Source organism: Pan troglodytes, chromosome 5 (genome assembly GCF_028858775.2).
Source record: "Pan troglodytes isolate AG18354 chromosome 5, NHGRI_mPanTro3-v2.0_pri, whole genome shotgun sequence".
In the NCBI taxonomy this organism is placed as follows: domain Eukaryota; kingdom Metazoa; phylum Chordata; class Mammalia; order Primates; family Hominidae; genus Pan; species Pan troglodytes.
This window is the reverse complement of record NC_072403.2, coordinates 62159535-63180064: the sequence shown is the minus strand read 5'-3', so window position 1 is coordinate 63180064 and position 1020530 is coordinate 62159535. Positions and strand designations below refer to the sequence as shown.

Genomic DNA, 1020530 nt, shown 5'->3' with positions numbered 1-1020530 from the left:
CTTCATTCTCTCTCCATTTGCTTTAGATTGCTTTATTAGTCAAAATCAAGGAGCAGGAGAACTGACAGAAAGCACATTCTTAATGGTAGCACGGTGAAGAAACACTACCCTTCCATATATCAGCATTATTTGGTATGCTCCAGAAATAGTAATTAAACACTTACTAAGTGCCAGGCAACATTTTCTATGCTGGGGATATGAGAATGATGAGAGAGCCAAAAAATCCTGCTCTCATAAATCTTCTAATGGGGAAGAGAGACAATAAACAAGTTAAAGACATAAATAATTATGTTAGATAACAACTACTAAACAGAAAGAAATTAATCAGAAAAGAAGAATGTAAAGTTTTTCAAGGAGATAATGAAATTTTAGAAAAGATAGCCAGGAAAGGCTGGCTAAGAATGTGGCCATGAAACAGAGACCAGAAGAAAACTTGGGATTTAGTCATGTCTATCTTTAGGAGAATAGCATTTCAGGCAGATGGAAGGCTAATCTTAATTCATTAGTATTTAAGACATTACAATATTGGTACAAGAATAAAGTCATCAATCAATGGAACAGAATAGAAAACCCAAACATGGTCCCACACCTATGAGGAAACTTAGTATATGACAGATCCACCGTACAAATCAATGGAAGAAAAAAATAGACAATTCTAAATGGTGCTGGGACGATTGGCTGTCTATAGGGAGGAAAAATGTATTCCCTACCTCCTACTATATAAAAAATCAATTCCAGATGATTTAAGAACTTGTATATGAAAGGCAAAATTTTAAGAATTTAAAACAAATATATAGACGGTCTTTATGGTCTTGATGGTCCAAAGAATTTATTTAACAAGACATTAAGAAAAAGCATAAGCAGTTCTGGAGATGGATAATGGTGATAGTTGCACAATAATGTGAACGTAGTTAATGCCACTGAACTGTACACTTACAAATGGTTAAAATGGTAAATTGTGTGTTATGTATATTTTAAACTTTTTTTAAAAAAACAAGCTAAAAAGAGAAAGATTGATCATTTTAACTACATTAAATTAAGAACTTAAGGGATTTTGCATGGGGAGGGAGTTTCTGTTCATTTGTTTTTTTAAGACAGGGTTTCCTGTTGCCCAGGCTGGAGTGCAGTGATGCTATCACTGCCCACTGCAGCCTCCACCTCCTGGGCTCAAGCGATCCTCCCAGCTGAGCCTCCCAAATAGCTAGGACTGCAGGCACATGCCACCAAGACTGGCTGATTTTTAATTTTTTTTGTAGAGATGGGGCTGCACTATGTTGCTCAGGCTGGTCTTGAACTTCTGGACTCAAGCAATCCTCCTGCCTTGGCCTCCCAAAGTGCTAAGATTACAGGCATAAGCCACCACACTTGACCTTTTTAAAAGTACATAAAACTTTTTAAAGTACATAAATACACAGTTTTTTAGATATCCACAAATTGCGAGATGATAAAATTAACACAGGGTCATTGTTAGTATCAAGATAATAAGAAAAAAATAAAAAACAGTAGAAAAGCCCTCTCCCCTCTCCCCTCTCCCCTCTCCCGTCTCCCCTCTCCCCTCTCCCGTCTCCCCTCTCCCCTCTCCCCTCTCCCGTCTCCCCTCTCCCCTCTCCCCTTTCTACGGTCTCCCTCTCTTGCGGAGCCTGGACTGTACCGCCATGATCTCAGCTCGCTGCAACCTCCCTGCCTCGGGCTCCGGTGATTCTCCCGCCTCGGCCTGCCAGGCACGCGCCGCCACTCCTGACTGGTTTTTGTATTTTTGGTGGAGACGGGGTTTCGCCGTGTTGACCGGGCTGGTCTCCAGCTCCTGGCCTTGGGTGATCTGCCCGCCTCCGCCTCCCGAGGTGCTGGGATTGCAGACGGAGTCTCGCTCACTCAATGCTCAATGTTGCCCAGGCTGGAGTGCAGTGGCGTGATCTCGGCTCGCTACAACCTCCACCTCCCAGCCGCCTGCCTTGGCCTCCCAAAATGCTAAGATTACAGCCTCTGCCCGCCCGTCACCCCGTCTAGGAAGTGAGCAGCGTCTCTGCCTGGCCACCCATCGTCTGGGATGTAAGGAGCCCCTCTGCCCCGCCGCGCCATCTAGGAAGTGAGGAGCGTCTCTGCCTGGCCGCCCATTGTCTGGGATGTGAGAAGCGCCTCTGCCCGGCCGCCCTGCCTGGGAGGAAGTGAGGAGCGCCTCTGCCCGGCTGCCCCAAATGGGAAGTGAGGAGCGCCTCTGCCTGGCCGCCCCCTCTGGGAAGTGAGGAGCGCCTCTGCCCTGCCGGCCCGTCTGGGAGGAAGTGAGGAGCGCCTCTGCCTGGTTGCCCTGAATGGGAAGTGAGGAGCGCCTCTGCCCAGCCGCCCCGTCTGGGAAGTGAGGAGTGCCTCTGCCCGGATGCCCCATCTGGGAGGTGAGGAGCGCCTCTGCCCGGCCGCCCCATCTGGGAAGTGAGGAGCGCCTCTGCCTGGCTGCCCCGCCTGGGAGGTGAGGGGCGCCTCTGCACGGCCGCCCTGCCTGGGAGGTGAGGGGCGCCTCTGCACGGCCGCCACCCCATCTGGGAAGTGAGGGGCACCTCTGCCCGGCTGCCACCCTGTCTGGGAGGTGACGGGTGTCTCTGCCCGGCCGCCCAGACTGGGAAGTGAGGGGCGTCTCTGCCCGGCCGCCCTTCGTCTGGGAGGTGGGGAGCGCCTCTGCCCGGCCGCCCTTCGTCTGGGAGGTGGGGAGCGCCTCTGCCCGGCCGCCCCATTTGGGAGGCGAGGGGTGTCTCTGCCCGGCCGCCACCCCGTCTGGGAAGTGAGGAGCGCCTCTGCCCAGCCGCTGCCCTGTCTGGGAGGTGAGGGGAGTCTCTGCCCGGCTGCCCTGCCTGGAAAGTGAGGGGCGCCTCTGCCTGGCCGCTCTTTGTCTGGGAGGTAGGGAGCGCCTCTGCCCGGCCGCCCCGTCTGGGAAGTGGGCGCCTCTGCCCGGCCACCCCATCTGGGAGGTGAGGGGTGTCTCTGCCTGGCCGCCCCGTCTGGGAGGTGAGGAGCGCCTCTGCCCGGCCGCCACCCCGTCTGGGATGTGAGGAGCACCTCTGCCCAGCCGCCCCATCTGGGAAGTGTACCCAACAGCTCCAAAGAGACAGCAATCATTGAGAACGGGCCACGATGACGATGGTGGTTTTGTCGAAAAGAAAAGGGAGAAATGCGGGGAAAAGAAAGAGAGATCAGATTGTTACTGTGTCTGTGTAGAAAGAAGCAGACATAGGAGACTCCATTTTGTTCTGTACTAAGAAAAATTCTTCTGCCTTGGGATGCTGTTAATCTATAACCTTACCCCCAACCCCCTGCTCTCTGAAACATGTGCTGTGTCAACTCAGGGTTAAATGGATTAAGGGCGGTGCAAGATGTGCTTTGTTAAACAGATGCTTGAAGGCAGCATGCTTGTTAAGAGTCATCACCACATTGTGGTTTTGATTTGCATTTCTCTGATGACCAGTGATGATGAGCATTTTTTCATGTGTTTTTTGGCTGCATAAATGTCTTCTTTTGAGAAGTGTCTGTTCATGTCCTTCGCCCACTTTTTGATGGGGTTGTTTGTTTTTTTCTTGTAAATTTGTTTGAGTTCATTGTAGATTCTGGATATTAGCCCTTTGTCAGATGAGTAGGTTGCGAAAATTTTCTCCCATTTTGTAGGTTGCCTGTTCACTCTGATGGTAGTTTATTTTGCTGTGCAGAAGCTCTTGAGTTTAATTAGATCCCATTTGTCAATTTTGTCTTTTGTTGCCATTGCTTTTGGTGTTTTGGACATGAAGTCCACAATGAGATACCATCTCACACCAGTTAGAATGGCAATCATTAAAAAGTCAGGAAACAACAGGTGCTGGAGAGGATGTGGAGAAATAGGAACACTTTTACACTGTTGGTGGGACTGTAAACTAGTTCAACCATTGTGGAAGTCAGTGTGGTGATTCCTCAGGGATCTAGAACTAGAAATACCATTTGACCCAGCCATCCCATTACTGGGTATATACCCAAAGGACTATAAATCATGCTGCTGTAAAGACACATGCACACGTAGGTTTATTGCAGCATTATTCACAATAGCAAAGACTTGGAACCAACCCAAATGTCCAACAATGATAGACTGCATTAAGAAAATGTGTGATAGACTGGATTAAGAAAATGTGGCACATATACACCATGGAATACTATGCAGCCATAAAAAATGATGAGTTCATGTCCTTTGTAGGGACATGGATGAAATTGGAAATCATCATTCTCAGTAAACTATCGCAAGAACAAAAAACCAAACACCACATATTCTCACTCATAGGTGGGAATTGAACAATGAGATCACATGGACACAGGAAGGGGAATATCACACTCTGGGAACTGTGGTGGGGTGGGGGGAGGGGGGAGGGATAGCATTGGGAGATATACCTAATGCTAGATGATGAGTTAGTGGGTGCAGTGCACCAGCATGGCACATGTATACATATGTAACTAAGCTGCACAATGTGCACATGTACCCTAAAACTTAAAGTATAATAATTAAAAAAAAAAGAGTCATCACCACTCCCTAATCTCAAGTACTCAGGGACACAAACAGGGCCGAAGGCCGCAGGGACCTCTGCCTAGGAAAACCAGAGACCTTTGTTCTCATGTTTATCTGCTGACCTTCTCTCCACTATTATCCTATGACCCTGCCACATTCCCCTCTCTGAGAAACACCCAAGAATGATCAATAAATACTAAAAAAAAAAAAAAAACAAAAAAACTGCACATTCTGCACATGTATCTCAGAACTTAAAGTAAAATAAAAAAAAGAAAAATAAAATAAAATAAAATAAACAGTAGAAAAGAGAAAGGGAACCTGAACAAGTATTTCACAATGAAGGAAATGTAAATGATAAATAAACATATGGAATATGTTTAATTACATTAGTAATTGAAGAAATGCAAATTAAAACCACAATGAGATAATATTCTACAGGTGCCAGATGGACAAAAGTTTCAAAGTTTGAAAGTATTGCATGTTGACTAGGAACTCATATACTATAAGTAAAACTGTTAATTGATACAACTACTTTGAAAAATGTGGCATTACCTGGTAAATTTGAAAACATATGACTCTTTATCCCACTATGTGATTCTAGTCTAGGTATATTCTCTAGAGAAAGTTTTGAGCGTAGACATCAAAAAACATGAACAAGAACATTCGTGGCAATATCAAAATACTCAAACACTGGAAACCATCCATCATCAGAAATGGATAAACTGGGCCAGGCACAGTGGCTCACACCTGTAATCCCAACACTATGGGAGGCTGAGGAGGGTGGAACACTGGAGCCCAGGAGTTTGAGACCAGCCTGAGCAACACGGTGAAACCCTGCCTCTACAAAAAATACAAAAATTAGCCAGATATGGTGGCACGAGCCTGTAGTCCCAGCTACTCTGGGGGCTGAGGTGGGAGGATCACCTGAGGCTGGGAGGCTGCCATGAGCCATGATCCTGCCACTGTACTCCTGCTGGGAGACACAGCAAGACCTTGTCTCAAAAAAAAAAAAAGAGAAAAAAAGAAAAAGAAATAGATAAATAAATTCTGGTGTATTCATACAATGGAATTTTTTAAGTGAAAAATGAATGAACTACTACAATTACAGTAAGCATATCGACATGGATGAATCACATAAATATAATGTTAACTAAAAAAGCAAGTCATAGGACAATACCGTATATGCTGGATATTTTCCTTTTCCCACCCCATCACCTAAAACCACTCTAGCCCCCTCCCCTGCTCTGTGTTCTTAAATGAATGGACCATATAAACAGATTTCTGTGCTTTCTGCTTCCAGTTAGGTTAGGTCAATTAAAAGCCCCAAAAGGAAATAGGAAGAAGAGAAGAAAGTGAGATCAATGTATTTATCCCCTCCCTGCAAGGCCACCTGTGTCCCTCAACCTGGCATTGCTTCTCTCAAGGTGGCAACAGACTCTAAGGGACCCTCTCACTTTGGGTCTGGTAACAGCTCCTTTTCCTCTACCTTTCAGACCTAGAGACAGTAACATATTGACTTCGAGTAAGCCCTGATTAATTGCCCTATCCATTGTGGTTCCCTACTCCCACACCTTTGTAAATAATCTCTGCAAAAAAAACCATCCTTGGCCAGGCGCAGTGGCTCACGCCTGTAATCCCAGCACTTTGGGGGGCCGAGGCAGGCGGATCATGAGGTCAGATCGAGACCACGGTGAAACCCCATCTCTACTAAAAATACAAAAAATTAGCCAGGCGTGGTGGCGGGTGCCTATAGTCCCAGCTACTCAGGAGGCTGAGGCAGGAGAATGGCGTGAACCCAGGAGGCAGAGCTTGCAGTGAGCCGAGATTGTGCCACTGCACTCCAACCTGGGCAACAGAGCAAGACTCCGTCTCCAAAAAAAAAAAAAAAAAAAAAAAAAAAAAAAAAAAAAAAAAAAAAACCATCCTTGAATTAGCATTTATTTTTTTATTTTTTTTTATTTTTTGAGACAGAATCTTGTTCTGTCACCCAGACTGGAAAGACTGGAATGCAGTAACACAATCTTGATCTTGGCTCACTGCAACCTCTGCCTCCTGAGTTCAAGTGATTCTTCTGCCTCAGCTTCCCGAGTAGCTGGGACTACAGGCACATGCCACCACGCCAAGCTAATTTTTGTATTTTTAGTACAGAGAGGGTTTCACCATGTTGGCTAGGCTGGTCTCGAACTCCTGACCTCGTGATCCACCTGCCTTGGTCTCCCAAAGTGCTGGGATTACAGGCATGAGCCACTACGCCTGGCCAAATTAGCCTATTTTGAGTATGCCATCTGTTCCTTGTTGAACCATGACTGGTACTATTCAGCATTTTTATAAAAGTTTTTTTGAAAGTGGAATAATACATACTGGAGTACATACTGTCAGTGGGAAATGATCAAATTCAAGATAGTTGTTAACTCTGGGGAGAAGAAAGAAGATGCACAGGTGGGGACCTTTGGCCCTCTCTTTTCTCTCCCTATTAGACCCAAGACAGATCTAATATTGTAATAGAGGCTGAGGTTTCAGGACACGGACTGCTGATGGCTCAGTGGGGAAGTTTCCTCCACAGCAAATATACTTGTTAGGTCCCCTGACACTCCTGTGCATAGATCTGGGAAGGGAGCAAACCCTGACAATACAGTTCCTCTTCCTTATCTGTCTCCCTTGTCTCTGAATCTCTCTGGTGCCAGGATGCAAAGGTCCTTTTTACTGAGTCAGCACCCTCACCTAAATTCTTACCATAACTTGACAGTGAATTTCGTCTCTTGCTATAATGACATGGTCGGGAGTCACCTGAACCTCCCAGACAGAATTCATCCTACCTGGAGCTTCACAACATCCTAGATGCATCTGAGAGATGGTAGTGGGAAGCATTTGGATGCACTAGTCTAGCCCTCTCACTTGGGTACCATAGTTTGGAGCTGAGTCTGGCCCTGGGATGGAAGGAAGAGACACACAGGATAGGAACCATATGGGGTTTAATCCAATATCTTTGCTTCAAGTTTATCCATATGGTAAGTGAGGTTAGTGGGGGTACGAAGTGAAATGAATCTCACCCTGAACATAGTATTCAGCAAAACTGTTCACTCTTGGGTGCTATCTATGGATATAGAGGACTAAAAAAGAGTGCAAGAAAAAAATCTGACCTTGGTTTAGCCATGGGGAAATAATTTTCAATACTGGTATTTATGAGCATCATTTATCATTTATGGATAATGACTCTATGACACACAGCTTTAGGCATTTCATTGCTGTGTGTCAGATTAACTTTTTGGCAGAACTTATTTTATTACAGTACTAATTATTCATGCCAGCTTAGAGCATCTGAAGATTATAAGAAATACCTATTTTTAGTAAGAACATAACACAATTCGGTGCCTAACAATTTAGTAGAATATCCCTGATTGTTCTTTCCCTATTTAAATTTAAGCTGGACTGAAATCTACTTGAAGATCCATCTACCCAGAATCATCTTATTTGTGTTTAAAAGAATTGATTTGAACAAAGGAGCCTAATAAAAGAATCTAAGTAACAAAGAAACTACTTTCAATTACAATTTCACCTTATGCTCTATAATTGATGGCACTTTTCAATGTTCTGTTCTAAAATGACGTAGTTATTTCACATGAATCCATCTCGATCCTGGCAACATCAGTTGCTCTCTGTTTGAGCTGAAACGATTCTGAATATTTCAGTTTTTAACATGAGACTGATTATTTGATCATGAGCTCCTTGAGACCAAGCAGACTATCTTGCCCATTTCTGCACCCCTGCCTCTACCATAGTCCCTGACATAGACCAGACACTCCAAAGCTGTCGGCTGAACTGAACTGAACTTCTCTGTACTTATCCCTAATTCCAGATAGGCTCGCATACACTTTATGATGTAATCCTTCACAGAAGATGTGTTTTCACTCTAGATTTTGGCTTTCCCATTGAAATTCCTGATCACAATATTTTCTCTCAGTTGGCTGATTTTTGGAAACTGAAGTAGGTGTAAATATGATCCTGTTATAATGCCAAGATTGAATTCCAACTGGATTAGCTGATAATCACATCCAAAAGTTCACATTCTCAGTAAGAAAACAATATTAACATTTCAGAAAGTGGAAATTAGAGAATAATAATAAATCTTCCTTTCTCTGACTAATCAATACTTGAAGATCAATGTTGAGAGCTATCCTGAGTACAGAGAGGAAAGGGACTTTCCTGATGCATGTGGAATTACTTCATCTGCATTTTCTTCTCTTTGAGCAACAACATATAATCTATCACTTAGGGACCAAGTAGTAAAAACTTTATCTTTCTATAAGGAACATGATTTTTTCCTATGAGGTTAATTATTTTAGGGTCAGTGCCCTAGGAGTAGTCGAGTATGTACTTGGGACTCCACCCTAGACTTCTCATCTACTTCTACTTCTCACCTAGGCATCTCACCTACTGCTTTCTTTCCAGGGGTCTCTGCCCCACAATGCCCCAGGGAACGGCCCCAAATCAAATGCTTCAGTTTCTTTCAGAGGGAAGGGGTCCTTTCTCCTCCCCACTCAACACCTCCTCCTCCTCGCCTAACCCACACACAGAACCAGGCCACACAAGCAACTCTTAGAACCAAGGTCAGTCTTCCCCAGAGTACAGTTATGAAGCAATTATGTTGTTTTGTGCTTTCTCCAGTGGAATGGCAGGAGCAGCTGTTTTTCTAGAAATTCTGATTAATGACCTTCACTGTGGGAATTTTCTGTCTGCGTGTAGATTTAATCCAATCTTTTTTATTGTCTAGTAAGTCCAGATCTTTCCAATTATATTTGTTTCATAATAATACAGTATTGGCACTTGTAAAGCACGCTATAGTTTTCAAAGCAATTTCATTTGTATGATTTAACCCAGGATTTCTGCAACCAATTGATTCTCTGGGGTCCCTTCATTTTATTATAATTTCCTTTTTATTTTTTCCATTTTTTTCCATCCATTTTTATAAGTTTCATAAAAAGCATATCCTGGGTTGTCTGGATGACTGTGTTATTTTCAAATTGTACCATATGCCAGCCTCTCATGTGACCCCAATGGGATTGGTGACACATATGAGCATCTGAAATGACACAGCTTGCCTTAAAATGTACTGGTAAGCATAGATAGCTAGCTGATCAAAGATTGTGGGTTATAAAGTAAAAATATCAACCATCATCCTGCATCATTATTGCTTTCAATTTGGATGTTTTTCCCCCAACAATTATAAAGACAGAAGTAGGCGGGGTGCAAAGGCTCAGGCCTGTAATCCCAGCACTTTGGGAGGCCTAGGCAGGCAGACCACTTGAGGTCAGGAGTTCGAGACCAGCCTGGCCACCATGGTGAAACCCCATCTTTACTAAAAATACAAAAACAGAAACAAACAAACAAACAAAACTAGCTGGGCATGGTGGCGGGTGCCTGTAATCACAGCTACTTGGGAGGCTGAGGCAGGAGAATCATTTGAACCAGGGAGGCAGAGGTTGCAGTGAGCCGAGATGGTGCCACTGCACTCCAGCCTGGGCAACAGAGGGAGACTTCATCTCAAAAAAAGTAATTAATTAATTAATTAATTAATTGAAAAAGACATAAGTGAGGCTGCCCTGATTATCCAGCCAGTGCTTTACTGGTATCACAAGTGGAAGTATTGTTCTGATTCTGTCTCTGTATGTGCTAAATTACAACAGTATGCAAGTAGTATCTATTAAAATAAATATACAATGAAGGATTTTCCAGTCAGATTTTCTCTCTTGCATTTTGGAGTGGACAATTAAATTGGCCCACCAATAAATTGTAGTGGATAAAAACAAAATCATTTTTAAAATATAAATAAATATGATGACAGTGATTCACATGATAATCTATTGCACTCAAAAAAAATCATGTAAAAAAATAAGTGACTAAATCTTCCTATCATTAACCTCAACATATGCTCTTCAATTTCAGCAAAGCATCATCTAGCAAATTAATGTTGTCAATTTTAATTATATTAGTTTTTATCATTTGGCTTGTATTTAATATGTAAATGTATTTGGCTTTTATGTGGCTATCTTAGCTATAAATATATACAAACTTAGCTTTTATGTGGACATATTAGCTATAAACATAGAAAGACATAGCAATAACAATGACATAAAAATCATATACATCAACTCTGGGTATTCTAATAATCTAAATATTTTTTTCCTTTTAAGGGCTTTTTTACATTGCATTACTCAAGTTTGAGAATTACAAGTCTATTCCTAAAATAGGTTAATAGGAAATCTTTTGATTTATAACGCAACTCATAGAATAAATGCACCTGCAGTAACTTAAAATGGTTTTTGACAATTTTAGAAATCTTAGAAAACTGTCTTCTTTAAAAAATCAGTTATTACTTTCTGCTTCAACAGTCATTTTATTTGAATAATGGACTCTTATGACTGAGTTCTTTCCAGAATGCACTGGCTTAGGGAGAGAAGTACTAGGCCTTTCGAGTGTTTATTCTGTGGAAGATAAACAACATTGTTATATAAGGCACTCTTCCAAATATCTTAAGGTTGTTTAGAACATCCATTAACCCTAATGGAGTTACAAAATATTAAGGCAGAAAAATATGCTTTAGTAGTTATGCCTTTGAGAGGCTAGAGGCTAAATACATAAAATGTCTTAGTGATGACATTTTATATATTTATTTCTTAACCATAAGTGGATAACCACATAATTTTCTTATATTTGTTGGACACCTAATTTTTAATGTACAATTTAAGACTCAACAACCCAGCACTCAATTAAACCCATGGAAAAGTGCTGGGGAAAACACTGAAAAGTCAAAAATGCCTTCCAATGATTCAAGTATGTACTTAAATGCAGCACTTAAAGAGTCAACAGTTAAATAACCTGGAATGACTCTATCTATCTCTCTATCCATATTCAAACTTTTATATATTTTTTCAAATGTAACTCTGCTCAAAAACTAAATTAATAACAAAATTACTTAGCAGATATTAATATTTAAAATGTGTTTCTTTTCCTAAAATATTTTATATTTTCAGCATAAAAGGCACAGGTGAGGCAGTATTTCATATTTGGGGGCTCAAATTTGGAAGTGAAACAGTTTAAATTGGAAAGCAAGAATTTTGTGACCCCTAAGAGTGAGACTGAAAGTTCTGTCTTAGCTTTTGGCCTCCCAGCCAGTAAATAGGAATGTCTTCTGAAGTGCCTATCCTGAATAGGTGCCATGGAGAAAGCAAAGAAAAGCAGAACCAGAGTTACATCACATTCAGTCTGAACTCATTCTTGACTTCAACACTCATAGAATTAATAATCTGCAGGTTTATTGTTAGGTATATTTCTCCCATTCTTTTTCTGTTGTTGTTATTGAGACAGAGTCTTGCCCTGTCGCCCAGCCTAGAGTGCAGTAGAACAATCTTGGCTTACTGCAACCTCAACCTCCCAGCTTCAAGTGATTCTCACGCTCAGCCACCAGCCACCAAGTAGCTAGCATTACAGGCATGCACCACCATGCCTTGCTAATTCGTTTTTTGTGTGCGTGTGTATTTTTGGTAGAGATGGGGTTTCACCATGTTGGCCAGGCTGGTCTCAAACTCCTGACCTCAAGTGATCCGCCTGCCTTGGCCTCCCAAAGTGCTGAGATTACAGGCGTGAGCCACTGCACCCAGACTCTCCTATTCTTTTGTTTGTTTGTTTGTTTTTGAGATGGAATTTTGCTCTTGCTGCCCAGGCTGGAGTGCAATGGTGTGATCTTGGCTCACCGCAACCTCCGCCTCCTGGGTTCAAGCAATTCTCCTGCCGCAGCCTACCGAGTAGCTGGGATTACAGGCATGGGCCACCACGCCCAGCTAATTTTGTATTTTTAATAGAGATGGGGTTTCTCCATGTTGGTCACGCTGGTCTCAAACTCCCGACCTCAGGTGATCTACCCGCCGTGACCTCCCAAAGTCCTGGGATAACAGGCATAACCCACCACACCCAGCTGACTCTCCCATTCTTAAGACTACCATACTTGACTATGATTTGAGCTCAGGGCCAACCTGGGTTTCAGCTCTGACTGACAACAGTCTTTCAAGAGGTAGGAAGGATAATAAAAGAAGAAAAAAGGTCCTATCCACACTAGGTATGGAAGCAGTGGTATCCTGTTCTTAGGACCGTCAGATCTTACTTCTGTTTTTACAACAAAGACCTTTAAGCAAAAATAAATAAATAGCCCTAAAGCATCATGTGTTTGAAATCAGTTACCTATTTCTCCAAAATCTCCTTCTCTCACAGCAACATTACTATTAGGATGGAAAATTTAACTGGCAACTTTCCCTATCCCTTTTTGGTAAGAGGGAAACCTTTTGAATCAAGATACTTTAATAAAGAAATAAAGGTACTTCTTGATCCGCCTGCCTCGGCCTCCCAAAGTGCTGGGATTACAGGTGTGAGCCACTGCACCCGGCCGGGGACTGTTGTTTCTAAAGGCCAAACCAGAACTACGCTAGTAGAGAAAATAGCAACCCAAGTTTAAACTATGATTTATTAAAGAAAAATTAATGTCTAACTTTGAAAAATGTGGTCATTTAAGTCAACTAATAAAGAAGCCAACAGCCTCATCATTCTTACCTATGGGAAGATTGAGTTCAAACCAGAAGGCACACAGTAAACCATACTCAAGGGTCTGGAGCCCATCCACTACCCGATTTTCAGATCCCTCAACATGTACACATGTGTGCGCACACACACGCACATACACACACACGAGCTCATACAGGCACACGAGACAGGACAGCAATGAACAGCAAGTATCCTTGCCCACTCAGAGCTGAAGCCCAGGGTGTTTATTCTATTCTAGATCTGCTCTCATGCAGAGGAGCTGAAGGTTCTCAAGAGGGGCTAAAGTTCCTGGACTAAGATACTTGAAGCCCCAGGTGCTTGTGAGGACAGAGGGAGTATAAGGTGCAGATGCAACTATAAGGGCTGAAAAGCCAAGTCCAAAATGGACAATGCATCTGCAGGCCTTGGCTTCTGATGCAGGGAAAGTCCAAGAGGGCTTAAACTTCAACACTTGTCCCTCCCATGTTGTAAGTTATTTTTGAAATTACCCTTAGCCTTCAGTAAATAATTTCATATAGATGTATAGAGTAAACACAGTGATGAAAAGTTGGGGGGGTCCCATGGGAGGGTGTCTGCTCCATTTCTCTCTCCCCAGGTTTTAGCAGACAAAGAACGTCAATCCTTCTGTGGATTTGCCAAGTGGTGCTTGGCAAAAGAAAGAGACTCATATGCTAAACCACCACCTCCACTGCCTGCAGAATAAATTAAACCCCTCTGCCCCTGAGGAGCACCTCCATTTATGTATTTATTATTCCAGCAAGGTTCTGCTACTTTAAAGACACACCCTCAACTTAGGTAAAATCACTGAACAGTAAATCAGAAAATGTAAGAGAAAAGAAGTGGAAAATAGATTCTCAGCTCTCCTCTCTATATCCAAGTTTGAATATCCTGGCTCATCTGTCTCCTATATCTCCTCACTTTAATTAACTCCAAAATAATCAGGCTCAATTCTTCATTGGTTTCAAAATGAGTATCTGTCCATTGATTCATTTAACAAAAAATTGTTGGATGCCGAGCATGGGGTGGACTGGAAAAGAAGGCAAGATTGGATACAAGGAGCTCAGGAAGTTATCACTTCGGACATTTTAGTCCAGGACAATTCCTAAATGCTGACCCTAGAACCACTGATTGCATAGGGTCAGTCTGCTTAAAAGGAGAAAAAGAAAGAACCATGGGTATAGAAATGTAACACAATGCAAGGTTGGGAAAGACCTTTTTTCTGAGAATATGTCCTTTTTTTGTTAAAATGTCCTTTCTTTTATTAATATGAAATGGTATAGTAAGGAGATTTTTTTATTTTATCAAGTTGAAAATTCTATCAGTTAATCAAACTTTTTAGTTTCATAAAATCATAAAATGTGGAAACCACTCATCGAGATAATACACATTAAAGCCCCAAATAAACCTTAGCATTTCATAATAGATTATTGTTTATAAAGGGCATGTGCATTATCTTACTGGACTCCTACCTTCCCCTCAAACACACACACATACACACAGAAAAAGAGAGAGAGAGACAGAGAGAAAGAGAGAGAGAGAAATTCAGGCACAGAGAGAATCGTCCACAGTAGTAGGGCTAGTAAGTACAGAGGAAAGATGAAACCTGAGGCCTTTAGATTTGAATCCTAGTGTAAGAAATAGTGTGAAGTTATAATTGGCAGGGCTTGGTGACAGATGGAATAAGGGAGAATAGGGTGGGGGAGGCAGGAAAAGCAAGGCGGGCAGAGAGGAGAATGCAGAATCAAAATGATTCAGATTTTGTTTGTTTTAGGTTTGGTTTTCTCCTATAACTGCTTCATTCTAAAATGCATTTTCTTTATGTTATTTTAAATTATGTAGCAGCACATTCTTTTGGGTTTAACAGTCATATTACACAAATGAAAATAAATTAGTAAGATAGCAATTTTTATTGTTTAAAGGAAGAAAATCCTCCTCATAATATGGAGGGAGAGGGGAATGAAGGGGAATCTGCCACGTTATATGAGGGTCCAATTTTGTAGCTGTTAAAATTTTGCTCTCCATTGTGACATGCAACCCCCTTCATTTCTGCCCCGAGCCCTGCTTCCCAGGGCCATCCCCCGAAGGCCCCACCTGTGCCCAGCCTTCCCAAGCTTCCACTCCTCATCTCTTTGTTCTCGTCATTCCCTCAGCACAGTGTACCAGTCTGCGAATTGATGTTTTTTTTTAAAAACTAATTTCTAAAGTTTATTTTTTGTTGTTGTTTTGTTTTGTTTTGAGACAGAGTCTCACCCTGTGGTCCAGGATGGAGTGCAATGGCGCAATCTTGGCTCACTGCAACCTCCACCTCCCGGGTTCAAGCAATTCTCCTGCCTGAGCCTCCCGAATAGCTGGGACTACAGGCGCCCGCCACCATGCCTGGTTAATTTTTTGTATCTTTAGTAGAGACGGGGTTTCACCACATTGGCCCTGCTGGTCTCGAACTCCTGACCTCTTGATCTGCCCACCTTGGCTTCCCAAAGTGCTGGGACTACAGGCATGAGCCACGGCACCAGACCAAATGTCTAAAGTTTTTATTACTCTTCACTTCAGAATAATTTCAGGTGTATAAAAAGTGAGAAGTAACATCAAAAATTACCTATCGACCTTCAGCTATCCCCAAAGACATTGTCCCACTGATGTCTTTTTTTCTGATCCATGATCCCGCGTTGCATTTAGTCGTCATGGTTTCTTAGTCTCCTTTGTCTGGGATAGTTCTTGAGCCTTGCTTTGTCTTTCATGTCCCTGCTATTTTTGAAGATTACTAGTCAGTTATTCTGTAGACTGCCTATGTTTCCTCATGATTAAATTCAGACTGTGCATTTTTGGCAGAATTATGTCCTCCCAAGAGAAGATGTTGTGCCTTTCTCAGTACATGTATTAGGAGACATATGGTGCTGGAACATCTCACTACTGGCAATGATAACTTCTGTCATTTGGTTAAGATGCTATCTGCTAGGTTTCTCCACTGAAAAGTTTCTATTTTTCCGTTTATAATCTGTGACTATCTTGAGGGGACATATTCAAGGCTATGTAAATATCCTGTTTCTCATCATGTGTTAGCATGATGTTAGTAGCCATTATTGATTCTTGATTGAAACAATTATTAATGTGATGTTTGCCAAATGATATTTTTCTATTTCCTTTTTTTTTAGACAGAGCCTTGCTCTGTCACCCAGGCTGAAGTGCAGTAACACAATCTTGATCTCGGCTCACTGCAACCTTCACCTCCCAGGTTCAAGCGATTCTCCTGCCTCAGCCTCCCGAGTAGCTGGGATTACAGGCACCCACCACCATGCCCGGCTAATTTTTGTATTTTTAGTGGAGGCAGGGTTTTGCCATGTTAGCCAGGCTGGTCTCAAACTCCTGACCTCAAGTGATCCACCTGCCTCAACCTCCCAAAGTGCTGGGATTACAGGCGTGAGCCACTGCACTCGATATTTTTCTATTTCCGTCACTTCTTCTATATTTGTGAATTAGAATTCTACTGTTAAAAAAAGAGAGCATGTTCCCCTCTTCCACCACTTATTTATTTATTATTTATTCAATTGTTTGTATCAGTGAACTCATGGAAACTTATTTTATTCTATAGAGTATGGTCCATTACTCTCCTTATGTATTATTTTGTTTAAATTATGCCCAATTTTACCACTGGGAGTTCCCTCAGGTGGCTCCTGTATCCTCTCAACATGTCCCCGTCTGTTTTTGAGCACCTTCTTACTTCTCAACACCACACAATTAAAAAGAGCCCTGGTTCTTTTTAATGAGAGAATGATATTTAGAAATAAGACCTGGTTGCTAGGCATGCTCATTGGTACAGTGGTGTTGATTCCAGGCCCTCTCTGCACACAGATTTAGGAAACATATCCTAAGTATGCACGGACACGCACACACCACCACCACTACTGCCCCCCTACCACCACCCTACCACCACCACCACCCACTACCACCACCGCCAAACCCCGCTACCACCACCATCATCACACCACCCTACCACCCTCTCTATATATACATACAATTTACAGTTTAATTTGTAGTTCAAATTAATAGCTTACATATCACAAGATTCATTCTACCCTTCTCCCTTTCCTTTTATTTATTCATTTTTGACTTCTTTCTCCAACAGTGAGATCCCTGGCTCTCAGGAATTATTTACAGACCTTCTTTGTCTTTTAAAATCTAAATTAGTTTGCTCAATCCTATAATATATATATAAAGTAGATGCAGAATTGCCATTTCATACCCCTGTGAAAAATAAACTTACTAGCTAAAGTACAATATTTGTATATAATTCTTTGTATACAGTTCTAGTCATGTGCATTTCTATTTGTGCACAGCTTTTTGTCTTTTAGCCATACAGCATGTAGTGAAAATATTATTTTCCAGAGTTATTGAGATTTGTTCTTTTTCTTCTCCACACCCTTCAGTGCGGTTGTTATTCATTTGTAATATGGTTAGGTTCATTTGTTATAGTTAGTATTCCATTTCAGGTCCCCTCTCCCCACCCATCCTGTTGGTTTTATTTACTGAATGTATGAAACATTTATATGGTTATAAATGTCACAAAATGGTTGTGACTATGGTTATAAAAGTCACAAAAATGCCATTCCCCCCTCATCCCTTCTATCCTATTCCCATTCCTCCATTCTTTTCATCCAGACTTAGAGGTTATTTTAATCTGGGTGTTGGGAAGGATGGTTTTTGCTCTTAGATATATGTTGTAGAACTGAGGAAGAAATGGAAGATTTGTAGGAAGAAGATGACACATTCAATTTTGTAAATGAGTTAAGGTGCCTGTGGAGATAAGCATCAGGCAATTGGTAATTAAGATTTGGCACTCAGGAGGGATTTAAAACAAGGAGTAAAACAGGCCCTCCTTTAGTACCTGGGAAATTTGTATTTTCTATCACCTCCATACATTTTATTTCTATTTCTCTAAAATCAGTCTGTTTTTAAGAACAAAGCTAAAAATTATGGTTCTAATTCATTAAACCACAACATGCTGTCAAGCAAATATACAAGCTGCCTTTTTTCATGCCAAATATTTCCTTTGACAGGAGAGAGATTTAGGACTCTTTCCATAGAATCAATGTAGATTGATTCACTCCAAAATAAACCAGTGGTTTGCTACTGGTTAAACCTCTAAGTACTGGAGCAGATATTCCCAATCGAATTTTTTTTTTATAAAATTGAATTCATGCTGTTAAGAGATAATTTTTTGTCAGTATGTAGAAGTATTTAATATGTAGAAGTCATTATTGGCATCAAAATTGTTGGCAGCATTTTGTCACATCAGCTGGGGTGGAGAAAAACAACTCTTGAATGGATGACTTTTTGGGTGAAGTTTTTTAAAACAAAAAAAGAGGTTTCTTCTTCTGATTCTAGAAGTAACATATCCTTATTATGAAAAATAAAGTTGGTATCAAAAATGTTACAAAGTACAGCTGGGCGTGGTGGCTAACGCCTGTAATTCCAGCATTTTGGGACGCTGAAGTCAGAAGTTGGAGACAAGCCTGGCCAACATGGTGAAACCCCTTCTCTGCTAAAAATACAAAAATTAGTTAGGCATGGCAGCACACCTGTAGTCCCAGCTACTGGGGAGGCTGAGGCAGGAGAACTGCTTGAAATCCGGGAGGTGGAGGTTGCAATGAGCTGAGATCGTGCCACTGCACTCCAGACTGGGTGACAGAGTGAAACTGTGTCTCAAAAAAAAAAAAGTCATAAAATGAGTAAAAAATGGCAATATTATATCACTTAAAAATAACTACTATGAACACTTTTGTATTTTTCTCCATGTACTTTTTTCAATCAATATACATAAATGCTTAAAGTATATTTATATGTGTATGTATACATTTATATATGTGCTTAAATATACATACACATATATGTTATGTATGTATATATTTATACATATACTTATTTAAATACATATATACACATACTTATACATAAATTTATGTATAAATATATACATGCACTTGTAATCATACTATATATACTGCTTTTGTTCTGTTTTGGTTTGGTTTTGGGTTTTCTTATTTTTTTTGCAGACGGAGTCTCGCTCTGTTGCCCAGGCTGGAGTGCAGTAGCACGATCTCGGCTCACTGCAACCTCCACCTCCTGGGTTCAAGCGATTCTCCTGCCTTAACCTCCTGAGTAGCTGGGATTACAGGTGTGTACCATCACACCCGGCTAATTTTTTGTATTTTTAGTAGAGATGGGGTTTCACCATGTTGGCCAGGCTGATCTCAAACTCCTGGCCTCATGTGATCCACCCACCTACGCCTCCCAAAGTGCTGAGAATACAGGCATGAGCCACCACGCCTGGCCTATATAAAGTGTTTGGAATCTACTTTTGTTCATTTCATGACATATTGTGGACCTCCTGCAATATCAATAAATACAGCACTACATCATCATTTTTTATAGTTCCATAGTATTCCATTGCATGACTATACCATAATATATTTAACTAATTTCTAATTATAAGACATTAAACTATGTCTAGATTTTCATTATCACAAACTACATTGCAAGGAATACCTTTTTTCTTTTTTTTAAATTATACTTTTAAGTTGTAGGGTGCATGTGCACAACATGCAGGTTTGTTAAATAGGTATACATGTGCCATGTTGGTTTGCTGCACCCATCAACTTGTCATTTACATATCCCTCCCCCAGACCCCCACCCCCCAACAGGCCCCAGTGTGTGACATTCCCCACCCTGTGTCCATTTGTTCTCATTGTTCAATTCCCACCTATGACTGGGAACATGCAGTGTTAGGTTTTCTGTCCTTTTGATAGTTTGCTGAGAATGATGGTTTCCAGCTTCACCCATGTCGCTGCAAAGGACATGAACTCATCCCTTTTTATGGCTGCATAGTATTCCATGGTGTATATGTGCCACATTTTCTTAATCCAGTCTATCATTGATGGACATGTGGGTTAGTTCCAAGTCTTTGCTATTGTGACTAGTGCCACAATAAATATACATGTGAATGTGTCTTTATATTAGAATGATTTATAATCCTTTGGGTATATACCCAGTAATGGGATCGCTGGGTCAAATCGTATTTCTAGTTCTAGATCCTTGAGGAATTGCCACACTGTCTTCCACAATGGTTGAACTAATTTACACTCCCACCAACAGTGTAAAAGCATTCCTATTTCTCCACATCCTCTACAGCATCTATTGTTTCCTGACTTTTTCATGATTGCCATTCTAACAGGCGTGAGATGGTATCTCACTGTGGTTTTGATTTGCATTTCTCTAATGAGCAGTGATGATGAGTATTTCTTCATATGTCTGTTGCCTGCATAAATATCTTCTTTTGAGAAGTGTCTGTTCATATCCTTTGCCCACGTTTTGATGGGGTTGTTTTTTTCTTGTAAATTTGTTTAAGTTCTTTGTAGATTCTGGATATTAGCCCTTTGTCGGATGGGTAGATTGCAAAAATTTTCTCCCATTCTGTAGGTTGCCTGTTCACTCTGATGATAGTTTCTTTTGCTGTGCAGAAGCTCTTTAGTTTAATTAGATCCCATTTTTCAATTTTGGCTTTTGTTGCCATTGCTTTTGGTGTTTTCATCATGAAGTCTTTACCCATGCCTATGTCCTGAATGGTATTGCCTAGGTTTTCTTCTAGGGTTTTTATGGTTTTAGGTCTAACATTTAAGTCTTTAATCCACTGTGAGTTAATTTTTCTATAAGGTGTAAGGAAGGGATCCAGTTTCAGCTTTCTACATATAACTAGCCAGTTTTCCCAGCACCGTTTATTAAATAGGGAACCCTTTCCCCATTGCTTGTTTTTGTCAGGTTTGTTAAAGATCAGATGGCTGTAGATGTGTGGTGTTATTTCGGAGGCCTCTATTCTGTTCTATATATCTGTTTTTGTACCAGTACCATGCTGTTTTGGTTACTGTAGCCTTCTAGTTTAGTTCGAAGTCAGGTAGCATGATGCCTCCAACTTTGTTCTTTTGGCTTGGGATTTTCTTGGCTATGTGGGCTCTTTTTTGGTTCCATATGAACTTTAAAGTAGTTTTTTCCAATTCTGTGAAGAAAGTCATTGGTAGCTTGATGGGGATCGCATTGAATCTATAAATTACCTTGGGCAGTATGGCCATTTTCATGATATTGATTCTTCCTATCCATGAGCATGGAATGTTCTTCCATTTGTTTGTGTCCTCTTTTATTTCATTGAGCAGTGGTTTGTAGTTGTCCTTGAAGAGGTCCTTCACATCCCTTGTAAGTTGTATTCCAAGGTATTTTATTCTCTTTGTAGTAGTTGTGAATGGGAGTTCACTCATGATTTGGCTGTCCGTTTGTCTGTTATTGGTGAATAGGAATGCTTGTGATTTTTGCACATTGATTTTGTATCCTGAGACTTTGCTAAAGTTGCTTATCAGCTTAAGGAGATTTGGGGCCGAGACGATGGGGTTTTCTAAATATACAATCATGTCATCTGCAAACAGGGACAATGTGACTTCCTCTTCTCCTATTTGAATACCCTTTATTTCTTTCTCTTGCCTATTGCCCTGGCCAGAACTTCCAACCCTATGCAGAATACAAGTGGTAAGAGAGGGCATCCTTGTCTTGTGCTGGTTTTCAAAGGGAATGCTTCCAGTTTTTGCCTATTCAGTATGATATTGGCTATGGTTTTGTCATAAATAGCTCTTATTATTTTGAGATACGTCCCATCAGTACCTAGTTTATTGCGAGTTTTTAGGATGAAGGGCTGCTGAATTTTATCGAAGGCCTTTTCTGCATCTATTGAGATAATCGTGTGGTTTTTGTCGTTGGTTCTGTTTCTGTGATGGATTATGTTTATTGATTTGCATATGTTGAACCAGGCTTGCATCCCAGGGATGAAGCCAACTTGATCGTGGTGAATAAGCTTTTTGATGTGCTGCTGGATTCGGTTTGCCACTATTTTATTGAGGATTTTCGCATCGATGTTCATCAAGGATATTGGCCTGAAATTCTCTTCTTTTGTGTGTCTCTGTGAGGCTTTGGTATCAGGATGATGCTGGCCTCATGAAATGAGTTAGGGAGGATTCCCTCTTTTTCTATTGTTTGGAATAGTTTCAGAAGGAATGGTAGCAGTTCCTCTTTGTACCTCTGGTAGAATTCGGCTGTGAATCCATCTGGTCTTGGACTTTTTTTGGTTGGTAGGCTATTAATTATTGCTTCAATTTCAGAAGCTGTTGGTCTATTCAAAGATTCAGCTTCTTCCTGGTTTAGTCTTGGGAGGGTGTATGGGTCCAGGAATTCATCCATTTCTTCTAGATTTTCTAGTTTATTTACATGGAGGTGTTTATAGTATTGTCTGATGGTAGTTTATATTTCTGTGGGATTGGTGGTGATAACCCCTTTATCATTTTTTATTGTGTCTACTTGATTCTTCTCTCTTATCTCCTTTATTAGTCTTGCTAGTGGTCTATCTATTTGTTGATCTTTTCAAAAACCAGCTCCTGGATTCATTGATTTTTTGAAGGGTTTTTTGTGTCTCTATCTCCTTCAGTTCTGCTCTGATCTTAGTTATTTCTTGCCTTCTGCTACCTTTTAAATTTGTCTGCTCTTGCTTCTCTAGTTCTTTTAATTATGATGTTAGGGTGTCCATTTTAGATCTTTCCTGCTTTCTCTTGTGGGCATTTAGTGTTATAAATTTCCTCTACACACTGCTTTAAATGTGTCCCAGAGATTCTGGTATGTTGTGCTTTGTTCGCATTGGTTTCAAAGAACATCTTTATTTCTGCCTTCATTTTGTTATTTACCCAGCAGTCATTCAGGAGCTGGTTGTTCAGTTTCCATGTAGTTGTGTGGTTTTGGATGAGTTTCTTAATCCTGAGTTGTAATTTGATTGCACTGTGGTCTGAGAGACTGTTGTGATTTCTGTTCTTTTACATTTGCTGAGGAGTGCTTTACTTCCAATTATGTGGTCAATTTTAGAATAAGTGCGATGTGGTGCTGAGAAGAATGTATATTCTGTTGATTTGGGTTGGAGAGTTCTACAGATGTCTATTAGGTCCACTTGGTCCAGAGGTGAGTTCAAGTCCTGGATATCCTTGCTAACCTTCTGTCTCATTGATCTGTCTAATATTGACAGTGGGGTGTTAAAGTCTACCATGATTATTGTGTGCGAGTCTAAGTCTCTTTGTAGGTCTCTAAGGACTTGCTTGATGAATCTGGGTGTCCCTGTATTGGGTGCATATATATTTAGGATAGTTAGCTCTTCTTGTTGAATTGATCCCTTTACCATTACGTAATGGCCTTCTTTGTCTCTTTTGATCTTTGTTGGTTTTATCAGAGACTAAGTCTGTTTTATCAGAGACTGCAGTGGATTTAATAGAAGTCTGTTTTATCAGAGACTAAGATTGCAACCCCTGCTTTTTTTTTTTTTTTTCTTTCTATTTGCTTGGTAGATCTTCCTCCATCCCTTTATTTGGAGCCTATGTGTGTGTTTGCATGTGAGACGGGTCTCCTGAATACAGCACACCGATGGGTCTTGACAATTTAGTTTGCCAGTCTGTGTCTTTTAACTGGGGCATTTAGCCCATTTACATTTAAGGTTAATATTGTTATGTGTGAATTTGGTCCTGTCATTAAGATGTTAGCAGGTTATTTTGCCCGATAATTGATGCAGTTTCTTCATAGCATTGACGGTCTTTACAATTTGACATGTTTTTGTAGTGGGTGGTACCATTTGTTCCTTTCCATGTTCAGTGCTTCCTTCAGGAGCTCTTATAAGGCAGGCCTGGTGGTGACAAAATCTCTCAGCATTTGCTGGTCTGTAAAGGATTTTATTTCTCCTTCACTTATGAAGCTTAGTTTGGCTGGATATGAAATTCTGGGTTGAAAATTATTTTATTTAAGAATGTTGAATATTGGCCCCTACTCTCTTCTGGCTTGTGGGGTTTCTGCCGAGAGATCAGCTGTTTGTCTGATGGGCTTCCCTTTGTGGGTAACCCGACCTTTCTCTCTGGCTGCCCTTAACATTTTTTCCTTCATTTCAACCTTGGTGAATCTGACAATTATGTGTCTTGGGGTTGCTCTTCTCTAGGAGTATCTTTGTGGTGTTCCCTGTATTTCCTGAATTTGAATGTTGGCCTGCCTTGCTAGGTTGGGGAAGTTCTCCTGCATGATATCCTGAAGAATGTTTTCTTACTTGGATCCATTCTCCCCATCACTTTCAGGAACACCAATCAGATGTAGATTTGTTCTTTTCACATAGCCCCATATTTCTTGGAGGCTTTGTTCTTTTCTCTTCACTCTTTTTTCTCTAATCTTCTCTTCTTGCTTTATTTCATTAATTTGATCTTCGATCACTGATATCCTTTCTTCCACTTGGTCAAATCAGCTATTGAAGCTTGTGCATGCGTCACAAAGTTCTCGTGCTGTGGTTTTCAGCTCCATCAAGTCATTTAAGGTCTTCTCTAAACTGTTTATTCTAGTTAGCCACTCATCTAACCTTTTTTCGAGGTTTTTAGCTTCCTTGAGATGGGTTAGAACATGCTCCTTTAGCTCGGAGAAGTTTGTTATTACCGACCTTCTGAAGCCTACTTCTGTCAACTCATCAAACTCGTTCTCCATCCAGTTTTGTTCCCTTGCTGGCGAGGAGCTGCGATCCTTTGGAGGAGAAGAGGTGTGCTGGTTTTTGGAATTTTCAGCTTTTCTGCTCTGGTTTCTCCCCATCTTTGTTGTTTTATCTACCTTTGGTCTTTGACGTTGGTAACCTACAGATGGGGTTTTGGTGTGGATGTGCTTTTTGTTGATGTTGATGCTATTTCTTTCTGTTTGTTAGTTTTCATTCTAACAGTCAGGCCCCTCAGCTGCAGGTCTGTTGGAGTTTTCTGGAGGTCCACTCCAGACCTTATTTGCCTGGGTGTCACTAGCAGAGGCTGCAGAACAGTAAATATTGCTGCCTGATCCTTCCTCTGGAAGCTTTGTCCCAGAGGGGCCCCCTGTCTCTATGAGGTGTCTGTTGGCCCCTATTGGGAGGTGTCTCCCAGTCAGGCTACACGGGGGTCAGGGACCCCCTTGAGGAGGCAGTCTGTCCATTCTCAAAGCTTGAACGCTGTGCCGGGAGAACTACTGCTCTCTTCAGAGCTGTCAGACTGGAATGTTTAGGTCTTCGGAAGCTGTCTGCTGCCTTTGGTTCTGATATGCCCTGCCCACAGAGGTGGAATCTAGAGAGGCAGTAAGCCTTGCTGAGCTGCAGTGGGCTCCACCCAGTTCAAGCTTCCCAGGCTCTTTGTTTACGCTGTGAGCACCAAACCGCCTATTCAAGCCTCAGCAATGGCAGACACCCCCTCCCCACGCCAAGCTGCAGTGTCGCAGGTTGATCACAGACTGCTGCGCTAACAGTGAACAAGGCTCCGTGGGAGTGGGACCTGGCGAGCCAGGCATGGAAGGGAATTTCCTGGTCTGCCAGTTGTGAAGACCATGGGAAAAGCACAGTATTTGAGCAGGAGTGTACCAATTCTCCAGGTATAGACTGTCACAGCTTCCCTTGACTAGGAACGGGAAATCCCTGGCCTCTTGTGCTTCCTGGGTGAGGCGACACCCTGCCCTGCTTCAGCTCACCCTCCGTGGGCTGCACCCACCGTCCAACCAGTCCCAATGAGATGAACCACATACTTCAGTTGGAAATGCAGAAATCACCCGTCTTCTGTGTCAATCTTGCTGGGAGCTGCAGACCAGATCTGTTCCTATTTAGCCATCTTGGAAGAATCTTGGAATATCTTTTTTTTTTTTCATTTTACTTTAAGTTCTGGGATACATGTGCTGAACATGCAGCTTTGTTACATAGGTATACAGGTGCCATGGTGTTTTCCTGCACCTATCAACCCGTCACATAAGTTTTAAGCTCCACATGCATCAGGTATTTGTCTTAATGCTCTCCCTCCCCTTGCCCCCACCCCCTGACAGGCTCCAGTGTGTGATGGTCCCCTCCCTGTGTCCATGTGTTCTCATGGTTCAACTCCCACTTATGATTGAGAACATGCAGTGTTTGGTTTTCTGTTCCTGTGTTAGTTTTTTGAGGGTGATTGTTTCCAGCTTCATCCATGTCCCTGCAAAGGACATGAACTCATTCTTTTCTAGGGCTGCATAGTATTCCACAGTGTATATGTGCCACATTTTCTTTATCCACTCTGTCATTGATGGGCATTTGGATTGGTTACAAGTCTTTGCTATTGTAAATAGTGCTACAATAAACATACGTGTGCATGTGTCTTTATGGTAGAATGATTTACAATCCTTTGGGTATGTACCCAGTAATGGGATTGCTGGGTCAAATGGTATTTCTAGTTCTAGATCCTTCAGGAATCGCCACACTGTCTTCCACAATGGTTGAACTAATTTACACTCCTACCAACACCGTAAAAGCATTCCTATTTCTCCACATCCTCACCAGCATCTGTTGTTTCCAGACATTTTAATGATTACCATTCTAACAGGCAGGAGATGGCATCTCATTGTGGTTTTCATTTGCATTTCTCTAATGGCCAGTGATGATGAGCTTTTTTCCATATGTTTGTTGGCCACATAAATGTCTTCTTTTGAGAAGTGTCTGTTCACATCATCCTTTGCCCACTTTTTGATGGGGTTGTTTTTCTCTTGTAAATTTGTTTAAGTACCTTGTAGACTCTGGATATTAGATCTTTGTCAAATGCATAGATTGCAAAACTTTTCTCCCATTCTGTAGGTTGCCTGTTCACTCTGATGATAGTTTCTTTTGCTGAGCAGAAGCTTATTAGTTTAATTAGATCCCATTTTTCAATTTCGGCTTCTGTTGCCATTGCTTTCAGTGTTTTAGTCATGAAGTCTTTACCCATGCCTATGTCCTGAATGGTATTGCCTAGGTTTTCTTCTAGGGTTTTTATACTTTTAGGTTTTATGTTTCAGTCTTTAACCCACCTTGAGTTAATTTTTGTATAAGGTGTAAGGCATGGATCCAGTTTCTGTTTTCCGTATATGGCTAGCCAATTTTCCCAGCACCATTTATTAAATAGGGAATCTTTTCCCCATTGTTTATTTTTGTCAGGATTGTTGAAGATGAGATGGTTGTAGATGTGTGGTGTCACTTCTGGGGCCTCTGTTCTGTTCCATTTGTCTATATATCTGTTTTGGTACCAGTACCATGCTGTTTTGGTTACTGTAGCCTTGTAGTATAGTTTGAAGTCAGGTAGCATGATGCCTCCAGCTTTGTTCTTTTTGCTTAGCATTGTCTTGGCTATACGGGCTCTTTTTTGGTTTTATATGAAATGTAAAGTAGTTTTTTCTAGTTCTGCAAAGAAAGTCATTGGTAGCTTGATGGGGATAGCATTGAATCTATAAATTACTTTGGGAAGTATGGCCATTTTCACAATATTGATTCTTCCTATCCATGAGCATGGAATGTTTTTCCTTTTGTTCGTGTCCTGTCTTATTTCCTTGAGCAGTGGTTTCTAGTTTTCCTTGAAGACGTCCTTCATGTCCCTGGTAACTTGTATTCCTAGGTATTTTATTTTCTTTATAGCAATTGTGAATGGGAGTTCACTCATGATTTGGCTGTTTGTCTATTATTTGTGTATAGGAATGCTTGTGATTTTTGCACATTGATTTTGTATCCCAAGACTTTGCCAAAGCTCTTTATCAGCTTAAGGAGTTTTTGGGCTGAGACGATGGGGTTTTCTAAATATACAATCATGTCATCTGCAAACAGAGACAATTTGACTTCCTCTTCCTATTTGAATACCTTTATTTCTTTCTCTTGCCTGATTGCTCTGGCCAGAAATTCCAATACTATGTTGAATATGAGTGGTGAGAGAGGGCATCCTGTTCTTGTGACAGTTTTCAAAGCTTTTGCCCTTACAGTCTGATATTGTCTATGGTTTTGTCATATATAGCTCTTATTATTTTGAGATATGCTCCATCAATACCTAGTTTATTGCGAGTTTTTAGGAAAAAGCGTTGTTGAATTTTATCGAAGGCCTTTTCTGCATCTATCGAGATAATGATGTGGTTTTTGTCATTCATTCTGTTTCTGTGATGGATTACGTTTATTGATTTGCATATGTTGAACCAGCCTTGCATCACAGGGATGAAGCCAACTTGATAGTGGTGGATAAGCTTTTTGATGTGCTGCTGGATTTGGTTTGCCAGTATTTTATTGAGGATTTTCGCATCAGTGTTCATCTGGAATACTGGCCTGAAATTCTCTTTTTTTGTTGTGTCTGCCAGGTTTTGGAACCAGGATGATGCTGGCCTCATAAAATGAGTTAGGGAGGAGTCCCTCTTTTTTTGTTGTTTGGAATAGTTTCAGAAGGAATGGTACCAGCTGTCTTTATATCTCTGGTAGAATTCGGCTGTGAATCCATCCAGTCCTGGACTTTTTTCTTCATTGGTAGGCTATTAGTTGCTGCCTCAATTTCAGAATTTGTTATTGGTCTATTCAGGGATTCGACTTCTTCCTGATTTAGTCTTGGGAGGGTGTATGTGTCCAGGAAATTATCGATTTCTTCTAGATTTTCCAGTTTATTTGCATAGAGGTGTTTATAGTATTCTCTGATGGTAGTTTGTATTTCTGTGGGGTCAGTGGTGAGATCCCCTTTATCATTTTTTATTGTATCTATTTGATTCTTCTCTCTTCTTTATTAGTCTGGCTAGTGGTCTATATTTTTTGTTAATCTTTGCAAAATTCAGCTCCTGGGTTGCAATGAATATCTTTACATGTATATCCTTGTATGCTTGTCCAATTATTTCTTTGAATTGAAATTGCTGAGTCTAAAACTGCATGTTTAACACTGATGTATTTTGACAAATTTTCTTCCAGAAAAGTTGGACTATTTATTAAAAGTTAGTAATTTGTTACTTTTATGGAACGTCTTGATATTTACAATTCATTCATACTCAATATTTATTTTGCGTTGTTTCTGGTTAAAATTGGTTTACATATGGAAAAGTGAGATTAGGTAAATGACGGGTGAGTGATGATGGAGAGAGACATTTTTCAGTCTATATATTTTGATATAATTTTAACTAGACAATAAATGTATGTATGTTGAGTATGTATTGAGTAACTATGTATTACTTGAGTAATAAAAACAAATAAAAACTGTTTAAGATCAGAACATAGACTACATCTTCAACTTTTAACAACACATTTTAACAGTTTGATTAATAGCTTTTTGACCTGAATAGCGTACAAGCACATCTGCCAAAAGTTAAATGCAAAGACCAAACTTGGCAATTGTAGTGAAGTGGAGCTGGTTTGTCTTATCTGACATGCAAACATTTAAGTACAATAAATTTTACCCACAGACTTTACAATCTCTGCTAGCTGAAATATTCTCCCAAGTAGAGACTCAACTCTCTCTCTTTCATATTCTTCTTTCCCACAGAAAAAAGTTTGCTCTATGTCCTTTTTATCTTCATGAAACAAACTTCTGTGGTTCTGTTTAAGCCAGGATACTTATGGGGAGAGTGACCATATAATGTGTTGTCCAAATAAGCACACTTTTGAGAGTAAGAAATATACTATAATAATGAAGTCGAGATTACAAGGGTGAGCTAGAACCATGTCATGCAAAGTTAATTAAATAATCACCCTACTTAAAAGTCTTTTCAACTACTGTGATTTTAGGAGTTAGCTTTTAAAAAAAATTAGTATTAAATGATGACTAGGTACTTTAAGAGTCAGAAAGAATATATTACCTATAATTTAGGCCCCAAACAAGTTTGTCAGGCACTTGGGAAGACAGGATTAGTGGTAATAAAAGACAATATAGGAAGCATCAAGAAGGCCAAACTCAACAAATAATACCAAATATTGTTTTGTAGATGCCTTACAAATCTTTCACATACTTAATCTATTTTTCCTCATAATGCTCAAGTGAAATCACATATTTTTATCTTTACTTTAGAGTTGAGGCTTAAAAAAAGTGTTAGCACTTTCCCAAAGCCACTGAGTTAATAAAAAAATCTGACACGAAACCAAAAACTCTAACTTAACGCTATATTAATCTTCAGTATCTGCCACCTATATATGTGGTATAACTATATGGAGAAGTGCCTCTTTGAAATCAGGGAGTATTCAATGTTAATCTAATATTTTAAACTGTAACTGGAGTAGGAACAGAGCAGAGAGGTAGATTTGGAGGTTGAGACTAGGGAAGTCAAGAACATATGCCAAGTTCAGAAGTACAGGGGATATAAGAGGTCAACAAGAAGGCATGTAGTTACATGTCCAGATCCACAAACCACTAAGCCCTGGGGAAGAGAAGAAAGGCCACTCCCAACAAAGGCAATAATATGGGCAAAGATATGGTTGAATTGTTGATCATTTCATATGAGTGGCACTCAGAAAGCATGTGGGAGTATATTATAACAGAGAAATCAGATACTGAGATCTATATAAAACTGTATTTGAGGAAAATGTGTTGAGGCTATGAAATAAGAATCAAAACTGAGGAGGACTAGAGTAATAGCTGTGCCAATAAGGGGAAATTTTTTTTAAAAAAGCAAAACAATTAATGATGAGAAGAGTGAGAGTACTAGAAAAAAAGACTCCCAGATAGTTATGCCTGAGAGAATGCTGGTACATGACAGAAATGTGGAGGTGTATTGGGAAAGTCAGCTTATAATTCAGGTAAAGGAAGTATATTCGTTTAGTAGGACTGCCATAACAAAATACCACAGACTAGGTAGTTTAAACCACAGAAATTTATTTTCTTACGGTTCTGGAGGCCAGAAGTTCAAAGTCAAAGTGTTTGTAGGTTTGGTTTCTTTTGCAGCCTCTCTCGTTAGCTTACAGATGGCTGTCTTCTCTCTTGTGTCTTCACATGGTCTTCCACCTGTGTGTGTCTGAGTCCTAATATCCTCTTTGCATAAAGACAATCAGCCATAAGACCTCATTTTACGTTTACCTTAATTACATCTTTAAAGACCCTATCTTCAAATACGGTCACATTCTGAGGTACTGGGAGTTAGGAATTCAACATATGAATTTGGTGGAGGGAGCAGGGAGACACAATTCAGCTCATAACAGGGAGAGACTAAAGGAGGGACTGTTTCAGTATTAGCTTTTTGGAATTAGCAATGAAAGTAGGTTACTGGGTAGAATCATTTAGGAAGCAGTTGGAGATACCCAACAGAATTTACGTACTAAAAGATCTTAGCTGAAGCTGTGAGACTCCGTGACACCTCCAAAAGAAAAAGCATAGAGAATTAATAAATTCAAAGGAACAAATATTTGTTTAGCATCGGATAGTAAGGTGCTATGATCAGTACTGTGAAATACATAAGAAGGGAGAAGATATTCTCAAGAAATATACAAAATAATAAGAAATATACACAGACACAACTATGCAAATGACAGAGGATGAAAATGGCCCCAAAAGAGGACAGATAAGTGCTAAGAGTACTTAGAGAAAGATGAGGTCACATTGGATGTTGAAAAGGAACACACAGAGGGGCTAGGACTGAGCCTCAGGGATAATTTGTTTCTCTCATTAACGGTGACCTTTGCCAGCACATGGTATTTTCCTTGGACAATCTGGAAGGACCAAGTGATTCAACCCAGGACTTTAGAATTGAGCATAAATCATTTAGTACTGGCTTTAAGCAATGTCAGTAAATGCTGGATCAGACTTAGGGTTAAAACTGGTCAAGATCACAAAAAACTCAGTTGTATGGCTTTTTTTAATAAACATAAGGAGAAATGCCTGCAGATCACTTATCAATATCTTAGTGAGTGAGAATTCATCTGGAATTAGTACACACCAGCTGCTCCCACATGCAGGCTAAGCTGCGGGGTCCTGAAAGTCCCATCTGCCCAGGAGCACCTCTCTGTGTAGCATGCTACTTTTGTCCAGAATTCCCACTCCTCCAGGGTAATGCACTGTGACTCCAGGAGGCTCTTATTCAAGTACAGTTGGGTTTCAGGTTGGGCATGTCTATGAATCCATAGTACTACGGGGTCAGTTTTTCAGTTTAGTTAGTGGTCATTTTAGAGTATCAGTGAAAATATGATAGAGGTAAATATATTTTGATACCGTGATGGGAAAGATAGAAAGTTTGTTGTTAGATGCTGCTGAGGATGTGGAGAAACGGGAACCCTCATACACTGTTGGTGGGAATGTAAACTAGTACCCACTATGGAGAACAGTATGGAGTTTCCTCAAAAAACTAAAACCTAAAAACAGAACGTGATCCAGCAATTCCACTGCTGGGTATATATACAAAAGAAAGGAAATGAATATATCGAAGAGATATCTGCACTCCTATGTTTATTGCATCACTATTCACAAAGCCGGGGAATGGAATCAACCAAAGTACTCATCAATGGATGAATAGATAAAAGAAAACTGGTACATATTGAATGCTATTCAGTCATAGAAAAGAATGAAATCTTGTCATTTGCAGCAACTGCAACATTTGTATTTGGAACTGGAGGCCATGATGTTAAGTGAAATAAGACAAGCACAGAAAGACAAAAGACAAATATTTCATGTTCTCACTCATATGCAGGAGCTAAAAAAGTGGATCTCATCAAGATAGAGAGTAGACTGTGGTTAGCAGAGGCCAGGAGGGATGGGGGAAGAGAGAGATAAAGGGAAAAAAGAATATAAATGTATTTAATAACACTGAAATATACACCTAAAAATGGTAAAGGTGGTAAATTATGTATGGATATTTTACCTCAATGAAATTTTTTTTTTAAAAAAAAGATAGTACATGCTGGGTATGGTGGCTCACGCCTGTAATCCCAGCACTTTGGGAGGCCGAGGCAGGCAGATCATGAGGTCAGGAGTTCAAGACCAGCCGACCAATATGGTGAAACCCCGTTTCTACTAAAACTACAAAAATTAGCCAGGCGTGGTGGCACCCGCCTGTAATCCCAGCTACTCAGGAGGCTGAGGCCGGAGAATCGCTTGAACCTGGGAGGCGGAGGTTGCAGTGAGCCAAGACCATGCCGTTGCACTCCAGCCTGGGTGACAGAGTGAGACTCCATCTCAAAAAAAAAAAAACAAGAAAGAAAGTACTGGGTTAACATCCTGGGAAGCTGGGGGAAGGACCTACAGGAACTGTCTGCATTGTCTTTCTAACTCTTCTGTTAGTCTAAAATTATTTCAAAATTAAAAGTTTATTTTAAAAAAAAAAAGAATACAAAGTATGGAAATGCCCAGGAAAGAACGTTAATGAAAAAGCAAATGTAAAGTTATATAAACAAAGTGACCACAAACATATAAAAAGATATATACCAAATATACCAAAATTGGCAGTGGTTATTTCTGTGTGGAGAAATTAAAGGTGACATATTTTCTCTTTATGCCTTTCTGTCACCTCCAAATTTTCTTCAATGAGAATTTTTTAATTTTATAGGAGAAAAAATAAAAACGAAAACAAAAACCATTTGAAAGTGCTCACTGCCTTCCTCAGGCTCCCTCAGTATCCCTAAGGACTGTTGAGGGTGTCCAGATTTCTTAGCATGGCAGACAAGGGGCCTCATGATATCTGGGTCTGTCTCCCTCTTCAGCCTCATCTCTTGTCCTCTTCCCTTCTTATTATTATGAGCTACCTACAGGCCCCAAACTTACTCCATGGTATAGGGTGTCTTCAGTCTGGAAATTCCTCCCCCAAATCTTCCCTTGTTAAGGACTATCCCTTAGGACTCAGCCACAGCCTCACTCAACAGGACTTCCCTGCCTCCTCTCTACCCCATGCTACCATAGTACCATACTTTGGCTGCTTTTTGCATTTATCACACATTAATCTGTCTCACCCACTTGTCTGTGATCCCCTTGAGCACAGGGTCTCTGTGTTATTATCCAGGCTTTGGAGCCTGGCACAGTGCTAGCACATAGTAGAACCTCCACCACTTTTTAATGAGACTAATTTCATTCACTATATTCATTGTTTCTCCTGTAGCGCCGCCATCACCACCTTCCCCTAACATCCCTAGATGCAAAGAGAAACTTGCCACAATCTAGTCATATAGTTCTCCAAAACAGAGGGTGACTGGAGCCTGCCTGGGGTAGGTGGTTCCAGCAGTCATGAGTTCCTGGAAATTCTCCCAGGGACACTGCATTGACGGATCCACACAAGGTTTCTCTGAAAAAAGCTGACAGAAGCTTCTCTAGTAGTTCCTGAAGCTGGTACCCTACAACGTAAAAGCAAACTACTCCATATGAGAATTGAAAAGGGTGTGAAGCAGAAATTTCCTTTTCCTCCCAGACTTAGGGAATGCAGTTTCCATAAGTTAAAAAAAGAAAAAAGCAGTAAAGTAAGCTGTAAGATTTTCCAACTCTAATGTGTGGTTTCCCTCATATAAAATTTTCATAAGCTCAAGTCCTTCCTTAAGACAGGACTCGGAAACATGATTTTAGAAGCCAAACTTCTAGTACTACTCCCTCAACGAATTGGGGTTAGGGTTTCACAGACCGTAATTTCACCCCTTTGGGTAGGAGAATGAACACTATAAGCAGTCACAATCTACTGCCTTCAATGGGTGCTTCAGAGACTGTACTCCTAGTATCTATCACAGTGTCATAAAATAAGCATAACAGAATATTTGAATGAACAAATAGTCTTTTTTTCTTATTTGCTTCATTGTTTCAGTATAATTCTCACATAGGAAAAAACTGTTCCACAGATTTCCAGAGTAATGTTGACAGGGAAGATCTCCTAGTCTATATCTTTTTTTCTCCCTAGTCTGTAGCTTTGTTCATAAAAACTATACTCTCTTTTACCTCCTCAACTGCTGGACATGCTTTCCCTCCTCTTTCATGGATCCCTTCCTGGCTGAAGCCACTCCCTCATCCATAACTCCTTTTTTCTCTACTGTACTCTTCATGCCTTGGAAAACATGAAGAAGAAAGAAAAAACACATTGTGTCCGGATTGTGTATTATATTGTGTCTCTCAGAATGTCACAGATATTTTGGTGTTTTTGTCAATAAGACATTTCGGGACATAGCTCCTGTCAAAACATTAAAGTTGTAAATTCGATTATAAGAATTGTATTTATAAAGTAATTTTCAACAGAATAGTGTGTTATTTAAAATAATAAAATGGAGGCAATGGTATGAATTTCTAATAGCAACAGACTGGTGGTAGGAGGACACATGGAAGGGAAGAGAGATGGTTTTGGATAACAGACTTCCTAGTGCCCCAGAGCATAAGGCTACCTTTAGGTATATGCTCCAAAGGTAGAATTTTTTTTTTTTTTAAACAGTCTCGCTCTATCACCCAGGCTGTAGTGCAGAGGTGCAATCTCGGCTCACTGCAATCTCCACCTCCCATGTTCAAGTGATTCTCCTGCCTCAGCCTCCCAAGTAGCTGGGATTACAGGCACCCACTACCACACCCGGCTAATTTTTGTATTTTTGGTAGAGACAGGGTTTCACCATGTTGGCCAGGATGGTCTCAAACTCTCGACTTGAAGTGATCTGCCCATCTCAGGCTCCCAAATTGCTGGGATTATAGGCATGAGCTACCGTGCCCAGCTCAAACACAGAATCTTTTTTTGTTTTGTTTTGTTTTGTTGTTGTTTGTTTGTTTGTTTTTCTGAGATGGAATCTCGCTCTGTCACCCAGGCTGGAGGGCAGTGGCACGATCTCAGCTCACTGCAAGCTCCACCTCCCGGGTTCACGCCATCCTCCTGCCTCAGCCTCCTGAGTAGCTGGGACTACAGGTGCCCACCACCACACCTGGCTAATTTTTGTTGTATTTTTTTAGTAGAGATGGGGTTTCACCATGTTAGCCAGGATGGTCTCGATCTCCTGACCTTGTGATCCACCCGCCTCGGCCTCCCAAATTGCTGGGATTACAGGCATGAAGCCACCGCGCCTGGCCAGAATCTTTAATCTATGCTAATGAACTGACACTGATTCTGAATTCACATCGTGGTTCTCTGAAATTAACTCATTTTCCAAGCAGAAGCAGGCTCCAACACTCCCTACCACCCCCCGGCTTCTGCTGTGTTCCCAAGGTACTCTGCTTGCCTCCAACACATTTAACTTTAAATGGGTAACTGCATATAAGGCTTTTCCCACTGCATTGTAAGTTTCTTGAAGACAGGGACTCATTCCATCTCCCCAGCATCCAGCATTATTTGACATATATGAAGTGTTCAATATATATTTGTAGAGTAAATAAATCTCTGTCCTTCCCTGAATGCCTAGCTAGGAAGTTCACACAAACAGGCTAGATACAGAATTTGCCTGCCAGACACCTAAGCTCATGAGGGCAGATTTTGGGCTGATTTGTTCACTGCTGTGTCCTAGAACAGTGCAGAGCACATATAGTTCATAAATATACATTGAAGGAGTGGATGGACCTGCCCCTTTTGAAAGGATACCTTCCCATCCCATGTCATCTGATTTTCCCAGCAAACGCACTCTCTGACCTCAGGAATGCCTCTCAGCATTCCCTCTTCTTGTACTGAGTCTTGCCCAAAACAGCACACCCACTGGAACTCACAGGCCTGCTGGTTCCTATTCTTTATCCTTCCAAGGTGGTCTTCTCCTTCTTCCTCTTCTCCTCCTCTTCTTCCTCCTCTCCTTTTTCTTATTCTCCCCCATGCTTCTTTGACTTATTTGAGACACGCAAAAAAATAATCTTACATTTCATATATCATTATATCTTTTTTTTTTTTTGAGGCAGGGTCTCAGTTGGTCACCCAGGCTGGAGTGCAGTGGCGCAACCCTGGTTCATGGCAGCCTCGACCTCCTGGGCTCAAGCCATTCTCCCACCTGAGGCCCCCAAATACATGCATGCACCACCATGCCCAGCTAATTTTTTTCTATTTTCTTTTTTTAGAGATGGGTTTCACCATGTTGCTCAGGCTGGTCTCAAACTTCTGAGCACAAGCAATCTGCCTGTTTTGGCCTCCCAAATATATCATTACATCTTAATGATCATTTCTTCATCTACCATTCAGCTTACAAATTAAGATGCTACCATTAAAATTGAAGCTCCTATATATGTCTTTCCACCCATGCTTTTCCCTTACTAAAAGTAACCACTACCTTTTCTTTTTTACTATTATATATGTATTTACATACATACATATGTATGCATGTATATATATGTAAATGGTATTGTTTTATAATTTTTAACTTTTGTGTTTGGTTTATTTTATTTTATTTTATTTGAGACAGTCTCACTCTGTTGCCCAGGCTGGAGTACAGTGGCATGATCTCAGCTCACTGCAACCCTCTGCATCCCAGGTTCACACAATTCTCATGCCTCAGCCTCCCAAGTAGCTGGGATTACAGACGTGAGCCACCACACCCAGCTAATTTTTGTGTTTTTAGTAGAGACTGGGTTTCACTATGTTGGCCAGGCTGGTCTTGAACTCCCAACCTCAGCTGATCCACCCACCTTGGCCTCCCAAAGTACTGGGATTACAGGTGTGAGCCACTGCGCCTGGCCCAGTTTTTAACTTTTTATTAGTTATATAATATTCTAGCATGCTACTGCTACTTGCTTATTTTCTTTCTTTGTTCAGTTCTATATTTTGGAGATTTATCCATGTGGAAACATGGAGCTCCAGTTCCTTCCTCGTCACTGCTATACAATATTTCACTGTATAAAATATGACAACTGATTAATGCATTTTGCTACTAATTGATGTATAGATAGTTTTGCATTTTTGCTATTATGAACACCACTGCTATGGACATTTTTGTTACCCGTTTGGTGGGATTGAAGGAGTTCCAGTTGGCCCACTGGGAGAAAGTCCAATTCTACTTTTCCATGAGGACTCCAACAGAGCCAGCACTCTCCAGCCACTGTAGGCCCAAGAACTCAATGGCTCAGGAGACGACAGCTGTGTTAGGCTGGCAATGAAAGTGGAGGAAATGCATTTAAGTTGCTTCCTTCCAGAAATTCTGTTTAAAGTCTTGACTTAAAGATGACACGAAATTGTCCTGTTATGTTTCTCTAGCAGCCTGGCAGTCCAAGTGTAAGGCTGAAGAAAGCAAATATTTGGATTCATTCAGTAGTAACTGTCCAGTAATAACATAATCTACTTTTTTTTGTTTGTTTTTTTGAAACAGAGTCTCACTCTGTTGCCCAGGCTGGAGTGCAATGGCACGATCTTGGCTCACTGCAACCTCTGCCTCCTGGGTTCAAGTGATTCTCATGCCTCAGCCTCCTGAGTAGCTGGGATTACAGGTGTGCTCCACCACGCCTTGCTAATTTGTTTTGTATTTTTAGTAGAGACAGGGTTTCACTCCTGGCCTCATTTGATTCACCCACCTTGGCCTCCCAAGGTGCTGGGATTACAGGCCTGAGCCAATGCACCCAACCACATAGTCTACTTTTAACTCTAGTCTTGCTTGCTTACCTTGAAAATTGGTATTTCGTCTGCTTGCATTTTTTTGCACTGTTTTTGACAGAATTTTTGATCTACATCTTATCCATTCTGAGATGATATTGAAAGACATCACATGTATAAATGTGGGAGGAGGGGCTGGGCACAGTGGCTCACGCCTATAATCCAAGGCAGGCGGATCACGAGATCAGGAGATTGAGACCATCCTGGCTAGCATGGTGAAAGCCCGTCTCTCCTAAAAATACAAAAAAAAAAAAAAAATTAGCCAGGTGTTGAGGCACGTGCCTGTAGTCCCAGCTACTCAGGAGGCTGAGGCAGGGGAATCACTTGAACCTGGGAGGCGGAGGTTGCAGTGACCCGAGATCACACCACTGCACTCCAGCCTGGGCAACAGAGGAAGACTCTGTCTCAAAATAAATAAACAGAGGGAGGAGCCAAGATGGCCGAATAGGAACAGCTCCGGTCTACAGCTCCCAGCATGAGTGATGCAGAAGATAGGTGATTTCTGCATTTCCAACTGAAGTATCAGGTTCATCTCACTGGGGTGTGCCAGACAGTTAGTGGGTGCAGGACAGTGGGTGCAGCGCACCATGCACGAGCCAAAGCAGGGCGAGGCATCGCATCACCCGGGAAGCGCAAAGGGTCAGGGAATTCCCTTTCCTAGTCAAAGAAAGGGGTGACAGACAGCACCTGGAAAATCGGGTCACTCCCACCTGAATACTGTGCTTTCCCAATGGGTTTAAAAAACAGTACACCAGGAGATTATGTCCCACACCTGGCTCAGAGGGTCCTATGCCCACGGAGTCTTGCTCATTGCTAGCACAGCAGTCTGAGATCAAACTGCAAGGCCGCAGGGAGGCTGGGGGAGGGGCACCCGCCATTGCTGAGACTTGATTAGGTAAACAAAGCGGCAGGGAAGCTCGAACTGGGTGGAGCCCACCACAGCTCAAGGAGGCCTGCCTGCCTCTGTAGGCTCCATCTCTGGGGGCAGGGCACAGACAAACAAAAAGACAGCAGTAACCTCTGCAGACATAAATGTCCCTGTCTGACAGCTTTGAAGAGAGTAGTGGTTCTCCCAGCATGCAGCTGGAGATCTGAGAACGGGCAGACTGCCTCCTCAAGTGGGTCCCTGACCCCTGAGTAGCCTAACTGGGAGGCACCCCCCAGTAGGGGCGGACTGACACCTCACACGGCCGGGTACTCCTCGGAGACAAAATTTCCAGAGGAATGATCAGGCAGCAGCATTTGTGGTTCACCAATATCCGCTGTTCTGCAGCCACCGCTGCTGATACCCAGGAAAACAGGGTCTGGAGTGGACCTCTAGCAAACGCCAACAGACCTGCAGCTGAGGTACCTGTCTGTTAGAAGGAAAACTAACAAACGGGAAGGACATCCACACCAAAAACCCATCTGTATGTCACCATGATCAAAGACCAAAGGTAGATAAAACCACAAAGATGGGGAAAAAACAGAGCAGAAAAACTGGAAACTCTAAAAACCAGAGTGCCTCTCCTCCTCCAAAGGAATGCAGCTCCTCACCAGCAACGGAACAAAGCCAGATGGAGAATGACTTTGACGAGCTGAGAGAAGAAGGCTTCAGATGATCAAACTACTCCAAGCTACAGGAGGAAGTTCGAACCAATGGCAAAGAAGATCAAAACTTTGAAAAAAAATTATACGAATGCATAACTAGAATAACCAATGCAGAGAAGTCCTTAAAGGATGTGATGGAGCTGAAAACCAAGGCACAAGAACTATGTGATGAATGCAGAAGCCTCAGTAGCCGATGTGATCAACTGGAAGATAGGGTATCAGTCATGGAAGATGAAATGAATGAAATGAAGTGAGAAGAGAAGTTTAGAGAAAACAGAATAAAAAGAAACGAACAAAGCCTCCAAGAAATATGGGACTATGTGAAAAGACCAAATCTGCGTCCGATCAGTGCACCTGAAAGTGACGGGGAGAATGGAACCAAGTTGGAAAATACTCTGCAGGATATTATCCAGGAGAACTTCCCCAATCTAGCAAGGAAGGCCAACATCCAAACTCAGGAAATACAGAGAACGCCACAAAGATACTCCTCGAGAAGAGCAACTCCAAGACACATAATTGTCAGATTCACCAAAGTTGAAATAAAGGAAAAAATGTTAAGGGCAGCCAGAGAGAAAGGTCGGGTTACCCACAAAGGGAAGCCCATCAGACTAACAGCTGATCTCTCAGCAGAAACTCTACAAGCCAGAAGAGAGTGGGGGCCAATATTTAACATTCTTCAAGAAAAGAATTTTCAACCCAGAATTTCATATCCAGCCAAACTAAGCTTCATAAGTGAAGCAGAAATAAAATACTTCACAGACAAGCAAATGCTGAGAGATTTTGTCACCATCAGGCCTACCCTAAAAGAGCTCCTGAAGGAAGCACTAAACATGGAAAGGAACAACCGGTACCAGCCACTGCAAAAACATGCCAAATTGTAAAGGCCCTCGAGGCTAGGAAGAAACTGCATCAACTAACAAGCAAAATAGCCAGCTAACATCATAATGACAGGATCAAATTCACACATAACAATATTAACTTTGAATGTAAATGGACTAAATGCCTCAATTAAAAGACACAGACTGGCAAATTGGATAAAGAGTCAAGAACCATCAGTGTGCTGTATTCAGGAAACCCATCTCATGTGCAGAGACACACATAGGCTCAAAATAAAGGGATGGAGGAATATCTACCAAGCAAATGGAAAACAAAAAAAGGCAGGGGTTGCAATCCTAGTCTCTGATAAAACAGACTTTAAACCATCAAAGATCAAAAGAGACAAAGAAGGCCATTACATAATGGTAAAGGGATCAATGCAATAAGAAGAGCTAACTATCCTAAATATATATGCACCCAATACAAGAGCACCCAGATTCATAAAGCAAGTCCTTAGTGACCTACAAAGACTTACACTACCACACAATAATAATGGGAGACTTTAACACCCCACTGGCAACATTAGAAACAACAACAAGACAGAAAGTTAACAAGGATACCCAGGAATTGAACTCAACTCTGCACCAAGCTGACCTAATAGACATCTACAGAACTCTCCACCCCAAATCAACAGAATATACATTCCTTTCAGCACCACACCACACCTATTCCAAAATTGACCACATAGTTGGAAGTAAAGCACTCCTCAGCAAACGTAAAAGAACAGAAATTATAACAAACTGTCTCTCAGACCACAGTGCAATCAAACTAGAACTCAGGATTAAGAAACTCACTGAAATCCGCCCAACTACGTGGAAACTGAACAACCTGCTCCTGAATGACTACTGGGTAAATAACAAAATGAAGGCAGAAATAAAGATGTTCTTTGAAACCAACGAGAAAAAAGACACAACATACCAGAATCTCTGGGACACATTCAAAGCAGTGTGTAGAAGGAAATTTATAGCACTAAATGCCCACAAGAGAAAGCAGGAAAGATCTAAAATGGACACCCTAACATCACAATTAAAAGAACTAGAGAAGCAAGAGCAAACACATTCAAAAGCTAGCAGAAGGCAAGAAATAACTAAGATCAGGGCAGAACTGAAGGAAATAGAGACACAAAAAACCCTTCAAAAAATCAATGAATCCAGGAGCTGGTTTTTTGAAAAGATCAACAAAATTGATAGACCACTAGCAAGACTAATAAAGAAGAAAAGAGGAAGAATCAAATATAGACGGAATACAAAATGGTAAAGGGGATATCACCACCAATCCCACAGAAATACAAACTACCATCAGAGAATACTATAAACACCTCTATGCAAATAAACTAGAAAATCTAGAAGAAATGGATACATTCCTTGACACATACACCCTCCCACGACTAAACCAGGAAGAAGTTGAATCTCTGAATAGACCAATAACAGGCTCTGAAATTGAGGCAATAATCAATCGCTTACCAACCAAAAAAAGTCCAGGACCAGATGGATTCACAGCCGAATTCTACCTGAGGTACAAAGAGGAGCTGGTACCATTCCTTCTGAAACTAGTCCAATGAATAGAGAAAGAGGGAATCCTCCCTAACTCATTTTATGAGGCCAGCATCATCCTCATACCAAAGCCTGTCAGAGACAAAACAAAAAAAGAGAATTTTAGACCAATATCCCTGATGAACATCGATGCAAAAATCCTCAATAAAATACTGGCAAACCAAATCCAGCAGCACATCAAAAAGCTTATCCACCATGATCAAGTGGGCTTCATCCCTGGGATGCAAGGCTGGTTCAACATACGCAAATCAGTAAGTGTAATCCAGCATATAAACAGAACCAAAGACAAAAACCACATGATTATCTCAATAGATGCAGAAAAGTCCTTTGATAAAATTCAACAACCCTTCATGCTAAAAACTCTCAATAAATTAGGTATTGATGGGACGTATCTCAAAATAATAAGAGCTATCTATGACAAACCCACAGCCAATATCATACTGAATGGAGAAAAACTGGAAGCATTCTCTTTGAAAACTGGCACAAGACAGGGATGCCCTCTCTCACCACTCCTATTCAACATAGTGTTGGAAGTTCTGGCCAGGGCAATCAGGCAGGAGAAGGAAATAAAGGGCATTCAATTAGGAAAGGAGGAAGTCAAATCGTTCCTGTTTGCAGATGACATGATTGTATATCTAGAAAACCCCATTGTCTCAGCCCAAAATCTCCTTAAGCTGATAAGCAACTTCAGCAAAGTCTCAGGATACAAAATCAATGTACAAAAATCACAAGCATTCTTATACACCAATAACAGACAAACAGCCAAATCATCAGTGAACTCCCATTCACAATTGCTTCAAAGAGAATAAATTACCTAGGAATCCAACTTACAAGGGACATGAAGGACCTCTTCAAGGAGAACTACAAACCACTGCTCAATGAAATAAAAGAGGATACAAACAAATGGAAGAACATTCCATGCTCATGGGTAGGAAGAATCAATATCGTGAAAATGGCCATACTGCCCAAGATAATTTATAGATTCAATGCCATCCCCATCAAGCTACCAATGACTTTCTTCACAGAATTGGAAAAAACTACTTTAAAGTTCATATGGAACCAAAAAAGAGCCTGCATCGCCAAGTCAATCCTAAGCCAAAAGAACAAAGCTGGAGGCATCATGCTACCTGACTTCAAACTATACTACAAGGCTACAGTAACCAAAACATCATGGTACTGGTACCAAAACAGATGTATAGACCAATGGAACAGAACAGAGCCCTCAGAAATAATGCCACATATCTACAACTATCTGATCTTTGACAAACCTGACAAAAACAAGCAATGGGGAAAGGATTCCCTGTTTAATAAATGGTGGTGGGAAAACTGGCTAGCCATATGTAGAAAGTTGAAACTGGATCTCTTCCTTACACCTTATACAAAAATTAATTCAAGATGGATTAAAGACTTACATGTTAGACCTAAAACCATAAAAACCCTAGAAGAAAACCTAGGCAATACCATTCAGGACAGAGGCATGGGCAAGGACTTCATGTCTAAAACACCAAAAGCAATGGCAACAAAAGCCAAAATTGACAAATGGGATCTAATTAAACTAAAGAGCTTCTGCACAGCAAAAGAAACTACCATCAGAGTGAACAGGCAACCTACAGAATGGGAGAAAATTTTTGCAATCTACTCATCTGACCAAGGGCTAATATCCAGAATCTACAATGAACTCAAACAAAGTTACAAGAAAAAAACAATCCCATCAAAAAGTGGGCAAAGGACATGAACAGACACTTCTCAAAAGAAGACATTTATGCAGCCAAAAAACACATGAAAAAATGCTCATCATCACTGGCCATCAGAGAAATGCAAATCAAAACCACAATGAGATACCATCTCACACCAGTTAGAATGGCCATCATTAAAAAGTCAGGAGACAACAGGTGCTGGAGAGGATGTGGAGAAATAGGAACACTTTTACACTGTTGGTGGGACTGTAAACTAGTTCAACCATTGTGGAAGTCAGTGTGGCGATTCCTCAGGGATCTAGAACTAGAAATACCATTTGACCCAGCCATCCCATTACTGGGTATATACCCAAAGGACTGTAAATCATGCTGCTATAAAGACACATGCACACATTTGTTTATTGCAGCACTATTCACAATAGCAAAGACTTGGAACCAACCCAAATGTCCAACAATGATAGACTGGATTAAGTAAATGTGGCACATATACACCATGGAATACTATGCAGCCATAAAAAATGATGAGTTCATGTCCTTTGTAGGGACATGGATGAAATTGGAAATTATCATTCTCAGTAAACTATCGCAAGGACAAAAAACCAAACACCGCATGTTCTCACTCATAGGTGGGAATTGAACAATGAGAACACCTGGACACAGGAAGGGGAACATCACACTCTGGGGACTGTTGTGGGGTTGGGGGAGGGGGGAGGGATAGCATTAGGAGATATACCTAATGCTAAATGACGAGTTAATGGGTGCAGCACACCAACATGACACATGTATACATATGTAACAAACCTGCAACGTTGTGCACATGTACCCTAAAACTTAAAGTATAATAATAATAAAATTAAAAATAAATAAATAAATGTGGGGGGAAATTGCCCTATATATACATATATATCCTTGTAATGCCTCAGAACCTAGTGCATCAGAATTCTTTTTAAAGCTCAATTTAAAAAATATTGATTGTAATCTATTTTTCTACCAAGAATGTTAACCTTGGCTCTGAGATAGCATTTTTTTCACCTTTTATGCATAGACATTTTGATGTCATGTGATATTTTAAAAGCCATATTAGTCTTCTCAATATATGAAGTCTTTACATCTTGAGGCTGAAGTTACAGAATATTTTCTGCCTTTAACTCTAACATTTAATATTCTTATATCCTACAGGAGGTCACAAAATGTTATACAGTAAAGTAATTGGAGCACCACCTGGTGGGCATTCTGGCTACATTCCTGACTTGAAGGGAACAAAATGTGGTTTTTTGAGACCAAGGAGGAATGTGACTAGGAAGACATGTCCCCTCCCTTCCGCTGGAGACTGAAGTAACAACTACGTAACTCATAGAACCTTCCAACCACCTAATACTTTAGGAATGTGCTTGGAGCTCTTCTAAATCCATCTCACTTGAACTGCAAAGCCGGAAACAACAGCCATTATTCCTCTGAAGCCTGCAAAATGCTGAGTAGATTAAAAGGATTATGTTTCTGTTCCCATATGCTCAATGCCCATAGCTCAACAACCTTACTTTTACAAGAACCCAGCAACAATGATTTCATTTTGAATGAATCCACGATCTTCTCTGCAACATAGTTAAATGTAACCAGGCCAGGATGGTGGCTCACCCTTGCAATCCCAGCACTTTGGGAGGCCAAGGCGGGAGGGTCATTTGAGGCCAGGTTTTCGAGACCAGCATGTGCCACCATGCCTAGCTAATTTTAAATTTTTTTTGTAGAGATGGGGTGTCGCAATGTTGCCCAGGCTGGTCTTTAACTCCTGGCCTCAAGTGATCCTCCCGCCTCCGCCTCCCAAAGTACTGGGATTACAGGTGTGAGCCACTGTGCATGTCAACCATTCTTATTTATTCTGCTTTTTATTTTCCTGGCTTCTCTTCAGCACTCTCAACCATTCTTTATAGCAATGCTCCCCAGATTTTTTCGTGTGGTATTGCTCGTAGAAAGTGATAATATTAGTACAGTGCTGGACTAAATGGATGAGGTTGCTCAAAGGTTTTATGCAGTCTCTCAAAGAGATGCCACTGGGATTGAGCTCACTTGCCCATGACAGTAACCCACTTCTCAATGTATCCTTTAATGGTGTTCCTCTTTTGCCAGTCTTACTTGCCCACTCCCTGATCATGCCTCCTGGGATCACCTCCCAAGTAAACTACTTTCACCCAAATTCTTGTCCCATCACAGTAGATAATGAATACCAAAAAAATGGCAAAATGACAATAAAACTAATATCCAAGCAAAGTGGACCTTTGTGCATCAAGCTTTGCTCTAAAACATGTATCAACCTATTAGGTAAAGCAATGCATTGATTAATTAATGAAGGTAATTACTTAAATTCTGTGCTTCACTTTGCATGTGGAGGCACTGCATGCATTTTAAGAACATTTTTAGACTTATATCAAGACATTTGTCTTTCATACCTAAAGAACTAAGCTACAAAAGGTTTAATGACTTCCCACGTCACATCTTTAACAGTAAAAGTCAAAATAGTTAAAATTCATTGAGCATTCACTATATGCTGGATTCTGTGTGAAGTACTTTTCATCATTCCACTAATCATTTATTTTTAACTTTTTAAAACTATTTTTAATCATTTATTATTTTGGATGTTAAGATACCCACTCCACAAATGAGGAAACTGAGCTAAAAGAGATCGGTTCCAAATTGGCACTGATCAACAATTAAAGAGAAAGCTTTGAACTAGCAAGTAGAGAGAAGCTGTGGCGACATAGACTATTTTTACACTACAAAATGTTATTCTAATAAAGTCTACATATACACTCAAAGTGAAGTAGAAGATCAGGACAGGTAATCAGATAATTCAAATGCGGCAAATTACTCTTTTTCACAGCAATTCATGAAGAACATATTTGGCTGAATTATCCACATGGTTAAATGAAATCTGCGCTATATGTTTATATGTTTAACTAACCTCGAACTTGGTCTTAAACAAATCGTCACTTTGGTCAGCCCTATAAGCAACTGTGGTTGCAAAAAAATTGTCGAGCTGATTATTTGATTAGGTAAAACTGAAAACTCTGATATTTTTAGAGTTGACATTAACATTTCAGTAAAATGAATTCTTCATTCTTGACTCTGTAGGCCGTCTGGGTTTGTTTCCTAGAGACAGAGATGATATTTGCACCAAAAATCTAAATACAGAGAAACAATCTTGAGCAAATGGCCAAGTTTTCACATTGAGATGCTTAAACACATGAAGCTGCCCACATGAAACTGCTGTCATCTTCCATAAAGACTTGGTTTCTTTGTTTTATTTATGTTGACTCACATTGCAGCTACTTTATATTTAGAGTAAAATGGAAATTCTTCTGTATTCTACACAAAGCCAAGCAAATTGCAGTTTTCCTTTCGTTTCTGGATGTCTTATTTGTTCAGGCTCTTTATAAATAGCCCTGAGCTTGGAAATTAGTTAAGTTTTGCTGTTTTTTCATTCTCCTTTTCTTATAGTTTAAAAATCAAACTGTCTGATTTTATTCTACTTTCATAAGACTGGGCAAGAAGCCCATTTCCTGTTAATGATGAGGTGACCATATTTTGACAGTACATTAAAGAATAGTTGGATGACATACTGGCAGGGGAAAGTCAATTGAGGAAAAAGTGTACTCAGATTTGGAAAATGAGTCAGTGTCTAGGAACCAACTGCATTTAACACACAAAATTTGCTCCAAATGAGCAAATTGAAAATCATTTAAGCTGCATAATAAATGCGTCTAGAGTTGTCAGGCACGGAATTCTTTATTAAAAAATTCTGTTTAATTGCAGTGACATCAATTTCTGGGCTATCTATAGGATAAATTGATAGATTACTTAAACTAAAACACATAAATCAAATCACTAAATGCATTCACAACTTTTCCCTAGAATTGTCAAAGTCTACATGCCTAAGTGTGTTCTATTCTAGTAAGTGGTTGAGCGTCTACCGTAAACCAAAGTGTATGGAAAAATAACCCAAACCTTTGGAGGAACAAAATTAAAATGGCACATACCAACGTGGCAAGCTAGCAACAGATGCACCAGAGAGACTTTATATTAAAGAGCTGACTTGAAAAAGCTATTCAAGAAATCAAGATTTCTCCACTTCTTCAGCTCAATAATTAAAGTCATACTGTCCCTTCTCCTCCCCAAATAAAAGGTAAGAGTCTAATGAAAGAGGCTAACACAGACAACCTGATGGCCTTGAAAATACTGCATAATGGCCTGATCATTTGCCCACATGGTTCAGTAAAAAGGTCAAGTCATGTCTTCACCAGAGATTAAGCTGCTTCTCCATAGACATCCAGGTCAAAAGCAATCAGGACTATTAACAATCTAGTTGTTATTAATGATAACATATATAAACATTTTATAGCACTGTACAGCTTACAAATTGCTTTCACATACATTAATCACATGACCCTCATAACAATCCTATCAAGTAGGTAGGACATGTACTACTATTACTATTTTACGGAAGACACCACAATCCAATTCTCTAGATATCCCAGTTTTCTCTCCTCCACCCATTACTGAGTCTCAGTCTCCAAACTGTACATCCTTAAAAGTTTTTGACGCCTTTAATCCCAGCCAATAAATGGGGACAAACAAGATCTGCCAGTGGGCAGATCACAAGGTCAAGAGATTGGAACCATCTTGGCCAACATGGTGAAACCGTATATCTACTAAAAAATGCAAAAATTAACTGGGCTTGGTGGGGCGCACCTGTAGTCCCAGCTACTCAGGAGGCTGAGGCAGGAGAATCGCTTGAACTCAGGAGGCGGAGGTTGCCGTGAGCCAAGACTGTGCCACTGCACTCCAGCCTGGCAACAGAGTGAGGCTCCATCGCAAAAAAAAAAAAAAAAAAAAAAAAGCGTTTGACTTTTACAAGTTTAAATCACCCCTCATCACATTGGTATTAGAGGGGTTGCAACTGTTTACCAGTGTATTCAATGATAAAATGATGGGGCTGGCTCTGTCATTATATTCTGTGAAATAATGGGTTGAGTATTTAAAGTGATGACGAGCACTCCAGGAACAATGAAAAGGAGAAGAAAAATCAGTGCGATAAATCAGGAGGCCAAAATAAATGCAGACCACTCCCCCGACGACAACCAGTTATTAAGCAAGAAAGCTACCACAAAAATGAAATTCATGGCTTGGTGTCATTATAAATACACACTAAAGAAGGCTTCAGGTACTGCACCACCCAACACTGCAGAAAACACTAAAATACTTCCATAGCAACTATCACTAAGGACATCATTAGGATGCTGAAAATGTAAAAGAGGAAAAAAGAGCCAATAAATGGGGACAAACAAGATTATTTCCCTGGTAGAATAAAGCCCATTGTTCACTCTCAGAAGACATAAATATTTAACCACCCAAGGCAAGCTATAACCAGCTATTTCAGCTAGCCAAACCCATCTTCCTGATATATAGTGTTTTCAAAAAATAAATCAACCAAGGAGTTGAAATCCAAGGAACTCACAAATGCATGTACCAGGCTGGTGGCAGCACGCTCTAGTCTGAAGGATTGATCATGAGTCAGGAGGGGAGGGTGCAAGCCTCAGCCCGGTCACTTAGTACCTATCAAACCTATTATGGGACATGTAGGTATTGTCAGGGACACAAAAGTGAATCAGAAACAGATTCTGTCCTTGGGCTGTTCAGTGTTGTAGGGGGAGATAAAAGATAGATTACTATAAAATAAGCTAGATGTGATAGATGTCAAAAGAGAAATAAGATTGCTGCTATTCAATTTTAAAATCTTATTGCAGGGTGTTGTGGGTGGAATTGCACCCCCCAAGAAGGTATTTTGAAATCCCAACTCTCAGGACCCCAGAATGTGACTTCATTTGGAAACAGGGTCTTTGCAGATATAATCAAGTTAAATGAGGTTACTAGAGTGGGCCTCAATCCACTGTGACTGATGGCCTTATAAGGGAAGAGAATGCCACGTGGAAACAAAGACACACAGGGAGAAGATGACTGTGCAACAACGGAGGCAGAGATTGGAGTGAAGCGGCTCTAAGCCAGGGAACACCAAGGATTGCCAAGAGCCACCAGAAGCTGGGAAGGGGCAAGGAAGGACTCTCCCTACAGCCTTCAGAGAGAGGATGGCTCTACCAATGTCTTGATTTCAAACTTCCAGCCTCCAGAACTGTGAGAGAATAAATTTTTGTTGTTTTAAGCCAATTCTTGGTATATTATAACCATAGCCCTAAGAAGCAAATACAGAGGCAAAGAGTAACCTCATCCTACTGGGATTAGGGCCAGGTTTCTGGTAAGAAATGACATATAAATTAGAACTTATACTATCTAAATGGTAGAAAATGTGGTTTCCTATTTACGTGATAATAGTATTCATCAACCATTGAGAATCCACCTTGTGTCAGATATTGTACTAGGAGTCATTCATATATAAATGGATTGGACTCTGGCTCATATACAGAAGTCATCTAGACCTCACCTCCCTCCTTGACCCTCCCACTTCTATCCCACAGTGGTTGATAAGTATAAAATGTTTAGTTTAGCAAATAGAAGAGGAAGATGGGTTTGGGGGTTGGGAGAGCTGTGGAGGGGAGAGGGGAAAAGGGCAAAGCATCTGTTCCCTTTCTGACCTCCTTCTAGAGAGACGGTGGAAGCAGGTTGCAGAACCTCTGTGAGTTGGTTTGTTTACATGTGAAATTAGCTGAGGAAATAGTCAAAGAGACTCTCAGAGGCTCTAGGCACAAGCCCAGCTATTTGGGGCTTGTGAGCTATTTGAGCCAGGGAAGAACATTCTCCTCTCTGCACCACAGAGGCCAAATGGAGGCTTCCCAAGGACCAGACTCTTTGGGAACACTAAGAGGCAACGCCCTTGGCATGTGCTGTGTTCTCATGATGGACAGTGACCCTGGAAAAGTTTCAGCCTCGGCAAAGCCTCAGCAAGTGGCCCTGCAAGCAGAAGCTGGACATGTGGGAGCTGGGGCAGAAGCAAAATAACAGGGCAGAAGACGATGGCAACTGTGAAAGAACGACTGGTGAGCAAGGGAACTTCTTCGGAAACTTCTAGAAATAACTGGAAATACTTTGAAGGGGGTTCATTTCTTTCAGTCGAGTAGGAAGGGGATTTACGCCATAAATAATCGGTATGTAAAAAAAAAGACAACTGGCAGATGAGGCCTGGAACACATGGGTCAGGCACGGATTTCTAATATATCCAACTGAAATTCATCATTATCCCCTTTCCACTTTACCAGCAAGAAAACGGAAGCTCGGGAGGTTAAATAACTTTCCCAGCCAGTAACTCTGTAAGTGACTGAATCAGAAATAAAACCATGTCTGTCTGCCAGTAAGTCCAGTATTCTTTCTACTATACCACACTGTTGATCTGGGCAACAGTGGGGAAAATATGACACTTGAAAGGAGCTTGGAAAAGAACACAGTAGGTCAGGGTACTAGCCAGGGTCCTGGCAGAAGACAGAACTCAAGCCAAATTGTTCAAATGAAGGGACTTTAACAAAGATACTACTGACATAGCTGTGGGCAGAATTAAGGGAATTAGCAAGGGATGTTGAGACACCCAGAGACCAGCAATAGAAGGAAACCAGTCCTAGAGAGAGATCTGGTGAGAGCTGGTGAGACCTGGAGCCACGGAAGACAGACCACCAGCAGGATCTATAATGGTGGAGGGAGCCTTCCAGAGAGGTGGCTCCAAAGCAGGGAGGGAATGGGGAAAAATAACCCAACCTTTCCTTTTATCTTCCAGTCCCCTGCTGCTGCCACCCATTGGCTGTGCCCCCACCTGGAAACCAGCTATCAAGGGAGCCTGGGGCAATAAGTGGCAGGAATTAGAGACTCCTGGAAACAGAAGAGGAGGAAGACATTGCCATGGAGAGCAGAGAAGTTGAGGCCATGTGCTAGTCTTGTCCTGTTTTGCTCTTAGATTTATCCCCTGTCCCCACTCTACCCTGTTCTGTATCACAGAGAATTACTTTTTCCTTGTTCCTTTGCCCTCTGGTTTCTGGGTCAGTTCAGCCATTGGATGGCCCTGAAGAGAGAGCAGAAAGGGAGAAGCTGGGTATTTTTCCCCACTTCTCTCAGCTTCAAGTATTGTCTCTGGCAGCGGCCATCTCTTCTATGGACCCAGCTCTTGCTCCAAGAGCTTCTGTGGTTCCAACTTCTCCCTGGTGGCCTGGCTCCTTTTGTCCCTTAAGCTTTAGGCAGTGGTAGCAGCTTCCTGCTCTTGATAATCTCAAGGATGCCTTACTCTCCCACTTTAGGCTTCTTACCTTTGTCATCTCCTGGTATTAAATCTCTTCTTTAAAATATCAAGAATATTTAGAATCCTGACTGATAGAGGAAACTATCACATGGGAGAGCCTCAACCTTCACAGAAAAGCATGAGGGAAATGAAAATACACATGGCTTGCATATCATAAATATGGAAAAACTTCCATTGAATCTGTCACTGCTGTGTGCCTATTCCCTCCTCTCACTGGGGCCTCCAATCCCTCAACCACCAGTGTTCTGGTCCACTTTTTAGCCTGGCTTGCCCTTCATACCCCTGGAGATCATGAACCGTCATATCCGCAATATTCTATTAGAATTCTTGATTTTCCTGCTGACTTGTCCTTCTGCTGTAGCTATTTTATCAATCCCTATCCCTGAGTACAGTAAATTATCTATTTTCTCTCCTCCTGCTTTTTTTACTGGACAAAGGAACGTGATCTGGCCAAAATTTCTTCTCCTGGGATGTTTGTCTGCCCTGCTACTTATATCCATTGTACCCATTTCCAACAACCATGCACCCATGGCTTTACCCAGAGTCCCTGGAATCTTTTCAGGTTCATGTAAACTTAAAATTTATGCAAAGGAAATCCACCAAGGATTGGAGACCAAAAAACAAACGTATGACATCATGCTATAATTTCACACACACAGAATTATTTTTAAAATAGAATGGGTTCATAAAAATGAAATAAATTGCTGATATGTAAAACTCATCATAGAAAAATCAATGTTATTAAAATGGTTATTCATAAAATAATTCACCACATTTTTCACTTTAGAATACCAAACCCCCACCATGCATTTGGAATTTAATTCAATTTACAAAGTTTCCATTTGCCCACAACTCTTCAGGACCACATGCCTTTTCCAAGTCAAATATATTTCAAGGTCCAATATCAATGGTTTAGATACACATTAAGACATGTCAGACAGAGATTCTGTCTGCTCCACTATATGCTTTTGTTTTTGGACCTGGGATGCAGTTTAATCTACTTCTTAAATGCAAAGATGTGGTAGATTGCATTATTGGTTTTGATTCTTCCCTATACTATATCTTTGCCCTTCACCATTGGCTTTGGAGTCCCTCTCATGTTGAAGGTTAGATTTCATGGAGTAATTATTGAGGAATGCTCTTGGAAACAGCCATTTTAAGGGAATAGGGGAAGCAAGATTGACACAGAAAAAAATGGGACTAATTTAATTGCAACCCAGGCCTCACCAATCCTATGGGAAGCTCTGATGCTAGGATAGCTCTTCAGAGATGTCTTGAATTGAGGCAAGGGGTCAGACTTCATACTCACATCTGACTAGTCTTTGAATGTGGGTTGACCATAGGGGCACCCTTGGGCAAAGCAGTGCCCTTCAGCTGAGGACAATTCCTGGTGGGCAGTGGGATGGGGACTCCAGGGCGAGGGTGGAGGTGAAAGGATGGGAGTCAGTGGACTTGGTGAGCCATCATCAGCAAGCAATATTCCTAGCAGCTGAGAAAGTAAGTGCCTTGGTTCTGGAAAGGGACTAGGAAGTGCACCTCAGCATCCACTACACCCCACAAAGGTGAAGTATATCTCAGTTGGGCACAGTGGTGCACATTTGTAGTCCCAGCAATGCAGGATGATCCCTTGAGCCCAGGCATTTGAGTACAACCTAATCAACAGGCATACCCTTATCTCTTAAAAAAAAATGAGGTATGTCTCTTTGCTCTTTGACATTAGTCTCAGCCTTGTAACTTGCCTTGACGAACAGGATGAGGCAGAAATTAGTGTGCCAGTTCCAAGCCTAGGCCTTAAGAGACCTTGCATATTTCCAATTTTCTTCTTACACATGTCCAGGGCAACCTACTGGTCCCAGGAGGAAGATGAGGGGCATATAGAGCAGAGCTACCCCAGCCACCTAGCCTAGCCCAGCTTAAATCAGCCAACCCCCAAGATGACTCAAAGATACTACTGGTTTTGTGTGATGCGGTTTGTTATGCATTGATAGCAAGTCAATACAATAGGCTTGGACTCAAGAGTCAGATCTGTTTCAGTGCCATGTACTTCTGGCTTGTGACGTTCAAGAATTTTTCCAACCTTTCTTCTAAACCTGAGATTTATCCTTGATATAGAAATAATCATGTCTGTTTTATGATGTTGCTATAATATATCCATGTGTTTGCCATGGTACATGGGAACTTAGAAGCACTGAATTACTGTAAGTTATGGTCAATATTTGTATATTTTATTTCTAGGTGCAAAAATCCTATAACTAGAAGATATTGGTGGCAAAGGGAAATAGCAAAGGATAGGTCAGTCTCCATTGCTTTCCCGTCCTTGAGGCTGCTCCTATCCTGCTGTCTGCCCTCCAAGAGTCCAGGTTCTGGGAGCGGAGGAGATGGTAGAGTTGAGTCTAGCAATTCTAGGGTACATTGGAGTATCAGCCTTCTGAGTTCTAGGACTATTGAGCCAAAGATAATATCAGATGGAACAGGGAAAAAAGAACAGGGGATAGATGCCCTTAGTCTTACACTGGCCTTTTTCTGTGGGTTCTAGGCTCTTGGGCTTTCTTAACTTTGCATAAGATGGTGTCCTAACAGGTCAAGAATGGCCTGCAGTGGAGGGGTGGGTGGGTTGGGGTGGGGGCTGGGGGGCCCTCACTGTGCAACCACTTCAAACATTACTGTAGGTGGAGAATTTTCACTCACTGAAATTCTACTGCCAAGTTTTGGCAGGGTGGTTGGCTTTTGTTCTCTTCCTTTTAAAGCTGACAAGGAAAAACAAAGTGCAGAAATAGTGTTAACCAAATAAAGAGACACTATGCCTTTTTTTTTTAAACCTCATTTGCGTCAGAAAATCCATTCCCAGATGAGCCATAACTAGATGAGACTACACATATCCCACATCTTAGAAGAGAAAGTTTTATGGGCAGCCCTCATACTTTACGAGTTCAAGCCATGGTTCTAAAGGGAGTTGCGACTGAAAATCTTCACGTGTCTACCTCCAAAATCTTAACGGTAGCACGCCACTCCCAATTGTTAGGTTATTTCGTTTTAAACATGGGTGAAACTCACAGTCGAATGTCTTGTTTCTTCACTTCCCAAATTCCTAAAACAGCTACTCTTTGTTTTTAATGGTGCTGGAAAAAAAAGAGACAGAGAAGAGAAAAAGGAAAACAGTGCATTCCTGAAACATTACAAAAGACCAGCCGATGAGAACCAAGTGCAGCATACTGGAGAGAATCCTGGGGAAGGACTAAGGCAGGGCTGCTCAAACTTTTGCTCTGAGACAACTTAACAAAAGAGGAGGACAAAATAATAACCCTTGGGATATCTAGAAATATAAATGAAAATGAAAATAGCTAACATTAGGGAGCATTCACTATGAACGACCCACTGTTCCAACATTTAACATATACTGGTCACTTAATTCTCATGATAACTCTATGAGGCAGATGATATTATTCCCATTTTACAAATGAGAAATGGAGACACAAAAAGGCTAAGCAACTTGCCCCAGGGTACAGTTAGAAAAGGGAGGAGCTAGGTTTCAGTCTTGCCCCAAAGCCTATGGTTTCAACCACAGGTTACCATGAGTAGTTTACCACCAGTTCAAAATTCCATTAAAGTTGTGCCTTAAAAATGCCTACAGTCTGGGCGCGATGGCTCACGCCTGTAATCCCAGCACTTTGGGAGGCCGAGGCGGGCAGATCACCTGAGGTCGGGAGTTCAAGACCAGCCTGACCAACATGGAGAAATCCTGTCTCTACTAAAAATACAAAATTAGCCGGGCTTGGTGGTGGGTGCCTGTAATCCCAGCTATTCAGGAGCCTGAGGCAGGAGAATCGCTTGAATCCAGCAGGTGGAGGTTGCGGTGAGCCGAGATTGCGCCATTGCACTCCAGCCTGGGCGACAAGAGCAAGACTCCATCTCACACACAAAAAAAATGCCTACAGATATTTTATTCTGTTTCATAATATTTTCTTTTTTCTTTTAAGATAAAAAATACTTCTTTCAAAGATTTTCATCTACATTTTTCAGTGTCCTGCTTCCACTTTCTCTTCAAGTAAATCTTCAAGGAGAACTCTTGCTTCAAGAAGATACACCAGTTGTTTCTTGTGTGCCCAGATTGAGAAGCACTGGCCCAGGGTGGCTAGCTGCCCCAAGAAAAACAAAAATACCTATGCGATATCTGTCAGAATTAATTTGGCCAATTAACCAAATAGATAAGAAAGATTAGGGTTTTTTTCCCCAATGTCAAGGCAACTGAAACTAAAGGGTTGTGGCTAAAATGGAATTGAACAAAATAGGTTAATTGAGTAATTTAGCAGTAGGTAGGAGACTAGACTAGCACATCAGTTAGATAGATGAAGTTCACCATGGCTACACTCAAAATAAGCATAAGCCTTGAAAATAAGGCAGAGCATCTGATAAGCAGGATATTTTTACTTTGGACTAAGATGTAAGAGTGTGTGTGTGTGTGTGTGTGTGTGTGAAAGTGAGAGAGAGAAAGAGAAAGGAAAAACTGTGTGTGTGTGCCTGCATGGTGTGTGTGTGTGTGCGTGTGTGTAAGAGAAAGAGAAAGAGAGAAAGAAAACTTGGAGAAGGAGCAAAAGTCTACTTTTGTTAGAAAAGATAACGCAATCCAATGGAGGAAAAGCACAGAATTTAGAGCCAATTAAACCATAAGTTAGAATATTATATCTAATGATTTATAATAATGTGACTCACGTTATTTTATCAAGTCTAAGACACCATAAATGATAACATGCATACACATTCCAATGATTTAAAGTATTTTTAAATTTGATCTTATAATGGAAGAAATACAATAACTATTCCCAATTGCAAAATGAAGATAATACATAATATAGCCCTGTAGGGTGATGGTGAGGGGTAAATAAGATGGCACATGCCTGACATATGGTAGGGCCTCAGGAAATGCAAGTATTATTGTTTCTATCACCTTTGGCCAAAAACAAGTTAATTGTCTTTTTCCCCCAAGTAATATTTTATTTTTGCTGTTTTGCTGCACAATTTTACATTACAAAAGGTGTGGGTACTTACCTCAACACAACTGTAATCAGTATGCTGATGGATAAAGCAAGACAGTATTTATCCTTCCAAGACTTTTCTATGCTTGTACATCTAATGTGTGTGTGTGTGTGTGTGTGCGTGTCTAAATTGCTTTTAAAAATTTGTTTACTCAGCATTTAAGCCCCCTTAGGGCATTTCACACTGCACTGTGTAACAGATAAAGAATCACACTACAGGAGACATAATTCATTAATTCTCTTTTGAAAAGCACTTGGTGCTATCAGTGAAATGAATATAAATTATGCCATTCCTATACTTAAGGGCTTAAAAAAGTCTAGTAGTGTCTTATTCATATTTGTATCTGCCATAATAGCCTTGAAGTTTTTTATGATCATTCTAACTAGATGTTCTCTTTCCTGCCTTTACAAGTTCATGAATTTCTCTATTATGCTTATGATTTAAATGGGACATTGCTGTATATTGTGGTTATTTGTGTTTACATTCTTATCAACTTTATCACTCCCTCCCCAACCAGTGTAAAAATGGAGAAGGCAGGTTGTGGCAATGACCTAACATTGATCATTGGAAATAGGATGGAAATATAGGGATGCAAGTAAATTGAGAGTAATTTTTTTTTTTTTTTTGAGATAGAGTCCTGCTCTGTTGCCCAGGCTGGAGTGCAGTGGCGGGATCTCAGCTCACTGCAAGCTCTGCCTCCCGGGTTCACGCCATTCTCCTGCATCAGCCTCCCGAGTAGCTGGGACTACAGGCGCCCGCCACCATGCCTGGCTAATTTTTTGTATTTTTAGTAGAGACAGGGTTTCACTGTGTTAGCCAGGATGGTCTCGATCTCCTGACCTTGTGATCCGCCCGCCTCGGCCTCCCAGAGTGCTGGGATTACAGGCGTGCACCACCACACCCGGCCCAGTGGAGAGTAATTCTAATAATCAACTATGGATCCTCAGCAGTATGGAGAAGGCCTAGAAGCCAAGAAGAGATCAAAAGGTGAATTAAATAAAGGAATTGAGGTGACCAAACTGTTTCCGGACCAAGCTGAGGGTCAGGCTGCCTATTCTCGCAGCCCAATAATGAGATGCAGATGAACTGGGAAAGAAGACAGTTTATTTCTGTAACTGGGTACAGGGAAAAGGCCTGGAAAATATCGCCAGGCCAACTCAAAGTTACAAAGTTTTCCAGAGCTTATATACCTTCTAAGCTATATGTCTGTGTGTTAGTGTGCATTCATCTGAAGACATAAGTGATTAACTTCTTCTAATCTATAACTAAGATCTGAATCCTGAAGACCTTCCTCTGGAGCCTCAGTAAATTTACTTAATCCTAATGGGTCCAGGTGCTGGGTGATTACCCTTATCTTGTCTCCTGCTAAATCATGGAGGTTTGGGGAGTTTCTTCAGACCCCCAATAAACTTGTTTGTGGAGGTCTGGGGAGTTTCTTCAGACCTCCAATAAAACTTGTTTAATCCTAAACAGGCCTCTGTTAAGAATTCATTTGTTATCTTGTCACACTTCAAGGCCCAGGAAAGGCCTGAGCAAAACTCCTGGTGGGCTTTTGTTACATTCCAGCCTTTGTATAAGGGCACTAGCTCGATCAGCTTTTAATATTTAACTTGGCCACTCCGTCAGTGCTGAAACAGTTGTTACAGAGGCCTGTGTTAGTGAGACCCGGCCTGCCACAAAACTGTCCTTGTGCTCAAAGAGTAGGTGAAGTTGTGGTGAGGAAGTGTGAGAATTGGAAATAGTGGAAGTTAGGGTTATAGAGAAGTTGGAGTAGCAAAGGAAACAGTGGACTTGTTGCCATAATATCTTCCAAAAGTGTATATATGTGGCGACTGGGCTGTTAGTTGGAGAGTGCATGGTATAGGTTATTGCCAAGGGTTGCAAAGGAAGTTGAGCATTTTAATCAGTAATGAGGTAGAACAATGATTCTCAAAGTGTAGTTGCCAGGCCAGCAGCATGAATGTCACCTAGGAACTTGTTAGAAATGAAATTCTAGGCTCTACCCCAAACCCACTGAATCAGAAATGAGGATGGAGCTCAGAAATCTGTGTTTTCAGAAGCCCTCCAATTGATGATGTTCACTAAAGTTGGACAATTCTTGGTTTAGAAGTTGTAGTGCAGACAGCTGAGCAACAACTCACCACCTACCCATCATCATCACCACAACATCATGACAACAATGTCTTTGGTAACCTGTGAGACTGGGATTTCAATTAAAGCCAAAAACTAGAAGGAGCATTAAGGCTAAGAAGCAAAAGGCAACTTTTCCACTTTCCAACTTTCTCTGGAGGAATAGAGGAATCTGTTTACAATAGCACAAGGGTTTCAGAGGCAGCCCTGAATGTTGATTCTCCTCCTATCCTAAGCCTTTGTGTGGGCTCAGTCTTCCTTGATAGAAACTAGAGACCAGAGAATATAGGGAGAGTAGTTAGTTGCATTAATAATTATATCAATATTTCATAATAACCATGATTACACTATTGATAGTTATACATATATATAATTAGTAACTATTAATCCAGGTTCAATCATGAAAACCACCAAGAGAACAAGCTCCATGATCTCAGTGCTGAAGGGTGGGAGCAGCCCTCTGCACAACTACAGTACCAGGTGGAACAGATATAGCCACATGGACTAATGATTTTCCAGTTTATCCTTAGACTTAACTAAAATCAGGCCAGTAGCATATTAACAAGCCCACAGTACCCAAGAAGCATTAAAGTTTCTGAATTTAGTATAAACTTTCTGATTTATAGACCATAGTTTATAGTCTTGCGCTCATGATCTCCTCCTTGCTCTGATCCAAACCCTTCCAAAACTGCCTCTGAGATCATTCTCTAAATGGAGCTACCATTTAGAGATACCACAGATCACTTTAGCCCTAATTACACCGGTTTCTTTGCCCCTAACTACTGTTTATTTTTTTTTTTTAACTTGCATGTTGTTTTTCTTAGGAAATTGAGGAGGGGATCCTGAAACTCAAACAACTGGGAATGGTGCCTACAGAGTTAATTTTAGTTGAACACTCTCCTTTCCCTGGCAAAACTTCAGCTTTGTTCTTGGCTCTCTGCACTCTTGAGTCACAGGAATGTAAACATGGGGAACCTCATCCTCTTTCTCTTGTCTGTTTCTTTCAATGTTGCCTTTATTCTAATATTTCTATTTCTAATAACTACTAAACCCAATACCTTTCTTTCCTTCCATAAACAGATCTGCTTTCTGATCAATACAACCCACAGTGGAAAAGGCAACAGGATGAGATGAGGCATCCATAATGAGAGGTTCAAGGATTGGAAAAGAACAGAGCTGCCGTGAGAATGCCAGTTTGGCCAATTTATTAACATGCATGTCAGTACAGAGTTGCAATTAAGAAGGCAAGAGCAAGGCCGGGCACAGTGGCTCATGCCTGTAATCCCAGCACTTTGGGAGGCCGAGGCAGGCAGCCCACCTGAGGTCAGGAGTTCGAGATCAGCCTGGCCAACATGGCAAAATCCCGTCTCCACTAAAAACACAAAAAATAGCCAGACATGGTGGCGTGTGCCTGTAATCCCAACTACTTTGGAGGCTGAGGCAGGAGAATCCCTTGAACCCGGGAGGCAGAGGTTGCAGTGAGCCAAGATTGCGCCACTGCACTCCAGCCTCGGCAACAAAGCGAGACTGCATCTCAAAAAAAAAAGAAAAAGAAGGCAAGAGCTTGGAAACTCAAGAGACTAAAGTTCCAGAATTAGATTAGCTGTGTGATCTTGGAAATAATAATAGTAACTATCTCATAGGCTTGTTGTGGGATTAAATAATGCGTATAAAATTGCGTAACAGAGTTCCCAGTACATAGCGAGCCTCAATACATGGTAACTTGGAGTTTGCATTTCTTGTGAGTAAATGACACATTCTGTAGACCAATTAAGGACAATTCTTATCACAGAATCAAGAGATAAATGAAGATTTCCTTCTGTAAACATAGAAGTATTCCTGAGGAAGGAGAGATTATTAAGTTTTTGAATATGATTAAGGAAGGAATACAGTCAGCATTATATTGTGATTAATTCAAAGGGCAAATAAGACATGGTCTTCATCTTCAATGGGGCAAGATATGGAGTTTGAAAAGCTGAAAATTAATGCTAGGCAACTGTACAAGCAAGGTTAAAGGTTGCTTGATTGATTGAATCAAGCCATGCAGGAATTCAGAACTCGAGAATAATTAATTAAGAGTGTAGTTAATTCACCCAATAGGTGAAATTGGAAGGAAGTTTACAGCTGAATTTTAGGAAAGTTGATAAGCTACTGTAATAACCTGGATGTTGCCCCTAAGAAAGCAGGAAATATGCATTCTCATGAGAAAATAATAAAGCTTGTGGGAAATAAGAAGACTGGATGATTTTCTTCAAATATATAAAGATCTAATATATGAAGTAAAAATGTCTGCCTGAATAACACATCTTTTGATGGGATCTGCCCAGCTCATTTCCCCTTCTGTATAAATGGCCCCAACCCACAAGAATGACTACTACACCCATGTTTGATGTACATAACTTACCCTTCCCCCATGTCAGTTAATAGAACCAAGGGAAATCATCTGATCCAAGCTAGGTAGTCAGATTTTGTCTTCTAGAAATTTGAGACTGATTCAACAGAAGAGTCAAAAACCTAGGGGATGACTGACCCACTAAATGGAAGAGACATGAGCCACCAAATAACTGCACAGGCAGAGAACATCCCTGCCAACCTGCATTAGACGGACACAGCAAGAAATGAACCTTTATTGTGGTAGGCCACTGAGTTTTGGGAGTTGTTTGTAACTGCGGTTCACCTACCTCAACTAATACAGTAAGTTAGAATATATGTCTCCCCTAAATATCTCTTCGAACTTTAGATTTATTGATAAAAGTATGATTTTTTTAAAAATCTTGTCTATAATGATCTGTAAATGGATCAAGGAGAGAAACGAAATGGAGGCAGATAACTCAGTTACAAATCTGACACAGAAATGTAGCTTCAATGTAATAGGAGCCTGAGTTTGGGGGTAGGAAAGAAACAGAAAAGAAGACATGCCTGGGAGGAAGATTATGAGAGAAATAAAAACAACTACAGGTTGAGTATCCTTCATCTGAAATGCTTGGGACAAGAAGTGTTTCAGATTTATTTTTTTCAGATTTTGGAATATTTGCGTTATATCAGTTGAGAATCACAAATCTAAAAACCCAAAATTTGACATGCTGCAGTGAGCATTTCCTTTGGATGTCATATCAGTGCTCAAAAAGTTTTTAATTTTGGAGCATTTAGGATTTGGGGTTTTAAGATTTGGGATGCTCAACCTGTAATTTGATGTGATGAGTGAAAATAGGAAAGAGTCAAATACTACTTCATCTTTTACCACTTTTTGCTCGCCCACCAAGTTCCAGTTGCTTTCAGTATCTTGAACCCACTGAGCCATCTCCCACCTCAGGATATTTACTCATGCCCTTCCTTCTGTCTGCAATTATTTTACTCCTTGTTTTCATACGGCTAACTAACTGTTGCCTATTCTGAGGTCTCTGCACAAATGTCACTTTCAGAAAATTGTCTTCCTTGACTCCTCAATCTAAATTACGTCATCATGTTTTTCATACCCCCCGATTTTTCTTTCACAGTATTTATTATAAATTACTGCTTAATTTGTAATCTTATATATCTATATGTATGTAGGCATTTGTTTATTTGAAGTCGATTTTTTCCCTTGGATTATAAGTATCATGAGGATAGTGGTCATGTCTCTTTTATTTTACTTTTTATACCCAGTGCCCAGCACAGTACCTGACACTAGTAAATACCTAATACATATTTGCTGAGTAAGTGAATGAATAAACTCCCAGATTTCAAATCTGAAGCACTAGAAAAATGACACATATTGTCTGAATCAGTGTTCACATATTGAAGAAATAGCAATATTTGTAAAACCAAATAATTAAAGACTTAGGGAATGAAAAACCAGTCAAGGAATATCAATTGTCTGGTGCAGTGTCCAGGCACACAGGACTAGGTCAATAAACTAACAATTGTTCCATTCCTTCATCTCTCAGGATGTGTGCTCCAAACCACCAGATGAACAATCTAAGCCACAGTGGAACTTGCACTAACACAGGAAGATACACATTTAGATACTGGTCCTCCCAACAGCAGGAAGGCCAAGAACTAGTTCAGGCAGGGTGTAGTAATGCCATGGTGTCAGGCTTATGACAGAGCCAACACCCCACCTTGCAGTCACAATATTCCATTTAAATTCTTCCCTCAGGTCTAGGTCCTTAAACTCAGTGTGCCATCTCCAGTCTCCATCCTATTTGTAGCTCCAAGCCTTTGACCAGCAAGTTAGCATAGGTATTCTTTTTTTGTTTTTTGTTTGTTTGTTTGTGAGATGCAGTTTCACTCTTGTTACCCAGGCTGGAGTGCAATGGCATGGTCTCAGCTCACTGCAACCTCCTCCTCCTGGGTTCAAGCGATTCTCCTGCCTCAGCCTCCTGAGTAGCTGGGATTACAGCACGCACCACCACGCCAGGCTAATTTTTGTATTTTTAGTAGAGAAGGGGTTTCACCATGTTGGTCAGGCTGGCCTTGAACTCCTGACTTCAAGCAATCCACCTGCCTCAGCCTCCCAAAGTGCTGGGATTACAGGCATGAGCCACCACGCCCAACCTAACCTGGGTATTCTTTATGTCACATTAGATAACCTATAACCCCTCTTGGCAAACTTGGCCCTACTCAGACTGGATAGTTCTATGCTATTCTTACCCTCAATCTAAGCTAGTCTAAGCTTTGAAACAAGTAATCCTACTAGAAAAAGACTTCTTTCTTCCACAACTGACCTAATATGCATAATAAAGAAAAATTGCTCAGCAAATGTGAAGGGGAAAATATGCTTTTTGCAGAAGCAGGGAAGGAAAGGAAAAGCTAGTTTAGATTTTCACTCCTTAAGCATGTCACATCCTAGATGCAAATGTTTTTGGAGAATTATTTTAAAAATTTGTGGTGTCAGAGTCTAGCCTTTCAAATTTGCATGTTTTCATAATTGTCCTTTGATCATGGTTCAAAGCTAACTAAATCTGTTTCCCCAGTAAATTAGCGTGGTTTCAAAAGTGGGGCAATGAGGTCGCCAGCAGTTCTGCAGAGAACAATGTGCTAAGCAAATTGACTTGTGTGTTGTTCAATAAATTCTGTTATTTTGAAGTAATACATTAAGGATATTAAACGGAAATCACTAACTCACTGTAAGGTACCTTTCAAACATTGCATTTTATCTCAAACTGCGATTGAGGCAGGAGAATAGGGTCTGGAGGCAGGGAGCCTAAGGCTGATTCATGCTGACTGGATATCAGAGGCTACTCCCTTTTCAGCCCCTCCTTTTTCCGAGGGGAAGTTGAAAAATGAAACTACCTCTGTCTGGTCCCCTCCTGCAATGGATCAGACTGGTTGCAGGCCTACTCTTCATTCTGATTGGTCCCCTCCAACAATCAATCAGACTGGTAGTGGGCCACTACTTCATTTGCATAGAATAAACCAATGGGAAACCTCTAGAGGGTATTTAAACCCCAGAAAATTCTGTTACCTATGCTCTTAAGCCAGTTGCTCAATCCCACTCCCACCCTTTAGAGTGTACTTTGGTTTAAAATGAATCTCTGCTTTTGCTGCCTTGCTTTGTTTGTGCATTTTGTTCAATTATTTGTTCAAAACACCAAGAACCTGGACAACAACCACCCTCAACCAATAACACTATTAAATGAAAGTTAAAGGAGTATGAGACTGAATCTAATATTGCTAGCTAAAGACAATTAGGTAAGTTAATAGGTGTGATTTATTGCTTTCTATGGATAGCAAAATGAACTTGAAGATCTCTTTGTAATTTAAATAAGTTGGCTCAATTTGAAACCGCTCCTACCATCTGTTTCCAGTGTTAACTTGCTGGGTGCCTGGGTACTCTTCTTCCTTGACCAACTCTCTGCCATTATAATTCAAAGTCACATGTAAATACACTTGGATACATTTGGTTACGCCACATGACTATGTAACATGTAATCCAAGATCTTATGTACACTCCTTAATTCCTCACCTGATCTCATTTTGATCATTAGTACCTGATCCAATTATTTTTTGGCTAAATTCAAAATTCTAAAGCAAACATTGAATTATATGCTATATTAACTAATATACTGTACTCAGTGTCTTGATTTTTTTTAGTCTCATTATTCTTTCTGGATTTCAGAATGAAACTCATGCTCACCCACTAGTCAGGGCTACAAATGTATCCAGAATGACAGTTTATTTTTAAAAGCCCAAATAGTAGGATTCCCTTCTAGGGGAAATCCTTTGAGTCATACAGAAATTAGTTGCCAAAGGTTTCTAGGCCATGTCAAAAGGAAACCTCAAGATTCTTTAAATTATTACTTGAAAATTTTTAGTGTCCAAAATGACAACCTAAGATAGGATTTTGATAGTCCCATGAAACACCTCCTCACACAGAGCAACCACATAGAGAACATTTGCATCTCTTCTGCAGCAGCTATAAATGAGAATTTATACTATTACAGCAGTTTTTGCTATTTCTCATGGGTGCCTTTGACATTTACCTAGTGCTCAAAATACACCAAAAATAATTTTGCTCTGAATAAGCCTCAACTATAACTCCGTAATTTATTTCATAATACTTTTTAATCTTCCTTCAAAGCTTACTCATTGATGGATAATTATTAAGCACTTTACAAATTCCCAAAATTATGTGTGGTATAAAAACAGAGCCTTGAAATTTGACAAGCCCTAAAACTCATTACAATCTATCTAGGCCTGAGAAATGATGAATAATCATATACAACTCAGTCAATGTCACCCCTAGATGTTATGGCAATGAAGGAGGGCTAGCCTGAAAGGGATAAACCTAGTTGCCCAGCCACGTAGGAGAGACGATGGATACTCTAGGTGCAGGCAATCAAGAAATCAAGTCCAGGCCGGGCGCGGTGTGGCTCACGCCTGTAATCCTAGCACTTTGGAAGGCCAAGGCGGGCGGATCACCAGGTCAGGAGATCAAGACCATCCTGGCTAACACGGTGAAACCCCGTCTCTACTAAAAATACAAAAAATTAGCCGGGCATGGTGGTGGGTACCTGTAGTCCCAGCTACTCGGGAGGCTGAGGCAGGAGAATAGCGTGAACCCAGGAGGCGGAGCTTGCAGTGAGCTGAGATCGCGCCACCGCACTCTAGCCTGGGCGACAGAGTGAGACTCCGTCTCAAAAAAAAAAAAATAAAGAAATTAAGTCCAGGGAGATCATCTGGTACAGGAAGGAGCACATGAGTACTCTATGGGCAGATGCAGAAAGTGGCAGGTGAGAGAATCAGCAGGCAGCAGAAATGGTTATCTTGATAGACATCTGCCCAGCTCTCCTTGCAATGGTGGGCTGGCTGCCCCTCCCTGTTCGAGCTGGTTGGTTATCACAGTGTTCTCTCTTCTCTCACCATTCCCCATTCACCTGAGTACAGGCATGGATTTATTAAACAAGCTTAGTAAGTTATAGTACCTACACCCTGATTAGTGCATTGGGGGTAACTGTGCGCTCTGGGGTTTTGAATTGTTGCAACACCATCCTGTCTTTCACTCCTGCTCCTCCCCCATCACCGATAGGACGGCGTATCTCCTGGAGATTGGAGAGGAGCTATTGGTAAGAGTTGGGCCAAAACAAAACTGAGCCAAACTGAAGCACTTCTCCAGCTGTATTTCACTAACATCTTAGGAAACTTATATACTAGCGTAGGTAGAATAGTATTCTTTCTAGTTTCATAGCCATTTTCTGTTGGCCTCTGGGAGTTTTTCACTTCAAATGTAAGTAGTTATACAGGAACAAAGAGAGTTGATACCTTTGAAACATAGACCAAGGAAACATAATATCTTCTCCCCAGTAAATGGGCTGCAGAACAAGTAACACAGGTTTCTATAACACATTTTGTTAACAATTAAATAAGTTACAGGAAGGAAGCTTAGAATAAGAGAAAATAAAATAGTAATTTATAAGGAACTGGAGTTTTTTACAGTGTTGAGATATATGATTTGTAGATATGTGGATAAATAGATGGATAGAGATGGATGTGATACAATAAGTGAGCAAGCACAAAATAATAGTCTGTTGGCACAAAATCAGAATTAGATTTGTATGTTTTCTATGACTAGAGTGACACCAATCAACTAATCTTTCTCAATAATTTTAAAGTTGTAACTTTATATTAAAAATTCATTGTGCTGCCATTTATAATCAGGTAATCCAAGTGCACTCTCATGCCCCAAACCCCATCCCCTGCACTACCCCAAGACCACTCCCTCCACCTCCACATTCTGGCATCAGAATCTTTACATCTGCAGGCACTCCTGATCTGATAATTATGTTCTTACTGAGCTATTGTTTGATCCCTTCCTTTCCAGAGAAGAGGAAGTATTTCTGAGTGGAAGCAGTTACACCAGACCAGGAGCTTAGACTATCAAAATGCTATCTTAGGTTGTGCTCTAAGAAATGGAGAAAGAGAATCTAGGCTCAAAATCTACAAAACTGAAACCTGAAAGAGGGAAGACAGCAAGGCCTAAGTGGATGAAAGGTGGACATGAGTTGCAGTTCCCTGAGCTAACTTGGCAATTTGGTTACCAAACCTCACACAAAGGCTACCTTGCGAGTTTACTGGCACCTCCAGTGATGGCAAATATAACTAACCCATAAAGCATGTAAGAGGTAGGCAGGTGATGCATCATGGGTGTATGAGCTTCATGCACAGCCTTGCACTCAGAAAGACCTACACTATCTTGGAATAATTAACAATTTTATCTTTGATCTTGTGTTTTTAGCTTAATATGATAGGATGATGGAGCATGCTCAACAGCAGCATGGAAGTCATCAAGCAACCCGGCATCCTGGTGACCTGGCCTGGTAACATGCCTTGGGACCATCCTGGGCACCATAGGGCTCCAAGGTGGGTAGGCCTGCACCTAAGCCTAGACTGGTGGGGGCAAATGCAGCAGCAGAAACAGTGGAGAGAGGAAGGCCTCAATGTAGGGCAGTGCTGGGACTCGTGGAGGAAGGGCAGTTCTTCCCTGCCGGGAGCCATCCCTGCAGCCTGTACCTGAGGCATCTGCACACATATCAACTAACTCACTGACCTGAGCAGAGTGAGAGGAGCTGCCTGTGCTCAGGAAGTGACTTAGCAAACGTGTTCCATAATTAATACGAAATAAAAGCATAGAGACATGGCAATAAAACGTTTCAGGGAGTTTTTAGAATTCCTCAAGGAGTTCAGAAACTTTGGTTTTGAAAACTGCTGCAGTGTTGCAGGGCAAATACCCACAGGCATGAAAACAGAAATTAAACAATTTTTTTTTTTTTTGAGATGGAGTTTCGCTCTTATCACCCAGGCTGGGCTCACCTCAACCCCTGCCACTCGGGTTCAAGCGATTCTCCTGCCTCAGCCTCCGGAGTAGCTGGGATTACAGGCATGCGCCACCACGCCCAGCTAATTTTGTATTTTTAGTGGACACGGGGTTTATCCATGTTGTTCAGGCTGGTCTCGAACTCCCGACTTCAGGTGATCCACCTGCCCTGGCCTCCCAAAGTGCTAGGATTACAGGTGTAAGCCACCGTGCCCAGCCAACAAAATTGTATTCAATGGAAAAGAACACTATTTTCATATAAAGCCTTAGCTGAACCAATTTTTAATGAGGAAGACAATTTTAAAATTAATTTTTTCTTATGTGAACAAAAGTTCTCTGAAAAGGAATTTGGAAGAAAGAGACTTTATTCCAGTGAACAGTTTGCAAACTGGGAGATACAGCCTTTGGTGCAAAATGAAGGTGCATTTCGTTAAACAAAGAGAGGGTTCAAGTTCCTGCCCAGCTTCCGGCAAATAAAGGATTCAAACTTGCTTAGTTCTGATTGGTTGGTGCAGCTAAGTTCTGATCAGTCAATATGGCTGGTTTCTGATTGGCTGCGGTAGGTGAGCTCTGATTGGTCGTTTTCCAAGCCCAAACTCAGACGTCACAGGCTTGATTGCAGAAAGGGAGATCCTGTGATACTTCTACATCTTTCTGAGAACAGAATATGTGACTGCTTCCTCGTCCAGCTATGGCTGCATAGTTCTGTTTTTGAGCACCTCAGCCATGAGGAGTCCATTCTATCTGTCAGCCAGGGGTATACTTTAACAGGTATAATTAAAGATACAGCATAGAATGCATAATTAGGCCCTTTGAATTATATAGAAGTCAGAAGCTACTTTCAGGTTCTCCCACAACCTCGGCAAGTTACAGGAAATGTTGGAAGAATCTTTGAAACAGATTTGTATGAAAAACTAAATCCTGGCCAGGCGCTGTGGCCCACACCTGTAATCCCAGCACTTCGGGAGGCCGAGGCGGGATGATCACCTGAAGTCAGAATTCGAGACCAGCCTGGCCAACACGGCGAAGCCCCATCTCTACTAAAAATAAAAATAAAAAAAAGAGTCGGGGCGTAGTGGTGTGCACCTGTAGTCTCGGCTACTTGGGAGGCTGAGGCAGGAGAATCATTTGAACCCGGCAGGTGGAGGTTGCAGTGAGCTGAGATCGCACCACTGCACTCCAGCCTGGGCAACACACCGAGGCTCCGTCTCAAATAAATAAATAAGCAAACAAGTAAATAAATAAAACAGGATTTAACCTTCTCATCTGTCCCAATATTCCAATTAACATACCCTCTTAATCTTTATCTTAGGGACCAACATCATTCCTTTCCTCATCTTTCTTCCCCCTTTCTCATATGTACACATCCTCCCATTCTGAACTCAGGCTTTCAATAGCCACCAACCATCAGTAGCACACAAACACTCCTTATCCTTCTTCTTTCCCCATTAAAGCTCCCTTTTCCTGATACCAGGCAGTTATTGAGGGGAAAGGGTTAGGTAGTGAATGACCATCATCATTTGTATGTTTTTGCCATTTGCATTCTAAGAGGCTATGCAATATTAACATTCAGAATGTGTGAAGATGTGAATGAAGAATTATAGATTGCAAATGAGAGCAGATTGAACATTAGGAACCTTCTAAGAACCACTTATCCTTCATAGGTTGCTGACCTTGGTAGATGATATTGATAGTTGATATCGAATTGGAGAACATGAGTTTATGGAATAAGTAATACTACATTGTTTGAGAACATCTGTGAAATTCACAAAAGATATTTAAAACAGAATTTCTAGAAAATTCTTCTTTTCCATGAAAATTTACTCCTGAAGCACAAAACTCAAGGCAAACATCACTGTGAAACTGCCTGTGATTACCTCAGATACAAATCCAGATCAGATTACATCATTGCTTAATTATAATGTAAGGAGCCTGGACTTTTCAAGGCTCCAAATAAAGCCCAGATAGCAACACTGGTTTAAAAAAAGAGAAAAAGAGGCACATGATATGTTACTAATCTTCCTCTGAGAGTTAAGTAAATACACACCCTGAGATGTCATACAGTAAGAACTTTAAAATTGTTTATACCATATTAGGAAAAAAAGCTTACACTATGATTAACATGTTTTTCCTTCTGATTTGGTAACCATCATATTGGTTTGGAAAAACATGACGCAATTTAAGTCAATTGTAAGTTATTTTATTTCCATTTTTTAGCCACAAAACATAATTTTTTAGTATTAAATTATTGTTCTTAAAAATAACCTAATTTAAATTACAATAATTCCCTCACAAAACATTGTTAGTAGATTAAAAAAATCAAAATGGCTCACTGTTTTCTGTTTTATTTATTTAAAAGCAATTTTCAAACACAAAATAAATGTAAATCTACATTTTATTGGCAGGAAATTTTTAATGCTTTATTGCTTTTCATGTGTTTTAACATGAAGGAAGTTTTTAGGTATTTTTATTTAAAGATACTGGAAGAAAGAAAGAATTATTTACTGAGCATTTACTGTATGCCAAGCTGTGTTCCAGATATTGATGTGTGATCTCATTACCTTGTACCAGAACATTGTACGAAACTAACTGAAGAAACAATTTATTATTGTTAATATTATTAATAATAGTGAGCCTTTATCGGTCACTTTACAGTTGACACAGAAAATTTTAATGTAATGTCTTTATCTATTTACATATTCATAGTTTAAAAAATTAAATGGTTCTGGCCGGGCACAGTGGCTGACGCCTGTAATCTCAGCACTTTGGGAGGCCAAGGAGGGCGGATCACGAGGTCAGGAGATTGAGACCATCCTGGCTAACATGGTGAAACCCCATCTCTACTAAAAATACAAAAAATTAGCCAGGCGTGGTGGCGGGCGCCTGTAGTCCCAGCTACTTGGGAGGTTGAGGCAGGAGAATGGCGTGAACCCGGGAGGCAGAGCTTGCAGTGAGCCGAGATCGTGCCACTGCACTCAGCAAGACTCCACCTCAAAAAAAAAAAAAAAAAAACATAGTTCTGCATAGTTTAGTATTAAAACAGTAATCTAGTAATTCCATACCCCTCCTCCTCCCCCCAATTCTTGTTTCCAAAGACTTTCAACACTTTTTTCGGTTTCTTTTGGTATTTACAGCCATTTCTATCCTTGCTAATACTGCTATTTTTTAAAGTTTTTTTTTTCTGCTTGCCATTCCTTCAGCAGTTTCCTGAAAAAGTTTTCAGTTTTACACATCTATCAACTTCCTATCGTGAAGAGGAGAATCTGCTTTTTTTATTTTTATTTTTTTAAAACAGGGTCTCACTCTGTCATCCAGGCTGGAGTGCAGTGATGTGATCATAGCTCACTGTAATCTCAAACTCCTAGGTTCAAGCGATCCTCCAGTCTCAGCCTCCTGAGTAGCTGAGACCACAAGTACGTGCCACCACATTCAGCTGATTTTTCTTTTTTCTTTTTCTTTTTTCTTTCTTTTCTTTCTTTCTTTTTTTTTTTTTGAGACAGAGTCTCGCTCTGTCGCCCAGGATGGAGTGCACTGGCGCAGTCTCGGCTCACTGCAAGCTCCGCCTCCTGGGTTCACGCCATTCTCCTGCCTCAGCCTCCCGAGTAGCTGGGACTACAGGCGCCCGCCACCATGCCAGCTAATTTTTTGTATTTTTAGTAGAGACAGAGTTTCACCCGTGTTAGCCAGGATGGTCTCGACCTCCTGACCAGGTGATCTGCCCACCTCGGCCTCCCAGAGTGCTGGGATTACAGGCTTGAGTCACTAAGCCCCGCCTTATTTTTCTATTTTTAGTAGAGATGAGGTCTTGCTGTGTTGCCCAAGCTGGTCTTGAACTTCTGGGTTGAAGTGATCCTCCTGCCTCAACCTCCCAAAGTGTTGAGATTACAGGTGTGAGCCACTGCGCGCAACTTAGTATTTTTGTTATTTGCTTAGTTTTCTATCTTATATTAATTTACCGTATACTGTATTCTAGAAATGTAAGTCTTTTCTCAACGTGTTTTTCAAACGTGTTATGTATTCTATCAATTATCTCTCCTTGGAGACAGCCATTCAGGAGTCTTCTACCTCTTCTACCAATCAGGACTTGTGGCTTTCTCTGTCACACACAGCTGCTGTCCTGGGACTTCCCTCTACCTCTCACCTGTGCTGGTCTCCTGTTTCCTGGGTCCTGAGTATTCCTCTTTCTTTGTGTACTCTTTCATTGTATCTTCCCCCGTATTTTCCCATTAGGACCAACATAGTCTCCTCCCTGAATGCAAGCTGCTCGTGGTCTACTGGGCAGACAGAAATGTCTGAGCCTAAAGATTCTTGATCCTGGCCAGGCGTGGTGGCTCACACCTGTAGTCCCAGCACTTTGGGAGGCCGAGGCAGGAGGATCACCTGAGGTCAGGAGTTTGAGACCAGCCTAACCAACATAGAGAAGCCCATCTCTACTAAAAATACAAATTTAGCTGGGCGCGGTGGCGCATGCCTGTAATCCCAGCTACTTGAGAGGCTGAGGCAGGAGAATCGCTTGAACCCGGGAGGCAGAGGTTGCAGTGTGAGCCGAGATCGCGCCATTGCACTCCAGTCTGGGCAACAAGAGCAAAACTCCGTCTCAAAAAAAAAAAAAAAAAAAGAAAGAAACAGATTATTGATCCCCTAGATCCTCCTGCTATTACCTATATATAATTTATATCTCTTCTTTGGAGTACTTATAATTATGTTCTTAATATCTGTCCTCCGTACAGTCTCTGAGCTGTATGAGGGCAAGAACTATGTCTTTTTTGATTACTATTTTATGAATTAGAGTTAGCATAGTGCATAACATTGTAGGTGCTCAAAAATATTAGTTATTTGAAGCAGCCCAAAATTCACATTGCAGATTAAGAAGCAGTATGATATAAATATAATCATGGCACTAGAAGAAAACAGGGGAAGGCACTTAAGGGAGGGCTCCTTGTGGATGGTGGCATTTAAACAAATTTTTTTTGAGACAAGGTTTTGCTCTGTCGCTCAGGCTGGAGTGAAGTGGCACAATCTTGGCTCATTGCAGCCTCGACCTCCCCAGGCTCAGGTGATCCTCCCCCAACCTGAGCCTCCCGAATAGCTGAGAATACAGGCATGCGCCACCACACCCTGCTAATTTTTGTATTTTTTGTAGAGATGGGATTTGGGGTCTCGCCATGTTGCCCAGGCTGGTCTCCAATTCCTGAACTCAAGTGATCCATCCCCCTTTGCCTCCCAAAGTGCTGAAATTATAGGCATGCGTTACTACACATGGCCTAAACAAATTCTTACAAAATATAAAAGAAGTGGTAAAACTAGAAGGAGAGGGGAAAAAAATGCCAGGAAAGAAAACAGCATTTTCAAAGGTACAGAGACATTAAATAGCATGATACATATTGGAACTATAAAGAATTCAATGTAGCAGAATAAGAGGAACACGCCAGGCATGGTGGCTCACACCTGTAATCCTAGCACTTTGGGAGGCCAAGTCAGGCTGATCACCTGAGGTCAGGAGTTCGAGACCAGTCTGGCCAACATGGTGAAACCCCATCTCTACTAAAAATACAAAAATTAGATGGGTATGGTGGTGCGCACCTGTAGTCCCAGCTACTCAGAATGTGGAGGCAGGAGAATCGCTTGAACTCGGGAGGCAGAAGTTGCAGTGGGCTGAGATCATGCCACTGTACTCCAGCCTGGACGACAGAGTGAGACCTTGTCTCGAAAGAAAAAAAAAAGAAAAAAAAAAAAGAAAAACAGGGAATACATTGTGGGATATAGAGAGATGTGTGACTAGACAGCACGACAAAGGCAAGGTCATACTAAGGAGCTTGACAATAATATGTCAAAGAAGAGTTATTCAAGGCTGTTAAGCAGAAAATTGAGAAATATCATTCTGCTTTATTAGTCTTGCTAGCAGTCTCTCAATTTTGTTGATCTTTTCAAAAAACCAGCTCCTGGATTCATTGATTTTTTGAAGGGTTTTTTGTGTCTCTATCTCTTTCAGTTCTGCTCTGATCTTAGTTATTTCTTGCCTTCTGCTAGCTTTTGAATGTATTTGCTCTTGCTTCTCCAGTTCTTCTAACTGTGATGTTAGGGTGTCAATTTTAGATCTTTCCTGCTTTCTGTTATGGGCATTTAGTGCTATAAATTTCCTTCTACACACTGCTTTAAATGTGTCCCAGAAATTCTAGTATGTTGTGTCTTTGTTCTCTTTGGTTTCAAAGAATATCTTTATTTCTGCCTTCATTTCATTATGTACCCAGTAGTCATTCAGGAGCAGGTTGTTCAGTTTCCATGTAGTTGAGCGGTTTTGAGTGAGTTTCTTAATCCTGAGTTCTAGTTTGATTGCACTGTGGTCTGAGAGACAGTTTGTTATAATTTCTGTTCTTTTACATTTGCTGAGGAGTGCTTTACTTCCAACTATGTGGTCAATTTTGGAATAAGTGTGATGTGGTGCTGAGAAGAATGTATATTTTGTTGATTTGGGGTGGAGAGTTCTGTAGATGTCTATTAGGTTTGCTTGGTGCAGAGCTGAGTTCCATTCCTGGATATCCTTGTTAACTTTCGTCTCGTTGATCTGTCTAATGTTGACAGTGGGGTGTTAAAGTCTCCCATGATTATTGTGTGGGAGTCTAAGTCTCTTTGTAGGTCTCTAAAGACTTGCTTTATGAATCTGGGTGCTCCTGTATTGGGTGCATGTATATTTAGGATAGTCAGCTCTTCTTGTTGAATTCGTCCCTTTACCATTATGTAATGGCCTTCTTTGTCTCTTTTGATCGTCGTTGGTTTAAAGTCTGTCCAAAGTTCATATGGAAAGAAAAAAGAGCCTGCATCACCAAGTCAATCCTAAGCCAAAAGAACAAAGCTGGAGGCATCACGCTACCTGATTTCAAACTATACCACAAGGCTATAGTAACCAAAACAGCATGGTACTGGTACAAAAACAGAGATATAGACCAATGGAACAGAACAGAGCCCTCAGAAATAATACCACACATCTGCAACTATCTGATCTTTGACAAACCTGACAAAAACAAGAAATGGGGAAAGGATTCCCTATTTAATAAATGGTGCTGGGAAAACTGGCTAGCCATATGTAGAAAGCTGAAACTGGATCCCTTCCTTACACCTTATACAAAAATTAATTCAAGATGGATTAAAGACTTACATGTTAGACCTAAAACCATAAAAACCCTAGAAGAAAACCTAGGCAATACCATTCAGGACAGAGGCATGGGCAAGGACTTCATGTCTAAAACACCAAAAGCAATGGCAACAAAAGCCAAAATTGACAAATGGGATCTAATTAAACTAAAGAGCTTCTGCACAGCAAAAGAAACTACCATCAGAGTGAACAGGCAACCCACAGAATGGGAGAAAATTTTTGCAATCTACCCATCTGACAAAGGGCTAATATCCAGAATCTACAATGAACTCAAACAAATTTGCAAGAAAAAAACAAAGAACCACATCAAAAAGTGGGCAAAGGATATGAACAGACACTTCTCAAAAGAAGACATTTATGCAGCCAACAGACACATGAGAAAATGCTCATCATCACTGGCCATCAGTGAAATGCAAATCAAAACCACAATGAGATACTATCTCACACGAGTTAGAATGGCGATCATTAACAAGTCAGGAAACAACAGGTGCTGGAGAGGATGTGGAGAAATAGGAACACTTTTACACTGTTGGGGGGACTGTAAACTAGTTCAACCATTGTGGAAGATAGTGTGGCAATTCCTCAAGGATCTAGAACTAGAAATACCATTTGACCCAGCCATCCCATTACTGGTATTTACCCAAAGGATTATAAATCATGCTGTTATAAGGACACATACACAAGTATGTTCATTGCGGCACTATTCACAATAGCAAAGACTTGGAACCAACCCAAATGTCCTTCAATGATAGACTGGATTAAGAAAATGTGGCACATATACAACATGGAAAACTATGCAGCCATAAAAAAGGATGAGTTCATGTCCTTTGTAGAGACATGGATGAAGCTGGAAACCATCATTCTCAGCAAACTATCACAAGGACAAAAAACCAAACACCGCATGTTCTCACTCATAGGTGGGAATTGGACAATGAGAACACTTGGACACAGGAAGGGGAACATCACACACCAGGGCCTGTTGTGGGGTGGGGGGAGAGGGGAGGGATAGCATTAGGAGATATACCTAATGTAAATGACGAGTTAATGGGTGCAGCACACCAACATGGCACATGTATACATATGTAACAAACCTGCACGTTGTGCACATGTACCCTAGAACTTAAAGTATAATAATAATAAAAAGAAAAAAAAAGATCATTCTGGGAACAAAGTGTAGAATGAATAAAAGGTGGAGACTAGAGGCAAATAATAATAATAATAATGAATTGGGAAGCTATTACACACTTGTCTAGGTGAGTGAAGAGAACATAGACCAGTGAGCTACAGGGAAGGAAGAATGACAGGTCAGATTTGGACATGAATGGTGACAGTAGTGTCAAGAATGACTCCCAGGTATCTGACTTTAGGCATCAGAATTAGGTGGACTCACCAAGTCAGTGAAGCAAGGAAAAAGGTAGATTTTATAGTAGGAGACATACTAAATTCAGCTTACGATATAGTCTCCTATTGTTGCTATAACTATTACTACAAACGTAGTGCTCTAAGACAACACAAATTAATTACTTTTTCATTCTAGAGGTCAGAAGTCCAAAATCAGTCTCTCTGGGCTAAAATCAAAATGGAAGTAGGGTTGGTTCTTTCTGGAGGCTCTAGAGGAGAATCCTTGTGCTTGGCTCTTCCAACTTCTGGAGGCCACTTGCATTCCTTGACTTGTAGCCCCCTTCTCCATCTTGAAAGCCAGCAGCACAACATCTTCAAATCTCTCTCTCTTCTCCACCCCTCTTTCTGACCTCTGCTTCTGTGTCACATCTACTTTTTCGGCTCTGACCCTCTTGCTTCCCTCTTATAAAGACTCCTTATGCTTGCACTGGGCCCACCTGGATAATCCAGCACAATCTCCCCATCTCACAATTCTTAACCACATCTGCAAAGTCCTTTTTGCCATGCAAGGTACATACATAATCACAGGTTTCAAGGATAAGATGTGGACAACTTTGGGGTGGTAGAAGAGATTGGGGCATTATCTTGCCTATCACAGATGCTAAAGTGACACTATGTTTGCATGAAGCACAAGTGTCTTTGAATTTCATTAATCCAGTCCTACATTTAAACATTTTTTTCATTTTTTTTTTTTTTTTTGAAATGGAGTTTTGCTCTTGTTGCCCAGGCTGGAGTGCAGTGGCGCAATCTCAGCTCACTGCAATCTCCCCCTCCTGGGTTCAAGTGATTCTCCTGCCTCAGCCTCCTGAGTAGCTGGAATTACAGGCATGTGCCAGCAAACCTGGCTAATTTTTTGCATTTTTAGTAGAGATGGGGTTTCACCATGTTGGCCAGGCTGGTCTCGAGCTCCTGATCTCACGTGATCCGCTTGCCTTGGCCTCCCAAAGTGCGGGGATTACAGCCATGAGCCACCGTGCCGGGTATTTCACTTTGTTTTTGTTTTGTTTTGTTTTTGAGAAGGGTCTCATTCTGTCACCCAGGCTGGAGTACAATGGCACTATCATTCTTCACTGCAACCTTGACCTCCAGGGCTTAAGTGACCCTCCCACCTCAGCCTCCCAAGTAGCATGTGTCATCACACTCGGCTATTTTGTTTTTAGAGATGGGGTGGCTGTGTTGCCTAGGCTGGTCTCAAACTCCTTGGCTCCGACGATCCTCTGGCCTCAGCCTTTCAAAGCGCTGAGATTACAGGCATAAACCGCTGTGACTGGCCTTCGAATCAATACCTATTTGTTACAGATAAACTTCAGTCATTTCCAAAAAATTAATAAAACACATCAGGGCTGGGCATGGTGGCTCACACCTGTAATCCCAGCACTTTGGGAGGCCAAGGCGGGTGGATCACAAAGTCAGGAGTTCAAGACCATCCTGGCTAACACAGTGAAACCCCATCTCTACTAAAAATACAAAAAATTAGCTGGGCATGGTGTTATGCACCTGTAGTCCCAGCTACTTGGGAGGCTGAGGCAAGAGAATTGCTTGAACCTGGGAGGCGGAGGTTGCAGTGAGCCAAGATTGCGCCACTGCACACCAGCCTGGGCAACAAAGCGAGACTCCATCTCAAAAAATAAAATAAAATAAAATAAAAATAAAACACAGCAGACACAAGTTACTAAAATTATTATTAAAGCCATAAAATTAATAATCCTCAGTTAGTAGCTGTTACCTTCAACTTTTCTAATCTGGAGTTTAATTAATATCTCACATGCTGGAGAATACCAACAGTGATGCTAGTGCAATGACAATACTAAATGAGCCAGTATTGAAAATTTGAAAATAACACAACTTGGAGTAGATACCCTTTTGTGTTTCACAAGTTAGGTCTATGTAAGAAGAAAAATATAACTACACATCTATTTTTAATTGTTTTTGCTCTTTTACAATTTTTTTTACTGTATCATCACTGAAATTCAGTGAATCCAGACACCCAAGAGACCTTAGACCAGCCCTTACCTCCATTCCTACCTAATGACTTTTCATCTAAAGATCTAAGGCTGTGTTTGAAAGAAATTTAGTCTATCCTTCAAATTGAGAATTACTTATCACATATAGATTTACGTAGCATTTGGCAGAAAATCATATATCTATTTATTCGTACACACTAAAATTCTGGAAGAATAAATAAGAAATTGTTAACAGAGGGCCAGAGATGGCGGCTTACATGTGTAATTGCAATACTTTGGGAGGCCAAGGCGGGAGGATCACTTGAGCCCAGGAGTTTGAGACCAGCCTGGGCAACATTGTGAGATCCTGTCTGTATAAAAAATAATAATTTTAAAAATTAGTTGTGCTGTACTACTGTGCACCTGTGGTCCTAGCTACTAGGGAGGCTGAAGCAGAAGGATCGAATCACTTGAGCCCATGTGTTTAAGGTTACAGTGAGCTACGATGGCACAACTGCACTCTAGCTTGGGCAACGGAGTGAGCCCCTGTCAAGGGAGGGAGGGAGGAAGGAAGGGAGGGAGGGAGGAAAGGGAAGGAGGGAGGGAGGGAGGGAGGGGGAGGAGGGAAGGAGGAAAGACATTGTTAACAAGATGTTACCCCTAGGAGTGGAACAGGCATCAGGTAAGTGCATACGGAGAGGGTAGACATTTAGTGTTCATTTTACGCATTTTGTGTAGAGGTTGAAGTTTTACCAGTGCAAGTTGTAACTTTTAGAATTATAAAAGCTAGTTTAATTTTTAAAATAGTACATAGTCTAGATGAAACCCAAAGATTAAATATATTCAGGAACAATGTTTTATGTATCTTTGTATCACTCATAATGCTTGACAAATTACAGCACTCAATGTATGATGGATGAATAAATGAAAATATAATTCTTACTTTCAGGAATGGGAAAGAAGCAACATAAAATACTTGACATTACCCCATTTATGGAAACTCATCCCAGAAAACTTCCCTGAGACAAAATTTCAGTAAGGCAAGAATATATCTGAAATTCTTGCTGGAGATATCAATTTAAAACATAAATGCAAACTAGGCTATGACCAAACTCCAACATGTCTGTGGGTACATGATTTCATACAGAGGAATATGATGGTTTGCATGGAAACTAGAGAAAGAAGAATTAGAAAATATATCTTTGCTAGTATTTCTCCTGTACTAGCCAGAGAAAGAGTATTCTGATTCTTGATCTGTGGCCAGCTTTTTAGGAAGAAATACCTCTAAAATGTGGAAGGACAATTCCTTAGTACTTCTCAGTTTGCTGGAAATCCATCCCAAAAGCATCCAATTCCATTTGTTTTAACTGTGTGCTCACCCAACAACTTTCTGACTTACAATTTGGTGTCCTAACTGTATGTGCACACCAAAAAGAAAACATTCAGGGAAGAAGAACAGGGAGAGGGCAAGAAGGAGGCGTCTGCTATTTGTAAGAAAGAGAAGGTGTTTTGTGACAAGTTTAAATCTGGTTATCATGCTTGCTATATATCCTATTACAGGTTAATAAATTAGCATTCTGATTTATGTATATAAGGCTCTTGAAAGATGGTTGGTTTCCTGGTACCTAACCATCCCTTGGTAAAATTTTAATTTAATTTTTTTTTTTTGACGGAGTCTTACTCTGTCGCCCAGGCTGGAGTGCAGTGGCGCGATCTCAGCTCACTGCAACCTCCGCCTCAGTTCAAGTGATTCTCCTGCCTCAGCCTCCTGAGCAGCTGGGATTACAGGCATGCGCCACCACACCTGGCTAATTTTTTGTATTTGTAGTAGAGATGGGGTTTCACCATATTGGTCAGGCTGGTCTCAAACTCCTGACCTCATGATCCGCCTGCTTCGGTCTCCCAAAGTGCTGGGATTACAGGCGTGAGCCACCACGCCCAGTCCCTAAAATTTTAATTTTTAAACTTACAAATTTGAGGACCAGAATCTGGACTCATCAACGTGGCTCTGAAACTCGATGTCTATAACCATCATTAATACAACAACGGAACGCTTGTTTTGTTTTGCGGAACTTGTTTTGTCTTGCATTCATTCTATCTTCCTTAAATAATGTCTCTTGAAAAAAAGAAATCTTTGGAAGAAATTCAAGACAGATTATCTTCTTTAATAGAAGAATTTCTGAATCTCTGAAAACACGGTAATGCCAAAGCTTTAGCCTTTATATTTGGAAGTAACCAACTATAACTTAGGATGAAAAGAAGAAAAGCATTGAATGCTTTGCTCAGACCATAAATTCCATATCCATTTTCCCTAGCGTTTGGGATAATTAAGTTCATTGTACTAGTGGGTTTTTTTTTTTTTCCTTTAGGGATTCTAACCTGGAATATACTAATATTTTCAAGCACTCATAGAAAATGGTGTAAATAAAATTGTTACACATGGAAATACACATTTATAATTTTGATATATTTTGCCAAATTGCTCTCTAAAAAGGTTAATTCCATTTACGTTCCAACAAAATATTTCTGTTTTCCCACATCCTTCCCCATATTAAATGTTAACCTGTTCAATTTGTCAATCAGACACAAGGAAAATTATATCCTTATTGTTTAATTTGCATTTTCTGAATTGTGAAGATATTAAATATACTCGTGTCAATAGGCTATTATCTTTCATTTCAGTATCTGGATGTGAGTGGTTTTTGCCTATTTGTTGCTTATTGACTTGTAAGAGATCTTTGTATATTAAAGAAATTTAGCCCTTTATCTGTCATATATTGAGAGTATTTTTTTCTCAGTTTGTAATTTGTTTTTGCATCATTATTTGTAATTCAAGGTGAGTTTTTGAGATAAGTATTTACCAAGTAGAATAAAGTAATCCCTTTCCCCTCCCTACCACAGGAAGAGAAACCTAACATTGTATTTTTAAAAAGGTCTGAGCTCATTACACCTTCCCTAGGGGAAAAGTAAAAACTTTTTAAAGTATGGTCTTTCCAAGAGGATTAAGTTGGACCATCTCACATATGGATGGAAAAGACAATGTTTCTCAAAGAAAAGTCTCCAGTGGACTTTCTGGAAAGCTTCACTGGATATCCCTGGTTTCTAGGCACTAAATAACAATAGTATACCCTAGTCATTAAGATAACCAAAAAATGTACCTACACATTTCAAATGTCCTCACCATTCTGCTCAAGAGGTGGATCCTTAGGATTGAAAAAATGTAATTAGTTTCCTAGAGACTGATGGAGGTAGCAGGTTCCAAAAACTACAGGTATCTGTGCCTGGCTTTACCAGGAGATACAGTACAGCCTCTGAAGGTGCTTCAGCTTCTCAGTGGTGGAGACATGAACACCAACCTCCATAACCCTGGGAGTTGAGGTAAAAGATACTTATAACCAAACTGGGCACAAAGGATGTAGATTTATTCAAATAGACTCAATGTACATGGGCAATTCACATCACAGTGATGATCACAATTGAGTACCAGGGTCTTTGCCTAAGTTTTCCAAACTGTGCAAGCCTCTGACAAGTCTTGTGCAACTATGGAAAAGAGAAGGAAATCTTTAATTTAAAGACTGACATTGGGTATCTTACGACCCCTGGCAAGTGATGTCTCAGATCAGAATTAATTTGCAATAAAAAATAAAGCAAGACTCCCTGTTCCTGTAACGATGCTAACTGAACTGATATCAACCCTCCCACTACATATGCACAGCCTTGATAAGCGTAGATAAACATATACACTAAGATAAACTGTAACAACAAAGAATACAATAGCCTATATCAAAACAAAGAAAGGGGAATCCCCAGTGGTCCTGACAGGCCAAGAAAGTGCCCCACCTGAGGACCAAAACAGAAGGTTGAATGCTCCCAAGTGATTGAAGAGATGTCCTGGTCTAGATGAAAGAGAAGGCTGGAAGTGAGACACAGACATAAAAACAAGGCACTAGAATACGCACCAATTCAGTGAAAAGGGAGCTAGAAAAATTTTGTCAAGGAGAACAGGGAAGCGACAAGGAAGATTACCATCCCCCAGGATCCTGAATGGGGAAATGTTTCTGGGAGGAATCAAGGCCCAAAACCTACACCATGGATGGACATGTTTTCTGAATTTATGCTACCTATGTGATGTGGGCATTCCAAGCTAAGAATTTAAATGCTGTTCCCACATCTTTGAACATTCTGAAGCCCTGGCTTTGACAAAAGCAAATATCAAAAGCAGATATCAAGCCATTGTACAGGGGCTAAGCATGTAGAAGTCCCATAGAAAAGGCAGCCCTCATGAAGATGACTTCACATTCCTAAATTAAAAACCACCAAAGGAGGCATGATGAGGGAGAGTCATCGAGTGCAACAAAAAAGAATTGGAAATAATGGAACAATAGCAAAGGGACTAAAATAATTATGTTCAAAAGAATTAAAGCAATGCAGGCCGGGCGCAGTGGCTCACACCTGTAATCCCAGCACTTTGGGAGGCCAAGGTGCACAGATCACGAGGTCAGGTATTCGAGATCAGCCTGGCCAACATGGTGAAACCCTGTCTCTACTAAAAATACAAAAATTAGCTGGGCATGGGTGGTGGCATGTGCCTGTAATCCCAGCTACTCGGGAGGCTAAGGCAAGAGAATTGCTTGAACCTGGGAGGCAGAGGCTGTAGTGAGCCAAGATCGCACCACTGCACTCCAGCCTGGGCAACAGAGCGAGATTCAGTCTCAAAAAATAAAAATAAAAATAAAAAAAGAATTAAAGTCATGCAAAAAAAGATTAAAAAGCCTAATGAATACAATAATTTGACTACAGGAGAAAAGAAATTTTAACAAAACAGAGAACATGTGGAAAATTTTAAATGTAGTTCATTGAGATTATAAACTCAGGTAAATTTAAACTGTAGAATAGAAATAGATGGAGAAGAAATTGGTAAACTGGAAGATCGGCCATTTCACATAATAAAGCCAGAAAGATAATGATATGAAAATTATAAGAGGGGTTTAGGATCAGCCTCTCTTAATAGGAGTTCCAGAAAAAGAAAATAGAATGGGTTAGAGGCAATATTTGAAGATATAAGGCTGAGAATTTTCCAGAACTGAAGAAAGACATGATTGAAGTAGCACACTAAATACTGTAGATATAATAAAAACAATCCATACTTGGACACTGCAGAGCAGTAAAGCTGAAGAAAAACTCTAGCAAGGAGGAGAAAAAGATATATCATTGGCAATGCCATTGGCATTTCACCACTTAGAGATGAGTCCATTTGGAGACATTTCTGTCCCTTCCATTCCCATATAACTAGTAACTTTCAAATACTACTAATACTTCTACTAACTCTTTTGAGGGCTTACACTCTTCTAAGTGCTTTTACATATGGTAACTCATTAAATTCCTCTAATAACTCCAGGAAGTACTACTATTATCTCCATTTTACAAGTGAGGAAACTGAGGCGCTGAGAGATTTAAGTAACTTGTCCAAGGTAACACGGCTAGTAAGTGGTACAGCTGGAATTCAAATATAGGGATTCTGGCTCCGAAGCCTGAGTTGTAAGAGCCCAATAACGTTGGCTGGATGACTGTAAGCCATATGCCAGCTCCTGTCTACCTGGGGCCCTCCCATACCCCACAAAGTGCCTGTACCTCATTATCGCACATGTCTCATCTTTAAATCAATTCCCTGCTCTTTCCAACTACTCCCTGCCCTCAATCCATTTCTTTGGTCCCTCAGGTTGATGGCAACTCAATGTTTAAAACAGGTGTTCATGAGGTGTTTCTAGTTATGGGTAAATGAAATGAGAATTCAGCTGCAACAAGGAGACATCTAGTCCTAGGAGGGACTAAATCCATCTGAGAAGCTGCATCTCAACCTGCCTTACACATTTCAAAGGAAGGCACTTTGTGATTTGCAAGTGCATCAAACTATTCAGTCATACCTGATGCACATGGAAGCTCTACAACAATGTTATTTTCATGACCTAGGAAGCTTCATGAAAGTAATGAGTTTATACCACTTCATTACTGAAAAAATCAGCATTAAGACAGAACATTTTTATTTATCACCATCTGAGGCTTCTTTCTGGCTTCTAACTCTAGTTTTGTAGATCTTCTATAAGATATCAAGAAATAAAAACCAAAAACCAGGAGATGCATCAATATTTAAAGTGTTTTATATATTTGTTGAGTAGAAGTGGTTAAAAAATTAAGAATTAGTCCTGGTTGCAAAATAACTTTAAGCACAAAACCTCAATTACTGATTAATGTTGAAAAGATTATATTTAAGAGGTAAAAATATTCTGTCATGAGCATCAAGTATTTGATGCACAAGTATTAGCACAAGTAGAACATTTCCTCACCACTTTTTTGTGACTTAATAATTGTAAATCCAGGGAATGGGCAAGTGGATGAGTTTGAATTCATAACTGCCCATTAAGAGAATTGGATTCTTGTATCAAAACTACCTGTAGGGTATGTGACCTTTACCTACTTTATTTATATGTACAAATAAGGTTAATTAAATAGTCCTTCTACTTATTTTATGAGAGCACTGAGAAAAGAATTTATTTATTCTTTTTTTTTTTTCTTTTTTTTGAGATAGTCTCACCCTGTGGCTGAGGCTGGAGTTCAGTGGCATGATCTTGGCTCACTGCAACCTCCATCTCCCGGGTTCAAGCAATTCTCATGTCTCAGCCTCCTGAGTAGCTGAGATTACAGGCGTGCGCCACAACACCCAGCTAATTTTTGTATTTTTAGTAGAGATGGGGTTTCACCATGTTGGCCAGGCTGGTCTTGAACTCCTGACCTCAGGTGATCCTCCTGCCTTGGCCTCCCAAAGTGCTGGGATTACAGGCGTGAGCCACTGTGCCCAGCCTACTGAGAAGAATTTAAATTATGGAATGGATGACAAAAACTTGATTGTGAATAAGCTCTTGAAAATGCATCAGATCACTGAAGCGAGGTGAACAAATGTTCCAACAGAAGTGTGAGGAAGAATATCACACAGACGTTTCCTTATTTACCATGAGCGAAGTTCTCAAAAGTCAGAGAGTTGTCTAGTCCAGCCCTTTCCATTAGAGAGGAGGTCTCTCAGTATACTAAGAGTATTTCAACAAAAGTAAATATATATATGAGAAAGACTTGGGCAGTAAAGAAAAAAAAGATTTTTATTTTCTAATTATTCTTTGTTAGTAAGGGCCCTAAATCTAGAAGTGTATATACTGGAACACACTAGACCATGATACAAGAACAATCAAGGACAAAACAAAAAGGAATTTAGAATGAACAGATTATTCCCCGACTCACACTGTGAGGGGTTATAACTAGTCCCTTAGTGACCAATCTCAGCAAGGCAGTCATTCAAGAAACCTGCGAGTCACTCTTGACATTCCGTCTTTTTCCTACACCATAGCCAAATCCTATAGGTTCTACTTCCAAGATTAAAAACAAATGCACTTTTCTGTATCACCCCTGTAACCATCTCAGTCTAACCCTCCATCATCTCTTGCCTGAACCGGCCTTCCATTGCTCTCCCATTTTCCACTACTCTATGTTTTCCCTAGATAGCAGTCAGAGGAATTTTTTAAAACTGTCCAGTGGATCTCCTAGTCCGTGCACTAAAAAATCCTCCAATGGCTTCCCAATATACTTGAGATATAATCCAAATTACCTAATATGACCTGCAAGGTCTTCACGATCTGGCCCCTGCTTCCCTCACCACTGTTCTTTATTTTTTACATACCGCTTTCCACCTCACTCCTGCACACTGGCTCCCTTTCAATTATTCAAACCCAGTGAATTGTTTGCTGCCTCAGGCCATCGTACTTCCTGCTGTCTCTGCTTAAAGGCTTTTTCTGTCTATTCTTTACCAAACTCATTTACCTTTCAGATAACAGCTTAAAAATCACTGTATCAGAAAGGCCTTCCCTTGGTTCTCCAACATAAATTAGGGCTCCCTCTTACATGCTTCCATCATACCAGTTATTTACTTTCACATAATGTCTAAGGGTATGTAATCACTTATTTGTGTATATGTGTGCATATGTGTGTATTTGTATACTTTCTTTCTTGGTCTCCCTTAACACATTATAAGCTCCCAGAGGACACAAACCATCTGCCTTTTGTCTATTACTGAATACCCAATGTTCAGCACAGTCCTTGGCACAATATGTATTTTTTTTAATGGATAAATGACCTTGTAAGGTGGGTAACTCCTTACTATAGATGAGGATACTAAGATCCAAGGTTATTAAGCAACAGAAAAAACTGAATCAGTACTCTAATGTCTGCCTAGAAAGTACTAGAAAAAATTTTTTTTCCAGCATGATCTGTTTGAATCTGAAGAATAGTAGATTATTACTGTCTAGCCAAATACTGTGATTTCTACTAGTTTTTTCCAGATGGCCACATATGCATTCACATGTATATGCAGACTTATATTCTAAGTGGTAAAATTTTCAAAGCTTTCTTTCTTGGAAGAAAATATTTTCTGATTTTTCTGTTTTTCTTTCTACTCAGCTACAATTCATGATCCTTGGACACTATTCAGTTCATTAGAGTCAGACACAATGAAAGAACGAGCAAGGGAACAAATGGACATTTTTTGCTGGATCAGTGGAGGTACTAGATTCAAACAATCATTTAATGACTTAATAACTAACTTTTCAGAATGTTTTCCTTAAAATAATTTTGTGAAACTCATTTCTAGTCACTGCAGGTAAAATTTCTTTCAAAACCTTTTAGGTTAATTCTGTTGCTATTTCTACTATAGCACAACTACATGATTTAAAAGGCCAGGTTTCCATGCAGGCTTTCATTATTTCACTGCCTTCAGTGAGAGCATGAGAATCTCTGCTGTGTCCTTGAGAGCAGCCTCAAGTCAAATAAAAAGTAGACTTTAATTGCACTGAGCATGTCTGCAGGGAGGATAAACACTTTTTCTCTACTCTTGTAAGTTCAGTAGCAGAAGCCTGCAAATTAAATTGACAAATGACAGATAAACAGGAGAAAATGTTTATTTCATATGCACATGGGGGGCCTCACAGAAAGGAAGTGAAAACCCCAAAAAGCAGTTAGGCCTAAGAGCTTATATACCATTTTTTTAAAAGGTGATAAATTGTGGAGAAGTGATAAGACAAAGGAAAAAGGGGTGGGACTTGTGAAGGTGGTAGATTGTGGCCGAGTAAACTATATGAGGGAAACTATTGGAAGACAAGGGTTATTTTGCAAGGTTTGCCATATGACTCAAGTTGGTGCTCTGGTGATAGGAAATCTCCTCCTCCTAGTGTGGGATGGGGAGGAGGAACAACTTCACAAAGGGAAATTTATGTCCTGCTTTTAGGCAGAAATGGGAAAAGCAGAGTGTTTCTTCTGTTCTGCTGTTTCTTAATTGCCTTCAACTCCAAATAATGCTTGTGTCAAAGTGGCATATTTTGGGGTGGCATATTCTGGATCTCCTTCAATGTCCACCAATCCCAAGGAAATGGAAAAGTGGGGAGGAAAGAAATGATTTTGGGGGAACCCCCTTTCAGGAAGTTTTTCTCAAATTTGGATCCCAGAAGTACTCTCTGAGACCCTCTAAGATTTTCTTTTTTTTTTTCCCATTAAAAAGAAATTTGGCAAGATATACATAAAACATAAAATTTACCATTTTTAGCCATTTTTAAGTATAAAGTTCAAGAGCATCAAGTTTATTCACGTCGTTGTGCAACCATCACCACCATCTATCTCCAGACTTTCTTCATCTTGCAAAGCTAAAACTGTAGACATAAAACACTAACTCCCCATTCACCACCTGCCCTTCCTTTCCCACAACCACTTCCCACCCCCCAACTGTCTCTATGAATTTGACTACTCTATGTACCTTATATAAGTTGAATCATACAGCATTTGTCCTTTTGCGACTAGGCATAATGTCTTCAAGCTTCATCCATGCTATAACATGTGTCAGAATTTCCCTCTCTCTCTTTTATTTTTGAGACAGGATTTGCCCAGGCTGGTCTTGAACTCCTGGATTCAAGTGATCCTCCCATCTCAGCCTCCTAAGTAGCTGGGATTACAGGGATACCTCGCTACACCTGGGTCCCTCCTTTTTTAAGGCTGAATAATATTTTATTGCATGTATATACTACATTTTGTTCATCCATTCATCCATTGATGGACACTTGGGTTGCTTCCACCCTTTGGCTATTGTGAATAATGCTGCTATAAACATGGTTGTACAAATTTTTTTTTGAGTCCCTGTTTTCAATTCTTTTGGATATATACTCAGAAGTGGAATTATTTAATTATACGATAATTCTATTTTTAATGTTCTGATGAACCATACAATTTTCCATAGTGGCCGTACCATTTTACATTCCCACCAGCAGCACACAAAGGTTATAATTTTTCCACATCCTTGCCAACACTCATATTTATTTTCTGTTCTGCTTTGTTTATAATCATCATTTTAATGAGTGTGAAGTTGTATCTCATGGTTTTGAGTTGCATTTCCCTCATGATTAGTGACCTTGAGTCTCTTTTCATGTGCTCATCGGCCATTTGTATACCTTCTTTGGAGAAATGTCTATTCAAGTCATTTGCCAACTTTTTAATTGTTTTTTTTTCTTTTCTCAGAAAGGGCATCAGTACGTTACTCAAGTTTAAGAGATACTGCCAACAAAATCCTAGAGATAAATCTGTTAGCTACTTGATATTAAATTTCTTACAAATACTATTGCTATTATAGGTAAAATAATCTCCACTAATTTTTAAAATTATTAAGTGTGAAGTATAATTCACATACAGAAAAATGTGCATAAGAGTCCAGCTTGAATTTTCACAAATGGACACGCATTTATAACTAGCGCCAAAATCAACGGAGAGAACCTCACCAGAAGGAAGCCCCTCTTCCAGTTGCTAACTGGAAGCCCCTCTTCTAGTCGCTAACTCCTTCCAGTCACTATCCCCTGCCCACCAAGGTAACCATTATGCTAACTTTGAGCCTCTTAGTTCTTCTGTTTTTGTAGTTTATAGAAATGGACTTATGCCATGTGTACTTTTGTTGTCTTTTTATGCTGGGCATTAGGTTTCCGCAGTTGATTCACGTTATTGCCCGTAATTGCAGATGCTTTTTTGCGTTGCTGTATAGTGTTTCATTATATGAACTCTGTGTAATTTCATTAATTTATTCTATTGTTGATGGTCTTTTGGGTTATTCTCATTAAGGAATTATTACAATAAATGCAGCTACGAACATTCTGATACCTGCCTGTCCGTGCACCCTAAGTATTCGTTTCTCTTTGCTCTATATGGAGGCGTGGAACTGCAGGGCCATAGGGTATGCACCTTTTGCAGACAGTCCCAAACTGTTTTTCAAAGGAGTTGTTCCAGTTTACATTCCAGCAGCAGAGTCGAAGAATGCAGTTACTCTACATCCTGGCCAACACTTGGTATTTTCCATCTTTTTTTTCTATTCTATTTTATTTTGAAATATAAAAACAACTGAAGCAAAGTTGAGATTGCTTTTGAGGAACCTTTTCGTTTTTGGTTCGCTTCTCTGAATAATTAACCATCTCAGGCTTCTATTTTGTCCTGCAGGCTGTGTGAGTGCGTTTTCGACTTTGCTCGACATTTTTTTGCTCACTTGGCCACTTAAGATGTCATCTGGTCAAGAAAATAAGGTAGGTGTCCGAAGCGGGGCAAGCCCTTTGAGGACCCTGGAAGTGTGATAACTCTGTAGGCGAAACTCATGCGGACCGTCATTGGCCGATTTCTCTTTTCTAGAGTTCACGATCTAGGAGATCCTGCTCGCCTCTGATCTCCCCACTGCCCTCCCGGGCTCCCTTGGAGGCGCCCGGAAAGCTGAGCCGCCGCCAGCCACCCGCCAGAACAGGGGCGGGGCAGGGCCGGGGGTCCGCACAGAGCATGCGCAGACGAAGCACGGCGCATGCTCCGCAGCGCGGCGGGTCCACAGATGAGGGGAGTCAAGACTCCCGCGCCCCACCACCCCCGGCGGAGCTGCTGCTGAGCCACTCAATCTGAGCCCTGGCTACTAATAAAGTTCGTTTAAAAATCATAATCATTCTTAAGAGAGCGAAAGAGGGTGCGAACTAGCCGCTCGGCCCCGCAGGGAGAGCTGGCGCGTCGGGAGGAGACAGCGGCGGCAGCGGTTGCGCCGCGACCAGGAGGAGCCGGTGGCGCCGGGCGGCGGGTCCGCGGCCGGTGGGGGACGGTGAGTAGCGGCTCGCGCTGCGGTGCAGCGGCGCTGCACTCACTCGCCCTCTCCAGGGGCTGGGGGTTCGTCCGGCTCCACTGGGGAAGACTCAGCTTCTCCCCGGGGTCCCGGGTTGTGCCTTACTCTCCGGAGTGGGCAGTGGTATCGAGGGCAGGGGCCTCCAGGCCCGGCTCCCCCATCCCCCGGTTCGGACCGCCGAGCGCCGGCTCTCCCCTCCCTGAGCACCGATCCCAAGTTCCAGCTAGAGAAGGTGGGCGGCAGCGCCAGCCCGGCGCCCCCTCCCAGCTCCCAGCGGTGGGTACCTGGAATTGCCTGGTGGGCGGGAAAGAGGGGTGGAGCGAGGGCGGCGCTGCGTCCCCAGTCTGGCCGAACGTTCGGCTTTTTGCCTGCCCCAAGTCCCGAATGGGGAAGGGGCGACCCGGGCTGGGCCAGACACCAGTAAGGGCGTGAAGTGCTCAGGTTAGGTTTGATGGCGAAGAGAGTCCTCAGCTCCACCCTGGCATTTAGACTCCTCCCTGCAGTGCGACCACTCTTTACCCGCGACCCCACCCTTCCCTAGTTTCTTGTTCATAGAGTGCTGGAATATGAATGAGCCAAATTGTGCTGTTCCATTGACACTGGTTGCTACAGAATTAACTTTACTCGGAGATCCGAGGAGCCATCGGCAGTTCCCAGGAGTAAGAACCTGAGAGCGTGTGAGAGTAAGAACTTCATTATCAGGAGCTAGTGAAGTGGCAGTAGGGTCTGAAAAAGGCTGTTAACTTCTCTAGGTTTTTATGTATCTCCTAACATCTAGGTAATTTCATTGACCCTAAGAAGTTTTTCAGTATTTTTACAAATATAACCTGTACTTCTACTTAAATAAAGGCTGTTATGAGAAAACAACCTTTTGATTAGTGAGTTAACTCACCCTTTGCTTCTCTAATTTATTAGACCGCATTAGCAAAATGTTAAAAGTTTTGGGGAAAGGGTATTTATATAAAGTATTATTGTCGAGGTTTTTAATTGTACTCAGAAGTATGCTTATTTCTAGGAACGTAATTGTTTTGATCTAGTGCTTTAAGTCTATAGTTTCTGAAAAGCAAGAGTCCGACTGCCTGTTAAAATTTAATTTGGCTTTTTTCTTTAAATTTATTTTAAGGAAATTAATTTATTATTTTAAAAAGTGTATGGTAAAATTGATTTTTTTTCAATGTACAGTTCTGTGAATTTTAGACTCATGTAACCACCACTACAGTAAGGATGTAGAACAAATCTATCGCTCCCCCCGCCACAGAAAAAAACCTAATGTGATCCCATTATATCATACTCCTTACCCCTGGCAATTACTAATCTTTTCTAGAAATGAAATCATAACAGTTAGTAATCTTTCGATGTTAGCTTTTTTTCACTCAGCATAATGCCTTTAAGATTTCTCCAAGTTGTTTCATGTATGGATAATTTCTTTTTTTATTGCTGAGTACTATTTTATTATGTGGATATGCCACAGTCTGTTTCAACATCTGCCCATGGAAGGACATTGAGGTTGTTTTCAGTTTTCTGTGATTATGAATCGATCTGCTATAAATACCATGTACAGGTTTTTGCATGGACATGTTTTCATTTCTCTAGGGTATTGCTAGGAGTGGATTGCAGGGTCATATGGTAAATGTATGTTTAATTTTTAAAAAACTGTTAAACTGTTTTCTGGAGTATCTGTGTCATTTTGCATTCCCACAAGCAACATGTGAGAGTTCTAGTTGCTCCACATACTCCCAGCATTTGGTAGTGTCAGTTTTTTAAAATTTAGCCATTCTAATAGGTGTGTAGTGGTATCTCCTTGTGGTTTTAATGTGCCTTTAACTAATGGCTAAAGATGTACATGTTTTCATGTGTTCATTTGCCACATAGAGTCGTTGGTGAGGTATCTGGCAAAGTCTCTTGCCCATTTTTAAATTGGGCTGTTTTCTTATGTTGAGTTTTGAAGGCTCTTTATATGTTTTGGATACAAATTATATGTTAGATACGTGTTTTTCAGGTATTTTCTTCCAGTCTGTCTTTCTTTTCATTCTAACAGTGTCTTTCAGACAGCAATGTTTTTAATTTCGGTGAAGTCCAGTATCAGTTTTTCCTTTTATGGGTCATCTGGTGTCATGTCTAAAAACTCTGCCTAACAGGTCAAGATTTTCTCCTTCTAAAAATTGTTTTATAAAAGTGTTCCATTTAGATCCGTGATCCATTTGAGTTAATTGTATAAGGTGTGAAGGTTTACTTTTTTGCATATGGATGTCCAGTTGTTCCATCACTATTTGTTGAAAAGACTGTCTTCTCTCCATTGAATTGCTTTTGCACCTTTGTTAAAAATCAATTGTCTTTATTTGTGAGGGTCTATTTTGGGCCTGTTTTGTTCCACTGATTTACTTAGCTTTCCCTTTGCCAGTATTACACTTTGTTAATTTAGCATTATAATGTCTTAAAACCAGGTAGTATAATTTCCTCCAGTTTTATTCTTTTTCAAAATTGTTTTAGCTATTCTGATTCTTTTACCTTTGTGTATAAAGTTTAGAATCAGCTTGTGGATACAGAAAAATTTGGCTGGTGCTTTGATTGAAATTGTATTACACCCATAGATCAATTTAGGGAGAATTGCTGTTTACTTTGTTGAGTCTCCCAATCTATGAACATGATATGTCTTTCCATTTATTTAGGTCTTTGATTTGTTTAGTGTTTTGTAGTTTTCAGCATACAGATTGTGTACATGTTTTGTTACATTTATACCTAAGTATTTAATGTTTTTGGAGCTATTGTAAATCTCATTCTAAAAAATACTGGTTTCAAATTGTACATTGTTTGTACACAGAAATACAATTGAATTTTGTGTGTTGTACATATGTCCTCTGACTGCTAAACTCATTAGTTCAGGGTTTGGTTTTTGAATTTTTGGTGGATTCCATGGGTTTTTCTACAGAGATAATCATGTCATTTGTGAATAGAGAAAGTTTTAATTTTTTCCTAATCTGTGTTTTATTTTTGTTTCCTATTACAATGACTAGAACTTCATGTATGATGAATAGGAGTAGTGAGAATATATATCCTTACCTTGTTCCCAATGTGAGGGGAAAGCAATCTGTCTTCCAGAATTGTTTTATGTTATAGATGCTTTTTTTTTCTTTTTTTTTTTTTTTTTGGAGACAGAATCTCACTCTGTCACCCAGGCTGGAGTGCAGTGGCACACGATCTCAGCTCACTGCAACCTCTGCCTCCCGGGTTCAAGCAATTCTTGTGCCTCTGTCTCCTGAGTAGCTGGGATTACAGGCGAGCAACCCCACACCCAGTTAATTTTTTGTATTTTTGGTAGAGACACAGTTTCATCATGTTGTCCAGGCTGGTCTCGAACTCCTGACCTCAGTGATCAGCCTGACTTGGCCTCCCAAAGTGCTAGGATTACAGATGTGTGCCACTGTGCTCGGCCTATAGATGCCTTTTACCAGGTTGAAGAAGTCCCATTCTATTTCTAGTTTGCTCAGAGTTTTCTCACAAATGTTGAATTTTGTCAATATTTCTTCTGCATCAATTGATATTATGTTGTGTTTTTTTCCTTGAGTTTATTAATGTGGTGGATTACATTGATTGTTTTTTGAGTATTTAACTAGCCTTGCATTCCCAGAATAAAGTCCACTTGGTTGCAGTGTATTGTGTTTTAAATATTGCTGAATTCAATTTATTAATACTTTGTTGAAGATTTTTACATCTTTGTTCAGAAGAGTTTGTCTAATTTTCTTTTTTGTAGTGTCTTTTTGTGGTATCAAGATAATGCTGGCTTCATAAAAAGAGTTGGGAAGTGTTTCCTCGTCTCTATTCTGGAGGAGATTGTGTACATTGGTGTTAATTTTTTAAATGTTTAGTAGGATTCTTCAGTGAAACTGCCTGATCCTGTAGATTTCTTTCTGAGTTTTTACATTACAAATTCAATTTCCTTCATAGTTATAGGGGTATTCAAATGGACCTATATTATATTGGGTGAATTATGGTCGTTTAGACTTTTCAAAAATTTGGTTCATTTTGTCTGGGTTGTCTCATTTATGTGTGTAGGGTTGTTACGTTATCCTTTTGAGTCTGCAGAATCTATGTTGCTATCCCCTATTTTATTCCCGGTATTAGGTATTTGTATCCTCTCTCTTTTTTGTGTTAGTCTCACTAAAGTTTTGTTAAATTTATTGATCTTCTCAAAAAGCCAGCTTTTTGTTTCATCAGTTTTTCTGTTTGCAATTTCATTGATTTCTGTTCTTCTTTTTTAGTATCTTCCTTTTTTTTTGCTTGCTTTGGGTTTATTTTGCTCTTCTTCTAGTTCTTGAGGTGAGTGCTTAGATTATTGAGTTGAAACTTTTTTCCTTTTCTAAGGTAAGCATTTAGCGCTCTAAATTTTCGTATCTTAGGCTGGGCACGGTGGCTCACGCCTGTAGTCCCAGCACTTTGGGAGGCCACGGCGGGCGGATCACTTGAGCCAGGAGTTAGAGAACTGCCTGGCCAACATGGTGAAGTCCTGTCTCTACTAAAAATACAAAAATTAGCCCAGCATGGTGATGCATGCGTGTAGTCCCACCTACTCGGGAGGCTGAGGCAGGATTGTTTGAACCTGGGAGGGGGAGGTTGCGGTGAGCCGAGATCAGGCCACTGCACTCCAGCCTGGACTACTGAGTGAGACTTTGTCTCAAAAATAATAACAATAAAATAAAATATATTTTCCCATTTCAGCACTAATTTAGCTGTGCCCCACAAAGTTTCACATGTATTTTCACTTTCATTTAATTTTTTTTTTTTTTTTTTTTTTACTTTCCTTGTAACTACTACTTTGAATCTTGGATTGTTTGAAAAGTGTGTGCTTTTAGTTTCTGTCTGGAGATTTCCCTGTTTTATCTTTCTGTTATTGATTTCTAGTTTGATTCCATTGTGATCAGTGAACACATTCTGTATGATTTCCATTATTTTAAGTGTGTTTGAGACAGGAGGTCAGTAGATCTGGTTCCACAAGATACAGGTCTTAAAAGATCCCCACTGACAAAACAGGATGCAGTAAAGAAGCTGGCCAAAACCAAGATGGTCATGCAAGTGACCTCTGGTTGTCCTCACTGCTCATTATATGCTAATTATAATACATTAGCATACTAAAGGTTACTGCCATCAGCACCGTGACAATTTATAAATGCCGCGGCAACATCTGGAAGTTACCTTATATCGTCTGAAACAGGGAGGAACCCTCAGTTCTGGGAATTCCCCCATCCCTTTCCCAGAAAAGTCAAGAATAATCCACCCCTTGTATAGCATATAATAAAAAAAAAAACCATAAAAATAACCAACCACCAGCCCTCAGGGCCGCTCTGTCTATGGAGCAGCCACTCTTTTATTCCTTTACTTTCTTAATAAACTTGCTTTCATGTCACTCTGTCGGCTCACCCTTGAATTCCTTCTGCACAAAGCCAAAAACCCACGTGGCCTCCTGGGCTGAACTCCAGTTTTGGGGTTTGCCCTGTGACATGTTGATGTTTGTTTTATGGCCCAGAATATGTTCTATCTGGGTTGAAAGGAGGTATGTTGTGCTGTTGTATAGACAGTTCTATAAATATCAATTAAATTCTGATTTTATTGTGTTTTTAGAATTCCATTTTGATTTATCTGTGTGTTTTTGAGAGTACCTGCTTGTATTATTGTTTTAGTGGTTGTTCTTGGTATTACATTATATATATAGTCATGCATTGCTTAATGATGGGGATGCACATTATGGTTTTGTCATTGTGTGAACATACTAAAATGTACTTACACAGACCTAGATGGTATAGCCTACTACACATCTAGGCTGTATGCTATCAGAGCTTATTGCTCCTAAGCCACAAACCTGTACACTGTTACTGTATTGAATACTGTAGGTACTTGTAACACATTGGTAAATATTTGTGTATCTAAACATATTTAAACATAGAAAAGGCATAGTAAACATATGGCATTGTAATTTTAAAGGACCACTGTTATATATGCAATCCATCATTGACCGAAATGTTGTTATGTGGTGCATGACTGTATATGTGATTTATCCCCGTAATTTATCATTGCAGTCAATATTTTACAAATTCAAGTGAAGTGTGGAACCCGTACCTCCCTTTATAGTCCTTTATCCTTCCCCATTTATAATTGTCTTAAATATTTTCCCTACATATATTGAACACCACATTGGACAGTTTTATAATTTTTTTTTCAACTATCAAACATAGTTTAGAACACTCAAGAGAAGGGAAGTCTGTTGTATTTAACAATATTTTTGCTCTTACCATGTTCTTTCTTTTGTTCTGATACTCCAAGTTCTTCTTTTAAAAAATTATTTCTTTTCCACTGAGAACTTCCATTAGCTGTTCTTTTGCATTGGATTCTGCTGTCAACAAATGCTCTTAGTTTTCTCTCATCAGAGATTACCTTGATTTCCTTTTCATTCCTAGAGGATATTTTTGTTGGATATATAATTTTGAGTTGACAGTTCTTTTCTTTCAACACTCAAAAAATGATGTGCCACTTCCTTCTGGCCTCCATGGTTTCTGAGGAGAAATTCACTGTCATTCAAATTACTTTTCCCCATCCTTTTTCTCTGGCTGCTTTCAAAATGTTTTGTCTTTAGTTTTCAGAAGTTTGACTTTGATTTGTTTAGGTCTAGATTTTGACTGGTTTATCCTGTTTGGGATTTACTCAGCTTCTTGAATCTGTAGCTTTGTCTTTTTCCATATTTGGGAAATTTTCAGTCATTATTTCTTCAAGTCCTTTTTTAGCTCTATCTTCTTTCTCCTCTCCTCCTGGAACTCCAATGACAGAAATATCTGATTTTTTTGTGGTTTAGTTCCACAGGTCTTGAAGGCTCTGTCCTTTATTTCAGCCTGTTTGCGTGGCTCAGATTGTATGTTCAAGTTCACTAATTCTTTCCTCCGTCCTCTCTGTTCTGCCGTTGAACGTACCATTTAGTTTTTAAAATTATGGTTATTATAATTTTCAGTTCTACTTTCCATTTGGTACTTCTTTATGTCTTCTGTTTATTTTTGAGACTCTTTATTTTTTACATTCGTTTAAGTATATCCATAATTGCTCATTGACTGCCAGTTAACTTTTTATTTTTAAAATCCTTATTACATGAATCTAATGTCTGTCATCTCATTGCTAGTATCTATTGATTGTCTTTTGCATTTAAGATTTTCCTGGTTCTTGGTGTGCTGAGTGATTTTCGATGAAATCAGGACACTGGGAGTGTTAATGTTGTGATTCTCTGGTCTCATTACATTCTCTTTTAGCTTGATTCTCTTCCTTTGATGTGCTCCAAAAACAGGAAGGGTGGGGCACTACCTCTTTACTACCAGGTGAGGATAAAACTCCAGGTTTCCTGCTTGTCTTCCATTGAAACAGAGTGGGCTGGGCGCAGTGGCTCGTGCCTGTAATCTCAGCACTTTGGGAGGCCAAGGCAGGTGGATCACTTGAGCCCAGGAGTTTGAGACCAGCCTGGCCAAAATGGCAAAACCCTGTCTCTACAAAAAAATGCAAAAACTAGCCAGGCGTGGTGGTGTACGCCTGTAGTCCCAGCTGAAGTGGGATGATTGCTTGAGCCCAGGAAGTTGAGGCTGCAGTGAGCTGTGTTCACCCCACTGCACTCCAGCCTGGAATGTAGAATGAGACACTGTCTAAAAAAAAAGAAAGAAACTGAGAATGGGAAGAGCTCCTCTTACTACTGGTCATGATGACTCTCTACTGGGGGCCACTGATACCACCCTGGCTGGGAAGAGGCTGACCCACTGACACTGCAGAGAGTCAGTAGATGGCCTTATTACCTGTGAGAGATAATGTAAGTCCTGACTTTCTAGTAGGCTTCATCTGACACCACCCCAGCAAAAAAGTAGAGGTGAAAAGGGGTAGGGATGACTGAATTGGTGGATGGGGTGGGAGTTCAGGCTCCCACATGGTCTCTAGGGATGCCTTGGTGGTGGTTGGGCAGGGGTGGGGGGTGCCTTCATTTCTCCCCAGTGAGGATGCAAGTCCTCCCCAGTCCTCCCCAGTTGGTCTTTTCTGACACCACCCCATAGAGGGAGTTGGGGTGCATCAATATAGCCCTCACAAGGGTATAGGTGTTTTCTGTCTTTCTGCTTGCTAGGCTGCCCCTTTCTGGTCCTTTGACTCAAGACAGTAGGCTTTTATGTTTTTTTGTTGGTGGTGGTGATATTTCCTGGTTACTAGCTTCTCTATAATCCAGTCTGGGATATATGAGGTAAAAAGAACTCAAGGAAAACTCATTACCGTGTTGTGCTTTGTGTCCTGTGGTACCTTTGCACTTTTCAATGTCTAATGTTTGTTTATATATAGTATCCAAAATTTTTAGTTATACTTAGAGGAAGGAATAGGGAAAAATGTGTATCATTTCAGAAGCAAAAGTGTCTGAAGTATATATCTTTAAAAGGATAAAATGTGATAAGATTTTTGTTGTTGCCTTTTTTTGAACATAACAGTCTTCTTGGGTGAAGAATTGTTTAGGTAGAGAAAGGAAGTTGCTTTCTAGGAACTGAACCAGTGTGAGATACAGCTGGATGAACAAGGGTCAGATCCTGGTCAGAATTTTATATTTGACCCTGTGTCCTAAAGACTACATCTTGTGTAGGGTAATAGGATGATGATACTTGATGTCCAGATTGTACCCTAGACCAGGGGTCCCCAACTCCCAGGCCGTGGACTGGTACCGTTCTGTGGCCTGTTAGGAACTGGGCCACACAGCAGGAGGTGAGTGGCTGCGAGCATTACCGCCTGAGCTCTGCCTCCTGTCAAATCAGCAGCAGCATTAGATTCTCATAGGAGCCCAAACTCTATTGAGAACTGCACATGTGAGGGATCTAGGTTGCAGCACTCCTTATATCCTTATGAGAATCTAACTAATGCCTGATGATTTGAGGTAGAACAGTTTTATCCCCAAACCGTCCCTCCACTGCCCCCCACCAACCTCCCATCTGTGGAAGTTGTCTTCCACCAAAGCAAGTCCCTGGTGCCAAAATGGTTGGGAACCACTGCCCTAGACCATCTGATCGTATACTCAGAGGACAAGATGCAGGCATCAGGCATCAGGTTTTTTGTTTGTTTGTTTGTTTGTTTTTTAGACAGGGCCTCGCTGTGTCACCCAAGCTGAAGTGCACTGGTACAGTCATGGCTCACTGCGGCCTTGAACTCCTGGGCTCAAACAATCCTCCTGCCTTAGCTTCCCGAGTAGCTGGGACTACAGGCTCGCGCCACCATGCCTGGCCAATTTTTTTTTTTTTTTTTTTTTTTTTTGGTAGAGACAGGGACTCACATGGTGCCCAGGCTGGTCTTGAACCCCTGGCCTCAAGCAATCCTCCTGCCTCAGCCTCCCAAAGCACTAGGATTACAGGTGTGAGCCACTGCCCCCAGCCAAGTATTTTTTAAAGTTATCTAGATGATCCCAGTGTATAGTCAAAATTGAGAATCACTAGCATAGGATATTGGCTTTGACACTTACCTGATTGTAAAATCACTTGGGATGTATATCCATTTGAGTTCTCCAGGAAGCAAGTATCAAGATGGAACTAAAAGTGCAAGAGATTTATTGGGGAAAACGCCTGAGAAGGCTAAAGAGGCTGCAATGCTAGTTTTTTATACTTGTGAAAGGATAAAGAAAGATGGGGTGGAAAGAGCCCCAGACTGCAGTGCATTTCTGAAAAAATCTCAGCTAGTCTGATGGGGAGCCCCAGACCAAAGAGGATCCATGTTGTGCATAATTGTCCCAACTCAAGTGGCACTGCCTGTTTAGTCTTTACCCGGGGAGAATGCGGCCTCAACAGGAGTGGACAGTGCAGTGGATCCTGAAGGTGAGGTAGCAGAGACTGCCAGGTAGCAGCTCATGAAGGGAGAGCTAAACAGCATCTTTTGTGCTTGTTTTATAAACCAGATTCCAAGGCTTCCTGTGAAATTTCTGATAAATTATGCCTGAGGCAGAGACCCAGAACCGTACTTTAACAAGTACTTTTAGGTGATTCTTATGATCACTCAGGTTTGTAAAGTACCAGAGACAATTGCTGAGACTATTAGGGACAAAGAAAGGAATGTTCACATTTTGGACTCCCTTGGTGTAGTGGTTGTATAGATGGATTTTCAGTTAAAGTAGTTGAAATATAATAGCTAAAGGAGCAGTAGCCTAACTAGTAATTTTAAGAAGAAACATGAAGAAATTGACTTTCTGTTCTTTTCATTCTTAAAATGCAAAGTGCCCATTCTATTGCTTTCACTGTATGTGTAACTATAAAGGTTTAAAACTAAAGCAAGAATGTGTGGTGTAAGATATTTATTTGTACAGGATTCATTGTAAACCAAACACTAAATCATTATAACTAAGAGTCCGATGCTGACACATGGTGGTACACTATTATACAAAACCTTCTTTGGGGTGCTTTTTTAGGGACATTATTACCTGTGAGGTTGAAAAGCAATTTCTACAGATTTTGAATTTGTTGCCTATTTGGTGATACACTATGGAGGATTTACAATTTTTTTAAATTTTATTTTAATTTTTTTTAGAGACAGCGTCTTGTTCTATCACCTAGGCTGGAGTACAGTGGCGTGACCGTAGCTCACTGCAGCTTCAGACCCCTGGGCTCAAGGGATCCTCCCACCTCAGCCTCTTGTGTAGCTGGGACGACAGGCATGCACCACTACACTCGGCTAATTTATTTTATTTTATTTTTTTAGTGGCAACTGGGTCTCTATATGTTGCCCAGGCTAGTCTCAAACTCCTGGCTTCAAGCGATCCTCTTGCCTCAGCCTCCCAAAATGCTGGGATTATAGGCATGAGCCACCACACCTGCCCTATTTGCATGTACATAATGAGATGTCTTGGGGACAGGACCCAAGTCTAAACAGGAAATTCATTTATGTTTCATACATGCCTTATACACATAGCCTCAAAGTAATTTTATACAGTACTTTTAGTATTTTTGTGCATGAAACAAAGTTTTGACTGTTTTGACTGGGACCTATCACATGTCAGGTATGGAATTTTTCCCTTATGGCATCATGTCAGTGCTTAAAACATTTCAGATTTTGCCGCATTTCAGACTTCAGATTTTTGGATCAGGAATGCTTAACTAAATTCTGAATGCATAACTTTCACTATGCTAAGTGCTTTACGTGTATCATTGATCAATAACCGTATGAGATGGATATTATTGCCAGGAAACAGAAGCCTGAAGAAGTTAAGCGACGTATTCACTAAGAGCACAGAACTAGTAAGTGGCACCTTTAAATAATCAGGCATCAAATCTAATGATCCTAGTCATCATCTCTATGAAAGTAGATCTAGGTATTTATTGATATATGAATGTCATGCATTGCGCTATTGATGAGGATTCATTCAAAAATGAATTGTTATTGCTGTACCTTTCAAAGAGTTTACATTATCTAAAGAGAGTGGGAGGGACCTCAGTTACGAAAACACATCCTTGCAATGCAATGTGATAATTTCTTGATAAAACAATTAGTTTATTTTGTACATTTTTGTGTTATGAAAAAATAATTTCATTTTAAACCACAGATTTGAGAGGGAAGATCTGATCTCCTAGAATTAGAGTTGGTACAGAAACCATTTCAGCTCCAAAAATGTTGGAGGAAGATATGGAAGTTGCCATAAAGATGGTGGTTGTAGGGAATGGAGCAGTTGGAAAATCAAGTATGATTCAGCGATATTGCAAAGGCATTTTTACAAAAGACTACAAGAAAACCATTGGAGTTGATTTTTTGGAGCGACAAATTCAGTAAGTACTTGGCCATTTTATTCCTTTGGCTTTGATTTGTGAACTATATCCAAGACTCATTGGAGTAATAGTTAACTGATTGCAGTGGATTTCGAGGTGTGGCAACTAGTGGCAATGCTCATGCGACAGTGATGGTGGTTTTCATGACATATGTAACTTTATCCTTTTTTTTTCTTTCATCTCTTCCCTTCTTTCATTTTTTTTTCTTTTTCTACTCTCCTCACGTTTTTTTCTGTCTCATAGCTGTTTTATATTTATTGGTGACACCTTGGGCACGTCTTAAACACAAACTGATGCTGACTCCAGTGAGATTTCCAACTGCTATTTTCTTTGGAATGAAAGTTATATTATGGGCTCGTTTTTATTAGAATGTCTGTTCTCTTTTTGAAACTAGGCAAGACTGTATGGAAGTTAGAGAATTAATAGTTTGCTTTACTCTAAAGAAATAAGATAAAACAGATTTGGGAGGACAAAATTTGCCTATGAAAAGGAAATCCTGCTTTAGGAAATTCATTTGGATTCTAAAGCACATCAGAGTAATATTTTTTGTCATTAGTCCTGAGAACTTCTAAGGATATTTTAAATTGTAGCAGACAAACTAAAATGTGTTACCCAAATACATTTTAGTTTGTATTTCAAATTGTAATTTAAAATATTACAAACCTGGTTACTGGCCCAACTTTAACATCAAAGATAATTTTATCATTTTAAAGATTAATTTCTAGTCTGTATTCTATTACTTTCTTTTTAAAAGTATTTCCATATTTGCTTCCTGTCTTAGAACATATTTTAAGAGCAAGCATTTTAAGTCTTGATGATGTTTGCTTTTTATACTTATTACCTGAAACCAAATAAATATTTCAGTATGCAGTCAATCCTTATTGTTTATAGGTTCTGCATATGCAAATTCACCCACTTGGTAATATTTATTTGTAACCCCAGAATCAGTATTTGTAGTACATTTGTGGTCATTTGTGGACATATATAGAGCAGCAAAAAATTTAAGTTGCCCATCATGCGCTTCCCAGCTGAGGTCATCAAACAAGAGTACCTCATATAGTAAACACATGTCCTTTTTGTGTTCTGTTTAATGCCACATTTTTTACATTTTGTGCTTTTTCTTGGTGATTTTGCTGTTTAAGAAGGCTCCTAAGTGTAGTGCTGCAGTGCTGTCTACCATTCCTAAGTATAGGAAGGCTATGATGTGCCTTACAGAAAAAATAAATATGTTAGATAAGCTTTGTTCAGGCACGAGTTATAGTGCTGTTGGTCGTGAATTCAGTGTTAATGAATTAACAATATATATCAATCAGTAAGGTGTCTTTAAACAGAAACACATAAAACAAGGTTATGTACTGATCAGTTGATGAAAATGTAACCGGGGGTTCTCAAAAACCTAACCCTATGTTTCCCTTAGGAGCAGTGGTTCAGTATTTGCTAATTCAGTGTTCACATTGACATTATAGAACATAACTACTGTGAATAATGAGAATTGACTATATGACAAAATAGAGTAAATTTTAAGTTTAAGGGCAACCAGTGAGCCAGGGAGGTAAATCGCTTTTTTTTTTTTTTTTTTTTTTTTTTTTGAGACAGAGTCTCACTCTGTCTCCCAGGCTGGACTGCAGTGGTGCTCCACCTCCCAGGCTCAAGCGATTCTCCCATCTCAGCCTCCTGGGTAGCTGGGACTACAGGCATGCACCACCACACACAGCTAATTTTTCTATTTTTGGTAGAGACAGGGTTTCGCCATGTTGGCCAGGCTGGTACTGAACTCCTGGCCTCAAGTGATCCGCCCACTTTGGCCTCACAAATTGCTGGGATTACAGGCGTGAGCCACCGTGACTGGCGGTAAATTGCTTTTTTGCATTCTTATCCTCATTTTATCACAAAAGCACCAGAACCCATTAGAAAGATGTCGGGAAAGGAGAACAGGCACTGACCTAAGGAAATTCCCCTTCCCAAAACGTTAATCTTAGACCACCACTACGCTGTGACTGTGTCAAAGAAAAAAACATGGCAGATAAATCCAAATCATGTGGGAAGCTGTAGCTTTAGGGGAATGTTTTTCACTCTTTCACTGTTGATAATGATATCAACATCCGAAAGTACTCAGTTTTTCAGGGTGAAACTGACAGTGTACATGTGGTCCCTGACTCAGGAAGGTTTGACTTACAGTTTTTCAACTTTAGCATGGGTTTTTTGAGACATAGCCCCATCGTAAGTTGAGGAGCATAAGGATTTATAATAGTTCAGCTTATGAGTTTTTTGAATTTACAGTGGTTTAATGGGGTGTTAAATGCATTTTTGACTCCTAATGTTCAGCTTACAATGGGCTTACCAGGATGTAACCCCCAGTAGGTTTATTGGGACAACCCATCATAAGTCAAGGAGCATTTGTAGTTTTAATATCTTTGGATTTGAAAATGAAAAATATACACAAAGCTATATTACCAAAAACATTTTCCTTTACATATGAAATAAATTCATCTCTTGTTTTAGAGTTAATGATGAAGATGTCAGACTAATGTTATGGGACACTGCAGGTCAGGAGGAATTTGATGCAATTACAAAGGCCTACTATCGAGGTAAAACACAGGATTTATTTATTTATTTTGTTTGGGCACATTATTTTGGCTAAATAAATAATTTTGCTTTCTTTGTTTCCCGTATAAGGGCTTCTCTTGAAGAATAGTTAAAATAATTTCAAAGTATTTTTTAAAACCCCAGTTCATTATTCTTCTAAAGATCTTGTATAGTAGCAAATAATACCTGGTACTGTAGACAGTTTATCTCTGCCTTAGAATTATATGACTCATGTAGGCATTCCCAGACCAAATCATTAAGAAACTCTTAAATGCCTACTTTGACCCCAAGAAAATGACTGTATAATCAGAGAGTGGAAGCTAACATACGAAAAAGTAAAGCCCTGGCAAATAAGATGGCATTTGTTACGACACATGAAGTCACATGGTAAAGCCTTTTCACTGCTGTAGGAGTTCAGAGAAGTATGAGATACCTGTGAAAGGAAGGAACCATGACTAAAGAATTTAAAGCTCTAAAATGTGGGCTAAAATTTCTTAAAAGGCTAAATTAAACTTCCAAATGGAACTTAAAAGTTTCCTTTAACATTTTCTTATAAAATTTTGCCCTTTTCTTTTGGAATTTAAAACACCATTTTCAGTGTTCCTGTAACTCAACTGCCAATAGTGATTAAAGTGAGAGAACACAGTAACAAAAGCTTGGTGGAATACCATGTAGCATTATAGCCTGTTGATGCCAAGTAAATATTAATTGATCATTCATATTGACAGGTATTTAATACTCTGCATTTCGCAGATGCTGTGGGAAATAAAAAGGCACAACTGATATACTGATTATCCCTTCTATGATGTCCCTCTTTTCTGAACTTTTCACCGTGTTGTAATTAAAACTTGGTTTCTAAAGACACAACTTCCTCTGCTGCCTTCTCTAAGGGAGGCTTTTTACCCATATCCCTGCATACTCACATTCTTCAAGACTTAAAGGCTGGTCGGCAGAGGTTGTCTTGTTTCTCACTGCTGCTTCCACACCATTCCTCCTCTTTTCTCCTTCCAAACCTCGGCACCTTGAAAGTCCAGGTCATGAGACTTTTACCCACAACGAATCCCCCTGCTTGCTATGGTCCATCAACTTCCTTTATGCCTCCTTTCTGATAACAGTGGCATCTGACTCAGTTTCTTCTCCACAATTGTTTGGATTACTTTTTGAAAATTCAGCCTGTTGCTCATTTCCTTGTTGTTTTCAAGGCCAACAATTGTTTCATTACCCCAAAATCTAAACCTCTATAGTCTCCTACTCCCTGACCACTACTGGTGGCTTGTGGCTTGCTAACTTTAATACCCAGACGCTGTCTTGAAACCATCGAGAGCTTCTCTGTTCATTGACCCTACCACTTTTTAAATATGACCTTCCACATGGCTTTACTTCTTTCCTTCTTCAGCTTAGTTTTTCTAGTCCTGTAAGCATTTGCTTGCAAGGACCTTTAACTCCCAGACCTGCGCTCTCTGCATAATACTTGCTCAGCAAAATGCCCAACCCAGTTAAACCCGACTATCTACCAATCTGCATCCAAGCACCTGAACCATATAGAGAATATCAGACAACCATTCAGACTGAACTTTGAAGCTACCATCACATAACCTTAATGAGTACATAGTGCTGCCAGGCACTCTCAGTGTTCTTTACTCAAGTCTCTGTCATTTTCCGAAAGAGCTCTTTTGTGTTTTCTCTTGCCTTAACTTTGGGAATCCCTTCCTCCTCTCCACTCTGCTGATTTCTTTGCTTCACTCTTCTTTGAGAAAATAGTCAGTGAAAACCATTTTATCCTTCCCACTACCAAATCACTTTCGTGGTTAAAACTCTTCAGCATCATATACACAGGACTTTACAACTGTTTCCCCTCGTCTGTCCAGCGTCATCTGCTGATTCCTCACTTGTACTTCACCCTTGAGAAATCCCCCATTTTTTTCTTTTCTTTTTACACTATGCCTGGAATGCTTTCTTGTCTGTCTTGACCTTCTGCCTTCAGGTTTAACATCTCAGAAGTCTCTGTGAAACTTTCTGTGGCCCTCATCCCTGAACAGTTAATAATTTTTTTTAGCTAATTCAGTATGTTTATTGCATTTATCACTCTATGTAGCATTTGCATATTTATTTTCCCTAAGAGATTATGAGTTACTTTAGCTTCTGGCTTATGGAGTGGCAGGGTTTTTTGTCTTTGTCTCCCCAGCCCCATTGCGTAGCACCTGTTGGCTCAAGTGAATTCAGTTGACCTTAGGAGACAGTATCATTTTGGTTAATTTTTTTATAAAGTGAAATTCTGCTCATTCATCACACAGTCTCATTTTACTTATCAGATGCTATAACTTTATACTCTGACCTTAAGTAATGGATGAAATTTTATTTTTATATATATATATATACACACACACACATACATACACACACACATATATACACACACTTAATATATGTGTATGTATGTAATATGTATATATGTAATTAATATAGTGTGTATATATGTGTAAAGTGTATATATGTATAGATGTGTATATATACACAGTGTATATATATTTATAAATGCAAATATATGTATATGTATATATACACATATTTATTAACAGATGTATATATACATATACATATATGTATGTATGTAAACATGTCTGTACATATGTACACATATGTATGTGTATGTGTATATACACATATATCTATATTTATAAATATAAATGATTTCACTTAAAGGTATTTGCTCTCTGAACTAGAAGCCCCAGGAAAGTAGGATCTACCTTGTTTATAGTTGCCCCCATGACTGTTTCTCTAGATTTGAAGTTTTATTCAGAAAATGTGTATTAAGTGTCTCTGTTGTTCTAGGGATATAATAGGCATAGTAAACCTTGCCCTGGCTTCTTTGTCTTAACTTGTATTTATATTCATGTAATAACATTGCTTAGAAATATATCTGAAAAGTTTCCCTTAAGCTAATTATCTTTTTTACTTCTTAAATCTCCTTTTGTTTTCTGCTTTTAAATCTACTCTTTGGTATCATAAAAATTAAAATATATTCTATCTTAGTACGTAGAATGCTAGTAGTTGAATACTAAACAGTCCCAAAGAACAGATGATATGGAAGCAGTTATGAATTATTTTTTCAAAGTCTCTTTAAACATCCTGTATTGAAAGATACAAGTTTAATGAAACTGAAATAATAGTTATGTATACAATGGAAATTCTTCTGACTTCTTCATGGAAGTCTTCTTTAATGTGTCACTTTATCCAACTTGAAAGGGAACCTATGTTTGTGTGTCCTGGATTATCAGAGAAGCAGTACTTGAAAATAGAATAGATACATTGAATAGCAGTATACCAGTATATGTCTCTTGAAGAAATCTATATATATATGAAAGTTCCAAGTGACAGTGTTAATGAACTTTTAGGTACAGTATCATATAAACACATAATTTCTTCTTTTAGACAGGATTTACCACTGATTTTATTGAAGTAGCTTGCTTATTTACAAACTTATACCAGTTATATAAAATCGATATACTTGAGAAATTGGGTGAATTCATGTAACTTTTGAATATATAGCTTATTTTTTTCACTTTTGAAAATGTAGGATTTATTGTAATAATGACAACTAAGGTTTCATAATTGTACTAACATACAAATGACCAAAGAAGTTGCCTTTCTAAATTGGTACCAAGGAAACTTGACTTCCACTGCCTGCTCTAAAACATATTTTGGTTTCTTGCCACCACTACTTACCACTCTATTTACTGTGTACTTTAAGGCTTCCCGTCCACAGTAGCTTTGGTTATTCTCTGTGGCTACCAGTTTGGATCCTGAGCACCTGTATCATGGTCTAAGGTTGAGAATTATGTTTTTACTACCCCAAGCCGTTCTTGGAGTAGATGGTATTGTTTTTTCTACCCCTCTGTCATTCAAGTAGATGATATTTGTATCAAATTATGAATTTCATCAGCCTTGACAGTATTGATTAACAGGTCCTAAATGTACAGTTTTATTCTTGAGTAAAAGTTATTTGTATTTTTTAATGGGGTTATTACCACTACCTTCCCCACACACTCAGGAAAAAAATAAACATAAAACCTATGTGGAAACACCAGAAAGAAGTAGGATTACTTGAGATTTTCATTATTTTATTTTTATCTAGTGAACTTGGTCTTCTAAATTCTCTGCATGAAATGTCTGTTCTTTTTTTTGAGGAAACAGATAGGCTGGCCTAATCCTTTCTAAGCTTTTGACAGTTTGATGTGGCAGTTATTACTTTTTAACCAATAGGGTTATTTTTAGAGAATATATTTGACATTATGTTTCTATAATTTAAAAAGGCAGGCCGGGCGCGGTGGCTCACGCCTGTAATCCCAGCACTTTGGGAGGCCGAGGTGGGCGGATCACGAGGTCAGGAGATCGAGACCATCCTGGCTAACACGGTGAAACCCCGTCTCTACTAAAAATACAAAAAATTAGCCGGGCGTGGTAGCGGGCGCCTGTAGTCCCAGCTACTCGGGAGGCTGAGGCAGGAGAATGGCGTGAACCCGGGAGGCAGAGCTTGCAGTGAGCCGAGATCGCGCCACTGCACTCCAGCCTGGGTGACAGAGCGAGACTCCGTCTCAAAAAAAAAAAAAAAAAAAAAAAAAAAAAAAAAAAGGCAAAACTGGCTGGGCGCAGTGGCTCACGCCTGTAATCCCAGCACTTTGGGAGGCTGCGGCCGGCAGGTCACCTGAGGTCAGGAGTTCGAGACCAGCCTGGCCAATATGGTGAAACCACGTCTCTACTAAAAATACAAAAATTAGCCAGGTGTGGTGGCGCACACCTGTAATCTCAGTACTGGGGGGGCTGAGGCATGAGAATAGCTTGAACCCAGGAGGCAGAGGCTGCAGTGAGCCGAGATCATGCCACTGTACTCCAGCCTGGGTGACAGAGCAAGACTCTGTCTCAAAAAAAAAAAACAAAAAAACAGCCTATCTTAGTAATTTAACTTTTTAGCTGACTGTATTAAAATGGCAAAGAGGGTGAGATACTGAGATAGGTCCTCAGTTTCAGCTTCTTCTTTTTCTAAATGGTAAAAGTAAACATTTATCACAATACAATATGAATTAAAGAAAAAACAGCAATTATACATAAAATTGAAAAACAGTATATTGAACATTATTTTATGTTTTCCCTTTGGGAAACCTCTTTGGGGCTCCATTAGAATGCTTTTGGTTGCTGCCAAATAAAAGGAATTTCATACTGTCTTAAAACTACAGAGACTTACTGATTTGATAGAAAAGTCTGGAAATAGCATCCCTTTTAGTTGTTTGTTCAGCCTATAACCTTACTGATTCTCCTGGCTTTGTCTCCTCCCTGTGTGGTACCGGTACCTCCTCATGTTGATTTCCTTTTGGGTTGCAAGATTATCACCAGGAGCAATGACAGCCACATGCTTTGTTTACATCCTTGGGGAGAGAGGGTTACTTCCCACAGCAGTGGTTCAGATGTCCTGAGCTTTTCTCTGATTAGACCACCCTTGACCTGATTGCAATAATGAGAGGAATGTGATTAATTGACTTGGATCACATTGTGCTCCTTGCCACCACAACTCCCACCTCCAGCAGAGAATAGGTTTAGTCTACCTAAACCATATGGCTACTATACAGTGGGGGAAAGGTGTTTTTAGGGAGAGATGCCACCTAGGCAATCAGACAATATCTGCTGCTAGTACAGATTTAGATAGTGATGAAATTAAATAGAAATAAAAGTAAGAAGGGAAGGTAAGGGCTAGAAAGAATGAATTAAGATACAAATGTAGTGGTAGAAGCACTATGCCATGTATAGTTATGACTTGCTGATTTAAATCCTAGAAATGTGTTATTAGTGATGCATAAAAATCAACAAATTAAAATTTTAAAAAGAACAATTTTATTATAATTCATTTAAAAGACCCATTATATCAAAGCCATTGCTCAAAGGTATTATTATGGACTTGGAATGCTGGCTTAATTGTATAGTGAGAGATGTTGAAACAAGACCTTCTTGTAAATAGGTTACAACAGAGCACAGATTAGGAAGCCTCTGGGATCCCAAGTGATTTCTCTAAAGCTTTTTAGAAAGTTGACTCCAGGCAGTAGGAACCAGTGATTTTAGTTAGTACAGAAAGATACAGACGACATGAAATAGATTTTTGTTACAGTTTTTTACTGTGACTTTGGTTTGTAGGAGAGGAAAAATATCTTTTTCCTTCTACTCTTTTTGGTCCTTGATTGGGTCTCTAACAAAAGACAGATTAACAAGAGAAAAACTTATGAATTTATTTAATATAAGTTTTATGTGACAAAGAAACCTTCATAAGGAAATGAAAACCCAAATAAACAGTTAAACCTGAACGTTTTTATACCAGGTTTGAGGAAGAGTGCAAAGTTGTTGAAGAATGTGATAGGACAAATATGAGCTAAGAGCAGTAAACTGGAGGAAACTTAGCAAGATTCATCAGCAGAGGTTCATTCAGATTCCTTTTGGTGTCCCTCTCTCTTCAGAAATGAGGATTCTCCTTTCCTCTGGGTATATGGAGGTCACCTCTCACCTGAGGGGCTTATGACCTCCTTCAGGTGAGGGTCAGAAAATCCTTCCTTTGGGAGGCCAAGATGGGCGGATCACCTGAGGTCAGGAGTTCAAGACCAGCCTGGCCAACATGGCAAAACCCCATCTCTGCTAAAAGTATAGAAAAATTAGATGGGCATGGTGGTGGGCGCCTGTAATCTCAGCTACTGAGGCTGAGGCAGGAGAATTGCTTGAATCCGGGAGGCAGAGGCTGCCGTGAGCCAAGATCATGCCACTGCACTCCAGCCTGGGCGACAGAGCAAGACTCCATCTCAAAAAAAAAAAAAAAAAAAAGAGAAAGAAAATCCTTCCTGAATTTTAGGACCTGCTTCAGAGGAGAAGGGGCTGGGGGAGATCAAAGTGACTCTCCTGCTTCTGCTGTTTTCTCAGATTCCTTCAGCTTAAAATATTCAGTACGTCAAGGTGCCATATTTTAGTTTAGCATGTCCAGAGCCCCATTACTGGTATCTCTTAGATGTGGTTCATCTCTGCCCCTATGAAATTCATGTGCATTCTTTGCCCTGCCATTGGGGGAGGCATAGTTCCTTCCCAATGTAGCTCTCTGCTTTTTGTCTGCTGGTTTTGATTTTTCACTCTCACTCTCACCCATTGCATTTTTCTCAGGCTTGAATCAAGGCATCACTAGTCTCTAATGTCTGCCAGTTGCTGGAAATACGTAACAGCTTCCTAAATTGGTCTTGTCAGCATCCATTCTTTAAGGTTTGAGATGAAGGAGGTGGTGATAGCACCCTCATCCATCCTACTGCACCTTTTTGCAGGAGAAAGGGTTTGGAGTACAGTACTTCCTCTAAAAAAATTCTTTTTTTTTTTTTTTTTTGAGACGGAGTCTCACTCTGTCACCCAAGCTGGAGTGCGATGGCATGGTCTCAGCTCATTGCAACCTCCTCCTCCCGGGTTCAAGCGATTCTCCTGCCTCAGCCTCCCAAGTAGCTGGGACTACAGGTGCCCACCACCACACCCAGCTAATTTTTGTATTTTTAGTAGAGACAAGGTTTCACTATGTTGGCCAGGCTTGTTTTGAACTCCTGACCTCGTGATCCGCCCACCTCAGCCTCCAAAAGTGCTGGGATTACAGGCATGAGCCACCGCACCCGGCCAAGAAATTCTTTACAGATCCTTTTCCTTTCCAACCCCCATCTCATATAAAAAAAAAAAAAAAAAAAAAAAAATTCTTGAAGTGCTTGAGGGAGTTCAGAGTTGTGCAGCAGGATCAGCCATTTGCTTTCTAAATTCTGCAAATAATGATCTGTCTCATAAATCTTGGAATCTTGTATTTGTTACATGCTTTATTGGTACCTCAGTCAAAGTTTTTTTTTTAAAAAAGGGTGGAGGGTGAGGGGTCATCTTTTGAGCTTTTTAAACTAAATATTAGAAAGGGCTTTCCGGTCATTAGGACTTTTCCAAACATAAAAGAACCATGATGAATCACAGTTTGACAAAGTATTTTATCTGTCTAGATGGAAGATGATATTCAGTTAGGGGAAATGGAAACAAGTGGTTGTCCAACATTTGTCAGAATTATTATAACCGTAAAAGTAATCCATAAAAAGTAATCCAGTTGATTTTTTTTCCATTTTAGTAATATTTTTAGGTTAAATCAGACAAGGTGGTGCAGCATTTGATATAAAGGCTTGGTATCAGGTGAACCGTCCTGCTTTGGAGATTTGTGTACCATTCTTTCTATAGATTGTAATTTATCTTCTTAGGACTTATTTTTGCGATCTTATTTCAGATTTTTTATTTCCTGCAGTTCTTGTTTTTTGATTTTGTTCTTTATACTGCAGAAATCCATTTTTCTCCTGTGGTTTAATAGTCATACATTCTCTTATTCTTAAGGTGATTGCCTGTAACTTAAGGCATTTACTGTCTTAGTTTAAGCCTCTGTGTGCCCTCCCACTGCGCCACATGGGTGGGGCTCGTTTATTTGGGACATGATCCCAGGAAGTAGAGTGAAAGACTAGGGAGAATGAGGCAAGGAAGGGAGAAAAACCAGTAAAGGGTTCTAAGTATCACTGTGGGCCACTGGGGCTCAGTCTCCCTGAGGAACCATGAAGAGAGGCCTCAGGAGCCCACCAAAGGGAGGCTAAGGTGTTCATTCCACCCCCCCGCCACCCAGAGGCATCACTTCCCCCTTGGGGGATGCATCAGAACAGCCCCCAGCAGAACAGCAGAGCCCCCTGCAGCATAGGCAGGAGCAACTGGCACAGGAACTGTTCTCCACAGCTGCGCTGAAGCCCGGTTGAGGAGACATGCATGCAGCCACAGGCCTCTGCTGCAGGGTTTGTTTATTTACCTCCCTGATTATGTAAACATCTTCCCTTTCTTCACACAAGCACTTTGGCACATTCCCACATTTCTCTGGTCTGTACCCATTCTGTCCCCTGCTAAATAATCTTGGGGTTGTTATGGACATACTTTCTTTTGGTCTTTGATTTTTTAAATAATGTTGAGCTTTTCTTAATCATTCTTACTGCCCATATCTCTGGCATTATCTGTTTGGGGTTTTTTTTCCATCATATATGCTTCCTCTAAGAGGTTTTTTTGGTTAAGTGTCTGAGACCTTGAACACTTGGAAATACCCTATTGTGCCCTCAAATTTAAATGACAGCTGGACATAAAGCTGTAGGCTTAAAGGTAATTCATTGAGTTTTATGATAAAGAACAAATTTTTTTTTTTTTTTTTAGACAGAGTCTCACCCTTTTGCCCATGCTGGAGTGCGGTGGCACAATCACAGCTCACTGCAGCCTCAACCTTCCAGGCTCAAGCAATCCTCCCACCTCAGTCACCTGAGTAGCTGGGACTACAGGTGTGTGCCACCACGCCTGGCTGATTTTTGTATTTTTTGTAGAGATGGGGTTTTGCCATGTTGCCCAGGCTGGTCTTGCAGTGGCGCGATCTTGGCTCACTGCAAGCTCCACCTCCCGGGTTCATGCCATTCTCCTGCCTCAGCCTCCCAAGTAGCTGGGACTACAGGCACCCGCCACCACACCCAGCTAATTTTTTGTATTTTTAGTAGAGACGGGGTTTCACCGTGTTAGCCAGGATGGTCTCGATCTCCTGACCTCATGATCCACAGTTTCTTAAAATATGATTACATAATTTTTTTTATTTGTAGTTGAGGTAAATATTACAGCTCAAGTAAATATAAGTTTATTTATCAGTATACTAATGTGATCTCTTCAGTTTTATTTTCCCTTAAATTCTGAGAAGGTCTCAGGGTGTCTTTGTCTCTCTCTTTCTGTATTTTGCATTATTCATTTATTATTTGGATTAAAACCTGTTTTTAGGCCAGGCACAGTCACTCACACCTGTAATCCCAGCACTTTGGGAGGCTGAGGCAGGCAGATTGCTGGAGCCCAGGAGTTTGAGACCAGCCTGGGCAACATTGGGAGACCCATCTCTACAAAACAAACAAAAACAAAACAAAACAAAACAAAAAAACAAAGAATTAGCTGTGCATGATGTAATTAGCTCCTCCTGTAAGTCCCAGTTACTAGGTGGGAGGATTGATTGAGTCCAGGAGGTCGAGGCTGCAGCGAGCCATGATCATGCCACTGCACTCCAGTTTGGGCAACAGAGTGAGACCTTGTCTCAAGAAAACCAGAAAACAAAAAACCTGTTTTTAGGGTAGGGAAGATTTTCCAAATGAACCTTCTGTTTTTACAGTAATAGCAAACTGCTGTTTTCTTTCTGTGGTCTTTTGCTTTCTACAGTATTCCCCCAGTGATATATAGATATACAGACTAGTTTTGGCTCTAGAGTGTCTTAGATAGCCCAGACATATCTTGAGTCTTAGTAGAAAACTCTTATACCAGAGGGATGTGTAAGGAAGGAGTAATGGTAAGAAAACATGCCTTGATTTCAGGAAATCCTCTTGACCCCCAGGATGATTTTCTCTTGTTGCTTACATGCCTGCTTTTATCACCATGCTACCTGAATCAATAGCTAATAATTTATAAAACTGCTTCTTCTAAGAGGTTTCTGCTTATTTTAGTCTTTGATATTATCAGCCTAAAATGGCAGTTGATGGTTAAAATATTGTCAATGGATACAATATGGGTGGGTAAAATTATGCAGTTAAACAGGGTAAAACTAAGTTTCCCCCAACCCCTCTATTATATATATATATACTCTTGGCATTGGCTTTCAAATTATGTTCCTTAGGATCACTGGTATTCTACTGAAATAAAATAATACAATTTATTTAAAAAGTGAATAGAATGAACAAATTATGATTTTTTTTCTCATAAATTTTTCTTAAATCTGCGCTGAAAGAAATTAAGCAAATGACATTTTTCTTAAATCTACGCTGAAAGAAATTAAGAAGCAAATTAACAAGAATTTGGCAACAGCCTGTAATTTTAGTTTACCATTCTCTCTAGCTTTTATAATGGAATTAAATCAGTATTTTATGGTATTCCAAAAAGAATGTGTATGGTTTTGAGGTGCTTTGACAGTTGAACACATTTGAGAACCACTGTTTTTGGTAAAAATGAAAATAGAATTTATATGTTGAAAAGTAAAGAAGAGTAGTACAAAGATGAGTTCAACATTTATTTACATAAAAGTTGTTTTGAATGGATAAAAGTTGCCCCCATTCTTCATGAGATTGTTTTCTTAATGTAAATGTAATATGTTAATGTAAATACCTTGATTGATTGATTGATTGATTGATTGTGAACTTACAGGAGCCCAGGCTTGTGTGCTCGTGTTCTCTACCACAGATAGGGAATCTTTTGAAGCAGTTTCCAGTTGGAGAGAGAAAGTAGTAGCCGAAGTGGGAGATATACCAACTGTACTTGTGCAAAACAAGATTGATCTTCTGGATGATTCTTGTATAAAGAAGTAAGATGGCTACTTTTGGGGAAGGAGGGACAGTAATTCTATAAAGTTAAGACATCTTAATTTTTGCATAGTTTTACAGGATCTAGGAAAAATTCTATACTTTCATTTTGAAGGCTTTAATGACTTAAATATTTTAATTTACCTAAAATTTCTGTGAGCTATTCTATGTGATTGGTTTGGGTTAAAAAATTCATTCTGATTCCTAAGTAGATAAAATTAAAGGATTAAAATTTGAAGGCTCTTTTAGAATTCTAATCTCAGGTCTTTGCACAAGAAATCTAATTCTTCATGTTAAGTCAAACCTTAATATGGTAAGAATGTTAAGAAAAGCATCCCTAGATTTTGTAATACCCAGAATAAGTAACTATCCTATGTTGATGAATTTTAATTAAGGGTTCAGATTCATATTGTTTTGTATATTCAGAACTCTTATGCTCAAATTTGTGAACAGATAATTTCTGTTCATAAATATTTACTTATTGCATTATTATTTTTGCTAGTTTTGAAAATATTTGCTTGGTTTTTACCTGCTTTTTAAGTCTTCTTATGTTATCTGTTGCTATATAACAAATTAGCCCAAAACTTAGTGTCTTAAAACAACAAACATCTATTATATCAGTTTCTGTAGGTCAGGAGTTTGAGAATGGCTTAGCTGGTGGTTTTTCATGAAGCTGCAGTTGAGATGTTGGCTAGGCCTGTTCTCACGGAAAGGCTACACTGGTGCTGGACCATCCATTTCTTTGATGGCTTATTCACTTGGCAGGAAGCCTTAGTTCCTTGTCAGATGGTCCTCTCCTATTCTCACAACACGGCAGCTATTTCTCCCAGAGTGGGTGATCCAAGAGAGAGCAAGACAGAAGCCACAGTGTTTCTTATGACCCAGTCTTATACTGTCCCTTGTATTGCATATTAGTGGACACCCAGACCAACCTTGATTACAGTGCGGGAGGAGACTACACAAGGGGCTGAAGACCAGAAGCCAGAGAAATAGCGGGAGCCTATGGAGCATGGTTACAACAGTCTCTAATGACATTAATATCAGGAGTCCACAACCAGGAATCCTGATAAAACTAAAATTAGGAGTACAATTTGGAGATGTAGTCATTAATACACTGACTTTGGCTTTAGGCAGCAAAATTGTTTCATGGCCAGTAAGAATAAAATAAGTAATTCACTGTAAGATTTTCAGAGTGTAATTAACTACAGGTCTTAGGAAGAGATAAAATTAATTAAAATATTATACAAAGAAAAGTGATATTTTCTTATTTTAGGGCTAGAGATTAATGACTTTATAGAAAAGTCTTCTATGTACACATACGGTATAACAGTTGGTGTTTATTTCTCAAGAGTAGTGAAAACTAAAATCAGTACAGGCACTAAATGAAAACATAGCTTTCAACTGATTTTACTTAACTGGGCACTTATATCAAGCTCTTTTAAAAAGAAATATGAAAATTTTCTGAAAGATCTGATCCACCTTCCCTCCCTTCCCTGCCAAACTGTATTCAGTAAATGTAATTAAAAGTGATTTAAAAAACAAGCTATCAGAAGGCACCTTTGTAAAGCATTTTTTTTTAAATTGATGTGCAGTGAGGAAGCTGAGGCACTGGCAAAAAGGTTAAAGTTAAGATTCTACAGAACATCAGTGAAAGAAGATCTAAATGTGAATGAAGGTAAATTACCTTTAAAGGATATAGATTGCAAAAAGAAATTTTATTCTTGCGCTTTTAAAATTGTGTTGTTTAGAAATTATATTTTTAATGAGAACAAGATTTTTTTGTCACCTAACATTAAGTAGAATTTAAAGGCTTTCTACTTCTTTTTGTTAGTGCTTAATTATTTACTAATGCCCTTGAATACTTTTCATCCTGGTAAGGTTTTCCATTTTTATTATTATCTTTGAAAAATGTAAGCTATATATGTTGAGTATATGCATATGTGGTTTTGATGCATACCTGTTAAAAATAACTCAGTTGTTTTAGAACTCCATGATAGTAGATATTCCACTAGGTAGTTAGTTTATTTAATAGTATTTAATTTAATAGTATTTCCTAGTTTAAGAAAGTGAAATTAGAGAAAGATGGTAAGTTATTTTTCTCATTCTAGAATTGCCACTTATTTAGATTGCAACTAGATATTCTCTTGGATGTCTATTTTGGATACTTTTCTTCACATAAAGGAGACATCTTTTCAAGAGTGAGTCTGTTTAGTGTTGCTTAGTATTAATCACTATTCAGATACTTAGAAGAGCCAATCACTACAAGTATTATTTCACTTATTTACTAATAAAATACCATTATACATTTGTTAATATTATCATTGTACTCAGATACTGCCCAAATAATTTTTAAAAGCTGAATTTTTAACTAGATTGTATGCTCCTAATTGTAACTTTAAATTTGTTTAGTAAGTATAAATATTATAAATGATGTGAAATAACAGATTTACATGCATAAATCATTGACCTGGTTCTGGGTGTTTTCTTTTTATTCTAGTTTTTAAGTATTTGGCTGAAAAATACCTTCAGAAACTCAAACAACAAATAGCTGAGGATCCAGAACTAACACATTCAAGTAGTAACAAGATTGGTAAGTACATAGGAAATTTTAGCCCATGTTTACTTGGTAAAGTTAAAAAACACATATAATATGCTCATTTCTTTCAGAAATGTGATTTAAAAGTGATTATTAAACTATTAAGTCAGTGATTTAAGTATCAGGTCTCTTGTTAAAAGGTATATTGTGTTAATGGAGGTTTTTTTGCCATTGAATTTTATAAATCCATTTGATAGATTAAACACAGCAGAGATAAAGACTTTTTGTAAAGATCTGTCCTTTATATAAAGGAACTTTATAACAGTTATTCTTCTGAATCTGTACTTACACTGGCTCTTACCTTTTCCCTTTCTTACTATCTTGCTTATTACCCATTACTGATTTTGCTTTTTCTTATGTTAAATGCCAGCAAAACTTTAGCATTCTCTGAAGAACAAGTGTGTTGTGTTCTCTTTCACAATAACTGCCTGACCAGATGTCTCTCTTCTTGTTTTGGATTCCAGGAAAATGAGAGCCAAAGTTGCTGGTTCTAAATCTTGATACTTGTATAATCTCTTAAGGACTTCATATCTGTATTCCGTCCCCCTTCACTACATATGTAGAAACAAACACATTATTTTCTGGACCTGTTTTAACTTAGATTTTTCCTGGATTCTGGCTTTTTTTATTTTTCTGCCTTTGCCATTTTCATTGCAAAATTTCTTGCCATCAGAGACCTCAAATGCTTTGTGAACACAAGACACTTATAATAAGCCTCTACCTGGTGTGGTCTCCTTGGCTCCCCTCTTGTCTTCTTCATATCTACTGATTAAAGCTTTAATAAGACTCATTGTGGAACAAAGTAAATGCAGATTCTCTTCAATCCAACATTTAAAGGTGGTTTTGCCCTTCCTTCTGTGTAGCCTCCTGCCACACCATTACATCTATGTAACCCATTTACTGGTTCTCTCAGAGGTCTTGATCTTTCCTGAGTATGCCCCATGCTTGCTTTCTTCTTCACTTTTGGTCATTTTTTTTCTTCTATTGAGAATGACCTCTTTCCCATCTTCTGTCGAAGAACAATTCATTCCTCAAGGCCTTTCTAGAAAGTTTTCAGTTGTGTATCTGCCTGCCTGAAGACACATCCTCCATACTCTTTTTCTTTCTTTTTTAAAGAAACAGAGTCTCACTGTGTTGTCCAGGCTGGTCTTGAACTCCTGGGCTCAAGTGATCCTCCTGTCTCGGCTTCCCAAAGGGTTGGGATTATAGGTGTGAGCCACTGCCCAGCCTCCATCTTCTAAAAGAATAGACATCTAAGCCCAGGGCACTGCCAAGTGTCCAGTTCTACCTTCTTCATGTAGTTTTTCCTTTCTTATGTATCAGATGCAATCTGTCCTTCCTTTGAAACTTCTGTAAGATTTTGTGTCTCTTTTATGACACTTAACATATAATGTCATATGGCATTACTTGTTTACTGTCTTGTCTTATTACATTGTAAACTTCTTGTGGGCGAGAACTGGTCTTAGTCACCTTTGTATCTCTGACAGTATCTCTGGCCCAGAATTTTGTGTGTCATGGATGCTATATCATAAATTGGAGATTACATTTTGTGAATAGCACAGTTCAAAATGGAAACTATAAAGTTCTTTATCTTTTAGCTACTCATCACTTTTATCTGTGGGCCACTTTTTTACTGGTTTAGTATAAGTAGGAAAAACGTATCTTACTAGTATTAACACAGAATCTCACAAATAGCTGGGTGTGGTTGCTTGTGCCTGTAATCCCAGCTATTTGGGAGGTTGAAGCAGGAGGATTGCTTGAGGCCGACAGTTTGAGACCAACTTAGACAACATAGCAATATCCTGTCTCTTTAAAAAAAAAGAAAAATTAGCTGATGGCATTCCTGTGCCTGTAGTCCCAGTTACTCAGGAGGCTGAGGCAGGACTGCTGGAGCCCAGGAGTTAAAGGCTGCAATGAGCTATGATTGTACCACTGCACTCCAGCCTGGTGACAGAGCAAGACCCTATCTCTTAAAACACACACACACACACACACACACACAACTCAGAAATACTGTTGTTACTGTTGTTAACTAAAAGGTATTCTTGAGGAAGTGATATGATGTGAAGTTAGTAAGTTATTAAAATTACCGTAGTTGCCAGGTGTGGTGGCTCATGCCTGTAATCCTAGCACACCTCTAATCCCAGGCAGGTGGATTGCCTGAGCTTAGGACTTTGAGACCAGCCTGGGCAACACGGTGAAAGCCCGTCTCTACTAAAATATAAAAAATTAGCTGGGCGTGGCGGCAGGCGGCTGTAGTCCCAGCTACTCGGGAGGCTGAGGCAGGAGAATCAATTGACTCCAAGAGGCGGAAGTTGCGGTGAGCCAAAATCACGCAACTGCACTCCAGCCTGGCGACAGAGCGAGACTCTGTCTTCAAAAAATAAATAAATAAAAATTATCGTATTTGCTGATTCCAAACGTCAAAGATAAATTGTTAAGTCAAAAGATGCAGAACATTGTGTAGAATATGCCACAACTTAGGTAGAAAAGAGAATATATATGCATTTTAGCTTATATATGCATAAACTATATCTGGAAGGATAAGTAGGAAAAGTAATAACATGCGTACCTTAGGGGTGGGAATACTGGCAAGGGGTGAAAATCTGGGTAAAAAAGAGCCCTAATGTGACCTCTTTTATAGCCTTGGAACTTTGTACCATGCGTATTAGCTACTAAAAGTAAAACTAAAACAAGAGCTTTAAAATCATAAATCTGTGTCCATTGATGTATGAAAGGATAAGCAAAATGTGGTATATACATACAATGGAATATTATTCACCCTTAAAAAGGAAGGAAATGCTTCAGTGTTCTACGTTGGATGAACCTTGAAGACATTATGCTAAATGAAATAAGTCAGTCCCAAAAAGACACTATTATTCCATTTATATAAGGTAGAGTAGTTAAAATCATAAGAGACAGAAGATAGAATGGTGGTTGCTAAGGTCTGCAGGGAGGGGGAATGGGGAGTTAGTTACTGTTTAATGGGTATGAGTTTCAGTTTTAAAGATGAAAAGAGTTATGGAGATGGACGGGGGTGATTGTTCCACAACATTACAAATGTATTTAATACCACTGAACCGTATGCCTAAAAATGGTTAAGATGCTAAATTTTGTTGGATTTTACTACAATTTTAGAGAAACTGTAAATACTTGAAAATATTACTGATTTTACTAATAAGCTGGATGCAACAGGTAACTCAGGCGTGTCAGTGGCAATCACTCTTTTCCCTCAATTTATACAGGTGTCTTTAATACATCTGGTGGAAGTCACTCAGGTCAGAATTCAAGTACCCTCAATGGTGGAGATGTCATCAATCTTAGACCCAACAAACAAAGGACCAAGAAAAACAGAAATCCTTTTAGCAGCTGTAGCATACCCTAAGATGTTTTGGGAGGAAAACAATTGAATTACATTGTGCAATTCATTAAGAAACCCATCCAGCTGTCATGGTATGTTACAAGGTTTTCAGCAGACTTTGCTCCTAATGGCTCTCTGAAAGTGACAGACTTAAATATTGCTCTGCAGTGCTTTTCAGAATGTAGAGTGAGACCTCTGGTGGAAAAATTATTGCCCTGTGGACTCCTTTAATTTTTTTTACATTAGACGAAGCTTCTCCTGTTTGTAAAGGAATGCTATAAGAAATTTCAAACACAGGTTTTGCGGAATTTTAAATGCTGAAACATAAATGAAATGCCTAAATATGTTGTTACAGATTTTAATACTGTGGATCAAGGAAAGATAGCAAGCATTCTTTTCCTGAAATTGGTCATGTAGCTTTTCTGCGAAATAGTATTGAATCTGAATACTTTCACAAAATAATACTGAAAGGTAAACCCTAAATCTTGCCAGACTGCATTCGTATTTTGGCATTGAAACTTGTGCAATATCTGTGTAATGTAGAATGTGGGGTGTGCATGCAGATGTCTGGTACTGGAGTAAGCTGAAGGTATGTGCAGTATTTAAGAAAATGTACATTCTAATTCACTTATAAAACCATTTACATATTGTGTATATGTTTTTATTTTCAAATGATAAACTCTAGACATATATTTTGCAAAATGAGCTTGGGTTTAAAAAGTGCTTTGTGCCAAAAATACCATACCTAATTTTTATAGTGCTTTACTATCAGAATTTATATTGTTTATTATATCTTTTAAAAGCAGTAAGCAGTTTTCATCTGACAGCGTAGATAAAAGAGGAGTATAGGAATTTGAATGCTAGAGCATCTCCCAGGTGAGCCTTATTGCAGATCTTTTTGATATAGTCACCCATAAGCATGGTGAGCTCCTGCTCTCATAAGGTCAGCCAAAGCCCCTTAAGAAGGTACACAGCACATCTGCAGTCATTCGGGAGGTCCTGTGAAGTGTGGTGACGCATCTAACACCTTTTGCTGCTCACTGAGAACCCAGCTTTGAACTTACAAGATTACACTAACCATTTTTAAAGTGCACAAAAATATTATTATTAGTCTTAACTAAAATTACATATTTTATAATGCCCTGCAACTCTAAACCATCCTTTTGTTTACACATTTTTGTATGGTATTTTAAGATTATCACTTCAACATTTCTATAACCTTGTTTGTATAGCACTTTCTCAAGAGCTGTCAGTCCCACATACAAAATCATTTCTTTTACAAAATGATTTAATATGTAATCATGTGTCAGAACATAAATTTTGTCACTTGGGACAGTAGCTTTCCAGCTAAGATAATTGCGTGAACTCCGTTAAAACTGATTATCACTCATCAATGGCTTTATTTTTAACCTATAAATAACCCCTTTCAATATACCTGGTTTTCACAGCATTGCAAAATCTGTAAAAATAACTTTTATTGGAAAATGTCATGAAGTCATTTTTCATTATTTGTACTAAACAATGTTTTATGTACTCCTTTTGTGTTTTATCTTTTGTTTTTCCATCTGTACTCCCCTCATCCTCCTAATGTTGAGAAAATCAAATTTCCTGGGTGTGTCCTTGTTAAGTGATCAAAAGTAAATGTTCTCTTTGCCATTTTAGATGGAAAAATAATAAAAAAATTAAAAAGTAAATTTTTGCTTTTCATTATATTGAAATGATCTGGCATTATTTCACAGTAATGTAAAATGTTTATTTTTATGTCACCAGTTGTCACCACTCCCATTGCTGATAGTGACATAGGTTTTGGGGGCAAAATTCAGTTCCTAACAAACAGTGGATACTGCTAATGAGTCATCTTTTCTACTCTCTTCAATTTTCTACTCTCTACTCTCTTTAATTTTTGCACAAAATAATACTTTGCAACAAATAGTCTTTTGTCTTTATTGGCAGAAAAATCACTTGTTATATGTGTTCTAGTTCTTTTTCATATTAGCTGTGTGGCTAAAAGCGTGTTACCTTTCTATATTAAAAAAAGTAATCTCTGAGGATAGTTACAGTTCCTGTAATAATATAATTTTATGTACCTAGTTTTATCTTTTTTTAAATAAGAACTGAAGAGAGAGCTTTGTTACATATTTGAATTTTTAATTTGCACTGCTGTATTTTAAACCTAACCATAATTAGTCATTTAAAATAATTAATTAAGTAGGCCTGAAAGTCAGCCACGTTAATTTCTCAATTTAATCGATTCTTAAAGCCTTCAAAAATTGACATTTTTTTCCCAAGACCCTTCATTCTCTTAAATAACTTTAATTTTATGAAACCATGTATACTAAAGAAAAACTTTTCCAAGATTCCAGGTGATTGTGCATTTGTGCTCTAATCTACTTTTTTAACATTACGGCTAATCTTTTGCATAGACATATCGCTGTGGAATAATTGCCATATTTCAGAGTTCCTCAGGTTTCCTTTTCCTTTTCCAGTCTCTGTCTATGAATTAAATAGTATATAGAATAACCCATATAAGGCAATATAGTTAAATAAAACCAGGTTAAATGATTTCCTTTGTATCTGCCCAAAGTTGATGATAGCACACGTTACTTTTTCAAAATAAAGCTAAAACTACCAAAAAGAGGATGAAAACTTTTTCCTCATTATGGAGTGAAGTTTTAGGTGGTTGCTTTAGAAGTTGGCAGTGCAGTGCTCAGAAAGAACTCTCAATAAATAACATGTACTCCTTGGACCTGTGAGTTTTTAGAATAGGGAGTTGGCCTTAGGACCTAATGTCCCAACTTAGTGTTGGACCCTTTTAATATAAGATATTGTTAATTATTAGCATACTTTTCAAAACCTTTGAAATAGTTACTGCTAACCTGATAAAATGTTCCCATTAATCTATCATTAGTCTGTTTCTCTGAAAACAAAATGAATTGATGAGGTGAAAACTTGTTCCACATGGTACCTACCTAATGAACAGGACTTACTCAGTTTTTAACTGTTAAGAATGTCACATGTACTATCGTCACTCCTTAGGTTTTCAGCTATAAAACATGTAAGTCTATCATCATACAGATGAATTCATTTGCTAACAAAATATTTAAAACCCGCAGTAGACTCTGAAATATCCAGTCATCAAACTCCTGGCTAACTGGATGATTTGGCTATAATAATCTTTATTATTATTATTTTCATCTGTCTCTCGAAATATCTACAGTAGGATGTTAGTAAATGGTCTTTTAAAAGCAAAAAATTGGGGATAAAAGGAAAACTGAATTCCTTCTATATTTTTATTACTAATAAATAATGCTTTTGTAAATTTGAATGGAAAACCACTTGTATGTATTGCTATTTGGTTGCAGTTATACTCTGGAGCTTAATTTAAAACACTACTCTAAAAATTTCATGAAGGATGAATTCCAATAATCAGAAAATAAATGCATTTCAAAGCTAAAATTTTGTGTGATATGTATGATTGTATCAACAGTGTGGCTCTAAATAGTAAAATATATAATGCAACTTCTTTAAAGATCAAAGCAACCTAAAATTATTTCATATTTCAGATACTCTGCCAATATTTAATACCCTCATTTTATTGAAAGCAGTGCTAACAAGGAATGGCAGGAGGGCTACCCTAAAATTATGTATTATATGCTAGGAATGGTAGAGAATTGAGATACGGCAAAACATACTCTATATCCACTTATAGTCTATATAAAAGACAATAGTTTAAATGAGGGTAAAAATGTGACTCAGGAGATTCATCATCATTTGAAAATAAATTATACTCCCATTCTTATAAATAAAAATACATGTTAAGAATCAACCCATTGGCCAAGCGTGGTGGCTCATGCCTGTAATCCCTGTACTTTGGGACGCCGAGGCAGGCGGATCACAAGGTCAGGAGTTTGAGACCAGCCTGGCCAATATGGTGAAACCCCATGTCTACTAAAAATACAAAAATTTAGCTGGGCGTGGTGGCGGGCGCCTGTAGTCCCAACTACTAGGGAGGCTGAGGCAGGAGAATCGCTTGAACCCGGGAGGTGGAGGTTGCAGTGAGCTGAGATCACACCACTGCACTCCAGCCTGGGCAACAGAGCAAGACTCCATCTCAAAAAAAAAAAAAAAATGAAATCTCATGAAGTAAATGAAACTATAGAAACTGCCTCCATAGCATATATTCAACACCAAACGTCTACAAAATGTTTGTTCTCTTCCCTTCACAGTCTCTTTTCCCTAACTCATATACTCCATAGTGTTCCTTGCTACAGTGGATATGTCTTCTACTTGTGAGACAGCCTGGGTGACAGAGCAAGACTCCAAAAAAAAACAAAAAACAAAAAACCACACTGGAGATTCCCTGCCCTTTAGATGTGGCTCTAGGTACAGAATGCTGGAGACACTGTAAACCAGGGACCCCAAGCAGCTTGGAAATGTGGATCATAGCTCTTCAAGTCTGTGATCAGAAATCAATGACCTCCATTAAAAACTCCATTGCAAAAAAATGGGAAAAATAATGCTAAGAATACCAAGGTCAAGGAGGCAGAGCCAGAATAATTTGTGTAGAAAGAGTCCTGGACTGATGTGGAAGCCATGGGAAGCAGGGAGCAGTAGTATTTCCCAGAGTGGAAGGGATTTACGGATGCTGACAATACTTGAGAACCTGAAGAAAACTTGACTATCCATTTCTTAATTTTCAAAAAGCTGGTCAAGAAAAAAATGATGCACACAAAAAATCATCTCACAGTCTGATGACAGCAAATCAGTCTGCTAACAAACCAAGTGGCTCTGCCATAGATAGAATTAATGTTTCCCATGAAATGCAAAGATTTAAATAAGGCAGAGTTGGAGCTGGCAAAGGAAGTAACATGAATGTCTTCAGATTGTAACTGCTTTTTATAAAGAGACTAACTTGGCATTTTTGTAGAGAAAATGAAGTTTGATATTGCTTGCATTGAGAGATATATACATACATAAAGTCAGTTTGGATCTTGATTTGGCTTTTCAGTGTGAAGAATACCTACATTCAAATAAAAATTGATGTGTTCATTTCAAAATAGTATCCAGGGAAGTTGTTGTGGTTTTTGTATATCAATAGGACTAGTTACTTTGATCAAATAAGTGTTCTCTAGTTGCTTCACACTTTATCAGATAAAAGAAGAATCAACACACTGGTCAACCTTTTTAGTAAACAAAATGCAAACTAAGTATTAATGCTCAGTGCTGGAAATATTTCAGTGAAATAGCTATATTTTAATTACTGAAAAAAGTATAAATTGCTATAACCTTTATACAAAAAAATTTTAATATGTGTGAGGCCATGAAAACGTCTATACCCTTTGACCCAATATAATTCACTGCTGGGCCTTTATACAGAGAAAATCAAAAATGAAAGAAGGAAAAAGTCCTGTGTACAAAAATATGTTGCAGTAATAGCAACAAGTTGGAAACAACCTAAATGTCCATAAAAGAGGAATGGATAAAGATATAACTACACAAAATAGAGCTCATTAAGTTGACAATTAAGCAGACTTTATATCAGCATCTAACTTTTTTTAAAAAAGGCAAGTTACAATATAGGAATTTTAGAGAATTGATGCATTTGAGAAAAGATGAAGCAGATATATAATTGTTCACAGTGGTAAATTATAGGTGGTTTTCTCACATTTTATGTCAGTTTCTTGTATATCAAAAAATACATTCATATTATGAGACACAGGAATCTTTACATCCAAAATAATTTGATACAGATGCCTTAACATTGCTGAATGAGACAACTTTGGAAAGATTCTTGTTTTGTGATTCCTTTTTACCCTCTAAGCACAGTGCTTTGTTAACACTGTGTGTGTAGTAAATGTGTGTGCTGCTTAAGGTAAAGAATTTCTAGTCAACTAAATGCCCAAGGTGACTGCGTGATTCCACGCCAAACAGGAAAAAGCAGTCGTGCTTTTTGCCCCTAGCTGAACATTTGTTTTCCCCACAAACTATGTATTCATCCACAGAATAGTGAAATATGCTAGATCCTAGTACAAGACAAGAATTCAATCTAAAAAATCTCTAGATAGATAATTAAAATATTGCTAGTTTTGTTATTCACAAAACTGAAGATACTTGATGGAATATTTTCCTCATCTGAAACAACTATCAGTGTCAACTAAGTGGTTATACCTAACAAAGAACTAGTTATCAATTAAAATAGTATTTTATCATTTTTACACCTTGTGTATTGTGTAAATGCTCTTAGGTTTGAAGACTAATTGAATCTGCTTTCAGCATTTTGTTGCAGAGTTTTGGAACCAGCTCCTTTAGAATGCTCTAATAGCTTGATGGCCTTGTCAGAGTTTTCAATATTTCTAAGCAGAGTCTCTAATCTTCTCTTAATTTTCTTCTGATCTTCAAGAGCACAGCCAATTACTATGGATTGAAACTTCTGATCAACTGGCCCATGTGGCACCTCAGATGAACATGCACTGTAGAGCGACATTAAATGACTCTTGGCATTTCCCAAATCATCCAGAAACTTATTGACCACCTCATCAATAATCCTTGTGGCATGCTTTAGGGATTCTTGCTGCTGGGGGTTTCTAATTGTTTCTACTGACACTTCAACGGTGAGAGTTCTTCCCATCAAACGGTTTGCAGTCAGATTTAATTCTTCTCTTTCTCCTAAAAATCAATATGAGATGTAAACTTATCTGTATCAAAAACATTAAGGCATTTGTTTGTGACTAAATTTATTATTTTCTTTACCTCTGCCATGAAATTTTTTTAAAGATAAAAGCTAAAACTATAGCATGTAAGATTAACTGATGAAATGTATTAGATTACAGAAAGAGGTTGTAGAATACCACTTCCTGACAATCTGCATATATGGGATACCAGATGACTTCTCAAATTGGCATGTCTGCAAAAGTTTGTCTGCATTTGTAACTGGGATGGAGATCAAGTCTTAACACTGTGAGCAGTAAGCACATATAGGGTTTATGCTGGGTAGAGCTCCAGAGATCAGATGTCCCAGATCTCTCCAGAACGACATGTGCATTTATCAGAATACAATGCCCCAAAGTTTGGTTGAGAAAATGTAGCCACGATAGAAGATAAGCTGTCGTCAATACTAGGCACTGACTTCATCCTTCTCCAGATAGAAGCAGGACAGTGGTCTAAAGTCTTGGCCAGCACGAGGAGCTCTAACAACATTTCATTATTTATATGAGAAAGTCAGCAATCTCCTGCTTCTGTAACTTCCTAATTCATTGATCTTTGGGCAGGATAGTGTAGAGACTAGATCATGGCCTACCTATAGATGTGTAACAGTTTTGATCTGGATTTAGGTTGCTTACTTACCTCACCAGCCACTTGGCCCAGTACCATGTGGCCTGTGTGGCACCAAAGGAGCCCAAGTAGGAAGTCCAGTGCCAATAAAAGAAAATCACAAGTGACCTATTCCTATTTCATGTTCTTCACATGAAAATGACAGCACAGGTTAGGCGGATGTCACATGCCTGTAATCCCAGCACTTTGGGAGGCTGAGGCAGGCGGATCACCTGAGGTCAGGAGTTTGAGACCAGCTTGGCCAACATGGTGAAACCCTGTCTTTACTAAAAATATAAAAATTAGCCAGGCGTGGTGGCACGTGCCTGTAATCCCAGCTACTCGGGAGGCTGAGGCAGGAGAATCGCTTCAACCCAGGAGGCAGAGGTTGCAGTGAGCCAAGATCGCGCCATTGCACTCCAGCCTGGGTGACAAGAGTAAAACTCCATCTCAAAAAAAGAAAAAAGAAAATGACAGCACATTTTTACATTCATGCCTTTTATTGATCCTACAAGTTTCCTCAATTTCTCTGCATTTTGTCCCTTCTCTTTATGTTGTACCTCAATTCATCTTTTTTTTTTTTTTTTTTTTTTGGTCTCTACTTCTCTGCTTCCACTCTCTCACCCTCTTCCTCTGCTTTTTTAATCTCTTGCAGTCCAGTAACTTGTGAGGAACTGAAGTTAGGACTGTGAACCTGGGATAAAACACATGGCCTTACTGCTTGGGGCCAGCTCTTCTGAGCTTGCAGGCTTTTTCCTATCTCTCCCAGCCAGGGGCTTGGGGTAGAGAGCATGCTGGAAGAAATCTCTGAGTAAGTGGCTGCTGTAATGAACTGACAGCTGCAGCTGCTCTCTGTGGCTCACATTAAATGCTGTGGCCTGGTGTACGCATACCAAAAGTCAAGCAAAAATTGACCCACACTTATCATAAACTCTTTAAAGGAGTGTAAAAGACGAGCCCCTTCTGTGGAGATGGCTCTCACCGTCACTGATCTGCCTCATGTCCTGGCTATTTTGGATACTGTGGATCATTTCCAGAAGGATTTCTTTCTCTTGCTCAACAGCAGTTGCTGCTTCTCTCAAAGCTTCAACCCTATAGAAATTGGGAAAACAAAACGGTTATTGTATGCAGGATGTTCTTCCTATTAATTTTCTTTATCTCTCATTCAACCCAAATCAAGTTTAAAGATCACCAAACTTTTCAAAAATTCATTTCTGCTTTAAATTCTTTCATTTTTCTATACACTTGCCTTTCTCCCATTTTCCTCCCAGCTCATAAGGCAATCATTCTTTCGTGTTTATCTAATTAATACTATTTGTTTTTATAAGATCTGTATTATTTGTATATTTTGAATTTATATCTCATTCTGTTTTTATTTTTTCACTTAGCATCCAGGTTCCTAGATTTTTGTTTGTTTTTTGTTTTTGAGAGAGTCTTGCTTTGTCACCCAGGTTGGAGCACAGCGGCACAATCTCACCGCAGCCTCCACCTTCCGCTTTCAAGTGATTCTCGTGCCTCAGCCTCCAGGCCCGGCTAATTTTTGTAGTTTTTGTAGAGACGGGGTTTCGCCATGTTGGCCAGGCTGGTCTCAAACTCCTGGGGTTTCACCATGTTGGCCAGGCTGGTCTCAAACTGCCGGCCTCAAGTGATCTGCCCACCGCAGCCTCCCAAAGTGCTGGGATTACAGGTGTGAGCCACCACACCCAGCCCCCTATGTGTACTTCTAATCAGTTGCTGCTAATTGCTGTATAATACTCCATGTGTATACCTACCTGATTTTCCCTCTCCACTCTCCCAGAGATGGACACTTAGGTTGTCTACCAGCTTCTCATTACTACAAATAACACTTCTATGAATACATCTCCCCTTTGGACCTTGGTGAGGATTTCCTTAGGACATATACCAGGACAGAACTGCTAAGACAAAAGGTATGTGTACTCTGCTTTTGACTTAGTATTATGATTATTCTGCAGAACACCTGTACCTATCCACTCTCCACAGCAAAGCACAGGGGTCCCCATATCCCTACCAACACTCCGCATTTTCCAACTTTCTATTTGCTGCCAGTGTGACAGAAATACACTGATATGTCAGTGTTAACTCGTGTTTTCCTAATAATTTCAGACATCTCTTTGTATCCTTGTTAGCCTATTCATAGACTTTTCCTATTTTGCTTTTCTATTTTTAAACAGGAGTTACTGTTCCCTTGTTGATTTGTATACTCAAGAGATTCTTGTTGGTTACAGACATTGCAACCATCTCTCATCCTCTCATATATGAACCACGTCTGGGATGTCTTGCACTAAAGAGAGACTCTTATTTTGATGCAATCAATTTTTTTTTTTTTTTTTTTTTGCCTTATGGCTTATGCTTTTGAAGTTTTGACCTAAGGTCTTCCCCCACCCTTTGGTCATATTTTCCTATATTTTCTCTTATTAACTTTATAGTTCTACCTTCCTTATATTTATGTCTTTAATCCACCTAGAATCAACCCCTGTATGCAGTTAGGTAAGAATGTTTTGTTTTTTTCTTCCAAATAGCCATTTTCCCCAACATTATTTACCAAGCAATCCATCTTTCCCCTAGCGAATGTATATTCGCTATTTATCTCTAAAATCTCTATCCCATGCATTAGTGTATTTAACTGTTCTTATACCAGTGCCAAGTTTTGGGTTTTTTTTTTTAATAGCACTAGCCTTGTACTACACTTTAATATTTGATAGAGCAGGTCCCTCAATCTTCTTTAAAGATAACTTAGCTATTTATGGACTTTTACTTCTCCAACTTTTCCATATAAATTCTAGGGTAAGTTTATTGTGTTTCTCAAAAAACAAGAGAAATTAGACATCTTTATAACATCACTCTGTTTAAAGGCATGATATATGTCTCTTCATTTATTCAGATCTATAGAGTTCCCATGTATTCTTCATAGTAGTCTTCGTGGATATTGTTGCTATTGTGAATTTGTATTTTCTACTTGATTTTTACTGGTTTGAGAAGTGCTGTTTTTGTAGGTTTATCTTGTCACTGGCGACCTTGATTTACATGTATTCATTTTAGTGTTCAGTCTGTTGATTCTGTTGGTTCTTCTAGGTTAATAATCATATCCATATCATCTGCAGTTTTTATTTCTTCCTTCCCAATCCTATTACTTTTTTTTTTTTTTTTTTAAGAAAAGGTCCTTCAGTACTGTATTAAACAGTGGCAATCATGGGGGTATCTTTGTCTTTTCCCAAATTTAAGGGAAAATCTCTGTGGCTTTTTTGTGTAAAGCCCTGATCAAACTATAGAAGCACTACTTTCCCACTTCACTCAATTGCACACACATGCACTCACACTATACACACACATGAATATACCCAGTCACTAAAAAATTAAGCTGTGGAATAAGGGCAAAATAAAGAAATATATATTGTATATTTAACATGTTCTATACTTCCAGGGAACGTTGTTATTATGAATTACAGTAACTAAGTTGCCAACTTTTGCAAAATGAAAGTGACAGACCTATTCCCAGTATTTGGATGGTCTTAGAAATACAAGTTCATGAAAGATCTAATCCTAACTGCTGTCTTAAGTGTGCACAGAAAGAACAACTTCACCAATGTTTTAGCACGTTCAATTCCATAAAAGGATCCTCTCCCTACCCTAAGCACACACATGCCTTTTCCCCTTCGGTTACCCACCTGTTATACCCCAAAATAGTACTGACAGGCTGTAAAATCACAGGATATCTTTATTCTTCAAGATATTAAATATATGTCAAAGTGCGTTTATAAGAGCCAGTAAAAGCAAAGAACTGGGAAGAATCGCATGTGACAAATTTGGCTAGAGAACACAATCAAAATACAAATATTCTACTAACTAATAGTAATGCAAGTATCAGGCCCTATTCCAGGACCATTCAGTATTTACTTAAACATTTTACATTAGCAATCTCTCAGAAAGATAAACTAGGGCCCAGAACATAAGAAAGAGACGGAGTTGGCACTAAATATTTATGCTAAAAGCACAAACCATGACTCCAATATTTAGACAAATGACACAGGTGAATCATGTGATTGATAAATGAGAAGATGCTGAAAGAAGAGATTAATTTTTCAACACCTTTTCGGTTTGTATTCAATTGTAAGATGATAAGAGAGAACAATGCTATTCTGAAAAGGAAGGTTTCATTTATGAGTTACAGCAGTAAGTTCATGTTCTTAACAAAATAGATAAAAAAGACATTCTAGAAAAAATATAATAAGCCTGTCATATGACAAAAATATCTTATCATTAAATGAGACCAAACAATTAGGTGGAACTGCTAAATTCTGTGTTTTAGGGACCCCCCCACCCCCATCCCACAAGGCTTTTTTTAATACATAATAGAAATTACCAGGGCATTATCCCTGTGAAAACCAGATTTCATCATTTATAGAACTTCTTATATACATTTTTATGTATACCTTTTTCATTTCATGCAAGGGTAAAATGTCATTCTTCAAAACGTAAAGATCTCAAGGTTTATTTGGCAACATGGGCTTTTCATGTCCTATTCCCTCTTCAGGTAGCATTCTTTCTCCCTGACCCTTGTCTACTGGGATCACCTTTTTCAAAACCCAATTGCTTCAGCAGGAATTGTTTCCTTAGCTTCCCCCTTCCTCTCCCTTAAGGCAATTCATGCTCCTTTTGGCCCTGGTACATCCATTTACTCTACAGTCTAAAATATGTCTACCTCATATTTTACATTTTTTCTTTTAAAAAGCTGAACCTAGATCTCTACTTAGTTTAAGTAACGTTTGTACTGTCAGCTATTGCTATCCTTAAACTCATATACACGTCTTTTGTCTACAATTTTTCCATTAGTTCTAGAAAATTCTTGGCTGTTGTATCTTTGAATATTCCCTATCTCCCCTTCTATTATTTTCTTCTGGAACTCTGGTTAGAGAAATGTTGGACCATCTCACTTTATCCTTCATGTTTCTTAATATCTCATCTGACAACACTTCTCCTGGCGGAGAAGGGCAGTTCTGTTTTTACTAACAGATCCCGGAAGCAGCTACACGTCCAAATTGGGAAAGAACTTTTCCTCACATCAAGGCTGGCCTGGGCTGTGCTCCTGGAAAACTCCCTGCATGAAATCACAACTAAGTAGGCTTTGACAAAAAGAAATTTTAGTCAGAGTACTCAGTAGGAAGACAAAACCGGAGCGCATGCATCCTCAGCTAGTCCCCAGGTCTTGGGCACCTCACAAACCTCTGCAGTCTCAGTATCAAAACGGCAAACTGCTGGGAGACTTAGGAGGAGTACAACAGCAATTTTGCGCAAACTGTGGCTACTATTAATATGTCAGCTAATAGAGTATGCAGTGAAAACTGCGCCAGCACTGCCACTACTAGCTGTGCAAATTGGTCAGTCGCCTATGAAACAGGGGTAATAAGGGAACAGTGCTTGTGACTAAATGAAGTAAAGCAGGTAGAGTTTAACAGTGACTGATAGCACTGACTAAAAAAATTACACACACACACAAGTTAATATGTATAATGTGTCTAGAATTGGCACTGGCATATATTTATAGTATTAATAGCTATTCTTACCATTATGAATGTGGGCTTATTTATTAATGATGAGAATTTGTGCTTTCATAAAAAGGAGGGAAAATGGCAAATGCTCATACCATGATTTGAAAGAAATAATTTCTAAAACAGGTTTGTTTTTTTTGAGATGGAGTCTCACTCTGTCGTCCAGGCCGGAGTGCAGTGGTGTGATCTCAGCTCACTGCAACCTCCACCTCCAGGGTTCAAGTGATTCTCCTGCCTCAGCCTCCCGAGTGGCTAAGACTACAGACATGCGCCACCATGTCTGGCTAACTTTTGAATTTTTTATTAGAGATGGTTTTCACCATGTTGGACAGGCTGGTCTCAAACTCCTGACCTCAAGTGATCTGCCCACCTCAGCCTCCCAAAGTGCTGGGATTAGAGGAGTGAGCCACCACGCCTGGCCTAAAACAGGTTCTTAAAACTCATAGTTCTGTCTCTTATTCCATACTCCTATATCAAAAGAATGCTATAATGATCACTTTTAGGCAATGTAAAATTCTGAAGTGTTTTCCTAATCACCAAAATGTTAAATTACATTTACTGTCAAGACATTTTGGTGTAAAAGAAGGGACTAGTGTTTTTAGTGTGAAGAGCCACTTTTCAGTAGCATGTCCTCAGGCAAGCCACTTCATCCTAATGGACCTCACTTCCCTCATTTCTAGGAGAGAGAGTATGTGCCCTCCACCTAACTCGAAGGGTTCTTAAAGTTTCAAATAACATATATGAAGTGTTCTTTTAAATTACAGGCTGTCACACAGTATTAACTATGATGCCATCTTGTTTTGTGACTCCTAGAACACTGGCACACCCTAACATGAAACTTTAAGCCAAACGAATGATCCCTATCACCCCCGACCCCATCCCTTCACTACCCGGGTGCAGGTTAAGCCACAGTGAAAGGCTGACAGGAAGGCAGAAGGAGCCACTGTGTTATAAGTTTTGGGAAACACATGAAAACCCAATCTCCCAGTCCTATCATTTTCCCCTCTGCCAGTCTCCAAAACCCATCCCCCAAACATCTTCATTACCATCTTGAGCTTTCTAGGAGCTACCCAATACCTAACACATAGTGGGTGTTCAATATCCACTGAATTAAAGGCCAATTTAGATTGAATTTTTATCTCTTAGAGGAAACTCATCTATTCATCCATATATCATTCCTATATTTTGAAATGTGATATATTTAAGAAAATTCAGGCATAAAGTATTAGAGCCTGGAGAGCCAGTCTTCCTGGGTTCAAATTTGGAGTTTACTACTCTCTAGTTGTGTGACTTTGGACAAGTCATTTAAGCTTCTAAGCCTCAATTTCCCTATCTGTAGAATGGTGATAATAGTAACAACGACATGGGGCCTGGCACATAGTCCGTGTACATTAAATGAATAAACATTAGCCTGTGTTTTAGAAAAAACTCTCACACTGTGTTTTTCCTCTGCTCTCACACTGTAACAACACAGAAGGCTACTGTGACCAAATATGTGGGGGATTTGCAGCTAAGTATCCCCCAACTCAGTTCCAACACTCCCTACACCTGGAGACAGTGTCAGATCCCACAAGTTGAAAGCTCAGTCCCCAAGACCCCACCCTCCACCGTTGCAAGTCTAGGCCTCCAGAACTTCTGACCAACTGGCTTCAAATTGGGGTTCCCATGTCCCCCTCTTTGGGTTTAACTTGCTGCAGCAGCTCACAAAATTCAGGGAAACACTTACTTATATTTATGGATTTATTATAAAGGGTATTACAAAGGACATGGATAAAGAGATGTGTAGGGTGAGGTACAGGGGGAAGGGGCACACCACCTTCCAGGAGCCTCCACATGTCCAGCTATCCAGAAGCTCTCCAAACCCTGTCCTTTTTGGGTTCTTATGGAGGCTTGCTTCTTTTATATAAGCATGAATGACAACCATGTAGAAAAGTGACTGGACAAAAAGAGTATGCTCTCACTCTAACAGACTGAATGGGGAAACCCAGCAAGGCCAGTCTATTCAGATTCTTCTTGGCCTCTGGGTGCTAAATGCCCTCCTCCAGGGCATGGGGCAGGACCCTCTCTGGAACGAGAGTCTTTTGACCCACAATCAGACTAGAGGCAAGGCAGGTGAAAGAAGGTCAGAGAGAGATTCTTTTTCCTGAGGCCTAAAGCACCCCAACATTATAACGTAAGACTGTAATAAGGGTTATGGGAGTTATGAGCCAGGAACTATAACATAAGACTGTAACAAGGGTTATGGGAGTTATGAGCCAGGAAAACGTTGTATATATACAGAGAGAGAGAATCGTAATATCATAGTATTTTTTACAAATTACGATAATTGTTAAAAAGTAACAATAGTAAGCAAGATGGTTTGAGCCACTGAGGAATGCAAAACTCAGAGTCCATTTAGAACTGATCATCAAAACAGGGAGAAAAGGGAATCACCTCTGTAGAAGGAAGAAATACAGAAGACAAAATGCAGTCCAAAAAAAAGGGCTACTGTATTGATAAATTCCATTAGAGATAAATGGAAATCCTTTAACAGTTTGTAAAACTGCTGCCAAACATTTTAAACATCATGTAGATCAGTTCATACTCCAGGTCATAAAGTATGAAATTTCTTCCACAATTGACAGGATCAGTGTGGTTAGGGAACATTAAGTGCACACTTCTAAGTACAAACTGTAAGGTTTTATTCTACACAGTTACACTATGTTATTAGTCAACAAAATCAAACTATTAGAGCAAAATTACATATGAGTTTCATGTTTTCTTTTAAAAATCGATCTTCTACGCATGATTCTAGTTTTTAATAGTGTTCAGTGCCATTGCCCATGTGGTTTCAAAAAAAACTTTAATAGGATCTATATTAGCATTTTTCTCTATTTTTGCTTACCTTCGGAAATCCTTCCTTTTCAGCTAGTATTACTTTTTTAAAAAGAAGAAAAAAGGCCTACAAAAGTCCAGAATTACTAAAAAAAATCCTTGAAATGAACAGCCACATATTAATCACTTTTCTCCTCAGCTCAAATGTTAATTAAGCAAGTTGTCATTTAATCACTGATGTGCAATCAGAATTCATTTTACATTAATCAAACAGTAGAATATAATAATATTCAAAACCTGAGGCTTTCTTTTAAAGAGGAGCACTTCAGAGTGCTTTTGTACCTACCACATGTGAGGCATTAATTCAAGTTGGAGGACAATGACTCAGCTTGAAGGAAGGCGGAGTGGAGTAACAACCTCCCCATTCCTTTAGGAAAACTTTTCTTTCTGGCTAAGGGAGAGGAGAATGAAGTGGTTGAGAACATGCCCTCAACGTTCTGAAGACATGGAGAGATGTGTGTTACTTGTTATGTGGCTCCCTAAAAAGAAACATTACCAGTTAGAGGGACTTCAAATAACTGAGGCCACCAATTTCTACTTTCGCTCTACTTTTTCTGGGAGTGGAACGGTCAGGTTTGCCAGTATTGTGAAAATCCATGAGGAAGCATTACTTCTCTCTTCCACTTGCCTCATTCTGAGTGGAACCCCAGAACCTGGTGTAGGGCTTAATAATCCAAGAAATTATTTTGAGTGGAGAATCTCTCACTCTCTGGCTCTTTTCTCCCAATAGTAACAATAATAATGCTTCACTTGTTAAGAGATACCGTGGTTATTGAAGTATTTTCTCAGCAAACAGATACTTCATGTTTGGGTGTATTAATGTAGGAAGATAAAGACACACATGCAGTGTTTCCTAAACTTTTTGGCTCACATGCTTCTTTGCTCATGCACAACCTAGAGAAAACTATGTAACCAACTCCTGTGTACAGTTTCACGGAATTGCAGGTGCCTAACAAGATTTTCTTTTAACTACACGTGCTCACAAAATTTACACAGTAACTTGAGACAAACGTTCACAGGAAGTAGATAAAACTTTTCAATACACCGTTAAAGTCTTTCCAAAAATCTATTAACATTAAATTGTTTAGAAATTCTATACAAGTCTACTACTGTATTACCAAATAAAATCTTAAGCAAGAAAAGGGGAAAACTATCTTTTCATGCTTTCAGGCCAGTGACTAGCACTTAGTCTTCTATGTAGGGAGGTGCCCAATAAATACCGAGAGACTAAGGGAACCGCTGACTCCCGTCCGCGAGGTGAGGGGAGAAACAGAAGCGGCAACGTCTCTGCTGCACGAAGCACCCGGTAACTTACTGCCTACCCCTCACTCCTGTCTAATCTTTGCTCTCAATGGATTGCTGGGTTGGTTTTGTTTTATTCATTTTTGTTCTGAAGCAAGGAAACTTAACTTCACGTGGAGGGCCACTGTAAACTGCTGCCTCCCTTAAAAAATCCATAACGGGAGAAGAGTAAGTTAAAACGTTTGGGGCCACACAGAAGGTTCTAGAAGTTCTGCAGACCCAAGCTGCCACAGTCCTTAATCGCATGGAATCTCACCGTAACTTTTATCTCCTCCGATTTTTTTCCGCTCCCTAACACCTAGGTAAATTAATCAAAGTGTGGCCACCGATAACGCCCTCACAGGTTTAGCTTAAATCGAATGCGTTTTCTCTCGGACTAGGGGAGATAATCCAAGAAACAAACAAAACTACACCACGTCCATCCACAACAAATCTCAACAAGCAACTTCGGTTGCCGCAGCCTCACTGTGCCCCAGGCCCCGGCCCGCCACACGCGGCCTCCGTCCGCTAACCGCCCGCGAACCGCCCGCGCGGCGAGCAGAACGCCCGAGACCGCCCGCCCGGAGCTCACCTGAGCTCCAGCTGGTCCAGGCTCTCCAGCAGGCGGCTGGAGCGGTCAGCCATGGAGGAGGAGCGGCAGAAGCGCCCCTCGTTGGCTTTAGCGTTGATCTTCGCCTGAGCCATCTAAGCCTCCGACGCGGGGTAGCCAAGAGGTCACCGGCCCCTCCGGCGGCAGCGAGTGGAGCGCTCCTTGGGCTGCAGGCGCCGCCGTCACCACGCGGGCGCCCGCCCTCCCTCTGACGCCCGCGCGGGCAACCCGGGAGGACTCGCCGACACCGCGGCTGCAGCGTAGCCAAAGAAGGGCAGGCGCGGCGCCCGCGGGGCTCGGGGACGCCGGGCCTGGGAGGGGGCTGCAGCGGCTGGAGTTAGAGGTTCGCGAGCCACACGGGCTCGAGGATGGGCCGACAGGGGCTCGGGCCTGGGGAGCGCAAGTCTCTGAGGCACGGGAGGGGCGGACGCAGAGACCGAGCGCCTAATGTGGCCAGCGGACCTACTGCTCCCCGGACCCAGGAACTACCCGAAGCCCGCGCGGACCCACAGACCACCCCCAGCTCCGCCCCGCGAGGCCCCGCCTCTTCATGCAACCTAAAAGTAACCAACTCCCCCCACGCGAAGGTTCCTATCGGTCGACGGGCTGTGGGTGTATTGCTCAGTGACGGCTTCGTTTAGTTTCTCCCAGCACCCATAATTCAAAGCAAGAACAACGACATTATGGGGAGAAAACGTCCTTTTGTGAAACAGAAGGCAGTAAGTACAGCTCCTAGGCAGCCCACACTCACCTGACCTTCCTGTTACCACTTTATACTGAGATGAGAGTAATGAAAGCCCGGACAACACTGAAGCTATGAAGTAAAAAAGAAAAAGCTACTCCATCTTTCCCTGTCTAGCTAGATGTGGGAAGCAAAGTGAATTTACTTCATTTTTACCATTCTAATTTTCTTTTGTTTTTGAGATAGGGTCTAACTGTCGCCCACGTTGGAGTGTAGTGGCGCGATCACGACTTACTGCAGCCTCGACCTCCCGGGTTCAAGCGGTCCTCACGCCTGGCTTAATGAAGGGGTTTTAAATTTTTGCTATTAAAATTATTCCTGTTGAGCGAGCCGAGATCTCGCCACTGCACTCCAGCCTGGGCGATAGAGCGAGACCTTGTCTCAAAAAAATAAATAAATAAATAAATATTCTGAGTGAAATAATTGGCATTAAAAAGTCCTCAACTTTTAAAAATCCTCTGTTAACAAAAAAGATGCAGTAGGCCTCTAGGTCAGGCACCAGCTGTCGGTAAAAGACGGAATAGAGCTGAGGATACAAAGATTAGTCTACTTAAAAAGTTAGGCTTTAGTCCCCTCTCCTGATAGCTCTATGCCTCTCATTGCAAGGATGACAATGTACAGGGCACAGAAAATGATAGATAATAATAGTTTAAAGCTGAGCCACCACCTTTAATCAGAGATCAAAGCCATTTAAATACTTGAACAGAGTTGAAGCCCTTAAGGCTGGATCCCAATTCCCTCTGAACTCATTTTAAATCCTAATTAACTCTTGGGGTAGGGGATTATTTGACCTTATTAAAAATAACTTTATCATGACACAAACGAAAACAAAACACATTTTGTGAGTGGTTTGAAAGTCTATCAAGTGACTTTAGAATCATCCTGAACTCTTTTTCTCTCTTATCCTAGATCCACCCCATTAGTAAACCCCATCAATTTTGCCTTCAGAATATATCCAGATTCTTCCCAATTCTACCGCCACCATTCTGGTTCAAGCTACCTGGTAAGTTTGCACCTGGAATACTACAATACCTTCCTCTCTGGTCTCCCTGCTTCTACTCTTGCCTCTCATGTACATGTTATCTCAGTGCAGCAACTACAGCAATCCTAAATAAGGCAGATCATACCATTTATTCTCAGAAACCTTCACTGGCTCCTCACCTCAAAGTAAAAGCCCAGGTCATTAGAAAAACCTCAGTAAGTTCATTTCCTATTACTCTCCTAGCTCATCCTGTCAGCCATACTAGCCTTCTTGCTTTTCCTTGAATATACTAAGCTCCTGTCTGGACCTTCACCTCCTCCACCTGGAACTCTCTTCCCGATATGTATTTTCATCCTCATTCCCTCACCTTCTTCAGGTCTTTGCTCAAGTTTACCTATCAGTGATATCTTTTCTGACAACCCTATTAAAAATAGCAAGCCTCCCCCCAACTCCCTGTCCCTGCACTATTTATTCCCTTCCCTTCTTTATTTTCCGTCGTTACACGTATCACCATCAGATATGCAGTTTTATTGACTTGCTTACTAACATTGTACAATCCCCTCCTCTCCACCAATATGTGCTCCACAGAGGGGTAAGGGCTTTGTTTTGCTTACTGGTATATTCCAAGTGCTTAGAACAGTTGCTGGCACATGGTGAGTACTCAATATTTTGTGATTGAATGAATTAATGAGTGAATGATGTAATGAAAAGATAAGCATCTTTGTCAATGTTAGAAACATTTACTTCTGACGATAATCCATATAACTTCCTCTGATGTTACACAGCGATTACATCTCCTTGTGTCTAAATTAAAGTCAAAGTATGAATTTTAAGATGATTTTTAATTATTTAACAAGTAGAAATACAATCAGTGACAATTATCAATTAAAACATTAAACAACCCAGTTACCTTTTCTTAACAGTCATGATGAAATATCCCTTTCCTGTCTTATCAGAAGCCTTAATTATTCTCTACCACACACACCACAAAAGCTTCTTAATAGAGCATCAGTGTCCATCACACCTTTGTGTAGAATCTCTGGCAACAAGGTGCTGTCTCCTCTTGCCCTGCCCCCACATCTGCTTAACTACTCTTCTTTCTGGAATGCCTCTTTTGCTCCTATTTTGTGAGCTCCTGCAGATGTGTTTAAGGTCCAGCTCAGTGACTACCTCCTAGAGCCTTGCTTGACCACTTAAACATACAAACTAAAAGCACAATGTGGTCATTTTGGAAAGATGATTGATAAATTCTCAAGCCACAATGTCTAGTTTTTAAAAAATGCAAGCAGGGAGGAACAGAAGTGACATATCAAGAAATTAAAAACACAAATTATAGATTGAAAAGACTATAGTAATAAAAAAATTCAATTTCACACTAAAATATTTAGTGTTACAGAGAAGGAACAAAATTCTAGCCTTTATATTTTGTCTTAAATATAAAGAAAAGCTTTATATTTATAGAAATGTTTTTAAGTTTGGTAAATAATTACTACTAAAAATTTTTAGAGATAAGACATTTCTGGTTAAATAACATGAAGCATATACACAAAGATAATATGACAAGCCCTTCTTAGTCTTCTACTTATGTCGTATTTTTTATTACTCACAATGGGGCCTCAATATTTAAGAATTAAATATGTAATACCAAATGAAGGAAACTGACAATTCAGTGAATAACTAAACTGAAAACACTTCACATGAAATAAAAATTTAAAGAGTTAAGGAAGATTATTCCTGAGTAGGCTTTCAACATTATTTCTTGAAGAATATTATGTTTACACAAATATATAAAAAAGGACTGTTATGAAAAATAATTTTATGCAAATATTCTGACACCATTCCCTTTAACCAGGAGACCATACAAGTCACATAAAAGTCTAAGCAGGTAAAAGGAATGGAAATTGTTTCATTTAAATTATTTCTCAAAAATTAAGGTGTATTTTTTATTTTAGCAATGTGCTGCTCTAATTAAAGCAATAATTTACATATGCATGGCACCCACAAAGAACATTGCTGATAAAATTTTAAATGTTTCCATGCTCAGTTTCCATTACCCTCTTCTAATAAACATAAACAAAGATCTCAAAGGTATTATATAATAGTGCCACATGAGAAGTAGAATTTATGGAAAACTTGACCTATGTCACCTTTTTTATATTCATTTTCACTCCTAAAAAAATAAACTAGCATCATTTGTACAGTACAAATAAAATTAAAGAACTAATGCTATTTGGGAAACAACTGTCAAGAGCTTTCCTTTTTTTTAACCCTTTAAATCTAAATATATAAATTCAAAGTTAACTGGGAAACTGTTACACCTATATTAGAATACATAATTTATATTTGCATGAACATGTATTCTATTTCTTCTGTACATGTTTGCACATTAGCACAAAAATACAAAACAAAGATCAGATTTTGAACATATGAAAGCAAAAACATGTTTTCAAATACATTTGTAATAGTGGATTTCTGGTCTCCTTTAGAAAACAAACTCAAGAATTCATTATCTGAGTCTCTTCAAGGCCACTTGATGTTGTGTGGTAATATCTTTAATTACATTTCCTCAAGACTTCTTCTAATAGCTTCTTCTAATTCCACATCTGCATTAAAAAACATAGAATTTTAACACTTAGGGCAGAAAACTCAACATGTGCTGTATTTATTTAAGTTTCATCGACTGTATTCTTTTCAAGAAGGAAAGTAAAATCAAAATGGAAAAACACAGGATAACTTGGCAGTTTCTCGACTAAAAAATTGAGTATTTTGAAATATGAAAATCTAGACATGATCTTGAATTGAATTTTATATATGAACGTAGAACCTGCAAGTTAATTCCACTTAGGAATGTAGAAAGTCAACAAACTTTTAAAATCACTGACAGGTAATCACTTGTTTCAACATTTAAAAAAAAATCTGTATCACTTATTTGCTAAAAGACTTGAGGTGATACATATAAGACTTTAAACAGAAAGGCAACTCCATGAAATGACAAAATGTCACAGGCCATTAAAAATTTAGTTTAATTTTTAATTATACCTCAATAAAGCTGGGGAAAAATTAGCTTAAAGCATCCTAGCATCTAAGGTAGTGAAACTCATAGCCACATAAATGTCATCTGAGAAGCATATAATATATGCTGTATGCAGATGTATGTAAACTCATTTGACAAATATTTATTGAATGCCCATTATATACCAGGAACAGCAATGTAATAGTGAACAAGACAGACATTATTGGGTTCACAATAGTTGAGTTCCATCTCCTCCTTGGGAATGATGCTAAAATCCAGGAGGGTGAAATTTGGTGTCAATTTCTTGGCCTTCACTAGCTTCTCACACCAGATTTATCTCATCCCATCTGGTCCACAGTCTCTCAGAGGCTACTTGGCTACAGGCACCAGTGATCTCCCTAAGATGCAACCGCATGTTCCTCTGAGTGGGGGCACTAGTGTTATGTTGTCTAATTTAAAGTACAATAAACTAGCATGAACTGTGTATCAAGTTAAAGCTACACTCTGGGATCAGTTAGTTGCCCTTAAGATGAATTAAAAGGGATGAGGAAATGCAAAGAAAAGCCAAGACACTCTTACCAAAGAAAAACAAGGGGACAAGACTTGTCTAAGATATGAACACTTATTATAAAGTTACAATAACTAATAATGTGGTACTAGTGCAAGAATAAATAGACCAAAGGAACAGCATAGACAGCTCAGAAACAGACCCATGCATATATGGACATTGGATTTATAACAAAGGTAGCACTGCAGAATGATAGGGAAAGGTCTTTTTAACAAATGATAGTAGGTTATATGTATATGTATGTGTGTGTGTGTGTGTGTGTGTGTGTGTGTGTGTGTGTATGAAATCACAACGTCTGTTTTACAATTAAAGTTATAAAAATCTTTGAACTAAAATTCAAAATTTGAAGTATGGTTTATACTAAATGCATATTGCTTTAACATCCTTATAAAGTAAAAAAATCATAAATCAAACCATCATTAAGTACAGCAACATCTATACAAAGATATCATACCTCCAGTGAGCTCATAGGGATTAAACTTGCCAGCTGAAAGACTATAAAAAACAAAAAGCAAGTATGGTCATGTGCTGCGTATCAACTTTTGGTAAACAGTGGATCACATATACAACAGTGGTCCCATAAGATTATAATAGACCTGAAAAATTCCTATTGCCTAATTATGTCATAGCCATCTTCATGTTGCAGTGCAACATATTACTCATGTGTTTGTGGTGATGCTGCTGTAAACAAATACACTATGTTGCCAGTTGTATAAAAGTACAGCACATACAATTATGTACAGTACATAACACTTGAAAATTATAATAAACTCTGGTACTGGTTTATGTATTTACTATACTTTTTATTATTATTTTAGAGGGTACTGCTACTTATAAAAGTGATATTGATGATCCTGACTCTGTGCAGGTCTAAGCTAATATATATGTGTTTGTGTCTTAGTTTTTAACAAAAAAGTTTTAAAAGTAATAAAACAATTTAAAAGTAGAGAAAAGCTTATAGAATAAGGATATAAAGAAAATATTTCTCTATAGCTGTACAAAGTGTTTGTGTTTTAAGTGTTATTACAATAGAGACAAAAAGTTAAAAATTTTAAAGTTTATACAAGTTACAGTAAGCTAAGGTGAACTGATTACTGAAGAAAAAAAAATTTTTTTTAATGTAGTATAGGCCAGGCACAGTGGCTCATGTCTTAATCCGAGTACTTTGGAAGGCCAAGGTGGGCGGATCACCTGAGGTCAGTAGTTCGAGACCAGCCTGGCCAACATGGAGAAACCCCATCTCTACCCAAAATACAAAAATTAGGCGGGAGTGGTGGCACATGCCTATAATCCCAGCTACTTGGGAGGCTGAGGTGGGAGAATCACTTAAACCTGGGAGGCGGAGGTTGCAGTGGGCCGAGATCACACAACTGCACTCCAGCCTGGGCAACAGAGGAAGACTCCGTCTCAAAAAAAAAAAAGTAGTATAGCCTAATCGTACAGTGTTTATAAAATCTACAGTAGAGTACAGTAACATCCTAGACCTTCACATTCACTCACCACTCACTCACTGACTCACCCAGAGCAACTTCCCCATCCTGCAAGCTCCATTCAGGGTAAGTACCTTATACAGGTATACCATTTTTTATGTATTTTTATGTCTCTATGTTTAGATACAAAAATATTTACCATTATGTTACAATGTCTACAGTATTCAGCACAATAACATGATATACAGGTTTGTAGACTAGGAGCAACAGGCTACATGATATAGCATGGGTGACAAAGACTTTAAGCCAACTGTCTTATGTATGTTCAAAGAACTAAAGGAAACCAGGAAAAAAATGTATGAACAAAATTAAGAGTACCAATAATGAGGCAGAATTATTAAAAGCCCATCAAATAGAAACTCAGGAACTGAAAAGTACAATAACTAAAATGAAAATCTTTAGAGGGGCTTAATGAATTTGAGTACAAAGAAGAGTCAGCAAATTTAAAGATAGTATAATTTAAATTATCCAGTGTGTGTCTTGGTTTGAGTTCAGTCTAAATCAATCAATCAATCAATCAATCAATCATCCAGTATGAGGAACAGAAAGAAAAATGAAGAAAAGTAAACAGAGTCCAAGGGACCTGTGGGACATCATCAAGTGAACTAACATATGCATTACAGGAGTCTCAAGAGGGGAAGTGAAATAGGATCAGAAAGAATGTTTGAAGAAATAATGGTTGAAAAACTCCGAAATTTGATGAAAGAGGTGAATCTACATATCCAAGAAGCTCAATGAACTCTAAAGAGACCCACACTGAGACATGTTATAGTCCAACTGTCAAAAGCCAAAGACAATGAAAACAACAAGAGAGAAACAACTCATCACATACAAGAGAGCCTTAATAAAATTACTAGCTGATTTCTTATAAAAAACCATGGAGACCAGAAAATAAGAATGTCGATCAAGAATTCTATATCTGACAAAACTATTCCTAAAGAAATTCTCAGATAAACAAAAGCTACAGAATTTACTAGTAGACCTGCCCTACAAGAAATGCTAAAGAGAATCTCTCAGATTGAAATTAAAGGACATCAGACAGTAACTTGAAGCCATATGAAAAAATAAAGAGCAATTGTGAAAAATCTGTCTTTGTTTTTCTATTCTGTGGCTAGCTCTGTGTTCCCCTTACCATTCTTTCTGCCTTAATTTCATTTACTTTGAGAGCAGTAATTATGGCAAACAAACAACAAAAACAACCAGTAGTAGGAGGTAGAAGACATATAGAAATGGTTCCCAATCATTTTAAAACTGTGGATGTAAGGCCAAATTACTTAATGTTTAGAAGCCTCAGTTTTCATATAAAATGAAGAGAATAGTCTGACTCTCACAAGTTGTTAAGATTAAGAGCAGTTTTGACTGCTATTAATTGAAGGAATTCTCAGAATAAGGCATATTGCTAACATTTACAGAAAGATGGTTTTGCAAAGAAAATTATCTATATAATGCTGTCCTCTGTCTCTTCCAGCAATTTGAGTCAGAATACCTCTAGTTAACAGACATACCTCTAGAGTAGACCTTAGGTGAACATATAAGTAAATAATGGCATAATGATCATCATAATCCCAGTAACATTAGCAGCAACCAATATATACTATTTATCATATGTCATGTTATTCTAGTAAGGTAGGTATACTAATATTCCCATATTTAAGAGGAGGAAGCTGAAGCACAGTGAAGTTAAGTGACTTGTCCAATATTACACAACTTGTAAGCAGCAGAGTTTTAACTTAGGCAGTATGAATCCAAAGACTGTACTTTTCACCACCACATTATGCGGCATCTGTTTCCTCTGTCAAGTACAGGAACTAGATTATATGGGATTGTTATGACTGGCCTGTGTGGTCAGAGTTTGATATTGGTCTATGAGGAACAACAAAGAATAACACAAATCACGGAAGGAGGGAATTACCCTAAGGCAAAAAGCCATAAGCAGATTTATCCTGTCTTCTGCCACTATTTCTCAGGCATTTACAGAGTTGTACTGGGAAAGGAAGAAATAAAAAGACACTTAAGAGTTAGCTTAAAATTTTTTTTTGAGTTTTGTTATCAGGTCTAGACTAGAACATTATTTTGCTTCTGTGGTTCAGGGTCAACAAAATAACCCAATATTCTATAACAAAATAGCCTCTATCTTAATTTCCCTTATCCAGTTATAGGGAAATGGGTCCTGGTGGCTCTAACATGTTTTAAGTTTATTAAAAGTTTATTCATTTAACAAGCAACCATTTTGTGCCAAACACTGTGCTAGGTGCTGCTGAAGTAAAGATAAATAAAACATGATCCTACTCCCTAAGGAGCTTACAGTCAGCAGAGATGAAAGTTATAGACAGAAGTATTTTAAATCCACTTGGCCTGGTACAGAGGGAGCCCAGAATAGAGAGTGGTTGGCTGTGTCTAAAGATGGACAATCTAGGAAAGGCACTGACCATACAACAGTGCCTACAAAAATGGCAATTCTATATGGTTCAACCTAAGAGATGAAATTCGAGTTAGCTCTTTTGGGGTGATGAGGAGGGGAAAAGAAGAAGGGTGTTAGAGAAAAGTGCAAAGGAGCCCATATTCCTTAACTTAAGTGAAACACCATGTGCTTCTCACATTTATTTTATATAAAGCATCAGGATACAAAACACAAACACATTCCTTTGGTTTTTCTTGGAATTAAAGGATTTTATCCCCACCTCTATTTTAACTATGACAACTAGTTATAGGTTTAAAGTGTCTTCTCTTGAATCCTATAAAAATAATTATTTTTCCAAACCAAATAATCACAAAAATGTAACATCTCCACCTCCAAACCATAAAATGCATTACATAGATAATATGTGGTACATATCCAGTTACACAAATCTCAGATTTCCTAGGTTAGCTAGGAGCCCACAAAACTGTGATAGCTTATAATTATTTAAAAGTTATAATTTTGCCTGGCATTTTCCATGGGATGAGTCACGAGGTGTCAAATACAAGTTGCAAAATCTGAACTCTTTAGATGTTCAGTACTGTTTATCTTTTAGTGGCCTTGATAAACAACTTAATTGGCAGTTTTTGTTCAAAACACACAAAAGTTCTTTCATTTGTTTAATTCATCATTATGGGGTGCTGGGAAAACAAGTTGGTCAAAACACTTGCTTCCTTCCAATTAGGTATAGATTTATGGCCAGTTTTGTTTAACCAATGAAATTTGGCTATAAGGCAGAAAGATTACAGCTATCTACTTAATCTAATGGATGAATCGATTCCACTGCCAGACTCCATTTCCCAAACTCCTAATAGCATAAAGTTCTAGTATGCTCTTAGTCAAACTAATTGTATTATCTGAGATCAAGGAAATGCAAAGAAAACATACCAGTTGGGCCATTCTGTTTGTGTGTGTTTAGTCACATTTCCATCCCTACTTTCCAGCCTCCACATTCCTACCCTATAATCTCCAACAATAAACATTATACTGGAATGTACATGAAGACTCCTACTGTTTTTCTTTAATGTCAAAGATGCCGATATAACACTTTCAACTTCTCCAGTGAAGCTCAAAGTATTTTCTAAGATTCATTATCTCATTTCCCCCAGGTTATTAAAAAGTGCAGTCTGTTATATAAAAACCAAAGTAAAGAATGGTTACAAGACACAACCAAATAATGGTACAGCCAGCAAATGATTTGATGCCAAGTGACAGAAAAGTTCTCTTTAACCTATGGAAGGAAATAGCTTTTCCTTTAAGAAGAGTAAAAGAGAATTTTAATTTTTAGCTGGGCATGTTAGTGGCACACGCCTGTAATACCAGCTACTGTGGAGGCTGGGGCACAAGAATCACTTGAACCCAGGAGGCAGAGGTTGCAGTGAGCTGAGATTGTACCACTGCATTCCAGTCTGGGTGACAGAGTGAGACTCTGTCTCAAAAAAACAAAAAACAAACAAACAAAAAAAACCTTTTAAAATTTATTTTTAAAAGCCCATTTATATTTAGATATAAGTGCTTGCTTTTAGAGTTCTACTGCCTGTCTTTTAATACTGTTAATACTACTCAAGATAAGTAACAATTAGGAAATCAAAATCATCTCCTAGCCCAGGGGTTAGCAAACTTTTTAAAGGGTTAGAAAATAATTATTTGAGGGGGGCGGGGGTGGAGGGGCTCTACTGTCTGTGCCACACCTATTCAACCTTGCAGTTGTGGTACAAAAGCAATAGCATAGACAATACTTAAATGTATGGCTGTGTTCCTAAAGATAGTGGACTGGATTTGACCCAAGGGCCATAATTGGCTGACCCATTCTAGCTTTCTAAATTAGTATTACCCCTAAGTCATCTTACATGAAAAATGCAAAGCTATCCAAACTGAGAAAATGTTTTAACTTGGGGGTAGAAGGGAATAAGAGGGGTGAATGGGTGAGAGAGAGAAATTTAAAAAAAAATACAGATACAGTCAAGTAGAAAAGAGATTAACTCTATTAGGTTACCTTCTGTGGATATAAATTCTTCTCCTATTGAAGTACTTTTGGCACCCATGTTATCATCACTGTCACATTCTGTAAAGAAGAATCAATACATGCAGTTATTGTGCCATAAATTTATGTATTCTCAGTATTATTTTCAATAACTTCTCATACCCAAGCTTACTCGTTATAATACAGTTCATTAGTGTTACACTACTTTCCCACACTAGGTTTTTTCCAAATAATATTAAAAATGGTGACATTAAATTCTCCTGTTTTGAAAATCATATGCATTCATCTCTATGGAGATAACACCATAGGTTTTCATTAACAATGCCTCTTGCATAGCACAAACTTACTTACCTGATGTCTTATGTGCTTTCATAATAAGAGACCGAAGGCTTTATAATACGGTATGACTGAAAAGGCACTGCAAAACTCACTTAAAATTTGAACCATGGAGCCTAAGGAGATTAATGTCTAAATGTCATGTGGGATCCCAAGAGGTCCTGGGGTAGAAAAAGGATATTGAGGCCGGGCGTGGTTGTTCACACCTGTAATTCCAGCACTTTGGGAGGCCGAAGTGGGTGGACCACCTGAGCTCAGGAGTTTGAGACCAGCCTGGGCAACACAGCAAAACCCTGTCTCTACCAAAAATACAAAAAATTAGCCAGGTATGGTGGTGCGCACCTATAGTCCCAGCTACTTGGGAGGCTGAGGTAGGAAGATCGCTTGAACCTGGGAGGTGGAGGTTGCAGTGAGCCGAGATCACGCCACTGCATTCCAACCTGAGTGACAAGAGTGGGACCCTGTCTCAAATGAAATGAGACGAGACAAGAAAAGAAAAGACAGGGGAGGGGAGGGGAGAAAACAAAAGAAAAAGGACATTGGGGAAAACTAAAGGCTGGAATTAGTAATAATGTCCTAATATTGTTCCGTGAATTATGACAAATGTATCACTCTAACATAAGATGTTACTAATAAGGGAAACTAAGTATGGGTACATGGAAACACTCTGTACTATCTTCACAACTTTTTTGTAAATCTAAAACTATACTGAAAAATAAAGTTCACCTTTAAAAAATTTGAAACATTGTACTATCAATGACCTAATATTGTGCTTATCACTTTAACTACATTTAAATCAATATATATTTATATCAAGATATAATTATACAAATATAAACAGATATGCATCTATATATGATATATATGTCAGTGACTTGAATCAGCATCTAACTAAACACAAATCATATAGACATATTTGTTTCTGTGCAAAGTTAAAAACTTAAAATATACATTAAAAAGCCCTTTAGGGGTCTATAAATAAAAATTAAATCACTATATTTCACTATATTCTTTTGCTGCAGAAATTTGTTTTTACAAGTCATCTTTGCTATTAATTCCAGCAAAATACTTCAAATATTTCAAGCAGTGTTTTAGGTAAATAAAACATTACATTTACAAATTAAAGAACAAAATTAAACCTCTAAACCAGGGGTGTCCAATCTTTGGCTCGCCTGGGCCACATTGGAAGAAGATTGTCTTGGGCCACACATAAAATACACTAACACTAATGATAGCCCATGAGCAAAATAAGAAAACACACACACACAAAAAAACTCTCATAATGTTTTAAGAAAGTTTACAAATTTGTGTTGGGCTACATTCAAAGCTGAACTGGGCCACATGTGGCCCGTGGGCCACAGGTTAGACAAGCTTGCTCTAAACATTAAGAACAAAAGGAAAATACCCACAGGTTTCTGTTATTACAATTTAAAGTCAAGGTCAGTCAAAAGCAGCATGTTATAACTCATCCAAACAATTCATCATTGCATGCAAGGCCTAAGGCTACACTAAGGTTTGAATAATGACAAATCCTTGATTTGTCAAGGATTAACTTGACATGGGGTTGCAAATATTAATATCATAAAAGGTTTCTTTTGCCTCCATCAACCCCATCAGAAGAACAGAGAAAATCGTAAATATTCTTTCTTATTTTCAGTACCTTTGCATGGAATTAATTTTATCAACATATTTTTATAATGGTGCCCAAAGAAACAACCTATAGTTTTCATTAACAGGCTGAGGAAACAACAGGCAGACAGACTTTAAGAAATAAGTTCAACAATTATTTTAGGTAATGCCTAGTCCACAGGCCATGATGCTGCTTCAATCATCTACACTTCCATAGCACCTAGGTGAATGTTTATGCTCTATATGTAAGATGGATTTAAAAATCTGTGTAATTGGTATGACTCATAGATGCCAACCCTACTTACTGCTTCTAACCCACTCATCCACAATGAAGCCACAACTAAATGGATATGACAGTCTCAGGCTTATAAACAAGACCATCTAAGGAGCATACAGATTCAACAAAAATTATCTTGTAGTAACATCTTTTTCATTATATGTAATTCTCAAGGGAGCAGATACTGGCCCAAATAAGAAAACACTGAAAATACTAACTTCTGTGTGCCCTGGAACATTTATATCGATTAAGTGAAAGGTAGAGGAAGCAATGGGAGGCAGGTTTCTAGTGAATTTCTTTGAAACCACATGTTGCAGTACTCCAATAAGCTCACTGCAGTGCTTGTAGTTCTAGTGCCAACATCTCGAGGAGCCTGTAAAGATGGTGTTTATTCATTTAATTATGAGACAAAAGATCCTAAAGAAATTAGAATGCTAATTGCTTTCCTTGGCTATATTCAGCATATAATCACTTTACTTTTTAAAGCACCAGAACTCACAACCAAATCATTTCTTCTGACAAAAAAAAAAAAAAGCGCATTCTTCCTGAATGTTATTTAAAAATAAAAAACTTGTTTGATATCTTTATATAAACTCTGCAATGTCCCTGTACTGTGGCAGAATATTTCCCATTATCTTCATTCTTCAAGGACATGGTTAAAGCCAGTAATTCACACTGGGTGGCTAGCTCTACATCATTGAATCAGGTATTTGTGTCAGTGAAAGTCTCACCCATAGTCGTTGATACTAATGAAAAGCAAAGCACTTGCTCTGTGACTGCAGGTAGATTATTTAACCTTTCTGAACCTGTGCTTCCTTCCACACTTATAAAATGGGGTAATCCAACACCTACTTCGTAGCTTGCAAAGGGGATTAAAAAGCATATGGAATAAGTTCTTTCAACATATTTAAACATCTGTAAACACTACAAACATAAAAAGCAGTTAACATGGTGGCTCGCACATAGTAGTCTTCAATAAACTACAATAAACTTCAATAAACTTTTTTCAATAAAAAAGTTCACCTTTTCTTTCTTTCAACATTTAAGTGACAAGTTATATCTGCATCTCTGAAACATGAGGCTTGAGTTAGAATAACGAAGTATTTGGGAATAAAATATAAATGGTCTAAGAAAGTCTACCTGGCTTCTCTGATTGGGATTCCCAGAAAGGATCCATGTATCTTAAGTGTTAAGAAAGTGAGGATAACTACAATATAAAATAGAAATGATGAAGGATAAGAAGACCAAGGTGGGGCAGAAATTAAAGTTAATAGACTTTTTAAATGTCTCTACAAGAATTTATACATATATCATAGCGTAATTAAAATGTTCATGTTGAAACCCTGATGCTTACAAGTAGAGAAAAGAACTTTTACCCTAACTAACCAAGTCAGAGATCTAAAAATGTACCAGTAATAAAGCTACTTAACCTTTCCCCTCCCCACCATGCTAAAACAATGCCTTAGGAACAAATGACTGGACACCGATATACAGAACCAGGAACTCCAAATATCTGTATTTTTACTGAAATAAGTACCTCTGGAAAGACTTTCAATTAACAGAGAAATTAGCAAAGACTAATTTCTCCTAGTATGATACCATATGATCGATTCTGATAACAATATTCAAAAGATCCTATTTATACAGCAATCTTTAGTCTAATAAAAACCACTTTTTAGTCCTGCTGATGGTAAATTTCTGAAAACTTATAAAGAATAAGAGACTCAAACTTGTATCAACTTCTCTATGCTCTGGTGAAAAATTCAAAAATCTGAAAAATCACTAGCCTGGCTATATAATAACAAATATGAAAGAACTTATCACTGTATGTTACTTATAGCAGGAGTCCCCAACCCCAGGGCCATGGACCAGTACCAGTCTGTGGCCTGTTAGGAACTGGGCTGCACAGCAGGAGGTGAGCAGCAGGTGAGCCAGCATTACCACCTAAGCTCCTCCTCCTGTCAGATCAGCAGCGGCGTTAGATTCTCATAGCACAAACCCTATTGTGAACTGCACGTACAAGGGATCTAGGTTGTACACTCCTTATGAGAATCTAATGCCCCACCTCCTGCCCCCAATCCATGGAAAAATTGTCTTCCATGAAACCAGTCCCTGGTGCCAAAATGGTTGGGGACTGTTGACTTATAGTATAAACTTAGGTTACATCCCAAAGGACAATTTTGTTTGTTGACTGGCATCTAGAAGCGTTGAGACCACAAATCCCTTGAAATTGTATGCAATGTAGTACATACATGTTTATTTTGGGGGATGGAGGGTATAGAAAGTTTTCATCAGATTCTCAAAAAGGTCCAGTGACCCCTTCACCCCAAAAACCACATTGCCTTAAGAAACTGACTGGCTGTCAAATCTGAAAACAAGAAGGAACACCATGTTTAGCTATGTGCAAGGAGTTATCTGGCATTCTTTAGTAACAAAAATTATATTATTAATGGACATTGAGAGATTTATTGAGTCCCATTATACATTAAATACCATTCCTTAATAGAAACTATTACTCAACTATTCACAAAGCTATTTGTTAGGAAAGGAAATGGAATAAAAGTTATCCAAGAAAATGATTTTTCTTTGATTCCTTATAAAGTTCACTACAGGAAATTTGATGGTTTTAAGTCTTCCATGAAGAAAAAATTTGGTCTTAAATCAGATAACTAAGCCTGAACATACTATGATTCAGTGTAACATTAAAAATGTAGTGGCTAGGAATCACATTTTCTTTTTATGGTAGTAATAATAAAAAATAGCTATTATTTGTTAAATAGCTAAAGTGCTTTATATACTGTGCTAGACACTTTACATACATCACTATTACAACCATATAAATACAAAAAAGTGAGGCTCCAAAAAAGTTAAGTAACATGCCTGAAATCGCGCTGCTAGGAAACAGCAAAGTTAGCATTTGAACCAAAGCCCATATCCTTCTTCATGCAGTGCACAATCTCTATATGTCACAAAAACTAAGAATAAAGTACACATGTGCCTCCAGAGAGTAGTTAGTTCAAATGACTACTGAGTATGGGTGATTAAAAAAAAAAAAAAAAAGAATACCTAGAACATAAGAGTCATTTGGAAGGGCATAATCAGCAGATACTAATAACCTGTATCTTACCTCCAACCGTAATATACCCATGCAAGTCTACTCGTATTCACCTCTCATTCCAAACAGAATATGGTTTTGCCTCTGCAAAACCATAACAGGTTTCACATTTGGAGTTATAAAAGAAATGTTCCCAAAAGCAGAAGCATAAGAGAAGGAAAGGGAGGTTGGCCTTGTGTGGCAAAGGTAAAACTTTATCTTATAGGATATTAAGTAGATGTTGAGGACTGGGAAAGCGATAGCAAAAGAGTAGAAGAGGTGTTTTGCTTTTTGTTTGAGACGAAGTTTTTGCTCTTATTGCCCAGGCTGGAGCGCAATGGTGCAATCTCAGCTCACTGCAACCTCTGCCTCCTGGGTTCAAGCGATTCTCCTGCCTCAGCCTCCCGAGTAGCTGGGATTACAGGCAACCGCCACCATGCCCAGCTAATTTTTGTATATTTAGTAGAGATGGGTTTTCACCATGTTGACCAGGCTGGTCTTGAACTTCTGACCTCAGGTGATCCACCCGCCTCAGCCTCCCAAAGTGCTGGGATTACAGGTGTGAGCCACTGCACCCAGCCTGTTTTTTTTTGTTGTTTTTTTTTTAAGAAAAAAGAAAGCCACAGATAGAAAAACAAGTGAAAACAAAAATTACAGAATAGGAAGATAATACTCAGAACTAAGGCATGACATAAAGACACAAGAGTTCATTTTCTTTTATAATCTTCCATCATTACTCCACTTTAAAGAGTATAAAGAGCACAGATTACTGATTCCTAACTTTGCAGAAGTGAATTGATCCACTGTAATCAGTGATTACAGCAAAATTCTCCAGAATGAGTTTTCAATCAAAATGTGCTTCCAAATATAGTGAAAGAAAAAAAAAATCTAGGAGGCAAGCAGACTTGAAAGCTTTAAAGGCACACAATAAAAATGCCAAAAAGCCACTATTTTTCATTAAGGTAATTCATTAATATCTTCAAACCTTATTCATGAATTTAAATTATTAGGATATTTAAACATTAATTATTCTAGCCATATTTCTTTACTTCAGAGATTATGAAAAAGGGGGGTATAACTCAGTGGTAGAGCATTTGACTGCAGAAATTATGAAAAACGAAAAACAAAACTTCTGAATCCTTAGAATTACATCTTTTCTTATATACTAGGAAGTGAAATTGGGTATCAGCACTCCTTTCATTGAACAATCTCACAAAGGTACAGAAGAAAGTGCAAGTCCCAGCAATAAGATAGGATGTACCCACTTCTCTAAGGACCTAAAAGCCTATCAGCGTTTTATTTTGTCACTGTCAACCTCTTAAATGATCACCTTTGTTATTGCTTTCTGGTTTTCACCTCTAAGCGCACTGCTAAAAACTGAAGGTCAATTTGGAATTTCAGAAACAAAGTGAAGATCTGAATTCTGAGCTTTTAAAATTGTAGTAACATACTATAACACATGAATATATGTTTTATATACATCAATATAGATTTTATCTACTAGATCAAAAAAAGCTCCAGAAAATTATTATGAATTCATCCTCCTTCTAAAACACTAAAGAATGAAAGTGAGATTTTTTTTAAAAAGATAAGTAAGATAGAAGTAAGAGAACATGATGGTTTAGCAAGCAGGCAACAGTTCACTAGCGGACAGCAGTTTATTGGTTTCTCTCAGCAGTGAAGTCTCCTCCTCTTGGGTGGTTTGCACTGTGACTGCAGCTGCGTACCTTTGGTGGTATCAGATATGCTATTTAACAAAGCACACATCATATCTCCCTCTAAGTGGTGAGGGTTTAGTATATGAGCTGGCCTCTGAGTCTTCTTAAATTGATTCTCTAGCTCCAGAAAACCTTGATCTCCTGAGAGGATGGTGAAAGGAATTTGCTTGGGTAGTTGTTCATCTAGACGGCCAGCCTAAGTTAGAACAAATGGCACAGGTTGATAAAAAATCAGCATGAGTTTCAAAACAAGTTACATCTATTTCAGAATGAACACATACCTAGGAAGGTATATTAAGCTTGTTCCCTAGTCCCTACCAAAGTATGACATAAAGATCTCCTTCAGCTGGGTGCAGTGGCTCACGCCTGTAATCCCAACACTTTGGGAGGCTGAGGCAGGTGGATCGCTTGAGGTCAGGAGTTCGAGACCAGCCTGGCCAACATGGTGAAACGCAGTCTCTATTAAAAAATGCAAAAATTAGCTGGGTGTGGTGGCATGCGCTTGTAATCCCAACTACTCGGGATTCTCCAGGCTGAGACTGGAGAATCACTTGAACTCGGGAGGCAGAAGTTGCAGCCGAGATCGTGCCACTGCACTCCAGCCTGGGCGACAGAGTGAGACTCCGTCTCAAAAAGGAAAAAAAAAAAAAGAGAGAAAGAAAGAACTCGTTCATAAATGAAATACCCCACATTTAATCAAATATAAGATGCCATTAAATTATATAAGCTATTTAATGTGCCATGAAAAGAAAAAGCCAAAATGGAAGTCCAACAGACCTCACATAAGGTTGGAATGCCAAAGGGCTATACGCTCAATATAAGGGTAAATAAGAAATAAATCTGCCATAGAGAAAAGGTAAGCAAGGCAATTTGCATGATTCAATCTTGGCATTAGATAGAGGGAAAAAGAAATCTTTTGTTGTTTAAACCATAAGCTGCAGTCAACAAGTTTGCAGAGTAAATTCACATTATCAGTGTGACATGTAAGTCCCCAAGCAGAAAATTTAAAGTGGGTCTCAGTTTGGCAGTTTCTCTAGGTACCCAGCAGAGACAGAAGCAAATGCAAATTCTATCTAGGCCAACAGTGATTGTTAAGGTACCTCTTAATTTTAGAGATATTAAAATATGAAAGTGTCTTAATATATATCAAATACAGTATCATCAGCAGGGCGCAGTGGCTCACACCTGTAATCCCAGCACTTTGGGAGGCCTAGGCGGGCAGATCACTTGAGGCCAGGAGTTTGAGACCAGCCTGGCTAACATGGAGAAACCCCGTCTCTACTAAAAATACAAGTATTAGCTGGGCATGGTGGTACGCTCCTGTAGTCCCAGCTACTTGGGAGGCTGAGGCACGAGAACTGTTTCAGCCCAGGGGGCTGAGGTTGCAGTGAGCCAAGACTGCGCCACTGCACTCCAGCCTGGGTGACAGAGCGAGACTGTCTCAAAAACAAACCCAAAAAACAGTATCAGCTCTTGATCATTTATCCCACAAATAGTTGAGGGTCTACTATGGATAGCTGAAGGTTTGCTAGAAGTTGAGGATAAAGCAATAAAAATATGCTATGGGGTCCTGCCTTCATAATAGTCATAGGTAGAACCTGAAGTACTGAAGAATGATCTATAACTCTCATTACAATTCAAGTGGGAAAAAAATGCAAGTGGGTCTGAGATTCACATTAGATTTTGAATAAAACAATGACTCACATGCATACATATGGCAAAATCAGCAGCATCTTTTCTTTTACTACAGCGAGGATGAAGGAAGAAGCATCCAATCCTGTTCAGGTAATTATAAATCTTACAGTTGAGCGGAGGCTTCCAATTGGTGTTTCCTCCTATTAATTTTAGAAAAGGCAAAAATGATAATCAAACAGGAGAGGAAAGGCCAAAAATTTTATCAAGAAAAAACACATACTAGAAAAAAACTTTTCTAGAGGCAAAGTACTAGATCAGAATGTGGAAGAACTCCATCCTAGCATAAGCATCAACATCTTGTTGCTTTACAGTCTTGAGAAAGTGGACCAACTTCCCTGAATCTGTCAACTCATCTTAAAACTCACATGGATATTAAGCAAAATCAAAAGTAATGTGTGTAAAAATTCTTTGAATGGCATTATTCTATAAGTGTAAGCATAAGTGGTTTTTACAGATGTCACCACCATTCAATGCAGAAATGATGGGCAATCACCAAAGCTCAACTTACTAAAGCAATTATACTGGCTAACTTATCCAGGTCAGTATGTTTCTATCTTTAATCCCAATCTTTCTCTTTACATGCTATTTCCTATCAAACATAAACAACAGCAGATGCTCTGTAAACCAAAGAAGCCTCTCCCCCAAGTTTGGTCAACAATTTGTAAAGAGGTTTAGATGAAGCTGAACACTTAAGAACAGCAAGGATGAACCGAAGAGGCAGTTATGGCATGTTGAAAATAACATTAGTCCTATAGCTGAGAGGCCAAATAATTCTGCTATTTATTAGTTTTAAAACTTTGAGGGAAAAAAAAAACAAAAACAAAAACAAAACATCTGCTTCTTTGTATTTTAAAAGGGATAAAACCATAATAATCAGTAACCATGTTAGTACAAAGCCAAAGCACCTGACACATTTTAGGTGTTGAATAAAGGCTTCTTCAATCTGTATCAAAAGATCCATAAACTTTTTTTTTTTTTTTTTTTTTTTAAGACAGAGTCTCGCTCTGTTGTCCAGGCTGGAGTGCAGTGGCACGATCTCAGCTCACTGCAAGCTTCGCCTCCTGGGTTCACACCATTCTCCTGCCTCAGCCTCCCAAGGAGCTGGGACTACAGGGGCCCGCCACCACGCCCAGCTAATTTTTTGTATTTTTTTTTTTTCTTTTTAGTAGAGACGGGGTTTCACCATGTTAGCCAGGATGGTCTCGATCTTCTGACCTCGTGATCCATCTGCCTCAGCCTTCCAAAGTTCTGGGATTACAGACGTGAGCCACCACGCCCGGCCAAAAGATCCATAAACTTTGAGTCACCAGATGGAGCTAACATTTACCACAGAGGCATGTAAAGAAAACGATTCTAGCAGAGTAACTATAATACAAAAGAACAATATTCCAATTATGTCCCTATGTTCTATCCAGGAAGGTTTAAGAGGAGCCTTTTAAACTGAACTATATTCTAAGAGGTGGGAAAAAGTTTTCTTTTGTTTTTCTTATTAACCGTACCTTGAAAGCCCCAAATAAATGTTCCTTGGTTTAGATGCCCTGGTAGATGACCAAAAAAGTTGGACCAGTTATCAAAATCTACAAAGACTATATGAGTCATGGTTCGCAGGTAATCCAAATCTGGAAGCTCAACAATTTCTTCCTCTGAGAAGAGAGAAATATCAACATGAGTTCAGTAAGAATTTGCTAAAATCATTCTGATTTCAAGTCCAAAAAGTATTAGAAGCCTAATATGCAAAAATACTAACCTTGAATGTTACTCATTTCTATCTAAACCTTTTTGTGAAATCCAAATCTGTACATGACACCATTTACACTTAAATCAGATAAAAATAACCTGAACACTTCACAAATTTTGGTTATATATCCTTCTTGCAAACATTTTCTTCCATCAACTCTAAAGCTTGTTAAAAAGTCACTTACACAAGGAATTTTTTAAAAAAATTAATGTACTAGAAGAACTAGAAAACCAAGTTTTAAGGTTAAATAAGCAAAAACTAATACCACCCATATAAAATTCCAAGGTTACTTATTAAGAACATTTTCACCACCAGAATTTGGTTCTTTTCCCAGTCTGGACTGATTTATTAGTAGCCCTCTAGTTCTAGGATTAAACACCCTAGAGAGCAGAAATAAGATAACCTAGAATCCTGCTGCCATAAAGCAGTGCTAGAAATAGGTGCCAGTGGTACAGAGACACCTCCCCCTATAAACACATCTTCTTGGTTCTCTCAGATTCTTCTTTCACCTTCCTCCATGCTCCAACTCTCATTCTCCCTCCCCTTTATCTTGTTTCATACTTTTCCACTTTGACAAGGCCTTAAAGTTTCCTGTGGTAACAATGCAAACTTTAAAATGTTATATTATTTAAAAAATGAACAGTTTCTATTCTAATAGTTCCTTCAAATATACTACTGCCATTCCCTTCCATTTCCAAGCCACCTTACGTCTTTTCTCTAACTTCTCAGTAATTCTAGATTTAGATATTGCATTTTCTATCAAACACAGACTAACACAAATTCCAAAAAAAAAGTAAACAGAAGTGCAAAAGAAAGGCCTAACATAAAATGGTGTAACCAGTGTTTCACTGTTTAGAGTTGACTAGGTAGCTCATGATTTAATTCTTTACCACTGATAACATGCCATGACTAAAGGTGATGTTGAAATCTACATATGGTATAGAGCAAGACTGTAAAAATTCAATAGTTCATAAAAATACATTACTGGCCAAAATTTTCACATATTCTCACTGTACCCAAATATGCTACATTGTATAACTCACCAAGAATTAGTATTTATTTAAAAGAATATAGACTTAAGTCAGGTGTGGTGGCTCACACCTGTAATCCCAACACTTGGGGAGGCTAAAACAGGAGGATTGCTTAAGGCCAGGAGTTCAAAACCAGCCTGGGCAACATAGTAAAATCCCATCTCAAAAAAATTTTACAAATAAAAGAAGATACACTTAAAATTATACTCTAAACAAAAACAAATTATACTTCTAAACAAAACAAATTATACTTCTAAACAAAACAAATTATACTTCTAAACAAAATAAAAACATAACACCTGCCTAGACTTACTTAATCCTATCATATGGAAGAAAGAAAGTCTGGAGTAAGTACAAACAAGGAATTCATATTTCAATTTTCCCCCTGGTTTCCTGCTACCACTTTAACTCTACTTCTAGTTGCTATTTTAATTGTATGTTAAAGCTTTTCTTCCAAGTTAGTCATAACAAAAATATACAAATGCTGAAATGACCTTTAAAATGTCTCACACTAACGAATATGGCCAAATAGAAACAAAAAGAATTCACGTGATTTATCTTTTTAGTTAACCCAAATATTACAAGAAAAATCTAAATGATATTAATACTAGGATAACTTTGAAATCTAACTTTCAGAAAAACTATCAACTTCCTTCATCTTCAAAATCTCCACACCTTTTGTAAAATAAAATGATATCTAAAATATATATTATTTAAAGCCAACATATACTCTGTCCTCGTAAGTTTAGAAAGTGGATAAATGTAGTAGTAGGAATACAAACCCCTAAAATGTATATACCGTAATAATTAACATATCATCAAGAAGTTACCCTGTTTCTTGCTTCAAAATTGAATCAAGGTGGGTACATTGTAAGTTTCAATATCAGTATATGAAATTTGCATAGAGCTACAAAGCCATACCTATATTCTGATAGCTTAGGTCATTCTCAACTCCTTTCTCCATGTCTAAACTTTTTGAATAGTTTATTGCCTGTTTCAGTTTTCTCTCTGTATGTGAGGCACTGGCAGTAAACTTGGACAGGTTTGATTTTTCAGATCCAAAATGAGCCACACTGGGTTTCTGTAAGAAGCAATGTTTTCTATGGAAATGCTGCTGTGCACTCTCAGGATCATGAAATGCTTTGGTGCAGGTGCCACACTTGATTACATACTGCTGCTCCTCCTCATCACTCTTTTCTTTGTGCACTTGATGGATATGAGTGTTCATGTCGGTTAAATTCTGTGCTGTTGCCGAACATAAACTGCAGCGAAACCACAGTTTTCCTTTATCCAGCATGATCTGGAGACATCTGCTATAATCTTCTTTTCTGTTGACTTTACAGATGTAACTCTCACGGCAACCACAAGTTAACTGGTTACTGGTCTCTATTACTGGAAAATCATCTTCGGTTTTAATTGAAGTTTCAGTTTTTTCTGACACAAATACATAATCTATGCTGTGGTGCTCCTCATAATGACTCAAAAATGCTTCTTCCACATTAAAGATAAGATCACAAAGCCCACAGAAGTATTTAATCTTTATCTCATTGTCATGCTCATCTTGGCAATGTCGGTACAATGTTTCTATCTTATGAAAAGGCTTTCTGCAGTGAGCACAGCTGTATCTATGAAACTTGTGGCTTGCCAAAGACATGCAGTGCTGTTTTACATATTCCTGGGAATCAAACATATCTTCACAAATCCGGCATTGCCATTTACCCCTTGGAGAACTATTTGCCGGGGAATGATCAGTAACAGTAATAGCTGATGAAGGCTTGTTAGCAATCAAATTATCCAATGTTGTAGAGGATGATGGCAAAGTTTCACCTTCTACCTCATCCATCTCATAAAAATATCTGTGTCCATTATGAAATTCAGTCACATGTGCCATGATAGTATCTTTCCTTGTTAACTCCTTTTTGCATGTCCGACACCAGAAAAGAAAGTTATTTAAATGTGCCCCTCCGTGAATCCGGCTCATGTGTAAACGAATGACCCCTGAATCATCACATACCTTTCCACAGACCACACATTTATAACCCATTGTGTTTGCTGAGAAAACATGCTTTTCTACTGCATCTTCACTTGGGAATCGCTGATTGCATTCACAGAACCAGGTTTTAACTACTGATTTTTCTTTCTGGACACAAGCAACACCTTCATGGCTTTTATCTTTTAAATTCATCTTCTTTTTTGGAATGGCAATGCACTCCAGTGAGCTAGATTCTTTAATAGACATGGTTCTTTTAAGTGATGAAAATTTTGATTGATCCAACAATAAATGCAAGTCAGAAGAAGGATCCTTGTTCCCTTCGCTGCTGTGGCAATAGAGTAAGACTGATTCTTCCACTGAGTTAATGACTCGGACTTTGTGTCCTGAATTCTGCTTATGATTTTGGGTGCTGGTTTCATCCACAAAGACTTGATTGCAATCTGGACAATAACCTCTTAATATGAATTTCTCTGCAACCTGGGTAATGCTCTTCTCAGCTACAGCTACAGGTCCAGCATTTCGACAACGAACTCTAAATTAGATAAAAAGAAACAGAAACTCTTTCAGAAGTTATTTTCTAAATATACCATTGCTGCATTTTATTGCAGGAATTATAAAATAACCAACGTATAAATAAGCACTAAAAGATACTTTTCAATAAAGATGCAAATGACATAATGATGTTCTATCATCTCAAAATACTTGAGTATTATCTGCACTTTATCTATTTCTAGTTAAAATACAAAAGGCTAAAACTAGATTCAAAATTTTTAAAATTCAGGCAAATTTTAGAAAACTAAAATCTGTATCAAAAGCACTGACAGAGGACCTTATTGAACAGGCAAATTATTAGACTCTCCATGGTAATTAAACTGTATGTAAGAACACTATGGTTAAGATTCTAGACAACCCAGTTCCTATTCTTTAATAACTGATTAATGTTGATACTATAAGGCTATGGTAACCAAAACAACATGTACTGGTATAAAAACAGACACACAGATCAATGGAACAGAATAGAGAACCCAGCAATAAAGCCACATACCTACAAACTACTGATCTTTGATGAAATTGACAAAAATATACACTGGGGAAAGGACACCCTATTTAATAAATGGTGCTGATAAAACTTGACAGCCATATGCAGAAGAATAAAACTGAACCCATATCTTTCATCATATACAAAAAATAACTCAAGACGGATTAAAGGCTAAGACCTGAAACTATAAAAATTCTAGAAGAAAACCTAGGAAAACCCCTTCCGGACAATGGCCTAGGCAAAAAATTTATGACTAAGTCCTCAAAAGCAAATGCAACAAAGCCCTAAAATAGACAAATGGGACTTAAAAGCTTAAGCATAGCAAAAGAAATAATCAAGAGAATAAACAGACAACTTACAGAATGGGAGAAAATATCTGCAAACTATGCATCTGACAAAGGACTAATATTCAGAATCTACTAGGAACTTAACAAGAAAAAAATCCACAAATAATCCCATTAAGAAGTGGGCAAAGGACATGAACAGACATTTTTCAAAAGAAGACATACAACTGGCCCATAAATACTCAACATTACTAATCATCAGAGAACTTCAAATTAAAACAATGCGATACCTACCATCTTACGCCAGTCAAAATGGCTGTTATTAAAAAGTCAAAAAACAACTGATGTTGGCAAGGATACAGAGAAAAGGGAACACTTATACACTGTTGATGGAAATGTAAATTAGTACAACCTCTATGGAAAACAATATGGAGCTTTCTTAAAAAACTAAAAATAGAACCGCCCTTTGATCCAGCAGTCCCACTACTGGTATCTACCTTAAGAAAAAGTAAGCATTATATCAAAAAGACACCTACACTTGTACATTTACCGCAGCACTATTGACAATAGCAATAATGAATGGAATCAACCTAAGTGTCCATCAATGGATTACTGAATAAAGAAAATATGGTATATATACCATGGAATACTACTGAGTCATAAAAAAGAATGAAATCATGCCTTTTGAAGCAACGTGTATGGAACTGGAGGCCATTATCCTAAGTGAAATAACTCAGAATGTCAAATACTGCAAATTTTCATTTCTAAGTAGGAGTTAAACAATGGGTACACGTGGACATATAGAGTGGAATAATAAACAGACATTGAAAACTCCAAAAGGTGGGAGGTTGGGAAATGGGTGAGGGTTGGAAAATAACCTATTGGGTACAATGTTCACTATTTGGATGATAGTGACATTAAAAGCCCAGATATCTGAGCTTCACAATATACCCATGTAACAAAACTGCACTCGTACCCCCTGAATCTATAAGAAATAAAAATAAAGAACTGATTAATTTTATGTCAGACAAATGTCATGCCCCTAGTTGCTTTTGCACTGAAGAACTAGGCTCAATAAAACCACATACTATTCCACAAATTAACTCAAAATATATCAACTTCCCTAGGAAAATTAAAAAATAGAACAACTGTGTCTTCACTACTAAACTCCAGAGAGAACAGACCTGCTACCATTTTATACATTTAATATATTTCAAAAGAAAAAAACTGTACAAAATATGTTCTCTAATTATTGTGGAATTAAATTGGAAACAAAAAATAATACAAATCCCTAAATGTTTATAAATTAAATACCTAAATGTAACATCTATAAACCTTTAGAAGTTAAGCAACACATATCTTTTTTGTGTGTTTGGAGACAGAAAATCTTTCTGTCGCCCAGGCTGGAGTGCAGTGGCACAATCTTGGATCACTGCAACCTCTGCCTCCCAGGTTCAAGCGATTCTCTTGCCTCAGCCACCAAGTAGCTGGGATTACAGGCGCTCACCACCACACCCGGTTAATTTTTTGTATTTTTAGTAGAGATGGGGTTTCGCCATGTTAGCCAGGCTGGTCTCAAACTCCTGAGCTCAGGCAATCCACCTGCCTAAGCCTCCCAAAGTGTTAGGATTACAGGTGTGAGCCACCACGCCCAGCCAAGCAACACATTTCTAATAAACCTATAGGTCAAACAATAAATCAAAAGGGCAAAGATAACATTTTTCCAAAACATTTTTAAACAGCTTTATTGAGATATAATTCACGGCTAGGCGCGGTGGCGCATGCCTGTAATCCCAGCACTTTGGGAGGCTGAGGCGGACAGATCACTTGAGGTCAGGAGTTCAAGACCATCCTGGCCAACATGGTGAAACCCCGTCTCTACAAAAAATACAAAACTCAGCCAGGTATGGTGGCACACACCTATAGTCCCAGGTACTTGGGAGGCTGAGGCACGAGAATCACTTGAACTTGGGAGGTGGAGGTTACAGTGAGCCGAGATTGCACCATTGCACTCCAGCCTAGGTGACAGAGACCCTATCTTTAAAAAAAAAAAAAAAAAAAAAAAAAAGGACATAATTCATAATTCACATACCATATAATTCATCCATTTAGGGTATATAATTTCAACTATTTTTCACATAAAGATATGTGCAACCATCAATAGTTAATTTTAGAACATTGTGTTATGTCAAAAAGAAAACCCATGCCCTTTAGCTATCACCTCCCCACCTCCCTTTTCGCCATGCTCCCCAACTCCAAGCAACCACTGAACCCTAAGCAACTACTTTCTGAGTCTACAGATTTCCCTGTTCTGGAATTTCATGTGAATGGAATCATATAAATGGACTTTTTGTGACTAGCTTATTTCATTTAGCATAATGTTTTCAAAGTTCATTGAGGTTGTAACATGTAATCAGGATTTCAATCCTTTTCATGGCCAAATAATATTCCCTTGTATGGATATGTTCAGTTAAAAAAATCCATTTGTCAGCTGATACACATTTGGGATGTTCCCATTTTTTTACTATTATGAATAATGCTGCTATAAACAAACATACAAGTATTTGTGAACAAGAGCAAGTTCACTTTGCTCTTGGCTGTCAACAAGCAGAAATTGCTGGATCATATGGTAACTCTATGGTTAAATGAGGAAAAAAGAGATACGTATTTTTAACTGAATAAAAATGAAAACACAACTTATCAACATCTGTGGCATGCAGGTAAAGCAGTGCTTAGTGGGAAATTTATATTTTTAAATGTTTATATTGAAAACAAAGATCCAAAGTCAATCTAAACTTCTACCTTTAAGAGCTAGACAAAGATAAGCAAATTAAACTCAAAGTTTAAAGAGCAGAAATCAATGAACTAGAAAATGAGCAAACAATAGAGAATTGCCAGGGAAACCAGACAATGGTTGTTGTAAAAATCAACAAAAATTTGAAATAGATTATAGAAATAAACATAAATATTTAAAAATATCAAAGCTGAATTCAGGGAAATAAAATACATTCTTTAAGCAAGAAGAGGCAAGGGTTTCTCAGGACACAGAAAGCATAACCATAAAAGAAGAAAATAATCAACAAATTATACACCTAATGCAAAGAAAAGCTTCTGTTCATCAAAAGGTATAATTAAAAATATGAATATGCAAAATCACAGCTAGGAAAATATACTCATAAATATTTGTATATTCTAGAAATTCCTGTATTCTAGATACGAATCTGACAAAATATTTGTATCTAGAATATATAAAGAACCCCAACTCACTATTAAGAAGGCAAACAATCCAATTTTGAAGACTGGCAAAAGACTTAGACAGAGATTTCACAAAGATAAACAAATAGCCCATAAACACAAGAAAGTGCCCAACATCATTGTTTATCAAGAAAATGCACATAATAAACTAAAATGAGACACAAGAATAGCTAAAATGAAAAAGAGCGGCAATATCAAATGTTAGCAAGGGTGAAGAGTAACTAGAACTTTCATACCTTACCTGTAGGAATGAAACTAATACGACCAACTTTGGATATTTAGTAGGTTCTCATAAAGTTAAATATAAACCTACTTCTGAACCAACAATTCCACTTTTCAATGTCCATCCAAGAGAAATGAAAACATATGACCATGAAAAGACTTGTGCAAAGTATTCAAAGCAGCTTTATTCATAAAAGCTATAAATTGTAAACAACCCAACTATCTATCAACAAGGGAATGGATCAACAAATTGTGCTACATTCACACAATACTACTTACCAATAAGAAGGAACAATGTACTAAACAATATAGATAAATCTCACAGATACTATGGCAATCACAAATCATACTGGACTCTTTCTTGGTTACTTGATAAATTTGGCCTTTCATTGAGATTTAATCTTTCAAATGTATATGATACTTTCCATTCTGGTTGACTTAAAGCCAAGGTTCTACTTTAACCCTTTCCTCTCCTACTCATACTTACAGAACACACACAGAAAAACATACACAAAACTTAGAACTGTTAGCTTGCTTTACACTTGCAGAATATCAATATATCCACGTTTTCCACAACTCTAACTTCTCTCACTATGTTAAATTTGGCTAATTTCCAGGCAACTGTATATTCTCACTTTAAAAGGAGAGAAACATGGAATAGAAAATGTATTTGTTGAATCTTCTCACTGGCAAACGCTCATCCGTATTCCTTTACAGCTCCAGACCAATACAAACCTGAAATGGGCAGTGAGCTCCATGTGGGAACGCAGTGTCTTGTGGCAGGCCACACACTTAACTTGAAAGGGAACATCTTTGCACAGAGAGATCAAAAGTTTCTTTGCAAAAGATGGGAAAGATATTGGATGTGCAATTCCTTTGTTATCTGAAAGACAAAATAAACTATAATTTGCAAAGTTATTTGAGTTCAGAGTAACCCAACCTTCCTCCCCTCAGCCCTTCTCAACATTAGTTGGAGTAGGTAAAAGAAGACAGTTATTTTGGCAATAAAAATCTAAGGGAAGCCACTTTCTAGCCTTAAATACAAAGAATGCCTTACTTATACTCAATTAAAATTTGAGTCTTAAATGCTGAGAAACAGAAAACTTCCAAGATATCATGATATAACATAACATTATCCTGAATAAATATTTGCTTCCCAGGATTTCTTCACTCTTCAAAGTTAGTAAGCCTTACTCATACGTACAAATAAATATTAAGAATCTTTGTTTTTAAGTAAGAATTGAGATAATCTTTTACTTTCATAGTTCTAAAACTAAGATGAGGATATGTAATCTCAAGAATGATCTGAGAAGTATGATAAATCAGCAAAGATTCAAGTAGTTTAATTTTCAGCAGAAGAGAGTATTAACATACCACCCAGTTTGAAACTCTGATGGAAATGATTCTTTCCAGACATATGCTTTGAACACTCCTCCTTTCTGCTAAAAAGAAGGAAGCAATTTGGACATGCAAAACACTGAATAATCTGAGGAAGAAGGTTGTTGTTATGTCCATCATCTGTGGCTTCCTAAAATATAAGACAAAGCTGTATTATGGAAAACTAAAATAAACACTCAAGTTCTTGAAAAAAAACTTTGAAAATTTCCTATTTGTTGTTTATTTGCAATATCCTGTATCAATTTTTAACATGAAAGATGTTCTTCCCTGAGTGTGAATTATGGAACTTTTATCATAACCGAGGTCCCAAATGTCAAATTTTTAGTTTTTTTTCCTCAAAACCAAATTATGGCCATCTGTTGTAGTAACAAATATAGAAGAACATTTGCTTTCTATATAGTTTTCATTTTTACATACACATTCACATGTAATACATAAATGCATAAATGTGATCACACCACATACACTTTTCCTAATGTTTTGCTTTATTCACTCTACCCTGCATTATTATTCTTCCACAAATTTATCCATGCTTACTCAGTTACAAAGACACATAGAAATAAGGGGGAATGTCATTGTTTTATCAAATATTATTTTATAGGCTCTTCTGCCTATTAGTTTTCTCATTCCATAGTACCTAAAGGAAATCCCTAAAAATCAGCTGGTATATCTCTAATTAATGCTTCTTAATGGTTGCAAACTATGCCATGGTGTCAATCTATTCAACTCAGTCAACATTTATTTTCAGTTTTTTTCTTTTTTTAAGTTTTGGTTTTTTTTTTTTCCCACTAGAAATAATGATCTTGTAAACATCCTTGAATATATATCCTTACTGGTAGGTGCTTTTTTCTTATTCTCAAGAGTGGCCCTACAGGGCTAATGGGTATATATATTTGAATATTAAAAGACACTGTATGACTGGTTTTCAAAAAGGCTCTACCAATTCACATATCCCCTAGTACTGAATGAGCCTGGCAGTAATATATATTACAGATTTTTTTCATTTTTGTCAGGCAAATTTTTGTATTTTTGGTAGAGACAGGGTTTCCCCACGTTGCCCAGGCTGGTCTCAAACTTCTGGGTTCAAGTGATCCACCCGCCTTGGCCTTCCAAAGTGCTAGGATTACAGGCATGAGCCACCATGCCTGGCCTTCATTGCTACTTTAATTTACATTTCCTATCTATAAGTGAGTTTGAGCATTTATTCATACATTTTTTGGCTACCCAGATGTGTTCTTATATGAATTTTTTATTCATATTATTTAGCTTTATTTCTCAATTGTTTTGTTTTTTCTCCTTCTGGTCAATTTGTATCAGTCCTTTGTTACTGAAATTAATTCTCTGCCTCATTTTCCATTTTGCAATATTTTTTCAAATATCTATTTTGTTTATAGTCTTCTTTATTTATTTTTGAGACAAGAGCTCACTCTGTCACCCAGGCTGGCCCACTAGTACCCTTGACATCCTGGGCTCAAGCAATCCTCCTATCCCAGCCTCCCAAGTAGCTGGGACCACAGGCATACACCAATACACCCGGCTAATTTTTTTATTTTTTGTAAAGGCAAGGTCTTTCCATGTTGCCCAAGCTGGTCTCTAACTCCTGGACTCTAGCAATTCTCTTGCCTTGGCCTCCCAAAGTGCTGAGATTACAGGCATAAGCCACTGTGCTCGGCCTATGGTCACTTTTTAAATTTGACACAGTCAAATAAGTATGTCTTTTCTAGCATCTAAGTTTCTAAACCTTGTTAAGAGCCTCCTCTACCTTAAAATAGGAAATTTTAAAAAGTGTGTATTTATAAGTGTATGTATATTTGTGTGTGCTTGTTATAAATATAATTTAACTTCTTGTTAATGGTCTTTAGAGTAATAGCCTCAAACATTGTATTGTGCCTCATATTTACTATCATTAACACTAGAACCATCAGTATAGTTTGTGTAGTGCTTATGAGATGCAACCAAAAGAGAGATAAAAAATTTTTATTTATACTGAGCACATGTCAGGAACCACACTGAGGTTCTAAATATGTTTACCTACTTAATCCTCATAATAATCCCATGAGGTACCATTTTCATTGTTTAGAAATGAGAAAATTGAAGTTCTGATAAGTCAACCAACCTACCCCTCCTCCCAAGTTGTACCCCTCCATAGAAAAGACAAACTTCCATTTAAACCCAGCTTTACAATCTTGGTTATGAATTATATGCTGCTTTCACTACTCCCTCCCCACCACACTCCCCTCCTGTTTTAATTTGATGAGTGCCACACAGAAGAAATAACACCGAGGAGGACATTTTCATTCCAATTTGAAGATTCTAAATGATAACAGCAATAAAGGCATTTAGTAACCACCAATTTATACATATTTCTCCTACTTGAAGAACGCTAAACTCATTAAATCATTTTTAGTTTAATTGTGAGTTATAAATGAACTCACATAAAGTTGTTTAAATGATTTGCTCAACAGAACCAAAATGTGATTCTACATAAAATTTTATTAGAATATACTTATTACAAAAATATGGCATACTTGGCCAGGAGCAGTGGCTCACACCTGTAATCCCAGCACTTAAGGAGGCTGAGGTGGGAGGACTGCTTTGCCCAGGAATTTGAGACCACCTCTCTCTCAAAAAAAAAAAAAAAAATTATATATATATATATATATATACACACACATATATATATATGGCATAGCTGCAAATACATTCTACAAACTGGGAAAAGGAATGGGAAATAAGATATCTGATAAGTTAAAGTGCTCAATTCCTTTTTACCATATTTCTGGTTACATTAAAAGACACCATACAAATTTGTACAATAAAAAAAGTAGGGCTGGGCATGATGGCTCATGCCTGTAATCCCAGCACTTTGGGAGGCTGAAGCAGACAGATCACAAGGTCAGGAGCTCAAGACCAGCCTGGCCAACATGGTGAAACGCCGTCTCTACTAAAAATACAAAAAATTAGCCGGGTGTGGTGGCAGGCGCCTGTAATCCCAGCTACCCAGGAGGCTGAGGCAGAAGAATCGTTTGAACCCGGGAGGCAGAGGTTGCAGTGAGCCGAAACTGCACCACTGCACTCCAGCCTGCACAAGACAGCGAGGCTCCGTCTTAAAAAAAAAAAAAAAAAAAAAAGGCAGAACCAAAATACCACTTCACACCCACTAGAATGGCTAAAAACTGAAACCCACAAACATTGCTGGCGGGAAAGTAAAATGGTGCAGTGCACTAGACAGCAGTTTGGCACTTCTTCAAAAAAATTTAAAAGGTACCATATGACCTAGCAATTTAACTCGTTAGAGGAATTAAAACGTATTTTTACACAAAACTTAGATGTTGGTTTATAGAAGCATTGTTCGTAACAGCCAAAAAGTAGAAACAACCCAAATGTCCATCAACTGATGAACTGTTAAATACAATGCGGCATATGTCCTTACAATGAAATATTATTTGGCAATGAAAAGAAATGAAGTACTGATACATGCTACGATATGAATAAGCCTTGAAACACATTATGGGAAGTGAAACAATCTAGTCACAAAGGCTGTATATTGTGTGATTCCTTTTATATAAAATATCCACAATAGATAAATCCATGGAGACACAAAGTAGCTTAGTGGTTGCCTAGGGATGAGGAAGATGGGTTAGCAAAGGAGAAAAGTCACCTTAGATGATACAGTAGCCCTAGAAACAGAATAACCAGTGGTAGCTTCAACAGACTCACAAATGACACTGAGGTACAAAGGAGCTCACAGTATATCGACCACCACTATCACACAACAGGGAGAAAAGCAGGGTGCTATCGGGTGATGTAATAGCCATTGGATGGGTTTAGGTGTCAAAAGCCACTAGAAACTTGCTACTCAAAGTATGACTCAAGGAATGACAGCAATGGCATCACCTAAAAGCTTGTTAGAAATATGAATCTAAGGCTCTACCTGAGACATCTTGAGTCAGAATCTGCATTTTAACAAAATTTCCAAGTGATATGTGTGTACATTTAAGTTTGAGAAGGCCTAGTCTAGAGGGAAGAAATTGAAGATGAAAGAAAATGGGGGAGGGAAGCAAGGAAAACAATGCAAATTGTGAATAATTTGACTTTTTTCCATTGGGGACTGCCTCTTTACAAAACAGAATTCATACCTATAAAAAAACAGCGAGGCTTATACAATCTTCTAGTGACCTCTTCTTGTTGATTTAAAAGAGGCAATTACAACCCCCCATGCATACTAGTTTTCTTTAGAGTCCTTGTGGTGACACAAATGTCAAGGAATAAGCAATCATTGAAGGTTACAGGTCAGGCCTGAAATAGAGTATTACATTTTCTCTTAACAATCTCGTACATAAGCATAACGATACCATTTTAGGGATGAAGAAACTAAACTCACAGATTCAGTAACCTGTTAAGAATATGAAGCAAATAATAGTAACAGTGGAACCCAGGTCTGTCTGATACCAAAGCCTTTTCCCTTTCTATGTTACCATACTGCTTTTCAGAACGCTGAAGGTCATAAATCTACTTCCTAGAGAGACGGCAAAAAGGAGTGCAAAACAGCATGGAATGTGTGATTCCGAGAAAAAAGAAAAAACAAATTAATGAAATTTGGGGAAAAAAATAAGTGAAATAATTCATTTTAAACTACCTACTCAAATTTACTAAAGAAAACAGACATATATACTCATTATAGTAGAGAAAACACTCAGTATATGAATAGGGAAACATGTCCTGAAAGAACTCTAATTCTGGAAAATGCAGAACATCAGTAACCTACTGCAAACCCTAAAGTACGGAATGCAGTTCTCTTTCACCCTTTTTCCCTTCCTTCCCCAAATCTTCCATTTGTCATGGAAATGGATAACCCTATCATTTCTTTCTTCAATATGTCTTTTGGTTTCACTTTAAGGTCTTCATTCTGAATGCCATTACCTAAGTCAAACAATTCTCTCATCTCAGAGCTAAATTACTGTAAAAGTCATCTAAACTGGTCTCTTTGTCCACATCTTTGAATCCATTCTGAACAATACTGCCATTCTAATGCCACTCAGTCTCTTCAGGGTCTCTAAAAAAAAGGAAGGAATTGGGCTATATAATTAGAAGTCCTTCTAACTTTAAAAGAATAATGTGTTATTTTCATCATGTCACTGTTCTATAATAGTTTCTTCTTGCCAATATCAAGCTTAAAATCCTATGTCTTTATGATCATGTTACTATTTATTTTTGTTAGGAATCCCCAAGACTACCTTACTACAGTGCCTAGTCAATGTTGAACAAGACGCAGGCTCTCCAAAAACTAATGAGTCAGTGTAAAATAAAATCTGCTTCAAGATGCACATCTGTTCTGGGAATGTTCTCTAGTGCCAGGAAAGAGATGGGGAGGACTGCAGAATTCAATTAGATATACTTAGAATGCAAGCTTTAATTCTCTGCTGTGAACCTACACAGAATCCAAGCTATTCTCCATGTTATTTTCCAGGTATAGCTCTAGATAGAAGCAAATTCTGAAAACATTAACTAAATAAATGTTTTACTATTTCAAAATCTAATATTTATTCGGTAAATCCAATTTGATATTTACTCAAATATCCAAATATGGATATTCTCAAAGGTTTTTAGTTAACAGAATATTTAATATGGCATTGTTTTTAATAACAGAAAACAAACAATACATCCAATGGGAAATTTATTAAATTAATACTATATTCATACAGAGGAAAACAATTCAATGATTTAAAATGTAGAAATGTATGCATTGATTCGATGAATATTTAAGCTTTTATGTTTGCAACACACTGCTTTAAATCACAAAACAATTTAGATATCTTATCTTATGTAAAAACATTTATCTATATATGGAGAAATACTAAAAACACATATCAAAATCTTAATCCCAGTCCTTATCTCTGTAAGATTAAGGATGACTTCTTGTCTTTTTGTTAATATTTTTAAAATTTTTCATAATGAACATACATTACTTCTGCAATGTTAATAAGTCATTAAAGTTATCTACTATCAAATATGGTAAAAACCCATTAGAGTTATGTATTACATGGATGTGCATATCCATGAATCAACTCATGTCTCTTAAGATTTAACACTTACTTAGAATTATATGACATAGCTTTTTAAATACTAGTTATATTCCTCAAAAACTAGCATTAATAACTTGTCATTTACTATATGGCGCCAACATTTCAACAAGCAGTGTAAGACAGTGGACTTAAGAACAGGGTTCTGGTTCTCATCAAGTGACTCACTCAGAGCATCTTGAACGAGGTAATTTAATTTCATAGAGCAACTCCATGAAAGGATTTTGATGATAATCTCTAGGACTGCTGACTGTAAGGTATCAAGTTTACCTGCCTATAATAACTAAATGGCCCAAATCATTTTATTTTCAATTGACAATTACAGTTTTGATACTTATATGTATCACTGGTAATTGCAAGCTTAAGAACAGCAGGAAAAAACCTCCACTTAAGTCCATGGCTATCTAGAAAAATAATACTTTTAATTTAGGACATGCTCTTACCTTATCAAAAAGGTGATCTCTATATTGTTGTTGAGTAACAAATTTTTTATAACATACTACACAAGCAAAGGAGCTGAAGAAAGGTCCATGTAGTGTAATTGTTGGATCACATGGAGAGTGATCGAACCTACTCAGCAAAAGAGGTAAGAGGTAATATTAGATAAATCTACATTCTAGGGAAACAACTATGTCGCTTCATTTGTGAAGCTAAACACATACACACACATTCAGAACTTTGCACTTTTCTACTGAAATATTAAGTAATGTTCTTCATATACAGTAAATATCAAGTGGTTCCCATATGCTCAGCAATTCCCTCAGATAGTGACCAACAGTTAGTGCAAGATTTCATACGTACTAAATATCCGGTAAAATAGATTTAGACATTTCTTACCAAACTGGTAAACTTCTCGTTTGAAAATTGTAAGTCCAGCATCTTTTACTTCTTGCCTTGGTTACCATAAGACTCACAACTAACTTTAAATACATCACTGCAATAATAATCTCATGCTAAGATTTCTAGTACACTTGTTTCCCATAATGGCTTTTAATGTTCATTTTTACCATTTAATAAATCTGCATTATTTTAAACTGCCTGGAGCACTTTAGCTGAGATATAGTATGCTATCAAATTTTGTTCCCTCCCTGACCCCAGGTCCAGCTTTGACTTTACCTGGTTTTTTATAGAATGCTACAACTCCCTCTAGAAGCTTCTCTTGATAAGGTAAGGCATAAGTAGGGTGAGACATATGGAAAAGACAATGGCTTAGAGCCCCAAACTCTCAATTTCCCATTCTTCAACTATTAGAAAGGGAGGCTATGGGGAGTCAAATGTTTAATACAACCTTCCCTTGATACCTTTCTCAAGCTCCACTATTCAAAAATTCAGTAAACTGGCCGAGCGCGGTGGCTCACGCCTGTAATCCCAGCACTTTGGTAGGCTGAGGTGGGCAGAATGCTTGAGCTCAGGAGTTCAAGACCAGCTTGGGCAACATGGCAGAGCCACGTCTCTGCAAAAAATACAAAAATTAGCTGGGTGTGGTGGCGCACAACCTGTAGTCCCAGCCACTCAGGAGGCTGAGATGGGAGGATGGGAGGATCCCTTGAGCCCGGGAGGTGGAAGCTGCACTGCACTCCATCCTGGGCGACAGAGTGAGACCCTGTCTCAAAAAAAACAAAACAAACAAACAAAAAACCACCAAACTCAGTAAATTGATAAAATGGGTTTCAATAAATAGAATTTTTATTATTAATTTTGCTTACATCAGTTTGCTTTTAACATTTATTTTGTAATGCCTATTACCTTTCTTCAGGCTAGACCAAATGTCTTTACACGCTCCTTGTCTCTTGAAATTTACATTTATGGGCTGGATTTCTCTAAAACTAACCTATCTGGATTTTGATGGAGAAAGTCTGTTTAGAACTTTATAAGCTGTATCAGGGAAAAATAAATATTTAAAAGCTATACCCATAAAGCTGAAAGCTACACCCACTAGAAAAATCTGACTTCATCAATTATGAAAAAATTATATCATAATGGCACAAAATAATTTGAGTTTGGAATATAAAGCTATATAATCATAATGGCAAAGGAGCATTACGCTTTCATTTTATGAAATCACTTGGTAGCTCACTAGATCCTCAGCATTCACTATTATGAATATCCTACTTACCTTTTCAAATGTCCTAAGAGAAGGTGCCCATTGTCAAACTCCTTGTTACAGTGCATTATAGGACATAAAATTGGTTTCCCAGACACCCACGTGTGGCCTCCTCTTCGGAGTGAACTTTTTGTTCCACAATTAATTGTGCCTGTTTTGAGTCCTGCATCATCAGAATATGAATTCTTAGGTTATTATTTCAGATACTTATCCTTTGGGCTAGTGATCAAAATTAGGACAAAACAATGAAAATTATGATATAGCATCAACTGGATGATGCTATATTATAATTGTTTAAAACCTCTCTTATAAAAGATATAATAACCTAAAAGTAAATAAGTTATGACCAAAAAAAAGCCCTTAATATCACCAAGTAGCATTCTCTTTTTTTTTGAGATGGGCATCTTGCTGTATTTCCCAGGCTCAATCAATTCTCCTGCTGTCGCTCAAACTACAGGAGCACGCCACCATGCCCAGCTCCAAGTAGCTTTTTTCCCTTTAGGGAAAAAAAATCCTTTTCTTTAAGCTCAACAGCTAAAAAATGTTAAAGACCAAATGCATTAGAAGGTTACGCCCCTACTCCCTTCATTTTGAGCAGGTGGGCCTATAGGCACATGCCACCATGCCCAGCTAATATTTTTATTTTTTGTAGAGACAGGGTCTCTCAATGTTGCCCAGGCTGGTCTCAAACTCCTGGCCTGAAGTGATCCTCCCACCTTGGCCTCCCGAAGTGCTGGGATTACAGGCATGAGACACTGTGCCCAGCCAGATCTTTTCCTCTAATTCTTATTTTCTCTTTTAACTATTTCAACTGTGTTATAAATTTAGCTATATTATAGAGGGTCTGAGCTCTATGAAAATTGTATTACACAATGTAACTGGGGTAGAGAGGATGGAGTGAAGAAAGCAGGGAAGCAAGGAGGATAAGTGTGTTATTTTCTGAGGAATCAAGCCACTGATCAATCAGTTCCAGTCTAGACACATCAAGTAATACAAGTGTAAGGGATAACACATTTACAGAACACAAAGCAGAGATTTACTTATTGTTGATACCTCTCCCCTTTCTACTTATCCTATTTTGTCCCTTCTCTTTTTCCCTTTAAAAAGCCAATTAGGAAACAGTTTGTCCACCATTTTTTTCTCTTAATTAATCCTCCTTTATCCTGGTCCATTCTTCATCCCTTTCTTTCTTTATAATTTTGATCTTAAGGTCACACAACTTGTAGATGAATCCCCCAGCCAAATGTCCTCGGGGCAACTCCCAACACATGATATACGAAGAAAAATTTAAACAGTTAAGTTGTATAAAAAACAATTGCAAAACAACCACAAGTATTCTGATTCACAGACAGTTTGATTACTCTCTGTTTTATTACTATCTCTTGTGGACTAATTTCACTCAAATGCTTTGAATATTTCATACAACAAAAAGCTAAATATTTATCTTTATTGAATTTTCTACAAAGCCCCTAAGCATTTAAATAGAATTATTCCCTTAAGACAATATGATTTTTAAATCCCAAAATGGTTATATATGATTAAGGTTTTAATTGCTTTTCCTCTCTTTTAGTCTTTATTGGGGGAATACCTCTATCAAACTGTCAAAATGTTTATAAATATGTTCTGACAACAAATAATGGACAGCATGGAATTAATCATATTTTAGTCTTAACAAGGCATTAAAATGGCAATATACTTTAACATTCTTAATGTAGTAAGAATTATGAAAACTTTTATAATTGTCCACCCACATTCCAGATGTTTCCTATTAGGACCTTTATTTAGCTATAAATAGTGGCTCTGGATAAAAATAAAGTTGGAGAAGCCAATTTCTGGGTGGAGGGGTGGGGAGGCTTCCCCATGGAAAGGCAAAATACAGAGATTTAAACAGCTTTTGTCTTAAATAATACAGACAGCATTTTTAAAAATTATAATACTAAGTATTCAAATTTATGCAAACTGGCCAACTCTAAAAACCCGTAAAGAATGGATTGTCCAACATTAGAATAATTATAAATAAGGTACTTAAAATACTTCTAATGAAAGAATTGAATTATAACAGCTGAGTACTGTATTTTGAAATAGATTGAATGAGTCCTTTAATGCTACTGAGAAGTAGAATCTCACTCTCTATAATTAAAGAGAACTGTGATTCCTCTCTTTTCCCCAGCTATATGCTCTTAAAGGATCTCTGCACTCTCTAAAGCCCATTTATGGAATAGCACCATACCAAATATAGCCCAATACTACACAGCTGTTCAAGCAATAGATTCCAAACTTTATTTTTACATTGCCTCAGAGACCAAGCAAAAAGCTGAGCCCATCACACAAAAAAGATCATAACTACAGACCTTAACTCCAGGCTTAAGCTTATCAGCCATCAAAAAGCCAGTACTGAAAGGCAGAGAAAACACTAATCTTGAAAGTACCATAAAGACACAGCTAAATAACTCATTTGATCCCACTTGACCTGCTCAGGGAAATACATAAACAGATGCTCAAGATTCAATTTACAATGCATTATGATATTCTGACAACCTGGAGGCCAGATATTAAGCTTGAAGGGCATATTACTGGCCCAACTACCATTCTGTATAGGACTTGAAAGTGTCAGACTCATGAGATAATTTTTAGAAGAGATCTAGAGATGATAAAGTCTTCTAGTTCTAGTCCATTTTCCTATCCACCTAGGGATCTTTCCCAAAAGTACAGATGCCCTAGAAGAATCTCTGGAGATAATGAGGTGTAGGCATCTGTTTAAAAGGTCCCAGAATATTCTGACGCAGCAAAGATGACACCACTGAGCTAGTCATTAACTTCTTCCACTGAGAAGAATGTACATGAAGAGGGATTTTTAAAACTAAAAGCTTTCAAAAAACACCCCAAGAGGCAAAACCATTTACCATATTTTCTATGTGTCTTTTGCCAAAGTAGATCTGGAGTGCCATATAATTTTTTTGTTTAATAACAGTCAGATTTGGAGCCCAAGTTCTAGGCTTCCTTTCTGTGTTCATTATGCAAATATTTATAGCCTACCTCTATAAAAATTCAACCAACATTTATTGAGTATCTCTATGTTGAGCATTCTTTTAAGGAACCGACGCTAAAAAGTATTAGTAAGATTTGGTCTTTGTGCCCAAGAAGCACATAGCTGGGTGGAAGAGACAGACATATAAACGGATCAATCCAACATAATAAATACTGTATTAGTGAAATGAATAAAGTATTGAGATCACAGATGGCTGAGCAACCAAACTTATATAGAATAAATCTAGATAAGCTTATCACATAATTGGACATGATATACAATAACCATATTCACTCAGCAATCCCTAGTACTGTATTATTTGTTGGCCATGTATAAACCCCACAGGCAAGTAAGAAGAAAACAAAGAAAAAAGGTTTTTGGGGGCAGGAGGGGAGTTTGCGAGGCACAGGCAGGTTGATAAGGAGAAAATATAGTTTCAGGGGGTGCCAAGTGTCTAAAACATCGATTATGTCAGGTATCAAATGGAATGAACTGCTAAATACCAATACATGTAAATTATTAGAATTCTTTTATAAGTGGCAATTTGATTCCATTCAAAGCAAAGCCCTTGAAAACTAACTTTAGAATCCAAGATACCTAGGTTCAACAAAGTTAAGCATTGCATGCATAGATATTTCCATGAACTTTTGTAATTAAACTTTGTTGGATTAAATCCACAGCTACAGTTTCTGTGGATATCCTAACTCTTTAAAGGCTCAGTAGATATTCTTCAAGACAAGACAGGAAAGTTGTCATGGTGGGACTCTCCTACTGGCTCTTAAAAATTCCACCAAATTATCCGGTGGAGTAAGAAATGTTCCACGGCAACTCTTCAAGGAATCTCAGATCTGCAAAGAGTTAGTAACGAAGAAGCTACCCAATGTTTTGACAAGTCTATGAGGATGCTTCCTTATTAAATATCTACATAGGCTGCACTGATGAATAAATAAGTAAACATGAATCCTCTAGATCTCAGTTTAAATTCCATTTCCTGAGAGAAGCTTTTTCTGACCTCAAATAATCTGTTACACACCTCCCATGGACATATGTGCTACTTCATGCAATAACTATTAAATATATAAATGAATAAATGAGTAATATCTAATGAGCTCAGGTACGACCTATATTGCTTATACTCAAATATACTTGTGCCAAAGAAGAAAGACAATGGGCAAAGCAGGCCACTATAAAGTAGGCCATTATGAGGCGATATTAGTATCACTGAAACAAAATTTAATATCTTATATGCTTATTAGCAATAGCATAAAACAGACGTACTTTCTGCCTTAAGGCTTTGGGGACGCTAGGTAACCTTAGTGTAATTTCTAAAGAATACCTGGCATTTTTAGCCACTGGTCCACACACAGTCTTGCTGCTTCTGTATCAGAATGTCCTCGAATAAATTCCAATTCTTGTAACCCATGAGCATGCTGAAAATCAATTTTTTCCTGAAGACATTAAGAAAAAACTCAATTAAGATTACTACCCTGTTTTCCTTGAGAAAAGGATTTTGACACATTAGTGATCAGAAAATACTGATTACTTTTTATCCCCAGAACTCCACATCTAGAAATGTATGACAAAGAAATACATCAAAATAAAAATGCACGCTCTAAGATATGTATACCAGTGTTATTGCACAAAATTTACTACAACCTACACCCCTAACAACAGGGTATGGTTTAAGTAAATTATGGTATGTACATTTGATGGACGTCATTAAAAACATTAACCAAATTTTTCAAAGGTGTGGGAATATACTTTGGATATCAAGTAGGTCGCCAAACTGTATTAAACAAACGAGGCAAAATATAAACAAAGAATAATTTCAAATCCATGTGCAACTATATCTGCAGAGGAAAAAAAAGTCTGAAAATAGATGTATTAAAAGTTATTAAGGCTACCTCTAGGAATTTCTATGTAAAGGATTATTTTCATTTTTAAAGTTTTATGTATTGTTTCAAATTTTCCATATTTAATCTGAAACATACAGAAGGAGCCTAGTTAGTATTTGTTCACTGAGTAATATTAATAACATAACTCATTAGCACTTAATATGTGCCAGTGTAAAGCATTTGTTGCCATCTGGACCAAGGGTTGACAAACTTTTCCACAAAGGCTGGTTAATATTTCATTATGGCTTTGCAGGCCATAGAGTCTTTACTGCCACTACTCAACTCTGCCATTGTAGCAGGACAGCAGCCACAGACAATATGTAAACAAGTGAGTGTAGCAGTGTTCCAATAAATCTTTGTTTGTAGCAGGCAGCAGGCCAATGACAATGCTGAACTAGATGCTCTGTATTGCTAAAAGCCTAAATCTTTCTAGTTATATTATCCATAAAACTATTTGTGTATTTTCCAATCATGTGTATTAAAATTAATACTTTTTGGCCACTAACCATGTGTGAGGCAGTTTTAAAAAGACTTTAGATTTTAGGTATTATTGTTCCCCTTTTATGATGAAAAACCTGAGGTACAGAGAGGTCAAATAAATTGCCCAAGGATATATAATAATGTCAGAATTCAAACTCTGGCAATCTGATTCTAGAATTCATGCCCTAACGAGTATAATCATACTGCCTCTCAAAAAGATTTACATGTACTTCAAAAGGAATCAGAGTCAGAAACACTGGATTTGTAAGATATAAACCATAATAATGTATGGCCTAGTTATCAATGTAACAGGGTTTTCTATCAGGAGGGATAAATGAGGCGAAAAAGTGGATCAAGATTTTAATCTGAAGAAAATCTACATAACATTGTTCAAATTACAGCCATAGAATACTACTTCTCATGAATGTTAATATGCATTATATACATTTTTTAAAATTCTCTGTAATCAAATTAAGTATAGAAACACTGGTTTTAACACAAAATTTAAAAGGTTACTTTCATGTAGGACTACTAAAGCCCTAAAGTGCTAATGTGCACCCCTATTTTTCATACATAGAGTATGCAGTATCCCAACTTCATAAATCACCAAATACTCTTTCAAAGTGTATCCTACAGGATCACTATACTGAATAACATGCAATAAGAAACAAACAATAGTAAAATCAAAGTTAGCCTATCCAAAGAAAGCAATAGCCCTTGATAGATATATCCTAAGACATCTTATGTATTAAATTAGACCATTTATCAAAGTTCCTTGCAAGAATCAATTACAATAAAAACCCTTCAATTAAAGTAATATAATTGAGATTAAATATTACTACATACCAACTACTAGCATACTTATTTTAACAATTTCCAATAATTAAAATTAAACATTTTTTTTTCAAGTTCTCTGGCATTTCTTACAATAGAATTTGAACTCTATGAACATGCATAGTCAATGCTCAAAAAACACTTATTGAAATCATCCTAAAATTAGCCACCCTTTTTCTCTATCACAAAGCAACTTTCAAAAACTTTTTAGTACAGACGGGGTTTCACCATGTTGGCCAAGCTTGTCTCAAACCACTGACCTCAGGTGATCTGTCCGCCTTGTCCTCCCAAAGTGCTGGGATTACAGGCATGAGCCACCAGGTCTGGCTCCAGTGAAGATTTTAATGAATATTCCTTTTTTTTTCTTTGAAACCTCTCCAGCACAAAAGTAAGATAACTTACTTTAATAATGAAGACACCAACAATTCACAAAGGCCTACAATAGTTGAAAGACATTTTCTATAGTGTCTATTTTTAACCAGAATTATCATTCACTAGAATTCTTCAAAAATTATTTCTATTTCAGTTTCAATATCTTCCTTTCTGGGTGGTTTTTTGTTGTTGTTGTTGTTTTGTCATCTACTTTTAAAAAATAAGTAATCCATAAAGGGAATCAAAGTAAGAAAAACAAAATTATGGCTGGATAGCAAGCAATGAGCTTGCTATGTGAGTCATTTTCTTCCTTAAAGAAGAATGAAATCTAGACAAATTTATTCTTTCCAACTGGTTAAACAAAAAATTAAAAATTTCAAAATTTCAAAAAAAATCTTCAATGTAAAGTATTTAATAAAATGAATGACCATTTACATGGGTGGAGGCTGAAACTACCCTTGAGAAAAAACTTAGTTGTCACAGTAACTATACAAGATTCTGGGCTCATCACAAAAACTTTATTATCTATGTAGCCATTAAGACTGCCTGGGAAAAGAAGCTAGCATCACTTAGGAAACCTGAGGGAAAGTAAGACAGTTTGCAAATGATCCCTCTGTCAAACAGATTTGACACATAAAAAAATCAAACAACATACTTATAGTTCTAGGGGGGTGGGGAACTTCCTTAAAATTGAATAGTGTTTCTGCCAGGATATAAATAATATTGTCTGTGTTTGCATATGTGTATGTGTGTGTATATATATATATGTATATATACAATAAGCATTTAAAACATACAATTAGAATACCATAGTCTAATTTAATTGATATTACATCATAAAGTAAAAGCCCCCAAACTAGCTTATTTCTAAATTTAAAGACCATTTTATAACAGATTAGGATGCTACAGAAATACACAAATTACTTTATAATAACCAATGGAATAAGGAGTCAAAAACATGCACGTTAAAATTACAAAATCATGGAGCTTATTCTGACCTGGGAGAATCTCTAAACTGTCCATTCACAGAATGAAACCCAAAGTCTATAAAACTAGTGATCTACTGAAATCTAAACAGCTGCTGGCCAGAGGCATGATTTAAATTTCCATTTTTGTACTTTAGTATGGAGTTTTTTACCCAATATATCAACATTCTGCTCCTAAAGGACATTTGTCACTATTGAGAGAATTCTTTAAGTAATTTCATTTGGGGCCTTCTAAAGCAAGTCAAGGAAAAAAATTATATCATGCAAGATTCTAAAAATGGGCTTCATTTCCACACAGCAGCTCATCTACAAACCTGCTTCAAATTTCTTCCTTTTAGTAATGGATTTAATTTGGAAGGATAAGCTAAAATTTGAGAAAGCAATCTGGTTCTATCCAGTAGAAAATAATCTTTCAATAGCTTATATCTATAAAAGCCCTGATAAACTCTTTTCACTCGTATGACAAAATAACCAGAAACTTGTTAATTGCTCATCTGCTTTGAGAAATCCATGATTTTTAATTCTCAAAAATGAAGTCCACTCAGTTAATTTTATTTTTTCTTTTCCTATATACAGATAAGAATCCAACAAACTAAAAATAGATGTAAAAAGCTATTATGAATTACTACAAAATTCATGAGCTATCTAGGGTACATACTGAGCTTTGATTAAATCATATCTTTTTTTGATTAAAGGTTTCTCTTTACCAACTTTATTATAAATAATTTTTTAATTATATAAAATACCAATTAAAATAGCACATACTCTGAATGCTCTATTCTTCTCTTCTTTCTGCTGTTTCTCCACTTCCACATGGCGGGCTAGACGAGCCAGAGTTAAAGCAACTTTATCCTTCTGATGATCAATATGGTCTTTACGTTTAATATTCTCCTATAACATAAAAATAATTTTCATTCCTTTTAACAAAATTAGCATTTGGATAATATACATCCATTCATAAAACAGCTACTATACTAAAGAACCATTTACTTGAGTTATAAGAACGTATTTTGTGTATTGTAGGTTTTATGTGGTATTTTATAGGTCTGTCAATTATCCACCAGCATCTTTGGTTTTCAAGAAGTTAGACAAATGAGCTGCTAGGACATTTATCATCTTTATTCACTTAAAAGCTGAAGAGTAAACTCTTCTCAGATCTGTCAGAGAGGTAGGGTCATCAGGCAAAGCGCCGACCCCTAAAATTGGAGAGAGAGAGGTAAATAAAGAACATCAACTTACTAAAGCAGAAACCTTCTAGCAGGAACCTCCATAGGAAACTAAACTCTAACGGATGCTTAGCGTGGACGAGCCTGAGAGTTAAAAACTCCAGGGGGAGCCAGCCATAGAGGGGCCCTCACACATGATCCTATATTAATAGATGCAGAAAAAGCATTTAACAAAATCCAGCACCCACTCATGATAAAAACTCTCAGCAAAGTAAGAATAGAAGGGAACTTTCTTCACTTTATAAAGATCATCTACAAAAAACCTACAGCTAACAACACATTTAATGATGAGAAACAGAAAGTCTTCACACTAAGATAAGGAACAAGGCAAGGATATCCCCTCTTGCCACTCACAACATTGTACTAGAAGTCCTAGCTAATGAAGTAAGATGAGAAAAAGAAATAAAAGATACACAGATCGCGAAGGAAGAAATAAAACTCTTTGTTTGCATCCACGTAGAAAATCCAAAATAATTAACAAAATCATTCCTGGAACTAATAAGCAATTATAGCAAGGTTGCAGGATACAAGGTTAATACACAAGTCAACTGATTTCATATATATCAGCAATGGACAAGTGGAATTTGAAGTTAAAAAATCACCATGTACATTAGTACTCCCTCCAGATGAAATACTTAGGTATAAATATAACAAAATGTGTACATCTTTATGAAGAAAACTACAAAACTATAATGAAATAACACATAAAACTTTTTTTTTCATTTTTATTTCACATTCAAGGGTACATGTGAGGGTTTGTTACAAGGGTATACTGCATGGTGCCGAAGTTTGGCCTTCTACTGATCCCATCACCCAGAGAGTGAACATAGTATCCAATAGGAAGTTTTTCAGCCCTTGTCCCCCTACCCTCTCTCTCTCTCCTTTTGGAGTCCCCATTGTTTATTGTTCGCAACTTATTCTCCATGTGAACCCAAGATTTAGCTCCCACTTATAAATGAGAACATATGGTACTCGTTTTTCTGTTTCTGCATTAGTTTGCTTAGGGTAGCAGCTTCCAGCTGCATCCATGTTGCTGCACCTTTGCATAATGATTTCATTCTTTATTATGGCTGTGTAGTATTCCACAGTGTACATATACCACATTTTCTTTATCCAATCCACTGATGATGGGCACATAGGTAGATTCCATGTCTTTGCTGTTCTGAATAGTGCTGCTATGAACATACATGTGTCTTTTTGGTGAAATGATTTCTTATTTATTTTTGAAACAGGGTCTCATTTCACCACTCAGCCTGGAGTGCTGTGACACAATCATGACTCATCGCAGCCCTGACCTGCCAGGCTCAAGCAATCCTCCTGTCTCAGCCTCCTGAGTAGCTGGGACTACAGGTGCACACCACCACACCCGGGTAACTTATTTGTAGAGATGGAGGCTTGCTGTGTTGCTCAAGCTGGTCTCAAACTCCTAGGATCAAGTGATCCTCCCACCTCAGCCTCCCAAAATGCTGGGATTACAGGTGTGAGCCACTATGTCCAGCATTTTCCTTTGGATAATATACCCAGTAATGGGATTGCTGGGTAGAATCACAGTTCTATTTTTAGTTTTTTGAGAAATCTCTGAACTGCTTTCCACAGGAGATGAACTAATTTGCATTTCCACCAACAGTGTATAAATGTTCCCTTTTCTCTAGAACCTTGCCAATATCTGTTACTTTTTGACTTTTTAGAAATAACCATTTTGACTGCTGTGAGATGGTATCTGATTGTGATTTTGATTTGCATCTCTCTGACGATTAGTGATGTTGAGCATTTTTTCATGTTTATTGGCTGCTTGTATGTTGTCTTTTGAGAAGTGTCTGTTCATGGCCTTTGCCCACTTTTCAATGGAATTGGTTTTTTTCCTTGTTGATTCATTTAAGTCCTTATAAATTCTGGATATTAGTCCTTTGTCAGGTGCATACTTTGCAAATATTTTCTCCCATTCTGTGGGTTGTCTGTTAGCTCTGTTGATAGTTTATTTTGCTGTGCAGAAGCTCTTTCGTTTAATTAAGTCCCATTTTTCTATTTTTGATTTTGTTCTATTTGCTTTTAGGGTCTTCATCATAAATTCTTTGCCTAAGTCAATGTCTAGAAGAGTATTTCCTAGGTTTTCCTCTAGAATTTTTATAGTTTCAGGTCTTACATTTAAGTCTTTAATCCATTGAGTTAATTTTTATATATGGTGAGAGGTCTAATTTTACACTTCTGAATACGGTCAGCCAGTTTTCCCAGCATCATTTATTGAATAGAGTATCCTTTCTCGATTGTTTATTTTTGTCAACTTTGTTGAACATGAGTTGGTGAGTTGGTTGTGCCTGTGCTGCTTTATTCCTGGGTTCCCTAACTTATTCCATTGGTCTGCGTGTCTATTTTTATAACAGTACCATACTGGTTTGGTTACTGTAGCCTTGTAGTATAATTCGACATTAGGTAATGTGATGTCTCTGGCTTTGTTCTTTTTGCTTAAGAATGCCTTGACTATTCAGGCTTTTTGGTTACATATACATTTTAGAATAGTTTTTTCTACTTCTGTGAAAAATGACATTGGTAGTTTGATAAGAACAGTGTTAAATCTATAGAATGCTTTGGGCAGAATGGCCATTTTAATGATATTGAGTCTTCCCATCCATGAGCATGGAATGTTTTTCCATTTGCTTGTCATTTATGATTTCTTTCAGCAGTGTTTTATAGTTTTCCTCGTAGAGATCTTTCACACCTTGGTTAGGTGTATTCCTAGGTATTCAATTTTTTTGTGTGGCTATTGTAAATGGGGTTGTATTCTTCATTTGGTTTTCAGCTTAAATGTTATTGGTATATAGAGATGATACTGACTTTTGTAGTTAATTTTGTATCAAAGAACCTCTCAAGAAGTGGAGAGATATTTCATGTTCACAGATAGAAGACTCACTATTGTCAAGATGTCAGTTCTCCTAACTTGATCTATATATTCAATGCAATCACAATCAAAATCCTAACATTATTTTGTGTATAACAACAACCTCAATTTGAAGTGTATATGGAGAGGCAAAAAAACTATTAGCCAACTCAGTACTGAAGGAGAACAAAGTCATAGGACTGACACTAACTGACTTCAAAACTTACTATAAAACTACAGTAATCAAGACTGTGTGGTACCGTCAAAAGAAGGGACAAACAGATCAATGAAACAACAGAGTCCAGAAATAGACCCACATAAATAAAGTCAACTGATCTATGACAGAGGAGCAAAAACAATACAATGGAGAAAAGACACTCTTTCCAACAAATGGTGTTTGAACAAGTAGACATCCACACGCAAAAAACAATGAATCTAGACCCTAACCTTACACCCTTCACAAAAATTAACATAAAATGAATCACAGAACAAAATACAAGATACAAAACTATAAAACTCCTAAAAGATAACATAGGAGAAAATCTAAATGACCTTGTGCATGACAATGACTTTTTAGATACAAAAGCAAAGCACGGTCCTTGAAAAAAAATAATTGATAAGCTGCACTTCATTAAACTTAAAACTTCTCTGCAAAAGACAATGTCAAACAAATAAGAACACAAGCCACAGACTGGGAGAATATGTGCAAAAGACACATCTGATAAAGGACTGTAATCCAATATGTACAAAGAACTCAACACTAAACAATAAGAAAATGAACAGCCTGCCTTAAAAATGGGGAAATAGCTAAACAGACACCTCACCAAAGAAGATATACAGATTACAAATTAAGCATATGAAAAGATCAGCATATGTCATTAGGGAAGTATATGTTAAAACAACGAGATACCAATATACATCTATTAGAACGGCCACATCTAAAACACTGACAACATCAAATGTTAGCAAGGATGTGCAGCAAGAGCCAACTCTCATTTCATTGCTGGTTGGAATGCAAAATGGTATAGCCACTTTGAAAAACAGTTTGGCAGTTTCTTACAAAACTAAACATATTGGACTCCTTGGTTGTTACTCAAATGAATTGAAAACTTATGTCCACACAAGAACCTGCACACAGCTGTTTACAGCAACTGTATCATAAGTGCCAAAACTTGGAAGCAACCAAGATGTCCTTCAATCGGTGAATGGATAAACTTTGGTATATTCAGACAATAGAACATTATTCAATGCTAAAAAGAATTGAGCTATCAAGCTGTGAAAAGACACGGAGGAACCTTAAAAGCACCTGATTACTAAGTGAAAGAAGCCAATCTGAAAAGGCTGCATACTGTATGGCCACATATCACATTCTGGAAAAGGCAAAACTACGGTAACTGTAGTAAGATCAGTGACTGACAGGATAGTCAAGGAGGAGGGATAAACTGGCAGGGCACACAAGATTTTTAGGGCAGTCAAACTATTTTCAGTAATACTACAATGACAGATACATGTCATTACACATTTGTCAAAGCCTAGAGAATGTATAACACCAAGTGTGAACCCTAATGTAAACTATGAACCCTAATGTAAACCAAGCTCACATTAACATACAAGCAAAGTGGACAACTTATAAATCACTGTTTACCTACCAAAAAAAAAAAAAAAGTAATGACAATTCTCCTGCTACAAGGTTGAAAGAAGGGCTGACATTCCTAAATAGAAAGTATATCTTATGCCTAAATTTTTCTAGAGACTAGAAGCACAAAATGTGTTAATGGAGGTTCACAGATTGAAACAAATGTACCCTGTGGTTTCTAATGAGGATAGTGGAGGTTTTGCATGGAGGGGTGGGAGGGGAGGAGGTAAGTGGACACTGTCTGACTGTACTTTCTGCTCAGTTTTATGGTGTACCTAAAACTGCTCTTTTTAAAAAGTCTATTTTAAGAAAAGAAAAATAATAGATCTTCCCTGGCTTCTTTTTTCTTTTGAGACGGAGTCTTGCTCTGTCACCCAGGCTGGAGTGCAGTGGCGCGATCTCGGCTCACTGCAACCTCTGCCTCCCAGGTTCAAATGATTCTCCTGCCTCAGCCTCCGAGTAGCTGAGATTGCAGGCGCGTGCCACCACCCACCTAATTTTTGTATTTTTAGTAAAGATGGGGTTTCTCCATGTTGGCCAGGCTGGTCTCGAACTCCTGACCTAAGGTGATCTGCCCGCCTTGGCCTCCCAAAGTGCTGGGATTACAGGCGTGCACCACCACGCCCGGCCTTCCCTGGCTTTTTCTACCAGAATGATTGGTTACAAATAAAATATCACTCTTTGGGCAAATCAGTCACATATGTACAACCCAATTTTTATCTAAAGTGGGATAGTGGTGCACTGGCCAAGTCAAACAGCAGGTATGACTTCTTTCTAGAGGTAGAAAGAAGTTATACTGAAGTAAGCATATATAAAAAGGCCAAATTGGTATTTTCAGTATGAGGCTACACCTTTGCAGTAGGGATTGTTTATAGGACCACTTTAGATAGAAGTAACCCCAGCTCACTTTCTGACTACTTGGACAGTATACAGCCTTGCACCCAGGTAGTAGGTGACATTCTACTAACTTCAAAATATCCTTTTACAAGTTACAGGGTCCTCAGAAATGGCAGTCACAGGAAGTTATTTTTCTAAACTTTGATCCCTTAGTACAGGCAAATCTGCCTTAAAAGCAAATTAGTGGTTGAGCGTAGTAGCTCACACTTGTAATCCCAGCACTTTGGGAGCTGAGGCAGGAGGTTCACTTGAGCCCAGGAGTTGGAGACCAGCCTAGCTAACAGTGCAAGGCCTCGTCTCTACAAAAAAATTAAAAATTTAGCTTGGTGTGGTGACATGTGCCTATAGTCTTAGCTACTCAGGAGGCTGAGGCAGGAGGATTGCTTGAGCCCAGGAGATCGAGGCTCCAAAGAGCTATGATCCAGCCTGGGTGACAACAAAGCAAGACTCTCTTCTAAAAAAAGGGGGGAAAAGGTCAAATTAAATTTATTCCTTGCAAAAACTACAAAATGTAGATACTACCTTGAGAAGGAAATTTAGCGTAGATCACAAATATAAACTTTAATTTAAAGATGCTGGTAAAATTTAAACACAGGTATACAGTGTGTTAACTTTCTCAACAGAGATAATACTTTCTAGGTTTTAAACTTTAACAAAAGTCATGCTTGAAAGTCCTGGTAAACCAAGGTCACATTAACATACAGGCAAAGTGGACAAGGTATAAATTACTGTTTACCTTCCAAAAAAAAAGACAGTAATGACAATTCTCCTATAAGGTTGAGAGAAGGACTGACATTCCTAAACAGAAAGTATATCTTATGCCTAAATTTGTCTGGAGACTAGAAGCTGCAGAAAATTTATCAAGATATTTCAAGTTGCTACCCTTACACCAAGCAAAATATTTCCTAATCAAACATTAAGTCACTTATGCAGCCATGTGGGTGTAAGGATAGGAAATCAAGGGATTTTTTTCATCTCTCCGAAATTCCTGTGTCACAACAATGTGAATATTCTAGGGACAGGAAGAAGGCCATGTTTTGGATAAATTTAGGTAATCCTAACTCAGGAAGAACTATCCTTGAATTGATGTTTCCACTATCATTTTACTTTGTTCTAGGCCATAATAAAACCATTTTAAGTTACTTTTGAAGTTATAGTCATTCAGGAAAGCTTTACATAATATTTATTCTTCTTAATGTTTACTTTAAAGCATACTAAATGAATCTGATGCAATACTTTTCACTGACCTTTGCATATACTCTTGATGCAAAGGTCAATGAAAATTAAATTCAGAAACACAGCAATTATATATTCAGTAGGAAAAAATTTCAGTAATTCACTAGTCACATAAGTATATTCTTAAAACTTTACTCCCTTCAAATTATACTCACGTGCTATCAAAACATACTCACGACACTACGAAGATAAGTTGTTTAGCCATTTAAACATTCGTTTAGATCTCTTCAACTTCACTCTAAAATTAATCACTAGCCTACCATCTTGGAGGCCTTAAAACCTGTTGGGATTGTCATTATTTACTACAATTGTTTTTCTGATATTTAGCTATTAGTAGCCTACATATTTTATTTAACTACAAGTTGAGCTTCCCTAATCCAAAAATCTGAAAAAAAAAAAAAAAAAGCTCTAAAATCCAAAACTTTTTGAGTGCCCGTATGAAGCTCAAAGGAAACATTCCTTGGAGCATTTCAGATTTCAGATTTTCACATCAGGGATGCTCAACCAACAGCTGTAACACAAATATTCCAAAATCCAAAAATATCTAAAACCCAAACACTTCTGATTCCAAGCATTTCAGATAAAGGACACTCAACTTGTATATGGTTATGTCTCAATAAATGGCCTCTGTTATTCTCTACTAATTCTGCTGATCTGTTTATTCTCTTTCACAACACTGAAGGGCTGAAAAGACCCACAAGCCCTAATGCTGAAAACAAAAGGCATCTTAGAATTGACTTTGGGCTTACTTCTTCCCTCTGAGGAGAAAGTTTCTTCATTTTTTTGTTTTGTTTTGTTTTCCTTTAGAGATAAGGTCCTCTGGCTGGACTCAAACTCCTGGGCTCAAGCAATCCTCCCACCTCATCCTACAGAGTAGCTGGGCCTATAGGTACATGCAACCATGCCTGGTTCTATTTTCTTCTTAAAAAGGAAGAAAAAAAGGAATTCTGGCTACCAATACTGAAAACAGATTTGGGAGAAATCTGCTAGGAGTAGAGGAAAAGGAATGGTAGTAGAGAAAGCAAGGGCTTCAACTCTGAAATCTTTGCCAATTTTGAACTGAGAAACTTTAAAACTGAGAAAACGGGTATATTAAAGAAAGATGTTTTAAACTGGGAAAAGATTAGGTATATGAGGCAGACTCTATTAGTCATATGATATTTTTCTTTTTTTTTTTTTTTTTTTCCAGACAGAGTCTTGCTCTGTCACCCAGGCTGGAGTACAGTGGTGTGATCTCGGCTCACTGCAACCTTTGCCTCCTGGATTCAAGCGATTCTCCTGCCTCAGTCTCACAAGTAGCTGGGACTACAAGTGTGTGTCACCATCTCCGGCTAATTTTTGTATTTTTAGTAGAGATGGGGTTTCGCCATGTTGGCCAGGCTGGTCTCAAACTCCTGACCACGAGTGATCCGCCAGCCTCAGCCTTCCAAAGTGCTGTGGCGTAAGCCACAGCACCCTGCCCATACAATATTTTTCCATTACAAATCTTGGCTTTGGGGGTCAAGGTAGCTGGTTAAAGGGGCCACTCAATTCTTAGCACTGAGAATTTCTACCATTCCCCTAATGCCACATACTGAAGTGTAATTTAATGTGAAATTGTAAAATTCCAGAACTCCTTTCCTTAGGCTGGATTTGCCATCTCCCACAATGCCCATAACTTGAATTATCACTTAGGTCTTTGGACCTAATTTCTAAGAAAGGTAAGGCTTTCAGATATGACCTGAATTCACTTCTCAAGCTAGAACTGAATTGGCTCTGATCCATGGCAAAAATCATTATTTTTTTTAAGTTTCATTTTGAGTATTAGCAGCTATAGGATCTTCAGGGTTATCCTCCTTGAAGTATTTCCTATGGTCACCCTGGACTAATGTCTTTAAATAAAACACATAATATTAAAGGGTCCATACCGACAGTGAATAAGCTATCAATGCTAGCCAATCAGTGTTGGGGAGAAGCACAGGAAAGCCTTAGGAAAAATATTGGGAAAATTGGAGGTCTTCCGTTTGCCAATACTTCAGATCAATCTCTGCATTAGTTTTCTTCCATACCCAGAATTGCATAGAATTAAGGAGGATGTAAAGCCAGAAGAAGCCTAAAGGCAGATTCTGGTTCAGTCACTATGAAATTCTTACATTCTCAAATATACTTCTTTACATTTTTATCTAAATTAATTTTAGGTAAAACATGCACAGAGCAAATTTCGGTTGTATCCTAGAAATGATAGCCATATTCAGGATACTGGTTACACCTGACGAAACATCTCCATGAAAGTTAAGCATACACAGGTAAAGCAACACTTCTAAACAACGTTTATCTTTTAATGTATCCTGGTAGAGTTACAGCAAAAAGTCCAAGTCTAGAAATGACAACCTGACACAAAATCCCATAATCAACGAAATAGTAATGTTAAACTTACATTTCAACATCTCTTCCCTATTAGTACTAATAGATCAATCGATTAGATAGATACTTTTCTGACAGGATCTCACTTTGTTACCCAGGCTAGATAGAGTGCAATGGTGTGACCACAGCTCACTGAAGCCTCAACCTCCTGAGCTCACTTTTAAGCAATCCTCTCACTTCGGCCTCCTGAGTAGCTGGGCCTACAGGCATGTACCAACACTCCCAGCAAGTTTTTCTTATTTTTTGTGAAGACAGAGTCTTGCAGTATTGCCCAAGCTGGACTTGAACTCCTGGCCTCAAGCAATCCTCCCATCTAGGCCTCCCAAAGTGCTAGGATTACAGGCATGAGCCACTGTGCCAAGCAACACTTGCAGTTTTTAAGTGAAAATGATCCTGTAAATATACATATGAATAAAATCTAGAAAGCTATATAAATCAAAATGTTAAATAGTGGTTATTTCTGTCTGGAGGGTTTTTTCTTTTTTACATTTATTTTCTAATTTTTCTACAATCAGCATATGTAATAAAATTGTTAACAAATTTTAATTATTAATGAAGAAGACTATATAAAGACAAAAATGTTAAGGATCTCAGTCTTTTGTTTGGGAACATAATGGACTTGGTTTAAATCACTAATTTTGCCTTATAAAAATATGTTTAATATATATCCTACAAAAATATAGACAGAAATGCTGCATCTAGAAGGAACATAATCTATTAGTAAATTGTATGTAACTTTTCTCAGATTTTTGTCCCTATATGTATAATGATTGGGTTACATTATTTTCCAAACTCAACAGAAACATATTAATCAAGAATTAAGGAAAGTCACTTTCAGCTCAACAAGCTTAATGGCTATTGGGAAAATATTTTTACACAAATTTCAAGCCAAACACCGTTATCACTTAAAGCAAAAAACATTTAGCTAAAACACAAATTTGTATTTTTTTTTTTTTACATATATGGTTTTCCTAAAAGCATGTCTGATTTTGTATTTTAAAGTGTATTTAAAATACTGATGAAAGTACACTTAGTCAAATTAAAAGCTGAAACTTAAAAATATATGCTTATTCAGCTCACTTAGACCTGACCTTTCTCTATTCTTCTTTAGAATGTAAATATAGAAAGCAGGATTCTTAGTTTTTCCAATCACAAAGATAAGTTCTCTTAGGTAAGTTTAACAAATGTGCTCAAAAGGAAGCTAATTAAACACCAAAATAAATTTTTAGTAGAAGCTAAATTTCTACTTAAGTAACTTCAGATGAATGTATATGACTTCATAGATGAACTTTCTGTTAAAATTCATCTACAAATGCCTATTTCTTGAACAATTCACTCTCAATCCTGAAAATGTAGTATGGTTTAGGAAGCTAAATGCCAGACAGAACTGGCTCTAAACTGTTTTATAAAAAATTTTTCGGCTGGGCGCGGTGGCATGATCACGCCTGTAATCCCAGCACTTTGGGAGGCCGAGGTGGGCGGATCACGAGGTCAGGAGATCGAGACCATCCTGGCTAACACGGTGAAACCCCGTCTCTACTAAAAATACAAAAAATTAGCCGGGTGTGGTGGTGGGTGCCTGTAGTCCCAGCTACTCAGGAGGCTGAGGCAGGAGAATGGCGTGAACCCGGGAGGTGGAGCTTGCAGTGAGCTGAGATTGCGCCACTGCACTCCAGCCTGGGTGACAGAGCAAGACTCCATCTCAAAAAAAAAAAAAAAAAAAAAAAAAAATTTTTTCTTAGAAGACCCATGAGTATATTTTTTACAAATCTTAAATTCAGGCAGATCTTTCACTTTATTCTTCATACATCACTCACCGAAAAGTTGAACCTCTGAGTAACTTATTGTGATAACTAGCTAAATCAGTTACTTTAAATGTTTGCAAATATCAACTCAAAGGGAATGCGGAATTAATGGAGTGATTTTACTTTTGCAAAGCAATTTCTAGAAAACAATATTAAAAAGCAGGACTAGGTAAAGAAAATGTAGTACATATACACGACGGACTACTATATAGCCCAAAAAAAAAAAAAAAAAAAAAAAAAGAATGACATCATGTCCTCTGCAGGAACATGGATGGAGCTGGAGGGCTTAGTGAACTAACACAGGAACAGAAAACCAAATACTGCATGTTCTCACTTATAAGTGGGAGCTAAATAATGAGAACCAATGGGCACAAATAGGGGAACAGCAGACATTGGGCCTGAATGAGGGAGGAGGGAGAGCACCAGAAAAATAACAATCGGTTACCACGCTTAGTACCTGGGTGACAAAATAATCTGTACCCCATACCCCCGTGATACAAGTTTACCTATAAAACAAACCTGTAAAAGTACCCCTGAACCTAAAATAAAGGCTTTAAAAAAAGAAAAAAGAACAAAAAGCTGGGCTTCATAGAAGAAATTATTTTATAATAGCTCATAGCATTGTACTACTTTGTGGCTTTTTAATGATAAAGAAATGACTTATATTTGTAAATCATTATTACTAATTTCAGAAAGCACTTTAGTTCTTGATGAACCAAAAAGCTTCCATTTTATATTTTCTACAAAATTACTTTAATAGAAATATGAATATATTATGAACATGAAGTCACTAGACCTCTCTGTGAAATGGAACAATTTTGCTCCATATACCACACACGGTGATATAACCTAGGAAGAAAGCACTCTGCAAGAACAGTTACTACCCAGAGAAGTGACCACAACAACCCAGTTTCCTATCTCACTCATCATAGGCACTTTCTGCCTACTGAAAAAGCCAGTAATAGAAAAAGATGCAATTTGTAGGAGGGAAGAAGGTAAGGAATAAGGTGAGGGGATATACACAAAACAATCCAAGGCAGGTTTATTTACAGTCATAATATCTCCCTGAACATCAGCTGGCACTGATGATCCAGAGGAGTACCAACTGGAGACTATTTCTTTCATCACCTCTATCTTATATGTAAGGGACTCCAAGTTCAAAGAAAGCTCAAAGGAACAACCAACTGCAAAAGAATTAACTTTGCACATTATCACGGTATCTGACTAGCGCATTTGGTTTGAACAGAATTCCTGCAACAAATGGATTACTTCATAGAAACCCAATTTCAAAGTCCGCTTATTATTGCCCATCCTAAAGCTTCAATTCATAGTTTGGTCTGAAGTTTGCACCACCCCCCAAAGTTCTGTTTACCAGAAGCCCCTTCTACTCAACTTATATAACTCAAACCCGTATCCCAAATAACACTTTGAAAAGCAATGGTTTTTCTCAATAATTTTATATGCAAATACAGATAAAGCAGAAGAGATAAACGCAGCATAACAGTACAATATTTATTTACCATCTTACCATCTCCAGCAGCAAAGCTTTAGAACCAGGAAACCCTCTTTTTACAAAGCAATCTCCTTCCCACCCCCAATTAGTTGTTTACAAATACAAAGTACACAGAACATCTGCTTTGTATGAACAAATCTTAAAACACACATATAGATATACTCCATTCTGTAAAGTACTTTATTCAGTTAATAAGGCTAGTCCCACCAAACCTGTTAAAAAAGATTTTCCTATATTCTCTTTTGAGTAAACTGCCAACATCTATCTCTATAAAAATCATTTTAGGAAAATGACTTACATCCTCCTTCAGTACAGGACCAAAATATAACAGTAACTGGACCTTAAGAGATTTTTAAAATATACGGCCAGGCGTGGTGGCTCACAACCATAATGCCAGCACTTTGGGAGGCCGAAGCAGGTGGATCACCTGAGGTCAGGAGTTCAAGACCAACCTAGCCAACATGGTGAAATCTTGTATCTACTAAAAATACAAAAATTAGTTGAGTGTGGTGGCAGGTGCCTGCGATTCCAGCTACTCAGGAGGCTGAAGCAAGAGAATCGCTTGAACCCGGGAGGCAGAGGTTGCAGTGAGCCAAGATCGCACCACTGCACTCTAGCCTCAGCGACAGAGTGAGACTCCATCTCAAGAAACAAACAAACAAACAAAAAACAAACAAACAAAAAAAACACAGTAACTCTGAATATGAAGTGTGACAAAGCAAAAAGGAGTTTTTTAACCCTGAGTGCCACTGTTCCACCTCTGGCACAGAAGGAAAAAAAAAAAAGGATGAACTGTAGAGAAAATAAAAGTAAAAGTGGGAATGGGGCCTGGTACGGTGGCTCACGCCTGCAATCCCAGCACTTCGGGAGGCCAAAGTGGGCAGATCACTTGAGGTCAGGAGTTCGAGACCAGCCTGGCCAACATGGCAAAACCCCCATCTCTACTAAAAATACAAAAAATTAGCCAGGAATGGTGGCATGCGCCTGTAATCCTAGCTACTTGGGAGGCTGAGGCAGGAGAATCGCTTGAACCTGGGAGGTGGAGGTTGCAGTTAGCCGGTATGACCCCACTGTACTCCAGCTTGGGCGCCAGAGTGAGACTGTCTCAAAAAATAAAGGAAAAAGAAGGAAAAAAAAAAAAAAAAAGAAGGTAAAGGTGGCCAACAGCAAGGAAAAAAACTTAAAAAACGAACACGAAGTTGACAAAATGTGTTGGAGCTGCTGGAGATATTACTGGGACAAGGTCTACAACCCAGTTTCCTATCTGAAACACCTAGAGAGGGTTCTGGTGATAGGAACCCACTTCCTCCTTCAATACAACACCTCCAAATGCCAATGAAGCAATATTTTTATAAGTATCTTTATTTTCCCCAAGTCCACCTAGAAATGATCTGTAAGTCAAAACACAAGGAAATTAACCACTTTTAGCTACCCTGAGGACACCTTTCCATAGGTGACCCTGAAGTATGCAACCATTTAACCATGAAGGGATACCACATTCCACTTCAGGAACATTATCCTGTTCATCCTCAGAGTTGTTTTCTACCAGTGCCTCAGTTCTTTCTGATTGCTTGAGCTGCCCCAGAGCCAGAGGTGCACTGTAGAAAGCCCACCTTGGGCTCAGTTCCGGGAAAGAAAGAATTGTTCTAGATGTACATAATGGACTATGGTACAAACCAACCCCTAGAGAGACAACTCCTAGAACCTTACAAGTAATGGCTATACAAACTTAGCACACTTTGAATATGTAGGAACCAGTACATATTCACAGATAATTTATCATCATCTATTTAGTCTCCTTCATTTCTGTTCCCCCTAAAGACTATTTCTTATAATTCTGAAACCAGACACACCCCATTATGTTACCCACACTGTTCCACACTCCTGTTCCTCCAGCTGAATGTCTGGCTCCTGTTTCTCCACCAGGCCAACTAACTCTTGCCTAATCATCCTCCAAAACTCAGCTCACACACTTGGTAAGAAAAGCTTTTCCTCACCCCTCTATATGGCTTTTCTTATTCCATCACCACAGGCATTCTTCCAAAAAGGACATCTGCTCTTATACTTTAGTGGTATTTATTTCTCTGGAGAATATACCATCTCTTATTAACCCTCAGTATTCTCAGACCTTTCTCAATACCTGCCTGCACATAGCAGGTACTGAAAAAGATGTTTGACAAACTAAAAGACTGTTTTCAACACAGATACGAAATAACAAAATACCATCTATCAAAAATTGTATACACATACATATACACTCTAACTCCTCATTCTACATTCTCTTATTTTATTATTATGAGCATTTCTTAGCTTGTACTTGAGAAAAGAGACTATTTTACTTTAAATATATCTTTTAATGACTTAGTACACTGTTAGGCTTGTAAGACAGCCTTAAAAAATCATAAAGGGGAACATGATCACATGGCATGAAATGAACATTTACATGCTGTTAAATAACATTTTAAAATGTATGTATCTATAGCCAATACCATAGAATACCATATCCAATATGAATAGAAACAGCACAATTACCTGAAAAAGGAAATCTGTATCGGGCTTTAGTGTGTTTTCAAAGTACTTTCGGATATTACCTCATTTGAGAGTAAGAAAACTGAGGCTCACAAAACAAGTGACTTGCTAATGCTGAGGGTCAAGGTCTTTGGAATTCAAATACCATGTGCTTTGCACCATTCCTTTTTCCTTCCATTAAACCAATATCCTCAAAATGCCAGTTAAAAAAAAAATGTGTGTATATGAAACAAAATGAATGTAATAAGCAACATAGAACAAAGAAAAAACTCAAGCAATACGATTAACATAATCAGTGCTGAAAATGAATGGAAACAGAAACCAATGACTACGAATCAAGAATAATCTTAGTCCAGCACAGTGAAATCTCAATGCGAGAACTAAGAGGATAGGGTTCCTGATGTGACAAGTGAAATAATCAGGAATTAGTTAATAGCTAAGACATCAAATACTAGTGGGGTGACAGTAAAGCCATAAAGGAAGTTCAGAAAATGAAAAGATTTGTGTATGTAAAATTAGTTTACCATAGAAGTAAAACTTGAATGGGGCTTTGAAAAACACATGGAGGCAGCCTAGTATAATGCTGAATTGAGACTGGAAAAAGTCCATATTTAAAGCTCAGTTCCACCACCTGAGCAAGTTGCTTAATGACTCAATGAAGTTTCAATTCTTCTTCTGCAAAATAAGAATGAATTTCTCTCAAGAGTGCCTTGCAACCAGCACAGAGCCTGTACTACAGACTATACAAATGTAGATTCTTTCTTCTACTGCCTTCCCAGGCAGGAAGATGACAATTAGACACACGGATATTAACATGCTTCCAAGACCTGTCAGAATATATAGAAGCTGTTCCAAGCCATTAAAGAAAGATCAATACACAGGCCGTTCTGTCCCAAGAATCTAAATGAGACTACTTATATAACTATATTCTACTGAAGGCAAAAAGGAACGGGCTGCATACCTAACAGTAGTTAGATGTAAATTAAATATGTAAAAAAAAAATGAATTGAAAACTGTGTTTAGTGACTTGGGGAAACGTTTTTATTTCATCATCCACATCACTGTTACCTCACCAATCAAAAGAGCTATTAAGGGACCACAACATATAGTTATTTAACACATTACTACATTTATAAATCAAGGTAGTGTGAAACACAGCCATCACAAATAAAAGTAGGAGTTAACAAGAGGTCTAACTGTAGCCGTTAACAGTAAATGCTGTGATAGAGCCACTCTTACGGGTAATGAAAGAAAACAGTACTATGATAGCTCATGGAGCAAAGATGGCATATGAAAGTTAGTCTTACAAAAGGACTACTAACTGAACACAATTCTTGAAGCACTTAAGGTCAAAGTAGAATTTTTAAAAATATCACCAAATACAGGCCAGGCACTGTGGCTCACGCCTGTAATCCCAGCACTTTGGGAGGCCAAGGTGGGTGGATCACAAGGTTCAGGAGATTGAGACCACCTGGACTAACACGGTGAAACCCCATCTCTACTAAAAATACAAAAAATTCGCCGGGTGTGGTGGCGGGCACCTGTAGTCCCAGCTACTCAGGAGGCTGAGGCAGGAGAATGGCATGAACCCGGGAAGCAGAGCTTGCAGTGAGCCGTGATCTCACCACTGTACTCCAGCCTGGGTGACAGAGCAAGACTCCGTCTCAAAAAAAAAAAAAAAAAAAAATCATCAAATATAAACTATTTACTTTCACGTTACCAAAGGAATATACTCAGGAATACTAGAAAACAGTACAACTTGAGAGATCTCCAAAGTCCTAAAAGAAAATACAGACAGCCTGAGAATTCTTATTGAATTCTTGACAAGGTATCACAAAACCCAACAGACCATTTGAAATAGGTTACCTCAACCAGTAAAGCCCTTAACATCTACGGAAAACGGGTTAACTTTAAGATATATCAGAGCTGTATTATAATAAATCCATGGGGATGGGCTTCAAAATTTTTATAAGATACATCTGACCATAAACTATATATAATAAACTTGTGTGAACATGTAGAGATGAGAAAATAATACTACCATTAAACAAGGTAGCACTAAAAGTTGATTTAAGTTCAAAAATCAAAGTAGTTTGAGATACTGGACTGGCTATATTTTTTTTAAAAGGGACATTAGAAGAAACTAGAATATCTCTTCTAATAATGCTTTAAAGACATGGTATTTAAATATACAAACACAAAGCCACATCAAAATCCTGTCTAGTATACACTGATAGAATAAAAAATATCATCTACATCGAAGCGATTATGGGAAGATCAGACATCCTTTCAGAAAGATGTGTTGAATACAGGAGAAGAAAAGATTAATACATAGAATAACTGATATGCTAACAACATCAAAAGGACATGGTTGGACTATGACCACTTCCAGATATATCCCACAGGAAGCAAACAAAATTTCCAGTAATAAGTTATCTCAATGGTACCAAACACTACTAAAGTTTTCATTATAACAAAAAACAAGTAAATGAAAAGACAAAGAAGTAAAAAATATTCCACTAATAAGAGAAGATTTAATAAAACAATATTCTGTTCATCCAGGAAGGGAAATTTCATAAAATAATATTTTAATGGTTTATAAAACTCAATATATCTGGAAAAATAATAAAAAGATATGCATTCAATACAATAATCACCAGTTTACTGATAACTTCCACTTATATATTTTCTTAAGTAAAAAATAAAGACTGGTTTGTGTATCTACTATGATAAACCACACAGAATCGATCTAGTCTATTGAATCACATGCATAAGATGCATACAGACGAGACAATTATTGGACTAGCCACTAACATTAAATACAGAATGATGAATTCCAAAAGACAAAAGAACCTAAACAGTGCGAGACTGTGGCAAAATATGCCTCACATAAAAAAAAAAAAAAAAAAAAAAAATTTCACAGCCAGGCGCGGTGGCTCACGCCTATAATCCCAGCACTTTGGGAGGCCAAGGCGGGCGGATCACTTGAGGTCAGGAGTTTGAGACCAGCCTGACCAACATGGAGAGACCCCGTCTCTACTAAAAATACAAAATTAGCAGGTCATGGTGGCACATGCCTGTAATCCCAGCTACTCGGGAGGCTGAGACAGAATTGCTTGAACCCGGGAGGTGGCGGTTGCAGTCAGCCAAGATCGTGCCATTGCACTCCAGCCTGGGCAACAAGAGCGAAACTCTGTCTCAAAAAAAAAAAAAAAAAAAGATTTCACTTATTGCAATCTTTAAACTACTTCTACAAAGATCTAATCGATAATTTCAAACCTTCATCAGAATCCCAGTCAACTAGTTATATCTTCAAGAATAATGAATGTCATGTCCATCCACATCAGTATCCAATTTTACCAGACAAAGGGATTCCGGAATGTGTCTTTTTCAACCTCCTTGTTTACAGTACCTGAGAGGTTATCCTGGATGTATCAGGTCCTTAAGGACATTATCAATCAGGTCACTTAGGTAGCACTCAGTAAATTATTAGTGTAGTACTAATATAGAATACTAAATACTGTCCAAGTAGCCTGAATGAGTTTATGCTCCCTTCAAAATGTCATTTTGAGGGCTAAGTAAATAAATGGAATTATACTGATTGATAAAGAAGCTGCCACACGGTTTAAAAAAAAAAAGTTTAAATGTACTTATACTGATAAGGAAGCTGTCATTCATTCTTTTAAAAAAAGATAAAAGTGTCAGCAAATTTACTGCTTTTTAAAAATGTCCTTGCTTATTCTAACCAAGTAAACACATCCACTTATCAAATATAAGTTGTGTTATCATGGCTAAGAACAAGGTTAGATACGAGACAATCAGAAAACCTAGAGCATATCTATAGAAAACAAAGCTGCCTTAAGGCCCCCCAAAATTAGCCACTCACTAATAACAAAAAGGAACTACTGTCTAGTTAGTTAAATAAGGGGGAGGGAGGTATACTCTATAACCTTCTGAAATGAATCAACAGTGCTATAAAGAAAACAAATTAACATTCAGAAGGGAGTACATTTAGATAGTGCAATTGTACAAATGATAGAGTAATAAACTACAAGATTAAATCACTGTACAAAATTCACATAAATATCACCAGCAATATATGCAAGACATCAAAGTTTAAGTTTTAAAGAAAAGTGTAGAATTAAAAAGGCACTTCATATAAAAATGGAAACAGTACTTCTCTATACACAGTAACTACAAGAAACCATATTGTCTCTGTATACATTGTATATCTAATCAAGAAATAACATTTTGAAGAATCAAGATCATTAGATACATCCTTTTTGAGAATACCAGATCATTAAACTTGCAACTATTCCAAGGCCTCCTAGAAAACCTAGAGGTATTTAAACGTTAGAGGTTGGCCTAGTAGAGAATTTTGTTGCAGGTTCTGAACATGGCAGGCATAATATGAGGATTTATTATCTGACTAAGAGTTTCTGATTCTATTGGGGTAATCTCCCTAGACCAAATCCTCACTTTAAGTTTTATAACATTATCATTCAAGTATGCCAGAGATTTTAAAATAATAAAAAATTAACACATTAAAGATATTTCTTTTGCAATCAAGAAACTAATCTATTACTAAAACCTCTTCCTGATCTGCATTCTGTCCCCATCCCTATTAAACGGTCAAATCCTTTCAGAACTACTTGGTCACCAATTTGATAATTTCCCAATACCTTTACACTTCCAGGAAAACAGAGTATCAGGAGACACTTGGGCATATCAGTTAGAGTAACTAAGAAAGGATACTTTTACTTATTACTGGGCAACATAAATATCACAGGAGGAAAAGAGAACAGCAACATCATCTTACAAATATTTAAGAATGGAGGAGCTGCGCAACAATGCAAATATAGTCAACACTACCATACGCTTAAAAAATGGTTAAGGTGCTCAGCTTTATGTGCCTTTTTTTTTTCTTTTTTTTAACCACAATTTAAAAGGCAAAGGGAAGGGGAAGCATATTAAAGGGAAGTGCCAAAATCGTTTCAGACAAACACATTCTCAGGCATAACTTACTTCGGTTTAGTTTAAGGTTTGAAATAAGAGTATTTCAAAAACCACCAAGTTTATGACATAGCATCTAATTCAGGGAAGGAAAAGGGGACAAATGGAAAGTGAAAAGTCTGAAGTAGCCTTAGCTAGTCAGAAACACTTATGTGCAGCCACATAAAACATTTCCAAGGTCTCTCACCACTGAGTTCTCCAGTGGCAAGTCCTCTAAGATAAAACTACAGTGCCAATATCAAGAGCACATGGGATTGCTTGATTGGTGCAATACACATAAGGTACAAAAATGTATGATTTCTTAGGCCTTTGTTTCTGTTCAGGTAATCGATATTCTTCTGGAGTTTAGTTTGAAAGACACTTTGTAGAGAACACTGGCATGGACCTATTTCTACAGAAGTGGAAATAAAATTTTGAGTAAAATACAGAAAAATAAGATAAATATTAACTCTTGATATGACTGGGCTAAATTTGCAAAACAATATCCCCTTTATTAAGACTAGTTCAAGTTTAATCTACAAATAGGACAAACAAGATCAATACAGTACCCTGAAATTAACTGATAAAGTAATTTCTTCCAAGTAGGAAAATTTACGCCATCAACCTCTGTAGCACAAATAAGGAAGAAAAGTAGATTTTAAAATGGGTGCTGAATATGGTTATGATGGGGGAGGAGGAATGAGCTTCCAATAGATTATTAAAAAGTGTGGCACCAGAGAAAACGTCAATTACCACTGTGCAACAACTGTGACAAGAACAGAAGCCACATAAACCGTAAAACAGTGCCATATTCCATTAGTAGTACATCCAAAATGCCTTGATCAAGCAGATGAAAAAACGCAGAAGTTACAGAATTAAGTCTGTCAATAAAAACAACTGTTTTTGGCTGCCAAGCAAATAATACTAGGTGATGTATTCAGACCCCTCAAACTTGACATATTCTCCATTCCTGATGTCATGCTGTGAAGAAATGGATCTAAGGGCTGATACCTTGAGTCTAAAGAGAAGATACTGTGGGACATATAATTGAGGTATCTGCTGCCAGTTCCAGTATGGTGAAAAACTATTAATGGGACCAATTGGGAGCAAAAAGATAAGCTGTCTCTTACACTAAGAATCTGACTAAATTAAGTAACCAATTAACCAAGAGCATATCACTTAAATCTTGATTTCAGCCTTTCAAATCATTAATGGATATCATCACTTAGATATCCAGAAACAGAGCTGTGTGGCTTGTTCTCTTCACCACATCCACAGCTATGCTTTAAATCTTAAGGATTCTCAATAAAATCTAGACTGATGGTATCCCTCTTTATTACAATAAGGGGACAAGATTGTCAGGCATGTTTGGAATTCTTGGTCTTAGGAGTTCAGATTTGCATGCCTGGATCGTGTAACATCCTTTATTTCCAGGGCACTGATGTGCGTATTAGTATTTAGAGTGTGATGCACTATCAAGCTCAAAAGAATTAAATGTTTAGAAGGTAGGTTGTTTAAGAAGGCCATCTTGGTGAAAGGCCCAGCTTACAGTGAGAGACTACCATGACTCAGTCTTACAGCTTGATACGAGAGCTTGATAGGTCAAAGACTATTAGGATTGATAACAACAAAGAATTCTCTCACATGTAGCTTTATGAGTAGTGATGGTATGGTGGCCATCAAAGTCTTGATGAAGATAGTTACTGTGCAATTTCTACAGAGATGTTACAGGTAGAAGTCTTTTTCCAGTTGGTGTCCATAATAGACCTGCGACATCTAGCCATTCCAAGGGGAAGCAAACTGTATTTGGCAAAATTTGATTTGAATTCCAGTTGACACAAAGCTTCATGGCTGATTCTGAAGTCTCACAGAGCTTGACAGTAGTATGAACTCTTGGTGAGTTGACCATCTTGACATAAAGACATTTTAACAGATGTGTCATTTTGTGAAGATCTGTCAAACTGAAGCCTGAACAAGGAAGCACTGATAACCTAAAAGTTAAGGATTTACCTCTGGTCTTAGTAAACAGACATCTAGTATTATTTCTAGATTCAAAATCTGCTAGTCCTCAGTTTACAAATAAGATTTTCCTGAGGAACACATCTTTATATTTTTCTTTAATCACAAGAGGATTCAGATTCCTGAGTGGTCCTCCTCCACACTTATTTTTGGACCAGAAATAAAGGATAAACATTTGTCCAACCCTTTCAAGAAAGTCTCCACTGCTCACTTGGCCAATAAGTCATGAGTTTCTTTATTATATACTTCATTTCAAAAGTCTAGAATTCAAATGTCAGCTGTGATCATTCCAGACATGCATTCAGTTTTTGAGATGATCTCCTACCTGTAGATCCTATTTGTACAAGGAGGAACAAGTAAAATAGTTAGGATCTTGAATGACTATTCTGCTGAACATTAAACAGGTTATTAATTCTTGTATCCATGGCGTTCTGGAGAGTCTCCCTTCTTTCTATATCTATAGGGGTGGTTTCGAGGTTTGTACCAATCCCCTTTGGAGTATCCTCTATTGTGATAATGTGCTTTCTGATCATGACTATAAAAGTATCGATGCTGATTATAGTATTTGTGATCTTTATAGTCATTTTCTTTTATGCTGTTGTCTTCTGCAACAACAGCTTTCACATCTTGTCCAAAAAGGGAAGTACCATCAAAGGGCAAGTGGGAGATCTTCTCCTGGGTTTTCTTAGTGAGAGATGTAAGTCGAAGCCAGGCCTGCCTTCTATAGTCTATGGCCATGGCCATAACTCTGACTACAGAGTCCATTATGTCCCTAGTAGTACAAAGTTGCCAAAGGCCTGCATCCATACCATCAGATATTATGCATCTTGCTTTTCCACGATCAAACTCTGGGTCATGAACCAGATCTTCCATGTCTTCCCAGAGTTTACGCTGATATTGAGTCATATAGGCCATGTAGCTAGCAGCTCGGGCTGCAATGGAGGCTGCGTGGTAAAACCTACAACCCATGACCTCCATTTCTTTTGAGGTAGAATCTAGAGGGGATGCTGTGTTTCCTCTTTTGCTGTGTTCTAATGCTTCTACAATGGGGCCTTCAGCTGGTGGGTTTGGTTGGAAAGGAGAGGTGTCCTTGGCCACAGGATATACCCTGTGTCCCATGAAGGAAGAAGGATGGCAATCAGCAGGGTCTTTAAAAACCTCAGTGGTGGCAATTCTCAGAAGAGGATGCAATGGAGGAACCAAACGTTTTTTAGAAGTCACACAATCAGGTTTCCCTTCACATGACTCCACTTCAGATTGCAATGTCACCCTTTTTATAACACCTCTTTGTTCCATTCTCTTCAAAAGACCTGTGAAACTAGATTGGCTGGGGTCAGATGGCTGCCCTTTGTCATCAGCTGATGGTGATTTGTAATCAGTTTCTTCTTCAACTGTGGATAAATTTTCCTCTTTAGAAGTGGAGATGTCCCAAGGAACTGAGGAGTTCTCACTTGGCCTAGAATGATGAAATCTAAAACAGCTCCTGGACTGCAGATCACGTATCACTCGGGACATTTCAGCTACTTGTGTCTGGAGATAGAGGATGGCATCCCGTCCATGCTGTGAAGCTGAAGAAGAATCTATACGTAAATTCTCTTTGACCTCAGAAGAGGCCAAAGATTCTTGGGGGACCAGAAGTGGAGATGAAGGCAGAGTCTGAAAATTCTGTGATGATTTAAGGGTCTCTGTCTCAGAGATCTTAGTATCTGAATTATTTTGATCATTTTTCTGGTTCTCCAATGGGTTCTCAACAGAGGAAGTTTGAGAAACTATCCTTTCTGGACTGCTGGAACAACTCCCAGAGAAGGAGCTGCTATCTCCAATGGGAAGAGGAACATTGCAGCTAGAGCACATTTCTGGGCGATGATTCTCAGAGGATGGCACCTTAGATTCAGGCATTCTCTGGGTTATCCACATGAACAAGAAAACCAAGGAAGAAAAAAAATATGCTTTTAATATGTTAACTTTCAAGTGCAGAGATTCATGTCCAGTAAGTAGAACTCAATTTTTAAATTATTATAATTAACAGTGAAAGATACAATCCACTCAAGGTCAGCAAAAGGAATCAGAGAAGTCAAATCCACAAGCTTCACTACCCCAAAGACCCAAAATCAACTACTGGCCTTAATCTGGAACTCTGTTTATGAAAAAGGAGAGAGTAAACACAAGCTCAGATCACGTGGTGCTATGCTGGCCTGCTGTTTGGTCCTGTGTGAGACCACTCATAAGAATAAAAGAAAAAAATATCCCATTCAAGATATGTTAAGTTCTACTCAAGATATGCAAGAAGCTAATGATGGCAAAGAGAACTTAAGGAAAGTTCCACTGAGAAGAAAAAAAAATCTAAAACTCCCCCATTAGAGTCATTTTAGGCACCTCTGAAAATTCTGTCATTCACTGTCCACAAATAACAAAACTTCCCACTTGTATAGTCCTACTTTATGGTTTGTAGTTATAAGAAGTTATAATTTGTTACCTCATTTCATCCTCACAACAACCCTGTGAGGTAGGTATTATTTGATTAAAAAACGGAGGGTAAAAGGTTACTTAATTTATCCAAAGTCACAGAATTTGTAAAGAGTAAAGCTGGGACTCAAACCCAGGTATTCTGATTCCAAGTCCAAGTCTCAATCCCCTATATCACAGAGCAAGAAGTTTGTGGCCACTCTGAACAATAACTAAGAGTTTTCTAATCCAAGATGAAAACAGCTCATTAACAGAAGTTTGGGCTAAAGCAAGGACAAATGAAAGGCAAGACTGTTACAAAGGGCTCAACTAGTTCAATTCACAGAGCAAGGGAAGTATTGGTCCAAGGGTCAAACCTACAACCAGTACATCACAGGTAAGATAAATAACTCCAAATATGTGGGGCACAGACAAGGTTAAAGGGATGATGACTGAAGTAATATATCCCCTATAAACCCTTCCCCCACTTTCCATTCCTAAAAGGATCTCTACATATCCTTTTTTCTAAGAGAAAACAAATTTTCTGTGGTCATGTGGTTCTGGAACAAAAGAATCCTGTTGTATAGGGCACCTGAGGAGAGTAAAGGAAAAGAGAAGGGAAAGAGGAATCAATAAGCTTGTAGTTTTTATTCCATTTCCATTTTATCAGATATCACCTCTAAGGCTCTGAATTTCCCAGAGTCATATTATCATTTTTTTCATAAGCTCATTCAAAGTAGAGGAAAAAAACTGGAAGTAGGAGATCTGGGCAAAGGACTCCTTGGACTACCTATTTTAGCCCATTCTAATAGAACTGGCTATTTCTAAACACAGCCTTCCCTGATTTGGTAACTCTCTTTAGAGAATACCTCTTAAAAGACACAAGTGAAGAAACACAAATCAAATGTAATGTACTTACATCAGTATAAGAGGTGCTAGGCTCTTCATCATCACTGCTGACCAGATCAATGTATTCAAGAACAGGTCGTAATGGTCCTTCCTATAAACAATCAAGCAAATTTAGAAGTCATTAACAGTTATTCAAACCAAATTAGCATTTAAACCTACAGTGTTTTTTGGTTGGGACTGGCAAGAATTACTCTGAAGAGGGAGCTTTGTGGGTAGCAGAAAATAACCAGAACAAAAGCAGCAGAGGAAAATATTCAAAATATATAAATGTAAAATGATGACAAGACCTAAAAGGAAGCACCTACACCCCTGTAGAATATTAGGGCCATGTCAATTACTTGGGAAAGGAAAATTAATATAAGACCAGTGCTACAAAGACACAAATATTATAATCCAGTGCTTTACACCTAGAATTGGTATCAAAAGTCTGTTAATATATCCAAGTTCAAAAATGAATTATTTGACTTATAGCTCAGCTTCATCATCCACCACTGCAGAGTCAAGCATCAAACCTGAATTCTTTTCCATTCTTTCTTTCCATCCATGCCAATTTCTTCATCAACCAGGCCTTGAATGTCAGGCTTAAAAGCCTAGATTTTATTCAATAGGCAAAAGAAAATAAAAAATAATAATAAGACAATAACATGAGAACTGTGCTTCAAGATCAATCACATAGAGGAGTATGGAGAGCAGGGAAAGCAAGATAATCAGTATAGGCACATGATAATGGTGGTGATGGCAAGAAGAGTATGGTAGTGGATATACAAGAGAATACAAGTAAAATGGAAAACTAAAAGAGATTGATTATTAGGCCGGGTGTGGTGGCTCATGTCTGTAATCTCACCACTTTGGGAGGCCAAGGTGGGGGATCACCTGAGGTTAGAACCATGCCTGGCTAATTTGTGTACTTTTAGTACAGATGGGGTTTTACCATGTTGGCCAGGCTGGAGTTCGAGAGCAGCCTGACCAACATGGTAAAACTCCATCTCTACTAAAAACGTACAAATTAGCCAGGCATGGTGGTGTGTGCCTGTAGTCCCAGCTACTCAGGAGGCTGAGGCCGGAGAATTGCTTGAACCTGGGAGGCAGCAGTTGCAGTGAGCCAAGATCACGCCACTGCACTCCAGCCCGGGCAACAGAGCAAGACTATCCCAATAATAATAATAATAATAATAATAAATATATAAATAAAAACAAATTTAAAAGATTATTTAAAAAACAAAACAAGGAGTCAGTGATCTCTAAGTTTTTAACCTCAGGTGACTATAAGAATAGTAATGCCATTAGTATAACTTTGGAAAGCAGAAACAGAAAGCTGACATTCCTATGGGCTGAAGTAACAGTGGTACACAGGGTGTATCTAGCAGACAGCTGGAAATGCAGGCCTGTAATCTGGGAAGTATGAACATACCTGGAAATAAAGACTTGAGAGTTGCTCCCCTAGAAGACTATTAAACTCTAGAACTAAACTGAACTATCATATTGCCTCAATAAAAAGCTGTCAGTGTTAAATGTGGCCAGAAACACGGCAACAATAAAATGCCACTGAATGTGGCAACCAGACATTTTTTAAATGTCTTTGAGAGAGCAACTTTCAAGAAAGTAGTGAGCACAGAAGCCAGGCTCTAAAACACTAGAGAATGCAGTAGAAAAGGCCATATTCTTTTGAGAAATCCAGTATGTTGGAAACAAAGGAACACAGAAGAAATAATAGCTGAGGAAAGGATTTTGTAGGATGTAGAAAGTTGACTGCTGGAGACAGAAGCTGAGATCTAGATAATGATCTTCCCTAGAATAGGCATCCAGTCTCAAAGATAGCTTCTTTCTCCCCTAGGCTATGACTTCTGCTCAACCAAGAAACTGCCATCTTTTGGGTACTAATTCAGATACCAAGATAAAACGAGAGGGCAAAACTGGGCAGGGATCTGTAGCAAAGGAATTGAGATTTTTGCTCAAACTATAAACACAGAAGTAAAAAATAAAGAAACAGAGGAAGCAATACTCTCCAATATATGGTAAACAGAGCTGAATCACCTACTTTAAAATCTACATCTGGTATGAAGAATGTAGGCCATGCACGGTGGCTCACACCTGTAATTCCAGCACCTTGGGAGGCAGAGGTGGGTAGATGACTTGAGGTCAGGAGTTCAATACCAGCCTGGCCAACATGGTGAAACCCTGTCTCCACTAAAAATAGGAATAGGGTGTAGTGGCGGGCACCTGTAGACCCAGCTACCCAGGAGGCTGAGGCAGATGAATCGCTTGAACCCAGAAGGCACAGGCTGCAGTGAGCTGAGATGGTGCCACTGCACTCCAGCCTGGGCAACAGAGCAAGACTCTGTCACAAAAAAAAAAAAAAAAAAAAAAAGACTGAAAATTGTATGTTCGATCCAAGAAGACAAATTAAAATATGATAGCTTTTCCCATTGATATAATCATCTTACTTTGCTCTCTACAAGAAATATGCATTAGGAACCTTCATTATAGGTCCACAGAAATAGCAAAACACAAAAGCGTCCCCCTACCCCCCCCCCCCCCCGTAACCAGAAATACACAGAGGGAGAGTTCCCATGCACAGAAAGTAAAGAAGAAGATGAAAGATGACAGGATGCAAGGTAAAAAGTAAAATGGGCTGGAAAAAAATAAGATTATCTTACAGGCTGGGCACGGTGGTTCATGCCTGTAATCCCAGCAGTTTGGGAGACCAAGGTGGGCGAATCGCCTGAGGTCAGGAATTTGAGACCAGCCTGGCCAACATGGTAAAACCCTGTCTCCACTAAAAATACAAAAAATTAGCCAGGCATGGTGGTGGGCGCCTCTAATTCCAGCTACTCAGGAGACTGAGGCAGGAGAATCGCTTGAACCCGGGAGGCAGAGGTTGCAGTGAGCCAAGACTGTGCCACTGCACTCCAGCCTGGGTGACAAGAGCGAAACTCCATCTCAAAAAAAAAAAAAAAAAAAAAAACAGAAAGAAAGAAAAGAAGAAAGAAAATGATCAAAAACATAATTTAAAAATAGCTGCAGGCAGGATGGCTCATGCCTGTAATCTCAGTACTTTGGGAGGCCAAGGCAGGTGGACCACATGAGGCCATGAGTTCGAGACCATCTGGGCCAACATGGCAAAACTCTGTCTCTATTAAAAATACAAAAATTAGCTGGGCGTGGTGGTGCACATCTGTAATCCCAGCTACTCAGGAGGCCGAAGAACAAGAATCACTTTAGCCCAGGAGGCAGAAGTTGCAGAGAGCTGAGATCACGCCAGTGCACTCCAGCCTGGGCAACAGAGAGGGACTCTTGTCTCAACAACAACAACAACAAAAAGCTGCAGTAATATTTAAAGGGAAGGAGTAAGGACAAATAAGGTTATCAGAAATTTATTCTTGCAGTGAACCATTAAACCAATATGCAAACATTTTTCAACTACTGAAGAACAATAATTTTATATGATTCACACTAAGAGAAAAGAAAAAAAGGAAAATATGGATAGAAAATCCAGACGAGCGTGGTAGATCACGCCTATAATCCCAGCACTTTGGGAGGCCGATGACGGAGGATCACTTGAGTCCAGGAGTTTGACACCATCCTGGAGAGAACAGTGAGACCTCATCTCTACAAAAATAAAATAAATTAGCTGGGCACAGTAGTGCGTGCCTGTAGTCCCAGCTATTTGGGAGGCTGAGGCAGCAGAATTGCTTGAGCCTAGGAGTTCAATGCTGCAGTGAGCTATGATTATGCCACTGCACTCCAGCCTAAGCAAGACTGAGACCCTATCTCTTTAAAAAAAAAAAAAAAAGAAAAAAAAAGTATCACAGAAAATCCAAAATTGAGAAAAAACAGAAGTCATTTAGAATATTTATACATTCAACAAATAATTACTGAGCTTTAAGTGACAGAGTAGAATGAGAAGGGGAATCATGTTGAAAATCACTAAAATGGCAGAGATTGAGTGGAAAAATAAGGACAGACATGTACCCCAAAGGAAAAGATTATTTATACACCAATAGTGTACACTAGCTAATTTTCAGTGAATATGGAAAAACTTCCATGATAATGAGCTTACAGAAGTAAAACATTTAGTACTCCATTTATTTGACTAAGAATCAATAACATTTATTGAGCCCTGTACCATGCCTTGTGCAAAGCTTTTCATGTACATTATTTCACTTAATCCCCCAAATTACTTTACAAGGTGAGATATTGAATTATCAGTATTATCCCATTTAACAGATGGGAAAACTGAGTGAGGTACACTTGGTTCTCTAAACACAACTGGCTGTACAGGCACTATAATTGTGAGGTAGTTCAAAACATAAATACTATTTTTAAATCAATGTTTATTACCTGAGTTCCTGAAATAACACATATTTTCTTCCTTAAGAGAAAATGGACTACCTCTATTACCCCATCTGTGAATACTTTGTAACACTGACCAAAAATAAATTACCAATTTCTCAAAAGAAGTTATGTTTATAATAAAAATATCAAGAAAAAATAATTTGGTATAATATTTATAATTACTACTTATATCTTTAACAACTATAACTGTGTATGGTCCTGTAATTACAAGGTATTTTTATTTGCATTTGTTCTATCCATCAACTAGTAAACCATCATTCTCATGCCCTATTGCACCACTAACAAAAAATAAAGGATTCTAAGCTGGGCATGGTGGAGTGCACCTGTAGTCCCAGCTACTCGGAAGGCTGGGGAGGGAGGGTTGCTTGAACCCACGAGTTTAAAACTGCAGTAAGCTATGATCATAGCACTGCACTCCAGCCTGGGCAAGAGTGAGACCCTGTCTCTGAAATAGAAATAAAAAATTAAATAAAAATAAAATTAAAAATTAAAGAATTCTATTCCCAATACCACACAATTTAGGGGCAGAAGCACATGTAGAAGCATGGCAAAACAGTTTAGGAAAACAGTTAAACCAATATTCTAAGTTTTAAAATATGTTTCATGAAATAAAAAGCTTTCATTCCTGTTATGAGAAAACTGATTCTCTAAGCCAAAACACCAATTTCCTACTAATTGGAAAGAGATGTCAATACACCAAAATATGGTCTACTAAAAAGGTAGTTTACTACAACCAAAGTTTTCTCTAAAACAAAGAATATGGATTTGAGCATAAATCTAAAACCCTAAATAATTCATTTTTTCCCCCCATATAGAGAAGTCAGGGACACAGGTTACTTGTGCAGTCCTGACAGGCAACATTTCAAATAGTTTCCAATTGTGCCTGTTTTATAGTTCAAATTTAATCCAACATTCAAGATCTATACTACCTGGCCCATGCCGCCTCCTCCCACTTTAAAAAACAACAAAAAATCTTTCAGAACTACACATAATCCTCTCTGCTTTCCCATTCTGATGCCTTTCCTTGTTTCTTCTACTCAAAATGCCCTTTTAAACACATATAAATCCTAACTACTACTTATTACTACTACTAACTACTACTATGATAAACTGCAAGTCTTATGTCCTTTTTTAACACCACTATGTACTTTCTGTAAGAGAACTTTCTACTACCTCTAAGGACTATTTACATACTTCTCACCTCCTATCTCATCATTCACACTAAAATACTGACCCTTAAGGGTAGGATGTATTTCAAATTAATCTTTGTAGCTCTAAGGAACTTAACTCACGGCTTTGCATATTATGAGCTTCAACACTTTTTATTTATTGAACCAATCACAGCCCCAAGACACCCAGCCAAATAATACTATTTTCTGCCTGACTCCCTTCTACTGCAGCTAAAGTATTAATACTTGATCTATGTGGTACTGAAGCTATTTAGGAAATTATATCCTGATTTCACTGACTTCCAATGATTCTACACTATATCAATAATCTTGGCTGAAACCTGATTCTCTTGTGTTGTTTTGTTAGCAAAATTACGATAGGTTCCCTCAGCAGTTTGTATGCCTTCATATCTAGAACAGCACTGTGAACTATCACATCATAAGCTACTAGTTTTTTAGAAGTAAATCACATAAAAAATCTGCAATTTCAAAGAAAGATATAAAAACAGTAGTTGAATAAAGGATCATATTACTAAACAGAAATAAGAACAACAGACCTAAATAAGAAGTTTTTGTTATGGCAGCATTCTGTTTCTTGATTTAGGCGCTGTTTACATAGATGTATGAGGCTTTGCAAAACTTTATCCAACAAGTATACTTATGAATTGTGCACTTTTATGTATATTTCAATAAAATTTAAATGAGAGGGCCCATTTTTGCACCCCCCCTCCAAATCTATATCACTCCTTTCTTTCAGCATGCTGTGTTTAGTTTCAGATTCTGTATTCTACAAATCACAGAATAACTCCTGTGCCACCAAGTGGACTAAAAGTGGGAAAATTAGGTTAGTAAGAGCTATGAAATCCAAACCGTAAAAACGAAGAAGTAACATCACAATACTCATTTTTTATCTGAAAAAATCAAACTTTTTCATCTTTACTGAATAAGCATTACTGACTGGAGGAGCCACATATAGGATTGGATTCCAGAGAAAAGTAAAGATTCTGTCTCTGAATATATTTTGAAATATAATTAAGCTATTATTGTCATGTAAGTGGTGCCACTTAAATGTAAAGGGAAAATTTTTAATAGGTTTCTTCTAGTATTGTAATTACACTTACAACATATAATTCACTTCTCCATGTGGAGCTGTCAAACCTCTGAACCTTTATTTGGGAACAAGAGTAAGAAGTTGTATCATGTTAGATATTCAATGATTGTACATTCTTTACTCTTGATGCAAAGACGGAAGTGATCCTCTACATTCAACATAAAATTTAAAGACTCCTTTAAACCAAAGGTGAACTCAAGCCTACATTAACTAGTTACAAGCTACACTGTAATTCATTACACAAAACATTTTTCAAATATTAAGAGATGCTACTTGTGTTTCTCAAAGGGCCATAGTTCATAAAGAAGTATGTCATTCCTAGTATTATTTCTACTAAACACCATAAGAAAAAAATTCTCTTCACAAATATACCAAGATTCAGGAAGAACCTGAAATATCTGTCCTCAAGAGCCATGGAAACCTGTTATTAAACATACTGCAGCCCATGGTGAGGGAAAGGGCAGGATACAATTCACCCCCATCCTCTACTCCAAATCCGTAGAAGATCAAAATGAAAAGGAGAGAGTACAACATACACTGGCAAAGGGTAAGAAATTCAATAAAACAATCTTGTGAAGGACTCCTAAACAAATCTATTAAAATACCATACAAAAATGAATTACCAAAATGGCCCTAATGCTGGGAAAGAAACTGTTTAATAACCAATTTTACAGGGTTTCCCAGCATCCACCATAAATGCACATCAGACACTCAACGAAAAATTCTACAGCTTGAATACAAAACTGCAACTAACTACGGCATTCCAAAAGACGAGTTTGGGACAGAACTGTTTTCTGCCTAGCTAGCTGAGATACCACTTTACGCAAAGCCTTTCTAAAACTCCAATAATTATGGATGAAAATCACCCCAAAATACATCATAAAACACTCTCTTCTGCTTTGGAAACCCATTCTGTACAAAGTGTGCTCAGAAATCCTTATGTCCCTGCACTTGTCTGAAAATGAAGATTCCTAGGCCCCCGCCTGGAAATTCTGATTCGCTAGGTCTGCAGTGGGGCCCAGGAATCTGCCTGTTTATACTTACTAAGGCTTGAAAACTACTGTCCCAAAGGGAACAAACTCAGAAAAACAGAGCATGTTCCCAGTGATGTAGGATTCTTCATTATGAGCATCAACTGTACTATGCCGTAACATGATGATCTCAGAGGTTAGAGAAATCTTCAAGCTATTTGCCTTCATGTTAGAAGCACCATAACGCTAAGATTCTGGGCTCTCACAACCCTTCCTGTTTTCTACGTCCTTGCTCATCATTAGCAGCTCCTTCCTCCGTGTCGCCTTTAGAAGTTACCCTTGCTTCATTTCAAAACAGCGTTTTAGACACCAGCGTTTTTATCTTAAGTTTAAATGAAAGGCAGGGGGCGAGATTAAGTGTACAGCACGTTCTTTAGGACGTGCTCTTTGTGATGGCTACGGGGGTGGCTCAGATAGCTCTTTTGGTAAATTTCCCAATCCTGCGCCATGCTCCAGTGTCTAGTATGTATTAGACACTCATGAACATTAAATGACCAGGTGAGGTAAAATTACATAATGGCCCACCATAGTCTTTTACTCTGGGAAAACCCCAATCATCATTGCTACTTACACTGACAAACTGAATGTCGTCTTCATTTTCATCCGTTGTTGACTCAGATGCCTCAGGGCCAGCTGGAGGGACAGATTCTATTATCTATAAAAACAAGCCAAAACATGCTTATCTGTTCAGCCACATTCTTGTAGGAAGAGAGCGTTTCCGAAAGGAACAATTAAAGACAGAGAGCTCCTGAGGAAAACGAACTGAGCACAATTTCACGGAAACCCGACTAGGAACGGAACTCGAGCTCTGGCTCTTGCCACAGCGTGTGCGGAGCTGCAGGGACCCAACGCTGAAAACGCGTTAGTTACCAGCCTCTCAGAATTCCCCTTATCTACTCCAGAAGGAGGAATGCAAGCTCAACACCGAAGGGCAATCCTGCCTTAAAACGTCGCTCCCACTGGCCCAGCCGCGGCCACAACGAACGCCAGGGCCCGTGCGGGGGGCCGGGCGGCCATTGTTGCTGCGGGTTCCTCGCTCAGACACGCACCAGGCCCCAGAGGTGGGCTCGGCCCAAGACACTGAAGAGGTATGGCCCCGAGGCTGCGACGGAGCACCAGGCCTCAGACCGCAGAAAACACAAACCCTTCGCGGTTCGCCTCTGAGAACGCCATGACCCTCACTCGACTACTCACCTCCGACCCCGGGTCTCCCATGTCTCCGACCGCCGCGCTGACAGCACCACTGCTCCTGCTGTCCCTGCCGCCGCCGTCGCTGTTGTCCCTGCCGCCGCCGCCGCCACGAATCCCCTTCCCGCCCTGCACCGCCTCGCGCTACCGGGACCCGCCCCTGCGTGAGCGCCGACGCCACCGGCGGAAAGAGACGCAAAACCTCTTCAAAAGAGGAGCGGCCCTTACTGGCCCGCTATGTCCCCGGAGCCGCTTTCTCTCACTCCCGGGCTTCCTTCCCCGCGCCGCGCAGGTTGCTGGGAATTGTAGTTCGGCTCGGCCCCGAGACCGCCCCTCGCCGGAGAGGAAAAGAACCATGCGCCTAAAAGACGCCAGCTGCAGTGGGTGGGGCGAAGCCAGGGGCCAGCTGGGTCCTGTGAGATAGCGAAGCACTGGGAAGATGGGGGAGGATGTGAAGGAGGGTTTGAGTTGGTATTTATTTGGTTTTGGTATGGTTGTGAAGCGCAGCTCATTGATTTTTCTGTTTTAGCCCTGAAGGTGGGTGGTGGGAACGGATTTCTCTTTTTTTCCTTTCATTTTTAAATTTATGTATTTACTCATTTTTGAGGACAGGGGCTATGTGGAGGTTTAGCTGAATTCTAGGATCAGGAAAGAATCTGAAGTGTCCTTACATTACACACCTCTTCCCTAGCGTCAGTCTCCCAGGCCCTGCCAGTATTAATACACCTGAGGAAGAAAATAGGGATGGGAAATCCAGGGCCCAATAGGAAAGGGAACCGAGGTCTACCTAACTATCACTAAACCCTAGCCAGTGATTTTGAAATGCACTTTTTCAATATTCTCAGATATACTGAGAGAATATGAGAGATCTATTTATAGACTGCTGTAAGGTTGACCTTTTAACCTTTTGTGTGTTCACACTCATAAACCGGTCTATAAAATAGATCTTTTATATTCAACTATGCATTTAATCTGTTCTCAGGTAATACCTTACCAAAAATTTAAAAAGGTTTTTTAAAAAAACACACCAATCGTTGTCAATAAAGTTTATGAAAAGAATTAAGTGATAACATTATTTTAGGCCAGGCGGGTCCTCACACTCTGGGAGGCCGAGGCGGGCGGTTCACTTAAACCCAAGAATTCGAGACCAGCCTGAGCAATAAGAGGGAACCTCGTCTCTACAAAAAATACAAAAATTAGCTAGGCGTAGTGGTCCTTGCCTGTAGTCCCAGCTACTCAGGAGGTTTAGGTAGGAGAATCGCTTGAGGCCGAGAGATTGAGATCCAGGCTGCAGGGAGCCAAATTCATGCCACTGCACTGCAGCCTGGGTGACAGAGCAAGACACTGTCTCAAAAAAAAAAAAAAAAATTATTTAACATCTCAGATTCCTGTTTTTGTTTGTATGCAAAACTACCCTCTGATTGCCTAAGCCTGTAGTAATTATTGTTTAATATTTGACATTTCCTGCATTTCCACCAAGTGCTTTATGACTTTAGTTACTTTCTACCTAGTAAGTTTGAGACTTGTGGAGGCCAATTGAGAATGACATACCTGCATGGGGAGTTCTTCAAAAGCTGTGTATAAATTAAATATTTTTAAAATGTTAATGTGTAGGCAAAACTTGTATTTAAAAGCTCTTCCTAGTGGGCTGGTGAAAGTGTCCTCTAATATTTAATCAGTTGAGGCAGGAGTTAACGGGTAAAATTCTTGGAAAACAAGCAGTATGTGGCTAGACCCAAAAACTTCTCACACCATACAACTCAGTAACTGTAGTTGCAGGGATTATCCTGAAGATACATCACAGGTTTGTTTATAACAGCAAAAACTGGAAAATATCTAAATGTCTAATAATTGGGGAATGTAATGTTTAAATTTTGGTATGTATGCTATAAAGATAACATTATAGTGTTTTATCTCCACTGAAAATGTTTACCTAACATTTCTCAAAGCATATTTTTCAAAAATTCAATAAATATATAGGATAATTAGAACCATGTTGTATTCGTTCTTGCACTGCTATAAAGAACTACCTGAAACTGCGTAATTTATAAAAGAAAGAGGTTTAATTGGCTCACAGTTCCACAGGCTGTACAGGAAGCATGGCTGGGGAGGCCTTAGGAAACTTAAAATTGTGGCAGAAGGTGAAGAGGAAGGAGGAACCTCTTTACATGGCCAGAGGAGGAAGAAAGCAAAGCAGGGAGGTGCTACACACTTTTTAACAACTAGATCTCGTGAGAACTCACTCATTATTAGAGAACAGCAAGGGGGAAATCCACCCCCATGATCCAATCACCTCCCACCAGGCCCCTCCCCCAATATTGGGGATTACAATTCCACATGGGATTTGGGTGAGGACACAAATCCAAACCATATCACATGTCAAGCCTTCAAGAAAAGCATCCCTGAAAGAGAAAACCTACTTAAACAGGAATAGTAATTTATTTTTTTTCTGGGCAGCTGGACTATGTGTTTACAAGAAAATCCAGGCTGGGGGTGGTGGTTCACACTTATAATCCTAGCACTTTGGGAGGCAGGAGGAATGCTTGAGCCCAGGGGTTCAAGACCAGCCTAGGTAACATAGTGAGACCCTGTCTCTGCAAAAAAATTTAAAATTAGCCAGGTGTGGTGGTACATGTGTGTGGTCCCAACTGCTCAGGAGGCTGGAGTGGGAGGATCACTTGAGCCCAAGAGGTCAAGGCTTCAGTGAACCTAATCTCACCACCGCACTACAACCTGGGTAACAAATCAAGACCCTGTCTCAAAAAAAGAAAATAAAAAGAAAATCCTGGGCCGGGGGTGGTGGCTCACGCCTGTAATCGCAGCACTTTGGGAGGCCAAGGTGGGCAGATCACCATGTCAGGAGACTGAGACCATCCTGGCTAACACAGTGAAACCCCGTCTCTACTAAAAATACAAAGAATTAGCCGGGCATGGTGGCAGGTGCCTGTAGTCCCGGCTACTCGGGAGGCTGAGGCAAGAGAATGGCATGAACCTGGGAGGCAGTTGCAGTGAGCTGAGACTGCGCCACTGCACTCCAACCTAGGCAACAGAGCGAGACTGTCTCAAAAAAAAGGAAAAAAGAAAATCCTTTGAATCCCACCAAGAGATTTGAAACATGCTTGTAGTCCCCAAAAGCCAGGTTTATTTAGCTTGGTGTAGCAAAAGAGAAAAAAAGCCATAGGCAAAATTTAGGAATCTCCCAATCTTAGAAAGTTAAGAAGGAATTGGGTTGGGTGATTTTCAGCCAATCTTGGGAAGTGAGGAACTGGTTAGAATTGGAAGAAGAAGCATTGTTTACTGACTGGCTCAAGGTTCAAAATGGAGAATTTAAACTATGGGGAAATGTTCTTTGTGTGATTGAGGAACTTTTTTGTTGTTCTTTTACCTGAGCTGTGAATCCACTATTTTGCCTTATAAGTTAAGATCTTGAAGAGGGCCCATCATTGCGTTGACAACCCCCCTAAATTTAATACTTTTAGACTTTTTCCCAAATGACATCATAATAGATTTCTAGATCTGTATCAGTGACATTATGTTGATATTCTTCCTTCAACTCATTATCATTATGTATCAAAGAAGTCTAGTTTTGTTTTCAAAACTAAAATTTTTCATCAGATCTCCATCGACTGTCTTACTGTTTGTATTGAATGGTAATTTATAGAACCATCTATCTGAACATTGGCTGCTAACAGCATTTAAGACTCTAGAGACTGTGTTCTTGGCCAAGGGTATGCCACCAAGAGGCAAATTAAATGCATCAGTTTGGAACCCCTGTTTAGAAACATTATCTGATACTCATAAATTTCAAAAAAGGGAAAGTATCAGTGTTGATATTTTCATCCTGACTACCGTGAGCCTCTAATTTATTTAAGGAACATTCAACATGGGCAGAAGAGTTCATGTATACACAGCACAAAATTTTATTAAGGTTTAGTAAAGCACAGATACTTCCAATGCAATTCTATTATTAAGAACTATATTTGGTTTGGATTAAATGCTCTGGTTTTAAGATGTGGAACTGGGCCGGGTGCAGTGGCTCATGCCTGTAATCCCAGCACTTAGGGAGGCCAACGTGGGCAGATCACAAGGTCAGGAGATTGAGACCATCCTGGCTAACACGGTGAAACCCCATCTCTACTAAAAATACAAAAAGAAGGAATTAGCCGGGCGTGATGGCAGGCGCCTGTACTGAGAGGCTGAGGCCTGTAGTGAGGCTGAGGCCTGTAGAGAGAGGCTGAGGCGGGAGAATGGCATGAACCTGGGAGGCGAAGCTTGCAGTGAGCCGAGATCGTGCCGCTGCACTCCAGCCTGAGCGACAGAGCGAGACTCCATCTCAAAAAAAAAAAAGATGTGGAACTGGAATATTCTCATTAACAATTTCTGATGAAGTAGGAAATAGATTTGTAGGCATTTTAAAATAGAATATTCTTCAGGGAAGAAAATGGCTCTTAGCAACCTGGTGTCATAGTCATTGCCTGGAGTTATGGGAGCAAAATAAAGAGCATTTGATTCTGAAAAAGTATAAAGGACTAGCCCATAAGAAAAAGCAGCCTGTTGCAGCACAGGACAAAAGACGGTGGCTCATTTCTGTCACTGGCTCATAAGCACAAGCTGCTTAACTCATTTAGAGGAAGCTATCATACTTTATTTAGAATATGGACATTCTCCCTTTCAAGCAAAATGCATTTGCCTTATGAGTACACTGATGACAGTAGTTTTTGGTGTTATTACTAAACATTGTGAGTAATTTCCTACACATCCTATTTTCTTTCTAGAAAGATTTGGAGAATCACAGTTCAGTTCAGTGTATTTGGATCATATTAATAGTATTATTCCATGTCAGGCCACTGAACAAAACTGCTGATGGTTCAATCACTTGTGGTGATTAAAAAGGGGTTTGAAAACACCATAGACAACCAAAAATATTAGAACCAGATTGTATTCATTAAAGGAATTGGTCTGTAGTGCAGTAGGTAGGTATAATTGTAACAATCTTATTAGAAGGTTATATCGTCTAACCTCTTTTACAATAATCGACATGTTAAAATCATTGTCAAAATTGATTTATTTAAGAGCAACTGAGGAGGAATTTAAGACAGGTATAACTAACATTTGTTACTTCCTACAAGCTAAAGGAGAGTGAAAAATCCTAAGCAGAAGCAAGACATCTCAGTATGATTTCACACCTATAGAAAAATTGAAAGAATAATATTTGTTTTACCATATTCTCTGAGACATATGTTTACGTATCATTTTTTCTGAATCATTGGCAAGTAGGTTGCATGTATCATCCCTCCTTATCCCTTAATATTTCAGTATATATTTCCTAAGAACCAGAATTTTCTTTGACATTAATAGTACTATTATCAAAATCTGGAAGTTAATGTTGATAAAATACTTTTTTTTTTTTTTAGAGACGGAGTCTCGCACTGTTGCCCAGGCTAGAGAGTGCAATGGCATGATCTTGCCTCACTGCAACCTCTGCCTCCCAGGTTCAAGCGGTTGTCCTGCCTCAGCCCCCCGAGTAGCTGGGATTACCGGCGCCTGCCACCACGCCCGCCTAATTTTTTGTATTTTTAGCAGAGATGGGGTTTCACTATTTTGGCCAGGCTGGTCTCAAACTCCTGACCTCATGATCCGCCCGCCTCGGACTCCCAAAGCGCTGGGATTACAGGCATGAGCCACCGCGCCCGGCCACGATAAAATACTTTTTAAAAAATCTACAGTCCTTATCACATTTTGTCAATTGTCCAAATTCAATATCCAGTCTAGGATCACATAATGCATTCAGATGTTATGTCCCTTTATTCTTTAATTTAGAATTGTTTTTCAGCCATTGTCTTTATGATATTGATGTTTTTGAAGAACCGAGGCCACTTATTTTATAATATGTTCCTTAATTTTGGTTTGTCAGATGTTTCTTCATGATTAGATGCAGGTTAGACCAGACAAAATACTATCAGTGACATTATAAGTGTTTTTGATTATTACATGTAGAGGCACATGATGGCTCTCTGCCCCTCATTGAGGATATTAATTATAGCCAACTGGTCAAGGTGTCATCTAGTATGACCACTATGTAGTTGCTATTTTTCCCCTTACAACTAGTAAGCAATCTGTGAGGATATACTTTCAGGCCATGCAAACATCATGTTCCTCATGAAACTTTTCCCTTCAATATATCATCTGATGATTTTTGCCTGTTATCAGTTTTTACTATGATGGCTGCAAGTGGTAATTGTCCAATACTACTGTTTTCTCAATGATTTCAACTGGCACTTTTCTGTAAGAAAGTCTTACCTTCTCCATTTTTAAAATTTATTAAATATGAATTCATTAATTTCCTTTTTAATTTTTTATTACATCATTTAACAGCATTTGTACACAGTGTGCAGATATACAGGGTAACATCAATAGCCTTCATTGCACATACCTAGTAATCATTTTGCAGATATCAATGGTTCAGAATATCAGAGATAATTAACAACTTTTCTTGTGGGTCCAATTTTTCCACCATGAGACCTATAATACTTGTTTTAGATGTAGTTTTGCCATGCTGTATATTTATGTTCTGATTCTTTTCTTTTTCTTAAAAGAAGTTTCCTTTTGTGATAATTTTAGATTCATATGTAGTTATAAGAAATAATAGTACTTCTGGCTGGGCATGGTGGCTCACGCCTGTAATGCCAGCTACTCGGGAGGCCGAGACAGGAGAAATGCTTGAACCCGGGAGGTGGAGGTTGCAGTGAGCCGAGATCGTGCCACTGCACTCCAGCCTGGGCAACAGAGCATGACTGTGTCTCTAAAAAGAAAGAATAGTACTTCTGGCTTGACAGTATGAGGAGCTCCACTGGCCTGCTCTCATATGAAACTGATAAAAAATATTTTTAAAAATCACTTAAAGCCTATGGAGATAGTCCTAAGGGCCAACAGCAAATGAAGAAACATATATCAAAGGAAATCTGAAAATTCTGTAAGAAAGGAAAGCGTCTGTGGTATGTAAACCAAGACCACTTGCTCCCACCCCCTTCCCAGCTCAGCAAGACAGACTTCACTCCAGACTGCTATAATCAAGAACACAGGCCCCCTCTCCAACTTATCCCCCTTCCTCAACTTCCACTTGGAGGGCCCCCTTCCTGTAAAGAGCAAGACATCACTGTTTCTCATCCTGTCCTCAGCTACCTATTGTTGAAGCTAAGCACTGGGCTAGTGCAGTTGAGAGGCAGGGGCTCTCCTCTTCCACTGGGACAGAGGCTCTACCTTGAACTCATCACATTGAGAATACTGGGCCCCTTAGCACCCTTGCTCAATCTGGAAAGGTGATGGTTCCATGCCTTACCAGGAGAGGCAAGACAAGAGGACCTCAGTCTGCTTCTCTCAATCCTCTATCAAGCACTCAGCTTCTAGAGCTCACTGAAAGAGAAGTTTGCCATTGTTCCCACTTGCAACTCCAGAGCTTTGGCTTAGAGATTTTGCCTGATGTGAGAAGCAAGCTGTAAAACAGGAAACTCTTAATCCTTTTACAAAGGAGCTGACTTCATCTCCAACAGATAGCGGAGACATTCAACCCTAAGGGTGCTCTCAAGAACATTGGAGATTGTGACAGAAGTCAACTGGGAGGACAGTCCAACTGGGATTTGGAATGCAGGACAAACTGAAGGCTGCCTAGTTTTCAGGAAAACCATGGAATAAAACAGCTTAGAGGAGCCCTCTGGGGATTAGAACAAATATCAAACACTGACGTCAGAAACTATTCCTTCAAAAGAGCCAGAATTTGATTGAATTACATTGTAGAACTATTTATAAACCAGAGAACTGTTGAAAACAATAGAGCAATCAGCAAGAATTAGTGAAGTTTAATTCCTGGGAGTGGTCAAGGAAGAAGAGGAAGAGAACCTTACCAAAACCAATGTTACCCCATGGTGACTGTAGGATGCTGCATCTCCCCGAGGAGCAACACAGAGGCTTTACGCTGGAGGGAGGATGCAGGAATACATTTCATTAAAATAACCCAGCCAGTCACTAAACAAATAAATGAGCAGATAACAATAAGTCCTGGAGGGAGGGGAGTACCTATACACAAAGTTGCTACAATATATTACCTATTATGTCCAGATTAAAACAAAAAATTACAAGGCATGCAAAGAAACAGCATGACCCATACACTAGGAAAAAAAGCAGACAACAGAAACTGCCTGTGAGAACAGATTTATAACAAAAAAAAAGAGACTTCAAATTAGCCATTATCCACAGATTCACAGAACTAAAGGAAAACATGATTGAGAAGTAAAGAAAGGTACGACGATGTTGCATCAACTAGAGAATATCAATAAAGAAAAAGAAATTATAGAAAAGAATCAAATGGAAATTTTGGACTTAGAAGTTATAATAAATACAATTTTTTAAAACTCAGAGGCTTAATGATAGATTTGAATTGTCAGAAGAAAGAATAAGCAAACTTGTAGATTCATAGAGACTATGTAAGCCAAAGAACAAAGAGAAAAAAGAAGAAAAATGGAAAGCCCAGAGAAATGTGGGACACCATCATTTACACCGATGCAGACATAATGGGAGTACCAAAGAGGAGAAAAAGGAGCAGAGAAAATATTCAAAGAAATAATGGCTGAAAACTTCTCAAGTTTATTGAAAAGCAAAAATCTACATATATATGAAGCTCAATGAATTCCAAGTAGGTTAAATATGAAAAGAGCCACAACAGATACATCAGAGAAAAAATGCTAAAAGTTGAAGACAAGGACAAAATCATGAAAGCAGCAACATAAAAATGACATTATTTTATAAGGGAACCCCAATAAGATTAATAGTTGGCTTCTCAGAAACCATAGAGGTAAGAAAACAATGGAATAATGTATTCAAAGTGCTCAAAGAAAAAAAAACCAACAACTGTGAGTCAAGACTCCTATAACCAACAATAATCCTATATCCAACAAAGCTTCTTTCACAAATAAAATGATCCAAAGTATAGGCTGTCTAGAGGAAACTCACTTAGATTCAAAGATATAAATAGATTGAAAGTAAAAGGATGGAAAAAGATAATATCATGAGAACAGTAACAACAAGAAAGCTGGAGTGACTATACTAATGTGAGATAAAACAGACTTTAAAACAAAAAAGTTACTAGAAATGAGAATTTTTATTTTATTTTATTTCTTTATTATTATACTTTAAGTTTTAGGGTACATGTGCACAATGTGCAGGTTAGTTACATATGTATACATGTGCCATGCTGGTGTGCTGCACCCATTAACTCGTCATTTAGCATTAGGTATATCTCCTAATGCTATCCCTCCCTATTTTATTTTATTTTGAAACACGGTCTCTCACTCTGCTGCAGTGCAGTGGCACAATGTTGGCTCACTGCAATCGCTGCCTCCTGGGCTCAAGCAATCCTCCCACCTCAGTCTCTGGAGTCACTAGGACTACAGGCAAATGCCACCATGCCCAGCTAATAATTGAATATTTTTTGGTAGTTATGGGGTTTTGCCATGTTGCCCAGGTTAGTTTCAAATTCCTGAGCTCAAGCAATCTGCCCACCTTAGCCTCCCAAAATGTAGGAATTACAAGTGTGAGCCACCACATCTAGTTGAGAGTCATTTTGTAATAATAAAACAATTAACTCATTTGGAAGATACACCAATTTGCACTTAATAACAGAGCACTAAAATACATGACACAAAGACTGACAGAAATTAAGGGAGAAATAGATAATTCAACAATCATAGTTGAAGACTTTAATAACTCACTCTCAACATAGATAGCAGATCAACTAGGAAATAGAAAACAACACAATAAGCTAACTAGAATCAAGAGACATCTATGGAACACTCCACCCAACAACACAATATACATTGTCCTCAAATGCACATGGAACATTCTCTAGGATAGATCATATGCTAGGCCATAAAATAATACATTTTAAAAAATAAAATCCATACAGAATAGATTATTTGACCAAAATGGAATGAACTTAAAAATCAATAACAGGAAAGAGTTTGGGAAACTCACAAATATGTGGAAATTAAGTAACATACTTCTAAATAACAAATGATTCAAAGAAGAAAGCAAAAGAATAAAAAATATTCTGAGATGAATGAAAATAAAGACACAACATACCAAAACTGATGGGATGCAGCTAAAGCAGCACTTAGAGGAAAATTTATAACTATAAATGCCTATATTAAGAATGACAAATGTATGTGAAGTAATACCCATATTAATTAGCTTCATTTAGCCATTCTACAACATACATATATTTCAAATGTAATATTGTACACCATAAATATATGCAATATTTGTCAATTTAAAAAATAAATCATTTTTTTAAAAGACAAAAGATCTCATGGCCAGGCAGTCATCCCAGCACTTTGGGAGGCCGAGGCGGGCGGGTCACCTGAGGTCCAGAGTTTGAGACTAGCCTGACCAACAACCAACATGGAGAAACCCTGTCTCTACTAAAAATACAAAATTAGCCAGGTGTGGTGGCACATGCCTGTAGTCCCAGCTACTCAGGAGGCTGAGGCAGGAGAATTGCTTGAACCCGGGAGGCAGAGGTTGTGGTGAGCCAAGATCACGCCATCGCACTCCGGCCTGGGCAACAAGAGTGAAACTCTGTCTCAAAAAAAAAAAAAAAAAAAAAAAACATCCCGACGCTGGGTGCGGTGGCTTACACCAACCTGTAATCCCAGCACTTTGGGAGGTCAAGGTAGGTGGATGCTTGAGCTCAGGAGTTCGAAACCAGTTTGGGCAACATGGTGAAGCCCTGTCTCTACCAAAAAAATACAAAAATTAGCCAGGCATGATGGTGCATGCCTGTAGTCCCAGCTACTCAGGAGGCTGGGGTGGGAGGATCACATGAGTGCAAGAGGTTGAGGTTGTATTGAGCCAAGACTGCGCCACTGCACTCCAGCCTGGGCGACAGAGTGAGACCCTGTCTCAATAAATAAATAAATATCTAAACAAAAGACAGAAGATCTCCAATTGATAACCTAACATTCCACCCTTAACCCCTGCGGGGAATAGCAAACAAAATCTAAAGCAAACAGAAGGAAGGAAATAGTAGAGAACAGAGCAAAAATTAATAAAATAAAGAATAGGAAAGTAATAGAGAAAATCAATGATACCAAAAGCTGGTTCTTTAAAAAGATCAACAAATAGACAAACCTTCATCTTAGACTGGCCAAGAAGAATAGAAGACTGAAATTACTAGATAAAACATGAAAGAGGGTTCATTTCTACCGACCTTGCAGAAATAAAAAAAGATTACAAAATACACAATGAACAACTGTACACCAACATATTAGATAACTTAGACAAGATGGACAAATTCCTAGAAAGACACAAGCTACCAAAACTGATTCAAGAATAGAAACTTTCATAGAGCTATCACAAGTAGAGATTCTATCAGTAATCAAAAACTTTCCCATGAAGGAAAGCTGAGGCCCAAGTGCAATGAATTCTTCACCAATGAATTCTACCAGACATGTAACAAAAAATTAATACAAATTCTTCACAAGCTCTTCCAAAAAGCAGAAGAACAGGAATATTTCCCAATTTTCTTTTCTTGTGATATCCTTTTCTAGTTTTGGGATTAGTAATATTGACCTCATTTTAATGAAGTCAATATATTTCAAAACATCATACTGTACACCATAAATATATGCAATTTATGAATTTATGTATAAAATAAAGTCAATATTACACTAATGACAAAATTAGAGAAGGATACCACAAAAAAAGAAAATTACAGACCAATATCTCTTCTAAATATAGACATGAAAATCCTCAGCAAAATACTACAAAACCAAATTCAGCAATATATACAAAGCATTATACACCATGACCAAGTGAAACTTCTCCCAGGAATGCAAGGCTGGTTTAGCATACAAAAATCTATTAATGTAATACATTCTTTTCTATCAATAACAAATTAAAATTGCATGATCATCTTAATAGATGCAGATAAAGTATTTGACAAACTCCAACACCATTTTGTGATAAAAACAGTCAATAAACTAAGAAGAGAAGGAAACTTCCTCAACCTGATAAAGGACATCTATGAAAAACCCACAGCTACCATCATATTTAAAGACTAAATGCTTTCCCCCTAGGATCAGGAACAAGGCAAGGATGTCCTCTTTGAGGCTTCTATTCAACAGTGAATTGGAGGTTCTAGCCAGGGCAATTAGGCAATAAAAAGATATGAAAGGCAGCCAGGCGTGGTGGCTCATGCCTGTAATCCCAGCATTTTGGGACGTCGAGGTGGACAGATCATCTGAGGTCAGGAATTTGAGAGCAGCCTGACCAACATGGTACAAAAAAATTAGCTGGACATGGTGGTGGGCGCCTGTAATCCCAGTGGCTAAGGCAGGAGAATCGCTTGAACCTGGGAGACGCGGAGGTTGCAGTGAGCTGAGATCATGCCATTGCGCTCCAGCCTGGCAACAAGAGTGAGACTCCATCTCAAAAACAAACAAACAAACAAAAAGATATAAAAGGCATCCATATTGAAAAGGAAAAAGTAAAACTATTCATACATGACATAATATTGTGTATAGAAAATCCCAGGGAATTAACTAAAAAAAAAAAACAAAAAAAAAAAACTAAGACCCAAAAACAAGCTTCACAAGGCTACAGGATGCAAGACTAATATATGAAAATTGGCCTGGCATAGTGGCTCACGCCTGTAATACCAGCACTTTGGGAGGCCAAGGCAGGCGGATCACTTGAGATCAAGAGTTCAAGACCAGCCTGGCCAACATGGCGAAACCCCATCTCTACTAAAAATACAAAAATTAGCCAGGCCTGGTGGCACGTGCCTGTAACCCCAGCTACTCGGGTGGCTGAGGCAAGAGAATTGCTTGAACCCTGGAGGCAGAGGTTGCAGTGAACCAAGATCATGCCACTGCACTCCAGCCTGGGCGACAGTGTGAGACAATGTGTCAAACAAAAAAACTAATATATGAAAATCAAATGTATTTCTATACAGTCACAATGAATAATCCAGAAATGAAATTAAGAATTCCATTTATAATAGCATCAAAATAAATTTAAGAAAAGAATTGCTAAATTTATACTCTGAAAAACTACAAAATATTGTTGAAAGAAATTAAAGATCTAAATAACTGGAAAAATATCCCATGTTCATGTGTCAGAGGATTTAACATCATTATATGACAAAATTATCCACCTTGATCTACAAATTCAATGTCATCCCTATCCAAATCCCTATCAGAATAACTTCTTTGTAGATATTGACAAACGGGTTCTAAAATTCATATGGAACTGAAGGGGACCCAGAATAGCCAAGACAATCTTGTAAAAGATCAAATAGGAGGACTCACCAGTTTTAAAACTTACTACAAAGCAATGGCAATCAAAACAGTGTCGTACTGGCACAAGGACAGACATACACATCAATGTAATACAACTGAGAGTCCAGATATAAATCCATACATCCATGGTCAACTCATTTTTAGCAAGGGTGCCAAGACTGTCCAATGGGAAAGAATAGTCTTTTCAACAAATGGTGCTGGGAAAACTGGACAGCCACATACAAATGAATGAAGCTGGAACTTAGCTCACACCATATACAAAATTGTCTCATCCCAGAACTTTGGGAGGCCAAGGCAGATGGATCACAAGGTCAGGAGATCGAGACCATCCTGGCCAACATAGTGAAACCCCGTCTCTACTAAAAATACAAAAATTAGCTGGGCATGGTGGTGCATGCCTGTAATCCCAGCTACTTGGGAGGCTGAGGCAGGAGAATCACTTGAACCAAGGAGTCGGAGGTTGCAGTGAGCCGAGATCGCGCCACTGCCCTCCAGCCTGGCAACAGAGCAAGATGCCATCGCAAAAAAAAAAAGAAAAAAAAATTATCTCAAAGTGGCTCAAGGACCTAAATGTAAGAGGTGAAAACTATAAAACTCTTTGGAGAAAACACAGAGGTATATCTTCATGACACTGAATTTGGGAAATAATTTTTAGATAGGACACCGACAGCACAAGCAACAAAATAAGAAATAAATTGCACTGCATCAAGATGTAAAACTTCTGTGCTAACCAGGCACAGTGGCTCATGCCTGTAATCCCACAACTTTGGGAGGCCAACACAGGCAGATTGCTTGAGCCCAGGATTTGAGACCAGCCTGGGCAACATGGTGAAATCCTGTCTCTACAAAAAATACAAAAATTAGCCAGGCATGGTGGTGCACACCTGTAGTCCCACCTACTCAGGAAGCTGAGGTGGGAGGATCACCTGAGCCTGGGGAGGTCAAGGCTGGAGTGAGCTATGATCATGCCACCGCACTCCAGCCTGGGTGACAGAGTGAGACCCTGTCTCAAAAACAAAACAAAACAAAAAATAAAGAAAAAAAAACTTCTTTGCTTCAAAGGATACCATTGATAAAGAGAAGACAATGGAGAAAATATTTACAAATTATATATGTGGTAAAAGACTTGTATCCAGAATATAAAGAACTCTTACAACTCAATAATAAAAAGACAACCCAATTTAAAAATGGGCAAATGATCTGAATAGATATTTCTGCACGAAAGATATATAAACAGCCAATAAGCACATGGAAATATGTTAAATATCATTCATCATCAGGTAAATGCAAATCAAAACCAGGATGAAATACCACTTCACAAGCACAAGGATAGCTAGAATTTAAAAATCAGGTAATAACTGGAGTTCACAAGAATGTGGAGAAATACTAAACCTAAAACACTGATGGTGGTAATATAAAAGGATGCAGCCATTGTGGAATGCCATTTGGCAGTTCCTCAAATGATTAAACATAGAGTTACCATATGACCCAGCAATTCCATTCCTAGATACATACTCAAGAGAAGTGCAAACATGTTCACTCAAAAATTTGTCTGTGAATGTTTATCACAGCATTATTCATAATAGCCAGTAGGTGGAAACAACTCAAATGTTCATTAACTGATGAATAGGTAAATAAAATGTGGTATGTTCATACATAATAGAGTATTATTCAGCCATAAAAAGGAATAAAATGCTTGATGCATAATACAACATGGATGAACCATCAAAACATGGTAAGTGAAATAAACCAGTCACAAATACCACATATTATATGATTCCATTCATATTAAGCATCCAGAAGAGGGAAATCTACATAGACAGAAAAGAGATTAGTGGTTGCTTACGGTTGTGGAGGGTTACATGAGGATAGGAGGATGATAGCTAAAGTGTACAAGGTTTCATTTTGTGGTGATAAAAAATTCCAAAATTGATTGTGGTGATAGTTGTACATATCTGTGAACATATTAAAAATCATGGCAGTGTACACTTTAAATGAGTGAATTACATGGTGTGTGAATTATATTATACAATAAATGTTTCAAAAAAAGAATTAGAGATTCCATGTATCACTTTCCCAGTGGTGACACCTTACAAAACTATAGTACCACATCCTAGCCAGGACATTGATAGTGCTACAGTCAAGATATGCCGGGTTTGACCCACAGACCCTGGCCAAGCGACAGATGAAAAAAATGTACGTAGACACAGGTTTTTTGATTGGGCCTGCGGCTAGGGGACTGGGCTGCTCATAGACACCGAGGAAGGTGCTGTATATAGTCGTAGTCCCAACAAGCCTGCGCTGCGGGCATTTATTTAGTACAGATTTAATAACAAAGGCTTTGAGTCAACACAACTTGTGGGTAATTAACATGGTCACCCCCTCCCCACTGAGAGAGCAGTCCTGCCTGCAGATGATTAAAGGCCAGGTTCCAAGACCTAAGTAAACTAATTATCTAGATCAATTCTCTTATACTTTCTTGTTATCTACCCTGAGAGAATTCAGCTGCCTTCAGCCAAATTTTCTTTAGAAGCTTTTGCAAAACCTCCCAGCCTTCCAAGAAGGTTTGTGGTTCTCCTATAATTTTTATAACTTTTCCCACCACCCTGACCAATCTCCTACGTCTGCCCCTTTTCCTGTTTTTTGCATCAGGTTTTGTTGAATGAAGAGTACAGATGTGTGCAGCAACAGGCTTATTAGGCATAGTGGTCACTGCTTGTCTTCTAGCTTTGCATCCTAGAATTAGTAAACAAGACAAACATGAGTATAATCAGTAACATTCTTTTCCAATGAAGGAGTAACATGAAGTGTTACTTGGCACCTCAGTTCAATGTGTGTCGTTACTAAGGAACCCCACTGGGGGTATGTTAACCCCTTCCAGCCAAGCAGTTACATTACTAGAGGCTGGGAAGTGGGTGTCTGCCCAGGTAACAGGGTGGAAGAAAGGCAGATTTAGAAGATGGACCCAACAGAGTGTAGCAGGTACTGGTTGCAGGCAGAGTGAGAGAATTAAAAAAGGTTAATAAAGCATAGCAAGGAACAAATTATCTGGAGTGAATGGTGTCTGTGTCCGGGGCAGGATTCGCTCAGTCTTCTGACTTGTCTTCTTCAGCATTACGTCTGGGGCCTGTGTCGGCCTCTGTCATCTGAGGAAGCCACATTGTCCAGGGCTGTGGGTCCTGCAGGGCCATTTTCTTTATTTCTGGTACCAGGTTGGGTCCTAGCCACGCTATGGTAAGGTTTGATGCATCTTGCTGGAAACCAAAGAGAACCTGAGGGGGTGTGAACACAAGCATATCCTCTTCCACATGTTAGCAATTCATTTGGACCACACCATACTTTACTATTTACATCTTTCCATAAAACTGCAGGTTTTATGTCTTGAGAGGTTTTAGAAAAGTGCTTTTCTATAGTTGATTGAAATTTATCATTTAAATTTAAGAAATTAAGGGTAAATAAGGCTTGTGCTAGGAGTGTTGCAGGGTCCTTACTCATATTCCCTCTTTTTTGTTTTCTGAGCATATTTTTAAGGGTGGAGTGGACGTATTCTACTATGGCCTGTCCTTGGGGGTTATACGGATGCCTGTGGAAGGTTGGATAGTCCACATGTGATAAAATTGTTGAAATTGTGAGCTGGAATAAACCGTCCATTATCAGTTTTAATTTTGGGGGGCTGCCCCATAAATGCACAAGTTAAGAGAAGATGTTTAATAACATTGGGTGGACTCTCCAGGAAAAGCATGCATGCTAACTGAGAAATGGTATCCACGGATACATGTACCTATCTTAGTTTTCCAAATTCAGGTATGTGAGTAACATCTGTTTGCCATAACTGATTAGGTTCTAGTCCTCTAGGGTTAACACCTGTTGAAGGAGGTGACATGCCTGTGAATTGGCAATCTGGGCATTGCAGGATAATTTGTTTAGCTAGTCTTTGGGTAAGTTTAAATTGTTTAGTTAAGTTTCTCCAATTTTGGTGGAAAAATTGATGCGATTGGGTGTCTTGGTCAAGCAGTGACATCATAACTTGCAGGTCTGCTTGTTCACTGCCATGAGCCAATGGTCCAGGCAGTGAGCTGTGGGCTCGAATACGTATGATAAAAATAGGATGTGTACTTGACCTAGTGATTGTTAAAGTTGAAGAAAAAGTGCACACAGGGTGGGCTCAAGAGTGGACTTAATGAGGGCTGTTTCAAGGTTCTACAGTAAATAAACAGAGTAAGCAGAGTCACTAACAGTACTGATGGGCTGAGTGGAAAAAGTTTCCAGGGCCAATATTAAGGCTCCAACCTTAGCTGAGTGCTAGTAAATCCAGAACAAGTGAGGGAATTATGCAGTTTCCACCAAATTGCCGCTTCTCCATTTTTACCAGAGCTGCCAGTAAAAAGTGTTAAAAGCATTGGGTATGGGGGAGTGAACTACTTTTGTAGGCACAACTACAGTAGTATGAGATAAGAACTGAATTAGTTTGTCAGCAGGAAGGGCATGCTCTATATGGCCTGTGTAATCAGAAAGTGCTATTTGAAGATCTAGAGATAGGGGCAATACTGCTTCGAATTGTTTTTTACTCAAAGGAATTCTGATGACATCACGGTCATAACCTAGCAACTGACTGCATCATCTGCGGCCAGAATAGATGACTTTACTAACTAGCTGGATATAGGGAGATAGAGTTTTAGTTCCGGTATGTGAGCAAAAAACCTATTCTAGGAAGCACAGCCCTGGGGCCATCTGTCCTATTAATACTGTTGGGGAATGTTTAGTAGGAAAAACAAACAACTGAACTGAATATTTTGGGTCTATGTGATCTATGTGCCTCTGAGAAATAGCTTGCTCTATTTCCTTAATTTCCCTTTTTGCTGCAGGAGTTAAATACCTGACAGAGTCTAGGGCTATGTTGTCCTTTAGGATAGAAAACAGGTTTTGTAACTTATCAGTAGTTATGCCCAAGGTGGGGTGAAGCCAATTAATATCACCTAGTAATTTTTGATAATCATTTAAGGTGTGTAAGTTGCTAGTATTTAATTTAACCTTTTGAGGTCTTACTGACTGGGAAGTTAGTATGTAACTAAGATATTTCCAAGGAGAGGACATTTGTACTTTTTCAGGTGCTATGACTAAACCTCTTAGCTGTGTATTCTTTACGACAGAGGCATATAAAGTTAAAAGTACCTGTTCCGTTGGGGCTGCTAGTAAAATATCATCCATAAAAGAATACTCTTGCAACTAGGAAATTCTTTTCTAATGGGGAGCAAAGCCTGATTCACATGATACTGACACATGGTAGAACTGTTCAGCATTCTTTGAGGAAGTACTTTCCAATGAAATTGGCAAGCTGGCCTTTCATTATTGATACCTGGTATTGTAAATGCAAATTTTTCTCTGTCCCGTTCTGCAAGGGTAATAGTATAAAAGCAGTCTTTTAAGTCAATAACGACTATAGGCTAATCTTGAGGAATCGCTGCAGGGGAAGGGAGGCCCTGTTGAAGGGGCTCCATAGGTTGCAAATTAGCATGATAGCCTGTAAGTCATGCAAAAAGTCTCCCTTTACCAGACCTTTTGGGAATGATGAAAATGGGCGATTTCCAAGGGCTGTTTGATGGTTCTATATGGCCGGCTTTTAATTGCTCCTCAACTAATTAATGAGCTCTTTGTAATTTCTCTCCCTTTAAAGGCTACTGTTCTACCCAAATAGGATTTTGAGAGAGCCACGTTAGGGGTAGGGGAGGAATAACAGTGGCCATTATTAGAAAGAGGTCTGCAGAGTGACCTCAATTAACCCTTTCGTAAATGGGCTAGTGGCTCCGTTTTTTCTAATGCTTTTTCTTATCTCTTTATAAGCGTCAAAAGTAATGGGTTCATACATCTGATTGCCTTGTTGATCTTGCATTATCAGGCAGGCTAAGAGCTCCCCTTCTAATGCCGCTTGCCTAAGACAGGGTCCCATAGCTGTAGCGTATCCCTTCTTTTTTTCCAATTTATTGGAGGAGGGGGCTCAGGAAAAAACTGTCTCCTCTTTGGTATTTCTGCCCATTAATGGCGGCGCTGAGGGAGAAGGAGGCGGTAAGGTAGGTGATGGTTCCTCCTTCCTTCCCTGTTTAGGCTCTTCTGTGTAGAGTGGGACCAAAGCAGCCATAACTAAAGCCCATAATGTTAGAGATGTTACTGGGACCCACTGCCCTTGTGCATGATGTTTAAGATTTCTCCCCTCTCATTCCCAGAGCTCTACATCTAGCGTACCTTCTTCCAGGAACCATGGGTTATGGGAAACAACAGTTTGCATTAGGTCCCTTAATTGAGCCTGCAAAACTGAGGCTCCACTAGCTTTAAGCAGCTGTTTCAATACTTTGATATAGTGTTGCTGTTGAACTGATAACTATTGTCCCATGATGAAACCCTGGCCTGAACAATTCCCTCAAACTTCGAAATCCTGAGAGGGCATCAATGACTTTGTGAATTTCTGACCGCGCTGTCTCTTCACCTTCATTTTCGAGGGTTCCATTGCAATCTGTGGCAGTGTTCCTCACAAGGGGCACCACCTGCCGGGTCTGACCCTGGCCGAACTACGGATGAAAAAACGTACGCAGACACAGGTTTTTTGCCTGGGCCCGCAGCTAGCGGACCAGGCTGCTCATAGACACCAAGGAGGGTGCCATAAACAGTCACAGCAGCCCCAACAAGCCTGCGCTGTGGGCATTTAGTACAGATTTAATGACAAAGGATTTGAGTCAACACAACTTGGGGTAATTAACATGGTCATCCCGCCCCTCCCCCCCTCCATGGAGAGAGCAGTCCTGCATGCAGATGATTAAAGGCCAGGTTCCAGGCCTAAGTAAACTAACTTATCTAGATAAACTCTCTTACACTTTCTTGTTGTCTACCCTGAGAGAATTCAGCTGCCTTCAGCCAAATTTTCTTTCGAAGCTTTTGCAAAAACTCCTGACCTTCCAAGAAGTTTTGCATTTTTCCTATAATTTTTGTAACTTTTCCCACCACCCTGACCGATCTCCTACAAAGATACAGAATGTTTCTATCACCAGAAGGATCTCTTCTGTTGTCCTTTTATAGCCATAACTTCTCTCCCAGCCCTGCTTCCTCCTTATTACCTAGCACTAATGAGTTTTCCATTACTATTATTTTTGTCATTTCAATAATGTTATATGTGAGAAAACATCTTAAATGGTCCATTTTCAAGGCATGAAAAATCTACGCACTGGCAGCCAGCCTGTGGATGTAACAAACTGCACGGCTCATGCTCCTAGAAAGTCATGATAAGTGAACAGAATGTAGAGGAAGCGTCAGCCAATCAAAGGGAAGAAAGTTTCGTTACTGTGAAATCGAAACTTAAGCAGGGAAGGGGACAAGGGTATAAACTTATAAGGTGGATAATGAAACTTAGGTGACTGGGCAGATTGTAACCCCATAGTACTTGATCAATGAGGAACTAGGGGAGGGACTTGCAGGCTAGGAGATAAATTACATGCTGAAGCTGCCCCGAGTATGCCTGCCTACCAGACATCCAATCTTGCAAGACCACTATTAAAAGTCTCACTTTCACTGTTCTCTGTGCCTCTGAGTCCATTCTTTGGGTTTGGATGGGTGAGCCTGTTTCTCACATTATATAACTGAAATAATACAGTATGTAACCTTTTGGGGATGGCTTTTTTCACTCAGAATAATTTTCTGGAGATTCTTCCAGGTTATTTCATGTAACAATAGTTTTTTTAATTGCTGAGTATCATTCCATGGTATGGATGTACCACAGTTTAACTATTTACATGTTGAAGGACATCTAGGTTGTTTCCCGATTTTAACTATTACAAAGCTGCTATGAACTTTCATGTACAGGTTTTTCTGTGAGCATAAGATTTCATTTCTCTGGGAGAAATACCCAAGACTGCAATTCCTGGGTCATAGGGTTTAACATGTTTACTTTTTAAAGAAACTGCCAAACTGTTTTCCAAAGTTGCTGCACCATTTTACATTCCTGCCAGCAATGTATGAATGATCAAATCTCTCCACATCCTTGCCGGCATTTGGTGTTACCAGAATGTAGAGGAAGGGTAGAAAACATTATTTAAAACATAGATTAAAGAACCTAAGAAGTAATACAGTCAGGACTGTTTGGTATAGGAGAAAACAGTCCCACCTATTCAGTAACTTTTGAACTTATGATACAGCAATCACTGTTCATGAGTTCAGCTTGATTCGTACTAATAGAATAAAATAATGCCAAGGAGATTTTTTTTAAATCATGGCTTACAGTCTTCACTGTGATCATAAAATGGAATCATGTAGAAAGCAAATGAACCTGGAAGTGGTACCAGGAATGTGTGTCACATAATTCCAAAGATCCAGAATCTCTTTCTTTTCCTTTCCTCTTCTTTTTGCCTCTGGATCCTGCCACTTTCAAATCAAAATGTCCAATTTTTTTTCCTCTGAGGATAGAGCTTGATTATCTACCACAAAGGTCCCAGATATTAGAATCTCAAAGAACTCTTTTCTTTTCATGAGTGTATTATGAGAGTTATGTGTGTGAGAGAGATTGTGTGTGTACTTCCTGGGACATTCTAGCTTAAAGCAGCAAAAGCAAAACACAAGTCAGTGGGACACTTGTTTAAAGAATGTCTATGTGCAGCCAACAAATATCAGTCATAACAATCCTAAAGACATTCCTATTCAAGTGAAGGATAAAATAAACATATTTGTAAACACTACTATTATTTCTGAAGTCATAAGCAATGCTATCAGATAAGAAAAAGAATGCTAGTCATAAATGTTAGAGGAGGTAAAATGATCATTATTTGAAAGAGAAACTTTTTCCTCTACCCAAAAAACCCACTTGAATCAAAAAAAGTAATTTGGACACTTAAAAAGGAATACATAAATATATGTTTTCTATATAGCAATAGTCAACTATAAAAATAAAATAATGTCCCATTTATAATAGCAACATGTAAAATAAGAACATATAAAATACACAGAAATTAAATTAGTAAGTGTGTAGGGCCTACCTGAAAAATGCAAATATTTACTAAGGAGAAAGAAAAAGTATATGTTAAGCTGACCTTGTTATTGGATTGAAAAAATAAGTTTTGTAAAGATATAACTTCTCCCCAGATTTGAAAATTACTTAAGTATAATTCCAATCAAAATCTTGAGTTTGTTTTTGTTTTGTTTTGTTTTTGTGAGACAGAGATTTACTCTTGTTGCCCAGTCTGCAGTGCAATGGCGTGATCACGGCTTATCGCATCCTCCGCCTCCCAGGTTCAAGCAATTCTCCTGTCTCAGCCTCCCAAGTAGCTGGGATTACAGGCATGTACCACCATGCCCAGCTAATTTTGTACTTTTAGTAGAGACGGGGTTTCACTGTGTTGCCCAGGCTGATCTCAAACTCCTGACCTCAGGTGATCCACCCGCTTCGGCCTCCCAAAGTGCTGGGATTACAGGCGTGAGCCACTGCACCCGGCCAATCTTAAAGAGTATTTTAAGGGTGAAGGAAATTAGGGGAGACCAGTCAAAATGACGTAAAACTTTTCTGGACTAAGGTATGAAAACAGTCAAAATATTCTTGAAAAAGAATATTGAATAATGATTAACTATCAGATGTTATAATTTATCACATATTTCTGGTAATTAAGCAGTGTAATGGTAGGATTAAAGCAATAATTTATTTCATTTCTCTCAATTTTTTATTTTGCTAAAATGAATAAAAATAAATTAGTAAGTCCCAAAGGCAGCAGTAGAGATTTTTCTTGGGTCACTATCCAGGTAATTAATATGACCAGGACTGTCTGGGATAGTGAGAAGTTGTATAATACTAATAACTACCATTTATAGAATGATTACTCCATGCCAGGTGCTGTGCCATGCATATTACATATATAAATTCGTTTACGTAACAGCTTTGTAAGATATTATCTAGTATTATATCCATTAGACATCTGAGAAAGCTTTGGGAGACAAAAGTAGGTGGAGAAGTAGTAATTTATTTCAGAGGGCAAAGGCAGCAAACCAGTTTGCCCCAGGGAACCTAGGAAGGACTCAGAACTATGACACCGCATACAATGAATGATGGAGGTAAGGTGCCACTTAACAGAAAGGCTGAAAGACTCCATACGCACATCTCCACATATCTACTCACAAGACATTCTCTGCATTAAGTTCAAAGGATTCACCCATGGCCCAGGACATCACATGCAGTTGCGAGCATCAGTGACAGCTGAAAACAGAATTCATTTTACGTCTATTTTTAACAAGTCAGTTCCAGCCCCCTTTTGTCTGTCCTCTATGCAAACATTATCAGCCAGGAAAACCAAGGAAACTTGTGAAGAACCACTTAGCATAAACCATAAGACTCACTATCAGACTGTTATGTAGCTATCCCAACAAAACAAATGCCCTTCTACCCAATGACTCCCAGTGAAGCTTCCCAGGGAACAGGTTAAATAAAAAGTAGTTTTTAATAAAACTATTATTTTCAGAGGATAAATCAAAGGCATCTAGAGATAAGCATAGTATTAAATGAAAAAGGAAACAATCAGAAAACAAGAAACAGCTCTTGGAAATTAGAATGTTTTCCCTTTTTTTTAGATGGAGTCTCACTGTTGCCCAGACTGGAGTGCAGAGTTGAGATCTCGGCTCACTGCAACCTCCATCTCCTGGGTTCAAGCAATTCTCCCACTTCAGCCTCCTGAGTGGCTGGGATTACAGGTATGCACCACCACGCCTGGCTATTTTTTTTTTTTTCAGTAGAGACAGGTTTTCACCATGTTGGCCAGGCTGGTATTGAACTCCTGACCTCAAGTGATGCGCCCACCTCGGCCTCCCAAAGTGCTGAGATTACAGGCATGAGCCACCACACCCAACCAGAAATTAGAATAGCTGCAATTTTAAAAGGCTGGAAGTTATACATTTAAGGAAATTTCCCAGACACTGAAAAAAGAAATATGCATGGATTTTAATTGCAGTGAAAAGATAGGACATGTATTCAGTCCATAACTGAATTCCCAGAATAACTGAAATTCAAAGATAAAAACTAGAGAGGAGAAAATCATATAGAAACTACATAAAAATAAAATTTCTCTGAATTGAAGAATACAGGTATTCAGTTCGAAAGGGTCCATTGTGTACTTAGCACAATGAATGAAAAAGATGCACAACCAGCCTGGGCAATGTAGTGAGACTCCGTCTCTACCAAAAAATAAAATGTTAGCCAGGTGTGGTGGTGTGAGCCTATAGTCCAAGCTACTTGGGAGGTAGAGGTGGGAGGATTGCTTGAGCCCAGGAGGTCGAGGCTGCAGTGAGCTGTGATCACACCACTGCACTCCAGCATGGGTGACAGAAGAAGACTCTGACTCAAAAAAAAAAAAAAAGCAACACAACAGGCATTTTCATCAAATTCTAGTCTATCAGATTAAAACATTAAAACAGCCTTGAGGAGTATGGCATGACAGCTTCTGAATAAAATGAGAATCAGAGTTGCATTAGGCTTCTGAATAGCAACACCGGATATACCTCTTTGGTATGAGGGTAAGGGTAGACTTACCCTCTTTCTCCTCCTCCTCTGAGACAGCAAACAATGCAACAAGGAAAAATTAGGAACAAAATATAGAAGATTAAAAAAAATTGCCCCATTTTGTTTTCAACAAGTAGGTCACATAAATCCTGCAGAGTCAAAAGGAAAAGCAATTAAAATTAAGAAAATGCAAAGAGAATATCAAAGTCCCTTATGAACAGCAAATCTGAGAGTATCAGCAAAACGATACTTCCTGAAAAGGAGGAACTCACCAGGAAATGCAAAATCTTCAACCCAAAAATCTAACAACTGAGTGAGCACAGAGCTGTGGAAGCTGAGCTTCAGCAGAAGTCATGAGGATGGAATGCAGAGAGAAAAAGCACAGAGAATATCTAGAGGGCTCTTAGCAGCACATCTCAGAAAGGTCCAGCAAAAACATACTGAGGTGAAAGGCTCACATAAAGATGCAGGTGCTGAAGGGCCTGGGGAGTGCAGGGCTGGTGACAGAAGCTCTTCCAGATTCATCTTGGATCAGAGAACCAGAGAGAACAGGGATATACACACAAAAATTTCCCAGAAAAGCCACATCTGCCAGAATCAGTGGTCTCTATGACAATAAATAGAAGCCTTTTGGAACATTTAAAGCCTGGAAGAAAACCCCCGGGCCTCCCACCATCCACGAATCCACCTGCAAACTGCTGGTCCAGGAAACTCCAAGTCACTAAAATATGTGTTCAAGAAATTCTGTGGCACAGCATCAATACAAAGATTTTGTAAGAAAAAATGTGAGAAAGCTGCAAAATTGGATGAATGCATGAAAAACATTCACAAGAAACATGTTGTCATTGAAGAGATGAAAATGCTGACCATACATCTACCACAGAGTAAAATTCTTAATGAAATGTTCACCTCTATATAGGAGAACACACAGGCAGAACTCATGCATTAGTTAAGGTTTGTTGCAGCACTCTGGCTGCACTACCTTTGGACTGAAAATATCCTTCCTATTCAGAAAACACAAAAATATTCATGAGTTTATTTTTATTTTATGACTTCAACTTTTATTCTTTATTCCATCTTTAATTTTTTCTAGAATTTTGTTTGAGGTAGGAATACAACTTAAATTTTTCTCATACACCAACTATATATTTTGGAATGGGGAAATATGTATCTTCAAAGAAACCATTATGCATGCTTATTTGACTGGTAGAAATTCTCGGGTTTGATGCATCACTGTTACACAGGGTGGAATCTGCATCAGCTTCTTCAGCAAGCCTGTTGCTCCCTTAGGGGAGCCCAGCAGTGTTACTAACGTCTTACACAGCATATGTCTCTGTGTGCTCACCACCAGGGAGGCTGCAGATTCTCCAATAAAATCCAATGCTGTATTTAGAACCTAAGGTGCTTTGTTTCAGGTACATATAATATCTTAAAAAGCATTTTTTTTAAAAAAGGGCCAATTCATAGTATTGTTTTATAGTACTTGAAATATTTGTAAGTTGTTTTTGTATCTACTAGGTGTTTTCACTTAAAAATAAAAATTGTTAATAATAACTATTTTTATTTAGAAATAACATAATCTGCCGGGCACAGTGGCTCACGCCTGTAATCCCAGCACTTTGGGAGGCTGAGGCGGGCAGATCGCTTGAGGTCGGAAGTTTGAGACCAGCCTGGCCAACATGGTGAAACCCTGTCTCAACTAAAAATACAAAAATTAGACAACTGTGGTGGCACGCACCTGTAATCCAAGTTACTCAGGAGGCTGAGACAGGAGAGTTGCTTGAGCATGGGAGGAGGAGGTTGCATTGAGCCGAGATTGTGCCACTGCACTCCAGCCTGGGGTACAGAGCAAGATGCCATCTCAAAAAAAAAAAAAAAAAAGAAAGAAATAACATAATCTATTAAGAGGATTCCAGCATAGAAAAAAATTAAATTATTTTACATTTATCTCATGTGATTTTAAAAATACTTTTACTGGGAAAATTTTAAATACAAAGTAAAACAAACCCCTCCCTTCCACACACAAATAACAACCAGCTTAAAAAATTATCCACAATTCTATCATTTTTCTGGTAATATTTGTTGATTACTTATTAAGTGTCTAACAACTTCCCAAGTCTGCTTTACCTCATTCAAGAATCCAAAAAATCAAGAAAGCTAGGTCAGAGGCAGAATAACTATGAAACTTAATTGAAGGGGTACCTTCCAAAAAAGGAACCACAGAAATATCTCTTCACATTTATATATTTTTGTTAAATTTCCAATTTTTTTTTTTTGGAGACAGAGTCTTGCTCTGTCGCCCAGGCTGGAGGGCAGTGGCGCGATCTCGGCTCACTGCAACTTCCACCTCCCAGGTTCAAGTGATTCTCCTGCCTCAGCCTCCTGAGTAGATGGGACTACAGGCACATGCCGCCACGCCCGGCTAATTTTTTGTATTTTAGTAGAGATGGGATTTCACCATGTTGCCCAGGCTGGTCTCAAACTCCTGAGCTCAGGCAATCCGCCCACCTCGGCCTCCCAAAGTGCTAGGATTACAGGTGTGAGCCATCATGCCCGGCCACAAAAATATTTTTACCATAGTCAGTTAAGACTACCATCTGTTTCCATTTCAGCTGCACCTTCTGTGTACTTTCCCTTCCTGTTGTAACCATATAGTGGCAGTAGACATTTCTGAGCTCTTGTTAAGGAGTGACTGGGATATATTTGTGTACTTTGAAATTTCTTCCATGTATAGTTAAACTATTGCTGGCCATCTCAGTTGGGAAGTCTTCTAGGAATACTTTGAATGGTCAATTCAAACAATATTTAAGAGCAGTCACTCCACAGAAAATTGAAATGCTCTGAAATCTTGTAGCTCAGATGTGACTCTTAATAGGAGTTTCCCCACGTGATAATAATCCTAAAAATTATATTGATTAGTCACAGTTGAGAATTGGAAAGAAACCTATGTAAACTGTCAAAAATAAAAAAGCAAATTTCCATCAACTATGCTAGAGGATACTGTCAATTACCCTTCTATACCTCTATAGAAAAGGATATTACAGAATTGTCAAATGGAGACAATCAATGCATATAAAACCAAAAGAAAACTAGGGACCAGGCAGTAATCTGGCTCATGCCTGTTATCCTGGAACTTTTGGAGGCCAAGGTCAGTGGATTGCTTGAGCTCAGGAGTTTGAGACCAGCCTGGGCAACATGGTGAAAACCTGTCTCTATAAAAACACAAAAATTAGCCCAACGTGGTGGCACGTGCCTATGGTTCTAGCTACTCAGGAGACTGAGGTGGAAGGATCTCTTGAGCCCAGGTGGTGGAGGTTGCAGTAAGCCGAGATCGCACCATTGCACTTTAGCCTGGGCAACGGAGTGAGACCCTGTCTAAAAAAAAAAAAAAGAAAACCTAGGAAAAAATAATTAAAAATAATTATAGAGCTATAATTAATAAAAAGATCATGTCTTTTTCACCTCTATGTTTTGTGATATTGTTAACTTTTAAATATTGCGAAGATTGTAATGATTTATTTTCTTAATCTAAATAAATATTTCAAATAATTTCTAATGGTATATTCACAATTTTATGGGATTATTTTTCTTAGTGTGCCAAATTCAATAATCAACAGGCCCCATAAAACCTGAAACTAGGCTGAATGTGGGGGCTCACACCTGTAATCCCAGCATTTTGGGAGGCTGAGGCAGGATGAGCACTTGAGCCTAGCAGTTTGAGAGCAGCCTGGGCAACAGAAGACCCCGTCTCTACAAATAATTTAAAAATTAGCTGAGCATGATGGCATGTGCCTGTAGTCCCAGCTACTTGGGAGACTGAGGCAGGAGGATTGCCCAAGTCTGGAAGTTCAATGCTGCAGTGAGCCATGACTGTGCCACTGCACTCCCACCTGGGCAACAGAGTAAGACCCTGTCTCAAACAGATAAATAAATAAATAAATAAATAACTAGAACCATTCAAGATGCAATTATTATCCTTGTTGAAAGATAGGTAAATTAATACTCAGAGATATCAATCAACTCTCCCAGGCCATCTTGATATTAAAAGGTGGAACATGGCCGGGCGCGGTGGCTCATGCCTGTAATTCCAGCACTTTGGGAGGCCGAGGTGGGCGGATCACGAGGTCAGGAGATTGAGACCAGCCTGGCCAACATGGTGAAACTCCGTCTCTACTAAAAATACAAAAATTAGCTGGGCGTGGTGGCACGTGCCTGTAATCCCAGCTACTCAGGAGGCTGAGGCAGGAGAATCGCTTGAACCACGAAGTTGGAGGTTGCAGTGAGCCAAGATCGCGCCATTGTACTACAGCCTGGTGACAGAGCGAAGACTCTGTTTCAAAAAAAAAAAAAAGGCGGAACATAATTTAAAATCACATATTTCAGGCCAGATGCTGTGGTTCGTGCCTGTAATCCCAGCACTTTGGGAGGCCAAAGCAGGAGGATCACTTGAGGCCAGGGGTTCAAGACCAGCCTGGGCAACGTGGCAAGAGCCAGTTTCTATAACAAAAATAAATAAATAAATAAATAAATAAATAAATCACATTTTCAGTTCCCAAACATTCAATAATAATTTTGGTTATCTGTTCATAATTTTGGTTAACTGTGACCCTGGCAATTGACTAAACCTCTTGAAATGTCAGTTTTATTACCTACAAAACAAAGAGACCCTATTAGATCATCTTTAAATTGCCCTTTCATAACCAGGCCAGTGGCAGCTACCTTGAGCTCAGCAACAGATGGAGGGCACAGACTCATTATAACCTTAAACTATCCTGAACAAAGTGGGGAGCCAGTAAAAGCTTTTCAGTAGAGGAGAAATATGTTAGACTTCATAGACCAGCTAACCAACCACCCATTCCCAATTCTTTCTCCCTTGCCTACTTCTAATACAGAAGCTATGAAAGGTAAAAGCTCACATCCCAACATTCCCTTGCAGTGAGTATGGCCATGCTGACACAGTTCTGGCCAGTGAAATATAAGTCTGCTTGGAAAAGCTTCTGGCAAAGCTTTGGACTTTCTGACAAATACACAGGGCTTGATCCAGGCCTTGCCATGTTGTCTTAAATCGAGCATCCCTAAAACTGTGCCAGGCATCCGGCAATTATGAGGGAAAGACCAAAACCACCCCAGATAACACAACAATGACACTATTGAGCTACTCAAGCAAAGACTGTAGCCATCTCTAGATTTGCTATACAAGATTATAAATCTGTTTAAGTGATTTGACTTTCTTGTTGTCTGAATGTCTTCCTAATAAAAGTTACATAAAAATAAATGTAAACTTCAGAATAGTCAATCCTTAGTATGAAGGATATATTAGTATTAACAAGGGGCAAGAATGAAGGCAGAGAGACTTGTTAGAAAGTTATTATATTACTCTAAGCAAGAAAAATAATGACTTGAACCAAAATAACTACAGTAGGAGAGGTGAAAGAGACAGGGCAAGGTGGATGAAGAAAAGGTTTCAAATATCTTCTACATTTCTAGTTTGAGCATCAAGGGAAATGGTTGGGCCATTTTTCAAAACAGATATGATGAGAGATGAATAAATTCAGCTTTGGACCTATTCAGTTTAAAATGCCTATGGAACAACAATGTGAAACTGATGAAAAAGACAGTTGACTATGGATCCTGAAGTCAACAGTAAGGTCTAGATTGGTGAAACTTGGTTTTGAGAGTAACTATCATATAGGGTAGTGCTGTCTAATACAACTATACTGCAAGCCACATATGTAATTCTATTTTTTTTTTTTTTTTTTTCAGACAGAGTCTCACTCTCGCCCAGGCTGGAGTGCAGTGGCACGATCTCGGCTCACTGTAAGCTCTGCCTCCCGGGTTCACGCCATTCTCCTGCCTCAGCCTCCCGAGTAGCTGGGACTACAGGCGCCCACCACCACACCAGCTAATTTTTCGTATTTTTAGTAGAGACGGGGTTTCACCGTGTTAGCCAGGATGGTCTCAATCTCCTGAACTTGTGATCCGCCCGCCTCAGCCTCCCAAAGTGCTGGGATTACAGGCATGAGCCAGTGCGCCTGGCCCACATATGTAATTCTGAAATATAAATACAGTGATTATTTTATTTAACCCAATATATCCAAAATAATATTTATCAATTTATAACATATTATCAATATCAATTTATAACATATTATCAATATAGTTATTAAGTGTGATAATTTGCATGTTAAGTCTTTAAAATCTAATGTGTATTTCACACCTAAGGCACATCTCAATTCCTGTTTTCATCATACTTGATTTGTATATACATTTCATAAAATTCACAGACGACAAAGTAGACTCACAAACCCAATTGTTCCAAACATAGCTATCATTTTATTTTATTTTTCATATCCACACTGAAAAAAATCCCATTCATCTTTTTCAAAATAATTGATTTGACTTTGGACCAAAAGCATATAAGTTTGAAAACATTTGCCTAAGTTAGGTAAATTCAATAAATCTTATGTAAGCTCAGTACTGTTAACACTGACTTCGGAGTTACTGAGTATACTGAAAAGCAACCCTAAATTTAATCAATAAAGCATTTTAAAATTTTTTCTTATTTTTTACAGTAAATTTACATGACATCAAATACAATGAAAACTTCAAGCATACTGACTCGTGTTAGAAAAATGAGTAAAATTAATCTTACTGATTTTTATTTTTAGAAGTTTTGATTTCAATATAAACTCTAGTACTTGTCTAGGACAGGCACAAGTAAGCTTTTTCCTATCCTTGGAGCTTCAAATTTGGATCATTCATATGCCATAGGATATTGGGTAGAAAAATTAAACTGCCATTTTTGGTCTTTGATTATTAAATATCTGGCTAGCATCCCTGTTATTGGAAGAAAATCTTGGAGTTAACAGTACAGTAAGTTTTGTAGAGCTCTTCCACAATATGACCAACTGACAGGGTATATAAGATCACTAAATTCATCTCTTAATTCTTTCCACAATCCTATAAGCTGGTGTTGATTTGTACCATGTGCACTTATACAATGAGCACTTAATTGAACCCAACAAGTGACAATTTGTTGTAGAGACCATTTAAAAATCTGAGCATAAATATTTTCAAACCATATCATTTACTGGAATGAAGAAATAACAGAAACATCAAGTTTGTTTTAAAATTCTAATGAAATCTGATTTTTTTTAACCTAACTTAGCTGGAGTGCCATTTATTGTGACAGAAAATTTTTTTTTTTTCTCATCTAGCTGAAACTGTTATAACACACGCAGAGATTTTAAAAGCTGCATGAGATGGGCGCGGTGGCTCACACCTGTAATATCGGCATTCTGGGAGGCTAAGGCGGGTGGATCACTTGAACCAGGGAGTTCGAGGCCAGCCTGGGCATCATGGGGAAACCCTGTCTCTACCAAAAATACAAAAACTAGCCGATTGTGGTGGCATGTGCCTGTAATCCCTACTACTTGGGAAGCTGAGGTGGGAGGATTGCTTGAGCCTAGAAGCAGAGGTTGCAGTGAGCCAGGATCATGCCACTGCCTGGGCGACAAAGCAAGACCCTGTCTCAAAAAATAATAATAATTAACATTTAATTATTTAAAAAACAGCTGCATAAATTTGTTGTTTTTTTTTTTTTGACTTGGAGTCTTGCTCCGTCGCTCAGGCAGGAGTGCAGTGGTGCGATTTTAGCTCACGGAAACCTCTGCCTCCCAGGTTCAAGCAATTCTCCTGTCTCAGCCTCCTGAGTAGCTGGGACTACAGGCACCTGCCACCATGCCTGGATAATTTTGTATTTTTAGGAGAGGCAGGGTTTCACCTTGTTGGTCAGGCTGGTCTCGAACTCCTGACCTCAGGTGATCCACCTGCCTCGGCCTCCCAAAGTGCTGGGATTACACGTGTGAACCACTGCACCTGGCCATAAATTTGACTTTTGGGGCCATAAATTGAAATTATTTCTTCATAATTTTTAAGTCCTATGCGACTCAATGTAGTGTGTTAGTTGGGTAGTTTCCCAAATTATGAAACTGTTCTAAAACTACAGAAATGTACTTATGATTTTTCAGATTTAGAATCAATTAATCTTTAATATTGCTAGGTCCTATATTCTAAGAGCAATTGTTTGGTGCTTAACTAAAGGCCTTGTACTTTTTTTTTTTTTTTTGGAGACAAAGTCTCGCTCTGTTGCCCAGGCTGGAGTTTAGTGGTGTGATCTCTGCTCACTGCAACCTCCGCCTCCTGGGTTCAAGCGATTCTCCTGCCCTAGCCTCCCGAGTAGCTAGGACTACAGGTGCGTGCCACCAGGCCCAGCTAATTTTCTGTATTTTTAGTAGAGATGGGGTTTCACTGTATTAGCCAGGATGGTTTCGATCTCCTAACCTCATGATCCACCTGCCTCGGCCTCCCAAAGTGCTGGGATTACAGGCATAAGCCACAGCACCCAGCAAGGCCTTGTAATTTTTAATAAAACATCTTATTTAGGCTTTTATTTGTAATTTTCTAACAATTTCTTCAACTGAAATAATTTCACATTTATCCATTTAAAACTAGTTCTCAGCCAGGCATGGTGGTTCATGCCTATAATCCCAGCACTTTGGGAGGCCAAGGCAGGAAGGCTGCTTGAGCCCAGGAGTCCAATACCAACCTGGGCAACATGGCAAAACCCCATCTCTACAAAAAGATATAAAAACTAGCTGGGTGTGGTGGCATGTACCTGTATTCCCAGCTACTTAGGGGGCTGAGGTGGGAGGACTGCTTGGGCCCAGGAGGAAGAGGCTGCAGTGAGCCACTGCAGTCCAGCCTGGGTGACATAGCAGGACCCTCCCCTCTCCCATCCAAAAAAAAAAAAAAACCCTAATTCTTTCATGCAAGAATCTCAGCTATTTTGCTGAGCATGGTGGCTCACTCCTGTAATCCTAGTACTTTGGGAGGCTGAGGCAGGCGCATCACCTGAGGTCAGGAGTTTGAGACCAGCCTGGCCAACAAGGTAGAACCCCGTCTCTATAAAAAATACAAAAAATTAGCTGGGCATGGTGGCAGACACCTGTAATCCCAGCTACTTGGGAGGCTGAGGCAGGAGAATTGCTTGAACCCAGAAGGTGGAAGTTGCAGTGAGCCGAGATTGCACCACTGTACTCCAGCCTGGGTGACACAACAAGACTCCGTCTCAAAAAAAAATAATTAGCCAGGCGTGGTGGCACACTCCTGTAATCCTAGCTACTCGGGAGGCTGAGGCAGGAGAATCACTTGAACCCGGGAAGCGGAGGTTGCAGTGAGCCAAGACTGCGCCATTGCACTCCAGCCTGGGTGACACAACAAGACTCTGTCTCGAAAAAAAAAAAAAAAAAAAAAAATCTCAGCTATTTCACATCTGGCCAAACTTACAACCTTAGTTCCTTCTAAAATTGTTTTTAAAAACTCTTGTTAATTCTGATTTTAGGTGACTAAATTTCATTGATTCTTTTTGGCATATGAAATATAATTTACCCAATTCATTTTGCATCTGCTGAAGTCTCAATTTTCCTACTTTCTTTCTTAAATAGCAGCTTGTTTTGCTCTGCCACAGCAAACTGCAATTGCCATTCATTGTCAAATCTGCAACATACCTTCTTTGAGTCTGTTTACTGTTCCAGTTGTACTAGGTTCTGCATCTCCACTTGATTCTTTCTCAGTATGCCTTCATTTTAAATTTAAAAATTTGCTCATATTCATGTGTAAACTAGAAAAATAATTTAATCATGATTAAAATATTTCAATTACCAGTTACAATTTACACAGGAATCACTGTAATTCCTGTTGTCTGCATAAAATATTCAGATAAACATGATGTTACATCAATTCGTAGAAAAAATAACTTGCATTGAATCCATCTGCTGACAGCAGTATCATATCTATCAGCAATATGTTTATATTCAATATTGGAAATGACACACAAGTTTGACAGGCACACTACAACAACCATATCTTATGCAAGGTAACAGAGTAAAATGTATTACTGAAAAACAGTAAAGCTAAGCAGAAAAATATTTTACATTGTTTCAGTTTTTATATTTAAGTAAAAGTAAATAAATAAAAATTTTACTTTTAGTCCTAAGCTGATCAGCCACATGTAGCTAGTGGCTACCATACTAGATAGCACAGATATGGAAACGAGAAAGACAAGAGCCAAAAGGCTTACAGTTTTTATTCCATTTCTCTTTTATTTAATATAACCTCCAGGGCTTAGAACTTATCTGAGTCCTGCTATTTTTTGCATCCTTACTTAAAGTAAAACAGTACAAAATTATAAACAGTGTTTGTTCTGTACAGAACTTCATGGAATATGTATTATGACCCACTCTAGCAAACATGGGCCAATCTCTAAAAAACTATAGCTCCTAAAACCAATCTTCAAGATTATCTTCTTAAAGAATGCCTTTTAAATGGCAACATGCTGATAAAAGTTTAACTGGCTTTCCAAAAAAAAAAGACCTTTATGTATATAAAGGATGTGTAGTACATAATTTACAGATGACAAAAAACGTATACAATATTCTATTGTAAGTTCCATATAGCCAGTTGATTCTCATGGAAGACTTTTGTTGACTTTTGCCGAACTCTTGTATCTGTAGCCAACCTGTGGTTGCAATTTGACCAAGATTTTACAAATGGTGTTGCATCCCAATCTGCTAATTCTTTCCCCAATAAATTTATTGTCATTAAATCTGATACATGATCTATTGTTAAACTATTTCTCACCCTTGTACAAATTATGTTCATTAAATTGAAACCCCTTTCAGCTTCAGCACTATTGATTGCAATGGTGCTAACTATCTTTTTAGCTTTGTATATAGTTGTAGGAATTGAAACATTGTTTGATTTTATATTATTATTGACAAATTCCCGAAAATCATTCAAATCAACTTCATATTTTAAAATTTTACACAAATGAAATAATGTTTTTTCACCAGCTATCCATGGTGAAGTTATTTCTTCATAAGGCCATGTGGAAGGTTCCAGCAAATCAAAGTAATTAAAAATATCTTCATGGTATCTGTCAGATAAAAGGCGTAGGTTCATGTGCTGAATTATATTGTCTAGTAATATACTCCTAGGAAGAGCATTAAATTTATTGTTTTTATTAAATGGAATATCTTTAAACTTATCTGACTTGATCAAATCTTCAATTTGAGATTCATACTTTCCAGTACCAATTTTTAAATTTTCCAAAGCTCTTATGGTACGTTTGATCAATTTTTGTGCTTTCTGAATATTAGTTGATCTTGACTGTAATGCAGTTGAAAGTACTGAAAATTCTTCAAGAATGTCAATCATTAAAGCAAGGTCTTGTAAGAAATTAATGTTAGCTAATCTCTTCGCCAAACCAGAGTAAGAATGAGAAAAATGCATATATAATATAGGATATGCATGCCATACAGCAGTAGCAGCTTGTAAACTACATGCCGCCCATCTTGGTCCCATTACCCGACCAATTTTAATAATTTCAGTTTCAAGTTCTTTAGCTACAGTTCCTAGAAGCTTGGTTTGATTTTTATTAGGTTGATGATAAATAGAATAAATTTTATCAAGAAATATTTTTAAATGATTAATTTGTTTTATTTCGGATATAGAATCATCAAGTGACAATTGTAATCGATGATTTAAACAGTTCCAAATGACGATTTCAGGAAAATTTTCTAACAATTTTGTAGCTACTCCAGACTTTCTTCCCAGGATTGTATTAGCACCATCAGAACAAAATGCAATTAAATTTGCTTTCAAATATTCATTTGTAAAACCACAATCATTTAAAGTAGTCAATAATGTATTGACAATACACTCTGCTATAGTTGACACCAATTCTTTTAAAGCCACAAATAACATAACAGGTGCAGGAGCTGACTGAATTGTGCACTGGAGATAAATCACTAGGGTGGTTTTCTTTGAAACTGTAGATGCCTCATCAATTATGATACAGATTTTGGCATTCTCTTCTATAATATTCTTAAATATCTTCATCTTCATTTCTTTTGCAATATGTTCTGCTATTCTTGTTGCACTGTAACGTGTATTTAAACAATTTACCTCTCCATTTTTTTCCTGTAATTCTCTTGCCCCCTCAATATCAGATAAAGGTCTGTTATGTTTTACTAAACTGTAAACAGTATTGAAAACTTTTACAGTAGCGTCAATATTTTTATTATTTTGTTTATGCACTAAATTACAAATTGAATCATTAGTTGATTCCTTTAACAAATCCTGAATTTTACCATGGGCTTTAGAAACATCATGTTCCCTAATTTTTTTTCGTAGAGAAGCTTGCCTAGTAGTTTTATTACTGCCATTAGGGGTTACTAAATATGCAATCCATTCCTTGGACACATGGACATGCTTTTCTGCTTTCAATCCCAAATGCCGAACTGCTGAACAATCCTTACATCCTAATTTACCTTCTTTTATTTCAAGCCATTTGTATTGTTCCGTAAACATAAATGCTTGTTTTTCATTCCAACAATCTGGAAGCAAAAGATTATCTATTTCTTTCTTTGATGAAAGTGATGGCTTTTCTTCAATGATTGGTTGTTCAATATACTCGAAATGTGGTTCCTTTGCCTTAGACAATCTGCAGTGATTTTTGCTCACTTCATTATTTTCTGTGTCTGTTTTCACCTTCTTCATATTTAAAAAATGCAAAAAATCACCCTGTCGTTTTGGCATTTTAGGAAACAGAATCTGAAAAATAATTTTACATATGTAAGTAAAATTCATAACACTTTAAGGGTCAACGTAAAAAGTTCTCTTAGTGATTATCTAATTTTGGAAATACATTTTAAACTTAAATATTTAACCTGATTTTCAGTTTATATCTATAATATCAATATGACTTGCTATTTCTTGAAAAACCCACTATTAGTTTTTAAAATTCTACAACCAACAACAGTTTCACAAAATTTGACTATGAATTATCATCCAATTAGCAAAATGGTTGGTCATATGATTTGCAAATGAGTATGCTATTTGCACCTCCCCATACCAAAATCCTCCCATGCTCAAGTCCCTTGTATAAAATGAAGTATTTGCACTCAACCTTTGCATATCCTCCTCTATACTTGAGGTCATTTCTAGATTATTTTTAATACCTAATATAATATCAATGCCATAAAAGTTTTTATAATGTATTACTTTTTAATGTGTTTATTATTGTATTTTTATTTATTATTTTAAAAAATATTTTCCATCTACAGTTGGGTGAATCCACGGATGTGGAACCCACAGTATATGAAGGGCTGACTGTAGTAGCAACATGAAGGGTGGATAATATTTTCAATTACCTTAATGAATAAGATGAAAGTGAAACAATAAAGACATATATTAGAGTTTCGCTCATTCATCAATGACATCAACATCTTTCCGAACTAATGAAGAGTTTAAAAAAAAATTTTTTTTTTGAGACGGAGTCTCGCTCTGTCACCCAAGCTGGAGTGCAGTGGCGCGATCTCAGCTCACCGTAAACTCCACCTCCCGGGTTCAAGCAATTCTCATGTCTCTGCCTCCCGAGTAGCTGAAATTACAGGCACGTGCCACGACAGCTGGCTAATTAGTTAGGACTATAGGCATGCACCACCACGCCCGGCTAGTTTTTGTATCTTTGGTAGAGATGAGGTTTCACTATACTGGGCAGGCTGGTCTCGAACTCCTGACCTCAAGTGATCTGCCAGCCTTGGCCTCCCAAAGTGCTGGGATTACAGGTGTGAGCCACCATGCCTGGCTGAGTTTTGGAATATTGCAAAGCAACTTCCTCAATTTTTTTGTATTGCATTTAGTCTAGCAGAGACACATCACACTTTGAAATTTAATCTGCATTAACATTCTATCCTTCACTTTCTTAAGTTTAATCAACAAATAATAAATCAAACTCTAGTTTGTATTTTACTGATTACAATGGGGTAATGTTCTATCAATACTGCAGCAGGACACTATTATGTATTAATAGTATTTCTACCAATAGATGCAAATAACCTCAAGTGCACAGATAGTAGGAAATGATGTATTAAGTAGGAAATGATGTATTAAATATGATAATTTATGTACTTGTGCATTTATATACTTTAATTTGTAATAACTGTTATGTTTACAATCAGCTCACAAAATTCCTGAAAGTTTAACGATTAGATTTTTTTTTTTTTTTGAGAAGGAGTCTTGCTCTGTTGCCCAGGGTAGAGCGCAATGGCATGATCTCGGCTCACTGCAACCTTCACCTCCCAGGTTCAAGTGATTCTCCTGCCCCAGCCTCCCAAGTAGCTGGGATTACAGGCATGTGCCACCAAGCCCGGCTAATTTTTTGTATTTTTAGTAGAGATGGGGGTTTCACCTTGTTGGCCAGGCTGGTCTCGAACTCCTGGCCTCAAGTGATCCAACCGCCTCGGCCTCCCAAAGTGCTGGGATTACAAGCGAGAGCCACCGTGCCTGGCCAACAATTAGTTCTTATGATCCAGTTCAAGCCACCACCAACACACTATTGCACTTAATAAGAAAACTGAACAAACACAAATATAATGTGCTTACATCACTATAATAGGCGCTAGGGTTTTCATCATCACCACAGACCAGATCGATGTATTCAAGAACAGGTCTCGATGGTCCTTCCTAAAAAGGAAGTGGGCAAATTTACAAGTCATGAACAATCATTCCAATTAAACTTAAATTTAACAATCAGTGGGAGATTTTTTTAGTTGGAATTGGGAAAGATTCTCGAGAAAATCTTGCAAGTGGCACAGAATAATGAGAAACAAAACGGGCAAAGGGGCTGGGAGCAGTGGCTCACACCTGTAATCCTAGCACACTGGGAGGCCAAGACAGGAGGATCACTTGAGCCCAGAAGTTCAAGATCAGCCTGGGCAACATAGTGAGACACCAACTCTACAAAAAAAAAAAATCAGATGGGTACGGTGGCTCACACCTGTAATCCCAGCTACTTGGGAGGCTGAGGTGAGAGGATCACTGGAGCCCAGGAAGTTGGGGCTACAGTGAGCTATAATTATGCCATTACACTCTAGCCTAGATAAAATTTAGAGCAAGACACTGTCTTAAAAAAAAAAAAAGAGGCATGGGAAAAGAGTCAGAGTACATGAATACGTAATACTGTTCCTGCTAGTAAAAAGGAAAAAAAAAATACATAATAATGACAAAACCCAAAGAGCCTAAATCTATATAGAGGAATAAAGCCATGTAGATTCCTTTCAAAATGGGAAATAGCACAGACATTGATTTAAAAAGATACAGATTTCAGTTAGGCACAGTGCCAGTCTCAGCTGCTCAGGAGGCTGAGGCAGGAGGATCACTTGAGCCCAGGAATTCAAGTCCAGCCTGGGCAACATAGTGAAAAACCCACCCCCTGGCCCTATCTCATTAAAAAAAAAAGATACAGATTTCATAGTACAATTTTTTTAACTGAAATGATTATCAGTAATCTCGAAGTTCTTTGATAACCCTGCTTTATCCTCCACATCACTGTACAGCCAAACATCAAACTCTGAGTCTTCTTGATCCTTTCTTTACATATACACTACCCTCATCATAGACCAGGCCATAAATGCCCTAGTCAAAATCCTAGATTTTATTCTGTAGGCAAAGGAATCAATATATAACATCAAGATGGGAACATTATTAGAGCTGTTTCAAGAAGGTTAATCACATAAGAGAGCATGTGGGAAGAATACAAACAAGATAATCAATCTAGACAAATGGTAATGTGGTACAAAAATAGTGATGGCAAGGAGGAAGTAAACTTCCCTGTATAGGTACTATATTTCAATAAAATTTACATTAAGATAAGGACTCTTTTTGTATCCCCAAATCTTTCATCATTCCTTTCTTTCAGCATATTGTTTATTTTGGAGGCTAGGTACATGACAGAACACAAAGAGGATTCTGTGCCACAACGCAGAATGAAGGCTAGATAATCAACATTTATATGAAAAGACTAAGGAATCCAAACCAGAATATATCAAGAAGTAACAAACTTGTTTTTCTTTTAATCTGAAGAACTCACAAGCGGAGAACTATACCCAGCAGCATTGCATCTTTACTGGATGGTACTATAAAAAACACAGAGAAATAAGCATATCCTGGTAGAGCCCAGTATAGGATGGGGTTACAAAGGAAAGTTGTCTCTGAATGTATTTCAAAGTGGAATTAAGTTATCATTGTCTTTTATGTGGCACCACTGAAATGCAACAGGGATGTTTTACTACATTCTTTCTGGTACTGCAATTACACTGACAGCATGTAATTCACTTCTCCATATAAGAGCTGTCAAACCTTTGATCTTCTATTTTGAACAGGGTTAAATATAAAGGGTTCTATCATGCTGGATATACAAAATATTGTATGAAAAGATGTAGAAGGATCTTTATATTTAAAATAAAATTTAAAGTAAGAGTTTTAAACCTCAGCTAAACACAGCCTATATATTAACTCACAATTTAAAATATAATGATTTATTCCTCAGGATATTACACAAATCTATACCTATTTACTTTTCCAAACTTAATTTTGTACATCCCATCTGTGTTTCTCAACGGCACATGGATCATGAATCAGACGTGTGTCACTTCTACATACTTTCTCAACGGCACATGGATCATCAATCAGACGTGTGTCACTTCTACATACAGATGCACAAAAAACTCATCAAGATCATCTGTCCCAATCATTCCTGTTTTTATACCAGTTAAGAGGAAACCAAAATTATTTTTCCTAAAGACCCATGAACTCCTCTTCCCAAATGTTTCTCGTTACAAAAACAGAAACCATTGCTCTTTGATTTCAAGTTACGTTGCTTACTCCATAACAACAGTGAAGGCAGAGTCAGCATACAATCTCCCTTGGTATCATCAATATTTAGAAAGGTTCCAAATGTCAGGAACAAAATATACACACACTATTAATTGGGAAATATGTCCAGAAAGTGACAGGGTAAAGAACTTATACACAAAACATGAAAAACAACGATGTTAACAAAACAATGTTTAGGGAGGAAATTTTAATTTAAAAAACAAGTGACTTACAAAGTCGCCCTAAACCTACAAAAACTAAAAAACACAGAAACATTAGACAGACACTCCATTAAAGAAAAATTCTACAGCCTGAATACCAAACTGCAACTAACTACGGCATTCCAAAAGACGAGTTTGGGACAGAACTGTTTTCTGCCCGGCTAGCTGAGATACCACTTTACGCAAAGCCTTTCTAAAACTCCAATAATTATGGATGAAAATCACCCCAAAATATATCATAAAATACTCCCTTCTGCTTTAGAAACCCATTCTGTACAAAGTGTGCTCAGAAATCCTTATGTCCCTGCACTTGTCTGAAAATGAAGATTCCTAGGCCCCCGCCTGGAAATTCTGATTCGCTAGGTCTGCAGTGGGGCCCAGGAATCTGCCTGTTTATACTTACTAAGGCTTGAAAACTACTGTCCCAAAGGGAACAAACTCAGAAAAACAGAGCATGTTCCCAGTGATGTAGGATTCTTCATTATGAGCATCAACTGTACTATGCCGTAACATGATGATCTCAGAGGTTAGAGAAATCTTCAAGCTATTTGCCTTCATGTTAGAAGCACCATAACGCTAAGATTCTGGGCTCTCACAACCCTTCCTGTTTTCTACGTCCTTGCTCATCATTAGCAGCTCCTTCCTCCGTGTCGCCTTTAGAAGTTACCCTTGCTTCATTTCAAAACAGCGTTTTAGACACCAGCGTTTTTATCTTAAGTTTAAATGAAAGGCAGGGGGCGAGATTAAGTGTACAGCACGTTCTTTAGGACGTGCTCTTTGTGATGGCTACGGGGGTGGCTCAGATAGCTCTTTTGGTAAATTTCCCAATCCTGCGCCATGCTCCAGTGTCTAGTATGTATTAGACACTCATGAACATTAAATGACCAGGTGAGGTAAAATTACATAATGGCCCACCATAGTCTTTTACTCTGGGAAAACCCCAATCATCATTGCTACTTACACTGACAAACTGAATGTCGTCTTCATTTTCATCCGTTGTTGACTCAGATGCCTCAGGGCCAGCTGGAGGGACAGATTCTATTATCTATAAAAACAAGCCAAAACATGCTTATCTGTTCAGCCACATTCTTGTAGGAAGAGAGCGTTTCCGAAAGGAACAATTAAAGACAGAGAGCTCCTGAGGAAAACGAACTGAGCACAATTTCACGGAAACCCGACTAGGAACGGAACTCGAGCTCTGGCTCTTGCCACAGCGTGTGCGGAGCTGCAGGGACCCAACGCTGAAAACGCGTTAGTTACCAGCCTCTCAGAATTCCCCTTATCTACTCCAGAAGGAGGAATGCAAGCTCAACACCGAAGGGCAATCCTGCCTTAAAACGTCGCTCCCACTGGCCCAGCCGCGGCCACAACGAACGCCAGGGCCCGTGCGGGGGGCCGGGCGGCCATTGTTGCTGCGGGTTCCTCGCTCAGACACGCACCAGGCCCCAGAGGTGGGCTCGGCCCAAGACACTGAAGAGGTATGGCCCCGAGGCTGCGACGGAGCACCAGGCCTCAGACCGCAGAAAACACAAACCCTTCGCGGTTCGCCTCTGAGAACGCCATGACCCTCACTCGACTACTCACCTCCGACCCCGGGTCTCCCATGTCTCCGACCGCCGCGCTGACAGCACCACTGCTCCTGCTGTCCCTACTGCCGCAGCCACCACCACTCCCCTTCCCGCCCTGCACCGCCTCGCGCTACCGGGACCCGCCCCTGCGTGAGCTGGGAGGCCACCGGCGGAAAGAGACGAAAACCGCTTCAAAAGATGGGCAGCCCTCACTGCTCCGCTATCCCCCCGGAGTCTCTTTCTCTCATTCCCGGGCTTCCTTCCCCGCGCCGCAGAGGATGCTGGGATGGTAGTTCCTACCCGCTGCGCGACCGCGCCGCGCGACTGCCCCGCGCGTGGGTGAAGAATGGAAAAAGACTCTGAGCTACAGCGAAGGCGTCTCCCTTCGCTGTTGCTCTACTAAAATAAAATAGCGGAGTTCTTTCTCTCACTTTTTCACAACCAAATATTCGTCTATGTAATAGATCAATGGGAATGAAAAAAATTGTGTGTGATTTGCTCAGAAATTGCCTTACCAAAATCGTGGCTCACCTTTTTATTTTAACATTTATTCACAAATGATTTTAAACATGAAATTTATGAAAGCAAATTTTAACAGAGAACATTCTTTTAAAGCTTTTATTTGTTTACCTCTATCAGCCTAGGACCACCTGTTATTGACAAGTCTGTAGTCCCAGAAAATCACCTTTATCATTTTGACCCTGACCTACAATGCACAAAATTATACAACAGAGGAGCTATGAGGTATCTGATTAGCCAACTGATCTTCAGCAAAGCAAACAAAAACATAAAGTGGGGAAAGGACACCCTTTTCAACAAATGGTGCTGGGATAATTGGTGACCCACATGTAGAAGAATTAAACTGGATCCTCATCTCTCACCTTATACAAAAATCAACTCAAGGTGCATCAAAGACTTAAATCTAAGACCCGAAGTCATAAAAATTGCTCAAGATAACACCGGAAAATACCTTCTAAACATTGGCTTAGGCAAAGACTTCGCGATGAAGAACCCAAAAGCAAATGCAACAGAAACAAAGATAAATAGACTGAACTTAAACTAAAAAGCTTCTGCACAGCAAAAAAAATAATCAGCAGAGTAAACAGACAACCCACAAAGTGGGAGAAAAGGAAAACATAGGAACAAAGGAAAACATAGACTTACTAGGATTTTAAGGAGTTGGTGAAATTTAAGTGAAGCAGTGTTTTGATAGGTTCAAAACCGTCTAGTGCTGTGTGTAAAGGGTTCAACATCACATACGGACTGCATAGCGAGCCCAGGGTCTTGTTAACTTCAAAACTACAAAGTTAACACATACAGAGTATTGTGCTCAGAAACCCCTTCCTCCGTGTAGCCATGCCCTAAGTGTGTGGATTTATTTCTGGGTACTGTATTCTGTTCCATTTGTCTATGTGTCTGTTTTTATACCAGTACCATGCTGTTTTGGTTACTATAGCTCTGTAGTAGAATATGAAGTCATGTAATGTGATTCCTCCAGTTTTGTTCTTTTTGCTCAGGTTAGCTTTTGCTATTATTCTCAGTCTTTTGTGGTTCCACATAAATTTTAGAATTGTTTATTCTGCTTCTGTGAAGAATGTCATTGGTATTTTGATGGGGATTGGATTCAATCTGTAGATTGTTTTGGGTAGTATGGGTAGTATGGACATTTTTTTTTAATAAAAATGTATTTTTTATTTCAATAGGTTTTTAGGAAGCAGGTGGTGTTTGGTTACATGCATAAGTTCTTTAGTGGTGGTTTCTGAGATTTTGGTGCACCCGTAACCCAAGCAGTGTACCCTGTACCCAATGTCTTTAATCCCTCACCCCCTCCCACCCTTTCCCGAGTCCCCGAAGTCCTATGTATCATTCTTATGCCTTTGTGTCCTCATAGCTTAGCTTCCACTTATGAGTGAGAACATACAACATTTGGTTTTCCATTCCTGAGTTACATCACTTAGAATAATAGTCTCCAGTTCCATCCGGGTTGCTGTGAATACCAGTATTTGCTCCTTTTTATGGCTGAGTACTATCCCATTGTGTGTGTGTGTGTGTGTGTGTGTGTGTGTGTGTGTGTATGTATGTGTATATACACCATTTTCTTTATCCTCTTGTTGATTGATGGGCATTTAGGCTGGTTCTATATTTTTGCAATTACGAATTACGCTGCTATAAATATGCATGTGCAAGGATCTTTTTTGTATAATGACTTATTTTTCTGTGGTTATTGCTTTTCCTAGTAGTAAGATTGCTGGATCAAATGGTAGATCTACTTTTAGTTCTTTAAGGAATATCCACACTGTTTTCCATAATGGTTGTACTAGTTTACATTTCCACTAACAGTGTAAAAGTGTTCTCTTTTCACTACATCCATGCCAACATCTATTATTTTTTGATGTTTTGATTATGGCCATTCTTGCAGGAGTAAGGTGGATTTGCATTGTAGTTTTGATTTACATTTTCCTGATAATTAGCTGTGTTGAGCATTTTTTCCATATGTTTGTTGGCCATTTGCATATCTTCTTTTGAGAGTTGTCTATTCATGTCCTAAGCCCACTTTTTGATGGGGTTGTTTTTTTTTTTTCTTGCTGATTTGTTTGAGTTCTTTGTAGATTCTGGATATTAGTCCTTTGTCAGATGTATAGATTGTGAAGATTTTCTCCCAGTCTGTGGGTTGTCTGTTAACTCTGCTGATTATTTCTTTTGCTGTGCAGAAGCTTTTTAGTTTAATTAAGTCCTGTCTATCTTTGTTTCTGTTGCATTTGCTTTTGGGTTCTTGGTCATGAAATCTTTGCCTAAGCCAATGTCTAGGTCTTTTCCGGTGTTATCTTGTACAATTTTTATGGTTTCAGGTCTTAGATTTAAGTCTTTGATGCATCTTGAGTTGATTTTTGTATAAGGTGAGAGATGAGGATCCAGTTTAATTCTTCTACATGTGGGTCACCAATTATCCCAGCATCATTTGTTGAAAAGGGTGTCCTTTCCCCACTTTATGTTTTCGTTTGCTTTGCTGAAGATCAGTTGGCTACAAGTATTTGGCTTTATTTCTGGGTTTCTATTCTGTTCTGTTGGTGTATGTGCCTATTTTTATACCAGCACTACGCTGTTTTGATGACTATGGCTTTGTATGTAGTTTGAAGCCTCTAGATTTCTTGTTTGTGCTTAATCTTGCTTTGGCTATATGGGCTCTTCTTTGGTTCCCTATGAATTTTAGGATTGTTTTTCCTAGTTCTGTGAAAAATGATGGTAGTATTTTGATGGGAATTGCACTGAGTTTGTAGATTGCTTTTGGCAGTATGATCATTTTCACAATATTGATTCTATCCATCCATGAGCATGGGATGTGTTTCCATTTGTTTGTGTCATCTATAATTTCTTTCAGCAGTGTTTCGTAGTTTTCCTTGTAGAGTTCCTTTACCTCCTTGGTTAGGTGTATTCTTAAGTACCTTATTTTATTTATTTCTTTAATTTTTATAGCTATTGTAAAAGAGGTTGATTTCTTGATTTGATTCTCAGCTTGGTCGCTGTTGGTGTATAGCAGAGCTACTGATTTGTGGACATTAATTTTGTATCCTGAAACTTTACTGAATTCATTTACCAGTTCCAGGAGCTTTTTGGATGGGTCTTTAGGGTTTTCTAGGTATATGATCATATCATCAGCAAAAGCAACAGTTTGACTTCCTCTTTACCAGTTTGGATGCCCTTTATTTCTTTCTCTTGTCTGATTGCTCTGACTAGGACTTCCAGTACTATGTTGAACAGAAGTGGTGAAAGTGGGCATCCTTGTTTCATTCCAGTTCTCAGGGGGAATGCTTTCAACTTTTCCCTGTTCAGTATAATGTTGGCTATGAGTTTGTCATAGATAGCTTTTATTACTTTAAGCTATGTCTCTTAAACATAGAGTTGATTTTAAGTGCCTTGAGGTAACCTTCTTTGGGTTAAATCTGCTTGATGTTATATAATCTTCTTGTACTTGGATAATAGTATGTTTCCCTAGTTTTGGAAAGTTCTCTGTTATTATCCCTTTGGATAAACTTTCTCTCTTTTTTTTTTTTTTTTTTTTTTGAGACAAAGTCTCGCTCTGTCACCCAGGCTGGAGTGCAATGGTGCAATCTCGGCTCACTGCAACCTCCACCTCCCAGGTTCAAGTGATTCTCCTGCCTCAGCCTCCTGAGTAACTGGGATTACAGGCACCCGCCACCACGCCTGGCTAATTTTTGTATTTTTAGTTGAGACAGGGTTTTGCCATGTTTGCCAGGCTGGTCTTGAACTCCTGACCTGATCCACCCGCCTCAGCCTCCCAAAGTGCTGGGAATACAGGCGTGAGCCACCATGCCCGGACCCTTTGGATAAACTTTCTACCCCTGTCTCTCTCTCTAGCTTTTCTTTAAGGCCAATACCTCTTAGGTGTGCACTTTTGAGGCTATTTTCTGGGTCTTGTAGGTGTGCTTCATTCTTTTTTATTATCTTTTCTTTTGTCCTCTCTGACTGTATATTTTCATGTAACCTGTCTCCAAGTTCACTTATTCTTTCTTCTGCTTGATCAACTCTACTACTGAGAGACTCTGATGAATTCTTCGGTATGTCAATTGCATTTTTCAACTCCCGAATTTCTGCTGGATTCTATTTAATTATTTCAATTTCTTTGTTAAATTTACCTGATAGGATTCTGAATCCCTTCTCTGTGTTAGCTTGAATTTCTTTGAGTTTTCTCAAAATAGCTATTTTGAATTCTCTGTCTGAAAGGTCACATATCTCTGTCTCTCTGGGATTGGCACCTGCTATTTAGTTTATTTAGTGAGGTTGTATTTTCCAAAGTGATCTTGATTCTTATGTACATTCATCACTGTCTTGGCATCAAAGAGTTGGGTATTTATTGTTGTCTTCACAGTTTAGGCTTGTTTGTACACCTCCACCTTGGAAAGGCTTTCCAGGTATTTGAAGGGACTTGGGTGTTATAATCTAAGTTTTTGGTCACTGCAGCCATATCTACATTAAGGGCACCCCAAGCCCACTAACACTGTAGTTCTTGCAGACTCATAGAGGTACCACCTTGGTGGTCTTGAATAAGACCCGGAAAAATTATCTGGATTACCAGACAAAGACTCTTGCTCTCTTCCCTTATTTTCTCCCAAACAAACACAGTCTCTCCCTCTGTGCTGAGCTTCCTGAAGCTAGATGAGGGGTGACATAAGCACCGCTGTGGCCACCAATACTGGGACTGGGCTGGGTCAAACCTGAAGCGAGCATAGTACTGAGTCTTACCTACGGCCTGCTGTAACCACTACCTGGCTGCTGCCTATATTTGCCGAAGTCTCCAGGGCTCTGCAATCAACAAGTAGTGAAGCCAGCCAGTCTTGTTTCCTTCCCTTCAGGGTGGCAAGTTCCCCTGAGCTCCAGTGGGTCTAGAGATGATGTCCAGGACCCAGGGACTAGATTCAGAAGCCTTAGAAATATACCTGGTGGCTCTATTCTACTGCAGCTACAGTGGCACTGAAACCACAAGATTTAAGTCTTTTCCACTCTTCCCTCCCTTTTCCCCAGGCAGAGAAGCCTCCCCCTGTGTCCACTACCACCACATGCCCACAGGGAGTACTGCCAGAGTACCGCCAATGTTCCCTTAATGCACAAGGGCTCTTTAGTCAGCTTATGGTGAATGCTACCAGTCCTGGGACTCACCCTTTAGGGCACTGGACTCCCCCTAGCCCAGGGCAGGTCCATCCTGGGCTAGATATACCATCCACAAGCCGAGGCCTGGAAATTGGTACCCCACAAGCCTACTTGGTGCTCTTCCTCACTGTAGTCAAGCTGGTACCTAAGCTGCAAGACAAAGTACCCTGTATACTTCCCTCTCCTTTTCTCAGGCAGAAGAAGTTTCTCGCTGTAGCCATCACAGCTGTGAATAGGCTGGGTCACACCTGAAGCCAGCCCCTCTCAGAGTCTCACCCAAGGCCCACAGCATGTACTACTTGGTTACCACTACTGATTATTCAGGCCCCAAGAGCTCTTTAGTCAGCAGATGATGAATCTTGCCAGGACTGACTCCTTCCTTTCAAGGCAGTGGGTTCCCTTCTGGACCAGGGTGTGTCTAGAAATGTTGTCCAGGAGCTAGGGCCTGGAAAGGGGGCCTCATGACTGATACCCAGTACCCAGTCCTGCTGTGGCTGAGCTGGTATGCAATTTGCAAGGCAAGGTCCTCTTTACTTTTCCCTCTTCTTTCCTCAAACAGAAGGAAGGGGTCTCTTTTGGACCTGCAAGCTGTGCTACCTGGGGTTGGGGCAGGGGTGATGCAAGCACTCCCTTAGCTGCACCAACTGCTCTCTGACTTGGTCACGTGTCCCCTAAACCCACTGGCTCCAATCCCAGCATATCTCCACAATTTACCTAGAAGGTGCACTCTTTGTGGCCTAGACAGCCTATCAAGTTTATTTAGGATCACAGAGCACTTTAGCCTGCGATTGCGAGGCTAACCAAGACTCAGTTCCAACTGCTGGGATGGGTGAATACCCTTTTGCTATGGCTCTTTAAAATGTTCCCTCTGTGGGCACAGGCTGAGTTCTGCCACATGTTGGCAGCGCTGAGTTCCAGTGTAAAGTCCTCCAGTTGCTGTGCTTTCCCTCCCCTAAGTGCACGATTCTCTGTGCCATGTGGCCACTGCTGGTGGATGGGGAAGGGGTGGTGTCAGCAATTCGGGACTGTCTTTTCTATCCACTTCAGTGCCTCTTTCAGTGTTGTGAAGGTAAAACCAGTTACTGTGATCATCCACCTCATTTTTGGTTCTTATGAAGTGTTTTTTTGTGTAGATAGTTGTAAAATTTGGTATTCCTGCAGGAAGGAAGATTGGTGGAGGCTTCTACTTGCCATCTTGCTCCACCTGCTCACAGATAGTATTTTTGTTTTTTCAGGAGGAGAAGGCTTCCACAGGCAGTTCTTAAAAATAAAAACAAATCATTATTTCTTCCCCCCTCAACCCCCACCCCCACACTTTTTCTGGAGTCTAAAATTTGCTTCTTTGGGTACCAAAGTTTTTGCTCTTCCTTGATTATTACACACTCTGTGTGTCTCATCTCACTATAACCTCATGTTTTTTTCCCAATTATTTCCTACTTTCACTCAGAGCTTTTGTCAAGAGGATTTGGGTGTAAGAGGGAGAAAAATACTTTCATAGAAAAGCATTTTTATACAACTTAACCAGGATTAAGTCTGATATCTGCCAGGCTCCCTTAAGCCAGGCTGTAGGAAAAAGAATAATGGAAGAAGAACAATGCAAGAAGCCAAGTCAAAGCAAAACTCTGAATGTTCAAAATTTTCAAAATAGATTTGTATAACTTCCCACACCTTTTGTTCCAATCATATTCAGTAGCAGCCTAATAAAGATAATCCCATTATGAGGACACCCCATTATAATCACATTGTGGGGACAACAATCAAACTACTGAGGAGTATATAACAGGAAAAAATAAGATTAATAGAGTCATGTGATCAGCTCATTGTTGAGTAACTTCTGCCATTAAAGGTACAAATGGTCAGACTGCAAATAGTCTAGAAAGCCAAACACAAAAATTCAATAGCAATAATGTATCTTCAAGAGGTGATTGAAAGTCTGATGATTTTCAGTCAGTGAAAAATGGGAACAGATGGGAGAGGTAGGGAAGGACTCCAAGCCATGTGTCCTTCCCCACCTGAAGCTTTCAGCAGGAATCATAAATCTGGCAGGCAGTATCCTCTGAAATCTGTGCAGTGTTTGCTCTTGATTGGATACTTTCCTCACATACATGTGCTGATGAGACTCAGTTGCAAGGCAGACCCTCTGCAGATCTCTGGAGTTCTTTGACTGTCTCCTCTCTGGTGGTCTTCTCTGTGTGCTCTAGCTACCTTGACTTCCCTGGACTCTCACGTCCATCTCCTCAACTTAGGGAGACCAACAGGCTATTCCTGGGTTTCTCTTCCTTGCTTCTTGGCCTAGAAACTTCTTACAAGAAAAAGCTGGGTCAATTTTAAGGTTTTCTGTCTTCTGAGGATCACTGTCCTTCAATGTTTGACATGCAATATGTTGAGGGCTGCTGTTTCATATATTTTATATAGTGTTTTAGTTGGGAGAGTAAATCCAGTCCTCAATACTTCCATTGTGATCCAAATCAAAACTCTCAGTTTAATTGTTTTCTGCTTCGAAATGAATACTTCTTTCCTTCTGGTAGTCCTTTAGTGTGTGGAGTTGAACCAGTCTAATTAGGAGGTGGGTGAGGTGTGGAATTTATTGTTGTCATGCTTCTCTCACTGCACATCAGGCTTCAGATTGCTCTGTGCTTAGGCTGGGGGCTGGCTTACTAGAGGATTTATTTCAGTGTCTACTCCAACCTCAAACTTTAGGTCTTCTCTTTTTGGTGTTCCTTAGAAAAGGCCGCACCCCCAAGCTCTTGCCCCTCTCCCAGCAGACCAGGGGTAGATTGCCCTTACCTGTTATTTGATGCTTTTTTTTTGGCCATTGAGACAGGGTTTTGCTCTGTCACCTAGGATGGAGTGCAGTGGCATCACAGCTAACTGCAGCCTCAACCACCCATGCTCAATTAATTCCCCCACCTCAGCCTTTCGAGTAGCTGGGACCACAGACACATGTCATCATGTCTGGCTAATTTTTGTATTTTTTTTCTATAGAGACAGGGTTTTACCACATTGCCCAGACTGGTCTTGAACTCTTGAGCTCAAGGATCTGCCCACCTCCCAAAGTGCTGGGACTACAGGCATGAGCCACCACACATGGCTGACAGGTGGCATTCTCTATTCTAATTAACGCTATCTCAGGCAATGTGCCCCTGAGTCTCAGGGTGGGGACTTTCCAGTGATCCAGTTTTCTCCCAGCTGTTGGTATGAGCCCAATAAATATTCTATTTCCCTACAGGGTAATTGTTTTTTCTTTTTCTTTCTCTTTCTTGCAATGGGGCTTCACCAGGGCTCTGAAGGGTGACTGAGTTCCATGCCCTTTTTCCAGCAGCTGAAGATGTGTTTCATAGAGATACAGGGAAGAGGGATCCATTGGAGGTCTTCTTTCCTTTTCTACAGCAGCTTCTCTTCTCTCCTTCCCCCAACCTTCTCCACCACTCTCCCGCTCCACCCCATCTGCTCCATAAGAGATGCTTTCTCAGCACTGTCACTGCCTCCAAGAAAAGGAAAAACAGGCTGGGTGTGGTGGCTCAAGCCTGTAATCCCAGCACTTTGGAAGGCAGATCACGAGGTCAAGAGATTGAGATCATCCTGGCCAACATGGTGAAACCCTGTCTCTACTAAAAATACAAAAATTAGCTGGGCGTGGTGGCACACGCCTGTAGTCCCAGCTACTCAGGAGGCTGAGGCAAGAGAATCACTTGAACCCCAGAGATGGAGGTTGCAGTGAGCCAAGATCGCGCCACTGCACTCCAGTCTGGGCAACAATAGCAAAATACTCAGTCTCAGGAAAAAAAAAAGGAAAGGAAAAACAACACAGCCTGGATGACAGTACATTTGTTTACAGAAGCATTTACTAAATATTTTAAGTCCACTATTGAGACATATTGCTCAGATACAAAGATTTCTTACAAAATATTACTGCTCATTGACAATGCAGCTGGTAATCTAAGAGCTCTTATAAAGATATTCAAAGAGATTAATGTTGTTTTCATGCCTGCTAAAACAGCATCCATTCTTTAGCTCATGGATCAAGGAGTAATTTTGACTTTCGAGTCTTATTATTTAAGAAACACATTTCAGGCTGGGCGCAGTGGCTCATGCCTGTAATCCCAGCACTTTGGGAGGCCTAGGCAGGTGGATCACCTGAGGTCAGGAGTTCAAGACCAGCCTGGCAAACATGGTGAAACCCCATCTCTACTAAAAATACAATAATTAGCTGGGCAAGGTCGTGGGGGCCTGTAATCCCAGCTGCTGAGGAGGCTGAGGCAGGATAATCACTTGAACCCGGCAGGTGGAGGTTTCAGTGAGCCGAGATTGTGCCACTGCATTCTAGCCTGGGCAACAAGAGCAAAACTCAGTCTCAGAAAAAAAAAAAAAAAAACATTTCATAAGACTATAGCTGCCATCGAGAGTGATTCCTCTGATGGATCTGGGCAAAGTAAATTGAAAACCTTCTGGAAAGGATTAACTGTTCTAGATACCATTAATATGTGTGATTTATAGGAGGAGGTCAAAATATCAACATCAACAAGAGTTTGGAAAAAGTTGACTCCAACCCTCATGGGTGAGTTTTAGGGTTTGGGACTTCAGCGAAGGAAGTCATTGAAGATATGGAGGAAATAGCAAGAGTTAGATTAATTCTAGAGTTAATTCTAATTCTAATTTGAATCTTAGTTAGAATTAGATATGGAGCCTGAAGATGGGACTGAATTGCTACAATCTCATGATAAAACTTGAACAGATGAGGAGTTGCTTCTTATGGATAAGCAAAGAAAGTAGTTTTTGAGATGGAATCTACTCCTGGTGAAGATGCTGTGCACATTGTTGAAATGACAACAAAGGATTTAGAATATTACATAAACTTAGCTAATAAAGCCATGTCAGAGTTTAAGAGGATTGACTGATTTCAAAATAAGTCCCACTGTGGCTAAAATACTATCAAACAACATCACATGCCATAGGGAAATCTTTCATGAAATAATCAATATGGCAAACTTCATTGCTGTCTTATTTTGAAAAATTGCCACGGATACCTTAACCTTCACTAACCAACATTTTGATCAGTCAGCAGCCATCGACATGGAGACAAGACCGCCCACCAGCAAGAAGATTACGACTCATTGAAAGCTCTGATAATTGTTATCACTTTTAAGCAATAAACTTTTTTGTTTCTTTGCTTTGTTTTTTTGTAGAAACAAGGTCGGGGTCTTGCTTTGTTGTCCAGGTTGGTCTCGAACTCCTGGCTTCAAGTGATCCTACTACCTTGGCCTCCCAAAGTGTTGAGATTATAGATATAAGCCACTGCACCCAGCTGCAGTAAAGTATTTTTAAGTTAAGATATGTACTTTTAAAAGACATAATTTATTGCACTACAGTACAGTGTAAACATAAATTTTATTTGCACTGGGAAGCCAAAACATTTATGTGACTTGCTTGTTGTGATATTTACTGTATTGCAGAGGTGTGGAACCAAACCTGCAATATCTCTGAGGTATGCCTGTGTTCTTCAGATGTATCTTTCTCTAGAGAACTTACGTCGTTTTCTGGCCTTCTCTAGTTCATTTTTTATAATCAAGTGCTTGTTTCTGAGGGACCTACTAATAAATGCACGAATTGGCTTAAATCAGGGAAACTGAGACTTTTAGTACTGAGGACTATTCAAAATTCCTTCTTAAATATATCTCATTCTCCTGAAGGTTTAGAAATTCTTTAAATATGACTCTCAAATCTGCATTTGGCCTGGTTCAAAATCTACTCTCCCTAGATTTAAGTGGACATTATACCTTTATTGTCACCAACACAAGTTCGGGTGGAAAGGGAGAAGACGTAATGGAAGGCATCTACTCACAGGACATTCCCTATATGAATGTCACAGGAGATGCCCAAGGCCCATGACTCCAGGTATGTTTCTGGAAATGGGGGAGCTGCAGACACTTCAGTCTGGTTTTGGAATATTGTCACTTCTAGCCCCCTTTCTTGGTCCTGTATGAAAAATATGAGCAAGCGGAAAACCCGTGGAATCATTTTGGGGAAATATTCAGTCCCAATAAATAATTGTCAGTATAAGCTTATATGTATGAATATCTCAACAAAACAGCTGGGTTCCTATCTAATGACCCATCAGACAAAAGAAAAAAGCAAAAATTATAGATATTATAGTAAGAATGTCGTAAGGAAAAAGACACCAAAATGATAATAATAAGAAGAAATTTTGGGTGAAACAGAGATTTTGTATGGAAAAATATTTCAAAAAGAAGGACAGCAGTAATAAAAATTGTCAGAGAGATACAGGTACTTTTCTTGGTCTGCTTGAGCTACTATAACACAATATCATAGACTGGATGGCGTATAAACAACAGAAATTTATCTTTCATTGTCCTGGAGGCTAAGAAGTCCAAGGTCAAGGTGCCAGCAGATTCAGTGTCTGGTGAGGGCCTGCTTCCTGGTTCATAGACTGCTGTTTTTTTGCTGTGTTCTCCACGGCAGAAAAGGTGAGGGACCTCTCTGGGGCCTCTTTTGTAAGAGCACTAATTCCATTCATGAGGGCAGAGCCTCCCAAAGATCCCACCTCCAAATACCCTCAATTTAGGGATTAGGTTTTAAAATATAAATTTGCAGAGGGATGGGGAGAGGAACACAAACATCCAGTCTATAGCAATACAGCATGCACATATAAGCCTATAATTTTATGAAAAAGGAATAATCTCTGAACAAGAAAAGACTCTTGGAAATTAGAATTTTGATGGAAAAATAAATAATTTAATAGATTGGTTTAAAATATGTAATAAAATCTTCCAGAAAGAAGAAAAAAGAAAGAAGCAAGGAGATTAACAAATTATAAAGATAAGAAGTCAACAGAATCAATATATTATTATCAAATTGACAAATTAATTGGAATACTGGAAATATCTATCTATATCTATGTCTCTGTATGTCCCCAGAATTAAAGGACGTAAGTATCCAGTTTGAAAGGGTCCATCATGTGCCCAGTGCAATTAATAAAAAAGGATATGCAACAAAGCACATTTCCATCAAATTCTACTATATTGGGGAAAGAGAAAATTAAAGGAGCCTCGGAGAGAATGGAGAAACATTTTCTGAATAAAAGAATGAGAATTAGAATGATGGTAGTCTTCATTGTAACATAGGGTTTCCAGATTTAGTAAATAAAAATACAGGACACCCAGTTAAATTTGAATTTCATATGATTGAGTAACGATTTAGTGTAAGGTTATGCCAAATATTACATGAGATATACTTATAGTGAGAAATATTCATTTTTCATCTGATTCAAATTTAACTGAGCAGTCATCTTTACCAGCAATCCTGCAGTAGCAGCACTGGATCTAACTCTCCCGTATGATTATGAAAGTGGACTTTCTTACCTTTTTGCTCCTCTAAGAAATAAGAAAAAAACAACACAGAGAAATAAAAACAGGACAACAGCAGTAAAAACAAAATACCAGGTCTGGTATCTTTAGCGATGTAAGTGACCGAAAATCTCTACAGAATCCAAAGACTTTTAAAAGTTGCTGTTAGAAGTTAAATTGGGCAAAAATGCAAAGAGAATGTCAAGGTACTTCATGAATGGTAGATCTCAGACAGCATCAATAAAAGTATACTTCCTGAAAATGAAACCACCTTTGAAAAAGTTATAACAGTGAGAAAATTTTGACAGTGGAGGGGATCTGACCTAACCAACTCCATTTTGCTTCTAACCTCCAAGCTGCCCTTGCTCATTCCAGACCAAAGTTCAAGAAAAATATTTCAAGACACATGTCTTCCATCTACCCTGGCAGCTACTTAAGTGTTCTTTTGGTTTATACCAAACTCCCAGAAGGGTATTAACCTTGCAGATATTTGCTTGCCCCTTGTAAAATTACCTGCATTGCGGGTAAACCTAGCGGTATGCCCTTGAGTTTTTATTGAAAATCATTGTAAGAAGAGATATATGTGAATTAAGATATGCTTAAACCCACCATTTGACAGATACCTGATAGACATTGCCTCATTCAAATCTAAACTTTGTAAGTGGTATCATCCCTATTTTATAATTAACTAAACTGAGACAAATAAAATGGTATTTTGTCCAAAGGTATGGTGTTTGGACATGTCAGAAACAGAAGTAAAACCCAAGTGTATGCTATTTTTAGTCTAGAACAATAGTCAACATCTTCTACATTTGCTGCGAAACAAATATGATTGTCCATTGTAAAATTTTACATGATATTCCTTATTAAAATTTCCTCCAGAATTTAATGCAATAAAACCTTTATTTCGCTGAGCAACAGGTTGCATCTTTGTTTCTTTAATAAAATATGTAATTTGCCTGGGTGCGGTGGCTCACGCCTGTAATCCCAGCACTTTGGGAGACCAAGGCGGGTGGATTGCTTGAGGTCAGGAGTTTGAGAACAGCCTGTCCAACATGGTGAAACCCTGTCTCTACTAAAAATACCCAAGTTAGCTGGGCGTGGTGGCAGGCATCTGTAATCCCAGCTACTGGGGAGGCTGAGGCAGGAGAATTGCTTGAACCCGAAAGGCAGAGGTTGCAGTGAGCTGAGATCGCACCACTGCACTCCAGCCTGTGTGACAGAGTGAGACTCCGTCTCAAAAAATAAAAATAAAAACAACTATGTAACTTATAACTTTTACCTCAGAAACTCAAATTTAACTCAGTCACAACATCTATGTTAACCAGTATAGTAGTTCCTTTGCAAACTGCTGCCAATATTTCTTCTTTTGGAAATCAATGGTATATAAATAAACAAGTATAAATACACACTCATGCAGACATGAAGACAGTCAGTCAAACTGTATCAGAGGAATTGATATACACATAATACTACTTAATACTAGTGAAAAAGAGGTAAGTGCCAAAAGATAGGTTCAGATACATTGTCGCAATATTAAAGATGGGAAGAGGTGAACTTGGTTTCTCGAGTCGCCCACTTGGCCCTCTTCCAAGTTGTACTTTCCTTCTTTTCTTTCCTTTCCTTCCTGTTCTAAATAAAGCTTTTTAATAAACTTGCACTCCTGCTCTGAAACTTGCCTCAGTCTCTCCTTCTACTTTATGCCCTTCAGTTGAATTCTTTCTCCTGAGGAGGCAAAAATTGAGGTTGCTGCAGACCCCTGTGGATTCGCCGGTAGCAACTCTGAAGACTCCTGTGTATACCTGTTAAATAAATTTGGATGCTTTTTTCTACTATTGATCAATCTGCCTCATGTTAGTGATGTAACTGCCCAAAGAGTTCACCTTGCCTGCTGCCTAGACAGAGCTGATTTATCAAGACAGGGGAACTGCAATGGCCAAAGAGTAGTTCACGGAGATCCTGCTGTGTGGGAGACCAGAGTTTAATTATTGTTCAAATCAGTCTCCCCGAGCATTTGGGATCAGAGTTGTTGTTTTTTTTTTTTTTTTTTTTTTTTTTTTTTTGCCTTTAAGCTTATTTATTTATGGGATCTGGTTTCACTGTGGGTGGCACTTCCACTTTAATGCAATGATCAAAAACATTAAGATCTATGACAGGATGGATATTGGGACAATAAGCATGGCAATGTCATTGTTGCCAAGCCAAATTTTACAAGAGGCAAAGGAAAGCAAAGGGTAACTAGAATGCAGAGGTTCTTCATCATCATCTTCAATCAGCTGTCACAGAATTTCCCACTATTGAACCTCCCTTACAATTCTTACTTCTCCCCACCCCACCAGGTATCTGAAATAGAAAAAGAAGGAAATAATTATCCCTGAGAGACTTCTGCCTCCTTCTTTTTTCTTTTCAATAGCAACTTCAACTGTTGACAGAGGTTCCTTAGGATTCAAAGAAAAATTTTGAAGCTGAAAACAGAATAGTCTGTTTTTAAATAAATCTTAAAATATTTTCATTTCACACCCTTGTTCCATGAGGAAAAAATTTACATAGTGACGAATATGTTTTGTTCAGGCAGTGTGCAATAATAAAATTTAGGCCAAATTAGATTTATAATTAGGAAACAAATGCTGGTTTGGTACTAAATTTAGGGATAAAATGAACCCATATCCACATATGTACTTATAGACACTAAAGCACAAAACAGATAATCTAGCTAGCATCCAGTGTTTCTTGACTTTGGCTGAATCTCTGTTCCCCAGAACAGACTGTAAGCTCCAAAAGGTGGGGATCATATTTTGGTCAGCTTTGGATTTCTTCAACACATTGCAGTGTTCATGCAAAGAGCCACTCACAGAAATTGTTGAATTCACTCAAAAAAGAAAACAATTTTGGCTGGGTACAGTGGCTCGTGCCTGTAATCCCAGCATTTTGGGAGGCCGAGGCGGGAGGACAGCCTGAACCCAGGAGTTAGAGACCAGCTTGGACAACATAGTGAGTCCCCGTCTCTATGAAAAAACTTTCAAAAATTAGCTGGGTGTGGTGGCACACTGCCTGCACTCCCAGCTACTCTGGAGGCCAAGGCAGGAGGATCACTTGAGCCCAGGAGTTTGAGGCTGCAGTGAACTGAAATCATGCCACTGCACTCCAGCTTGGGCAATAGAGCAAGACCCCATCTCAAAAACAACAACAACAATAATGCAATTTTTATAAAACAGTTAATGAGGCTTGCTAAGGTGGCAGTAGACCCAAACGTAGATGTTCAAACAATGCCATTCTTACCTGTTTTGGAGTGAAACAGTGAAAGGGAAAGGACAGAGAATTAAACCAAATTAAACTAAAATCTCCAAGTCTGTAGTAAAAAAGAACTGCAGCAGGTTTAGTCAGTGAAAATTTTTTTTTCCCCTGAGACGGAGTCTCGTCCTGTTGCCCAGGCTGGAGTGCAGTGGCACCATCTCAGCTCACGGCAACCTCCGCCTCCCGGGCTCAAGCGATCCTCCTGCCTCAGCCTCCCGAGCAGCCGGGACCACAGGCATGCGCCACCATGCCCGGCCAATTTTGTATTTTCAGTAGAGACAGGGGTTTCTCCATGTTGGTCAGGCTGGTCTCGAACTTCTGACCTCAGGTGATCCGCCCGCCTTGGCCTCCCAAAGTGCTGGGACCACAGGTGGGCCATCGCACCCAGCCTGAAAATGGTTTTTAAAACATATTTTAATGAAAACACTTTCTCACCATCTTTAAATAAAAACAATTTGCATTTTCCAATCGGAAGCTGCTAGGGCACTAGGACTCATGTGCTTTCTACTCCACAGGTTTCAGATGCCACTGCACTACTAACTCCCCAGTGCTTTTGAGGCATGTGTTAGACATGTTCTCCTCTGTTGGAAGTCCTTGTGGCAACTTCAATTCTTATCAAATGCTTAACCACTTTCAATTTTGCATTCACTGAAGGGATATTCTGGTGAACTTGAGGGATATGTGATTTTTCCAATCCAAGCATCTTTATTATATCTTTTTCCCAATATGGACGTATTTTGTACTTTTTATTCTGGTAACAATATGCAGTTTATGAGGGTTCTGTGGATCCCCACCATATTTTTCATGATCTTCAGGTGAGGCGTGAAACACTTTATCTGGAATTCTTGATCTGGTGAATTTGTGACGAATCCAATCTGTACAAATGAGACTCTACACCTTTTGTCACGGTCTGTAGTCTGCCTGGGGGCCTCTGAACTACTAAGCGCAAAGTCTCAGCCGTAAGTGTAGTGATTGCTCTCTTTAGAGGCAGCACTCGCTAAACGTTCAGACTGAACTTTTCCACCGAAGGGCGGGATCAGAGTTTTTAAGGATAATTTGGCGGGTATGGGCTCAGAAAGTGGGGAGTGCTGATTGGTCAGATTGCAGATGAAATCATAGGGGGTCAAAGTGAGTTCTTGCTGACTTCTGTTCCTGAGTGGGATTGCAGAACTGGTTGAGCCAGATTGTTGGTCTGGGTGGTGTCATCTGCTGCATCGCAATGCAGGGTCTGCAAAATATCTCAAGTACTGATCTTAGGTTTTGCAACAGTGATGTTATTCCCAGGAGGAATTTGGGGAGGTTCAGACTCTTGCAGCCAGAGGCTGCATGGCCCCTAAACCATAATTTCTAATCTTGTAGCTAATTTGTTAGTCCTACAAAAGCAGACTGGTGGCCAGGCAAGAAGAGGTTTTTTGGGAAAGGGCTATTATCAATTTTGTTTCAGAGTTTAAACTATAAATTATTTCCCAAGGTTAGTTCGGCCTATGCCCAGGAATGAACAGACAGTTTAGAGGTTAGAAGGAAGATGGGGTCAGTTAGGTCTGATCTCTTTCACTGTCATAATTTCCTCAGTTATGATTTTTGCAAAGGCAGTTTCAGTGATTTTTAGCAAATCTTTATGGGGTTCAAGAGCCCATGACATCCACAATAACTCACTGCAGCCTTGACCTCCTGGGCTCAAGTGATCCTCCCACCTCAGCTTCCCAAGTAGCTGGGACTACAGGCACAGGCCACAATGCCCAGCTAATTTTTCTTTCTTTCTTTCTTTCTTTCTTTTTTTTTTTTTTTAGTAAAGACGGTTTTGTGATGTTGCATGCCCGGCCAAGGGCTTTGCTCTTTGTTTACAGGTCCTGAAGGGCCTGGGAAGTGCAGGGCTGGTGACAGAAACCCTTTCAAATTCAGCTTAGATCAGAGAACTAGAGGAAGCAAGGATGCACAAAAAAATTTCCCAGAAAAGCCATACCTGTCAGGATCACTGGTCTCTGTGACAGCAAAGAAAGGGCCTTTGCAAGGTTTAAAGCCCAAAAGAAAACCCTGGAGTCTCCTACCATCCATGAAACTGCCTGTAAATTGCTGGTCCAGGGAAAACTATGTCATTAAACAGTAAGTGTTCAAGAAAGACTATAGTGCAGCATCAATACAAAGATTTTATAAGAAACAATTCAATAAAGCTGGAAAAATGGATAAATGCATGAAAACATTCGCAAGAAGGATGATGTCACAGAACTAGCGAGAATGCTGACCATGTCATGTATCCACCACAGGGTAAAGTTTTTAGTGAAATGATCACCTCTGTGTAGGAAAATCACAGAACACACATGTAGGAACTCGTGTTAGTAAGTGTTTTCTTTGGCATTTTGGCTGAACTACCTTTGTATTGAAAATGTATTTCTTATTCAGAGAACATAAAAATATTCTTGTATTTAAAAGTTTTTTCATCTGAGTCCATTTTTTGCTTTTCATTCTTCTGAAAGTTTCTATGTAATATGATTTGAAGTAGGAATATAACAATGTTTTCCATTTATTAGTTGTCTCAGTATCATTGAATAAACCTTCCTTTCCCTACTTATTAAAAATTCTGCTTTAACCATATTCTTAAGTATTATACATATGAATACATAATATATATATATAGGCACATACATGTATATGAATTGCTTGCTGGGCACTCTCTTCAGTTTTATTAGTTTTCTTATTTTGTAACTCATTTAGAACCAATTTACAAAGATGAATAAAAAATACATTTATTCTATTATCTATAAAGATATCAACATATTTCAAAATACATAAGAAAAGACCATACAAGTTCCAGTTGAATAATACGGTTATGTTTTGCAAAAGTAATTTTATTTACCTTTAGTAGGCAAAACTTACATTATCAAGTAGCATTTTTAATAAAGCAAATAGCATACATCTTAGTAAGATTATCCTTTCTCAATAAAAATATTAAATGTATTTACTTTCCTGGACGTTGTCTATATATCCTACATAGCATGGCTCTTTACAAGAAAAATGAGTCAGAGCTACATAGTCAAATCGTAATGGTAATGCCTTAATGGATGAGTGAAAAAGCTATCGGCCTAGAAAAAAAAATTTCCCTAATTTTTATGCATTAATAAAGAAACAAGAAAATAAGTTTTATCTTTTAAATGGGATTTATTTATGTTTACATAAAGGTAGCAAATGTTACATAAGTTGTTTCCTTAAGAACATTTATTTTGTACAATCACATTGTTATCAAGCAAGACTTATGGAAAATTTCCTGGGTCCACAACACTGAACTTTGAAACTACTGTAGCATCCTCTTTTCCAAGTTTAAACATGACTTTGTGCACTGAAGAAGTATGGCTTCGCATTGCACAGTGGTCACATGTGACAACCTGACACCAAGCGAGAAGCCTTTTGATGAAGAATGTTTTATCTTTTGTTGAGTTACAAAATGGTACTTTCATGTGTGTGATTATCAAACCCATATTTTTTTTAAGTTCATTTTTCTTCTGCTACAATAAAAATAAACCAGTTAAAACTAAGCAGTATAGCAATGTAATCGACCAACTATCTATCATGTTATATCTTATATACGATGTGTTAGGTGATATTGATGCTTTATATTACACATCTGTATTTAATATACTTGGGGCAATACAAAGTTAGAACATGTCTGGTAAATAAACAAACAAAAAGATTTCCCTGAAAATTGATGCATTGTTTTAACAATCACAAAAACTTAGGTTTATTCTTCAGAAGTGTGGTGGAATTGTTTAATATTAAAATAAAACATCTTGCTGTTGTCATTTTTTTCATATTCCCATTTTATACATTTTTAGATAACAGAATAATCCTGTAATTTTATTGCTAAAACATTATTACTTGGTTAGACATGATTATCAGATTTTGGGCTGACTTTGTTGTTCCCATATTTGCCAACATTAATTATTTCACTGTTTACTTTTGCAAGCATGTGCTTATGCTAAAGATCCAAAAACTATAATGGGAAGTCACTGGTAATAATCAACGTACAATGATTGGTTAGGACAATGACTAACCTATGGGCTGAAGTTTTGGCTGCTATGATAAGAGCTCTGACTATCCTGTTAGATTAACTGTACAGAGGGGTATTTGGGGATTGGGAAATTCTTATTTCCAAAGAAACCATATTGCATGCTTATTTGACTGGCAGAAATTCTCTGGTTTGATGCATCACTAGTACTGAGGGTGGAATCTACATGCAGCTTCTTCAGCAAGCTTGTTGGTCCCTTAGGAGAGCTCAGCAATGTTACATATGTCTTACAGCCTGTCAATGCACATGTCTGTCTTTCTCACTGCCAGGAAGGCTGCAGATTCTCCAACAAAATCCAGTGCTAGATTTAGAATTGAAGGTGCTTTGTTTCAGATACCTGTAATACCTACAAAAAGCAAATTTCAAAGAAATACAAATTTATGTTAACATTCTCGTAGTATTTTAACAGTTATATGAGTTATTTGTTTTTGTATCTACTACAAATTTGTATTAAAAATACAAATTGTTGAGGGACTCTGGTTCCAAAATAGCAGTGTAGAAGCAAGCTGGCTTCACTCCCTATCACAGAAAACCAAAAACAAACATACAGTGCCAAGATTTTCACCAGCAATATCCCAGAACTCAAATAAGAGGATGAAACAGTTTCCCAGGCCACAGAGAAGTTAAAAAATAAAAATGAAAAGCTCCAAGCAGGTGGTAAGAGATTCAGGCTTCCTTATCCACAATAACCCTCTCCCCTAATATCCCCAGCATCAAGCACAAGGAAAATTTCTTCCTGACTCAGTTTCTACACTGCAAAAAGTGAGATCAAGGTGGACAGTGAGCTTCCTCATCATCTTGAGGCACCAAATCAGAGTGCCTGTTCAGCAGGACTACACTGTAAGAGGTGTGTTCCACAGGTCCCCTGAGCATGGATCCCTAGCCAGCCTTTTCACATAACCAGGATATCCTCTTTGGGACATCCCCCATTCAGGTCAGGCAGCACTCCGATTGCTGGCTAGAACTGAGGCAAACTTGGGCTTAAGGCACCAGTTAGTGCCAAAAAGGAGGCAGTGACCTAGTTGGGAAAAAAGAGAAACTCAACTGGTATATTACAAATAAGCAAACATATCCAATAAAAACCAAAACAAGTCAGACCAAAAAGACAGAAATAAATAACTAGTCTTTCAATGCAAAGTCATAGATGTAGATCCACAAGAAATAATAGCAAACAGGAAACAATGACCTCTTCATACAGACAAAGCAAGAAATCCGTGACTGACCTTAGTGAGACGGTGATATGTGAACTCTCTGACCAAGAATTCAAAATAGCAGTTTTAGGGAAACTATGTGACCTCCCAGAAAACAGAAAAACAATTCATAAATTTATCAGAGATATTTAACAAAGAGATAGGAATAATTTAAAAAATCAAACAGAAATCTTGGAATTGAAAATACATTTGCTGAACTGAAAAATTCATTAGAGGCTCTCAACAGCAGAATGGATTAAGTGGAGAAAATAACCTGTGAAATCAAAGACAGGCTTTTTGAAAATATACAGTCAGAGGAGCAAAAAGAAACAAGAATGAGAGGAATGAAGGTCACCTCCAAGATACAGACAATTAACTCAAAAGACCAAATCAAAGAATTATTATTATTCAAGAGGGAATCACACAAGAGCAAGGAGTGGAAAGTGCTTTTTAAAAAATAGTAACAGAAAACTTTCCAAAACTTGAGGAAGAGCTAAATATCCAGGTACAGGAAGGTCAGAGAACACCAAACACATTCAACTCAAATAAGACTACCCAAAAGCATGTAACAAATTCTCAAACATCAGGGACAAAGCAGGATTCTAAGAGGAGCCAGAGAAAAGAAGCAACCAACATATAAAGGAATTCAAATTCACCTGGCAATAGACTTCTCAACAGAAACCACGCAGGCCAGAAAGGAGTGAAACAACATTTTCAAAGGGCTCAAAGGAAAAAAAAAAAAACTGTCATCCAAAAATACTGTATCCAGCAGAGTTATCTTTCAAATGCGAAGGATATGTAAAATCTTTCCCAGAGAAACAAAAGCTGAGAGAATTCATCACCAACAGTCTCATAAGAAATCTAAAGAGAGCTCTTTAGTCTGAAAGACAAAAATGCTAATGTGCAAGAACAAAACATCTGAAGGTATAAAACCCACTGGTAAAATTAAGTATACAAACAAACCTAAAATTATCTAAAACTGTAATTGTTGTTTACAATCCACTCATAACACCACTACAAAGCTCAAAAGACAAATGTATCAAAACAATAACATCTACAGCAACCTATTAAGAGATAGGCAATATAAAAACATGTCAATGAGACAACATAAAGTCAAAATGTGGGGTGAATGCAATTAAACCATAGACCTAAGAAACCCCTTTATAAAGTTTTTTTAAAACTTCTTTGTAATAAAAATCGTCATCTTTTAAAAACAACTTCTTATGTGTATATTTTTATAAGCTTCATAGTAACCACAATGCAAAAACCTTTAATAGATTCACTAAAAATAAAAAGCAACAAATTACAACATATTACCAGAGAAAATCATTTAACCACAAAGGAAGACAGTACAAAAGGAAGAAAGGAAGAGAGAAGTTAGAAAATATACAAGCTACAAAATAGCAGTAGTAAGTCCTGATCAATAATAACACTGAGCCTAGGCAACATAGTGAGATCCTAGCTTACTAGCTAGGTGTGGTGGCATGTGCCTATAGTCCTAGCTACTCAGAAGGCTGTGGTAGGAAGATCGCTGGAGCCCAAGAAGTTGAGGCTGCAGTGAGCCATGATCACACCACTGCCTGGACAAGAGTGAGACCTTGCCTCAAAGACAAATAGTAACATTGAATGTAAATGGACTCAGTTTTCCAATTAAAAGGTATAGGATGGCTGAATGGCAAAGAAACAAGACCCAACTACATGTTGCCTATGAGAAAGCCACTTCACCTATAAAGACACACATCGATTGAAAGTGAAGGTGTAGAAATAGATACGCGATGCAACTGGGAACCAAAAAAGAGCAGAAGTAGTTATATCAGGTAAAACAGGTACAAGTCAAAGACTGTAAAAAGAGACACAGGAGGTCACTTATAATAATAAGGAAGTCATTTCAGCAAGAGGCTATAATAGTTTAAAATGTCTATGCACACAACACAAGAGCTCCCAAGTATATAAAGCAAACATTAATAGATCTAAAGGGAGAGACAGACTGCAATATAATAATACTGAGGAACTTCAACACCTCACTCTCAATAATGGACAGATCCTCCAGACAGAAAATTGACAAGGAAACACTGGAGTTAAAGTACACAATAGATCACATAGGCCAAACTGATATTCACAGAATATTTCACCCAACTGTTATAAAATACACATTGTTTTCATTAACACATGGCACGTTCTCCAGAATAGGCTATATCTAGGCCACAAAACAAGTCTCAATAAATTCAAAACAGTAGAAATCACATCAAGTATTTTTTTATGACCACCATGGAATGACACTAGAAACTGATAACCTGAGGGTCTCAGAAAATGCACAAACACATGGAAATTAAATAACAAGCTCGTGAATGAACAATGAAGTAATTAAGAAAAAAAGTATAAAATTTCTTGAAACAAATGTAAATGGAGATACAACATTCCCAAATCTATACTATACAGCAAAAGCAGTACTGAGATGGAAGTTTGTAGCAATAAACACCTATATCAAAAAAGTAGAAAGACTTCAAATAAACAACCTAATGGTGTACCTCAAAGAACTAGAAAAGCAGGAACAAACGGAACCTAAACCTAGTAGAAGGAAAGAGATAATAAAGATCAGAGCCAAAAAAACAAAAAACAAACAAACAAACAAACAAAAAAAGGAGATTTAAAAAATCAGATCAATGAAAGAAAAAGCTGGTGTTTTTAGAAGACAAAGAAAATCAGCAAACCATTAGCCAGACTAAGAAATAACAAAGAGAAGGCCAAATAAATAAAATGAGACATGGAAAAGGATACATAATAACTGAGACCACACAAATACAAAGACTCATTAGAGAGTATTATGAAAAACTCTTTGCCAACAAATTGGAAAACCTAGAAGAAATGGTTAAATTCCTGGACACATACAACCTAGCAAGATTGAACCATGAAGAAATAGAAAACTTCAACAAATCAATAGGGAGTAACAAGATCAAAATTATAATAAAAAGTCCTCCATCAAAGAAAAGCCCAGTACCTGATGGCTCACCCCTGAATCTACAAACATTTGAAGAGACAGTAATACCAGTTCTGCTCTAATTCTTAAAAAAAAAAAAAAAGAAAAAGAAAAAAAGAAAAATTGAAGAGGAGGGAATACTTCCAAACTCATTCTACAAAGTAGTATTTCCATGACACCAAAACCAGAGAAGGGCACAACAAAAAAACAAAACTACAGGCCAGCATCACTGATGAGCCAGATACAAAAATCTTCAACAAAATACTAGCAAACCAAATTCAACAACGATGTTTAGCAGCATCCCTGGCCTCTGACCACTGGATGCCAGAAGTACCACCAGTTTTGACAATCAAAAATATCTCCAGACATTCCTAAATACCCTGCGTTGGAGGAAGGTGGCTAAATCACACCTCCCTCTCCGCCGCCCCCCACCATTTTAGCACCACTGTATTAGATCACCTATAAGTTATAATATATGTTATGTAACATTACGCCAGAGATTATATACCCTGAGGCCGCTTTGGAAATTTCAGGAGAAGGCTGTTTGGTCACTTAGTTGGATGTTATAGAGGTGATAGCCTAATATTCTGTAAATCTTATAAATACATTTTTCTTCAATGCCTGCAAGAAAGAAGTAAAAAATGGAGACAGGCTGGAAAAAAATCAAGCTCTTGCATGTGAGAGCTACAGGCAACTTTAGGGCAGCCACAGGAATAAGAAAGAATATATGAAAAAAAGGGAGGAATTTAGGCCTTACCCTCACAGACCTGAGCCATAGCTGGGAAATTGTTACCCTTTTAAATCTAAGCCACCAGTGACAACCTGCGCTCAGGACTGAGTGGAGGGCACGGTCTACCACAGGGACAATGCTAGAAAAGTAAGTTTTTCAAAGAATATTTTTGGTGGCAGGGCAGGGCCATAGGCTCCTGTGAGTTAAATGACTGAGAACAGAAAAATATAACAGTATTCCACTAGATGGTGCTATATCTGATTAATTTATCAAGCATGTCCAAATTAGGTCTTACCTGACCCTGTCTTTTCCAGCATATTTTCCTCAGTCCTTTTTGCAATAATTTGAATTCGACCATACTTAAAATGAAAGATATTTGCAAATTTAAAAAATTCCATTCTAGCTAATCTCCATTACTGATTCAAAATACATGCATTTCCAGTCTAAACAACTTGGCACTATTAAGTCAGGCTCAGGTCCAAAAGGCACAAAGTTCATAGCAAAATGTCTGTTCCTTGTTTCAATTTTAATTAATGCCATAGCTAGCGGATTTAATAACACTTCTATTGTTAAGTACAAGCAAAACTGATATAAAAATCTCTTAACTTTCACTTCTTTAACATTCTGCTGGCTGATATAGTCAGAGATGAGTTTTGTGCCTGTCCTTGGAAGTCAGAAATATTAAAAAAACAACAACAACAAGAGTTTAGGATATCAAAATGCTTTACAGACCTCTGAAATATAACAGTGTGCCCCCAAAATAGCCACTTGACTTGGAGGTCTGGTAACATACCATTTAGAAAAGGAAATTGCCGGTCACGGTGGCCCACGCCTGTAATCCCAGCACTTTGGGAGGCCGAGGTGGGCAGATCACTTGAAGTCAGGAGTTCGAGACCAGCCTGGCCAACATGGTGAAACCCCCGTCTCTACTAAAAATACACAAATTAGCTGTGTGTGGTGGCGTGGGCCTGTAGTCCCAGCTGCTCGGGAGGCTGAGGCGGGAGGATTGCTTGAACCCAGGAGGTGGAGGTTGTAGTGAGCAGAGATCGCGCCACTGCACTACAGCCTGGGCTACAAAGCAAGACTCCGTTTCAAAAATGAAAAATAAAAAAGAAAAGACAAGGAACTTAGTTACTGGGTGGAGTGCTTTCTGACATTTGAGGAGTTCAAGGTGGAAGGATTGCTTGAGCTCATGAGTTCAAAACCAGCCTGGGCAACAAAGTGAGAACACTGTTTCCAAAAAAAAAAAAAATAGAGAACTTGGTCATTATACATCAAGGTAACTGGGTGGGTAACCTCATGTCAAAATGGGAAATACTAAGGGCATATTTAAGCAATTATCTAATAATTGAAAAGTTGTGAGGTCACAATCTACTGAAATTATAATCACTTGGAGAAAAAAGATACAGGTAACCTTATCTTTTATAACTTCTTTTTTTGGAAACAAGGTCTCACTCTGTCCCCCAGGCTGGAGTGCAGTGGCAACATCACAGCTCACTGTAGCCTCCACCTCGCTATCCTCCCACCTCAGGCTCCTGGGTTACTGGGACTACAGGTGTGCACTACCACGCTGGGCTAATTTTTTTTCTTCCGTATTTTATAAAGATGGGGTCTTGCCATGTTGGCCAGGCTGGTCTCGAACTCCTGGGCTCAAGTATCTGTCTGCCTCAGCCTCCCAAACCATTGGGACTACAGGCGTGAGCCACCATGCCCAGCCATGTTCTCTAACTTTTAAAGTCAGTCTAACAGTATGTGTGAGCCAAGGGAAAGAATTTCACTGCAGTTGTTACAAGTAATAGTTTTTTGATTTGTTTATGTTTTTGTTTCAGGAAGACAGACATTGTTGACTCTCGGCAGAGCTGGTCTTAGTTGTGTAGCAAAATAGATAAGGGACTCTTGGGGGAGGATGGGAGTGGTAGTCAGTAACATGTAGGGCGTTTGGGGCAGGGGATTACTGCATTACATTCAGCTCCACATCTCATTTAAAACATGGTCAGAAGAAATGAAGTCAAGTAAAATGGTCTCGAAAGTGGCTGGTATTAGGCAGAAGACAGGCAAAGTACAAGTCAAAGATAGAAATGGAAGGAAAATGGAAAGAAAAAAGGAATATCTGTGGTGGGCCTTACCCTCATGTGTTACCCACATGCCTGTATTAATCAATGAAAATTTTAACACGTCATACACATGGTTTCACGTGTTTTCCATCAAAATAGTTGAGAGAGAGGAGGGGTAAGTAAAAGTGAGCTAGCCAGGATAGTGGGTGGCAAAATTCCACTTCACAGTTTTGCCTGGGTCAAGGCCTGACTAGAAAGTCTATTTAGTTTAGAACTCTCACTAAAAAATTATTCTTTTTCTTAGTATAGGACATGCATCTTGGTAAAAATCCTTATTAAACAATAACAACTAATTTAAAAATTTAAAGACCATGCGAAGCAACATGTAGGATGGTGGAGAAGAACGCTGCACACTTCAGCCAATAGTTTGCACAACTGTCAGACCACTGTTAGAGCTAGCTGTAAGTTCAGTCTCATCGATGTACTTCAGATTTCCCAAGGGTCTAAATCTCCTCTGTCCTAGAGAGAAATACTTCTTAAATTGTCATGTGTCCTTCCTTTGGCTCCTTTCTATCCCCACCAAGTTAACAGGATTCTGTGCAAAAATTTCCTCAGTAAAACACATTTGGAAAACACTACGTACTATATCCCTTTCTTAGAGATTTCTGGTGCACATGAGCATGTTAAAAGGGCATCAAAATATCTGAGAGGTTCTGAGGAAGAAAAACTGAACCCAGCATTTTCCAATTCAAACCCTGCTCCCAGTTCTCCCCTTTTGCCACCAGGAATACCTATTAGCTTTTCATGGGTCACTAGTATTTTCTAGTAGAGTGATTGGAAAATGCTATTCCAATAAAATAAAAGTATTATGACATTTTCTTGCCACATTGAAAGGACTGAAGATTTAAAAGACTTACCAAAAGGATCTATTTAATATCCTGAGAGTTAAGATTTTTGCTTAAATTTGGCTTCTTGGTACAGTTGTTTAGCTTTTGCCCTATCATTCTCCTAATTGAAACATCATCCGTATTGGGAAATAATTGTTTTGTTACTCCTGTAAAAAACCAATAGCGACACATGAGAAACTTCATGAGTCCTTTGCATCTTAGGGTATGAACTGAGGTAAAACATCAAGTATTCTACATTATAATTTTTTTTCCATTTTACAAAAGTAGCCCAAACACCCATGAGCTATTTAAACAGATGAATATATAGGCAGGTTTTTCTAAGTAAAGCAAGAGATATCAGAAGGTCTATATTATCAACTGAGATCCTATGGTAGTGATTAACTTTAATCCTCCTACTTGCTTTAAACTCTAAGTCCTCTTGCTCTAAAATGTTAGGAATGTATTTTTATCCATTTCCAACATTAATTGAAACAACTAAACTCTGACTGATCTTTTTCTGTATCTGTCTGCCTCAGCCTCCCAAACCATTGGGATTACAGGCATGAGCCACCACGCCCAGCCATGTTCTCTAACTTTTAAAGTCAGTCTAACAGCATGTGTGAGCCAAGGGAAAGAATTTCACTGCAGTTGTTACAAGTAGCAGTTTTTTGTTTCAGGAAGACAGACATTGTTGTATGTTAAGAAATGACATATATAGAGCTGGGATTCAGAGAATCCTTACATTTGTCAGATGTTGCCAAAAAATTAATTGGATAATCTAGATTATATTTAAGGAGATTCATTAATTTAAAAACCATAAATAGGATGGTCAAATTAGCCTTTATCTTTCTGGAATGAAAGATAAGACATATAACAAAAGCAAGGAAGAAATTGTTATTGAAATTTTACTTTAAAAGATTGTGAAAATTTACATTTCCAAAGCTATCAATTGTATGAATTGAAACTTTTTGGTGATATAAAACTTAGTTTCATTTTAATAACCATTGTTAATGTAAAGTTTTTCTATAAAATTTCCCATATTTAATGAGAGCTTTAGACTATCCTAAGATTTTTCTTTCCCAGAAAAATAAACTTTAAAAAATAAAAGGACCATGAAAGACTATCTTGACCTTGAGTGGTAACATGATTTAAAATTCATACGACAATATAACGCAATCATATTATCACCTATGATTTCTTGGACTTCATTCTGATTCATAGCTGGTTTTACAGCTTTGTCCCTTGAAGTAGAGGATTTTGCCCCTGTCAGGCTGTGAGTGGCCATGTATTCATTTGTGTAAAGTACTTGCATTAAATCATTAATAAACTTCTGAGGCTTGCTCTTGTTACAACGGGCAATCTGCCATTTTTCAATCTGGAACTAAAAAGATAAGAAAGAGTTGAAGTTGGAAAAAGAAAGTGCTGTATGGAGAAATATGTTACTAATTGAGTTAAGGCATAAAAGAAAACAATGTCAACATTTTTTAAGGTAAGATATTATATATATTTTAATATATATTTTACATTTTAATTTAATATATATTTTACATGTCAGGGATTAGATTTAAATGTTATCTTTGTGATACTCTTCAATATTTATGAGGTATTTGTTATAGGGTGTATACAAATTCTTGTCATGTAAACTGGATTTGGTCCTTTCAGGCTTAGTCCCATACTCAGTGCTTCATCGTAAATGTAGTAGGCAGAATAATGGCCCTCTGAAAGGTCACATCCTAATCCCTGAAACCTATAACACGTTGCCTCACAGGGCAAAAACAATTCTGTAGATGTGATTAAAGTTAAGTACCTTGAGATGGGAGATTATCCTGGATTACCTAGGTGGGCCCAATTTAATCACATGAGTTCTTAAAAGCAGAAGAAGGAAGCAGAAGGGCAGATCAGGAAAAAGAGACAGAAGAGGGAGGGAAGATCTGAAGTGTGAGAGGGACTTCACTTGCTGTTGCTGGCTTTGAAGATGGCCGAAGTGGGCTGTGAACCAAGGAATGTGATTGCTTCTAGAAGTAGGAATGGCCTTCAGTTTACAACCAGCAAGAAAATGGGGAATTCAGTTTTACAACCACAAGAAAATGAATTCTACCACAGCCTGGATGAGCAGGAAACAGATTCTGCCCTAGAGCTTTCAGAAAGAAATGCACCTGCTAACACCTTGACTTCAGTCTAGTGAGACCTGTACCAGACTTCTGATCTATAGAACTCTAAGATAATAAATTTGGGTCATTTGAAATCACTAAATTTGTGATAATGTGTTATATAGCAATAGGTAACTGATACACTAAGATTCAAATATTTTGAATGTCAGATTGTTAGTTAATATTTATCATTTTTGATGGTATACTTACTGAGGCTACCTGATTCTAACAAAACTCCTGTCTTTTTAGCATCTGTGTCTTGATTAAGTACAAAAACAGAAAAAGAATTGTGTTCAGCCAGCATGCTGAGGCTGAAATTTACCTCTCAATGATATGAAATTGTATAACCCTGAATGCATAGGTATCCTTCTGTCACTGGTATAAGAATTTTAAAGTTTAATAACTTTATCTTTGTACCCAATTTGCTTTAATTTTCTAAACTGGGTATTTGTTTTACAAATATTAGTTTTTATTATAAAAGGACAACAGTTTTATGCCTTTGGTTCTCAGATTGATCTTGACTTCCTCAGAGAAGACTTTCTTGTCCCTCCTAAGTCAAGCCCTGCCTTCCCTTTCCTCAGGCTAGGTCAAGCGCCTTATGCCTCTTCTTCTTTTTTTTTTTTTTTTTCAGACGGAGTCTCACTCTGTCGCCCAGGCTGGAGTGCAGTGGCGCTATCTCAATCTCGGCTCACTGCAAGCTCCACCTCCTGGGTTCATGCCATTCTCCTGCCTCAGCCTCCCAAGTAGCTGGGACTACAGGTGCCCGTCATCACGCCCGGTTAATTTTTTTTTTTTTGTATTTTTAGTAGAGAGGGGATTTCACTGTGTTAGCCAGGATGGTCTCAATCTGACCTCATGATCTGCCCACCTCAGCCTCCCAAAGTGCTGGGATTACAGGGGTGAGCCACCACACCTGGCCACCTTATGCCTCTTCCTTGTGGTACTTAAGAATTGTAATATTCCTATTGAATAAAACTATTTTATCCAATAGTTATCTGATAAAACAATGATCATTTTCCACCCTTATTTAAATTTTTTATTTAAGCATATTCCAAAGAACAACAAGGCGGGTATTACAACTGACCTGTTTCTCATCAGTCTGATGCTCTTCCTCAGGCTTTAAGGAAACTGGTGAACTGGAGTTAGAATTAGAATTACTGCATGTTGAGGCAAATGAATCTGGCGAGGAGTTGTTTGTTGCTCTCCAGAGGGTGGATGCAGATGTAGACATGCTTCCCCCACCCTTAAGCAGAGCCTCGGCCATACCAACCAATTCTTCAAACTGGGTGACTGCTTGTGGTAACACTAAAATGGCAAGAAAAAGTACACTTTACAAATACCATTGATAATAGGTGCATATGTACATATTTTTTTGTTGAGTGTATGTGCATAGAAATATGCAGAACAAACTGTTAACATTTGCTATCTTTGGAAAATAAACACGGCAGGAAAGGTGTTTGGAACATATTTACTTTTATTATTAAATAATTTAGTAATTGCTTAATAATAATAAAGCAATTAAAAACATTTGGTCATTGCAGTTAAATGTATATGCACTACTTTGTAACTAAAAAGAATGTTTTAAAAGTTGATTCTTTTTTTTCTAGTTGCTAGGGGTTTTATTTGAAGGTGTTGAGTTGAATCTCTTGTTTGGAGCTATTACTGATTCTATTATCAATCACCTTCTAGAAGCTCACATTAGGCCTGTTTATGTGCCAAGATAAAACTAGCCATTTCTCAAAGATGAAAATAAATTTTCTATGACCTTCGTGTATGGTTTACAAGGGAGTCAAATTTCATCAAATTATTAAAAATGCACTGCCACAATTAAACCTGTGTTGTGATATATTAAAGATGAATTTTGGTAATCAATGGAATATTTTCTTTGTTCCTTTTTTCAAATGGAAACTTACACATTCAAAGTTTTCATGCCTCCATGTAAAATGGTCTTCTCTGTTGTTATATCTAGTTTGTTTCCTAAGGACAAATAACATGTTGTTGGAGTTGGAAGAGATCTTGAACCTTGTCTAATTCAGTTCCTCACTATATGGTTGAGGGCACAGCCTGCTGGAGAGGTGAAAAAACTCTGAAACTTTTTTTGTACTTTTCTTAAGCATATTATTGAGCTACAATTTTAGAATAATTAATGATGTGCAAATCGGTATATCTGGTACTATATTAAAGGAAAATCTACTAAAGAAGAAAATCTTATTTTCTGTTCTTTCAAAAACATTTATTAAGCACCTCTCATGTACCAGACACTTATTCCATCAGTAATTACTTATTGAGCATTTAATAATATTAAACATTTATCTAGTTTATTTTTTCTCTGTGCTAGGCACTATTCTGAGATCTTAACTGACGTTCTTTCATCCAATACTCATTGCAACTCTCTGAGATAGGTATTATCTTTACCTGTCATTTCCAGATGAAGTCAATTAGGCAAGAAGAAGTAAAGTAATTTGTCCAGAGTCAAACACAGTTAGTGAAGAGAAGAGCCAAGATTCAAATTCAGATTGGCTGCCTCCCAAGTCCATGTTACACAGAGTCTCAGTATTTGCCAACCACTACGCTAGGTGTGAGGGATAAAACTGGGAGCAAAACCAGATGTGATCCATGTCGTTTTGGAGCTTACAGTCTGAGGGGTGAAGGGGAGACTTATTTACAAACCAGGCTGTGTAGCAAGAATTTTGCCCTGCTCAAAGAATGATCTGGCCTTTGTCCCAGTTCCTGGGAAGTAACTGTTAAATCCTTGGAATTTCTTGACTGACAGGAGTATCTTCGCCACTCATGATGAGCTCCTGGGACCATGCCTGATAGTTTATGCTAATGAGCTGACTCACGGTGGGGCCAAGTCATGCAATAGCCTTAGGGTGGCAGCTGGCCACAGCTTGAAATCCAGAAAGACCAACCATATGATTTAGAGACTGAGTTCAACCACATGTGCAGTCAATCAACCGATCAATCATGCCTACATTATGAAGCTCCAATAAAAAGTTTGGACAGTAGAGCTCTGGTGAGCTTCCTGGATAGACAATACTTTATGTGTATTGTCACATATAGATGCTATGGGCATAAGGCATCCTGAGACAACCAAAGCCTCACGTATGTGGAAACCTCCCAGACTCTGCCCTCTTTCTTAGGCTGATTCTAATTTGTATCCTTTCCTTGTAACAAATATTCTGTGAGTTTTTCTATTATAGCAAATTATTGAATATGAGGGTGGTTTTGGGAAACTCCTGAACGTGTAGTTGGTGTCAGAAGTATTAGGCACTCTTGGCAGTATGGAGGACACTGCCCTTAACTTTGCAGTTTGGTTTACTTGAGGTATATGCAAAAAATAAAAAATCACAATTCTTAAACGCCACAAAGAAGAAGCATCAGGTGCTTGACCCAGGATGGGGAATGGGAGGGCTTGACTTGGGTGGGGCAAGCAGGGCTTCTCTGAGGAAGTCAAGATTCATCTGACAACTTAAGGCTGAGCAGGGATTAAATTGCGGTAGAGAATGAGGGGGTCGTTAGAGGCACAGGAATAGCACCTTCTTCATATGAGGAACTGAATGAAGGCCAAATCTAGAATGTAAGAAGAAAAAGGGAATTTGGTATGAAGTGGGACTACAAGAATATTTACTATTTTTTTCAAATTATGTTTGTACATGTTCATTGGCATACATCATTCTTGTCATTTCTGCCTGTGTATCTCTATTTTTATTAATGTATTTTCTTTTACATAATTAGAACCATGCTGTATACATTGCATTGTATCATGGCTCTTTTTTTTCCAATTAAAATGGTAAGGTGAATATTTTGCCTGTTTTATTAAATCTTCTTGGAAAATATGAGTTTTTAAGGCCTAATTTACATACAATTAAAGGCAAAACCTTACATGAAGTCTGAGCAGAAATTACATAGGTAAAGGGGATGAGTTTGACAAATGGGTGCACTCATTTAAAACACACCTAATCAAGATATAGAACATTTCCATCCTCCCAGAATGTTCCTTTACATCCTGTCTAAATCAATCCTTGGACTTACCACAGAGGCAACCACTAATCTGACTTCTTTAGCTGTAGATAAATTTTACTTGTTCTAGAATTCCATATAAATTAACTCAAACAGTATATTCTCCTGTTTTTGTCTCTTTTTCTCTGCATAATATTTTAAGACATTCATGTTGTGTGTACCATAATTCATTCCTTTTTATTGCTAACATTTCATTACTTTATAATTAATGTATCCATTCACCTGTCGATGGGCTATTTTCCCTAATATCCAATATATTCATGCTCTGTAACTTATTTATTTATTTACTTATTTTGAGACAGAGTCTCATTCTGCCAGCCAGGCTGGAGTGCAGTGGCATGATCTCGGTTCACTGCAACCTCCGCCTCCCAGGTTCAAGCGATCCTTTGGCCTCAGCCTCCCAAGTAGCTGGGACTACAGGTGTGCACTACCATGCCAGCTAATTTTTGTATTTTTAGTAGAAATGGGCTTTCACCATGTTGGCCAGGCTGGTCTTGAACTCCTCACCTCACGTGATCTGCCCACCTCGGCCTCCCAAAGTGCTGGGATTACAGGCGTGAGCCACCATGCCCGGTCCTGTAACTTCTTTAAATGCTCCTTTTCTCACTTGGAAATTAGGTTGCTTCCAATGTTTCTTTTTCTTTTCTTTCTTTCTTTTTCTTTTCTTTTCTTTTTTTTTTCTTTTTTTTTTGAGACAGGGCCCTGCTGTTACCCAGGCTGGAGTAGAGTGGCATGATCACAGCTTACTACAGCCTTGACTTCCCGGGCTCAAACAATCCTCCCACCGCAGTCTCCCAAGTAGCTGGGTCTACGGGCGTGCACCACTGTGCCCGGCTAATATTTTTATTTTTTGTAGAAATGGAGTCTCCCTATGTTGCCCAGGCTGGTCTTGAACTCCTGGGCTCAAGTGATCCTCCCAAAGCACTGGGATTACAGTGGGGAGCCACTTTGCTAGGCCCAATTTTTCTTTATTACAAACAAAGCTTTGATAAACCTTCTTGCATCTACATTTTCATATGCACCTCTGATCATGTCAATGCTATAAATTCCTGAGAGCATAATAGCATTAAGAGGTATAAATGCTTTTGAGATTCAATTCATATTGCTGAATTGCTCTCTAGAAAGATTTTTCCAATTTACACTCCCACTAGCAATACAAGAAATTGGCCATTTCACTGTGCCACCAACAACTGGTGTTAATCAGTAACAACAATCTCCATTTTTTTTGATAGGTTATAATCTTAGTACATTTTAAATTACAATTATTTAAGTACTGTGAAGTTAAATATAATTTGTTTATTGATTATTAGAATTTCTTCTATCAATTATCTATTGGAGCATGGGATATTGGTACTTTTTCTATTTTATAAGAACTTAAATGGTTTTTGTAAAGTGGTTACAAGAGTGCCTAGCACATTATAAGCAGAACGTATTAGCTTTATTATTAACTCCCTTATATATTAAGCATTTTAATCTTTTATTTTTCTTGAGTTGCAAATATTTTTCTCAAAGTGTTTATCTTTTAATTTTATAACATTTTAAACACACATAATTTAAATTTTCATTTTAGTTGAAAGTAGCAGTCTTTTCTTACTATATTATCCATTTATTTTATACTTACTCATTCATCACTCAGATCAGTTAAATATTCACCAACAATTTTGTAGAATTTAAATATCTTTTCATAAGTAGGCTGTTTTCCTGGATATATTTTTTAAACTTTTAATGGAAAATTTTAAACAGAAACAAAAATAGCAAATTCTCCCATTTCAATTCATGGCAAGTCTCAATCCACTTATACCCTGATCCCCTTTATCCCCCAAATTATTTGATGCAAAGCACAGGCATCATCTCATTTTTATCTGTAAATATTTCTGTAGGCATCTCTAAAAGGTGTATTTAAAATTATAACTGTTAACACCACTACTGCAGCCAGAAATAGTTAACAATAGTTTTTTAATATCGTTAAAAAAAACCTTAGTCAATGTTCAAATTTCTCTGATGGTCTTATTTTTTAAGTTTGTTCGAATCAAGATCCAGTAAGGACTATACATTACAACTGGTTGCTGTCTCTTCCATATAAACTATAGGTTTCCTCTCCCTTCCTAGTTTTTTCCCTTGCAATTTATTAATTGTAGAAACTGGGTCATTTGTCCTGGAGAATTTCCTACAGTCGGATTTTGCTGTGATTGCACCTTTAGGTGGTATTTGACATATTCTCCTGTTCCCAATTTGATGTAGATTGGTAGTTAGATCTGAAGGGTTGATCGGATTCAGGTACTGTTTTAACTTCCATCAGGTGGTATTTAATGCCTGGTTAGCTTTTTTGTGATCTTAGCAGCTACAGATGGTCACTGCATAGATTCATTATGTCACAATGGCTTGCAAAATAGTGATATTCTAATTATTTTCTTCTTCATTTATTAGCTGGAGTTCTACAAAGGGAAAGTTCCTCTTATCAACTGTTTGGTTACCCAGAAGTTCATTTCATATAGTAATGGCAGGATACATGCTTGATTTTGGTTTGTATCTGCCAATTTTCAAAATTATGAGTTGGTTGTTTTCAGATGACCATTACATTTTCTTCTTTTTTGAATACCACTGTGAACTCATGCATTAAACATATATCAATACAATATGTGTCTATCTATTGTGGTTGTCATTCTTATTGATGCTCAAACTGTCCCATCTTTGGCTTGTGGGAAGCTCTTCTAGTTGACACATCTGCATGGTCTAACTTCCTTGCTTTCTGATATGACAAGATGTTCCTGTATATTTCCTGCTCAAGCTTCTTCACAAGTCTCATTTTGTATATTTTGTATGCAAGACATGGAATCAGCCATTTATCCAAGGAGTCATCGTTCCCTTTAATGGTTAATGATATTACAAGGGCACATCTAATTGCTAGGAGTGCTCTTGGCTATTGAGTTCCTGTTTCTAGGACTACTCAGGGAACCATATTAGAAAATACTTTTTTAAAATTTGATTTTATTTAATATTTTAATTATACATTTTCATAGGGCAAATAATGATGTTTTGATACATATAATGTATAAAGGTCAGATCAGGGTAATTAGCATATCTATTACTGCAAACATTTATCATTTTTTTATGTTGGGAACATTCAAAATCCTCCTTCTAGCTACTTGAAAATATATACTATTGTTAACTATAGTAATCCCACAGGGGTATTGAACATTAGAACTTATTCTTCCCATCTAGCTGTAATTTTGTATCCTTTAATAAATCTCTCCCTACCTTTCCCTTCCCCCTGCCCTTTCCAGCCTCTTGTATCCTCTGTTCTACTTTTTACTTCTACGAGATTAACCTTTTTCTTTTTAGCTTCCGTATGCAAATGAGAACATGCAGTGTTTAACTTTCTATTCCTGGCTTATTTCACTTAACATAATGATCATCCCTGTTGCCAAAAATGACAGGATTTCATTCTGTTTTATGGATGAATAATATTTCATTGTGTATATATGCCACATTTTCTTTATCTATTCATCTGTTGTTGGACACTTAAGTTGATTCCCTATGTTATCTATTGTGAACGATGCTGTCTCCATAGTGGCTGCACTGGTTTACATTCATACCCACAGTGTATTAGAGTTCGCTTTTCTCCACATCTTCACTAGAATTTGTTTTGTTTTTGTCTTTTTGATAATAGCCATACTTCCTGGGGTGAGATGTTACCTCACTGTGGTTTTGATACGCATTTCCCTGGTGATCAGTGATGTTGAGCATTTTTTTCATATACCTGTTGGCCATTTGTATGTCTTATTGAGAAATATCTGTTCAGATCATTTGCCTATTTTTTTTTTCTTTTTTCTTTTTTTAAGAGATGGTGTCTGTATCTGTCACCCAGGCTGCAGAGAAGTTGTGGCAGGCCAATTCTCCCTGACAATCACACAGACAGGCCTGCATGACAGTCACACAGACAGGTCTGCATAGCACTCCAGTTACACAGACAGATTTCCACAGCACTGCCTTGACATTGAGCAAATAGTTAAACCTAGGGAAATCAGTGCCCAGACATCAAAGCTAGAAATGAAACATGATCAGTAGCAGCCTTGCATGGGCTTCTGCCCAACCTGGAGCAAGCCAAAATAATAGAGACAGTCTTTGATTCCTAGCGCCAGGACCCGTATCTGAGATGAGTCAAGGTAACAGAGGCAGCTGTTTGAACACATTCATTGGAGACTCTAAGGCAGCTCTCTGGACCAAGCTGTAAAGGAGATAAGATAGAAATAATCACTCCGGTACCACAGTAGACAGGTCTTGAAGGTACTGGGGCCCTTTTAATCAGACTTAGCAAGCATTTTTGTCTCTGACCTTCTAGTTGAAACAAAATTAGTTACCAGCAGACTTAGGCCAATGCTATACTGCACGAAGGCACATAACCCCAACCTATATAAGCACTAAGAAAATTGCAACACTTTGAGTTGGTCTGATGGAATTATCTCTGGCCATCTCCTTGTATCTGGTTATAGCAATAAATTCCCTTCTTTCTTAGTTTGTCTGCTTCCTGTTATTGGGCCTCCAGAAAACACAGCTGGACCCAGCTTGGTTCTGGGAACAAAGTGGCATGATCACAGCGCACTGTAAACTTCCCAAACTCCTGGACCCAAGCTATCTTCCCGCCTCAGCCTCCCGAGTAGCTGGGATTACAGGCATAAGACACCATACCCAGCTCATTAAAAAAAAATTTTTGTTTTTTGTAGAGATAGGGTCTTGCTATGTTGCCCATGCTGGTCTCATACTCCTTGCCTCAAGTGATCCTCTAGTCTTGGCCATTTTTAAATCAGATTGTTTGTTTATTTTTGCTTTTGTTGCCTGTGCTTTTAAGGTCCTATTCACAAAATCTTTTCCAGACCAATGTCCTGGAGTGTTTCCCCTATGTTTTCTTCTAGTAGTTTCATTGTTTGGGGTCTTAAATTTAGGTCTTTGATTCATTTCAAATTGATTTTTGCATAGGACGAGAGGTGGGGGTCTAGTTTCATTCTGCAAATAATTATCCAATTTTCCCAGCATGATTTTTTTTTTTAAATTTGAGACATGGTCTCACTCCATCTTCTAGGCTGGAGTGCAGTGGTGTGATCACAGCTCACTGGAGCCTCAACTTTCTGGACTCAAGGAACCCTCCCACCCAGCCTCCTGAGTAGTTGAGACCACAGGTGCGTGCCACCACACCAGGCTCATTTTAACAGTTTTTGTAGAGATGGGTCTCCCCGTGTTGCCCAGGGTGGTCTTGAACTCCTAGGCTCAAGTGATTTTCCCACCTCGGCCCCCCAAAGTGTTAGGATTACAAGTGTAAGTCACCGTGCCTGGCTCCAGCACCATTTATTAAAGAGACTATTATTTCCCCAGTGAATGTTCTTGGTGTTTTGTCAAAAATCAATTGATTATCGGTATGTGGATTAGTTTCTGAGTTCTCTATTCTGTCCTATTGGTCTAATGTGTCTGTTTTTAAGCCAATACCATGCAGCTTTGGCTATTACAGCTTTGTAGTATATTTGAGTGATACATCCAGCTTTGTTCTTTTTGCTCAGAATTGCTTGGCTATTCAGGGTCTTTCATGAATCCATACAAATTATAAAAAATGTTTTTTCTATTTCTGTGAAAAATGTCATTGGTATTTTGATAGGAATTGCATTCAATCTGTACATTGCTTTGGGTAAACTATAACTTTTTAAAGACAAAATTTATTATGTGTTCAAACCAGTACTTCCCATTCAAAATCAGAACATGGAGTTTTAATTTAGACTGTATAGTTATGTTCTTTGTGAGCCACCTAGTGTGAAGTGAGAAGGTAGCTTGGAATATCAATTTTCCCAACACGTTGTTGAGTAATTCATCCTTTTCCTGATTGACTTGCAGGACTCACTACATGACTACATAGTTTGCAGGGTCCAATACAAACTAAAAATTCAGGGCTCATTGTTCAAAACATCTAAAGAATTTTAAGATGGTGACAGCAGAGCCTTTAATCAGTATGTGGGCCCTTCTAAGAGCAGGGCCTTGTGTAACTGCACGTCACACATCTACGAAGCTGGCCATGTTGACTTGTGATAGCAAACATTGTAACAGCAAATACTTGCTATGTGCCAGGCTCTGTTCTGAATGCTTTACCTGTCACTCAGGTGAGTACATTTATTATTTCCATTTTAGAGATGAAAAAATGGATGCACAGAGTGGTTAAACAACTTGCACAAGGTTACACAGATACTAGGTGGCAGAGCAGGGCTTGAACTCAGGTGGTTTGCTTCCTCATATTTTTACCTCTTCGCTCCTACGCCACACTGCTTTTAGGATAGTTTCTTAATCATACATTAGGTTCTATTTGGAGGATATGCATTCTGTTCCACTGATCTGTTGATTCTTGCATTAGCCAGGCACTTTAAATTATTGGAACTTGATATGATTAAATATTGACAGGTTTGGCACTCATATTCTTCTTTTTCAGAATGTTCTTAATTATCTTGCCGGTTTATTCTTTCAGGTTAATTTTAGAATATTTTTCGTCAACTTATTAAAAAAGCAAAAACAAAAGGACCATTGGTATTTTAATTGGGATTACATTCAAATTATTGATTATTTTGGGGATGAATTGGCCTCTTCTCTTCCCATTTGTAACAAGTCTTTGTTTTTTTTTTTTTTTTTAATGGAGTCTCGCTCTGTCGCCCAGGGTGGAGTGCAGTGGGGCGATCTCGGCTCACTGCAACCTCCGTCTCCCGGGTTCAAGCGATTCTCCCGCCTCAGCCTCCCAAGCAGCTGGGATTACAGACACCTGCCACCATGTCTGGCTAATTTTTTTTGTATTTTTAGTAGAGATGGAGTTTCACCATGTTGGCCAGCCTGGTCTCCAACTCTTGACCTCAGGTGGTCCACCCGCCTTGGCCTCCCAAAGTGCTGGGATTACAGCCATGAACCACTGCGTGTGGCCCACAAGTCTTTCTATTCATTTAGGTTTGTAAATTTCTCAGTTGAGTTTTATATTTTCTTCACAGAGAGTACAGATTTTTTGTTAGGGGAATTAGTAGATATTTTATAATTGTAATTAATGTGAATGAATTTTTTTCTTTCAGGAATATAGCAGTGATTTCTGATGCATAAAGAAATTACTGACTTTTTAAAACTGGTAGCTACTAGATATTGGACACCTATTATGAGCCAGTGATTTATTATTTTATGAAAAAAATAAGGCTTATAATGAAAAACAGCAGTCCTCTGTCCTAGTTCTTGCCACCCCTGATTACCTATCCTACAGGCCTCCACTTCCAATTCACTTACCTGTTTCTTCTGGTATTTATCTTACTGTTTTAAGCAATAATGTGCAATATACAATTACTTCTTAATTCTTTTCATATTCAGATAATTATTGACTTTCAACTATATAATCTGACAATGTAGCTCTCTTGCCTCATCCTCCTGAGTAGCTGGGACTACTGGCACATGCCACCATGTCTGGCTAATTTCTTTGTATTTCCTTGTTGCCCAGGCTGGTCTCAAGTCCTGAGCTCAGGCAATCCTAATTGGTCACCCAATTCTTTGATGGATTTCACCTGCTCATTCAGGTGATGTGTCTCAGTGAAGTCACACAAATGGGGGTCATTTTTGTCAGTGGCCAGTTTGTGCAGTTCCAGTAGTGACTGATACACATTTTTTTTTCCCCAAATGTAATGCCCACTCCACTGCATTCAGCCCATGTAGGAGGGGTAGAGCTCCAGGTTGATCTGGAGGTTGATGTCGGCCTCTGAGTCCTGGTGGTAGTTCTGGCGCACCTGTGAGGGGCATGTGGTAGTCATGGCGGTGGCGGTGGCTACAGGGAGCTGGAGCGGCGGAGGCCTTGGGATGGTCCCAGGGCGCGGTGAGGAGGCAGCGGAGGGCTGGCTATGGGCAGCCAGCTGGGGTTGGGGGATGAGGGCTGGGTTCCGTCCAAGCACTGTTGAAGCAGGAAACCTTGGGGACCCACGGTGAAGAAAGTTTGGCCTACATTTATTTTGTATCCTGAAACTTCACTAGAGTCGTTATCGTTTCGAGGAGATGTTTGGCAGAATCTTTAAGGTTTTCTAGTATAGACTCATATTGTCAGCAAAGAGAGATAGCTTGACTTCTTTTCCTATTTGGATGCCTTTTATTTCTTTCTCTTGCTTCATTGCTCTGGCTACCAATTCTAGTACTAGGTTGAATAGGAGTGATGACAGTGGTCATCCTTGTCTTGTCCCAGTTCTCGAGAGCAATGCTTCTGGTTTTACCTGCTCAGTATTATGTTGGCTGTGGGTTTGTCATAGGTGGCTCATTATTTTTAGGTGTGTTCCTTTGATGCCTATTTTCTTGAGGGTTTTTATCAAGAAAGGATGTTGGATTTTATTTAAAGCTTTTTCCACGTCTATTGAGATGATCATGAAGTTTTTGTTTTTAATTTTGTTTATGTGGTAAATCACATTTATTGATTTGTGTATGTTGAACCAACCTTATATTCAGGAATGATGCCTACTTGATAGTGGTGAATTAACTTTTTGATGTGCTGTTTGATTTGAATTGTTAGTATTTTGTTGAGGATTTTTGCATCTATGTTCATCAGGGATATTGGCCTGTAGTTTTCTTTTTTTCATTGTGTCTTTGCAAAGTTTTGGTATCAGAGTGATGCTGGCTTTGTGGAATGAGCTGGAGAGGAGTCCTTCCCTCCTCAATTTTTTGGAATAGTTTCAGTAGAATTGGTAGCAGCTCTTTGCATGTCTGGTAGAATTTGTCTATGAATCCATCTGGTCTGGGTTTTTTTTGATTGGTAGTTTTTGTTTTTGTTGTTGTTGTTGTTGTTGCTGTTTGTTTTTGAGACAGGGTCTCACTCTGTCACCCAGGCTATAGTGCAGTGGTGCAATCACGGCACATTGCAGCCTCCATCTCTCGGGCTCAAGCAATCCTCCTGCTTCAGACTCCTGAGTAGCTGGGACCACTGGCATGTGTCACAACATTTGGCTAATTCTTTTTATTTTTAATAGAGATAAGGTCTTGTGTTGTTGCCCCAGCTGATCTCGAACTCTGAGATCAAGCAATCCTCCTGCCTTGGCCTTTCAAAGTGGTGAGATTACAGGCATGAGCCACTGTGCCCAGCAGATTTTTTATTATTGGTCCAATTTTAGAACTCGATATTAGTCTGTTTAGGGTTTCAATTTCTTTCTGGTTCAACCTTAGGAGAGTGTGTGTTTCTAAGAATGCATGCATTTCCTCTAGATTTTCTAGTTTGTATGTGTAGAGGTGTTCATAATAGTCTCTGAGGATCTTTTGTATTTCTGTGGCGTCAGTTGTAATGTAACATTTGTTGTTTCTGATTGTGCTTGTTTGGATTTTCTCTGTTTTTTTCTTTGTTAATTTTGCTAGCAGTCTGTCAATCTTGTTTATCCTTTCAAAGAACAAACTTTTAGTTTCATTGATTCTTTGTATGGATTCTTGGGTCTCAATTTTGTTTAGTTCTTTGATTTTAGTGATTTCTTTTCTTCTGCTAGCTTTGGGGTTTGTTTTTCTTGATTTTCTAGTTTCTCTAGGTGTAATGTTAGATCATTGAGGTATTTCTAACTTTTTGAGGTAAATGTTTAGTACTATAAACTTTTCTCTTAACACTAGTTTTGCTGTATCCCAGAAATTTTGGTATGTTGTATTTCTATATTCATTAATTTCAAAGAAGTTTTAAAACTTCTGCCTTAATCTCATTGTTTACTCAAAGTCATTCAGGAGCAAGTTGTTTAATTTTCATGTAATTGTGTGGTTTTGAGAGATCTTCTTGATATTGATTACTAGTTTTATTCCACTGTGGTCTGAGAGTATGGTTCATATAATTTCAATTTTTTTGAATTTATTGAGATTTGCTCTGTGGCCAGGCATGTGTTCAATCTTGCAATATTTTCCATGAGCAGATGAGAAGAATGTATATTCTGTGGTTGATGGGTGGAATATTCTGTAAATGTCTCTTAGGTCCATTTTGTCAAATGTCCAATTTAATTCCAGAATTCCTGTGTTAGTTTTCTGCATGGATGATCTGCCTAATGTTGTCAGTGGGGTGTTCTCAAGTCCCCCACTATTATTGTATGGCTGTCTAAGTCTTCTTATAGGTCTAGAAGTACTTGTTTTATTTATCTGTGTGCTCCAATGTTGGGTGCATATATATTTAGGATAGTTAAGTCTTCTTATTTAATTGAACCTTTTATCATTATGTAATGCTCCACTTTGCCCTTTCTTTTTCTATTGTTGGCTTAAAGTCTGTTTTATCTGATATAAGAATCACGACCCCTGCTCTTCTTTACTTTTGATTTGTGATACTTCTCTAGCCCTTTACTTTGAGCCTATGGGTGTCATTACATATGAGGTCTACTTGCTTTTTTAAATCCAACATGCCACTCTGTGCCTTTTAAGTGGGGCATTTAGACCATTAACATTCAAAGTTAATACTGATATATGAAGTTTTGATCCTATTGTAAAGTTGTTAACTGCCTGCTTTGTAGTTTCTATCATGTGGTTATTTTACAGTATCTGTGGGCAACGTACTTAAGTGTGTTTTTGTGGTAGTAGGTATCATTATTTTGTTTACATGTTTAGAACTCCCTTAAGAATCTCTTGTAAGGCTGGTCTGGTATTAACTCATTCTCTTAGCACTTGCTTATCTGGAAAATATTTTGTTTCTCCTTCACCGATGAAGCTTAGTTTCTCAGGATATGTACTTCCTGGTTGGAACTTCTTGTTTTAAGAATGCTGAAAATAGGCCCCTAACCTCTCCTGCCTTGCAAGTTTTCTGTTGAGAAGTCCACCATTCACCTGATGGGGTTCCCTGTGAATGTGATCTGACATTTTTCTCTAGTGGCTTTTAAGATTTTTTTTCTTGCCAGGTTCAGTGGCTCATGCCTGTAATCCCAGCACTTTGAGAACCCAAGGTAGTGGATCACTTGAGCCCAGGAGTTCAAGATCAGCCTGGACAACATGGCAAAACCCCATCTCTTCAAAAAATAGAAAAATTGGCCAGGCATTGTGGTGCATGCTTGTAGTCTCAGTTACTTGGGAGAGTGAGGTGGAAGGATCACCTAAGCTTGGGAGGTAGGGGTTGCAGTGAGCAGTGATGGCATCACTACACTCCAACCTGGGCAACAGAGCAAGACCCTGAGACCCTGTCTCCAAAAAAAAAAAAAAAAGACTTTTTCTTTAGCATTGACCCTGGAGGGTCTGGTGACTCTATGTCTTGGTGATGTTCATTTTGTATAGGATGTAGCAGGTGTTCTCTGGATTTCTTTTTCTTTTTCATGTGGGTATGATTTTTTTCTTTTTTTTTCCTTTCCCTAAAATGTTTTTTCTTTTTCTTTCCCTTTTCTCCCTCCCTAGGGAGTGTGGCTATAGTGAATACTGGGTAGGGTCTTTTGGCTTCATTTCTATAGGTCTATGCACTTCTTCTTTTTTTTTTTTTTTCAGAGGAAGTGTTTAATATTGGTTGAATGCCCAAGAATCCAGCTTACATGGGAGGAACAAAGGGAGTGTGGGTTAATCATCATAATCCCAAAACTAGCACAGAAAGTGGGTATGGCCTCAGACATCACCCAAGGTGTTGAAAGGAATCGCCTCCCAGCCACAACACACCTGCTCTTTCCTCTCCAAACCACTAATGCCCATCCCAACTCCAGATTTTGGAAAGGGTCAACTCCTACTTTTTTTTTTTTTTCATTATCTCATATTTTGGATTCTTGTTATTTATGGTTTTTGTTTGTTTGTTTGTTTGTTTTTTTAGTATTTATTGATCATTCTTGGGTGTTTCTCGGAGAGGGGGATGTGGCAGGGTCATAGGATAATAGTGGAGAGAAGGTCAGCAGATAAACACGAGAACAAAGGTCTCTGGTTTTCCTAGGCAGAGGTCCCTGCGGCCTTCCGCAGTGTTTGTGTCCCTGGGTACTTGAGATTAGAGAGTGGTGATGGCTCTTAACCAGCATGCTGCCTTCAAGCATCTGTTTAACAAAGCACATCTTGCACCGCCCTTAATCCATTTAACCCTGAGTTAACACAGCACATGTTTCAGAGAGCACGGGGTTGGGGGTAAGGTTATAGATTAACAGCATCCCAAGGCAGAAGAATTTTTCTTAGTACAGAACAAAATGGAGTCTCCTATGTCTACTTCTTTCTACACAGACACAGTAACAATCTGATCTCTCTTTGTTTTCCCCACATCTCCCCCTTTTCTTTTCGACAAAACCACCATCGTCATCATGGCCCGTTCTCGATGGTCGCTATCTCTTTGGAGCTGTTGGGTACACCTCCCAGACGGGGCGGCCGGGCAGAGGCACTCCTCACTTCCCAGATGGGGCAGCAGGGCAGAGGCGCTCCTCACATCCCAGACGATGGGTGGCCAGGCAGAGGCGCTCCTCACCTCCCAGACGGGGCAGCTGGGCAGAGGCGCTCGCTTCCTAGACGGGGCGGCCGGACAGAGGCGCTCCTCACATCCCAGACAATGGGCGGCCAGGTCTATGCACTTCTGTTGGCAGGTTTTATATTGGGCCATGCAGTTTGACCTACGGACTAGTACATGACACTTATAGGTAAGAGCTGGCTGCAACCAAAGTGGCTGGGTATAGACTTGATCCTTGTTTTACTGAGAGAAGTTCTCTGTGGTCTCAGTCAATGGGCTGATTGGTGGATTACACAGTGGTCTGTGCTCTCTGCTTAGCTGCAGGGGAAGGAGGAACCAAAATGGGCAGGGCTGGATGGACAGGTCCACCTTCAGGTCCCCTGATAGCAGGCACAAGCGTCAGCACTGAGGGGGAATCCAGTGGGTGGCCACCAAGCGCCCAGAGGTGTGCCTAGTTGTGGAGCTGGGAAATCTCCTTGGCCCCAAGCTCTTTGCACAGGCATGAGGAACGTGGCCTAAACTAATCCAGGAAAGTGAGTGCAATAGATGCTTGGAGATCTGCTTGAATGTGGAGCAGTGAGGATCCCCCCGCACCTGATTCTCTGCACAAGAAGGGTGGGGCAGCTCAGGCTGCTGAACCAGCTGAGCAAGTGCTCCAAATGCCTGGAGATCTGCCTGGGCATGAAGCAGAGATGGCCTCCATGCCATCACTGTACAGAATCTCCATGAATCTCTGTACAGAAAGGGTGGGGTGAATCAAGCTCCTGATCCACATGAGCAAGTGCTCTGAATACCTGGAGATCTGCCTGGGCATGGAGTGGAGAGAGTCCCACTGCATCAAGATTTATGCCCAAGAAGGGTGGGGAGCAACTCAGGCTGCTGAACCAGGTGAGGGGGTGCTCCTAATGCCTGGACACCTGCCTGGGTCCTGTGAGTGAAGCAGAGAGGAAACTGCTGCACCATGGCTTCAGCAGAGTGGGCTGATGAACCCAGTAATTTTCTCGCCCATTTTTAAACAGAATTATTTGATTTTTTGCTACTGGGTTGTTTGAGTTCCCTATATTTTCTGGATATTAACCCCATGTCAGATGCAGAGTTTGCAAACATTTTCTCCATTTCGGAGGTTGTCTCTTCACTCTGTTGATTGTTTCCTTTGTTGTGTAGAAGCTTTTTGGTTTGATGTGATTCTATTTGCCTTTTTCTTTCTTTCCTTCTTTTTTTTTTTTGCTTTTGTTGCCTATGCTCTTGGGGTCTTATTAAAAAAAATCCTTTCCCAGACCAATGTCATGAAGCATTTCCCAATGTTTTCTTCTAGAAGTTCCATAGTTTCTGGTCTTAATCCATTTTCAGTTGATTTTTTTGGAGTCTAAAAACATTGATTTTTCATTCTTTACTAAAATCTCATTACTTACAAGAGTCAAGTTTTTGGCTGATGCTTTGTTTTTCCTAGGTGTACACATGATAAATACTGACAATTTAATACCTTTCTATACAACAGATATATCACTTATTTTCTTTCACATCCTATTGTGCTGGTCAGTTGTAGTGCACAAGATATGTATTAAATACTTAACACACACACACATAGCACACACACGTTTGCCATCCTGAATTTCTAGAATAGCATATTCATTCTGCCATTTTTCTTAGTTAGCAGGCTTTACAAACACAGAAACAGCCCTGATTCTTAAAGAGTTAGGAACATTATTGCAAACAAAGTAAATAATCAGCATATAGTCTTCCCTTAGACCCCTTTCTTAATAGTATTATACAAGAGATTTCAACTTTCTGTTATCTTCCTAGTTCCCAACTGCAGCTTTACAAGAAGGCCTGCTATAAACATGCCGTTAACATTGTAAACCACTCCCTCTCCCTCAAAACGTAATCTTTTTTTGCAGCCTCTATTTTTTCCATAGCACCTTTCACCATTCAACATATTATATAATTTACTGAATTATCTTTTGTATGTTTTTTAACCATCCAGATGCCTCTTGCCGCCCCCCCACCCCCACACACACGCTCCGTGAAAGCAGGAATCTTTGTTTTGTTCATTGAGTTTTCTCGGTATTTAGAATAGTCCCTTTCACATAGTAGGGACTTTATAAATATTTACTAAATGAATAAATGGGCCAGGTGCGGTAGCTCATGCCTGTAATCCCAGCACTTTTGGAGGCAGAGGTGGGTGGATCACGAGGTCAGGAGATCAAGACCATCCTGGCTAATGCGTGAAACCTCGTCTCTACTAAAAATACAAAAAATTAGCCAGGCGTGGTGGCGGGCACCTGTAGTCCCAGCTACTCAGGAGGCTGAGGCAGGAGAATGGCGTGAACCTGGGAGGCGGAGCTTGCAGTGAGCCGAGATTGTGCCACTGCACTGCAGTCTGGGCGACAGAGTGAGATTCCGTCTCAAAAAATAAATAAATAAAATGAATAAATGCAGAAATGAACACTGCAGTGGCAGTAGGCAGTTCCTGACTTCTGTTGCCAGAAGTCTAGTCAATTGCCAACTTTACTACTTCGTTTCTAGGGTTAAATTCTAGTGTGTGTGTATGTGGTGGGGAGATGGGGAGATGGACAATATTAAATACATAATAGATTACACAGAGTTGCAAGTGCCAAAAAGGAAACAAAACAGGGGAGAATAAAAACTGGGAGAAGAAAGGTTGAAATTTTAGATGGGAGGAAGGTCACGGAAAAGATGAATTAGCAGTGAAGATCTGAAAGAAATGGGGGTTCAAGGCATATGGATAACTGGAGGAAGAACATTCTAGGCAGAGGTGATGGAAAGCACAAAGACACTAAAGACAAGATCATGCCTGATGTCTTCGGAGGGCAAGTAAGTGGTCCAGTGTGTCTGGATCACAGAGAAGGAGAGGATGAAGAGTAGAAAAGAAGGCAAGAGAAGTAAGTGGAGGGGAGGTGGCCAGATCATGTAAGGAGCCAAAGATCATAAAAAGACTTTAGTTTTTATACTGAGTGAGGTACGAATCCACTGGAGAGTTTTAAGCACAGGAGGACAGGAACTGATTAACATTTAACAGAATCATTCTCACTGCTGGGTTGAGAATAGACCTCATAGGAACAAGAACAGAAGTAGGGATGCAAGTTACAATGCCACCTTAATTACATAGATGAGAGGTAATGGTGGCTAGGACCAGAGTAGCAGCAGTAGGAGTGGTAAAAGGGATTGAGTTTCAGAAATATTTTGAAGGCAAAGCTAGTGGGATTTGCTAATGGACTGAGTGTGGGGTGTAAAATAAATACAGAAATAGAAGATAACATGAAGATAACATCATAGTTTCTGGTTTAAGGAACTTGAACAATGAAGTTAACATTAGCTAAGATGAGGAAGAAAGAAACAGGTTGAAGGAGGTGAGGAATGTGGTTTGAAACATGTTAGCCTATCAGTCACGTTAAGCATGCAGTTAGACAATGAGTTAGAGAGGCCCAGGCAGGAAATAGAACTCTGACAATCATAGTTCATTGATTTTTGTGTTTTTTGTTTTGTTTTGTTTTGTTTTTGTTTGTTTGTTTTTGACAGAGTCTCGCTATGTCGCTCAGGCTGGAGTGCAGTGGTGTAATCTCAGCTCACTGCCACCTCAACCTCCCGGGTTCAAGCAATTCTCGTGCCTCAGCCTCCCGGGTAGCTGGGACCATAGGCGCGCAACACCATGCCTGGCTAATTTTTGTATTTTGAGTAGAGATGGAGTTTTGTCACGTTGCCCAGGTTGGTCTCAAACTCCTGGTCTCAAGTGATCCACCCGCTTTGGCCTCCCAAAGAGCTGGATTACAGGTGTGAGCCACTGTGCCCAGCCTCATTGATAGATATTAACACCGTATTATTGGAGACAGTCATCTAGAGAATGAATGCAGATAGAAAAGAAAAAAGTCCTAGTACTGAGCCAGGGGACTCACAAAATATTTAGAGGATGAGACAATGAATCAGCTAAATGGAATAAGATGGAAAGACCAGCAATATAGGAGGAAGGCTGGTGATTTTGATATCCTGGAAAGCAGCAAAGGACCTTTTTCAAGGATGGAGAGTTGTCCAAATGTGTCAAAATGCTGGTAACAGGGCACTTAAGATGACAAGTGATAAATGACTATTGTGGTTAGCAATGCAGAATATCATGATTGAACTGTGTCCCCCAAAAAGATGTGTTGGAAGACTAACCCCTATTACCTCAGAATGTGACCTTATTTGGACATAGGGTTTTTACAGATGTAATCGAGTTGAAATGAGGTCATTAGGGTGGGCCCTAATATAATGCGACTGGTGTTCTTATAAAAAGGGAGAGGTTTAGACACAGAGAGAGAAGCACACAAGAACATCCTGTGAAGATTGGGGTTATGCTGACTTATCCAAGGAACAATCAGAAGCTAGGAGAGAAACCTGAACAGATTATTCCTAGCACCTGCAGGGAGAGTATGGCCCTGCTGACACCTTGATTTTGTAATTCCAAACTCCAGACAGGTGACAGAATAAATTTCTGTGGTTTAAGCCACCTAGTTTGTGGTACTTTGTCACTGCAGCCCTAGCTAGCTAATACATGGAGATGACTGATGATCATGAGATGAGAAATTACAATGAAATTAAAGGATCTAATTGGAGTGGGATCCAGAAAGAATAACAGGGAGGAAACTGAATAGAGTGTGTAGAGTCAAGAGTTTTGAGGAGTTTTTCCATAAGAGGAAGGAGAAAAATAGAAGGTGGAGAAGCAAATGGTCTGAAAGTGAGGTTTTTGTTTTTTTTTTTTAATGGGAGAAATAATAGTATGTTTGATACTAATGGGAATGATTCATTAGAGAAGGAAAACTTGATCTTGCAGGAGACAGGGCAGAATCTCTGGAGCAATATACTGATTACAAAAAAGGGGATGGGATCTGGTGCATTGAAGGAGATTGGGACTCACAAGGATAGGTTATTCATAAATACTAGGAAGTAAAGGGGGCACAGAAGCACAGGTGCAGGGAGATGGCAGTGGCTTCCTATCCTTCCACCTCTCAGAGAAGTAAGAAGTAAAGCCATCAACTGAGAATTAAGAAGACTTGGAATTGGCAGAAAGAGAAGAAAATGAAATGGCAATTTGGAGCGTGGGAGAGAGAAGAAACTGGTCATAGTAAGTGATTATTTTTATATGCTATTGAAGCTGATTGGCACTCTTTATTTAAAATTTTCTCTTCTATATTTATAATGAAATTTAGCCTACAGTTTTTTGGGGGATGGATTATGTGTCAGGTGTCAATAAAAATGTATAATAACAATAATAACTACCATTACTGAGTTCTTCTTTTGTGCCAGGTACTAGGTAAAGCATTTCTACTAATTAGCTCATTGAATTCTCATAGCAACAAGGAAATCATATATTGCCTTCCTCTGCTTTTTGGATGAGGAAACCTTAGTGGGGGATAAGGGCACAGTGAAATAATATGGCCAAAGTTTTACAGCAAAGTCGGGCTTCACACCAAGGTCTACAGCTCCAAGATTAACGCTTTTTTTTTTTTTTTTTTTTTTTTGAGATGGAGTCTCACTCTGTCGCCCAGGCTGGAGTGCAGTGGCACGATCTCGGCTCACTGCAAGCTCCGCCTCCCAGGTTCATGCCATTCTCCTGCCTCAGCCTTCCAGTAGCTGGGACTACAGGTGCCCGCCACCACGCCTGGCTAATTTTTTCTATTTTTAGTAGAGACGGGGTTTCACAGTGTTAGCCAGGATGGTCTTGATCTCCTGACCTCTTGATCCACCTGCCTCTGCCTCCCAAAGTGCTGGAATTACAGGCATGAACCACCGCGCCCGGCCAAGATTAATGCTTTTAACTAGCAATTCATGCTAATTTTATAAACTAGCTTTTCATCCTATGCTAAGTTCTGGAAGAGATTATATAAAAATGGGTATTATGTATTCTTTGGAAATCACAAAAAACTAGTCAAAAGAAAACATCAGTTTTAAAAACATAATATTTAAAATGAAGAAATAAGGCCAGGTACGGTGGCTCACATCTGTAATCCCAGCTCTTTGGGAGGCCAAAGCAGGAGGATGGCTTGAGGCCAGGAGTTCGAAACCAGCCTGGGTAACACAGCGTGACCCCCATCTCTATGAAAAATTTAAAAAATTAGTCGGGTGTGGTGGTGCATGCCAAAAGTCCTAGCTACTCAGGAGGCTGAGGCAGGAGGGTTGCTTAGGCTTAGGAGTTTGAGGTTGCAGTAAGCTATGATCTCACCACTGCACTCCATCCTGGGCAACAGAGCAAGACCCTGTTTCTACAAAACAAACAAATAAAAAAATGAAGTGAAGAAATAAAGAGGTAATGCCTTGTCAATTGAATAACATCTTTCTACTTACATGTGGCTATTTCTACTTAAAAGTATGAAGCCTTTAATTTAACAAATATTCTTAGTAAAGGATGTGAATCATTACTCTCAACTTCATTCATCACCGTGTTCTATCTGTCTCTTATTACTATTCTGTCTCCAAATGCATTGTGAACCCCTCTATTTTCATAAGCCATTGTTCTAGGGTAGGTTGCTACCATGTGAGACTGGACAATTGTATGGCCTTTCTGGTGGTTCTGCCTCACTTTCTTGTACCACTTGTACTCATTCTGTACACAGCAACTGGAAGGACTTATTTTCAAAATGTTCTGTGTATTTACTGTTTTACAACTGAGTGCTGCCAACATAGTATCCTTATTATAAAATATTCAGCTGTATAAAAAATGTATAGTGCTTAACTACAAATGGAAAGCATAATTTTTGAAAAAATAAACACATGAACATCACATAGGATCCTACAAAAAGGCATTAAGCCAAGTAGTTTTTAATTTGCTTATGCTGTCTTTCTCCTTTTTTCATTTTTTTTCCAGCCACTGGAGTATTTTGTGATGATCTTTCTTCTTTATATGTTTCCAGTGGAATGCTATTATTTTTATTATTTTCCCAAGACACTCTTCCCAATAGAAAAAAATGAAAATGTACTATATGGACTCTAATTCCAGTGATTTCATGAAGAATCACAATAAGCTCCATTTTCTAGAGATGTCCCTAGCAGACAGGGGTGACCTAAGTACATCATGAATAACTTATCATATTTGCTCTGTCTTAATAATCTTTTGTCTCTAGGGCTTAGCACTGTGAGTCGTGTATATTAAATGCTCAATAAGTAATCTCTTAAAAACTATTAAATGAATATAATATTTAGTATTTTGTAGGAGAATCTAAAAATTTTCAAGCCATAAGCTAGATCCTTCAATAGAGTGCTTCTGTATTTAAATTATATAATCAGTGATTTTTTCTAAAACTGTGATTTTTTGAGCTCCCAGAGGTGTGGATTTTCTTCTTCATTCTTGACAGCTAATTTGCAATACTTTCCACTGATCATATACTTTCCCTTTTATCTAAAATGTCAATTTTCTCAAAGTTTACCTTGAAGCATGACCAAAGACTGTCGAAGTCGGCTGTTTTCCTTCCGGGTGTTTGTTAGTTTTTCTTTCAGGCTTTTTATTTTGGCGCACAATTCTTCCTTTGACAATTCTGCTAAAGGCTCTTCATCCTCACTGGAGCTTTCACCAGGCAGAAAGGCATTTCCCGAATATGGGTCTCTCTAAAATAGAAGGCAGGCACAATAAAAGAAGCCTCATAGCATCTTTAATGGTTTATCTCTGGTTAACCATTCCATGTTGTTGGGACTACAAATTTCTTGTTCTCACAGGCACTTCCTGCTGCTGATCTAGCCCCAGCTTTGTCCTCCAGCGGGCAGAGGAACTCAAAATAAGGGCAGGACAAAGTTTCATGCACATATGCCTCTTGAGAAACAGAAACCAGGATTCTGAATTTCTGCCTAACTTCAGTGAAAAATACAAAGTAGAAAATTAGCAAAACAGAATAAAATCAACAAGACCACCATTCAAATCTGGTCTTCTCTGATACACAGCCCGGATTTGAGCAGGATGCCTCACCATATGAACCTTATTTCTTTCGCCTGTGAATACACACAGACAAATGATTTAATAAATAGAAAAGCTTAACAAGATGGCAGGGTATACCAGAGTTAGTGCTTCTATGTGCCAGCTACAAACAATTCATAACATAGTGTTCAAAAGGTTACTATTTATTAGAAGGACAAGAAGTACCTGTGGAGGGGAGTGTGGGGTAGTAGCTGACAGGGGACGTGAGGGAATCTTTGGGGTGCTGGTGAGGTTTTATTTTTTATATGGGTGTGTTCATTGTGTGATAATCAAGCTATACATTTTTTATATGTGTATTCTTCTGTATATATATTACACTTCCCTAAAATGTTTCTTAAAAATCTCCAGAAAGTGGCTGGCTGCGGTGGCTCACACCTGTAATCCCAGCACTTTGGGAGACCAAGGAGGGTGGATCACTTGAGCCCAGGGGGTCAAGACAGCCTGGGCAATGTGGTGAAACCCTGTCTCTACAAAAAATATAAAAATTAGCCAGGCGTGGTGGCACATGCCTGTTGTCCAGCTATTCTGGATGATCACCTGATTAAAGGGAGGTAGAGGCTGCAGTAAGCCGAGATGGTACCACTGCGCTCCACCCTGGGTGACAGAGGGATACCCTGTCTCAAAAACAATGTAAAAATTAAAAAAAAAAAAACCTCCAGAAAGTAAATTTGTATAGATTCTCTTGACAGTTTTCAATCCCTAGAGCCTAAATATTCTGTATTTATGTTTAAATCCTGAGAACAGATGTCATTGACACACAACAAAAGATTTGCAAGAGCTTTATGAAAGAAGTAAAAAACAAACTTGACTGAAAGCTACCAAAGATAATCTAAATTAATGTAGAGAGACATCATGTTCAGAGATAAGAAGGCTTAATTAATTTATTTTTAAATGTTTGCAATTTTTTCAATTATCAATTTATTGTGTAACCATAATCATGGTTCATTATTTACAAGTAATATTGTTTTCATTAGATTGCAATATTATTGGTGAAAATGATAAAAATTATTTGTTGAGTGTCCACCAGGTATTTAGTGGTGTTGTAGGTACTTTACCTGTACCTTCATATGAAATGCCCACTTTATAAATGAAGATAATAGATTCAGAGATACTGTCATTTGTTAAAGGTCATGCATCCAGTAAACGCTGGAGCTTGGAAGAGATCTCAAGATTGTCTGACTCCTGTAGGATCCTTAATTTTTTTAAAAAATTGATTATGCCAAAATTGAGCCATGGAATTAATATAAATTCAATAAAAATCTCAGAAGACATTTTGGTAACCTAATAAATTGGTTTTAAAATTTATATGGAAGAACAGAAGGCCAAGAATATCCAAAGCAATGCTAAAGAAGTATAAGAAGCAGGGTGTTTCCTCACAAATACAAAGGCTTATTAAAAATCTAGAAAACCGTAGGGTGCTGGTTCAGGGATAGACAATATGACCAAGAAATAGAAGAGAGTGGCCTGAGGCCGGGTATGGTGGCTCATGCCTGTAATCCCAGCACTTTGGGAGGCTGAGGCAGGCAGATCTCTTCAGCGCAGAAGTTCAAGACCAGCCTGGGGAATGTGGCAAAACCCTGTTTCTACAAAAAATACAAAAATTATCCAGTCGTGGTGGTGCACACCTGTAGTCCTGGTTACTCGGGGGGCTGAGATGGGAGGATTGCTTGAGCTTGGTAGGTTGAGGCTGTGGTGAGCTATGATCACATCACAGCCTGGAAGACACAGCGAGACCCTGTCCAAAAAAAAAAAAAAAAAAAAAAGAAGCGAGTGGCCCAAAATAGATGCATGCAGATGAAGAACTTTGACATGGTGGAGAAGGCATGGCAGCTTACTGCAGAAATGGGATCTGTTCAACAAATAAAGCTTGAAAAAACTGGTTAACCATTTGGAAAAAAAAATGAAAGGAAATGGATCTCTTATTACATACACACATATACACATGCACACACACAACTTCAGATGGATTAAGAATTTAAACATCAAAAACAAAAGTTTAAGTTTTGCAAGAAAATGTAAGTGCAGGTATTTTGAACTTGGGGCAGGAAAGAATTTCTTAGGCATAAAATCATTGATCATAATAGAAAAGACTAACAAATTCAGCTAAATTAAAATTAAGAAATTTTCTTCATTAAGGCACATTAAAGAAAGTGAAAAAACACATCACAACTGGTGGATATTTGCAATACTGTTAAGTGACAAATCAGTAAGGAAAAAGAAGCCAGCAATTCAATAGAAAATAGGCAGAAGACATGAACAAACATTTTACAGAACAGAAAACCCATAGGGCTTATAAATATACAAAAGGATGCTCAACCTCATTAACAACTAGGGAAAAGAAGATCAACATGATAACAAGACATCATTTGGGGCAAAAATATGAATGGGCTTGACAAAAGCATAGAGTAGATGTAGATCAATGGAATTTCCTCATATTTCTGGTGGGAATGTAAATTGGCAGAACTACTCTGGAAAGCATTTGACATTATCTTGTAAAGTTTACCATTTACCTACCCTCTGATCTTGCAATTGATTTCTAGGTCTATACATAAGAGAAACTTTCAGTATTTGTAGTCTAAGACTTTCCATAACACTGTTGTTCATAATGGTGAAAACCTGAAAACAGCCCAAATTCCCATTGATAGGACAGTGGGTAAATGAGTTGTGTTAGTTACAAGTTGGGATATTATACAGCATTGATAGTGAATAAATTATAGCCAAAATGAATTAATTTCAGTAAAATGTTGAGTAAGAAATGCAAGTTCCAGAAGTAAACAATATGGTATACTTTATGTAAAGTTTAAGAACAGAGAAAACTAATGATACATTATCTAAATAAATATAGATTATATATCACATGATATATAATCCATAATATATATTTATATAGAAATGTATAATGAGACTACATTATAGTTGTGTATATATTTTTATAAAACTATTATTGTTATTATTTATTTATTTATTTACTTTTTGAGATGGAATCTCACTCTGTCTCCCAGGATGGAGTGCAGTGGCACAATCTCGGCTCACTGCAACCTCCACCTCCCTGGTTCAAGTGATTCTCCTGCCTCAGCCTCTTGAGTAGCTGGGATTTCAGGCACGCGCCAGCATGCCCAGCTAATTTTTTTGTACATTTAGTAGAGAAAAGGTTCTGCCATATTGCCCAGGCTGGTTTCAAACTCCTGACCTCAAGTCATCTGCCCACCTCGGACTCCCAAAGTGCTGGGATTACAGGCATGAGCCACCACGCCCAGCCTATAAAACTATTAAAACACAAGTAAATTAAACAAAATTGAATACGATTACCTCTAGAATGAGGCAGGCAGGGAATGGGGTAGGTGAGGAGTCTATAGGAAGTTATGAGTTTTAGTAATGTTTTAGGTCTTGGGATGGGCAGCAGCTTTATTGGAGATCATTGTATTTTTTAAGTAAAAAATAAAAGTTGTCATGAGGCAATATATAGAGAACATCTTTCATATTGCATTGCACATAGTAAACATTCAATAATCATTTTTATCATGTTAGTATACAACATGGTTTCCTTCTTTGTAATTCTTCTCCTTTCTTCATTTCTCTTCGTATTTCCTATTCACAACCTTCTGACTGAGACTATGCTATTAGGTCAATTTTGGGGCTTATTGCATCAGAGAAGGTAGAGAGCTGATTCAGTTGAAAAAAAGCACTCACGGCTGGGCGTGGTGGCTCATGCCTGTAATCTCAGCACTTTGGGAGGCCGTGGCTGGCGGATCACGAGGTCAGGAAATCGAGACCATCCTGGCCAACATGGTGAAACCCCGTCTCAACTAAAAATACAAAAAATTAGCCGGGCCTGATGGCATGCACCTGTAGTCCCAGCTACCTGGGAGGCTGAGGCAGAAGAATCCGTTGAACCCAGGAGGCGGAGGTTGCAATGAGCCGAGATCATGCCACTGCACTCCAGTCTGGGCAACAGAGCAAGACTCTGTCTCAAAAAAAAAAAAAAAAGAAGAAAGAAAAAAGGAAAAAAGCATTCACATTTACCTTTTAGTTTAAAAAATAGTTTTAAAGGGCAATAGCAAGACAATTATTTGAAAACATATGCTTATAAGTTGTAACATTCAAGCTGTGTTGAGACAAAAGGATTTTCTGAAACTACCAAACTGGCATATATATATGTATATATATATCCAAATCTGGAAAATTGGAGTACAGAGTGGAATTTATAAGGATACAAACCTAGAAGTTTGTTGTTTAAAATTTTAAAGAATTAACCTGAGAGTAGAAGAAGCAAAGGTATAACATAAAGAAAGCCTCTACTGCCCAGTAAAAGAAAAGACATTCTGGTGCATGGAGGAGGAGCCTGGGCAATAAGAACTTGATTAGCATGAAATCTGATTTAAATGTCTTTGCTCTTCTTGCCCCTGCCCTTTAGGGGGAAAAGGGATGAATCTCCGGGTGGGGGTATATGATAGAGACATACAGATAAATGGGGGCAATCCCAGAACAGCAGGCTGGCTCCTTGCTTAGTGCATTCTTCCCTAAAGAGTCCTCATGTTCAGCATCAGGGCAACACGGTGTCTCTCCGGGCCATAGATTGGAAATGGCCAAATTGGTGTCCAGATAAATGGGTCAGAGACAACATCCAGATTTCCCAGAGCTCATGCAAAACAGCTGGAGAATCCAAATGTGCTTGTATCCTAGTTAGGGAATAGGTAAGTTCTGGAGGAACTAATGAAATATAAACAGCTGGCTGGGCACAGTGGCTCACGACTGTAATCCCAGTACTTTGGGAGGCGGAGGTGGGCAGATCAGTTGAGGTCAGGAGTTCAAGACCAGCCTGGCCAATATGGTGAAACCTCGTCTCTACTAAAAATACAAAAAAATTAGCCAGGCGTGGTGGCTCATGCCTGTAATCCCAGCTACTTGGGAGGCTGAGGCACGAGAATTGTTTGAAAACCCAGGAGGTGGAGGTTGAAGTGAGCAGAGATTGTGCCACTGCACTCCAGCCTGGGTGATACAGCAAGAGTCTGTCTCAAAAAAAAAAAAAAAAAAGAAAAGAAAAGAAACACAAACAGCTTAATATCTAGACAGAGAGGCCACAAGGTGCCAGAACATTATAGAAGATGGCAGTGTGTGCCAGGATGGCAAATTTCAGCAGCAGCTACCAATAGAATCCCCAATGGACTTGTAAGGATTGGCTCAACAGTAACACCAAGGGACACCCTGAAACAAGGCAGGGAAGTTAAAACCTCAGTAAAAGATCAGATATCTTTCCCCAGAGGCTGAGTGCAAGACTTTGAAAAACTTGGTTCACTTCCCAAGAAAAGAAGGTGGAGGAGGGGAAGAATTTAGAATTCATTGAGGCTTAAATCCTGAAGTGACTTAAATAATAATAACTCAAAAAGACTGTTTTACACTAGAAAATGAATAAACAAGTTTAAGCTTTTTATTGTCTTATCAATCAAGCATAGAGACTTGAAAGCCAGATGAGATCAGTTATAGAAAACACAACTACATTTTTATATGATTTGCAGCATTTACATTCAAACTTTATTTTATTTTATTTATTTATTATTATTATTATTTTCTGGAAACAGGTCTTGCTCTTTTGCCCGGGCTGGAGTGCAGTGACATAATTTTAGCTCACTGCAGCCTCGAACTCCTGGGCTCAAGCAGTCCTCCCGCCTTAGCCTCCCGAGTAGCTGGGTTTATAGGTGCGAGTCACCATACCTGGCCCTCACCTTTATTTTATAAATGTACAGATATATGTATATGTTTGTATATTTCATTGTTATATATGTGTTTGTATATATATACATATGTAATACATCTTATAGTGATGAAAATTACTAATATCAGAAGTAGGCAGATAGCTATACCCACGTTAAATGTATAAATCTTAAAGAAAAAATTATGTATTGATTAAATAGAAATAAGAAATTTTTAAAAACTGAAGATAGCCTATTGATACCATAATTCTGTTAGTAGTAATTAGTATCTATGGTCTAGTTCTTGTTAGCAAGTTTTAGCAAGTTGCTACAAGAGGGAAAGGACATCAGGCAAAAGAAATCCATTTGTAAGCATCAATGGAAGGAAATGAAGTTAACAGACACATATTAGATTGGGAGAATATATTTGTAATATCTCAAACCATAAGAGACTAATTTCTACAATAGATAAGGTATTAGTGCAAATCAATAAGAATTGACAGAACAGGAAATCCATCAGAATAACCAAGAAAACGAACAGAAAACAAAAACCTAATAGAAAAATGGACAGTGCAGAGACTGCTAGTTATCTCCAGGTGTCTATTCTACCATTCTTGTATAGTACAATAAAGGTTTTAGCTGGGCTCATAGTTGTCAGCTAAAGGCTTCATTTCCCTGACTCCCATGCGGCTCAGTGTGACTATATGACTAAGTTCCCTCCAATAGGATATGAGCAGGAGTATTTTGGACCACTGACTTGTTGATAACCTTAAAAGAACAAGCATGCCTTCTTCTGCCTGTATTCTCCTTCTTCTATTAGCAGATGGGAAGGCATGATGGGAGAGTGAGGGGAGGGTAGTCATCTTAGACCTAGAGATAGAGGCTGTGTATTGAGGAAGGTAGATCAACAAGGTAAGAGGGACACTTAACATGTGGGGCTGCCATAGCACCCCTAAACTGCTCTTACTATTAGGTAAGAGGGAAATAAACTTCATCCTGTATAAGCCATTATTGTGTTATTTGAGTCTATTTTACAGCCTTTGCAACATATATCATAACTAGTCCAAAATTGAGTACCCAGAAGTATGAATACCTAAAACCTGAAATATAATTGAATTACTGAGAGGTCAGGTGGTAGCGCACAGGCATGGCATGCTGGATAGCCATTGATTCTTGTTAGACCTTGGGGCATATTTGGTACAACAGTCACCTGGAATACCTTTGAAGGCAGACCACAAGCTTATTGAGCTTGGAAAAACAATGCTGGTATGTATCAGCTACTCCTTGTCAGTGCTGGTCAGTGTGCAAGCAGACATGGAAGGCTCTCTGAGTGCAGCATGCAATTTAAATTAACTGAGAGTCCAGTAATATTCAATCTTCAAGTTTTGAAAAAGCCAATTACTTTTATATCTAAATAGCAGAAGGTAAGACTGTATCCTCAAGGCTTTCTCGAGAGCTTTTCTTTAAGTGTTCTTGCCAGATAATGGGATCCAGCCCAGTGGTAAGCTTCAGATGCAGGGTGTTTCCTTCAAGCTTTTTGTTTTGTATAGTGTTTAGATAACTGTCATAAATTGGAGAGAAAAGAGGCTGAACACAGATGCCATAATTGAAGAGAACAGTTTTCATGCTTACAATCTATGATGAAATAAAATCTCTGGCTATAGTGAATTTCAATGGAACAAAAAAGAAATTAGTGGTTTAGAAAGCTATTAAGTTTTTGCTAAAGAAGCCACAATACCGGCCTATAAGAGCATGTGACTGTTTTTACCTCTCAAGCAATCCTTGAGTTTCCCCAAACCTGCATCAGCAGATTAAAACAATGAGATATCATTTTCTCCCATCAATTTGGCAAAAACTAGAAATTTGGATATTAATGCTAATGGTTGTAGGGAAGTACAAATATAGGAACCTCTTAAACACTGATGCTGGGCACGTACACTGATGTGAACACTCTCGAAAAGTAATTTTATAATATCTAGTCAAATGAACTAGCAATAAACATATAACTTACAAGGTATAAATCACCCTCCTATGTATTTTTCCCAGATAAATTGTCACACAGTTTTTTTTTCTTTTTTCTTTGCTTTTTTTTTTTGAGACAAGGTCTGGCTCTGTCACCCAGTCTGAAGTGCAGTGATGGGAACACAGCTCACTGCAGCCTGAAACTCCTAGACTCAAGCGATCCTCCCACCTCAACCTCCCAAGTAGCTAGGACTACAGGTGTAAGCAGTTGCACCCGATTAATTTTAAATTTTTTTTGGTAGAGAGAGGGTCTCCCTGTGTTGCCCAGGCTGGTCACAAACTCCTGGGCTCAAGTGATCCTCCTGCCTCAGCCTTCCAAAGTGCTGGGATTATAGGTGTAAGCCACTGCATCCGGCCTTACAAAGTTTCTTAAAAGGACATGTATAAGGATATTTACTTTGTCATTGTTTGTGGTAGCAAGATGCTGGAGGCAATCTAGGTATTCATCACTGAGGAAAGGATAAATAAAACACGGTGCTATGCAGCAGCTAGAAGCAATGGATCAGATGTATATATAGCAATATAGATAGGTATTAAAAACAGTGCCAATTGTGTGGAAACAAGCAAAGTGTCCATCAATGAATGGATGGATTAAAAAACAGTAGAATTAATATATTTATAAATGGAATATCATTGAGCCCTAAAAAAGAACAAGATCTTGCTATTTGCCACAATGTAGATGAGGCTGGAGGATGTTATGTTAGGTGAAGTAAACCAGACACAGAAAGAAAATTATTGCATGATCTCACTTACATCTGGAATCTAAAAAAAACTTTCAAATATTCAGAGATAGAGAACAAAACAGTGGTTACCAGGGCAGATGGGGCTTAGAGGAGAGAAAATGAGGAGATGTAAGTCAGAGGATATGAAGTAGCAGATACACAGAACAAACAGGTTTAGAGATCTAACGTAGCACACGAGGACCATAGGTAATAAAATTGTTTTGTGTTTGGGATTCATGCAACATGTGTAGATTTTATCTGCTCTTGCAACAAAAATTTTAAAAATGGGTAACTGTGAGTGATGGATATGTTAATTTGCTTCACTATAGTAACCTTCTTACTATCTATATGTTTCCTATAACGTGATGTTATATACCTGAAATATATACAATAAAATTTATTTTAAAAAAACAGTGCTGACTGAAAATCAGAAACAGATTAAGGTCTATATTTTAATACCACTGTACTATCAAATGATGTACACATAAGATGGTACAGTGTTGTGTGGTTTGTATTAAATAGTAAGAAAAGGATTAGAAACAACTGATATTTATCATAGGAAACCAGTTAAATAAAGGATGGTGAATACACACAGTGCAATAACATGGAGCAGTAAAAAATACAAAGCTCTCTGTATAATAATGGAAATACCTTCAAAATATATTAAGTAAAAAAGAAAAGTATAAAGCAATATATATGGTTAGTTTTGTGCCAAAGACAGGGATAAGAATGTATATTCATATTTGATTTATTTGAATGAAGAAACACTGGAACGATAAACAAGAAAGCAATAAATGTAATTACTTATATTGGGGGGCTGGTGGCAGGAACAGGGTAGGTGGGAGACAGGGATGTGAGGGAAACTTTTCACCGTTTACCTTTAAAAAAATTTTAAACCTTAAGAATGTAATATTTATTTAAATAATTAAGAATATATGAAATAAAACACTACATTACAGAGACATACGCAATTATATGTATTACAAAAACACACAAATAAAAAGATACAGAAATAAACATATTGATTGGTTGTCCAAAGTATAGGAGGGGAATGGGAGTGGGGAATTCAGATTTAAAAGGAACAAATGAATAAATAAAAATAGGAAAGGCACCCTGACCAAACCAGTGATAAGGATGGGCCACAAACTGGGGTCTAAAAAGAAAAACAAACAGTATGTCTTAAAGATGAGGCATTCCAATTTCTTCAGTATTTGGGGAGAGGAAAAAATATTTTCTGACAGTTTGCTGATCTTTAATTTCTCAGACTATTAAGGAAAGTTTGAACAATAGAAGCAGGTCAATTGTTGAGTATGTTTCTAACTCAACTGTTCAACATTAAAAAGAGAACATAAGATGGTGCAGTGGCTTATACCTGTAATCCCAGCACTTTGAGAGGCTGACGTGGGAGGATCACTTAAGCCTAGGAATTTGAGACCAGCCTGGGCAACACAGGGAGACCCTGTCTCTACAAAACATTTTTAAAAAGAAAAAGAACATAAGATTATATTTTCTCCATTGAATAAAGAAATGAAAAGAATTAAATAATAGAAGAGGGAGAAGCACTAATAAATTATGAAAGAAACCATGAAATTATGATTGAGCTAGATAACAAAGTTGAGTCAAGGTAACAAAAAACCAACCTGTCCTTTATCCATGTCACTATTTGCATTTTCTGAGTCCATTGTCTCTGTTCTTTTCCTCTTTCCTTTTCTAAAAGCTTGTGTATTGGTAATTTCATCTGTCTGCAAGATCTTCTGCATTTTCTCAATTAGTTATCAAAGGTTTTCTGAAATCCTAGGAGTAGGGAATACCCATGAAGATGATGCTATTCTGGACGTAGCTCAAAAGTTAATGCTTTCCCTTAAAAACAAAAACAAAAACATGACACATAGCATATTCACAACTGTATGTTTCATAATGGTACTAGCCACTCAGATAAACCAGTTTTATTAATGTTTCCTATTCTTTCTTCCACTGATGAATTTAGTACGCATTTTCATTTGATGCAAAAGTCTTCTAATTTCATCAGCATCACAAATATTTTCATATTTTCATGATGTGATATGCAGTGAGTTGTAATTTACAAAATCAAATCTTGTAACACTTTTTCATAAGTTTTTTTCTTGTCAAACAGTTATATTATGAGGAGTCTAAGAAACTAGAAACATCACAAATTTATAAAAACAGTATCACAGAGGACTGACCTTATATATCTTTAGGAAAAAGACGTTAATAATAGATTTCATAAGAACCAAAGACTAAAATATTCCAGGGAAATCAGTAAGAATTTCTTAAAAGGTTTTTTTTCCCCTAAAAGTTCTTAAGTCTTGAAATGCAAGATTTTCCTTGGTGCAAACTGAAGAATTGTGCCATAAGAAATGGGGGAAAAATCTCAAGGGCAATAGTATTTTCATAAAGATTTTAAGGAATAATCATTTATCAAAATCTGATAAAGTAGGCTGGGCATGACGGCTCACACCTGTAATCCCAGCACTTTGGCAGGCCGAGGCGGGAGGATTGCTTGATCCCAGGAGTTCAAGACCAGCCTGGGAAATATGATAAAACCTCATTGCTACAAAAAATACAAAAAAGTTGCTGGGTGTGGTGAGTGATGTTAAATGATGAAATTTAACTTTTGCTATTTACAAATGATGCAGCACGTTAAGTCTTAGCATCCTTACTACTTGCATATATTGGTTTGTTTTCATGAAAAAATATTTAATTATAAATAATAAAACTTTATAGAAAGGACTAAGCTTAGATGTCTTCAAGAAATATGTGGACTGTTGAACAGAAAGTAACATATGCTCCTTACCAAATTACATTGTCACTATTTTAGAAAATATAATTCTTTGCCTATTTTAAGTGAAAGCCATTATGATCTACTCTAAGCATAAAATAATATTTGGATGGTCCTGCCAAAAATGCTTGTTGCGACTCTTCTTTGAAAACTTACTTTAGCCTTTCAAATACATGAATAGTGCTTGAGCTAACACAGGACTATACTGTCAAATCTGACTCACAAATACCAGACAGCTTGCCTAATATCAATCTTTACTAATAATTTCAAAGATAGAAGCACAATCAAGCCACATGCAGTGGCTCACACCTGTAACCCTAGCACTTTGGGAGTCCCAGGCGGGCAGATTGCCTGAGCTGAGAAATTCAAGACCAGCCTAGGCAACATGGTGAAACCCCATCTCTACTAAAATACCAAAAATTAGCCAGGCATGGTGGCTCACGCTTGTAGTTCCAACTACTCTGGAGGCTGAGGCATGAGAATTGCTTGAACCTAGGAGGTGGAAGTTGTAGTGAACTGAGATCATGCCACTGCACTCCAGCCCAGGCGACAAGAGGGAGCCTCTGTCTCCAAAAAAGAAAAAAATCCACAAAAGCAAAAGAAAAAGCAATCAAGAGGCATAGGCAAAGTAGGAAGAGATCCAGGGAATCCCTGCTGGCTTCCTAGCTCCTTCCTTCTCACATCATGCACTCTGTGGTCCACAATAATAGGTGAGGCCTCTAAATTAATTTAGAGGGTTACCTCACACAGTTGAGAATGTTTAAGTTGTGATGCATCTCCATTTTATATTTCAGAGCTGTGTAGCTCGCATGACACTCTCTAGGAAGTTATAAATCCAGATTCTAGGTATGTTTGCAATAAGCAATCCCTAACCAAGGATATACTGTTAACAGCATTCCATAGATACAAACTGTCCTCCTAGTAAATACAAAAGTTTATTTGTGAGAACAGTGTTGACAAACTTTTTCTGCAAAGGGATGGATAGTAAATATTTTAGATACTGCAAGCCAATAGGCCAAATGTAGGATATTATACAGGTATTTACATAGCAAGAGAGAAGACAAATTTTCAAATTTTCAAAACTTCAAAATCTAATAATAGTACAACTTTTTGTAAGCCAAATTTACTAATGAAAAGAATGGAATTAACAAAAACCATCTTGCTTAATTGGGGTTCAGAGTTAGTGTTTCCTATCATCAAAATCAATTGCAAATGTTCATCTGACCTGTAATGAGATTTTACGTATTTCCTCTTTGAAAATGTCTTTTACATTGATAGGTACTGGCATATATTGATATTAATCCATGAAGTTACAATTTTCTTAATTGAGATAAAGTTTACACAACATATAAATTCACCGTTTTAACCATTTAAAAGTGTGTACATCCATTTAAAGTGTACAATTCAATGATTTTTAGGATGTTTATCATATTGCATAACCATCACCAAGAAACTCCATATATCCCAAAATGAGCTTATAATTTTAGTTGAGCATATTAATTTCTTAGAAGACTTTCATATAATTTTATTAGATTCTTCTCTTGATATTTGCCTTTTAGCATGTCATACTTTGAAGACTAATTACTCCCAATTAAAGGTTAGGTGGAAGCGCCTCAAATTGCACAATAAAATGGATTTTGAAATATGGAAATTTGTCTTGTATTTGCATTGAGATCTGAAAGGCAGTGCTGGAACTGTAATTTGAACTTAAAAATATATCCATTACAAATCTGAGTGGGGATGAAGTCTCACATTTTGTTTTAACTTTTGACAATAGGGGAAGTAAATAAAGCAGTTTGACATTACTTACGCATCATCAATTAGTTGTTAAAATGACTTTACTTCAGTGTAAGTTTTGCTGTAAGTGCTTGTCTTGTATATAATTTTGTCTTATGATTTCTTAATCAATTCAGTTAAGAAACATTATTAAGTCTACAGCAAAAGCTTATTTCAAAAGCCATTCAGTGCTCCATAGGCATATGGAACAACAGTCTCATTCACAAAAATTTCAATCTTCGCTCCAGTGCAAATATTTGCAGTAAAACTTTGCCACTGCTAAGCTATCAAAATGTTGGGTAGTAGGGCAAGTCAGAATATTCAACTTCTATTTGAAGTTCCATGAAAAGATTCCTGGAACTGATGATAGTCAAGTCCACAAGAATGAATGTTCACTGTTGACATTATTGGTTCAATAATAAATAATATTTTCAGAAATTGCCAAGGTGATCTTAAAATTTGTATGGAAATGTAAGAGACTTAGAATGGCCAAAACAATCTTGAAGAAGAAGGGTAGTCAAATTTATGGAGGCAGAAAGTAGATAAGTGATTTCTTATGGGTGAGGAGTAGGTTGGGGAGAGGAAATTGGCATAGGGTTTCTTTTAGAGGGGAAAAATGTTTTAAAAATTGAATTGTGGTGATGGTTGCAAAATACTGTGAGTATACAAAAAAAACCCTCCACATTTAATTGTATATTTTATTTTATTTTATTTTAGACAGGGTCTTGCTCTCTCACCCAGGCTGGAGTGCAGTGGCATGATCCTAAGTCACTGCAGCCTTGAACTCCTGGGCTCAAGGGATCCTCTTGCCTCAGTCTCCAGAGTAGCTGGGGCTACAGGCATGCACCACAACACCTGTCTAATTCTTAGTTTTTTTTTTGTTTTTTGTTTTTGTAGAGACAGGGTCTCAGTATGTTGCCCAGGCTGGTCTTGAACTCCTGGCCTCAAGTGATCCTTCTGCTTTGGCCTCCCAAAGCATTAGGATTACAGGTATGAGCCACCATACTTGGTTGAATTGTACACCCTTTTCTTTCTTTTGAGATAGGGTCTTGCTCTGTCACTCAGGCTGGAGTGTAGTGGTGCAATCTTGGCTCACTTCAGCCTTGACCTCCTGGACTCAAGTGATCCTCCCGTCTTGGCTTCCCTAATAGCTGGGACTACAGGCGTGTGCCACTATGCCCAGCTAATTTTTTTATTTTTCGTAGAGATGGGGTCTCACTGTATTGTCTAGGTTGATTTCAAACTCCCGGCTTCAAGTGACCTTCCTGCCTTGGCCTTCCAAATGCTGGGATTACAGGCATGATCCATTGTGTCTGGCTGAATCATATACTTTAAATGGGTCAATTGCTTGGTTTGTGAATGCTGTTTCAATAAAGCTATTTTTTAAAAATACACATAATGGTTCAATTATTTTCTGCAAAGCACCTGCTGATGACTAATAAAATGAATAACCATAGGCTTTAAACACTTTACATTTTCATAAGTCCCGTAAATTTGTCTAATTATTTTTCTGCTCTCTATATATTTGTAACACATCTTAGTAGATTCCACTTCAGGTTGTACTCAATTAGTATTTTCTCAGTTTCTTTGAAACTATTTTTGCCCACAGTTTTTTTTCACAAAGGCTATTTATAGAAACTAATTTGTTAGTCACTCTAAACTCAGCATTTGTTTCTCAAATAAAAAACAACTGAGCAGTAACCTGTTGACTCATTAAGAAACAATAAAAACTGACAGTCACTTGCTTGTTATTTAATTGATTATTGTGCCACTCTCAATGTCCCCAACCCTTTGAGCAACTATCTTTGCTGAAAGGCTAATAGTTGTAAACTACTGCAGTCAAGTATAATTCAATTATTATAATTTCACTATCTGTAAATGGTTTTCCTTCTTGGCTAACAAATGAGCCATATGAAATTTATTTTGGTTGCACTAATTTTCATTTTTTAATTTTTGTGAAGAAATTCTGCTGTGATGAAAAATGAGATAGTCCATTTTAAATTTCCTAATTTTTCTGACTGCTATTTTCCTGTGAGTTGGAAATATTGTGATGAGTGCTTATTTGGCTAATGTTAATATATATGATATTCTTTCAGCACAACTGTAATGTCATTGTATAATAAACATAATCTACCGGTTGCAGTGCTCATGCCTGTAATCCCAGCACTTTGGGAAGCTGAGGCAGGTGGATCACTTAAGGCCAGTAATTCAAGGCCAGCTTGGCCAACATGGTGAAACCCCATCTGTATTAAAAATACAAAAATTAGCCAGGTGTGGTGATGTGCACCTGTAATCCCAGCTACTCAGGAGGCTGAGGCAGGAGAATCGCTTGAACCCAGGAGGCAGAGGTTGCAATGAGCCAAGATTGAGCCACTGCACTCCAGCCTGAGTGACAGAGCAAGACTCTGGCTCAAACAAACAAACCCCACAGTCCTTTGCCACCTAATTTTATAATAAAATAATCTACACTCCATTCTGCCTTAGAAGCACTAACGCGGCTGGGCATGGTGACTCACGCCTGTAATCCCAGCACTTTGGGAGGCTGAGACGGGCAGATCTTGAGGTCAGGAGATCGAGACCATCCTGGCTAACACGGTGAAACATTGTCTCCACTAAAAATACAAAAAATTAGCCGGGCGTGGTGGCGGGCACCTGTAGTCCCAGCTACTCGGGAGGCTGAGGAAGGAGAAAGGTGTGAACCCAGGAGGCAGAACTTGCAGTGAGTCGAGATCGCGCCACTGCACTCCAGCCTGGGTGACAGAGCGAGACTGTGTCTCAAAAAAAAAAAAAAGCACTAACACTAATTTTATCTTTTTTTCTTGTTTGGCATGATTGGCATGCACTGATAATAAAAAATAAATTAAATAATTGTTTCCAGGTGGTATGTGGGGCTTGAGGCTGAGAATGGCCCTTGCTGTCACCAACATGGAGACTTTGTATCGTGTCCTGTTCTTAGTGCTTGAATGTCCCTGAATGTCCCAACCTGAAGCTGAAGAAGCCACCATGACTGCACATGGCGTCGACCATGACTGTGTATGCTCTGGTGCTGGTGTCTTACTTCCTCACCACTGGAGGAATAATTTATGATGTTATTGTTGAACCTGCAAATGTTGGCTCTATGACTGATGAACATAGGCATTAGAGGTCAGTAGCTTTCTTGGCCTACAGAGTAAATGGACAATATATTATGGAAGGACTTGCATCCAGCTTCCTGTTTACAATGGGAGGTTTACGTTTCATAATCCTGGACCAATTGAATGCACAAAATATCCCAAAACTCAATAATTTCTTCTTCTATTCATTAAATTCATGTGTGTCCTATTGAGTTTTTTCACGGCTAGAGTTTTCATGAGAATGAAACTGCTGGGCTATCTGATGGGTTAGAGTGCTTTTGAGAAGAAATAAGTGGATACTGGATTTGCTCCTGTCAATGAAGTTTTAAAGGCTGTACCAATCCTCTAATATGAAATGTGGAAAAGAATGAAGAGCAGCTGTAAAAGAAATACCTAGTGAAAAAACAGGAAGTATATTGGAGCATGGACTAGAATTTCTTCTTAGTATCAAAGAGACAAGTTTATCACAGTATTTTTTTTTCCCTGCTGACCTATTGATATACTAACGATGTTGAGAGGCATTTTCTTCTTAGTTTTTCATTTTTTTAAAGAAAATATACTCCATATCTACAACTATAATATTGAATGAAGTGATTATTTTTTACAACCCCCTTAACATTTTTTGGAGATGACACTTCTGATTTTCAGAAATTAACATAAAATTAGGAAGCAAGATTCCATAGGCTGAGAACTCTGGACAGCTTTACCTAAGGTGCTTTGCCTTTATTTTTTTTTATTTTGTTTTATTATTATTTTTTGAGACAGTTTCGCTTTTGTTGCCCAGGCTGGAATGCAATGGCTCGGTCTCAGCTCCTGCAGCCTCCACCTCCCAGGTTCAAGTGATTCTCCACCTCAGCCTCCCAAGTAGCTGGGATTACAGGCACCCGCCATCATGCCCGACTAATTTTGTATTTTTGTAGGGATGGGGTTTCACCAGGTTGGCCAGGCTGGTCTTGAGCTCCTGACCTCAGGTGATCCACCTGCCTTGGCCTCCCAAACTGCTGGGATTATAGATGTGAGCCACTGTTCCCAGCCTGCTTTGCCTTTAAATAGAGTATGTGATGGTAGATTACTTGAGATATGTATGTAAACTGTTTCCTGAACAATAAGATATATGAAAGGAGCAGAAATAAATAATTTTTCTAATTAAAAATAAAATAAAATAAAATGCCATGGCATGACAATATGCATGCCACTCAAAATGCTGTCAATTATTAAAGCTGCATCACTGTCATTTGTGGTCCACTTAGCAGTACTTTAAAGCAATGAAGTTGTCCCATATGGTCTCTGTCACTACTACTTAACTCTGCTGTCGTAGTATGAAAACAAGCATAGGCAATACATAAACACAATAAGTGTGGTGATGTTCCAATTAGACTTTGTTTATGAACACTGATACTTCAAGTTTATATAGTTTTATATATAATAAAATGTTATGTTGATTTTTAAAAACTTCTTAAATCTGTAAAAAACATTCTTACCTTAAGGCTGTACAATAATAGATGGCAGGCAGATGAACCATAATTTGTGAAAACCTGACCTAAAGATCCATATATTTATCATATTTAAATGGAGTTTAGATGGTATCACCTGCTTTCTTTTATTTCACCTTCATTTCTTTTTCTGGGGGGCAGGCCATCTGCTTTAATTCCTTTTTCTCCATTGACTTACATTACCGCACATATTACCGACAAATTAAAAACAGTACTCTACTCTCCCCTTACCAACAGTTTTGCTTTCCTCAGTTTCAGTTACCTGCAGTGAACTACAGTCTGAAAACATTAAATGGGAAATTCCAGAAATAAATAATCTGTAAGTTTAGGCCGGGTGCAATGGCTTATGCCTGTAATCCCAGCACTTTGGGAGGCTGAGGTGGGCAGATCACTTGAGGCCAGAAGTGCAAGATCAGTCTGGACAACATGGCAAAAGCACATCTCTACAGAAAATACAAAAAGCTAGCTGGGCATGGTGGTGCGCCTGTAGTCCCAGCTACTCAGGAGGCTGAGGTGGGAGGATCACCTGAGCTGGGAAGCTGAGGCTGTGGAGAGCCCTAATTGTGCCACTGCACTCCAGCCTGGGTGGCAGAATGAGACCCTGTCTCAAAAAAAGAAAAAAATTGTAAGTTTAAAAAGAATGCCATCCCAAGTAGCATGATGAGAGCTTGTGCCATACCACTTACCCAGCATGTGAGCTGTCCCTTTGTCCAGCGTATCCACACTGTATACACTAGAGTAGCCTTCTCAGTTATCATCTCACATCATTACCATACTTAGTACAGTAAGATATTTTGAGAGAGAGGAAGACCACATTCACCTTACTTTTATTACAGTATATCATTATAATTGTTTTATATTACTATTAGTTATTGTTATTAATGTTTTACTGTGCCTAATTAATAAATTAAACATTATCATAGGTATGTATAGAAAAAATGTAGTATATATAGAGTTCGGTACAACCCACTGTTTCAGGCATCCACTGGGGTCTTAGAATGCATCCTCCGTGGATAAGGGAGCACTACTTGTACTTGAGAGACACAGTATGCACCCTCTAAGGTCCTACAGCAGATTTATTATTTGATAAAACTAAGTTTCACCAGGTTTAACTGACACGGACCTATTAAGTACTATTTAGTGATGGTAACAGATGTCAGAATCTTACTTCACTGGGGTTGCTGATAATTCAGAATGTGTGGAGAGCTCTTTTCTCCACAGTCAAAAGAAAAGATTGTCTACTCCAGGACGGGTTCTCTCAACATATATCCCACTGTCTCCTTTATGGTTTTATGTTTTGTCAAATGCGTCATCACCACACTTTCAGTAAATCCAGGGCAATAAAGTAGAGACCTTCTGATTGTTCTTTATTTTTCATTTCTTTGTACGTAGATCAATGCTCCACAGAAGAGAGAGAGAGAAATGTCTATCTTATAGGGCCACTAATCCTATCACATCTCTCTCTTTCTTTGTCATGTGAGGACATAGCAAGAAGGCTGCCACCTGTAAGCCAGAAATAGAGATTTCACCAGAAACTGAACCTTGCTGGGCCTGTTCTTGTACTTTCTAACTTACAGAATTGTAAGAAACAAATTTTTGTTGTTTAAGCCACCCAGTCTATGGTATTTGTTATGGCAGCCTGAGCTTACTAATACATTTCTATTGGAAAATGGGGTGTCAGTTTTCTACTGAGAACTTAAGTGCTTAGAGTGCTGTAGAAAGTGACATAATTGAGAAATACATCTTCTTTTTATCTGAAAGGCAGTAATGCTCATTATAAAAGTGAAAGATCACACATAGACAGTGTATGAAATAAAACTGTAAAAGTCTTCCTTTCAATCCTTTTTCCTTTTAAAGTATATAATTAGTTTTCAAGAGTTACACTTTGTTACTTTAAACTTTATTATTCCTGCTAAAATTAATTTAGGCTTGCAAAATCATTAAAAACAAATTAGTTATAAAATTCTTATAAGGAAACATGCGGTGGCTGGGCCCGGTGGCTCACATCTGTAATCCCAGCACTTTGGGAGGCCGAGATGGGTAGACCACTTGAGCTCAGAGGTTCGAGACCAGCCTGGCCAAAGTGGGGAAACTCCATTTCTACTAAAAATACAAAAATTAGTCAGGCCTGGTGGCGCATGACTTTAGTCGCAGCTATTCAGCAAGCTGAGGCAGGAGAATTGCTTGAACCCAGGAAGGGGAGGTTGCGGTGAGCTGAGATCATGTCACTGCACTCCAGCCTGGGTGATAGAGTAAGACTCTGTCTCAAAAAAAAAAAAAAAAAAAAAAAAGAAAGTAAAGTAAAGTAAAAAGAAAACATATGGCAAAAGCTTTATGCGACTGGATTTTTCAAAGATTTCTTGGGTATGATACCAAAGGGCATAGGCAATAAAACAAAAAACAGGAATATTGGACTTCATGCAAATTAAAGTTTTGTGCATCAAAAGTCACTATTAACAGAGTTAAAAAGGCAACCCATAGAATGTGAGAAAATATTTTCAAATCATGAATTTAATGAGATTAATATCCAGAACGCACAGAATTCTTAAAACTTAACAAAAAAATGATTCAAAAATGAGTAAAGGACTTGAATAGACTTTTTTCCATAGAAGATATACAAATGGCCGGCCAATATCACATGAAAAGGTGCTCAGCATCACTAATCATTAGGAAATGCAAATCAAAACTACAAGGAGAAACTACTTCATAGCCATTAGGATGACTACAAACAAAAAAACAAAATCATAAGTATTGGTAAGGATATAGAGGAACTGGAACCCTGTGCACTGTTGGTGGTAATGTAAGATGGTGCAGCCACTGATGGAAAACAGCACGGAACCTTCTAGAAAAATTAAAAATAAAATTACCATATGATCCAGCAATTCTACTCCTGGGTATATACTAAAAAGAATTAAAGCATAGTCTTGAAGAGATACTTGCATACCATGTTCATAGCAGCATTATTCACAATAGCTAAAAGGAGGAAGCAACCCATGTCCATTGAAAGATGAATAAATAAGCAAAATGGGCATATACATATAATGTAATAGTATTCAACCTTTAAAAGGAAGGAAATTCTGATGTTCTATAACATGGATTTACCTTGAGAACATTATGCTAAGTGAAATATTCCAGTTCCAAAAATACCAATATTATATGATTCCATTTACATGAGGTACCAGAATAGTCAAATTCATAGAGACGGAAAGTAGAATGGTGATTGCCAGGGGCTAGAGGAAGTGAGGGAATAGGAACTATTGTTTAATGAGCACAGAGGTTCAGTTTTGTAAGATGAAAAGTATCCTGGAGATGGATGGTAGTGATGGTTGCACAATAATACTAAGGTATTTAATGTTACTGAACCAAACAGTTAAAAATGATTAAAATGGTAAATTTTATGTTATGTGTGTTTTACCACAACAAAAATCTTGGAGAAAAACAAATTAGTTTACAAAAACACAGTTTTTGTATTATCCCTAGTTGTATTAATATTAAACTTTCCCCTGCAGATATGATTTGGTTAAAGAGCAAATCCTCAAGTTTCTTCACAAACACACAATTCACTCAAGACCAACCAGATATAGACATATCAGACCTTATTTAGAATATCTACTTTCCAGTAGATTTCAGGTCAATATTATGTTATAAATTCCATAAACAGGTGATTCAATGTTTATATTAGCTGCCAATTAGCAAATTCAGAAGGAACATTATGAGTATGGCTATATATTAAATACTACCAGTTTCTGATAGGTAGTAAAAAAATTCACTATGTGGCTATCTGCCCCCAATTTATTTATTTATTTACTTACTAAAAGAAAGCATCTTATTAATTCTCTAATAGTTGCAGGAGATGAGATGAAACATGAACACAGCCATGATAACACTTACAATATGTGGTTGGGGCAGCGTGCGGTGGTTCAAGCCTGTAATCCTAGCACTTTGGGAGGCCAAGGTTGGCAGATCACCTGAGTTCAGGAGTTTGTGACAAGCTTGGCCAACATGGTGAAACAAAAATTAGACGGGCATGGTGGCACGTGCCTGTAATCCCAGCTACTGGGGAGGCTGAGGCATAAGAATGGCTTGAACCTGGGAGGCGGAGAGGTTGTAGAGAGCCGAGATCATGCCACTGCACTCCAGCCTGGGTGACAGAGTGAGACTCTGTCTCAAAAAAAGAAAAAAAAAATGTGGTTGGAGGAATAATATAAGCCAAGGGCTTTAAATTTTTTTTGACTGTTACAGTAAAAAATACATTTTGATCTAGAAAATACACACACACATGCAACTAAAACAAAATTTTAAGAAACATATTTACCCTTACTACATGCAATGCACTGTCTCAGTTTCTATTCTGTCTGCTCTATTTTATTTCATTTAAAAAAAGTGCTGGTCATAGCACATTAAACTGATTTCACAACCCATTAATGGATTATAATCCATAGTTTGAAAAACAATGTCCTAAGCAACATCCAAATTATGAAAAACACAGTGTCTCGGAATTAAGACATAGAAAAAGGGGAGTTTTGTAATTAATGGAAGCAAATCAAAACATAAATTCTCAATGCATTTATGTTTAATTTTAACAAATCAATGACACACCTAATGCAGGAATTCAAAAGCCACCTCTGAAATTCTAAAAAAAAAAAGTCACCAAACCTAAGGAAACTAAATTAATATCAAAATGTAATACAGGTGTCTCATCTGCCTTTGTATTTAAATATAAGTTCTCTATTATGAATTCAATTAAAATTTTGAAAGGCAAGTACAGCACTACAATAAAACCTAAGTACTCTTTCATAGGTTTCAAAAGTTTTGGATTGCTTTATACATATATCAGTTTTGAAATGTATAGACATAAAAGATCCCTTATAGTACTCAGGTCAGAATATGAACTGAAGACTCCCCTCTAAATAAATTCAAAAGTGGCGGGAAACTAGTGCCAATACAATTCTAAATAGCCAGTGGCTGGCTTAATGATTTCTATAAAATGGACTACTAGTTTTAGTCCAGCTGCATAGCAAGATAGGGCATGGAGGAAGGAGATGCCTATATTATTTATTTTTAGTTATGTATGTTCTCGAGGAAGACAAATCAAGATCGAAATGGCTGTAAATGATTGGGTGCATTCTGAGCACTCCAACCCTCAGACAGCACTCTGCTGAGCAAAACAAATGCATGGCTTTCTCACCAAAGTGTTCTGACTTCTAGAGGGAAAACTACTGGGTTTTACTAAGGTCCATTAGGCAGCATTTCAACTTACTGTCTGTTTTTACTTCCTTCATTTTCTTTTCTTTTTTTTTTTGAGACAGAGTCTGACTCTGTCTCCCAGGCTGGAGTGCAGTGGCGCCATCTCTGCTCACACAACCTCCGCCTCCTGGGTTCAAGTGATTCTCCTGCCTCAGCCTCCAGAGTAGCTAGGATTACTGGCGCCTGCCACCACGGCCGGCTAATTTTTTGTATTTTTATTAGAGACGGGGTTTCACCGTGTTAGCCAGGATGGTCTTGAGCTCCTGACCTCATGATCCGCCCACCTCAGCCTCCCAAAGTGCTGGGATTACAGGTGTGAGCCACCGCACCTGGCCACTTCCTTCATTTTCAAATGACATAAATATTTTCAGTTTCCAAGTTGTTCTGGCAATATCATGATTAAAAAAATGGTCAGTGTGCTTCGGGATGGTTCGACAATGCTGCCAAACTGTTACGGCATAACTTGGACCGGATTAGAGATTATGTAGGAGCCTAAGAAACATTATGTTTGGGCCAAGTGCAGTGGCTCACACCACTGTGGCTTTGGGAGGCTGAGGTGGGAGGATTGCTTGAGCCCAGGAATTTAAGACCAGCCTGAGCAACATGGTGAGAATCCATTTCTACAAAAAATAAAAAAAAAAATTAGCCAGGCATGGTGGGGCACACCTACAGTCCCAGCTACTGGGGAGGCTGAGGTGGGAGGATCACGAGAGCCCAGGAGTTTGAGGCTGCAGTGAGCTGTGTTCCTGTTGCTGCACTCCAGCCTGGGCGACACAGTGAGACCCTGTCTCAAAAAAAAAAAAAAAAAAAAAAGAAAAGAAAGAAAAAGAAAAGAAGCATTATGCTTGAGGGGGCTATAGACCTGAATCATTTTATATTTTCCATGAAGGGAAAGGAAAGAAAAACATTCTTATCTTTCTGGAGTTTGTGGATTACTTTTACTGAAGCTAATTGAATGAACAAGCAGTGATATCACGTGTTTTCATATGTGTAACCATTATCTACAAAAGAAATTAATTTAGTTCCCTATACTGACCTATATGACATCCTTGGATCTCTCCAATTCTGCCTCCTTCACTTAATAAGAATAAAAACATAGCTAACATTTACTGAATATTTAGTATATATAAGGTGCTATTCTATGCATTTAACCTCTACTAACTCATTTAATCCTCACAGACACCCTCTGTGGTAGGAACAAGTATTATCCACACTTTATAGATGAGGGAGCTGAGGTCCCCAGTGGAACCTGGCAACCACTCCTAGTTGGTAATCCATAAGCAGGCTGAAGAAGGGCTCAAGCCAGAACTTAGCAACTAATCATCAAGTCAGCTTTGTAACAGGTTGTCAATTCCAATAATGAGATTTTTGCTTTTTTCACTTCAAGTAGTCCCTTACAGGGCCCTCCTTGCCTAAGTTTGCCCTGTAGTACCATTCCCACAGAGACTGGAGTCTTGGCTTGTTCATCAGTGTTTATTAGGACTATAGTCCTGGTTAGATGCTAGAGAAGGAGATCCTTTCTTTGGCCCTCCAGATCCTTTCCCTAGCTGTCTCTATTTCACTCTCTGAGTCTGGAGTTTGACCTGTTTGGGCTCCCGAACTCTCTTTTCAGCTGAGTTCAGCCAATGAGTGTCCAGGCATGAGATCAGAGGGAGGGAGGACAGCGAGTCAGGAGAATTTATCCTCCCGGCTCCCTTCCTGTGGGGTCATTTCAGATTTCATGTGCCCCTCTCCTTTCAGGTTGCAATAACCATGCCACCTTTGGTCCAGGGCTGGTAACATTTCCACTATGACTAGCCCTGAGGTACAGCATGATCCCTCATGGTTTCCCTATACTCAGCCCACACTTTCTTAAATAGTCCCTTAGTTAAAGCCTTTTCAAATCATCCTAATTTTAGTGGGCCATCTATTTCTTGCCAGAACTCTGACTGATACAACATGGCAGGGCTCCTCATACCTCCTGATTGCCTGTGTGTCTATTTGTTGCCAGCCAATAGATTCCTTCCGTTGCCAATACTTCCACCTGCTATCTCCCTACGGACATCTGATACTGACAATGTACCTGATCTACACTATTTGTTTGCTGGGTTATTACTGTTCTATTGGGTATGGCTTGTATTTCTAATTTCCATGTTCTGACATGATCCATCCTACCACTGATCAAGCTCTATTTCCAGTGGCAAAGCGGTTTTTCTTTTTGCTCTTTTCTTCATGCATGCTCTTATCTGTATTACTGGATTAATACCCCTAGTATTGCTGGTATCACTGGCTCCACATGTTAGCTTCATCATCTGTACCAGAGTCCCTCTGTTGCTCCTGACCTGGCAAAAGAACCAAGTGCTAAGTGACCCAGGCTTTGTCTTCTCGGAAATTAAACAGTGTGGCTAGCTTACTTTCATGTTGATGTGTTCACGAAGAAGACTATAGCACAGAGGTAATAGCACAGAAATAAGAGGCTGGGAAAAGTGGAAGGCAATCTTCACCTGCTCCACAGTGTCACTTATCCCAATCAATTGTCAATAAAAAGCCTGCAGGCACAGGCAGAACTATCTGAAAATTTGCACAAGAAAGTAAATGCAAAATTCAGAGGGACTCTAAAATTTTCCTGTGGTTCTAGGGCCTCTGAACATTTTCTTCTTGGCTATTATTGTGTTACTACTTGTCCCCCCAATAATTATGTGCCTTTCCTCATATTTATAAAAAAACAGGCCAGGCGCAGTGGCTCACGCCTGTAATCCCAGCACTTTGGGAGGCCGAGGCAGGTGGATCATTTTAGGTCAGGAGTTTGAGACCAGCCTGGCCAACATGGTGAAACTTCATCTCTACTAAATATACAAAAATTAGCCAGGCATGGTGGCAAGTGCCTGTAACCCCAGCTACTCTGGAGGCTGAGGCAGGAGAATTGCCTGAACCCGGAAGATGGAAGTTGCAGTGAGCCGAGATCATGCCATTGCACTCCAGCCTGGGTGACAGAGCAAGACTCGGTCTCAACAAACAAACAAACAAACAAACAAAAAACAAACCACAGGTTCAGAGTTAAGCCTAGAGAGGAGTAAAATCAATTACAAGTTCTATTTTAGGAGGACTATAAGTCATGTGAACTGTTTTTATTTCACATTTTTTTATTAATGTGGAACTTTCTATTCATCTTGAAAGTTGAGAGCAAAATGAGATTATTATGCTTTTTGCTTTAAGTAAATGTATTCTACAACATTAATAACTTTTGGACCAATTTTGTAAATTCACAAAATGTAATATGTAATTCTGATCCAAGAATCAATGCTTATGCATAAAAATCAGGAGTGATTCAACTCTCAAATATTAATCTAATCAATTATAATATGAAAAGATGAGATCATTTCTTTTTGAAATATCTATCCCATTATACACTATGTTAATATCACATATGTATATATATAAATTTTTTTGTGTGTGTGACAGGATCTCGCTTTGTCACAGAGACTGGAGAGCAGCAGCGCTATCAAGGCTTACTGCAGCCTTGAACTTCTAGGCTCAAGAGATCCTCTGATTTTATAATGCATTTTTCTCTCTCACTGAAAATCCTAGCTCCTAACAACATCAACATATCTATTTGCTAAATAATATTTCTAAACAGTTTTTTGACACAAGTCCTGGTGTTACAGGTATGAGCCACCATGCCTGGCCTAATATCATATGATAATGAAATAACTGGTTACCATTCACCATTATCTCCATTAACTTTGTAATTTTATACTATCAAAAGTTAAGGTCTAAATATAATTAATGTGCTGAGTCACATATTTTAGATAATTTACTTAATAAATCATCTTAAGTGGAGTTCCCGTCTTACCTGTTACCAATCATTTCTCTCCTTACTCTGATATTTTTTCTTACCACCTTGAAGCAACATTAAAATTAAAAAAAAACAAATGATCAGCTACATTACAAATTTTATCAAGTTATTTCCCTATCCCTATGAAGGTCATTTAGAAAAATACATTTATTATATATTTATGAGTGAAAGTGCTATCAATAAACTCGTAATCAAAATGAAAAGGAATGTAAAAGGCCATCTTCTCTCAGTGTATTGGCATATGTGGGTGTGGTTAGCCATAGGGCAAGTCAGAACTAAGAAACCAGTTAAGGATGGAGAATGCAAGTGTTGATCAAAGAAGAAAGCTCAAGGAAATGGGATGAATCTCTTTAAGCCAGCTGAGGCCCAGGAAGCTATATTTAAGCAAGGATGGATAGATGGGTAGAGTGAGATCAAAGTATGCAACCTAACGTCGAGGTTCAGAAGTGTCAAAGACTGAGAAGAGGCCAGGTGAGGAGGCTCACACCTGTAATCCCAATACTTGGGAGACAGAGGTGGGAGGATTGCTTGAAGCCAAGAATTACCAGCCTGAGTAACATAATGAGACTTCGTCTACTAAAAATAAAATAAATTAGCCAGGTATGGTGGTGCCTGCTTGTAGTCTCAGCTACTTGGGAGGTTATGCCAGGAGGATTGCTTGAGCCTGGGAGATGGAGGCTACAGTAAGCTATGATCAGGCCACTGCACTCCAGCGTGGGCAACAGGGCAAGCCCCCATCTCAAAAAAAAAAAAAAAGACAAAAAGACAGAGGAACAGGGGACTTAGCAGGGATGGCATTTGGGGACAGTGTTGTCAGTCTTTGATTTTATGGTAGAGAAGTTGTTAGAATAGTCAGCAGGACACAGAACCTTGGGCAAATGTACATCCTGTTCACAGAAAGAGGGAAAGACTAAACTTGTCCTTCTGTGAAAAGATAGAAAGCTTAGTGAGATACTCTTTTTTATTGGTAGAGGTACAGTTTTGCTATGTAGTTATTTCAAGATAGTCTTCCAGTCTGAAACCCTTACAAAGCAGGTCACATAAGTACTTACAATCATAGGCTTTAAAGCCAAACTGTCTGATTCATAATCCTAGCTCCAATACTTACTACCCATGTAATCTTTCTGTGCTTCTGTCTCTCCATCTGTGAAATGGGAATAATAAAATACCCCATTATGAGTTGATATGTCAGGTATATAATAATATAAATTAATTAATATTAATTATAATATTATTTGTAATAATATAATTACTACTTTCTTATTTTATAACAATAATTATTTATATTAATTAACAATATATCAATATTATTACAAAAATATATTTTATTTTATAACTAAGTATATTATTAATATTGTAATTATAACATTAATTTAATAGTAGTATTTTATTATACCACTACTAGTATTGTATTAGTTATATTATATTAATTTATTAATAGCAATATTTTTATTATTAATTGAAGCAAATTAAACCGATTACCCCCATACAAGTTTAGGTCAAACATGTAAGAGTAGGAGGGGAGTTTATAGCATTGAGGACAGGGGAGGGCTTCAATAAACATAGCTAATTAACCTTGATGCCTATGAGTCTATATTAGACAAACCTCAATCTTTTGTAAAAATATAAAGAAAAAATCATTATAGCTTTCTCTTTTATAAAGGACAGCCAGGTGGTCTCCCATAGAGCCGTTTTACCAAAGTAGGAGTCAGCTTGGCCCCACTAAGCTTCTTCAGTTTTCTGGAGATGCTGGGTCAAATTTACCCAAGTGATAATGATGGAGACATGGCAATGAAATGGTAAGGGTGAAACTATAATTTTTTAATACAAAGAGTCTTGTGAAATTGCTGGATTAGGAGGTGTGGCCTAGGTAAATTCCTAACAGGCTAAAGGAGAAGACCGCATCTCTTGTGTACAAGGAAACATCTGACGTTCTGCTGGAGTGTTGGGTTGGCCTTCATTAATCTGGGTAGGGGTAGCCTAAGGAGAGTCAGAAGAGAGGAAGAGTAGCTGCTCGGCAAGCTCCAACTAAGAGGATTTCCTTTAGGGGAAGAGCTGCAGTGCAAATGAAGCAGGGAGGCAGTGCAAATGGAAAACATGCAACAGGAATGGTTTGTGTGGTTTGTGAAGTGCTGAAGAATTTTGATGCCACTTGCTAGGTGTGTGGTCTTTAGGTAATTCCTTACATCTCTAAGCCCTGGAATTCCCATCCATAAAATAGGAATAAGAGTAGTACCTACTCAGGGCTGCTGTGAGGATTGAATGAGTAAATGCATGTAAAGCATTTAGCAGAGAGTAGATACTCAATAAGTGCTAGCTGTTGCTACAGGTAACTAGGTGGTCCACATCAAGGTAGCCATTCAGTAATGAGGATGACCAGTGCATGTTATTCCATGCCTTTTGGGGAAGTGGCACAGGTGAATAATGATCATACCAATCAACTCCCAGGGTGCTGTCGGTGCCCCTTAATCTAGGCACTAAGACCTAGACTTTTAACAGCTCACCAGATGGCAAACCACCAGGAAGTCTGATACATTAACTACAATCCTGCAATATCGTCTCTAGGTAGATTCCTGCCTCATTACAAATGACCACAGACTGAAAGTGTGCAAAGAACAGTGCCCACTAGGCCCAGAGGGGGGTCTGAGGCACCCAGGAAATCATATTGATCCAAGGTCTGTTTCTGTGTGGAATGCATGAATGTTATGTCACCAAACCCTAGAGGATCAGAACAGAACTTGGAGCAAAAAGAACTAGCCAGACTGAGAGATCGGGATATGTCAGGAAACTGGACTTGCCCACTGGAGTGAAACAGTCACATAATGAAATAACCAGCTTCATACTGTAACAATATGTGATCACGATGATGTGACATTGAGACCTAGTATCCTGGAAATATGGTGGTGGAGAGGGAGTTGAGGTCCACAAATATGGCAAGAGTGGTGTCTTGGTCTGTTTTGTGCTGTTAAAACAGAATACCACAGGCTTAGTAATTCATAATAAACAGAAATTTATTGGCTTGCAGTACTAGAGGCTGGGAAGTCCAATATCAAGGTGCTGGCATCTGGTGAGTGCCTTGCTGTCTTGCTGTGTCATCACATGGTGGAAGATGAAGATGAGAGAGAGAAAGAGAGAGAGAGAGGAGGCTGAACTAGCTCTTTTATAACAAATCCACTCCTAAAGTAACAGCATTAATCCATTCATGAGGGCAGAGCCCTCATGGTCTAATCACCTCTCAAAGGTCCCACCTGCCAATACTGTCACAACAATAATCTAATTTCTACATGAGTTTTTGCAGAAGTAAAAATTTAAACCATAGCATTCCACTCCTGGTGGGACGCTAGAAACAACGAGTAGGTGAAGCTGAACAGCTGGATGGGCAGTCTTCCCACCAGAGTGCAGAATCACCCTGGTGGGATTGAGGGCACCAATTACCAGGTCTGCAGACTCCACAGTAGACTGTTGAATGTGGGCTTGGGGAAGGATTTAGGAAGAGTGGTGGCTTTATTTACCAGAATGTCTGAGTTGTTTCTGGGAACCTAATACTAATTCCTCTTGTCCCTCTTTTAGGCCTTAAGAGTATAGCAATTTTTGCAGACTGTGAACTCAAGACTAGCTTTTAGGACTAGTCCTATTGGCTTGGAATGGGCTTATCCATTCAAACATCTAGCTATAAATTGGGTAGTTAATTGGCATGAAGGCAGCTTAGGAATCAATTTATCCCTTCTTTCCATAACAGAAGTCTATGGAAGTGGTCCTAGATTGTTAACACAGTCTTTTCTTCTCTTAGGGTTACAACTGACATCCCAGTGGGAGTTACCTTAGGTGACTCATTTGTCTCTCTCCCAATATGTTTAAAGATGCTAGAGGACAAATTAACTCCCAGCACATCACCTCCATTTAGTCTTTGGGTGGCAGCACTCACCTGTACTTGGGAGACTTATCTAAACTTTTATAGTTTAGAACAGAAAGTTTCCTTTGCTAACCATGGACGGATAGTCCCCAAGACACTTCTTACAGTCTCAGGGGTACCCAGGTGCTGCCATTGTTGATGGATCAAATGACTTATACGAGTTCAGAAGCGTCAGTACCTATGTGGATTTGTATGATTCTGATGATTCTCATTGTGGGAGTTGGGGGAGAGCTCATTAAGAATCTAATGAAAGGTATGGATCATGTCCTCAAAATGAGACACAAGTTTTTACATGTAATTTCAGGTCTCTAGAAACCTACTCATGAATTGCAGTTTGAACTTCTACAGTAGAGATAGGACTGGCAAGAACAGGCTTTAGGTTAATGGCTTTCTTCTTTGAAATATAAACTCTACTATATTCCAATTTGTGTGTTTGCTGTTTGTTGCCCTGTTTTACTCCATAAAGTATTTGTGGCTACAAAAACATTTTAAAGATGTACTTTTCTTTCTGTTCCTAGATTCATGGGATGTCCTTACATTGGGGTATCAATAACCTCTGGAATTATATATTATTAATACATCTTTTACTAATCATCAGTTGCTCATCACAATTTTCTGCTCTCCTTGGTACATTTAGTACTTCTGCTCTCCTAGTGACAATATTTTTTCAGGCTATGAGTGCATTGATGCATTAGCATACAACTCTATTAGCACAAAATATTTAATGCAAAAGTCCTAAATGACAAAGAATTATTGTAAGAAATAGGGGAACTCTAGCTATTCAATGTTGCTGTAGTTTTATTATCATCACAACCTAGAACTTAATTTGTAGATAATAACCAAAATTTTATTCATCTTGTAACATTTGCTATTCAATAATAAAGCTCCTACCTTATTTTTTTATCTTTTTACTTAAGAAGTGTAGAAGTTTCAGATGTAGAATGTTTATAACTTATATGGCAAATTTCATCTTGGATCTAGAAGGCAATATCTTCAGCTTTCAAACTTGCTTTGTAAATTGCCCATTCTTAGAAATGGTGGAAATATTTTATACCATCTGAATAATAATGAACAATATTGCTCAGCGATTTATAACTCTAAGAGCTTTATAATTTGATTTATAAACAGTTCTCAAATTTTCCATTGGCAGTTCATACAACTATGAGTAAATTTTCTGGCCAAATGACTCAGTATTTTGTGGCATGACTAATCCCACACTCAATGTGGAAACTATATAAATAAATTCTATTTGCTTGTGGATAATAAATGATTACTTTCCAAAAACTGTCTGCAAAGCATTATATAGTAGACGAATTCAATTATATTGATGTTTTTAAGCTCCCAAACTCAGCTGACTTTTTTGAAAAGTCTGTAATGCTCACACACCCAAAAAGAACTCCCCTCACATACTCCTGGAATTATCATGGCTTCTGCAGTGTGGTAACCCATAGAACAACAAAACCTAATTAGGCTCTACAATAGCTAAAATGTTAAAACAACAATCTGAAATAATTCCATTTGCAATATTTTCTCGGTATAGTTTTAAGTTATTTTAAAAGTTTTTATTATGGTAAAATAAAGCCCTTTACCAGGGAATATTTGCTGAAAATAATATTTGATATTACTGCAAGTTACAATTATTTTCCTTTCAAAAACTCAAACATTAAAAAGAAAATAGTAATCTATCCACATGATGGTTTCCCTGGTTCTGGTGGCTGGAAATCACCTCCAAATTTATTTTAGATGAAGTAGGTTCTTCCAGATGATATAGCTCCTTTACCTTTTAATACAAGCACATGTAAAACACTTCACCTAGAAACACGGAAGTTACCAGGCCAAAATCAATACAACATGCTTTATTTCTAATAATTTATTGCTAGAGCCATTCTTACCTAAACTTCTTGTTTTCAAGGGGGTAATATTTCAATGTAATGTCCTTGTGTGATTACCAACTGGGTAATTTACTCTCTTCCAGATAAATTGGTAATAATCACAGACAACCTAGGCTACATTCCAAGACATTCCTTATCTTTCCCTAAAAGTCATTATTCAAGTCTGAGTACTAGTAGCCAGATTAGATGGGGAAGAAACCATGGGCATGGAGCCATCCTAACTAGTCAGGCTCAATTTTCACTCTGCAGAGTCTAAAGCAACCTGAGACCAGAAAGAGCTAGTCTGTTGGGGGGACTCAAAATTGCTAAATCACAAATCCCCAGGAGAATGTCCTCTTCTCCCTTCTCTTTAATTATTTCTCTCCCTCTTCTGGCTCCATCTCCCAAATTCCCTAGAAACTTGTTCAAATATCCCTAGCCTGACAAAATAATCACCATTGGCCTTTATTCAGGATTTAATTGCTTTTCTACTCATCCCCTTTAGAGTTAAATTTCTGCAAAGATTGTAGACAACAACCCTCTCCTCTTTCTCATCTTCATTCCCCCCTCAACTCATCAATGTCTGGTTTTAGCCTCTCCTGCCATGATGAATCAGTTCTCTGAAAGGTTTCCGGAGGTCTCCTAGTCACCAGTCCTCAGTCCTTGCCCTCCTTAGACTCCCATTTGTGCATCTGTTCCAGAAAGCCACTAAATTGGAACACTCCCTACTTGGCTTCGACCACTTTGCTATCCTCCAGGCCAGAAATGGAAGCCGTCTCCAAAGTTCTGATTCTGGGATGCTCTTTAGCATCTATTCCTTAGTCATTTCCTCTATTTCCATTACTCCAACTACAATGTTGATGACTCCCTATCTGTTTTTGGTTCTGACCTCTCCACATTTCCATGGGCTTGTTGGATATTTTCACAATGATGTCCTTCTGAGGCTTCCATCTCAGTGGGTCTAAAATGCAGTTTGTTATCTTCTCCTTCCAAATTATTCCTCTACCCTAGCTCAAAACCTGAGTTATCTTCAGTTCCTCCCTTTTTCTCAACTGGTTGTTACACAGCTTAGGGTGGAAACTTTTCTTCTTTCTGATGTTTCTTCTTGATCCATACATTAGGAACTTGTGCCACAACTTTCTGCCTCTAAGAAAGTACCGAGGAAGATGTTTCTGCTGCCTTTTTTTTTTTTTTTTTTTTCTGCTGCCTTTTTAAAGCACCTTACTCACTGCTATCTTTTGGGAATGAAAAGACTTAGTGATGGAAAAACTCAGGAGGGCCTACTAGCCATTAGTGGGCAGGAGTGATGTATAAAATTCCCTTCTCACACATGGGCCTGTCTCTTGCTCACACATGCTGAACGCCTTATGGATTGCAAAGCGTCAGGCTTCCCTTTGCCTTTGGTGTTTATGCCGGAATTTGAACAGGTTGGGTTCCTTCCTGCCCTAATGCTGGGGAGGCCTGTCATTTTTCAGCTGTGGACTGGGTGAGCATGCCAAGTAAGGAAAAAGGAATAAGATGCCCCATTTTGGCTTTGAGGCTAAGCTGTGTTCTTCAATCTGACTTTATCTTGAATAGAGTTAACACAATATTTTAATTTCCTTATGGTTCCTTGTGTCTATTCCCAATTTGGTTGAGAATCTAAAGGGAAGAAGGGCTGTATAATGGACCATCTTCTACATACGTGGTATCAAACTCTCTTAGCTATCTTTCCCAACTATTTTGTCTTCTTTTGGGTGACAATGATAACTTACTCTCATAAAAAAGTCAACAAATTATACATACTTTTCCATTATGAATTTTCATTTTTTTGTATGAAAGATTTGGGCCATGGCTCTCCCCCTCCATCCCTACCCTCAAACTTAACAATTTTTTTTGTGTGTGACTTTTATACAATGTCAATTATTCTTTTTTTAAAGCAAAAACCTACCAGGAAGGCAAGGTATAATTTCTACTAAATTAACTTCCAAAAAGCACTGCTTGGCTGATTTAGTATTTATTGAATTCCACAATGCATTAGGCACCACATAAACACACAGACAGAAGCAATTAATACTATGTATGCTATTATTTGGAAAAAATGATAAATTAGCAACAAACAAATCAGAAAATAACAATGGAACTAAATACTAAATTCTTTCAAGGATTTGGTTTGTTTATTATTAGTATCTTTAAGACAACTGATGGAAAGAACAGAAATGAATGCATCTAAAAAGAAATATCTATAATCCTATTGCATGGCAGTTAAGCATTTGCCTGCCAAGAGAGATAAATGATGTTCTTGTGTGCACTTGAAACTTATAAATGGCTGCAGCAAGACGCAGGATGATAACAGTTGTGCTAAAGTCATAGCTCAGAAAACCATAATAGCTATTTAGTTGCTTTTTGTTGTTAAAAAAATATAGCGTTTGGGGCAATTTGAATACTATTCTGTGTGTTTTTGACATGTTTCTGTTCAAGGATACGTAGGCTATTTCAGCTCACTTACAAATTTCAGTCAATGAGAAGCATAAAGATGACCTTCCAAAATTCTGTTAGTTATTTCCCCCAATGTCTGCACACGGTTAGTTCAGTTTTGTTGTTTAAAATTACTCCACCATGCCATTGTTGAGTCAATGCGGTGGAGAATTCTTCCTTTCCTGATGTGCCACACATTGCAAACTCTCAGGATTTTCTTCAATAACCTCTGCATAATTGTTGAATAGTTTCTCACTGCAGTGGGCTGCGGTATCAAGAAACCTTTAGCCATATGCACATGATGTAGTGCTACCTGTCACCCACTCTGAGTCCTAGAGACCCATGAAGCCTATCCTGGAATTCAGTGCAGCCTACATGCTGCCATTCAAAATTCCCACCTTATGCAGTGTCTCCAAGCAAGGGCCCTTCTGAGTTCAATCCAAAACAACTGAATGAATGAGATGCAATATGTCAACAATTCGAATGTTTATTTTGTTTAAGGAAACCAGCTGTAAACAAAACGTATCTGTTGTTTTCCATGCTTATGAATCTGGCACTAAGAGACTGCATTAACCAATGCCTTTTTAGGTTTAATACTTACACACGGTAATATGTTACTGGCTTTAAGGACATCAATGATTAAGCTTTTATGCAGAGCTGTACGGTTTTGTATAGCTGGAAAACAACACTGATTTTGAGATCACTACAAGCAAATAAAACTTTTATTCCTCCCAATTATTTACCTGCTTTTCAAATTTTTATAAATTTTTATGACACAATTTCCTCAGTCTATTAAATATTCCAAAAAAGAGGCTAATACAGTCGTTATAAGAAACTCCGCAAATGCAGTTAAGTGTTACCTTGTCACTATAATTAAAGTTTTCTTATGCGAGTAAATGAAACAAACAATCCAGCCCCACACAGGGAAAGCCAGCATTGCCTTGGGGGCAGCAGAACGCGGCACAGCACCGCCCGCCAAGGCCGCAAGATGCCGCAGACTGACTGCTGCAGCAGCCGCTTCCTGGCCAGGTGGCCGTGGCCGTCCGCAGAAAGGCACACTGCAGCGCTCTCGCTATACCTTCCGTGCTGGCATTGCATCAGTGTTAAATCCCCTGGCCACCAACTGCCATATACTTTTTGCTGGTTATGAAAAAACGTGGGGAGGGGACAAAGGGGAGACAGAGTGTGCCTGCAAGTGTGAGAGATCACTATTGCCTCACACTCCCTAAAAAATTTCTCCCCCAAATGTTTATAAGCCAAGTACCAACTTACTTCATCTGCCAGGTCCCTAAATCTGAAATCGCCTTGCCCTTCAAATGCACTAAATGCGTCAGGGTTTTAGGGCAAACCCAGGGATACAAGAAGATCGAAAGTGCCCAATTCTTAGCTGCGAGATAAGCACCAAGTTTGGGGTGGAAGAGTTCACCTCTGCCGACCAGAGCGTACTACCCCGGAGCGCTCCTAGTTTAGAGAGGCTTGGAGAGGAGTGGGCCTCCCGTTCCTGGAGTATCCCAATTCCCAGGGAAGGCCCTTCCCGGCGCTCGCGCTTCAGAGTGCGAGGAACCCCCCACAAGCAATAGCTCACCCGGCTGCATCCTTCAAAGCCCCAACCTCGGGGCGGGGCGCAGGGAGGTGGGAGGTGGAGGGTAGCACCGCCGGGAGGCTCCTGTCAGCGCCTCACGGTTTTCCCCCTGGCTCCTTGGCGCCCCCTGACGACGGGCTCCGCAGCAATTTGGCCGAGGGAGGCTGGATAGGCGGAAGCTCCGGGTGTCCGGGAAGCTAGAGGCACCCGGCCAATGCACCCGCGGACGGCGCGGACTGGCGGGCGGCCCCGCGGGAGGGCGCTGGGCTCTCAGGCCCGGGTGCAGCCCGCGGCCGCCGCCGAAACCGCCGCAGCCATGTCCGCGCGCCCGCGCTGCCGCAGCCTGGCCGTGATGTCATCAGCCGAGCCCCCGCCGCGGCGCCCCATTCCCGCCCCCCGCAGGCTGCCGCGGCTGCAGCCTGAGCGCCGCGTCCCCGCCCCGACCCACGTGCGCCCGGCTTCTGGGATGCTGAGGTCGGCGGCGGCCGCAGGACGATGCGCGGGGCCCGGGCGGCCGCGGCGGCGGCGCTGCTCCTCCCCACTCGCCGCGTCCCCGGCGGGGCTGCGCCCGGGGGCTGCGCACGGACGGGGGCGGGGGCGCCTGGGGAGGGAGGGGAGAGGATCCCAGCCGCCGAGTCGCAGCCTCGTCGCTGTCTGCTGAGTCATGGCAAGCGCTCCCCGCAGCCCTGGATCACTCGCGTAGCGCGGCTGGAGCGGGGTGCGCAGCCATTGGGCTGGGCGCGGGGCCGCGAGCGCCAGGCATGACGCGCTGAGCCGCGCTCACCCGTGCCCGCCGTCCCGGCGTGCGCCCAGCGCGGGTGCCTGTGCCGCCGCCCTCCAGCCCCGCCGTCGAGTCGCCCTCGCCTCGCCCGCACCATGATCGCCGCGGCTTTCCTCGTCTTGCTGAGACCCTACAGCATCCAATGTGCCCTCTTCCTCTTGTTGCTTCTGCTGGGCACCATCGCCACCATCGTCTTCTTCTGCTGCTGGCACCGCAAGCTCCAGAAAGGGAGGCATCCGATGAAATCGGTCTTCTCGGGTCGTTCAAGAAGCCGAGGTAAGACACGCCGCGACGGGTTTCTGCGGGCTACCAGGAACAATTAAGCCGATTTGGAGAGTGAAGCGCGGCTCGCTGCCTTCTCCTCGGCTGCCCCTAGCCCCATCATTGCCCACTCCCCAGGCTGAGTGCGTTTCTTTAACGCCCCTTGCCCTTTTTGCCCTCACCTCCGCCCTCCAGTCTCCCAGGTTTGAATAACCACGGCGATGCCGAGGGCAGGGAGGGGAGGAAAGAACTCAAATTTTTAGTCAGTTTGCTAAAGCCTTAAGGGTAATTTGAGCGTAGTCCGGGGCTGCGCCAGCCTCGCCTTCACGCATCCTTCGCTGGAGCGTAGGGGTAAGAAAGTAAGGCATGGAAAGTTCGGGGCTCCCCAACTCCCCCAGAACTTTCATGCAAACTTCTCGCGGAGAAATCACGTAGAGACCGATGGCCCCAGGACTCCTCCTCCCTCCCCCAGGATGTCCCACCGAATTCCAGGCGTCTGCGATGTGCTTTCTCGACCCTGGTCTCCCAGGTAAGTCATGAGTCACTCGGTAGGTGAAGAACAAGGAGTTAAATGAAGTCTCATTTCTCTCTTTTCTCCCCAGATGCTGTTTTGAGATCGCACCACTTTCGTTCTGAGGTAATTTATTTAGCGCGCACGCTCAAGGTCAGAAGAAGTTCTCTTTCCTGAGTACCAATATTAATTATATGCGTGTTAAGAAACCAGTAGGACACTGAATGACGAACATGCTGTCCCCTAGCCGAAAGTGGCATGTTTCCTTTTAAGTGATTTCATATTAGTGCCCAGCGAACGGTTTTAGCAAATTTCTTGTGTAGTGGAGCTGTTGTACAAGAGGGGAAAAGGCAAACCCTAAAAGTGCTGCAGACCTTAAAAAACTTAGCCACAGGGTGGATGTCACTTGAGTTTACAGTTTGTATTTTGCTGGTGGAAGTGTTTTCTGGGTGCTGTCAGTTGACTCTGGTTGTTCACTTGGATAAACGAAGAGGTTAGTGCAGAACAATTTGATCCATATGCATTTCATTTTCGATTTTCAAGTTTACATTTCTGTTTTCTCATAAAGCTCTCCATGTTTTATTGGGGACCATCTGATGATTTTTGCAAAGCGTTGATGGTAGTGTGTGCTTAAATGCTTGTGCTAGTCTCCACTCTCAAAACGTGGACCATCCCTCTAGGGCAATTAACTCCTAATCACTGCACCCAGGAACCAGCTCCACTGAAGAAACACAAGCGCTCCCTGACCTAGGATTTCTTTAGGAGTTTTCAGGCCAACCTCCACTTATCCTAAGATAATTTCCCCTCTTTTTAGGAAATTTGCACGCCGCCAGGCTTGGAGGTTGCTGCTTGGTGCAGTTTACTCATGTTGGCAAAGACTTCATAGTTAAACGCCCTCCATTTACCTGAAGTTATCTTGCCTTTCATTTCATTAGTTAATCAGATATTTTATGCCACCCTAGATGTTTTATTGGGTTCTAGTTGCTTAAAAACTTTAACTGTATTATTGCAATATCATTAAAATGTTGCACAAAGAGTAATTCTACTGTATATAGCCCTGGAAGGTGAGAACTCTATTCAGTTTAGGATTCTTGAGAGGATAAGTTAACCAGTCAGGTAATCAGAGGTTCCATTCCTGGCTTTACATTAACTAGCTGTGTGATACATCTCGGTGCCTCGATTTACCCATCTGTAAGATAGGGCCATTAGTACCTTGCAGGGTTATGGGAGGGTGGAGGAAATTACAAGAAATTGTGTAAAGAAAAATCCCACTTAGTTCATAATAAGTATTCAGTATTTGGTAGCTATCATTATATTTTGTAAAATTGAATTTTAAAATGTATAAAAATAAACGATAATGTTTGCAAATTTCCAAGTCTTTATTAAATTACTTAATTAAAGTTTATGGAAAACATCAAAAACCGGGACTATCGTAAAGCAACAATTTTTGAATATGAGATTAATTCAATAGAGCAGCCCATTCAGATGTGATGAGAAGTAAATAATTGACAGAGTGCAAACACCAAAATATAAGATTTTGATTTTAAAAAGGGATACCCAGTTCCACACACATAAATGATAGAACAAGAATAATAATCCTGTTTTGGATTATTATACTAGCCATCAGATATTTCAGCTAAAGCACAAACAAAAAATGAGATACAACTATGTCTTGTTTAATTATCTCTCAGTTGAATATTTTTGTCCTGAGCTTGCATTTGGTTAGGAAAGCTGGGGGTAGTTGTTTAATGCCTTAACTCACTTCATAAGATTCCTGGTATAGTTTGACATCTTTGTGTGGTATTTGCCTTGTCTACTAGACTGTGAGCTCCTTGAGGGCAGGACCATATCTTTCTTGTTTAGGGCTGTATCCCCACTATTTGGCTCAGTGCCTTGTATACAGTGGGTTATTAATAAATATTTATTGAATGAATGAATGAAAAAAAAATCTCCTAGTGGGTGCTAGTTCCTGAAACTGGGCAAATAGAACTCAGAGTTGGGCAGAAAAGAAAAATGCACATTCTCAGGACATCGCTCAGAATTCAACATTTGCTAAATCTCAACTCTTACTGGATCTTTGCAGGCTTTTAAAAATTGCCCTGGAGTTTGTGCTAAAAATGTAAGTCACAAATTGAAACAAAATGGATTCGGTTTGAATTTTTTTCTGAAAAATTTAAATGCAATATTAGTTTAATTTGTTGATGGGCTACCCATCAGCAAGCTGTTTTGATAAACCACTCAAAGAATGCTATTTTATAAGTGAAAATTACGGGACTGTGTTGCAAAAGAATGTCATGTTTCATCACTACTTTGCTTACATAAATGAAATATTTTCCCTTAAGGAAAACATAGGGAATATTTTTCTTTTCTCTTTTCTATCAAGATGCCATTTTCTGCAAGATTTTCTCTTTGAGAAATACCTCTGAATTTACTTGGTTTTACACATATTTTAAAAAATAGAATTTGTGTAGCATAATGAATATTCTTGTTGCTTTTTAGTAGTAGCTGCTGCAAAATAATTATTCAAGAAAATATTTTGATTTCTGACAAATCATAGTTATATTGAACTAAGAATTTAGTACTTTGTGTTTCTCCTTCCATTCTCAGTAAGTAGATAACTCACTTTCAGCATTTCTACCATGGTCAAAGGAGGAAAATGAGTTTAGGATCTGCTGACTCACTTTGAACCATGAAAAAGCTTTGGGCTAGCCCTTGTACAGATGAAGAAGTTCAGTGAGTACTTTGATGCTCTACTTGGCAGAATGTATTGCTTCTGGTACCCACACGCCCAGGAAGGAGTCCAATTGCACAGGAAGTTTTAGCCGGTTCCTTTTCAGGTAGTCAGAGAAACACTCCTAGAGAAAAAATCATCGCACCAGGACTCAGTTTGCTTTGGGAAAGTTCTGCAGTAGGGAAAAAAGCCACCTTCCTCATCTGAGGAGCTCCAGCTATTTTCTCCTCACTAAGTATATAATAAACACATTTTTTCAGTTTCTTCCTCATGAAGCTAGAAATAAATAATATAGATGTTTATAATATGTTTTGGAACCATAACTGCCAACCCTTTTCATTTTCACATACTTGCAAACTTTACTAGCTTTTTAGTAGTCTTCTAAATGTTCATAAATAGCATATGAGAATGTGAAATAATTAATGCAGCTAGCAAGGCCTGAACAGTGTAACTTCATTTCAGTAATAGAAATATGTGTTTTATGTATGCATATTAAACACTTATACAGTGTTTTTGTTCTTGTTATGCTAAACAGCTAATGAAGAGAAGTGATTTCACATTGATGTAGCAAGACAGTCTAGAAACCAAGCGTTCATTCTGGTTTCTAGAATCCTGTTATCTAAGAAGTATACTTTTCCTGAGGATTTATAATGCTTTATGCTGTGACTTTAAACAATGGTAAACTGTTACCCTAGATTCCTGTGGTGAAAGTCAGGCTGTGACAATCCTGATTTTAAGGAAATTTCAGAAAGTGATATGGGTAATTGAGGTACCATTAGATTATAAGAAAGGGTCTTGGGAGTACTTCAGTAGAATGGAGACTATTATAATGCCCTTTGAGAATATCCAGAGTGAATAGTGGTAAATAATCCCTATTCATGAGCTCAGTGGAATAAGGGAAGCCTTGTCTGACATAAGGAAGGAGAAGAGTGTGTTCTATATCTACCAATTTTTGAGTAAATATCTCTATTTCCTGTTTCAGGCAAAGGAACCAAAAGAGTTAAGCAGTTCCCAAAGACTCACATAACAAGATAAGGACTGAGTAACACAAGAATTATCTGGCTACGTATTGTCTGTCTTCTGGTGTTGAATTGTGTCACTCACAGCCCAGAGAATAATATGCCCAAAATTTTCACTGAAAGAAATTGAGTTTTTAGTTGACATTTCTTATAATACTGAACTGGCAAATCCTTTAGTTTTTTTCCAGTGATTATGTAAGTTATCCTAAATGAAACAATGGTCCACCTAAGCCCTGTTGTCCTCATTATGTTCCTCAAGTGTCCCTGTACCAAATCACTGGAGAATGGCCAGCAAAATAACCACATTTCACAGCATCTCATTAAATTTTCATCTTTCATTAAGAATTACCTAATTTAGTGGATTAGGGAAAGTGATAGTTTATTATTGAGCAATCCTTTATAATTAGGTTATCTTTATAAATAAATAATTTGTCTAGAGTTACGTTTTAGGTCTAAATTAATTTACACTAATTAAATCAGTCGTAAGTTGTAAGTGTGCACATGATGTAGTATTCATTGAGTGTCACCCAATTATTTTTCAAATAAACACATTTATTTTCTCTTTCTGTCCAAAGTACTGTGTTAGACAATAGGGCTAACAAAGGGCTGGAGATGGAGCCCCTGCCCTTGACAGTTCCTTCTAGGTCACTCCCAATGTCAGTGCTGAAATTTTATAGTTACTGGTTTTTTCTGTTATGCTAACTGAACTGCTGTGCCGTTTCCAACTATGAATCACAAATGCAATGAGAGCATCGGAGGCTGCTGTGTAAAAGTGTACAGCCAATACATATGTAAAAAAGACAAATTAATCCTATTCACAGAGTTTATCATACCAGAGTCAACACTACCATATAATTAATGCTGACTTTAGCTACATGGTGACAAAACACAAAAACAAAACAACAAAAACAAACAAACAAAAACTCTCACTTTTTTTCATGCATCCAAGCCAATTAAATTCATCTAGATTAGAATTGAAACAAAATATTTTCCAGAGAAGTTTGCATCTTTATGTAATCTTAAGGCTCAAGAATGACTCTCTTTGAGATCTGGATGGCAAAATGGAACTAGGGTAATAACAATAATTATTGGCATAATGTAAGGATTATAAGAATATGAGTTCAAAATTCTGGTTTTGGGTTCTAGCTCTGCCACGAACTAACTGTGTCACCTTGGTCAAGTCTCTTTTGTCACTGATACTTAGATTTTGTATTATGACTGGTAATGTGAGAATGATCTCTGAGCCCCTTCCAGAAGTAATAGGTCAAGTATCTACTACATACAAAGTGTCATGCTGTAGAGGCACCATGAAAACATGATTCCTGTCTTCTAGATGCTTAAGGCAGGTAAAGAAAAAAAGCATCATTAGCGTAAATACCAAGTAACAAATTATGTATAGAAAAGGAATGGTTGGAATAGTTCTGGTGAAATGGTTGCTTCTAGCTCAAGTGATTAGAGAAGCCTTCCAAGAGGAGTGATATTTATGCTGAAGCCTGAAGGTTGTATGGTAAGTACAGTAGTCCCCTCTTTTGTGTGGTTTTGCTTTCCATGGCTTCAGTTACCCGTGGCCAACTGTGGTGTGAAAATATTGAGTGGAAAATTACAGAAATAAAGGATTCATAAGTTTGAAATTGCGTGCCACTCTGAGTAGCCCGATGGAACCCTGAGCTGCCCTGCTCCAATCCCACTTTGTCCTGCCCAACATGTGAATCATCCCTTAGTCTAGCAAATCCATACTTTATACTCTGGCCATCTCAGTTATCAGGTTTACCGTCAACTGTATTGCCACACTTGTGTTCAAGTCACCCTTATTTTACTTAATAATGGCCCCATAGTGCAAGAGTAGTGATGCTGGCAATTCAGATATGCCAAAGAGAAGCCACAAAATGCTTCCTTAAAGTGAAAAGGTAAAACTTCTTGACTTAGTAAGGAAAGGAAAAAAAAATTGTATGCTGAAGCTTCTGAGATATACCACAAGAATGAATCTTCTATCTGTGAAATTGTGAAGAAGGAAAAAGAAATTCCTGATAGTTTTGCTGTCACACTTTAAACTGTAAAAGTTATGGCCACAGGGCATGATGAGTGCTTAGTTAGGATGGAAAAGATATTAAATATGTGGGTGGAAGACATGAATAGAAAACATATTCTGATTGATGGCAATGTGTTGCATCAGATTTACTTACTTAAATTACACTTTATCATAGGTGTGTTTGTATAGGAAAAAAACATAGTATGTATAGGGTTTAGTACTATTCATGGTTTAAGGCATCCACTGGGGTCTTGGAATGGATCTGTGGTGGATAAGTGGGGTACACTGTACCTGAGTAGATTCAGAGAAATGAGAGCAAAATCCCAGGTTGTTATAAGGGCATGAGGATAGACAAGATTTAGGAAAGCACATGCCTGTTTTCAGAGCTTGGTGTACACCAGTATGGTTAGAGAGAGGGACTCTTGAGATTGCATAAAGGAATATAGTGCTGGAAGTAGACATAGGTGTCAGCTATAATAAAAATGATTCGTGTATACTACATGACAGTTGACAAAAGGCTTTGACATAACATTATTTTATTTGAACACTTTAGGAGGGCATCTGCTGTGAGTCCTCTTAAGAGAAGCAGGCTGGGCGTGGTGGCTCACGCCTGTAATTCCAGAACTTTCGGAGGCTGAGGTGGGTGAATCACAAGATGGAGAACATCCTGGTCAACATGGTGAAACCCTGTCTTTACTAAAATACAAAAATTAGCTGGGTGTGATGGCACATGCCTGTAGTCCTAGCTACTCGGGAGGCTGAGGCAGAAGAATCGTTTGAACCTGGGAGGTGGAGGTTGCAGTGAGCCAAGATCGCGCCACTGCACTCCAGCCTGGTGAAAGAGCAAGATTCTGTCTCAGAAAAAAACAAAACAAAACGAGAGAGTAGCAAAAAATCACCATTTGATTTCTTTTCCAGCAACTATAACAAAACCACCCAATCACTCTTCTTTCACCCAGGGAGAACAAAGAGTTATGGCCTCTGCTGCAGAGGGCCTTGGAAAATGGCCAGTTGGGGGCCTTTCTGGTGACCCCGAGGCTGAGTTTTTGAAGGGTACCATGTTTTTGAGGTCCAAGGATCAGCATCACTGGGTTATATTCTGACTGCAGACACCATCTCTCCAGGGATTTATGGGAACTTGCTCATGTGTTTAGTGTGGTCATTACAAATTTTAATACGAAGTATAATAAATTTGCAGGTAATTCATTATGTAAAAGACCTTTTTATTGAATGAAATACATTAAAGTTTTTAAAAGTATTTGAAATGTATGTAGCAACTTTTCAACTTCTTCCTTTAAAATTTCTCTTCTATAATAATTATTCCTAAATGTTTACCCTCCTATGAAATCCTCAGGCCTACTCCCTTACCTTCAGCCAGTGACCTTTTATCTCCTGACTCACAATTAATGCATCAAGTAATAGCTCCTTAAACTTATTGCACCTATGAACTAACTGGCATCTTAGCCTGCCTTCCCAGTCCAATGAAAAATTCATCTGTCGTCCACACTGATATTTTATGCTTATGTTGTGAATTCTTTTCTTCCCATCTTGGGGGATATTCTATTAGTCATCCCCTCCTTTATCCTCAATTGCTCCTTCTCTGCTGGCTCCTTTCCCTTACCTATAAACATCATATGTGCTTCCTATTGGAAATAACAGCAACAGCACAAAACCTCCCTATGTCACCAACTCTTCTCTTGACAAGAAAAGTTTCCTGAAAAAGCTTCTTTGTTACCTTCTATTCCTCACCTCTCATTTATTCCTCAATTTAATCTGGCTTCTGCTGCTACTATTTAGAACCACTCACTTAGCTCACCAATGATTTCCAAATTGATATATTGATTGTTTCAGTCTTTAATTTAGTTGATCTATCCAGTATTTGATACTATTGGCCACTGATTCCTTCTTGATATTTCCTTCCGGGTTTCTAGACAACACCCTCTTAATCCCCTGCCCCTTTCTGGCCCTGGCGCTCTCTGTTTCTGGACTGAATCCTCTTCCTACTTATAACTTGATATTCCCTGTCTTGGGCCTACTTAAAAGAAGAAAACAGCTTTATTGAGATATAATTTACATACCATACAGTTCACCCATTTAAGTGTATAATTAAGTGGTTTTTGGTATATTCACAAGGTTGTGCAACCATCATCACAACTTAATTTTAGAACATTTTCATCACCCCCAAAATAAACCTATACCCATTAGCAATTATTCCCTATTTCCCTCCTTCCTTCATCCTTTACCTATAGGCAGCCACTAATCTTCATTCTTTTTTTTTTTTAAATATGGAATGCTTCACAAATTTATATTTCAGTGTTTCATCCTTGTGCAGGGGCCATGCTAATCTTCTCTGTATCTTTCCAATTTTCATATATGTGCTGCCCAACCAAGCACTACTTTCTAGCAATAGGTTTGGTGGGCCTCATTTTTGCCTATTTAGATTTTACTTGTGGGATCTCACCATACTCACTGTTTTAGTTTACCCCCATATCATGGTTACTCTGAAATCTGCCTATCAAATTTAGACCTCACTTTTGATCTCTAGGTTCAGAGTCACCTGCTTTTTCCTCATTTTCCCATAGATGTCCCATTGGCATTTCAAACTGAACATGTCCAAAACTGAATCATCAGTCTTTTACCACATCTTATGCATCTATTTTGGAGAATGGCAATATTCTCACATCCAGTCCCCAAACCCCTGCAGTTTTTCAAACTAGGAATATAGAAGATAGAATAGATGGCTCCCTCATCCATCCTGCCCCATCTGTCTTCTCTTTTAAATATCTCTGGACTCTGCCTTTCGTTGTATTCCCATTGCTGTTTCTTTGGTTCAAGCCCTATAATAAGCCTCTGGACAAGTCTCTCTGCATCTCCTTGCCCAACTCATCCACACCAATTTAATAAAGATCATTTGAAAATACAAATTAATTATTCAAACTTCTATAAGTTATGGAGACATTCAGATTTAAGTAATAGAAAACCCAACTTAAAATGGGTTATTAATAAACAGGGATTTCTATTCTCTCATAACAAGAAGGCTAGAGATGGCCACAGGCTTTGCTTGAGCAGTTCTACCATGTCATTTTCAGTATATTTGGGATAATCTTGTCATTCTCTTGTGGCTGGAGAATGGTTGGCACAGTTACAGATATGGTGTCTAAATTCAAGGAAGGAAGGGAGGGAAGGGGCAGAGCCAGCCATGGTTATTTATCAGAAAATCTGAATATTTTCCAGAAGACTTTTCAGTTAGATTTCTGCTTACCCTTCACTGGCCAGAACTGTCACAGGCCATCTGTCACTATAAAGGAGGCTTGGGATGTGAGATTTTATCTTTTCTAGTGTCTGTAGTAGAGGTAGGCAAGGGAGAAAGAGTTGGGGAATGCATATTTCTCCCCTACTTAAAATCCTTCAATAGCTTCCCACTTCTTTCAAGATCATAAAGTTCATTCTTAGTATAATGTCAAAGGGTTCCTTGTACTGATGTCCTGTGATAGGTCGAGTCTACCATTTGTCCACACTTCTTATAATTCTTCAAACAGACCATGATCTTTTAGGATTATTGTTTTTGTCCATGTTATTTCCAACTAAGAAAGCCTCTTTCTATTTCTTTCCTCTCTTTTCTCATACACCTCCAACAAAAACAAAAATACTCAAAACAAAAAAAAAGGGTAACTTGCTTTTTCTTGAAAGTCCAGTTCATAAGTTATCTCCTTAGGGAAACTTTCATGACTCCCACCTCGTAGTAACAATTTAGTGGTTTTTTTTTTTGTTATTGTGAGACTCTTAAAGGCAGTCTAAAACCTCAGTTCTTAGTTTAGAATCTGACACATAGTGAAGCTCAGTAAATGTTGGATGAATGAATGAATATTTGAAGTTTTCTACAAGTCAGTTTCATTCTCAATTCTCATGAATTTGCTAACTTCCCCAAATATCCTGTATCCCTCTTTTCCTTAAGGGGAAAGAGACAGATGCTTTTCATATTGTATCTTATTTTTATTTATTAATTTGAGACAGGGTCTCTCTCTGTTGCCCAGGCTGGAGTACAGTGGCGTGATCTCAGCTCACTGCAACCTCTGCCTCCTGGGTTCAAGTGATTCTCCTGCCTCAGCTGCCCGAGTAGCTGGGATTACAGGCACTCACCACCATGCCCAGCTAATTTTTATATTTTTAGTAGAGACAAGATTTCACCATGTTGGCCAGGTTGGTCTCAAACTCCTGACTTCATGTGATCCACCCACTTTGGTCTCCCAAAGTGCTGGGATTACATGCATGAGCCACTCTGCCTGGCCCCGTATTTTATTTTAGACATATAGTTATACCTTACTTACGTCTTACCCTGTGTTTACTTCACGGATACACAGATCAGACACGTTAGAAAATGAATTGAAATTGGCTGGGCGCGGTGGCTCATGCCTGTAATCCCAGCACTTTGGGAGGCCGAGGAGGGCAAATCACCTGAGGTTGGGAGTTTGAGATCAGCCTGACCAACATAGAGAAACCCCGTCTCTACTAAAAATACAAAATCAGCCAGGTGTGGTGGCGGGCCCCCTGTAATCCCAGCTACTTGGGAGGCTGAGGTGGGAGAGTCGCTTGAGCCTGGGAGGTGGAGGTTACGGTGAGCTGAGCTGAGATCGTGCCATTGCACTCCAGCCTGGGCAACAAGAGTGAAAATCCATCTCAAAAAAAAAAAAAAGAAAAAGAAAAAAAAAGAAAATAAGTTGAAAATATCCCTGACTTTTTTTTTTTTAATTGAAAGGACTTTCATCCTTTGAGAGTTTTAAATCAAAGTTTAATATTTAATGTTTGTATTTCAATTTGTAATCTAAAAATAATTCTGAATTATTTTGTAACCATTTTACCTTATAACCAGTACTGTCATCCAATTCCAGTTCCTGAATTTGTGTTTTACTTACAGTCACATTAGTGCCACGTGGTATTGCTTTAACTGTCATAAACTTAAAAGGAAAGATTTGAGGCAATTTTTATGTATAATTTATGCATTAATGCCAAATGAGAGCCAAATGCTGTGCTTTGGTAATCTGTTTAACTAATTTTGAGAAATGTGGTGGTATATTTGAATAAAGAGCGTCAGAAATGGCAAATATTGGACTGGATATGGTAGCTCATGCCTGTAATCCCAGCACTTTGGGAGGCGGAGGCAGGAGAATTGCTTGAGCTCAGGAATTCAAGACCGGCCTGGGCAATATAGCAAAACCTTGTCTATACAAAAAATAATTTAAAAATTTTGTCGGGCATGGTGATGTGCTCCTATAGTCCTAACTACTTGGGAGGCTGAGGTGGCTGACTGCTTTTAAGCCCAGGAGTTCGAAGCTACAGTGAGCCATGATCATACCACTGCACTCTAGCCTGGGCAGCAGAGCAAGGCCCTATCTCTTAAAAAAAAAAAAAAAAAAGAGAAATGGCAAATATTAGAGTAAATATAGAGCACAAATTATAACATTGTCCTGTGGGGTGTATAAAATATATAGATGTTTGACACCTTTAGTGTAAAGAATGGCAGGGGAGTAATGGAATTCCTATACATTTGCAAAGTTTCTACATTTTATGTGAAGTGGCATATTAACTTAGGTAGAATGAAAAGTTAAGGATGCATATTTTAACTCTCAGAGCAACTAATTAAAAAAAGGAAACCCAAGAGATAAACCCAACTAGAACTTCTAAAACATATCCAAATGACCTGAAGAAGGCAAGAAAAAGGGAACACAGGAACAAAAAACCAGGAGAGACGGATTGAAAATAAATAATAAAATAATAGACCTAAATCTAATAATATCAATAATTACATTAAATATTAATGGGCCAAACACTCCAATTATGAGACATAGATGAACAGAATCAATAAATAGCAGGGCCTAACTCTATGCTATTTATAAGAAATTCACTTTAAAGACATAGACTGAAAGTGAATGGATGGAAAAAATATAAATGATGCAAACAATAATCATAAGAAGATTAGAGTGGCTATATTAATATTAGGTAAAGTAGATAATCAAGGCAAATGGTATTAACAGAGACAAAGAGGGATGTTCCGCAATGATGAAAGGACCAATCATTCTGGAAGACATTATCATAAATGTGTATCTAACTAATATAAACCTAACCTCAAAAGGTATGACATAAACATTTCAAAAGTAAAGGCGGAATTAGACAATGCTGTAATCATAGTTGGTGATCAACAGAGTTTATAAGCATACCTCTTTCAGCAATTGATAGAACATCCACACAGAAAATCAGTAAAAATGTAGGTAAAGAGCTAAACAACTCTACCAACTATCTTGACCTAACTGATACTTCTAGAAACACCACACTCATTGGCCAGGCGCGGTGGCTCATGCCTATAATCCTAACACTTTGGGAGGCCGAGGTAGTAGGATCATTTGAGCCCAGGAGTTTGAGACCAGCCTGGGCAACATGACAAAACCCTGTCTCTCCAAAAATACAAAAATTAGCCAAGCTTAGTGGCATGCACTGTAGTCCCAACTACTTGGGAGGCTAAGGTGGGATGATTGATTAAGTCTAAGTGGGTGAAGTTGTGGTGAACCATGATAGCACCATTGCACTGCAGCCTGGGTGACAGAGCGAGACCCTGTCTTAAAATGAATAAATAAATATTTGTAAAGAAACACCATACTTACATGACTCATTCACGAAGATAGACTATATTCTGTGTCAGAATACAAGTCACAATTAATTTAAAGGATTGAAATAATACAAATTATATAGGAATCAGTAATATCTCCAAGAAAATCTCAAATATTTATAAATTAAATAACATTCTTCTAAATAATTCATGTATCAATAAGGAAACCATAAAGGAAATTTAAAAATATTTTAAACTAAATGATAATGAAAACACAGTATCTCAAAATTGTGGGGTGCAGCCAAAGCAGTGCTCAGAGGGAAACATATAGCTTTAACTGCTTATCTTAGAAAAGAAGGAAAGTCTAAAATCAATTAACAAAGCTTCAACCTTGAGAAGTTGGAGAGGGTGTTGGGGGGAAAAGCAAACTAAACACAAAATAAGTAGAGGAAGAACATAATAAAGGTAAGAGCAAACATGGATATAATTGAGAAGAGAAAACCAAATTAGACTCTTAGATGAACAAAGTTTATAAACTTCTAGCTAGACTGATCAAATCACTGGTATGACAAATGAAAGAGAGGGTATAACTATGGAACCCACAGACATTAGAAGGGTAAGAAAACTGGTTGCAGTGGCTCATGCCTCTAATCTCAGCATTTTGGGAGGCTGAGGTGGGAGGATCACTTGAGCCCAGGAGTTCAAGACCAGTCTTGGCAACACAATGAGATCCCAACTCTCCAAAAAGAGAAAAAAAAGAAAAAAAAGCCAGGCATGGTGGCTTGCAGTCCCAGTTACTCCAGAGGCTGAGGTGGGAGGATCTCTTGAGCCCAGGAGGTCAAGGTTGTAGTGAGCTGTGATTGCGCCACTGCACTCCGCCCTGGGTGACAGCAAGACCCTGTCTCAAAATAAAGTAAATAAAAAGAAAAAAAAGGATAAGAGAATATACTGTACAAGTTGATGCCCACAGAAGTGACAAATTAGATTAAATGGATTTTTTTGAAAAATATAATATTAACATTGCTACAAAAATGTAAAACTAAGATGGCTTATTATTATGAAATTACTTTGTGGATTCCTAAAAGAGTCTTGTGGTCCAGAGGTTTATGGACCACATTTTGAGAACTGCTGCTTTAGATGGGTGCAATTTATTATATGTACCTTGTATCTCAGTGAAGTTGGTTAAGAAATATATATGTACATATTTTTATTGTGTGTGTGTGTGTGTGTGTGTGTGTGTGTATGGGGGTAATGTGGAATTTATTTTACTTTAAGAAGTTTCTGTCATTTTGAGTGTATAAAACATTACCTGACAGTATATTTAAGACTATGACATTTTTGATAGTATGATTGAAACTTTTTTTTATTCCATTTCTGCTAGACTTATTTATATAAAATTTTTTTTTTTGAGACAGAGTCTTGCTCTGTTGCCCAGGCTGGAGTGCAGTGGCATGATCTCGGCTCACTGCAACCTCCACCTCCCTGGTTCAAGCGATTCTCCTGCCTGAGCCTCCTGAGTAGCTGGGATTACAGGTGCCCACCACCACACCCGGCTAATTTTTTGTAGTTTTAGTAGAGACAGGATTTCATCATGTTGGCCAGGCTGGTCTTGAACTCCTGACCTCAAGTGATCCAGCCGCCTCGGCCTCCCAAAGTGCTGGGATTACAGGCGTGAGCCACCACGCCCGGCTACTTATTTATATAATTTTTATTGGAAGAGTAATCTATAGACATCTATAAAAATAAAATAAATATAAAAAAGAAATAAAAACAAAATGCAAAAACAGTGAAAATGGTTTGACCAACTTAAAAGGACAGCAGAAAATTTATAAGGAAAGCCTAGATATAAGGGGAACTTTCTAATCTTTATGTAAGTAATTTTTCTTATCGATTTATGTTTATCTGTAGCTCTTTATTTATCTATCCCCCCATCTGTTCATTCACGTATCCATCCATTCATCCAACCATCCTTCCTCCTTGTGCATATTGTATCATGCCTTAGAACTACTCTCATACCAAGATCTTGAATTCTGCCATGTCCTTCTCTGATCATACCTGCTTCTGTCTCTGGACCTTATTGTGAGCTCTTAAGGAGTTTCCTTCTTACCTTCGTCACGACTGAAATCTTCTTTGGGGGTCAGTCTGTCATTACCTTCTTATTTAATGTCACTTGGCAGTCTGCTCACTATAGACCCTTGGACCAACAGTTTTGAGAAACTTTGTTATTCTCACTTCACTCATGCAATTAATTAGTCCTTCTGCCACAGTGACTTTGCCAACTCTCAGACTTGGTGACTGCTTTTCTATTCTTGTGCCTGGGAGGCATATCCTTATTGGACAACTTCACAAAACTCAACCATTTGATTCATTATGCTGTCTAGCAGTCATCACTGCCCCTTTGTAGTGTATCAATTAGCTGCTTCTTTGTAACCATTTAAAACTTAGTAACTTAGACATTAATCATTTATCTTACAATTCCGTGGGTTGGTGATCTGGGCTGTGCCCAGTTGGGCACTTGGTCTGGTCTGAATCAGGCTTGGCTCATCACAGCTGGAAGTCACCCAGGTATCTTTGATGAGCTCTGGCTGACTCACGGTTTTCCTCTGCATGGTCTCTCCTCTTCCAGTAAGCCAACTCAGGCTGGTTCACATGTGGTTAGATTTGGGTTCCAAAAGCAGCAAGAGTGGAAGTGCATGAGGCCTCTTGAAGTCTGGAATCTGGGCTTGTACAGTGCCTCTGCTGACACATTGTTTTGGCCAAAGCAAGTCATAGTGGGTAGAGAAGAGTCCTGATAGGAGGAGTTACATAGTATTGTGGCCATTTTTGCAATCTACCGTAGGTAATCTTTTGATTTATTTTTGGTTTGCTACTGTCTGCTATCCCTAAAGTACTCATGGTAAGCTTTTTCTGTTTTTTTCCCTGGGCAGTCTTTTCCAATTTCTTGGCTTTCATGTGTATGGAAATTACTTCTACCAGACGTTTTTAGGCCCAACTTAGTTTTTCAAAAATTTCAGACTGGGTGCTGTGGCTCATACTTGTAATCCCAGTGCTTTGGGAGGCTGAGACGGGAGGGTTGCTTGAGGACAGGAGTTCAAGACCAGTCTGGGCAACATAGTGAAATAAAAAATAAAAAAATTAGCTGGGCATGATGGTATGCACCTGTTGTCCCAGTTACTCAGGAAGCTGAGATAAGGAGGATCACTTGAGCCCAGGAGTTTGAGGCTGCAGTGAGCTATGATCATGCCACTGCATTCCAGCATAGGCAACAGAGCAAGAATCTATCTCAAAAAAATTTTTTTTAAAACATATATATATAGAGAGAGAGAGAGAAAGAGAGAGAGAGGTGTAATTTCTAGTTTTAGAATATTTTTCATCATCCCCAAAAGATTTCTCATGCCTGTTTGCAGTCAATCTCTGTTCCAATCCCTAACCCCATGCTGCTTTCAGTATCTATAGATAGTGCCTCTCCTGGACATTGCATATAAGTAGAATCATATAATATGTAGTCTTTCACATCTGGCTTCTTTCATGTAGCTTAATGTTTTTGAGATTTGTCCATGTTGTAGTATGTATCAGTAGTTTGTTCATTTTTATTGCTGAATAGTATTTCATTCTATGAATATACCATACTTGATTTATCCATTTACCGTTGATGGACATTGGCGTGTCTCCCTAATGATTAGCTATTACAAATAGCACCGCTGTGAATATGTGCTTAAAACCATTGTGTGGACATATATTTTCATTTCTCTTGGGCAGATACCTAGGAGTAAAATTGCTAGGTTGTATGGTAAGTTTAATTTTTAAAGAAATTCTCCAGTTGTTTTTTTAAATGGCTGTACAATTTAATATTCTCATCAGCAGTGTGTGTGGGGTCCAGTATCTTGACATCCTTGGCAATACTTGTTACTGTCTGTCTTTTTTACTATAGCTATTCTATTGGATATGTAGTGATAGCTCCGAGTTTTGATTTGCATTTCCCTAAAGACTAATGATGTTGAGCATCTTTTCACATGCTTTTTAGCTATTCATATATCTTCTCTGGTGAAGTGTTCAAATCTTTTGTCCATTGTAAAATTGATTTTTTTTTCTTATTGAATTTTAAGAGTTCTTTATACATTCTGGATACAAATTCTTTAATAGATATATAGTTTGCCTATTTTTATGGTCTGTGGTTTCTCTTTTCATTTACTTAATGGTGTCTTTTTAAGTGCAAAGTTAAAAAATTTTAATAAGTCCAATTTATCAATTATTTTTCTTTATGGATTATACTTTGGTGTCATTTCTAGGAATTGTTTGCCTCATCCAAGATAATAAAATAGGTTTCCTGCTGCTTTTTTTTCAAGGCAATTTAGTTTTGGTTCTTACATATAGTTTGAGTTTTTCTCTGTTTTTTGAGTTTGTAAATTGCTGGTATTAGTTTTTTAAAAATATTGGGAAGATTTCACCAGTGAACCCATTTGGAGCTGGCGTTTTCTCTGTGGGAAGATAATTTTAAGTTGTTAATTCCACTTCTTTACTTTTATGTGCCTATTCAGATTACTTCTCTTCTTGAGTCACTTTGGTAATTTTTGCCTTTCTAAATGGTTCATTTCATCTAAGTTATCTAGTTTGTTGGCCTAAAGTTGTTTCTGGTATTCTCTTTTGCTCTTTTTAATTCCGTATGGTTGATAGTACTTTCGGATTCCCTTTTTGTTTGTCTAGCCAAAAAGTTGGGGCTTTTGTTATCCTGTCCTGTTGCACACTTCTGTGACCGCACTTGCATCCAGGAAGGAAGATAAAAACCAAACATAAAGGAATAGGAGTTTGCCCTGCCTGTGGTATTGTTTAGGGGCTGTGAGAAAAGAAAAAAAAAAGAGTGATTTCTGTACTTTCTCTGAGTCTTAAGAATTCTCCTTCTCACCTCGCTACCCAGAATTAGGGCACTTTTTCTGGAGCTCTGTATCTGAACCTCAGTACCCATTTCTGGGTTTCAGGCTGCACTGCTGCATTGCATTCAGTCTGGGGAATAATGGAGGTCAAAAATGGCAAACTCACCACTGGTTTTCATATACTTTGAATTTTGGCCTTTTTACTTCAATTGGCCTGCTGCTGTTTACGTTTCAGAATCCTCAAGTAGCTGCTCAATGCATTCTGTTCAGTTTTACAGCTGCGTTCAGTGAGAGACGTGCTTATTCTACTTTATTGTAAATGGGAACACGAACTGACTTTAACTAGTCTGTCCTCCATCCACTTCAAGCTTGTTACTTTTCTCTTTTTATTTATTTACCCTTTAGAAAATCTTGTAGGATTTTGACAGTTGGTAAGATGATGCTGGTAGAGATGTGTATTGCTACATATAACTCACGAAATACTGAAGATTCCATTTATTTTACCATTATACAAATTTTTTAGGAATCAAACATCAATAGATTATTCATTTTGGAGAAGTTTCTTTTCTTATTTTTTTGGTCCAATCTCATTATTCTTTTTGTTTTTCTTTTTTCTTTTTTTGAGGCAGAGTCTCGTTCTGTCACCAGGCTGGAGTGCAGTGGTGTGATCTCGGCTCACTGCAACCTCTGCCTCCCGGGTTCAAGCAATTCTCCTGCCTCAGCCTCCTGAGTAGCTGGGACTACAGGCACGCACCACCATGCCCAGCTAATTTTTGTATTTTAGTAGAGACGGGTTTTCACCATGTTGGCCAGGACGGTCTCGATCTCTTGACCTCGTGATCTGCCCACTTTGGCCTCCCGAAGTGCTGGGATTACAGGTGTGAGCTACCGTGCCCGGCAATCTCATTATTCTTTATATTTTCTGTATTTGTCTCCAACTTCTGTACATAAAATAGATTGAGGTTAAAGAACTACTTGCAGATTTTAAAGAAAACAATATGTATCTCTTCATATTTACTGATGAGTTTACAAAGAGTAGAAATTTCACATTAGGAAGTAATTAAGCAGTAGACCATTGACAAGTTTTAAATAACTAACTGACCAACTTTGAAGAATCATTAAAAGAACATTAAATAGTATATTCCTGCTACTGCCCACTCTGCAGTGAGCTGCACGCAGCAGGCAGCAGGCAGTTGCGAGCATTTCAGACTGATCTAGAGTGTGACTGCCTCTTGTTTTAAAAACGGTTGTGGGGCATCCCAAAGTGAATCCCAAATACATTCTTAATTGTTTAGACTCTCTTGAAATATTTGGATTACCTAGCTGTATGTCTGAATCATCAGCTGTTCTGGGTGGGAGATAAAATTGGGAAATTTTGGCTGGCTACTGCTATATTACAATTTCTCTAGAAACTTCAGTTAATAATGGACTCAAGCATGCCTTGAGCTGTTCGCCGAGAAACTATGGCAACGGGCCTTTTAATTAAAGCTGAAGTAGTGTGTGTAGCTTAGGAAAACGGAGATACTGCCAACTGATAGGGTGACAGTATGGGAATCATCCATGAAGCTAACAAGAAATTTCTTTTTAGATATATTTAGTTAACTCTTTTTTACCTAAGTTGCTCAAAGAAACACTAGTAAACTCTTTTAGTGGACATCAATATTTGGCTTTGGAATATGTTACAATATTTTTAAAAGAATATATAGCTTCCTAATTTTTTTAAGAATAATATTAAAATTATTTTGTGTTTTCTGAGTATATGTTAAACTGAGAGTTGGAAGTTATTGGAAGGGTCAGCCTAGAGGCATCCTTAATGTCAGAAGGCAGCCAATCTGAGATAGTTCACAAAACCAATGATCTCTCCATTTTGGTGATGGAGACATTAGTGTGCCTTAATTCTCTCTCTCCATGTCATATTCTCTCTCTCTCTCTCTCCCCCCCCACTATATATATATATAATATATATAATATATAATATGTATATTTTATATGTATATAAAAGTGCACTAGTGGGCTGATGATTGACAAATTAGTAAACTGTCCCCCTCCTGAGCTAACGCATTTCCAGGCAGTGTGCTGGAATTTATAAGCCCAGACCATAACAAAAGTGATTTATTATTGTTAGCTTTCCAAATTAAAAAATAAAAACTAAGTAGAAAAGCAAGAGTTGTCATTTTTTGAGGGTCAAGTATGTGTTATGCTAACAACACCCAGTGATGGGCAGATTCTATTAGCCCTTTGGTAGGGGCTGAGGAGGGGGAGAATTTGAGTTTATGTCTGTTGTTTTAGCATCCCATCTTAAAAAGTGTCCCTGTTTGAGGATAAATTGCAGTCACCTGGTGAAGGCAATCGCTAGAAAGATGAGTAGCATCTAATTAAATAAAATGTTCTACTCAGGAGGCTGAGATGGGAAGATTTTTAGAAGCCAGGAGTTTGTGACCAGCCTGAGCAACATGGTGAGATCCCCATCTCTAAAAAATAAAAAAAAATATATGTATATAAAATAAAACAAAATGTAATAGTGACAAATGTAAAAGCCGCTAAGCCAGAGACAATGTAGGAATTGGCTCTTACAAAAGCCTGTTATCTGGTTTCCTTGGCTTTGGGTTTCAGTTCACTTTTTATGATACTGTTGGCAGAGTAAGCTATCTGAAATAAGATCTGATCTTCCACTCCTTTTGCTTAATGGCTTTTCTTTGCTTAATGGCTTCCCGTTGCTTACAGGATAAGTACACCCTTTCTTGGTATCAGCTCCCACATACCTCTAATGCACACCTTAAACTCAAACAAGACCCAGCTGCTTGGTTCCCTACCCCATTCTGTTTTCATGCCATTGCTCATGCTGGAATCCCTCTATTCTACTTTTTTGTTGTTGTTGCAAACTCCCATTTCTACTTAAAAATGAGGATTAAACATCATTTTCTTCCTTTCTTTATCTCACATTCTTCCCTTAGTCTTCCTGGACATTCTCCCCTCTTGTTATTGAACTGAACTAACTGGGGCCTGCTCACCTGGCGCGGTAAGGCCAAACATCCACACTGAGGTTTGCAGTGGAAGAAAGGAGGGCATTTATTTGCAGGGTGCCAAGCAAGGAGAATAGTGCAGCTTATGCTGAAAGACCTGATCTCCTCAATGGCTTGCAAGTCGAGTTCTTAAAGGCATGGTTAAGTTTTAGGAAAGCAGAAGTTACAGACAAAATCATAAATCAATATGCAGAGGTTACACATTGGTTTGGCCTACAAAGGGTGGGATATCTTGAAGTGGGGGCAGGTCATAGGTAGATTAAAAGATTTTCTGGTTTGCAATTGGTTAAGGAAGGGAAGCTTTGTTTAAGATCTGGGTCAGCAGAAAAGATTGTTAGCTCTGGTTTGTGGTGTGACTTCTTTCAGGACCATCAGGAAGAAATTTACAGCAAAGAGAAGTGATCAGAGATCAGTCCTCAGTTCCTCCTATCTGAGGTCTACATGCTGTTCGGTGGGGGTCTGGGTTTCTGAAAAACAACTCAGGAACATATGTTAAGATTCTATCTTTACTTTCTATAGAGAACCAAACATTGTATTATTTTAACTTCCTGGGAGATTGTTTTAAGCTACTATTACCTTCTTGCTTTTCTAGTTGCTCATTTATTTCTCAGGGAGAGCTAGGTACCTGGAAATTCCCTTGAAGGAACTCAGGATTTTCTGTTATTTCTATGCTTGGGACCCACAGACCCCTAAGAAGTGTCCCTGCTCTATCTCACTCTGGGACTGGATGAGGGCACCAGATATGGGGATTTACACACCAAGGCAGGTGGTATGTAATTTTTATCTTGTTTCCATAGCCTTGTGTGGCATCTGGCATGGAATAGGCACTTACTATTTGTTGAATATTTGATGTTGGCTAAATATTTGATGTATATAGGAATGGAATTAAGTGAGTAAACTAGAGTTACCAGGCATATTTGAGAAAATACAGAGTAGTTGAACTTCAGTTCAGCTGTTTTCCCTCCTCCTTCTCTCTCACCCTACTCTTGCCTCCCGGCTGCCTGTTCCTCCTATGCCTGTTCTGTGGCTTTCCAGAATACCTTGGTCAAGGAATTGCTCTTCCTTTAAATGCCCCTGTATTAGTCCACTTCCATTCTGCTGATAAAGACAAACTTGAGACTAGGTTTGGAAGACTTTTTCTGGAAGAAAAAGAGGTTTAATTGGATTTAAAGTTCACATGGCTGGGGAGGCCTCAGAATCATGGCGGGAAGCAAAAGGCACTTCTTACATGTTGGTGGCAAGAGAAAATGAGAGAGAAGCAAAAGCAGAAACCCCCCATAAAACCATCAGATCTCCTGAAGCTTATTTACTACCACGAGAACAGTCTGGGGGAAACCACCCCCATGATTCAAATTATCTCCCACTGGATCCTTCCCACAACACATGGGAATTATGGAAGTACAATTCAAGATGAGATTCGGGTGGGGACACAGAGCCAAACTATATCATTCAGCCCCTGGCCCCTCCTAATCTCATGTCCTCACGTTTCAAAACCAATCATGTCCTCACATTTCAAAACCAATCATGCCTTCACAGCAGTTCCCCAAAGTCTTAACTCATTTCAGCATTAACCCGAAAGTCCAAAGTCTCATCTGAGACAAGGCAAATCTCTTCTGCCTATGAGCCTGTAAAATCAAAAGCAAGCTAGTTACTTCTTAGATACAATGGGGGTACAGGTATTGGGTAAGTACAGCAGTTCCAAATGGGAGGAATTGGCCAAAACAAAGTGGTTACAAAGGCCCATGCAAGTCCAAAATCCAGCAGGGCAGTCAAATTTTAAAGCTCCGAAATGATCTTCTGTGACTCCAGGTCTCACATCCAGGTCACACTGATGCAAGAGGTGGGTTCCCATGTTCTTGGGCAGCTCCACCCCTGTGGCTTTGAAGGGTACAGCCTCCCTCCTGGCTGCTTTCACAGGCTAGTGTTGAGTGTCTGCAGCTTTTCCAGGCCAACAGTGTAAGCGGTTGGTGGATCTACCATTCTGGGGTCTGGAGGTCGGTGGCCCTCTTGTCACAGCTCCACTAGGCAGTGCCCCAGTAGGGACTCTATGTGGGGGCTCTGACCTCACATTTCTCTTCTGCACTGCCCTAGCAGAGGTTCTCCATGAGTGCCCTGCCCCTGCAGCAAACTTCTGTCTGGGCATCCAGGCATTTCCATACATCTTCTGAAATCTAGGCGGAGATTCCCAAACCCCAATTCTTGACTTCTGTGCACTCGCAGGCTCAATACCACATGGAAGCTGCCAAGTCTTGGGACTTGAACCCTCTGAAGCCACAGCACTCTTTGGGGACACAGAGCCAAACCATATCAGCCCCTAAGCTTCCAAAATACCCTTTGCCTTTCTTTCCCAAACTTCTACCCTCAACTCCAAAATGCCATTTCTTTACTGAGGAATGCAGCTAGATATAATTAGGAGATTATCACATCAACCTAATTTATGCCAGGCTATAAATGACTGACAGTGAGGCAGCAGGAAGTGTTTTGATTTTGAATTCCACAATATAAGTGATTGATTTCGTGTTCAAATTTCTGACTGTGTGTATAACCTTCTCTTTCACATTGTATATTAATGACATCCTAAACATGTTTTCATGCAAGGGTTTTGGATTATGTCATGCAATCGTGACAAAGGAATATTCTGAGAGCTGCCTGCCTGTAACCAGTTTCAGCAACATTGCTGTCTTTGTTCAGCAGCATTTGTGCAATTATTTGAATATTTTATTGCTTTTTCATATCTTTGTTATATAAATGAATGAACACTAGAAAAATTACTGATAATGCTGGTGATGGGAAATTAGGTCTTATATAGCAATTCACTTCAGATAAAGATATAAAAAATCAGGTGAGCCAGAAAGAAGAAATTCTTAGCTTCAAGTGGATACTCTCTGAATTAAAGCCCGTCTAGAATCTGTTTTATTGGTAGGAAAAGAAGCAAAAGCAAGGAACTGTATGGAATTCTGGAGCTCTATCATTGAATATTGTATACAAAAAGGAAGATAAAACTAAAGATTTTTAATACTATATTTTAGTTTTTGGGCCCTGAAATCCAGTTTCTCATGAGATTCCTACACATTTCATTTTTTTGTGTGTTTTCAAGAAAACATTTTACGCACAAGACAGGCTGCTGGTAAAAGGTTAGGAAAAATGCCTGGGTTTCCTTCAAGCTGTCCCTTCTTCGAAGTCATTAATTCTTGCCTTAGATCTTTTCAACAACTGGAATCTAGGTAATAGCTTTGCTGCAACTACTTTAGTTGATCCCAAAGTTAGGGCCCTGAAAAACCAAGATATGGCATAGGCCTGTTAGCTAGGCACTGAGTGCTACAAGATGAGGCCAGAGGTCTGCAAACCATCATCACCTTCCTTACCTTTTGGTGTCCTTACCCATACACAATTACCAGATCCTGGAGGCTAGCTCACTTTGTGCCATTAGTTCTGAAGGGCTTGGTCTTATTAACCCAACTGAGAGGAGCTTCTGTCAGAAACTTAAATGGAATACAATCAAGTTGAATAAGACTTGTCTCTACCTTTGAGGAGTTCTCTTTTCATTTCCTTTATCTTATAGTGATGGGTGATCAGATAAGAAATGAATCATTCATTGAATTTAGTGTTGATGCTTCTTTTCTTCTCTTGATGCTTCTTTTCTTCTCTTCTTTGGCTATGCCTGCATTTATCTGAAAGTTTTCTATACGTTTTATATAGAATTAAAGGTAAATTGGGTTTATTAACATTTTATATATGTTTTGTATAGAATTAAAGGGGAAATTGGGGGATTAAAAATTTAGTGTGGCAGCCTTTGCTGTTATTGTTTTTATTTGTTTGATTTTTGAGAAGGTAAAACATTTACGTGATTCAAAAATCAAAGCATGTAAAAGTATATCAGTGAGAATTCTTTATCTCATTCTTGTTTTTTATTTCTGGAAGAGGAAATCTAAGTAATGACTATTCTTAGTTTCTCTTAAATCCTTTCATTATTTTTCCATACACAAGGAAATAAAAATATATTTTATTTTACCCTTTTTATATGGATAGTAGTATATTGTATACACTGTTTTGCATCTTGTTTTATTCACTCAATGTATCTTGAAGAGCTTTCCATAGAGAAATACTTCTTTTTGTAGGTGCATGGTATTCTATTGGACGCATGAACATAATTTAGCTAATCATCCGCCTATTAATGTATTTGGGATTTTTCTAATCTTTCATTATTACAATCAATGCTGAAATGTAAAACCTTAGCCTTTTACATGTGTGCAAATGTTATCTGTGGGAAAAATTCCCAGAAGGAGAATTATGGAATCAAATATTTACATATTTTGATTTTGGTAAATATGATCACATGGCCATTAACAATGGTTTATTTTAATTATCAAAGCTTCATAATATGTTCTAGTCCTCCCTTATTGGTATACTCTTTTAGTTGTATTCTTTTTATTCCTATGTGAATATTAGAATTGGGTTGTCTAATTCCAAAGGAAAAAAAATCAGTGTTTTTGTTGAACATGTTAAATGTGAATTTTATTAAAGGATAAATGGAATATTTATGATTTTGAGTTTTCCTATCAGTAGGTATACTTTTCTGTTAGTTCAACTCTTCTTTTTTGGCAGAGTTTTTTTCATGTATTTCTTCCATATTTCTTGTAAAAGTATATCTAGTATTTTATTTTGGTTGTGATTAAAAACAGGTCTTTTTTACATTATGTCTTCCGTTTGTAGTTTCTATAAGTGAAGCTATTGGTTTCATTATCTTAATCTTATAATCTGCTAACTTATCTTACTGTTTGTAGTGGATTTTATTATAGTAGAATCTCTTGGGTTTTCCAAGTGTAATAACATATCATCTGCAAATAGTGATTATTGTATATCCTCTTTTCCAACTTTTGCATTTTATTTATTTCTCTTGTATAATTGTATTGGCTAGGACATCCAGCAAAATGTTAAATAATAGAAATAAGAGTGAGTACCTTTTTCTTTTTCCTGACTTTATTGGGAAAGTCTCTGATGTTTCCTTAATTAGCATAAGTGGGCTTTTGGGTTGAGATAAATCTTTGCTGGTCGTTTACTCTTGGTCTTCCAGCTTCACCTCACCTTTCTATTCTATACTCTCTGGTGTTGGGGCTGGGACTCCTTTGATAGCACAGTGGGCTGCGTCAATAGGGGGCACTGGAGGGAGTTTGGAAAATGATAGCACTTTCTGGTGGGCTCTGCCAATACGAGGTACTAAAGGGAGCTTGGAAAGGGGAAGTGGGGAGAAGCACTCCCTGTCTCTCTTGCTCTTCCTGTCAGAGGTGCCCCAGTAGGGATATCTCACCTCAGCTTTATGTATTTATTTTTCTAGATTGCCAGAGCCAGCCTCATCACTCCGCCTTGTAGGTACCAGCAGCAGCTAGGCAGTGCTCCCACCTCAGAGGTATAAGCCCCAACTCAGATGCACTTCCCTCCTCTGAGCTCCTAAAGAACTAACAGCAGCTGAGCAGCTGAGCAGTGCCCCCTTCTCACAGGTCTGAGCCCCAGCTTTGTGGGGCCCTTCCTTTGAGCTCCCATGATCTTGTAACTTAATCTCATCCTTTGGAACCCCTCAAACTGGAGGTGGTAGCTGCTTCCTTGCATTTATGGTCTGCAGGTTGCTCAGTGTCCTAGTTTTGCTGTTCTAGTCCTCTAGTACCTGTTTAAACAATTCTCTTTATTAAATCCCTCCTGTTGAAATATCTAATGTGCTTTCTGTTTTCCTGAAAGGACCCAATCCTGAATGACTCATGCATTCCTATTTTATTGAACATTTTTGTCAAGATCAGTTGCTCATTTTTTTCTAATTTTTTTCTCTTCGTCAAAGGGGGTGATTGTATGGTTTTTATTTTTAGACCTGTGAAATATAATAGGAACTTTTCTAACCCTAGACACTTCTAGACACTTCTAGAATTTCTGTAACAAATCTCCCTTCATCATATTGTATTCTTTTAATGCACTACTGATTCTACTTGCTGATATTGTAATTAGGATTTTTGTATTAATATTTATATCTGAGATTGGTCTTAATTTTTCTCTTTCAGGGAAATCCATGTCAGGTTTTTATTTCAATGTTATATTTGCTTTATAAAACCTTTGGATCTCCCACATTTTTGCTAATCTCTGGAAAAATTCAGATAGCATTTAACATTAACATTTCCAGGCTTTTGTTGTTGTTTTGTCTTGTTTTTATTTTTTAAGATTTGGTAGCATTGCCTTATGAGACTCTGGGTTGGGTACTAGTTTGGTATCATATGATGGGAAACTTATTTCATTAAATGAATCCAGAAATGACTAATAGATAAAATGATGTTTGTATGTTCTGCATTAGCTGAGCTAGTTAAAAAAAAGCTTTTTTGGCTACCAGCATTAGTTTAGATCAAACTGTGAAACAGGCAGCATGTCTCTGGTGCCCTTTTTATCCTTTAATTATTGTACATATGCATCTAATTAATTCTCCCTCTTACCTGCTCTTTTCCCTCCTATGCTGTTGCCGGTCTCTGCTGAAGTTACCTACTGATACTGTTTTTGGAGGTATGACTCTGCATATAAATATTTGCATTTTCATAGAATTATGAATATGCTCTTGGCAGAATCTTGGGTCCTGGTGCTGTATGTTTTGTGTCCCTTCTTCCTTCTAAGTTCTTCAAGTACATGTATTCCTGAGGTGAAGCATAAGCGTAGCAGCTTGAGGAGAGCATATCCTCCCATTGACTTAGTTACACAGATTTAATAAGCTCTACACTCAGGAACCTTAGAGAGCCTTCAGTCTTCCTCTTAATAAAAAGAGGGTCGCCACTTAACTACCTTTAGTGTGAGTAAAGGAAAAGGTGGAATAACACCTGTTATTGTGAACTCATCGCTAGCTGCCTGGCTCATCATTTCTTTTCAGTGCCTTCATGCATCCTCCTCTCTCTGACAAGCAGGTCTTTCCTTGACTTTGTCCCTGTTGAATCCTCACTGGTTTTTGAAGCGATGGCCTTGGCTTCCCTCACACAGTGGTTCCTCCTTCCCCTCACGAACTGACCCCCTCCTCAATTCCCCCTTACGGTCTCCTGAGCTTACTTCTATCATGTTACCATCATTGCATTGTTTACTTATAAGTCTGTCTCCTTCACCAGGCTGGTTGCTGCTGAGGGTGCATTCCATGTTTATTCTCTTTTGTTTCCAATGCTTAGCTCACTGCTGTATATATAGTAGGTTTCAAAATATATTCATTGAATTACGGAATAAATGAGACCCAACAAAAAGTGGAGAGAAAGAAAGATGAGTGGCAAATGGATAAATGGACTCTGTAGGAACTTTTAGTACCATGCTCCAGACATGTTCCAGATGCTAAAAATTTTTTTTTTAAATCCACCTGTACTATATGAAAAGTAAACATAGTGTTTCATTCAGAGTGAACTTAATTTATATTTGATTTATGTTCACATTGTGGATGCTTTTCTGGCAACACACTTTCTACATCTGCTTACTCGAAGGCATATATCAGAATAAGTCAGAAAGACAGTTTCAAGACTATGAAAGTCTAAAATCCTCTGGTAGCTTTATAGTAATTTAGCTTTTGGGTCGGGAAATTTGGGTTTATTTTTCCTGCATCAGGAAATTATGTCCTGCTTCAGGAAATGATGATAGTAGAGATAAGGGAATCAAAGGGATTAATAAGGGATGCTAAAAATAGATTCATTGGGAGATAAGATGACCTGAAAGCAGAGGATTAAATTGAGGGGGTTGAGGGAAATAAAACCTATTTCCATGATGCTTCCACTTGGAAAGTATAAATATAAAGAGAACTTGAGATTATGTTTAGCTTGAATGTTTTCCCATCTTGAGCTGCTGGAAAAATTCTAATTGTCAAGCTGTGTTTGGAAGACAAAGAGAGGAATTTAGAATTCTTTGGAACTGCTTTAGCCACCAAAATTATTCTGAACTGTATAAACATTGTGATCCCTTTTCCCACTCAAAATGTAGATATATAAGAAGGCCAGTTTTTACCTGTAAGTCAATGTGGGTGCCTATCTCTTTTCCCTGTTTCTGCCATCTCTGCCAGGGGCAGAGTGTGCTTTAACTCCTGACTGCTGGCTTTGCCAATCTCCATAGGGTCTAGGTGAGAAAAGTCATATGCTCCCTATTAATGTTATTTTGACTGTATGTTTTTTAAAAATAATTGATTGGCCTAGCATTATTATGCTAAGAAAGCTTTTTAAATGGACTGGCCATGGAGATGCTCAAATAGATGATTTTTAATCCCTATGGAAAAAAAACAACACTAGTGTGATGTTAGCCAGTTCCATCAAAGTTTGGCATGAGATGGAATGTCCTGATCCTCTTCCTCCTGTCTTATTAAATTAAAGAAATACTTTTATTAAAGCAAGCATTTGTGATATGGATTTTTCTTTAAACTTAAATGACCACATATAGAACTCAGTGTCTCCCTCCTCCCCATCTCTTTCCTACTATGCTGTTGGTAATGTACTTTTCAGTCCTTTGTTACAGGTGTTCTAATTATAAAAGGAATAAGCTGGATTAAGTAAATTTCCATAGCACTGGAAAGTGGCCTCTAATTAAGCTTATTTTGAATTTTTACTGTGAATGAGAAGTTACCTAGGAACATTTTAGGGGGCACAAGATAGGGTGAAATGAGAGATCTCTCCTGCACTGTGGATGGAGAGTCACTTATTCAAACACATATGTCACTTATTTTAACTTAATCATAAGAAGTATGGGCTTCTTGTGATTAAGTTAAAATAAGTGACATATATGTTTGAAAATTAGAAATGATGGCTTTGTATGTTTCCAGTACCAAAAAAAAACTAGCTCTCTCTCTGTGTTTAATTTATTGCCTTAGTAAAATTTCCTTCACCATAAGAGAATATTAGTAGAAATCGAAGATGACCAAAGCTGAGAAGAAACCAATATAATTGCTTGTATCGGCAAGACACCATGCTCTCAGATTTTCTTGTTTAAGCATATTAAAACTGTCCTCAGGCTATCTTTGAACACAGAAAAGCTGAACTGTGTGTGTATGTATATACATACAGATAAACACAAATATAAATATTAAAAAATATATAACATCAGTCTCCATCCATTGGTGAGCTGGAGCTGGGGATCGATATGCATATAACTGGCTCTCCAGGGAGAGCTATCTGATAGGGAGCTATATCAGCTAGGGAGAGCCAGTTTTATGTTTATCGTTCCAACTCTGCGTTCAGTGATATCATGGCCATGATGGGAGTGTTTATACCATGAATTTTGGCAAGCACTATGTGATGGTTAATTTTATGTGTCAACTTGGCTGGCCCATGGGGTACCTGGGTAGTTGGTCAGACATTTATTCTAGGTGTTTCTGGGAGGGCTTTTTTTTGAGATGGTGGCTTGCTCTGTCGCCTGGGCTGGAGAGCAGTGGCGCGATCTCGGCTCACTGCAACCTCCGCCTCCCAGGCTCAAGCGATTCAATTGCCTCAGCCTCCTAAGTAGCTGTGACTACAGGCATGTACCACCATACCCTGTGAATTTTTGTATCTTTAGTAGAGATAGGATTTTGCCATGTAGGCCTGGCTGGTCTCGAACTCCTGACCTAAAGTGATCCTCCCGCCTCAGCCTCCCAAAGTGTTGGGATTACAGGCATGAGCCACCATGCCTGGCCATAGGGAAGGTGTTTTTGGATGAGATTAACATTTAAATTGGTGGATTTGAGTAGACTGCCTTCCATAATGTGAGTGGGCCTCATCCAATCAGATGAAGGCCTTAATAAAACAAAAAGACTGACCTTCCCCTGAGTAAGAGAGAATTTTACACTTGAGTGCCTTCAGACTTCAACTGGAACATTGGATCTTCCTGCTCAATGGCTTTTGGACTAAAACATTGGCTCTACTTGCATCTCCTGAACCACTGGCCCATCCTGTAGATTTGAATTAACCAGCCTCCAAATTGCCTGAGCCAGTTCCTTATCTGTTTTGTTTCTCTGGGGAACTCAGACTAATACACCCTACATCAGGATTTTTTTTTTTTTTGCCAGTGAGCCGGTTTACCAGCATCCACTCTCTCCATCTAATCCAGGGAAAAAATCAAAATTCCCAAATAAGTACTTTCTGATCACTGTCTCTGTCTAAGCTAAGGAAAAAAATCAACAAGTCCCAAATAAAACTTCCTGGTAGGTCATCTTTTTAATATTCAGGCAGTTTCCTTCTATTCTTATTTTACTCAATTTTAAAATCAATAATTTCTCCTGAACTTAATTGAATTTTAAAAATTTAAGGGAATTTTTGATGTACCTATTGATATAATTATTTCTCCTTTAATTTATAACTGTAATGAATTACAGTAATGAGTTCCCTATTGAATCAGCCGTGATTTCTTGGAATCAACTTTATTTAGTCTTGGAATATTATTATTTTAACTCACTTTGATAGTTCTGGCAAGATTTTATTTAGGACTTTAAAACTTATATGTTAGATTGATATATACTTTATTTCCTTGAATTTATCAAGTTTTGTTTTTAGATTGTGCTAGGATCTTTACATGAATCTAGAGTTATTTTTAGCTTCTTAATATTAATTTTAATTACTTTGAAACAATAAAATTTAGTAATGTTTAACAAGCACCCATTATAATTGCTAAACTGTGAAATCAGCATTATTTGTATCTGACCAGCTGTACAAAGCTCATCCATTTTTCTTTTGACAAAAGGTAGTAGAAATTCCAAACAATAAAGAAGAAACTACTCATTAAAAGTCATATTTACTAATCTAGCACCATAATTCCAGTCTTAGAACCATTCATGCAGCTGGAAGGAGGATATGGAAGAGGTGAGAATACCAGAAATGTAAGGGTAGTTCTCAAATTGGGGCCCCATTTTGCTTGCTGTAAGGCAAAAAAAAACAGGGTTTAGCAAAGAAGAAGGTCAGTGAGGCTAGAGATGCAAACAAAAGCTTTTGGTTCAGATGGTAAAGGAGACCCTCAAGAGCAGTAGAATCAGTGTATCTGTAAGACAGTGCTTCATGAACTAGGCTCCAACCTTCTTGGCATCCAAGTCCTTTTTAATTTCAAGTTTTTTAGCCAGGTTTTGTATAGTATGCCATAGTTCTGAGCCAGTTACATTCCAACCACATTGCCCGAAGTAAATCAAAGCAGGACCTGGACCATGATGTTGGTAGGGAAGGTGAGGAGGGAACGAAGGGCGGCTGCAGCTCCATGGGCTGGCCTGATGAGAAAATTTTTATCTTTTTCTATTTCTTAGAATAATTTGAAAAATATAGGAATGACCTGTTGTAGGTTAGATAGAACTTGACTGTACACACATAGCCCTTTTTAACATAAGCAGTATGCTTCTGGAAATGGGAGTGCTAACTGAATCAGTGCATGGGAAAACAGAGATTTTAATAGTCAATGGGAATAGGAACTTATATATTTTAATGATATATATATATATGGAGAAAGGATACATACGTATATATGTATGTATTTAAGGAAATAATTTTGTAAACAGCAATATAATAATTCAGTGCTGTGTGTTTAGCATTTAATGGGGGCTATGTGTGCAAAGTCTTTGTGCCTAGAACCTTTTTCCATGTTAGATCTTTCTCCTATCCTCTTTTGTATCTTCTATGGTTATAGTCCATTTAGATTTTTCTTCCTTTTTTATATGTTGAAGATAAATATACGAAATAACAAAAAGATCCTTTTCTGCCGGGAGTCTTCACAGTTTTGATTGCACCCCCACCAGTGAAATAAATTTGAGCATGCACACTCAATATGTATATGTATTTACGTATCAATTATATACATATACATATACACCTATTCTAATATATTATGTAAAACAGATTTCAACATGAGAAAAATGCAGTTAAATGTGCTTCATTATTTTAAAAAATCTTTAACACTATGTGAATTAGTAATTCAATATCTGGTTTTAAAGTCAGTTTATTTTGATATTTGATTTTAGTCATTGCTATCTCAAAAAAAGATTCAAATGGAAGAAATGCATTGATAACTGCTCTTACTAATCACGATATTTGTTTTTCAAGTTAATCCATAGATTATGCAAAGTTATTTAAAAATAAAATTTACTAGCAAATTTTCATCTTTCTTGATGTCAACTGATTTTCTTATAATCTGAAGGTGTTGATATTTCTACTTTTAACAAATGATTACAGAACTCGCTGAAGATCTGCATTTAGTTGGCTTTAAAACATATTAGAAAACTCTATTTTCAAATTTTAAAATCTGCAAAATTAGAGCTTTTCTAGATAATAAACCTATATTCTTTGGGAGGAACAGAATCACATGTTAGTAGAAATATATTCAAATTCATGTTTTTGAAACGCTCTTTCTGTTCCACAAATTTAAAAGAGCAGTTCCTTTCTCATTCATTGTTCAAATATCACCTTTATTTGTTTGATTTGTTTGTTTAAAAATGTCTGCTGCTCTGTTGGGCGTGGTGGCTCATGCCTGTAATCCCAGCACTTTGGGAGGTCAAGGTGGGAAGATCTCTTGAGCCTAGGAGTTCCAGATCAACCTGGGCAACGTAGGGAAACCCTGTCTCTGTGAAAAAAAAAAAAAAAAAAAATTAGCTGGGCGTGGTTTTGTGTTCCTGTGGTCACAGCTACTCCGGAGGCTGAGGCAGGAGAATCACTTGATCCCAGGAGGTTGAGGCTGCAGTGAACGGTGATAGTGCTACTGCACTCCAGCCTGGGTGACAGAGCAAGACCTTGTCTCAAAAAAAAAAAAAAAAAAAAAAGGAAGAAAGAAAGAAAAAGAAAAACCGCTGTTGATGGCATCTTGCTATTACTGAAAGTTAGTAATTTTGGAACTCTTGTCTTTCTATAAAATAAAGCTGCATAATTCGCTTTTAAATTTGGCAGTGCTTTGAAGTACTTTTTATAGACAACCAATGAAACTCCGTGATCCAAAAAATTTTTAACGGTTGCTCACTGTAGTAGAGACTATGAATTTCTACCAAGAATTATTCTTTTCTTTTTGTAATAGAAATGTCCTGGTTGTAGCTGGGCGCATGGTGGGTGAGCTAGAGACTTCATTTCCCAGCCTTTCATGCAGATGTGTGTGACTCTATGGCTAAGTTATGGCCGATTGGATATAAGTAGAGGTGATATATACACATTCCAGGTCAAGCCCTTAAAATAATCAGCTTGCGTCCTATAGCCCCTTTCTTCTCATGCCTGGGAAGGAATTGTGGTGGTAAACTAGCTTCAATCCTGTGGGCAAGTAATATTGGAGGGGAAGGCTGAGCAGTGATAGAGTAGGATCTTGGGTTCTTAGATCCCTTGGTTACTGGATCTTATTTTAATAGCTGTACTTTTGGATCTCTTTGTTACAGTAGCTAGCCCGTATCTTACTACACTTTTTATCTCATTGCAATGCAGTGTAAACAGTCTATATTTTTGTTGTTTTTATCAAAATTTTTATGTGTTTATATAATTGCTGTAAAAATAACCACATTGATTGAAGTGGTGTAGAGCAGAGTGTTTAGATATATATATCCTTCTTTTTTCCTGGGTGACAGAGTCTCACTGCGTCACCCAGGCTGGAGTGCAGGAGTGCAATGGTGGGATCTCAACTCACTGCAACCTCTGTCTCCCGGGTTAAGCAATTCTTCTGCCTCAGTCTCGCAAGTAGCTGGGATTACAGGTGCATGCCAAAATGCCTGGCTAATTATTGTATTTTTAGTAGAGATGGGGTTTCACCATGTTGGCCAGGCTGCCCTCAAACTCCTGGGCTCAAGTGATCTGCCTGCCTTGGCCTCCCAAAGTGCTGGGATTACAGGTGTAAGCCACCTTGCCTGGCCCAAATATATATATCCAAATATATGTAGGAGTTTAGTAAATGATAAAGATGGGCATTTGAAATCAATAGAGAGGCACTAATGGTTGTTAAAGTTGGGTGATAGGTACTTAGGGTTCTTTTTTAAATCTTTTTATATTTTGGAATTTTCTGTAATAAAAAGTTAACATATTTAGGAAATTTAAAAATGAATAAAATAAATTCATTGGAGAAAGGATAGTTAAGTAGATGATGTTACCCACTTGGCAGGAAATAAAATTAGTTGTGTCTCTCACACTATACTTAAAAATTAATTTCATATGGATTAAAATGTACATATGATTAATTCCAGATGGATTATAAGTGTACATTTACAGGATTTAAAAAAATAGAAGGTATAGGAGAATGTTTTATAATTTTGCAGTTGGGAAAAGCTTTCTAGGACAAACATTTAAAAGTCATAAAGGAAAAGATTGGCAGTTTTGAATAAAAGAATTCTAAACTTATGTACAACAAAATGAAAAGACAGATTGCAACCTAGGCAAAAATACTTGCTGCATATGTAGTAAATTATTTTATTCATATTATATAAAAAACTTCTCAAATCAATAAGAAATACATATAAGTTGTGCAAAAATGAGCAAAGCATGTGAACAGACAATTCAGAGAAGAAAATAATTCGGAGAAAAAAATGGCTTATAAAAATATAAAAAATAATTTAAAAATTCAGACAATTCAGAGAAAAAAATGGCTTATAAAAATATACAAATATTTTTAACTTTACCAATAAATAACGCAAATTCAAACTCACTCCGTCACCCAGGCTGGAGTGCAGGAGTGCGCGATCTCAGCTCACTGCAACCTCTGTCGCCCGGGTTAAGCAATTCTCCTGCCTCAGTCTCCCAAGTAGCTGGGATTACAGGTGCATGCCAAAATGCCTTTTGTCCATCACATAGGCAACAGATATAAAGATTTATATTATCCAGTGTTGATGGAGATAATAGAATTGAAAAGGCACTTTCATAGTGTTGCTAGAAATGTAATTTGGTACATTTTTAGAGACAAAGTTGGTACCTGTAGTATCTCTCAAACTTTTTCCTACGGACTGGAAATACCACTTCTAAGTAAAGAAGATTTAGTTGAAGATATTTTGTTTATTCCACTGTTTATACTGGAAAAAAATTAAAATGTCCGAATTCTAGTCAGTAGGAAAATAGTTAAGTATGGTACGTGCATAAACTAGAAAATTATTCAGTTGTAAAAAAGAGGGTGTGGTGGCTCATGCCTGTAATCCCAGCATTTTGGGAGGCCGAGGTGGGTGGATCACTTGAGGTTGGGAGTTTGGGACTAGCCTGACCAACATGGCGAAACCCTGTCTCTACTAAAAATACAAAAATTAGCTGGAAGTGGTGGCACGTGCCTGTTATCCTAACTACTCAGGAGGTTGAGGCAGGAGAATCACTTGAACCCGGGAGGTGGAGGTTGCAGTGAGCCAAGATCATGCCACCGCATTCCAGCTTGGGTGACAAAGCAAGACTCTGTCTCAAAAAAAAAAAAAAAAAAAAAAAAGAATGTACACCTGAAATGTCATAAAAAGAGCAATGTAGAAAACATATATATAAAACAAGATCCCATTTTTGTTGAATTATTTTTATAGGAGAAGTCAAGATGATAGGAACTAACATCACAGTGATTACTCTAGAGGGATGTATTTGAAGATTCAAAACAGGGACATTCACACTTATTTATAGGGTTCAAAAAAGGGTTGCAATTTTAGGTGGATTTAGTTTCTAATTTGTTTTTTTCTGAAATTTTCACACAAGTAGATCTTTAAAAAGGAAAAATCAAACCCAAAGCATATTGAGAGTCTATTTTGTGCCCAAACATAAGTCGGAGCAATGAAGGACACAAAGATGAAAAAGAAGCTGTCCCTCCCCTTCATATCCATGATAAGTCAAACTGTGGTAAGTGCTATTTAAAAAGCCACATTGAAATAAACTTCTTTTAAATCAGTCTACTGGGAAAAGTCAACAGGAATAATATGATTCAGGTTAAAAAGTTCATAGCTCTTGCCTAAATAACTGCAAGAGGGGCAAGAGAAGGTAACAAAAATCTCTTCAAAGCTTTTAGCTACTGATCTGGATTCAGTAACATCATCTTAGGAAAAGGAGTCAATACAAGGTGACTTCTTATGCACAGTTTATGCAGATATCCATGTAATGCATTGTCAAAGACAGAGCAGAAATGAACAGTAAAAAATGCTGTAGCCACCACAAAATGGACTAGCCACAAGCATTTCTCACAAACCTTTGATTAACCATCTTTGTTTAAAACCTGCTCCTGTTGGCTTTCCCTTCTGCTTTTTCTCTGTCTTTACTCAGCATAAATTATCAGAAGATTTTAGGTCATGAAAATATTTTTTCTCCTTTCTTGCTAAGTGTGTCTTCAGAGTAAGCAGATTTTTGAGAGAGAATGTGCTGCCAGAAAAAGCATTTAAGACTTGAACACAGACCAAATACACATTTGATCTATGCAAGGGCAAAGGTTCAGCCCCCAGACAGTGGGCAGGAGTGGTCAGTCCTTTCTGCTGTGTGTATCCTCAGTGGGCTATTGCTGTTTCTGAGAAATACCTGGTCCGAGCAGTGTGTGTTAGGAGCCTCTGCCTGTTTTTTTTTTTTTTTTTTTTTTTAGCATGCCTGGGGCTTGATGGCGAGTCTTGGCAAGCATCCATTTCATGGGGGCCCAGTGAATGCTGCTTCCCTACCTTAGTAATGTAGCTCACCTTTGGGACTTGAAATCCTGCCTGGAACTCCAGCCCAAAAGCCTGAATAGCTTTTCTCTCTCTGTCTCTCTGTTTGTGTGTGTGTGTGTGTGTGTGTGTGAGAGAGAGAGAGAGAGAGAGAGAGAAGATCTTGTCTCAGGGCTGGAGTACAGTGGCCCCATCATGGCTTACTACAGCTCGACCCCCCAGGCTCAGGAGATCCCCCCACCTCAGCCTCCCAGGTAGCTGGGGCTACAGGTTTGCGCCACCATACCCAGCTAATTTTTGTATTTTTGGTAGAGATAGGGTCTCACTATGTTGCCCGGGCTAGTCTTGAACTCCTGGGCTCAAGCGATCGGCTCGCCTTGGCCTCCCAAAGTGCTGGGATTACAGGCATGAACCACTGCACCCAGGTCTTGAATAGCTTTTGTTAAGTTCGGGCACTGGCAGGAGTGATGCTCAAAATATTTAACAACCAGTAGAAAGTGGGCACTGAGCAGTCAGAAGAGTTGCCAACTGAAGGTCCAATACTTTGTAGTTTCTAGATCCTGGGGGAGGTTCAGGAACTCTGGGGAGGGTGTGTGCAACAGGAGGACACTCAGGGGTCTTAGGGCTTCTACCTCTTATGGCTGTCCAGGTCCTGCTGTGCTTGAACTAATCACCTAGTGTCCTATGGCTCTTCTCTGCCTGGCTTTGAGGATTTGATTCATGGATCCTCTCATGGCTGTGCTGATGTATGAGCTCTTGCCTGTACATATTCATGACGCTTAGCCGACTTGTCTTGTTACTTCCTCCCTATCACCTGTATGCCATCTGAGCTAGTCTGAACTATATGAACTATCTGAACCGTCTAAACTATCTGCCGTCTTCCCATCTGCCTTATGGCTTAGCCTGCCTCAGTCATGATAGGGTTGGCTTCAATGCAGGAAATTCTCAGAGAAAGTGTTAGGATTACATTGTATCTGAAGACAAAGATATTACTGGAGAATAGTTTGTTGGGGTTGCTATTGATATGGCTATCGTTGTAAGATTAGTTTAACCACTCATTCTTCCCTTGCGTAAAGTATTAACAGTTCAGTTTGCATATACATTTAGGTCTTTATTCTGTCTTCTTGTCCTCTCTTGTGTCTTGAGTGATTTCTGATGTACTGCCTGATACATTGACTTTTGTCTCCAAAGACTGATTTTGTAGTGGTATTAAAAGTCACTTAAGGATGCCCTTGAAATAGACTCAGTTAGGACTTTGCTGTGACTTATTGCACATTAGCACATGTTTTTTTCCTTTCTTTTTTTCATCTTGTTTCTTACCTTTTTTTCTGTCCCTGTCTTCACTCTCCACCCCCGTATTTTGTGCTGCACACTCAGTGGGCTGCACAACCTCATCTATCTCAGTTGACTTTCCTTCCTGTGCTCTTTTTGTGGCCCATTTTCTTTTCTCACCACACCCCTCTAAGCTGTCTTCTTATGATTAGTGTTCCTGGCCTTTGCTTAGTGTGAACATTTACCACTTCAGAAATCTTGCTGTTTGGGTGCTATTTGGCTTCTCAGAATTTGCAGTTGGGAAGTTGTAAATGCCCCATAAAACATGCTTTTTTATTTTATATTTCCTAAGTTCTTGTCTTGAGAAGGACGTTATCTTAGATATACATATTTTTAAACCGTGACTCTTTTTATTTGTAGACATGGTCACTAGTGATAATGTCTGTGAGTAGTATCTCAGAAAAGGCTGCATGCAAACAGATTGTGCTCACATTTAAAGAATCATCTATAAAATCCCTTGGTCTATAATTATGAAGGCTGGGTTATGATTTGCTGGTGGCACAGCTATTTATAGAGTCTGTCATTGCGCATGACTGTCTGTGCCCGGGGCTGTGGGCCCGTTGCTGAGAGAAGCTGAGCTCTGGCTGCCGCAAGAGCAGATTGCACTGACTGCTGCTCCTGTTTCTCAGTCAGCCTTCTTCATTTGCCTTCCTTAGCTTTGAATGGAGCTTGTTTCTCTCTAGAACTCTTGTCTATTCCCACTTTGCTTTTTCATATGGTTACTGTTACCTGTTTTTGATGTGTATATTGCCCAGTGTTTTGCCATTACTCTCATTTTTTGTATTGATGAGTTTCCTGTCCTCTAGAAGCTCTTTGTTGCTGGATCCTTCTTGTCATTGAATATTAAATATGGTTCGTAAGTCATTGATGGCACTGTTCAGGAAATCAGACTGTGTTTCAGGTCAGCTTCCCAGGAAAATAGACTTTGAGATGGAGACTCTATGCAGGAGATTTATTGGGGAGTGCCCTCGGGAAAAACACCCTAAAATAGTGAGGGAAGCAGGATTGGGCCAGGGAGGAATTATGTTGCATATGCCAATGGCCCCAAGATCCCACAGGAAGTTTCAGAGTTGTCCCTAGTTGAAGCAATCACTAGCCCTTCCCTGTTGACCAGCATTGGCCTGGGGGACGGGATGTGACAGCTAGCTCTTAGGCTGGAGGGCAATTCCCAGCTAAAAGCCATGCTGCCACCCTCTCAGCAACTGGCCCAAGGAATGGGGGAAAATGTGGGGTATGCCCCACATTATCCAGACTAGTTGTAGTTTTGAATATAGTGTAATTTCTACCCTCCTTTAATTTTAATATGGATGCAATGTTGGTTCCATACTTAATATGGGTGCATTGTTGGTTCCATACTTAATATGGATGCATTGTTGGTTCCATAAATATGCCTGAAAGCCAAGCATATTTATTTTCTTTTTATGGTTCATTTTGGTACAAAACATGAAGTTGATGAATTCAGTCTAAGAAAAAATAAGAGTGTAGGGCAATTTCAACAGAATAAACCCTGGCTTACTGAACAGCCACTGTTCATAAAAGTCTGCTGTCATTCAGTGGCTAATGACTTTATCCCTAAAAACCAAAGCTGGAGATGGGAAGGATAAAGGATTGCAGTAGGGTTGATAAAATTTGTGCAGACTTTTGCCTGGTAGTTGCAGTCTAAATATAAAAAAAATCATCAGATTAGAAAAATAATCCAACTGCATCATCTATGTGTTTGATGAAATAACATAACAGATGCTGTTTGATCTGCCTAGAAACTACAAACAGATGGAGTAGACATGGCTGCCAGAGAGAAATTAGGCTGACCTTATATTTCATAGACTAGGTTGTTGACTGAGAGTACAGATTAGCAGACCAAAACATCAAGTCAAAATTATTTTTCAGTCTGTGTTAGAAACAGAGTGCTCAAGGCCCTACAGGGTGCTATAGAGCAGGGGTTGGCCACATTTTTCTGTAAAGGGCCAGATAATAAGTACAGTATTTTTGACTTTGTAGGTCATATGATCTCTGTTGCAGCTACTTAACTCTGTGTTTGTGGCAGAGAAGTAGCCATAGACAATATGTAAATGAATGGACATGGCTGTGTTCCAGTGAAACTTTGCAAAAACAGATGGTGGGTCAGTTTGTCCGAAGAGTGATAGTTTGCTGACCTTTGGTGGAGAGCACATATCAGGTTGCTGAGTTTCAGTCCTCGAGCAGATACTTAGAAAGTATTAGGCAAACTTCTAAGTGTCCATTTCCTTATCTGTAAAATGGGCATTGAAAAAGTATTTACCTACTAGGAATATTACAAGAAATAGTGAGATAATGCATGCATAGTATTTGGCACATAGGAAATGCTTGATAAGTAGAAATAATTGTTTATGGAGCTGTAAAGAATTAAAGAGAGTTGAATGTAGTTAGGAGCTGAACAATGCTGGAAAAGTGTTAGATAAATGGGACTCAGATTCTGTTTGGCTATGTAATAAGATGTGTCAATGGAGCTCTTTTTGTCTTAGTTTTGTTTGAGGCCCCAATAGTTGTAGTCAGAAAGGCTCACATTGCCAGAGAGAGGAGTAGAGCCCTATGTAGGAGGTAGCTATAAATTTGATTTTGCCACCAGCTCTGTGGTAGACTGTGTTTTGCTCACCAATGTCTGTGTTCTTTTATTCTTGGCACATAACTAATTTTTTAGCTTCCCTTACAACTTGGTGATGACCTTGTAAATGGGTTCTAGTTAATGAAATGTAAGAAATGATGTGTGCCATTTACAGGTCTGGTGTACTGAAACCATGCACACAATCCTGGCCCTAGTTTCCATAATCCAGCAGAGTGGAGAGGATATTGAGGACCTAAAAAGCCATAGATGGAAGGTGCCTGGTGTTCTAAATGACTCTGTGGAGCAGAGCACCACCCCCACTTGCTGATCTATGCGTGACATGAGCGAGGCATAAACTTTTATTGTGTTAAGCTCCTGAGGTTTTGGTGTTGCTTGCTGTAGCCGTTAGTCTATGCTGATAGTTATAGTCAGCCATCACCGATTTTAGGTATATGGATAAAGGCTAAGGTTTCATCTGTGAGAGGTTAAAGAAGTGCTGTTCAGTAGAACTTTCTGTGAGAACACAAATGTTTTATCTGTATTATCCAATAGGGTCTCTACTAGCCACATATGATATTGAGTACTTAGAATATGGCTAGCATGCTTGAAAAGTTGAAATTTTAATTTAATTTTAATTAATTAAAATTTAAATAAAAATATGTGGCTAGTAGCTACTCTGTTAGACAGGTCAGGATTAGAGACTGGGGAATGTCTTAGCAGTGTGCTGCGCCCGACCCCAAGACTCCATAATAATTCCAAAGGGCCAGAGACTGTGGCTGGACCACTGTTCTAATGATGGAATGAGCAGAAAGGGCTGCACTGGAAACAGCCTGCTCTCCCAGAATTTGTTGGGGCAAAGGATACATGAATATTTCTTACAGCTGTCTTGGGAGAAAGAGCCTGGAGTCACTTTAAACCCCATCTAGGAGGAAACCAAAAGGAGTGATGTGACCTCATTGGAATGGTATGCTTTTGTGACTAGAAGTGGTTGGGAGACTTTTTAATTATCTGAGAATGACCAGAAAAATTATAGGATCTACACAAAATCTTATGTAGTATTGAGAGAAAAGGAACCCCTCATTGTGGATTTCAGAGGTCGGCCAGGAAAGAAAATGTAGTTTTTTTTTGAGTGTACACTATGATCCCTGCTTGGGCTAATCTAACATTTATAATTAAAAAGCACTTTAAGCTCTTTAAAGGAGAAGATGCTGTATCTCAAGTAGCTTCAACCTCGTAGTCTTTGTTTAGTCTTTTCCCCACCCGCATCCAAGACTGTGTTTAGTGTCTTAGGCTCATTTGGATGCAGAATCAGAGACATACTATATTTTAAGGCATGTTGTATGTATAATTTAATGGAAATCAAAGAAAAAGATCCATACGAGGGTCTGGCTTTACATGGATAGAACTGGAAGTTGGTTACAGATTAAAGGCCTCACTCCCTGCAGTAGCGAGATGCCATAGGAATGACTCCGTTCCACTCCACTAGCTGCTTCTTTTCCTTTTGCCCTTTTCACTTATGATTTCTGGCCCCTGATAGCCTCAGCCTATACCAGGGGCACACAGTTTCCATGAATCCTTCTACGTCCTTGTTACTCAAAGTTTGGTCTGCAGACCAGCAGCATCAGAATACCCTGGAAGCCTGTTAGAAAAGCAGACTCTCAGGCCCCACTCAGACCCACTGCATTAGAATCTGCATTTTAATAGGATTTCCAGGTGATCCATGTACATATTAAAGTTTGAGAAGCACTGATCTATAGAGTTAATTCCCTCCCTTCCTCCTTCCCTTCCTCCCTTGCAGCCTCTATGCTAAGCAGCCCAGGCTCTCAGTTTTTCTCAGACTCTCAAAGGAAAAACTCTGATAGACACAGCCTAAGTGTCAGGAACCAGCAACCATAACTGGAGGGGTGTGAGGCTACAGTACAAAACATGCTTCCTCAGGCAGCAGGGACTGTGGGTGGAGCCTTTTGTTTAAGAAGGGAATGTTTGACATTATTAAGAGATTTTAAAATATTTTCATTTACAAAACTGCACCTAAGTTGTAGTTCATTTGCAATTTAGAAAACATTAAGGCTCTCTGATTGTTTAAATCGGTGCTTCTTACCAGCAGGAACTAATAAGCAGTTGATATAATATCAGTCAATATGAAATAAACACTGTATTACTAACCTGTGAAAGTTTATCTAAAATAAATGTACAGGCCGAGCACAGGGGCTCATGCTTGTAATCCCAGCACTTTGGGAGGCCGAGGTGGGTGGATCATTTGAGGTCAGGAGTTCAAGACTAGCCTGGCCAACATGGTGAAACCCTGTCTCTACTGAAAATATAAAAATTAGCCAGGTGTGGTGGTATATGCCTGTAATCCCAGCTACTTGGGAGGCTGAGGCAGAAGAATTGCTTGAACCCAGGAGGTGGAGGTTGCAGTGAGCTGACAGCATGCCACTGTACTCCAGCCTGGGTGCTGGAGTGAGACTCCATCTCAAAATGAATAAATAAAATAAAATAAAATAAAATAAATGTACAATTCAACTAGGCACAGTGGCTCATGCCTATAATACCAGCACTTTGGGAAGCTCAGGTGGGAGGATTTCTTGAGGCCAGGAGTTTGAGACCAGCCTGGGCAACATGTGAGACCTTGTCTCTTTAAAATATTAAGTGGATGTAGAGGTGCATACAGGTATTCCCAGCTGCTCAGGAGGCTGAAGAAGGGGGATCACTTGAGCCCAGGAATTCTAGGCTACAGTGAGCTATGATCACACCACTGTTCTCTAGCCTGGGCAACTGAGCGAGACCTCATCTCTATAAAATAATAAATAAAAAGAAATGTGCAGTTCCTTAGACTTTTCCAAAACAGACTTTTTGTTGTCATCATACCTCCAGGGACCAATGTTCTATACCAAACAATGACTAGTTATTAGAAAAGATTTTAAAAAGGTAATATTTTGCCCCACTTTCCTTTACTTGCCAGGGAATACATTCTCTCTGAAAACAGAAAGGTATCTTCTAGATACATTATTTTTTTTCCCCGCTGACAAAGTGACTTCCAGGACCAATCTTTTAATGTAGGGTTATTAAAACAACAAACAGTTAAATTGCTCTAATCCTGAGGGTCCCCCTGCATATAGCACAATGGGATACAGTATTATTAAGACCAAAACTACTCATTCACCACACAGTAAGGGGCAGGACCTTTGGTTTCTCAGACTGTACTCACATGATGGTGGCATCAGCATCACTGGAGGATTTGTTAGGAATGCAGATTCTTAGCCCTATCCCAGACTTAATGAATCAGAAACTCCGAGGGTGTGGCCCAGAAGTCTGTATTTTAATGAGCCTTCAAGGTGGTTCTGATGCTTGATAAAGTTTGAGAACCAGTGAGTCTGGGTAGTGCAAACTCCTATAGCAAATATATACTCATTGGCTCAAACAAAATACAAATCTGTTTGTTTGTTGTTTATTTAAAGGTACAGGTGTGGTAAACAGGTTGGTAGAGTGGCCTCTTTCATGTAGTTATTCAGGGACTTGGGCTGCTGGAAGCATGGTTGCTTCAAAGGTCATGCTGGCCAAAAGAGGAGAAGAGCATGGAGAAGTGGCTGTGGGAAGTGTTTATATGCTAGGTCCAGAAATGGCTTACATATATACACATTTCATTGGCTAGAGCTCAGTCACATGGCCTTATCTAACTGCAGGGGAGGCTGGGAAACGTAGCCTAGCTTGTGACCAACAAAAAAAGGCAAACATGGATAAAAGACAGAACTATGAAAGAAACCAATTACATTGAAATATAAGTTATTAGAAATATTTTTGACAGCAGTATAGGTACTTTTTAATTAATGCGTTGAATAACAAGATCTAGTGGTGTTACAGGAAAGGAGTCCTGATTGAGACCCCCAGAGAGGGTTCTTGGATCTCCCACAAGAAAGAATTCAGGGTGAGTCCATAGAGTAAAATGAAAGTAAGTTTATTAAGAAAGTAAAGGAATAGAAGAATGGCTATTCCATAGACAGGGCACCCCAGAGGGCTACTGGTTACACATTTTTATGCTTATTTCTTGATTATATGCTAAACAAGGGGTGGATTATTCATGCATCCCCCTTTTAGACCATATAGGTTAACTACCTGACCTTGCCATGGGATCTGTAAACTGTCATGGCGGTGGGGGGAGTGTAGCAGTGAGGACGACCGTAGGTCACTCTCATTGCCATATTGGTTTTGGTGGGTTTTAGCCAGCTTCTTTGCTGCAACCTGTTTTATCAGGAAGGTCTTTACGACCCGTATCTTGTGCCAACTTCCTATCTCATCCTGTGACTTAGAATGCTTTAACCGTCTGGGAATGCAGCCCAGTAGGTCTCAGCCTCATTTTACCTAGCTCCTGTTTAAGGTGGAGTTGCTCTGGTTCAAACGCCTCTGACAGTGGCACATTTACTAACTACTGTGATTTTGAAGTAACAAGTATAAATAGTATTTCAAGAGATCTGCAGGCACTACAACTTAATATTTAAATCTATGATGACTTTTGGTGGCAAAAGTCACAGGTACTGTTGATGATACCAGGTTTATGGCCTACATTCATAATTGAACCATATTTTAAATTTCAATTATAAGTTATTGAAAATCAAGGCATATTTTTTCCGCATCCAAGTTCGTTGACTGCCCTCTTCATCTCTCTCAAATTTTATCCATGGATCAAAGAGCTTCTACGATACACTTTATTTCTAGCCTGGGATGAAGGGAATCTTTTGATTTTTTAATGGAGCATTATAGACTTTATAAGTAGCAGCTTATTGAGCTTTATAATATTTACATATGGTAAATTTATATCTTGTATAACACAAAAGTAACATTATATATACATATATGTGTGTATATATACGTGTGTGTGTGTGTGTGTGTATATATATATATATATACACACACATATATATATGTATTTTCTTTTTTTGTTTTGACGAAGTCTCACTCCGCCTCCCAGGCTGGAGTGCAGTGGTGCAATCTTGGCTCACTACAACCTCCGCCCCTGGGCTCAAGCAATTCTTGTGCCTCAGCCTTCCAAATAGCTGGGATTATAGGCGTGTGCCACCACGCCCGGCTGGTGGAGACAGAGTTTGACCATGTTGCCCAGGCTGAAAAGTAATTCTATAGCAATGCTCAATGGGTCAATGTGTTAATTTTTCCTCTTTCCAGATGCGTAATCAGTAAACTTGACAGTAGTTTGACCTTATAAAACAATAATCCTTACCTAAAAATGTTATTTTTTTTCCAATTTCTGCCTCATTCATCTAAATTGTTAATAGATCTTTTCTTGTTTTAATCAGTCAACATATATTCCTGAGCACTTCCAGTCCTGTGGATACATGTAGAAGATTAATTCTGAATGCATGACTGCCTTATAATCTCTTTACATAAGAGCAGAATGTTGAAGGGCACTGGTTGGAGTTAGATAAGCCTGGGTTCTAATCTGGGCTTTTCTAATTGCAACTTTTTGCCTTTAAGCAGATTACTTAACCCTGAAAAGCCTGTTTGCTTGTTTCTGCAGGGTGTATATAGGCTAAGTGCCTAAATGGCGCTAAGTAAATTATTGCTATTAATATTTCCTCCCTTTTTATGCCCATCTACACATACACAACCAAACAGCCTGGTTGTCTGATAATTCAACCTCCAAGGAAAATAGCTAACCACTTGCAAGCTTTAACAAAAATTGTGTGCGTTAGAGATTTTTATTTGTAGGTAACAGGACCTGACTGTCTGACTTAAGCCAATAGAGAATTTAATACAACTAGATTGTGGAACTCACAATCAAGACTGGATGTCTGGTTAGAACAAACAAAACCAGGCAGCTTCAGAAGGTCTTTGGTGTAGCCATTGGAACTAATGAACTCCTGATTTTTTTCAGTCTTTACTTGCCTCCATGTAATATTCACAGTCCAAGCAGAGAAATTTGAATTCACTGAGTCTTGGTTATGGGATTACCCATGAGATGTACTGGGTTATTATTAAGAGGGAAGATCTAGAGTGGGCTCTGGAGCATCTTGGTGTAACTATGTATGAAGACATTACTCATCATTGGGAAATGCAAATAAAAGCTACAGTGAGCTATCACCTCACATCTGTTAGGATGGTTGTCATCAATAAGCCACAAGATAAGTGTTTGTTGATGAGGAAATGAAGCGGCTACATTATCTGGGGTAAATACCCGGGGTTCGTTGTCTTGCACCAAGAAAATTTAGGACAGGGACACACTTGAGGAGTTTAGGGGCAGAGGTTTAATAGGCAAAAGAAAGAGAAAGAAAAACATCTCTCTCTCTAGTGAGAGAGAGGGGACTTCTGAGAGGAAAAGGCTGGCAGGCGGTGGACGCCCCGAATTTTATAGTCCAGCTTGAGGAGGTGGTATCTGATTTTTGTAGGGCTCACAGATTGATTTGATCAGGTGTGACGTCTACATAGCGGGCCTGGAGGGCTGATTATCCCACCCTAATATTATTATGCTAATGACTCTTCCCTTGGCCAGCACCATTTTGTCTTCTTCTTACTGTACACGTGGCTGGCAGAGAAGGGAAGATGGAGCCATCATTTTGAACACGTCTAGTCCCAGGTAGTTCTTTCCTGCAGGCATCCACCTGTGAAAGCTCTCAGCTTGCTTGTCTATGTCTGCAGCTTGACTTTACAGGCTGTTCTTTGTTAGAAAATGATTTGGGGCTGCTTTTCGTTAAAGGGAGAACCTGACTGAGGACTTTTGTACCCTGAGTATCTGCCTAGTAATTTCTTCTTAACTCTGGTATCAGAAGGCTATGGAGAAATTGGAACCCTTGTACACTGTAGGTGGGAATGTAAACTGGTGTAGCCGCTATGCAAAACAGTATGGTGGTTTCTCAAAAAGTTAAAACTAGAATTACCATATGATCCAACAATCACACTTCTGGCTATATGTACAAAGGGGTTGAAATCAGGATCTTGAAGAGTTATATATGCTCCTATGTTCATTGCAGCATTTTTCACAGTAGCCAAGATATGGAAACAATCTAAATGTCCGTGGAGAGATGAGTGGATAAAGAAAATGCAATATAGGCTGGGTGTGGTGGCTTACGCCTGTAATCCCAGCACTTTGCAAGGCCGAGATGGGTGGATCACCTGAGGTCAGGAGTTCAAGACCAGCCTGGGCAACAAGGTGAAACCCCATCTCTACTAAAAATATAAAAATTAGCTGGGTGCGGTGGCCTGTGCCTGTAATCCCATCTACTTGGGAGGCTGAGGCAGGAGAATTGCTTGAGCCCGGGAGGTGGAGGTTGCAGTGAGCCGAGATTGTGCCATTGCACTTCAGCCTGGGTGACAAAGCAAGACTCTGTCTATAAAAAAAAAATAGTAGAGAAAAAGAAAATGCAATATATGCATACAATGGAATAGTACTCAGCCTTAAAAAATGAAGGAAATCCTGGCATATGCAACAGTATGGATGAACCTGGAGAACATTATGTTAGGTGCAATAACTCAGTCACAGAAAGACAAATACTGAACGATTCCATTTATATAAAGTATCTAAATTAGTTGAATTAATAAAATCAAAGAGTAGAATGGTAGTTGCCAGGGGCTGGAGGGAAGGAGAGATAGGAAGTTGCTATTCAATGGGTATAAAGTTTCCGTTATGCCAGCTGAATGAGTTCTAAAGATCTACTATACAACATTGTACCTAGAGTTAACAATACTGTATTGTGCACTTAAAGGTTGAAGAGAGCAGATCTCATGATAAATGTTCCTCACACATGCACATACACACCACACACACACGCACACACACACACACGACTGCACATCTTGGGAAATGATTATCCAAAAGGTGCTGATAATTTGAGGTGTCCTAAAAATGATAGAAGTCCACTACTGACAGGCTTCCAAGTGTCCATCACCTAATGGTTGAAGAGTAACTCTTATTGGCCGGGCATGGTGGCTCACGCCTGTAATCCCAGGACTTTGGGAGGCCGAGGTGGGCAGATCATGAGGTCAGGAGATCAAGACCATACTGGCCAATGTGGTGAAACCCCATCTCTACTAAAAATACAAAAATTAGCTGGGCATGGTGGCACATGCTTGTAATCCCAGCTACTCAGGAGGCTGAGGCAGGAGAATCACTTGAACCCGGGAGGCGGCGGTTGCAGTGAGCCGATATTGCGCCACTGCACTCCAGCCTAGCGACAGAGCTAGACTCGGTCTCAAAAGAAAAAGAGTAACTCTTATTAACACCTGGAAGAACTTATAGCACCACCTACTGTTTCAAGCTAAAATTTCCTCTGTTAAAAGACATGGCTTTTTAAAAAATATTACTTAGGAGAAGAAAGTGTCATAAATCAAGGAGCTGTAATTCCTTACAGTTATTTAGGGAAATAAAGGTGAACGGTCATCGTTGTTTATAGTGTTTGTAATCATAGCTGTGAGCTGCTGATGTGTAAATTGCTGCTGCCAGATCCAGGAAGTGAAGCAGTAATAATAATGATAATAATGTATTAAGTATTTTTTCTATGCTGTGTACTGTTCTGAGTACGTAATGTGGATTATCTCATTTAAACACCCCATTACTCTACAAGAGAGACGTATTGTTATATGCATTTGACAAATTAAAGAAGAAGCAAGGCACAGAGAAGTAATTTAGCCAAGACCACACACCTAGTAAGTAATAGAGCTGGTATTATATTTGAACCCAGGTAGTTTGACTCACTGGAGAGTAACAAAGAACTCTCTCCTAATGATCGGTACCTCACATGTGTCTGTCTTCAAGACACACTAGCAATGTGACTCATTTTCCTATTTCCACCTGATTTCTTTTTTAGATAGTATGAATAATACACTATTGTGTTCAAGACTATATTTTATTCACACAAGTAATATCCATAGTAATTATAGTGGATGTTTCTGTACTACTACGTGCTAGGTACTCTTTGAAGTACTTTACCTCCATTACTTTATTATTTTCAGCAACCCTATGAATTACTATTTTAATCCTTATTTTATAGGTGAGGAAATAATTAAGTAACTATTCGAGATCATACAACTAGGAAGTGACAAAGGCAGTATTAGAACCCAGATAGTGGCTGCAGAGTCTGTGTAGTATACCACAGCACTTATAAATAGTTATTTTAAAATAGTACAAGTAAATTTGGGTATAACAGAAATAACTGAGGCAGTGCTCAGATCTGGAGAAAAAATGTTAAGGTGGAATGAAGATGCCTGAAGTTTAGGAAAGACTGATTTAAGTGGTTTAGAATTTTTGGCCGCATGCGATGGCTTACACCTGTAATCCCAGCACTTTGGGAAGCTGAGCTGGGCAGATCATGAGGTCAGGAGTTTGAGACCAGCCTGGCCAACATGGTGAAACCCCATCTGTACTAAAAATACAAAAATTAGCCGGGCATGGTGGTGCACACCTGTAATCCCAGCTACTCAGGAGGCTGAGGCAGGAGAATCGCTTGAACCCAGCAGGCAGAGGTTGCAGTGAGCTGAGATCACGCCACTGCACTCCAGCCTGGGTGACAGAGCAAGATTCTGTCTCAAAAAAATTTTTTTATATCATAAATAATTCTGCATTGAATATCTTCCTGGGCACTCTTGGTAGAATTTCTCTAGGGTAGATACAGGGATGTGAATTCACTGAGTTATTGTTTTGCAGAATGGCTGTGCCAGCATGTTTTAATCTCTGTCATTTGGTTACTTTAGCGAAGTTTTATGCAGTTTTTCTCCCTAAGTGTTTCTAGAATTTGTAGTCCACTGAGGACTATTGGTAATAATACCAGTTAAGCAAAATCTGGTTGCTTATTACTCATAAGAAAATCTACATTCTTACCAAAGAAATGTACTGAACTTACTCCACTATTACAGAAGCTACTATATCATCAAATATTTTGTTCATTCTACCAGAACACCAAATTTCTGAATTAGAATGCAGGGGCTATGAGAGATAATGCCATCTAGTGGTCAAACTAAACTCTGGTTCCTAGAGATTCTTAGTCTTCAAAGTGTAGAAAAATTATCAGAGAAGCTTGTTAAAAAATGAGATTCAGAAGGAAAGACAGAGAGAGAGAGAGAGAATGAATGTGTGTGTGTAGAGGGTGGAGGGGGCGGGTGGGTGGATGGGGAATGTCCAGGAAGCTGCATAAAAAGCAGCCTGTATGGTTGTTGGTTTTGTTGTGTGTGGTCTAAACTGCCCTAGAATTTGGTTCAGCATTTGGCCCAGTTCCCTCTTCTCCTTAATCCTCTTCTCCAGCAGCTGCTGTAGTACCTCCTGAGTTACGTGGGAGTGGTGGGGATGTTCTGGGACTATTTTCGGTTGAAGAGGACCAGCTGAGCTTGCACGCAGGGGCGGGATGGGAACAAGACTAATGTATTTGCGGATGGATTAGGAGAGCCCAAACAATGACCTCGGTTTTGCCAAATCCATTTGCATTTTCTCCTTACCGATTTCTGTTGACCTCATTGCTACTTTTGACTCTGGGGTTAATCCCCTCCTTTTTAAAAAATTCTCTCCTTCTTCATATCCTTCAGCCTGGTGTACAGGCTCTCCATAATTGGACAGTAGCCCATCTTCCGGCTCCCTCAGTGAGAATCCCACTGTACACATTTATCTTTCAGAATCCCACAGAATCATTATTACGCCTTTTCTCATACTGCTTATCCCTCTGAAATTCTTACTCCTCATTTTTTATTCATTTACTGCAGACTTTAAGCCTTTTATACATCTTCAAAAATTCAGAAGACACACAAACTGAAAGAAGCCCTTCTTGGATCATTTAGTGTTTATCTCTCACTAGTTTCCCACCATATTTAGCTTGTACCCTCATACCAGCACGTTATCAAATAACGTTTCTTATTGTTGTAAATACTCCACCCATCTGTCTATCATCTGTGTATTATTCATTCATTTCTTATGTTGTTTCCTTTGTCTTCAATATAAATTCAATTCATTCTTCAGATGCCACCCACTCAACTAAGCCAAATGTAACTATACTCAGCTTCATTCACTGATTTCCTTCTCTGAGATCTGCTAGCGCTGAGAGTCTACTACTTTAACCACTTTAACCCTTCATTACACATTCCCATGTGTTTATGAACTCTATGTTAGATTTCTCCTTCTGCTCTCCAGTAAATTGTAAGCCACGAGGACCAAGACTATTTTATGTAATTATTGATATTTTCCAAAATTGCATGTTCTCAGCTGCATAATATGACTTAGCTGACATGTTTCCATTGTCTGAGTTGTCCTTATACTCATCTTGCTCTAAAAGAAGAGGAAAATGACAATTTTATTAAGCACTTCCTATGTGTCAGATACCATGCTTAGAATTTTACATGTATATATATATATATACACACACAGACACACACACACACAGATACACACACACACATATATATTTTTTATCTTATTTTATTTTTTATTTTTTATTTTTTTTTATTTTATTTTATTTTTTATTATACTTTAAGTTTTAGGGTACATGTGCACATTGTGCAGGTTAGTTACATATGTATACATGTGCCATGCTGGTGCGCTGCACCCACTAACTCGTCATCTAGCATTAGGTATATCTCCCAATGCTATCCCTCCCCCCTCCCCCCTCCCCACCACAGTCCCCAGAGTATGATATTCCCCTTCCTGTGTCCATGTGATCTCATTGTTCAATTCCCACCTATGAGTGAGAATATGCGGTGTTTGGTTTTTTGTTCTTGCGATAGTTTACTGAGAATGATGGTTTCCAATTTCATCCATGTCCCTACAAAGGATATGAACTCATCATTTTTTATGGCTGCATAGTATTCCATGGTGTATATGTGCCACATTTTCTTAATCCAGTCTATCATTGTTGGACATTTGGGTTGGTTCCAAGTCTTTGCTATTGTGAATAATGCCGCAATAAACATACGTGTGCATGTGTCTTTATAGCAGCATGATTTATAGTCATTTGGGTATATACCCAGTAATGGGATGGCTGGGTCAAATGGTATTTCTAGTTCTAGATCCCTGAGGAATCGCCACACTGACTTCCACAATGGTTGAACTAGTTTACAGTCCCACCAACAGTGTAAAAGTGTTCCTATTTCTCCACATCCTCTCCAGCACCTGTTGTTTCCTGACTTTTTAATGATTGCCATTCTAACTGGTGTGAGATGATATCTCATAGTGGTTTTGATTTGCATTTCTCTGATGGCCAGTGATGATGAGCATTTTTTCATGTGTTTTTTGGCTGCATAAATGTCTTCTTTTGAGAAGTGCCTGTTCATGTCCTTCGCCCACTTTTTGATGGGGTTGTTTGTTTTTTTCTTGTAAATTTGTTTGAGTTCACTGTAGATTCTGGATATTAGCCCTTTGTCAGATGAGTAGGTTGCGAAAATTTTCTCCCATGTTGTAGGTTGCCTATTCACTCTGATGGTAGTTTCTTTTGCTGTGCAGAAGCTCTTTAGTTTAATTAGATCCCATTTGTCAATTTTGGCTTTTGTTGCCATTGCTTTTGGTGTTTTGGACATGAAGTCCTTGCCCACGCCTATGTCCTGAATGGTAATGCCTAGGTTTTCTTCTAGGGTTTTTATGGTTTTAGGTCTAACGTTTAAATCTTTAATCCATCTTGAATTGATTTTTGTATAAGGTGTAAGGAAGGGATCCAGTTTCAGCTTTCTCCATATGGCTAGCCAGTTTTCCCAGCACCATTTATTAAATAGGGAATCCTTTCCCCATTGCTTGTTTTTCTCAGGTTTGTCAAAGATCAGATAGTTGTAGGTATTTTATTTTTTAGATGGAGTCTCACTCTGTCACCTGGGCTGGAGTGCAGTGGCATGATCTTGGCTCACTGCAACCTCTGCCTCCCAGGTTCAAGCAGTTCTCCTGCCTCAGCCTCCCAAGTAGCTGGGATTACTGGCGCCCACCACCATGACCAGCTAATTTTTGATTTTTAGTAGAGACAGGGTTTCACCATGTTGGCCAGGCTGGTCTCCAACTCCTGACCTCAGGTGATCCACCCGCCTTGGCCTCCCAAAGTGCTGGGATTACAGGCGTGAGCCATTGTGCCCAGCTGGAATTTTACTTATATTTATGTTATTTAAAACTTAAAAGCCCTGTGAGTGGAATGTTATACATTTTGTAGGTTAGAACAGTTGGACTCAGAAATATTTAATACATTGTGTAGCTGTAATTAAGAAGTCAGCATTTGGACCCGGGCCCATCTGACGCCCAAACCCATACCCTTTGTGCCACCTCATTGCTTCCATTTGAGTTTGGAACCCTCACTTTGTGGTGTTTTGCAGTGATGCTTTGCATTCCTGCTCTTTCCTTCCTCAGAAAGAGTCTCTCTCAGGAATGTAAAGTGGCACTTTACCCTGGAATGATATCCTGTCCCGCTCCCTACACTCTACTTCAGGCCAAAGTGGAAACACCCTTCTTCACTCACAGTCTCCCTGATGCTTCAGTCAAGCAGTGTGCCCACCTGCTTTTTTTCCCTCCTTTTTTTTTTTTGGACTGGCTTTACTCAATTAAGAACATTTCTTAATGTAGAATAACTCTGGGCCCTGAAATACTGGGGTGCTTTAAAGAACACTTGTGGGGAAAACTTACTTGCATGTTAAGCCTCCTCCATGCTCACTTTGGGGGTGCACGTGATCTCACTGAATATAGTGACTTTTGGAGCTCTTTGTATAACTAGCCATGGAGAACTTCCAGACTAACTCAATACAAATCTGGATTTGCTTGGTTGTGTTTTCTGCCACAGGGATTCAGAGCAAGCCCTCGGCATCTTAGAAGACGAGTTGCAGCGGCCGCAGCTGCCCGTCTGGAAGAAGTGAAGCCCGTGGTGGAAGTTCACCATCAGAGTGAGCAAGAAACTTCAGTGAGGAAACGAAGAATCAAGAAGAGCAGCCGAGTCCAGCCAGAATTTTATCACTCTGTTCAAGGTGCTTCAATCAGGAGGCCTGTAAGTAGAGAACTGTCTTTTATAAAAATATTAAATTCACTGTCAAATCATGTGGTTGTTCTTTTAGTTTAAAAACATTATCAGATTAACTTTGAATAATTAGGTTGTTGTTATTCCCAACAAGTGGCAGCATACTCACATGAGTTCCAGCAAGGAATAGGGTTTCATAGAATGTTCTAGGATGGATAGATAGTTGACAAAAAAGCAAGAGTTAGTCACTGTCAGGCAGCTGATATGAAAGCTGGTGAACTCCCAGCCCTGCTGAAGTTAGGGTTCTAGAATGAGGATGGGGACATAGAGTCAACAAATCTAGGTGTGGTAATGAGAGAACTGATGAAGAGGATGACAACAAAACCAGTGTCAGGATAGGAGAAGCAGTGGAGGAAGGTGGGGCTGGAGTCTTGGGCAGTAGCAGTGGCTGAACTCCTCCTGGAGGCTCTTGAGCCAGTGAGGCCTGTGCGTCCCTCCACACCCAGCCTAGGGTAACTCTAAGTGTCCTGGCCTTCTCAGGTGTGGCCTTTGTATTGTTATAAGGCAGCACCATTGTCTTTTTCTAACCTGGTGCCCTGTTGGCCACAATGCCACCTTTCTTCAGAAACTCAGGGCTCAACTAGGAGCTGGTCTTCATCCCCTTCTCACATCCTGAGCACGTTGTTCTGTGTGCTCTGATTTTTCTTTCCTTGGTTCTGGCTCATGGGCTTTTTACCAAGGCTGGGGCTTAGAAAATGCCATTTTAAAACTTGTAATTTTATGACTGCAATAATTTTATTTGCTTTGGCATTAGAAAAAAGTGTCTGTATGGCTCATCTCTATGCTGTGGGGAGCCTGTTGTTGTTTCTTGTGCCAACATAGGGGAGCCATCAAGATTTGGCTTGAAAATGTCTTTGTAAATTATTGAAACAGAACTGCCCTTCTGTGGGGGTAACTGTGTGGCAGGCACATGTGGAGACTGTGCGAAGGCCAAGAGAATGTCTGACTCAGTAACCAGGCCAACAACAATGGAAAGAAGTTAAATTCCTTTACAGAAAAGGATCTGTTTATCATAACCAATTGAAAAAAAAGTACATATTTAGAAATGAGGGTTTATTTTTCATGATTCAATAAAACAAAGGCTAAGTAGAATTTGGTATCTATGCAGAGAAATATGAAATGGTAGGAAAATTTACTCATTCAACAAACATGCATTTTATATAGAAAATAAGGGACACACAGATATGTGTTAACTAACAGTTACTGAGGGCTAAGTGTGTAACAGGCAATATTTTATGTCACTTATTTAACAGTTCTATGAGGTAGATGTTATGATTCCCATTTTATGGATAATGAAACTGAGCCCCAGAGAGGATACATAACTTGCCTCAGGTTACCTAGTTGTTTGGGGTAGAGTTTAGGATTTGGATCTAGGTGGCCTGCCTCCAGAACCCAAGCATGTACCTCTACCATCTGTTACTTTCCTGTAGTACCTGGTCACTAGGAAATCACAGTCGAGTCAATCAACAGACGTGAAAACAAGCAATTATAATGCATGTTCTGTGCTTTGAAAGTACTGTTCTAGAGTTATACACAAGGCATTATGGAATCATCTTGGATCTCCAGAAATATTTACAGATAAGCAGACACCTGAGATGAGTCCTGAGAGATAAGGAGGAATTTACCAAGTACAAAGTAGAAGTAGGTATCTTCTGCATGAGAAAAACATATATAAAAGCACAGAGATGTGGGAGGGTATGGCATTCTCAGTGAACAGCTTGAGGTGGTGCTGGCACATGAGACTGGTGGGTTGGGTAGAGGCCAGATTAGATAGAAAGGGCTTGTACATTATGCTAAATATTTGAACTTATTTTGTGTAATAGGCATCAGTTGAAGGTAGGGAATAGGTGAATTGTTTCTCTTGCCAGGAGTCTAGCTAATTCTTTGCTTCTTCTAATCTCCCCATGTGGATCAGGATTGAGAAGTAAGTGACTATCATTAAAGTTTAGAAACTCTCAACCATCATTATTCTCTCACAAGCCCTCTACATAACTGCCTTGGTTAATAAGACATAGTCTTTATGCCTCTGTGACTTTGAACCTGCTGTCTACTTTGCCCTCGAATGTTTTTCCTTATTCTTTGTTTGCCTGGTAAACTTCAGTTCATCTTTTGAGACTGACTCATGCTCGGATAGGTCAGGTGAAGTCTTTTCTGATCCTTCCTATCAGAGTGAGGTGCCCTTAGTTTTGATTCTCAGCACTAGGTATAAACCTCCAACATAGCAGCTACCCCAGCAAAAAAGGAGGTCTCTGCAGTAAGACTCACGTGGGTTCAAATCCTGCTCTGTGTATCTGCAGGAAACAGCACACTAAGAGGATTTAACTGAAGAGAGTTTAATGAAGGCACTATTTACAGAAATGTGGGCAGGGCTAAGGTGCTTCATCAGCCTATAGGTGGAGCCTACTTACCTTCAACTCCTGGTCTAAGGGGCAGCAGAGGGCAGTGGTCTTAATTGATCCTGGTAGGAAGAGCTGGAGCCATGGAAGAGCCCTTCCACAAGGATGTTGCCTGAGGGTTGCAGCTACTGCCAGAACCTAGTGAGTCAGGAGGGAGCAGGGCGAATAAATATACTGCTCTCTTAGCTCGTGCTCTCAGTGGTATCTCCTGTTGACCCAACCTACCTAGAAGCTGGAGGGCAAAGGAACTTGGGTGATGCAGATCACAGCCATCAGTCTCCCAGGGACTGAGCAAGGAAGAGATGGACAGACAATCTGAGAGGGTTACAGTGACAGCAGAGAATAAAAACATACCTACCTGGTGGCCGAGCATGGTGGCTCACTCCTGTAATCCCAGCACCTTGGGATACCAAGGTGGGCAAAACACTTGAGGCCAGGAGTTTGAGACCAGCCTAGCCAACATGGCAAAACCCCTTCTCTACTAAAAGTACAAAAATTAGCCAGGTGTGGTGGCACACGCCTGTAATCCCAGCTACTCGGGAGGTGGAAGCAGGATAATCGCTTGAACCAGGAGGTGGAGGTTGCAGGGAGCCAAGATCGTGCCATTGCACTCCAGCCTTGGCAATAGAGCGAGACTACGTCTCAAAAATAAATAAATAAATAAATAAAAACAACCCCCCCCCCAAAAAAAAACCACTTAGTATTCTTTGCCAAGATGTTTCAATTCTCTGAGAATCAGTTTCCTTATTATAAAGTGATAATAAGGGAAAGGACACCCTTCTCAACAAATAGAAAAGTTTGGGCTAGCCACATGTAGGAGAATGAAACCGATCCTCATCTCTCACCTTATACAAAAATCAACTCAAGATAGATTAAGGACTTAAACCTAAGACCTGAAACTATAAAAATTATAGAAGATAACATTGGAAAAACCCTTCTAGACATTGGCTTAGGCAAATATTTCATGACTGAGAACCCAAAAGCAAATGCAGTAAAAACAAAGATAAATAGTTGGGGCTTAATTAAACTAAAGAGCTTTTGCATGGCAAAAGGAACAGTCATCAGAGTAAAGAGACAGCCCACAAAGTGGGAGAAAATCTGCACAATCTATACATCTGACAAAGGACTAATATCCAGAATCTACAATGAACTCAAACAAATCAGCAAGAAAAAAAACAAACAGTCCCATCAGAAAGTGGGCTAAGGACATGAATAGACAGTTCTCAAAAGACAATGATATACAAATGGCCAACAGACATAGGAGAAAATGCTCAACTTCACTAATGATCAGGCAAATGCAAATCAAAACCGCAAGGCGATACCACCTCACTCCTGCAAGAATGGCCATAATGAAAATATCAAAAAACGGTTGATGTTGGCGTGGATGTGGTGATCAGGGAACACTTCTACACTGCTGGTGGGAATGTAAACTAGTACAGCCACTGTATTAGTTTGTTTTCATGCTGCTGATAAAGACATACCTGAGACTGGGAAGAAAAAGAGGTTTAATTGGACTTACAGTTCCATATGGCTGGGGAGGCCTCAGAATCGTGGGAGGTGAAAGGCACTTCTTAACATGGTGGTGGCAAGAGAAAATAAGGAAGAAGCAAAAGCAGAAACCCCTGATAAACCCATCAGATCTCATGAGACTTATTCACTATCATGAGAATAGCATGAGGAAGACCGACCCCCATGATTGAATTACCTCCCACTGGGTCCATCCCACAACACGTGGGAATTCTGGGAGATACAATTCAAGTTGAGATTTGGGTGGGGACACAGCCAAACCATATCAGCCACTATGGAAAACAGTGTGGAGATTCCTTAAAGAACTAAAAGTAGGACTACCATTTGATCCAGCAATCCCACTACTGGGTATCTACCCAGAAGAAAAGAAGTCATTATACGAAAAATATACTTGTACACGTGTGTTTATAGCAGTACAATTCACAATTCCAAAATTGTGGGACCAACCCAAATGCCCATCAATCAACGAGTGGATAAAGAAACTGTGGTGTGTCTATACGATGGAATACTACTCAGCCATAAAAAGGAATGAATTAACAGAATTTGCAGTGACCTGGATGAGATTGGAGACTATTATTCTAAGTGAAGTAACTCAGGAATGGAAAACTAAACATCATATGTTCTCACTGACATGTGGGAGCTAAGCTATGAGGACTCAAAGTCGTAAGAATGATAAAATGGACTGTGGGGACTTGGGAGGAAGAGTATGAGGAGGGCGAGGGATAAAAGCCAACAGTATGGTACAATGTATACTGCTTGGGTGATGGGTGCACCAAAATCTCACAAATCACCACTAAAGAACTTACTCATGTAACCAAATACCACCTGTACCTCAATAACTTCTGGAAAAATAAAAAATAAATAAAGTGATAACAATAGCTACCATATAGAGTCATGAGGATGAACTGAGCTGACATATGGAAAGACCTGCATAGAATAAACAATAAATAGTAGTTTCTTCCTTTTATTCCTCCTCCCCTAGACCATGAATTCTTTGAGGCCCATATCAAGGGTTCTAGAATATCTCCTGGCATCTGGCGTTTGGCATTTGGCATCTGAGTGAATACTATTGACTAAGTGAGTGAATGATGTATGAAAGATAGCTAATGATGACTGGTACAATTAGTAAGCATTATAGGAATTCAGAGAACAAAGAGGGGACCCCCACCCCTAAATAGGTTGGTTAAGGCATAATTACTTTATGGAAAAGTTGGGATTGAGTTGGGCTTTAAAATATGGGTAGTGCTGGGCGTGGCGGCTCACACCTGTAATCCCAGTACTTTGGGAGGCTGAGGTGGGAGGATCACTTGAGCTCAAGAGTTTGAAACCAGCCTGGGCAACATAGGGAGACCCTATCTCTACTAAAAATTAAAAACAAATTAGCCAGTCATGGTGGTGCACGCCTGTAGTCCCAGCTACTTGAGAGGCTGAGGTGGGAGAATCACTTGAGCCCGGAGTTCCAGGCTGCAGTAAGCCATGATCATGCTGCTGTACTCCAGCCTGAGTGACAGAGCAAGACACTGTCTGAAAAAAAAAAAAAAAAAGGATAGGAATTGGCTGGGTAGCAGATGCTGGGTCCGGGAAGTGGAGTAAGCAAAAGTGCTGAGAACTGACTGGATGTGGGGATTTATATGAGAGAAATACAAGATAAAGCTGGAAAAAATAGTTAGGGGCCAACATACATTTCAGACAACCACTGGTTTAAGCTTTCTTTTCTGTGCTTCTGAAGACACTGTAATAGGTGAGTAGTGTGATCATAGCATGATTTTAGGAGGATTAAACATGTGCAGGGTACATCAGGAGAGCAGGACAGTTAGGTAGCTGTGGCAGCCTAGCAGTGAGGTGTTTAGGGCCTGAATTTGGGCCTAACTCATGGTGTTCTGCTGACATCTGCTGATGACTGCTGGTGGGGAATCTGAGGATGGCCTCACCCTCTCTCCTGAAGGATCTGTTGGAAGAGAGGGAGATTAGAGGGCAGCAAATAGCAGTGGAGATTACTCAGTTGCTTGGGCAAAAAACCATTCTGAGGAGTGTTTTTTTTTGAGACGGAGTCTTGCTCTCTTGCCCAGGCTGGAGTGCAGTGGTGCGATCTCAGCTCACTGCAAGCTCCACCGAGGAGTTTTCTTTTTTTTTGAGACAGGGTTTTGCTCTGTCACCCAGGCTGGAGTGCAGTCGCGCAATCACGGCTCACTGCAGCCTCAACCTCTTGGGCTCAACCTTCCCATCTCAGCCTCCTGAGTAGCTTAGACTATAGGCAGGTGCCAGCATGCCTGGCTAATTTTTTTTTTTTTTTTTTTTTGAGACGGAGTCTCACTCTGTCGCCCAGGCTCAATCTCGGCTCACTGCAAGCTCCACCTCCCGGTTCACGCCATTCTCCTGCCTCAGCCTTCTGGGTAGCTGGGACTACAGGTGCCCGCTACCACGCCTCATGCCTGGCTAATTTTAACTTTTTTTTGTAGAGGTGGAGTCTGTCTGTGTTGTCCTGGTTGGTCTTGAACTCCTGGGCTCAAGAGAACACCTTGGCCTCCCAAAGTGCTGGGATTATAGGCATGAGCCACCACATCCAGCTGGGAGAGTTCTTCAGGGTGTCTTACTGCATCTCCTGTCGGTTGTCTGAGAGACTGGACGTTGTCAGAGTTGGTAGTGAGAAGGCTGTTGGCTCCTTGTCTCACACAATTCCTGTGCAGGCTTCTAGAACCTTATGGCCTCTGCCGACATTTCCCTGCTGTTAATGCCATATATGAGCTTGAACTGAGGCTTTGTGTCCTCTTCTGGATTTGGTTAGGTGCAGCCAGTAGTGCCTGCTAGAGCCACCCTATTCAACATGCGTCTAAAGCCTGTGTCTTTTCTAAACGTACACATTTGGAGAAAATCAGTGTTATGACGTGTTGCCATGAAAGCAACTCTGATTATAGCTTGGAGATGGAGTAAAAATAAATCAGTTATGGTGATTCAGGATTACTTGAATGACTTTATATGAAGCACTCAAGGCATTTCTAGTGGCAATCTAAATAAGAAATAGGCCCATGAGTGAGAAAGACTGAAAACAGAAGTAACTGCAAAGGAGATGAGTCAGAAAGCGTGACTGTGCAGTTTTAGCTACTTTCAGTCAGACCATCCTCTTGAAGTGTTATGTGAAATGCAAATACTTTAGCATCCTTAGCTGTTTTAACCTATTTACTTATTCTGGATTTGTAAGCTATATGCAAATATACCTATAAGAATTTGTAATGGGGATCACTAATAAGAACTTAATAATATCTAGATTTTTTATTTTACTCCTTGTTTTAGATGTTTCTAAAAGTGAATAAACTAAAAATTTATCCTGATTTCCTCTCAGTACATATGTATTTGGATTTATACTGTATATTAAGATATGTCACTAGGATGCTTAGGAATTTTTTTTACCATCTTGAAACAGAAAAGATAATTAGATCCAGATCTCCATTTATTCCTTAATATTTTCACATTACAAAGCATTTTGTTTTGTTTCTGAATCCCAGGATTTTTAAACATCATCATCATCATCATCATAAGAACTCTTGCATTACTGCATGTTTACCTCATTGACAATACATGGGCATTGTTCTCTGCACTCTTCTCTCTTTTTCTCTCATTTTATCTTCTCAGCGATTCTCTGGAGTCGGTGCTCACTTTCCAGGGAGGAAATGTGTCAAGGTCATACAGCTGGTAGATCATGGAGTTAACATTTAAACCTAGGCACTCTTGGCTTGAGCCGTTTTTGAGTAAGGAATGGAGAACTCCCCATGATTACAATTCTAGTGCTAGACATTTATCCTCATCAGCCTTCCTGAAGTATTTTAATTACTTTGAGTCTCATTTTTCTAACTGCATAGATGGTAGATATGGATGAAATCTTTGTGTTTTTAAACTATTACATCAGTTAAAACCTATCTTTAAAATGGTATTGAAAACCATAGGTAAACCTCAAACATCATTTTTGCCATCATTTTATTGGCAAAATTGGCCCCCTCTTTCTGTGGCAGGGCACCTAGGAGGTAGCAAGAAGTAAGCAAGAGTAATTTTGCCCTACTGCCTACTCACATGAACCTGTTAATGTACAACTTTCAGACCCAAAAAGTATTTATGTGTTTGAGATTGGGGGTGGGTATGGGGAAATAACAGTTTTAGAGCATCAGGAAATAATCAAACATACTGACTCTACTCCTGTTACATTTCACTGATTCCAGTTTTTTGCACACTGCAACAGCATTGCCTGCATTTCCTGGTGACTTAGAATCTCTGAGACTTTCTCACTGAGCTGAAAAAGTATAATTAAAAATTGCAAGTGTTCCCAGGTTATTGCCAAAGCTGCAGCTTGTTCTCCCTCCTGGCAAAATCTTAGCCTCTGAGCACCTGTTTTCTTACTTTTGGGCTCCCACCACCATCAAGCAATGGGATTTTTGAACCTGACAGTTTTGACTGAGGAGTTGGAGGACATATGGGCCTAACACAGGTGATTGGGTGATCCTCTTTTCTGAAATGGTAAGCACAAAGGAAGAAGCAGGTTTGGATTGAGGATTGGAAAGAAAAATTTCTGATTTGGATATGTGAAGTTTGAAATAACTATTAGATATTCTTGTGTCTGGATTTCATGGAAGATGTGAGAATTATTTGTACGTAGATGTTATTAAATCTATAAGACTGGGTGGGATGACTCCGAAAATGAATTTGATAGAGAAGAGAAGACACTTGAGGTCTCAGCCTTGGAGTCTGCCAGTGATGAGAGTTTGGGAAGAGGACTGAGGATCGCTTATAACTTCCAACTCTTCACTCAGAAATATAAATGCCTTAAGCAGACATGGGTCTAGGTAGCTCTTGACTTTGATTTAAGGCTATTCATTTTAGGCCAAGAAAAGGCCACTCAGGTAGAGACTAGAGAAAATAGCAGGAAGTGAAGTCCCAGATGTACTCATTAGATTTTCCCTTCCCTGAACTCTCCCCAACTAAACCACCACTTCCTTGACCTCACCCTTCTTTTCCTTCTGTTGTGGGTTTCTGTTTTTCAGTCTTGGGGAAATTTTCTGTTTTTCTGATTACAGCTTAGGTTTTTGTAAGGCTGCAGTATATTTTGGAACATTATATAGCTTTAATTTGTAATAATTAATATTAACCAGATTTTGTCATATTTGTAGTTGGGAACTTTTTGGAGTGTAGGAAAGACTTAAGCATATATCCTTGATCTCTTGAAAATATAGCAGGGTGTTTCTGTGTTCCTTTCCTGCTTAGATTATTAAAATGGTCTTCCTTTTCCCTTTCCTTTTCAAATATGTAGGACCAGGCAGCTCTATGTGCATAACCTTAGGACATTTCCCCTTTTGTGGAAGGCATAACTGTACAACTCATACCTTACTTTGGCTAATTAACTAGCAAATCCAAAGCTCTTAGAGGAAACATTTGTTTCCTTTTCCCCTTTGGAATTCTGGAGAATGAATTGATTAATAAAGTCAAATTTCTTTTGCTAATTATCTGAAAAGAATTTTTTTGAATGACACCCATTCAATGTACTGAGTCTTTGCTACATATTGCTGTACTTCCCTTTTTAGGTTCATAATTAATAGAATTTTATAAAAGATTTCATTTATGGCCAGGTGTGGTGGTTCACGTCTGTAATCCCAGCACATTGGGAGGCTGAGGCGGGCGGATCACGAGGTCAAGAGATTGAGACCATCCCAGCCAACATGGTGAAACCCGTCTCTACTAAAAATACAAAACTTAGCTGGGCATGGTGGCACGTGCCTGTAGTCTCAGCTACTTGGGAGGCTGAGGCAGGAGAATCGCTTGAACCCGGGAGGCAGAGGTTGCAGTGAGCCGAGATCGCACTGCTGCACTCCAGCCTGGTAACAGAGCGAGACTCCATCTCAAAAAAAAAAAAAAAAGATTTCATTTATTATAGGCTTACTATAATAAATTACAGTAAGGTATCGGAATAATTAATGCACAGGGGCACAAGAATGTGCAAGGTAGGTAGACTGTATTGAATGAACAGTTTAGTCTCTATAAACAACTCATGAAACCAAGATTAACTTGGTAAAGGGATTCATGTGTTCTGCTTGGAGAAAAATAAGCATGTGTTCATAACTCATGATTCTTTTTTGAGGTCAGTATTTTGACTGAAGCAAGACCTCTTGCCATTCTTTCTATGTCTTTCTTGTATGTGATGACAACCTGTTGTCTTAAATTAAAAAAACCTTAAATTCTTTAATCTCCAAACCAAGGAAACTTAAAGAAAACATTTAGATAGTCACTTACACTTTGAAAATTTTCATGGACAACTATGGATCAAAGGACTGAAAAGAAAGCCCCTTCAAAGATGGTCTAGTTTATTATTTCACCTCTAACCAAAGTAATCCTTAAATTGCTCTGGTAAGATGGGTATAGCTTCCTTTATTTTAAAGGACACAGCCATAGCTTACCTCAGAATTCTGTTTGGAATTTAACAGCCATCTCTGCCTGAAACAACTCCTTGATCTTTGCCCTAAATCCCATGCCTTACAATTTAAGACCATTTCTTATTGTGGTATCCTCTGTGGAGAGGATGAAGCATAGCCACCTGCTACCGTGTCACTCTCAGTCTTTGTGAATCAAAGAATGTTAAAGCTTGAGGGGATCTTAGAGCTCATCTGACTTAACAGTTTTTGTAATGCTAGCTCTGCTTCAGTACTTTTAGTGATACAATCTCCTACCATTAAATAATGCTAATTAGCAGCAAGTTAATTGTACTTGAAAATCAATAAATTGTTTCTTTTCTAGGCTCATGGTTCTATCTCTCTGAACTTTTCTCTTAAGTCTAATTCTTAATTTTTCCAAACATCATTTTTGTTTTACTCTTCTAAACCACCTCCAAGTGAGTGATAAGGGTCTGATTTCTCTCAATATTTTCTGTCTCTCTCTCTTTATTTATTTATTTTAGTTCTGAGATGATGATTGTGTTTCAAAAAAATCAATCTATGGAAATTGAACAAAATTTAGTTTGTGCTTTGGGAGATGAGAATTCAGTTCTAGAAATGACAGTAATGTTTCAGGAAATTTTTTTTTTTTTTTTTTTTTTTGAGACCGAGTTTCACTCTCATTGCCTAGGCTGGAGTGCAATGGCACGATCTCCGGCTCACCGCAAACTCCACCTCCTGGGTTCAAGCAATTCTCCTGCCTCAGCCTCCCGAGCAGCTGGGATTACAGGCATGTGCCACCACACCCAGCTAATTTTGTATTTTTAGTAGAGATGGGGTTTCTCCATGTTGGTCAGGGTGGTCTCGAACTCCCAACCTCAGGTGATCTGCCCGCCTCGGCCTCCCAAAATGCTGGGATTACAGGCGTGAGTCACCATGCCTAGCTGTTTCAGGAAAATTATAGCTTTGGAGTAGTACTTTGTAGTTAAGTAGCACTTCATACTTTCAAAGACTGCTCATATTCATTATCTCCTGAACAGACACCCTGTGTGTTGGGTATGGCATATATTATTGATCCAGTTTGACAAAACTAAATCTCAGTGAGTAGGTGATTGGCTTAAGTTCATAAGGTCAGTTAGAAGCAGACCTCTCTCATCCTTGCAGTCTGTTGTCTCCTGTGTTTATCCTATGTTTATTTAGTCTTTATCTCTGACAATGCTTAGAGAATTGGGTGAGAACTTCCAGGGAGAAGAATATAGATTCCATTTGACTGGAGGAATTATTCAATATCCCAATGTGACTCATTCCCAGGGAGTAGCTTTACATCTTTGAGAGTCTGCTCACAGCCTGCATTATCTGTGTTGGCCACCCTAGGCTACCTGTGTATTGGCAAGTCCACTTTGGTCTAATACTATCAAGCCCATGCTGCTCCTCCACATACCCTATTCAATTATGAATTGGTAAAGTAGATAATCAACTCTGATACTGGGGAATACCACTGGCTAATCTACATTGACCCTTGCTACATGCAGCTCAGTATTACTAAGATCGATGGGGATCAGACACTGTCTTAGTCCATCTGTGTTGCTATAAGAGAATACCTGAGACTGGGTAATTTATAAATAATAGAAATTTATTTTCTCACTCTTCTGGAACCCAGAAAGTTCAAGACCAAGGCATCAGCAGGTTTGGTATTGGGTGAGGTGTTGTTCCTCAGCGATGACACCTTGTTTCTGCATCCTCACCTGGTGGAAGGCAGAAGGCAAAGACAGCAAGAGAGAGCAAGGGAGCTCTTTGAAGCCTTTTTTGTAGTGGCATTAACCCATTCATGATGGTGAGCCCCCATGACATAATCACTTCCAAAAAGCCCCTCGTCTTAATACTGTCATATTGGGGATTAAATTTCAACACATGAATTTTGGGTGGGATACAACATTCAAACCAAAGCAGATACCTAAGCTAATATGGTGTTAAAATTAAGTTTATATACCCTTGTGCACTCTTGGTGGGAATGTAAAGTGGTTCAACTGCTATAGAAAACAGTATGGTAGGTCTTCAAAAATTAAAAAATAGCATTATCATATGAGCCAACTATTCCACTTCTGAATATTGAACCCTGGCACATGAATTGTACGCAGAGTTAGTCTCAACTTGAAGCCAAGCCTTTTGTCCTTCACCTCAGTCAGTCATTGGTTATGGGCTGCTAGGGCTGGGGGTGTGAGGAAGCTTTAGGTTAGGGGAGTCCTTGAAGGAGAGGGCGGCTATGAGCCATTAGCAGCCAACCCTCACAGTAGCCTGTATGTGAGTCCATTGGCCAGGTGGAAGGGTTGCAGCCAGGACACTCATAGAAACCATCAATCACAAACTTGTTGGATAAATGGCTGATTCCAGACCTGAAACAGAAAATATAGAATGAGCTTCGCAGCCAGGCACGGTGGCTCACGCCTGTAATCCCAGCACTTTGGGAGGCCGAGGTGGGCAGATCATGAGGTCAGGAGATCGAGACCATCCTGGCTAACATGGTGAAACCCCGTCTCTACTAAATATACAAAAAAAATTAGCCTGGCGTGGTGGCGCGTGCCTGTAGTCTCAGCTACTCGGGAGGCTGAGGCAGGAGAATGGTGTGAACCTGGGAGGCGGGGCTTGCATTGAGCCTAGATCGCGCCATTGCACTCCAGCCTGGGCAACAGAGTGAGACTCCATCTCAAAAAAAAAAAAAAAAGTGAGCTTGGCACATCTTGTCAAACTCGAAAGCAAGGAAGCATCAAAGACTACTGGGATCATGTCAGCACCAGGAGTAAACTTGGAGAGGCTCCTACTGCTGTTGAAGGAAGAAGGAATGATGAAATTACAATTTTACCATCTTGCAAGCCCTAATAAAATAACGAACCTAGACACTGATCATCAATGACTGCTAATACATGAGAGACAACCACACATATGCGTCTCCTGATGAAAGTATACAAAAATACTTACAAAGTATTCTTGCTAAAAATTGAACCTAAATCAGATCAAACTGCTAGTTCTAATTATAGATTTACATACAATACAGGTGACAGAGGAATATGTTAAAATTATAAGGTGAAGATAGTGAAGATACATTTAGGATTTAGCTAAGTTGAGGTGTGGGAAACTCTAGAACAAATACCCCTAATTTCTTTGACAAATTATAAGAAAAAATGTGGGAGTGATAGTCTATACAAGAAAAGAGACTTAAAAGACCTACCAACCAAATGTAACATGTATGCCTTATTTGGGTGAATAAACCGAATATAAAAAAAAGAGAAAGTGGGGGAAATTTGAACAATGAATTTTTTTTTTTTTGAGATAAGTTCTCACTCTGCCACCCAGGCTCGAGTGCAGTGGCACAATCACAGCTCACTGCATCGTCAACCTCCTGAACTCAGGTAATCCTCCTGCCTCTGTCTCCTGAGAAGGTGAGACTACAGGTGTGTGCCACCAAGCCTGGCTAATTTTTTAATTTTTTTGAAGAAACATGGTCTTGCTTTGTTGCCCAGGCTTGGATATTTAATGATATTAAGAAACTTATAAAAATATTTTAGATTGATAATGATATTTTTATTTTATTAAAAATAATTATTATCTTTTAGAGATGCATACTAAAATATTTAATAATGAAATAAAATCCCTCATATTGGCTTTAAAATCATCTGGTGGGGTAGGGGAGAAAATGTGGATAGGGGTATAGTTGAAATAGCACTGACCAGGAGATGGTGATTGTTCAAGCTGGGCGTGTAAATGGCAGTTCTCTATAGTTTTCCTTTGTTGTATAAGCATAAAATTTTCCATAATGAAAGGTTTAAGACATTAGAGAAAGAAGCAAACCTTTACTTGAAGTTTGCATCATCAACACTTTTGTTTTCCGTAGAGTAAGCCTAAATTTTTGTTAATAACATTTTGAGATTTTAGATATTTATTATTAAAAGGTTTTTAGAAAGGCAGAAGGTGGGAAATTGTTCTTATGGCCATCTCCTGATTTCTTTTTACTTCTTGTTTTCTTTTAACCAAGAACTATTTGCTTATTTGTTGTCTTTTTACTTAGAACATTTGACAGACCATATTAGTGAATGGTGTATAAAATGTGCTTATTATTTAAAACTTAAACAAATAATATAAAATAGACAAGGAATTATATAGGCATATTCTTCTGTTTTAAAATCTAGAACTGATTTTTTTCCCCCAAGACTACTGTTTTTGTTCTTTGCTGATTAATTGATCTGAGACTAGAATCATCATTGAAACAAAACTGACCTTAAAGGCAACATGGGCCGGGCGTGGTGGCTCACACCTGTAATCCCAGCACTTTGGGAGGCCAAGGTGGGTGGATCACCTGAGGTCAGGAGTTTGAGACCAGCCTGGCCAACATGGTGAAACCCCATCTCTACTAAAAATATAAAAATCAGCTGGGTGTGGTGGCACGCACCTGTAATTCCAGCTACTTGGGAGGTTGAGGCAGGAGGATCAGCTTGAACCTGGCAGGCAGAGGTTGCAGTGAGCTGAGATCGTGCCACCTCATTCCAGCCTGGGTGACAGAGCGAGACTCTGTCTTGGGGGGGAAAAGAAAAAAGCAACATGCTATCACATTGCTTGACTTTTGTCTTGCTGAAATTTAAATGATAGCTGGTCTAACAATTTTTTCTTAGTAAGTAGAATTCTTCCATTTTAGTATGATTTTATTCCAGCAAATTACACATATATCTTTTCACAGAGCTCATGAAATTTTGATGATGGCTAAAATGCAAGATATTGAGTTGCTTAATCGATTTGAGTTAATCTTTAATATTGACATTACATGCCATTATGTGACTCTCTGCTCAGGAGATAGCTTTTCAGTGGTAGATTATTTGCTTTCATTTTGCTGCTTATACTTTTAATTTTCTGTTGCTAAATAGGGAGGCAAGCCAGTGATTTATACATTTCTAACTCTGTTCATAGCTTAATTAAGAAAGTTTGAAACTATCATTAGTTAGGATGCTTTAGAATTATCGGTGAATTTTATTTATATATTAGCCCTATTACAAATAGGCATTGTTAATTGAGAATGGAGTATAATTTTTAGCTACTTTGCCAAACACAATAAAAATAACCCATTTACTTTCTCCAAAACTGGATAGCTGGATGTGGATATCTTTCAGAAGCAATGGGGTCCTTACAGGACATGTGCTTTCATGCTACTAATTTTCATAATTTGCAGCCACAGAAAAATAATTATTTTTAAGTGGCCAGCATTCATGTTGAAAATGAGCCTATTTTTCTTGGCCATCAGAACAACCATTTCTCTTGAACTATGATAATCAGTTCTGACATATTGCTTTGAGCCTTTTCTCCTCTGCATTTCAAGAAGGTTAAACATTATTGAGCATAAACGTTTGTCCCAGGAGTTCAGAAGGGCAAAAATTATACATTCGACCTGAACATATACTTTAAAGTGGATTTCTGTGTTCATTCAGCTTTTGGAGTTTTAACTGAGAGGTGTCTGAAAAATCATTAGCCAAGTTTCTTGTGCACGCGCTGCCCTCTCCCTTTGTTTGGTGCTTTTTTTGGTCTCTATGAAATTAAATATTAGCCACCCATTTAATAAAATGTGAATGAGTTAGTCAGGCTTGAATTCTTCCACTGATGGCAAATTATAGAAATTGTGATTTTTTTTTACCAATAAAGAAATCACTTGGATTAAATTTTCAGATTGTTGATCTTTTGAGTTGTACTATTTCCTGTTTTTAGGAGTAAAAGGCTGAATATGGTTGGAGAGTTTTAGAATTCTGTGGCCTATGGCTTGCTCTTAAAAATTTGGGTTTTTTGAAAACATAAAAATAAACTTTTGAGTTTGAAGATGGGAAATGGGGTGGGAAGATCAGTCAGTTGGATGTCAGGCATTGTCTGATTCTTTTATCAGTTACTTGTTTTATATTCTAATTTTCTTCACTTGTTCTTTTATTTCTTTGTTGTTGTTGTTTTTTGAGATGAGTCTCACTCTGTCACCCAGGCCGGAGTGTAATGGCGTGGTCTTGGCTCACTGCAACCTCTGTCTCCCGGGTTCAAGTGATTCTCTTGCCTCAGCCTCTTGAGTAGCTGGGACTACAGGCATGTCTCACCACGCCCGGCTAATTTTTGTATTTTTAGTAGAGATGCGGTTTCACTATGTTGGCCAGGTTGGTCTTGAAATCCTGACCTCGTGATCTGCCCCCATCGGCCTCCCAAAGTGCTGGGATTACAGATGTGAGCCACCGTGCCTGGCCTTATTTCTTTAGGTATATATAACTTTGAGAAAGATGGTATTTTATGCTGGGCGTGGTGGCTCATGCCTGTAATCCCAGCACTTAGGGAGACCGAGGCGGGTGGATCATGAGGTCAGGAGATCGAGACCATCCTGGCTAACACGGTGAAACCCCGTCTCTACTAAAAAAATACAAAAAATTAGCCGGGCGTGGTGGTGGGCGACTGTAGTCCCAGCTACTCGGGAGGCTGAGCCAGGAGAATGGCATGAACCCAGGAGGCGGAGCTTTCAGTGAGCCGAGATTGTGCCGCTGCACTCTAGCCTGGCAACAGAGCAAAGACTCTGTCTCACAAAAAAAAAAAAGAAAAGAAAAGAAAGAAAGACAGTATTTTATATTACTAGGGACTATATTAAGTATTTCATTAATCAATGTTTTAAAATATCTCTTTCACTAATTATGGAACCAGATAAGTTGAAAAACAGAACAGCACTGCTTTCTTTTTTTTTTTTTTCGAGACGGAGTCTCACTCTGTCATCCAGGCTGGAGTGCAGTGGTGTGATCTTGGCTCACTGCAACCTCCGCCTCCTGGGTTCATGCAATTCTCCTGCCTCAGGCTCCCAAGTAGCTGGGATAACAGGTGTGTGTACCACGCCCGGCTAATTTTTATATTTTTAGTAGAGACAGGGTTTTACCATGTTGGCCAGTCTGGTCTCGAACTCCTGACCTCAAGCAATCTGCCTGCCTTGGCTTCCCAAAGTGCTGGGATTACAGGCATGGGCCACTGCGCCTGGCCTAATATACTGCTTTCTAAGAAACATACTAAAATGGTTTCTCCGAAGTAATTTCTTCATTGTAGTTCTATCTCTTATTCTGACTTTAGTAATGAGAAGAATTACATCATTTTAGAGGAAAGAGACTGTATTTTGTGTTCTAAACCTTAGCACCAGAGAATTGTAAGATTTCAATATATTTTTAATAATGAATCTCTAGACTTTAGTAGCTAAGAGAAAATTGTAAGGTGAGAAGTCAGGGTGAAGAATGGATAAAAGGAAAATCATACCTTCAGTTATTGTGATGATTTAACAAGTTGGGTTGTATGTTACATATCCAAAGTACCTTTCTGGAGACTCTTTTGAAAGTTACCTGTTCGTTGTGGGAATAGAAATTTTAAAAATGTCTTTATCATATGCTACAATAGCACCTACTTTAGTAATGGGCTAGGCCCAGTTTAATTTTGCTTGAGCTATGACTTAAACCTTTTAGCAAACATAAGCACTATCATGGAGGGGCTAAGAGTGTGCATTCTGGAACTATACAGCCTAATGTGAGTTTAAATTCTGGTTTCAGCACTTACCAGCTCAGTGCCTTTGGGCAAGTGAGTTACTTAATTTCTCTGTGGCTCAGGTTCCTCCAGTTTAGAATGGGGGTCATAACTTTATAGTGTTATTGTGTGGATTAATCTATTTATAGATTTGAGGAAGCAAGAAAATTTAATCATGGTACACTACTTAATTAAGGAGTGAATGATATAAGATGGAATTAACCATAATATCACTGAATATGGATGTATGCAAAAATTCTGTAAGAAAGGTATAATTCTTTATCTATCTTAATAGGGACTGAATAGATAATAACTATAATTAATAAACCTAGACATACCACTATATGCGTGTTACTTGGAACTTTTTTTTTTTTTTTTCCGAGACGAAGTCTCGCTCTGTCTCCCAGGCTGGAGTGCAGTGGCGTGATCTCTGCTCACTGCAAACTCCACCTCCCGGGTTCCTGCCATTCTCCTGCCCCAGCCTCCTGAGTAGCTGGGACTACAGGCGCCTGCCACCGCGCCTGGCTAATTTTTTTGTATTTTTTAGTAGAGACGGGGGTTTCACCGTGTTAGCCAGGATGGTCTCGATCTCCTGACCTCGTGATCCACCTGCCTTGGCCTCCCAAAGTGCTGGGATTACAGGCATGAGCCACCGCGCCTGGCCGGAACTATTAAGATAAATGCAGTAAGATACGTAGAAAGTTGAAAGTGGTTGTGTCTGAGAAGGCGGGAAGAGCCAGGGGACCACATTTTTTTGTGTATAATCTATTTATTGATTCGAGTGCAAAGAGAAATCAAATTTATTCTTTCTCACTAATTACCATTTAACTCACTCTCTACTCCTAAGGAAAAACTCAAGGCAGGTGCCACAACTTTACTGGTGATTCTTAGATAATGGAAAGCCCTTGGGTCACTGTTAAGCATTAAAGATTTTTGCTTCGTCTAATAATAATATAACTCTAATCTAGCCTCATGAATTATTACAACTTCGTATTCAACGTTAATATTTTTTGCCTTCTCTCAGCTTGACAGAGATTCAGGCTGCAGTGGCAAAGGACGTGGTTGGTTTTTTCCCTCTCTTCTCTCCTCATTTTCTCCTGTTGTTGTTTTTGACTGCTCTAGGATTGGCCAAGGAGAGAGGGGTTTAGGGGACAAGGGCGTAGTTTTGCACAGCCCTTATAGTTATGACCTGGCAGTTTGTGTCCTCTGAATGTGTTGTATTTCCTTTCATCTGGGAAAAGATTTTTCTTTGCTTGTGTATTCCTGCCTTGGTCCTCTGAGCTTCTGATGCTTCACCCCATCTGTTTGGTCCCTCCTTCCATCCACAAATTCCTCTTGGATAGGATCCCTTTGAATAGGAGCTTAAACTAGCTCCCTCTGTCCCTGGGTCCATGACAGATCTCCCAAAAGCACGTGCCACGGAGGGGCAGCTCAGTGCCAAGCATGCCTTTTATTCCAGCCACAGTCTTCACCTTTAGTCTTTTGGTGAGAGTCATATTCTAGTCACATGTTCCTTAAACTCCAGGGGAGACATGTTTTACCCTTCAAGGTGTCTCCTTGAAGCCCTCTCCCTTGGTTTAAGGCATAGGATATGCACACCAACCTCTCTTCTAGGAGGAAATGCTCAAGACATAAATAGCTTTCTACAAAACAATCTCTCCTCTTGGTTTCTGGCTTTGTCTACCCTCTTAGAGTGGTGATGGGCTCATGTTGCTCTAATCTGTGTCACACTGTCCTAACGTGGTTGTCACAGATGGTTTAGCACAGGGCATTGCGTACATTTGTGGGAAAGATTTTTTTTTTTTAACTTCCAATTCATTACAGGTCTATACCTGGCCCTTTATTGCATGACTGGTCTTCAGTTCACATCACACTGGTGATGTATTATGTGAGTTCAACAGCACCTGAAACAGTCTGTTCAACAAGACAAGTCTGTTGACCAGTTGTACTTCCAAAGCAATGTCAAATTATTCTAAAAGTCTCTAAATACTTCCAATTTCTGTGTTTATCTTATAGCAAACCAATAAAAACAGTTCTCAGACTGGTATTTGTCCATGGGCATATTTTGAGTTGCACTGTTCCAACACTTTCCTTTAGGACTGGGGGATAGTGGCATTTATTGTGTTGTTCCCAGCCTGTGGGATATCAGTTGAAACTAATTAAAAATGTTCCAATTTGATATCCTGTTAGAATAGATTTTCATTAATTCCACACATATTTATTGTTTGCTCTGTGCCACAGATCCCATAAAAATAAAAACAAATAACTAAATTTATTTATGTATTTATTTTCAGATGGAGTCTCACTCTGTCACCCAGGCTGGAGTACAGCGGCACAATCTTTGCTCACTGCAACCTCCGCCTCCTGGGTTCAAGTGATTCTCCTGCCTCTGCCTCCCAGGTAGCTGGGATTACAGGTGCCTGCCACCATGCCCAGCTAATTTTTTGTATTTTTTAGTAGAGACAGGGTTTCACCATGTTGGTCAGGCTTGTCTTGAACTCCTGACCTCAAGTAATCTGCCCACCTCGGCCCCCACAAAGTGCTGGGATTACAGGCGTGAGTCACTGAGCCCGGCCAAATAACTAAATTTATATTATGCTAGGAGGTGGTAAATGGTATGAAGAAAAATGCTTCAGGTAAGGGGGAAGATAGTGTTGGGGTGGGATGATGGGTTTACATTGCACAGTCAGGGAACATTCTTTGATAAGGTGACATTTGATCAGAGCCAGGTATCTAGGTAAGAGCCTTTTAGGCCAAATGTTTTTTAGCATTATTTGCTTCTTATAGGCACATTTTACTTTGATACAAATACAAGTCAATTTAAAAATGAATGGGGAAAAAATGACTAGGAGATACAGACATGGAAAGAACCTTTATAAATTACCCTTTAAAGGAGTTTGCCTAAGAAGAGACAGGAATTTAGGCAGTAAGCTGGGGAGGATATAGGATTCAGAAAGGTCTTTCATAAGATGGGAGACATTTGAGATATTTTAGGGAGATGAAAGGGGGCCTTTCCTGGGCCTGGACAGAGTGCAGGTGAGGGTAAGAGTAGAAATGGATACATTTGGGGATAGCTAGAAGTTGTTAAAGAAAAACAGTGCTGAGAACCCAGTTGATGTTAGATGGTTGGACATTTGTCGAGGGATTAAGCTGCTTCATTGAGTAGTGTTTTCAAAGCACATTTCAGCCATTTAGAATTGGGAGTTAAGGTGAATGTTTCAACTGATCCAAGATAGAGGGTGGACTTGATAGCTCTAAAGGAGGCAGCTGGGATATTGATGTCAAGAGAATGCTTGAAATGATGCATCATGAGGCTTGATGAGGAAGAACAGGAAATCTTAACGGCAGTCCAGGAACAGAGCATTAGAGGTCTGGATTAGCTTGAAGAGGAGTGAGAGAGCTGGAGAGCCAAAAATTGGAGGTCACATTTTTGGATTACAATGAGAGGTCTCAGAGTTGGTTCAGTACCAGGTGATGTCATCATCCAGAATGGGGCCATGGCATGCTGGGAGAAGAAGAGAGAAGATAAAGATTATTTGAACTCAGGAGGCTAGGAACTTTTGTGGCTGAGGTGTTGGCTGGCCCATCCACATGAATGTGGAAATCTTCCCAGATGACTACACTCAAAGTGAAGAAGAAGCAATGAGTCAGGTTCCAAAGTCCTCAGCAAATGAGGGAGTGTGACCAGAGGTCAGACAGTGACAATTCAGGGAAAGGAAGAGAGCGGCATTGGATGATGTTTCCCTCCGGGATTTCGATGAGACATGCAGGAGAAGCAGAAGCCTCTGCTGGAGAGGTGCAGAGGTATAGAGAGCAGGCACTTAACAAATACAACGTAGAATGATTAAGGTAAGGCAAGCAGTGGAGATGGCACTTTTGTGAGGAGTTAGAGCTTCCTGACAATTAAATGAAGGTTTCAAAGGGCACCTAGAAAAGAGTTGACTAGGCGGGCAGCAGTGGAGCAGCTACAGAGTAGCAAAAGGATGATAGTTTTTGAGAAAAGAGTTGCCCATGGGGCTTGAATTTGGGGGTAGTATACAAGTATGGTAGGGAGAAGTGGTGTGGTGGATAAGTTCACCTGTGCTAAGATTCCAGCAGCTCTAGGGATGGAGCCAGGGGTAGCCACAGACAGCCCTCTGCCATTGACACCAATAATCTGTAGCCTTTGCTCCTGGCCCGATGGTGTGTCCCTTAGACACTCCGGTCTGTCCTTAGGGTCCATGAGCTCTTAAAAGGCTTTTTGAGATCACTGGGACCTAAATACATGTTATTGATTCCAAAATAAGAAGCTTGGAACTTAACTTTAAAAACAATCTTTAATTAAATGACTAGTCATTATTTCAACTGCCCAGTTGCAACTCAACTTTTGTATAATTGTGCATAAGTGAAATTTAAAATTACACAAAAATAACTTTTAACAAAATATATTTTTCAAATAATAAAAGCCCTTTCAAGCATTTAATGGAAAATGTATTGAATGTGTCTGAGTATATGTCTAATGTGATGGGACCTGTAAAAGAGTGGCTCAGGGCCCTGTGAGCATCTTAAAACATCTCTGGCAGGCAGAGCATGGTGGCTCACGCCTGTAATCCCAGCACTTTGGGAGGCTGAGGCGGGCGGATCACGAGGTCAGGAGATGGAGACCATCCTGGCTAACATGGTGAAACCCCGTCTCTACTAAAAATACAAAAAAATTAGCCGGGCGTGGTGGCGGGCGCCTGTAGTCCCAGCTACTCAGGAGGCTGAGGCAGGAGAATGGGGTGAACCTGGGAGGCGGAGCTTGCAGTGAGCGGAGATCGCGCCACTGCACTTCAGCCTGGGCGACAGAGCGAGACTCCATCTCAAAACAAACAAAAAAACAAAAAACAACTGTGGCTTAGGTTCCAAATAGAAGCTCAGTCAGGAGTTGTTAGAAGGTTATGTGTTTGTGTGCGATTGAAGATGGTATTAGTAAAGATAACCAGGCCTTTAATATGACCTTGTTTAGGTGGCTGAGAAAGGGATCCAGTAGTCTGAGGAATCTCACCTTTCAAGGGTGTTAGTTTTGGCATCTACTTTTGGTGATTTGGTGCTAATTTTATTATTTCTTCGAGATCTCTTAAATATCACATGATTTGAGATGCATGTGGAGCGATTAGAACGGATAGATATTTTTCAGGCTCATGTGGGAAAGAATGCTGAATTTGGAGTTTAAGAACTGGATTTAAACTGGAACAGTCACTTATCTCTTTTAGCCATAGTTTTCCCTTATGTAGAATGAGAATGATAGCAATGCACATTTCATAAGATTGTTGCAGGGATTAAATGAGATAATATTTTTGACAAGTTTTGTGAGCTATTAAATGAACTACAAATGTAGTTATGATTGACAGTGGTTTTAGGTGGTGATAAGAGGGATGAAAAGAAAGTAAGATGGTGAATTCATGACACCCATTGGCTCATGTGCCACTTTCAGTTGTTTATTTAATTTATATAAATTTAAGTTTTATTTATTGATTTTTTTTAAGAGATGGGATCTCGCTGTGATGCCCAGGCAGGAGAGAAGTGGTGCACTCATAGCTCTCTGCAGCCTTGAACTCCGGGGCTCAAGTGATCCTCTCACCCTGGCTTCCCAAAGTGTTGGGATTACAGGTGTGACCCACCAGAGGCAACTTTGTTTTTAATTTTTATGGATACTAATAGTTGTACATATTTATGGGGTACATGGTTTTTGTGTTTTGTGTTTTTTAAGAGACAGGGTCTCTCTGTGTTGCCCAGGCTGGAGTGCAGTGGTTATTCACAGGTGTAAAGTATACTACAGCCTTGTATTCCTAGGTTCTAGTGATCCTCCCACCTCAGTCTCCCAAGTGGTAGGACTATAGTTATGCACCACTGAAGCTGGCTTACATGTGGTGCTTTGATACAAGTATAGTGTGTAATGGTCAGATCACAATAGGGATATTCATCACCTCAAACATTTATCATTCCTTTGTGCTGGGAGACATTCCAAACCTCTTCTAGCTATTTAGAGCTATACAATAAAGTATTAACCACAGCTATCCTATATTGCTGTCAAACACTAGATCTTGTTCCTTCTGAGTGTATTTTTGTGCTCATTAACCAACCTCTCTTCATCTCCCCTCTCCGCCCAACCTTCCCAGCTTCTGGTAAACACCTTTCAATTCTCTATCTTCATGAGATCCACTATTTAACTCCAACATGAGTGAGAACAGGCAATATTTTTCTCTTTGTGCTTGGCTTACTGCACTTAACATAATGCCTTCCAGTTCCGTCTATGTTGCTGTAAATGACAGAACTTCATTCTTCTTTTTGACTGAATAATATTCCTTTGTGTATATATATATCTCACAATTTCCTTATAATTTCATCCATTGATGGACACTTAGGTTGATTTCATATCTTGCTATTGAAATGCCTCAGTACATTGGTCTAGGCAAAGATTTCTTCAGTAAGACCTCAAAAGCACAGGAAACCAAAGCAAATTGACAAGTGGGATCACATCAAGCCAAAAAGCTTCAGAGAAAATAATCAACAAAGAGAAGAGACAGCCCACAGAATGGGAAAAAAATATTTGCCAGCTATTCACCTGACAAGTGATTAATAACCAGAATATGTGAGGAACTCAAACAACTCAAGAGCAAAAAGACAAATAATCTGATTAAAAAATGGGCAAAAGATCTAAATAGATATTTCCCTAAAGAAGACATACAAATGACGAACAGGTATATGAAAAGATGCTCAACATCACTAATTGTCAAGGAAATGCAAATTAAAACTACAATGAGATATCATCGCAACCTGGTTAAAATGTCTGTTATCAAAAAGAAAATTACAGATGCTAGCAGGTATTCAGGGAAAGGAGAATGCTCATTGGTAGAAATGTAAGTTTAGTACAGCCATTATGGAAAACAAAATATGGAGGTTCCTCAAAAAACTAAAAATAGAACTACTATATGATCTAGCATATAGTAGTTCCCACTGCTGGGTATATATCCAAAAAAAAAAAGGTGGGGGGGAAATCAGTGTATTGAAGAGATTCTGCACTTCCATACCTATTTATTTTTAAATTACTCTATCTTTCTATCTATCTGATAAGTACCTATACACCCCCACTCAAAACAAAAGCTAAGATCTTGGTAGTAACCTATGTCTAATGATATGGTCTCTTTTTCCATTGGCCTGAGTGTTCTTACTCAAGATAACCATCATTCTGAAACACATTTCATCATTCTCTTGTTTCCCTGTTCACAGAGTTTTATTGCTAGTCTATTTATTCCTAAAAAGTTTAAATTTTTTATTTTATTTATTTGTTTTCTTAGAGGTGGAGTCTTACTCTGTTGCCCAGGCTAGAGTGCAGTGGTGCCATCATAGCTCACTGCAGCCTCAAACTCCTGGGCTCAAGTGATTCCTCCACCTCATCCTCTTGAGTAGCTGTGACTACAGGTATGAGCCACTGCGCCTAGCTTAAAAAATTTAAATTTTAAAATTTTAGTTACTTTTAACTTAATAAAAAATGTTATCATACTTTATGTAATTATTTGAAACTAACTTTTTTCACTTAATATGCTATTGCTAATAGTATTGCTAATAATATTGTTCACTATAGTTTATTTGTTTCAACTTTTGTATGACTATACCACAGTTTGCTCATTTGCTCTCTTGTGAGTGGGACATTTGTTTTCAGGCCTTTACTGTATGAGTGCCACTATGCATTTTCTTGTACATGCCTCTTACTGTTCATGTGCAGTTTTTCTTGTGTATATGCTTAGTGGAATTACTGGATCAATTCTTAGTAGAATCGCTGGATATACATGAAAGTTCAACTTCAGGAGATAATGCCAAACTCTTTTTCAAAATACCTGCACCCATTTATACTTTCCTCAGCCACGTCTAAGCGAGCATGAGGAGCCATGTTCTTTTCAACACATAGTAATATTAGACTTAAATTTTTTTTCCAGTTGAATACATGCAATCTGTTAACCTCATTGTGGGCTTGATTTGCTTTACCCTGATTGTTAATGATGCCACACCTCTTTTCTTTTTTTTTTTTTTTTTTACTTTTAATTGTATTTATTTTAACGCTGAATTTACTCCTGTGCTGTAAGTTTTTGTTTCTTCAGTTTCTTCTGGGATATCTTTTTCTTCTAGGCAACCCCCTCTTCTGGTTTAGGAACAATTTGTTCCTTTTCAGTAAGGATCATCTCGATGTGGCAGGGAGAGCTCATGTATGGGTTAATCCAACCATGAGCTCTGTAGGTCCAGCAGCGTGTCTTAGGTGCTTTGTTCATTTGGATATGCTCAATGACCAGAGAATCTACCTCTAAGCCCTTAAGTTCAGCATCACTCTCTGCATTTTTAAGCATGTGCAGCAAAAATTCAGCACTCTTTTTGGGCCACCGACCTTGTGTCCGGCCTCACTGCTTGGCCTGGCCACACCTGCCAACTCCAGCATTGTAACGTTGGAATGGTACACACAGTTTCTGTAAAGTGACATCTTTCAGACACTTCGTGGCTTTTCGTATATGCATACCCTTGGTGTCCTGGGCAGTTTCACGAGTGTTCTTAAAGTGAACACGAAGATTTGAACCTCTTGATTTGCATGACTTTGTGGGGTTCTCTGGGTCAAGTAAATAGTGAACCATTTTCACAAATTACCTCAGGCCACTTAGGGGAAGAGGAAGAGCCCCACACATTTTTTCATATGTTTATATCTTTTTGTATGTTTATTAGCCATATATGTTTCCTCTTCTGCAAAATGTCCATTTCATTTGCTATTTTTCTTCTTTGGTTGTTTGTATGTTTTTTACTGATTTGAGTGGGTTCTTTATATATACATATTCTTTGTTCACTGAATTTTAATTTATATTATTATATTTTCATTGCTTGGTATTTTTGACAGTCTCTTATTCCTAACTCCTACTTTTGATACTCTTTTCCCTTAATTTAAATATATAAAATATGTTTATTTTATATGTAATATCTGATAATTAACATACCTGAAGTTTTTGCCTATGGATTTGTGTCTGTTGTTTCTATAGTTTCACCAGTGGGGCCTTGTTTCATTGTATGCTTTGTGACTTTCTTGTTGCCCAGGATGGAGTGTAATGGCATGATCTCGGCTCACTGCAACCTCTACCTCCCGGGTTCAAGTGATTCTCCTGCCTCAGCCTCCCGAGTAGCTGGGATTACAGGTGCCTGCCACCATGCCCGGCAAATTTTTGTATTTTTAGTAGAGGCAGGGTTTCACCATATTGACCAGGCTGATCTTGAACGCCTGACCTCAGGTGATCTGCCCACCTCGGTCTCCCAAAATGCTGGGATTACAGGCGTGAGCCACTGTGCCTGGCTGCTTTGTGACTTTTTTACCATGAGCTCTTTTTTTTTTTTTTTTTTTGCAGTTGCAAGATTTAATAGAGTGAAAATAGAGCTCCCATAAAATGGGAGGGAACCCAAAGGAGGTTGCCTTTGCTGGCTCGAGTGTCTGGGTTTATATCCCGATCATTGTCCCTCCCCTTGTGCTCTCAGGCGATAGATGATTGGCTATTTCCTTACCTCCTGTTTTTGCCTAATTAGCATTTTAGTGAGCTCTCTTTACTACCTGATTGGTTGGGTATGAGCTAAGTTGCATGTGGTCACCTTCCCAGCTAGGCTTAGGGATTCTTAGTTGGCCTAGGAAATCCAGCTAGTCCTGTCTCACCACGAGCTCATTTTTGACTGAACTTTATCTGTGGTAATTTTAGAGGCTAGGATTGAAAGTACATTTCTCCAGAGTGGATATTCTGTTAGTTTTGCCAGGGAAATCTAAAAAAAAAATCTCAGCTGGGTGCGGGTGGCTCATGCCTGTAATCCCAGCACTTTAGGAGGCCGAGGCAGGTGGATCGCTTGAGCTCAGGAGTTCAAGACTAGCCTGGACACATAACAAGACATCGTCTCTACTAAAAATCAAAAAAATTAACTGGGCATGATGGCGCCTGCCTGTAGTCTCGGCTACTCGGGAGGCTGAGGTGGGAGGCTCGTTTCAGCCTGGGAGGTTGAGGCTGAGATTGTGCCACTGCACTTCAGCCTTGGTGACAGAGCGATTCCCTGTCTCAAAAAAATAAATAAAAATAAAATCTCAGTTTCAGAGTTTTTCATACTGCATAGATTGTGTGAACTTGGGCCATAAAATGCACATGAGAATCAGCTTGTGGTTATGAAGTTTTTTTTTTTTTTTCTTCTCTGTCCAGCCACAAGCTTGACATGGGCAAGTGTCCTTGCAATCTCAGGGTATTTTTCTTTGGTTTTCCTAGTTCATGCTTCCCTGGCTTTATTTGTTTCTGTTTCTATTTTTGTGTTTTTCACTGAGACTCCTTTGGCTTTGTCTTCTGTCCCCTGAGCAGGTCGTCCTACTCTTCTGTCTCCTGTTTGTCAAGTGAAACTTTAGATGAGAGGGAATCAGCCTAACATTTCTGTATTTGTGCTTTTGCTTTTCTATTGCTCTAGCCTCTAAGAATTTTTCTTATTTTCCTGCCCCTTTGCTGATTCATTTAAAAATATTTTATCCAGCATTTTTAGCTACTGTACAGCAGGAAGATTTGTTAGGAAGTCAAGTCTGCAATACATCTGAGAAACCCTTGCCTTGTTTTTGTATGACTAAAGAGACTCCCCAAAATAGGTCCCCTCAGATCAGAGCCATATGTACCCCAAAGTTCTAGCATCCATACCTAGAGCCACCAAAAGTTTTTAAAAAAATCTGTACATCATTATCAAAGTACAGTAGCCATCGTCTGCCAAGGCATAGCTTTTAGTCCTTATTTTTAGTATAATTTCATTTCTATGTAGGGCTGTGCAGTACATTTAGCCAATTGTTTCTTATCTCTTGGTCTTAAAGCAGATGACAAAGGACCTTCATTTCCCACAGAGGGTAGAATTCATGTTTACATAGGGTATTGAGAAGTGCTGTAGTGACTCACTTATTTCAACTCTCAAATTTCAGTACATATTTGTCATTTCTGTTAGGCCAAATCAACTTCCTAATTGCACCATGTTTTGTTATAATTTGGAGTTGAACCTAAAACCTCCAATAGAGAAAATGTTCATGGAATATTTTTGTGATAAAATCAGATAAAATTGTTAAATAGCAGTTGTGATTGTCAAATTATTTTATTTTATTGTTGATTTATTTTATCATTGGTTTTTATTTTTGTTTTTGGTAGTTAACAACATTCTAAAAGAATGTTGTAGTCCAAAATACACTTCTTTTTTTTGAGAGGACGGTGAGTTGTGGCATTGGGAGAGGGTATTTTCTGTTTTCTTACATGTGCTACTCAATACACAATATCTCTGACTCATTAGCATTTAAACTTAGTTCAGGGTAACTATATAAAGAGGCTCTTTAGAAGTTTGAAAATGAAACATTAAAGGTATGGAATTTGTATATCAAAAAAGCTTTAGAGATGATGGATTTGTGGACAATTTAGGAACATCAAAAGTCATCCAGCCTGAGTTGTTGTTTTAAGGAAATAAGGCCCAGAACAGTGACCTGAGATGCTGAACTATCAGAAGCACGATTGGAAGCAAGACCTCATAGTTGAGAACACTCTCTTCAACGCTGCATTGTTTTCCTGTTTATATGCCATGTTTAGCTAAGCATTTAAAATTGTTTATACTTACAAATTAAAAATAATTATTTCTACTTGCATGTTTTGTAAAATGAACTGACACCCCCCCATGTTTAAAATTGATTTAGAAAACCCAGACATTTAATGTTTTTTTAAAAAACTACATAATAATATTTGGAATTTATGGGAGTATTAAAGAGGCAACACAGCTTTCTGAAGTTTATTTCTAGAACACGGGTAATCACCATGACTCCAGGCACACCCATCTGTTTATTAAAGCAGAAGAATCAGGAAGTCTGAGATGCAGACGTTTCAGGATACTAGGGAAGTGAAAAATAGTTTTTTCTGAAATGAGAGCCCTACTATTTTTTTTTTTTTTGAGACGGAGTCTCGCTCTGTCGCCAGACTGGAGTGCAGTGGCGCGGTCTCGGCTCACTGCAACCTCTGCCACCCGGGTTCAAGTGATTCTCCTGCCTCAGCCTCAGCCTCCCGAATAGCTGGCACTACAGCTGTGCACCACCATACCACAAAATACACTGATTTTTGTATTTTTAGTAGAGGCGGGGTTTCACCATGTTGGCCAGGATGGTCTTGATCTCCTGACCTCGTGATCCGCCCACCTTGGCCTCCCAAAGTGCTGGGATTACAGGCATGAGCCTCCGCATCCAGCCAAGCCCTGCTTTTTATAAATAAATGACTATCATTATTTCCTGTTTTTAAATCTTTTAAAAACTCTTTTGGAACTTTATCAGCTCCCTATAACTCCAGAGATAACCATAAATGAGACTGTAAAAGAAATGAAGTTATAAAGACAGGCATTTCATATCAACAGCAATTTTATTGATGTGACCAACAATATTAACAGTAGTGGGCATTTCTTAAGCACTTCCTATGAGTCAGGCTCTGTGCTTGGCAATGGGCATTAGGTCATTTAATATAGCAACCCTAAGAGGTAGATATTCTTTATAAATAAGAAAGCCAAAGCTTAGAAAGTTTAAGTAGTTTGTCCAAAGTCCTATAGCTAATAAGTAGTGAAGCTGGGTCAGGAGGCACAGAGCTCTGCCAGACTACAGGGCCAGGTCTAGCCTCGGTTCTCTGTTATCCCCCCAGTTAGCTTGCTGAGAGCAATCCCATTTCTGATTTATGGTTAGGAGGGTTTAACTGTGGGTTGTGAGACTATGTTGTGCTTTAAATCTGTTGTTCTGTAACAAGCTTCAGGGCAAGTATTGCAGGCGATGATAAATAAGATAAATAAGAAATAAAGATAAATAAGAAAAAACTAATATTTATTGCAGGAAATTGGTACTCGTTGAGTACATACAAACTGTGTGCTAGTTAGTATGGGTGCTTTTGCAAAATTCTTTTACTGTTCATTTTCCCATTTCACAAATATTTTCTGAGCACCTGCTATGGGTTTGCCACCATGCTAGGAACTGGGGACAGAGCATGAATGAAACAAAGAGCTTACTTTCTGGTGGAGGAGACAGACAACAAGCAGATTAACAAGTAAATACATAATGTTTCAGATGGTAATAAGTGCTGTGGGGGAAAGTGAAGCAGGATAAGGGGCATAGAGTAATTGGTGAGGAGGGTAAAGTTACATAAGGCTTTTAGGGGAAGAACTTTCTTTAAAAGGTTGACATTTGAGCAGAGACCTAACAGCACATCAGGAGGCCCTGTAAGTCATGGTGCAGGCTTTGGATTTTATCCTGAGTGAAGTGGAAAGCCACAGGAGGGTTTTGAGCACAGGCATGATGTACTCTGACTTAGGTCTTTGAAGACTGGATCTAGCTTCTGTATGGAGAATAGATCGTTGAGGACAAGGAGGCAAGCAAGATCAGTTGGAAGATATTTTCCAATAATTGTTCAGGCAAGAGGTGAATGTGACTTGGAATAAGAACAACATAGCTCTGGCTGGGCATGGTGGCTCATGCCTGTAATCCCAGCACTTTGGGAGGCCCCAGTGGGTGGATCATCTGCAGTCAGGTGTTCGAGACTAGCCTGGCCAACATAGTGAGTTGGCCCATCTCTACTAAAAATACAAAAAAAATAGCCGGGTGTGGTGGCATGCACCTGTAGCCCCAGCTACTCGGGAGGCTGAGGCAGGAGAATTGCTTGAACCCAGGAGGCAGAGGTTGCAGTGAGCTGAGATTGCGCCACTACACTCTGCACTCCAGCCTGGGCAACAGAATGAGACTCCATCTCAAAACAAACAAACAAACAAAAAAACAAAAACAAAACATAGCTCTAATTTATTGAATGCCTATATGTACTTTATGTATATCATTTTAGTAATCCAGTTGAATTTAGCTATCTTTGTGTTTTAGAAGATGATAAAACTCAAAATCTCCCTGTGCCTTACAAATGCTCTAATGGGGACATTTCAGACATTGTGGCAGCAGTTTTTGGTAGCAGATTTTCAGACTCCATCAGATCCCATCAAAGATTATATTCTACCTAGAGAATCAGGAAGGCAGGTGAGAAGGTAACGCCATCTGTCCCTATGACTCAACAGAGCAGTAATGAGCTTTTACTTTCAACTGGGGAAGCAAGGCTGAGCATGGTGGCTCATGCCTGTAATCCCAGCGCTTTGGAAGGCTGAGGCAGGAGGATTGCTTGAGCCCAGGAGTTCCAGACCAGCCTGAGCAACACAGTGAGACAATTCCCTGGCCACTCTTCCCCCATCTCTTCAAAAAACAAAAAAATTAGCCAGGTGTGGTGGCACACATGTAGTCTAGCTACTTGGGAGGCTGAGGTGGGAGGAGTGCTTGAGCCTGGAAGGTCAAGGTTGCCATGAGCTGGGATCTCACCACCACACAGTGAGCTGTGATTTTACCACCACACTTCAGCCTAGATGACAGAGCAAGATGCTCTCTCTCTCTCTGTCTCTCTTACACACACACACATACAGACACACACACACACACACACACACACAGAAAACTAGGGAAGCAGGGAGGTGGATTGTCACAATTAAAGTGTTCCAGGCCATGTTTCTCTTGAGTGGTGTTCTGAATTGGGCTAGGCTGTTTCTGTTAGGACAGACTCATTTGACTCCTTGAATCTCTGTCTCTGTGATTGTCAGAAATGGCTCCAGGAAAAATTGTGATCTAGGCAGCTTATCTACTTCTAGGAGCCTCAGTGTTCCCTTTTCGTTTTATCAAAATACTTCTGCAGGACATAGTCTGGTGGCCTTATTCATACTGAAGCATAAATGACTGATACTGTGCCACTTAATATTTTTCATCCATGGGTAGTTTGATTAGAAATAAAAAGCTTTAAACCAAAAGAATGTATCTGTTACTGGAAATTTAGGCAACAGCATGCAGGTGATGTGAAGGGAGGTAGATATTTTTTTCAAGTCCTCAAAATGATATATTTTTGGTCATATAGCTATAATCACTGCAATTCTAAGTACTCGATATCTAGTTTTTGTTTTATCTTTTTATTTTATAATAAAATGCTATGGAAATGTATTGAGTAGTATGTGCTGAGCAGGCATCATATTACAGGATTTACATACGTTATTTCATTTTAATACTAATATCTAGTGAAGTAGGTATGATTATTCACGTTTAGAATATGAGCAAGTTAAAGATGTTAAGTAATTTTCTTGTGTAGTAGTATGGGTAGTTAATTATGGGGCTGGGTGAAGCACTCTGGCTTCCTAACTCAGCTTGGTGAAAGTCCTGCCTACTTTCCATAAAACTGTAAAATGTGAATTATGGCAGGTGTTTCTACTTCCCTGAAATGTAGTAAAGGTGAGTCATAAGTCTTTTATGCAGTAATATGGTAGACAATTGTGTTAGTTAGGGTTCTCCGGAGAAACAGACCAATAGGATATATTAGTTACAGCACACATACACACACAGAGATTTATTTATTTTAAGGAATTAGCTCATGCAATGGGGCTGGGAGATCTAAAATCTGTAGGGCAGGCCAGCAGGCTAGAAATTCAGGAAAGAGCTGATATTGCAGTCTTGAGTCCAAATTCTTCAGGGTATCAGGCTGGAAACTCAGGCAAGGTCTCTATGTTGCAGTCTTGAGGAAAATTCTTTCTTTGAGAAACCATGGTCTTTGCTCTTAAGGCCTGATTGGAGAAGGCCCACCCACTATATGGAGGATAATCTGCTTTACTTGAAGTCCACTGAATAAAATGTTAATCACATTTAAAAATATACCTTCACAACATCTAGACTGATCTTTTATGAAAAACTGGGTACCATGGCCTAGCCAAGTTGGCACATAAAATTAACCGTCACATCAATAGCCAGAGATTTTCACTGAATAGACTTTTAAAGGTACCTGGATTCTCCACTTGCAAATTCTGTAGCTGGTTCCTGTGCTGTGGACACAAACACAAGGCCAGTTGAGGAAGAGAGTGAAGGATGGCACCATATGTTCTATGGTGTGCTTGTTTTTTGTGATAGAATTCATCATATTGTTTTATGGACACAGATATACATTTTTAAAAATTCTTCTTTGCTTTATTATTGTTGGAGGAAGCTATTAGTCTGGCTTGGAAATCCCCGGTTGAGAAAGGGAGGAGAAAAAACACCCAAGCAATATTTCAGGGTCAGGAGGGCAGCTGTGAAGGGGAGGAAGGTCAGGGGATTGGAATTCACACAGATCCTAAGTGTACATGATGACTAAGGAGGAGAGGGGTGTGGGCTGCACAGCTGTAGCACAGGATTCTAACTGCCCTGTGATGGGCACTGTGAAAGAATGAGTGAATTTACTTCATAAATGCAGTGGGAACAATTATTACTTACAGACAATTGGAAGTCAGAAGAAATAGGGATATTGTTATTTTTGTGTTTTTAAGTAGAATATCATGGCTCATAAAATGTTATAAGAAATATGTGTAAATGGCGTGACTATTATGTTCCCCAAAACAACTCCTGTGTGAAAGGGGACAATGAACTAGATGGTTTATACACCTTTGCTCTCTGTGTGTATGAGGAAAAGGATGAATAAAGGATGGAGTGGCTCCATAACACTTCATTACCAGCATGCTACCATCTCAGCAGTCCCTTGCATGATGCTGATCAGCTGCAGCTTCTCTAAGGGGGCAGGTTTCCACCACTCACTCACAGCAGCTCCAGGAGCCAGAGCTATAGTTGGAAGAAAATGCAGGTCTCTTGGAAGTTGGTGTCTAGCCAGCCTTGTATCTTAAACCAGTTTGAGTCACCACAAATTAGGAGGCTTATCAAAAAGAACCTCATCATCTTGAGCTCTCCTTGTATGACTTGACTGGGACCCACTGATTTTCCTACTGCTATTCTCTGTCTCCCCACTATTACAGTTTTGCTTGACTTCTGACCTTCTTCTCATTCCTGCATAGTAAGCTAGTTTCACTTCTTACCCTAGCAGCCTCAGCCCTACCTTCCTCCAGCCTTCTTTTTTCCAGTCTCTAAATGTTTCTCAAATTCATCCTCTCCTTTCCACCCCCAATTTCAATGATTTAGTTCAGGCTCTAATCATTTATTGCTGGACCATTACAGTAACTGCTCACTAATCTTGTCTGAGTGTGATCCCTCTTCAGTCCATGAGTCACGCAGCTATACGGGCAAACTACTTATAACCCTTCAGCAACAATCCAGCTCCTACTGGATGAAGATGAAGATGAAGATGAAGTCTGGGCCCTAGTGTCACATGCAAGCCCTGCTGTGATCTTCATCCACCACCTGCTTTCCACACGCCTCTGCTGCCACTTCCACTTGATGCTCTCAAGGCACCTTGTGCTTTTCTCACTTCTCATTCTGGGAGACTGGTTGGATAACTCAAAGGTCCTAACATCTTCCCCCCTCAAACACTATCTTCTTTTCTTACCTGATTTGGAATAAGGTGGCAACAAGCAAGAAAGGAAATACATTCCCTTCTTCCCTGGATCTAGAATAATTCAAAGCAGCCTTAAAATGAGAAAGGATGCTGGAGGAAGGAAGTAGCTGCTGTGCTGATCCCGTTGGTGGGCTCTGTGTATGTGTGTGTGCGCGAGAGAGACAGACAGATAGACACTTGGGGCATTTTTAGCCTTGGTTGTGGCAGAGCTTTCTTTCTGAATTTCTACTCACATTTGACCAAGCTGCTGAAGCCAAGCTGCCAAGCCGATAAATTCACCCAACAGACATTCATCAGGGGCCCCCTCCTAAGACCTGGGATTCTGAAGTACATAAGAAACAGCTGCTACCCACACAGTGAGTTTGAATCTCAGTCTGTACACTCTGGGGTAAGAGGTGTCCCTTTGTCTTTTTTTCAACTCACCTCAGGTTCTGACTCCCCGGTCTCCATGAGGCCAGGCCTGGTGTTCCCCATTTCTTCCACCTCAGAATTGTGTTAAGGTTCTGGGGTCCTGTGAGATGCATATCACGGTGTCAGGGAATGGGAGGGAACATTTGTGCCTCCAGGTTATGCCCACCTCAAAAGATTCAGGCTTGTGGAAAATAAAAGTCAGGTATTCTTGCAGGCTGTTTCTGCTTCCCGTCCTGCCATATAGCTTCCTCTAGGGGTAAAGCAAGGAAGGGACAGGTCCAGATCACCTCAGGAAAGAGAGATAAAATGAAATCTACTGGGGCCTTTAGTGCAGATACGGGGGCTTTGAGCCACACAGTTGTTCCAGATGGATCTCAGGTGTTCTAAGAGGAGGATGTGCAACAAATGTCAGGGAAAACCCAAATATTGTTAAGGACATTTGGAATGAACTTAACATTTATTCTTGAGAGGAAGCTGTGGTTGGATTGGTTTGCTACCATGCAATATGAAGCATCCCACCTGAGCAGAGTTTTCCACCAAGCCAGCTCAGAGGGATCAGGCACTGATCCCTGGTTCTGATCGGGTGCGGCTTAAGGTAGCAGCAGAATTGTTTTCACTGAATGTACATGGAACAGCCCTGCTTTCCTCGGAAGAGGGCAGTGGGAGTGCCAGGCACTTAAAGTTTCATAGACTTTGCTTCTGTGCAGTAATAAAAGTTTTTGTTTTTAATGAAAAAGTAATTATTTCACTTAAGTATCTACTGTTTGAAGTGAAAGAGTAAGTGTGTAAAAGCTATTATCAAAAGCAATTTTCTGAAGTCTCATTAATGAAGACAGGTAATGAAAATGGAAGCATAAAGAAGATATAAAGACATAACTTTGCTTATGTGTCAATAGAGAAGAACTGAATATCTATAATTGCTTTTTTTTTTAACACTAACATGTTTAAGTTTTTGTTGTCTCCAGTAATGGAGACAATGAATTTAAAAGAAAAAAACCTTCTGAATTACAGAAAGATATGTATTGGAAAGATACAGGGACATCTCAAAGGAGGTTTAACAACCAAGCTTGGGAAGGATAGATATGGAACTCATGGACTTTGTATCCTGAGAGCTGTTATTAAGGTGACCCAGTTGCAATAAATTCTAGTTTCTGTGTCTCTGTTGTTTCATATTTCCTGAAGTGACAATTATATTGGCTTAGTCATCTACCCCTGGATCAAACAAGCGTGAATAGACAACATCACCTAATAGCTAAAATTTACTAATGCTTCCTACCTGTTGACCAAGGGTAGGTACGGGAGCAAAAACCAGCAGGGAGTCATCAGCAGTAGTGATGGGTGGGTGGGTCCAGCTAGATTCATGGGGATCCTGAGCCAGCATTAACATGAGTCATACAGCTTTCTTCCATTTCCTGGGCATTGGAAATGTTAACCAGGGTATTTGGGGATACAGCAGAATGAAGTGAACACTTGGATGTCAGTAGAAACATGGAATTACCTATTTTTGTTTGTTGTCCATTTAATTGAAATATTTTGAAAGCTTTCTGTTTTGTTTTATCCCCTCTTCTCCAGTTTTCTTATTTTTAAAAATTTCATCCCCAGTCTATCAATTACCACGATCCCTACCTCTCCTCCTCTATCTTTTCCTTTACTCTCTGAATACAGCAATGTCATCCATCACTTACTTCATGCCAGGGGCTCCAAAGTCATATGTCACCAGGGGCCAGGTATCATACATGCAAGGACTGTGTCAGACTGGAAAGCACAGGTCCTTTACGTGTCCTTTCTTTAAAGGGGAAACCACTAGGGCCAGTATTCCACATCTGAATTTTCATGTGAAATTTTCCAGTATTTACATGTTTGCTGTTAATTTGTTTTTAAAAATGAGTAGGCCAGCCACAGTGCATCTACAATGATGGTGCTATCAGCAGTGAATAGTTTTGGATAGGATACTCTTGGAAGAGTGAAGTGAGGGAGCTGGGGAACTGCATCTCCAACCTGGCTTCTGAAGGGACTGTGTAGGCTCGACTTGATTTAGCCTCTCTCTCCTTATCAACTTTCTACTATGAGCCATATTTTTATGTATGTATTTATACTATTCCACTAAAAGACATATTTTTAAGCCTAATAAGTGATGATAAGATGATTGATATTTAATTATAAATTGGCGATTTTGTCACTTCTGCTCTCCCAGTTAGATTTCAGGCCCTTCTAAGAAAGAAGCCTATGGGTACTTAAGACATATTTTTAATTAACTGACATAAACAAAAATCCATTTAAAATATAAGGTTAAGTATTTTCTAGTTAAATGTATGTTTTCGGTATTTGAGTTTGTCTTCCTAATGCATTTGTTTTGTGGGGCTATTTTTAGAGATCTGTTTGCTTTTCTTTTAGGCAAGTTATTTAAAATGTTCTTCCTTTGGTTGGAAAGACTATTTGTAGATACTCAAATGTAAACTAGTTCTGATGTCTCTATTTCTATAGTTTTCATATGATTGGGTTTAGGTGGACTTGCAAAAAAAAGATGTCTGAAATTTTTTGAAAGTTTTTTTTACATTTTGTAGAAAAATTTTGTATTTCGATACTTTGCATAGTTCTTATTTTATTTGTAATCTGTTTGGGGAGATTTATGGAGGTGTGGGAGCACATAGGACCAAAGAATCTTTGAGTGGAAAGAGACCACAGAGTAAGTGAAGGCTTGGTCCCTTGGAATAGGAGAGTGCTCACTATACACAAAGCAGTCTGGGAGTACTGTAGTTGTACATTTTGAATGGTTTTTCTTTGTTGTGAACTGACACCTGTCATTTCCATGCTTTGGGCCTAGTACTGAACCCAGTACAAGTCTAGTCTTTTTGGGATCCCCAAATATATGGTAATCTTTAGGGCTGTGAGTATATGTTCCCCTAGTGCCAAGGACCACATTTTAGGGCACTTAGTACCATGTGGTCAAGAGCACAGGCTTTCATGTCAAAAGGACCTATATGGAAATCCTGGCTGCACCTTGTACTGACAGAATGACTGTGGACAAGTTACTTAATATCCCTAAATATCCTTTTTCTTATTGGATTTCAGTGAGTATTAAATAAGATAGTCAGTGAAAATGCTTAAATTATAATCACCCAATAAATTAGGCATCTGGATAGAATACACTAAACTGAAAGAAAGGAAGAAGTTTTGCAGAATGTCTTAGTGCTGAGCCTTGATTGTCTAGGATTCAAAGTGATATCCCTATTGGGAACTGAAATTAACATGTCGAAGAGGTATCTGCACTCCCATAGTCATTGCAGCATTATTCATGATAGTCAAGATATGAAATCAACCTTAGTGTTCATTAGCAGTTGAATGAATAAAGAAAATGTGGCATATATACACAATGGAATACTATACAGTCTTAAAAACAGAAGGAAACAAATCTTTGGTACTTACCTTGTATACCTGTGAGAGAGACCATACAGTTAGAGGAAAATGACGTTGAAAATTGTCTCCCTCTTCTGTCCCATCAGCAAGCTCGGTTTCCTTAGAAATACAGTACTAAGTAACACTAACCAGTGTACAATCATTACACCCTAGAAGGAGTTTGTGTTCTAAATTCCAGTGTTCTTTCATAGGCTGATGAACTGGGCTTCTCTACCTAGAAAGAAACCTTTGACTTCCTTAACTCTGCCTGAAACTGCTTCCCTTGAGTCAGAACTTAGCAGTAACCTTCCTGCTTCCTCTCCCTCTGATCCCCCTTCCTCTCACATCCACCCAGGCTCTTCTGCCTCTTGGAGTTAAGGGTTCCTGCATATCTCCCCTAACAGAAGAGAGTGAGAGCCAGCTAATGGCCTCACCACTAGACCCCCTCTTCCACACTTACTACCTAAAGGTGGTTTCCAGGTAAGACTTAACTGAGAGCTGTTTATTTGATAAAAGATTTCATACCTTACTTGTTCAACAAGTTTTGAAAATTATTAACTAAAGCAAGCACAAGGTGCCCCAAATTTACCGTATCTCATTTTTTCTTCAAGGAGTTAAGCACATTTTCCTTAATTGTTTTCTTCTACATCTATTTATTTGTGGTAGAGCTTGTTTTCCTTGGGATCTCTAAAATCAGATAATGTGCTCTTGCTTTTAAACTTATTTCTAAATAAAAAACTAGTCATATAAGGATAGTCTTGGGCCATACCATATATTTTGATACAACATCGAGGAAGTTAATATTTGTACCTACCTACCTAAGGGAATTTTAAAGAAAATTGTATCTTTGATTTTCCTAATTTTGGAGAAAAAATTTTCTGTTTTTGTTTATATAAAATATCAAAATTATGTGATGCTGAACCTATGTTGTGTTCACTGTATTGTACATTATTAATAAATGAATAGCAGAGGAATTTCTTTTATATTTTTCTGTCTAAAATTATGCTTAGGACTAAGGCAAGCAGGTCATCTTTCTTTGGTGACTTCTTCACACAGGCCACTGCTTCTAGTGCTTCTCTAAGTGTTTATGAAGAAATGTTACGAGAAATTTCTTAGATCAAAACTATCACTTTGTCCTTGCAACCTGTACCTGTTGATTTTGTGAGCACAGGAATAAACTAAGCAACACTTAAACACACCACAAAAGACCTTGCTATGGGCTGTGCGCAATGGCTCATGCTTGTTATCCCAGTACTTTGAGATGCCAAGGCAGAAAGATTGCTTGAGGCCAGGAGTTTGCGAGCAGCCTGGTCAACATAGTGAGACCCCATCTCTATAAAAATATTAAAAAATAAAATTAGCCCGGTGTGGTAGCATGTGCCTGTAGACCCAGCTGCTCGAGAGGGTGAGGTGGGAGGATCTCTTGAGCCCAGGAGTTCGAGGCTGCAGTGAGCTATGATCATGTCTCTGCACTCCAGCCTGGGCAATGGAGCAAGACCTTGTCTCGTAAAAAAAAAAAAAAAAGACCTTGCTATTTCCCCTCAATTCTTCATTTTGAAAATATTCAGATTTATAGAAAAGTTGAAAGAGTAGACCAATGAATACTTATTGTTAGCCTATTATCACATTTAATACTTTTCCTTGTTTTTATTGAAACAATAAAAATAAGTGCAGACATCTTGGGTTTCCTCAGCCTGCATCTTCTATGGATAAGGACACTTTCCTGCATAACCACAATACTATTATTGCACCTTAGAAAACTAACAATAATTTCCTAATATTGTCTAATAAACAACCCAGTTCCATGTTCAGATTTCCCCAGTTGCCCCAAAATGTCTTTTTAGCTTTTAAAAAAGAATCAACCCAGAATCCAACCAAGGTTCATGAATTGGTTGTGTCTCTTTTGTCCTTTTAAATCTAGAACAATTCCTCCTTTTTGGGTGTGTATGTTTCATGTCATTGACCTTTTTGAAGGATCTAGGACAATTGTCTTGTAGAATGCTTCACAATCAGGATTTGTCTGTTTCCTTGTGTGCTTTCTATTTTTGGGTTTTTTTTGGTGAATATTTTGAAATACACATACAGAAATGTGCTTAAGTTATAAATATGTGGGTATGTGGGTTTATGAAAGTTTACTTTTCAGCCTCTGGGATTTTAAACTTTTGGCTACTTTGCAAACCCTTGTCTCTGCACTTCTTTCTCCGTTGCCTGTAGAGAATGCCTATTGCCAAGACAATTTCCTGGCACTTTCCTACAGATCAGGGTGCTAAGGCTGGGCGGCATCCAATTTAGGCAGTTCCATTGTACTTATCTCAGATCCCCCACCGGGGTTTCAGTTAAAGAAGTTATTGTTCAGTTCCCCTTCTAAAAATGTTGCATTATGTAATTATCCTGGCTTTAGGAGATTTGGGTTGTCTTTATACCATGCGAATGAATGGGCTATCAGGAAAGTCATTTTAAAGCTTTTGGTGATCTAATTCAATTGTTAAAACTGCTTTAATAACTAGGTTGTAGAAGACACAATATAGCAGGTCCTTGAATAATGTTGTTTTGTTCAATGTGTTTTTGTTATAATGTTGATGAGAAAAAAAAATGAATTCCTGGCTGGGGCCACTGTCAGTGGAGTTCACACTTTCTCCCCATGCCAGTGTGGGTTTTCTGTGGATGCTGCAGTTTGCTCCCACATTCCAAGGAAGTGCACATTAGGTTAATTGGTCCCATTCTGAGTGACTGTGGGCATAGATTATGAGTGTACCCTGCCATGGGATGGTGTCCTGTCCAGGTGTGGTTCCTGCCTTGTGCCTTGAGCTGCTGGGATGGGTTCTGGCCACCCTTGATCCTGAACTGTAATAAGCAGGTTGGAAAAGGAATGCATGAATAAATGCAAATTATTATAAAATAAAAATTTGTAAGGTCTACAATAATCCTACAAATGCATGACAATAAACAATGTGGTAAGAAGGTACTCAGTGGGTCTGCCATATTTGTGATTGGCTTTGAACTGCATGGCAGTAGGAGGTACTCCTTATATTTTTCACTTTGCAAACATTTATTCCCTGATTTAACCCCCCACCCCGATGACTGCTGTCATTTACTGATTCACCAAAAATTGGGTAAATAATTATCTTATTTGTTTTTATTAATCTTTCGTAAATGTATGTATAGCTCACGTTGATTGCAGTGTTTAATATTAGAAGTGTTTTGGTCTTTATTTAGAAGTTTGGTGATATTTTTATGCCCAGAAATATTATTTGTTGTAGGAACTTAACTCTCATTTATATTAATTAGTCTATGTAAAATTGGTTTTATTATATGTCCTTTGACTTAAAGCAGCAGTTTCCAAGAACCTATTGATGATTTTAAGTGAGGATTTACTGTACAGGGTTTTTGGCTTGTAACTATCTAGTGCTTTTTTGTTTGCAGAGATTCAGTATCAGTCCAGAAGTGGCTCATGGTCATTTATGAAAAAGGCCAACTGTTAAAAAGTATTATGACGTAGGCCAGCTTTATCTTCACTACCCTAATTACTCTGCCCCCTTGTTGGTATGGTTACTCCACAGCTCTTTCATGTATCTCTTGTTTTCAGCATACATGCCAAATGGGGATGACAAATGATGGTGTGAATTGGGGTCTTAACCTGGGGTCAGTGGGTCAGTTAATCCCATAAAATGATATGCAAAGTTTGCATGTATTGACTCTTGTACTTTATTCTGGAAAGAGGTTTCATTAACTTTTCAGGGGTGCCTATGAGCCCAGAAATGTTAAAAACACTGACTTAGTTACTTCTTCACAGAGTTGTCCGTATTTTCTCTGACCCTTGACATAAAATCTTTTTACTTTTGGTAATCTTTTTATGTGCTTGTATTGGATTAAAATATTATAAGGAATAAAATTAAATTCATTCAGAATCTTAGTCATCACCCAAAGATAATCGCTACTTACATATGGGTAACTATTACATGTACATGCACATGCACATATTTTAAGAAATCATTCTTTATGAATTATTTCTTCTTTACTAAGTGTAGATCAGTAACATTTTTGTTTAATTGCTATAGAGTAGACTATGGTATCCATATAACTATATTTAAACAGTCTCCTATTGATGGACATAGCTACCGAATTTGTATTTTAATAGGAATCAAACCTTAGGCAACAATAGTAGAATACTAGATAGGAACCTGGGGCTTTTGTTGATTACAGGAGCCCTCTTCCTTTGTCCTACCTTTCTAAGCCCCACATCAAAGGTTAGGCTCTGGCCTTTGGGTGAGAGAACATATTTGCTTTTCTTAAAACAAAAGGGAACTGTAGTTCCGCACTCTTTTCTAGCCCCCAAGATAGTAACATGATTTGGCAAGTCATTTCAAATCAATAAAGAATATAATAGGTTTTCTTTAGGATCAATCCACTTTAAAGCAGCTCCATTTAAATCTGTTTCCAATTTTCAGGGTTCAAATGGGCCTACTTTTATATAGTTTACCTTATATTTTTAAAAAGTATTCATGAAAATTTTTGTGGGAAAAAATCCGATACTTTAATTGTTAAAACACTTGGATCATGTAGCCTGGGAGAGACTTTGCCACATATAAATATGTATGATTTCCCTCAGTTTGTGTGTGTGTGTGGGGTCCATATTTTCCTATGATATATTGTTGAAAGAAGTGTTGTTGATTGTCTTTTCCTCTTTTTCTCTCTTATCTGTTTACCAATGACACTACCAGATTAGAGGCTGCACCAGTCAACACCCATGGGTCCAGGGGTGGTAACTGTTCCCATCTGGCTATGAGTGATTAATGGTGTTTATGTTGTGGCATAAATCACATTTCATTGTTCAATCAGCTGAGACTCAGGCCATTAAAAAAATTTACTCTACAAAAATCAATAACCAGTGGTTTTTGGAAAGGAGCAGTTCTTTAACAGTTATTCTCCAAGTCTGTCTGTAAAGATAAATAATCAAATTACTATCCTCACTAAAATAGTACAGGTAACAAGAAATATAATCTCACAAAGGATGACCTTAAATAAGGACAGATAGGAAGCCATTTTTAGGAAGATAGAAAGCAGCCAAAGAAACCCAATACCCTCTTAAAAGTCTTTAAGAATGTCACCCTTTTATACAGAGCCAGCCAAAAACAAAATCTCAGAAAGCTCAAGATGGATTTTCAGAAAAGCATGGAAAATAAACTGGGTTGATAATAGCGTGCTGTGACTGACCTAATGCCACTCACAACTCCCTATGGATTGTAGCTACAATACAGAAAATCAATTTTATTTACTTTTTGCCTCAAGTTTGCCTAATACCTTTTTGTCATTAGAAAAATATACAGACTGTAAATAAATAAATTAGCCAAGATGATGAAATTTTATGTAAAATAAAATGGAAGACAGCTTTTTTGAGGGGAAAGAATAGAGAGCTACGTCTTACATACCTCACTTTGTGGGAAATATTACGTGAACTTCTAAAATAATGGGGTTTACACCTACTACGTGCCCACAAAAAAGAAAAATAAATAAAATAAAATAATGGTGTTGACCATGCATAGCCACAGGCCTAAACAGATTGAGGTAAGGTTGGTAGTCCTGATGCAATTAGAGTTTATTTCACGTACCTTGGGTGAGTGTTTTGGGATGTGGCTCACACAGCCTGTTTGTGCTGCAGTTGCCACTGCTTTTGTGGGAAGCCCAGTGTTTTTGCTCAAATTGGAGCATGCCTCACTGATTTCTGCCTGTAACTTGCTTCTTAGGAATCCATGGCTGCAAGTTACATTTCAGGAATTCGAGTTATACCAGTTTTGCATCTTTACCATGAGTCTCAGCGAAGTAGAATTCTCAGTAGGAAAGTCAAGACTTTTGATATGTCGTTATGTTTATAATTTTGCAGCAGAGATAGTCAACATCCTTGTTTCCTTAGTAAGCCAGTGGCTCTGTAAATAATAACAAACACAACCCAACAAAGAAGGAAGGAATAACATCTTGTGCCTTTTCCCTCTATGGAAGATATTAACACTTTTATGCAAGACATGACCCTACAGATTTGCTCCAGCTAGATGAAGGGAGGACTAACCTTCAGGCAAAGTGCTTTGGCAAAAGCATCCTGTTTCTCATTTCACTGTGTAATGACCAGGAGCTGAGAAGAGCTCTGTTTCCTGTCACTGCGCTGCATCATTCTCATTTACATTATTGGCAGCTGTTACTTTGCTGGAAGTTTAAATTATCTTGAGAACTCTAAACCGAGTTCAGATGTTTGTTTATTGGTGCTGCCATAGGCTTCTGAAAACAGTCTTTTGTGTTCTCCCAGTCTTAAGAAAAGGCTCTTCTCAGAATCAGCCCTTCCTCCCTCCTTGCTCTTTTCTGGGAACCTGCTTCAGTCTCATGAAGAAAATTAAATAAAGAGGACAGGGGCTTAAAACTGGTCAGAACGGAGTCTCCAGTGGTGAGGTGACTTGAAGCGGAAAGGAGTTGGGACTCAACATCCTGCATTTGTGCTTTGTTTTCGAAACTTCGAGTTAGTTGCATTAATGAATTAAGCAGCAGGCTAGTAATGGAAAATATTTCTACTGTCCTGGTGGGGGAGCCAAATACTATAGGTTTGTAACAGGAAGGCTGTTGATTCTGGCTTCATTGTTGGGCCAGTCATTTGTGAGCTGGTGGCCGGACCACAGGCCACACACTTCTTCCGTGCAAATCTTCATGTATTGGAACTGCCTGTGTATTGTTTTTACGATTGGAGACTTGGCCAAGAAAAGATGGTGAGCTCTGGGTTTCATTTTTTTGGTTTCTGCATATTCCCTCAGCTCCGAGGATGGTGTAGGATATGCCAGACCCAGTTTGGGGGCAGGGAGGGCAGCGGTGGTTGGTGGGGGAGATGTTTAAATCGATGAGCATATGTGAGTATTTTGCTGTTAATGCTTTTTCTGTGTCATTCTCTGTAGAGTTCCGGGAACGCGTCCTATCGCTGCTCTATGTCTTCCTCTGCGGATTTTTCCGATGAGGATGATTTCAGCCAGAAATCTGGCTCCGCATCCCCAGCTCCGGGAGACACCTTACCCTGGAATTTGCCTAAACATGAGAGATCGAAAAGAAAGATTCAAGGGGGCTCAGTGCTGGACCCTGCCGAGAGGGCAGTGCTTCGGATAGCAGGTAAGAGCATCTGGGGAAGGGGATGGAGTGGGGGAAGAGAGTTGCGGAAATTCGCCCATCTACCTCCTGGGGGGCCATAGCGGGAGCTGATGCACTGGGCAGGAATCTGTGCTCAAGGTGGGGGAGGATGATGACCATGTTTACTTTATGCCTTGTTTTACCGATAGAGCCATTTGCCCTGCCTGCTGGTGACTAAGCTGTTTGGCCCTGCCTCCTGGTTGGACGAATCGATTCCTTTGAAATGCAAGGAAATATTTACAGACATTTGCACTAAACTTTCCTATTTACTGCATTAGTTACCATAACATTCTGAAAGTATTAGCTCCAGTGATTGCTAGTATATTTGCGGGAAGCTGGAAGTGAGCAGCCTTTATTTTCATTTTTGCCCAGGGGCACTGAGCTACGCAGATTGAGAAGATCCACGGTTTTTGGTACCCAGGATTGCAAAGCATATTCCAGCAACTTGGATGTTGTTTTTCTTTAAATGTAGCATCTCTGTCTGCATCATTGTATCCATAGCAGCTTTCTGTCCTTAGTGCTTTTGAGGGTTTGGCCATCACGCCTTCCTGATTAATTAATACATGAGACGTGCCAATGTTTCTGTTCTGTGTTACCCGGTGTTCCCTTGCATTGGCCCTAAAAGCTGAACCAGAAGTGATGGCTTGTTTTACCCAGCTGAAAGCTGAGAACACTGTGGAAATCAACCTTCCAACTCCTGCGTGGTTTGTGTGTATGTGTCCTGTGCATGAGAGGTGCTTCCAGGGGTGTTGTTGCTTTCTTCCCTCAATATTTTTTTTTTTCTTTCTTTCTTGGAAATGGTAACAGGGCAGGATGGAATGTGTCCTTGGGGACTTTCTTGCAAAGGCAGAAGGCCAGGTGTTCTTTAAGTTTGTTTCTGCATCCAGTGGTTCAGGCTTCCTTTCCTTCCCTGTCTTCCACTCTTAACTCTGGGGGTCCCTTTCCACAGTTGTTTTTTTTTTTTTTTTTGCCTCCTATACTGTATTGCAAAGTTGGTACTTTCTCTTCCTCCAAGGGGGCTGGAGGGGACCAGCCCAGATTCCGGCCATCAAGGCAGCTGAGAACCCCCTTTTTGTCCCCCCAGTGGGATTTTCTGATTACGGGAAAAACAAACAGTGCCTAGCCAGCCATTCTCTAGTCAGGGTTTCTGGGGCAACAGCCTTGAGCTTCTTCTGGCTTCCGCTGTGAGATGCTGGCTGGTCTCACCCAGGCCTTTGAAGAGCAAGGGGTGGAGTGAGAAAGGGGAGGTGGAGGGAGGATGGAGACTGAGAGTGAGCAGGGGTAGACTTGGAGAGTCAAGGCAGACCAGAAAATGTTTAGTCACTGAGGCCTGCCTCCTTGCCCTGTTGAGAACTTTCCCGCAGGTCTGAGGCTCCAGCGAAATGAATGCCTATACAGATGACACTGCCCGTACCAGATGTTTGACTCAGCAGAAAGGGAAGATAGATGAAAGGAGGGTGTGAGTGAGAAGTTACTGGGGGCTGATGGCCCACTTAGGGCATCAAAATGGGATACCTGTTCTATGTATTTTTTGGAAGGTAGAAGGTGCTTCTGGGCTGAGAGTTTTGATAGTAGTGGCAGAGATGGATATTTTGCTTTCAGTAATGAAGGAGGGAGTTATGACAGAAAGACAGGGCAGGTTTAGGGGGAATGAAATTAGATAAATTGGGAAAAACTCTACTGGGCAGGAAGTCATGAGAAATTGGTAGTACTAACCATCATTGTACACTGCAGGTGGGGAAGATATTGAAGAACTCTATGTTCTAATGGGATGCAGTGTACATGAAGGTGCTGATGCTATTAGTAGACTGTGGAGTCATTGATGCAGGGGCCATCGCTTGTTAATTGTAAAATGTTCACTGAGTTTGTAGGGATAGCTGTGAAGTTGGTGGCAGGTGATGCACTGGGGATCTCAAAATTCCATTCTTTAGAATTTACAGGCCAGGTGTCGTGGCTCATGCCTGTAATCCCAGCACTTTGGGAGGCCCCCGTGGGCGGATCATGAGGTCAAGAGATCGAGACCATCCTGGTCAATGTGGTGAAACCCCGTCTCTACTAAAAATACAAAAATTACCTGGGCGTGGTGGCGTGTGCCTGTAGTCCCAGTTACTCTGGAGGCTGAGGCAGGAGAATTGCTTGAACCCAGGAGGCAGAGGTTGCAGTGAGCTGAGATCTTGCCACTGCACTCCAGCCTGGCAACAGAGCAAGACTCTGTCTCAAAAAAAAAAAAAAAAAAAAAAAAAAAAAAAAAAAAAAAAAAGATTGCATGAATTCTTCAAAAGCAGAAAAAAATAAAATGAAACAACAAACAGTAGGGAAGCATATGATTTAATTTAATTTAATTAATTTATTTATTTTGAGACAGATTCTCTCTCTGTCACCCAGACTGGAGTGCAGTGGCGTAATCTTGGCTCACTGCAACCTCCGCCTTATGGGTTCAAGTGTTTCTCCTGCCTCAGCCTCCCAAGTAGCTGGGACCACAGGCATGCACCACTATGCCCAGCTAATTTTTTTTTTGTATTTTTAGTAGAGATGGGGTTTCACCATGTTGGCCAGGCTGGTCTCGAACTCCGTACCTCAAGTGATCCACCCACCTCAGCCTCCCAAAGTGCTAGGATTACAGGCGTGAGCCACCACACCTGGCCTATGATTGTATTTTAAATAAATATTGGTAAATTAGCTTTTTCCTAGGCAAATCATAAACAATAATCATACATGGAGGATAGACTTGGGGGGCCAGTCCATAAATATCTGTTTAACTTATAATGTGGCTAAATTATGAAATTTAGATATATTATGTGTTAAACTGGCCACTCATCACCCAGTGTGAGGATGAGGGTACAGGTTATCTAATGGAATTTGGTGCTGTAGATACTATGAAAACATACAATTGAAATTTCAACTTCTAATATTGTTATATATTTTCATACTCTTCCTGAAACTTACCCCCTCCCTGAAATTCACCCTTTTTAGGAAATGAGGTGAAGTTCAGAAATGGTGTGAGGATGTCTATAGTGGTCATTACTTAGTAATAAAAGAGCTGAGAGTTTAGTATTTTTATTTGTTTTTAAGGTCCTAAAAATAGAATTGATTGTGAAAGTGTCTATTGAGTCAAAAAGACTATGTGGTCTGTGGGATACCTTAATTCACCCACATTTAGCAACTACTTATTGAGCCCCTGCAATAAAATGAAGATTAGCATACAGTTCTGCCTTTAAAAAGTCATAGTTTCAAGAGAGATTGGTGAATGGATACAAACTTACAGTTAAAAGAAATGAGTCCTAATATTCCATAGCAGAGTAGGATATCTATAGTTAGCAATAATATATTGTATATTTCAAAATAGCTAGAAGGAAGGACTTGAAATATTACCAATACATAGAAATGATAAATGCTTAAGGTGATGGATACCTCAGATACTCTGACTTGATCGTTACACATTCTATGCATGTAAAAAATACTTGCAGTATGGTGCCCTCATTAATATATAAAATATCATGTATCAGTAAAATAAAAAAGAATAAGCTGGAAAAGAAAGGTCATAGTCTAATATGATAAATGGATGTGTTGTTAAACAGTTACAATGCGGTAATTATTAGTTGTTACAGGGATTAGTTGAGATGGCTATAAGCACCTAAAATTAAAAGAACCCAGAGGACAGTGTAATTAACTTGGGGGGAGAAGGGAGGCATGGGGAGAAGGGAGGCATGGGAGTTTCCTGAAAGGTTTCTGAGAGGAAGTGCCACTTGAATTGAGATTTAAAGAGCTTGATGGAATTAGGGTGAAAGGGAAGCCCACTTTAGAGGGATGGAACTACAAGAACAAAGGTAGGGAGATGGGTGTAAATGGGAACTGCAAGTAAAGTGTGTTGCTAAGTGTGGGATTTGGAAGGGAAAGGCAGAAACTGTAAAGATGTTTGTGTACAATCCTGAGGCAACTGGACTATTTATGTTGTAAGTGCTAGGGAACCATTGAAAGATTTTTAAGCAATGGAGTGGCATAATCAGGTTTACGGTTTGGAAAGTCATATTAGTGAAGGCGTCACATGTCTTAACACTTCTTATTATTTATTTATTTAAAAATTTATTTATGAGTTGAGGGTTTGCTCTGTTGCCCAGGGTGGAGTGCACTAGCATGATCACAGCTCACTGCCACCTCTAAGTCCTGGACTCAAGGGATCCTCCCACTTCAGCCTCCCGAGTAGCTAGGACTACAGGTGTGTACCACCATGCTTGGCTTATTAAAAATTTTTTTTTATAGAGATGGGTTCTCATCGTGTTGCCCAGGCTGGACTCGAACTCCTGGGCTCAAGTGATCCCTTCCGCCTGGGCCTCCCAAAGTGCTGGGATTATAGGAGTGAGCCACAGGGCCTGGCCAACTTCACTTTTTTTTTTTTTTTTTTTTTTTTGAGACAGGGTCTTCCTCTCTTTCTCAAGCTGGATTGCAGTGGTGTGATCTCAGCTCACTGCAACCTCTACCTCCCGGGCTCAAGTGATCCTCCCACCATAGCCTTCCAGGTAGCTGGGACTAAAGGTGTGTGCCATCATGCTGGCTAATTTTTGTATTTTTGTAGAGACAGGCTTCCACCATGTTGTGCAGGCTAGTTTCGAACTCCTGGGCTCAAGCAATCTGCCCACCTTGGCCTCCCAAAGTACTAGTATTACAGGCGTGAGCCACTGTGCCTGGCCTAACTTCACATTTTTAGTCTTTAGTGCTTTTGTATCTGTTGTGGTTTCATCATATTAAAATCTGAGACTATAGTATGTTTACTTCTTATCTCGTAGGGTCAATGTGAGAATAAAACAATGAAATATAAGGAAAGGGGCTTTTAAACACCCATTGTATAAATGCTTTTTACATATGAGCAATACAGATCTGCTGTTGTTAGCTACAGGATATTGTAAGTTGGGTTTTTCAGTCATAAACTACCTATAAAGTTACATGGTTTGTCAGTGATAATGCTATTTTAAGAAAAGGATTTTTGTCCTATCCAAATTCTTTGAAGTTGGAATTGAAGGATCAAAGGAGAATCAGACTTTGAACTCAGGCAGACTTGGGTTTTAATTCCTTCTCTGTCCATGACTAGTTGTGTTTACTTGGACAATTTACCAAACTTATCTTAGCCTCAGTTTCTTTATCAAAGGGTCATGGTTGTGGTGATTAAATATAATAGTGAATGCAAACAATTCTGCTACCTCCTTGGCACATCAGATGCTCTATAAATGATAGCTTACCCATGGCCAGATGTTCTTCTAAGCACTTAATATGGTATCCTATTTAGACCTCCCAAGAACCCCATGAAGTAGGTACTATGATTTTCTCCATTTTCAGTTCAGAATCTGCTGAGAAAGGAAGAGAAACTTTGCCAAGGTCGTAGTGTCAAGAAGTAGTAGAGCTAGGATCTGAATTCAGGCAGTCTTTACTCCAAAGTCCAAGCTATTTACTGCTATGCTCTTGCCTCTTCTCTATGGAATACACTATTATTATTAGCATATTGACCCAATGTTACCCTTCCAAGAATGCATGGGGTAAAGGCTGTTTTTAAAAACAATCCCAAATGTTGCTTCTGCTCATTTTGACTGGTTCCTTAAATGGATGATTAAAATTACTAAGTGTGTGCTGACTATATTCATAAAACTGGGTGCTACTGGGTGTCAGTCTCTGATGAAGGCTCAGACGTGCCTTCAATGACCTTACTCATTGTAAAGGAGACATTTTTGAGAGACCTATGTCTATACATGTGTGGTCTGTAAATGAATGACTTTCAGGGACTTAATTGCTAACCCTTTTATTTCAAGAAGGTGTCCCATATGATGCCTGGTTGTTACTTTATGAACTAATGTGCACACAAATGCATATCGAGCTGTAAGAAAACTCTAGTAACCTTAAAGACTTACTGGGACAGTGGTTCAAACTCAGATTATAAACCAGTGGTCAGGATAGAAAAAAGAGATGTGGTCTTGCTTTGTTTGGAGTAACAGAAGTAGGCCAGTTGCTGAGGAGTGCTCCAGTTCTATCTCAAGTCAGTTTTTTTTTCCACGAGTACACAATTTTTTCTTTCAAGAGGAACTCATCCCTATCTAAGCATTAATGGAAAATGGTCCATAGTTCACAACACCCAAAGCTAACAAAGAAATAAAAAATCATGGAGGGCAAAAGGTCAGTATATGTGAAAGGAGGAAATAGGGAAGGAAGATTTAGACAAGACGTGAAGTTGACATAGGTCAGACCGTCAACAATCAGCTGATTTATCTAATAATAGCAGTAGCAATGAGGTATCATCCTGTCACTGTACTCCAGCCTGGATGACAGAGTGAGACCCCACCTCCTAAATAAAGTAGTAGATGCAGCAGCTAATCCTTATATAACACCAGACATTATTCTAAACTTCATTTACTATACAACTTTATGAGTTAGGCACTACTATCGCTGTTTTACTGATGAAGAGAGTCTCAGAGAGGATAAGTAACTTGCCCATGTGACACAGTAAGGAGTGAAGATTCTATGTACAGCAGCCTGACTTCACTGTTTTTTTTTTTTTTTTTTTGAGACGGAGTCTTGCTCTGTCGCCCAGGCTGGAATACGGTGGCGTGATCTCGGCTCACTGCAACCTCTACCTCCGGGGTTCAAGCAGTTCTCTGCCTCAACCTCCCGAGTAGCTGGGATTATAGGTACCCGCCACCACGCCCGGCTAAATTTTGTATTTTTAGTAGAGACGGGATTTCACCATTTTGGCCAGGCTGGTCTTGAACTCCTGACCTCGTGATCCACCCGCCTCGGCCTCCCAAAGTGCTGGGATTACAGGCGTGAGACACCGCGCCCGGCCAGTCATTACTCTTAAACACATCCATTTACATGCCTGGGTATCAGTTGGTTCCTCCAATGGACGCTTAAACTCACCCACTTTAGTATATGATACACATATATCTAATTTAAGGGAACTGTATCCATTTTACTCAGTTTAATGGATACTAGTACTATGTAGAATGAATAATAAGGAGAGAGCAGGAGGGAGGTGATAAATATGGGGCAGTTGTGAACCTATAGGCCCGCCGCGGAGCCCAGCAGCAGATGCGCCTGTGGGCTCTGGGGGGCAGAAGGGAGGGACCGCAGGCTGGTACTCGGCAGCCTCGCGGCGGCCGGGCGCTCAGGCGCAGGCGCGGCCCGGCTGTCAGGCGCTGATGCGCGGGGCCACCTGCAGAGGCCTCCTCACCCTGTCCCCGGGATGTCCCCTAGACGCGGACCCCCGTGCCCTCCTTGCCCTGTGCTGTCACAGAGTGACCTGAATCCTCCCACGCCAAAAAGATGGGTGGAAGTATTTCCAACCCTCCCCCCGATCATCCCTTACCCAGGGAGAGCCGCTGGCCCCTCAGCAGGGGGCTGCGCACAGCGGTGGAGCGATCTGCGGCTTTGTTTCTCAGGCACCTGTTGTGGATCCCAAATAGAAACGTCGCCCTTGGGGATCCGGGACCGGGCAGCCAGTGTCCGGGGGTGGGCGTGCTTGGCCGCACGGTCCACCCGGGTGGGCGGGCCTGGGGAGGGGGCCTGGGGCGCGTGGCTCTGCCTGGGAGGGAGGGGCCGAGAGGCGCCGGGGCCGCAGCTGAGCCAGCCGGGGCGCTGACCGCCGCGCTCGCCCCCTCCCTTCCGCCCTCCGCCCTCCACCCTCCACCCTCCACCCTCCACCCTCCACCCTCCACCCTCCACCCTCCTCCCTCCCTCTCTCCCCGGCGCGGGCGAGTGTCTGCAGCGCGGCGGCCAGGAAATGCTGCAGATGCGCCGTGCAGCATCCCCGGTGGAGGCAGCGCGCCGGTCCTCCCGCACCGCTGCCGCGGCCTCGGCCCGGCCCGGAGCACGCGCCTCGTGCAGGGCCAGCAGAGCGGTCAGCGCGGCTGCAGAGGGTCCGGGCGCCCGCCGGCCCCCGCCCGCCCTCGCCGCACGCCCCGCTCCTCCGCTTGGCGTGGCGCTGCTCGTCGCCGCCCCTGGGTTCGCTGAGATTTGCCGCTGCTGAAACCCGAGAGGGACTCGGGCTCCCGGAGCCGGACGGCCCACCATCGGCCTGCCCGGAGGCCTGGGCGTTTCCTTTGCCGGCCCTGGCGCCGGCAGCCCCCTGCGCCCCCGCTCTGCGTCTTCGGCTTCCGTGCTTCTCCCCAGCGTGCTGCTCCTTCCTCTTTTCCAGTTCCCAAGGCTGTGTCTTGCTGACTGCGATACTGTCCGGGGGTTACGAGGGGGAGAGGGGAATTTGTCAGTCATCGCTTAGATAAACTTCGGCATGGCGGGTTACCTCTCCCCTGCTGCTTACCTGTACGTGGAGGAGCAGGAGTATCTCCAGGCCTACGAGGATGTCCTGGAGAGGTACAAAGGTATGTGGTCCCTGCCCTGGGGCTGCGGAGCTTGGCACGGATCAGAGAGGCAACCGCTGCCTTTCCTTAATCAGAGCCACCACTGCTTGGGCACGAGTAAACAGGTGTCTGGACCAGTCTTGGGAATGGACCAGGTCTTTTTGCACGGGATTTAGTACCCCCAGCGCAGGGAGGATGGTGGGGTGGGCGACAGTCCGGAGACGCCCTTAGATGAGCGGTAGAGAGGGGGGAAGGGGGTTGTTTCCAAGAAGCACATTGCGTTTTCTCTCCCTTGTAAAAGCTCTTAAGCACTACGCGTAATCATAATTCTTCCTGGGAGGGTGGATACCGATTATTCTCTATGGGATTACTAAGGCATTGCTGCTGCTGCTTGGCTAGGGTATTGGTTAGCCCTGTAGAAAAGGTTCAGCATCACTAGATCATTTTCCTTAAAATGATCTTTCTTATTTGAAAAAGTTTGTGACTATATACTTACTCTGATATATTGTAAAAATTATTTTATAGCGTGATGGATAAAAGACTTTAGTGAGTTTGTTGTAAATTTAAATGTAAAGAATGTATTTTGAGATTTTTTTCTGCCCATCCTTTATGTTCAGGAAATTCTATGCCAATCTGATATTTATGTTTTAGTATAATGTTTACTTTGACTTCATAGTTGAATATAATGATGAAATACAAATTGCAGCTGTCCATTTTTTAAGTGTTTTTGTGTCTGGAAATGTATTTTTAAGTGTGTATATACCATCTTTTTATTGTGGCTCCCAAAACACTCCGAACTCAAGAGCAGCTCACAGAGGTTTAACGTATTTATAGTGAATAGTGACCCATTTCATAGGTAGGATTCAGATGGTTTTATATCTTTTGAATATTTGCTTTGGGTTTGGTAACTCAATGTCAGTAAATTCAGTGGTATTATATGGTTAACGATGCATGTAGTTTTTCTATTAGTAGAAAGTAGAAATAAAAAAAAAATTGAACTAAACGATAAAATTCCAAAGCCCCAAAAAGCCCGAATACACTCACAATTGTTTTCTCTGTTTGTAGGATATGTTTTATAACCGAAATTCTTGCAATCCTTGTAGAATTTTGTAAACAGTACAATGAGAATTCCTTTGTGCCAAGACTCTTATTGTGTATAATACTGCCACTGAGCAAGTGCAGTGATATTTTAGGCTAAAGCACATTTGTGACATTTGTGTGTGTGTGTGTGTATGTGGGTGGGTGGGTAATATACTCATGTTTACCTGCATCACTCCATTTTAAAGTAAGGTTTGTAATTAGTTGTTTCCAGAGCTTTGAAAAGGAGAAATATTGCAATATAGACCAACAAACCTTATTGAAGAAATACATCTGTGCTCTATACAGTCAGAAATAAAAAAATCTGAACGTTCTAAAGTAGATACATTTTATACTTTTGAAAAAAATTATAGCTGAATGAATTTTTGTCACATGAAGTTTTACTTAAGTGACACGTGGGTGATTTCAGGTGACTGAAAACGAGTGCTTATTTGACTTTGTCTAAAAGAAGTAGGCATTGTTTAAAAGCTTGTCTTTGCCTTTGGAAATAAAAGGAAATTAAAGATCTGAAGGCCAGTGTACAACAATCAGTATTGCCCTTAAACAGATACATTTTCAAACATATTGTTCAGACGTCACTGAAAAAATGATGGGAGTTTTCCTCATTTTTACTTATGGTTTTTAAAATGCTTAGTTCATCAATTTGTACTTGGGCTTTATAGCTGTGCTATGTTTCATTTAGTCATGGAAAGGAAAGTAAGAGTATTGGGCGGTGTATTCCATGAAAAGCTGGAGACCTGGAAAACTCATTGTTTCCCGATGTGTTTTGAAGCCAGTTATGATTTCCCATCAGTATCCAGTATGATGACTTCACTACACTGCTTATTATCCTGGTGACTTGCTGTGGGGACTGATCTAATCAGAAAAGAATTGTAGGCTTTGAATAGGGAGTGTCAGTTCACTAAACGTTCAGAGTACGGTTGCTCACTTTCTGAAATCATGCATTGTTCAAAACATTTTATGTTCTCATTTAAACTTAAAGGGAAGTCATTTTGATTTTTATTTCTGACAGAGTTCCTTGGTTACAGAATGAGTTTGCATTCATCTAGAGTATTATCAGGTTGCCAAGTTATCATATGCCTCAGCTGTTGAGTAGTGTAAGTGGTGGAGTCAGCTGGAACCAATTCAAAATCTGCCTGTTGTCAGAAATGTAGAATTGTAATAATCTATAATATTAGGAATTATGAGCATTAGATTTAGAAGTCGAGAGTTTTGTTAGGTCTAGTCTTCAGACAGCCTTGAGAGGAGTTCAAATCAGACTCTGTAGAAAAACAAGAAAAGTGGAGAGTGAGCGCTAATTATTTATGGTGTAGTCAGTCTATTCTTGTATCTTGTTTTGGTCCGTTACTTCTGGGCAAAAATAGGCAACTGTTTGCTGAATTAGAATAACACAGAAAGAGCTATTTGCTACAAAGAAGGGTGCAGTGTTCTGATTCATATTCGAGTCCTGTTACTTGTAAAATATATTCATGGAATATTCAGGGACATCTGATTAAAAAAACATATTTCTTCAGCTGATACCAAACTTCGGCTGAATAAAGGCATTTATTTTTGAGTAAAACATAATTCTTTATTATTGTTTAGGCTAGAAATTGTCTACATCAGAATGGCTTTCTTTTATATCTATAGTAAATTATCCAGTGTATGTATATACCGTGTAATACAAAACATTCTTAGTAGCTTAGCTTAAAAGATACAGTAGTATCTTATTTTTCTTCTTAAGTGTAAGGAAACTAACCCATATGCTATTATTATAAATGATTAATTAGTTCTCATCTTATGAAATTCTGCTTTTTGAGTTTATCATTGGAATATTTGTTTTCCCAACACATTGTTACTTTGTAGTATGATGTTAAGTGAGAAAATGAGATAATGTGAATTCAATACATTTCATTCTATACCTTATAGATGTAATTTTAAAATGTTACATCATTTTGTTCCACCAAAAGGGTTATTTTTCTATTGATCTGGAAGTAAATCCGTTGTACCTAGACAACCGTAATGAAAGTGTTGCATTTATCATTCTCTATGAAAGCTGCATGGAATGGTCGTTTTGGTTACTTACCTGTAATATCACTAACCCCACTCCACCCCCTCACCCCCTGCAAACTGCTGTTTAGGCAATAAGCAAAGTTTTCTCTGTTTTTTACAAATACCTTGTATAATTGCTTTAGTTTCTTCTCTCATTAGGGCTATAAAATCTGCTTATGTGCATGGTGACAAAAGGAACGAAGATTACCATAATTTTCATTTTCAGTTCGTGGTTATTGCCTTTATTGATAGGTGATTAGTAAAAATTCTGTCATTTTACTCTGTAAATCGGCTCTGACACTCCCTTGAATTGAAAATTGGAGTATACAGGTTTCAGGGAATTTCTCTGCAGCATGTAATGATCTAGCTCAGTGGTTTTCATTTGGCTTCCAGGATTCTGAAAAAACTTGATTTCAAATTTCTTCTGCTCATGCTCTGTTCATAGGTTAATAGTTATATAATAAATGAACTTTAACTGTGCTGCATCATGATAATATTATATTATAGCTAGTCATAATAGTATAAGTCTGGGATTTTTGTTTTCTTTTAAAAGTGAAACAGGTTGAATTTGCTGAGTGTTAGTTAAGATTATGTTTGACTGTTTGTAACAGAAAACAAATGATACTGCTTAGCCAAATAGGTGTTTTCTTAGGTATTGAGAAGTCCTAAATAGGCAAAACTGGGTTGTAGGGTACCCCCATTTGCCAGTAGGGACTCAGACTCCTCTATATCTGTCTGTGTGGCTATTTATAGTGTATCTTGTGGTCGTTTTGTGATCACAAGATGGCTGCTCCTCTTCCAGCCCTTATATCTCCATTCCAGGGGACAGCTGTTCCAGGGGCCATCTCTATCTGCAGGTAGACTAGGAAATGTAGATTTTTAAGCCGGCTTCATTTAGTGCCCTGAACAAAAATTGAAGTTTTGTTTGTAAAGAATTAGGAAAGAATGGCAACTGGTTTTGCAATCAGCAGTGTCTGGCACATGGAGGGCAAAGTGTGCTAAAATTGGAAACTTAAAATTTGGATACATATTAACAATCATCACACAATATATTTGACTTCACTAAAGTTTGAAGAAGATCTGAGAGCACCATGAGGTTTCTGAGTATTTTCAAAATGACGCATTTGAATGTTTTATGTTACAACATGGGTTTGAAAAGTCATTCTCACCAAATAATTACGATTAAATTGTGTTTATTGCCTCACACAATAAGGAGTGTATATGAGTTCAGAAATGTGGGAAATTATTAGGTATTGTTAGTGAATTTAATTTTAAACTTCTACTGATGCTCTTTTCAGTTTCTTTTGTTCTTAGAGAGTTATCTCAACATTTATTTAGCCCAGAGACTTTAAAAAGAAGGCTTATGCTTTTTAAAACTTCTAGGGTTTTTTTTGTTGTTGTTTGTTTGTTTTGTATTTGAACAATTTGGAGATGCTTGTTTTCTGGCTCAATAACTTTTTAGGTAATCAGTGTAAGGACAGGTGGTGGAAACAATTTATTGTCTTATTGCTATCTTGTAGTCTGACAAAGAAGTGCTTGTATTTGTGCCGTTGGGTCATATGTGCCTCAGGATCCTGGCTCTGTGGGGAGCTGGAATATTTGACCAAAGCATCTTCATGCAATTGGAGATTATGAAAATATCTGAAGCTATAGAGGTGATAACAAGATGGAATATCTAGGCTGTCATGTTCATTTCTGTTTTAGTTCCACAACTGAGTATAAAAGTGCACAAGAACACACCCAAATCATGTGACCTGGTGGACTAATAGGGAAGAGAAGATGATTTGTAGTTTTGAATGTTTGTTATTTCATATTAACTAAACACAGATGCTTCTGTTTCATGGAAGTCTCTCTATAATGGCTTTGAATAAAAAACAGGAAAGACTTCTGTGTCCATTTCTTAGCTCTTAATATTTCAGGGATTACATTCTACCTATGTCCAAGGAGGAATTTCAGGTAATTATTTGCTGAAGTATGTCATTGTTTCAGTAAGTGATCAAATGAGACCCCTTCTTATTCATTTTTTTTTCTGCTTGTCCTTTAATGCAATTTTGTTTGCTTTTGTTTTCTGACTTGCTTCATCTCTCCCAAAAGAAGAAGCAAATAATTCTGCTTAGGCTGGGGAAAAGCTTTGTATTTGGGGTCAAATGGGATTTCACCCTGTGAGAAGGTGAAAAGTACCAGGGAGGAAAACTCCAAGAGGAGAAACTAGCATGACTGTTCCATTTCATTGACATAATTGCCAAAATCATTTTGATCGTTGGCTGAAGTGCACTGCAGGTTTCAGGGAAAGGATTGGTTAGAATTTGTAGGAAGATGGATATGGATGAATGATGGAGGGTTATGCTGTACCAGATTGAAAGCAATCTTGAGTGCCTATTCTTTAGGCAGTGAGGGTGACCCTTTATGATCCCCAGCAGGAAGTTAGATAGATATTAGAAAGAGCACTCTGGCAGCAGTGCGGAGGACTGAGTGGAAGGGAAGACTCAGGCAGGGAGACAGGTTAGGTGGGTACTGTAAAATTATAGTGGTTGGAATGGAAGGCTGATTCAAGAGAAATTTCAGAAATTGTCAGGATGGCCGATTAGTTGGTTCTGCATGTGGGGACAGGAGGCGGGTGCAGCAACTTTTGTTGTTGAAGTTATGTCCAAAAAAGTTTGAAATGTTTCCTTTTTAAGTTGTTTAAAAACTTGTAGTATGTATTTATTAGAAAAGGTGCTTTTAAAACATTTTTATTATTAATCACAATTAGACCTTTCTTGGTAGTTAAATGGAACGAAAGCTATTTTGCTTGACCTTGGAAATACAGCAAGTAGTGTGCCCTAGAAAACTGGAATGCTCTATTTAATGTAGAGCGCTTTAAGTAATACCTTATCAGTCTGTTTGTTGTGAATCCTCTGAGCATGATTAGTAGCATCTTAGAGCAGTGGATCTATTTTCCATAAGCAAATAAAATAATTGAATTCATATCCTTTTAAAAGGTAAATATATATGGTGAAAAAACTTTCAATATATTTCAATAATTTTTAATATTTGTTTTTATTTCAAAAATATTAATTTTTTCTTTGTTTATTTTCTACATAAACTTCAGCAAATATGTAGAGTTAGTTTGGTTTGGTGTATAAAAAGTTAAGTGGTTTTATGTTCATTTAAGTTCTTGGCTACCCTACAATTTGAGCATTAAGCCTTAAATTTTAATTTAAAATTGCAAAACAATAACTACCATTTATATGTCAATCTACTCATATGCCTGGCATGATGCTGGGTATTGCACATGAAATACATATATGTTATGTATATATGTAAGTTTAAAGAGTCGCATAGCTATAGTGGTAGAAATGGCATTTGAACATCAAATGTATATTTGGCCTAAACCATATATTTTTAGTGTCATTATATTGACTGGGAGATACTGCAGAAATAGTTATGAAAATATATTTATTAAGATTCTGATTTTGATTAATACTACAACTTTCTCAGATATGTTAAATGCATGAAATTAAAGTTAATAGTTTATACATTTATAGATATTACTTTTATTCAAATATTAGATTTTGGAAGTCAAACTGTTGTGTCTTAGTTGTATTACCAATTCTAATGATTAGTTATAAAAAGACAATAAAATTTTAATATGAGCATTTCCAGTGTGTATTTGGGTCGAGAAGATTTTGAAAAGAACTGTTTTTGTAAATGTTACCAATGAATGTGACTGCTTTGATACATGCCTGAAATGTTTCCTGGAAAGAATTGTCAAAGAGCGTTGACAAAGTCTTGATTTTACTCTAGTGGGTGAAAATATTTCCCAGTGAACCCTGGTATGAAAGATATTATACAAACATACTATTGTTCTAGTGCCCCTGTATTCAGTGCTATGGTTTTCCATGCTGGGCATGCCAGTGTAATGATGTGTTTTCTTGATTTTGGTGTGAAATACTACTACTTGTCTAGTGAGGTAGACACTGGGTTAATAAAGGCGGGATAAAATAGGGCATATGGAATATTCTGAGCAGTAGAGATTATGTAGGTAGTCAATGAATTAGGTAGATCTAAGAACTCAAGTACTGTGGCTCTTCCTACACCAGTAGTCTTTTAAAAAATGCATACATTATTTTTTAGAGCAGTTTTAGGTTTATAGCAAAATTGAGCAGAAACTACATAGTTCCCATATACTCCCTCTTCCTCCCCCATAGTTTCTCGTATTTATATCTGGTACTGGTGTGGTACATTTGTTGGAATTGATGAACCAATATTGATAAATTGATTCATCAATTACGTAGTTGATTACAAGATTAATAGTTTACATTAGGGTTTCCTTTGTTGTACAGTTCTATATAGGTTTTGACAAATGCATAATATCATGTGTCTATTATTGTAATATCATACAGAAGAGTTTCACTGCTCCCGAATCCTCTGTGTTTGATCTATTTGTTCCTCTCCAGCTCCAGAACCCCTGACAACCACTGATCGTTTTGCTCTCTCTATATTTTATGTTTTTACAGAATGTCATATAGTTGGAATCCTGCAGTATATAGACTTTTCTGACTAGCTTCTTTCACTTAGCAATATGCATTTAAAGTTCCTCCATGTCTTTTCATAGCTTGATAGCTCATCTCTTTTTATTGCTAAGTTCATTGTCTGGAAGTACCAAGTTTACTTATCCATTCACCGACTGAAGGACATCTTGGTTGCTCCTAAGGGTTGACAGTTATGAATACAACTGCTCTAAACAATTGAGTGCAGATTTTTGTGTGGACATGTTTTCAAGTCATTTGTGTAAAGGAGTATGATTGCTAGATTGTATGGTACGTTTAGCTTTGTGAGAAACTTGTCTAACTTGACTTCCAAAGTGGGTGTACTGTTTTTCATTTCCACCAGCAATGAATGAGAGTTCCTGTTGCTACACATCCTATCAGCATTTGGTATTGTCACTGTTTTGTATTTTAGCCTTTCAGATAGATGCGTGGTGGTATTTCATTGTTTTAATTTGCAGTTCCCTAAATGACATATCATGTAAGTATCTTTTTTTTTTTTTGGAGTTGGAGTCTCACTCTGTCACTCAGGCTGGAGTGCAGAGGCACAATCTTGGCTCACTGCAACCTCTGCCTCCTGGGTTTAAGTGATTCCCCTGCCTCAGCCTCCTGAGCAGCTGGGATTACAGGCATCCGCCACCACGCCTGGCTAATTTTTGTATTTTTAGTAGAGATGGAGTTTCACCATATTGGTTAGGCTGGTTTCAAACTCCTGACCTTGTGATCTGCCCGCCTTGGCCTCCCAAAGTGCTGGGATTACAGGCATGAGCCACCGCACCTGGCTGGTATCTTTTTATATGCTTGTCATCTGTGTATTTCCTTTCGTGAGGTGTCTGTTCAGATCTTTTGCCCGCTTTTTAAGCATTTTTTATTTTGAGACATGGTCTCACTCTGTCACCCAGACTGGATGCAGTGATAAAATCATAACTCACTGTAACCATGAACTTGTGTCTCAGCAGCTCCTCCTGCCTCAGCCTCCCAAGTATCTGGGCATGTGCCACCATGTTGGGCTAATATTTTTATGTTATATAGAGACAGGGTCTTGCTATGTTGCCCAGGCTGGTCTTGAATTCCTGGGCTCTAGTGATCCTCCTGCCTTGGCTTTCTAAAGTGCTGGGATTTACAGGTATGAGCCATCATGTCTGGCCCTTTTGCCCACTTTAAATTTTTTTTTTTTATTGTTGAGTTTTGGAGTTTTTTGTATATTTTGGATACCAGTCCTTTATCAGATATGTTTTGCAAATGATCAGTAACCTTTTTATACCATTACCTCCTTTTGACACCTTTGAGCCACTGCATATTATAGCTATTATTTAAATAAATAAGGACCTGATTATTTCCTTTTATATGGTCATAGCATGCTTAAGTACTATTTTGTTTTAGCTATGTGTGTTATTTATTGTATCTGCTTCATAGAGTTGTATATGGTGACTCTGAGTTCAGCAATCTGACAGTTTGCTTTGGTGTATCTAATATGCTGTTGTAGCTGCAATTCAGGTATCCAGTTGGTTGGCAGCTATGATGCTTTATAACACTTGAGTCTAAAATTAGTTGAACTGTTCTATTTTAAGCATACACTGAAATTAGTAGTCCATGTCCTGTAAAACATGTGAAAGTTAAAAACTCTTAGGATATTGAATTACTTCTTTTAAAATGTAATCAGAAGTAGAGTTGGATAGAAAGTTTGTAAGTAAGAAAGTAGTTAGTGAGAAAGTTTTGTTATGGTAATTTGATTATGGCCTGGATGTAGTGCTATATGTATACAGTATCCACAAACACAGAGTTTCACACTGTTGCCTCTTAGAGTTAAGACAGTGCTTTCACGTAAATGATTACATGTGATTTTAAAAATATGAGTTGAGTTACAGCAAGATTATTTGCTTTTTTTCTGTTAACATATTTTAGAAGAGTCGCAGTTCCTAAATGTTTAGAATTCTGGAACACTATTGACTGCCTTTGCTAGAAAAAAGAGAGTGATTAAAGGAGTACTTGGTTGTTCGTCTTGCGATCTTGTGATAACCTTATTTGTGTAACAGAAACTAGATAATGTTGAAAATAAGTCAGGGCATGGTAGCTCATGCCTGTAATCTCAGCACTTTGGAAGGCCAAGGCAGGTGGATCTCCTGAGGTCAGTAGTTCGAGACCAGCCTGGCCAACATGTGAAACCCCATCTTTACTAAAAATACAAAAATTAGCTGGATGTGATGGTGGACACCTGTAATCCCAGCTACTCAGGAGGCTGCGGCAGGAGAATCACTTGAACCTGGGAGGCGGAGGTTGCAGTGAGCTGAGATCATGCCATTGCACTCCAGCCTGGGCGATAAGAGCAAAACTCTGTCTCAAAAACAAAAAAAGAATATTGAAAATACTTAGTAGATAAAAAGTGGAGTGATTCAAATTAAGAGTTTGATTTTGCATATAATATGAATTTTATACCTCTCGAAGCAATAGTTTGTGCTATAGAGGCATTTTTTTTTGCAGTGTTATTTGAATATCTCTGCATTAGTCTGTTTTCACACTGCTGATAAAGACATACCAGAGACTGGGCAATTTACAAAATAAAGAGGTTGGACTTACAGTTCCTACAGTTCCACATGGCTGGGGAAGCCTCACAATCATGGTGGAAGGCAAGGAAGGGCAAGGAGGGGCAAGTCACGTCTTACATGGATGGCAGCAAAGAGAGAGAACTTGTGCAGGGGAACTCCTCTTTTTAAAACCATCAGAATCTCGTGAGACTTACTATCACAAGAACAACATGGAAAAGACTTGCCCCCCTGATTCGATTACCTCCCACTGGGTCCCTCCCACAACACCTGGAAATTCAGGATGGGATTTGGCCAAAATATGTCAGTGTCCTTTAAACAATCTCAGAAGCTCTAACAATTTAACTACTATAGATAATGTGTAGTCTTTATACTTTTTCTTTGAACCTTTTTGGAAGGTCTAAAGCAGGACTGAAGGATTCTAAATTACAGAAAGCAAGATGCAAGGATGCTTTAGTTTTCTTGTGGAAAAAGACCTGTACTTATATATCCCTTTCCATTTAGAAAACTATATAGAAATTTAAATTTGTGCTTCAGTAGAAGTAAAATACTGTAAATGGAATGAAATACTTTTATAATTAGCATTTTTTGAAAGCATTCAAGCAGCATTGTTCCCAACCTTTCTCATATTTCTAGTCAGAAATTAATTGATCATATGCTTCAAGTGAACATATTACCATCTAGTATATTCTCTATTCCCTCATACCCATCGTATTTTGTACTCAGTCTTTCCCTGGAAAAACTGGGAAGAGATGAAGGGTTTAGAACCGGGAGAAGCAGATCTTCACCAGTTTGGAACATGTGGTTTAATTCCAAATACTTATTGATCCTATACATTAAAATATGCTAAGGAATCAGGGCCTACAGAAGGAAGAGGAACACAGGTTTGTAGCCTCTCAAAGAGCAGAGTTTGGTGACGAAAGTGGACCAGCTACACTCATTATATGTGAGTGCTACACAAGAGGAGTGATACGAGCATCCAGGGGTTTCACAAGCAGGGCTGGCATTTGAAGGAAGGCAGAATTTCAGTGGGAGCTGGGGAAGGGAGAGGCTTTGTGTTATGTGTGGGTGGATGGTGCAGACAGAGATTTTTCTTGGTCTTACCATGTCATTTGGACAATCTGACCTTGCATTTCACCTTTTGCATTCTAGGAAAAGTATTATCACAAAATTGAATTACTATTTTAATATAAACAAGATAGATTTTGCTGATACGTAACCGGTGTTGAGTTGAAGATTTTATCTTCCATTTTTAAGAACTCTGCTTTATCATACATATGTTATGAAACCTGAGGGTTTAGTACTGAGAAATAAGTTTTAGCCATGGCTCAGCAAATGTAAAGATTGGATGTGACACTCTTAATATGGTGTAGGAAACTCTCAATTAGATTGATGATCATAATAATTTTAGCACTTTATACTTTTTTTTACATATATGATACAATTTGATTCTTATAACAATTCTCTGAGATGGGTTACATAAGTGCCAGTGCCCTTATTTTATAGGCAAGGAAATCAGGCTTTCATGATTGCATTGACTAGGTGGTGGACTGGGGCTAGAATTCTGGTCTTCTGATAGCCAGTCTAGAGAACACCATACTGTAGGTAATTGTGGCTCATCCTTATATGCAGTCAAAGTTATCATTAATAATGTGGACTATAGGTAATATATGTGGTGAGAAGTAATAGTCTCTGTTTCAGTAAACAGCAGTTGAATATTGCTGTTGTTCTGGAATTACAGTCCATAGTTAGGAAGACGTATGGCTTACCTTTTGTTTAATGTGGTTTTGGGCTACCACGTCCATAAACTTTGGTGAAAAGTTCTATTGCTGACTGTAGAGGATTTAGTTACTTGAGGGAAAAACTCCATTATTATCTCTTGCTTTCGTTGTTAATTGAAGTGGCTCTTAAAATTAGAGGGTTGTACATTTAGACAGAAAAACTATCCTGTTGACTAAAGATGTAATTTCTGTAGTACTCAGTGACAAAGGAGGAACCATGTAAGTACTTGGGGGAAAATACGGAAAGAAAACTTATGACATATACTTGGTAACATTTTTGGAAAATAAAGAAGTGGACAGAAGTAGACAAAATGAGTAAAAATCTGTAATTCAATTACCTATATACGTTAATTTTATGACATATGTCCGTTTCCATTTCTTTTTTCTCCATAATATATAACATTTAAAAATTGGGACTACTGCGTGTACAGTTCCATATCCTGCAGATGCACTTAATATATCACAGCATTTTTTAATGCCATGAAATATCATTTCAAACCATTTTCATGACAATGCACAATGTGTGGTAAACAGTCTGATGAAACATTTAAGCAGTTTTGTATCCTGACAGTTTTTGGTTAATATTATTACATTGGTATTTTTCCATGTAATTACAAGCTTCAGAAACACAGTTTTTCAAGATAAGAAAGAAGTCATATGGATGATATAAACCAATTAGCAATTAAATATTTATAAGATAGTGCCTAATTCATGATTAAGTAGATTCTTGAGTTATATATCCAATTAAGAAATTCTAATCGCTATGAATTTTAGAAATTCAACAATAAAGGAAGCAACTACTAGTACTCAGGAGATCTGATTTTCATTCCTAACTCATGCTAAGTAGCTAGTTTTGGATGGCTTATACATGAAAATGAATGATTGCCAAGGTTCTTTATCATCCTGTTATACCTGCCTTAATTAATTACTTCATTATTTATTTATTTCTTGAGTGTTTCTTATGTGCTAGCAACTATTTTAGGTTCTTGGGGTGCTAGACATAAAAAAATTAATGGTCTTTTATATTTTTTTAAAGAGTTATGAATGTATCACTTCATACTGATATGATCTGGTTACTTTTGACATCATTTTCTGACATACTTTCCATTGTTTATGGCATACATCTCATTTATTATTTTGGAAATGATCACCACATTCATGGTTTTAATTTTTTGTAGAAACTATTATTGATTCCATTTGAAAACCCTTTTAAAATGCCTTCCAGCCTTTTGATATAGTTTGCAATCATTTATTGCATTTGTATTTCATTACTTGTGCTAGGCTTCAAGACTTTATTAATGGTATTCAATCAAGGAGTACTTTGGGGCATTAGATTTATCTGTAACATTGCCAAGTCAAACTTTGGAAGAAACTCACACTTTTAAAAGTGTTTTTACTCTCATTACATGTATTAATGATATGTAAACTTTAAGTGTGTGCAAATGGCCTCTTTTGGGAAGTTTTAAAGTTACCTATTTTGTCACTATATGTTGTTCTTGCATGTCTAGGTCAGTGTTTCTTTTGTGTTTGGCTAAGTGATCACCATATACACGCAGTTTTCAGGAAAGGCCTAAATCTTGTCCCCTCCAAGGCTCCTTTTTCCATTTCCAGTTAATGGAAGATTTTTTTCATAGTACTTTTAATTCCACTTTAGCAGTGAACTTGAACAAGCTATTTCTGGCTGGCCATTTCTTTCTCCAAGATTTTTAAACCAGTGTTCTGAGTCTTGGGGGAACTACAGCTTCAAGACTAGGGACTGTGGTCTTCAGCTTTGAAGTGGCTTCATTCTGGGGGATTAGTGAAGCTTTCTAGATTTGTTTTTCCCTTCTCTTATTCTACCCTTCCCCTCCTCCCCATTAACAGAACTATAGGATACTATAGGGTACAGAACTATAGAACTACTCTTGGGTAGTTCTGTTTGTAACCCTGATTCTGCTCTCCCACCTGCCCAGCCTTTGAGAATTACCATTGCCTGTAGGGAAAAGATGTAAACATTGAGTATGTTGATTTTCACTTATTTCATTTTATCCTCAAGAAAACTAAAGTCCAGAAAAGGAGGGTCAGTAAAGGAAAAAGCAAGCTCTAAACTAAGGTCTCCTGATTATTAGTTCTTCACATTGCTCAGTCTCCTTTGTTTCTTACTGGTGTATAGAAGCTGCTTTCACTGGCTATATCCAAGTCAATGAAAAGTAAGGGCAAGAATCTAGAAGAAATGAGTGGAAAAAGTGAAGCAATAGCAAAGACAGAAGTAGTGATCAGTGTTATTCTTTACATGCAATAAGAGGAATGCTGAGGTTTCAGTGTTACCATTGATGTTTCTGTATTTTAGGGCCTTGCATTATGTTGGTGATGGTACATTGCATGCAGCAGGCTATCAGTGTTCTGGGGCTTTAAGAAATAGATTCAGACTAATATAAATCGGCATTATAACATGGAACTAAAATATTTCCCACCTTGAAGAGTTGGATGAAAATTTGGCTGCTGCTCTTGGATTAGTGTGTTGCTCTCTGGCTGTTTGCTAGTTAACTATAAGATCCAGGCTCTGGGCAGGCAGGTCTAGGCCACTGACCACCTCAGCCATCACCCCTCCCCATGGCCTGCATTTTGAGAGTATGCTGGATCTGGATCCTTCCCATGTGCTCTGGATCAGGAGTGAATAAAGGAGAATGTGATGCTACATGCATCAGTTCTAACACAGCTAGAGAGTAGGAGCATCAGTGGAAGGCATGAAAGGTTTGATTTGCTCTCACCTCAAATGGGCATATGGTGGGTCTCTGTGTATGTGTGTGGGGGTGGGGTACAAAGAAGGAAAAGTACAGTGAAAAAGGGAAAGGGAATGTATCTCCTGCTGTTTCTGAGAGTTTGGGAGACAGAAGCTTTTAGATGAATGGTAGCCCAACTCCGTTTCTTATCATTTGGGTCTCCACACATATATTTTTCACTCCCCCCAACTCTTCCGCCCCTGCTTAGTTCTATTTCTTCTGGCTGTCCTGGTGTCCTCAGTTCCCTCTATGCTAACAGCAGGTAAATGCATGGTTGGGAAGGATGTGATTTGGAAAGTGTGATTCTAATATAAACATGCCTACAGTTTATTAAATATACTTTTTATAGCTCCACCGTTCTATATTCAATTTTTATTCTAGATTGACTACAAAATGTCAATATATGTTTTACATTGATAATATTGTTGCTATTGTTTTACCTTTTTTTTTTTTTTTTTTTTTTTTTTTTTGAGACGGAGTCTCACTCTGTTACCCAGGCTGGAGTGCAGTGGCACGATCTCAGGTGATGCAACCTCCGCCTTCTGGGTTCAAGCGATTCTCAGCTTCCTGAGTAGCTGGGATTGCAGGCACACACCACCACGCCTGGCTTATTTTTGTATTTTTAGTAGAGACGGGGTTTCACCATGTTGGTCAGGCTGGTCTCAAACTCTTGACCTGGTGATCCACCCGCCTCGGCCTCCCAAAGTGCTGGGATTACAGGCGAGAGCCACCGCGCCCGGCCCTGTTTTACCATTTTTTAAATTAAAAATGTAGTTGTACGTTAGCCTGGATGACCTAACCTTTACTTAAACAGCATTTTTAAGAGAAAATGTGTTATAAGTTGGTCGTTTGGAACTGACAAGTGAATTTCTATAGCACAGGCCATTAGTTAATCGGAGATACATTTTTGACAGTGGGCAAGCCTAAGAGAGATTTAAAGGATTTTTTAAAAAACTAGGAGTAGTTTTTTTAAAGTTAGAAACTACTTTTCTTGTTACAGTCTTCTAAAAGCACTTATTATAACATCCAGCACTGGCAAGAACATGGGGAAACAGTGCTCTCGTGCACTGCTTTTGAGAATGTGACTTGTTACTGTCTTTGGAGAAAGGATGCTGCTGAAGACACATCTACTCCTTGACCCAGCAGTATTTCAGAATCTTTCCTGTGGGTAGAATTTAAGTGCAAAGATATTTATCGTGACATTGTTTGTAATAGCAGAATACTGGAAACATCCTGAATGACCAGGAATAGGGAATAGTTGAATAAATTTTGATATTCAAATGTTAAGCAACTAATAAGTAATATGAATTAAATCTCTAAATATTGACTTCTAATATCTCTGCCATATAGTTTAAAGGAAAATTAAAAGGCACATGATTATGTGTTTGGCTTTCTTGTAAAAAAAGAAAAAAATTCTATATGCAAACAGAGAGAGCTATGAAAATAGAGAAACCAAACTTAAGAGTGGTTAGCTCTCAAGAACAAGTTTTCTTTTCATCTCTGAATTTGACATTTTAAAACATATTTATTACTTCTATAATAAATATAAATACCACCACAAATAAAGTAGAAAGTTTAAAATAATAAAATTATTAAATATTTTCATGCGTATAAAATATTGCCAGTTTTTGAGAAAAGCTTCTTCCATGTGATTCTGACAGGTATAATTTATAAGCAACATTGTGGGTATTAAGTGACACTGACTTAATAGACCATCTGGTACTTTCATAAACAATTTATAGACTTATTGTTTGTGTGGTCATTTATGGCTGAGGTGGGCCATTATGGCCCTAGCTATTATTTTCAGTGTCTGATTTGATCATACACTCGCAGGCTGTCTTTCTAGGCAAAGTACAGTGGGATGAGAAGACACTGCCTTGCATAATTCAGACGTGTAATATTGGTCCCTAAGAAGGGCCATCCTAAGCCAAAGGATCCGTTTGTTTTGTTTCTTATCTAACTTTACTTTTTTCATTCATTTATTTAATAAATTATATATAGTGTTATTGAGTGCCATGACATATACAAAGATGAAAAAAGATGATGTTGCTTTCCTTTAGGAGATCTCAGTCTGTTGGGGAAAACCAGCATGGTTTGTCACAGGACAATTAAGGTGCTGTATATGCAGTACAAATGAAGTACTCTAAGAGCCACTTTCTTAAACCCTTTACCTGGTGAGCCCAGTGTGTTCTGTACCCATTATCTTGTTTCATAGTTTTAATTATCTGACAGTAGGGATCAAGAAGTTTTAGTCCTATATAGTACAACTTCTTTTTCTGCGAATTGTAATAGAAATTAACCCCACAGTTGTCAGGAAATACCTGATACTAAGAGATGATATGGAAATAGTAGGGAGATTAGAGAAAAGCAAGTTGCATATTTGTTTATAAAAACAGAAGATAGAATACTTTTGATGTTTGCAAAAAGCAAGTTAGAAAACTACAGAAAATATATATATATATATTTTTTAGTATTTATTGATCATTCTTGGGTGTTTCCCAGAGAGGGGGATTTGGCAGGGTCATAGGACAATAGTGGAGGGAAGGTCAGCAGATAAACAAGTGAACAAAGGTCTCTGGTTTTCCTAGGCAGAGGACCCTGCGGCCTTCCGCAGTGTTTGTGTCCCTGGGTACTTAAGATTAGGGAGTGGTGTTGACTCTAAACGAGCATGCTGCCTTCAAGCATCTGTTTAACAAAGCACGTCTTGCACCGCCCTTAATCCATTTAACCCTGAGTGGACACAGCACATGTTTCAGAGAGCACAGGGTTGGGGGTAAGGTCACAGATCAACAGGATCCCAAGGCAGAAGAATTTTTCTTAGTACAGAACAAAATGAAAAGTCTCCCATGTCTACTTCTTTCTACACAGACACGGCAACCATCCGATTTCTCAATCTTTCCCCCACCTTTCCACCCTTTCTATTCCACAAAACCGCCATTGTCATCATGGCCCGTTCTCAATGAGCTGTTGGGTACACCTCCCAGACCGGGTGGTGGCCGGGCAGAGGGGCTCCTCACTTCCCAGTAGGGGCGGCCGGGCAGAGGCGCCCCTCACCTCCCGGACGGTGCGGCTGGCCGGGCGGGGGGCTGACCCCCCCACCTCCCTCCCGGACGGGGCAGCTGGCCGGGCGGGGGGCTGACCCCCACCACCTCCCTCCCGGATGGGGCGGCTGGCCGGGCGGGGGGCTGACCCCCACCTCCCTCCCAGACGGGGTGGCTGCCGGGCGGAGACGCTCCTCACTTCCCAGACGGGGTGGCTGCCGGACGGAGGGGCTCCTCACTTCTCAGACGGGGCGGCTGCCGGGCGGAGGGACTCCTCACTTCTCAGACGGGGCGGTTGCCAGGCAGAGGGTCTCCTCACTTCTCAGACGGGGCGGCCGGGCAGAGACGCTCCTCACCTCCCAGACGGGGTCGCGGCCGGTCAGAGGCGCTCCTCACATCCCAGACAGGGCGGCGGGGCAGAGGCGCTTCCCACATCTCAGACGATGGGCGGCCGGGCAGAGACGCTCCTCATTTCCTAGATGGGATGGCGGCCGGGCAGAGACGCTCCTCACTTTCCAGACTGGGCAGCCAGGCAGAGGGTCTCCTCACATCCCAGACGATGGGCAGCCAGGCAGAGACGCTCCTCACTTCCCAGACGGGGTGGCGGCCGGGCAGAGGCTGCAATCTCGGCTCTTTGGGAGGCCAAGGCAGGCGGCTGGGAGGTGGTTGTAGCGAGCCGAGATCACGCCACTGCATTCCAGCCTGGGCACCATTGAGCACTGAGTGAACGAGACTCTGTCTGCAATCCCAGCACCTCGGGAGGCCGAGGCTGGCGGATCACTCGCGGTTAGGAGCTGGAGACCAGCCCGGCCAACAAAGCGAAACCCCGTCTCCACCAAAAAAATATGAAAACCAGTCAGGCGTGGCGGCACGCGCCTGCAATCGCAGGCACTCGGCAGGCTGAGGCAGGAGAATCAGGCAGGGAGGTTGCAGTGAGCCGAGATGGCAGCAGTACAGTCCAGCTTCGACTCGGCATCAGAGGGAGACCGTGGAAAGAGAGGGAGACCGTGGGGAGAGGGAGAGGGGGAGGGGAAGAGGGAGAGGGAGAGGATATTTTTTATGTAAGTCTTTTTAATACTTCTGCTGCTTATCATGGTGCTTGGCATATTGTAAATACTCAATAATTATTTTTTCTAAAAAGGTTGAATGAATTTCTACTGCAGGTTTTGGGCTTTTAAGATTTTCTGAATTCAGTTTCTTAACCAAGCTAACTCTAGATAATAGTTCCAGTCAAGTACACTACCTTCACTAATTTTCTCCCAGCAATTTAAAAACTGCCAAGCAGATGAAGTTTGAAGTAAGTTTTGTAATTTTCAAGAATTATACAGGCCAGGCGTGGTGGCTCACCCCTGTAATCCCAGCACTTTGGAAGGCCGAGGTGGGCGGATCACGAGGTCAAGAGATCGAGACCATCCTGGCCAACATGTTGAAACCCCGTCTCTAATAAAAATACAAAAATGAGCTGGGTGTGGTGGCGTGCACCTGTAGTCCCAGCTACTAGGGAGGCTGAGGCAGGAGAATTGCTTGAATCCGGGAGGCGGAGATTGCAGTGAGCTGAGATTGCGGCACTGCACTCCAGCCTGCCAATAGAGCGAGACTCTGTCTCAAAAAAAAACAAAAAAAAATTATACACATTTCCTTATTTCATGCTACATAATTTCTTTACGTGGAAGATAGGCAAAATGAACTGTTGCCATAGTGAAGGACAAAATTCTAGAGAGAAAAGATGCAATTTAGATAAAAGTAACGTAGTGCTGGAACATGTGGAACAAAAATACTGAGGGGAGGCTCAGAATAGGAGTGTGCCTTTAGACAACAATGGCAAAATTCACGGACAGACTTACTTAGAAATTTGTTGGGAACTCAGAGAATAGTGTTGTCCCAGGGTGTTCTTTGTTTACTTTAGAGATAGTGTAGGCTCACCACCTGTAATCCCAGCACTTTGGGAGGTCAAGGCAGGTGGATCACTTGAGGCCAGGAGTTGGACACCAGCCTGGCCAACGTGGTGAAATCATGTCTCTACTAAAAATACAAAAAAAATTAGCCAGGCTTGGTAGCGGGCACCTGTAGTCCCAGCTACTCGGGAGGCTGAGGCAGGAGGATTCTCCTTGAACTCGGGATTCGGAGATTGCAGTGAGCCAAGATTGCGCCACTGCACTCCAGCCTGGGTGACAGAATGAGACTCCTTCTCAAAAAAAAAAATAAATAAAATAAAATAAAAATAAATAAATAATAGTGCAGCTGTTTTTTTAAAGTGGCTGTATATAGTTCTAGAACCTCTAAATATAAAAGGTCTAGAGGTATACTGCTAGGGTCAGCACATATATAGCAACTTCAGGTAACAGGAAATTTAATGTTACCTATTCTATCATTTTAATGATTTATTTGAGGATCTGGGAAATTTTTGTTGCTGTGAACTTTTACTTTTTACTTCAGAGGCAATACTCTTGATTCTGCCTACTCCTTTCTGATGGTTCTTCACCTGGCTTCATACAGTTTCCTTACACACATATACATTGTACTCAGGTAAGAATGCAACCCCTTGCAGATCTCTGGGATTTGCTTTTGTGCAGTCTCTTTTGGTTCTCTGCTCTGCAAATTCTAGTTGTCTTGACCTCCTCAGATGAACTGTCTCTTCACCTGAGGGAGAACTGCTGCCTCCCCCTGCGTCCCATCCCCTCCCTGGTTTCTTCTTCCTGTACCATATCCTGGAAACTCTCCAGGCAGTAAGCTGAGGGTAATAGTAGGACTCACCTTGTCTATTTCTCTTTTCTCAGAGATGACACTCCCCTGTGCTGCGTGTTGTTTATTGCCCCCAAACTGTGATTTCATAAATTTGTGTCTGTATATTTAGTTATTTACAGTGGAGAATAAATCCCGTCTCTGTCAGTATCATGCTCAGAGGCAGAATGTCCTCCTTTTCTCTTTAAATAAAATTCACATGTACATAAAATTTGCATGAATTTTCTTTAGAATTAGATAGACTATAGAAATGTTGTGGGCTTATAATCCGCAAAGTCTTTAATATACTCTATCCACATCTCTCTTAATAAACATGTGGAGAAAGTGTATATTAAAGACTTTGATGAAAGTCTTTGATGGAAGACTTGGATGGAAGCTCTGGACTGAGCTTGGTGATGGTATAGCAGGGAAAAAAGTCTAGTCTGAGTTCATGTATTTGCCTTTGTGTTAAGCTAACCCTAAAAATATTAAAGTTGGGTCGTAGCTGGAGAATTAAGACATGATAGGTCAGATTTCTATATTTTCCTACTAATGTGAATGTTCCTATGTGATATTTAAATTTGGATCAGTTTAGTAAAACTGTTTTCATAGGGCAGTCAGAGAGGAAAGATTCTTTTTGTAGCGACAGTACATTTATTCTGAATAATAATAGGGCAGAATCATAATGCCAAGATTGTATAATTTAGCTCCTGCATTTTATTTCTGAGAAGAATTAGGTTCAGAGATATTCAGCTCATAGAACTAGTTAGTACTAGAGTTGGAGCTGGAGCCCAATTATTCTCATTTCTGGTTTAATGCTTTTTCCACTTAATCATGCTGCCCAGAGTAAGTCCTTGTACTCTTTAAGCCCCCAGACATATGCAGTATACTTCTACCTCCTGGTCCTGAACACATAGGGTGAGTCTTGAGGGCCCAGCCAGCTTGCTTCCTTGCAAGCTTCATTCTGTGCTGTGTAAACATTGCCACGAATTTGACATGAATCGAAGTACTTAGCTGATCCCTTTGAACACATTATTTATGCCATGTATTGCACTAGATCCCAACAGAAGACATGCAGTGAGCAATTGGAGTACCTGACCATTATTTTGAAAGTTAATATTTGTGTTTCAGCTAGAGTGACTGTGGGCCTGTTTGATATTGACTTGAGTTGCTAAGTAATGTCAGAAGGTCAAAACAATTTTAAGAGATGTGTGGACTGTATCTGATGACAGTTTGGCACTTAGCTTTTATCTCCTTAAGGTGGCCTCCATATTGAAGCATGGCAGATTAGCCGTGTTATTTTAAAAGAATACTGAATCTGTTGGGCCTTGGCAGTTTGGAAAGGCAAGGCCTCTGTCTGGTGTAATTGTAGGCAAAGGTATGTGGTCCTCTAGGGACACATTTTTGAAAGGGAACCTCAGCTTGGCAGTCAAGTTTGTATACACAGCAACGTATAGGGAGAAGAAGTAAAGATAACTAACATTTAGATTTGTCATCCTTTTTTTTTTCTGTGAAAAAGAAACTAAAAGTAAAAGAAATTAGAGATAATTTGTTGTAATAATCACTATAATAATAGGCAGTAATGTACTGGTAAGTATTTGGCAACCAGCTATTTGGGAAAAACTATTGATTTTATAGCAGTTTTTCATTTTCTGGTGTGAATACTTTTACTATGGCTGATTTCGGGTGACCAAGTTGATGTCACTGCGTGCAGAGTTGGGAAGAGATATGCAGTAGCATATCTATATCATACAATATTTCCACTATACAGATGGACTAGATGTAAACAAACTCGTGTAAAGATAATAGCAAATGTAAAGAAATTAGTTAAGTGATGAGTTTTGAATATTTATTATCTTTGTTGTTGGTGTAATTTATTTAATTGAAGGCTGATGTAATTTAATTTTTAATGAAGGCTTTGCTTAACAATTGGCTAACACAATTGTGAAAATTCAACAGTCCACTCTCAAGTTGTTATGAGTTGGCTCTAGCATACTACTGAAAACAGGTAACACTTACAGAACATGTACACTGCCTTCCAAGCATAGTATAAGTGTTTTCTGTGAATTATGTCATCCTCAAAGCAATGACTTGAACTAGGTACTTAAAGTATCCTTATTTTGCAGTTGCTATAATTGAATCACATAGTGGTTAAATAACTTACCTGAAGTTACAGTTTGAAAACGGCAGAGCTGGGATTCTAAACCAGGCCATCTGTTTCTAGAGCCTATGCTCTTAACCAGCTTGCCATACTGCCTGTTGAGGTTACAGATATTCTTGAATGTGAGGCAGTAGTAGCTATGATAAATTTTAAGTAAATTACTCGTGGTTCAGAATTATTTTATGACTTGTTTCAATAATTGTTTGGATTTTATTTGAGTTTTATTTATGACAAAATGTTACTATCCTTAATATATGAATGCTTATATAAATCAACAAGAAAAGCTATTCTCTCTTCAGTAGAAAAACAGACCACAGACTTCAATAGGCAGTTCATAAGAAAAGAACTAACAATGGCCAGTAAACATTGAAGGCAAGGACAGTGTCCATTTTGTTCGTTGCAATATTAACCCAACCCTTGCAGAGTGCCTGACACATAGCAGGGCTCTATAAATGTTATTGTAGTACCTGTTAATTTTTTATACATTTTAATAAAGTACATAAATGTTTCCTGTCCTTTTGCTTATACTAAGCTATTTTCTAATGTTGCCTTTAAATAATTGAATTTTTAAAGAAAGTGTTTCTGATTATATAGTTAGAGACATTTTGTTATTAAAACTCCCTAAGTTCAAACAAGGATGAAGAGGCCTAATAAATTACTTTTTTCTTAATTATAACTAATCAATGTATGCCGTTGTATATAATTTCACTAAGTAAAACGGAGGTTCTTAAACGTAAGAGACCTACTGAAATTATGAGAAATCTCTGTGTAATTTCTAGAACCTTTAAGTTACAAGTGGTGATATTTTAATGCATTGAGCTGTTTTATCTACAAACCTTGTTGAGGAACAGTGTACCCTGGAAGTTCAGAGACTGATGTTTTTCCTTTGCGGCTTTTCCCAGTTTGCCATCTCTTTCTCCTCTCTGGTAGATGTTTTAGCCGTGTCAGAGCTCAAATATACTTCTGATGGATGTTGTGAATTATTTTGAGAAATAATAAAATGTATCAGAACAATATTTCTGGTGCTGACAGCTCCTTTTTGGAGTTTAGGAATTTGAAATTTCTGAAATGGCTTAAAGGAAGTGTTTTAGTTGCATTACTAGACTTGTCATCCTTGGTATAGATAAGCCCTTGCTGTAGTATTTTTTTTCTGAAGATGGAAAAGTCAGTAAGGGTAAAGGTGGGAAAAATGGACAAACATTGATTGAATGATGATCCAGGGTCAGACCCAGTGCTAAGTGTATACATGCGTTATTCATCAAAGTAAAAGCTTTCTTATTCAGCAATTCGGAAAAAGCAGTTGGCGGGGGTGGTAGGAAACCAGTTCCTATGGAAAGTATGCAATTCACTAAAAGGTAATAGTATTGCTCTGTGACATTGTTTACATATCAGAGTACTTTGAAACCTTTGGGATCAGAACCCTTTTCTGTGTTCCAGAAACATCCCAAATAAAGTTGGCCAGAATATTAAGTTTTTGGCTGAAGTTATATTACTCTGAATTTTATGTTGATCAGCATATATCTGACTGACAATGCAGTATGTCTTATACTTACTAAAAAGGAAAATCAATTATTATTTATTATGTTTAGTTCATTTGGGAGATGACACACTCTTCAAATCATTGGAGCTATGAAGGATGGAGCATGAGGTGGAGTAAAAGGGGTGTTTACTATGGAAAAGGTTAATGATTGTTGCTCCATTTGGTCTGTCATATGACTTCTCATGCCATCACAGATCAATGTATTATAATAAAAGATACAAACAGTATGCATTACCCATGTTATATATACACCCGTGTTTCCTTTGCTGAGCCTCCAGGAGGCAGAAACCTTTCCTTCTGAACCTTAGTTTCCCCCCTGCTTTCCCTCCTTCCCTTCATGATAACAGTGGTCCTTGTTTTTTTAAAAAAATTGGCATTTTTCCCTAGAAGGAAATTGTATTAGTTTCCTATTGTTGCTATGACAAATAATCACAAACTTAGTAGCTGAAACAACACAAACGTATTACCTTACACTTCTGGAGGTCATTAGTTCAAAATGGACCTTACAGGTATCAGCAAAATTGTGTTCCTTCTGGACATTGTTGGGGAACATTCATTTCCTTGCATTTTCAGGTTTCTAGAGACGGGCTTCATTCCTTGGCTCATGGCTATGTCACTTCCACCACTGCTTCATTTTCCCATCTTCTGTCACTCTGATTCCCCACCTCCCTCTTTTGATAACCCTTTTGATTACATTGAGTCCACCTGGATAATCCAGGCTAGTCTCCCCATCACAAGATCCTTAACTTAATCGTATTTGCAAAGTCCCATTTGCCACTTAGGGTAACATATTCATGGGTTCTGAGATTAGGATGTGAACATCTTTGGGGAACTATTATTCTGCTTGCCCAGAATTTGGGGAACTATCATAATGGAGACCAGGAGGGATGGTGTCTGCAGCCTTTAGAGAAATCATCGTGATTTCCTTTAACACATAAAAATACGATTTCATAAAAAATGAAGTATGACAAACTTGGCTAATTATGTACTGTTTTGAATACAAAGGGGGGAAATACTCAAAGGAAATATGACTTGATATTTTGCCATAGAGTTTTGTAATAAAATGCTAAGGCTATTGAAACAAAACAAACAAAAGAAAACTTTTTTTTCCCACAGTATCCCATCAAAAGTTTTATTTTCATAAATTGCTTTCCAAACATCCAACCTGCATATCTAATGACCATCTTTTGTCTTCTTCATCTGAAAAGTAAGATAAAGTCATATGGCCCTTAGATTCTTTTAGAAAGGCTATGTTATTTTCTTAGTTGATTTAAGTCGTGAAGTTGCTTTTATTAATAGAACTATTTCTATTCTTGTTCATTTAAGAAAATTATAATATTAGATCAGTAAGGTTACCTGAAGAGACACTAGAAAGGGAGATGCCAGAGTGAAAAGTAGTAGTCCTTGTTAGTTTTTTTTATAAGTATTTTTAGTCCTCTCTTTTTCCCTCCTCATTAAAAAAAATTTTTAATTTACTTTGTGTGTATGTGTGTGTGTGTGTGTTTAAGTGGCTTAAAGCTACACCCATTTATTATCTCACTATTTCCATGGGTCAAGAGTCTGGGCATTCCTTGGTAGGTGAGTTCTTTGACCAGGATTTCACAGAGGCTGCATTTGTAGTTGGTTTTTGGAACATTGTGAAATTATAATCTAGCAGAGACTATAAAGATCTTCAGGAGAGAATTTTAAACATAAATATGAACATTATTGCTAACAAGCTGTACTTTATATATGGTAGGAATATTCTGAAGAGCATAGAAAAAGCAAAAAAAAAAAAAAAATCAGCCTATTTAAAATAGCTTTCTCCTTCTACTTAGAATATATTTACGAACATAGGAAATTTGAAATTAAGGGAAACATAGACCAACCCGACTGCGAACTTTGAGGCTTGTTGAGTGTCTCCTGCTAACTACTGTCACCTCAGTCCTGCACGCGATAGGGGATTCCTATGGTATTGTTTATTTCATAGATAAGGCTTGGTAATAAACTGCCAGGATGCTTATAATGAGCAACCAGAACAATCACAAAAGAGTGCTGTTGCTATGCAATTGAACCATAGGCCTATAATAATACATTAGGGACAAAGGTAAGTGTGCTTACACATGCCACAGCTTTTGGGTGCTCTGCTAAATCTCTTTATTGGCTGAATCTGCGTGAAGTGGATGAAGCCTCTTCTGTGTGCAAAAGAGGGCATATTAAAGGGGCTGTAGAAACAGGTCTCACTATTCTCCTCAAAGAGTATCGAAGTACTTTTTGCATTAGTTTGGTGCTACAGGAAGCGAAAAAAATATCAGGTAAGCAGTTTGTCAAGGTTCTTAAATTAAATTTTCATCAGCTGATTAACCCCTGTGACTTTGGGTTTACCTCATGTTATTGAACCGACTTCAGTAAAGGGGGATATAAAATTGGAATTAAGTCAGCAGGAAGTTTTAGGGGAGAGATTGTGATATTAATGAGATTGAGGGAGTACTCCTTTCAGGGTGTTTATTTTTCTACCCTAAAGTTGCCCCTTTGATCAGAGATGCTTTGTACGGACATTTATGGCTAGAACCCTAAAATCTCACGGAGAGTGGAGGAAGAAAGAAAAGCAGATAAATTACTCAATCTTACTTTTTTTCAGAGTCAGGGAATGAGACCATGATCTTTCATCATTTTGTTATCAGATACCCAAATTGTATGAAATCATCTTTGTGTCCTGAATGCCTGATGTCTATTTAGATGCTAGCAAATATTTGCTAATAGTAGATTAAAACACATTTTATTTAATAGTCTTGCAGTGTTTTTCATTTAATATAGTTGATATTGTTTGGGTAATTATTGGCTAAAATATTTAAATCAGAGTGGGAAACCAGATGTTTACAATATTTTATAATCTACTTTCAGGGTCAGCTGTGCTTGTTTAACCTTAGTTGCACTCCTGGTGTCCTCTGAAATGGCTCAAGCTCTGAACTTAGGGGAGGCAGAGGTGCTGGGACTTGGGCTTCAGAGGCATCTTCCATATCTCTTTGTGAGGATCATCTTTAAAGGGCATGTGCACAGACCTTTCACCCAGTTCTAAAAGCGGAGTATTTCTGTGATTTAAAAATTGCTTGAATTGGTCATAATCCTTTTTGGAAAAAGATGACAAACTCAAGCTAGATAAATACAGTGCTTAATTAATTTGCTCAGTGTAGATATGATATACTAAAGCTGTCCTGCCCTATAAAAATAAAGTGGTTATAAATGCCTCAAATTTAAAATTTGTGTTTGTATACCTTGGTGTGACAGGCAACTATGAATAAAAGAAAAACAAGTCTTATATATACTGCACATTATAGGAAGCTGTGTGCATTGGCCTTATTTATAGCTCCATTTTCTATTCATACCCTATTCTCCTCCCTACTTTTCCCTTTCAGGCTAATGTTTCTATAAAACTTTCTGCTTGCCAGATACTGTTCTAAATGCTTTATATATGTTAAATTAATCTGCATAGTGCAGTAAACATTATAATTTTTATTTTATGGATGAGGAAATGGGTGCACAGAGAGGATAAGCGACTTGCCCAAGGCCACACCGGGATTATAGTGAGTGGCAGAGCGGTGATTCTAACCTTGGCTGTGTGGCTCTGCAGCCTTTGCCCCCTCATGTCTCACCTACACTGTGCTGTCTCTGCCACCGTCCTGCCTCTCATTTATCTTGCTGTAATTTTGTAAGTGACTTCAAATCATTTTTGGAACATGGTGGGAGTACCACTGAACAAACAGATAAAAGCTTTCAGTGTATATTTTGCCTCTAACTCTTTTTGTTCAATAATATTTTGATTCAGCAATTAAACTTTAAATATATCATTAGTTATTTTTGACCAAGTATACCTCTAGAGTTACCTTTGGAGTCTTCTGCCAAACATCTTAAGAGTAGAGAGTTCATTTTCATTTTTCAGGGTTTGCTTTTAATAGTTCTGTGGCGTGGTGCAATTAGGCTTTTCTTTTCTGAAAGCACAGCTGTAACTTGCTGTGACAAATGCTGTTGAAGGAAACTGCTGCATTGTGAACAGAGTGGAAAAAGAGATGCCTCAAATTAAGTGTTTTCTTTGGTCTGTCATAGACTTATTAGGAGGTTAAATCCTGCTCTGCAGGACTGTTAGTGGCAGGTGCTATTTCTGTCACCAGGACGGTCTCTGCTAATTTTTAATGCAGCGACATCCCCAAATAGAAGCATTCTGTCATTCTCTCAGTCCTTCCATTTGTGGAAGGATTTTGATCAAAGAGTGTTTTTGCTTTTTATTTATTTAGTGAGCAATAGCATCATATTTCATACAAAAATACCTTGTGTAATGGTAAAAGTAAAACTTAACAAAGTGAAATAGTTTGTTTTCTTTGCTCATTTTCCACATACATGAATTTTGTATTTTAAAAATGAAATAATTTAGAAATATGCCTTCATTATGCGAACCTATATTTGTTTATATAATAAATAATAATGTGTAGTTTTGTCTATATATTGAGACCATCACAATTACTGCTTTCTTGTTTTTATTTTCTCTTTGAGAATCAATGTGTTTTTGAGTTAATAATACAAAAAGCATGTATAGACTTAGTAATTTCTTCACATGAGTAATGAAAGATACAGATTTTTATTTTATTTGACTACATGGTAACTTTTTTTTTCTCATGCTTAAAATAAGATAGATCTGTTTTAATACCTACAAGGTTCTTAATGATTAAAGTTTTAATCTCTTGGGGCATGTAATCTTGGATTCCAAAGAACAGCGTTATAATGAAACTCTAGTACAATGGATTAGAAAAATTTCCACAGAAGGAATAGACCTGTAAAAACAAATAGCAAAATATTAAGGAGCAACCACAAAAACGCCATCTCATTTTTGAATTTTCAATTCCCCTCCTTTGCTATAGCAATTATCCTTTAAGAACTGTTTTTCTGAAATTCGGCTGGCTTAAAAGAATGTTTTTCTGAAAAGTGTATCTCAAATTTATATTTCAATTGCTTGTTAAATAGTAGGAAACTAGTTTTATTATTTATACGTGTTTTATTTGTATTGTAAAGGAGTAACTGTTGGTAGGTAAAAGAACTGGAATATTTTAAATATTTCTTTGTAGTTTCTTTAGGCAAATTTGTATTTCTTAAGAAATAGCATAAGAATTAAGTATATTAACATCGAATTTTAAAAAGTATTTGCTTCGTAAGTGGACATTTTATTTTATTTTTTATTATTATTATACTTTAAGTTTTAGGGTACATGTGCACAATGTGCAGGTTAGTTACATATGTGTACATGTGCCATGCTGGTGTGCTGCACCCATTAACTCGTCATTTAGCATTAGGTATATCTCCTAATGCTATCCCTCCCCCTCCCCCCACCCCACAACAGTCCCCAGAGTGTGATGTTCCCCTTCCTGTGTCCATGTGTTCTCATTGTTCAATTCCCACCTATGAGTGAGAACATGTGGTGTTTGGTTTTTTTTCTTGAGATAGTTTACTGAGAATGATGATTTCCAATTTCATCCATGTCCCTACAAAGGACACGAGCTCATCATTTTTGATGGCTGCATAGTATTCCATGGTGTATATGTGCCACATTTTCTGAATCCAGTCTATCATTGTTGGACATTTGGGTTGGTTCCGAGTCTTTGCTATTGTGAATAGTGCTGCAATAAACATACATGTGCATGTGTCTTTATAGCAGCATGATTTATAGTCCTTTGGGTATATACCCAGTAATGGGATGGCTGGGTCAAATGGTACTTCTAGTTCTAGATCCCTGAGGAATCGCCACACTGACTTCCACAATGGTTGAACAAGTTTACAGTCCCACTAACAGTGTAAAAGTGTTCCTATTTCTCGTAAGTGGACATTTTAAATTAAATGAGAATATTTGCATCTAGGGTTGTAATATGGTAGCATATTGTGAGGTTTGATATTCAAGACTGTTTTATTCCAGTGTTTTATGGCAGAATTTGAGATTTTCAATAATGTCCCACATTTAAGACATTTGTCTACTTTATTTAGCACACATGTTTCAGAATATTAAAAGCTGTTTTATTGGCAAGTAAATCTTAGTTTAGATCTCTCATTTGAAATATTTCATCCCTTATAAGATTTACCTCAGAATGTTTTCTCCTCCTATAGAATACAGTTTATGTTTCAGGTTTACTATTTTTAGATGTTTTTCTGAAAAATTTTATTTTAGATTTATTACTAAATTTTCATCTTAATTAGAATGAGTTATGACCTGATTAAGACATTTCTTTCACTTCTGTCTTTTTTTAGCCGGTAGAAAAACATTTGAGTTTATTTTTAAGGGAGTGATTTCAGTTTCAAACAAACAACAAGAAAAGCCTGATATAAAATTAAGTAAGCTGTTTAAAAAACATGCTATCCATGTTATAGAACTGTGAAGAATTTTTGTCAGATTTATATCAGTTACCATAGAATATTTTCTTTTTTCTTTTCTTTTCTTTTCTTTTTTTTTTTTTTGAGTCAGAGTCTCTTTCTGTCGCCCAGGCTGGAGTGCAGTGGTGTGATCTCAGTTCACTGCAATCTCCACCTTCTGGGTTCGAGCAGTTCTCATGCCTCAGCCTCCTGAGTAGCTGGGACTACAGGTGTGCTCCACTACACCTGGCTAATTTTTTTTTTCGTATTTTTAGTAGAGATGGGGTTTCACCATATTGGCCAGGCTGGTCTCAAACTCCTGGCCTCAAGTGATCTACCTGCCTTGGCCTCCCAAAGTGCTGGGATTACAGGTGTGAACCACTGTGCCTGGCCTGCTTTTGTCTTATCAAGGAACTTATATTTCTAATCACATTATCTATTAATAAAGAAGTGAGTGCTTTCTCTTGTTTTCAAAGTGGTCTTGACATTGATATATCAGATTGTGGTTGGTGAAAATGAGAAAGACCTTTGGCAGGTCACCTTGTGTTTACCAGGCAAATGGGAAAATAAGGCTGACACAGTTTCATCATCAGCTGGTAGTTAACTTTAAGCTTTGTTTTTTTCTTCTCCATTTTAAATGAAAGATACTATCCAATTTACAAATGGATTTGCTTCACAGTTTCTTTTTAAATGGACTTAAATGGATCTCATAATAGCACATTTCCTTAACATGTTCTGTTAGGAAACCAAGGCATAATATTGATGATGCTATAGCATCCTGAGGTTTTACTTCATTCCATTCAGAAAATCCAGAGCTGGGTCCATGGCCCATTTCCTTCTGGTAGCAGGGGGAGAGGACCTGGCTTTTCTCTGGATCCCTCCCTGGTGTCAGCTGAGAGACTTTCCTGGCTTACTCCTTTCTCTACTGTCAGGGACCCAGTACTTCCTGCTTCGTCTCTCAGGTTGGGGCTGGGAACATGCTCCCCATCCTACCTTTTTTTTTTTTTTTTGAGACAGGGTCTTGCTCTGTCGCCTAGGCTGGAGTGCAGTGGCACAATCACAGGTCACTGCAGCCTCTACCTTCCAGGCTCAAGTGATCCTCCCACCTCAGCCTCCCAAGTAGCTGGGACTACAGGTGCATGCCACCATGCCTGGCTAAATTTTGTAGTTTTTGTAGAGATGGGGGGTCTCACTATGTTGCCCAGGCTGGTCTTGAACTCCTGGGCTCAAACGATCCTCCTGCCTCTGCCTCCGAAAGTGCTGGGATTTCAAGCAAGAGTCACCATACCCAGCTTCCCATTCAACTTTTTTCTCCCAGGTTTTTTGCTGGTCAGAACTCCTTGAAAACCTGAGGTGTTCCAGCCTGAAAGGAGGCTGTATCTTGTTCTTTTTAATGAAGATGACACGATGTAGCAGGAGGAATAAAACACATTTGGAGTCAGGATACCTGGAGTTACCCTGATACTGCCTTTTTTTTTTCCCCTGTGAGACCCTGAGCAAATCATTTGCCTTTTAATTTTGGTAGGGGTGGTGGGTGTTTAGTGTATGTGGTGTGTAGTTTGCATTATGTTACATCTGATGTCCCTCACTGCTTTAACATTACATACCACATATTTCAGAAGAGGATTTGCAAATATGATCACATATTTCAGAAGGGGATTTGCAAATTATTGGGTTCTTAAAAGGTAGGAACATAAGATTTTTAACATAGAATTTATAAACTTTTACACGTGGTTGAACAAGAAACTCCTTAGAATTCAGATGTTTATACTTGGGTATGTTATGAATAACTGACATAGTCTCAGTGTATTACTATAAAATGCCGCCATTTCTGGAAGGGGTGGTATCATGTTGTGTGTAGATATAATACATATATTTTTAAGAGATGGGAGTCTTGCTCTATCACCCAAGCTGGAATGCAGTGGCACAGTCATAGCTCACTGCAGCTTTGAACTCCTGGGCTCAAGCGATCTTTTCATCTCAGCCTTCCAAGTAGCTGGAACGTGCCACCATGCCTGGCTAATTTTTTATAGAGGTGGGGTCTTGCTATGTTGTCCAAGCTGGTCTCGAACTTCTGGCTTCAAGCAGTCCTTCTGCCTTGGCCTCCCAAAGTGCTGGGATTACAGGTGTGAGCCACTTTACCTGGCCCATAAATATATTATAACTAAAATGTGCTCTTTAACTGTTTACTGAAAGTACGGGTTGTCATCCTTTTATTTTCTATAGGCCAACACATTTAGTGCTACTAGGAGACAAAAATAATAAAGTAATACCGATAGGTAAAAATGCTATATTTAAAATTCCTAAAAATTTGCATATCAAAATTTAAGTTGTTCATATAATTTCTTAGGGGAAAATGAAGCAGAAAGAAGATTATTTAAAAGTTATACCCTTGTGATTGAAAATCTGTCTAAAATATATCAGTTTCTTTTCTTGTTCTAGTTCAAGGTGGTAAACATAATTAAGCTTTATTGAGTATCTTGCCACAGAATGAATCGTGAATGGTTACGTTTACTATGATTTTATCAATGATCTATGTGGAAGGTGGGAGATTAAATTAAATGTGTGCAGGCACCAGCCAAAAATTTATTAAATATTTTAATGCTTTACATTTTTTCTTTCAGGTAGAACTATGAGAGATAGTATATTGCAGGCTCTAATTTCTTTGGTTTCTAATGTTTGACTATATAAGAATATAATCATCATAAGATGGCAATATTCATTATTAAATTTAATTTATGCTACCACTCAAATGGTTAGGTTGTGAAATAAGGATGTTTAATAGTGTTTGAAAGATTTGTATACCCCTGAGACTCTAGCTAGCACCCTGACTGATGCCCTGGCAGAAAAAGATGATTGGAGCATTCAGAAGTTATGCCTCACTCGGGGAGGGGCAGTTGAGATTTGTTCCCTGATACCAGACCCATTCCTTGAATACTTTGTGACTGATGAGATTGACTTTGGAGTGGGAGACAGAGAAAGAATTTGGGGTGCGGTAGTATCTTGGAGGCTTAAGGGAGAGCACCAAGAAGCAGATCACAGGGCAGAAGAGGGATGAGTGCCTTTCAAGAGAGGGTGGGGAGGTTTGGGAGGAGTGAGTCAATAGTGTAGAGTCCTCACACAATCCTGCCTCCCAGCTGTTCCCTTTGCCATCAGATGCTGAGTGATTTGACATTACAGATGACCATGGAGGGCAGTGTGGGTGATGAGGGAGGCTGCACAGCACTGTGGGATTCACATTAGGCAGTCCATTATAAACCAGACTTACACCAGACTCATGCAACAAATTTGCCCACTAGCCATTATTCACAAATTACTGAAGTTATCACTGACTGATAAACACAGAATACCAGCAGGTGGGAGGAAATGTTGTCTAGTTTCTATTATTAGCTTGTGCTCCATCTGCTGATTATAAAAGTTTCACTGGTTCATTTATTTTAACCTCTCAATTGAATCTTACTGCAGGAAAACAAATTGTAGAATACATCTTACTAGTTGTGGGAAATCAAATTTAATTTGAATAGCAAAAAGTAAATAGAATGATATTTTATGCTGAATCTAAGTAGCCACATCCATAGTTTTCTTTATTAAAGGAATGTTGGGTTAGCTCAATTGTGGATAATTTTATTATTTTCATTTAGGAAACAATTACAACATATTAGATAAATGGTAAATCATTTTTTACCCTTTCTTCTCCATGATTTTAAAAATAAGAATGGAAAACATGAATTTTACATTTTTTTCCCACTGCATTAAGTTTTATTATTACTGTGGTTTGTTTTTATTTCAAACTTTTCATGTTTCATGTCTCTCAACCCTTTTTGTCCTCAAACTTTATTGCTGGAGTATTTAATAGCAAATATAAACGATTCCTATAGACTTTTGTATTTTTGAGAAAAAAGTAGCAGCACGGACAATCTCAGTTGATTTTTTTTTTTTTAAACAAAGTACTGTTTTTCAAAAGAAACTATAACAAACAGTTGTGGGACTTTGTTAGGGCTTGGGTAGGTGGGCCAGAAGTCATGGGGTGTTACTTGGATGAAGTCATAGCTCAGGGTCTGGTTCTTAGCCCGGGGAGACTCACCCTTTCTAGGTAAACAAACTCCGAGGTGCCTGATGTTTAAACCAGAACTTGTTTATTAACGTATAGTGAAAAGAATTCAACAGCCAAGTGGTTTGGACATTCATGTTGGATAGAAGACTAGTACATTTTTTTCGATCAGAAAATCTGTATGAGAAGCCATAGTGTGCCTGGAATTGGGAGTAATAGGAATTATGTTTTGACCAGCAAAAAATTTTTATTGGGATGAAGTCCAGCCTACCAATTTTTTTCTTTTGTGGTTCATGCTTTTGATGACGTATCTAAGAAGTTGTTGCCTAACTCAAGATTATAAAGATATGCAGCTACATTTTTTTCTAGAAGTTTTATAGTTTTGTCCCTTACATTTAGGACTGTGGTCTGTTTTGAATTAACTTTTGTGTATGATGCTAGGTAATATGCTAGTTATGTATGAATGTCTAGTTTTTCCAGCACTATTTGTTGAAAAAACTGTCCTTTCTTCCATTGAATTACCTTGGCACCTCTGTGAAGAATCTGTTGACCCTATATTGCTAGGTCTGTCTGGACCCTGTTCAGTTCCATTGACCCGTGTGTTTAATTTTATGCCATTACCACACCATCTTGATGATGATAGCTTTAAATGTTGCAATCAGGTAATGTGAGTCCCAGTTCGTCCTTTTACGTAATTGTTTTGGCTAGTCTGTTCCTTTATATTTCCATGTAAATTTTTAAATCAGTTTATCAGTTTCTATAAAAATGTTTGCCATGATTTTGATTGTAATTGTGTTGAGTCTAAAGATCAGTTGGGAGGCTGGATGCAGTGGCTCACACCTGTAATCACAACACTTTGGGAAGCCAAGGTGGGTGGATCGCTTGAGCCCAGGAGTTCAAGACCAATCTGGACAACATGGCAAAACCCTGTCTCTACAAAAAACACACACCTCTAGTCCAGGCTACCTGGGAGGCTGACATGGGGGGACTGCTTGAGCCTGGGAAGCGGAGGTTGCAGTGAGCTGAGATTGTGCCACTGCACTCCAGCCTGGGGGACAGAGCGAGACCCTGTCTCAAAAAAAAGGTCAGTTGGGGAGAAATTCACAAGTAACAATATTGAGTCATTTGATCTGTGAACGTAGTATATATTTAGATCTCCTTTAATTTCTCTCAGCCATCTTTATAGGTATATAGAGCTATAGGTATATTATATAGACTCATATCTGGGTTCAAATCATGGCTCTGTCACTTATGAAGTGACCTTGGTCAAATTTCTTAGCTTCTGTGAGTGTCATCTTCCTTGTCTATAAAATAGGGATAATATGTCATTGGTTTTGTCTAAGGGTTAAGTGAATTGATGTATGTTAAAGGCCTAATGTTATGCCTGGCAAAAAGTTTACTGCACAGTACAAGTTGTTGTCATTATTATCATCATTGTCATCTTTACCATCAAGTAATGATGGCCTGTTGGATCCATCTCTGCCAAATAGTTATTCTTGCCCAGCAACCAGATGGTTAGTAGCAGCTGCTCAGGGCTCCCTTTATGGTCAGCATGGCTGATGAACACTGCCAAACGCTTGCTTTTAGGGCCTCTCTTTTCTCTACTCCACACTACCATTCTCCAGCTGTAGCTGTTTACACATTCTTCCTTTGGATTATGTTAATACCATTGATTAGGCCACAGCTTTCCTTGCATTTAGTCCAGTCTTCCTTTGATTTTCCAATATTGCTTTCTGCTTTTGCTTGGAAGATTTTGCTCTTTTTGTATGTCACTGTCTTAATCTCTCCTACTATGTGTTTATGGGTTTAATTTTCAGAGTTTGGGGCTAGCTCACTATCACCCCATTTTCCACTGGAGTATTTTGTAGATTGGGCATTAACTTAAGTTTACTAGAATAACATATTTTAAGTGTTTGCACAGAATATATATTTTTAAATTTTGCCTCATTTGTGGGAAAGTGGGGGAGAAAACGATATTTTTTATTTAAAACTTTTTAGAAGATGAGATGTGAAAATAATTTGATAGTGACTAAATCAACTTGTTGTTACACTGTTATTCTCAGTCTTAATGAATTCAGAAAGTCCACTGTTTTGAAATCAGAACCTTGTCACTTACCCCCATCCTGATGAGGTTTGCATGTCAGCACTGTCAGGGTCCTTCAGGGAAATGCAAAGCAATTTCTTACGGGGAGATTTGGGATATCTGTGTCTATGTGATGTCTACATTTTTGTACAGTCATGATTTAACTTCAGAAAGAGTCTGTATTTGGGACTAAATATTCTATTCCTTTCTGAATCATCAAATAAATCATTACATTGTATTCAGTATTAGTTTTAGAACAAAATATGCCACTTCCCAACTGTTTAAATCTGGGCAAAGCGTGTATCCCATCTGTGTATCAGTTTCCTTTTCTCTGAAATGGGAATGATACTAGTACCTGCCTGTTTTGAGGATTAATTTAAGTTACACTCTTAGAATGGTGCCAGTAGGCACATGGTAGATAATAAATGTTAGCAGCTTATTGTAGTTCTTTGAAGAGTGACATCCCATGCTTGTCTTATTCAATAAAAATCATTTAACCAAATTGATAGTTTAACCAGTTGTTTTGCTCTTTAATCATTCTGCTTAACTAGGAAATACTGAAGGTGTTTTTTTGTTTGTTTGTTTGTTTTTAATGTGAATCTGTTTGTTTTTACTTAAGAGCTGGTATAACTACTGTGGTAGTTCAGGGATAGTATTTTGACTCCATGGTGATATTAATTTCAAATTTCAGTTAATAGTAAGTTCAGTTTTATTTTTTAAGATAACATGGAAATTTTGTCTTCCAATAGTGAATGTGATTTTCCAAAGACCTTGTATTTTACCTTGTTTCTATATAAACTAACTCAGTCATAAGGAAGGTATTTGATTTGCTGACAGCCACATAGGAAATCAAAACTCTTGGCTGCCTCGTTTGTTTCCCCAGTCCCAGATGATTCAGTTTCTTTAGAAACTGCATGATGCACATGATTTATGAATTATTTATCAACTTAGCTTGAGAACTCTGTCAGTTGTTTAGACCTTGTTTTACAGACAAAAGTAATCTGAGTAATTTTAATGAATAAATGATGATTTGTAGAATATATATTTATTTAAATGTTTAAAATTAAATATAAAATTAAAAATATGGAAATGATCTTTATATAATCAAAACACTCAAAATTTTGTACCCTAAATGAAATTTAATGAAAAATTTAGAATTAAAAGGGATATAATTTTTACATCTTGTAAAGTGAGTTCAAAATCAGTTAAGCAACCTCAGCTTGAAATGACAGCTTGAAATGACACTAGCTCTCGTGGTTCCAGTGGGGAGAGAAGGAGGAAGTAGGGAGCGGGGTGGCAGGGGGGGGGACCCGCCGCGGCTGCTGCCACCGCCGCCACCACCGCCTCTGCTCGTGGCGTGGGAAAGGAGGTGTGAGTCCCGGGCGCGAGCCGGCGGCGGCGCCGCTGCGGGAGGGTCGGCGGTGGGAAGGCGATGGCGGATTTAGATAAACTCAACATCGACAGCATTATCCAACGGCTGCTGGAAGTGAGAGGGTCCAAGCCTGGTAAGAATGTCCAGCTTCAGGAGAATGAAATCAGAGGACTGTGCTTAAAGTCTCGTGAAATCTTTCTCAGTCAGCCTATCCTACTAGAACTTGAAGCACCACTCAAAATATGTGGTGACATCCATGGACAATACTATGATTTGCTGCGACTTTTTGAGTACGGTGGTTTCCCACCAGAAAGCAACTACCTGTTTCTTGGGGACTATGTGGACAGGGGAAAGCAGTCATTGGAGACGATCTGCCTCTTACTGGCCTACAAAATCAAATATCCTGAGAATTTTTTTCTTCTCAGAGGGAACCATGAATGTGCCAGCATCAACAGAATTTATGGATTTTATGATGAATGTAAAAGAAGATACAACATTAAACTATGGAAAACTTTCACAGACTGTTTTAACTGTTTACCGATAGCAGCCATCGTGGATGAGAAGATATTCTGCAGTCATGGAGGTTTATCACCAGATCTTCAATCTATGGAGCAGATTCGGCGAATTATGCGACCAACTGATGTACCAGATCAAGGTCTTCTTTGTGATCTTTTGTGGTCTGACCCCGATAAAGATGTCTTAGGCTGGGGTGAAAATGACAGAGGAGTGTCCTTCACATTTGGTGCAGAAGTGGTTGCAAAATTTCTCCATAAGCATGATTTGGATCTTATATGTAGAGCCCATCAGGTGGTTGAAGATGGATATGAATTTTTTGCAAAGAGGCAGTTGGTCACTCTGTTTTCTGCGCCCAATTATTGTGGAGAGTTTGACAATGCAGGTGCCATGATGAGTGTGGATGAAACACTAATGTGTTCTTTTCAGATTTTAAAGCCTGCAGAGAAAAAGAAGCCAAATGCCACGAGACCTGTAACGCCTCCAAGGGGTATGATCACAAAGCAAGCAAAGAAATAGATGTCGTTTTGACACTGCCTAGTCGGGACTTGTAACATAGAGTATATAACCTTCATTTTTAAGACTGTAATGTGTACTGGTCAGCTTGCTCAGATAGATCTGTGTTTGTGGGGGCCCTTCCTTCCATTTTTGATTTAGTGAATGGCATTTGCTGGTTATAACAGCAAATGAAAGACTCTTCACTCCAAAAAGAAAAGTGTTTTGTTTTTTAATTCTCTGTTCCTTTTGCAAACAATTTTAATGATGGTGTTAAAGCTGTACACCCCAGGACAGTTTATCCTGTCTGAGGAGTAAGTGTACAATTGATCTTTTTTAATTCAGTACAACCCATAATCATGTAAATGCTCATTTTCTTTAGGACATAAAGAGAGCCCTAGGGTGCTCTGAATCTGTACATGTTCTTGTCATAAAATGCATACTGTTGATACAAACCACTGTGAACATTTTTTTATTTGAGAATTTTATTTCAAAGGGATTGCTTTTTCCTCTCATTGTCTTGTTATGTACAAACTAGTTTTTATAGCTATCAACATTAGGAGTAACTTTCAACCTTGCCAGCATCACTGGTATGATGTATATTTAATTAAAGCACACTTTTCCCCGACCGTATACTTAAAATGACAAAGCCATTCTTTTAAATATTTGTGACTCTTTCCTAAAGCCAAAGTTTCTGTTGAATTATGTTTTGACACACCCCTAAGTACAAGGTGGTATGGTTGTGTACACATGCTGCCTTCTTGGGGATTCAAAAACAGGTTTTTGATTTTGAATAGCAATTAGTGATATAGTGCTGTTTAAGCTACTAATGATAAAAGGTAATAACATTTTATACAATTTCCATATAGTCTTTTCATTAAGTAATCTTTTTACAGTTGCATCAGGCCTGAACCCGTCCATTCAGAAAGCTTCAAATTATAGAAACAATACTGTTCTATACGAGTGACCGATTATGCTTTCTTTGGCCTACATTCTTTATTCTGCGGTGAAGTTGAGGCTTATAAGTTAAAACAAAGGAACTAACTTACTGTCCACCAGTTTATACAGAACTCACAGTACCTATGACTTTTTTAAACTAAGATCTGTTAAAAAAGAAATCTGTTTCAACAGATGACCGTGTACAATACCGTGTGGTGAAAATGAATTCAGACTTATTAAATGATGAACTTGTAACAAAAAAAAAAAAAAAAAAAGAAATGACACTATAGTAGCAAAACTTGCTGATTCTACTTTTTATGAATCAGTCATGGGTGAGAAGTGTTCTTGTATGTAAGGGATTACTGATAATTATTATCAACAGAATAAAGGCTTACTCTAACAAGATCTGGGGAGGATTATAGTTTGGCTTAATACAGTTATGTTCATTTCCTCTGTGCATATGTATTTAATGGAACTTCTTTAGCGTGGTCGTTAGAGCATTGTCTCTTCTATGATGTGGCCTTTAAAAAATGTACTATTGCAGTGGAATTTTAGGTAAACCTGTATTGAGGCTCAGCAGATTTTAATTGTCAAAAGAGGCTAAGATATATTAAGATTTCTTTGGAGCAAGCAATATAATATTTCTTGTTATTTCTTTCTCTTTAAATCAGTATATAGTATCAATAATAAATTTTAGTAATACCAGAACAGTTATCTCTGTGAAACTAGGGTCATAATTACCTTAAATTTTTTTAACATTTATTTTTAATCTTACTTAACGACAGCTTTTCCTAGAACTGTATTTCAGAGGCATTGCAATAACCTGGTTTTCAGAATTTGGAAATTGTGTAAATCCTTCTCATTGCAGAGTCACAGATGATCTATCTGATTACCATGCATTCAGTCCTTACGGTAAAAATCTAATTGTGGTTGGAGCCCTTGGGATGTTTTGCTACTTAATTATGCAATATATACACTTTAGTGTATCCTGTGTCTTGGTAGTTTGATTTTGTAAATGAAATCTATGATTTAAACAGTATATTCAAATTTACGCAGTAAAGATAGCCAGCTAAATTGTAACAATTTGGAAGACTGAATTTGGTCATATGTTTGGTATTGAGGACTTTAGATTCAGTGAAATGGGGTGGTGACCCTTGACCTTTGTTCTTTGCTTTCATTTATGTGATGGGAAAGCTGCCTTCATTTCTAACACAAATCTTCCCTTCACTTCACTTCAAATCTCCCATGTTTGGAGATTGGGTTACAAAGAAATTGTATCTGTGCTTTTCAGATTTTTCCATGAACTACAGAAATTCCTGTGGCACTGCTCCCTAGGGAGTTGTTCTAAGCTTTAACAGAAGGCATCTTAGAATAATGTAAAAGGTCGGGGTTACCACAGTATTAAAGTATTTGAACTCTTGGTCTGTCAGGATGGGAGTTGACTTTGTTGGCCAGCCTGGTCTGCCTGTAAGATTCATATCAGGGGTTGTGCGAGTTGGAAAAGCATCTCCTCATATCTTTTTTATTGAAAGGGAGCTCTGCCTCTGGCAGTGCAGAAAATGATTGCGTGAAAAGTTTGATAATTATATCAAAAGAAAATGGTGGTAGTTAGGTTAAATGGAAGATGCTTGTACTCACATGGTCCCATTAAAGGCTATTCTATTGTTCTTTGTCATATTTTGCAGTCTCCTTAACATTTAAGAAACTGAAGGTGTATTTAATCAATAGTGTCACTATGATAGATATTAAGAAAGAAAAAAACAACGCTGATGGAAAACTAAGCAAAGTTACCAAGTAAGATTGCAGCATAAATTTTAAAAGTGATTTCCCAAGGAATAGGCTATATCCAGACACTTGGCTAATATTATTGCCCTTGTTCTACAGTTAATGGTAGGTACGCTGTAGTATTTTAGGAGCACAAGGGTTTTACAGTTTTGGTTCTGCCAGTTAACCTAAGATTGACTATCCTCACCTGCAAAATATGGATAACATCCACTTCCCTGATTTTTGTGAGAATCAAATGGGATGATTTATGTAAAGCATTTAGCTCAATGCTTAACACATTAAAAACAGCCCCCAAATGGCAGCTATTATTGCAGATTTTCATCTCAGCTACAGTATTTTGGATTATTTGTCAGTACTGTACTATCTTTTAATGTATGCTATTCTTTCTATGTTCTGGGCCTTCTTAAAGTATAATGATTTCCCTTTTCTCGAATTGAATTTGACCTTTTCAAAAGTCTGGAATTTACTGAAGACAAAGAATTATCCAGTGCTTTATGAATGGGGATGTTTATATTGGTTTGGCTGGCTTCCAGGTGGCAAACAACATTCAAAAGCAGACATAAATTTTTCCCTTCCAAGAGGCCACATGGTGCTCCTTTCCTGCATCAGGCTCCCATGGATATCAATGGGTGTAATGTGTGTAGAGCAAGGGAAAGGTCTTGCTACTAAAAAGTAGGGCACTGTGCTATATCAGATAAATTAGTACGTTCCCATGAGCTCATGCTTTGTCCTAAAAGCTGTCTTTGTCTTAATGTCCTGTTAGAGTCTAGCTGGCAGTTAGGAGTCAATATTTGATATAATTCTCAGTGGTTGAATCCTACTAGGATGTTCATAGTTTGTGTATATATGTATATATATATACATGTATAAAACTAGTAGTATTAAAGCCCAAACAAAAATATTTATTAAAATCTTACATGCTACACTTTGTTAAAGTGTTATTGGCTGAGTTTCCCGTTACCAAATTTAAAAGGTTGACTTACATTTTTTCCCTAAGAGTTTTAAGAAAAGTGGTACTTAAAGTCATAGAGCTAAGAAAATTGTTGCTCATTGTCCATGGATATCAGAAAATATAATTTTGATTGTTTATAGAATTATAAAAATTTTAATAGGGTACTCATATTGTTAATTCCATGTCATCATTCTGCTAATAATGCTCAGTCAGATTATTCCTTAAATATAAAAATTAAATAGATGAATGAAAAAACAAAAAATAGAAATGGTAGTAGATATTAAGGAATTAGAAATTGGCTTTAGTTTCTCTCTTAATAATTATTATGTGGACGGCTGGGTGTGGTGGCTCACGCCTGTAATCCCAGCACTTTGGGAGGCTGAGGTGGGCCAATCACCTGAGGTCAGGCATTCAAGACCAGCCTGGCCAACATGTCCAAACCCCTCCTGTACTAAAAATACAAAAATTAGCCAGGTGTGGTGGCACATGCCTGTAATCCCAGCTCCTCGGGAGGCTGAGTCAGGAGAATCGCTTGAACCTGGGAGGTGGAGGTTGCAGTGAGCTGAGATCATACCATCGCGCTCCGGCCTGGGTGACAGAGCAAGACTCCATCTCAAAAAAAAAAAAAAAAAATTATTGTGTGACTTGTATTAGTAAGATTAGAACATTAAATACATTTTATATTATCACTTCTTTAGACTTACATTATGATTTTTTTCCTTGGGGCTTCTCAAACATTATATGTAAATCCTTTATGAACATGTCGAGTCTTTGGGTTCTCCATGTAGTTATAAAGATGAAGTTATATATTTGGCGGGTTGGGGTGGGGAAGAGAATTTTAATTCTCTCTGGACATTTTATAAGAGAAGACATTTTAGATCCTTGACTAGCTTGTGAATAATATGTATTAAGCAAATATACACTCCCAGTATGAAAACAGTTTATAGGGCCTTTTCATATTATTATCTTATTAGATATTCTCAGATAGCGGTATTTCCTCATTCTACAGCAAACAGACCTGAGAATCAGAGAAGTTAAATGTTTTGGTTAAATTTATACAAATGACCGTGCTTAAACAAGTATCTCCTGAGTGTAAGTGAAAAACAGCCTTTGAGACTGGGGAGATACGACAACTAAATGCATTGTCGTCCTGGATGAGATCCTAAAACAAAAAGAGGATATTAATGAAAAACTGATGAAATCCATATAAAATCTGGAGTTTATGTTTTAAAAAATGTGGCAAAGGTTAAAAATTCTTTGGGGGAACATAATGTAAAAAGTTTGAAGACAACCGAACAGATTAAAATTTTGCACATGTGTGAGTAGATAGGAGGTTTTTTTTTTTCTCCCTGAGACAATGTTTTATTCTGTTGCCCCGACTGGAGTGCATTGGTGTGATCATGGCTTACTGCAGCCTTGAGTTCCTGGGCTCAGGTGATCCTCCCACTTCAGCCTCCTGAGTACCTGGGGCTACAGGTGTGTGCCACCATGCCTGGCTAATTTTTTGTATTTTTTGGAGAGATGGGGTTTCACCATGTTGCCCAGGCTGGTCTCGAACTCCTGGGCTCAAGCAGTCCTCCCACCTCAGCCTCCCAAAGTGCTGGGATTACAGGCGTGAGCCACTATGCCCAAACTTAGATAGGAGTTTTTATTTTTCATCAGGTTGTTGCTATATACATGGCATTGTAACTATTACACCTCTGAAAATGCTTCTCTACAACTTTTTGAAACTTGTTGAGTTTCTTGAATCTTCCACCAGACAAAACCTAATTTTCTGTTCTAGAGAGAGGCAGATTCTTTTTCGCTGGGGATGTTCTCATCCTAGGATATCAGGGGCACCATGGAGATTGGGGATAGGAGTTTTTCATTGTACTATTGCTTTTAATAGAGAAACTTCAGAAACAACCTAAATGCTTATCAGTATTCTAATGGATAAGTTAGTGATTGTATAGTTGGGCAATTATTACTATGTACAGTTAAGAAAATGAACTAGAATTATATCAATAGAGTTGACTCTAAAGAAATTGTTAGTAAATAAAGCAGGTTGCCAGTTAAAAACAAACCTTTGAATAATTTTCAAAACACTATACTATATGCACATGATTACAAAATCAAACAGTACAGAAGGATTTATAACGAAAATGAAGTGTTTCAGTTCCCTTCTTCCCTTTGTCTACTCGGTTCCCACAGTCTATTTGGAATTATGTTTAAATGTGTCTGGTGGTTACAGGCATACCTTGGAGATACTGTGGGTTCAGTTCCAAACCTCCACGATAAAGCAGGTATTGCAATAAGTCAGAGAAATTTTTTGGCTTCTTAGTGCATATAAAAGTTATGCTTGTATTATACTGTAGTCTATTAAGTGTGCAATAGCATTATGTCTAAAAGAATAATGTATACACCTTAATTAAAAAAGATTGTATTGGCTGGACGTGGTGGCTCATGCCTGTAATCCCAGCACATTGGGAGGCCGAGGTGGGGTGGATCACTTGAGGTCAGAAGTTCGAGACCAGCTTGGCCAAGATGGTGAAACCCCATCTCTACTAAAAAAATACAAAAATTAGCTGGGCATGGTGGTGCGTGCCTGTTATCCCAGCTACTTGGAAGGCCGAGGCAGGAGAATTGCTTGAGCCCAAGAGGTGGAGGTTGCAGTGAGCTGCGATTGTGCCACTACACTCCAGTTGGGCAACAGGGCAAGACTCTGTCTCAAAAAAAAAACAAAACCAAACAAACAAAAAACACAAAAATGTCCTTATTGCTAAAAAAAAATGCTGAAGGTCATCTGAGCCTTCAGCGAGTCATAATCTTTATGCTGGTGGAGGGCCTTGCCTTGATGTTGATGGCTGTTGACTGATCAGGGTGATGGTTGCTGAAGATTTGAGTAGCTGTGGCAATTTCTTAAAATAAAACAACAGTAAAGTTTGCCATATCAATTCATTTCTTTTCTTGAAAGATTTAGCTATAGTATGTGATTTAAAAAAAAAAAAAAAAAAGAGAGATAGTTTCTTGCTCTGTTGCCTGGGCTGGAGCACAGTGGCATTATCATGGTTGACTACCACCCAGAACTCCTGGACTCAAGCAGTCCTTCTGACCCAGCCTCTTGAGTAGCTAGGATTATAGGTGCAAGCCACTGGAGCCAGCCTGTGATGCTGTTTGATAGCATTTTACCCACAGTAGAACTTCTTTCAAAATTGGAGTTAATCTTCTCAAGCCCCGCTGCTGCTTTATCAACTAAGTCCTATGTATATTCTAAATCTTTGTTGGCATTTCAATAGTGTTCACAGTGTCTTCACCAGGAGTAGATTCTGCCTCAAGAAACCACTTTCTTTGCTGATCCATAAGAAGCAACTCCTCATTCATTCAAGTTTGCTCATGAGATTGCAGCAATTGAGTCCCATCTTCAGGCTTCACTTCTAATTCTCTTGCTATTTCCACCACATCTGCAGTTACTTCCTGGACTGAAGTCCTCAACCCTTCAAAGTCATCCATGAGGGTTTGGAATCACCTTCTTCCAAACTCCTGTTAATATTGATATTTTGACCTCCTCCCATGAATCATGAATGTTCTTAATGGTATCTAGAATGGTGAATTTTTTCCAGAATATTTTCAATTGAATTTACCCACATCCATCAGAGGAATCACTGTTGATGGTAGCTGTAGCCTTACAAAATGTACTTCTTAAATAATAATACTTGAAAGTTGAAGTTACACCTTGTTCCATGGGCTACAGAACGGATGTTATGCTATTAGGAATGAAAAAAACATTGATTTGCTTGTACCTCTCCATCAGAGCTCTTGGACTAGGTACATTGCCAATAGCAGTAATATTTTGAAAGAAATCTTTTTTTTTCTGAGCAATCTCAATAGTGAGCTTAAAATAGTTATTAAACCCTTCTGTAAACAGATATGCTGTCATCCAGGCATGTTTTTCTATTTATAGAGCATGAGCAGAGTAGTTTAGCGTAATTCTTAAGGGCCATAAAATTTTCAGAATGGCAAATGAGCATCAACTTCAACTTCAGCTGTATTAGTCCCTAATAAGTGAGTCATCCTGATTTTTGAAGCTTTAAAGCCAGGCTTTGCCTTCTCTCCAACTATGAAAGTCCTATGTGGCATCTCCAATAAAGAGATATCTATGATATAGTCTTCCATTGGAAGACTGTTTTGCCCACATGGATAAACTGTTGCTTAGATTCACCTTCATCAATGATTTTAGCCAGATTTTCTGGATAACTTGGTGCAGTTTCTCTATCAGCAATTGTTGCTTTGCCTTGAACTATGTTATGGAGATGGTTTCTTTCCTTAAATCTTACGAACCTACTCCTGCTAGCTTCAAATTTTTCTTCTGCAGCTTTCTCACCTCTCTCAGCTTTCATAGAATTGAAGAGAGTTACGACCTTACTCTGGATTAGGCTTTGGTTAAGGGAATTCCTCTGTCTAGATCACTGAAACTTTCTCCATGTCAGCAGTAAGGCTGTTTCTTATCATTCATGTATTCACTGGAGTAGCTTTTTTTTTTTTTTTTTTTGAGACGGAGTTTTGCTCTTGTCACCCAGGCTGGAGTGCAATGGCGCAATCTCGGTTCACTGCAACCTCCGCTCCCGGGTTCAAGCGATTCTCCTGCCTCAGCCTCCTGTGTAGCTGGGATTACAGGCGCCTGCCACCACGCCCAGCTAATTTTTGTATTTTTAGGAGAGATAGGGTTTTGCCATGTTGGCCTCCTGACCTCAGGTGATTCGCCTGCCTCAGCTTCCCAAAGTGCTGGGATTATAGGTGTGAGCCACCACGCCCAGCCTGGAGTAGCACTTTTGATTTCCTTGAAGAACTTCTCCTTTGAATTCACAACTTGGCTAGTTATTTGGAGCAAGAGGCCTTGCTTTTGGCCCGTTTTGGCTTTCAACATGCCTTCCTCACTAAGCTTAATAATTTCTAGCTTTTGAGTAAAGTGAGAGATGTGTGACTCTTCCTTTCACTTGAACACATAGAGGCCGTTGTAGGGTTATTAATTGGCCTAATCTTAATACTGTTGTGTCTCAGGGAATAAGGGGGCCTGAGGAAAGGGAGAGAGGCCAGGGGTATGGTGGCTGGTTGTTGGAACAGTCAGAACACACATTTCTTGATTAAGTTTACTGTCTTATATGGGTGTGGCTTGTGGTGCCCCAAAAGAATTTAAAGAGTAACCTTAAAGATCAGTGATCACACATCATCATAACAGATATAATGATAATGAAAAAGTTTGAATATTGTGAGAATTACCAAAATATAACACAGAGACAGGAAGTGAGCCCATGCTGTTGGAAAAATAATGCCATTAAACTTGCTTGACACAGGGTTGCCACAGTATGTAAAATGCAATATCTGCACAGCACAATAAAGCCAAGTGCAGTAAAATGAGATATGCCTGTACTTCTGTATTCTAAATAAAATGCTTATGCTGTGATTTTTAGAAAAATATGCAAACCGCAGACATTTGCTCTTAATTCCTGTTAAAATAGATGAGGATTTACTCTGCTTATAGTCCCCTCCCTTCCTTTCTCTCTCCTTCCTTCCTTCCTCCTTCCTTCCCTCCCTCCTTCCTTGTTATATTACTACAGGATATAACAATATTTATTTTTTAAAATTAGTTTTTTAATCAGATTGTTTATGTAGATAGTTTAAAACTGAAATAATTCTATAAATCTTATTATGAAAATCTGCAGTTGCTTCTGTAGCCACTCACCCCCACCACTCCCAACCATTGCCTGCATCCTAGAGACAAGCATTTCACACTGCAGGCTGTTTCTTTTGATATTTAAATCATATCACTAGATAACAAATTTTTGGATCTACTTCTTGATTTTCTGTTTTGTACCCTGTGTATTGGATTTCCTCTCTGGAAGGAGAACATTTAGCTCACTCTCACCATTTCTACCACTAGACAGGTCATACTCTCCATTCTCTGTCTTTCCAATGTAGTTACCACATTCATTTGTCTAGATCACTATTCTTTGTCACATTATTGTGATTTAGTAAATGCTACTCACAGCTGAGTCATGAGTAAATTATGACTGTTTCTTTCTTGCATGACTTTCCTTGTTTGTGCTCTGTAGTTAATAATTGTCTTGCTTCTTTGCTTAGTTTTCTATATATTTATCATAAATTCATCCCCAGTTGTTAACATTATTTTCTCCAAACATTCAGACACATTAGGTATTGCATCTTTTTGGGTCTTACTTGCACAGAACCTTGTGAGCTGTTCTGTTTCATTCTGTATGGTTGCCCCGTATCCCTGGGGCGCAGGTAACCATCACTCTGGGGGTGCTATTTGCCTCTTTCTGTGTGAGATCCCTTTCCGCTGGATCCTCTGGTCTCAAGACTTGATTACAACCTTGTTTTGACAAACTGTCTTCTCTAGTAGTACCATGAGGAAAGATGCATGGAAGAGAAATTTTGTGTGTCCTGGAAAAATTTTTTATTGGTGCTCTTGCACTTAATTGGTACTATCTAGATTGGAAATAATTTTTCCTTTAGAATTTTGAAAGCGCTGATTGATCTGTTGTCTTCTGGGCTTTCATTATTGCTATTACAAAATCTCAAGATCATCCTCCCTTCTCTCTCCCTCCCCCACTCTTTCTTGACATTATAGGATTGTGATTCTTAACCCTGGCTTCACTTTAGAATTATCTGGGAACTTTGACCAAATCCTGGTATGAGAGATTTTGAAGTAATTGGTCTGGAGTGGAGCCCAAACATAGATATTTCTGAAAAGCTCCCTAGGTAATTCTAAGATGTAGCCAGAGTTGAGAACTACTGTTTTAGTGTCTTTTCTTTGTCTCTAATTGCTGAAATTTCTTGATGATATGCTATGATGTAGGTCCCTTTCCATCCATTGTGCTAGGTACTTGATTGTTCCATTAATCTGGAAGTTTATGTTAATTTTGGTAATTAAAAATTTTATTTTCTCCCGTTCTTCTGATCTATTATTTTAAAAATCTTGTTATTTGTAGTTCCTCTGCTTGTCTCTCTGATTTTCTGTAACTTTTTCCTTTTGTTTACAGAGTGATTTCCTCAGTTTGATCTTCCACCCCTTTCACTGAGTTTTCCTTTTCTGTAATCCTATTTTAATTTTTCTGAGAATTCATTTTTTTGTACTCTAATTATTCTGCTTTTATGGACTCCTGTTTGTATTTAAGGATGCAGTATCTTCCCTCCTTTCTAAGGATATTAATAATTTTTTGTTAACTTTTTATCTCCCTTCCTTGCTCTGTTTCCTCTAAATTACTTTTTGAAAATCTATTACTTGTTTTGGCCTCCTGGTTTTTCCTATAAGGGGCTTTGCTCAGAAGCCTTCCTTGGCTATGTACCTATTTATGTTTAAAAGCTAATTATGGACACGCTATCTGTGTGGTGGACTTCTCAACCTTAGCCTTTACCATAGGATCTGGCTAGGTCATTGCAGTGGGGGAACTCCTGGGATCAGAATCTTGGGATCTTTTCTCTTGGGCTGGTCATATTCCTTAGAGAGTACTCTTTTCAACTCCACTTTTGGAAGCTGATTTGGCAGAAGATGGCTGGAGGATAACTTTTAGGACGTGAAGGCATGCTTAATTTGCCTTTCTCATTTATGTCTCTTGTCATGCTGATTAGAGCCCCTGTCTCTTTTACTCTCTCCAGAGAATAAACCTCCAGCCTCCTGGGGGTTGGCCAAGGGAGAGGAATCTCTGTCTTAGACTTGTCCTTTCTGTGTCAAGGCCCATCCCACCCCAGCTTTCATGGCTACCTGCTACTATCCTTTTCTGGTGAGGTTTTTGTGGGGTTTCAAGGTATGAATCAGATTGCTTCTCTCAGCTTTCCTGGCTGCTGGCTTAGTGGTCACCTCTCTGTTGAGTCAGGTACAACTTGTTCTTGGGTTTTCCAGCTACCAAATGCCCTTGTTCTTCTCAACTCCTTTTCCTTTCTCCTTGTTGGTAAGTATGTACCCTAAACACCGATTCCATTACTGTCAATGTAATGTGTTTTCAGGAGAGAGTGGAGGTAAGCTAAAGGTCATCTACTTTGTATAATCAGAACTGAATAATATGATTGTGGTAAATGAAAAATAAAGAGATGGTAAAAGGCTTCAGATTGTCATAATGATTCTATTTTGCATGTCAGCTCTGAGGTTCAGTCGAAATACTTGGTGTGTATAATGTCTGCAGAAACATAGCAGTAACTCATACTTGGTGTTCTTTGGTTGGTGGCAGATCATGCTGCAATCAGTTGGACTGAAAGTTAAATTTGGAAAAGTTATTTAAACTCTTCTGTTGCAATACAGGTTGACAGCCTGTATTAAAATAAAATGTTTGGTTTAGAAACCCTATAAACACTGTGTTGGTTTCAACCAAAAAAGCTTGACTTTTCTCCTTAAATCAGTCATGACTGTATTAACATTTAAAATATCATTTTCTTGGTACCATTTATACCTCAGCGATGTCACATAGAAAATTGAGAAATTATAACTCATTTTCATTCTTTTATTGTGCATTTAAAATATAAACTCTATAATGTAATGTTTCATTTTAAGATCTTTTTCTTCTTTAAGGGAATTGATAACATAGCACTTTAAGGAACTTTTAATAAAAATACTGTTTTTTGGTAAATTGATTGTATTATTATCCGAGACAATATATACATTCTTCACTGCATGTTCATGCAAATTTAGAAAGCCAGTCTGAAATTTGCTGCACTAAGAAAAAGCCAGATTAAAACTTTTTATACTACCAAAAGCAACCTTTAAAAAAATCTTGGTTTTCTTTTCAAAAGCATAGTGTTCTTGTCTGTCTTAGGACCTCTTTTGTTAGAATTCTCTGTGGGTAGTTTAAGAGAACAACATTTTATTTTGAAAAACTTAAAGTCTACAGAAAAGTTGAAAGAATAGTTATACAAACCCTATGTATACCTGTCACCTTAGTTCACTGAGTGTTAACATTTTGCTGAATTTGTGCTTTCTCAGTTTTTTTTACTGAACCATTAAAATTTAAGTTTAGACATCATGACATTTTTGTCTCTAAATAATTAAGTATTTGTGTTGTCAGAATAAGGACATCCTCTTTACATAATCATAATACCATTTTCAACTCTAAGAAACAATTCTATGATACCATCTAACATACAATATGCATCCCTCCTGGATTTTCCCTAACCTTTAACTTCTAGCTCTTCCCCACCCTCCAGGACTCCAAGATGCAAATAAGGATTGCTAGAACAGTGCCCTCTCCTAACCTTTTGCCTTTTTTTTTTTTTTTTTTTTTTTTTTTTTTTTTTTTGAGACAGGATCTCACTCTGTTGTCCAGGCTGGAGTGCAGTGGTGCGATCATGGGCTCACTGCAGCCTTGACCTCAGGGGCTCAAGCGAGTCTCCCTTCTCAGCCTCTGAGTAGCTGGGACTACAGGTACATGCCACCATGCCTAGCTACATTTTTGTATTTTTTGTAGAGATGGAGTTTCACCATGTTGTCTAGGCTGGTCTCAAACTCCTGAGCTCAAGCAATCCACCTGCTTTGGCCTCCCAAAGTGATGGGACTAGAGGCGTGAGCTACCATGCCCAGCCAACCATTTGTCTTATATAATGTCCCACAATCTGGGTTTGTCTTATTATTTCCTTATGATTGGATTCAGGTTAGAACATTTGTGGCAAAATTATTACAGCAATGATAGTGTTTACTTCTTATTGCAGCATATCAGGAAGCACATATCAGTGTATTCCATTAATGGTGGTGTTGAATTTGATCACTTAGTCAGGTGTGGTGGTGTACCCCTGTGTTCCCAGCTACTAGGGATATTGAGATGGGAGGATTGCTTGAGCCCAGGAGTTACAGGCCAGCCTGGGCAACATAGTGAGACCCTATCTCTTAAAAAAAAATCGATCATTTAGTTGAGATGGTATCTGCTAGATCTCTTCATTGTAAAAGAACCTGTTTTACTACTTTTTCTCTCTTGTAATTAATGGATAAATTGGGAAATTTGTACATGTCATGTTCCCCCAAAACCTTTTACCTAATAGTATTCCTTGATCCTTACCTGAATGAGTTATTAATATTTAATTGTAAAAATGGTGATCATTTCTTGTTTATTAGCTGGCTTTCTTCCACAAAGAAGAGCTTTCCCTTATCTCCTCCTTCTCTCTTCTTTAATGTCATTGTTGTCTCTTAAAAAAAAAAAACAAAAAACCTCAGTGTGTTAGAATTCATTATCATTCTGATTATTTTGATGATTAAATTGTCCCAAGTTTGGCTAGTGGCAGCCTTTTGAAGCTGGCTTCTGTGTCCTTTTACCATATTCTCAGTAATCTTTAAGCATTTCCTTTGCTTTTTGGCACAACGAGATGTTTCAGGCTCACTTTGTGCTTTCCCTGCCCCAGAGTTGGAATAGATGATTTCTCTAAGAATTCAGTTTGTTTCAGTGGTTCTTCATATTTATAAATCAAGATTTGGGCACTAGATATGTTTATTGCTGCTGATTATGATTATATCCATACCCTTTCAATAGGAATATCTAGGAAATAGATAGCTTTCTTTTCTTTCTTTCTTTTTTTTTTTTTTTTTTGAGACAGGGTCTCACTCTTGCCCAAACTGCAGTGTAGTGGTGTGATCATGGCTCACTGCTGCACCCTCGACATCCTGGGCTCAGGTGATCCTCCTACCTCAGCCTCCTGAGTAGCTGGGACCACAGACATGTGCCACCACACTTGGCTAATTTTAAATTATTTGTAGAGACTGGATCTTCCTATGTTGCCTAGGCTGGTCTCGAACTTCTGGGCTCAGTGATCCTCCCACCTCGGCCTCCCAAAGTGTGGGGATTACAGGTATGAACCACTGCACCTGGCTGGATAGCTAATTTTTAAATCATACATTTATTACTGATATTCGCTATTCAAATTTGATACTGTAGGTTTCTTTTTTTTAAACCTTCTCCCACTTTTATATCCCTGGTTCCTAGCAGTGAGAACTCTGGTTCACAACATTACTGTATTTATCTAATTGCTCTCACCTACAATATACACAATACAGTGTTTCAGTTACTATACCTATACCTTTACCAGTCTTATTTGTTTGTTTTTTGAGACGGAATCTCGCTCTGTCACCCAGGCTGGAGTGCAGTGGTGCCATCTCGGCTCACTGCCTTACCAGTCTTATTTGGATTCAAAGTACAGAGATTAATTCAGGCTACTGGAAAATGATAAAGGATAAAGGATTCGTGTAAGGATACATAGTAGCATGGATCTAAAAGGTAGCTTCTGGCATCAGCTACTCTCATTCACCCACTCTCTTGGCCTTCTTTGTTGGCCTCTCTTTCTCATTCCATGTGTCTCTGCATCTTGTCTCTCACCTTCAGCCTTCCTAAGTGGGAAGGAATTTGTTAGGTTGATTATTTACCCTCTAAGTAGCATTTCTGTTGGACAGCTCGTGATCCAGGTATCTTGGTCTTGTTGGCCAAAGTGTGGGCAATGGGGACTTCTTTTGTTAAAAACAACGGAAAGCTTTCTTGTATTTGGTCAGTATAATCACTGGGCACTTTTAGGTTTTATGGTCCAGTACAAACTGGTTTTCATTTTTCTTAGTATAGTGATAGATTTCCTTTACCCTGGAGTGTTTAAAGTTCATGAGTAATTTTGAAAATAAGGTAGTAAAATATATTTAATTTCCAGCTGCCAGCCAGAAAACTGTAGTCTATTTCTGAACAAATGAAACTCAGTACACAGACATATTTAGTGATTAATGACCTATTCTAAGAGGAAGCCTGAAAGGAGGAAGAAGGTGTGTTTTCTCCCTGGGCTGTGAATGAGAAGATAAAGTAGGTATCCAAAGTATATAAATCTGATATTCTGAGATTAATAATAGGCTTTATCTGGGGTAGGTGTTAGTGACTGAGAATTAATAAGACAGTTTTTAAAATGTAGCATGCATAGTGAAAAGAACACAGGCTTTCAAATATGACAGACTTAAGGTCCACATTTGGCTTGGCTCATTCAAACTCTGTGACACTGGGCAAATTACCAATGTACTCTGAGCCTCAATCTCCTCTTTTGTAAAATGGGCATGATAAAACTTACTATCTGTCATAGTAGATAGTAACTATATAAATGAGAAATCACAGATGATTGGACAGTTAAAATTTTTTTTTTTTGCTTTCTGGCAAGACAAATTCCAGCTCTGGAGAAATAATGGGAAAGTCCCCAGTGTCAGCAAAGGAAAGCATGTCCAGGAAGGGTAACAGAAGGAGAAGTATGACCTGAAAACCTGGGAGCAGTCTAGGCATGAAGAGAAATGAGCTCACCTCTTTGAGCTTCACTTTACTCATCTGAAATAAAAGAAGAGAGCATCCATGGTAGAGACTGGAGTCTGAAATATCATGAGGTCAAGCTAGGAAGAGTTCCTGCTATGTATGAATATTTGTAAATAAGCACAGATATTGTACATAGCAGCGTTATTTACAGTGGCCAATAGGTGGAAGCTAAGTGTCATTGATGGGTAAATGGATAAACAAAATGTCGTATGTACATACAATGGAATATCTTCAGCCTTAAAAAGGAAGGAAATTCGGACACATGCTAAAGTGTGGATGAACCTTGAGGACATAATGCTAAGTGAAATAAGCCAGTCACAAAAAGACAAATATTGTATGATTCCACTTACATGAAGCATCTAGAGTAGTCATAGTCACAGAAGCAGAAAGTTAAAGTGGTAGTTCCCAGGGGCTGGGGGAGAAGGAAATTGAGAGTTGTTTAACGAGTATAGCATTTTAGTTTTACAAGATGTAAAACTTCTAGAGATTGATTGCACAATAATGTGACTATTGTAAATATACTTAATGCTAATAAACTATACTTAGAAATGGTTAAGATGGTAAATTTTATGTTATAGTTATTTTACTGCAATTAAAAAAAGTAAGCACAGCATTTTAAAAGGTATCATTTGTATAATAGAGGTGTGTACATATGCATATATAACTATATATTTTTTCAATTTTATTTAATTTTTTAGGTGCAGGGTTTCACTGTGTTGCCCAGGTTGGAGTGCAGTAGTGCAATTATAGCTTACTGTCACCTTGAACTCCTGGGCTCAAATGATCCTCCTGCCTCAGCCTCCTACGTAGTGAGGATACAAGTGAGCATGACAATGCCTGGCTAATTAAAAAAATTTTTTTTTATAGAAACAGGGTCTCATGTTGCTGAGGCTAGTCTCAAGGGATCCTCCATCCTTGGCCTTCCAAAGTGCTGGGATTATAGGTGTGAACCACTGTACCACCATATATTAATGGTTATAAAATACAAATATTTAACAATTAATCATATGTATTTCATATTGTACCGTTTAAAACAATGTTTCTACTAAGACTAAAAATCATACAACCTTTCTGCAGGACAAGGTACAGATTCATATTGACTCTGAAATTCCACTTTCAGGAATTATAAGGAAGCATGTGTACAAAAGTTTAACAAGTTTAATATAAGTATGCTTTCGAAAGTTTAACATGATTCACAGTACTATTTGTAGTAATAGCAAAAAGTTGGAAGCAATCATAATTGCTCAGTACTGGAGAATTCGTTAAGTAGGTTATGGTACATTTATCAACTCATTGGGATGGAGTATTGCAGAAATGTATCTTGACATTGAAAAATATCTAGACTGTTAATACTTGGGAAAAAAGTAGTTTGCATGTATAAATAACAGAACTCATTTCTTAATTTTACATATTGTGCTGTAGCCACTGTAACAAAATATTTCTCTTGTGCTATTTTTATTACTTACACAATTTTGTTACTTACATAATTTGGTATTTATAAGCTTTTGATGTTCAGAGTACCTGATGATAAAGAACATAATACTTAGGCTGGGAGCGATGGCTCACATCTGTAATCCAAGCACTTTGGGAGGCCAAGGTGGGCAGATCACTTGAGTTCAGGAGTTCAAGACCAACCTGACCAACATGGTGAAAACCCAACTCTACTAAAACAAATACAAAACGTAGCTGGTGGTGCACACCTATAGTCCCAACTACTTGGGAGGCTAAGGCAGGATAATTGCTTGAACTGGGAGGCGGAGGCTGCAGTGAGCAGAGATCGTGCCACTGCACTCTAGCCTGAGTGACAGAGCAAGACTCCGTCTCAAAAAACAAAAAGAAGAGCTTAATACTTTCGATACTTGCTATAATTAAATGTTTTCAGAGTCTGATTTTTTTTTTTTTTTTTTTGAGACGGAGTCTTGCTCTGTCACTCAGGCTGGAATGCAATGGCGTGATCTCGGCTCACTGCAACCTCCCCCTTCCAGGTTCAAGTGATTTTCCTGCCTCAGCCTCACGAGTAGCTAGGATTGCTGGGATTACAGGTGCCCACCACCATGCCTGGCTAAGTTTTGTATTTTTAGTAGAGGCCAGGCTGGTCTCGAACTCGTGACCTCAGGTGATCCACCCGCCTTGGCCTCCCAAAGTGCTGGGATTACAGGCGTGAGCCACCGCACCCAGCCTCAAAGTCTGATTTTGAAGAGAATATATGCTTCATAAAGTTGCATTTTTCTTACCTAATATTCATTTAATCAAGTTAACATTATAGTACTTTCATAGAAGAAGTTATTAAACACTTTCATGTTAGAATCTAATAACCATGATTGTTTTAAAACAAAGTTTGGCATTTATTTGGTTATTAATCACTCAAACATAATCACTATGATTAATTACTGTGTTTCTCTGTAAGTTTTGATATTAATTCTAAAGGATAGAAGTCTACGTATTATTTTTTGTGGTTTGTGTTACAATTTCATATTTGTCCATGCCAATCCTGGTGAGAATTGCAGCCTGTCTTAGCTGTTGAAGTACTTCAGCCCATAAAGTACTTCAAGCTATTTTGTATCATTTTGTATAGTGTCTAGGAATGTAGACTATTTAGTCTAGTTTGTTGGACTCAATCCTGTACTTCCAAGTGAAGTCAAGTTTCTGTTTGAGCGGCCCTGGCTAAATTACTTCATCTCTTTGAGCTTCACTTTACTCATCCGAAATAAGAGATGATAATAAATAGACACATCCTTATTTTTTGTGAATAGAATATTATTCATTCCATTATAGTGCATTTCACTATACGTGCTCAGCATGCAGAGTCTATCCTACCAACTCATGCTCCCGAGAGAGCCTAAGAATTCCTGTTCCCTCAGTAGTTCTCAGTTCTCTCATCCTCTGATAGTTTGACCATTTTTTGTGTCTCCAGTTCCTCATGTATAAAATGAGAACATTGATTGTACCTACTTCATAGGGTTACTGTGAAATGAAATTATTTGTTGTGTGTAAATTTGTTGAAATGGTGCCTGGCACATGGTGACTAATCAGTGAATATTAGTTATTGCTGTTACCTTGGTTCAGAGTATGTAATGCATTAATTTTAAAAAGGAACCACATTGCCCACATTCAGGTGATGGATTATTTTTTTATCCCCTCATTGATGGACTCTCAGTATCCTTTACTTGGCACTTCCTAGGTTCTTCTTGGGTTAAAAAGGTATTGGGGTTGGGTGCGGTGATTCCCACGTAATCCCAGCACTTTGGGAGGCTGAGGCAGGCAGATCACTTGAGGTCAGGAGTTCGAGACCAACATGTGAAACCTTGTTTCTTCTAAAAAGACAAAAATTAGCTGGGTGTGGTGGCAGGTGCCTATAATCCCAGCTACTTGGGAGGCTGAGGCAAGAGAATCACTTGAACCCAGGAGGTGGAGGTTGCAGTTAGCCCAGATTGTGCCACTGCACTGTAGCCTGGGTGACAGAGTGAGACTCTGTCTCAAAAACAAACAAAATAAAACAAAACAAAACCAAAAGGTACTGGGACTGGGATGTTAGGGGCATGATATCAAAGGAAGTAATCAGCGACTATAGGGCTTGGTGATAAACACATAGGAAACAGCAAGTAGGTCTTAGGGTATTGTTTTTTTTGTTTGTTTGTTTGTTTTTGTTTTTTTTTTTTTTTTGAGACGGAGTCTCGCTCTGTCGCCCGGGGTGGAGTGCAGTGGCGCGATCTCGGCTCACTGCAAGCTCCGCCTCCCGGGTTCACGCCATTCTCCTGCCTCAGCCTCCCGAGTAGCTGGGACTACAGGCGCCCGCCACTGCGCCTGGCTAATTTTTTGTATTTTTAGTAGAGACGGGGTTTCACCGTGTTAGCCAGGATGGTCTCCATCTCCTGACCTCGTGATCCGCCCGCCTCGGCCTCCCAAAGTGCTGGGATTACAGGCGTGAGCCACCGCGCCCGGCCTAGGGTATTGTTATCATGAGGTGATCAGGAAGTCAGATATTGTAAATGGCCAGACAAGATTAGTGTTAAATTCTGAAGAATGCAGGCTTACTATCTGCTAATAGAACAAACACACATCTGTCAAATACAAGCATGTCTATCTAAGAAATGGGTGAACCTGAAAGCAATAAAGACTACATCTTGTAACAATTCAAGACTTGGAGATGGGGGAATGAATCATTGCTAGAAGTAGACTCTTTAATTGTTTTTCTTCAACCCCTCCCCCCCAAATGAAAGACACACACTCATATACGCACACGTGCACATATGTGCATGCACACACAAACACACACAGTTTTACTCATTAATGACAGCTTCTGAGTTAGGTGCTGGGGACATGAAAATGAGCCCTCAGAGAGTTAACTATAATACAATGAAAGTTTAATAGAATGACAATACTGATGTGTGAATATAGATGTGATAATGTCGATAAGTGAATATAGATAGAGCCTAAAGCTGCTCAGCTTCCCTCAAGTGTAAGGAAACAGTTACAAACAAGATCAAGAATAAGGAAAAGGGGGAGGAGCCAAGATGGCCGAATAGGAACAGCTCTGGTCTACAGCTCCCAGTGTGAGCGACGCAGAAGACGGGTGATTTCTGCATTTCCATTTGAGGTACCGGGTTCATCTCACTAGGGAGTGTCAGACAGTGGGCGCAGGACAGTGGGTGCAGCGCACCATGCGCCAGCCGAAGCAGGGCGAGGCATTGCCTCACTCGGGAAGCACAAGGGGTCGGGGAGTTAGTTCCCTTTCCTGGTCAAGGAAAGGGATGACAGACAGCACCTGGAAAATCGGGCCACTCCCACCCGAATACTGCACTTTTCTGACGGGCTTAGGAAATGGCGCACCAGGAGATTATATCCCGCACCTGGCTTGGAGGGTCCTACACCCACCGAGTCTCGCTGATTGCTAGCACAGCAGTCTGAGATCAAACTGCAAGGCGGCAGCGAGGCTGGGGGAGGGGCGCCTGCCAATGCCCAGGGTTGCTTAGGTAAACAAAGCAGCCTGGAAGCTCGAACTGGGTGGAGCCCACCACAGCTCAAGGAGGCCTGCCTGCCTCTGTAGGGCAGGGCACAGACAAAAAGACAGCAGTAACCTCTGCAGACTTAAATGTCCCTGTCTGACAGCTTTGAGGAGAGCAGTGGTTCTACCAGCACGCAGCTGGAGATCTGAGAATGGGCAGACTGCCTCCTCAAGTGGGTCCCTGACCCCTGACCCCCGAGCAGCCTAACTGGGAGGCACCCACCAGTAGGGGCAGACTGACACCTCACACGGCCAGGTACTCCTCTGAGACAAAATTTCCAGAGGAACGATCAGACAGCAGCATTTGCGGATCACGAAAATCCACGGTTCTGCAGACACTGCTGCTGATACCCAGGCAAACAGGGTCTGGAGTGGACCTCTAGCAAACTCCAACAGACCTGCAGCTGAGGGTCCTGTCTGTTAGAAGGAAAACTAATAAACAGAAAGGACATCCACACCAAAAACCCATCTGTACATCACCATCATCAAAGACCAAAAGTAGATAAAACCATAAAGATGGGGAAAAAACAGAGCAGAAAAACTGGAAACTCTAAAAAGCAGAGCGCCTCTCCTCCTCCAAAGGAACGCAGTTCCTCACCAGCAGCGGAACAAAGCTGGATGGAGAATGACTTTGACGAGTTGAGAGAAGAAGGCTTCAGACGATCAAACTACTCCGAGCTACAGGAGGAAATTCAAACCAAAGGCAAAGAAGTTGAAAACTCTGAAAAAAATTTAGACGAATGTATAACTAGAATAACCAATACAGAGAAGTGCTTAAAGGAGCTGATGGAGCTGAAAGCCAAGGCTCGAGAACTACGTGAAGAATGCAGAAGCCTCAGGAGCCGATGCGATCAACTGGAAGAAAGGGTATCAGTGATGGAAGATGAAATGAATGAAATGAAGCGAGAAGGGAAGTTTAGAGAAAAAAAAATAAAAAGAAACGAACAAAGCCTCCAAGAAATATGGGACTATGTGAAAAGACCAAATCTGCGTCTGATCGGTGTACCTGAAAGTGACGGGGAGAATGGAACCAAGTTGGAAAACACTCTGCAGGATATTATCCAGGAGAACTTCCCCAATCTAGCAAGGCAGGCCAACATTCAGATTCAGGAAATACAGAGAACGCCACGAAGATACTCCTCGAGAGGAGCAACTACAAGACACATAATTGTCAGATTCACCAAAGTTGAAATGAAGGAAAAAATGTTAAGGGCAGCCAGAGAGAAAGGTCGAGTTACCCACAAAGGGAAGCCCGTCAGACTAACAGCAGATCTCTCAGCAGAAACTCTACAAGCCAGAAGAGAGTGGGGGCCAATATTCAGCATTCTTAAAGAAAAGATTTTCAACCCAGAATTTCATATCCAGCCAAACTAAGCTTCATAAGTGAAGGAGAAATAAAATCCTTTACAGACAAGCAAATGCTGAGAGATTTTGTCACCACCAGGCCTGCCCTAAAAGAGCCTGAAGGAAGCACTAAACATGGAAAGGCACAACCGGTACCAGCCGCAGCAAAATCAAGCCAAAATGTAAAGACCATCGAGACTAGGAAGAAACTGCATCAACTAACGAGCAAAATAACCAGCTAACATCATAATGACAGGATCAAATTCACACATAACAATATTAACTTTAAATGTAAATGGACTAAATGCTCCAATTAAAAGACACAGACTGGCAAATTGGATAAAGAGTCAAGACCCATCAGTGTGCTGTATTCAGGAAACCCATCTCACATGCAGAGACACACATAGGCTCAAAATAAAAGGATGGAGGAAGATCTACCAAGCCAATGGAAAACAAAAAAAGGCAGGGGTTGCAATCCTAGTCTCTGATAAAACAGACTTTAAACCAACAAAGATCAAAAGAGACAAAGAAGGCCATTACATAATGGTAAAGGGATCAATTCAATAAGAAGAGCTAACTATCCTAAATATATATGCACCCAATACAGGAGCACCCAGATTCATAAAGCAAGTCCTCAGTGACCTACAAAGAGACTTAGACTCCCACACAATAATAATGGGAGACTTTAACACCCCACTGTCAACATTAGACAGATCAATGAGACAGAAAGTTAACAAGGATACCCAGGAATTGGACTCACCTCTGCACCAAGCAGACGTAATAGACATCTACAGAACTCTTCACCCCAAATCAACAGAATATACATTTTTTTCAGCACCACACCACACCTATTCCAAAATTGACCACATAGTTGGAAGTAAAGCTCTCCTCAGCAAATGTAAAAGAACAGAAAATGTAACGAACTATCTCTCAGACCACAGTGCAATCAAACTAGAACTCAGGATTAAGAAACTCACTGAAAAACGCTCAACTACATGGAAACTGAACAACCTGCTCCTGAATGACTACTGGGTGCCTAACGAAATGAAGGCAGAAATAAAGATGTTCTTTGAAACCAACGAGAACAAAGACACAACATACCAGAATCTCTGGGACACATTCAAAGCAGTGTGTAGAGGGAAATTTATAGCACTAAATGCCCACAAGAGAAAGCAGGAAAGATCCAAAATTGACACCCTAACATCACAATTAAAAGAACTAGAGAAGCAAGAGCAAACACATTCAAAAGCTAGCAGAAGGCAAGAAACAACTAAGATCAGAGCAGAACTGAAGGAAACAAAAAACCCTTCAAAAAATTAATGAACCCAGGAGCTGGTTTTTTGAAAGGATCAACAAAATTGATAGACCGCTAGCAAGACTAATAAAGAAAAAAAGAGAGAAGAATCAAATAGATGCAATAAAAAATGACAAAGGGGCTATGACCACCAATCCCACAGAAATACAAACTACCATCAGAGAATACTACAAACACCTCTACGCAAATAAACTAGAAAATCTAGAAGAAATGGATACATTCCTCGACACATACACTCTCCCAAGACTAAACCAGGAAGAAGTTGAATCTCTGAATAGAACAATAACAGGCTCTGAAATTGTGGCAATAATCAATAGCTTACCAACGAAAAAGAGTCCAGGACCAGATGGATTCACAGCCGAATTCTATCAGAGGTACAAGGAGGAACTGGTACCATTCCTTCTGAAACTAGTCCAATCAACAGAAAAAGAGGGAATCCTCCCTAACTCATTTTATGAGGCCAGCATCATCCTGATCCCAAAGCCGGGCAGAGACACAACCAAAAAAGAGAATTTTAGACCAATATCCTTGATGAACATTGATGCAAAAATCCTCAATAAAATACTGGCAAACCGAATCCAGCAGCACATCAAAAAGCTTATCCACCATGATCAAGTGGGCTTCATCCCTGGGATGCAAGGCTGGTTCAATATACACAAATCAATAAATGTAATGCAGCATATAAACAGAACCAAAGACAAAAACCACATGATTATCTCAATAGATGCAGAAAAGGCCTTTGACAAAATTCAACAACGCTTCATGCTAAAAACTGTCAATAAATTAGGTATTGATGGGACGTATCTCAAAATAATAAGAGCTATCTATGACAGACCCACAGCCAATGTCATACTGAATGGGCAAAAACTGGAAGCATTCCCTTTGAAAACTGGCACAAGACAGGGATGCCCTCTCTCACCACTCCTATTCAACATAGTGTTGGAAGTTCTGGCCAGGGCAATTAGGCAGGAGAAGGAAATAAAGGGTATTCAATTAGGAAAGGAGGAAGTCAAATTGTCCCTGTTTGCAGACAACATGATTGTTTATCTAGAAAACCCCATTGTCTCAGCCCAGAATCTCCTTAAGCTGATAAGCAGCTTCAGCAACGTCTCAGGATACAAAATCAATGTACAAAAATCACAAGCATTCTTATACACCAATAACAGACAAACAGAGAGCCAAATCATGAGTGAACTCCCATTCACAATTGCTTCCAAGAGAATAAAATCCTTAGGAATCCAACTTACAAGGGACGTGAAGGACCTCTTCAAGGAGAACTACAAACCACTGCTCAATGAAATAAAAGAGAATACAAACGAATGGAAGAACATTCCATGCTCATGGGTAGGAAGAATCAATATCGTGAAAATGGCTATACTGCCCAAGGTAATTAATAGATTCAATGCCATCCCCATCAAGCTACCAATGACTTTCTTCACAGAATTGGAAAAAACTACTTTAAAGTTCATATGGAATCAAAAAGCCCACATCCCCAAGTCAATCCTAAGCCAAAAGAACAAAGCTGGAGGCATCACGCTACCTGACTTCAAACTATACTACACTGCAGTAACCAAAACAGCATGGTACTGGTACTGAAACAGAGATATAGATCAATGGACAGAACAGAGCCCTCAGAAATAACACCGTATATCTACAACTATCTGATCTTTGACAAACCTGAGAAAAACAAGCAATGGGGAAAGGATTCCCTATTTAATAAATGGTGCTGGGAAAACTGGCTAGCCATATGTAGAAAGCTGAAACTGGATCCCTTCCTTACACCTTTTACAAAAATTAATTCAAGATGGATTAAAGACTTAAACGTTAGATCTAAAACCATAAAAACCCTTGAAGAAAACCTAGGCATTACCATTCAGAACATAGGCATGGGCAAGGACTTCATGTCTACAACACCAAAAGCAATGGCAACAAAAGCCAAAATTGACAAATGGGATCTAGTTAAACTAAAGAGCTTCTGCACAGCAAAAGAAACTACCATCAGAGTGAACAGGCAACCTACAAAATGGGAGAAAATTTTCACAACCTACTTATCTGACAAAGGGCTAATATGCAGAATCTACAATGAACTCCAACAAATTTACAGGAAAAAAAACAGACAACCCCATCAAAAAGTGGGCAAAGGATATGAACAGACACTTCTCAAAAGAAGACATTTATGCAGCTAAAAGACACATGAAAAAATGCTCATCATCACTGAGCATCAGAGAAATGCAAATCAAAACCACAATGAAATACCATCTCACACCAGTTAGAATGGCAATCATTAAAAAGTCAGGAAACAACAGGTGCTGGAGAGGCTGTGGAGAAATAGGAACACTTTTACACTGTTGGTGGACTGTAAAGTAGTTCAACCGTTGTGGAAGACAGTGTGGCGATTCCTCAGGGATCTAGAACTAGAAATACCATTTGACCCAGCCATCCCATTACTGGGTATATACCCAAAGGACTATAAATCATGCTGCTATAAAGACACATGCACACGTATGTTTATTGCGGCACTATTCACAATAGCAAAGACTTGGAACCAAGCCAAATGTCCAACAATGATAGACTGGATTAAGAATATGTGGCACATATGCACCATGGAATACTATGCAGCCATAAAAAATGATGAGTTCATGTCCTTTGTAGGGACATGGATGAAATTGGAAAACATCATTCTCAGTAAACTATCGCAAGGACAAAAAACCAAACACCGCATGTTCTCACTCATAGATGGGAATTGAACGATGAGAACACATGGACACAGGAAGGGGAACATCACACTCTGGGGAATGTTGTGGGGTGGGGGGAGGGGGAGCGATAGAATTAGGAGATATACCTAATTATAAATGACGAGTTAATGGGTGCAGCACACCAGTATGGCACATGTATACATATGTAACTAACCGGCACATTGTGCACATGTACCCTAAAACTTAAAGTATAATATTAAAAAAAAAAAAAAGAATAAGGAAGACTAATGCCACATATCTACAACCATCTGATCTTTGACAAACCTGAGAAAAACAAGAAATGGGGAAATGATTCCCTATTTAATAAATGGTGCTGGGAAAACTGGCTAGCTATATGTAGAAAGCTGAAACTGGATCCCTTCGTTACACCTTATACAAAAATTAATTCAAGATGGATTAAAGACTTAAATGTTGGACTTAAAACCATAAAAACCCTTGAAGAAAACCTAGACAATACCATTCAGGACATAGGCATGGGCAAGGACTTCATGTCTAAAACACCAAAAGCAATGGCAACAGAAGCCAAAATTGACAAATGGGATCTATTTAAACTAAAGAGCTTCTGCACAGCAGAAGAAACTACCATCAAAGTGAACAGGCAACCTACAGAATGGGAGAAAATTTTTGCAATCCACTCATCTGACAAAGGGCTAATATCCAGAATCTACGATGAACTCCAACAAATTTACAGGAAAAAAACAAACAACCACATCAAAAAGTGGGTGAAGGATTTGAACAGACACTTCTCAAAAGAAGACGTTTATGCAGCCAAAAGACACATGAAAAAATGCTCATCATCACTGGCCATCAGAGAAATGCAAATCAAAACCACAATGAGATACCATCTCACACCAGTTAGAATGGTGATCATTAAAAAGTCAGGAGACAACAGGTGCTGGAGAGGATGTGGAGAAATAGGAACACTGTTACGCTGTTGGTGGGACTGTAAACTCGTTCAACCATTGTGGAAGTCAGTGTGGCGATTCCTCAGGGATCTAGAACTAGAAATACCATTTGACCCAGCCATCCCATTACTGGGTATATACCCAAAGGATTATAAATCATGCTGCTATAAAGACACATGCACACATATGTTTATTGCAGCACTATTCACAACAGCAAAGACTTGGAACCAAGCCAAATGTCCAACAATGATAGACTGGATTAAGAAAATGTGGCACATATACACCATGGAATACTATACAGCCATAAAAAATGATGAGTTCATGTCCTTTGTAGGGACATGGATGAAGCTGGAAACCATCATTCTCAGCAAACTATCTCCAGGACAAAAAACCAAACACTACATGTTCTCACTCATAGGTGGGAATTGAACAATGAGAACACATGGACACAGGAAGGGGAACATCACACACCGGGGCCTGTTGTGGGGTGGGGGGAGGAGGGAGGGATAGCATTTGGAGATATACCTAATGTTAAATGATGAGTTACTGGGTGCAGCATACCAACATGGCATATGTATACATATGTAACTAACCTGCACGTTGTGCACATGTACCCTAAAACTTAAAGTATAAAAAAAAAAAAAACTAACAGATTTGAAAAAAAAAAAAAAGAAAAGAATAAGGAAGACTCTGGGCACCAGTAGGCCCTCAGACCTGTAATCCTCTTGTAATGTTTCTGCCTCAGTTCTGTACCATGATAACCTGGAGAATTTTGATTTGTTTTTATCCTAATTCATGGTGTTGCTTAGGGAGACAGAGATGAATGAAAGGCTCCCAATTCCTTGATTTCATTTATACTACTGACTTAAAGAACTATGCTAGTAGAAGCACTCCTTGGATTTACTCAATTTTTGTGATTATACATGATATAATAAATTTGTAACTGGAATAACTGAACCAAGTAATATTTACATTTAAGTTTTCTTAGACCTTCTTTTGCATTTAAAAATACTCCTTACAGGCCGGGGGCAGTGGCTCATGCCTGTAATCCTAGCACTTTGGGAGGCTGAGGTGGGGGAATTGCTTGAGCTCAGGAGTTTGAGACCAGCCTGGGCAACATGGTGAAACCCCATCTCTACAAAAACAGAAACGCCCCCAAATTATCCAGGTGTGGTGGCGTATGCCTGTAGTCCAGGTACTTGGGAAGTGAGGTGGGAGGATGGCTTGGGCCCAGGAGGTCAAGGCTTCAGTGAGCTGCAGTCATGCCATTGTACTCCAGCCTGGGCAACAAATCAAGACCCTATCTTAAAAAAAGAAAATCCTATGTGGGAAATGCTTCTTTCCTATTTCTAATGATTCGCTTCATATGACAGAGACCCCATTAGTGTAATATTTATGCCTTCTTGTGCCTTTTGGAAGTGACTGAATGTGATTGGTGAGTTTCAAATTAGAAAGTGGGTTTATTTGGACCACTCACTTTTTCCTCTTTCTTTTATGAGCAAGCTATCTGTGATTTAGCCTGTTCCATCATGCTGTAAGTTTTACAGGGTCAGGCTGTCCCACTTGCATGACACTGCATTGCCTGTGACTGGGTGGGTAAGTCTTCAATTATGGGACTTAGTGTTTGGAAACCATCTACTTGCCTGTAGTAAGTAATATTCTTTAAGCTAGGTTATATTGTTAGTAAAGGTAATATTTTGCTCCTTTTGCCTTCGTATTTCTCTTATCCTTCTATCTAACTTATTTCTCTTACTTCTTATCTACTTTATCTCACTTCTCAGTTGATTCAGAGTTTATTCAGAAACAGGGTTTCCTATTTGTTGGATTGCCTTAAACATAAATGTCTTGTACTTCCTTAGATAAACCAGGGTTAATTCAAGTCAAGTGTTAGGAGCCACTGCCAAGTAAAGAATAATCAGCAATAAGATAAGCATTTTTGTCTCTGCGTGAAGATGAGCAGTATTCATTCTTAATTTCTAGCCAATTTATAAAACATAATGGACCACGTTAGGATGACCAAACAGTATTTGTGTGTGTATTCCATTACTATAATTGTTAAAATTTCAAATTAAGCTGTCACAATGCCTGTCTCCTCAAAACTGACTTTTCCCTGGTATGTTGATGAGATTCAAGTCTTGATTTGATTGTGATGTTTAAACAATTTGCTTTGGTAATGCTATTCAAAATAAAATCTCTGGATGTGATAAAGGTCGTTTAGTGCCAGTAAGTTTTTAAAGAATATTTTGAAAATAAAAATAAATAATTTAGGTGTAGAGTTTGCCTTTTTAACAATATTTTTTATTGTGAATCTTAAGTCTGGCGTCCTCTTTTTCACTCTTGAAAGGTTTCAAAATATGTGACCCTTTTGAAATTAAAAAAAATTTTAATAAACTTTTAATTTTAGAATACTTTAGATTTTACAATAGTATTAAATGGTAATGGATTTAGATTTAGGATAGATTTTAGATCTTGGCAACAGAAAAGTTGCAAAAATATTACAGGTAGGTCCTGAACACCCTGTGTCCAACTTCCCCTGTTGTTAGCATCTTAAATTAGTATGTACATGTATCATAACTAATGGACCAACACTGGTACGTAATCTTTAATTAAATTCCGTACTTGATATGAGTATCATTAGTTCTTCCCTAATGTCCTTTTTTTTTTTTTTTTGCCTTCTGGCATCCTATCCGGGATACCACATTACATTTCATTGTCATGTCTCTGTAGTCTTCTCTGGTCTGTGACATTTTCTTAGACTTTCCTTGTTTGTGATGATTTTGACAGTTTTGAGGAGTAGTGGTCAGGTATTTTGTAGAATGTCCTTCAATTTGGGTTTATCTGATGTTTTTCCTATGGTTAGATTGAGGTTATGGGTCTTTGCAAGGAAGACCACAGAGGTGAAGTGCCATTATTAACATACCAATTCACATGTCTTATCAAGGGTAGGTGCTACCCACATGACTTGTCACTATGATGTTATTATCCTTGATTACCTGACTGCGGTAAAGTTTGCCAGGTTTCTTTCCTCCCCCATCCTTACTTACATCATTATTTGGAAGCAAAGCACTGTAAGTGCAGCCCACAACGGGGGATGGGGAATTAAGCTTCACATCCTTGAGAGGAGAATATCTACATAAATTGTTTGGATTTTTGTGTGAAGGAAACTTCTTTCTTCTCTAATTTTTTAATTCATTCAGTCACTTGATGTATGTCAATATGGACTTGTAGATATTTATACTTTGGATTATAATCCAATGTTATGCTACTTGTTTTGTTGCTCAAATTATTCCGGCTTTGGCCATTGGGAGCTCTTTCAGGTTTGCTCCTGTGTGCTTTCGCTATGCTCCTTTGCTTTGTTTTTTGAGCACTTCCTTCCTTTTCTGACATTCCAAGGTGCTTGAGGCTCATCTTGTGTATTTCCTGCCCTAGCCCTGAAATCAACCATTTCTCTAAGCCCTGGTTCTTTTTATTGGAAGCTGATATTAGAAACCAATATCTAAGCACTGGGCCTTTGAAATGTTTTGCCATCTATCTTTAAGAGTAATACTGCTATTTTGAAATCATAGCTTATAAAATTTTAGACCTATTTTAGTTAGTAAGTGAAATACTTTTTGGTACCCATTGTCTATGTAATTAGGATGGCCACAGTTCCATTTAGAGATAAAAAGGAGATATTCAAGGTTAAATAAACAAAGCATCCTAAAAGTTTGTGGATAGTAATGATGTTGGCTATGGATGCAGGTGTGCTTGGGTTTAACGGAGACTGCTAGGGTTGTTTAGAGGATGCCTGTTGGCTGAAGAGGATGAGGAGAGGCTTATTTTAGTAAACTGTTCTTCCTGTCCCAGATCAACTGTAATCTCTTCCTTGTTCTTTCTGTTCTTCCTGGGAGAATTTAGTTACTCTTGTAACTAAAATTCCCCTAAAAACTTATTACACTGTACTATTGAAGCTGTTTGCATCTTGCTTTTGCAAGAATCTGTAGTCTCCCGGATGTTAGGGATTTGTATTTCTTTTCCTTTTTTTTTTTTTTTTGAGATGGAGTTTCGCTCTTGTTGCCCAGGCTGGAGTGCAATGGCACCATCTCGGCTCACCACAACCTCTGCCTCCCGGGTTCCAGCCATTCTCCTGCCTCAGCCTCCCAAGTAGCTGGGATTATAGGCATGCACTACCACGCCCGGCTAATTTTGTATTTTTAGTAGAGATGGGGTTTCTCCATGTTGGTCAGGCTGGTCTTGAACTCCCGACCTCAGGTGATCAGCCCATCTCGGCCTCCCAAAGTGCTGGGATTAGAGGCGTGAGCCATCATGCCTGGCCTTGTATTTCTTCTTTGTATAATCTTTAGCACAGAATTTAGTAGGTGATGACTTCAGGGTGTTCTGTAATTATGGTTTGAAGTGAACTGAATTCAGTTTTGTAGATAGCATATTTCATCATAGTTAGTGAACAATATAAATGTCTGAAAAGATAAACATACCAGGTTCAAAGAAAAGTTCAAGATGGCAGTAAAAGAGCCATTGAACTGATATGTGTTGAATGGCTAAATGAATATCTTGACTGTTGTTTGTTGCAGGACTTTAGAGGATGATGGGCTGTCAGGGAAGTCTTACCTGAGGAAGTGATATTTGGTTTGGTTTTAAGCTATGGGTAGGGCATGGATGGGGCAAGTTGGCTGGAATATTGTGGGTGGGAAATGACTTTTTTAGAGAGTGTTGGATAGGCCTGTCTGCCGTAACAGAACATTTCAATAGAGACTATAAGGCTGGAGAGGTAAGTTTGGGTCAGGTAGATTGAAGAGGTATGTGAATGTCAGCTTTCTCAGTTAGAGAACCATGGATAGTCATGGATAACTCTTAAATGTTTTGAGCAGGGGAATCAAGATCTGAGATAAATTCTTTTTTTTTTTTTTTTTTTTTTTGAGACAGAATCTCACTCTGTCGCCCAGGCTGGAGTGCAGTGGTGCCATCTCAGCTCACTGCAACCTCCACCTCCTGGGTTCAAGCGATTCTCCTGCCTCAGCCTCCCAGGTAGCTGGGATTATAGGGGCATACCACTGTGCCTGACTATTTTTTGTATTTTTAGTAGAGACAGGTTCTCACCATGTTGGCCAAACTGGTCTTGAACTCCTGACCTCAAATGATCCACCCGCCTCGGCCTCCCAAAGTGCTGGGATTACAGGCGTGAGCCACCGCACCCAGCCTGAGAGAAATTCTAGGAAGACTGATCTAGAGTAGAGGCTGGAAATTGGTGGCTCACAGGCTGAGTCCAGATGGTAGATATATTTTGTTCTATACACTGTAACAATTTTAAGCCAATATTCAAAAATTGAGAAATATCATAAAAATAGAGAGTTTAGGGTCTTCGTATAAAAGCAGGTGATCTGGCAACACTGGGCCCACATACTCACATGGCAGCAGTTGGTTGGGGTTGAGCAGAAGACAGCACCCTAAGAAGGCACATTCATCCTGATGTTCACCACTGTCCCCAACCTCCCCATTACCTTATGCTTAGTCCAGTTGACATTGCCTGAATATCTCATATATATTTGAATTTGGGATTCTTGACTTAGAGGTATAGTGTATAGACTTTTGTGGTATTTTTAATAGTGAGATTCAGGGGACCCAAATCTGGGTGGCTGCAAAGGAAATGAAAAAAGTATATATATAGGCAGTGGTTATATAAGAGACAGGGTGAAAGAATAACTAAATAAATCTGGACCAATAACTTATAAGGTCCAAGAGGCTAAAAAAAAGAATAAAAGATGACTGTATCTGTTACCTATTGCTATATAACAAATTACCCCCAAACCTACTAGATTAAAACAAGAAATATTTACTGTATCACAGTTTCTGAGGGACAGGAATCTAGGAATTGCTCAGCTGTGTGTTTTGGGCTCAGGGTCTCCCATCAGGTGGCAGTCAAGGTGTTGTAGTCATCTCAAGGCTCAGCTGAGTTAGTGGATCTGTTTCCAGGCTTACTCACATGCTTGTTGGTCCACCTCAGTTCCTTGCTTGCTGTTGGCCAGAAGCCACAACATGCTTACCACGTGACAGCATGCTTTCCCTAGAACAAGAAACCAAGAGTGAGGGAGAGTAGGCACCCAAGCTGAAGATTTTGTCTTTTATAACCCAATCTTGGAAGTAACGTACCATTTTTGCTGTATACAGTTGGTCACAATGACAACCCTAGTGCACTGTGAGAGAAGACTGTGTAAGGATGTGCATAACAGAGGTGGGGATTACTGGGAGTCCTCCTGGAGGCTGGCTACCACAATGACTCTGAAGGACCAAAATATTTGTGGCAGCAACATTGCTGAGGAATTTTCGCTCATGTATGAAATGTTGTTTTGGGGTATCCTCTAATGAAAACTACTTGTGATTTTAATTGTTCTGCTCCACTAATTGACCCTGATTCTTGTTTACTTTTGATATACTCTTAGATAACTTTAGAATAAAATAATTGGCAGTTTTAAAGGTCATATAGGGCATTCCTTTAACTTCATAGGTTTTAAAAATTGGGATCCCGAAAGATAATGACTTGATCGGAGTCACATGGCTAATCAGTTGCAGTTCTAGGAGCAGATCGAAGAGAGTTAGCTTGCAGTATGTGCCGTTTCTGCTCTGCCATGCAGTCTCCTGCTCCACGCTCCTCTAGTACGGGCAGTATCATCACATAAAAACATCACTTTAAGAAACTTCTACCTATGATTCAGCTAATAAGTAACATGTATTTTTAATTCTTATTTTCCATCACATGAAATAATTTAGATGTTATATTGCAAATTTATGTGTTTTTATATGTAAATTTGACATTCGGCTTTACCAAATGATTAAGCACTTACATAACCGAAGCCTGCTAAAGAAGCCTAAAAATATACCTATTTTAAAAGTTGAGATTTTGACATGTCAGCTTTCTTGGCATTAGTCAATCCTCATGTCTAAAATAACCTGGACCCCACATGCTAGGGTGTTACTCTTCCCTACTTTTATTTCAGGTTCCCTTTTGGAGAACCTTTTATAACTAATACTGGTATTCTTTTATTTTCTCACTGGAGTATTAATACTTTATATGTAAGTCATTCTGCCTGTGTCTTAGAGGCCAAAGTACATGTCTAGTGACTCTTCAATGCAATGTTATAATGGGATTTTTCTCCTGGTTAGAAGTTTTTGGGCTGAGGTAAAAGGTCAGTTACTTTCTAAGTTTGTAGGTATAGTTTTGTATACATGTATATGTGCATTTAGAAGAAAAGTCCACAGGGTTCATCAGATTCTTGCAGAGAGCTATGAGCCAAAAACTGTTAATGATTTCTAGTGTTTGATGCAGTTTTTTCCCTGTAGTTGTGATTGATTTTGCTCTTACATGTGTGCATTTTGTATTCATGGCAAGCAATGTCCAGGTATTTCCAGTTTTTTAGATAGGAAAATGGAGCCTCAACATCTTGTCCATAAATAGTCAATAATAAAATATATACCTAAATATTTTGATTCAAGGCTTTTGTGTTTATTTGATGATGATTTATACATTTAGAAATGTTAGAAAAAAATAAAATTACAGCAACATTTTAATACTCTGCATTCAGCACAGGAAATTATAGTGTCTCCTTAAATGACACCACATTCTTTACCTATTATATCACAGACAGATCCAGAATGTCAGGTGGACAACTGCTCTTTGCAGACAATTTTAGTCACATGCTAGTGTGAGGATTATCATTAGCCTAAATTGGGAGCCCTGTGTTAAAGAATTTATGAACTTCTAAAGTAATACTCAGATTTCTAAGGTAATATTTATGATTCCATTCCCTTTTAAAGAGACTCTTATATAAAGGGAATATAGTTAAGATTCCTCCTAGTAATTGTATAATCAGAGTTTTTTTTTTTTTTTTAAGATAAATTATTTTGGGATGTGGTAGCTCTAAGGCTGTGTTTATATTGACCAGAAGAGAGATGTTTATAAATAGAGCTTTTCTTTTCTCAAATTCCTACCTTACTCCTTGATAATTTAGGCTCCTTGCTGGATTTTTCTTTTTCTTTTTTTTTTTTTTTTGAGATGGAGTTTCGCTCTTGTTGCCCAGGCTGGAGTGCAATGGCGTGATCTTGGCTCACGCAACCTCTGCCTCCCGGGTTCAAGCTATTCTCCTGCCTCAGCCTCCCAAGTAGCTGGGATTACAGGCACGCGCCACCATGCGCAGGTAATTTTGGATTTTTAGTAGAGATGGGGTTTCTCCATGTTGGTCAGGCTGGTCTCAAACTCCTGACCTCGGGCGATCCACCCACCTCGGCCTCCCAAAGTGTTGGGATTACAGGCATGAGCCACCGTGCCCAGCCCCTTTGTTTTCATTTTTAAAGGCAGCAGGTTTTACTGTAAGAGTCCCATTTTACAGGTGTAGCAAAAACTAGCCTGGGAAAAATCCTGGTTCGTCATTTCAAACCCTTATTATGTTGCAGCACTCAGGTAAATTGACTGAGGATGCCAACTTTTAGTTTATCCAGTAGTGAACCTGAGCCCCCAACTCTATGTGGATGCATGGAATGAAATAGGGCATCCCACACTCTGCATTTTATTGTATTAGCAGGGTTTGAAATTAGGAGGAATTATGATCTTTATAAATTAAATTCAGTTGATTTTCAGCTTAACTAAATTATTTTTATTGAGTCACTGCCTTTTACAACTTGAAGATAACATTAGGTCCAAAAATTATATCATACTTTATGGTGTAACACCAATACCATGAGGCCTGGGAGTCAAACAGACCAAATGTTGAAAACCTGGCTATACCATTTTTAAGTGGGACTTTTCATGATTTGTCTAACTTCTCTGTACCCCAGTTTCTTTACCAAATTAATGGTTTCCTGGTTACTATTGCATCATTAAACTCTCTTATCTGCTGTTTAGGAGTCTGACGTGGGGGCAGACACTGATTAAGTTATAACACCAGAATGGATGCTCTGAAGGGCAGATTCATATGCAATGAGAACATATAGTGAGGCTTGACTGAAGGAAGTCAGCAAAAGAACATCAATAAATAACTCTTTAGCCAAAATTTTGATGTAACTGTATTGATTTCCTTACACATGAGTTTTGATATTTTATTTCTACTTTTAGTATCCTTTTCGTATGTGTTAACTCCATGTTGGAAGTGGGCAGAGTATGGATAATAAAGTAATAAGAGAATAAGCTTTTTGAGGACAGGAATACATTTTTTCTTTCCTTCTTTGTGAAACGGGGTCTCAACTTGCAACTCCACTTGCCCAGGCTGGAGTGCAGTGGCGTGATCTTGGCTCACTGCAGCCTTGACCTCCCGGGCTCAGGTGATTCTCCTGCCTCAGCCTCCTGAGTAGCTGGGACTACAGGTCCCTGCCACTACACATGGCTAGTTTTTGTGTTTTTTTGTAGAGATGGGGTTTTGCCATGTTGCCCAGGCTGGTCCTGAATTCCTGGACTCAATCCACCCGCTTTGGCCTCTCAAAGTGTGAGGATTACAGACATGAGCCACCGTGCCTGATCAATTTTTTTTTAATAGACTTTTAGAGCAGTTTAAGTTTACAGAAAAATTAGGCAGAAAGTACAGAGTTCCCGCATCCTTCCTCTTCTCACATCATTTGGGTTAATGCCTTGAAGTGTAATTGCTGAATTATATGGTAAGACTATGTTTAGCTTTGTAAGAAACAACTCAAAGTAGCTGTATTGTTTTGCATTTCCACCATCAGTTAAAGAGAGTTTCTGTTGCTCCACCTCCTTGCCAGCGTCTGGTGTTGTAATCTTTTTAGATTTTAGCCATTCCAATAGATGTGTATAGTGGTGTCTCACGTTGTTTTAATTTGCAATTCTCTAATATGGCGTTGAGCATCTTTTTATATGCTTATTTGCCAACTGTATATTTCCTTTAGTAAACTGTCTGTTCAGATATTTTGCCCACTTTTAAACTGAGTTGTTTGCTTTCTTATGATTGATTTTTTAAGATTTCTTTGTATATTTTGGATACTAGTTCTTTATCATATATGTGATTTGCAAATATATGTGTATATTGAGATGGAGTCTCACTCTGTCGCCAGGCTGGAGTGCAGTGGTGTGATCTTGGCTCACTGCAACCTCTGACTCTCTGGTTCCACTATGCCCTGCTAAGTTTTGTATTTTTAGTAGAGATGGGGTTTCACCATGTTGGCCAGGATGGTCTTGATCTCCTGACCTCTTGATCCGCCTGCCTTGACCTCCCAGAGTGCTGGGATTACAGGTGTGAGCCACCGTGCCCAGCCATGATCTGCAAATATTTTCTCTCAGTCTGTGGCTTATCTTTTCATTTTCTTAACAGTGTCTTTTGCAGAGTGGAGGTTTTTAATTTTAATGAATCCAACCTATGTTTTTTCTTTTATGGATCATGATGTTGGTATTGTATTTAAAAATTCATCATCAAATCCAGGGTCATCTAGATTTTCTTTTATGTTATCTTCCTAAAGTTTTATAGTTTTGAATTTTACATTTAGTCTGTGATTCATTTTGAGTTAAATTTTGTGAAACGTATAAGGTCTGTGCCTAAATTTGTATATTTTTTGCATATAGATGTCCAGTTGTTCCAGCACCATTTGTTGAAAAGATTATCCATTCTCTGTTGAATTGCTTTTTCTTTTTTGTCAAAGATCACTTTACTAAATTTGTGTGGGTCTATTTCTGGGCCCTCTGTTATGTTCCTTTGGTCGACTTGACTTTTCTTTTGCCAAAACCACACTGTTTCGACAACTGTAGCTTTATCATAGGTATTGAAATTGGGTAGTATTAGTCATTCAACTTGTTATTTTCCGGGATTGTGTTGTCTATTCTAGATTGGAATAATTTTTTATACCTTAGAAATAAGCACTTGGTAAATATTCTGTGTTGAGAAACTTTTTCTCGGTACACAATGGTTACCTTTTTAAACACAAGTCAGATCTGTTATTCTTTTGCCTCAACTCCCTCCAGTGGCTTCCTATTTTAGTGAGAATCAAATTGAAGGTCTTCGAAATGGCTTATATGGTCCTGTGGTACCTGGCTCTTCTGTTACCTCTTTAGCTTCATCTTTTAATACTTTTTGTCTTGGTCTCTTTATTTCATACCTAATGGCCTCCTTGCTCTTGTTTGAGTACACCAGGCATATCCTGTCTTAGGTCTGTAGCAGTGGCTGTTGGCTTTATCTGAATGTCTTTCTTCCAGATATCTGTATGGCTAACTCCTTCATCTCTTTTAAGTCTTATTCAAATGCCCCCCTTCTCAATGGGGACTCTCTGATCATTTTATTTAAAATTCCATCTTGCCTCTCACTTGTCCCTCAACCTCCACACCCTCAATTTCTCTTAACCTGCTCTGTTTTATTTCACAGCCATCACTACTTTGAACATCCTCTAATACTTATTTGTTTTATTTATTTATTTATTTATTTGAGACAGGGTCTTGCTCTGTCACCCAGGCTGGAGTACAGTCGTGCGATACCAGCTCACTGCAACTTCCGCCTCTTGGGTTCAAGCAATTCTCGTATCTCAGCTTCCCGAGTAGCTAGGATTACAGATGTGCAACACCATGCCACGCTAATTTTTGTATTTTTAGTAGAGATGGGATTTCGCCATGTTGGTCAGGCTGGTCTTGAATGCCTGACCTCAAGTGATCTGCCCACTTCGGCCTCCCAAAGTGTTGGGATTACAGATGTAAGCCATCACTCCCTGCCACTTGTTATTTTTATTATTATTGCTTGCTGTTTCTCTTTTTGTTAGAATTTAATTCCACATTATCAGGGCTCTTTGTTTTGTTTACCAGTGTATCTTCAACTCATAAAGCATAGTAGGTTTTCAATAAATATTAGTTTTAAAAAATGTATGAATGTATAAGTTGAGACTGATAGAGCATTAGCTGTGTGCAAGAATGCTGATTCGTTAGATCTTACCTGATCTTTAGCTGATGACCTTCTAAGATGAACTGAAAACTGAAACCAAGCCAAGGAAATGTTTTTAGGAAATTCATTGATTTTTTGACAAGCTGCAGCTGCTTGTGGTGGTATAAATAGGTTTCCTTACTGTGTTATTTAAGAGTAGCTTAAGGACATGAGCCAAGTCAAAACAGAAAAAAAGCACTGACTCATTAGATTTTTAAAGCATGGGTTGTCCACTTGTGTTTCTAGGTTAAGAGAATTGGGGTTTCCCATGTAATCAGAACTATTAAAGGTACTACAAGGCTGTGTGCGGTGGCTCATGCCTGTAATCCCAGCACTTTGGGAGATTGAGGCGGGTGGATCACCTGAGGTCAGCAGTTCGAGACCAGCCTGACCAACACGGTGAAACCCCGACTCTACTAAAAGTGCAAAAATTAGCTGGGCATGGTGGCGCGTGCCTGTAATCCCAGCTACTTGGGAAGCTGAAGCGGGAGAATTGCTTGAACCTGGGAGGCGGAGGTTGCAGTCAGTCGAAATCACGCCACTGCATACCAGCGTGGGTGGTAGAGCGAGACTGAGTCTCAAAAAGGAAAAAAAAAAAAAAAAGATACCGCAGCAATTGCAGAGAAAGGCCTTATATGTCTGATGAGAAACTGCAAGCTTTGGAAAGACAGCAGTGCTATCTTCCCAAACAACATGATAGCCAGCATGTCAAAGCCAGATTTCTTTTACCCACCTTTGTATCTCGGCATCTAGCCTGGTTAGTACTTGGCATGCAGTAGGTGCTCGGAAACTACTTGTTGAAAGAATGCATTGTCAGTGAACAGTGGTCACATTCATGATCTGGAAATGTCATGGACATGGGAGACATTATACTCATGTGTTCTCATGTGTTCTTGTTTTATAAGAACATGCTTTTTATACTGTATCATAGAAATTGTATTAAGCAAATTGACTTTGACTTGAAGTCTCAGGCATGTAAGCTTTCTACAAAATGTGAATCCATGCTTCAATTAATCAATCTTTGAGAGATAAGGCTCAACTTTCACAGTTGGGGTGGATGGATTGGGTTTTGGTCCCATGAGGCTGTAGTGTAAGAATACTAACTTGTGCGTGTGACTAGCTAAGTAGGACAAATCCTTTTGCTCAGATTCTCTTTGCCCACATATAGTTCAAGTAAACACAATGAACCCAAAACCAAATTTGCTAAGTCCTTAGAGGAAATGTTACTTAGGTGTTTTTAGAATGTTTAAAATTTTTGAGTTTTTGGGTGGTAGAGATGCCTTTGTTTTCCTGCTTAGGAAAGTTGAATAAAAGGCTGTCATAGCTCCATTCCTGATAGTTGTCAGGGACCAATAACTGAAGTCTGGGTAAAATCTTTGGAGACTTCTTCCAGATGCTAGTAATTGCTTTAACTTGAGTCTGTCTGGCAGTACCTCAAGATCTCTGTTATATCTCATAACTCATACTTCACCATTCATCTTAACATCTCTGTTCTCTAAGCACAGATTGCTTTTTGCTGCCTCTCATCACCTCTGCCTCAAGACAGACCAGAAATCTCTTGCATATCTCACCTCTGCACTGTACGTTTATTTTACAGTCTTCTCCTTTATGATATCCTGGCATGCATATGTTTCGTGCATTATTTCTACTATGGTTGATTGGAATTCATTCTCTTCATTGGCAGTTCTAGTTTCTACCTGACTTCTTCCTTGAGTGACTTCTTATGATTCTAGAATAGTAATTTGATAACACTTGCAAGTTCTGTTACTGCATTTCAGTATTTGTTATGAAATTCAAAATATCTCAAAACATAAAATTGGGGGCAAATGATATCTGCAGAAACTAGTAAAGAAGGTCAAGGCTTTGCTTTTGAAAATATCATTGAAAATGGGTGTTTGTCATGGTGACTTTCACAAACATGGTGGACTTTGTATAAAACAATAGGATGTTAGAATCTACAGGTTATGGGGTCTCAGAGATTATAGACTATTGTCCAGTAATCTTACAGATAAGAAACTGGAACCACTGAATAAGTTATTCCTACTCTTACGGCTAGCAAGTAGCAGGCAATCATACACAGATTTCCTGAGCCTGAAGTTAGTGCCTATTGCTTCTTACCCTCTCTCCCTCCCTCCCTTCCTCCCTCCCTCCCTTCCTTCCTTCCTTCCTTCCTCCCTTTCTTCCTTCCTTCCTTGATGGAGTCTCACTCTGTCGCCCAGGCTGCAGTGCAATGGCATGATCTTGGCTCACTGCAACCTCTGCCTCCCGGGTTCAAGCAATTCTCCTGCCTCAGCCTCCTGAGTAGCTGGGATTACAGGCATCTGCCATCATGCCTGGCTAATTTTTGTATTTTTGTAGAGATGGTGTTTCACCATGTTGGCCAGCCTGGTCTTGACCTCCTGACCTCAGGTGATCCACCCACCTCGGCCTCCCAAAATGCTGGGATTACAGGCATGAGCCACTGCACCCAGCCTAACATCCTTCTTTTTAGTGTTCTTCCCACTCCTTCTTTTTTAAATTTTCTTCTTTCTTCCCATAAATATTTGAATGTCTTCTGTCAGCTAGGCAGTGTGTTTACTACAAAGAGACATGAAACAAGGTCATTGCTCTCAAGTTTTGCCATTAGGCAAAGCTAGATGAGTAAAGTTAGGGAGCTAGATGAGTAAACATACCGGACCTGCAGCCAGGGGATCCCAGGCTACTAGTGCAAAGGGAGTGTAGAAAATCAAGCAGCATGTCGTGGGGCTCCAGAAATTGCAGAATATTGAAAGTGACCAAAGAAAGTGAAAGAAAAGGCTACAAGCCAAGCAGAATAGTATATGGTATTTGCCCTTACAGTGGTTTGAAGAGAAAACGTTTTGGAGATTGTGCTTGTTGCTTTGCTTGTTGGTGACTTGCATTTTTCAGTTCAGCCACTGGGGAGCATAGAAAAACTGGGAAGAGAGGTTCACAGAGGCCCTTGTCTAGGCAGAAGTGGTCAGACCAGGGTTGATGTCTCGTCCAGAGGCATCTGAGGCTGTGTGTGTGTGTGTATGTGTGTGTGTGTGTGTGTGCATGTGCACTTTGGGAAAAGGTTTTGACTGTGAGGAAGGGTGCTCAGGAACAGCTAGATGAATTTTGACTGCAGACTTAATACTATACTTAATTATTAGACTATCACTACTGATAGGTTAGACTATTGCATATTAATCTGTATATTTATAGTATGTAGTTTCATTAGAGGGAGCTCTCCAAACTGGAGAACAAATATTTTCAAACCTTAGGTCATTGTGTACTTAGTCTAAGTACATTTTCAAAGTGAAAACTGGAAGTGATGTAGGACTAGAGTTCCTTGTGGGATTGGACCAGCATTCCTCAAGACAAATGGTAATTTGCTAGGCACATCCTTTGGTTTTCTCCCCCCGACCCCCACCCATCCCTATATGTGTGTGTGTGTGTGTGTGTGTGTGTGTGTGTGTGTATGTATTTTTTTTTTTTTAAGAGGAGTCTCGTTCTGTCGGCTGGAGCGCAGTGGTGTGATCTCAGCTCACTGCAACATCCACCTCCCAGGTTCAAGTGATTCTTGTTCCTCAGCCTCCTGAGTAGCTGGGACTACAGGTGCGTGCCACCATGCCTGGCTAATTTTTGTACGTTTAGTAGAGATGGGGTTTCACCATGTTGGCTAGGCTGGTTTCGAACTCCTGACCTCAGGTGATCCTTCCACCTCAGCATCCCAAAGGACTGGCATTACAGGTGTGAGCCACCATGCCTGGCCCATCCCTATATTTTTAAATTAATTAATCATAGTGAAAAGCTAGGACATGTTGGACTTGATCCAGGCATAAAGAAGCAGCGCTTTGACTTATTAGGTAAGTGATCAGGAAGAGAAGGCATGAATTAATGCTTATGTGGACCTGCCTGAAATATGTAAGGAGAAAACTAGAACACATGGTCATGTATGGCAAATCCCTGAGGTAAACAAGGAGAAAATGCTTTCTATAAAGGTAATGTTCTCGGCTGGGTGCTGTGGCTCACGCCTGTAATCCCAGCACTTTGGGAGGCCGAGATGGGCAGATCACCTGAGGTCAGGAGTTCGAGACCAGCCTAACCACCATGGTGAAACCCCATCTCTAGTAAAAATACAAAATTAGCTGGGTGTGGTGGCACATGGCTTTAATCCCAGCTACTCGGGAAGCTGAGGTAGGAGAATCGCTTGAACCGGGGAGGCATATGTTGCAGTGAGCTGAGATCATGCCATTGCACTCCAGCCTGGGCAACAAGAGTGAAACTCTGTCTCAAAAAAAAAAAAAAAAAAAAAAAAAGTGGTGTTCTCGTAAATTTGTTTTACCTATGGTATAGTACGAAGTGGTTGTTAAAATAAGTTCTTATTGAATGAGAGCAATAAACTAATCAAGCAAAAATATCTCACATTTCAAAATCCAAAAATATGTGTAGAGGTAAAGAAAGAGATGAAGGGAAAGTAGTTGTGCAGGTATTTTACATTGTTCTGTTAAGCAAACAGTTATTGGGTGACTCTTAAGTGAAACTGTGATAGTGAAAGAAGGGGACTACAAAAGAGTTAGGATAGCATTCTCTTCTTTAAAGAAGTATATAGTTAAGAAAGGGAGGCAGAAGTGCACAGATAATATCAAGGGATGCAGTACGAATTGTGAGTGCAGGCAGCCATTCACAATTTCCAGATAGCAACACTGAGGCTGGACTCCGGAGGAGCTGCTTTTGAAGCCCACTTCTGCTTTGTAAATTTTTGTTGGGCCTGGGCGAAGGCAAGTAGGCCATTCTGAGATGATTTCTAAAGCCCCTTCTCACTTTCAAGTTATGTGAAACTGTTTTAAAATTTCTAGAGTCTTGTCGGGCACGCCAGCACTTTGGGAGGCCAAGGCGGCTGGATCACCTGAGGTCCAGAGTTCGACACCAGCCTGACCAACATGGAGAAACCCTGTTTCTACTAAAAATACAAAAAATTAGCCGGGCGTGGTGGCACATACCTGTAATCCCAGCTACTCAGGAGGCTGAAACAGGAGAATTGCTTGAGCCCGGGAGGTGGAGGTTGCATTGAGTTGAGATTTCACCATTGTACTCCAGTCTAGACAACAAGAGCAAAACTCTGTCTCAAAAAAAAAAAACATTTCTGGAGTCTTGTTTAAAGTTGACATCTGTGCCATGATGAGGCAGAAGATTGGTTAACTAATAGAAATTGCTTTTGGGGTTTTGGATACTCAGCTATAAGGTGCACTAAATAACCACTAATGTGTAGTGAAAGCAAAAGCTGTATTCAGATTCATAAATCAAGTTTCTATATATAATTATTTGGTAAAAAGTGATTGTGATGTAAGTTCTTCTTTTTTGACTTGAAGTATCAAGTGAGTAGAACCGATTAATCTTTATCTTAGTTATCAGAAGGAAATTTGAGCACAATTGTGAGAAGTCAAGCTTATTTTTTTTTAATAGGTTCCTAACCTGGGGTTAAGATGCTAGGACCCAACCCTAGGCCTGTTCACTCTTTGAGGATGAAACCCAGGCATCTGTAAAAAGTTGTGCAAGTGATTTTAATGTTGAGAAGGGCTGAGAACCACTCTACTATGCTGTTTAATTTGTGTAGTTGGAATTTGAAAACATTTGTGGTGTTTAGTAAAATTATAGCTTGGTTAAATTCCTATTATCAATGACAAAAACCACAATTACTTTTGCACCAACCTAACATATGGTGTGCATTTATCTGACCAGTAGCAGCTTTCAGTACTGGACTGCTTGGGTTTGATCCTGGCTCAGTCACTTGTTAGCTGGGCTAGTTATTTCTAGCCGTATAACAATTTGCCCCCAACTTGGCAGCTAAATCAGTAAGCGTTTAATAACTCTTTCTGTGGGCCACGAATTTGAGAGTGGCTTAAATGAGAGTAAGGTTAAAGTTCAGATGTTGCCCAGGGCTGCTGTCCTCTGAAGGCTTGACTGGGGCTGGAAGATCTGCTTCCAAGATGGCTCACTCACTGGCAGAGGGCAGGAGGGCCTCCCTTGCCACGTGGGCCTCTCCACAGTGCTGTTTAAGTGTCTTCGAGACATGGCAACTGGCTTCCCCCAGGGTAAGTGATGTAGAAAGCAAGAAAGAAACCACATTGCTTTTTATGACCTAGTCTCAGAACTCTAACACAGTTACTTTAGTTATATTCCATTAGTTAGTGTCCCTACATGCACAGTGATTGGAATTAGCTCTTGAAGGGAGAAGTTTCCATGTATGGACATGTTTTAAAACCACCACATGAGTTGTCTGTGCAGTTTCACTACACTGTTTTTTGTTTAATCTCAGTCTCATCCATAAAAGGGAGATTTAATTATACTATCCACTTTATGTTGTTATTGAAGGATCTGATGACTTTAATACACGAAAAGTACTCAAAACAATTCCTGGAATATAATAAGTGCTCAGCAAATGCTACCTTTTATTACTTAAAGATATGTTTAGTAGTATTCAAGGTAGTAATTCCTATATTGACAGAATAAGGGAAAATCAAGGATGCGTTTTCAGCTACCTTATGGGCAAGAGCTGGGGGCAAATATAATACTTGCTTGTATTTATAATTACCCTGGCACCAAATGCCTTTATCTATGGCCTGATCAGCTTGCTTTTTACTTAACCAAATTCTGGCCAAAAGATCTGAGCTCATAAATATCTGAAAGCTGATACACATTAGAGTTTAAAAAGGAAGAAGATTAAGCATCATTACACAGTGGGTCTTACTGGGGTTTAGTGGCTGATACAGATGGAGAGACATACAAAAAATAAAGTAGGATTAAGAGATGCTGGAAACTAATTTTAAATAAGTTTTAAATAAGATATATTAAAAGGTGTATTTTAATAATTCATTCTCAAAGTTGTTTAATGTCCTTACCCATATTACCCCAAAACATGGCTTAATCCTGTGGCATTTCTTAGCAGTTCATTCTATGGATTTGCTATTAAATTATTTGCCTCCAGGTACATATGTCAAAGTTAGATATGTGTCTTTGAATATATTTAGGAATGTTCAGACTTGCGTAATTTTCTTTTAAATTTGTGTTCTCTCAAAGTTATTTTCTTTTTTGCTTTTGGGGGACATGGAAGAACCAAAGTATCCTTTATATGCTTTTATTTTTTGAGTGGGTATAAGGAGATAGAAATCCTATTATTTGTTAATTTAAAAAATAAAAGGATTTTGACATATGCAGTGCATACTCTATGGTTAGACCACAAAATGATTCTGTGAAACTATTAGATTCTTCAAGGACTCACTTTGCTTAGAGGACAAGAATGGCAGGTGGAAGGAGTGCTCTTTGCCTTGCCTAGAGTAGTGTCTTTGATGGGGAGTAGCTGTTTAATGAGAGGCTTTAGGACACATCCAGTCAGATTCACACGCGCCTCTGGAACTCTTTGTTTTCAGGCTGCAGTTCCTTGGCTGTGTCAGCATCTTTATTGTCTGAGCTCAGAAACCCCTTAGTGCACCAAACCAGGAAGGGAAACTGGCAGCATGCAAATGACTGACAAAGGGATTGTAATATATTAGAGGTCTCTGTTAGTCATTAAAAATTTTGAATGGAAAAAAATATGCCAGCAGTTAATAATATCAAATAAATTAAAACTACAAAGTCATTCCTGTAGCTGTAAAATTAGTTTCTTGAGATAGACATTTTTGCTACTTGTGGTTTTTGATTTATTTATTTATTTATTGGGATGGAGTCTCTCACTCTGTCACCCAGGCTGGAGTGCAGTGGTGCAATCATGGCTCACTGCAGCCTCTGCCTCCCCAATTAAAGCAATTCTTCTTCCTCAGCCTCCTGAGTAGCTGGGACTACAGGCATGTGCCACCATGCCTGGCTAATTTTTTTTGTCTTTTTAATAGAGACAGGGTTTCACCATGTTGGCCAGGCTCTCCAACTCCTGACCTCAAGTGATCCGCCCACCTCGGCCTCCCAGAGTGCTGGGATTACAGACGTGAGCCACTGCGCCCGGGCTGATTTATTTTTAAATATTGGGGTACATAAGTATTCTTTATAAATTTGCTACAGTGACCCACAATAATAGTGGCTTTAAATGATCATTTGTATTTCCACTTATGTAGCAGTCCAGAGGTGGGGAGTGCAGGATGATATGCAGCTCAGCTTCATGAAGTCAGCCAGGGCTGGTATGATGCTCAGGGTCAGGCGCTGTATGGGTTTTAAAACATGTGTGCAACTTCTTTGCTGCTTTTCCCATTGTGCACTCTGGTTGAATCTGGTTGGGCACCTGGCTTTCTTGTAACCAGTAGAATACCACATGACTTTCATGGTTATGTCAGGAAAGGTGATGCAGCCTCTGCCTTGCTGCTGGGTCCATTGCTTTTAGAACCTTGAATTACCACAAAAGTAGTTTGACTACCTTGAAGCTGCCATTCAGTGAGAAAGTCAGGCCACATGTAGATGACACCTGTGGCTGTTCTCGCTGACTGCTTCAAATGAGGTTCCAGCCAATAGTTAACATCAGCCACCAGCCATGTGAGTGAGGATGCCTCCAGATGATTCCAGTCCCCAGTGGTCAAGCCACCCAGCTGTTGAGTGTTACTAGCTGAGGCCCAGACATCATGGAACAGCGGCAACCTGCCCCCCTTGTACCTGGTTTGAATTTCTGACCTACAGAATTCTTGAACATAAAAAAATGGTTGGTTTTCATAGTTGAATTCCAGTGTAGTTTGTCACATAGCAATAGTAACTGGAACAGGGACCCAGGTTCCTTTTGTCACATTGCTTTGCCATCTAGGTTGTTACTCTTACATGTTTTTTTAGATGTTTCACCACCACATCTGCATTCCAGCCATCTGGATTGAAGAAGTACAGAAAAAGGCACTGTATTCCCCTTCAAGGGCCCTCCTCAGAAGTAGCACAGTCACTTCTGTTCTCATCTCAATGGCCACAGCTGAACTGGAACATAGCCACATCTAGCTCAAGGAAGGCTGGGAAATGTGTATTTATTCCTTGTGTATTTGCACCTAGCTAATAATTAGAGAATTTGTTTCTTTGAGAAAGAAGGATACAAGGATATGGGGAAAAGTTTCTGCTACAGTTGTACGCGCTTGATTATACCAAGTTCTTTACTTTGTGCTGTATTAATGGTAGTTGTTTCTTTCCTGGGAAATTTTCCATTTCAAAGAGCTCTTAGTAGTAGGTTTGCTGGAAAGCATTGTATTTGTGGGTAGAATTAGGTTGACTAATATTGGTTCTATTTTGCAGATGAAAATGAAACAATAGTAACTTTAAGATAAGGAAGTTTACTTTTCTCTTACTTGAGAAAAGTCCAGCAGGAGGCAGTCCAGGACTGGCATGGTTATAGCCACCATCCACAGAGGCTCCTTACTTCTTGTTCCTGCAGACTTAGGCTGCTGCTTTGTGGTCCTAGATGGCTGCTTGAGCCATATTCATCGGGTCTGTGTCCCCAGCCAGTAGAAAGGAGGAGGGAAGGAAGAAGGGGCAAGGGGCTCATGCCAGATGTCTTACAAAGAAAATTTCTAGAAGCTGCCATATAACACATTAGCTTTTATTTCATTTACTGGAACTTTGTTATTGAAAGTAAGGCTGGGGAGGTGTAGTTTTATTCCAGGCTACCATGTGTCCCCATCAGAATCAGGGGTTCTTTTACTAGGAAATGTAGCACAGCTCACAGCTGTGAGTCCACAGCTCACATCATATTCCTTATACTGTCAATTTGAAAAGAGCTATGTGGTTTGCCAGAACTTGGGCCACACTGTATATTGCACCATAAACAGAATGGTTAGAAACTGTGCATTTCAGAATGTTGTGATTTACGTTTGTGTTCACATAAAACTTCAGCCATTCTTTCCCCATTATTATAAACACTTGGGTTTGTAGGGACATCTGATGTTTACTGGCAGATGACATGCCATGTACAGACTGTCAGTGTTTTAGCCTCAACTCTCAAAGGCTTTCCTGAAAAAAATAAATCCCATTTCTAGTATATACATAATAGGGCCATCTGTCACTGTTTCTCAGTTGTTTAAAGTTGCATTGTTTGAAGTCCTGCTTTTCTAAAAGTATTTTTTTTTTCTTCCTGGAACCATCTCTGTTCCTTTGCTTTAAAATGAAAATAGTCTGAATGAGTATTTTAGCCCTTTCTGGAATGAGACTGAGCTTGCTGCAAGGCATTGATTCATCCAGTATCACACAGTTGCTGAGAGCTTTTGTCTTATTAATACTTCTCTTGAAAAAAGACCATGACTCTTTGTTGTTCTCTGTATAAAACCAACTTTTCTGCCCTGTGTACTAGGCTTGAAAGATTTAATTCATGATTGAACTTGGAAATGCAGAGAAAATATTTTCTTTTATGGCTGATCTAGTCATCTTTATGAGTTTCACCTTCTGATTAGTGAGAAAATGTACTAAAATTGAATCTGTTTTAAAGCATAGTCTGATGTGGCAAATCGAACAGTCTCCTCTGATCTTTGTTCTGTCTTAGATAAAAATGCTTGGTTGTTGAAGGCAGCTTCCTCTCCCTCTCTTTTTCTCTGCGTGTCTTGAGGGAGAGATGTGGCTTTTGCAACCTTGCATTTCTGGGGAAAACACTGTGCTCATTCCTGCCAGCGTCTTTATCCTGGCTTTTAGGACCCCTGCTTCCTGGGTGATTTGTACCCCTTTTCTGTCTTGGATGCCTGGCACCTTGTGGGCCACTGATTCTTAAGTCAGCTACCAGTGAACTCTGGCCCATTCTTGTGACTCAGGCCGTGTCCCACATTGATTTGACTTCCCCTTGGCTTTCCACTAGTGCTGCACACCCATCTGCAGTCTTTCTGGGATGCTTGATTGTTCCTGGCCCATGTGATCTTCTCTGTATCCCTTGCTAGAGAGCCCCCTCTCCCTGCTAGGATGACCCCTCTGGGAGGTGTCCCAGCCAGACACACAGACACTTCTGTGTCTGGTCTGTACCAAGCAGAACCAAGGGTAGCCTCCTTTACACGGTACCAGAGAGGGAGTGGGTCAAGAGCCCCCTGTGCCTTCCACATCACTCCTTATTCACTGAATGCACCTCCTCCTCTCAGGGCCAAAGCCTGAACAGGAAAAATTAGTCTTGACTCCCCTCTTGACTCTGTCATCTTTCTCCTACATATACTATATCATATCCTCCTTTTAGCTAGCCCTATGGCTCTGCTGTCATTGCTAGAAGTGGCGTGTCTTTTCTACCCTGGAGAAGAGCTAGATCAGGCCCCTGATTAAAAGGAGGCAGGGAAGGGAGACAGAAATGCAATTTGGAAACATCTTTCCAGGCAATAGTATGGCTAGCAAGGCTATGTGTCTTGCTGAATAATCCTATTTTATAAACCAGAAATGGTTATTCCTGTCTTTTTATAGAATTTCTATAATCTCTTTTTTAGGCTGATAAACACTTCATGCCAAAAGGCAAAAGAGAAAATGGGAATAAATTTCAAAATATTATTTTATAATACTTGCCTTAAAGTCTACCAAAATTTTTGTCTTCTTAAACTTTACATCATCAAAGTCAGTCTCTGAGCTAGTAGTGTTTAGCAAGAATAGGGGATTTGGTAATCTGAAGACCTGTGATCAAGCCTTGATTACGAGATCAGTGATAAGGATAAGCTGCTCTCATTGAGTAGTACCTCAGTTTCTTCATCTTTAAATGTAAGTATCTGCCTTACTTACAGAGTATATGTGAATGTAAAGTGGGGTAATTACATGAAAGTATTCTGCCAATGCAGTGTGATTTTATTAATACTAGTTTCCTTGTCTCACATTATGCTCATTTCCATTTGTGTATTTCTGCTACTGCTACCTACAATTGTCTTCTTAAATTTTACATAATCAAAGTCAGTCTCTGAGCTTCTAGCTACCCACAACTGTGCAACTCCTGTACAACTCCTCCTGCGTGCCCAGAGGTCTGTTACAAGTACTCAGGGTTACACTGGTAACTCTTCTCTCAGTCCCTATTCTGCATGTAGTCAACCGGTTTCCTATTTAGTGTCTAATGTCTTGTTTTTTTTTTTTTTTTTTTCTTCATTAGATTTGAAATGACTTGATGGCAAGGAATATATACTTTATATATGTTTTATGCATTTCATACATTTTCTGGTATTTTTTATAGTCCTGGAGTGTACTTCAGAGCTGAAAAAAATAGACATTACTTGGTATTACTATAAGCTAGTGAAATAGAAGGGATAATCCAATTATATTTTCTTTATAATCCTGTTGTTTATCTCATTCCTTTCTGATTCTGAAGAGTACCTAACTTCTGAATAACTTATACTAACTGAAATTATTCAGGACTTATGAACTAAAGAACATATGTTTAATTTAAATACTTTATCCATATCTAGTTTTGACTGTTAGAAAATATTTTTAGGTTTTACAAATTTATCTTGGAACCATGAAGTCATTTATTTTACCACACTAAAATATTCATGGGTCAAAGATTTAATTTTTTAATTTTTTTAAGAGTTGGTTTGTTTGAATCCAGCTCTAATATATGTAACATTTTTATTTTAGTGGCTGTGTTTACATAGCTCTTGGATCTTTTCAAGGGCTATATCTTCAGTTTCTGTAATTCAGCAGATTTTGTCTATATTTTGCTAATAAATATTTATGAGGTTGCCATGTGGGAGAAACTAGTGATAATGAGAATGGTCTGTATTTAGAAGCAATTGAGCACATTTACTGTCAAGGACCTGTGATAGATGACATGCTAAAGTAGATTAAATGAAGTCTGGATCTCTCAATTAAGAACATAGAACTTAGAAAGAATCAGTCACACAGACCCCATCGCAGAAATAAAATTTCATAGAAAAATTGTATAAATTCAGACAGAAATCTGCCTTTATTGTGAATGTTACTTATTTTGTTTACACTTTCTAAAAGGTTAGCATCTACAAATAAGTTACGTATTTCTTTTGTTGAATTAATTGATTTCCTTTTAGAAGTTGTACTTTATAAATAAGTTACTTTACTCTAACCAGAGATCACTTGGAATGGCGTCTATCACTATATATTCTTCAGTTTCTTTCTTATTCCTATTGCTAAAAGAAACCGAAAGTCATTTCTTTTGTAATTGAAAATTTCATTATCAGTGGTATGAAGTGAATTTCCAAAATGGCTCATGTAAACAAAAAGCTCCATTTTAAGAAGCATTACTGTGTTCTTTGTTCTAGGCTGCATTTTGGAACTATGGACATTTCGCTGGCTATGCTGTTATGCTGTTACTCTAACTGGACAATCAGTTGTGTTTTAAGGGTAGACATAACTATGAACAAGTGTCTAGTTAATGAATATGCCTCCATGATACATGTCCTGTTGCCACTTCCAAACCTCATTTTGTTAACTTGTGCTTACTCATTTCATTTTTTTCCTAAACATTTTCTCCAGAGAACTTTGGTTAACTTAATTTAAAACAATAGGTTTCTTGGAGTCCCATTTGATAATTCTGTGGTTACTAAAGTAGATAGAGATTAGCAGAAGCCAGAAGGATGCCTCTGATGTTGCCATTACTAGATTCCAGGAAATATTTGAGATCAATGCATTTAAGTCTATCAAATAGCACTAAGAAGAACTACAGTTTTATGTTAAGCATTCTCTTAGGTGCATAACATTCATTATTTCTTTTTAGCTTCTATGCAAGTGTTTGAAATGGGTGCTATTATCCCTATTTTACAGATGATGCAAATAAATCTTAGGGAGTCTTTAATAAGACTGTTGCTTTAGCCAACAGAGTTAGTAGCAGAGTGGGGATTTGAGGTCTGGTATTTCTGCCTTTGAAGTTGGTGCTCTCTAAACTGAGAGGAAAATGCTTATATGCAGCCATTTGAATGTTCTGTTCACTGTTTTCTGTTGCCTTCCTGATAGACTCCCAGCTTTTTAGCATGGCATATCTTTGTAGGTGTTTTATTCTAGTGTAGCCATTCATGACTCTTCTGTATGCATTGCATACCATATCCACTCTCACAGTTATGCCTTCTTCTACCTTATACTCGCCATATCACTGCCTCCTACGTAAAACCACACAAATACAAATCAAAGAGATGAAACAGATAGATAAACTCAGTCTTGTGGTGGCTCACACCTGTAATCCCAGCACTTTGGGAGGCCGAGGTGGGTGGACCACCTGAGGTCAGGAGTTCGAGACCAGCCTGACCAACATGGAGAAACCCCATCTCTACTAAAAATACAAAATTAGCCAGGTGTGGTGGTGCATGTCTGTAATCCCAGCTACTCAGGAGGCTGAGGCAGGAGAATTGCTTGAACCCGGGAGGCAGAGGTTGCGGTGAGCTGAGATCGCGCCATTGCCCTCCAGCCTGGGCAACAAGAGCAAAACTCCGTCTCAAAAAAAAAAAAACAAAAAAAACAAAAAAAACAAAAAAACTCAATCTTGTTTATAGTAATACAAACTGCTATTGTATTGGAAAGTGTCCAAACAGCCTTAGTAGGTGATTGAATAAACAAACTGGTAAGTCCATACAGTCAAATGCCTCTCCATAATCACAAGGAACAAATCACTGGTACATGTAACAGTGTGGATGAGTCCCAAATGTATTATGCTGAGTGAAAGAAGCTAGATTCAAATGACTGCATGCATATATTTATGTGAAACATAGAACAACCAGAGCTAATCTACAGTGTCAGAAATCAGGTTGCCTGTGGGAGTGGGGGTGGGTATTAATGGCAAAGAGGCACAAGAGAACTTTGTTGGGGGATGAAAATGTTCTTTATCTTGTTTTGGGTGCGGGTTACAGGATGCAAACAATTCTCAAAACTTTTTGAACAGAACACTTAAAATTTACTTATTTTATGTTAGTTGTACCTTGATTAAAAAAAAAAAAAGCATAAAATCAAGCCAAGCTCTTTTTTGCATAGTTCTGTCATAGCACTTACCATGCAGTTTTGCAAATTCTGGCTTCCTAGTCTGTCTCCCATTGGACTAAGACAGGATGACTCATGATGCCTTTTTGTGTTGCCAGTGCTTAGCACTTGCCTGGTGCTTAGTGGGTTTTCAAGAGATGCTTGTTGACTGAATGGAATGCTACCTTGTTAAAAAGCCTGGCCCGTTAAAAAAAAAAAAGAATAGTTTGGAAATACTGGAGACCCACTTGTGTGCTTGATACAAGCTTTAGAAGCATGGAAATCTAAGCTTCATAAGAGTTGTGATTCAAGCCATTATTAACTTATAGAGATTTGTATGCAAAAAGTGTAGACTGAGTTTCTACATTTTTAGTAATTTGCTTTGAGCTTTTCTAGTCAGGTGTCAGGTGATGCCTGAAGTTTAAAATTCTATAATATCCCTATTCTACCCTCCTCTCTCCTCTTTTATTTTGGAATGATTTTGGCCTGGAGCAGATCCCTGAGTCACACCTGTGGCTTTAGGAGTCTTGAAATTACTTCATTATGGAAAAAAATTTTAGTTTCTAAGTTTAATTTCGTAGTTATACAGAAGCTGCTAAATGCTCACTTGGTCTGTAGGTAATGGGCCACATGGTGGTTCTCTATTCTCTGAGGGAACCCAGTGGCTTATTATCTCTTGGGAAAAATTCCATAGCATTTTAAATGGCTGCCTGAACCTGGGATTGCAGCTTTAACCCCGTATGTTCAAGCTGACACCAGCAGTAGTGTCACACATTTTAAAAAGTATTGTACAAATTGAGAGATTCTCAAAACCAAAATATCACAAGAATGCCTGCTGTAAAAAAATAATTGTTAAAAAATAGATATTCTTTGAAGAAAAATTGGAAGAAAAAAGATGAAAATAAAAATTACTGATTATCTTACCACCTACATTTAATTACTAATGTTATATTGGCATATCCCCTTATAATCTTTTTTCTTAAGCACTTCCAAGCATTTTTTCCCTATTGGTGACGTCTATTTAATCAATGCGTAATCTTTTTTTGTGGCTCTATGATAACTGACTTGATAATTTTTCTATTCTTGGATGTTTAGGATGTTTTTCTACTAGTAGCTAATAATAATAGCTAAAAAATATTGACTATTAACAGGCATGACTTGCATTTAATGTTAAAATAAATATTTTCTTGTTTTGATCTTCATCTGAAGTTTGGATTTTTTTTTTAGATTCCAGAGCCTGAAGCATTGGGGGTTAAGAGCATGGATTCTGGGGCCTTGAACAAATTACTTAACTTCTGAATGCCTCTTTTTAAAATCTGTAACAGAGGAATAATAACCATCTGCTGTTGTGAAAAATGTAAATGCTTGGGACAGGGCCTGGCATATAGTAAGTGCTATATAAATATGAGACATTGGCTTATAGAACACAAAACATTATGAACACTTTTAAAGCTTTTGCTCAGTATTGCCAAATTCTGGAAAGGTTATACCAGTGGAGTCTCCCATCAGTGCTATCTCAGGGTGATTGTTTTTACCACACAGAATTAGCTATTAGGAAAACTTCCTCAGTATGTGTCTGTTGCTATTGGCACATCATTCATTCTTTCTTCTTTACTAGCCCTGATTTTTGTTAGATAATTTATCTACTTCTTAATAAAAGTGTGGAAACAAAGAAAAATGCATTTCCTCTTCTTTTCTTTTGCATATTTTCTTTTTTTTTTTTTTTGTCTTAGGGACTAGAAGGTGACTATGTTACTTTCTCATGAAGATAGATAGGAGGGACTGTGGAATTTGAAAGTTTGAGACCACTCTTCTCATAGTAGGCAATAAAGAAGCATATATTATTTTTAAAATGTCTGTAAGGAGATCTCAGAAAGGTGTCCAGTTCTTCAAAGTTTGCCTTTGGTTTTCAGGACAAGCAAGTGGACAAGGCAAGAGTTCACTAGAAAGTTAAGGTATGGTGCTTGCTTTGGCAGCACATATACTAAAATTGGAACGATACAGAAAGTTGAGATATGGAGATGATCAACCCAAGGTGATATTCTCTAGTGGGTAAACTCTTCTCCTCTGACTCCAGTCAGAGCTACTTTATCTCTGTCTGTTTTACATGTTGTGTTTTGGGTATTGACTGGGAGAATGAGTCCTTAGCTAAAACAGGTTTGAAGATCTTTTTCCCAAGAGGAATTAAGCCTCAGAGAGAAGTCTGCGGGCACCCCACACACTTAACATTTAATGTGTGCCTTTCCTTTTGCTCATCTGTACTCCTGGGTGTGGCTGCAGGGAGAGGGGTGCAGCGATGGTGGTGGTAGCGGCAGAGCCCTTCTGGGATGGTGTTGGGTTAGTGTGGTTGTGTTGAGTGTGGTTCCTAAAGCCCACTGGGGCATGCATGGTGATCCTGTAACTAAAGCAGTTGTCCATACCAGCTGTAAACTACAGTTAAATAAGCAACTTTAAGTGGGAGGCCATGTGATTATGAACAAACCCAGAATGAAAATTTTTTCCAGTGGTTCAGAGCAGTTGTCTTTGGTGTTCTCCACCCATTTATTCCTGCTGATGACTCACTCTGTGACTGGCCCTGTTCTATTATAGGAATGAAAAGTGTTACACATGTGAATCATACCTGTAATTTCCATTGCCTTAAAAAATGTGGCCTCACAACCTGAAAAAATACTCTTAAACTCCCTGGTCAAATTAAAGAGACCACAGTGATATGAAAGTAGTTACTAAGAATTCTAGATCACTTTTTTTCATGAAAAATGGAACTTCTTATATGAATATTAGGCCGTGTATTAAGGTATATCTGATTTTATTCCTTAGGCCATATTCATGGTACCAGTCCATACTTATCAAGAAAAACTGATTATGTTCAGGGTAAACGGAATTAGAGCATTCCACTGTGTAGTAACCTACAGTATCAGAGAAAGGCAAGAGCTCCCAAGCTCTTATTTTTTATTTTTTTGAGACACAGTCATACTCTGTCACCCAGGCTGGAGTGCAGTGGCCCAATCTCGTCTCACTGCAACCTCTGCCTCCCGGGTTAAAGGGATTCTCCTGCCTCAGCCTCCTGAGTACCTGGGACCTCAGGTGCACACCACCACGCCTGGCCAATTTTTTGTATTTTTAGTAGAGACGAGGTTTCACCATGTTGGCCAGCCTCAAACTCCTGACCTGAGGTGATCTGCCCGCCCAAAGTGCTGGGATTACAGGCCTGAGGCACTGCGCCCGGCCCAAGCTCTTATTTTTGACCTTGTATTGATTTATACCATCACCTTGAGAAGAATGAAAATTTCTCTGTACCTTTTTCTAATTTACAATATAGGGGACTTTTATGCAGTTTATTTAGTGAACGGCTTGATCCTAAACAGCCAAGGACATTTTATTTTGGTTTTTCTTTTTCTGGAATTGATATAGTAAGAAATCACATCTGTTTATCTTATGTCCTGTCCTAGTTCCTTGATGTTGGAGACTGTATGGGTTTGATTCACCCTTACCTCTTAATTTTGTACAGTGGAAAAGGTATTAGAATATCCGGGCCAAATTCCAGCTCTGCTGTTTCCTTGCTTACAGAAATCTTGGGCTAGGTTATGTTCTTTGAAATTTATTTTTAAAAAATCAGTAAGAAGAGGATGATGATCCATAAAGACAGCAGTAAGATTGTTGTGAGATGATGTGAAATTCTGTAGTGTATAGTGTTGTGATTTTGACGTTTATTGCATGTTCTTGATAAGAATTGGCTGATTTAATTGAAGTGTCTAGGAAGCCAGTGTATTTCTTGAGAGCCTACTACATAATCTTAATTATACTCTATTATCGTATTTAGTGCTTATAAGAATACTGTGTGAATAGGTGTCTAGTAATACCTATGATTCTGTTTTATAGATGAGAAAACTTGAGTTGCACAGAAGTTAAATCATTTTCCCAAGCTGAAATTGCTAGCCAGTTTTGATGCTAATATTTGAACCTAGGTTTATGTAGATTCCTTGCCTCCTACTGATTCCTAAGTCTTGTTTTTTGTCCTTACCATAGCTGCCTACCAAAGCCTACCAAATACAATCTAGTGAAACCATATACAGGGTATACAACCATATACAACCATAACCATATATGAAACCATATATAGGAATATATATTCTTTTATATTTTGAAGTCTAAAGGCACCTACTTATTTAATGAACTTATGTTGGTATATGTTGTCCAGATAGGCTATTGGCTGGGACAGAAAATAGCATAAAGGTAAGAAGAAATAGGATTCTTTCAGAAACCAACAAGTCATAAAATTTCAAAGAAACTTGAAAAACTGTATTTATTCCTTATAATTTGTTGATTTTATTTTTATCTGAGTTACTGGAGGTCCTGCTTTAATAAATTTTGAAGGTATCTTGTATGAATTTGATTTTTAAAGTGAACTGTTCTGTTTATATCCTTACATATATGTAGTGATTATAAAAGTTTTCAAAACTGAATACTTTAAAACACCAAATTACTTAAGGTCTTCATAATATAATGGATTTACCTTACATATAAATAATGTAGAAATGATGCTTATTTAATTTATTTTCATCGAGTTACATATCTCTGTGCTTTGGGGTATATTCTTATCTAGAGCTCTGAATCTAGAAAGAAAGGCTGATAGTGAAAACCTTTTAAAAAAGTCTAATTTCTTAAGGTTAGCATGTTACAGATTAAGAGTTGCAGAAGCTTTCTGTCCTTAAACAGTGACTCAGATCAGCAGAAGTTAGATTATATATAATACTTAAATGTTATAGCAGTATAACTATGATTAGGAATCTCTTTATATGTTTTTAGGATGCTCAGGTAGGAGAAGGTAGATTCTAGGAGTTTTATATTCAATTCTTAGCCAATTGTGAGAACAGATACCAGTAAATTCCTTGTCAGAGCAGAACCTGATCCCCTAGATCCCAGCCAACAATAAGATTGAACCTCAGCTGCTCAGCAACTGCACTTACAGGAAGGCAGGAGATCTGATGACTGGGAGAGCAGATAGTGGTAGAGGAGGAGATACACAAAAAAGCATTTGTATGGAGAGATTTATGGCATTTGTAGTTTACATCTCAGCTTACCTAGCACATTCTACCATTCTACTCTTGTCCTGTGTCTGGATTCATGACAAATGCTGACAAAACCATTTGTTTTGTTCTGTGGCAATTAAACTTTGAACAAGGAGACTCTTCACGCAGTATAATTTCTGACTATATTCTCAGTAACTGATTCTCCTTTCAGAGACCTCCTGTGCCTTCACTGTTTTGTATCTCAGACTGGGCAGCCATTCTCTGAAAAAGGTATCACCAGTTGCACCTTCACCTCTGCTCGCCAACTCTCACCCCTCCCCTGTCTTCTCCCCTTTGCCTTCCCTCCTGCAGCCATCAGCCTAAGAGCAAGTCCAGTCACGCCTGGAGTGCTTAACTCTGCCTTCAGACCAGAATGGGGTACTCTGGCATGTGTCTCAGTATTTTTTTCTATATCTTCCATAGAGTCCACCGGAATATGTAATACATAAATGAATAAAATAACTTGAAACACATTTTTCCCTCACAGTTATTATTAATAGTAATAAACAAATACACCCTCTTTGTAAAATAATCAGGCACTCAATCTGGAAATATGTAGAATGAGATAGGAAAGACACCATCTGCCAACCTCTCTCCTTATAGCTTCCACTCTCTTCTACTGATGAAACTGCTCTTCCTCATGATATACACCTTTTATATATATTATTTTCCACTGATCTTGTAAACCTCTTTTATGTTACTATGTGCAGATTTTCCTTTATTAAAATTTTATAGGATAGGTGAAAGGTGAACTATAATTCATTCATTTAGTCTCCTGGTGACTGATATTTAAATTGTTTCAAATATTTTGCTATGGTAAACATCTTAGTATGCTAATCATATATAAGCAAGTATTTGTTTCGTACAGGTAGAGTTATTGGTTCAGAAAGTATATGGATTTTAAGTTACAGTGGACACTACTAAATTGCTCTCAAAAGAGTCTTTGTGGCCGAGTGAGGTGGCTCATACCTCTAATTCCAGCACTTTGGGAAGCCAAGGCTAAAAGATTGCTTGAGGCCAGGAGTTGGAGACCGGTCTGGACAAAAAAGGGAGATCCTATCTCTACAAAAAATTTTAAAAATTAGCTGGGGGTGGTGGGGTGTGCCCGTATAGACCCAGCTACTCAGGAGGCTGAGTTGAGTGGATTGCTTGAGCCCAGGAGGTTGAGTTTGCAGTGAGCTATGATCATGCCACTGTACTCTAGCCTGAATGATGGAGTGAAACCCTGTCTGTTAAAAAAATAAAAAATAAAAAAGTCTTTGCCATTTTACACACCCACATTACGGTAGCTTGGGACTACCTATTTCTCTGCATTCAGCATTATCATTCTTACAAATTTGTGCCAATATGAAATCATTTTATCTGCATTTCCTGATTAGAAAGATGCTTTAGTATTACCCCATATTTTTGTTGGCCATTTGCATTTCTTCTATGAATTGTATGCTCACATCATTTGTAATTTAGGAAGAGCTGTCCTTCTTACTAATTAATAGGAGTTATTACTCTATTTGGATATTATTGATGTATATTTTACGTATATAGCAGATGTTTTCTTCTAGTGAGTTTTTAAACTTTGTCTACAGTGTCTGCTGTTATATCAGTGGTTTGTCAAATTTGATAGTTTTGTTTAGTTTTTTTTGGTTCATAACTTGTTTTGAAATATTCTTCCCACCCAACTATTTTAAAACCATTATTTTCTATATTTTTAAATGGTTCCATTTGTTTTAAGAATTGTCTTATTTCTAATATTGTATAATTTCTTCGTGTACTACCAGGTAGTATAAATCCAAAGATTTTACTGTAGCTGTGTGTTGGACTTGTTATTTCCACACTTCTCTTGAAATGTGCAAGAAGAAAGCTTTTCTTAACACCTTACAATATTTCTTTGTACATGCAGCAACATGAGAGTCTTTTGTTGCCAAAACAGAGGCAGACAATATTTATTACTGTGAGACCAACTGTAGGCTTTATGTATGTGGGACTTTGCAGTAGTGACTAAGCTAAGAAATTACGGGGAAATAACAGCATTTGTATACTTTCACCTATGGAGTCCTAAAGTATTTTGGAAACTTTTTCTTAATGATGAATAATTTTATCTGATAACTTTCCTGGTAAGGACCTTCCTTTTAACAAAAGTAGGGTGGAGGGGCGAGTGGCTGGGGAGTGGACTGTGGCTAAGGCTCAGAGTTATTAAGTAGCTTCCTCTAAGTCCGTCCTTCCACAGAGGTAAGTCACAGACGAGTGGATGAAAGTTGGATTGACTAGAACATGAACATCAGTTGTATGTCTATACTAATAGAAATAAACCATAATGATGTTCCTGTGGGAATGAACATTTGATAAGATTTTTCAATTAAAATGAGAGTGGGAACTTTTTCCTATTACCCATTTCAACTACGTGGCAGCTACAACCTCCAGTCACCAAGTAATGTTGGCTGAGATTTCTGTGGTTGAAGGTCAAATCAGGTAGGCAAGTGAGGTGTTACTAGAGTGAGGCAGTGCTGTCAGCTGATGATTGGGTGTGAGCTGATAGCTCACAGGTGGTTTGAGATGGGATTCTACAGGGTGGTGATGTGCAGCCTCTTTGATTTGTTCTCACCCAGCTCCCTGTTGACCAACCATCCATTGTCCATCTTTTTCAGGAACTGATCTTTTCAACGATCCCAACTATTCCTTCCTTCTTTCTTCTATAATACCAACAATCTTACAGCTGTTTACTTGCAATATTTTTACTGTGTTGTACCACAGAGCTATTTCCAGGCAGTAATGGGGAAACTGACTAGCGGCCTTTCTTCTCCCTCCATATTATTTCTACACAACTCTAACACTTAATGTTTACCTTTTTTTTTTTTTTGAGATACAGCCTTTTTCAAAGTGTTTCTCCATCTTTTAAAATTCACATCTGATCCTTAAACTCAGAAATCTCATCCCTGCCTTAAATTCTGATGTAACTTCTTAGTGAAGCATTGCAGCTCCCCTCCCTCCACTCTTTAGAGTCATTAAGCTACAGAAGGTAAATTTCATCTTCTGTGGATTCCCACCATTAACAATTGGGCCAAGCTTTACTTTTTTTTTTTTTTTTTTTTTGAGACAGAGTTTTGCTCTTGTCGCCCAGGCTGGAGTGCAGTGCTGTGATCTCGGCTCGCTGCAAACTCCGCCTTCTGGACTCAAGCAATTCTCTTGCCTCAGTCTCCTAAGTAGCTGGGATTACAGGTGCCTGTCACCATGCCCTGCTAATTTTTTGTATTTTTAGTAGAGATGGGGTTTCACCATGCAGGTGGTCTCGAACTCCTGACCTCAGGTGACCCACCTGCCTCAGCCTCCCAAAGTACTGGGATTACAGGCGTGAGCCATCATGCACAGCCCAAGCTTTACTTTTTATTTTTAACTCATTTTTTAAAAGTTAGAATTTTATTTCCTAAGTATGAAATTATAATGTTGAGTAGGCTTTTACAAACTGCACTCTCTGCTCTTGGTAGCTTCGTGATCCTGGGCAAGTTGTTTAACCTCTAAGTGCCTCAGTTTCTTCATCTGTAAATGAAAGTTATCTCACTGATTGTTATGAGTATAATGTGCAGTGTGTGTGTGTGTTATATATGTGTGTGTGTAATTGAGAACAACATCTGGCAAATAATAAGTGCTCTCTAAGTGTTTGCTATTATTATTATCATCATCCTGGTTTCAGTGAAATAGACAGGCTTAGGCTTTCGTGTAGCGGAGGCAAGGGCTCTAAAGATAATTGGAAAAGGAGAGATAGGAAGAGAAGGGCTATTTACTAAGCAGATACTTTGAACTTCTCAGCAGGATCTGGTACAATTTATTCATTTACAGTATATTTAGAATAGGGTTAGAAAATCACATAAAGATGTTTTAAAGCATCTTGGCAACTGTTAATCCAGCAGTATTGTGGTATGATTGAATGGTGGTTTTCTATTGCTGAAGTAAGTAGTGATCATTTTTGTTTGTTTTTTTTTGGAATTAACTGTGTATACAGTTTCTATTCAGGAAGGTCTATTGGTCTAACGTTTCAGACAAGCATAAGAATGCCAAAGATAGTTTGTCTTTTGCTTGTTTAGAACAAGGGTTCTTATGTCTTGACTTTTCATTATTCATTTATTCATACTTAGAAGTGAAGTGCTCCTAAATTTGAGGCACCTTGCTTTTCCTGCATTATTAGATTAGGGGTTCTGTTGTTTGATGACATAAACGTTTAGAATCAGACTTCTTAAGATCCCACTTTGGCTGTGGAATTTTAGGCTAGATTGTTAATCTCTACAGCTTTAATTTTCACAGCTTTAAACTGAGGACAGTACTACCCAACTCAGAATTATTGTGAAATCCAAATGAAAATTTATCCATAAGGCATACATAAAGAAATACCCAAAAGTGGTTTTCTCCCAGAAGGATGTATGTCTAGCCTATAAAGGTGATCCTTCCAAATCATGTTACTAGCATACATATCAGGGATAAGTTAAACAAGTTAGGCTGGATTTTTTTTCTTTTTATTGCAGGGAAATTCTGCCTGGGGTGTTAGAAGAGAGAATGTGATGAGTTAGTTCAGCTGTGAAATCTAACATCCTATTGGTTCGCCTCATTGCAAAACAAAAAAAGGGAATTAAAACTTTTTTTAAAGGACTTCTTAAGAACAACTTTAAAATGAAAAGAAGAAATAGACAATTTGGTTTCTTTTTAGTAACAGTTGTATATATCCCCTACAAAAATAGTAGAGGAGTCTGGCTTTGTTAATATTTGTTTAAAAGGAGGTGTTGACTAGTTTTCAGCTTGCAAGTAGGAGTGTCTAGTCAGTGTTTTCTTTTCTACATAGAAAGTTAACAGGACTCTGACACATCAGAGTTTGTACGGAGAGAGTTTAGGGAACTGCTGCACAGATTTCCTGCAGAATGATGGGGCAGCTCATGAAAAATGATAAAGATTGGAACGCAAAGCTGGTGGGACTGATGTGCTGTATGGGTTAGTAGTATCACATATACTATCACTTTCATGTTTTCAGAACTGGGAAGGGAAAGTTGCACTACCTGCTTTGGTTTGCATGGCGATAGTTCAGCTGATTGTCGGGCATCTTTCGAAAACCTGTACTGAAATCAGGGCAACTTCTGAGGCTCCCTGGAGAGAACTCCCCTGCCTATTGTTGTCCACAGAATATGTATTTATATAATCTCAATACTTACTGTGTGTGTGGTACTGAGTGAGTTTAGCTTTGTTTGGATTTCACCGAAAACCAGTCAATATAGATTGTAATAATCAGTACTCTTTTTGCATTTGTTTATTCCCCCCCAATTCTGTTATTCTTTGTCTTCATTGTCGTTACATATTTTCAGCTGTTACACTTTATAAGGGGGATATAAATGTATATTTTTATTGAAAACTTAATCTATAAATGAAATAATTTTCAAATAGAGGAATGTTATAAAAGTTCAATTGTTTAAAATCACAGGAATGAGTTTCCCTTTTTGTTGCTGTAGCAACATTGCTCTAAATATAAATCTCAGTGTTAGACATCTCTAACTGAAATGAAATAAGGAACCATTATGAGACTTGTAATTGGAAAATTAGATGGTGTAATCTGGAATACTCCCTTTTGAAATAACTCCCTTTTGAAATAATGTGTATGGAAAGTGGTGTGATTTACAAAGTCTTCCCAGACTTAAATTATTCTCTGACTCTAGGTTGCTCTCTTGAAGAAAGTTGAAGCCTTTAAAATTCACATTAACTCTTCTCTCATTCCTGTAGCATTGTGGAAACCTTCTCATGTTAAAGAGCATATTTTGGTATTTGAATGGGACTCATTTAAGTTGATCATGGTTTAAAAGAAGAGGTTTAGGTTGTTCGTGTTAGAAAACAGTATCAGAATTTATGAATTATGTGTGTTATTTAGTCTTTGTATCTTATGTACTTTAGTTACGGATCATAATTCCTAGATATTACCTCAGTAGTACCTACGAAATATGTTATTAGCAGTGCTTTTGAGCATCTAGCACAACAACAACAACAACAAAACCTCATTGATCAAAAGAACCTTTGTATAGTTATGAACCTATCCTCTGTACTTAGAGGTAAATTATTTGATTAAATCAGCTTTCTTAATATACTGCTTTGGTAAGTAATTAGCCAATTTATCTATAGAATCTGTTTTACCTCATGTTCCTTGAACTATAGTACCAGTTTTTATTCACTTAGAAAAGAAGAAATCTATTTTGTTAACCCTTTTGTACCCAAGAAGAAAATAGTTTATATAATACACATAATAGATTAAATTTATTTTGTGACTTATATGGAAACTCTATTCTTGAATTATAAAGATTTTTAATATATTATTAATTTTTTTTTCTTGAGAATTTAGCATCAGGGGCCTTGGTTGTTATTTAATGGGAATAATATGGATATTACCTAGGAAGTAATTTTTTTCATTTACTCTGTTTTCTTTTTGCTGGATGCTTAGAACATCACTGCTGAAAATGTGATATGAGTGCTAGACTTTGGCACAGAACTTCCATTGTTTGCAATCAGTTGTCCAAAGTTCACATCACATCACAGAGCCAGATTCCCCAGCTCCCTGTCTGTGACTGAGATGTGGTCAGCACTTCCATTTGAAAAATGACAGTATCTTGGGGATAGTGGAAGCAACCTTGTAGGGAAACATAAGAGTTGGGTCCTAACCAAGGCTCTTTCAATGTTAAATGATTAAGTCAGAGTTTCTTTTTAGTGGAGAAATTGACACATGGCTGGCTTCTGTTTTGCTACCCTACTTCCTGTCCTTTAAGCCTCACCTGACTGCCCTGGATGAAGTTGGTCCTTCTCTCTTTTGTGCTTGCATACATGGTGAGTGCCATGTACTTCTCTCAACTGGTGTGCTTACCACACTGCCTTTCTGTCAGGTGTCCTCTCCAGGTCATGAGCTTCAGAAACCAAGACTAGTGCTTTCTCTGCAGCCTGGTGGTCTCAGTGTTACAGGACAGGGGTCCAGATTCAAACCCCAAGAGAGGGGTCTTGGATCTCTTGCCAGAGAGAATTCAGGGTGAGTCCACAGAATAAAGTGAAAGCAAGTTTATTAAGAAAGTAGGCCAGGTGCGGTGGCTCACGCCTGGCCTACACTTTGTAATCCCAACACTTTGGGAGGCCGAGGCGGGAGGATCATCTGAGGTCAGGAGTTTGGAACCAACCTGGCTAACATGGCGAAACCCTGTCTAAAATACAAACATTAGCCAGGTGTGTTGGCGCATGCCTGTGATCCCAACTACTCAGGAGGCTGAGACAAGAGAATCCCTTGAACCTGGGAGGCGGAGGTTGCAGCGAGCTGAGAATAAAGAATGGCTACTCAATAGACATAGCAGCCCTGAGGGCTGCTGGTTGCTCATTTTTGTGGTTATTTCTTGATGATATGCTAAACAAGGGGTGGATTATTCATGCCTCCTCCTTGTAGACCATATAGGGTAGCTTCCTGACATTGCCATGGGATTTGTAAACTGTCATGGCGCTGGTGGGAATGTCATAGTGAGGACGACCAGAGGTCACTCTCGTTGCCGTTTTGGTTTTGGTGGATTTTAGTCAGCATCTTTACTGCAATCTGTTTTATTAGCAAGGTCTTTATGACCTGTATCTTGTGCTGACCTCCTATCTCAACCTGTGACTTAGAATGCCTTAACCATCTGGGAATGCAGCCCAGTAGGTCTCAGCTTCCTTTTACCTAGCTCCTATTCAAGATGGAGTTGCTCTAGTTCACACCCCTCTGACACCAGCACCACCATAGCACTGGACTCATTAAATGACCAGATAGATGCTAGGATGAAGAGTGAGTAAATGAAGGAAGTACAGAATTTGCACTTATCAGTGAAGAGAACTAGTAAATTGTTTCTGTTTCCTTGTTCTTGCTTTACCAACAAATTGGTAATTTAGGTTCATTTTGAACTGTCTAGGAATAGCAAGGCCGAAAGACATTTAGGACACCATTATTGCTTTAAGAGATATAGTTGTATATACTACTGTATATATGTATACAAGTAATTCTACATTGTTTTCCTCAGTTGGATTGTCCTTCCTGAAATAAAATTATTTCACACAATGGGCATCTATCTGTTGAGCGCATAGAGGCATTGCAGCATAGAGGCTTTGTGGCATCTAGTATGTGGTAGACAAAGATGAATGAGGTATAGATGATGCCCCTAAGGGGCCAATAGAGGAATTAATAAATCTTTTGTGGATAATATTATTGGTTCATAATTATTAATATCATTGCTTTTGATAGCAGTTTTAAGCAAAGTGCCTGGGGGTTTTACACTTGGAATGAGGCAAATAAAATAATTTTAGGGTCAGACACAGTGGTTCACGCCTATAATCCCAGCACTCTGGGAGGCTGAAGCTGGTGGATGGCGTGAGCTTAGGTGTTCAAGACCAGCCTGGGCAACATGACGAAACCCCATCTCTGCAAAAAATGCAAAAATTCACCAAGCGTGGTGACATGCACCTGTAGTCCCAACTCCTTGGGAGGCTGAGGTGAGAGGATCATTTGAGTCCAGGGACGTGGAGGTTGCAGTAAGCCAAGATTGTGCCACTGTAGTCCAGCCTGGGCAACAGAGCGAGACTGTCTCAAACAAAACAAAGATAAAACCAGGCCAGACTCGGTGTCTCACGCCTGTAATCCCAGCACTTTGGGAGGCTGAGGCGGGCCGATCACGAGGTCAGGAGATTGAGACCATCCTGGCTAACACGGTGAAACCCCATCTGTACTAAAAATACAAAAAATTAGCCAAGCGTGGTGGCACATGCCTGTAGTCCCAGCTACTCGGGAGGCTGAGGCAGGAGAATTGCTTGCACCTGGGAGGCGGAGGTTGTAGTGAGCTGAGATCATGCCGTTGCACTCCAGCCTGGACAACAGAGCAAGATTTTGTCTCAAAAAAAAATTTTAGTATAAATTCTGAGCATTTATATTCAGAATTAGCAAACTACTTCTACTGTCTGGGAATGCTTTCTGCACCCCTTTATCTAATTTTTAAATAAGAAGTAGATTAGAAGTTGGGGGCACTGAAAAGGTATTATAGGCAGAATCAAAAGATGGGCTGTATATAAGTACCTTTTTTTTCTCCCTGACAGTGATAGGAAATGGAAGGTGTTTCAATGAGGTACTTTGGAGAAGAAATGCTTATGAAATAAAAAGTACGTTATATGTTCCTCCCCCCATTCTTATTGGCATTAAAGTAGGAGAACTCTAAATGATAATGCTATCACTGAGTAGTCTTACAACAAGTTGAATTTGAACAGACCATTGTATCACTTTACTAAAATTTCCTTATTTCCTTTTCTCGAACATTTGTGTTTTTTCAGAATTTTTATTTTCCTATTGTAAGCACTCTGATTTATATTCTCATAGTTACATTTTGTACATAATATGATTATAACTTCGAATAGATTTTAGAAGTAGATTTGCTGGGAAAAGTCGTAGGTATTTTTAGGGCTTTTTATGTATATTAACAAATTGTTGTAGAGCAGTGTTGTCCAGTAGAGCTTTGTTTTAGAGCAGTGCTGTCTGATAGGAATTTCCGTGATGATTAGAATGTTCTATTTCTGTGCTTTTCAATATGTTAGCCATTAGCTACATGTGACTGTCGAGCACTTAAATTGTGACTAGTGCAACAAAGAAACTGAACTGTTAATTTTATTTTGCTTTAATTAACTTTGGTTTAAACTTAAATAGGTGTATGTAACTAGTGGCTACAGTACTGAACAACGCAGGTCTAGAAAGTTTAAATTACATTACATTTTCATCAGCAATATGTGTGTCTGTTTCTTGTGTCCTTTTCAACATGAAATTTTTTAAAAAATAAAATCTTGGCAATTTGGTAAGTTAGAAAGCTTTATCTGTGTTACTTTATATTATTATTTTTTGTTAGTGAGATTGAGTACCTGTGTGCATTACATTTTTATTGTTATTTTATTATTTTTTGGAGACAAGGTCTTGCTGTGTCACCTAGGCTGGAGTACAGTGGCGCCATCATGGCTCACTGCAGCCTTGAGCTCCTGGGCTCAAATGACTTGCCCACCTCAGCCTCCCAAGTAGCTGAGACTACAGGTGCATGCCACCATGTCTGGCTAATTTTTGTATTTTTTTGTAAACACGGATTTCATCATGTTGCCCAGGCTAGTCTCCAACTCCTGGGCTCAAACAATTTGCCTGCATTGGCCTCCCGAAGGGCTGGGATTACAGGCATAAGCCACCACACCTGACCCTTGGGCATTACTTTTTAAAAAATTGATTAACTGTCTGTTTTTGCCCGCTTATATATTAAAATGTTAATCTTTTTCTTCTTGCTGTTTTTTCATAATAGTAACATTTGTCTCATATTGCGTATATTTTCCCCAGTTGATATACTTTTGTTTACATTCAAGTTATTCTAGAGAACATAAATACTTTTAATAAATAGGACAAACATTTTCAAAGAAACTTTAGTTATATTACAATAGTTTAAAGGGGGTTAGGAATGAAGAATGAGGAGAAAAAGAGATGAAGAAAGAGACCGAGACATATCTTACCCCCAGGGAAAGGATGGAGAACATCTGAATTGTGGTAGAAGAGGAAAGAAGACCACCAGGGAAGGAGAAAGAGGTAGCCCTGGAGGCAGAAAGGAGAGAAGAAGGAAATAAGAAAGTAAGGAATTGCTGTCTAGAAGTAGGGAGGAAGAAGATAGTGTAATACAGTTTTGAATGCTAGCTTTAGGTGTTGGATGATTATCATTCTCCTTTGAAATAATAACTTGATGAACCACAGCATTCCAATTGCTCTTTCTCCTTAAATCAGAAGAAAACTTTTCTCACTCTTCTTTGTGCTGTCTATAGGAACCAGGGCAGGATCACTGTCCACAGTAAAGATCTAGTTGGGGCATTTCTTTGTTATACAGTTCAACACAGGAATCTAGGAAAGAAATAGCATAGGCCAGGCATGGTGGCTCACGTCTGTAATCCCAGCACTTTGGAAAGCCAAGGTGGGCGGATCACTTGAAGTCAGGGGTTCGAGACCAGCCTGGCCAACATGGTGAAACCCTTACTAAAAATACAAAACAAACAAACAAACAAACAAAAACAAACAAAAAAATTAGCTGGGTATGGTGGCGCATACCTGTAGTCCCAGCTACTCTGGGGGTTGAGGCAGGAGAATTGCTTGAGCCCAGGAGGCAGAGGCGGAGGTTGCAGTGAGTGGAGATCATGCCATTGCACTCCAGCCTGGGTGACAGAGTGAGATTCCATATCAAATAATAATAATAATAAATTACTACTTAATATTAATTAAGCAGAATAATTAATGTTCGGCCAGAGTCTACTTCAAGCCAAAAAGTCTCAATTTAGGCCTTGCCTTTTGTCAAGACTTTAAACTATTTGCTGGGTAATCATGAACAAGTCTTTTATCCTCGTTAAGTCTTGGTTTCTTATTCTACAAAATGGGAGTAACCCTTCCTCTTATGGCTGTGAAGAGCAAATGAGATGTACATATGGTAAAGTGCTTTGGGAAATTCAGTGCAAGGACAAGGCTTACGTTAGACAACTTCATGGTGGTGGTGGTGGTGATGAGGGGTTATGGGACAGAGGGGCAGAGGGCATTTGTTTAATGGAGGAATATTGGTAAATGCAGTACTGGGAAGAGACCAACCTGACAAGCAGCTCTTTAAACACTTTCTTACAGATAGCCTGAAGTTGCCAAAATTTAACAAGAAACTTTGAATACACTGAAGCATATCTTTTAAATATCTCATTTTTGTTTATATTCATGATCACAAAGTCATCTATTCATAGATTTTACCAACCTTATCTTTATATATATTTTTTCCTTCCAGATGAACGGGACAAAGTTCAGAAGAAAACATTTACAAAATGGATAAATCAGCATCTCATGAAGGTCAGTTTTTATTTCGTTCACTTCCTGGAATTGTTTGGAATATTTCAGTTTATTTTGCAGTAATTGATTATATAGCTCTGAAGCACAACTTTTGAAAATCATCTTGAAAGTTTAAATTCTAGAGAATTTTGCATGCATTTTAGGCATCTATAATTATTTGGTGTGTGGACGGTGGGTAATGATGGAGGTGGATAGGTAAGTACCCAGTGATTTCAGTGCATTCTGTGACGTTAGTAAAACCTGTTACTATTGGAATCTATAAAATCTCAGGAGTTTCAGAAATCTGTAAATATTTATATGTTAGTGCATGGAAAAGCTACATTTCTTAGTAAGATTTTTTCTCTCTCTCAAGATTCAAACCAAGTTCTGGCCTCAGGTTTATGTGGATGGCAGAAGGTTAGATGAGAATAAAGATATTGTAGGGACAGAAGTCTAGACTTATTTTATTCTTATACTTAATTTAATCCAGTGATTGGTGCTTATGTCTAACTTTCTCTATGAAGCAGTTAATGGTTATGGTTCTTAAATTAATATTTACTTGTGTACCATGGGTAATTTTGAGAATATAAACTATCCAGAAAATAGATAAACACAAAATTTGCATGTAATTTCGTGGAGTTATTGGACCCTATTGAAGCCCTTCTGTAAATCTTGTGTAAGGAACCCTTAGGATTTCACAGTAAACTATTGGTCACTTCCCCTTTCTCCCACCTTTTAAGGAGAGCCCTAAAGTTGAAATAGGTCATGTTTCTATTTGGAGTTTTCTCACATAGAAATGTTATTTTAAATGTGGTTATGTATTCTTAAGCTAGCCAACAAATCTTATTTAAACTATCATGTAGCTTAAGAGTGGTACCAATAATGTAAATAGCGTTTAGTCATCTTCTATAAAAGTGATTTTTATTTCATGGGTGTATCAGAATTACCTTAGAGGTGTGTCAGTCTTGTCTCTCTCACCACTTGACAGAACCTTTTTCTCAAATTCTGATAATATCCCTCAGGGAGGGCACATCACGCACTCTCTGGTTGAGAATCACAAGTGATAAAAGGTTGAAACCCTCTGCTTTGTGAGGAAATATATTGTGAATTCTGACGCAGCATGCGGCAGTTCATCTGTCCTCTCTCAAGCTTTTCTTTCATTCTGCACATACTTTATGGGAGAGGATCTCTTCCTTACAGGCTAGGACACTCTGTAAAGTTTGGGGTGTGGATACTGTAATAAGTTGCCTGGAGTGCTGACTCAGGCTAGGGACGTGTTCCCTATCTTTTAAATAATTCTTAAAAGTTTTGCCTTTTCTAAATTTTTATCTTGTTAACTTAAATTTAATATTATTCACTTATTTCCCCCTGTTTTTTTCACTCTTGTTGTGACTCCAAGAACTATTCTTGTTTGTTCTATTCCTTTGGACAGTGAGGTGCTTGAGAGGTTAGTCTCCAGACAGGCCTTTCTTTACTGGATTCTTTTTTTTTTTTCATTTTTGTAAAAGGTATATTATGTTAATTTTGAACAAATTAGCTTTGAAAGGAAAACATCTTTTGCAAGGTTATCAGTCTGTGACATGCACACCAAACAGAGGAGCAGAAGAAGCCTCACCTTTGAGGTCAGGTAAATGGTGGTGTGTCCAGGCTTTGCAATTCATTATTTGTGTGAACTTAATCTCTTTATGCCCTCATCTGTAAAATGGTGGTAATGCCAGCTTGGTGTGAGGATTTAAATGAGATAGTCTAAATAAGCATAAAGCATAGTACTTGGCATATTGTTAGGCACTCTATAAATGAGAGCTTATGGTGTAGAAGGGTGGATTGACTTGGAAGGTGTCAGACAAAATTGTGAAGTTAAGTGTAAGTTGCTTTTGGTGCCCATCTGCTTCCCTTATCTGTGTCTCTTTTTATTACATCAAGTACTTTTCCTTTTAGTTTATTCATTTTAGAAAAAGCTACAGTTTGGGGTTCAGACTCTTTTTGAGGAGATTGATAGGTGTGTTGCCTCTTTACCTTAGAGTCCTGCTGGGACACTGAAGAATGGCTTACCTGTGGTAATCCTGTAGCTGTGCTCTCCTTGCCCCCTGCCTACCCCTCCACAGATTTTTAAAGGTTGATTTGGGGGCCTGGAGTCCTTTTAAATCTCCTTTTCTTCTTCTCCCACACATTCTTCTCACAGAAAGGGAGTCAGCGAACACTCATCTTACTTCTGAAAGGTTGGCAGCTTTTGGACCTCAAAGTTAGTTTTACTTAGAGTCACACTTGGAGGGCATCTTCAAAATCTTCTGGTTCAGTTCCCTCGTTTAAAAGTAGGGGAAACTTGCCACAGCTGCTACTGGTAGAGCTGCACTTGAAGTCGTGAAATGAGAATATGAATTCGAATGAGACGCTGTGTCCAGTGTTTGACTTCTTTGAGCACTGCAATAGGTTGCAGATCCCAGCAGGTTCCCCTTGGATGTGGGGTTGTGTTTACTTTTCTTACCTTATTGTTTCAACTATTTGCTAATTTTTGTGACTTAGGAAGTTGTGATTTATGTAGCTATAAAAAAGCATATACACAGTGCTCAGGGTTGATACTGGCGTGGTCAATTTTTAAAAGTTTATATAACTGGCAAAAGTAAACATTGTGGAGCTTTTAAATGATTGTATAAGTTACTGTTATATTTATGTGCATAAATATTTTCTTCTTAAAATATTTGGTGAGGATTTTTTTGCTCTTTGATACAGTTTCTTTTGTTGGTTTTTGCTTATTTCTAAAGCATGCTCATTAAAAGGAAAAAAGTCAAAATTATAAATGTTTTTGGAAAATCAGTTAGAAACACAAAAGCAATTATTAGAAAAAGTTTTCCTGAAAACTCTGGCACAGAAGCTTGAAAAACAACCCATGATGTACCAAAATTAGCAATACTTGAAAAAAAGCCATAACTGGGGGATATTCCTTTTCAACCAAATGGCTGTTTAGGCCAAATGGTTGTGATGATCAAATTGCTTTTAACCAAGTGTATGCCACTCTATATTTTCAAACCATGGTCTCATTTATCTTTAAGCTTTGCATATGCTGCTTCCTTAGAAGAGGGTCCTTTTCGATCTCCACTTTCATCTGGCTGATCAGTGAAGAATTAACTAGCACTTGTGAACTAGAACCCATTAAAATTAGGAACATGAAACCTGATTAAAAATTTCAAGATTTTTAGTTCTTTGTTTTAAAAGTCCTTGTTTATCCAGAAAAAAGCAATCTCTAAAAATATTATTGTTGGCCGGGCGCGGTGGCTCACGCCTGTAATCCCAGCACTTTGGGAGGCCGAGGCGGGCGGATCACGAGGTCAGGAGATCGAGACCATCCTGGCTAACACGGTGAAACCCCGTCTCTACTAAAAAATACAAAAAATTAGCCGGGCGTGGTGGGCGCCTGTAGTCCCAGCTACTCGGGAGGCTGAGGCAGGAGAATGGCGTGAACCCGGGAGGCGGAGCTTGCAGTGAGCCGAGATCGCGCCACTGCACTCCAGCCTGGGCGACAGAGCGAGACTCCGTCTCAAAAAAAAAAAAAAAAAAAATTATTGTTTAAAAAGTTAAATATTTGATTTGTGACATCATTTGTTTTATTATATCATTTAAAATATCTAGATAGGGTAACAATGTCAAATATTAAAGCAACTTTATAAGAAAACAAAATTTTCATGATTATTAAATTCTTTCTAAGCCCAAACTTGCAACTTATCTATAAAAAGGTAAAGTAATCCTGAGACCAAAAAGTTTGAGAAATATTACTCTATGACTGTATGTAATAGGTTATTTATTGCAGCACTGTTATAACTGCAAGAGGTTGGAAATGACCTACATGTTCATCAATAAGAGATTGGTAAAAATAATTATGATACATCCAAACAGTGAAATACAACATTAAAAAGAATCAGGAGCATTAGGCCAGAAAATGAAATGAAACACATCAATCTCTTATTGATGGTTTCACTGAGTAGGAAGAGGTAAAACTATCTCTATTTGCAGATGATAGCATCTTGTTTAAAGAAAATCTCAAGGAACCTAGCATAATAACTACCAGAATGAATAAATGAGTTCAGTAAGGTTGAAGCATACAATATCAGTATTTAACAAACTATTGTGTTTCTATACACTTGCAAAGAACAATCCAAAAATGAAATGAAGAAAACAATTCTGGGCCAGGCACAGTGGTGCACACCTGTAGTGCCAGTTACTTGGAAGACTGAAGTGGGAGAGTCTCTTGAGTCCAGTCTGGGTAACGTGGTGTGACCCTGTTTCTTAATCTTTTGATTATCAAGGAAAATTCAGGATCAGGTCAGAGAATATTTTTCACTCAACAGTCCAGCAGATAACACTAAACTCTGTTTAGTCTCAGTGGATGACACCTAGCCCTCAGCCTGGCCTTCAACCACTGCTGCTCCATCTCGCTTTCCCACTGGCATCCTGGTGCCCTGCACACCCCAGCCCTGGGCCAAGGCTGCTTGAGGATGGGCCCTGAGGACTTTTAAAATGTAACCTTTTCTCCAGAAAAAAGTTAATATGGCCTTATTTTGTATTTTTCAGGCTAAAATTACATTTGTTTAAAGCAAATCGGCTAATTAATTAAAACTTGTATTTGTTGGTGAGAAGACATCTGTGGCATTTTTCCAGATGTATTTAAATTTTAGTGTTCTGGTAGTTCAGTTGTATGACTAAGCCTGCCCTTGAAACTGATTGTTCTATTAAGAATGTTTTCCTTTTGATTCATCATTCTTCAGAATACTTTTAAGAATAAAGTGCAGTTAACACACAGATTATTTACCTTGCAAATCATGGTTTCTAGGTAAATTACTGGTGTCAGGAACATTTATGTATTATTCTTTAGCATAATTTAAACTGCAGAACAAGAGTAAGAACTGGTTGTTATTGGAAATACCTGTGTCTTCAGTTAGCTAAATTTTACCTGGAGAATTGTTCCGAAATATAAAATTGATGATATTCTTTTGTCATTTACAACATTTATTTCTGACTCTTCTACCTATGACACTAGGTACTCCCTCTTTATATTAGAGGGTTTTATATAACTACTTGTTGTTACTCATCATGTGCAATTTGCTGTCTAGAAATTCATAGGACAACAATATGAGAAATGGCACCTATGAGTTAAGTACTGATTTAGCTTTTGCTTTTCTCGGGGAATGGGGTGGGGGACAGAGAAAGAAGGAAGGACTTTATTTTCTGAAGTATGTTAACAGCTATCATTAGAAGACTCCCTTTAATCACTTACTTGGGCCTGGAATTAGAACTTGAGCCATGAGAGACTGTGTTTAGGAGGAGTAGTTTAAGGGGATAAATGATTTTTAGGGGAAGATTGGAGTCCAGAGAAGTCTATATAATGTGGTTTCCTTGCATAGGATCCATCTAATTGGCAATTTATGGTGGAAATATATTCTTCAATACTGATCAGCTATATTTTAAATTTATTCCTTCACATTTGAAAGAGGATATTTGGTCTAAATATTTTTTCTTTTTGTAAACTTTAATTTATTGACACATAAATGCATTTGGAGAGGAAGAGGCCCTGGATGCCCTTGTTGGACACACCCTGTTTGTTAGTCATCTACTTGGTTACTGCATGGGAGACACCCAACTGACTATCACAGATTTTATCACTGTTCCATCATGACTTTGGAAAGCTTAATTTACTCATGGCGCAGATATTCTTTGCCCACATAGTGAAGTCAGTGACTTCATGACTCCACCAAATCAATCACACTGTTCTTTATTTTCTGATTTGGTGGCGGGAAGAAAATATAAATCCTCAAGCTGAGAACACAGTGGTATCTTTTAGAGAATAGAAAAAAGAGCTCTATTTCCTCTGTGGTTTTGACCATTGCAAAGTGATCGAGAATAATTTCACATCTGTGGGCTCAGATTAAATAGGGGAATTTTTTTTTTTTTTTTTTTTTGAGATGGAGTTTTGCTCTTGTCGCCCAGGCTGGAGTGCAATGGTGTGATCTCGGCTCACCGCAACCTCTGCCTCCCCGCAATCTCCGCCTCCCGGGTTCAAGTGATTCTCCTGCCTCAGCCTCCCAGGTAGCTGGGATTACAGGCATGTGCCACCACGCCCAGCTAATTTTGTATTTTTAGTAGATACGGGGTTTCTTCATGTTGGTCAGGCTGGTCTCGAACTCCTAACCTGAGGTGGTCTGCCCGCCTCAGCCTCCCAAACTGCTGGGATTACAGGCGTGAGCCACTGCCCCCAGCCAAAATAGGGGAATTTTTGAAGCATCAACTTTATAAAGGGCTAATGAAAAATACTGCTTGGTAGAGTGTATTGCTTTGGGTTCCTAAAACCTACAAATAAGACTTTTTTCCCTAGACCTTAGATTTATGTTAGTAGTTCCTAAACTTTAGCCTTATCAAACTCACTTGGAAATATTTTAAACTTTAAAAAGTTGCAAAAATAAAGTAGTACAAGGAACACTGATATACTGTTTACCCAGATTGAGCTCTTGTTAATGTTTTACCTAGTTTGCTTTATTATTCTCCCTTCCCCAGTCGTGTGTGTGTGTGTGTGTGTGTGTGTGTGTGTGTGTGTGTACTTTTTTTATCTGAACCATTTGAGGGTAAGTTATATATACCATAATCCTTTACCTCTAAATACTTCAGTATGTATTTCCTAAGAATAGGGTTATTCTGTTTTGGACCACACAGTTAGCAACTTCATAAATTTATATTGGTATAATATTTTAATGTCTGTATTTCAGTCTTGTTTGTTGATCTTTTACATCATCCTCTCTTCCCCGAGGGCAAGGACCAGTTCAGGGTCAGGTATTGCATTTAGGTGTCATGTCTCTTTAACCTGCTTTATTTGTTTATTTAATTAATTATTTTTTTTGAGACAGAGTCTGGCTCTGTCACCCATGCTGGAGTGCAGTGGCGTGATCTCAGCTCACTGCAACCTCTCCCTCCTGGATTCAGGTGATTCTTGTGCCTCAGCCTCCTGAGCAGCTGGGATTACAGGCATGAGCCACCATGCCCAGCTAATTTTTAGTATTTTTTAATAGAGACAAGGTTTCAATATGTTGGCCAGACTGCTGCCTTTGTCTCCCTACGTGTTGGGATTATAGGTGTGAGCCACCATGTCCTGCCAACCTGCTTTAATTGGAAACAGTTTCTATAGCCTTTTTGGAGACTTGTATGAAATTGACATTTTTGAAGAATACAGAACAAGAATTTATTTATATAGAATGGAAAAATGGATTAATAGCAAAATATCTTTTGAACCTAAAATTATTTCATGACAAGAAGACAAACTTTTTCTTTTTTCTTATGAGGGCCATTTAAGCAATTATAAGTCATTTTAGTGTTTGTTGATAAAATTGTGAACTATCTTTTCAAATTAAGAACACCAAAATTTTATTCAGTAATTCCCTCAAATAACTTTAGTTCTATCTTGTGGTCAATTTATAGTTTTTCTTCTTCTTGACTTTCTTATTCCTGATTATCATTATTACTACCACCACTGTCAGTGCCATTTATTGAGTGCTTATTATGTGCTTGACCCTGCACTAGATACATTACATACATTATCTGATTTAATCCTTATTTTATCAGTGAGAAAACTGAGGCTCAGGGAGGATAAGTTATCTGCCCAACATGAAGTAGCTAAAATGTTGACAGAGCTGAGATTTAGTCCTTCATCCTTCCTGGCTCCACAGAACTACATCATGCCATTGCATTATGCAACAATATAAAGACACAGAATCTTGAATCATGAAGAAGAAATGGAGACAGAGAAGTAGAAAGAAAGCAATATGCTAGGGCACATGGCCTCTTTGCTGTGTTCTAATTTCTTTCAGCATTCCCTCATATACTCTATCTTGGCTGGTATGCCCTGGCCTTGTTATGTAGCCATAAATTTCTATTTGCATTCTTCTTCAATCAACACACTAGGCAAGAGTTTAGAGATACAGATAAAAGTATGCAAAGAAGCCAAGCAGCATTCCTGAGGGTCATTGTTTTAGCTGGAAAAGGGTAATTTCTAAAGCGTTTTCAAAGAAGAAAAAAAATTACACTTTGTTCAGTGGTGCTAACATATTCTAAATCATGTTGTACAGATCTTCACATTGGAAGTGTGTGTGTTCTGTGACAGGTCTCAGTTAATTTAGAATGTTTGTTTTTCCAAGGTTGAGGATGTGTGCCCATGACATAGCCTCAGGAGGTCCTGACGAAATGTGCCCAACGTGGTCAGGGCACAGCTAGGTTTTATGCATTTTAGGGAGACATGAGACATAGATCAATATGTGTAAGATGTACATTGGTTCAGTCCAGAAAGGTGGGACAACTCAAAGTGGGGAGGTGGCTTCCAGGTCACAGGTAGATAAGAGACAAATGATTGCATTCTTTTGAGTTCTGATTAGCCTTTCCAAAGGAGGCAATGAGATATGCATTTATCTCAGTGAGCAGAGGGTGACTTTGAATAGAATGGGAGGCAGGTTTGCCCTAAGCAGTTCCCAGCTTGACTTTTCCCTTTAGCTTAGTGATTTTGGGGCCCCAAGATTTATTTTCCTTTTACAGTTCTGTAGTAGGAGGATTAAAGCACTAGACTTGGTTTGTTATTCAAAACTAGACTCAAAGCTGCATAAGGACAGGTTATATCTGTTATAAGAAACAACGCATCTGCGGCCTCTAGCATATTGTCTGATACACTGCTGTTTTCCTCAGACCGTACTAAGGAATTTGATGTGTAATGAATGAATATGAAACTAAATAAAGCTTTTTTTCCCACTAGTATAATATATTACTTCTATGATGGAGAAGTGAAAGGCTTGCTTTGGTAGGAGTGAGATAAACGTTAGTCTGCAGGAAAAGAGAAATAAACTTATGGTGACTTTCTTCTTATAAAGCTAAAAAGGTCTATTTAATTATAGGTATAGAAACTGAGGCCCCAAGTCCAACAGGTTGACCAGTGGGGTCCAAGTTAGGATTCATTCTTCTGACTGCTATGTTCTGTCCACTGGATAAACCAGTTTCTCCATTTATAGCTAGGTAGTAGGAAGTTTACTCATATTCATAGGTGAGATTAATTAATTTGTCCAAAGTTACTAATTAGCTTTGCTGTTCTTAACCACTGTTGTCTTATTGTAGATGTAGCCAGGTTTCTTTGAAGGTCTAAGATATTCTTTTCCATAGAATCAAATAGAAAACCCCATTTCCAGGCTCTAGTGAGGGTTTACCATATTGCAAACCTGAGGGAGAATTCAGAGACTAGTTTTAGTCTGACAGAGGGACTGACAGAGAAAGACAAATAGCAAAGGAAATGAAACCTGTAATCAGAGAGGTAGAAGGCCACTCCTTCCAGGGAAGGAATTGGACTTGCTGAGGAGTTTGGAAACTGAGTCATTTGAACCTAATATAATGTAGAAGAAATTACTGTGTTGTGAACATTTAAAAGAGGGCTGACTTCAAAGGGAAGCTGTTGAAGCTGGGAAGGCTATTGCATATTTCCAAAAGTGTTGAAATTCATACCTGACTGGATGGCACAATGCTGTTGATGTACAGTGTTAATATATTCTGATGCTGTTGTTTGCTTAAATATATTTTTATCAAAAAATTTCAAGTAATCTTGTTTGTGATTAAAAAAAAACTCTCCTGGAAAATCCACTAGGTTTAAAATTTAAGGAACCCATGGCATTCATTAATATGTCAGTTTTTGCTGCTGCATATGTATAGAGTTCTTAACATATGGAATGGGAGCTTTCATAAGTCATTTTTAGAGGCCTGAAATTGCATTTCCTTAAATGGGTGAAACTTGTTACAATATAGAACAAGAACTGGTCTTGTTCTCAGGCTAGCCCTCTAGATCTTATTTAATGCATATACTATCGTACAGATGTTAAGTGCTCAAGAAGCCATATACTAGAGGAGAAAGAGTGGTTTCCTCCTCTCATTCCCAAATAGATTTAAATTTCAAACTACCTAACTCCTTTTCTTTGTCCATTCCTTAGAATCACCCTCTTCTACCCAGGGGCCCAGTGCATGTGTGTGTCCTCCCGAGGCACTCTCTTTTCCAGAGTGTTCATGTTTCATCTTGGACTCCCAGAGCAGCTGGTTTCAGCTAGGGTCATGAAGAAAGACTGATGGGAACCTCATTCACTGTAGTCTGTGAATGATAGAGCACATTAGCCATCCCACTGGGAAATAAATCTCCAGTGGAATGTCAAATAGATTCAGGAAGAAAAGTCAGCTGTGCATAGGAAGGTCAACAGGGTAGTAAGCTAGTCATACCTGGAGTCTGCCTCAGTGGTAAGTTATTCTAAGATATTCCTACTTTTTGCAACACATTCTTTCATTGTACTTTGTGACCCAGGGTAGGTGGCACAGTGTAGTGGGGAAAAGCACAGACTCTGGACTGAGCTGCTTAGACTCACGTCTCTCCTCAACTATTTTCTAGTAGTATGACTTTGAACCTTTCTAGGCCTTAGTTTTCTCATTTGTAAAACAGATAAGAATAGTGCCCTCTTACTGGGGTTATATTCCATGAAATAATGTACATAGAATTTTGAACACAGTGCCTGTTACACAGTGTGTGTGTGTGTAAAACAGCCTGTTATATATCTTTATATCTATAGACCCTTAAGATTGTCAAAAAGCTTCAGATTTGTCCGCCTGTCTTCTCTAACAGTGGCTTGTGGTCCTGATTGCTTTTTTATGTATTTGAGTCATAATATTGCCTACATATTGAAAAGGGAAGAATGCCTGCAATATGCAACTGTAGTGGTTTTATAATAGTATTACAGTGATGAATGCCAGTTAAACAGTGAGCTCTAAATAAGGAATGTGTTTTCTGTGGTCTGGCCAAGAACCACTCTAACACTAGTTTTTCCCCCTTCACGTGGATATGACAGTGTGAGGTGAGATGCTGTGAGTGCATGGCAGAGACTGTTTGGATTATTTGTGAGCCATCATATCACTAGTTGAGTTTAGCCGAGATTAGATAATTTGCAGAGCAGTAGCCCAGTAGAGTCATAGCCACAACATAGCATTTCAACCTCCTGCCTGAGCAGAGATTCTAGCACTGAGGTTTTCTACAAGAGCATTAGCAGCCTTCCCGTGTTATTGTTATTATTTTTTAAACCAACAAACTCAACACTTGGAATCTCCAAACACCAATACTACTTACTGAATTCTTGGAGAATAGTGTAAACATTTCTTATCTTAGATTTAAGTACAGTTACACCAGAAGGACACAGCATCAGTATCCATGCATATTCTAAAAGTAGAAATGATTTCTATAGAGCTATTGTCCTAGTTAATGAGTTTTAATATTATCCTTTCTTTTACCTCATAGTTTGTTATTGTTCCCAAATGTCTTAAACATCTAACTTTAATTTTATGTTAACTTAAAAAACTTAAGGAACACACTTAAGGACACTTTGATTTTACTGAGCAGTATATATAATAGAGCAGTTTTAACATGTCTTCCAGGTTGCTAAATAGAATTCAAATTTAATTTCTGATTAATACTTTCTTGCTGAATTTTAAAATTAATTTTCCAGTGTTGAGAAGATTAAATAAAAACATGTTTTTTGGAAGAGAAACAGCAGTTTTCAAATCAGGTTCCCAGGAACACCGGTGTTGTGGGATACCCTGGGTTGGGGGAGCAGCGGAGGAAGGTTTCATTTGCCAAAGAGATTGGAAAGTAGCATTTTCTGGTTGAAGAGATTTATGGTACACATTAGCATACTAAAAAGAGAAAAATTCTGTGGGAGAGAACCCTGTTTAATCCAATGTTTCCTAATTCATTTGGTCTTGGAATCTTTTGTCAGAGAGTATCTATTAATCTTCCTTTGGGAAATCCTGCAGTAGAGTTTTAAAGTGAGTGCTTTCAAGCAAATTTAATTAATATTGTATTAATTTGCGTTACAGATCTGGATGGGGCCTAGTTAATTTGGTGGTCATTGCAGAAATGTTTTCTCACAGCCCTTCTTTTTTAAATTTTTTTGAGACAGAGTTTGGCTCTTTTTGCCCAGGTTGGAGTGCAGTGGTGTGATCTTGGCTCATCATAACCTCTGCCTCCCAGGGTTAAGCGATTCTCCTGCCTCAGCCTCCCGAGTAGCTGGGATTACAAGCATGCACCAACACGCCCGGCTAATTTTGTATTTTTAGTAGAGACAGGGTTTCACCATGTTGTTGAGGCTGGTCTCGAACCCCTGACCTCAGGTGGTCTGCCTGCCTCAGCCTCCCAAAGTGCTGGGATTACAGGCGTAAGCTACCACGCCCAGCCCTCACAGCCCTTCTTATAGGTCAATTATTTTCTAATTTATGGATGACTTACCCTTTTGGTTCTCTTGAATTATAACTGAGCTATTTCTTTAATTGTCTAAAATTCTCATACCCTAACTTCCACCTACTTATCTTGGGCCAGCCCCCCAGAATGATATAAAATGTATATGGCAGCTCTTGAATACCTGAAGAAACTATTTTGTCCTCCTTCACCACGTTTTTCTTTTAACTTGTCAACCAGATAGTTCCATTTCCTTTATTTTATTCTCATGTGATAAGATTTTCTATCATACATTTCTAACATATTCTCTTTCAGTTTTTATATTTGAAATTTTTAAGGCTACTGAGTTGAAGACAGAAAATGAGTTGAAGGAAAGTCTGCCATGTAATCAGAGCTATACGATGCCAGAGCATGCACAGAAGTTATCTATGTTATGATCTCAACTATGTTTATATTATCTTCTACCTTTCACCTCCCTGCCTTTGTACATGTTCAGCTATTTACTTACCTTTATAGCCGCTTTTTGTTTCTACAATGTAGGATAATTCCTTTAGTCTTAACTACTTTAAAGTTTTTCTAAAAAGAACATGTACTACTTTTAGGCTGGGCGCGGTGGCTCATGCCTGTAATCCCAGCACTTTGGGAGGCCAAAGTAGGTGGATCACGAGGTCAGGAGTTTGAGACCAGCCTGACCAACATGGTGAAACCCTGTCTCTACTAAAAATACAAAAATTAGCCAGGTGTGGTGGCATGCACCTGTAATCCCAGCTACTCAGGAGGCTGAGGCAGGAGAATCGCTTGAAACTGGGAGGCAGAGGTTGCAGTGAGCCGAGATCACACCACTGCACTCCAGCCTGGGTGAAAGAGTGAGACTTCGTCTCAAAAATAAATAAATAAATAAATAAATAAATAAATAAACGAACATGTACTACTTTTATTGTCAAAAAAGAACAAGGTAATGTTACTTTGTAAAAACTTAGTCATTCCCACTCTTAATTTGCCAGGGCAAGGCAATTGGATAATTCATCTCCTTTAAAGGAGTTAAGGGCTGATAATGACTAATGTGCTAATTCCTCCTAAGTGTATTTGCATTCTAACCAAGGAGCCTTTGGACAGGGGTCTACAGACTATGGCCTGTGGGCCAAATCCAGTCATGGCCTTTTTTTTTTTTTGGTAATGTCCCTGAGCTAAGAATATGTTTTACATTTTTAAATAATTGAGAACAAAAGAAGAAGAATATTTTGTACCACATGAAAATTATATGAAATCTAAAATTCATTGTTCATAAATAAAATTGTATTGAACCCAGCCACACCCATTCATTTATGTGTGGTTATATACTATATGGCCCTCAAAGCCAAAAATACTTTCTGGCCCTGTATTGAAAAAGTTTGCTGACCTCTGCCTTAGGGTGAGGTTTTGTATATATTTAAGGGAAAGTTTTGTGTATATTCACTTGAATGGTGAAGACAGGATGGTCTTCTGTATTTTCCCTAAATCGGTTTATGAAGGTGGCTTTCCTTTCCTGTGTGTAAATCCAGCTGTGGTTCTATGAATGTGATTTTCTACCATAACTGCTTTTCTGAATGAGCTTTCCTCTTTGATTTATTTAACAAAATGGTATTTGAATAGGCCAGTTCAGTATATTGCTTTACTACTTAGACAGAATTTTATTTCTGTGATAATTCTCTGTTGCGGGAAGTCAGGGACCCCAAACGGAGGGACCGGCTGAAGCCATGGCAGAAGAACATGGATTGTGAAGATTTCATGGACATTTATTAGTTCCCCAAATTAATACTTTTATAATTTCCTATGCCTGTCTTTACTGCAATCTCTAAACACAAATTGTGAAGATTTCATGGACACTTATCACTTCCCCAGTCAATACCCTTGTGATTTCCTAGGCCTGTCTTTACTTTAATCTCTTAATCCTGTCAGCTGAGGAGGATGTATGTTGCCTCAGGACCCTGTGATAATTGCGTTAACTGCACAAATTGTAGAGCATGTGTGTTTGAACAATATGAAATCTGGGCACGTTGAAAAAAGAACAGGATAGCGCCCCCGCCTGGCAGCCGCCCCATCTGGGAGGTGAGGGGGGGTGCCCCCGCCCAGCAGCCGCCCCGTCTGGGAGGTGGGGAGGGCCGCCCCTGCCCGGCAGCCGCCCCGTCTGGGAGGTGGGGGGGTGCCCCCGCCCGGCAGCCGCCCTGTCTGGGAGGTGGGGGGGCTGCCCCCTCCCGGCAGCCGCCCCGTCTGGAAGGTGGCAGGAGGGTGGGGGGGCACCTCTGCCTGGCCACCCCGTCTGGGGGGTGGGGGGCCCCTCTGCCTGGCCGCCCCATCTGGGAAGTGAGGAGCCCCTCTGCCCGGCCGCCACCCCATCTGGGAGGTGTACCAAACAGCTCATTGAGAACGGGCCATGATGACGATGGCAGTTTTGTCCAATAGAAAAGGGGGAAATGTGGGGAAAAGAAAGAGAGATCACATTGTTACCGTGTCTGTGTAGAAAGAAGTAGACATAGGAGACTCCATTTTGTTCTGTACTAAGAAAAATTCTTCTGCCTTGGGTTGCTGTTGATCTGTGACCTTACCCCCAACCCCGTGCTCTCTGAAACATGTGCTTTGTCAACTCAGGGTTAAATGGATTAAGGGCAGTGCAAGATGTGCTTTGTTAAACAGATGCTTGAAGGCAGCATGCTGGTTAAGAGTCATCACCACTCCCTAATCTCAAGTACCCAGGGACACAAACACTGCAGAAGGCCGCAGGGACCTCTGCCTAGGAAAACCAGAGACCTTTGTTCACATGTTTATCTGCTGACGTTCTCTCCACTATTGTCCTATGACCCTGCCAAATCCCTCTCTCCGAGAAACACCCAAGAATGATCAATAAATACTAAAAAAAAAAAAAAAAAAAAAAAAAAGAACAGGATAACAGCAATTGTTCAAGGAATAAGAGAGATAACCTTAAACTCTGACTGCTGTTGAGCCAGGCGGAACAGAGCCTATTTCTCTTCTTTCAAAAGCAAATGGGAGAAATACCGCTGAATTCTTTTTCTCAGCAAGGAACATCCCTGAGAAAGAGAAGGCGACCCTGAGGGTGGGTCTCTAAAATGGCTCCCTTGGGTGTGGCCGTCTTCTATGGTCGAAACTGTAGGGATGAAATAAACTCCAGTCTCCCATAGTGCTCCCAGGCTTATTAGGAAGAGGAAATTCCCGCCTAATAAATTTTGGTCAGACCGGTTGCTCTCAAACCCTGTCTCCTGATAAGATGTTATCAATGACAGTGGTGTCCGAAACTTCATTAGCAATTTTAATTTTGCCCCAGTCCTGTGGTCCTGTGATCTCGCCCTGCCTCCATTTGCCTTGTGATATTCTATTACCTTGTGAAGTACGTGATCTTTGGGACCCACACCCTATCGTACACTCCTTCCCCTTTTGAAAGTCTCTAATAAAACTTGCTGGTTTTGTGGCTTGTGGGGCATCATGGAACCTACCGACATGTGATGTCTCCCCCAGACGCCCAGCTTTAAAATTTCTCTCTTTTGTACTCTGTCCCTTTATTTCTCAAACCGGCCGACGCTTAGGGAAAATAGAAAAGAACCTATGTGAAATATCAGGGGTGAATTTTGCCCAATATCTGGCTGAATTTCTCCTGATAATTCTCTTTGAGGAAAGATGTGGTCATGAGTGATGATCTCATTGCAAATGTGACTTTCAAATAACAATTCAGTTACGTGTGTGTCAAGGTTAAAGCCTATGCTAATATAGAACTGAGGAAATGTTTCCTTTATCACTCAGATTAATCTGTTTCCTAACTAGACCACTTGGTAACCTTTTGCACATGACTTTCCATTTGCTTTTTGCCCTCTTAATGTATAACCCTGGCTTTGTTCTAGATTAAGGGTTTTATAGTGGTTGACACTGACAGATTTTCCTTATTTATTAGTATTATGATCAGTCCTTTAACTTATTTATTGATAATCTTGGAGCTATTTTTCAATAAATACAAATTACACATCCCTTTAAGAGTATTTCAGTTGTATGTACTGACCCATATTAGAATAGTCTAACATTCTGTCTTACATTCTGGGAACCATTATTAATTTTTATTGAATTTTGACAGATACAGATATTTTTCATGTGTGAACACTGCTGTCACTCCATTTTTTCAAAAGGAGTGTGACTAAAATATTTTTTTAAATCTCAGCTTTATTGAGATAATTTACATATTATAAAATTCATTTAAGTGCTTAATTGAACAATTTTTAGTAAATTTATAGAATTATGCAACTATTACCATAGCCTAATTTTAGAATATTTTCCTCACCCCAAAAAGAAACCTTGTACCCATTTGTCCTGTTTCTCCCCTGCCTCCAGCCGTAGACAACCCCTGATAAAGTTTCCGTATCAATGGATTTGTCTTTTCTGGATATTTCACATAAACAGAATCATATATGTTGTTTTCTGTCTGGTTTCTTTTAGTTAGCATAATATTTTTGAGGTTCATCCATGTTGTGGTATGTATCTTCCTTCAATCCCTTTTATTGTCAATTAGTATTCCATTCTATAGATAGATCACATTTTATATGTCCACTTAAGAGTTGATGGACATCTGGGTTTTTTGCCACTTTTTGACTCTTGTGAACAATGCTGCTATAAACATAAATGTGCAAGACTTTGTGTAGACACATGTTTTTATTTCTTTTGCACATTTCCCTAGAAATGGAATTGTTGGGTCATATGGTAGATCTTGTTTAACATTTCAAGAAACCTCCAAACTATTTTCCAAAATGGTTGCATCATTTCACCTTTCCACTAGCAATGTTTAAGGATTCCAGTTTTTCTGCATTCTTGTTAACACTTGTCATTGTCTTTGATTTTAGCAATCCTAGAAGGTGTGAAGTGTTAGCTCATTTTAATTTTAATTTTGCTAATGACTAATAATGTTGAGCATCTTTTCATGTGCTTATTGGCCATTTGTGTACATTCTTTGGTGAGTTGCCTGTTCAGATCTTTGCCTATTTTTGTTTTTTATTTTTTGAGATGAGGTCTTGCTCTGTCACCTAGGATAGGGTACAGTGGCATGATCATAGCTCATTGCAGCCTCAAACTTCCACCATAGCCTCCCAAGTAGCTGGAACTACCGGTACATACCATCACACCTGACTATTTATTTATTTATTTATTTAAGACAAGGTTTCACTGTGTTGCCCAGGCTGGTCTCAAACTCGTCTCAAACAATTCTCCCACCTAAGCCTCCTGAGTGTAACCAACTGCCCAGTGGACTCTTCTTGCCTGCTGCCTAGATAGAGCCAATTTATCAAGGCAGGGGAATTGCAATAGAAGAGTTTTATACATGTAGAGCCAGCAAAACAGGAGACTGGTGTTTTATTATTACTCAAATCAGTCTTCTCCAGAATTCAGAGGCTTGGGGTTTTCAAGGATAGCTTGGGGTTTTCAAGGATAGCTTGGGGGAAGAGAGGCAGTTGGCTAGACAATGGGTGCTTTCTGCAGATTGGTTGAGAGTGCTATCATAGGGCTGTTGGAAATGGTCCTTATGAACCTGTGTCACTTCTGGGTGGAGCCAAAATAGTAATTGGTGGGTTCAGGTGGAGCCAGCAGTTGTCAGATATGCAAAAAACCTGAAAAGACATCTCAAAAGGCCATCTTAGCTTCTGCAATAGTGATGCTATCTGCAGGAGTAATTGGGGAAGCTGTATATCTTACGACCTCTGGAATAATGATGGGTAACCATTTATGTCCGTACCTTAGCAGAATTTAGACTCCTCTCATCCCTTAGTCTGGTGGTCTCTCATTAGCTTTACAAAGGCAGTTAGTTGAATTTGGGGGAATGGCTATTATCATTTAAACCAGGGGTTTCCAACCCCTGGGCCACAGACCAGTTTCTGTCTGTGGCCTGTTACAGCAGGAGGTGAGTGGCCAGTGAACAAGCATTATCACCTGAGCTCCACCTCCTGTCAGATCAGCAGTGCCATTAGATTCTCATAAGAGTGTGAACCCTATTGTGAACTGTGCTTGCCAGGGATCTAGGTTGCATGCTTATTTATTTATTTATTTATTTATTTATTTATTTATTTATTTGAGACGGAGTCTCGCTCTGTTGCACAGGCTGGAGTGCAGTGGCATGATCTCGGCTCACTGCAAGCTCTGCCTACCGGGTTCACGCCATTCTTCTGCCTCAGCCTCCTGAGTAGCTGGGACTACAGGCGCCTGCTACCACGCCCAGCTAATTTTTTGTATTTTTTTAGTAGAGACGGGGTTTCACCGTGTTAGCCAGGATGGTCTGGATCTCCTGACCTCGTGATCCGCCCGCCTTGGCCTCCCAAGGTGCTGGGATTACAGGCGTGAGCCACCGCGCCCGGCCGGTTGCATGCTTGTTATAAGAATCGAACACCTGATGATCTGAGGTGAAAGTTTCATCCTGAAACCATCCCCACCACCCTGACCCTGGTCTGTGGAAAAATTGTCTCCCATGAAACCAGTCCCTGGTGCCAAAAATGTAGTGGGCCACTGATTTAAATTATAAACTAAATGTCTCCCAATAATTAAGGGCAGTTTGAAGGCTGGACTGCCCAGTTTGGTGGGGTTGGTTAGATCTGATCTCTTTCACTACCATAATTTTCTTACTCAAGTAATTTTCACAAAGGCAGTTTCATGAGTAGCTGGGATTACAGTTGTGAGCCATCCCCCCGGTTCTCTTTGCCTATTTTTAGATTGGGTTTAAATGCTCGTATTGTTAAGTTTTTAAAAAATAATGTATGCTTTTGGTATCATACATAAGAAATCTTTGCCTGACCCAAGGTCATAAAGATTTACTGCCATGATTTTATCTAACAATTGTGTAGCTTTAGCTGTTACATCTAAGTCTATGATTCATTTTGTGGAAAAGGTTCAAGCAAATGATTTTGCGTAAGGATATTCAGTTTCCCAGCATCATTTGTTGAAAAGGCTATCCTTTCTCCACTGAATTGCCTTTGTTCTTTTGTCAAACACCAGTTGTCCATAAATGTACAGGTCTATTTCTGGACTCTCTGTTCTGTTCCATTGATCTATATATCTATTTTTATTGAAAGTGTTTTGTTTTACGATTCATTATTCAGTCTTGAAATTTGATTTATCTAGACACTTTCCAGCCAGTCATTTACCAGACTAATTTAGATGGATAAGAGTTTTAGGGGTGGAGGGCAAGCTTCCTTTTTGCCCTCTTTGAAGATTTGCTGAAATGCTGACAACAGACAGATTCATAGGAGAAAAAGGCATACAGATTTATTTACGAATGTGTAGACTTGGAAGTCCTTCAAATATGAGACTCAAAGAAGGGCCAGATGGTTAGGGCTTATGTACCCTCTTCACAGGGGAGAGGGAAGGGGGGCGTATAGGAAATTTTAGAGGGGCAGTAAATGATTTTCAGGGGAAATGAATGAGCTTAAAGAACAATGGCCTGGGTACAAAGTTCCTCTGAGCTCTGGGGAAGCTGCTGGGAAGGTGAGGGGCAGAACTTCATTTGTCTTATTATTCAGATAAAGTCTTTTAGGTAATCTCTCTGAGCTGCCCTGAGAAGAATAGATGAAAAGTCTGTCTGGGCATGGTGATGACTTTTAATCTCTTCTCTTTTCTGTGGTTAATCTTTCCTGGCTATTTAATGTAACTGCTAGAGAGAGGTCTTAAGGCAATTGCATTTCTTTTGGACAGAAATTTCCCTAGTCAGCTAAGGAAATTCTAGAGATCCTCCCTCTTTGCGCTTGGTGAGGAGTGGGAGAGAAACAAGAGAAGGTTAGAAAGTTAGGCAACTTCTAAAGATTTCCAATTTCTTCTCTTCAAAGTGCTCAGCATGCCAAAGCACCATACTTTGGAGGTGTCATTCCGTGCTCCTTAATAGGGGAAATACTTAGGAGGCTTGGCATGCAGAAGTGGACATTTCTCTTCAATGTGTTAGTCATTCAGAAGCAATTTACTTAACTCCAACTGTGTGGCAGAACATGATGCCAGGCACTAACTCCGATAGATGCCATGATGGGCCTTGGGGCAAACACAAATCCCCTGCTAGGAAGTCATTTGATGGGATTTGTGAATCCATTTCCTGAGTTTCTGTTTTTTTCCCGTGATCCGGCAGGCATTCAAGAGCCCACAGCTGAGTGCATGGCTAAGGTCAAATGCAAAGTGTAGGTGACTAGTCTTTTATTTATTCAACAAAAGTTCTTTGAATATCTACTATATGAAAGGCACTGTGTCAGACATTAAGCATTTGCAGTGAGGACCAAAGACAGGGCCCTTTCTTCTTAAGGAAATTATTAATACATTTATGTATATTGTCTACATAAAACTATAAGTAAAATGATGATTGGTGTACTGGTATAATCCAAAGAATATGGGAGTGCAGAAGAGAGAAACCATCACTTCCTGGATGACGTTAGAATTTGACCTAGTAGGAAAAGTAAGATTTCAGTAACTAGAGGAGGAGTTATCAATAGAGAAATATCACAGCAGAGGTTTTAGAATGTGACCTCAAATATTCAGGAGACATTTTGTTTCAAAATCTCTCTTAGCCTTCAGGAATGGACATGAAGCTCTAGTTAGGGCACTGGGACCTGAGCATCTTCCAGTAAACCCATAGCTGTTATGTGGTTCACTTTCAGAAGTGTGGCCCCTGATTTGCTAGGTGTTACCTGGCTCTAGCCTGCTCTTGGTGAAACTTGTCACTTTAAAAGGGAGGGTGCTCAGACAGGGGCTGGAGAAAAAATAACTTCCACTTAGATTTCAGCTTTAGTAAGAGACATCAGTGCAGTACCTCTTCTGTGACACTGGGCTTTTACAACTGGGAAAATTAGTTTTTGAGCATCTGTGGTCCGGAGATCTCTGTTGAGTAGACTAGAATCTGAAAGTTTGGCAGACTTATGATGTCATTTAGGAAGTGATCACTTTGAAACTTTTAATCCTCCTACAGAAAGTATATTTCTGTTGCAGAGATTAATTTAACAGGAGTGTATATAGCATCTGTCAAATTTTTAATTAAGTAATTAAAAGAATAAACCTGTATTTATAATTCCATTCCAAACATATCAGTTCCCCAGATATGATTTTGAGTGGTTTTATTTTAGAAAAATATGAATCGTGGTACTGGGGACATGGAGTGTCATCTGGATTTAAGGAAACATTCTTTGACAGGGAAGAGGTGTTAAGCATCAGAACGGATTGTAGCAGTGGCAGTGGTATCTCATCATCTGGGGGTGTCTTTAAAAATAGTTTTAGTGTTCCTCTCCTTGTGTCAGTTGTCTTGATCATAATCCTGGGTTATTTCAAAGGTTTAATGAAGAGGATGCAACCAGTTGCTCTCAGTTGTTTATTTTCAAGGACCCAAGGAAATGAGCTTATGTTTAAAGAGGAGTGAATTAGTTTGCATATAAAGTATCTGAAAGTATCAGAGTATCGTCAAAGCCTTAAAACTATAAAATATGCTATGAAGAGACCCCTAGATTTTCCAGTCCTTGAGACTTGAAAAAAAGAGATGAAGCAAACACTTGTGTCATGCCTATCCTAATCTCTCACCTTAGGAAATAATGCTCTGAAAGGGACACCAGGAAGTGCCCATGATGGCATGACCAAAGGTGTCTGCACTCCTGGCTGGCTGCACCTTTCCTGGAGCTGTATCTACCAGTGGATTCTGTTACTTGCCCAGCACTAACCCTGCTCTATGAGGACCTTGCTTCCTCTCGAGTCTGCAGCCTGACTCATATTGTAACCATTCCAGCAAGTGGCTCACTGTTCGGTTAAGGATAGAGCCATGTAAGACATTATCCAGGAAGTAGATGAAGTTAATTTTTGAGGTTCAGGTAGTTCTTTGATTATGTGTGTGTGTGTGTTGAGATTATAGGTCAGGCATTGACAACCTATAGCTCACTTGACAAAAGCCCCAAAAGAGATGATTCAGCTCAGAAGTATTCAGGGCAGTTGCCACAACCAGCACTTTAATCAGAATTGCAAAGTAGTTGAAATTTTTATTTGTCACATCCTTATATTCCTTTTCTGATGCTTCTCTTCCCACTCACCAGCTGCCCAGGGTCTTCAGACTGCCTTTTACCTGGAATCATACCATGCCCTGCACTGCAGTGCTACTCCCCTACATGTTATTCCATCTTATCACCAACCATGATTAAGATTTCTTTAAAACCAATGATAGGTAGGTATAAAGAGAAAGTCAGTCTGGTAAAGTGACCTTGTGTTAGAAACACATGACTTGAGAGGTTGCTGTATCTGTCCCAGGAGCTCTCTTTTTTTGTTGTTGTTTCAAAGACAGAATGCTTTTACTTGAATACATCTCTAAATTTATAATGATCAATTTGAATCTGATTTATGAATTTGGTATAACGTTACAAGAGAGTCATTAGCTGGGAGGATTTGATGAGGAAATACACATTTTTTGAACTAGTGTGAATTTTGATCATGATATAAATTTAAATAAAACTAATTTAAAATTATTTAAAATAACCTTTGCATGATTTTTATTTTAAAGTATTTAGAATTCTGTTTTAAAAGCTTTTCAGTAAAAGCTGGAATTTAAAAATATAGTGGAATCTCTTTAAAACAGTGGTGGTAAAGAATAAGACTGTAATGGTGTCATTATAGACTACCTGTGTCAAGCAGACTTTGTTACACCTAGTTATATTTTTTAAGTCATGGCACACAGATGAACTATGTCTAATTAGCTATTAGTATTATAATAGCATTCTACTTCGTTGTCATTATTTGTCTTTATATTACAACCACACATTTTCACTTATTTCCATCAAAATTTTGTTTCCTTGATTAGGTTTTCTCGTTAGACACGTTAAGTGATTATGACCCTTGCTTTCCCAGCTTTTTCTTTCTTTTGCCCAAATTATGAGAAAGTAGGAGGAGTAGGAAAAAGGTGAGCATAGTAAGGATATGGATTGGTTTCTCCTCTTTTCCTTATGCTGGTGTTAAAAATTGCTCTTGACATAGTAGTACTTACCATGATTTTTTTGAGGTGAAAAAGAGTTTAAAGAAAGATTTATATAAGTAATGAGCTAGGAGGATATTTGAAAAACCTGTAAAAGGTAATGCCCATATTATCCTGCCAAACAGACAGAATACTGGAAAGAAGCATCCTTAGTCTTATCTAAAATACCTCCTCCTATTTTTAAAAGATTGCACAATAATATTTATTAGCTGTTCTTCTCTCTCTCATATGTGGAATGGGTAATGCTGATGCCTTTACAAGCCGACGCTCGTTTGTTAGACATTGTAGTGTGGAGTTTGTCAAGAATACATCTTTAATAATCTGTCCAAGGAACTGGACAGATACCAAAAAAGATATACTATGCAGAGTATATTGATTTCTGAATTTATTTCTCCCTTTCAGTTACATTACATTATAATTGCCCCACACCAAGATTTGTACAGCTATGCAAGAGATGAAAAATCTACAGGTTCAGGGGAAAATGTGATCAAAAATAGATTTTTTATCTGTTTTCTTGATAATAAAAGGGAAGATAGTAAAGATAGAGACCTAAACCCAAACCAAACCAGAACCAACCAACCCTAACCTCAGACTGTTACAGAAAAGTTACCTATTTAAAAATATTTAAAAATTGAAATAGCCTTTTAAAAAGGTTACTGCAACCATGGCGAAACTGTATAGAAGAGAATAAAAAATACCTAGGTGAAACAGTGACTAAAATACCCCAAATCTTAAAGTGTTTATCTGTAATATATTAATAAATGTTTTTATTTTATTTAACTACCTGGTTCCACCTTGTGGTGAAAGACTAGGAAAGGCCATTCAGTTTTTGCATTTTGATTGATTATAGATTGTCTACCCAAAAGCTAAAAAGAGAAGCCTTCTTTGTCAAGGAGTGAATCAGGTCCAAAGAAGTAGACACATTATTTGTACCACCTAGTACCAATGTGGATTAAAAAAAAAACTCTCTATTATTTTATCCATTAATACCTTAAGATGTGTAACTAATACCTTTATTTCATAGTTTAAAAATAACCTAAAGGAGATGAATTCTATGTGGCCTTAATGTTGACTTAACGTAGTACCTTAAAAAACCATAACCACCTTTTTATCATGCCAAATAAGGATATTTCCCTGTTTGACTTAACTGCACCAATTTCGAATTTATAATAATTTAGGTAGAATATGAATTGTAGTTTTATTCTTTCACAACTCCTGAAGAAGTAGTACTGAAATAAATTTGTAATGAAAAAACAACTTTAGATAAGGCAGCTACCTAAGATAATACAATGTTTTTGAGCATTTTTTTTGTGTATTTTAAAAGCATTAATTTTCTTATCAATAATTAATATGTTAATATATTGATATTTATGTTACCTCTATTTTTTCAAGTAGGCTGTCTAAGGAACTCTCCCAGGAGAACCTGACAGCTAATTTTTTATGAACGTACTTGTTTGATGTAAAAAAATTGCATTGAAAAATATTTTAATTTATAATTTTCACTAAAGCAAACTATCCTTCTTCTCGTCACCCAGTTAGTATAAGCCAATGAGGCGATCTCATTTGGGACAAGCCTTCTTTTATTATTTATGTTTCTTTCTAAAGATAGCTGATTGTTTTCCAGAATACTGTATCCTTTAGATATAGAACTTCTTTAAGAGCGGACTGTGAACCCTTTATGTGGCTGATGTTTTGCTCCCTGCTGCAGAGCTCACTAGGATGCCTGCATTTTACCCAAGGTTCATTAATGGAATGACTCTTCCAGTTTCCTTTTTTTCCTGAGGGACCTTTCCTCTATTATTGTGTACAGATTGGGCTCTTGATTTTACCTGTGATTGATTTGTTTTTGCTTAAGATAATAGTTTACAGGGAAGCTTTTATATTGGTCAGAGATATTATGGCCTCATTCTGTTTAAAATTCGTAGTTTTCTTTGTGTAGGAAAAGTTCAAGCTTCTTAACCTGGGATATAAAGCCTCTATGTCCACCGGCGCATCGTTCCAGCCTCATCTTCCACCTCATGCTTCATTGACTTCACCACTGCTTTCCTTCCTTGCAACTCATATGTAGTTTTGTGTGTCCTTGCCTTTTTCCTTTGTTCTTGCTCCTCCCTCCACCTGCAACATTCCCATCTTCTTTGCTGGGAAGACCTCAGACTGGGTTAAGCTCCTCATAGCTTCCTGAGTGTTCTCTGAATGCATTTATTTTATACTGCAATTTCTTGCCTAAATTTCTTTCATTTCAGATTACAGGCTTCAAGAGGTGGCACTCTTATTATTCATCTTTGTACCCATAGAAGTTAAAGGATACCCTGGCATATGACGGATGAATGCTCAATAAATAGTTTGTGACCTGAATTGAATTGCAGCTAAACAATAGTAATATGTTTAAATAATGGGAAGTCAAATTTTTGTGAAATTTGTCTAGATTAACATCAACCACTATAATGTCAGACTTTTAAAAAAGGAAGTTTAAACATTCAGCAAGCAGTTATATAATGATTCTCTTTTCTTCAAAGTTGAATTTGATTTAGCCTATATAAAACCAAACAGTTATAGGTTAACAAAAGGAAATTTTCAGTGTAGTATTTTTGATCAGTTAAGCCATTTAGGTAATACAGACCTGGCATGAGCTGATGTGTTCTCACTCCAAAATAAATTTGAAATATTGTCCATGTCATCGCCAGCATCTTGTTTAGAATTTTTGTTGCCCTTAGAATGTTTTCTAGTCTATTTTACTTTCTTGGGATATTCTTTTAAGTAAAAGATTAGTGCCCCCTAGAGGTAAACTCTAGGTGCAATGCTATATACATATTTTTTTGAAGTACTGCAGAATTCTACGAGAATTGTGTGAAATACAGAAAATGCTGTATCAGCCTTGTTATGTAATTCAAGTTATGTAAGTTAATCCCAGAGTATTTCGTAGTGCTTTTACTTTGCTCATCACTTCCTCTAGCACTATTGATCCAGACAGTTTTTTGTCCCATAGGGAGAACATATCCAAAAAGAGAAAAAGGAATGCTTTATTAAAAACTGAAAATGGAATGTTAGGGATATTGGCGGTTAGTATAGTCATCTGTGAAGGAAAGTTACCAGGCCCAATGCCTATGACTCACTCCTGGGGTAAAATAAAAGCTTTTCTATGTAGGCTTAGCTGTCTACTTTCCCTTCTTTTCTTTCCCTTAAATTTCTTGCTCCATCAGATTGGAACCCCAATTCTTTCCCCTCAGTTCATTCCCGACCACCCTTTACCCATAATGTTGATTTTTAATTTTTAATAGCATCCTCTTTTATTCCATTCATTTGTGCTGAGGAAACTGACTCAGTATTATAAAGTACTTAGCACAAGGTTAGGCATCTAGTAGTAACTCATGGTGTGTGTGTTTTTGTTTATTATTGTTAGTGACATTTGCTTTTCGGAAAATGATATCTTATATTTTGTAGGACGTTTTCCATATACAGTATTTCTGTGGACCCTCAGAATAGTCAGCTGAGACAGGGAAAGCAGGCAGTATTGGGGATAGCCAGTGTCTCTGGATTTTTTTCAAGCATTATAGAAGTTAAATTAGTTTATTTCTGCATTTTCTTCTAAAATTCTTAAGAAATTAAGCCATAAGTCTTAAGAGTAGCTTTTATTTTATACATTTTCTAAGTTGACAGGTCATTGATTTTTTTAAATGATAATAATTTGATTTAAAGATTACAGACTTTTTGTTCTCTAGGTTGAACTAGGAGTTTTCTGTTTTCCAACCTTTATTTTAAAGATAAAAAAAACCTGAAGCCTAGAGAGTTTAGGCTGTTGGTACAAATTCATAAGGCCAAGGGCAGAAGCAGGACTAAAATGTCTTTTCCCTTATCACAGGTTTTCTCTTTTCCTAATTTAGAGGGAGTCTCACTCTTTTGCCCAGGCTGGAGTGCAGTGGCATGATCACAGCTCACTGCCACCATGCCCAGCTAACTTTTTGTATTTTTAGTAGAGATGGGGTTTTACCATCTTAGCCAGGTTGGTCTTAAACTCCTGACCTCATGATCCACCTACCTCGGCCTCCCAAAGTGCTAGGATTACAGGCGTGAGCCACCACACCCGGCCGTCTTTTCCTAATTTAGATTTGCATGGCTTAATATTATTATTTTCCTTCTCTAAACATGTCTGTTTTAATTTTCCTTTGTTGTCACATAAATACGATAGCAGCAAATGACACCTGGTTTTGGAAAGTTTCCCTTATGTAGAGGGATTTGTTCAGTCTGGCAAGTCAAGTTGTGAAATTGCCTTACTATGAGATAAGTGTTCAGAATCACACCCTATCTTTAACTGTCCTGGAGTGAGAAAGACACAAGAAGTGGAATATAGAGTGAAATGTAAGTCTAGTAGGGTGTAGGCATAGTGGACCAGAGAGCACAGAATTCTCAGCACTATTACAATCCTGGAAGGCCCCAACGTAATCATGTGCTTGGATTCTACTGTCCTTCTGTGTACTGAGGATATCAGACCTGCACAATAAAGCCATTTATTTTGAGAGACAAAGCAGCTGGCTGAGGATCAGGAGCTGTATAATATTGTTTATACAGATATAATCTTTTAGTGTTCCCATTCAGGCTCTTTTAGAGTTTGGCTGCTTTCTGGTTATATTGAAGATACACTGAGAAGTACATAGATTTAGATGCATTAATGTACATGACATTCACAAGCTTAGCTTTTCTGCCTTGTTTTTAAGTAGGCCTTAGCCTTATATATTCAAGCTTGTGCCTTAGAACGGGACTGGGTGAATTCTTACAGTGCTCTAATACAAGAGTCCCCAACCCCCAGGCCACAGACAGGTACTGGTCCGGTCCATGGCCTGTTAGGAAGTGGCCTGCACAGTAGGAGGCGAGCATTGGGCCAGCCAGCCTTACCACCTGAGCTCTGCCTCCTGTCAGATCAGTGATGGCGTTAGATTCTCATAGGAGCATGAAACCTATTGTTTTGTTTGTTTGTTTTTTGAGACAGAATCTCACTCTGTTGCCAAGGCTAGAGTGCAGTGGCATGATCTCGGCTCACTGCAACCTCCGCCTCATGGGTTCGAGTGATTCTCCTGCCTCAGCCTCCCAAGTAGCTGGGATTACAGGCATACGCCACATTGCCCGGCTAATTTTTTTTTGTTATTTTTAGTAGAGATGGGTTTTGCCATGTTGGCCAGGCTGGTCTCGAACTCCTGACCTCAAGTGATCTGCCCACCTTGGCCTCCCAAAGTGCTGGGGATTACAGGTATGAGCCATCACATGGCTGTGAACCCTATTGTGAACTGTGCATGTGAGGGATCTAGGTTGTGCTGTCCTTATGAGAATCCAATGCCTGATGATCTGAGGTGGAACAGTTTCATCCCAAAACCACCCTCCCCTGCATCTGTGGAAAAACTGTCTCCCATGAAACCAGTCCATGAGTAGGAAATTGCAGTATTAGTACTCATTTCCCTAAGTGCTTATCTGTTCGCGTACATATCATGCATGTAATAGATATGTTCCTGAAGAGGCCCTTGAAAATTGATTCATCTCTGAAATACAGTTGAGAAGTTGAGAGAGTTGTCATTTCATGGTATCTCAAGGTAAATATTCTAATTGAATGGATAACTCCTTTGTAACTTATTTGGTTATTTACAGGTTTTTCTTTACTTCTTTTTTTTTTTTTTTTTTTTTTGAGACGGAGTCTCGCTCTGTCACCCAGGCTGGAGTGCAATGGCTTGATCTCGGCGCACTGCAACCTCCGCCTCCTGAGTTCAAGTGATTCTCCTGTCTCAGCCTCCCATGTAGCTGGGATTACAGGCACCTGCCACCATGCGTGGCTAATTTTTGTATTTTTAGTTGAGATGGGGTTTCACCACGTTGGCCAGGCTGGTCTCAAACTCCTGACCTCAGGTGATTGATCCACTTGCCTTGGCCTCCCAAAGTGCTGGGAGTACAGGTGTGAGCCACTGCGCCTGGCGTATTTACAGGTTTTTCTAAACAAGGATTGCTCAAAATGTGTTATAACATTTTTTGGGGCTAAATAAAGTATTTTTAAACTTTGTCTTACTTTGGTATTATGACATCAGAGATTCAACTGATATTCCTTGGGAATTAGGAAATCAAAATAAAATGTCAATTTGTAAAGATGGAGACTTGGTTAAAAGTAATTTGATTCACCTTCAGTTTTGCTGTATTTCAAAGGTACTATTGACATGAACAGTTACTTTGTGGTAGAGCTATTGAGCCTAAGCTTAGTATTTATATTATTTGTAGTTAATTATGCCTAGATGGGTAATTGAATATTAAAAGGTTCTGTGACTTATGTAAACAGTGCCAGAACACTGGATGTAAAAGCTGGTAAATTTGATAAGAAATTCCTAAGGGAACTTTTTCTTCATCAATCAAAAACATTTTCTGACACTAACAAAAGATATTGTAAAACATATATATAGAGAGAGTCAACTAAGATAATAAAGTTTTATGGGATTTAAACTATTTTTGGGGACTGAGAGACTTACCATAAAAGTTTGCTTCCAGTTTACATTAGGCCTCTTCTTTGTGTTTGTGTAGTTATATAGTTTTGGTTATAAGCTTAGATCTTTTCATTATTTTGTGCTATATACTCACTTGACATTTTGGAAGTGCAAAGGAGTTGGATTCATTTGTATACAGGGCTTGTGCCATGGGTGAAGTAGGTGGGATTCTGGTTCCTGCCTCTTTCCGGCCCACTTCTTTGGCTCCTTTCATGGGAGTAGCCCAGAATCACTGAAAGGCGAGAAAATGGAAATGTGCCAGTCCACTGTGGAACAGCCATCTTAATACCTGCCTTGACATTTGTCTGTCCAACACAAACCTTGCAGTGGGCCATGTGGTTACTAGAGCTATCCCTACTTGGCAGGCTAAACAAAGCTTTTGGGAAATCTTTGATGGTTTGGGTTCTAAAATCACAGACTTCTAAATCAGGCCTGTGGAACGGGGAAAGCTATTGTAGGTTGAGTGTTGATTTTGTGCTAGTGTTATTTAGTTTTGAAAATCTTCCGTTATAAGAAGACTTACATTGTGCAGAGGAAGGGTTTGGACAGAGGACTTCTAACCTGACACATACGGATTTCAAAAAAATTTTTTGAAATAAGTATAGGCTCATAGGATATGGATAAAATAATATGTAGAGTCTCATACTCTTCACCCAGCTCACATCTATGGATTTCCAAAAATCTTCCTTGGCATCCTTGAACCTGTTTTAGGCTAGAAGTAGAAGATCAACTGCGGGGGTGAAAACTCCACCCTCTCGTTAAGGTGGCACTGGTCACTGTATCGGGAATCATGAATAAAGTCAGGGCATTGTCCGTATTTGAAGAATTGTAACCCCATGTAGTAGTCCAGGTTTATGTTTGTTCTGGTGTCTTAAAAATGTAATAATTTGAATTGTCTTTTTGAATTATTAATCTGAAATTCACTTTTTTAAGTTTTTAAATTAAATTTAGTTTTTAAGTAATAAGCATTTTAAAAATTTAAAAATAGGTACATGAATGAATACCATGTGAGGAATGTTTTCTACTTGTCTCCTTTTTATGTTTAAGAATGTTAAGGATAATTCTGAGTTCTAGGACCCCAAATTTTGCTTTTCTCTTTATAGGTTCGAAAACATGTGAATGATCTCTATGAAGACTTAAGGGATGGACACAATTTGATTTCTCTTTTAGAGGTTCTTTCAGGAGATACCTTGGTAAGTTTTAACTTTCTTATTTTATTTTGAAGAACGTGTAATCTTTTCTGCATAGGACCAGTATGTTTTCAGTACAGACTATTCAGATTTTTGCAGCATTCATCTTTTGAGCTATGAATTCTGCCTGAAAAAGAAGTTTTGGTTAGATTCCTAAGCATTTTCAAACTTCAAATGATGTGAATTTGAGAGATTGAAGCACTTTGATTACTTCACTTATATAATCAGTTCTATAATTAAAATACTATTTTTGTTCTTGCTTCTTTTTTACCTTTGGGTTTTTTTGCTTAGCAGAAGTTGGATGCATAATATAACCACATATTAAAAGACTTACAAATAGCAAGAAAATAAACATTGCTTTCTGAAAAATGATCTAACCCATTCCGCAGGTGTCATTTTTTTTTTTTTTTTGGTGAACATTACTTCCCCTTCTTGTTACCTGTTCTCCTTCATTATGTTCTGTTCATGCTCTTCTTTTCATTTCTGGTCTGTCTTGTGTCTTTGCTGTCCTATCTTCTGTCTGTTATATTCATTAGCCAAGGGAGCGAGATTTTTTGAAGACCTTACGATTGGTGAGTGCAACAGAAGCATGCGAATATGAACAGCATGAGGATGTGGAGGATGAGGATAAGGGGGTAGGTGTCGCCCCCATAACTTGACTAACCTAGCCGTTCCCATGCGGTGAGCGCTAACCTGATAGAGAAGTAACTCCTGGGTTCAGGCTCCTTTTTAGAAAAGCATAGAAAGGGCCAAAACCCACATTGAGGTAGATGTGTGTGTACCAAAAAATTGGATAAAGGAAATATTTTCTCTTTAAATTATCTTCAGAGAGCTAAAATGATTGAGTTATTTATACATTACTGTGCACTGCATGGTAATTAAACAGACTTAAAGTACATGATGGCATTTTAGTTAAACAATTTTATATACATTGTATATAAACATGGAAATTTTACAAGTCTGCTAATTTTTGTGCAAATTCATTCAGTTTCTGGAAGTGATACTTCAAACATGGCAACTATTTATTGCTTTTTATGAAAGAACTTAGGGAATTTTTTTTTAGTATTTAAGTTTCTGCTTTAAACCACACCTCTTGGCAATAGGTATTTGATGGACATGTTTTACCTCTCTAATATATCACATGTATTTAAAAGGGAGATTTAAAAATCCAGTATTCCAACAGAACTCACAGAGCTGTTTAATCTCCGTGACTCTTAGTTGACTGCAGCCTACCTTTGCAAGACAGACGTGCTTCTTCTTTTGTCTTCTACATACCTAGTGCCCCTTGATTTTACTGGAAATTGTGCTTTTGTTGGATCCAGTGGGTAAATTTATCAACATCGTTTCTACTTGTTATGCAGAGCTTACTTTTCCTTCTGTGGTGTGCTGTCTGTTTTCTTATGGCACCTTTGGCTTCAGCAACCTATACATATTGAAGAAGCCAAGCTGTCAATTGTCTTTTTTCTTTTTTACCTTTGGAAGATTTTATGTGATAAATTTCAGCTCCATTTTTTGTATTTTTGCTAAGCATTTCTCAGCTCTGTTTCCTCTGTTTCCTTCATGCTAACTTGTAACATTTCTTAAGGGAAATGGCATTAAGGAAAATAATTCTCATCTGTCACTTTTCCTGAGACTGAGAAAATAATTGTGTCCATCCCCAAGTAGTGTAAAACGAGTATAGAGTCCTTTCTAATTATCGTAGTGTCCACTTTTGTGAAAAAGCTAAAATAAAGAGGAAATATATGGTTTTAATTGGTTTTCTCTCTTTCTCTATCATGGCTAAGTAAACCTTCTCTGTCTTTCTCCTTCTTGGTGATTTTTATACTAACTGCATGCTACTTTATCTCATTTTCATTAATATGCCATATGTATATATATATATATATGTGTGTGTGTGTGTATATACAGTTATAAAAACCCTCTTGCTAATAGTGTTCAATAAGAAGGTAAAATGATGAATGATATTTAATTATTTTTGTGCCTCCATAGCTAAATAATTGTAGGCTAGCATTGTTTTATTACCAAATATTAAGTGTCTGTATATTCTGTAACATCTTCTCTTTTCCTTTTGTTTAAACAAAAAATTTGTCATAAAGTATATGTTTAAATAAAACATACTTGGAAAAAAATCCCTAGTAGTTTACATTCAATCTCAGACAATATAAAGAAATTGAAACCTTCTTAGAAAATCTTATGGCCTTACCTAAACAGTAAATACTGTTTTGATATATTAAGATGAACAGAAATTATATTTAAATTAGCATGGTCTGTGATAACAGAAACTCTTTTTCATACCTGCATTTTTCTGTTCTTAGCCCAGAGAAAAAGGTCGGATGCGTTTTCACAGACTACAGAATGTACAAATTGCACTTGACTATTTGAAAAGACGCCAGGTATGATGTTTTGAAAATACTGTAATCATATAAATATATGTTACTAATACAACTATGTAGAAACATGTCAAGGAATGACAAGGTTAAATTTGCCTGTGAATTGTAACCAGTAAGCTTGTGCTTTGGTGAAGCAAATATTTAAAAATGTTTTTAAACATTTGCTCCCAAGAAGAGAAGTTAATAGTAGGGATAAGCCCAGAGGAATTATAAGTGACTACATTTCCATCTATGTAAGAACTTGTGATTTTCTTTCTGTTTGAATTGGATTGCATTTGCCTAGGAAGTTAATGACATTTTAGTAGCAATAGAATGTTAAGAATGCCTATGAACAGTTCTTAATTGTGGGGAAGCAATACTTCATTTTTTACACTTAGTATATAAAAATAGTTAATTTTTATAAAAATACTTTATATAATACTTTTAATTTAGTATAAGCATTTTTCATACTTAGTAGTGATAAGGCAATATTTTGTTTTTATAAGTAGATAATATTGGAAAATTTATGAGTAAAGATATAACAACATTTCTGACAATAGCCCCCAACTTGCTTGAGGTATCAGGAGAAATCATGGAAAAGAATTAATATATTGGATATGATCTTGACTTGGTGGCATTACATCATAGGCCAAAATATTAGTAATTTTTCAATTAGTACAAAAAAATGCAGGAGAGTTGAAAATTATTGAAGACAGTGAGAGTCAGAGGGGGCAGCAATTTTTGTTTTAATAGTTTGAAAAAAAGGAAGAGGCTGGGTATGGTGGCTCATGCCAGTAATCTCAGCACTTTGGGAGGCTGAGGCGGGAGGGTCACTTGAGCCCAGGAAATTGAGGATGTGGTGAGCCATGATTGCAATATTGCACTCCAGCCGGGGTAACAGAATGAGACCGTCTCAAAAAAAAAAAAAAAAGGCAAGAGAAAAAGGGGGAGAGGGAGAGGTAAACACTAGCTTTTATTATTTCTTCATTATTATTCTTAAATATAATGAACATTAAAATGCTTTTCCCTATTAAATACTAGTAAATCCTCAGTGCTTAAATATTTTAAATGTTATTGTTGTTTGCTCATTATTCATCATTCTTGTGAAAGTTTCCAGATGGATACTTCTGAAATGTTTTCTGGCAGTATTTTGTCCAAGAAGTAAAATGTTAAATATCATAGTATACAATTCTCAGTATTTAAATTCATGATATTAAATGATTTTGTCCAGGAAGTAAATGTTAGGGATCATCATTTGATTTATTTACCTGAATGTACAGTTTGACAGTTGATAAGCTTTAAGTCTGAGTATTATATTATTTTAAAATATTTGAACAGCCTTCCAAATGCCCAGTGACTTATATATTTATGGCAATACATTGATAGCAAAATAATGCTAGTTATTTTAAAACCTTGTAATGGAAATTTGAGAAAATTGTTAGAATTGTTAGGATAGTTTCATACTTAAAAAAGACAAAATTTTTTCTAATTTTAAGATCTCAAATATTTAGGACTTCTCACTTGAGGAGTTGTATTTTTGTATTGACAAGTGAATGCTTTTAGTACTTGCTCTAGAACAGCAGTCCCCAACCTTTCTGGCAACAGGGACTGGTTTCATGGAAGACTCTTTTTCCATGAACTGGCTGGTGGGAGGAGTGGGGGTTGTTTCAGCATGAAACTGTTTCACCTCGGATCATCAGGATTTTTATAAGGAGTGCGCAACCTAGATCCCTCAAATGCACAGTTCACAAATAGGGTTCACACCCCTATAGGAATCTAATGCAGTGGCTGATCTGACAGGAGGTGGAGCTCAGGTGGTAATGCTTCCTGAGCCGCTGCTAACCTGCTGCCATGCAGCCCAGTCCCTATGGTATAGGTTTGGGGGTTAGGTTGGGGATCCCTGCTGTGGAAGACAAGAATGCAATAATACTTGCTCTTTCTTTGTTGTTACCATATGATTTGTAATATAAAATGATTGAGAATAAGGGTAAAACAATATTTAGTTGACTACTGGTGTTTAAATTATTCCATTTTTTCTTTGTATAATTTTAGAATTGCTTTTATGTAGGTAAAGATAACTGGTTCAGGTTTGATAAACAGTTGGTTTTATCTCTTCTTCACATTCAAAACAGGTGAAATTAGTGAATATTAGAAATGATGACATAACAGACGGAAATCCCAAATTGACTTTGGGATTAATCTGGACAATAATTTTGCACTTTCAGGTAAGCCCAAATTTTCTTAATTTCAGCATCTAATTGCTAGTTTTCAGGTGGTTCCTATGAAGGGTGAATGATGCATTCATGTTCTATGGAAGAAAAATAAATTTCAAGCTTCTTTCTTTAAGTAATATATTTGAATTGTTCTTTTAAGCAACATGCTGCTTGTGAATCTGGCAACTAGTTTCCTGTTCTTGATAAACTTAAATGTAGTTTTAAAGACAATGTCTGTTATCTCAGAGTTGGAAGACATATTTCTTTTTATTGACTGGAGACACACTTTTTTTGCTCATTAGAAAGTATTACCTGTTTTAGATACTTAAATGTTTTATGATTAGTCCTTATTTAGAATGTTTTTTAGTAATACAGGTTCTTAGCACTGTCAACTATTGCCTCCTTTGATAGACACTAGATGGCAGCATAATTATAAAGAGATGTGAAGAAGAAAAGTATTCATGTTTTATGGAGAGCTATGCTTTCTCTCTTTAGATTTGAGGAAAATGCAGATTTATTGACTGAATTATTATCTAATAAACCTGAGCCAATTGAGGACCGATTTTGATTTAGTTTTGGGGAAGTGATACATTAAAAAGAATCTTCATTTGATTTAAGGAGATTCCTAACTTTAGAACTTGCTTTAGTTTACTAACTGCTGGTCTGCTTAAGAAATGTTCTGCTACTAGAGGTGGGAAGGAGGGGGAAAAGGGCATGGGCTGAAAAACTACCTATTGGGTACTGTGCTCACTATCTGGGTGATGGGATCATCTGTACCCCAAACCTCAACATCACGCAATATACCCATGTAACAAATCCGCACTTGTACCCCCTGAATCTAAAATAAAAGTTTAAATTATAAAAAAAACCCAGAAATGTTCTGTGTGCAGCACAGAGCCTGACCCACAGTAGGCACTCAGTACATCTTACCGATTGATTACTGTACAGTTGGATCTTGAAGGAGGAAGTGAGCCTTTGCCAGCTTCAAAAAGGACCTGGGGTTTTGAAACAAATCTGGTGAGGAATAAGACTTTTTTAAAGGCTGGGCGCGGTGGCTCACGCCTGTAATCCCAACACTTTGGGAGGCTGAGGCGAGTGGATCATGAGGTCAGGAGATCAAGACCATCCTAGCTAATGGGTGAAACCCCGTCTCTACTAAAAAATACAAAAAATTAGCCAGGTGTGGTGGCATGCACCTGTAGTCCCAGCTACTCGGGAGGCTGAGGTGGGAGAATCGCTTGAACCTGGGAGGCAGAGGTTGCAGTGAGCTGAGATTGCGCCACTGCACTCCAGCCTGGGCAACAGAGCGAGACTCCGTCTCAAAAAAAAAAAAAAATTTTTTTTTTTTTAAAGTTGGCTGAAATACAGGTTACGTAGACAAATGGTGGAGAATAATGTATCCTTGGGGCTTGTTGGGAACAGGATAGATTTGACAGGTATGGAGAGCTACAGGAATCAGAGTCTAGGTAGGTCTAGGACCTGAACAGAGGCAGCTGAATAGTTTCAGCAGAAGGACATTCATGGAGATCCAGGTAATCGAAGGAAAAGGTGTTAGTCAGCCAGACTACAGGGCAGCTAATACAGGTGAATATCCACTTAGCTGAGCTGTTAATATCAGGGAGAGCCAGTAACCAGAACTGGAAGCCAGGACCCCAAAGGACTGAGGGCATTACTGGAATCAAAGATATTGAACCTAAATGAAGGCAATAATTTGGCATGAAGCGCAGAACCAGACCTTGTTATCAGAATTGGGTAAAGTCTAAGTAGAACTGGCCAAAAAGTTGATTTCATACGGAGTTCCTCAGTGGCTTTGTCAGGGATCATTTAATTAGTCCTAAGTGGATCAGATCCTAGAGCTTTTAGCAGAGTTGAAACTGCAAGAACCCCAGACGGGAAAGTCAGAGGTCTATTGGAGAGAATCAATCACTTCATCACCAGCTGGTGAGGTAGGCTGTGTCTGAATTTTGAATGTTAGACGAAGGATCACTGGGGCAATGGAAAGCATTCAGGCTTCGGAGGGAGGTAGAATTAAGTTTCGTTCTTGGCTCTTTTACTTACTGTTGTGATGCCAGTCATGTTACTACTTTGAGCTTAAAAAATGTGTTTCTGTTCATCACTTTCCTTTTTCCGTCCATCACTTTCCATTTTCTGTCCATAAATCTTTTTCAGTGACAGGACCTGTGCTGGAGTCTCTCTGAATCCATTCTGGTTTGGGGGCTGCCTGATTCTCAAATCGTTTTTTGCTCAATTAAATTTTGCTAAATTTTAAAAAATGTGTTTTAGGAAACAACATCCATTAGTTCTATGTAAAATAGAAATGAGCAGAGTCCATAGTGAGAGAGATAAGCTGTGAAGCTGAGGTAGTGATAAAGGTCAGGACTCAGTTGGGGATGCAAAATTGAATAGAAGAGGTCACACTTTGCAGGAAGAAAGAAAGGGACGTGGACACAGGGCATAGAGGGTGTAGGAAAGGGATTTGTTAAAGATAACAAAACTTTTTAGCCTGAGAGATTAAGAAACAATAGACTACTGAGAGACACGGGGGTGATGCTAAGGGGAAAAGCACTTACTTTCTGGGTGGGCTTGATGGGATGGTGGGATATCCTGTGCCTCTATCTGCTGAGCAGTTGGAGACATGAGTGGAGCTGAGAAGCCAGAGGTACAGATATAAACTTGGGGAAGTTATCACTACACAAGTGATCACTGATTTTATCAGAAAGAAGGGATCTTCAGGGGACCCAAGAGAAGAGCACAGATGGAGAAGAGATGGAGCACTAAGGATAAAAATTTGGAGAAGGCCTGCGGGAAAAGATTCTGCTGAGGAAAGAGAAAAAAGGAGCATTTGGAGAGATGGATGAAGTAATAGGAAAATGTACTGATGAAACCAAGGGAAGAGAATTTCAAGTAGAAAGAATGGTGAGCAGTATGAAATGCCACTAGAGACCACAAGAAAATTAAGATGGAGTAGAGGTCAATAGTTTGTTCTAGAAAGAAGACATTGGAGACCCAAGCTCCTGGGAGCAGAGACTAGAAAATAACAAGCCAAAAGGGTTGGGAGGTAGAAGCAGTGTATTTAGAGGCTGAGTTTGAGAAAATTTAAAGCAAAAGTCTTCAAAAAGGAATTATATACTAAGAGAGCCCTTTGGGGTTCAGCTGACTTTGGAGGAGGGAGGAAGACTAGTCACAGAAGTATCAAAAGAAGTTTTGCGGGCCGTGCACGGTGGCTCACACCTGTAATCCCAGCACTTTGGGAGGCCGAGGCAGGGGGATCACCTGAGGTTGGGAGTTCAAGACCAGCCTGACCAACATGGAGAAACCTGGTCTCTACTAAAAATACAAAATTCGCCGGGCGTTGTGGCACATGCCTGTAATTCCAACCACTTGGGAGGCTGAGGCAGGAGAATCACTTGAACCCAGGAGGCAGAGGTTGTGGTGAGCTGAGATCACGCCATTGCACTCCAGTCTGGGCAACAGGAGCGAAACTCTGTCTCAAAAAAATAAAAAAAGTTTTGCTTCTAATATACTGTGGCATAGTGTTCTAGAATCCATTGTATTTTAGGGCTTTAATTATAAGATGATGTAACAAATTATCACCAATATTCATAAATTAGACCAAAATCTATTTGGAATGGAACACATCTATGTTTTGGTTAAATGGAAATGTTCTCTCTTATTTAAATGAAATAACTTTTTTTAGTATGACAATAACTTGAGATAAGAATTGTTTTTTGGTTATGCCAAGATATAAAGATTTATAGCAGTGGTAATCATCCTCACTCAGTGACTCAGCCTTTTTCTCTATACTTTACATAAATAATGGAAGCAATTTCAAAAGACCAATTGTTTTATTTTAACAATATTTGTTATAGCATCATAAATGGAATCTATTTTTCAGTCAGGCTTTCTGAAGGTAAGCATTATCATTACAGTAATCCTATATCATTAGCCACCACATGCTAGATCCAGAGATACTAAGGTAATGAAGTATATTGTTCTGTTTATTGGGAGAGTGTCCATGAAATTAACTGTAACATAGGGTGATGAATATTATTGGTGATATAAATGAAAATAGAAATGTATGGGAAAGGAGCATTGTAGTGGGATCTGAATGGCTTTAGAGAATGTAGGAAATTTTCACAGATACTAGAGATAGGCTTTGAAAGATGAATGCCAGTAACCAGGCAGACTAAGTTGGGCCATTTCTGGGAGAGGTAGCAGTGTATATGGCCTAGAAATGGACAGCTGCTTAGTTTGGCAGGTGTATTAGTTCATTTTGTGTTGCTGTAAAGGCATACCTGAGGCTGAGTAGTTTATAAAGAACAGAAAAGAGGTTTATTTGGATCATCACGGTTCTGCAGGCTGTATAAGAGACATAGTCCTGGCATCTGCTTCTGGTAAGGTCTCAGAAAATTTTTCAGTCATGGTGGAAGGCAAAGGGGAAGCAGGATTGTCACATGGTAAGAGAGAGAGAGAAGGAGGAGGAGGGGTAGGAGGTACCAGGCTGTTTCAAAGAACTAACTCTTTTTTTTTTTTTTTTTTTTTTTTGAGACGGAGTCTCGCTCTGTCACCCAGACTGGAGTGCAGCGGTGCAATCTTGGCTCACTGCAACCTCCACCTCCTGGGTTCCAGTGACTCTCCTGTCTCAGCCTCCCAAGTAGCTGGGAATATGGGCACGCATCACCACGTCTGGCTAATTTTTCTATTTTTATTAGAGGCAGGGTTTTACCATGTTGGCCAGGCTGGTCTTTAACTTCTGACCTCAGGTGATCCACCTGCCTCGGCCTCCCAAAGTGCTGGGATTACAGGCATGAACTGCCGTTGCTGGCCTCAAACAACTAACTCTTAAGTGGGTAAGAACTCATTACTGTGGGGATGGCCAAAAGCCGTTCATGAGGGAGTCGCCCCTGTGACCCAGACACCCCCCACTAGGCCCATCTCCAACATTGGGAGTCACATTTTCAACATGGAAATTGGAGGGGACAAATATCTAAACTTCATCAGCAGAGATGGAGGGAAGGATTGGGGGAGTGCAGATCACTGGTTGCCCCTCCATCATGTTAGTACAAATATCAGCCATTATACATTTATAGTCTCTTGAATAATGTACCACTCATTACCTTTGAATACACTGAAAATCAAGTTAAAAACAAAAAAAAATCTGAGACCTTATTTTTACCAGCTTGTCTTCTGGGATGTTCAGTTTTTGCTACCGGAGAATGTTTTTAAATGATTAAGGAAAATTTTACAATGCAGGATCTGTTATTGACAAACATCTGCAGTATCATTGCTAACTTGACTAACTGAGTATTCTTACTTAGTAGAATATAATGAGTTCCATCTTTTGATCAGTCTAAAGACTACCTAGTGAAAGGCAATTATTAATTTTTTTAGTAGTGAAATGATTTGTACTTTCGTGTAAATCCATTTCATGCTATTCTAATTTTTTTTTTTTACCATATCTATGACTCAGTGTTAGAAATATGCACACCTTAGATAATCAAGTCTCATACTGATTCATTATTTTTCCAGCAAGGCCCTCATAAAAACTGTATAATATTTAACTAGGGTATGATTATAAAAGTTACATATAAAGTTTAACTACATATATATGTATATATATATATGAATGCACATATATTTCCTTTTGCTAAATCTTTCATGCTTTAAATTATATAATTTATCTATTTGGTATCACATTAAAGTCCTAATAATTAGCTAAGGTCATGGCTTGGAAATTTGTATTATTTGAAAAGTATTATAAACTATTTTAAAGGACTGATTTTTTTAGAAACAATTTTATTAGAGAATTATAAGCATTTAGCACTTATCTCTCCCGCTAGCTATTGAATCAGCTTATTATTTTTTATGACTTGTTTTGAATAAGAGTCTTAATAAAATTTACAGAGATTTTTGAGCTTTTGGTGTGTTTGTGTGCAAGTACCAAAATTAGTTGGTATTTCTTAAGAAAAAAAATTATACGGTAGAGGGTAGAGAGTCTCTGAAATTCAATTTGAAAGGCACTTTGAATCCAAATTTGAAGGGCACTTTCCTAAATCTCTCCTGACTGGTGTTTGCTTTCTGTTTGCTCTCATTCGTTGAACCACCAAATAGTTTCAAAGGTTAAGTGCAAACTTCGTTAGTGTATCTGCATTTCGGAAAACCGAAAGTTAAAAACAGTCATAATCTTCTCATACAGTGAAGCTAAGGGTTTGCCTTGAGAGCTCATCAGTGTTGTAATTTGACAGTGAGCAGTAATGTTTGTCTAAGAGGATTGGTGGCCAGAAATAAGCCACAGTGTCTAATGAGACACGGACCGGCTGGGCAGGATGCCACGGCATTTCTTGTGTGTGCCTTTCTCATAAGCAAAATGGCCTCAGACTGAAGAGGATGGTCATAAAGTCTGTGTGGAACAGACGTCAGAGTGGAATTTTCAGACTTAATGGAGAGGATCTAAGTAAGCTCTGGATTTTGAAATGAGTGAATCTATGGAGCTGTGATCTCCTACAAATCAAATGGGGAATGTCTGTGGATGTGTAAGAGCTGAGAAAGAAGAACACTATGTAGATCCTGCCAAAACTCCTTTGAACCCTGAAAAATACTCTCCTGGAAGAAAATATTTCAGAAGAAAACCGATCAAGAAAACTGGAGGTGACAAAGAGTCAGTTGGGGCAAACAATGAAAATGAAGGCAAGAAGAAGAGCAGCAGTCAGCCTTCAAAAGAACAGCCAGCTCCTTTATCCAGGGGACTGGTACAGCAGGAATCTGTTACCCTAAACTCTGCACTGGGAGATGGTATTCAGCAAAAGAATACAGAAGTTGTAGCTGACAGCGTTAAACAGAAACTTCTGCCGAGTGCTGTAAGCAGTTGGTCTGACCATGTGAACACTTCTCCTGCTAAAGACAGTGAAACAGAAGTAAAAGTTAGTGAACTGGATGAAAGGATTTCAGAAAAAGACAGCACTCCATATTGCGCAAAGAGGAAGAAACATTTAGATGATGTCAACACAAGCGAAATAACATTCCAGGAAAAAACTGATGTTTTTTCTTTTCGAAAGGCAGCCAGCTTAAGCTCTATTCCCTCGGGTATAGAAAGATCACTCGAAAAAAGTGGGTTTGCTGAAGACCCACCAAAAAGTTATAGCAGTATTCAAGAAAAGCAAAACACTGAGAGATTTTGTCCTCATGCAACACAGCATTTTCAGTTTAAAAAAAAGAGATGCCATTCCCTTTATACTAGTATGTCCTCTGTTTCTAAGGACACAGATGGAAATGAGGTAAGTGAAATGTGGAGTCTGAGTTCAAGTAAATAAGTGTTCCAGGTGCTCACATCAGACTCACATCTAATTTGTCTTTTATAAAGTTATTTTCATATTAGTGTATGTAAAAGCCATAGAGTTTCTGTTGCGTTTTGTTAGTAGCCTCAGGTTTGATTGTTATGATTTTATTTTTGTGCTGTGCACATTCTTTGACCACACTTTAATCTAAAAATCCTGTACGTTTTCATTATTGGTGGAAGACTTTAAAAAGCACTACAGTAAGAGAGTGCATATCTTTTGAATTTTTCTGGTTCATGATTCTTGACTTTGCCTGTGGAATAGCCTGTGGAAGCTTAGTTGGACTGTAGGTAAAAGTTCAATTAGAAATAGTCATGAGAAGACAATAGCTTTGTAACAAATAATAGGATACTGTAAAATTATCAGTCAATACCGACTTGCTGATTCATGAGTTTGAAAAGCCAGATTCTGGTTCTCTGTTGATTTTCATGTGCAGAAACATTCACATAATTGCTGTCAATTCTGTGCATATGTTTTGAGGGCTAGGGTACATCTTTTCCTTTATGTTATTCCCCAGCCCCAGTCTAAAATCAGAAATTGTTAGGGTAGCATGCCATAGGAATTTGAAAATGACACAGACTACTAGGAAGTTGAGATCTTTATTCCTAACACTGATATTTAGCTTTAGACAAGTTACTTATCTGGGGTTTTTACTTGTCTTTAAAATATAATTAGATAGGTATTTATTTAATTGCTCAAAAAATGTATTATCCACATAACCTCTGCATGTTACTACTCAGGAGTTGATGGCTTTTTCTTTAAGCTATTCCTAACTTTATCTTTTAATAAAAAATCTGAACATAAAGAATATTTGTGTTGTTAAACATTCTTGGCAAGGTCATTGTATCAATGAGCAGAGATCATTTGCATAATGATAGAATGAGGTTTTATGAGGGTTAGTGTGCGCCATCATCACTGACCTTGGTTTCTGAGTTCTCCTGAAGGTGTCCTGTTTAGATACACCGCTACACCTTGCCAATATTATGTCATCAGTTCTCTTTATATTTTACAGTGGTTATATTTTAAAAAGAAAGCATTCAGTCTGTGTCATTATCTATGTAGCTCTGTCATAAAGGCTAGTGCAAAAGAAAACTACTTGACTACTATATGTTTATGAATATAAGCACTTGGTTTAATTTCACATATGTTTTCCAATTGTTTTCTTGCATAATTTGGCTTCAAGTAAGCTGTACATTTTTGCATTAATGGAAATTTTTATAATCTGTTTCCTTAGTGGTACATTAGCCTTTCCTTCAATGGAAAATATATGTGGAAATAAGTCATAAACTGACCAGTCAGATTTGCGAAATAACTGTAATGCAATGTATATAAAGCCTGACGTCTTCTAGGTTAAAGCTGAATGGGTAGTCATTATTTTATCTGAAGGGTTTGACATCTCATGTCCCTGTAGTTCAGATAAAGACTATTTATTTATTCTGTGGCACACAAAGAGTCCAAATCAAGAGTTTAGCTATTCCTCTTAGGACATTCTTCCTGTTACCTTGGAGGTGTTTGACTCTGTTTCTTAATTATCTTTGGTTGGAAACTTCCACAGAACTCTTTATCTTGCATTGGATTCTACATTTTTCATTGGAGAATTAGTTGCAAATGAGAGCTTCCAGCCGCTTCATTGGCATTTCATCCCGGAAATGACTGATTAACCAACATTCCTTTTGTTTGTTCTTTTTCATAGCTTCCCTATGTGATCAGTTTTTGCTCTGAGTTGCATGTAGGGTTGGACTTAACTTTTGAGTTAACTTCTAAGTAGAATAGTATACAATTTTTTGAGCTTATCTTAACCTGACTTGATCTCCCCTAGTCCTGTGACATTCATCATTCTCAGTCTACTTCCCTTTTGAGTCGTTGCAATGACATGCTGACCTAGAGTGGTCTTCCTGGTTCGGGGGGCTCTGTGGAGGCCACTCATCCAGCCCTTCCTGCTGCATATAAATGTTATCAACATGTTATATTTTTATTAGGATAAGTAGGTAAAAAAGGAGTATATTAGATTTTTATACTGCTTTGGAATTGGAATAATGGTTTCAGACACATCGCGTCATTTGATCATCCCAACAACTCTATGAAATAGGCAAAATAGACTATGCCTCATATACAGAATGAAAAAATGGAAACTCAGGTTAAATAAATCCTTAAGGCAACATGGTAAATAAGATTACCTGAGTTAAATTATGGCACGACATCCCACTTGTTTTACTTGTCAATGAAATTTAAGGGAGATTGCTAAAAAGTTAGAGCAGGAATTGATGTTAATAGTGTCATCTGTGAAGGATATGTTATAAACAGGTGGCAGAAGGTAGATCGTTTTGGGAGACAAGGAGTAATGAACTTAGTGTTTGTACCTTTTTCAAGGATCTTCTGTTTGTCGAAGACTCACCTTGTACCTTGTGACAAGGTTTCCTACCTTTGTCCTTGAGCTCTTTCCAGAAAACATTCTTTTTTCTTTAGTTTCACAAATCCCACCTCTTCCCAGTTTTGTTAAGTTGATATTGGCAAAGATAGTTGTTTTCATCATCTATAGACTGTGGGTTCTCTAAGCTGGCCATATACATGTAAGAGTCATCTGAAGATATTTCAAAACAGATAGATGCCTGGATGTCACCTACAGTTATTCTAATGTAATAGATAAGGGTGGGTGCTCTGTAGGTGATTCTAAGGGTCAGGACGTTGGATAGGGAGCTTTTTACTATTCTTATTCTGCAGCAGTACTTCTCAAAGCCTGGCCCCAGGGTCCCTGCAGGAGAATCCTCTAGATTGCTTATTGAAAAACACCTTGCTTGAGATTTAATTTAATCAGAATATCTTCTGTCATGAGACAGTATTGTATATGTTTTAGGCACCTGCTCTTGTGTTTTTAAAAACACACCAGATTTAGAGAATCAGCATCACCTTAGCTTAGTATTTGCCATTTCATTTTCTTCTTAATGTAGGTTTTCTGATAAGCAATGTGGACTACGGGCCTGGCAGGCAGAAGATCGAAGTTCTTCTAGTCAGGCTTTGCCACCAGACAGCTGCATGACTTAGGCAGTCTTCTTTATTTCTCTAGGTCTCAGTTTCATTTTCTATAAAAGGAGGATACTGTACTAGATCATGATTCTACTGCTAATAATAATGCTATTTGTTGAGTCCTGCTATATTCCAAGCACTCCACAACTACATTTATCTTCAGAGCAAGTCTCTGAAGTGTTCTGTTATGAGCTCCATCTTTATAGATGAGGAAACTGAGTCTCAGGAAAGTTAAGTAGCTTACTCAACTCACTTAACAATGAGTGGTACAGCTTTGATCTAACCCAAATTGTCTGCCAGGTTGAACTGTTACCTGAGGCAATTTACCCTCCTTTTCCTACATACCTCTTTTCCAGTTTTAAATTTCTGTGAATTCATGTGCATAAGTGTATGCCTTTTTGTTTGTCCAGTGTTATTACTCCTCTCTCTTTCCCTCTCTTCCTTTATTTCTTTATGAAACATTTATTATGTATTGAACCCAAACTAGGCACTCAGAGATAAGTAAAACGTAGCTCTTTTCCTTGTGCATTATATCTCATTGTTTGTTCATAACAAATGACAGGGACCATGGCTGTAAAGTTAGTCACCTGAGAATTAGTCACCTGGGGTGATGATCAGGAATAAGTTTAACTTCTCAGCAAACCATGTGGTGACTCTATTAAGTAATGAAAATTGAACTGCATTTCTGTTCCTTTCCATCCTTTGGTGAATTGCTAATGAATAGTGCAGTGGCCTAAAGTAAAGAAGCCGAAGAGAGAAGGTTAAGAAATGAGTGTGGCTGTTGTACACAATATATTGTCAGTCTCTGAATAATGAAGAATTGAATATTTTTATTACCTTGGCTTTTGTATTTAAAAAACTTTGAAAAAAAATTAAGAGCTATCTCAGAATGTGAGAGGAATTACATTCAACCTACCTGAAATATATTTATTCATTATTTTTTTCTCTCACCAACTCTTTTATGAAGCTTAGACTATAAAATTTATGATTGGAATTCAAGGACCAGGATAAAATCTGAATGTGTTTAGCCTTGCTCCACAGATCTTGAAGACGAAGGTCATTCATTCTATAATTGACTAACTCATTTCTTGCTGAACCATTTTATCTCTTTCTTTAAAAATGAACATTCATATTGATTTCTCTTGACTATTTCTAGTCATTTAGATTTCATAACCAGTTTGTGAAAATATAGTTTTAGAATAATTGTATAGAATTTGGGTCCCTATCATCATGATGCCTTTCTCTGCCTTTTAAGTTAAATGAAGGACATGCACAGTTTAAATCCTTGGCTTTACAAAAAAAAGGTAGCTTTTCCCCTCTGTTTATATAAGTAAATGATAATTTGTTCAAAGTAGTTATCAATTTAGAGCATTAGCACTTGGACTTTATCAGCTTTTTAATTACTTTTGTTCTCCATTTCACCCTTCCCTTATATAGGCAGTTTGTACCAGTTAAAATTTTAAAAATGTTTGTGCTATCTTTACAGTTAAAAATATTTTGTGAAGCATTTTCACACTTTTTTTTTTTTTTTAACTTGGAAGCAGAGCTAAAAATGTGTTGATTACATTTGTTTCTGCCAAAATAGTTTAAACATTTTTAAAGAAATTGTCCTTGGAAACAAACATCTTGGCTTAGAAATATTTGCCTGTGTTGACAAATTCAATACGGAATTTACTTTTGCTGACTATAGTGTCAAGTGATGTGAATAAAAGAGTTTTAGAAATATAATACCCTCTTACACGCCTCCATTCACTGTGGGGCAGGCACCGTTCTCAGCCATGTGTGTGTACCTCTTAGTCTCTCACACTAAGAAGGTTCTATTATTATACTCATTTTACAAAAGAAGAAACTGAGGCCCAGAGAAGTCACAGGGCTAGAAAATAGTGGGAACAGGAACTGAATTCCAGTTGCTGCCATCCACAGCTTTGCACCAATCTTCCTACCGATGTTAAGGTTTTACTCTTGCAATAATGAAACTCATCAGGTAGGAGAAGAATCCTGAGCTTGACCTTTTTGACTTGCTGCTTTCATTCTTACTAATACCTACACTCTCTCGAATAGAATATAATCCTTATTTTTATCTTAGTAGAAACATATAAAGGGATTGAATTTTCATTTGTTAACGTTTTTGTATGTAAACCTCTAAATCAATAGGGATTTGTGTTCTGCACAGAAGAACATTTGGCTATCATTTCTACATCCACTGTGTGTCCCACAAGTCAGTTTCTGCTTCTGTAGAAGGAGGTGGTCCATGGATAGGTATAGCTCCCTCAGCAGTGTTACGGGGAGTCACTTAGCTTGGCAGAGTAGGGGAGGAGAACTTACAAGATGTTGAGTCAGAAGGCTTACATTCAATGCAGGTCTTATTATTCCCATCCTTAAAATTGGGGTGGTTTCTTGTTTTGAGGATTAAACGAGGTCACATATGTGAAAAAGACTTAGGAGACTGTAAAGTGCTTTATAACTTATATCCTTTTGTCTTCTGTTTCTGGAGAAAAGAGGAAATACTTTGTGATCATCCTTTAAGTAGAAAGAATTCTGTAAGTTTTCAAAACTTTTAACGGGACACTTCTTTCTCTCCTTTAGACACAGAGCATTCTGTATAACCAGAGCAGGCTGCCACCTTCCCTCCCCCTGTGATCCCACCTTCATTCATCCTCTCATTTCTTTAGCAAATATTTACTAAGTATCTATTATGTGTCATACAGTGTGCTGACTGTATTCTTCAAATTCCATAGTTAGCTTAAAACTTTGTTAGCCTTCTTAGATAAGGTAGCATGAAACTAAAACAAAAATAAAAAACAAAACAACAACAATGAAAACCCTGTCAATTTGTTGGAATAGAAATACCTTGGAAGGAACCATTTAAAAAAATATTTAAGATTCAGTGGGTACATGTGCAGGTTTGCTACATGGGTATATTGCATGATCCTGAGGTTAGAGCTTCCAATGATCCTGTCATGTAATACTTGATAGGTAGTTTTTCAACCCTTCTCCCACTCTTATGATCCCCACTTTTGGAATACCCAGTGTTTATTGTTCCGTCTCTGTATCTGTGTGTACTCAATGTTTAGCTGTCACTGATAAGTCAGAAAATGTGGTTTTTGGTATTCTGTTCCTGTGTTAATTCACTTAGTGTAATGGCTTCCAGCTGCATCCGTGTTTTTGCAAAGGACATGATTTTGCTTTTTCATTTTATGGCTGGGTAGTATTCTATGTATGGCTGTATGTAGCACATTTTCTTTATCCAGTCCATTGTTGACAGACACCTAGGTTGATTCCCATGTCTTTGCTATTGTGACTAGTGCTGTGATAAACATACGAGTGCAGATGTCTTTTTAGAAGAATGATTTATTTTCATTTGGTTATATACCCAGTAATGGGACTACTGGGTTGAATGATAGTTCTGCTTTTAGTCCTTTGAGAAATCTCCAAACTGCATTCCACAGGGGCTGAACTATTTGCGTTTCCACTAACAGTGTATAAGCATCCCTTTTTCTCTGCAACCGCACCAACGTGTGTTACTTTTTTGAACTTTTTTTAATTTTGATTTTTATTTTTTTTGAGACAGAGTCTCACTCTGTTGCCCAGGCTAGAATTCAGTGGCGTGATCTCTGCTCTTCAAGTGATTCTCCTGCCTCAGCCTCCCGAGTAGCTGGGATTACAGACATCCACCACCACGCCTGGCTAATTTTTGTGTTTTTAGTAGAGACGAGGTTTCACCATGTTGGCCAGGCTGTTCTCCAGCCCCTGACCTCAGGTGATCCACCTGCCTTGCCATAAGCCACCCAGCCTTGACTTTTTAATAATGACCATTCTGACTGGTGTGAGATGGTATCTCATTGTGGTTCTGATTTACATCTCTTTAATGATCAGTGATATTGAGCATTTTTTCATATGTTTGTTGGCCGCTTGTATGACTTCTTTTGAGAAGTATCAACATCACTAAAAAGCGGGCAATGGACATGAACAGAAGTGTCATGTGTTTTTTCCTTGTTGATTTGTTTAAGGTCCTTATAGATTCTGGGTATTAGTTCTTTTTCAGATGCATAGTCTGCAAATATTTATTCCATGTTAAAAGTAGGTTGTCTGTTTACTCTGTTGATAGTTTCTTTGGCTGTGCAGAAGCTCTTTAGTTTACTTAGGTCTGGAACCAATTTTTGAAGCTCATTTTGGTTATTTACACTTCACTAGTACAGATACATTTCAAAAGCGTTATTGAGAGTAACTGATATGAGAGAGGAAGAGAACATAATGCCAGAGGCAAATCTGCTCTTCTGTGTGGGGTGGGGGGTGGGGGGGTGGGGGGGTGGGTGGGGGCTGTTGGTTAAGGAGGTACAACTGGTCTCGTGAGGAAAATTTTTATGGACCCTGACATCCAGTTCATGTGAGAGATCCAGGACGGTATCTTCCTCTGAAAATGTGTAGTGTTCTGTGTATCAGCTCCTTTGCCAGTATAGAAGCCGAGAAGCTCCAGTGAAAAGGGTCTGCCTTTAGGAGTGAGGCAAAGCCAAGGGATTCCCTTTCATGACCTATCTATGTGCAGCCATTTTCCTGGCAGTAGGTGCACTGAGAGGAAGCTGGATTACTGTGGCTACCGAAACAGAAGAAAAATTAGTCTGACTTGTAAGGATAGATTTCTTTTCTAAACATGAAGGAGAAATGCCATTCTCTTGTAAATTCTGTACCAGAATGTAGGAGACCTGGGCTCATACCCTAGGTCTCCTGCTAGCATGCTGTGAGACCTTACGCAAATGACATCACCTCTTTTAGTCTAAGCTTGTTCAGTAGTGAGAGGAGGGCATCGCCAAATATCTCTGCTTTCCTTCAGTTTGAATCCCCATGATTTCTTAATCTTCATTATATAACTTTCTTTAAGTTAAATATCTCTGTTTTCTTAACTTCAGAGATGTTGCTTTTTCTACTATTGACATAAATTATTTAGATTATTTGATAACACTTTAAATTATACAGTTATTTAAAAATGTTTAAAAATAAAAATTGCATTATTTTCTTTGTATGGAATAATAAAATACATACTTTTTAAAAAAGTGAATAAGCTTTCGGGGAATATCTAAGTCAACTTTGGAGTTGGCAGTTCCTGTGTACTCAGTGCATGCCATAACCATGACAGCATCTGTAAAAATAGGGTGCTTCTGTTGCCCAGTTGTCTGGTGGCATTGACTTTGCTCATAGGACTTTCACGTTTACAGATTCAGCTGACTAACATGGGTGAGGCTGTTGCAATTCATTTAGCAGTAAGTGGGTCATTTAGTAATAAGCTGTGAATGAAATCAGTGTGCTATAAGATGAGATAGGTTGGCTTGTTTTCTTTTATTGAAAAGACATTTTGAAGCTATATACGATGTAAAGTTCATGAAATTTTTTTAGATAAGTGATTCAGATGAAGCTTAGCTTTCTTGCTTGACACTAGGTTCTCATTGAGTGGTCTCGAGGCTTGTGTTCCCCATTGGACACTTTTGTGCATTGGTAAGGGCATTCTGTTATTATCGGAAAGTGAGGTTAATTGGAAACCTTTTGATTTTCTGAAATGACAAAGTTTACATGGCAGGGTTAAAACTCATTCATACAAAATGAAAGCAGGAAACGTGTGTTTCTGATCTTTCATACTTTTTCTGTCTTTAATACTTCCTTTGTTCCTGCTCTCTTGAGTCTCCTGCTCTCCATTTATTCAGTAGAGAGTTATTGAGCACCTGAAATGTGCCATGTCACGTTGAGTATGGGGAGAATGTTCCAAGGGTAGAAGTAGCTTGAACAAACTACCGTAGGAGAGAGGAAACATATGGTTCATATAACTTGATATTAATATGATTTGATCATAGAAGAGAAGAGGAGAATTGCTTGAATCTGGATTACCGCACTGGCACAGTAAAGAACACACCATTTTGGGAATGAGAGTACAATAATATTTGGTACAGCGAGACTAGTTAGGAGGCTGTTACTAATCCAGACATGGAGGCTTAGTTCCAGAAGAAGGTAGAAGCCCAATATTATTCAAGGTGTATCACGAATGTGTTTCAAAACATGTTGGTATTGACATTCCAGACTAGTGGTAACAATCTAGACTAGAGATAATAGTTGCCTTGACTCAAGTTGATAGTGGGAAGAGAGAAAATGGGGATATAAGACCCCCTTCTTCCTACAGAAATCAGTCTTAGAACAGTTAATATATCCATATTATTAGGTGTGTGAATAAATTGCCATTAAAAGTAATGGCAAGAACTGCAAATACTTTTGTACTAACTTAATATCTTCCTTAGGGGCATGAGAAACTAACAGTTGAGTGTTTTGTAGAATGAGCCAACAAATATAAGGCAGATTCAGAAGAGTTGGGTTAACTCATCCTTTTATCATTTGAGAGTTCCAGCACTGGTTGCTTTGGTTCCCAGACTGCAGAGCAACATATTCTGCTTGTTCTCTCATATTTATTATGTCCTTTTCAGCTGTTTTTTGAGACTGTGGCTCACATTGCCTGACCATGCTCCATGAGGCACTTGGTCAGACTTGCACAGTGAAACAAAACTTACGTTGTTTTACATCCCTGACTGACCATGAGCAGGCATATGTCTGGTGACAGCACTGTTGGAACTATGTGAAATGGAGTCAAGCTTTCTTCTTTGGTTTGAACTTTGCCTGTCCAAATTCCCTCCTTGCAGATTCTCAACCACAATCCTCTGCACCTTCTTTTAGTTCCAGTTATTGGTGTTTCAGTCATTGACTGTTGTCTCAGCTCTCTCCAGAAGGAGAAGGGAAAACATGGGGTAAAGTATCAGTGTTGTGTGTAAGAGTAGAGGTAATGACGGAAAAAGAAAAGCAGATGTAAGAAAGAGTGTGAGGGTTTTTTGGTTGTTGGTAGTGATGTTTTTTAGGCTGAGCTTAGTTTTCAATATTTTTATTTCAGTTTTTGAGCTTACTTATGTGAAGTGAAAAGGTAAAATAGGCCAGGTACGGTGCCTCATGCCTGTAATCCCAGCATTCTGGGAGGCCGAGGTGGGAGGATTGCTTGAGCCTGGGGGATCAACACTGCAGTGAGCCATGATGGTGCCATTGCACTCCAGTCTGGGTGGCACAGCAAGACTCTGTCTCAAAAACAAACATACGAAGAAGTAAAATAAAAGTGACGACTTTTTGATTGCCAAGGTCCAGAATGAGTTCACTTGGATTTATGACATAAGATGTTTTATGTAGGCATGTTGACCTCCCCGTTACACTCTCTTTGAACTTGTAGGACAAACACTAGGTTTTGGTTATTTTTACACAGTGCCAAAATAGGTTTTTTGAAAAATGTTGTCAGACGTGTGTTTTGTATTTTGTAAATAATAAGCAAACAAAACCCATTTGGCTTAGTGACATTTTCATAGGTGGATTGGTTGGGTGCTGCATGTCCACTGTAGGTAATAAAGCCTCTTCTCCCCAGTGGGACCTTGAAATATATGATAAAGCAGAAGTGACCAAGAGAATCCTGGTCTCCTTAATGAATTAATGCAGATTCTCAAGGTGTCCAACTCAATCATAAAGTCATTTGTCCATTGGATATTTACTGAGTATCTGTAATGTGCCAAGCACTGCCCTAGCTAGGCATTATAACACTAAGGCAAATAAGACATTATCTTTCAGGATATACTGCTCACATATTAGAGGGCTAGAAGATCTAACAAGAGACAATAATGACACACAAGAGGTACTGCTATTATACCAGTATGAGTGGAGTACTTTCAAAAGCACAGAAGATGGTCAGGTCCCTTACACAGACCCCTGAGGCAGAATCAGCTGGGGCTTCCTCAAGGAGAAGGATGAGTGGAGGAGTAGCACAGGATGGGAATTGGTGAGGGCTTTCTCTGGGTAGAGAGTGGTACATATGAATGCATAGTATCTTGTGGAAATGCATTCTTATTGAGGAAGTAGAAGTAGTTCACTGTGGCTGGAGCACAAGGAGTGTTTGGGGTGGGTGTCAGAGGGCAGGGAGGAGAGATGAGGCTGCAGAGGACTGTGTTACCAATTGGATGTGGGCACAGAGGTTGAAAACGCATCAAGGATGACTCCAGCAGCTTCTTTTATTTGGGGGCAACTGGGTAAATGGTGGGGCCATTCTCTGAGCTAGGAATGCAGGAGGAAATACAGGAAGGAAAATGAGAAATTAAGTTCTCAATACATTGAGTTTGAAGGGGCTGTGAGATATAGCACAGTGGTTAAGAGTATCAGCTTTGTAGCCAGACAGATTCAAGTTCAAATTTGACTTCTACCTATTAGTAATTTGGGTGAACTTGAGCAGGTCATGTTATTACTTTATGTCTCTTTGTCATTTGTAAAATGATATTGTATATTGTAAAGATTATAAGGTAATTTTTATGAAGAGCTTAAGCACAGTGTCTGGCTCATTTAAGTGGTCAATACATGGTTAGTTTTACTATTGCAATAGAAGTGTATGATAGGGAGATGGGTTTAGGGATAAGGTTTGGGATGGGATATAGGGATGTGGGAGTCAACCCTGTCAAGGTGGCAGTTAAAGCCATTGTGGTAGAGATGATCCAGGGAGAGTGAGGAGAGTGGAGGAAAGAGGCCTGAGGCCTATGCCCTGGGGAATAATGTTAAAGGTTGGGTAACAGAGGAGCCTCTAATGAAGACTGAGAAGGAATGGCTAGAGAGGCCGGAGGAAAGCCTGGAAGGGGTGACGTTGTGGAAGCCAAAGAAGAAAGATTGCCAGTGACAGATGCCTCAGTGAGATCAGGATTAGAAAATGGAAGGATGGGAAAACAACCCTTAAGCTCTTCTCCATGGTGTTTCTGTCATTAGACTGTAAGCTCCATGAGGATGGTTGTATAACCAATGCCTGTTAATGGTACAAGTGGACATTTATGAGTGTTTGCTGAATGAGTGAGACTGTGAAGGAAGAGGCGATAGATGATCTCTCACAATATCTTTCAACTCATCAGCATCCCTCTACCCATCACTTCTATTATGTTAACAATCTAATTTTCTTCTTTATTGGAAAAATAGAGTTATGAACAAGAACTCCCTCACTTTGTCTGGTCACCTTTACTTAGTTTTAGTGGAATGGTAAGAAAGAGGCCAAATCAAAACAGGTAGAGGTGTGAAGATAATAGAGACAAGAAAATACAGAATACTTTTTTAGGTAGCTTTCCTAAGAAGAGAATGGGAGAGAGATGGTGTTAAGTAAAGAGGGAATTGAGTTCATGAAGATTATTTTTATTTATTTTAGGATGGAAGAGATTTGGATATTTTAAATACTGAGAGACCCACGTGAGAGGGAATTATTGGTAGAATGAGATCGCTAGGAAGTTGGAGGTGAAAGGATTTAAACTCCAAGAGAAAAGGAGGTCATATGGGAGCAAAGTTTGTGGGCAGCAGGACAGAAGGGGGTTCTTACTTATGTAGCTATTTTCTCAATAAAGGAGGAGATGAAATTTGTTTGCTAAACATAAAAACATGAAAGTAGATGTGGTAGGGTAGGTAGTTTTAGACAAGTAGTGAAGAATTTTTATTTTTGGAGATGGAGTTTTACTTTCACCAGGCTGGAGTGTAGTGGCATAGTCATGGCTCACTGCAACCTTGACCTCCTGGGCCCAGGTGATCCTCCCACCTCAGGGGCCCGAGGAAGCTTGGACCGCAGGCACGTGGCACTGTACCCAGCTAATTTTTTTTTTTTTTTTTAATGAGACATAGTCTTCCTATGTTGCCCAGGCTGGTCTTGAACTCCTGGGCTCAAGTGATCCTCTTGCCTTGGCCTCCCAAAGTGTTGGGATTACAGGTGTGAGCCACCACACCCAGCCAAATAGTAAATAACTAAAAGCAATATTGTGAGGGGTGAAAGAGCTGGCCAGTTAGGACACCAAGAAGAATTGCCACATTTCTTTGAGTACCTAGCTGAGGTTGCAGGCCTGGAATTTGTGGTGGCAGGAGTCCACATGGTGGTATGCTTTTCTCTGGTAGACGTTTATAGCTTAGGGTGAAAGCAGAGAAGACATGCAGCTGGACTGATCAGGATTAAGGTTTGGTGGTGGAGTGGTTGCAGAGTAAGGACAAAGATGTGACGGACTTACGGATATTAGCAAGGAAGTGGTGGAAATGATAAATAATATAGTACAAGACAAACAGAGAAGGATGTAAAGATAGAAGGGGCATCTGTACAGGAAGAAAAATAATTTTCTTCAACCCTCGTAAGTTAGCTGGAATGGATGCCTACAACAAAAGACAGATTGATAAGAGAAAGACAGTTTATTAACATGTATGTTTCATACATACATGGAAGAGCCCAGGGAATGAGCAGTTCTCAGAGGCAGCTTTGAATTCCATTTTATATAGTGTCTTCAACAAAGGGCAGTACATTTTTAGAGAAATGACAAGAGAAAAGAAAAAAACTTTGAGTCTCTGGCAGCAGCAATTTGTGGGAAGGGAAAGAAATGGCAGACAAAGGCCCGTTAGTAAAGCTTGTTCATGTAGATAATTTTGGTCCCATCTCCAGGCCCATAACAGTCTAAAGTTATCTTTATTGGTTAATGTTTTTCTCTCTGGTAGAGGGGGACAGGATACCTTTTGTCTTTGTAAATCTGTGTCCTGCTTTTAGGCAAATGGAGAGTAGAGAGCTTTCCTGCATCTGCTGCTACTTAATTGCCTTTAGCTCAACAAGCTTTTATTTTGACATGGCATCTTCTGGTCTCCCACAGCCCACCCTGTCCCCCAAGTATATATGAAATATACATATTATAATAATAAACTACTCTTCGTTTTTCTCTAGTTAATCTATCTTTTGTTACAGGGATCTGTTCCAAATAAGAATTTATGAGAGTTGAAGAAAAAATTATGTTTCTTCCTCTACCGTTCATAGATAGGAAGAAAATTGGGCATGTCAAGGAATGTGAGATGTTGATGAAGCCAGATAATTGGTTTAGCTAGAATTAGCAAAGGAAAGTGCTGGAAGAATAGGAAACTACTTTTAGAAGTTAAATACCTGAGGTAGACTAGTTCTGGTTCAAGATGATGAGATCCAGGATGTAGGTGTATGACTGGCTGAAATGAAGAAACAAAGCACTGATGGTGGGTGCTACGTGGAGATGGCATTTGGGTGTCCAGGCACACAGCCAGGTGCCACATCTTTGAGGGATGCGAGCATCGTGTTTAAGGAGAGGAAGGAGGAGAGCCAGAGAGCAAGACTGGCCTACAATGTAAAAATGATTTTTTTTGTACTTACAGGTAATGATTTGAAAACCACTGGTTTTGCATCAGTGGAGGAGTTAGAATTCACCTGCCCCGCCTGTGGGCCTAGTGGAGTCTGGGACTTGGCTGAATTTTAGTTATTGCCATGGGGGATACTTGGGGTTCAGTAAAAAGATAAAAGCAGTTTAAGGTATTGAAGACATGAGACTTTGTTTACCATGGGGTAGATATTTTTGGAAGTTTGGGAATGGTAGCAAGCTGGGTCAGGAGAGATGAAGCCCAGATCAAATATGGGCAGGAGAGGCTCAGTGACAGGAAGAACTTGAATTTGGGCAGTAGCCAGCAATGACCAGGATGTGAGGCATGAAGGCTTCAAGTTTCTGAAAGGAACTCTGGTATAAAGTATTTTGTTTGTTTTGGTGCTACCTGACAGATTGGTGAAAAGCTTTAGGAAGCAATACTACTGCAGATAATAAAATTATGGTGGGGCTAGGTGCTGTGGTTCATGCCTATAATCCCAGCACTTTGGGAGGCCAATGTGGGAGGATCACTTGAAGCCAGCAGTTCGTGGACAACAAAAAGAGACCCCTGTCTCACAGAAAATTTAAAAGAATTAGCCAGACATAGTGGCACATGGTGGTGGTCCTAGCTGTTTGGGAGGCTGAGGTGGGAGGATCAGTTGAGCCCAGGAGTTTGAGGCTGCAGTGAGCTATGATCTTGCCACTGCACTTCAGCCTAGCAACAGAGTGAGACCCCATCTCAGATAGATGGATGGATAGATGGATGGATGGTAGATAAGTAGTGGTAGGAGAAAAGGGATAGATAGATAAGTAGTGGTGGGAGAAGCTAACATTTGTAGAATTTTCTATGTGGCGGCGCTGTGATAAGCACTTGATATGACTGTTTTTATTTAATCTTTAGAACCACCAAAGGAGGATGTTATTATATTTAAGTTTTTTTAAATTGACAAATACAAATTGCATATATTTATCATGTACAACATCTTATGAAATTCAAGTAATTAACATATACATTACTTCAGTACTTACATTTTTGAGGTGAAAACACTTAAAATCTACTCTTTTAGAAATTTTAAAGAATGCAGTACATCGTTACTGACTATAGTCACTATGTTGTGTAAGAGAAATTTATTCCTCTTAACTGAAATTTTGCATCCTTTGACCGATATCGCCCCAATCACTTCCACCCCAACCACCCCGCAGCCTCTGGTAACCACCGTTCTACTCTCCCCACTTCTATGAGTTCAACTTTTTTAGATTCTACATATAAGTGAGATCATTCAATATTTGTCTTTATGTGCCTGATTTATTTTGCTTAACATTCCCTCCAGTTTCATCCATGTTGTTGTTAATAACTACATTTCCTCCTTTTTTTTTTAAGGCTGATCAGTACTGTATTGTTTGTATATATCACATTTTTAAAATTCATTCTTCAGTTGATGGACACCTAGATTGATTCCTTATCTTGGCCATTGTGAATAATGCTGCATTATACATGGGAGTGTATATCTTTGACATACAGATTTCCCTTGGATATATATCCAAGTAATAATCCCAGTAATGGGATTGCTGGATTATATGGTAGTTCTATTTTTAATTTTTTGGGCACCTCTATACTGTTTTCCATAATGGTTTTACTAACTTACATTCCCACCAACAGTGCAAAAGTTCCCTATTCTCCACATTCTTAACAAAACTTGCTATCAGCTGGGTGCAGTGGCTCACGCCTGTAATCCCAGCACTTTGGGCAGCTGAGGCAGGTAGATCACCTGAGGTCAGGAGTTCAAGACCAGCCTGGCCAATATGGCAAAACCCCGTCTTTACTAAAAATACAAAAAATTACCCAGGTGTCGTGGTGGGCACCTGTAGTGCCAGTTACTCGGGAGGCTAAGGCAGGAGAATGCTTGAACCCAGGAGGTGGAGATTGCAGTGAGCTGAGATTGCCCCACTGCACTCCAGCCTGGGCGACAGAGCGAGACTCCGTCTCAAACAAACAAACAAAAACCACTTGTTATCTTTCCTTTTTTTTGAGACTAGCCATTCTAACAGGTGTGAGGTGATACCTCATTGTGGTTTTAATTTGCATTTCTTCACTGCTTAGTGATATTGATCATTTTTTCATATACCTGTTGGCCATTTGTATGCCTTGTTTTGAGAAATGTCTATTATGATATCCTTTCTTTATTTTAAATTGAATTATTTGTTTATTTATTTATTTATTGAGATGGAGCATTGCTCTCTCACCAGGCTGGAGTGCAGTGGTGCAATCTCAGCTCACTGCAACCTCCGCCTCCTGGGTTCAAGTGATTCCCCTACCTCAGCCTCCCGAGTAGCTGGGATTACAGGCACGTGCCACCATGCCCAGATAATGTTTTGTATTTTAGTAGAGATGGGGTTTCACTATGTTGGCCAGAATGGTCTCGATCTCCTGACCTCATGATCTGCCTGCCTTGGCCTACCAAAGTGCTAGGATTACAGGCGTGAGCCACCACATCCGGCCAAGTTTTTTGTTTTCTTATTACCGAGTTGTTTTAGTTCCTTATATATTTTGGATATTAACTCATTATAAGATGAATGGTTTGCACATATTTTCTCCCATTCTGCAATATGTCTCTTTGTTTATTGTTTCTTTGGCTGTGCAGAAGCTTTTTCATTTGCTGTAATCTCATTTTTCTGTCTTTGCTTTTCTTACTTGTGCTTTTGGAGTCATATCCAAAAAATCATTGCCCAGTCCAAAGTCAAGACACTTTTCCTTACATTTTCTTTAGTAGCTTTATAATATTAGGTCTTACGTGTAAGTCTCTAATCCAGTTTGAGTTGATTTTTGTATATGGTGTGAGATAAGGGTCTAATATCATTCTTCTTTATGTGGATATCCAGTTTTTCAGACATCATTTATTGAAGAGACTGTTCTTTCTCCATTGTGTGTTATTGGCATCTTTGTCAAATATCAATTGACCATAAATGCATGGTTTATTTCTGGGCTCTCTGTTGTTCCACTGGTCTGTCTGTTTTCGTGTCAGTACCATGCTCTTTTTCTTAATATAGATTTGTAGTATATTTTGAAGTCAGGTAGAGTGTGACGCTTCCAGGTTTGTTCATTTTGCTCAAGATTGCTTTGACTATTTGGGGTCTTTTGTGGTTCCATTCAAATTGAAGGATTGTTTCTTCTATTTCTGTGCAAAGTGTCATGAGAATTTTGATAGGGATTGCATTGAATCTGTAGATTGCTTTGGCTAGTATGGACATTTTAACAGTGTTAATTCTTCAAATTCATGAATGAACATGGGATATCTATCCATTTATTCATGACTAATTTCTTTCATCAGTGTTTTCAGTATAAAGGTCTTTTATCTCCTTGGTTAAATTTATTACTAAGTCTTTTTTTTAAGCTATTGTTAATGGGATTGCTTTCTTGATTTCTGTTTTGGATAGGTTGTTGTTATTATGTAAGTTTTAAAGATGAAGAAAGTGAGGCCAGGTGCAGTGGCTCACGCCTGTAATCCCAGCAGTTTGGGAGGCCGAAGCGGGTGAATCACCCGAGGTCAGGAGTTCAAGACCAGCCTGGCCAACATGGTGAAACCCTGTCTCCACTAAAAATACAGAAATTGCCAGATATGTTAGCACATGCCTGTAGTCCCAGCTACTTGGGAGGCTGAGGCAGGAGAATCACTTGAACCCGGGAGGTGGAGGTTGCAGTGAGCCGAGATGGTGCCACTGCACTCCATGCTGAGCGACAGAGTGAGACTCCATCTTAAAAAAAAAAAAAAGAAAGAAAATGGATTTTAGGAGATTATGTGAGTAGTCTGGGTCATTCATTTCATTAACTGTTGGAATTAAGATTTAAACTGAGGCAGCATGAATTGAAACCCTCTCTGATTATCACTACATTGCCTCCGGGTTTTGAAGGGAGGTAGCTTGATTACTTTCTAGAATCTGACCTGAATGTGAAACCATTAACCTGTCATTGGTGGAAGATTCAGGCTGTTCTGCTGAACACACAGATTTCAGATCAGGGATTATGAATGACAACTGAAGACTTAAACAATTTTTAGCATTTAACTTATTTTTTATTTTAATTTTGGTTGCATAGTATCATGAAAAGTCTGATATACTAGTGGCTAATGGTAACAGTATTTTAAAAAATACCTTAAATTGCTATAAGAGGATGATGTTCAGTTTATTGGAAGTAGCAGGAAAAGCTGAAAATGGAGGAGTTAGAATTCACCTGCCCTGCTTGTGGGCCTAGTGGAGTCTGGAACTTGGCTTAATCTTTGATATTTTAAAGCTTGGTTCATAACATTTGAATATGCATTGTAAAATTATATGAATATACCTTTGAATATGCATTTTAAAATTATCGCTTTTTAATAGTGTGTATATGTATAACAGTCTGAAATTGTATTTGTAACAATCTGAAATTCATCTATTGGAAACTTATTTAACAAGAATACATTATTTTCTCTTGACATTTAGGCCATTTTCAGACCTCTAAACTCCTTTAACATCCTTCCTCTGGTAAAACTGTGTAGCACTTGAACCTATTAAGCTGGTACCTTGTAGTTGAACTTTACTGACTTCCCTAGTTAACAGGTAATGCTTTTGTAACTGACTGGCATGGAATTAGCAGAAAACAGTCCCACACAACCCCAGCTATCTACCATTTCTATCTGTCATTATACATACTATCTAGGTGGCTCTTGAATTGTAAGGGTTCCCCAAAACAGTTGATTTTATAATTTTTGAAGGGTTATAGAGACCAAGAGGCTCAACTTTTTCTTTTCTTTTATTTCTTGTTTTTTTTTGTTTTGTTTTGTTTTGTTTTTGATTTTAAGGGCCTCACTCTGTTGTCCAGGCTGGAGCGCAGTGGCGTGATCATGGCTCACTACAGCCTCAACCTCCTCGACTCAAGCGATCTGCCTCAGCTAGTAGCTGGGACTATATGGGCACATGCTATTATGCCAGGCTAATTTTTTTTTTAATAGAGACAGGGTCTCACTATGTTGCCCAGCCTGGTCTTGAACACCTAGGCTCAAGTGATCCTCTCATTTTGGCCTCCCAATGTGCTGGGATTACAAGCGTGAGCCACCGTGCCTGGCCTCAACTTTTTCATTCACAGTTTCCTAGATTAGCTTCTCTGAACCATTGTGATTGTAGATTTTCATTAGTTTAAGGCAGCAAATTTAAAAAACTTATTCTTTTATTCCTCTCTATGGGGAAGAGAGTTAAGAAAATAATAAAGTCAAGGTTTTACTTCTCCCTTTTTCAGAAAGAATAACAATAACTACAACAATAACATAGCTCACCTGTATTGTGCATGTGCGGACTATGGGCCAGGCATTACACTGTGCTAATGTTGTTGAATTCTCACAACACGGTATAATTATCATCATCATTTTACAAGTAAGGGAATGGGCTTAAAGCAGTTAAGTAACTTGAGCATGTAAACGGTAGACATGGGACTTAAACTCTTGGGATGTGCCAGAAAGGTACTGTAGCATAATTTTAGACCAGAGTATCATTGGAACTTGGGCCAAAGAATATTGGTAAATTTTATGCTGTTTTTTGTCACATAAAAAAAAAAAAGAAATTTCTTCTATGTGTACTATATGATGTGTTCATGTGCAGAGTTCTTTTCCATGCTCTGGAGTTTGGCACAGATTCCTGGCAAAGATTATTAAAATTGAGACAGTTTGTTCCGCTTTTAAATCCTGACCATTTGTCAAGCAGAGTGTCTCAGACTATGGCTGAGAGTGAAGCTCCATGGGGCATGGCAGCCTCTGCTGAACACTGGAGAAGGAGTGTGTGAGGCCCCCCGTCATTTCCAACAAGTGAAGTCAGGGGCTGCGAGGCCTGGCAAGGGCTTTCACTGCCACAGCCTTCCTGCCCCGGGTCCCTGGATTGGCTGTGCCTCTGGCTCTGTGGCAGCTGGGAGGAATAAAGGGCTTCCTGTCTGAGCCTGGCACTACCACATGTAACAGGTTTTCTTTGGAGTTTTTTTTTAATTCTCTACTTTCAGTTGCTTGACTCTGCCTATTGTGACCTTCTGTGTTGTGTTTATAGTCTGTTAGTAAAACTTTAGACTGAAAAGGGTCCTAAACGTTATCTGCTTCTGCCTCCTCCTCATTTTATAGATAAGGAAGTTGACTTACAAACATGAAATGAATTATTCAAACCTATGAGACTAGGAACCAGGTCTAGAAGCCTGTCTCATGACTGGTCAAGTGATATTTTCCCTGTTACAGAATGATTTGTTCTTCCTATGCCTTGCTTCCCATCTCTGACTTGCTCATTCTGATTCTGGCATGCAGCCTGTCTTGTTGATCCCTTGGCTTTGCGTCTTGCACTGATTGAGGGAACAGTTGTTGGTGGTGTTAATCTCAGCTTTGGAATTACTGTGTGACCCCTGGTAAAGTCACTTTGTGCCTTAATATAATTATCAGCAGATTAAGTAGGACCCTTATCAAAGAGGTGCTTTTGGGAGAATGTAAATCATGGAAACTTGTGACTTGTTTTATCATTATTCAGTGGAAGAGACTTTTAGAAAACTTCATGAAAACAAAATACAGGAGAAAAAAATCAGTTGATAAAGGTTTCAGGTTGAGCAAGCCAAGCAAGGACTCGTGAGAAAATTAGAACTTCTGGCCAAATTGTTATATAATATAGTTAATAGGAGAGAATACTATTTCTTTCGTTGTTCTTTACACAGAATACCTGTTGGATCAAATTCTGCTCTGCAGGTGGTAGTATAGAGTAATTTATAGGTTTTACCTCTGATCTACTTGAACTTGGAAAACACCTCCTTAAGTTGTATTAACAAATCTGATTAGGAAAGAAGAACGTAGAATTTTCAATACTGTAGAGTTTTGGTTTAGTAAAAAGAGAATAAATGCTTTTAAATTGGACACAAATGAGTTAAATCTGACTTTTTCAATCTGTTGTTAACCTCTTTGAAACTCAGATTTCCTATATGTAAAATGGATAAAATTTATTTATTTCCTATATGTAAAATGGGGAAAATTTATAAGGGAGAGGTATGAGGGCTAAATAAAAATAATTATATAGAATAGCTAATGGTTTGATAACTTTCTACATGTGGCACATTCTCTTAAGTGCTGTACACATGTTATCTCATTCAAATCTCTTAACAATCTCATGAAGCGGGAATTGTTATTATCCTAATCTTAGATTTTGGAAAGTGCTTGGCACATAGTAGGTTCTTAATCTGAGTTAGCTTCCTTCCTTCCTAAAGGTTTAACACTTTCTGTTATATCTAGATATCTGATATCCATGTTACTGGAGAGTCAGAGGATATGTCTGCAAAAGAGAGATTGCTACTCTGGACGCAGCAGGCAACAGAGGGTTATGCTGGAATTCGGTGTGAAAATTTCACTACCTGCTGGAGAGATGGAAAATTATTTAATGCCATCATTCATAAATACAGGTATGGAATTTGTGGATTTTTTCCTTATACAACTGTAAGACACATTTCTTTCATCTCTGAATTTTAAAATTATCTTTTATTATTATAGAAGCAAAAGCATGGCAAAAAATTAGAAAATACAGAAAAATTAAAATAAAAAATTGGCCAGGTGCAGTGGCCCATGCCTGTAATCCCAGGACTTAGGGAAGCCAAAGTGGGTAGATTGCTTGAGCCTGGGAGTTTGAGAACAGCCTTGGCAAAAGGGTAAAACCCTCTCTCTACAAAAAAATACAAAAAATTAGCTTGGCATGGTGGCAAGCACCTGTATTTCCAGCTACTCCGGAGGTCAAGGCTGCGGTGAGCTGTGATCGTGTGACTGCACTGCAGCCTGAGTCACAGGGTGAGACTCTGGCTTAAGAAAATAAAAAAAAAAAATTTAAAAATCACGTTTCCACTACTTAGAGGCCATGATTCTGAATTGTAGCGTACACACACACACACACACACACACACACACACACACACACACACGGGCACTCGCACACACAGCTGTAATATGTCTTCGGATGTTGGCAGTAACTTCGCAGATAGCAGACTTTGATTTTGCCTCTAAAGAACTGCTGAGTTTGAAGGTTAGAGTTTAGTTTGGACTTGTAGCCCACAAGTTTCCAGTTCATATCTCCTAGTCTAATTACTCTAGTGAGTGGGCTTAACAATTGCCAGTTTTGGGGTGGTAAATAGTTTCCTGGTGAGCATTATTAACAGCTAAATCCACGCTAATACTTACATAGCACTTACTAAGTGCCAGACACTGTTCTAAGCAGTTTACATATATTAATTCATTTTCTCCTCACAACGTCCCTATTGTCATCCCAGTAAACAGACAGAAACTGAGACCCAGTAAATACTTGGCTTGCAGTCATACAGCCAGCGAGTGGCAGACTTGGAACTCAAACCTAGGCAATCTGGCTCTTGAGTTCATGTTCTTATTGCCTTATAAGAAGCTAAATCCCCAGAAAGTATTTATTGAAAATTATATATTACTTTTTCTTTTTTTTTTTTTTTTTGAGATGAAGTCTTGCACTATCACCCAGGCTAGAGTGCAGTGGCATGATCTCAGCTCACTGCAGCCTCCACCTCCCAGGTTCAAGTGATTCTCCTGCCTCAGCCTCCTGAGAAGCTGGGACTACAGGCATATGCCACCACACCCGGCTAATTTTTGTATTTTTAGTAGAGATGGGGTTTCACCATTTTGGCCAGGCTAGTCTTGAACTCCTGACCTCAGGTGATCCCCTCACCTTGGCCTCCCAAAGTGCTAGGATTACAGGCTGAAAACTATATATTTCTTTACCTCAGTTTTTTTTTTTTGTTTTGTTTTTACAAATATTATGTCAGGTTGTTGAATAACTTGCTATATTTCTAAAGCTATGAAGTCATTAAATTATAAACTATATATAAACTATAAAGTCATTAAACTAACCAATTTATTTGATTACAATAAAAATAATTATATAGGATAGTTAATGGTTTGATTACTTTCTCGTTCTCTTAAATGCTATACTCGTGTTCTCTCATTCAAATCTCCTGACAATCTCATAAAGCAGGAATTGTTATTATCCAGCTTTTACAGATAAGGAACCTTAGGTTTACCAAGTTTATACTGCTAATAAGTTAGAGAATTAAGACTCAAAACCAGCTCTGTTTGATTTGACATCCCGTTCTCTTCCTCTCTTTCCTCTTTCTTCCTTCCTTTCACTTCTCTTTTCTCTCCCCTTTTCTTTCTCCCTTTTTATTTCGGAAATTTCAACGTCTAAAAACTGTAATGAATCCTCCACATATACACACTCAGGAGCCCCTATTTTTATTTTATTTAATTAATTAATTAATTAATTTTTTGAGACGGAGTTTTGTTCTTGTTGCCCCGGCTAGAGTGCAATGGCATGATCTCAGCTCACTGCAACCTCTGCCTCCCAGGTTCAAGCGATTCTCCTGCCTCAGCCTCTCAAGTAGCTGGGATTACAGGTGCCTGCCACCACTCCCGGCTAATTTTTTTAAATTTTTTTAATTTATTTTTAGTAGAGACAGGATTTCACCATGTCGGCCAGGCTGGTCTTGAACTCCTTACTTCAGGTGATCCACCTACCTCAGCCTCCCAATGTGCTAGGATTACAGGCATGAGCCACCGTGCCTGGCCACGTGAGCCACCATGCCTGGCCCCTATTTTAAAATACTATAATTGTATCCTTCCTTTGTGGAACAACATTTAAATAGAGGTGGGTGTAGGTTGCTGAATCGAAAAGAAAAACCAGGATCAACTTGCCTACACTTGTTTAAAGCACCAGATCTTCTTGAGTGAAGGTTTAGTGGCTGTAGACACAGCCATCATCATATTACACTTTCCAGGTGACTTAGAATGAGAGGCCATGAGAAGGCTGTGCAGCTGGACACATTCTATACTTGGAATGATAGAATCTTTGTGGCCTTTGAATTAAAATATTTTAATTGTGATACCCAAAGTATTTGTAACAGTGCATCTTTGAGGGTGTGTTCTGCTCTCTCCTTTGAAGTTTTTTAGGCAGAAGCAAAATATGGGATCCAGCTAGTCTTCTAAAATAACCTACTTTTGGCAGGGAGGATGAGGCTGGAGGATTGCTTGAGGCCAGCAGTTTGAGACCAACCTGGACAATATAGCAAGACCCCATCTCTAAAAAAATAAAATACATTAGAAAAACCCCTACTTTTAAAAACAATGGCCTCTGGACATTGTCTCTGTGGTACTCATGAATAATTATAAGTACAAATTGGTGTATGTGTGTGTGTGTATATATATATATAAAATATATATAAAAATATATAAATATAAATATATAAAATATATATAATATATAAATATATAATATATATATAAAATATATATGTATATAATGCATTTTTCTCCTAAGTACTTAAATATTTCATTTTGTGTGTCAGAGATCCTAAAGTTTCCTACAAAAGCTTGATGTCATACAGCTCTTACTGCTTTAGGTGAGAATTTGAGTCTTTGAATTAGTTATTTGTTTTGAACTTTTATTTTGGCAGAAATACCTTTTTAGAACAATGTTTAGCTTTAACTTAGGACTTTGGTTTTCCTAGTTTGCTTTATTTTCCTTTGTTAAGGTTCATGGTTAAAATACCATATATCAGGTTTAAATGCTTACAAGATTTTTTTGTTGCTGAAATTCTGTTGTTGTCCTGTGGCTTATAAAATATTATTGTGGTTTCTTTCACTAGAAGAAACCTTTCATCTGTAGAACTTCGTTTTTAGTTGAAGTCATTGAGCCTTTCTTTACTTGAAAAGAAAATTAAGTACTTTTCTTCCAGCATATGAAAAAATTAAATGAAGAGAGTTGAATTGTGTGTATTTCTCACTGTTGAATGCCTTGATTTATTCTAAAAGAAAAAAGAGACAAAATTATAAACAATCAAAATATCACCATGAGCAAATTTTTTGATATTGGACAATAATGATCACATTTAGAGAGTAATGTCTTGGCTGGGTGCCCTGGCTCACGCCTATAATCCCAGCACTTTGGGAAGCTGAGGCAGGAGGATTGCTGGAGCTCAGGAGTTGGAGACCAGCCTGGGCAGCACACCAAGACCCCATCTCTACAGAAAATTTAAAAATTAGCCAGGCATGGTGGCATACACCTGTAGAGATTTTAGAATTAGAATTTAGAATTTTCTTTGGAGTTTTTTTTTTTAAATTCTCTACTTTCAGTTGCTTGACTCTGCCTATTGTGACCTCTGACTTCTGTGTTGTATTTGTAGTCTGTTAGTACAGCTTTAGACTAAAAAGGGTCCTAAACGTTACCTGCTTCTGCCTCCACCTCATTTTCTTCTTGGGAGTCTGAGGTGGGTGGATAGCTTGAGTCCAGGAGGTCGAGGCTGCAGTGAGTTGTGACTGTGTCACTGCACTCCAGGGTAGGTGACAGAGCAAGACCCTGTCTCAAAAAAAAAAAAAAAAAAAAGAGTAGTTTTTTACTTAATAATTGTTTTTACTTGATAATTATTCCCATAAGTTTTGTGCTGTATTTGGATTTGTTGTGGAAAATGTCCATTTTATTGGGCTTTATTTTTTGTATCTAGATCAAACATTTATATGGATTTTACTTGGCTTTGTCAATAAAAATTATCTGAGGTGGCACAGTGGGTTTGGTTTCTGTTGGTTGCTGTAGTGGATGAAAAGAGAGATGTGGTTATCCCTATGTAGCAAATTTGCATACTCAAGATAGAATAGGAAATTTTTCTCCAGAGATTAGAAGGAAAATATATTTTTTACTTAAAAGCAAACCAGTATTATATGTGATAGGTGACTTAGTAAGATTTTTGGTGCGTATCTTCTAAAGATTTAGAAATATTGATCTGAAATAGGAACAGAGCAATAGCGTCCTTCACATTTTGTATTAATATAAATTATACTGTTATAAGTTATTAATCAAATATATTAATTTGGATTGTCCAGCACATTTTTATTAATGTTTCCATGTAGAATATGACTCTTGAAAATAAAAAGAATGTTTGTTAGCCCCATAAAGAGTATTTGTTTTACTAACAATTCAGTATCCTAAAATTTTCCATAGAAAATATAATTTTCTAATTGTCATGTTTCTTGAGAGAATTAATATGTGAAATAACAATGAAAAGAAATTTTTATAATAAGTGTAATTTATAGATGTTACAGAATAAAAATGATCCATGAAGTTAAAAAGTAAGTAACAGTCACAAAGTAGTTACCTAAGAAATAGATGTATAATGTTGGCCATGTGGCAGTTTCTGTCCTAGCTGTTTTTTAATGTGTTAGCTTTTAAAATTACCACAATCCTGTGAAATAGATTGTGACTCCATTTTTAAAACAATTTCAACTTTTATTTTAGATTCTAGGGGTATATGTGCAGGTTTGTTACTTGGGTATATTACATGATGCTGAGGTTTAGGGTACAACTGGTCCTGTCACCCACGTAGTGAGCATCACACCTAATAAGTAGTTTTCAGCCCTTGCCCCCACCCCATAGTAGTCCTCAGTGTCTGGTTGTTGCCGTCTTTATGGCATGACTTCATTTTTATCAATAAAGAAACGGAGGCTCAAAGAGTAACTCATATTTTTGACATCACATACCTTTTACATAACGGAGGTGGTTGCTCCGAATTCTCATCTTCATATACTTCCATGTAACTACTTACATAATTTCCTTTAGGCAAACTAGATTTAAAGAAATGGAACTGTTGATCAGAACAACTGTGATAGCGCATTCTTGAAGCTCAATGATATTTTCAGCAAAGATATATGAAAATTATCGATGAACCTGAGAAATGACTAAATGAATAGTACCATATACAACTGACAACTAAAGTCTTTGGCCCTTGTAAGAAATTAATGAGGGTTTAATTTAGTTGTTTAACTAATTAGTTACCAAAATTGTTTAACCTTAATTAATGAGGGTTTAATGAAGTTGTTTAACTTAGAGTTAGCCTTAGAGTTTAACTTGGAATTAGCTACCTATGAAAATAGCATCAGCCACAACTCATAACAACATAAGGAAAATTATGGATAATAAAAGAACTTAAGATTTTTAGAATGAGTAAGAGCAAAATCACAGCGAAATTAAGCAGTTTTAGTATGTCACATTATCCTAAAGAGGATGAAGAGCCTGGATTATGTAATGGGGTAGTAAGAATGACAAAGTTATATGATTTAGTGGAAGAGATTGCAAGGGATAGTTCTATAGCTTCTATTTAAATAGGTCACTGATAAATACATTATGTCTTTCTATTAAATCTGTGTTAGGAAATTCTGTTCATAATTCCTTCTAGGAATTTCTGTGTGTTATGTTCAGTTTTCAGTGGAAAAGTTTCAAATAATAAAAATACTACATACCTATACTAGTTTCTGCTTGTTCTGTTTGTATACTTTAACTTTATTTTAGAATATAATACAACCTTTTTGCTAAAAACCACAACTGGTAAGAGATCTTGGGTAAATAAGCCTTACTATTGCCCCTAACCTTACCTTAATTTTCAATCAAAAGACTAACAAAGAATACTGATTTGATGAACTTAGATCAAAAGGTTGTCACAAAAACATCTGGTGTGTAAGGAGATTAAAAGCAAGAGAGGATAAAGTAGAATTAACCAAGAGCCAATAGGCAAGGGATCCTAGGAGTATCCTTTAAACACTAGTGGATTAATAAGTCACCAAGAGTTAGGGTTGATATAGAGGAGTGAAATCCCAGACAGTAGTGCTTGTTCCTCAGAGGTAGGTGTTATAAGCAGAGGGTTCAGCTCTCCTCTTATTTAAGGGTTTGCCGAGGCATCACAGTAAAATTGACTTGTTTCTTTTTGAGAGAGGTAAAGCTCTGACTTCCAGCTTGAAATTTAGCCTCTGACTTGTCTGGCTTCTCTCATTCTCTCCAAGTAGATATCTGCCCTAGAACATTAATGAAAGCCAAATTCCAAAACAGCAGTGCCTAACATTGCTCTGTGTGCAAACAAGTCTGCCTGAGCAGGCATGAACATGAATATGTACCTGAAGGCCAGAGAGAACAGTGCAGAATGTGCAGGAGGCTTTGCAAATCTGAGGTGGCTGTATGGAAAGACACTAAGTATGTCAAGACTAAAACTAGAGGTGTGTGTGTTTGAAGAGATTATTTCTGCTTACTAGTTTCTGCCTATCTTATGCTTGTTTTAAATTTATCTCATTCATTTATTTAAATTGCCTTTAAAAAATAAAAATAAAAAAGCTAAACATAGATAAATAAATAATTTTCCTTTTAATGCCCCTGGCAGTCTTTTCATAGGTTTGTTTTAAATATGTTAGCCAATTAAGACTCAAAATTTTGGGAATAGGTTGTATGCAGGAGCAAAGCAGTCAAATGTTTTCTAATTAAGCAGCCAGGAACTTTTCACTTGTCTGAGTATGTAGTTGGATAGCAATTATTTTGTCCATTGTTTGCATTTTGAATGAGAATATAATAGGGCCATCATATTTCATTATATTAAAGTTTAAAGATGCTGTAATTGTGAAGGTTAGATTGTAAAGCTGTGGTCAGAGTCATCTTGTTTAATAGCATGACCTGGAGGCCGATGATTCAGTCACATGCGTGAATTCAGTCACACCTTAGAAGCTAAACTGGATTGGACTGGTTTAATACCGGGAGGAGGCCCTTTAGGGTTTGAAATGTTCCCATAGGAAGTTGGCTTAGTGTTGACTTAGCCTTCAGGCTGCAGAATCCATAGGTATGAGGGTGTATGTATGTGTGTGCATACACATGGCCATGGGCTGTAGTTTGGCCACAAGCCAGACACACACAGAGCCTGAAAGTTATCAATTAAAAAGTAGTTAACAGTATTTCAGCTTGTGTAGAAAAAATCAAATTGCTTATTTACCCTGCCAAGTGAACTCAAAATGATTGAACTTTGAGAACAGAAATGGATGACTTCTAACCATTATCACATTTTAAAATTCTTAAAGAGTTAATGTACACTGCTTATAATGTAGTGCGTCTGCATCCAAGTGAGGTGTAAGAGTTAGTGTCTACATCTGGTGACCATTTTTATTGTATCTATATGGTTTTACCTACAGTTTGGGAGACGTAATTTGGCATGTAATATTTGGAGGAAATATCTGAATATATTACTTTCTTTTTATGTTCCTGGCCTTCTTGCCTAGATTAATTTACAGAAATTCTCTGTAATATGAAGCCTCCCATTACTGTGTGTTTTGTTTTGTTTCTTTGTTTTGTTTTGTTCTGTTTTGTTTTGTTTTGAGATGGAGTCTTGCTCTGTCACCCAGGCTGGAGTGCAGTGGTGCGATCTTGGCTCACTGCAACCTCCACCTCCCGGGTTCAAGCGATTCTCCTGCCTCAGCCTCCCAAGTAGTTGGGACTACAGGCATGCCCCACCATGCCCAGCTAATTTTGTTGTATTTTTAGTAGAGACGGGGTTTCACCATTTTGGTTGGGCTGTTCTCAAACTCCTGACCTCAAATGATCCACCTGCCTTGGCCTCCCAAAGTGCTGGGATTACAGGCATCAGCCACCTCACCCGGCCAAAAAAGATCTTTATAGATGTGATGTAAGGTATAGCCCACATTCTCCTACTTCCATTTTTGAAGCAGAAAACTGAAAAAGTGACACAGCCACGGTAGGAAGATAGCTCATCTGGTTGTCCTCTTCATGGGAGCCTGGCAAACCTAGTTGCAATTTCTACAGCAGGCACTTGTTACCACAGTCCTACTTTTCCTTGTAGCTGTGATTTTTAAAAAATACCATATGGTATTCTATTGTATGTGTATAACATTTTGTTTAGAGTGCCTTATTGATGGATATTATGTTGTTTTTTGCTTTTAAAACTGTTGTACTGAACTTTGTATGTGTCTTTGTGAGGCATGTGAATATATCCATAGGATAAGGTCCTGGAAGTGGAATTGCTGGGACAAAAGGTATTACATTTAAAATTTTGAGACGTACTTCTGAATTGTCTGCCAAAAGAGTTGTACTGATGCATACCTCTTCTGCACTGTTTCCCCTCCATGATGCCTTTGAGAAAGAAATACTTCTTAACTTGTTAATTACCTTTTAGCAGGTCTAAGCCCCACTCTGTTTTTTCTATTCTTTCTTTTACTTTGCCCTTTCATTCAGAAAATTATTTCTTTTCAGCTTTTAAAGATGTGCCAGTGATGAAATTGAAGGCCTATGTTTCACTCAGTTTGATGTGCAAGCTGTTACTCTAAGCATGCATGTATTACGAGTTTAGGGGGAAAAATGACGAAGTAAGTTGACAAATTTCAGTGATGTGATCATTTAAAAAGTTAGAGGGTCAGCTGGGCGCGGTGACTCACACCTGTAATCCCGGCACTTTGGGAGGCCAAGGCAGGCGGATCACCTGAGGTCAGGAGTTTAAGACCATCCTGGCCAACATGGAGAAACGGCGGCTCTACTAAAAATACAAAAAGTTAGCCAGGCCTGGTGGCAGGTGCCTGTAATCCCAGCTACTCAGGAGGCTGAGGCAGGGGAATCGCTTGAACCTGGGAGGCGGAGGTTGCAGTGAGCTGAGATGGCACCATTGCACTCCAGCCTGGGCAACAAGAGTGAAACTCAGCCTCAAAAAAAAAAAAAAAAAAAAAAAACTGTTAGAGTGGGGCTGTCTTGAGTATGAGTGCCTATCACTCTCCTAGAGATTTAGGAAGTATGTAATCAACATGAGTTTCCCCTGCCCCCGCATGCTGCCACTGATCCACTAACAATAGGGCTGTAAAGCTTGAGGGAAGATGGGTTTTGATCAAAACTCTCCTTGCTTAGAAACTTGACAAGTCCTGCCTTTGTCATGTTTCCCTTTAGCATTCTCTTACCTTTCTCTCACATGAAGATTTCTTTTACATTACAGGAGCAGCCGCTATATGTAACTCTATCTGTTTTTCTTTGATAGGTTCATCTGTTTGTTTTGACACTTCTTGTATTTTGACTTGATTATCCACATTATCATCTTAGCCTGTGATATGAAGTAGTTTGAGATTTAGTTTTCTACCATAATAAAAATAAATTGATTCCCACTACCCCCTTTTTGGGGAGGGTGTATTTATCCTTATTAGTCACTAAAGTTTACTTAAATTTTCCTTTTATTCACTAAAATATAGGTACTGGAGGAGTTACTTCTCTATCAACATCAATACCATTCTCTGTATTCATTAAAATTTAGGCTGTTAATGGGATTGATTGTTCTTTGTGAAGTGAGAAAGTCATAATTCATTAGATATTTTTTAATTATTGAATTTGTTAGACTCTAACCTTGAAGTACTAACTAAGCTTGCTATAAATATACTGTTTCTCATTTTTGCTGTCTACCTTGTTGTTAATGGAGAGTCACTTTGTAGAAAAAAATATACTGTTTCTCATCTTTGCTGTCTACCTTGTTGTTAATGGAGAGTCACTTTGTAGAAAAAAAAAAAGAATGTTTGAAAAAACTCAGGCACCTAGTTTTGAGAACAAGGGAAAATTACCTTCATAGCTTGTTGCTAATCTGTGCCCAAATATGAGCATGAAGGGATGTCTACACTGAGTTACGCAGGCCTTTTTTTTTTCTTTTTTTTTTTTTGTTGATTGCAAGGTGAGGTGCTTTTTGCACCAATAAGAACAGTAAGGACATGCTAAGTCTGAGCATGATTTAATCGAAACAGTCATCTTCAGGAATTTGTTATGGTAACTTCTCTGCTATCATAGGATAAGTGAGGCATATGATCTTTTGAAAAGCAGATGTTAAGTGGCATATGTGTCTTCAGTCACCTCTGTGTGGGTTGTTCTGTAGTATAGAGGGTGTTCTAAAAATGATCTTTAGGTAAATGGAGTGAGGCTTGTTTTTGTTTTTGTTTTGTTTTACACTTCCACACAATCCCTTTTCAATTCCTTGCAAACTGCTGAGTATGTACTGTTTTGCCAGCAAAGGCTGAGCCTGTATGAACCCAGCCATGTGCTTTGTCTGTGCATGTCCCCACACAGGAAGCACACCAGAGAAAGCGATACTTCAGGGTAGATTGATTTCATTAGAACTTCATCATCACCAGCCTCAAATGGTTCTGGCCAGCAGTCTTTTTCTATCTGTATGAGTAACCCTTCTGTTCCTCACAGCACCTCCTCCCACCACCTTTTCTCAGTGTTAACAGGTGATCTAGACTCCTACTCTCAGAGAAAATTGAAGCCAACAAGTAGAAAGTCTTTTTTGCTACCAAAGACACAAACCTATCTTCTTCTGCATCCATCCTCACCCCCGCTGCTGCTGTTCAACACAGGAGTCCTCTCTCCACATACCCAAAGCCTGTCCCCTCCTGCTGTGCCCTGGATCTTATCTCTGTCATTGCCTTAGAAACCTTTCTTGTATATATTCATCTTTTTCCTTCAATAGATCTTTCTTGTTGGATTTTAAGCATGTTGCAGCCTCTTCTGTTAATAAAACAACAATCAACAAAAACACTCTCCCTTAACTGCATGCTTTATTCCAGCTACTACCTTATATCATTCCTATCCTTCAAGGCCAAAGTCCTCAGAAGAGGTGGCAATATCCTCCATCATTTCTTCACTTCATACTCATTCTTCAACACATACTAATCTGGTCTCTTACCCCATAATTCATTAAAACACTTATTCTTGGGTCATGGGTGACTTCTGTATAGCTAAATCCAGTGGATATTTTTCAGGCCTCATCTTCTTTACATTTTAGTATTTCACCCTATTGGCCATTCTTTTCTTCTTGAAATACTCTCTCCTTTAGCTTTTATGACACTGTACTCCTGGTTTTTCTCCCACTTCTTGTCTGCTCCTGCTCAGTTCCCTCTGTAAACTTGGACTCTTTCACAAGGCCAGTAAACACTCGAGTTTTTCAAGATTGCGTGTTGGACTTTTTCTTTTCTCTCTGTGTTGTCTCTCATCCATGCTTACAGCCCTAATTACTATAACCATTGTCATATAACTGGGTTCTGTAGATTTGACTTTCTCAATATCTCCTGACTTGGCCACTTTTTATCCACTGCTGCCACATTCTTCTGCAAGCCACCATGGCCACTTAACTGGATTCTGTGGGAGTTCTTTGACCATTTAAATTTTTTTCTCTGTCCACCCCCAGATCTGATCAATTAATCTCTTCTAATCCTCCTTAATGCATTCTGATGGCTTTTCATAGCTATTGGGGAAAAAGTTTACAATCCTTTAAGACGTTCATGAGAGTCTGCATTGTCTTGGCCCTTTGCCACACATCCAGAGCCATGTCTTACCATGTTCCCCTGGCTGCTGGCTCCCCACTCATGCACTGGTCTCCTTGTATTCCTGTGCCCTTCAACCACAGACCTATGCATGCCTTTTTTTTTATCACCTGAGTGCTCTTCCACCAGGTTTTCTCCTGGTTTACTCCTGAGCTCCCTTTGGAGCTCTGAGCTCTCCATATGCACAGTGGCTGTTCTCAGTGCCTTACTTCCTGGCACATGGTAAATGCATATTAAATATTGAGCGAATGAATAAATGAATGAACTTGCTAGTTTTTTGACTGGGAAGAATTATTTCTATGTAGCATACCAAAGCATCAGGTTGTCTTCTCCGATTACCCTTTTATGGTGTTGTTTTTATGCTGATAGATACGTTTTGGTAACCTGTGCACATTGCCCTTTATACTAAGTTTCACAACTACTTTCACGTAAATCTCTTGAGATCTTGGGTAAATCAGTTGAGTTCTTTGAACCTTATGCTATAACCAGCCCATAATGTCCCCCCTCCCATACTCATACACATTTCCAGATGCTCTGTACGTGATTTTTGTTCTAACTTCTGTAATTCTTGATACTCATTTTCTGCAGAAAGAACTGAGACACAGGTTGCAGGATGTGTGTCCAAAGTCAGAGAGCAAATTAGGACTAAATCACAGGACACCTGACTCACAGCTCTGTGCTTTGTGTGTGTGTTCCACCTCAATTTAGGCTTTTCTCTCAAATATGTAAAAACTGTTTTTTAAAAATTTAAAGAATTCCTAGCTACTCGGGAGGCTGGGCTGAGGCAGGAGAATCGCTTGAACCCAGGAGGCAGGGGTTGCAGTGAGCCGAGATTGCGCCACTGCACTCCAGCCTGGCGACAGAGTGAGACTCCATGTCAAAAAAAAAGAATTACGGCCAGGCGCAGTGTCTCATGCCTATAATACCAGCAGTTGGGGGGTGCCGAGGCGAGTGGATCACTTGAGGTCAGGGGTTCGAGACCAGCCTGGCCAACATGGCGAAACCCCGTCTCTGCTAAAAATACAAAAATTAGCTGGGCATGGTGGTAGGTGCCTGTAATCCCAGCTACTTGGGAGGCTGAGGCAGGAGAATCGCTAGAACCTGGGAGGCTGAGGTTGCAGTGAGCTGAGATCGCACCACTGCACTCCAGGGTGGGTGACAGAGTGAGACTCTTGTCTAAAAAAAAATAAATAATAAAAAAAATTAGATTGTGATAAGGTGCATAAAATTTACCATATTAATCAGTTTTAAGTTGATAGTTAAGTGGCATTAAGTACATTTACTTTGTTGTACAACCATCAGCACCATCCATCTCCAGAGCTCTTTTCATCCAGTGTAACTAAAGCTGTGTACCCATGAAACTCGAATTCCCCATTTCTCTCTCCCCCCACCCGTTGACAACCACCATTCTTCTTTCTGTCTTGTCTTTCCTTTTTAAATTGAGGAAGGAAACTGTGGTCCAGTGTTTTTTCAAGTGATCAGATATCTCAAGTCACAAAGTTTAGGTGGGTTTTTTATTCTGATTAAAAAAAAAAAAATGTGACCAAATGCTATCTTTTCCAGGCTTCATTATTTTACAGGGTGCTCCAGAGTTGGGCAAACATAAAATGACATGCCCACCCTCCCTCCTTGCTAACATTTAAATGTGTTCTTTTCTTGTATATTTAATAAAAATAAACACTGAAAAAGAGTTAAAAGGTTCACTGTCTCCTGCTGAGGGCATAAGGCAGTAGCATGTTTCTGCTTGTGGGTGCTTTTGTTTGTGTCGTTATATAACTGCCTGATGACATTGTGGATGTTTTTTCCCCAATACAAAATGCTTATAATCTTGAAAAGAAATTAAATAATTATTAGAAACAAGGGTTTTTAACATGGTTTAGTTATCAAACTTGCCTGATAAGAATCACCTGAGGGAGGGGGGAGAAACTTGTTAAAATGCAGATAACCAGGCCTTTCTTTCTATTCTTAATCGGTATTAGGACCCAAGTGTGGGAAACATTGGTATAGGACGCATTGATGAGTTCTGTTTTGGTAATAATCTGGAACTTCAGCATGTTTCTTATGATTTATTTTTTCTAAGTATGTCAATACACACACATACATATACATATACATTATTGTGTTTCTTTATGGGGGTTACCAATATCATTATCATTTTGCCCAGTAGTAGAAGTATAATTTGTTCTGTATTTTCTTTATTATGTATTCTCAGCTTCATATTGGGTGTTACCGTTTAGATAGTTCTCAGTTTATGATACCAGGATATTGCAGAGAAGAAATCAGGCTCTGTAGTCAGACAGACCTGGGTTGAAACCCTGACTGCCACTTACCAGATTTGTGTTCTTGGTCAAGTTATATAACTTCCTTATGCTTTGGTGTTTTTCCATCTGTAAATTCAGGATAATAACACAACCTACTGCTTAGGGTCAATTGAGATGATTAAGTGAGATAATGCTTTAAGTCCTTTAATGCATTGCCTGCCACATAGTAGGTATCAGTATTTATTAGTCCCTGTTGTTGTTTTGTGATTGTTATTACTTTATAAGGTATCCCAATTGGCAACATTATCAGAAGCTGAAGCTGAGGGCACATGAGAGCATAAGAAGGGAGGAGAACCTAGAAGCAGCAACATGTGCTTTTTGAAACTTTTATACTTCACCGCTGTTTGTTGTCCTCACTTTGTGCCCACTTTCCAAATTGTTTTTTAGGAGAGACAAAGCCTTTAGGAAACCTCGAAAGGGTGTGTGCTTGTTTAGGATATGGGGAAGCTATGACATTTTACCCTGGTCCATGTGGATTTCGATAAGGATTCCAAAACTTGGCTGGAAGCCATAGATGGTGGTTTTGTCAGTAGAAATTAGTGAAAAGAAAAGGAACAAGCCTAGGATGGAAAATATCTCCAGGAATTTGAAACACTGATATGTCCCAGTCCCCATAGCTCATGTTTTTCTTTATTATTTATTTAATCCTCAAAAGTTAATGTTTTAAGCATTATGCTAGATATTGAGGATATAAACATGGACAAAACACAGGCTCTGCCTTCAGGAAGCCCATGGTTCAATATGAGAGATAGGCAGATATATAGTTATGAAAAATGTGGTAAATACAGAAATGAAGATAACAGACGGCATTTGGGAACAGAGGAAAGTACTTCCCGGAGGAAATGGTGGTGGAACCGAGTCTGCTGAAAGAATTCGAGTTGGCCAGGTAATGTCATGTACGGGGGTGAGGTATGCAGTGGACATTTCTTGAGCAAATAAAAGAGTCAGGAAAAACCTGACATGTTTCTGTTTTTGTACTGGGAAATGGGCTTTGCTCCTCTCCTTACCCCCAAGACTTATGAAAGGGAAATTTCTCAAACATAGGAAAGCAGATGCAGGGTAGCCAGAACCTTACTGTTTGTATCCACATAAATAATTATTGAGTGCCAGCTGAAAGCCAGCACAACCTAACAGACTCTATGAATTTAAGTCACTTTATTTTTTCATCCTTAAAAAAACCCCGATTTGGACTGTGGCCATTGATATTTCCCATATGTGTCTTTTCAGCTATTGTCACATTTTTGGTTCAGGATTTGGTAACATTGTGTCTGCACTAAAGCACTCTTCTCTTAGCTGGCATTTTTCTCTTTCTCTTAGTTAACTTTAATTAGTGTCCTCTCTGCCATGTTTCTAAGTACTTCCTTTCCAAGTACTTTGATGTTGTTTCATGCTCCTTGCAGTTGAGTGTATTGGTGTTTGCCATGATATATTGTGGAAGCCTTCAGTAGTCTGTTGTGCTAATCTTTTTTTTTTTTTTTTTTGAGGCAAAGTCTCTCTTTGTCGCCCAGGCTGGGATGCAATGGCGCGATCTCGGCTCACTGCAACCTCCGCCTCTTGGGTTCCAGTGATTCTCCTGCCTCAGCCTCCCGAGTAGCTGGGGTTACAGGCACCCGACACCATGCCTGGCTAAGTTTTGTATTTTTAGTGGAGACCGGGTTTCACCATATTGGCCAGGCTGGTCTGGAATTCCTGACCTCAGGTGATCCTCCCATCTCGGCCTCCAAAAGTGCTGGGATTACAGGCATGAGCCACTGCGCCCAGCCTGTTGTGCTAATCTTTAGCCATTTATATCACTGTAGAAGTCATACGTTCCTGCAGAATCCTATCTAATTCTCATGTGAGCTAATGTATTAATAAAGTTTTGGAGTACTGAAATGTTACCTTGGAGGTATCTATGCCAAAAAAATCTCTCATGCAATTTTTATGTTCAGTTAGCTTTGGCTACCTGTTAATGTAGGTGGTGATATCCTTATACTATATCCATATATATATCTATCTATACATAAATGCCAACATACCTGTATATGTATATATGCATGTGGATATATATATATATATATATATAGCCTAGGGGAGATTGCTCTTTTAAGATGGGTGTTGTATGAAAGATAAACATTACTTTTATCCAAAATTATTTTGTATTATGACAATAGCATTTTTCTATACCTCTCTGCCCTATATTTTTAAACAAATTCAGGGCACCAAGCTTGCATATAAGTGATTTGCAATTTTTAGTTTCACTTCCAATTTCATTTTAAGGCCTTTTCTTGGTTTTATACTTCTAATTTAAAGTTTATGCTATCTTGTATTTTCTTTGTAAGCTACTTTTAATTGCTTATGAAAGAAAAGCTGGGATATAAACATGTTTAAAGATTATAATGTATGATAATTGGGTCATTTTGAAACATTAACATTATCATAGAATAATAAAAAAATAAGAGAATGGCCTTTTTTTCCATAAAAAGACTAGCATTTATTACTTTAAGTGGCAAAGGATCACATTATATGATTTTGAAAGGTTTCCATAAAACAGGCAAGTTACAATAGTTAATGTTCAACTATCTAAAATATAACATGAGAACATGGTCACTATAATATAGTCTAATGCTCTTTGGTTAGTCAAACCTAAGATGGAAATGACATTTCCTGTTAACATTCCACAAAAAGATGTTACAAAGAAATGAAACCTTTAGAATGAAAGTAAGTATCTTCTAAGTGTGAAAAATAAATGAAGTTTTTAAAGGTTGTGTTATCCCAGTGAGACTATGAAGAAAGAAAGTGGTGGACAGGACAGACACAGCACAGGCATCTTCTGGATGCTTCAGTAGAGGAAAGGTAGAGGAAAGACAGGCAGGTAGAGGAAAGACAGATTTGAAAGACAAAGGGACCACCACTCTATTAGGATATGAGCTAAGGGAGGAATAGCATTTTAAATTTTATAGGCTATTACTTTTTCATAGTGGTTTTTTGTGTTTTTTTGAGATGGAGTTTTGCTCTTGTTGTCCAGGCTGGAGTGCAGTGGCATGATCTCGGCTCACTGCAACCTCTGCCTCCTGGGTTCAAGTGATCCTCCTGCCTCAGCCTCCCGAGTAGCTGGGATTACAGGCGCCTGCCATCACGCCTGGCTAATTTTTGCATTTTTAGGAGAGACAGGGTTTCGCCATGTTGGTTAGGCTGGTGTCAAACTCCAGACCTCAGGTGATCTGCCCTCTTCAGCCTCCCAAATGCTGGGATTATAGGTATGAGCCACCGCACCCAGCTTTGTAGTGGTTTTTAAAGTTTTCCCTTTTCCCATTTTTGTTTAACTAATTTTCTTTATCTGCTGTCTTTTAGTGGAGGAAAACCATTTCAGTTTTTGTTCCATTAAAGTGTTAAACATCATGATAAAAGAGATGACTTACTCAGACTCATTGTATTCTACAGCTGCTTTTGTGTTGAAATGACTGTGTCATTCTGAAGGAAGTTTTATGTTTTATTCTCTTAGCTGAAAAACTTGATTCTTCAATGACTTTATTCATTCCCTCTAGGATTACTCAGTGTTTACTTTCTTTGCTAATGGCGGGGTTCTCATAATAACATGCCATGTCTTGTTCTGAGATTTGGCAGACTTAGAAAGTCTGTTTTTTATTTCCCTAAAAGGTGCAAATTTTACGGAAACAAAACGATTTTTTATTGAAAGAACTTCAGATATTTGTTTTTGTCTAGACTGCTATACATACCTGTTTAATAATCTTGAGGTTGGCAGATTCTTCAGATGTTTCTATGTGAATAAAAAATGTTACTTTTGGAGGTCTGTCATTTACTTCCATAGTTGTCAGTGGATTTATTGTTCCTATAATAATTGTAGGGTCACTTTTAAAAGAGTGGTCATATTGGTGGCAGGTTGAAAACATTAAAGGATTTCCTAATAATTTCCTGGAATATGAGCATGTAGGTGATGGTAACCACATTCCCAGGTTATGAACAATGCAAAGTGATATAAAAGTATAAGATTTTCTCGAAAGGTCTGTTTTCTCACCATAAAAGAGTACAAATTGCCACTTAGCTTTCTAATATTAATGATATATTTTCAAACAGCTTTTCATACAAGCAGCCTGCCAAGTAGTATACAAAATAATCTGCATTTCATTTCTCCCACACCACCTTTGAGCCCTCCCACTCTTTCTGTGGTTTCCCAAATGATTATTTTGAGCAAACAGGAATGCTTGTGGAGCTTGTAGAGAGCCTTTCTTTGTAAGTTATCAACAGGTTCTTACTCAGTGATTTTTTTGGGTGGTGAGTACCACTCTTGAAGGCTTTCCTGTTTCCACATTGTTCCGGTAGTCTTTCAGTGCTTTGTTTTTGAGATCCAAGTTTCCTGACTGGCTTCTAGCCTTGAGTGAAGTCTCCAATGTCCATATTTTGCCACTTTCTCTACAAGAAGCATTTGAAGAATCTTTTCCTCTCTCATGTAGATAGAGCTAGCTTCAAAGTTTCTGCATGGTTTAGGGTGTTACGTAAATCTCACAAATTATAAAGATATGAAGTCTGGGATGTGTGACTGTGTGTGCGTAGGGGGGCACATGCACACATGTGTGCTCATGAAAACATAAACTATTGCTTATTTTAGACATTCATTTATGATTCAGATTACTAAGGAACCAAACTACTTACCAACTTATCAGTAGATATTTGTTGAGGGTGTACTATATATCATTCTTTATTACAGCAGAAGGATAAAATACAAAATTTTCTTAATACATAGTACTTGCTATCTTGGAGTTGACGGTTTGGGAGAAACAACATATACATGTACACGAACCAGTGAATTAATAGGACAAGGAAGTCTAAGATTATCCTAAGTGCCATATCGTGGGGTGCAGGCTGGAAGTATGAGTTCAGGAAACAGAGACAGAAATAAGGGCTAGGAAGATCAGCCAGGCTCCACAGAGGAGGTGGAGCTTGATCTCTCCTTGGAAGAATGACTAGGATTATAGAAGACAAAGATGATGTGAAAGGGTATGGTGCAATGGGGAGGCCATGGACACAGCACTGAATTAAGCTACAGGCTTTTTGTCTTAGAGGAAAAACATTGACAGGATGCTGGTTGGATTGGAAAGATGCTGTTGGAGTAGCGTAGCTTAAATCAGTCGAATAGGACAAATACTCATATATATTCTGACTATGATATATTTGTAGACTTTGTTGAAATTTATATATGTTCAAATTGTTATATTTTCATTGTTATATTTGCTTTCGATACAGAAGTGTCTGAGATAAGTGAGCAATGTTAAATGTTTGATGAAAGTCTCTGCATTTTAACGCAGGCTTGGTGTTAATATTAGCAGATGTTGTTATGTAAATGGAAACCTATATAAATATAATGTTGAATTGGCACATGAGAAAACCTAATTAACACAGTGAATTTTTTCCTAGGCCGGACCTGATAGATATGAATACTGTTGCTGTTCAAAGCAACCTTGCAAATTTAGAGCATGCTTTCTACGTAGCAGAAAAAATTGGTGTTATAAGACTTCTGGACCCTGAAGGTGAGTTATTTTCTTGATTATATGTGGACTGGCATGAAAGTCTGATCAAAAGTAATTTATCAACATTGTGAAATAATTAATTTATGTTGCTGTTTTTAGATGTCGATGTCTCCTCACCTGATGAAAAATCAGTAATAACTTATGTGTCATCTCTCTATGATGCATTTCCTAAAGTCCCTGAAGGTGGGGAAGGCATTGGTGCAAATGTGAGTATTGATTTTTCCACACCGGAAGCTGTTGATTCAGTAATGACCAATTGACTGCATTTATTGATAATGATTTTTGCAGTTTTTGAATGTTGAATATATTTTAAAGAATTTGAGTTAATATGCTGTTTGATGAATTGATATTCTATGTATTTCATGACATTATTCTACCATTAAATTTAAAGTATAACTCATTAAAACTTTTGTGTCATAAATAAAAGAGGCTATTTATAGTTACTGATCATCTTATAAATAAAAGGTTTAACTTTCTGAAATTTGGAGTTTTCCATTTTTTAGCTGGCTGCCGTTTTACATTGCTGTATTTGCTATTCTTTTGTATGTATAGAATATCTCACTTTTGAAAACAATTTCAAATTTGTTACCTCATACGATTCTATGAAATAAGTTGGCTAGATAACATTTTTGTGATTTAAAGGAGGACTCCAGAGGAAAATTATTGGATTTGGCCAAATTAGCAGAGCCACTTAGTAAGCAGGGAAAGGTCTCTGACACATAGCTTTGGGCTCTTTATTAGTCTACTATTTCTTAAAGGTTTGTGTAACTCACTTCAGTGATGCTTTTTTTTTTTTTTTTTTTTTTGGTGGTTATGCTAACAAGTGCTTATGCATTTCTGAAGAGAACAGGAAGCCCAGTATGTGTCACATATTTGGGGATGATCCCCTTCACTTGGATTTCTGCCTTCCTCTTTGCAGATACCTTTTCTCCCCTACATTACTTTGAAGATTTAGGAGCTCATCTTTGATTAGCTCTCTTGGATTAGGAGCTCCCTTTTCTGATTGCTTCTGTCAGTTCTCTGTGCTGTTTCTAGACCTGTTTCCGTATTCTTCCTCAGGTTCTTCTTTTCAAAGACTTCATGCTCTTTGATCCCTGAGTAGCCTGTTCCCATGCTCACCCCTGATGATTCAATGTTGAGCATTGCTTCAGAATGTTTCTTTGGCCATCTCTTGCTGCTGCTTCTCACTACCTCCATGCTGATCCTGCTGCCTATTACTGCAGAACTAGGCCGATAGCTTTCCTACAGCTTTCTGTCTCCATTTTGTTCTTCTTCCCACTGCCTCGGCACACTGTTGCCAAATTAATCTGTCTAAAACCTGATGTCTTTAGCTTGAAAATTTTCAGTGTCTACATATTCCTTGCAAAGTTAAATGCAATCTAGATATTCTGACATTTAAAACTGCAAATATTTATTCTGTTTACCTACATGTTTTAGCTATGATTTCCCAATATGAACTGTTTACTGGTAGCCAGGACATTTCCATGTCAATGTCCTGACTCACTTGGGACTCCCCTTTTATCCACTCTTTCAGCACCCCCACTCACCTCCCCCCATCAATAATTACTTACTGGTCATTGCAGAACATCTCAGATACTGCCTTTCCCAAGAAGCCTTTAGAAACTATTTTAAGGCACAGATATGCTTGCCTGATTCTTATCTCAACTAGCATGTACTACCCGTTTTAGTTATTTCAACATTTCAACACTTAATTAAATACTGCTCTTCATTTTGCCTGTTTATATTATGTATCTCTCTTGCCTCTGCATTTAGACAGTAACTCCTTGACAATAGGTATTATATCTTAAAGTATTTTTTTATTATAACACTCAACACAACCTTTGAACATAATAATAAGCACTCATCAAATACTTAAACAGAGCAGTTGGCAGCCTTCCAAGTTTCCTCCATTTTTAAAGAGTTTGCCTACTGAGTACTTGGATAATCCCACCATATACATTTCCTGTAGTTTGTGTACATATCTGGTTTCCTACATATTGGGTAAGTCTTTTGAGTTTGAGATACATAGTAGATTTAGATCTAAAATAGTTGGCAAAGATGGCAACTAACTTGATTTATGCAAGTTGTTACTGCCCAATCTTGAGCCCTGGTAAACACCCCAAATTGACTTTGGATTTTTTTCTGCTGTGCTTAGATTGAGCCCCCAAAAGCCTTCTAAATACAATACCCCAGGCAGCCACTTTCTTTGGATCAGAATTGGCACTCATAAGGCTAGTGTTAGTGGCCAAATGTTGATAGCAAATTTTACAGGTGTTTATGTGACAGGGATTGGGGCTGGGTGAAAGTAAGAAAACATTTAGCTGGTTCTGTCTGTCAGGCTTCAAATACGTACATTTACAGAATGACTTCTGACTAAATTGTCTTAGATATGAATGTTATTATCTACAGATGTGAACCTTTTCTATCATTTGATTGTTCTAGGATGTTGAAGTCAAATGGATTGAATACCAGAATATGGTGAACTACCTCATCCAATGGATTAGACACCATGTGACCACAATGTCTGAGAGAACATTTCCTAATAATCCTGTAGAACTGAAGGTTAGTGTCACTGTAGAAATTACATAGGATTGATTCGATTGTAAACCCTTAAGTAATGCTATAATAATTCTGTAATTTTAGAAGTTCAACAAAAGTTGCCCTTGGAAAGCCATTAATAAGTAGGCAAAATTTGTATTACTCATTTCTCTTATTATACAGAGAAAATGGAGGTAAGACATTAACAATTAAAACAGATTAGCTGTAGTCACTCAGCTTTGGTTGAGAGGTTAAAGGTTTAATTTGAGAGAGTCTCTGAAACTGACATTGTCAGATTGATTTTAGTACATGGGAAATGCTTGGAGCCCCCGAGATGGCTTGAGGTAGAAGGGACCCTGGGAAGTACATACAAGTGTGGCACTGGATTGGGGGTGTGCCTGTGGTTGAGCCCTGTTAAAAACTGCTTCTTTTGTGCAGGAAGCATCTTTTGTGCAGGAAGAGGTACACAGTATTTCACCATGAATTTGAAAATACATGTCTGACTTCCAGTATAAGTGAATTCATGGTTTAGTAAAACATTTGCTAATACTGAAAAACTTAGGGCAAGCTTTTGAGGCAAAGACATTGCAGATATAAAAGCCATTATAGGCCGGGTGCGGTGGGTCACACCCGTAATCCCAGCACTTTGGGAGGCCAAGATGGGTGGATCACCTGAGGTCAGGAGTTTGAGACCAGCCTGGCTAACATGGTGAAACCCCATCTCTATTAAAAATACAAAAATTAGCCTGGCGTGGTGGCACACACTTGTAATCTCAGTTACTCCGGAGGCTGAGGCAGGAGAATCGCTTGAACCTGGGAGGTGGAGGTTGCGGTAAGCTGAGATCGCATCACTGCACTCCATCCTGGGCGAGAGAGCAAGACTCCGTCTCAAAAAAAAAAAAAAAAAAAAAAAATTACAAAAAGCCATTATAAATATGTAAACTTATTAAAAAGTAAGTTGTCTCATTTGTATATTTGGTTTTATAATAGCAAAGTGGTCTACTTTATTTCTAGAAGCTGATAATACGAATATTGCCGACAAAGCCTTAATTCTTTGGTTTGTAAGCTTTATTTTCATGATCAAACTGGGATAGAAAAAACTGTAATAACCTAGGGTGAGCTCCGTTAGAGTTATTCATTGTGCTCCTGCATCCGTACAGAACATCTGTAGAACAGCTTTCATTCTCATTGCCACGGGGAGTTTGTCCTTGGCACGAAATTACTTGGCATCTGATGATATGATACTTTTTAAGTGTTCTCAAGTTGTTTGTGTGATGTTTCCCTACATGGACATGTAATTTTCCAGGGCAGGAAAACTTTTCCCTACAACGACCATGTGGTGCCATGAACAGTGTTTAGCACACAGGAGTATTCGGTGCTTAATGACCAACAGACGTCCTGAAACATTGCATTCTGATTTCAAAACCATTTTCAGATTTCATGTTCAAATACACTTATTTCCAAATGGATTTCCATTGTCCAGACCCTTGGATGAATTGTACTGGCTTCTGGTTAGTGTAGATTCTTAGTTATAGAAGAAGTGATCAGAGTACTTGCTGATGACTAGAACAAGACATAGATTAGGAAAGAAAATACATCATGGGGAAATGCCAGATAATTGCATTAGCAGAACTTTGAATGGAATCCTTCAGAAATGTGTCATCCTAAAGATTTACAGGGTCTTGTTTTGTAGCTGCATGAATTACAATGAAGTAATTAGTACATACTTATTAAATATGGAGATACATTATCTACATAATTTTTATGAAGGTCCCTTTTAATAAATACACTGTATTTAACAGGTTCCCAAATTAATGTATACAAACTAGATAGTAACTTAATTACACGGTTGAAACTTCTGTAATAATAGCCCCATCAACTAATAGCATCTACCTTCATTTGTTCAAAAAATCTGTTTAAATTGGCCAGTGGGACATTGAAACTAAATTTTAGCCCTTTCTGCTAAGAAGTTTTTTTTTTTTGAAGGATAGAACCATGCAATAGAAGAGAGTTTTTTTATTGCTTTCTTTATGGGAATTGCTTCAAATTATTTTTCCAAAGACTGAAAGCTAAAGTGCAGCATTTGGGAAGTGCATCTTTTAAAGGGTATGTTTTCTTGTTTGGAGGATGAGAGATTTTTAGTAGAGCACTAGTAAACACTGAATGGTTTATTATTATCCAGATCCCCCTGTGGCACTAAATCATGGCTCACATCAATAATTACACCCTCATCAAATTTTAGATAACCCACGTCACCAGCTGGCTGGAAATTGGTATTGTCTTTGAGTGTCAGTTTAACAAAGGAATTCCACTGACTGCATATGATACAGTACATAACACTTGAAGTGGTGGCTTAGTGAGATCATGAAAACAGATCTTTTAAGTTTGGTCCTTAATTTCTTGTCCTTTTTATTTTAGGCACTTTATAATCAGTATTTACAGTTTAAAGAAACAGAAATTCCACCAAAGGAGACAGAAAAATCAAAAATTAAACGTCTATATAAATTATTAGAGGTAAGCTCAAATTTGCTTTGTATTGTCAAGCATAGTCTTTGTTTTGTTTTGTTTTCATTTTTGCTTCACATTAAAGTTTTTTGTTTTCTCAAGATTTGGATAGAATTTGGACGCATCAAGCTCCTTCAAGGTTATCATCCAAATGACATAGAAAAAGAGTGGGGGAAACTCATTATTGCCATGCTAGAGAGAGAGAAGGCCCTTCGTCCAGAAGTAGAAAGGTAGGCCAGAGGTGTTTTCTGCCATGAATATCAAGTGGGGAGGGGGCCTTTGTGTTCTTGTGAAAGAACTTAAGTTAAACGTCTGTTTACTTGGCCTTGGATAAGTCTCTTAATCCTTTTGATCCTCCATTTTCTTATCTAGAAACTCTTCTAAGAGATTTTAAGGAGGCAATCAGTGAAGTAATGTATATAAATGACCGGCTAGGCTGGATTGGTATGTGAAGTCTCATCTAATAAGGCTTTACAGTTTTAAAACCAGTCAAAATTACTTGTAATTTCTCATATTGACCTTAAGTCACCAGGGCCTGGATCTAAAAGCTTATAGGACAACAACTGATTTTATTTCTTATTACATTTTTTTGCTATAGTTCTCTTTCCAAGGGGCATTGGAAACCAAAATCTAGCTTGCCTTCATTTAAAGGGTGTTGGATGGCGTCTAGAACACACTCAGTAAATGTTAGTTCAGGTTCCCTTTCTGCCACGCTTCTACAAGTGGATTTACTCCATGAAATCATCACTAGCTCTCTGTCATTTTGTCTCTCACTACATCCAGTTGCCCAGGAAGGTACCATTTAGTCTTCAGGAAATGCTTGTTGGATGAATTTGTCTCCCTTACAGTCTTAACCTGGTACCTGGGAATTGTGATCTGTGTTCCTCATTAGCCATGAGGTCTATAGGACCTAGACCTTGCAGGGTGTATTAGTCCATTCTCACGCTGCTAATAAAGACATATCTGAGACTGGGTAATTTATAAAGGAAAGAGGTTTAATTGACTCACAGTTACATATGACTGGAGAGGCCTCACAATCATGGTGGAAGGCGAATGAGGAGCAAAGTCACATCTTACATGTCAGCAGGCAAGAGCTTGTGCAGGGGAACTCCCATTTACAAAACCGTCAGATCTCTTGAGACTTATTCATCACCATGAGAACAGTATGGGGGAAATGGCCCCCGTGATTCAGTTATCTCCACCTGGCCCCACACTTGACACGTGAGGATTATTACAATTCAAGATGAGATTTGGGTGGGGACACAGGCAAACCATATTACAGGGTAAGGCCTGTGTGGCCAGACACACCTCTCCAGCCCCCTTGCTCTCTGCACAGTAGCCACACTGGCTGCCTTACACCTAAACATTCTCAGATCTCAGCTCCAACATTATTTTCTCGAGAAACTTTCCATGGTTCCCTAGGCTAGTTCAGATATCTTGCTTAGAACTCTCATGTTTCCATGTATTGTTCCTTCATAGTGCTTATCTTGGTTGTATTTTTATATTTATTTCGGTGATTGCTTAAGTCTTGCCTATTCCACAGATATGAGCTCCAAGAATGTGGAGAGAAACCCTTGTTTTTTTTCTGTCCCTTGCGTTGCCAGTGCTTTACACAGCGCCTGACACACATTAGAGGTGCTCAGTATTGTCATGTTCTCTGTGCCTTACACATTGACTTCAGGATTCAACATTGTGAAATAATGCATAAAATAAATATATGAGAGCATGTCTAACCTGTCAGTCCTTTATTAAATTACTGATTACATTTATGTTAAAGTATAATAATATGTGTACATAACTGGATTATTAAAATCAAAACAAGCCAGAAATATACAGGATGCAGCTTTTACGGAAAAGGTAATTTGAGTGATTGAAATGAGATACTATGTTAATCATTTGAAATAATGGAAAAGTATTCCAGAGGATACAGAGTAGATTTTTAGTCATCAGAACAGTAGCTGAATTTTAAGATATATTCATAAAAGAAAGCAGAGAGTGGTTGAGAGTTCAGGGCCTAGAAGCCACTCAATTTTAAATTAGATTATTAGCTCAGCCTGCAAAGTTGTATGATCTTAGACAAGTTCTTTAACTGTCTAAGCCTCAGTTTCTTCATTTGTAAACAGGATGTAATAGTGCCTACTACATTGGGTGGTTATGAGTATGAGATGAGTTATGTATCTAAAATGATTAATTTCTTGCACATAATAATTACTTAATAAATGCCAGGTGCCACTGTTATTGTTTTGAGCTATTCTGTTCACTCACTATATTTGATGTGGCACTCTCACACTTGATCTTAGCCAAAAGGCCAAGAAGCAGTTGGTGTGGCACTCTCAAATTTCCCCTTTCTTGACCCCTGAAAAGAAAAATATCTATTCTTAGAGTGGAGAAGTAACAGTATTATTGGAGGTAGGAAAATATTTAGGAGGCTGGTTGGATAAATGCCTTCATGTTTCTTCATGCGAATTTTTTGGCATTGTCTATGTATTGCGAATAATAGCTATGTGGCATGGAAGTGTATGAAAAACAAATGGGAAAGAGTCAGTGTTCTTATGCCATGTAATATCCTATAGAATGGAAAAACAAGCACAGACAAATTAAATTTGTAAGCATTGCATCAGTATTCTACTTGGCACTTTATAGTAGGTTTAAAAGTAACATTACTGGGAGCGTGTCATATAAAGAAAGGTAAATGGATACTTTTTCCATTAATTTAACCTAATAAACAAATGACGTGGTTAAAATGGAAGCGTACTTTGCTTCTCATCAAATTCATTTGTTTATAGGTACTTCATAATTTCTAGCTGTTTGCCTTCCTTACATTATTCAGCACAGACCTGGTCTTTTGCAGAAGTCAGACTATGATTGGATATTTGTGTTCTTTTAGCTAATGATTGGTATTGCCAGAATAATCTTTACTAGTTGTCCTGGACATCTGTGAGGCATCTGAGTTGTTTTTTAGGTGGTTGCAATTGGATGACTCTTAGTGCAAATATTTGGCATATCCTTTCCAGTGACGCCCAATCTGCCTGCTTTGTTCATACTTGTAGGGTTTTAATACAAGCTACAAAAGGCAAACCTCAGCTAGCAAACGAATGGCTTTAGGCTAGATTCTTTTGAATAGTTATCAGCATATTATTTGCTGTGTGTTGCATATGCATGTTGAAGCATATTTAAGGAGCCACTAAAAGCTGTAATATTCAGCTGCCACTTTTCACCGTTAGAAGTAGAGCTTTTTCCAGACCTCCTACCTTTTAGTCTACTTTGAAAGGTGAAAGAAAGAACAGCGTTTCAGGAATAAAAATGCACAGTAGTAGTTATAGTTACCGTAGCAGTGATTCTGTGTTTAGTAACACTACCAGCACTCGAACCAGTCTTGATTCAAATGAAAATCTTCTCTCGGTTCATTGTGGTCCAACACTGATCAACTCTTGCATTAGCTTCGGCAGTGAATCCTTTGATGGACACAGGTATTGAATCATTGGTGTGGGATTGTGTTTTACTTTTTGATGGGCAGCACTTTTCAGGAATGGTGAGCTCTTTGACTTCAAAGGGAGAAGCTTTATTTTATTTTGTCTCATCTTTTAGGTTAGAAATGTTGCAACAGATTGCCAACCGAGTTCAGAGGGACAGTGTCATCTGTGAAGACAAACTGATTCTTGCTCGAAATGCTCTTCAGTCTGTAAGTTAATTTTAGGAGCCATTGGGGTTGTGGTAGAGGAGTGACTGTGCGTTTGGATGAACTAAAACTTTTGCATAATGTTTGGTTGATTCTTGGTAATACTCTCCACTGAAACTTAAAGTTTGTTAAAGATTATGATTGGTGTTTGCTCTCTGAGAGACAAGAAGAGGGAAAACATATTTTTGAACCAACAAGGAAAACTAAAGAAAGCCCAAGTAGGCTTCTGTTCCAATATTTGATGTTTTATATTTCAGGTTGTTTTGAAACTTGTTTCACAGAATTAATACTGAGTTCTTTTAAAATACAGGATTCTAAAAGATTAGAATCAGGAGTGCAGTTTCAGAATGAAGCAGAAATTGCTGGGTATATACTTGAATGTGAGAACCTTTTACGCCAGCATGTAATTGATGTACAGATTCTTATTGATGGAAAATACTACCAGGCAGATCAATTGGTACAGAGGTAAGAGTGCTACTTATTCTTTCTCTGTCCTTTTTTTGTGTAACTGTTTCATGGGCATTTGAAATAGGAATGTAGAGTATGAAAATTTTATGAAATATATTTCTTTGCTGTTTTTTAGTTGAAAATGTGTGTCACATTTTTATATATTTTGGTGTTTAAGTAGGTACTTGTCTTTTAAAGATTAGCAATAGAAAAAATATTTTATGGTGCGTATAATACTGCTGCAGTAACTAACTCGTTAAAATGAATACCCTAGATATATATGTAAGTTACATGCATACATTTACATACATTTAAAGTATTCATGGGATGTTTGAAAGAGAAAAAAATCTAAGAAAAGTGTCTGTTTTTTGTTTTTTGAGACGCAGTTTTGCTCTCTCACCCAGGCTGGAGTGCAGTGGTGTGATCTCGGCTCACTGCAGCCTCTGCCTCCTGGGTTCAGGCGATTCTCATGTCTCAGCCTCCCTAGTAGCTGGGATTACAGGCACCCGCCACCACACCTGGCTAATTTTTTGTATTTTTAGTGGAGGCAGGGTTTTGCCATGTTTGCCAGGCTGGTCTTATACTCCTGACCTTAAGTGATCCACCTGCCTCAGCCTCCCAAAATGCTGTGATTATAGGCATGAGCCACCGTGCCTGGCCAAAAAGTGTCATTTTTAATTCAGCTTTTTAGTTTTCTGTTTATCCTATTATGAAAATGTTCATAACAAAATCTTGAAAGAAAATATGTGTATAAAAACCTTTATCACTGAGAAGTGTGTGTATGGGGGTAAGTATGGAATATTTCAGGCTATGACCTCTCTCTCTCTCTCTCTCTGTGTATGAATATGTAAATGCAAAAATTTTAAATGATCCTTTGACTCAGTAATTTCACCTTTAGGAATCTATAGTAATTCTAAATATGAAAAATATATACATAAATGTAAAAATGATCATATTATGCTATAGTAATTGTATTCATTATAAATCATAGTTATAAAGACAAATAAGATTGAAAGTCCTCATAGTACAATGCTCATTGAAAAAAATCATGATGCAAAATTTTAGCAATGTGATTTCAATTGCCTCCTCATTTTGCTTGTTTGTATTTTTGAGCCGTTTAGGCATACTGAAAAATTGAGTAAAAAATACAGAGTTCCCATATGCTCCCTTATACCTCCCTCTTCCCCTGTTTACATCTTGCATTAGTGTGGCACATTTGCTAAAACTGGTAAGCCAACACTGATACATCATTATTAACTAAAGCCTATAATTAACATTAGAGTTCACTCTTTGTGACAAGTGCCTTTATATTTCACCTTATCCCTTTGGATTTTCTTTTCAGTGTTGCAAAACTGCGTGACGAAATTATGGCCTTAAGGAACGAATGTTCTTCTGTGTACAGCAAAGGACGCATACTGACAACAGAACAGACAAAGCTCATGATATCAGGAATCACTCAAAGTTTAAACTCAGGATTTGCACAGACCTTACACCCTAGTCTGACCTCAGGGCTGACCCAGAGTTTAACACCTTCCCTAACCTCTTCTAGTATGACTTCTGGCCTGTCATCAGGGATGACTTCCCGCCTGACTCCATCTGTCACTCCAGCTTATACACCTGGTTTCCCATCAGGATTAGTTCCAAATTTCAGTTCAGGAGTAGAGCCAAATTCATTGCAAACTCTGAAGTTGATGCAGATCCGAAAACCCCTTCTAAAGTCTTCTTTGCTGGATCAAAATTTAACAGAAGAGGAAATCAATATGAAATTTGTTCAGGATCTTTTGAATTGGGTTGATGAGATGCAGGTAAAAAAATGTTTACTTTACCTGAGTGTTTCAGTCTTTATTGTTATCAATTTCTTTTTTAAACTTAGTATTTTACTGTTTGAAGGTACAACTGGACCGCACTGAGTGGGGCTCAGATTTGCCAAGTGTTGAAAGCCATTTAGAAAATCATAAAAATGTTCATAGAGCTATTGAAGAATTTGAATCTAGCCTCAAAGAAGCTAAAATCAGTGAGGTATGTGAATTTAAAATTTGTATATATTTCATTTTAGTTTACTCTTGTTTTGCTTTTTACATGAAGACCCTGTAAATCAATAATAGATACATTAAGTGTGAGTCAGAATTCCTTCAGATTCCTGACTGGAGTGTCTTTTTAATCTCATGTTGTAGATTCAAATGACAGCACCTCTTAAACTGACTTATGCAGAAAAGTTGCACAGATTAGAGAGTCAGTATGCAAAACTCTTGGTAAGTTTTTTTTTTAAACCTTCTGTTTCCCTTATCTATATTTGGCAAAAACATGATTCTTATGATGATTTTCCTTACTAAAGAATACATCCAGGAATCAAGAACGGCACCTTGATACACTCCATAATTTTGTAAGTCGTGCGACTAATGAACTTATTTGGTTGAATGAAAAAGAAGAGGAGGAAGTTGCTTATGACTGGAGTGAGAGAAACACCAACATAGCCAGGAAAAAAGATTATCATGCTGTAAGTACACCCTTTGTACTTGCATACTAGGGTTGCATTTTAGGTTTATATATTTTTCTAACACACTTCTTAATTATTTCTTGAAGGAATTAATGAGAGAACTTGATCAAAAGGAAGAAAATATTAAATCAGTTCAGGAGATAGCAGAGCAGCTACTTCTAGAAAATCATCCAGCCCGGTTAACTATTGAGGTAAAGCTGGAAAGTGTAATGGTGTTGGTTGAATATTGATATGATTATTTCCCTTCAGATTCTTTTATTGCTGAGAAGTTGAAAATTACAAGCCATCTAACTTTTGTTAAAACCTGGCTCAAAAACGTTTCTGACAAATTGTACTGATTGCCTTCAGTTCTCTGGCTCTAAGTATGTCACCCATCACTTAGAATAAAAGTACCCTTGTCAGCCTCTGTGGCTGAGAAGATGTATTGCTGTAAATATGAAGTACCTTCTCTGTGTAAGCATTGCCATATTATTTATTTCTGATTGTGTAACATTGCACAAGTGACATAGTATTGCCAAGCCTCATTTTCCTACCAAGAATGGGAGAGATTACCTCTAATCCATAGAGTTGTGATGAGAATAAGAAGGAAATAATTTACTCTTACTGCTTAGTATAGTTTTTGGTACATTATTTGTTCTCAAAAAAATACCAGCTGTTATGATTCAATTTAATACTTTTATTTATGCTCTGGTTTTGTGAGGTGTATTAGGACAGCATCCTGACAAGGCTTTATAATGTGCAGTGAACATTTCAAATTCAGAAGTGGAAAATTGAGATGGGATTTATCAGGTTGCCTATGCAGTTGGGACAATGTTTTAAATTGTATATTAGACAGAGTTAGTGACTTTCTGAATGGAGAATGGGGGGATTATGTAAGAAAGTAGGGATTGTCACACATGGGCAGTCAGATGTGATATTTTGCCAGAGGAAAAAAAATGCTTGTCCTGAAAGTTGTCATGCTTCAAACTCACAATTGAGGAAAGGAATCTGATAGATTCACTGAAATCATAATAACTCAAAAGATTAGTACAATTCTAGGCTCATCAGGAAGTTTTAGGGATGTTATGTATGATCTTTTATATAAAATACGGTTTTGTGTCTACATGAAATGTCACATATGAATGTTAAAAATGTAGAAGAGTAGGGAATCTTTAGGGAAAGGAGAGTAATAGAGGGCCTGGGATGTGGTTTTGTACACTAATACACTAAAAAGAGTGTTTCTTAGGGTGGAGAGATGAAAACTGTTAGGAAATACTATTACGGGCCAAGAATTTTGATGGGAATGGAACATGTGAATGTCACTCTGATCACTTTTATGTAAAAATTATTATTTAATTAATAAAAAATTTCTTAAGAAGTAAAATGAAACCTTAGTCATCTTTATGATCCCATCGGCCTGTCCTGTGTCTTGTTTGGGTACATGGATAATATTTAGTTAATTATCAATACTGTTTCATATTTTATATGAAAAAAATATGATACATCTTTTATAGCCAATTTACTGAAAGTAGCTTAATTTGAGGTAGAATATGATCATGATATGTTGCCAGATATTCAATGCTGCATCATACATTCCATTCGGAAGGCCTGCCTAAGTATAGCTCAGCAGGAATGAACTTTTCCAAAAGGAGGGAAAATGACAGGCTTACTTAAAATAGTCATTAAAGCATCTCGAGTGCCCTCTTCTGGAAATCAATGAATTGCACCTTAAATAGAAAAGAGTATTTCATGTTTCCTTGAGGAAGGAGGTATCCTTTCTACAATATTGTTTACCCTCATGAAAGATACACTCTCTATTAAATTAGAAGTTCAAGAAACACATTTTTAAAATAAAAATTCCTAGTATTATCATCATTATAATTCCAGAATTACACCAATTTGGGAGTACACACATTTTCTTTTCCACCCTCCCCAAACCTCATCCCAGCAAAAACAAAGAGAAACCGACATAACCATATATTTCTGTGTTAGAAGGTATATTTTATGATCTAGCACCGTAAAAATTCAGAGAAAGGAGAGATGAATGTGCCATGAAAGAAAACATATCGGAGGATTCCACAAAGCAGATGTAAGAGTTGGTGGCAAAGGAGTCAAGTGTTGGTTTTGTAAACAGGAGGGATAGCTTGCATTTATTTTAGTTTTTAAATATTTTTTCCCATAGCCAGAGATAATTTTTTTCTTATATTTTAATAAGAAATTTCAAGAAGTTTAAAATTGAAAAGAAATCAACTGGAGTGGTTTAAGAATTTATATTTAAACTTTAGGACTGACTTTGTACAAGTGAGAAGTCTTAGATAAGAGGAAAATTTTACTGCCCTGATTTTCTTGTTTTTTTTGTTTGTTTGTTTGTTTTTGTTTTTTGAGGTGGAGTTTCACTCTTGTTCCCCAGGCTGGAGTGCGATGGCGCAATTTTGGCTCACTGTAACCTCCGCCTCCTGGGTTCAAGCAATTCTCCTGCCTTGGCCTCCTGAGTAGCTGGGATCACAGGCGCGTGCCACCATACCTGGCTAATTTTTGTATTTTTAGTGGAGACGGGGTTTCACCATGTTGGCCAGGCTGGTCTTGAACTCCTGACCTCAGGTGATCTGCCTGCCTTGGCCTCCCAAAGTGTTGGGACTACAGGCGTGAGCCACCATGCCCAGCCACTGCCCTAATTTCCAAGTCTTATTCTGCCAAAACAATTGGTCATCTATTTAGATAGTAGAGTTAGCATTTAGAAGCATCGATATCAAAAGGTATGTGTGCCTTATTTCTCCCCAGTCAGTTATGATGGCTCTGTTTTATCTTTAAGGCCTACAGAGCAGCAATGCAGACGCAGTGGAGCTGGATCTTACAGCTCTGCCAGTGTGTGGAGCAGCACATAAAGGAGAACACAGCGTATTTCGAGGTATGTGAGTAGAATCATAACTTCAATAGATGGTATTGTGATTTTGGCTAACTTGCAGGAATCTTTTTCATAATTTATTGTTAGGATAACAATGTGTTTGTGTGTATATATATACACACATATATATACACATATATGTGTGTATATGTATACACACACATATATACACATATATGTGTGTATATATACACACACACACATATACACATATATGTGTGTATATATACACACACATATACACATACATATACATATATACACATATATACACACACTGTTATATATGTATATATATGTATGTGTGTGTGTGTGTGTGTGTGTGTGTGTATATATATATATATATATATATATATATATATATGTGAATTGTTTTCTTTGTAGGCCGAAAGAGTTGGTTTTATGTCCTATGAGATAGATTGAAGTATTCTGTTAATGCAGGAATCCTTTAAAAATTCTTAAGATATCATAAAATCTTTATTCTATTCTACAAATGTGTCTCTTATTTAGGAACTGTTTTCATATAGAGAATCAACCATCTATAACCATTAAACTTCTAAAACCATAGAAGTTTTTAAGTATTCTTGGAATTTCACTCCTACTTAAAAATTGTTTAAATCCTAATTTAAAATGGACCTTCAGCCAAAATAATAGAGAGCCAAAACATCATATAAACTTTGGACACTTAGTATGTTCATTCATAACTATTCAACTTCAAGGGTTATTCTTTGGTCCAAGGAAGGATGTGACTATTAAGCTATCTTGTGCTTTTATTCTCTTCTCACTTATGAGGGGTACACATAGGACCTTGATATTGGAGTGTGACAACTGTGTGCTTTGCTGGTATTTAACATACTTTAACTTCCAGGTTTCATCTTTCCTTAGTTTTTCAATGATGCCAAAGAAGCTACTGATTACTTAAGGAATCTAAAAGATGCCATTCAGCGGAAGTACAGCTGTGATAGATCAAGCAGCATTCACAAGCTAGAAGACCTTGTTCAGGAATCAATGGTACTAATACAAAACCTATGCATTTTATAAGTATGCATAAGTGATTAGATTAGTGTTTTATATGAGCAGAACTTTGTATTTTATTGGCACTCTTGATATTTCCCACTAATTCAATTACACATTTGCACATTCAGTTTTAGTATTCTTTTGGCAACAAATACAACAGAAGTGTTTTTTTAATGTGATAGCTTTGATATTTTAAGATGGTTTTTAGTGTCGTGTGTGTGTGTGTGCACGTGTGTGTTTAGTCATTCATTTTGCAAATACTTTTTAAGTTCTTAATATATCCTGGGCACTGTTTTAGGTTCTAGAGCTACAGCAGTGAACAAAGCAGACAAGAATCTCTACCTTTGTGGTGCTTACATGCTAGAGAGGGAGTTAGACAATAAACAGAATAAATAAGTAAAATTTGTATAGTATGTTAGGTAGTGTAAATGCCAAAGAGGAAAAAGAAAACCAAACAAACCAAAGAAAGGAAGAGGGATACAAGATGGGGTGGAGGAGGAAAGATTGAAAATTTAGACTAGGTAGTCAGAGAAGACTTTTCTGATGAAGTTTAATTTGTGTAAAGTGCTGAAGGCATGGAGAGTACAAGTCTTTTACTTCTTAAAATTCACTGTATTTATTACTTAGGAAGAGAAAGAAGAACTTCTGCAGTACAAAAGCACTATAGCAAGCCTAATGGGAAAAGCAAAAACAATAATTCAACTGAAGCCAAGGAATTCTGACTGTCCACTCAAAACTTCTATTCCGATCAAAGCTATCTGTGACTACAGACAAATTGAGGTACTTGTAACTCCTAGAAACAGACCAGTTTCTGTCATTATTCATATATTTTGTAAATGAGATCATATTGCTAACTAGTGATCAAGATTTCCCCCCTCATAAAACAAAAAAATCCCAGGATTGAGTATGGAAAACAGTTAACAGTGACCTCATTGAGTTATTCTCCTCTTTATTTTAAACCAGATAACCATTTACAAAGATGATGAATGTGTTTTGGCGAATAACTCTCATCGTGCTAAATGGAAGGTCATTAGTCCTACTGGGAATGAGGCTATGGTCCCATCTGTGTGCTTCACCGTTCCTCCACCAAACAAAGAAGCGGTGGACCTTGCCAACAGGTTTGTATATATTAGCTAAAAATGTTGAGCTAGTTTTGGGGGCTCTCTGAAGGTTGAAGAAACAATCAATACTTTGTCAAGGCCCCACAGGATCAAAAGTCTCTAGAACTCATCCGTGGAATATTTCACACAAAAAGAAAAATTGCAGTGTGTTTTCAGAGGGAGTAAAAACATTAATCTGAGTTCTCTTTCATGTATTTCAGAATTGAGCAACAGTATCAGAATGTCCTGACTCTTTGGCATGAGTCTCACATAAACATGAAGAGTGTAGTATCCTGGCATTATCTCATCAATGAAATTGATAGAATTCGAGCTAGCAATGTGGCTTCAGTAAGTATGAATCTGTATGTCAACTCGATATGTCCAAAAATGTGCATGCCTTTTCATATGTGTCGTAGAGTTTGTATTTGCTTTAGAACAGGATGGAGTCCGGCAAATCCATGCTAATATTCATTTATTCAATGAATATTTGTTATATGCCCATAGCATATAAGGCACTTTTTAAGAACTGAGGAAATCTGGAGATCACAAATTTCATTCAGAACTTACTGTGAGATAGGGAGGCAGAATGTAGTTGTTGGATATATGATGATGGGTACAGTTGATTTCATTTGAGTTTCGTAGACTTGTTTTTCTTTGTCATTAAAACCTAAAATTGTTGGCTGGGCGCGGTGGCTCACGCCTGTAATCCCAGGACTTTGGGAGGCCGAGGCAGGTGGATCACCTAAGAGGTCTGGAGTTCGAGACCAGTCTGACCAACGTGGAGAAACCCTGTCTCTACTAAAAATACAAAACTAGCCAGGTGTGGTGGTGCATGCCTGTAATCTTAGCTACTCGGGAGGCTGAGGCAGGAGAATTGCTTGGACCTGGTGGGCAGAGGTTGCAGTGAGCTGAGATCGCGCTCCAGCCTGGGCAATAAGAGTGAAACTCCGTCTCAAAACAAAAAACAAAAAACACCTAAAATTGTTAATGAAAAAGACAGTTAATTTCAAATGTTCCTATTTATGATTATTCGTTTAGATTGGCATATACCATACGACCAGTTTGAAGTGTCTCCCATTCAAATCTATGAGTAATAGAATGAATTACATGGGTCTTTGGTCTTCTTTAGATAAAGACAATGCTACCTGGTGAACATCAGCAAGTTCTAAGTAATCTACAATCTCGTTTTGAAGATTTTCTGGAAGATAGCCAGGAATCCCAAGTCTTTTCAGGCTCAGATATAACACAACTGGAAAAGGAGGTTAATGTATGTAAGCAGTATTATCAAGAACTTCTTAAATCTGCAGAAAGAGGTAAAGCATGGGGATCCCTGTCTTTTTTTCCCCATAGGTGTTTAGTTCTGGCTATTTTTTGCTCTCAATGGGAATCTCAATCTTAGGTATATTGTATCACCCAGCCTATGATATGTAGACACAATTGGTGGAACGGTAAAAGCATGTTTGAGGTAGGAAGACTCAAGAAGGGATTAATTTGTTTCCAAATGATAAATTAATGAAAGGTGCCAACCAACTGGTTGGACAAACAACGAATTCTTACTTTTCAACGTTTTCACTATTTTGCAATCCTTCAGTTTCAGAAAAGATTCAATTATTTTCCCATTTGCCAAACTTGGATTTTATACAAGGATTAAAGCAAAAGGTTTTTGCCTAGTTAACTTTTGTTAAATATAGATTTTATTCTGAACTTTTAAAATTTTAATTAGAGACAATTTTATTAATAATATTCTATTTTTTAAAAATCTTAAACATTATTATTTACCTAATTTTTACTTTTAAGGATTTTTATTTGATTTTTGTAATTAATTTTTGCAGCTAATATAATTCACATTTTTGTGAACGTAAAATAGCAATGTATTACTTTGGACAGCATTTAATCGGAAATTGGTACTTCAAATGGCATTTGGGAAATTTTATTAATTCTTCTTAAATTTTAAGATTTATGTTTTAAGATTTATATCCTTAGAATGGGTTTGTGATGAAAACAGGAACCATTTGCTTGACTAGCTATGTCCCAGTAATATAAAATTGTCATAGTAAAACATAAACAGAAGCTTCTAAGAGATAGAAAACAAGGTATTTTCTAAACATTATATTTATTTTCACAGAGGAGCAAGAGGAATCAGTTTATAATCTCTACATCTCTGAAGTTCGAAACATTAGACTTCGGTTAGAGAACTGTGAAGATCGGCTGATTAGACAGATTCGAACTCCCCTGGAAAGAGATGATTTGCATGAAAGTGTGTTCAGAATCACAGAACAGGAGGTGAGAGCTATAAATATGTTGGGAAAAAAACTAACTCTCTTAATGACCTTACGTATCAACTCTTGTGACTTCTTAATGTTCAGTTTTGCACACTCACACTAGCCAGTCTAGTGTGAGGTGAGGTCTGATTGTGTAATTATTGCTGATTATAAACTAGGATTCAGTCTACCTCTGACTCAGGTAAACATGAGAATATGTACACGCTCACCTTCATTGTGATGAAGGATATAAGGACTTGTAATAAAAGTCATTATACACCTGCTGTGTGCAAAAGTACTAAGTTAGATGTTGAGGCTAAGGAGATGAACAGTAAGGGAATTATTGATTGTAAAACTTGAATGCTATGGTGTAGTTTCTTTGATAACAAACAAAGAATATGTAGATTTCTAAGTCATTGGTTCTTAATGTGAAATGTGTGTTTTTAAACTAGTTTAAGAAAAACACCTCATCACAGGTGATGGCCTGATGGCCTTTGTTTGTTCTCTGTTTTATAGAAACTAAAGAAAGAGCTGGAACGACTTAAAGATGATTTGGGAACAATCACAAATAAGTGTGAGGAGTTTTTCAGTCAAGCAGCAGCCTCTTCATCAGTCCCTACCCTACGATCAGAGCTTAATGTGGTCCTTCAGAACATGAACCAAGTCTATTCTATGTCTTCCACTTACATAGATAAGTATGTAACTGCTATCTCAATATATAAATTGCTTCATACAACTCTCATTTTTATTTACTATTAATTTACAATTTTATTTTTATTAATATAAATATTAACTTTTATTTTGTCTTAAGAAATACATTATTGGCTGGGCGTGGTGGCTCATGCCGGTAATCCCAGCACTTTGGGAGGCCAAGGCAGGTGAATCACCTGAGGTCAGGAGTTCGGTACCAGCTTGGCCAACATGGTGGAACCCCATCTCTATTAAAAATACCAAAGTTAGCCAGGCATGGTGGTAAGCGTCTGTAGTCCCAGCTACTCGGGAAGCTGAGGCAGGAGAATCACTTGAACCCGGGAGGTGGAGGTTGCAGTGAGCCGAGATCGCGCCACTGTACTCCAGCCTGGGTGACAGAGGAAGACTCCATTTCAAAAAAAAAAAAAAAATAAATACATTATTTTTATGGATTGATGACACTTCTCTATGTTGATAGTGGATGTGCTTCAGAGATGAGTGTGTAATGTGTATGGTCCTCCCACATTTTGCATGTAATTTGGGTAGCTCAGCAGTTGTAGCCAATGAATTTTCATCTCATACTTAAAACAAAGTTAGAAAGAAACCATCTTATGTTGCAGTCTCTTGCTGAATACCACTTGTGGGGCACGGGATGGGTTGGAGCACATACTCTCTATTAAGAAGAAAGCCAGAAAAATGTCAGTTTCATAGTAAATGTATCAGCGTTCCAAGGTGAAGAACATGTTATGTCATGTGTCATAATGGTGCTTCAGGACTACATTATGCAAAAATAAACATTTAACCATAGGTGGCTATTGTTTAATTTCCTTTTTAAGGTTGAAAACTGTTAACTTGGTGTTAAAAAACACTCAAGCTGCAGAAGCCCTCGTAAAACTCTATGAAACTAAACTGTGTGAAGAAGAAGCAGTTATAGCTGACAAGAATAATATTGAGAATCTAATAAGTACTTTAAAGGTATGAGACTCACTTTTGGCTATTTTTAAATATCGTATTCTACAAGTATTTCTCTAGCACTTAGATCTTCAAACATCAAGTGTTAAATATCTTGGATTTTTGAATGGATTTATTCCATTTGTGTCTCTGTGATCTCACAGTTTACTCTAAGTATGTTCAGTCATTTTAATTTGAGGAGAGTTCTCATTTGAAGTTTGAACCCTTTTGACAGTAGCTTTTGATAGTCAATTCATGTTGGCAGCAGGAGGAGTCGAAGCTAAAAATTAAATTATTTGTAATAGATTAACTTGCTGAAAAAGAAGTTAGTTTAAGATATCAAGGAGGTAAATAGAGAAGTTAATCTGAGAAAGGAAAAAGACTTGTAGTTCAACTCATCTATGTGTATTTCTTTAGCAAGTGGTGAAACTATTGCAAAGCAATTTTTAGAAGTTATCTCAGTGATTTTTAATGCATGTATTCCTTTTTAACAGTGGAATTAGTAGGCACTTAAAAGCAGACAATGAAAAAGACATATTTTATTAATGGAGGTAGCAAACTTGCTTATGGAATATATTTTATTTTGTTGATATGCAAATTTTATTAGGCTGAACGTTATAAAATTGTCATTAAAAAATCAGAGTACAAATATTGAAAATTTCATAAGGTTTGAACTAATATAATATTGTGCATATGAAAGATATTCTTTCCTTTATCTTATTTTCTACCTGTCATTTGTAAATAAATTGTAAAATTAGGTAAATAATATATTTACCCAGTGAGTGGTTAACATTTTTATAACTTTTACCAATTAATGTATTTTAGCAATGGAGATCTGAAGTAGATGAAAAGAGACAGGTATTCCATGCATTAGAGGATGAGTTGCAGAAAGCTAAAGCCATCAGTGATGAAATGTTTAAAACGTATAAAGAACGGGACCTTGATTTTGACTGGCACAAAGAAAAAGCAGATCAATTAGTTGAAAGGTGGCAAAATGTTCTTGTGCAGATTGACAACAGGTTAGTATCCTTTTTTGTTCAGTTTTAGCACAGATTTAATGTCTATCTATGGTAAATGAGTAAAATCTAAACATATGAGGCTATTTTTTTACTTCCATAGTTAATTTGTTAATTACAATACCTCTACTTAGCCATATTTCTTTCTTACTTGGAGGACTTTAGTAAGACATTTAACTTCAAAATAAGCATTTTTCCAACTCTGTTACTATTCATGTATTCTAGCATTTATATAGTTAATCTGCTTGCCTTTTCTGAAGGAAAAAACAATGTAGTTCTCTAATTATTACCAACTTATAATATTCAAATAACCGTGACTTAGTAAGAGCATGAAGCATGCATGTGATAGGGCTGTGTGTAGCTTCTATACTGGACTTAAGAAATGTAAATAAATGGAAATGCCCTGATGTTCATTTTAATTGAAGATACAAGAAAGTCAAAATTCTCAGTTACTGAATTAAAAAAGGTTTTAGGGTTCATCTTAAAATAAATGAATTCGTGTCCTTTCTCATTCACTTTCGTGCTTATATTAATGCAAATAAAATGCTTTTATGATATAGTGCCATTCTTCAAAAGTAAAATTATGTTCAAATATGTGTTATCTCTGTAACAAATATGATACATAGGTTTAATGTGGTGGTTTTTTAAATCATAGAGACAGGTATGTAATCACAGCTCCTGGAAAATACTCTCTGAGACCATGTTGAACCATTCATTGGACTACCTTATCGTTATTTCAAAACTGAACTGCCATTTGATGCAAGCCTTACTATTCAAGACACTGTAATTGATAATAATTATGGTTAAGCTTCCACTTTTCTTGCTTTTTAAGTTTAGCTTCTTGGGCTTGTCCCTAGAATAATCACTGTCACTAAATTGCACAACTCAGGGAGCAGAATGTTTATATTCAGCCCAATAAGGAATGCCCTTGGGGGTGTGCCTCAGGGTGCTGCAGCCTTGAGTTCTTTATACATACCCCTCTTGTGCTTAGTTCATTGCAGTCCAATTATTTTGTCTCTCCCATCTCTACATCTTCCACCCTCCTGATGGATATCGCTGGACACCGTGACTATTCGGTTACTATTCTCTTAGGTTACGGGACTTAGAGGGCATTGGCAAATCACTGAAGTACTACAGAGACACTTACCATCCTTTAGATGATTGGATCCAGCAGGTTGAAACTACTCAGAGAAAGATTCAGGAAAATCAGCCTGAAAATAGTAAAACCCTAGCCACACAGTTGAATCAACAGAAGGTATGTAAAAATAATTCCCTCTACTGAGGTTATGTCTGCATTTGGTCAGTCATGCTCCTCATCTTCCTTTCCTATGTTAAATGAAAAAGTCACCAACTCTTTAGAGGAAGGTGGAGAATATATAAAAAATATTAAAATCTTGCAACCCAAACCTACATACATGACTTATTTTTATTTCTTGGAAGTAATTTTTGAAAGCATGGGTAATCAGAAAGTGGAGAGTGTTGGGATAGTTTTCAAATTCCTAATGATAATTTATTTAATCATAGGTATAGAAATCTCTTTGACACTTTGCTGGCCTCAATAGTTTTCTAGGTTCCTAAATAAGTAAAAATGGTTAGCAATGGAAAATTAAATACCACATTTGACAGAAAGTTGAATGCTTTGAGATTTTTGTTCTATCTTTAGGGGCCAATCATCTCTAGCTCTATTTTCTTCAGAAATAGGTGGTGGCCAAGGGCATCAAGTCTGCTTTTGGATAATTCCTAAGGAGTTTAGTAATTTCTGCTTTGAAAACCACATGGGGTGGGTCACTTCTGTGGCTTAATCCGAAAGTTTGTAATTTACCCATAAGGCAAGTTGTGTATTAAGTGCAAAGGGCTAAGGAGCTGTACTGTGAAGTGATGTAGATATGTCTTAGTTACTGAGCATCTTATGTAGTAGAATAGCTGAATTCCTTGTCATTTTTGTTCTAAACTGTGTATATTTATAGATGCTGGTGTCCGAAATAGAAATGAAACAGAGCAAAATGGACGAGTGTCAAAAATATGCAGAACAGTACTCAGCTACAGTGAAGGTAGGAAGATTCATTAACTTTAGTAAAATTTAATATTCAGGTTTGTGATTCTACATGTACTGTTAAAGCCATGCAAGTCATTTCACTCAGTGTTTAAAAGAATCTTCATTTGAACTTTTTTGACACTTATCTAATAATTCTTTGTGAAATTAGTCACATGACAGCCCCCCAGTTCATTCGTCTTCTTCTCTGTCACATATGTACACCCCTGCCACTCCCAGCCACCAGAATACATAGCTCTGTAGTTGGTTTCTTATCACTTTTCTTTCTTTTTTCTTTAACATTGTTAGGGTATTTCATGGGAGAGCTTCTAACTTTCTCACTTAGGGGGATACTTTTCATGCTTTTCAAGTTGTCATTGACAACTTTTCAGTTTTAGCCCTCCAGATCCATAGTTCCATTGCTTAGCTGGAGGAAAGGGGGGCTACATAGGGCTACACTATTGTTACATATATTTTCATGAGCTTCTAAACAGACTTGGAAATTACCCGGCCACCCTACATGTTTCTGATTTTGTCCCCATCTTGGAAGCATCTCCAGGATTGGATAGATTCCTAAAAATGTAATTTTGCTCTACAGTCATGTGTTGTTTAGCAAAGGGGATATATTCCGAGAAATGCGTTGTTAGGTGATTTTTTCATTGTGCGAACATTGTAGAGTGTACTCACATAAACCTAGATGTTACAGCTTTCTACACACTTAGGCTATATGGTACAGCCTCTTGCTCCTAGACTATAAACCTGTACAGCATGTTACTGTACTGAATAGTGTAGGCAACTGTAACATAATGGTATCTATTTGTGTATCTAAACATATTAAAGGTATAATAAAAATAGGGAATAAAATATAAAACATGGTACACTTGTATAGAGCACCTACCATGAATGGAGCTTGCAGGACTAGAAGTTGCTTTGGTGAGTTAGTGAGTGAGCTCTGAGTGAAGGTAGAGGCCTAGGACATTACTGTACACCTCTGTAGAATTTATAAACACTGTACACTTAGACTACACTAGCTTATAAAAAAATTTATTCAATAATAAATTAACATTAACTTACTGTAACTTTTTTACATTATAAACTTGTAATTTTTTTAACCTTTTGACTCTTTTCTCATAGCACTTAGCTTAAAACAATGAACACATTGTACAGCCATACAAAAGTATTTTCTTTCTTTATACTTTATTCTGTAAGCTTTTTTCTATTTTTAATTTTTTTTTTTTTTTTTTTTTTTTTACTTTTTAAACTTCTTTGTTAAAGCCTAAGAGACAAAGATACACATTAACTTAGGCCTATATAGAGTCAAGATCATCAATATCATTGTCTTACACCTCCAAATCCCATGGGAAGGTCTTCAGGGGCAATCACATGTATGGAGCTGTCTTCTCCTATGATAACAATGCCTTTTTCTGGAATACTTTCTGAAGGACCTATCTGAGTCTGTTTTACAGTTAACTTTTTTTTTTTTTAAATAAGTAGGAGTACGCTCTAAAACAACAACTAAAAGTATAGTGTGGTAAATATATAGACCAGTAACATCGTCATTTATTACCAAGTATTACATACTGAACATAATTGTGCGTGCTATACTTTTGTGTGACGGGCAGCACAGTAAGTTTGTTTACACCAGCATCACCACAAACGTGAGTAATGCATTGTGCCACGACATCACTAGGCGATAGGTATTTTTCAGCTCCATTATAATTTTATGGGGCTACCATCATGTATACGGTCTGTCTTTGACTGAAATGTTTCATGTGAAACACGACTATATTTTCTTTATTTAAACTTAATTTAATGAATCTAGGTTCTAATGATCTGTGTCAAATCACTAAAGTTATTTTAGTGAATCTAGGTTCTAATTATCTGTGTTAAATTATTGTAGAATGAAACTCTAGTACTTTGCTTCAATTCATTTTATCTTATTGACTCCTTTATACAGGACTATGAATTACAAACAATGACCTACCGGGCCATGGTAGATTCACAACAAAAATCTCCAGTGAAACGCCGAAGAATGCAGAGTTCAGCAGATCTCATTATTCAAGAGGTAATAAAAGTATGAGAGAAAGAGGGGAAGGGGCATAAAAGAAAGAACACTTACTTTTTAAATTTTATTTTTTGTTGTGGTAAAATATACATAGTATAAAACTTACTATTTTAACAATTTTAAATGTACAGTTTAATGACATTGCAGTATATCACAATATTGTGCAACTGGTACCACTGTTTATTTCCAGAACCTTTTCGTCATCCCAAAGAGAAAGTCTACACCCAGAAGAATACATTCTATTAAGGGTTTTAAAAAACCCTTTAAAAATGTTTATTCAAGATTAATTATTAACTATGGAGATAAATAAATGTACTTATGTACTTCATGGTGAAATTTAGAAGAGAATTATCATTTGCCATGATTTGCATAATAGTAATAATAAGCTCATTCTTATCATTTATTATGGGGGGAGTTGTGTGCTTTGCTGTCTGAAGGCCTAGTTAATGTAATTATTATTCAAAATTCATTCAACTTAGTAAGAGTAACTGGAGGTAATGCTTTTATTATTTTTTTCCTTACTTGCAGTTCATGGACCTAAGGACTCGATATACTGCCCTGGTCACTCTCATGACACAATATATTAAATTTGCTGGTGATTCATTGAAGAGGCTGGAAGAGGAGGAGGTAATCATTAACAGTGAGCACCCTGTAAATATAAAGGAGCTAGAGATGAGCAGTAACTACAGTGTAGTTTGGGAAAGCAAAACATGTTTCATGATAAATTTATGTGGCCGGTAGCAGATGTACAAATAAATATTGAATTATAAAATTACAATGAAAATGACTGAAGGCCTAAGATTTTTGTTTGTCTTTAAGATTCATTCAAATAGAAAGTCATTTCACTTCATGACTTTACATTTTCACTTCAGGACTCTAATATGGTGGGGTTAATGTCTTAAATAAATTATGAAATTTTGGCAGTTTGGCAGAATATTTTTCAGCTTTCTCACAGCTGAGAGGTATACTTCTTTGAAGTATAGTTACTGCTGGTATGATGTCTACAGGAATACCACACGAACACATTTGTCTTATGCATTTTAAATTAATTTGTATCTCAAGAAGTTAAAATTATTATACATAATGTAAAGATGCTAACTTAGAAGTAGTAGACGTTTTTACAAAATGATACTTTTTAAGAATTTTGGAGTTTTTTGTTGTCTTTTTTTGCAAAAAGATATAGCACATGGTATTTAAAAAGGCTATTTAAATGCCACTCTGATTTGGAGAACTTCTGCAGCTTTGATTCTGCATTTAAAAATCATATTTCTGCATTTATAAATCATATATTTAAAAATCATATAGGAAGAGTAAGGACTTATTTATAAAGATGAATGGTCACCAGAGGCTCTTGTATGTAATCTAAAAGGGAGTATGCTATGCTTTGTTATCTTGATGTACTTTCTATTCCCCAGAACAGACAAAAATAGTAGAATGAATGTTGAAATAAATAAATTGTGGGCCATTAGCTATTTTAAATTGGACTGTTGTTGAAATTCTAAAGGTGATTATGCTTAATGTAACTCCATATGAGAGCTGAAACAGCAGTAAACATCTATTGGATGTTACTTTCTCAGTTTCCTAAAAATGTGACCACTTTTATAAACTGTTTTAGTCTGTTCAGAGTTAACAGTTTTCTGCAGCTAAATCACTAACATAGCTAATTGCAAGACTTTATAACCCTCTTCCTTTGTGCTTAGAAGGAGAACCAGGATATTTGTGACCATCTTAAATGCATGCATCTCTCATCTATGAAAGAACATCCATAATTTTTTTATATTTTTAGTTTTTGAGAGATCTTATTCCATTTTAAATGGTATACAGACCTTTTAAATGGAATATGCAGTAGTTAAATATAAAATAAAATAACTTAAGTTCTTTTCTCATAGTATGTATCTGATTATACATATATGGGCCACTTACTCGATTTATCTGATGAGGCAGAATGCTAACAATTGATAGAAACAAAAAATATTTTAGAAGGCCTTAATTGAATGCAAGTTATTATTGTCCTTAAAAATGTCAAAGATTTGTAGTTAATTGAAACCAGCAAATACAGTTATGGAAGAACAAGCGAAGGCTATAATTTAAAATAGGTTAAAAAAAACTACCACTTAACATTACGTTAATGGAATGTCGTGTAAAAGATACATAGCTTAATTTTTAGACTCAAAAGATTGGTGTTTCTGCAACTGAGGTTTGAAGACCCACATGAAAAACCTTGGTCTAAAGCAGAGTTTTCCATAATAAACATAAAATCAAAGATGGATGCAAGTTAATTTCAGAAGTAATACTGATTTAGTTAAAAGAAATGTTACTAAAATATCTGTAATAGATATTAGATATTAGAGAGAGATGCTTTAGTCTGTGCTGAGAACAAAATATGCTAAGTATTAATCACCGTGATTAAAGGGCAAGATTGAGGAAGATTTAGAGAAAAGTTAAGGAAGTTATTTTTATGCAAATAAGTTTGAGATCCACAAGAAAGCAAGTCAGCAATTGGACAAAAATATTTCTAGTAATTTTTCTCACATTTGCTAAAAAAGTCAAGAGACAACATGATTTTTTTTTTTTTGAGATGGAGCTCTGTTGCCCAGGCTGGAGTGCAGTGGCGTGATCTCGGCTCACTGCAACCTCTGCCTCCTGGGTTCAAGTAATTCACTGCCTCAGCCTTCCGAGTAGCTGGGATTACAGGCACCTGCCACCTGCCACCACGCCGGGCTAATTTTTCTATTTTTAGTAGAGACGGGGTTTCACCATGTTGGCCAAGCTGGTCTTGAACTCCTGACCTCATGATCCACCCGCCTTGGGCTCCCAAAGTGCTGGGATTACAGACATGAGCCACCGTGCCCAGCCGAGATTCTTAACAAATTACTGCATTGCCTAAGGCATTGAGGGTTCAACAACAGATATTTTTTTCTGAGGGAATTTTTAGTTTTTCTAAATCTGAGCATGAGAAACAGCTCAGAATTTCTTAGCAATAGCTAAGTTTTAAAGGAGGTTTGATAAGCAACTGAGACTGTCTTAGAAATAACCTCCTCAAGAAATATTGAAAACTTAGTATTTAAATAGATAAAATGCTCTTGTGTCACAGGATTGACCCTGATACTAAAATAAAGAAAATAGAGTGCTGAAGATAACAGATTATGAGATTTGTTTCTGTATGAATTATTATTAGAAACCTTATTTAGGTTAGCAAAGAAAACAACTGAAATTCTCATCAAAATTATTGGAGATCAAGAAATTAGAGGAAGCAAAATAAGATGTATGGTCTGTAATAGAAATTAAATTCTTGAAATTCACCAAAGCTTCTCAATGAAAACAAATCTGTCTAAAATAATTTCTGTATTCCTGTTTAAATTATTTTATGGTGATCTTGAGTTGATGATACAAAACTAACACACTAGAATATTAATAAAGAGAAATTAAATTGTAATTATAAACTAATCCTGATCATGTAGTTCTATAATCAATGTAAAGCATACTCCTCCCAGCTGACATTGATTCTGTCCCTAGTAGAGTAAAAATTTTTTCATATAATTTTTTCTATACATTGGAGCTGAATCCCTAAGTATATATTTAAAAGCTATTATACTTAACAAATATCTTTATATTTATGGAGTATTTAAAGGTGCTTGTCAAAGTGATTCATATGAGGCATGTTATTAACAACAGCAACAAAATCTGTGAGTATATGAAGCGCATCTTTTCCAGAGCCATCAGGACTGTAGCTGCCTTTGCATTAGCAATTCTGATTATTATAATTGTCATAATATGACAAGTATAAACAAATAAGGGATCTGACTTTAGAAATTTCAAGTTTTTATATAATTTTCCTTCTTCCCCATGTTATTTCCTAATTTGGCTCTCTGTTCTAAAGTTCTGAGCTTTGTTTTTTTAACCATAAGACATGGGAATATAAGTATCATTTTTAATTTCTATCAGGCTAGAAAACTAAATTCTTTAGCATCATTTGGTTCCTATGTGTTGGGTGTTCTTCCTACCTCTTAGGATTATGTTGCATGCAAGAGAAGAAAGGGCACCGTCGTGAGAGTTTTATTTCCCACTTTGTCACTCACCCAATGTGAGTTTGCAAAAATATCTATACTCCTCGTTTCTCCCTTTCCTCATCTGTTGTAAATTCCCTTCTTGCTATAAAATTCTAAGCTAGCTAATTTTTAAAATAAAATTATTCCTGAGGGGCAAAAAGATATTCTTCAGAAAACCTGTCGTGAAGGGTTTTTTGTCCTCTTCTGCTGACTTTCTGAAGCTTCCTCTCTGAAGAAGGTGATGCTGCTGGTGGTGGTGATAGCGCTTGTTCTGCATTTGAGTTCACTTGGTTTTGTAAGTACTTTTATGAACATTGATTCATACGTTGTAAGATATTTTGAACAGAACAGGCTTGACACTTTCAAAACGTCTTTTGTAGATTAAAAGGTGTAAGGAGACTTCTGAACATGGGGCATATTCAGATCTGCTTCAGCGTCAGAAGGCAACAGTGCTTGAGAATAGCAAACTTACAGGAAAGATAAGTGAGTTGGAAAGAATGGTAGCTGAACTAAAGAAACAAAAGTCCCGAGTAGAGGAAGAACTTCCGAAGGTCAGGGAGGCTGCAGAAAATGAATTGAGAAAGCAGCAGAGAAATGTAGAAGATATCTCTCTGCAGAAGATAAGGGCTGAAAGTGAAGCCAAGCAGTACCGCAGGGAACTTGAAACCATTGTGAGAGAGAAGGAAGCTGCTGAAAGAGAACTGGAGTGGGTGAGGCAGCTCACCATAGAGGCCGAGGCCAAAAGAGCTGCCGTGGAAGAGAACCTCCTGAATTTTCGCAATCAGTTGGAGGAAAACACCTTTACCAGACGAACACTGGAAGATCATCTTAAAAGAAAAGATTTAAGTCTCAATGATTTGGAGCAACAAAAAAATAAATTAATGGAAGAATTAAGAAGAAAGAGAGACAATGAGGAAGAACTCTTGAAGCTGATAAAGCAGATGGAAAAAGACCTTGCATTTCAGAAACAGGTAGCAGAGAAACAGTTGAAAGAAAAGCAGAAAATTGAATTGGAAGCAAGAAGAAAAATAACTGAAATTCAGTATACATTTAGAGAAAATGCATTGCCAGTGTGTGCGATCACACAGGCTACATCATGCAGGGCAGTAACGGGTCTCCAGCAAGAACATGACAAACAGAAAGCAGAAGAACTCAAACAGCAGGTAGATGAACTAACAGCTGCCAATAGAAAGGCTGAACAAGACATGAGAGAGCTGACATATGAACTTAATGCCCTCCAGCTTGAAAAAACGTCATCTGAGGAAAAGGCTCGTTTGCTAAAAGATAAACTAGATGAAACAAATAATACACTCAGATGCCTTAAGTTGGAGCTGGAAAGGAAGGATCAGGCGGAGAAAGGGTATTCTCAACAACTCAGAGAGCTTGGTAGGCAATTGAATCAAACCACAGGTAAAGCTGAAGAAGCCATGCAAGAAGCTAACGATCTCAAGAAAATAAAGCACAATTATCAGTTAGAATTAGAATCTCTTCATCATGAAAAAGGGAAACTACAAAGAGAAGTAGACAGAATCACAAGGGCACATGCTGTAGCTGAGAAGAATATTCAGCATTTAAATTCACAAATTCATTCTTTTCGAGATGAGAAAGAATTAGAAAGACTACAAATCTGCCAGAGAAAATCAGATCATCTAAAAGAACAATTTGAGAAAAGCCATGAGCAGTTGCTTCAAAATATCAAAGCTGAAAAAGAAAATAATGATAAAATCCAAAGACTCAATGAAGAATTGGAGAAAAGTAATGAGTGTGCAGAGATGCTAAAACAAAAAGTAGAGGAGCTTACTAGGCAGAATAATGAAACCAAATTAATGATGCAGAGAATTCAGGCAGAATCAGAGAATATAGTTTTAGAGAAACAAACTATCCAGCAAAGATGTGAAGCACTGAAAATTCAGGCAGATGGTTTTAAAGATCAGCTACGCAGCACAAATGAACACTTGCATAAACAGACAAAAACAGAGCAGGATTTTCAAAGAAAAATTAAATGCCTAGAAGAAGACCTGGCGAAAAGTCAAAATTTGGTAAGTGAATTTAAGCAAAAGTGTGACCAACAGAACATTATCATCCAGAATACCAAGAAAGAAGTTAGAAATCTGAATGCAGAACTGAATGCTTCCAAAGAAGAGAAGCGACGCGGGGAGCAGAAAGTTCAGCTACAACAGGCTCAGGTGCAAGAGTTAAATAACAGGTTGAAAAAAGTACAAGACGAATTACACTTAAAGACCATAGAGGAGCAGATGACCCACAGAAAGATGGTTCTGTTTCAGGAAGAATCTGGTAAATTCAAACAATCAGCAGAGGAGTTTCGGAAGAAGATGGAAAAATTAATGGAGTCCAAAGTCATCACTGAAAATGATATTTCAGGCATTAGGCTTGACTTTGTGTCTCTTCAACAAGAAAACTCTAGAGCCCAAGAAAATGCTAAGCTTTGTGAAACAAACATTAAAGAACTTGAAAGACAGCTTCAACAGTATCGTGAACAAATGCAGCAAGGGCAGCACATGGAAGCAAATCATTACCAAAAATGTCGGAAACTTGAGGATGAGCTGATAGCCCAGAAGCGTGAGGTTGAAAACCTGAAGCAAAAAATGGACCAGCAGATCAAAGAGCATGAACATCAATTAGTTTTGCTCCAGTGTGAAATTCAAAAAAAGAGCACAGCCAAAGACTGTACCTTCAAACCAGATTTTGAGATGACAGTGAAGGAGTGCCAGCACTCTGGAGAGCTGTCCTCTAGAAACACTGGACACCTTCACCCAACACCCAGATCCCCTCTGTTGAGATGGACTCAAGAACCACAGCCATTGGAAGAGAAGTGGCAGCATCGGGTTGTTGAACAGATACCCAAAGAAGTCCAATTCCAGCCACCAGGGGCTCCACTTGAGAAAGAGAAAAGCCAGCAGTGTTACTCTGAGTACTTTTCTCAGACAAGCACCGAGTTACAGATAACTTTTGATGAGACAAACCCCATTACAAGACTGTCTGAAATTGAGAAGATAAGAGACCAAGCCCTGAACAATTCTAGACCACCTGTTAGGTATCAAGATAACGCATGTGAAATGGAACTGGTGAAGCTTTTGACACCCTTAGAGGTATACTCTGTGTTCTGAGACCTTATCAGCTACCTAATGTCAAGTTTCCTCATTTATTTCCTTTCTCTCCTAGACTAAATTTTTAAAACAATTTTGAATGTGATTGGCTCTTTGTAGTTCTGACAGGAAAATAATGCTATACTCTTTCTGGTAACTTACTTGAATCTTTATCATAAATTAACTTTAATTTTTGAATGTTTGAGATTAAACATACAGATGTAATAGATATACTGTTATATCTGTGGAGATACATTCTGAAAAATGTGAGTATCAAAAAAGCTAGAAGAACCAAGCAGTTAGCTTTAACTTCTAACATATTCTGTGGCTAGATTTTGTCTTAGTCTTTTTTAAAGATATAATTTTAATACCTTTAATTGTCATCTAAGATAAAATTCAGACTCTGAAAATAATATAATACTTATTCCTGAACCCTCCTTGGTTTGAAATTTTTCTTCTTTTCACTAATCTTGTCTTTGTAATTCAAAGAATTATGTTTGGATTGAGAATGGGTAAAGTGACATAATGTTCTTGAGGTGACTTTTAACATTTTATAAATTCCTGTTACAGACAGCTAAGAACAAGCAGTATGATATGCATACAGAAGTCACAACATTAAAACAAGAAAAGAACCCAGTTCCCAGTGCTGAAGAATGGATGCTTGAAGGGTGCAGAGCATCTGGTGGACTCAAGAGAGGGGATTTCCTTAAGAAGGGCTTAGAACCAGAGACCTTCCAGAACTTTGATGGTGATCATGCATGTTCAGTCAGGGATGATGAATTTAAATTCCAAGGGCTTAGGCACACTGTGACTGCCAGGCAGTTGGTGGAAGCTAAGCTTCTGGACATGAGAACAATTGAGCAGCTGCGACTCGGTCTTAAGACTGTTGAAGAAGTTCAGAAAACTCTTAACAAGTTTCTGACGAAAGCCACCTCAATTGCAGGGCTTTACCTAGAATCTACAAAAGAAAAGATTTCATTTGCCTCAGCGGCCGAGAGAATCATAATAGACAAAATGATGGCTTTGGCATTTTTAGAAGCTCAGGCTGCAACAGGTTTTATAATTGATCCCATTTCAGGTCAGACATATTCTGTTGAAGATGCAGTTCTTAAAGGAGTTGTTGACCCCGAATTCAGAATTAGGCTTCTTGAGGCAGAGAAGGCAGCTGTGGGATATTCTTATTCTTCTAAGACATTGTCAGTGTTTCAAGCTATGGAAAACAGAATGCTTGACAGACAAAAAGGTAAACATATCTTGGAAGCCCAGATTGCCAGTGGGGGTGTCATTGACCCCGTGAGAGGCATTCGTGTTCCTCCAGAAATTGCTCTGCAGCAGGGGTTGTTGAATAATGCCATCTTACAGTTTTTACATGAGCCATCCAGCAACACAAGAGTTTTCCCTAATCCCAATAACAAGCAAGCTCTGTATTACTCAGAATTACTGCGAATGTGTGTATTTGATGTAGAGTCCCAATGCTTTCTGTTTCCATTTGGGGAGAGGAACATTTCCAATCTCAATGTCAAGAAAACACATAGAATTTCTGTAGTAGATACTAAAACAGGATCAGAATTGACCGTGTATGAGGCTTTCCAGAGAAACCTGATTGAGAAAAGTATATATCTTGAACTTTCAGGGCAGCAATATCAGTGGAAGGAAGCTATGTTTTTTGAATCCTATGGGCATTCTTCTCATATGCTGACTGATACTAAAACAGGATTACACTTCAATATTAATGAGGCTATAGAGCAGGGAACAATTGACAAAGCCTTGGTCAAAAAGTATCAGGAAGGCCTCATCACACTTACAGAACTTGCTGATTCTTTGCTGAGCCGGTTAGTCCCCAAGAAAGATTTGCACAGTCCTGTTGCAGGGTATTGGCTGACTGCTAGTGGGGAAAGGATCTCTGTACTAAAAGCCTCCCGTAGAAATTTGGTTGATCGGATTACTGCCCTCAGATGCCTTGAAGCCCAAGTCAGTACAGGGGGCATAATTGATCCTCTTACTGGCAAAAAGTACCGGGTGGCCGAAGCTTTGCATAGAGGCCTGGTTGATGAGGGGTTTGCCCAGCAGCTGCGACAGTGTGAATTAGTAATCACAGGGATTGGCCATCCCATCACTAACAAAATGATGTCAGTGGTGGAAGCTGTGAATGCAAATATTATAAATAAGGAAATGGGAATCCGATGTTTGGAATTTCAGTACTTGACAGGAGGGTTGATAGAGCCACAGGTTCACTCTCGGTTATCAATAGAAGAGGCTCTCCAAGTAGGTATTATAGATGTCCTCATTGCCACAAAACTCAAAGATCAAAAGTCATATGTCAGAAATATAATATGCCCTCAGACAAAAAGAAAGTTGACATATAAAGAAGCCTTAGAAAAAGCTGATTTTGATTTCCACACAGGACTTAAACTGTTAGAAGTATCTGAGCCCCTGATGACAGGAATTTCTAGCCTCTACTATTCTTCCTAATAGGACATGTTTAAATAACTGTGCAAGGGGTGATGCTGGCTGGTTCATGCCACTTTTTCAGAGTATGATGATATCGGCTACATATGCAGTCTGTGAATTATGTAACATACTCTATTTCTTGAGGGCTGCAAATTGCTAAGTGCTCAAAATAGAGTAAGTTTTAAATTGAAAATTACATAAGATTTAATGCCCTTCAAATGGTTTCATTTAGCCCTGAGAATGGTTTTTTGAAACTTGGCCACACCAAAATGTTTTTTTTTTTACGTAGAATGTGGGATAAACTTGATGAACTCCAAGTTCACAGTGTCATTTCTTCAGAACTCCCCTTCATTGAATAGTGATCATTTATTAAATGATAAATTGCACTCACTGAAAGAGCATGTCATGAAGCACCATGGAATCAAAGAGAAAGATATAAATTCGTTCCCACAGCCTTCAAGCTGCAGTGTTTTAGATTGCTTCAAAAAATGAAAAAGTTTTGCCTTTTTCTGTATATAGTGACCTTCTTTGCATATTAAAATGTTTACCACAATGTCCCATTTCTAATGAAGTCTTCGCACTTGAAAGCTAACATTATGAATATTGTGTATTGGAGGAGGGGAAGGATTTTTCTTCATTCTGTGTATTTTCCTTACATGTATAGTAGACGTTCTCTATTCTATCAGCCTTCTATGGTACCTTTTTGTCAGGACAATTAGGATTGTAATGCTAATGCAAAGGCAGCAATTCAAAGATCTTCTAGTGCCTCATGAATAAAGTTGAGATTTAAAATTTGTGACATTGCTGGAACAGCTGGGAGGTTAGACCAGTCATTAAGGAATGTATGCCATAGCTTTCTTTGCTACCATAAACATTTTGGAGGTGCATCTGCTATGTGACATGGTAAATATGGTTAAGTGAATGAATAAAATGTTTTAGTAACCTGTGTGTGATGAAAAAAACATTTTTACATTCTTGTTTGCTATGGAGAGGTCAGTTTAATAGCTAAGTCATTTAATGGAGTGTATATTTTTCTTACCGCTCACAACTGTCAGAAGTCACTGGAAGAAGAAAAGAAAGAACATGTTGAAAAAGCCAAAGAATTGCAAAAATGGGTATCAAATATCAGCAAGACATTGAAAGATGCAGAGAAGGCTGGAAAACCTCCCTTCTCTAAGCAAAAGGTATTCACAGAAGTCCTGGTTTAATAATAATAATAATAGCAGGGATGTTAACTGAGTTGACACAGTTTACCTAGCACAATGTTTAATTTTTACCTTAATTTTCCTATTGTTATAGCCCAATATAATGCAAATCAGAAAGATTAAATAACTTGCCCAAAGAATCAAAGTTAGTGTGTGGCAGAAGAAGCTGTTTAATTCCAAAGCCTGAATGTTATATATTGTTCTTATTTTTAGTAAACGAATACAGTATACTGCTTTTCCTAATAATTAGGTCTGCTTCCTGATTATTACAATAAGAATAGCTGAAGAGCAGAGTCATTCTGTTTTATGTCTAGAGTAGATCCATGCACTCCATGTCATAAAGATATGCCGTCTTATTCTTACAGATGTAAACATAAAAAGTTTCAAGAACAATGAAGATACAAACCAGGATATTAACATTCTTGATTATTGACTTTAGTTGTGCTTTTCTGGGTCTTTTCTATCTCATAAGGAAGTGTCTACAGTCAATCACTGGAAATTCTAGATACTATCCCTTATCCTAGTGAATTCTTTAGTCTTAACGGGCTGTCTTCTATATCCCAACTGCTTAGGATTAGTTGGATGGCCGCAGCTTGGGAGATATCCTTGGACTGCACCACTTAAAGCTCTTAGGATGTTGGTAGTTGGGGTGTACATTTTAATATTGCTGCCGCTGTTGATGGCAGTGGGATTGCTGCTGTATTAAAAAAATAAATTTCCGCTAAGATAAGAAGCATTTTTCTCAAGGAATACTTTCCTACACTGCCCTCCTGCTCTTGTCTGACGTTTAGAAATTTCAAGGCTATCATCCAATCTTAATATTTAGCTCCCACTTCTAGCTCTGCATCAGTACTCACTTGTCATCTATTAAAATGGACATTGTTGACATGACTGAATAGGGGAGAACACCAGTGCCTTGTCTTACTTGGCTGTGATATGAGGCAAGTGCTCCTTATTTGAGGTTCTTTCTTGGAGAAGTTTACAGACCAGAGTATATACTTGAAACGTTGCTCAGTTGAAGTAAAGTATTCACTCATAGTCTTACATACTATATATGTGGGATGTGGGAGATGTGGGAAAGCACTTGCATTTGGTGCTTTATACCAAAAAGCTTCAAGTAATTTTAATATATATATATTTCATGTAAAATATCCTTCTCCCCCCTCATTAAATAGGAAGACAACTAAAATGGGGACATAAAGCTTAACAAAGATTCCTTGGGAGAGTTAGTTTCTTTTGAGAAATTTTGGTTATAAACCCTTGGTATTTTTATATTCTGTAGTTTCATGTGTATATATATATATATTTTTGAGACAGGGTCTTGCTCTGTCACCCAGGTTGGAGTGCAGTGGCATGATCACAGCTCACTGGAGCCGCAACCTCCCAAGCTCAAGTGATCCTCCCGCCTCAGCCTCCTGAGTAGCTGGACTGCAGACACATGCCACCACACCTGGCTAATTAAAAAAAATTTTTTTGTAGACATTCTTTAGTTTTAAATTCTCTAAAACATTACTAAGTCAGATTTAGACCTAGTACCCTAGATACATTCTTAATGCAGATAATGGCGTTAATTATAACTGTCTAAGAACAGCTGATGGTCGTTCTGTTAAAGGAAATTTTAGTTAATATAAGTATGTCCTTCAAAAATCAATGCAGCCTCATGATTATAGTCATGAAAAATAAACTTTAAATTGACTCTAAATAGACTTCATGGGGGAAAATATATCTTTTCATTGGCCCATTATTTCCTCTTATTTCTGCTAATTTAAAAGAATGGCAATTAATTTCTGAAATAAGGGATTTGGAAATGATACACTGAGGAATTAGGAGAAAGTGTGTGACCTCTTGCTTTTCCCCAAACAGATCAATTTTATTTCTCTGACAGATGACAGTCACAGATGACTTTTACAAAGTGGGTCTTAGCATTAGAAATTATTTGTTCTTTTTTTCAATAGTTAAAAATTTTCTTTTAGATAGGATCTTACTCTGTCACCCATGTGGGAGTGCAGTGGCACGACCTCAGCTCACTGTAACCTCCCTTTCCCATACTCAAGCAATTCTGTCTCAGCCTCCCGAGTAGCTTGGACTACAGGCATGAGCCACCAATACTTGGATACTTTTTGTATTTTTCATAGAGACAAGATTTCACCATGTTGCTCAGGCTGGTCTCAAACGCCTGAGCTCAAAACAATCTGCCTGCTTTGGCCTCCCAAAGTGCTGGGATTACAGGCATGAGCCACTGCTCTCAGCTAGAAATTCTTTATTCTGGGTCTGCATACCTACAGATTATTACTTTCACCATAATTTTTTCAAAAGGAACATTGTGTCTAGGAGCTTGGCAGAAGGAACATGCCCTTTGGAAGTAGTGTCCCACAGTCATGTGTCTTTTTGAGTACTGCAGTGCGCAAGGATGACACTGGGCCAGTGCTGAGTGCCCGCCTGCGGGTGGAGGCCACCTTTATCCACGGCTGGACTAGGACAGATGCAGGAAATGTATAATGTATTATTTTCTCTTGAAAATGACAGCATTAAGGATAGAGAGAGGAGCTTTCCTTACGGATTCTAAATAAAATACTCTTATCTAGCTCTATAGACTGCTAATAACTGATAGGTTATTCACTTGGGTCACCCAGAAAATAGACTTGGGTCTTGACTAAAGCTTGATTAATTTCTTTTTTTTTTTTTTTAAATACTGTTTACTCCTTTTGGAGGAAGAGTTTGAATGTGCCTTCTTTACCTTACAGATTTCCAGTGAGGAAATATCAACCAAGAAGCAACAATTATCGGAAGCACTTCAAACTATGCAGCTTTTTTTGGCAAAACATGGAGACAAGTATGTTGGTTGTTGTTAGCTCTTTTATTTTAAGTGGGGAAGTGTTCTTAAAAGCTTTCAGCAAAACAGAGGTGGTAAATTTTAATTGCAATGTTAAATATGGGACTCAAACTAATCACAATTTACTTAATATAGTAATGTAAAGAGTATCAACTTAGTAATTTAATTGTCAATTTTAGTCTTTATCACAACTTTGAAATATTCTTATTATCCCCATGTATTACCGATAAGGAAACAGGCTCAGAGAGGTTAAGAATTAATAGCAAGTGAGAGGTAGAGTGCAGACTCCGAGTCAAGTCTTAAATCTAAGTAGTACTCTGTGAGACTTATTCTTTGGAAAATATGTATAAATATGGTCTTCATTTTTTTAGCTGAGACCTGTGGCAGCCTCATTTCTCATATTTTGTCCCTACTTTTTGCAGCAAAGCACTTTATATATTTCAGTCAGTGTTTCACTCAGGGAAGGAATCCACCTTTTTCTTAAATCCTTTTTGGATGTCCTCCTAGGATTATTTCATAATGACTTTATAGTATACCTTAGCAAATTAGGTTAATCCCCTTATAAATTTCCTCTTTGTTTGTGCTTTAGTCTAAACAGGTTTCATCTTGAGAAATGGTACCTTATTGTCCCTTTTCCATGTTGGGATTAACAATGAGACCTTACCCTCTGTCAGATAGCAGCAATTGTTATTTTGGAATTTTGTATGTTAAATAAGGGTCAGTACATTAGTTTACACCCTTTCCTTCAGTCCTTTTCTCAGGCAAGGGAAAGATCCTTAGATATTTTAAGGCCATTCTTAATTTTCATATACAGTCATACTGAGACCTGAGCAATATGTATGTGAGGCTATATTTTATTTTACCATCATGTGACAAAATTATTGAACCTAATACATCTTTATCTCTTGAGGACGACTTGCATTAGTCTTTTTATCATTTCTGGTTATTTAGAATGACAGATGAAGAAAGAAATGAATTGGAAAAACAAGTGAAAACTCTTCAGGAAAGTTATAATTTATTATTCAGTGAATCTCTGAAACAGCTACAAGAATCACAAACCTCAGGAGATGTAAAGGTAGAGGAGAAGGTAATATTATTTATTTAAACATGAGGCTGTTTCAAGAAGCTTAGTTTGATTGCATGGCTCTGGAAATCTATGTCAATAATAAAGAAATGACCTTGAATTTTGTACGTAGTTAAAACAGGGATTGAGTTTATTTAAATGTTTGGAGATTCCAGTGTTGTTTATTAAATGCAATCTTACACATGCTGACCATCAGTTTCTGTGACATCTTAATCTCTGCCTTGCATGGTAAAAGAAAAGTATCATTCATTCTTCTAACTCTTCTCTTTAAAAGCCATTCTTCTAGTATAGTAGGTATTTTATTATATGATAGGCTATAAAAGAGCCTGTGGGTCATCTCTAAAGGTGGCATTGATGTGTTAGAGATTGTTTGACTTTCAGAGATATCCATGAGACTTATTTGGGTAATACAAGGCCATACATTATAGTGAGGATGCCCTAGCATCTTCTTAAAGTATAAATCATTTAAAATTTGGCTGGTACTTAAACTTTTAAAACTTGACAGTGTATATCAACAGGCCTAACATAATATTCAATATTCAAAAAGTTATCTTTATATTTAATTCCTTACTCTTGGGAATACTTTCCACATAATTTGTCACATTTTGGGGGTATGTAACAATTTTTCTAGTTTCTTAGTTTTTGACTATCTTTGAAGAAGTCTGTATGCTGTAAACATCAATAGCATGGGGTTTGATACTCTCTTTCATGCCACTAGACTCTAATCTCACCTAAATGCAGAAAGCATGGTTTGCCTTCTAGATATGTGTTCTGTTTTCTCACTATCATCATCTACTCTGTTGTGTCCTCACTAACCTTGTCAATATACACGATATCAAGTTTTCAATTCACAGATGCATGTTGTTTTCAAAGCTTTTATCACATCCTGTGCTGTTGAATAGATCACTGACATAGATCACTTGTGCATTTGAACTGCCTAACATTCACAGCATTGCTGCGCCTTGGTAAGTAGAGGATTTTTATGTTGAAATGTATTATTTATTTTTTAAAAAACCTAAGTTGCATGAAACTCCGCCCACCCTTGTGTAACAGAGTGACCTGAGATTTTTGCATTTTCCTTTCAGCTGGATAAAGTGATTGCAGGCACCATTGATCAGACAACTGGAGAAGTCCTTTCAGTCTTTCAAGCAGTTTTAAGAGGCCTCATTGACTATGACACAGGAATTAGGTTGCTTGAGACACAGCTAATGATTTCTGGTCTAATTTCACCAGAATTAAGAAAGTGCTTTGACCTTAAAGATGCCAAAAGTCATGGCCTTATTGATGAACAAATTCTGTGCCAACTCAAAGAACTAAATAAAGCGAAGGAGATTATTTCTGCTGCGTCACCTACCACAATTCCAGTACTGGATGCTCTAGCTCAAAGCATGATAACAGAATCCATGGCCATCAAAGTTCTTGAGATACTGCTTTCTACAGGCTCTCTGGTTATTCCAGCCACAGGAGAACAGTTGACCCTACAGAAGGCTTTCCAACAGAACTTGGTTTCCTCAGCATTATTTTCTAAAGTTCTGGAAAGGCAAAATATGTGCAAAGATCTTATTGACCCCTGCACCTCTGAGAAGGTTTCTTTAATAGATATGGTACAAAGAAGTACTTTACAAGAAAACACAGGGATGTGGCTTCTACCTGTGAGACCACAAGAAGGAGGTAGAATAACATTAAAATGTGGAAGAAACATAAGCATTTTAAGAGCAGCTCATGAAGGTCTCATAGACCGTGAAACCATGTTTAGGTTGTTAAGTGCACAGCTTCTTTCTGGAGGTCTGATCAATTCCAACTCTGGCCAAAGAATGACTGTTGAAGAAGCTGTCAGAGAAGGGGTGATTGACAGGGACACTGCCAGCAGTATCCTCACATATCAGGTTCAAACTGGTGGAATCATCCAGTCAAACCCTGCCAAGCGTTTAACTGTAGACGAAGCAGTACAGTGTGATTTAATAACTTCCAGCAGTGCTCTTCTGGTCCTGGAAGCTCAGCGAGGCTATGTTGGACTCATTTGGCCCCATTCTGGTGAAATATTTCCCACGTCATCTTCCTTGCAGCAAGAATTGATTACAAATGAATTGGCCTACAAAATCCTGAATGGCAGACAAAAAATAGCTGCTCTTTATATTCCAGAAAGTTCTCAAGTCATTGGTTTAGATGCTGCTAAACAGCTAGGAATTATAGACAATAACACAGCATCAATTTTAAAAAATATAATACTGCCTGATAAAATGCCAGATTTAGGAGATTTAGAAGCGTGTAAAAATGCCAGAAGATGGCTTTCTTTTTGTAAATTTCAACCCTCCACAGTTCATGATTACAGACAAGAAGAGGATGTTTTTGATGGAGAAGAACCTGTCACTACTCAGACCTCAGAACAAACTAAAAAATTATTTCTATCTTATTTAATGATAAATAGCTATATGGATGCAAACACAGGGCAAAGGCTTTTGCTGTACGATGGAGACTTGGATGAGGCTGTTGGCATGCTACTGGAAGGCTGTCATGCAGAATTTGATGGAAACACAGCCATAAAAGAATGTCTCGATGTCTTAAGCTCATCTGGTGTATTTCTTAATAATGCTTCAGGTAGAGAAAAGGATGAATGTACAGCTACACCAAGTAGTTTCAATAAATATCACTGTGGAGAACCTGAACATGAAGAGACTCCTGAAAATAGAAAGTGTGCTATAGATGAAGAATTTAATGAAATGAGAAATACTGTTATCAATAGTGAATTTTCTCAGTCAGGAAAACTGGCAAGTACAATATCAATTGATCCTAAAGTTAACAGTTCACCCAGTGTGTGTGTTCCCAGTCTCATATCATATTTAACACAGACTGAACTTGCAGACATTAGCATGCTTAGAAGTGACTCTGAAAACATACTTACAAACTATGAAAATCAAAGCCGAGTGGAAACAAATGAACGTGCAAATGAATGTAGTCATTCTAAAAACATTCAAAACTTTCCAAGTGATTTAATAGAAAATCCTATTATGAAATCAAAAATGAGTAAATTCTGTGATGTGAATGAAACAGAGAATGAAGATAATACAAACAGGGATTCACCTATCTTTGACTATTCCCCCAGGCTAAGTGCCTTGTTAAGTCATGATAAATTGATGCACAGTCAGGGAAGTTTTAATGATACACACACCCCAGAGAGCAATGGAAATAAGTGTGAAGCCCCAACCTTATCATTCAGTGACAAAACCATGTTATCAGGTCAAAGAATAGGAGAAAAATTTCAAGACCAGTTTCTGGGAATTGCAGCTATTAACATCAGTTTACCAGGAGAGCAGTATGGACAGAAATCTTTAAATATGATTTCTAGTAATCCTCAAGTACAATATCACAATGATAAATACATTTCAAATACTTCTGGTGAGGATGAGAAAACACATCCAGGTTTTCAGCAGATGCCTGAAGACAAGGAAGATGAGTCTGAAATAGAAGAGTATTCCTGTGCTGTGACTCCAGGGGGTGATACTGATAATGCCATTGTGTCTCTTACTTGTGCTACACCATTGCTTGATGAAACCATCAGTGCTAGTGACTATGAAACGTCACTGCTGAATGATCAGCAGAATAACACAGGAACAGACACTGATAGTGATGATGATTTTTATGATACTCCCTTGTTTGAAGATGATGACCATGATTCTCTGCTTCTTGATGGTGATGATCGTGATTGCCTGCACCCTGAGGACTACGACACACTGCAAGAGGAAAACGATGAGACGGCTTCTCCTGCTGATGTTTTTTATGATGTCTCAAAAGAGAATGAAAATTCCATGGTTCCCCAGGGGGCACTAGTTGGTAGCTTAAGTGTGAAGAACAAAGCACAGTGTCTTCAGGATTTCCTTATGGATGTTGAGAAAGATGAATTAGATTCTGGTGAAAAAATACATTTAAATCCTGTTGGCTCAGATAAGGTGAATGGACAGTCACTGGAAACTGGATCAGAAAGGGAATGCACAAATATCCTTGAAGGTGATGAATCTGACTCATTGACTGATTATGATATTGTAGGAGGAAAAGAGAGCTTCACTGCATCATTAAAATTTGATGACAGTGGCAGTTGGAGAGGAAGAAAGGAAGAGTATGTAACTGGACAGGAATTTCACTCCAATACTGATCATTTAGATTCTATGCAAAGTGAAGAAAGTTATGGGGATTATATATATGACAGTAATGATCAGGATGATGATGATGGCATTGATGAAGAAGGAGGAGGTATAAGAGATGAGAATGGAAAGCCCAGGTGCCAAAATGTGGCTGAAGATATGGATATCCAGTTGTGTGCCTCTATTTTAAATGAAAACAGTGATGAAAATGAAAATATTAATACAATGATTCTTCTGGATAAAATGCACAGTTGTAGCTCTTTAGAAAAACAGCAAAGGGTAAATGTTGTACAGCTAGCATCACCTAGTGAAAATAACTTAGTTATTGAAAAAAGCAACCTTCCAGAATATACAACTGAGATTGCTGGAAAAAGCAAAGAAAATCTGTTGAATCATGAGATGGTACTTAAGGATGTATTGCCGCCTATCATTAAAGACACTGAATCTGAAAAAACTTTTGGCCCTGCAAGTATTTCACATAATAATAATAATATCAGTTCAACTTCTGAATTAGGTACTGATCTAGCAAACACAAAGGTTAAGTTGATTCAAGGGTCAGAATTGCCAGAATTGACTGATTCTGCGAAAGGTAAAGATGAATATTTTAAGAATATGACACCAAAAGTTGACTCATCTCTTGATCACATCATTTGTACTGAGCCTGATTTAATAGGAAAACCTGCTGAGGAAAGCCATTTGTCATTGATAGCCTCTGTAACTGACAAAGATCCTCAAGGAAATGGAAGCGATCTCATTAAAGGGAGAGATGGCAAAAGTGATATTCTAATAGAAGATGAAACATCAATTCAGAAAATGTACTTGGGTGAAGGAGAAGTGCTTGTAGAAGGTCTAGTAGAAGAAGAAAATAGGCATCTCAAACTTTTGCCTGGTAAAAATACAAGGGATAGTTTCAAGCTAATTAATAGTCAGTTTCCATTTCCACAAATCACAAACAATGAAGAACTTAATCAGAAAGGAAGCCTTAAAAAAGCAACTGTAACTCTTAAAGATGAACCAAATAATCTACAAATAATAGTTAGTAAAAGTCCTGTTCAGTTTGAGAATCTTGAAGAAATTTTTGACACATCAGTTTCCAAAGAAATTAGTGATGACATTACTTCAGACATTACATCGTGGGAAGGGAATACACATTTTGAGAAGGAGTCATTCACTGATGGACCTGAGAAAGAGCTTGATCTGTTTACTTACTTAAAACATTGTGCTAAAAATATAAAAGCAAAAGATGTAGCCAAACCAAATGAAGATGTCCCAAGCCATGTTTTAATAACTGCCCCTCCCATGAAAGAACATTTACAATTAGGAGTTAATAATACAAAAGAGAAGTCCACTAGTACCCAAAAAGACTCACCTCTTAATGACATGATCCAAAGCAATGATCTTTGTAGTAAAGAAAGCATCTCAGGAGGAGGAACAGAAATTTCTCAGTTCACACCAGAAAGTATTGAAGCCACGCTTTCAATATTATCTCGTAAACATGTAGAAGATGTTGGGAAAAATGATTTTCTGCAGTCGGAGCGGTGTGCAAATGGATTAGGAAATGATAACTCCAGTAACACTTTAAATACTGACTATTCATTCTTAGAAATTAATAATAAGAAAGAAAGAATTGAGCAACAGCTACCAAAAGAACAAGCCTTGTCTCCAAGATCCCAAGAAAAGGAGGTTCAGATTCCTGAATTGTCTCAGGTATTTGTGGAGGATGTAAAGGATATCTTAAAAAGCAGGTTGAAAGAAGGTCATATGAATCCTCAAGAGGTTGAAGAACCTTCAGCCTGTGCAGACACTAAAATTTTAATTCAAAATTTAATTAAAAGGATTACCACATCACAGTTGGTAAATGAAGCATCTACTGTGCCCAGCGACTCTCAAATGAGTGACTCTTCTGGAGTTTCCCCCATGACTAACTCATCAGAACTAAAGCCAGAAAGTAGAGATGATCCTTTCTGTATTGGAAATCTTAAGTCTGAGCTTCTTCTTAATATATTGAAGCAAGATCAACATAGCCAAAAAATTACAGGAGTATTTGAATTGATGAGAGAATTAACTCATATGGAGTATGACCTAGAGAAAAGAGGCATTACGTCTAAAGTACTTCCACTGCAACTTGAAAATATTTTCTACAAACTGCTTGCTGATGGATATTCAGAGAAAATAGAACATGTTGGAGACTTTAATCAAAAAGCATGTTCTACATCTGAGATGATGGAAGAAAAGCCACATATTCTTGGTGATATTAAAAGCAAAGAAGGAAACTACTATTCTCCTAATTTAGAAACTGTAAAAGAAATTGGACTAGAAAGCTCTACTGTGTGGGCATCAACATTGCCAAGAGATGAGAAGCTCAAGGATCTGTGTAATGATTTCCCAAGCCATTTGGAATGTACTTCAGGGTCTAAAGAAATGGCTTCTGGAGATAGCTCAACCGAACAAGTAAGTTGACCTATACATTTTATACAGAAAAAGCTGCATGAACCATGTGAGAATAATCCCATACATTTGCTTTAAACATCTGCATAAAGGTTATTGAATTAAAATGTCCAACTTTGTTTTTAGTTTTCCAGTGAATTACAGCAGTGTTTACAGCACACTGAAAAAATGCATGAGTATTTGACATTGCTTCAAGATATGAAACCCCCCTTAGACAACCAGGAATCTCTGGATAACAACTTGGAAGCTTTGAAGAATCAACTTAGACAGTTGGAGGTAAGAATTGTCTACTGCCTCTTTATGGATGGTAGTCAGCTGATGTATGACTGGGAAAAAGAAGCAGAACACTTCTATGTTTCATGTTTATATTTGGGTTTTTCACTAAATAGTAAATAGGTCCGGGATATATTTCTTTGCAGACATTTGAATTGGGATTAGCTCCAATTGCTGTTATTTTAAGAAAAGATATGAAGTTGGCAGAAGAGTTTTTAAAGTCTCTTCCCAGTGACTTTCCCAGAGGCCATGTTGAAGAATTGAGTATTAGCCACCAGAGTTTGAAGACCGCTTTCTCTTCCCTCAGCAACGTGTCTTCAGAAAGAACAAAACAGATCATGCTTGCGATCGACTCTGAAATGGTAGGCATAAAATGTCAAAATTTTGATTTATGAAGAAAATTTTATTATTTGAGGATTTAGTCATAAGCTGGAGTATTTTAGTTTTAGAGTGCTAACTCTTAAACCACAGTCATTATTTGTAAGAATTTGACATTTTGGGGAAAGAAACTGAATGCACAATTTTTTTTTTCTAGTCTAAACTAGCAGTTTCCCATGAAGAATTTCTGCATAAACTTAAGTCATTCTCAGATTGGGTATCAGAGAAGAGCAAATCTGTGAAGGATATTGAGATTGTGAATGTTCAAGATTCTGAGTATGTAAAGAAACGTTTGGAGTTTCTCAAGGCAAGTATCAAAACAAAGATGACAAAATATATTTCAAAAACTATGACTTTAATATATAACAAGTGTTTAGAAAATATGACTTTGCTAAGGCTATAAAGGATTATTTCCTTTCTTTGTCTCTAGAGATGTCTTTATTCATAGTTGACACAACTATAAAATAATCACAACTTTAAGGGTATCATTCTGATGCTATCCCAAAAGCCTTATCATACTCTTACACCACTGACATGTTGAGATTTTTATTTATATATTTATTTATGTGTTAGTCACATAAATATATAATAGTATGAATTAGCCATATAAAAATCATCATGTAAATACATAATAATATATGTAGTACAGTCATGCATCACTTAATGATGGAGTTACATTCTGAGAAATGCATTGTTAGGTGATTTTGTGTTTTGCAAACAACAAGGAGTGTACTTACACAGACCTAGATGGCATCCTTTACTACACACCTAGGCTATATGATAAACCTGTTGCTCCTAGGCTACAAACCTCTACAGCATGTTACTGTACTGACTACTGTAGGCAATTGTGACACAGTGGTATTTGTGTATCTAAACATAGAAAACGACAGGAAAAATAAGGCATTGTAATCTTATGGGACCACCATTTTATATGTGACCTGTCGTATGTGGCTCATGACTGTGTTTATATGTTGTCACTTTTGGCATCCTTTTTTTTTTTTTCTAAGTTCTTAATTTCAACAGCATTCCTCATGAACAATGATTAGGCTTCTGGCCTGAGAGTCAGAAAACTGAAATTCTGGCATATTTCATTCATATTTCAACTCCCTCAAAGTATTATTTATATCTTACCACAATTACATGGATGTTGTAAATGTTAGCAAGTCATATTTTAAGGTAGATGTTTCTCTTCAGTGTGCTAAATATACCTAAGTTAGGTCTTTGCCTTTTGTCAGAGTTATATTTTAAGTGCAATGTGACAGGTAAAGATAAAACATTTTTAGAGGGATTATTTGTCTTTTTATATAATACTACCTACCATGGTATTTAAATAATTAATTTATCATTTATTACTAGATGATAAATAGATTTTTGATGAATAGCAAAAAAATTCATAAAACTTGCATTCCCTGATGTGAGAAATGTATTTACAAAACATAAATATTATTGTTAATATAAATTTTATCATGGCTTAACTTTCTACTGATAACTTGTACTACTTTTTTAACAGAATGTATTAAAAGACCTTGGACATACCAAAATGCAGCTGGAGACTACTGCCTTTGATGTGCAGTTCTTCATTTCTGAATATGCACAGGATCTGTCTCCCAACCAAAGCAAACAACTGCTGAGGCTCTTAAATACAACTCAGAAGTGTTTTCTTGATGTACAGGAGTCAGTAACTACCCAGGTGGAACGTTTAGAGACTCAGTTACATCTAGAACAAGATCGTGATGATCAGAAGGTTTGCCTTTCTTCGTGGAGTTGGCATTCTTTGTTTTTAGTGTGAAACCATAATGTAGATACCCAAGGAGTATAGTGTGACAGGAAAGATTTTCTGGAAAGGCATTAATGGATAAGATACAGTGTACATACAAATCCTACAGTGTATAACAATATTGTTTTCACTAATGATGCTATAATTTAGTTGATTTGAATTTTTGTGACTCCCAAAAATACTTAACTTCAAGTGAGAGTCTTGATTGCCTCCCACCCCAAGACTAGGAAATTTGAATGCACTTAGAAATTTAACACATTGAGGAACATATGCCTAAAGAAGGTTAAGAGTTGCGTTTTCCTCTGGGAACCAATACAGCACAGCAATTCAGATCATGGGCTCTGGAGCTAGATTGCCTGATTTCACATCCCAGCTGCACTACTCATTCATTCTGTGAACTAGGGCAAGTCACTTAACCTCAGTTTAATCATTGGTAGATTGGAAATAACAATAGCGCTTACCTGCTAGTGTTGTGAGCATTGATAAAAAGAATGTATGTAAAACATTTAGTACCTTGCCTAGCATGTATTAGGCTCTTAGTAAACGTGATCTATGGCTATAAGATGAATAATTAGTGTATACATAGTAGGAAAATGAAAGGTGCAAGTAATTAGTGTTGACTTCTTAATCTTTTAGAAGATTTAATGAATTATATGAGTGCTATATCTAATAGCAATAACGAGCAAAGAGGTGAGAATGCACTTAGACATAGTGATTAAGTAAAAATATTGCATGCAATGTTCCTTTTATTATTTCTTGAAGCACCAGACATTGTCTCTAGCATGATAACCTATATACACATATCAAATATGTTAACCTACAAATCACAACTAACTTCTCTTTTGATGTCCTTTTGCAGAATTAATTCTATGTGTCGCAGGTTTCAACAGCTTAAGAAAATGGGATGTTTCTTCCTGTTGGTCAGAAGTTCCATCTCTTACAAATATGCATGGCCAGTATTCTCTTGAGCAGTTTCATCTAAACATGATCACTTTCTTTGTATATGGGATATGCTCATATTTTCTGTCTCACCTTGCTCAGTTTGTACCCTACTGCTATCATGTTTACAGCATACTTATAAAAGCTTATTAGACAAAACTTGGAAAATGTGTTCTAAGAAGAAGCTATCACAATAGCAGTTTTGTGACCACCATACATTTAAGATGTTTTGGGTTTTCTTCACTTTAGATTGTAGCAGAGCGTCAGCAGGAGTATAAAGAGAAACTCCAAGGGATATGTGATCTTCTTACCCAAACTGAAAACCGCCTAATTGGTCACCAAGAAGCCTTCATGATTGGAGATGGCACAGTTGAGTTAAAGAAATATCAGTCCAAGCAAGAGGTAGAATTTGGTTTTCTATCAGCAGATCTATGTTGATGTTATGTTCAATTACTATCATTTGGAAGTCAGTGAAGATTATTGAAAATACCAGTAATTTTAGCTTTTTAGAAGCAAGGCATACCCAAGACGCCCTGGGCTTGAGCTTTAAACTTTATACTAAAAGTTAGATTTCCAACTTCAAGCAAGCTAGGTAATTTTTTTGCCTTTTTTTGGTAAGAGATATTGAGTGGAGGAAATATTAAAGGGGATTTGATAATGAAAATACCTTGTGTGATGAATTAGAATTTGGATTCATTTAAGGCCAACCTACTTACTACTTGCAAATCAGAGGAAATGGCCATCACTTTGGGTTCTTTCTCTTTCTTAGCTCCTTCTTACTCCTTCTTTCTTGTGATTTGTTCCTTTTTATTGAAGGAAAGGGCAAAAATAACAGTAACAACAGATAAAGATATCTTTATTTTGGTGTCAGGACAGAGAACATTTTCATTGTAAGTAGATAGCTCCTGGTTCAGATTCCAGACTCTATACATTGTTAGCTTTATAACAGTCTGTCACAGCCTCAGTTTCTTCATAGGTCACACTTTGTTACATTATTATAAAAGTTAAGTAAATATTGTGTAAGTCACTAGCACAGTTAAGGTCACATAGTCATGGCTCAATTAATAGGATTTCTTTCAATTCAAATACTTCTAAGACAAATTTGAAGAAGATTAAAATAAAGTATGGAAAAAATAATATTAAAACTCAAACAGTATCATATAGAGAATGAAAATGCATGATAAAGGAGGAAAAGAAGAGGAAAAACTACATGGAAAAATCTAGACATAGGAAAGCTATAACTACTAAGGAGAGATCTTAATCTTGAGGTACCTAGCAGCCAGGCAAAGAAGCAAACATTACATATTACAGATTCTGGTGTTTAGAAAAGGAAAGTATCTTAGTTCACTGGGAAAATTAGTTCATTTTTATCCTGAGTGATAAACACATTAAAAAATAAAAGTTTAGAAACAATAAATATTAGCATATATTTACAAGCCTTTGTACATGTGCTCATATAATATAAAAAAATCTGGTGTGTGCAAATTTATATAGATCATATACTGAATACTTATGTGTTTTCAGTGTTTCACTGACTGCATTCTTTCGTTAAACATGAAAATTCATGCTTTTCTTTAATATTGTTTGAGTTTCAAATTATATTAAGTATTGTGATTGAAATAAATCATCTCAAATTAACATACTGAATATGTTTATTCAAGCTACATATACTAGACTCTCTCTGTACTCACCCTGTCTTTTAGAATTACAACTCTGGAAGAACTAAATAGGTAATAATTTAATAAAAAATATTTTTTCCTTTTGTGTTATAAGGAATTACAGAAAGATATGCAAGGAAGTGCACAGGCATTGGCTGAAGTAGTGAAAAACACAGAGAACTTCTTAAAAGAGAATGGTGAAAAGCTGTCACGGGAAGATAAGGCTTTGATTGAACAGAAACTTAATGAAGCTAAGATAAAGTGTGAACAGCTTAATTTAAAAGCAGAACAGTCTAAAAAGGAGCTGGATAAAGTTGTGACAACAGCAATCAAGGAAGAAACTGAAAAGGTCCTTATTCAAATATGTGGTGCACTATTGCTATGTCAAAAAGCTTAACAGCTACTTGATTTATTATTAATATCCAGTGGTAGTAAATAAGGATTATCACTAAGGATTATTATGGGATTCTGGGTTTCCAGGTACATAATTGACCAAGTACTACAAAAGGTTTGAAGAGTTGGCTTTGCTTAACTTTTTCTTAATATTTAAGTGAGGTTGTGAAACTTTCTTCTTGTGAAATGTGTGATCACTCATCAATTATAGTTAAAATTTTGGAATGTATTTTTAAGAACAGGGGAAACTTCAAAGTAACTGCCTGTTGCTCTGAGGTTTAATTTCAGTTGTTAAGTTTTCAATTGTGTCAGTTTTTAGTACCCTCATTCTAATTTAAAATGTTCTAAGTATTTACTTTTGGAATGTCTTAAAACTATGCCTTGGCCCACGTTCTGAATTCCTCCTGTGAACTTTCCCTTCCCAGGTAGCAGCAGTGAAGCAGCTGGAAGAGAGCAAAACCAAAATAGAAAACCTTTTGGACTGGTTGTCAAATGTTGACAAAGACTCAGAAAGGGCAGGGACAAAACACAAACAGGTAATCGAACAGAACGGGACCCATTTTCAAGAAGGTGATGGCAAGTCAGCAATTGGAGAAGAGGATGAAGTTAATGGTAACCTGTTGGAGACTGATGTTGATGGGCAAGTTGGAACCACTCAGGAGAATCTGAATCAGCAATATCAGAAAGTTAAGGTGTGTTGTTATAAACATATGATATCGTTCAATTCTATTTCCAGGTCGGTAAAGAGAGAAATAACCTAGCACATGAGTTCCTTTCAAACCTTACTGACAAAAGAGGTTTTTTTCTGTGTTCATCATGTCAGATATAAATTATTATGAGAGTTCTAAGCAAGTCAAAAAATAATGAGAAATAAATTGTAGAGTTGGCATTCTCCATGTAAGTGAAGTAGAATTATTATAAAGATTTAATAATAATAGTTAACATTTATAGGACAGTTAAAGTGGGCACTCTTCTAAGTTCTTTCCATTTTAACTCATTTTGTCTTCCCAGTTACTCCTTGGGGTTTTTATTTTCATCTTACAGATGAGGAAACTGTAACTGACAGTATTAAAGTAGCTTTCTCAAGTTACATATCTAGAAAGGGCTGGAATTTGGATTTAAAACTAGGCCATATGTTCACTCTGCTAAGTCTGAATCTGTGTTCTAAGAGAACAATCTTTTTTTTTTTTTTTTTGAGACAAGGTCTCACCCTGTCGCCCAGGTTAGAGTGCAGTGAAACAAGCGTGGCTCACTGCAGCCTCAAACTCCCTGGCCCAATTGATCCTCCCACCTCAGCCTCCTGAGTAGCTGGGACTACAGGTCTGTGCTGCCATGCCTGGCTAATTTTTGTATTTTTTGTAGTGATGAGGTCTCTCTATGTTGCCCAGGCTGCTCTCGAAGTCCTGGGCTCAAGCATTCCGCCCACATCCTCCCAAAGTGGTGAGATTACAGGCATGAGCCACTGTGTCCAGCCTAAGTTGAGCTCACTTAAGTTCTTTCTGAGCTCAGCTCATCTATTCAGTTAAGGCTATTGTTGAGAAGAGATATAAAAGCCCTTCTACCAATTTACTCCATGACATAAATTAAAGCTAACATTAATGCTACTATAAGAGCAAAGGCGACTTCTGTAGAACTACTTTTAGAGTGTCACTCATTTTATTTCAATATTTGGCTTTTGACAGACGGTTTCTGGACCTCAGAAACTTTTGCAGGTCTATTTATTTTCTTCCTACCCTTCATATTTGGAATCTTTGGAATAGGGTACTCCCTGTGAGGTTCTTATAGAAAATACAAATTAAACCAGAAGAAGAATGGGAGTATTTACTGCTCACAATTTTAACGGGCTATTATAGGACCTTATTATGAAAAATAAAGTCTCTTAAAATGAAAAATCTAGTGAATTCCTAAAGGAACATTGTGAGTCAGTTACAAAGAAGTCAGGAAAAGTTAGTAAGTTGACCAAAGTAGTGAGAAATACTGGTGGGTAGACTTAAACATAAGGATATCACACAGGAAAGCCCTTGGTTTTAGGCACAGTGTGGCGTTTCCCATCTAATCATTTTACCTCAAAGAATATGGGAATCTGTGCTTTAGAAAATCCTAATCTGGGCCAGGCGTGGTGGCTCATGCCTGTAATCCCAGCACTTTGGGAGGCTGAGGCGGGTGGATCACAAGGTCAGGAGATTGAGACCATCCTGGCCAACATGGTGAAGGCCTGTCTCTACTAAAAATACAAAAATTAGCTGGGTGTGGTGGTGCGTGCCTGTAATCCCAGCTACTTGGGAGACTGAGGCAGGAGAATCGCTGGAACCCAGAAAACGGAGGTTGCAGTGAGCCAAGATTGTGCCACTGCACTCTGGCCTGGCGACAGAGCGAGACTCCATCTCAAAATAAATAAATAAATAAATAAGTAAATAAATAAATAAAAGAAAGAAAGTCCTAATCTGGCAGCATGGAGAGAGGGCCAAAGCACCTGAGCCAGGAACGTCTAGCTTTCAGTAGTTGTCCCATATGTCCTGGGCCAAGCCATTCTCTTCCTTCAGCCTAAGAGTCCTCATCTGTAGGAGGAAGGGGATGGATCTGATCATTTATATGGTGTTGCATATGTCTGTCCATCCTTTTGTGCAAAGCCCTTCTGGGGGGGGGGGGTAGCATATGAATGTATTTCAAATACCAAAAACACAAGTCTGTGGGAAAGAAGTTAGTTAAAAATATTTACTATGTGCCCACTAGGTGGCGGGCACTGTTATAGACAGTGAGGATACCAGTGTTAATGAGCCAGTTCTGAGCTGACTAATTGGGATCAGACTTACAAGTGAACGGCTGCCCCATAGCAGTGCTTCTAAGGAAGTCCTTTTCACAGCATAGAGTTATTCTTACTCAGCTCCTGTGTGCCAGCACTGTTCTAAGTACTTGGGATTCCACAGTGAGCAAAATAAATTCCCGGTGCCCCCCTTGCACACTAGTTAGTGAGAATGTTACAGTAGACAATAACTAAGTTATATGGTAGGTTAGAAGGCAGTGAGTACTAAGGGAGAAAAGGAGTTAGGTAAGGGTGGTTGAGTGTGGGGTGGGGGACCAGTTTTCAGCATTTAAACGGGACTCAATGGAGATGGGTGCAATTAGCCAAGCAGATATCTGATGAAAGAGCTGTAACTAGACAACAACAGGAGAAAAAGCTCCTAAAGTGTTTACCAGGGTGGGGATGGAGGTAAGGGTGGGAGCAGCAAAGAATCTGGAGGTAATAAAAGGGGCTCTGGGGTAATGGGAGCGGGTCATTTGACTCCGTGTAAGCCATTATAAGAAATGTGGGAAATTGCCCAGAAGGATTAGTATCCTTTTTGCCACACTTGTATGGCAAATTGGGGTGAATGGAAGAAGATGCTTATGGCTGGAGGGAAAGGGACTTCACCTACCTGATGCCTCCCTGCTTCCCTGAAGACTGAGGGGATCAGTAGCTCCGCACACCTGTGACTTGCCTGCAGCACACCTGCCTGGGAGCCCTGCCTTCCTGCCTTCAGAGTGGATTTGAATTTCTGGCACATGCCCAGCTCTGCAGGAAGTGCTCTACATATGTGATCTCATGTACTCCTTAACAGCAACCTGTGATGTGTAGGAGTTATTGTCTCCATTTTCACATGCAGGAAACTGAGGCCCAGTGAAGCTGAGTAGCTCCAGGATTCTCTTTTATTATGTCTGCTTCTCTAATGTCCATTGGGCTTCTCTGAATGTACAGTGTTCTTGCTTAGTTATTTTTGAAACCTTTTTAAAGCTTAAAGTTACAGATTCTTTTTCCCTATTTAAAAGTTTTTCCAGGATCATTTCGTAATAAAAAATATTATACTTGTTTGTCCAAAAATTAGGTAAAGACATTCTTTTTTGGGTAGTTGTGAGAAAGCAGGGAATAAAATGAGATCAGATTATAGACACTTATTTTAAAATTAGAATAGAAATTGGTTTTTCTAAACTTCTGAAAAATGGTGTCTGTCCTATCTGATTAAGTACATAGAGAAGATTGGAAATTTTCTTTAAAATAAGATTAGCATGCTCAAAATGCCTTGTTATTCTGAAATCCACCAATAAAAGGGAGTACGGTATAGCTTGAAAAGGGGAATGAGAAGCAAGTTGTAGCCCTGTAGATCATTGAAACCTGTCAGTCTTGAGGCGGCAAGGAGCTCCCTGCAGGTGTTACCCCGTTACTGCTTGAAGATTATGATCAATTTGTTTTCACATAGGCCCAACACGAGAAGATCATCTCTCAGCACCAAGCAGTGATCATAGCCACTCAGTCTGCACAAGTGTTGCTTGAGAAACAGGGTCAGTATCTCTCTCCTGAAGAAAAAGAGAAACTGCAAAAGAACATGAAGGAACTGAAAGTGCATTATGAAACTGCACTGGCTGAGTCAGAGAAGAAAATGAAGTTAACTCACTCTCTGCAGGAAGAATTAGAAAAGTTTGATGCTGACTATACCGAGTTTGAGCACTGGCTACAGCAGTCAGAACAAGAACTTGAAAACCTGGAGGCAGGTACAGATGACATCAATGGTTTAATGACCAAATTGAAGAGGCAGAAGAGTTTCTCAGAAGACGTTATTTCTCACAAAGGTGACTTGAGATACATCACAATTTCTGGAAACAGAGTGTTGGAAGCTGCCAAATCTTGCAGCAAGAGAGACGGTGGCAAGGTTGATACTTCTGCAACCCACAGAGAAGTGCAGCACAAGTTGGATCATGCTACTGATCGGTTCAGGTCTCTCTACTCTAAGGTAATGTTATTTTGATTTTTTAAGGGAAAAGTCAATCTGCAATTATAGTTTTCAATTATAGTTTTGGAACAAGAGGCAAGAAACCTAAAATCCAAAACAGGAGGAAAAGGTAGCTTTAGCCTTCTTCTATTTTTTTTTTTTTGAGAAGGAGTCTCACTCTGTCACCCAGGCTGGAGTGCAGTGGCGTGATCTCGGCTCACTGCAACCTCTGCCTCCCAGGTTCAAGCAATTCTCCTGCCTCAGCCTCCCGACTAGCTGGGACTACAGGCATGTACCCCCACGCCCGTCTAATTTTTTTTCTGTTTTTAGTAGAGATGGGGTTTCACTGTATTAGCCAGGATGGTCTCGATCTCCTGACTCGTGATCCGCTCACCTCGGCTTCCCAAAGTGCTGGGATTGCAGGCGTGAGCCACAGTGCCCAGCCTTCTCTCTATCTTATTCACCTGCTTTACTTCTGAACAATGTATTTAAATATGAGAAACTTAAAATTACTTTAGTTTTTGAGAGCATGATTTCCAGAAGTCCCAGCTCTCAAATGCTCTAATATCCAGTGTGACCACAAGATGGCGGTTGTGCATTGACTCTAAGCAAAAACAGATGCTTGCAGCCTCTCAAGCTTGGGAACTGGTTTCATCTCAGATTATCCTCTTCACAAACACTGCAGGTGTTTGTCTTGTTTATTTGATCAGTATGTTATTTTAATACTTAATGAATAAAAGACTGTTTTGCTTGTTTTACTTCTGTGGTCAAGTAAAAGGTTTTTTTGGAAAAAAAATCTAAGAAAATATTTACTGGTTTGTAATATAATCTGAACAGACTTGCCAAGTTGCATAAATGATTTAAAGACCATCACTGGCTCTTGGACTTTGCTCCATTCTAATATAGACTCTTTGTCTTCCTTTTGTTAATTAACTTGTGCAACATATAGAAATTTATTAAGCACCTTTAAAACCCTTCCATCAAATCGATATCTATACACATGGTGTATCAAAATCTCCTTCCTCTGATGATTGATGTCTTTATCTTTTATTCTATGTTAAGACTCAGCTCTTGTAAATATGTTTTTGAATTGGTATAAATCCAGAACTATCTCTTTATTTTATGGTTACTTTTTGGCTTCTTATAGGGTACCTCTTCATATAAAGGAGGAAATCTTAGCCCAACAGAGTTTTTATTAACTTTGGTGGAAGTCTGGTTTTTTTTCCAAGTTACGTATTTTATAGGTCCTAAGATTATTTGATGCATATGAAAATAGTGGGTTTTAATCTCCTACCCCTTTTCTCTTTTGATTGTTAGTGCAATGTTCTTGGAAATAATCTTAAAGATCTGGTGGATAAATATCAACACTATGAAGATGCTTCATGTGGACTTCTTGCTGGACTCCAGGCCTGTGAGGCCACAGCGAGCAAACACTTATCTGAACCTATTGCGGTGGACCCCAAAAATCTTCAAAGGCAATTAGAAGAGACCAAGGTAAAAAGCGAGAGAAAGATCCACATTTCCAGTAGTCTTACTGAAAGGCTTCCAATTTCTCACACTTTTGTGATAGTTTCAGCTAAGAGAGGGGAACAAATGATGTGAAAAGTATACTTCTGCCTCCAGAGGTAGTTTTGACTCTATTTCTCCACAGTGCATTCTTTTTTTTTCCGAAAAAAATTTTTTTTTTTTTTTGAGATGGAGTCTCACTCCATCGTGTAGGCTGGAGTGCAGTAGTGTGATCTCGGCTCACTGCAACTGCCGCCTCCTGGGTTCAAGTGATTCTCCTGCCTCAGCCTCCCAAGTAGCTGGGACTACAGGCGCCCGCCACCAGCTGGGACTACAGGCGCTAATTTTTGTATTTTTAGTAGAGACGGGGTTTCGCCATGTTGGCCGGGCTGGTCTTGAACTCCTGACCTCAGGTGATCCACCTGCCTCAGCCTCCCAAAGTGCTGGGATTACAGGTGTGAACCACCGCGCCCAGCCTTCCTGATGTTTTCTTAACAGGTTTGACATTGCTGTTATGGCTTGTGACGTGCCCCTCCATCCCCAAACAAAACTCAGTATTTTCCTGGCCACTTATTTATCTTTATACTTACTTATCTTGTTCACTGTTTTTTCCTCCATTAGAATTAAGCTCCACAAGAACAGATGTCTTTGTCTGCTTTATTCATTGCTGTATTCACAGCACCTAGAATATTACCTGGCCCAAAGTTGGTACTCAATAAATATTTGTTAAGGAATGGACAGTTGGAAGGGAAGAAGGGATGCTACCATCATATTCAGCGGTTCTAAGGACCAGGATTAGGGTTCTTACTGAATATCTTCATGATTCATAGAGATACAAACTTGAATAATTACTCAATACAGTTCTCAAAAAGTCCACCTGCTCTTTCAGAAATACAGGCTCGGTGTCAAAACTGCATAACAGTGGGATTCTCAGTCATACAGTGGTGGAGAGTTTTTAAATCTATTTTTATAATGTAAAACTTATTTTAAAATTCTAAAGTAAAGGATGAGAACTAATGTGACCAATAATTTTGAGTTTAAAAGTTTCATTCCATCAATCTATTATATGATTCCATTTCACAGGTTAATAATAGTAGGTTATTACTGCTATAGCTAGAAAATAAACACAGGATTGCCAGTTAGACAGCTGTCTTTCAGAAGTTAATTGCATGTTATTTACAGAGTCGAAAAATTGTGCTGTTAGCACGGGAAACAGGTACCCTGCTGGGCAAGCTTAAAGTTAGGTATTGCCTGAGATTGACAACTCTGGAAAGCTAAGTCATACCTGGGTGAAATGTGGCAGGTTAATATCAGGCAGAGAGAAGGCCCGTGAAGGGGTGGGAAGCATAGGATGAGAGCAGGGAAGGAGGTCAAGCTGGGAGGTCAAGAGGGTGGAGGGCACTGCTTCTTTCCCAGGCTGAAGAGTTTATCCAGCCCTTCGCTGGACACTAGGGAGATGATGTGGGCCAGGTCAGCATCCCCAGATCCATGCAGCCTCCTCGGGGCTGCTTCCTTTTTTCCAATGTGCATTTTCAGTCCTGTTTTTTTTTTCTTTCTCCTTTCCACAGGTACAAGAACAAATCTATCTTAATTAAGTTTTTATATCCCCATGTATTGTATATTCAAGGACAAGATATGTGGTGGGGGTAGAGGAGATACTGTGACATTAAGGTCATTATTTTAGTAGGAAATACGTATCATTTAAAATAATTATTGATTGCATATATTACATTTAATTAGGAAGTTATTTTAAGTACAGAAAATGCATAAAATAGAAATAACACATTTTAAGTTAGATCTATATTAGTAAACAGATTATACTGCCTATAAAAGTAATTTTTATGTAACTAGAGCAGAAAAAGAATAAAACCCAAAGAATGTGATGGTTTTTTAATTAAACAGATATGTGGATAAATTTTAAAACGGAAAAACCTATTTAGTAATTGCTGCAGAAGACTCTTACAGTCCTAAGACAGTTAAAGAAATATGAAAAAGAAAGAGATCTCAAAGGAGAATGAATTCCAATTAAGTCATAGCGTAATTTTAAAAATTAAATGTACAATTAAAGTTGTTGCTGATAATGCACATATTTTTCTCTCAGAAGATTTCAGAATGTATCAAGGATAAATTTTTATGAGGATTAGGTGGCCTCCATTTCTTTGATGTTTATTAACATTTTACAATTACTTTTAACAATAATATAAACCCATGAGACTACTACAAAAAATCGATCTTTCTACATGTAACATACTATCTTCTACTTATATTCTGATGAATCATAAATGTAATTTTTGGGGCATCCAATTTGTTCATTTCATTTGAAATGCTTTTGGCCAATAGCATGTTGTTATTAGCATTATTATTCAAAGAACTGTGAACTGTGTTGTCAACAATCTGATACTACTAGGCCATAATAACCCTCCTCAAGATCCCCTTCCAGGGAAATTAGTGGATAAAACAAGATTTTAGCCCCATAAGAGGTGCAGAAAACAGGATTTGGGGACCAGTCTCAAGGCCTGGGTGTGGAACCAGCAATGGGGATTGCATTGACTGACAATGTCAGCCTTCCGGACTTGCACTAATCTCTGGGGTGGTGTTAAGTCAGGAAACTTTTATGAATTGTACAAATGCCCAGAAGTGTATAGACTTCGCTGTCTTCTGGTCCCAACAGGTATTCTCTTGTCACAGATCCTTCTTTCGTGTCTTAATTTCCTTGAAATCCATTCAAAACAATATAAGGTACCCATTTGAATACTGTAATTAACAGTTTTTTTTCCAAAATAGCACTATAAACAACTATTATTGTTAAATTAGGACCTTGATACTTGCTAGGAATTAAAAATGATTAACTCTCTTGAATATAATTGTCAAGAGTAAAGGCATGTGATGTTTTGAGAAGAAGAGGTGAAGAAGACATGCTTCTTTTATAATGCACTTCTAAGTTTTAAGCTGGTAGTCAGGGCCATCTTTGGTATTGGATATTCTAATAGAACCATGATCACTTTTAGATGTATTTATTCATTCAGTAAACGTTTGTATGCTGAGTTTCATGAAGGCACAAAGATGTTAAAACCCTGTCTCTGCCCTTGGTGAACTCACAATCTAAAAAAAATTTTCGGAGGGTACCCTTCACTTACTTCATCTCCTAAATAACCATGTTATATGAATAAGCTGTCCCTGTGGTCTAGATTCAGTGTGGTCACAGGTAAAAAGTTCATGTCTTGAGGGATTTTTTTTTACACTTCCCGTAATTAAACTGCTAGGAGAATTTTTCTTTTTTTTTTTCTTTTTTTTTTTTTTGAAGCTTTTATTTTATTTTTTTATTTATTTATTTTTTTATTATACTTTAAGTTTTAGGGTACATGTGCACATTGTGCAGGTTAGTTACATATGCATACATGCGCCATGCTGGTGCGCTGCACCCACCAACTCGTCACCTAGCATTAGGTATATCTCCCAATGTTATCCCTCCCCCCTCCCCCCTCCCCACCACAGAATTTTTTCAAACAGATCCACTCTGATGAGGATTCTTTGGCATCTTGAAACAACTGTAGGTTGTGGTATTCTAGATCCTATGTTGGCCGTGGTTTGGTGGGCCTTTTGACATATGCACAGACTGCCTGTATGTCATCTCAGTTTCTTGGATATGAAGATTAGTTGAGCAAATTTTTGCCATTAGCTTTAGGCATTTAAGTAATGATAATAAATAATGCTGAAATAGAAGAAAACCTTTTTAGGTCTTACATCTGATATGTTCATTTATTTACTTAGTTGCTCATTTATTCCTGAAAAAAATTTTTGGAGCCTGCTATGTGTCAAGCACTGATCTAGGCACTAGTAATAGAAAGCTGAAAGGGATGACTTCCTAGTTCTCAAGAAGGCTATAGTTTGATAGAAGACACAGATAAATCCAATAATAGTCACAGGGTATTTATGGGATTTCCTGTAAGGAGTACTTACTAAAGCTAGGAGTGAGGAGAGACTTAGGGAAGGTTTTCCAGCTGAGTATTAAAAGGTGAAGAAGAGCCAAGTTCAGGATGACGGGGGTAGGTTGCATGAAAAAGTTGGTATGTAGAGTTTCTAAGACATTGGGTCCAGCATGAATAAATAGCTAAGAAATAGCTGTGTTAGACATTTCTGGAACAGAAAGTTGAGATTGAAGGTAGAATTAGGGAATAGATTTCATTGGACCTTTTAGACTATAGCATGCTCAAGTCTTGGCCTTTTTGTCAAGGGAGACTACTAAGAGATTTTAACAGGGTTATTTGGCTGTTCTTGTGTTGCTATAAAGAAATACTTGATTGGAGCATTTAGTCCATTTACATTTAAAGTTAATATTGTTATGTGTGAATTTGATCCTGTCATTATGATGTTAGCTGGTTATTTTGCTTGTTAGTTGATGCAGTTTCTTCCTAGTCTCGATGGTCTTTACATTTTGGCGTGATTTTGCAGTGGCTGGTACCGGTTGTTCCTTTCCATGTTTAGTGCTTCCTTCAGGCGCTCTTTTAGGGCAGGCTTGGTGGTGACAAAATCTCTCAGCATTGGCTTGTCTGTAAAGGATTTTATTTCTCCTTCACTTATGAAGCTTAGTTTGGCTGGATATGAAATTCTGGGTTGAAAATTCTTTTCTTTAAGAATGTTGAATATTGGCCCCCACTCTCTTCTGGCATGTAGAGTTTCTGCCGAGAGATCTGCTGTTAGTCTGATGGGCTTCCCTTTGTGGGTAACTCGACCTTTCTCTCTGGCTGCCCTTAACATTTTTTCCTTCATTTCAACTTTGGTGAATCTGACAATTATGTGTCTTGGAGTTGCTCCTCTCGAGGAGTATCTTTGTGGCGTTCTCTGTATTTCCTGAATCTGAATGTTGGCCTTCCTTGCTAGATTGGGGAAGTTCTCCTGGATAATATCCTGCAGAGTGTTTTCCAACTTGGTTCCATTCTCCCCGTCACTTTCAGGTACACCGATCAGATGCAGATTTGGTCTTTTCACATAGTCCCATATTTCTTGGAGGCTTTGTTCGTTTCTTTTTATTCTTTTTTCTCTGAACTTCCCTTCTTGCTTCATTTCATCTTCCATCGCTGATACCCTTTCTTCCAGTTGATCGCATCGGCTCCTGAGGCTTCTGCATTCTTCACGTAGTTCTCGAGCCTTGGCTTTCAGCTCCATCAGCTCCTTTAAGCACTTCTCTGTATTGGTTATTCTAGTTATACATTCGTCTAAATTTTTTTCAAAGTTTTCAACTTCTTTGCCTTTGGTTTGAATTTCCTCCTGTAGCTCGGAGTAGTTTGATCGTCTGAAGCCTTCTTCTCTCAACTCGTCAAAGTCATTCTCCGTCCAGCTTTGTTCCGTTGCTGGTGAGGAACTGTGTTCCTTTGGAGGAGGAGAGGCACTCCACTTTTTAGAGTTTCCAGTTTTTCTGCTCTGTTTTTTCCCCATCTTTATGGTTTTATCTACTTTTGGTCTTTGATGATGGTGATGTACAGATGGGTTTTTGGTGTGGATGTCCTTTCTGTTTGTTAGTTTTCCTTGTAACAGACAGGACTCTCAGCTGCAGGTCTGTTGGAGTTTGCTAGAGGTCCACTCCAGACCCTGTTTGCCTGGGTATCAGCAGCGGTGTCTGCAGAACCGTGGATTTTCGTGAACCGCGAATGCTGCTGTCTGATCGTTCCTCTGGAAGTTTTGTCTCAGAGGAGTACCTGGCCATGTGAGGTGTCAGTCTGCCCCTACTGGGGGGTGCCTCCCAGTTAGGCTGCTCGGGGGTCAGGGGTCAGGGACCCACTTGAGGAGGCAGTCTGCCCGTTCTCTAAATGCTCCAATTAAAAGACACAGACTGGCAAATTGGATCAAGAGTCAAGACCCATCAGTGTGCTGTATTCAGGAAACCCATCTCACATGCAGAGACACACATAGGCTCAAAATAAAAGGATGGAGGAAGATCTACCAAGCAAATGGAAAACAAAAAAAGGCAGGGGTTGCAATCCTAGTCTCTGATAAAACAGACTTTAAAGCAACAAAGATCAAAAGAGACAAAGAAGGCCATTACATAATGGTAAAGGGATCAATTCAACCAGAAGAGCTAACTATCCTAAATATATATGCGCCCAATACAGGAGCACCCAGATTCATAAAGCAAGTCCTGAGTGACCTACAAAGAGACTTAGACTCCCACACGATAATAATGGGAGACTTTAACATCCCACTGTCAACATTAGACAGATCAACGAGACAGAAAGTTAACAAGGATACCCAGGAATTGAACTCAGCTCTACACCAAGTGGATCTAATAGACATCTGCAGAACTCTCCACCCCAAATCAACAGAATATACATTTTTTTCAGCACCACACCACACCTATTCCAAAACTGACCACATAGTTGGAAGTAAAGCTCTCCTCAGCAAATGTAAAAGAACAGAAATTATAACAAACTGTCTCTCAGACCACAGTGCAATCAAACTAGAACTCAGGATTAAGAAACTCACTCAAAACCGCTCAACTGCATGGAAACTGAACAACCTGCTCCTGAATGACTACTGGGTACCTAACGAAATGAAGGCAGAAATAAAGATGTTGTTTGAAACCAACGAGAACAAAGACACAACATACCAGAATCTCTGGGACACATTCAAAGCAGTGTGTAGAGGGAAATTTATAGCGCTAAATGCCCACAAGAGAAAGCAGGAAAGATCCAAAATTGACACCCTAAACATCACAATTAAAAGAACTAGAAAAGCAAGAGGAAACACATTCAAAAGCTAGCAGAAGGCAAGAAATAACTAAAATCAGAGCAGAACTGAAGGAAATAGAGACACAAAAAACCCTTCAAAAAATCAATGAATCCAGGAGCTGGTTTTTTGAAAGAATCAACAAAATTGATAGACCGCTAGCAAGACTAATAAAGAAAAAAAGAGAGAAGAATCAAATAGACGCAATAAAAAATGATAAAGGGGATATCACCACCAATCCCACAGAAATACGAACTACCATCAGAGAATACTACAAACACCTCTATGCAAATACACTAGAAAATCTAGAAGAAATGGATAAATTCCTCGACACATACACTCTCCCAAGACTAAACCAGAAAGAAGTTGAATCTCTGAATAGACCAATAACAGGCTCTGAAATTGTGGCAATAATCAATAGCTTACCAACGAAAAAGAGTCCAGGACCAGATGGATTGACAGCCGAATTCTACCAGAGGTACAAGGAGGAACTGGTACCATTCCTTCTGAAACTAGTCCAATCAATAGAACAAGAGGGAATCCTCCCTAACTCATTTTATGAGGCCAGCATCATCCTGATCCCAAAGCCGGGCAGAGACACAACCAAAAAAGAGAATTTTAGACCAATATCCTTGATGAACATTGATGCAAAAATCCTCAATAAAATACTGGCAAACCGAATCCAGCAGCACATCAAAAAGCTTATCCACCATGATCAAGTGGGCTTCATCCCTGGGATGCAAGGCTGGTTCAATATACACAAATCAATAAATGTAATCCAGCATATAAACAGAACCAAAGACAAAAACCACATGATTATCTCAATAGATGCAGAAAAGGCCTTTGACAAAATTCAACAACCCTTCATGCTAAAAACTCTCAATAAATTAGGTATTGATGGGACGTATCTCAAAATAATAAGAGCTATCTGTGACAGACCCACAGCCAATATCATACTGAATGGGCAAAAACTGGAAGCATTCCCTTTGAAAACTGGCACAAGACAGGGATGCCCTCTCTCACCACTCCTATTCAACATAGTGTTGGAAGTTCTGGCCAGGGCAATTAGGCAGGAGAAGGAAATAAAGGGTATTCAATTAGGAAAAGAGGAAGTCAAATTGTCCCTGTTTGCAGGCAACATGATTGTATATCTAGAAAACCCCATCGTCTCAGCCCAAAATCTCCTTAAGCTGATAAGCAACTTCAGCAAAGTCTCAGGATACAAAATCAATGTGCAAAAATCACAAGCATTCCTATACACCCATAACAGACAAACAGAGAGCCAAATCATGAGTGGACTCCCATTCACAATTGCTTCCAAGAGAATAAAATACTTAGGAATCCAACTTACAAGGGACGTGAAGGACCTCTTCAAGGAGAAATACAAACCACTGCTCAATGAAATAAAAGAGGATACAAACAAATGGAAGAACATTCCATGCGCATGGGTAGGAAGAATCAATATCGTGAAAATGGCCGTACTGCCCAAGGTAATTTATAGATTCAGTGCCATCCCCATCAAGCTACCAATGACTTTCTTCACAGAATTGGAAAAAACTACTTTAAAGTTCATATGGAACCAAAAAAGAGCCCGCATCGCCAAGTCAATCCTAAGCCAAAAGAACAAAGCTGGAGGCATCACGCTATCTGACTTCATACTATACTACAAGGCTACAGTAACCAAAACAGCATGGTACTGGTACCAAAACAGAGATATAGATCAATGGAACAGAACAGAGCCCTCAGAAATAACACCGCGTATCTACAACTATCCGATCTTTGATAAACCTGACAAAAGCAATGGGGAAAGGATTCCCTATTTAATAAATGGTGCTGGGAAAACCGGCTAGCCATATGTAGAAAGCTGAAACTGGATCCCTTCCTTACACCTTATACAAAAATCAATTCAAGATGGATTAAATACTTAAACATTAGACCTAAAACCATAAAAACCCTAGAAGAAAACCTAGGCATTACCATTCAGGACATAGGCATGGGCAAGGACTTCATGTCTACAACACCAAAAGCAATGGCAACAAAAGCCAAAATTGACAAATGGGATCTAATTAAACTAAAGAGCTTCTGCACAGCAAAAGAAACTACCATCACAGTGAACAGGCAACCTACAAAATGGGAGAAAATTTTCGTAACCTACTCATCTGACAAGGGGCTAATATCCAGAATCTACAATGAACTCCAACAAATTTACAGGAAAAAAACAACCCCATCAAAAAGTGGGCAAAGGATATGAACAGACACTTCTCAAAAGAAGACATTTATGCAGCCAAAAGACACATGAAAAAATGCTCATCATCACTGGCCATCAGAGAAATGCAAATCAAAACCACAATGAGATACCATCTCACACCAGTGAGAATGGCGATCATTAAAAAGTCAGGAAACAACAGGTGCTGGAGAGGCTGTGGAGAAATAGGAACACTTTTACACTGTTGGTGGGACTGTAAACTAGTTCAACCATTGTGGAAGTCAGTGTGGCGATTCCTCAGGGATCTAGAACTAGAAATACCATTTGACCCAGCCATCCCATTACTGGGTATGTACCCAAAGGTCTGTAAATCATGCTGCTATAAAGACACATGCACACATATGTTTATTGCAGCACTATTCACAATAGCAAAGACTTGGAACCAAGCCAAATGTCCAACAATGATAGACTGGATTAAGAAAATGTGGCACATATACACCATGGAATACTATGCAGCCATAAAAAATGATGAGTTCATGTCCTTTGTAGGGACATGGATGAAATTGGAAATCATCATTCTCAGTAAACTATCACAAGGACAAAAAACCAAACACCACATGTTCTCACTCATAGGTGGGAATTGAACAATGAGAACACATGGACACAGGACGGGGATCATCACACTCTGGGGCCTGTTGTGGGGTGGGGGTAGGGGGGAGGGATAGCATTAGGAGATATACCTAATGCTAAATGACGAGTTAATGGGTGCAGCACACCAACATGGCACATGTATACATATGTAACTAACCTGCACATTGTGCACACGTACCCTAAAACTTTAATAAAAAAAAAAAAAGAAAAGAAATACTTGAGACTGGGTAATTTATAAAGAAAAGAAGTTTAGTTGGCTCAGGATTCTACAGGCTGTACAAGCATGGCACTGACATCACTCAGCTTCTGGGGAAGCCTCAGGGAACTTTTACTCATGGTGCAAGGCAAAGCAGGAGCAGGCATGTGACACGGCAAAAGCAGAAGCAAGTGAGAGAGAGAGAGAGAGACAGGGAGAGAGGTGGGGAGGTGGGGAAGTGCTACATACTTTTAAATGACCAGATCTTGCTAGAATTCACTCACTGTCGAGGACAGCACCAAGATGATGATGGTAAACCATTCATGAGAAATCATCTCCCACCAGGTTCTCTCTTGAACATTGAGGATTGCATTTCAATGTGAGATTTGGGCGGGGACAAATATCCAAACTATATCAGGGGTGATATGTGGTCAGATGTATATTTTAGGTAGAACACATTAGGAGCTATATTAGAGAAGTGATTGGAGGCAGGATCTAACACAGTTAGGATTCTTTTTTCAACAATCCAAGAGAGAGATTATCCTGGAATGATCCAGAAATATGGAGCAAAAGTTGACTTTTAAAAAATATTAAGCAGGTAAAATTGTTGATTGATTTGCACGTGTGGAAAAAAAAAAGCTTTAAATGGTTGATTTGCATGTGGAAAATAAGCCTTAGGATGGAATCTAGGAGGAACTTCAGGTTGACTATTTGGGTAGTTAGATATACCCCAGGAGAAAGTGTAGGTACAGAGAATGAGATGATGAGTTCAGATTCAGCTTTTTTGAGTTGGAGGTGACTGCATACATCCAGATGGAAATACTCAAGAGGCAGTTGGAAAGCTAGGCCCATGGCCAAGGATGAGTTCACATCTACAACTGGACATTGGGGGCTTTGAAATCCAAATGCAGGAGTAGAAGAGGAGCGTGAGTTGCTTAAGATAAATTAAAGCTGGGAATAGGCCTGTGTGGCCAGGCAGCCCACTTTTGCAGAAATCTGTAAGAGCTGTTAGAAATGCAGGGTCAGACTTCTGGAAGACGTATCTATGGCTCCTGCTTCCACCTTTTTTTCCTTCTTCCCATTGTTGAGCCACATCTGTTCACTCAGAGATACGCGGGGACCGCTACTCATTAAATTCAAGGACTCATTAGTCTTTCAGTTTACATTATCCTTTCCGAAGCAGTTGACACTGTTAACCTTTTCCACTTCTCTCTTCCTTTAATCTTTGGGGACAGAGTTATTCTGGGCCCATTTCCACCCCATCAATTACATGTGTTCTTTTTTTTCTTCTCTCCCCATCACTTATTTATAAATATTCTCCATGATTCTTTAGAATCTGCTTCTCTGGCATTCCTGTGCTTTCTTGTTTAGGAGTCACATCGTGTATCTTGACTTCCGATTCTCTATGTCTGTTTCCAGTTTGGGTTCCAACTCTCTTCCATTTCCAGTTTTGCTGTTTCCTTCTGGAGGAGGGTCCCAAAAGCACTTTGAAATCATGAATTCCAAAACAGGCATTCCTTTACTCTTAGCTTGCTCTCACCCTTTTTTTTTTTTTTTTTTTTTTAAATAAATGCCACTAATTGGCTGGGAGCCTTGGCTCATTCCTGTAATCCCAGCACTTTGGACGGCCGAGGTGGGAGGATTGCTTGAGCCCAGGAGTTTGAGACCAGCCTGGGCAATGTGGCAAAACCCTGGCTCTACAAAAAATACAAAAAAATTAGCTGGGCATGGTGGCATGCACCTGTGGTTCTAGCTAATTGGGAGGCTCAGGTGGGAGGATCACCTGAGCTTGTGAGGTCAAGGCTTCAGTGAGCCGAGACTGTACCAGTGCACTCCAGCCTGGGCAACAGAGTGAGATGCTGTCCCCCCAACCAAAAAAAAAGAAAAAAGAAAAAGTAAATTCTGCTAATTACTTAGGCGCAAAATCTTTGGACACTTCTACTCTTGTCTCCTCTTGTCCTTTGTTCCTGCCCTCTCCAGCAGTGCTGTCTACTAGAACATTCTGTAATGATGAAATTTATTTTTTTAAATTTTTATTTATTTATTTATTTATTTTAAGAAAGTAGGAATATCACTCTGTCACCCAGGCTGGAATTAACAGTAGCATGATCGTAGCCCACTGCAGCCTCAAATTCCTGGGCTCATGCGGTCTTCCTGACTCAGCTCCTGAGTAATTGAGACTACAGGCACAGACTACCATGCCCGGCTAATTTTTAAATTTTTTTTTGTAAAGACAAGGTCTCACTTTATTACCCAGGCTGGTCTTGAACTCCTGGCCTCAAGTGATCCTCCCAAGTTGGCCTCCCAAAAAGCGTTGGGATTACAAGTGAGCCACTGCACCAGCTGGAAATACTTTATTTATATTTTGCTCTGTTCAATTGGTAGCCACTAGCCACAGTGACTACTTAGCACTTGAAATGTGGCTACTGTAACCAAGGAATGGAATTTTTAATTGTTTAAAATTTCAATTAATTTAAATTTTAAAAGCTACCTGTAGTTGGTAGCTACCATAGTGGCAGCACAGCTTTAGATAGTGTTACCAAGTCCTTTGGACTCTTCGCAACTCTGTAACTAATTCCACCTTCTCAGTCCAAACAGACTGAACGGTGGAATTGTCTTCAGCCCTTGGCCTTCAGTAGTCCTCACTGCATTGTTACTGCTGAAGTTGTCCCCAGCTGGTATCTCTGCTTTATTTCGTTTCCTTTGGACTTTTCCCATGCAGTGCTACAAATTTAGCCTTCCTATAGGACAGCCCTGAGCATCTCAACCCCTTACCCAAAAGCCCTGCATAACTCCCCATTGCTATGGGATAAAATGTAAACTCCTTAGCCTGATGTTTGAAGCCTTTCCAGGCCTATTTCTATTTACTCACCCATAAGCATTGTCAAACTGGATGGGACTCTCCCCTTCTCCTGTGATTCTTCTGTCCTCATCTTTGTGTCTTCTGTTTGTTCTGCAGGGAGTTGTTCTCCCAAATCCACACTTTCTTAAGGAGCCATCTCAGTGTCATTACCATTGAGGTGGCCCTCATTTCCCTCCCATTTTTTTCCTGTTAACTTCCAGCAGCATTTTTTCAGACTCACCTGTGGCACTTACCACTTCCTGCCTCAAACCATAAAATCCCTGAAAGTAAGCTTTGTGTCTGTTTTTATTTTTGTATATTCACAAAATGTAGCGAGGCTTTTTGAATTTGTTAGATGTTCAGTAACTTTTATTGAATTAACAGAAATAAACATGACTCAGTATTGAGTCAGGATCTACTGATTTGGGCGAGCTTATTTATCTCCTTACCTGGAGTCAGAAGTGGTCTCAAATTTTGGTTGTTGTTTGTTTTAGTAGTAGTTGGGGTATTGTACAAAGCCTAGAAGTAGGGGTTAAGGGTATAAAGTTAGAGGGTTGTATGATCAGGAACCAGGGAAATTATTATGAACATATGCTCAAAGGTTTATTTCAAAACTTAATTTGTGTTATCCAGACTGGCTGATGCTTTTGCTAATGCTGCTTTATAACTGGCCTTATTCGAAGAACTCTGGAGTAAGTTGATGATGAAAGTTGGTATGATGAAAAGTTTATTCTGTCCAATTTTACTTTATCTTATTAGAAATCATTTTGTCCACATTAGAAATCTATTATTTAGTCCTGCTGAGTATAATTGAAAAGCGTTTAATCCTACAGGCTTTGCAAGGACAGATATCAAGTCAGCAGGTTGCTGTAGAGAAACTGAAGAAAACGGCTGAAGTGCTTTTAGGTGCCAGGGGATCTTTACTTCCAGCCAAGAATGATATCCAGAAAACACTTGGTAAGATATTCATGTGCTTGCTTCCTGTCTCACAGGTAAATTCTAAAGAAAGGTGTCCTAATAGATATGGAGAAAAATGTTCACTAGTTACAGATTGTGTTCCATGTGCTCTTTCTCTGTGAAATGGTGTTCCTGCATCTGGGAAAAGGCATGCCTTCTTTGGCAGGTATATTAGAATCTTAGAGGCGGGGGCTATGTGTCTTGAAAAGAGTATATTTAAATTTAAATTTGATATTTAGAAAAAGTAACAGGAACTCGCTATGTAATGTCCACCACAGGAAGTAGAACTTCACAAAATTCTCTTGGTTGATGGGATTGGGCAGAGTTAGGCCTTCAACTTAAGGCCAAAGTAGAATCTCTGAGGTTCTTTATCAATAGTGGGAACGTGGGTTTAAGAGGTTGAGAAATGTGCTTAATTGAATTGAATTGAATTTATTTTTAGAGACAGGGGTTACTTTATTGCCCAGGCTGAGTGCAGTGGCACAATCATATCTCACTGCAGCCTTGACTTCCTGGGCTCAAGCAGTCTTCCTCATCTCAGCCTCCTGAGAAGTGAGGACTACAGGAATGCTCTATCATGCGCAGCTAATTTTTTAAATTTTTTTGTAGAGATGGGGTCTCACTGTATTGTCCAGGCTAGTCTCAAACTCTTGGGCTTAAATGATCCTCCCCAAATGTTTTGTGCACAAAAGTAGCACTACAGCTGTAATCAAGTTTCTAGTATCACTAAAGAATTGGTGTAACTGAGCTCTCAATTTGAGTGAGGCCACTAAAAAACTTGTAGAACACAGAGAAGTGGGAAGACTTCTCAAAGCACATCTCTCAGGCCGGGTGCAAAAGCTGACACCTGTAATCCCAACATTTGGGGAGGATCATTTAAGCCCAAGAGTTTGTGATTAATGTGTTTCTTGAGAAAAGAGCTATTGTATATTATCTTTCTATCTAACCACAGTATTTAGTTTATACCAAATGTGCAGTGGATTATCAATACATATTTTTTACTATCTTACATATGTATTTTTTGTTTTCACTGCCCTGCTTTTCACAATATTTAATGTTATTGTGTATTTCTATGTGTGAATATGTGAAGTAAAAATATTCCACAACAGATGATTAGACATATGTTTTACCCTAAATAGAGCATGAATTAAAATCTGAGTCAAAATTTTATTTGAAGAGAAGAATGGAACTTAGCTCTTTTAAGATCACTGTGTAGAAGGGAAACCCTGTCTTTCATTCTTACATGTATCCAGATGTTTTTTGTTATGTACCCCTGTCAAAAATGATCTTCAGCCTGCATCCCCATATATGCAGATGTATGTATAAGTCATGTGAACATATTACTGTATTATTCTATGTGTTATAATTATAAAACACAAAAATATAGAGTTTTAAAGTATAAAATGAAAATATGAATGGAAGTTCTAACATTTTGTTCCTCTGTCCCAATGCAGCATCTCATATATCCATCCACATTAGATACCATTGCTGTGAGGACTTGGGTATAAGGATATGAAGGAGAAAGAAAGACTATCTTATTTGTATTTATGTTACTCAAAGAGGCATTTTGACATTTTTTTCTTATTAAGTGTACATAGTTTCACTTTTAGTTGCTTAAAATTCATTTGTTACATTATTTTAAAACTAAAACTTCTGGCATAATTTTCTAGGAAATATGTGAAACTATTTAAGGTATAGAGGAGTTTCTCTAAGATCTTTCTGACTTCTAAGAAAACCAATGATTTAAAAAAATAACATTCTTACAGTAGATTTTTGTACCTTTTTCTAAAATATTTTTTAGTTTACTAAAATGAAGAATTTACTTCAGTGACAATATTTTATCACTAAGAAGTGCAAACTAAACAGTGTCTTCGTTTAGCCCACTATGACAAAAATAGCATCGGCTGGGTAGCTTAAACAACATACATTTATTTCCAATAGTTCTGGAGGCTGGAAATCAGAGAACAGGCTGCCAGTATGGTCGGGTTCTGGTGAGGGCCCTTTTCCTGGCTTACAGATGGCCACTATCTTGCTGGTAGAGAGTGGTGGAGAGACATCATTTCTCTCCTGTTTCTTCTTCTAAGGGCGCTAATCCCATTCACACGGGCTCTACCCTCATGACCTAATTACCTCCTCAGAGAGAGAGAAAACCTGATTCTTTTTGCTACTCACTCTCATACACCATTGAACATGACACAGAACACTTCTGTGACCAGATGTGTGTGTATTTCTCCCCATACACCAAATAATTCTCCAACAGATACCAGCTGGATGTCCTATAATTCAATTCAGTTCAATTCAATTCTGACACTGTCTACCTGGAATTAGCTTCAGACCCCACAGGTTAAGGGGTCAGTCTCATAATGCTGCCCCCCACTTCAGATACCAATCACAAGTCCCAAATTGTGATCCGTATTTCAGACTGATCAGCTATAAATTAGGATTCCCATGACCCTTCTCACGTTCAATTAATTGCTAGAGTGACTCACAGAACTCAGAGAAAGACTTTACTTACATTTACCCACTTACTATAAAGAATATTACAAAGGATACAGATGAACAGCCAGATGGAAGAGATACACAGGGTGAGGTATGGGAGAAGGGGAGCAGAATTTCTGTGCCCTCTATGGGCATGCCATGCTCAGGACTCCATGTGTTCAGCTATTCAGAAGCTCCCCAAACGAATCCTATTGGGTTTTTATGGCAGCTTCATTACATAAGCATGATTGATTACATCATTGGCCATTGGTAGCAGCTCAATCTTCAGCCCTTCTTCCCTCCTCAGAGGTTGACAGGGTGACAGTTCCAACTGTCTAATCACATGGTTGATTCCCTGGCAACATCTGCCACTGTCCCCTGCTCCCCCTACCCTAAGACTATCCAGGAGGCCACCAGGCGTCACCTCATTCAAACAAAAGATGCCCCTCATGAAGGAATTCCAAGGGACTTAGGAGCTCTGCCATACACTCCTATCACTTAGGAAATCACAAAGGTCTTAGGAGCTCTATGTCAGGAACTGAGGTCAACGACCAAATATCAGAACAAAAGATTCTCTTAGTGTCTGTATTACTGAGGAAATCAGAAGGGTTTTAGGAACTCTATGTCAAGAGCTATGGTCAGAGACCAAATATTTCTTATTATATGATAATATCACATCTTCCGAAGGCCCCAGCACCCAACACTATCACATTGGGACTTTGGCCCCAATATATGAATTTTGGGGGACACATTTAGTCTATAGCAAACAGTAACACTCAAATCTGTTAATTATATGAAAATAGCTGGCTTTCCTTGGAAAGTCACTTATTATGGCTGAACAGGTCACTCATTTTACTTACCCTGTTGATGCAGTTGCCCAATTAAGAAGTCGCTAACCTGCCAACTTCAAGCTGCCATTCAGAGCATGTGCTCTTGTGAGTTTCCAAATTAGAGCTCATTTTTTTTCTTCAACTTTTATTTTAGAATCAGAGGGTACATATGCAGGTTTGTTAGAAAGGTATATTGTATGATGCTGAGGTTTGGCATATGATCGAACCCATCACCCAGGTAATGAGCATAGTCTCCAACAGGTAGTTTTTCAGCCCTTACCTTCCCACCCCTCTCCCCCAACTAGCAGTTTCCAGCATCTATTGTTTAGAGCTTATTTTTGAACCCACTGCTTGTTTCCTCTGCTGATGGCATTTTCGTGCATATTAAATGCTGTCTCCCTCCCCACTCAGTATGCTGATGGGCTTCATTGAGTTTTAGTAAGAGGAGCATGATTTTCTCTTTAAATCATCCAAACTTAACCTCTCACTCCAGTGAAAATTTTCAAGATGTTTTCTCATGTTGTAGCATTAGAACAATTATATTATTTTGTTGTATAGATTATGTTTTATGGGCCAAATACAAGTCAGTAAGATGTTAGAGATGTTTCAGGACACAGCTTTTCCCTACTGAAGCGTTCTACAATGTATAAGACTAAAGCATTCAGAAATAATTAAAATATTTTTCAAATTCTCGGACAATAAGTGATAAATAAATTTAAAACATCATTTTCCAGAGAGAAAGAGATGAATACATTAAAAACCATTGTTCAAACTTTTCATTGGTCTACAATATAGAATGTAGGATGTTAACATGTAGGGCTTTAGTCAAGTGAAAACTGGACGAGAAAGGGTTTTTTTTTTTTAGCATCTCGAATCTTTAGAATTGAAGGTAAAGTTTATCCTCATATGAGATAGGTTAGCCTGTTTATTTTTCTCTTTTGTCTGCTGTTAAACTTTTAAATAAATTCAATTAGTGTATATTTTAGAAGCATAATCTTAACTTTAAATGGATTTTCATTGTTGCCCGTTTTCTTAATTACTTGCATCTGCCAGTTTCTGTGCATTTGAGTGATTTGCTTAAGTTGTGAAGTATGACAAAAGCTTAGCATGCGTGTGTATGAAGGAGGGAGACAGGGTGATAATTTTTATATGTAAAAGTTAATTCTTCAGAAATCTTTGTAACTGTGTATTGTCTTGAGAATGGCTGTGTGTGACTCACCTTTTTTTCCTCCGTAAGTAATTTTCAATGAAATGTCAGATTGAGAACCAGTATTTATTTCAAAGATTTGCTGTTCGGACCACTCTTTTGTCTCTCTGTGACAATTCAAATGTTTATGCATCCAAAAAAATCTCTTTTCAAATGCAGATGGGATATATATTAACTTTTAAAAAAAGATTTCAATTTTCAGTATCCATTGGGCTCTTTTCTTTCTTTATATTTTAACATTTTAGGTGGTGTTCTGATTATGCATTAGGAATTTATCATTGAACTTTTTATTTTTTAAATTTTTTGTGTGGAAATTGTATGATTCACCTTCATGTGTTTTTGAAAAGGGATAGGGCAAAGAGAACTTTGTGGTTAATATTTCCTGATCTGTTTGGAGTAGATGACATTGTTGGGAGATATGAGGATCTGTCCAAGTCTGTTAATGAACGAAATGAAAAACTCCAGATAACCTTGACCCGTTCACTGAGTGTGCAGGATGGCTTGGATGAAATGCTGGACTGGATGGGAAGTGTGGAAAGTTCTCTGAAAGAACAAGGTCAAGTGCCTTTAAACTCTACTGCTCTTCAGGATATTATCAGTAAAAACATTGTAAGTGACTTTAAAAAAAAGTCCCATTTTCAGTTTTTTAAAAAAACAGTTTTATAAGCTCAAAGTATAGTTAGATTTAAGATAAACTTAAGGACACAAAAAAGAGACATTTACTGAATATGAGTGTGGAAAGTAATGCTTGCACAAAATCAAGTGTGTAAAATGGTTTATCTGTGAAGAAGTGTAGGAAGGACTTTGTGTACTTTTTCTTGAATATTATTCATTATAGAGGGCTTATGCATACATTGAGTCTTATCTTGTTTATCATTGTTTCAGCCAGCTGCACATGAGGTTAATCAGATCAGTCTTGTCTAGTCTTTTAAGAATTAGGACCATGGCTAATCCCCAGGCTCCATTAGATTCTAGGGGTTGCTGAGTAGCAGCAGCGTCCTGCCTCTTTCGAGCAACTAGCCAGCTGTTCTTCACTCTCTCAGAGAGATTTAAGATGGCATTCCTCAAGGGACAGACCAAACTTGTCATTCAGTTTCAACTGTTAACCTTCCTAGGCACAGGTTGTGCAAGCTTATGTTGTTAGGAATAGTCATTTAAAAAAATTCTGTCACATTATTTATAAACATCATAATAAAACATATGCAATATTTGGTTTATTTTAGATGTTGGAACAGGATATTGCAGGTCGTCAGAGCAGTATAAATGCCATGAATGAAAAAGTGAAGAAATTTATGGAAACAACAGATCCATCCACTGCATCCTCACTGCAAGCCAAAATGAAAGACTTGTCTGCTCGGTTTTCAGAAGCAAGTCATAAACACAAAGAAACTCTTGCCAAAATGGAGGAGCTAAAAACCAAAGTAGAACTGTTTGAGAACCTCTCAGAAAAGCTCCAGACATTTTTAGAAACAAAAACTCAGGCTCTTACTGAAGTAGATGTGCCAGGAAAAGATGTTACTGAATTGTCTCAGTATATGCAGGTATGCCTCGCTTACTACTCAGGAGGCTAATCAGATAGATTAATAGTTAGGGCAAACTCATATACTTAGTGCCAGAATTATAATTGGCAATCATTTTAATTGCTTATAGATTAGTAAAGATCTGTGTTTTACTCCTTTAAAAATCTCAAACCTTATCTTTTCCTTGAAGCCTTTGCTGATTGATTGGAAATAAATATCATTTATCACATGTATCATAGGTAGTATAAGTATCATCTTACGTACCAGAAGCCACAAAGAGACAAAATATAGAATGCATTTTAAATTAAATAAGGTTTACTGTGTTCCCTTTCAAATAGCCTATATGCATGTTTATTATATTTAGAATACTGGCCATAGGCAGACTCATTCTTATGTGAAATTATGAATAGAGCCATGCTGATCCCACACAGACCTCTGGATGGAATGCCATTTGAAGAGCTAGCAACATTTATATTGACTGAATATCTTAATGCTTTGTAGGAATCAACTTCTGAATTTTTAGAACACAAGAAACATCTTGAAGTTTTGCATAGTCTCTTGAAGGAGATATCCAGCCATGGCTTACCAAGTGATAAGGCTTTGGTCTTTGAAAAAACAAATAATTTGTCAAAGAAATTCAAGGAAATGGAGGATACCATCAAAGAAAAGTAAGTACCACTTTAAAAATTATATTTTATTCTATTTATATTAATTAGAGTGAGATACTTGTATTTACTTATATAGATAACTGAAACAATTTTGAAAACTTGAGAATAAGCATAGGGCTACTTTATAGATTTTTTATATTTTGATCATTTTTTGCTATTAAAGTTAACTGCATTATTTGGTTTAACATTTAGAAGGAAAATTCAATACTTCTTACATAAAAGTGGAAAATGTTGCATAAGAAAAATGATGGTGGTGGTATATTACTGAAAATGATCTAAACTTGCTGTAGTCTCTGAAGCCTAGGGCAAATATCACATTTTTATTTGCAAAGGCGGAAATAACCTTGAACAACAGCTCGTGGTTCTTTGCTTTCTGAGCTCAACTCAGAAACGATGTGCAATTTCAATATGGCCTTTTTAATATAATAGTTTACTTTTTAAAGAGCAGTAGATGAGATATGAACCTGTGAAAAAACACTATTAGAAACAAGTGAATGAACCTAAGTTGAGCTAAAAAGCTGTACAGGGCCTTGTGATTGAGCTTTTGTGTTTCTGATCTCATGTTAGTTTAGAATATACATCGGATTTTGCTAAAGTTTATGTAGAAAAGCCTCAGAACATAGAAAAGTCATTTCTCTTCCAACTACTGTTCTTTATTTCTTCAGAATTCTCTACCTAAAATGTTTGAGTGCTGCCTTTACTTCTCACAGAGCTATATGTTCCATCCTGTCATATGGTATTTAATTCACATTGCGTAGAAGAAATGTTCTTGGTTTTCTTAGGTGATCTCTAGGTTGTTTCTTCTTTCAAATGGGTCCAACTTTAAAATAATGTAGTTATCAGTATTAGTCCAGCTGCAGTGCATTCTTATCTGCCAGTGTTCTGCACTCTTGCATATATGTACGTGTCATCCACATGCCAGATGTAACTGTCCTCACAGTTGTTCATGTGCTGGGCATGTGCACGGCCTCCGTGGTGCAGAGCATACAGAACGACCCATACAGTTTACCAGGGAGTTTCCTGAGTCTCTGTAGGGGAGGCACACATGCAAATTCCCTAGTCACTAGGTTTCATCTCATTTTGGGAGACTTGAATCTGGACTACCTGCAGCAGTTTATCCATCCATAAACGTGACTGTAGTGTAGTGTAGAAACCAGTAGGTGGCAATATGTTTTCCTCATGTCAGTGATTGTCAACCTTTCCCTTCTGGTTCTGTGCCTGCCGGCATTCAGCATCACATAAAGGGGACAGATCAAAGCTCATTGAATCTAAATAATGTTCAAACTGTTTGTGTATTCTTAGAGTTTATGTAGCATTATAGAGAGTGCCATTACATATGGGCTACAGATTTCTTGAATATTCCTATCTTTATCAATGAACCTTGCCTGAAAAATAGACCAACAGTTATTTAGCTCAGGGGTCCCCTAACCCCTGAGGTATCTACTGGTCTATGGCCTATTATGAACTGGGCTGCACAGTAGGAGGTGAGTGGTGGCAGCAAAGCTTCATCTGTATTTACAGCTGCTCTCCATCTCTCACATTGCTGCCTGAGCTCTGCCTCCTGTCAGATCGTCAGAGGCATTAGATTCTCATAGGACCAGGAACCCTATTGTGAACTGCATGCAAGGGATCTAGGGTGCATGCTCCTTATGAGAATCTAATGCCTGATGATCTGCCACCATCTCCCATCACCCCCAGATGGGACTGCCTAGTTTCAGGAAAACAAGCTCAGGGCTCCCATTGATTCTACATTATGGCGAGTTGCATAATTATTTTAATATATATTACAATGTAAAAATAATAGAAATAAAGCACACAATAAATGTAATGCATTTAATCATCCCCAAACCATCCCCCCTCCCTGGCCTGTGGAAAAAATTATCTTCTACGAAACTGGTCCCTGGTGCCTAAAAGGCTGGGGACTACTGATTTAGCTGATTTCACTTGTCACCTATGAAACCTTTCCTCCTGTATCAAAGGGTTAGAGTACATGGAAGATGGTTTCTTAACATTGTGTGACATGAGAATAATAATTTATTTATTCTTCTTTCTGTGACTTAAATTCTTGTATGATTTTGGTTATGTAGAAAAGAAGCTGTAACTTCTTGTCAAGAACAGTTGGATGCTTTCCAAGTTCTTGTTAAATCATTGAAGTCATGGATAAAAGAAACAACAAAAAAAGTTCCCATTGTACAGCCTTCTTTTGGTGCAGAGGATTTAGGAAAATCTTTGGAAGACACTAAGGTGAATCATTGTTATCTAATACTAAATTTCCATTTGTGTCAATAATGAAAGATTAAAAGACTAATAGTAGTTTTCTTTGATCTAATATCATCTAAGTTTGATCCTCATATATGTACTGTATATTTTGTTGACCTTTGGAAATCATGGCATGGGGCTTAACTAATTCTTTTGGAAAAGGACATAAATTTTCAGTGGATTTGCTTTTTTAAAAAAAGGTGAATTAATGAGTTGCTGACTATTCTAGTAATCAAGTTTCCTTTCCTACCAAATCTCTACTTAGTTTCAGTAATTTTTTATACCACTTCTCATAATATTAAGCAAAACATCCTTTTCACTCAGCATTTTACTCTAGCTTGTATATATTACTATAAAGAGTATTTGGAAAGAGAAGTTATTTGAATCTCCTGCATAAATAGTGCACAAGTCTTTTGTCTTCTGACTCAAGGCTTATGCCTTGACCAATATGGCATTTTTTTTCCCCCATTCCAAATTTGTGGATGTGTGTGTGTGTGTGTGTGTGTGTGTTTTGTTTTTTTTTTCGAGACAGAGTCTCGCTCTTTCGCCCAGGCTGGAGTGCAGTGGTGTGATCTCGGCTCACTGCAAGCTCTGCCTCCTGGGTTCACGCCATTCTCCTGCCTCAGCCTCCCTAGTAGCTGGGACTACAGGTGGCTGCCACCACGCCCAGCTAATTTTTTGTATTTTTTTTAGTAGAGACAGGGTTTCATCATGTTAGCCAGGATGGTCTCGATCTCTTGACCTCGTGATCCACCTGCCTTGGCCTTCCAAAGTGCTAGGATTACAGGTGTGAGCCACCTCGCCCGACCGTGTGTGTGTTTTTGAAAGTAATTGAAATTTGTAGGATTAAAATATGCTGTAAAATGAAGTTCTGAATTCCTATTTATTTTTATTGTTCCTAGTACCTTTTATTTGTGACTGGTCTGTTACCTAGTACAGTTTTACAGACTTACAGTTGACAGTTATTTTGGAACCCATAGCAGCCAGGAATAGCCTGACTCCCACTTTGGCTAGGATTTTACTTGCCACTTCTGAAACCTTTGAAGGCAGAATGGGCCATACATACCCAACCGTTAACTGAGATAACAGTCACCTGGGCTGTGGGAACAAATAGGTGCCTTTTTCTTTCATTGACTCCCTCACAAATCAGGGTCTACAATTATTACTACTTTAAGATATGTTTAAGAAACTGAATTATAATGTGCAACTCTGAAAATATTAAGATGGAAAAATAATGTGTTTTTATATCTCAAGAAATTACAAGAAAAGTGGAGTTTAAAAACACCAGAGATTCAGAAAGTAAACAACAGTGGGATCTCACTATGTAACTTAATAAGTGCTGTGACCACCCCTGCAAAGGCAATAGCAGCAGTTAAATCAGGTATGAGCTTTATTTACATTTATGGCAAAAACTAAGAATCAGGTTTACTCATGTCAATTTTGTGTATGTTATTTTTTAAATTAATGCATAAAATAACCTCAGAAATACAAAGTGAAAGTGACAAGAAACATGGCATCTGTAAGCACACTGTGCTGGGAATGTATCTGTACTAATCAAATTTCAAATCCTTCTTATGTTTTATTTTATTAGACTGTATTTAAAATGTAGCTAAATTAATATGTAAGAATAAGGAATGTTATATTGGGGAAGGGAACAGATCATATTCAAATTTGTTTGCTTTTTACCTTAATTAAATGGAGATATTGAAATTCTATTTAAAATATTTAATTATAATATTTGATAAAGAAATGAGTCTGGGCAGCTGGGAAAGAAGTGAGGGAAGGAAACAGGCCCTTTTCTATAGCGTGGGCACTCTGTTATTTTATTCCCGCGTATTTTATTCTGTACATCATTCCCAAATAAAACAATTATGCAGTATGTGAGCCAGCATATCTGTATCACAATCTAAGTCATGGTTGAGCCACCTTTCTCAATAAAATGGGAGAGTCATGTGTAAATATTGATTCTAAAATTAATTTAAGCAAGTTATGGGTATAGTTTTTAGTTTGAAACATACAGTAACAAGTTTTTTAAAAAAATAATGGGCAGAAGGCAGCTCTGATATCTTTTTTCTGAGAGTTCTGAGTATCCTCTGTGGGGTATCTAGTCTGACCAGCCCCCAGCTGTCCCTATTGTGATACTGATGTTCCAGCTGGGCCCTTCTCAGCCAACCATTTATTCCACTCTATTAATCCTATTTCAGGGACTACCCATATTATAATGGTGTGATGATTTCTCCTTTTTCTTCTAATCAGATTTCCTGAAATGTGAAGTTTTGTTGTTTTTTTTTTAAGAAGAGGAATTCTACTGTGCTTTATTTATTTTAGCTCTTCATGTCCCCTTTATATTTGCCATAAATATCAAGTGTTTTTTTGGTTGTTGTTGCTGTTGTTTTGGGATTTTTTTTTTTTTTTTTTTTTTTTACTCTTGGTAACTACCAAGCATGGTAGGAATTAGTAGTGAGCATCTACAGGATATTTTCACTTCCATCTGAAATCCCATCATGTTAATTTTTTTTAAAGGGACAAAGTTAAGATTCAGATATTTTAATGTTTTTGTTTAGACTTGTTATTATGTTGTTGATCTGAGAAATGTCTTTGTGTTTTGGATACATAGCCAATAGATACTAGTATGAGAAAGTCTAACTGATATTTTAATATTCTGATTATGAAAAAGTACCAATGCTAGATTGTTATGTAATAAAAGTGAACTGTTAGTTTACTGCTTACTGACTAGTTTCTACTTGCTAAGCAATGGACCTTTGGTTCCCACAGTGGTGTTTGGTTCCCACAGTTAGGTATTATTATTCCCATCAGTTTGGCTGATTGATTTGTCCGGTCACCTGGCTAGTAATTAGTGAGGCTGGGGCTTAAATTTAGGTAAGTTATACAGCAAGACCTAGGTACTCCTAACCACCATGCTCTCTCTTAGTGTTGACATAATATGAGTTTAATAATCGATTTATTTTCTTTTTCACTTTCAACTTCTTTTTTATGTATTTAAAAAAATTATTCTGCCTCCATTAAGCCCATGATAACACCGTGTAACTGCACCAGACAATTTTCAATCTTTAAGTAAGGCAGATGCTCTTTTGTCAGTCATGTATGCATTGTTCAACACACTTATATACTGAGCACCTTCTGAGCTTCAGGACCTTTATCATTAAGATAATTTTAACAGTAAAGTGAGAGGTGGCTGGCAAGATGGCTGAATAGGAACAGCTCCAGTCTGCAGCTCCCAGTGAAATCAATGCAGAAGGCGGGTGATTTCTGCATTTCCAACTGAGGTACCCAGCTCATCTCATTGGGACTGGTTAGACAGTGGGTGCAGCCCACGGAGGGCGAGCAGAAGCAGGGTGGGGTGTTGCCTCACCTCGGAAGCACAAGGGGTCGGGAAACTCCCCCGCCTAGCCAAGGGAAGCTGTGAGGGACTGTGCCATGAGGAATGGTGCATTCTGGCCCAGATACTACACTTTTCCTATGGTCTTCGCAACTCACAGACCAGGAGATTCCCTCGGGTGCCTACACCACCAGGGCTCTGGGTTTCAAGCACAAAACTGGGTGGCCATTTGGGCGGACACCAAGCTAGCTGCAGTAGTTTTTTTTTCTATACTGCAGTGGCACCTGGAACACCAGTGAGACAGAACCATTCACTTCCCTGGAAAGGGGGCTGAAGCCATGGAGCTAAGCGGTCTAGCTCAGCAGATCCCACCCCTACGGAGCCCAGCAAGCTAGGATCCACTGGCTTGAAATTCTCGCTGCCAGCACAGCAGTCTGCAGTCGACCTGGGATGCTTGAGCTTGGTGAGGGGAGGGGTGTCCACCATTACTGAGGCTTGAGTAGGTGGTTTTCCCCTCACAGTGTAAACAAACTGCCAGGGAAGTTCGAACTGGGCAGAGCCCACCGCAGCTCAGTAAAGCTGCTGTAGCCAGACTGCCTCTCTAGATTCCTCCTCTTTGGGCAGGACATCTCTGAAAAGGCAGCAGCACCAGTCAGGGTCTTATAGATAAAACCCCCATCTCCCTGGGACAGAGCACCTGGGGGAAGGGGTGGCTGTGGGAGCAACTTCAGCAGACTTAAACATCCCTGCCTGCTGGCTCTGAAGAGAGCAGCAGATCTCCCAGCACAGTGCTCAAGCTCTGCTAAGGAACAGACTGCCATCTCAAGTGGGTTCCTGACGTCCGTGCCTCCTGACTGGAAGACACCTCCCAGCAGGGGTCGACAGACATCTCATACAGGAGAGCTCCGGCTGGCATCTAGCAGATGCCTGAGTAAACCAATAAGTTCTGAAATTGAGGTAGTAATTAATAGCCTATCAACCAAAAAAAGCCCAGGACCAGACAGATTCACAGCTGAATTCTAGCAGAGGTACAAAGAGGAGCTGGTATCATTCCTTCCGAAACTATTCCAAACAATAGAAAAAGAGGGACTCTTAGCCGGGCGTGGTGGCTGATGCCTGTAATCCCAGCACTTTTGGAGGCCACGGCGAGCGGATCACAAGATCAGGAGATCGAGACCATCGTGGTTAACACGGTGAAACCCCATCTCTACTAAAAATACAAAAATTAACTGAGCTTGGTGGTGGGTGCCTGTAGTCCCAGCTACTCAGGAGGTTGATGTGGGAGAATGGCGTGAACCCAGGAGATGGAGCTTGCGGTGAGCCGAGATTGTGCCACTGCACTCCAGCCTGGGTGACAGAGCAATACTCCGTCACAAAAAAAAAAAAGAAAAGAGAAAGAGGGACTCCTCCCTAACTCATTTTATGAGGCCAGCATCATTCTGATACCAAAACCTGGCAGAGACACAAAAACAGAAAATTTCAGGCCAAGATCCCTGATGAACATTGATGCAAAAATCCTCAGTAAAATACTGGCAAACTGAATCCAGCAGCACATCAAAAAGCTTATCCACCACGATAAAATCGGCTTTATCCCTGGGAAGCAAGGCTGGTTCATACCCAATCAATAAACGTAATCCATCACATAAACAGAACCAACAACAAAACCCACATGATTATCTCAATAGATGCAGAAAAGGCCTTCGATAACATTCAACTCTCCATGCTAAAAACTCTTAATAAACTAGGTATCGATGGAATGTATCTCAAAACAATAAGAGCTATTTGTGACAAACCCACAGCCAGTATCATAGTGAATGGGCAAAAGCTGGAAGCATTCCCTTTGAAGACTGGCACAAGACAAGGATGCCCTCTCTCACCACTCCTATTCAGCATAGTATTGGAAGTTCTGACCAGGCAATCAGGTAAGAGAAAGTAATAAAGGATATTCAGATAGGAAGAGAGGAAGTCAAATTGTCTCTATTTGAAGATGACATAATTATATATTTAGAAAACCCCATCATCTCAGCCCAAAATCTCCTTAAGCTGTTAAGCAACTTCAGCAAAGTCTCAGGATACAAAACCAATGTGCAAAAATCACAAGCATTCCTATACACAAATAATAGACAAACAGCCAAACCATGAGTGAACTCCCATTCACAATCGCTACAAAGAGAATAAAATACCTAGGAATAGAACTTACAAGGGATGCGAAGGACCTCTTCAAGGAGAACTACAAACCACTGCTCAAGGAAATAAGAGAGGATACAAACAAATAGAAAAACATTCCATGCTCATGGGTAGGAAGAATCAATATCGTGAAAATGGTCACACTACCCAAAGTAATTTGTAGATTCAGTGCTATCCCCATCAAGCTACCATTGACTTTCTTCACAGAATTAGAAAAAACTACTTTAAATTTCATATGGAACCAAAAAAGAGCCCATATAGCCGAGACAATCCTAAGCAAAAAGAACAAAGCTGGAGGCATCATGCTACCTGACTTCAAACTATACTACAAGGCTACAGTAACCAAAACAGCATGGTACTGGTACCAAAACAGACATATAGACCAACAGAACAGAACAGAACAGAGGCCTCAGAAATAACACCACACATCCGCAACTATCTGATCTTTGACAAACCTGACAAAAGCAATGGGGGAAGGATTCCCTATTTAATAAATGGTGTTGGGAAAACTAGCTAGCCATATGCAGAAAACTGAAACTGGACCCCTTCCTTACACCTTATACAAAAACTAACTGAAAATGGATTAAAGACGTAAACATAAGGCCTAAAACCATAAAAATCCTAGAAGAAAACCTAGGCAAATACCATTCAGGAAATAGGCATGGGCAAAGACTTCATGACTAAAACACCAGAAGCAATGGCAACAAAAGCCAAAATTGACAAACGGGATCTAGTTAAAGAGCTTCTGCACAGCATAAGAAACTATCATCAGAGTGAACAGGCAACCTACAGAATGGGAGACAAATTTTGCAACCTATCCACCTGACAAATGGCTGATACCAGAATCTACAACGAACTTATACAAATTTACAAGAAAAAAAACAACCCCATCAAAAAGTGGGCGAAGGATATGAACAGACACTTCTCAAAAGAAGACGTTTATGCAGCCAACAGACACATGAAAAAATGCTCATCATCACTGGTCATTAGAGAAACACAGATCAAAACCACAATGAGGTACCATCTCACACTAGTTAGAATGGCAATCATTAAAAAGTCAGGAAACAACAGATGCCGGAGAGGATGTGGAGAAATAGGAACACTTTTACATTGTTGGTGGGGGTGTAAATTAGTTCAACCATTGTGGAAGACTGTGGCAATTCCTCAAGGATCTAGAACCAGAAATACCATTTGACCCAGCAATCCCATTACTGGGTATATATCCAAAGGACTATAAATCATTCTAATAAAGACACACACACACCTATGTTTATCGCAGCACTATTCACAATAGCAAAGACTTGGAACCCACCCAAATGCCCATCAATGATAGACTGGATAAAGAAAATGTGGTACATATATACCATGGAATACTATGCAGCCATAAAAAAGGATATGTTCATGTCCTTTCCTGGGATATGGATGAAGCTGGAAACCATCATTCTCAGCAAACTAACACAGGAACAGAAAACCAAACACCGCATGTTCTCACTCATAAGTGGGAGTTAAACAATGAGAACACATGGATACGGGGATGGGAACATTACACACCGGGGCCTGTCAGAGGGTGGGGGGCCTGGGGGGTGGATAGCATTAGGAGAAATAATGTAGATAATGGGTTGATGGGTGCAGCAAACCTCCAAGGCATGTGTATACCTATGTAACAAACCTGTACATTCTTCACATGTGTCCCAGAACTTAAAATATAATTAAATAAATAAATAAAAATAAATACAAATTAAAAAAAAACTAAAGCTCCACTTACTGCTCTAAAATACAATTTAATAAATATGATTCTTCCTAGAATAAAGGAATTTATGATGATAAAACACAAAGCAACTTCACAAAAATTTTTATGAATTAATATTTAATGATTAATTTAATATAAACATACTGAAATGGTAGTGTTTAAGACAATACTTTAAGAATAAATTTTACATAGAAGAGAGGATATTGTTTGATATTTACATTTTGGCCCTTCATTTGATTTTGAAGTTGAGTCAGTGTTTTATGTTTTCAACACTCAGTGATTACTGTTGATGGGGTTTGATTTAATGCCATCTACTGTTAATGTATAGAAATACTATGAAACTGTGATTATTTTAGTGTTACTATTTTTGCAGGTGGAGCAGTATTAAATGGTGAAGGAACAGCCACAAATACTGAGGAATTTTGGGCAAATAAAGGTGAATATTAATTTTAATTTGTTACTGATTAATGTAATTTGATGTTTTTTTAATAAGAGAAAATCTTAGAGGCAAACAGTAGTTATATTGAAATTTCAAGCCTGAATTACAATGGTATTTAATCTAATAGTCACAATCTCCATAAAAATTATACTTATATAACATTTTTTGCAGTTTTGTGTATCTGAAATAAGTAAAATCAAGTTGTTCAGTTTGACACTTGGTTTTGTTGCCTTCTTTTTGGTTAATTTGAGATATTTTGTCACTTGGGATAACGTTATTTGACCTAATTTATTGAGTTTGGTGCTTGAGATATTGCTAAGTAACATTTTGTGGTTTGTTTTTTGTTACATTTAAAATGTCTTTTTTATTTTACTTGTTATGCAATTTTTTGAATTATTTGTGATTAAATAGCATTATAAGATGATCCAAATTTTTATTTCTGAAAAGCTTATGACTTTATCTACTAGGCTTAATAATGACAAGCTAGAAGTGACAAAATACCATGTAAAATAAACTTTTATTTCTAGACCTCTGCTCCGAATGTCCTGAAAATGTGTCAGTATAGTTGTTTTTCTTACTCCTAGGTTTAACATCCATTAAAAAGGACATGACTGACATAAGTCATGGTTATGAAGATCTTGGCCTCTTACTCAAGGACAAAATAGCGGAACTGAACACTAAACTCTCCAAATTGCAAAAGGCTCAGGAAGAATCAAGTGCAATGATGCAGTGGTTACAGAAAATGAACAAAACTGCAACAAAATGGCAGCAGACACCTGCACCTACAGATACTGAAGCTGTGAAGACTCAAGTTGAGCAGAATAAGGTATATTCTGTGGGTGCACCTATGGAAGACATGAAAGAGAATGGATTAGCAGTTGGAACGGAGCTCTGGTAGTCAGAAGCTCTGCTCTGTTTTCTTTTCTAGCTCTGTAACCTTTAGCACATAATTGACAGTTTTGTTTAATGTGCCTTTCTATAAAGATTGATAATAATAGTTACTTTTTTTTAATTTTTGGCACAGCCATGTTATAGATTAGCAAACTGTTGGGTGTAAGCCACTTTGCCACCTTTTAATCAGTTTAAGTCTAGGATGTTAACCAGTCAACTACTGGAAAAGATTTATTTAAGGGCTAAATGTATGAAGGATCTGTTCTCTGTAGTATAAAAATAGGGTAGCTAATGCCTTCCTTTTCTTTAATAGAGGGTATTTCTTTCTACAGCTGCCAAGGTTGGGAAAATGGCTTTATATGGTAGCAGTGATGGCAAGATTTCTACAAATTACCAACCTACATTTGAATTCTATAATGTGTTGCCCAAAAAAAGTGTTTATTCACATGTAGATTCTCCACTTCTGGCAGCCTTTATTAAGACTGATTTTCTTATTTATTATAATTTTACTGATATCATCTTGCTTTATTCCAGAGTGGCTTGTTTGAAAATATGAAATTCTTTCTCACTAATGGGGACAAGAGTCATTATCTTCATAGTCATAGTGTTCTTCTGTGGGGATTCCTGTATCACACAGTTGAACACTAGCTAAGAAGAGGAAAGGAAAATAATTAATTGCAAAATCCAGGCCCTCACCCACCACAACATTTAACAGTAGATTTTTTCCTCTTTTCATTATTCTAGAGAAAAATAATGCTCCATCATTATTGTATTTTTGTCTTTTGCTGTACACATGATTTATTATTATTTTTCCCTTGTTAGTCGTTTGAGGCAGAACTGAAGCAGAATGTAAACAAAGTACAGGAGTTGAAAGACAAATTGACAGAGCTGTTGGAGGAGAACCCAGATACTCCTGAGGCCCCCAGATGGAAACAGATGTTGACAGAAATAGGTATGTTGCATTACTTAGATGAATGCCTATGAAGAAAAGTGCAATCATTTTTCATGTTTATCATGATCTTTATCAGAAAACATTCAACAGTCACTTATTTTTGGATTTGCTTTAATGTTTCAGAATCTATTTTTTGCATAAAGTGTCATTTCACATTATATTGTGCAGAAAATTGGCATATCTTATGTTTTTTTTGGTAAACACAGTAATTAAATCTATTTTTATGAAGAAGGTAGATACTAGTTAATGAAGTGCTGTGCATGGAGTACCTGTTTTCATTAATGTTTCTTTTTACTAGCTTTTGGTGCTTTATTATGCTTTATATATTTTTAAGCTGTATTATATTTTAAATATTTCTTTCATTCATCTGGAAAAGCTGTGCTCCCTTCTCCTTCATGGAGTTACTTCTGGGACCCCTCCTGCTCCATACTTTATGCTCTTATGCTCTTCCCCAATCAATTTTCTCATCCAAAGTTATCCTCCTACCCACATCCTGTCCCTGTGTAAACAGAGGAGTATACACTGCTCCTCGGAGGTACAGAATTTTCTTTACAAGCCCTATTGTCTTACCAATTTTTATTACTATAATGATGTAGAAAATGAGTGCAAAGGGGGTAGAAAAAAAAGAAAATGAGTGTAAGAGAACGGTAATAATTTTCCCCACTTCATAGTTTCATTTGGAGAACCCAATAAGTTAATGTGTATATGGCTCAAACAAATAGTACCTGGCACATATTAAGTGCTATATAAGTATATACTATGATTATAATAATTATTTTACTTTCAATGGTTCCATTACTAAATATTGTCCTTCCTTTAGAGTCAGGTGTGCTATGATAAATGTAGAAATCTCTAAGTATATTTTAGTTTGAAAAAGGTTACCCTAAGGGATCTTCATGTTCAAAGATATATTTAATCCAACTATAGAGATTCCTGTCAAGTTGTAATTAATTTGACACTCATTCAGTGACTCTCTTCTAGGATCTCAGAATTACTTGGGGAGAGTATTAGCAAGACATTTTAGAATAGGAGTGGGAATGAGGAATATGTAGTTCAAAAAACCTTCTGGATAAGTTTTTCTATTTTTCCTTCCGGATTTATTGCTTTAATGGCATTATTTTGTTGCCAGATTGTGTTTGACCGGAAAATGTCATGTAGAATGATGTTATTAGATAAGGTTTCAGTGATTGTGTTCTATTAAAGTCATCCCTTTAGTGTGTTATGCTAAATGAAAACTCTCTCAAGTCAAGTGATCACACCATCAATGAATATTTATCGAGTGACTGTGTTGAAGTGCTGAAAGAAGTGCTCTGATCAGTAACCCTTGACTGCAGGGAGCATACTGTCTTGAGGATGGAGAAAACAGAAAAGGCTTCCTAGCAGAGGGTTAATCCAATGGAATGTAAAGGAAGGATAGGGTTGGGATATATGGAGAGGAGGTATAGCATCTCAGGCACAGGACCTGTGTGAGCAAAAGCCTGTTTGGATTATAAGGATGAAATCAGCAGGGATAGATTAGAGGATCGTCTCAGAGTACAAACCTTCAAAGATTGTGGGAGGCCTTGAATGTCAGGCAATGGTCTTCAGATTTTATCGTCTAGGTAACGAGGAGTTAGTTATTGAAGGATTTGAGCAGCGAAGTGACAGTTTTAAAAGTGACATTTTTTTAGGGAAATTGTATTAGAAACAAGTGGCTTGCAGCTGAGAAACATTAATAGCAGGGATACTAGTTAGAAGACTGCTAGACTAGGTCATTAGTTCTCCAAGTGTGCTCCTGGGATCAGCAGCAACAGCATCATCTGGGAATTATTTAGAAATGCAGAATTTCAGATACTACTCCAGACCTACTGAATCAAAAACTCAGGGTAGAGCCCAGAAATCTGTGTTAAAGATGCCTCCAGGTGATTCTTAATGCAGCTCAAGTGTGAGAACTACTGGTGAAGGTAAAACATGATGATGTTAGCTCATCACCTGGATGGATTGTGTTAAATTATCACATGCACTCTAAAAATACATATCTACTATATATCAATGTAAAAAATACAGATAATTTTAAAAAACACATGATGAAGGCCAAAATGGAGTTATGGCATTGAGAATGTAAAGGAGGGCTTTAAGGTTTTATGATCGAGGGTATAATAGAGTTAGGAAGCTCATAAAAGAATTTTCTGAATTATTGCATCTTTATGACATGGGAGAAAAGATAACCTTTGAAAGAAATCTAAAAGTCGTAAAAGTCCGCCAGTTTTGAGAGGAATATAATGAGTTTTATTTTTTAATGTTGAGTTTAATTGGTGAGACTTCCTACGGGAACTTTCCAGCAGCTGGTTGTTAATGTGTAATTTGAATGGGAAAGAATAATTGGGGATAGATATACAAATTTGGGAGCAATTTGCCTAGAACGGATAAGTGAAGATTTGATATTAAAAGGATTATTATTCATTGTTCTAGTAAGTCATAGTTTAATAACACACTCTATAGGACTTATAGAAGGAATGAGAGATCCCAGAATGCTGTCTGCTTTAATGAATATTCGATATTCTACGATATCTTCTAAAGTCAGATTCAAAATTTTTTCCCTATACTTTAGTTGACATACAACCATCAGACCTATAAAATCGTAGGTTAGTCCTTTAAGTAACTATGTAACAAGAGTCATAAAAATGGGATTATAGCCATTATATATCATTTTGAATCATATCATACAGTCCTCATAGACATAGTCATGTTAAATGCAAAAAATGTCAAACACCAGTTTCATTTTTTTTCTTTTAGATTCTAAGTGGCAAGAACTCAATCAATTAACAATTGATAGACAACAAAAACTGGAAGAATCCTCCAATAATCTAACCCAATTCCAGACTGTAGAGGCCCAATTGAAACAGTGGCTTGTGGAAAAAGAACTTATGGTCAGTGTTCTTGGGCCCTTGTCAATTGACCCAAATATGCTAAACACACAAAGGCAGCAGGTGCAGGTGAGTATTACCTAATAACCTGTCTCTCGTGCATAGCAATTTGACTTACTGAGACCAATGTTTTCATTATAAATATATTAACTTTGGTCAGTAGGTGTTTTATTTAACTGCTTTGAAGTATATATGTAATGTTTCAGATGCCCATAAGATACTGTCCTGATATTAGTGGGAATCCCCCAGAGAACTAAAGCTATAAGCCATCTTAGAGGCCTCCTTTGAAGCCCATGAATGGGCCAAGTCTCCTGATTATTTCAGTCATATCGTGGGTGGTACAGATCTGGTTAATAGGGCCTTCTTTGAAGTATTAATGCAATTAAGTAATATCTTTATGAGAGGCTAGTCTATACTTTTTACTGTTTAGAAATTACTCCTTTGAGGTTTTATTTATTTTGATTGTGGTAGTAGATAATGAAACTTGTAAAACTCATGCATTTGAGTCCTGATGGAGGAGAGAGAGAATGAGAAGAGGACAAAGAATAAGGGAAGCAGAGAGGGAACCCTGAAACCCAGGGTGTTAGTTAGACTAGTCTAGTTACAAAGCAGATAAATCCACAAGGGAAAAAAATCCAAAAAAATGAGTTTTAATGTTTAATGCTTTACAGTCAGGCATAATAGCAGAAGCTCTGTGGTGATTTCAGTTAGTTTTTTTATGTCAGAGTACTGGCTTTAGAGCAGGGAGGCTGTTTTATAAGCTGAAAATTCAAATAAGTTTTTGTAAAAGTCAGATGTTTGAATTCATATCTGTTCATAATCCAAAGACAATGAAAACAAAAGATAAAAGTAAATATCTGGGGAGAAATAATTGCCTCTAGTCTTGGTAGTCTCCCAGAGATAGATAGATAAATAAAATATAGATAAAAGTATAAAAGATAGATAAAATATGATACTAAAAGAATGAGATTTTTGGATCATTAATTTTATGAGTCAAGTTGAGCCTATACATTCTGAGCAGCATGATTTGTTGACTAAAACCTTTATAATAAAGACTGTAAACATCAATAAATTTTATGTTACAAAAACCTTTGCAACTCAATGCATCATGAGTTAATATATTCTAACACCTTTATCACTGTGCGTTTTCTTTAATATAAAATTCTATAGGGTATTCCAAAAATCCTACGAAGACAAAAACATGAGTGGGTAAAAACAAATTTGGTGTAAGTGCAGTGTGAACTTGTTTAACAGCAGTGTTTCTCTTTTTATATGAAAATTTACACGTGAATTTTTGTTCATTTTGTCCAGATTTTTCCTTTAGGGGGATGGGATTAGTTTAGACAGGATATCTCTGTGATGCACTGTAGCTCTTCGGATTTAAGAGAATTGTACTGCCCTTTAAGTAAAAAGTAGGAAAGTGATAACTAAAAAACAAAAACTGGAGAAATAATTACCATTTCTGTCTGTTTGGACACCAAATCTGTGTTTTCTACAATCAATTATATAATAATTTGCGTTTATTTACCCTTGTTACCTTAGATTTTGCTGCAAGAATTCGCCACTCGGAAACCTCAATATGAACAGCTCACAGCAGCTGGTCAGGGCATTCTGAGCAGGCCTGGAGAAGACCCTTCTTTACATGGGATTGTGAAAGAGCAACTGGCAGCTGTGACCCAAAAATGGGATAGCCTAACAGGGCAATTGAGTGACAGATGTGACTGGATTGACCAAGCCATTGTTAAAAGCACACAGTATCAAAGCCTGCTGAGAAGCCTTTCTGATAAACTGAGTGACTTGGATAATAAACTCAGCAGCAGTCTGGCTGTGAGCACGCACCCTGATGCTATGAACCAACAGTTGGAAACAGCCCAAAAAATGAAGCAGGAGATACAGCAGGAAAAGAAGCAGATAAAAGTGGCCCAGGCACTCTGTGAGGATTTGTCAGCACTGGTTAAAGAAGAGTACTTGAAAGCAGAACTTAGTAGGCAACTAGAAGGCATCTTAAAATCATTTAAGGATATTGAACAGAAAGCAGGTTTGTCTACTTTTAATACATATATTTCCTGGTCAGAAATAAATGTCATATATTGCCTATTTCCAAGATGTTGCCAATAATCCAGGACCGCAAAGAGACTCTGCCCCACTGTTAACATCAGTGAAGAGGAGGATGAATACAGGAGCTCAGAGAGCAGTTTTGTGTTCATAGGCACATGGAATGTTAGGGTCATTCTACACACATAATCTGTTGGCAAAATTGACTTCCTGAAGGCCTATTAAAATCTCAGGTACCCCAAACTGGTTTTTAAAAAATGTAAATGTTTTTTGCTGTATGAAAGTCTTATTTTGCCAGAAAAAAACATGAATAGTTAGTAAAAGGCTTTGCATCATCTTCTCATCTGCTGTTCCTTTATCTATTCTGTCATAGAAAACTTTTCTAGAGAAATGTGCGAAAGAGAGGCATTTGTCACTAGTTTCCTCTCTCACTGCGGCTATAATTCTGTGGCATATGTGTTGATATTTGTCAGAGGTAGCAGTGAATTATTAGAATTCACTTCATCAGAAAGCCCTGATGAAGAAAGACACATTTTGTTGTTAAGTTTGTTCTGTTTGAAAAGTTTCTAGTTTCTTGCACCTAGTAGATACTCAAGTTATGCTTTTTAATTGATTGGATTTACTGATCACAGCAACTGTTTCAGACTTATTCCTTTATTTGACATGACATTAACAATAGTAAATATCAGCTATTATCATTATTATTCTTAATGGTATGAACAGTTATGTGATAGGTATTAAACTAAAAACTTTTACATGTACTATAATTTAATCTGTACAGCACCTACTATTAATATTGTCAATTTACAGTGGGAGAAATTAGGCTTAGAGGTTTAATCATTTGCCTGGGGTCTTCCAACTCTGAAGAGGTTAAACCAAGATACAAACTCATGTAGTTTTTATGTGCTACATTATGTTGCCTCCATAATATGTAAAAGTCATAGACGTGGCCAGGGGCGGTGGCTCACACCTGTAATCCCAGCACTTTGGGAGGCCGAGGCAGGCGGATCACGAGGTCAGGAGATCGAGACCATCCTGGCTAACACGGTGAAACCCTGTCTCTACTAAAAATACAAAAAATTAGCCGGGCGTGGTGGCGGGCGCCTGTAGTCCCAGCTACTCAGGAGGCTGAGGCAGGAGAATGGTGTGAACCCAGGAGGAGGAGCTTGCAGTGAGCTGAGATAGTGCCTCTACACTCCAGTCTGGGTGACAGAGCGAGACTCTGCCTCAAAAAAAAAAAAAAGTCATAGACGCGAAAAAGTCATATTTAATAAGAGATGGATTATTTATCAACATAATTGAGAACTTTGCCATCATCACTTCTCCATACTGGAATAGAGAAGACACCAGCACAGCAGGCGATGTGTGGCATGGCCACTCCCTGCACCTTGATGCATTTTTACTTATTTCCTTATTCTTTGTTTTCCCCTCTCATCTGTATCCTGCATCTTTTCTTGATAGTGTATTTTCTTGTGCCTACTTCTTGCTTCTTTTCCCCTTTGTCAATAACTTAACTTCACTTGTAGTTCTTATAGTCAATGCTAAAAGCCCTTGCTTTTCAACAATTCTATATATTCATTCAGAGATTTTTATTTTGGCTTTTCATAGATTAAATTAACATTTTGATGTAAAATAAACATATCTTGTAATTTTATTTCTAGAGAATCATGTCCAGCACCTTCAGTCAGCCTGTGCAAGCTCTCATCAATTTCAGCAAATGTCTAGAGATTTTCAGGCTTGGCTGGATACAAAGAAAGAAGAGCAAAACAAATCTCATCCAATATCTGCCAAACTCGATGTCTTGGAGTCATTAATTAAAGATCATAAAGACTTTAGTAAAACTTTGACTGCTCAGTCTCATATTTATGAAAAAACCATTGCAGAAGGTGAAAATCTGTTATTAAAAACACAAGGGTCTGAGAAGGCAGCCTTACAGTTACAGCTTAATACAATTAAAACCAATTGGGATACATTTAATAAGCAGGTGAAAGAAAGAGAAAACAAGTTAAAAGAGTCATTGGAAAAAGCCCTTAAGTATAAAGAGCAAGTAGAGACTCTCCGGCCATGGATAGACAAATGCCAAAACAACCTGGAGGAAATAAAATTTTGCTTGGATCCTGCTGAAGGAGAGAATTCTATTGCCAAGTTAAAGTCTCTGCAGAAGGAAATGGACCAACACTTTGGTATGGTAGAATTACTGAACAACACAGCCAATAGCTTGCTCAGTGTCTGTGAGATAGATAAAGAAGTTGTTACAGATGAGAATAAGTCACTGATCCAGAAGGTGGACATGGTCACTGAACAACTTCACAGTAAGAAATTCTGTCTGGAGAACATGACTCAGAAGTTTAAAGAATTTCAAGAAGTTTCCAAAGAATCTAAAAGGCAGCTTCAGTGTGCAAAGGAGCAGCTAGATATCCATGATTCGCTGGGATCCCAGGCTTACAGTAACAAATACCTGACCATGTTGCAAACTCAGCAGAAATCACTTCAGGCCTTGAAGCATCAGGTAGATTTGGCTAAAAGACTTGCACAGGACCTTGTGGTAGAGGCCTCAGACTCAAAGGGAACCTCTGATGTTTTATTACAAGTGGAAACCATAGCTCAAGAGCACAGTACACTAAGTCAGCAGGTTGATGAAAAGTGTTCTTTCTTAGAAACCAAGCTTCAGGGCATTGGGCATTTCCAGAATACCATTCGAGAAATGTTTTCTCAGTTCGCAGAGTTTGATGATGAACTGGATAGCATGGCTCCAGTGGGGAGAGATGCAGAAACATTGCAAAAGCAAAAGGAAACTATAAAAGCCTTTCTAAAGAAACTAGAAGCCCTCATAGCAAGCAACGACAATGCCAATAAAACCTGCAAGATGATGTTAGCAACAGAAGAAACCTCTCCTGACCTTGTTGGAATCAAAAGGGACTTGGAGGCCTTAAGCAAACAATGCAACAAGTTACTGGACCGAGCCCAAGCCAGAGAAGAGCAGGTGGAAGGGACAATTAAGCGCCTTGAAGAATTTTACAGCAAATTGAAAGAATTTTCTATTCTGCTCCAGAAAGCCGAAGAACATGAAGAGTCACAAGGTCCTGTTGGTATGGAAACGGAGACAATTAATCAGCAGCTTAACATGTTCAAGGTAGGGAACTCTTCATTTTTACCAAGTGTTTTTATTGTCAATGAAGTTTCTAATTTGCTTAGAAAGGAGATTGCCTATTTTGTAGAAACTTTTAATAATGATTGTCATACAATATTTGAGCCAGAATGAGCATATATGGGGGTAACACCCAGGCAGGTGGGGCAGTTACAAGGCCACTGGGGATTTGGGCCTTTGTGGGATAAGGCCTGAGATAAAATCAGACCAAAGGGTGCTTGGCAAAGTTTCAGGCAAGCCAGAAACTGACATCATAGGGTCCATTTCTGGAATTATTCACAATTGCCATCTGTGGTGACCGTGGCTGTGGTTTGAACTCTATTGCAGATGTTTATCTTCCAGCAATTTCTTCAATGGTGAATTACCATCTTTTCTGCCCTTTCTTTTTATAACTATCTTCTCATCCTTCTTAATTTCTTCCACAGACATTTTTCTTCTAAAAGCTCATATTTTTAAAGGCAATATGGAGTTCCATGTTGTAATCTGTTTCATTAAACAAAGATCTTAGGCTCATGCCCCAGAGGATTAGAGGTGAATTTTTTTTTATTGCATGACATAAGCTCCTCAGTGCCAAGAAATGACTGCCACTCAACAGTGATCAATGACACTTAATGAATGAAACATTTGATAAAAATGGTGGGCCAGTTTCCGTGTCATTGGATTTGGCCTTATTTATGATAGTGAGAACAGAAGTCACATCTGTATAGGGGACAAAGATAGGTTTATCCCTGGAAACAAAGGGTCCTAAATAGCAAGCAATTTTCTATATGGGGCTGATATAAACCTTTAGGGTTTCACAGCTCCTGTTATATTTATGAGGTGTGTTTTACTGGCAAAGATATATTGCACCATTAGTGCATAAAGAATAAACTAAGACTAAATAAAAAGAGTTTATAAAACCACAAATTATTTTCTTTGAGAGATGAATATGAATCAAATGGACTTCCAAATTCCGTGCAGTTATAGTTGATAAACTCTTTCATTTGCTTGTCTTTAATAACATTATTTAGGTGACTGAATCTTGAAAAATACCTTCTTTTTCTTTGTATTGTTATTAGTTATGATTATTTGCAGTTTATTAAACGCCTTTGAAGCCCAGTTCCTTCAAGGCTCACAAAGCTGTGATTCTGTATTTAGTTCTTGATTCTTGAAGGTGAAGGAAACGTCCTTATTGTTGACTTGACCTCCTTCATTGCTCTGTCAAATTTTTATATTTCTGATTTGCAAAATAAAGATTTCATGTGAGAGAATCCTCTATTAGAAAAACATAATTCTGTGGCAATTGCTGCATCAAAGACTGGGAGAGATCTTGGGAGCAACTCTTCCTTCGTCAGTAAAGTTTGGAATTCTCTCTAGAACCCTGTCAGCACCTTAAAGATTAAATGACAGTAACCAAGCACTGTTTATACTAATGAAATTTAACCACATTAAATGGTTAAATTGTGAAACATGATTTCTTTCGGTTTCCTGTGCATTTGTTTAGAAAAAAGACCTTCATTTCTCTTTGCTGTTTCTAACTACTTGTAAGACAATGGACAAAGTAATAATACTGGTGCTGCTATTTGCGGGTGTCTCCCCTTTGGTGTTCCCAAGTACAGTGAAAAATGTGGCTGTTCATGTGGAGAACTGAAAGTAAGAAAAAGCAAGAGATAGGAGGAGCTTTCTCACCATTGCACTGAAAGTGTTTTGCAAACTGAAAAGCCCCAAATAAGTAACATTACCATTAATAGCTACAGAGATTGTTTTGATTGTGAAGAAATATAGAGTGATAATTTCTCCTAAAATAAACCATTTAGCATGCTGTGTTTGTTTGCTTTCAGATTATTTGGAAAGAGTTGATTGATTTTATTGAAACTCAGCAATAAAGAACATCATGGCATACTTTCAGTATCTTGAAACCCAGTGACTTGAAAGAAAAGTTTTCAAGTAGACACATACTCTGCATTTAGTATATTCCAGTGCCATAGGTAAAAAAAGGACAAGAATATGATTATGGTAGCTCACACAACCACTAATTCCATTTATCTGTGTGTGTGTGTGTGTGTATTCCTTAAAAATAGCAATTACAATAATCAACAAATCAATTTATTATGGGCTTACTATGTGTCAAGCACTATTTTAATTTATCTTTAATCCTGTTAACAGTCATGAGAGGTAGATGCTATTACTATTCTACATCTTATTATAAAGAAGCCTAGGCTCAAGGAGGTTAAGTGACTTGTCCAAGGTCACACGGATAGTGTCAGAACCTGATTCTTTTGATGAAAATGATGCACTGCTTCGTGTAAACTTTATTTGTCACCCATGTTTCACATCTGGTATTTTCTCTGGGGAATTTTCTAATCATCTTTGCTGTAGCCTAATTTAGACAGCCCGAATACCCAGCCATTGTTCATTTTAATCCAAAATACCAAGAACACCCACTTAAGGAACATGTTCTATAAAACTAGCAGCTATGAGAAATATGAGATGAACATGTAAAACAGTCTTAGAAACTGATGTTATGTAGGTGCCGTGATATGATAAGGGTGATGATGATAATGATGATGTTGATGGTGGAGATTCCAGTGATCACCACTACTGCTGCTACTGAGATGGAGCCAAACATTTCATTGTTTTAGTGATTATATCTTTCTTGGTTAAAGTAGTAAATTGTTTACAGTTCAGTACTTAATTTAGTTTCTGTTGGGCCTTAGACTTTTGTTAAACATTAGTTTTAACATAATTGTTGAAAAGTTTTTTAAATTTTTTAAATGGAATGATTTGTATTGAGTGAAAAGCTAGTTATAATTCCTAAAAGTGAAACAGAAAAGTAGTGAAGGACTGAGTCTGTCTTCCTTATTGACTTTGAAATATAATCTAGTTTGACATTAATCTATCTGGTAGCTTTAGTTTAACCTAATGTCACAGATAAAATCCTGTAATAGTTTTTCTTAATACAAAATAAACTGCCTTCTGAGCAGAACTGAGAATAATAGCTATTACCCAATTACTCAGCAGGGGGTGCCTTATATTCACTGGACCCGTAATAGAGGATTTAAAGCAGGTTTGATAGACTTTCCCAATTCTGTTTTTCTTTCTATAGTTCAAGAAATAGCTGTTAATAGTTACTTGAGGTTTTCTTGTAAAGACAAGGACAAAATTCATTCCTTCATGTTTAAGATACCAATTCAAACATAATACTTAAAGCAAATGCTATTCTAAACCAAATGTCCTAACTCACTCAGTGAAAACTATCCTGAGATTTTGAAAGTAGATTGGTGTTATCTTTTGTGTTAGTTAGCTTGACGTTTTAAAACTATTTTGATTATATATAAGTTCTGTTGTACATAAGTTTTTCTACTTCTAAATACTAGTCATTGGACTAACATGTCTGAAGGGTGAAGTGTTTTCTATACTGTTGGTAAGTTAGAGTACCATTTTCCACTTACACTTATTTATGATTACAGTTAAATTCTATGCACACTGTTATAAATTGGTGGAATGAATAGCAGGGCGATTCTGTTTGTCTCTAGGCAGGAAGAAAGAAACTCCTTTGGTGTTCCCTCTATCCCTACTCCTATCTGAAGACTCCTAGCTCAAGATTATCTTCAAATCTAAACCACATTATTAAGTAACATTAATATTAACACATTATTATTTATCAAAGACATATGTAACTGACTGTATACAAGGAATGCATCCCAGTAATTCCTATTATGTGATTAACAGCCAATCAGGTCTTCTGATCATTATGAAGTAACCATTATCACCATATTGCATGATTTAATTTCAATGAAAATCAAAGAAACTTGATGCTTTAATGAGTCCTAGCTAAATCTGTACCTTCCCCACCTCTATCTAGGCCAAGCTTGTCCCACCCATGGCCCACGGCCCACCTGTGGCCCAGGATGGCTTTGAATGTGGCCCAACACAAATTCATAAACTTTCTTAAATAACATGACAAGATTTTTTTTGCCATTTTTTAAAGCTCATCAGCTGTCATTGCTGTTAGTGTATTTTATGGGTGGCCTAAGACAACTCTTCTTCTTCCAGTGTGGCCCAGGGAAGCCAAAAGATTGGACACCCCTGATCTAGACCATTGTGAAAAAATGCCTTACCTCAGAACCTGCTTACAGTTTATTTCTGGCCACTCTGTTGCTGCCCCAATTGTAATTCATTTTGTCCCCACAAATGAGTACATCTCCAGTACATTCTCTCTGAAGATTTCTTTTTATTTTCAAATGGACATAGAATTACATTGAGCAGAGGATTTTTAAGCCAAGTTGAAACCAGAGACAAAGAGCAGAACATATGCCTAATTATACTGTAATAAATTTTCTCTGGTCCAGGTGAAGGCATTGTTTAACCCAGGCATGATTATTTTAATATTCGGTAAACTAAAATGCCAAGTAGCATGGGGCTAAGGAAGACAGGCAGTTTGAGCACAAATTCTTATTATGGTGTTTATCAAATGATCCAGAAACAACCTCTGATGTCACCATATTGAAAATCAAACTGTCCAAAAACTGCTTTAATAGTACTTTTAAAGTGTTCATATTGTTATATAGAGGTCAATGACAAATTATTTTCCATTTTTATTAAGAATGGGGAAATTAGATAAAACTGTTGCAGAAGAGGTTTTTGTTAGGGAAAATTCCTTAATAGATTGGATTTTTGTTAATGAAGCTACCTTAGCAAAGGGGTTGCATGTTCCCTTCCTCTGGTATTTTTAATGTTGAAAATATTTCCACTATAGACACTGTAACTAGATGCATGGCTTTTATAGGAAGATCACATTATTTAATAAACCCAGAGCAAAGTGGCATTTAACAACTTTAGGAAGAAAGAATACTCCATATGCTGGTCAAGAGAGAAGCCCTACTGAAGCAGAGACCACACCTAGCTATGAAGAGGTGGAGCTGATCTGCTGTGTGGTATTATTAACACCTCATATTCTTATCCACACAAACTAGGCATAACAGGTGGATACCCTCTTTTTCACATGATACAAGGAATATACCATACTTCTCGGAAAGGGCTGTCAAAAGGGAACTTTGCAACGTGTTCTCTTTTCAGTTTTGCTGCTAACTAATGCTACGGCCCTTTATGTCACAGAGCTCCTCTTAACTTTTATTCCTTCATTTGAGATTGAGGAATTAAAGTTGGTTGTTCTGAAGGCAGTTCCAGCCAGAGATTTTATAATGTAGGATTTTTTGGTAGTTGTTATTTTGTTTTGCTTTTACCTTGATAAACCTATATCACCATTTTAGAGTGATCCAATAAAACAGCCAAACTGTGGTATCTACTGTCATTATTATAGGCCCACCTTTGATCAAAGGAAACCTTCATAATGTATTTTATTAATATGGAAAGTTGCTTAAAGTTGTGTGTGAGAGAGAGACAGAGAAGAATTTGCCTCGTTATGAAATTAGACATTGGTTTCTTGAAAAGAACATTTGAGTGGTAAATGTTTATCTAGGTCTCTAATCATTCATTAATAACAATGTAGGGTAAGGAAATGCTATGATTTTAAGTGAAAAGTGTCTGGAGCTGCTCAAGAACTGGATACAACAAGAAAATGTCTGTGCTCACAGATCCTATTCTCACATATCTCCAGTTGTCTTCATTTCAAGCTTAATTTCTTTTGTCAGTATTTTAATATGAAAAGTATTTCCAGATTTTGTTTGTTTTTTTTTTCTCTGAAGAAAATTGAATAGGGCCATTAACATGTGAGTTGCTTCTGCTTGCTGGATAGCTTTTCTTTAAATGAACTTTTTGACATTTATATATATATATATGAAATACGTATATATTTCAATTAATAAGATTTATATATAGAATCATCTTCTGTTACATAGAATTTTTTTTCACTGTCACCAGAAAACCTCATTGAAGATGTGGGAAAGTCATAGTCTTAGTATTGTAGTAACTTACAGGAAGAAGAGCAAGTGCTCATTAAAGATATTAACTAAGGTTCACATCAAGATAAACTCCTGTCAAGATCAGTTGGTGAATCTCTTGTTTCTAAATCGGTTTACTTTAGGATCAGAATATTCTACTTTCTTCTAAATATAAACTATATTCACATGAAATAAATAGTTATTGCATATTCATATGATGCATATTCATATCTTTGGAAACGTTTAGCCATTTATGTGAAGAAATTTAATAGTTTGAAAACTAAAAATATAGTATGCTTTCAGTTTTCATTAGCTAATGGCTTATTTGTTTTAGAAAGAACAATTGTTGCTCTTAATGCCTGTTTATGTACTTGCAGCACAAAACGCATATCCCTTGTTTGACTTCTCATCCTGATTTCAAGAGCTATCAGGCCAAGAGTTATTCATTGATAATAGTGCGTTTACTTACATAGACATTTTTCACTTACTGCACATTGAACTTAATACCTCCAATCCTTCAACCCTAACCTCCATGTTTCAGCTGATAAAATTGCTCTTTTCTATGAGTAAATAATATATAAATAATAATCATAAATGTGAATGATAAAACTTTTCTATGATGTACATTGTTGCGCTTAGTGGGAAGACTTTTCAGGGACTTTCCTTTTAAAAGATTTAATTAAACTTTAGGAATATAAAATGAGAAAATGTTACTGTTTTGCTTATAATTCAATTAGTAGTTGTGTACTTTTCTGAAATCATCTGCTTTAGTAGATAGTTTAGCTGGATTATATCTAGTAGGCTACATAAAGTAAGTAAAGCTACATTTTGAAAACAGCATTATGATTTCTGTATTATGAAATAATAGTGTTGGCTATTTTTCAGGAAAACTTTACTTACCTTATTATGTATTTCTCTCATTGTGAAAATGTGAGGGGGCTGGGCACAGTGGCTCATGCCTGTAATCCCAGCACTTTGGGAGACTGAGGCAGGAGGACCGCTTGAGCCCAGGTGTTCAAGACCATTCTGGGCAACAGAGTGAGACCCCATCTCCACAAAAAATTTTTAAAATTAGCCAGGTGTAGTGGTGCGCACCTGTACTTGGGAGGCTGAGACAGGAGGATCACATGAGCCCGAGAGGTCAAGGCTGCAGTGAGCTGTGATCATGCCACTGCATTTCAGCCTGGGTGACAGAGCAAGACCCTGTCTCAGAAAAAAAGAAAATGTGATGGATCTAGATATCATGATTAATATTTAACATGGTTTAACATATCTTGATTTTATTAACATTAGAGGCTATAACATTTATAGTAGCTGTCTAAACCAAATTTTTGGGGAAAAATAAACCAGTCCGGTTCTGCTCTATATATGAGCTCTTGCATGTCATCCAGGTAAGACTTTGGAATGTGATTTCAAGTAACAAAGATATATGTAAATTATTGTGACAAATTTTAATAGCACAAACCTTAATGTGAATCCATATAAAAATCAGTTCAATAAAAAAGGAATTTAGTTATTAAATAAATGGTGTATACTTGAACTTAATTAACTAGGGAATATTTTCCCATAGCACTGTTTACTTCCGAACTGTGTCATGGCCATTTTCTCGTTCACATTCCCATTGTAGTGTAAGTGGTGTAAGGACAGTGGTGGCTATGTCTTTACAACATCATTTTTCCAGTGCTTACATGTTGTTTGGCAGACAGTGAGTGCTATTTTTTTGAATCATTTAATTTATGAATGAATTATTTGTGCAGTTTTAAAAATGTACTACCCACCTCAAATGTGAGGTTATGTGTTGCTCCTCTTAGCTTTTCATAAGCCTAGAATAATATTGTGCTAATGATTCAGAGTTAGAGTCTAAGGTGAACTGAATTAGAGCCATTCTTTATTATGAAAAGTTCTGTAAGGATCTTAGAGTGTTTAGAGAAAGGCACTCACAGATCTCAAGGAAACTTTATTATTCATATTGCCATGAATAAGTAGTTTTCTAAGCTTACATATCAAGAGAGCGGCAGCTGGGAGTAAGACTCTTGGCCTCTACTATTTCCCAGTCTAGTGCCCAATCCACTGTTCAAGCGTGGTAAGTATGAGACCATTTTTCTTTCTCTTATCAGTGCCTTATTACAGCCTGTGTGCTTGAACACCACAGAATCAGGTGCCTGTTGAAATATTTCACGTCTTGAACATGAAAAATTGACATTGATATTGTGATGTGGATGGATATTTTTAAATCTCTTTTTCTTTATAGATAGTCATATATCTAGTCAACTTAATGATGGCCACATACTGAGTTGCATCTAATAATCTAATAATTGTTGAATGGATGAGTTACCGATAGAGTTTTCATTATGAAAAGATTTTTTTAAAAAAGATTCAACTCTTAGATTTATAGAATGAATATATTGAGATAATGTTTTCTCATTAAAGGCACAAAAGTTTCCTCCCACATCTTTTCTGTAAAATTAACAAAGAAAGTATAAAGTTGTTTTTACTAGAACTGCCTTCTTCATTTGGAGTGAGCACAGTTTTGTTCATGTTCAAATGATTATTTTATGAGATTGAAGAAAGACCGCTTCATTTGTAACTCTGACACTCTGACGATGTTTCTTATTTTGTAAAATAGAGAATGTTTAGATTTTATTTAAATAAAACTATTAAATTTCCTACAAAGACTAAGAGTTGGCTTGCTGAATTTATTTTCAAACAGTATTTTTAAAAGGGTGTTCAGTAGATAAAAATCTGTGGAGGTGATTTTGTTTATTAAATATCTGGAGTCAGTGAGTACCACTCTTGGGCCTTGTGTTAACCTCAAGAGTACTGTATGGTTATTAGTAACTAATAATATTCATGTCAGCAGTGCTGAGAGCCCCTCACTGGTAGGAATACTTTACTCTGGAGAACAGTTAGATTTGAACTTGGGCTTCAAAAGGGAACGGCAAAACACTCTCGACTTCAAAGTGATCTGCACTTTGCATCGCAGATACTGCTGAAGCATCAGATTCTTCAGTGTAAAAGTGCGGTTTCAACTGAAGGATAGGGACCTATGTAGCCCCCCTTTTCCCATTTAGTATTCAAATGAGTGCGGTCTCTGGACCTTCACAAAATAATTTCTTCGCGGATCTCCCGGTGCCAGGTTCTGCCTCCGCAAGCCCTACGGATCCCCTCCCATTTTGAAGTAGTCGGCGGGGTTTCCGCGGTGTTTGAACCTGAGCTGCCCCTATCCCCAGTGGCCGGACTCGGCCTGCTTTGCGCTGATGTCACCACAAGCTGTTACATTGCAGCCTCTCGGCTTCGAGGTACCTCCCACTGAAACCGCTCGCCGACTCCCGGGAAGAAGCGAAGAGTCAGAAGAAAGATGACTGCGAAGTTAAGTCACGGGAGGGCGTAGCACCGAAGTGGTAGAGAGCTGCGGCTCCGGAACGCCCGGCAGGCCCAGAGACGCAGCAGATGGTGCCTGAAGAGAGAGGGCGTTGCTGCAAGCGCCCTGGCTGGAGAGGATGCCTGCCCGGCACCGTGCTGCCCTGAGGAGCCGCGGACAGCCCTGGAGCTCCCTTCCGGAGTTCTCTTTCTGCTGCCTCCACCGCCACCGTCTCTCTCTAGCCCCAGCTGAAATGAAGGCCATACCGCGGCCACAGAACTTGGTTCAGTTTCAAAGGCTAATGTAGTCCCTGGGTTTTCTGCTCAATGTGAATTACGCTGCCTGTGCCTTAGAGGAAGCCGCGGAGCTCTTCGTTGCTGCAATTGCCTCAGGTGGAATAAGCCTTCCTAAGGAGGACCAGATAAGAATCTTTGGAAATGGCTTTTTTTTTTTTTTTTAAAAGAAGCTTAGTAGTACACCATGCTTTCTGTTTACTTTAAACGGTTGCTGGATTGTACTGCCCTGGGTGTCTAAAAGTCTGGTGTTTTTTTCTTTCTTCCTTTGAGTAGTTCTGAATAGCATTGAAGAAGCTTAAAACAGGAAGAAAACCTGCCTTTTCAGTCAAGTTTATTTATAGCTACTCCCCCCTCCAAAAAAAAAAAAGTAAAAGAAAAATGTAACTTTCTCATAACGTTAGACTTAACTTATTTTTCTCTGAAGATTTGTTCTGTGCCTTGATGTGAACAATACCAGGTCCCTGTGTTTGTCTTTTAAATTTCTGGAGCATGGTTTATTTACCAGAATGGTGGAGTTCTGCAAGCCATCTTTAAGTGGATTACAGTTAACCAGAGCTCTGCCGAAATTAACATTCAGGCTGTTAAAATGCTTGCTCATTTGGAAATTTTAATCTGGAAATATCAGACTAAAAAGGGAAATGGACTGACAATGGAATGTTCTGAGTGTTTGAGCCACTGTTAAGTGTGTGTTTGTTTATTTTCTGTGTTTTGGAGTGTGTGAACGGGGACTTTGGGAGCTGGGAAAGGTGGACAAAGATTTTTGTTCTCTGTTATTGATGCACTTTATTGTTTAGAATCCTAAAATCAACCAGGTAAAAGGATAGTTGCATTTATACTGATGCACTGCTGATGACCTTAAACACCTCATGTATTATGACATATATTATTTGAGCATGTGTCTTTATGCTAAAGACACTCCATAGTTCTGTTCAGAAGTATACTTTTTTGAAAGATGCTTTATCTTATTTCTTATCTGTGTCAAGAGCTGCAATATTTGTTTTAACTATCTGCAAAATGGGGAAGCCACTCAGCAGACCAGACTGTTTACGTCAGAATCCCCCATGTGTAGGGAAGGGTGAAGAAGAGGAGGACCTAAATATCGAAGACTGTTACGTCCCACAGCGGTCAATCTATGATACTGTTAGACTAAATGAACAGATAGACTCTGGTTCAAAAGGTAGTCTATCTTCCAGGCATTTTACAGATCGAACTTTACCCTACAGTCACAGAACACTGGATGTTAGTTCTTTATGCTCTAATGGTGCCCTTACTTCTTCCAGTGTATTTGAGCTGAGAGGTCGGGAAGCTAACAAACTAGATGAAAAGATGATCTTTGATGCACTCAAACTAAATAGTGATATCATTCGAACCACAGGATTACCTAAAGCCAAATCTCATGCGGAAAAGAAAGAGCATAGACGGTCATGGCGAATGTTTGTCCCGGCCAATTTTATGGATTATGCAAACAAAAGTGAAAGCTCTTTTGTTGAACCTGCTGATATGTCAGATGCTGTTACCAAGGCCAGCAAGTGCAGATGGGGTACTAATTCTCTCACTTCGGAGGAGGATGACTCTGGTTTATGTAGCCCTCCAGCAGAGAGGGAAGAAAAACAGGGCATTTTAACTGGAGACCAGTCACGAATTAAAAGTTTGTCTTCTGCTGAAGATATTCTTGTAACAGACCAATACAGACCATTTTTTTCTGTTAATTCCATTAGCGAACAGAAAATCCCACTGCTTTCATGTCAAAGTGCCCACCCTGATGAAAATTTCAAAATGATTTTACATGATGTTTCTCCACTAGAGGAAGCAAAACGTGTAAATGGTCAAAGGGAAATCCACGATGAAAATTGTTGCCTGCAGAATAATTTGAAAGAGAGCCCTGTGAAGTGTGACCCATTAATTATGCCAAGAAATAGAGAAAATGAGCATATTTTTAATCTTGGAGAAGAGGACAAAACATACGGACCTGGAGAATCCCAAATCACAGCACAAAGTAGGGAACTCTTGAAAGATTCCCCTCAAGATTTAGATCTCTCTCACACAGATCTAGGGGAGAGTGATGTAGATTGTGGTAGCACCAGCTTAGTAGAAAATGTGACACTTTTGACACAATGTGATTCAGGAGAATGCAACAGTGCATCTAAAGAGGAAGTGGAGGCTCCTCTTTCTGCCCAGGAGAGCGAAATGCTCTATAAGAAGTTCTCCCTGAAATTCGTATCAGCAAGAAAGAAAGCAGCACCCAGAAAAACAGGGGCCCAGGCAGGAATATTGGACACAGTCTGCAATGGCTTTCAGTTGGTTCAGGTAATTCATGGAAATATGAAACTCTGCAGTGTCAAAAGTTTTGCGATTCTGCTAAAAGTTTGTGGTTCTGTTTCAGAGTGGTCACTAGTGTTTCTAATAATAATCAAATCCACACTTTTGTTTTGGGGGTTTGACTAGCACCCTGCAAGATGCCACATATTGATAAATGGATAATTATAACAAATTAATAGGGACTGTTTTGGAGAAGAATTGATATTCCCAGCTGTTCAGGGTCCTGTATTGATTGTGCAGATGGTGGCCATTCCCCTTCATTTAGAAGGCCTCCACTGTGAATATATGTTAATGTTAGGCTTTTACACAAATTATGGTAAAGACACTGCCATTTAAGAGCCATTATATTGGATTTATTAAGCTTGAACAGGCTTAGTCATGAAGGTACAAACTATTATATTGTTATGGCCTGCAAAGTACTCTATCCACATTAAGGACTTTTTTTAATAGGTTGAAAAATTTCTCTCAGGAGCTCTGCATATGAGAGTAGAGTTATTATGCTGTACTTTGCAGGCATTATAGCTCCCAACTTTTTGTGAGTGGTGAATGAGGTAAGAAAGTAAAGGGTGCAGCCTTGTAATAAGTAGAGATTGCTTGTCAAGCCTGTAATTTTTTTCTTTCCACTCAGATTGAAGTTCAGCTATTTTAGTACTTTTACTAAACTCTTCTGGTAAACTTGGCCTCAAAGGTAGTTTTATTTTATTTTAAACTTCTCTTCATGCTTGTGTGCTGTGGGTTAGATTAGGGGGAAAGGCTCTCTTCATAGGTATTTTGTTAACATTGAGAGATAAGGAACTTAGACAATATCAGAACCGTTCCTCTTCTCAGTCTGTGAAATAATTGTTCTTGTTATGCGTTTTTCTTAGACATGCAGTAAATGGCATGCTAATTTAAAAGCTTAGCAAATTAATTTTTTTCTGTAAAGGATATTTCAGTTTATTTGTAGAAAACAATTAAATCTTAGGGGAGTATATACTCTTTAGTAGTTATCTTTTTAAATCCTTAGTATATTTTTGGGGGCACTTTAGAAAACTATCAGATTTACCTAGATCTGCTCCAATATATACCCCTGAAATTAATTTAAAACCAAGACCAGAGGTTAAGGCAATTTAATAGAACATTATTGTTATCCTTTTGTCCTGAAAACTATATAAGAGGGAAAATAAAACGTTTCCTTGAATGTTTATTTACAAGTTCCTGGAATTTAAAAGGTAGCAGTTTTTGTACACCCCCACCCTCCGCCCCTACTTTTTGATAAGTAGTAAAACATATCCAAAGCTATTAGTCCTGGAAGTTATAACTTAGAAAGTGGTATAGAAATGAAATTGAATTATAATGCCAAATTCTATCTTTAACATTTTGTTGCCAAGTTTCTGTTTACATATTTGATAAATTTTACCTTTTTGCAAAATTACGGAGACTTCCTAAGTTTTTCCTCAATGATTTGGGTGAATCTTGTAATTTATTTGATTATGTGTAATTGATTTTTAAATATTTATTATTGTTATATATAAACTGCCAGTATGGAAATTGTCTATATACATTTTCTGTGGAAAAGGTAGTTTGAGTTTTTAGCTAGGAGGAGATTTTAGAGAAAATGATCATTAATTTGTTTGCTCTTCTCTAATTTACTCATGTATACAGTAACACAGGAGTATCCTGTATGCTAGGCCTTAGACCAGAGTCTGGAGGATTTGTCTCCTGCAGCCTCTACATCTTTCAAAGTTATTTTTCATACTGTGTCTGCAATTTTTTTCCTGAAGTGCTATTTTAATATGTGCCTTTATTATGTTTCTATGTATTATGATTAACTGTCCAATCATTGGTATATTTATATAGTGCCCTTCAGGATAATGACTCAGAATCTCAAACTATGTTTTACCTTAATATCGATGTGAAACTTTCCTTCCTTAGTTCCAATAATTTATTTTCCTCATGGCATACTCCAAGCCCTATATCAAAAACATATTATCTATGAAAGAGTTGGCTCATACCTGTAATCCCAGCACTTTGCAAGGCTGAGGTAAGAAGGTTACTTGAGCCCAGGAGTTTGAGACCAGCCTGGACAACATAGTGGGACCCAGTCTCTACCAAAAAAAATTTTTCTTTTAATTAGCTGGGCGTGGTGACATGCAGCTGTGGTCCCAGCTACTGGCGAGGCTAAGGTGGGAGGATGGCTTGAGCCTGGGAGACAGAGGTTGCAGTGAGCCGTGATTGCACTACTGCCCTCCAGCATGGGTGACAGAGTGAGGCCCTGTCTCAAAAAAATAATCATAATATTGATGTATCTACTCCCAGTATTATCTGTTAAGGGGTTGAAGTCATCCACCTAAGATAGAAATATAAATTTCCATACTGATATTAATTTGGCAAATAAATATTGGCAAATATTACATGCTAGGTACCATGGTAGGCCCAGGTCATAGAACTCCTGTAAGGAAAACAAATTTCTGCTTTCATGGCACTTATATTTTAATTTAGCACATTAAATCCTTTGCCAGTCACAGGCAACTGGGGAACTGTAAATTGGATGGGATAGACAGTAAGGGAGAGATTGCTAGGAATCCACTGTCAGTGCAGGTGTGGGTGACAATGACTACAGAGTAACCAGAGTTGCTGTGCTGGTAAGGTATGTGATCAGATCCATGGGGTGAGGTCATTGTATTTCTTGAGAGTCCATTGGCATCTTTGTAGACATTGAGGAGGCTATTTGTGTAGGGATCCGTACTATTGCAGCACATGCCTATGTATTTTTCATTTTCCTATCTCTGTATTTTGGCCCTCCTGCCAAGCCATGTTTTGGCCACTTGGCTCACCTCATCCTGTCCCTGATTTTCCATTTCCAACGTGAGTCTCAAGCTTCAGTTGCCAGCTGGCAGCAGCCATTCTTAGGAGAGCCTATTAGGATTGTCTTGCCCACGAAGGCTCATTTTGTACTTATTTTATGTTTTTGCTCTTTAGCATTTTCTGTAAATCTTTTGCTACAGTTAAACTGGGACAACAGAAACGTTTTCATCCTATGATAATGAAGCAATAAAGAGAGGAGACACGTACTGTCTTCTTGGTTTTATAAGTAACTTGATTAAGTATACTCAGAATATCATTCTTTAGTATTCTCAAATGTTTTTGATGTGCTACTAATTTATATTTAGTTTCTTTCTGTTCTTCAGAAGGTAGCTATGACCTATGGCTAGACAATAAAAATTATCTTTACCTCTGTAATAATTGATGGTTTCCACAACCTGATGCCTAAAGAAATGCTTATTATATATTTGGCGGTTGATAGGTAATATAACTCATATAATTAATACTCTTTTAACTGCAGGTATTTCAGAAAGAAGAGATTGAACCCTTGCAAGGTAAACAGCAAGATGTAAACTGGTTAGGTCAAGGCCTTATTCAGAGTGCTGCCAAAAGCACTAGCACTCAGGGCTTGGAGCATGACCTGGATGATGTCAATGCACGGTGGAAGACTCTCAATAAGAAGGTAATTTTCTCACCCCCTTCATTGCTATTTTGCTGATTATTATTCATGAACATTTGTGGTGACCATGAATCATATTTGTGGTAGCCAAACTTTTCTAAATATGTCTACTGTTTTATATTACTGTAAACTGGATGGCTCAAACTCAGATGCCTACTGGAGCTAGGTAGGGAATCTAAATGAAAGGAAGCAAACTGGGTAAGACAGAGCCTCTTCCTGCTGTTATCTCGCCTTTAATCAAGACAGGGTCACAGATACAACAGTGCAGGTATGATGGGCACATGCATCTGTAAGGGTACAGGTCACTACTTAGTTCCAGAAGATCATTGACATGTAGGCATGTAGGCCCACTGTTGCCAGATATTCTGTTTACTTTCAAAATAACCTGGAAATCTCACTTTCTATGTGAAACCTTCCTATTTTCAAATATTAGCAACTAAGTTCACACCATACAAACAAAGTTATGTCTTTATATCATTCCTGGACTAAGTCCTGCTACCCTCACTATAGACCATCAACCCTCAATTACTTGTAAGATGTAGGTCCAACCTTTTTCTAAATTCCCATGAGAGAAAACACTAGAAATAATGCTCTGATATCTTAGGAAGATAATGCTGACATACGATGGCAGGCAGCTTTTACGAGACATAAATTATCAGAAAATTATTATGGGATGGCAGTGCATATCTGGTTGTGGCAGTGGTGGTTACTCTTGTTGTTTTCTTTCCATTGACATCTTCAGCAGGTGCCAGGTCTTGAAACTATATTATTCATTCTTTAAAGTCTGATACATATGTGTAGTGCACCTTAAACACAGTTGGAATGCTGTATCAGGTGTAAATATAATCCATAGCACTTACAATATCTTGCCAGCTACTTTATTCAGTCTAAAAGGAAAATATCTGTTGAGACAAGCAATAAGATATCTCTATGTAGGACACAGAGACTCCATTTACTGGTAGACAAAGGGCCTGGTTTGTTGAAAAAAGACTCCAGAGCTTGGAGCTAGCAGAACTTAACTGGATACTTTTGTTATTCTTGCCTAGCAAAATATAATTCTGATTCTCTCTGCTATAATAGTTCTGTTTATTCTTAGTCTTTTAAAAATCATTATCTCTGATATTTATCAGAAGGAAATAAAATGCAATATTGATAAAAATGACTAATGTGCTGTTTTTTACGATAACTCTAAAATATTTGAATCATTCATTGCTAATCATAAAACGTATTAGACAATCCAAAAATCTCCAAGATTAAGTGCTCTACGTTGACTGTGATGGTAACCTTATTTTCATGCCTACTTGCTTAAAGTTTGTCTCCTTTTCACTGCTATCCTGCCCACTATCGATACTTTGGGTAAATTTTAAGTGAAAAGTAAAAGAAAATTTGTGACCACATGGGAAAATAAAAGCATGTAAAGTAGTGATTTGTGCTCAGATTGCATTATTTTGTGAAACAAATAAATAAGTGGAAACAATTGGCACTTTGCAGGTGGCTCAGCGAGCAGCCCAGCTGCAGGAGGCCTTGCTGCACTGTGGGAGGTTCCAGGATGCCCTGGAGTCCCTGCTTAGCTGGATGGTGGACACTGAGGAGCTTGTGGCCAATCAGAAGCCCCCGTCGGCTGAGTTCAAAGTGGTAAAGGCCCAGATACAAGAACAAAAGGTAAGTTAGTCATGCTTTTGTATTGCGTTTCATATTAAATCTTAATAACAAGAGAAAAAATGCACCTTGTGACTCTTTTAATTAATAGGATAACCTAGTTAACCGGTTATTGCTGCTGTAGACATTATTTTGTTAGTCATTCGACAAATATTTATTGAACATCTACCATGGGCCAGGCCTTGTTCCAGATGCTGGGAATATATCCTTGAATAAAAAAGATGAAAATTTCTCATTGAGTTCAAAGCCAAGTGGGAAGGGTGTGCCAGGATTGAAAGACAATAAGTAAAGTAAATAAATGAATGGTGATAAGTTAGCAAGTGATGAATAAAGCAGGGATCGGGGAGAGGCATCAGGAAGCAATAGAGCAAAGATGAGGGACCTAAAGTGCTGGAATGGAGGGAGGGAGGGGGTGTGTGTAATTTTAAATAGGGTCATGAAGGAAGGTCACTGACAAGATGGCATTTGTATGGAAATAACATTGTTCCCTTATATATTAGGTTGATCCCTATGAAATTGTCTTTTTATATATTAAATATTGACAGTTTCTTTTGGTTCAACCTATTACTAAAGACACAAATATTTGATTCATATATGCTGAGGAATGTGCCATTGTGTCTTTTGACACTACTAAAGTGGGGCCAGTTTGGGAAAATAGGGTCTTCAGAGGGTTGATATGTACCTGAGACTGACCACATGATAGTTTTTGTGCCCCTGATAGCAATGGTCGGGTATGAAGTATTTAATACCACTTTGAGTAGTAATCAGCCAGCCATGACTTGAGATGACATGTGGGAAGGATCCTAGAGCATGGCGTACTGTTAAGGTTTCTCCCCTCTGGAACTTTAAAAAGAAGAGGATGGATTATGTTAATTACGTTATTTTAAAACTCAAAGAAATGTTTTAAAATTTTACATTAATTTTTTTTAATTTATAAAAAAGACAACATTTTAAATTTCTCTTTCTGTGCCTGGCTTATTTCACTTAGCATGGCTGCTAATAATGTACTGTATATTTCAAAGTTGCTAAAAGAATAGATTTTAAAGGTCCTCACCACAAAAAAATGATGAGTAGGTGAGGTGATGGATATGTCAATCAGATTGATTTAATCATTCCACAATGTATACATATATCAAAGCATTGAATTGCACCCCATAAATTCAATTATTATTCATCAATTAAAAATGGAAAAAAACAAAAAATTCCACATTTACCCTCAATTTTTTTTTGTATTTAAGACTTACTGCTTACTTTAATTTCTACATTTAATACTATCTCCCTAGAAGTTTTTGAAAACTTCAGCATATTGGGAAATTATACCAATTAGAAATAGGTTTAGAGGTAAGGATTAAGGACACATAACTGGAAACACATTGCATTTGTGCGATTTTTGCATAATACAGTGTCTACCATTCACAATTTAAAGTTAACCCCCAGAGTCATGATGCTTAGCCAACAAAACCTATTAATTGATTTTGCTTTTTTAATTGCTAGAAGCTTTATTATTAAAATGTATTAAAGTAATTAGTTCTCCTTGCTGCCAAAGCACCTGTTGTACTTTGATTATATCATGACTTTAGTATATAAAAAACTGTGCCAACACAGTTTGTATGTCTTACCCTTCTCTTTAAACAAGTTCCTCTTACCTTCTGCCTTGGTGGTCCTGATCTCAAAATACTCTTTTAGCTTTTTACTTCTGGGTAACTGTCAAATCTTTACTCCTTAATTACCAGTCAGGATCATTAAGGATGCAGTGAAGCATAGTGTTTCATACACTTACGCCTTCCTCATTGCTGGTAACACAGTGCCTGTGCACAGCAGTTGCTCATGAGCCATTTGTTTGATTAGATTAGAGCAAGGTAAAAGGCTAATTATAGCAAACATTTCATTTCAGGTGCTTTGAAATGTTTAATTAGAATCAAATTGAATTTTGTTTCTGGTGCTAAATCCTGAAATATTAGTCTTATTTAGCCAGCTTTGGAGATTTCTGACATCTTCTACCCTCTCTTCCTGTTGCCAATGACGTGTAAAAGCTGTTTTAGTTTGCAGCCTCACACAGATTTTAGGAGCCAGTCCCACCTAGTAAAAGGAGCCAAGAGCCTCTCGTTTTAGCGTTGTTAACTTGTGAACTTGGGCTGAGTCTTAACTTCCTTGTCTATAATGGACTGTTTAACGTGGGAAAGGGTTTTGAAAACAGTAATGATTTATAGGAACCTTTTGTATCTTGACAGGACAGATAGTTGTTGAATGTTTAAGGCATTCTTATTTCATTCCGATAATGGAGATTTTGCACTTTTTTCATGATTCATTGGAGTTATCCTAAGTGGCACCTTCTACCGTATTATTCTATATTAAAAAATTAAAATTAGTTTTGTCTACTATGAAAAGCCCCTGCCACAGTGTCTGACCCAATAGTAATAAATCATTAAACAAATGAGTTACCTTTAAAATCTTGCTTTTCAGATCCTTTCATATGTGCATACATACAAAATACATTTTTGTCATATTTCAAATGTACTTAGAATACATTTTACTTTATATTCATACAATTATTCCCTTGCTTTTTTATATTTAATGTTTTGTGTCAAGCTTCTCCAGAGATTGTTGGATGACCGAAAATCTACGGTGGAGGTAATCAAACGAGAAGGAGAAAAAATTGCTACAACAGCAGAGCCCGCAGATAAAGTGAAGATTTTGAAACAGCTCAGTCTCTTGGATAGCAGATGGGAGGCATTGCTTAATAAAGCTGAAACAAGGTAACTTATATACTTCCAGTTCTTTTGAAAGAGTAGCAGTGGCCTCTGTCTACAAAACTGACATTTTGTATTTTGGTAATACTTTTCTTCAAATCATGATTTTCCTATGTTTATCATGTATGTGAACAGAGATAGCAAAGATTGTAGTGCCTCTTTCCTCATTCCTGTAATGGTAATGGCTTGTCACCGCTATATCCCAACTTTTTAAGAAAAGCATTTCCCTTGGGAGTGATTACTTCATTTGTTTATTACATAGTTACTGCCTGCTTACCATGCATCAGGCACAGAGTTAGGTCTTGTGTTATAGGGGTGAGCTGGGCAGATCATCTCTGCCATCAGATAGGGTACAGTCTAAGAGGGTTTATAGCCATTGAGAAGTAATGATGAATGTGATGTCTCAAAGTTGAAATACAGGTTGCTGTGGGAGCATATCACAGGAAGAACCTAGCCTAGGGGCAGGGAAATGACAGTTAAGCTAAGTTTTAGAGGGTAATGGGAGCTAGGAAACAAAGAAGGTAGAAGGGTGCTCTAACTTCATGAAGGCTAGGAAGCCTAGAGCCTGGCTCCACTGGGTGTTTGTTCTCAACAATTTTATTACAAAACCCCAACCCATATTTCAGTATCTGCATTGATGCCGCATTGACTAGCCATAGTAGTAGCTACATTGAAGAGTAGTCACCTAGGCTGGTTGGGTTGAAATAGATGAAAATAGAAGAATCACTGACCTGAGTGAGTATGTTATATAAATTCCCACCTTCTTTGGAACCAGAATAGTGAAGAGAAGGATTTGTCTAAACTTCAAATACAGAGTATAATTAATTATAGCTTTAGGGCCATAGAATAAAGTGCTCCCAAAGAGGTGAAAAATCTCATGTTGTCCTCTGATATGTGTCAACAGATTAACCACTCTGTGTAATGCCCTGGGAGCTGTGCCCTGGCTGCCATGGGAGATACTCTCAGTAATTTAAAAATAATAAATGAGTGAATGTCTAGATCTCTGCTTTACTACCATAACTAGTCTTCTTTTCCTAAAACTTTCTTCACAGAGATATTAAATTGAGGGATATTGGTAATGGTTATGATTCATGCCCAGATTTATTGTGGACAGTTTAAATCATAGTAAGTGAACTCCCATCACAGAATAGTTATTTCCACTGATTTTAGATGATTGGATATTTGAATTTAGAAGAAAAGGTCACAGATAGTGATAATCCAGAGGTAATTATGAATATAGTAATTTTATTCATTTTTAGGATCAAATATATCAACTGAAAGTTTTTAAAAATGTGTGTGTATTGTGATATGTTATAGAAATTATGTTTAATAGCTTATGCCAATTTTCTGTAATTCCCTTCTTCTTCATAGAAAGCTAATTTTTCAAAACATGTAATTCCCTGAAAATTAAACATGATAAGAAGTTAAGGCAGCAATATCTCTTGATCCCAGCAGAAATTATGTATACAGGATTTGATACTGAATCAGGTACTCCGTATGCAGACCAGAACAATAGCTTGCTCTAGATAAATACTGAGGACAGCGGAAACAGGTTTTAGCTTTAGTCCTCTGCAACTGAGGAAACGTATTTCCAAAGGTATTTTAAAGTACCAGTAAAAGTCCAATGAATACTTCTCCCCTGTTCATGATATTTTAATCCATAAAATATTAATATTGCTTTTGGGAAGTAAACCTAACCCTGCACTTTTATAAAATAGGAATCACTATTAATTCCACTAAGGAGAGGAGGAAGAAGCTATGTATGCTCTTCAAAATTTGAAACCAGTTTTGACCATTTGATCAAGAGCAATCTCAGTAACTGTTGCTCCAATTGAAATTAATATATAAAGCACTTAAGATGGGGCCTGGCACAGAATATGTGTTCAATAAATTTTACCTGTTGTTGTTACTATTACTGCTGTTATTATTATAACATTGCTGTCATTATTATAACTGTAACTATTGGAAGTATTGTTACAGAAGATTACTTCAGACTTTCATGAGATTCAGGAACTTGAGGATGATCTGTTGTTCAACTTTAATTTTTTTTAACAGAAGAATTGTTTTAATATGTTCTTTAAATGTTAAGAGATTTAAATTTTAACCTTAGATAGTTTCTACAGAAAATGTTTAGAATAGATTGCAAGAGCATGACTGAAGATTTTTGTTGAATATTTCACACATTCTTCATCCCTAAATGACCTTTTGGCACATTTGTAGGAATCGTCAGTTGGAAGGTATCTCGGTGGTAGCACAGCAATTTCATGAAACCTTAGAACCACTGAACGAGTGGCTTACAACCATAGAAAAGAGGCTGGTGAATTGTGAACCCATAGGAACCCAAGCATCTAAACTTGAGGAACAAATTGCACAGCACAAAGTAAGATATAAATCACACATTAGCGAGGTTCAGTTTTTATTGTGTGGTTTTGTGACATAAATTTGAGTTATGTACTATTGTTTTGTTTAATTGCAAACTAAATCCATTTCACATGTCATGCTTTAGTTTTATTTATGTTTTCATTTTTATTTGTCCATTCTTTTTGTTTTTCTTCTTTATTTTTTTAAACTTTGCTTAGGCCTTAGAAGATGACATCATCAATCACAATAAACATTTACGCCAGGCTGTTAGCATTGGCCAGTCCTTAAAGGTTTTGAGCTCCAGGGAGGATAAAGATATGGTGCAGAGTAAATTAGACTTCTCTCAAGTATGGTACATTGAGATTCAAGAGAAAAGTCACAGCAGGTCTGAGCTCCTCCAGCAGGCCTTATGTAATGCTAAGATTTTTGGGGAAGATGAAGTTGAACTGATGAACTGGCTGAATGAAGTGCATGACAAACTGAGCAAGCTCTCAGTCCAGGATTACAGCACTGAGGGGCTATGGAAGCAGCAGTCTGAACTTCGGGTATTTTGATTTATTTTATCTTATTTTTTCATTTCAATTGTCATTATTTCTTAGTCCTTATTTCTGTGCAATTTTATGTTTATGATGATTTCGATGAATTGCTGTACTCAAAAAAAGACTGTTTATACAGATTACTTTTAATGAAGTCATTTTAAAGAAAAGAGTGACTCTATCTAATTAGCTGGATATTTCACTTTTCATTTTGTTATTTTATTGTTGTATACAAAGACCTGTATTAACCAGTACTTCAGTACGTCCACAAAGCCCATTTTCATAGGGCCCTAAGTATTTTCTGAAAAGGAATATGCTGTGAATTATGGTAGATGAACATGGGACATGGGCCACAGAGGTGAAAAGAAGAGGTCTAAACATGGGAACAATAAGAACATTTGAAAATGTGAGATATTTACTCAAATATGTCTCTGTGAAATCTAATTAAAGTTCTCTGAGATTAACTAATGTTAATGCTGACTTAAATGTTTTTCCCCCCCACATAAAAATGGTACCTGTGTTTTCAGGTTCTGCAAGAGGACATCTTACTCAGGAAACAAAATGTAGATCAGGCTTTACTAAATGGTTTAGAACTACTTAAACAAACCACAGGTGAGATATCTTTCAAATCAAATCATCATGTGGTCAGCATTTTATATTGTTTTCAAAATATTTTAGGGATGGGAAAAAACCAAAACACTTTATAATTTTTGGTCCATTCCAAGACTTTTATTCTGGAGAATGCTTTGAAGACCAATCAAGGGGGTGGTTAGGATATGATCTCACTTTTTTCTCATGATCTCACTTGAGTTCTTGATGGAAGTTGTGTGTATTACTCATAACATAAAGCACTTTGGCACAGGAGCTCATCAGAGAAGCCCAGGACAGAGTCACATTACTTTTCCACTTGTGGAAGGCAGATAAACACATAGGTTGTAGACAATTTCTTTTTAAGATAGATTGCATTGCAGTGACACACAGTATGGCTATGTGCATAGCTATACATGGGCTTCATTTCTTCATGTCTGAATCACCAAGAAAACTGATACATAGTTTAGTATCTAGATGAGATTTTTAGGACAACTCAGGGAAACTAGTTTTAGTGATTCCTTTGGCCATAGGAATTTCACTATACCTATATTCAGTTCAGCAATATGTGTATGTTGGGGGCAAGTACCATTCATTATGCATTGAAGAAATTAAATGTAGAATCAAGAGCCTTGAGCTAGAAGTCTGAAGCCCAGGACACAGTTTTTCTGTGTGTCAAAAAATGAGGTAGAGGCAAATAAAGATCTGTTGGAATAGTGCAGATGAGTAATGATGAATAACTAAGAGCAGAGAGGCTAAGTATCTTGCCCAGAGTAACCCAGCTTTTAAGCCATGCATGAAGTCAGTATTTGAACTCAAGCAGTTTTTAACCCCTCTTCTTTGAAAACAAAGTCTCATACAGATAGATACAAAAGTACTGCTTTCCACATAGCTAAAGACATTTAGCCTTTTCCAGTTCCTACATTTGTATTTTCAGAGTGATGTAGATTTGCTGGAAATCTTGGGAAAGATTAAAATTTAGAAAAGGGCTTCTCTTGAGTAAGATTATCTTTAGAAAAATGTCTCCTTTTGTTCTGTGGAAATTTCATCAGTGTTCCATAATATCTGAAGAAACCCTCCCCCTGCCTTTTTTTTCTTTCATAAGAAATAACGTGACTTTGAAATTTTAGGTGATGAAGTTTTAATAATTCAAGATAAATTGGAAGCCATTAAAGCAAGGTACAAAGACATTACTAAACTGAGCACTGATGTGGCCAAGACTCTGGAACAGGCGCTGCAGCTTGCAAGGCGGCTGCACTCCACACACGAAGAGCTGTGTACCTGGCTGGACAAAGTGGAGGTGGAATTACTTTCATATGAAACTCAGGTTCTGAAAGGAGAAGAAGCAAGTCAAGCACAAATGAGACAAAAGGTAAGCTCTGATTTCTGCATTTTGGATTAGTCTTTTATCTTTTAGGCAGTCTTATTCACACAAAAATAAAATTATATTTGTCTTATGTCATTACATATGCTGAAGGATGCCTTGGTGGGTGGAGACCCAATAGAAATTGGCAGCAGATCAACTGTTTAAAGTTTTAGGAGCCCAGAGATGAAAACAGTATGTTATAATTGTTGCAAGAGTCCTATATTTGGGAGTATAGTTTATTACCCAAGGAACAGAATGATGAAAACAAAAAAAAAGGAAAATGATCATTGTTTCAGAGACACACATAATTTGGTTGGAATACCAATATTTCTATAAGATAACATGGGGTGGGTTTTCTAATTATATCACAAATGTAGTATACTGCATGGTAATCATTCCTGTTTTCCAAGATATCAGCCTCTGTTTTTATCATCCTTGAAGTATGATCACATGTGGGTGAAAGGGAGTTGGTGAGGTCAGGCTCACTGAGCCTGTAATGATTTTACTGTCATGATTTAAAGCCAGTTTGTCATCATTTTGAGGGTCACTTAATTCTGGCTTGGAATATCCTCTTCATTTTACTTTTCTGTTACCTGATTACTTAGAGGTTCCCAGAAAGCAAAGAATAATACATGTTAACTTGCTTGTTTTTGCTTCTGAAATTTTAAATATTTATATTAAATTTCAAAGATAAAATCTTGCTGTGTCGACAAATGAATTGTTCTTTGAACTTCTCAGGAAACATTTTTCTTTTTGCAAAATAGCTTTAGATAAAAAAGGTTTATTTAACTCGACTGAAACTAAGGGAGGGGGGGAGTGGGGCAAAGCATCACATTATTCGCCTGCGAAGGACTTGAGCTCCAAGAACAGTTAAAGGAAAAGTCTGTTGAAGCTCTTAAGTGTTACTTACTTATTTGTATGTTTTCAGGAACTGAAAAAGGAAGCTAAGAACAACAAAGCCTTACTGGACTCCCTTAATGAAGTGAGCAATGCTTTGCTGGAACTGGTACCATGGAGGGCAAGAGAAGGACTTGAGAAAATGGTAGCTGAGGACAATGAGCGCTACCGATTAGTGAGCGACACCATCACTCAGAAGGTGGAGGAGATCGATGCAGCCATTCTGCGATCACAGCAGGTAGGGAAAAATGGTTTGTTGTTTAGGCAATAAATTTTCTCCAGCTGTTCTTGGAGCTTTTACCTGAACAAAGATGACTGTTAATACTGTTTCCATTCATTTGCTGTGCTTCCAAAATGAAAGGGTGGATTTGAAAAGAAGTTGACTGGGCTTCTTCGATGTCTGAGCACCAGGGCAAGGCTAATCTGCACATTGTTCACAGCCATCTGCCTCATTGTTTCACAGATTTATCCTTACCAAGTCAGACACTGCGAAGATCATCCCAGCTTTCCAAACAAAATGCTTTTGTCTACACATATGCATATTGCTGATATTAATTTTTATGTATTGACTAAGTCTAATCTGTATGTGAGTAAATACTGTGAATTGTTATGTAAGTCAGTATTAACTGTTCATTTACAGAAAGCTGGGGCAAAGAGAATGTTTTCTTTTTAAAAAGGAAGCAGTTTTGTTGGTAATGTGAAGTTTTTTTCTGAAGATGACAGAAGGGGGGAAAAGATGATAGGTTCCAATTTGTCTATAACTCCTGCAGAATGTATACTCCAAGAGTTTTATAGGCATTCAGCCCTTAGCCACAGCGTCCTGGGAAGACTGTGGGCAATGAGTGGGGTCCTGGAAATAGAAGTTCGTAATATAATACATGTGTTGATTAACTTTAGTTGAAATTTCTGTGAATATTTATATTAAGTCATCACAGTTACTACAAAGTTTATGTGTGGGGGTAGTATGATATTGCACTGTACTTTAGAGCAGAGCTTGTGATGGTGTACGACTAAGCTTTTACTAGTATGAGCCAAAAGCAAGAGGCATAAATCAAGCTGATTCTGTGGGAGCATCCAGAATTAATTTTCTAATGTTGCCATAGAAATGGAATTTATAGTTAGTTCTAAAGCATAATGTTCTGCTCCTCATTTTAGTGCTGTGCTCTGGGATCACAACAGCTGATGAAATGCAATGATAGCAAAAGCCCTGGCTAAGAAATTTTTGTGAAGGAGGGCATTCATGCTTGAGGAATGTATTTGTGTGACTCTGTTTAAACAGAGGAGTTTGTATGCCTCATTATTATAGGAAAATGAGGGTGTTTATTTGTGAAGTTTATTTAACTATTGAAAAATATATTTTTTTCACTGAAATGTATTTGAACGTTTCCCAACTGGCACTGAAGGCTTCTCTAAACAGCAAGAAAATTATTCTGTACTCTTGGGAGTAAGAATTTCTTGAGAAGTTGACTATGGTTGGCTGGTTCAGTAAAGTGAGACAGTAATAAGGGCACAGTCACAGATTGAGTTTTCACTGGTTAGTAATCTCTGATATGTGCCAAGGTCATTAACTGTGGCCAGGTTCTTCAAGGTTTTGCATATGTTTTCCAAAGGCATGGGGGAAAGTAAGTCAGTGTAAGTCTTCCGGAATCCTTTAGGAAAATAATGATTTTTTTTTTTCTGATAGAATTAGTCCTTATTTAAAATTTCAAGATTTTCTCAAAGAATATAGAAAAATTCATGAAAGAAAGCATATGTAAGCAATTTGGTCTGTATCCTTCCAGTCTTCGTCTTGAAAGAGAAGGAGAATTTATATAGTAAAATCCTTTTGAAAGTGAAAGACAATGTATATAGTAAAAGTCTTACTACCAATAGATTACACATCTTAATGCCACTGATATCTTCTGGTTGTTCATGTGTGTATTTTTATCTTCATTTCTTTGAAATACCTGCAAGTCTGTCCAATGAAAATACCTCCAATAAGGCTACATAGACACACAGATGTTTAGAGCTGGGAGGAACATGCCCAGCATGCATGGGATAAAGTGACTTGCATGTGGTCTCACAAGCAGTAAGTGGCAGAGTAGCAACTAAAATTTAATCCATATCTCATTCTCCCTCACTGCTGTGCCTCCTCATAAATTATATATAGAGAAAAACCCTTGAGGGTGGTAAACCATTTTTTTTCTAAAAATTCTTCAATAATCCGAAGGTTCCATTATTACAACAAAGTGGAGGTATCTAATGAGAATATTTCCAGCTATAAAGACTGTGGAGGATGAGAATACAACACTAAAAGGATCATAAAACATTACCGTGTAGGGAAACGTAAGAATAGAGTAGTAGGTACCTGTCTTCCTGGTGTGGCAGAGATTTTGCACTTAAAAGATAAGTTTCTAAACTCATAATTTTCAAGTTTATAAAGGAGCTAATATATCCCTGAAATATTTTATAAGGTTGCCTACTTATAGATGTTTGGAATTAGGACCAGAGTACAGTTTGATAAAAATGTTTGTTTTCTGTTTTACCCAATAACTACATCCATGAAATATAAAAAGGAGTGATTTAAAAAAGCATATCTTTAGACCTGGACATTAGCCACGTATTTTGGACTATCTGTTTTGCATTGTTTAAACAAATTACCATTCTGAGTCTCTTCTCTGTATGAAATAGGGACACGATATGACCTGAGCTCATCTTTTTAGACACACCTTTAGTCATATGCAATTTGTTTTATTAACAGTGACTCTTCCCCCAGACCCCTGCCCCCAGCCTACCAACAGCCACACATGATGGGGTAAGGACATGTGTCTTGAATAATACTTAACAATTTTAAAATTTATAGATTTAATGATTTGTCCCAGTTAAATCAGGGAGAGTTAAATTAGATTTTCAATGACTAGGTGTTCTGTTTTCTGAGCAGAAATATCTCTTAAGATACTTCATATTTTTTCCCAGTTTTAAGGTTGCATATATACAGATATACCTCTTTTATAATGTCAACCTGCTTTTTGAAATTTAACAAAAGCATAAGCACTTTGTGAACTGTCAAGCCACAATCGCAGAATGTATTGACTTCTAATCATCAGCATGGAAGATGTCAAGAAAAACATGGAAAAGACTTAAAAGTTTGAAGGGAGAACAGAAGGAACATACAGATACCTTCTCATTAGCACATACTTTGTAACCACTTTGTATAAATTTAGGTTTTTAAAAAGTTTTGATTTGACAGGGTTAGATTTTCTTGTTAATCCTATATCACAATAACAGTTTTGAAAAGATACGCTATTGAACTTTCATAACATAGGTGTGAAGGCCCTATTTGTTATTATTTGAGAAATAATTGAAAAACCTCAGTAATGGGTGAATGAGTAAGAACTTGTACATTCACTGATACCACCCACCAGTCCCCCAAATCTGACTCTAGATTTGCGGGCATTGATATTCTAAAAAGGGTATTATTTTTTAAAGTAGTTGGGCCCATTCATTACTTTTAGGAAGAATCTGAATGGGACAAGGCAGCTTAGTAAATAACGATGTTGAGCTGGACTGCCTCCCTTTTACAATACATGCCATTATCTGAGTTATAAACTGTACGTATTTTTGCATTTTAAACCTACGCAGAGTAGCATATCTTTGTTGCTTTCTTTCTACAAGCTTTGTGGAAATGGAGAAAGGCACTTTTGCTTGAAAAATGTACAGACTTGGGTTCTGAATTCAGACTACCTTGATTCTTTAAGCCTCAGAGCAATTCATCATCCTTTGCTTCTTATAATGTACAACTGTCAGTAGTTGCTAAAATATGTATATCTTACTGGGTCTGGGAATCCCAAGCTTTCTTCAGCAGTTCTAATTGCTTGGCTTCTGTAAGTGGGCCCCATAATAACCCTGTTAGAAAGGCCCTTGGATTGGTGGTTTGGGTGCAGTTAATGCAAACAACTCATTGGGTCATTAGGAATCAGCCTGGAGAAAAATATCACCTGTTTATTTCTTTTAAAGGACCAGAAGGAAACATCTCCTACGGAAATGAGATTTGTTCAGACCCTCCAGGTGTTGTGGATGGGAAAATATGTCTTGTGTTATAAATAAAGACAAGCAAAGTGGAAGGAAATGCTAATCAAAAGAAAGTGATAAGATCCCCAGTCAGGGGAAGGGAGTAAAAAGGATGTCCTTGAGGTTAAGGTTTGCTTATCACTTTGCCTTAAACCTCTATTAAAACCTATTGTGTATTGACTTTTGTGATATTTGGCAGTCTAGAAGTCAGACCACCTTCGTTAGAATCTCAGGCTCAGCATTTACTACCTGAGTAGTCTTTGGTAAGTTAGTTAACTTCCCTTTACCTCATTTTTCTAAGCTGGAAATGGAGTTAATGGTAATACATGATACAGGTGTCAGGATTAAAGGAGGTATTGCATGTTAAGCACTTAGAACAATGTGCTCAGTAGGATGCTGGCTGTTACTGTTTTAGAGAGTGTTTTTCAGGCATATTTAGATGTAGCTACTTAAAATGTCTTGCACTAACTTTTAGAAAATTCCTGAAAGGCTAATTCAACTATAAACAGAAGTTACAGTAGCTAGAGTTGGTGGTTCGGCTCCTCTGATGCTATTAAAGTATTTCCCCAAATACAATTATGGATGCCAAGATTATCAACATTTTATGTTAAGTCAAATTTTACTACTTGTATGAGTAGTAAACAAATTTACTAAAATTTGACCTAGTGTATTTCTCTCCATGTTGCTTACATGTAAAGTGAGCCATGTTTATGGTCCATTAAAAATATGTTTATGGACCATGTTTATGGTCCATTAGAAATGTTAACCAGTCATTTGAGTGAGTCATAGACCTAAAATGCCTCGCCTTACTATAAATTACTTAATGTAGATCCTGTAGCTACTCCCTTTGTTGCTTAACAATATTTGATAATTTAATTTTAAAAGTTTCTCAGATGACAGGCGGGAAATATCTGTTTGAAGTCTTTTTTTTTTTTTTTTTTTTTTTCCTTAGCAGAGCAAATGTTTGACTTGATCAAAGAAATATTGTTTGGATTTCAGCTTTCCTTTTTTGGCAACTTAGATGGTATCACCATACTGTTTATTGCTGGAAAGTTTTTTTTTTTTTTTTAAATAGGGAAGACATAGTGTTAAACTAATATTAATATTTCACAGCCTGACTGTCTTTATGAGGACACTCATTTAAATACTGTCAGGCTGAACACAAACAAGAGGGGTGGGGTATTACTTTATTTTTTTTTTCAGGAACCAGTAGAAGAAAAAAATTTATAACTGTTAAATTTTATTCAGATATCTTGCAGTATTTACACTCAGGTAGAAAGGCCTGAACTGTTTTTCTCAGTCTTATATTCTTTAAATGAATCACATAATCAATTTTTACCTATAGCTTTATTATATATGCCTTGAAAAGTAAGAATCCACAGAAGACTCTTTCACTTCTTTTTCATGGGGATTCTTTCTCCACACCTGAAGCTGCTGAATTAGTTGATGAAATGTTTTTCTTTTGTTTTCATATTGATCAGTACTTGCTCATGAATAACTTCATTTGAAATTAAATAATATCACAGAAATTATTGAACCAGCTTAAGATAGATTATTTTAAGTGGTTTCTTGGTTTCCTTATAATTACAGAAAGTCTACCTATAAACTTGACGATATTAAATTTTCAATATCAAAAAATAAATTATACCCCACGTTTATGAAGTTATAGCAAAACACTGCTTGTGGGAGTGTACATTAGCACATTCTACCTGAAGGGCAATTGGGCAGTATTATATCGAAGAGAGAAAACACAAATAGGAACTTATAGGTGAGACGTTACCCACAGAGTTGGTTTTCTTTCTTTTAAAATTTTTTGTATTTAATATATTTTCTTTTAATTTTTAATTTTTATGGACACATAGTAGATGTGTATATTTATGAGGTACATAAGTTATTTTGATACACGTATACAATGTCTTATTAAAATTAAACTTGTTTTAAGATAATTCTAAGTTCACCTGCAGCTGTAGAAACAATACAGAGAGATCCCATTGTATCCTCTACTCAGTTTTCCCCAGTGGTAACATCTTTATAGTAAAATAATCACAAGCAGCATATTGACATTGATACAGTCAAGATACAGAATATTCCCCTCACCACAAGAATTCTTCATGCTGCTCTGTGAGCCATACCCATTCCATCCCACCCTACCCTCCCTAACTTTTGTCAACCACAAAGCTATTCTCCATTTCTATAATGTTATTTCAAGAATGTTCAAGTATTTTTTCAGTCACAATCTCTTTCTCTTCTCCTTCTGGGACTCTGATAACATGAATATTAGGACTTTTGTTGTAGTTCCACAGGTACCTGCAGTTCTGATTATTTTTTAAGTTATTTTCTATTATTCAGTTTGGGTAATTTCCATTTCTATTTCTAAGTGGTAATTTCTTTTCCTTCACTGATTCTTTCTTCTGTCCCCTTCATTGAGCTCATCCACTGAGATTTTTATTTCAGTTATATTTTTCAGTTCTACATTTTCATTTGGTTCTTCTTTATACTGTATATTCTTTTTCTTTGCTGAGATGTTCTGTGTTGTTGATGAAGCCTTCTAATTTCTCATTTGTTTCAACTGTGAACATTCAGAAGTACTCATTGAAGCATTTTTATCATGGCTGCTTTAAAATCATTGTCAGGTAATTCTAACATGTCTGCCATCTGGGTATTGGCATCTATTTGATTATCTTCTTTAATTCAGTTTGAGATTTTCCTGGCTCTTATATGATGTTATGAGTGTTAGAACTTAAGCTTTCTGTTTTAGCTGCCTTCCTCTTACCACTCTGGCAGAAGGTGGGGGTGCTACCAGGTGAAGGTAGAAGTCCAGGTTCCCAATTCAACCTCTGTTGACACCTAGGAGATGGCTTGTCATTTCTGCTGAGTGGGAGTGGGAGTTCCAGCTCCCTATGTGGTCTCTACTGGTACCACAGTGCAGGTGGCTGTGATGGTGACACACTGAGTGATGATGAAGATCCTGACTCTCCACTAGGCCTTCTCTGATATCACCCCAGAGGAGTGGAGGGAGGGGCAGTTCGTTATTGCTTAGTCGGGGTGGAAGCCCAGCCTCCCCACATGGTCTCAACTGACAGGATGATCTGGGGATGAAAATTCTGGCTCCCTACTTGGCATTCTCTAACATCTCCCGGCAAGAGTGTTGGGGACCTTGTCATGGCATTGCAAGGATAGAAGTGTAGGCCCCCCATTTGTCCTTTCTTGGCATGAGTGTGAGTGGAGCAACCATTTTTTCTGTAGTGTTTGGTTGGAATAGAGTGGTTATTGTTTAAAAGTTGTCTGTTTTGCTAAACTACTCCTTTCCTGGTTCTTTGGCTAGAGAGAGCAGGCTTGTTTTGGGACTTTGTACCCGTTAGTGTTGTGTGGTTGCTAGTTTCTCCAGTATTTAGTCTTAGATACGTGAGGCAAAAAGAAAATCCCAGAGAACTCACCACTGTGTTCTTCCTTGTGGCCCAAGGTCCATGGTAGTTCTGTCCTCTTCTCTCCCCTTTGTGGAATCTTCTTATGTATGTTTTATATATAATGCCTGGGATTTGTAGGTGTACTTATCATGAGGAACAGAGAAAAGCTAATGTACTCCATCTTCCCATGAGTTGGCATAGTGTTGCAGAGTTTTTAAAGTGTGAATTTTAAAAAATCTAGTTTCTTATCTCCACCCATCTTTCTCCCCACCTACCTGTTCTCCCACCTCATCTGGATTTCCAGATTCCTTTGAAAAGTTAGAAGATCTGGCAGTACTGGACTTGAATAGCCAAAATGTTCATTCCTCATTAATTCTTCCAACTGAGGTCATTTCAGTGATCATTTATGGTTGGTACTGTGGTGTCACAGGGCCATTTTATTCATGGGAGGCACTGGGGTTTATCCGATGGAAGACATTGAAAATGTTCGTGCTCTTTGACTTGATAGTCACTTCTAGGAATCTACACTAAGGAACTAACTAGAGATGCCAACAGAAATTTATATACAAATATATTCATTATAGGGTTGTTTGTATAATAACAAAAATGCAGAAAGCTTAAATGAAAATCCAGGTATGCTAGAATATAATGGTATTATTTGAAAATCACATTTAAAGGAGTATGACATGGGAAATGTTCATACTAAATGAAAAAGCAGGATATGAGGCTGTTTATACAGTGTCATCCCAGACATTTTTTTTACAAATCTTTCTCTCTTGATTTGTGGAAGAAAATTCACTACAATACCAGCAGTGTTAAATCTAGGTTTTAATTTTCTTCTGTATGTTTTTCTCTGCTTTATGAATTTGTACTGTGCCTATAAATTACTGTTTTAATTACTGTTATAATCGGGAAAATAACATTTCTTAAAATATTTAAGAATGCTCTTAAAAATGTTTTCTGCCATTATTAAATGAGATGCTTAAAAATTATACATGAATCATTTAGGGGTATACTCTGCATATATAGAGATGTATATTTACACATGCATTTATAAACATAATAGTATAATAAATAAGTGGGGATATTCTATTCTTTTTGCTTGGAACTATGTACTTTGATAGCAGAATGTTAGTTACATATCATAGGAGTTGAAGTGATGGGTGAAATGATTAAAAGATGGTACCTGGCTGTTGGCTTTCATAACTGTTAGATTTGGACAGTACTCCTAAGGTGCAAATTATTAAGACTGCCTGAAAAGAAGGCAATAGTGCTAGCTGTCCTAAAATCATTAATGCAGTGCTATAAATCCAACATGTTTTAAGAGCTTGTGTTTAATTACTCTGTGGAAAGTTCTCCTTTCTTTAAAATTTAGTCATTATCACGAATTATTTTAGGATGCCATGAGGAGACAAGCTCGGATTTTCCACTTGTGTAATAAGGATATTTCAAAGAACTGTAGATAGGTATTTTCTGGCATCAGGAACAGGAACGTGCTGACCTAATTATTTATCTTTTGTTTAGTTTGACCAAGCAGCTGATGCTGAGTTATCCTGGATTACTGAAACAGAAAAAAAATTGATGTCTCTGGGTGACATCAGGCTTGAGAAAGACCAGACTTCTGCTCAGCTTCAAGTTCAAAAGGTGAAGAAATACATTTCCAATTGCCATATGAATTATTTGCTGGTGTGCTCCAACTCTATAAAATGTGCTTGTATGATTTACTTTTTAAGACCCCTCTAGTATAACGTGATATTTTTAACTACTTAGCCTAATTGTTTTCATTTTAGTCATACAATTTCTTGTTTTATTTTTTGTCTTTATTTTGGTAAATCACAGACATTCACCATGGAGATTATGAGACACAAGGATATTATTGATGAACTTGTTAAATCTGGGCATAAAATCATGACCGCATGCAGTGAAGAGGAAAAGCAATCAATGAAGGTATAATCTTGTCTGTGGACTGGTAGTGGGACTCTTGAAAAAACAGCAGGTGTTGAGCTTTCAGTCCTAGAAAAACACTTCTCCGTTATCCACAGCTGCCATTTAAGCAGCAAAAATAATTAGTTTAAATAAGGCATTTTTCAAGTTTATAGAATAACAGTGAAAGGAATATTTCTTAAGAGAATCACTATGAGGACAATCTTTTTGAATAGGCACAAAGGCTATTAAGGTTTGAGACCTTGGTTAACTGGCACGCATTAAGCATTCAGTTAATGTTAGCTGTAATATTACCATTATTATCAGTATAAATTATTGTTTTTTATATGTATCAACTATTGTTTATGTGCTTCAGAGACATTTGGGCCTCTTAATAAAAACCAAAATATGTGGCTCTCTCTAATGCTGAAATCCATTTTGTATAAAGTTACAGTAAGCTATATAGGGAAAATATGATCTGAGTAATTAAGGAAGCATTCAGCTTGTGTAGTTTTAATTATCCTTTAATTTGGCAGAAAACCAGCCACAAATAAAAATGTTCAATTCATATTCAGACATCTAAGCAGCCTGAAGAAATTGATGTATATTCATGCTTCTGGTAGGAAAGATATCCCGTGCATGGCAAAAAAAAATAGGAATCTCTATGCCTAAAATCATATTTTAAAGAGTATGCATTGCTTTTAAGGTAGACCACAGATAAAATAATAGAATGCACAATGTAATGATATGCACTCTTTTATTTATTTATACTCTACAATGGCAATTTGCTTGTTTATAATTGAATATTATTTTTGTAAAGACTCTGATGTGAAAAATACAGATTGTTATGAAATAATTTCTTTGTTATTCTGTGGTTTATTGGGTTATGATTGTGCTTTATCTTCTGCTATTAGTTTTTGCTATGAGTTTATACCATAATCTAGATCACTGTGACTACCCCATTAAATCCGTGTATAGCACAATGGCAAATGTTCTGCTTTGATTCCTCTTTCTCTTTCTCCTTCTCTTTCTCTTTCTCTTTCTCTTTCTTTCTCTTTCTCTCTTTCTCTTTCTCTCTCTCTCCCTCTCTCTCTTTCTATATATATATATACACACACATATATATACACATATACACATATATATGTGTGTGTGTATATATATAATTAATTTTGTTAACTAAAAATTTTGACAATTTCATTTGCAAAAGGTGGTCTTTATTTTTTTTCTGCAAAATATATGTTGCCAGAATCATATGGGACTTGTTTTCTAATCTTGAAGCCATTGTAAGAATGACTGGAGAATTGTGCGTATTGTTTTTGGAGATCTCAGTGTCTTATTCATAAAAACTTGAGGCACTTTAATTTAAAGTGAACTTTTGTACGTATAAACCATTAAAATCTGAATAGCTTTTACTGATGTATTCATTTAACATATATTGGTCAAACGCCCACTCTGTCCAGGTGTACTGTGCTGGACAGAGCACTCTGGAGTGTGTGTGCTCGTTGGCCTGACCAGTTAAACATTTCATCCTTTTATTTTCTAGAAAAAACTGGACAAGGTACTGAAGAACTATGATACCATCTGCCAGATTAATTCAGAAAGGTATCTGCAGCTGGAACGGGCACAGTCCCTGGTTAACCAATTCTGGGAAACATATGAAGAACTTTGGCCATGGCTGACAGAAACACAATCAATCATCTCTCAGCTTCCCGCCCCAGCCCTTGAATATGAAACTCTAAGGCAGCAGCAGGAAGAACATCGGGTAAGCCTGGTGTGAAAGAGAATATTGTATTCCCCATTAAAAGAGAATCATGATTTTTATGGTGGTTTTTAGTACAGTTAAACACTTACATGATTAAGGCATTTTAGAATACCGTGTTCTGGTCTGTGTAATTTGCTTACCTCATAATTGCTTCTTATACAGGGTTATAGTGAGAAGACTCATGTGGATATACTTATTGTATATGTCATTAATTACATCACAACTTTTATAAAATATGCAGTATAAATCATCTAGATAGAAAAAAATTCCCATTTAAAAATGTTATAGGATTAAGCTTTTGAAGTGCTTTCAATTTACACACATTGAATTGTTTTAAATTTATACATTTAGAATGTAAATGCAGAGTGGAAATATGTGGGAGAACCATTATACAGACAAGGCCATTGAGTTTGGAGAAAATGTGTAATATAATGAATGTGTCAAAATAGCAATATTATGAAAGCTATGAAAAGGAAAAATGATGAAGTATAAAGACAGATTATTTTGTTCACCTTAGGTACATGGAACTCCTTTGAAGTTCTTGTTCCTGTAAGTGTAAATGGGTAAAGTAGGAGGAGCACATTTACAACTACAGTTACATCACATTTTAAACATGTATGAAATGGCACATAAAGCCCTCTTTTCAGCAGTCACTTAATTGTTAATATGGCTTAAAATTTTGTAAGGGTTTATGTGAGAGAGCATTCCAGACTGTCAGAAAAAAACTAGATTTCTTGCTATTTATGGACTTGTGAACCTAGTTGCTCTTCCAGATCTGTACAGAATGTACTCTGAGACTAATCATGGTGTGCATGTGTGTGTGTATGCGCATGAGGGTGTGTGTGTGTGTGTGTGTGTGTGTGTGTGCACGCCTGTGCCCAAGAGAGAAGGAGGGAGAGAGAGAAAGGGAGGGAAAAGTTCAATTCAGGGTTTATTACATCATTGTTTGGAATATGTGACATCTTGTTAATCTTGTTTGTTTACCTTTTTAATGAATTGGCATTGAAGACTATACTGAAGTATTTATTTAAAAGAGAGTTTTAGAGACCACACTTTAACTTTATTTAATATAGAACGGGAATCTTATGGAGTTCTATCTAAATGGTTCAGCAGGAGAAAGACAAGTATGTAGAATTCAATTTTTGTATAAAGATTTATTTGTGGCAGAAATCTGATATCTACTTACTGAATTATTTTAAATAAAAAATGTTTCATGGATTTCTATGCTGAGGTGATTTGAATAGCCACATTTTTAGCATAGCATCAAATAGTATGGAAAGGCTCATTATTGAGCTGAAATTTTAAAAATTGAGTTTTTTTGCCTTTTTGCATAATCTGTAAGCTCTCAAAACAAATTTGTGATTGTCTGTATAAAGGGAGGTACAAAACTTTGTAGCCACATCTTCAAATTGTTTAAACTAAAAGCTTTGCTGTTGCAGAATATTCGTAGCCTCCTAGGATGGCATTTCTTTTCCAGCTCTACAGCATCTTCTCCATGTATTTTGGGGGAAAATCTAGTTCATTCTAGCCAGGAATGAAAAATGGCTCCAAGGGCCATGTTACCACATGATAGATATCAAGTCACACCGGATAGCTCCAGCATGACTGGACTCCTGTGACAGCATGTGCCAAGAATCATTTTGTCACATATAAGGCAAAAGGCATCTCCTTTTGGGCCCTTTTCTGATACACACACATACCTGAGTAGATGGCTGGTAGGTGTTCTCTTGCCTGTCATGGAATGGTTTAAGAAGGGTTTAAAAAAGGCTCCTCGGCCAGGCACAGTGGCTCATGCCTGTAATCCCAGCACTTTGGGAGGCCGAGGCAGGTGGATCACCTGAGGTCGGGAGTTTGAGACCAGCCTGACCAACATGGAGAAACCCTGCCTCTACTAAAAATACAAAATTAGTCGGATGTGGTGACTCACGCCTGTAATCCCAGCACTTTGGGAGGCCGAGGCAGGTGGATCACCTGAGGTCAGGAATTCGAGACCAGCCTGACCAACATGGAGAAACCCCATCTCTACTAAAAATACAAAATCAGTTGGGCATGGTGGTGCATACCTATAATCCCAGCTACTTGGGATGCTGAGGCAGGAGAATCACTTGAACCTGGGAGGCGGAGGTTGTGGTGAGCCAAGATCGTGCCACGGCACTCCAGCCTGGGCAACAATAGCAAAACTCTGTCTTAAAAAAAAAAAAAAAAAAGGCTCCTCTCACTACTTGCCAAGCCAAGTTGCCTTATAATGGTGCTATACAGGTGAGATCTACCTAGACCCAAAGGAACTCCAGAAATATCAGCAGAGATGTAGCATTTTATTTGAGAGTCTCTTGATAACTCTTGAGTGAAAGCTTGTTTTCCAAGCATTCCTGAAAGAACATTGACAGGAGAACGTATGTAACATCTTCAGTTTTCCTTTTCCATGAGATTATCTATAGCTGATATACCATCACCACCTCCATTCGGTAAAGCAGCATGAAGATACCTAATTATGCCAAATAAAAATAAAAACTTGGCCTGGGACGCCCAGGAGCTAGATTGCAAACATGGCCCTCCCACATTCTTATGTGCAGCATGCTATATTAGACTCTTCCTTCTTTTAAAATTGAATTCATCTTTGTTTAGCCCTTTCTAAAACTATTTTGAGGCAGTCTTTTGAAAACCTTCAAAAACATTTTATTACATTGGTGGTAGTTAATGATGTAATTCCTCAACAAGTTCTCAAAATAATGCTCATAATTGATTTTAGTAGACACTTTCAATAAAAATCTAGGTATGTGGCCATGCTGGTGACTGATAGAAATTAGAGTTTGCAGGAAAAGATTGGTAGCTTATCTCTAGACTATCTTTCCTGAAAGTAAGATTCCCCAGAGAAGGTTTTGTGAGGGGCTGGAGTTTGGAGATACACATTCTGGTGAGGACAAAGAGCTGCTGATGAGGGAACCTAATCAATAATGTGGTGCAAATGAAAGACCCCTCAATGCTGCACAGAGGCCAGCCTCAGAAAAACCTGCAAGCAAAGGCAGATCTTCCCCCTGGGGGTGGCTTTGGTTTTGACCCATGAAAAACTGCTCATTGAAATCCATGGGATCCATGAGGTGTATGTATTCTAGCTTTATTCAGGCTTCCAACACATCTTCTCTATTAAAAGGAATGGGGATCCACTTGAATTCTACACCCACGCACTAGTATAAATATCATTGTATTTCTTGATTAGCTAACAAAATTATGCACATTCATATGACATATGTTTTTCCTTAAATATACCTTACAAACAATGCTCAGTATATAGCTGTGTATTGATAGATTGCCCTTGTAGCCTTTAATATTTTAAAATAATGAATATAGATTCATTCATATGTGTGTCTATATATCATATATATATAGAATAGATTCATACATAAATATAAAATGTAATACATGTTCATTCATTTTATATCAGTCCGCATATATAAATGCAATGCCTTGTGGGCTTACATCACCCTAACATTCCTTATCTTGAGGTTTTGTCTCAGCATTGCATCTAACTTATATTGAGCTTCTTTCTATTCTTTTTTCTTCCTTCCCTTCTCCCTCCTTCCCCCCATCTTGTCTCTCTCTCTCTCTTTTTCTTTCTTCTATTTTTGTATATATCATGAGTGTGCAGAAAGGAACACCATCAGATATGACTTGGTGTCTGTAGGTTGGGGACATAGCGAGTTCAGAATACTTTTATATAATATGACCCTAGGCTAATGCTCTTGTCAAAATGTGCTACTCTTGGTATGAGATGCATAATAAACTGGGATTCATTATTTCACTGAACCAGCATCTTTGTACCCTAAAGGGTCTTTGGTGTGACCAGACTGTTGTTTAATCTTTGTGTCAGGACCTTCTCTTCCTGGCAAAGAGCTGTATGAGCCATCATGTGTTAAATGCCTTGTGATGGGGAGGGGTTTGTTTGGAGTTTCTTGCCAGCTGGATGCATTGCAGGTGTAGACAGCTGTAATATGGAGGTGTGACCCTGAGATACTGAAAAGCTGTTTGGTTTGTTATAGCAACTGCGTGAGTTGATAGCTGAACACAAGCCTCATATAGATAAGATGAACAAAACTGGGCCACAGTTACTGGAATTGAGCCCTGGGGAAGGCTTTTCTATCCAAGAGAAGTATGTGGCAGCCGACACCCTTTACAGTCAAATTAAAGAAGATGTCAAAAAGCGTGCTGTGGCACTGGATGAAGCCATTTCTCAATCAACTCAGGTAATTGTTTACACTAGATATAGAATTGGGTTCTTGCAGACAACAGAGCACAGAAAGACATTTTCCTGGATTTCCTGATTAAATTTTAACTAAAATTATTTCACCACATTCACTCTTGAGTATTGATGTCTGTGTCCCTCAGAGGTGATGTTTGCTTGCATCCAGCCTTTATCTCCTTATCTTTCTCTGCCTGCTTATAGATATAATACAAATAATTTTCAATGACTTAAGAAACATGCAGTTGTCATCATTATCCGAATATTTAATTCAGTGTCCATCCTGAGTAGAATGTAATATTTGCCATTGGGAGAGATAAAGGAAAGTGTTATAATTATTAACAAAATACTTTCAAGAAGGCAATGAGAAGAAAGAATGATAGGCTAAATGAAAAGAAAAAGAATATAAAGTTGGATATTGATGGTTTTTTCTTTTCTGAAAATATCTTTTTTCAAGAAGTTGAATTTTGAAATACCCAAAGATTTTCCATTTTCAAGATTTGGTTTTCATTATTAGATATGGCACATTAGAGTGGGCCAATGTCACAATCCTGTGTGATTATTCCTTTAACTTTGAGATAGTATAGAACAAAGTTCATTCATAGATGTGAATGAACAAGTTTTTAAAGCTTTGCTTAATTGTCTATGGAACCTTTACAAATAAAAATTTTAAATTCTCTCATGTGTCTGATTATGTGTTTAACCATGAAGTAAATAAAAACTTCTGACACTTGTAACTTCTGTTATATCAGAAGTTACAACATTGGGGAGGTTTTTTTGTTAAAAATTTTTTTTAACATTTTTCAGTTCAGGAAATGCATAACTTAAGGATTCCCTGGAATCTAATCAAAACTTCCCATGAATTTCACATTAAATAATATAACTTTTCAGGATGCCATAATAGTTCATTAAAAATGAAGTAAACAATCCATTGTAATAGACAAATACTCAGCTTATTGAACTTGATTTTTAAAATTAATTTGAATTATGATAACAGGATGAAGCAGCAGGTAAAGAGACATTGCTGCCATGTTGTCCTGGTCCCGTTACATATTAATATATACCATTTCTTAATGGATACCCTCAAATATTCATAAGAAACTAAGTCTATTGTACATAGGTAGTATGACAGAGGTGCATATACTTCATGATTTTAGGCATGTCTTCACACACCAGGTGGATGTAACTTTTGAGTGGGTCTGTTGATAAAGAGGCTAAGATTTATTCTTAATTCTGACATTAAATTGTAAAAAATGTTTTTTCATTTAAATTTCACACTTGGTATTACAGATCTTTTTTCCATAAAAGATCTCTTTGTTTTGCCCCTAGTTCCATGACAAGATAGATCAGATCCTTGAGAGCCTGGAACGCATCGTGGAACGTCTGAGGCAGCCACCCTCTATCTCTGCAGAGGTCGAGAAGATCAAGGAACAGATCAGTGAAAATAAGAATGTGTCAGTAGACATGGAAAAGCTACAGCCGTTGTATGAAACTCTTAAACAGAGGGGAGAGGAAATGATTGCTAGATCTGAGGGGACTGATAAAGACATATCTGCCAAAGGTAATACTTTTGGAATAGGGAAACAAACTTTAAAGCATTCTAAATGTTTATGCGGTTTACTCACCGTCCAATTGGATAACAAAATGCTGCATCTTAAAAAAGATATTACAAATGTGATGTGTTTAAGGTTGAAGGGCTGTGTATGCAAATTCCTTGTTAATGTCTTCCTGTGTTTGTGAAATTAATCGGTTGAATACAAAGCGTGCCATTATACGTAGACCATGTATAAAGACCATATGTTCAAAGACCTTGTGTATTCAGGTCTTTTAAATCAGTAGGTTGAAGCATATTGCTAATAAGGCCATATCTGGGGTTTTTTCCTCATTACTGACTCTGCTACCTTACATAGCATGGATCCTGCATCACATAGCCACAAAAATGGGAACCACTACCACAGCCAGCCATCTTTGAGATACGAGCTGAGGGTCAAAAGGGAGAGCATGTGCGTAGTGGAAATTCACAATGAGAGTACTCCAGAAGCAAGCCCAAAGTACATACCATACATTGTTACATTCCTGGGACTGAACGGACAATTTTACTCTTGATTTGGGGAGCATAAAAGTGTACCTAGGTGATTATTTCACTCCCTTTGGGATTAAGGATAGCCTTAATGAACTTGAAACTTGATAAACTTGGTTCTACTCTGAGCTCAGTTTTGTCAGGAAGAACCTTGGTTTGGCAAGAATAGCAGACCCAGAGATATTATGTTATTTGGCATAGACTCTTGGACCCACTGATATCCACTGGACTGGAGTCATTCAAAACTTGGTCCAGTTTTAGATACTTAGCAAATTGGATCACTACTTTCTGTGTGAACTATAACATTCTGCTTTGTTGGTTACGTGGGGCTAACCAGTCGCCTTGTGGATATTGTTTTGCTTCATAGCTGTTCAGGATAAGCTTGACCAAATGGTTTTCATTTGGGAGAACATACACACACTGGTGGAAGAGAGGGAAGCCAAACTACTGGATGTGATGGAGCTAGCAGAAAAGTTCTGGTGTGATCACATGTCATTGGTAGTTACCATTAAAGATACTCAAGATTTCATCCGGGACCTGGAAGATCCTGGAATTGATCCTTCAGTAGTAAAACAACAGCAAGAAGCAGCAGAGGTAAGCAGAAAATCTCATTTAAAGTTAGAAAAATAAGTTGTGGCATAATGAAATCCAGATTCCTTGGGTAAATGTTAGGAGTTACTCTGTTAACATTTATATTTGGTTCTGAAAATGGAATGTGCAGTGATACAGTAGGAGATAGAATATACCCACAAATTTCACTTTGAGATTGTATGTTTAAAACAATTTCTCAGGCCTGCGTGGTGGCTCATGCCTGTATTCCCAGAACTTTGGGAGGCCGAGGTGGGCAGATCACTTGAGGCCAGGAGTTTGAGACCAGCTTGGCCAACATGACGAAACCCTGTCTCTACTAAAAGTACAAAAATTAGTTAAGCGTGGTGGTACACACCTGTACTACCAGCTACTTCGAGGGTGAAGCATGAGAATCACTTGCACCTGGGAGGTGGAGGTTGCAGTCAGCCAAGATCGTGCCACTATACTCTAACCTGGACGACAGAGTGAGCCCCTGTCTCAGAAGACAAACAAAAACACAAACCAACAACAACAAAAAATTTCTCTTTATCCTCACTGTTTTTGCCTTATTTCAGGGCCTCATTATCTCTCTCTTTCTTTTTGGCTTCCAAAGTAATCCAAAGTGCAGACTGTCTTTTCCTTGCTAGGCCTCTGACCTTGCTGCCAGTCTTCTCTCTAGATCTGCTCTTACTGTGTTGCTGCCTAAACCCCCTCAGAGGCATCCCCTGCCATCTGGATAAAGCCCAAACTCCCTAGAGCAGGGCATGCAGCTTTTTGCATGCCAGCCTAGCTCATGCCTATGTTTCCAAAGTTATGTTTTTCTCTTGCTCCTTTACCAAGCTCCCTCCCTGCTACTGATTAGAAAGGGCGTTTCCCAAAACAAACTGTTTTGCTCTTTCTAGTGTCAGTGCCTTTGCGCATCTTATTTCCTCACTCTAGAATGTCCTTCCTGCCACTCTACTGGCAAAGTCCACTCAGGGTTCAGTTGGATCATTACCCCCATGTAAAACCTTTTCTTGTATACTTAGCAGAGTTAGTGCATCTGTGTTCCTGTAATACTTTATTCATGCAAAGGACTGCACATAGTATGGTTTACTGTTGCTTATGCCTCTGTCTTTCCTGCTGTAGTGTGGGCCTCTTGAGGGGAATAGCCATATCTATTTTTCTTTGTATCCCCAGTGCCTGGTTTAGGGCTTGGTTTATGGTTATTCAGTGTTTGTTGAATGAATGAATATATTTAACCAAGAAGATGAAAGCAAAAGTAGGATACTGCCTTTCTGTTGTGGTATTTTTGTACCTTACAGGTCCTACCTGGTCCCGCCTAGGGTAATGACATAAAATGTAAATCCAAAGCTAGATCATTCTAAATCTACTAACAAATATATTAATTTGTATAGTTCTTGGATTCATATTTTACTTGTCTATGTTAAATGTATATTGGTTTGGAAACCAAAATGTCTTTCTAAGCCTTACAGTATTGTTGATATTTTTAAAAATTTGTTTTGGTATTTGTTAAGGTATTTCTTATTTATCATTTCTTAAATATCTTTATAATAAACATTTGACATTTGTTACTAAAAGGGTGCTGTTTTTCTTTTAAAATATTTCTTGTTAAAAAAATTTATTGCAGAAACTTAGAAAACAGAAAAACGATTAGAATGCCACCTTCTAGAAATAACTACCATTGATATTGTTGTGTACTTTTTAAAGTTTTGATGTGGTTTTGCTTAAAATTCTAAGGCTGTCATTTTCTTATTCTAGACCATAAGGGAAGAAATAGATGGACTACAGGAGGAGCTGGATATAGTTATTAACCTAGGTTCTGAACTCATTGCGGCATGTGGGGAGCCTGATAAACCCATTGTCAAGAAGAGTATAGATGAGGTACAACTGGCTTACTTATCAGAATGGCTTTTAAAAAGTTTTTAGTTAACTAAAATATTTTGTTAACAGTAGTTGAAAGTTTAAAATATGGCACTAAAAGAATTCTAACATACATCTTGTAGTTAAATTCAGCATGGGATTCTCTAAATAAAGCTTGGAAAGACCGGATTGACAAACTTGAGGAGGCAATGCAGGCTGCCGTTCAGTACCAGGATGGACTGCAGGTAAGGGGATTACAGTGTATGTGCTGGTCTTAGCTGGAAGGAGGAATCGTACTAATTGATGTCTACATATTGGCACCACCTCAAGATCTGCCAGTGCATATGCAATTGTGGGCAAATTATTCCTGCAGTTGCCTGTGTATCTCATTTCATGTTTTGTCTTTTAGAAGATATTTCTGACCTTTCAGATATGTGTAGATTTATATACACATCTAAACACATTTCTGTATACACATTCAGTGAAATTTACTTTGAAAAGAAATATTTTGATTTTTTTTAAGTGAAAGTAAATGTTCCCACACAGTATTTTTTATAAATGGCTCAGCACCAGACAGTGAAATGGAACTAAATGTGAATTCTGTTCTGAGTGGAATAAGATGAAAGGAGTAAACACTATCTAAAAATATCACCAAGTTTAACTAAAGTCAGAAGTAAAGAAATTTGATTTGAAGCCAGTGTTCTCCATGTACAAAAATAGATTTCTATTAGGTCATAATCTGGTGTGTAAAAAGTGTTTTCTTCTTTTCCATGTATATAATTTCTTTTAATAGTTGTTTTTCACTTAAGGGTTTTCATTCAGTTCATTAACCATTTATAAGGTTTTTTTTAATATTAAAAATTATCTTGTCAGTTGAGGCCAACTCGGGTATATTTCTCTCCCTACCTCCCTTAACCTTGCTCCATTTCCTAACAGGCTGGCAGGAGTTTAATCTTTCATCCTTCTTACCATATGGAAAAAGCTTAAGTATTTCCATAACACTAAGTGAATATTATTTTTAAAGCCCAGATGAGAACATCTTTTCCTTTTTCATTATGCCATTCCATTTCTATATTTGTAAAAATAAATGTCACAGCTAGGCTTTATGCCAGCTGAGAAGTTTTTTGAACTTTGGAAATATATGAAAGATTTTACTACAAATAACACTTTATTATATTCTCCCTCCCTCTTCTTTTTTTTTTTCTTTTGTAACCTAAGTGATAATTTACTCTATTAGGTATCAATGACAACTAACTAATTCGGGCTCCAGCCTGTGAGGCTAGGTCATTGTTAAATCATTGAGTTGTAATCTCTTCCATGGCTAGAGGTGGCAATGCCACCACATGCAGCCATTTAGGAGGTCACACGCAAGCCACCATGGCTTGTATAGTCTCTTTATCACTACCAGAAAAGTAAGGCCTGTCATAAGTCCTGTTGATCATGTATTAGTAGCATCACCTGTGCTAGCAAAGGGCAGATTGATTTATTAAGTAGCTACAGTACAGCTAGCTGTAGCTAGATGTCAAAGCTCTGGATGCTAATTTTCAAGATTTGATTGTGAAGTAAAATATGTTTCATTTCCCAGGTTGCTGCTTAAGTACTTAGTCAGGGTTGGCTAATGATAACTTAAAAATCCAAGATTTATCGCCCTACTATATGGTTTTAAACTTCATTAAAGTGCAAAATATCCCAGTGCTTTGGGAGGCTGAGGTGGGAGGATCACTTGAGGCCAGGAGTTCAAGATCAGCCTGGGAAACATAGCAAGATCCTGTCAAAACAAGAGCTGAAGTACCCCATCTACAATTTTTTTTTCTTTTTTTATTAACCAGCCATGGTAGCATGTGCCTATAGTCTGAGCTACTTGGAAGGCTGAGGTAGAAGGATTGCTTGAGCCCAGGAGTTTGAGGTTATAGTGAGCTATTTGATTGTGCCACTGCACTCCAGCTTGGGTGACAGAGTAATGGCAAAATGATTTTATTTTATATTCAGTACCTAAAAAAAATGTGACTTGAGCCTTTTTAGACTATTTTTATTACCTAAATAAATAAGAAAAGCAGGAGAGTCTGAAACCTGTTATAATTCAGAATAATGGTCTTAATGCTAAGAATTTATATGTGCAGGATCTTAATGCTAATCTAAATAATATTTAAGGGTTTGAGTCATATATTTTGCTTAAGTTCTAAACAGTAATTTCTTGCTTATTTGAATGAACAAATAGATTTGAATCTTTTTCTTTCAGTATATTTATACAAGCTGCCTTTTAAGCACACGTAATGAAGAATTTCATGTGATTGGATTCTATAAATGTTTTCAAATGATTTTTTTTGAAGTTCATAATATTTCAAGAATCTATTGAGTAAACAATTTCTTTTGCAAACTTGTATGTATCTATTTCATATTTGGGACAACCATTTTGGTATATTACTGCTTTTACTAATTTAGGTGAACCATGTTAATTTTTAATAAAATAGTCTAATTCCATAATATCTTTTAGATTTATGATTGTATTTTTCTGTAGTACTTGAAATACTGTAGCAATTTCAAATGTACTGTTGTAACAATACGTGGACTAATGTGTCTTTCAGGCAGTATTTGACTGGGTAGATATTGCAGGTGGTAAATTAGCTTCAATGTCTCCAATTGGAACAGATCTCGAAACTGTCAAGCAGCAGATTGAAGAGCTAAAGGTATGTGTGGCAGCTAATTTATCGAAGACTCCCTTGGAATTTTAAGTCCTTGATTCACATAATTTTGTACATAAATTTATTTTACCTAACGTAAGTATGACAGCTTAATTATAAAGCTAGTTTAATGTACATAGTGCTTTCACATGCTAAGCAATATATAAGTGTTCTTTAAATAAAGGAAAGAAATACTATTAATAGTTTTCTTTTTATAGTCAATTAATAACTGTTCATATAGAAAAATCAGAAAATGCAAATAAAAAGGAGAAAAACAAATTATTTCAAGTCACCCAAAATGTTATGTACCTAGAGATCACCTTTCTTAGATTTGATTTATAGCCTTTCTGATATCTTCATGTTAGGGACATGGGGGGTGTGTGTGTGTGTGTGTGTGTGTGTGTGTATGTATGTATAGGTAGAGAGAGAGATGTATTTAGATAATACTGTAAGGATTTTTATAACTTGTTTAACTTGTTTATTCAGTAGTATATTGTTGTCACTACACTAGTATGTTGTCAATACACTACAGCATCATTTTTCTTTTCCTGATATTTTTAATTTTAATTTTTAATTTTTGTGGGTACATTGTAGGGGTATATATCTATGAGTTACATGACATATTTTGATACAGGCATGCAATATATAATAACTACATCAGGGAAAATGGAGGTACCCATCACCTCAAGCATTTATCCTTTGTGTTGCAAATAATCCAATTATACTCTTTTAGTTATTTTTAATTGTACAAAAATTATTTTTGACTATAGTGACCTTGGTGTGCTAGCAAATACAGGGTCTTACTCATTCTTTCTATTTTTTTATACCCATTAACCCAACATTTTTATTTTCTTTAGAATGTTCTGAGTAATTAATTTAGTCTCAACAGGTTAAAAACACATCCATGATATAAGAATGTTTTCCAAAAGGTTTGTTTTGTAAATGTTTGTTGTTTTCCATTGCTGTTCTCTGTAATTTTTGCTTTTGTAATTCTTGATCTGCAGATGTGAAAGTGGCTGAACTGTTTCCTCTTTGAATTCCTCTATACCAATAATCATTTATCAAAATGGGATCAGCTATTTCCTTCCCAATTTTAACTCTCCATATGCAGAGACATCACACCGTTTGCAATGAACTTTGCTAGATTTTATGTGAAAATATTATCTGGCTTTAAAATTGTAGCATTTTCATATCTAAGTGTGACATAGAATATTTCATTTAGAAACAAATTTTCTTTTTGAGAATTTTATCCTTACCACTAAATTGAATTTTTTTTAACTTTAATTTATTCATGTGGCAAACATATGATATACTTTATATACAATTATGGGTGTGGATAATTTATTTTGGATACTTTCATATAGGTCAGTGATTTTTATATAGCAGCCTGGTTAGAAGTGCTCACTCTGAAATCAGGTTATCTGAGTTTAGGTCCAGGTTCACCCACTTAGGGCATATGGCCTCAGTGGTCTTACTGGTCTTACTAACTGGTTCTACTCCTATGTCTTTAGCTTACATTAAGGATAAAATTATTTCCCCAATAAGTTGGTTGAAAGTAACTTGAACATACCAAGTGCTTACTATACCTTTGTTATTATTTTCAAATTATTATTCGTGTATTTTTGAACAAAGTTAAGGGACTGCTAGCCATGAATTTTGTACTATTACATATTAAAATAAATATTTTATGAAAGGACAGTTACCTATTACAAGCAACTGTTTGCTAACCTGTTGGTTGGCAAAGCCAAGATGATTAACTATGTCAGTGACTTAGAAAGTAGAAGGAGAGAGAATAGCATTCTGTGTCAGCAGTGGGTGAGGCATAGGAATATTAATGAACACAGCACAGCTACAGAAAACATAAAATTATCAGGGGATGCAAGATGTGTGTATGTTTCAGAGCAGGAAATACTAATTTGAGTTTCTTAAGACTTTTTTGGCTTTCATATGTGTCAACATATATTTCATTTTCTTTTGTATAATTTTAAAACTCATTTTTCAAATGCATATATTGGAATAAGTTCAGCCTTGAAATTTATTTTTTTATTGTAGAGAACAAAATGAAATGAAATGTCAAAATTATAAATAGAAACATCTATCCATCCAAAAATATTGAATAAAGAGAAAATATTTTCCTTATTTTTTTGCCTATAATTCTTCCATTGGTAAGCCTCATGTGAGATTTTTACTTTGCGTCACCTCCCCTCAGTAAGTAGTGTGAATCAGAATAATGATATAACCAAAGATTTCTTTGTTTGGAGTTAATGATTTTTAACAATATTTTCTTTGTATATCTCTTTTAAAATAGCAATTTAAGTCTGAGGCCTATCAACAGCAGATAGAAATGGAAAGACTGAATCATCAAGCAGAGCTTTTGCTAAAGAAAGTAACAGAAGAGAGTGACAAACACACTGTTCAAGACCCATTAATGGAACTGAAATTGATATGGGATAGCCTGGAGGAGAGAATCATCAACAGACAGGTAAATACCAAGACTTTTCTTAAGAAATTATAAATTTTCAATTTCAGATATTAATGTAAAATAATTATTAAAGATAAAATTAGAATTATTTCTGCTTCTCATATATTCTATTTTAACCATGAGGAGCATCAAACTTAAAACATAGAAGGATATGATGATTAGGCTTCATTGGATACGTTTATGGACTTACGCAACATGAAACAATTATTTTTTGCCCTTGTTTTATAGACATGTCATTCATAATATCAAATTTATAAATGGATTTTCTTTCCACTTTTTCTGTAGCATAAACTGGAGGGTGCTCTATTAGCGTTGGGTCAGTTCCAACATGCCCTGGATGAGCTCCTGACATGGCTGACACACACCGAGGGCTTGCTAAGTGAGCAGAAACCTGTTGGAGGAGACCCTAAAGCCATTGAAATTGAACTTGCCAAGCATCATGTACGTAGCTGTTAATGCATGTTATGTTTCTTCTCTGTCCATTTCTAGTGTCATCAGATTTCTCGGATATATTTCTTCTTTATGCATGTTTCAAGTTTATGATTTTGACACAAGTTCGTATTTGACATTTATAACTAAAGGTTAACTACTTAAAACATTATAGTCAAAATATTTTTCTTAAAAGATTATGGTCAAAATATTTTTCTCATTCAAGGCAATTTTTATCAAGCAAAACAAGGATGAGCAATTTGTACTAAAGTTTATTAGAGCCGCATGGCAAACACTAAAGATTTAAATCCTTAATTATACCTGTCATTGTGATAATGTCACCTATTTTTTAAAGTTGTTAGGGATAGCCTAAAAAATCATAGGCTGAAAATGTCCTACTGCAGGTTTTATGTATATTTTCACTCTGGTCATCCATATTTCCATGTCTCTTTTTCATTTGCAGCTTGTTTGTCATTTCTGACATATTTTTATCTGTCTGTACATCTCTTCTTATGTTGGGGCTTATCCCTTTGTCTCCATGTCACTCTTGTCTTTGACTGGATTTTTTTGTCTTACTCCTTTCTGAATTTTTTAAAGTATTTATTACGTTTTAAAAAGTTGTTATATGTCCTGCACTTGATTTAAAGCTAGTAAGTTGAAAAAATTTTGTCTTAAGAGATATATGCAAAGCAATCTTATATTGTTGTCACCTTTGTGACACTTCTTAATAGATCATTCCCTATCCCCTCAGTCACTAGACTTAATGGATAAAAGATTATGCACAGTAGAGTTTATCCTGGCATTCAACAATCTTTCATAGACTTTGACATTCACATTAATAGTGATATCTTCAGAGTCCTAAATCCTAAACTAAAATAAATTTTCCTTAATTATCAAATAGGAAATGTTTGATTATTTTACATATTGATTCACATTTTTAAAAAAGGTAGGTTTTTAGCACTTTATGCTGTACAGTTTTTGACTATTCTTGCTTTTGTTCTTCTTCTTTCATAGTTCCCCACAGTAATTGTTTCCTAGTTTAAAATTTTATTTTTCTATTACGTTGTCTATCTACATTGATAGTCATTGCCCAGCCACATTTGATTAAACAATTTGGATTTATTTTGCACACTTAATGTTGACATAGAAGCTTGTTTCATTATTTAATGTCTACATTATACATTTGCTTAGAGCCCTAATGACTGGTGAGACCAACTGCCTAGCAACAAAATCTGTTTATTCTCATGGTGTGAGTTTATAGCTGCATTTACATTTTTATAAACCTATCAACTGTCTTAAAGGTAACATACATCAGGATAGGAACTTTGTATAATATGGTAGAGGTGGAAAAATGAGGCACCCTGATCCAGTTATTTTGGTGGGGGATAGGTAAAGACCTCTTACTTCTGTTTGTCTAATTTTAAGTACTTTGAAGTGGCCCCTTTTCTCTTTTCTCTTTTCTTTCCATTCCTCAAAGATCAAAATTAGAGGACATAAAATTCCCAGCAGAATTGCTGGAGGAAGGGACGAATGTTTCCGTTCCTTTCCTGCTTTCTTCTCCTACTCCTAAGCTCTGACTTTGTAGCAGGACTCAGACCATTCAGAAGAATGAATTTTATAGAACTCTCTTTTATATTTTGGCCATGAAAACATTTAACTTTTTGATTTTGAGAGTGATCCTACTCTTAACATACCAAAGTGAATGCTTTCTATAAAGATAACTTCTTACTCAGTTGGTTTTGTTGCCTTTGAAAAACACTCCCTAACCAGATGCCTCAGAATATGAGTGAAAACAGTCAGAGAAACAGTGATATCAGAGGGTTGCTGATCTTCACTGAAAATCCTCCCTGGTCTGAATTTCTTTCCAGATGTGTGATGTGTTACATAGGATGGGAGATAATGTTCTTTTTCTTTACTATTGCCAACACTGAGTCAATGAGTACAGAGTAGGATCAACTTTTACCAACATTAGAGGGAGGTTTCTTCTGCTTTCCAAAAATGTAAGCATAGCCTCCTTGAAAGGAAACTATTAATATTACTAAGGCTATACTCAGTCAGTAAAAGAAATTGATTTTTTTAAACCTTAGGGTTGCTTTCTGCACTTACCCCATTTTAGTGCATTTAAGCGTTATTAACCTATTCATATATTTCCACTGTATAAAAGGAAGGCATTATTTGCTGGGTTCTGTAGTAAGCTTTTTATTATATATGTTTTCTACTTGAAGAACAACTGAATTTTGGAATGCTGGGTTTGAGTATCTCTGATATAGAGTGTTAGTTTTAGGGCCTTCCAATATTTCAACTTAGCAGTCAATTCCAGGACCCCTCGTATGAGAGAAGATAAAGGAATATTCTGGAATTTTTTTTCTCTTTCAGAATGCTGATTGTAAAATATGGTACTGTATACCTTACACATGATAATTTTATATTTGAAAATGAATATATAGGAGTAAAATATATATTTTGGTTACTTGACATGAGAATTAAACTAAAATTGGCTTGAACCAAGTGAGAAATTTTAGAACCTTTTAATTATAATCTCTAGATATTTAGTGTCATCAATTGCAAGGTCATTCCAGTGGGAATAACTAGCCAACTGTTCTCACACAGTCATTTCAGGGGACATTGATAGAATAAAGGTATATCCAGGAAGGTTGCAAATTTAGGGGAAAGGAAGTTCATCATTTAAAAACTTAATATTAGCCAGCCTGGGCAACGTAGTGAGACTACATCTGTATAAAAAATAAAACAAAATTAGCCAACCATGGCAGTGTGTGCCTGTAGTCCCAGCTATTTGAGAGGCTGAAATGGGATGATTGCTTGAGCCCAGGTGTTGAGGTTGCAGTGAGCTCTAATAGAACCACTACACTGCAGCCTGGGCCACAGAGTAAGACCCCATCTCTTTAAAAAAAATTAAAATTCTACACATATAACGTTTTTGTTTCAGGATGTTTAATAACCAGAAAGGAAAACAGTTGCATTAAAGATGATATTAACATGTTACAAACTAGCAAACATGGTGTTATCTTTATATTTTCAGGTGCTCCAAAATGATGTATTAGCCCATCAGTCCACAGTGGAAGCCGTTAATAAAGCAGGAAATGATCTAATTGAATCAAGTGCAGGAGAAGAAGCAAGCAACCTTCAGAACAAGCTAGAGGTTTTAAATCAACGCTGGCAAAATGTTTTGGAAAAAACAGAACAAAGGAAGCAGCAGCTGGATGGTGCCTTGCGCCAGGTGAGTAAGAGAATAAATTCTGAAAGTTTCTGTAGCATTCAAGACCAAAATAGCATGGAATTCTTTTATTAGTTCACAGACTCCTGTTTAATTTTTATACCTTAAGGAGAGGAGTAAAAATAAGTGAAATAAAGAACAGAACAGCAGAAGAGAACACAGCTTTCTAGTTCTTAGCATAATACTCTTATCTACTAGAGCTCTCCTGATGAAGAAAGGCAAATCTAATGGTACCTGGCTGTTCTTAAGAATGCATAGAGAGGCTTAGCAGGCTGGGATTGTTTGAAGCTTATTTCCTGCTTGAAACTGACAGTGTTTATGGCCCCAACTTAAAACTCCCTATTACTTCAGGCCAAAGGGTTCCATGGCGAAATTGAGGATTTGCAGCAGTGGCTGACTGACACGGAGCGTCATCTGTTGGCATCTAAACCGCTGGGAGGTTTACCGGAAACAGCCAAGGAGCAGCTTAATGTCCATATGGTAAGCAAAGTATTTCCTACAGCTTTAGCCTCAGAATAACAAACTGACCGTGTTATATGGGCTCTGGCAATACATAAATCGTGGGAGAAGGCTTTAAAGATATAGTTTATGGCAGAAATCACTGTGTATACATGTTAGAAACACACCATTTATTGATTAAAATTTTAAAGTCAGAACCCATTCTTTATTTCTTTTTTTTTAAATTTTATTATTATTATACTTTAAGTTTTAGGGTACATGTGCACAATGTGCAGGTTAGTTACATATGTATACATGTGCCATGCTGGTGTGCTGCACCCATTAACTCGTCATTTAGCATTAGGTATATCTCCTAATGCTATCTCTCCCCCGTCCCCCGACCCCACAACAGTCCCCAGAGTGTGATGTTCCCCTTCCTGTGTCCATGTGTTCTCATTGTTCAGTTCCCACCTATGAGTGAGAATATGCGGTGTTTGGTTTTTTGTTCTTGCGATAGTTTCCTGAGAATGATTATTTCCAATTTCATCCATGTCCCTATAAAGGACATGAACTCATCATTTTTTATGGCTGCATAGTATTCCATGGTGTATATGTGCCACATTTTCTTAATCCAGTCTATCATTGTTGGACATTTGGGTTGGTTCCAAGTCTTTGCTATTGTGAATAGTGCCGCAAAGGTTAGTGTGTCAGTATGTTTTAGAATTCTAGACACTTTTTAGACACAAACCTTCCCCCACAAAATAAGCTTGTATGGGTGGTAATATAACACAGTGTAAATTATTAAATTATTGTGCCTTGAAGTGTAAAGAAAAACCACCAAAATAATCAGAATGACTTAAAATTATTGTTATAAGCATGATTGTCTCATTTGGTTTCATGGAAGGTTAGAAAATATACTCTTGTTCTGTTAAAAAAAAAAAAAAATTCCTTGTTTGTTTTAATGGTGATAGAGCTTTATCTTCAACTTCATACTTACACCAAATACAGACACAAAGAGGAGGCTTCTGTTTAACTGTCCAGTCTGGAGTGTTGTACCTGTGCGCTGTTCCTACCTAGATCATGTGACACAGTTGGCTCCTAAGAAAGATGAGGAAAAAATGATGAGACTTGAAATGTGGGCTTTCTTTCATAGAAATGGGGACTGAGAAATTAAATTTAGGCTACTTTGGATTTATTGACATTTTAAATTGATATTCCATTATAATTCAGCACTAGAAGTTCTGAGAGGAAACAGTGTTTCAGATTTTGAAAGAGTCCCCTAATTTTTTACTTTTGTGAATTTACATCAGAAATTTTTAAAAATATTCAAATACTGATGATTATTATCTTGGGAGATAAAAGTAGAAGTACTTAGAAATTTGGCAAAAGAAATAGATCAGTGTACATCAATATCTACACTCTTTAATAGAGATATAATGTTGTTGTAAGATCTTAATAAAACTGCTCTTATTTGGAAATAATTTTGAATTTGGTGATTTGAAGAGGACGTAACCATCATGTAGATGTTGTAAAGAAATAAAACAGATTATGACAGTAGGTAGCATCATATTTATTTCACAATCACCATCAGTAGTTTAAGTAAGTCCTACTAATTCGGTGTAGAATTTTCTAGAAATCTTTATGGTATACTTATTGTTTTAGAAAGTTATGTATGTGGTTTTTGTTGTTGTCGTTATTGGTTTTTAGTGCCACAGGAGACCTATTTGTTTCACTGGAAAAGTAATAGACTAAACTTGTAAGTGCTTATCTTCCTTTTTGAAAAAAAACCTGAGAAACTTCCAGATAGCTCCTTACTTTCCTAGAAAGTACTTGCACAGCTTTGACAGTGTCCATTAATTATAAGTTTAATGAACTCATGAACAGATAGATGCTTGGGATTATTTTCTAATAATATAAATATTTTTAAAATGTTAATTTAGAAGAATATAAGAACTTGAAAGCAAAGAACTTACCTTTAGAATACTTTACTTTTAGAAAATATTCCATTTCAGCAAACTGAGTTTGGGTGGGGTATTTAAAATGAATCTTTTGCAACCCTATATAATAAATCATAGAAATCTGTTTAAATAAGTTTAAATTTGTGATTTAAAGCATTCTAAAGAGTTGTTGATATTTGTAATATCATTTCAATAAAGTTCTTTTGATTTTGTTGTGCTAGAAATGAAGAAAAGTACCGGCCGGGCGCGGTGGCTCACGCCTGTAATCCCAGCACTTTGGGAGGCCGAGGCGGGCGGATCACGAGGTCAGGAGATCGAGACCATCCTAGCTAACACGGTGAAACCCCGTCTCTACTAAAAATAGAAAAAATTAGCCGGGCGTGGTGGCGGGCGCCTGTAGTCCCAGCTACTCGGGAGGCTGAGGCAGGAGAATGGCGTGAACTCAGGAGGCGGAGCTTGCAGTGAGCTGAGATCGGGCCACTGCACTCCAGCCTGGGCGAAAGAGCAAGACTCCGTCTCAAAAAAAAAAAAAAAAAAAAAAAGTACAAAACTTACAATATTAGTTTCCTGAGTTTTTAGCTATATCTGAAAGTTTTGCTTTAGGATTTAAAGCTTTTAGTAGATGATATTGTAAATATATTTAGATAGGGCTTTTTTTTTAAGCTTAAGAAATAAATTTTTGAGGTGATGAAAATGTTCTGGAGTTAGTGGTGATTACAAAACCTTGTGAATATAATTTTAAAAACACTGAATTGTATACTTATAATAGTGAATTTTATATGAGTTATATTGCAAGTTTTAAAACGTATAAAGTTGAAAATGTGAGACATAAAATATATAATCTTTCAGTGAGAACTATGATTTAACCCACATTATAGTTGAATAAATAAAATAGAACTAGTCTTAATTTTTTAAATGAGAAGTGACTGTTGTTTTGTTGGTCTTAAACTTTGAATTTGTTTAAGCAATATTTTATGTCCTGTATAGAAGATACATACAACATTCTAGTTAGAAGCTTTAGAAATGTTCTAAATGAGAATAATATTCATAGTACCACAAGTTTGATTCTTATAATTCCAGAGTCTGAATAATCAACTTAAATATATTACTGTGCTGGTTATTTACTTTCTATCCATTGTATGTTTTCTGAGTGCAGAATTAAATCGTACCAATGAAATACTACATGCATTGTATCATAGTACAAGGAGGGATCTACGAGAGCCTCTCATTTTACAGAGGAAGGAATTGAGGCTCAGAGAGATGAAATTACTTGCCCAAACTCACAGAACTAATTAGTTACTGTACAGTGAGAGCTTTCTTGACAGCATTTAAACTGTTGCTTCAAATCTTAGCATGCCAGAATGGTCTGATAATGATAACACCATTTTTTAGATTTCCCAGTAGACAGGGTATGACTGTAGGTTTAATTGTTGTTTCAATGTAGTGAAAAGTATAAATGTGTCAGGGTTGCTCTGAGAGAGCAAACGGAGATGAATATATGATGAGGAGCTTGGGACTGATGACCTAGAAAAATAGAACTCTTAAAATTTTACTTTCTTAAAGTGATATAACTTGAGGGTATCTCATTTTAGGAAGTCTGTGCTGCCTTTGAAGCTAAAGAAGAAACATATAAGAGTCTGATGCAGAAAGGCCAGCAGATGCTTGCAAGATGCCCAAAATCTGCAGAGACAAATATTGACCAAGACATAAATAACTTGAAAGAAAAATGGGAATCGGTGGAAACCAAACTCAATGAAAGGAAAGTATGTGCTTTGATTAATATAATAGAATCAGTGTTTTAGTTCTTTCATGTCTTGGACTTTGCCTTATTTCTGAGTAGAGCTATCAGGAGTAGAACTTTCAATGATTTACGTTTAAACATTTTTTGTATATATTTGGAGATTTCATGGGGTAGTTGAAAATAATATTCTGTTTTAACATGAGAACAGATTTAAAGGGGTGGGATATATTCAAAAATAGATAAATATATAGATCAAATGTTACTTAGTTATATTTTTAAATGTTAAGAACTACTCAAATTCTGGGTCATTGAATAATTAATTCTATTTTAATCTAATTAAACAAAAGACTATATATATAGGTGAGGGAGAGAGGGAAAGCAAGAGAGTCAGATGATTGTGTATATTCTTTTAAGTACTTGCATTTAAAAATTCATGAGAATGGATTAAAATGTATATTAAATTATGAATATGTTTTTGTTACTTTTTTAAAACCACAAAACTGACAATCTAAGAAATCTCAACATTGCATGAAAAAAACAATAGGCAAGAAATACAAGATTATATGCCATCACTGATGGAGCATAAAGTATGTATTTCATAATATTTTGAGTCCCCAAATTAATTGTATGAATGTCAACTTTTCTTTTTACAGATTATATTTAGTAATTGTGTTCTTTGGTTAATTTCCCAAAAACATGCTTTAGTGTATATTAATTTTTTTTTTAGTTACAGTGAGATGCTGCTTACTAGGCTTAAAGGGTTTTGGTTTGCCAGTATTTTAGCGAGGCCCATTACATTTATAAGATATTTAGTTAATATATTAATAGATATGCATAAATAAAGTGGGGATAGGAAAGGAATCTGCCAGAGAATATTTAAACTGAAACAAACAAAATAACCAAGGCCCTTAAACATCACATACTAAACAATCTGTCCTTGCAGACTAAACTGGAAGAGGCTCTCAACTTGGCAATGGAGTTCCACAATTCTCTCCAAGACTTCATCAACTGGCTTACTCAGGCTGAACAGACCCTAAATGTAGCTTCTCGGCCAAGTCTCATCTTGGACACAGTCTTATTTCAAATTGACGAACACAAGGTATGTAGTGAGTCAAATAGATAGGATTCTCTTTTCAGACACCAGGCTTTTTTTTTTTTTTTTTTGAGACTGAGTCTCACTCCTCTGTCGTCCAGGACTGTGGTGGTGTGATCTTGGCTTACTTCAACCTCTGCCTCCCAGTTCAAGCAATTCTTGTGCCTCAGCCTCCCCACAAGTAGCTGGGATTATAGGCGCCCACCAGCATGCCTGGCTAATTTTTGTATTTTTAGTAGAGATGGGGTTTCAGCATGTTTGCCAGGCTAATCTTGAACTCCTGACCTCAAGTGATCCACCCACCTCAGCCTCCAAAAGTGCTGATCACAGGCGTGAGCCACTGCACCCGGCTGACAGCAGGCCTTTTTAAAGTCAAAAGCATGCATTTGGTATTTCAAAAGCTTTCGTTTGTTCTTTAAAATAATTTCAGGTTTATGACACCAGAAGCATTTTTAAGATTGATCTGATTTTCATTTGTTTCTACTTATTTCCTTTTTTTCTGGGAAAGGTTTTTGCCAATGAAGTAAATTCTCATCGTGAGCAGATAATAGAGCTGGACAAAACTGGAACCCACCTAAAATATTTTAGTCAGAAACAAGATGTTGTTCTAATCAAGAATCTACTTATCAGTGTACAAAGTCGATGGGAAAAAGTGGTTCAACGGTTGGTAGAGAGAGGAAGATCTTTGGATGATGCAAGGAAGAGAGCCAAGCAGGTAATAACCCTTTAGAAAAATTCTCTGAACTTGTCAATAAACCACTTCTTGCTGTTGAAATATATGTTATGGGTGTACTTTTATCACAGGCTGTATTAGGCATAACAATCATGGCATGGTGCCATGGTGGTTCTTTCCTAAAAGGGCTGTGGCCTCAGTTTGGATGCTGACATCACTTTTTGACCTGGCAGCAATTTCAGCCCCTGGGGACTAATCTTAAGAAGACTGATTATAGCTTGACTTCATAGACAGGCTATTATCATTGAGGCCCAGAAAGAAGCTCAGAATTTTTTTTTATTGGGTTTGTTTTCTTTTTCTTTGTCCTTTTGACCTCCGTTCTTATAATCAGAGTGAGACATCATACTTCATTGTATTGCTACCTTTTGTTTAGTTCCTAAGCCAGACTTTCTTCACAAGCTATCAGTGCTGAGAGCCAGACATGTAGCCCTCCCGACAGCTTTCTGAAGGGGCATATTCTCTGTCTGAGTTGGTCGGCACTTCCCACCTCTTTGAACACTTGTTGACAGACCTTCATTTCTTCTCTAATATTTTGAGCAGATAATAGAGCTCCATCTCACTTTGAAATTAATTTTTTTGAATCTTTTGGGACCACTTTAAAATTTTAATCTAGAGGTTTTCACAAATTTCACAGAGAACTCTCCTCTCCTTACTCCCTTTACCTGTTGTTAACATTCCATTCTAGACTAAACACAAAGAGGTAAAGTTATGCATCTCTGTGTGTCTTTGTGCTCCATGGAAGAGAGAGGTGTACCTACCTTGCTTGACAAATATATATATTTTTAAATATTTGATTTTTACTAGAAATTTAGTGTAATATTGTAGGAGGATTTTACAATTACTTTTTGCCTCAGTCAGCTGCAATTTTCTAGCCTTAGTGTTGTACCCCATTGTTTTGAGGAGTTAGGCTCAATTGGGTGATGCAAAAAGATGTCACATGAGTCAAGTGTTTCAATGTTTAATGCTAACAGTACAAATGTTTAAAGGCTTGAGAAATGACAAATTGCATTGTTATAGCATTACACACCATAGACCCCGTTTTGAATGGGAGGTGTGAAATGTTCAGTGTTACAAATGAGTCACTGGGATATACTCAATCTCTAATGTTTCTTTAAGACAGTATTAATTCTCAGCCTGACAGTTTTCTCTCCACATTATGTGGTGCAATAGCATGTGTAGTGCCGGAATTTCCTGAGTTATGAACATCAGTTTATAAATGTTTCTTGGATATCAGTAGCCAGTTGCTCATCTTTTTCCTCCTTTCTCGATTTAATCAATTTTATTTTCTCATTTTGTCTAATTAACTTTATAAATATTTGCTACTGTTTTTAGTGCAAATGTGTAGCATTTCCTCTATTTATATGGCTTAAAAATAGTTTTGAAAACAGAACCAGCCTCAGAACTTGTGCTTTTGTATCATTGACCTTACCATCCAACTGTTATAGCCTGTATTATTTGGAGTCAAACTACCTAACACCTTGACTAGCTGTTTCTACTATTTATTTCTTCTTATTCTAATATCTCAGTTTTTGGCTCAGATATTGATCATACTTCTCTGACTTTCACAATTCATGTGTCTATTCTAGTTTCCATTTTTCCATGTTTAAATTGATTAAAGTTGTGAGAGGGATATGAAGGTTTGTAATGAGATGATCTCCAGAGAGCCCTTACAGTTTTGTGAGTCTGTGTCCTTACTCTGCTCTTATTGTTAAATATCTTGTTGTTATTTCATTATTCATGGGCTTTGGTATACAATAAATTTTGATTACTAAATTTTTTGTTAGGTATCTGTTCACTTAAGCTTATTGTGACAAATAATTTATAACCAATTTCACAATTGTATCAGAAAATAGTACCTGCTGGTTCTTGATGACAAACAGAAAAGAAACTGTGCTCAAAATCAAATATATATAGTACCAGAATGTTTGCAAGGTTATAGATGCCAAAGAGAATAACATTGTGTTAGAACCCAAATATTGTGGCTGCTCAGTCATATAAAACCAATATGTGAGGCACAGGCATTGATTTGAGGATATTGATAGCAGCAATAAAGATGTTTAACTATCTTTGCATTAAATAGGAATGCAATGGCCTCTTTTTTGTTTTTGCTACTTTAAAAAATCAATTTACAAGCTTTATACTTACGCCTCCCCATTTTTGTTCCTCTTTCTTAACATAGGGATTAAATTCCCTAGAAGTAAACCCAGATCTGTCAACAGACAGCAGTAAACAACAGCAACAACAAAAATACAAAACATTTTCTGAGAGTTTATGTTAATTATTGAACAAGAAGAAAGTATAAGGAAGAAGTTCTTTCTGTAGCTTCCTAACTTTTTTCTAGGCTCTTTTAGAGCTGATATGTTGAATGAATTAAAACAAAGTGACAGTGGGGCACAGCCACAAATGCTAAGCATTATCAAGACTTTTTTTGTAATTTGCTGATGAAAGCATTACTTTTTTCTTCTTCAGTGGAAATTTTGAAATAATAATTTTCAGCATTTTCATCACTATTAATCTCTGTCTTAAAACTGTGCTAGATCTCAAGTATAATATGCTTGAAAAATTTTCAGACAAAGGTGTGAATTTCTTTCTAGTTCCATGAAGCTTGGAGTAAACTTATGGAGTGGCTAGAAGAGTCAGAAAAGTCTTTGGATTCTGAACTGGAAATTGCAAATGATCCAGACAAAATAAAAACACAACTTGCACAACATAAGGTGGGTCTATAATTAAGAAGAGCATATTGTCTCATTATATAGTTCAAGATCACTTTAAAATCCTTACTTCATCACGTGTTTATTCATCACTAAAGAAAAAATGTAGGTCCAGTGTGAACCTGTATTAAATTTAAAAGCTATTGCTCTTCATGTTGCTTATGTTGCAATATCTTTACTCTTCAGTGACCATTTCACTAATGATTCCCAGGTTAATTGTTAAAAAGAAAAACATACAAAATAAAAATGGAAATCCTCTACAATCTAAAACATATAAAGGATTTGTAGTGGTTTTAAACATTGGCATTTCAGTTTTTCATGATAGCTGTCTTTTCCTGTACTTTCTTTGACAGACAAAATAGCACCTTGAAGGTAATTCTGTAGTAAAAAGTAATAGATATTTTGCGGTATGGATTCTTTTAAACAATAGAGTGAGAAAAACTGGATGCCTGTACCTAAATTGTAAATTAATATTTTATTGTGTTTGTGCACGTATAAAATTCCACCCAACCTCAAAGGTACCCAAAGACATGTTTATATAGACTAGAAAAGCATGTAGAAACATTGTTTTTTAAATATTTTCTACCTTTTCTATGCCTATCATATTTTATATCTTCCACATGACATTCAAAGAGCATTCCCTCCCACCCTCCCCAGCTCTTTTGAATTTGGATTTTTATGTAATTCTATTTATAAAGTGACCCCACCAGCCATCAGGATGAGGATGTGGGTAAAAGGAGAGTGATTCTTGCAAAGGGTTTTACAATTTTAGGCATGTACATATAAATTATCGCTTGAAACGTAATTTTAAAAGGCTGGAAAAATTGGGGTGATATAAAATTTGTCATCATCAGGAGGAAATCCTGGCCATCATCTTCACATAGGTTGGCTGCTTCCATCAGTGGGTCTAACCTTAGGAGGTCATGATTAGAGGGATGGGAGGAAACATATTGAGCATCTGTTCCCTGGCCAGATGAGGGCTAATGAATGGCTTGCTCTGCTGGCACGCTTTGCCTGTGAGCTGCCACATTCAATATTGGGAGCACAGTGACAGTGAACAGCACCTTCCTTCCTTCCCCTCTGATGGCGAAATGAGAGCTTCCTTCTCAAAACAGAATGCTTTATTTGAACTTGAATGTGGATGTTGTATCGTGTAGTCTTATGAAAGTATATTACATATTAAAGTTAGAGAGTCCTATAAATAAGAATATCTACCTTTTTAAAGTCTCTATTTGGCAACAGTGACCTGTATTCAACCATAACATTTTTTGTATATCTGCTTTGTGAAGAAAATCTCTGTCAATACCATGATTCTATAACACTGGCATTCTGTTTAGAATAATATGAAAAAAAATTTATGGATAACTGTAGAAATAATGTGATTGTAATTGTGTTGTCTATTACTTAGAAATTTCCAGATGTAGTTGCCTATTACCCATGACAAATTAAATAATTTAGTCATATTAAAACACTTTAAAGTATGTAGCTTTTAAAGGCCGTAAAAACTTCTTAGGTAATTATAACCTTGAGATTATTTTAGAAAAGTGTACATTTGCATAGCATTTTACTATCTAGGGTAATTTTAATTTGCTACAAGGATTGAGAATCACTGTATTAATGTTTCCATTATATTTTGTGAGTTTGTAAGCTTCCCATTAAGTTGACCTTTCTTTGTTCTCATTCCTGCTATTGTATATTCAGTAGCAGTTATCTCATTCTTTCTACTCTTCCTATTGAATATTTATAAACATCTACTAGGTGTAAGATGATAATGAGAGGCCTACAAAGACAATGTCCCTGCTCTATAAAAGCTTATGATTGAGTTGTGTAGAAAGACTATACAGATGCTTCTCAACTTACGATGGGTTTTTATCCCCATAAACCCTCTTTAAGTTGAAAATACGGTAAATCAAAAATGCATTTAATACACCTAACATTAGCTTACAATAGGGATCATCTAACCCAAAACCTGTTTCTATAATAAAGTGTTGAATATCTTAGGTACTTTATTGAATAGGTGACTGAAGTATGGTTTCTACTGAATCCCTATGGCTTTCGTACCATGGTAAAGTCAAAAAATCCTAAGTCAAGTCATTATAAGTCAGGAAGCATCTATAATTCATCTCCATTTATTAGGGATGCCTCTGTTAATGCCTCTTACCTGTTTATTAGTCCCAAGAAGAAATTCACATTTTTTTCTTGTTAAATATTTAGGAGTTTCAGAAATCACTCGGAGCCAAGCATTCTGTCTACGACACCACCAACAGGACTGGACGTTCTCTGAAGGAGAAAACCTCCCTGGCTGATGACAACCTGAAACTGGATGACATGCTGAGTGAACTCAGAGACAAATGGGATACCATATGTGGAAAATCTGTGGAAAGGTAAAATGTTCTTTAAGACAGTTTGGTTACTCTGTAGACCTCTTTCAAATACACAGTAATGGTGCTTTGCGGGGACATTTCGGAAACCTTAAATATTTCCTTTGCCTGAGGAACTTCTGCTTGTCCTAAGTATCCCACACACATAGCACTTGCATTGAGAAGTCTTTGCTGTTCATTATTTTTAACTACTCATTACAATAAAAAGTGATATCATTGTCCAAGCTTCTGCCATCTCAGACTTGACTACACCCACTGCTTCTGACTCGTCTTCCCATGTCCACTTTTATCACTTCTTTGACTTAATTTCTACGTAACTACTGGATAGTCTTTTAAAAATGTAAATGGAATCTTGTCATTCCCCTCCTTCACACCCTTTGGTGACTTACTACTGGGCATGCATTGAAACACAGGCTTCTTAATGTGACGTGCAAGGTACCACTGATCTGGCTCCAGCATTTCTTTCCAACTCCATCTACCCCTTTCTGATCTCCCTCTTTCTCATTACATTTCCATGAAAACCCAAGACATATTTCAAAAATTTTAAGTATTTAATTGAGTACAATAGTAGTAGAGTTCAAATATATTGTACATGTTTCCAAATTTTCCCGTTGATCCTTAATCTTAATGATTTTTGTCAGTATCAAGATTAAATAGATTATATTCAGTTCTGGGGAACTCACAGTAAGTTTTTGTCATGTTAGTTTTGAAAAAATCTTAAATTCCTCAGCCACAACATGTTACATACCTTTTCCAGTGTTGTATGCATGGTTTTATTTACAAGATTTTTGAAAAGACAAAAAAATAAAGTCCTGACAAACGGATCAATGAATGCTAGGGGTTTGAAGGCGGGGGCAGGGTGTGTCTATAAAGAGACAGCACGAGGAAGATTTTTGGGATGGTTGAACTATTCTGGATCTTGATTGTGGTGATGGTTACGTGAATCTATACATGTGTTAAAATGTATAGAAGTGTATACCAAAAAATGTCAAGTTTACTGCCTGATAATCTAAAACAAAATTTTAAAAATATTTAAACAGTTTAAAAGGCTTATTTTTATGAAGAAACATGAAGGGTCCATGGTTTCCAAAGGTGGGAATTTTCCTGGAACAGATGCCATGTATTTAAGGAATAAGAAAGAAAGTTTAGAAAAGTTTTGTCTTTTTCCTAAGAAGAGCAAAGAAACAACAATGAATACCAACATACTGCTCTTCCTCTTGAGTACCACTCAACCTTCATCAATTAATTTTAGATGTTCAGATATATGAGTGACGTTTTTTGTTGGAAGGATCAATTTTTCTACCTTTTTCCCTAGACAAAACAAATTGGAGGAAGCCCTGTTATTTTCTGGACAATTCACAGATGCCCTACAGGCTCTCATTGATTGGTTATATAGAGTTGAACCCCAGCTGGCAGAAGACCAGCCTGTTCATGGAGACATTGATTTGGTGATGAATCTGATCGATAATCACAAGGTATTGTTATCTGGGACATTTTATTTTATCTTGTTTGATTATTCTGAGTGTACAGGAAATGTAAACCATTTAAATTAGCCTTTTAAAATCAGAAGACTATAGATCATACTACATAACAGTCTTATTGTTGAAATATGTGTCCGTTTGAGCAGAACCTGGAAGCAAACTTTAAAAGTGATGGGGAAGTATTATTTAGTGTCAGTGAAATACTTTTGCTTTTAATTACCAGATCTAAAACCTTTTTAGAACTTGGAAAGTGATTTCATTCTCTGGTGCTTTAAAACAGATTTCAAGAATGTTTTACTATCTTTAGTTATGCACTTAAACAATTATGTAATAAAATTTAAAATCATTCATTCAGTGACCTGACACTAAGTCATTGCATAAGTATGTAGATTTATGACATGATCCATGGTGGTCATGACCAACTGCTTTTAAAAATACCGAACCAAAACTGTTTTAACCTTGCCCCTTGAATTATAGCAGTTTATGAGTCAGCAGCTTATGCTATAAAGGATTTGATTATTATTTACTTCGAGAAAACTGGCTTCCTTGAAATCTCCTGATATGCATGTAAAACTGTCATGTCATGTAAATCAAAGGTAATATTCAAGGTGTCCAACTAAGTGTAAGGTCCAAAATAATGACCAAATGATATAAAGCAACTTAGCCTTGGAAACAATATGAAGCATAGTACTAATGTAGAATAGTTGTATTGGAGTTGACTTTATATAAAAATATCTTACATCACTCTACTTAAATTCATCTTGTATTTCTTTTCTCTAGTATCTGAGTTCAGGAAACTTATTCCATTTATAATGTTCTCTTTATATTGGTTATGCTATTTTGATCTTACCATTCTTTTTAAAAGTCTTATTACATATTTATTTTCCCTTTTTTCTTTCTATTCTATCATTATACCCATAAGAGAGTTTGTTACACCTGAAAAGTGAAACAAACTAAATTAAAATAAAATAAAAGAATAAATAAAGAACATTGGTCAGGTCTACAAAAGTTAAAAATTTAAAAATCACATGGCTTTGCTTATATTGAAATAAATGTTGTGTGTATGGTTAATACAAACTTCTCTATTTCCTGGCATTTATTCAATGAGTAATGAATAGCGTAATGTTACTTTTTACATAAATGCCATTTCTGTAAACTCACTATCTAAATATTTACTATTCTAGGTAATTGCCAGATCTTTTATATATTAAAGGTCATCAAGAATGAATTAATCATTTAGCATTAGTAATACAACTGGAAGGCTCAAGAAGTTCAAGTATGCAAAAATGCTTTGGAAAGTCTTCTGAAAACTATTGGACTAGTCCTATCATAAATGGGATATTTAGATACTGTACCATTTGCATGTGTGCTTATTTGTGTGTGAATGTGTGTATTGGTGTATACGTGTGTGTTTGTGTCTTTCTGCAGGCACATCTCATTTTAACTGTTAGAGTTGAATCAGTCAAATAATCACTTTTGTGATAGGCTCACTTTTGTGAATGATCTGAGTATCAGAATAGAAACCTATAGATATGGCCAAATGGTAATATTCATTTATGATGATTTTTTTAAAAACACATTAATTTTATTGTGACAGAATATTGGTTATTAATGTTTGAAAGATCTAGTTGCATACACAGACTCTTGGATCAAAAATAAAGAGCTCTGGGCTCACTTCTTAGATCAGTCTGTGGCCAAAATAAATGAATTTAATTCCTGGCACATCCGTTTGTCAAAATTAGGCAGGAAAAAAAACAAAAAACAAAAAAGCAAACCCAGAAGCTTTTCCTCTAAGGTGAAAGACAAGGATTTCAGCCTCTAAAATTTGACATTATGAGTTAGTACCTAAGATATTATGAAAGACCAAGGAGTGTTATAGGAATAAAAGACCATCTGCCAACTTCCTATGGAATTCCCTGCCATTATCTCTAAGACATCCGTGGTACACACATCAAGATTGCTTAGTCCTCTGTTAGCTTCTTAGATACATCTCTTAGAGTAGTGCCAAAGCCAGCATCCACTTGACATTCACACTAGTGATTTGAGAGGAATTGGGACACCATATTAAAGAATCATTAAGAAAAGGAATTTGTTGCATTGTTTTATGAAATTGAAATAATGAAGGCTGGCTGCCATTATTTAAATCCAATATGTCATTTTAAAATAAGGTAATCTTATCTTGTTTTCTCATGAGAATGTGACAGGACTGAACAAATTTATACAGGACTGTTCTTGATGGTACTCAAATAGGAGCAGTGTGTCATTTATCTTCTGAAGATGCTGCCAGAAATATGGTTATTAAACTGTAGGTCTTAGATATCTTTACATGATGTTATGTGCACATATATATCTCAAACAGTATGTGTTGCTGTTTTGGTTTTGTAATTAAAATTAATTTTTCAAAATATGGTCTTCTTAGGCCTTCCAAAAAGAGTTGGGGAAGAGGACCAGCAGTGTGCAGGCCCTGAAGCGCTCAGCCCGAGAACTCATAGAAGGCAGTCGGGATGACTCCTCCTGGGTCAAGGTCCAGATGCAGGAATTAAGCACACGCTGGGAGACCGTGTGTGCACTTTCTATATCAAAGCAAACACGGTTAGAAGCAGCCCTGCGTCAGGTAAAAACCATGTAAATGAGAGCTGGGTGTAATGGGAAAAGTATTGAAACCTCAACAAGAACTATTCTAGTAAAAAATTGTGAGGCCCTCGTGTCTCAATCAGGACAGTCTGAAGAAGGAAATTCTAATAGCAACATTGCCTTGATCCTTCTCCCACCCTCCCTCACGAATTTAAATTACTGCTAGAGGGAGGCATTCTAATCTTCACATAGAAGTGCTGCGTGAGTAATGTCTCAGCTTGGAAGTATGATGGACTGCCATTCATCTAAAATCAAGTTGTTAAAGTGGTAAATTTTTCTTCATATAGGCTTTTTAAAATATATTAAGTGTTTTCTTGTAAAATATGTGTATTGCTGTCTTCTTAATGGGAGTAATGAAGCAATTAAATTTAAAACTTTTTTTTTTCATCGAAGGGATGAATCCACTATACAGTTTTGTAAATTGTGCTAACAGGCATATTTGGGAATTTTGTTTGGGGTGTGTGTGTGTGTGTGTGTGTGTGTGTGTGTGTGTGTGTGTGAACTCTTAGGCAGAGGAATTCCACTCGGTGGTACATGCCCTCTTGGAGTGGCTGGCTGAGGCGGAGCAAACCCTGCGTTTCCATGGTGTCCTCCCAGATGATGAGGATGCTCTCCGGACTCTCATTGATCAGCATAAAGTGAGTAATATATAAATGCTATGTAAAGCTAAATTAGAAAATCAAAGCAGGGAAAATAGACTCGTGATTACAAATATCAACTGCATGAATATTTTCCTTCCTGAGAAATACTTAAACACCTGATACATTTGAGAGTGTATTTCTGTCCACATTGCTTACATATGTATGTCCCCATGCACCCACACACGTATGTGTACCTGTCTTTTGATGTTTCCTTTTCAAGGAAGCATATTGACTTATCTAGGCTTTTTGGCTTTTGACCAAAATTGGTCAAGATTGTTGCAGTTATCATGTGGATTTCAAAAATAAAACCTCTTTAACGAGCAGTTTGGCATTTATAAAATTATACCCGTAGGATTGTAAATTAGTAATTTTGCCCTTTGTAAACAAGACACAGGTAATTTAATAACTCATCTTTAAATCTATTTTTAAGCCTCTGCTGCTTCTGTTTTTAATCAAGAGCCTTTTAAATCCTTTTTAGAAGAAACCTATAGTATACATTAAAAATTTTAAAAATGAATTTCATAAGCCAATATTCTATTGAATAACTAACCAAGTCTAAATCTGGCTATTGAGTTTTCAAATCAAGATCTTTCCTGCGGCAATGCATGAAACTTGCCAAAACCCTTCAGAGAGTAATCCAAATATCTCTTAACAGATGTTTTTTAACCTTTGACTCAAAAAGTCAAGAATTTGAAATGGTAATGCTCAATGTAGTGTTGATGTCAGCATTTCCTATTAACTTTAAAGGATCTTTTAAACACCAGTAAATAATTTTGTCTTTTGAGGTCAGGCTGGAAATACATCATTAATTCTAGTGTAGCATGGATTACATCATGTGTAGAGACTTGTTATGTTAATTAACACCCTCTATCAAAGATGGGTTGCTGAATCTATAGCGATGAAATATTGCCATGTCATTTAAAAAGTGGTACAAGCTTGCATAGCATTTTCTGGAAGAATGAAATGCTATATATTATATACACCGTTTAAATTTGAAGCTAGAATATAAGAAGAAGACAGTTACATCAAATGTATTATAAATTTTTGAGTCAGTTCAATATTTTGAAAATGTAGTTTATATTATATTACTGTGGGCTTACCATCAGCCAGCATTGAGTTCCATTAACATACTTAGGTTTGGGTCTCAGAGTAGCAATAAATATTTGCTGGACACCACTTAAAGCCCATTGTGCATATCTAACACCCTACAGAAAGGAGCCTATTTGTGGTATCACCACTCTCACACCAGGACCAGGAAACCTCCAGAAGGCACGTATCCAGAGCAGGGGTAGTGGTTTTTACAACAAATTATTTTTAAATAGCAGAAAATTACCTGCAATTTTATAAAACATTTCTTAATAATATTTTGCAGTAACACTATTCATTCTTTTCCATCTCCTCTGCTTCCCTTCATACATTCACCATTCACCAGTCAAAGAAAAACAGAATATTTAATTTCTTAACACCAGAACTAGAGACTTCTTAGTATATCCAGTTTCTAAAAATGGCAAGCTTTCCCACATGAGAACAAACCAGTAAGGTAAGGTTCAGACTAGGTTGGAAGGGCATAGAATTCAGTGGAATGTTGACAGTCCAGTCCACCAAATTCTAGGTATAACCTTGGCTCCTCTAGGTGTAGAAGTGATTGAAAGTACATTATTTGTTTCAGCTGTTCTCCAGGGGAAACACAGATGTTAGATTAACCTATTTTTTTCTCTTCCTTATAATGTTGGAGTTTTTAATTTTTTTCATTTAGGAGGATCCTGTATTGGGAAAATGATAATTTAAGTTATGATATTTAAAAAGTAGGTGTTATCAGAGTGTGCTGTCAATTTAACGTTGACTCCATTATAGTAAACTTGTAAATAAAAGGTCTAAAAAGCATTTATTCAGTAAATCACAACTCTTTTGAACCAACTACCGGGAACACAAAAATGAATAAAACACAGTCTTTTAATCTTGTGGACCGAACAGTCTAATATAGCAAAATGCCAGAGTAGGAGGTATGTCACAGAGCTGCTTCACAGAGGTTAAAGACAAAAGGCCACTTAAATTAGAATAAAACATATAAACATATCATATAAATTTAAATTCAGAGAGTACATGTACATGTTTGCTATATGAGTATATTGAGTAATAGTAGGGACTGGACTTGTTTTATACCAGTCATCCAAATGTTAAACACGGTACCCAATAGGTAATGTTTCAACTCTCAGGCCCCTGTGATCCTCCGTGCTTTTTGGAGTCTTCAGTGTCTATTATTTCCATCTTTATGTCCATGTGCGCCCATTGTTTGGCTCCCATTTATACATGAGAACGTGTGATATTTGATTTTCTGTTTGAGTTACTTCACTTAGGATAATGCCTTCCAGCTCCATGCATGTTGCTGCAAAGTACATGATTTCATTCTTTTTTATGGCTGCATAGTATTCCATGGTATATATGTACCACATTTTTTTTTAATCCAATCAACTGTTGATGGACACTTATATTGGTTCTATGACTTTGGTATTGTGAATAGTGCTGGAATGAACATATGAGTGCTGTTGTCTTTTTGATATAATGATTTCTTTTCCTTTGGGTAGATACCGAGTAGTGGAATTGCTGGGTCAAATGGTAGTTCTAATTTTAGTTTTTTGAAATATTTTCATACTGTTTTTCATAGGCATCGAACTAATTTATATTCCCACCAACAGTGTATAAGCACGCCCTTTTCTCAGCATCCACATCATTTGTTGTTTTTTCACTTTTTAGTAATAGTCATCCTGACTTGTGTAATATGATATCTCAGGGTGGCTTTAATTTGTGTATCTCTGATAATTAGTGATGTTGAGCATTTTTCATGTGTTTGTTGGCTGCTTGTATGCTTGTATTTCTTCTTTTGAGAAATGTCTGTTCATGTCTTTTTCCCAGTTTTCAATGGAGTTGTTTGTTGTTTTCTTGTTGAGTTGTTTGAGTTCCTTGCAGATTCTGGATATTAGTCTTTTTTTCAGAGGCATGATTTGCAAATATTTTCTCCCATTCTGTAGGTTAACTGTTTACTCTGTTGATTCTATCTTTTGTTGTGCAGAAGCTTTTTTATTTAATTAAGTCCCATTTGTCTATATTTGTTTTTGTCGCATTTGCTTTTGGGATCTTTGTCATAAATTCTTTGCCTAGGCCGATGTCCAGAAGAGTTTTTTTAGGTTTTCTTGTATAGTAAAACACCTATATTTCAAAGTGAACACCCCTGTTCACATAGTGTGAGTAGCATGGGCATCATCGATCTCTGCGGCCTCTGGCACTCATTGTATAATCAAGTAATCGCTCTTGGTGCAGGGGTCCAGAGAGACTGGGGTGTTTGCAGATCTCTAACATTCTATATGAGATTTTGGAAGCGTGTCACATTTTTAAGGGCAAAGATTCTCATTTTGTAATCACATTTTCAGAGTTGTATGATCTGTCTTATCTATGGATATAGTTCTGATGGTAGAAAGTACAATTAAGTATGTGAGACATTTGTAAAACATTTATTTGAAAGATCATCCTTGAGGATGTCAAGGCTTTGTTCATTCCGCTTGCTGGCAGAGACTGGCTAGAACCGCCAGAACAGAGGAGAGTGGCTCTTACTGGCATTTTAAAGGGACAGTTCTCACATGGGCTGACCTGCTGTCAGGCTCACTCTTCCAACCTCCCCTTCACTTTTTACTGCATAGACACTTTGGGCCCTCTCTCCCATACCCCCAAACATTTATCTTTCCTTACTCAGGCTTGTCTCTACTTTGTACTTTTTTATTCATGCTGCCATATTTCCTGGCATAGTTAATGCTATTTTAAATATTAACCTCCTTACCTTATTTGTTAGAACTTATTTTTGGTCAATCAGTATTGTTTCTATCTCTAGCAATACTGTCTCTCCCAATGCTATTCTCCATTAATAACATAATTATAACTAAATTTGGGAGAGTTATTTTTTGTATAATACAGTTTTTGAAGCATGAACTATCCTATAAAGTTGGCCCTCTGTATCCAGATATTCAAAAATAAAATGGTTAAAAATATTCAAAAATAAAATGGATGGTTGCATCTGTACTGAAGATATACATACTTTTTTCCTTGTCATTATTCCCTAAACAATACAGTATAACAACTGTTTACAACAATGTACATTGTATTAGGTATTATTAGTAATCTAGAGATGATATGAAGCATATGGGGAGGATGTACTTAGGTCATATGCAAATACTACATCATTTATATCAGGGACTTGAGCATCATTGGATTTTATTATGCACGGTATCCTGGAACCAACTCCCCCTGGATTCCAAGGGATGACTGTACTTGTATTTTGAAGTACATATTAGAAAGTACTTTGTTTTCTATTTTGTCCCCTTTTCCTCCCCAGTTAGTAGATGATTTTCACTGTGAATAAACCAATTGAAGTTTTTGTTTATTTGTTTAATTCTGGCAGTCAAACAAATGCCACCAGAGTTTTGTTTTCAGCCAATGCCAACAGTTAATTGAAGTCTTTGTTTCTGCTGTAGGAATTCATGAAGAAACTGGAAGAAAAGAGAGCTGAACTAAATAAAGCCACCACTATGGGCGACACCGTTTTGGCTATCTGCCACCCCGACTCCATCACTACCATTAAGCACTGGATAACAATCATCCGGGCGAGGTTTGAGGAGGTCAGTGTGTCTCAGATAATCTTCAGAGTAGCAATAGCTTTGAGAGTTGAGGGGTGTGGGAAATTTCAGGAATTAAGATGCACTTATGGCCATGGGAAAATGAGACCTCTACATAGAAAACGTTCTTTTAAATACGCTTCTTGTATGCATTACAATCTCTGAAATTCACTTTTCTTTAAAAGCTCAAAGAAATTTTGCAGCTATGTCCCTGGAAAATTAGAAGGCAAATATTTAGTACACTGTATAACATTTTGGCCTCCTTCCACATTGTTTCTGTTGAATAATCCAGCAGTTGGGTGGTGTTTCGGAGCAGTATATACTGGTGGAGTGAATTGGTATACATAAAGTGAATTAATTCTGTATTTAATATCTTAGCTTTTTTTTTTTTTTTTTTTTTTCTTTTGACGGAGTCTCGATTTATTGCCCAGGCTGGAGTGCAGTAGCATGATCTCGGCTCACTGCAACCTCTGCCTCCTAGGTTCAAGCAGTTCCTCTGCCTCAGCCTCCCGAGTAGCTGGGATTACAGGCGCGTGCCACCATGCCCAGCTAATTTTTTTTTGTATTTTTAGTAGAGATGGTTTCACCAGGTTGGTCAGACTGATCTTGAACTGACCTCGTGATCCGCCCACCTCAGCCTCCCAAAGTGCTGGGATTACAGGCGTGAGCCACCGCGCCCTGCCAGTATCTTAGCTTTTTACATTTCTACTCTGTGCCACATGGAGTAAGCTTACCCGATCCTTCAGAGAATGCATATTTGAACTCAAATTAGAAAGCAAAAGGAAGCCTGAGTGATTGACATGCATCTTTAAATTCTGAAGATGATGAACATCATCGTGGGCTCTCATGTCCTCCTCAAGCCAGATCTTGATGCCACTAATGGAATCTAAAAAGACCAGAAGCATTATGGGTCTAGCTCAGGATGATCCTAATTTTCATTTAAAATTTATTTATTTTACATCACTGCAATTATTTTACTAAGTTGGAGGAAATTCAGAGAAATTTCTGTTTCTCTGACAGGTGCTGGCCTGGGCAAAGCAACATCAGCAGAGATTAGCAAGTGCTCTGGCTGGGCTTATTGCCAAACAGGAATTGTTGGAAGCTTTGCTGGCTTGGTTGCAATGGGCTGAAACTACACTTACTGATAAGGATAAAGAAGTCATCCCCCAGGAGATCGAAGAGGTGAAAGCACTCATTGCAGAACACCAGGTAAAATAAATATAATCCTAACTCCTGTTAACCATTATCTCAGATATTTTCTTTCTTTCACTGCTGTACTTCTCAAAACATTGCTTTGTTCTTGTTATTTTCACTTCTTCAGACTCCTCAGCTCCTTACAACTGTGTTTCCAATTCTGCAACTGCCCTAAAACCTCTCTTTACAGGAACCCTCTGTGACCTTTGCAAAACTTTCCTTCTTTGTCCTCTGTGGGGTTACACTCGTGGTATTGTCTCACGTTCACTCCTGCCCTCCCTTTTGCCTTCTAAATGTCAGATCTCCTTACTCCTTAGGTGTTATCCTCAGCTCTCTATTTCTCTCACTCTGTTCCCTCTTTTGGTGATCTCACCCACCTCCACCTCCCTGGCTTCAGTGGGTACAAGGTACCCACATTAAGGTATCCACATTAAATGTGGATGCATTATGTTCACATTGCATTAATCAAGCAAGGTTTGATTGCTCTGCATTTTTATGTCTGTGAAGATGACTGTCATCACTTGAAATACATCATATGAAAAAGGGAACGTGTTGTCTTTCTTAGAAAAAGCAGCCTTCCTATATATCCTTCTTGTTTTAAACTCAAATGATGGGTGTCACACTCACTTTGATTTACTTGATTGCTCACAGTTTGTTTAATATGCATTTACAAAGAGAAATATTAAGTGTTAGCTCAGTTGGTTAAGCAATTAATGTTGCCATTATTGTGTGTGTGTGTGTGTGTGTGTGTGTGTGTGTGTGTGTGTGTGTGTGTGTGTGTTTTAAAAGCCTAATAAGACATCAATGTCTATAATGGCTCTAAGTGTACCAGGTCATGTTCCCTGTGATCAGAGGTATTAGAGTTCTTCAGTGTGACAAATATTCCAGAAAGGTGTTACTTCACTTTTCCCTTTTGTCTGGGTCTCCTTTTCCCCATCACTTTTCACAGTCTCTGCCTTTCCACAGCCTTTGCTGCATATTCCAAATAGAGGGATACCTAGTAAATAATAATAATAAGCCCAAGGAGATGAGATAAGCAGTGGCAAGATAGTTAAACTTTTAAATACAATGGTAGTATACTTTAACCCAAATAGTTTTTACCACCCTTGGAATAGCCTATTTATGAATATTTTGATATGTCCACATTAAATGTGGATGTATTATGTCATAATATATCAAAGAGCCATCTTTTTTTTTTTTTTTTTTTTTTTTTGAGAGGCAGGGTCTCACTCTGTTGCCCAGGCTGGAATGCAATGGCACAGTCATGGCTCACTGCAGCCTCAAGCTCCTAGGCTCAAGTGATCCTCCCACCTCAGCCTCCTGTGTAGCTGGGACTACAGGCACATGCCACCTGGCCTAATTTTTGAATTTTTTGTAGAGACAGGGTTTCACTGTGTTGCCTAATCAAAGCCATCTGAAATATTTCAAATATGTAGGTGAAATGTGCCACAGAAAAGTTCTTGGAAACATCCCAGCTACCTAGTTTGTTTGTAGACAGATGCTTACTAAAGATTCTTCTGAGGAGCTTGGAAACTTGAGTTTGGTTGATGCACAGACAGGTTATTTTATTCACATGACTTCTCCCATGTGTCCATGCAGGTTATTCAACTAAAACAAATTATTTTTATTTTCAATTTACTCTCTTTACAAGCATTAACATTTTATTTATTTATTTATTTATTTATTTATTTTTGAGACAGAGCAGAATCTCACTCTGTTGCCTAGGCTGGAGTGCAGTGGCACAATCTCGGCTCACTGCAACCTCTGCCTCCCAGGTTCAAGCGATTCTCCTGCCTCAGCCTCCCAAGTAGCTGGGACTACAGGCGCGCACCACCATGCCTGGTTAATTTTTGTAATTTTAGTAGAAATGGGGTTTCACCATATTGGTCAGGCTGGTCTCAAACTCCTGACCTCAGGTGATCCACCTGCCTTGGCCTCCCAAAGTGCTGGGATTACAGGCATGAGCCACTGCACCTGGCCACATTTTATATTCTTTAGAAATTAGTAAATGCCTGCAGTATGATGGTTTAGATTTTTTTTACCCTCAAGATAAAGCATATGATTTATTCTTCTTCAGAAATAATAACATGGTTCTTTTATCCTTCTGCTTTTAGTTCATTTCTAAAGATGGTTTTCTGTAGTAACTCTTATTTGATTGACATCATTTCTTTCATTTCAGACCTTCATGGAGGAAATGACCAGAAAACAGCCTGATGTTGATAAAGTAACGAAGACCTATAAGAGGAGAGCTGCTGATCCTTCCTCATTACAATCCCATATTCCAGTCTTGGATAAGGGACGAGCAGGAAGTAAGCAGTGATCAATTTCTTTAAAATGTCAATAAATAAGGGAGCTAATTTTCTTTTATATTGAATTATTTGAAATTTGGGGGCAATTGGTGATTTTACGTGAGCACTTGATATCATGAAATACTTTCTAGAAGGAATACATGTGCTCAAGTATTGTAGAAACTTATTTAAAAATAAAGAAAAAATATACCCAGGTTTCTATACGTAACTTTATTGTCTTGAAGTGTATCTTTCATATTAGCTAGAAGAAAATTGAAAAAATTTACAGTAAGAATGGAAATCATCACACCCTTTGCATTGTCTCATTTGTCTTCCATTATATATATAACATTAAGGCTGAACATAACAAAAATGACCATGACGTGGATAATCTTCATGACTTAGTTGTTCATTGGTGACCAGCAATCTGATAGCTTTTGCCCATGTTCATGTGACTTCAGGCTCTATATACTTCTTGAGCTACTTTAACAACATGACATGACATTAAAAACAATCATAGTTAGCTTGGAGAAGATTTAAAAAGAAACACAATTTGTGTTATATGTTTTATGCGTTTCTGAATAGAAATGCATTTTGCGTATTACTTAATTTTTTAATTAAAAAGAAATGATGTCGGAGCTGTTGTAATTACTTACTACACAAGGAGACAAAGTAAACTATTAAGAGCCCTATAGCCAGACTCCTTGGCTGTCTCCAACACTTACCAAACTGAGAAACATAACCCTGGACAAGTTACTTAAACTCATTCTGAACCTCAGTTTCCTCATCTGTAGAAGGGTATAATTATAACTTCATTGGACTGCAGTGAGAATTAAATGAGCTAGTACATACAAAATGCTTAACCTACTTCCAGGCATATAGTTAAATGCTCAAGTATTTGTTGTACTATAAATCCTAGCTGGGACACTTAACATTCTATATGACCCTAGGCTAGTAATTTTTCTAGGCCGTATTTAGCCATTTAGTAAGATGAGAAAAATTTGTTAAGGTCATTGTTTTGTGAAGTTGTTGAGACTTGTGGAAAACAGCCAGAAAGCAGGAGGAAAGTTTAGTAAGGCAGTAAACTTGGGTTTGAGACTATGCACAGGAAACATGCAATCTCAGTGGAAAATGGACGTGGGCGAAGGCTGGGGTCTCATACACATGCTGCCATATTTTATTGGCATTTGTGAAGTGTCTTGCTTTGACTCTTGTGACTGCCCAGCGTCTGCTGCCCTCATCTGCTCTCCCTTTCTGCCTTATTCTCTAGGAAGGACAGCTGGGTTTGATGTAAGTCATTGTAAGGTAGTCTCACTGGCCTGGGAGATTTCCTTTAACAAAGTGGAGGATCACAGCATGCTTCGTTGTCATTGAAATGGCATGAATTTTAAGCTGGAAGATGTTTTAAGCATAATTTATTGAGAGAGGTTTCCAGTATTTAAATGCCCCTGTCCAGAGATATTTCTTTAAATTGCATGAACAGTGTGTGATCCTTAATAAGGAAAACAGATTTGGGCCTTGACATTATACATCATCTAAATTAGGATACTTTTACTTGCATAAACACGTAATTAAGTTGATGCAGTCTTAGCTAGAAGCAAAAAAGGTCAAGCCTTAACACATTTCAGCACCCTGGAAACTGCCATCCTAACCGAAGTTATATCTTCACAGGAAAACGCTTTCCAGCATCAAGCTTGTATCCCTCTGGGTCACAGACACAAATTGAAACCAAAAATCCTAGGGTAAACTTACTGGTGAGCAAATGGCAGCAAGTATGGCTCCTGGCGTTGGAAAGAAGGAGGAAACTCAATGATGCCTTGGACAGACTAGAGGAGGTTTGGAAATTCATACCCTCGAAACCACGTTGTCATTTACCCTCATTCCTCATAATACATTGCCATTGCCAAAATCTTGGTATTTTTTAACTTTTCTGATAATAAGCAAACTCTTGCTATTTGAGTACATTTTTAAATTTCCAAAATAAATACCACAAGTATGTGTGATTTTGTGAAGCATTGATATATGGGATTTGGATTTAGGGAATCAATAAAGTAAAAAAAATTATTATGTTTTAACAATCAGAAGCTGATTCCTTAAGAATAAAATCTAACTTGACATAATGTTTGCTGGTGATGCTGCCTGGAAAATATAATCATTTATATTTCAGATCTTTTGATTGTGTGTATTTGATTACCTAAGATTTCAAGTTTTAGATTCTGCAATTGGGAAATTTTTAGAAGCCCTGGGGAGTTAAGAGAGTGGCTAATAGTGCAGAGGGAGAGAGAGAGCGAAGGGTTAGGTAAGTGCTGTTGAGCTGGACCTGCTAACCCAGTGAGCATGACTAGTGGTGGTACTTAGAGCCAGACCACCTTTATGACTTTGGCATTAATCAGAAATTTACAGCTTAAGTTTTTAGGAATTTTATTTGTAAAGAAAAATCAGTGACAGCAATGGAATACATTTTAAAGGCAAAATGTTTCTAAGTCCCCTTTGCAAAATCATACCTCTTTTTGAAATGGGAAGGATATGTGTACTACCTAGAGAATCATTTCAAAAGTTATTCATATAGTATAGTCTACAATTTTAGTACAGCATTAACTCAACCAAAATACTTTTTGTCCTTTTCAGCTGAGGGAATTTGCTAACTTTGATTTTGATATCTGGCGCAAAAAATACATGCGATGGATGAATCACAAGAAATCTCGAGTGATGGACTTCTTCAGGAGAATTGATAAAGACCAGGATGGGAAAATAACGCGGCAGGAATTTATTGATGGAATTCTTTCCTCAAGTAAGTTCCAAGACAGATGACTATAACTGGTACAATTTTTAAAGGAAATAAGCACATTTTAAAAGTGTGGGTCCAGTAAACTTGTGTTACAATAAAGCATTGTCTTATAAGTTGCCTAGGAAGTCACGACCCTTAAAAAAATGGTTTTTTTGGTAAAATTTGTGGCTCTGGAGTCAGGAACACTCACTAACTGTGTGATCACAGATATGTTGTTCCCTCACTCCACTGAGGCTGAGAACTTGTTAGAATAATAAAGTTAATAATATATGATTCTTAAGGTGTTTTCTGTGTGTGTGTGTGTGTGTGTGTATGTGTGTGTGTTGCCTGGCATATGTGTAATAGGAAGTCAATAAATTCAAGTCCCTTTTTCATTTTAATTCACATTCTGATCTAACTTTGTCATTAGTAGAAAATTAGAACTCTATAAAACTTAAGATACTTATCACCTTTTTGTTTGATGGCCCAATCATTTGTATGTGATTTCCCTGACAGATGTTACTAGATGTCATTCTTAAGGTAAATTTCATATAATTTATTCTTTGACTAGCAATTGACCCATATAAAATTGCCAGTGTTAAGCATTTTCAACCTAAAAAAACAGCATTTTATATGATTCACCTAAATAGTAATTAAAGATAAATTAAGATTATATATAGCTCTTCATTTGCTGTGATGTAAATCAGTTTTTTAAAAAAGGATTTTAATATATTTGATCACTGATGATTTAACCAACCACACTGAGATTAAAATTTGCAATTGAGAATGTCTTGAGAAAGAACTAACAAGTCACTACTTACCATTGTTTTCAAAATTTTAGAGTTTCCAACCAGTCGCTTGGAGATGAGCGCAGTTGCAGACATCTTTGACAGAGATGGCGATGGATATATTGACTACTATGAATTTGTAGCAGCCCTTCACCCAAATAAGGATGCATATAAACCTATCACAGATGCCGACAAAATCGAAGATGAGGTACTCATTATCTTCCCATTGCGTACAACACTGATAGTATGTTCTGCCACGATATCATGCACAATTCATACAACCATTTTATTTTCACTCTAATTGTTGTGTCAAAGTTTTAAGGATTGTACTATGTAATATTGACATTAAAGTAAATATTTCATCATTGTTTTTGGCAGGTGACAAGGCAGGTAGCTAAGTGTAAATGTGCAAAGCGATTTCAAGTTGAGCAGATTGGTGATAATAAATACAGGGTAAGTTTTCAAAGTAATGTTGTAGTTCCTTTAAAGGACATAAATTGAAATCTGTATACAATTTGATCTCCATTGTTTTCCAGGAGTCTTATTTATTTATTTTTTTACCTCATATCAAAATTTAATGGTATATGAAACTCTTACATTTAACATTTTAATTTGTATAACGGTAGCCTGCATTTTGCATATTAGGAAATATCTTTGACATCTACATCATGCACATTACCTTTAAAAACAAATTCACAGGAAAATACTCAAATCTCATATATTTAGGTTGCTTTATATTATTTTATATTTTGTTATGATTAGAGGTAAGTTTTCAGATTTCAAACAAGAAAGCTACTCTAATCCAGAACCACAAAGTTAAAAATATGGACTCATTTTAATAAATATGAAAAAAGAGGATAATGTCTTCTCCACTTGTGCAGTAATTTTTGCTTTTATTCAAAATCTCAATTAACTCGGTTCACTCTCTTCAAAACAGAAGAACAGTGTGACTTCATTACTCTTTCTCTATTTGTTTTTTTTTTCTTTTTCAGAACATCTCTTATATGTAGTAGCTAGATAGGAAATGTGCTGAGTTTCCCCAATACAGTGTGCTACTTCTAAATGAAATATTATTTTTCTTTTTATACTTAAAAAATAATCATCAATGTATTCAAAATTTAAACTTAAATTTGAAATCCTAAGATTTTCAAAAATATGTGTACAGAAAATAGTCTGATTATTTGGTTTGAAATTGGGACAACTGGGTGCCTGCACATCTCTAAACTAGATACTACATCCAGAAGCACAGAGTGTGAGTATGTGTGTATGTTCTAGAGTCATACAGAAAGTTTCCTGTTGAACTAATTGTGTCTTTCTTCCATTTTTCATTTTTATCAGTTCTTCCTGGGAAATCAGGTATAAACCAGTGGAATGTATTCTCAAGTTCCTGATGATTTTTTTTTAACTTTAATTCATAGTCATTAAAGCTTGCCATGGCCAATCTTTCCCATGCTGTCTCCCTAGCTACTACATTGTTGGTTGGCGTGGTGTTTCTGTAAGCGCTATAAGGGTCCTTGATCCAGGATTCCTTTTTGCCTTGTGTCTCTCAGATGAGGAGATTACTTTTAAGCAAACCAGATAATGAATTGTAGCTTGGCTTGCTACAGTGTTACGAATGCAATTTTTAATTCCCATTTTTTATAATATGAGCATATATTTTATGCTAGTACTCATTGGAACACAAATTTGATTCTCCACACATCTCTGTGTTAGGCTCATTGATGTTTAACTGTTTAGGACATATGGTCTACAGTAGCTGAGAAGGATCAGCCTCAGGCAGTGACACAGGAAGACAGAGAGCCAAGAGGTCTCCTTGGCACTCAGCCACAAGTAACAAGTTCTCTCCAAAGAAGCTATTTGCCATTTGTTCAAAATCACCAATTTTGGGGCTTGGCATCTCTGAGTAGAAATGTTAACTCAGTAGGCTTTAAGTAATATTCCTTTTGAGGAAAGTTATCGCTATAATATATGCAGAATCTTAAAGTCACATTTTATGCCATCTTGATCGAATGTTTATATTATTGGCACTTAAGTCAATATAAAATGTTTATGTTGACATTTAAGTCAGTATAACCTGTGTAGTGGCACTACATCATGATCAGAATTTTGAAACTAAAGAGATACTCTGTTTTGATTTAAACATGTTCATGAAGCTTTTATTTTATTTTATTTTTTTTACTTTGGAAAGAACCATGCTATCTATAGTATCTGACCATATTACATTAGATATGACTCTGCCACTCCATTTTAAAGCCATATTACATCTCAAGCTTCAAATGATCTATTACCTTTATTTATTGCAAGCAAATAATTTATTTAAAATAGAAATAGTTACTTTGAATAGATTTTTAAAACTTCCATTAGTTATACTATAATACTGAAATGTTGCTTTTCCATTCTTGCTATTTTCGGAGTCAGCAAATGGGAGAGCATCTTTTATTTGCAGAGAGAATGAGAGAAATACCTCAAAAGGTTTTACTCACTGAAAGCACAGTCAGCAACATTAGTCTATTTTCTCTTGTCTTGTGATTTGGTTACTGGGAAAATTTAGAGAAATTCTGAAGACGATGTTAGTTGTCTGGAGAATGCCTAATTAAAACAGAAAATTATTTGTATTCATTACACTTGAAATATCATCTCTATAAGGAACTTTTAGTTATTTCCTTATAACTTTTGTTTTGAGTATAATCTTGAACCAAAATCATCTAGTCCCATTATCTGGTTCCTTAAGGGTAATTTTCTTTAAATCCCCTCCTTTCCCTTTGCTTATTAGCGGCACCAATTTTTTTCTAACAAAATAAATTTACACTTTTATTTTTAAATTTTAATTAACATTTCAGGAAGAATTATAGGAAAGTTTAAGTCTCAATGTTTAAGGAAAAAAGATTTAGAAATAGTGGTTTTTAAAAGTTTGATGGAAAAACACATGGGTTCCTGCTGGTGCATTTTACATGCTTTCTAGGTCCTTCTGAGTTTTAGGATCCTGAGGGATTTGGTTGGTATTGTTTTTGGGTTTTCTTCTTGAAACTCAGTATTAAAACACTGAAAAGTAGCAGATTTTTTTCTACTTAGAGTTTTCTGTTTATCCATCATGAGCCCAAATAAAGTCACAATTGTATGTTACCTGCTTTACAAAGTAGCCATTTATGTTTAATTGACTGTTCATTTTGCTTTCTTGTCTGCTGGGATGACAACCGTGAAATTCAGTCTGGTAGTTTTTATGAGTTGGACATGAACCTATTAGAAATGATTTAAAGTATAAAATCATTTCTCACAGGCTTTCAAAACATAAACCTGTGATCAGAAACCTGGAATCTAGAAATTTATTCAGGACTTGCAGAATTTGTAGCATATCTACATTATTGGAGATCTATTGAAAGGGCAAGAAAAAGATGATTGCCTGTTAGTATCAACAGTTATGGTACAGACAACTATGAGAGAAACCTTTTAGATTTGGCAGCTGTATCATTAATAATGTGTCATTGGCTATTCTAATATTACAGTAATCTAAAATGGCATATTAATCCAGCCTTTAACAAATTGGTTTACCAGATCATTAGGGATGCAGAAATTTTAGTTGACTGTGAAATTTATATGAGTCATACTCATTTACTTTATTCTTTTTAAGTGAAAACTGCCCTTACAGAAAAGAAAATGAGTTTATAAAGATTTCTCACAGAGTTCAGTGGAAAACGGTTTTACTGTAAGAGAGAGTTTAATGAAGAAGAATCAAAGCTTATTAAATTTTTCTTAGAATCATTTTATTTTGGATAAGCCCTGGGCAAGTGGGCCAGTGCTTACTTTCATGGCTATGTTTAATTCCTAGAAACATTTTTAAATTACTGCCTTACTAATATTGTTTCTGTCATAAGAAAGAAAAATAATTTTTAGACCAAAGCTTTGGTAGTATACTTGATAACCTTTGTAATCTTTTTTTTTTTCAAACTGTTTCCTTTGGGCTAAATCAGCATGCAGCCGTCTAACACAAATCATTACAAACTCCCTTTTCTGAGATTTTACTAATCGCTATGAACTAAGCAAGAAATTAAAGTCGGTTGCTTTAGCTACTGCAAATTGCACATCATCCTGTAGTTTAGAATTATTATTGACAACTAGAGGTTCTTTCTTTCTTCACTGAACAGTTTGGAGACTCCCAGCAACTGCGACTGGTCCGGATCCTGCGGAGTACTGTGATGGTTCGTGTTGGAGGTGGATGGATGGCACTTGATGAGTTCTTAGTGAAAAATGATCCTTGCAGGGGTAAGGAGATACTTATCATGATAACATCATGAAAGTATTTCAATTTTATATTATATCCAGCACCAAAACATACTGGGCATAATTTTGGTCATTTATTCCAATAGTGAATGTTTCACATTGGTCTGTCAGCCTAAAGTTCCCAAAGAACCTGTGGCAGTCATGTAAACCATGTTCTTCTCATTTTTTTTCTTTCTTTTTTTTTTTTTTTTTTTTTTTTACTTTTTCTGGGTAAATATGGTGGGCGGGAAATACTAGAATCCATTTTCTTTAGGAGACTTTTACATCTACGATTTTCCAAACAATTATACCAACCAAGGAAAGGATTTTGTCTGTTATGACATAGCAAAGTAAGAGAAAAGAAAATTGAGGTGATGAAGACCGAAAATACTGGATAATAAAAGTTTAAAGGTCAAAGTTTTTATGAAATGAAGAGCAGGTGAGGAAAGCCATAATTAAAAAATTTTTAAATAATAATCCAATGCTAACTTGACTCTTTGAAGTTGCAGATTAGAACATTAAAAATATAAACATATAATACTATAGCTCTCTACATATCTTCCAGCCCAAGTCCTAAGTTAGCTTTTAATTTTTCTGTTTTGAGATCCTTCTGTCAATTTTTAAGTTCTCAACCAATTTACGTTACACGTGGTCATTTGATTGCAATTTCTAATTAGGTACCAATTACTCAGTAGGCCCATTTTTCTTCCCCCCACAAGAAAAAAACAATAAAATTGTTGTAATTTTCTTTTACCTGTGAGCTCACTGTAATCCTTTTTAGCAAACAACAAATGTTCACGTCAGTGCTGTCTCCTTCAGCTACCAAGTGGGATCCCAGGTTTCCTCCTGTAGGGCCTCTTGGTTTTGGTGATGGTGTCACCATCTGGTACACATAGACATATCAGTCAACAGGCTTCTCTGCCAAGGCCACCATGGATTGTTATACAATCATATGCAGTAGCCCTGCTCTCTCCTGGCCAAAGACACACCTGCGAGAGAAGTAAAACAAGAACAAAAGCTCCTGTTTGTTTTATATTTTGAAAATAATGTAGCCTAAGGTGAAATGCAACTCCATTTATGAAGAAATCAGAATACATAGTGTTCTGTTGGGTTGCTTAGGAAGGTTAGCATGGCTGTGGCACAGTCTTCCAAATACATTTTTCTTATTGAGCCAATCCCTTGAGTGCTTCTTTTCCTGATACGACTTTTCTTCTAAAATGTGTGCTAAAGGCCGGATGTGAGCACCCTTTGCATATTCAACTACTGTACTTTGTTTTCTTCTTCTGCTAACAGTATTCTTTAATGTGATTGGTATCCTGTGTCATTTTTTCTAGTTCATCATCATGGGAGTAAAATGTTACGTTCGGAATCAAACTCTTCAATTACTACTACTCAGCCTACTATAGGTTGGCAACCTCTCTCTTTGCCTCTCCCCTCTTTCCTTTTCTCTTTCCTACTTTTCCATTCTTGCTTCAGTCATTTGTTTTAAAATAACATGCTTCATCCATCGCGTATGGCTTAACTCATATCCAGCTGAGCTGGTGCTTCCAAATTTAAATTCTGAAAATTTGATGACTTTGGTTGTGTTACACATGCAGGTGTTATAAGTGATCAAACACATGCTAACACGTTGCTCACCGGGTTCTTGTGGAGTGTTCTCCGTGTGCGTATGTGTTTGTATGAGTGCTGCATCACTGACTACCTCACAGATCCTTGGGTCTGGTGTTTGTTATTGCATGTTGGTAAAACAGTTTTTCAAGGCATAAAATAAAAATACTAGCTGCCTCATTTAAGTGAAAAATCCAGAAGTTTATATGTTGTCATCATGACTAACAAGCCATCAATCATTCTGTGTAATTATATTCTTTAATTTATCCCAATGTTGAAATACTGGCATTCTCTTTACCTCAATAGTACATGCAAAAGACACAGTCCCTGCCTTACTGGTCTGTCTTCTCAGTGTGATGAGAGGGTAATGAAACCATGTGGGCATCTGTAGCTGGTGGATTAATGATATTTTAGCATGAGCTTTCCATTTTCATGCTGACACTTTCTTTAATAGTGGTTATTCTTGCTGGTGTCTAGTGTTAGAATAAGCACACTTTATTTTTTCCTCCCCAAACTCACCTGTATCCAAAAGGAATGCATTGTAAAGGAATGCATTTAACTTTTTGTTATGCTGAGTTGGAGTTGGCATGGCAAAAAGATGTTCTTGAAATTCTCAACGTGATCTCTGGTGCCAGGTGGCCGTTCTTCCCATTAACGATTGAGCGCCTCTTCTTTTCCGTCTTTTCTTTGTGTGCATTGTTGTGTGTGTGTAACCCAGCCAAAGGAAGGACAAACATGGAACTGCGTGAGAAGTTCATTTTAGCAGATGGTGCCAGCCAGGGTATGGCTGCTTTCCGACCCCGAGGCCGAAGATCCCGGCCATCATCACGAGGCGCTTCACCCAACAGATCCACTTCTGTGTCCAGTCAGGCTGCGCAGGCGGCCTCCCCACAGGTCCCTGCCACCACCACACCCAAGGTAAGACTCAGGATGAAGACTTTTCCTCCACCTTTGCAATCAATGTCCCAAGTAGACTTTTGAATGTTCTATTTAGGGCCCTAGAATTTGTAGGACCAGCTATCTCCATTTGTGCACCTTCTCATACTGTGGGAAATACAGGAATTTTTTTTTGAATATATGCTTTTGCCTAGTGGCCCACATAGAGATGATCTATTTAGGAAGCCTTTGTGATCTTCCAGATTGATTTTTCTTTTTACAGCTTCATTCATTTTTTTGGTGTGTATGATTTGCCATTGGATCTTTCCACTTATTTTAAATTATTATTCTTACTGTGAAATGTGACTCTTTGCTATGAATATCTCTTTCTGTGGCTTTGTTTTTTTTTTATCTGCTATCCTTTTCATTTGATTTGCCATTGTTCCATACAGATTCTCCATCCTTTAACACGCAATTATGGTAAACCATGGTTGACAAACAGCAAAATGTCAACTCCTTGTAAAGCAGCAGAGTGCTCAGACTTTCCCGTGCCATCTGCAGAGGTATTGTAAGGCCCCAGAGTCCAGTCTTAACATTCTCCTTTAACTGAAGCTATCACCCACTAACATTGTTGCACCACTCCCTAAATATATGTACTTTGCTAACCCTATGTCTTTTTATACACTTCTATAAAATAAGTATCAACCCAGCAGTTCTTGGAAGATGTGAGAGTAAGGGGTTAACAGAAAAGATAGTCTGCAGCTCTTTAAACAGTGTCAATTTGACCCAGTCACTCCTGCAGACTACCTCCTTTTTGTTCTCATTCGTACTTAGTTCCACTGTTATCTCTTGGGAGAGTAACATAGAGTAGGTTATAGCCAGACTTAAGTAGAATTTCTTTTAAAGCTACTAAATATACTAGATATAATATGGGCAAGAAGTGCAACACATTCCCTTCAAATGGGAGTAAAAGGCAGTATGATGTGCAAGAGCATCACTGAAAAGAATGTTTACTGAATGTTCACTGTGGGCATGGTCCTTCTGAATGTCTGTTACATTTATACCTGCCCCAAAACTTTGGGTAGGTGTGACATAAGCTCTCAGTATCAGTGCAGGGGGGTCAGAGGGGTAGGCTTAGGTATGCGGAAAGTTATTTGTCATTTTCAACAGGTAATAAATGTATGGGTTTTTTTTAAGATTTTAATAACTAATTTAAGCATGCTCTAACTTTTTAATACGGCATGATATATGGGGAGAAGATATTTAGGTGATATAAAATTTGCCAAGATGAACTCATGTATCAGGTCATTTACATTCAATTGAAAATCAGCTGTATATCTTTTTAAGAAATTTCACTGTGAAACAACAGACATAGGTACAAAATAATCAGATATTTTATTAGAATCCCAATAATTAGTGGGGGAAAATCCCTAAATACCTTTTCTTGAAATTGAAGAAGGTATTTCACCTTAATGATAAAGGACGTAACTTAAAGGCCAGGATCCTCAAATAAAAGTAATATAATAACTTTTAAAAGCCCTCTTATGCTTTTCAAAACACTTTCTTGTCTGTTACTTAATCCTCACGTTAATAATAAGTGACAGGCAGAGAAAAAAATGTGTTACCTTCATGACTCCATGGAAATCTCATTGCTGAGAAGTGGGAGAATTGGAACAAAAACAAGCCATTCTTTAGCGTTTCCTCATTTCTTCCTCCTCATTTTCCCAAGCCCCTCATTTCCACCCCTTCCCACCAACTGGGTGATGTTAGTATTATATATTACCTCTAGAGACGTCTGTCAATTATTATGGATCTATTATAGCAAAAACAGAGAAAGACTCAAACAACCTCAAGGGACATATTAACATTTGCTTTAAATATTGAAGGCTATGATGCTATGTTCAAAATTTTTTTTAAGTGGAAACTCTCTCAAAGTCTAAGTAGTTATTTTGACTAGTGCAAAACTGTGTTTCATTTCAAATAACCTGATGAAACAAAAAACCAAAAAACAACACGTTTCTATGGGAGGGACTGTGAAATAAAATCAAAACAATCAAGGCATTCTGAGAAGAATGATTTTGGTCTTTCACGGTTATGAATTCTGCCACCTTGAGTGGTATGTTTCATAATTTGTGGGTTCTCACTCCCTCGTGTTGTTGAGATTCTGTTTAAGTTAGGAATTTAGCTAGATCAGCATTGTCAGATCTTGGGCAAATCATGTGCCTCCTCAGGCTCTGATTTTTCACATTTTCAAGGTTATGATTAGGTGAGTGTGAGGATTAATTGTGGTTATGTGTGTAAAAGTATTTTGAAAACTTGAACATTCTATGTATACAAATCACATATAGATACTACACTTAAGTATATCTATAGTATACACATATGTAGATAAATGACTATTAATATTAATATGAGTAACTCATGTATCAGATGATTATAACATTTTAAGCTAATAAAGGGAAAATCAGTTGTTTAAAAATATACGTGTAATTTGTTTCAATGCATTTCCTCCAAATAGTTCTCTGGCTGTGTTTTCATTGAGGAATATTATATTACATTCCCTATGTTCCTCAAGATACTTGTTTATTTTTTTTTTAACTTTGGGAGAATTTTTTAAATGTTGTGATCTGGAAAAGGTGCAATGATTGTATAATAAAATCTCATACTTATGATTGTTGTAGACATTCTCTACAAACTCATGTAAAGATTGTAAAAAAAAACTTCTCCAAATGTTGCCTATGTATTTTGTCTGTAAAGGCTGTAGAAGTGATAGAGCCAGGACATGAAGTGATGTGGTAGCAAGTTATTTAAAAATCACTTTTTTTCTTTTTGCAGTTAAGTTTATTTAAATGATGTCTGTATCCATTATTTATTTACTTATCATTCTGTCTCTGTCTCTGCCTGGCTCCATAAAAGCAATGGAGGCAGCAGAATATCCAGGCACAGTTTTTCTCTGCTCCATGCCCCCTCTACGCATGCAGTCACCATCTTTTTAGCAAAACACCATTAACTCTGGAATATTCACTGACAGTCTGAAAGATACTAACATACTCACCATTTATTTCTCCTTGCCATCACTTTTATGCTCAGTTTTGGGGGTCTCCATTTTGTTTTCTCTTCAACCATGAATTCATATTGTTTAGAAAGTTTCTTTGAATTCTGAGAGAGAATGAGAAATTAGAAGAGAAAATCAAGTGAGAACCCCATGCCTTATTTAATTGAAGAGTTTCTCCCCCTCCACCTCCTAAAGAGGAATAGTAGAGAGTTTCCACCCATATGTAAAGAAGTGGTGTCAGTGGAATATCATGGTACAGGAGCAATATTTTGAAATGTCTTGTTGCTGGTTAAATACAGGGAACGCCAATACAAGGAAGCAAGCTTCGACTTCCAGGATATTTATCAGGGAAAGGCTTCCACTCTGGGGAGGACAGTGGCTTGATAACAACTGCAGCTGCCAGAGTCCGAACACAGTTTGCTGGTGAGTGTGGTGCCTTTCTTTTTTCAATGGCTTTTGCAGCATGGTCATCTGAGGATTAAAGTCCCTTTTCCTCCTCATTGGGGAAGAAATTACAAATTGACCCTGAGGTAGTCTTAAACTGATATGTAGCCCCAGTCCTCCAAAAGTTGGGGATAAAGTGAGTCATGGGTGCAAGTGTCTAAAAGTGTCCAAGAAAGATGAAAGAATTACTGTACAACAGAAGAAAATATACAGTGGTATTCTACCCCTTCAAGCTGAAAGATTTTGGCTCTTCTGCCAGCTCAGAGATTGCACAGGGCCCTGTTTTGGGGTGGTTGGAAGAACCCAGCCACACTGAGCCTCACACCAGTGTAGCTCACATTGCTTCACAAAATAATGAACCTACTAATCTCTGGGTTCTGAGCTCAGCAAGCAAGAAGCCTCTTTAAAGTTTCCAATCTCATCTGTTGAATTCCTACATTCTTGGAGCTACCTATTCTTGGGCAAGACTTAAACCTGTCTTGTTTGTTCTATGTTTGCATCACACGCATCCCTGGAGGCATAATTTAAACTTTAGAAAGCACAATCTTAAAGGATAGGTATATTCCTTATGTCTGTTTGCAATAAATGGAATCCTGTTTTAAGTAGGGGAAGCCGAAACTTACCTTGTAGTTGGAAATCTAGCCTTTTCTATATTATGTCTACTTAGAGTAAGCCTGCATACCCTTGTGTAATAGAGAAAGGCTGTGAATCCACAACTGTTTTCTGAGTGCCGACTACACACCAGGAAAAAAAGTTAAGATTAAAGGTGGCATCAGGTTTCAAAAATTAGTTGCAGATGGACCCAATAATCAGGGTGAGCTGTCTCTACCTTCTTTCCTCAGATTCCAAGAAGACTCCCAGCCGACCAGGAAGTCGAGCTGGAAGCAAAGCTGGTAGCAGGGCCAGCAGCCGCCGAGGCAGTGATGCATCAGACTTTGACATTTCAGAAATCCAGTCCGTGTGCTCAGATGTGGAAACTGTCCCCCAGACACACAGACCTACACCCCGAGCAGGTTCTCGGCCATCCACAGCGAAGCCTTCAAAAATCCCCACGCCTCAGAGGAAATCACCTGCCAGCAAATTGGACAAGTCCTCAAAGAGATAGTGCAATTGGTTCTACCAAGGCCCTTCCTTGAGCATTTATTATTTAAGTTTGAACGATGTAAAATATGGTGTAGAAATTCTTGTGAAATATTGCAAGAGGCGAGTTTAAAATTCTGCAGATGGCCTTATTTGTGTATTTGTCTTTTTATTTTATCTGTATAATTTTTTTTGTCAGATATTCTGGGGTTAAAGTCACATCATATGTGAGGAGGAAAAGTTTAACATGAACTAACATTTCTGCACTGTAACGTGCAGGGCACACACTAAACTCAGTTACTGTACCTACAGGTAAGTCTACATCCTCTCTGACAGCCACAGCACTACATCAATCCCTGACATTAGGGATACCTCATGACATTTTCCTGTTTTTATGGAAACTCTGAGAAGCTGAATGATACATGCAGGGGATATTTTTTGAGATGATTTAAATGTAAACCAAAAGATGGAAGACAAAAAGACAAACACACCCACACGCAGTCTTTGCAGTATCTGACAGAGAACTCACAGGAAGTTACTTCAAGCACTTGCCAGTACTATGATATTCAAGTACCTTGCAGCATTTCTGTGCCATTGCTTTCAATGAGGCCAGAGGCATCCTGGATATTAGACCTATTATACTGTAAGAATATAAGTATAAAGTGCATTCATATACATGTGAGGTTTTCTTTTGCTTGAGTGGACAGTAGCACCTGTATCATTGAACTCATTTTGTATCAGAGCAATTTTGCTTGCAGAAAGCTATGAAATAAAACACGTCCCTTAACTGCATTGCTATGGAATTAATTTTTTTTCCCCAGGGAAAACTAGTGTATTTTTTTATGAGCAATATCAATTTGGAGTGACCAAAAGATACTTAAAAATGGGTTTATTTTGATTTCTCATCTGAAATAATCATGTTCTGCTATTATATCTATCTATATTTAATAAATATATACATTTTAATTTATTATGTATACTCACATACTATAGAAAGATATTAGTATGCATTTAATAAAACATATTCACTTGAATATATGGAATACCTGATTATTTAAAGTGAACTTTTTCTATTATTTGTTTTAAATAAAGGTTATATGTATGATATATGTTTACTAAGAAACAAATAGGGTAAATTTGGGGGACATCAAAAACAGGGAGTTATAATAATGTTAACCACTCATTCAACAAATATTTCTAATAAGTATTAGCCATGCACCAGCCATTGTAAGTGACATGAGACTATAAGGTTCCTGCCCTCCCCTCTTCAAGAGGGAATCAGTTAATAAAATCACTAAAAAGCAAGGGATGTGTGGCAGGATTACAGATTTAATTAAGGTAATATAGTAGTATTCTTCTGGCCTCTGTACATTTAAAAGTCAAATTGTAAAATTTTCCTAAATATGAAAATAGTATCAGATATCCTCAGAAGGATGGCAGATTGTTACTTTAGGTATAAGGGTCCCAACATTCTGCATAACTTTGTGAATTTGCTTTAGCAAGTGTTGTTGATGGTGTTCAGATTCAAGGGAACAGTATTATATTTTTCCTTCTTGGCCTTTTTAGTGGAGGCCAACACTGAAGAGCCTGGAGTTTCTATTGGCATAAATTAGGTGCCATTTTTAAGCAATAGTAATCCCTTCTTTGTCCAGGCATGGGTCTCAGGTGGGAGCCCTTGATGAGAAGGGGAATTCTAACCTATGAGATCACATGCTATTTAGTTCATGCATTTGATTATTAACATGTCATCTTAGAAGGCAATTGAAATTGTTTTTATTCCTTTAGTGCTTTGCATATGATCACATTTCCACTTCAAAGACAAATTTAAGGCAATGATTTTTATCTCAGTCTGTTTCTATGCTACCCCTCTGAAAGAGCTAGGGATTTTTCTTTTTAAGTAGTAAAATAAGCTTTTTGAAAAAGATAAGTGGTTTAAAATAAGAGAAGTCTTAAGGAACTGCTCCCAGTTGTCAGTATTTGCCCCAGGTGAGCTTTTCAAACTTTGACATGATGCCTGCTCATTTCTTTCCTCTTGTGCTAATAGTCCTAGAGCCTCAGGCTGACTTCTGTGGTGTCCTGTAAGTTTCAGTTAATGTAACAGAAACCTCTTCCCCACCCTACACACATTCCTTCTCTTTTCTTTTTCTCTTTCTCTTTTTTTTGTTTTTTGTTTTTCTTTAAAAAAAAAGAACACTAGAGTGAATCTTGACTCTAAAAATCTGATTTGGAAAAATTGAATCTTAAGCATTAGGGAAGTTGAATCGTGGACTTTTTTTGTTTTAAAAATCAAAGCTCCTAATTCTCATGTACTGCTACCTTCTTTGGAAATAGTGGACTGTCCTCTTTGACATCCGTGCAGAAGTAGATGGGCCTGGCCAAGTCTCGGATATAGGTGGGAGAGTTTGGGAAGTGCCCCCATGGCTGTCCGGGATTGACCTGTAAAATGAAAAGGAGGGGGAGGAGAAGAAAGGATCTTGTTTCCTTTTTTGGATCATTTTAAAAGTTGCTTTCTGTATTTGTAGTAAGGGAAATTGTAATGAGATACAGTTATCTATTCCTTTTTGACAAGGTGCTTTGAAATGTGTGTTTTTATTGTTAAATGGTGATCTGATACCACCAAACAGTACATTTGCCATGCCTGCTTGTCTGTGTATGTCTGATGCCACTGCCACTGGGGTCCCACAAAGAAGGCAAAGACACTTGAGCTTTGTCTTTTAGTATAATACTTTAGTAACTAAGGTCCTTTCAGGCATGTTGAGGATGGACTTGTCAGTTACCAAAATCTGCTTGGAAGTCAGTAGAGTCAACGACAAGGTGTTTGGGCAGGAAATAGTTTGTATGACTATTTGAAATATCTGACTTAACCTACCAAACTCTGCAACTTTGGTTGATTTTATGTAACTCTTAACGTCTATGTAGATGTTGAGTGTCTAGCTAGGGTGAAGTATAACAAAAATAGGTTTCTTTTTTTTCTTGCTGCTACTTCTCGTGCTAAGTTAAGAATATATGTAAAGCAAAGTGTGTTAAGGGAATAATATTAGTTTACCCACATTTTTATCATACTTCATTATTGCAAATTAAAAGACTTCAACAGAGAAGAAAATAAGATAGAGGTTAAGAAGTTTTCAACAATTTCCCCCAAATAAAAATAAAACATTCTTTTAGAATGTTACTAATCTTAAAGTACAGTTATTTTTGCCCCAGCGCAAAGACTAGGAAATGTAGTTCCCACAGCCTTAGACTCCAACTTCTATGCCAATGGCCTCTAGACTTCTTGGTTGGCATCTTCTTATCAGTAAAAGTTTTTTTGTGCAAACACCCCCAATACATATATATTAATTTATTCCAAGATATTATTTGCACATATTTTATCATTAGCTAACTTCTCAGGGCTCACTCTAATCTTAAAATTTGTCCTAACAACATTGGTTTACATCCTTAGTTCAAATATTTTTCCTTAGTTCATAATTATTTTGGCCAAGTTTTTGCCAAATCAGATGAGACTCTTTCTGGTTTAACTCCTGGTGTGGCTGAGTTTTGCCAAATCAGATGAGATTCTCTCTGGTTTAATGCCTGATATTTAACTCCTTTGTTCTAGGAGAAGCGTTGTCTCTGCCATTTTTCTTATTGCTTGTTTGTTTCTTGCATTATAAACATCTTAAATCCACGGTTCTGTTGCAGGGATCTGTTTAAGCCTTTTTTTTTTGTAAAGATTATTTAATTCAGAAGAGTTAATAAAAATCTGTACATTCACCCAACTTGACATAAATAAACTTCGGTTTGCTGCATGCTAAAAGCAAACCAAAGAGTGTGGGAACTGTTGGGACTTCCACTCTGCCCTTGGGTCACCTAAGCTACAGATCCTGAGAAGATGCAAACGATGTGGATGTCACTGGAGAGATGGTAGCAGTGTCAGTCTGTAGTAAATGTTAGTAAAGGTAATTTCCTCCTCTTTTAAGATGAAATGTAAGTATAAATAGACATTTTCTTCCAACATTCTATGAAGTTACTTTACATAATCTAATTTTAGGGATCATTGTTCTATACTATTTTCTTCTTTCTGCCTCTTCTCAACCATCTTTTTCCAGAGAATGGAAGTATGCTGTAAAGTTTCTTCCTTTCTCCTCTGATACTAGTTTTGCAAGGGCATGCACACCTGTGCTAGTGGTTATATCACTGATTGCCGGTTCTCTGAAAATTCCAGTTGAAGTAGGCTGAGGGGACATACTAACATTCTTGAAGCCTCAGTTCTAGTTCCAGCGCTTGTTACCTCTCACTTGTATTACTACAACGACCATCTGTTGATTTCCTCATTTTCAATGTCTTCTCCTCTAGACATCAGCTTGGAGGAACTGGTCTTACGGGGAAGGACGTGCCTTTTGATATGAAGGACTGGAGGAAAGGGAGATTGAAATGGGAGAAGAGACATTGAGGGAGTTACCCTGCACTCTTTATTTATCTCAGTAAATTGGAAGACAGATTTTTGACTTGACCAGAGAAGGTTAGAAGTAGCCAAGGCCCTGGACTGATAGTTATCCTGGTCTCCAGTGTATAGCCTGGTTTAGGAAGAGAGGTGACAGAAAGTTCATTGATCTACAGTTGGTTTATTCAGTCAGGCTCAACAGAGCAATGGAAGGAAGCGGGGGCTCTAGGATGGGCTTTTACCTCAGAAGCAGGTTTTAGGGTACCCAGAGGAAAGGATTTGGGAGGAAGGCACACCGTGGGTGAGTATTTGGGTCAGAGTGGTAGAAAGCTAGAACACTATGCTTGCACACACAGGAGTGTGTATATGATCAAGAGTGACTTATATTTGGGGCATTATCTAAAATTTGCAAGAATGTGAACTTCGGGAGCCTCAGCGTTTTTTTAAATATTAGTCTTAGCTGTTCCAAGTCTTCATTGATTTTTATTGTGCTTATAGCAGAATCTGCATGGAGAAAGCAATAATAGTCCCTAGAGTGAGGGAGAGAGTACAAGAGCCTGCCTTTCAGCTGCAGTTGGTTGTGCTTCAAAGCCCCAAGTAGGCTTAGCGGTATGTGTGTGTGTAGCTCTGGCTTTTCAAGGAGGCAGAAGTATAGTGTTTTGGTATATACTTTCAGAAATGTCTCTGGGCATGAGTTAAAAATGAATTAACATAAAGACCATTTCTGAAAGGAGGGCCAACCAGGAAGACAAATGTACCTAGCTGTGTTTTTAATTATCCAGTGTAGGAAAATTTGTTTCAAAAATAACCAGCCAATGGACATATGTCCCGGTCAGTAGTCTCGTCACAGCATACTTGCTTGAGAATGGACCAGTGAATTCAGAGGAATATAATAGGTTTGGAGCAATGTTTTCTTAGACTTTACAGTGCCATATCTGATCATGGATTAATTTTGAGTTGTTTCTCTAGGGCAACCTTTTGTGTCTTAGCTACTTCATTATGCTCATAGTGATTTTTTGAAGCCCTACATTTATGTGTCAATTTTGGTTTATGAAGCTCTAATATCTCATACAAGGTTTTCAACCAGCCATTGAAATAGTAAATAAATATCACTTGAATTGTATAAATAATTTTAATGAAGCTAGAGAGGTTTTGATTTGTCCAGGATCACACAGCTAGAAAATGACTGAGTAGATAGATCTTTTCAGGCTGAGACCAATGATCATTCCACTGCCCCTCACCATTATACCAGGGCTTATGCATTCTTTTCTAAAAAGATGGTAGCTTCATAAGGAAGACATGATCATGGCCTCTTTCAGGAAGCTATACCACATCTGGATTTTCCAGAGTAGCAAAATTCATATTAAGATAGTTGTAAGCTCTTCTTTGGAGCATTGGATATGTCTTATGTTCCATAACTAGACAGATTTTCGATTGTTTCATGTCTCAACCTGATCTCATTCCAAACAAGTCAGTAAAACCGATTTGCTAACTCAGGTCTGATTTGAGGTAGCTAAATATCTAATATCCTTTTCTACTTCAACAATAACAAAATGCATGTTGAGTTCCCCTGCAAAGTTGTTTCATCATTTAGCGACCAGAGTCCCGATTCCTCCCTTTGCCAAATAGGCATCCCAAATGACTTACTTGAGTCAGATTTTGAATATTCTACCTTCTGCTTAAGTTCATTGACAATGTATATAAATAAGTGTTGGAACTCTTCATTGACTATATTTTGACTATATTTTGGTGTGTCTTTTTTTTTTCTTTTTTTTTTTTGGAGACAGAGTCTCGCTCTGTCACCCAGGCTGGAGTGCGGTGGTGCGATCTCGGCTCACTGCAACCTCCGCCTCCCTGGTTCCAATGATTCTCCTGCCTCAGCCTCCTGAGTAGCTGGGACTACAGGCACCCACCACCACACCTGGCTAATTTTTGTATTTTTAGTGGAGACAGGGTTTCACCATATTGGCCAGGCTGGTCTCGAACTCCTGACCTTGTGATCCGCCCACCTTGGCCTCCCAAATTGCTGGGATTACAAGCGTGAGCCACTGCGCCCAGCTTGGTGTGTCATTTTTAAATCAAGTTATTCCCCAAAAATATATTTGAAGTGTGGAGACATATACAATGTAACCTAACAAAAAAAGGTTCTAATCAAAAGATATAAAGAGTGATGTACACTCAGATTTTCTTACTTCATTTTTAGTCAGCTTGAGTACAGTGCTTTAAGATAAGGTGGTCCTGGCCATTTATCCTGATTCTGTCACTCAAATATATTTCAGATTATGTTAGTACTTTCATGTATGTGTTCTTTTTCTCACTCTTACTCTAGAAATGTATCTTTTAAGTATCAGTTTAATGTATGTATCAGTATTAGAAGGATCATTTGCTTTTGTGAAACCATGTTTGAAAGGTAGTTAATTCTGTGAAGAATTTGTATTTAGTGCATTTGATTTTTATTGACTGCATTTTGAGAGTGGGATATTTTATACGTTCAGTGATACATTTATTGTCAGTTTTTGATTCTAAAACTATGCCTGTTAATTGTAGACAATTTAGAAAATACATAAAAGTACTAAGAAGAAAATAAAAACATGGATCACCCCAATACTCAGGATGAGTCACAGATAAATTTGTGGGGTGATTGTTATTTTAAGTTTTTGATGTCATAATGTACTTTCATTTTGGTATTCCCAATTATGTTTTTAAACTAAAATAGACCAAAGACACTGTAAGTTATTGGTAATTACTATTTAAAGTTGGAAATATGGTGATACTTGTGATCTATTGCTGGACAACAAATTGTCATAAAACTGACTTCGAACCAGTTATCTCACAGTTTTCTGTGGTGTGGAATCTGAGCAGCACTTAACTGGGTCTTCTGCTTCAGGGTCTCTTACGAGGCTGCAGTCATCCCAAGGCTTATCTGGAGCCAGATCCATTTTTGAGCTCGTTGGTTGGTTGGTGCCAAGATTTTGTTTCTCATGGGCTGTTGGAGTAAGGGCTCAGTTCTTGCTGGCTGCTGGCTGGAGGCCATCCTCAGTTCTTTGCCATATGGGGCCCTTCAACAGGGAAGCTTGTTTCATCAAAGTGTGGAAACCAAGAAGGCAGGATGAAGTTTTTCATAACCTAAGTATAGAAGTGACCTCCTATCACTTTTGCCATGTTCTATTAGAAGCAAATCACTAGGTCTGTCCACATTCAAGGGCAGGGGATTACAGAAGGGCCTGATTACCAGGAGGCAGGGATCACTGAGGGCTGTCTTTGAAAACTGTCTGCCACAGTGCTAAATCAGAAAAGCTGGACTCTAATCCCTTGAATTCTTTATGTAATGAAGAGACTGGTTTAAAAATCGCTTTTGAAAAATTTCTATAGTTCTTTCCATCATTATATGGTTTAAAGCATGACACATCAAAATTCAATTTCTGGTTTAACACAATCTAGATTAGAAGAGCAGTGTTTCTTAAATACTTCACTTTACCAAAGAAGTTTACTTAAAATGTTTGGAAATGAGTAGCACAAACATCCAAGCAAAGATTGTCTATCCCAAGCCACAGGAGTTTGTCTGTCATTCAGAACAACAAACAAGGTTAGAGTCCAAATGGGCATCAGTGACTCCCTAACAGGGTCAGTGGGGAGAGAGGCACTGGGAAGTTACTGAACATTCTTCAAATATGGTTGTGAGGATTGATGGGATAAATACTGTTTAGGTTGGAACTCACTGGATGCTACCTCATCCTTGGTGAAATGTTGTTTTACCTCATTCCCCTTCTCTTAACACCCTTGTTTTGTTACCCTGGAGGCTCTAGGTTGCTGTCACTTGGAGATAGTAGATTCTCTCCACAGGGAATACGTAATTCCCACAGTCGGGAATATATGCTTGCTGTCATTGGCACCTAAGTACTTCTCTGCTGGCCTAGGAGCTCCCAGGAATTAACTAGCTGGTCAGCGTTAATATCTAATTCAAATTTTCCTCCAAGGAATCCCACATTTGCAGCACATGCATCTTAAAAGATCCATACTCCTTCGTGAAGCAAAGGAAATAAGCATGGCAGCAGATAAAACATGCCCCTTGTGGCCTCTCCTTCCTGTCTGCATGTTTCAGTCATGGTTGGACATTTGGTTTGTGCCAGTGAGATTCCTTTTATATTCAAAGGGACTGCTTCACAATGTTCTCTTAAAAAAACTGAACTGCACAAAACACCTCATGAGCAGGGCCCTCAAAATGAAGTTTATCCACGAGATTTTATGTATAATGAAGCCACACTGCTTAGAGATTTTGCAGGAGTCATCAGCCAACTTGCCTATGAATTATTGTTAATCTATGAACAATGGAGATAGTGCTTTTCATACCATGTACATACACCAGCTTTTAGGGGACAGAGCTAATTTCCAGTTTTTATTGCTTCTGGAGAAAAGCCAAAAGAATCCAGAAGTCGTTTTGGACAGATTGACTCCATCCTCTCTACCTTCCCTGCTTCCCCTCACCTACACATACTATTGGTAGGTACTGAAAGGAATTAGGATTTTGCAGGTCTTTCTGTGGTAGGACCTATGTTTTCTTAATTCTCAATCGACGTTTTGAGTTAAGAGTTACCCCAAATTGCTGGTAAGTAAAAAGGCTTTGAGAATTACATGCCGAAGGCTACACAAGAAGTAGAGGACTCCATGTTTCTGGCTGAACTGAAAGCCCTCAGTCTTTCTACTGTACCATGCTACTTTCTGAGTGGCTATTTTTTTAGATTTATTTTCTGTCCTGGCCCGTATCTTATTGATTAGTTTCTTGCCTATTTGTTCCTAATGTGAGTGCTTTAGCAATTTAACAGACACTAAAAATATATTCTTCCTTATCCTGCTTCCCCACCACCACCACCACCAACAAAAAAAGGAAAGCAACAAAGCACATATTTTTTATTTTTTATTTTTTTTGAGACAGAGTGTCGCTCTGCCACCCAGGCTGGAGTGCAGTGGCTCAATCTCGGCTCACTGCAAGCTCCGCCTCCCAGGTTCATGCCATTCTCCTGCCTCAGCCTCTCCGAGTAGCTGGGACTACAGGCGCCCGCCACCGTGCCCGGCTAATTTTTTGTATTTTTAGTAGAGACAGGGTTTCACCGTGTTAGCCAGGATGGTCTCGATCTCCTGACCTCGCGATCCGCCCACCTCGGCCTCCCAAAGTGCTGGGATTACAGGCGTGAGCCACCGCGCCCGGCCAAGCACATATTTTTTAAACATGGAATTCACCTAGTTTATGCAAGGAGTACCTCCCTGACAGCTAAATGTGGGGAAAGATTAGAAAGAGAAAAGCAGAAAAAATTCTTTTGCAAAGAAAAAGAGAAAGGTAGAAGGATTTAAAATAGCTACTGGGAAGCAACAAGAAATGTGGGTCTTTGACATGATGTAAATTCAAAATGCACAATTGATTTATGCTCAGCTTTGCAGAAAAATTTTTGGCTTTAGAGGATAATATGAAAACACTGTTTAGGATTAGGCTGAATTATGTTTTCAACAGGATGGAGGAGTCTATCCTCTGTGCCAAGAGTTGGTGATGTTGGCTGATAGTTGCCTCTTATCTCTTTGATATGTGGTACTTGAGTCTCTTAAGACCAAGGATGGCCTTTGGAGGAAAGTGCCTTTTTCTTCCCGGCTGCCAGTTAGAAAGCTGTTCCAAAACCATATTTATGACTACAAGTGCCAGAGCTATAACAGTATATGATGTGCACTTACCAACAGGCTGGTGAAAAAATAGTAGGGAAGAATGATCATCTGATTGTAGTTCACATTCTTGAACATATGTTTGACAATGTAAAATAAATCTTATCTATTTTTCTGCTGGGCTCATAATACTGCAGAAACCTCCTATCATCTTTGTCAATTGCCTTCCCTCTATGGCCTCCCTGGGAAGCAGATGCATTACAGCGATTGACTACACACCTGGTCACTCCTGTTGTTTATTAATGGACCCGAATGATGGTTACCAAACAATTGCTGGTAAGAAAAACCACCTTATCCCAATACAACTCTACACAGAGCTCTCTTTTAGAGACAAGATTCCTCAGTCATCCTGTCTCAAAGCTTGAGTTTCTGTATTAAGAAGTGTTTTTAAAATAATCAGATGACAGATGAAGATTTAGAAACATGCAAAAATGATCTGGACATGCTAGATTGTTAACCTACAAATAAAAAGTAAAATTTACTAAGTCTTATGCATTTGGGAATAGGAAAATGAAATGCAGGATATAAGATAAAATTATCCACACCATAGGTAAGAAAAAAAAAGGAGTTATAGTTGACAGCTCAAGTGAAGTGAGTTGGTGATGTGGCTATCAAATGATTCTGAGCTGCATTAATGGAAATATAGTGCTCAGCAGGGGGTGTGGGGAAGGAAGTTCTGTTCCACTGTGGTACCTCATTATAAGATATGGGCAACTGGCCAGCTTCTACAGGCAAGGGACCAGGAAGCAACTCAAAACCATATTGGAAATGGACATAATGTGGAAAAATAAGATTTTATGTAATTTTTAATATAAACAACTGCAATTTAATTATTGTAAGGAAATCTGTTTTGCAAAGGAATCTACAAAGTTTATATACTGCACACGTTAATTATAACAGATCAGGGAAATCTGGTTAACGTGTTAATTATCACAACTTTGGTGAATAAATTTATTTAACCTTTAAGTGAGTTAACAAGAATTACTTTACAACTAATATTCATTTTTTATAACAAACAAACAGTCTCAAAATTATTGTTAGTATACTTGGAAAATATTAAAACCTCCATGTATTGTAGGAACACTCTTTGTACTTTTTAGGCAACAGATTTAGGAACCTGACAATAACCAGATAGAGAATATGTACAGAGTTAACTTAAATTCCATGGTAATCAGAGGGTAGCCATTCTCTATTTCTCTCATATTTCTCCCCATCTCCCAAGAAAGGGATAATGGTCGGCTCAGCGGTTCACCCTTAAGAGAACAGTCTTTTCTAGATTTCGATTAACATTCACAATTGTGACTGATTACAATTATTTTACCTTGGCTGAATAAGATCATTTGAGCTTATAATAATCATGGTTTTCCTGTAATGCAGGTATTATAGCCCATTTTAGAGATCAGAAAAAAGAGAGGTTAAATAAACTGCCCAAGGTCACATAGTAACAGAACCAAACCCAAGTCTCTCTGACTTTAATGACTCTGTAGCTTTCTGGATATTTGAAGGACCACCAATGGGTAGAAGACAAGTTTTTATTTCATCATAAGGAAGAATTTTTTATTCATTACATCTGTTCTTAAGATGGCTGCCTTGAAAGTATCTGCCTTGCCAGATAATGTATAGGACACCCAGGTAAATTTGAATTTCAGATAAACACTAAAAAAACTTTTAAAGTATATGTCCCACATACTGCATAGGGAATTCCTATGCTAAATATTATTTATTGCTTATATGAAATTTAAGATTAGACATTCTACTTTTTTTTTTTTTTTTTTTGGAGACAGTGTCTTGCCCTTACACCCAGGCTGGAGTGCAGTGGCCGATCTCGGCTCACTGCAACCTCCACCTCCCGGATTCAAACGATTCTCCTGCCTCAGCTTCTCGAGTAGCTGGGATTACAGGCACATGCTCTCACGTCCAGCTAATTTTTGTATTTTTAGTAGAGACTAAAATACCATGTTGGCCAGAATGGCATCAAACCCTTGACCTCAAACGATCCACCTGCCTCGGCCTCCCAAAGTGCTGGGATTACAGGCGTGAACCACCATACCCAGTCAATTTGTATTTTTATTTGCTAAATCTGTCAGTCAATCCTGCTTGAGAAAGATTGTACTTCCAGGTGCTGGTAATCGAAAATATCAGTGCTCCCATGGAGATGTGGTATTGAGGATCTGAGAGGGGTTGTGATTTCATCATCTTCATGGCTGTCTCCTTTGAGTCCAGAGCTGGGCTAGGTGTAGGGGGAAAATGAATGACTCTACAGTTCTTGGCTTTAAGGAACAGCAGCTCTTTAAAGTTTTCTTTCCATTCCTTGTTTTTTATTCCTTTGGCAGGATCACCTCACTGCTCACCAGCTTCTGGTAGGTATATGGGACAGTGGAGGGTACAAAAGAGAACAACAAATTACTCCTTATGAAGGTTTCTTGAACTATGTTGGTGGGGATCCTTGGAAACACATCTCTATAAAGGATTGTGTTTCTGTCAAGAATTCTAGAATTTTTAACCCCCAAGATGCAGCATGTTAAATATATTTTGTGTTTTGTCCCAAAAGAATAAGGCATTGGGAGTGTTTTTCTTAGAGATGGGATTTATGACAGCTTCTGCAAGATCCTCCAACTCACACAAGACAAGTTAAAAGTTGGCCCTATTTTGAAGTTGATAAAACCATCGCTCTGGAAATATTTCTTAAAGTTTCTGAATAAAACACTTTAGGAAAATTCTTCTTTAGTGGATATCTTATAGCACATGGTATTAACGACCTGTCCCATGAAATTCATTAAGAAGTGGCTTCATGCTGAAAATTGACAAATAATGAAAGTTCAACTGAGGCCCCTTTCAAATGTGGTTCTCCCACACAGTGTGATCTGTTTACTGGAGACTGTTGTGAAGACTGTAAATACAATTCCCGTCTGGGTGCCGGAACAGAACACAGGCTGTCCAGGGCCTGAAGAATCAGTCCCGCATGTGTTCCATGTAATTATGTGTCTGTAGACATATTTCTAGGTTACAATTGTGAGAAATGCTTGAAAACGTTCCAGTAGAAGTGGAGACCAAAACTATGATATTTTTGCAAAACCAATATGTAAGTAAAATACCCGATTTTATGAAATGCTTTCGTTATTTTAACTGGTGGAAACCTGCCTTCCCTCAAAATAAGACTGTAAGAGTCTGACAATACAAGAGAGAATTTTTAAAAATACAGTCTTACAGTGGAGAAAGCTTTTCTTTTGTTTTTTTTGAGACAGGGTCTTACCCTGTCACCCAGGCTGGAGTGCAGTGGCGCAATCTCAGCTCACTGCAACCTCTGCCTCCCGGGCTCAAGTGATTCTCGTGCCTCAGCCTCCCGAGTAGCTGGAACTACAGGCATGCACCACCATGCTCAGCTAATTTTTTGTATTTTTAGTAGAGACATGGTTTTGCCATGTTGCCCAGGCTGGTTTGAACTCCTGAGCTCAGGCAATCCACCTGCCTCAGCCTCCCAAAATGTTGGATTACAGGCCTGAGCCACCATATCTGGCCAGCAGGGAAAGCTTTTCTAAGCAAGATGCAAAATCCAGGAACCATGAAGGAAAGATGGATAAATGTCTGCCCACCAAAAATGCCACAAAGTCAAAAGACAAACTGGGGGAAATAGTTGCATTATAATAGCAAAGGGAAAAATTTTCCTAATTGACACAAAAATACAATTTATATTAAGTAGTATAAATGGCTCTTGCTACTGAAATTTAAGAGTTATAAGACCACATTTCTCCCCTAGTAGTTTGGCAAATGTAGAAAAGTTTGGCTGTACACATCACGTTGGTGAGAACAAGCGGGTGCAGGCCTCCTATGCTGTTGCCAGGAGTGCAAGTTGAAGTGGCCTTTTTAGGAGACAATTTGACAATGTTTATCAGAGCTTTAAGTGCACATACCTTTTGACCTGGCAATACTGCTTCTGGAAATGTACCCAACAAGAATGAGCGCTAACCTAGAACAATTTTCCTGGAAAAATATATTCCCCTCATCAGACCCACGTTGCTTTGCCAACCAAAGCCCCAAGTGGTAAAATAACATTGCCTTGGGGAAGAAATAGAAGGAAATGCAGAGCACAAGGAGGATGTCCTTGGTTTCAAGCCGGCCAGGTTGCTGGTCAACCTGAGCTGGCGTCTAGAGCAAGTATGCAGTTTGTGAACTTAATTCCATACAGAGAGCTGGTCTAGAAGTTACTTGGGACACCGTATTTCCTTTTTCCTTTTCCTTTTTTTTTTTTTTTTGAGATGGAGTCTCCCTCTGTCGCCCAGACTGGAGTGCAGTGGCGTAATCTCGGCTCACTGCAAGCTCCGCCTCCTGGGTTCACGCCATTCTCCTGCCTCAGCCTCCCAGGTAGCTGGGACTACAGGTGCCCGCCACCATGCCCGGCTAATTTTTTGTATTTTTAGTAGAGACAGGGTTTCACCATGTTAGCCAGGATGGTCTCGATCTCCTGACCTCGTGATCCACCCGCTTCGGCCTCCCAAAGTGCTGGGATTACAGGGGACATTGTATTTCCATATAGAGGGAGGGGATCCCTATCACACTGAATCCTCTTGGAAAGAGTGGCATTTGTGACACTCTAGGATTCTTCCTTTATGTTTTGCTCTTTCCCCTTTGAGCCCCATGTTCCCTGCTCCTCCAGGATGATGTGGCCTTCACTCCCTCTTGGGACCATGGCTTCCTTCATATATGGCAGGCAGTTCTCCAAGCACACTCCCACCCCTCCAGTCCTCTGTACTCTTCCATCCTCAGCAAGATGCTGGGACCTGTTAGTCCTATACCAAGGTAGCTGCTCCACCCCCTCCCGCTCAGGAATTCTTAGGCCCTTGCACCCTCTTGCCCAGGAGTGTTTTCCTTTTTAGTTCACATTCATCTCAGCCAGATACAAATGGGAGCTGCAAACACCTGGAATGAAGTCACTGCTGATATGTCCATTAAATCCTAAGGCCCCCAAGAGGCCCAGGGAGGCTCTTGCTTCACCAGCTTCTCCTCGAACGTTGCCTCTTCTCAACTTTTTAAAAATGTCTTAATATTATTGTTAATAAGCAATTCATTTACATGATTCAAAAGTCAATACTGTAAGTAATGTGTACCTGAGAAGTCTTAGTTCCGCCTCTCTCATTTTATTCATTTTCTGTTCTTCTAATGGTTCTTGATATGAATGTGTGTGTGTATACATACAAATAAAGTAAGTCATAACACAGATTATGCTAAATTTTATCCCCCTTTCTTACGCCCAAAGTGTTTGAATATGATATAAACTATACTTCACCTTGGTTTTTTGCACTTAAAAATATCTGGTCATATATATTTTTAAAATTTTAATTGTGGTAAATACACAGAACATAAAATGTACCAAATTAATCATTTTTAAAGGTACAGCTCAGTGGTATTAAATCCATCCACGTGGTTGTGCAACCATCATCACCATTTATCTTCGTAACACTTCCATCTTGCAAAACTGAAACTTAGTACCCATTAAACAATAACTCCACATGTTCTCCTCCCCACAACCCCTGGCAACCACCATTTACTTTCTATCTCTATCAGTTTGACTCCTGTAAGTACATATATAAGTAGGATCATACAGTATTTGTCTTTTTGCTATTGGCTTAGCATAAAGTACTTGAGACTCATCCATGTTACAGCACCTGTCAGAATTTTCTTCCTTTTTAAGGTTGAATATTCTGTTGTATGTATAAGGCCACACTTTCTTTATCTATTCATCTATCAATAGATATTTGGGTTGCTTCCACCTCTTGGCTATTATGAATAATGCTGATATAAACATGGGTACACAGATATTTCTGAAACCTTTCTTTGAGTTCTTTTGGATATCTACTCAGAAGTAGAATTGTTGGCTTATATGATAAATCTTTTTTAAATGTTTTAAAGAACCTCCACACTGTTTTCCATAGTGGTGGCTGTATCATTTTATATTCCCGCCAATGGTGCACAAGTTTCCAAAAATAGCACTAGTTATTTTCTGGATTTTTTGTTTGATTTGTTTCATTTTTGATAGTAGCCATCCTAACGGGTGTGAGGTTTCATTGTGGGTTTGATTTGCCTTTCTCTAGAAATGGCTGATATTAAGAATCTTTTCATGTGCTTGTTGACCATTTTGTCCTTAGCCTTTGCCTATTACAGACCTTGAATACCTTGCCAGCTTCAGCAGTAACAGAAACATTTGGGCCCCCTTCTTTAGGCCACATGTCTATTTGTAATAGGGGAATATACCAGTAATATTTCATTTCCCTACTTCTTTCTGCTGAATGTGTAAAATCATCATCTGCTTCTGAGGTTAGTTCTTGCCATTTCTACAAGCTGTAAAGACACTGCTGAATCATGGTGTCTTTACTACCTTAACTCTCTTTACTTTCTGTCTGACACACTCCTCCAGATTCTGCATTATGTGGGCACCCTAGAGAGGGAGAGACAAGTCAGTAAGTTCTGGGTCTCCTGAAGACATCCATTGTTTAAACAAACCCTGTCAATGAAAGGTTCGCTAATCAGGCCTAGATCTTTTGTTATCCTTCTGCTTCTCCTCTGCCAGGCTTCACCTGCATCTTCCACTGGAGGATGTTTATTGGATATTCCCTTGTAGATGATCAATACTTCCACTTTCGCCAACTCTTGCATTCTGAAACTACCTAATCAGGCTCCAGTTAATTTGTGCTCATCTTTTCTATCTTCCTTTCCCAATATCCCTAAATCAGTGGTTCTCAACTTTGGCCGTAGATTGGCATTGGCTGGGTAGATTTTTTTAAAAGACTGATGTCTAGGCCTCACCCCCAGAGGCTTTTACTTAATTGATTTAACTGTAGCCAGAGCATGGGGATTCTAACGTGCAGCCAGTGTTGAGAACTACTGACCTAAATTTTTGGAAAAATTAATCTTATTAATGAATGTTATTAATAAATCTTATTCACTCTCTATTATAACTTAAAAGGCTTGTCTCAATAGTATCCTAGATTGGGCTATCTCTGGGGTAATCACCACAGTTAGTTCTCTAAGGTTTTATCCTCTGTTAATTATTATTTGCACTTCAGGCTCTCTGATCCAATCACAAATCCCCTTTCCTTCTTACAGCTGTGAAAGCAATGTGTCTCTCTTTTTACCCTTCATATTTCTCTAGCCTGTCAGGAACAGGGTAGAAGAAAATATCTTTCCTACTTCACCCTCAAACGCCTTCTACAAGCAGGAATACATATTGGCAAATATTTGGTTCAAGGCTTGTTGGAAAACCTTTGGAGGCTGATTTCTGTAATTCTAGAATTCTACTAAAAATTATCTGAAGATATGCCAGCTGGTGAATGCTATGTTAAAGATACATATGCAGCTGGAGAGGCAAGATAATTATGAGACTAGCAGAAAAATGAGTAGAAACAATAGTGGGGAAGATTAGCAATTTAAAATGCGTAGAAGCTAAGTCAATTTATCTCTCTTTGGAAACTTCAGAACCCTTTGCTCTTAGGTCAACTTATGGAATCACTCTCACTATGTACCACTTCTAGAATCTGTGACTGTTGGAATTCTCATTCCTTAAACTCAAGGTGCTGTTGAAAGTCATCCAATTATTCTACTATGAAGAGGTAAACATAGTAAACATTTTCCCTTGATACCAGTTAGGGTTTGTGTAGATCTGCTTAGGAGAAAGACCTTTTCTCCAATGACTTCAATCTGTAGTCCTATGAGCTGCTTGGTGAAAATTGTCTTAAGTTCCAACAGTGGGACTGCTTCATGTTGTTTGGGTCATACAAAGACAGGAGGTGTGGTAACAGACAAGCCTCTAAGCAAGAAGTCATAGGACTAGACCTTACCAAGGAGTCAGAAGTCAACATGATTTGGTATAAACTGCAATTATTCAAGTGCAATTAACCTGCTATAACTGGAGCCCTTCAACTTCCTGGAAGGAGCAAAGGATTGTCATAACCTGCCTAGTTCACAGACCCTGCCATGCCTTTGTGAGGCTTTTCTTAGTGCCCTAACCTCTTAGTTACCTAACCTTATCAGTTTACTGTTTAACTCTTGATAGTAGAATAATTGGATGACTTTCAACAACATATTGAGTCGTTTTCCAAGAATCCCGTTGATAAGCTTATCCACTGATGTCCACCTGCCAGCCTTCCTGTCTACTCATGAATTGATCATCACTATGCCTAATGGACAACCCCAACTCTGCAGGTTAGATACGCTCAACAGCCTACCTGTGTGGCCCCAGACATCGAGTTCCTGCCTCCAACTGGGCTTCTTCCCAGGACATATCACTGTGTGTTTTTCCTCAGTACCTACCTCATTTTAATGAGTCAGCCTGGTCTCAGGCCCCAGCCTTGCCTGGCCTCATCCTACCATAGGTCTACAAGCTCATGCCTGACTTCAGTGGTGGTAAAGATCATCAATGTGGAGCAAGACTCTAGAGTTCAGGTTCAAATTATGCTCTGCTACCTGCTAACAGTGAGGCTTTTCCAAGCCTCATTTTTCTCAGGCACAAAAATTGAGAATGAACAGAAATTACCTCATGGAATTGCTATGAGGTTTAAACGAAACAGTCTATGGAAAGCACTTAGCGCAATGCCTAACATATTTTAAGTGCTCAATAAATACAATACATGTTATCTGCATTATTTCAGTTGCAAAAAAGATAAACATACTCAGTTTAGTTCAAGAAACAGTGGGGCTTGTTGAAAGGCTACAGATAAATTTCACAGAAGCCAGTTTCTATGTAGTAAGGACAGATGGATGTCCAGGAAATGGGAAGTCACAGACAACCACTCCCTGACTCTCTGATTCTGACTCTGTCTCTCTGTCATTTCTGCTTCTTGCTGCCTGTTGACTTCTCTCTACTGATTCTCTGAGTACCTTTTTTCTCAGCTTATTCACATCCTGTGGTAGACTGCTAGTTGTTCTCCAATATCCATTCTTTTTTTCTTCCTTTAACAATAGAGCCCTTTTGTTTAGTTGGACACATGGCCTCCTTGGTAAACATTATATTTTCTGGACTCCCTTGCAGCTAGGTGTGGCCACTCAATCAAGTTCTGGATTCATGTACACGTGGCATATGTAACTTTGTCGTCATAGGAGAGGACAGCCTCCTTTCTGCATCCTTTTGACTGCGACATAAGTATAGTAGTAAGCTATTTTGGACTGAGCCACCCTAACAATGAGTAGGCCAGAAGTCTAGGTCCCCAGCAATGGGAAATTGCTATCTCAAGTCTGGGTTCGAGAAAAACAATATCTCCTACCTTTTTTGAGGCATTTTATTTTGTCTTTAATACAGTGGTTGAATCTGTGTCCTAACAGATGAATCATTTACTCTCAGGGGCTTGGGTAGCTTTGCCCTCTCTTATTCCCAAATCAATATCACAAACACTCATCATTGTCCAACTGACCCAAACATTTAGTCTTCATTTCCAAATTCTGATGAGAAGGAATCTGATTGCCCAAGCTCAGGTCAAGTATCTAGCCTGGTCTAATCATCTATAACTGAAAATAACTGGGGTTTTGGGGTTGAGTAGGGAGGAGGCAAGTCACGTGGTACAGAGAGCTGCACCAGCCAAAGACTGTCAGTGTCATAGGTTCACTGATAGTAGGATATAGAAGAGATAATAATTACTGGCTTGCCTAAACCCATGAGGTGTTATATTATACAAATACATAGAAAATAAGCTTTTGTTAATTTTTTTTAAAAAAGCTTCTAACATATGTTGTGGATCAGTACATATTCTAGGCAAACCCCCAGAACCCTCTACTTCTGTAGGACTACCTAATAGTCACTGAATAAAATGAACATCCTGCACAGATGATAAAGATCCTGAATCATCAAAATATGCTTCAAATATGTTTATTTACTGAGTTGACAAAGCCTAAAAAGTATACTTATAGAATTTTACAGACATGTCTAGCCCAATATTTTATCTAAGTTAATCAGAAAACTCAACTTATTCAGTTACTTTATACTCTGCAAACTTAAGTTACCCAAGATGTTATCTGTGAAGTTGTTTAGCTATGACATTGTCAAAACCTTTTTATGATATGTAACTAAACTGGTTGCAATTTGTACATTTTACTTCCATAATTTCATACTTAGGTTTAAGTGTCATACTTAAAACTATATATCAATATCAAGGAATAATGTGAGATTATTGGAGATATAGTCTCTGAGATGTTCCTTCTCAGCGAAGCCATTTGATTTCTACCAAGCCTATACAGCAGCTTTTCCAAAGGTGTGTTCTGCAAACCACTGGTACTCATAGATATCACAGGACAAAAGGAATTCCATTGTAAAATAAATTTGGAAAAGATGCTACAAGTTATATTTCCCTGCATGTTATGCAAGTATATGCTGCAAGTTATATTTCCCTGTTAGAGTCTCATAATGCTATGTGTAATGAAGGCTCTGAGACGTCCGGCTGAACCAACACATGTGACATTTGTTGAACATTGTTTAATCCCATTTTTCCTCAAAATTTTACACCTTGGAAAATGCTGTGTACATGTGTGTACTGCAACAGGCAGGGCAAATGCAACAATGAGGCCATGGGCAGAATTTTAAGAAACAGAGGCCAAAGTAGCTTAAGCAGGGATGAAGTTGCTCAAGAAAGACAAATTTTTAAGCCATAAAGGACTATATACATGTCTAAATAGAGCTAAAAAGTGTGAAGAGACATATATTTTAATTCGCCACCAGGGTTATGGCCCTGCCTAAAAACACAGACATTTGTCTAATACTTTATCATTTACAGGGCAACTACAGATGTATATAAAGTACACTTAATCCTCATATTAACCCCATGATATGAAGTGTTGTTCTATTTTTTAAAGGAGAGAGGTAAATGTTAGAGTGGTTAGGGACTGGGCCTAGGACATGAGGACCTACAGCAAGGAAAAGATAAAGGTGAGATTACCCTGCAAAAGAAAGGCTGTCTTTAAATAAGTTTGGAGAGGCTCAATACACCATAGATCGTTGACCATTCTAAACTATTGTCAGTAGAAAAACTCCTTGGTCTTAGATTTCACCAAACCTATTTGCTTGCAACACATTTGTTTAAGGTTATTTTTTTTTCCACATTAATTTTCTATCAACTTTCTAGGGAACATACTTTGAAAATAGTTGCTCTGGATCATTGATTTCTTACTGGCCAAAGACAAGAATTATCATGGCCAAGAACTTCCCATAAATCATGGCCTATTAGTCAGACATTCCTGGAACTGGATTAAGGTTTACCTTTGTGGTTTATATAAAGAACACCCTTGCCAAGTAATTAATATGCCCTGATCTCCTTCCCCACTGCAATTTGCCCAAATTACTTGGGTGTAACTTAGCTTATAGAGGGTTTCCTCTCGTGCGTGGTTTCCAAGAATGGAGCCAGGTTGGTGCCTGTGCCACAGGTTGCTTAAAACATTTGGAATCTTATTTACCTTCTGGAAAGTAAATGGGAAGTATGGGTCAAACTTTAAAAACGAATACTCCAGATGAAAAGAAACTGATAATCATACCCAGATGTTAATTTAGTGAATGCATCTCATGTGATGCCATGGCAATGGCAAATTCCAGTGTTTGGTGGACCAGTGTGGGGAATGTTTAAAGTCTTCCTGACTCCAGTGAAAAGCCAAGAGTTGTTTGTTGGGAAGGTCTTGCTTCTTTCGGTTGCCATTTTTAAGTAGACCAATCTCCAGCCAGTCTATAGAAGTCATTATAAACACATCGAAGGATTACTCCAGGAAGGGTACCTAAGAGCATATTGTAAAAATGCAAAAACACAAAGACATACAAGCTACGATCTTCACCTTAAAAGCATTTTTGGAGAGAAAAGTTGATGTCATTTAATTGATTTTGATTTAAACTTTCCTCTAATGCATTTTCATTCTGGGTGACTAACTGAAGAAAAGAGGGGCAACTTTGAGGGAATATTTACACCCTCAATCTTTTAAATGTTTTAAAATTAAAATCCACAGTTCCATTATTTCTTCTGTTCTTTTTATGTTTTCTCTCCCATTCATGGTTGACACAGATAGTATGGCATATTATTAAGTCTTCAGCTCCTGTGAGCCTCAGTTTTCTCACATCTAAAATGAGAGGATGGGGCCAGAAATTGTTTAAGGTTTCCTTGGATCTATGATTTTAGTGTAGTTCCTGGCCATGGTAGATACTGGATAAATAATTGTTGAATAATTCTGTATACTTAGTCACATATTTTGACCTCTACCAAATACAATAGTTCTGCTATCTGGCAGACCCAGGTTAATATCTTGGCTCCACAATTTATTAGTTCTGTGAACTTGAGCAAATTACCCTGCCTAAGGCTTTTTGGCCATATCTATTATATGGAAAGAAAGTGCTCACCTCATTAGGTTAGTAGAGGATGAGATGAGTTGGTCTCCACAACCCTCAGGGTAATGTCTTTGATACAGCAAGCATGCAACAGATAGTTGCTGGTATTACCATATTAATAGACACTTATAAGAAATAAGTATCAGTAACAACAGGTCCATGGGAATTTCCACAGACAGGAGTTTCCACAGAGCTAGAACCGTTCTCTTTATGGGTTCTTGTCTGCCTCAGATGGCATCCGTTACAGTGGGGAATGTGTTCATAGTTAGAAAGTTTTGCTATCTCCATGCTCCTAGTTCCTATAAAATCACTTGCCTCATTGTGAATGTTCCTCATCTCCACCCCACCTTCTCCATCCCTACCCCACAGTCTCTGCCTTACCATCATCTGGCTGACTCCTGTACATTCCATTCTTGCCAGCTTTGTAACCTGCCCTTTCCTATTCAGGGCACTTTCCTGATCATGGCACACTGCCTACGCTGTGTCCCTCTTCTCAGGCTTTCCCACTGAATGTGAGTTGCTTGACCATTTTGATTTTGACTATTTTATTCACCACTCCATCCCAAGAACCTAAGCACATAATAGGTGACCAACAAATATTTGCTGAATAAACAAATAAGGTATTCATTTCTGTTCCTGCTTTTAAGACAACTTGGTTTCAGATGAATGCTTCAAAATACTAAGATAGCCAAGTGTCAGGTCTTTTCAGTGTTAGATAAGTTCCAGGATGTGGATTATCCAAAGACTATGTGGTGAACTCTATAGCACCCTTCATGCTTATGTTTGAAAATGATTGCTGTTTTAGGAATTCAAAAGATGAAGCTACATTTTAAATTATGACTCAGAAAGAAATGGTCAGGTTTTTCATTTCTCCTTAACTTTCTACACCCTTTATCAGATATGGCACATCAGTAGTCCTCTCCAACTAATGCATAGCATATCTCTTTTTTATCATGTCATCAAAGAACTAGAGGTTGGATAAACATTTGAACTTCAATGGCTTGCTTCTTGCATTGTAAAGTAACCACTTAGGTGCAACTTAAGGTTATTCTGTACCATTTATAAACCAACAAGATGATGAAATGTCCTGAGGCTGCAAAAAGTAGCTGAGAGTAAACTGCAAGACAGATCTGTTTTAAAATACAGGGTCTTCCTTCCCTTTGACAAGGAGAAGAAATGTCAGCTATCTGTAAGTCTGGCTCTTATGGTTGTTAAAACTGATGCGGGGATGACCACCAAATTTATTTCATTAAAATCACCTGAAACTTCTTTTAATATCTGTGTCTAAAAGAGTTTCATTCTTTGGAGACTACATTATGAAGTACATTTGTTTGAAAGCTAATTCCAAAAGAACACATTTTGGCTTGGCTCATCTTCAATGTAATAAATAACCTAAAAAGAATCACTAATGTCATATTTTCAGATGTTATCAAGATATTTAATATACAAATAAGTAGAATTTTTCAAAACTACTATAAGTGGTCAAGAAAATGTTTATGCAGTGGTCAAATTTAATTTAAGCTACAGATCTATGTGACAGTCTGAATGGTATTGTGAACTTAGAAATAACAGTAGAGATCTTGTCCAGGAACAATGACTTAATTTATTCACTCTTTGGTGAGTGGCTACTTTGTGCTCATTGCCTTGTGCTCATGATGTACTATTCATTCATTTATTTATAAATGCTTTCAAAAATATGCCTTGAATATAGATGTGCCAGGCACAATTCCAGATGCTGCTGATGAACAAGTCACACATGATCCCTGCCACTAAGTAGCTTACATTACATGATGGAGGGAGTTGTAAAATATAGACATATAAGAAACATGTGCTTCAGACTAATCTTCAAAGAGCAACCCTAAGATAAATAGCAAACTTTTCAACAAAAATTATGAAAGCAGAAGTTAATGGAATGATATTTTTAAGTGCTAACAGAAAACAAACCTGCTAGTCTAGAATTCTGTATTCTAAAAGAATTTTCAAAAATTATAGCAAACCAGACATTTTCAGTCAATTAGAAGTTGAGCAAAGCTGTCATTAGCAGACCTGCAATACAAGAATTACTGAAGTAAGTTCTCTGGGTTGAAAGAATAATTTTTAATTATCCCAAATAATTCCTGTTTGTAAGATACACATTAAATATAAGGACTCAGATAGGGTGAAAGTCAAAGGATGGTAAATGTATACCATGCAAACACTAACCAAAGGAAAGCTGGCACAGCTATGTTACAAACAGACAAAGTATACTTTAAGACAAAGAATAATACTAGATATATAGAGTGACATTTCATGATAAAAAGGGTCAATTCAGCAGGAAAGCACAATTCTAAATGTATATGCATCTAATAATGTATCTTTAAAATATATAAAACAAAAATTGTTTAAACTAGAAAAATTCACAATCATACATGTAGATTTAAAAATACCTCTCTGTAACTGATAAAATAAGAAGACAAAAAGGCAGTATCCCAAAACTGCAGCATACATTCTTTTTCAATCAGACCTGGGAAAACCCCAAAATTATATCAGCCTTAGATGATGAGAGGGCACTTTGACTAAAGTATTGATATTAAACCAAAATATAGTCACCTGAAAATTGAATTACGATAATATATTCTGGGAGTAACATAGGCACTATGTTAAGCCTAGGGAAATCCATAAAAATGAGGTACAGCGTTTTCCTTCAATGAACTCATACTTTAATAATAATAACCAAGGTTTACACAGCACTTTTTGTGTGCGAGGAACTATTTCAAATGCTTTATTTGTATTAATTCCCCCAAGAACCCAGTGAGGTGAGTTATTATCTCCCATTTTACAGACGACAAAACCGGGGCACTGAGAAGCCTATCACTTTATCAAAAGTCATCCCAGCTAATAAGTGCTATAGCTGGGATTTGAACCCAGGGTTCTGGCGCTATCCCATGTTCTTATTACCTTTAGCCCTCTTTGAGAGCGTGCACTTCTTTTCTTACTAGGATTTAGGGTTGGATAGAAGTACTTTGGGAAGTGTACCTGGTGAGTGGGCTGGATCCCTCTCTGGGCCGGGAAAAAAAAAACCCTCCGATCCGTCTTTTAATTGCTTCTCTTCGTTTTTTTCTCTCCGATTTCTCATCACTCCAATTAGCCCAGGAAGAAGGCGGCGGCGGAGGCGGCCTGGGAGGAGCCGAGCTCGGACAACGGCACTGCCCGCGCCGGGCCCAGGAAGCTCGGAGGTCCGGCGGGCAGGAAGGGCGAGGGCCCGAGCGCTGCAGCAGCAGCCGCGGCTGCGGCTGCAGTGGTGACTAGGACCGCGTGGAGCTCGACTGGGACCCCTGCGGGGACAAGCGCGCGGGGCGCCAAGGAGCGCGTCAAACTTAAAGGGTCAAAGTGCAATGGGCAGCTTTTGATTTTGGGGGCAACTAACTGGGACATGATTGGTCGAAAAGAAGTGCCTAAACAGCAAGCTGCTTACCGCAATCTCGGTCAGAATTTGTGGGGTCCCCACAGGTATGGCTGTCTGGCGGGGGTCCGGATACGGACAGTGGTCTCAGGTTCCTGTGCTGCACACAGCCTCCTCATCACCATGGAAGGGAAGCTGTGGAGTTGGGGTCGAAATGAGAAGGGGCAGCTGGGACTTGGCGACACCAAGAGAGTAGAGGCCCCCAGACTCATCGAGGGTCTCTGCCATGAAGTGACCATGTCTGCAGCATGTGGGTGGAACCACACCTTGGCCTTGACGAAAACAGGCCCTGTGTTTGCGTTTGGGGAGAACAAGATGGGGCAGCTGGGCCTTGCCAACCAGACAGACGCTGTGCAGCCCCGCGCAGATAATGTATAACGGCCAGCCAATTACCAAAATGGCCTGTGGGGCTGAATTCAGTATGATAATGGACTGAAAAGGAAACCTCTGTTCCTTTGGGTGCCCTGAATATGGTCAGCTGGGACACAACTCGGATGGGAAGTTCATCTTTGGGGCACAGCGGATAGAGTACGACTGCGAACTGGTTCCCCCGCAACTGGCCATATTCATTGAGAAGACGAAAGACGGACAGATTCTGCCTGTACCAAACGTGGTTGTGTGAGACGTGGCCTGTGGTGCTAACCACACGTGGTCCTGGACTCCCAGGAGCGAGTCTTCTCCTGGGGCTTCGGTGGCTATGGCCGGCTCGGCCACGCAGAGCAGAAGGACGAGATGGTCCGCCGCCTGGTGAAGCTGTTTGACTTCCCTTGGCGTGGTGCGTCCCAGATCTATGCTGGTTACACCTGCTCCTTGGCCGTCAGTGAAGTGGGTGGTCTGTTTTTCCGGAGGGCCACCACCATCTCCCGTGAATCTGCCATGTACCCGAAAGCAGTGCAGGACCTCTGTGGCTGGAGAATCCAGAGCCTGGCTTGCGGGAAGAGCAGTATCATTGTGGCCGCTGACGAGAGCGCCATCAGCTGGGGCCCATCACCGACCTTCGGGGAACTGGGCTAGGGGGACCACAAGCCCAAGTCTTCCACTGCAGCCCAGGAGGTGAAGACTCTGCATCCACAGTCTTCATTTTCTCAGAGAAGGTCGCCATGGGCTACTCACACTCCTTGGTGATAGCAAGAGACGAAAGTGAGACCGAGAAAGAGATCAAGAAACTGCCAGAATACAACCCCGAACCCTCCCATGCTTCCGGAGACTCCTCCGACTCCATACCTCTGGCGGCAGCTGTCATTTCCATGTGCACTGGGACTTCGTGAAGTGAAATGAGGAATTTTAAAAAGCGAAAGTCGACCAAAGGTGCATTTTTGTTTAGACTCCTTGAGGTTCCGTTTTACAAGTGATCCAACGTTAACCACCTTTTTTTTCTATGCTTTCCAAAGTACGTTTTTCCCCTTAATGTCGAATTAAAATACTTGCTCATAGTTGACTTACCATTCCTACAGAAGAGGTAGAAACTTTGAGCTATCTAGGGTTTTTTTTTTTTAAGTTTTTTCTTTTTTCCTTTCCTGAATACACTCCCCCAAACACCCCCTTTCCAGTTTTAATTAGCATCCGTGATCCAAGCAGATGCTACATGGAAGAGGAATCGCCATTTACTCAGAAAAAATAGTCCTTTACAGGAACCGGCAGCAGCTAGGCAAAGTCAGTCCCTGCCCGCCCGCCTCCATCCAAAATCACGCTCGCGTGCTTCGGAAGCATACGGATCACTCCTTCCCCGCTTTTTTTTTTGGCAGATCCCCCTAGGCCGGCGTCGGTTCTGTTTCTCCCCTTGGCGGCCTGTACGCCCACAGCCTTCTGGCTGCAACATAGAGAATGTGCCCTGGCCCCCCTGGTGGGGGAGGGGGTCTGTGTTTAGCCATTTATATCTACCTCAGCTGTTAAAGAAGTCCAAATGAAAATCAGTTGGTGGTAGAACCATGGGGACTTGGGGGTGGGGCAGAGGTGGAAACATTTGTATCAGCTGAGTCGGCTTCGTGGCTTCCTGTTGGGCCCTGGCTGAGCCTTGTTACACGCACTCGCCAATTAGAGATTGATCAGCCAGCAGTTAAGTGGATTCTCTAGTCCTTGCAAGAAGGATCAGCCCTTTCCATACCAGCCTTGATCACCTTGTGCTTTGGTCTCCTTTTCTACCCCACCTGCATCCTGCCTCACACTGGCCGTCCTGTTGCTGAGACTCGGGGTACCGTTCTGCTGACTCAGCTCCCTTTAGTCACGTTTGGTTGGCTCTGGTACTAAATAGTTGGGATTACTGAAGAGTTCCCTTCCTTGCGCGTCAGCACTGATGCTGTGGCTGCCACCCGTGTCCCCGTCAAGTGCCCGAGCTCTCTGCCGTGTGCGCTGTGCTGAGTGAGTTATGAGGTGCCTTTCCCGGAACGCTCTTCTCGCCTGGACCCAAAAGGGGGGACAGCTCTGGCTGGGGCTCTTGGTTTCCAGAGAGGGTCTGGACTGGTTTGGGCGCTTTAAAATAGATATTTAGTTCAGTGGTGCTTATGAGGGAGATGGGAATAGAACATAAGTGAGTGTGAGACTTGGGTGGATGGGAAAGTTAAATTTTGGTCTCTTCAAGTGGTTTTTTTTTTTTTTTTTTTTTTTGCTTTGCTATTGTTACCGCTTGTCACTGTCTCCATGTTAAAATGCCAAAAATGATCTAGTTGTTGTTGCTCCACCCCAGTCTCTCCTTACCGTGACTCCTGCCCTTGGAGGCCACATAGCAGTGTCTGTCGCGCCAGTCCCAAGGCCCTGTGGGAGGAGACTGGCCTGCATCTCTCTAAGACTTAGTCTGAGGCCCCGCGCATCTCTTGTTCTGTATTCAATCAGTAGTCCAGGGGAGAAGCTTCTGCCAATTCAGAGCTTTGCTAAACTAACCTAATTTGTCCAAATCACCCCAAAACCACCATTTCTGACTCAGGCTTCCATGCGATAACCTAATCCGTTTCCCTGGACAGTTCTCTTTCCTGGAACGCAGCCCAGGCACCTGTGCTTCTGGCACCCTTGAGGTCTCCCTTTGAGTCGTGGTCACCGAGAGGGTTGAGGAAGCAGCACTCGAGGTCCCAGCCTTTGCAGGAGCTAGACTTAGATCTTCCGGTGGCCAGCCCCTTCTAGAACCCTAGCCAGGGTCTGGAGCAGGAAAGGGGCCTTCGAAGTGAAGACTGCCTTGTCCCACACCTCCTTTTGGCTTAGATTGCAAAATGAACTTCCTAATGGGTTAAATCCTTTAAAACAAGGAGTTGGGGAGAAGAGCGTCGTGCACTCCTAGAGAGAGGTACACAGTTGCCCTGCTGTGAACGTGTTTGGCGCTGACTCCGCAGGCAACTCACTGGTCTCCCAGCTCAGGAAAAAGAATTTGAAAGAGGCTTAGAGTGAAGGGGAATCAAAGAGGAGGTTGTGATTTGGTCGAAGGTGCCTGGTTTAGTGCTGTAATTGTCATATACATACATAAATACATATATATTTCTTGGAGTAAACATTTTAAATAAACGACATCATTGTCTACTAAAAAAAAGAATTTGGGAAAAGGAGAATGGGGGGATTTTCCCCTCAGGATCCCTTAGGGACCCATCTTTGGAGCTTCAAGGAAGCCCAAATTTTCCTAAGTAGTCAGTAAAGGAGTAACCATCTTACCCTCCGCTCTGAGGGCTGATCTGCAGGATGTGGTCTCTGGGTGCATATTTAACCTCTAAAATAGAGGGGGTATTCCTGAGCTAGGCATCTGCACACACTGAGTTTAGATGTTTTGTCTTAGATGAAGCAATTGCTCATTCTAGAACCTCAACCCTGTAGCACACAAGGATAGCTAAATAATAAATTTTCCTAAGTGAATTTCTGGGGAGGCTGGCAATTGAATCTTCCTCCTTCCAGAACAACAGTACCACTGGCAGCATTTGCAAAAGTCCCAGTAATTAGATTAATTTACTAAATGCTACTGCAGATTCAAGGAGTATTTTAGACTTGATTTTATTTTGCTGGGTATGCTTTGTTTATTTCTTTATTACTGCCATGGTTTAATTAATTTTTCTCAATTTTACACTGGCCTTTCCTCCAAGGAGTCTGAGAGGTTCCCTCTCAGTGAGAGCTTCTTGTTCATCTTTGGTTTTTGGCATAGGAATTTTTCTTTACATTTTTGCTGTAGGGTTTCTCGGTCTGGGCACTATTGACATTTTGGGCCATATATATCTTTGTCATGCCGGCTGTCCTGTGCATTTTGGAATGCTTGGTGGCATTCTTGGATTTTAACCACCTGATACCAGTAACATCTGCACCTTCAGTTGTGACACCAAAAATGTCTTCAGACAATGTCAAATGAGGAGGGAAGAACCATTGCTTTAGTTCATGGTTCATAATAGGAAGAAAATTAAGTACAGTCATAAAGTCTCAGTTATTAAATATCTACACAACCAACTCCAGTGCAAATGGCAGACACCTGCAAGCTCCACCTTGGATGATTGTGAGATCTTACAGCACAAACTTAGCCAGCTTCTAGCCCTGGGCCAGGCATAATGTCTTCAGAAAATATTTATTGAAGGAATTTTTTAAAGTGAATGATTAACACATAAAAATTATTTTTAATGCCACAAATTTAGGGTAACTTGATGTCATATAAACCAAATAATGTGACTGGCTTGTTTAATTTTACACTGAATTTGCTGGCTTACATTCATTCATTTGTATATTCATTTATTCTTTGGCTCAGCAGATCTTGCTACACGTGAGCAACCTGGCCTAATGGTTCATGGCATGGGTGCTGGTGCTGTATTACCTGGGTGCAAGCTCTGTTATTGCTACTCATTGGTTTTATGACCCCAGACAAGTTTACTGAACTTTTTGTGCCTTAGTTTCCTCATCGGCAAAACAGAGAGGATGCATATGCATTGTACATGACTTAGAGAGTTATTATAAGAATTCGGTAACTTAATATATGTTAAGTGCTTAGACTGTTCTCAGACACCTAGTAAGCAGTATATGTGTTTGCTGTTATTATACCTAGTTGAGAAGGTAAAGAAGGATAAAGTAAAAGATGTGCATCAGAATAGCTCTAATTCGGGGCAGAATATAATACCTGTTGTAAGAGAAATTCAAGCTAAATATGACAAAGAAGCAAGATTGTAGCCAATGGAGGGATAGAGAAAGCAGAGATAGCCTCATGACAGAGGAAATGTTTGAGTTGGGCTTTGCGCAGGGCATCTGAGGGGGGCATCTGGAGGAGGCAACAATAGAATACATGAAGAGAATTTCTGGTGGTCCTATTGAGCTGGAATTTAGGAAGATGATGAGAAATAGGTCTGACGACACAAGTTAGGGATTGACTGAAGGGTTTTGTAAAGTCTGAAACTTAGTGGGGCTGGGCTTTGCATTGCTGTTTCCTTACTTAGTAGCTATGTCCTAGACATGTTATGAAACCTCTCCAAGCCTCAGATTTCTAACCTTAAAGTGGGCAATGTTTACCTCCAGAATTGTTGTGAGGATTAGTAGAAATAATGAAAAGGAAGAGTTTAGTACAATGCCCATACACAGGATTTATCATTATTATTATCCTGAAAGACAGCCTGAATTGGGAAAGAAAAGGAGGGAAAAAGCAGAAGTACTAGGATATTTGTCTATGCTGGTTGAACAGAGACAGGTACCTTACAATGCTTTGCCAGTGACAAAGCATGGTGGTGATGACTAGAACAAGAAGCCAGATAACACTTATTTGATGAAACAAAGTATGTCAAGTAACTGCCCCATGCCAGGCACTGTGTTGCATACAGAGGATAAAACAAGTAGAATCTAGTCTATACTTATAAGTGAGAACATGGAATATTTGACTTTCTGAGTTATTTCGCTTAAGATCATGGCCTCCAGTTCCATCCATGTTGCTGCAAAAAAACACATGATTTCATTCTTTTTCACAACTAAGTAGTATTCCATGGTGTATGTATGTGTGTGTGTATATATATATGTGTGTGTGTGTATATATATATATGTATGCATATATATATGTACATATATATCACATTTGCTTTAATTATTCATTTATGGACACAGGTTAATTTCATGATTTTGCTATTGTAAATAGCGTTGTGCTAAACATGTGAGTGCAGGTATCTTTTTGATACGATAATTTTTTTCCTTTGGGTAGATACTCAGTATTGGGATTTCTGGATTACAGGGTGGTTCTATTTGTAGTGCTTTGAGAAAGCTCCACACTGTTTTCCATAAAGATTGTATGAATTTACATTTCCACCAACAGTGTATAAGCATTCTCTTTTCTCTGCATCCTCACCAACATCTATTATTTTTTGACTTTTTAATAATAGCCATTCTGACTGGTATAATATAGTATCTCATTGTGGTTTTAATTTGCACTTCTCTGATGATCAGTGGCATTGAACATTTTTTTCTTATACTTATTGGCCATTTGTATGTCTTCTTTTGAACAATGTCTGTTCTTGTCTTTTGCCTACTGTGTAATGGGGTTATTTGGTTTTTCTCTTGTTGAATTGTTTGAGTTCCCTGTAGATTCTAGGTATTAGTCCTTTGTTGGATGCAGAGTTTGCCAATATTTTCTCCCATTCTGTAGATTGTCTTTCATTCTGTTGATTATTTCTTTTGCTGTGCAGAAGCTTTTTAGTTTAATTAAATCCCATTTGCCTATTTTTGTTTTTGTTGCATTTATTTTTGAGGCCTGAATCATGAATTCTTTTCCTAGGCCAATGTTCAGAAAAGTTTTTCCTAGGTTTTCTTCAAGAATTTTTAAGGTTTCAGGTTTTGCATTTAAGCCTTAAATCAATCTCCAAAATACCAAGTTATTTTGTTTTTGCTTTTATGTAAAGAAGGCTGTGAACATGAGAGAGGGCTGGGGGGTATATGGCGCTTTCATAAAGCACAGGGAAACTTCTTTAAAATTCTTTTTCCTCATTGTATTTCACATCCACTGTCTCAACTCCTGCAGGTGCTTTAGTGTCTCTCTTCCCAGATTCCCACCTCCTCACCAATTTGGCTCCTCTAAACCCGATGCTGCAGACTTTCTTTTTTCTCCCCACCCACCCTAGCTCAATTCTTTATTGCATGGATTGAGTTCACCTTTCCTATCTCTCAGTTACTACTGGTTCTCCCAGTCCCTAGATTTTGTACAATCAATGGCCCAGGGTTGACTAAGCCAGTCAGGATCTTTCCTTCTTAGGAATATGGGGTAAGGAGTGAGGAAGAACGGTCTAGGAGTCTTATTAAAGGCAGAAACAGGGAAAGAGGCTACAAATACGCATTGACTAATGATTTTGGACCCTGTTTTAATGAATGAATAGAAGTGGTTCTTGCAAGAGTCTGACTGAATTCACTGAATGACAAGTTTTTTAATGCATGTGGACACAGCCTAAGGGAGCTGTCTCAGTTTGAACTGCAGAATTTTACCAACACTTCTGTCTATTATTACATTGTCAGTGCTCTCTGGTCAAAGACAATCATGAATCTGCCTATAAATGTAAGAAAGTTTGGGTTTATCCATTTGTTGCAGTGAAGATAATCTCACTCCGTGGGAAATTGTGGGGTGTCTTGAAAAGGGGGTGTTAGAAAAGACTTATTATAGGATTTGGGTGATTTTGGTAAGAGTTCAAGGAAGTAGGATTTTATTCTGGATTAGATGCTGTGAGGAAGCAGAGGTAATTCTATGATTGGTGATATTAATAATTCTTCTTTAGGAAGCACAGAAACATAACCTCACAGTGCTTCACCCACTTACCAAGCTAACCCCTTGTTGCCACAATCTGAAAACATAAGGTAAAAGATAGTCTTAACTCATTTATTTTTGGAGGTCCTTTAAAACTATCCTCATTTTGATTCTTGCCCTTTAAATAGAGAGTTAAACATGCTATTTTCTTAGTCCAGTTAGACTTATCCAATAAATAATACAGTTTCTCATGGAATATCTTTCCTATTTTTAATTTTTAAAAGCCGCTCCAGAAAGTAATGATTTGTCTTCATGGGCTTGGCCACAGTTTGCTCCAGACACAATTTCATGCCCTCCTGGGTAAGTCTGTGGTTGACTGGACAGTAAATGAACTGCTTGAGCAGGATGCCGTTTTTCAGGGCTTGTCTATTTAAGAAAGCTAAGTGACTTTTCTGTCATCTCGGGCGCTTTGACCTAAGTAAATGGTTCATATAGTAACTGTCATCTCAGCACATCTTCTCTCAAGTCATTTTTGTTGTTGTTGAAAATTTCCTCTCACACTTACTTTATTTGTCTATCATACTGATCCTTTAAACACCAGACTGCCAACTTAATTCGACTCAGTGTATGATTGTCCTTTAACAAAAATACACATTATGCTTTCCACAAATAGATTATAATGGAGTGGTGTTTGCTGCACAGCTCTTGACCTCCTCTTGAACTGAGCATCCAGGGTGACTTTCCTGTCTTTGCCAAGGTTGCCTTGCTCAGCTCTACTATTCCCTGACTCCTGGCTGGTGGAGGGAAATGGTTCTTGAGGAGGTTTCAGCACATCCATCAGCTCATATCTCCAAAGAATTATCAGCCAAGTACAGTCCTCTTAAGAGTTCAAAGGCCTTCTTGGCCTTGTGGATAGGCTTACAAAGGACAATAGTCTTTTAAACTTTGCTACATGCTTTTATCATTTGAAGGATGCCAAATACTTGGATTTTTTAAATAACAACTAAGAAAATTTCACAATTCTTCGGTTATCATTGGCCTTTCTTTAAACCAATAAATTGATCCTGTGTGACACCAAATGATTCTTTCTGGCCTCTGAGCAGGATTCCCTTCTAAAACTGTAAGAACTGCAGTTGCAACCAGGTCCTTGATGGATACTGCAGGTCAGAGCTGCTTGGCACACATACTTGGCTTTCTAGGATCCCTTGGGTTTTGTAACTAAAGCCAGCACTTATCTAGCATTCCAGCTTTCATGGGGAAATGGAAAACAGTCTACAGGTCCCAAAAGTAGGAAAGGGCCTGAGCCTTTAGTGCTCTGAGGAGGATGGCTCCAACAGCCCCTCTAGTGTGAATGGGTTCTGACAGCCCCCCAGGAGGTAGCAAGGCACTGCTCAGTTTCTGCTCATTTCCATCTGTAACCCCAGCCAGCTACAAACAGAACAGGAGAGCACTCTTCTGCCAGGACTTTTGGAGGGGATGGTGTAGCACAGAGGGCTTCTGCAAAGGTGAACATGCTCTGTTCCTGAGTATCCCAGGAAAACCCTAGCACTGAGTCTTGATAGAGATGCCTTTAGACTCAAATCATCCAAGAAAGCTTCCTTATGTTATCTAACAGGTCCAGTCTAAAGAAGGAAAGACCTTAATGCCAGCTACTCAGGATGCTATTACATCGGGTAAATGTTTTAGTAATTAAAGCAAACCTCAGAGAATGAAAACCATACAAAAATTTTGACAAGACAATTTTGCCCTGTAAAGGCATATGAGGAGTGATGAGGGTGTTAAACTCAATTAGTTTTCTTTTTCTTTTAGATTACTAATTTGAACTGACTTGGATAGGGACAATTTTTCCTCTCAAAGGGAGGACTCTTATTTTGCTTCTTTACTCTCTCTGCCTCAACTGTGTCCCATCACCATAGACCTCTCCACAAGTAGGTTTCAATGAACTGTGCCCAAGGAAGGGGACAGAACCATCAGGAGTTACACAGCTCCAAGGTTTTCCCTGTCCTTGTCCTTGTCTCTATTGCCCCAGAAGTATGTCTGGTAAGGGATGAAGAGCAAAAACCCAGGAAAATGACAAAATTGACCTATTTATCTTTGGTGTTTCCTAACCCCTGGTGCCCTAAACCTTGTCCTGATGGGGCGTGGGTGGAATTTCACCCTACCCAGACCTGTCTGTCACTGATACCTTGTCCCTTCCTCATAAGGGAAACATTCTGTGTCTAATATTTTTAAAACCCTTTTTACCCATTTCTAAAGTAGCAAGTAGATAGGCTTATAACTAGTGGGTGCTCGGCCGCCTACTCATTTTTGTTACCCAAGTTAAGTGTACTTTAACATATTATGTAGACAGTACTCTAGCAGTGGCTAATTCCACCATATGCAGGATAGGCTGGATATGATAGACTTCTAGAGGGGGAAGATCAGGCCCAGGCCCCTCTTCAGTCCCTCTGAGGATAGTTACTCACCAGCTTGGTAATCTTGCACAAGTTACCTCTACCAGCTTCTGTTTTCTCATCTTTAAATTTGGTGAAATAATAGTAACATGTAGCATTTATTGAATGCTTATTTTCCAGGCTTTAAAAAATTTTTTTAATTTCAATAGATTTTGGGGTACAGGTGGTTTTTGGTTACATGGTTGAGATCTATAGTGGTGATTTCTGAGATTTTAGTGCATCTGTCACTTGAGCAGGGTACACCATACCCAATATGTAGTCTTTTATCCCTCACCTCCCTCCCAACGTTTCCCACCCCCGAGTCCCCAAAGTCCATTATACCACTCTCCATACCTTTGCGTTTCCATAGCTTAGCTCCCAGTTATAAGTGAAAACATATGGTTTTTTTGTTTTCCATTCCTGAATTTACTTCACTTAGAATAATGGACTCCTGGTCCATCCAAGTTGCTGCAAAGGACATTATCTCATTCCTTTTTATGGCTGAGTAGTGTTCCATGGTGTATATATACCACATTTTTTTTATCCACTGGTTGGTTGGTGGGCACTTAGGTTGGTTCCGTATCTTTGCAATTGTGAATTGTGCTGCTATAAGTGTGTGTGCATGTGTTTTTCATATAATGACTTCTTTTCCTGTGAGTAGATACCCAGTAGTGGGATTGCTGAATTGAATGGTAGATCTAGTTTTAGTTCTTTAAGAAATCTCTACACTGTTTTCCATAGTGGTTGTACTAATTTACATTCCCACCAGCAGTGTAAAAGTGTTCCTTTTTCACCACATCCATGCCAACACCTATTGTTTTTTTACTTTTTAATAATGGCCATTTTTATAGGAGTAAGGTGTTATCTCATTGTGGCTTTAATTTGTATTTTTCTGATGATTACATATGTTGAGCATTTTTTCATATGTTTGTTGGCTATTCATATATCTCCTTTTGGGAAATATCTATTCATGTCCTTTGCCCACTTTTTAATGGGATTATTTTTTTTTCTTGTTGATTAGTTTGAGTTCCTTGTAGATTCTGGATCTTAGTCCTTTGTCAGGTGCATAGTTTGCAAATATTTTCTCCCACTCTGGGTTGTCTGTTTACTTTGTTGATTATTGCTTTTGCTGTGCAGAAGCTTTTTAGTTTAGTTAGGTCCCATTTATTTATTTATTTTTGTTCCTGTTGCATTTGCTTTTGGGGTCTTAGTCATGAATTCTTTGCCAAAACCAATGTCCAGAAGACTTTTTCTGATGTTACCTTCTAGGATTTTTATGGTTTTAGGTCTTAGATTTCAGTCTTTGCTATATCTTGAGTTGATTTTTGTATAGTGAGAGATAACCAAGGAGGTGAAAGACTGCTAAAAGGAAAACTATGAAATACTGCCTAAAGAAATCATAGATGACACAAACAACTGGAGACACAGCCCATGCTCATGAGTGGGAAGAATCAATATTGTGAAAATGACCGTGCTATTCAAAGCAATCCGCAGATTCAATGCAATTCCCATCAAACTATCATCATCATTCTTCACAGAACTAGAAAAAAAAATCCTAAAATTCATATTGTACCAAAAAAGGGCCCACATAACCAAAGCAATAAGCACCAAGCCATAAGCAATAAGCAAGAGCCAAAGCCCTAAGCAAAAAGAACAAATCTGGAGGCGTCACATTAACCAACTTCAAATTATACTACAAGTCTGCAGTTACCAAAACAGCATGGTACTGGTATAAAAATAGGCATGTAGACTAATGGAACAGAATAGAGAACCCAAAAATAAAGCCAAATACTTACAGCCAATTGAGTTTTGACAAAACATATAAAAACATAAATTGGGAAAAGGATGCCCTATTCAATAAATGGTGCTGGGAAACCACCAGCACCATGTGCAAGCCACAGGTAGAAGAATGAAACCAGGCACTGTTTTAAGCATGTCATATTAACTAATTTATTGAAGCCTCACAATACACTTAATGAGAAAATGTAACTGAGGCACAGAAAGGTTACATACTTGCCAAAAGCCACTCAGCTAGCAGGTGGCAGAGCTGGTCATCAAACAAAGGTGATCTGGTTCCGGAACTCATGTGCTTGACTGCTACACATACCAATCCTCAGTGCTGACTTTCTGCCATGTAATACATGAAAAACACCCAAAACTGTGCCTGATGTGCAGTGGGTACTCAATAATAATATTGTTTATCTGTCTTCCTGAAAGAACTGCCCCACTGAAGGTTCTGCTCTGATAATCTATTGCTTGGGCAATTTCAGCTCCCCTTTGATGAGAGGAGCTGCATAGTAGAATCCACTGTTCTATTTAATAAACAAACAAGCAAACACAGTCACATATTCATTTAACCAACCAGACTGCATGATCGTAAGGTCCTTCTAGTCCAAAGGAAGGTGTAGGACAAGAATGCAATAAACCTAATAGACGATTGGGATGATAAATGTCACAGGAGGTACACAGAAAACATGTTTTAGAAGTTCAATGGAAAAGGCATTCATCCTGGAATCTCTTCAAAATGAGAAGTTTAAGTTCATATGAGTCATGGGTCCTCAGAAATAGAAAGGCCAAGTGGAAAAATCTGGGTCTGAGACTATAGAGGCCAAAAATTTGTGACTCTGGGCTCATTACCTTACCTCTCTGAGTTTGTGTGTCTGTGTGTGTGTGTGTGTGTTTTAATCTGGAAAATTTGGATAATTTTACTGTCTCCTGAAAGTTGATGCAAGCATTCAAGTGAAAACAAATGTAATATGCTCCACTGATAATGAATCTGTGAGTGATGAATGGATGTGAGAAGTACCATGCTGTTCATTATTCTGTGCTGGATTTATGGTAAATGGAAAGATCCATTTTCTTACTTGAGAAATACTTCAAAGGAGTGTGTTTTTACTTATGGTGAATTAATAAACTTTCCCCATACTATTAAGCAGTAACCTACCTCAATTTATTAGTTTTTGGGTCTTCCTGCTTATAATAATTATTTAAACCTCCTTCTCTACTTAACACAGTACAGAAAAACTAAGCTATTTGGGATTGATGGACTCATAACTAAATTGATATATGTCAGACAATTCTATTGTGTTCCTGAGGATGTAAGCACCATGAGTACAGGATTTTGTCTGTTTCTTTTTCCCACTGCTGTATTCTCAGAGTTTAGAACTGTGCCTGCCTCAGATTAGGCCATAAGTATTTATTGAATGAATGAGGCAGCAGGCATGAGTGCACACTCATATCTTTATGGAATTACTCTAAGCAGAGCTACAAAGAGGGTAAGTTTATTGTTCTTTATCAGATGAATTAATGCAAATGGATTAATGAATGTTCTTTATCAAATGAACACCTATAAAGGAATTTTGAAATTGTAAAGTACTATAGAAATAGAGGTTGTTATTTTTATTTCCTGTTGGGTAAGTGGAGGGGAAAAAAACAAGTTCTATGGGAAATAGTATCAGGCTTTCTAACTTTTATTCTGAATTTATTTAAAGAAAATGCATGTTAGCAATAACTAGAGCACTATCTTCTATTTGAAAATTGAAAATGGTCCAAGAAGTAAAATGTGAGGAAAATCTGGCTTCTCTGATAGTTTGCTGAGTGTGTGGCAGATGTGTTTGTAATTCAGCATAATTGTTTTTCCACCAAAAGCCATTACTAATCTTTTTACAGCTCCTTACCACATTAGACCCAGTGGTTCACTTTCTATCAATTCCATCTGAAGAGTCAATTTTGTCTGTTGGAAAGAAAGGAGGAAGCAGAATAACATCCCCTCAGATGTTCCAGGCAAAGTGTAGGGAGCTGGTGGGATCACTGTCCTCTGCTCCTAACTTGTGTTGAGGGTTATTCTAGCAAAGAGCTAAAGCCCACAGCAACCCAATACTGCCTCTGACTGCTGGGCCCCTACTGTGTATTTAGTTCATGTTAGAAACCTTGTTTTAATGTAAGTTGAGGAAACCTAGCCCTCTGTAGACACCCCTACAATGTGCAGTAGTCCACTTACAGGCATATGAATTGTAGACTTTAATGCTGAGAATATACTGCTGGTAAGAAAGCTGTTTATTACCCTTATGTATTGGTGATTTTAATGTATGATTGACTTAGAAGTGAAATCTCTCAAGAAAACTACATTAAGGTCCCTTGATTGGGGAGAATTATCTTTGTGTTATAATTCCTTTTCTTTTCTTTTTCAATTTATAGCCCCCTACTTTATCCTTATCTCTATGATTTAGGAAGAGTTCTTTTTGTTTGTTTGTTTGTTTTATAAATTGTCACTTTTTTTCTTTAAACCCTCCAACACAAATGACAATAATTGATCGACTGGTTATTGCCCACAGGTTCATTCTCTACTCACTCTGTAGGGGTGCTACTCTGTTTCATTATGAATTACTATAACTTAGTTTCCAAGAATTATCTGAAGATACATCTTGAGATGTTTCAAGAAATCTGGCCTCTTTCAGATGACATTATGGGAAATGTTATGAATATTCTGGCCTATGGGTCTTTCCCCTTTGGTTTATTTCACTGCTTATTGGCACTCTGGGATGGGGATTGTGAGAATGCTAACAACGAACGGAGCAGAGACCAAAGAGAAGGTCCTAGGGATTTACCCTCTGTCTGCGAAAAGGCTTAGAAAACTCAGCCCAAACTATCTTGGACAGTAAGGGGATTCATTATTTCACATTGTCAGACATCTTGAAGCAGAGCAGGTTCTAGGCACAATGTGTCAGACTCTGTTTGTCCTTCTCTGTGATTCCTTGGCCCAGTCATCCTCTGAGTATTGGCTTTATCCTTGGGCCGGTAATGAGAGGCTGCAACAATCCCAGGCATCATCCCCAGACGTGAGGGTGTCCCCAGAGACAGTGTGTGTCTTTGTTTAAAATTTTAGATTCAGTGGGTACATGTCCAGGTTCATTATATGGATATTTTGCATGATGCTGAGATTTGGGCTTCTAGTGAAACTGTCACACAAATAGTGCACATAATACCCAGTAGGTGGCTTTCCAATCCTTTGTTTTTAAGGGCATGTCTTTCCTGTGAACTCCTACCACACCTTTCTTGATGAGTGAGTGGCAAAGTTGCAGCCAGGACTATTCCTAAACCAGTCAATAGCAAGCTGGATGGGATTGGCATGATACGTTGGTGACATTTGCTGCTTTTTGAGGGAGCAGGTTATCTAGATGAAATCAGGGACAGCAAGAGCAATGGCTTTAGTGTAGGCAACCAAGAGCTTCAGCTGTACTCTTGGAGGATGATCAAGGGGAGACTTTGGAAAAACAAGAAATGTAGACTGGGTTTTTGACTTGTTCCAAGTGTCTGTAGATGGGTCCAGAAGCACAAAGCAATCTTTCAAATACTTGAAGTAAAGAGGAATTAGGCAAGACACTAAAGCATTAGGGTTACAGAGCTAAAATAAATTTGTATTCTTGATCATGCCATGCCAGAGAGAGTTCTAACTCTAAAAGATTTGACAGTCCTTATCCACCTTACAGTTAGCCAGCAGTAAATAAGAAAGCAGGGGAAAAGCTTTGGTGGTTAGGGGGCACTAATGACCTCAGTGAAAACAGAGCTTCTGAGTTACAAAGAGTTCATTTATTGTTCCTGTCACCATTCCCCACTATTTAAAAGTACTGTTAAACACCCACTTGCAAATTTTCCCATTATGGGTACTGAGGTAGATTAGTTAAAAGGTAGCTGATATAATTTAAAATGGATATCCAAAGCAGTTTGGCCTCTGATTACAGGGAAGTGGGCTGGAGAGGTGGGCCGGAGAGGTGGGCCAGAAAGATGGAATGACTGGGTACTATCCCATAATTCTGAAGGGCATAGTGAGTACAGTTATGGAGACTGGTTGAAAGCCTTCTCCTCTGCACTGCTATTAGAGGAGGTGCCTCTTAAGTGGTAAAGAATTTGGCTTGTTTTTTTTATTATATCCCTACAATTTCATTACATGTGATTAATCAATATATAATTTGTCAGGATTTATTCTTAATTCTTCTTACTAAATTCCGTTGGGATTCTTTTTTTGTTTTGTTTAGTGTGGGAAGCCTCTAAACTGGTAGTGAAAAATAATTTCATTAAATATTCCTGTTCACAAGGGCCTTTTTTGGAAACCGCCAAGGAACTAAGGGGGGTTGTAGTGAAATTCAATTGAATACAGGCCCAAATATGGAAAATTGGTACTTTTGTAGCTTTTTATATTTAAAAAAGTCATTTGGAGGAAGGACAGCTTTGTAATTGACCAGTTCTTAAAAGACTGAAAAATAAATGAAGTTTCTTTTCTTTTATGTGTCTGGCAAAATCTTAATTTTTTTTCTTTTAGATAGGGAGAGCTGCCAGTATAACAAAAAGATAGACAAATTTTCTTCTGCTTCTTGTAACTAATGTTATTTGGCATGCTTTAATCTGGCAGCAGGCTGTGTATGAATTACAGATTACTGAAGGGAGTGATTGGTATAAAGTCTTACTCAACAGATAGTCATTGTACAACTGTGAAAGCTCACTGGTTCAAAGCCACTCCAAACCAGCACTTTACCTAATGCTTCTTAATATAGTTCTTTTCTTTGCATGTCTTTTATGATATGTCTCAAAAACCTCAAAATGGACCCCCACAAATGACTCAAAATCTGGAAAATATGTTTTCCTGGCCAATTCTGGTTTGCCTCAGTAGTGTTTTGAAGACTTTCTATGTTAACTGCAAACATTCGTACACCAAATTCCATGGGGCCTTCATCATTTGTAATGTGAAAAGAATCTGGTTTTGGTTTCTTTAATCTTTTATGGCCAAATCGGGTCCAGAAGATGAAACTGTGGACCTACATTTTCTAACTAAACAAAATATTGCCAATGGAGAGAAAATGTGTGGAGACCCTGTACCATCAAGTTTCCAATGTTTGCCTTCTTTAACTCTTGGCATGGAGATCTATTTAATACTTGAAGGAAACGCTGTCCTCTGGTCTTAATACCACTGAGAGCAGGAAATAATTTCAGAGGCTCAGAATCTGGCTTTATTTGAGATCTACTGGGAACAGTAGACTTGTAGGAAAAGATGTCATGGCTCATCCCCTTGCCGCATGATCACAGCCAGCTTTATGAACCTCACTCAGATGAGTAAAGAAACCCTTTTCAGGTGGGCCACTTCAAGGCTTTCACATTATGTCTGCATATTTCTTATCTTCTCCAAAACAAGGGTTTTTAAATTATGATATGTGGATGTCCAAAGCATCTGTGAATGGGTTTTGGGAAGTCTGTGGAACACTGTGGAGTTCTGAATCCATTTTTCTTGGAAAGACACCTTAATCTACATCTAATTCTGAAGAGTCATTGATGATCATCCACAAAACTTCATTACCACTTCCTAAAGACTTATATATTCAAGATATTTTGAACCCCTTTTGTAAGATTTCTCTCTCCTGTGTAGAGCTGAATACTAAATAGTGAGGAGGAGTAAGTGAGTTCTGAATGTATTTTTTCTTATATTTCTCTCCTTTAAGAAAGTTTTATTTTTTAAATTAAAGTTGTACATATTTTCATAGTTAAACAGTTTCGTTTTGTTTACTGTAAAAGTATAGCACTCCCACATCTCATTTCTGCTTCATATAAGTGACCAGTTTCAACTTTTATAACTATTTCTTTTGGAGTTTACTGCCATTATTTCTAAATAATATGATTATTTTGCTATTATTGGCTTTTGCAGTGTTAGCTTTTATCCACTAATGTACCATTTAAGGAAAGTGAGGGTAGAGCTCTCTTCGTTTCTTCCCATAAAGGCCTAAGATATTGCAGATACTTATGCAAGCATGTACACACACTCACACAATTTTCCTTCCTCCATTTTTCTAACATATTTAAATAATAATATTTGGCTAGCTCAACCTTCACTGCTTACATTATTATTCCTGTGTAAACTTTATTTGTAGTTAGATCACATAGTGTACTATGAATAGATTTATTTTATATAACTTTGTTTCTTTAGGATCTAATAATCTAATACATTTTTTTTGGTGTCCTAAAATGACAACCCGAAATAATTTTTGGTGTTTTTTTTTTTAAATTTATCCCCCAACTCTCCTCCAGATATATATATATATAATGTTCTGCTCTACCAGGCTGTCCATCACCAGCATTATTTCTTGGAGAACAGCTTCTGGAGACTTCTGTCCTTGTGGCTGTTGCCTGTGCCTGTTGTCCCTGGATTTGCTTTTATCATCACCCCTGGACTCCTTCCTTCCTGTGACTGGATCCCCTGCTTGATGGATTTATGCCTTCCTCTGTCTTGGTTTGCACATTCATTTTATTAGAATATATTCTCTGAAAACGTCCAAAGGAAGGCTGCATGGGTAACAGACGTTTTGAAAGGCTGCATGTTTGAAAATGTCTTAGTCCTACCCTCACAATTGTTTGAGAGTTTGGCTTCTTATAGAATTGTGGATTGAAAATTATTTTCTCTCAGAAGTTTTGAAAATATCCAAACAATAGCATTTTATTGATAAAAAGTTTGGTACTTATAAAATTGTTGTGTAAAATAAGTGTTTTCAAAATACATTTTTAAAAGTAGAGATTAATTATCTCTTGGCAAAATAAAATAAAATATTATTAGCAAAAGCATACTGTCAAATCTGGGCAGCAAAACAAAAACTGACATAAAAAGCATATCACATAAATATTATTAAATGTTAACTTCTGCCAAGTGATAATTTTACTCAGACACCACAGGGATTAGTTTGTAGTGGTAATTTACAAGTAGATTTTTTAAAATTTATTTTTATTTTCTTAGACGGAGTCTTGCTCTGTCGCCAGGCTGGAGTGCAGTGGCGTGATCTCGGCTCACTTCAACCTCTGCCTTCTGGGTTCAAGCGATTCTCCTGCCTCAGCCTCCCAAGTAGCTGGGACTACAGGTGCGTGCCACCATGCCCAGCTAATTTTTGTATTTTTAGTAGAGACAGGGTTTAACCATGTTGGCCAGCATGGTCTTGATCTCTTGACCTCGTGATCTGTCCACCTCAAACTCCCAAAGTGCTTGGATTACAGGCACGAGCCACCGCGCCTGGCCACAAATAGATTTTTAAAAACAGTTTTCTCTGGTATAATTCACAATTAAAATAACAGAACTTCTATATAATGCACTGAAATATAGAACACTTTCTCTTGATAAAAATGTGCATAATAACTCAACTGTAACATATTAATAGAGTTATTAAAGGTACATAATTTAAAAAGTACTTTAAAAGCAAACCATATAGCATGTGACCATTAGTAGTTATTCTATGGTAAGGTGCAGTATTAGTGAGAAGCTTAAGTATTTTTTTGAAGTATTACATCTTTATAAGTAATATTTTTAATTTGTTATTTTATTATTTTTTGGTTTTGGCCAAATAGAAGCCCCACCTCCTCCTTAATCTTCTTTTCAACTTCTATACCTTCCACTGAGGAAAATCAAAATACAAATAAACCAACACTTTCTGCTGTCTTTACTCCCATCAGTTCTCTTTAATAGATTAATATTTGGAGTCTAAACTTCAAAGTGTCAGTAAAAGCAAACAGTTGGAACATCAATTTTGTATTAATGTATTAAAGTAAAAGACATTGAAAAAGTGAGTATAAAGGCCAAATTTTGCACACAATGGGTGACAATGAATAGCTTTGACTTTTGGCACAGATTTATCATTAGTTTCGTCTGGCATTGATTTAAAATACATTTTATTCTTGTACAAATTGTTGAAAAGTTTGTATTACTCAAAATGAAGGTAATCACAAAGGATGACAGTGGATGAAATCTAAACACAACACAGCTGTGATTAGTAATGACATTCCATCAGACAGAAAACTATCCAATAAAGAGATGGTTAGAGTCAGAAAGTTCAGGGAGGTTCTAGGGCTCCCATTTGGGTAAAGCCACAGGGGAACCCAGGTCTGGCATCTCAAAGACTCCATCCCCAAATGAACCTGACATGTATTACTGAGGCTGATCCTTAAAATGGTTTTTGAACAGTCTATTAAGGCTTTTAAAATTGTCTTTAAAAAGAGAGAACATTATTTTCAAATTTAATTAATAAAATATAGTCTTAGTGACTCTCATTTTGTGGGTAAAAATCTTATTTGAAATCCAAAATTTGGAGCAAACAGGCTATTTTGAGTTTTTTCTGTAGCACAGTGTAACCAATATTAACTTTCTAGAAATAAACATTTTAGAAAAAGATTATAAAATAAAAATGGCATTTAATGAGTTTGCTGTAATTATGGTTTTAAAATTACCTAGTATCAGAATCTAGAGGACTTCTTAAAGTGACCTCCTACCAGTCTCTGGTTTTATTAAAGCCTTTTAAGTATGACCATGTACCTCATTAAATTGTTTTCCACTATTTTATTTGGTAAGCAGATAAATGTATAATTTTCAGTATTGAGTGGTATCCACAAATCTTTTTCAAGGGTTATATTCAACATACACAGCAAGAACAAGGAAGCAGAAGACTTGCAGAAGGACTGCATGCTAAGGAATGTCCTAATGTCAGTCCCAAGTCAGAGACTGGGAAGGTGAGGAGAAACCAGCCAAGAAGGCAGATGAGGAATACTCAGCAAGGTAGAAGGAAAACTGAGAGTGGTATCTTAGAAACCAAGAGAAGGGAGTGTTTTAGGAGAAAGGGACTGAATAACTATCAAATTCGGCTGCCAGATTGAATAAAATGAGGACTGAGGATTAATCATTGCACTGACAAGAGAAAAATCTGTTCTGATTGACAAGGGCTGAAGTCTAACTGCTGTGGATTCAAGAAGGAATGAAGGCGAAAAATTTGATACAAACAGTTAGATAATCTTTTGAGGCTTTTGCTGAAAGGGCAGCAGAATGATGCAGTGAGAGCTGGATGGATATGAATTTAACGGTGTCTCCTTTTCCTTCTCTTCCTCCTTGTTTCTTCCTCCTTCTCCCCTCCCCCCCACCTTTTTTTATTTTGAGACAGAGTCTCGCTCTGTTGCCCATGCTGGAGTGCAGTGGTGCGATCTCAGCTCACTGCAACCTCTGCCTCTGGAGTTCAAGTGATTCTTGTGCCTCAGCCTCCCGAGTAGCTGGCACTACAGGCATGCACTGCCATACCTGGCTAATTTGTGTATGTTTAGTAGAGACAGGGTTTCACCATGTTGGCCAGGCTGGTCTCAAACTTCTGGTCTTAAGGGAACTGCCTGCCTTGGCCTTCCAAAATGCTGGGATTACAGGCGTGAGCCACAACGCCCGGCCCTTCTCCTCCTTTTTTAATGGAAGTGCCAATAGTGATAATCTAGTTGAGAGGAGAAAATGGATAATTCGGTATAGGGACAAGACAATTGCTGGACCCCTTGTTCTTGAGTAGGTTTGGGTGGGGGACGTGTGGAATCCAGTAAGTGTTGAAGGAGTTGGCCTTAGATTGGAGCTGGGACCACTCATCTTTTTTTTTTTTTTCTTTTTGAGGCAGAGTCAGGCTCTGTCACTCAGGCTGGAGTGCAGTGGCCCAATCTCATCTCACTGCAGCTTCTGCCTTCCGGGTTCAGGTGATTCTCCTGCCTCAGCCTCCCAAGTGGCTGGGATTACAGATGTGCATCACCATGCCTGGCTAATTTTTGTATTTTTAGTAGAGACAGGGTTTTCGCCATGTTGGCTAGGCTGGGTCTCAAACTCCTGACCTCAAGTGATCAGCCCACCTCGGCCTCCCAAAGTGCTGGGATTACAGGCATGAGCCACCATGCCCAGCCCACACATCCATTTTTAATGGTAATAAAGGCAGAGTACGAGGATACAGATGCAGGTAGGTTAGGAAATTTGGTGGTAGTAGCGCATAGATCCTCTCTTCAGATTGTGTCTATTGACTTGATGAAATAAGGAGGAAGGGCATCATTTGAGGAGAAGGATGGGAATGGGCATGGAAATGTTGGAGGTTTGAGGAGAAAGGAGAAGATATGAAATGTTAATCTAGAAAAATGGGACTGAAAACAAAACAAGGAAGTGTTATGATGCTAGAGATCAGTCCTAAAGGCCAAGGTGGAGTTATTGAGCACAAACTTAGAGTAAGACCAGTCAGCATGGTGGCCTGATGTTTTTCCAGCCACATTCAGCTGCATAGGTGTGTGTGGGGGGGTGGGCGGTGAGGAGGGAGCAGGCAGAGCTGGTGTTTGGCTAAGAGAGTATGACAAAGTGAGAGAGCTGAGCACGGATGCAAGGGAATAAAGAAGGATTCTGAGGGTAGGTGAGCTGAAGAAAGGATCACTGGAGGGGAGGACCTCAAGGAGCTGAGCAGCCAGAGGATGGGATAGATTAGGTACAAATTGAAATAACGAAGTGTTATGACTGGGGTAGAGTTGGAGAAAGTGACCATAAGCTAGGAGCTAAAATCTTCATGATATGAGAAGTGACCCAGAGATGGAGAAGAATCTAATAAATAGAGGTGGATAATAGACTGTGAATACCTGAGCTTCAGAAGAACTGAGCGGGGTGAGGGAGGAGGGATAGATGGAAATGGAAATGGAAATGGCAATGAGGAGCAGAGGGTTGGCCTTCCTTTCTTCCAGGCCTTCTGGTGTGTGGGATTGGGAGATAAACAGACACTACTTGAATAGGGAACACAGAAAACTGTAGCTTCAGGAGAAGCCATGTCTCTTTGAGGACCATAAGTGAAGGGAATTTCCGGAAAAGAAGACGAGGATGTAGGGGTTTTGTCAGTGCTTGAGTTTGTGTCTGACCCTATATTCCAGAGGTCACAGTGGTGATTTAGGGCTAGGGAACAGAATATGATTGGGCCATTTAAGGGTATATTGAACCATCCGGCTGAGATTCTGGTCTTGATCTTCTCTAGCCACTAAGGTGCAAGGCTGAGAGGTCCTGCCATGAGCACATGGCTCCATGGGACCCCCTTTAGTCCTACCTTCTGGAGACTGTGGAAGGTGATGCCAATGACAGCACGTGGAATCTCTTACAAAGTTGGTGTTCTTGCAGAGAGCCAAGAATGATAAACAAAAACACAAAAATGATGAAACACGAAAATGATAAGTCACAACTTTTACATATGTTCTAACCTTCTACCAGGAGGACTACGCCTTTTTAATCACTTGGAAAGCCATACTCAAATTTAGAATTCTCAGACTCCTGAGAGGGAAAGAGGGCTTGGGACTCACTTTTCAGAATTGTGTTTTCAGAATTGTGTCTTTACACTCAAGCATGCATGGTGTGCCATGCACAGAGTCTCCCTCATCCAACCTCCCCAGAAACTATACCTGAATGCTGTGATGCCAGTCCCAGGCTTCTCTGGATCAGGAAGCAGGTCTGGGTATCTATCTACTCTCCTTCTAATTCTTCTGTTTTCAGACTCATCTGAACTCTACTTGATGCCCTAACTCTTAGGCCCTTCTGCTTTCATCTGGCTTGCTTCTGGGACTCAGATTCCATACTGGCTTGGTTTTCAGCTTTCACAGTTCTTTTCCATCTGTTTTCAGCTTCCAAAATATTTTTACTGTCATCTCTTCTATGATACTTTGTGCCATGGGATTACGTGAAGAATTATTTTTACTATAATTTGAATGAGTTTTTGGAGTATAGGTGATATAAATGTTATTTTAACTTGAATTATTTACCTCTCTTTTTTACTGGTGTTGAGTTTCTTATTTTTTACTGGTGGTGAGTTTCTGTTGACTATAACAAGCTACTGCATTGGTTGTCAGGGTCTATGTATATAGGGGGATAACTCAACTGTTTGAGAAGAGAAATACTTGAAGTCTATATTTCAACACAATACATGTTTTCAGATATTTTTCAGTGACCTGATTTACAGACTGTTTGGTTTGTTTAAGCACAGTAGTTGAGTGAGAAGGCCAAGTGTCAGATCCAGGTTGGAGGGATACTGGATTTCTCAAACTATCCATGAAGGGTATTGAACACTTATTTTATGTACCTTCCCAGAATAGTCCACCATTTTCTGGCAATAGGTTTTATTTGTTTTACTGGGAACTACTCTCTATCTCCACTCTCTGTGCAAGTGTTTTGGGTGGGCCTGACTCTACTCCTGGATTTGGGGGATACACAGGACCTGGCCTGTTCAATGAGTAGGTTTCACCCTCTGGCCACAGTGTTTGGTTCAGGCATGAGCACCTGATACAAATCAGTTCAATTCAAGGCAGCACAGTCTGAGACTGTTGTTGGAACTCTGCAAGAAGAAATGATATTTTTCACTGTGGTCACTGAGATGGCAGGCTGTAAGCCAAAGCTACTGGTAAATGCTCTATGTGCATGTAGGTAAATGCCTATGTAAGAATAAAGAAAAGCAGGGGAGGCCGTGGAGGGGGGCATGTAGGAGAGGGAGGGGGAAGAGAGAGAGAGAGAGATTGAGATTAAGACCTGATGATGTTGCTTGCTGCTAAAGCCCCTGGGTATATCAAAGTCTGAAAAATGTACACTTGCACTTTTGGGTAATATGAATTTTTAAATAATTTTTTCTTGTTTAAATTAGTTGGGTTGGGTTTCTGCTATATAAAACCACAGGGGTCATAACCAAAGTAGAGTATATACAAGGTCTAGAATGTGTGTGTAGAGGTGTGTGTATGTGTGTGTGGGAGAAAGAATTCCAAAGTAATAATCAATTTTGCTTATTTTCCTAAGTATGAATATAATGCCATTGTGCTTTTAGAAATAAGTAAAACTAAATCGTTAAGGTGAATTTGTAGTTTTTATATGTGAATAAAACAAGAACGCATGATGTGAGAGGTACAAATGTTTAGTTAAGTTGTTTTCAGAGCCTTTGAGGATGATTTCATCTAATGCTAACAGCTCACAGGGGAGTTTCAAAGGATAGGAAAAGTGAACATTACATGATTTCACCAGATGTGGGATAAGGGAATAATTTTAGAATTTAAATAACTAAAAAGTGCCTCTGGTATGCTTCTAATGTTTCAGTATATGCAAATTGGATTTTATATAATGCCTCTCATAATATGGCCAACAACAGGGTAAAATTGAACTTTAATTAAAAGCAGAGCTAGAAGAAAGCTGGGATTGGGTAGCACAATTTCCAGTTCCAACAAGAAAAACATTTACACAGCATATTAAGCATAGGCCATAATTTTAAAGAAATTCAGAAATAGATCAATAGAAAGGAATTCATTTCAAAGAACAGAAATAGATTAAGAGACAATGAAGTCCTATATATTTGTTAATCATTCAATTTTAAGAGAAATTATTATGCAAATTTTAAAAAATGGCCACAGCAAAGCAGTTAATAGGGAAAGGAATTAAATAATGCTAGATCGAGACGCACAACTGATATGAAACACTATCCAAACAAATATCATTTTGTTTTACACAGTTCTGTGTTTCTAAGTTATTTTTCAGCCACATTTTCAGTAGCCTTTGCATTGGATATCAGCTTTGAATCATTATTCAAGAAAACAAGTGAATAGGAACATATTTTTGACCTCCTAGATGAAGAGCTGAAACTGTGTAGACTGAATTGCTCCTATTGGACATATGAAGGCAGGGACTTCATTGTTGTAGAGTCTATCTTTTAACATATTCTAGATATTTAATTATGTCTATTCAAAATGCTGCAGAATTCTACATATTATTTATATTATATTTATATATTATATGTTTAATATTTTCAGATATATACAAGGTTCATAGTGCCTTTTTTATCTCTTTCTTTTTTTATATTAAGAAGTATGCTGAAGCTATTAAAATTAACATTACTTGAGAAAAAGTGACATGGTGAATTCACTACTGTGAATTGGTGTTTCAGAAAACAATAATTAAAAATTTAAATCTCACCCAACAGCATGCTGAGAAACAGAATCAGAATCTCTTTTTTGAAACACGGTAGCCTTGTTTTGGGTTCTATGATAGAAGTCCTTCAGTGGTTAAATTTGTACTTTTAGCAGCTAAAAATGATAGTATTATGGTCATAAGCAAATTAGGTATGGGTTTCAGTTTAATGCTGGATTGAAAAAATAATGTATGGGCAATTCTTACAACTTTTAACCCCTTTATTCTTAAAGTTACAGAGAGCTCTGTAACTGAGACACAGAGTTGTATCTTCTGCATAATTGATTTTACTGAATTGAAACTTGGTGTGGTGTCTGTTTACATCAGGAATCTGTTACAAGGTGGCCCTGGGGTAACCTGCTAATAGGCTTACTATAGGACTTTTAATAATCACCATAGCTAATATTTCATGAACACCAATGACCAGCTACAGCTAGTACGTGGTGGAGCTAGGATTTGAACCCAGGTGGTCTAACTACAGACCTGGTCTCTTAACTGCTGCTCTACTGTCAGTTCTTGATGCAACAGCTAGCATATAGAGAGTATTTATGTGCCATGAATTGTTCCAATCACCTTACATGTACTAATGCATGTGGTTTTTATCACAGTCTTGCTATCACTCCAGTTTTACAGATAAGACACAGTGGCTAAGTAAGAGCCAGTAAGGATTCCCTGCATTACTTTTACAGTGTCCTTTCTCAAAGAAGTTTCTCACTAGAATTAGGAGCAAAAATAACCAGGCTTCTGGTGAGCAACCAGTTTGCTTTTACCTTAAATACATTTCAATTCTGTTATTACTTGTTATTTTCTCTTTTAGTTGTCACCCTGCCTGGAAATATTGAGTCAACTTGGTAGCCCAACACTAATAAGCAAATAGGATTTCATGGCTTTCTTTTCTTGAATGAATTCTATTTCTACTTCCATTTTTTCCTCTAAATGAACAGGATGCCTATAAAATCTGAAAACATCAGTAATATTATTCTATCATGTAATATAACATCAATAACAATTTATTATGTATTTGCTTCCAGACTTATATTGATATTCCACCCTGTATTTATATCTCGGCTTACCAGGCTAATTGACAGATGTTTTTGCAGTAGGCAACAAGGACATAAAAAATCTAGGGCATTTTTGCAGTAGCTATCCAAAAACCTTAAAAATATATAGCCCTTTCATCCAGAAATTTTATGTCCAAATTGATTGAAAGAAAATAGAGATTTCTGTTCTAGGATGTTAATCTTAGAATTATCTACACAGCAAAATTAATAATCTAAATATCTAATAATGAGTAACTAGAGATTGGTTAAATAAATAATTATATAACCCCAATGCAATCCTTTAAATATATGCTGTAAAATATTCATGGATGTAGGAAAATATTCATGACTTGCTAAACTCATTCAGCCAATAAACATTTATTGAACACAAAGAACGTATGCATTTTCTTTACTAGGCATATTTCAAGAATGAGATAGGTCTATAATGTGACACTGTGGAAACAAGTGATTAGTATTAATAGATTTTTATGACCTTTCTCAGAGTGATTTGCCCTTCCCTATTTATTTATTCAACTATTCAGTTGCTAACTGTTTAGTTTGTTAGGTCCCCTGGTAGTTTTAAAAAATGTTCAGAACCTCTTTGACACTCCCTCCAACAAGGTGAATGGATTCTAGTCCTCCGCCACCCCCTGTAAAAATGGACTGGCTAGTGACTCTGTGTACTTCTAAGGCTGTCATGAAAGGTGATACAGTTTCCTCTCTCCTTCCCCATCCCTGCTCTTTGCCAGCCACAAGCCTTGGGAACCTTAAGTTCACGTATAAGAAGTCTGGATCTTCGGAAGCTTCCACACAGGATACACCATGAGAAGAGGCTACACAGAGAGCAAAGGATGCCTGAGGAAGCACAGTTGTTCCAGCCCCAGCCGTTTGGGTCTCCCAGCCTGGGCATCAGGCAGGCAAGTGAGAGAGCCCTCAGATAATGCCAGCCCCAGCTCTTGAGCCTCCTCACTGGACATGAAGTGCAACAAACATAGGCTGTCCCCATCAAGCCCTGCTCAGATTGCAGATTTGTGAGCAAAATCAATGTTGTTTTTAAGGCCACTAAATTTTGAGGTACTTTCTTATGCACACTTAAGTAACTCAAACAAGCCCTTATCTGCCGGGCAAGTTACAAACCATATGTATGATCTCTCTCTCCCGCTACTCCCTGTATGTGTAAATCATGAAAAGACACTAGAAGTACACAAAACAAAATGTGTAGGTAGGATTACTGCTACCTACAAATTATGGAGAATTTTTGTCTATTCCTTTGTGCTTTTTAAAATGACATATGCATTATCTGCAATTGGTAATACATTTATTACTTCTATCATTAAAGGAGAAATAAATAAATGCATAGCTGAATAAATAAATAGGGAAGGATGAATCACTTCTGAGAAAGGTCATGAAAGCCTTTCAACACTAATCACCCGTTTATACAAGTGACACATTATAGCCCATCTCATTCTTGAAATATACCTATTAAAGAAAACGCACACCTTCTGTGACAGTGTGCTAAGTTCTCTGCTTTCATAGAAGCTGCATTCTCAACTTAGGAGACACAGCCTGAGAAGAAAGAGTCACGACCCCAGATGGCTGCCCAGTAACTCGTCTCTACCGGAATTGTCATCAAACCTATTTTCACCAATACTAAATGTGTTTTGAAAAAAAATTACTGGGCTGTCTCTGAGTTTTGAGTCTTTATAATTATCTTCCATGTCCTTCATATAATGTCATTGAAAAGAGATTTCTACAAAGCTCAAAAGGATGTCTTATTAATGCCAGCATAAGCTGACCATTGATCTAAAATGTGTTTCCCAATATACCAAAGCCAAGAGAGCATTGCTGGAAAGATAGTTATTAGTTTTCTCTATACACATTTCAGATGTTCCTTGTATGTAGGAGAAAATGGGATTATGAAAATAGCAATATCTTGTAGGCTATTTGTGCTGCGATTATATGGAGAGGTTGGTTGGTAATGACGTTTGCTTTCTATTTCCACATCAAATAAGGCAGTCAAACATGTTGAGGAAGCTGCTCTTAGTAGAAAATAGTTAAAATTTTCATCCCCAGGGAAATATGTCATGGACACGATAGGCCTGGATTTGGTTGAAAAACCTCAAGCAGTTCTTGCAGTAATCTGTGAAAGTGTGTTGCATGTTATTACTGTGTCAGGATGAAGGCAAAAAGCAGACAAACAAGAGTATAAAATTTATCTTTGCTTTCAGAACCCTGGAATATGTCCATTTTAACAATATTTGAGGCAACGCTGAGCTAGTTTCCCAGCCCAGATATAAATAGCTTGCTCTTCAGTGTGAGTACAAGCTGCAAAAGTTCTTCAGGCATCCATTGACTAGCTGTACACACCCTCTTGCCATGGCAGCAATGGTTCCCTCCCACTGCTTCATTTCCTTATATTGTAAAAATGTCAACTGTAGTGAGACACCAAATGCTGTGAGGAATGACAGCATTCACTGTTACTTATTTTGTGATTATTCTGTGCCAGATACTAAGTGCTTTGTGTATATTAAATCCTTAATCTTCATAATAGTAAGATAGAAACCATCATTATCACCATTTTACAGATGAGAAAAGGAAAACAAAGAGAGTACACTGACCAACATCACCCAACTAGTTGTGACTGAGCCAGGATTACAAAGATAGAAATAACAAAGATGCTATAATATGTCAAGCATTTATTATGTGGCAGGATCTGGGCTAAACACTTTATGTGTATTTTTTAAAAATCCAAAACTTGGAAATAACATGAAATGATGACTGCATGTCTTTTCATGATGAAGCATTGTCTAGCAGGTCCATCCAAGGTTTATCTAATTTTCCAGGACTGTGTCTTTGACTTTCTATTTACTATTGATTCAGACCCAGATTGTATGACATTAGATGGTAACTTGTAGGAGATTAATGTATTTAAAATAATTTTTGGGTGATAGACATCCAAATAATTGTTATAGAAAAGGTAATTACACATGTTAAGTTTTATTACTCTACAGGATATTTGGCACCTTTGTAAATAATTTGGCATTCTTATTCCAGCACTTTCTTTCATTTACTATGGATGTCGGTCTCTCCCATACTCCCTTGAATTGCCATTGCTATCCAGCTGATTTCCTCATTAATAAGTTAAATAACTCTTTGTTGCATGTTCACTATAGGTTTGGATAATCATCACATCTTTTAAATAAATCTCAGGTGATTCTTATATGCAATAACTACTCTGGTTAAAATTCCAGAGACCTGCGTTCTAGTCCTTCAATTTCTGGACAAATTACTACTCAATTCTGGGTTTACATTTTCACATGGTGAAACTCTGTCTCTACTAAAACACAAAAAATTAGCTGGGTGCGGCGGCATGCGTCTGTAGTCCCAGCTATTTGGGAGGCTGAGGCAGGAGAATTGATTGAACCCGGGAGGCGGAGGTTGCAGTGAGCCGAGATCGCGCCACTGCACTCCAGCCTGGGCGACAGAGGAAGACTCCGTCTCTTAAAAAAAAAAAAAAAGTTTCTCATTTGCAGCAGCGCTCCTCTTACAGGGACACCAAACACCAACACTCATTTATTTAAAACAGGAGTGATGATAGTTGCCTTGCAGAGAATAGAGGATTGTAGCAAGAATCTGCTATCTGATAATAATGACCAATCTGCCATGAAAGTTGGCAGAGACAAGGTCTAGAAATCCCCCAAGAGGGAGTAATTGGAGGTAAGGCTTGCATCATCTCTGGAAGGCAGAATGGAATTGGTGGGTTTAGAAAAAGGAATTACCCAGAAGAAATGCCAAGAGGTACTTCTATGGGAATCCACTAGAAGGATTCAAATGGGTACTTTTTCTGGCAGAAGAAAGAATCAGCAGACTTAAAGATAGTTCAATAGAGATCACACAATTTGAAGAATAGAAAATAATGAAGAAAAATGAAGGGCCTCAGAGAAATGTGGAGCAGCCTTAAGTGCACCAAAATGTGTGTAATGGGAGTGCCAGAAGGAGAAGAGAGAGGAGGCAAAAAAAATGCAGGCAGTCCCCAGTATACTATGGTTTAACTTAACAACTTTTTGATTTTACAATGTAGAGAAAGCAATACACATTCAGTAGAAATTGTACTTTGAATTTTAAAATTCTTTATAATAACTTCATTATAATATAAGCTTTGTGTTAGATGATTTTGCCCAACTGTAGGCTAATGTAAATGTTCCAAGCATGTTTAAGGTAGATGACGCTAAGCTATGATGTTCAGTAGGTTAGGTGTATTAAGTGCATTTTCAACCTAGATTTTCAACTTACAATGGGTTTATCAGGATGAAACCCAATTGTAAGTTTAGGAGCATCTGTATTCAAAGAAGTAATGGCTGGAAACTTTCCAAATCTAATGAAAAAACATTAAACTACCCTTTAAGAAGCTCAATGAACCCCAAGAAGGATAAACACAAAGAGATTCACATTCTGACACATCATAGTGAAACAAAGAGAAAGAGATAATATTAAAAGTAGCAAAAGAAAAATGACTTATCACATACAAGTGATAAGATTAACAGCTGACTTTTTGTCAGAAACAGTGAATTTCAAAAGAGAACGGGGAAGCATATTCAATCTGCTGAAGCCAAAAAAAAAAAACCAAAACTATCTTTTAAAAATGAAACAAATCCCCAGATTAACAGAAACAGAGAAAATTTATTTATAGCAGAAATACTTCCAAGACCTACAAGGAAGTTTTTGAGGCTGAAAGAAGATTAAACTGGAGAGTAATTTGAATTCACATGAAAAACTCAAGGACTGGTAAATGTAATTATATAGGTAGCTATAAAAAAGTATAATTACATATTTCTTCTTTTTTTCTCTAACTGATTTAAAAGTTGCAATATAATTTCATAAGATCTATGAAATTATATTGTCGGGCCTATAACATATAGAGGCATAATATATTTGACAATATATTTGACACAAGGAGAGAAAGAAACTATACTGGAGTAAGAAAATGGCATTATGGTAACTCAAATCCAGAGAAAGAAAAGAAGAGGACAGTAATAATCTAAAGTAGAATCTAATAAATTAAGGTATATATTGTAATTCCTCTAGTGAATGCTAATAAAATAACTCAAAAATATAATCTAAAAGTCATTAAAGAAATTAAAATAATACACCAGAAAAATTACCCACTTAATACAAAAAGAACACAGTAAATAAAAAATAGAGAAACGAAAAAGACATGAGACAAACTAAAAAGTAAAACGGGATGCAAATCCAACTATATCAATAATAATATTAAATGTGAGGGAATGAAACAATCCAATCAAAAGTTAGAGATTGTCATAATGACAAAAAAACAAGATCCAACTCTTTGCTGTCTGTAAGAAACACTTTAGATTCTAATCTAAAAATAGGTTGAAAATTAAAGGATGGTGTATAGTTTGTTTTTTTTCCCCAGCACTGCATATGTATCATTTCCCCACATCAATTCTCCAACTCTCTGACGCCAACTGGGTGCCCCAAAATTCGATCCTATTCTGATACTATCTACCTGGAGTTAGTGTCAGATCCCACAAGTTAAAGGACTTAGTCCCGGAAGATCACTTTCAGTTTAGATGCCAGCTGCGAGTGGGGTTCTCAGGTCACTGAAACTCTTGCCCAGTTGACAACAAGTTTGGGGCCTCCCACCGTCTCTCAGGTTCAATTATTTGCTAGAACAGCCCTCAGGACTCAGAAAAGCACTCTACTTACTATTACTGGCTTTGTGTCCGAATAAGATGACTCATGGTAGTGGGCAGGAGTGGGCTGCCCAGGTACTTCAGGATAATATCCCTGCACAGGAGCCACTGCCCTCATGGTGTCAGGGTGCATCACCCTTCTAGCATGCAGATGTATTCAAACTTGGAAGCTCTCTGAACCTCATCATCTAGGGTTTTTTTTTTTTTTTTTTTTTTGGAGGTTTCATTCATAGTCATGATTGATGAAATCATTGGCCATTGGTGATTGAATTCAGTCTCTAGTCCCTCTGCCTTCCCTGGAGTGAGGTATTGCTCCCCACAAAAGGGCATTAGCTGCGGGGGTCTGCCTTCAGACCCTGACCCAACGACAGATGAATAAAACGTACACTGACACACAGATATTCTGTTTTGCCGGTCCTGCTCAGTGTCCGACCGCCTGCACACAAAGAGAGGTTTGTCACTGCGGCGGGCCCTGAGCAGCTTGCACTCCAGGCATTTATTTAGTATAGAATTAACAACAGAAGCTCTGAGTCAACACACTTGTGGATAATTAACATGGTTAAGAGAGTAGTTTTATGAATGATTAAAGTTCAGGTACTGCAGTCTAAAGTAAATACCATTAGGGGGCAATATCCCTGGTCGACCTCCCCCACCCCCCACCCCGAGAGGGCTATCTGGCTCAAAGGTTAGTTAATGGAGGTAGGGTAAACAAAATTAACTGGGGAAGCCTCTATTATCTCTAGTATTTACCCTATGACATAATGCTCTAAGGTAAGAACCAGCTGCCTTCAGCCTGTTCAATTATTACAAGCTATGTAACCTTCCGGCCTTCCAAAAAGGTTTGTGACTATTCCCTATAACTTTCCCTAATATTTCCCTTTAATATTTCTGCCAGCATCCTGAGTGAATCCCAGCACTGGAGGTCAGGGGGTGGGGCTGCAAGTTGCAACCCTCTAATTACATGATTGGTTTATCTGGTGACCAGCCCCTAACCTGAAGTATCTACGCAGCCCACTGCTGCCCACTACCATGAGTCATCTTATCCAGATGCAAAGCCAGTAAATTCCAAAGGTTTTAGGAGATTTGTGCCAAGAGTAGAGGATCAAAGATCAAGTATTTAATTTTTATTATACTACAGATAAATACACACACACACACCATGCAAACATAAAAGCTGAAGTATCATAAGAGAGCTCAAGTATCTATACAAAGATGAAATGAAATAGACTTTAAGCAAAAAATGTTGCTAGAGACAGAAAGGAACATTTTACAATTCCCTAATATCCTGGAAAGAGGAATTGGTGAGTGGAAAGAAGGGGAGAATCTGAAGCTACAATGTTTGCTTGCTCCTTTATGATTGGTTTAGGAACTGGGGAAGAAAGACATCAACAGGACAAGGCCCATTAGAGTAAAAAATGTCCTAGGAATATGAGCTAGGAGAAACAAAGTCAGGGGGAAGAAGACATAACTTGGAATCCCTTTCCCCACAAACCTCACAGATCAACATTTAATTGGCCTTTACTATGACCTTCCTGTGAGCCCTCAGTAACAATAATCTCATGATCAGGTTGGGTTCTAGAAAAATGTACATTTTATATCTTGTTAAGAACAAGATTGAGAGGACAGAAATTATTTGGTAGGATGGTAATTCCACTTAATGGTTGAATGGAATGTGTGCCTCAAAGAAGATTAAGCTAAGAAAAAGAAATGATGAACAGTTATCAATGAAGGGGAAAAAAGCACTCAAGAAAATGAAAGGTGTTTTAGCTATGAAAGGCAAAATGTTTCAATTATTTTGCTATTTTAATGACAAAGATAATAATACCAAAGGATTCCTCAATCTTTCAAAAAACAAAGTAGTTTTATAATCACATGTCACTATAGCACTATCAAATTGCATTTATTTAGGATCAACACACATAATAAAATTATCACTTTTAATTTTAAAAAGTAGGTGCTTATTGGGATCATATCATTTACTTCATTCTGTGAATTAGATTCATTCTTTTTTTTTTTTTTTTTTTGTGAGATGAGGTCTTACCCTGTCACCCTGGTTGGGGTGCAGAGGCGTGATTTCTACTGTGAATCCATGTGGCCCTGGGCTTTATTTTTGTTGGCAATTTTTTTTATTGATTCAATCTCACTGATTGTTATTAGTCTGTTCAAGATTTCTGTTTCTTCCTGATTTAATCTAGAAGAGTTTTTTGTTTTCAGGAATTTATCCATTTCCTCTAGATTTTCTAGTTTGTGTTTATAGAGGTGTTCATACTAGTCATGAATGATCTCTTGTATTTCTATGGTTTTGGTTATAATGTCTCCATTTTTATTTCTAATTGAGCTTATTTAAATCCTCTCTCTTCTTTTCTTGGTTAATCTAGCTAATGCTCTATCAATTTTGTTTATCTTTTCAAAGAATCAATTTTTTGTTTCATTGATCTTTTGAATTTTTTTGTTTTAACTTCATTCAGTTCTTCTCTGATCTTTGTTGTTTCTTTTCTTCTGCTAGCTTTGGGTTTTGTTTGTTCTTGTTTCTCTGGTTCCTTAAGGTGTGATGTTAGGTTGTCAATTTGTGATTTTTCAGGCTTTTTTTTTTTTTTTTCAGGCTTTTTGATGTAGGCATTTAGCACTATAAACTTTCCTCTTAGCACTGCTTTTGCTGTATCCCAGGGTTATTGATAATTTGTGTTGCTATTATCACTTATTTCAAATAATTTTTAAATTTTCATCTTCATTTCATTGTTAAGCCCCAAATCATTTGGAAGCAGATTGTTTGATTTCCATATATTTGTACAGTTTTGAAGGTTCCTTTTAAAGATGATTTATGGTTTTATTCACTGTGGCCTGAGAAGATACCTGATGTGATTTTGAGTTTTAAAAAATTATTAAACTTGTTTTGTGGCCTATCATATGGTCTATCTTGAGAAATGTTACACATGCTGATGAGAAAAATGTATATTCTGCAGGTCTTGGGTAGAATTGTAAATATCTGTTAGGTTCATTTGTTCTAGAATATAGTTTAAGTCTATTATTTCTTTGTTGGCTTTTTGACTTGATGATCTGTCTAGAGTTGTCAGTGGAGTGTTGAAGTCCCCTAGTATTATTGTGTTGCTTTTTATCTCATTTCTTAAGTCTAGTAGTAATTGTTTTATGAATCTGGCAGCTTTAGAGTTAGGTGTGCATATATTTAAGGTTGTAATATCTTCTTTTTGGATTGATCCTTCTATTATATACAATGACTTTGTCTATTTTTTTACTGTTGTTTTTTTAAAGTCTGTTTTATCTGACATAAGAATAGCTACTACTGCTTGCTTTTGGCTTCTATTTGCATGGGATATCTTTCTCCATCCCTTTACCTTGAGTTTATATGAATCATTACATGTTCGGTGAGTCTCTTAAAAACAATAGATATTTGGTTTATGATTTTTATCCATTCTGCCAATCGGTATCTTTTAAGTAGGCCATTTATGCAATATTAATATTGAGATGTGAGGTACTACTCCAGTCATCATGTGGATTGTTACCTAGATACTTTCTTTTCTTCATTGTGTTTTTGTTATATAGGCCCTGTGGGTTTTATGGCTTCAAGAGGTTCTATTCTGGTACATATGGACCTTTTATTTCAGGATTTATAACTCTTTTTAGCATTTCTTGTAGGACTTGTCTGGTAGTGACAATTCTCTCAGCATTTGTTTGTCTGAAAAAGACTTTATTTCCCCTTGATTTATGAAACTTAGTTTTGTAAAATAATTCTTAGCCAACAGTTGTTCTGTTTAAGGAGGTTGAAAATGCGATCTCAATCCCTTTTGGCTTGTAAAGTTTCTGCTGAGAAGTCTACTGTTAATCTTATAGGTTAGTGGATGCTTTAGTCTCACTGCTCTTGGAATTCTTTTCTACATTAACTTTAGATAGCCTCATGGCTATATACCTTGGCGATGTCCTTTTTGCAATGAAGCTCCCAGATGTTCTTTGAGCTTCTTCTATTTGGATATCTAATTCTCTAGCTAGGCCAAGGAAGTTTTCTAGTTTTCCAAACTTTTTGCTTTCTTTTCTCCCTCAGGAACACCAACTATTCTTAGGTTTGGTCGTTTTACATAATCCATATTTCTTGAACACTTTTTTATGTTGGTTTATGTTGGTTTTCACCTTTCACTTGTATCTCCTTGAGTAGCTTCATCATCAGTCTTTTGAATTTATTATCTGTTATTTCAAAGATTTCATCTCGGTTTGGATCCAGTGCTGGGGAATAATGTGATCTTTTGGGTGTGTTATAGAACCTTGTTTTGTCATATTGTCAGAATTATTTTTCTGGTTCCTTCTCATTTGGGTAGGCTACTTCTTCTATTTGTTCTTGGTTTATATGTGATTTAACTGTGTTTATTTTTTAAATTTCCTTTTTCCCTTTAGGATATTACTTTAATGTTTATAGTTCTTTGTAACCTAATTTGGCTTTTGGTGCTTTCAGAGGTGAAGAATTTGTATGAGTTCCTTGGTTTTTTGTATGAATCTTTGTATTATGGCTTTCTCAGATGTTGATTTTAGTAGCAACGTGCTTGGTGTGTGAGCAAGTGCACTGTCTCCTATGGAGTTGGAATGGTAGAGGTTTCCTGAAGTTTATCTTATTCTCCGTGAGATTTATCTCTTTAATTTTTCCCCAGTATTTTATTTACTGAGTTGAATAATTCAGGTTTCAGGCCAGTACATAAGGTGTCCCTGGGTAGAAACTTGTTGTGGCTAAAGCAGATAGATAAATGCAATGCCCAGTGGTGGGCAGAGGTCCCAGCCTTGACAGAGGTGGCTGGGGGCTCAGTAAAACATACTGAGGTCTCATCAGGGGGAAGGGTGGGAGCCACTTCAGCTCCCCTACTGGGCCAGCAGGGAAGTGATCCAGCTCTGAGACTCACTCCTAATCCAGTGTTCCAGCTAGTCCAATCAGACAGGCACTTGTTTTCATCTGCAGATATGTTGGTGTTCCAAGTAGACAGGGATTGTGGCTCTACCCGTGTGCAAACCTGAACCTGTGGGGATGCCGTTATCCTGAAGTTTTCCAGAAAGGCTGTCTATAGGTGCACCCATGCCAACCTCCTGTGGGAGAAGACCCAGCTGTGTCTGTAGTGGTGGATAAGGGGGAAAATAATTCCCCTTGTTCAAGGCACTTCATGAGCACCAGGGCTGCCAGACCATTGCAGAGTCACAGGCTTCTCCTCAACCTCCTTAGCCCAGCACTCCACCTGTGCCTCTGCTGAAAGAGATTTTCTACAAGCAGAAAAGTTTTGGGACTCAAGGCCTGCCACCTGGATTCTTTTGTCCCATGGGGTGTTCCCTTAATGTGGTGCACTCCCCCTTCCCCTAGGAGTAGGAGTCCCTGAGAACCAGACTACTGTGAATGCTGCTGCTCCTCTGGGTCTAGCCACCCAGTGGAGTTGCCACACTCAAGGCTAGTACTGGGGAATGTCTGCAAGGGATCTAGTGATGTGATCTATCCTCAAGTCTCTCAGTAGCAGGTACCACCAGCAGCACTGGTGGAGGTGGCAGGGGGGTGACATAGACTCTGTGCGACTCCTTGGTTATAAATAACCTTAGTGTGTTGGCTTTCTCAAATGCCAGTTGTAGTCATGATGAACTGGTCAAATGGACACTCAGAACTTCCTAGTCAGCCCGCTTGTTATAGGCAATGGCGATAGCTGAGGTCATGTACAAGTTTTCTCCTTCCTGGGCACTTCATTATGCTACCTGGAGATGCTGCAATGGATTGTGTCAGTTGGCCTCCAAACAAGAGGTGATGCTTGCAAGAGAACACCAGCTGAGGTGGTAGTGGTGGGATTTGTGCTTGCCTTATGTTACCCAGGAGAGGTACTTTGGTCAGTTTCAGGCAATGGGCTACCCCGTAAAGCTCCCACAATTTCTGTCCTTTGTGTTGAGCTGCAAAAGCAGATAGAGGGGTAAAGCCAGGTAGGTGCTGGGTCAGGCAAGTCCATGCTCTAGCTCTGCATGTGTAAGACAAGCAGAAACCCCAGTGGAGGTCTGTGGCCAGCTCTCTGGCCTCTGGGGTTATGTTCCAGGAAATAGCACAGCTGTCTCTGTTGCACAGAAGTTTACACCGGTAGTGGGGAATAGCAGGTAGAGGTAAGCCACACTCAGCTCCCACACACTTGGCAAGGCAGGCCTCACATCCGCAGGGTTCCACTAGCAGCAGCTAGCTAAGTTCCAGGCAGTCTGTGGGCAGGACTCAAAACTGCCACAGGCCGTAAGCTTTCCCAGTGGAGATAGCAACCATAGCTTTCAGGCCACGCCCCTCCCACTCCGCCTATGAGGCCAGGGCACCCAGCTCCTGCATTGTGGCTGCAGCACACTTCCCACTCACACCCCTGGTTCTGGCCAAGGGAGTTCATACCCACTCAAAGATTATATTACGAATTTCAGATGGGAGCTTCTCTCAACCTGCAGCCACCACATGAGTTAGCTGGCCGACTTCTGTGAGGTTCCCAGTGAGGTAGGATCAAGAATGGCTTCTGTTCATATGGGTTGGAGATTGGGCATGCATGTGAGGCTCTTCTCGCCGTTTCTACTTTTGTATTTCCCACCGCTCTCTAAGTCAGTTCCATTACTGGGTAGGGTTCAGGCCTTCTCCTGTGGCCTGTATTGCCAGGTCCGCCAGTAGGAGTGTGAGTCCTGGAGGCAGTTTATCCCTCTGGGGACTAGCACACTCTGGGGACTAGCAGTTTTCTACCTGCCTCATGGTGTAGGCTGCAGCCTGCCGCTTATTTCAAAGGGCCTGTGGTTTCTTTCAGTTTTCCTGTTAAGTTTGTGTTGCTCCTTGGTAAATGTTCACAGCATGAATCTCTATACACTATTTTGTCTTTCCAAGTGGGAGACGCATGCTAACAATTCCACCAATCCACCATCTTCCGCTTTGTTGATTGTTTCCTATGCTGTGCAGAAGATTTTGAGCTTAATGTGACTCCATTTATCCATTTTTTGCTTTGGTTGTCTGTGCTTTTGAGGTCTTACTCCAAAAATCTTTGCCCAGACCAATATTCTGGAGAGTTTCCCCAATTTTTTCTTTGTGTTGTTTCATAGTTCAAGGTCTTAGATTTAAGTCTTTAATCTATTTTGATTTGATTTTTGTACATGGAAAGAGGTGGGGTCAAGTTTCATTCTTCTGCACATGGATATCCAGTTTTTCCAGTACCATTTATTGAAGGGACTGTCCTTTCCCCAATTATATTCTTGGCATTTTTGTTGAAAATGAATTGACTATAAATCTGTGCATTTATTTCTGTGTTCTCTCTTCTGTTCCATTGGTCTGTCTGTTTTTGCCAATACCATGTTGTTTTGGTTACTATAGCTCTGTGGTATAATGTGAAGTCAGATAATGTGATTCCTTCAGTTTTCTTTATTTTGCTAAGGATTGCTTTAGTTATCCTGGGTCTTTTGTGGTGTCATATAAATATTAGGACTTCTTTCTTTTTCTGTGAAGAATGTTATTTGTATTTTGACAGAGATTGCATTGAATCTGTAGATTTCTTTGGGTAGTTGAACATTTTTAACAATATTGATTCTTCTTCTCTATGAACATGGGAATATATTTCCATTTTTTGTGTGTCCTCTTCAATTTCTTTTATCAATGTTTTATAGTTTTCATTGTAGAGATCTCTTACTTCATTGGGTAAGATTATTCCTAGGCATTTAATTTTATTTGTAGCTATTATAAATGAGATTACTTTCTTGGTTTCTTTTTCAGATTATTCACTGTTTTTAGAAGTGCTGCTGAGTTTTGTGTGTTTATTTTGTATCCTGCAAATTTACTGAATTTGTTTACTGAATGAGTTCTAATAGTGTTTTGGTGTCATCTTTAGGGTTTTCCAAATATAAGATCATATTATCTGCAAATATGGATAGGTTGACTTCCTCCTTTCCAATTTGGATGCCCTTTATTTTGTTCTCTTTTCTGATTGCTCTTGCTAGGACTTCCAGAACATGTTGAAAAAACAGTAGTGAAAATGGGCATCCTTGTCTTGTTCCAGATCTTAGAGAAAAGGCTTTCAGTTTTTTCCCCCTTCAATATGATACTAGCTATGAGTTTGTCATATATGGCTTTTATATTGTTGAGGTATGTTCCTTCTATACCCATTTCTGAGGGTTTTTATCATGAAGGGATGTTAAATTTTATCAAATGTTTTTTGATAAATGATCAAAAAACAATTGAAATGATCATATGGGTTTTGTCCTTTGTTCTGTTGGTATGATATATCACATTGATTGATTTGTGTATGTTGAATTATCCTGGCATCCATGGGATGAATCCCACTTGATCATGATGTGTGATCCTTTTAATGTGTTGTTGAATTTTGTTTGCTAGTATTTTGTTGCGTCTATGTTCATCTGAGTTATTGGCTTGTAGTTTTCTTCTTTTGTTGTGTCTTTGTCTGGTTTTGATATGAGGGTAATACTGGCCTCACAGAACAAATTTGGAAGTATTCCCTTCCTGATTTTGGGGAATAGTTTGAGTAGGATTAGTATTAGTTCTTCTTTAAGTGTCTGGTAGAATTCAGCAGTAAAACCATCAGGTCTTGGGCTTTTCTTTGCTGGGAGACTTTTTAATTACAGTTTCTGTCTTGTTACTTGTTGTTGGTCTATTGAGGTTTTGTATTTCTTCATGGTTTCATGTTGGTAGGTTGTATGTATAAAATTGTATAATGTATCCAGTTGTTCTATAACATCTATAAATGTATCCAGTTTATCCAATACATTTATACATCTATAAACATATCCAATTGTTCTAGGTTTTCCAACTTATTGGCATGTGGTTGCTCATAATGGTCTCTAATAATCCTTTGAATTTCTGTAGTATTCGTTGTAATATCTCCTTTTTTATCTCTGATTTTATTTATTTGGGTCTTCTCTCTTTTTTTCTTAGTCTTGCTAAAGGTTTGTCAATTTTGTTCATTTAAAAAGGTTTTAAAAAAACTTTTCATTTTATTGATACTTTGTGTTTTCTTAGTCTCGTTACATTTATGTCTACTCTGACCTTTATTATTTCTTCTATTAATTTTGAATTTGATTTGCTCTTGCTTTTCTAGTACTTTATGATGCATTGTTATTTGTTTGAAGTGTTTCTGCTTTTTTGATGGAAATGTCTATTGTTATACACTTCCCTCTTGGTACTGCTTTTGCTGTATCTTGTAAGTTTTGGTATGTTTCACAAAATTTTAAAATTTCCTTTTTAATTTCTTCATTGACCCAATAGCCATTCAGGAGTGTAATGTTTAATTTCCATGTGTTGGTATAGTTTCCAAAGTTCCTTTGTTACTGATTTCTAGTTTTATTCTATGGTGGCTGGAAAAGTTACTTGATATGATTTCAGTTTTTCTGAATTTTTTGGGACTTGTTTTGTGACCTACCATATGGTCTATCCTTGAGAGTGTTCCATAAGCAGAGGAGAAGAATGTGTATTTGGCAGGTACTGGATCAAATGCTCTGTAAATGTCTATTAGATCCATTTGGTCCATAGTGCAGATTAAGTCTGATGTTTCTTTGTTGCTTTTTTGTCTGGATGATTTGTCCAATGCTAAAAGTAGGTTGTTGAGGTTCCCAACAATTATTGTATTGGGGTATATCTCTCTATATACCTCTAATATTTGCTTTACATATCTGTATGCTTCAGTATTGGGTGCATATATGTTTACAAGTGTAATATCTTCTTGCTGAATTGACCCCTTTATCATTATATAATGACCTTGTTTGTCTTCTTCTTTTTTCTTTTTTTCACGGTTTTTGTCATGAAATCTATTTTATCTGACAGTACAAGTGTAGGTACTCCTGCTCTTTTTTAGTTTCCATTTGCATTGGATATTTTTTCCATTCCTTTATTATCAGGCTGTTTGTATCTTTATAGATTGAATTTCTCGTAGGCAGCATATAGTAGGGTCGTGTGTGTGTGTGTGTGTGTGTGTGTGTGTGTGTGTGTCCACTCAGCCACTCTATGTATTTGATTAAGGAATTTAGTCCAGTTACAGTCAATGTTATTATCGATAGGTAAGGACTTACTACTGCCATTTTGTAATTTGTGTAAAAGTGATTTTCTCTGGTAGTATGTTTTAATTTCTTGCATTTTTGTATGTGTGTCTCTGTTATATGTTTTCATTTTGTGGTTATCATGAGGCTTGCAAATAACATCTTATAACCAATATTTTAAACTGATGACAATGTTGATGATTGCAAAACAAATAAACAAACAAACACATAGCAGAGAAAACTAAAAAAACTCTACACTTTAACTTTGTCTCCTACCTCTTGACTTTTTGTTGTCTCTATTTATATCTTTTTATATTGTCTATCTCATAAAAAGTTGTTGTGGTTATTCTTTGATTGTTTTGTCTTCTAGTCTTTCTACTAAATATATGAGTGGTTTACACACTAATTGTAGTGTTAGAGTATTCTGTATTTGTTTGTGTATTTACTATTACCAGTGCATTTTATACCTACAGATGATTTATTGTTGTTTATCAATGTCCTTTTCTTTAAGATTGAGGAACTCCCTTTAGCATTTCTTATAAGACAGGTCTGATGTTGATGAAATCCCTCAACTTTTGTTTGTCTGGGGAAGTCTATTTCTCCGTCATGTTTGAAGGATAATTTTGCTGATATAATATTATAGGTTGGAAGATTTTTCCTTCAGATGTTGAAGATGTTATCCCATTCTCTCTTGCCCTGTGAGGTTCCACTGAAAAGTCTGCTGTGAGATGTATCAAAGCTCCTTTATATGTTATTTACTTATTTTCTGTTGTTGCTTTTAGGATCTTTTATCCTTGACCTTTGAGAGTTTGATTATGATATGCCTTGAGGCAGTCTTATTTGGGTTGAATCCACTTGGTGTTATATAACCTTTTTGTACCTAGATGTTCACATCTTTCTCTAAGTCTAGAGGGTTATGTGTTGTTACTTTTTTGAATAAACTTGCTACCCCAGTATCTCTCTCTACATCCTCTTTAAGGCCAGTAACTCTTAGATCTGTCATTTTAAGTCTATTTTCTTGATGTTGTAGGCATGCTTTTTTTTTTTAAATTTTTTCTCCTTTGTATATTTTTTGTTTTGTTTGTTTTGTTTTGTCTTTTGAGATGGAGTCTTGCTCTGTTGCCCAGGCTGGAGTGCAGTGGCGTGATCTTGGCCCACTGCAACCTCCACCTCCCACATTCAAGTTATTCTGTCTCAGCCTCCCAAGTAGCTGGGACTACAGGTGCACGCCACCACACCCAGCTAATTTTTGTATTTTTAGTAGAGATGGGGTTTTGCCATATTGGTCAGGCTGGTCTCAAACTCCTGACCTCAGGTGATCCACTGCCTCAGCCTCCCAAAGTGCTGGGATTATAGGCATGAGCCACCACGCCCAGCCTCCTTTGCATATTTTTATGTAGCCTGTCTTCAGGCTCATTAGTTATTTTTTCTGCTTGATCAATTCTGCTCTTGGGAGACTCTGACACATTTTTCAGTTTGTCAATTGAATTTTGCATCTCCAGGATTTCTTGTTGTTTGTATTTCTCTTAGTACATTTTTTCTGATAGAATTCTGAATTCCTTCTCTGTGTTATCTTGAAATTCGCTGAGCTTCCTCAAGACAACTGTTTTGAATTCTGTCTGAAAGGTCACATAGTCTATTACTCTGAGATTGGTCACTAGTGCCTTATTTAGTTTGTTTTCTGATGTCAAATTTTCCTGAATGTTCTTCATGCTTGTGGACATTTGTCAATATCTGGGCACTGAAGAGTTATTTATTTCTATCTTTGCAGTCAGGTCTTGTTTGTACTCATCCTTTTTGAGAAGGACATATTCAAAGAAGATTTGAGTGTTGTGATTTAAGCCTGTAGTCACTGCAGCTGCAGCTGTATCAGCACTGGGGGCAGAAGAGGACAGGGAGTTCCCCAAATCCAGAAGCACTGTCACTCTTGCCAACTCCTAGAGGCACAACATTGGACAGCATTGGTTGACTTGGGTAAAATAAGGGAGAATTCCTAGGTTACCCTGAAAAGTCTCTTGCTTTTTTCTTTCTCATTCCTCCAATCAGCAGGAGTCTCTGACCATGCTGGGCTGCCTGGAATTGGCAGAGGGGATGTAAGCACTCCCATGTCCACCACAGCTGGCACTGTGCTGGGTTACACCTGAAGCCAATGCAGTACTGGGTCTCACCCAAGGCCCATAGCAACTACTGCCTGACTACTACTGATGTTTATTCAAGACTCAAGGGCTCTTTAGTCAGCAGGTGGTAAATCCTGCTAGGACTAGATCCTTCCCTTCAGGGCAGTGTATTTCCTTCTGGCCCAAGGTGGGTTTAGAAATACAATCCAGGAATTAAGGCTTGCAATCAGGGGCTTTGGGAATCTGCTTGGTGCTTTATTTTACCGTGGCTGAGCTGGTACCCAAGTTGCAAGACAAAGTTCTCTGTACTCTTCCCTCTCCTTTCCCCAAGTGGAGGTAGTTTCTCTTGGAGCTGAACTGCCTGAAGCTGGGGGAGGGATGATGCAGGCACTCCCTTGGCCTCCACAGCTGGTATTGCACTGGGTCATGTGTACCCCAGGTCCACTGCTTATCAGACCAGCTCAGCACTAAGGCTTGCCCAAGGACTGTAGTTTTTGTGGCCTGACTGCCACTCAAATTTATTCTGGGCCACAGGTCCATGAGTCAGCTAAAGGTGGAGCCAGCCAGGACTTCTGCTGGGGATAATTTCCCTCTGGTCCAGGGCTTATCTAAATGCTCCCTCCATGGGTACCAGCAGAAATCTGTTTTGGGTTGTGTTTCACAACACTGTGACAGGGCTACAGGGAGTTCCAGTGCAAAGTCCCACACACTCACTTAGGTCTCTTTCTCCCAAGCACACAGATTCTCCTTCCACATGTATAGCACTGAGGAGGGCTGGGAGAGGGGTGGTGTAGGCAACGCAAGACTGTCTTTCCTACACTATTCAATGCCTCTATCCTTAATATTATGTTAAAACCAGGTACTATGATTGATCACCTGATTTTTTTTGGTGTTTGTGAAGGTGCTTTCTTGCATGGATAGTTGTTCAATTAGATGTTCTTTCAGGGGGACAATTGCTGAAGGGTTCTATTTGGCCATCTTGTTCTGTCCTCCTCTTGCACAGACTTTAAAAAATAATTCTCATTGGAATCCATATTCCCAAACAGCATGATAAATCCCTGGTGCTTGACTTGTGGAATGTTATGTAAAACAGGGTGATGAACATTTAGAGGCTAACATGGTTTAAATTAATTAAGTTAATTAACAATTAATTTGTAAATAATGAGATTGAATTGTTTTCATTTAAATTTTGTCCTGTCTCAGCTGTCCCTGAAATCAGAGGAGCTTATCCTTAGAAGCATTTAACGCATGCAACATCAGTTTTAAGGAGCCTTGAGTAAATTTCACTTGATAAACCCTTTTGACATTTGCAAGGTGAGTTCACTTTTAAGAGGGAATGTTTGTGCTGGGAAGCACTCTAGGCCATCTGGCCTAACCCTTTCATTTTAGGAATGAGGGAGATGGAAGGGCTTTCACTTCTCCCTTTCTTTCAAACCACCACATTCAGCTGGCTCCAAATTCTTACAGTTTTACTTTCTAAATATTTCTCCAATTCATCTGTTTTTCCCTTTCCCTACTGTTTGTTCATGAGGTCATCGGATTTAATCTGGAAAACTGGCTTTTCTACTTTCTTTTTGCTTCCTTTAAAATCCTTCTTACATACAACCTTCAAATTCAGTTATTTAAAAAGAAAATCATAAAAAGATGCTCAGAATCATTAATCACTAGGGAAATGCAAATCAAAGCTATAACGAGATCGCTTCACACCCCTTAGGCTAGCTATAATGTAACTTAAAAACAACAACAACAACAAGTTTTATCAAGAATGCGAAGAAATTGGAACCCTCATACCTTGTTGGTAGGAATGTAAAATGGTAAAGCTGATGTGGGAAACAGTTTGGGGGTTTCTTAAAAAGAACTACTACATGACCCAGCAATTCCACTCCTAGGTATAGTAAAAAAATCTGAAAACAGACATCAAACACTTGTACATAAAAGAAACTGAAAGGAGGCACCCAAACACTATGTATAGCAGCACTATTCACATTAGCCAAAAGGTGGAAACAACCCAAATGTTCATCAACGAATGAATGGATAAACATAATGTTTCATAGCCCTACAATGGGGTATTATTCAGCCATAAAAAGGAATGAGGCCAGGCGCAGTGGCTCATGCCTGTAATCTCAGCAATTTGACAGGCTGAGGTGGGCAGATTGCCTGAGGTCAGGAGTTTGAGACCAGCCAGGCTAACATGGTAAAACTCCATCTCTACTAAAAATACATAAATTAGCTGGGCGTGGTGGCAGGCGCCTGTAATCCCAGCTATGGGATTGACTTATGGAATGTTATGTAAAACAGGAAGCTGTTTTACATAACAGGGAAGCTGAGGCAGGAGAATCGCTTGAACCCGGGAGGTGGAGGTTGCAGTGGGCTGAGATTGCACCACTGCACTCCAGCCTAGGTGACAAGAGCGAAATTCCATTTCAAAAAAAAAAAAGAATGAAGTACTGACACATGCTGCAACATGGAAGAACCTCAAAAACATTATGCTAAGTGGAAGAAGCCAAACACAAAAGGTCACATATAGTGTAATTCCTTTTATAAGAAATATTCAGAATAGGTAAATTCACAGAGATAGAAAGCAGATTGAGGGTTGTCAGGAGCTGGGAGGAAGGGAGGGGGAGTGGCTACTTAATGGGTACAGGATTTCTTTTGGGGTGATAAAAATGTTCTGGAACTTGATATAGATGGTGGCTGCACAACACTTGTGGATGTACTATATGACACTGAATTATATGCTTTAAACAGTTAATTTTATGTTATGTGGATTTTATCTCAATTTTTAAAAAATGTCAGAAAAAGTGGAGGAGGAAGACATAAAAAAAAAAAAGGGTCAGAGTGATACAATTGGAGAAGGACTCGAAATGCCTTTGCTAACTTTGAAGGTGGAAGGGGCCATGAGCTAAGGACTGTGGCCATGCTCTAGAAGCTGGAAAAGGCAAGAAAATGGAGTCTCCCCTCAAGCTTCCAGAAAGGAATGCAGCTCTGCCAACACTTTGATTTTAAGCTAGTGAGACCTGTTTCAGACTTCTGACTTACAGAACTGTGAGATAAGTTGATGTTGTTTAAGCAGCCCAAACAAAACGAAGCAAAGCAAAAGACCTGTAATTCTTAGCATATGACATCACCTCCCACCAAAACTTTTCCAAGATACTTCATTGCTACTAAAAGACAATACACCATGAAAGCCACACTCAGATTTGATCCCTACTAACCTCTCCACGAGTCTAACACGTCACTCCTGTTGGCAGTGCTACCCTTTCTAGTGCTTCCTTTCCATCACCCTTGGCCTGATTTTCATCTGCTTCTGCAGGACTCAGTTGAGACTGCTCCTCTCCAGGTCATGTTAAGTTTCCTTCCTCAGTGCTCCATAGCATCTTGGAAGTGTCTCTATCCTTGCAATTGTGACCTTTGGCTTATGTGCTGATTATGTTCTTCTGGAGGTCAACATATATCCTCGAAGCCTCAGGACCTATACCACACCTTCCCTCAATTCCTGCAGAGAATAGTGCTTATAAAAGTTTGTTGAATGAACAAGTGTACAGAATTTAGTCCACAGAGGAAAAGTGGCTTATAAGTGTTATTAGCAGAAGTGGGGTTGAGTCTTCTCTCCAGGCTGGTGCTCTTACCAGCCGCCTAAAAATATTCAGAAAAAAAAAATTTGCCCTGTAATATTATCAGATATTTCTACACAGAATCTGTTGTTTGTGGGCCAGAATACTTAAGAAAATATTACTCTTTCTCCTTGTACTTTTCCTTTCCCAGTTCCCCGAATGTAACCAAACCCTTTGGTGTTCTTTTGGCTTAGAAAAAGTTTTTGTTATGGACCAGAAGCAGAAGTTGTCAGTAAGAATTTATCTTCCTGGCTTTTCTTTTCCTAAAGCCTCAGCTTTGACAAGTTTATGAAAAACATTTTAAGGACAATTAGAAGGAGATAGATTTTTTTTTCCCACAGATCAAAATAAAAGGTCAAAGACATGTAAGTATTTGAAGTAGATGAAAGGGGAGAAGGAAAACCCATGCCCTATTGCATGGTCAAGGCCTATGCAATTGGAAGGACCTGCCAGGGAGGGTGTGAGAGTGGTAGTTGTACCTTAGGTACTGTACCCCACTCATGGTGCAGAAGCAAATAAATGCCTGTTCAAGGAGGCATTCTGGGCTTGGCTAACGAGGATGACAGGGCACTAGGGAGACACCAATCATTAAGTGTCTTTCCCCCAATTTCCATGCACTGCCTAGCCTCTTGGACTCTGGTGTGACTGTATGCTGAGAAGGGGCTTTGGAGGGATGGATGCACCACAAATTAGTGCGAAGGGGGCTAAGAATTGTGCCTAGTTTAATCTAAGGAAAAAATTAATCTATATTTCTCACATCTTTGGATTTGTGAACTAAGATTAATACACACTTAAATATTGATAAATGGATGAAAGCCTCGAGCTATAGAGGAAAGGGGGATCAAAACGAATCCCTCACCCTCAAATATTTCTTCTCGAGACCTGCTTTATTGCCTGAAATTATCACATTTTGGTTTTTTTAAAACTTATTTTAATAAAGTCACTGAAGGAGGCAAGAGTATATGTTACAAGGACTGTTAAATAGAAAGCCAAAAACCTGCGTCAATTCCTAATGCATTGAACCAGACTGTGAAGGAAGTAGTTTGACTTTGATGTTAGCCCTCTGGGTGGTGCTTCTGCCCACTTCCTCTGCCCATCTCCAGAATAAGCTGTGTTTTCAGGCCTCTTCTTTCCTTATCAGAATCTGTGAGAATAACCCGGGAAAGTTTCAAGAGACCTACTCTGTCTTCAGGTACCTACCTGGGTTAGGAGAAGGAGAAGAAATGAATGTGACACATAAAATCATTAACGGACATCAACACTGTAGTGTGGAATAGTTTATCAGATCATCCAGTCACCTAAGAAAACAATTCTTGCGATGGAATGAATATTTGTGTCTCCCCAAATTCATATGTTGAAACCTTAATCCCAGTATGATAGTGCTTAGCAGTGGGGCTTTGGGGAGGTAATTAGGTCATGAGGGTGGAGCCCTCATAAATGTGATTAATGCCCTTATAGGAAGGGGCCAGAAAGCTAGCTAGTTCTCTGTCTGCTGCGTGAGGATCCAAGGAGAAGGCAGCTGTCTGGAATCTAGAAGAGGGCCCCTATCAGAACCCAACCATGCTGGCACCCTAATCTCAGACTTCCAGCCTCCAGAACTGTGAGAAAGTATATTCTTATTGTTGAAGTCACCTAGTCTATGGCAATCTGTTATAGCATCCTGTATTGACAATGTTTCAAGGGAACAGTGGTTAGAAAGGAGAAATTCTGATTAATTGGGAGGACGAGGAAGTTATTAGCAAAGGTTAGGACTGTGAGTACTGTTGAGGTATGGGTCGGGGGACTATGTGAGGAAATGTGTGGCTGCACAGTAGACTGTTCACAACCAATATGGCAGAAGCACCAGAGCCTCTGGTCTAAGGAGAGGCAGTGCCTTGGTTTGGGCTGCCATAACAAAATACCATAGGATGGGTGGTGCAAGCAAGAGAAATTAATTTTCTTAGAATTATGGAGGCTGGACATTTGACATCAGGGTGCCAGCATGGTTTGTTTCTGGCGAGGGCCCTCTTCCTGGTTTCCAGCTGTTTTTTTGCAGTGACCTCACAAGACCTTTCTTGGTTCCTGAGCCTAGAGGGTGAGGGAGAGGAAAGGATCTTCCTCTCTTCCTCTTCTTATAAAACCACCAATCCTATCAGATTACTGCCTCTCCCTTATGACTTCATTTAGCCACAATTACCTCCTAAATTCCCTATCTCCAAACACAGTCCCTTTGAAGGTTAGGGCTTCAACCTATGAATTTTTGGAGTGGGCTAAGGGGGACACAATTTAGTTCATAGCAGACAGAGAAAGAAGGAGGTGGGAAGAACAGAGAACCTATCTCATAACTTCACCTCCAGTGATATTCGTTTCTTCATAATGCATTCCTCTTTAAAGAACAACAAATCTACTTCATTTTTCTAATGGAATTATGAGAATATAGAGAGTACAGTGCTTTTGTTTTACACAAAAGACAAATGTTTTCTAATAACCAATGGTGAACTAGAAGGGAGGCCTTGAGCATTCCAAACACATTTCTAGGGCACCAGAACTCACAAACGTAGGATTAATCACCAGACACTGAAAATTCAATGGTACTATTGTGTAGATTACACATAATAAAGCTCACCAGTCCTGACAGGCGTGACCTATTTACTGCCCTAGTGGTGGTAGAATCGAACCCTTGTCAAACAGGATGCTTTTGTTAGTTCCTTTTTACAGTTTAGTATCCATGTCATCAGGAATAATTTGCATCTAGGTCACAGATTCATATCTGTTGCTGAAGTCAAATTACTGGTGAGGAAGATTGTGGGTAAGGAGAGGCTTTTGCGTGGTGGCATTGTGCAAGAGTGTTGCTATCAGAGTCTGAAAATCAACCTTCACCTGAGATTTGACAAGTTGAGGTGCTGGAAGTGTGACTTCCAATTTGGAGTCAGTTTGTCACTTTCAGCTTCATTAAAATACAACTGTGGACAATCTTAGCTGATAATTGACAAAACATTCCTTATTTTGCTAGAAGGTTGGTTCTCATTCTTTTAGGGATGCTCCCAGTCAAACTTGATTAAAGGGAAAGTTTTATATAATTGTTAAAAGCAACTTTTGTAGCTTATGTTCGGTGAAATTTAATGTGACACCCAAAATATAACAACACCCTTGCTACGTGTTTTGTAACAGGAATAGTGAAAGCTTTCATGCATTTCTTTGTAACTGAGGCCATGGGCTTATGCCATCATCAAATAAATATTTCAAGGATAAAGTGAAATAGTACCCCAGAGAGTCTAATTGTGCTCCTTTGAAGTAACAGTCATATAATCTCTCTTTGCCTCTCTACCAGGTGGGTTTTATTTGAGCAGATGGAGAGATAGCTTGTTTCTGCTTGAGCAGAGGTCCACAAACCAGATGGCAGGTAATATCTGAATTTAGGTGTCTATTTCACTCATTCATTTTTTTCCCTTTCTAACTAAATCACAACAACCAGAGGCATATAGTAAATATAAATTCATAAACTCGACCAAATAAAAATTAAAAAAATTCTTGCCCCCAAAATAAGCAAAATTAAATGACAAATGACAAACTGGACAAGATAATTTCATGGTATAAACAAAGTTAATTTCCTAAATATAGCAGATTGGCATCATTTATAGAACATAACATAGTTATGTTCTATAAAGTCACTGAAAAACCTGAATTAGCGACTGCTGAACTATTGCTCCTATGGGAAATAAAGGGTTAGTTCCCTGTGAGAGCCTTTGGTCACAAGATTTTCCTCAACCAATCAATATGTAACGTTGTTCTGTATGTATTTCTATTTAAAGACACCTTACCGAATACATATTATTGTTATGTATTTTTTAGTATATAATGTTCATTAACATTGAACTCATGGCCAACAGTGCTATAACTCATGCATTAAAGAAGCTTATCTAACACCTGGATTTTCTCCATAGGCACACCACAGCCTTCTCACCCTTAGGAACACTAGACAGCTCTGCAGCCCTACATTTAGGGGCCATTTTCAACAGCAACATCACCAGTAAAAAGCACAAAAATGTGGAAAATGTGGAAAATATGGCACTAAATAGACCATGAAAAGGACACTTGTTTACAGTATGAGAACCGGAACAGGAAGGCAGAGAGTCACCTTGTTTGACCTCAGCTAACAAATGTTTTGCTGCTCTGTGCCTGTCTGTGAGTGACCATGAAGGCCCTGTGAGTATTGATTTGAAGATTACAGATAATTTTATTGAGTAGATTTGCAAAAAAGGAATTCATGAATAATGAGGATCAATTTTATATTTAAAGGGTTTACAAAAAGCAATATGAAAAAGACCACCTGCCCATTAGAAAAAATGGGCAAAGGCAATCATATTAGTCCATTTTGCATTGCTATAAAAGAATACCTGAGACTGAGTAATTTATAAAGAAAAGAGGTTTATTTGGCTTACAGTTCTGCAGGTTGTATAAGAAGCATGGTGCCAGCATCTGCTCAGTTTCTAGTGAGGCCTAAGGAAGCTTATAGTCATGTGGAAAGAAAGGGGAGCTGCTGTGTCACATGGCAAGAGAGGGAGCAAGAGGTGCTAGGGGAGGAGGTGCTAGGGTCTTGTAAACAACCAGCTCTCGTGTAAACTAGAGGGGGTTGCACCAATTCATCACCAAGGGGATGGCATCAAGCCATTCATGAGGGATCTACCCCATGATCCAAACATCTTCTACTAGGCCCTACCTCCAACACTGGGGATTGCATTTCAACAGGAGATTTGGAGGGGACAAACACTCAAACTATATCAGTAATGAATAGACAGATCTCAAAATAGGAAAGACAAATGACTCCTAAATATATGAACAGATGCTCAACCTCCCTCATAATAAGAAAAATTATCACATTAAGTTAAAATTATATGGAGATGCCATTTTTAAACCTATCAGATTATCAAAGATAAAGAATTTTAATAAACTATTGTGTTGAAGAGATAGGAAATAGGCACTCTCATACTTTGCCTATGTGTGTATAAAATGATACAATATTAAATACGAAATCCTATGCTCTTTCCCATGACCACGTCTGGTCCTTGGGGATACCAGAGTATTCTTTTCCCTACCCCTGCCCCTTTAAAATTACAGTTTTTGATGTTTATGTACATATGTTTCTAGGCAGGAACGTAGGATGAGGAGGAGGTAGAAGAGAGTATGCAGTATTGCTTTATCCTACTTCTCTATATTCATCTATATCTTATTTATATTTAATTATATCTTCCTGCTAGTGGACACCAAGCATTCCTGCCCTGGGTCTTTAATGATAAAAATCTAGGTCTTGCATTCTCCCCATTTCGGATCAGCCTCAGGCTATTTTCAGATGCCTCTCCTTTTTTTCTGCTGTTAAATTTATCTGATAGAATTCTGAATTCCTTCTCTGTGTTATCTTAAATTTCTTTGACCTTCCTCAAAACAGCTTTTTGGATTCTCTGTCTGAAAGGTCACATATCTCTGTTTCTCCAGGATTGGTCCCTGGTGCCTTATTGCATTTGGTGAGGTCATGTTTTCCTGGATGGTCTTGATACTTGTAGATGTTCATCTGTGTCTGGGCATTGAAGAGTTAGGTATTTATTGTAGTCTTCGCCATCTGGGCTTGTTTGTACTTGCCCTTCTTGGGAAGGCTGTCCAGATTTCTGAAAAGACTTAGGCGTTGTGATCTAAGCTGTATCTGCTTTAGGTAGCCTCCCAAGCCCAGTAACGCTGTGTGGTTCTTGCAGACTTGTAGAGGTACTGCCTTGATGGTCTTGGGCAAGATCCAAGAGAATTCTCTGGATTACCCAGAGACTCTTGTTCTATTTTCTTACTTTCTCCCAGACAAACAGAGTCTCTTTCTGTGTTCTGAGCCACCTGAAGCTGGGGGTGGAGTGACACAAGCACTCCTGTGGCCACCACCACTATGACTGTGCTGGGTCAGACCTGAAGCCAGCACAGCACTGGGTCTTGCCCAAGGCCCCCTGTAACCACTCTCTGGCTATTGCGTATGTTCGCTTAAGGCCCTGGGGCTCTATAATCAGCAAGTGGCAACGCCAGCCAGGCCCACATCCTTCCCTTAAGGGCAGAAAGTTCCCACAGGCCCCAGGCAGGTCCAGAGGTGCTATCCAGGAGCCAGAGACTAGAGTCAAAACCTTGGAAGTCTACCTGGTGTCCTATTGTACCGCAGCTGAGCTGGCACTGAAATCACAAGACATAGCCCTTCCCATTCTTCCTTCCTCTTTTAAAAGGCAGAGAGCTTAACCTGTGGCCACTGCCTCTGCAGGCCCACAGGGAGTACTGCCAGACTACCTCCAAAGTACCCTTAAAGTCCAAGCAAGGGCTCCTCTATCAGCTTGTGGTGGATGCTATCTGGCCTGGGACTCATCTTCAGGGGAATGGGCTCTGCTCTATCCCAGGGCGGTCCAGAAATGTCATCCAAGAGCTGAGTCCTGGAATCGGGGACCCCAAGAGCCTGCTTAGTTCTTGGGGCCCCACTGTGGCCAAGCTAGTACCTAAGGTGCATGTCAAAGTCCACTTTTCTTTTCCATCTGCTTTTCTCAAGCAGAAGGAGTCTTGCCTTATAGCCGCCACAGCTGGGCATGTGCTGAGTCACCTGAAGCCAGTAAGTCTCAGAGTCTCACCTATGGCCCTCCACGTAGTACCTGGGTATCGCTGCTGGTTATTTGGGGCCCAAGGGCTCTTTAGTTAGCAGGTGATGAATGCTGCTAGGACTGGGTCCTTCCCTTTAAGGAAGCAGGTTCCCTTCTGGCCCAGTGTGTATCTAGGAATGTTGTTCAGGAGCTAGGGCCTGGAACGGGACCTCATGACTCTGACCAGTGCCCTATCCTGCTGTGGCTGGCTGGTATCCAGGATGCAAGACAAAGTCCTCTCTACTCTTCCCTCTCCTTTCCTTCGGTAGAAGGAACATATCTCTTTTGGAGCTGCAAACTGTGCAGCCTGGAATTAGGAGAAGGGTGATTCCAGTACTCTCTTAGTTGCCGCAGCTGGTGTCTTAGTAGGTTGTGTGCCTCCTCAATCCACTGTCTCTGGGTCCAGTTCAGCCCTAGGACTTGTCTAGGAGTTGCAGCCTGGACTGCCTTTCAAGTTTATTTAGACCCCCAGAGTGCTTTAGCCTGCTGTGGCGAGGCTTGCAAGAACTCAAGTTCCCACCACTGAAAATGGTGATTCCCCTCTGGCTAGGGCTAGTTTAAATGCTCTCTCTATAGGTGAATGTCAGCTGAGTTTGGTTTGGTTTTCCTTTATGCTGTAACAGGACAGCACTGAGTTCAATGGGTCATGATTGCTGCACTTTCCCTCTCCCAGAGCACTGAAATGCCCTTCTCTCCACTCACACCATCACTGCTGGAGGAAGAGGGAAATGGGGGAGAGGGGAGTGGGGAATGGGGGATTGGGGAGGGATGACATCTGTGATTTAAGACTGTTTTTCCGGGCCGGGTGCGGTGGCTCACGCCTGTAATCCCAGCACTTTGGGAGGCCGAGGTGGGTGGATCACAAGGTCAGGAGTTTGAGACCAGCCTGGCCAGCATAGTGAAACCCCGTCTCTACTAAAAATACAAAAAAATAAATAAATAAATTAGCTGGGCATGGTGGCACATGCCTGTAGTCCCAGCTACTCGGGAGGCTGAGGCAGGAGAATTGTTTGAACCTGGCAGGTGGAGGTTGCAGTGAGCTGAGATTGCACCATTGCACTCCAGCCTGAGAGACAGTGTGAGACTCTGTCTCAAAAAAAAAAAAAAAAGACTTTTTTCTACCTCTCGTGTGACTCTTTTAGTGATATGAAGTTAAAACCAAGTACTGTGGGTGCCCACCTGATTTTTGGTTCTTATGAAGGTGATTTTTTTCTATAGACAGTTGTTAAATTGGTGTCCTTGTTTGCGGGGGTGGGGGGTGGGCGTCGATTGGTGGAGCCTTCTATTCTACCATCTTGCTCTGTCTCCTCCTTTTTATTTTCTGTAACTATTCAAAATCTCAAGACCCCTATCCTATTTCAACCCTTCACATCAAATTTTCATAGCTCTTAACTTATGGAGAAAATTGAAGCCATAAAGTATAAAATGTCTTGACTTCTCCCCTATCTCTAAAAGATTTGTCTAGATATCTACTTAGCCTTACTTTTCCCCCTTATAGATGAAGGATGAAGTTTCTTGAATCCAAGTTCAACTTGCTAGAGCCTGCCTCTCTTTGTTCTCTGGCAGGTTGAAACTCTCCCTCTCTACTGATTTATCTCCCTCTGCATATAAATATTCTCACATTTCATTAAAAAAAAAAAAACTTTCTTTACCTTGTTACCACTCTGGTTACTGGTATTTCTTACTCATGCTTCTTTTCTCAGCCAAGCTTTCCAAAAGCATGTCTTCTCATCCTGCCTCCTCTTCCTCCGTTTTCTCTTCACTGTGGGTTTCACAGTAAGCTGGTGTCCACAGTCCCACTCCTTGGAAACTGTTATGCCAAAGGTTATACTTGTCTTCTCAAATGTTGCAGCCAGTGGAGAGGTTTTAATCCTTATCTTAAGAGACCTCTTATTGGATATACAGTGTTAGCTAGCTAGTTTTTTCCTCTTAAAACCCTCTACTCCTGTGGCTTGGGTGACATCACTCTACTTGTTTTATCCCACTTCTTGAGCACTCCTTGTCAGAGGCGAGTCTTCCTTTTACCCATTAAACATCTATGTTCTGGAGAATACATCAGCTACCCGCAGCTCTTCTTACCCTATCGTTGTTTCCTAAACAACCAAATCCACTAGTTTTATTTACTTCCAACATGTTAAGCACTAAACTTCCATCTCTAAAAGTGAACCCTCCAGCTATGAACATATTTGATATCTACACCTGGAGGCCACATAAGAACATGTCTAAACTGAATGCAATATGTCTGCCACCCTCATTCTCATTCAACTTGCTTTCTTCCTGCCTTTAATTTCCCCATGTGCTCTCCCCTACACCCACCCCAAGCCACATGTGGTCAATAATGAAGTCTTTCAGGGAATATTTGGATTTGATTTTGCATCAGTCGTGGTCCTGGCAGGAGCCTGATGGCATGAACAAATCATGTGACTAAGGAATATGAAAACCACTGTGTAAAGGGACTTGTTACAAAGTGTGGGCAGGGTTTAGGGAAACCATAAAATAATGGCACCATGCACTGGACCAGAACAGCAGCAAGTGCCCACCACCCTCATCCTGACAGGGCAAGAAGAAGGGGAGGTGACTAGAACCTGGAGGCTGTGCCTTTCCAGAGAAGACTGCCTGGTGAGAGCTGTCATCTGGCCAGGAAGGAGGCAGGGAAAATAATCTCAGACTCACTTTCCTGCTATCCTTCTTCCACGGGTGCCTACCACTGGCTGATCTCAATTGGAAGCGAGTGGACAAGGAGCTGATTCAGTCAGTCCATACGGTTCAGCCTCCTCAGTTAGAGAGCTGGGTGGAGAAGTGAGGAGGGTGGATCTGGAGGGCCAAGTGGAAAATATCCAGGACAGACTCCTGTGGGGACTCAGCATACAGCTGTTACTATTTATACTAGGGTTTTGCTGACCTTGATGTAATTTCATACTTTTCCTTTCTCAGTCTCTAACATTCTTTCTCTTTTTCCCCTTTGGCTCTGGCGTTCTCTCACTTTTCTTTCAAACTGGCTTTCTGCCTCTGGCTGAGTCCGTATGTCCCAAGAGTTCTGGCATCATGTAAGGCTCTACTCAGGCATGTGGTGGGATTCCTGTTCTCTGGGACAGTGACACTAGATGAGGGTTGAAACTGTTTATTTCCCTCAGCAAAGTTTCCTGGCAAGTTTCCACCTGGAGAATCATCTGTTCATGAGAGTCTAAAGAATCTCACCAAGTTCTAGGTGACCAGAAATGAGTAATTAGATGGGAGGGAGGGAGGGATTTTGTTTAGAAGCAGTGATTTCCTAATAATACCTAGATGTTATTGAATGTCTTTTTTACAAACATTCCAAGGTTTGGAGACATGAAAATATAATATCTTTTTTTTTTTTTGAAACGAAATCTCACTCTGTCACAAGGCTGGAGTGCAGTGATGCGATCTTGGCTCACTGCAAACTCCGCCTCCCGGGTTCAAGAGATTCTCCAGCCTCAGCTTCCCGAGTAGCTGGGACTACAGGTACGCACCACCATGCCCAGCTAATTTTGTAGTTTCAGTAGAGATGGGGTTTCACCATGTTGGCCAGGATGGTCTCAATCTCTTGACCTTGTGATCCGCTAGCCTGGGCCTCCCCATGTAATATATCTTAGTTTGAGAAATCCTACACACAAGATCCCTTTTACTTATCATATTTCTTGGTTCTTTCACTTTAAAATATCCTATTTTGTTCTACTGGGGAGGTAGAATTAGCAAACAAGATGTCTTCAATTATTTGCAGCTTGGCATTTGTGGCTGTCAAAAGGCTGGTAAATAGGAAAAAAATTCTATGTAAGAGGAAAATGCTTATCATGGACGCCTATTTTCTTGGGGAAATATCACTTCATCCATTCCGTAAGGTCTTTGTAAGGTGGTCTTCCATGAGCTCCATCATTCTCAGCCATAGAAATGGATATTTCATACAAGTCGTGCCAAAAAGAAAGTATCCTTCCTCTAGCAACATGTTTGGGGTAGAAGTGAGCATGTGACCCTTAAGAGATCAATAAAAATCTTTTCCTGGATTGATGTACACACTGGAAGAGACACACTCCTTTTAAAATAGGGTGGCTAAGTTGGGAAGGTGTGAATCTGGGGCAGCTATTTGTGGTCAGGTTCTTATTTGGAAGCTGTAGAAATCCACTCTGGATGATTTAAGCAGAAAATAAATTTATTAAAAGGCTGTTTACGAGGAGATGTTGGTCAAAGGATATACAATTTCAGTTACACAGAAACAATAAGTTCAAGAAACCTATTTTAAAATACCCTCACTGGTTAATAATAATGTATTACATTCTTGAAAATTGCTAAGACAGTAGATTTGAAGTGTTTTCAGTACAAAAAAAAGTATGTGAGGTAATGCATATGTTAATTGTCTTGATTTAGTCATTCCACTATGTATACATATTTCAAAACATGTTATACAAGATAAATAGGTACAATTTTATATGTCAATTAAACTTTTTGTTTGTTTGTTTTTTGAGACAGACTCTCGCTCTGTCACCCAGGCTGGAATGCAGTGGCCCGATCTCAGCTCACTGAAACCTCTGCCTCCTGGGTTCAAGTGATTCTTCTGCCTCAGCCTCCCGAGTAGCTGGGACTACAGGCATGTGCCACCACACCCGGCTAATTTTTGTATTTTTAGTAGAGACAGGGTTTCACCATATTGGCCAGGCTGGTCTGGAGCTCCTGACCTCAAGTGATCTGCCCGTCTTGGCCTCCCAAAGCTCTGGGATTACAGGCATGAGCCACTGCACCTGGCCTAAACATTTTTAAATAAAAAAATTAATTTTAAAATAGCTTATTAGTAAGTAGCAGACGGAATCCCTAGGGTGGCCAGAACATCAGGTACTATGTTCACCAACTGGAATATGGCTCTAAATTATGCCTCAGGCCTGGTCCGGTGAGGACACCATTGCCATCATGGCTGAGCCCTAAGCTCTCCAGCCCACAGACCTGACACTGAACCTAGGATGCTGGACATCACATTAGTGCAGCAGCTGCTGCTGTTGCCCCCAAAATGTGAGTTCAACAGGGACAAGACCTCAAAGTTTCTTTTTTTTTTTTAAATTTTGCTTTCTAGCTCCAAATTTAGGGGTAGTCTGGGTTATATGCCAGATCCCCAGCTGCAAAGGCATATGGGAAATCAAACATCTGACATTTTCAGTTTTTATACTGGGAGGGCACACGCCTCACCAAGAGTTATGAGGCAGGAAATTCCCTAAACATAGAGAGGAGTTCCAGATGCTACAGAACAAAAGAATGACCAATACCATTACAACAGCCACCTTCCCTATCATGGGAGAACTGGACTGCAGAATTAAGCCAACATAAAGGAGGGAGAAAAACCAAGAGATGGAGAGACAGACAAAGCCCAGATGACATTATTGAAGCCTCTGAATCTAGACGTGCCTGAAGCTTTTTTTCCCCCCACTCCAGCCTTACATAAGCTGATAAATTCCCTTTTTGGCTTTAGTTACATACTCCCTTATGAGTTGAGCGTCTGTCACTTGTAAACAAGAAATTCCTGCCTTATATGGTGCTGCGTTCATTATTAGTGTAGAAATCATATTCTTGCTTCTTTATTGGGGCATTTTTACAGAGTTCTCCCTGCCAATACTTTCTGAATACTCTTGATGCGTTGACACATGGACAAGCCTGAGTGAGGAGGAAGAGAACCACCATTCCTGTCAGCCAGCCTGGTAGGTTGGCCAGTCTCTCCTTGTCCTGTGTAAATGCTTTCTCGGATCAAATTATCCAGATTTTCTCTAATTTTGCTCCTGTCTCCTGTATTTCAAGGAATACTGTTCTCAGCTAAAGAGAACATGAAATCCGTGCTCTATGTCCAGTTGCAGGGTCAAAGTGTCTGCTTTGACTGTCTCTAAGATTTGTGGATTTGTATAGGAATCCATTTGTAAACATTTGATTAGAAGCCGGCTCCTTCCTCTCCAGGAGTTGGCATATCTCTGGCCCTGTTGAATTAGTGTTCTGGTGTAGGACACACCTCAAGGATTTATTCTCTGGGGGAATAAACATCTTGGAGCTGTCCCCTCATTTTCTGGGGCACAATACTTGTTGCCTTGTCCCCCTTCACTTTGCTAAGCACCTCTGGCCTCCCTGTTTCTTGGGTCCAACCCAGTCACAAGGGGACTCAGCCCAGCTCTGTGGAGCAGGGACTTGGGTGTGGATTCTGGAAACTCCTTTCTGCTTGTCCGATCATCTTCACTTCTCTGATGGCCCAGGGAGCTGAGGCCTTTAGGGGTTTAGCCCAGGAGAAATAGATGAAAGGTCAAGGAATTCAAATAACATATGAATGGAAAGTCTAAGGTCTTCTTGGCACCCAAAATGGTACCCACTTCTCCTGAATGGCTCAGACACTCCTGTGGATATAGTGTTCTTTCATCTGATGTCAATGAGAGGCTGAACTGCAGATTCTGCATGTCTCTGGCACTTCTTGGATTTATGAGGATGGGCCCCTCTACTCAAACTGCCCTTTCCTGGGGAACCCTGAGAAGTTCCAGTCTACCCAGGAGCTGGTGAACAGGCAGAAGAGGAAAGGCCTGGGATGGTCCAGCTGAATGGGGGGAACTTGGGTTGAAGGCTGATATCTCTTCACCTTGGTTGCCCCTGAGGTGGGGCTGGGCTCCTGACTCTCCTGGCATGCCCTTAAGCTGATAAAGCATTGGTCATCAGAATGCAGCAGATTGGGCTGTGATTCCTTGTCATTTAGATGAGCTGAAGCCAAACAACTCATAAGATGTCTCTTATCTTACCCTATCTCAGTGTACAAATGTAGTCCCTAAATCCTCTTTCTGCATTAGGATTTTCAGTGAATCTACTGAATAAATAGCAGATGCTGAAGAACTGAGTGATGATACATTTTTAACTTTTCAAACAGCAACTTGATGGCATTTAACTTCTCTTGAAGCTTCCAGACTCTGGAATATATCACACTTATTGGCTGAATTTCCCTTTGAACCTGGAGGGTTTTCAGCAGACATGAGTAACTGGTGAGCAGAAGTTGTGGTCAGCATGTGGTGCAGATCCTAGAGGAAGTGAAAGCAGGTTTTTAAGATGATCATTCAATTCTTCAAGGCATTTCCTTTTTCCATAAAAAGATTATATATTAACCTGATTAGAAATATGTAAATAAGCTGCCTCCTTCCTTTTATTTTCATCTGTTGCTCTGCAAAATCCATTCTTTTTCTGGGAATGGAAGGAACTGATGTAATTGTTCTGTGTGGAGGACAATGAAGAGCTATTGGATCTTTGCCAAGTACATTTCCTGCCAGGGCCTGTTCCTGCACTCAGTTTAATTATGAGCAATTGTTTGGGCTGTGATGTGAAGAAATATTAGAGAATGGAAAAAAAGAAGACCAGAGTTCAGAATATTATGCTACAACTGATTCATGTTTTGGCAAGAACTCTTAACTAGATTTTATGCTTTCGCCTTGTGATGGTATCATAGGGAGCAGCTTTGCCATATAAGCACATAAAGCCCAATAGTACGGTTTATTTTGAAAAGGTCCAAGTGAAAGCATTTGAAAAATGCAGGAATAACACCAGTTATAGGGTAGAGTTCTGTGTTAATCGTGTGCAGTGCCCTCACAGAGGGACCGCAGTTATTTTAAACTGCATGTTAACACCACCTGTATTTAGCTGGTGTGTCAAATTTTACTGCTTAGCTTTTCATATATTTGACAAATCTCACATTTTACAGAGAGGCTCTGATTAATTCTCACGGTGTGTGCTCAGAGACGGACGTGATGCCGGTGGAAGTTGAACTCTGAGGAAGGCTGGGAACAGAGACAGGTTTTTCCAGATCGGGATCTGAATCAGGCAAACCAGGAGCCTAGTGTCCTCAAGCGGCCACTGCTGGGAACGTGAATGTAGGCGAGGACCTGGAGATCAGACTCCATGTGGGCCATTGACCTTTTCTGTTTTTTGATTAATAAAGGAAAAGACAAATACAGAAAAGCATAACAAGAAATTTAAAGTAGCCCAAAATCTCACCACCTAGAGATAACGCCTATATGGCTTCAAGTCTTTTTCTAGCTTATGTTTACACGTAAGCATATATTTCTGAATAATTACAACCATTCAACATAAACTGTTTTGTATGATATTTTTCCAATTAAAATATATCATGAGCATTTCCCTTGCTTTTAATTCAAATGAAAGAAATTTTAGTAGCTGAGTTTGATTACCTTTAATAGCTGTACATTCACTCTGAATATCAATTGGTTTTGTATAAATATTTACTGTGGCTGTTTTAATTAGTTTCTGTTTGAATATCATTGAGGTTGAGCAATTTTTTCATATTTATGGCCATTTATGTGATTCTTCTTTGGCGAACTGGCTATTTACATCCTTTGCCCATATTTCTATGATGGAGACATTGAATTAATTCTAATTGATTTAAAAGATCTCTCTCTGTTGAACACATTAACTCCTTTTATCATATCTTATAAAAAAAGTTTTCATAATTGTTTCCTTTCTTATCTTGTTCAGGATTCTTTTAAGATGGGAAGATTTACATTCTTATGCAGTCACATACATCAGTTTTTTTTCTTTATTTTTTTTTCTACCTTTATGTCCAGAAAAGCCTCTGGGTCTCAACATCAGACACTTTTTTATCAATATTTTCATTCTTTCATGGACACAATTTTACATAACACCCTCTCACATCTTGGATTTCTTTTGCCGTGTGATATGTAGGATGGTTTTTGATGGGTCCTGCGTTTATCTAGTATTCATTTTGTTTTGAATTGACTTATGGCTATTCTTAGCCTGTTATCAGACTGCTTGAACTATTATAACTTTATAGTATGCCTTCATTATCTTCTAGGGTAAGTCCTCCCACTTTTTACTAGTATTTCCATCTTTAAAAAGCCACCAATGATTAAAATAACACTTTTACTTAAGTGTTTTGAATTGAATTTTGTCTTTTGTCTATAGTTAGGAAAGATGACCAAAACAATTGGTTCTCGATATTCAGCTAATAGTAGATACTCTGGATTCATACTTAGTATTTATTTGCATTGATTTCTAAGCAATCTGTACTCCACCTAGCTTGTTTCCAAAGATGGCAGAAAATACCGTGCTGCCCATTCTACAGATAGAGTCTCAGCAGTGAGCATATTACATTTTTAATGGAGAAATTATGTGGACATTTTTCTACTGAAATAGTCACAGTTAAATAAAATGAATGGTATACCAGCATCCAGCATATATTTGAAGACTGCTGTAGAAGATTAAAAATTAGAGACCATTGAAAATTTCTCTTCCTCAGCACCACTGAGAATAGGAACAGGAAATGTCCCAAGCGACACTTTCTCACAGAGAATTAATGATAGGAAGTGACCTTGAAGCTTCGTTCCCAAGAAATATAAACGAACTTTCCCTGGCAGCCAATGGCAGATAACTCTGAAACAAAAGGAATGTAAGTGAATTTTAAGGGGGGTGAGGAGAAGAGGTTGTGGAGTAAGAACCTGGTTCCAACCATGACCAACTGGAATTTTAATCAAATAACAAAGTGGTCACCGCCCTGGATAGCCACTGTTGTGCTCTTAACCAAGATTTTCTTCTAACTGTAGACAAATCAAGCCATTTCACACTGAGTTTTTTCCTCTGCAATGCATGAAGCTGTGTAATCATCCACCTAAAATTATCTTATGAAAGAAGTGTCATTTCAATTCTTTTTGATTTGTCCACATCTCTGAAGAACACACTTTTAATGTGTATAGGTGCAGAGATTTAAAATTCTGTATTTGTCTAGTATATAAAAATTATAGCTCAACAAATGAGAGAATAATTTAAAATGGTTAGGTTGTCCTAGAATAACTTATTTTAATGTTTAGAATTATTTATGAAATAAAAAATTACAAATATTCTGCAAATACCTCCCTGCTTAGTTGAGTCAAAGGACAGCTTGTTGAATAATTTCTGGTTAGAGTGCTGAGATTAGCACAAATTAGAAAAGGTTAAAATTTTTTTTCACAGTAGTTTAATTGAAATGATTGTGCGCAAATGCTTTTGGGTGTTTATGATATACCTTTAAGAATTGTTTCTTCCAGGTGCAGTGGCTCATTCCTGTTACTCCAGCACTTTGGGAGGCCAAGGTGGGCAGATCACTTTAGTCCAGGAATTCAAGACCAACCTGGGCAACATAAGGAAACTCCATCTCTACAAAAAATTAAAAAATAGCTGGGCACAGAGGCGTATGCCTGTAGTCCCAGCTACTCGTGAGGCTGAGGTGGGAGGATCTCTTGTGCTCAGGAGTTCGAGGCTGCAGTGAGCTGTGATTCCTCTGCTGCACTCCAGCCTGGGTGACAAAGAAAGACAAAAAAACAAAAAATTGTCTCAGTTCCAAGTAATAGAAAACTAGATGAATTAGCTTAAACAATGAGGATATTTACTAACTTACATAACAAGGAATTCAGAGGTTAATGTTCCAGAGAAGATGAATTCATTGGCTTGGTCATTTAGGTTCCTACTTTCTGCTGCTCTGCCATTCTCAGGGTCTGAGAGGGATTGGTCATCTCCCCTTATTGTCTCAAAGCGTCCTTTGTAGACACAAAATTATACTGTAGAAGAGTGGGAGTGTTTTCTCTTGTTTCTCTTGAGAGGGAGGAAATTTTTTCTAGTAGTCCTCACAAGACTGTCCTTCACAGGTCATTGGCCAGATCTAAACCAATTGCCCACTCCCAGACTAATCACTGGCAAAGCAAATAAACTGACTGTAGTTTGTTCGGACCAATCAATTTAGACTTGGATCACATAGGGAAGGCGTGAACATGCAAGCAAACAGTATTGAGATTCTACCAGCCGGGAGGAAGGGAGAGGCTATTGTGTAAACAACAACCAGCATTTGAAAGTGATTTCCCATATATTATATATGAACAGTGATCAGTGAATAATGGCATTTTAAATCAATTCTAAATATTTTAAAGTTGATTTTAACTAAAATGGAAAAGCTACTAAATTAACATGTTTCTGATGAGCCATTAAAACTTGTATTTATTTGTAAGATCACAGAGACCTTACATAGTCTTAAAATATTTACCATTCTAGTAAAGGTCTAACTCTGAAAAGATTATATTTTTTGTTAAGTAAATTGAGGTAAGGTTTAGACGGATGTGTTTTTAATAGTACAAAGGACACCCTAAAATCTTAGAAGTACAGTTATACTTACATGGTTGAACAGTTCTGCTAAGCACGCAAACTGGCCCAATGGGAATGAAACCATCTTACAAACTATTGCTGCAATAGTTGCTAAAAGTGTTGTGCTGTTTTTCTTGCTGTGAAACAGTTTTCCACTCGTGGAAGTGTGGAAACACTCATCTGGAAGAAACTTGAATTTATCCTTTTGAGAGGTGTTGGCCTGCAGTTCAGACCAAATCCCATCAACCTAATTGCTCCTGCCACAGGGCCTCAAGAGTAGAGAATGCTCCCTTTGTAACCTGACAGAGGGGGCAGAGCTCCACAAGATCTATTGCTTGCAAGAGAAGAGAGAAATATGACTTTACATGACATCTTCCTCCCAGCTAGTTGCTTTTTTGGCACTACTTAGTTGTACATTGGGAGTTTTTCTGCATTCTAAAAACATATTTATTTTCAAATGGGAGTAGCCCATTCTTACTCCTGATTCTCAGCTTCTGAGAATTGACATGATCCCAACCAGACACTCGTCAGATTTTCCTGCTGCGGTACTTGGCTGTCAAAGCTAAAAGTCAGTCCTAGTATAAGACCAGTGATCTCTGACTTGCAGAGAGGGTTGTTATGGGAGGAAGGAGAGCACTGCTCAGGCTCAGGCTTGGCGAGGCTGTGTTGTAATCAGGGTTTTGTATGTTGAGCGAGACTGTCTCACCTTTTAGTTCTTTTTTGCATGTTCCCTCCTGCTGTGGCTTCAGTGTCTACATCCTTTTTATCTCTTTCCCTCTATTAAATCTAATTCCAGAAAAGGAATCCAGTAAACTCCATAACATACAAGGGTAAATGCTATAAGGTGAGAGACACATTTGCATTAACCTTTTCCTTGAATTTTCAAGTAAGACAAATCTCTAAGTCAAAGATTGCATTTCTAATTGTGATATTTGGGTTTTCCAAAAAAGCCAGGAAGGAAGGTTGTCTTTTTATTCTTTTTTAGGGATTAGAATTCTTCTTGCAGTCCTAAAAAAATCCTTCCGTATACTGAGGTGGCTTCTTAATCTATAAGGGGCTATAGTGAAAGGAAAACAGGCTTGGAAAGAAGTGGTTGTTATACATGGTGTAAAGATTCAGAGTTAAATCCATCAGATCAATGAAACTGCTTGATGTCATACCCACTCGCCACCCTCCCAGTCTGTGAGGCATTGACATATAAGAATGGTGGGAGCATTTTATTACCACATTGGAACCCACAGTTTAATAACTTTGGGAGGCCTGGTAACTTTAGTGCATTAGACTATTGGGAATAGAATTGAGACAGGAATATTTTAGAAAATTATAAACACTGAATTTATGTCCTACCTATAGCTAAAGGGGAGGGGAGGCAGCTTACATTAAGACATCCTAAGCAATAAAATAGCAAAACCACGAAAAAAAAAAAGATTCAAGAACCAAGAAGTTAAATGGTAAGGGTAGGATTATACCAGAAAATTATTTATATTAAACTATTCTTTGGAGCATATAAGTTAGTGCTGAACTTAGAATCAAGAAGGAGTTGAAAGGTACACAGGTCTGCTTTTCTTGCTTGTCTAGCCATTAGGAGAGTAGAAGAGTTCTAGTCCTCAGTTTAGGAAATAATCCATTATGCAAGTTTTTATGTGGGGGAATATTCAACAATACAGAGGATAAGATGATTTATTCCTGTGAGTCATTTTGGTCAAGTGTAGATAGCTATTTAAGATTAATAGAGATTTGAAAATGTGGGGAAGAGGTTTGTGGTGAGCTGTAATTGTTTTTTTTCCTGATAAATTTGATTCCTGGTGGTTTAGGATTCCTGAGATTAAAGGGGTTACCTTAATCCATTTTAGGAACCCCGAGAAGTATGTTTCCTGGACATGTTATGTATGAAGCAAAGTTCTGGGGCAATAACATGAGCATCCCAGGGTCGTCTCTTGGGGAAAGGATTTTACACATGCTCACAGGGTTTATAGAGTATTCAACTCACCAGTGACTCAGAAACAAAAATGGAATCAAAATACTTTCTTGAAACTCATATAATCCTTCTTGTATAAGCCTTAAATGGTGCCCAATAATAGCTATGGTAAAAGAGATTGTGTCCTCTGTGTGAGAAAATAGACTGCTTAAATTTCTGAATCTTTTTTTTTTTTCTGGGCTCTTTACAGAGAGAGATAACATCTAGCAAATTGGGTAGAAAAAAATCATAGCTGCTCTTTGTAGTCTTTACTGAGGGAGAAGTAAATTGTTGCCCTAAAGCCAGGCAAGATAAAATGAAGGGCACCAAGCTCAGCTGTCTGAGAACCAGGCAAGGCTTGTGATGGGAAAAGCAGCATAGCACAAAGCCCCTTTCACCAGCTGCCTGTGCCATTCAGATGGTTTGCTATGGATGGAGATAAGTTGGATTTATGGGAGAGGGTCTCCCCAAAGGGTCTAGCGCACAATCCTCTCTTCTAGACAAACGGGAAACCTTATTCATCTGTTAACAGCATCCAGGAGAAAATGGCCCTTGAAGATAATATCTGTGAAAAAGCATTGTGTGCTAGTCAAAGAAACTATTTGTTTCCATGGAGGTAGAGGAATCATTGAGGGTTTTAATTCTTGCCTGCCTCTTTTCTGAAAGGTCGCTGCCTAGGTTTTCTCATTTACAGCACCTGACACTGCTAATTCTGCCAGGATCCATTAGTACTGTCTCGATGGTTCCCTCTGCCAATTACAAAGAATTTAACATTAATGAGGGGCTGGGCACTAAAGAGCTCATCAGCAGCAACTCAAGGGACAACTGGGAGAGGCACACACTCCGTCAAAGATGTAGATATTTGTTTTTTCTATTCTAATGAAATCACACAACACTCATTGTGCTCATAATGCACTTATCTTGGCAGCTTTCCAACCTATTGAACGCTTGCTGATTATGTCAGCCATCAAATTTGCTGTCCAGTGCAAACTCTGAGTTTGTCCAGGTCTGTCTGTCCCAGTAATTACCTGCCCATTGATCTAATTTTTGTTCTGACTTGTCACCTATTAGCAATATAGGCATTCTTGCTTTTAAATCAGAGGTTCTCAGATTTCTGAAGTAGTTCTCTCCCAAGGAAGGCACAGTCCCCTTGGGGGTTGTTTGGGAATGTGTGGGGGGTATTTTGGGTTGTCCAGTCAGATTTTATCAGGCAGAGAGCAGTGATGCTAAGCTTCCTGAAACACGCAGGACAGACCTGTTCAGTATAAGATCTCCTCACCCCAAATGTCCAAGGTGAGTTTAAATGGACAAATATTACCCAATACCTCCCTCTCAGTCCTGATGGCCCCTCCTAGGAACTTCACTTATCTCTGGATGAAGCAAATCTTCTGAAACACACAATCAACTGGTAATGCCACAGGGTGACTGACCTCAAAATGGCTCCCACAGTGATCTGTGGCACAACAGGACCACCTAAATGAGTCCAAAGACCTGGATTCAAGTCTCATTCTATCATTTCCTAGTGGTGTGGCCTCTGCTGAGTGACTTAACCTCTGTAAGCCTCAGTTTTCAGATCAGAAAAATGAAGATATGAAAACATACCTCACAGGGCTGTGCAGATTAAAATAGATGATAAGTGTGCAATCACTGCAAATAAAAAGCTCCATACACATGATACTTATTACGTGTATATGACCTGCTGCTTCTGCTGTCTGAGACACTTAGGAGAACGAGGCCTAAGCCTGGTTCCCAGAAGGCTAGGAAGTGAGCTTTGCTCTCCAAAATCATGCATTCATTTATGAGTTTAGAGAGGACAATTTGTCTCTCCATTTCTTGGGCACATATGTAGGACACTCATTTTGAAGGCTGTGCATAACAGATGTCAGACATTCATGTTTCTAGGAAGAATGCCCCCAAAGAAGTTACTGATTGTCTCTTCTGGCTTTTGGTAGTGCCTGGCCCTGATGGAGATTCAGGGCAGAGATGTTGCAAAGAAGGTGGGAGAAAGGCATCATTGTGATAAGCCCTGGAAATATAAGGGGCAATGTGGGCGTGGGGGGTAAGGGTTTGCTGCCAAGTGGAAGAATTAATAAAGTTTTCAAATATGCACCGGCCCGGGACCTGGGATCAAACACACGAACAGCTAGGGACTTGCACAGCAACAAGAGAAGGCTGCTGAGGTTCTTAACAGAGGGGCCTAGGTGGTAGAGGTGGTGGGAGTGGGGAGGGCTGATCCGGGCAGACTGTGTATAAATGCTGGCAGGAATTCAGGAATGAGAGGGGTTGTGCCCATGTGGAAAGTAGAGAGAGGTGTCTTCATGGTAAGTGGACTGGGGGAGGAGCATATCTTTCAAGGAAAGGCCGAGAAGGAGATGGTCAGAGGGAGAGCCAAAATCAGTGTTTCTTAAACATGGGGCCACTGCTACTTTGAGTAAATTTAGTAAAATGTATTTGAACAAATTTAGTAAAAGTCTCAATATTTTAAACCATTGAGTCCTTTACCTACTGGTCTATTTATAAATCAGGGATCCCAAATTATTGGCTTGATCAAATTGGCAAAATTACTTATTTTATTAAAAATGAAAAAATAATACATACTTATTGTAGAAAATTTAGAAAATAGAGCTAAGCAAAAATAAGAAAACTTAAGGCACTCATAGTCCCACCACACAGAGATAACCGTGGTTAACATTTTAGTGAGTTTTCTTCAGACACTATTATACATTTAAAATATAATAAATGAGATCATACTTTATATAATTTTTTTCACTTGCTATACTGCTAGTATCTCTCTAGCTTGGCTGAACTTGCTACTTGTCAATGGTTTGTCATCTGGCAATTTCAGGGTGCCCCTGTGGTAGTAGGAGGTGGTGGACGGGTCGGGGGTGGATTGGGCAAGGGTTTCCAGGGGCAAGCGCTCATTGTGTTCAGTTAACCTGGAGACCTGATTCATATCCTCTTAGTGACCAGGAAGGTGACTGTTCCTGATGGAAGGCCAAACAGCCAGTGAGCCAAAGGAAAAGGTTACGTCTGTTTGAAAACAATGCTTGATATCCTTGTGGATGAACCATGGACACTTTGAGCTGTGCTTCCTTACACAGGCTTCAGTAGAAATGCTACTTAAAGAGATATTGGTTGCCTTTGTGTTGTTTATGTTGTAGAAAAGAACACACACACACACACCACACACACACACGCACATACGCAGCCATCACTCATAACCCCACAGAGATAACTGCTTTGACTTTTTGATTTTTTTTTTTTGTGCTTGGATCTTTCGTTCTTAATTTAAAATAATTCTGCCAACCAGAGATTCCTATTATTACCATTTTGGTGCCATTATTTTTAAAAACAAAATTGTAGTTATTCTGATTTGGAGCTTCTTTTTCTTCCTGTAGTAACCAAGTGTTTTCCTTAAGCCACTGGATAATCTTCTACATCATTTCAAACAGGTACCTGATAGTCCACTGAATGGATTATAAGGATGAAAAATAATCCTTTGTCACTGAGCATTTAGGTTATTTCCAACTTTAGGCTTGTTTTCCAATAATGTTTATAATATTAAAAATAAAATTAAGCAAATAGTTGTGCAACCTGCAAACAAAATCATGATCACTGAATACCCTGGTTATTCTTTTATGAGACAGAGCATGACATGGAAGAAACTCAGGAGACGGACATCCCACTGGCTCTGCTTTTGAGGATGTAGTTTAGTCTCATCCTCTTGTTTTACAGTGTAGGGAACTGAGAGTCAACAAACTTGAGTTACCTCTCCCAACCACAGAACAAGCAAATCATAAAACCCGAAAGTCTCTGACTTGCTGTCTTATGCCCTTTATTTGGTTAATATTGATTGATTGATTGAGACGGAGTCTTGCTCTGTCACTAAGGCTGGAGTGCAGTGGCGCAATCTTGGCTCACTGCAACCTCCACCTCCCAGGTTTGAGCAATTCTCAGCCTCCTAAGTAGCTGGATTACAGGCACGCGTCACCACGCCTGGCTTATTTTCGTATTTTTAGTAGAGACGGAGTTTCCCCATGATGGCCAGACTGGTCTTGAACTCCTGACTTCAGGTGATCTGCCCACCTTGGCCTCCCAAAGTGCTGTGATTACAGGCATGAGCCACTGCGCCCAGCCTATTTGGTTAATATTTAAATCCAATATTCTTAGATCTAAAAATACAAATAAGAAAAAAGGTGACGGTTGTTGCTGATAATAATTCCAGCATCCTTTCTACCTGAGACTTATAGAATCATATTTCTGTTATTTAGATACATTTCCACTTATTTTAGGGATGGTTCCCTGGAAAGATTTGTATGTATTTGGTGTTGTCAACCTACACGATTTTGGTTTTAAATCTTTTCAATGCCTTTTTAAATTCATGCTGGCAACTTTTTGCAAAAACGTTTTTACCTGTTGCTATTGCATTATTCCATCCCCTTCCATTTTGGTTTCTATTTCTGTTAACTCTTGCCACCACATCATCACTCTGAGTCCCCAGGTTCACAGTGTTTATTATGGCTTAGACTCTTCTCATATTTAATAAAAGGGCCTGTTCATGTCTTTCATCGGGTTTGCAATAATCTCAGTATCATGCACATCCCTGAGTCTAGCATCTGTTCTCCCTGACTTTGCAATTTTGAATTCTGCTATTGTAACCTTCAAAGTGGTCCACATCACATCAGTGTGAAGTCGAGCAGATGCCATGGCACAATGCAACTGGCTTTACTCTCTTTATGTGCTCAACCTATTCTGTGGTAGATGTGACACGACCCTCCCTCCACTCCCCTGTCACTTTTAGTAGTCTAAGCCTTCTGCTTTCTCATCACCATTGTATCTTCAAGGACTTCCAATTCCAGGAGAATGATTTAAAATCCTGTGAAAAAGAATCAGTGCTTCAAAACCTCTCTCTGTCATTCTTTTTAGGTCAATTGAAATGTTCATTTATGTGATTATTTGCAGTGCAAATACGATTATTCAGTGATGTTTTGCGCACATCATATCTTGCTAGTTTATTATTCCACAGTTTGCAATGACTCTTTGCAGAAGGAAGATCACAAATTAGATTAAGGAATATGTTTCATTTCCTTCGATCTAGGACACGGATAGGACTTCAGAGACTCCAGCAATTCTCCTTTGTCTTGCTTTTCAGACTCACATAATAGAACATCAATCTTGCAAAGGATCTCTCTGCCAAAACCACTGAGTTTAATTTAATAGACTACTTGGTCAAGACTGGAAGTCTTTATCTTCCATCCTCCATTAATATATCAATCTTAAGCATGACTGAAAAATGGGTACATTACTCGTAAAGATAAATTTGTGCATGTGCTCAGAAATGTCTCCTTTAGAATAATCAATAACAGATGTCCGATTGCCTCATATTTTCAGGTTTAAAATGTGACTTTATTAATGTAATAACGAATTACGGGACATAAACAGAAAAAAACCCAACCCAACCAACCCCCACCTACTTCCATGATCTGATTCAGGGAACTGAGTTGAAGAAAGGTATTGTGAGGTGCTTTGGTGCCCTCTGGTGGGTAATCATCTGAACAACACAGACGGTGTTTTAGTCATAGTTCATTTTGAAGGGGCCTTGGAAATCTGTTCCAATCCTCAAACTATAGGAGACAAAACAGAGCCCATGGGGCCCAGTGACTGGTGCAGAGTTCCAGGAAATCGTAATCCCGTGTCAGTCTAACTTGAAGCATTCTTGTTAAGGTTACTGGATAAGTATATAATTATCATATATTTGAAATTGTTTTCAGAAAATATTATCAGAAAAATTCTTCCACAGAGTAATTTTGGTGTGGAATGATCTGACGTATTTTATGATAACTTTTAGACAATGAAATTATATTTTAGAAGTGAATTATAGTCAGTTTAAATACTTACTAAATTCTATGAAAGTTTTGAGAAAAATTATTCAATATATTATAGATAGAAAATGTGACATTGATAAAATAGAAAAATTGCCAAGCTTTAACCAAACATCTGTTGAATGGAATATTTTTTAACCATTAGGAAGGGAAAATACACCACATTATACTGTTGGATAAGACAAAACTTCTACACATATTCCTATAGCTCTATTTATCCATTTGACCATAACGTGCATTTTCATGCAATTTAAAATATTAATAAATGTCACTTTTCCAGAATATTTGGAGATTTTAGGCTTTTTTCTTTCTTCTTTAATTTATATTCTTTCAGTGTCTCTCCTGACTTGGGGACATGTTTGGTAGAATTCCATATTTTAATGCTAAACTTTTCTTCTGATACAATTTAAATTCCAGCAAGATTTAATCAAAACTGCTAGAAGCTTAAAAACATACAGAATTGAATTATGCATGTGTATACCAGTGGGTTGGAGTTGTTTTAATTTCTATTTTTCTTTCTCTTTCTGCCTCCTTAGGCTGTTGAATTTTATCATGTAGACAAGAGATCTAGGGAAAGAGGAGAAGGGAAGATATAAATCAAATTACACTTTGCAATCATCGTTTGAAGATTCAAATTCAGACGTGAAATCAATTGTTTAGAGAGGACATTTATGTTTAAATTGTAATATAACATCATCTGTCTCAAACTTGGTTTGGGTTTTTTTTTTTACATATTAAAATTTCAGATTATCTTCAAATGTTGCTTGATTTGATTCAATCAGATTTGGCAACTAAAATGTCCTAACAACAACAGCAAGAACATCTACATCTTGTTGAGAATGGACTAGGTGTGAGCCACTGCACTTGGCCTTCTCTATATTGCATTCCCTGAAACCTAAAACCGTATCAAAAGTGACACATCATCATTTTATATATCCCTTAGAAAAAAAGTGCAACTGAAATATTGCTAAATGATTTAATATCACATAGAATGCCATTGTATATATATCGAAAGAGCTGTATTAGGCTGAGCTAGACATTGATTCTTTTATCATATATCATTCTTGTGCATGTATAAAAAGGTAAGTACGAAGAAATTGAGGTATTTCTAAACGTTTTTTGCATTCAGTCTGTCTTCACTGAATCACTCTGACTCAGAATTGTTGAGGTTCTTGTTTCACTACCAATATTGTCTTCTGTGGGTAGCACAGCATTTTTTAGAAGATGCCTATTATCTCCCATGCCACTGATACCTCTTCTGCAAGACTTGGCATGCCGTGAAGCATTCTTGAGGTGTCAGCAGAAGGTTTCCAGAGAATAACCAGGACCCAAACTCCTTTCTCAAATGGTTCTGAGAACTTTGTTATTGTTTTCTGTCGCTGCTGAAGATAATTAAAATTTCTCCGTGGCAGAGCCCTGCTGCCCAATTACAAAAATAACATCAACAGATCAATCTCCACAATCCTGAAGCAATCACGGCAGCTTTGATGATTTTGGTACAGGATGTGGTGAAAAATGTTATGGAATTCATCTTTATTTGTTTTTCAGAAATCACAGTCAGAGCCCACTTACATTTTATGAGTACTTTCACACATTGTGTAGTGTCTTGTGTATTTCTTTCACCTCCACTGGAAGTTGAGTTCCAGTCATGCTACCAGTGTTAGCGAGTTTGTGCATGGAAAGGCGATGATAGCTACATGCAGCTACACTCTTACCGATGGCAATTGTAAGATGCTGTAGACTGTAAGATACACTTCCATTTTGGAGATGCTCAGACATGGGGAGACATAATTTTTTGAATCAGTGAAGTATGATGTGTTACTCTTTAATTTCCATTATAACCTTGTGAGGTAGATACTGTTTTCTCTAATTTACGGATTATTCAGTGAAACTATAGCACTAAAGGAAGATTTAAGAATACAGAGAACAGACTTTGCAAGAGGAATGGTTGCTTTGAGTTAGTCCTTTCTAAGCAATTAGAAGAAATGAGGAGTGATTGTTTCAGTTCATGGGACCTGGTATCAGGTATGTATCCTATTTACAAAGAAGTAAATTTATCATATATATTGTCTTTAGTGGGCCCAGAAAAAAAATGCACAGAATACTGCAGAATGTGTAAAAGTACTGATAAAATGTAACTGACCTCTAGTTTTGATTTCTGAAAAACAAATAGAGATGCATTTCATAACATTTTTTCATTGTCTCCTGTACCAAAATCATCGAAGCTGCTGTGATTGCTTCAGTATTGTGGAGACTGAACTTTTGATGTTATTTTTGTAATTGGGCAGCAGGGCTCCTCCATGGAGAAATTTTAATTATTTTCAGCAAAGATCCAAAAGCTTCTTCAGAGAGAAGTGCTTCACAGCAGGAAATGGTGGCTAAGAGATTCATCCTATCGAAACAAGAATGTGTCAACAAATTTTCCCAGGCATGTGCCAAGGAACTGCCTAAGGAATTTAAGCTGCCTGCAAGTTGTCACCATCTGGCCACAAAGGATACCTTTTATGAGAAAATCATGTTGTTATTCCATAAGGCAGTCATTATTTTATGTTGGCCACATTTCATGCAACTCAGCCCTCTGTTTTTAATGTGAAGACATTGGGTAGAAGTAATATCTTTTTGTCTCTTTGGGGGGCAGAGGGGAGTGAGTACCCCTGACATATAGTGGGTAGAGGCCAAGGATGTTGCTAAATATGTCGCAGTTCACAGGACAATCACTGCCCCTCTGTCCCCGCCCCCAACCAGGAATGATCAGGCCTAAAATGTCAATAGTGCTGAGATTGAGATATCTCAGTCTAGCCCCTTATAGTACTTCAGCTCCTACAAAATAGCATCTCTTCTGGAAAGCCTTTTGGGTGCCTCTTCCATGAGCTGCCTGGCATCCTATGCTCACCGCCTTCACAGAACTCATTATTCTGTTCTTGGTCTCTATTATGTCCTTAGAAACTGGCATTGTGCTTGAATACATTATATTGGTTACAAATGAATGACAGAAATTTAATTAGAACTAGCTTAGGCAAAATAAAGAATCTCAGGAAATATTGAAAAACCCAGCTTCAGCAAGGTCAGAATCCATTTCCTCCTCAGCTTCTGCATCCTAGTCTTCCACTTTTTTGGGAGCTTCAGTTTGATGGCAGAGCCTCAGTTGAGGGCATATATGTTTAGGAGAGTAATGAGTTCTTTTTCTTTTAAATTACAACATACAAGATGAGAAAAGGTCTTTATATTGTTATAGGATATTGCCAACAAGAATAGAGAATAGTATAAGAATATCTTTGGATCCATCAGCTGGCTCCAACAACCCTCAACTCATGGTTTATCCTGCATCATTCATGTCGCTACCTGCTTCCTCCATCCTTCCCAAGCCCCTGGAGAAATTTTATCTACAAAAACTTGTTTCTGAAAGACAGGACTCTTAAAAATCACAATACCATTATCATACCTTAAAAATGAGCACTATTTCCTTAATAACATGAAATATCCAGCAATGTTTACATTTTTATGATTTTTAAAATTTATCCATTCATCCATTTGTAATTTACAGGTTTTTTGGAGGCAAGATTCAAATAAGGTTTATGTGTTACAATTGGTTGATAGATCTCTTAGGTCTCTTTTTAATCTACAGGTTTACCCCCCCACCCCATCTCTCCCTTTTTTTTCCTTGTAATTTCCTCACTGAAAAACTGGTTATTTGTGCTCTTGTGTTTCCCACAGTCTGAATCTTGTTGATTGCACCCCCATGGTGTGGTGTTGATTAATGAACTTCTCTGTCCACTGTGTTTCTAGAAATTGGCAGTTACATTTAGAAGTATGGTCAGATTCATATTCAATCCCCTTGGCAGCACTATTCCATAGCGGGTGTCAGTACTTCTATCTTAAGGTTTGTAATGACTGTCTCGTTTTGTGATATTAGTGACCATTTACCTATACTTCATTAGAGATTGCAAAGTGGTGATATTCTAATCCTATCATTCCTTCTTAGTTAATTAGCTGGTATAATCTACAACGAGAACCCCCTGAGTCAACTCTTAAGTCCCTCTGAGGTTTAATTTGTATAGGAATGGCAGAATAAAGGCCCAATTATTTTCTTAAAATAATAAGTTGAACTTTTTATCACTGTCCAATGGTGACCAATGAGGATTACTTTTTTTCATAGACTTGAACTTGTTGGATATGTTTTATTCCATTGTATATATCATCTCATTTATTTATTTGTGAAAGTCTCACTCCATCACCGAGGTTGAGGGCAGTGGTGCGATCACAGTTCACTGCAGACTTGACCTCCCAGGATCAAGAGATCCTCCTCGCAGTAGATGGGGCTGCAGGCATGCACCACCATACCACACCATTTTTTGAGTCTGGATCTTGCCATGTTGCCCAGGCTGGTCTCAAACTCCTGGACTCAAGTAGTCCTCCCACTTTGGCCTTCCAAAGTGCTGGGATTACAGGCATGAGCCGCCATGCCCAGCCATTGTATTTATTATTTTTATTATCATTAATGCTCAAGTTAAATTGTCCTATCTGTGGCCAATGGGAATCTAGTCATGTCAGCTCCTGTGTCTTTTTTTTTGTTTGTTTTTCTAATTTCAGCAGCTTTATGATTTTATTTCTAAAATGGCTACTCTTTTTGTCATTAGTTTTACCTGGCAATATAAATGCATGGGTTGATTTTCTCCTTCAATTTTTAAGATACATTTTTAATTGAAATATAGCATATATTCAAAAAAGCACAATTTATGAAAGTATAGCTGGAATATGCATGGGACAACCACACCTGTATAACAACTATATCAAGAGACAGGTTTTATTACCAACACACTGTTTGCCCTTTCTGGTCATTATCCCTTCAAAGATAACCACCACCTGACTTTTAGCCCCACAGATTCATTTTGCCTGTTTTTGACTTAATGTAAATGAGATCACACAGTTTGTTCTTTTTAATGTCTGGTTTCTTTTACTCAACTTTATGTTTATGAAATTCATCCATGTTCTTGAGTGTAGCAATAGTTCATTCTCTGTTATCAGATGTCACACCTCTTGGACAGATTCCCTACTTTCAAAAATCTTTTAAAAGCATTTAGATTATGTTTTATATTTTGTTTTTAATTGACACATAATAATTATACATATCTATGGGGTAGAGTGTGATATTTAAATTTAAAAATTATGTTCTCTTGTATTTCTCATGTTTTAATTTTCTTTGTTCTACTTTTTGTTGATTTTCTCAGCTTTATGTTTAAGTATTCTTCTGTTCCCTGTAGGGTGTTTGTTTTGTTTGTCCTTTTTGTTTTTTTTTTTCCTGATGGTTTTGGTCTTTGTCTTTTATTCTATTGGCATTCTTAGGTAATTTCTAACTGGTTATTCACATTTTGATATTAGAGCTAAACAGCCATATGGAAGCAACTATTGGATGACTGGATGAAGAGCCAAGTTTTACCTAATTGATTCATAATAAACCACTCCAGGCTTAGTGTTATAAGACAACACTAGTTTTTATTATCTCGCATGATGCCAAGGGTTGAATGAACTAAGCTAAGCTGGTTCCCATTCAGGGTCTCTCATGTGGTTGCTGTAGGAATGTCTGGGACTGGGTCATCTGGAGGCTTCTGCCCTCACAGAAGCTTCCGGAAGCTTCTGGCTCCTGGGCCAGGAAGACTCAAATAGCTGGAAGCTGGAAGTGGTGGGGTTCTTCAGGCATATCTCTGTCTCTCTGTGGTCTCTCCAGTCTGGCAGCTGTGGAATAGGTAGACTTTTTACATGGTAGCTCAGGGTTCCAAAAGCATGTGTCTTGAGGTGGACAGAAGCTATAGGAATGGCCTCTTCTTATCTAGCTTGAGAAATCATGCAACATCACTTTCTATATAGCACTGTAGTCAGCAGAAGTGAGCTACTAAAGCCAGCCCATGTTCATAGGGAGCAAAATTGAACTCCACTTCATGGTGGGATAAATTCCAAATAATTTGTAGGCATGTTTTAAAACCACTAGAGTCACGATCTGAAGATCTTTTCTTCTTCCTTTTTTTTCTTTGAAACAGAGTCTCACTCTGTGGCCCAGGATGGAGTGCAGTGGTCAATTTCGGCTCACTGCAACCTCCACTTCCCCGATTCAAGTGATTCTCCTGCCTCAGCCTCCTGAGTAGCAGGGACTACAGACTTGCGCCACCACGCCCAGCTAATTTTTGTATTTTTAGTAGAGATAGGGTTTTGCCATGTTGGCCCAGGCTGATCTCAAACTCCTGACCTCAGCTGATTTGCCCACCTTGGCCTCCCAAAGTGCTGGGATTACAGGTGTGAACCACTGCACCTGGCCTGAAGATCTTTTCTTTAAGACTCTTGAGTTCTTCCTAAAATAAATTCTCCATTAAACTAGTGAGGATAGGAGGCAGGTCAGAGTTGAATAGTTGTCTGCTAGTATACTTAATGGAGGAAGGAAGGCGATTACAGTTTGCTTGTGACTGTCTCATGATTTACTATACAAATTTTCATTTAATCTCCCCTTCTTCAACTGCATTTTTTCTTTTTTTTTCCTTAGTTGCATTCTCTGAATTCAGATTCCCTGGGAGCTCTGGTCTTTTGCTGTGTGGAGCCAGGGAGTTTAACTATTCCAACCGATCTCCATTTTCTGACATATACCTATTTGACTTTTTGATACTTGGTGCCTGGAAACCATGAGTCTTTCTGGGTGTTCTGGAAACCTTCCTTTGCCACTCTAGATTTACTCTCCATTCTTCTCCCACTTGTTCTTGGCCTTGGAAGACCGACTATGTGGACTACACCATGGGCCTCCCTTATGTTCTGGCTTTCAGGATTAGTAACAGTGCTGTGCTGAGCCATGATGGAGCCTGAGGAAAAATGAAAAATAATTCATAGTGATCCTGCCCTTATTTAAAATTGTGATATTTTGTTCATCATGGATTTTTTGCATCAATTTTGATTTTAAAAAAATAATGCAGTAAAATATGTTTTCTTTTTTGAGATAAGGTCTCACTATGTTTCCCAGGCTGTCTTGAACTCCTGAGCTCCAATGATCTTTCTGCCTCAGCCTCCTGAGTAGCTGGGACTACAGGTGTGTACAACTGCACCTGGCCATTAAAATATCTTTTATATTGATTACTGAGTTTTTTGGTCCCCCTATCTTTTAAATTTTGTGTCCAAAGTGAGTGCTTCATTTACCTCACCCTAGTCGCAGCCCTGACATTTAACATATCATATTATAAGACTCTATGTCTTGTTAAAATCATCTGGAGAATGTTGATTTTTGTTTGTCTGTTTTATTTTTGTTTTATCAAGCAATCAGCCCCATTAGGCTGCAAGGTCTATTTCACCTTCTTCCAGCAGTGGTTCCAATGTCAGTACAGACTTCAAAGAGGCCTGCCTCTGGCCACCCAGGATTAGTTTGGGATGTGAGCATGGAATAAGTTGCACAGTTCAGTTCTTGAGGCCTTTGCTCTTCTTCTTTGGGTACATTATACACATGTGTAGCTTGGGCTGATTCCAGGACTTGGGTTGGTTCACATGCAGATTTAGGATTCCCCTCTCCGAAGTCTCTCCTCTCTGAGATTTCAGCAATACTCTCTAGCTCCCAGGTCCCCCGTTTACTGGTTCTCTGTCCAGAAAGATGGATTTTCTTACAGTTTTAGCTTCATGTGCTGGTGTGCAGTTACATGTGACAGGGCCTGCCCTTAGGAGAAGCTGGGAGAGACAAGAGAAAGGAAACAACAGAAATTCCCCCTCCCCATACTCTTTTCACAATGGGGACCCCCTTTTCTGTATCCCTCTCAGCATTGTTCATTGCACTACAAAAATATTTGTTAAGTGTATCACTTTCTTTGGCAGTGGCCTTCAAAGAATACAACCAAGAACCCAAAGAGAGTTTAGCAGTGCTGCTAAAGTCATACAAAGCATGGGTTCTTTGCATCAAAGTGGGCAGCTTATTACTTGTTTAGAGCCTAGAGTCCTTGCTAGGTTGTTAGCTTCATGCCTGTGTTGTCATGGCTCTGTCTCTAATGCATGGCAGAAGGCTGGGCACAGAGTAGGCATGAAGCAAATATTTGCTAAATGTTAGAGAGACAGACTCCAGCACCCTAGCCATTTGAAGCCTGACTACGGCAAATTATGTTTCCAAGTTTTAAATATTCAGTAATAAGCTAATATTACATTATGCAAGTGTCTTTATTTGTCATGACAGAAACGGGGACCTCCGGTAGCTGGGTTGCTGCAGGAATGGGCTGAGTCCTAGGGTGTGGGCATTTCGCACTAACGCTGTAACTTGGCTCTGTGCTGTTCTTCTCTAGTCCAAGGCCCTAGGTTACTAACTTACGGAAAGTAGACCCAACTGGTGGGGAGTCTCAGAATACAATTCTGGTACACATCGGGCAATGCTTATATCTTCTTCTTCTATTAATAGATCCCCAAGTCATCCAGGAGAGAGCTACTAACACTCAAGGCCCCTTGTGGAAAGTCTAGAAAACAAACTTAACTAAAAAGTTAGCAGTGTTCTTGTTGAGTATATTTTCCCCGAAATGTATTTTAGTTTACCTTTTGTTTATTCATTTAGTAAACACTGCTTAAAGTCTGTTTTGTGAGCAGCCATATTTAATACGCTTTTGAGGGATGAAAAAAAGGACCTATTGAAAAAGATATAATCACTGCCCTGTCCTCCCTGCTTCTCCCCCAGCTAACATTCTTCTGGAGGCCAAAACCTATAACCTCCCATGTAGTACAAGTGCCTAAGAGGTCACCAATCCTCTATCATCCTCTCTGTTGCTCCTTCACATCACCCTTTTCACCTGCCCATGCCATCATCTTGTGCAGTCTTGACCCTGCTAAGTTAGTGGCAGGCCATGTGACCTTGAGTACACCTGCCCCTGCTCCCCAGTTTGGAGTGGACCGCAAGTGTATATTGAATCCTAGCTGGTCAATTAGATTCCTTCTGATAATTTTGACTGGGGGCCATGTTCTGAATTGGCTAGGCTAACATGCTGATGTGCATTCAGACATAGAAGCTGCCATTTTGAGCAGACTTGCGGGAGTTGGTGGCTAATTAGTAAGGGAAGTGCACTGCTCTGTCTGCTACAGAAAGACAAGGAAAACAGAATGCAGACAGGATCCCAACAGAGTTCACATCAGCCCCCAAGAGAGATGGAGAGAGAATCCTGCTTGGTTCCTAATGATGTCCCAGGCCCCCATCAGGCTGCTGTCCTCCTGCCCTTGGATTCTTTATGATAAAACTCCCAGTAGTGGCAACTTGAGGAGATTTCTAGGTTGTTTGCTTTCTTTTGACAACAAAATGGTCTTTCATTAAAATGACAAAACAGAAGGTAAGGCAACCTAAATACAAGTATAAGCAATACTGTAAAAGAAGAAATAGAAATAATTTTGATGGGTTAGTTTAAAAGACAGGCATGTTCATTTTATACCACTTCTAACTCATTGCTGTGCCTCTTCTTACATTTCTAAGAATAAAAATTAAAAATCAGTGTCCTGCAATTTTAAATTATTTTATTTCTGATTGGTGATTTTAATGAATTTAAACATGTAGAGATATATCTATTGCCACTTTGGTGATAGCTCTTAACATCTTTCATTTTTTTGGTCAAAAACCACTTTCTGGCAAGAATGCAACTTCAGATAATTATGGCTTTGCACTCTGAGTTTGCTTTGTAAGAGTTATTTTGATTTATGATGACTCAACATCTCAGTCTATGTGGTTAACTTTTTTTTTTTCAGGGGGGCGGGTCTTTATGGTTTAGCCAAGCTTTCTTTATTAAAAACATACAATTAAAAGAAATGTGGTTTCATTTCTTACCTCAATCCGTTTTACTTCATTTGGGTTGTTCAGTATTAAGTTGTCCAACCATAAATTTCCCGTCTCACTAAATTTATTTTATCAGGGCAGTGGATTATTTTCAAGTTTCATTTTCCTAGTGCCCTAGCCAAGGCCAGAAAGAGGGTATTTTAAATTTCTCTTCTTCAGAAGCTATTCTTTGCTCTTTTCTCCACTTTAAGGACATTTTTCCCCTTTAGGAACACTCTAAAAGGAAGGTCAGTGTTCTGTCCTAAGTGACAGAGACATGTTTAGCATCTTCATCACTCAGTTTAACCTGTCTAAACTTTCACATTGAATTTTTACCCCATCTTGGTCCATCTGCTGCAAATTAAGTGGATACACCTATCCCCTTTGCTTTTTCGATTTCAAAGATAAATGATGTGAGGATTCTAATGATACATTCTGGCTAAAACAAGAAAGTGCACTTATATAGGATTGGGAAAGATCCCACTTCCTGTCTTCACAAAGGAGGACAATTGCCCTGTTATCTAATCCCAGTGTTCTGAGAGAGGCTGGCCCCAGCTTGAACAGAAAAGCAGAAAAATTTGCTTCCCCTTCCTCCCCTCACCTTTTGGACCAGGATTCTTTGTTGACTTCTGTTATTGGCTCTTTCTGGTCTCCCAGTGAGTTGTCGCCTCCCCTTGGCCTCTTTTGTTGTCCTAGAATTCTTCCCAGCCACCTTCCCATGCTACAGAAGAACCTCTCCCTCCTTATTCTCATTTTACCAGAAATCTTACCTCTGCTGGAAAAATTTCAGATGATGGCCAGGTGGAGCTTAGCCTGTGTTTCCCCTAAGACTCCTGTGCAGTAGCTTATGTGGAAAGTGTTTCCAGGGGACAAAAGTTGGGGTATTGGAGAAAGCGAAATGAAAAAGAGGAAAGGGCAATTCAGAGGTGTGCCCTGAGTTGGTCCCCACATATCCTGGAATTTTCACTTCACTGAAAATCCTTTCTCAACTCACCGAGTCACAGCTCTGTGCCCTTATGTCTCTACTTCAATATGATCACCTCCCTCTCTGGACTCTTAGCTTCTTAAGGGAAGAAAGCAGGTTTCTCCATTGTGCCCTTCCTACATGCTAAAGCACATGGCCCCATGTAAGTACTCAGAAACGACATATTTGTTCAATAAATGAATGAATGAAGAGGGCCCTCTCTTGCTGCTCCAATCACAACAATCATGTGACTGCGTATTCCTCCTCTGTATATGCTGGTCCTGCCTACTCCTGTATGTAGTAATGTGAGCCATAGTGAGTGCATAAATGAATGCACAAAATAGAATATGAAATGATAATATTTTTTAAATATTAAATTGATACGTTTTTAAATTTCTTTAACTTATACTACTTCTCAGCTACTTGTACATAGAATCAATGGGTTTTGTTATTTCTGAAAAATAATAGATACTCCTACTCCAGAGCAGAGAAGTTATTTTTTGGTTTTGGTTCTCAGAGCTGACATTCTTGAGTCTTTAGTAATACAATGTCTTATCATCAGAAAGAGATTTTCTAAATCCCAAAAGCTTCCCTTTACTCATCAAGAGTCAGCCTGATTCAAATCAGAGTTTAATTGCAATGAGTGGGTTCTGACCCTGGTTGTGTATCAGAATTACTTGGGGAGGCTTAAAAAATACTAATGCTGAGGTCTTACTTCTAGAGACTCTGATTCAATTATCTGGTCTGAGATGGAGTTCAGGTAATACTGCTTTGCTTTTTTTTTTTTTTTTTTTTTTTTTTAAATGCTTCCTAGGTGATTCTAATGTGCAGCCCAATAGGAGAACACTTCTGTAAACTGTATTGTTTGAAGGCTGGATAAAATGACTTTTGGTAAGACCCATTGCATGCAGGAAGGATAATAGAAGACCAGGGCAAGGAGATCAGACAGGAATGACTTTATTCCCTTGTGAGAGTTGAATCCCGGTGAGGGGGTGGGAAAGGGCCAGTAGGAACACCCAGAAAGGTTGGGGGATTCCTGGTGTGGGTCTTAGGCATGGCTTCTCAGGTGTTTCACAGGAGACTCCCAAGCCACACAGGGAAGCCATGAATTCAACATGGTGCTGAGTATAGGGCTGCCGGGAATGTCTGAGGAATGTGACTAAGTAGATGGACCAGAAGGCAGCCCGACAGAGCGCATCATTCTTCAGTTTGGTGCAGCAAAGGCAGCTGAGTGTTCCTGGGACCCAAAAGCAATGCAGAAGTTGTGGTAGACTGTTAACTGTATAGACGGGGAGTTGAGATTGGGAGACTGCTGAGTACAAGGGCCTCCTGCAAGAGGCTGTGGCAGGGACTGCTGAGTGTTACAGCGAGTGACATCATGACACCCAAGAGACCAGGAGGGACCAGATCCTCGCAGAGGATAGAGGCTCACCCACTGGAGACCAGCACAAACCTGAACATTGTTTTTTGCCTGAAACTCCATCTGCTGCTACCCTGAGTATAGGAATGCCTCCCTCTGCATTCAGTCATGACTCTGAGAGGAGCGGTACAGCTCTCATTGGGAGGTGGAATTTTGAGTGGAATTACTATTCATTCCAAATCAACTTAGGCCAGTACACACTGTTTTACACCATACTGAACTACTTTTTATTTTTTAATGTGTTTTTCTTCTGCTATCATTGAAAGTAGGAACGAGAGGGCTTCTTATAATAAAGCTATGCTTCTTGTGTGTTTGGATTGTGGTATGTAAATTTGTGATATGCTACAAAGAATATAAGAGATGAGTTTAAATATTGACAAGGTAGAGCCAAATAATTTCTCAGTACTATTTCACATAAAGTAGCTTTTAGTACAACAGAATGCTATTCAGTAGTAAAAAAGAGACTGCTTATTGCTATACCTGCAACAACATGAGGAACGCACAAACAATGAACAAAAAGCAGCTAGACCCAAAAGAGTACATGTTGTATCAATCCACCAAATAAATTTGAGGAATAGGCAAATCAATCTATGTTCAATAGACAAATCAACGTACAGGATTAGAAGTCAGAGTATCAGCAATTGCTGCTGGTGGGAGTGTAGTTATTGAGTGAATGGTCCTTGAGGAAACTTTCTAGGGTGATGAGTAAGTTCTATATTTTGATCTGCGCAGTGGCCATATAGATGTGTACATATGTGAAATGTCATTGAGTTGTCCAATTTGAAATTGTGTATTTTACTATATATAAATTATAATTTAAAAAAATACTAAAAAAGGTAGGAGGTAAATGAAGAAAACAGTTCTACTCATTTTTCACCCAAAGACTTGGGCTAAATTGTCAGAGTATAAAGCCAAGTGTTGAAAAGTGAATGGTGACAGATAGAAATATACGTGATGCTTAAAACCACCGAGGGTTGACTCAGTCTGGCCCCTGAGTAGCAGAGAGAGAAGACAGAAAGTTTAGACATGAGCAATGAGGAAAATGTGTTTTACCAGAAGGCCCCTGGGCCTCCTCTGACAACTTCATTCTCTCTTGGAAATTTTTAGATCCCATTATATTACCACAGCATATTTCCAAAACTCTCCTGGAATTGATTTGTTGAAAGACACACTGGCTCCTTTAAAATAAAAACTTAGCTGTCAACACATCCTAATGGCATTTTGGGGGAAGAAAGAATGGTGACATAAGGGGCCCAGGAAGATGTAGGGATCAGGCGTGTGTACGTTCTGAGTCCTTGGGAAAGCTGCTTCATTTCATTGTCGTGTAGTGGGAAGAGCATTGGTTTCAACATCAAAAACATCTGAGTTCAGCCACTGACTTCTCCATTTCTATCTGGGTGATCTTAGAGAAGCTACTTGATTTTTCAGAACCTTTGTTTCTTCATCTATAAAAAGGAGATAATTCTTGTACAGATAGTACTATGAATATAAAATTACATCATATGTGGGCACTTGGTATATGATAGACCCTCATCAAATGGGTATTTATTGTTATTGTTCTTAAAGGACTGCAAAAAGCCACCTACTCAAATATCTCCCCCCAGCAGTCATGCACCTTATTTCACAGTTGCATTCTTTTGGGAGTGTCTTTCTACTCCTAACTCATATGTTTCCTATTGTTCCCACCCAGAAGTAATCCATGTTGCTCTTTGGTAAGATAAGGATTATAACCATCATCAGGATAAACCAGATTCTGCCTTTTGTCGCCCTTGTTAACTGGTAGGGTCTTACAGGATAAGTTCCTTGTTCACCTGTGCATCCGACAGAGGTCCAGCAGTGTTTCATGTAGGTAAGCACCTAATGTTTGTGTAATTCGAAGGATACTTCTATGAGTCCATTCTTGCATTGCTGTAAAGAACTACGTGAGACTGGGTAATTTATAAAGAAAAGAGATTTAATTGGCTCATGGTTCCACAGGCTGTACAGGAAATATGGTTAGGGAGGCCTCAGGAAACTTATAATCACGGTGGAAGGCAAAGGGGAAGCAGGCACGTCCTACATAGCTGGAGCAGGAGGAAAAGAAAGAGAAGGGGGAGGTGCTACACACTTTTAAACAACCAGATCTCATGAGAACTCACCCACTATCACGAGAACAGCAAGGGGGAAATCTGCCCCCATGACCCAGTCACCTCCCCACCAGGCCTGTCCTCCAACATTGGTGATTATAACTTGACGTAAGATTTGAGCTGGGACACAAATATGGGGTAAATGAAATAATGAATGAATGTGAAATCTGCTATTATTAACTGAACTCTCATCCAACTTATTATAAACAAATGACATGAATCTTTATTATGTAAATATACACATGATAATACATTGTTTATCATTAATGTACAGAAAAAAGTTGTTTTGTAGTTAGACAAATGTTACTTTAATTTTTACTTGAATATCTGAAAAATTTAGTTTCATGGAATTTTTTATGATATTTATTTGTAAAACATCTCTTTTCTTTTTCTTATTTGTATAGCATTATCATGAAAGAAAATAGGACAACTGCAATTCTTTTGGAAACATTAATTCTGGAAATAGAGTTTTTGGTATTTTGATTATAAGAGTAAGTTTTAAGAGATTGTTAGTATTATATGATGGCAGGCATACTGTGGGTAAATGTCCTTGGTGAAATATAACAAAAATTCAGTTGCTTTATATTAGCGATTATAGGAAAAATAATCCTTTCTTTGATTCCCTGTGCTATCTAGGAATGCATTTCATTTGAGTAACATTAGCCACAAAAATAAAATGTAGAAAAATTTTGAAGGCAAATTTGAATTTTGAAATTGGAGTCACTCTTCACAATGAAAACTGGCCAAAATAGTCAAATATTATTATCCATCACTGTCTCAACTTCCCATTGGTTTACATTTTTTTGTGTGTGAGACAGCGTCTTTCTTTGTCACCCAGGCTGGAGTGCAGTCGTACAGTTATGGCTCACTACAGCCTTGACTTCCTGGGCTCAATCCTCCCACCTCAGCTCCCTTACCATTGAGTAGCTGGGACTACAGGTGCATGCCACCACGCCTGGCTAATTTTTAAATTTTTTTTGTACAAACAGTATCTTGCTATGTTGCCCAGTTTGGTCTCCAACTCCTGGCCTCAAGTGATCCTCCTGCCTGGGCTTCCCAAAGTACTGGGATTACAGACATAAGCCACTGTGCCTGGCCTACAATCAATTATTATTGTGAAGTTGACTTTGCTTCTAAATCAGAAAGAGGCATCTGAGACAAGCTGAAGTAACTTCTAGCTCTATCCCAGCAAATGAGTAAAGAGCCACAAACAAAAACAGATAGTCATTCACCCAGCAAGAAAGAGCCACATGTGGTCAAAATAAAGTTTCAGCATTTAAATTATGATGGAAGTTGACAGTTATTGCTACCATATGTGAGAAGCATGCAATTTTTAAAAGCTTGGCAATAATTATTATTGCAGGTTCTGGAAGTTTTTACAAGGACAGACTAGGAAGGCTTCTCAGGCAATGAAACTAGACTGAAAAGCCTTACCTTGCTCAGGCAAACTGCTACTCCTTAAAGCAGAAGGTAAAATGTAACTCAAAGAATTGTAAGCTCTTTTGTGGATCTTTTCAAAGACCAGATACAGACATTTAGTTGCTTGCTAAAAGGCCCACATGTCTCTCTGGGTAGTCCCTGTGGTGATTACTTTTAAAGGAAATCTTTCCTCTAAACCTTGGGGTATTTTACAGATGGGTCCCCAGGAATGCAAACATCATTTTCCTGGGACTGTCTTGAGACATAATCTGAGGTTCTACTTGATAAAGGCACGGATTCTGCTCACATAAAGGCGATTTCTAGCTTGAAATTTTATTTGAATTGATCAGCTATGAGTTGTCTGCAGTGGTCCCACAGTACCAAGTAACAGGAGAGTCTCTTACCTACTGAGAAAGTGACTGGATTCCCAGGAAAGTTCTAGCTGAACATATTCTGCTGGATTCCTGCCCCACAAGTGCACAGACCTTTCAGGGTGGTGTGTTGGCAAAAGTATGAGCATGGAAGAAAGAAGATTCAGATCGTGGTTCTCTCAATCTCTTTAATTTGCAGAGTTGGGCTTTACAAAGCATCCATGCCTTCATTTCCTTTTCCATTAAAAGGAGATAACAAGATTAATTTTGAATTTCTTTTTCCAGCCCCAGTGTTTACTAGACAAGCCATTTTGTGCAAATCACATGTGAGTGTTTCTCATCTGAAAAATGAAAGTAGAAATGACATATATAGTCGATGGTAGAATTCTGATATATGTGAACATGTTATATAAAGCATAAAGCAAGGCATTGATTTTGTCTTCTTCGTGTAGCATCAGTGAGGCCAGCACACAATTCAGTTGTCCTCCCCTGCAATCCCTTTGCCCACTCCTGAAGAGCATTAATGGCTAAGTTTCATCCTCAGGTCAGTGGGATTTTTGCAAGAACAAATAATATGGGAGTTAGGATGAACCGCATTAAAACAACAATCACTTAGATGGTCTGTTTGGAACCCAATGGTGCAGTCATAATAATCCAGAATGTTTAGAGGAGTTTTTGTAATAGAAACCATGTATATACACGTCCAGAATCAAACTTCTGTTTTCCAGAAGTTTGGCTGCTTCTGACTTACCCGCCCTTTCCCCGAGGTATAGCAGAAACCACATTATTCCTTTTCTGAAGTTTTTATTTGCAAAAGCTAGAATCACAAATTAGAATGTATAAGCAGAACTTCCAAACCAGCACCAAATACAAACTTTGTTTAGCATGAAATACAAACACTGGAACCCAGTCACATGCTATTTGGAACAGGGGAGGGAAAATGATCATTTTTAAATCTAGTGACTATTAATGACATTTCAGTATCATTTTTTACAAGTGTAATTTTTTAAATTTCAAAAATATTTTTATCATTATTTTTTGTGATTTTTAGATTTAAAAACATAGACCTTATCTTTGAGAGCAGTTTAACATTCATAGCAAAATTGAAAGGAATGTTCCAGAGGCCTCTCATATATGCCCTGCCACCATGTATGCACAGGCTCCCTCACTATCAACTGCCTGCACCAGAGTCGTCCATTTGTTACAAGCCATGAACCTACACTGACACATCATTATCCTCCAAAGTCCGTGGGGTTCACTCTTGGTGTTGCACATTCTATGGGTTTAGACAAATGTATAATGACACATATCCATCATTGTAATAGCATACAAGGTAGTTTCACTGCCATTAAATCCTCTGTGCCCCACCTATTCATCCCTTCCTTTCTCCTAATCCCTGACACCACTGATCTTTTTACTGTCTCCATAGTTGTGCCTTTTCCACAATATCATATGGTGGGAATCATAGAGTGTGTGGTCTTCTGGTCTTCTGACTGGCTTCTTTACTTTCATTTATGTTTCCTCCATGTCTTTTCATGGCTTGGCAGTTCATTTCTTTTTATCAATGCATAATATTCCAGTGTATGGATTTACCACAACAAATGTAATTATTATTCCATCCTTGAATAATTGAGTTTATTGACATTATCTGAAAATAAATTCCATCATACCTTATCAAAATTTTCAAATGTGCTGAGAAAAATTTCTTGGATTTTCTGTTTCCCACAGATGTATTATCATAATTTTCCTTATATACTGATATTCTTTTCTTTCATTCAGTTTTAAATTTCTTATTTCCAAATGTATTCTCTCTTCTCTTCTGGAGCATGGAAGTCTAATATTGGGATCCAGCTTCCTGTCTGTAAATAGAGCAATGTAGCTCCTTGGAGATGAGTTTTGAAGTGGTGACCATTGAACAGGCCACAAACGTTATGACTCTATCATGTCCTGGAAGTATGTTTCACACACCCATGAAAGTGCCTAGAGCCCCTAGTACTGTAGGCATAAGGAGACATGAATGCTGATTTTGTGTGTTCAATCAACAAAGGGGTCTGATTTCTTTCCACTTGCCGACACCTTGGGCTGCCAGAGAACATAGATTACTTTCTCCATGAGCTAACAACTCCTCATGGAAAAATATGCAGGTAATTTTAGACTGGAATCCAACCCAATCTAAAATCACTTGTGGATATTAACTAATTTATCATGATTTTCAAATGACTCCAGTGTGAGAAAAATATTGGAAAACTTCGTTCACTGTTAGAAAGGTGTTCAATAAGGTATTAACACTAGGGAAAGCCAAATTGCTACTTGAAAATAAACACAGCCAACAGAGAATCTCTGAATTTAAAGGTCTAGTGGGAAATTGATCAAATAAGTGTCTTCAAATAATTATATATGAAATATTCCACTAGTCCTTAGACCTAGCTGGTCCTCCTCTTCCCATCAACCAGGAGAAGTGGTAAAAGCATTAAACTTGGCCTTGAAAAGCTGCTGTCCTTCCCCAGCTGTATGACTTTGTGGCAGGGCACAAAGTCTCCCTCTCCAACCTCTGTATCTGTTTTGTCTCCTCCTCCCTGTGTGCCTTGCCCCAAGTCCCTGCCCCACCGCAACCTCTCCTTCAAGTTTCCTCCATGTGTTTTCATGGATCGATAGCTCATTTCAGCCCCATGATCTCTGTAGTCCTCAAGGAGAAAGACCACAGCCTTGTGCTGAGAATGGAATGGAGGAAACCCAGAATTGCTCCCAGGTAACTGATGAACAGGCCACTGAAGCGGGAGGGGTGAGGTGGGGCTCAGGAAAAATAAATCTAGATCAAATAAGAGAGGAAAAACAATGTATCTCTAAAGAAAAATATTTTTAATTAAGATGTGTTTGGCATGTATGGTTCTGAGTTGGCGTTTTTTTCCTCTCTGGGGTATTATCCAGTGCTAGGATATTGAGCCTCTCCAATCCTGACTTAGATGTCCAAACTACTGGCATAAGTAATCCCATTTTTTCCAAAAGTGTGATATTGACTGCATCATATTATCTTTTGGAGGTTTTTCATTTGTGACAAGCTGCTTGCATTTATATATTTTTTCTGGTATTCTCCCTATAAACTTATCCACTATACAGAAAACATTAAAGAATGATGACAAAACTAGATGTGGAAGGTATTCTTTCAGTTGAGTTAAAGGGAAATATTTTTCTTATGATTCTGGAAGTAGCCAAAGCTAGTTTAGATTCCACTCATGGTGTCTGCACAAGCTTTAGTTCTCACTTTAACTAAACACTGGTGAATATAAATGTCTGGAAATCTACTATAAAGTTCAAAAGAATGTGGCTTTAAAAAGTGGACTGAGTCGCTTTAATGAAGTATGTGCTACCTGGAGTTTTTCCTTCACTAACAGAGAGAAAACCAAAGATTTGGTAATATTGACTATCAACAACATAAATTCATATTCTAGATCAGTAATTCAAAACTCTTTTGTTTTTAAGACTATTTCAGGGGTGGAAAACCATATGAATCCTCATTATACCAATAAGAACCACAACTACAAAATAATTCTGAAAGACCACTAGCAAAATAATAAGGGTAGTACTACTTTTCAGACACTGTAGGAGGTTTTTATTAAATGCAGTAATAAAATTTATGTTGGATAATAAAACATAGACATTGCCGTCTAATAAACCTTTACTAATTTTAGGAAACCAGCCTGTGAACTAAAAACAAGTCCCTCTGACCACCAAACAGGCTCCCATAGCCTGCAGGTAAAGCAACCTGATGAAGGAAGAGGGCTTTGGAGCCAGGCCTGGGTTCCATTCACACCTCTGCCACTTGATAACTGTGGTTCCTGGGGGGAAGTGATGCAGCTTCTCTAAGTCCAGTTTCCATCTGAGAGGATGATGATGATGGCTAATATGTAATATGCTGTGCTTCATACATGCTACAGAGTAGTTCCTATTGGCTTGGGAAATGGCTACTAGAGACAAGAAATACTCCCTTTTATAAAGATAGTTACAAAAAGAGATCTGCTAAGCAACCTTTTTAGGGATCATAAAGAAGCATGTGAGCTGGCTCTGCCACCCTAACCATCATGGGACCACCTTTCTCCCCAGAAGTCTATATAAGCAGGAGATAAGAAGATCCAGGGACTCATTCAAGAGAGGAGTTGAGAATCCAGTATTTATACTGAGCCATTACTTTCTCCCTTCCTGTGAATGTGTCTTCTCCCACAGACAAGTGGAGGCTCCAAGAGAATCTCTTAAAGTTATTAGAGAAGCCCCTAAGATGAAGCCCTGGCCTGTTATACAACTGCTTATGTAGCAGGCTGGCTGGTCTTCTGCCTGAATCTTTGATCAAACGGAGAAGAGATAGAGAGGGAGATGGTTTGGCTGGCAAAGGTGAATGAGTTTTCACTTGGTCCATTGGACACTGTTGAAGGTACCTGGGCTTAGGCCACCTTGCAGGGACCCCACCCCAAAAGCAAGATGCTGAGGGGTAGATGGCCAGGGTGAGAGAGGGCAGGGCTCAGAAAGGGTCAGGGTGGAGCCTATCTCCATTATCAGAGAACTGTGCAATCAGGAAGCTCCAGTGCTCTGGGAAGTATGCTGCCTTCTAGAGAGTATGACAGCCAATAGGTATGGAGCACTACTAGCTGGGTTAGAGAAAAGTGCCTCTTCTCCAAAGCACTGGAAGAGAAATAAAGTGGGGTGGCATAAAAGAAAAAAACCCCTCACGCCTGTAATCCCAGTTCTTTGGGAGGCTGAGGCAGGCAGATCATGAGGACAGGAGTTCAAGACCAGCCTGACCAATATGGTGAAACCCCCGTCTCTACTAAAAAAATACAAAAATTAGTCAAGCGTGGTGGCACACACCTGTAGTCCCAGCTACTTGGGAGGATGAGGCAGGAGAATCACTTGAACCCGGGAGGCGGAGGTTGCAGTGAGCCGAGATTGCGCCACTGCACTCCAGCCTGGGTGACAGAATGAGACTCCCTCTCAAAAAAAAAAAAAAAAAAAAAAAAAACGGAAAAGAAAAAAACCCCTTTTCTTCCTCACTTTGAGTGCCATAAGCTAAGGGAAGAGATGAGCATTACAGTGAATGTGAAACTATGTTTTTAAAATCGATCTGGTCTAGGTAAGGCTTTTAAATTTGAACATCTGCAAATAATCCCAAATCAATGGAATCGCTCCAAAATACGGTAAAATAAAAGTTTGATATAGCACACAAGGAAGACAGCCTATGAAGAGAAAGGAAAGCTTTTCATGTTTGTATTCCACTGAGTTTAGACACAGTTACACATGCATTATCCCATTTTACCTTCACTAGAATTCTGTGAGCTAGATGTTATCTCCACTTCACAGATGTTAAGACTGAGGCACTGAGGGGGGCCCAAGATGGGCCTCAATATGGCCAGGGAGAGGGATGTCTGACTCCAGAGCTGAAGCCCTAAACCAGAAACCTGGATTGGTGGTTGAGAATAAGAATTAAGAACCGCAAAGGTAAAGCATTTTGATCCTGATAGTTTTTAGTGTGGCGTAACGCTTTCATATAGGCCTAATGGCTATTTATAGGCAGACCCCCTTGAAGTAATAATTTACTCTCAGAGGAATATGTCCTTTTGTTCTCCAGCCTTGCAGAGTAGGACTGTAGCTGGAAGATCTTAGAACATTGCAGGCCTTCAGTAAATGGTAGAAGTTGCTGTTGATACAGCAATTTTTATTATTATGTGATGGAGCCCTTCAGATACCCATTCTAAATTAAAAAGGTTCATTGTCCAGAAAATGTTTAAAAATAGGGGTGTCCAACATTGTCATGTCCACTCATAGTTGTTATTTTGGTGGATCAAGAAGAGCATCCAGGAAAAGTGAGTTCGTAGAGCACATTTGAAAAAGAAATAGATATGAGACAAATATCTTGGAAGAGTGAGCTAAGGTCTGAGCTAAGAGCAGTTCCATGAAACAATTAAGGGTGGCAGGGGAAGATTTGTGGACATTTAAATGTGAAAAAAGGCGTAGAGAGTATTTACTTAGTCAAAACAAAGCAACAGTGCCCATATTGGTTTTGCCAAAATAACTGGATGAAAAATGATCCACCCATTGTTTTGGGCTAGACAGTACCAAATAACTGGTTTGACGTATTTCTTTTTCCCACTGCACTGACCAAAATTTTGGTTGAGCAGACACAACCTAAATCACAGAGCAGTGAGAATACCAGGAGGATAATTTTACAGATGCTGCTATTGGTCCTAACAACAATGACAGTAACTTGAATTTGTATAACTCCTTAAGAAAAACTGTTTTCACATAAATGATCTCATTTGGTTGAAGCTGATTTCAATTTGTGTTCTTCAGTAATTCACTGTTACATATCCTTGAGGAAAACATGGCTACAGGGAAAAATAGTTAATCTTGGTGGTTTTGAAGGAACTCACACAATCTCTAAGGCTGGCTTATATGCCCCCATTTTCAGGGATCTGGGTAAAACATTTTTAATATCAGAATATTTTCTTATAATCTGTTTTCGTTCTACCATATTTAGTTAAAATCTCCTAAAGTGAATAGTATCCACACAGACTAATTAGATTAAAAATAAAACAGGATACTCCATATCTTTGGTTAAGTTACTTAACTGCCCTAGGTATGCTTCAATGTTCTAAACTTAAATTATATAGGAATTAGAATTCATGGAGTATTCCAGTGGTTCTCAAACTTAAGCTGAATCAGAATCACCTAAAGGACCACTTAAAACAGATAGCTGTGCCCCAGCCCCAGAGGTCTTGATTTGGTCAGTGGGGAAGCGGTCAGAGAATTTGCATATCTAACAAGTCCCCAGCTGAGGCTGATGTACTTTGAGAAATCTGGGGGTCTTCAGTGAGTTAATTTATGTGACTAAAGTGCTTCTCAAAGAACTTAGCACACAGCAAGTGTTTTGTAAATGTTAGCTGTTATTAGCCTTGTCTGTTGTCCTCATTATTGTTGCAATTCTCTTAGTCATCATCATCAACGTCATGGAATAGATGATAATGCAATGAGTCAATAGCAGAGAGTCCCCCAGACTCTCACAGTTAAAATAATGCAGTAACACAAAGTGGAGACTGTATCAGCATTCCTTGGCAATTACCTTGGAAGAAATTAAACTAGGTATCCATGGCAGGCCTCCCTGTAGGCAGCTCAGCCTGGCTTCCCCATACAGTTGTGGGAATAAATAAAGCCCAAACAAATGAGAAAAGCAGAAGCCATTTATTCTGAAGTTGCTATAGCAAGGGAATTGGCCATTGTCACTTGTGTTTTGGCAAGGACACAAAGGCAGGCAGAGGAGTGGGATAACTTTAAAGTGGAAAAATGAAGAGTTTAGGTATGCCCCAGTTGGAGACTGTTCACATAGTGGGGCTGTAAGAAGGCTAACTAGAAGTGGGGCATCCCATGTGATTGGTTAGAGATGCAAATTTGGTTTTCTTTGGTTGGTCCTAAGTTGAAAGAGGGGACAAAGATTAGAGAAGCTGTCAGTTATAAATTAAATCCTGGCTATTTCGGGCCGATTGTTACAGGAGCTGTGACTTAGTTTCTGGGATTGTCACTAGAGATAGCAATCTGATTTCCTGCAAGTTTGACTTGTAGCAGGCTGATCTGGACTGTTCATTATAGGTAAGGGGGTTGGTTCCTGGGAAGCTTGCTGCAGGTTGTGAGTGACAGTTTAATTTTTATATCTAGCCTGGCCATTGTCCATTTGTATATTTAGTCTTTCACAGTGCAGAGACCATCTATAGAGAGAGGAAGTTCTTACTGCACCAACCAGTGGTCCAACTCATGTGGTACTTATAGCCCTTATGACAGCTCATAGATTGACTCATTTTTGCATCATTTACCGTTAGCCCAGTTAGTATTAGTCTATCCAAAAAAAACAATCTATTCTTGGCACACTGGCAAGTTGTCTTTGTTTCCTGCTGCTATAACAATACCAGAGACTGGGTAATACACAAAGAAGATAAATTCATTTCTCACAGTTCTGAAGGCCTGGAAGTTCAAGAACATGGTGCCAGCATTTGGTGTGGACTTTTGTGCTGCTATATTTGATGGTAGAAGGGCAAACATGCACTCAAGACAAAAAGAGGAAATTGGTTTGAACTCATTCTTTAATCAGGAGCCCTCTCCCGTGATAACTAACCCATTTTCACAATAATGCTTCATCCACTTATGATGGCAGAGCCCTCACGACCTAATCACTCATTAAAGGCCCTACCTTCCAATAGTGTTATACTGGCAATTACATTTCAACATGAATTTTGGAGGGAATATTCAAACCACAGGACAAGTCAAGACTCTGAGCCAACCAAAACCAAGGAACAGATCCTATAATTTACTGAATTATAAGCTAATGCTTTGTGACAAGCCTCTTGCTGGCCATGCAGCCATCTTTCTATGGGAAACAAACTAATCTCATTGTAGTTTACAATTAACTTATGATTATATTTATTTTTACAGCTTCTTCATGCCACCAAACCAGGGCCAGAAGTAATAATGCCAATTATAACTCAAAATTGTTGTGTTTTCCTTGTATACTAAGCTAAAGTGTGCAAAAGTGCTTTACATATGTCATTTAATCTCCACAGACGTGCTCTAAGGTAGGTAGTATCATTAGTGTACTAATGAGTTTCAAATTCAGCAGGTCTGGGATTGGGCAGCCTAAGAACTTGGGTTTCTATGTTCCCAGTTCATGCTGGTGCTACTAATCTTGGGGGTCCTACTTTGACACCATGTTTCTGGAGGGCGGATGGACAAGTATATACACAATTAGAAATTGTGATGAATTTTACAAATAACAGAAAGGACCCAAATTCTGTTGAGTAGTCATGGAAGGTTTCTCTGAATAAGTGACTTTTTATCTACTCCCTCTTTCTATAGCTCTTAGCCACCTGATGACTCTTAACTGAAACTCCATACTGTCATTACTGAAACTCCATACTATCATATGCAAAGCATATACTGTATCTATCTGATAAAGGACTTGTAACCAGAACATATATAGAACCCTCAAAACAACAGAATCAGAAATGGGCAAAAGATTTAAACACAGATTGGATCAAAGAAGACGTACAACAGGAAAATAATCCCATGAAGAGATCCTCAACACCATTAACTATTAAGGAAATGTAAATTAAAGCAGCAGTAGATACCACCACTCATCTATTACAATGGCTGCATGAAAGATTCACCACACCAAGTGATGGCAAGGGTATGGAGGAACCGAAACTCTCACATGCTACTGTTCGGAAAGTAAAATGATACTTTGGAATATAGGTTGATAGTTTCTTAAGAAACTTAACATACATGATCCAGCCATTCAATTACTAGGTATTTCCCAAGAGAAGAGAAAGCATACATCCATACAAAGACTTAACACGTGAATGTTCGTAGCAGCTTTATTTGTAATAGCCCAAAACTAGAACAACCCCAATGTACATCAAGTGAATGAATAAAATGATTGTGATATATTTATACTATGAACTACTAAGAAATAAGCAATTAATAAACTATTGATATACATTACAATATGGATAAATCTCAGAATAATTATGCTGATCAGAGGAATCCAGATAAGGATTTATGTATGAGTTTATCTGTATAAATTTCTCAAACACTGTAAAGTAATCTATGATGACAGGAAGTATATTAGCAGATGCCTAGGAAGGGGAGGGTGGGAGGGAACAGAGAGAATTGGAAATGAAGGATTGAAAGGAACACAGGAAACTTTTGCAGGTGATAGACATATTTATTATGTTGATGTGGTGATTGTTTCACAAGTATGTATATTTATCAAAACTTATCAAATTGCATTCTTTAAACGTGTAGTTTATTGTATGTCAATTATACCTCAATAGAACTGTTTCAAAAAATTAGAAAATATGGCACTTTCTGATCTCAGAGTGGAAAGAGCTTCTGAAGCATAAATGCAGGATAAAAAGAGAAAAGGTTAATAGATTTAATGAAATGAAAATTTAAAATTAAACAACATGGAAAACTAAATGAAAAATGACAAGTTGGTAAAATATTGAGTAATATGTCCAGACATATCTGCTTATAATTTTTAACACCTAAAGAGTTTTTACAAAGTAGTTGGTATGAGAACATACCCATTGAATAATGGGCAAGGAACATTTAATAGGCGGCTTGTAAAAGGAGAAATAAAAACGGTTAAGAAACATTTAGAAGTTTTTATTTTTTAAACAAATCACACAAAAGCAAATTATAACTGAGTAGAAAGATGGCACTCTCTACCTAGTTAATTGACATGGATTTAAAAAAAAACATATAACCTAGTGTTGAAAATGGTGACAAGAGAATAAACAGTCTCCGACCCTACTCTGCTAATGGAAGGGCAAACATGTAACCCTTTTTGGCGGGGGCCGGGGGGCTATTTGGTGACGTGTATTAAAAACCCCAATCCTTCGAGACATAAATTCCATACCATAGTAATCTATTCAAAGAAAATATTACTAATGTAGCAAAAAAAATTGTTTTACCCAAGTTGCAGCTAGATTCAACCACAACTAAATGATTTTTTGAACACATTTCTGAATATTCTTCTGGCTATATCACATTAGTGATCCTCTAATATAGTCCTTACCAGCTAAGAATTTGCATTCTAAAACAAGGAGAACTACAAAACACTGATTAAAGAAATCATAGTTGAAACAAAAATGGAAAGACAGCCCATGCCCATGGATTGGGAGAATCAGTATCATCAAAATAACTATACTGCACAAGGCAATCTACATATTCAACACAACTCTCATCAAATGACCAAAGTTATTCGTCACAGAATTAGAAAAAAAGAATTCTAAAATTAATAGAATTAATTAATTCTAAATTAATACCTGCAGCATTGTACAATAACAACTAGAAAAGGCAGTATACTTCACTGATGCTTGTCTGGTAACATCACTTCTGTGTTATAATGGAAGGTTTTTTGTGATGTATGAAACTTGTGTTTTTTATATATAAATGAGTATAGTTAGTGTTGTGGTAATGCCTGTTTTTATCTGTAAATAGTTAAGTATGTACACGAAGCAGTACTTCTGATTTATTGCAGTGTTCAATCCTAGCTTTTATTTTTATTCTTAAAACATGGTTTTGCTTTCGATTTTATGTACCTTAGTTCTGAGTTAGACCTGCAGATGCGTACAGATAGTTCATATTTATGTTCACATTTTGGGAACCAAAAAAGAGTTCAATTAGCCAAAGCAGTCCTAAACAAAAAGAATAAGGCTGGAAGCATCACGTTACCTGATTTCAAATTATACTAACAGGCTTTAGTAACCAAAACAGCATGGGTACTGGTATAAAAATAGACACATAGATAAATGGGACAGAATAGAGAATGCAGAAATAAAGCCACATACATACAACCAACTGATCTTTGACAAAGTTGACAAAAAAATACACTGGGGAAAGGACATCCTTTTCAATAAATGGTGCTGGGAAAACTGCACTGTCATATACAGAAGCATGAAACTGGACCCCCATCTTTCACCATATAAAAAATTAACTCAAGGTGGATTAACGACTTAAATATAAGACCTGTAACTATTAAATTGCTGGAAGAAATCTAGGAACAACTCTTCTGGACATTGGCCTAAGAAAGAATTTATGACAAAGACCTAAAAAAGAAATGCAACAAAAACAAAAATTGACAAATGGAACTTAAACTGAAAAGCTTCTATACAGAAAAAAAAAAAATAGACAACCTGCAGAATGGAAGAAAATATTGACAAACTATGCATCCAACAATGGACTAATATTCAGAATCTACAAAGAACTCAAACAATCCAACAAGAAAAAAACCAAATAACTCCATTAAAAAGTGGGCAAAGGACAGGAGCAGACATTTTTCAAAAGAACACATATAAATGGTCAACAAGCATATGAAAAAATGCTCCACATGACTAATCATCAGATAAATGCAAATTAAAATTACAATGAGATACCATCCTACACAATTCAGAATGGCTATTATTAAAAAGTCAGAAGACAACAGATGATGGCATGGAGAAAAGGGAATGCTTATAAACTGTTGGTGGGAATGTGAATTAGTACAGCCTCTATGGAAAACAGTATGGAGATTTCTCGAAGATCTAAAAATATAACTACTCTTTGATTCAGCAATCCCATTACTGGGTATCTACCCAAAGAAAAATAAACCTTGACATCAAAAAGTCACCTGCACTCACATGTTCATCACAGCTCTATTCACAATAGCAAAACCGTGGAATCAAGCTAAGTGTCCATCAATGGATGATTGGATAATACAGGAGACTCCAAACCGTGAGTGGGTGGGAGAGAGGCGAGGGATGAAATATTACTTATTGGGTACAATGTTTATTATCCATGTGATGGGTACATTAAAAGCCCAGACTTCACCACTGTGCAATATGTTCATGTAACACTGCCCTTGCACCCCTAAATCCATAAAAATATAACTAAAACATTTGTATTTGGCTTTATATCAGAGGAATAAAGGAATGTTTCTCTACTTGGTAGTCCAGTTTTGCTAGCAGAAAAATAAAAATAAAGGAGTAATTGCTATCTGAATATTTTTATTGATGATTTACATAATTAAAGAACATAGTTAATACTAACCAATGCGTTTTTAGTGTTTAAAAATGTATTCTCTCTGTGTTTATTTACAACTATTTTATTTTTGCTTTACCCTCCTAATATAGCAGTTAATTTGGTTTATACCAAAAATCTATCTTAATAATTTCCAAATTTTCAAATTATTTCCAAATAATTCAAAAATTTAATATTTAAATAAATGAATTATATTTTCTTAAACATGCCCAGTATATTTGGAGATTAATGTACATTTATATTCAAAGAAAATCAATGTATGTTTCACAATATAGCAAACCAAGTGTGCTTGTAGACTTCCACTGATTTTAAGATCTAATAGAGGTTATATTGAATAGAAAACTTTTAGAAGAGCAGATAATTTTAGTTTTTATGAAATTAGTTTGTGGTATGATACTTCATGGTCAAATCAGCTACAGAAAACTTAGTAAGAGTCTTCAAAAGTTCTATCCTTGGAGAAAATTAACCTTGTGGTTATGACTGCATTCTGTATGTGTCTGTCATATCTTTTCCATGCTGAAATTACAGTGGTCTAGACTATGCTAAGAATCACATGCTGATATATGAAGCCTTTATTAAACTTAGTTCAGAAATTGGAGACTACATGCTACACCTATGGGAAGTCCTAGGGGACTTTTTTGAACCTTCTCTGACAGTTTGATGCCTTCCAAGTTCGTGGCAGCCTTATTTAAACCTGTGACCGGAGTTTGTGGAACTATTTCGGCATATTGCTACACAAACAGCTGTTGTTCCATGCATGTTCTCAGCTGAAAAACAGTAACATTTCCTGACAAACAATCTTTTTCATTTCCTCTCACCCCTGAACTAAACTGTTGTAAAGAGGGGAGAAAATGCAGCTGCCCTACATTATCCAGGCAGCAACATAAAAATCAAGATAGGAAATGGTCCAATGTGGTTATACAGATTTGGCTTTTGAATGTGAAATACATTTCCCTGACTTCCTTCACCCCTGACTTTCTCCATCCATCTCTTTCCTCCCCCACAGCCATGCAACTGGGGCAAAGCTCAAAGAACCAGGGAACCAGTGATAAAAGGATAGCCCTCATAATTATTAAGTGTGTGTGCATCTGTGTGTGATTATATGTACACACAAAATATTTAAGATAGTCAAAGTTAAAGAAACAAGTTTGACATGGCAGTAGACACATGTCATGTAATAATGATAGCGATACTAGCTATAATTTTTGAGCCTGTACTATATGCCTTACACTGTTTAAAGCAATTTGTGAAAAGATACTGCTTTTTTCATTTTAAAGATGACAAAACTGAAATGAGAAAGCCATACATTGCTTGCCCTTTGGTCACACAACCTGTGTGCCAAGTTGGGATTTGAATTCAGGCTTGTTCTGACCCTAAACCTGGGCTCTGAAGGCTCTGAACTATACGACTCTTCCTTTGGAATTGTCCAGATGACGCAGGAGCCTTGCTGCTACTGGAGTATTTAGATTCAGCTGGTTAAGTGGTCATGGTGTTAGGAGCTGCACCCCCAAAATGACCGTCTGTGAGCTTGATTAGCAGAGTTTGCCAGTTAGTATTTTTCTCCCTGTCTGCTATTTCGAGGCATGGTTTTCTGTTATATATTTTAAGATAGTGGGTGGGAAAACATACTGTAATAGTAAAGTTCAGTACTTACAAAGTAACTCCTTTTTGTTTTGGATATGTTTGTGAATGTATAGCTTTCATCAAATTAGAAAGAAGTTTTGTTTCTGTGACTCATATTAATGCTTCATTATAACTTGTTATTTATTCAGGTCTTTCCTGGACTTTGAGGATTTTGTGGAAAATGTGACAGGCAGGGTCTCTGCTTTATTTTTTTCCATGTATAATAGAAGACAGATATATAATCAGTGAATAGTTGATGAATTGTAACACCTTTCAGTTGTTTAGTATAGGTGAAGTACTGTTTTATGCCATACCACTAGTGTGATGGGGAAGTATGTCTTACAACCAATGGCAATTGAAGAGACAATTATACTCTGGCTTTGGTAGTGGGAAAGCTGTTCTGCGTTGTACCTAAAGTTCAGTATGCATATTGTATTATCAAATTTGAGATAGGACAGACTATTAAAATATATTTAAGAGTTTTTAATGGGAAAGAACTCATATTTTAAAAATAGTTGACCTTAAAAGTATTTGCAGCTGTCACTGTGAAAAGACAAGTTTACATACTTGGTTTATATAACTATTAATTTATTTTGACTCACATAATTAAGGATCTGAGAAATAGTTCAAGAATTTTTAAGGGTAAATTGTGAGCCCCTTAAAACAAACATTTAAAATGACCCAACTCCCAAATGTATGATGGGCAGCCTGACCCCATATTTATGCGTTTGTAATCTGTCTTATATCCACGAAATAGCTACTTCTAATCAGGCTATTATGTTAGCCTGATTCCAAACTTAACCATTTCTCAGAGTGACTTTTCTCAGCTGCAGGTGCTGGGTTAGTCCCATTGTGAGATGGTTTCCTAGCCAGGCATTCTATGGATGGTTGTCTCATTATTCCTCATAGCAACCCTAGCAGGTAGGTACTGTGATAATTTCCATCTACATTTTGAAGAAACCTAAGCTTAGGCAGGACAATGAGTTGCCCAGGAGTATCTAACTGATGGAGCCAGGATTTGACCTCAGGCCTACTTGATTTGTTGAGTTCAAATCTCAACCACGATTCCAAACTGGGTATGGTTCTGAGCAGTTTTCTAAGTGCCTCCTTGGCTCCAGACTACTGTCTTGCCTTGGGCTCCTCTACCTGGGGCTTCTGGTCTCTAACCTGATACCTGATATTTCTCCTTTTGCTTCATGTTCCCCTACACCACATGTAGGCATCTGGAAAAATGGCCACCTGTTTGTTTCTGAATCCATCACCTTAGTGTCTTCCATTCCCCAGGCCAAACACTTTTCTTCTGCTGTCAAAATTCACTATAGACCATGTGGTACGAGGTTTACATTTTTATTTACTTTTGTTTAAATGAATAATATTTTATTTCTAATTTTGATATTTTCATATTTTATTTAGTAATTTATCTTTATTTCATTAAGTATTTTTTAACATTTTTAATTTTTTAACATTTTAAATATTTTATTTAATGAGATAATTATTTATTTCTACTCACACATAAAAACAAATTTATGAAATCTAAAGCTCATCTAAAACCAAGTTGTTGAATTTAAAAAATAATTAGAGTTTTAGAGCATTTGACAATATATAATATTAATAGTTGCACAAAAGGACCAAATCAAAGTAATAAAGTTTTACATCATCTACTACAAATTAGAATGTTAACTTGATCATACTGGTTTACATAAACAGGGAAAAATCCATTCTGAAGATATATGTGTCTCTATACGTCATTTCCTAAATATATAATTGGTATGTAAGAATTCCCCCTTTTCTGTTAAGATTTCCCTTTCATTGAGTCCAGCTATCCAGTGGAAGTAACTTTTAAAGGCAGATTCAGGTGTGAATGTCTAGTGTTATGTAAAACTAAATCAGTCCTGTGTTGCCCACCATCATTCCTAATCTAGTCAAGATAGAAATGAATATGTGTTTTTAACTGAACAGATGAGCTGTTTATTGAATTAAGTTATTTTATTAAAGGTTTCTACAATTTCCTTCCTAACCTAATCAAAATGGTCACTTTGCTAAAAATTAATGTTTTGAAGAATTCCAAAAGTTGTTTCAACTAATCACCAGGTAAGATTGTAAAATTGTCAATCAGAGAGAAAAACATGGCTGTTATTTTGATTTGTCACGCTATCTCACATTAGTGTGATACACTATCACTGAATTACAAGTAGATTAGTTTTTGTCCCTCTGGCAAGATTCGAGAGTCTAACGAAATTGGAAAGAAGATAATTTTAGGTAAGACAGAAACAATGGGTATGCTACAGCCCATGTTGCAGCTACTTTCCGAAGTGGGGAATCATTATTATCCTTTTGCTTCTAACTCAATACGTTTTTATAATTTTCCAGGTTATTTGAATTAATATATGTGAATTACAGATTGCATTTTTAATATAGTAAATTTTAGCTAACTGAATAATTCAGTTATTCAAAATAACCTCCATTGATTACTTTCAGTATGTTCAAAAGGTTTTTAAAACTTAATTATCTTTTCAATTTTGTATATGTGCACTTAATTAAAATGTATAAAGAACTTTGATAATTAAAGACAACATATCTAATCAAATATGATATTAAATTAGAACCATGTGTTTCCCAGTTTTGTTTTGTGTTAAAATTCTTAATCAGTTATCATAATTAATATTATGTATTAATATTAATACTTATATACATACATATACATAATATATGTATATACATATATTATATTATATATAATATATATTATATACTATATAATATATATTATATAGTATATAATATATAAATATATATTATATTTATATATTATATAGTATATAATATATATTATATATAATATATATTATATACTATATAATATATAAATATAATATATATTTATATATAATATATATTATATACTATATAATATATAATATATATTATATTTATATATTATATAATATATATTATATATAATATAAATATTATATATTGTATACTATATAATATATATAACATTATATATATTATATATAATATATATTATATATTATTATATAAATATTATATATAATATGTATATATATAATGTTATATATAATATATTATATATTATATATAATAGATTATTATATATAATAGATAATATATTGTATATTATAGATATATATAGATAATATATTATATATATTATATGTATTATATATTATATATAATATATTATATGTATTATATATTATATATAATATATAATATATTACATATAATATATTATATGTATTATATATTATATATAATATATAATGTATTACATATAATATATTATATATTATATATAATGTATTACATATAATATATTATATATTATATAATATATCAGATATATTATAATATATATTATATATAATATATATTATACTATATATTATAATATATATAATATAATATATATAATATAATATATATAATATAATATATATAATATAATATAATATAATATTATATAATATACATAATATTATTTAAGGGAGAAAAAAATCTTTTCCTCATCTTAGGTTCATGACCAAGGCTCCTATAACAAAAGACAGACTAACAAGAGAAAAGCATGCAAATTTATTTGATAAATTTTATGCAACATAGGAGGCTTCATGTAGAATAAAGACCCTGAGAAACAGGTGAACCTGAGTATTATTATGCTGGGCTTGATGAAGAATGAAGAGTCATGGAGAAACAGGATAGCGCAAAAAGGGTATGATCTAATGGTAATAAACTAGGAGAAACTTGGCAAGATCTGTTTGTTCATATTCTTTGTGACCCTTCATCTTCAGAGATAAAAGTACTGTGTATATAGGAAGGCATCTCTTGATCTGCTTTGGGGCAAGATAAGAAAATCCTTCCTAAGTTTACTGACCCGCTTTAAGATAGATGGTGAGGAGAAGGTCAGAGAGACCTTCCTGCACGTGCTATTTTTCAAATACCTTCAGGTTATCAATGTGCCAAGTTTCAATGATTTGGGTAGTATGTTTTGAACCCCATCAGTTAGATATTCGTGTAGAGTGTCCAAGTGATTATATTAATGTAATATACTTGGGGGTCCATGGCTGTTCAGATGAGGTAGAACATCTGGTTCTGTCTAGTTTCACCATGATCATATGTGTGCAGGGTGGGTACTACTCCCAGCCAGGTATCCAGGACCCTGCTCCACCTCATATTCGGGTTGGTGAATGGAGAGATTGCCTCCATGAGAGGGTCAGAGGGGGATGTTAGGCAACGTGTTGAGGCAGAGATGACTGTCATTCCTGCTGACAATTCAAGGCAACGCACAGGCTGCTCACTGGACCATAGAAAGAAGAGCAACTGGACACTGATTTGGTGCTTGTGCCTGTGGTGGCTGGAGACCTCTTGTCCTTACTCTGCTCCTTTCTAGATAGTTGTGGTATGTTTTATTTAGTCTAAGGGAAGGAAAGGCTTGCTCTGCAAGTTTCTATCTGAGTCCCTGTGCCATGTTATGCTTAGAACTCAAGAAGTGGGCACTGAAGGCTGGTTGAGTTAAAGGAGAAAACCCTCAGAGATTGAAGGATAATGGACTCAGGGGTGGGGAAGACCATAAAGAAATGCTTTGAATTACTATCTCACTACATTAAATTAATGTTGATCTCTGTGCCATACTTTTACTTCCTACATCTGTGTTTCTGTGAGGATTACCTCCAACCCAAGAGCACAAACCATTATTTTTATAAGATAATACTACCAGCCTTTATAATATCCCATAAAATGATGTATTTAATAAAATACCAGAACACACTGACCAAGATTCTTTGCTTGACCAAGCGTTAGTCAGGCTGCCCTGAACCCTCTCCCCATCTGTGTAGCTCCTTATATAGTTTTAGAAAGTGTTTTCTAACATTTTTACTTCAGGCTACATCATAGTAATAATTATTAAAGTCACCGAATGCTTAAGTAAATACTTATTAACTGTAGTGTACTAACAATGTACTATTGACCTGTAAGCTGAGTATTTTCTGCTATTTTAGATTGAACACTTAAGAAAGAGCTACTCCTTCAAAGAGGCAACATTTATCTTAAAATTGTGACATCACTGTAATCCCAGCACTTTGGGAGGCTGAGGAGGGTGGATCACGAGTTCAGGAGTTTGAGACCAGCCTGGCCAATATGCTGAAACCCTGTCTCTACTAAAAATACAAAAATTATCTGGGCACAGTGGTGTGCACCTGTAATCCCAGCTACTAGGGAGGCTGAGGCAGGAGAATGGCTTGAATCCGGGAAGCAGAAGTTGCAGACAGCTGAGATCGTGCCATTGCACTCCAGCCTGGGTAACAGAGTGAGACTTGGTCTCAAAACAAACAAATAAACAAACAAAACATCATTTGAAGCATACCTAAGGAAAAACAATGTGAATTATCTTTGAGTTTGTTTCCAATTAGCTATTAACAAGTGATTTTTCAAGAAAACAATATGAAAAACTTTGATGTTCATGCCATATCTGTAATTCTCTGCTTAAATGTTTCTTAATCATGCACAAATGAGTATAGGCTTTAAAAATACTTGAGAATTTTTTAAAATTTATTTTTAGTTTTTATTCTTGTAAATTCAAAGGATACATGTTGCATGGATATATTGTGTAGTGGTAAAGTCTGATTTTTATTGTAACTATCACGCAAATAGTGTACATTGTACCCAATAGGTAATATTTCATCCTTCACCCCCACCTCCTATCCTCCCACCTTTCTGAGCCTCCAATGTCTATTATTCCACTCTCTATGTCTGTGTGTACACATTACTTAGCTCTTATTAATAAAAAAAACTTGAAAATTTAAAACTTGTATTCTTTGATGACTTTTTTTTTTTTTTTTTGGTAGCAGAGGATGGTTTTGATCCATCGACCTCTGGGTTATCAGATTATTGAAAACTTTGATTTCAAAGGATTTACCTGGCATTTTGGATTAAATATTAACACAAATAAAGGATTAAACCTGTCCTCAACAGTCAACTATATAAGTTATACAGAGAACAAAATAAGGGTCAACCAAATGGAATATCTTGAATAAGTTTAAGGTTTATAAGAATCAGGGATAGAAATGGCTAGTATTCACTTAGTACACCTGGGAATAGTAGTGTAGTGTTTGTCAAGAACTGTGAATTCTCTGAGATTTTACTTACTTTCAAACACATCTTTATTAATAAAAATAGGAGCCATTACAATCAACACATTTTTGCCAATGAGAAATAAGTTTGCTTATTCCTGTAGCACAAAAATCTGTGCTTTGGGATTTGACAATCTCCTGGAAAGCATTTTCTGCATTCCCCTGGTTGTGGAAGTGTTTTCCCTGCAAAAAGTTGTTGAGACGCTTGAAGAAGTGGTAGTTGGTTGATGAGAGGTCAGGTGAATTTGGTGGATGAGGCAAAACTTCGTAGCCCAATTTCTTCAACTTTTGAAGAGCTGGTTGTGAGACATGTAGTTGGGCGTTGTTGTGGAGAAGAATTGGGCCCTTTCTCTTGACCAATGCTGGCTGCAGGCATTGCAGTTTTCAGTGCATCTCATTGATTTGCTGAGCATACCTCTCAGATGCAATGGTTTCGCCTGGATTCAGAAAGCTGTAGAGGATCAGACTGGCAGCAGACCACCAGTGACCATGACCTTTTTTTGGTGCAAGTTTGGCTTTGGGAAATGCTTTGGAGCTTTTTCTCAGTTCAACCACTTAGCTGGTTGTTGCCAGTTGTCATATAAAATCCACTTTTCATTGCATGATGATTTAGAAATGGTTGGTTGTTGTTGCATAGAATAAGAGAAGATGACGCTTCAAAACGATTTTAAAAATGTTTCGCTCAGCTCATGAGACACCCACTTATTGAGCTTTTTCACCTTTCCAATTTGCTTCAAATGCTGAATGACCATAGAAGAATGGGTGACGTTGAGATCTTTGGCAACTTCTCTTGTAGATGTAAGGGGATTCAACTTCGATGATTCTCTCAGTTGGTCATTGTCAACTTCTGATGGCTGGCCACTGTACTCCTCAACTTCAAAACTCTCTTCTCCTTTGCAAAACTTCTTGAACCACCACTGCACTGTACCTTTGTTAGCAGTTTCTGGGCCGAATGTGTTGTTGATGTGGTGAGTTGTTTCCATTGCTTTACGACCCAATTTGAACTCGAATAAGAAAATTGCTCAAATTTACTTTTTGTCTAGCATCATTTACATGGTCTGCAATAAACATAAACAGCAAGTAAGAAATCATTAGCAAAAAAACATAAAGTGAGAAATGCCCACTAAAGTGATGTATAACATAACCACATTTATTTAAGAATGTATTCCAATATCAAATGGCAAATGCCAATGCAAAAATCTCAATGACTTTTGCTCCAAACTAATGTGTAATAGGCTTCATTTTAGGAGAGGAACTCTGAACCTAGAGAACCCATTTTTTTTTATAACGGGCAACAAGCACACCTTTGTTTGGGAGGCAGATACTATCTCTTAATTTCTAGGACTGGTCAGTATACAAAAATTCTTGAAAACATAGTCTAAAACAAATGGCAATCAATGCCTTGACTCATAAGATGTGCAGAAATGTGAGAGACCCATGGGGAATTGATTCCCAAACATGTTGTGAGGAAGATCTGTGTTTAATCAGAAGCTCTGCAATTTCTAGCAGTTCTGTACTCCTAGTGGATGAGCTACTTATTATTTTCCATGTCTAAAATTTGTTTTTTTCATCAGTGAAAGTTAGTATTTTTTCAATTAATATATATTGAATCCCCACTGTGTCCAGGCACAGTTCTAGGCATTTAAAATAAAGTAGTAAGTAAAGCAGACAAAAGTCACTCTTATGGAGTTTATATTTTAATGAGTACATATTGGTCATAAAAAAAATCAAAAGTATATAGTGAGATGAAGATGTAATTGCTTTGGAAAAAGTAAAGCAGAAAAGAAAGGAAGAGAGTCCTGAGTAGAGTGTGTTTTTATTTTAGAAAGGTATTAGGATTTTTGATAAGGTGAACATTGAACAGAAATCTGAAAGATGTGAAGGTACAAGCCACATGAATATCAATGGAAAGAGATTTCTAGGGAGGGGAAGCAGAAAATGTGAAATTATTAGGCAGACCCTGATTGGTGAGTTGGAGAATTAGCAAGAAGGCTGTATAGCTGGAGTGGAGGCTGTAGGAGAGAGAAGAAAAGGAGAGTGGGAGGGGTGTGTGTGTGTGTGTGTGTGTGTTCAGATTGTGTAGGACCTTGGGGGTTATCATAGGGACTTTGAAATTGACCCTGGATAAGATAGGAAGGTATTTAGGGCTTTGAGTTTGGAAGTGGTCTGGTCTTACTTTAAAATACAATCTTGAGTTGAAGATATCCTGGTGGAGAAGCACAAGGAAAGAAGCAGAGAGGGCTCTGAGGAGGCTTCACACTGATGTAAGAGAGCTGATGGCTATATGGAACAAGGTAAAGATACCAAGTTTTAGACATATTTTGAAGGCAGAACCAACAAGATTTGCTGAACGATTAGATGTAGGGTATTAGGGGAAGAAAGGAGTCAAGTATGACTTTAGGGTTTTGGACCTTCGAAGGATGGAGTTGCTATTTATTGTAATATATAAGATTATGTGAGACATAATTTGGGGGATGGCAGAAGGTAAGATGCCAGTTTAAGATATGTGTTGCTTTGAGAGACTTATTAAGTATCCAAGTAGAGGTGTCAAGTAGGTGGTTAGACACCCAGGAGTCTGGAGTTGTCAATATCTAGATGGTATTTAAAGAGGTGAGCTGGAGGAAGCCACAAGTAACCAGATAAAAAAGATAACATGTCTAACTATTGATCTCTATGAGGCCACAAAGTTTAAGTTTAGGGAGCAATTCAAATGGAGGAACTAGTACAGACCTGGTCTAATTAAGGTAGAGGTGTTAAGGATCCTGCCAGACGTGACCTAACACAGCCTGTCAGGTATATATTCCATGGCTAAACTCCTAAGCTTTCATGGAGAATCCATAAAAAACTGAGATTTTTAAATTTGGTAGTCTAATCAGCTTATTGAAGAACATAATGCTCAGGCTGATCTCTTTGCCAACTAATCAATTTACTCAAAAATGTACAAAAAGGCCGGGCCCAGTGGCTCATGCCTATAATGCCAACACTTTGTGGGGCCAGGGTAGGCAGATCACCTGAGGTCAGGAGTTTGAGACCAGCCTGGACAACATGGTGAAACCTTGTCTCTACTAAAAATGCAAAAGTTAACCAGGCCTGGTGGAAAGTGCCTGTAGTCCCAGCTACTTGGGAGGCTGAGGCAAGAGAATTTGTTGAATCCAGGAGGTGGAGGTTGCAATGAGCAGAGAGTACACCACTGCACTCCAGCCTGGGTGACAGAGTGAGACTCCATCACAAACAAATAAATAAACAGTACAAAAGATCTCTGTTCCAGGCCACCTGCAGTTTTTTTCCACCTTTCCTTCCCCTCTGGACTCTGCCTACCAGACAGGTGTGAAAACTTCTGCATGCAAAATAACTAAACACACTGCCAAACAACTATCTAAATGTCTCTGAGTTACTTCTTGATAATGGAGAGATGAAAAGAACCACCAAAACAGGTTAGGAAAAGTAAAGGAGGGCGATGTCCCAGAAACTGAAGAAAGTGTTGAGAGAAGGGTGCGATCAACTGTGTCAAGTGCTGCTGGAAAGTCAAGGGAGGTGAAGACTGAGAATTGACTATTTGATCAAACATTGTGGTTGGTTACCATGGCAAGAGCAGTTTTGGAGATGAGGCAAAAGCTTCAATGAAGTGGGTTTAAGAGTGTGTGTGTGTGTGTGTGTGTGTGTGTGTGTGTTTGGGGGGAGGTGTGGGGTAGGAAGGAATTTTGGACAATAGGTACAGACAGTTTGAAGAAGTTTTACTGAAAAAACGGATTCAAAGAAATAGATTAGCAGCTAGTGAGCTCAATACTAGACATATACTTCTTTAAGATGGGAAAATTTATAGCATATTTTGGATGGGAATAATCTATTAGAGAAGGAAAAATCTATTAATGAAGTCAGGAGAGGTGTGCTTGAGAAGGTAAGAGGAAGAGGATCCAATGCACAAGAGGTAAGATTGAACTTAGTTACATAAAGGAACCACTCATCAAGTGCAGCAGGAATGAAGGCAGAGAACATGGACAGAGATGGAGGATAAGTGGGTAGAGGTAGTCAGGGGAGGGCATGGAAGTTTTCTCCTGATGGCTTATTTTATTTCCCCCTGCAATAGAAAAAGGAAATGTGGCCATCAGCTGAGAGTTATAAGAGTGGTGAAGGTGTTGAAGGGTTGAGGAAAGAAAAAATCTGAAAAGGGATTTAGGGAATGGGGGAGTGAGTGCATTAGGAAGTCCAATTGGACTTCTAGGTAGCACTAAGGGTTAGTGGACACATATTTAACTTAAGAACAGTCAGGATGGTTGAATATTTTTTAGCCATGTTCACTTTCACAGGTACAGGGATAGGAGTAAGTAGAGTTAGATTTCATCAGAGTGGGAGTCATACTAAGAGAATATAAAGAAGAAGAAAGGGGTTTGAGGTTGTATGCAAGGGAAAAATAATGATGGACCATGGTCATTAACATTTTTTTGTGATGAAAATAATTAAAATCTGTCTTGGCAATTTTCAAATATGTAATATATTGTTTTTACTGTAGTCATTATAATGTACAATAGATCTCTTGAACTTACTGCTAACCGATTTTCTTTTTGCGCATGGTACTTAATGTGTTACTGTATTGTAATTATGTGAGCATATCCTTGAACTGTCATGGAGTCAAATTGTAACTTTGCTACATGCCTGCTAAGAAAAACTACAATTAAAAACACGATTAAAAATTGTAAATAGACTATTCTTATTTTTTTAAGAAAAGGAAATATAGTTTTGTAAAAATACTCCAAGAGATCAAGTAGGTGAAGGAAGGTGGATCATGAAGGTGGCAAGGGATGGCGAAAAGTAGAATGAACGGTCGCATATCTACTGCCATTGAAATACCTGTGGGATAGGAGTACTAGAGAAATTGAGCTGGAGATATACGAGGTGGTAGTCAGAAGGTGATATGTTTAAAATTGAGATTATGAAGGGATTCAGTTATTTGTAGTGACCAATGCCATTGGTATGACCATGGAGTTGGGGGTTGAGCCAGGATGAAGGACATGATTTACTGAAGAGAGGAAGGTGGTCAATGAATTAAGAGGCTGGGGTATTGGAAGAGTCATCTACATGATTTTGAAATTTCTAAAAGTTATGAGAGGAGTAACAAGTGAATAAGGAACTAAAATCTTCACATACTGAGGAGGAATCACCTAGGGGTCTGAAGATGACTGCAATATAAGAGGCATTGTGACAGTATGGGGGATTGCAGCAGAGAGCCACAGTGTTATTGAGAAAATAAAGGCATAGAAGCTTATAAAATATTTTGCATGGTGCCAGGCATGTAGTAAGTGCTCAGTATATCATTTTTGAGATTCTAGTTTTAGTTTCAGCAGTAAAGAGCTCAGAACTCATCACTCTCACCTTTACTACAAGAAGAAGCTGAACAAATTGAAAACCAGTGACTTTTCTTGGTCTATAAGCGAACCAAGGTTGAGGGATAAACTGCCACCCTGACATCTGGAGAGAGAGGTGAGTGCAGACAGTCACAGCTGAGACCCGCTTACCTGGAACAGAAGGTGCTGGAGCCATAAACTGGTGGGAATATTTACATGATAATTTTGATTCATTGCTTGAATTTGAGTGTAAAGTAATCTAAAAGTGAGAAACTCCTTGGGGCTGCAGTCTTTGTATACTAAATGACACTTCTGAAGCAGAAGAAATATGCCCCAGTGACTAGACTGGGCTTGAAATTTTGTACACCCTAACCCAGCCTGCTGTTCAGAATTTTAAATGTCAAACTACTTCATCTCTTGAAGTATTTTTATAAAACTATATTTCCTTTTTATAAAAAGTAAGAATAATTGGCCTTGTGCAGTAACTCATTCCTGTGAACTGAGAGCACTTTGGGAGGCTGAAGTGGGTGGATCACTTGAGGCCAGGAGTTCAAGACCAGCCTGGGCAACATGACAAAACCTCATCCCTACTAAAAATACACAAATTAGCCAGGTGTGGTGGCACATGCCTGTAGTCCTGGCTACTTGGGAGGCGGAGGCACAAGAATTACTTGAACCTGAGAGACAGAGGTTGCAGTGAGCCAAGATCACGCAACTGCACTCCAGCCTGGGTAACAGAGACAGACTCTGTCTCAAAAAAAAAAAAAAAAAAAAAAGTCTATTTAGAATTTTAAAAGGTGTGCTTTTAATTGTAGTTTTTCTTAGTAGGCATGTAATAAAATTATAATTTGACTCCATGGCAGTTCAAGGATATGCTCACACAACTGCAATATAATAATGCATTAAGTACCATGTGCAAAAATACTGGTTAGCAATAAGTTCAAGCAAGAGATCTATGCACATCATAATGATTACAATAAAAACAATATATTGCATACTTGAAAATTGCCAAGAGAGTAGATTTTAATTATTTTCATCACAAAAAAATGTTAAGAATGTGAGGCAACACATATATTAAGTAACTTGATTTAGCCATTTCACAGTGTATACATATATCAAAACATATTGTATACCATAAATATATACAATTCTTACTTGTTGATTAAAAATAAATTAAAAAGAGAAAATTGGTTAGCAATGGCATAGCAATTAGCATAGGTGTGTTTTCTTCTCCCAGATCTATTGTGGTATGACTGACAAATAAAAATTGTATATATTTAAGGAATTCACTGTGATGTTTCAATAGACACATACTTTGTGAAGTGATTACTACAGTCAAGCTAATTTAACATATCTATCACTTCACATACTTATCTTTTTTTTGTGGTGAAATTACTTGAGATCCCTCTCAGCAAATTTTGATTATATGATACATTATTATTAACTATGGTATGCTTTTAAGTTCCTTTTCATGGGGAATAGATAAGAACTTGATTGACCTAACTCAGGCAAATGCAAAGATCTATGTGCAAAAACAGGTAGAGGAGGGGTAGAGGGAGGAGCGGGAGATGAGGAGGAAGAGGGAGAGGAGGAAGGAAGAGGGAAGGAGAGGGAGGGATGGCGGGAGAGAAGGAGAGAAAAGTCTCAAAGGAAGCTAAGAACAGCCTCTAGGGAAGAATAGAAACTGTAGTTTGGAAATGGGAGATTCAAGATTCAACCCGGATCTAAAGATGGTCTTTCTGTTGGTCCTTCAGAAGGAATAAGAGATCATCACTCTTTCTCTTCTTTTTACGTATTTCTTCCTGCAATTAAATGACTAATTCTCTCCATACTTCTAAATTTAACTTTAATAATGAGATAATCTTATCGGTGTAGCTGTCATCCTTGGCCGTGTTTGTAGAGAACTCTTCAAGCTGCCTCATAGGTGACTGGTCAGCCTATGTGGTCATCTGCCCCGTGGGATCAATCAAAAGGCAGGCATGTAGGCCCGAGGGGCAAGGAAGCTCTCACAGGTGGAGAACACAGTCACCCCGCTCAGGGCCTCTCCATGAGGAGATATTCCTTCAAAGGAAACAGAATATAGCTGTCTTGTGTTTTACAATCAGACATCTGGATGAAAAGAGAAAGTCAATTAGTTATTTGAGTTTACATTCATGTATTTACCTTGTTTCTAGACTGTCAAAATGTTTATAGCATTTATTACACTGGCTTTAAATAATTATCGGTTGCATTGATTTTTGTAAAGTTATGTAGTCTGCGTTTGCGGTAACACCCCACAATACTGCTTGTGCTCAGAGGTTCCAGTGATTCTTGTCTACAGGTGCTCAAATGCCAAGGAACCAAAGAATCTGTGTTGCTGTCCTGCCCTCTAGTGGTTTTTGCTTGGGTTTACAGTTACTGCACTGCAACTTTCTGCGCTAATTCAAAATTACAAGGGAAACTGTGTTTTTGTTCCATTTAGAGAATGCACTAAGAACCATAATATCACAATATGTTTCTATTTCTTCTCGTGGGAAAATCACAAATGGTACATAAAACTCTGATAGAAAATCCAAAGTTGGAGACTATGGAAACTGAGTGTTTTGAACTTTAGAAGCTTTTCGTGTTGTTAAAATCATATAATGTTAGGAATGGAATAAAGTTTAAGATCACTGAATTCAACCCAATCACTTTGAAGTTGAGGAAAAAAGCTCCAAGATTTAAATATCTTGGCCGAGGTGTTGCAGACAATTTACATTAGAACTGAGCCTAGAATCTGGGTTTCCTGATTCTAGGAATCTTTCTTTTATACAACCCATATCTTACAATTAGACTTACTCAATGGGAAGAGGGCTCAAGGTCCAGGCTGTTATCAAGAAAAAAAGTGTGACATCTCCAACAGGAAAATGAATCTCTCTTTTGTTTGAAGGAAGGAGAAGATATATACCCTTTCTTTGTTGGGAAAATAATACAATTTAAAAGGATACCTTCTGGCCAGGTGCGGTGGCTCACGCCTGTAATCCCAGCACTCTGGGAGGCCAAGGTGGGCAGATCACAAGGTCAGGAGATGGAGATCATCCTGACCAACATGGTGAAACCCTGTCTCTACTAAAATACAAAAAATCAGCCAGGGGTGGTGGTGCGCGCCTGTAGTCCCAGCTACTTGGGAGGCTGAGGCAAGGGAATCGCTTGAACCTAGGAGGTGGAGGTTGCAGTGAGCTGAGATCACCCCACTTCATTGCAGCCTGGTGACAGAGTGATACTATGTCTCTCTCTCTATATATACCTTCTTTATTGATTTCAGAGTATTATTTCTTGGCAAAGCAGAAAGAGCAGAAAACAGACTGAATGGAGCAGATGCAAGTGAAGAGGAACTACAGGAGTCTTTCATGTTTCTGACCTCATGTGCTTTCCCTTACTCAAATAATAGGTCACTAGGCTGATTTGGCTGGGGCATCTGTTCCCTTTCTATCAAGGATCCAAATGGCTATGCTATGGACTGAATTGTGTTTTCCTAATGGTTGTATGTTGAACTCAAACCTCCAATGTAACTGTATTTGGAGACAGGGCCTATAAAAAGGTAATAAGATTAAGGGAGGTCATAAGGGTGGAGTCCTAATCTGATAACACTGCGGCCTTATAAGAAGGGAAAGGGAGACAATAGAGAGATCTCTCTCTGATTTGTGAAGGCAGTGAGAAAGAACTGTCTGTGATCCAGAAGAAGGGCTCTTACCAGAACCCAACCATGCTGGCACCCTGATCTTGCACTTCCAGCTTCCAGAACCATGAGAAAATAAATTTCTACTGTTTTGGCATGCATCCTATGGTATGTTGTTATGACAGCCCAAGCTGAGATAGGTTACAGCTAGGTAATGTGTTCACTAGTCTAGAGACTAGTGAGCTGTTCTCACTAGAGAACAACTAGTCTGTTCTCTGACTGCTCCATCCCTATCTTTTTTTGGGTAACCCTCACAAATAAGGGAGGACTGTTTTGTGCAGTGTATATATGAGGAATTGTGCTCCTCTACTAGAATCTCCAGATACCCTAGATCACTCCACTTGCCCTGTACTTTGGCCATTTTAATTCCTTACTAGCTATCTCTAAACTGCATCCTCCTCCCCTGCCCCACCTTGAATGATCCTGAGAAACCAGGGGGATTTGCCAAGCATGGATAAGTAGTCACAACAATTAAAGATATGTGCTATGCGGCCAGTCTTCCTAGTGCGGAAGGCTATGGATTCAACTTCCTTACTGACATCTCTGAAACTTTTGCTACTGTGGACTATATCCTCCTTGTAAAAGACATCAATTTCTACTGGCTCTCTTGCTTCCTTTCCAATCCTTCCCTCCTTTTCCCCTCAAGGGCACCATTTCCTCTGTATGTACCTCAGTGGTCTCAGTGGTACTGAGGTGCGCCAGATGGTATCAGTCCATTGTTCTCATTCTAAATGCTTTCTCTTTTGGCAACCTTGTGTCTTATAATGTTTTTCTTTTTCACTACCATTCATATTTTTCGGCCTTCCAAAATAGCTTTTTTCTTTCATTCCTGTCCTAAAATCTCTTCTAGCCTTCAATTCATGTATCCAAACTGATAGCTGTATATTATTCCTGGCTATTGTGAGCTAAGTATCTAAGTACCTGCTGGATATTTTTATCTGACCATCTGAGAAATATCTCAAACCAAACAACTTAAGTATCTGAACTTACAGTTTTCATTTACTGAATGTTCCTACTCAAACCTCATCATTCCCTGACTCAGAAATACCAACATGTTCCCAGTCACATGTGCCTGAAAGCTGGGAGTCAGTCTCAATTCTTTTACCCCTTCTCCCATGGCCAATCAATCATCAAATTCTGTGTTATCACCTAAGTAATCACAAACTGCATCCCTCCACTCCTTCCCTGCTGCTGTTTCTCTAGTTGACACCTTCTTCCTTGCTTGTTTGCATTAACCTTCTAAGTCAACAATCGGCTTCCATTGTTGACCCACTTAAATCTTTTATAGTACAGCTAGATCAAACAATCTTAAGATCAGATGTGACTGGTTGCAAATGACAGAGCTGTCTTCAAAACAAGGCGCATATGGTCCTTATACTCTAGTCACTGCCTTTCCTTCCAGCCTCATCACCAGTCACCTTTTCAGCATGTCATATTCCAGATTTGCTGAATAGTTTTATAGTTCCCTGCTCACACAATTCTGTTGTCAGTTCATTATGCTCTTTTCCTCTGTTTATGACTTACTACCGCAAACCTTCAGTCCTCATCCTCGCTGTCATTTTTTCAAGACTCAGTTGAGGCATCCCCCACTCCAGAAAGCCTTCCCAATATTGCATTAGTATAAGTGTTTCCCCTTTGTGCTAACATAGAGTCTTGAACATCCCTCTGCCATTGCAAGGATCATTCTGTAGTTTCATGTATATCTGCCTTCCTCAGTCATTCCTCAAAGGGAGTGACCATGTCAAGGCTCAGCCCAGGGCCTAATGGGTCCCAAGAAGTGTTTCCAGGGCAAGTATTTAAAGTTAAAGCCTTCAGTTTCAACATCTTGTGGGTAACTATTTATTTTTACAGAAATATATGTACACACACACCATATATTTACACACACAACTATAAGCACCTTAAGTAGCTGTTCTCTTCAAAAGTAAAATCCTGTTTGCCTGTTATAAAAATCTGGAGTGGTACTACAGGTCCATTTAAAGAAAAGTTACTTTGTCACGGTGCAACCCCCTCATAAAAATATAATTATAAAGGGTTCCACTAGCTTTCTTCTCAATGTTCTTCCTCCTTTTCACTGCTTATCTGAAAAGGAACTGGAGCACACATTACAATAATTAGGGCGGTACTGCCTGAGCCTGAGTGACTCTCTGCCAAGGGGCTCTGATCTGGACCACTCCCTCATTATACTAGGAACACATGTTTTCAAACAAATGCTCTGATGTAGCAACTCATATCCTGGAACTAGTTTCTACACACTAATCCAAGAATTGTAATCTCTGGTTTATGCTATTTACTCACCATCTTTGTGTATTCATTTTGGCCAGGAAAAGGGTCATTGTATTCTGTAGAACTAGCATTTGATGGGCTAATATTAAGAGTTTTGAAAGTTTTCTGTTTATGGAAATGGTGCTTTTAAAATACATTGGCATTGCACTGCTAAATACTTGTTATATCTTTTAAAACCTAATAGCCGTATATGATTCCTGGCTTTTGTGAGCTAAGTATCTGTTAATTTGCTACATCTGTGCCAGGGACTAAAATCCGTGGTTTACATGTCTACTCAAGTATGCTTATGGGTCAAATAGTCAAATAGATTTCTGGTAGAAGGAAAAAAAATCTATCAATGTATCTATTAATGTAATATATGTTTATATAATATGTTCTAAATATTATATAACAATATTATGGATATTCATATCAAATACATACATATATTAATATGTATTTCTTCATTTGGTCTGTATATATTCCTTAGCATTGGATGGTAAAGCTTTTGAGCAAGACTTACTTAACTAGTCAGACAAGTTATTTGGGCTGCAATCATGTATTTGTAAGTGGCCTCTAAGTAATTTTTATAAAAATAAAAAGAGATTTAATATCAGAATACCTCATTTAAATGAAATTATGAGTCAGTAATAGTCCTATTAAATACTAAGGTATACAACATCAGGAGTGGTGAATTTATTTTTACTTTGTAGACCTCCCCACTTTTCAGGCATCAGTATGCCTTTAAGACAGTGGTTCTCAATCTTGGATATTAGCATCATCTGGGGAGTGCTAAAAATACTGATACTCAAACTCTTCTCCTAGAGATTCCAACTCAACTGATTTGGCTGAGGAGTTTGGCATTAGTGTTTTTAAAAACTCCCTAGTAGATTCCAATGTGCGGCTGGTGTTGAGACCCCCAGCTTTAAAACTTCCTCTAGTGGCAGCAAAAAGATAGGCACCCAGGTGTTCCAAAGTAGTCCAAAGTAGCCAGGCTGTATCTGCAGGAATCAAGTCTCATTAGCTCAATTTTCTGTCTTACGTCTTCCATTTCTTTTTGCGTTTCTGATTACAGATGTTTGGTGTCTTCTTCCCTAGCTCTTGCTGTGCCTAGTTTATCCTCCAACTAACTGATCCTGGATTTTGATACTTGACTTTACCCTTTCACTCATTTATCAATCTTGGACTTTTAGAGCCTGGGTACAAAGAAGAATAAAATACAGCCTTTTGTCTTGGAAAAATTCACCACTGAATTATGACTACAGTCTGCCTATTAATGACCTTGTTTTACCCTTATCTATTGTTATGATTAATCAGTGCATCCATCCATCCCTGCATCGATCTGTCCTTTCATTGAAGAAGTAATAATTGAGTGCTTACTATAATATATGTTAGGCAATATTCTAGGTTCTAGGGATGTCTAATGAACAAAGTAGACAAAAATGCATGCATTTATAGGCTTATATGTTCTAAAGACCATTATGATAGGATAAGGTGATGAACTGCTCAGGTCCCTTCAGAGGAGACTTTTTGACTCAACTGTTGGGAGTACTGTCAGTAGACATCTTTCCACTATCAGCCCTTTACAGACATTGCCTAAACTATGAGAGCTACCTGGCTCATAGTCACTGCCCCCCTGGGAGTATCTCACATCCAACAATAGAGGCAGAAATATAAAAATCCTGCTATTAGAGCTCAACATAAGACATGTGATGGCTATTTTATTCCAGAGCTACCTCTGGGGTTGTCTGAAAAATGTTGGACCTATACTGTTCAAAGACACTCTCTCTAAACTCTCTCATGAACATTCTACATGAGAAGTGCCATCTCAGAGTCTGCTTCTGAAGACCTCAGCCTGCAAAAAGGGTGATCTGAGGAAACCCAGTATTATTGGCCGGGCACGGTGGCTCATGCCTGTAATCCCAGCACTTTGGGAGGCCGAGGCGGGCAGATCACGAGGTCAGGAGATAAGACCATCCTAGCCAACATGGTGAAACCCTGTCTCTACTAAAATACAAAAAATTGCTGGGTGTGGTGGCATGTGTCTGTAGTCCCAGCTACTCAGGAGGCTGAGGCAGGGGAATCGCTTAACCCGGGAGGCAGAGGTTGCAGTGAGCTGAGATCACACCACTATACTCCAGCCGGGCGACAGAGCAAGGCTGTCTCGGGGGGGAAAAAAAAAGATAATTGAGGACTGAGCGTGATTAACAAACAGCCGAAGGTCAAATGGAAGTCTCTGAATCTTCTCTATCTTTCTGCCCTCCATCCTGATTATGATAGTAAATCTAAAGCTTATCACATCCAAAGGGAAGGATAAAAATTAGTGCCACTCTTATGGACCTACTGCCCAGTGGAATTTGCTGTAATGGTGGAAATGTTTTATATTTACCCTGTCCAACTGAGTATCCACTAGCCACATGAGGCTACTGAGCACTTGATATGTAGCTAGTACAACTGAGAAATTGAGCTTTAAATCTTATTTTTTTTGTAGTAAGAACACTTAACGAGATCTATCCTCTACAAAAATTTTGATGTACAATATATTATTCTTAACTATAGGTACAATGTTTTATGGTAGATATCTAGAGCTTATTCATCTTGCTTGACTGAAACTTCACGTCCTTTGAGTAGCAACTTTGCATTTCCCATTTCCCCAGTTCCTGGAAACCACTATTCCACTCCGATTCTATGAATTTGACTATTTTATATACCTCGTATTAATAGAATCATGCCATGTTTGTCTTTTGGTGACTGGCTTACGTCACCTAGTATAATGTACTCAAGGTTAATTTATTGTCTTAGTCCTTTTGGGCTAGTTTAACAAAAATATCACAGGCTGAGTCATTTATAAATGATAGAAATTGATTTCTCACAGTCCTGGGGGCTGGGAAGTCCAAGATCAAGGCAATAGTGTTCAATGTCTGATGGGGGCCTCCTTGTTGCATCCTCACATGGCAGAAGATGGAAGAAGATGGAAGCTGGTAAGCTAGTTCTTACCAGCCTTTTTATAAGGCACTAGTCCCATAAAACCATAAGGGATTCTTTATGGGCTGTTACCAGCCCTTTTATAAGGCAGAGCCTTCATGACTTAATCACTCGCCAAAAGGCCACACCTCTTGATACCACCGCAATAAGGATTTAGTTTCAGCACTTGAGTGTTGGGGGTCATTCACACCATAGCATGCATATTGTTGCATATTGCAGAATTTCCTTCTTTTTAAAGGATTAACAGCATCTCATTGTATTTATGTAGCCAGATTTCTTTATCCATTCATCTGTTGATGGACCCTTAGGTTGTTTGCACATCTTGGCTATTGTGAATATTTATTTTTAATTAAAATTAAAATTAAAGAGGGGGTGGAGCCAAGATGGCCTAATAGGAACAGCTCCAGTCTACAGCTCCCAGGGTGAGCGATGCAGAAGACGGGTGATTTCTGCATTTCCAACTGAGGTACCGGGTTCATCTCACTGGGGAGTGTCGGAAAGCGGGTGCAGGACCGTGGATGCAGTGCACTGAGCATGAGCCCAAGCAGGGCGAGGCATTGCCTCACCCAGGAAGACCAAGGGGTCAGGGAATTCCCTTTCCTAGTCAAAGACAGGGGTGACAGACGGCACCTGGAAAATCGGGTCCCTCCCACCCTAATACTGTGCTTTTCCAACGGTCTTAGCAAATGGCACACCAGGAGATTATATCCCACGCATGGCTTGGAGGGTCCTACGCCCACGGAGCCTTGCTGACTGCTAGCACAGCAGTCTGAGATCAAACTGCAAGGCGGCAGCGAGGCTGGGGGAGGGGTGCCCACCATTGCTGAGGCTTGAGTAGGTAAACAAAGCAGCTGGGAAGCTGGAACTGGGTGGAGCCCACTGCAGCTTAAGGAGGCCTGCCTTCCTCTGTAGACTCCACCTCTGGGGGCAGGACATTGCCAAACAAAAGGCAGCAGAATCCTCTGCAGACTTAAATGTCCCTGTCTTACAGCTTTGAAGAGAGTAGTGGTTCTCCCAGCATGTAGCTGGAGATCTGAGAACGGACAGACTGCCTCCTCAAGTGGGTCCCTGACCCCCAAGTTGCCTAACTGGGAGGCATCCCCCAGTAGGGGCAGACTGACACCTCACACGGCCGGGTACTTCTCTGAGACAAAACTTCCAGAGGAACGATCAGGAAGCAACATTTGCTGTTCACCAATATCTGCTGTTCTGCAGCCTCTGCTGCTGAAACCCAGGCAAACAGGGTGTGGAGTGGACATCCAGCAAACTCCAACAGACCTGCAGCTGAGGGTCCTGACTGTTAGAAGGAAAACTAACAAACAGAAAGGACATCCACACCAAAACCCCATCTGTACATCACCATCATCAAAGACAAAAGGTAGATAAAACCACAAAGATGGAGAAAAAACAGGGCAGAAAAACTGGAAACTCTAAAAATCAGAGCACCTCTCCTCCTCCAAAGGAATGCAGCTCCTCACCAGCAACGGAACAAAGCTGGATGGAGAATGACTTTGACGAGTTGAGAGAAGAAGGCTTCAGACGATCAAACTACTCTGAGCTAAAGGAGGAAGTTCAAACCCATGGCAAAGAAGTTAAAAACCTTGAAAAAAAATTAGATAAATGGCTAACTAGAATAATCAATGCAGAAAAGTCCTTAAAGGACCTGATGGAGCTGAAAACCAAGGCATGAGAACTACACGCTGAATGCACAAGTCTCAGTAGCCAATTCGATCAACTGGAAGAAAGGGTATCAGTGATGGAAGATGAAATGAATGAAATGAAGCAAGAAGAGAAGTTTAGAGAAAAAAGAATAAGAAGAAATGAATAAAGCCTCCAAGAAATATGGGACTATGTGAAAAGACCAAATCTACGTCTGATCGGTGTACCTGAAAGTGACGGGGAGAATGGAACCAAATTGGAAAACACTCTGCAGGATATTATCCAGGAGAACTTCCCCAATCTAGCAAGGCAGGCCAACATTCAGATTCAGGAAATACAGAGAACACCACAAAGATAGTCCTCGAGAAGAGCAACTCCAAGACACATAATTGTCAGATTCACCAAAGTTGAAATGAAGGAAAAAATGTTAAGGGCAGCCAGAGAGAAAGGTCGGGTTACCCACAAAAGGAAGCCCATCAGACTAACAGCTGATCTCTTGGCAGAAACTCTACAAGCCAGAATAGAGTGGGGGCCAATATTAAACATTCTTAAAGAAAAGAATTTTCAACCCAGAATTTCATATCCAGCCAAACTAAACTTCATAAGTGAAGGAGAAATAAAATCCTTTACAGACAAGCAAATGCTGAGAGATTTTGTAACCACCAGGCCTGCACTAAAAGAGCTCCTGAAGGAAGCACTAAACATGGAAAGGAACAACCAGTACCAGCCACTGCAAAAACATGCCAAATTGTAAAGACCATCGAGGCTAGGAAGAAACTGCATCAACTAATGAGTAAAATAACCAGCTAACATCATAATGACAGGATCAAATTCACACATAACAATATTAACCTTAAATGTAAATGGACTAAATGCTCCAATTAAAGGGCACAGACTGGCAAATTGGATCAAGAGTCAAGACCCATCAGTGTTTTGTATTTAGGAAACCCATCTCACGTGCACGAGACACAGATAGGCTCAAAATAAAGGGATGGAGGAAGATTTACCAAGCAAATGGAAAACAAAAAAGGCAGGGGTTGCAATCCTAGTCTCTGATAAAACAGACTTTAAACCAACAAAGATAAAAAAAAGATAAAGAAGGCCATTACATAATGGTAAAGGGATCAATTCAACAAGAAGAGCTAACTATCCTAAATATATATGCACCCAATACAGGAGCCCCCAGATTCATAAAGCAAGTCCTTAGAGACCTAGAAAGAGACTTAGACTCCCACACAATAATCATGGGAGACTTTAACACCCCACTGTCAACATTAGACAGATCAACGAGACAGAAAGTTGACAAGGATATGCAGGAATTGAACTCAGCTCTGCACCAAGCAGACCTAATAGACATCTACAGAACTCTCCACCCCAAATCAACAGAATATACATTCTTCTCAGCACCACACCGCACTTATTCCAAAATTGACCACATAGTTGGAAGTAAAACATTCCTCAGCAAATGTAAAAGAATAGAAATTGTAACAAACTGTCTCTCAGACCACACTGCAATCAAATTAGAACTCAGGATTAAGAAACTCACTCAAAACCACTCAGCTACATGGAAACTGAACAACCTGCTCCTGGGTACATAACGAAATGAAGGCAGAAATAAAGATGTTCTTTGAAACCAAAGAGAACAAAGACACAACATACCAGAATCTCTGGGACACATTCAAAGCAGTGTGTAGAGGGAAATTTATAGCACTAAATGTCCACAAGAGAAAGCAGGAAAGATCTAAAATGGACACGCTAACATCACAATTAAAAGAACTAGAGAAGCAAGAGCAAACACATTCAAAAGCTAGCAGAAGGCAAGAAACAACTAAGATCAGAGCAGAACTGAAGGAAATAGAGACACAAAAAACCCTTCAAAAAATCAATGAATCCAGGAGCTGGTTTTTTGAAAAGATCAACAACATTGATAGACCACTAGCAAGACTAATAAAGAAGAAAAGAGAGAAGAATGAAATAGACACAATAAAAATGATAAAGGGGATATCACCACTGATCCCACAGAAATACAAACTACCATCAGAGAATATTGTAAACACCTCTACGCAAATAAACTAGAAAATCTAGAAGAAATGGATAAATTCCTCGACACATACACCCTCCCAAGACTAAACCACGAAGAAATTGAATCTCTGAATAGACCAATAACAGGCTCTGAAATTGAGGCAATAATTAATAGCTTACCAACCAAAAAAAGTCCAGGACCAGATGGATTCACAGCCGAATTCTACCAGAGGTACAAGGAGGAGCTGGTACCATTCCTTCTGAAACTATTCCAATCAATAGAAAAAGAGGGAATCCTCCCTAACTCATTTTACGAGGGCAGCATCATCCTGATACCAAAGCCGGGCAGAGACACAACAAAAAAAGAGAATTTTAGACCAATATCCCTGATGAACATCGATGCAAAAATCCTCAATAAAATATTTGCAAACCGAATCCAGCAGCACATCAAAAAGCTTATCCACCATGATCAAGTGGGCTTCATCCCTGGGATGCAAGGCTGGTTCAACATATGCAAATCAATAAACGTAATCCAGCATATAAACAGAACCAACAACAAAAACCGCATGATTCTCTCAACAGATGCAGAAAAGGCCTTTGACAAAACTCAACAACCCTTCATGCTAAAAACTCTCAATAAATTAGGTATTGATGGGACATATCTCAAAATCATAAGAGCTATCTATGACAGACCCACAGCCAATATCATACTGAATGGGCAAAAACTGGAAGCATTCCCTTTGAAAACTGGTACAAGACAGGGATGCCCTCTCTCACCACTCCTATTCAACATAGTGTTGGAAGTTCTGGCCAGGGCAATCAGGCAGGAGAAGGAAATAAAGGGTATTCAATTAGGAAAAGAGGAAGTCAAATTGTTCCTGTTTGGAGATGACATGATTGTATATCTAGAAAACCCAATCGTCTCAGCCCAAAATCTCCTTAAGCTGATAGGCAACTTCAGCAAAGTCTCAGGATACAAAATCAATGTACAAAAATCACAAGCATTCTTATACACCCATAACAGACAAACAGAGAGCCAAATCATGAGTGAACTCCCATTCACAATTGCTTCAAAGAGTATAAAATACCTAGGAATCCAACTTACAAGGGATGTGAAGGACCTCTTCAAGGAGAACTACAAACCACTGCTCAATGAAATAGAAGAGGATACAAACAAATGGAAGAACATTCCATGCTCATGGGTAGGAAGAATCAGTATCGTGAAAATGGCCATACTGCCCAAGGTAATTTATAGATTCAATGCCATCCCCATCAAGCTACTTTGTGACTTTCTTCACAGAATTGAAAAAACTACTTTAAAGGTCATATGGACCCAAAAAAGAGCCCACATTGCCAAGTCAATCCTAAGCCAAAAGAATAAAGCTGGAGGCATCACGCTACCTGACTTCAAACTATACTACAAGGCTACAGTAACCAAAACAGCATGGTACTGGTACCAAACAGAGATATAGACCAATGGAAGAGAACACAGCCCTCAGAAATAATGCCGCATATCTACAACTATCTGATCTTTGACAAACCTGAGAAAAACAAGCAATGGGGAAAGGATTCCCTATTTAATAAATGGTGCTGGGAAAACTGGCTAGCCATATGTAGAAAGCTGAAACTGGATCCCTTCCTTACACCTTATGCAAAAATTAATTCAAGATGGATTAAAGACTTAAATGTTAGACCTAAATCCATAAAAACCCTAGAAGAAAACCTAGGCAATACCATTCAGGACATAGGCATGGGCAAGGACTTCATGTCTAAAACACCAAAAGCAATGGCAACAAAAGCCAAAATTGACAAATGGGATCTAATTAAACTAAAGAGCTTCTGCACAGCAAAAGAAACTACCATCAGAGTGAACAGGCAACCTACAGAATGGAAGAAAATTTTTGCAACCTACTCATCTGACAAAGGGCTAATATCCAGAATCTACAATGAACTCCAACAAATTTACAAGAAAAAAACAAACAACCCCATCAAAAAGTGGGCAAAGGATATGAACAGACACTTCTCAAAAGAAGACATTTATGCAGCCAACAGACACATGAAAAAGTGCTCATCATCACTGGCCATCAGAGAAATGCAAATCAAAACCACAATGAGATACCATCTCACACCAGTTAGAATGGCGATCATTAAAAAGTCAGGAAAAAACAGGTGCTGGAGAGGATGTGGAGAAATTGGAACACTTTTACACTGTTGGTGGGACTGTAAACTAGTTCAACCATTGTGGAAGTCAATGTGGTGATTCCTCAGGGATCTAGAACTAGAAATACCATTTGACCCAGCCATCCCATTACTGGGTATATACCCAAAGGATTATAAATCATGCTGCTATAAAGACACATGCAGACATATGTTTATTGTGGCACTATTCACAATAGCAAAGACTTGGAACCAAGCCAAATGTCCAACAATGATAGACTGGATTAAGAAAATGTGGCACATATACACCATGGAATACTATGCATCCATAAAAAATGATGAGTTCATGTCCTTTGCAGGGACATGGATGAAGCTGGAAACCATCATTCTCAGCAAACTATCACAAGGACAAAAAACCAAACACTGCATGTTCTCACTCATAGGTGGGAATTGAACAATGAGAACACATGGACGCAGGAAGGGGAACATGGGACACAGGAAGGGGAACATCACACACCGGGGCCTGTTGTGGGATTGGGGGAGGGGGGAGAAATAGCATTTAGAGATATACTTAATGTTAAATGACGAGTTACTGGGTGCAGCACACCAGCATGGCACATGTATACATATGTAACTAACCTGCACATTGTGCACATGTACCCTAAAACTTAAAGTATAATGGAAAAAAAAAGAAAAAAGTTAAAATTAAAATAGCCACATGTGGTTAGTGGCTATTGTGTTGGACAGTACATATCTAAAGGGTGAAGTGGTAATCTCTGTCATATTTCCAGTTCTTCCCTTCGAGAAAACTGTTTCTGATGTCTGTAGTTAGAAGTAATCTTGTTCCTATCTTTATGTTTCTTGTTCCTGCTCTAAAAAACTATCACAAACTTAGTGGCTTAAAAAACAGAAATTTATCATCTTCTGTAGGTCAGAGTCTGAAATAGGTAGAAATGTATTCATGTCTGGAGGCTCCAGAGGAATCCATTTCCTTGCCTTTTCAGCTTCTAGAGAATGCCTGCATTCCTTGGCTTGTGGTGTCTTCTTCCATCTTCAATGCCAGCAGCATAGCATCTTCAAATTTCTTTCTAACTCAGACATTGTGCCTCCTTAAAATGATCTTTTTGATTCCATTGGGCCCACTTGGATAATCCAGGGTAATCTCATTTCAAGATCCTTAATTTAGACACATCTTTAGAGTCTCTTTTGCCATGTAAGGCAACATATTCGCAGGTTCCAGAGATTAGGATGTGGACATCTTTGGGAAACCATTATTCTGCTTACCAAACCGTTGTAGCTATTCTGCCTTGCCTTATAATTTCCCATGTGCTTTTCTATCCACCTCCTTGAGAGTAACAATTGGGTCTGAATGATTTTTAATTCCTAGGTTAAAACTGTGGCTTTCATACCACAGATGCTCAAAATATGTTTGTCGGAATGAAATAAGATAAATAGAAAGACTATTTGATAGGTTTAGATTGGGTAAATAAAGCCCCTTAAGGTGGGTCGTGGTGTAGGAAATTGATTTTGATCATTTTCATGAAGTCTTCACCAGTCAATCAACCAAGCAATCAATAAAATAGATTTTAGAGCAGTATTTATCAATCACCAATTGAATAGAGACTGAATAATTGTACCCTCTTCTATTTATTTTGGCTAATTATGTGTCTTGGGCTAATGAAAGCAATGGAAGCCAAAGCCTGTTTGTATGGTTCTTTGGAAATTAAGTCAAGAACAAATAATGGTAGAATGACAGTTAATGGATTATGTCTCAAGAAAACATTTCACAAGGCCACTATGACATCTTAAGATTAGGGTGGAGGAGCCAAGATGGCCGAATAGGAACAGCTCCGGTCTACAGCTCCCAGCGTGAGCGACGCAGAAGACGGTGATTTCTGCATTTCCATCTGAGGTACCGGGTTCATCTCACTAGGGAGTGCCAGACAGTGGGCGCAGGCCAGTGGGTGCGCGCACCGTGCGTGAGCCGAAGCAGGGCAAGGCATTGCCTCACCTGGGAAGCGCAAGGGGTCGGGGAGTTCCCTTTCCGAGTCAAAGAAAGGGGTGATGGACGCACCTGGAAAACTCGAGTCACTCCCACCCGAATATTGCGCGTTTCAGACCGGCTTAAAAAACGGCGCACCACGAGACTATATCCCACACCTGGCTCGGAGGGTCCTACGCCCTCGGAATCTCGCTGATTGCTAGCACAGCAGTCTGAGATCAAACTGCAAGGCGGCAGCGAGGCTGGGGGAGGGGCGCCCGCCATTGCCCAGGCTTGCTTAGGTAAACAAAGCAGCCGGGAAGCTCGAACTGGGTGGAGCCCACCACAGCTCAAGGAGGCCTGCCTGCCTCTGTAGGCTCCACCTCTGGGGGCAGGGCACAGACAAACAAAAAGACAGCAGTAACCTCTGCAGACTTAAATGTCCCTGTCTGACAGCTTTGAAGAGAGCAGTGGTTCTCCCAGCACGCAGCTGGAGATCTGAGAACGGGCAGACTGCCTCCTCAAGTGGGTCCCTGACCCCTGACCCCCGAGCAGCCTAACTGGGAGGCACCCCCCAGCAGGGGCACACTGACACCTCACACGGCAGGGTATTCCAACAGACCTGCAGCTGAGGGTCCTGTCTGTTAGAAGGAAAACTAACAAACAGAAAGGACATCCACACCGAAAACCCATCTGTACATCACCATCGTCAAAGACCAAAAGTAGATAAAACCACAAAGATGGGGAAAAAACAGAACAGAAAAACAGGAAACTCTAAAATGCAGAGCGCCTCTCCTCCTCCAAAGGAATGCAGTTCCTCACCAGCAACGGAACAAAGCTGGATGGAGAATGATTTTGACGAGCTGAGAGAAGAAGGCTTCAGACGATCAAATTACTCTGAGCTACGGGAGGACATTCAAACCAAAGGCAAAGAAGTTGAAAACTTTGAAAAAAATTTAGAAGAATGTATAACTAGAATAACCAATACAGAGAAGTGCTTAAAGGAGCTGATGGAGCTGAAAACCAAGGCTCGAGAACTACGTGAAGAATGCAGAAGACTCAGGAGCCGATGCGATCAACTGGAAGAAAGGGTATCAGCAATGGAAGATGAAATGAATGAAACGAAGCGAGAAGGGAAGTCTAGAGAAAAAAGAATAAAAAGAAATGAGCAAAGCCTCCAAGAAATATGGGACTATGTGAAAAGACCAAATCTACGTCTGATTGGTGTACCTGAAAGTGATGCGGAGAATGAAACCAAGTTGGAAAACACTCTGCAGGATATTATCCAGGAGAATTTCCCCAATCTAGCAAGGCAGGCCAATGTTCAGATTCAGGAAATACAGAGAACGCCACAAAGATACTCCTCGAGAAGAGCAACTCCAAGACACATAATTGTCAGATTCACCAAAGTTGAAATGAAGGAAAAAATGTTAAGGGCAGCCAGACAGAAAGGTCAGGTTACCCTCAAAGGGAAGCCCATCAGACTAACAGCGGATCTCTCGGCAGAAACCCTACAAGCCAGAATAGAGTGGGGGCCAATATTCAACATTCTTAAAGAAAAGAATTTTCAACCCAGAATTTCATATCCAGCCAAACTAAGCTTCATAAGTGAAGGAGAAATAAAATACTTTACAGACAAGCAAATGCTGACCGATTTTGTCACCACCAGGCCTGCCCTAAAAGAGCTCCTGAAGGAAGCGCTAAACATGGAAAGGAACAACCGGTACCAGCCGCTGCAAAATCATGCCAAAATGTAAAGACCATCAAGACTAGGAAGAAACTGCATCAACTAACGAGCAAAATCACCAGCTAACATCATAATGACAGGATCAAATTCACACATAACAATATTAACTTTAAATGTAAATCGACTAAATTCTCCAATTAAAAGACACAGACTGGCAAGTTGGATAAAGAGTCAAGACCCATCAGTGTGCTGTATTCAGGAAACCCATCTCACGTGCAGAGACACACATAGGCTCAAAATAAAAGGATGGAGGAAGATCTACCAAGCAAATGGAAAACAAAAAAAGGCAGGGGTTGCAATCCTAGTCTCTGATAAAACAGACTTTAAACCAACAAAGATCAAAAGAGACAAAGAAGGCCATTACATAATGGTAAAGGGATCAATTAAACAAGAGGAGCTAACTATCCTAAATATTTATGCACCCAATACAGGAGCACCCAGATTCATAAAGCAAGTCCTGAGTGACCTACAAAGAGACTTAGACTCCCACACATTAATAATGGGAGACTTTAACATCCCACTGTCAACATTAGACAGATCAACGAGACAGAAAGTCAACAAGGATACCCAGGAATTGAACTCAGCTCTGCACCAAGCGGACCTAATAGACATCTACAGAACTCTCCACCCCAAATCAACAGAATATACATTTTTTTCAGCACCACACCATACCTATTCCAAAATTGACCACATAGTTGGAAGTAAAGCTCTCCTCAGCAAATGTAAAGGAACAGAAATTATAACAAACTATCTCTCAGACCACAGTGCAATCAAACTAGAACTCAGGATTAAGAATCTCACTCAAAGCCGCTCAACTACATGGAAACTGAACAACCTGCTCCTGAATGACTGCTGGGTACATAACGAAATGAAGGCAGAAATAAAGATGTTCTTTGAAACCAACGAGAACAAAGACACAACATACCAGAATCTCTGGGACGCATTCAAAGCAGTGTGCAGAGGGAAATTTATAGCACTAAATGCCCACAAGAGAAAGCAGGAAAGATCCAAAATTGACACACTAACATCACAATTAAAAGAACTAGAAAAGCAAGAGCGAACACATTCAAAAGCTAGCAGAAGGCAAGAAATAACTAAAATCAGAGCAGAACTGAAGGAAATAGAGACACAAAAAACCCTTCAAAAAATTAATGAATCCAGGAGCTGGTTTTTTGAAAGGATCAACAAAATTGATAGACCGCTAGCAAGACTAATAAAGAAAAAAAGAGAGAAGAATCAAATAGACGCAATAAAAAATGATAAAGGGGATATCACCACCGATCCCACAGAAATACAAACTACCATCAGAGAATACTACAAACACCTCTACGCAAATAAACTAGACAATCTAGAAGAAATGGATACATTCCTCGACACATACACTCTCCCAAGACTAAACCAGGAAGAAGTTGAATCTCTGAATAGACCAATAACAGGAGCTGAAATTGTGGCAATAATCAATAGTTTACCAACCAAAAAGAGTCCAGGACCAGATGGATTCACAGCCGAATTCTACCAGAGGTACAAGGAGGAGCTGGTACCATTCCTTCTGAAACTAATCCAATCAATAGAAAAAGAGGGAATCCTCCCTAACTCATTTTATGAGGCCAGCATCATTCTGATACCAAAGCCTGGCAGAGACACAACCAAAAAAGAGAATTTTAGACCAATATCCTTGATGAACATTGATGCAAAAATCCTCAATAAAATACTGGCAAACCGAATCCAGCAGCACATCAAAAAGCTTATCCACCATGATCAAGTGGGCTTCATCCCTGGGATGCAAGGCTGGTTCAACATACGCAAATCAATAAATGTAATCCAGCATATAAACAGAGCCAAAGACAAAAACCACATGATTATCTCAATAGATGCAGAAAAAGCCTTTGACAAAATTCAACAACCCTTCATGCTAAAAACTCTCAATAAATTAGGTATTGATGGGACATATTTCAAAATAATAAGAGCTATCTATGACAAACCCACAGCCAATATCATACTGAATGGGCAAAAACTGGAAGCATTCCCTTTGAAAACTGGCACAAGACAGGGATGCCCTCTCTCACCGCTCCTATTCAACATAGTGTTGGAAGTTCTGGCCAGGGCAATCAGGCAGGAGAAGGAAATAAAGGGTATTCAATTAGGAAAAGAGGAAGTCAAATTGTCCCTGTTTGCAGACGACATGATTGTTTATCTAGAAAACCCCATCGTCTCAGCCCAAAATCTCCTTAAGCTGATAAGCAACTTCAGCAAAATCTCAGGATACAAAATCAATGTGCAAAAATCACAAGCATTCTTATACACCAACAACAGACAAACAGAGAGCCAAATCATGAGTGAACTCCCATTCACAATTGCTTCAAAGAGAATAAAATACCTAGGAATCCAACTTACAAGGGATGTGAAGGACCTCTTCAAGGAGAACTACAAACCACTGCTCAAGGAAATAAAAGAGGATACAAACAAATGGAAGAACATTCCTTGCTCATGGGTAGGAAGAATCAATATCGTGAAAATGGCCATACTGCCCAAGGTAATTTACAGATTCAATGCCATCCCCATCAAGCTACCAATGACTTTCTTCACAGAATTGGAAAAAACTACTTTAAAGTTCATATGGAACCAAAAGAGAGCCCGCATCGCCAAGTCAATCCTAAGCCAAAAGAACAAAGCTGGAGGCATCACACTACCTGACTTCAAACTATACTACAAGGCTACAGTAACCAAAACAGATCAATGGAACAGAACAGAGCCCTCAGAAATAACGCCGCTTACCTACAACTATCTGATCTTTGACAAACCTGAGAAAAACAAGCAATGGGGAAAGGATTCCCTATTTAATAAATGGTGCTGGGAAAACTGGCTAGCCATATGGAGAAAGCTGAAACTGGATCCCTTCCTTACACCTTATACAAAAATCAATTCAAGATGGATTAAAGATTTAAACGTTAGACCTAAAACCATAAAAACCCTAGAAGAAAACCTAGGCATTACCATTCAGGACATAGGCGTGGGCAAGGACTTCATGTCCAAAACACCAAAAGCAATGGCAACAAAAGACAAAATTGACAGATGGGATCTAATTAAACTAAAGAGCTTCTGCACAGCAAAAGAAACTACCATCAGAGTGAATAGGCAACCTACAACATGGGAGAAAATTTTCACAACCTACTCATCTGACAAAGGGCTAATATCCAGAATCTACAGTGAACTCAAACAAATTTACAAGAAAAAAACAAACAACTCCATCAAAAAGTGGGCAAAGGACATGAACAGGCACTTCTCAAAAGAAGACATTTATGCAGCCAAAAAACACATGAAAAAATGCTCATCATCACTGGCCATCAGAGAAATGCAAATCAAAACCACTATGAGATATCATCTCACACCAGTTAGAATGGCAATCATTAAAAAGTCAGGAAACAACAGGTGCTGGAGAGGATGTGGAGAAATAGGAACACTTTTACACTGTTGGTGGGACTGTAAACTAGTTCAACCATTGTGGAAGTCAGTGTGGCGATTCCTCAGGGATCTAGAACTAGAAATACCATTTGACCCAGCCATCCCATTACTGGGTATATACCCAAATGACTATAAATCATGCTGCTATAAAGACACATGCACACGTATGTTTATTGCGGCATTATTCACAATAGCAAAGACTTGGAACCAACCCAAATGTCCAACAATGATAGACTGGATTAAGAAAATGTGGCACATATACACCATGGAATACTATGCAGCCATAAAAAATGATGAGTTCATATCCTTTGTAGGGACATGGATGAAATTGGAAACCATCATTCTCAGTAAACTATCGCAAGAACAAAAAACCAAACACCGCATATTCTCACTCATAGGTGGGAATTGAACAATGAGATCACATGGACACAGGAAGGGGAATATCATACTCTGGGGACTGTGGTGGGGAGGGGGGAGGGGGGAGGGATAGCATTGGGAGATATACCTAATGCTGGATGACGAGTTGGTGGGTGCAGCGCACCAGCATGGCACATGCATACATATGTAACTAACCTGCACAATGTGCACATGTACCCTAAAACTTAAAGTATAATAAAAAAAAAACAAAAACAAAGACATCTTAAGATTAAAACATTATTTGATGAAAGAAGTTAATGTATGAAAAAATATATTAAACATTTATATCCAATGAATGAGCAATTTACCCAGTTTTTTAGAAGACATTCCAGGACAAAAATGTCTAATTTAAATTTTTAAAATAAAGTAAGCATTTAATAAAAGGTTATTTTTCAAAATGTAAACATACAAAAGCAAAGAGGATTATATAACAAACTCAGGTACCTGTTACTCAGCTTGAACAAGCAACTATCATCCCATGACTGCCTTGTTTTAATCTAATTCCACTCTCCACTCCTTATCCCCACTTCCAGCCTCTACTCTGATTATTTCAAAGCAAATCCCATAAAAATATCATTTTATCTGTACATTTAATCATTATACACACATTTAGAAGGATCTGTTAATGAATTTCCTCATATTCATGTTGGCTTCCGGCACATTTTGGCTACGCCATAATCTTTCTGGTATTTATTGTCTTTTCTTTATCTTATGTGGAATTTTGTACTGAAGGAAAAACATAACAACTAAATATAGAAAACACTAAGCTGGCTAGCCTTGTTTAATTTTCCTATTACTTCAATTCATATTTTAGAAAACAGCTTACAAAGTGGAACTATATGAGATTGTGAGTAGAGTTAAAACAATATTTATATTTTTATTTATCGGGAAAAAGGGGAGCTCTTAACCACAGGGGAAATATGAGTAAAAATATCCAAGTTCTACTCCCTTTTATTTTAGGAATATATTAAATAATGTTGAGGTAAGACATATCATTCAGTTGTAGAAGGAACATAGAGACCTTCTGGGATTAGGGAATGTTCTGAGGGAGAATTTCTCAGAATAATAATCAGGGGAAACCAGAATTTTAACTGAGAAATAAGATATTGATGAAGATGGAAGTCTGATCAGAAAATATGAGGCCATAAAAATGTGATTTCACATAAAATATTTCTTATGGGAATGAAAATGTCTTTTTTTCATATGAGTCTGTATACAGTGATTGTAAATGACTTTTCTCAATATATTAAATATATTGACAAAAGTGCACATTATTAAGGTGGTTGGGCTGGAGATTTACCTTATTGTAAAATTACATAATGTTATCAAATAGTTGTTTCTGTCTTTCTGCCACTTTTAACTACCAAGAACCACAGCTAATTTGTCCATGCAATGGACCTGAATCACAATGCTTTGTTCTTAAAGATATGACTTGAAATTTTTGAGGGAACAAGTAAAATCAATTTTTCAAATCCAATTTGGCATTTGAAAATACATTAAGCTGAAACTCTCTGTTATGCCACTTTTCCCCACAGCAGAAAGGT

General features: G+C 38.4%; 7 protein-coding genes, 3 long non-coding RNA genes and 5 pseudogenes across 82 annotated transcripts; 7 read left to right on the top strand and 8 right to left on the bottom strand.

Annotated features, from left to right (window-relative positions):
• Positions 1 to 50805: 50805 nt before the first annotated feature.
• Positions 50806 to 53096, top strand: LOC744029 (uncharacterized). Its single transcript, XR_001718484.3, has 2 exons — positions 50806 to 51184; positions 51913 to 53096. It is a non-coding gene; the product is annotated as an uncharacterized LOC744029 (long non-coding RNA).
• Positions 53097 to 90856: 37760 nt separating this feature from the next.
• Positions 90857 to 125062, top strand: RAB23 (RAB23, member RAS oncogene family). Of its 6 annotated transcripts, none has more exons than XM_054686805.2 (7): positions 90857 to 91032; positions 103177 to 103396; positions 105899 to 105984; positions 117257 to 117413; positions 119004 to 119086; positions 119909 to 120001; positions 123253 to 125062. In XM_054686805.2, exons 2-7 carry the CDS (start codon positions 103242 to 103244, stop codon positions 123390 to 123392), a joined length of 714 nt encoding a protein of 237 aa, XP_054542780.1. In that variant the 5' UTR covers positions 90857 to 91032; positions 103177 to 103241; the 3' UTR covers positions 123393 to 125062. The 6 variants fall into 6 exon arrangements, with proteins under 6 accessions (XP_054542780.1, XP_016811224.1, XP_016811225.1 ...); XM_016955735.4 differs by lacking the exon at positions 90857 to 91032 and adding an exon at positions 91268 to 91880; XM_016955736.4 differs by lacking the exon at positions 90857 to 91032 and adding an exon at positions 91281 to 91583.
• Positions 125063 to 128655: 3593 nt separating this feature from the next.
• BAG2 (BAG cochaperone 2) lies at positions 128656 to 141580 on the bottom strand. Of its 6 annotated transcripts, none has more exons than XM_063812495.1 (4): positions 140994 to 141494; positions 139407 to 139599; positions 131662 to 131771; positions 128656 to 130034 (listed from the first exon to the last, which is right to left on the bottom strand). In XM_063812495.1, exons 2-4 carry the CDS (start codon positions 139418 to 139420, stop codon positions 129622 to 129624), a joined length of 537 nt encoding a protein of 178 aa, XP_063668565.1. In that variant the 5' UTR covers positions 139421 to 139599; positions 140994 to 141494; the 3' UTR covers positions 128656 to 129621. The 6 variants fall into 6 exon arrangements, with proteins under 6 accessions (XP_063668565.1, XP_016811223.1, XP_054542783.1 ...); XM_016955734.4 differs by lacking the exon at positions 140994 to 141494 and adding an exon at positions 140679 to 140980; XM_054686808.2 differs by lacking the exon at positions 140994 to 141494 and adding an exon at positions 140679 to 140976 and having other exon boundaries at positions 139407 to 139511.
• A 59-nt stretch (positions 141581 to 141639) lies between these two features.
• LOC107975177 (uncharacterized) lies at positions 141640 to 162528 on the top strand. 2 transcript variants are annotated; one of them, XR_010157727.1, is made up of 3 exons: positions 141640 to 141730; positions 142663 to 142756; positions 162164 to 162528. It is a non-coding gene; the product is annotated as an uncharacterized LOC107975177 (long non-coding RNA). The 2 variants fall into 2 exon arrangements; XR_001718482.3 differs by lacking the exon at positions 162164 to 162528 and adding an exon at positions 148430 to 148891.
• ZNF451 (zinc finger protein 451) lies at positions 143559 to 249796 on the bottom strand. 18 transcript variants are annotated; one of them, XR_010157723.1, is made up of 16 exons: positions 223086 to 223357; positions 222463 to 222546; positions 214235 to 214315; positions 210496 to 213907; positions 188505 to 188630; positions 184509 to 184620; positions 180157 to 180307; positions 178484 to 178610; positions 171934 to 172087; positions 171295 to 171442; positions 164688 to 166291; positions 162497 to 162640; positions 161007 to 161137; positions 155631 to 159498; positions 152261 to 152329; positions 143559 to 145338 (listed from the first exon to the last, which is right to left on the bottom strand). XR_010157723.1 is itself a non-coding variant. In XM_063812483.1 (16 exons), exons 4-16 carry the CDS (start codon positions 210529 to 210531, stop codon positions 145292 to 145294), a joined length of 3036 nt encoding a protein of 1011 aa, XP_063668553.1. In that variant the 5' UTR covers positions 210532 to 213907; positions 214235 to 214315; positions 222463 to 222546; positions 223086 to 223357; the 3' UTR covers positions 143559 to 145291. The 18 variants fall into 18 exon arrangements, 12 of the variants coding, with proteins under 12 accessions (XP_063668553.1, XP_063668558.1, XP_016811220.3 ...); XM_063812483.1 differs by having other exon boundaries at positions 159312 to 159498; XR_010157721.1 differs by lacking the exon at positions 210496 to 213907 and having other exon boundaries at positions 223086 to 223461.
• A 7741-nt stretch (positions 249797 to 257537) lies between these two features.
• Positions 257538 to 266858, bottom strand: KIAA1586. 4 transcript variants are annotated; one of them, XM_063812492.1, is made up of 5 exons: positions 266534 to 266805; positions 265911 to 265994; positions 262458 to 262538; positions 258860 to 260624; positions 257538 to 257631 (listed from the first exon to the last, which is right to left on the bottom strand). In XM_063812492.1, the coding sequence occupies exons 1-5, from the start codon at positions 266552 to 266554 to the stop codon at positions 257621 to 257623; spliced, it is 1962 nt and encodes a 653-aa protein (XP_063668562.1). In that variant the 5' UTR covers positions 266555 to 266805; the 3' UTR covers positions 257538 to 257620. The 4 variants fall into 4 exon arrangements, with proteins under 4 accessions (XP_063668562.1, XP_024213017.2, XP_024213018.2 ...); XM_024357249.3 differs by lacking the exon at positions 257538 to 257631 and having other exon boundaries at positions 258082 to 260624; positions 266534 to 266858; XM_024357250.3 differs by lacking the exons at positions 257538 to 257631; positions 262458 to 262538 and having other exon boundaries at positions 258082 to 260624; positions 266534 to 266843.
• Positions 266859 to 283328: 16470 nt separating this feature from the next.
• On the bottom strand, positions 283329 to 286198 carry LOC104006868 (large ribosomal subunit protein uL30m-like; annotated as a pseudogene).
• BEND6 (BEN domain containing 6) lies at positions 285979 to 358133 on the bottom strand. 7 transcript variants are annotated; one of them, XR_010157719.1, is made up of 8 exons: positions 357780 to 358114; positions 331330 to 331549; positions 320714 to 320891; positions 305008 to 305141; positions 297975 to 298195; positions 295929 to 296121; positions 294771 to 294907; positions 285979 to 287248 (listed from the first exon to the last, which is right to left on the bottom strand). XR_010157719.1 is itself a non-coding variant. In XM_009451498.4 (7 exons), exons 2-6 carry the CDS (start codon positions 331447 to 331449, stop codon positions 294780 to 294782), a joined length of 840 nt encoding a protein of 279 aa, XP_009449773.1. In that variant the 5' UTR covers positions 331450 to 331549; positions 357780 to 358133; the 3' UTR covers positions 285979 to 287248; positions 294771 to 294779. The 7 variants fall into 7 exon arrangements, 6 of the variants coding, with proteins under 6 accessions (XP_009449773.1, XP_016811214.1, XP_054541885.1 ...); XM_009451498.4 differs by lacking the exon at positions 305008 to 305141 and having other exon boundaries at positions 357780 to 358133; XM_016955725.3 differs by lacking the exons at positions 294771 to 294907; positions 295929 to 296121; positions 305008 to 305141 and having other exon boundaries at positions 287123 to 287248; positions 357780 to 358106.
• Positions 337191 to 337710, top strand: LOC100615863 (oligosaccharyltransferase complex subunit OSTC-like; annotated as a pseudogene).
• Positions 358134 to 358435: 302 nt separating the features above from the next.
• Positions 358436 to 855653, top strand: DST (dystonin). Of its 36 annotated transcripts, none has more exons than XM_016955692.4 (104): positions 358549 to 358833; positions 359421 to 359455; positions 413790 to 413990; positions 460094 to 460301; positions 578714 to 578775; positions 609637 to 609726; positions 610260 to 610358; positions 612039 to 612116; positions 614225 to 614317; positions 643157 to 643323; positions 662824 to 662936; positions 663036 to 663142; positions 665379 to 665498; positions 667893 to 667988; positions 668082 to 668209; positions 671568 to 671661; positions 671969 to 672123; positions 673448 to 673910; positions 673996 to 674124; positions 674280 to 674357; positions 674441 to 674602; positions 674689 to 674793; positions 677394 to 677489; positions 678372 to 678497; positions 679131 to 679283; positions 679467 to 679621; positions 679825 to 679951; positions 680733 to 680916; positions 681729 to 681886; positions 682381 to 682559; positions 683391 to 683529; positions 684331 to 684524; positions 685614 to 685776; positions 686489 to 686572; positions 688511 to 688618; positions 689147 to 689245; positions 699281 to 699409; positions 702175 to 702263; positions 703215 to 703350; positions 704433 to 709937; positions 710061 to 710210; positions 710354 to 710569; positions 710743 to 710892; positions 712096 to 712329; positions 713551 to 713703; positions 715075 to 715308; positions 715778 to 716044; positions 719588 to 720118; positions 721415 to 721591; positions 735055 to 735178; positions 740094 to 740302; positions 740917 to 741234; positions 741715 to 741881; positions 743969 to 744125; positions 745395 to 745521; positions 751791 to 751853; positions 752441 to 752682; positions 753570 to 753699; positions 756475 to 756674; positions 758148 to 758643; positions 760322 to 761793; positions 776992 to 777153; positions 778642 to 778812; positions 781399 to 781565; positions 783780 to 783939; positions 784139 to 784465; positions 784984 to 785068; positions 786175 to 786416; positions 787339 to 787545; positions 796289 to 796408; positions 796604 to 796711; positions 798234 to 798452; positions 802490 to 802693; positions 804019 to 804250; positions 805137 to 805363; positions 807101 to 807223; positions 807346 to 807447; positions 809788 to 809889; positions 812192 to 812365; positions 812651 to 812806; positions 815835 to 816032; positions 816381 to 816509; positions 820018 to 820188; positions 821110 to 821265; positions 821768 to 821974; positions 824587 to 824706; positions 826918 to 827087; positions 828400 to 828559; positions 830985 to 831179; positions 831709 to 831837; positions 836364 to 836507; positions 837525 to 837713; positions 839878 to 840007; positions 841658 to 841821; positions 842615 to 842777; positions 843595 to 843749; positions 843920 to 843994; positions 844880 to 844897; positions 847684 to 847801; positions 849133 to 849204; positions 850125 to 850324; positions 850735 to 850845; positions 853637 to 853760; positions 854624 to 855653. In XM_016955692.4, the coding sequence occupies exons 1-104, from the start codon at positions 358653 to 358655 to the stop codon at positions 854884 to 854886; spliced, it is 23454 nt and encodes a 7817-aa protein (XP_016811181.2). In that variant the 5' UTR covers positions 358549 to 358652; the 3' UTR covers positions 854887 to 855653. The 36 variants fall into 36 exon arrangements, with proteins under 36 accessions (XP_016811188.2, XP_063668550.1, XP_016811207.2 ...); XM_016955693.4 differs by having other exon boundaries at positions 359421 to 359482; positions 610260 to 610295; XM_016955690.4 differs by having other exon boundaries at positions 359421 to 359482.
• LOC112209573 (U6 spliceosomal RNA) lies at positions 367390 to 367502 on the bottom strand (annotated as a pseudogene).
• Positions 440001 to 440555, bottom strand: LOC107975175 (large ribosomal subunit protein uL22-like; annotated as a pseudogene).
• Positions 447363 to 453319, bottom strand: LOC134810200 (uncharacterized). Its single transcript, XR_010157720.1, has 5 exons — positions 453192 to 453319; positions 449778 to 449865; positions 448454 to 448627; positions 447819 to 447858; positions 447363 to 447625 (listed from the first exon to the last, which is right to left on the bottom strand). It is a non-coding gene; the product is annotated as an uncharacterized LOC134810200 (long non-coding RNA).
• Positions 506617 to 508966, top strand: LOC743656 (serine/threonine-protein phosphatase PP1-gamma catalytic subunit). Its single transcript, XM_016955724.4, has 2 exons — positions 506617 to 507743; positions 508645 to 508966. The coding sequence occupies exons 1-2, from the start codon at positions 506801 to 506803 to the stop codon at positions 508713 to 508715; spliced, it is 1014 nt and encodes a 337-aa protein (XP_016811213.3). The 5' UTR covers positions 506617 to 506800; the 3' UTR covers positions 508716 to 508966.
• Positions 855654 to 875869: 20216 nt separating the features above from the next.
• On the top strand, positions 875870 to 882136 carry LOC462791 (protein RCC2-like; annotated as a pseudogene).
• Positions 882137 to 1020530: the final 138394 nt, after the last annotated feature.

Bases quoted from the DNA above. Each gene is read 5' to 3' on its own strand.
- RAB23 (XM_054686805.2), top strand. From the start codon at position 103,242: ATGTTGGAGGAAGATATGGAAGTTGCCATAAAGATGGTGGTTGTAGGG. The intron at 103,397-105,898 runs GTAAGTACTTGG...CTCTTGTTTTAG, and splicing joins TTTTTGGAGCGACAAATTCA to AGTTAATGATGAAGATGTCA. The intron at 120,002-123,252 runs GTAAGTACATAG...CAATTTATACAG, and splicing joins TTCAAGTAGTAACAAGATTG to GTGTCTTTAATACATCTGGT.
- BAG2 (XM_001158523.7), bottom strand. From the start codon at position 141,106: ATGGCTCAGGCGAAGATCAACGCTAAAGCCAACGAGGGGCGCTTCTGC. The intron at 131,772-140,993 runs GTGAGCTCCGGG...CAATTTCTATAG, and splicing joins CTGGACCAGCTGGAGCTCAG to GGTTGAAGCTTTGAGAGAAG. The intron at 130,035-131,661 runs GTGAGAGCCATC...ATTGATTTTTAG, and splicing joins CATGAGGCAGATCAGTGACG to GAGAAAGAGAAGAATTAAAT.
- ZNF451 (XM_016955731.4), bottom strand. From the start codon at position 223,106: ATGGGAGACCCGGGGTCGGAG. The intron at 214,316-222,462 runs GTAAGTAGCAAT...GATTGTTTATAG, and splicing joins ACGACATTCAGTTTGTCAGT to GAAGGACCATTACGACCTGT. The intron at 172,088-178,483 runs GTAAGAGCATGT...CTTATATTTTAG, and splicing joins GAGATCACCTTTTTGATAAG to GAAGCCACAGATGATGGACA.
- KIAA1586 (XM_024357249.3), bottom strand. From the start codon at position 266,554: ATGGGAGACCCGGGGTCGGAG. The intron at 265,995-266,533 runs GTGAGTAGTCGA...TTGTTTTTATAG, and splicing joins TGGGAGACCCGGGGTCGGAG to ATAATAGAATCTGTCCCTCC. The intron at 260,625-262,457 runs GTAAGCACATTA...ATTATTTTTCAG, and splicing joins CTAGCGCCTATTATAGTGAT to ATTCTGTTTCCTAAAATGCC.
- BEND6 (XM_009451498.4), bottom strand. From the start codon at position 331,449: ATGCAGAAGATCTTGCAGACAGATGAAATTACCAATACACAAGCTTTT. The intron at 320,892-331,329 runs GTTGGTTTTTTG...CTTCTATTTTAG, and splicing joins GTGACATGGATAAAGGACAG to AGAGACCCATATTCGGGAAA. The intron at 294,908-295,928 runs GTGATAATATGA...GGTTTTTTACAG, and splicing joins TGAAGTCCAAGAAATCATAG to GAGTAACAAAACAATTATTT.
- DST (XM_016955690.4), top strand. From the start codon at position 358,653: ATGATCGCCGCGGCTTTCCTCGTCTTGCTGAGACCCTACAGCATCCAA. The intron at 672,124-673,447 runs GTAAGAGTGCTA...TTTTCTTTTCAG, and splicing joins GCAGATCAATTGGTACAGAG to TGTTGCAAAACTGCGTGACG. The intron at 784,466-784,983 runs GTATTTTGATTT...CTGTGTTTTCAG, and splicing joins AGCAGCAGTCTGAACTTCGG to GTTCTGCAAGAGGACATCTT.
- LOC743656 (XM_016955724.4), top strand. From the start codon at position 506,801: ATGGCGGATTTAGATAAACTCAACATCGACAGCATTATCCAACGGCTG. The intron at 507,744-508,644 runs GTATGATCACAA...ATCTTTTTACAG, and splicing joins ACCTGTAACGCCTCCAAGGG to TTGCATCAGGCCTGAACCCG.